General features: G+C 38.7%; 2 protein-coding genes, 3 long non-coding RNA genes, 1 other non-coding gene and 1 pseudogene across 59 annotated transcripts; 3 read left to right on the forward strand and 4 right to left on the reverse strand.

The window, feature by feature from the left end:
* The first annotated feature begins 43,693 nt into the window (after positions 1-43,693).
* MAPK10 (mitogen-activated protein kinase 10) lies at positions 43,694-408,409 on the forward strand. Of its 50 annotated transcripts, none has more exons than XM_081581714.1 (18): positions 43,694-43,873; positions 44,747-44,869; positions 76,809-76,923; positions 95,007-95,116; positions 238,764-238,862; positions 263,615-263,784; positions 308,179-308,308; positions 311,683-311,741; positions 312,547-312,685; positions 313,388-313,553; positions 315,841-315,912; positions 337,088-337,270; positions 342,254-342,378; positions 377,947-378,010; positions 379,890-379,967; positions 393,037-393,175; positions 399,993-400,107; positions 408,283-408,409. In XM_081581714.1, exons 6-17 carry the CDS (start codon positions 263,663-263,665, stop codon positions 400,042-400,044), a joined length of 1,329 nt encoding a protein of 442 aa, XP_081437840.1. In that variant the 5' UTR covers positions 43,694-43,873; positions 44,747-44,869; positions 76,809-76,923; positions 95,007-95,116; positions 238,764-238,862; positions 263,615-263,662; the 3' UTR covers positions 400,045-400,107; positions 408,283-408,409. The 50 variants fall into 50 exon arrangements, with proteins under 50 accessions (XP_081437840.1, XP_081437719.1, XP_081437738.1 ...); XM_081581593.1 differs by having other exon boundaries at positions 238,764-238,835; XM_081581612.1 differs by lacking the exon at positions 95,007-95,116 and adding an exon at positions 151,829-151,963 and having other exon boundaries at positions 238,764-238,835.
* TRNAE-CUC (transfer RNA glutamic acid (anticodon CUC)) lies at positions 263,139-263,211 on the reverse strand. Its single transcript has one exon. It is a non-coding gene; the product is annotated as a tRNA-Glu (tRNA).
* Positions 408,410-413,001: 4,592 nt separating the features above from the next.
* Positions 413,002-969,595, reverse strand: ARHGAP24 (Rho GTPase activating protein 24). Of its 5 annotated transcripts, XM_081497333.1 has the most exons (10): positions 969,486-969,595; positions 873,730-873,929; positions 720,837-720,924; positions 484,387-484,509; positions 462,408-462,615; positions 430,252-430,384; positions 429,354-429,427; positions 426,713-426,834; positions 419,814-420,891; positions 413,002-413,845 (listed from the first exon to the last, which is right to left on the reverse strand). In XM_081497333.1, the coding sequence occupies exons 2-10, from the start codon at positions 873,907-873,909 to the stop codon at positions 413,602-413,604; spliced, it is 2,250 nt and encodes a 749-aa protein (XP_081353459.1). In that variant the 5' UTR covers positions 873,910-873,929; positions 969,486-969,595; the 3' UTR covers positions 413,002-413,601. The 5 variants fall into 5 exon arrangements, with proteins under 5 accessions (XP_081353459.1, XP_081353745.1, XP_081353657.1 ...); XM_081497619.1 differs by lacking the exons at positions 720,837-720,924; positions 873,730-873,929; positions 969,486-969,595 and adding an exon at positions 640,529-640,784; XM_081497531.1 differs by lacking the exons at positions 720,837-720,924; positions 873,730-873,929; positions 969,486-969,595 and adding an exon at positions 581,781-582,284.
* LOC145509269 (uncharacterized) lies at positions 421,839-429,329 on the forward strand. Its single transcript, XR_014055969.1, has 4 exons — positions 421,839-422,408; positions 424,295-424,514; positions 426,639-426,689; positions 428,590-429,329. It is a non-coding gene; the product is annotated as an uncharacterized LOC145509269 (long non-coding RNA).
* LOC145511309 (uncharacterized) lies at positions 660,596-666,840 on the reverse strand. Its single transcript, XR_014057783.1, has 2 exons — positions 663,353-666,840; positions 660,596-662,256 (listed from the first exon to the last, which is right to left on the reverse strand). It is a non-coding gene; the product is annotated as an uncharacterized LOC145511309 (long non-coding RNA).
* Positions 689,122-691,163, reverse strand: LOC145511314 (uncharacterized). Its single transcript, XR_014057792.1, has 2 exons — positions 690,792-691,163; positions 689,122-689,929 (listed from the first exon to the last, which is right to left on the reverse strand). It is a non-coding gene; the product is annotated as an uncharacterized LOC145511314 (long non-coding RNA).
* LOC145538670 (nucleolar protein 56 pseudogene) lies at positions 696,387-696,904 on the forward strand (annotated as a pseudogene).
* Positions 969,596-1,153,433: the final 183,838 nt, after the last annotated feature.

Genomic DNA, 1,153,433 nt, shown 5'->3' on the forward strand with positions numbered 1-1,153,433 from the left:
TCATGTTTGACTTTTTGTGACCCCATGAACTGCAGCACACTAGGCTTCCCTGTCCTTCACTATCTCCCAGAGTTTGCTTAAACTCATGTCTACTGAGTCAGTGATGCCATCCAACCATCTCATCCTCTGTTGCCCCCTTCTCCTCTTGCCCTCAACCTCTCCTAGCATCAGAGTCTTTTTCAATGAATCGGCTCTTCACGTCAGATGGCCAAAGTACTGGAGCTTCAGCTTCAGCATCAGTCCTTCTAGTGAATATTCAGGCTAAATTTCCTTTAGTACTGACTGGTTTGATCTCCTTCCTGTCCAAAGGACTGTCAAGAGTCTTCTCCAGGACAACAGTTCGAAAGCATCAATTCTTCGGCACTCAGCCTTCTTTATGGTCCAACTCTCACATCCATATATATGACTACTGAAGATCATAGCTTTGACTATACAGATCTTTGTTGACAAAGTGTGCAAGGTGAATAAGTAAGTAAAATGTGCAAGGTGAATAACTTGTTCTTTAATTTGAAGAAGATACTTGAGTATGACCCAGACCAGTGGACCCTTAAATATTTTGCTGATGAGATAGGCCCTTGAATCTTTGCAAGGTTTATCTCCTACCCTCTAGAGCACATTAGTTTCACTATGGCACTCAGAATACTAGCTGCTTGTGGCTAATCAAGCCTGATTTATATGATATCATCAATATAGTGAATTAATGTGGTGCTCTATAGAATGTCCAGATGGTCCAGGTGCTTTCTTTATAACAGGGAGCAGGAGGTTTATAGCCTTACGTCAAGACATTGAATTGATATTGTCTGTCTCACATGAATGATAACCATGAGACAGACTTGGCCAGAAATCCATTTATCGTCTCATTTCCATGACACCAAATATCAGTCAGCTCAGACTCCGTGTACAACAGCCTTCAAAAGATCTGGATTTTTCTTCTTCCAGTATATCATGAACTGAGTGAATTGCTATGGTTCCCTGGGGGAAAGAACAGGGAATTACTGCATACATTTTCCATGCTCTTTTACAATCTTTTCTAATGTAATCCCAACTTCTACTTATGGTAGGGAGTTCTGGGTCTGAGAATTGGCTCAGGTCTGGAAATTAGGGAAAGGATCATGACTTTCCTATTGGAGGTCTGACTTCAGCCTTCTGCTCACCCATTTACAATCCCTTTGGTCATATAAATTAAGGATTATTCTTATTTGGCTGTCCATTTGTTTCCCCCTAGGAGCCCTGTGTCTTATTTCCATTTTCATTGATCCTTTCGAATCAGGCCATTCAGTCCTCACTGCTCATCATGGTAATTAAGCCTTTCTTGCATCTGAGGGTTAAGTGCTGCCCTGACTCTTGCTCTTCCGGGATCCTGTCATCTCCTTGAAAGAAAGAATGAGTTCTGTAGCATCATTTCTGTTATCAGCTCTAGCCCTCTTGGAAGGCAACCAGTCCCCAGTAAGCTGCCTAGACATGCAGATCTCCACTGAGAGCCTGCAGCGCTGGGTTAAGCCAAATTAAATGTAATTTCTTTACTGAAGGGTTTTTAAATGTCTTTTATGTGAGAGTAGAATGTGAATTTTCACCAATAATAGATAACATTTTGAGTAAAAAGTCTATTTAATAATTTTGTCATGCAGCACTTCTTAAACTCCCAAACTGACCTTCACTGGGGCCTTCAATGTTACTAATATTATAGGTGAAAAATATCTCAAAATGTTATTATTTTAACTTTTAATTCTCTAATTATATGATTTTTATAATATTTGTATTTTCTTTTCTATAAAGTGCTCATTGTTTGCTTAGTTTAAACATTGAATTGCTAGGCTTTTGTTGATTTGTAGAAGTTCTGTATATGTGGTGGGAATTGGTTCTTTGCCTAATATGGTAGAAAATAGTTTTTCTTTATTGTTATTTGACATTTGAAGTTAAGAGTTTTCCTTTTTCTCTCTCCTTTCCTCATACTTCAGCCTTTTTCCCTCCTTTCTTTCTTTATTTCCTGTCATCTTTTCTATCCTAAGCCACTGCAATAACCTTCTAACAATAACAGCCTAGCTTTCATTCCTGTTCCTGTCAGGTTTTTTTCTTCATACAGCAGCTAGAATGGTTTTTTAAAAAGCACACTTGTGAATATTTCACACCTACTGCGTCAAGTACGTCAGTGGTTTCCAGGTGCTCTTAAGATGAGGCACTAAGTTGGAGACAAGTCTTTTCTAATCTGGGCCCCACCTGCTCCTGTAGCCCCAACTCTAGCCACTTCCCCCTTTTTCCTCTCATTGTCAGGCCTGGTTCCCCTCAGAGCCTTCACACATACTGTCACTTGTCCCTCTTCATGTCTCTCTAACTCTGCCTGGATGGGAGGCCTGGTGTGCTATGGTTCATGGGGTCGCAAAGAGTCAGACACGACTGAGTGACTGAACTGAACTGAACTCTGCCTGGATAATTTCTTGTTCTTCAGATCTTAGCTTAAATGACACCTCTGTAAGGACAGCTTTTCTACCCCTCAGATTAGGTCTCTGTCTTACGCTTGTGTTGCATCCTGTGATAACCTTTGTAGTCCCTGACCCAACTACACAGTATACATAATTAACCGTTTGTTTAGTTAACTTTTTGCATCTCCTGCTAGAGTCTAATCTCTGTGCTGTCAGGAATTCTCTCTCTCTCCCCTTCACCCTCTTTTTACATTCCTAGCACTTAACAAAGAACCTGGCACAGAGTGGATGCTCAGTAAATAATTGGTTAAAAACTATTGAAAAAAAGAATGAGGTTTGAGAATTAGGCAGTAGAAAAAATGATAAAGATTTCTGTACTATGCTGATAGATTTATACTGTATGCTATGGAAAAAGAAGAGTCATTGAAACATTTAATAACAGAGATAGTTTTATGTTTTATGTTTGTTCTTCCCTCTCTTCTTACAGAATGTTGGATTTTCAATCAATAATTATTTCTTGGATTTTTTTTTTTTATATGACCAGGAATCTGCATGAGTACAAGTGGGGCATCTGTAATTCTTTAATTAAAATTAAATGTGTTTTTTCTCCATTGGTTTAGGGAATGGATTTTAAAGTTAGAGCAATATCTCTATCTATCTGACTTTTAAATTTTATTTTATTTTCTACAAGTAATTTTTAAAAGAGACTTGCTGTTTCTTCTCAATACTCACCCAATCAAAAAACATGTAGTAGTCCAAGCCATACAACAATGTTTATGAAACAGGTCAATATCACTGGGTTAGGAATCAGATTTGAGTGGTAGTAAGGAGAAGGATTTGGCAACCCACTCTAGTATTCTTGCCTGGAGAATCCCCACGGACAGAGGTGTCTGGCAGGCTACAGTCCATGGAGTCGCAAAAGAGTTGGACACGACTTAGCAACTAAAGAACAACAACATGCTCAATGCTACTTTTGTGAAAGAGGGAAAACCCCTATGTGAGTGTCAGGTCTTAAAGAAAACAATCTATTTGTTGTCTTACATTTTTAAATCTAGAAATTATTAGATAATGATCTAATAATATACAAGATAATAATAAAAATAAAGACAGAAAAATAATAAGCAGAAACTATGTCTCTCTGCTTCTTTACAGAGTAGCTCAGTAATTTCTGTTTTACTATTAGTACCTACTTTCATTTGTGTAATGCTTTTCATGTTCAAATTACTTATACAAAATTAAGTAATTAATCTTACTATTAGACCATGCAAAGCAGATAAGAAGTGTTTTCATTTTACAGATTAAGTCAAATGTACCATATTTCAAGTGATTAATATTTTAAAAATCTCCAGTACCGAATGGTCTATGTTCCTTTGGAAGCTTGTGGAAATCCACATTTACATAGTAATTATGTGTTCAATTGTGCTGAGGAAGCAAGTGGCAGGCCCGGATAATTTTCCAAAAAAAAAAAAGCAAAAAACCACTGATAATATACAAAACAGAGGAGAGCAATTTTTCATTCCTGTTGAATGAAAATTCATACATAGTGTTTCCCCCCTCAGAAGTTCTCCAAAGCTGAAACAAACACAAAAACCCCAAACCACACAAAGCTTGGTAAATGCTGTTTAATGTACAGAATCAAGGCAATGAGACGTTGAATTTGCATTTTGACAAATGCAAAAGAAGCCACAGTCTGTTTGGAGATAACAATGATGCACAGCCATTTCCTTATCATTTGGTACATACAGAGTAGTATTGGCTTCCCTCATAGCTCAGTTGGTAAAGAATCCGCCTGCAATGCAGGAAACCCTGGTTCAATTCCTGGGTCGTGAAGATCTGCTGGAGAAGGGATAAGCTACCCACTCCAGTATTCTTGGGCTTTGCTTGTGGCTCAGCTGGTAAAAAATCTGCCTGCAATATGGGAGACCTGGGTTCGATCCCTGGGTTGGGAAGATCCCCTGGAGAAGGGAAAGGCTACCCACTCCAGTATTCTGGCCTGGAGAACTCCGTGGACTGTACAGTCCGTGGGGTCACAAAGAATCAGACGTGACTGACCGACCTTCACTTTCACTTTAGTAGTATTGGGCTGCATTTTGGTTGCTCTTAATATACCTTCATGAATAAATTTTTTGTGAGTAGAATATGTGTTCAAAAATAAATGATAAAATATTGTTAGAAAGTAATTCCCTAGCCTTACATTGTGGAAAGCCTCTGATAGATATGTCATTTCTATTTCTTAAATAGACATAGTACTTTTCCTCTTTTTTTCATGGTGGAGAGACAAGTCCTAACTGTTAGTGGAAAAATGAGAAAAGTTTCTCTATCGATCTATCTATTATTTCCTCAATGCTGCATTCCACTGTATTCAGAAGAAAGGCCATCCCTGTTCAAAAATAGAAAAGGAGGGTTGATGGTATTTTAGTTCAGTGAGAACAGTTCCTTCAACACTGCCTGATACTGTGCAAAAGTGCCAGAAATATCCCTATTTATAGATTTAGGAACTTCTATTTCTGGCAATATGGTGTACCAGATATCTGGAGTAACTCGTCTTGTAAAGGACATCTATAAGTCAAGTACAATATTTTTTAAAATTAATGTTTAGATGAGCCACTAGGAAAATAAGGGAAATAACTGGAGAAAGGATAAGAAAGCATGAATCAGAAGGCAAAGGACAGTCAGTGTCACTTTCATGAGCTGTGAGTGGGCCATGGAGACCAGTCTTGGGACGTGCACAAAATGAAAGATTGGGCCATAAAGCAAAATCCTCCACATCCTTGATGGGTAGACCAGAAAAATCCCTGTCTCCTGGAGGGTGATGCACAGATTCTTGCCTATCTCTGCCATGGCTCTTGGAAAAGCAAGAGAAAACATGTCTCCTGAGAAGTCTCTATGAGGCCCACCCTACCATAGTTTTTTCCTTTATCAGGGGGTCCAAATCCATACTTTTATGGATTGAAAAACCTTTGAAAACTTAAGCGCTCTTGGGTTTTGGGTTTTCTTATGCCCTAAGCAAAATCAAAGGCAAATCTATCTGGAGGAATTCATTACAAACTCAAGCTTCAGTGCAGTCCTTCAGGTAGAATTCCTATGTATGTAAGCAGATAATAAAAATCATAAAATATACGTAGAACCATGCACATGCATGCTAAGTCGCTTCAGTCGTGTCTGACTCTTTGTGACCCTATGGACCATAGCCCACCAGGCTCCCCTGTCCACGGGATTCTCCAGGCAAGAATAGTGAAGTGGGTTGCTGTGCCTTCCTTCAGGGGATCTTCCTGACCTAGGGGTCAAAACCTACATCTCTTAAGTCTCTTGCATTAGCAGGTGGATTTTTTTTTTTACTACTAGCGCCAATTGGGAAGTCCAGAACTGTGAGCAAAGGCCAGTAAAAATAAACTACAGAATCAGACAAACAAAAATTGGGTACTGGAATTTATCAGATGCCAAATGTAAGTAAGAATATTTAATATTTTTAAAGAAGATGCAGGATACTATCATAAATACCACAGAAGAAAATAGTCTACCAAAAATAAACAATCAGATTTTAAAAAAGAACAACAAGGGCTTCTGGAAATGAGAAATTTATGAGAAATTATTTATTTAAATTTATGAGAAACCCAAAGGACCATTTACACAGCAGACATGATAAGGAAAGGAAGAATGAATGTAACATGTCTTGAGGAAGTGAGGTGTAAAGTTGGAAATATGAAAGAGAGATGCATGATATGTAAGACAGAGTAAGAAGGCATTATCTCTATCCAGTTGGAGTGCCAGAGGAGGACTAGAGAAAAGGAGGAAGAGACAATATTCTGAAGAAATAGTAGTGAGGACTATACAAAATGATGAAGGTATGATACTCAAATCCTAGAGGCCCAATGAACCCCTAGAAGAATCTATAAAAATAAATCCACACCGAAATCTATCCTAGTGCGACTGCAGAACTTCCTCAAAGACAAGTGAAGATCTTAAAAGCTGCAAGGTAATTATTTACAGTTAATTTCTATATAGTAACAATAGGAGCCAGAAGACATTGTAATAAAACTTTGAACAACTGAGATAAAATCGCTGTTAATCTGTGGGACTTCCCTGGCAGTCCAGTGGTTAAGACTCCATGCTTCCACTTCAGGGAGCAGGGGTTCGATCCCTGCTTCTGGAACTAAGATTCTGCATGCCGTGCAGTGTGGCCAAAAAACAAAACAAAACAAAATTCATGTTAATCTAGAATTCTATGTCATGTGAAACTCTCTCAAGAACAATTGTGTAATAGATGCTCATTAGAGGAAATTCTTGAAGATTTACTGCAAGAGGAAGTAAAATCTCAGAAGGAAGAGCTGAGAGGTAAAGATGACCAAGGAACATGGTAACCATGAAATCTAAATAACCATTAAACATATTATATCTAATTTGTGGGGTGAGAAAGGTGAAGCTAAGTTAAAATAATGGGAAACTGTAGCTTTCAAGATGAGCAGGCATAGCTTGAGTTAAAGTAGTCATTGTTTAGTCATTAAGTTGTGTCTGATTCTTTTGCAACCCCATCAACTGTAGCCCACCAGGGTCCTCTGTCCATGGGATTTCCCTGGCACACGTTCTGGCATGAGTAGTCATTTCCTTCTCTAGGGTAAAGTAGTTATAGTCCTTATAATAACTGAGAGGAGGGAAAGAGTATTATATCATCTGATATTAAGATAAATATCCATTTTGTATTTTAGTGTAATTACTAAAATAACAGAATTAGAGCATAACATTTCCAACATATTCAGGGAGAAATATGAAATTAGAGCTATACTTATGTGAATTAGGTCAATTTGTTTAAGCTGTCAGTACACTGAGAACCTTGCACAGTCTATTTTTCACACATTAAAGCAAAATATATATTTTTAAAATTTGTTTATTTATTTTAATTGGAGGCAAAGCAAAATATTTTGTTTAACCCTCTTTCTCTTCTGTCTTTTCCTCTCTCCTTTTCTTTTTTCTCTTCTTAATTATTCTTTGGGGATCTTATATGTTGTAGGGTTTAGGTAGATGCTGTGAATTTAGAAATAAATAAGACAAAGCCTTTGTTTTCAGCAGTTCAATGACCTCCTACTCTCTGATGAAACAAAGAATAAATAATTTTGATCCATGGGAATGAATGTAGCTACAAAGAGGAAAACTATGAGAAAGAAGAGATTAGGATGATACAAGACCCAGAGCTACCAAAACAGCTCTGAGTTGCAGTTATGAGAGTGATACAGATAGTATTTACTGACCAGGAAACCACATTTTAAATTTTCTTATTATTTTTAATATTTATTTATATTTATTTATTTGGCTGACCTGGGTCTTAGTTGCAGCATCCGGGACCTTTAGTCGTGGCATGCAGGATCTAATTCCCTGGCGAGGGATTGAACCCAGGTGCCCTGTGCATTAGGAATGCAGATTCTTAGCCTTTAGACCACCAGGTAAGTCCCTGGGAACCACATTTGAGCATTTAATACAACTTTAATATTTTCCTCAAAAAGAGTGATCAAGTTGAAGTGATCAAAGTACCAACTTTCTGTGGATTTTTCCCCTTCTTAGGATTTGTAGAATACTTATTATCTGCTAAGTACTTTATATACATTGATCTATTTCATGTTCTCAAATAATATATGAGGTAGGTATGGCTATTGTCACCCTGCTTATTTAACTTATACACAGAGTACATCATGTGACATGCTCGGCTGGATGAAGCACAAGCTGGAATCAAGACTGCCGGGAGAAATATCAATAACCTCAGATACGCAGATGACACCACCCTTATGGAGGAAAGCGAAGAACTAAAGAGCCTCTTGATGAAAGTGAAAGAGGAGAGTGAAAAACTTGGCTTAAAGCTCAACATTCAGAAAACTAAGATCATGGCATCTGGTCCCATCACTTCATGGCAAATAGATGGGGAAACAGTGGAAACAGTGGCTGACTTTATTTTTGGGGGCTCCAAAATCACTGCAGGTGGTGATTGCAGCCATGAAATTAAAAGATGCTTGCTCCTTGGAAGAAAAGCTATGACCAACCTAAACAGCATATTAAAAAGCAGAGACATTACTTTGCTGACAAAGGTCCATCTAGTGAAAGCTATGGTTTTTCCAGTAGTCATGTATGGATGTAAGAGTTGGACTATAAAGAAAGCTGAGCACCAAAGAATTGACGCTTTTGAACTGTGGTGTTGGAGAAGACTCTTGAGAGTCCCTTGGACTGCAAGGAGATCAAACCAGTCCATCCTAAAGGAGATCAGTCCTGAATATTCATTGGAAGGACTGATGCTGAAGCTGAAACTCCAATCCTTTGGCCACCTGATGCGAAGAACCGGCTTATTAGAAAAGACCTTGATGCTGGGAAAGATTGAAGGGAGGAGGAGAAGGGGAAGACAGAGAGAGGATGAGATGGTTGGATGGCATCATTGACGTGATGGATATGAGTTTGAATAAACTCCAGAGGTTGGTGATGGACAGGGAAGCCTGGTATGCTGCAGTCCATGGGGTCACAGAGAGTCTGACACGACTGAGCGACTGAACTGAACTGAACGGCTATTGTCTCTCTTTCAAAGATCGAGAAATCCATGCTTAACTGGGCAAAGTGACTTGCACGAGAACTGACTCCAGAACATAGATTGTAAGTGAAGAGAAAAGAAGATATGCTCAAACAAGTTTGGAATGTGTAGGATTAAGGAAAGCTAAGCATGCAACTTTCCTTCTGTGTTTTTCAGATGTTTTATGTGTCCCGGTAAAGAATCTGCCTGCAATGCAGGAGACACAGGAGACTAGGGTTTGATCCCTGGGTTGGCAAGATCCCCTGGAGGAGGAAATTGGAACCCACTCCAGTATGCTTGCTTGAAAAATCCTATGACAGAGGAGCCTGGCGGGGCAGTCCAATGGGTCACAAAGGGTCAGACACGACTGAGCAACTAAGCACAGCACAAAGGGAAGCTGTGGGCTTTCTTGGTGGCCCAGATGGTAAAGAATCTGCTTGCTATGCAGGAGACTCAGGTTTGATCCCTGAGTGACTAACACACACACAGTAGGCACCGTTTCCCAAACTCGTGGACCTGGTGTGTTTGACCAGCACAACCTGTGGGATGCAATCCAAATGCAAATTAATTTTTGTCTCCTACCAACTGGCGTGCTGCAATTCATAGGGTCGCAGAGAGTTGGACATGACTGAGCGACTGAACTGAAGTGAACTGAACCATCTCTCTACAATTTTTTTTCACAGGGGATGTACTTCCCTAGCCCCTGGATGAAAACTTGACAGGGCTAGATTTTCTGGTCACTTAGTAAAAAAAAAACAAACAAAAAAACCCAACATTGATTTACTTTTAGTTGGATGCAGCATCTTAGGTCAGTTATTAAAATCTTTTCCCCTCCCCCAGCTTGAGCTAACAGTGGGGCAATATCTCTCTCTCCTCCTCCTCACTACTTTTGCAAGGTCTTCAGTATGAGCAGAAAGAGGTAAGATGGAGTGGAAGAGGGGCAAAACTCTTTTTTTAAGCTTTTTATTTTGTATTGGAGTATAACTAATTAGCAATGTTGTGATAGTTTCAGGTGAACAGCAAAGGGACTCAGCCATAAATATACATATATCCATTCTCCCTCAAATTCCCCTTCCATCCAGGCTGCCACCTAACATTGAGCAGAATTCCCTGTACTGTACATAGGCCCTTGTTAGTTATCCATTTTAAATGTAGCAGTGTGTACATGTCCATCCCAAAGTCCCTAACTATCCCTTCAAAGGTGGACAGAAAACTCTCAATTCACATTGCCATAGCAGGGCTTTCTGCTGAGTTTGGTAGGTGTGTGATGCTAGATCTTTCTCTCTGGGACTTCAGAGGCTTCCCTGCATCTTTTCTGAAACAAGCAGTGATGTTCTATTTTTCCTGCTGCGGTTTCCCCTCTCAGCCTTGGTTTTCTGCTGATCTGCTTTATGTAAACTCACTCTGTTGAGGCCTATCATTCTTGCAGGTGGTCCTCTTACCAAGTTTAATTGGCTGCAGGCCACCTTTTTTTTTTTTTTTCAGGTGGCCCACTTCTGGAATTCATCTACCCATTGAAGTATATCAACCTACCCTTGGGCCTGACAAACTTGAGGTCTTGAGATCAAACCAAGGTAGTCACTTGTCCCTCTTCCCTGTCACAGCAGCCAAGCCTGGCTTCATGCTTATTGTTTATTCAAGTGGGAATCACCCTCTGGTTAACTGTGTGCCCAACTACAATAGTGACATGCCCTCTGACTGATAATATTAAAACCACTTTCATAGACTTGAAATGAAACATAAGCACCTCCATCCTTCTCAGTCCTCTTTGGTGATGATGGTTTCATGGAGGACATTTTTTCCATGGACTGAGGGGCAGGAAATGGCTTGGGGATGATTCAAATGCATTAATTGCCGACTTCATCTCCATTGTTATTCCATCCGCTCTACCTCAGATCATCAGGCATTTGATCCTGGAGTTTGGGGACCCCTACTCTAGAGGGTCTCTTGAAATAAATCCTTCTCATGAATCTTCTTTATTCTATTTTATTGAATCTAAGAGATCATCTATGTTAGTTACCTATGGCTGCATAAGAAATCATTCCCCAATTTAGCAGACATTTATTAGCACACACGGTGTCTAAGGGTCAGGAAACCTGGAGCGACATAAGGTAATTCTGGTTCAGGGTCTATTGTGAGGTGGAAGTCACGATGTCACCCACGCAGCAGTGACATGTCACCTTCACCAGGGCTGGAAGATCTGCTTCCAGGGGGGCTTCCTCAGGAGGTTGCTGCTTCAGTTCCTGGCTGACTGTTAACAAAAGGCCTGAGTACCCTGCCATGTGAACTCTCCACAGCATTGTTCACAACATAGCAGCTGACTTCCTCAAAGTGGAAAGTGAGTGATGTGAGACAGAGATACCAAGACTAAAGCACCAGCATCCTTTATAACCTCGTCTTGGGAATGACATACTATCACTTCTACTATATTCTGTTGGATACACAGACCACCCTGGTATGGTGCTGGAGGAGTCAAGGCTGTGAATGCCAGGATCTAGGGGTCACTGGGAGCCATTGAATACTGGCTACCATACTGTCTGGTGTAAACACACCATTTATTTTATAGACCACTACAAAAGAAAAAAAATGTTGAGGATTATGATATGAAATCAAGTTTAAAACATATCTAATTTCAGAAATGTTACAAGGTGAAAGAAATGAGTGCTATAATTGATGACATGTAGAAAAATCTCCCTGTGGGTAAGAATATTTTGAAATCATAAAGTTGATTTCTGATTATCTTCATTGAAACTGCATCTTGGTCCATCCATCCTCCACCTTTTTTCGTGAACTATTCTCAGGCACTAATTTTCTGCTGAATCCTTTATGGGTTATTCTAGTTTGAACGCTGGTTAGTTCTCTCTGCTTGTTTCTATGGTTTAAATCCCTTTATTATTAAATATTAACAGAATACTAACATTGAGCAGAACTTCCTGAAGTTACAGTAGGGCATAGGTGGTTTTTAAGTGATTTTGTAATCTCATTTCCTAGAGAGGATAAGATAGCAAATATAATGAAAATATCTGCTTAACTGGATGGTAGAACAAATTTTTTTTATATTTTAAATAAGCAATTTGAAATATTAGTTCAAATATTTAAATAGCATCCTTGAGGATCTTGTACACTATACAGTTTTTAACACTGTTTATTTAAAATGTTTACTTAGGTGAATTCAGGTTAATAGTTGTTGTGGTCCTTTAATGGACTGGAACTTGGGGGTACAGAGTCAACCGATAAGAAAGTGAAAGAAGGAAGAAAAGAGGCTGAGCAGCCTGAAAGGGACAGAGAGAGAGAAAAAGAGAGAGATGAAGAAAGACACGGGGACCAGTGCTCTGGTGGAACAAAGGCGTTTATTCAACATATTGTGGGCATATATATACTCTCTTACAAGCTAGCCCTTTTTAGCAGATACAGGGATAAAAAAATCTTACAAGTTATTTAGGAAGCTGGAGGCTAGAATCATTTTCAAGGGAGGGGATTGTAAAAGTTACTTTCCATATCAGAAGGGAAAAGAGTAGTAAATGGCTGCTAATCACCATATGGAGAAGCTACTATCCATATGAACGAGATGCATAAATTCCTATTATTCTGGGAACCGCGTGCGGTTCCTCTTAGCTCCTGCATTCAGGTGGTATGAGGAACAAAGGATTTATGCAAGACCGAAAGCAGCATACAGGTAGCCTCCTGTTAAATGCTACCTTACAAATAGTCATTGCCATTTTAGTATCATCCACCAATGTAATTTGGTACTTTAAAACTATAACAAAGTTCAAACATTTACATTGGATATTTATAGCTGTTTTTCAAGTTATAGGGTGATTTGCAGGGGAGGGCATGTGTACGGTTGAAAGCCTGCACTCTGAAGTCAGGCGAAGCTAGGCTGAATACAGATTACTTTAATAACTAGTGGTATAATTGAGTTCATGTTAACCTCTTGGAGTTTTAGCTACTTTTTCTGTAAAGTAAGGATGATGTTATCCACTCTGTTAAGAAGTGGTGAGGATTAAATAAAATAGTGTGTGTTAAAGCCCTTGCCCATTTCCTGGCACACAGTGGTCCTAACAAATGGTAGTTATTCTTGTTATTTACAAATAGGCAGTGTAGAATTTGATGTGTTGTTCTGACTTCATATCTGTCTGAGATTTTAAGAGCACACTTTAGAGAAAGTGAGAATTTGAGTGTTGAGCAAAGTTCATATTCTGCCTGCACTTGTATTCTGAAAAAGACTTAAAAATCCAGTTCATAGTGGCCAACCAGTTATTCTGAATACAAGTGCTTTGATCGTAATCAGTTCCATTCAGTTCAGTCGCTTAGTTGTGTCCAACTCTTTGGTACCCTGTGGACTGCAGCACACCAGGCCTCCCTGTCCATCACCAACTCCTGGAGTTTATTCAAACTCATGTCCATCGCATTGGTGATGCCATCCAACTATATCATCCTCTGTCGTCCCCTTCTCCTCCCACCTTCAATCTTTCCCAGCATAAGGGTCTTTTCCAATGAGTCAGCTCTTCGCATCAGGTGGCCAAAGTATTGGAGTTTCAGCTTCAACATCAGTCCTTCCAATGAACACTCAGGACTGATTTCCTTTAGGATGGACTGGTTGGATCTCCTTGCAGTCCAAGGGACTCTCAAGAGTCTTCTCCAACACCACAGTTCAAAAGCATCAATTCTTTGGCACTCAGTTTTCTTTATAGTCCAACTCTCACATCTATACATGACTACTGGAAAAACCATAGCCTTGACTAGACGGACTTTTGTTGGTAAAGTAATGTCTCTGCTTTTTAATATGCTGTTTAGGTTGGTCATAGCTTTTCTTCCAAGGAGTAAGAGTCTTCTAATTTCATAGCTGCAATCACCATCTGCAGTGATTTTGGAGCCCCCCAAAATAAAGTCTCTCACTGTTTCCATATCTATTTGCCATGAAGTGATGGGACCAAATGCCAATATCGTAGTTTTCTGAATGTTGATTGTAATAAAAATATACATTTAAAGATTAGAATGTAGGAATTCCTGGTTAGTTAGGAAATCAGTGGTTAGTTTTTGGTGCTTTCACTGCAGGGTCCGAGTTCAGTCCCTGGTGGGGGAACCAGGATGCTACACAGATGCTGCACATGTTGCACAGAAAGGCAAAAACAAACAAAATAAAACACCCCCAACACCCCTCACCAACCAAAAACAAACAACAAAACAACAAGAGAATGCTGACAAGGTAAGAAATGCAAAGACTTTTTGAAAGAAATATTGGAAACACAGGAATTTTTAGCATGGCTTAGTTATTAGACTGAGTCTAGAAAAAAATTTTTACCTGTGACACAGATTTAAAATACAACTCTCTGTGGGACATTGCGGTTGAAGAAATGAGTTCAAGAAGAGAAGGAAAGCCATAGGTTAGGTCCAGTGCTTGAGTCATAAAACTGGGTCATTAGAAGAAGGTCTTAGAAAAACTGAAATCTCCAACAGACAAAACAGATATATTTTCAGTAGTTTAGTGAAACTACTAAAGTGAAAATTTCTTTTCATTTGGAAAGTAGGAAAATATTTGGGGGGTTATTTTGTATATATAGTGTGTGTGTATATATATATATATATATATATAAACATTTATATGTATATGAACTTTTAAAAAATGAACTAAACCTATACGTGCAGCTTCCAGAAACACATTTCTATATTAGAAGTCATATTTGAACTAATAGTCATTTTGTTTTAGGACTACCTGTGTAGTAACTACCATTAAACCAACAAGCATTGTTGTGGGAAGTTAAACTCTATTAGGAAAAAGAGGGATTTTATCAGTCCTTAATCTCTTTTTAAAAAAATTTATTTGGCTGAGCTGGGTCTTAGTTGCAGCATGCAGAATCTTAGTTCCCTCTCTGGAAAATTCTGAAAGAGCTGGGAATACAAGACCACCTGACCTGCCTCTTGAGAAATCTGTATGCAGGTCAGGAAGCAACAGTTAGAACTGGGCATGGAACAACAGACTGGTTCCAAATAGGAAAATGAGTACATCAAGTCTGTGTATTGTCACCCTGCTTACTTAACTTATACACAGAGTACATCGTGAGAAAAGCTGGGCTGGATGAAGCACAAGCTGGAATCAAGATTGCAGGGAGAAATATTAATAACCTCAGATTTGCAGATGACACCACCCTTATGGCAGAAAGTGAAGAAGAACTAAAGAGCCTCTTGATGAAAGTGAAAGAGGAGAGTGGAAAAGTTGGCTTAAAGCTCAACATTCAGAAAACTAAGATCATGGCATCCGGTTCCATCACTTCATGGGAAATAGATGGGAAAACAGTGGAAACAGTGTCAGACTTTATATTTTGGCGCTCCAAAATCACTGCAGATGGTGACTGCAGCTATGAAATTAAAATATGCTTGCTCCTTGAAATAAAAGCTATGACCAACCTAGACAGTATATTAAAAAGCAGAGACATTACTTTGCCACAAAGGTCCATCTAGTCAAGGCTGTGGTTTTTCCAACAGTCATGTATGGATGTGAGAGTTGGACTATAAAGAAAGCTGAGAGCTGAAGAATTGATGCTTTTGAACTGTGGTGTTGGAGAAGACTCTTGAGAGTCCCTTGGACTGCAAGGAGATCCAACCAGTCCATCCTAAAGGAGATCAATCCTGGGTGTTCATTGGAAGGACTGATGTTGAAGCTGAAACTCCAATCCTTTGGCCACCTGATGTGAAGAGCTGACTCATTGGAAAAAACCCTGGTGCTGGGAAAGATTGAAGGCGAGAAGAGAAGTGGACGACAGAGGATGAGATGGTTGGATGGCATCACCAACTCAACAGACGTGAGTTTGAGTAAACTCCAGGAGTTGGTGATGGACAGGGAGGCCTGGCATGCTGCAGTCTGTGGGGCCTCAAAGAGTCAGACATGACTGAGCAACTGAACTGAACTAACTGACCAGGGATCAAACCCAAGCCCCCTGAATTGGGAGCATGGAGTCCCAGCCACTGGACCACCGTGAAATCTCTATCTGGTCTTACTCTTGTTGCCCTCTTTGCTGTTTTCGGAGCCTCTAAGCTTTGATTCATTCTTTTTTGGCTTTCACTGTCTAAATGCCTGCTTGCCTCCGTCCTCTTGCTGGTGATGCCTCTTCCTCCTGACACTGAATGTGGGCTTAGTCCTTGACACTCTGCTATTTCCTCTCAAGTCTTTCCTTACGAGGCTCACTGAGATGCTCCTCAATCTTCTGGCCTTGATGCTTTCCCCTGAGATTTATTTCTTCACCTCCGTCTGCCAGCTGGGCATATTTCTTACGGCCAGCTATGGTTGAGTCACTGAAGTCAGCCTTAGCTTTTCTCTCGCCCTTGTCTCCAGATCAAATGAGTCACAGTTTCTCTCTTCTGATTCATCTTTTCAGATTAGCAGGAGTCCAGAGCTCTGGACTCTGGGTTTCTCTTGTTTTTGAAGAGAACGATAAGATGGGCTAGGGCAGGTGGCCAAGCATGATTCAATAGGCAGCTTCCTGCAGGGAGTCTCTGAGTGAGAGCAGACAGCCAGCCTGCCAAGGGCTTCTTCACAAAGATGCTAGACATAGTATGAGCATCTAAATGAAGCAAAGCAGTGAAAACAAGAGGTGTAAGTCCTGAAGAGAGAGTCTGAAGTGGAAGGTGGGAAGTGATGTTTGGTGGAATTCCACCAGCTGTCAGACTATCACCATAGATATTTTCATAAGGCATCTTCAGTTTTGTAAAGGGCAAGTTGTCTAAAATGCATTTCCTTTATATGAATATTACAAGTCTCCCCATTGGTTTGTGGATCTCTCAAGTATTCACCTTTTCAATACATCTTATATACTACTTTCAGGTTAATATACATATAATTGTTAGGCACTCAGTCATGTCCGACTCTTTACAATCCCATGGACTATAGTCCGCCAGGCTCCTCTGTTCATGGAATTCTCCAGGTAGGAATACTGGAGTGGGTAGCCATTCCCTTCTTCAGGGGATCTTTCCCACCCAGGGATCGAAGACGGGTCTCTTACATTTCAGGTAGGTTCTTTGCCATCTGAACCACCAGGGAAGCCCTTTTAGGTTATTTTCCTTAAAATGATCTTTTTACCCATGCGTCTTCCCAGCTCAAAATTTGATTGACTCTCCTTTTCCCATGGGATAGAATGCTTTGGCTGGCAATGGAAGTCTCTCAGATTTACCTGCTTCTTATATGGAGTCTGCATTCCAGGAAAACCAGGCTACCTAATACTCATACTCCACCACAGGTGAAGCCCCACACCACTCTCACGCTCTCCCTCTGCGGTTCCCTTCACACAAAATAAAATCTGCCATTTTTTTTCATGAATCTAAGCCTCCAGATGTTCTGTTTTAAAACTAGAGAAGAAACACTTATATTATTGAATAAGTGTTAAACCAGAAAGCGACGTGCATTGCAGGCAATACACTAAGACATTGCAAAATAGAAAAAAGAAAAAAACTCTCTCTCCCTTTTAAGTAGCCAAGGAGTTGGGACTCATTACATACATGTTTTCAAGATAAACAATGACTAATCCTCGAGGGGACTTGATAGCACCCCTCATCACACATAGTTCATCCTAATTTCACCCAGTGACTAGGACACCTATCTGTTAGCCTATGGGCATCATCCAGAGGAAGAACAAAGTTCTCATATCTTTATGAGGAGCATGCTCAGTCACTTTAGCTGTGTCTGACTGTTTGCAACCCTATAGGACTGTAGCCCGCCAGGCTCCTCTCTCTATGGGATTCTCCAGGCAAGAATACTGGAGTGGGTTGCCATTTCCTTCTCCAGGGGATCTTCCCCACCCAGGGATGAAAACCTTGTCTCTTACATCTGCATTGGCAGGCGAGAGTTTGCAAGTTGGAACAAGCTCCCTACTGCGGTCTGGCTCCTACAGTCCCTCAGGAACTGGAAGAGGAAGGAGCTGTTTCCTTGACACGTACATTTGAAAAAGATGGCTCTCAGGATCTTGAGACATTCCTACATCATAAAATTGAAAAAAAAAAAAAGATTGGCTGACAAAAGACCTATTTAGTGTTTAGGGGGATACATTTTTTTTCTTTAAATTTTTAAGATTTATTCTTGGCTGTGCTAGGGTGCTGGGTCTTCACTGATTTGCCTAGACTTTCTCTAGTTGGGCAGAGCGGGCACTATTCTTCATTGCGGAATGCAGGCTTCTCATTGCGGAATGCAGGCTTCTCATTGTGGTGGCTTCTCTCATTGTGGAGCCCCAGCTCTAGCTGTGTGGGCTTCAGTAGTTGTTCTGCACAGGCTCAGAAGTTGTGGCTCGCAGGCTTAGTTGCTCCATGGCATGTGGGATCTTCCTGAACCAGGAATCGGACCTGTGTCCCCTTCATTGGCAGGCAGATTCTTATCCAGTTCACCACCATGGAAGTTCCTTTAGCGGGATACATTTAAAGAGATGAGAAAGCACTTAGAAGCCTTCTAAGGCATATACTCTGAGAAAAACAGAGAGATTCTTTCCTAGTTTTCAACAGGGAGAATGAAGCCTCCTTTTGAAAACTTTGTATTTGACTCATCTGGAAACACACATAATGTGACTGGGTTTTTACATCACACAGCCACACACTTGAGGGTGCGTGACGATGTCACTCCAGCATAGCCTGGAGACACACCGGTGCAGACCTGGAGGGAACCCTGTGTCACATGTGTGTGATACTGACATATTTCAGCACAGCCTGGGGACACCTCAAAGGTACCTGGGGACCTAGTGTGACAGATGTGGGGTGCTGTCATCATGTCATATGTGACAGGTACGAGGTCTCCAGATTTTCTAGGCCATAAAAACTATCTACACCTTCAGTAACCTACCACCTAACTGCCATAACCATGAGCAAGGACGTCCACTGCCCTTGCTGACATTTGTTGATTTTTATAATATGCTAAATACTTTAAATACATTAACTGGTTTAATTCTTATATATATATATATATTTTTTATTAGTTTATTTTCTATTTTTTAACTTTACAATATTGTATTTGTTTAATCATGCTTATTATTACTTACTGAGTGATAGTCGTTCAGTTGTGTCTGACTCTTTGCAACCCATTGACTATAGCCTGCCAGGCTTCTCTATCCATGGAATTCTGCAGGCGAGAATACTGGAGTTGCCATTTCCTTCTCCAGAGGATCTTCCCAACCCAGAGATCAAACCCACGTCTCCCACACTGCAGGTAGATTCTTTACCGTCTGAGCCACCAGGGAAGCCCATTATTACTTACTAACAATATGTTAATAGAGGGTAAGCAACCTATCCAAGATCATCCTGCTAGTAAAACTAAGGTTGGCCTGCCTTCGCTCTTTCCTTTTATGCCTAAATTCCTTCATCATCTAAATCCTATGGTTGATTTGCTATTAACTGCAGGCACGTGTTGGAGAAGGCAATGGCACCCCACTCCAGTACTCTTGCCTGGAAAATCCCATGGACGGAGGAGCCTGGTAGGCTGCAGACCATGGGGTCGCTAAGAGTCGGACACGACTGAGCGACTTCACTTTCACTTTTCCCTTTCATGCACTGGAGAAGGAAATGGCAACCCACTCCAGTATTCTTGCCTGGAGAATCCCAGGGACGGCGGAGCCTGGTGGGCTGCTGTCTTTGGGGTAGCACAGAGTCGGACACGACTGAAGTGACTCAGCAGCAGCAGCAGCAGCAGGCACGTGTATGTTTTGTGTACCTACCAGGATATTTTACTCATCCGACAGCAAGGCTTCTGCCTAAAATTCTCTGTGTCCTTAGAGTTTAAAGAGAGTGTCCTAGGAGCAACAGATGCTCAGTCATTAGTCACTGCTGTTTGTTGATGCTCCAGTATTTCCAGAATGAAAAAGCAATTGAAGGTTGGATATTTAAATTATTTTGTTCCACCTGAGTTTTTTAATAGAACAGTTTATATAATAATGAGGAAAATTCTTAGAACATTACTATCCCAGAATGTTTTTCTCTTTACATTGCTTCTGTAGGTAAAATACATTTTACCCTTAAGCTACTTTGATTTCATTGTGATACAAATGTGTTTGTAAGTACTGCAAGGGGAAATGTAGACCATATTCATTTTAGCTGTATGTATTTCTGAAGTGAGGGTCTACAAAGAGTTGATATCTGCCTGTGGAAAAGAATAAAGCTAATGAGAAAATAAATTTTAGTTTTCTACCTTCGCAAAGTACATTGGCAAATAACAACAAAGGCTCAGGAAAGGATTAAAATTTATTACTAAAGTCTCTTATGCTTGCCTTAATGTGTTTCTCTTCCTAGTATAATTCCTGTTTGCTAAGATTTTCCAATTTTCATATCAGCATAGGCTGTTCTCATTTTGATAACACTCCCAGTTGAGTTTCATATAGCCTCCTCTGTACCATATACCCTTGAAACTTCCTACCCTTTCATTTATATGCCTGCCAGTCTCTTTTGAATTTTACTTTAGTGAGTGTTAAAAAAATCCTATTTCCAGTTTTTTAAGGAATCTCCACACTGTTCTCCATGGTGGCTGTATTAGTTTGCATTCCTACCAACAGTGTAAGAGGGTTCCCTTTTCTCCACACCCTCTCCAGCATTTATTGTTTGTAGACTTTTGGATAGCAGCCATTCTGACTGGCGTGAAATGGTACCTCATTGTGGTTTTGATTTGCATTTCTCTGATAATGAGTGATGTTGAGCATCTTTTCATGTGTTTGTTAGCTATCTGTATGTCTTCTTTGGAGAGATGTCTGTTTAGTTCTTTGGCCCATTTTTTGATTGGGTCATTTATTTTTCTGGAATTGAGCTGCAGGAGTTGCTTGTATATTTCTGAGATTAATTCTTTGTCAGTTACTTCGTTTGCTATTATTTTCTCCCATTCTGAAGGCTCTCTTTTCACCTTGCTTATAGTTTCCTTCGTTGTGCAAAAGCTTTTAAGTTTGATTAGGTCCCATTTGTTTATTTTTGCTTTTATTTCCATTACTCTGGGAGGTGGGTCATAGAGGATCCTGCTGTGATTTATGTTGGAGAGTGTTTTGCCTATGTTTTCCTCTAGGAGTTTTATAGTTTCTGGTCTTACGTTTAGATCTTTAATCCATTTTGAGTTTATTTTTGTAATTAGCCTCCAATTAAAATAAATAAATTTAAAAAAATCCTACCTTGTGTGTATCAGTGAAAGTGAAAGCTGCTCATTTGTGTCCAACTCTTTGCGATCCCATGGACTATATAGTCCATGGAATTCTCCAGGCCAGAATACTGCAGTGGGTCACCTTTCTCTTCTCCAGGGGATCGTCCCAGGGATTGAACCCAGGTCTCCCACATTGCAGGTGGATTCTTTACCAACTGAGCCACAAGGGAAGCCCAAGAATACTGGAGTGGGTAGCCTATCCCTTCTCCAGCAGATCTTCCCGACCCAGGAATCAAACCAGGGCCTCCTGCATTGCAGGTGGATTCTTTACCAACTGAGCTATTAGGGAATTGTACACTTAAAGTACACTAAAAAAATCTATGTCCTGATTGGTTTGCCAAGAGTGCCAATGAAATTAATATATGTGGTGTTTAAAAACTTGTAATATTCACTTTGCAAAAGAGAAATAAGCTATTCTGATTTTCTATAGTATTTTTATAGGCACACTAGGAACCAGATAGATAGTCATTTTAAAAGTTTTGTTATTCACACCTTTGGTAAGTATAGTGGAGTGAAAGACAAGAAAGATATCATTACCCTAAATCAAATAAAAAAATTGACTAATAATGTATATAAAGTACTTGGCATATGACATTATAATTCAACAGATGATGACAGTGATTGTTTTTGCTGTTGTGATTGTCCTTACTAATGGCCATGGCAGTTAAGTGATCAGCAGAATTGAATATATCTTCAGGTAAAGATTGAAGTATTTGAAAGAGTCTCTTTCACACCAATGTATCCAGTTTAACATTAGAAGATTATTTCCATATGTTAAACATTGCCTTCTGCTTTTATCTTCTTTAAAAATGCAAGTATTCTTGGAGTGTAGTATATTCAGTATAGTACCTTGTCTACCAAAAAATAAGTTAGGAGGCTGCAAATAAGAAAAGATTGATTGTCTTAAGAATTGCAATTTGAGAGGCACAGATTCAGATAATTTTGAAAGACGGTTCGGGGAAGAAAAGGGGCCAGAGGTTTATAAAAACAAAAAGCTACAAAGTTGTGAAAAGTTGCCTGATGAGAACTGTGATTGACTGATGCAAATAAGAAAATAGTTGTCTTTAAGGAATCACGAATTGTGTTAGGGTAGGGTCTGATAAGTAGATAGACTATAATGCGTTATTTTAGGGTCTGGTAAGGATCTTGCAGGGCTTCCCTGGTGGCTCAGTGATAAGGAATCTGCCTCCCAATGCAGGAGGCGTGAGTTCAAGCCCTGGATCGGAAAGATCCCCCTGGAGAAGGAAATGGCAACCCACTGCATTATTCTTGCCTGGGAAATCCCATGGACGGAGGAACCTGGTGGGCTACACTCCATGCGGTTGCAAAAGAGTCAGACACAACTGAGCGACTAAGTATCTTGAGTTTCTGGCAGATGTGCTGGATGCATTTGTTAAGACAGTTAGTTGTCAAAAGTCAGCTTCTGTCCAGACTGAGATGTGCATAATTCAGAGTTCTCGTGGCCTCCAAGCTCCATCTTCGAGAGTCCTCTTAACAACTCCATGTTGCTTTTCCTTTTATACCTAACACTTCACACATTCAGTTATAATTCATAAAACACCTGTATTTTGCAGGTTACTTTGCTGGTAAGAGCAATATACCTGTGAACATTACAGTTAAGGCTCTTGCCCTTGAGGGCTGACATTCTAATGTTAGAGCCAGATGACCAATAAATACACAACATAAATACCCAAAATAGTTAACTGAGGGGATGAAGCTATAACCGACCTAAGCGGGGTGCTGGAAAAGATAATTCAATAGGGTTGGGGGTGGGGAGGACTTTAAGCAGGGAAGTCCCTCTCTCAGGAATTGGGAAAATATGTGAAACTCGAAGTCGGCCATAGAGGAGAGAGTGAGGCTGAAGTGAGCATGGGGCCAGAGACAGGGGCAAAGCTGATCTCATGGGCCTTGTAGATCACAGTAAGGAATTCAGGCTTTATTCTAGGAGCAATGGAAGACCACTGACAGGATTTTGTCAGAGGACTGGCCTAGTATCACTTTGCTTTTGAAAGTTCCTTCTTGCTGCGGTGTAGGGGATATTTGCAACTGGTTCAGTTCAGTTCAGTCACTCAGTTGTGTCTGACTCTTTGTGACCCCATGGATTGCAGCACGCCTGGCTTCCCTGTCCATCACCAACTCCCGGAGCCTACTCAAACTCATGTCCATCACATTGGTGATGCCATCGAACCATCTCATCCTCTGTCGTCCCCTTCTCCTCTGGCCTTCAATCTTTTCCAGCATCAGGGTCTTTTCCAATGAGTCAGTTCTTCTCACCAGGTGGGCAAAGTATTGGAGTTTCAGTTTCAGCATCAGTTCTTCCAGTGAATATTCAGGACTGATTTCCTTTAAGATTGACTGGTTGGATCTCCTTGTAGTCCAGGGGATTTTCAAGAGTCTTCTCCAACACTACAGTTCAAAAGCATCAATTCTTCAGTGCTCAGGTTTCTTTATAGTCCAACTCTCACATCCATACATGACTACTGGAAATACCATAGTTTTCACTAGACGAACCTTTGTTGGTAATGTCTCTGCTTTTTAATATGCTATCTAGGTTGGTCATAGCTTTTATTCCAAGGAGCAAGTGTCTTTTAATTTCATGGCTGCAGTCACCATCTGCAGGGATTTTGGAGCCCCCAAAATACTCTCACTGTTTCCATTGTTTCCCCATCTGTTTGCCATGAAGTAATGGGACCAGATGCCATGATCTTAGTTTTCTGAATGTTGAGGTTTAAGCCAAGTTTCTTCACTGTCCTTTTTCACTTTCATTAAGAGGCTCTTTAGTTATTTTTCACTTTCTGCCATAAGGGTGGCATCATTTGCATATCTGAGGTTATTGATATTTCTCCCGACAATTTTAATTCCAGCTTATGCTTCATCCACCCGGCATTTCACATGATGTACTCTGCATATAAGTTAAATAAGCAGGGTGACAATACACAGCCTTGACGTACTCCTTTCCCTATTTGGAACCAGTCTGTTGCTCCATGTCCAGTTCTAGCTGTTGCTTCTTGACCTGCAAACAGATGTCTCAGGAGGCAGGTAAGGTGTTCTGGTATTTCCATCTCTTTCAGAATTTTCCACAGTTTGTTGTGATCGACACAGTCAAAGGTTTTGGCGTAGTCAATAAAGCAAAAGTAGATGTTTTTCTGGAACTCTCTTGCTTTTTCAATGATCCAACGGATATTGGCAATTTGATCTTTGGTTCCTCTGCCTTTTCTAAACCCAGCTTGAACATCTGGAAGTTCACGGTTCACATACTGTTGAAGCCTGGCTTGGAGAATTTTGATAATTACTTTGCTAGTGTGTGAGATGAGTGCAATTTTGTGGTAGTTTGAGTGCTCTTTGGCATTGCCTTTCTTTGGGATTGGAATGAAAACTGACCTTCTCTGGTGACTCAGACAGTAAAGAATCTGCCTGTAGTGTGGGAGACCTGGGTCGGGAAGATCCCCTGGAGAACGGAATGGCTACCCACGCCAGTATTCTTGCCAGGAGAATCCTATGGACAGAGGAGCCTGGCGGGCTACAGTCCATAGGGTTGCAAAGAGTTGGACACAACTGAGTTACTAACACCAACTACTAATTTTAGTGGCTGGCTGAGATCTGTCTTCAGATTCTCTTTCCCAGCGCCCAGGTCCTTCTTTCCTGAGCTGGACTCCTGAGCTGGTGTTTTGTATTCCTTTTGCCTGGAGCAGACTTCTTCCTGAACCATCCTTTCTCTAGCTGGCAACCTCCCATTTGCTTTTATTTTTTTTAAACTGGTGTTTAGTTGCTTTTTCAATGTTGTGTTAGTTTTTGCTCTACAGTGAAGTGAGTTAGCTATACGTAATCTTCTTTGGATTTCCTTCCCATTTGCTTTTTTAAATGTAAGCCCAAATGCAACCTCCTCTATGAATAGGATGACCATATAATTATTATCCTCTTGAGACATTTTTAGGGGCACTGTTAAAAATTATCCTAGGAAAACATGAGTAAAACAAAGTGTTCCAGCCAAGCAAGAATGAATGGCTCTCTCTAACCCCTTGTTGCTTTTACCTACATCCTCACAGCATTCCATACTATTATTTCTCCTCTTGGATGCTGTATACCCAATGGCTAAGACCATGGGCCCTGAAGTCAGGCCACCAGAGTTCACATCTCAGCTCTGTCCCCTGCTCACGTTGAGCTGTGTGACTTTGGTCAAGTCCCACAAACTCTCCAGGTTTCAGTATCTTCATTTGTTTAATGCAGGTGATGATGGTGTTTCCTTAATGATTATTTTATTGTGGAGAAAAAAATTAAATAATACATGCAGAATACTTAGCACAGAACCTGGCACATACTTAAGATTCATTAAATATTAACTATTATTGTCTTTTTCAAATTGGACTACAATTATGTTTACAGTTCTCCCTCCCCTAATAGAGTCTGAGCAACTTAGGGCAGAGACCATGTATTATTTATTCACCTTTGTATTCTTGGTTTATAGCCCAGTGCATAGTGTACAAATAATTTTTTAAAAATGACAAAAAATGCAGAAAAGATGAAAGATGACTTAGAGATTAAAAAAAAATGTCCCCACTCCACTTTTTACATGTGAAAGAATAAAGATAAGTATATTTCTTGAGTCACAGAGAGAGAATCAGAATCTAGTTCGCTTGATTGCTTGACTATTATGCAAAGGTGTCTGATTTGATCATGGTGAGAATAAATAGATATATGTGTGTAGGTGTGTGTGCTCAGTGGCTCAGTTGTGTCTGAGTCTTTGAGACCCCATGGACTGTAGCTTGCCGGGCTCCTCTGTCCATGGAATTTTCCAGGAAAGAATACTGGACTGGGTTGCCATTTCCTCCTCTGGGGATCTTCCCGACCCAGGGATTGAACCTGAGATATGAATGTACTATCATGTAAATACCAAAGTAATTAGAAGAATCTGTTTCTCAAAATATGAAACAAGTGCAAATGTGTATTCAGTTACTACCTAGGAGCACTAATATTTTTAGGTACATTAAATAGCAACTATTTATTATTTTTTGCTTAGTGCTGTTTTGCTTTGTAAATTTGCTTAGAATTTTAATCATACACACAGCTAAAAATTAAAATAAAACTTAGTATATCTAGAATCATTCAAAATAGAATGATGGTTAGAATAGGCCAAGATAAAAAGTCAGAAAGGCAAAAAAAAAAAAAAAAAAAAAAGTCAGAAAGGCTTATGTTGTTACATATTTTTCTTTAAAACTGGGAATTTAACATGTTCTAAAGAGAATAATTTATTACTTTTAAACATAAGAAAGTGAAAGTGAAGCTGCTCAGTCGTGTCCAACTCTTTGGGACCCCGGGGACTGTAGCCTACCAGACTCCTCCATCCATGAAATTCTCCAGGCAAGAATACTGGAGTGGGTTGCCATTTCCTTCTCCAGGGGATCTTCCGACCCAGGGATCAAACCTGGGTCTCCCATATTGGAGGCAGATGCTTTAACCTCTGAGCCACCAGGGAAATGTAATTAGAGTCATGGTACTGCCTAATCCAGAACAATGTGAATCAATTGCCCAATACTACTATGGGTGCATCAAGAAGCCAAAAATTGAAATAGAACTTGGTGAAATGACCCAGAAGATAAAAATTCTTATTGCACATTTAAATTAATCATATGCACACCCATATATGCACATGTGACACACTAGATTACTTCATCACATTCCCTTTCAAGTGAATGGCAGTCCCTTACCAAACATTCATGGTATATTATTGTAATCACCTTTATGACCCATATCCCTTGGTAGCCTATAGCCTCCTTAGGAGAAGGAACGTGGTCTTATTCTTTGTTTACCCCAGTGGTGGTGCAGAACTAGGCACATATTTGCTGGCATTCAGAATTGTGATGGAATGAGTGAGTGAGTACAATTCCATTAAGAGCATCATGTTAGGAGATACAGGAGCCACCATGATGACCAAGATACAGTTAGAACTTCTTCCTTGGGTCCTCACATCTTTACTTCCAAGACTGTCTATAAAAAATCAGTGAAAACTTATTATCGTGGATGTTATCTGACGCCACTAAGTCAGATTCTTAAGAAGGGGTATAAGAGGAAATAAACTAGAAGATGAAACAGAAGTGATTTGAAGTTTTAGGGGTTTTTCTCAAATCTCAGTGAGTATTCTTGTGTGAAACATTATTTCATTTTCATTGAAGACTCACTCAAAATCTATGAACTTGAAATTCAAGTCAGGTGTATTACAAAATACTAAGTGATTATTAAGCAATTTGGTTTTACTGCTTATGACCGCACAAATTTTATGGAAATGAATTGATTTAAAATGTGATCTCCAATTTGATGATACAGTTTATTTGATTTGAGTCCTATAGAGTAATTAGATAAGATCATGTTGTATGGTAAACTGTTATATATTTAATTTTTGTGTTCATAAATGTATGTGCTATAGAGATCAGTTGTTAAATGTATATGAATAGCAGTATTTTTCATATTGTATTTAATTTGTGGAATTGATGTTTCAATTATTTTACCACAGTCAAAGGGAGAAGGAAAACAAAACCAGTAAAACTGATAAAAGCACAAAGAAATAATGATAAAGAAATAATTTTTAATTTAGAAAAAGATCTATATTAATAGTCCAGGCTACTCTTCCAAAGCCAGTAAAAGAGATGTATTTTTAAATTTGTGAAAACTTCTTAGATGTAAATCCTTGCAAATATTCTATCATTGCTATTTTTTGATAAATAGAATTGATTTATCTAGCCTTTAGAAAAGGTTGTTAAAAACAAAAGAAGAAGTATTTTGTACTAGAATGTTTTGAATAGTCTACAGTTGATAATTTTTATCAATAGTTTATAATTTATTAAGTCTTCTTGATGACTTTCAGGTTACTGCCTTGGTGCGTTTCACAGCAAATGATTTAGCAGTAAGTCTATAATTGTTATTTTAATTATAATCTCTAACTGATGTGTGAAAGTAAAACACTTTCTATGACTTTGGATAAAATATATGAGTTTTTTAAATGTAGGGTTTAAAGTGAAAACACATTTGAGTTGGTGATTTAGAAGTTGCAAACACCACACATTGAGAAAATAACTCCAGATGAATAAAAAGAAAAAATCATTTTTTCTTAGCCAAATACTCTCAATTTGCTGTTAAATTGAGTTATTTAATGAGTCTTTACTGACTACTGTGTGCCTTTAATATTTATACTATTTATCATAATCTCCAATAACATTTATTGAGTGTGTACTGTGTGTAGATTAGTGTACTAAAGGGAGCTAGTAGTTTGAAATGATTAATAGTTTGTTCATTTGCAGTAGAGCCAGGCTCTGCTCTTTGTTGTCTGGGGCTTAATGGTTCATGAGGGAAGCTGCAGTATGTTGATAGAAAAAAGTTGCTTTAAGGTCATTTGAAACAAGGAAGTAACTATGGAATGAAGAAAAATTTCTACATTTTAGGTCAAATTTTGAGAAAGATATCTTATGTATTTTTCTCTAAAATTCTTCACTCTACCTCTCGTATGCTTACTGTGTACCATATATACATATGCAATGCATTATGTGAGTAAAAAGATCAATAAAACATACTAAGGCTTCCCTGGTAGCTCAAATCGTAAAGAATCTGCCTGCAAGGTGGGAGACCCAGATTTGATCCCTGGGTTGGGAAGATCTCCCGGAGAAGGGAAGGGCAGCCCACTCCAGTATTCTTGCCTAGAGAATTCCATGGACTGAGGGGCCTGGTGGGCCATAGTCCATGGGGTCACAAAGACAAACTGTGTACCGTATATACATATGCAATGCATTATGTGAGTAAAAAGATCAATAAAACATTATTCATATATAAAATGCATTTATTACTTATCTGCCATCGAGATAATTCACGACTACAGTATGAATGATTTTTTACTATTTCTTCAGAAAAGCAAGAACTTGTGGGATAAGACCCCAAACAAGGAAAGTCTTGAAAAGAGAGAAGAGGATTTGGAAAAGATTGGAGACTAGAGATCCCTTGGGTAGAGCAGCAAGAACGGCCTTGAGTGTGCTGGGAATAGAGTAGGATCTCCCAGGAGATAAGCAAGCTCTAGAGGAGAATCTCCAGATTAATTAAAATAATCTCAGAAATCATCTGTAAGGGGATATTAAACATAATACCTCAAGTCATCCTTGTTCAACTCCATCAAAATTCAGTTTCTGTGATTAAGTGACTCACGCTGAAATAACTATGATAGCCTGGGGCTATAGCTTTAAACAAGTTGTTCAAGGGTAATTTTGAGTTATAAGCAGAAAAACTGAAGAAGACATAGATTTGGGAAATGGTTTATTTAAGAACTTAAGAATCTAAGTTTTAAAAATTGAATCCACACGCACAAAATGTCATGGAGAAGCACATGAATAATTAAATGCAAATAAATAACAATATTAAAAAACCCCTCCATTACAATTCTTTAGTTATTCAAATAATTACTATTGAAGGGTTTTATTTTTTCAGGGGAATATGAATCTTTTATAAAAGCTTTAGGATGGCTTCCCTGGTGGCTCAGTTGGTAAAGAATCTGCCTGTAATACTGGAGACATGGGTTCGATCCCTGGACCAAGAAAATCCCCAGGAGAAGGAAATGGCAACCCATTCCAGTGTTCTCTGTCCTGGAAAGTTCCATGGACAGAGGAGCCTGGTGAGCTACAGCCTGTGGAGTCGCAAAGAGTTGGACGTGACTGAGTGACTAACTTCACTTCCGCTTTTAAAATAACTTCAAAAATTATGCAAAAAGCACACATCCATCATACAAAATTAACAGATATAAAAGTCCAAAAAAGAAGAAAAATTTTATAAAGAAGCTTTAATAATCTAATAAGCGTTAGGAAGTCACTGTTAATATTTTGATGTGTTTATGTACTTCTATCTGTGTGTCCATGTAGACATAAATAGATGAGGCATGTTTTCCCTGAGTTAGAGAAATGAAGAGGAGGGGAGTGTTTGGGCAATGTGGAGGTGGACAGTTTATCCTATGTATAACTTACCTGTAAGAGCGATTCCACTAGAAGGTTCTTAAGAGAGAGACCCTTAATACAGTGGGGGATGGGGGAGAAAATTGATTCCACCCTTTGTTTTGACTTTCCATTCTTCCCATGGTTCGAGAACTGGATATTTATTAGCTGTCAGAAATTTGTCTCTTGGGAGAATATGACTGATGGTGGGTTAATACAGGGGACACCCTCTGGACCATGGTTTAGCTACTGCTGGACCCTCGTATTTGTTGCACATGTTAGGAAATGAGGAATGCAGTTTGGATCCCAGTGTCACTTGAAAAAGGAAGGTGTGCATGAAGATAGCTTCTTGCTGTGAACCAAATCAGTTAATGAGTATAGAGCCTAGGACATGGAAATGCTCATGAATGTTTCTTCCTGTTATTTTTATTAATTCATAAACAATGAATGAATGAATTGTGCTGTTCTTGGTTGCTCAGTCGTGTTTGACACTTTGCGACCCCATGGACTGTAGCTTGCCAGGCTCCTCTGTTCATGGGATTCTCCAGGCAAGAATATTGGAGTGGGTTGCTATGCCCTCCTCCAGGGGATCTTCCCAACCCAGGTCTCCTGCATTGCAGGTGGATTCTTTACCCTCTGAACCACCAGGGAAGCCCGAATAAATTAATTAAATAATTGTAATTAATTAATAAACAAGACCATGTGGAAAAGGGTGGAAGAACACTTTCTACACCCCTCAATATCTGTCCCAAAATTCCTTTGGGAAGTTAGCCAGGGAAGATTAATCCCCCATTAACTGATTTAATTCTCACAACAGTCCATGAGGGTAGCTGTATTTGTTTTCTAGGGCTGCCTTAATAAAATGCCACAGATCAAGTGACTTAAACATCAGAAATTTATTTCTCACAGTTATAGAACCAAGATCAAGGTATCAGTAGGGTTGGTTTCTCCTGAGACCTCTCTCCTTGACTCAGAGATAGCTGACTTCTCACTGTGTGCTCACATAACCTTTTCTCTGAATGTACATCCTTGGGATTTCTTCTTCACTTTTTAAAATTAAAGTATAGCTGGTTTGGGCTTCCCAGGTGGTGCTAGTGGTAAAGAATCCACCTGTCAATGCAGAAGACATAAGAGATGCAGGTTTGATCCCTGGGTCAGGAAGATCCCATGGAGGAGGGCATGACAACCCACTCCGTATTCTTGCCTGGAGAATCCCATGGACAGAGGAGCCTGGCAGACTACAGTCCATTGGGTTGCAAAAAGTTGGACACGACTGAAGTGTCTTAGCACATAGCTGGTTGACAATGTTATATTAGTTTCAGTTGTACAATATAGTGTTTTAGTATTTTTATATATTGCACTTCATTTAAAGTTATTACAAAATAAAGGATACTGTATTATACAGTATATCCATGCTACTTATTTTATACCTAGTAATTTGTATCTTTCTCTTTTTTTGTCCATGCCTTGTGGCATGTGAGATCTTAGTTCCCCAACCAGGGATTGAACCCATGTTCCCAATGTTAACCCCTGGACCACCAGGGAAGTCCTAGTAGTTTGTATCTCTTAATTTTATAACCCTATTTTGCCTCTCTCCCTTCTCTCTCCCTGCTGGTAGCCATTAGTTTGCTCTCTGTATCTGAGTCTAATTCTGTTTTTTTTAATATACATTTGTTTTATTTTTCAGATTTCACAGGTAAATGATAACAAAGTATTTGTCTTTCTCTGTCTTACTTATTTCACTAAGCATAGTAACCTCTAGGTCCATCCATGTTCTTGCAAATGGTAGAATTTAATTCTTTTTATGGTTAAGTAATATTCCATGGTATGTGTGTGTATGTGTGTGTGTGTGTGTGTGTATATATATAATATAACTTCTTTGTCTGTTCTTCAGTTGATGGATGTTTATGTTGCTTCCATATCTTGACTGTTGTAAATAATGTTGCTATGAACATTGGGCTACAAGTATCTTTTTGAGTCAGTGTTTTCATTTTCTTTGTATATACACCCTATGGTGGAATTGCTGGATCATATCTATTATTTTTCTGGTTCTATCTTTGTTGTTGTTGTTCAGTTGCTAAGTTATGTCTGACTCTTTATGACTGCCTGGGCTGCAGCAAACGAGGCTCCTCTGTCCTTCACTATCTCCCAGAGTTTGCTCAAACTCAAGTCCATTGAATGGGTGATGCCATCCAACCATCTCATTCTCTGTCATCCCCTTCTCCTCCTGCCCTCAGTTTTTCCCAGCATCAGTGTCTTTTCCAGTGAGTTGGCTCTTTGCATCAGGAGGCCAAAGTATTGGAGCTTCAGCTTTAGCATCAGTCCTTCCAACAAATATTCAGGGTTGATTTCTTTGAGGATGGACTGGTTTGATCTCCTTACTGTCCAAGGGACTCTCAAGAGTCTTCTCCAACACCACAGTTAGAAAGCATCAATTCTTTGGTGCTCAGCCTTCTTTATGGCCCAACTCTCACATCCGTACATGACTAATGGAAAAACCATAGCTTTGACTATATGGGCCTTTGTCAGCAAAATGATCTCTCTGCTCTTTAATATTCTGTCCAGGTTTGTCATAGCCTTTCTTCCAAGGAGCAAGTGTCTTTTAATTTCATGGCTGCATGAAGTTAATTTTTTAGTAGCATGTTATTTAGTTTCCATGTGTTTCAGCTTTACTGTTTTCTTCCTGTGTTGATTTCTAGCTTCATACTGTTGTTGTGGGAGAAAAAAATGCTTACTGTAATTTCTGTCCTCTTAAATTTGTTGAGATTTGTTTTTTGTCCTAGTATGTGATCTATCCTGGAGATTGCTCCTTGTGCACTTGAAAAGAATGTTTATTCTGTTTTTGGGTAGAGTGTTCTTTTAATATTCAACTGATCTATTTTATTATTTAAGGTCAGTGTTTTCTTATTGATTTTCTGTCTGGATGATTTGTCCATTGATATATGTAGGGTGTTAAAGTTCCCTACTATTATTTTAGTATTGTCAATTTCTCCTTTTATGCCTTTAACATTTGTTTTATATATTTCTGTGCTCTTGTATTAGGTACATATAAGTTAATAAGTGCAATATCCTCTTCTTGTGTTGTTTCTTAAGAATCTTGTCTTCTTATAAGGACAGCAGTTCAGTTGGATGAGGACCCCACGCTTATGACTTCTTTTAACCTTAATTACTTATTTAAAGATACTATCTCAAAGGACAGTCACTTTGGGGTTATGGCTTCAACATATGATTTTTTTGGGGGGATGAGTGTCACAGTTCAGTCCCCAGTAGTGGTACCATTATTATCCCCATTTTATAGAAAATAAAATTCATAAATTTTAATTTACCAGGTTCACCTAGCTAGATAATGATGAAATTCAACCCACCTTTGTGTGATTTGGATTGCATGTTCTTGACCACTATGCTATATTGCCGTGAGATGCAATTTAGGGATATTTTCCTCTGTCTAACTTCATTTTACACTCTAACTACTTAATTTAAGATTCTGGCATTAGGCTGTCTTACAGTTTTAGTTTTCAAGGTTACTTTAAATTTTTATTACTCTTTTCTGTCTTCTGAGTGTTTTTGTGAGATGAGAGAAATTGAATTAGTGACTAGTAAATGATTTTGAACCATTTGGACTAGCTAACTTCTGATCTTAAGTATATTTTATATGGTTAGAAATAACTGACTCTGGAATGGTATCAAATCTTTTCTTGTCAGATTACAGTAGGCACATTTTGCCCAAAATAAAATTTTTACTTATCAACTGTTTCCTATTGACTATAGTTAGAAAGATTAAGAAAACAAGGCATAAGAGACTCAGTTTGTCAGAAAGGGTAGAAGGTTTCAGATTTGGGCACTAGTTAAAAGTTGGATAGGAAAAGTGACTGGTCTGGGCCTTAAGAGTTTGGGGTTAAGGCAATGAGATTTCTGCTGTTTAATATCAAGTTTTCTAGAGTTCATAGGAAGGGCTAAGACATTGGTTAATATACATATGATTCTAATTGTTAAAAGAGAAAGGATGCATAAGCTGGGATATATTATGAGTTCTGTTAAGATCAGAAAGTATTAGCTTGTATCAAAGGGAAAAATCAGCACAGACTGACCAAAATAATAGGAAACTTAACTAAAAACTGAGCAACTCAGGACTGATAATGGACTTCAAACAAACTTTGATCAAGACAGTTGTAATGCAGGTACTCTGGTTCTACCCTCCTCTGTGTATATGCTTCTTCAGGTAACTTTTTTTCATGATAGTAAAGCGGCAACAACAATTCCACTTATTGTACCTGCACATCACATATTTCTGAGAAGTAGAGATTATACCAGAATTTGCAGCATAAGGTCTGATACCTTCTCTGATTATATTAGTCTAGATTTCATGTCTGTGAATGAGCCAATATAGTGCTCAGAGTGTGGAGTGCAATGATTACCTTATGCTAGGTTTTGTACTCCCATCCTTGGGCTGAGGGTAAACCAAATTTTCTAGAACCACATGGGTATAACATCAGGGATGAAGGGTAGAATCACAAATTCTCTTTTTATTGAACCCTAGCCAAAATGTAAAAACTAAAAGGATTCCTTGAGAATAAATCATGTTTGCCATGTTTATCAGGTGGCACTTTATATAGGATGCTCTAGTGGGTAACAATCTCGACAGCATCCCTCCAGCTATTGCAATTTTTAATGCTATTTCTTACCTTGTCTTTCAATGGAAGCCAACAGTCTAGAACCAAAGTTAAATCAGTAAAAGCTGTTGTTACAGGACAGGATAATGCACACATCCTTACCACATCATATATTCACAGACATAAAGGATGGACAAAACATGAGTTGCATTTCTCCTATAATATATGGGAGGCTAATGATAATTTCTTTGTTCACTTCAATATTTCATATTCATTTTTGACTTGAACTTTAGTGTCTTTCCTGCAGTACAACACTTTAAATATATTTATAAACCTGTTGAAGAAATAGAGACAAATCTGAAATAAAATTCCATTAATAAAGCATGAAGCCAGATATACTAATTCCCTTAATTTATAGTTCTGTAAATTATAATTTATTAAATGTGAAGTTGACTTAGTGACCTACATTTGATTTGTCAATCTATATTCACTATTCATGTATATGTAAGCACATAATCAGAGCTTGTATTTACTAGACCGACAAAACTCTTTAAAAAATAAAGTGAAAGTTGCTCAGTTGTGTCCGGTTCTTTGTGACCCCATGAACTGTAGTCCATGGAATTCTCCAGGCCAGAATACTGGAGTGGGCAGCTGTTACCTTCTCCAGTGGATCTTCCCAACCCAGGGATTGAACTCAGGTCTTCCGCATTGCGGGTGGATTCTTTACCAGCTGAGCCACCAGGGAAGCCCAAGAAGACTGGAGTGGGTAGCCTATCCCTTCTCCAGGAGCTCTTCCTGACCCACGAATTGAACTGGGGCCTCCTGCATTACAGGGGGATTCTTTACCAACTGAGCTATCAGGAAAGCCACCCCCACCAAAAAAAAATAAAAGAAATAATGGTCAATTATAACTTACGGAGGAATTAGTTTATGAGTACATTTATGGTAAAGCCTCCGAACTTTGCCACCAAAATGTCATTGAATTAGAAGGAAATAGCTTCCAAAGAAAATGCAGGGGAGCAAGGAGGCAAATACCACCACTAAACTCTTCTTTCAGATGGTACCATCTGTTACATGTTGAGTGACAGCTTATACAATTAGAAAGCTCATTATAACTTTTTTGGTGAAAAAGTAAATTGATTCGGGCAAATTTGTTATAGAAATTAAGTCAACTGTTAACACTATTCTGATTTGAATACATTCATATGGACTTTGGAATAAAAAGATATGTTCTGTTGTGCTGTTGCATCTTTGTGGTAACTGACTATTCCTAGTAGTTAAATCTCTCTATAACTTGAAAGAAAGGAAAGGAAAGAGAAAGAATAAAGAAAGAAAGGAAGGAAGGAAAGAAGAGAAGTAGAAAGAGTGGGGAGAGAGAGTAAGAGAGAGAGAAGGAAGGAAGAAGGGAAGGAAAGAGAGGGAGGGAGGAAGTCATTAATATCCCTTGCTTATTTTTCCTGTGCATTACCACAGTAATGTTCTCGGGGCTTGAAATATGTCTGCTCTCTTTTAATATGACCTTTTTTTTTTTTTCATAGGAAACTGCACTAAACATGGATGTGGGAAAGAAAAGCATTAGCAGAAGGGCAAAATAAATAACACTAAATAAGAGGAAAAAATAATAATGTAAATAATGTCAGAGAGGAGGTGAGCTTTTGTCAGAAACTTATCTAACCCTAAGGCATATCATTAAAATTTCTAACAGAGTGGCAAAATAATAACAGTTTAGCAGAAACTTTGTACATGATGTGATTGTGAGAAGTATATTTATATGTCTGCATGAGAGTGTATTTATATATTTACGTATTAGCAATATATACCACAAAAGAATTCTTTGGCTACATCATGTTTTTCAATGTTACAGTTTCTCATACTCATTTACATCTCATCTAAGTGACTTTTTTGGTAGAAACTGCCATGGTGTTGCCAGAGTTGGACATACCTTAGCAACGAAGCCACCACTACCATACAATTTTATATGTATTACGAAAATGAAAGTGAAAATGTTAGTTGCTCAGTCATGTTCAACTTTTTGCGACCCCTTGAACTAAACTGTAGCCAGCCAGGCTCCTCTGTCCATGGAATTCTTCAGGCAAGAATACTGGAGTGGGTTGCTTGTCCTCCAGCGGATCCTTCCGACCCAGGGATCAAACCTGGGTCTCCTGCATTTCAGGCAGATTCTTTACTGTCTGAGCCACCAGGGAAGCCCATACGTATTATGGACAACTTTAAATAAATATCTCTAAATTATCAAGTTTTCATCCTTTTGTATTGCTAAGCCAAATGAATTGTTTCCTTCTCATTGTACTGCTGTCATACTACTAGGATAGCATTTGTCAAAATGTATTACAGCTAAGGAACCACCTCCAACTGTGAGGACATGAGCAGAGACTGTCTTGCCCATCGTGTACCCTTAGCACCTGTTTGAGCACCTAGGGCATATTAGGTGCTCAGTATTGGATTTGTTGAACAACTGAATTGATAAAACCACTTTGAGGGAGGGTTGCAACTGCAAGCGATTCTTGCCCTCAGGCTACTCATAATATAGAAATGGAGATTGTATGTTACTTATTAATAACAAAGGGCATTAATATTGGGAGAAAAGCTATGTGCTAAGTAAGAATCTTTACTTAGATTTGAATTCATCCTTGAGAAAGGCAGAACGGTGCAGGGACTGGGAGCCTATATTCGGCAGACATTATCTGAGTTCAGGCTCAGCTCTGCTATTTGCTAAACAAATAGCCTGGCCAGCTGGTAAGTGAACTAACTTTCTGAGTTTTAGTCTCCCATCTTAAAGGGGCTTGTTGATAATAATATTATACTATCTACCACATAGCTACGGCTGCTGCTCCGTCTCTTCAGTTGTGTCCGACTCTGTGCGACCCTATGGATTGCAGCCTGCCAGGCTCCTCTGTCCATGGGATTCTCCAGGGAAGAGTACTGGGGCGGGTTGCCATAACCTCTTCCAGGGGATCGTCCCAACACAGGAATCGAACCCGCATCTCTTACATCTACCTGCACTGGCAGGCAGGCTCTTTGCTGCTATTGCCACCTGGGAAGCCACATAGAGTTGTTATGAATGTAAATGAGTCTGCTCTCCAAGTGTGGTGAGAACAGTGTCTGGCATATAATAAATAGTCAGAATAAGCCACGAGATCTTTGAGCTTCTAAAAAAATGTCTTCAGAAGTCATATGCCCTCAGCATTTTTCTTCCAAATTGAACTTCAGTGTTTTTGTGTGTGTATGTGTTTTTTTAATTACCTGAAGAGCACAGTTTTTGTTGGTTTATTTATCTATCTAACTTATATCTATCTACCTACCATCTCTCTCTCTAGGGCTGAAATGAAAATTATTATTAGGGATGATAATATCTGGGCACATGGAAAAAGAGTGGAAAGTAGATAGCTTTTTGTGCTTGCTTCTTGAAAAAGAATAATTTTCTCCACATGGTGTTTAATTGAAACTGGATAAAGCCTGAAAATTTATTCTGACATAGCAGGTTCAGAGCTTATGTAACTATCGTGAAATTCATTTGTCACAGTCTATTTCCATCTTTTCTTCCCTTATCTTTAGCTATCAGAGTAAATTTAAACAGAGTGGAACTGAATGCCAGGACTAACTGTCAAATGAATGGCAATTGATAAGATAGGACTCTAAATAAAAAAGAAATGAGAGTATTTACCCAGGGAGGGTGATAGTAGGTGTAGCTGACCCATAGGGTAAAGAAGTTATCTCAAACCGGGGAGCCCAGAGCAGATAGAGAAGCTCCCCTGAAAGTTCCTGATGTCTTGAGAAGGGGTGAAGATGTCAAAGACTATTACTCTCTTCCTCAAAAATGTTTGGAGATCTTTAAAATAGGAGAGTTCACCATCAGTCTTGAGTGATGATTTGTTCACTTTCCCTGAAAACATAGTTGGAGTAGTTGGCTTTCTAGACCTTGGCAAATCTACGTAAAGTATACAGTTGTAATGTGGTAGAGTTTTCTTGAGGATCTTTTTTGCAGTTGTCACTTACTCCATGAAGAAGAGATATCTATCTGTCATCTAAATATCTATCAAAATACTTGAAGGAGGAATTTATAAAAGTGATAACGAAAGACTTCATTTAAAATGACTAAATTCATGTTACAGGCTGAAAACCACGCACAGTTAAGTTAGTTAGGCCAAACACAGTGGGTGACCTAGTTTATAATTTCTTCTCACTGAGGAATTAATAGAAACTTTTTTGGTATGCTTATTAGAAATGTCTATTTCCTGACCTATTCCAGGGCATCTTCTTTTTCTATCTCTGTGTTCATTTCATCTTTCTCTTCTCTCGTATATAGTTTGTGCTTAGACCAGCACTATCCACTGCACGTATAATGAGCCACATAGATAATTTTAAATTTTCTTGAAGCCACATTAAAAAATAATGAAGTGAAATTAATTTTAATAGTATATTTAATTTAACTCAGTGTATATAAAATATGGTGCTTCCCTGGTGGCTCAGTTAGTAAAGAATCTGCCTGCAATGCAGGAGGCTGCCTATAGTTCAGGACACCTGGGTTCAATGCCTGGGTTAGGAAGACCCCCTGGAGAAGGAAATGGCAACCCAATTGAGTATCTTGCCTGGGATATCCCATGGACAGAGGAACCTGGTGGGCTAGTCTATGCGGTCGTAAGAGTTGGACACAACTTAGCAAGTAAACCAAAATATTTTAATTTCAGTTTATAATCGATATAATATTAATGAGATACTTGATATTTTTTGGCACTAGGTCTTTAAAATATAATGTGTATTTTACACTTACATAGTTCATCACAATTTGGCCTAACCACATCTCATGGCTACTGTTTTGGGTCAAGGAGCTCTAGGCCTTCCACATTGTAAGGATTGCTTACTTAGGTTTGCCCTAAAAATGCTTGCAATGTATAGATATAAAGAATATAATGCATACAGTGAAACATTAACTCCACTCTCTGCCACCTTCATCTCTCTCCAGCTATATCTTCTCCAACCTCTACAACTACCGTTTTTTGTGATGTAATGTCTAACCATCTTCTTCATAATGATTTGGTCACATGTTGTATTCTTTTGTTCCTTCTCTTGGCATTTTTTATATTAACACTTAATCCTTGGTTGCTATATGAGAGTATGATTTTAGAAAATGTTGACATGTTAGCTAATAATTACACTAGTTGAAATGGCTAGCTAAAAAATAGAAGTGACAAAGAGAAAACATCTACTTTATAGCTAGAGATTAATTTTGGCTAATTGTCCAAATATTGTGTGTGCTCAGTTACTCAGTTGTGTCTGACTTTTTGTGGCCCCATGGACTGTAGCCTGCCAGACTCCTCTGTCCATGGAATTTTCCAGGCAAGAATATTGGAGTGGGGTGCAATTTCCTACACTGGGGGATCTTCCAGACCCAGGGATCAAATTTCAGTCTCTTGCATCTCTTGCATTGGCAGGCAGATTCTTTACCACTAGGGCCACCTAGGAAGCCCAGTCCAAATATAAGATAGGTGAATTTTTAAAATTCACTGGATATAAATCAAAAATATGGGTTTAAAAGGCAAAGGAGAAAAGGAAAGATATATGCATTTGAATGCAGAATTCCAAAGAATAGCAAGGAGAGATAAGAAAGCCTTCCTCAGTGTTCAAGGCAAAGAAATAGAGGAAAACAATAGAATGGGAAAGACTAGAGATCACGTCAAGAAAATTACAGTTACCAAGGGAACTTTTCATGCAAAGATAGGCACAATAAAGTACAAAAATGGTATGGACCTAACAGAAGCAGAAGATATTAAGAAGAGGTGGCAAGAATACACAGAAGAATTATACAAAAAAAGATCATCATGACCCAAATAACCATAATGGTGTGATCACTCACCTAGAGCCAGACATCCTGGAATGCAAAGTCAAGTGGACCTTAGGAAGCATCACTACAAAGCTAGTGGAGGTAATGGAATTCCAGTTGAGCTATTTCAAATCCTGAAAGATGATGCTATGAAAGTGCTACACTCAATATGACAGCAAATTTGGAAAACTCAGCAGTGGCCACAAGACTGGAAAAGGTAAGTTTTCATTCCAATCCCAAAGAAAGGCAATGCCAAAGAATGCTCAAACTACTACACAAGTGCACTCATCTCACACACTAGCAAAGTAATGATCAAAATTTTCTAAGCTAGGCTTCAACAGTACTTGAACTGTTAACTTCTAGGTGTTCAAGCTGGTTTTAGAAAAGGCAGAGGAACCAGAGATCAAATTGCCAACATCCATTGGATCATAGAAAAGCAAGAGAATTCCAGAAAAACATCTATTTCTTCTTTATTGATTATGCCAAAGCCTTTGACTGTGTAGATCACAAAAAACTGTGGAAAATTCTGAAAGAGATGGGAATACCAGACCACCTCACCTGCCTCCTGACCTTAGAACTGGACATGGAAAAACAGACTGGTTCCAAATAGGGAAAGGAGTACGTCAAGGCTGTATATTGTCACCCTGCTTATTTAACTTATATGCAGAGTACATCATGAGAAATGCTGGGCTGGAAGAAACACAAGCTGGAATCAAGATTGCTGGGAGAAATATCAATAACCTCAGATATGTGGATGACGCCACCCTTATGGCAGAAAGTGAAGAAGAACTAAGGAGCCTCTTGATGAAAGTGAAAGAGGAGAGTGAAAAAGTTAGCTTAAGGCTCAACGTTCAGAAAACTAAGATCATGGCATCTGGTCCCATCACTTCATGGGAGATAGATGGGGAAACAGTGGAAACAGTGTCAGACTTTATTGTTTTGGGCTCCAAAATCACTGCTGATGGTGATTGCAGCCATGAAATTAAAAGATGCTTACTCCTTGGAAGGAAGGTTATGGCCAACCTAGATAGCATATTGAAAAGCAGAGACATTACTTTGCTAACAAAAGTCCATCTAGTCAAGGCTATGGTTTTTCCATTGGTCATGTATGGATGTGAGAGTTGGACGGTGAAGAAAGCTGAGTGCCGCAGAATTGATGCTTTTGAACTGTGGTGTTGGAGAAGACTCTTGAGAGTCCCTTGGACTGCAAGGAGATCCAACCAGTCTATCCTAAAGGAGATCAGTCCTGGGTGTTCATTGGAAGGACTGATGAAGCTGAAACTCCAATACTTTGGCCATCTCATGCGAAGAGTTGACTCATTGGAAAAGACCCTAATGCTGGGTAGGATTGGGGGCAGGAGGAGAAGGGGACAACAGAGGATGAGATGGTTGGATGGCATCACCGACTCGATGGACTTGGGTTTGGGTAAACTCCGGGAACTGGTGATGGACAGGGAGGCCTGGCGTGCTGCGATTCATGGGGTCGCAAAGAGTCGGACACAACTGAGCGACTGAACTGAACTGATAGGTGTTTTAACTGGTTTATTTGTGGTTAATGTTTCATCTTGAGTCGACATAAAAGTACAATGTTTACTGGGTCACATCTAGGTCATATTCTTCTGAAATTAATAAATGTTGCCTTTCCAACATTAAGATGTTCTATGGAAAAATGTAAAACTAAAAAACCAGGAAGGGAGTTGAATTTATAAATTATTTATCAACCTGCCCATCATATGTCAAGTGGAAAAAGATGTCTCAAAGGGTTAGTAAGAGAACAGGTGGTGAGGTTCTAGCCTTGCCTGGACAAAGCTTGCTCCCTTGGAGAGCAGGGAGATTCTGACAGCCACTGTTGCCACGATGCACAGACAGACCTTTGGAAGGCTAAAGGATTTGCCACTTGCTGGCCGCTTGGCCTAGAGTAAATACACAATACCTCTTAAGGGAGCAGTTTGTTGGAAGATGGATGGACTCTTTCAGTCTTGTACCCAAAGGGAAGAAAAGTAAAAGAACAAGACTTCATGGAAAGGAAGTAATGTATGTCTGAGACTACATTTCTTTTATTTATATTCATATATATATCCATATATATATATATATATCTTCTAAGCACTTAAAAAATCTTAATTCCTATAACCACAAAAATTTTTTCAATGATTTTATGAAGTATGTAATATTGAGAGAGTCAACTCCCAGGCAGGTTGATAAAAAGTCCGGGGTCCCTGAGGAGGAGAAAGGGATCTGGGGCCGTTGAAGCAGAGATAGGGGTCTGGGATTCTCAAGGAGGAGGAAAGGACAAACATCTTTTTTTTTCTCTACATTCCTTAGTCTTAGTCACATAAAACGCTTTTTTCTTTAAGCTCGAAACTGATGATTACACAACAAACAACTCAGTTTAAACTCTGTACTAAGGATTATATAACAACAATGTATCCTCCTTGAGGACGGTTTCTCCTTCCTGAAAACCTTCTGGCTAATCCTGTTATCTTAAAATGTAAATTATGGGAGTGGGTCTAGTAAGATCTTTATAACCTTGAGATATTCTTTTGATTTATTGTAATAACTAATTTAAAAAGTATATATAACTCCCTTGCTAACACTAGTGAGGGGGGCACTCTACACCCCCTTTCTGATGTCGATGTCAGAAGCATTCTCTGCCCCTTTTTCACTTTAATAAAACTCTGCTATACAAAAGCTCTTGAGTGATCAAGCCTGGTCGCTGGTCCCGAAGCTAAATCTTCTTTGGATATGATGATTCCAACACCGTTCACCATAAGCTATCAGTATCATTATTCTTATTTTACTGATGAGAAAGCTAAAGCACAGAGAAGTTAAGCAGTCTGTTCAAGGTCACACAGCAAGTAAGAAGTAGAAGAAGCAGGGATTTGAGCCTGGGCGATCTGTCACTGGATTCATGCCCTTAATGCTGCTCTGTGTTGCTTCCCACTCTGACCTAAAAGTGTGCTTCTCTGACATCAGCCAGCAGCAGAATCACCAGGCAGGAATTAAATGGGTCACAGTCTCAGATGGAATTTATGCCTGTCTTCTGGTAGTGATAACCCAAGGACTTTGTACTGCTGAGTTGCTGTTGTTGTTCAGTCGCCCAGTCATGTCTAACTCTTTGTGACCACACAGACTGCAGTATACCAGGCCTCCCTGTCCCTCACCATCTCTCAGAGTTTGCCTGAGTTCATGTCCATTGCACCAGTGATGCCATCCAGCCATCTCATCCTCTGACGCCGTCTTATCCTTCTGCCCTCAATCTTTCCCACCATCAGGGACTTTTCCAATGAGTTGGCTCTTTGCACCAGGTGACCAAAATACTGGAGCTTCAGATTCAGCATCAGTCCTTCCAGTGAGTATTCAGCGTTCATTTCCCTTGAGATTGATTTGGTTGATCTCCTTGCTGTCCAAGGGACTTTCAGAAATCTTCTCCAGCACCGCAAAGGCATTAATTCTTTGGCACTCTGCCTTCTTCACAGTCCAGCTCTCACAACCATATGTGACCAACTGGGAAGACCATAGCCTTGACTATTTGGACCTTTGTTGGCAAAGTAATGTGTCTGCTTTTTAACATACTGTCTAGGTTTGTCATAGCTTTCCTTGTACTGCTATAGATACTGCTTATTTTTATTTTTGTATTTTGAGTGATCTTATCTATTTATATATTTACTTACTTTTTGCCTTTTTAAACTTTTATTTTTGTGGTAAAATATACCTAACATAAAATGTACCACTTTAACCATTTAAAGTTCAATAGTGTTAAGTATATTTACATTGCTGTGCAATCAATCTCCAGAACTTTTTCATTTTGCAAAACTGAAACTCTATGCCCATTAAAGAACTCCCCATCACCCACTTCCTCCAGGCCCTGGCAACCACCATTGTACTTTATGTCTCTATGAATGTGATTAATCTGGGTGCCTCATATAAATAGAACCATATAGAATTTGCCCTTTTGTGACTGGCTTGTTTCACTTAGCATAATGTCCTCAAGATTCATCCATAATGTAACATGTGTCAGAATTTTCGTCCCTTGTAAGACTGAATAATACTCATCATATGTATATGAAAGTGAAAGTTGCTCACTCGTGTCCAACTCTTTCTGATCCCATGGACTACAAAGTCCGTGGAATTCTCCAGGCCAGAATACTGGAGTGGGTAGCCGATCCCTTCTCCAGGGGCTCTTCCTAACCCAGGGATCAAACCCAGGTCTCCTGCATTGCAGGCGGATTCTTTACCAGCTGAGCCACCAAGGAAGCTATGCCACATTTTGTTGATCCATGAATTTGTTGCTAGACCTGTGGCTTCCTTCCATTTTCTGACTACTGTGATCAATGCTTCTATGAATGTGAGTATACAAGTGAGTTTATTCATTTTAAACATTGTTTTCATTTTTATTAACTAGGTCACTGCTCTCAATAACTACCTTTTATTTCTAGCTTTCAAGTTTTCCTCTGTTTAAAATACTTTTATAGACCAAATTACATTTGTTACAGAAATTTTGCATTCTTTTTGTGAATACTCTTATTATTAATTTGCCTGGTTTTGTCTGTCTCATTAGTTTAACTTAGTTTCATGTATAAAATAAGGAAGCTCTACTAGGTAAGGGATTTTTATGTTTTTCATGAACTTGAGGTAAGAGTTGCTTGAATATTTGAGTCAGATTTTATTTCTTGACTGTATTTGAAATATATTTTATTTGCTTAACTGCGAGAACACTCGAATGTGATCCAAAACAAATTTAACCTAACAAAACCCACCAGCACATTAACATACGCTGTCAAGTTAGCACACTTCTCATAATTCAATTATTCATCATATGTTTATTGAGCTCCAGCTTTATGCCACCGCTATGCTAGGTGACAGATGAATTAGCAGTCATGGCCCATATCCTCAGAAGGGCTTTGGTCCACAGGTGAGACATATATTAAAAATAAACAGGCACATAAAATACATTATTGCAAGCTGTGATAAGGTCTGAGGGGAAAGAACAGGGAAGAGTTAGTTAGAATAATGAGTGAGAGTTGTATTTAACACGTGGGCGGCTGGCTAGGAAAGGGCTTTCTCAGTAGGTGCCAGGTAAAAGTGGGGGCTCAATACCAGGTCACGTTAATGTAGAGCAAAGAGTTGGGCCAACTGTCTTTTGTTTGCCCTTCTAGATCCATCCTCCCCCTTTCTCTACCTCTCTCTTTGCTCTGGGCAGCTGACCTGAATGGACTACAACAGGTAGTTGAACTTCAGTGGTTCTCACCTGGGGAGTGATTTTGATCCCCAGGGGACATTAGACAGTGTCTGGAGACATCTTCAGTTGTTGCAATATCTCACGGAATGCTGCTAAACACTCAGCAATGCACAAGACAGCCCTGCTTCTCCACATAGAATTACTGGCCCAAAATGATGCCATAGTTCCATGGTAGAGAAGCCCAGAGGAAGGAGGAGACTAATTTTATTCCGAGGGATTTTGTTTCCCTTGTTCATTCCTGCAGAATTGTCTTCAGTTGGCTGTATCTCTTGCCTGAAGGTAGCTGCTCCTCTTGAAAGCAAGCCTCTGCCTGACTCTCTCCCTATCACTGAGTCTAGGAGTGCTAAGCACTAACCCCTGTGGTTCCTCTTGGTTTAGTCGCTCAGTCGTGTCCGACTCTTTGTGACCCCATGGACTGTAGCCCGCCAAGCTCCTCTGTCCATGGGATATTCCAGGCAAGAATACTGGAGTGGGTTGCCATTTCCTTCTCCAAGTTCCTGTGTACCTGTACCTTTAAAAATAATCCCTTTGCAAATAAATCCACTTTGAATTATCCTTTTCAAATGTGCCATCTCCTTCTTGTTGGGACCCCAAGGCTATTCCTAATAGAAGAAATAACCTGTGTGAAGACTTTAGGAGATAGAGTCGTGGCAGGGAGATGCTCCTGTTAGAGTTGCTGCATAAGGCAGAGAGGAGGGACGCATATGCGCTGGCTTTTCCTTTTATCCCTCATCTGACCTCCTGTAGTGCCGCCCCCTTGGCTGAACCCAGTCAGAAGACAGCTGATAGGAGTGTCTGGAAAATGCAGGCTTCATGAGGCAGGGAAGGACAAGGAATGGATCCAGGGCAAATACAACACAAATAGGTTTGCACATGGAGGGTAGCCCCAGAATAAGAACATGTAGGAGGTTACTGCAGGGGTCCACAGGGAGCCTGATGGTGTCCTGGATTGGGGTAATGGGGTAGAGTGATAGAGTAGAGACAGAGAGAAGGGAATACAGCTTTTCCCACCATCTTTGGATGTACAGTTCAGGGAGCACAAATGTAATTGCTGTAGGACCCATATGAGTACGGAGTGAAAGATATTGTATGTGTGTGTGTGTGTGTAAGGCTATCGGGAAACAGCAAATCATCTAAAGAAGTAGTTGCAGGTAGGAATATGGTCCCAGTATTTGCAGATTCTCATAGATTTCAAGAGAAACCAGAAATCCAGATTTTTTTATATCTACAAAAAATATTTATTTCATAAATTAATAAATAGCATGCTTACTTAAATCTACCTGAATTTTGTAAAGGTTTTAGAGAACAATAGATTAAATTTTCTTACACAGCAACAATTTCAGGGAACAAACAGCTCTCCAATGCCATGAATACAAACTAAATGGATGAGTCGTTCTGAAATAATGTCAATATAGGAGCACAAGAAAATACACAAATAAACATAAGATGTAATTGGAAGTGAGCTCTGAAATGGCACACTTAAGATTTTGTGTCATCTAAGAAATGCAGCAGATTTTTACCATACTTTAGATGACCTACCTTAAGGCTGTCTAATTCTTATTTTTGTTTTTTATTTTTTAATTAATTATTTTAATTGGAGGATAATTTCTTTGCAGTATTGTGGTGGTATTTCCCATACATCGACATGAATCAGCCATGGGTGCACCTGTGTCCCACTACCCTGAACCCTCCTCCGACATCCCTCCCTACCCCATCCGTCTGGGTTGTCCCAGAGCAACAGTTTTGAGTGCCCTGCTTCATGCATTGAATTTGCACTGGTCATTTATTTTACATATGGTAATATACATGTTTCAATGCTATTCTCTCAAGTCATCCACCCTCGCCTTCTCCCACATAGTCCAAAAGTCTGTTAGTTACATCTGTGTCTCTTTTGCTGCCTTGCATATAGGATCATTATTATCGTCTTTCTAAAGTCCATATATATGCATTAACATACTATATTGGTGTTTCTCTTTCTGACTTATTTCGCTCTGTATAATAGGTTCCAGTTTCATCCACCTCATTAGAACTGACCCAAATGTATCCTTTTTTATAACTGAGTAATATATTCCATTGTGTATATGTACCACAACTTCCTTATCCATTCGTCTGCAGATGGGCATCTAGGTTGCTTCCACATCCTAGCTATTGTAAACAGTGCTGCAATGAACATTGGGGTACACGTGTCTCTTTCAGTTCTGATTTCCTCAGTGTGTCTGCCCAGCAGTGGGATTGCTGGGTCATATGGCAGTAGCATTTCCAGTTTTCTAAGGAATCTCCACACTGTTCTCCATAGTGGCTGTACTAGTGTGCATTCCCACCAGCAGTGTAAGAGGGTTCCCTTTTCTCCACACCCTCTCCTCTCCAGCAAGAAATACAGATTTTTAAGTAAAATCTTTCAATTTGTAAACAATGGCAATTAATTAAAAAACATACTATGAACTAAACTGAACTAAACTGGAGTCTTGAGTGATAAGTTTACAACATCTAACATCCAACTTACATAAACTAATTGTATTCAATAAATGAGACATAGGATAAAGTTTCTAGCTCTGCTTTGATTGCTCTCAGAATCTATGAGTCAGTTTCAGAAAAGAAATGTATTTAAATATATATACATATATATATATGTATATATAGAACCAGATTTCCTGGTGGTAATAACAGGCCCATGGCCATCTTCCATCAGTCAGGATTGAAAATATCTGATTCACCAAAACAACCGTGTTGCATTCACTGATCATTTTTACTATAAACAAATGGTACAAACTTAAATCTGCATAATGTATTTATAATGAATTAAACATTGCCGTACAGATTTTATACACTAGACTCTGTGTCAGATTTTGCTTAGGAAAAGAAAAGAGGGTTTCATTAAGAAAATCGAAAACAAGTTAAGACTAGATAAATGCACTAAGGGTTTGTGATTGGAAAACTGACAACCAGAAGGCCTGAAGCTCAGGATTAAAATGGTTAGAAAAACCAATTTGTCAGTGGCAGTCCTTGTGTACGACTGGCCTGTTTTCTTTGTTAAAGCTGGGACTAACTCACAGTGGAGGGCTAAATTACTCCAAGCAAAATCAACAAATAATTGTGACATGCTGTCTCCAGAGATGTGTTGATGCCAGGGAAATCAGACCTACATAGAGGAGTAGCAATTATAACACTGGAGACTCTAAGCCAACAGGTAATAGACCTTGACCAAACCGCACTTTAATAGAAAATAAAAAGAAACCAACAACCCCAAAGTTCTCATCTCTAACAAATCAAATTGCCCTTATGTATTTGTGTTCCTTTTTAGCTGTTATTCCAAAGCAATTTGTTATTCCAAAGCAATTTGTTATTCCAAAGCGATTTTCGTAATATGGTAATTGCTGGTCCAGTAGTCATGTGTGGATGTGAGAGTTGGACCTAAAGAAGGCTGAGCGCTGGAGAATTGATGCTTTTGAACTGTGGTGCTGGAGAAGACTCTTGAGAGTCCATTGGACTGCAGTCAATCCTAAAGAAAATCAACCCTGAATACTCATTGAAAGGACTGTTGCTGAAGCTGAAGCTCCGATACTTTGGCCACCTGATGCGAAGAGCTGACTCAATGGAAAAGACCCTGATGTTGGGAAAGATTGAAGGCAGGAGGAGAAGGGGGCAACAGAGGATGAGATGGTTGGATGGCATCACTGACTTGATGGAAATGAGTTTGAGTAAGCTCTGGGAGATGGTAAAGGACAGGGAAGCCTGGCATGCTGCAGTTCATGGGGTTGCAGAGAGTCATACACGACTGAGTGACAACAACAACAAATGCTGGTAGTTAGAGTTGTGATACGTGTTGTTAGAGATTTAGGTTTCTTGCCTGGAGAATCCCATGGACAGAGGAGCCTGGGGCTACAGTCACTGGGGTTGCAAGAGTCAGACACAACTTAGCGACTAAGCAACAACAACAAATTCTGGTAGTAGAGTTGTGATCCCTTGCAGACTTTAAACTAGTAATGTGTCCTTTGGGCTGGGTCTTAGGGGAGTTCTCTGGGCTCTAGGATAAACTCCCAATTTCTTAAAAATGGAAAATAAGCTATCTGTCCCCTGCTTTTCCATCGAACTTCAACTCTAACCACATAAGCACTGGGCTCTTGTGCCCATGAGCTCTTGTGCTCCAACAATACTTCAGTACTTTCTGTCATCCAAATCTGCCAGTCTGTCCCATGCTATCTTGGGCATGATTATGGGGCCTCTTTTATACTGAAAGTTCTTTTAAATCTACATTCACCTGTTACTTATTCCATGAAGCCTTTCCTACCTGCCAGGTAGGACTGACCGTTTTCTCCTTTGTAATTCATGGAACATGCTTATATTTCTCTCCAAGCTTCTCGAGGGCTCGGTCCATGACAGATGTATATGTATCTCTCCTGTGTCTATTCCAATCCCAGCTGCAAAAGAAGTGCCAAGTAGATGTTTAGTGACTGAGTGATATCTTCTTTTTATAGAATTTTCAAGGATGTCAGAGCAAGTGTGTAAGGTTGTTGCACTCAGTCTTTCACCACATAATTATTGAGTGTACCTACTGTGTGTCAGGCATTGTTCTGGGTGCTGAGGATACAAATGTATCCTCAAACGTAAATAAAACATTGTCTCTATCCTCATACATTTTAAAGGAGAAGACAGAAAATGGACACGTAAACACTGAATATATCAGGAAGCAGTAACTGCTGTACAGCCACAGAATAAGGGATAAAGGTGCTGTGGGTCGCTATTTTAGACAGGCTTATCAAAAAGTCCTCTCTAGAAGCCCTTCCCATGAGGTCTGAATGAACTGAGGTACAGATAATACACATATTAAGGAATAGAGTCTTAAAGAGGATGAACAGCAAGTGGGAAAGTTATGAGATGGAAGCATTCTTGACTATTTTGAGAAACAGTAAAGAGGCTGGAGGGAGAAGGGAGGGAAGGAGAGAAGGGAAGAGAATGAGGTCAGTGAGGGAGCCAGGAGTCAGAGGCTGGTGGGCCACGATAAGGAATTTGCATTGTGTTCTCAGCGTGGTGGAAGCTATTGTGTATTTTGTGTGGCAAAGAGACGTGGTATAATTGATCACGGTGGTTGCTCTGGGGAGAACAGACAGGACAGGAGCAGGGAGAAGCTGGAGGATTGTTTAGTTTGCTAGGGCTGCTGAGGCAAAAATACCACCAGGTGGGTGGCTTGTACCATGGAAATGTACTGTCTCACAGTTCTGGAGGCTCGAAGTCCAACGTCAAGGTGTGGTCAGGACTGGTTCCTTCTCAGGCTGTGAGGAAGCAATCTGTCTCAGGCCTCCCTCCTTGACTTGCAGATAGCCCTCTTTTCCTGGGTCCATTTCACACCATCTTCATTCAATGCATGTCTTCATTCAATGCATGTGTATGGATTTCCCCTTTTTATAAGGACACTTTGTCTTTAATGGATTAAAATGTTAGTTGCCCAGTCATGTCCAACTCTTTGCGACCCCATGGACTGTAGGCCTCCAGGCTCCTCTGTCCATGGAAATCTCCAAGCAAGAATATTGGAGTGAGTAGCCATTCCCTTCTCCAGGGGACCTCCCTGACCCAGGGATTGAACTCAGGTCTTCTGCATTGCAGGCAAATTCTGCACTGGGAATGTGGAGTCTTAGCCACAGGACCACTAGGAAGTCCCTGATCACATCTTAACTAATTGTATCTGCAAATTATCTGGACTGTATTTCCAAATATAAGGTCACATTCTAAGGTACTGTGGGGTTAAGATTTCAATGCATCTGTTTTTGAGGGGGGCACAATTCAATCCATGATAGAAACTTGAAAACATTTGCTTCTTATACTGTTCATACTTGATTGTTTCATTGATTCACTGATTCATTATTTTTCATTCACTTTAAAAAGGTCCAGTAAGTGTTTCCCAGGAACTCTTCTAGCTATGATGGATATTGACATAAATAGAAAACATTCCTGCCCTCATGAAATGTGCACTCTAAGATACATGTTCCCTCCTCCTCCCAGTAAGAGTTTAGGTCATCTAGCCCTTCAGGTTCTGGTCCCTCTCTCTCCAAGGCCTGCAATTGAATTGCCAACTCCTGAGAGCAGAAGCTCTCTGGGAGGCTCTGTAGGTAGCTGTAGTTGATCACTATTCTCATTGTTAGGTCAGCTTCTCTCCAGGACTTGGGAGAATCACATTTTCTTCTTCTGGAAATCTGAGTCTTCTGGGCTATGGAGTCATAGAGCTCTGCTGGGAGTTGCTGCAACTGTGAACATCTGTCTTCAGAGCTTGGTGTAAGAGTGGCCTTAAGTCAAGGAGAATCTGGATGGCCTTCACCTTCAGAATGCTAGTCCCAACCCAATGGGAAGACAGTTCTTAGGGAGTGGAGAAGCTTCATCAAAGACCTCCCCAATCTCTTTAAGATAGCTACTTTACAGGGAATGACTGGCTGCCATACAATTCTGAAGAGTCCATGGGCTTTAGTTATTTATGATATGGACATTCCGCCTTGGAAATGGGTTTCTGCTTACAAAGCCATCATATTTCTCATCACCTCTGATGGGCTACTCTGGAGCAGAAACCCCCAGCAAGGGTCAGAAGGAACCTAAGAGAAGAATTTCCCACAGGTAGTTTGTCTCCGGAAGTCATCTTCACTCCAGTGGTTCACTTGTGTTAAATTTAAATTATTTTCTCTGTTTTCAAAAGACATGGCAGAATGTGTTCTGCAAAATATTTATTTATGAGATTCTGCATTAGTCTTGAGAAAATGCATGGTTGGTTCTTAGCATATCGGATGCTAGGAACTTTAGGCAACTGTCTTAAAAAGGGCATGTTTAATTATTTAAGTCCTTTAGTAAATACGATTTCTTCCTTTTTTTTTTTTTTCTACCAAACACTGTATTAGCTACCAGGGATGATGGGATGTCTGGGACATGGTCTCAACAAGCATTCAGTCTAGTTGAGGAGGTAATCTTTTTTTTTTTTTTAATAAATTTATTTATTTTAGTTGGGTGCTAATTACTTTACAATATTGTAGTAGTTTTTGCCATACATTGACATGAATCACAGTGGACTTATACATGTACTTTAGGCAAAAATTTTGGACTGTCGTAGTGCCTTTCTCATGAAGTCTGAATATGGTGAATTGGATTCCTCATTTTTTAGGATGCTTTTTGTTGGGTTTTACAGTGTTTGCTTAGCTTTAGGCCTCCATTTTTTTGATGCCTGCATTTCCAGCTGTAAAGGTCAGGTTCCTCTTATATTATTCACTTAGCTAAAATAATGACTTATTTAGGGGTGTTGTATGTGTGTTTTTGATATCATGGAATATATTTTGACCAGATTTTGAGTTGGCAGTAAAAGAAGTTAAATACCTTTTGTGTAACACTATCTGACTAGCCTGAAAGATGAAGTCCTGAGACTATCTAAGGAGGAAAAGAAGAGAATAACTTCTTTGATTGGAATGTTTGCCTTTATTTTGAATGCTTGCTGGAGTTTGAGTGGGCAAATCTCAATCCTTCCTACCAAGTGAATGTGAATTATGTTTCATCAATAGGATAGGATAAGGCAGGATTTCCCTGGTGGTCCAGGGCTTAAGAATCCACTTGTCAAAGCAGGGGACGTGGGTTCGATCCCTGGTCCAGGAAGATCCCACATGCCTCAGGGCAACAAAGCTCAGGAGCCACAAGTACTGAGCCCGCATGCTGCATCCACTAAAGCCTGTGCACTCTAGAACCCATGCTCCACAACAAGAGGAGCCACCACAATGAGAAGCGCACTGCAACTAGAGAGAGTAACCCCCTGCTTGCAGTAACTAGAGAAAGCCTGTGCAGCAATGAAGACTCAGTGCAGTTAATAATAATAATAACAGCAACAATAATAATGATAAATAGAGGAATGGGATAAGGCCCAGAATAGAGGAATAAGTGTGAAAGCCCGTAGTTTAATGCTTGGCATTCTGCAGACACTATTTTGTGTTAAACTGTTGTGGGATTGAGGGAATTAATTTGTACTTATATCTATTGCATTAGAATGACAACATGTTCACAGAATTCATCACAGAAAATCGTCTGAGGTTCACACAGGAGGTAAGGGAATACTTAACACACTGGATTGAGAGAGTGTTTTCTACTGGACTGTTAAATTTCTTGCAAATTGAATCTAGTTCCCACGGAATTTTTATTGGTCTTGTAACTTGAACTTCATTTCTGGTTTGTCTCTCCCAAATGCATCGCTAGAAGCTGTTGCGGTCCCTTGGTGTTGTTTGTGACAGTGAGTAACCTAGCCCATTTCTGCGTTTCAAGTGTTCCTACTGGTGTTATATGTATCTTTAGTCAGCAGTCTCTTCATTACTCTAAGCTAGTTTCTTCTCTACGTCCCTACAAATTTCTCACAAACTACATTGTCGACTATGCTGTGTGTGTTGTGCGCAGGTGTGTTGTCTGCATTAGTCTTGGGAAAGTGGTTGGTTCTTAGCATATCAGATGCTAGGAACTTTAGGAAAACTTACTTCTGTTTTCCTCTGCACATGCTCACCACACTTTGTGAATCACTGGTGTAACTCTGTGTCTCTGACCAGCGTGGCACTGGTGTCACTTCTGATAATGTGTGGCTTTTGCCTAAAATCTTTGCTGAAAAAAAGAGCCTGTCACCTTCCTTACAGAGGAACACCAGGTGTTCTATTAGCTACTGATGTTTCTCAGCAGTTCACAGCCACATTATATTTTTAAAAAGCTATTGTTACCCAGTTACACTATATCTTTGAAAGGCTTCTTCTGCCTTCCTGTTTATGGGTTTCTCTGCTTCTGCTCACAAGGTTGTACTGCCCTGACAATTTTCCATGTGTACCATGCGAGGCTGAAGAATTGATGCTTTCAAACTGTGGTGCTGGAGAAGACTCTTGAGAGTCCCTTGGACAGCAAGAAGATCAAACTAGTCAATCTTAAAGGAAATAAACCCTGAATGTTCATTGGAAGGCCTGATGCTGAAGCTGAAGCTCCAATACTTTGGCCACCTGATGTGAAGAGATGACTCATTGGAAAAGACCCTAATGCTGGGAAAGATGAAGGGCAGGAGAAGAAGGGGACAACAGAGGATGAGATGGTTGGATGGCATCACTGGTCAATGGACATGAGTTTGAGCAGACTCTGGGAGATGGTGAAGGACAATTAAGCCTGACTTGCTGCAGTCCATAGAATTGCAAAGAGTTGGACATGACTTAGTAACTGAACAACAACAAACCATACAAGGCAACAGTAACAACAGGACATGATTACTGCTCCCATTCTGAATGTGTGCAGACTTTCTCTTTGAAGGATACTACTTTTATAATTTAAGCTCATAGCATTTCCCCTCTTACTCTCTCAATGTAGGAACCTCAATCAGATAGACATGTATTTAAATCCTGATGCATCTAGTTATTAGCTGTGTGATCCTGGACTAATGACTTCAAGTCTTAGTTTTCTTGTCTATAAAGTAGGGGCAATAATCCTATCTACTGATGGGATAGTAGTGAGGACTACGGTCATGGAGCATGGACTCCAGCCCATGGTGGTTTACCAATAAATGTTAGTGAGATGTGTGGTCAGTTACTCAGTCATGTCCGACTTTTTGCGATTCCATGAACTGTAGCTCCTCTGTCCATGGGATTCTCCAGGAAAGAATACTGGAGGGGGTTGCCATTCCTTTCTCCAGGGGATCTTCCCGATCCAGGGATAGAACCTGTGTCTCTTGCATCCCCTGTGTTGGCAGGCAGATCCTTTATCACTAGCACCACCTGGGAAGCACCTGTTAGTGAGACAGTGATCAAGAAATGCCGTATGATTGAAACTGATGTCTGTAACTTTAGCCTAGCTCTTGAGACACAGAGTATGTTCTTAAAAGATAGTAGCAAAAATAACTATAAAGATGTTTATGAAGATATTAGTGATAAAAATGACAACTATGAATTATTATTGTCAAATAATGTTTTTTAAGTGACTCAAAAAGCCAGAACTGACTTCACCCATGGATCCTGTTGTCTCTGCCTTACATTTTCATTTGTAGTATAAATGTTTGGTTTCCATCTTTTGCCTTGTAAGACCATCTGGTTGACGATTTTCCATTTCTCCCACCACTTTCCTACTTTCTTCAACCAGGGAAGTATTATATCTTTACTCTCATCTAAATGTGATATGTTTATCCTCACTTTTAAGCTCATTGTCCTTAAATCCCCAACTGTCCAAATTCTGTTCATTGCTCGAGAATCATCTTAAGGCTCTTTCTTCCATTTTGATGCAGAGCTATAATTATCATATTTTATAGAAGAGGAAACTGAAATCTGGAGAGCATCTGCCTGCCCAGCACCTTCTAGATGGTTCATCATAGTGGAATTAGAACTTAGATCTTCATTTTTATTGGACCATGCTTCTTCTGAATACATACAGGATTTGAGGTCCATGTTTTTAACATAGGTCCCCATGTTAAGGTCTTTCCTCTTCTAACAAGAGACTCCACAATTTTACCCTATATTTAAGGACTTAGAGTTTTTGTTTTTAATCTAGTGGGTCAGTCTTGACTCTGCAATAAGATCACGAGTTTCTTTTTAACGGGTACCACGTCTTGCACTTCTTTTCCGAATCTCCAACACAGGGTTTTGTATTTGTATGCTACTCAGTGATTTGCTAATTGAATGGACTTGAATTAAATTATAGAAATGTCAAGTGGTTCCAAGAGCTGTGCTATTTTTTTGCTTAGTTTTCTTGATCTGGTTCTCTATTTCTTGTGAAAGAGTATATCTCTGAATATCTGCTGACCAAGTAGCTGAATTTTCTCTGGGAAATTTCCAGGGAGAATTGCTGATGTCCTGAATAGCTTCTCAAGTGTAGACTGGCAGGTAAGCTCAAATTCCTTCAAGTTTATTATTAGTTCCATAGTGCTGCTTCAACACTGCCAAGTAGCATATGATCAACTGCACCTCCTCATGTGTATCTACTTTAAGAACATTATCAAGCAACAGAAGATGAATGCTCGTGGGGCACAGGACAGTGTTCACAGCTTACAAAGTCACACCAGGAATTGTTTTTAACTTTTTATTTTGTATTGGAATACAGCCGATTAAAAATACTGTGATGGTTTCAGGTGCCCAGCAAAGTGACTCAGCCATAGAAAATGGCAACCCACTCCAGTATTCTTGCCTGGAAAATTCCATGGATAGAGGAACCTGGTGGGTTGCAGTCCATGGGGTTGCAAAAAGTTGGACATGACTGAGTGTGCACACACATAACTGATAACAATGTTGTGATGGTTTCAGGTGTACAGCAAAGTGGCTCATACACATACATGTATCCATTCTCCCCCAGACTCCCCTCCCATCCAGGCAGTCACATAATGTTGAGCGGATTTCCCTGTGCTATACAGTAGGTCCTTGTTGCATAGCAGGAAATTTAAATTTAACTGTGGGTTACATATTTCTTATTGTGAATAGATTCAGTTGACTATTTCTTGACTGTCATGTACCAAGGGTTGAGCCAGGCGCTGTAATATACATTATTTAATTTGATTATCACAAAAATTCTGTGAAGGCAATGTTATTATACCCATTATGTCAATGCTTAAATTAAGAAGTAAAGAGGCTGTGTGGTCTGTGCAACTCACAGAGATAGGAAACAGGATGGCTACTTGAACAACAGATTAAAGCAAAATCTGTTGGTGAATCCAACACTCTTTTCACTACCCAGTATTCCAAATGAACTTTAAAATGTATTTACATTTTATTTTGTAATTAAAAAAAGTCTTCCGCTTAGAGCCACAAGACGTTCAGCATAGATACACAAGACTTTCATTGAATTTATACTGTCATCATTGCTCTTTGTGAATTTAGATGATTTTCAAAATTGGATTCTTATTTCCCCCTCTCTTTCTTGAATATAGAATTTCAATAAAGGTTAAATGGCATCTTTAGGATACACAGACTTTTTATTTTTTGGTTAATAATTTGAAAATATAGCAAGTATAAGCTGTATATATAAGTTAATGCTGGTGACTGTTGGTTTAAAAATATAAGACCAAAGAGATCAAATCCTATATTATATTATTAACTCTGGTTACTATTCTTTTGATTGCTAGGATACTCTCACCATGCATTACTATTATGTAGCCTGTTGCTCTATCTCACAGACCCAGAATTCACTCACTAATTTGGTGATTAAAAAAGTCTTCTTACATCAGTGTTTAAAAATAAGCTCTCTAATATTAGGAAATTTCATTTAGTGGTGATAGAAGATCTATATTTATAAAAAGGATATGCTAACCTTTTATCTTAAATTTGATTACAAAAATTTGGGCTTGCATTTTGTCTCTTGGCCTGTGTCAATGACTGTTTGCTTTTTAAGTGCTGTGGTGGCAAGTCAGAGTCAGTGGTGAGAACAGCCTTTGTAGAAAGCTTGCCATTTATGACAACAAGGATGGACCTTGAGGGCATTATGCTCAGTGAAATAAGCCAGACAGAGAAAGACAAATACTGCATGATAGTACTTATATGTGGAACCTGAAAAAAATTGAACTTACAGGAACAGAATAGAAGAGTGATTTCCAGGGACTGGAGGCTGGGGGTAATAGGCAGAGCTTGGTAAAAGAGTATGCACTTTCAAAAATAAGATGAATAAATTCTGAGGATCTCATGTATAACATGCTGACTGCAGCAGAGAACGCTATATTGTCGAGTTGAAATTTGCTAAGAGAGTAGATCTTAAGTGTTCTCATTAAAAATAAAACATAAATATGTTACGTTAGGTGATGGACATGATAATTGACTCAGTGGGGAGAATCTTTTCACAACGTACACATATATCAAATCGGCACGTTGTACGCCTTAAATATCTTACAGTTTTATTTGTCAATTATACCTCAATGAAGCTGGAAAAAAAGAATAGTCCTTTTAATAAAGATATGACTTGCGACAGAGTTGTAAGAAGTTCAATTTCTAGGCCAGACTCGAATATAATCCATGCTATCTCCATGCTTTTGTTGTGCTTTGGGGGCACTGCAGTAAAGCAGGGATAAGGAAAATTGAAATTGCTACAGATGTGCATGGATGGAAGTGTGGATAAACCTGAGGATGTCTGGGAAGAATAGCTCTTTCTTTATCTCACACACCAGCTTCTGTTGGGATCTAAGGAAGGGCAATTTTCTATTAGCATTATTGTTCAAAAGACAAACGCTCTAATTAGATTTGTAAAGCTGTTCTTAAAACTACCTGAGGAAGTTTAAGCTAGTTTGCTATTTTAAAAAATAGAATCCCAGCACCCATAATTATTGTCAATTAAATCCAGATGTTCAAAAAAGTCTATCAGGCTACTGAAAAGTGACATATAACTACTATTTTCCAACCAGCAGGTATTCCGCATTTATAATCAAAGTGTGTTTAACCACAAAAGGAGGTAATTTGGCTAGTTTATGGGTGTTCCCACTGAAAAAAAAAATCAGTGCTTTTATAAGCTTAATAAAAATTGGTTCAAGTACATTTCCTGCCACTAAAGTCTTACAATAATGCCCTTTCCACTAAGAAAAACTTTTAGCAGACCAATATCTACTTCCTTTTGATATGAAAACAGTTGTTTCCTGAATGTAAAATTGACTTCTAAGCAGGAAGAAAATTAAGAGTGCAATCTGTAGAATTGCTTAGTTGTGTCCAATTCTTTGCGACTCTTTGAATTGTAGACCGCCAGACTCCTCTGTCCATGGGATTCTTCAAGTAAGAATATCAGAGTGGGCTGCCATTTCCTCCTCCAAGGCATCTTCCTAACCCAGGGATTGAACTTGTGTCTCCTGCATTGCATGCATGTTCTTTACTTGCTGAGCCATCTGGGAAGCCCATAAGACAAAGAGTGAACTCTAAACTATGGGTTCTGTGAATGATAATGTATTAATATTGGTTCATCAGCTATAACAAATTTCCTGCACTGATACAAGATGTTAATAATGTGGGAAACTGCATGGAGAGGGAAGCAGGGTATATGGGATTCTCTGTATTTCTCTGCACAATCTTCTTATAAACCTAAAACTAACTACTCTACAATAGTAAAGTCTGTTCATTAAGAAGAAAAAGGCATGCACAGGCAGATTCTTTCTCTTTCTTGATGCTGAAAAGTCACAAAATTTACTCTTTTAAAATAAATTAGTGTTTAATTTAATTTTTTTAGATATTAGGAAGGGGTGGCAAGAATACACAGAACTATACAAAAAAGATCTTAATGACCCTGATAACTACAATGGTGTGATCACTCACCTAGAGCCAGACATCTTGGAGTGCAAAGTCAGGTGGTCTTTAGGAAGTATCGCTATGAACAAAGCTAGTGGAGGTGATCAAATTCCAGTTGAGCTATTTCAAATCCTGAAAGATGATGCTGTGAAAGTGCTGCACTCAATATGCCAGCAAATTTGGAAAACTCAGCAGTGACCACAGGACTGGAAAAGGTCAGTTTTCATTCCAATCCCAAGAAAGACAAAGAATCTTCAAACTACCACTCAATTGCACTCGTTTCACATGCTACCAAAGGAATGCTCAAGATTCTCCAAGGAAGTCTTCAACAGTACGTGAACCAAGAACTTCCAGATATTCAAGCTGGATTTAGAAAAGGCAGAGGAACCAGAGATCAAATTGCCAACATCCATTGGATCATAGAAAAAGCGAGAGAATTGCAGAAAAACATCTACTTCTGCTTCACTGACTACCCTAAAGCCTTTGACTGTGTGGTTCACAACAAACTGTGAAAAATTCTTAAAGAGATTAAAGAGATGAGAGTACCAGAACCCCTTATCTGCCTCCAGAGAAACCTGTATGCAGGTCAAGAATCAATAGTTAGAATCAAACATGTAACAATGGACTGGCTCCAAATTGGGAAAGGAGTATGTCATGGCTGTATATTGTCACTCTGCTTATTTAACTTCTATGCATAACTAGATAGCATATTTAAAAGCAGAGACATTACTTTGCCCACAAAAGTCTGTCTAGTCAAGGCTATGGTTTTTCCAGTGGTCATGTATGGATGTGAGAGTTGGACGGTGAAGAAAGCTGAGCACCAAAGAATCGATGCTTTTGAACTGTGGTGTTGGAGAAGACTACTGAGAGTCCCTTGGACTGCAAGGAGATCCAACCAGTCCATCCTAAAGGAGATCAGTCCTGGGTGTTCATTGGAAGGACTGATGTTGCAGCTGAAACTCCAATATTTTGGCCACCTCATGTGAAGAGTTGACCCATTGGAAAAGACCCTAATGCTGGGTAGGATTGGGGGCAGGAGGAGAAGGGGACGACAGAGGATGAGATGGTTGGATGGCATCACTGACTCGATGGACATGGGTTTGGGTAAACTCCGGGAGTTGGAGATAGACAGGGAGGCCTGGCGTGCTGCAATTCATGGGGTCGCAAAGAGTCAGACATGACTGAGCGACTGAACTGAACTGATGCAGAGTACATCATGCAAAATTCTGGGCTGGATGAAACACAAGCTAGTATCAAGATTGCAGGGAGAAATATCAGTAAACTCAGATATGCAGATAACACCACCCTTATGGCAGAAAGTGAACAGGAACTGAGGAGCCTCTTGATGAAGGTGAAAGAGGAGAGTGAAATAGCTGGCTTAACATATGACCCAGCAATCCCACTGCTGGGCATACACACTGAGGAAACCAGAATTGAAAGAGACACGTGCATGCCAATATTCACTGCAGCACTGTTTATAATAGCCAGGACATGGAAGCAACCTAGATGTCCACCATCAGATGAATGGATAAGGAAGCTGTGGTACATATACACAATGGAATATTACTCAGCCATTAAAAAGAATACATTTGAATCAGTTCTATTGAGATGGATGAAACTGGAGCTCATTATACACAGTGAAGTAAGCCAGAAAGTAAAACACCAATACAGTAGACTAATGCATATATATGGAATTTGAAAGATGATGACGATAACCCTATATGCGAGACAGAATAAGAGACACAGATGCATAGAACAGTCTTATGGACTCTGAGGGAGAAGGTGAGGGTGGGACGTTCTGGGAGAATAGCACTGAAACATGTATATTATCATATGTGAAACAGAACACCATTCCAGGTTTGATGCATGAGACAAATGCTCAGGGCTGGGGCAATGGGATGACCCAGAGGGATGGGGTGGGGAGGGAGGTGGGAGGGGGGTCCAGGAAGGGGAACACATGTAAACCCATGGCTGATTCATGTCAATGTATGGCAAAAACTACTACAATATTGTAAAGTAATTAGCCCCCAACTAAAATAAATAAATTAATAATAATAATAAAAAAGCTGGCTTAAAAACTCAACATTCAGAAAATGAAGATAATAGCATCTGGTCCCATCACTTCATGGCAAATAGAAGGGGAAACAGTGGGAACAGTGACAAACTTTACTTCTTGAGCTCCAAAATCACTGCAGATGGTGACTGCAGCCATGAAATCAAAAGATGCTTACTCCTTGGAAGAAAAGCTATGACCAACCTAGCTGCTGCTGCTGCTAAGTCGCTTCAGTCGTGTCCGACTCTGTGCGACTCCATAGACAGCAGGCCACCAGGCTCCCCCATCCCTGGGATTCTCCAGGCAAGAACACTGGAGTGGGATGCCATTTCCTTCTCCAATGCATGAAAGTGAAAACTGAAAGTGAAGTTGCTCAGTTGTGTCAGCATATTAAAAAGTAGAGACATTGCATTACCGACAAAAGTCTGTCTAGTTAAGGCTATGGTTTTTCCAGTAGTCATGTATGGATGTGAGAGTTGGACCATAAAGAAGGTTGAGGATCAAATAATTGATGCTTTTGAACTGTGGTGTTGGAGAAGACTCTTGAGAGTCCCTTAGAAGCAAGAAGATCCAACCAGTCAATCCTAAAGGAAATCAATCCTGAATATTCACTGAAAGGACTGAAGCTGAAACTCCAATACTTTGGCCACCTGATGTGACGAGCTAACTCCTTAGAAAAGACCCTGATGCTGGGAAAGATTGAAGGCAGGAGGATAAGGGGACAACAGAGAATGAGATGGTTGGATGGCATCCCTGACTCAATGGGCATGAGTTTGAGCAAGCTCTGGGAGATGGTGAAGGACAGCGAAGCCTGGCGTGGAAGTCCATGGGGTCACAGAGTCAGACACAACTGAGTGACTGGACAACAACAACAAAGAAATAATGGCAACCCACTTCAGTATTCCTTCCTGGAAAATTCCATGGACAGAGGAGCCTGGTGGGCTGTAGTCCATGAGGTCGCAAAAGATTCAGACACAGCTGAGCACAGATGGCATGGCCCCTTGCCTTTGGCAATCTAGTCTTTGTACCTATGAGCTGTTTTTTGTTTTTTCATTTTTTGTTTTAGATTCCACATAAAAGTGAGATCATATGTATTTTCTCTTTTATTTCACTTAGTGTGATACCTTCAAGGTCCATCCATGTTGTCAAAAATGGCAATATTTCATTCTTTTTATGGCTGAATAATATTCCATTGTATGTGATTATACATATATATATATATACATATATGTACACTATATATATGTGTGTGTTAGTTGCTCAGTTGTGTCTGACTCCTTGAGACCCCACAGACTGTAGCCCACCAGGCTCCTCTGTCAATGGAATTCTCTAGGCAAGAATACTGGAGTGTGTTGCCATTTCCTTCTCCAGGGGATCTTCCCAACTCAGGAATCAAACCCAGGTCTCCCGCTTTGCAGGCAGATCTTTTTACCACCTAAGCCACCAGGGAAACCCTGGGGATCTTCCCAACCTAGGGATCAAACCCAGGTCTCCTGCATTACAGGCAGACTCATACCATCTGAGCCACCAGTAAATATATGTGTGTGTGTCTGTGTATATATATATATATATACATATATATATATATATATATATATGTGCACACTATGTACACACCATATCTTCTTTATACATTTATCTATCAATGGACACCCAAGTTGCTTCCATGTCTTGGCTGTTGTAAATAATGCTGCAATGAATATGGGGGTGTATGTGTCTTTTCAATTTAATATTTTTTGTTTCTTTCAGAAAAATACCCAGAAATGAAATTGGATCATATGAGGGACCATTAATACTTTAACACAGTATTGACTGGGGAATTTTTGCAGAAATTAACACCTGTGGTATTAGTATATCTCTGGAGAAGGCAATGGCACCCCACTCCAATACTCTTGCCTGGAGAATCCTATGGACGGAGGAGCCTGGTAGGCTACAGTCCATGGGGTCGCTAAGAGTCAGACACGACTGAGCGACTTCACTTTCACTTTTCCCTTTCATGCACTGGAGAAGGAAATGGCAACCCACTCCAGTATTCTTGCCTGGAGAATCCCAGGGACGGCGGAGCCTGGTGGGCTGCCGTCTATGGGGTCGCACAGAGTCGGACGCGACTGAAGCGACTTAGCAGCAGCAGCAGCAGGTCAATAATGTGTTACATTCCACTGAAGATTATTATGGCCATGGTAAGCTGTTGGCCATGTGTTTCCTATCCAAGTAGAATGATAAAATATATTAATTAAAAATTACTTTCAAAAAGTTATTTTGATATATAAATTTTGATTTAATTTTAAGAAACTTAGTTATTTTTAACCTCAGTTTTTCTCAGTGCTTTTATTATATTTTATTTAAACTTTTTATTTTGTTTTGGGGTTAATGTTAACTGGTTAATAGCTGGTTAACAATGTTGTGATAGTCAGGTGAACAGCGAAGGGATTCATCCATAAACAGATATGTATCCATTCTCCCCCAAACTCCCCTCCCATGCAGGCTGCCACATAACATTGAGCAGAGTTCCATGTGTTGTACAGTAGGTCCTTGTTGGTTACCCATTTAAAATATAACAGTGTGCACATATCTCTCCCAAACTCCCTAACTATCCCTTCCCCCCAGCAACCATAAATTCATTCTCAAAGTCTATGAATCTGTTTCTGTTTTGTAAGTAAGTTCATTTGTATCATTTCTTTGAAGGTGGGACCTTTAATTCTCATCTCAAGTCCATTCTAGACTCTGGAATAGGGCAGTCAGCCTTCCCTGTTTGCCTAAGCCTGAGGGATTTCCTGGCATGTGGACTGGCTAAAACCTGGGAAGTCCCTGGCAAATGAGGACTAGTTGATCTCTCTGCTCTGGGACCAGTTTTGGTAAGAGACCTTCCTTCCTTGAAAGTCGCTCAGTCATGTCTGACTCTTTGCGATCCCATGGACTATATGGTCCATGGAATTCTCCAGGCCAGAATACTGGAGGGGGTAGCCTTTCCCTTCTCCAGGGGATCTTCCCAACCCAGGGATTGAACCCACATCTCCCATATTGCAGGCAGATTCTTTACCAGCTGATCCACAAGGGAAGCCCAAAAGACCTTAGTACAGTAATTGGTTTTACTGTTAGCCCCCATGAATGTACTTGAGACTAAGATTTAGAAATTAATTCCTACTTGGAAGTCCAATCTCACTGACTTGATTCCTTTATGTTCTCCTATCCCTGACGTCTTTGCCATTTATTGTTTGGAAAAACAGGTATTGATCACCTTCATTTCCTCCAGTCTTTGTCCTGCGGCAGAATACTAATCCTTAGAGGAACCTGGGAATTTAGTTCTTGCCAGGCGTCTCTTAAAAATCTCTTTTTAAACACCTCATTTCTTGTTTGTTAGGCAAATCTCCATCAGTTGTCTTCCTCACTTCAGAGGGATTGCTCTATCTCTTAAGATCCTGGTGACCTGGAGTCTATCTGTTTCTATTTCTTGGTCTGCTTTGTTGTGTTGTCCAGTCACTCAGTCATGTCTGACTCTTTGTAACCCCATGGACTGCAGCACATCAGGCAGCTCAGTTCTTCACTATCTCCTGGAGCTTGCTCAGATTCATGTCCGTTAAGTCAGGGATGCCATCCAACCATCTCATCCTCTGCTGTCCCCTTCTCCTCCTGCCCTCAATCTTTCCCAGCCTCAGGGTCTTTTCCAATGAGCTGACTCTTTTCATCAGGTGGCCAAAGTATCGGAGCTTCAGCTTCAGCATTAGTCCTTCTAATGAATATTCAAGATTGGTTTCTTTTAGGATTTACCGGTTTGATCTCCTTGCAGTCCAAGGGACTCTCAAGAGTCTTCTCCAACACCACAGTTTGAAGGCATCAGTTCTTCGGTGCTCAACCCTTTTTATTGTCCAGTTGTCACATCCATACCTGACTACTGGAAACATCATAGCTTTGACTGTATGGACCTTTGTTGGCAAAGTAATGTCTCTGTTTTTTAATATGCTGTCTAGGTTTGTCATAGCTTTTTTTCCAAGGAGTAAGCATCTTTTAATTTCATGGCTTCCGTCACCATCTGCAGTGATTTTGGAGCTCAAGAAAATGAAGTTTGTCACTGTTTCCACTGTTTCCCCATCTATTTGCCGTGAAGTGAAGGGACCAGATGCCATGATCTTTGTTTTTTGAATGTTGATTTTAAGCCAGCTTTTCCACTCTCCTCTTTCACCTTCATCAAGAGGGTCCTCAGTTCCTGTTCACTTTTGGCCATAAGGGTGGTGTCATCTGCATATCTGAGGTTACTGATATTTGTCCCTGCAATTTTGATTCCAGTTCGTGCTTCATCCAGCCCAGCATTTTGCATGATGTACTCTGCATAGAAGTTAAATAAGCAGGGTGACAATATACAGCCTTGACATACTCCTTTCCCAATTTGGAACCAGTCCATTGTTACATGTTTTGTTCTAACTGTTGCTTCTTGACCTGCATACAGGTTTCTCTGGAGGCGGGTAAGGTGCTCTGGTATTCCCATCTCTTTAAGAATGTTCCACAGTTTATTGTGAACCACACAGTCAAAGGATTTAGGGTAGTCAGTGAAGCAGAAGTAGATGTTTTTCTGCAATTCTCTTGCTTTTTCTATGATCCAATGGATGTTGGCAATTTGATCTCTGGTTCCTCTGCCTTTTCTAAATCCAGCTTGAATATCTGGAAGTTCTTGGTTCACGTACTGTTGAAGCCTTCTTTGGAGAATCTTGAGCATTTCTTTGCTAGCATGTGAAACGAGTGCAATTGTGTGGTAGTTTGAACATTGTTTGGCATTGTCTTTCTTTGGAATTGGAATGAAAACTGACCTTTTCCAGTCCTGTGGCCACTGCTGAGTTTTCCAAATTTGCTGATATATTGAGTGTAGCATCTAGTCCCATCACTTCATGGCAAATAGATGGGGAAACAGTGGAAACAGTGGCTGACTTTACTTTTTTGGGCTCCAAAACCACTGCAGATGGTGACTGCAGCCATGAAATTAAAAGACATTTACTCCTTGGAAGGAAAGTTATGACCAACCTAGACAGCATATTAAAAAGCAGAGACATTGTCAACAAAGGTCCGTCCTGTCAACACTATGGTTTTTCCAGTAGTCATGTATGGTTGTGAGAGTTGGACTATAAAGAAAGCTGAGCGCAGAAGAATTGATGCTTTTGAACTGTGGTGTTGGAGAAGACTCTTGAGAGTCCCTTGGACTGCAAGGAGATCCAACCAGTCCATCCTAAAGGAAATCAGTCCTGGGTGTTCATTGGAAGGACTGGTGTTGCAGCTGAAACTCCAATATTTTGGCCACCTAATGTGAAGAGCTAACTCTTTTGAAAAGACCCTGATGTTGGGAAAGATTGAAGGCAGGAGGAGAAGGGGACGACAGAGGATGAGATGGTTATAGCATCACCGATTCAATGGACACGAGTTTGGGTAAACTCCAGGAGTTGGTGATGGACAGGGAGGCCTGGCGTGCTACAGTTCATTGGGTCGCAAAGAGTTGGACACGACTGAGCGACTGAACTGAACTGAGTGCAGCACTTTGACAGCATCATCTTTCAGGATTTGAAATGCCTCAGCTGGAATTCCATCACCTCCACTAGCTTTGTTCATGGTGATGCTTCCTAAGGCCCACTTGACTTCACACTCCAAGATGTCTGGCTCTAGGTGAGTAATCACACCATTGTGATTATCTGGGTCATTAAGCTCTTTTTTGAATAGTTCTGTGTATTCTTGCCACCTCTTCTTAACATCTTCTGCTTCTGTTAGATCCATACGATTTCTGTCCTTTATTGTGCCCATCTTTGCATGAAATGTTCCCTTGGTATCTCTAATTTTCTTGAAGGATCTCTAGTGTTTCCCATTCTGTTGTTTTCCTCTATTGGTCTGTTTGGGCTTGTAAAGTCAGGACTCAAGTATAGGACCAGATTTGTAGATTTAGGAACTCTAACTTATTGTTCATTCAGCAATTTTCTTCTTGGGAATTGAGTTTAATTTTTTGAAAACAGCAGTTTAATTTACACTGAGTGAATGCACTGATCTTAAGAGTTATAATTTGAAGAGTTTTGACAAATGCTTACATCTACGTAATAACTCACATCTCTATCAAGATGTCGAATATTTTCATCACTACATAAGTTTCCCTCAGCTGTGTGGCTCCCTCAGTCACAGTTCTGATTTCTATCACCATAGTATATTTCCGTCTGCTCTAGAGCTTTATATAAATGGATTTATATACTAAACACTCTCTTTTGTCTCATTTTTTTTAACATAGCATGTTTTTGAGATTCATTTATATTGTTGCATATTTCTATAGTTCATTCTCAAAATGTGATATTCTCTTACTGAGGACTTTAAATGAAGAGTTTTGGTTTTATCCAATAAGGAATGAAATATATTTAAGTGTTAAAAATTAGCTTGTATTAGATGATCTAATTTTAGAAAATTATTTTTTCTATGCTGTATAAAATAGACTTAAAAGAAGATTTTAATCACCTAAATATTACTGAAATGAGTAGGTTGAGTATTAAAGCCGTAGTAAAATATACCCCAGTGCAATATTGGCATCTACCACTGTCATTTGTGAAATCAAGAATTAACACCTAACAGAAGAAATATTAGTTTTAACCTATTCATAGTTATATTCTTTTTTCATTGCTGAAACAGTATGTTATTATATGAATATACCATAGTTTGCTTACCCATTCTTCCACTGATATATTTTGAGTTGTTTCCAGTTTTTACCAATTATAAATAAAGCTGGCATAAACATTTATGTATAACTTTTTTTGATAGACAAACGTTTCTATTCTCTTAGGTAACTATGAATAGAATTGTTGAGTCATACTGTAGGTATACGCTTATCTTTAAAAATCACCAAACCATTTCCCAAAGTAGTTTTACCATTTAATACTCCCACAAGTAATGTTGGAGAGTTCTGATTTCTCCATATCCTACTCAGTACTGAGTGTTGTTAGTCTTTCCAATTTTAGCCAATTTTTTTTGTGAGTGTGAAATGGCATTTACGCAGTTTTAATTTGAATTTCTCTGATGACCAATTCTGTTGGATACTTTTTAATGTACTTATTGACCATATATGTATCTTTCTTTGTCAAGTGCCTGCTCAAGACTTTTGCCCATTAAACAAAATTGTTTTTATCATTGAGTGTGTGATATTTTTTAAAAAATCTAGAAATTGTGAATATCAAGAGTATTTTCAGACATGTTTATCAAGAATATTTTCTTCTAGCCTGAGGCTGTCTATTCATTTTCTTAATGGTTATTTTGGAAGCTTTTGATTTTGATCAAGTCTACTTTTTTTTCCCTGCTATTGTGGTGAGTACTTTCTGTGTCCTAAGAAATCTTTGCCTGCTCCGAGAACAGAAAGCTAATTTTTTCTTCTGAAAGATACATTTTATTCTAATAGCTTTATACATTTTGGTTTTCATGTTTCAGTGTAAATTTACCTTGAATTAATTTTTGTGTTTGCAGTGTGTGGTAGGAGTTGAAGTTCATTTTTTCCTCATTGATATACAGTTATTAACAGTTGACTTTTGATATCAAAACTTGGAATAAAGTAAATTAAAAGCTTGAATGCCAATTACGCTGTGCTATAAAGTCGTTTGGCTTGTCAATACATATTTTTGCTTGAGACAAACTTGTCTTGTAAGGTAGGTCCATTGCCAAGACTAAAAATTAATAATCAACTGCTTCTTATTGAACTTGAAATTAGAACAAAGCAATATCCAAAAACTTGTCCAATGGATGAAAAAGAAAACACACAAGACTTTTTTTCCCCCTAGATTCCCTCCTAAAAGAGGGAATCTGATGTGGTCCCATATGGTTTTACAATGTGTTTCAGTGAATCAATCATTGCTTGGTTTGTATCTGTTACAAGTTGTTATCTTTTCTGTTAACATATGGAAGAAGTTCCTTATTCATGTATGTATGCTAGTTCTAAAACATAGTGTCAAGTGGTGTAAAACTCAGTCTTACTTGGTTGCAATACACAGAAACTCACCTCAAAGTTATTTAAGCAAAAAAGGAATTTGATTCAAGTATGTAACCTGAGATGCCCAACGGTTGAGCCTGGTTAGGCCAAATATGTTTTGAAAAATTTCCTTAAGTAAAAAATATTTTCAAACAGGTAAAAAAAATGATAATTAAAAAAACAGTGGGAGTATTCCATTATTCTGAACTCTCACTCTAGAAACTTAATATTTATAGATTAAACTCTAGATTTAATAATCTATGACATCTGTATTTAAGCACCTGCATTTAACATTCAACAAACCATTAATATATGGAGACTTAAAAATATACTCTGACAGTCAAAGATAGGGCTAATTACTTAAATAAAATTGAGATATCTGCCCCAAATAGTAATAATGCAATTTATACCCATTTTCTAAAGAATTACCCAATTAAAAAAAAAGAACCTAGATTTGGTAACTCAAATTATCAGTATTCAGCTGCAAATTCAAGCTGCAATGTCAGAATTAGTTTGCTGACTTTGGTTTAGTCGGTATTTATTTAGGATTTTTCTGAAAGATAAGGAAACAGACAAGAGGGATTGTGACATTTCAAATGACCTCTGGGGTCCAGGTGGGACCCAAATGCTCACTTGGCCTCCGGAGGCTATTACCATCCTTGTTTGCTTTGACACTTAGAGGCACGACATGCCTTTGTGCTGTTTGCAAAAAGCTGAGCGAGTTGAAAAGCATAGACTGAGTATATTTCCAATGGTGTTTGGGTCTGCAAGCATTTGTTTGCTGAGCGCTGCCGTGTGCTGGGCCAGGGCTGCATGGAGAGAGCTGTTTCCGTTGCGCAGACTGGCTGCCTGAAGTCCTAGCTGCTGATAGCGGCCGCCAACGAACCCTGCTCCTTTCCATTTCGCTAGGTCCTCATTTCATCGGAAAACACGGTAGCTGCAGACGCACAGAGACTTTTTCCTCTTCTCCTTTCCCCCTCTCTCCCCCTCCCTAGACCTCTCTGGGCTTTGACGTCACGTGTGCTCCTTTTGGTTGCCATAGCAACCCCATTCCCCAAGCCCTCTGTCCGTCTCCTCTGGTAGGTTCCACAATGGTACAGGCAGCATCGCGCTGCACAATGGTTTCCAGGCAGTGAAAGAGGGTGATTCAGCAAGCCACTCTTCGTCTTCTTCTTTTTTTTTTTAAAACCTCCCCTTCTCTTTTTATTTTTATGGGGGTGGTTGGTGCTTGTTCTGTGCTTACCTTTTTTCTTTCCTTTTTCGTTTTTACAGTATTCCATTTTTCTCCTCACCCCTCAATTCCTAGGGGCTTGAGTGACTTTACGCTTGGGTTTTCTTGGCAATCACCTGTCCGTCATTAATTTTAAACAATTTCCCCACCTCCAAAGAATCTGTTCCTTATTACAGTTTGGAATGTGGTTAATGAGAGACAAGTAGGGAGGATTTCTGGGGCAAACACTGCTGGATCAGGATCGTAGTTCTCAAGCACGGAATGGTAGGTGGCTCTTTGCTCATTCTGGGTTCTAACCGGTTTTTTTGGAGGGTGGTGTGATGTCTATTGATTGCTCCTGGTGGGGCGGGAGAGTGAGGATGGGAGAGGGGGGCAGAGATGGGGTGGATAGGAGATTAATGAAGTGAACTACCTCTGAGGCAAGAAGCCACCAGCCTTTCCTTCTGTGCTGAGCATCTCTCCCAGGACTTGGGAGTGTTGAAACCTTTCTGTTTGGAGTGAGGGTTGGCAGAGGGTGGGAGGGAGCATTTTTATTGTGACCAGCGGTTTTTTTAGACCAATGCAGAGCTGCAAAAAGGAAGAGAAAATTAGAGAGAGAGCAAAACAGCTGTGCTTGTTAGAAGTGCTTGCCTCAGTCCCATATTTAAGAAATGCTGTGGGTTCCATAAAACATTAAAAAATCACCTCTTTAAGTTATGCATTTATGTTTATTTCATGAGATGGTGCACTTAAAGAGATATTTGGGGGCATATTTACATATTTTAGTTAGGGAATGGTATTTTTTATATTGTAGTTGTAAAACTAACAGCATTACTCTTGCAGAGAGACCCAAGGCTAAATCTGAGCTGGGGAGAGGAACATAGAATGGGAAGTGGGGGTGGGGGTCAGGTTAAAGATAAGAGGAAGCATTGGCACTGCAGTCATACAGGTAAAGGGTCCCTTTAAGAAAGTGATCTAGTCAACAGCAGGCAGCATTTTTTTTCTTTATGGCATGGTTCCCAGGTACTCTGTACTGGGATACCATGTCCCCTAGAAATGTCAGAGCTCATTTGGGAGAAAAAGATCTATCATCAGAAAAGACCAGGGCAATATATTTAGCAGAACTGATGTCTTTGTGCCTGCAGCAAAATAAATGTGATTTATTGGAAAATCTTCAAGTAAATCAAGACGAGAGCCATTTCAAGAGAATTACATGCATATTTCTTTTTTTCCCCCTCCTCTTCATTTAAATCTAGAGACTGAGTCTCTGCCTTTACCCCTTAAATGCATAAATTCCTAGGGTACGGCAATTTAACCACAGCAAAAGAATGGCTTATCCCATGGCAGTTGGCGCTGAAGCAGTCACAAGGTTGTTTACATGGGCTGTCTTTGCTGCAGAGCTCCACAGCATCTGTACAGCCGCCCTCCCTGCCTTGGTGTGTTGACAGTAACTTTTATGAACAGACCTGACAGAGGCAGGCTAAGTCCTACGGGACAGGCCATAGTTTAGACGGAAGGAAATTGGGTCTAAGTGCACCAGGCATTGCCAGTCCAAGGTCTGATTTCTCCCCCAACCCCTCGTCTGCCAGTTGTCAGACCCCGGAAGGTCTCACAGAATGCTGATGCATGTGTTAAAATGGTCGCAGGAAGGGCCATGACTCTCAGAGAGGCTTCTTTAAATTTTCTGCCTTAGGTGAGGGTTTGTGTTGTACATCTAGACAGTGATGCTCACGCTCATGGATGAGCTCGCCAGCTTCCGACTCCACTTTGGAGCCATCGGATTATAGGGGTCAGACAGTTTGGATGTAGCAGTTTTGCCACCTCTGGGTATGTATTCCTTCCACTACATTGATCTCACTCTTAAAATTGACACAAAGTACTAAGTTAGCTTATTTGATCACACAAAGCACACTGGGTTTTCTCACCCTGACAAAGGAACTGGAAAATCCAATGACAAAGGTGGTATGACCTTAGATATTAAAAGAGTCTTCTTGCTTCCTCATTTGCGCATCACTCCCTCTCGTTGTTGCAAGGCGTCTTTAATCCGACAGTCTCCTGGTGTTATAAAATCTTCACAGTGTGGGTGAAAAGACTCCTGATGATAAGACAGTAAGAAATGATACGTCCAGTGGGAAAGACCAGGTGCTGCCTCCAGCTTCCTGCTTGTCTGCCCCAGAACAGCATCTGCTGTGGGGAGGAGCGTGTTTGCCAGGCTGGAAGGGGATGTTCACGAATGGATCCCAGAGGGACCAAGTGTGTTTTTGCTGTCATTGTCTGGTATGTCTGCAGCTATTAGTGTTTAATGGTTTCATAGTGTGTGGTCAATATTTTTCAAGGCTGAAATGAACTGAGAATGGATGGTGGATGCCCTAAAATATATGTATATTTTAAAATTACAGGAAAATTCATAGAATTTCCCCTGTTAGTATATCCTATAGGAATATCATAAGCAAAAGGAATCTGCCTAATTTTTAAGTAATATGATAAAGCCTCCCATATTTAAAGGGAGGGCTTTTTGTTTGTTTGTTTTTAGTTGTTTGGTGTGTGTGTGTGACTTTATGTAAGTGAATCTTAGTGTAATAGTCTTTGAATACAGATGATAAGGGAAAGAAGGCAAATTGGGTTTCTGTTGTTAAGCATGAGGGCAGATGCTCTTCCTTCCTGATCTAGTTCTGGCTGCAGGTCCTATTTGTAGCTATAAGACTTTACATGGGATTTATGTGCTCAAATCAAATGATTGCTTAGTTGCTAGTGAGAATAATGAACTCAAAGCAAGAGAGACTTGCTTCACTTAGAATAAGAAGTGATAAATTGACATTTTAAATTCTTTCTCCATTGCCCCTGTTTCGTCTTGTAGCCTCTTTTACTCTTTTGGTTGGACATTGCAGCACTTATGCAAAAAAGAGGCACAAAGTGTCCAAGGATGACACAAAAGGGGTTCAGTGCCTTATTTGCTATAGGCTGAGGGCTTCCTTCCTACCACATTTGCATCTCTTACAGCTTCTTCCGAGGACTAAGGACTTGTGGGAAAAGTTGGACCCATAGACTACAGGGGGAGATGCTTATTGATAAAGAACAGAATCCATTTGCTTCTTTAGCATATGAGAGATATTTATTGCATTGCATAAGTCTGAAATGAGACACTGCTGCTGATTCAGATACAAGATCATGCTGCATATTGATTGAAAATTTAATTTGGATCTGGAGCCTAGGTTTTCAAAAATGTACCTATCTGTACATATTTTCATAGAAGACTTGTAAGGGTTTCGACTAAAGATATTTTAGTTTGCGTACATTTTATCCTTATAAGAAAATCAATGCAAAGAGGGAAAAGTGGAAAGCCTGTATGTTTCAGGTTCTGTTTTCCCCCACTATTTAATGAAAGAGAACTCCATTTCTTAATTGTGAATCTTGGTAGGAACTCGAAATGGAGACTTCAGGTGATATTTGAAAATTCTTAAATTGAAAAAAACATTTTTTAGTTTGAAAAGTGGACTGCAAGTTTTTAATTATTTTTGATAAAGGATTTTCTAGTTGAATTGACATTTTAGATTCATAACAAGCCTTTCTCACTGATCTTATCCCTGGTGACTGTGAGATGTGAAACTCATAGGCTTATAGAACTAGGAATGGAAATTAAATTTTGAATGGAAAAAGAAAGGACCGAAGTTTCCTTAGAAGCATTCCTAACACATAGTTGCTCTAAAACCATGCATGGCACACAGGTATAAAATGAAATTCTCCTCCAGGGCAATTAGGCATTTGCAGAGTGGCCTGCATAATAACAAGCAAGACTTCTGCTACGTTGTGTCTGTGTGTATGTGTATGTGTGTATGTATGTATGTGTAAGCAGGAAAACACACGCATAACCCAGTACTGACTTGTCTTTGTAGATATAAAACCGCCTCCTGGGTTTTGGATGTTAACCTTCCTGGGTGCTCCACGTGCTTTGTGAAAATAAATTTCTTAAAGTAATCGTCCTCTTCTCATACGTTGGAAATAGGATCCGAAAGCCCAGGTAGTGAAGTCAGGCTGGTGCGTCTGTGATTTGGCAATGTTCATTCAGCGTCTGTGCTTCCTCTGTCGTAACACTTATTGTGCAGCACAGTAATTGCCTCTTCCTGGGCTTCGTGTATTCACTACTCAATTATAATCTCTGTCAGGCACTGACTGTGTCTGCCTGGTGCATAGTAGGGGCACAATCAATATTCCATGAATGAAGGTATCCCATGCACAGAGTTATCTAAGTGCTGTGGGTGAGTTTGGGAAACTGTAACACAGCTTCTGGGCTTCCCTGGCGGCTCAGATGGTAAAGCATCTGCCCAGTTCAAGCCCTGGGTCAGGAAGATCCCTTGGAGAAGGGAATGGCTACCAATTCCAGTATTCTCCCTTGGGAAATCCCATGGACAGAGGAGTTCATGGACTCTAAAAGAGTTGGAAATGACTGAGCAACTAACACACACACATACAACACAGCTTCTGCCATTAGGGAGCTTATAGTTGTTTAGGGAGATGAGGTTAAATAACAAACGTGGTATGTGATCAGGTGTCCATATTCAGCAAATGCAATAGGGATTCACAGGAGAGAGAAATTCACCCCTTCTGAAATAGTGATGGGCCACGATGTGATGGGGAGGACAGGAAAATGTGGTGGGGGAGAAGTCCAACAACAGTTGTAAGCACTCGGCCTGGAAGGGAACTCTTGGTTGGAACAACTGTGTGTGTGCTCAGTCGTGTCTAACTTTTTGCAATCCCATGGACTGTAGTCTGCCAGGCTCCTCTGTCCATGGGATTTTCCAGACAAGAATACTGGAATGGGTTGCCATTTCCTCCTCCAGGTGTTCTTCCCGATCCAGGGACTTAACCTGCATCTCCTGCATTGGCAGGTGGGTTCCTTACCACTGAGCAACCAGGGAAGCCCTAGAACATAGAAAACTGGCACAGTCCCGGAAATTTTTTTCCAATATACTGTCACAAAGTAACAGTAACAGACTGAAGTTACAAACCTACTTTTGTAACTGGATCAGATTATGGAAAAATATACATACAGGGCTCTTTCTAGCTTTACACCAACTTCAGTTTTTAAAATTTTTATTTATTTTTTGCCTTCTTTATTAAATAATTTTTATTGGAGTATGGTTGCTCTAATTCAGTTTCGTTTCATTTTATTTCACGTAGTTGAGAAAATTTTCCAACTTTTCCTTTATTGAGGACTCTGTAATGCATTTTTCCATATGAACCCATTGTTTTTGTATGAGGAGCAGACTGTGCAAACATGTAACAGGGAACTTATAGTCGAAGCCTAATAGGGTGCCTCCTATCACAAACTCAAACCCATGTCAACCAAGGTAACAATTACTAATTGGGCTTATGTTCAGATTTTAAAATATCCAGCTACTCTGGTGACGGCAACATCAAAGTTCTTGTGTTTGTGATAAACTTGAACAGAGTGAGCTACCTTGAGATTTTATTCCCTCCCCTTGCGTCCTCACCACCCATCCCCCAACATCTTTGTTAGTGTTTTGATTTTTCTAAATGCAGGGGAAATCCCCACTGAAATGGTAAAATCAAACTTGATTGTGTTTTTGCTTTGGTTTTAGGCTAGCGTGAGAAACACCAACGGCATCACCATCTCAGATCTCTGTTATGGCACCCCAGGCAAGAAGCTGTTGAATTAGACCCATTTCCTGTAGATGAGAAACCATACAAGCAGTGGTGAGTTGCAAACTTAAAAACTTTCCTTAGCAGGAAACATGTGATCTATACAACCAATTTAAATATTGCATATGGTTTAGTGTGTGGATCTGAAGAAATATGGCTCCCAAATCATGTCAACTAAAGAGGCGAAAATCAATGTTTTAACTGATGGTGTGGTGCTATTAATACCACGTGAAGGAGTTTGAGGTGTTTAGGTGCATAAGTACATCATACAGCACCATGATGCTATCACCCTGGATGATACTAGTCTAAGTAAGATGGTTGCAGTGAGCAATTTCCTGTGGCTGCATAACAGTTGGGTATTTACATAACAGTATTTTTCAGTGGCATTTATTATCTGCAACATAATTCTACATTTTACTGCTTCATCTTCTCTAGTAGAATACTGGTTCTGAGCTAAATTCTAACACTTAATTCCTTTCAGGAACATATATGCTCGTATATGGGGCTTCCCAGGTGGTGCTAGTGGTAAAGAACCCACCTGCCGATGCAGGAGACACAAGAGATGCTGAAGACACAGGAGACGCTGGTTCGATCTCTGGGTCGGGAAGCTCCCCTGGAGGTGGGCATAGCAACCCACTCCAGTATTCTTGCCTGGAGAATCCCATGGACGGAGGAGCCTGGTGGGCTACAGTCCATATACGGTCGCAAAGAGTTGGACATGACTGAAGAGACTTAGCATACACACAGCATGCATGTACATATATGTGTGTATGTAAGATATATATGATATATATTAACATAACATTTAGATCTTTAGACATAAGGGAAGAGAAACTACATCATAGTTTTGTAAAACTCAATTTGTGGACATTTTAGCCTACAAATTCTTTGCTTAATAAAGACAGTATTAAAAATAGATCCAGCTGCTTTGCCAGTTGGAATCATTTTAAAATCTTATTATTTTATAAAAATATCAGTTCACATAGGCAAAATACTTTTTTAAATCAAATACTTGATGCTTCATAGTTGCCAGTGTCAATAATCAATAGACTCCAGCGGAGATGAACCAGGTACAATCTGTCAAACAACATCTCTGAGAAATAGATTATGACAGTGATGCTTGTAAGACTCCAAAAGAAGCTATTTTGAACTAGTGATCGATATCTCTCTTTCATTTGTTTAGTGGCTTATATAACTCTGGGTATATAGGCTGCCCTATGAATCAATGCATAACCCATAACTGTGGAGGATTGATGAAGTTAACCTTGTACTTATTTCACAGCATGATTCTCATTACAGTCTGATTATGATTACATTGAGGAAGCAGATATAATAGTCATCACTATGCTGTACTTAATCAATATGTATTAAATGAGTGTTTGTTATGACTGAGAAACATTTAATTGCCAGTAATCAACCATTTTGATTTCAAACAAGGGTGATTTTTTATGGCTGAACTTAATCTTTTGAGTTATGGGTCACTCCCAGTGATGTTGAAAATATATACTGCCCCCTCTTAAACATGTATTCATTAAGCAAACATTTACTGAGAATCTGTGGTATAGATATCATCCTTTGTACTTGGGATAGATGAAAAAGATAGCACCTACTTTAAAGGAGCTGTGTTTAAAGTATGTGACACTTATGATAAAGTATGTCATTAAAAAAGGGAGTGATTTCTAGAGTGGGGTACTTATCCACTGCTATTAAATGGGTAGCCATCCAGTGCTGAAGGAAGTGCCGCAGAAGAAAGTCTAAGACAGATGGGATGGGGGTTTGGAAGAGAAGGCTTCCCAGAGGGAGTGAGATTTTAGCTGAATGTTAAGGACAATGAGAGGTTAGCTAGAAGAAGGGGGACAGTGAGAATGTTTTTCAAGGGCCTAGAGACTTGAGGGAGCATGATTGATGGGGGGAACTAGATGTCATTTACTGTGCTGGGGCATAAATGGGGGTGGTGAAGATAAAGCTGAAGAAAGGTGCAGGAGATCTAGCATGAAAGGGTTTTTAAGACAAAGCTAAGGAGTTTGTATTTTATTCCACAATAAAGAACCTCTGAAAGATTTTAAGTAGAATGATGTGATGTTTTTAGAAAAGACCATGTATCTAGAAGAGTACATAAAACAAATTCAGTTTAAAGAATAATTACAGAGCAAACCTTGTATAACCACCAAGTAGACTCCCAGTAAGCCCTTTGTTTTCCTTTAAGAACACATGCTTTTCCTTCCCCGCTAGAGGTAACCACTATTCTGCCTTTTGTCACTTATTCCCTTGCCTTTCTTTGTAGGTTTTCAATCTTGTAATCGTGGTGAAAGAAAGTGACAGTTGCTCATTTGTGTCTGACCCTTTGCGACCCCATGGGCTATAACCCATCAGGTTCCTCTGTCCATGGAATTCCTTGGGCAAGAATGCTGGAGTGGGTTGCCATTCCCTTCTCAAGGATATCTTCCTGACCCGGGGATTGAACCTGGGTCTCCTGCAATGCAGGCAGATTCTTTACTGTCTGAGCCACCAGGGAAGCCATGGTAGTATATATACATATTCTTAATCACTTGATTTTGTGAAACCCTCTAGTGAAAGTGAAAGCTGGCCAGTCGTGTCCAACTCTTGTGACCCAATGGACCGTGGAATTCTCCAGGCCAGAATACTGGAGTGGGTAGCTTTTCCCTTCTCCAGGGGATCTCCCCAACCCAGGGATCAAACCCAGGTCTCCCACATTGCAGGCGGATTCTTTACTAGCTGAGCCACCAGGGAAACCCAAGAATACTGGAGTGGGTAGCCTATCCCTTCTCCAGCAGATCTTCCCAACCCAGGAATCGAACTGGGGTCTCCTGCATTGCAGGTGGATTCTTTACCAACTGAGCTATCAGGGAAGCCCGTGAAACACTGTAAGGCTCGTGTTAATGTATGTAGTTTATTCAAGTAACTTATGTAGTATTTTACTCTATGAATACGTCAACATTTACTTATCCATTTCACCATTGATAGACATTTGGATTATTTCTACATTACTTATGTGTGTCTGTGTATGTATGTTGTTGTTGTTCAGTCACTAAGTTGTGTCCAACTATTTGTGACCCTATGAACTGCAGCATGCCAGGCTTCCTGGTCCTTCACTATCTCCTGGAATTTGCTAAGATTCGTGTCCATTGTGTCCATGATGCTATCTAACTATCTCATCCTCTGTCATTTTCTTCTCCTTTTGCCTTCAAACTTTCCCAACAACAAGGTCTTTTCCAATGAGTCAACTCTTTGCATCAGGTGGCCAAAGTGTTGGAGATTCAGCTTCAGTATCTGTCCTTCCAATGAATATTCAGGGTTGATTTCCTTCTGTCAATCCAAAAGGAAATCAACCCTAATTATTAACCTGAGTTATTTATATATAAATGTACTAAGTAAATTTTAAATAAATACAAATATTTATATATAATAACATTAAGTATACATATGGTGCTTTTCATGCACATATATTATTACTCATAGATTCTGGAGTACACATATAAGAACTTCTCTAGGATATATATCAAGGAAAGGAACTCTTGAGTTCTGGGGTATGTGCACATTAAGTTTTTATAAATAATGCCAAATATTTTCCTCAATTGATCGCATGAATTTACATTCCCATCAGCAGTATATAAGAAGCTCTATATCCTCACCAATGCTTCATTTTTAAGTTTTCAAAATGTGCTGATCAGGTGGATACCTAATTGTACTCATGGAAGTAGTAGTTTGCATTTGCTGACTACTAAGGAAGAATAATATATATATATTTTTTTAATTTTTATTGGTCATTTGATCTTCTATTGTGAAGTGCCTGCTCAAGTCTTTATGAGACTAGTCTTTCAGAATGACAACTAGCATTTATGGAGTTCTTGCTGTGTAATAAGCACTGTGCTAAGCACTTTACAAACATTTAATTCTCATATCATCCCTATGATTTATAGATAAGGAAACTCAAGTTTAGAGAGGTTAAATAACTTGCTAGCAATCACATAACTAAGAAGCAGAGGATTTAGCATTTAAGCCCAGGTCTTTCTGACTCCAGGGCTCTTCAGTTTCTTTTTTTTTAATTTATTATTTTATTTTCATTTATTTATTTTCGACTGTTCTGGATCTTCACTGCTGTGACGGCTTTTCTCCAGTTGTGGTGAGCGGGGGCTACTCTCTGGTTGTGTTACGTGGGTTTCTCATTGGAGTTGTCTTCTCTTGTGCAGCTCAGGCTCCAGGAGCACAGGCTTCAGTAGTTGCAGTATGTGGGCTCAGTAGTTGAGGCTTGTGGGCTCGAGAGTGAGGGCTCAGCAGTTGTGGTGCATGGGCTTAGTTCCTCTATGCAGGTGGGATTTTCCAGGATCGGGGATTGAACCCCTGTCTTCTGCATGGCAGGCGGATTCTTTACCACTGAGCCACCAAGCAGTTTCTTGAATCATGTTTTAAAGGGGTTTAGATTAGAACCAGGGAACTTATCAGCTACTATTGCAGGAGCTCAGCTAAAAAATAGTAAGGGCATAAACCAAAGAATCATCAGTAGGACATAAGTGCAAATTAATTGGACCCAGTAATGAATGTCGTGGGTGAAGAAGAGGGAGGATTTTAAAAGTCTCAAATTTTCAGGCCTGCTGGCTAGGTAGCTTCAAAGTTAGTAATACAATGTATATTTAAATATATTCCAGGTCTTGTGATAGGCTTTAAGAATATATTTTATGAAAAAATATATATATATATTTTATGGTGGCACTGTTCAATAAGAGATGAATTTAATTCATAGGATTATAAAGTTTAGGGTTTAAAGAGACCACAGTGTTTATTTGGGTCAACTCTTTACTGTTTTAAAATGTGAAACCTAGTGTGAAAAGAAGTTAAGTGTCTTATTCAACATCACATGTTACTGTCTGATTAAGAATAGACACCTGGATGACAAAGAATGCAAAGAAATAGCAAATTTTTTGATTTTTTAAAATTAATAAGTTAAAATAAATTGACCTACTTTATCTCCTAAACATTTCTCACATCAGTTCCCTTTGAAACAAATCTATTGCTACAGCCCACATTAGGCCCTCATCGTCACTGTGAGCAGGTTTATTTAAAGTAGCCTAGCATATGATCTTCTTGCTCATGATTCTACCAAGGAAACCTCCAGATTCGATGTACAGTTTTACTGTGTAACCACCCAGCTTACTTAGATATGCTCCATTGCCTATGTAATAAATTCCCTTCTACTTAAAATATACCATACTCCCATCCACCTCCCATTTAGCAGTGAATATCTCTCCAGTTACCTGGAGACACCAGCGTGCTTCAGTTTCATCACACACTAAAGTGTTTCTTCTGTAACTTGGTTCGTATTGTCTCTTCCGCCTATATTCACCCTCTCCATCCTTCACTTAGTCATTGGCCATCTTTTAAGACCTTTGCAATTCAAAGAATGATCTGGGGACCAACAGCTCCGACATTTTCCGGAGCTTGATTAGATAGATCGCAGCATCTCAAGTCCCTCCTAGATCTACTGATTCAGAATTTTTCCCACAAGATTCTCAGGTGATTTAGTGTTCAAGAGGCGCTAGACTCACATTAGACTTCATCAGATGTTATCTCCTTCCAGAAACCCTTCCTGAATCTTTCTATAAGGCGTTCTTTCCTGGTGTTCTCACCTCAGCCTATGCATGTCTATCTCACTGCATTTGGCGTTCAGTTGCTCAGTCACATCCACCTGTTTGTGACCCCATGAACAGCAGCATGCCAGGCTTCCCTGTCCTTCACTATCTCTCAGTTTGCTCAAACTCATGTCCGTTGAGTTGGTAATGCCATCCAACCATCTCATCCTCTGTCTCCCCCTTCTCTTCCTGTCTTCGATCTTCCCTAGCATCAGGGTCTTTTCCAATGAGTTGGCTTTTCCTATCAGGTGGCCAAAGTATTGGAGCTTCTCACTGCATTACTACAGTGTTTTATTAACTGTTTATATGTCTATCTCTCCACCTTAGCCTGTGAGTAATTTGAGCCAGATTGAATTACCTTTGACTTGTCTATGCCTAGCACAGTGCCTGTACTTGTTAGTACTGCATGAATATATGTTGACTGGTTGATAAAACAAAGAAGGTTGTTAGGCTGCTTTCCAGATTGTACAATTTCCAAATTGTATCCAGAGGTACAATTTTTGATGCATTTTTTGGTAGTCTAGTTATTTTTCTACAAAGTCCCTTTGGCTATGTTTTTTTCTCCTTGTTATTTTCTTTCTCCTTCCTCTGTTTCTTTTTCTTTCTTTCTATTTATATATCTATCCATATCCATATATATATATGTATATATATATATGTATATATATAGAGAGAGAGCTTCTCTTCCCAGGTGGCTCAGTGGTAAAGAATCCTTCTGTAATGCCGCAAATGCAGGAGATGCTATGTTGATCCCTGGATTGAGAAGATCCCCTAGAGGAGGGCATAGCAACCCACTCCCGTATTTTTGCCCAGTGAACCCCATGGGCAGAGGAGCCTGGCAGGCTGCAGTCCATATGGTCCCAAAGAGTTGTACACGACCGAAGATACTGAGCAAGCATGCACCATGTATATATATTTCTCTCTGACTTTGTGTCATGATTTAAGGAGCCAGAATGTCCTCTGGTTCTCAGTTCTCTTGTTTCTGACCCTGATGTAATGTATGAGATTCCCACTTACTCCTTTGGTTGAAACCTGTTCCCATTACAAAAGAAATGTTATGAGAATTCCCTGGTGGTCCAGTGGTTAAGGCTGGGTGTTTTCACTGCTGAGGTCTGGAGAACTGGTTGGAGAACTAAGATCCCACAAGCTATGCTGTGAGGCCCCCCAAAATATTATGAGGTAAAGTGGTTGGAGAACTAACCTGATAAACTAACCTCAGTTAAAGTATTATTGACTTTAATGGATTTTGAATGTAGATAACATCCATGGTTGGTTAAATGTCTTACTGTATTAACATAGGAGACTAAGGAAATGGAATATATAGGAAAAGTTGTTACATGGAAAGGGAATTAAGAGTGGTCTGAAAGAGAGTGCTTTGTAAGGGGTTTAGCAGGTTATTTTAAAATTTTCATTCTGTTATTTCTGGAAAAGAAAGAGAACTTGATATTAGGTTCTCACTGCAGCTTTGTCATGAATTAGTACGTTTTGGGGCAAGTCTTAACCTAGTTGAGTTTCAATTGTATATGAAGGAGTTGTGATAGATGATGTTTAACTTTCTTTTTGACTGTAAAAATTATATGGATTAAATTGTACAGATTGAATTAAAGCATAGATTAATGCCCTGAAGGCCAGGCCAAGAGGAGTACCTTGGTGAGGGTGGCCTTGGTCAGTGAAGGGACTTCACAGGGATGACAAGCAGTGTCATGGGCAGCTGAAGGGGAAGACTAGGCCAGATAGAGATTTAGAGGATCTTGAAGATAGACTCGCCTATGCCCAGTTTTGCTTTTACCTGCCCCCTTGTATAATCTTTAGCTTAATTCTACCCATTCTCACTCTACATCTAGGGATAAAGTATTTTAACTATAGAAGTCATTTCTACTTATTGAGATTTTATTATCTATAAGGAAGATAGCTTATACATAGACAACCAAATTGACTGCATCTGTTTTCCTAATTTGTATCTTTCTTTATCTTAAAATTATCCTCTGATATTGAAGGATTAGTGTGCATAAATGTTTGTTCATTTATTTATGAGAAGATTCTTTAAAACTTTGTCTTTAAAATCATGGTTTCTAAGCTGTACTGAGATGTACCACCATAACAGATGAGACTACTGGCATCTTAATCACCTTACAAATCATATCAATATGACACATTTACTTGAAGGTTAATAATTTCAGTGGGCAGATTACTGTGGTAGAATTTTTGAAGAATGAAGACACGTCTCCTTCTTTTCCCTCCCTCCTTCCTGTTTCCCTTCCTCTCTCCATCCCATCCTCTCTTCCCCTCCTTCCGTCCTTCTTTCCTTTCTCAAGTATTTATTGGCTGCCTCCTCTGTGCGAGGTGCTGCAGCATCAATAATAAATTCATCTCACATGCAGGATGGATAGTTGTTTTAACAGAGGACAAGTTCGGGGAACAGTGCAATTACAAATCACTCAACTAATCACTCAGACCTTTTTGACTGGGGCTCCACAGAAACACATGAATCCCTGCTCTCTAAGGTAGCCGTTCTCAAACTTTGTGGCCTCGGGATTCCATTACACACTCGACAATTGTTGAGAAACCCGAAGAAGTTTTGTTCATGTGTGTTATATCCATTGGTATTTGCATGCGTGCCCAGTCACTCAGTCGTGTCTGACTCTTTGCGACCCCATGGACTGTAGCCAGCCAGGCTCCTCTGTCCATGGGATTTCTCAGGCAAGAATACTGCACTAGGTTGCCATTTCTTTCCCCAAGGGACCTTTCCGACCCAGGGACTGAACCCACATCTCCTGTGACTCCTGCATTGGCAGGTGGATTCTTTAACACTGCACCACCTGAGAAGCCTCCCCCCACCATTGGTATTTACAGTATCAGAAATTAAGATTTCAGTTTGAAATACTTAGGTAGTTAAAAATTAACAGTAAACTGTTAGATATGTTAAATAAAAATAATGTATCTTTTGATGAAAACTGCCTTTTACAAACCAAAAATAAGTTAGCGACAAGCTTGGTATTGCATTTTTGTATATCTGTTTAATGACTGGCTTAATGGAAGACAGCTGAATTCTCTTATCTACCTATGCCTTCAGTCTGCTGTTATATCACACACCATACAGTCTCTGGAGGACTGTATTACAAATCTGAGAGAAAAATGAGAGTGAAATGGCAAACTGTGTCTTAATATTATTTGGAGTTAGTTTTGACCTCAGGGGCCCCTCTAAAAATGTCTCGAGGTCCTTCCGGATATCTATATATGATACTTTCCTGGAGAAGGAAATGGCAACCCACTCCACTGTTCTTGCCTGGAAAATCCCATGGACAGAGGAGCCCGGAGGGCTACAGTCCATGGGGCCGCAAAGAGTTGGACACGACTGAGTGACTGAGCACATGTATGATGCTTGGAGAAATACTTTTAAAAAGAAGTATTTATTTATTTATATTTGGCTGTGCTGGGTCTTCGTTGCTGCGTGCAGGCTTTCTCTAGTTGCTGTGAGTGGGGGCTTCTTATTGCGGTGGCTTCTCTTGTTGCAGAGCCCAAGCTCTAGGGTATGTGGGCTTCAGTAGTTGTAGCACAAGGGCCCAATAGTTGCGGCTCAAGGGCTCTAGAGTGTGGGCTCAGAAGTTACTATGCACCAGCTTAGTAGCCCACACAGCATATGGAATCTTCCCAGACCAGGGATTGAACCCGTGTCCCTTGCATTGTCAGGCAGATTCTTAACCACTGAATCACCACAGAAGTCTGGAGAACCACTTCTAAAAAGCATCTATTGTATGCAATGAATTAACATTTCTTTTATGACCTAGAATGGTATCATTCATGGAGAAACAGAGACTATAGTGTGTTTGGTCATTCAAAGGAGAAACTCAAGATGAGAAATTCTGTCAGATTGTAACCTCTGTGAAGGCAGAGATCTATGTCTCTTGTTTTACCTATTAGCTGTCACAGGGCCCGACACCGTGTTGACTCTGTGAATCTCAGTGATAGAACATTCTAAGATAGATATATACCTTTACAAGTCACAGTAGCTGCAGGTAGAATTCATTGAGTGCAACAAATTAAGTTTAAATGGGTATTGTGGAGTTGAAGGGAGCAGCCGTTTTTAACTAAGGTGTTGTTAGAAGGGATTCATGAGGAGATGGCATCACAGTGGAACTGGGAGGGTAATTTTAGCAGTCAGCGTTGGAGTTGGAAAGGTTACTTCTAGAAGAGGGAATAGAATGAGTAAAGAGAAGAGTGGGCTTGGGGTTCTTAAGTTTAGGCTTGTGTGAGAGGCACAGAAGAGACTGCAGTCAGACATACGGCTGGGAAAAAGCTTGGGGCCAGATTATGGGAGGTCGTGAATGATCTCTGAAGGAATTTGGGTCTGTTTTCCATAGACAAAGAAGGGCTGCTGCTGTTTTCTGAGCAGAGTGAAGAAAAGGAATCTGGCAGCAAGACTGAGAGTGGTTTGAGGAGGAGAGAGGATGGAGGTGAGCTGAGCTGTTACAGGGAGGGAAGGAATGAGAATTGAAGAAGAGGTGGTAAGAAAGGGTAGGGAAGGATACAGCAGATAGAGAAGGTGCCCATGTTCAGATAATTTGGAGTAAGAGCTTGCATCAGTAAGGAAGGGGAATGCCAGGTTCCTTTTGATGTCATTGTAGACACAGCCACAGTGTTACTAAGCAGTTATAAAAAGGTCCTTGGGCTTTGGGTTTTCCATGTGTAAAAATGCAGAAATGGATTGCTTGTCTATCTGTGTCACCAGAGTCCATGGAAGCATTAGTGAACTCCTTCATAGAAAAGTGCTCCACTGATCTAAGCCATCAATAATAGAAATGAGAATGTTTGCCAGATGCTTTTGCTCTTCTGTTGAAGGCTTGCTATGCAAATATGAAATATTGCCTGGAACTATTGTCATTGTTAATAATAGTAAAGCCATTACCATGAAATGCCTACACAGCAAACTGATTCTCTGTCAATTCCAAAGTGAGACGACGAAGCATTGAAGTCCATTCTGTTTTGTTGATTATGAATCTTGCTTATTGTAAATTATTTTCCTGGTTAGGGGAGACATCCTTTTAAGAGCATTTGAATTTCATTGTATCTCATTATTTCCATCACTCTATTCTGGTCAGGCTTCTTATCACTATCAGGAGCCTCATTATCCTGAATTTTCTCTTTGCAGATAGAGGTGGACAACGTCTGATGTGTCTGGTACTGGCATCTGTGCTCTTGTTAATTGTGGCCACTTCCACTAATTTAACGCTTAGCTATATAGCATGGTGCTCAAGCATATAAACTCCAAAGTTAAACCATCTGGTTTTAAACCCAAATTCTGTTACCTCATATGAATGATCCTGGTTAAATCACATAATCTTTTAAGCTTCAGTTTTCTTATCTGTTAAATGGTACTATTAATAATAATGCTACTGATCTCATATGGTTATTGTAAGGGTAATGTATGTAAAATATATGAAGTGCTCAGTGACTACCGGGTTTTGTTTTGGTTTTGGTCAAATTTAGTACTATTATCATCAGCATGTCTTCTTTCTTAATCAGATTCTTGTTGTATGTTTTGTTAATTCATTATTTGTTTACTGAGTTAATTTGTGACCACACAATTGATCATTAACCTTTTCTTTACTGAGAATAACATTCTGAAGAATGTCCCAAATCTTAAAATTTTTTCATTATTATATATATATGTATAAAAAAATATATATATATATTCATACGGGCTTTCTTTCTGCCTAGCAAATCAGGTGTGTTTAATTGTGTGGTGAGTAGAGAGATCTGATGACTTGTTCTAATCACCTGACTGGTGTTTTTCTCATGGCACAGTGTTGTCTTCCTACGCAATCTTTCTATAAAAAATTTGTTAACCATCCTCCTTCTCAACTCTTCTATCTTATTCAGTCTGTTCCCAAGATCTGTAACAGTATGTTTCTGTCCTTGCTATGCATCGTGTCTCTCGAGACTTCTAAAGACACCTTCTCATATGAGCTCACATCCATTGAGATCCATTTGAAACATATACCAGACCCTTGGTTCATACTGTTGAGGCTCAGTGAGTTGTTTGGGCTACAACGAAACCTGTGCTCTGCTCACCAAACCAGGGCTTATTTTTATAATTTGCTTAAATAATTCAAGAGTTATAGGACTACTGTGGTCCTGCTCAGCACCCAGTTGTTTCCATTACAACTGATGCTTATCAGTTCTCCTCTTGTCATAGTTGTGTAGATTGAATATTCATCCACTCTCTCTCTCTAGATTGCTTCTTAACTTCTATGGGACAGGAAATGCATGAAGGTAATGGTCTTGCTTTCTATGAAAAGTTGATCCTTATTTGCTCATAGTGAATCTATTCAAATTGTAGAGGATAGAATGAAAATGACTACGGAAAATAGCTGCTATTAGAGGTGGGAAGATGATTGAGTAGCAAGGCAAATCAGAATAAATTAGCATTTAATCAGTTCCTTCTTTTATGATTCCAGTGTTGAGTATATTAATCATTCTGGCTCAGAAATTGTTCAGATGGATATACTAAGAAGGGGAGTTTTCTTTTTGAAACTTGTGATGCTCAGTCTGATATTGGTATTATTCAGTCACTAAATTATGTCTGACTCTTTGTGGCCCCATGGACTGTAGATCACTGAAATTTAAATTTAGCACCTCAGCTTTCCCCACCTTTCAGTATGAGGTGCACATACTTTAGCCATTCGCCAGTTGTGTGATCCTGGCCATGTAACCTAATGCCTGGCTTCTTGGTTTTCTCATTTGTAAAATAGGAACAATAAATGCATCTGTCCCATAAGGTACTTTTGAGAATTTTACTTAATTTTCATAAGAGATATAAGGTATTCTGTAAGAGATTTAACGTTATTAGAACAAAGCCTGGCACAGAGCAAAACTTCAGTAGCTATTATTAGCAAATATTATTACCCATCTGAAATAACATGGTGGTTTAGAACTTGATTCTGGAATCAGACTTGCTGGAATTGAGTCCTAACCCTGTCACTTACTGCTTGGTTAATTTTCAGTTCAGTTCAGTTCAGTCGCTCAGTCGTGTCTGACTCTTTGCGACCCCATGGACGCCAGGCCTCCCTGTCCAACACCAGCTCCCGGGGTTTACTCAGACTCATGTCCATTGAGTTGATGATGTCATTCAACCATCTCATCCTCTGTCGTCCCCTTCTCCTCCCACCTTCAATCTTTCCTAGCATCAGGGTCTTTTCAAATGAGTCAGTTCTTTGCATCAGATGGCCAAAGTATTGGAGTTTCAGCTTCAGCATCAGTCCTTCCAATGAATATTCAGGACAGATTTCCATTAAGATGGACTGGTTGGATCTCCTTGCAGTCCAAGGGACTCTTCTCCAACACCACAGTTCAAAAGCCTCAATTCTTCGGTGCTCAGCTTTTTTTATCGTCCAACTCTCACATCCATACATGGCTACTGGAAAAACCATAGCTCTGACTAGATGGAGCTTTGTTGGCAAAGTAAAGTTTCTGCTTTTTAATATGCTGTCTAGGTTGGTCATAACTTTTTTTCCAAGGAGCAAGCGTCTTTTAATTTCATGACTGCAGTCACCATCTGCAGTGATTTTGGAGCCCAAGAAAATAAAGTTATTTTGGTTAATTTTGGACTCCTTTATAACCTCTCTGAGCCTCTGTTTCATTTATAATTGGGACATTGGTAGCATCTACTTCACAAGGTTCGTGGGAGGAATAGACAGAAATCACATAGCATCTTTCATTGAATATTAGGCATCATTTTTGTAATTCTTATGACACATGCATTATATAGTAATTATAATAGTAAATGCTCATAGAGCACTTACTCTGAGCCAGGCAACATCCCAAGTACACCACATGTATTGTCTCATTTATTCTTCACAATACCTTAGAGTGAGGCAGGCACTATTACTGTGCTCCTTTTACAGATGAGTAAATTGTGGCACAGAGAGGTCAAGCAGCATGTTCAAGATCCCCTAGTTGTTGATGGTCGAGCACAATCTGAGCACTATGCATTCCACTTTATTGCCTGTTATGACAATAAAGAAGCAAGTCGACTACACTATCTAGAGAGTGAAATTACACTGTTAGGCTAATGATTGAGGCTCTCACTGTGTCCTCCCTTCTTCCAAACCCTACGTCTGTTCATATGGCCAGATAAAGCTGATTAAAATGAAAATTAATAAGTAGCACTATGAAGAAGCGGGGTTTCCCCAGTAGCGGTAAAGAATCTCCCTGCCAGTGAAGGAGACTCAAGAATTGTGGGCTTGATCCCTGGGTTGGGAAGGTCCCACGGAGGAGGAAATGGCAACCCACTCCAGCATTCTTGCCTGGGAAATCCCATGATCAGAGGAACTCTACGGACTACAGTCCATGGGGTTGCAAAAGAGTTGGACATGACTGAGTGACTGAGCGCGCGCGCGCGCACACACACACACACACACACACACACACACACGGAAGGTGAGAAGCTGTTCATAAAAGGGGGACCTGAAATCTCTGTGGTCACACACACACACACACACACACGGAAGGTGAGAAGCTGTTCATAAAAGGGGGACCTAAAATCTCTGTGGTGACACACACACACACACACACACACACACACACACACACGGAAGGTGAGAAGCTGTTCATAAAAGGGGGACCTGAAATCTCTGTGGTGAATCTAGAAGGAAAGCCTCCAGACCTCCTTGCCCCAGATAAACTCTTCCCGTCCTGGGGTGAGGTGAGAGGGCAGGTTTACTCAAGACTTCTCATCTTGTTTAGCTCCAACTTCTCCCCTTTTTCTGCTGCTGCCTTATTCACTGCACGACAGTCTGAAGCCCCAGGCAATCACATACATTTCCTATTTACTTATTGATAAGGAAAATCAATATTATTTATTGTCCTTTGTCCTCTGTATGTTCCTGGTGATGGTTGAAGTGACTTTGCCCTGTGCTGTAGCTGCCCTTAAACTCTGTATAACAGAATAATGCCTGACTGCAGAGTGTGAGCCACAGGGCTTTGGCTTTCAAGTCCTACAGATCTGGCCCAAATTTCCAATCTGACACTGGGCAATTAGTTAACAAGCTTAAGACTGACTTTCTTCATCTATAAAATGGTTATATTTTACATATTCCATAGTTTTTGAGAGAACTGAATGTAAAACATTTTTAGTATGATGTCTTGCTACAGCAGAGAATTGCATTTTGTTATTGCTATTATAACACTAAAACTTTGAAAAACATTGGCTTGCTTTGGATCATTGCCAAGCAGTTTCATTATTGAAATAACTAAAGAAACTCACTTGTTATCATGACAAATGCCCTGAGGTACTTTCAGTACAATAAAATAATTTTATTTTCTTCCTTATTAGCATGCATGCTCTGGGTGACCCTACTAGGTTTGCAAAAAGAAAGCTGTGAAAAGGGTTTAGGGTTGTAAAGTGCAAGAAAAAAGCGAGTCTATAAAATAGTACTCTGCTGTTTATTTATCTAAGTGAAATAATGTATATAGACACATTTTGCAGATTCTTAAATTCTTTGCAAATGTAAGATTAAAAAATAATTTCCATAGGAATTCTAACAAGAAGAGAAGAATGGAATTAATTAGCCAAAGAAGGCAGGGAGAAGAGAAGATCTTAAATTATATGTTAAGGAAAATAAGATTCAGTTCAGTTCAGTCGCTCAGTCATGTCTGACTCTTTGTGACCCCATGGACTGCAGCACGCCAGGCCTCCCTGTGCATCACCAGCTCCCAGAGATTATTCAAATTCATGTCCACTGAGTTGGTGATGCCATTCAACCATCTCATCCTCTGTCATTCCTTTCTCCTCTTGCCTTCAATCTTTCCCAGCATCAGGGCCTTTTCACATGAATCAGTTCTTCTCATCAGGTGGCCACAATATTGGAGTTTCAGCTTCAGTATCAGTCCTTCCAATGAATATTCAGGACTGATTTCCTTTAGGAAGGATGGTTGGATCTCCTTGCAGTCCAAGGGACTCTCAGGAGTCTTCTCCAACACCACAGTTCAAGGAAACCAGAGTCTGAGCAGTTGGACTCTTGTTGCTGTTGATTAGTCACTAAGTCATGTGTGACTCTTTTGTGACCCCATGGACTGCAGCCCTCCAGGCTCCTCTTGTCCATGGGATTTTCCCAGCAAGGATACTGGAATGGGCTGCCATTTCCTTCTCCAGGGTATCTTCTGACCCATTGAAAAAGGCAAATAGGTAAATCTTGAGAAAACATATATGATAAGGATAAAACTAACTGGTCTGTTAGTATTTGAATATTTGGGCAGATGAATGGGAGCTTGCATGCCAGGTAGAGGATTCTGGATGATATTTCAGCCTCAGTGCATTCCCAGCATCAGTGCTTGGCCCCACAGACTGATTTATCTGGTGATCGAGGGAAGTAGAGAGCAACATTTTCTTTCATTATATGTGGACTGACAATTGCGGATAAAGTGGGTGCTCTGCATCAGCTCTCTCTCTCTTTTTTTTTTTAATTGGAGGATAATTGATTTACAATGTTGTGTGTTTCTGCTGTACAACAAAGTGAATCAGTTATATGTATACGCATACCCCCCTTCTTGAGCCTCCTCCCACCTCCCCCTCCATTCCACTCCTCTAGGTCCTCATAGAGCACTGAGCTGAGCTCCCTGTGTTGTATACAGCAGCTTCCCAATAGCTGTCTGTTTTACACGTGGTGGTGTGTATATGTCAATGCTACTTTCCCAATTTGTCCCACCCTTCCCTTCCCCACCTACTCTGTGTCCGCATGTCCATTCCCTCTGTCTCCTGCTCCAGCTCCTGATTGATGTGCTGATATAATGACTAGTTGCAATAGTCCCTCTTCTTGGGTTGCACACTTGCTGGATTATACAATCACATCTCATGCAGATGTCCACCATCTTATGGACTCAGAATTTTTACCACTTTCCATTTCCCCATTCTCTCCGTGGTGTGAGGCAGTTTCTTTTTTCTGACTCTCAAACACAAAGGGGCTTATAACCCGCCTTGTTCTAGACAACCACTCATGCAAGTGTAGACAGAGACCTTGAGCAGCACCTGAAGTATCCATCTGAAGTGATTCAGGTATGATTTGCCTTTCTTGGGTGATCAAAGTAATTATCAACCTCTATTGCAAGTGCAGAAAACTGCTTCCAAATTTAATCAATGAACTTCCAGATGTTCAAGCTGGATTTACACAAGGCAGAGGAACCAGAGATCAAATTGCTGACATCCATTGGATCATAGAAAAAGCAAGAGGGCTCCAGAAAAACATCTACTTTTGCTTTATTGACTACACCAAAGCCTTTGACTGTGTGGATCACAACAAACTGGAAAATTCTTAAAGAGATGGGAATACCAGAGCATCTGATCTGTCTCCTGAACAATCTATGCAGGTCAAGACAAGACATAACAGTTAGAACTGGACCCGGAACAACAGACTGGTTCCCAATAGGGAAAGGAGTACGTCAAGCCTACATATTGTCACCCTGCTTATTTAACTTCTATGCAGAGTACATCATGTGAAATGCTGGGCTGGATGAAGCACAAGCTGGAATCAATATTGCCAGGAGAAATATCAATAACCTCAGATATGCAGATGACACCACCCTCATGGCAGAAAGCGAAGAAGAACTAAAGAAAGTGAAAGTGAAAGTGGAAGAGGAGAGTGAGAAAGGTGGCTTAAAGCTCAACATTCCCAAAACTAGGATCATGACATCTGGTTTCATCACTTCATGGCAAATAGATGGGGAAACAATGGAAACAGTGAGAGACTTTATAATTTTTTTAGGCTCCAAAATCACTGCTAATCATGACTGCAGCCATGAAATTAAAAGATGCTTGCTCCTTGGAAGAAAAGCTGTGACCAAACTAGACAGCATATTAAAAAGCAGAGACATTACTTTGCCAACAAAGGTCCATCTAGTCAAAGCTATGGTTCTTTCAGTAGTCATGTATGGATGTGAGAGTTGGACTATAAAGAAAGCTGAGCATTGAAGAATTGATGCTTTTGAAGTGTGGTGTTGGAGAAGACTCTTCAGAGTCTCTTGAACTGCAAGGAGATCCAACCAGTTCTTCCTAAAGGAAATCAGTCCTGAATATTCATTGGAAGGACTGATGCAGAAGCTGAAACTTCAATCCTTTGGCCACCTGATGCAAAGAACTGACTCATTTGAAAAGACCCTGTTGCTGGGAAATATTGAAGGCAGGAGAAGGGGATGACAGAGGATGAGATGGTTGGATGGTATCACCAACTCGATGGACATGAGTTTGAGTAATCTCCAGGAGTTGGTGGACAGGGAGGCCTGGCGTGCTGCAGTCCATGGGGTCACAAAGAGTTGGACACGACTGAGTGACTGAACTTAACTGAGACTTCTTGCTACATTAAACTTACCATGTGGAGGTCAAGGTAATCTGGATGCACCATAAATTGCCCTATGATTTACCATAAGTTACCATAGGATAAGATTGATTACATTTATTCACTCAACAGATATTTACTGAGCACTACTGTATGCCAGGTCCTCTTCTAGATGTGGGGATACAATGATGAATGCAGTGGACTGAAAAATCATCTCTGACTTTATGAACTTATGTTCTGGTTGAAGGAGACGGAGAGTAAACCAGAAGAGTAAGTAAAATATATTGTATATCACATGGTGGAAATGGTCAAGGAGGATATTAAAGCGGGGAAATGGATTGGATAGTGTGGTGGAGGGTTACAATTTTCGATAGGGTGACTAGTGAAGGCTCCCTAGAGTCTTATTGAACACAGACTTCTTTTGGTATGTCTGCATGAGCATATTTCCTCTCTCTGCGTGATTCTATATTTGTCCCTTCCAAAATTGTATACTTGGTAAAAGTGGAAGCACTTCCTGGGTAAGTTCTCTACATGTTATCTTCCTGGATAATACCGTCTATTCAAGGGTTTGTGGGTGCCTCTAATTTTTTGCTAGACCCTTCAGACAAGTTCTTAAGAATCACTTATAGGAGAAAGTAGAGTTGTCAAGCTTCAGTTAAACCATTCAGTTCTGCTTAAGACTGGGTTTCAAACAGTTAAGACCAAGTTCTAGAATTAGTCACAATGGTTTAGCTCTCCCAAAATATACAGATCACTAAAAGAAAACAATTTAAACTTTAAAAATTATCTCTCTTCCATGAAATTGATTCTGCCCTGACTTAGAAATTATCTGACACTAATTTATAAAAGTAATTTCATGTTCTAGTTGTTTTCTAAAGGTTATTGTATGGCCTTTTTTTGTTCGTACATTTATTATTTGTTCCAACACTGGTTTCAACAGGAATTATGCTTGTCTTTTTATGTTAGAAATTTTTTGATATGCGTTTGATTTCTTTTGACAAATTTCCAACTCAGGGGTCATCTCTGACATTTTATGAGTTGTGTGATGTATTATCTATTGCAGAGAGAGACAGAGGTAGAGAAGAAAAAGAAGGGGAGAGTGAGAGGAAAAGAGAGCAAGAAGATTAAAAGCAAAATGATTTTTAAAAATCCCAACTTATTTTTAGTCTGTCACTTCTATCTGTAGGAATACTATCTGGTTTTTTGTTACCTTATACTCTAGGGCAGGATCATTATGGGCAGGTTTAAAATTTGAAAAATCATTTTTCACATAGTGTTTATATACCATCGTCTTCAACATATTTGCTGCAACTGGCTTTTAGCTTTAGCTTCTAACAGTTTTGTGATCTTCTAATTTGAATAGACTTCTACACTTAAGATAGTCTAACACATACAGCAAATTATTAACATTTGTTTAAGGGCTTCCCAGGTGGCGCTAGTAGTAAAGAATCTTACTGTCAATGCAGGAGACACAAGAGACACAGGTTCGATCCCTGGGTCAGGAAGATGTCCTGGAGTAGGAAATGGCAACCCACTCCAATATTCTTGCCTGGAAAATTCTATGGACAGAGGAGCCTAGTGGACTTACAAAGAGTTGGACACGACTAAGCAACTGAGCACACATGATCAGATCAAAGCATATATCAAAGTTTATCCCAGGCATTGAGTTACCTTTCACTGGGTCAAAGTTATTGAAATAACATTGGAGGTGCAAGGTTGACGTATGAAGATGGGCAGTGACAGTAAGTTCTGTAGAGAATCTGATTTTCTACCTGTACAGGTGAATGCAGGTAGAAAATTGGACTATCATTCTTTTCTCCTCTTCCCTCTTGCTTCTTCCTATTAGTGTTGATTATCTCTCTGTGTGTATACGGGCTTCCCTGGTGGCTCAGATGGTAAAGAATCTGCCTGCCAATGCAGGAGACCCAGGTTCAATCCCTGGGTTGGGAAGATCCCCTGGAGAAGGGAATGGCAGTCCCCTCCAGTATTCTTGCCTGGAGAATTCCATGGGCAGAGAAGCCTGGTGGGCTACAGTCCATGGGATCACATAGAGTCAGACACAACTGAATGACTAACACACACATATATATCTATACATATATACATATACACATACACATTTGAATGCCTGTTATTCTAGACATTGAGCTCAGAGAAGGTCTTGTCCATGTAAGATCAGAGTTTGTGAGGGACACAAACAGTTCCCTTCATAGCATGTATCACATTTTATAATTATATAATTTATTTGAATAGTAACTTTAAATATTTAAATAAGCTTAAGAAATTTACTGGGAGGAGGGCTGAAGCATTTTTTTGTGAGTGTATTACAAGAGTACTGAATATAGTTTAGGTGTCAGAGAACATCTCCTTGAGTAAAGTTGACTGGGTAGGAATTATCCAGATAAAGGAAGGAGGTTGGTGAAGTGGGAGAAGGTTTTAGGTTGAGGCAACAGCATCTGTGAGAGTCTAGAGGTGAAAGATTTGAAGAGAGAGAAGAATACGAATGAGACTTAAGAAACACGCAGGGTCCAGGTTCCATCATGAAGAGTCTTCCGCACCATATTCATTATGATGTAGAAGAGCTGGAAGTGAAGGGTTGGGGGCATGATCAGATTTGAGTGTTAGAAGAACGCCACCTTTGCTGTATGGAAAATGTTTAGAGAAGGGTAAGTTCAGTGGTGAAGAGACAAGAAGACATAGCAGCACCCTGGACTAGCTGCCGCAGAGTTAGAAGACAGAGGATGGTTGTGTTCAAGGGATATTTAGGAGGAAGATAGAATCTGCAGGACTTGTCTGCATTTGGAAGATGAGGGGATGACAGAGTCAGACACGATCCCTGGCTTCTGGTTTGAATGACTGTGTAGGTGGTGGTTGCTGTTTTAGAGAACGGGAATACTGGAGGAGGAACAGGCCTGGAAGAAATATGAATTCATCTGTGGATGTGTTGAATTTGAGATATCCGGTAGGCAGCTGCATATGGACGTTTAAAGTTTAAGAACTAGGTGTGGGCTGGAGATGACTTTCAGGTTTTATCAGCAAGTAACAGGGCCCTATAGCAGGTGGGGGAAGGAGAGACTCTAGGAATAAACCTTGATAAACACAAACGAAGAGAGGCCAGAGAAGTAGGAAGAAAACTCTAATAAAAAATGATAAAATCTAAAATGTATATGGCAGTTCCTGTGTGTGTGTGTGTATGTGTGTGTGTGTGTGTGTGTGTGTTGGTCGCTCAGTCATGTCCTACTCTTTGCAACCCCATGGACTGAAGCCTGCCAGGCTCCTCTGTCCATGGGATTCCCCACACCAGAGTACTGGAATGGGTAGCCTTTCCCTTTTCCAGGGGATCTTCCTGACCTAGGGATTGAACCCAGGTCTCCCGAATTGCAGGCAGTTTCTTTACCATCTGAGCCATCAGGGAAGCCCCCTAGTTACTGTGGGCCAGGTGCTATTTTATGTGCTTTTTCATATATTAAATCAATTTAGTCATCTTGACAGTTTGGTGCTACTGCTATCCCTCATTTTATGGATGAAAAATATGTGTGGAGTCTAAATGAGGTTGTGTGCCTTACAGATTGTCCCAGAGCTGGTGTCTGTCAGAGCTGATTTAAGCATGGGCAATCTGACTTCAGTGATGTGGGCTCTTTCTCTGTGTCTTTACGTTCTTCTGAAAGACGTGGAGTTGTGTTGCATAGAAATTCTGGTCAGAGAGAAAATCTAGAGCCACGTCACTGCCTAGAGGCCAAGGAAGATCAGAGCTGAAAGTTGTCCATTACCTTTAATGACATTTGTCACTAACAAGAACTTGTTTACTGTTGAGATGGCCTGAGAAGACAGATCATAGGCTGAGGATCTAGTGGGAGATGAGGAGGCAAAGACAGCAAGTGTGGAGGGTGTTGTCCTGCAGTTTGACAGGGAAGGTGAAGAGAGAGGTGTTGGGGAATTCTAGATGGCAGACTTGGAATAGGAAAAGAAGCCACAGAAACAATTTGATTTTGGAGTAGAGCAGCGAGGGGTTCTTTGTGATGGGGATACATTTGAGAAGCATTGCTTTTTCTAGAAGGCTTCTCAGGTGGCTCAGTGGTAAAGAATCTGCCTGCCAATGCAGGAGATGCAGGTGACTGGGGATCGATCCCTGGGTCAGGAAGATCCCCTGGAGGAGGAAATGGCAACCCATTCCAGTATTCTCACCTAGAAAATCGCATGGACAGAGGGGCCTGGCAGGCTGCAGTCACAGAGTTGGACGTGACTGAATGTGCATGCTTTTTCTAGAAGGAGACAGGTATGGCCTAAAATAATCATCAGGCAATCCTTGATTATAAATGAGTTTTGCTGCTTTTTAAAACTCTCCACAGCCACACAGTAATTAGTTGATTGCCATTATCCATCAGTCGGCAGCATTAAATTTAGATGCAAAACCTATGGCCTTCTCTCTTGAGAACCTTGGGAACAAACACAGAATAAAATTGTAACCAGACATAAATAGAGTACTCTCACGTAGGACAAATGACAATTATATTTTAGTGCATTTCACTCCACTTGCTCGCTTCTTTCCATTTATTACAGATGGCAAGAATTGCCTTGAGGAAGTTTCCCTAAAAATTGCTTTTCCTTACAGCTTCAAATCAGGTTTGGTTTTGACCCTAGGCTTTTGTCTTTGAAGGTCAGTTGGACCATCATCTCTGCTATGACCTCCAGACTATTAAGGAGCTCTTGTGAAAGATTTTGTGGAAAGTTACAGGGTGAAGTGGCCCATTTGTCTATGGGAGAATAGGGCACAGAGAAACGTCACAGATTCGAGTGGTACTATGTTGTGTCAAACCACACCAGTGCCTTCATAATAAAGGTGGGATGGAATGTGTCTTTTAATGTTCTGTGGAATTTCATGGGTGGCATTCTTTCCTTATTCCATCATGCATGCGTGCTATGTCACTTCAGTCATGTCCAACTCTTTGCGACCCTATGGACTGTAGCCTGCCAGGCTCCTCTGTCCATGGGATTCTCTAGGCAAGAACACCGGAGTGGGTTGCCATGCATTTCTCCAGGGAATCTTCCCAACCCAGGGATCGAACATGCGTCTCTTATGTCTCCTGCATTGGCAGGTGTGTTCTTTACCACTGCCACTACCTTGGAAGCTCTTTTCCATGATAGAGAGCTGAATTACAGAATTTTTTTTTTTTTATACTGAATCTCAAAGATGTATTTGTTCTGCAAGCTTTTCCCCCTATCTAAAATCCACAACATGAGTTTGATGAGTCTGTGAAACTTTAGAGTAATTAAAAAAAAAATCTTCCCATTGGGGGAGAATGATTATAAAATGATGCATTTAAGTGGGGGACTTCCCTGGTGGCACGGGGTAAAGAATCTGCCTGCACGAGACACAAGAGACATGGGCTTGATCCCTTGGTCTGGAAGATCCCTCCAGCATTCTTACTGAGGTAATCCAGTGGACAGAGGAGTATGAAGGGCTACTGTCCAAGGGATTGCAAAGAGTCGGACACAACTGAGTGACCAAGTACCAGCTCAAGCATTTCAGTATACAGTTGTATTTAATGTAAAGTTTTATTTAAAATAAAGCTTATTTAAGGTTTCTAAAGATTTATTCAAATGTAAAATGAGTTTAAGTGTGGTATTGTTATCTTAACACTTTAATTTTGTTGTGTTAGTTTGTGTTGTTTTAAACATCCATAGTATATTTGCATATTATTTAAAGAAAAAAATAGTGTGCCATAAATAGATTTTTGCTACAAGGGCGTACCTTTTTAAGAAAAAATGTAAGGTTATCAGTTAATCATTTCAGATGCTAAAATGGGTCCCAAGGGAAAAAGAAAGTAAGATTAATGACAGACAGACATAGTTAATGATTAAGTGAATTTCAGTTATAAACCCAAGAAAAGCATAGGCAAGACCAGTTAAAGAGTCCTTTTTTCTTTAGTAGTAGGTAGTAATTTTTTCCTTCCAAACAGGCTTTGTAGATAATTATACTTGCTGAATCATTTGTCACATTGCGCATTTCCTCATAACTATGAAATGTATTTCATGAGGTCCATTTCATGATTGATTGGTTGCTCTTAAGAAAAAAATGCTTGAGCCTTTCCCTGTTGAAAAGCTTTCCGTGACTGTTTGCTTGAGGAAATTCTCAGTACAGAGTCTTTGTCGAAGGAAAAACAGGGCAATGAAGCCAGTTGAGAACATTTTTCTTTTCGGTTCAGTGAGGCTGTGAGAGGGAAGGAGCACCTGTGCTTTCAGCCTGTGCCTCTTAGTGTCCTTTTCTGAGGGTCATAAACAGAAGTGGCTCTTTTTTCCATTGTTTGGTTTATTCTGATGAGGCTCTGTTCTTGAGTTTACAGGCTGATAGAAGGGTCCAGAGGGGACTCTGTAATCGCATTCAAACTGGCACCTGGCCACACATCATGTTTGAGAAATTCCCTGTATTCAGAGGGAAGTGCGGAGTCTGTCCTGTGTTCTGTATCTTGCCTGCGTGCTCTCAAGCGAGGGGAACGACATTCCTTCTCTGCTTCTGTTGCTGTCTGCTTTGTATGGAATTATCTACACCTTTGGAAAAGCCTGTTTTTCTGGCTCCTGCTTTGATGAACTTGAGGAAAGCTATAGATTGTCTTTGATTTTAAGAACTTTTCTGGTAGATTAAGTCAGCCTTGAGAGAGGAAGGCATTGTTCCTATTGTCTTCACACCTCGCTTTCTAGCTTCCTTGTAAAGATGAGTTTTTAGCTCAAGTGTTTATATATACATATATGTATATATATATATATATATATATGTGAAAGTGAAAGTTGCTCACTTGTGTCCAACTCTTTGCGACCCCATGGACTATAAAGTCCATGGAATTCTCCAGGCCAGAATACTGGAGTGGGTAGCCATTCCATTCTCCAGTGGATCCTCCCAACCCAGGGATCGAACCCAGTCTCCCGCATCACAGGTGGATTCTTTGCCAGCTGAACTATTGTATATTATATATATATATATATATATATATATATATATACACACACACACACACACACACACACACACACACATTTTATGTATGCTGACCAGGGCTTCCCTGGTGGTTCAGATAGTAAAGAATCCACCTGTGATATGGGAGACCTGGGTTTGATCTCTGGGTTGGGAAGATCCCTTGGAGAAGAAAATGGCAACCCACTCTGGTATTCTTGCTTGGAGAATCTATGGACAGAGAAGCCTGGTGGGCTACAGACCATGGGGCTGCAAAGAGTTGGACACGACTGAAGGACTTACACTTTCTTTCTTTCACTTTCATAGTGACTTGAACTCTCTGAGTTTGTAGATTTATTTGCAAGCCATTCACAACCTTGATAAACTGCTTGCCAATATTTATGTTTTCTCTTTGGTAATTTTTTCAAACTTTTTTTTTTAAATTCAACAAACACTTATTGAGTAGCTAGGCACTGTGCTATAACTCTAGGATGAAAATGAATAGTATACAGTTTATACACGTGATCTCTTGGTACCCAGAAGGAACACCAACAAGTGTATTTAACATATTTAATTAGCTTAATATTTTGACAAAAAATTCAAGTTTCTACCCGTCATTATGATCATGTTGAGTTAACATAGAAATGGAAGCAACCCCTTAGTAGTGATCCCTGTAGCTTCTCTGAGTTGCTACTAGAGTTTCCCTCAGGTGTGGAAGAGCGGGAAGAGAAACACAGGGACAAAGATGAAGTTTATCTTGAGAGCCTCCTGCTTGCATCTGTTTTTGATTCACTTGTGCGTAGCTTGTGAATCCCATTAGGGTGAGGAGTTTAGCTAGCAGGTGCCTGAGGTTCTCATGAACTTCTGCTTGAATACAAAAAAACTGAAATAAGTGCCATATTATTATTGTATCAGTTCCCATAGAAAGATACTGATTATTCTGAGCAACACAAGACAATATGCATTTATGTGAATCCTCATGTATGTAGACGCTCATTTTCAGGGAGAAGGACACCTGTGCACACATACACCCAGCAGGGTGCACATATGTTCCTCTGTGCTGTCTCTGGTGACCCCTCATAAGTGAACTTTCCTGATTTAGGGATGTAAAACTCTACTAAATGGAAAGTCTAGAAAATAGTTGCCTCTGTCAGTCCTTATCCAAGTAAGATTTGTTTTACTCTCTTCATTGCTCATGAGATTTATCACTTTGGACACAGTTGCATTTGAAAACAGAAGACTTCCTTAAAATAGGAGTTTTTCCAAAAAGGTTCATTCTTCCTACCTCCTTCCCTCTCTGTTTCCTCCCTCCCTTCCTTCCTTCTTTCTTTCATTCATTCATTTTGGGCAGGTAGAAATGAGGTGACCTGTAGAGACTAGAGAGGGAGGTTAGTCAGCAAAACTAGGGGAAGAAAAGACAAATTGATGACTTGGGATCTTTGCAGAGGGGTCTGACAGGAGGTGCAGTGAAGAACAAAGTGATGAGAGCAGGCCTGGGGGAGAGAAGTCACACTGTCTTAAGCCCCAGACAGGGATCTCTTTTTGCTGAGCCGTCCTTGCCCATGGTAACAGGCCTTGGATTAAAAGGCATCTTCCTTTTTATTACACAGTGCTGACTTCCTGCTTAAATAAAACTGTAATATAACAATGCAGTTTAGTATAGAGATTACTTGCATTCTTAAAAATCTCTGTAGTAGTAATAATCTGAAAAAGGGTAGAACGAAAAGATCAGTGAATGAAAAACTTATATTCATTTATCCAGCTGGTTATGATATGTTTAACTATGTTTGTATTTGTGGAGTGTGTTTGATTGCAAATAGAGTTTATAACTCTTAATAAACACTAAATAAATATTGAGAGTTTAGAAAAAGTAGCATTTAAAAATGTACAGTGTTATGCTACTTAATGAAGCATTATGTAAGACATTGCGATCATGTTGTCCTTCAAAGGACAGTATTCAATGCAAGAGTGAAACTTGTAAATATTTAAGCATTTGCAAAAGAAAGTAGTGCTATAAGTAACTCAGGGAAAAGTGTCAAACACTATAAAGTAGAATTCCTTAGGATTTTAGTGGTTAAAGTGGCATGTTGGCACTGACTAAAGGAAAAAATTTATATTTTTTAAACTTCAGAGTGAGATCATTTTTTAAACCCTGAGATGGGATAATCTATGTGAAAGTCAAAAACAAAAATCATCGTACTGTGTGTTTGGTGAACTTCTCTTGGAATACCCAAGGTTTCCAAGATTTGTAAAATTTAATAAAGTATTTGACTTTCAACCAGATGGGTTAGATACCATGTGAAATAAAAAGATGCCTCCTTGTACATCTACTCCCTCTGCACAGTTATAAAAAGGTTCTTAAAATAGATTTAAGAATGCTGAAAGTAATATAATAAGGAACAAGGTGGTTAAATACTTACACAGTACAGATTTAAAATCAAGTAACTGTATATATTTCCTGTGCTCCCAGGCGCACTTATGTAATTGTTAGCATAAAGTTTACTCCATATTTCATTAGTGATTTTATCTCCCTAGTGAATGTGGTTGACTTTTAGTTCTATTATTTGTTACTGCTTAATTTCTTTTCCAGTGGCGAAGAGAGCTATAGACTTGTACTTGGTAGATTTTTCAGCTATTTCATGTAAAAAATCTAGTATAAGCTGACCGTGTTTAACTCCAGAGGTGTACTACTCTAAAAGGAATTTAGGCTACTATATAGTGGGCTTCCTTTTTCAGTGTTTAGGAGGAGTTGCAGGGGGAAAGGAGAAGCTATGAGAAGCCATCTCTCCATTAAATTGCCTCCTAACCACTATTGCCTCAGCTCAGCCCCAAACCACTGCAATTACCTCCCTCCCAGACTCTGCCTCAGCTCTCTCCACGCTGGAATGTGTCAGACACAGTGATGTCAGAGTGAATTTTTTGAAAAAAGATTAGACATATCTCATCCCTGCTGACATGTATCCGGTGGTTCTCCCATAAAGTCCAAATTTCTTACCACAGTAACTAAGTCTCTTTATATTCTTGCCAGCCACATTTCCTGGCCTTTGTGAATCTAAGACTCTGGTTGTTCGCTGAGCAAGCCATATCTTTTCTTTCTTATTTTGACTGTGCCACGCGGAATGTGTGGGTTCTTAGTTCCCTGACCAGGAATCGAACCCATGCCCCCTGCATTGGAAGCAAGGAGTCTTAACCACTGGACAGATAGGGAAATCTCCCCTCTTTTTTTCTTTTTGCCATGTCCTTTCATGAATTTCCTTCTGATTGGAGTCTTCTGTGCAGCTAATTTCAGTCTCTGACTGGGTAAGTCACATTTATTTTGCAGTGTCCCTGACTCTGTGAAGGCCTTTCCAGGCATTTTTATACCCAGCAAAAATAATGCTCCCTTTTCTTGTTCCTCATAGCTCTTTTGAGGAAGACATCCTCAGAGACAGAGCTGTTTTCTTCTTACAGTCCTCTGGGCATACTATATGAACATGCTAAGTGCTCAATTAATTCTGGTTGACAAATTAATAAATTCTATATAGACTTTTTGCTTTATAAATTCTTTATGTATTCTTTTCTCAGCGGCGATTTACCCATTTGACACTGGTTAGATATGTATTAGGATTTTTAAACCAACAATTGTTTAAACTAAGGAAACAAGGTGAAATGAATTAACGTGCAGCATTTTACATTAAATTACTTTTTACTTAGCACTTCTTTACATTGCAACTATAATAAAAATTACAATGTTCCTATATATGTATTTTGCAACTTTAAAATATATACTATAATATTATTGACTATAGTCACCAGGCTATATGGTACATCCCTTTATTTATTTTATAACTGGAAGATTGATTTCTTGATCTACTTCACCCATTTCGCTGCCCCAACCCAACCTTTTTTTGCCAACAACCGCCCTTTTGTCTTCTGTGAGTTTTGTTTTGCTTGTTTGTTTTTTCTTTACATTTCATACAGAGGTGAGATCATATGGTATTTGTCTTTCACTTAGCATAATATCTCAAGGTCTAGCCATGTTATTCCACATGGCTGTATTTCCTCCTTTTATATGGCTAGTAGTATTCCATTGTGTGTGTATGTATCATGTCTTCTTTATTCTTCCATCAATGGACACTTAGGTTGATTTCATGTCTTAGTTATTGTAAATTTTGCTGCAGTGAACATAGGGCTGTGTATATCTTTTCAAATTAGTGTTTCCATTTTCTTCAGATTAATATCCAGAAATGGAATTTCTGGATCATATGGTAGTTCTCATTTTAATTTTTTGAGGAATCACCAAACTGTTTTCCATGGTGTCAGCACCAGTTTACTCTTCCCCCATCTTTTACGTTTTTGAAGTTACATTTTACCTTTTTATTTTGTGTATCACTTAACTAATTATTTTAGTTATTATTTTTAGTATTTTTTGTCTTTTAACCTTTGTACTATCTTCCTAAGTGATTAATTCACTACCTTTACTGTGTATATTGACCTCTACCAATGAGATTTATACTTTCATATGTTTTCAACTAACTAATGTTCTTTTAACTTAAAGAAGTTCCTTTAACATTTCTTGTAAGGCTGGTTTAGTGGCAATGAATTCTTTTAGCTTTTACTTGTCTGGAAAATGCTTTACTTTTCTTTCAGTTTTAAATGATAACCTTGCTAGCTAGAATATTTTTGGTTAGTATTTTTTCTGTTCAGCACTTTGAAAATATTGTTCTACTCTCTTTTGGCCTGCAAAGTTTTTGCTGAAAAATCTGCTGCTAGTCTTATGGGGGTTCCCTTGTACGTAACAAGCTGTTTTTCTCTTGATGCTTTAAAGAGTCTCTTTATTTTTAACTGTTGACTTTTTAATGTGTCTTGGTGTGGATCTTTTGGGATTCATCTTATTTAGATCTTTCTAGATTTCCTGGAATTGGATGTCTGTTTTGTGCCCCAGGTTAGAGAAGTTTTCAGCCGTTATTTCTTCAGAGTCCAGAGTGCTAACCATTACACTATGGAATCCACAGCTGTTATTTCTTCAAATATGTTTTCTGCCCTCTTCTCTCTTTTCACCTTCTGGAACCCGTATAATACAAATGTTATCTGCTTGATGTTGTTCCACATGTCCCTTAAGCTATCTTCATTTAAAAAAATTCCTTTCTTCTTTTTCTGTTCTGTTTGGATGAGTTTCACTGCTCTGTCTTCTAGATATCTAATCCTATCTTCAGGTTCATCTAGTGGAGTCTGCTGTTGGAACCCTTCTAGTGTATTTCTCAGTTCAATTAGTGTATTCCTCAGCTCTGTGACTTCTGTTTGTGACTGTTACTTGGAACTGTTTATCAGGTAAATTGTTATCTCTGTCTCATTAAGATTTTTTCCCCTGAGGCTTTATTTTGTTCTTTACTTGGAATATATTCCTCTGTTTGCTTATTTTGCTTGACTTTCTGTGTTTGTTTTTGTGTGGTAGGTGAGCGAGCTTCCTCTCCTAGTCTTGACAGAGTGGCTCTGTATAGGAGATGGACCTTATCTTTCAACCTTGAACTAACTCTTGGTTGTCTCTTTATCCTTTGTGATTGTCTAAGCAGCCTGACTTATTCCTGAGAGGTCTCAGTTGTTGAAGGTGTGCCAAGACCTGTCAGTATTCCAAAGGTAGGGATTACAGTTTGCACCTTGTTTCAGGCTGTTTGGAAGCCTGGCTTTTAAAGTGTGCAAACATATACAGTCCCATTTGGGGGCTTCCCTGGTAGCTCAGATGGTAAAAAATCTGCCTACCGTGCAGGAAGCCTGGATTTGATCCCTGGGTCGGGAAGATCCCCTTGAGAAGGGAATGGCAACCCACTCCAATATTCTTGCCTGGAGAATTCCGTGGACAGAGGAACCTGGCAGGCTACAGTCTACAGTCCATGGGTTCACAAAGAGTCAGACTCAACTGAGGGACTAACACTTTCACACTTTCATGGGATTACAATTATAAACCCTGTTTGCCCCAGACCAGGTGATCTGGAGGATGACCCCTGGGCAACAGCTGTAGAACTTGGGGTTTCAGATGAGTGTCTCCACTCCTTTCTGAGACATTCTAGTGAACTTCTGAGAACTCTCCTTCTGGTGAGTTCTAGTGAGGTAGAGGAGGAGTGCAAAGATGCTGTCACCTGGCCTACATTCCCTAAGAGCATTTCTGTACCCTCTAGATGTGTGGCATGCCTGAAGTCTGCCCTTCAGGCTGAAGCTCCAAGACAAGTAGATAAGCTTTTTTTCACAGAAAGACTGAGGATGTATTTCAGTCTGTAGTTTGTGTAGTGCCCTGGGAGTGGTAGCCTGCTAAGAACTGTCTCTCCAGTTATTTAAAGTCCTGTGGGACCCAGGCACAGAAGTCCCCCAGTCACCAGAGCCAAATGATCGAGGAGCCTCTTCTTTGTGGACTGTGTGTTCCTACCAGCTTTGGCAAGGCAGCAGGAAAGCACAGGGCTGGAGTGCACCTCCTGGATGTTGTAGGTTGCTGGGAGAGCGCAGGACTACCGAGTGCCCACTGGTTCTTGCCAGGCCATGGGAAGAACAGCAGGGCTGCCTGCCTGCTGGCAATATCAGGGTAGAGTGAGAATGCAAAAGTGGTCCCTTGTGAGAGGGTTCCAGCAGGCCCTCAGCCCTCTGGCAGACACAAAGATTAGCAGATAAATCTCCTTCACATAGAGTCCGGGTGCTTTTCAAACCGCTACATTTTCACTGGTCCCTGGGGTGAGTGAGTCTATGTGCAAACCCTTTAGGAGGTGTATCTCAGTTCCCTCCATCCCTTTAGGTCACTGGGGCATGAACCTCATTGGTTTTCAAAGCCAGATGTTTTGAGGGCTTGTTTCTCTGTTGCAGATCCCAGTGGCTAGGATTCTTGATATGGGGCCTAAACTCCTTTCTCTTCAGGGAGAGGCTCTGGATTTGTGAGACCCCTTCTGATCCTGAGTTGCTGTGCTGGGGGTGGGGTTCTCTTTTGTGAGAGACCATGTCTTTGCTTCTCCTACTCCTCTCAATGTGGGCCTTTAAACAACTGTGAAGAAGCTGTTCAGTTTTCAGGTCTTTTTCAGAGGAAATTGTTCCATAAGTAGCTGGAGATTTGGTGTGTCCATGAGAGGAGATGAGTTCAGGATCTTCCTATGTCACCATCTTGGACTGCCCCCTAAATTTTATTTAAACACTAAGATACAATTGCATGTTTTTGAAATCTATTTGAGTTCCTAGATCTAAGCTTGTGCGGTTTTTAATAATAAACACTCATAAGTAATGAAGGCTGTGTCTTGTAAAATTTAAGACATTTCTAACACCACACTCATGTCTAAGATTCTTTAGTAGTACCATTTGTTGATAATGTTAATTCAATAAATGAAATATGAAAAACAGCATAGTATAGTGGTTAAGCAAAGTAACCTTAGAGGCAAACTGTTGAAATATTGGCTCCATCAATTACAACTTGAATAACTTTAAGATATTAATGTGCTTAAATTTATTTTTCCCTTAAATGGAGACAATATTGGTGAGACATCGCTTTGCCGACAAAGGTCTGTCAAGTCAAAGCTATGGTTTTTCCAGTAATCATGTACGGATGTGAGAGTTGGACCATAAAGAAGGCTGAGAGCCGAAGAATTGATGCTTTTGAATTGCGATGCTAGAGAAGACTCTTGAGAGTCCCTTGGACTGCAAGGGGATCAAACCAGTCCATCCTAAAGGAAATCAGTCCTGAATATTTATTGGAAGGACTGATGCTGAAGCTGAAATTCCAATACTTTGGCCACCTGAGGCGAAGAGCTGACTCATTGGAAAAGACCCTGATGCTGAGAAAAATTGAAGGCAGGAGGAGAAAGGGGCAGCAGAGAATGAGATGGTTACATCGTATCACTGACTCAATAGACATGAGTTTGCACAAACTCCAGGAGATAGTGAGGAACAGGGGAGCTTGGCATACTGATTCCATGGGGTTGCAAACAGTTAGAAACAACTTAGCAACTGAACAACAACAACAATTAGTAATTGTCCTTATATGATGATTTTGTGAATTAAGTGAGTTATTTGATTTAATAGTAACTAGGCTCCCAGTACAGGTCAGTAAGTGTTAGCTGTTATTATTATTAGTATTCCTCAATTACTTCACCACCTGCTTTTCCTCTGTGCTCTAGTGAACCTCACTTATTTAATTATTGGTTTAGGGTGTATTTAGGAGTATTTTCCATTTCAAATTGCAACTGTTAGTTGGAAGCTTACAGGTACAGAAGGTTGCACTAAAATGACAACAAAAGGAGAGTTAGGAATTAGAAACTAAATTGAACTCCTCATTTCCTTTGTGTAAATGTTGTCCAAAACAATATGCAGTTTAGAAGACTACGCACAGAGTGCAGTGGCTAAAGTATGAGAGTTTATACAGGCTATAAACTAAAAAAGGAATTTTAAAATGCAGTTTTTGCTATGAAGAGCAAATTTTGTAGACTCTGTGAATGTGTGTGTGTGTGTGTGAATAAAGATACATGTTTTAAGGGGTGCTCAGATTTACGAGTAGGTAGAGGAAATTCATAGATGAGAATTCCTCAAAAGGGTAGTGACTAAAAAATGAGGGGAATACAGGCTCATTAATGATGCTCTTTGTGATGGAATTTTTGCAGAGATTTTATGGGCAATGTGAATTTCTTTCATTTCTAGAGATGGAATATATTCTTCTATCTATAACAATTTATTTGGCTATTAAATGCACAAAATGAACAGAAGATAATTCCTCAGAGGAAGGAGAGATAAACTCAAATAAATGACACTCAGTATTTTCCCGGCTTGAATCATACCTCTGCCTAAATGTCATTTTCTTTACTGAATATCTCTTTTTAGTAACTATCTGAAAGGCATGTGTGCATGCTCAGTCATGTCCGACTCTTTGCCGCTCCAGGGACTGTAGCCCGTCAGGCTCCTCTGTCCAAGGGATTTGCCAGTTCCTCCTCCAGGGGATCTTCCTGACCCAGGGATCAAACTTGTGTCTCTTGCGTCTCCTGCATTGGCAGGTGGATTCCTTACCACGAGGGCCACCAGGTAATATGGTGTAAGGAATCTGAAAACAAACTGCTACTTGTGTTCAAATCTTTTTTTAAAGCATTTCATTTTTTTATAAAAGGTTTATTTATGTGTGTATTTATTTTTGGCTGTGCAGACTCTTTTCTAGTTGTGGCGAGTAGGGGCTACTCTCTAGCGGCTGGTGTGCAGGATTCTCACTGCAGTGGCTTCCCTTGTTGCGGAGCACAGATTCTATAGTGTTCAGCCTTCAGTCATTGTGACACACCCACTGAGCAGTTGTGACTCCGGGCTCCAAAGCACAGGCTCAACAGCTGTGGCACACAGGCTTAGCTGCTCTGAACCACGTGGGCTCTTCCTGAACCAGGGATCAAACCTGTGTCTCCTGCATTGGAAGGCAAATTCTTCACCATTGAGCCACCAGGGAAGGCTGTGTTCAAATCTTGATTCTGCCTTTTACAAGTTTTGTGATTTGGGTATGGTTTGACCACATCAAACCTCCATTTCCTCTATGAGATGGAGATAATGTTAATAGTACATAAGAGACAGTGTTGTTGTGTGGGAGATGATGAATGTGTGGTTCTAGTATTTGGCACACAATAAGTGATCAAAAATATTAGTTATTTGGTCCTGAGGAGCCTCCCAAGTGGCTCAGACAGTAAAGAATCTGCCTGCCAATGCAGGAGACCCAAGTTTGACCCCTGGGTCTGGAAGATCCCCTGGAGAAGGAAATGGCAACCCATTCCAGTATTCTTGCCTGGAAAATTCCATGGACAGAGGAGCCTAGTGGGTAATAGTCCATGAGGTCGCAAAGAGTCAGACACACAACTGAGCTACTAACACTTTCACTTTTCACATTCACTGTGTAATGTAGCCCTTCTTTTAGGCCCAGATATTGATACTGCTTCTTCTAAATCTTTGCTGGGAACTTTCCACCTCAAACGAAGAGAAGCTGTATAATAGTTTCAATTTTACCACTTAAAATTGGTCTTTAACAGACTATGTAATAGTGCAATGCTGCAATCTAGTGATGGCAAAGAAATACCCCTGTAACCTCACTTGGATTTCTTAGAAGGGAGATTATTTCTCTTTAGATTAAGATAAGCATTATTTTCATGCAGGTTTTTCAATGTATATTGTCTTTGGTGGTTTAACTCTCTTGATCATCCCTAAATCAACTTATGCATTCTGTACATAACAAATAATACACTACTGAATGTAACGGTAAAATATTTTTTGATAATTTTATTGTATAGCACCTTCTGACCAGGCACAGATGCCACAGAGATTCTGACAGGGAACTTTATATGTTATTAGAATTCTTTCCGATTATTCTCTCTAGAATTTTCAGTTATGTTTAGTCTGTTATAGGAGAGATTGTGATTGTAAAATCTGATAGATCTGGTTTCAGCTTTGATTCTGACACTTACTTATTGTATAATCTTGGACAAGTTAGTTTTCCAAGGCACTCAGGATGGTTTGGTGAGGTTTAAATGTGATTATATACATAAAACACTAAGTTTAATGTCCAGCACAGTGTTGGCAAACATTATTTCTAGTTTATTTTGATTTGTGCCATGTCTGGCCTGCCCTGAATTTATAATAAAAATGAATCATGAGACCACATTGAGAGATTAAGAGATTACACAGATTTGCTCCTGAGGGATCATAAAGAAGAGAGAAGGGAGAAAGTTTGCCTTTCATTACCAGCATTTCCTTTGCAACATGTATGGTGGATTTCTGCTGTATCTCCTGCTATAGGTGCTTAGTTGCTCAGTCATGTCCAACTCTTTGCAACCCTTTGAACTGTAACCCACCAGGCTCCTCTGTCCCTGGGATTTTTCAGGCAAGAATTCTGGAGTGGGTTGCCGTTTCCCTCTCCAGGCGATCTTCCCAACCCAGGGATTGAACCAGCATCCTCCTATGTCTCCTGCATTTCAGGGAGATTCTTTACGCCTTGAGCCATCAAGTCCACCTCCTGCTATAAATAAATGCTATTTTTCAAAATGAACTCATTTTTTCCTCTGAAATCTGAAAAATAAAATTTGCCTCTTTCCTGACCTGAATATTTCAGATTTTGAATGAGCTTGGGGAGCATTCAAGCCATAATTACTGACTTTTAAATTCCTCAGGAAAGAGAATGGGACTTCTCTGGGTCCAAGGAAAAGTCTCTAATGAGGTGCTGTGGTTGTACTGGGGGTAATTCTTATCTGATATAAACTTTCTGTGACAAGCAATAATCCATGGCTGGAGCTGCTGACATCTCAGAATGAGGTAGTCAGTCATATGAGCACGTGTGGACTTGAATTCTGCCATAGGAGTGATTCCCAGCTACTGACTTTTCTTTCCTTTTAAGCTCTGTAAGGAAGTCAGACTCGAGTAGAAGGCTCTTAGACTTCTGCATAGGCATTATTCAGGTTGGTTTGCCTCCTCCCTGACAATTAATTTGTGTTAGAATTCATAACTTCACATCTTTTTGGAGCTGCCTTGTTCTCTGAATTCCATAAATAGAAGCTCTGCAGAATGTGTGGTGGCTGACTAGATTATGTTCTGAAATATTTCACATATAAGGGACATATTCTCCTGAGATGTGAGAAGCTGATACAGAAATTTCAAGGACAAACAGATGCAACTTTTTCTGTGATTTTTCTGATCTGTAAACAAAAATTGTCAGAAGCTGTTCCTTAAATAGTTTCTCATGACTCAAAACATGCTGTAGCACTGTTTAAACATGTGCAGCAGTTTGAGGCTATATTTTAGCTATTATGGATCAAGACAGATGACTTTATGGAATTATGAACATTTGACTTCCAATAGAATTTAAAATTTATCTGACAACTCTTTACAGAGTTTCATCTGAAAAGGATAAATTATAAATGAGACAGAACATACCTGTCTTAGAATTACAGAACAAGTTTACAATTAGAATGCTTAGTAAACCAACCCATATAGATTCTTTATTACCCAAAACTCTATGGCAATGGTGCTATTCTTTCTGGCAACAAATATAGATATTCTACTTGATTTAAGATTAGACCATTTGGGAACTTGAAACAGAAATAAGTATCAGCCCTGAAAATGTGAATCAAATTAAATCACTGCAGGTTCTCATCAAGTTTGAAATGTAATAGACTATGGATTTCCCAGGTGGCGCTAGTGGTAAAGAAGCCTCCTGCCAGTGCATGTAAGAGACACAGGTTTGATCCCTGGGTCGGAAAGATCCCCTGGAAGAGTATATGACAACCCACTCCAATATTCTTGCCTAGAGAATCCCATGGACAGAGGAACCTGGTGGGCTATAGTTCATGGGGTTACTAAGAATCAGCCACCACTGAAGCAACTTATCATGTATGCATGAACGTACACCACAGAAATGAGCAAATACCACACATCAGGGGATTTTCTTCCCCCAAAGAGCCAGTTTTCAAGCATTTGTTAGCACACCACTGTCTCTAATCTATGTTCACATACCCATCAAAGACTTTATAATCCACAGGGCTATTCATAATCATGTGATCAACTTCTCAGAAGGCATTAAGGCAACAACAAATACAAACATTAAAAACAAAGAATAGGTACCTATACAGAAGCCCTATGTGTGCAACTTTTATTGCTGTGGAGATGAAACTGGTATTTTATTTTGTTTTTTATATATATCAGAAATTATTAATTTTTTAAAATGAATCTAAGTGAAGAAGCTTTAGTGTAACTCTGCATTTGAGGCTGAGTGATTTCTGTCCACTTCATTTTGGTTATTTGGTATTATCTGTCTCAGCATCAAGAATGTATGACTTTACCAAAGTTAGACGATTTCTCTACTTACCTTATAAAGCAATTTTATACATAAACATAAATAAAACTAACAGGCAAAAAATATTCTGGTATAACATTCTTGGAAGGTAATTTGATAATGACAATGTGGTATTTAGCAAGTGAACAGTGTAAAGTTTACACTGTGAGGTTTAGTAATTCACTTCTAGAATGTGTGTGTATAATCAAAAACTATATAAGGATATTCATTCAGTGTAATTTACAATAGCAAAGGTTATGAGCAGCCTACTAGAAAGTAAAGAGCCTCAGCGTGTTGATTGTTATATGTATGGAAGAAACTCTGGACTATTGGATCTCTCTGCAAAGGGGGAGAAGAGAAGTTGGCATCGTTTGGTGAAAAAATGTAGTCACAGTCTTTTAAAGTCTCATGTGCTCTCTGCAAGATAAAAAAATTCTTAGTGGCAGTGTTGGAGATGGAGGTCCTCAAACTCCATGCAAGAATTATCCTGAAGGTCCTATAATGTAAGGTCAGTGCCATTTAAAAAATGCTTGCAGCCATGAGCATAGAAAAGATAGTGATTCACCTGGGATTACCTATAAAAACCAATGTTTGTGTGTTAGTTGCTCAGTCATGTCTGACTCATTGCGACCCCATGGACTGTAGCCCGCCAGGCTCCTCTGTCCATGGAATTCTCCAGGCAAGAATAGTGGAGTGGATTGCCGTTCTCTTCTCCAGAGGAACTTACCAACCCAAGGATCCAACTCTGCTCTCCTCCCTCATAGGCAGATTCTTTACCGTTTGAGCTACAGGGAAGTTATAAAAACAAATATGTAAGATAATAGTGAGACTAAGATTTCCATCTTATAACTTTTTTCTGCTTAATATTATATCTTTAAGCTTCTTAATGCTGAGCCATTTTTGTTGTTCTTAACACATTTATACTATTCAAGCATTAAAAACATGTTGTATTTGCTATCATGTTAGCAGAACTGTTTGCTTTTGAGGACAAATATGTGAAGTGCTTATTATTGTGTGTGTGTATGTGTAACTTAAAACTGTGTATCATATGAAAGTGATAGGTGAAGATCGCTCAGTCATGTCTGACTCTTTGTGACCCCATGGACTATACAGTCCATGGAATTCTCAAGGCCAGAATACTGCAGTGTACTAGTAGCCTTTCCCTTCTCCAGGGAATCTTCACAACCCAGGGATAAAACCCAGGTCTCCCGCATCGCAGGCGGATTCGTTACCAGCTGAGCCACAAGTATATCATATAGTGCTTGGGAATTGACTTCCTGATATTTTGTGTTTCTGGTCCTCTTTCTGACTTGAGCTCTCACAAGAAACCTATGTAACAGCCCATCTTAAAAGTAATGTGACCTGTGCCACAGTAGGAGGTATGGAGTAAATAATTAAAGCTGCTTTCATGAAAAGCATTCCACAGCAGGAAAGGAATGAAGAATCTTCTTTGTGAAGAAAAGCACTAAATCACACAGTGAGAAATTAGGGAAACAAAAACCAACAGAGAGCAAGCCATCATAAATAGTGCCTCGAGAAAGAGAAGAGTGTTTTAAGAACAGGACTCAAGCTTAGGAAGCTGAAAACATTTCAGTGGATTTTTGGGTTGCCAGCAATTTTAGGATCAACTCCCTTGACATTATATTGGCATCATATTTATGTTGCTTGTAAGGAAATTAGTAGTAGAGAAGCTCATGGCCATCAGAAGCCTTCACACTTTATCAAGTCACTTAGTCATATATGGGGCTTCCCAGGTGGCGCTAGTGGTAAAGAATCCACTTGCCAATGCAGGAGACAAGAGTCACAGGTTCGATCCCTGGGTCAGGAAGATCCCCTGGAGGAGGGAACAGCAACCCACTTCATTATTCTTTTCTGGAGAGTCCATGGGGTTGCAAGGAATAGGACACGACTGAGCGACTAACACTTTCACTTCAGTAGTCACGTATTACTTGATATATAAATGGAGAGGCTTTCCTGATGGCTCCATGGTAGAGTCTGCCTGCAACGCAGGAAGCACGATCTGATCCCTGGGTAGGGGAGATCCCCTGGAGAAGGAAATGGTGGCCCACTCCAGTGTTCTTTCCTGGGAAATCCCAAGGACAGTGGAGCCTGGTGGGCTGCAGTCCATGAGATCGCAAAGTGTCGGTCACAGCTTACCAACAAAACAACAACAATAATAAGTGGAGCCCCACACTTAAGAAATATATTCCTGGTACTTTTGAGTAGAAGCCAAAATGGAGGGTATTAGAGGATGTGTTCAGGGTGTTACCAGCAGACTCCAACAGTTCAGAGGAGAGTGGTGCAACAGCGAATCCCAAGGCCGGCACATGGCCTGCACACAGCCTTGACAGCTTAAGTTCCATCTAGTAAGCACTTAGTGTGTGCCAGGCACTGCTTGGATCTCTCTACATGTCTTAACTCATTGGCTCTTAACAGTTCCATGAAGAAGATTCTATTACTATCACATAGTCACTGGCAGGGAGAGAGGTTGGGAACTTGCCCAAGGTCTCACATTTGGAATTTACTGGAATTTGAATATAGACCAACTGTCTCTGGGTCCGGTTTTAACCATTACAAATGATTTCCAGCTCATGGCCAGGAAAGGGAAGGTCCCAGTGGTTGGGTTTAAATTTACATCAGTGTGGCTGGAAGAATCTCCTTTACAAAGCTCTCCAGTAGATTGTTGAATGCAGATGGCAGGTGTCTGAAGGCACTGTGGCCCTTGGTCTTGACTTCTGAGCAAAAGCCCCCTTCACATCACTGATGTGATATGTGTGCATGGAGGGACAAGATATTTGCACAGCCAGAGTTCATCTGACCGTAATTTGCCTGTGGCAATGGTAGAGATGTGGCCATTGACCAGCATCAGTGGAGAGTGTGGGACTGCACTTGAGCCTCAATTATTTTTCATTTTAGTTACAGAGTTTCTAAATTAGGAAGCAAGTTACAAAATTAACAGCAAAAAACTAAATTAGAAGCCAGATTCCAGTGCCAACAGAGAATACTCACCTGTAGGGTTTTGAATTTGAAATGATTCCTTTCCACTTTAACATTAGGAGTATAGTAATTTTTTTCAGTTTTATAAATGGAAGAAATTTTAATATCCAAGGTTTTCACCTACTGCTCAGCATTATACGGCTGCTGCTGCAGCTAATGACCATACCAGTGCTTAAATAGCACCTGACTATGTGGCAGGCAGTATTCTAAGGACTTTACATATGCTAACTCAATCATCATCATATTGAGTGTTATGAAATGAAGTCCACTGAGTACAATTTAAATATTGTTTAATTGAATGGTAGTTATTTTAGCAAAATTAGCAGAGAAGGTAGATGGTGTTTCATTTCTGCAGTGGTATGTTTTCATTCCAATCCCAGATAGCTTTGAAAAATCTCCTTTCTCCGTGGTCAGGACAGCAGGTGCATTATTCCCTTGTCTATTCTAAAGTAAGCTAAACGCTTGACAGCTGGTCAGGTAAGTAGCTTGTGAGTATTATTTTTTGGGTGGATCACCTAAACAGGCTATTTATAGTTTAACTAAATCATGCCATGAGACGTACCCTCACTTACAAAAAGGGGGGTGACCTCTAGAAATTCATGCAAGAATAGAGGCACAGAAGTATTATATTGAATACTACCATGTCCTCTTACAAGTCTATTTTCTTTCCCCTCCTTTTTTTCCTTTTCTCTCTGTAATCTTCAAGTTAAGACAGCAATTCAGCAAAGAAAGAAGACTATTCATTTGAAGCTGTATGCAGAAATATAGGATACTAATATCAGATATTTCATCTTTTTGGAATAAAATGTAATGATAAAATCAATCTGTTTTCTTTCCCATAAGAAACTCATTCATCTTTTTCTTCCCCTTGAGGTTTAAGATGTTAAAGAGATATCTCAAGATCACAATAGATGAGACTTAGATCCTATTCTAATGCCTACTTGACCTCTAGTCTGAAATTACAGTGTTGAACAACTTTCTTCCAAATCAATTCGTTTCCTCTTTGTACTTTCCAATTAATATTAGTAGTATCACTATTTCCCTAATGGTTTAGGGGCAGAATCAGAGTAATTTTTGAGAGGCGTTTCTCTCTTAAGCATTATATTCACCCGTTGGTACGTCATATAGACTCTTACCTGGAAAAAGACTCATGCCTCTGTAACTCTAGTTTATGACTCATTCATTATTTGCTTCTTGCCTCAACTGGAATAGCAGAAAGTTTGTTGTTGTTGTTTAGTTGCTCAGTAATGTCCACCTCTTTGTGACCCTACAGACTGTAACCTGCCAGGCTCCTCTGTCCATGGGATTACCCAGGCAAGAATACTCGAGTGGGTTGCCGCTTCCTTTCCAGAGGATCTTCCCAACCCAGGGATCGAACCCACATGTCCTGCATTGCAAGTGGATTCTTTATCGCTGAGCCACTGAGGAAGCCCTAACAGATAGTTACTGATGTCTTACCTCTCTTCTCCAATCCACCTGATGCATGACTCTCTGATTACTACTTGAAATTTTTTAAACATTATTTCCTCTTGCCTCCAAAATGAACTATAAACTTTTGGACTAGGAATTCAAGGATCTTTACAATAAGGCACCATCATTCTACTGTTCCTGTTTAACTTCTCCTATTGGCTCAACAAGTCTATCCTCCAACCAAACTAGGTTCTTCACCATTTCATGAACATGAATCATGTTTCTATTTCTTGTCTTTTTTTTTTAAGCCATTCCCCTCCCCCCCCAGATAACCTCTCTTTCCATGTCTACTTTTTGAAGTCATATCTGCCAGTGTTTGTCTGTGTCCATCACCCCCAACTCTCTCTCATTTTCCCAACCTAAAGTCCTCCCTTCTCTCTATGAATCTCCATAGCCCTCTGTGAAAGTGAAAGTGAAGTGAAAGTTGCTCAGTTGTGTCCAACTCTCTGAGATCCCATGGACTATACAGTCCATGGAATTCTCCAGACCACAGTACTGGAATGGGTAGCCTTTCCCTTCTCCAGGGCATCTTCCTAACCCAGGGATTGAACCCAGGTCTTCCACACTGCAGGCGGATTCTTTACCAGCTGAGCCACAAGGGAAGCCCGTAGCCCTCTGTACTTCTCTTAAAATTCTTTGTGTTATAATCAATGCTACATTTCCCAACACACTTCAACTCCCTAGTCCCACACTCATTCATATGTGTAAGGGTTCCTTATAAAAATATATTAGGCCATTTTAATGGAACTGGGGTACTATCACCCTAGGCAGCTCTCAGTTACATCTTGGTAAGACTCAAACATCTGCATTTAACCTATTGAAAACACAGTCTGAAACTGTGTGCAGTGTGAACCCACGGACTCTTTCTATCACAAGGTAGATGATGTAAGGATATATTTATTTTCTAATTAATGAAACTGTTGAAACTTTTCTTAAAATTTAGCTTGATTTATACCATTGTAGGTCAGCTGAAGATTTTTTTTTGCCCTAGTAGATGACACTAGTTATGCTTCATCGTCTTTTCTGGCCATCCTTAGGGCACATGGTTTATGAGAGAAATGACTGCACAGACTCAGAAGGTTATCAGACCCATGCTTGAATGATTGACTTGAAGATGGCTCAGTGGTAAAGAATCCACTTGCCAGTGTAGGAGACATGGGTTCAATCCCTGAGTCGGGAAGATCCCCTGGAGGAGGAAATGACAACCCGCTCTAGTATGCTTGCCTGGAAAATTCCACAGATAGCAGAGCCTGGCAAGCAACAGTCCGTGGGGTCACAAAGAGTCAGACATGACTAGGCACACATGCATGCACCGTACATATATCCCCTCCCTTGTGAGCCTCCCTCCACTTTCTCATCCAGCCCATCTAGGTCATCACAGAGCAGCAAAAACACTGCCGTTCTTTTCATGCGTCTTGGAAGAAAATACAGTTATCTTGTGAAAATGCATTATTTGTATTAATATTTAATAGCTTTATTACGGTTATTCCAACAACACAAGAGAAGACTCTACACGTGGACATCGCCAGATGGTGAACACCGAAATCAGATTGATTATATTCTTTGCAGCCAAAGATGGAGAAGCTCTATACAGTCAGCAAAAACAAGACTGGGAGAAGACTGTGGCTCAGATCATGAACTCCTTATTGCCAAATTCAGACTGAAATTGAATAAAGTAGGGAAAACCACTAGTCCATTCAGGTATGACCTAGATCAAATCCCTTATGAGTATACAGTAGAAGCAACAAATAGATTTAAGGGACTAGATCTGACAGACAGAGTGCCTGATGAACTATGAACAGAGGTTCGTGAAATTGTACAGCAGACAGGGATCAAGACCATCCCCATGGAAAAGAAATGCAAAAAAGCAAAATGGCTGTCTGAGGAGGCCTTACAGATAGCTGGGAAGAGAAGAGAAGTGAAAAGCAAAGGAGAAAGGGAAAGATATTCCCATCTGAATGCAGAGTTCCAAAGAATAGCAAGGAGAGATAAGAAAGCCTTCCTTAGCGATCAGTGCAAAGAAATAGAGGAAAACAACAGATTGGGAAAGACTAGAGATCTCTTCAAGAAAATTAGAGATACCAAGGGAACATGTCATGCAAAGATGGGCTCGATAAAGGACAGAAATGGTATGGACCTAACAGAAGCAGAAGATATTAAGAAGAGGTGGCAAGAATACACAGAACTGTACAAAAAAGATCTTCATGACCCAGATAATCACGATGGTGTGATCACTCACCTAGAGCCAGACATCCTGGAATGTGAAGTCAAGTGGGCCTTAGAAAGCATCACTATGAACAAAGCTGGTGGGGGTGATGGAATTCCAGTTGAGCTATTTCAAATCCTGAAAGATGATGCTGTGAAAGTGCTGCACTCGATATGTCAGCAAAATTGGAAAACTCAGCAGTGGCCACAGGACCAGAAAAGGTCAGTTTTCTTCCCAATCCCCAAGAAAGGCGATGCCAAAGAATTCTCAAACTACTGCAAATTGCACTCATCTCACACGCTAGTAAAGTAATGCTCAAAATTCTCCAAGCCAGGCTTCAGCAATACGTGAACCGTGAACTTCAAGCTGGTGTTCAAGATGTTCAAGCTGGTTTTAGAAAAGGCAGAGGAACCAGAGATCAAATTGCCAATATCTGCTGGATCATCGAAAAAGCAAGAGAGTTCCAGAAAAACATCTATTTCTGCTTTATTGACTATGCCAAAGCCTTTGACTGTGTGGATCACAATAAACTGTGGAAAATTCTGAAAGAGATGGGAATACCAGACCATCTGACCTGCCTGTTGAGAAACCTGTATGCAGGTCAGGAAGCAACAGTTAGAACTGGACATGTCACAACAGACTGGTTCCAAATAGAAAAAGGAGTACGTCAAGGCTGTATATTGTCACCCTGCTTATTTAACTTCTATGCAGAGTACATCATGAGAAATGCTGGGCTGGAAGAAACACAAGCTGGAATCAAGATTGCCGGGAGAAATATCAATAACCTCAGATATGCAGATGACACCACCCTTATGGCAGAAAGTGAAGAAGAACTAAAGAGCCTCTTGATGAAAGTGAAAGAGGAGAGTGAAAAAGTTGGCTTAAACCTCAACATTCAGAAAACTAAGATCATGGCATCTGGTCCCATCACTTCATGGGAAATAGATTGGGAAACAGTGGAAACAGTGTCAGACTTAATTTTTTTGGGCTCCAAAATCATTGCTGATGGTGATTGCAGCCATGAAATTAAAAGATGCTTACTCCTTGGAAGGAAAGTTATGACCAACCTAGATAGCATATTTAAAAGCAGAGACATTACTTTGCCAACAAAAGTCCATCTAGTCAAGGCTATGGTTTTTCCAGTGGTCATGTATGGATGTGAGAGTTGGACGGTGAAGAAAGCTGAGCACCAAAGAATTGATGCTTTTGAACTGTGGTGTTGGAGAAGACTCTTGAGAGTCCCTTGGACTGCAAGGAGATCCAATCAATCCATCCTAAAGGAGATCAGTCCTGGGTGTTCACTGGAAGGACTGATGTTGAAGCTGAAACTCCAATACTGTGGCCACCTCATGCGAAGAGTTGACTCATTGGAAAAGACCCTGATGCTGGGAAGGATTGGGGGCAAGAGGAGAAGGGGACGACAGAGGATGAGATGGTTGGATGGCATCACTGACTTGATGGACATGGGTTTGGGTAAACTCTGGGAGTTGGTGATGGACAGGGAGGCCTGGCGTGCTGCAATTCATGGGGTCGCAAAGAGTCGGACATGACTGAGCTACTGAACTGAACTGAAAACATTTATTAGCTTTTCTTTCTAAACTGGTAAATTTGATAGGCCTAATGATCATAAACAGAAGTTCTTTGGAGTTCTCAATTATTTTTAAGAGGGTCTGGAGAAAAAGTTTGATAATTATTACATTCATGTATATAAAATAAAGTCCCAATATTATCAAGCAGATTGTTTTTGTGTATGATAACTGTTACATTGACCTTTGAACCACAAGGATTTGAACTGCATGGGTTTACTTTTATGTGGCTTTTCTTCAATAAATTCAGTGCTATAGAATCTGTGGTTGAATCCACAAATGCAAAACCATGGAAATGGCGAGCCAAGTGTACAGCTATATGTGGAATTTTCACTGTGCAGAGGGTGGGTAACCATAATCCATGTTGGTCAAGGGTCGACTGTATTTTAAATTGTGATGATATTAGACATGAAAATTGATTATACTTCCTTGATTTTTAAAAATAATGGGTATTAATAGAGACTCTTTCTTGCCTTAAAAAGAAAATGATGGTGTCAGTTTTTATTTTACTTTGATTTTTATTGAAACCCTCAGTAAATAACAATAAAATCATGTATTTCTCCTCTTGCTTTACCATCATATTTCAGAATTACCTTTTAATTCTTAATTATTTTAATTTTAGTATGTGAGTATCATTTAGTTACTGAAAATGATCTTTATATTCTTATATAATGGAAGCTTAAGCTTTCTTGAGGGAGTAATCTTAAAATAATCCAGTGATAATTGCTTAAGTGCCAGAGTCTACATGGCTTTTTCCTAAGGTAACATTTATGGAAGGAAATATGGATAGAAATAGAGACTTTTTTGGGAGACATTTTTAAAATTTAGAAAACAGGAAAAAATTAAATGTTGGATTAAGAAACACTCCAAAATAAGCCAAGTATGCAGAAATTGCAGATTTGAATAAATTTAGAATTAGGAGTGAGGAAACAGAAAACATCTTTTAATTTAACACTTTGTGTCAAAACCTTCAGTGGCTTTCCACCATTTGAGGGCAAAGTCTAAACTCTTTAGCAAGGCTTGTGAGATCCTTCATAATTTGGCTCCAGGATCCCAGTTCCAGTGTGGGTTTTTCTCTCATGGCTCAGATGGTAAAGAATCTGCCTGCAGTGCAGGAGACCTGGGTTTGATTCGTGGGTCGGGAGGATCGCTTGGAGAAGGGGATGGCTACCCACTCCAGTATTCTTGCCTGGAGAATTCCATGGGCAGAGAAACCTGGTGGGCTGTAGTCCATGGGGTTGCAAAGAGTCAGAAACAACTGAGTGACTGAGCTCGCATATATGAATTTTATATATGACTGTGAGTAATGTTTTTAACTTTTTGAAAAGTATATTTTAGTATCTGCCCCTTAAACTTCTATGTATAAACTCCTAATTATTCTTTAAGATGGGCTTCTATGGTGGCTCAGTGGTAAAGAATCCACCTGCCAGCACAGGAGACTCTGATTCCATCTCTGGGTTGGGAAGATCCCCTGGAGAAGAAAATGTTAACCCACGCCAGTATTCTTTTTTTTTAATTAATTTATTTTTTAATTAAAGGATAATTGCTTTACAGAATTTTGTTGTTTTCTGTCAAACCTCAGCATGAATCAGCCATAGGTATAGATATATCCCCTCCCTTTTGAACCTCCCTCCCATCTCCCTCCCCATCCCACCCCTCTGGGTTGATACAGAGCCCCTGTTTGAGTTTCCTGAGCCATACAGCAAATTCCCATTGGCTCTCTAGTTTTACATATGGTGATGTAAGTTTCCATGTTACCCTTTCCATACATCTCACCCTCTCCTCCCCTCTCCCCATGTCCAAAAGTCTATTCTCTATGTCTGTTTTTCCGTTGCTGCCTTGTTTCTTCAGTACCATTTTTCTAGATCCCGTATATATGCATCAGAATATGATATTTATCTTTCTCTTTTCTGACTTACTTCACTCTGTATAATAGGTTCTAGGTTCATCCACCTTATTAGAACTGACTCAAATGTGTTCCTTTTTATGGCTGAGTAATATTCCATTGTGTATATGTACTACAACTTCTTTATCCATTCATCTGTCGATGGACATCTAGGTTACTTGCATGTTCTAGCTATTGTAACTAGTGCTTCAATGAACAATGGGATACATGTGTCTTTTTCAATTTTGGTTTCCTTAGGGTATATGCCTAGGAGTGGCATTGCTATGTCATATGGTGGTTTTATTCCTAGTTTTTTAAGGAATCTCCACATTGTCTTCCAAAATGGCTGTATCAATTTACATTCCCACCAACAGTGCAAGAGGTTCCCTTTTCTCCACATCGTCTCCAACATTTATTGTTTGAAGACTTTGATGATGGCCATTCTGACCAGTGTGAGGTGATATCTCATTGTAGTTTTGATTGCATTTCTCTAATAATGAGCGATGTTGAGCATCTTTTCATCACTTCAGTATTCTTGCATAGGAAATCCCATGGACAGAGGAGCCTGGTGGGCTATAGTCCATGGTATTGCAGAGTTAGAAGCGACTGAGTGACTGAACAACACAACAATTCTTTATGATATGATGAAAATAACTTCATAGTAGGTCCTTTCTATTTCTGTTAGCAAAATTAACATTTTGCCTCATAATGCTCCCGTTGCACTTTTAATTTACTTCTACCACAGCTCTTACCAAACTGGTGTATATCTAACTATATTTCTGCTTTCCCAACTATACTAGCTCTTCAAAAGCAAAAAGCATGTTTTATTCATCTTTGTGTCATCTACTTTTTTGCCAAGCATATAACATACAACATATAGACATTTGCTTGGTAAATGTTTGTTGATGAATGAAAGTAGAAATCACAGAAGAAGGTGATGGACATGTTTTAGCATTTGTTGATGAGAGGGAGTAGGCTTTTCAAGGCAAAGTCCCAAATAACTCTTTTACTTGTAGATTTTATGGGAAAATATAATTCAGCATGAAATTGAAAAGAGTTGAAAGAAGATGCTTAATGAAGCCAGAATGACCTAGAAGAAATATGGATTAAGAGAGGTGAGACTTAGAGGCTTGCATTATGGCTTTTTTCCTGGATTGCTGCAGTCCAGACTTTTTTTTTCTGTCATATTTTATATATCTGTAAACTAGGGATAAAAATTATCATAATTATTAAGAGAGAGGAATTTCTAGACGGGGATATTTGAGTGAAAAGTGGGCAAGAGGCAGTCTAAGCTCATTTCTCATGAGTGAGAATGAAAGAAATTTAAAATAAATATGACTTTTTTTTTACAAAAGATAAAAAATTCAAATATAGAGCTATGGGTTGAATAAAATTGAAAAGTGACTTGATTCTTTATCCTAAATTTGGAAAAGTCTTTAGGATTCCTATTTTTGTATTGTTAGAAACCAGTTTTTGGCCAAATAAGCAACTGTTAGAATGAAGAGATAGACTTTTTTTGTCAGATATTTTGCATAATTGAATTTAATTGTGTTTGGATACCTTAAGATATTTTTATGAATGTTTGGATATTTCTTCTGAAGCAAAGGGTGATTTCTCATATTTACTTCATAAGTAGGTCACTTACAAATAGTAGACTTAAAATCCAGCAGTAAATTCTGAATTTATGTCCTGGCAGGTAAGAGAACCCAAACTATTTACTAACACAGCTTGTTGCTGTTTCCATGGCAACAGAGGCCAGTTACTGTCAGCCCAGTCTCTTTGACTGTTGACTTCCGCCATGAACTCTGTGTGATGCTGCCAAATGTCTGGCTTCTGTGTTTCCTGTTCCAAGCAATTGTTTCTTATTCTGAATACTAATGACTTGTCTATAAAGGCTACGTGGTTCAATTCCCCTGAAGATGGGCCTGCGAGGATATGTGGAAAAGTAGTGACCTTTTTGCCTGTAGTGAATTAAATACTGTATGTAATTGGATTGTATATTTCCAAACCAGCTATGCAAGTAATTTATTAATAATGGTACCTTGCTATTATTAGGCAGCTGGGCCTAAATGAGAAATGACAGCACATCAGTCATCATTGTGTCAAAGACATTTTCAGGAAGGTTCGCAGACCCGGGCTGGTCAGCATCGTCATGTGAATCCAAATGATTGTGCACAGGGTTGCCAGTGGAAAAATACATTTGCAACTGAAGTGCTTTTTTTTTCATTTTGCTGTTTAACATGTTCATATATTGATTGCTCTGAAATGGAGAAAAAGCAGCTGTCTGAAATGCCAGTGAAATTGTTGAGAAATTTAAAATGAGAGGGGAAAAAAAATAGAGCATTTGAATAGAGAAACAAGCTAATTAGTTTTTGCTCTTTAAAAATGAAGCATACTATGATTTTGAAATGTTAGTTATGTGGTGGTTATCAGTGTAGAGAACTGGAATCCTTTCTGACTAACCCTCACCCTGTACTGGGAATCTGAAGTCCAGATTTGTTGTGATTATGTTTCTCTCTAGAGCATAAGTTCCTTGCGGGTAGACTGTTGTCATCACTGCATTCCTGACAGTCAGCACAGGGCCTGGCACACAATGTGCGTGCATGCTTAGTCACTCAGTTGTGTCTGGTTCTTTTGTGACCCTGTGGATTGTAGCACGCCAGGCTCCTCTGTCCATGGGATTCTCCAGGCAAGAATGTTGAAATGGGTTGCCATTTCCTACTCCAGGAGATTGTCCTGACCCAGGGATCGAACCTGCATCTCCTGAGTTTCCCATGTTGGCAGACAGATTTTTTTTTTACTGCCAAGCCACTTGGGAAGCCCACAACACACATGGAGTGCTCAACAAATATTTAATGGGTTAAATGAAACTCAGTGAACCCCCTGCAAGAAATTTCTGGTATTTAAGCCGGTCAAGTTTCCTAGAAGACGCTATTAGACTCTTTCTTTCATTAAAGAGCCTATAGCTGACTACCATGATCCTCACTTCCGGCTATTAGCTGTGGTGCTTCCATAAGCAGGTACTTAGGGCTGTGGCCCAAGTGTCTGTTCCCAACAGACACCACTCAATGGGAGCTCTTACAGTCCACACTCTCCCTGCCCCCTGCCCCTCCTCCAGTTAGTGGAGCCAATTAGTCACAGCTTTTGGTGGCGTCATTTATCAATTTCTGACTCTTTGGCCACCTCCTCTTATCATAGAGCTCCCAGGGGTTGTTTTACACAGGTACTTCCAAGGGTGTTTTTGTGCCCAATTCTGTCCCTGGTTTTCCATTGGAGATGATTTTGTCTCCACGTCTTTCCCCTAGTCCCCCGCACCTCCCTTCCAGCCCCGCTGCCCTGGGGACATTGGGCGATATCTGGAGTTGTTTTCTGGTTGTCCCACCTGGCAGAGGATGAGGTCGGATGAGGAGTGCTACCAGCATTTAGTAAGCGGAGGCTAAGGATGCTGCTAGACATCCTACAATGCACAGGACAGCTCTCCAAACCAAGATCTTTTGGGCATGAAATGTCAGTATTTCCAAGGCTGAGAAATCCTGCTCTGAAGCTTCAAGCTCTTTCATGGAACTTGTTTAGAACCCTTCAGAATCGTGCCTTCTTCATCTCCATCCCCCTCCCCCACGTTTTTTCCCCTTCATGAGCATCCGTGCTTAGTTGTGTCAGACTCTTTGTGACCTCATGGACTGTAGCCCGCCAGGCTCCTCTGTCCATGGAATTTTCCAGGCAAAATTACTGGAGTGGGTTGGCATTTCCTTCTCCAAGGGATCTTCCCAACCCAGGGATGGAACCCCTGTTTCCTGCATTGGCAGACATAGTCTTTACCACTGTGCCACCTGGGAAGCTTTTTCCCCTTAAGTCTGGCTTATTTTCTTTTTCTTTAGAATAGCAACTTTATTGCAATAATTTATTACAAACATTATAACAGCCTCAATTCTTTAATATCTTTGATTCTTTACTAAATCTAGCTGCTCCCCACTATTGAATAAAAATATGTGATGTACTTTCTTCAGGTCCTAGTAAGAAAATAAGTATTGCAACAAGTAACTGTTAGCATTGTTTGTGGTGTCTCACTTGTGTACAGATTCTTTCAGGGGAGGACAAATAGGACTAAGGATTTAATAAAACATTAGGCTGAATTAGTTATCCTGGGATTTAAATCTTGAATAATTTTTATAGATGTGGGGGATAATCACATTTGCTGGGCATTTTTTTAAACATCTTTTCTGAATAGCAACATACTGTCAGATATTCTTAAGTTCTATACTAATTCTAATTCTCTTTGGCTTATTTTCTTATACTTTAAAAATTTTTTCTTTACCTCAAGAGGTTCCCATGGAAACAGAGACTCTTACAGAGACTTGTTTGCTACCAGAGTCTGAACTCAGATACGTGGTTATCTTACCAGTAGCTCCAAATTCCAGAGAGTAAAAAGGCAAATAAGCAAATTGAGTGCCAGGAATAATCAATCCTGAATACCCCATTGCTTTCAAGAGAAACATAAAAAACCAAGCTCTACAAATATACCACATAGAGTTTTGAGGCTGCTCTTAAAAAATAAATATTTTATATTATTCTAAATCTTTTCTCATTGCAGAAAAATTTGAAATTGGCTATTTGTGTATTACATCAAATTCTGAAAAGTAAATGTGGTTCAGTAATTTTAATAATATCATTTTTAGGTTGGGCACTTTCTGTGTTTGAAAACTCTAAATTGAACTGAATGATACTATTGTTGTTAAGTCACTCAGTCATGTCCGACTCTTTGCAACCCCATGGACTGCAGCATGCCAGGCTTCCCTGTCCTTCACCATCTCCCAGAGCTTGCTCAAACTCATGTCCATTGAGTCGGTGATGCTAACCAACCATCTCATCCTCTGTCGTCCCCTTCTCCTCCTGCCTTCAATCTTTCCCAATATCAGGGTCTTTGCTAAAAAGTCAGCTCTTCGCATCAGGTGGCCAAAGTATTGGAGTTTCAGCTTCAGCATCAGTCCTTCCAATGAATATTCAGGACTGATTTCCTTTAGGATGGACTGGTTGGAGCTCCTTGCAGTCCAAGGGACTCCCAAGAGTCTTCTCCCACACCACAGTTCAAAAGCATCAATTCTTCACTGCACAGTTTTCTTTATGGTCCAACTTTCACGTCCAAACATGATTACTGGAAAACCCATAGCTTTGACTAGATGGACCTTAGTCAGCAAAGTAACATCTCTGCTTTTTAATATGCTGTTTAGGTTGGTCATAGCTTTTCTTCCAAGGAGCAAGCATCTTTTAATTTCATGGCTGCAGTCACCATCTGCAGTAATTTTGGAGCCCAAGAAAATAAAGTTTGTCACTGTTTCTGTTATTTCCCCATCTGTTTGCCATAAAGTGATGGGACCGGATGCCATGATCTTCATTTTTTGAATGTTGAATTTTAAGCCAACTTTTTCACTCTCCTCTTTCACTTTCATCAAGAGGCTCTTTAGTTCCTCTTTGTTTTCTGCCGTGAGGGTGGTGTCATCTGCATATCTGAGGTTATTGATATTTTTCCCGGCCATCTTGATTCCAGCTTGTGCTTCATCCAGCCTGGCTTTTCGCATGATGTACTCTGCATATAAGTTAAATAAGCAGAGTGACAATTTACAACCTTGAACTACTCCTTTTCCAATTTGGAACCAGTCTGTTGTTCCATGTTTGGTTCTAACTGTTGCTTCTTTTTTAAAAAAGAGCTGAACATTTTTATTCATGGATATGGGGCTAAAGGACTTCTCAGGTGGCGCTAGTGGTAAAGAACCCACCTGTCAATGCAGGAGACATGAGTTCAATTCCCTGGTTGGAAAGATCCCCTCCAGGAGGGCATGGCAACCCACTCCAGAATTCTTGCCTGGAGAATCCCATGGACAGAGAAGCCTGGCGGGCTACAGTGCATAGGGTTGCAAAGAGTGAGACATGACTGAAGCAACTTGGCACACACGCATGGGGTTCAGATTTTGGTTCTAACATGGAAAAGTTAGATAATTGCCCAATATCTATCTTTCCAAACTTTAAGAAGGGGATATTGATTGTCATTGTTTAGTGATTTCAGTGACATTTAAAGGGAAGGAAACTTTTCATTTTAAAATTCTTTATGTGTGTTAACTATTTAATCCTCACAACCTTCTTATAATAATAAATGTATAATATCTCTTTTGAAAGATTTGAACACTGTTTACCATATAATATTCTAGTTTAGCAAATCCATGAACAGTGATTAAGGGTAGTGTTTCTGTTCTCAAATACTATAATTAAATCCCTTTTCCAGATGCTTTCTTTGTAAATAGTGTAACATAGTAATTTCTAGTTTTTGTCTTTAACCACCTAGTCTTGATGGTTTAAAAGAAAGGAAATCTGGAAAATAAATTTATAAAGTACTTAGATAAATTAATATTAATATTATATTATCATATCTATTTGCTGCCAAAATCAAGTCTGTAAACTCTTCTCCTTTTAGTTTTTATTTAAAATACTTAAACAGTTCTCTTTCATAAAGATTCACATATTTGAAGTTGCACAATGAATAAGGTTTTATTATTACAACTTTTATTCTGAAAAACTAATTTTCTTATTTTAGGCTAATTACTGTTTATTGCACTAATAAATTGATTCAAGTTATAGATACATAACAAGGAAGTCATATCTCACAAGTACTCAAACAAGTGGTAGGCCCTTCAGGTTCTTTTTTCATAAGTAGAAATTTAGAGGTTACGTTAGCACTGACTATTAATATTGGCTTCACAGTGGGAAAAACCCAGAAAATATCTTTCTACTTTTCCTATCCTCATTGTCCAAATCTACTTCTCATGTTTCCTACCTCTTCTCTCTATAAAGAAAAACAGAGAACTAAATCAAAACCATTCTGCCCATTGTCTGCCTTGTTTTTTAAAGTTGAGTACAAAGGAAGAAGAACAGAAAAACAAAAAGGAAAGTGATGAGGAGTGAAAGTGTATTTGAGTCAGTCACTGAGTGTTCAGGAAATATCTAATTGGCTGTCTGAATTAACTTTAATCATATACTAGTGACCAGACATGGGTTTCCCTGGTGGCTCAGTAGTAAGGAATCTGCCTGCCAATGCAGGAGATGTGGGTTTGATCCCTGGGTTGGGAAGATACCCTGGAGAAGGAAATGGCAACCCACTCCAGTACTCTTGCCTGGGAAATCCCATGGACAGAGGAGCCTGGTGGGCTGCAGTCCATGGGGTCACAAAGGAGATATCTGTTGGTTAGTGACTAACCAACAACAATGACCAGAAATAAAGCTTGTCAGTAACCATGATTAGGTGACAATAAGCAACCAATGTTTACTAAGCATTTACCACATACTTGGCACTGGGATGCAGTGGGACAGTTTCTACCTTTGCGGAGCTTCCAGAATAGGAGATAGTGGAGCAGTTCTTAGTTCAAGTATGTGGGTACTTAGTATCTGCAAGGAGCAAAGGCATGATCAGGGAAGGGCTTCAGATATTTACTACAGCTCAGCATTCCAGTCTTCCAGCTGGCTGGAGGAGAGTCTCAGTGGCGGTTAATGGGACAGTAGCTTGGTTTATTAAAATTCAGACCTATTTATTCTATCATTGAGTTTCAGTCTTATATTTTAGAAAGTTTGCTTAGTCCATTCTGTACTCCAAAATTTTTGGAGGAATTCAATAATATTAATATTGATACACCTTTGGAAAAGTCTGCAAACTCTTGGCAGAATGCAAACAAGAAAATAGAACATGATAATTGAGTGTGACTATGATGAATATTGCTATGGGTAATCTAGAGTGCTCTGGAAGAGGTCAGCAAAAAACTTAGAGAGGAATTGATATCTAACCTGAATCTTACAAAAACATGGAGTTAAGTAAGTCCAGTGAAATTATGGGAATAGCATTTTGGGCAGATGGAACAGATCAGACAAATGGAACAAATGAGGACAATGAGAACAAACATTTGATTCAAATGAGAACAAACACAGAGAATCACTAGTGGTTCAAGTGACTATGGGTAGAGGCAAGGAGATGTCAGCCTCGAGTCTGGAGAGAGAAGAAGGGGCCAGGACACGCAGACATTCTGTGTCATCTTAGGGAACTTAGAGTTTATCCAGATGAAAAGAGGGAGGCATCGAAAAGTGTATCAGAGGGAAGGGTCATTATAAGATTTATATTTTACATCTGTCACTCTGGCTGCAATGAAAGGAATAGAGTTGAGGCAAGATTAGATATAAGAAAGGTGCTTAAGACAGTGATAACACTGGATAATGTCTATGGAAACAATTACAGGAACACAGTTCTCATCAGTAAACATTTTTTAATAAAATGATTCGTATGTGTGGTGGTGGTTTAGTTGCTAAGTCGTGTCTGACTCTTGCAACCCCATGGACTGTAGCCCACCAGTCTCTTCTAGCTGGGATTTCCCAGGCAGGAATACTGCAGCGGGTTGCCATTTCCTTCTCTGGGGATCTTCCTAACCCAGGGATCCAATCCACATCTCCTGCAATGCAGGCAGACTCCTGCATTGCAGGCGAATTCTTACTGACTGAGCTATCACGGAAGCTATTCAAATGTGTACACAATCAAAACTCTACATAACATCTATGTGTTTACAGTTTTTATATAACTATAAAGCCAGTAGATTTACAAATTAAATATGAACCAAATTAAAAAATATTAAGGTTTGAATGAGCAACATTAAATGAACAAGACAGATGGTGTTTGCTAAAAATAGATCCCTGGTATTAAGTGTTAGGATAGAAAGTTGGTTTTTTTTTTTTTAATTTCTGAGTTTTGCTTGTTTACATGATTCTTTGAGTATGATGCACCATTATTTGAGTCATCATTATAGTTACTGGTTTCTTTTTCCTCTTTTAGAAACAAATCATTTTTAAATGACAATCTTTTACTTTGATAACCCCAAAATGTTATTGTGTCTCACAAAGTATAATACTAAAAAGTTAAAAGTACTGTTTAATATGACATATTCTTCACTGCATATTCTTATTATTGACAACTATTGCATACAAATATGGCATCTGCTCAAAAACATTAGCTTACCACAAATGTTTGATGATGATCCAGCCCAGATTTTTTTGTTTTCAGTGTTTATTATGTTGCTGTATGTGATGTGAAGTCTTAAGTATTTGCACTCCACTTTCCTTTTTTGGTTTTTGAACTACTGTGAAACTTGAGTTGATACCACAAACCATGATATCATTTAGACTTTCATTGACTTGAGTTACTGATTTATCTATCAGTTCAACTTTCCCATTAGGCCAAGATAATTAAAGTATTTTAACATCTGTGTTTTTTATGGTGTAGAATAAAAGCCTTAACTTATTAAATAACACAGAAAGCTAAGTCTTATTCTGTAATGTCTATTTCATTTACAAGCTATGTTCACAAAGTAGAAGTTTGCCTTTATAACTGGTAAAAAAATCCATATGGATATAATGATACCTGATGGCTTTCATATGACTTTGGAAACAAGCCAATCTCATTCATTCAACAAAGATCTACTGAGAGCCCACCATGCGCCAGCAACTTGCGTTGCAAGTTGTTCAAGAGACAAAACAGATAACTGAAGCCAGAAACGCTTATAACTCTTTAATTGAAATGTTCAGTCAGTGGCTCTTAAACTGTAGTACCTGGACCAGCAGCATCAACATCATCTGGGAGTTTGTTAAAACTGCATATGCTCAGGCTTCTTCTCAGGCTTATGAGTCAGAACCTCCGAGAGTGGGGTCCACATTCAGTCTTTAACAAACCCTCTAATGGATTCCCATGCTCACTGAAGGTTGATAACCAAGGCTTTGGCAGGTTGAGATTGATCTCTTTCAACACTAAGGATACAAGAAGTCATTTTTTCTAAAGGCAGAGGTCCTAGGAATAAAATTTACAAAGAATGTCTTAAGAAATAATTAGAATTGCATATGCAGGGTCATCAAATGACTAAGATGTAAGAAATTCTCATTATTAAAGAAGAAATCGTAGTAGAAACTATTAAAAATTCCAACTTTAATGACAATTTGACTGTGCTTTTCTTCTTAGAGTGGATTGGGTCACTTCTCTTATCCAAGTCTTTGGCATGCGATTCCATGTGCCATTAAATAGTTTATAGGCAAAGAAAATCATGTTTGCATTCCAGTCCTAGGTTCGCCAGTCAGTGCTGCTCTTTACTAATAATCTTTTCTGATTTAAAGAAAAATCTCATCTAATAGGGAAATTCTTACCTGGCTCTGTCTGGTTCTACTTTATCTGAAGGGTGAAGCTTTTCTTCACATCCTGACTCACAAAAAGTGTCCATCTCTCCATTAAGGGCTCAATATCCAGTGTAGGGCCACTCAAGGTTGGTTTCTTAATGTTCCACAGATGGTCTTGTTCTCCCTTCCCACTCCTGAGACCTTAGCCCTACCTTCTTTTTCAGTTAGTCACCGCTGAACTTTCCTCTCCTCTCCTCTCCTCTCCAATATGGCCTCAACTCATCTATGTTAGGGCTCCTAATGTGGGGCCTAATCTTTAACAGCAGGAAATAAAAACAGTTTGCATTGCTATCAAAGTTTTCTGTTTTGCATTTCTGTTAGAACCTTTGAGTATTTCGGTTTCTCTTGATCAGGGGAGGGAAAAAAATAGTCTGGTTTATTAACAAGAGAGAAAAGGAGCAGGGAAATGCTGAGAACATACAGTTACGAATATGAAGATATATAGTGATGTCAGAAGATATAATACCAAAAGATGTTGTGTCACATTTTATAAAACTTTATTTTCTATTTATTTTGTGTTGTGATAGACTGTCAGTGTACATTGGAGCCAGAGTTATTTTGCTAAAATATTCACTTGATGTATATTCTTTGGCCACTTATGGTGTGCCAGGAACTGTAGTAGATGTTAGGGAGAGAGCGAACACAGGGGAAAAAAAAGTCTCTGCCCTCGTGAAGGTTATAGTTCAATGAGGAAAAGTGACCGAACCCTGCCAGAAGAAAGACCACATACATTAAAAGTGCATGCTAAGTTGCTTCCATCATGGCCAGCTCTTTTTGACCCTGTGGACTGTGCCCGCCAGGCTCCTCTGTCCATGGGATTCTCCAGGCAAGAATACTGGAGTGGGGTGCCATTCTCTTCTCCAGGGGATCTTCCCAACCCAGGGATGGAAACCAAGTCTCTTACATCTTCTTCATTGGCAGGCAGGTTCTTTACCACAAGCGGAAGCAACATATATGGTGAAATTTTCTATGGAGAGGTTCCCCAGTGGTTTAGCGGGTAAAGAATTAGTCTGCAATGCAGGAGACGCAGAAGACGTGGGCTCAATCCCTGGGTCAGGAACATCCCCTGGAGGAGGAAATGGCGACCCACTGTAGTATTCTTGCCTGGAGAATTTCATGGACAGAGGAACCTGGCAGGTTATAGTCCATGGACACAACTGAGTGACTAAGCAGAGCATTCTATGGAGAAAAATAAAGCAGGGAAAGAGTTGGAGAATAGGGGTTTAAATGGGATAGGCAAGGAGGCCCTCCCAGAGATGGGGACATCAGAGCACAGACCTGAGGGAGTGAGGGAGCAAGTCAGACACAATCTGGGCTCCTGGCAGAAGCAGCAGCCAGTGCAAAGTTCCTGAGGCCTGGGGCCAGAGGGGGATGTAGTGGGTGAAATCCTACTGGCTCAGTGAAGTCTTTGTCATTCTTTGCAATTTCTCCTTTGAGACATTCAGATTTTCATAATCGGAAGTTCCATTTGGATCTTTTTATGTCTCCCATCTCTCTCCCCATCATGTCCATACCTTCTCTGCACTCTTGAGCCCATTTATCAAGTTCTGCTTTAAAGTCCTTGTCCATTCATCCATCTACCATTCTTGGATCTGTTTCTGTTAACTGATTTTATCCCCTCCTGCTTAGGAGTCATATTTTTCTGCTGCTTTACATACCTGGTAGGTTTTACTGGATGTAGAATTCTTTGAACATTGTGCTGTTATATTCTTTGATGGTGTAGACATGAAAACCAAGGGTTTAGAAGTGTTGGGCTTGGTTTTAACGCACTAAGCTACTTTGTATCACTTTGACCTTTTCAAATCTTGCTTTTATGCTCTATTTTGGCAGGTCCACAGCAACTTTGGGGGCTTCTCTGGTGGGTCAGTTGGTTAAAAATCTGCTTGCAGTGCAGGAGACCTGGGTTCAATCCCTGGGTCAGGAAGATCCCCTTGAGGAGGAAATGACACCCCGCTTCGGTGTTCTTGCCTGGGAAATCCCACGGACAGAGGAACCTGGTGGGCTACAGTCCATGGGGTCACAAGAGTCAGACACAACTTAGCGACTAAACCACCACCACCACAGCAGCTTTAAATCTAGGGCTGATTTAACTGATTACTCAGGTGACAGCTTTCTGAGGATTCTATCCAAGTTCCTTGGATGATCAATTTTTTCCTCTCTGGTGCGTGAAGAGGCAAACTCCTCCTAATCTGATTTGATCTCTGAGAGTTTCCTCAGGAGGATTTTTCCATGGTTGTGTGAAGTGTTAACCCAGATGGGTGCTGATCAGCATCCTGCAAAATCTCAAAAGCCCTTCTCTTCAGATTTCAGAAGCTCTTTCTCTGCAGCTTGCCCCTTTCTGGTACCCTGCTTCAAGAATTCTGGCTGCCTCAGCCCTCTTGAGCTCCTCTGCTGCAGGAGACAGTGAGATCCTGAGCTTCCTTGTGCCTGAGTGCTCAGCTGCTCAGTCATGCCCGACTCTTTGCGACCCCTTGGACTGTAGCCCACCAGGCTTCTCTGTCCATAGAATCCTTCAGGCAAGAATACTGGAGTGGGTTGCCGTTTCCTCCTCCAGGGGATCTTCCCGACTTGGGGATCGAACCCGCGTCTCCTGCATCTCCTGGGTAGGCAGGTGGATTCTTTACCACCTGTGCCACCTGGGAAGCCCTAGGGAACTTCCTCAGGCTTCTCCTTCCCTGTGGCTCGAGAGCTGCCTCTAGGCAATAACTTGGAGAAAGTGTAAAGATCACTTCATTTGTTTTTCTTCTCTTACAGGTCACAGTCTTGCCCTGGCTGTTGTTTAATGTAAAAAAACAAAACAAAACAAAAAAACCCCACTTATTTTCACACATAAATCTAATTTTTTTAAAGCAGGAGAGCAATCCTCTTGGCTCCTAATCCCTCACAGGGAGAAAGTTATATGAAGTCCCAGTATAACTTCTGATTGCCCAACACATGGGCTGATTAAAAGCTTCTCAGAGTCTAATCTGTTTATATATTTATAACGTGAACTCTGACCCACACTTAAAAACCTGTGTGAGAGAGTAGCATTGAAACATATATATTACCATATGTAAAATTAGATAGCCAGTGGGAATTTGCAGGGAGCTCGAATCCAGTGCTCTGTGACAACCTAGAGGAGTGGGATGGGGTGGGAGGCAGGAGGGAGGTTCACGAGGGAGGGGACAGATGTATACCTATGGCTGAGTCATGTTGATGTATGGCTGAAACCCACATAATATTATAAAGCAATTATCCTTCAATTAAAATAAATAAAGGAAACCTGTGTACAGTGGAAGCATAAATTCTGCCATGTATTTCAGATTGGGTTATCTCAGAATAAACCCAGAGATTGCTGGAGTCCTGCCCCAGCTGGTCCAGGGGTTCCCTCAGGATGGACGGCGTCGGCGAAGGGAAGAGAAGGCACAGTGAGACTAGGCAGGTGTGAAGTAGCGTCAGTGTCTCCCAGCTTTAGTTTTCAAAGGGAGCTTTTATGTCTTTAGTTGTACATAGAGGAAAATGTAAAATGTAGAGTCATGCCAAATTAGCTCAACGGGTCAGCAGTTTTTGACCTTTACCGAAACCAGGACACCGTTTGTATACCTTAGTTACAAAAGTCTCATGTTGTTTACATCATCTTCTGGCCTGGAGGCCTGATAACATCTTATGACTCTTTATTGATAAGGGTTGATCAGCCAGAACACTTTTTCTAAAGGTATTCTTGTATCAGGCACAAAACATACCTGAGCTACATTTTTTTTTAAAGAATACAGGCACAGTAGATTATGACAAGGAGAAGATTCATTAACTCAAGGTTTCAAAGTAAAACCTGTTTTTTATAATCTATCTTATGCCTTGAGCCAAACAGAAAAGAATGTGGTCCCATAAAGTCATGGTACAGCAAGCTGAAACAATGTAGCACAAAGGTCAGTTCTTTAGCAAAAATCACCAGCTAGATTAACAATTGTCTTATTATTTATATTAAGGCTAAATCTTTATTTATATAAGTCTCTAATTATTATACTTTTATTATACAGGCTAAGCACGTTAAGAGCAAAAACATAGCAAGTAAATATAGACTGAATAACAGTTTCATAAAGTAATATTTCTTATGTTTTCCAATAGGCTTTCTCCCCCACGAAGGGTTCTGCGCCCAGTGGGACTTTTTGTGCGTTCAGGCTCTCAATGCTATTTATTGCTTAGGAGCAGTCATGTACATTAGCTCCAAAGGCACAGGCACATTTATCAAACAAACTAATATGCTAGCAAGAGGAGTTTAGATTAAAATACTCTTTATCATGGATAATCTTATAGGGTGCCACCGTTTGGGAGGCATGTCGATTAAAGTTTTAAATTGATCTGTTTGGGAAAGATCAGGGAAGGCCTTCTGCCTAAGTCACAGAAATTAGGGAGAGGTCTATTATAGCAAGCATCAGAAAGATAGATATCATCTTCAAGGTGAGCGCCGAGGCAGCTTTTTTGAAACCCCTGAGGCCTGAGTTGCCTTGCTCGTCAGGTCTTCTCCTCATGACCTTGTCATGGGTGGGAATCCCTGAAGCCTGAGTTGCCTTGCTCGTCAGGCCTTCTCCTCATGACCTTGTCATGGGTGGGATCTCGTGAGCTGGCTCCCGGCAAGAGATAGTGATTTACATGCCGAGTGGTTCGTTTGGGAGGTGATCCCAAGAAACACACATGGAAGAGTGGGGGAAGGGGAAGAACACACTAAATGGGGTGTTATCAACTCACTCACCAGATTTGGCGAGGGACTCGGGCCTGCAGAAGTGGAATAGATACATCACGCCTCAGAGCTGTCAAAGCCCGGGAGGAAGAAAGCTGGATATATTTCTCTGGACTGCTCATCCATCATTTGTTGAGAAGCACTTCTGTGGGTGTTGATTGCGCGCCCAGTTTTTTCTCCATGTGGTTGAGCACAGTCCCTGTGGCCAGAAGGAATGTCATATATTGAAATCATAGACATAGTTGCCTTTGTAGGTGTGGAGAGAAGGAAATAGATGGGAACCTCCGAAGTGGCTTTTTTGACAAAACATATCATGCCAACTTAGTTTTATGCATTTGTACCTTTCTCATGAGAGGAGGAGTATAGCTTGACAGCCTGGACAGGAAAACAGTACTAGTGAGTTATGTAAAAACTAGTTATGAGATCACCGATACCATAGCCTTCTCTGAAGTGGTTTCATTACCCCTCCCGCCCCTAAATTATCTCCTTTGTCTCCACCTTTTGGCTTGTCAGCACCGTTCAACACGTCTATTATTACTGCTGCACCGCTAACACACTTGACCCCGGGAATCTCTTCATTCATTTACTCAAATGATTTTTCCTCCAATATGTTATTGACAGAATTAAATGAGGATTATGCTTTGACATTATAAGAATTTGTGCTGGAGGTGTGGAGGGAAGGATTATATTTTCTTTATAGTCATGAAGTCAATGTCATGTTACTCTTTTCTTGGACAACAGTTACACACATTTCTGTGTGTTCTTCTAAATTTTTTTATTAGAAATAGATTACTAGATGCCATTTTTTAAAAAAGAGAATTCTAACCTTAAGCATTAGAAAATATTGAAAACCTTGCATGGTTCCTGATTAATTGGTCAGCTTCCTTATAAACACGCTTGAGACTCAGAAACCTTGTTAAATCTGAGAAGGAAGTTTCTCTCTCCATGGGCTCTGTTAGTGAAGGGACATGGTGGCTTAGGAAGATTTGAGAAATGGTCTGATGTAATGGTGGTCTTCCCTGAGGCATGATTGTCTGAAGCTTTTTTTCCCCATTAATGTATAGACATTTATACTTAAAAAAAGTTTATACTATAAGTATAAAATTATTAGTAAAAATTACACAACCATATAAATACTTATTTGCATTTGACTTCCAACTGTTTTATAAGAATTTGTAGTATTAACCCTTGAAAATTAATTTGTTTTCCCTTCTGCTATAAGCCAGGGCATTGGGTTCCTTGGAATCTTTTCAGTTTGGAAGTTGGCAAGTGCAACGGAATAGCATACTGAAGGTGGCCAGTACATAGAAATAAATTATCTGAAAAACTAAAAAAAAATGCTGAAATGTTAAAATTTACAAGTATTTCATCCCAGCATCTAGCCTTCCAGTGCCACGTCTCAGTTTGAAATGCCAAAGCTAAATGCATTTCTTTAAAAAAAATGTACATGGCTCCGTTGTCCCCCTTTGCTCAAATAAAACCTTGTACCTTTTCTATAACTATGGGGCCAGCGATGAAGTGTACTTGGATGTTTTCACTAAGAACCATTCATCAGACCATCGCATCTGCTTCTTCAGTGTAGGCTGGTGAGATGTGTAATTCAGCTACTTAGAATTGGTTGACTGAGGACCTTTAAAGCACTTTAACAGCTGCTTTTTTGAAGCACTGCCTTCATACAGATAGATCATAACCCCTGTTAGATCAGATTCTTTAAGGGAAGTGGCTGTGTGTCTTTTGCTTATTGTATCCCCGGTATCTAATATGGTGCTGAGATATTGATGAATATTCAGTGAACAGATGACTTAAGTCTCAGACTTTTTCTGGCATTGTGCTCCCCATCATGCACAGGTAGAGTGTGACCCAATTCTCCAGATGTCTGGAGACACAGTGCAAAAACTGGTAAAACCAACAGAGGCTTAATAAAAGTGAAGGGTCAGGAAGATCCTCTGGAGAAGGGCTAGGCTACCCCCTCCAATATTCTTGGGCTTCCTTTGTGGCTCAGCTGGTAAAGAATCCGCCTGCAATGTGGGAGACCTGGGTTTGATACCTGGGTTAGGATGATCCCCTGGAGAGGGGCAAGGCTACCCACTCCATTATTCTGGCCTGGAGAATTCCATGGACTGTATAGTCTGTGGGGTCTCGCAGAGTCGGACACGACTGAGCAACTTTCACTTTCATTTTTTCATTGGTTTTACCTGTGTTTGTACTTAACGGCATTATTGTTCATAGTTTTCCTGTTTACAAGTCTTCATTCACCATCATACTAAATATCCCTTGAGAGTGGCCACCCTGCCTTATATATCCTTTCATTGTCAATTCTATACAATGGTTTACATAGTATCTGGTAAACTTCTAACAAGCTAGTCTTTCAACATTTTCAAGAAATATGCAAGTGTCTCTTCCTTTATGTATTTGCTTTTCACTAAAGAAAGATAGGTCCATGCCCAAAGGTAAGCTTTGATTTGAAAAGAAAGGAAAAAAGGCCAAATGTGTAGAGCTCCTAGATCTGATGTAGTAATTGATGGATTTGTTCATTCATTCAATCAATATTTATTAAGTGCTTAGTGTCAGTTGGATACCAGGCACTGTTCTATGTGCTAAGGAAACAGCAATGAATAAAAAGGACAGAAATTCCTGTCTTTTCTAATAGATTTATTCTTGTTGAAAGATAAACTGCCCATGTTAAAAATTTTAAGCACTTATTTAAACAAAAAAATTGATTTTATTTGGGCAACATCTAATCTAGTAGATAGAAAGGAGCTCCAAAAAAATGCTTGGTCCCAAAGTTGTGTCTGATTCTTTTGTGATCCTAAGGACTAAAGCCCACCAGGCTTCTCTGTCCATGGGATTTCCCAGGCAAGAATACTGGAGTGAGTTGCCATCTCTTCTTTTAGGGGATCTTCAGACGTAGGGATCGAACCCTTGTCTCCTGCATTGGCAGCTAGATTCTTACGGGTTTGAGATTTTATTTCTGGGAGAGCTGAAACCGTAATTAAGTAAAGTCTCAGTTTGCTGGCCCTGGGCTTGGCATAAGTGACTCTATTTTGTGTCTATTGCTTGTTCTTTAAAATTTTAAGGAAGGAAATGGCCAGTAAGTAAAACATCTAGTCTATTACATAGTGAAAAAATGCTAAGGAAAAGAAATAAAGCTGAGTAAGGGGATACAAGTAACTGGGAGAGTGGGTTGACATTACTGATAGTGTGGCCATTTGCCAACATCATCAAGAAGGTAACTTTTGGGTAAAGACCTGAAGAGATTGACAGCAATGTGGCCACCTGGAACAGTGTTCTAGGAAGAAGAGCTTGTTAAGTCCAACGAGCAGTTCTTTAGTTCTTATGACTTCTCCTTCTTAGCAGCACTCCATGCAGTAGACCACTCTACTACCAGGGTGCCACTCTCCTCTCCTCTTAATCAATATATCCTTTGCTGGTTTCTCCTTCTAATGATTTGGAAATGTTGGGGGTACTTTGTAGCTCAATCATCATAATTCTTTTCTTCTTTTTCCACTTCTTGTATCAGCTCATCCACTCCTGTGGCTTACTACACACGATACATCTAAATTTGTATTTCCAACCCTGACTTCTCTGACCACTTTATCCAGACCTTGATATCTTGCTGCTTACTTGACATCTCATCTACATTCATCCCAAACTCAGTATGTCCCAAATAAAACTTTTGATTCTCACCTTCACCTTTTTTTTTTTTGCTATCTCAGTAAATAGCATCATTGCTCATATTGTTGCTCAAGCCAAAACTTAAGAGTCTTCCACAAGCCTTTTCTTCTCTCACCTCTCATAGAAAATCCACTTGCAGGTCCCGTTGGATCTAACTCTGTATGAAAATACATAAAATATGTTTGATTTACTGATATTCTTGGTGTGTAAGAATGTTTTATTTGCATCGTTATAAAATAATATATTGTGGTATATATGTGATTTATATAATTATTATAATATAAATATGGAAATATAATTTATGACATTATTTATTAATATAACCCATGATATAGTGACATAAGCTCACATGTATGTGTATAATAACATAAATATAAAAATTATCTTCTAATTTTTTTCTCTCTGCTTCAACTCTTGTTCTCCGCCTCTGCCTCTTCATAGTAGATTCTCTATACAGCATCTAGAATCATCCTTAAAAACTAAAAATGTGATCGTGTCAATCTTTGACTCAAAAACTTTCAGTGGCTTTCCATCCTCCCAGAAGCAAATCCAGCCTCCTTATCATATCCAACTGGCTCTACATAGTTTAGTCCTTAGTAGCCTTTCATCTCTATAACCTTCCTTGTCACTTTCTACTTTTCTGTGGATGCTCCCTTTGCCTGGAACATTCACCTGAATATGTTCAGAGCCCTTTCACTTCATTCATGTCTGCCTAAATGTCACACCAACACAGAGACTATCCCTGACACTAACTAAACACGGAACACTCTGTCTATCTAAACATGGAATCCTCCACCAGTCTATATTCCCGTGTCTTATTTTACTGTTCTTTATAACCTTTTTTGGAAGGACTGATGCTGAAGCTGAAGCTCCAATATTTTGACAAAGAGCTGACTCATTGGAAAAGACCCTGATGGTGGGAAAGAGTGAAGGCAAGAGAAGAAGGGGGCAACAGAGGATGAGATGGTTGGATGGCATCACTGACTCAATGGACATGAGTCTGAACAAGCTCAGGGAGATAGTGAAGGACAGGAAAGCATGGGATGCTACAGTTCATGGGGTTGCAAAGTGTCAGACATGACTTAGTGATTCAACAGCAAATAACCTTCATCATTATATGGCAGTATGAAAGTGAAAGTGAAAGTCGCTCAGTTGTGTCTGATTCTTTTGTGACCCCACTGACTATAGTCCATGGAATTTTCCAGGCCAGAATACTGGAGTGGGTAGCTTTTCCCTTCTCCAGGGGATCTTCCCAACCCAGGGATCTAATCCAGGTCTCTCGCATTGCAGGAGGATTCTTTACCAGCTGAGCCACAAGGAAAGCATATGGCAATATAGTACATGTTTATTTGAATTTTTAATTTATTTTGAATTTTAGCTTCCATAGCCCCCTGTTTACAGCCCTATCATAGCTTTTTAAAAACTGTGTCTTAATTGGAAGTAATTTTTTTCATTTATTGGACTGTAAGCCCTTGGAAGGAAATGGCATTAACATTCATCTCTGGTTTGCCAATGTTCAGAAAAGAACTGGGCACACAGGGGTGCTAAAAGTGTATTGATGAATTAATGATTACTTGATATCATTGTTTCCTAAAGAAGCAATTCAGAGAATCTCTTGTGTTTCCTCCAAACATTAGGCTAGTAGCATTGTTATGATCAACTGTCTTGCACTTAGTAAAATGCAGCCCATTTCTGGTTTAGAAAATGGTTATATGATGTTCTGAAACCATATGAAACTTTAGATTATAATTTTTAAATGCATGCAATTTTCCACATGACAAAAATACAGAGTTTGACAACATTAAGGCAGCAAGTGCAAAGTTAAGAATCTCTGATTTTGTAGAATTCAACATGGTGATCATCTAATCCAGTGCCTTATTTTATACATGATGAAGCTGAAGGCCAGAACTCGGGAGGTGACAAAACTAAGCCTAAAGCTATGGTTGGGATATCTGGGTCATAGTCCAGTTCTTTCCCACTGTGCTATTATTCCATCCTTACTCAATGTCCTTGATTTTGGTGCTCACATCTCCAGTGGTAAACTCAGAAACCCGGGTATATACAGTCTCTTCATTCTATTGCTTTTTATTTTCTTTTTCATTTTTATAGGAGCCCCAGTCACCCAACTCAGTGACTCAAACTTTTTATCACAAGAATACGAACAAGGCAGACACAGATCTGATTTTTAGATAAATTTCAGCTATAGCTTGGTTCTAGAAACCATCAATATTATTGAAGACCATTCTTAACTTGAATTATTTCTGGTAGTGATTGCTGTTCAGTCGCTTAGTCGTGTTTTTGCAACCCCAGGGACCACAGCGTGCCAGGCTTCCCTGTCCTTCACTATCTCCCAGAGTTTGCTTGAACTCACATCCACTGAGTTGGTGATGCCATCCAACCACCTCGTCCTTTGTTGCCCTGTTCTCTTCCTGTCATCAATCTTTCCCAGCATCAAGGTCTTTTCAATGAGTGGGCTCTTCTCATCAGGTGGCCAGAGTATTGGAGCTTCAGCTTCAGCATCATCTGGTAGTGCTAAGGCTTTCTTTTAAAAAGATATTAGGTAGATGCGTACAGTGGTGTGCCTTTTATGGATTAATGGGGGTAATTTTAATGTAAGCATTTAAACAATGAAAATTGCATTATACCTCAAATATTTAGGGACAATAAAAATAACTTGACTTTCTTGAGATTTTTTAGAGCACCTGATGCTGAGAGATGTAGAATAAACTGTTACTCATGACTCTTTTCTGAAAGGATTGCATCTGTGTTTCCTATTTGGTGATGCATGTTCTTAAGATTAAAATATAGAAAAGGGTGAGAGTATATTTAGACAGCATGTAGAGTTCATATGGCCCATTTTTGGTAAAAAAGAAACCCCAAGCCACAAACCCACAAAACAACAAAAAACAAAACCCAAAAAAGTTTGTGGATAAGACATTATGTAGAAATAGTTCATAATGAATAGATGCTTAGAAAACTGAAAACTAGAATCACTCTAGTACAGTCTACAGTGTTTCTGGTTAACTGTGATAAATATAGACAACGTTTAAAAAAACATTTTTATTGATGGATTGTAAGAGGAAATACTGGATTTATGGGTCTGTAATCCTAGAAAATGGGTTCGACTATTTTAAGCTTTCCTTGATGATCCTTTTTCCTCACCCAGCTGGATAAGTGCTCCTCCTTTGTCCTTCTGAACACCTGGAGCAAATCATACTACTTTCCTCATTGAATTGAAATGGTGCATTTATACTCTGGTCTTTCATAAATGCAACTGAAGGTCCCTGAAGGCAGATCTGATTCTCTATTTCTGTTAACAGTACATTCTACCAAACAGGCTCTAACTCGCTCTCCATCCATTAGTTTGCAAATCCTGTTGGTTCAGCCTTTAAGATTTCTTTCCCATCAGTCTTTTCTGACACTGAAAAGTGTTATCAACCAGCAAACCTAGTTACCCTGCCTAAGGCTACTCTTAGGTGGGTAGCTCGAAGGGGGAGCAGGCTCTAGAGATGACAATGTCCTGCCCACCCCATCTCTCATGGACCTAAGGAATTCCAGAGCACCCTCATTCAGCACAGCCTGAGATTAAGAGCAAGAGCTCTGGAGCCAGGCCACCTGGATTTGAATCTCTGCTGTGTCATTTACTAGCTCTGCCACTTATCAGCTGTGTGACTTTGGGTGGATTTCTTCACTTTTCTCTGCCTCAGTTTCCTTATCTGTAAAATGAAGATAATAATAATCCTAACTCATATAATTGCTATGAAGGATGAAGTTAAATGAGTTTACACACATGAGCGTGCGTGCGCATGCATGCACACACACACACACATATTTGTTGTTCTTGTTGAGTCCCTAAGTCTCATCTGACTCTTTGCGACTCCATGGACTGTAGCCTGACAGACTCCTCTGTCCATGGATTTTCCAGGCAAGAAATACTGGAGTGGGTTGCCATTTTCTTCTCCAATACACATACATATCTAAAGATATATATATATATGAAGGTCTTCCCAGGTGGGTCAGCAGTAATGAATCTCTTTGCCAATGCAGGAGATGCAGGAGACACGGATTTGATCCCTGTGTCAGGAAGATCCCCTGGAGGAGAAAATGGCAACCCACTCCAGTATTCTTGCCTGGAAAATTCCATGGATAGAGGAGCCTGGTGGCCTACAGTCCATGGGGCCACAAAGAGTCAGACAGGACTGAGCAACTGAGCTCACAGCACACACACACACACACACACACACACATATGAAGTGCTAAAAACACTGCCTGATAGAGAATAAACACTGTAAGTGTTAGTTGTTGCAATTGTTATTATTTATTACTTTTCAGTAATACTACTTCTTTAGGCAGTGATTGGAAAGAACAATAATAGAACTCTATGAGAAGGAGGTGGTAAGATTGTGTCACCAAAGCCCTGTTGAGAGACACTGCTTTAGGTTGGAAGGCCAGTGCTGCCCAGGCACTGAAAGTCAGCTTCAGATGGAAAGCATGGAAAGCAGTCCAGTTACCATCTACTGCTATATGGATCAAGGGATGCACGCTAACAGTGATGTGATTTATTGGCTCACACAGTTCTTTCAAAGTCCACGTAACTACAAATATTAGGCTTCTCTGAAATTCATGAATGAGAATGACACTAAACTTACATAACCACTCTCTTCAAATAAGACAATTTCCTTGAGTTTTAAGTAGAAAACTGGAAAGAAATCTCAGTGTTTTTAGAGGATGCAAACTTTGTTGAAGACTATCTTTTAAAAGCCAAATTCCATGATTTGGTTAAAAATAACATCTCACTGGCTTTCTCTAATACATTCATTTCCATCTTCTAACTTAAATGTCTATAAAAACAGATGAAAACACAAAAAATCACAATAGGAAAGAAAACAGGGATTGGCAGCTTATTTTTTCTAGATTCCAAGGGACTTTCTACTTATTGCAAGGCTGTAGCGACTAGACTGGATAGTCTCCGTCGCAAGAGAGAAAAAAGCTTGCTCTTCTGAAAGAAGGTGTGAAGATCCTTTGTTTCTTAGTCACTTCATACCCTAAGTAGTTGAATGCCATTATCCATCTGTTATCCATATGATGTTCTCTATACCCACATTGAAGCTGACAGTGTCTGAATCAACGAGGAAAACAATAACAATAATATAAATAATGACGGTGATCATCATCATTAGTATTCACCAAGCTCTTACTGCACAGGCTGCTGCTCAAAAGATTGGTCACTTCAGGTCTTTGTTTATGCCTCCCAGTAGCCTGTGAGGCAGGTAGTGTTACTTCTGTTCTCTAGATGAGTAAACAGAGGCGCAGAGTGCCATGGAAGACAAACTTGAGAACCACTGACAAAATGCAGAGGGAAGGGACGATGAAATCACAACCACACAGCTGATGGACATGGAAACCAGGGAACAAAACTCCAACCAACCATGGAGTAGAAGTCATTCAGAGGAGTGAATGAGACCCATAGACTTAAAAAATATTCATAACCTAAAAGTTGAGAGTTATGTTTCATTCAGTGGGAATTTTTAGGACTTAAGCCGGAGAGGTGGCATCTCAAGGAACTCTGAGAACTACTCTGAGGCAGGGAGATGGGGGAGCCAGGGTTACAGAAAAGTTTTGCAACAAAGAGTAGGCAGTCTGAACATCGAAAGATTATTGTAAATTAAAGAAAACCAATTATCCCACGTTAAAGCATTTAGCACTTTTCTATGTATGGGAAGATGCAAGAATCTGGGCTCCCTGAAATCATTCCTTTAATATGCATCTCAGCTGTCTGGGGCCAGTATCCTGTGTTCTCACATCCTGAGCTTCCTCAGGGCTCACCGTGGGGATTGGCTATAGTCTGATGGCTACTAGATGCCGGGTAGTCTCTGCTTCCTGAGTTCCCTCAGGGCTCACCAGCTCACCATCTTCGGTGATGGCAATTGCTGGTGACTGTGATATCCTTTGTTTACTGATATGGCAGGAAATATTCCATTTCTCAGAACAGTTGAAATGGAAGCAGTAACTTTCCCTGGTAATAAATGCTCTGAGCAGGCATAGCTTTCTGCCAAGGAAGGAGAGGCATCTGAGCAAAGTCACTGGGGGCAGGCTCTCTAGATTCAGGTTCTTCCTCTACCACAGGCTGGGTAATCTTGGGCCAGTTACTTAGCTGTTCTAAGCTTCAGTTTCTTCATTTGTAAAATGGAGACGATAATGACAGCATGTTCCTCATATGGTTTTTATGAGGATTAGATGAACCTTAATGTACAGTAGTACACAAAACTGTGACACAGAGTAAGTCTCCAATAAGTGAGAGCTATGATCATCATCATTATTACTGAATGGGTAAAAATGAAAGGGAGGAGAATCCACAGTCAAATAATTTTGGGAGTTCTCATTAATTGGGTTTGTTTACTGCATGTCTGGGGCTTCCCAGGTGGCACTAGTGGTAAAGAACCCACCTGCCAATGCAGGAGACAAAAGAGATGAGCGTTTGATCCCTGGGTGGGGAAGATCCCCTGGAGGAGGGCATGGAAAGGCACTCCAGTATTCTTGCCTGGCAAATCCCATGGACAGAGGAGCCTGGCAGTCTACAGTCCATAGGATTGCAAAGAGTCGGACACAAATGAAGCGGCTTAGCATGCATGTACTGCATATCTCCTCGTAGCCTTTCGTATGCTTACCTAGACCCTAAAACTTCAAGAGGGGGATTTTTCTAAGTTACTTGATCACAGAACCTCTTCCTCTTTCCTCCCCTTCTTTTTCTCATGCAGTATAAATGATGTCTTGTGGGAGACTGGTGTTATATAGACCAGAGTCTAGGAAATTTTCTCTGAAAGTGAAAGAGAACAGTGAAAGTGTTAGTCACTCAGTTGTGTCTGACTCTTTGCCATCCCATGGACTGTAGCCTGCCAGGTTCCTCTCTCCGTGGAATTCTCCAGGCAAGAATACTGGAGTGGGTTGCCAGTTCCTCCTCCAGGGGATCTTCCTGACCCAGAGATTGAACCCGAGTCTCCTGCACTGCAGGCAGTTTATTTACTGTCTGAGCCACTATTTGGAAAGCCCAATTGGAAGCCCAGTTTTGTATTATACAGAAGAATAGAAAAACAGAGGAGAGAATGTCTTTCAGTGATCATCTGTACTGTAAAAAACTAGCCATCAAAGGTCTTTTAAGGTTTATGAAGCACTGTGAATACCCTTCTTTATCCAGTGTACAAAACCATGCATCTAAGCACTCAAACCTTGGCAACATCATCACCTTTAACACTGAAAGTTTTCTTGGCACATTTATAGAACATTGTAAAAAATGTGTCAAAATTGGCACAGCTCTAGCCATCTCCAGTCTGGAGGTTTATTTTGTGAGTGCATGCTAAGTTGCTTCAGTCGTGTCTTACTCTTTGTGACCTTATGGACTGTCCTTGGGATTCTCCAGGCAAGAATACTGGAGTGGGTTGCCATGCCCTACTCCAGGGGATCTTCCTGACCAGGGTTCGAACCCACATCGTCTATGTCTCCTGCATTGCAGGTGGATTCTTTACCACTAGCGCCACCTGGGAAACCCAGAGGTATTACCCTATTATAATTCCCTTAAAGTGTTTGCGGTCCATTGTCCATTATCATGTCATAAGGACACTATTCCCTTATATGTTGGAATTACATTTCTCTAGTGCATTCTGCTTTTATATTAACATAAAAAACCACATTACTCAAAAGTCTTTTTTTAAATTTTTTCCCCCTAGAACTGCTGGCAGCTTATATTGATCAGTTGGTGTTCTATTTAATGTTTCTGTATCTGATGGCATATCTTACATGGCTTTCAAGAACTAAGCATGAGTTTATTCAGAGAGAAGTCAACTAGTTTCTATAGGAATTATTCCCACTGTATCCCATTAGGACTAATCTGGATTGGGGAAATATAATTAGAAATGAAATCTCCTGACATTCCAATGAATCTTCTCTATGTAGAAAAGAAGGAAAAAGTTTTATTATTGAATAAACATTAAATCAGGCTGAGATGCTCATCACAGGCAATCTGCTAAGGAGACTGCAAACGGAGAAACAAACCTCACCCTGTTATATCGCTAGGCAGATACAATCCATTGCATACATGTTAATTGTCTTTATCAAAAATAAAACCCCGAATTTCTTGTATCTTTATGACAAGCAGGAAGTAGTGTTGCAGGGAAAAGTTATTGTGGCTCCCTGTTGGAATTATTTCTTTGACTTGCTTTCCGTGGCTTTTGTTATTATAATCATACATAATGGCCTGCCTCAGAGAATCCTGCCCCTCTGCCTGAGTGTTAAATTAAAGTGCCTTTGTTCAGAATCCTGCCCACCTTTAGAAGGCAGGAAGGAATAAATTAACATATCCCCTGCAGAGTTTTGCCATTCTAGGAGATATTTGCAAGGTTAATGTCCTTTTTGCTTTGTTTCCTCACCTCCCCCATCTCCCCTCAATCTCTGTTCTATAAAAGAACCTGCGTGCAGACTCTGAGAAGATGGTTTTTTTTGTGAGACTTCAGCCTTCCATCTTCTCAGTCAGCTGGCTTTCCGAATAGTCCTACTTCTTGCCTCAACACCTTGTCTCCAATTCACTGGCCTGTCACGCGGTGAGTAAAACGAACTTGGACTCGCTAACAGTACCATCACGAAAGCGAACACCTAGGCTTAAATTCCCTCAGGGGCAGGGAGCCAAGTGCCATCCATCCTCCTAGAGGTTCACATTTCAAAGAAATGATTCTGAGGCCTCTAAGAAATACATTCCTGAGATGTGGAACTGACATAAGGCTTTTCAAGCTTTTTAAAAGATTTATATACATCTCTAGAAGACAGAGAAAGCAGTTTCAATTTCAAGTTTTCTAAGGAAGATGCTAAAGGGAGAGGGAGAAATACTCTTCCTTTTTGGCACTAGGGAAAATTTAAAATAAAGTGTTTTTTTAGATCTGTATTTACCATCGCAATTTCCCATTTTGTTACTATTTTATAGTTGCAGTACAGTTTAAAATTATCTCCATAACTGTTTCTACTTTCTGCAGTTGTATAAATATGAAGCAAGTCTACAGTAAAATGCCAAACCATGCAATTGTTGGAATTACAATAGAATGAATTAAAAAAAATTAATACAATATTCACCTTGAGGGAATATCTTTAAATATTTCATATTAATGGTATGATCCTTGATTAGACTTCCTGATTCTTAATTGGCAATATGTAACATTCTTGTTATACATTCATCCACAAACCATTGTGGAGACTTTCATTTGTACTTTCAAATGGTTAACTAATTGAGTGTTGTTATTTTGAGTTTCTTGTGAAGTGTTACCCAATCTGAGCGTAAAAGTGCATGAAATTGTTAGTTGTTCAGTCATGTCTGACTCTTTGTGACCCATGAACTGTAGCCTGCCAGGCTCTTCTGTCCATGGAATTCTCCAGGAAAGAATACTGGAGTGGGAAGCCCTTCCCTTCTCCAGGGGATCTTCAGAAACCAGAGATTGAACTCTGGTCTCCTTCATTGCAGGCAGATTCTTTACCACCTGAGCCACTAATTGGATATTCTAAAATCTTAATTAAGAGTTCTTTGTAAGACAAATACATTTCTTTTGAGTTCTTATCAATCACTTAAGTAACACTGCATTTACATGGTAATCTAGGCCCTTCAGTAACTATTCCATCTTCTCAAATAACTTTTCCCACATGCAAAACATGATGATAGTCATGGCCACTCTCTAGTACAAAGTTTTCTTATGAAGCATCCACTAAAGATACAGATTGAAATTTTACTGTTTAACATACAATGAGTTGTCTAGAGAACTAACTCAAGCCTAGGGGTCATTTCCTCTATTGGTTCAATCAATAGTTGTATCCTTATTTGTTGTTGTTCTTCATTTGCTAAGTTGTGTCTGACTCTTTGGTACCCCATGGATTGTAGCATGCCAGGCTGCCCTGTCCTTCACTGTCTCCTGGAGTTTGCTCAAACTCATGTCCACTGAGTCAGTGATGCTCTCTAATCATCTCACCCTCTGCCACCCTCTTCTTTGCCTTCAGTCTTGCCCAGCTTCAGGGTCTTTTCCACTGAGTTGGCTTTTCACATCAGGTGGTCAAAGTATTGGAGCTTCGGCTTCAGCATCAGTCCTTACAATGAATATTCAGGATTGATTTCCTTTAGGATTGACTGGTTTGATTTCCTTTCAGTCCAAGGGACTCTCAAGAGTCTTCTCCAGCACCACACTTCAAAAGCACCAGTTCTTTGGTGCTTAGCCTTCTTTATGATCCAACTCTCATATCTGTACATGAATACTGGTAAAACCATAGCTTTGACTAAACAATCATTTGTTGGCAAAATGATATCTCTGCTTTTTAATATGCTGTCTAGTTTTGTTATAACTTTCCTCCAAAGAAGCAAGCATCCTTTAATTTCCTGAGTAGTCACTGTCCACAGTGATTTTGGAGCCCCCAAAATAAAATCTGTCACTGCTTGCACTTTTTCCCCTTTCTATTTGCCATGAAGTTATGGAACCAGATGCTATAATCTTAGTTTTTTGAGTGTTTAGTTTTAAGCCAGCTTTTTCACTCTCCTCTTTCACCCTCATCAAGAAGTTCTTTAGTTCCTCTTTGCTTTCTGCCATTAGAGTGGTATCATCTGCATATCTGAGGTTGTTGATATTTCTTCTGGCAATCTTGATTCCAGCCTGTGATTCATCCAGCCTGGCGTTTTCCAAGATGTACTCTGCATATAAGTTAAGTAAGCAGGGTGACAATGTACAGCCTTGTTGTACTCTTTTCCCAGTTTGGAACCAGTCCATTGTTCCATGTCCTGGTTCTAACTGTTGCTTCTTGACCTGCATATAGATTTCTCAGGATACAGTTAAGGTGGTCTGATATTCCATCTCTTTAAGAATTTTTTTACAGTTTGTTGTGATCCACAGAATTAAAGGCTTTAGTGTAGTGAATGAAGCAGGGAAGTAGATGTTTTTCTGGAATTCCCTTACTTTCTCTATGATCCAATGAATAATGACAGTTTGATCTCTGGTTCCTCTGCTTAGGGCTTCCTAGTGGCGCTAGTGGTAAAGAACCCACCTGTCAATACAGGAGACCATGCAGTTTTGACCCCTGGATTGGAAAGATCCCCTAGAGTAGGAAATGGCAACCTGCTCCAGTATTCTTGCCTGGAAAAGTTCTACGGACAGAGGACCCTGGTGGGCTACCTTCCATGGGGTTGCAAAGAGTTGGAAATGACTGAAACACTGTGCCTTTCCTCAAGGAGCCTATATTCTGATGGGATTTCCTCTTCAATTTATTGTTTCAAACACCAACTCAACATACTTCATTTCTTTTCAAAGTTTGATTTAAGAACATTTGATATTTAAGGGCACTTCTCCTTCCACAGCTTAGGAATTGGATAACAGTATCTGAACATACACACAGTACCAGGGTATGCACACAACACGTTTGTGGTTAGCTGCAAGTAATAGAGAACAACGCTTGCTAAGTTGAACAGCAGAGGGAAGGGCTTGGGATGGCTCACGGAGCCGCAGGTGCTTCAGAGAACCAGGGTGGGAAGATGACCAGGAAGCCAAAAGGTAGTCAGTTGAGAGTCCATCTAGGGAGGGTTTGTTTAGATGCCGGGACTGGGAGCTTTCTGCCCTTTGACATGTTATTCTTTCTGAAGTGAAAATTCCAGTCAGCAATATTTGGTTAGATGAGTCAGATTCTAGTAATACCAGCTGCATTAGAGCAAAGGAGAAAAGGTAGGGAAAGTTATTCCATTTTGCTTTTGTTGGGAGAAGGAATTTTCCTTTATTCTTCATGGGTTCTTTGGGCTGGTCTAATAATCAAATTGATATAAGACAGATAAACAGGAGAAAAACAAATTTAATTTTGCATGTACAGAAACCTCCAAATATATGAGCGGTTCAAAGACAGGGTAAAAAGAAGTAGATATGCCATCCTGAGCTAAGAAATGAGAAAAGGACTGAGGCTTCAACTGGAAGGAGGGTAAATCACAGCGTAACAAGAAAAAGAGGAGATGTTTGGTAATTAGGTGTTTGCTCCCTGATGCTGGGAAAGATTGAAGGCAGGAGGAGAAGGGGACGACAGGGGATGAGATGGTTGGATGGCATCACCGACTCAATGGACATGAGTTTGGATAAACTCTGGGAGTTGGTGATGGACAGGGAAGCCTGGCGTGCTGTAGTCCATGGGGTCGCAAAGAGTCAGACACAACTGAGCAACTGAACTGAACTGAACTGCCATGCAGATGGGTCACTCAGATAAAACTAATCTCTGGCAATAATTTCCATTCTGGGAAAGACCACCCCACCCCCACCCCCAATTTAAATTCTTTAGATAGTTAGGGAGGAACGAAAGTCTTTCTTGAGCCCACAGGGTCTGGATTGCTTTTAGCTCAAAATAATCTACTTGCCAAAGTGGTACATTTTATGGAGGCTCGTTCTGAACCCCTCCACATTCCAGAGTTGGAGACATCACTGCTTCCAGGCTGTTTTGATGTTTCTGTCGAATGGTGCTTACTTTTGCACACACTGTTCTGTGCTTTGCACATTATTTCATTTATTCTCACAACAACTTGATTTGGCAGATATTATTCTTCCCATCTGTACAACAAAGGAACTGGGCACAGGAAGTTCATTTATTTGCCCCAAATTACACAGTAAATGATAGAGATAGAATCTGAATATATGCCTTTTCCCACATTCCTCAGTCTTGCAAAGATGAGTGTTCAGAGACTTAGTATTAAAAAGAAAGAAAGACAGAGAAAATGACATATCAGCAATCAACAAATATCTCTTTTGTTTGATGATAAAATATATGATTTCTATTTTTTCTTTATTTTGTATATTGTAATTCCATGTAACTTTTTAAACTTGTAATGTTTATATAATGTTATATTTGACAGAAGATTTGCAAAGATAGTACAAACAGTTCCCATGTATAGTCTTAGCCTCTCTAAGGTTAACACATCACATAACCATGGCACAATGAGACAAGCAAAGAAATTAGCATTGACACATCAGTATTAACAAACTACAGACTTTGGGGCAGGAGGGGGGATAATTTAGGAGTTTAGGATTAATATATATACACTACTATATAAAATATAAATAAATGACAATTATTAATATATAGGACAGGGAGCTATACTCAATATGTTGTAATAACCTATAATGGGAAAGAATCTGTATAGCTAAATCATTTTGCTGTACACCTGAAACTAACATGGTATTATAATTAACTATATTTCAATTTTTCAAAAATGCTTAAAAAAAGAACCACAGACTTTAATTCTATTTTCTTAGCCTTTCCACTAACGTTGCTTCTTTGCTCCAAAAGCCAATCCTAGGACCCTACATGGCATTTACTTACCATATCTCCTTAATAACTTTCAATCTGCCCCAGTGCCTTTGTCTTTTTTTTTTTTTTCTTTTGGTCTCTTATGACTTTGGTACTTTAAATACTTTCAAAATACTACACAGTGTTGGAGTATTGTGTTGGATCTTGTGTGATCATTCTTATAAGTAAATTGAAGTTATGCATTTAGAGAAAGAATGCCCTTTTTAGTGCATTCTATTAGGGAGTATGTAATATCAGTGTGTTCATTACTACTAGTGATGTTCAACATTGGTCAGTTAAGGTGACATGAATTTGAGCAAACTCTGGAAGACAGTGAAGGACAGGGAAGCCTGGCGTGCTGCAGTCTGTGGGGTTGCAAAGAGACATGATTTAGAGGCTGAACAGTGACAACAAGGTGACTATATTTAACTTTTTAATCATAAGTTTCTTTTCCTTTTAATAAACTTCTAAATTAACTTTTTTGTATGAAACTTTGGTTGGGTTAACATTTTCAATTTTAGTAAATTTTATTTATTTTTATTATTAGGTTTTGTTACACCGCCGCACCTCTAACCATATGGATTCCTGGATTAATAATGCATTCTTGCCTTTCAGTGTCTAAGTTTCTGTGATATAAAACATAATCTGTTCCTTAAACCACATGTAACTAAATGCTCCATCTGATGTGTAATAAGCCAAGTGAAAGATGAGCAGTCTGCTCTGTCCATATTTTGGAGTGGACGCCATAGCCAAAGGTAGTCTTTATTCTGAAACAAAATGTAGTACCACACTAGGGAGTTAGTGAATTATAGTCAAATCTGTCCATTTGATGAGTATCCAAGCCGTTTCTTTTGCTGTTTTTGAAAGCTACATTTATTAGTAAGGCCTTCAGGCCAATTTGGCTATTAGCCTAGGTTTTATGATGCTGTGTATAGCTCATTAAAACAATCCTCCATACGTAAAATTGTGCATCTGTCTTTTGAGTTAAACATGTGCCAAAAGAGTGATATAAATTATTCTGAAAGAAAATCATTTTGTAGTCATCTGTTTATAATTTGTATGTTTGGCTTATAATTTTACAAGTACTCATTTAAAAACCATCATAATTTTATACTTTTGTGTTTAATATGTATAATAAATTTATACATATATAAGTTTTCCTCATGTTAGAGAACCAATCTGTAAGCACTCCTTAATTTTTTGCAACCTTAGGAGTATTATTATGTATTGTTTGTGTGTGTTTGTTTCCTCTTAAAAATAAATGGTGACATCTGCTCCAGTTCTCCAACAGATACAGAAAATTTTTGATGTTTGGTAAAACAGTTCCTGCCAAGTATATTTAGATGAGTGATAGTGAAGGTGTGGCTAAATGTAGAAAAAATAGAATTATATACTCGTTATAAGCCACTATTTAGTATGCTAGCATTCTAGCTATCATTCTAGCTCTTATATTTATCAACTCAGGACACAGGAATGTTGGTTATTCAGCATTGCATTCTGGTATACATTGCTTTTGCAAAAAAAGTTAGCATTTTTTGTTTTTAGGTAGGAAAGAATAGCTTTATTGCTTTGCCAGGCAAAGGGGAGTATAGGGGCTTCTGTGCTTGAAAACTGTGTGCCCCCCCCAAATTAGCATTTTTAAAAGTTACATTCTGCTGTGTCATCTAATAGCATAATCACTAGCTTTTATTTCAATGCTTAAGTACTTTTAAAAGCGTGTTAGTAATCTTAGTATTAAATTTAAGTTTGTCGTATGATTTCTTTTAAACAGTTTTATTAGTTTGTTACTACCAAGACTTAGGATCCCCAGAAAACTGGCTTTTAATCTTAACATTAATATTTGAGAAATCTTAAAAACTAAAAAATAACAGTTTACTTCCTAAGATTTGCCACAGATGATATACCTATACACTATTATTTCCTTTTCCTTTTTCTTTTCAGTGAGTGATGGGGAAGTGGGAAAAGCCATTTGGCAGCAGGGAGCTAGACCCAAAATTAAATGTCCTTGTAGATAATTTTAGGTTTCTGGGCAGAGTAAAGAGACCCGACTCAGAGCATGCAGTAGTGGTGTGCTGAAGCTTCCTTGTACCAGCTTCAGCTGGTTCTAAGAACCAGTTGTTAAATTCTAAGGAGTTTTGTCATCCAGTTATTAAACACAGTCATTATTAAAATTAAATTGTATAAATGCACAAAAAGTACTATTCAAAACAAAGATTAAAAATTCAAGACATCATTTCCTGGTTTCTAAAATTACTTTTTACCGTGATTGTGTTATTGGTGTTCTTGAGGTTATTTGTCTTTGAAATACTCTCTAATACTGTGGCACTGCGCACCTCTGCCCAGCTCTGTATACAGGGAGTTCACGCTGGTAGCTTGATAAGCTCATGATTAAAAATATGAGTATATACTTTCAGTGTTGTTTGCCCAGTCATGTCTGACTGTTTGCGATTACAGCACTCCAGGCCTCCCTGTCCCTAACTATCTCCCAGAGTTTACCCAAGTTCATGCCCGTTGAATCGGTGATGTACTTTCATAAAGAAACTAAAATGAAATACACTGGATGACTATGTGATTTGAAGACCACACCCTTCTCCTATTATGACTTTTTTTCCACCAGTCAAGCACGCTATACTCATATCTTTCTCAGGATATTTGAGTTTGCTGTTGCATTCTTTCTACTGGGAATACTTTTCCCTCGAATATACCCTTGTCTCTTTTTCCCATCTGAATTTATATGTTGTCCCTTCAGAAAGACTTTATCTGATTATCCTATCTAAAATAGCCCACCTTGTCCTGTCTACCCCTTGACTTGACACATTTGCTATTTCATCACCCTGTCTTTATTTTTGTTAAAACTTTTACTACTCTCGGTAAATACTTTGTTTACTATTTTTCTCCCTTACTATAATATAAGCTACTTAAGGGGGGGGGGAATCTTCTATGATCCTTTTATTTCTGATTTTCAATGCCTAAAACAGGACTGAACACACAGTAAATGATCAGTACATTTTTGTTTTTAGAAATAATTTAGGATTTGGATAGACTGTATCGGTAAAAGGCATCTAAATTAAGATAAGGATTGGGAAATAGAATGATATTTGAATATGAAGTAAAATGAAATTAGTCAAAGTATTGTGCGTGCTCCATCACTCAGTTGAGACAGTTTGACTCTTTGTGACCCCATGGTCTGTAGCCTGCCAGGCTCCTCTGTCCATGGAATTCTCCCAGCAAGAATACTGTTACAAAGTATTATAAATAGCAAGGATTGCTATTTCCTTCTTCAGGGGATCTTCCTGACCCAGGGATTGAACCCACACCTCCTGCATTGTCAGGCAGATTCTTCAACATCTGAGCCATCTAGGAAGTCAAAATATTACCACTTGAAAAAAAAAAAAGAGGCCCTAAAATGATGAGATGAGCTATTCTGAACAAACACAGTTGTTTTTTGGGTATCTTTTTATATAAATTAAAAATATTTAACTTCTGTTATGTTTCTTTGGGGATAGAACTTAGGGATAGATTTATGTTAAAATTCTGGGGCTTCCCTGGTGGCTCAGACAGGAAAGAATCCACCTGCAATGCGGGAGACCTGGGTTTGATCCCTGGGTTGGAAAGATCCCCTGGAGAAGGGCATGGCAACCCACTCCAGTATTCTGGCCTGGAGAATCCCATGGACAGAGGAGCCTGGTGGGCTGCAGTCCATGGGGTCGCAGAGAGTCAGACACGATTGAACGGCTAAGCACAGCACATCATGTTAAATTCTAGTTGGAGATGGAGTTGGTACATTGCATTAATTATGCTGTTCTTATCCACAGAAATAATACTTCCAAAGCAACACTAATTACATGAATGAGAGAGGGGTTTATTTTAGGGAATAACAGCATATTCAGATTTTTTTGTGGCATTTCTCCAGCTCCAGAAGCTAGCTGTCAAAAACTCTTTTCTTTCCCAGAAGACTTTTGTAAGGTGGAAGCTGAGGCTGCAATTCTATTACAAGCTGAACTTCGTATAAAATGAGCAAATAAAATGCAAAAGAGCATTTTCAGTGACTTTGATGATGGTAGCTATTTCTAATATTTTAGAGCCCAGTCAAGTTTATTGCTGACTTTTAAAAAAGTGTGACCTGGAGATAGATAGCCTCTCAGTAATCCATAATGTCCTGGAATACTTGGTTCATAAACTGAGGAGGAAAGGGTAAGCTGTTGCTAAGAGGAGTGGTGTGAAGATTGGCAAATATTTGGGCAAAGACCTTTCATTTGTTATTTCCTTCACTTATACCATGAATAGTTTTTAAGCACTGATTTTGTGTCAGGCAGTGTTTTAGGTTTCTAGGGACACAATGAAACAAACATTTTCTATTCTCAAACACTAACGGGGCAGTAAGGTAAACAGACCATTGCAATACAGTGTGATCAGTGCTAGGGTGGTCAAGTTCAAAGCGTTTGAAGAGCACAGAAAAGAACCAACTAGCCCAGATTTATAATGTCTGTGAAGTTGATCACATGATCATGAGTAGCACTATGGATTATAAAGTCTTTGGTATATGAACATAGATTGGAGACAGTGGTGTGCTAACAAATGCTTGCAAAGTGGCTCTTCAGAGGAATGAAAACCCCTGAGGTGTGGTGCTTGTCCATTTCTGTGGTGTATATATTTCTACTATGCTGATTTGAAAGCTACCCGTATGATGTCACTGGGCTTCTCAAGTGGCACTAGTGGTAAAGAACCCACCTGCCAACGCAGGACACGTGAGACACAGGTTTGATCCCTGGATCAGGAAGATCCCTTGGAGGAAGGCATGGCGATCCACTCCAGTATTCTTGCATGGAGAATCCCATGGAAAGAGGAGCCTGGCGGTCTACAGTCCATAGGGTTGCAAAGAGTCAGAAACGACTGAAGTGACTTAGCATGCATGATGTCACTAAATGTGAAGGTAAGGGATAAACAGTTTGCTTTAATGGACTGATATAAGCAGGTTCTCTAGTGATTTGATATGAGAATATCTCTGGCTGGAGAAGACAGAGTTGAGGTTTAGAGACTAGTTAGAGGCCTCTCTATTAAACCTGGCAGATTATGTGGTCCAGACTATGTTGGTGAGATCTGAGCAGTTTGGAGAAATTTTTAAGGGATAGGGAAGCAGTTTAGAGGAATGGTTGAGGGTTAAGGCCATAGACTAAGAACCAAGTTTCCAGTCCAAATCCTGGTCATTGCTCTGAACTAGCACTGTGATGCTAGTCATCCTAGCCACTCTGAGTTTCAGTGTCTCATTTAAAAATTGTGATAGTGATAGTATCAGGTACTTTGGGTTATTAAGAGGAATAATAGAGTCAGGACACATGAAGTGCTTCAATCAGTAAATGTTATCTTTAATCAATAAAGGTTATCTTTAGCAATAGAGGAGATATTGGTAAGTAATGAGTATTGTGTTGGTTTGTGGGCAAAAGGAGAAAGAGGAGTCAAGATTGACTTGTAGTTTTCTAACCCATCTGAATAGGTAGATAGAGATGTAATTTCCATAATCTCCCAAGTGGACTACTAAGGATGGCAACAGAATTGGGTGTATAAATAGGAGGTGAGGAAGTACATTCTAGGGATTTCCAAACTGGGTAAGTTTAAGATCTTCTGGGGCTTTATGAATATAGATTCTACGCCATGATAGGTTTTCTGAATTGACTTTCTCCAAGGTAAGACCTAGGTATCTGAATTTTTAGAGTGTTCTCGAGGTGACTCTGATGAAGGCAGTTCACAGAACAGCATGTCTCTCTACTTTGGAGGAATATTTCAAGAATTTAAATTTGTAAAGGGGGTTATAGAAGAAAATAGCTCAAGGAAATTGAAGAATGAAAACAGGAGAGATCTAAACATGTCATTCTGATGGGGAGAAGTGAGCAGACTCAGGGTATTTTGAAGTTGCAGAAGAGAGTAAATGATAGAGGAAGCTCCTGGACAATGAAATAGGATAGATTCAAGATGAAAGGAGGCTGGTGAGATCCTCCACTAACCAAGGGGCATCAGAAAGAATGAGTGTGGATCCAGGTACATTTTTTTGTGGCTTTTGGTTAGGGTTAGAGTTATGATTTGTGGAGCTAATTTGAAAAATTCCTATATATTGGTTTGATGGATACTAGATTGCCTCTGGCATTAATTTTCCTTGTATTCTTATTAGTAATAGAATCGGCCTTAATTTTAGCAAGGCACATAGCCTCTCTTACAGCTAATTGTGTTCTGTGATCATATTTGGGCTATGGGGTGTGACTGGAACAATGTGTACATCTTATGGGAAAGATAAAGGGGCTTGTCTCTTTCTACTCACCTCCACCTGGTTGAAATGGAAGTCAGTCTTGGACATTTTCATCATGTAAGGTCATGAGTCAACATTTGGGGTCCTGGCTGTTATCCTGAACAGAACCTAGATTGCCTGTCTATTTACCTTTGCATATTATGTCAGAAGCAAATAAGCGTTTGTCTTATTGAAATACTGAGTTTTACTGCTAATCCTTCCTTGTAGCAATAATTACTGCTGCAGAGACAAATTCTATATTCTTTGTGAATGAGATGACATTATTTTCTAAGAATGAAGAATTGATGGGAAAGGGCATGAAGTTTGAAAAGAATGAAATTAGTTTGAAATAATGGTAAGTGGGAGATGGAATAAAAGAGACAAGTACTAGGAAAATATGGAAACATTGCCTGGTAATCTTGAGAAACTAGAAGATCATTGATTATGGAAAAATATGAGTTAATTAAATAACTGAACAAAACAGGGGAAAAACTCTTACAAAGAGTTTTCATATAGGCCCCAAATTTCTATCAGAAAGGTTCACAAGACTTAAAAAAATATTTCATGAAAACAAAATATCAAAAGTATATTTTCAGTGTTACAATACTCATTGAACAAACCTATACACATATCGCTGATAGGCTTGCTTGACATTGAAGAAGTCAAACAGGCCTTGAGTACTAGCGACATTTAAATGCCAAAGCAAATATGAATGAAGTGTTAGGAAAGTTGAAATTAAGTGAGATGGAAATGCTTTAACCTTATCATGAGAAGTTTCCTGAAGGGGATGGCTTTTTAGTTAAAACTCAAAATTCATATATTTTATACTTTGGAAACCAGAGCACATATTTTTATTCTACACTTGTACATCTTTTCTAGAGGTAGTAAAATCATATTTGACTTCAGGATCTTTTAGGCCTGGACAGATATAGCACGACGAGGTTCTTTTATAAGTTAGTGAAACTTTCTTGGGTATTTATTGTCTTTTGGGCCTTCCACATCTGATAAAATGTGATTTTAAGTGTGATGGTCCCAGTATGGACTATGTAGAATTAAGTATATGGAGTTGCTCATTAGAAGTAGACTGTATCATTTTTTTGTCACAGATTTTACTTTTATCTGAAAAGTTACGTAGATTATTTTAAGTTGTGACTTTTTTTTAAATATTCTAGCAAGGGTTATAAACCTAGCAGACCTATGTTGTACACAAAATTAGCTAGACTCTTATTCTTTAAGTATTGGGTTGGCCAAAATGTTCGTTTTTCCATAACACTGTATGGGAAAACCCAAATGAACTTTCTGACCAACCCAATAGATATGGAGATAAGGGTTTTTATATATTTGCTTATCTATCAGGCAGTTTAATTGAAAGTGATCTCTTTAAGCATCCATTAGATCAGAATTTTATGTTTATTTTGTGAAAAAGCTGGTCCATGTTCACCTAGTAACTGTACCAAATGATTACCATTGGTTTAATTTTCTTTTTTTAAATCAAGATCCTTTGTTTCGGAAAAGTGGAGAAGTTTATAATGCCAGTAAAGTTAGTTTTGAAGACGAGTAAGATGTGTCTGTACATGTAAAGCCTTAGAGAGGATTGGTGTACCCTGGGAACATGTTTTAATTTGGGAGACAGAGCCCTAAGCCAAATTCCTTATTATCGTCAATTTAATTGAGAAAATTGCTCAACCTCAGTCTTTCTGTCAAGTTTGATTGACAGACAACTGCTAGCTGGAGGTGCACGGGAATGCTGAGTACCTTAAAATACCTTGAGACTTCCCCAAAAGAGGTAATGTGTGTGTAACAGGGACAGAAAATATCAGTGTGTGAGGAGACATGTTCTTCTCTATTCCCCTGCCTAACCAATTTACTATGCACATTGGCATCATCTTTAGATGCTGAACAATAGAATTAGGGATGAGGATTTGCATGAAGATATTGCCTTGAGAAAAAAGAGAATAGCAGGGGATAACAAGGAAGCAGGGAGAGGAAAGGGAAGTTCCCATCAAGAGACAGAAAGGGAAGGGGGTTTAGGAAAATGAGTGGAAAGTGTTAGGGAGAGTTCAGGAGTGGGAGAAATGGGCCATCAACAGGAATGAGAAAAAAAGAGAAGATTTTTAGAAAATGGGTTGTAAATTGAATCCCTTTTAATAATTTTCAAGGGGTCCAACTGGGAATTGAAGTTACTTTTAATTACTTTTGGTTGCTGCTTTTTCTTTCTTTGAATATGACACTTTGTACCAGGTATTTGAGGGCTTCCCTGGTGGTTTAGCAATAAAGAATCTGCCTGCCAATGCAGAAGATGCAGAAGACACCGGTTTGATCCCTGGGTTGGGAAGATCCCCTGGAGAAGGAAATGGTGGCCTGCTCCAGTATTCTTACCTGGGAAATCCCATGGACAGAGGAGCCTAGCAGGCTACAGTCCATGGGGTTGCAACGGAGTCAGACACTACTTAGCAACTAAACAACAACACCCAGGTATTTGAATTTTATATAAAAATCACAGAAGTTATAAATTAGGTTCTTATTTTGAAATACTTAAGAAGAGTGCTGTATCAAAATCAAATAGGGTGAAGGCAAAAATTTTTTATACAGTATTAATATCTGATTGCTCAGAGAGTCAGACTTGGTGACTCTTGGCAATAAATCAGATTCTCTGGAGATCATAGACACCACTACAAAACTGTGTTAGTTTCTGCTAAAGTGGTTTCTGGACTTAGTGACCATGAACTAGTTAATATCTGTGTTATAAAAGTACAAGTGAAACATGTTAACTCTTTTCCCTTGGTTGACTTTATTAGGGATTTTGGAAAAGGAAGAAATGTGAACTGTTATTTTGAGAGAGTTTGGAGCTCTGTTAATAGGTGCAGCTTATGTCTTGGCTTTGTTAACACCTCAGAAGCAACTTTTGTTTGGCCTTAGGCAAACTAATTTTGTGCTCATACAGCTTTTATTTTCTTTTTATTACAGTAGAGCTGTGGTTTTCCTAAGGCGAGAATGCTGGTGTATACCTTATTGTAAATAGAAAGGGCATATTTTGTATACCTGTGGCTGATACATGGTGGGCTTCCCTGATAGCTCAGTTGGTAAAGAATCCGCTTGCAATGCAGGAGACCCCAGTTAAATTCCTGGAGAAGGGATAGGCTACCCACTCCAGTATTTTTGGGCTTCCCTTCTGGCTCAGCTGGTAAGGAATTCGCCTACAATGCAGGAGACCTAGGTTCGATTCTTGGGTTGGGAAGATCCCCTGGAGAAGGGAACAGCTACCCGCTCCAGTACGCTGGCCTGGAGAATTCCATAGTCCATGGGGTCGCAAAGACTCAGGGTGATGTATGGCAGAAACCAACACAATATTTTAAGTAATTATTCCTCCAATTAAATAAAAATTTTAATAAAATAATGAGATCTCATAATTAGATATGTTGAAGCGTTAGGTTTTACTTGGTTATTTTATTTTGTAGAATTTTAAAAAACCCATCCAAATAGCATTGTGTTATCTTTATTAAAAAGAGATCTGGCAGTTAACTTAGTCCTTAGTCCCATGGCCAGGTAGCAACTGCATGACTGCATGTTTTGGTAGATTTCTGGGTAGAAGTTCAAATCATTTGTCAATGTCAGTGCATTTCATAAGAACAGCAGCTGATGTAATCCACTCAATATGCATGTTGACTAAGGATATGTGAGACCTTCTAAGAAACCTCCTGAGCTTGAGCCATCCAGAAAATATCCTCAGAAAGGGTAGAATTTGGCCAGAAGCAAATGGCAAAAGCAGTTTGCCCTCTCCGGACCCGTGAACCGTTTTAGTCCACTTCTGTTTGGACTATTCTTGTGCAGACAGAAGCTATATTAAAAGCAACAACAACATTAAAAAGAAAGCTGGAAAAATGTAAAAGGGAAAAAAAAATAAGTGCTGATGTTAGGTATATTGTGTTTTATGTTGCTCACCCAAAATTTTAACTTAAAATTTAATAATGAATATAAATGTATGGAAAAAATAAATCTCAAACTCTATTTCACATCATATAGACATTAATTTGAGATGGATTATAGATTTAAACATAAGCTAAAGCCATAAAACTTCTGCAAAAAATTTCAAAAATACATTTTACACCTTGTGGATAGACATAGCTTCTTAGATAGGTACCAGAAAACATTAATGATAAAAAAAAAATGGTAGACAAAAAGAGGATAAATTCTGCTTGCCCATAGACAACTGCTAGGAAAATGAAAGGATAAGTAAGCCACATACTGGAAGGAAATACTTGCAATACAAAATCTTACAAAGGGCTTGTTCCCAGAGTATATTTTTAAAAATTACTATGAATCAATAATAAAATGACAAACAGGTCAGTTGAAGAAATCAGGAAAAAATTGGAATAGACAAAAAAGAAGATATAGAAAGGGCCAAGAAGCACTTGAAAAGGTGTTAACATTGTTGGTCATCAGGTAAATGCAAATTAAACCACAATGAAATACCACATTATGTCTGCTCAAATATCTATCCCTGAAAAGCTGATTACACCAAATGGGTTATGTGGACAATAAAATGGGACATCTTTGGAAAGCAGTTTGTTAGTTTCTTAAAAAGTTAACATAGATATACCTATCTATTAACCAGTAATTCCTCTCCTAGATGTTTTTTAACAAGGAGACATGAAACATTTTTCCACAAAAAGACTTGTACTGGAGTGTTCAAAGCAGCTTTATTCATAAATGCTCCAACCTGGAAACAATCCAGGAATTTCAACAACAGCTTGAATAGATAAACAAATGGTGATTTATTCATTCAGAGAAATAATACCCATGAATAAAAAAGAACCGACTATCAATGCATATCACAACAGGCATAAATCTTAAAAACATAATTCTGAGAAGTATCTACCAGGCACAAAACATTATACGCTACGTGTTTTCATATTCTGAAACTCAAGAACAGGCAACACTCGTCTATGGTGATAGAATTCAAGACAGGGGTTGCTGATAAGTTGTGGAGTGGTCTAGAAATGACATGATGGAACTTTATGGGATATTAGAGACATTCTGTATTTGTATTGGAGTAGTGGTTGCAGGATGTAAATATGTATCCAAAATCATTAAATTATGCACTTACGGTAGTTTTTTTTAATTGAAGTATAGTTGTTTCACAATATTGTATTAGTCTTTGCTGGACAATCAAGTGAATCAGCTATGTTGTTGTTTAGTCACGTATGTGTACATTTATCCCTTGCTTGGACCTCCCTCTCGCCCCACCCCATCCCACCCGACTAGGTCATCACAGAGCACTGAGCCGAGTTCCCTGTGCTATACAACAGGTTCTCACTAGCTGTCTATTTTACATATGGTAGTGTATCTATATATGTCAGTCTCAATCTCACTGTCATTTTTATCTCAATTAAGATTTTAATTCTTAATTATCATAGTGTTTCCTAAGTCATACAGGAAAATGGATCAAAGGAATAAATATGAATAATATCTGGTCTTGAAGTCAAAGGTACGTAAAAGTCATTTGATTTAGTCTTATGTTTTATCAGTATGAGTCAAGGAGCATAAGCCTTTGGGAATTGGTAGGACCTGGCTTTTCCCTCTTAATTTCATGTATTTTACAACTATCTGGATTCTAGAAATTTTTAGCTAGCATTTCCATATTCTGCACATAACATTCTAGTTACCTAAATTTAAATTGCAACTGTAAATAGTGCTTTCTTATTTTTGCTCATCTCTCACTTTGCTTCATCCTTTCTTGTTTTAGGCAAAAAGTAAATAAAAAATTATCTCTTAAGAAATATACTAAAATGTTGAGAATTGAAAGTCAAATTAATCATTTCATTTTATGAGTCAGAATGCTGAGCAACTTTTGAACAGTAAGATCCTAAATTTCTAGTTGGAATTTTTCTATATTATGTTTGCTTTCCATTTCTGTACCCAAATGGGTGCTATATAAATTAGTCCATATAATGCTTTTTAAATATTTTGATTTTCTTGAAGAAGTTTTAAGGTATTTTCTAATAACTGCATTTTTCTTATTTAAAGTTGTAAGCTTTCTCTTATAAATTGATGTAACAATATCTGCATAATACTCTTCATGATCTTTGAATTATAATATGCAATTATTCATAAAACAGTTTCAGAGTAACATATTTTACTTTAAAATTTAGGCTACATTGATATATAAATGTCTTTTAGTTTGAGTTTCCTTATTAAATATTTTTACTACTACTTTACAGGACACCAGATATTGAATTTTGCTCATATCATAGCAACTGTATTAGAATGAGCTTTCTTATAATCTGTATTATGTTATCTAGGGTTTTGTTATTAATCAGCCTGAGCCTGGCTTTGGCTGAGCAGCTGTTGGCAAGGAATGTAGTACTTGAAGTAGAAGTGCTCTCTGAATAGGAGTAGACACACGGAGAAAAAAGAATATGGATTAATAAATGGGCTGCATAGAGGCAGGAGAGTAGGAACTGAGATACAGTGCTGAGATAGGATGTACAGATTCAGTGTGCTTGTAAGCACTCAAGCACTTTCAGAATTGAATTATTAAGACCTAGGAAGTGAGAGGAAGAACTTGAGTGCAGTGAGGTAGTCATGGTGATAAAAAGGGAAGATTTTAAAAGACCAAATTTGAATTAACTGGAAGAAGAGATTTGAAGCGTTGAGGCTAGCAAAGAGAAAGTTGAGTTTGTCAAAATGACAGGAACCAAAAACATTAAGCAGTGCAGGCATACGTCATAACGACAGGGCGGTGTACTCACTACACAGCCTAATAGCTGACGCTGGGTTAAAATAATTTATGTAGTTTATATTTGAGAAGTTTGGAGAGAAATGGAGAGAATGTCACATTGCATTGCTAAAATTTATTTATCTATCTTTTGCTCTCATAATATGGGTATTTTATTACTTTCACCTTTGTATAGCCTCCATATTTTGAACAGAGGACGGTACATTTTAGCTACTGGATAAAGAAGTGAGGGTGGCTCAGTGGTTAGGAACCCACCTGCAATGCAGGAGATGCAGGTTCGATCCCTAGGTCAGGAAGATCCCTTGGAGAGGGAAATGGCTACTCACTCCAGTATTCTAGCCTGGGAAATCCCAGATAGAGGAATCTGTTGGGCTATAGTTCATGGGGTTGCCAAAGAGTTGGACATGATTGAGAGACTAAAAAACAACAAATTCTGATAGACATTATGAAGTCAGTAATTGAATCATGACTGTATGTATAATATCACATACCACTCACTATTGTAGACACTGCAAATATAATGGAGAACAACATAGAAGTAGTCAGGTCCCTCAAAGAGTTTACATCCTGGTGGGAATAAGACAGCAGAGGAGAAAATGACATGTAATTCATTCATTCACATACTGATAAGTTCTACAAAACATTAAATAATTGGGTAATGTATAGAAAATGGGAGGGATAGGCCAGGTACTCTGTCTAGAGGTGGCAGGGAAAGCCCATGGGAGGATGAAATATTTCAGTTAAGACCTGAAATGTAAGGGAAAAGCAGCCATAATGAAGACCTAGAGAGTTACTCGAGGAGCTGCTGCTAAATTGCTTCAGTCGTTTCCGACTCTGTGTGACCCCATAGACGGCAGCCCACCAGGCTCCCCCGTCCCTGGGATTCTCCAGGCAAGAACACTGGAGTGGGTTGCCATTTCCTTCTCCAATGCATGAAAGTGAAAAGGCAAAGTGAAGTCGCTCAGTCGTTTCCGACTCTTAGCGACCCCATGGACTGCAGCCTACCAGGCTCCTCCGTCCATGGGATTTTCCAGGCAAGAGTACTGGAGTGGGGTGCCATTGCCTTCTCCTCGAGGAGAAGGAACATCAAAAGCAAATAAACACAGGCGGAGATGATCTTTCCATGTTTAAGAAAGGGAAAGAAAGACCACCTGATAGGAGTGTAGTGGAGGATGGAGGGAATGAGATCCGAGAGGCAGCCCTGGCATTAACGCAGCACCTGTGGGCTGCAGTGAGGGTGTGAGGTCTTCTTCCAGCTGTAATGAGAAGCCAGAGAGGTGGGGAAGGGATGTTCTCTGAAATTATGCTTCAGAACTATCACTTGGTTGTTGGGTGGACATCAAGACTGGGGCAGAAAGCTGTTGTAGTAGTCCAGGTGGAAGTTCCTAAAGGCTTGGGATAGAATTGTGGCAGTAAATATGATGAGAAAGTGGCCCAAGGTGGAACTGATTTTTATGCTGGCCTAATGTGGGCATGATTTCCTGAAGAATTGTGTGTGGGGTCCGAGGGCAAGGTGGGGCTAAAGATGACAACATAGGTTTTTCACTTGAGCAGTTGGGGGCATAATGGAGCTGCTTAGAGAGATGGCAAATTTGGTGGAGGGAGTAGTGTGTGTGTGTGTGGTTCTGTTTTGGCTATGTTGCTGTTTCAATGAGTTAATTTCAGTAAATATTTTCTAAGCGTTTATAGATTTCATGCACCATTCCAGATGCTGGGAAAAGAGCCAGAAGGAAAGTAAAGACTGTCCTCCATAGAGCTTACATTTTAAGATATTGACATGTGTGTGTGTGTATTAGTTGCTCAGTTGTGCCTGACTCTTTGCGACCCCACGAAGTGTACCTGCCAGGCTTCTCTGTCCATGGAATTCTCCAGCCAAGAATACTGGAGTGGATTGCCATTCCCTTCTCCAGAGGATCTTCCCGACCCAGGGATCAAATCCTGGTCTCCTGCATTGCAGGCGGAGTCTTTACTGTTTGAGCTACAGGGAAGTCCAAATATTGATAAATATGGATAAATATAAAAAAACAGAACAGAGATGAGAGCGCTGAAGGTGGAGGTAGCCTTGCAATTTTTAGTGCGATCATGGAAGGTCATTTTAACAAGGTGATATTTGATCAGACGTTTTAAGAAAGCGAGGGCACCAGCCATGTGGATATCTAGGGGAAAAGAGTTTCAGGCAGAGAGAAAGGAAAATACAGAGGCCATGAAACGTGTGTTTTGACTTCTTAGAGAGATGGGATTGAAGGCAATGTGGAATGAAGTGGGGATGGGAGGATAGTAGCTGATGCTGCCAGGAGAGGCCAGGCACCCCAGGATGTGGGGGACTGTGGACCATTGTAAGGAATTTGCTTTTGACTCTGAGTGAGAAGCTAATGGTGGATTTTGAGCAGAGGAATGCATATTCTTTAAAAGTACCACTTCGGTTGCCATGTTGTATGCAGTGCCTGGGGAGGTAAAGACTGAGGCTGAGACTAGTTAAGAGGCTATTTTGATCATTTAGGCCTGAAACATAGGATTAGGATAGTAATAGGGAGGGTGATGACAGATAATTAAATTATGGAAAAGCAGAGCAGATAGTATTTGTTGACATACTGGATTTGGGTAAGTAAGAGAAGAATCAGTGGCTTCAAGGGTTTGGAAAAATGGAATTGCTGTTTACAGAAATGGGGAAGACCTCAGGGTGGGTAAGTTTTTAGAAGAAAAGCAAATATCAGTGTTCTGGACTTTGATTTTGAGACATCTTTAAACATGTAAAAGGTGATATGGTGTGTATGTATGCAAACACACATGCACACACACACATACTCTGGATTTCAGTGAAGAAATACTGACTATAACTATAGATCCAAATGTGGGAGTGATCAGCATTAGATGATACTTAAAAGAAGAAACAAATGAGGTACCTTGGAGAGGAGAGAAAAGATCTGAGGACTGGGGTCCAGGTACTTCAATGTCTGCAAGTCAGGAGGTGAGGAAACTGAGGAGATACCAGTTAGGCAGAGAACAAAGAAGCCAAGTGAAGAAATTCTTTCAAGAAGGAGAAAATGGTCAACTGTGTCAAATGATGCTCACAGATCAGGCAGGTTTGGAGTCTGACATTTTAGCATTAGATGTGGCAACATGGAATCATTAAAATTTGATAAGATTTGTTTCAGTGGGTGGAAAGGGCAAAAGCCCAACTGGTATTGGTTCAAGAGGAAAGCAGAATAGAAATTTGAAGACAAGAAATGGAGACTTTCAAGGATTTTGTTGTGAAAGTACACAGAGAAATGGGATGGTAGCCAGAAGGGACATGAGTTCAACAGAAGCTTTTGTTTTGTTCTATTTTTAAGTTGGGTAATATTAACACACATTTGTATACCGGTGAAAGGATCCAGCAGAGCATGAGAAATCGCCATTGGGAAAGGCCTTGAGAAAATGAGAGCAAGTGTTGGAACACAAGAGGAAGGGTTGGCAAAGATCTGAGCAGCAATTCTTCTGGCAGTAGAGCAGGAGGAAAGGCGGAGAAAATGAGCAAGAATTTTTGATGGAAAGATGGGGTAGGTCTTTGATTACATTTGTTTTCTTGAGTTATGACATAAGATTATCAGGTGAAAGTGGAGCAGAAGAGGATTTTTTTTTTTTTAAAGATTTCAGAAGAATAGGAAGATGGACTGAAAGTCATCTGGAAGAATGGAAATTGAGTTTTTAAGAGAAGAATCATGAATTATTTCTGGCAATGCCAAGAAATGTGGATTCCAATTTGAAGTGCGACTAATCAAGATGGTCAGCATTTCCTCCAAAAGTGTTCATTTGCTCAGGTTCTGGCAAGAATAATTGGATAGTTGTGTTAAACAGAGGCCAAAGTTTCTCCATGCAGATGTGATAAAGGAAGAGTCTTCCCAATTTCAGTAAACAGCAACTCTATCCTTCTCTAACTTTGGAGCCATTGTTGATTCTCCTCTCTTTCTTTTCCTTTCCATATCCAATCTGTCAGCAAATCCTATCAGACAGGGATTATGGTGCTGGACCATGGATAAGATGCTAAATAAAGGGGGAGCCAAGATTATGGTGGAGGGGTTGGAAATGAAACACCAGAGGGGTAATGGATTGGACATCCTGCGTGAGAAAGGGGAAATTGCTGGTAAGGATTACTAGATGAGTGGTTTGGTTGCAAAAGTGGTATTTTGAAATTGTGATTTGGAAGTTCTACTATTATTGATGATGGTTAATCTGTGGCTCAGTTGTAAAAGAATCCTCCTGCCAATGCAGGAAATGTGGGTTCAATTCCTGGGTCAGGAAGATCCCTGGAGTAGGAAATGGCAACCCACTCTAGTATTCTTGCCTGGAAAATTCCATGGACAGAGAAGCCTGACGGGCTACAGAGTCCATGGGGTCTCAGAGTCAGATACGACTGAGCACACACATGCTCAATCCTTGAGAGCAGAGCTCTGTGCAATTGGTGGAGACATTGGAGCTAAGGGAGTCAAGGAACTGAGAGACCAGAAGATTTGTTGGTGGATGTTGAAGTCACTGAGAATGGTGATAAAACAGTGGACAAGAGTAAAACAATGAGTTAAATGTTAAGATAATTAGTAAATAGAAGAGAATGACTGAGAGTTGGATTCCTGATATCAAAAAGGAATGAAAGGCAAACTGTAATGAAACAGACTTCAAATGATATAAGATTTGGAAGGACAAAGAGGGAAAATACTTAGGAAGGAAGGAGCAAACGAACTTTATTTGAAATCTTTGAGAAACATGGGGTGTGAAGCAGACTAAATCTACCACGTGAGAGCACTGTAAGGGAAACCCCGAGGTCGCTCATAGCATGTAGGTGGAAAATTGAGCACACAGGAGGGAGATGAAAGATTGAATTGCAGAAGGCAAGGTGCAAGGACGTAGGAGCGTGAGGACAGATTAGGGCATGTCCAGAGCAGTATGGGAATCAACTTCCTTGAGAGAAAGAATGCCGGGAGTTCCAGTGGTTACTGAAGGAAACGGGCATGATGAGATTTGTCCTGCAAGCCTCAAAGCAAGCGGTATTTGAAGACCTCAAGAGGCTGACCTCTTCCTTGAGGGAAAGAAGTACTCAGAGAATTAAGATCTCAGGACATCTTGAGCCAATGGCAAGAAGAAAACGGAGATGATGGAATAATTACATTTATGTGGCTTTTGATTCAGGTGCCCTGTTAGAATTTTTCTTTTGTCTACCTATCAAAAGTTAGAGGGCAATTTTATCTTTGCAGAAGCAAATTACAGCATTTGAGGGAAAAATCTATACTAAAATAGTAACTTCTGTGGACTTTTTCATTCAGCACAGCATTTTTCTTTTAGTCATGAATCCATTTTTGGCTGATTGCACCCATTTACACTTGAATTACACACCTGTTAATTTGTTTCATCTAATACTCAGCAGAGGAGCCTGCGGTTGGAGACTAAAATGGTCCAAACAATTTGGTTGCTCACAGAAATCTGAACTCTGATATAAAGAAAATGCAGAACGTAATACATACCCACATCACCAATGAGGGATCTGATCAGGATTGAAATAAAAAAATGTATACTTTGGGGAGGGAACATGCTATTTTTTACTTTGTGTTTTTAGTATTTTGTGTTATCTAGGTCTGATTGTATAGAGGCAGACAGTAATCAATGGAAACTCTAGAGGATTAAGTGAATTTCAGAGTTGCAAACAGAATGAAGCTTCTCAAAATCCTGGTTCACTTATGATTCACGAAGATTTTATTAACACACACTAGTCCATCAGGAAGCAAATATAAAAGCTTCTTTTATTATTTTTTACATAATTTGAATAGATATTTATATGATATATGCCAATTGCTACTTTAATTGATTTAGGATGGTAGAGAAAGTAGGAAGATGTCTATTAGGCTTAGAGAACGCTACTGAATCTGTTTCCAGATGTTTCTGACATCATCAACCTATGGGTACAAATTGGCTGCAATTCAAACACTCAAATGTTTGTCATTATTGTTGTTACTATTCTAACCATCTGCATGTATGAACCCTTGAAATCTCACAGCAGTAATATGAAGTAGTGACTGTTATGATGTCCATTTTACTCATGAGGAAACCAAAGCACTGATTATTAAATAACATGCCCAAGGCTATACAGCTGTAAGTGCTAGGCTAGCATTTAAACCTGGGGGCTGACTGCAGAGCTCAGCATCTTATTACAGTGCTGTATTACTTCACATACCATGGCAGCTCTCAGCTTGGTACCTGCTGAAAGAGGACCCCATCTTCCAGTTACTAGACATCCCTTCTCTTTTCTTTGGGTGTTTTGTATACCCAGCCAGTTAAAGAAAGCTCCACAAAGTTCCTCAGATGTTCTCTTGAACCAGTTTGCCAACACTTTTTATAACATTTCTTTTTTTAATTTCCACCTTCCCTTTATCCTTCTCTTTATTTATGAAGCAGTCCTGTTTTCAGATGTGAAAATTCTGAGTTAAAGATGCTATCCCCTGCTGCTCAGGAAACCATCAACCCTCAAGGTCAGAGCAAGCTTGGCATTCATGCAGAAGGGGTAATGAACCTTGCCTCAACTGTGGGTGGAAGGTACATTGTCACATTGACAGTAAAACAGCACTGCTTGTGGACATCATTAAAAACAAAAACACAACCAAAAAGGTCTCTTGAAAATAGTTTCTGCAGTATCTGTCTCTAGTGCATCTCTCCATTTGTGCTCCAGGTAAGGGGTGGAAAGAGAATTCAAGCATTCTCCTAATCTATTTACATATATCCTCCTTCAGTGCCCGTGTATCAGAAACAAAGGAAAACAAAATGAAGTGACAACCCATACGTGTTGCTTTCCCTGCCACCAAAGCCAATCCATATTTTAGATTGTATCAGTGGATACTCAACGGAGTGGCTCATGAATTCCACAGCCTGGCAGGCCACCTTTGGGCGTAGTCAGTTCAGCTCAGTTGCTCAGTCGTGTCTGACTCTTTGCGACCCCATGGACTGCAGCATGCCAGACTTTCCTGTCCATCATCAATTCCCAGGGCTTGCTCAGACTCATGTCTGTTGAGTTGGTGATGCCATCCAACCATCTCATCCTCTGTTGTCTCCTTTTCCTCCTGCCTACAATCTTTCCCAGCATCAGGGTCTTTTCCAATGAGTTAGTTGGGCATAGAAGGGGCTTTGAATTCCCTTACTTCATAACAGAATATTTTTTAGGTTATTGGGTGAAGGAATGCTTCTGAATGGGCTCAGAATCTCCATGACCCTTAATTTCACGACCATCAAAAACTAAGAGAAAGGGGACTTACTTAAGAGGAAAGAAGCACAGTAAGGAATTCTATTCAACTCTTGATGAGCTGGGTGCAGGGCCAGCCTGAGGCACAAATGTGAATTAGGTGATGTTTATTTTCAATGCTCCCAGCCCCCTCCTCTCAACCATTCGTTCCTTCCTTGCTGTAAATTTTTATCAGAATCAGGAAAAAACAAAAGCAAATATAGCTAGATATTTCAATTTCATGACTTTTTGAATTTTAAATTTATCTCTAGTTATGAGAGGATAGACTTTATTGTCAGAGGAATTTCAGGCATCATTGAAGGGGATTAGAATGAAGGGCAGAGGATTTTTAAAAATCCTTTTGGCAGCCTTAAAATTACAATTTGCAACCTACCAGCTCTTCTGACTTTAAGGCTGATATAGTGGGGACTTCTAAAAGCTTTTTCTAATGCAGACCAAGAAGTGGAAGAGAAGTATCTTGTTTCCTCATGTTCTTGTATGGTGTGAAACTCATTTGGGTTGGAAAATTTTTTGCTCTTTGAATGTTTGCACTTTGAAAGACCATATTCTTAATTTGGACTGGCAACTATGCCAAACATCTTGGCAACTTTACAAAAAAAAAGCTTTAATGTTAAAGGAAAATCATACACTATGAAGCCTGTCATAATATGTTACACTGATAGGGGAAAATGGAATTAATACGGCATTTCTTGTTAACTTCAAATTTCAAAATTTTTTATTATAAACCAGAAATAGAAGTCTTGAATACATAACTTTTCTTCTGTTTATGTCTGGAGCAACTAGAGGCAATAGAATATTTACCTTACCTCTAAGCAACAATTATAATCAGTAATTGTAATCATTTGATATTGTGAGTTTACACGAGAGAAATAGGCAGTGAAGGATTTTTGTACCTAAAAGCAGCATTTCAAAAGCTCTCTATGAAGAATAGATGCTTTCAAATTGTGGTGCTAGAAAAGACTCTTGAGAGTCCCTTGGACTTCAAGGAGATCAAATCAGTCAATCCTAAAGGAAACAACCCTGAATATTCATTGGGAGGACTGATGCTGAAGCTTCAATACTTTGCCCACGTGATGCAAAGAGTTTACTCATTGCAAAAGACTTTGATGTTGGAAAAGATTGAAAGCAAAAGAAGAAGGGGACAGCAGAGGATGAAATGGTTACATAGCATCACTGACTCAATGGACATGAATTTGAGCAAACTTGAGAGATAGCGGAGGACAGAAACCTGGTGTGTTGTAGTCCATGGAATTGCAAAGAGTCAGACAAGACTTAATAATGGAACGACAGCAAATATAGCTGAATCGACTTTTGAAAATGATCCCTTTGTTGGAATGTGCTTTATAATAATTCTTGGGTTTTAAATATGTTGCAGTAATAACATAATCTACCTCCTTTTTTCAGTGCACGTTAGCTTCTAATATCAATGTACATCATCTGCAGTGTTTATTCAAATCTTGCAGAATAGGTCTTGTTCTCTCTGATTTCTAGAAGAAATGGGAGCTCAGATAGTTCTGTTGACTTGATCAGGCACCAGCAAAGTGCCACAATTAATATTCAAACCTTCGTCTATCTGGACCTAAATCCTTTGCTCTTTCAACTATATCCAGCTATGTTTCCAAAGCAAAAATTAATCCCTGACTACTTGTCATAACAATATATAAGGGGGAGTGGCTATAAGGGCATGGGCAGTTAGTTTGGGGCAAGAAAAATACAGCGAGGTCTTGAGAGGTTGGGTAAGTAAACATCAAGGGTTAGCAGTGATTGCAGCTAGATTAGACCAAGTTTGGAAATATGGGAGCACTCAAGGTAGGTCATGACTGGTGGCTGAAGTAGGTGGATACATTAGGAACAGGAAAATTATTATAAGAAATCTGAAAAATAGCAGAAGCAATGGTGTTTCAGTCCTGCAAGAAAGCGTACTCACATTTGATGTTTTGTGGATATTTAATGCAGGAACTAATTTAAACCTATGGACATGGTGTAGAAAAATAATGAGATGGTGTGATCTCCTGAGGAAAGTAGACAGGAAGCTGTGACGATGCCTAAGCCTAAAGGGTTTCAGTTCAGTTCAGTCGCTAAGTTGTGACTGACTCTTTGCAGCCCCATGGACAGCAGCATGCCAGGCTTCCCTGTCCATCACCAACTCATGGATCCTACTCAAACTCATGTCCATCGAGTCAGTGATACCATCCAAACATCTCATCCTCTGTCATCCCCTTCTCCTCCTGCCTTCAATCTTTCCCAGCATCACGGTCTTTTCCAGTGAGTCAGCTCTTCACATCAGGTGGCCAAAGTATTGGAGCTTCAGCTTCAGCGTCAGTCCGTCCAATGAATATTCAGGACTGATCTCCTTTAGGATGGAGAGGTTGGATCTCCATGCAGTCCAAGGGACTCTCAAGAGTCTTCTCCAACACCACAGTTCAAAAGCGTTAATTCTTTGGTGCTCAGCTTTCTTTATAGTCCAGCTCTCACTCTCTACTAAAGGGGTTAGGGGTTGGTGGTTCCTGAAACCTGGAGATGTGACCTTTACAGTAGTAGCTTCTTAGTAGCTGAGACTTTTACAGCCACTCGATGATGACTGTGACAACGGCTTCCTTATGATGCGCTCCACAAGGAAGGAGTTGGTGAAACAAATATCCCAACCTCCTGTTTTGTGAATGTGCTCAGTCGATAAGGCATGTCTGACTCTTTTGCGACCCCATGGATTGTAGCCCACCAGGCTCCTCTGTCCATGGGATTTCCCAGGCAAGACTTCTGGAGTGGGTTGCCATTTCCTTCTCCAGGGGATCTTCCTGACCCAGGAATCGAACCTGCATCAAATTGAACCTGCACAGAGCCACCAGGGAAGCCAGCTTTATCCTCCCTCTAATCTCTGTGGTGCTCCTTAGTGGTTCAACAGGAAGCAACTGGGCAAGGCAGTGAGTGAAGTGCATGCTGGCCATCCTCCTGGACACACGGCAGATGGAGAAAAGTGGAGAGGAGCTACAGAAGTGCAGGTAGAAGTTCCCCAGTGCAAGAGGTCAGGCAGAGGATCAATAACTGGATTGAAAACCAAGGAGAGAGTCGAGTTGTGACACCTGGAAAACTGAGTTAGGATCAAATGGGGCTTGACAGCTGAGGCTCTAATTTCTTTCAGTCATTGCATTGCTGAAAGTCATTCATTCATTCATTCATTCATTTATTCACTTACTCAACAATCTTCAGTTTCTATTAGACGCCAGGCATATGGTTATTGTGTTAGGTAGAGTACACAGTATGAGTCCAGTTAACGAAGTATGTTAAAAAGGTCAATCAGAAGCATCTTCCTGGTGTGTTTATTCATTATTTATGTGTTGTTCTGTTATCTGCCATTACTCTACTCTAAGCTCTGAATGCAAGGTCAGGGCTTTTTCTTTGAAGTTCCACTAAAGAATCAGATTCACAAGATGACCATAAGTCATCCATGGCATCAAATTCACTTAGAAGGACATGGGACAGGAACCCCAGCTGGGCAGCAGGGCAACTTCAGATATTGCTCTTCTGTGAGACCAGCCCTTGCAGAAATTCCTGAAGTCTGTACAACAGTTTGAGCTGTACCATTTGGTTTCCCAGGTGACAGCTCAGGTTTGGAAGAACGATTCTCAGATGGAGCAGGTGTAAAAGTTCCCTTGGCTTTAAAGCCCCCTGTTCCACAGGAGCCAATATCTCTAGTAACAGCTCCTTAGGCAGGGCTCCTACAGCCTTTGCAAAAGACATGCCCAGTTACAAGAGTCTAAAACTGTCAGGTATTTATCATTCATTTATAGTTTTTCCCAATTCAGATGCAACTGACCAAGCATAGATTATTTTTACCATAAGCAATGCTACCTGGTAACTTAGTTGATATATCTCCTCTATCAGGTTGCCAAGGTTACAGATCTAAAAAGTGAATTAAATGTCAAATTCTAAGAGAGAAAAGAAAAATGGTTTTGTTAACCCTTTGCCCCCACATATTGTGCTTCTAATTAGTATTTGCTGGGTTTCCTGTATAGAAACAGAGAAAGACATGAAAAAGGGCAGGAGACAAGGTTCTTAACTGGGCTAAGGTTTCAAACATCAGAAGACCAATTCAGCTCCTGTTACAAAAAAGAAAGCCCACATTCCATTTTGTACCAGCAGATGATTTTAAATAGCCAGTGAGCCAACAGGATCTTCCAAAGAGATGGTTCATGATGGAACATGATGAATTGTTGTTTTGACTATGATTATGTGAAGAGCATTGAGTGACAGCTAGTTCTGTATTCAGACAGCCCCTTGAATTAGTTGATATCATAATTCTTAGTTTGCAAAGTGTGTGTATTAGTTGCTTAGCTGTGTCCAACTCTTTGTGACCCCATGGATTGTAGCTCACCAGGCTCCTCTGTTCATGGGATTTCCCAGGCAAGAATACTGGAGTGGGTTGCCATTTCCTTCTCCAGGTTTGCAAAGCGAAAATATATTAAAAAGATGATGCGTTTTTTCTGTGCCCTAAAAATGTATTAACGTGAAGTAAGAAAGAGAAAAACAAGTATCGGATATTAACACATATATGTCAAATCTAGAAAAATGGTACAAATGAACCTACTTGCTGGGAAGGAAGAGAGATGCAGACAAAGAGACCAAACATGCGGGCTGGAGGGGGGAGGGGGATGAATTGGGAGCTTGGGAGAGAGTATATATGTCATGAACATATATACCTTAACTGTGTAAAATAGATAGCTAGTGGGAACCTGCTGCGAAGCACAGGAAGCTCAGCTCAGTGCTAAGTGGTGACCTAAATGGGTAAGATGGGAGAGGGCCAAGAAGGGAGGGATTTATGTATACATATAGCTGATTCACTTCATTGTACAACATTGGAAAGCAACTATACCCCAATTTAAAATATACTGTCAAATTGCCCTCCAAAAAATGTATTAGTGTGGCCTTTCATATATGTGTCACGTGTCTCCTTGCCTCTCCCACGTCCTCCTAAATCCTAAACCAAACTGTACTTCTCATCATATTGCATTATAATACTTTTGTGAAAAGATTTGCCCTACTGGACAGTCACCCTGTGAGGACAATAGTCTTATCTGTCTCATCATTGCATCTGTAACCATCTAATGCAGTGGCCTGCATGGTAAATACTCAGTAAAGTTTGTTGAATGGATGAGTGAATAAATGCAAGAACATAAGTACAATGCATGCTATAGTGGATTCAAACTTTGGACCAAATTTTCCTTATGGGCAAGTGCCTTTGTTAAATGGCATTGAAACTTGATTTTCGTAGATTTGTATTTTTTTTTATAGAGAGCCAGTCATATCTGTTTCCTTTTAAGGATGACAGATGAAAATTTGTCCATTAAGTTGGTGAAGAATGCAAATAAGTTTTGAGCTGTGTTTTTCTTTAGTGAACTACTATAAGAATATTTGTCAGGATGCCCAAGAGCTCTCCTCTGAATTTTAGTAGACTTTTAATATTATCTTTAAGGTCCCTGCAGAGTAACTCTTAAGACTCAACAATGAAATTCAAATCAGAGATTCCACTACATGAAGGAAATAGCTTCTCAAATCCATTTAGGCAGTGATGTAGTACAAATCCTAACAAAAGAAAGAAACCACTTCTTGGAGTTTATTATTTACTGGACTAATAATTTTATTTCTGTTTATTTTTGTTAATTTTCATTGGAGTATAGTTGCTTTGCAATGTTAATTTATGCTGTACAGCAAAGTGAATCATCTATCTGTTGTTGTTGTTCAGTTGCTAAGTTGTCTCTGACTCTTTGTGACCCCATGGACTGCAGCACACCAGGCTTCCTTGTTCTTCACCATCTCCTGGAGTTTGCTTAAACTCATGTCCATTGAGTTGGTGATGCCCTCCAACCATCTCATCCTCTGTCGCTTCCTTCTCTTCCTGCCTTCAGTCTTTCCCAGCATCAGGGTCTTTTCCAATGAGTCCAGTCTTTGCATGAGGTGACCAAAGTATTGGAGCTCCAGCAACAGTCCTTCCAATGAATATTCAGGGTTGATTTCTTTTAGAACTGATTGATTTTATCTCCTTGCAGTCCAAGGAGTCTCAAGAGTCTTCTCCAGCACCACGATTCAAAAGCATCATTCTTTAGGCTCTCATCCTGCTTTGTGCATGACTACTGGAAAAACCATAGCTTTGACCATATAGGCCTTTGTTGGCAAAGTGATGTCTCTGCTTTTTAGTATGCTATCTAGTTTTATCAGCTATATGTTTACATATATCCCCTCTTTTTTAGATTTCCTTTCTGTTTAGGTCACTGCAGAGCATTGAGTAGAGTTCCCTGTGCTATACAGTAGGTTCTCAATAGTTATCTATTTTATACATAGTATCAATAGTGTATATGTATCAATCTCAGTCTTCTAATTCATCCCATATCCTCCTTTTCCTTTGGTGTCTGTACGTTTGTTCTCTACATCTGTGTCTCTATAGACTAGCAATTTTATGTCTTACATTTGATAATATTTTAAAATCTGCAAAAAGACATTTTTACGTACTATCTTAAATAAACCTTGATTTTTGATATGAAATCTCAATTTTATAAATGGCAAATCCTCAAAACACAATTTGGGCCCTGGAACTAAACAACCTGGATTTGAAACACGAATGCCAGCTATAAACTGTGACCTTGAATAAATTACTTCTACATTCCTCAGTTTCTTCATCTGGAAACTGAGAAACATGATGGTGCCTGTTGTATAGGGTTGTCATGAAAACTGAAAAATGCAAAACTATTAGAAAACTGAACAGCAGATAGTAAGTATTCAATATGTATTCACTATCACTGACTTGCTTGAAGCCAAACAATTAAGTAGAAGTAAAATTTGAACCCAGGTCATCAGTTTTCAACTTCAGTATTCTTTCCCCCAGTCCACATTGTATGTATGTTATTTATTTAAAATTTATTTAGAATAGGGTTTGCTTTGCCCATGTCACACTTTCCTGGTATTTGGAGATCATGCAACATAGTTTTAATTATATGTTTTGCTTCTGAAATGTGATCATCTTGGTTAAATTTATTAGATAATTTTTGCTAGTTTATGGCTTTCATTTGTAGACAAAAATGGCTTGGAGGGTAAATTTAAAAAAAATATTCTCTGTATGTACTTGTAACAGAAAATTCAGTATACTAAGTCATTACTTCCCTGATTATCAGAATTATAGATAAACTATCACTGAGGGTTGAGACCAAAGGTTTCCTTGATCAACTCATAAATATTTCCCTTTCATACAATTAGAATTCTAAATCTCTAGATGTGGTTTGAGTGCTTCCTGGTTAAATAAAACATGGGTTCAATTTCACATCCACAGTATCATTCACCTCCACCATGAGATTTAAGTAAAATATTGTGCTTAACTTAGAAATGAAGCTCTACAGAAGACATGTAACATGTAAATACATAGCTAGTGAAGGGTTGTAGTAGGTTGGAGTTTGGATATGTTGAGTTTGGATTCACTGTGGAACTTTAAGTGTAGATGTGTACGAAGAAGTGAGATACACGGGTCTGAATTCAGGAGAAACATTTGGACTAGAAATATAGGTATTTCATATCTAACATAAAGGAAGTAGCCCAAATCCTAATCGTGGCTGAGATCTCTCAGGGGAATATGATAAAAGGGCCTATGGAGGGAAGACTAAAGGTTAGAGTGTGTAGAGGAGGTTGCAAAGGAGAGAGAGAAAGACAAATCCAAAATTCAAGAGAAAAACTGAGAGAGACTTCTGTCTGGGAAACCAAGAGACCCATTCTTTTGACAAATATTTTTTGAGCTATACTTTGTGTGAGATGTTGAGATAAATCAGGGAACATAGCAGATGAACTTATTTGTTGCTAGGGAGAGATAGACAAAAATATAGTAAATAAGTAAACTCTCTATTTTGTTGCAAGATGAAAATGCAATAAAACATAATAAAGCAAAACATAAGGGGGACCGAGAGTGCAGGGGTCAGTGTTGCATTTTAAAATCAGGTAACCTAGGTAGGTAGACAAGAAAGTGGCCTCTGAGTAAAGAACGAAGTTAAGGGAGAGAGATGTAATTTCAAAAGGATACAGTAGTCCGTATGTTTCAGAAGGTTAAATAAGATAGTAGTTGAAAAGTTTCCATTTGATTTTTGGAGTCATTGTTGACCTGGACAAAAGGAAGTGTTGAAGCATGGGGAGAAGGTAGAAGGTAGATTGCCTTGGTAGAATAAATGTAATATGAAGGAGGAAAACACATGATCCTCTCTTTCTAGTGGTATAATTATGAAGGGAAAAGGAAAAACAATGTGGTATTCAGACATGCAGGTTAATAAAGATTTTGTTTAAGAAAAATCTTGTTGTATTGTTAGAGAGGAAAGACGTGAACATAATTATAGACAAAGAGAGGGTGAAGCCAGCATAGAAGAGATTAAAAATCCAGTTGGGCAAGATGATGCAAATTTATAGGAAGAGATATCTGAGCACATGGGAAATGAGGGAAAGAGAATGGACTCTAATGGGTTGGCCAAAACGTTTGTTTGAGTTTTTCTGTAAGATACTATGTTGTTATTTGGTCGCTAAGTAGTGTCCGATTCTTTGTGACCCCATGAACTATAGCATGGCAGACTTCCCTGTCCTTTCCTATTTCCTGGAGTTTGCTCAAACTCATGTCCATTGAGTCAGTAATGCCATCCAATCATCTCATCCTTTGTAAGAAGGTATGGAAAACCCCAAACCAACTTGTTTCCCACCCAATACATGGAGAAAGATGTCTTCTGCTGGGACAAAAATGAATAAGGAAATCACTAAGTTGTGTCCAACTCTGCAACCCCCAAGGAAATAATAAGTTGCTTATAAATAATTTAGTGTTGAGGGGAGGCAAATGATGATGTTAGTTTTCTCTATGAAGTAGGGAATCGATGCTATTTGTTAAAAATGGTAAAGTAGGGTAGAAGGCGTGGGATGATTTCACAGCAACTGTGGGACAAAGAATACGATGACAAGGACTGCAGAACAAGTTTGAGGGTACAGCTGAAGCTGGCATCCGTGAATTTTTCATACCATTCATCTTCCTGATTGTGCATTCTGTCTTTTCTGTAGTACGCCTTATCAGTCTAGCCATAGAGGAGGAATAAATAGACAGCCAAATTGATCCAGGCTTGAGGTTTTGCTTGGTACGTGTGATGAATTGATTGAGAGAATGGGAGTTAAGGGGTTTGGTGAGATTGAATTTAAAACGATGCTTAGGTTACTCAGAGAGAAGAGAGAAAATAAATAGGAGTAGACTGATGAATTAGGACCAATTGGAGAGATTAAAGGGCAGAAAAGATGGAGTGGTGTGAAGGAACTTGAGATATGAGAGGATGTGGTTCAGTGGATTTGACATCAGAAAATGGGGCAGTTTTGACTTATATAAATGGTTCAGATGAAGATGCCTAAAGCAAAGTGGAAGTGGGTAGTAAATGGAACCGAGAAGGACAAAGAACTGGGAGGCAAGACTATTGGCTGGCTAGCTGTGTGGATCAAATTTACCCAGCACAATTTCAGGGGTTAAGAGGGAGTCAGTGAACCCGTATGAAGTTATTGCTGACTCGGTGGAAAATTGCAATCAGTGAAAAAGAGGGAGGTGATATATGGATCACATGAGCCCCGTAGGATGAGTTCATGAGATTTAAGACATTCTGTGGGACTCAGAAAGACTGCCTGGGAAACACTCTCAGTGGGTATGATATGTAGCTATGGTATCTGTCCTTTTTAATAGCAAATTAAGCCTCAATTGATCATAATCCAAACCAACCTAAAGTGATCCATTAATTAGCTGGGCTTTGCTTCTTCTTCCTTTTAGGGTGAGATAAAATCATAAGAAATTATTATTAGGGTTAACAAAAATACCAATTTATTAGTCATGTATAGTTGAGAATATATTCATGTTTGCATCCTATCTTTTCTGTAATTCTTTAAAATAGTACCGTGAGACATGATATTTACAATAAAGGCAGAGTAATATAGAGCATGGCCAGTTACCTGTTATAAAGACCTAGTGCAACCATTATCAGTGAAATATAGTACATAAAGCTTCAGATATCCAATGATATATATTTTAGAAGAATGTGGTTATTTGCTCAGAAGAAATATAGGTACTTATTAAATAAATTGAAATACTTGTTCATTTTACAATATATATCCTGTTCCTATGAAAGTCAAAAAAGGAAAATTATCTAATTTTATGGAAATATTCAGTTCTCAGAATAAGCCAAACAGAAACATAATGTAATTTTGGCCAATTTCAAAACAGGAGTGGAAACTTTTACAACATGATTTTACAGCTATAATTTCCTCACTGTAACTAACTCCCTAAGTTTCTGACTATTGGCAGTTAAAATAAACAGGCAGATTTCAGTTATAAGTGTATTTCCACTCTCCTCTGGAGAGGATATGCAAGCTGTGGACACAGTCATGGCTTTTCGAAGGCACCAGATCAGTCCGTCTCTATGTAGGGACATTGGTTGATTGTAGAGATGAAAGCTGTTGATAATGTTGTTAAATAAAGCACAGTAAAAATTATTTGTGTTAAAGAATGGGGACAATGTCTTGGCTCTTATGTGCTTGCTGTACATGAGGTTCCTAGATGCAGAAACTTTTGTCCAGTACCTATAAATGTGTAACTCAGCTGTACTTACCTGATACCTGGCCTCCCTCCTTTCCATTTTTCTTCTCCATTCTCTTTCTTTGTATCTTCTGGCAAATTTTCTGTTGAGTGATTATATATTGTAAAAGTTGCTCAGTCATGTCAGACTCTTTGCAACTCCATGGGCTATTCAGTATATAGAATTCTCCAGGCCAGAATACTGGAGTGGGTAGCCTTTCCCTTCTCCAGGGGATCTTCCCAACCCAGGGATCAAACCCAGGTCTCGTGCATTGCAGGTGGATTCTTTACCAGGGAAGCCCCAGAATACTGGACTGAGTAGCCTATCCCTTCTCCAGCAGATCTTCCTGACCCAGGAATCGAACTGGGGTCACTTGCATTGCAGGCGAGTTCTTTACTAGCTAAGCTACCAGAGAAGCCCAGTGTATATCACGTGCTAAGTATATGCTGGGTTTCCCAGGTGGCGCTACTGGTAAAGAACCCACTTGCCAATGCAGGAGACATAAAAGACATGGGTTTGATCCCTGGGTCAGGAAGATCCTCTGGAAGAGGGCATGGCAACCCACTCCAGTATTCTTGTCTGGAGAATCCCATGGACAGAGGAGCCTGGTGGGCTACAACCCCCACATCCCTTCTCCCAGAAAAAGAGAATTCAGTTTGGATCAACTCTCAAATTTTGCAATCAAAAAAAGCAGAGAGGATCGTGATTTCTAAAATATTTCAGTATTCAGATGTAAAAGCCATCATTCAAGACCAGATTGTAGTTTTAATTAGATCTAAATGCAGGTCTCCAAAGTCTTTTCTCTGCTGCATATAAGAGCAGATGCAGTGGAAAATGTCTTATCAGAGCAGCATTTATGCATTGAGAAAGGAAGGGCGTTCTTTCATTTGAGACTATCTCCCTCTGCCACAGCATCCTATCTAGATGAACCTATCATGCAGGGCAGGAATAGAGACGAAGAGGTAGAGAACGGACATATGGACACAGTGGGGGAGAAGAGGGCGGGACAAATTGAGAGTAGCATTGACATATGCACACTACCATGTATGAAATAGATAGCTAGTGGGAAGCTACTGCATAACGCAGGGAGCTCAGCTTGGTGCCCCGTGATGACCTAGAGGGGTGGGATGGGGGAGTTGGGAGGGAGGCTCACGAAGCAGGGGATGTATGTATACATATGGCTGATTCAAGTTGTTGTACAGCAGAAACCAACACGACATTGTAAAGCAATCATACTCAAATAAAAACTAAAGTATGTAGAGACTAAAACTAAAAACGTTACATTCATTGAGGAAGAAGTCAGGAAGAGTGAGACATGTTATAGACTGAAAACCTCGATATCAAATTCCATTCATCTTCTTCATTCCCTGACACCAAGAAATGCATTTTGAAAAAGCAGGTGCATTAATTTTGGAACCCACAATGAGTTGCTACCTAGTTGTAAACTAGAAAGTAGTGATAGTCCCAGGTGAAACCAAACCAGAACACCTTTTCTATTTCCTATCTCCTCACCCACTTCCATCCTCTATCTTACTCAGGCTTCCATCTTAGTTGCTGGTTTGTTTTTCTTTTTTTCTGTAATGAGAGCCTCTTTATCATTCTTTATCTTCAGAAAATAGGATTTCAAAAATACATTACTCTGATTAACATATTAATCATATTAATTAAGCAGATTGGTCAACTCAATGATATCACTCATATATTGCGTCCTTGCAGAGGAGCTGCGTTTGTATGTTAGTTTATCTTCTTTTGAAAAATAAGCATTATCTTAAACATTTGATACTTTGGGGAAAATATTTTATTTTTTTAATTTTACGTTTACTGTAAAGTTTTTTTTAAAAAAAGATGTTTACTTAACATTGAGCATTGCAGATTGCTGTCTTTGCTCAGTGATTTGAAGAACCAGAATCTTTTTTAGACTTTGAATGTGGGAGCAATTATTTGTTGTGATGGGTTGCTCCCTGAAGTTTTATTTCAGTCAGAAAATTATTGGCCAGTTGGTTGAAAACAACACTTTAACTGCAAGATTGAGCTTACTTCTTCCCAGCTATGATTTCAACAGTTACAGCATTGGTCACAGAGGAAAAATAATAGTTTCCTCCAACAGTCAATCTGTCATGTCCCCTGGCTGTGTTGTGGCTCATGACTGCTGGTGAAATTAATCAGCTTGGCTCTTTGAAAACATGTTTCCTGGACACTAGTACATCGTTAAGTCCCCAGGAAGCTTGTCCATGACTTGTTGACGGCAGTGACTGCATTTCCTGAAATTGTGTAATTGACTATTCTTTCGTTGCTACTTTCTCTATTCCATAATAAGGAAATTTAAAGACAGGGAGTGTGAAATGACTCCTCTATAAATTTTAGACTTAATTTAATTAAAATTTAAGAAATAAACTTGATTCTTTACTTCAAAATTGGGTAAATATTTCCTCTTTCTAATTTTTTTTCACCTGAAAGTCTCTGGGCTTTCAGTCAGTTTTAACAGCAGAAACATGGTTCACCAGGAGTAACAGCTATTTTTATGATACACTTATCTTGAGACTGTATAATAGCCTTCTGCTAACGTTGTTTAAAATAGAACATAGAATAGAGCTTGTCTGTTTGAGATCTTTTAAAACCTCTGATGCTCGTACTTAAGATGACCACAAGTACAGTACAAGGATTGCTAGGAAGTCCGTCGCTTGCCTCTGTGATTGAGTGAGAGAGAGTTAGTCCTTCAGTCATGCCTGACTCTTTGTGACCCCATGGACTATAGCCGTCCAGTGTCCTCTGTCCATGGGATTTTCCAGGCAAGCATACTGGAGTGGGTTGCTATTCCCTTCTCCAGGGGATCTTCCCAATGCAGAGACTGAACCCTGGTCTCCTGCGTTACAGGCAGATTCTTTACTGTCTGAGTCACCAGGGAAGCCTCTGTGATTATTGGACAGACATGTTTATTTCAAAACTCTGTAGGATAGACAAACAAATATATTTAACTAATGACCACAGCTCCATGGGTTTCACAAACTCCTTGCAAAAAGTTTGTAAAGATCATCATTCCTGTGAGTGTAGCTGGATAGTTTACTATGTGCTTCTGTGTGCTCAGTCATGTCTGACTCTTTGCGACTCCACGGACTTAAACCCGCTAGGCTCTTCTGTCTGTGGGATTCTCCAGGCAAGAATACTGGAATGTGTTGCTATTCCCTCCTCCAGGGGATCTTCCCGACCCAGGGATTGAACCCAAATCTCCTGTGGCTCGTGCATTGCAGGCGGATTCTTTACCTGCTGAGCCACGGAGGAAGCCCACAGTTTTACCATGGGAAGACCTTAAAAGGTCAGTTAGCCAATCTTCCTGCTTTTGGATAAAGACAAATGATAAGAAATGGTCAAAGATACTATTTTTAGCTGCCCTACTTTTGTGTATGTGTTCTGACCTCACTTCATGTGATTTCCTCCTTTTTAGACATGAAGCTTTTTTCAGTATAGTCACTTAATATCCTTATTTAACATTCCCATTAGGGTTCAGTGATGTGTAGGCTATATAGTCAGGAGTGAGTTTGTTAAGGCTTCATTGTATAATCATGATGTTTTCCCAGATTATTCCCTCAGGTATAAACCTCTTGGCTGAAGTTGTCATTAGGGTGCCCACTTGGTCAAGAAATCTCTCTTAAAAATATTTGAAAAGACTCTTTAATGTGGGATTCAGTGTCAACGATTTGTTGGCATTGGTCAAACCCACTGTATGGCCAAAAAGCTGTATCCCACCATACTGATCAATGAGTTTCTGCATTTGCAGGCTGACCTGGTTCAGATTGACCTGCAGTCCTTTCCAATCTTTCTTCTCTCTTGCTTTCTTCTTTCACTATAGAGGCTGGAAAAGGTTTCTAAAAAATTCTCTCTCCTGCCTCTTTTGCTAAAAGGGGTGACCCCTGGGACATAGTTCTGCCCAAGTGGAAGTCTGCTGAGACTGTGTCTCAGAAAATGTCACTTTCTAAATTAACAGGGACTGACTTGGTGAGTCTGGTCCTCCACTACTTGTTTCAGCAGCTAAAGAGGATGAGCCTAGAGTTACAGCGACCATCTTGGGATGGTTCCATTCCACCCAGCACAGGGGAATCACAGAAACAAGGCTGTTACATAACTGAGCCTCTAGATCAATGCCAGCAACCACCTACCTCCAGATGGCTTTTTAAGTGACAAAAATAAATTTCTATTTAATTTCAGCCACTGTTTCATTATATGTACCTGAAAGCATACGGTATTGTGTGTATGTATATATATATAATGTTCTGGTTTTAGCTACCAGTTTATCCTCACTAGGGATCTGATAAGAAGCTGGAGGTTGAAATGGCAAAGAGATTTTTCTTGGACCCAGTCAGATTTCTTCTCTTTTGTTATTTTTGTTTGCTGACTCAAATTAGTGTCATAATTGCCTGTGCTAAATTCTACTTTTTAAAACAATTTCACAGCATTCTAAGTCTTTCAGAATTAATTCAAAATTTAGATTTTCAACAGAATCTTTATTGACAGCATTTCTGTCTCCTCACCATCGTGATACTGAAATTTATGATTTGTTCTTTGAAACGTTTAATATGATTGATAATTCAACTGCTCTTTCATCTAAAAATAATGGCATTGCTGCTTGGGGAGTGGGGTCACTAGTCTGCTTCACTGTTGCCTCTCACTGTGAGAGAGTGAATCTTCCCAGTTGACTCCATTGGACGGAGATCTCAACCTAGGGAGGAAAAAAGAGTTGCTTGGTGGGGTCATGCACTCTGAAATTTCCTCTGTGGCACCATCAAAAATATCTTCTGGCTACAGCCACTTGAGATTTTATTATTTAACCATTTCCTGTGGACTTAGTTCTAAAGCTACATTTGAATAAAAATCTGCAGTGCTTATCATGCGTTTATTAAGTGCCCAGTAAAAAATAGTATTTATATGCTAAGTGACAAATTGAGATTAAAATAAACTTTATTGATTTCTCTTGTTTGATTCTCTTGACTCATTTACAGTGCAGTTTGTATCTAAGTTAAGGCTGTGAGTCAGCTTTACAGGAAGAAGTTAGCAAATGAACACTGTAATTGAAATAGTCAGAAAATTTCAAAGAATACATCAAAACTAATTGTGGAAGAAAAGTTTAGGAAAATTAGTAAAGCAACATGATGCACCAACAAATTATGATTGTCAAGGAAGTAATAATACCAGAGTTTTACAAATCACTATTAGGTTCTCACAAACGCTGTACTGATAATTAAATACATCTCTTGAGCTTTTTGCCTCTGGTCTTGGATGGAGAAAAGCCAGAGAAACACAGCTTTGAGTTTTTTGTTGTTTTTCAGTCACTTGGTCGTGTCTGACTATTTGCTACCCCATGGACTGCAGCATGCCAGCTTTCCCTGTCCTTCACTATTTCCCGGACATTGCTCAAACTCATGCCCATTGAGTCAATAATGACATCAAAACACCTCATCCTCTGTCTCCCAATTTTGTTCCTGCCCTCAATCTTTCTCAGCATTAGGGTCTTTTCCAATGAGTCGGCTCTTCGCACCAGGTGGCCAAAGTATTGGAGCTTGACCCTTTGTTTGGCTCTATTAATACAACTGAGGATAATGTAGCTTAAGTGAAGGAAAGTAGAAACCTACTTAAAGTATGAGAACGAAAAACCAGAAAGACTTTTGAGACTAAGCCAGGGCTGGAGCCCTAGAACTTGTCCCTTTTCTTACTTTTTTGAAGCACAACATCACTTGGAACCTTCCCAGCACTTCTGAAGTTATATGCTTCTGATCAGGTGCTTCCCACTGCCTAGAAGTCCTTTTCTCTGCCGTAGAACTCCTAGTCAATGTTAAGTCTTCTGCAAGACATTCATAAAGACTTCAAAACATCTTAGTTTCTATTCTGTATGCTCTCAGGGCACCTGCACGGCATGTGCATACATGCAGAGTTTATATATTCTAACACCATCACATATTATGGTAATTTGTTGATTTATATGTCTTTCTCCCTTCCTAGACATTAATTCTGTGAGGGTAGGAGCTGTGGCTCATTTATCTCCCTAAACCAGGACCTCACAATGCCTGAGACAGAGTAAGTGCCCCAATAAATCTTTGTCAAGTCGATGAGGGTCCTAGAAAGGGAATGACTCAGCAGTAAGTTCAGTAGCGGTAACATAAATGTTGTATTACCACAGGTCTCAGGATCAGGGTGGGGGGAAAACTCAGTTCAGATTAAACAATGATTTTTAGCAATTTAGAACTTGGGTGCGTGCATACTTAGTCACTCAGTTGTGTCTGACTCTTTATGACCCCATGGACTGTAGCCAACCAGGCTCCTCTGTCCATGGGATTTCTCAGGTAAGATTACTGGAATGGGTTGCCATTGCCTCCTCCAGGGGATCTTCCTGACTCTCGGATTGAAACCCTGTGTCTTCTGCATTGCAGGCAGATTCTTTATCTGCTGAGCCATCAAGGAAGCCCCTAGAATTTGTGTATAAGGTGCTTAATCATGCCAATATTTATCAGATACCTTCAGGTATAAGAAAGAGACATCTTGATTCAAGTTGGCTCAGACAATAAGGGAACTTGCTGTCCAAACAAGAGGAAGTACCGAGGCAGAGCAGGCTGAGGGTGGAGTGAAATCAGGACTCCAGCTTCATGACTTCAGGCTTCTTTTGGCTCCTCCTTCTTCCTTCCTCTGGGCTTTGACCTCAGACTGGCTTCCTTCATGATTGGCAGGTGTATGTATGGGCAGTAACACATATCCTTTTCTGGAGTAGACCTCCCTTCTTACCACAGAGCAAATATTCCTCCCTTTAGACTGATTGGTTGCACTTAAAGTGAAAGAAAGTGAAGTCACTCAGTCGTGTCCCACTCTTTTTGACCCCATGGACTGCAGCCTACCAGGCTCCTCCGTCCATGAGATTTTCTAGGCAACAGTACTGGAGTGGGTTGCCATTTCCTTCTCCAGGGGATCTTCCCAACTCAGGGATCGAACCCAGATCTCCTGCATTGCAGGCAGACACTTTACCGTCTGAGCCACCAGGGAAGTCCTTAAGTTCCACTTAAGTTGTGCATTAGCCCTGACTATCATGATTGACAAGGAAAGTCATTTAATGAACCCAGGTGACACTAGTGGTAAAGAACCCACCTGCCAGTGCAGGAGACATAAGAGACACAGGTTCCATCCCTGGGTCAGGAAGATCCCCTGGAGGAGGTGATGGCAACCTACTCCAGTATCCTTGCCTGGAGAATCCCATGGACAGAGGAGCCTGGTGGGCTACAGTCCATGGAGTCACAAAGAGTCGGACACAACTGAAGTGACTTGCATGCATGCAAGATAGTTGGAATGACTGTGATTGGCTTACCAGTCAGGAGACTTTCTTGAAATTGTAGGAAATTAACTTCCCCCAACCAAGCAGGCTGAGCGTGGGAAGGTGTGAAGGTTAAGAGCACAGACAGCCCCACTGCCTGCATTCAGATTTCCGCCTCCTCTGTTTACCTGCTCGGTGAATTAGCACAAGCTAACTCTAACTCAGATTCTTCATTTTTAGTAGGAGTGGTAACAATACTTACTTCATAAAGTTACTGTGAGGTTTAGAGTGTTATTAGATGTAAATTATTAAGAAACAGAGAAGGCACTATTGAAATGTTAGCTCTCATTTTTTGATTGTTTACCAAAATTGGTGTTATATTAAAAAGGTAAAAGCAGCGAATAGATTTTATGTAGGCAAGCAACAATGGTCATTACATAAGTTTTTGTTTTCCTTAACAACTAAACTTTAGGATTAGCCCATTTATTTTTAAGTGTTTATTACTATGTAATGATGAGTTTCAAATTTAAACAGAAGGATAATCACATGGGAAAAAGTATATGCCTATCTGTCTATTAACCATGTCTGAAAAAAGAAAGAATATCTGTTTGCTTATTCTGAGTTTACGTTTTGCCAATCTTGTGGCCATATAAATCAACTATAGACAAAATATCTAAAATAATTTAGATGATTGTATTCTTAGGGCTTAATCACATTCTTAAACATCATCTACTATACCCTTTCATTTTGCAAATAAAATTTAGACCACAAGGAATTCAGTGAACTTGCCCAAGATTGCACAATTTGTGGCAGGACCGATCAAAGGCTTTAGGTTTCACTCACATATTATTTCCCTGGTCCATAAAACATTCCTCTTGAATGTTAGACCCATGCTTCTAAGTAATTAAACCTAGAGATATGGTCCTTCCATCAAGTTAGCCCTTGTGCCAGTGTGTGTTCTGTAATTTGTAGTTTAGAGCCATGTACACAGTTATACTGAGAAAATCAGTGTCTTCAAAGCAACTCGAATATAAAATATATAAAGAACTCTTACAGGGACTTCCCTGGTGGTCCAGTGGTTAAGAATCCACCTTGCAATGCAGGGGACTCAAATTCAATCCCTGGTCAGGCAACCGAGATCCCACAAGTCACAGAGCAATTAAGCTTGTTAACCACAACTACTGAGCCTACACACTACAACTAAAGAATCCATGTGCTGAAACAAAAGATCCCAAATGATGCAACAAGGATTCCATGTGCTTCAACTAAGACCTGATGCAGCCAAATAAATAAATAAAAATATTAAAGAGCTCTTACAGTTAGTATTGTGTCATACACACAGGATTGAAAGAGATAGGTTATGCAAGCAATTGGATATGATTTATTTGTCGTATTTTTTAGGAAATTGGTAAGATTTTAGATTATGTGATGACTTAGAAGAGCTTCCTAGGTGGCGCTGGTGGTAAAGAACCCTCCTGCCAATGCAGGAGACATAAGAGATGCTGGTTTGATCCCTGGGTCAGGAGGATCCCCTGGAGGAGGGCATGGCAACCTACTCCAGTATAATGTGCCTGGAGAATCCCATGGGCAGAGGAGCTTGAATACTGCAGTGGGTTGCCATGCCACCCCCCAGGGGATCGTCCCAACCCAGGGATCAAACATGTGTCTCCTGCATTGGTAGGCAGATTCTTTACCACTGAGCCACCTGGGAAGCCTGAGGTTATGCAGAGCTGTTAAAATATTTTAACAATACACATTAGATCACATCACTCTTCTGCTTGAAATTCTTCTGTTTCATTTTGTGATATGAACTTTCTACCTTGGCAGTTGACTATGAGGGCTACTCCATTTCTTCTAAGGGATTCTTGCCCACAGTAGTAGATATAACGGTTATCTGAGTTAAATTCACCCAGTACAGTCCATTTTAGTTCACTGATTCATAAAATGTCAATGTTTTCTCTTGCCATCTTCTGTTTGACCACTTCAATTTGCCTCAATTCATGGACCTAACATTCCAGGTTCCTATGCAATATTACTCTTTACTGCATCAGACTTTACTTCCATCACCAGTCATATACACAACTGGGTGTTGTTTTTGCTTTGGCTCCGTCTCTTCATTCTTTCTGGAGTTATTTCTCCACTGCTCTCCAGTTGGGCACCTATTGACCTGAGGAGTTCATCTTTCAGTGTCCTATCTTTTTGCCTTTTCATACTGTTCATGGGGTTCTCAAGGCAAGAATGCTGAAGTGGTTTGCCATTGCCTTCTCCAGTGGAGCACGTTTTGTCAGAACTCTTCACCATTACCCATCTGTCTTAGGTGGCCCTACGTGGCATGGCTCATAGTTTCATTGAATTAGACAAGGCTGTGGTCCATGTGATCAGACTGGTTAGTTTTCTGTGCTTGTGGTTTTCAGTCTGTCTGCCCTCTGATGGAGAAGGGTAAGATCCTTATGGCAGAAAGTGAAGAAGAACTAAAGAGCCTCTTCTTGAAAATGAAAGAGGAGAGTGAAAAAATTGGCTTAAAACTCAACATTAAGAAGACGAAGATCGTGACATCTGGTCCCATCACTTCATGGCAAATAGATGGGGAAACAGTGACAGACTTTATTTTTTTGGGGCTCCAAAATCACTGCAGATGGTGACTGCAGCCATGAAATTAAAAGATGCTTGTTCCTTGAAAGAAAAGTTATGACCAACTTAGACAGCATATTAAAAAGCAGAGACATTACTTTGCCAACAGAGTTCTATCTGGTCAAAGCCATGGTTTTTCCAGTAGTCATGTATGGATGTGAGAGTTGGACTCTAAAGAAAGCTGAGTGCTGAAGAATTGATGCTTTAGAACTGTGGTGTTGGAGAAGATGCTTGAGCGTCCCTTGGACTGCAAGGAGATCCAACCAGTCCATCCTAAAGGAGATCAGTCCTAGGTGTTCATTGGAAGGACTGATGCTGAAGTTGAAACTCCCAATACTTTGGCCACCTGATGTGAAGAACTGACTCATTGGAAAAGACCATGATGCTGGGAAAGATTGAGGGCAGGAGAAGGAGGGGACGACAGAGGATGAGATGGTTGGATGGCATCACCCACTCAATGGACATGAGTTTGAGCAAGCTCCAGGAGTTGGTGATGGACAGGGAGGCCTAGCATGCTACAGTCCATGGGGTCGCAAAGAGTCGGACACAACTGAGCAACTGAACTGAACTGACTGACCTTGGCAGTGTTAATCACATTATAATCTGACCTATGTTTCTATCTGGCCTTATCAAAGGACTCAAAATCTGACTCCCTTTTCCAGGCATATTCTTTTCTCTTTTTTCCAGTTGGCTCACATCTACTCATCTTTCAGGACATGTGGTAGACTGAATAATGTCCTCCTGCTCCAAATATCCACATCCAAATTCCCAGAACCCATGACTATGATACCTTACATGGTAAAACAGACTTTGCAGGTGTGATTGAATGAAGAATCTTGCCATGAGGCTGTTACCCTGTATTACTCAGGTGGACTCAGTGTAACCACAAGAGTCCCTATGAGTTGAGGAGGAGGGTCAGAGTCAAGAGAGATTTGGTAACTGAAGCAGAGATCAGAAGAAGAGAGATTTGAAGGTCCTACATTGCTATTGACTTTGAAGATGAAGGAAGGTGGTCACGATCCAAGGAGTGTAGGAGGACCTAGAAGCTGGTCAAGGCAGCTGATGCTCCCTCAGAGCCTGCAAGAGGAGCCATCCCAGCCAACACCTTGACTTTAGCCTGGGGGAACTGATTGTGGACTTGACCTCCAGGAACTGTTCAGTTGCTCAGTCGTGTTCGACTCTTTTCAACCCTCTGGAGTGCAGCACGCCAGCCTTCCCTGTTTTCCACTGTCTCCTGGAGTTTGCTCAAACTCTTGTCCATTGAGTTGATGATTCCATCCAACCATCTCATCCTCTGTTGTCCCCTTCTCCTCCTGCCCCTAGTCTTTCCTCGCATCAGGGTCTTTTCCAATGAGTTACCTCTTTGTGTCAAATGGCCAAAGTATTGGAGCTTTAGCATCAGTCCTTCCAGCAAATACTCAGGGTTGATTTCCTTTAGGATTGACTGGTTTGACCTGCTTGCTGTTCAAGGGACTTTCAAGAGCCTTCTCTAGCACCACAACTCAAAAGCATCAATTCTTCAACACTCAGCCTTCTTTGTGGTCCAACTCTCACATCCATACATGACTACTGGAAAAACCATAGCTTTGACCATAAAGACCTTTGTAGGCAAAGTAATGTCTCTGCTTTTTAATAGCTTTAGGTTTTCTTCCAAGGAGCAAGTGTCTTAATTTCATGGCTGCAGTCACTGCCCACAGTGATTTTGGAGCCCAAGTAAATAAAGTCTGTCACTGTTTCCATTTTTTTCCTTATTTATTTGCCATGAAGTGATGGGACCGGATGCCCTTGTCTTTGTTTTTCGAATGTTGAGTTTTAAGCCAGATTTTTCACTCTCCTCTTTCACCTCATCAAGAGGTTGTTTAGATCCTCTTTGTTTTCTGCCATTAGGATGGTGTCATCCGCATATCGGAGGTTATTGATATTTCTTCCAGCAGTCTTTAAGGTATTATCCTTGTAATAATTTGTTGCAGCAGCAGTGAGAAATTAATAGGGGACACAAATCTTCTCTCTCTCTCTCTGTTTTTTTTTGTAGTGAAACAAAGTGTATTAGGAGAGAAAAGAGTACACTGCATGTGACTAGACATGCAAGTGTTCTCAGAGAGAGAGCTGTATCCTCATGGCAGTTTGAATCACCTATGTGGGGCATTTCTTCTGGGCTTCCTTGGGCCAGTCATTTTGGTTTGGCTGGTTCTGAGTCTGCGTTGGGCTTATCTCAGGATCCTCCCATGTGCAGGCACGCATCGCTCAGCCAGGATAGATTTCAGCGAAGAGGCCTATGGGTAGCTTTGGCGTCACTCCCCTTTTGACCTCCAAGGAGCTTTCTAGTCAGGAAGGTCTCCCTGACTTTGAGAATGAGAAATATGTGGTCTCTTTGCTGGGCAGGGCCCGGCCTCCTCTCTCAGTTGTCCCCCTATTGATATTTTGGAGTTTCTGTCCGCAGAGAATGAACTCCAGTGCTCACTTGGGGTTGGGGGGGTGTCTTCTCTTTCTGAAACTTGTCCTCAGCACACTGTTCACCTCCACCCATGCTGACTCTGGTGCTGGAGTCCCACAGCTCCTTGTCAGCACTTTGCTCACAGCATTGCAACTGTTTACTTGTCTTTCTCTAGACTGTGAGATGCTTGAGGGCAGCATTTTTTGCTTTTGTTTTTGTAACCTCATTTATCTTTAAATTTTCAGTACAAATCACTGGACTTGGCAAATAGTGGATATTCTATAAAAGATGAGTGACTTTTCACTACTATGTGATATATGTCAATTACCACTAACAGAGTAGAAACGCATCTTACTACATTTTAATGAAATATAACAAGTATACTGAGAAGTGTACAGAGCCCAAGTGTGCAGTATGATGGATTTTCATGAGGTGAACAGATCCACATCCTTAGCCAGATCAAGAAATGAAACACTGTGGGCACCCAGGAGCCCTCCTTGTGTCCTACCCCTGTCCTGACCTCTAACACCAGGGAGTCTGTGCAAACTAAACATATTTTTGATAGGAACTAGGAATATTGAATTTCAAAATGAATTTTCCTTTTGATCAGGTAAGGGTGATCAACAGAAATGTTTGAGACTCAGATAAAAATCTTTCCTTCTAAGGGCTTAATTTCTTCATCTAGAAAGCAAGGAGGTGCCCAGTAGTCTCAGTTTATTTCCATGTGTGAGTCTAAGAATTGGTTTCTGTGATGTCTGGGTGAATTTGATAATGCAGGAAAATTGGATTTTATAATTAAAGCTTGTATGTTATTAATTTAAATTATAGGAGTAATATGATATAATCCAGATTCTTTACCTGGAAAATGAATGTAGCACCAGAGTAGAGGAGCAGTGACTGGTTATGATTTTTATTTTTCTTGATTCCTCTCTTTCCTCCTAATTTGCTGTTGCATGCTTTCAGTAAATGCGTGAAGGCATCTGCCTACTTTTTTAAGTAAATAAGATGGCTGAAATTTTTCTTACAAAGAGATGGACTTCCTGAAAAGGTCTTAGAGATTGCTGATTTCAGTCTAATATTATAACTTCCCCCTTAATTTACAAGACAGTGTTTCTAGAGTATTATAAACTTTGAGAGCTAGAGGATTAACTCGGGTCGGTGAGTAAAAATCCGTGTTAATAAGGAAACTGACAATGATGATTTTAAATAGAAAAGTTGATTTGTTCAATTGTTTAGAAAAGAAAACAAATGCTCTTAACTTGTTAACACATTTGTCAGAGGATCACTCATTTATTTTAATAAAGTGTATTGTGTTGAAGATTTGGGCTAGATATTCATGGTTTAAATGAAAGTTTTCAAGATACTATTTTAAAGAAAATGAAAGTGAAAACTAAATGTCTAATAAAGACATAAAAAGGAAATGGTTCTTATTTTGTAAGTAGCATTATAATATACATCAAATTCAACTCAGAATTTTGAATATAACCAATCCTGAATTTTGGAATATATTTTTGTAAGAATATTATTGTCTATTACTCAAAGGATGATAGAAAAAATACTACTTATTGAACAAATAATATATATCAGAATTTTTACATTAATTTCTTATTTTTATGACTCCATATGTCAACCCTGAAACAGAGATACTATTTTCCCCATTTTATGTATAAGTTAATGGAAGCACTGAAAGATCAAATACAAGGTTGCATAGTTAGTTCACTGTGAGCCCTGCATTTTAGTGCAGATACACTGACTCTATAGTTTCTTTTTCTTTTTTTCTTCATGCCAGGCAGCTTCACTCTGATACATATTATGATTGAGAGGACAGTCATTTTACATATTATTCTTGGTTTTAAAGGAAAAGCCCTGGCCTATTATCTTTTTTCCCCTTCTTTCCTTTAAAATCAGTGTCACCTAGAATGCATAACTTGGAAAGCACACACCTTGGGAAACACAATACCATATCCTGGGGTTCTGAGCATTTCTTTTTGGTTTTTGCAATGACTGCCACAAAGATGGGTAGGTTAAGCAAACCTGACCAAAGTGAAATGGTCAGAAAAAATCTGTTGTTGCTCTAGAAGGTGCCTAGTGTAGAAAGGTGCTAAACCAAATGGGTGGGAAATAGTTCTTTCCAGTCTGCTGTACAAGGTGGTAGCTTTCCACTTTTTTTCAGACTCTGGGGGTAAGGATAACCTTGAAAACCCACCACCAAAATGTTAGTTAGAAGAAATTGAGCATTGAAAAACATCATGCTCTTTTATTCCCATTAATAGTAGAAGGATAAATTGTGGTTTATTTACTTAATGAAATCTTATACAATAGTAGAAATGATACATTGAGTGGCATGTACCAGCATGGATGAATTTGGGGAGTATAATGTTGAGTGAAAGGAAAATTTCAAAGATTGTATATAATATGATTCTAAAGACTGCCAAGCACTTGCTTGTCACTGGTGTGTCAACTTTTAAAGGATGCTCTCTGGGGAGGGAGATTCATGCCTGGAAGAAGCAAAATAGCTGAGACATACCTATTCAGCCAAATCTCTGTGGCAGTCACTCAGAAAATTTATTTTTCCCTAGAATGTTTTTAAACAAGTTCTTCCCCATACTATGAAAGTGAAAAATGAAACTGAAAGTCGTTTGGTCGTGTCTGACTCTGCAACCCCACGAACTATAGAGTCCATGGAATTCTCCAGGCCAGAATACTGGAGTGGGTAGCCTTTCCCTTCTCCAGGGGATCTTCCAAGCCCAGGGATCAAAGCCAGATCTCCTGCATTGTAGGCGGATTCTTTACCAGCTGAGCCACAAGGGAAGCCCAAGAATACTGGAGTGGGTAGCTTTAACTTCCAATTATTCCTATAACTAGGCCTTATGTAACCATCAGTTATTCTGACTTCACTGAGTACTTTGATTCTGTATTATAATATATGTATTTCTGAGTTGCCCAAATTAGTTAAATGTATGGTTTTGTTCCTTGGGTCTTTGTGCTTGGTTCTTTATCTATATTTGACTACTGGCTGCTCAAAAACAAGGGCCATGACTACTTTCTGCACTTTCTCTGATACCAAGAGCTCAGAAGGTGTGAATATAAGCCTGACCTTTTTATTTCTGACATGAGTCTCGGAAGATATTTAACCTCTTTGGGTCTTAGTTTCCTTAGCTTCAAAATGGGAATAATAACTCTTTCACCTATTTACTATTAAGGGGCTTGCATTATGTGAAAAGAAAACTCTTAGAACCCCAAGAAGGTCTTTGAAGCTTGTAGACATGAACAGTTTTCAGCCCTGCATGGCCTGTCATGCAGCCACCACTCCAGAAAGGACAGACCAAGAGAGTCATTTGTCTGTGCTTTTCTTCATGTTTTTTCCTTTGACTTTTTTTTTTTAACCAATAAAAAGGCATATGAAAGTAAATAAAAATTAAATAGGAGAGGAAGATAAAAGGAACTTTTATTACATTTCTCATTATGCATTCCCTGGTACACATTTTTAGAGTATCTAGAAGACTGAGGCAGTGGTTTGAGTAAATTACATGGTTGCATTTAGTGTGAAGATACACACTTAATAAACTCTGTTATCTATTTTTGCAAAATTGTTTTAATGTCTTGTGGAAATGAGTATAATCCAAATGTCTACCTTAGGGGTTATATTTGTGTAGACTGTGAACAGATCTAACTTATAATTTTGCTCATGTTTGTAGTATAGTCTAGGGATCAGCAAACAATAGACCATGGGGTCAATTTGGTCCACAGCTCCTTTGTAAAAAAAGCTTTATTGGAACACAGCCTATACACTTTTGTTTATGTATAACAGAGTTAATAGTTGTGACAGAAACTGCCTGGCCTAAAAGCCTAAAATATTTATTAATACTTTGTGACCCTTTATAGATGAAGTTTGGTGACCCCTGTTGTAGAAATGACCCCATTTGTTTCTCTGTAATGTAAGAGCACTTGATTCAGATGTAACCTAATGTCTGGGATTTTAAACTTCTAAGAATGGGACTGGCTTCATGGATACTTGGCTTAAGACTCTACTGCTGCCATCTTGAAATAATAATTGTTGAAAGGGGGCCTGTGTTTGCATTTTGAAGGGAGTCCCACACCTTCAAAATGTAGCTAGTCCTGTCTAAGAACATGTATTTTTATAACATTTGGAGTCAAAAGTTTCTTCAGTTGAAACGTGAGGGGAAATGATTAGTATCCCTCTACTTGGAGTTCCAGGTGGCTCTGGGGTAAAGAATCCACCTGCCAATGCAGGACATGCAGGAGACACTGGTTTGATCCCTGAATTGGGAAGATTCTCTGCAGGAGGAAATGGCAACATTCCAGTATTCTTGTCTAAAAAATCCCACGGACAGAAGAGCCTGGCAGGCTACAGTCCACGGGATTGCAGAGTCGGACGTGACTGAGTGACTGAGCACATCCCTCTAATTACTTCAGCAGAAGTTGCAAGATTTAGCTAATACAAAATGCCCAATTAAATTAGAATTTCAAATAATGACCAATAAATAAGCTTTTTAGTATAAGTGTGTCTCAAATATTGCAGGTATTTTATTTGGACGTTCAACTTCTACACAACTGGTAAAAGCTCTCTAGGGATGATAATAAATATGTGTCTTAAATATCTACTGTGCAATTACAGGATATACTACAGAAATCATTTTAATAACCAGGGTAATACGTTAGGCTATTAAAAGTCCCCTCCTTGCATTTTGACTTTCTTGTCATCATTAGCCTTGGTTGAAGATTCTAGTGCTTATCAATTCATCTTTTCTGACAAAATATTCAGCTGGGACTTAAATGGTAATATTCCTTTAATGCGTCTTTTCTAGTCATCTCAGCTTTAGATTTTTAAAATTGATTTATTTTAATTGGAGGCTAATTACAATGTTGCGGTGGCTTTTGCCATACATCGACATGAATCAGCCATGAGTGTACATGTGTCCCCCCTCACCCTGAGCCTCCCTCCCACCTCCTCCCCAGCCCGTCCCCCTGGGTTGTCCCAGAGCGCCACCTTTGAGTGCTCAGCTTCATGCATCGAACTTGCACTGGTTATCCATTTTATACATGGTAATATACATGCTTCAGTGACCACTTTTTCCAGGACTGTTAAATTGCCTTTTGTATCTGAGCAGATAAAAAAGTCATTAATCAAACAAGAAGTAGCCTGAACAAGTATTTAAAAGTGCCAAGACTTTCTAATTTCCAATAAAACTAGAGATGATAAAAATGTTGACTAGATGTTATGCCATATTTTAGGATTAAAATCATTGCGGCAGTAACATTTTGCTGAAATTCAAGTTGTACGAAAATAAAGGTGAATAAATCAAGGGTGGTTTTAAAGAAATAATTTATAAATTAGTTCTATAGTAGGGTGAGCTTGTACGAGTACAATTTCCTTAGTACAGAGGTAATGTATTAACTTCGATGTATTTAAATATTAGGCTGATAAGTGATATGAATCTATAATTTCAACAATCCTCTTGATTCCTCACTTGCATAGAAAGTAGAATATTCACAAAAATAATCCTGAGATGAAAATTAGTAGAGATAGTTTATTTTAAAAATTAGCAGCAAACAGTAGGCTATTATGATAGGCAAAGGTACTTCATAGTCTTTTTGAATATTTTCTTAGAAATGAGTAAGGGAAGCTCTCTTTATAACTTACATGTTATTTTCTTTAAGTGATAAAATTTAAAATCATATGGTAATTCATGCAGTGACATTCCACATGCTTAATCTCCCATTTAAGAAAGAAATTAATAACCTTCAAAAAGAAATACAGTCCTTAATGGGAAATATATTTTGGAATCAACCAAACTGCATTATTTTAGTTTTTTAAATAATCACTTAGATATAAAAACTGAGAAATACTTTTTCCCCAACCGTGATTGATTATTTTCAGTTCTGACAATTCAGAATTATTCTCTGAACATTTCATTTTAATTTTTGTCAGAAAATTATATTATGCATGTGGTTTTTCATAAAATAAAATCCAAAAAAGTTACATTTATCATCTTACAAAGTACAAAGTAATCAAGTTCCTATATATTTCATGTTTTTAATCTGGTCTGCAATGAAAAGCCAGTTTCTCTGCATTTTTAAAAATTAATATTTTTTGGTGTGGACCATTTTAAAAGCCTTTATTGAATTTGTTGCGATATTACTTGTGTTTTATCAGTTTTTTTGGCCCTAAGTCTTGTGAGATCTTATATTCCTGACCAGGGATCGAACCTGCCCCCCCTGCATTGGAAGGCGAAGTCTTAATCACTGGGCCACCAGGGAAGTCCCGTCCCTGCATTTTTGTCGTTCAGTTGCTCAGTCGTGGCCGACTCTTTGTGATCCCATGGATTGCAACACACAAGGCTTTCTTGTCCTTCACTGTCTCCCGGAGTTTGCTCAAACTCATGTCCTGAGCTGATGATGCCATCCAGCCATCTCATCCGCTGTCCCCCTCTTCTCCTCCTGCCCTCAATCTTTCTCAGCATCAGGGTCTTTTCCAATGAGTCAGCTCTTTGCATCAGGTGGCCAAAATCTTGGAGCTTCAACTTCAGCATCAATCCTTCCAATAAATATTCAGGGTTGACTTCTTTTAGGATTGACTGGTTTGATCTCCTTGCTGTCCACGGGACTCTCAAGAGTCTTCTCCAGCACCATAGTTCAAAAGCATCAATTATTCAGCACTTGGCCTTCTTTATGGTCCAACTCTCACATCCCTACACAACTACAGGAAAAACCATAGCTTTGACTAGATGGACCTTTGTCGGCAAAGTGATGTCTCTGTTTTTTAATATGCTGTCTAGGGTGGTCACAGCTTTTCTTCCAAGAAGCAAGCGTCGTTTAATTTCATGGCTGAAGTCACTGAATTTTTTTTGAATATCAAAATATGAATAATTTCCTTCACAACAATATATCAGTTTCTCCTGATGGATAACATTTGGATAGTGTTTACCTACAAAGACAAGTGCTGGAGAAAAGAGTTTTGTAAGTCATTTCTATATGATTAATCCTTGATAAACATTGACTAATATGCTAGGGCTTTCCCTTTTAGGTGTGGGTATTAGGTAGATTAATCTTGATGGCTCTGCATGCATATTGCTTCCATATGGTCTTTTCACAGTGACTAGTTTATTATTTTATTATAACCAAATTTGAGCTCATTGAAGATATTTTAATGATCCATAATTAATATATCTGGGAGTGTAGGCAGTAGATATGAACAAATTAGACTTCACATGGCTCTGGAATGTGAATGGGTCCTTTGTTCTTCCCATTAGGATTTAATTGGGATTTTTATGTTTAAACTTAACAGAAGTTCAGTGGGGTGTTGGTGGGCAATCTTTAGCTGCCTTGCAAACTCATAAGGGAGGTTGAAAATTTCAATATATGGAGAATTTATTTAAATTTTTTATTTTTGCTTTCTCTCAAAAAGCAAATTTAGAGGTGCTGTAGAATTTTAATTGCTACATGTTTAGAACCATGCATAGTCTTGTTTCTTAATAAAATGAGTATCACTGAAGCATGGACTCAAGCTGTAATTTGTAGTCACTGTTATTCATGAAGGACTGAAATTAAGACATAAAGATAGGTTGACTGAAACCATACCTTACTGGGAGTCGGTATTCATTTATTCAGCAAATATGTATTGTGTGTCTACTGTTGTGTCTGGTACTGTGTAAGGTGCTAGGTATACAAACATGAGTAAGAGGTATCCTCTTTTTCCAGATCCCCATTGTACAGTGGGTAGCAGACATTGTAATTCTAAGGTAAAGAGAGTGGTAGAAATATACCTGTGGTATCTTATTGTTGTTGTGGTTTAGTCACGAAGTTGTGTCTGATATTTTTGTAGCCCCATGGAGTGTAGCCTGCCAGGCTCCTCGTCTCTCCATGGGATTTTCCAGGTACCTTGGGAGCACAGTTTTCCTAGTTTAGATCTGGTAGGAGTGGTCTGATGAGGCTTCTAAGATGAATTTATATCTTTAGTGAAACAAAGTATAAAAATAAAACAGAAATATGTGGAGAAGGATTTCAGGCAGAAGAAATTGCATGCAGAAAGGAGAAGGGAGACAGAACATGTTATTATATGATATCAGAAGCAGTTGAAGGTTGTTAAAGCAAAATGTGAGGTGAGGATGGGAAGGAAGTATGTCTACAGAGGTGGACAGTGTCCAGTCAGAGGATCAGAGAAGGGAAGGTGGGAATATCCATATCAATATTACTTTTTGTTTCTTTTCTCCCTATTCATGTAAGAATAACATTTTTTGAGAGTCTTTGATGATTTTTGGTTTGGCCATGCATAATCTCCAAGGCTGGTCTAAGTGTCTTTTAGGACAACCCCTATCTTATAATCAGTTTTGCTGACAGATGGGAAAATAATCTTAAAATCCTGAGAATAATACCATCTACATGTCTCTTTTCCAATAGTTTTTGGTGTTCTGCAAAGAAGATATTTACATTTTGCTACCACGAGAACAAATATGGGAGGAACAGTGTGAGAAAGGCCCTTTCTCAATTTTGGTGCCTTGTGGGTTTTATATTATCATGACTGATAAGATAAATTGTGACATTCACAATGTGTTATTATTGGACATAAAATGTTTTTTTCAAAATAATGCATCAAATACATTGAAAACATGCTGCCAAGTTTAGCCAGATAAATTGAATTTACAAAGCCTTGTGAGTGTGCATTTTTCACATGTAGGACTTATGCTCATTTGACACAATATTGGTAAAAGTTAAAGGACAGCCATATCAGACCCTTAAGGAATTGCTTCTCACTATGGAAATGGTCTTCAGTTATACTTGTAATATAAAACACAGAATTCTCAAATATAGTGTCCTAACATGAAATAGAAAATTAAACACCTGACACATCTGTCATTTCTTGTTTTCTGGGACTATTTTTTAAATTCTTGAGGAGAAATCAAAGTGATGGCTTTCTCTTCGATTCTTCCATCAAGTATCACTCATTCTGAAACTGACTGAAATAATATTCAATTACAGGACTGAATTAAAATCTTAAAAGAAAAATACAAGGTTTCATGCTTTTTACTAACCCGTGTGTCCAATAAAGAAGTTTCAAAATATCTTTAAATTCTGGCATAATGTACTATTAATATAATGATGGGCACTAAAACAATAATCTTTTGACCTATCACTAATAATATGCTGTTTTTCTTCTATTTTAAGATTTAACTACACCTGAAATGAACACCACATTGTAAATCAACTATAGCTCAATAAAAAATTAATTTAAAAAATGTAATTACATTTCTCCCCATTGTATCTGACAGCATCTAAGGACTCTAAAATGTACTATGATGTTAAAACTGCTCTCTGAAAGTCTGGTAAAGTCTGGCTTTCATGGGGAGTAAGCCTTGGATATTTAGACACCCAAGTGATAGAAACTTGCCTGTTAATTATCATGTGGACCCCTACAAACTTAGATTCTTTTTTCATAAAACCATGCCTGTTTGCCAAGCTCACCTCAGTTAGAAGCAAGTGTGTGAGACAAGCTGAAAGCCAGAAAGCCCCAGGTAGTGAAAAATATTTTTAATCTTAAAAAAATGAAATTCCACGTTTATTTAGTGTGGTATAAGGACCACTTGCATTACACTGTCATAATCAAAAGGTTTTTCTTGATCTACTCTCAGAGAAATCTGTTGTTAGAAGTCTCTCTTCTTTCTCTTTTGAAATATACATATATATATATATATATGTATATATATATATATATATACACATCTGTCTTATCTAGATCTATATTTGTATCCACATATATCTGTGTTCGCATGCTCAGTTGCTCAATAGTGGCTGACCTTTTGTGATCCCATGGACTGTAGCCTGCCAGGTTCCTCTGTCCGTGGAATTTTCCAAGCAGTAATACTGGAGTGGATTGCCATTTCATATTCCAGGGAATCTTCCTGATCCAGGGATTGAAACTGCATCAACTGTGTCTTCTGCATTACAGGCAGTTTTTTACTGCTGAGCCACCAGGGAAACCCCTATGTATATATATATATCTAACAGACTGTATATGTGGGCTCAGTTGCTTCAGTCCTGTCCGACTCTTTGCCACCTATGGACTGTAGCCCGCCAGGCTCCTCAGTCCATGGGATTCTCCAGACAAGAACAGTGGAGTGGGTTGTCATGCCTTCCTCCAGGGAAGCTTCCAGATGTAGGAATTGAACTCATGTCTCCTGCATTGCAGGCAGATTCTTTCCCCACTGAATCACCGGGGAAGACCAACAGAGTATATATCCATGGAAAAATTTGTAGAGAATATATAGGAGAGAAACTTAACTATGATGCTTTGATCAGTGGGCACCAGGAATACAGTATCTTCTAGAAAAGCCTATTACGTTTAAATATGACTAGGCAAATAATATGTTAATGTTTTATTAATAATTATTAAGTATAGGAATTCTAAAATAGGAATAAATGATACATTTGCTCATTTCTATTCTTTTACTGATAAAATACGGAAACTGTGTCAGGGTCACCAAGACTGTTGCCAGGTTTGGAGATGGATTCAGGGACTCACAGGACTGAGTATAGCCATACTCACAGCCAAGATTTGTTACAGTGAAAGGATGCAAGGCACAGTCAGCAAAAGCAACAGACAGGTGGGCTGAGGTCTGAGGGGAATCACATTCCAGCTTCCTAGAGTCTTGCTTCTCCCAGCGGAGTCTCAGAGGACGTGCCTAATCCCTCCAGCAAAAAATTGTGACAGCATGGCTACTGGGGAAGCTCACTGGAGACTCACTGCCCAAGGAGTCTAGTCACATAGTCCTGTTTGCCTGGTATGTACAAATATTGAGAGTCTCAGAAGGAGAGTATGTGTTTGGCAAAAACCACATTGTGTGTACACACAATTTTGGCATGGTCAGTTCTAGTAATGGTGGAAATGTGCCTCAAATACAAATTTCCATACTTCAGCCAATGGTCCAACTTTCAAGCACGCCTTTTTAGAATTAGCAATCTCAGGCTTGCTATTGGATTCCCAGTTGGCACTAGTGGTAAAGAACCCACTTGCCAATGCAGGAGACATAAAAGACATGGGTTTGATCCCTGGGTCAGGAAGATCCCCTGGAAGAGGGCATGGCAACCCACTCCAGGATTCTTGCCTGGAGAATCCCATGGACAGAGGAGCCAGGCAGGCTTTGGTTCATAGGGTCGCAAAGAGTCAGACATGACCGAAGTGACTGAGTATGCACACAAGGCCTGCTATTGACTGTTTTCTGCACAGAAACCAAATATATTAAACTATTTAGATTCTTGTGTGGGTACTGAAACTGTTTTTCCCTCTAGGGTATTAATATACTTTAGCATTTGAATTTCCACACTAATTGGGAACAGTCAGCTTCAAGGTTTCTTTAGGCCAACTAAACATCTGCTGTCTATAAGTTTTAGATTACTGCAAAATAAATGAGGCTTAATTTTCATTGCTATAGAGAGTCATATTTAAGATATTACTTCTCTAAATGGTGAAGGCATTAATTGTGAGTAATTTTTCTTTAAATGTCCATTTCAGAAGATGAAGTTCTCTGAACTTTACCTAAACTTAGAAGAAAACATGAACTGAGGTATATACAATCCTCTGCAGTGACTATGTACTGATATTTGGTTATTGACACTTGATCTTCTACTACTCAACCTTCTCCGAGTGATCATTTAAAAACACAAGCCTGCTCATGTTTTGCTTACCCTGAAGCCATTTGATGGCATTGCTTGCTCTGAGTTTCAGTCCCTCAGATTTCCCTAAGCTCCCCCTGTCCTGTGTTAGTCCTGCCTGGAATTCTCATCACTATCTACTAGTTCACTTCTACTCATTCTTCAGCTTTCAGCACAGATATCAGTTCCTTAAACTTCCTGTCTAGGATTGATCCCATTATAACAGACAGGTCCACACAGTATCATAGATTTTTCTTCCCTGGAACTTGTCACAATTGAAAATTGGCATTTCCTGATATGGTTTTGATCTGTCTATGTAGTATATATTCAATAAATGTTTTGTAGTATGTATTCAATAAATGTTTTTTTTTTTAAACATTTATTTATTTGGCTGCCTCAGGTCTTAGTTGTGGCACATGGGATGTTCATTTCTTGTGTAGGATCTTCCTTTGCAGTGCAAAGGTGCATGGACTTAATTGCCCCACTGCACGTGGGATCCTAGGTCCCCTGAATAGGGACTGAACTAGCATTCCCTGCATCTCAAGGTGGATTCTTAACCACTGGACCACCAGGGAAGTCCCATAAATGTTTGTTACATGAAAGCTCAGGGAAAGCTTTGTTTCTATATGTACTCAGATCATCAGAATTGAAAAATGAAAAGTGAAAGTGTTTGTCTTTCAGTTGTGTTGACTCTGCGATCCCACGGACTGTAGCCCACCAGGCTCCTCTGTCCATGGAATTTTCCAGGCAAGGATGGTGGAATGGGTTGCCATTCCCTTCTTCAGGGGATCTTCCCAACCCAGGGATCAAACCCAGGTTTCCTGCATTGCAGGCAGATACTTTACCATCTGAGCCACCAGGGAAGCTCATCAGAATTGAGGTAGAGATCTTACTCTTACAAATGGAATTTTGGGTACTACAAAATGTTAAGGAAGCCATAGTTCAAAAAAGTTTTAAAATAAAAACTGTGGCATGTTTAACCCATTAATGTAGAGGGGTATTGTGCTCAGCCTGCAGAAGGAGGCTGGACACCCACCCCAAATTTGGTTCTTATGTTGAGTAATGATGCTACACGTGTACTGAGAGGGTATGAAAAGGCTTATTGCTCATATAATGGAACTGTTGGGGGACAGCAGGGTATGTTCCTAAGCAGGTTCAAAAATGGCATGAGAAAGCAAGGGAAAGAGACTGGCTTGGGGTTTCTTTATGGTTGGGGGTGAGAGTTTCTTTCTGCATGGTACAGAGGTTGTGTGATCCAAATGTCCTGCTGGTGCCAAATCAGGGAGCATCTGATGCTTTATTATCAGCTTGCCTGGAAGTGGAAAGGTGGTGAGGAATGAAGGTGGAATAGGGTGGGCCACTTCCTCCTGCAGGTAAGGTTTGATAAGGGGCCCGGGTTTGACATAATTCTGTAGCAAGGAAGCCTCAGTGGTGGTACGATTCTTGCAGGTTGTGCTTCCATGACTCAAGGCAGCTGAGTATGGAGGATCTTGGACTCAGGCCCTGTGAGAGCTTCTCTTTTCAGAAGAGTACTGAATGCATGCAGCAAATGCCATTCTGATGGAATGTAACTGAGGAGGGCAGTTTCTTGTGCCACAGTCCATGGGCAATTTCTGTTCATCGCAGGTGGTCCAGAGATTCCAGGAAATGAGAGAAAAAATTGCTAAAGTCTTTGTACTGAAGAAATCTCAAGAAAGCAGGGGACAGTAGTGGGAGGACCTTCTGTATTGCAATTTGGACAGATTTTTAGAGCCTTTTGTTGGGAGGTCCCATTCTAGGTGGGCTTATTTGTAAATAACAGCATTAATGGGTTTGAAAGTGAAAGTGTTAGTTGTTCAGTCACGTCTGATCTTTGCAACCCTGTGGCCACCAGGCTCCTCTGTCTGTGGAATTCTCCAGGCAAGAATACTGGAGTGGGTTGCCATTCCCTTCTCCAGGGGATCTTCCCAACCCAGGAATTGAACCCAGGACTCCTGCATTGCAGGTGGATTCTTTAGGAGAGCCCCTAAATGGGCTTAAGTAAAGTTTGTAAGTGAGGCATATGGTGTGTGGAGGAGAAGGGGACGACAGAGGATGAGATGGCTGGATGGCATCACTGACTTGATGGACATGGGTCTGGGTAGACTCAGGGAGTTGGTGATGGACAGGGAGGCCTGGCGTGCTGCGGTTCATGGGGTCACAGAGTCGGACACGACTGAGCATCTGAACTGAACTGAACCCAGAAAGGCATGAAAGATGCTGGGCTTGTTTAACACTGAATGCTGAGGGTTAACAACTATTTCTTGATAGAGATATAGTGACACTTGGCTTACCAAATAATTTTCAGGAATTTAACTGTGATGGTGGGAACTTCTACTTTGTGCGGGGCAATGCTTAACCCTTTTTTTTTGTGAGCTGGTTTGTGAATGTTTGTATGTCTTGACTAAGTGTTTCAACTGAATCTCTTTGGAGCGAGATGTCCTCAGTGTGATATAATACTTGCCCCTGGAGAAAGCTGGGTAAAGTTTAGACTTGGCCACAAACACTGTATGTCATGGCAGGGCAGTTGAAGTATTCAACCATGGGTAGCCAGGTTGTGCGTTCTGTCCCTTCAAAGGTGAAGGCAAGCTGTAAACTGTGACCGAGAGGCTGTTGAAATAGGCACCGAAGAGAGCATATTAACCAAATCTATAACACCACATCACGGGAAAGAGCGGCATGTGTATTTCTGAGTGGCCTGTTTTGGTATTAGAGATATGCATCTTTATAAGGAAATGTTGGATGTCTCATTTTTATGTAAATGCTGCTTTTACTTTTGTTCAAAACCATGCTGAGATAACCTTTCTTGCTCTCTTTTTTCACCTTCAAATTTTATATTATCGGATATAAAAATTTAATAATACTGATTTACCAAGTCTGTTATTAGCACTGCAGACTTTAATTACTATTCTGTAAGTCCAGTTCAAAATCATGAATTCCATCTGAATTTTATTATATTCTCATACAGAATTCATCTGGGAAGTCAGTCAACCAGAATGGGCATGTGCAAATAAGTTTCTCATTTTGGACAGTCATTATAATTTATGACTTACCTGTGCCCACACTATGTAAATAGTTCTTAAAAAGCCCAGAAGTAGAACTCCAATAGTGGGCACATTTAGGGAGACTTCTCATAAGTGTTCTCTTTTTCAATTATGTGGATGAACTTAGTCAGCTCTGGCCATGAAGTTTGAAGTTGTGGTTTGGCATCATTCTTCTAGAAGCTGTCTATCGGTGTGGATCTTGTACTATACCACATTTATTTTTTTCAGTTGCCTTGTACAAATAGAATGCAAATTCAATGAAGGCAGGAATTCTTTTATTGTTTGATTGGTTCATTGCTACATCCTCAGTGCCTAGAACAGTGCAATAATAGCTACTGAATGAATATTTATAATTGAGTTCCTTGATAAGCACTCTGTCCCTCTTTGATAATTAAAAATGCTTAATTGTGATTTTGGTAAATTATAAGCTCAATTTCAAGTTCAACATCATGGTGTTCCTCAAACCAAGAGTACAATGGTAATTAAAAACAATATATGGAAAGTATTTTTTTTGGGTGATTGTTTAAATTTATATATATTAAGACAGGGTAGAAGGAATCATAGGTAGAACAATTTGTTGAGCATATAGAAGTGTATGCATCAATTATGTTTACTTGGCACATTTGACTTTGAGGATATAGAAATCTTACATGAGCTCAAGGATAGGATGTATATTGTAGTCAATCTTTTGGGGAACTAGATATATAAGATTCTTGCTTTAGGTTGTCTTTCTTTTTCAGGAAAGGACATGATCTTTTCTTATGCTTTTATAGTTGCCATTTTCTCATATAACTGGCAGGATTGTACAGTGGATAAGTATAAGAAATACGGATTCAGATACTCACGTTCTATACAAATTCTGGTTGTACACAAATATTTGACTTTGAGCAAATTACTTACCCTCTCTGTGACTCAGTTTCCTACTCTGTAAATTGTGACTAAAAAGAGTATCTACTTCATAGGGTTATTATTAAGATTAAATGAGATCATGCATGTAACATATTTAGCATAGTTTTGGGCATATAGGATAAGCACTCAGTTCAGTTCAGTTCGGTCACTCAGTCGTGTCCAACTCTTTGCAATCTGATGGACTGCAGCATGACAGGCTTTCCTGTCCATCACCAACTCCTGAAGCCTACTCAAACTCATGTCCATTGAGTCAGGAAGATCTTCTTTGTATAGTTCTTCTGTGTATGCTTGCCATCTCTTCTTAATAGCTTCTGCTTCTGTTAGGTTCATACCATTTCTGTCCTTTATTGTGCCTATCTTTGCATGAAATGTTTCCTTGGTATCTCTAATTTTCATGAAGAGATCTCTAGTCTTTCCTATTCTATTGTTTTCCTCTACTTTGCATTGATCACTGAGGAAGGCTTTCTTATCTCTCCGTGCTATTCTTTGAAACTCTGCATTCAAATGGGTATATCTTTCCTTTCCTCCCTTGCCTTTCGCTTCTCTTCTTTTCATAGCTGTTTGTAAGGCCTCCTCAGACAACCATTTTGCCTGTTTGCATTTCTTTTTCTTGGGGATGGTCTTGATCCCTGCCTCCTGTACAAAGTCATGAACCTCCATCCATTGTTCTTCAGGCCCTCTTGTCTAGAAGATCTAATCCCTTGAATCCATTTGTCACTTCCACTGTATAATCATAAGGGATTTGATTTAGGTCATACTCCAATGGTCTAGTGGTTTTCCCTACTTTCTTCCATTTAAGTGTGAATTTGACAATAAGGAGTTCATGATCTGAGCCATAGTCAGCTCCCAGTCTTGTTTTTGCTGACTGTATAGAGCTTCTGCATCTTTGGCTGCAAAGAATATAATCAATCTGATTTCGATGTTGACCATCTGGTGATGTCCATGTGTCGAGTCTTCTCTTGTGTTGTTGGAAGAGGGTGTATGCTATGACCAGTGTGTTCTCTTGGCAAAACTCTATTAGACTCTGCCCTGCTTCATTCTGTACTCCAATGCCAAATTTGCCTGTTACTCCAGGTATCTCTTGACCTCCCACTTTTCCATTTCAGTCCCCTATAGTGAAAAGGACATCTTTTTTGGGTGTTAGTTCTAGAAGGTCTATAAGTCTTCATAGAACCATTCAACTTCAGCTTCTTCAGCACTACTGGTCGGGGCATAGACTTGGATTACTGTGATATTGAATGGTTTGCCTTGGAAACGAACAGAGATCATTCTGTCATTTTTGAGATTGCATCCAAGTACTGTACTTCAGACTCTTTTGTTGACTATGATGTCTACTCCATTTCTTCTAAGGGACTCTTGCCCACAGTAGTAGATATAATGGTTATCTGAGTTAAATTCACCCATTCCAGTCCATTTCAGTTTGCCGATTCCTAAAATGTCAACGTTCACTCTTATCGTCTCCTGTTTGACCACTTCCAATTTGCCTTGATTCATGGACCTAACATTCCAGGTTCCTATGCAATATTGCTTTTTACAGCATCGGGCTTTGCTTCTATCACCAGTCACATCCAAAACTGGGTGCTGTTTTTGCTATGGCTCTGTCTCTTCATTCTTTCTGGAGTTATTTCTCCACTGATCTCCATTAGCATATTGGGCACCTACTGACCTGGGGAGTTCATCTTTCAGTGTCCTATCTTTTTGCCTTTTCATACTGTTCATGGGGTTCCCAAGGCAAGAATACTGAAGTGGCTTTCCAGTCCCTTCTCCAGTGGGCCACGTTTTGTCAGAACTCTCCGCCATGACCCGTACGTCTTGGGTTGCCCTACATGGCATGGCTAATCATTTCATTGAGCTAGACAAGGCTGTGGTCCTTGTGATCAGTTTGGTTAGTTTACTTTGATTGTGGTTTTCAGTTTTTCTGACCTCTGATGGATAAGGATAAGAGGTTTATGGAAGATTCCTGATGGGAGAGACTGACTTAGAGGGAAACTGGGTCTTATTCTCATGGGTGGGGCCATGTTCAGTAAATCTTTAATCCAATTTTCTGTTGATGGGCAAGCCTGTGTTCCTTCCCTGTAGCTTGACCTGAGGCCAAACTGTGATGGAGGTAATGAAGATAATGGCAACCTCCTTTAAAGGTCCCATGCACACATTACTGCACTCAGTGACTGACCCTGGAGCAGGCCACTGCCAAACCATGCCTCTGCTGCAGACTCCTGGACACTCATGGGCATGTCTGGGTCAGTTTCTTGTGGGTTCACTGCTCCTTTCTCCTGGGTCCTGGTGCACACAAGGTTTTGTTTGTGCCCTCCAAGAGTCTGTTCCCCCCAGTCCTGTGTAAGTTCTGGTGGTTCTATGGTGGGGTTAATGGTGACCTCCTCCAAGAGGGCTTATGCTGTACTCAGGTCTGCTGCACCCAGAGCCCCTGCCCCTGTGGCAGGCCACTGCTGACCCTTATCTTCACAGGAGACACTCAGACACAGTTCTGGCTTAGTCTCTGTGGGTTAGGTGTGCATTTTGTGCCCTTCCCAGGTCTGAGCAGCTCAGGTGACCAGGTTCTTGGCAAGCACACTGTCCCAGGTGGACCATGTGTCTTAATCACCTCCCTGGTCCAGGCCACGCTGTTTCCTGGGTGCGCCGTGAGAGCACCATCTCAGGTGCATTGTATGTCTCTTCTGGAGAGCTGATCTCGGACTGTGACCCTCCTGGCAGTTGTCAACCATCCAGGATCTCAGGAAGACTTGGTTAGCAGCTGGGAGCCTGCTCACAGTTTGGTGGAAGGTGCCATCTCTGTGGCTGAGACTGCAGCAGCCTCTTGCCTTCTGGCTCTGGCTGTAGCAAGCCTGCCTCTCTGCCTCCAGGTGGCGAGGGGCTGGTATGCAGCTCTCCTTTGGTATTTGCTCAATCCTTTGTTCTGTGAGCGGGCTAGAGCCTATGGAGAGAAAGTTCCCTTTCCGCAGTTAGGTGTGTATTCTGTGGGTTTTTTTCTTTTTTGTTTTCTTTGTTTGTTTTTTTGTTTTATGTTGCCTTCTGAGATTTGAAAACTCCCCACACACTCGCCTGTGAGAGGGTTTCCTACCGTGTGGAAACTTCTCTTTCACAACTCCCTCCGCAGGACAGGTCTCCATCCCTAACTCTTTTGTCTCTTTCTTTGTCTTTTATACTTTGTCCTACCTCCTACTACATTTTAATGATAACTGATGTGTATTGTTATAGTAGCACGTGCTTTCTTCTTACACTTCCATAGCCTCGTTTTAAAGCACAACTTATTCTTTCATTTAATTTATACAGTCTCTTAATTTTCCAGTTCCAGATTTCAAGGAAAAATATACTTGACGCAAATCACAATTTTGAGCCAGAACACAAGAGGTTTGATGTAGCTCTCTATCCTAGGTCAGCCCAGTCCAGTCAGCTGTGATGGCAGGGTTGGCCCAAAAAGGTGCAAAATATGGCTGCCTAGACAGTAGGAGCTATGGACCTAAGGACCAACATAGGTAGTTTACTAACACATATGCCATTATACACATCTACAAATACTCATGTATATGCCCTGCTTGTTTTTAAATAATTGCCTGAATAAAATATATAATATCAATGAAACCATTTTATTAATAGAAATCATGATTAGTTAATGATGTAAAATATATTTATACAATTGGTTTATGTAAAAAGATTGTGTTTTTTTCCACATTTGGGAATACTTAATCCATTTGACTTTTAAACTATTTCAAAATTGAAATAAAATTTATATTAATAGAGGTTGAGACTTATTTGGAAATATTTTTATATTTATTTATGCAACTAATTCATTGACATACAGATTTTAACAAATAAAAATAAGAATTGTAAAGAGATTAAATGTGGCTTAAATTAAAGAGGGTGTGAATATCTTAAATTTGTTTTGCCAATTCAGGCTAATGTTGTTGTCTTTAACTGTTGTGTCTTTGATAAAACACATTTTTATGGCAATTTTATTCTGTTTGTACTTTGCAGCTGAATATTTCCATGTGTTTGTAGCTTAGTGTAACAGTTCTTAGTACCAGGACTATGTACTTTAATTTGAATTAAAATTTTCTCAAGACAAGTAAAGAATATCTTCTCTTGTACTTGTCTAGTTCTATTCATCTGGATAACATATTATTGGATTTAATTATCCTGTCCAGATATCTATATGTGAAAAAAAAAAACACTAGAAGTCTTCAATTCAGGATTTTATGAGAATGATGATAAAATTTGTTGAGAATGTCAAACCAATTTTCCTAATGAGATCAACATATAATTGAATATAAAGAAGTAATTAGGTTCCGGCAGTAATCTCCACTTCCTCCCCATTAAGGAGCTACTGATAATCTTTAACCATTGACTGAGAAAGTCCTTGTATTGGACCTAATTGTAACTTTCCTGGGTACCATATAGTTTTTTTTTTTTTTTTCTGTACGGTTTCTACCCTGCAAAGATATCTTTCTTGTTCTTGCTAGGTTAAGCGGAAGAATTTGGTAAAAAGGCATTAGGTGGTTTATAAATCTTCTGGATGACTGGAGGACCAATCAAGGACCAAGGATGATGAGCAGAGGCAAAAATCCAAAGAAAGGGATGTTTCTGGACTCTGGTGCTTCTGAACACCTGCTACCACTGCCCTCTCTCGTTTCCAATACTTCCCAGCAATAATCTCCATCTGATGTATAGCTCTGAGTTACTTCCTTAAGATGACTGTGCTTAGATCACTGACCACATTCCATCTTACAGAGGCAGGCAAAAGAAATATTTTCCCTCTTTCCACTTTAGTAGGAAAAAGTTGGGCCCATTTTCTACTCCAGGGATCTTCCAGACCCAGGGATTGAACCTACATCTCCTACATTGTAGGCAGATTCTTTTCCACTGAACCACTAGGGAAACCCCAAAGTTTGTATTGGATTGGCCAAGAAGTTTCATTGGGTTTTTCTGTAACATAGAAAAACTTTTTGGCCAACCCAATAGATATGCATAAGTGAACAGAACAACATGCATGTCAGGTTTTTACACATAATACCCAGTTTTTTCGAATGGGCATGATTAAGGCAAGCTTTGAAGTGTCTCCCATTGAGTTACTTACAAGGACCGGCTCATGCAGTTGACTTTGGAATGATATATTATGCAGTAAGAAACTTGATAAGTCATTTTGGCTAAATTTCTCTACCAAGTTTTTTTTTTTACCCTGTCTTTTCAACTTTGGTTTATGAGATAGTTTAGATAAAATAACTGTCTACAAAGTCTTTAAGTTTATCTGAAATAAATGTGAATTCTTTGTGCAATAACAGTATCTCATTATCCATATAGCAGTAGACTATCAGGAATGTTCTAGACTTTTCCTTGGAGTGTGAACCCTGACTCTTGCAGGTAGTTGGCATCTCCCTGTCCTCTTTTCCTCAGTGGTCTCTATCCCAGCAGAGCTAGCCAAAGTCTGCTTTTAAGTCAAGGAAAGGGAGAACTTTCTTAGATATGTTCAATCGAGAGGATAGTAGTACAAAATGCTAATCCTTAGGCATATCAAATTGTTCCTTCAGAAGTACCTTATGTTGTCAGATAATTAAGATACAACTAAATGTATGAACATATTCAAAGGTTATAGAGAGCCTGGAGATTAAGACAGACATAAATTAGGTAAAATAAACAAAAAGAGAGATATTTGCCTTGATCCAAACATTAGAATCCTAGATAGAAATGCCATAACAAATATAATATGCTAGGCTGAAAATGTCACTAGAAGAAACATTAACTACTGTTTTTTATTCAGAAGTAATTGTAAAATGTTGAACTTGCTTTTCTAACTTTAAACACAAATGGAGTTTAATGTGTATACCTACATTTGCTTCTAAATACTAACCAGTTAATTATATGATCAATGTATATAAAAGAAGAAAATAAAATATTCCTCTGTCACTTTTCATATGTTAAGACTAAACAGAACTTAAGGAGGATTCATGGCCACTACTGCCTTTTCTTTCCTGACTTCACCCATCCACTTATCAAAATGTTATTATTTTCAGAAAGAGAGTAGATATAATTTTATGATTCATATCTTCTTTTTAAATCATATTACTCCTATAATGATCTTATATTTTTCCACATTACCCATTCAATTAAAAAACATATAGGTTCAAAATGTAACTATCTTGTGAAACTTGCATTTTTGTTTTTGTTCTTTTTATTTAACTGTGGATGAAACATTCGACTTGAGTAGCTCTTATAAGTGGGGCTTCCCAGGTGGTGCTAGTGGTAAAGAATCCGCCTGCCAATGCGGGAGACTCAAGAGACGCAGGTTTTATCCCAGGGTCTGGAAGATCCCCTACAGTAGGAAATGGCAACCCACTCAAGTTTTCTTGTCAGGAAAATTCCATTGACAGAGGAGCCTGGCCGGCTACTGCCCCGTCCATGGGGTCGCAGACAGTTGCACACGACTAAGCACACACACCGCTCTTGCAAGTGATGGCTAAATACAGGTCAGATTTCTTAATGGTGTTTTTTGAACTTTATTTTTTGTTGTTGTGACATTTCAACTAATCATGAAATGTCATAGTGAAATTAAAGCAAACTAAATGTATCTGACATACCATTTCATTTTGTCATGAGTCATATTAAAATATCTTTTTGTTTGATTACACATTTTTAAAACAAGTAGTTTGTTGGCATTTAAGGAGAAGGAAATGGCAACCCACTCTAGTATTCTTGCCTGGAGAATCCCATGGACAGAGGATCCTGGTAGGCTACAGTCCACGGGGTCGCGAAGAGTCAGACATGACTGAGCGACTTCACTTTCACATGTAGCATAAATTTTAAAATAGCTTTTTCTGTGCAACTTAGTATATCACAATTTCTTCAGGTTGGATAGAGATAAGATTTCTAAACATAAGCTTTGCAGAAGTATGTGCAGGTTTATGCTGTGGGATTAGGTGATACACTGTTGTTCATATATGTATTTCTGAAAAAATTTTAAACAATTAATTATTGTAAAAAGCACTTAGCAGAGAACTCTGTCTGTAGATGATTTTCAGTAGATGTTTTTTGCCATCTCCTAAGTTCATTTCATAATCTATGGGTTATACTAGCAGGAAATTAAAACAATTTGAATGCAAGAAAATAAATATTCTACTTAAAGAATATAAATTTTTCTTCTATGAAATAATTATCTAAAGAAAAAAATCTTCAAATTTTCTCCCAATTTAATTATTATTAAAGAAAATACTTTTTCCTAAAAGGTTAAAGATTACTTGGTTAAACCTGCTACAATCTTTGCAATAATCAGAAGACAATATTACTGTATATTATTACATTTCCTAAAATAACAGACATATTATTCTTGTACTTGGAGGAGGAAATAGCAATCTACTCCAGGAGTCTTGCCTGAAACATCCCATGTACCGAGGAGCCTGAAGGGCTATAGTCATGGGGTTGCAAGAGTCAGGCACAACTGAATGACTAAGCACAAACATAAAGTATAAGAAACATACTTTTAAAATATCCACTTTAAAAAATTAATTTAAAAGAATAAATTGAGGGAACATTTGATCTCATGTGAATTTATGATTCATTCTGTTGGAAGCTTTGGGTTGTGATACGAGTTTGCGTTGGTCATATCCCAAGTATCCTCCTTTTCTTTTTTTACTCTAATATAGAGAAATATGTTACTAAATGAAATGAATAGCTGTTTACATTTTTGATTCCTTAAATTTGTGCTTTATATTTTGAATTGATTTTCACTGGACTATCAGTCAGTTCAGTCACTCAGTCTTGTCCGACTGTTTGGGATCCAATGGACTGCAGCATGCCAGGCTTCCCTGTCCATCCCCAACTCCCGAAGCTTGCTCAAACCCATGTCCATCGAGTTGGTGATAACATCTAACCATCTCAACCTCTGTCGTCCCCTTCTCCTCCTGCCCTCAATCTTTCCCAGCATCAGGGTCTTTTCCAATGAGTCAGTTCTTCACATCAGGTGGCTGAAGTATAGTTGCAGTATAGTTGCTTTAAAATATTGTGTTTTCACTGTACTGCAAAGTAAATCAGCTATAGGTGTACATATATTCCATCTTTTTTAGATTTCCTTCCCATTTAGGTCACCACAGGGCATTAAGTAGAGTTCCCTGTGCTACACAGTACTTCTCATTTGTTATTTATTTTTGTGCTTAGTATCAAAGGTATATATCTGTCAATCCGAATCTTCCAATTCCTCTCACCACCTTGGTATCCATATATTTGTTCTCTACGTCTGCATCTGCATCATTTTTCTAGATTCCACATATGTGCTTCCCAGGTGGCCCATGCAGGAGACATAAGAGAGGTGGGTTCGATCCCTGGGTTGGGAAGGTCCCCTGGAGAAGGAAATGCGCCCCCCCCAGCCCCTGGCCCAGTATTCTTGCTTAGGAAATCCCATGTACAAAGGAGCCTAGTGGGCTAAGGTCCATAGGGTCTCAAAGAGTTGGACACTCCTGGAGCAACTTAGTATATGATATTTATTTTTCTCTTTCTGACTTCACTCTGTTTGATGCTAAGTCCATCTGCACTGTGCTTTACGTTAGAATTTAAAAAGATCTGGCTGTGCAAGATAGGATGTGTGCTAATTATGCCTGCAGCAAGAGGCTAGTCAGAGGAATCTGTCCTGCAAACCCGAGGTGGAAAGAGGGCGTGAAGAAGACAAAGAACATGGCTTTAGGTGTGTGTGTGTGTGTGTGTGTGTGTGTGTGTGTGTGTGTGTGTGTGTGTGTGTGTGTGTGTGTGTGTGTGTGAAGTAGAGCAGTAGAAAGAGGAAGTTGGCGGAGACAGAGGGATGTATGGATAAAAAGAAAGGGCGGTAAGCCTTGTCTCTGGGGCTTTGTGTGACGATAAATAAATATGTTCCTACTAGGAGAGTTGGCTTGACGCCCTGGGAAAAAACTGCTTCCTCTGTACTAATCTCTGCTTCAGAGTTTATGGTTAATTATTTTTACAAATCATTTCCCTCTTGCCCTCTTCACTCCAATTCAGTTGCTAAGTGACTGGAAGATAAAGTGACCTCTGAATTTATTCTTCTCATTACATTGTTAGATTTTTTTCCACATCACTTAAGGGATGGATTTGTTCGTTGTAAGTTCAACACCTCTCAAAGATTCAAGCTGACATTTCACCTAATTAATAGCCCCTGTTGGCCTAGTTATTCTGGGGATGCATAATTAAGGCAATAATGCTACTTGTTCAGTGGAATTGGATTTTATTTTGCCTTTTAAATGGATTGCCCAAAGGTTTATTGCTTTTTCTGGCTTCATGCATATTATTATGCCCATCTGTGTTAAAATAAACATCCTTAGAAAATTCCATCCCTAGAAAAATTTTTTAAAATTACTCTAATAGAAAATTTTGAACTCTGAGGATTAAAAAAACCCCATATATATCTATAGTATTTTAACTTAATGGGAACTAATTAAAGGCACTAATTTTTACCTTTTTATCTTTGAATTGTTCACTTTCATACTTGGAGTCCCCTCTGTAGCACCTGACAGAATGGATACTGGATATATACATATATTGTTCATTGACTTAATGTGCTAAGAATTCAAATTTTCCTTTTAAAGTGAAGTTAGCATAAAAATGGTTATACATATCATAAGTAATTCTGACTAAAAATCAAAATAAAACTACAAACATTGTTTCTATTTTTATTCTTTGGGACTTGTAGTCTGTATGTATTTAACCTCTGTGATGTGAAATGTTATTTACTTATCTAATCAAATGTATATATAAAGATACATAGTTAACTCTTACTATATAAAAAACATTCTGCTCCATGCTTTACAAATATTGTTAATGTGGAATCACTAAGGAAAAAGAAATCATCTTTTCCCTTACCTGGGGCTTCCCTGGTGGCTCAGAAGGTAGGGAATCTACCTGCAATGCAGGATTTAATCCCTGGGTTGGGAAGATGCCTTGGAAAGGGGAATGGCTACCCACTCCAGTGTTCTTGCCTGGAGGATTCCATGGACAGAGGAGCCTGGTAGGCTGCAGTCCATGGAATTTCAAAGAGTCAGACACAACTTTCTTTTCCCTTTACCTCAGGTAACTATTTAGAAAAAAAGACCACATGTAATTCACACATGTACACACACACAAACCTAGAAATGATTATGGGTGAATGGAGCATGCAGATGTCAGATGCTGAGTTTTCTGTGAATATGATGATGGCTGTGGTGGTGGGAGGTACACAGGGTTTTTTGCAGTAACTGAGGAGCCGAGCTTTATACTTCTTGATATTTAGATGGCAAAATGTCATGACAAAAAAGATATAACCAGGCAAAAAAATAGTATTTTAGATCTCACACCTAGACAATAATTTTTGTGATAATGAGATCTGAAATGGAGGTGTCTGTTAAACCCACTAGAACCAATTCAAGAAATATTTTATTAGATTTATAAATTATAAGGATGGCGAAAAATCTTGTTTCCCTGTGTTAATGTAACTGTATATGGGATATTCTAGAAAAATAAGTAAAACACTTGTGTCTGGGTTTTAGGAGCATTTAGAAGAGAAAAAAAAATCAGTTGCTCAGAGGCTATTTTTGTTGTTGTTTAGCTGGGTCCAACTCTTTTACGACTCTATGGACTTTAGCCAGCCAGGCTCCTCCATCCATGGAATCCTCCAGGCGAGAATACTGGAGGGGGTTGCCATTTCCTTCTCCAGGGGATCTTCCCCACCCAGGGATCAAACCCACGTCTCCTGCATTGGCAAGTGTGTTCTTTACCATTGAGCCATCTCAGAAGCCTCAGAGGCCATCACTGGTATATTTAAAATGTTTGCCAGCCAACATTTTGAGGAATCTTAACCTGTGTTTACTGCATAGCATTTGGGACATTTGGATTAGAGTCCTTATTGCCTCACTGATGAGGTTTATGAATTTGGAAAATTTCCTAACTGTTTATCATTAGGCCTCAAGTTTCTCATCTGTGAAAAGAAGTTGCTTAGATGCTGGCTATGTTTTATTTCACTTCAAAAGCTTTGCATCTGTTATTTTAACATATCCTGTAATAACATTTTTCCTTATTAAAAAGAGGTAGCCTTCATTGTAGAAACTGGAAAATACATAAAAGCACAAAGCACATTTCTACCTCTGTAAAATTATATTCATATCTATCCACATCCATTTAGTTTTCAAAAGATTGAAGTTGTTGCTGTTTAGTCACCAAATAGTGTCTGACTTTTTGCGACCCCATGGACTGTAGCCCACCAGGCTCCTCTGTTCATGGGATTTCTGAGGCAGGAATACTGGAGTGGGTTGCCTTTTCCTCCTACAGGGGATCTTCCCGACCCAGGGATTAAACCTGTGTCTCCAGCATTGGCAGGCACATAATTTACCACTGGGCCACCAGGAATGCCCAAAAGACTGGGGACATATTGTAATATATTTCTGTTATGTTTTTCCACTTTATAATATATTGTGAACATTTATCCATCTTATAATTTATAAATGCTTAAATGGAATTATACATGCTTTTACAATAATTTATTAATCTATTTTACTGAACACTTTATTTTGCAATTATTTTACTATATATAGTGCTGTGGTAAACATTCTTAGAGATTAATATTTGTAAAATATTTGATTATATCTTTAGCACAGATTTTTAGGTATGGAATTACTTGTCTTAAATGCATTTTTAAGCAATTGAATACCTTGTTGTCAAGCTATCCCCATAGTGAATGAATATTTATTTGCAACACTTATTGATTCACTCAACAAATATTTATTTAGTGCTTATTTTATATTGGGTAAACATGAGCGAAGTATTAAGAAAAATGAATGTTTGGGAGGAGGAGAGCAGAGTAGGTCTGTTTCTCTGCATTGAATATTGTTTCATCAAAAAAATTCCTCAATTTGATGAGTAAAAAGGGAAAAGTGAAAGTGTTAGTCACTCAGTTGTGTTTGACTCTTTGAGACCCCACGGACTGCAGCCTGCCAGGCTCCTCTATCCATGGGATTCTCCAGGCAAGAATACTGGAGTGGGTAGACATTCCTTTTTCTAGGGGATCTTCCCAACCCAGAAATTGAACCTAGGTCTCCTGCTTTGCAGGCAGATTCTTTACAGTCTGAGCCACCAGGGAAGCCCTTGGTGAATAAACTGCTATCTTATTTTTTATTTATTTGCTATTAAGATCAAAACCCTTAAAAAAATTACTTTGGTAGCCATTGTTGTATTGGGATTTTTTTGTTGTGCTGACTACCTTGCTTAGTGTCTGTATCTCTCTTTGGTGAAGGAGGAAGGTGATCTCCAATGTCAATCAGTTCTCTTTCAACTGCTTGCCAATCATACTATGTCTTGTCATCAAAATTAGAATTTTTCTTATCAACATTAGAGCACTTTTCTTTCTATTATATGTTGGTGATAAACTGATCTTTTTTGTTTGTGGATTTTATTGTTCTCATTATGTTAGTTCTATAGTGTGTTTTAATTGGTTTATTTCTAAAACATGATTTTTCCTACCCACTATATTTTATGCCCATCAGTCTTCCTTCAGTCCAATTGTTATTTTCTGGGGATTCTGACTCATTTCTCTAGTTGTTTTTAAGATTTTATCACTGTGTTGGCTGTTCTACAGTTGGTCATGATATTTCTAGGCATGGATTTATTCTTATCCTGCTAAACACTTCATTGTTTTTCAGCTTTTAAGAATTAAATTCAGGTTATTACTTCATTATTACTTTAGATATTGCCCCTTTGCATTTTCTATTTATTTGCTATGTTCTTTCTGGAACTCCCATTATATTTATTTTTGACTGGTATTACATATGGCTCAATATTTCATATTTTTCATTTCTTTATTATTCTGTCACAAATTCCTGTGAATGTTCTCCCAGTTCATTAGCTCAACTGTTTTAAGTTAACCTGTTCAACCTACTAGGCTTTTAATTTAAAAGCTATGTTTTTCACAATTTCTATTTAGTTCATTTTCAAATCTATCCATTTTTCCTCTTATAACATCAGTAGCTTATTTCTTATGACATTTATTTTGATTCTTTAATTAACTCATTCCTACATATGGTCTTTCTAATTGTTTTCTTTTGTCATGTCTGAAGTTCTTATGGTGGTAATATTTCTTTTATAGTATCTGACAATTCTCACTTGTGATGTTTGCTTTCCTCATGATATTTGTAGAAAATATATGATTCATCTTTTCGTGTTTTTTCTTCTTTCATTCTCGGTACCTGGTAGCTTCCATTGGTGTGTTAGTAAATGTTTAATTATAAGCTCTCTGAGAAAAAGTGCTTGGGTTTGCAGCGTATCCCCAGCACAGCCAATTTTGAACAACTGAAGTGGTGTCATCAAGCATGAAAGTGGGAAGAGATGTGCACACTCAGATTTTGTAAGCTTATTAACTTCAACACCACTGGCAGTTTTCCTTTTTTACTATAAATTCAGCTTTCTGTTAATTTTTGTTATATTTTACCCAGCACATGTAGAGTTTTATGATATAAGAGTTTCTGTTAGCTAACTTTTCCAGGACTGGAAGCCAACACTCTATGTCCAAAATTCAGAAAGCTTAAAAATTTTTGTGTGTGTTATAATTCTTGAGTTGGTGAGTTTCACCATTTCTACATCTTTTATTTAATATTTTCTATCTCTTAATACTCCTCTCCATTTCTTCTTCATTTGTCCCTTTCCCCCATCTCTGGCTGCAGAACAGTCAGACATGACTTAGTGACTAAACAACAACAAAATACAACAACCCATCTCTTACATTTTGGTCTCTATTGCCTTACTTCTGCTAAATAAGCTTACAAGAAGACTTCCGTGGAAGCAATCATCTTGTTATATAAATAGTATTTTAAGAGATACTTAGCTTTTAGAGGCAGACAAGCACAGATTCCTTGGAAGGAGATAGCATATCTCCTGAAGCTAATTATGTTCTCCTAGATGTTTGTGGGAAGAGTGCTCTCATCAGAGGCAATCATTTTTGTAAATAGTGAGACGGTAAATATTTTAGACTTTGCAGGCCATACATTCCCTCCTCCAATTATTCAACTCTGCCACTATAGTGTGAAAGTAGCCTTAGATAATACGTAAATGAATCAATGGGCTGTGTTCCAATAAAACTTTATTTACAAGCAGGTAGTGAGTTGAATTTGGTCGATGGACTGCAGCTTGCTGCATCCTGCTCTAAATGATAGTTCATGGATGTAAAGACTTAATAATATTTTAAAGTGAACATATAAACAGTTGTTAATAGAAAATTAAATTTAACTTCATTTTATATATCAGCACTTGGAAAGATAATTGCTAGTTTTAAGATATAATTACTTTTTTTCTGTACATAGTTGGGAGAATTGTTTTGGGCATAGAAGAGGCAGTGTTTTTTGTAATTAACAGTGACTTTGTATTTTAATATTGTATATATGCTTGCAGGCTGTTAGTCATTTATAATAAATGTGATATGTGTGAAATACAAAAATTATTTATGGACAATGAGTTTGTTGTATACCAACTCAGCTTGGCAACTGCTGGACCGTAGGCTATTTTTGGAATCAGTAGTTCATTTGGTTTTCCCCTGTGTATACTGCATTTCAGTGACAAACCATAGGAGCCTGGAGCTGCCCAGAACAATTTGATTTTTTTATCTGTGAAGATTCTCAAGCTTCCTGTGGTTTAGGTGGCACATCTCACATACAAAAGAATTTAAGTATTGATCTAAGCTATTAAAACACATCATAGTTACATTCTTTTATAGCAACTGCTGTGCACCAGTTTAGCCTAATGAATTCTCAAGTGTATCCCATTCATACAATCTGGCCTACTGTTCTGCTCAGAGTAGCCATTAACTCCTATAGGCATGTAATGAGGAGGAACTCAGTAGAGTACATGGCAAGAAATGAACATATGGAGGTTTTCCCAAAAGAACAACCAGTAATTGAAAGCACTAAACTCCCCCAGTTATCATTCCCCCCCTTTTCAAGCTATTCATAGATGCCAAGATGCTCTCACTAATTCCGCTGCAGACTAATGTCAGGATAGTGCCCTGGCCATTTATGCTGTTTCTGTGTAATGGTGCCAGATGTTCTCTACCATGCTATCAGGAAATATAATTACCATACTAGCTTTCTGTAATTCACTAGAATTATCATACTGAGTGTCCTTTTTCCTCTAATGTCCCTTTGTAGAACAAGAAGCTTCTGCTTGATTTAATGACTTGGTCACAGGTGCTATTAATACATTTGGAATCTTTATAATGCAAACCAGCAAAGGTCAAGATGCTTGCTTTTCATAGAAAAATTATTCATTCATTAAAAATTAAAATACGTTGTTCATTTCAGGTAGGGGGCTGGATGTTATTATTTCCCACATGTCCAGTTCAGCAGTACAGAACAAAAACATTCCTGCTTGGTAACATTTCTGAGGTTGTCTTTGCTAGGCTCTTTCATACTTTCACTGCTGCAGACTCCTCATTACTAATTTGTTTGCATCGAATTTATTGAAAATTCACAGGTCTCAATATGAGAAGATAGTGAAAATACTTAGATTTGTGGTAGAGAAGGAAAGAAGCTTTTTTCCTTTGATTCTTTTTTTTATTCAATAAACATTTACTTGACATTAACTATACATTAAGAGTAGTGCTCTGTTCTGGTGTTGTGAGCATGAATAAAACATAATCATTTTCCCTGAAGGTCATAATATAGTATGGAGCAAACATATGAACAGTTACAGTATTATAAGATACTCATAATAAAAGTATGAACAAAGTGCTGTGAGAAGAAGGAAAAGACTGAGAGTGGCTGGGGGAACATTTCCCCATTTAATGCGCTCTATGGGAAGATCCCCTGGAGGAGGAAATGGCAGCTCTCTCCAGTATTAGTGTCTGGAAAATCCCACGGACAGAGGAGCCTGTCAAGCTACAGTCCGTAACGTCACAAAGAGTTGGCCATGACTGAGTGACTGAGCACGCGCGCACACATGAGGTAGTGAAACAGCAATGGAATGAAGCTTTTTTGTTTTTGATGTAGAACATTTTTAAAGTCTTTATTGAATTTGTTACCGTGTTACTTCTGTTTTATGTTTTGCATTTTTGACCCCAAGGCATGTGGGAATCTTATCTCCCTAACCAAGCATCGAACCCACAGCCCTGCATGGGAAAGTAAAGTCTTAACCCACAGCCCTGCATGGGAAAGTAAAGTCTTAACCACTGGACCACCAGGAAAGTCCTGGAAAATCATATTTTAAATGCTAAAAACGAGCATTTGGAAAATGGAAATGAAATAAAAATGCCATTTATAATAACATGAAAATATAAGAATATAAGTGCTTAAGAATAAACTTAGAGGTATGAAAGGACTACACACATAAAATATATGATTAAATATAAAATACTTTTCTTTGTAAATCCTTAATTTCTTTAAAATAGAATGACTTAAACAAAGGAAAAATAATAGCAATGTACTGTAGGGTTTATAAAATATGTATAAATAAAATATATGATAACAATATCTTAAAGGATTAGAGGTGAAAATTGAAGCATACTACTGTAAGTTTTTAAAACTACACATGTGGAGTAGAATAATATTATTTGAATCTAATTTACTAAAAATTTAAAATGAAGATTGCAAACTCTAGAACAACACTGATAAAAAAAAGAAAAAGAAGTATAACTAATAACTTATTACGTGAAATAAAATGGGAAACAAAATGATACTCAATTCTTACAGAAAGGCTCTTCCAGAAAATTGGGATAAAAGAATACATACAAAACCAATGGCTTCCCAGGTGGCGCTACTGGTAAAGAACCCGCCTGCCAATGCAGGAGACATAAGAGAAGTGGTTTTGATACCCGGGAAGATTCCCCTGGAGGAGGGCATTACTACCCAGTCCAGTATTCTTGCCTGGAGAATTTCATGGACAGAGGAGACTGACAGGCTACAGTCCATAGAGCCTCAGAGTTGAACCCGACTGAAACGACTTAGCACACACACATTTAAAACTAATTGTATGATGATGGACTTAACATACTCACTCCAGTGTTCTTGCCTGGAGAATCCCAGGGACGGGGGAGCCTGGTGGGCTGCCGCCTGTGGGGTCGCACAGAGTCGGACAGGACTGAAGTGACTTAGCAGCAGCAGGACTTAACATTCTTAATTACTTTAAATGAAAATGGATACATGGATCTGTTAAAAGGCAGAGATTATCAGCAAGTCATCACTTTTATTCAATGTTGTTTCAGAGGCAGGACAATTAGGTGAAAAAAAAAAGGCATACTGGAAAGGAAAAAGCAAAAACTGTCTTCACTGAAGACATTTTTGTGCATAAAGAAACTCCTAAACTATCAGCAAAATATTTACTAGATTGAGGTGGCTCAGACAGGAAAGAATTCACCTGCAATGCAGGAAACCTGAGTTCAATCTCTGGATCAAGAAGATCCCCTGGAGAAGGGAATGGCAACCCACTCTAGTATTCTTGCCTGGAGAATTCCATGGACAGAAAAGCCTGGCAGGCTACAGTCAGTGAGATACCAAAGAGTCAGACACGAATGAGTCACACACACATAATAAGTGAATTTAGCAAGCCTTTAAGTACAAGGTCGCTTACAAAAACTGACTTTATTTTTAGAAATGAGTGTTTAGGAAGTGAAAATGAAAATGTCATATAATTGCATCAAAAATATAAATGTTTAAGAGTAAACTTAAAAAAACATATAAGGTATATTTATATACTGTAAACTACAAAACATTACCAAGATAAATTAGAGAGTACCCAAGTAAATGGACAAATAAACTATGGTTGTGGTGGATAGAACTCTCAACATTAAGATATATGTTCTTCCCAATGTAATCTATAGTTCTAATGCAATCCCAAACAAAATTTTAGAAGTTTTTCTTTTTTAATTTATTAATATTTTGAAACACTAGGCTGATTTTAAAATTAATGTGGAAATGAAGAGACCTTGACTAGTATCCCAAATAAAAACAAAGAAAAATTTGAAGTATTTACCTAATTTTAAGACTATTATAAATCTACAGTAATCAAGACAGAATGGTGTTGGGTTAAAGATAGAAAACAGATAAATGGAGTAGAATGGAGTGCTGAAATAGACTTGCACTTGTACAGTCAATTGAACCAAGGCAGCAAGGCAACTCAATATAGAAAGGAAAGTCTTTTCACTAAGAATGTCTGAGCCACTGGGCATCATTAAGGAAGTAAAAGTGAATCTCAACATATACATCATAGCATGAATTGAAATTTATTGGAGAGGTGTCACAGACCTAAAAATAAAAATAACACTGTCAAGCTTCATGAAGAAAATGTGCAGGAAAATCCTAATGAAACTGGGGTGGGCAAAGATCCCTGACAAAACCAAGAAAACACTAATAATTAAAGGAAAATAAATTGTAAAGTAAATTTCATAAAATTATTATTCACTGAAAAACAACGTTAATAACCTGAATATGTAAGCTATAGACTGAAAGAAAATATTCATAATACATGTAAGTAATAGCAAACTTTTATCTGAAATAGAGAATTTCTAAAGTTTCTATAAAAAGACAACCCCCTTCCCCTATCTACAGTCCCACCAAATGGACAAAGTACTTGAAAAGGCACTTCACCAAATAAGATAAATAAATGGCCAATAAACACATGAAAAAGTTGTTAACACTATTAGTCATCAGGGAAGTAAAAAATAAAACTATAATGAAATATTACTAAACACTCACTAGAATGATTAAAATTTAGAAAACTGATAATACCAATTGTTGGCAAGGATGTGAAGCAACTGAACTTTTATGCATTGCTACAGTGGGTAGACAATGTGTCTAACAGTTTTTCATAAGTTAAATATATCCTTATCAATGACCCAACAATTCTTTCTTTAGATATTTTCCCCAAAGAAATGAAAACATATTTGTGCAAAAATACATGTACATAAATGTTCATGCAACATTATTGATATCCAAAAAATAGAAATACCTCTAATGTCTAAAAGCAGAAGAGATAAATGAACTGATACATTTTACTCAGCAACAAACAGAACTATTATTGATATTTATGCCAACATAGATCCATTTAAAAGCATTTTGCTGAGCAAAAGAAGCCCAATCAAAAAAGAAGCTACATACTGTATGATTTCTTTCCATTTGTTTAACATGTTTATGATATTGTGTCACCTTGATGCTTGTTTCTTTAACAACCATTTCATTGCTTTGTACTCAATGAATGAACCATAGTTTATTTATTCATTGGTCTTTCTATGATTATTTGTTTTTTCCTAGTATTAGTTTTTATTATTTATTTTACCATTACAAAAGTATTCTAATGAATGCCTTTTATATGTATCCTGGTAGCAAAACACAAGGGGGTCTCTGGAAATATGTGTAGAAATAGACACGGGTGGTAGGGTATGCAGAAGTTTATTTCATAGTGCTGTTTTGCCCCTAAATTTGGTTAGTCCAGTTGCCAGTTTTGTATAACTATCAGCAGTGTATAAACATCCCCATCTGAGCAAATGCTTTGTAAAAACTGAACATTATCATACTTTTCAGTTTTTATCAATTTGATAGGTATAAAATAGTATCTCAGTGTGGCTTAAAATTACACATATATTTATGAAAGCTTTTATATTTCTTTTTCTATGAAATGTAATCCATGTTTTATTGTCCTTTCTTCTTATGGGTTCTCTGCCTTTTTATTCTTATATTTTAGGAGCTCTTTATAGATTCTGGATAAATCTACCTCTGGTTATGTGTCTGTCAAATATCTTTTCTGAATTTATGGCCTACTTTTTCACCCTGTCACATTTTTTCATAAACAGAAATGATTCATTTTAAGTAGTCTGTTTTGTGAACAGTTTCCTTTATAAGTTATCAACTTACATACTTTTTAAAAATTTTATTTCAATTGGAGGATAATTACTTTACAGTAGTGTGATGGTTTCTGCCATACATCAACATGAATCAGCCACAGGTATATATATATATATATACCTTCCCTCTTGAACCTCCCTCCCAACTCCCACCAGCAACTTGCATATTATTTATGATGTATTTTTCAGACATTCAACTACATTTTCTTCCGTATTATTTAAAGTTTGGACTTTCTTGAACAATTTTATCCATCTGGAATTGTGTTTTGTATACAGTGTAAGGTAGAGATTGTCAAGAACTTTTAACAGTCTAAGATGTTACTCTACCTGCAAGCTAACAAGGTAGCCTGCCAGAGTTTTATAGATGTTGGGGCGGAAGAAAAGCAATTCCTGAGTCAGGTGAAAAGTTCTTTACTACTCACATTAATAGCAGGAGCTACAGTGTCAGAATTCATGCCAGTTTCTCAAACCCAGTTCCCATAGGGTGACTCAAGGAAGGTCAGATGACTACTGCACATACAGTGTGTTGTGTTACAGAAGAGGAAGCCCAAGTTCAGGGAACCCAAATCTCTTGTAGCGGGAGGTTAGCATGCCTGACCTTTAACCAAGAGGGGCACCTTGTCTATATTATACTGGATAATAAACAGTAATAAAACCTGCTTTATTCTCCAGAGAGTGGCATCTTTCCCTTCCAAGGCTGTTTTTTCTATAACTATCCTTGAGAACATAGTCCAGAATAAAGGCAGCCAGTGCCTCTGCCTGTAAGACTTGCACAAACACGAGAAGCAACTGTCTCTTAGCAAAGGGTGTACGTCCTTTCTCCCCTTGCCCCAATATTCATGACCAATTTTCTCTGCATGGTTTAATGCAGTTTCATCTTTCCTCAGGTATCTTTAATATAATCAGGTTTAAACGTCTACATTAACATAACATTATCCGTTTGATTCTATGTATGTAAGCATCTGTTTCTGGGCTCTCTGATCTATTAATCAGGCTTCCCTGATAGCTCATCTGGTGAAGAATCCGCCTGCAATGCAGGAGACCCCAGTTCGATTCCTGGGTTGGGAAAATCCCCTGGAGAAGGGAACAACTACCCACTCCAGTAATCTGGCCTGGAGAATTCCATGCACTGTATAGCCCATGGGGTTGCAAAGAGTCGGACAACACGGAGACTTTCACTTCCACCTTCACTTTCTTTCCCTGGTGGCTCAGATGGTAAAGAATCTGCCTGCAATGCAAGAGGCCCCGGTTTGATCTCTGGGTCGGGTAAATCCCCCAGAGAAGAGAATGGCTGGCTACCCACTCCAGTATTCTTGCCTGGAGAATCCCATGGACAGAGGAGCCTGGTGGGCTACAGTCCATGGGGCCACAAAGAGTCAGACGTGAATGAGCAACTACCTCAGCATCAATACCATGTATCTTTACATAGTACAGCTTTATATTAAATCTTATTGTCTGGTAGAGCAGTTCTCTCCCCAACCCCCCAAAATATCCACCTTGTTCTTCAGAAATGTCTTATATATTCTACTCTTTCCATTCTTCTTTGTATTTAAAAAATCTACACACATTCCAATGTAAAAAATATATATGTGTATATATATTTGCAATTCTGACCTTCTGGAATTTTTTTGCTTGTTCCAGAGTTTTGTTTTTAGTAAATGTAATACAGGTGTTTCCAGTGTGACTACCCATCACAGATCAGTTCCAAGCTTTGGCTTCTTGCTTGCTGCCCTTTAAAAGCTGAAGTTCTGATCTTCAGACATCAGCAGATGGTCTGAGCACAAGTGACAGGTCCAGCTCATTCACTTCTCTGCATGGATCCTCTCACTTTGTTTTCAGTCTCTCAGAATTTTTCTTACCTTTTTTTTTTGAGCAGCTCAGCTATGCATTTTAAAAGATATTTTGTCTCTTTCATCTCACCTTTTTAGCAATTTTGCACTGAAAGTGGTTTCCAGGATATCTAGCCATTCACATTACCTGAAACAGAAGTCTTTGTCAATAGTGGTTTTAAAATTGTTTAATCTCACAGAATTGTATCTTTTGCATAATAAATATTCAATAAAGTATGTTTAATTGAACTGAATAAGATTTCAGTTGAATTTTTCTGATGCTGCCTCATCATTTCCAAATAACCTAGTACCTAATTTGGCATTTCCACTATTAGATTATTATCCTCTCCTTAAAACTTTACAAAGTTAAAAATATTTCCAACATACAGAAAATAATATACTTGAAATCTTTTCTTACCACCACAATTAAACACATGTTAATATAGTATCTTCTTTACTCTATGGTTATATGGTTAGATAACAAAGCAATTTGTATTATTTTATATACTTCAAAATTTTATACTAATAATGATATTGATGCTTTTTTGAAAGCTACTTTTTCCCCAGTCAGCATCATGTTTGAAATATTTAGCTATGCTGATACCCTGAGCTCTGATTCAATTACTCCAAGTCCTGTCTGTAATTTTATTATAAATTAAATTTTATTTGAGTGTGTGCTCAGTTGCTTCAGTCCTGTCTGACTCTTTGCGACCAGATGGACTATAGCCCACCAGGTTCTTCTGTCCATGGGATTATCTAGGTAAAAAAACTGGAATGGGTTGTCTTTTCCTTCTCCAGGGGATCTTCCAGACCAAGAAACTGAACCAGAGTCTCCTACCTCTGCTGCATTGCAGGCGGATTCTCTACCGCTGAACCACTGAGGAAGCCCTAAATTTTATTTAATATCCCTTAATTCTACAATAAATATTCTTATATATATCTTCTTGAGCATATATTTGATATTTTTAAGAATTAGATGCTTAGAACTGAAAGTGCTCTGTGATAAGATGTACTTAACTTTGACCCCATGGACTATAGCCTGCCAGGCTCCTCTGTCCATAGGATTCTCCAGGCAAGAATACTGGAGCAGGTAGCCATTCATTTCTCCAGGGGAATCTTTCTGACCCAAGGATCTAACCTGGGTCTCCTGCATTGCAGGCAGATTCTTTACCATCTGAGCCACCAGAAAAGCCCAGAACTGAAAGTACTCTGTGATAGGATGTAATTAACTTTAACATATAAGATATATTCAGTTTCTTATATCTAGTCTTTATGATTGTGATGACATCCATCATTATAGATGACAAGACCTTTTTTTTTTTTACCTTGTATTACTTAATATTTGCAATTTGTGAAAAGTACCTAGCACTGGTGTGAAAAGGATTATGCCAAATATACGTTGTGCATGACACCTTGTGTATAATTCAAATGATACTAAAGTTTATAACTATTAAATAATGAATGATTAGGTGAGTTAGCAATTCACGCCCCCCTTTTCTTCTGTAGGTATTTATGAGCCTCCATTTATTCTACTACTGCAGTGAACCAACCTTGGATGTGAAAATTGCCTTTTGTCAGGTGTGTGTTCCTTACAGGTAAAACAAGGTACAGTATATTCCCTTGTATTTCCATTTTGCCATTCCAGCTTGCACGTTTCACACTAAAGTTAGTGTTTATGTAGGATCAAAAGTAGCCTAGGGAGTAGAATTGGATGCCTAGACTTTTCTCCCCCCAGTTCATTTATCTTATTAGAATAGGAATGAAGAGAATTCTTTTTAATGATTGTAAATATTGTACTTAATTGCTGTTTAAAGTGATTCCTTACTATATTTAACATCATTAATATGTCTTTTTCAAATCCTTAAAATGTGATTTAAATAATCGAAATAGCTGAAATAGCTGATATTATTTTTCATCCAAGGACTGATGAGCCACAAGTGGAGTGTCTCCCGTACTCAAATATAACAGTATGTAGGTAGTACTTCGGAGAAGGCAATGGCAACCCACTCTGGTACTCTTTCCTGGAAAATCCCATGGACGGAGGAGCCTGGTAGGCTACAGTCCATGGGGTCGCTAGGAGTTGGACACGACTGAGCGACTTTACTTTCAGGTTTCACTTTCATGCATTGGAGAAGGAAATGGCAACCCACTCCAGTGTTCTTGCCTGGAGAATCCCAGGGACGGTGGAGCCTGGTGGGCTGCCATCTATGGGGTCGCACAGAGTCGGACACGACTGAAGCGACTTAGCAGCAGCAGCAGCAGCAGCAGGTAGTGCTTAGTTTGGGCTTCCCAGGTAGCGCTAGTGGTAAAGAATCCACCTGCCAAGGCAGATGACTCAAGAGACAGGGTTTTGGTTCCTGAGTTGGGAAGATCCCTGGAAAAGGGAATGGCAACCCACTCCAGTATTCTTGCCTAGAAAATTCCATGAAAAGAGGAGACTTGTGGGCTACAATCTATGAGGTCGCAAAGAGTCAGACACAACTGAGCACACACACAGAGTCCTTAGTTTGTTTTTCAATGCCCTGTTCTAGCCAGTAGTTGGTAAAAAATAAGACTAGCAGCAATAATGACAAATAAAGGTATCTCTAACCTACTAGTGAGAAGGTAGTGTACATGGACAATAGAAGGGTCTGCACTCTTGTATTCATACAAATGATATTCTTAAGAAAAAGTCTACCTGAGGCACTGGTACCTACTCCGTTTAGGTCATTCTGACTTAAGTCTGTGGTCACTGTATCATTAATAGAGCTCAGTTTTACCCTAGGAATTGTTATGTGGCTGGTTAATTTCATAGTAGCTCTAACTGTACTCCAAACAGAGAGTACTTCCATTTTTTCTGTAATGGTTTTTGCTGTATTTTCTCACCAAGATGGGTTGTATACACAGAATGACATATATCCCTTGAAATGAGGTTTAAAAAATAACTCAAAATAATATTACTTTAATACAATATTTTCTAATTCTAGAAGTAACATGCTTATTATAGAAAATATGAAAAAGTACAAAGGAAACAAAACATTGGTAAATCTATTCTCTACACTGAGTGTAGTTAGAATTTCTATGGAAAAATAAAATGTATTATGTTCTATGAATAGGATTTACGGATCTATTTTATCTTGCTGGCCTCTAAATTGTTGTAGTGCCCAAAATCTCCAGGCTTTCAGATAATTTCTCAATAAGAACTCTGGATCTGGAATGAAGTAAGTCAGAAAGAGAAAAATCAATACAGTGTATTAACATATATATATGGAATTTAGAGAGATAGTAATGACGATCCTATATGCAAGGCAGCAAAAGAGACACAGATGTAAAGAACAGACCTTTGGAATATGTGGGAGAAGATGAGGGTGGGATGATTTGAGAGATTAGCATTGAAACATATATATTACTGTATGTAAAACAGATGGACCAGTCCAAGTTCTATGCATGAAGCAGGGCACTCAGAGTTGGTGCTCTGGGACAACCCAGGGGAGGGGGTGGGGAGGGAGGTGGGAAAGGTGTTCAGGATGGGGGGACACATGTGCACCCACAACTGATTCATGTCGATGTATGGCAAAAACCACCACAATATCAATGCAAAAAAATAGAGGAAAACAATAGAGTGGGAAGGAGTAGAGATCTCTTCAAGAAAATTAGAGATACCAAGGGAACATTTCATGAAAAGATGGGCTCAATAAAGGACAGAAATGGTATGGACCTAACAGAAGCAGAAGATATTAAGAAGAGGTGGCAAGAATACACAGAAGAACTGTACAAAAAAGATCTTCATGACCCAGATAATCATGATGGTGAGCTCACTCACCTAGAGTCAGACATCCTGGAATGTGAAGTCAAGTGGGCCTTAGAAAGCATCACTATGAACAAAGCTAATGGAGGTGATGGAATTCCAGTTGAGCTATTACAAATTGTGAAAGATGATGCTGTTAAAGTACTGCACTCAATATGCCAGCAAATCTGGAAAACTCAGCAGTGGCCACAGGACTGGAAAAGGTCAGTTTTCATTCCAATCCCAAAGAAAGGCAATGCCAAAGAATGCTCAAACTACCACACAATTGCACTCATCTCACATGCTAGTAAAGTAATGCTCAAAATTCTCCAAGCCAGGCTTCAGCAATATGTGAACCATGAACTTCCAGATGTTCAAGCTGGTTTTAGAAAAGGCAGAGGAACCAGAGATCAAATTGCCAACATCTGCTGGATCATCGAAAAAGCAAGAGAGTTCCAGAAAAATATCTATTTCTGCTTTATTGACTATGCCAAACCTTTGATGGTGTGGATCACAGCAAAGTGTGGAAAATTCTGAAAGAGATGGGAATACCAGACCACCTGACCTGCCTATTGAGAAACCTGTATGCAGGTCAGGAAGCAACAGTTAGAACTGGACATGGAACAACAGACTGGTTCCAAATAGGAAAAGGAGTATGTCAAGGCTGTATATTGTCACCCTGCTTATTTAACTTATATGCAGAGTACATCATGAGAAATGCTGGGCTGGAGGAAGCACAAGCTGGAATCAGGATTGCTGAGAGAAATATCAGTAACCTCAAATATGCAGATGACACCATCCTTATGGCAGAAAGTGAAGAACTAAAGAGCTTTTTCATGTAAGTGAACGAGGAGAGTGGAAAAGTTGGTTTAAAGCTCAACATTCAGAAAACTAAGATCATGGCATCAGGTTCCATCACTTCATGGCAAATAGATGGGGAAACAGTGGAAACAGTGGCAGACTTTATTTTTTGGGGCTCCAAAATCACAACAGATGGTGACTGTAGCCATGAAATTAAAAGACACTTACTCCTTGGAAGGAAAGTTAGGACCACCGTAGACAGCATATTAAAAAGCAAAGAAATTACTTTGTCAACAAGGTCTGTCTAGTCAAGGCTATGGTTTTTCCAGTAGTCATGTATGGGTGTGAGAGTTGGACTATAAAGAAAGCTGAGCACCGAAGAATTGATGCTTTTGAATTATGGTGTTGGAGAAGACTCTTGAGAGTTCCTTGGACTGCAAGGAGATCCAACCAGTCCATCCTAAAGGAGATCAGTCCTGGGTTTTCATTGGAAGGACTGATGTTGAAGCTGAAACTATTACTTTGGCCACCTGATGTGAAGAGCTGACTCATTTGAAAAGACCCTGATGCTGGGAAAGATTGAGGGCAGAAGAAGAAGGGGACAACAGAGGATGAGATTGTTGGATGGCATCACCAACTCAATGGACATGAGTTTGGTAAACTCCGGGAGTTGATGATGGACAGGGAGGCCTGGCGTGCTGCGGTTCATGGGGTCGCAGAGTTGGACACGACTGAGCGACTGAACTGAACTGAACTGATTCTATTCCAAGCCTGGGTTATTGCAGGAGCTGCCACCTCGTTCACCCCTAAGGGGTTTACTCTCAAAACATAAGCAAGAGAGATATTTGAAATATATAAGTGAGATCACGTCACTCCTTGGTTAAAAGCAAAATAAACAAAACAGAAAAACCATTCAGTCAGTGAGATGTCTTCCCACCTCACTAATGGTAAAAATTCTTAAAATAAATACCTAAGCCTTTGCCTTGGGTATTACCACCTAGACATGCTTCCTTAAAATGCTCTTCCTTTATTATCGACTTGGCTCACTCATTCACTACCTTCAGAACTTGGCTCAAATATTCATTTTTAACGGAGTCGTTTCTGCTTATCTATCTAAAATTGCCCCTTCCTACTCCACACTGCCTATCTCACACTTCCTATCCAACTTCTTAGTCTTTCTATTTTGTCCCCTCCATGACAGCTTTTGATATATGTGACTAGCATGTTGTTTCTCTCTGCTGGAATACATTTTTCACTTGGGCACGGAAGTTTTTTAGTGATGTGCTGTGAGCTTCCACAGGCTGACAAGGCTCACAAGCATTGAGAGTGCACACCTCTTCCCAGCTCTAAGTTCAGTGATGTTGGGTTGGTAGATTGAACTCTGTCATGATAGGAATATGTACATTATGTAAATAAACAATGGTGCAGATAAGTCCTCTTCCCTCCCCCACCCCTAGCCAGCTGTTAAATAATTAACAGCGCATAGTTGGGATTTTGTCTTTTCTGCACACAGCTGTGTTGTAGTACTAACAATAGTATCTGGCATCGGGTGGGCTCTCACCAAATATTTGTATAATGAATGAATGAATGATACGTGTTTGGTTAATGCAGTCAGTTGCAGCTGTGATAGTGCCCTGGTGGAAAACGAGCAGGCCTGAATTTCTGGTTAGAATATCTGGACCATTTGCAAGCTTTATGATTGTGAGCCATTTCCTTAGTGTCCATGTTCCTAGTCATTTACCATGGGCATTAGCCCTTAAGAACCAAACAAAAAACAAACAAACAAAAGCTTATTTTTTACGTATTTTGAGATTAATCTGAATTTAAGAAATTATCAAAAAAATCTTAAAATTTCAACTACTCCACAAAGTTTCTGTGTAGGTTGAAGTTATTTTTAAATCATCTCCCCAAATTTAGATACAGATTCAGAATGTCTATTTCTAGGAAGAGTTCTTAAAGAGTTTAAAGCAAAGGAATAAAGAGAAGAAATGAAGCATGAACTTTCTTAATGGCTCTGATTTTTTTTTTTTGCTTACTATGAGCTTTTAATACCTAGCAAATATACATGTATATTCTATAACTTAAAACAAACCCTAAAAATATCATAGCAAGGAGGATATTTCTAGTTGTGACTCAGAGTGCTTAATTTACTTTCCATGTAGAATTTTAATTTGATGATAATATTTATTTTTTCTTTTCTGTAGCTCTCTGCCTCATTTACTATTCTAGCAATTTAAAGAAAATGGTGTATTTATTTTCTCTAAATGAATACAGAATTTATTTATTTATTTGTTTGCTTGAGTTTTCTTTCAAACTATGTGCTTTGGAAGCTTCTCATTTCATGAGACATCTCATGGATCCCTGGTATGCAACGGCATTTAACACCATCTACAGTAGGGTTAGGTTGTTCTCAACTTCTTGCCTCATAGATGGTATGGAAAGACCTTTAAGTAAATTGTCAACAGTTAGGGATTGAGTATATCCAAAATGGAGGGCTTCCCTGGTGGCTCAGTGGTAAAAGAGTCTGCCTGCAAATGCAAGAGACATGGACTCCATCCCTAAGTGGGGGAGAGTCCCTGGAGAAGGAAATGACAACGCACTGCACTCCAGTATTCTTGCCTGGGAAATCTCATATATAGAGGAGCCTGGCAGGCTACAGTTCATGGGGGCACAAAAAGTCAGATGCAGCTTAGTGACTAAACAACAAGAATATCCAGAATCTAGGTCTCTTGAATCTTAATCTCTGGCTTTAAAAAGTTATATCATATTTCCAGGGCTTACACTGTTATAAGAAAGAAATCACAGAAAATATAGAAAATAAAATCGCCCAGGTAGTTACTTATCCACAGCAAATATGTCAATTAACTGTAGTAATGATAACCTTATTTCTTCATTGAATTATTTGAAGAACATGAGATTCATTGAATTTTTTAGCTACTCCTATTCATTTCATTTTTTTTTTTTTTTCTTTAAAAACATCAAACAGCTTTTGCAGACAGGAGGTTTCTTGCTCTATTATGGGGAGAAATTTGTCGCAGATGATAAAAAAACAATCTTAAGTTTGCCCTTGTATAAATCATTTACAAAATATAGACCAACAGGGAATTGAAAGTGCCAGAACTCTTGATTCTCCAGAGATGTAGGTAAGCCTTCTTAGCCTTCTTTTCTCAATTGAATAGAAAAGTGAAGAACTGTTGAATTTCACTCTATGAATTAAGAAAAAAAATCTGTGAAAATTGCTGGGTTTGGAACCCTGTTGTACTGAATAGATGAGTCATGGTTTCAACCAAGAAATATATGCCCAGAGAGATAGTGTATGTTGGAAGCCACATGCACAGCCACTGGTGTCTATGGAATTTACCACATCCCAGTTTGTGTCACCATTGGTTGTGCGGGTTTATGCTTTCTCAACTCAATGGTGATGGCCTCTGGGGTAGGGCCAGGGCATCCTCATCCTTGCCTTCCAAGCCCAGAATCCTCTCTTAAATCAGGAAATGCTCAATAAGTGCTTTTTGAATAAAAGAGGGTAAATAAAAACTCAGAAAAGCACTAGTAGAAATTTGCTCACCTTTAAAACTCAAGTCAATTTCTCAACATCTTATCATCTTGATAAGTACATATTAATATATTTAATTTGTATTTTGGTTAATTTGTTAAATCACAAATAAGGGTTAATCTGTCATTTATCTAAAAAGTTATCAACTTATTGTCCTATCCTGTTACTGATGCTCGAGTTGGTTACAAATCATTTAAAATGATTTCTTGATTTTCAGAAAGCCTTAACAGACAGGAGGTTCATGTTAGTGAGTCAACAATTATGGGTTTATGTAACACTAGAAATAAAGAGACTGAGCTCAGTGATGATCTTTTTTGCTGTGACATAGAAACTCTTTGGGCCTTCTTTGTGGGGAGACATCTACACATCAAGTGATTATTGACTGGCTCCATCATTCATTTATTCAACACATCTTTACTGAGTGGGGTTCCCTGGTGGCTCAGATGGTAAAGAATCTGCCTGCAATGCAGGAGACCCATGTTTAATCACTGGGTCAGGAAGATCCTCTGGAGAAGGGAATAGCTACCCACTCCAGTATTTCTTCCACAGACAGAGGAACCTGGAGGGCTACAGTCCATGGGGTTGTAAAGGGTTGGACACAACTAAGCGACTAACACACTTCTTTACTGGGTACCTCTAATATGTGCCTGTAACTTGTAGAAATAGGGGTACAAGGTGGGTATGGTTACTCTCCTCAAAGAACACACCATCTAGTCTAAAGCAGAGTAGAAAATAGTTGGCTTAAAACATAAAGAAAACTTCTTCCACTTTGAGTTAAAACCTCAGTGATAACTATGGGATAAACGATAACAAGTCAGAAAAGGAAACACCTCAATACTTAACAGATGCTTACTATCTGTGAAGACTTCATTAAGACTTTATCTCATTTAATCTTTACAGTGCCGTTAACTACAGAGACAGAATTCAATTATGTTTTATTCTGGGGTTGGAAACCTGAACCATTTTACTAGAATGTCTTTATCCAGTCTCATCATGGATTTTTGACATCTTCTATTGGTTATACAGAATTTTAACTGAACTGAGTAGCAACTAAATAGGATTCAGGACCAAAATACTATAATTAAACGCAAGGAACCCTAAGTTTCTATTTGTCACCAGTAGGAAAAAAAGAAGACTTTTATATAAATTCCAAAGGACAGTAGTGATGTATAAGGTCTAAAATATTACTGGGTAATGACATAAATAGCAGTCTTTTTGTAGAGTTCTTAATGTCAAAATTGTTGTTCAGTGTCTTCAGAAGTTAGTGTTTTTTGGTACAGCCCCTTGTTAGATATAATGGCCAAGACTGAGCATGCTGAATTTTCTAGTTAAAGCAATGCTTTTCTTAATAGATATAAAATATTACTAGATGACTAGTAACTAAATTTTATTTTGCTACTCTAATGTCCGGATAACAAACGCACTATGTGTGTATATATAGTGATAATAATTTTCCTAGCCACACATGGTCACTGTTCTAAATAAATGAAAACTTAACTTTTAAACATTTCAAAAGAGTGACTTTAGTGTTACATTTATGTCTTATACCTTGGGCAGGCTTTTTCTAAAGATTTATTAAGTAATTATTCCAGTTAGTAAGTAGATTCAGTTATGCTACTAAATATTATCTAACAAAAATGTATAGATCCTACCTAAGATTTGGTTCTATAATGATAAACTTCTCTATTGGTTTATGTGAGTATGTGTTTGGTTTGCTTGAAGCATGTAAAAGTTCAGGCTTGACTTCTTGTTGAATGATCTTAACCTGAATGTAAATGTAGCTCAATATTATGAGAGCAATTATGGTTGAGATAGTAATTAGATTAAATGAAGTTATTGCTTATATCTGTCAAAATAATTGTTCTGTAAAAGATCCCAGAATTATCTATGGTTTTCAGTGTATGGTTAATAATGCTCTTGTCAGAAAAGCACCAACTTGTGGATTCCACTTTAATCTATATAAGTGTTCCTAAGATATCAACTAATTAGTGGGTAGATATTCCCTTCTCCAGGGGATATTCTCAACCCAGGTATTGAACCTGGGGCTGTTGCATTGCAGGCAGATTCTTTACCATCTGAGCCACCAGGGAAGCCCAATTCCTTAAATACACTATTTTAATTTCATTACCCTTCTGGTGTAAGACTTTAAAAGAATAGATTAAGTGATAATTTTGCTCTTTTGCAAAGCTATTTTCTGAGGTTGGGGTTCAAAGGCTAAAATTTTAGCAAAGGTGAAATTTTTCAGTAGGTTAAGATGAGTAATGTCCACTTTGGTTCTGAATTCTAAAACCAGTACTAATCAGAAATGTGTCATTCAACTCTTCTTTTGTTCATCTTCTCTAAAGGTAAATATTTATCTGGTTATATACTCGATACATCTCTAACTCATTCTGAAAAAGGTCAAGATACCTACAAAATGCATTTAGGTGGCACCTGCCACTTCTGTTTGTAATCCCTTGGCCCAACAGAACTGCAAGGGAGGCTGGGAAATGTAGTAGAGCACATGAGTATCCACAGAGAACTGAACTGTCTCTACCACAAATGACAGAAAAATAGTTTATTACCTGGCGTTTCTGAAACCTTTTGGCTGTACACTGATTTTATAGCAGTGTCTTGAGACACTTTTTAATTAAAAGCTAGAAATGATTAAGCTTGGTGAGGAAGTCATTATAAGCTGAAATTGAAAGCGAAAGTGAAAGTCACTCAGTCGTGTCCACCTCTTTGCGACCCCGTGGACTATACAGTACATGGAATTCTCCAGGTCAAAATACTGGAGTGGGTAGCCTTTCTCTTCTCCAGGGGATCTTCCCAACCCAGGGATTGGACCCAGGTCTCCTGCATTGCAGGCGGATTCTTTACCAGCTGAGACACAAGAAAAGACCAAGAATACTGGAGTGGGTAGCTTATCCCTTCTCCAGGAGATCTTCCCGACCCAGGAATCAAACCAGGGTCTCCTGCATTGCAGGCAGATTCTTTACCAACTGAGCTATGAGGGAAGCCCCATTATGAGCTGAGATCAGCCACAAGTTAGACCTCTTTTGCCAAAAAGTTAGCCAAGTTGTGAATGCAAAGGAAAAGTTCTTGAAGGAAATTAAAACCACTACTCCAGTGAACACATGAATGATAAGAAAATGAAATATCCTTATTTCTGGTATGGAAGAAGTTTTACTGGACTGGATAGAAGATTTAGCCAGCCACAACATTCCCTGAAGCCAAAACCTAATACAGATCAAGATCTTAAGTTCCTTCAATTCTATGAAGGCTGAGAGAAATTAGGAAACTGCCAAAGAATCCGTCAATTCAGTTCAGCCACTCAGTCGTGTCCGACTCTTTGCAATCCCATGGACTGTAGCATGCCAGGCTTTCCTGTCCACCACCAACTCCCAAAGCTTGTTCAAACTCATATCCATCGAGTTGGTGATGCCATCCAACCATCACATCCTCTGTCGTCCCCTTCTCCTCCTGCCTTCAATCTTTCCCAGTATCAGGGTCTTTACCAAGGAGTCAGTTCTTTGCATCAGGTGGCCAAGGTATTGGAGTTTCAGCTTCAGCATCAGTCCTTCCAATGAATATTCAGGACTGATTTCCTTTTGGATTGGCTGGTTGGATCTCTTTACAGTCCAACGGACTCTCAAGAGTCTTCTCCAACACCACACTTCAAAAGCATCAATTCTTTGGCACTCAGTTTTCTTTATAGTCCAGCTCTCACATCCATAAATGGCTATTGGAAAAACCATAGCTTTGACTAGACAAACCTTTGTTGGCAAAGTAATAGTTTTTTAATATGCTGTCTAGGTTGGTCATAACTTTCCTTCCAAGGAGCAAGCATCTTTTAATTTCATGGCTGCTGTCACCATCTGCAGTGATTTTGGAGCCCCCCAAAATAAAGTCTGTCACTGTTTCCATTGTTTGCCTATCTATTTGCCACGAAGTGGTGGGATCAGATGCCATGATCTTAGTTTTCTGAATGTTGAGTTTTAAGCCAAATTTTTCACTCTCCTCTTTCACTTTCATCAAGAGGCTTTTTAGTTCTTCTTCGCTTTCTGCCATAAGGGTGGTGTCATCTGTGTATCTGAGGTTATTGATATTTCTCCCAGCAATCTTGATTCCAGCTTGTGCTTCATCCAGCTCAGCATTTCGCATGATGTACTCTGCATATAAGTTAAATAGTTTGATGCTAGCAGAGGTAGGTTCATGAGGTTTAAGAAAAGATGCCATCATCTTAACATAAAAATACAAGGTGAAGTAACAAGTACTGATGTAGAAGCTGCAGAAAGTTATCCATATGATCTAGCTAAGATAATTAATGAAGGGGGTGACACTGAGCAACGGATTTTCAGCATTGTCAAAGCAGCCTTCTATTAGAAGAAGATTCCATTTAGGGCTTTCATAGCTATAGAGGTGAAGTCAATGCCTAACTTCAAAGCTTCAAAGGATAGCCTGACTCTCTTGTTAGGGGTTGATATACCCAGTGACTTTAAGTTGAAACTAATGCTTGTTTACCATTCTGGAAATCCTAGGGCCCTTAAGAATGATGCTAAATCTACTCTGCTTGTGCTCTATAAATGGAAAAACAAAGCCTAGATGGCAGCACATCTATTTATGATATGGTTTACTAAATAATTTAAGCCCACTGTTGAGACCTACTGCTCAAAAAAAGATTCCTTTTGACATATTACTGCTCATTGACAATGCATCTCGTCACCCAAGAGCTCTGATGGAGATGTACAGTGAAATCAATGTTGTTTTCATGCCTGCTAGCACAGCACCCATTATGCAGGCCATGGACCAAGGAATTATTTCCACTTTCAAATCTTATTATTTAAGACATTTTGAAAGGACAGAGCTGCTATAAACAGTGATTTTTCTGATGGATCTGGGAACAGTAGATTGAAAACCTTCTGGAAAGGATTCACTATTCTAGTTGTCATTAAGAATATTTGTGACTCATGGGACAAGGTCAAAATATCAATTTAACAGGAGTTTAGAGGAAGTTGATTTTAACCCTCCTGGATAATTTTGAAGGGTTTGAGACTTCAGTGGAGGGAGGAACTGCAGATGTGGTGGAAAAGCAGGGGAAAAGAATTAGAAGTGAAGCCTGAAGATATGACTAAACTGCTGCCATCTCACGATAAAACTAGCAGATGAAGAATTGCTTTCTAAGGATGAGCAAAAAAAGTAGTTTCTTGAGAGGGCGGCTACTCCTGATGATTTTCTTTGAAGAATGTTGAAATGGCAACAAAGGATTTAGAATATAATGTAAAAATAGTTTACATTCAATATCATAGTAATCCAAGTCTATGCCACCAGTAATGCTGAAGAAGCTGAACGGTTCTATGAAGACCTATAAGACCTTCTAGAACTAACACCCCAAAAAGATGTCCTTTTTCATTATAGGGGACTGGAATTCAAAAGTGGGAAGTCAAGAGATACCTGGAGTAACTGGCAAATTTGGCTTTGGAGGACAAAATGAAGCAGGGCAAAGGCTAACAGAGTTTTGCCAAGAGAATGCACCGGTCATAGCAAATACCCTCTTCCAACAACACAAGAGAAAACTCTATATATGGACATCACCAGATGGTCAACACTGAAATCAGATTGATTATATTCTTTGCAGCCAAAGATGGAGAAGCTATACAGTCAGCAAAAAAGAAGACCAGGAGCTGACCATGGCTCAGGTCATGAATGCCTTATTGCCAAATTCAGACTTAAATTGAAGAAAATAGGGAAAACCACTAGACCATTCAGGTATGACCTAAATCAACTCCCTTATGATTATGCAGTGGAAGTGACAAATAGATTCAAGAGATTAGATCTGAAAGAGTGCCTGAAGAACTATGGATCGAGATTTGTGACATTGTACAGGAGGCAGGGATCAAGACCACCCCCAAGAAAAAGAAATGCAAAAAGGCAAAATGGTTGTCTGGGGAAGCCTTACGAATAGCTGAGAAAAGAAAAGAAGTGAAAGGCAAAGGAGAAAAGGAAAGATATACCCATTTGAATGCAGAGTTCCAAAGAATAGCATGGAGAGATAAGAAAGCCTTCCTCAGTGATCAGTGCAAAGAAACAGAGGAAAAAAATAGACTGGGAAAGACTAGAGATCTCTTCAAGAAAATCAGTAATACCAAGGGAACATTTCATGCAAAAATAAGCTCGATAAAGGACAGAAATGGTATGGACCTAACAGAAGCAGAAGATATTAAAAAGAGGTTGCAAGAATACACAGAAGAACTATACAAAAAAGATCTTCATGACCCAGATAACCATGATGGTGTAATCACTGGACTAGAGCCAGATATCCTGGAATGCGAAGTCAAGTGGGCCTCAGGAAGCATCACTATGAACAAAGCTAGTGGAAGTGACAGAATTCGAGCTGAGCTATTTCAAATCCTAAAAGATGATGTTGTGAAAGTGATGCACTCAGTATGTCAGCATATTTTGACTACTCAGCAGTGGCCACAGGACTGGAAAAGGTCAGTTTTCATTCCAATCCCAAAGAAAGGCAATGCCAAAGAACATTCAAACCACCGCACAATTGCACTCATCTCACATGCTAGTAAAGTAATGCTCAAAATTCTCCAAGCCACACTTCAATAGTACATGAACCATGAACTTTCAGATGTTAAAACTGGATTTACAAAAGACAGAGGAACCAGAGATCAAATTGCCAACATCCACTGGATTATAGAAAAAACAAGAGAGTTTCAGAAAAACATCTATTTCTGCTTTATTGACTATGCCAAGGCCTTTGACTGTGTGGATCACAGCAAAGTGTGGAAAATTCTTCAAGAGATGAGAATACCAGGCCATCTGACCTGCCTCCTGAGAAATCTGTAAGCAGGTCAGGAAGCAACAGTAAGAATTGGACATGGAACAAAAGACTGGCTCCAAATAGGGAAAGGAGTACGTCGAGGTTGTATATTGTCACTCTGCTTATTTAAATTATATGCGGAATATATCATGCAAAATGGCAAGCTGGATGAAGCACAAGCTGGAATCAAGGTTGCTGGGAAAAATATCAATAACCTTATATACATAGATGACACTACCCTTGTGGCAGAAAGCGAAGAAGAACTAAAGAGCCTCTTGATACAAGTGAAAGAGGAGAGTGAAAAATTTGGCTTAAAACTCACCATTCAGAAAACTAAGATCATGGCTTCTGGTCTCATCACTTCATGGCAGATAGATGGGGAGACAATGGAAACAGTGACAGACTCTATTTTGGGGGCTCCAAAATCACTGCTAATGGTGACTGTGGCCATGAAATTAAAAGATGCTTGCTCCTTGGAAGAAAAGCTATGACCAACCTAGACAGCATATTAAAAAGCAGAGACCCTACTTTGCCAACAAAGGTTCATCTAGTCAAGGCTATGGTTTTTCCAGTAGTCATGTATGGATGTGAGAGTTGGACTATAAAGAAAGCTGAGTGCCAAAGAATTGATGCTTTTGAAGTGTGGTGTTGGAGAAAACTCTTGAGAGTCCCTTGGACTGCAAGGAGTTCAAACCAGTCAATCCAAAATGAAATCATTCCTGAATATTCATTGGAAGGACTGATGTTGAAGCTGAAACTACAATACTTTGTCCACTTGATGCGAAGAACTGACTCCTTGGAAAAGACCCTGATGCTGGGAAAGATTGAAGGGAGGAGGAGAAGGGGACAACAGAGGATGAGATGGTTTGATGGCATCACCAACTCAATGGACATGAGTTTGAGCAAGCTTTGGGAGTTGGTGATGGACAGGGAAGCCTGGCATGCTACAGTCCATGGGGTCGCAAAGAGTTGAACATGACTGAGTGACTGAACTGAACTGTAAACACACTTAACAAGGCAACAGCAGTGTTTGAGAGGATTTACTCCAATTTTGAAAGATGTTTTACTGTGGGTAAAATGCTGTGAAACTGCTTTGCATGCTACGAATAAATCATTTGTGAAAAGAAGTCAGTTGATGTGGTAAACTTCTTTTTTGTCTTATTTTGAGAAATTTCTTCAGCCCCTCAATCTTCAGCATGTACCACCGTGGTCAGTCAGCTGTCATCAATGTCAAGGCAAGAGCTTCCAGCAGCTAAATGACTATGATTCACTACATGCTCATTGGAGTTAGCATTTTTTAGCACTAAAATATTTTAAAATTAAGATATTTAGTTTTAGAGACAATACTATTGCGCACTTAAGAGACTATAGTATAGTGTAAACACACCTTTAATATGCACTGGGAAGCCAGAAAATCCATGACTTTTTTTTTTTTATTATGGTGAACTGGAATAAAACTCACACTATTTCCAAGATATGCATGTGTTGCCAGCATTCCATATGAAAGGACTAAGGCTAAGATTGTTAAAAGCTTGCCCAAGGCTTCACAGTAATGATTCTTAGATAAAAGCTTATTGTTACCCTTTGCTGAAGTACTCAGTCTAGGATTTCTCAAGTGCAAAATGAAAATACTTAAGTCTTTTGTGTGTGTTTTGTGCTGATTTATTATACACTTAACACAGCATCTGGTCCCAATATAAGCATGGTACTTAGTAGGTATTCAAGCACTATTCATTATCTTCCTTTATATACAAAGAACAAGCAGACAGAAGCCATGCCTGTCCTATTATTGATTACTGTTATGTGCTTTTTCACATAAGTTAAAATAGTGATTAAACAAAATTTAAGTCTTAAGAGTTTTTACTGCATTACTGATTTGTAACAAGCCATTGATTGCAGAGAGTAAGAGTCTCTGGGCCAACCAGTATAAAAGTGATGTAGATTCCATACTGCAATCTTCTTCTTGAAGTGGAAACACTTCAAGAAATTGAATGAGGAAGATATACTCAGGACAGAACAAAATCTATTTAGGTTGATGCAAAAATAATTCTGGTTTTACATTGTTGAACTTTGCTGTTAGATACTGGAATACATTCTTAAATAAATGTTATGTTGTACATCATTTTAATGTGCATTTCTCACTTTTTTTTTGCTGATGACATTACTTGCTGTTTATTTTATATTTATTTTTAACTAGGGGAATGATGTTAGGCAAAAAGCAAATTTGAGTGATTTTCTTATTCGAATTCAAAATGGGTCATAAAGCAGCAAAGACAACTTGCAGCATCAATAACGCATTTGGCCCAGGAACTGCTAATGAACGTACGGTGCAGTGGTACTTCAAGAAGTTTTGCAAGAGATGAAAGCCTTGAAGACGAGGAGTGCATTGGCTGGCCATCGGAAGGTGACAGCAACCAACTGAGAGAATCATTGAATCTGATCCGCTTACAACTACACAAGAAGTTGCTGAAGAACTCACTGTTGACTGTTCTATGGTCGTTCAGCATTTGAAGCAAATTGAAAAGGTGAAAAACCTCAATAAGTGAGTGCCTTGTGTTGTTGCTCAGTTGCTAAGTTGTGTCTGATTTTTTGTGACCCCATGGGCTGCAGCACTCCAGGCTTCCCTGTCCTTCACCACCTCCCAGAGAGTTTGCTTAGACTCATATCCAATGAGTCATTCAACCCTCTTATTATCTGTCATCCCCTTCTCCTCCTGTCTTCAATCTTTGCTGACTGAAAATCAAAAAATTTGATTCTTTTGAAGTGTCATCTTCTCTTATCCTACACAAAAGCAATGAACCATTTCTTGATCCGATTGTGACATGCCACTAAAAGTGGATTTTATACGACAACTGGCAATGACCAGTTCAGTGGTTGGACCAAGAATCTCTAAAGCACTTCCCAAAGCCAAACTTGCACCCCCTAAAAAAGGTCATGGTCACTGTTTGGTGGTCTGCTGCCCATCTGATCCACTACAGCTTTCTGAATCTTGGTGAAGCCACTACCTCTGAGAAGTATGCTCAGCAAATCGATGAGATGCACCAAAAACTGCAACGCCTGCAGCTGGTCAACAGAAAGGGCCTGATTCTTCTCCACAACAATGCCCGACCGCACGTCACACAACCAATTCTTCAAAAGTTGAACGAATTGGGCTGTGAAATTTCTCCTCATCCACCATATTCACCTGACCTCTTGCCAACTGATTACCACTTCTTCAAGCATCTTGAGAACTCTTTGGGGGGAAAACGCTTCCATAACCATCAGGATGCAGGAAATGCTTTCTAAGAGTTCATTGAATCCCAAAGCAAGGATTTTTATGCTACAGGAATAAACAAATTTATTTCTTGTTGGCAGAAATATGTTGATTGTAATGGTTCCTATTTTGATTAATAAAGATGTGTTTGAGCCTAGTTTTAATGATTTAAAATTCACGGTCCTAAACCACAATTACTTTTTCAGCAACTTTTATCATCCTTAATGTCATTAAAGATTGTCTCAAATCTCCCCTTTAAAATTCATATGTAGACTATCTGATTCAGATTTTAAATGGATTCAACACATGCCTTTCTGGCATAACAAACAGAGTAGTAGGCATTGTACCTGCTGACTTTATATTTCAATCATGGAGGGACATCATGAGCAATTCAATATATTGGTCATAACTACAAGACTAAAGAGCTCATTATCACTTGTGTCAAAAGCAGAATCATCATTTTTGGCAGATAGTTTTCAGTATCCAGATATCAATGCTAAAATGCTATCCAACAGATTGACCAGTTCATTTTCTGGAGATGTGTTTTGTAGTGTATTCATCTTGGCTATCCTGTTGAGCTAGATCAACATCACATCCAGAGCATCTTCAATAGTGCCTGGCACACGGTCGGTGCTCAGTAAGCATTTAACACCCACTCCAGTATTCTTGGGCTTCCCTTGTGGCTCAGGAGGTAAAGAATCCACCTGCAATGCAGGAGACCTGGGTTCAGTCCCTGGGTTGGAGAGATCCCCTGGAGAAGGGAAAGGCTACCCACTCCAGTATTCTGGCCTAGAGAATTCCATGGACTGTATAGTCCATGGGGTCACAAAGAGTCGGACACTACTGAGCGACTTTCAGTTTCACTTCAAGCATTTAACAAATACATTTTCTGGGCAGCTCTGAAAATCCAGATTTCCATCACCTACTTCAATCCTGAACTGTTCAATGAACTTCAAACTCCAGACTGAGACAATTGATCAATGAAAGAGTAGGATGTGTTACTCATTAATCTCTCTTAAGCTCTATTCCTACAGCTCACTTTTTCATAAGAAAATGACATCACTGTTCTAAGTTATTTTAGCTGTACAAATGAATAGTTTAGTAAAAGAAAAGTGCATGTTTTGGAGTTGGACAAACTTCAATTCATATTAATTGGTACAACTATTAATAAATAATAGTTCCAAGAGTTTGAGCCAATTAACAACTCTGTATGCCACTTCCCCTACCTGTTGTTGGCATTGAATATAGTATTTAACAGAATATAAAGTTCACCTTTACTCGGTAAGTGATTAATGCTGGTTCATCTTTCTCCCCCTGCCTTATTGAGAACTGATATCGTGTGACTTGTATGAAGTAGAGTTCTATGTCTTTGGTGAAAAAATACTATATCTACTGCCTGTTGGTTGATTCCAGGGTTATATAATGACCTGTTGAATATTTTTTTCCCTTAGGGTTGAGTGCTGGAGAAATTTTGCTTTTCCTGTGAACTATTGTATGATATACTTCATGAAATTAACAAATCAAAGCTTGTCACTCACTGTGGCTTTTTTGTTGTCAGCTTTTCTTTGGCTTGCTATAAGCATGACACTAACTTTTGTGTTCCAGACAGTAGGCATTCGTAACTTGTCTTCTGGTAAAGCTGTCATCTCTCAGCCTGCTTTATTTGACATTTCTTCTTAAAACTGGATTTAATGGTTTTATTGTTTCTATATCTTTTATGGTGAACTGCACAAATCCTTTTTGAAACCACACAGAATATAAATAATAAATGAATGAAAAAAATAAAATTGCTTGGTTTTATAGATATTAAGTGCAGAATTAATCCAGGCCTGATGATCTTTTCAGTTATATCATTCAAGAGAAACTAAGGAAACTTAACATCTAAAAATTCTTAAACCTTAATGCTTCCTGCTCAGGAACTGACTGGCAGTATCATTGGCCAGCCATGCACAAATGAAAATGGGGAGGGGATGGCATACAGGTTATTAAATTTGGGAAAAATGCAACCAAGGCTTTGGACATCTGCAAGATAGGATCAGTAACATGGGATGTTTTTCTTTGCAAACTCCGAAGCAATGCGCTAGCCACTGAACTGATGATGGGGAATGATGAAACAAGGCCCCCTTTTTTTTATAGGTCTCTGTAATATGCAGTCTTTTCACAGAACAGGTTCTATTCAGATTTCCTTTCTGCCTAGCAAACTGCTAGCAACAATAAAGTCTTCTTTTAATTTAGCTTAAAAATTTTTTTGGCAGATGGGGAACAGGGAGGAAATGAGTTTGTTTTGAATTTTTTCAAAGAAAATTCTGTTACGTCTGTATCAAGTAAACTGTCAAGTCATTTAAGTATAAGATTAGTATTTGGTGAAAGAATGAGTTAAATACTTTTAAAAATAATTTGAATCAATAATAGAATAAACTATTCTAAACCTGTAGTTATTTTGAGCCATATTGATCTCCAAATGTTACCACTGTGATATTTATCATTTTTAATGTAATATTTCTTATTTATAATTAATTTCATCACCATCTTAGCTTCTTCTCTGGAAAGAGACTTTTCATTTTGATGAACATTTATGAATACTTGTGAATTTCATACATTCCTCCCATGTTTTCTATAAGTTTAATATAAATAGGTCATGGAATGTTTATTTCCATGTGATAAATGAGATAAAATTGACTGGGCACTATATTGCACCTGTGAGGTAGGAGAACATATCCTAGGAAATACGACATCTGGGCCTGTTATAGGGGTGCTGGTAGCAAGGAAAGTCATCTCGCCACTATTTTTAACTTCCACATCCTTTGTTTACTTGGTTTAACCTGCATTTCTTTGAGTTTTTGCCTCTCTAACTAGCTCTTTTTGAGTATTGAGATCTCTTACATCTACTATTCTTCAAAACAGTAGTTCTTGAAGGTTGTGAAGCTTGTTAGAAATACAAACTCTTGGTCTTATCTTAGTCCCACTGAATCAGAAACTTTTCAGTGGGGCTCAGCAATCTGTTTTATGAGCTCCTCAGGAAGTTCTGGTCTATATTAAAATATCAGAATCTCTGCCTTAAACTATTGGCCTTAAACTAAAGTCATACCTTTCCAATGGGCTTTCTAGGTGGTGCAGTGCTAAAGAATCTGCCTGCCAATGCAAGAGACTCAGGGGATGTGGGTTCTATGCCTGGCTCAGGAAGATCCCCTGGAGTAGGAAATAGCAACCCACTCTAGTATCTTGCCTGAGAAATCCCATGGACAGAGGAGCCTGGCGGGCTACAGTCTGTGGGGTCACAAAGAGTCAGACATGACTGAGCACGCACTCAGGCCTTTCTAATATGGATTTTTGGTTCTTCCCTTCTTGGGTTCAAATCATCAGTTCTGGGATATGAACCAAGAATATATTAAAATATACAACTGGTGAAAAATCTCTTCATCACTGATCATATTTTCTATAGTATGCCTAATAGCATATTTTCATAGGCACATTTTTAGAGAAGCGTTTATAGTTGACCTTTATAGTCATGACGAGAGAGACTGCATGGAAATTAAGGAAGGAAAGTGTGTGTGTATGTGTGTGTGTGTGTGTGTGTGTGTGTGTGTGAATTCACAAACTTCACAAGGATGATTTTCAATCTTATTGTAAGAAATTATACTCTCTGAAATGGATAAAAAAGATCACTGAGTAATTTTTATTTTAGAAAATGTGTCAGGACATTAGGTATTTCATTTGAGTAGCTTTTTTTTCTTTTTGACAAGGAATACCTTTGTAGCTAAGATTTTGCTCTTAGGCTAAGCTCTGTGATTGTTTTAAACATTTTGCCAAACTACCACCAAGCCCATTTATAGCTTCCCCTTTACGTGAAGAGTCCTGCTCCAGGCATGCACTGGGAAAAATTACAGAGTACTTCTCGGGGGGGTCAATTGCTGGGATGAAATGATATACTCCATTACATAGTACTTGGCCAGGTGGTGACCTGTCTGAGTACCAAGATTTTGTTAGTCCTTGAGTTTAGAGCAGTGGGTCTCTTTCAAATACTTTAATCTGAGGTACAGGATAAATCCTTGTCCTAACTAGGCATTCTGGTTGCCAGTTTGTGTTTGCCATGGACAATGGAATTTGACATATGTAAAGACACAGAGTGTGTTCCCTGATGTAGATGCAGAAATATTATTTCTGCTGTGTAATAAGAGTTTCACTTTGCCAGTATCTCAGGCAGAGCTGTATGATCTGTTTCACAGGCAGTCCTTCACTCCAGGATGTGATTCTCAATATCCATCAGAACACTTAGAGGGCTTATTAAAGTAAGATGTTGGACCCCAGAGTTCCTGATTCAATAGGATTGGGGTGAGAGTGAGGCAGTCGTAGTTGTAAACAAGTCTGCAAGTGATGCCAATATGGATGCTCCAAGGAGTACACTGTGAGAATGATGTTCTAATGCTGCCTTTCTCAAAGTCAGATCCTCGAATCAGAACCACCTGGACTGCCTAATAATCTCCTGACCCTCAGGACATATCCTGATGGCCTGAATTCAAATCTCTGAGGTGTTATGTCAGTGATCTGTATTTGATCAAGCTCCCCAGGTAGTCCAGACGCACATTCACATCTGAGAACCAGTTAAAGGGGGAGGACTGGGCAGAAGGTTAGCCAGAGAAAACACAAATCGAGTCTTCTTTTCAACATAACCAATTTTAAACCACGGCTTGGCATCTGTGGTTGTTTTATACGTAGTAGTTGAATGAATTAATGATAATGAATGTAGGCAGGCAACTAGTCACTACTCTCTGTTTGCTCCCAGCATCTTTTCTTTATTCTGCTCTAAGCTACATCATCCATATTTTAACTCCCTGCTTGTTTGACTGTCTCCGTCTAGACAGGGACCTTATCTTTTTGTTCTGTCTCCAGTGTCAGAAGTCTGAAACAAAAGAATCATTACATAGGATCACTACACATATGGAGTGCAGTTGGAATAAGTGACATTCCAGAGGGGAAGAAACTATGTGGGGGGAAAAGAAAATAGATTATTTAGGTTTGATGAGACTAGAGTGTGCTAAGAATTTTGTGGGTGGTCAGAAATAGAATAGTAAAGAATGTAAAGAAGAGTCAGAACATGGCAAATGGCAAGTCAGGCATTTTTTCCCAAATTAACCTTGACGGGGGCACTTCCCCTGTGGCTCAGCAATAAAGAATCCACCTGCCAATGCGGGAGACGTAAGAGAGGTGGGTTTGATCCCTGGGTCAGGAAGATCCCCTGGAGGAGGGCATGGCAATCCACTCCAGTATTCTTGCCTGGAGAATCCCATGGACAGAGAAGCCTGGCGGGCTGTGGTGCATAGGGTCACAAAGAGTCGGACATGACTGAAGTGATGTAACACGCATGTACAACCTTGACAGATGAAATTCATTTGTTAGTCTAACTACGATTTATTTAACCTTTCCTAGTTGAGAGGAAAAATGACTTTATTAGGGTTCCTTTACCAATATGTAAAAAAAAAAAATCTAGAGTAGAAATGGATTATAGATGTGGAGAACAGTTCCTGATACTGTCCTTGAAATAAAGGATTGTTATAATGTCCTTGTTTCTGCTGTTGTCCACACCCACTGTCTAAATTATAAACTCTGTTTAGTCTCCTGTGAATAGGCTTACGATGCTCTGATTCTTAATACTATTGTTTAATTTTCTGTCCTGTGCTTCATAGACTACCTCCTGAATTTCAAACCTCTCATCACTGTATTTGTAAATGACTTGAATTTTCAGTCTCTGTCCAAATAAACCTAGATTCCTAACATGGTCCACTCTGTTCTTTGAGGCCTGTGTGCATTGGTACTGGATTGTTGCTAGCATATGCATCCCAATCATAGACTGGATCTGTCATGAGTATTCTGGTCCCAAGTCTGTCTGCGGTCTTAAGATTCTTGCACTAGATTCGTAGATTTTGCCACCATGTCCACACAGTCCCCATTGTATTCTCCTCATTTGCATCATTGATGCTGCTTGCCCCTCTTCCAAGAGCATACTAGGGCAAGTTAGTTTGTACTTCCATTTCAATTTTTTAATTATAAATGAAATGCCAAAAATGTCTAAGGATATATGCAATGGAATATTACTCAGCCACAAAAAGAAATGCATTTGAGTCAGTTCTAGTGAGATGGATGAACCTAGAGCCTGTTAAACAGAGTGAAGAAAGTCAGAAAGAGAAAAACAAATTTGATATATTAAGGCATATATATGGAGTCTAGAAAAATGATACTCATGAACCTATTTACAAGGCAGGAATAGAGACACAGACATAGAGAACAGATTTTAGACCCATCAAGGGGAGGAGAGGGTGGGACAAATTGAGAGAGTAGAATTGCCATATATACACTACTGTATGGAAAATAGATAACTAGTGGGAAGTTTTGTACACGAACAGGGAGCTCAACCCAGCGCTCTGTGACAATTTAAAGGAGTGGGACGGGCTGGGAGTGGGGAAGAGGTTCAAGAGGGAGGGGACATACGTATGCTTATGGCTGATTCATGTTGACGTATGGCGGAAGTCAACACAATATTATAAAGCTATTATCGTCCAATTTAAAAATACTTTAAAAATATCTAGGGAAATGGTTTTATTATCAACTAGAATTTCAGAGCCTGAGAAGGAAGGTTTAACTTTTCTTTCATGTTATGTGAGAATTAGATTTTCTGAGGTCAGTGTATGTTAAAACCATACAAAGACCTTTAGTTTAGATTCTGGGCTCAGAACATTAAAGCCGGTTTTGTTTTATTTTTTACTAGTTAAAACTTTGGCATGCTCAAAAATTGTAAGGTACATAGAAAACTATTCACTGTGCAGGAATGTCCCATTCATTATGAGTGGGGAATGTCCCACTCATAGACCACTAGCACTGGTTGATAAGCCACATCTCCTATTATTGTGACAACCAAAATATGCCCGCAGGTCTCCCAAATGCCTGCTAAGGGTTGGCACCACCTCTAAAGAGTACCACTGGTTTAGACTGTTCAGTTGTCAAGTGCTGGAACTTGGAAGGAACCCGTGGAGCATGTGTGTGCTCAAAACCTGAACAACATCAGCAAAAAGGAAACAAATGACTTTTTGGGTAGGCATCCACCAATGTGTGCCGCAAGGAAAAGGCTGGATAATATTCTGTAATGTCCCTTCTCACTACAGAATCCAAACTACTTAATGTCATAGAAAGCAATGTAAGGTCATTTATGCATAAAAAATGATCATGGATAATGGATATTTACATTATATATATTCATAAATCATGATTCAAAATAGCAATTTCTTCAACTGCTAAATATAATTAATAGAATTTCTCTTAATGATAAACGAAAGATATAGCAATTGAGATAAACTTAAAATCTAAGCTTGAAATAAATAAAAAAGCTGTCATGTGGTATTTTAGAACAGTGTTGGTGACTAAAATCTTTCAACGTAGGATAGTATCACTTTTGGTATTATTGAGAACAAAGAAGTCAACACTATTTAATTCAAATTTTCCAAATTAAAACTATACATTATTTTGTATCTCATTTCTTTCTGAGAAAAGGATGTAGATACAAACTTTTTTAAAGGCAAATTAGCCCTCATTGCTCTTTTTCTAAAAATTTAGTTTATTTATTTGGCTGTGCCAGGTCTTAGTTGACATGTGAGATCTTTACTTGTGGCATCTCAACTCTTTGTTGTGGCATCTGAGAGCAATTCCCTGACCAGGGATTGAACCTGGGTCCCCTGCGTTGAGAGCACAGGGTCTTAGCCACTGGACCACTAGGGAAGACCTAAATACATTCTTTTGTTCTTCTTCATATGGCTGTTACAACAGATGATCAGGGATCATCTTTGAAGTATTAATATCTAACATAGTCTCTGGGGCCAGTATATGTTTGGTAGGTGTTTGCACAGTGAAACATTTCAGAGAAGATGATGCAGATCTAAGAATATTTTATCATAAATAGTTTTAATATTGAAAACAAATTTTTCTTTGCGCATTTCTAAGCTCTTTTACTCCAGATTATCATGTATGGGCTAATAGTTATTTTTTCCTGTGTGAAATGCGGGTTTATATAATGATCACAGATGACAAAGTATTAGTAATCATTGGAAGAACAGGCTTCTCTGCAGCTCATTGCCATTCTGGCTGTTCACTTGTCTCATGTTTTTGTTGTTCTTTCCCACAGGGATTCGATAAACAAGTGGATGTGTCATATATTGCCAAACATTACAACATGAGCAAAAGCAAAGTTGACAACCAGTTCTACAGCGTGGAAGTGGGAGACTCAACGTTTACGGTTCTCAAACGCTACCAGAATCTAAAGCCTATTGGCTCTGGGGCTCAGGGAATAGTTTGGTAAGTAGGATGGATTTAACTTCTATTTTTAGAGGGAACCAGCTGTCTATGTTGGCTAGCCACAAACACATGTATGCAAATAAACAATATGATTTGAGATGGGAAATATCCATTCTACCAAAAAAAAATAAATTTATGAACATTATTAGAAATTTATTGACCCATTGGTTAACAATATGTACATCTTTGCTGGTAACTAGCTTTTTCCTAGTCAAAAATAATCCATTACACAACCATAGAGGAACCAAGAAAACCAGAGGTTTTGCTAAAGCAGTTCAAAAATCTTATTTGGATGTTTTCACAGCAAGAAATGAGGAAATATGTATTCAGATAATCAGAAAATAAAATTCTCTACTCTAAAGAAGTATAAATGAGATCTCAAATGTTTCAGTGACTTTTAAAGTTCAATGTTTAAAATTCAGTTGTCTATTAGAAAAGAGGTATTAAAAAAATGTTTGTTGAGTATTTCCAAAATGGAAAGATTTTGATAACCATTCTTTTTGTGACATTTTGAGTGGCAAATTGAAATGATGACAAATCAGGATCTAACTTGCTAGTTATAAAACTCTTACAAAAATGATGATACCAGATTGGTAAGCATTTTTTCTGTAGTTTTAACTTGTAATTTAGCAACCAGATATATTTAGTGTGAACTTCTTGGTGCAATTTTCAATTTTGTGGCTCACAATAAGTAAAAATTTAGGACATGAATTATAAGTATACATGTATTGATATTTATTTGTAAGGGATATTTACTTATAACAATATATTTATTTGTTGTATAAATTAAAGCTATATTAGGGATATCTGTTTAAAAACACAAATATCCCTTTTAAGAGATGAGATAAAGATGAAATAAACATTATTTTAAAATAGGTTTTGGTTTTTTTAAAATAATTTTATTTATTTTGGCTGTGCTGGGTCTTTGTTGCTATAGAGGCTTTTCCCTTGTTGCAGCAAGTAGGGGCTACTCTGTAGTGGCAGTGGGCGGGCTTCTCACCCTGTGGCTTGTCTTGTTGTGGAGCACGTGGTCTAGAGCACAGGCTCAATAGTTGGGGCACACAGGCTTAGCTGCTCCAGAGCATGTGGGATCGTCCTTAATCAGGGATTGAAACTGTGTCTCCTGAGTTGCCAGGAGGATTCTTCACTTTTTGAAAAATTTATTTTTAAGACCATTTTCTTAAGAGTAGTTTTAGACCCACAGCAAAATCAAGAGGATGATTCAGATATTTCCCATAAATCCCTAGTTCATACACATGCATAGTATCCCCCCATATCAACATCCTTCACAAGAGTGGTACGTTTATTACAACTGATGAACCTTCACTCACATGTCAAGAGCACCAAAGCCAAGAGTTTGCAGCAGGGTTCACTCTTGGTGTCATACATGCTATGGCTTTGGACAATGTAAAATGATATGTATCCATTTTTGTGGTATCATAGAGAGTATTTCCACTGTGCTGCCAACCCAATATGTTCCACCTAGTTATTCCTCAACCACTGGCAATAGTTGATCTTGTTACTGTTTTCATAGTTTGCCTTTTTCAGAATGTATAGTTGGAATCAGACAGAATGTAACCTATTCATATTGGCTTCCTTCACTTAGTAATATGCATTTAAGTTTCCACCATGTCTTTTTATGGATTGAAAGCTCATTTATTTTTAGCAGTGAATAATATTCCATTGTCTGGGTGGACCATAGTTTATTTGTTCATTCACCTACTGTAAGACATCTTGGTTGCTTTTGTTTTGGCAATTATAAGTAAAGGTGCTTTAAACATTTGTGTGCAGTTTTCATGTGGATATAAGTTTTAACAGTTCACTTCATGTTGACAACTCATTTTAAGCTCATTCTCAATGTTTAGTCAATGCAAATGGCAGAAGTGCCTGGTTAGTACACTACTAAATTATTTACAAGCACTTAAACCTCATTTATCAAATATACCAAGGTTTTTATTGAAATTCACCCAGGAAATTTCAATCTTTGCCAGTGTCAATCAGTAGTTGTTTCTGCAATTTGAAGATGGAATATTTTAAAATAATGGGCCAAAACATTATTGTGTAGATATTTTAAAAGCTAGGTAAATTTTTATTTTTAATGTGTATTTATTATGGTGCAAGGTTGCAGGTAAACATCTTTGTGACACAAAATGTCACAGGTGGCACAGTGGTAAAGAATCACCTGCCAATGCAGGAGATATAAGAGATATGGGTTCGATCCCTGAGTCAGGAAGTTTCCCTGGAAAAGCAAATGGCTCCAGTAATCTTGCCTGCAACATCTCATGGCAGAGGAGCCTGGCATGCTATTGTCCATGAGGTTACAAAGTGTTGGACACAACTGAGTGACTGAGCACACACACACACACAAGGTTGCAGGTGAACTTCTGTATTACACAAAACAATTTCAAAGTGTGGTAGACAGAATAATGGTCCCTCAAATAATCCCCAGAATTCTTGGTATGTTATCTTATTTGGCAAAAGGAACTTTTGCCACATAACTTTAAGATAAAGGGCCTTAAAATGGAGGGATTGATTATCCTAGAATATCAAGGTGGGACCATTGTAATCACATGAGTTCTTAAAAATGGAAACGGAAGACAGAAGAATGGATAAGAGAGACGCAAGGAGAGAGAAGGGAATAGAGATTCAAAATATGAGAGGGGCTTGCCTTATTGTTGCTGGTTTTGAAGACAGAGGAAAAGTGTCATGAGACAAGGAGTAGGGCAGCTTCTAGAAGCTGGGAATAGTCCTCAGTTGCCAATTAGCAAGACAATGGAGATCACAGTCATACAACCATGAGGAACTGAAATTTGCCAGCAATACCCAAATGAGCAAGGAAACAGATTGTTCTACAGTACCTCCAGAAAGGAACTCAGCCTGCTGACGTCTTGACTTTATCCCTGTGAGACTCATGTAGGACCTCTGACCTGAAGAAATGTAAGATCATAAATTTATGTTGTTTGAGCAGCTAAGTTTGTGGTGATTTGTTGTGGCATTAACACTAATACATACAGTTTAATATTCTACTATTAAGATAATTGCTATGAATCTCCTAAAAAGCAGACACACCGAACTATATTATTTTCAAAGGAAGGGATTCAGAATGCCTTTGTCAACTGTCCCCAAACTGTGAAATTCCTTTTTTCCTTCCAAGTTGCATCTTTTACCCTAGATTATATATGACCAGTGTGAGGAGGATAAAATGTGCTTGGGAGAGACCAACATTAATTTATTCAGTTCAGTTCAGTTCAGTCGCTTAGTTGTGTCTGACTCTTTGTGACCCCATGAACCGCAGCACACCAGGCCTCCCTGTCCATCACCAACTCCCAAAGTTTACCCAGACTCATGTCCATTGAGTCAGTGATGCCATCTAACCGTCTCATCCTCTGTCGTCCCCTTTTCCTCCTGCCTTCAATCTTTCCCAACATCAGGGTCTTTTCAAATGAGTCAGCTCTTCGCATCAGGTGGCCAAAATATTGGAGCTTCAGCTTCAACATCAGTCCTTCCAATGAACACCCAGGACTGATTTCCTTTAGGATGGACTGGTTGGATCTCCTTGGAGTCCAAGGGACTCTCAAGAGTCTTCTCCAACACCACAGTTCAAAAGCATCAATTCTTCTGTGCTCAGCTTTCTTTATAGTCCAACTCTCACATCCATATATGACTACTGGAAAAACCATAGCCTTGACTAGACGGACCTTTGTTGACAAAGTAATGTCTCTGCTTTTTAATATGCTATCTAGGTTGGTCATAACTTTCCTACCAAGTAGTAAGTGTCCTTTAATATCATGGCTGCAATCACCATCTGCAGTGATATTGGAGCCCAGAAAAATAAGTCAGCCACTGTTTCCACTGTTTCCCCGTCTATTTGCCATGAAGTGATGGGACCGGATGCCATGATCTTACTTTTCTGAATGTTGAGCTTTAAGCCAACTTTTTCGCTCTCCTCTTTCACCTTCATCAAGAGGCTCTTCAGTTCTTCTTCAGTTTCTGCCATAAGGGTGGTGTCATCTGCATATCTGAGGTTATTGATATTTCTCCCAGCAATCTTGATTCCAGCTTGTGCTTCATCCAGCCCAGTGTTTCTCATGATGTACTCTGAGTATAAGTTAAATAAGCAGGGTGACAATAGACAGCCTTGACGTACTCCTTTGCCTATTTGGAACCAGTCTGTTGTTCCATGTCCAGTTCTAACTGTTGCTTCCTGACCTGCATACAGGTTTCTCAAGAGGCAGGTCAGGTGGTCTGATATTCCCATCTCTTTCAGAATTTTCCACAGTTTATTAATTATTAGTAAGGCTTAATTTGGGCTTCCCTGTGGTTCAGCAGTAAAGAATCCACTTGGAATGCAGGAGCCACAGGAGATGTGGGTTTGATCCCTGGATCAGGAAGATCCTCTGGAGGGGGGTGTGGCAACCCACTGCAGTATTTTTACCTGGACAATCCCATGGACAGAGCATCCTGGAGGGTTATGGTCCATAGGATTGCAGTCGGACGCAACTAAAGCAATGTAGCAGCACAAGGTTTACTTTATTTTTTAGATTACAGGTTTATGTTTTCTTCTGCCTTCTACCATGTGGTTTGGATACCACTTGGAGAGTAGGAACCCCATTTAAGAGGTCACTGCATTCATGAAGAATTTCCAAAGCAAAATAGAAAATAAAACAGAAACAAAAATTCCTATGAAGGAAGAGAGATAGCAGATGGAGAAAGTAGAATGATTCATGGATACCTTTTTAAAATGGAAAGTTGTAGAACATGAGGAAAATTTCCCAAGACCCTCAGTTTGGATGCTCCGATCTTCATTGGAATCATTTCATTTTCTTTCAAATAAAACTACCACAAAAATAAGGACTAATATTAAGAGGAAGCTAATAGATTTTAAAGATTAAAAAATAGACCCAAAGCATCATTTTGCTCAAGCAGTTAACAGATTGTCCCAGAAACATTTGAAAATCTACTAGAACTAATAGTTTTGTAGTATTTTTTATAGGGCATTAGCTATTTGCTAGTGTTAGTCACTCAGTAATGTCCAACTCTTTGCGACCCCATGGACCGTAGTCCACCAGGCTCCTCTGTCCATGGAATTTTCCAGGCAAGAATCCTAGAGTGGGTAGCCATATTCTGCTTCAGGAGATCTTCCCTACCCAGGGATTGAACCTGAGTCTCCTACATTGCAGGCAGATTCTTTACCATCTGAACCACCAGGGAAGCCTTTTATAGGATACATTGGGCCTCTGTTTCTCCTTGTACAGAAATGAAATCATACAAGGTCTTAGGTATAGTAATTGAAACAAATTTCAGTAAATAAAATGTCCTTGAGTACCATTTTTACTCCAGTAAAATCAGTAAAATTAATGATAACTTTATCAGCAAACTTGTCAATAAAAGGACACCTGAATCCCAAAATATTGGCCTTGAAATTTCCTGAGATTAGAGGAAAATAAAGTAGCAAAGATGAAGATGAAGGGGCAGAAATGGGATAATGTATTCCTCTCCATCATCTTCCAGTCTGCATCCTACCATGGGCACAGACACCACAATTCCAGCACATTCCCTCTGTATATGTATACAGTTGTCTCTTCCTCAACCTAACTTTGAGTTATCTCTGTTTACTTATTATAATTTGGGTTTGTGATGTACTATTTTTCTGGAAGATCTACTTTTGTATTCATTTGTCCTATCTACCTGCCTTATATTTAATTTTTTTCCTGTTGCCTTTTGTCAATGGTGAGTTCATCCACTTCTCTACACCAAAAACACATTTATTCCCAACATGCTTGTAAAATTCACACCTTTCCTCTGTTCATGAAAACTCAGATTTGCATATTTTGAATGTCCCACGTAGGGTTGCAAAGAGTCGGAAATGACTGAAGAGACTTAGCAGACACACATGCATGATCCTGAGTAGAGCAACTGGGAGAAATTGGAGACTGGGAGTGTCTGGGGTCCCCAGAAGGAGGTGGAGGGCAGACAGTGTGAAGCAGATGATTTATTTTATTTTATTTTATTTAGAACAGGAATAAGACATGGAGGAACCAATTCCTCCTCCTCCAAATGGGAAATTCATCATCAATTTTTTTATTTTGGCATACCTCACTATAAAAGTCTGTGTATATGTATAGAAGGATTTTGCTTTTCAAGTGAACTGTTGATATATTAGTACTTATGTCACAGAATCTCCATTTCTCCTAACTTGTTTAAAATGGATTATCCTTTCTCCTGTTTCTGGTACCTTAAACTTTTTATTGGTTTCTTATATGTTGTTTCCTCCCTTTGAGTGGCTTCATTGCTTACTTACTATCAGGAAAATAAATAGGCAGTACTAAAGTATTTTCAAAAGGAGTTCACCATTACCATGCTATTTTTTCATTCACCGTAGATAATAGACCAAATATGTCATTATTTAGAATCATTAAATAAAATCTAATATAAAATCTTTAGAAAAAATGAAAAATTTCTTTCTGCCACCGAGGAAAATATATTACCCATTGAAACAAAAAGAAACTGATGACTTTCCTTCTCCATGTGAACAAAGAAGTCTCTGTAGCTTCCTAGGTGGGGAATCATAAAGTGATCTACAAAATGTGTTTTTAACAACAGTAGTCAGCAGCCAGATGAACAAGTCATTTCAGAACATCTTTTCAATCATCAGAAGAGGATCTCATTAACATTGTGTCTACCACCAGCTCCAGAACAAAAACTGAACGTAGGAAGAAATCAACAGCAGGGAGTTCATTATCTTCTTTTACTTCAGTTCTGCTGTTGCTTGTCAAACCCAGAAAACATTTCTATTTTCTCAGTTCTTTCTGCAAAGATGATTTAAAGTGACAGTGAAATGGTGGCAAAATTCAGGTCAATCAAGTTCAGCAGAGAAAACTTGCCAAGTTTGATCTGCCCCTTAATCGAAAAGAATTGATTGTACAGTTTTAAATGGCAGGAAGTATTTTAAATGACATTTTCTTTCCATCTTGAGGTTGTTCTCTTTATCATCTGTGCAGGTGTGCTAAGTCACTTCAGTTGTGTCTGACTCTTTGTGACCCCACGGACTGTAACCCACCAGGCTTCTCTGTCCATGGAATTCTCCAGGCAAGAATACTGGAGTGGGTTGCCATTCCCTTCTGCAGGGGATCTTCCCAACTCAGGGACTGAACCCACACCTCCTGCATTGGCAGGCGGGTTCTTTACCACTAGTGCTACCTGGGAAGCCCCTCTTTATTATCTACATGTAATCAACTTATAAGCAGTCCCAGTGCAATTTTGCAAGGTGATTTTTTACAGGATATTTGTGTCAAAGATGTAAGCTGAATGCTGAAAAAGTATAGACTTACAGTGGCTTATTATAAAAAATGTGTACTTAGAAAATTAAATATTTAGTATACACTGTGTTTTAACTAAACTTTCTTAAAATTCCAATTAGAACACGAGGACATAGAAATAGAAGTAATTGTAGTCATAAGATGCCCTAGTAATAATGCAGTGGGTTAATCTATTTTAAATTAGATACATATCCATATGTGTATATATAAAATGAATATATACATATATATAACAAATACATAATTTATAACATATTGCATATGTAAATGTTAATATAATTTACAAAAATGTAAAAAATCGTTTCTGGTGATTGTCCTTCAATCAGTGGTCTATAGCAATAAGCTCCCATGCAGATAAACAATCCAAGATTTAAGTTGCAAACATGTTCAGCAGAACATCGTGTGTTCACGTACTCTTATTTCATCACCTTCCTTTGATAAACGGATACTGGTGAGTACAGTGAGCCTGCCTAGCAATGTCCTATCACCCCTGTCAGGTTAAGGGTCCGGGAGATGGTGAAGTACGGGGAAGCCTGGAGTGCTGCCGTCCGCGGGATCGCCAAGAGTTGGACGCGACTGAGTGACTGAACTGAACGGAGACTGAAAAAAATGTCTCGAGTTCCTGTACTTGTGGCTTTTTAAATCTATTTAATATGGGTGTGATCTACACGGAAGGAGGACAGGGAGAGAAAACATTCTGTAAGAAACACTGTGATGCAGAAAACTAAGCTAGTTATGGCATTTTATCTCGTGGGCTCATTCTTGGCTCAGCATCTGAAACTGTAGTTATATTATTTTGGTACCCGTATACAGATACATATGTGTTGGAACCTTGTTTACCCTCGAATAGGATTTAAAGTGATGAGACCATACTATAGCACAGGAAACTCTACTTAATGTAACGTGGTGATCTGAGTGGGAAGGAAATCCAAAAAGTAGGAGATATATGTATATGTTGGCTGATTCATTTTGCTATATTGTAGAAATTAACATAGCATTGTGAAGCAACTATACTCCAACAAAAATTAATTTAAAAAGAAAAAAAGTGATGGAAAAGATAGATGTGACTTAGTATCCATCTAACTTTTAGGGAAGATGGTTACCATATGCCTTAAACTAGAATCTCCTTAAGGGTGATGATATAATAAGGCATACAACCTAAGTTGATTGAAGACCTCTCCTGTGCTTTAATACGAATAAAAGGAAAAGGAGTTTTCTTCATGGTTTGTATTTTTAATTGTGGAACATAGTTTGTTTAGATGGTTTTCTTCATGGCTTTTTTAAATTGTGGAACACAGTTTGAATCTTTGCCTTCCTATTTCCACATAGTACTTATAATAATAATAATAATGAGTTGTATCCTCAGTGCTCAGCATATCCAACTCTTTGTGACCGCATGGACTGTAGCCCACCAGCCTCCTCTGTCTATGGAATTCTCCAGGCAAGAATACTGGAGTGGGTTGTCATTTCCTCCTCCAGGGAGTCTTCCCAACCCAGGGATTGAATCTGTGCCTCCTGCATTGATAGGTGTTACCTGGGAAACCCCTAGTAAGTAGAATTACCTTGGGTAGGCCAGAGCTCTCATCAAAAACCAAACCAAGATAACCAAGAACCAGCCCCCCAGAATTTCTGAATTTATTCAGATGCTCAAAATAATTACTGATAGTCATCAAATCACATTATTAGAGCATCAGAATCCTTGGAATTTTCTTCAAAGTATAGTACTTCTATGTGCTTTAAAAAGTGAAGTCTCCCCCTTTTAATGTGCTCAATTTTATTAAAAAAGATATTCACTCACTGATGCTTTTAGCAGCTTTTCTCATCTTGGTGATGAATTAGAGCTCTTTTATCTAGACTCTGATTTAATCACCCTTGAAATAATGGCACAAATTTACAAAATGACTGTCAAAGATTAAGGAATATCTGTAGATATACACCAAAACAAAGGAGATGCAACCTTGGCAATGTTAGGCTGTATGATGGAAAGATATTCAATATATGTTTATTGCTGATTGAGATTGGGGTGGAAGTTAAGTAAATTATCTGAATTCTGTAAAATATTTGCACATTTAAATACTATTGATTCAATTACAGATTTTTTTTTGTTTGTGTATGTGTGTGCTCAGCCATGTCTGACTCCATCTCTTTGCAACCCCAGGGACTGTAGCCAACTAGGCTCCTCTGTCCATGGAATGTTCCAGGCAAGAATATTGGAGTGGGTTGCTATTTTCTCCTCCAGGGGATCTTCCCAACCCAGGGATTGAACCCTCATTTCCTGCATCTCCTGCATTGCAGGTGGACTGTTTACTGATGAGCCACCCAGGAAGCCCTACATATATTTTAAGATACCTTATATTATCATGCTCAGTCATTATAATTATAAATACACTTACACGTCAGAATAATTGAATTTCCCATTGTGCTTTATCAGTGATAGTATTTATCATTCAGTCTTTCAGAACTCATCCGTACTCAACTGTGAAATGGAGACATTGGTATCTCGCAGGACTCAAATAGCATAAAACAAACTAGATAAATGAGATTGCTTTATAAATCTGATGTTGTTATGAATTTTAGTAGATTTCAAGGAAGGTAGACAATGTTACTCTTCTATCAATGGAAAATTGCAGAAGGTCAACACGTATAACCCAAGATGGCTGATCGTAACAATTGCTTAGACTGTGCATATTGTTTACATATTGTAGTTGAGAATATGGAATGCAAAAAATGACTTATGTAATGCTCCGTAATTGAGTCAAGAAAAGCCTCTGAAGCTTTTCATTCCTGTCTTTCAATCTGAGTTTCACTTAACCAAGGATATTTACAATATTTACACAAGTTTTAAATATTAGTTTTTAAATTTGCAACATGGTGACACAGAGCCAGCTAACCATCTTGAAGCATGGAATTTGGATAGAAGTGTTTTATGGTAATTAGGTTGATGGTATGAAATGAGACCATCTAGAGGGTGATCAGGCTTCCTGAATAACACAAAACAGGCCTGATCAGTGGGTCCCAAATGATGATTCTATTTTGCTTCTGGAAACATCACTTTTGATCCTGTAGTGCATTTTTCTTCTTAGAGTTCCTAATGAGCCATTACACCAAACAATGCAGCGTTACTCACACATTTCCATTTAGCCTCTGACTAGGCGACATGATTGTCTTCTGATCCACACCTGGAATATCAGCGCACTTTCATGTCCCTGTTATTTTCCACTATTTTTACAATTTAGACCCTTAATTGCAAACTTCTTTTTTTATTTTTTTAATTAAAATTTTTCCATTATAGTTTATTACAGGATACTGAATATAGTCTCATGTGTGTAGTGTTTTTTTTTTTTTTAATCACAATCTTCTTGGTATAAGGAGCTTTGAGCTTCAAATATTGCCTTTTGTATCAGTAAGACAGTTGAGGTTGTGATGGTGCAATGGAACAGAATTAGACGCCGTATTCTCCTTCTATATTTCACTGTTTTTCTTGGCCTTGTTGCCTGGCATAAGCCTCAAATATTTACTTGCTCTATTACTAGACTGGTGATTAAGACTTATACACATTACCTTTTTTCCCTTCACTGAGAAAAGGTGAACTTTGAGAAACCATGGGTAGAGGAGTTTCATAGCAGCATGCTTTTATGGAAAACATTATACAAGTTCCATATTTCTGTGTGTTAACCACAAAGTACATATGTGTTCATACTTGTAAATATATAATTGCCAGTGCAAAAACTGATGGCATAGCTTGTATATAATCTTAAAACTATATTTGATTTTGCAATGTATTATGGACACTTATTCTGAATCCTGTCTTTCTTTAATAAGCTTGCAATTAATTTATATCCCTGTTGTTGAAATGGACAGTGAGAGTTTGTAGTAGGGAAGCATTTTTGTTGGCAGAAGGGATAAACAGTCATTTAAATTCCATAGATATTTATTCACTTACGCATGACTGAGTCTTCTCTGTAAATCAGTTATTGATATAAACGCTAATGTCCTTATCAGAAGAACTATTAATAATAAACAAATGAACTATTTTTTTTTCAGTTTCTAAATCAATTCCAAAGATTAAGAGTTTAAGTGACACTAATTCTTATTTCTTTTAGAATCTGTCTTCTAGGGCATCAATAGGTAGTTTCATTGCAAAACTAAAATTAGTTTATGGTTCATGTACTCTTTTGCTAGATACATTCTGATTGTTTGGATTAAAGCGCATTGACGGTTATATTAAAAAAAAAAACTATAACCTAAATATAAGTGAAGAAGTGAAGGTGCTCAGTCACGTCTGACTCTTTGCCACCCCATGGACTGTTGCCTGTCAGGCTCCTCCAACATGGGATTTTCCAGGCAAGAATACTGGAATGGGTTGCCATTTCCTTCTCCAGCGGATCTTCCCAACCCAGGGTTCAAACCTCGGTCTCCTGCATTGCACGCAGACTCTTTACTGTCTGAGCCACCAGGAAATCCCTAAAAGATTAATCTTGTACTATCCTGCATGTTCAGAAAAAAACATCATTCTTCACAGAAAGGAGACAATGTTTTCAGTTAAATTAAATTATGCTCAGTATAGATGGGCTTCCCAGGTGGCTCAGTGGTAAAGAATCTGCCTGCTACCAGGAGACACAGGTTTGATCTCTGGGTCAGGAGAATCACCTGGGGAAGGAAAGACAATCCATTCCCATATTCCTGCCTGAAAAAGCTCATGGACAGGGGAGCCTGGTGGACTGCAGTCCATGGGGTTGCAGGGCGTCGGACACAATTTAGGGACTGAACACCAACAACAAATAACAGATGGCATTTGCTGTTCCTCAGATTCCATAGATTATGCTGAGTTACTAGTCTTAGAGATCTTTCCATTCTATCTGTAGATTAATATGACTTAAAAAAAAAGGAGAGCAGGTAGGTGTTATAAATTTGGTAACTAAAAATACTAAGGCTTCAAGAAGCTTTTTATAAAGCTCCGAGGGAAGGTACTTGGCCCCCTCTCTTCTGCAGAGTCATGCTTCTGGCCCATTCCAGCATCCTACTCTGTTTATAGAGTCTGAGCTGTCTTGCTAATCACAGATTTGAATGTAGACGCTGAGGACAAAGGAAGACGTCTTTTAAAAGTTCGAGAGACAGCCCTGTCGTTCCCTGGTTCCGCTCTCTATTCCTGGACTCGTTAAATGTATTTGAAATACTTGACCCTGTCAAGAGAATTGCACTTGATTGTCCAACATTTTGAATCCAGCACTGAACCGCTGAATTTTAAGCTTCTCGATATGACGGGGTCGTCAGTCACCATCAGAGAGGGGATATAGCCACTTCATCTGACACGAGGCTTCTTTTGTTTAAAGACATGTGCTTTAGAGACCTCTTAGCTATGCTCTTCTTGGTCTATATTCACCTTTACTTTTGATCATTAAAAATGTTTTCCACAAAAGGTTTTCATACATCCATTCATAAAATCAAGATTGTACTCCCAATCCAGAGAGCTACAATGCTGAATATATTTTAAACACTTTTTCACTGGGCTCACTTGGGACTGGAAAATATAGCCGGGGAAGGATGCTACATACAGCGCACATGGATGAGGGAAAAGTGTAGGAGCTGAAACCCCGGTTGCCCTTTACCCGCCAGGCAGTGTGCCCTGGGGGGGAGGCCCCCTGTACCCCAAGGAGTTGCCTGCTCCTAATTCACACACCACACCTGAGCTGCTATTGAATGAATGAACTTTGGATTTCAGGTGATCCAGGAGAGAAACTCTGAAAGACTGAGGGCAAGGGGAGAAAGAGGAAAAGATTGAGGACAAGAGGAGAAAGGGGCGACAGAGGATGAGACGGTTGGATGGCATCATTGACTCAGTGGACATGAGTTTGAGCAAACTCTGGGAGATCGTGAAGGACAAGGAAGCCTGGTGTGCTGCAGGGCATGGGGTCACAAAGAGTTGGACATGACTTAGTGACTGAACAGCAACAAATGAGAGGGGCTCAATTTACCTAGCAAAAATAGAAGTTGAGTAACTAGTATGTAGCGGAAATCTAGTAAATTTAGGAGGTTAAATAATTCCCTGGCAGGAAAATGTAAGAAAATGGAGAGAAATAGGGAGCAGAGGGAAATTAAAACCAAATTGTTGTCACACACTGATGCTGTTCCTTCTCGTACCTTCTTTCTCTCCCTGGATGTCCTTACAGATGTCAGTCTCTCAAGGTTTCCCTATTCTCTGAGTCTGTCATCCTCCTGCTAGATTCACATTTTTCCTACTAAGTCTAGAGCCATGAAAATAATTTCAAAGACTGTATAGGAGGCTGTCTATTTTCTTACCTCTCTGTCTCCTGCAGCTCTCTGTTTTCCAAACCCTCATTCTGGGCAGCCCCACGAGCTGTTTCCTCCTGCCAAAGCCTGAGCCCAGCTGGAGAAAACACATAATCACGCTGCTTTATAAGTTTATGAGCTTCATCCTCAGCTGGGCCCTTGATGCTGCTTAGCAATCCTTTTACTTACATGTCTCATCAGCCCCCTATCCCATCTCCCATGGTGGCCGTTACAATCCTTTTATGACCGTTATTGCAAGCTCCTGGTTCCACTTCACCCACGCTATTCTTGGTGGAAGGCTTGCCTCCTACTTCCTGGAGAAAAACAGATGGCCCCAGCCAGGCATGTGAGCTCTCAATTTCCCCTTCCACCTCCTAACGCTGTCTGCAGTCTTCTCTCCCAATTAGTTCCTCCGTGAGGAGCTCTGGAAGTGGGCGCCCACCAGGGTTCTTAATTTCATCCCTTGCCTCTGGGGTCTGTCAGTAGTTCCCTATCTTGCTTCAACTATCTCTTCTCCAGTAGCTTCTTCTGCTCAGACCCTTGAAGACCTCCTACTTGATTCTCATGTGAAAAATGTTATTTAGAATGTGCCTGGTTTCTGTCCCTTGACTCTCTTTCCTTCACCATCAAATTTCTGGATAAAATAGTCTACATTTAGGGCCTCACATACTGTTTAAATTCTCATGCCACAGACAGTCCCAGTTCTAGTGGCATCACCCCCTCGGATGGAGTAGGATGCTATAGTGAAGGCTACCGTCGACCACTAACTAGTAAATAAGCCACTGACTTCTTTTTCAGTCCTCATTTTTTTTTACTTCCCTTTAATGTTTGGAAATATTAAGTATTCATTTAATTCTTCTTGAATGTTGTCTTACTCGGATTGTCAGGCTGGGAATTTTCAAAATCTGCCCTTTGTAATCGAATGAACTGAGCAACACGTGAAGTACAGCATAGCATGGTGGTTAAGCAAGCAGATCTGGCGAGTTCCCAGGTGGTCCAGTGGCTTGGACTCCAGGCTCCCAATGCAGGGGGCCTGGGTTCGATCCCTGGTCAGGGAACTAGATCCCACCTGCTGCAACTAAGACCTGGTGCGGTCAAATGAATAAAAAAATAAAAAATAAAAAAAAAGAAAGCAGATCCTGGAGTCAGACTGCCTGATTGGGATCTTGGCTCAGTCTTACCCATGTGTGACCTCAGTTAATTCATCTGAAGATGGGGATGGTAGAAATATGAATGAATAGGGTTGCTGTTAAAACAAATTAAATTAGTTAATATAGTGTTTGACTTTACTAAGTAGCCAATACCTGTTGGTTTTCATTAGTGTTGGCTGGTCTGGGTCATGGCCAGTTTCTAAGGGACTGGCTGGATGGAGAACTCTATCTGATAGCGTAATGCTCAGAAAGATAGTAAAAGAAAAATCAATCCAAAGTTCCTGAAGGCAGATTGGAATCAGGAGCCAGAGCAAAATGAGCAAAAAGGTAGTTATTAATTCTAAATCCTGTGGAGAGGGAGATTCTAAATGGGGAGTGGAGGCAAATGTCAAAAACCAGTATGAAGCTGGGTCAAAATGGGAGAAATTTGGGAACAATGGAATGAATCTAGGACAAGTGTCATAAATATTATTGGCTGGTGGATGAGTGGTTGTGATGTTAAACGGGGTTGAAGCCAACTGTTTCCTGGTCCCTTGTTGCTTCTCTAACCAAGAATTATCTGTCTCTTTTATGAGTAATTTTTCTCTACTCTTCAAATATTTGTATGCTTTAAATGTTCGTCCGACCTTGGCTTTTCATTTCCTTTCACAGTTCAGTCCCTAATGTTTTCCACGTTTATATTGTTCTGGCTACACCTTGTTTCTTTTTTATTGATAGAGTGTATATTTAACCATCTACTTCAAATATACATTTTTATTGAGGTATAAGTGCCATTAGTTTCAGGTATATAGCATAGTGATTCTATATTTGTGTATATTTAGCAATGATCATCACAATAAGTCTAGTTAATATCTGTCATCATTCATTGTTACAAAAATTTTTTTCTTGTGATGAGAACTTATAAGATCTACTCTGTTAGCAACTTTCAAATGTGCAATACAGTATTATTAACTATAGTTAAAAATGTGAGTCATCTATTCAGTGATCAGAGGAGCCAGGCTGATGAAGGCTCTGTCACATTCATCTTGTGGCATCTAAGGTCTCCAGACAACAGCAGGGGATAAAGCATGGAGTTACTCTTATTGCACAGGCCCAGAAGTGGTGTGCTTTCCTCTGTTTACAGTCCAGTGACCAGAGCTCAGTCACATGGCTGTTTAGGAGGCTGCAAATATCATCTAGCCATGTGCCCCAAAAGAGGAGGGGGACTAGGACTTGTAGTCTTTGCCCTATTTTATTTATTTATTTTTATTATTATTTTTTAAAAATATAAATATAGCTTAAACAATAAGGAATATTGTTGCTGGGTGTATCATTTCCAAGATTGATTAATTCAGAGGCTCAACAAATTTCATCAAGCCCCCAACCTAGGTGCTTTCTGCCTTTTCCCTTTACTATCCACAGCATGTAGGTTTTCATTCTCAGAGTTGTCCCTCATGGTCACAAAATGGCTGCCATAGCTCCATAAATTGTATCTGCAGATAATTTCATCTAAAGACAGAAAAAGGAACATTTCTCATCATGCCCCCTGCCTCCCACCCTAAATCCATTGTCAGTGCCTCTCTGATATGCTTCCACACCACTCCATTTTCTTTGATCAAATCATCATCGTGCCATTTTTATGTTGTTTCTTTGTAGTGTTTCACTTCCCACTTGATTATAAAAGCTTTTACAGGCAGAGACTGTCAAACTTGATCCCAATTGTATTTCTAAAGCTTAGCACAGCCCTGGCTTAGAGTAGACACTTAAAAAGTATTTATTGCTGTTTTCTCTTCTTCATCTCCTGTTCACTCCCCAGCTCACTGGAATCCACTTCTGTGCACACTGCTCTGTGGGAACTGCTTTTGCTAAGTTCCCAGTAACCAAATGACAAAGACGGCAAGTACTCGTGGGTCTCTTCCTCTTTGGTTTGGCACCTGCTACTTCATTTTGGCACTCTCCTATTTAAGGTTTATCTTTGAGTTTTTCAGCTTTACCTTCTCGATTCTTATATGGATTCCTTTTCCCTAAAATTTGATTGCAAAGGAGCACTCTTGAGTGTTCGATGCTTGCGTTACACAGATCAAGGGAAGAGTGTATTTTTAAAAACAGAAAAGTCTGTGTACCCCATCAGATGGGAAATGCTGGATGCTGGAGATTGGAGGTGTGGAGAGGAAGGTGGGTAGTGGAGAGACAAGTCTAGAGAAATAAGAGAAGATAGAGACAGATGTAGAAACAGAAATAGAGAGAGAAACCAGCAACAGATGCACAAAAGGAAGAAGAGTGAAGACGGAGAGATGTAGGGGCACAAAGAGGTGGCTGAGAGACACGCAGAGAACAGAGAGGGGCAGAGAGCCCGAAGATACCGGAAAGGGAAAACCTATCTGTTAGAGAACAATTCTGAGGAAACAAGAAGATGCTAATGGGATAAGCTTTAAACAGAGATAATAATTCTTCATGAAAGAGCGAAATTGAGAAAAACGCTTTTTTCTTTCATTTATAGAGAAGCTTCTTCGATATATTGTGTAACATTTCTTCACTAACGTTGCTTTACTCTCAAACAGAGGTAGAGATCTGAATGGACAAAGAAGTCTTTTGACCATGCAGCTACATATGAAAAGGCAATTGAAAGAAAAAGTGGGACAAAAGAGAATGGCATTAGTCACAAGGCAGTTCTTATAAAATTGCCACTGACTCAATGGACATGAGTCTGAGCAAATTCCAGGGGAGATAGTGAAGGAGAGGGAAGCCTAGCGTGTTGCAGTCCATGGAGTCACAAAGAGTAGGACACAACTTAATGACCAAACAACTGTTGCTTTGCCCTTTGAGGAGGATGAAGCTTATTGGTTGAAGTGCTTTATGATTAATATCTTTTCTTTTGGTAGATAGGATAACAGGTAGGGAATGAAAACAGACTCTGCTACCATGTCCATAGCAGATGACTTATCTAATGATGTTCATAGATCTCTGCTGCTTTCACAGCTCATTCTAAGTTTTTAATATCTATATTAATTTATTTTGTCCTGAAAGCAAACAAGAAGTTTCTAGATCTGATGCAGAATATTGTTACTTATAGCAACAACTGCATCAGTTACCAATGTCCCCTTTCAGGGTTAAGCTATAAAAGCCAAATATTTTCCTGTATATGCAGATGGGTTTTTGAAAACAAGAAGAAATTATGAATCTTAGAGTTTGTATAGGAAACGTGACACAGCTGCAACCTCCTCCTTCTAAGACAGAGGGTGGAAAGTGGGGAGGGAGGGAGAAAGAGAGTGAGAGATCTGATGTCCCTAATGTGAAGAATCTTCTCCAGGAAGAGAAAGGAAAGGTCTCTATTTAACAGTCCTGTGGAATGTAAAAGGATGGTTCTGATTTTCATATGCTTTGAATTAAAAACACATTTTTCTTGGGAAGCCTCTCTTTATTTACTTTTTAATTTTCAAGGTTTGTGCTTGAAAAAATTATTCCCTCCAAGTTCACATATTTCTTTTGCATCATAATTCGAGTTCCTTTTATCACCCACCTGAAGGTCCCTTCTTTTTGAATGACAGTTTTTAGATAAAAAGCAAACACCAAAAGAATCTGGGTTTAAAATCTGCCTGAACTGGCACAACATCATCCCCATATATATTAGCTGAGTGACTGCATGTAGATTACTTACCATCTCTGATCCTTGTTTTCAGTGTCCATAGAGGAGCATAAAAAGTGCCCAGCACAATCTTTGGGTGCATAGTAGATAGTTAATTCCTGAAATTCCATCCTTAACTATGGCAAAAAATTATGAGAAACAAAATGAACTTCCTCTAAAAACTAAAGGAACTAGCAATATTTTTCATTTTTTTCTCTCCCAGGAAAAGAAAAATCCTACAGCTGAATTTGAGAAAACAATGATATTCAGTGAAATAACTAACAATAGCAAATATGTCATTTATCACGTTAATTGATTTTTTTGGTTGGAATCTTTAACATTTTTGATAACTGAAACAGATGGAGAAACAACACTTCCAGCAGTATATTTCAGACTTGACCTATCCTTGGGCTTCAAAAGGGCAGGGTTGGTGACAGAGTCTCTGGAAGCAACTGAACTGCCAAATCTGGGCAGTTTATATTTATATTTGGGTCCGCCTATTGATGCTTCAAACACTGACCTAATTAGGAGTCCTAAAACAAAAGATAATCTAGCTATATTATCTGGGTCATCAGAAGGATGAAGTTTGTGTTATTTTCTTGATAGCTTGCTTGCAACCCTTTCATAATTGAGTTTTGGTTTTTCCCATGGGACAATTAAATCCCAGCTGGTTAGCTTCCCTTTGTCCTTGTTCTGTGTCAGAAACTGCAACTGATTTAGAACAAAGTGAAAACTTGTTGATGAGCAAGAAGTTCTGGATGACTAAATTCACTGCTAAAACTTTCTGATTTGAGGTCTGTATGGGTCATCTCAGGCTGCTATCACAAAATACCATAAACTCACTGGCTTACAAACACCAAGAATTTATTTCCTGCAGTTCTGGAGGCTGAAAGTCCAAGGTCAGGTTGTCTGCTTTGGTGAGGGTTCAGTGTCTTATGAGACCCTGTTTCCTGGTTCACAGATGGCTCTCTCCTCAGTGTTATCACCTGATGAAAGAGGAAGCAAGGTGCCTCCGGTCTCTTGGAAGGACACTAATCCCATTTATGAGGTCATCCCTCATGGTTTCATTGAATTGTCATTACCTCCCCAAAATCTCACTTCTTAACACCATCACATTAGGGGGTACGGTTTCAATGTATGGATTTGGGGGATACCAAACATTCAGTCATGGCAAGTCTGTGGTGGATACACACTGATGTAACCCCAAATGAGTCAAACCCTTGTATAACCTTCTCCTCTTGGGTGCAGATGGAACCTGTGGCTTACGTCTAGTCAGTTAAGTATGACAACAGTGATAGATAGGATCATCGCTTCCTTGATTAGGTTGTAAGACACTCTTAGGAGACTGAGAGAGATGTTTTCCTGCTGGCTTCGAAGGAGTGAGCCATTATGTTGTAAGTGGGTAATGAGCCTCTGACTTGGAGGTGGCATCCAGAAGCTGATAGGAGCCTCTGGCTGACAGCTAGCAAGAAAGTAAGGACCTCTGTCTTACAGCCACAGAAGACTGAGTTCTTCCAAAAACTATGTGAGCTCAGAAGAGAATCTTGAGATCTAGAAAGTTCCTTCAGCTGTCCAACACCTTGATTTCAGCTTTGTGAGATCCTGAGCAAAAGGTCCAGCTAGGCTATGCATGCCTGGAATCCTGACCCATGAAACCCCTGAGATGATAAATTTTTGTTATTTTAAACCATTAAGTTTGGGGTAATTATTATACAGCATGGAAAACTAATTCAAAGTCATCTCATTTGCCCTCTGAAAATTATTCAGTTAATCCTCATAAGTGCATGAGATTCTTGGAAGGATGATATCTTAGAAATGCGTCAAACATACCTACATTCCCGCGTGTGGAGAATTTTACACAAATTTACATCTAATGGCTACTGAGTCATTCATTTTCTAGCGCTGGAAGTAGGTTTTATGCTGTTAAACTTTGCTGCAATCAGGAATTCTACAGCTATTTTACTTAAATATGCACCTTACGGGTTAATGTGGAGGAAAGTGAAAGTGTTAGTCACTCAGTCATGTCCAACCCCATGGACTGTAGCCTGCCCGACTTCTCTGTCCATGGACTTCTCCAGGCAAGAATACTGGAGTGGGTTGCCATTTCCTTCCCCAGGGTATCTTCCTGACCTAGAGATCAAACCTGGGTCTCCTGTACTACAACCATGCTCTTTACAGTCTGAACCACCAGGAGTCACTGCTTACAAAGAGCATGTTTAAAGAGAAATAAGCCTTGTCTGACAGTTTTCCAAAGACTACTGAGTACCTGGTTTTGACTTTCCTCTAAGTACTAGGGGGTTCTTCTCAGTGAAGATATTTAGATATAACAGAATTGTTAGTTTGTTATGGGGTGCTCTGATGGTTGTATATAACTAAATGAGAATGACCAAGTCCACACTGTGAAAAAATTAAAAAAAAGTACTTCAGTATATAATTAATATAACACCAATTGAATGATTATAGACTTTAATATTCAGCATACATAGATTTCAGCCTAGCCACTGCCACTTCTTAGCAATATGACCTGAAGCCCCAGAGCTTCTTTCCTTATTTGCAAAATGAGATAGTAATACCTACACCACAGGATTATGTGAGGGTATGTAAGGGTTAAAATTTATAATATAAGTAAAATGCAACATGCAGTATGTGACACAGATGCTCAACAAATTCTGGTTCTGTCCCTTCCTAGGCCCAAACTGACACACACACACATACACACATGTACACACACATACACTGCAACTCAAAAACATGTGCATACCCACACCACAGATACATAAAAGAACTAGTGAAAATTCTTTGATCTGGATTGAAGATTATTTTCTATTCTGGCCCTATCTTGATACTTCTTTTTGCCTTACTAAATGTGAATTGTGCTTATCTGTTTTTATCACATCAATATTATATTCAGTTCAGTTTAGTCGCTCAGCCGTGTCTGACTCTGAAACCCCATGGACTGCAGCACGCCAGGATTCCCTGCCCATCACCAACTCCTGGAGTTTACTCAGACTCATGTCCATTGAGTCGGGGATGCCATCCAACCATCTCATCCTCTGTATTCCGCTTCTCCTCCTGCCCTCAATCTTTCCCAGCCTCAGGGTCTTTTCAAATGAGTCAGTTTTTCGCATCAGGTGGCAAAGTATTGGAGTTTCAGCTTCAACATCAGTCCTTCCAATGAATATTCAGGACTGATCTCCTTTAGGATGGACTGGTTGGATCTCCTTGCAGTCCGAGGGACTCTCAAGAGTCTTCTCCAACACCACAGTTCAAAAGCATCAATTCTTTGGCACTCAGCTTTCTTTATAGTCCAACTCTCACATCCATACATGACCACTGGAAAAACCATAGCCTTGACTAGACAGACCTTTGATGAAAAGTAATGTCTCTGCTTCTTAATATGCTGTCTAGGTTGATCATAACTTTCCTTCCAAGGAGTAAGCGTATTTTAATTTCATGGCTGCAGTCACCATCTGCAGTGATTTTGGAACCCCCAAAATTAAAAGATTATTTTCTTTAGCATTGCCCTATTAGATTGTTCAAAGTGCATTTCAAAAAGTCTAATCTATATCAGTAAATTCTACAGAGATTTGTTTTGTTTATATTGAATACAGAATTCTCCCTTCCCCTTACTCTCAACGAAGAGATGGACCTTATAACATAGTTTCTTCACATTCAGGGATCGATTATCTTGTGTCACAACACCTGTGGTGTGTACTGTACCTCTTAGCATCTTGTTCAGTGGTTAAGTACCTCATGTTCACTGTGGACTTAACAATTTTTTGTAAGATACTAGCAAGGCTTCCTAGGTGGCACTAGTGATAAAGAATCCACCTGTCAATGCAGGAAATGCAAGAGACACAGGTTCAATCCCTGGGTCAGGAAGATCCCCTGGAGTAGGAAGTAGCAACCCCTGCAGTATTCTTACATGGAAAATTTCATAGACAGAGGAGCCTGGTGGTCTACAGTCCATCTGGTCGCAAAGAATTGGGTACTAGCATCATTTTTTGTAAACGGTATCTTTTTTATAAGATGGTTTCATGGTTCCTTATGTCAGTCTTGGTCATTAACCATAATGAGCTTGACTTGTAAAGTTTAGTACAGCTGAATCTTTAGAACATAAGCCAGAATCTTGTAGAACTGATGTTGCAAATAAACCGTGTATCTTTGGGTAAGTTGGTTGTCTTCCTTAGGCCTCAATTTCCTCTTTATAAACAAAATGGATTCAATGATTAGAAGTCTTGCTAGCTAAAAATTAAGTCTTGCTATGTAGCCCATTTGCTATTTATGGAAATGTACAATATGCTTTTTATTTCCTTTTGAAAACTGCTGCTGACAAGCACAGTGCTTTCAGCACTTAGCAAAGTATTTGTTGTACATCTGTTAGGAACCTTGGCTTGGGAGCATGGGAAGGAATTGCCAAGTCTCAAGCCTCTGCAGTCAATAGTTTGTGTCTATGTATGTGTACATGAGTGTGTACACACTCATGCCCACATGTGTATGTATATTGCAGCCAGTAGGAATCTGAATGTGTACATAAATTTCCTTCCCTTTAAATGATAAGTAGAATATATAGTTCTTATTGCCAAAGGTAGTATATTTCTTTCATTTTAATGGCTTCTGTTTCTGTGGAAAATCTGAAACACCTGAACGTTATCATCAGCTTGCAGATCAAATACAAGTAATAGATGAAAAAAATGTGTCTGTTTGTGTGTGTGCATTTGTGTGTGATGGCAGTGGGATAGAGGGGATGGGGTAGAGACTGATGTTGTTTTGCAACATTTGATTACTAATTTCTATTAACTAAGGGGCTTCCCTGGTGGCTGAGACAATAAAGAATCAACCTGCAATGAAGGAGACGAGGGTTCGATCCCTGGGTTGGGAAAATCCTCTGGAGAAGGGAAAGGCTGCACACTCCAGTGTTCTTGCCTGGAGATTTCCTTGGACTGTATAGTCTATGTGGTCACAAAGAGTCGGACATGACTGAATGACTTTCACTTTCTTTCTCTCTTATACATAGGAAGGGTACGATTGTTGAATCTAGAGCTAGAGATACTTAATTGGCCAGAGGTTGACTTTTCAGGGAGATGGAAAATATCTTCAAATATTTCAAGATACCTGTGTCAATAAATCAGTAAATGTACTCCATTTGACTCCAGAGGACATATATAGGGATTAATAGGAGTTGAATTTGGTTTTAAGAAAGAACTTTATCAGAGTCAGAACCATTCATCAATGGGTTGTCTTCTTTGTAAAGATGTAAGCAATTGGTTACTGATAGTTTTTAAGCAAAAGCTGGATAATTGATTCACAATATATTAGTTTCTGGTGTGCAATATAGTGATTCAATATTTTATAGATTATACTTCATTTAAAGTTCTTTTGAATAATGGCTATTTTTTCTGTGCTATACATCATATCTTTATAGCTTATTTCTTTTATACATAGTAGTTTGCATCTCTTAATCCCATATCCCTATCTCACTCTTCCTCTGTCCCCTATCCCTACTGGTAATCACTGGTTTGTTCTCCCTGTCTGTGAGTCTGCTTCTTTTTTTGTTATATTCACTGCTTTGTTGTATTTTTTAGATTCCATATATAAGTAATATCATACAATATTTATCTTTCTGACATTTCACTAAGCATAATACTCTGTAGGTCCATTCACATTGTTGCAAATGGTAGAATTTCATTTTTTATGGCTAAGTAATATTCATATATATATATATATATATATATCTCCCATCTTATTTATCCATTCATCTGTTGATGGGAACTTGAGTTGCTTCCATATCTTGACTATTGTAAATAATGCTGTTATGAATGTTAGAATGCATATTTCTTTTCAAGTTAGTGTTTTCATTTTTTTTCAGATATATACCCAGCAGTGGAGTTGTTGGATCATATGGTAGTTCTATTTTTAGCTTTTTTGAAAAACCTCCATTCTGTTTTTCATAGTGACTGCACCAATTTACAATTCCGCCTCTCTTGGTCTGTGTGTGGGTGGAAAATAATTTCCAGACATGAGGCATATTGAGAGCAGAGGAGTTTATTAGAATGAGAGATGCTGTTAGAACAGTGGACAGGCTCAAGGGAGAGCTGACTGTTAGAACAGTGGGCTGGCTGAAGGGAGAGCTGACCCTTTCATGGGTCAGTAGCCAATTTTTATCATCTCGAGACTAAGAAAATTCCTGCTAGAAGAGTGGCATTAGGTGATTGGTTAGGGTGGGTATTTTTACCTAACATGGGGCTATGGATCTGGCCGGTTTAGATCAGGGATGCTCATAGCAGTGGTTGCTATGGTGCTTGATCAGTTCCATAGATGACATTGGAGCAGGGCTCTGCACCTGTGTCCTTGGTATGGGGCTCCACACCACCAACGATGTACTTGGGTTCCTTTTTCTCCATATCCTCACCAACACTTGCTATTTCTTTTTTACAACAGCCATTCTGACAGGTGTGAGGTGATATTCATTTTGATTTTGACTTGCATTCTCTGATGATTAATGATTTTGAGCATTTTTTTCTTGTGCCTGTTGGTCACCTGTATATCTTCTTTGGAAAAATGTCTATTCAGTTCTTCTGCTCTCATATTTAGTTGGGTTGATTTTTTCCTTTGATATTGCATTGTATGGAGATGTTTGTATATTTTGGATATTAACATCTTATAGATCATATCATTTACAAATATCTTATCCCATTCGGTAGGTTGTCTTTTTGTTCTGGATTTGTTTGTCTTTGCCTTTGTTTCCTTTGCCTTAGAAGATAGATTTTTAAAAAATTTCTACAGTTTACGTCAGAATGTTCTACTTATGTTCTCTTCTAGGTTTTATAGTTAATTTTTTATGGTTTTCAGCTTGCAGTTGGTCCTTAATCCATTTTTAGCTTATTTTTGTATGTGGTGTGAGGAAATGTCCTAATCTCACTTTTTACATGTATCAAGAGCTGACCACCTTTCCCAGCACCAGTTATTGAAGAAATTATCTTTTCTCCATTGTATATTCTTGTCTCCTTTGTTGTAGACTAATTGAATGTAAGGGCATGGTTTTATTTCTGGGCTCCCTCTTCTGTTTTTGATCTGTAATTTTACTTTTTCACAAATACCATGCTATTTGGAAGAGAAAATGGCAACCCACTCCACTATTCTTGCCTGGAAAATTCCATGGAGGGGAGCCTGGTGGCCTATAGTCCATAAGGTTTCAAAGAGTTGGACACGGACATGACTGAGGACACATTCACACACCATGCTATTTGGATGACTATCTCTTAAGGGTATTGTATTCTACATAAAATTTCTTCTTTTGGTGGAATGTTGGATTAAGTGTATTAGTTTTCTTCCCATTCTAAGTTTGTGTAGATTTTTTGTTACCTTAGAGACATTATTTGTAAGTTATCAATGTTTTTAAGTAGAGAATCTGCTGCTAGAAGGTGGTTAAGGTAGTGCTATGTTTAGCTTTGGAGCAGGGTATCTCCTCACTTCATGCACCACATTGTTGGTAATGGCTGAATATTGGATTGAGCCGCAGTGAAGATGTCTTGACTCTACATACAAAGTCTGAACCTAAAATTCTGTCCAGGATGTTAGATTCATATGTTTAACACCCACAGAAATAATTACTTAAAGTTCAGATTTTCTCAAATACAAAACTATGGACACATGTTTCAGTTTTTTCCAGCTGGTGTAACAAAATACCATAAACTGTGTGGCTTACACACCACAGAAATTTATTTCTCACAGTTATGGGGAGTTCAACTTTCCCGATGGCTCAGTGGTAAAGAATCTGCCTGCAAGGCAGGGTGGGGAAGATCCCCTGGAGAAGGAAAAGGCAACCCACTCCAGTACTGTTGACTGAAAAATCCGATCAACAGAGGATCCTGGGGGGTCTACCGTTTATCGGGTTGCAAAGAGCATACATGACTGAGCATGCATGCAAACTCATGGAAATTTCAAAATTAAGATGCCAGAGGATTTTGTGTCTGGTGCAAGTTTGTCTTCTGGTTCATAGGTGGTGTCTTCTAGTGACAACCTTATATGGTAGATGGCAGAGGGAATCTCTCTGGGACCTCTTTTATAAAGCATTAAACCAGTGTATGAGGGCTCTGCTTTCAGGACACAACTACCTCCCAAAGGCCCCACCTCCAGTCAGCATCACACTAGGCATTAGGATCTCAACATATGAATTTGGGGGAAAGTGAAAGTGAAGTGTTAGTTGCTCAGTCATGTCTGACTCTTTGCGACACCATGGACTGTAGCCCACCACCTGCATTGGCAGGTGGATTCTTTCCCGCTGAGCCACCGGGGAAGCCTGATATATTTGACACACTATTTCCGATTTTACAAGGACCTACAATCTATTATCTGTCCTCATTTCTCTGTTCCTGATAACCTTCATATACTCATTTTCCTCCTTCCATAGCTTAGACATTGTGCCTGATATTATAATCTATCCCATACATAAACTCTCAACTATCTCCTCCTCTCTTCCTTCCTGGCAAAATTCAAATGCTGGTTTAATCTAACTCCTCCCCACCAAACATAGCTGGAGAAAAACATTTAGTCATGTTGACTGTTTGCTCTAAATTCAAGACCAAAAGATGAAGTGGGTCTTTATTCTGCCCACCCAGAATCTCTTTATTACTGCCCAGACTTCCCCAGTGGCCCATTGGTTGAGGCTCTGTGTTCCCAATGCAGGGGGCATGGGTTCAGTCCCTGGGTGGGGAAGATCTGCATGTTATGCAGCCAAAAAACAAAACAAAAAGTATCAAAACTTTCCACATTTGGGCTTCCCTGGTGACTCAGAATCTGCCTGTAATGTGGGAGGCCTGGGTTTGATCCCTGGGTTGGGAAGATCCCCTGGAGAAGGGCATGGCAACCCACTCCAGTATTCTTGCCTGGAGAATTCCATAGACAGAGGAGCCTGGTGAGCTACAGTCCGTGGGGTTTCCACATTTGGGCTTCCCTGGTGACTCAGAATCTGCCTGTAATGTGGGAGGCCTGGGTTTGATCCCTGGGTTGGGAAGATCCCCTGGAGAAGGGCATGGCAACCCACTCCAGTATTCTTGCCTGGAGAATTGCATAGACAGAGGAGCCTGGTGAGCTACAGTCCGTGGGGTCGCAACGAGTTGGACATGACTGAGAGACTAACACACACGCATGCAGTGACTCGAGCTCTCTGAGTTTTACTTATTGGGGCTTCTCAGGTGGCACTAGTGGTAAAGAACCTGCCAGCCAATGCAAGAGACTCAAGAGATGTGAGTTCCATCCTTGAATTGGGAAGATCCCCTGGAAGAGGGCATGGCAACCCATTCCACTGTTCTTGCCTGGAGAATCCCATGGACAGAGGAGACTGGCAGGCTGCAGTCCATAGGGTCACACAGAGTTGGACATGACTGAAGCGACTTAGCACTCAGCACTCAGAAACTCTAGTCCATTACATTTCTACCATTATAGGTGACAATTTTATCCCTTTTTCTGCCCTCAAAACTTGAACACCGCTTTGCCCATTCTTTCTTTTAGCAGATGATCTTGCTTCCTGTTTCACTTCAAAATTAAAAGCCAGTAGAAATGAACATTGGCAAGTTCTTCACCACCACCATCCCTACATATGTACTGTCATCTAAACCTATTCAGCCTACTTTTCTGGGTGATGCTGTACAGCATTTTTCCTGTATAAATTAATCCCTACACTCGTATAAACTAGTCCTGTATAAACTAGATCCCACATCATTTTATCATCTTTAGCAATTGTCCTATTTGCCATCCTCCTTAAAACTAGACTTTTCCATCAGTGTATTGTATTTTCTTCTCTCATTCTTTAGCTAATATTTTCAGTTTGTATTTTATTCCTGTATTAGGTCATCCCTAATATGTCAGAGTGCTTTGAGTATAAGAAACTGAACTTGTATATTTTTTTTTGTATATATCACAATAAATAATTGCAAGATTTTGCTTAATTTTCTACCTGGCAGAATTTAACCTTCTTCTATGAAGCTTTTTATTTTATCCAAAAAAAATATCTAACAAATAAAAACAGACACTTGACAGATCAGTAAATTTTTGCTGAGTGAATAAAGCGATAGTCATGCAACAATTTTAAATGAACTTGATTTTAAAAACTGAGTATTAGTTCAAATTAAAAAGAAATGTAACAATGGAATTCCATTTCCTTATTGTGTGTAGCCAAAGGACAAAGAGAGGTATTGTTTTTATAATCCTAGAGGACGTAGAATTTGTGTTCACATAGTTTCATCTATATTAAGATGTCCCAGAATAGATGATTAATACAAATGCATATGCATGTGTGTGTGCTTGTGTACACATGCACACACACAGGCATATATACATACACAATACTTGAATCTTTACCAGTGACACAGAAAGAACCTTCGCAAGAAGAGAACTTTTGTTACTGTTAAAGTGACTCTTGTACATTCTGAACTAAGACTGCATCACAAAAAGAGTACATAAATAAATCTCTTTTCCATTTTGGTGCTTATGAGTGTTAGGTATTTTGGGTTCTTAAATTGAGCACACATAAAACCATAAAAGCAGGATGCACTGGGAGTGTTGTTAACACCAGCTCATCAGGAAACCCATTTGGGGTCAGTGAGCTGGTTGCTAATGATACCAACCAACAGGAAGAAGGTGGAGATGGCAAGAGGCAGGCTCTCATTTAGGAGTAAAATCAATACTTGTACTTGATGGGTGTGGTCCTTTTTAGGTAGTTCTGCAAAGAAATTCCAATGTAGAGTCTTAAAGTGCCAACTTTCTATCACTGTTTAAAATTTTTAGGAAGATAGGTTTTGTGAGAAGAATACTTTATAGACCAAACCTATGCTGAACAATCTTCTTGTTTGTTTAAAGCAAACAAAAACAGCTAACCCCAGCAGAATTTGCCAGCTGTTTATCTGATTTTACCGTGTTTCTCAAAGGAATTGATCACATCAAAAATTCGTTATTTAAAAATATGCTTTTTGTATTTCCTGGAAGCTCAGTTTTCATTTCTTTTATAAATATAAGGAGTAAAGCTTTAATGGGAGAGCAGTTTATCCCCAGATCACTCATGTACTAATTATTTCATGAGCAAGTTATTTAACCATTCTGAGTCTCAGTTTCCTTAGCTCTACTAGTTTGCCAATTTTCTGTAAAAATACAGCAAGTTTGCTAACATCTGTCCAGATGAGAAATGTAAATTTTAGTTATTATCAAGAAGTGATTTTTCAAAGTTCTTTCAATTATCTAAATAAATATTATTTAACTATCTGTTGATTGAATTTATAAATGAATGAAGAATGAACTACTTGTGAAGTAAGAATCTGAAAAGCTGACATCTTAGTGTAATGGCTTGCAAATATTTGTAATTTTGACTTTAACAATAGAGATAGTAAAGGAAACATAGAAAATTCTAATAATAAAAACTGGAGGAAAATTAAGAGATCTCACAATATTACAGTCATATAATGTCAGTTACACTTTCATTTTTCAAATGTGTGCTGTATTTCTATAATTTTATAATAAAGATGTCAAATTTTTATTTTCAAATGATTTTAAAGTTGCAGGAATAGCAAACATAACCATGAAAAGATCATAATAATACTTATTTCATAAAATTTTGGTGAGGATCAAATGCACTAGTGTATAGAAAGTTTTAAGAACTTTAGAAGAAAATAAATTGGGAGGAAAACTGCTTGAAGCAGATAAACACCAGTTGTTATCATTAAGTTTCTGTTTTTTCACCTTAACAAAGGTGATAATAAGAGTGCCTATCTTATAAGATTATTACGTGCATAAAACTTAGCAACTTGGGGTTTTTCGTGCCTAAGTTAAAGACAACCTGTGCTTTATAGATAATATACCCCATTTGAGTTTCCATGATTACTTAAATACTGCTAAGTCTGACTCTGTGCGACCCCATAGACAGTAGTCCACCAGGTCCTCCCGTCCCCGGGATTCTCCAGGCAAGAACACTGGAGTGGGTTGCCATTTCCTTCTCCAATGCATGAAAGTGAAAAGTGAAAGTGAAGTCGCTCAGTCATGTCTGACCCTTAGCGACCCCGTGGACTGCAGCCTACCAGGCTCCTCCGTCTATGGGAGTTTCCAGGCAAGAGTACTGGAGTGGGTTGCCATTTCCTTCTCCGGATTACTTAAATAACATCCTCCTAAAATAAAATTGCCTATGCATAGGCTTTTTTTTTTTTTTTTTTTTTACCTAGAGTTAACAGTTATATCAAGTCTTCACATTTCAGGTTTACCTAGGCTTCCCATCAGTATCTGTCAATGTGAGGATGAACCTAGTTGATCCTTCCTAAAGTGCATCTGGTAAATTATTTGATATTAGGAAAATGTTTACTGGTGGAAGAAACTTCAGTCTCATTACTGTCTAGAAATGGTAATCAAATGTTGGTGGAAAGAAAACAGCCTATATGTTACCCTCCCATTTTTCAAGCTGGAGTCTTTGTGGTTCAGGGTAAGGGGCTGGTTTGGGAAGGGTACTGATGCAGCTTGGCAGGAATGCTCAGAGCCCCATGATAAATATGGCAGGCCTTCCTGGAACTCAGATTTCATGTAAAGACTGAAGTATTGATGAAGAAGTGAAATTTTATATTAAATGTGGATATATATATGGGATTAAAATACAAACTTTACATGAATTTTAAAGATGAAATATATGACTTCAAAAATATTTAAAAGTTAGTTGACTCTTGTTTTTCTAAATCTGGGATCGATAATTCATTTTGCTCTACTATTAGGAGTGTTTCCGTCGGCAATTAGATTACTTGTTTAAAAATACATGCCAGACACTGCTATGCTCTCAATGCAAACAAAGGTGAGCAAGTCTCATTGCAGCATTATTTACCAAGTCCCTAAGTGCCCATTTGGCTCAGATGATAAAGAATATACCTGCAATGCAGACCTGGGTTCGATCCCTGGGTTGGGACGATTCCCCTGGAGGAGGGCATGGCAACCCACTCCAGTATTCTTGCCTGGAGAATCCCCATGGACAGAGGACCCTGGTGGGCTACAGTCCATGGGGTTGCAAAGAACTGGACATGACTGAGTGGCTAAGCACACAGCACCTAAGTGCCCATTGATAGATGAATTGATAAAGAAAATGTGTTATCTATACACACACACACACACACACACACTCACACAATCGAATATTATCCATAAAAAGAAGAGAATTCTGCCATTTATGTCAATGTGGATGGACCTTGTTAACAAGGTCAGAGAAAGACAAATACTGTATGATCACACTTATATGTAGAATCTAAAAAAAAATTGAACTCACAGATACAGAAACAGATTGATGGTTGCCAGAGATGGGAATAAGGGTGGGAAGAGGGATTGTTGAACATGGTCAAAAGGTATAAACTTCCAGTTATAAGTCATGGAGAGGTAACACACAACATAGTATCCATAGTTAATAATACTGTATTATATTTTTGCAAGTTGCTGAGAGTCTTAAAATTTTCTCACCATAAGAAAAATTTCTAACTAAGTCAGAAGATGAAAAGAATGTCAGCTAAACTTATTGTGGTGATGATTTTACAATATATACATGTATCAAGTCATTTTGCTGTACACTTTGGACTAATACAATGTTATCTGTCAATTATATCCCAGTAAAACTGGAGAAAAATGGTGATTGAGATTCGGGTGGCTCCTGCTCTCACTGGACTTAAAATCAAGCAGTGTGGCAGATTTTTTTTTTTAAGTCAAGCTAACAATTTTTGAAACAATTTATGAGGTTCTATCAGTTATTTTATTAATGCTGCGTTACTTCAAGTCATTTTCTTGATAAGTATGAAAAACGAGCAGGATTCTCAGAAACACAGTCGTGTGGCAAGGACAGCCCCATTTAGATAAAATGAGACTATGAGGATGGGGAGTTGCAGATTGTTGAGAAGCAAGAGTTAATCTAGGAAGACCGTTTAAGGGGAGTCTCTGGACTACATGTAGCACAAGATAGTGGAAATGGAGTTAGAGTTAAGTGGATTAATTTGAAAATTTATATTGGAATTAAATACAGACCTTCATGAATTGGGTATGGGGAGGAGATGAGAAGAGAAAAATCAAGACGACTTCTATTTTGAACAAGTGGTGTTTAAGAGAGAAACAGATGAACAGAGAAATCAGGGGTTTTCTTCAGTTACAGGCATATTAATTTTCAGATAATTCTTAGACATTTAATTAGGAGTATTCAGTAGGTAGTTGTATATGTGAGTCAGGAGCTTTGAGACAGACATCTTAGCTAGAGATAATATCTTGGCATCTTGAGTAACCCAGCATTAAGTCAAAATATGCTGCTTGGTTGATTTGAACTTTTATTCCTAACTTATACAGTGCTATCTTCCTAACATCTTTAAACCTCTAGACATAAAAAATTAGCAACAGCACATATAATTCCATGCAACAAGCATGTAGGGTATACAGAGCTAAATCCCTCAGGATTTTGACCATTAAGAAGCACGACAACTCTGAGGATAGCAAGAAATGTAGTAGAAGGTAACGTATGATCATTATAATAAACTGTTGCAGGTATAGAAGTCAATTTCATAAAGATCAGCCCAAATATCAGAGTCAGGGAAGTGAATAAAAAAAGATAAATAGTAGACAATAGAGGAACAGGACAATAACAAAGGAAAGAAGTCCAGGGGCCGTAAACAATAGCTAATACACATTTTCAGCGTCAAGAGATGCTGGGGGTCATCCGTAGTTGACAGTACTGCACTGGTTGTCAGACTGATGGAGGGCAGTCGTAAAGCCAGAAACGCTGTGCTGGGCCAGGCACAGAAGAAGAGAGAGTAGGCCCGTGGGCTGGGCAATGAAGCTTATTCCTGACATAATTATATGTCCTGTGTGCAGGAACCATTTACATTTCCTGTGGTGGGTCACTTAATGGATCTCATTAAGATGGCAAGTGTCAAGAAATAGTAGCAACCTCTGAGCCACAGGAACATCCTACCGTCTTTAGTTACATTAATTTTAGACATAGCACATTTTTTTACTACAAGGCCAATTTGAGAGGTGCCATTTCAGAGTAGAGTTACTTGTACAAATAAAAATGACATGCTCAATGAATGTTCAATCCTTAGCTAACTCTGCCATCATCCAGGTTCTGACACTCACCTAACCTATATGCAATTAAAACTATTAAACAGAAATCAGACTTTGAATTTTATTGCCAGGAAATGGCCAAAGATAAGAATGTAGCAATAATCCTGGAAGAGCAGTACCTTGGTTCTGTCTCTTCCATCTTGTGGAAACAACCTGCAGAAACCTCTTCAATGAGAAGCACAGTGGCCATCAGTAGCAGGGGACCATATCATTTATCTCTAAGTTGGGAAAATTCTGCCAGTGAAAGGGCACACTGCAATACATTGGTGGGTGTCAAAGAATTATGGCTGCTGGAGAAGACTCTTGAGAGTCCCTTGGATAGGAAGGAGATCAAACCGGTCAGTCCTAAAGGAAATCAATCCTGAATATTCATTGGAAGGAATGAATATGACTCAAAGAACTGACTCATTGGAATAGACTCTGATGCTGAGAAAGAGTGAAGGCAAAAGAAGAACAGGGTGGCAGAGGATGAGATGGTTGGATGGCATCACCGACTCAATGGACATGAGTTTGAGCAAACTCTGGGAGATGTTGAAGGACAGGGAAGCCTGTGCTGCAGTCTATGAGGTCGCAAGAGTTGGACACAACTTAGTGACTGAATAACAACAACTTTAAAATTAGAGCTGTTTGTTCTAAATTACTTAAAATAATACAAATAAAAATTTAAGATGTGTTTATATTGATTACCTAAATATTAAAAATATAGCATGAGAAAAATGATTATTCTTTATGTATCTTCATGTATTTTTAGCAACTGAAAATTCATTACCCTCTCTGTCTCTTATACAATTTCACTGGTATTTTTCTGAAGGTACCATTTTCAAACAGGATTTTATTATTTGATTTGTTCAATTTCTTTCCTGCATCAGTTCCTTTCACCACATTTCAGTGTGCTTCTATTTGCAAGTATTGTTTGTTTATATTAATAGCTGTTTCCTAAAATTTCAAGAGTTGAGGTATAGGGATGTTCCATTTACTGAATACTATTGTTAAAGATTTCTAAGTGATTTTGAAAAATAATCTGAAATTTAAGATTTATTTACAAAAAGTTGTTCTTCAACCAGAATCATAAGGGGTGCTAAGAAAAGGCCAACTGCCTTCCAGAAGCATCTGTATTTTTTGATTCAACATCAGTTTTTTCTCCAAAATTTTTTAATAACTTTTTTAACCATGTATATATTCTATTTGCAAATCTTGGCACATATGCAAATTTTATTTTGATTCATAGAATATTTCAATTTGCTTGGACTCAAATGTGAATTATTTTTGCATTACAACCACTGTAGTATAGAAAATCAAGCTAAACTATAGTATAGTTTCTAATATACTATATAAAATCCAATTATTATTGATAAGTGCTGGTTTTATATTTGAAGCATTTGGCATAAAGCAGATAAAATGATGTAAAGCAGACATAAATGCCTTCAGAATTATTTTTCTGAGGCAACACATTAATAAACTTCTGCTTAACTTTTTGTACATATCCCAAAATACACTTTGGTATAGAAAATAAGCAAAATTAATTTAGAATTTTCATTTGACCTAAATGAAAAGTCATAGTTCAAATGCATTTTAAGTGCATGTGTTAAGTCAATGTAGGTGCATGTGTTAAATCATTGTCTTTGGGCATGGCCTTAAAATAATGACTAATTTTTGAAATAGATACTGATGTTTCTTTAGGAGAATTATATTCTGGTTTTCATTTAGTTATGCCCAAGGAAATATGAGAAATGAAAATTCAGCATATAGTATTTTAATTAAATATGCAGTCTCAATTTTATTTATTTCTGTCAAAAGGGTTTTATTGCAAAGTTAAAAAAGCTTTTACTAAACACTAAAAGATAAATAATTATAAATTGATGCCACACACATGGCAAAATCAATGTAGCACTGTTATTCTGATTAATCTCTATAACCTCATTATAGGCTTTATAGCAGGCTGACCAGCCTTTTTACCCCCAGATATTTCTTATCAAGCTAAACTGTAATTTTAAACTAAACTCTTTCCTACTGAGTCTATCAAAGAGCAGCATGGTAGCTCTGAATTTTGTAGGCTAAATCATGGACTGGATCATACATGGTGGTGCACTTAGTGGTCACTAAGGGCAGCAGAGTGGACACGAGACAACTTGTCACAAAGATAAAAGAAAAGCAAGAGAAGCAGCACCTATCATTTCATCTCACTGAGATGAAGCAGCTTCTAATTGGGAGCCTTCAGTTCTTCTCCAATGCCATCATCCTGATTTTCGAGAATATTGTTGCCTTGTGCTTAAGACAGTCATCTTCTTCACTTTCACCTATTTTCGGTGGTGATGTGTTTGTTTAGCTAGTCCCCCATTCTTCATGCATGTGGTAAGTCTTTATGTGATCTCCCACAACACGCATTTACTGGAGGGCAGTAAAGTTCTAGTTCAGTATCTAGTGTGTGGAAGAGCTGCTGCTTTTGGTCCTGTGTTTGAGGGTTTGGCTTCTGAGCCCCTTGCTGTTCATGCTTCAGCTCTGTTGCCCATCAAGTGCAAAGTGGATTTTTTAAATTAGTTTTTATCGATGCATAGTTGCCTGCAAGGAGATCCAACCTGTCCATCCTAAAGGAAATCAGTCCTGAATATTCATTGAAAGGACTGATGCTGAAGCTGCAATACTTTGGCCACCTGATGTGAAGAGCTGACTCATTTGAAAAGACCCTGATGCTGGGAAAGATTGAGGGCAGGAGGAGAAGGGGATGACAGAGGATGAGATGGTTGGATGGCATCACCGACTCGATGGACATGAGTTTGAATAAGCTCCAGGAGTTGGTGATGGACAGGGAAGCCTGGCGTGCTGCAGTCCACAGGGCCACAAAAGTTGGACACGACTGAGCAACTGAACTGAACTGAACTGTCTTACAATGTTGTCTTAGTTTCTACTGTACAGCAAAATGAATCAGCCATTGTTGTTCATTCGCTCAGTTTTGTTGGACTTTTTGCGACCCCATGGACTGCAGCACTCCAAGCTTCCCTGTCCTTCACTATTCCCTGGAGTTTCCTCAAATTCATGTCCGTTTAGTTGGTGATGCTACCTAACCATCTCATCCTTTGCTGTACAGCAAAATAAATCAGCCATACATATACATGTATTTGTTTGTTTTTTTAATTTATTTTAATTGGAGGCTAATTACTTTATAATATTGTGGTGTATTTTTTCGTTTTTGAACTTCCATCCCATTTGGGTCGTCACAGTGCATTAAGTAGAGTTCCCTGTGCTATACAATCAGTTCTCATTATATATTTTATGAAAGTGAAAGTGAAAGTCGCTCAGTCTTGTCCAACTCTTTGCCATTCCATGGACTATACAGTCCATGGAATTCTCCAGGCCAGAATACTGGAGTGGGTAGCCTTTCCCTTCTCCAGGGGATCTTCCCAACCCAGGGATCAAACCCAGGTCTCCCACATTGCAGGCAGATCCTTTACTAGCTGAACACAAGGAAAGCCCAAGAATACTGGAGTGGGTAGCCTATCCCTTCTCCAGTGCATCTTCCCAACCCAGGAATCACACTGGGGTCTCCTGCACTGCAGGTGGATTCTTAACCAACTGAGCTATCAGGGAAGTTTTATACATAGTATCAAAATTGTGTGGTTGTCAATCCCAGTCTCCTAATTCCTCCCACCCCTTGTTTACCCCTTGGTATCTGTATATTTGTTCTCTATGTCTGTGTCTCTATCTCTGCTTTGTAGATAAGATCATCTATACCATTTTCTAGGTTCATGTATGCATTAATATACGATATTTGTTTTTCTCTTTCTGACTTACTTCACTCCGTATGACACTCTTTAGGTCCATCCACATCTCTGCAAACGACCCATCTAGATAATAAGGCTTGGTCATCTAGGTTTGTTTGTTGCATATGAAATGGCTTTCTTGGTGCTGAACTCTGAGCCCAGCCACCTTCATCTATAATGGAACACTGCCTTTTGCTTAGAAAAAGATCCTGGCAAATGCCACAGCTTATTGCTCTATTTGACCATGAGTTACTGCTTGTCAAATGTTGTGTTCCCCAGAAAATACACTTCGAGATGGTGATCACATGCAGGAGATTTATTAGTGAGTGTTTGGGGGATTTACAGCAGTGGAAAGGAAGGGAAAGAAGCAGAGGCAGAAGTTCAGCTGCAATGGAAACTCACTGGAAGCCTCTGCTGACCCTACTGGGAATTCTGAAGAGGGAATAAGCCTTCTTCGCTCTCCTGAGTTGGTGCAAGATGGCCAGGCTTTCATAGTCCTGGATTTGTTAGTTGCTGGTTGAAGGCTGCCCAAGAAGAGAGTGTAACTTTGATTAGGCAGCTCTTTTCAGCTGAGGTTATAACCAGCGAGGACTAAGACCTGAGGGGCTGTGTGCCAGCAGCATTCCCAGCAGTTAGATACAAAGTCCTTTATTCCCGAAGGGGCATCTTAGTGGTTCATGGCAACACCTACACTTCCCTTTGAAGAACTAATGGATTTCTGTTATTGGCGTTTTTTTTCAACATGTTTAGAAACAATCTGCAGAAAATCAGAAATCACAAGTGTCTATGGCCTGTGAGAGTTATAATGTATTCCTGAAATCTGGACATGCCTATTTCTAGACTTTCTGTTGCATGATATAATGAATACCTTTAATAATTAGGTCACTGTTAGTCATAATTCTATTACTTGCCCTCTAAAGTGGTGATATAGACAATCTTATTTATAAAACAGAAATAGAGGTAGAGAACAAACATATGAATACCAAGAAGAAAAGGAGGGCGATAGGATGAATTGGGAGATTGGGACTGACATACATATACTATTGATACTATGTAAAAAATAGATAACTAACGAGAGCCTACTGTATAGCAGGGAACTCTTCTCAGTGCTCTGTGGTGACCTAAATGGGAAGGAAAACAAAAAAAGAGGGAATATATATATATATATATAGCTAATTCACTTTGCTGTACAGTAGAAACTAGCACAGCATTGTAAAGCAACTATATGCCAATAAAATGTTTAAAAAATACTTCTATGAGTTTAAAACTTTTTAAAATTTCATTTTATTTATATATTTATGTCTGTGTGTCTGTCTGCATTAAGATATGCATGCAAATAAACCAAAATGACCATGAGCAGAAAAAAAAAGTGTCTCTAACAAAATATAATCAAAGTGTATAGCCAAGCAATTCAATGACAAATTAATCAATCAAAAAATATCAACTGCTGATTTTTGATAAGAGAGTTAGGGAAAGCCTTTACTGAGGAGATGATGTTTAGGCTGAAACCTGAATCATAAGATGGAGTCAGGCCAGTGAGGATGTGGCAAGAGCATTTCTGGCAGAAAGAACAAAAGCCCTGATGCAGAGGTGATTTTGTAGGCTGGCCTACGCATATTTCTCTGTGGTGGAATCAGGGTCTTGATAGCATGTCTAGGAACTCAAAGTTTGGGCGTAAAAGAGATATTTGAGGGCACTGGGTAGAGACTTTGATAGTTTTCAATTAAAGTCCAGGCCTTTGGTAAAAGCCAAAGTGAGAACATAATAGTAACATGGGGACCGAGCAGTGAAGGGTGCGGTGTAGGATGCGGTGTAGGGTGCAGTGTGTGTTCCAGGACAGAATTTGGCTTCCCAGCTGTGGCTTGAGAATCTTAAGGTGCTCCAATGATAAAGTTTTTTTAATTTTTATTTTATTAAGACATTAAGCTCTTTTCATCCTGCCTAGGGATTTTTGGTTTATTCTTTTTTATTTTCTGCCCACAAACATGTTAATATTGATCAAGAACATTTTAAATGTGATAAGGAAGGGGAACAAGAGAAATTATCAAATAAATAGTGATGACGTAGGAAGAAGAAAATTTTGCAAGAGGTTGTCTACAGTTGCTAGAAGGAAAACTGATTTTATGTTGAGAACAGACTTGCCTACAAGGATGTGTCTGTGTGTGTGTGTGTTTATATAAATATATTCAAGGAGGTAAACATAATTTCATTGCATCATAAAACTGGATTAAATAACAGGAGCATAACAACAGAAAGCTGTATCTTTCTTTTATGAATAAACCTGGTGGAAGTGGAGGTGAGTTAGTACTGTATGTCAAGAAATTTCTTGAAAATTTTCAGTAAAGTTGCCAGGAAGTGCTAGAAGTTGTTGTAAAACCTTCATAAAGATTTATCTCTTTTTCACCTACATAAAGAAAAAAGAAAAACTCCTGAAAGAAATACAGTAATATTCTATAGACCAAGATTCAAAAAAAAGAAGGACTTAAGAGTAATGGAAAACTTTCAGACATTAATTTGTGACTATGCAGCATCAGTGATGCCAACTTGCAGATGTATTTGCTAAACTGCTGCCAGTAGTCACTGAGAAATTACAGAAAATGGGAAAGATAGTGTCAGCCAGGGTTCATAGCAGGAGACAGAAATACTGTAAATAAGCAAAGATTTAATTCGGTAAATTGGGTGCATTGGAAAGCCTGGAGAAGTGGACTCTAGTCTGGGCTTCCTGGAATGGCTCCCAGACACAAGAAAGCCGAATCACCAGGGGAGCTCCAATCTCTGAGATTATCCTAGAAAACCTGAACTTCCAGAGTACATGATTGTAACCAAGATTTGAAAATCACAGAGCTGGAACTGTGTGCTCATTATTACCACCATTGCTACTCCATCATGCTGGTGACTGGAAACCACTGGCCTGGTGGCTGGGCCCTGAAGACCATTAATGCCTCTGCTTCAGATGCTCCCCTCACCCAGGAATCTGGTGCATGGCATGAATTTTCACTGCTCCAGAAGAAAATTTCAGGTATCCTTGAGACCAGGTCTGCCAACTGAGAGATGTTAGAAGATGACCACCCTCGCTTTTACCTTACAAATCTCCCATGATTGCATCTGCATGGCAGGACCATATTGGAATCCAGAATACCAGCTGCAAAAGCATCTGGGAATTGTATGTGTGTCTTTCAAGTCTCTTCAGTATAGGAAGGCGTGATACATGGGGTTAAGTGGAAGTTCAGTGAGCCAAACTACCATGTTCCATACAACTGTAGATAGGCAAACATTCTTATTTCTCTAGAAGGAAGAAAGAACGCATAAGAGACATCTGCTGAACTTGACATTGGCCCTAGCATTAGTTAGAAAAGAAAACCTGTGAGTCATTAAGAAAGGATGTAGTGATCGTTGAGAACAGGGGTTTCATTAAAAATAAATCACCAAATAGCTTATTGAAGTGGTAGGTAATAGAACTGTATGGCTATGATGTATCTGGATTTTAACACAGCTTTTGTCCCAGACTTTTATATCGTGGGACAAATTTGTGAAATGTGGTCAAGATGGTAGTATAACAGAATGGATTTGTAATTAGTAGAAAGATTAAAAATTGTTAATAGTAGATATTATACCTGTCCAATTATAGCACATAAATATAAAAAAGAATGATATATATATATTTCATCCTGCCCTACATCACCCAATGACTCCAGCAAGGATATTACCAAGTTGAAGCTCACTCTGCTCACTGCATGACAGGCTAATAACACTGGGAGATGAGGTGTTGAGGCAAGGAATAGCGATTTCATTCAGAAAGCCAGCAGACTGAGAAGATGGCAGACTAGTCTCTCAAAATAAATAACTGTCTTGTCAGGGGTCTGGATGCCAGTTTCTTTTATAGAACAGAAAGGTGGAGGAGGTTAGGAAGTAAAGTAAAAAGGCCAAAGTCTTTTAAATATCTCCTGGAATAGCCAGCCTTGGGGAGGGGATGTGTTAATTTCTTCTTTCCTGTAGCCATTCACAGGTCAGGAATGGGTCAGCTATTCATAGACACTTTGGTTTAACCTTCAGGCAGAGGGGCAGGGTTCCCTGAGGCAGGCCATTATGTATAGACAGTATCCTTTTAGTAAATAAAAACAATGGGAAGCAAAGGTTAAAGGAAAGCAAACAGATCCAACATGGAGTCAGATTTTGTTCTTCCCTGTAACAAAGACATTGACTTGAAAAATAGTAACAGTCATTGTTTACTGAGTGCACACTCTAGGGGAGGCACTGGAGATACAGCACTACCTCATTGATTCCTTATAACAATCTTGTCAGATTGTGATTATCTCCATTTTTAAGTATGAGGACATTGATGCCAGAAAGTGTTAAGTGGCTTGCTCATAACTTCACGTCTATTAAGCAGTAGGGCTGATTCCAGACCTAGAATTGTTTCAAAAAGAGGTGCCAGAGGGAGAGAGAACTTTACAACACTTCTAGGAGAAACTGGCCAGAACCTGCCCAGATCCCCAGAAGGTGACATTTTCTCGGTCATCCTACATGGGCCTGTGGTGTTGCAGGATCTGTTCAGTATCTCAAGGACTCAAACGCACATTGATGAGCTTCACTAAAGGCTCACACATAAAGCCAGATGCCAATTTTTTAAATTACGAGATATTTAGTAGTCAAGCTAATCAAATATGGGCAGATTTCTTGCATGCAGCGTTCTGCAGGAGAGCCTGATGAGCAGAATTTCAACTGCAGAGGATAGAATCAGCCTAAGGAGCCACAGACTAGATTGCTAACTGGCCTAGGTCTGACTACCACAGTAGGGATGTCCACCTGGCGGACTGGATGCCCGAACCAACATCAGTCAGTCAGTGTTAGTTGCTCAGTCATGTCTGACTCTTTGTGACCCCATGGACTATAGCCCTCTAGGGTCCTCTGTCCATGGAATTCTCCAGGCAACAATACTGGAGTGGGTTGCCCTTTCCTTCTCCAGGGGATCTTCCCAATCCAGAGATCAAACCCCGGTTTCCCACACTGTAGGCAGAATCTTTACCATCTGAGCCACCAGAGCCCTACATCAGAAGGCATTTATTTTGCCAGACAGTACCAGAATTTGCCTCTCTTACTCCTTCCTAGGCTGACATGACTAATTGCTATTCTTTCTTTAGATATTTTAATGACTTGACCTAAGTTATTTTGGCTTTAAATTTAGTTTTTCTCTTTAAGGTGACTGTTCTGATCAATTTCCTGCTGATACAATTTCTTATCTCCAGGAAGCAAGTTCAGTTCCTCTATTTCCAGACTCATTGTTACCCTTATACTCTAAGTATAAGGTGAAGGCCCATTTGACTCTTTCCTTTCCTTGTGCTGCCATTGGTAGGTTAACAAGAACAAACACAAGAATAGAAGTACCAGTGCTGAAAGAGTCAAATAGCAGCATAAGATTTTAAAAAGACAGTATTTCTAATTAGCATAGGTTCACGGTGAATCAGTAGTGTGTGATGCATTTATCAAAGGAGCTAGGACAGACTCAGCTGTATTAACTGTCAACAGAATGAATGAGCAAGTGAATGAATGAAGGAGTTGATAGCCTTTCTCTACTCTTCACTGATATGCCATGCTTAGAGGAACAACATCGCTTTCAGAGATTGACAGACTGGAATATATTCAGCGGAAACTGTCCAGATGGCAGTAGGACTTGAAATCACACTCTGACAAACGGAGTAGGACATTGGTGATATTTAGCTCAAGAAAGAAAATACTTGGGAGGCGGGGAGTAAGGAAAGCTAAGAGTTATTGAGTGCTTACAGATTAGGCCAGAGCTTGAGTAGGATCTTTAGTGGATTTCAGTCATTATAGGTCTGTCATGATGAAAAGATCTGGAGGAGGGCATGGCAACCCACTCCACTATTCTTGCCTGGAGAATTCCATGGACAGAGGAGCCTGGCGGGCTACAGCGACTGAACGACTGAGTGACTAAGCACAGCACAGCTCGGCATGATGAAAACGGAGGACTTTATTTTGAGTTGCCCTGGAAGGCAAGGCTGAACGTAGTTAACAGAAATCACGGAGACAATTCTGTTCATTAGAATGATGACATTTCTAACCCTTGAAGTTGTCCAACGACAGAGTGGGCTGCCTTTTTGCCAAGGAGCCCAGGTTTTTGAAGCTGCTCAAGCAGAGACTGGTCAAAATTTGACGAAGATATTTTGGAGAGGAATAAGTATAAATGCAGGCATGGACCAGATGAACTCTAAGGCTTTGTCCGAACTTACCTTGTAAGTCTGTCATCCTGCAACACAGCAATCATTTTCTTTATCTTTTAGTGTAGAGACTCTACATGGTTAATGTCACTTCCAATACAATAGATCAGTAGGAGACTGGTTGCTGCCTTCCTTCCTGGAAACTAAGACAAAATCTAGTACAGTCCAAATTTGCAGGGATGGAAAAAACTTTGTAAGTGGGCTAATTAGATGTAATAGCAAGAAGAGACTCACTTCCTCATTGACCCCTAGACCCATGTACTTTGAATATGGCAGAAACATAAAGCATGGTAAATTATTCTCAAATGGTTTGAAAGCTTCAAATGTTAGTAGCATTCATTTCTGTCTTTGTATTTAAATGCAGCTATTTATGCTTCTGAAATTCTCTCTGGTTACATTCTGTATTTCAAGCTCTGTTATTGTTAATGAGTGCACTTGGAACATCAGCCCACCTGTGCATGCAAGGCAATTAACATCATGCCTTAAAATCTGGTTCCTGTGAATGGGGAAAGAATGAATGTCTACTTAAAATAATCAAAGAACAATAAAGTTTTATAGCTAAATATCTCATATTAATAGATGAGAAATTCAAGCCCCTTGAGGTTAAATGCCTTACCACAGTCCCGTGGCTAGTGGGAAATTTGAGCACTTTTCTTTCTTCTTTTGTCCCCTACTCACTGACGCAATTACATGCTGTTTTCTTGGCAAGATACCCTTTTCTTTTCCTAGCAAGTAGAAGGTTTCTATACCCGTCACTCTTACATCTTTATTTACAGTTGACTGACATGTGCCTTGAGAAGCAAGTATTTGAGTAGGATTGCAAACTAGTATTTTCCTTATCCATACCCTTAGCTCGGTAGGCAGGAACTATAAGGGATCTTTTGTTTTTAATTCCGGATTGCTCTTGGGTCTCTGCAGCGCTGCGTATGATGCTGTTCTTGACAGAAATGTGGCCATTAAGAAGCTCAGCAGACCCTTTCAGAACCAAACGCATGCCAAGAGAGCCTACCGGGAGCTGGTCCTCATGAAGTGTGTGAATCATAAAAACGTGAGTTGGTATTTTAAACTGCTGGTGGTGGGAGGTGGTGAGATTGGAAAAAGAAGATCAGTATGCCAACTTGAGTGGGAAAAGCTTTCTTTACTTTGCAATTTTTGCCTCTTAAGATTGTTTATCCTGCCCATATGCTACATTTGCTTTCATTGTCCTCACGGTAGCTTTCTGCTTAAAAATCATCTGAAAACCATATGGCACGGAGGGACTGAATTGGATAGATATTTCCCTGTTAAGAAATTAACCATTGAATGCATGAAACAGGGCACTCAAAGCCGCACTGGGAAAACCCAGAGGGATGGGGTGGGGAGCGAGGTGGGCCGGGGGTTTGGGATAGGGAACACATGTACACCTGTGGCTGATTCATGTCAACATATGGCACAAACCACCACAACATTGTAAAGTAATTAGCCTCCAATTAAAATAAATTAATTAATTAAAAAAATTAACCATATTTGGTTTTCTTACTCCAGATTAACCAGAAAACTTCATGCATTTCCAAAAAATACCAAACAAAACCCCAAAATATCTTAAAGAACAATATGCTATATTTCTTTATAATAATTTCAATTTAATTATTAACAGGTGAAGATTTTTATCTCCTTTTACTTTTAGCTATAGGGGCCTCCAACTGTTCAGTGTACACACTGTGCTTTGGCATCTTGCTTTTGGTAGGATGGGGCAAAGGTGCAGGGACATATCTGCAGAGCATTCAGAACAGGTTTGTCAAGAACATTGCTCAGGGACTTCCTTGGAGGTCAAGTGGTTAAGACTCTGTGCTTTCACTGCAGTGGAGAACTAAGATCCCACATATCTTGCAGTGCAGCCACAAAAAATAAAAGCATTTTGCATTGAAACTCAGTAGGGAGCACCATTACAGAGCTTTCTTCACTTCAGAGTATAATCTCCAACCACCGGTAAAGGCCTCTAGAATTCTTTCTGTGCTCCCGTTCTTAGTAAGGATAAATGGGAGATAATTCTTCTTTTAATAAAGAAAATAATAAATAAATCATAATATATATAGTATATATCTTGTTACATATAAACATAATAAAATAGATCATTACTATAAAACTGTAATTTTAACTGCTTATAGAGTTTTTCTTGAATATGAATCAAATCACAGAATATATGAAATTATGAGTACACTTTTATAAATAGGTGAATTTGTCATAAGGCACTAAATAGAAGCAAATATATGAGTGTATAGCTGAAAGATATTTGAAATAAAAATATATGGATTTAGGCCCAATGACAGTGTTTCTTTTTTTCTCTATTACTCTACTGTAATGAGTTTTTAGTTCAGTCACTTGACAAATACTTGTTAACTGAATATAGATATAGATTGCGCTCTAGATGCTAAGAGTACAGCAGTGAAGATAAGAGAGACCAGTCACTGCCCAAGTGATGCTCATGTTCTACTGAGGAGAGAAAGGCAGTCTGCAGAATAGGCATATCTATGTATAGAATGTCTATCAAGTAAAACAAAGCAAAGAAGGAAGATAAAAACTACTGGTCAGTGCAAAGTGGATAGGGTAACTCTTTTATAAATAGGTTGAGCAGGAAAGGCCTTACTAAGAAAGAGAAATTTTATGAAGTATGAACCCATCTGTAGTTTGGCCAGGCAAGGAACATGATACTTCTAGGAAGGAATATAGAAATGACAGAAAGGATGATTCTTAAGAAAAATCATTCTACTAAAGTAATTTGTTCTTTGAGTATGATAAGCAAAGGCAGAAACAAGATTAACCACATGATCAATGCAATCTATTTTTATGATAGCAAAGAGGATGAGGAATACCATAGGCAGTGGAAGATGGATGGACACAAAAGATGAAGCAACTACATGGGAAGTTTTGATCATTTTTGTTTTCATATGTTTATATTTCCCTAATCCTTCTTCCAGCCCCATTAATGCAATAAAGACATTGTGGAAAAATTCCTGCTTACTTTTCCAATATGAGGGACTTATATTCTCCAATCTTGACTGGACTATGGGGGTTCATGTTTATGATACCTGAAAAGGATTTCCAAATTGAAATAATGATTTTAAATGGCATCTGATATGCTACCCCATTTATCTGTGTATGTACATAGGTTTGTATACATGTATGTATGAGAAACTACTGAAACAAATGAAAACTACTGAAGACCTAAATCATTCCCTAAATTGACTGCGTTTCTCAGATGTTCAAAATAATTTTGTTTTGTTTATTACTTCTTGTTTGTGTACCACTTATGAACTTTATTGAAATTCATTAGTTCATGTTTTAAAGATGTATAAATCTTCCACTTGTTTTTGTGAAACCATTGCATCCATCTTATGAGTAGAGTATTGCTTTCTATGCTTTTATTTTTATTTCCCACTGGCACATTAATACAGAATATTTAGCTGAAAGAAAATTTTGAGTAACTTATGTATGCAATTGAGTTGCATAAGACAAAGGTTTTTTCCTTTTAAAGTTTATTTATTCTGTTTACTATCTAATATATTAAATAACTAAAGCAGGAGAACAAAAAAGTTCAAAAACAGAATTTTAAGAACTTTTAAAATACATTTGCCTTTAAATTCATCATTGATATCATGTAAGACATACCTTTCCCCACACATACCATTGGAGTTTTAGTTTAAATAGTATTTGAGTGTGAATGAAGTAGGAGCAAAAGAAACTAAAGTAACAACACAAAGAAAATCTTGACTTAGAATACCTCCTTGACTTAAAATATCCCCTTGACATAGAAAGCAGACTTTTCATTTGGAGGAAGACATGGGCTTCCCAGGTAGCACTAGTGGTGAAGAACCCATAAGAGATGCTGGTTCGATCCCTGGGTTGGGAAGATCTCCTGGAGTAGGAAGGCAACCCACTCCAGTATTCATGCCTGAAGAATCCCATGCACAGAGGAGCCTGGCAGGCTACAGGTCATGGGGTCACAGAGAGTCTGACACCACTGAAGCAATTTAGCACACACAACCCCCGCACATAGCCTTGCCAAGTCCTGCTGGGCATGTCACTAATGCTTAAGTTTCCTTACATGGTTTTTCTTTCCTTTTTGTTTAATTATATTACCACCTTGTATTTATCAAGGAGAACCACACTCTAGAGCAATATTACAATTATGTACCTTCTCTGACTCTTCTGCCTAAGAATTTGGGCTTTTAATTGCATTTTAACCCAAAGACAGATTACGTATCCTTTCTGAGTACATTTTTCTATGAGACAGTTCTAGAAAAATTTGCCAACTTTTCTATTTCCATCGTAGCACTAATATGTGACTTTGAGCTGGAATAAGTACTTGTTAAAATATGCTTTTCAAATAATTATTTTTCTCCCTTTTTCTTTCTCTCCTCCCATCCCACTGTCTCTTCTCAGATTATTAGTTTATTAAATGTCTTCACACCCCAGAAAACACTGGAGGAGTTCCAAGATGTGTAAGTAACACAACTCATGAAGGAAGTGGGAGTATAACATCCAAATAACACAAGTGATGTTGACAAGAGTCACATGAATGAAATCTCTTAAGAACTGGCAGCAAATGAAAGGGATCGAGTGATACAACAGAGGTCTCATTTTCTGGTGTTTCTTCCCGGAAAGACAGTTCCGGTATCTTCTGGCCTTCTGGTTCTTGGTGTTTTGTTGTCCCATGTTCTTGGTTCAATCAGAATCAAGGAAGGCTTGCTATTTATTCTTTATTTTTATTTATTTTTAATGTATTTTGTGAGCTTTCTAGAATGAGTCAGTTCACTTTGAGAAATATTAATGGTGGACATGATAAAAAAAAATCATCCTTAATTTATTTTTGTGATGTCTTGGATTTTGTGCAAAAAAATTACCAGAAATATAGTGACTGTAAGTGAATCACAGCATGTTGTCTTTTTTAACACAGATACACTGCATTTAATGGAAAATTCTATTCTGAAATTTTTTTTTTTATTTGTAATATTAATACTCAGGAAAGAGTTCAGGGAATTTAGGGTAAAGTTGAGAACAAAATGAAGGTAGAAAATACACAAATAGAAACCACACACCCATAAATGCTACCTCTGTTAGCACCTTTGTGGTAGAGTTACCAGGCTATCATGCATGCAATACTTGCAAGTTTTCATATTCTTAATTCAATCAGAGGTTGAACTGGGAAGTTTGGAAGACTTAGAGATTTAGGAGAGGATTCTGACTTGTTTGAAGGACTTCATGGGTCTTGTGATTTGAAACTAACAATGTGGATTTACCTTGCAGTTACTTAGTAATGGAACTGATGGATGCTAACTTGTGTCAGGTGATTCAGATGGAGTTAGACCATGAGCGAATGTCTTACTTACTATACCAAATGTTGTGTGGCATCAAGCACCTTCACTCTGCTGGGATTATTCACAGGGTAAGAACACAGCCCAGAATTATAATTAAGTTGCTTGTGGAGAAGACAAAGAGCAACTGTAGATTACGTTCTTTATGTAGGGGAGCTTGGTTAAGTGTAATGTACTTCCTCGTTTATTTTACTATAGAATAGGCACATAGCTCACTAACGTGTGGGAGGAAACTTCAGCACACTGTAGCTGATTTTGGTTAACGTTTTGTTTCAGCTCACTGAAAGTCAGCTTATGAGACTTCTCAGAAATTCTGATTGGCAGAGGTCATACGTGCAGCTGAAACAAGACAACTCATTTCCACTCTTTGTTTCTGGTCCCATAAAGACAGCTGCCCTGATCTGCTCTTCTGTCAGGCCTAGAAATGAAATATAAACTAAAAGGCTTATGTTGCTGTAAAGAGAAACCTAACAGATGACAATCAATGATTCTTTTATTTTCTAAAAACCTCTTCCCAAGATGAGCCAAAAATTATAAAAATGATGCAGTAATCTTCTGGGTTTAAAAAACTTTCTGAGGATATTAAAACAAAAAATCCCAAACCTAATTTTAAGCTTCCTTGGGGCAGGACTCTTTGGCTTTACATAGGGCTCTACAGCCAGTGGGGAGGCCCATTAGTGCTATTGAAAGACTGCCATGTTGATTGAGTGGATGGACATCACATGTGCCATTTGATGTTAGTTTTTAATTTCTTCTCTTGTTCTTATTGTCAGGACTTAAAACCAAGTAACATTGTAGTCAAGTCTGATTGTACATTGAAAATCCTAGACTTTGGGCTGGCCAGAACAGCAGGCACAAGCTTCATGATGACTCCTTATGTGGTAACTCGTTATTACCGGGCCCCCGAGGTCATTCTGGGAATGGGCTACAAGGAGAACGGTAAGGATGCCTCTGAGTAGCAGCCACAGAAACTATAAAGAAACTAAGTATGTCAAGAGTAGTGTTCTCTCTCATGTATATGAATTTTTTAAAATAGGGCTACCAGCCTTCATAGTCAGACGTTTTCAAAAATTACTACTAAGAAGAATCAACATGAAGGATCTTCTGAGAAGCAAGCTTAGCTAGAAGAACATTGAAATGTTATAACTCAAAAGAATTATACAGTCTGATTAAACAGTCATATGGATACTGATGAGCACACGTGCTGTAGATATTCAGAAACACTGATATTCAGAAGGCAGCTCAACTCACAGTGAATATAAACAGGAAGAAATCCATCTATTGCATTTTACCATTTGGCTTTATGTCATGTCTTAAACTGATGTCTCTAGACCTAGGAAAAGACAAACAAAAAGATACCACAAATCCTTGGTGCAAGAATCTTCACACGTGCTCAATGCATAGTTATTTTAGAATCCAAATTGTTCAAGTTGGATACATACTGTTCTGTAAGTAGTTAAGGTAGCAATTACCTAGTAAGCTTTTATAAATTCCAAAACCATACAGAGAGAAAAATATTAAATTTTACACTGCCGCTTTCATAAAGAAAATCTAGTATTTATAAACATTTGCAAAGAAAAGGTAGAAAGAATCTTCAAAATATATTACAATTTGATTTTATTAAAATGAGGATTTATAAAAATACTTATTAGAAAGCACTGCAATATATTATTTTGAAAGAACAGCCCTAATAAGTAATGAGGTGTTTTTAAAAATATCCAATATATTCAGGAATTAAAACTGTTTTAAAGTAGAATTGTATATGTATACTTAATATACTTTCATATTTATTTTGATACTTTATTAAGTTCCTGGGAAGCTGTAAGTTCTATAGAAATAATTATCATTGTATTTTTATGTGTAGGTGCTACAGAGTACTTTTATGAAAATTCCCTGGCCACCAAAATTTTTAAAAAATTTCTTGTGTTACCTCCAGAAAGTGGGAACCAATTTAAAAAATTCAAGAATCTACAAAAATCTGTAGGGGAGTCTGAATTTGCTATTAATGATTTTCAGATCTTTGCTGAACACAGATGGCATGTGATTGCATCCCTTGTCCTTCCCTCAACTAGAAAGGATTGCAAGTTTCTGCCTCCGTTTTTTGGCTTCTCTGGATCTGTGGAGAAAGCATACCTACCACCCTTGTGCTGCTCTCACCCACGTGTGGGATGAGAGTTATCATGCACAAAAACCCGCTTGCTCCCACATCAGGCATGCCAGCTCTCCTGTGCACCGAACCCTGCCTTCCTCCCTCAAGGAGCATTTTAGCCTAATGTTTTTGCCCAATTCCCTTCATCCTTACTAAACAGCAAGTTGGAAGAGGGTAAAGATTAGTAAGAGAAGGTGAAGTATGTTTCGTTAACAAGCATGGCAACTGAGAAACCAACATATGTGCATAACAACTTTTTAACACCATTAATACTCTGTTTCCTTCATGACGCCTTTATACATGTGCAAATTAATTATACATCTTTTTTCTTGAAATATTTCAAAAAGGAACTCAAACTGGTATTTATAAGAATAACTTCTGAAGGAAAAACTAAGTCCTGAATATCAGTACTTGATTAAATTTTCAGTGTTTTTTTATTCTTCTTAATTATTTTCTTATCTATAATTCAAAATAGCAGTATTGTTTTTCATAAATAAGAGAGGCCAACATTTCTCAAGTGATTAAAATATATTTCGAATTAGTAAAAGAAGTCACTAATACTTCTGCCTTTAAACCATAGTTTCAGCCATTTCCTAGTTTCTTGGATTTGGCAGTATGTACCTTATTTTAGACCAAAAAAAGATGGTCTCTAGTTGCCTTATTCCATGTAATTGGGTAGAACAGAAAATGGAAATAGCCACCCCTAAGAGATGATTATGATTACTTTCTCTCCCTCCAGCGAATGACATTGAAAACCCTTTGGTGGCTTTGAGCTGTAACCTGACATGGAGATAAGTTTGGTTAAGCTGGTGCATGTCCACGTTACCACTTTATGGCACTAAAGGATAATTTAAGACACTCACAAAGTAATTTTTAAAATTTGAGTTCTTCTACTAGATATCGTTTATGTCATATTACAATGCTGGTTTTAATTCACCTTTTAGGCCAACTTTTGGTGGGAGACAACAATTTGTACCTTCTAATCAAACTGTTCTTTTTCCTCCTCCTTCAGAGATCAATTATCTTAGTTAACTTTACTTTCCTCCCTTTTCTTCACCTCCCTCTCTCCTGTTCTAGTGGATATATGGTCTGTGGGATGCATTATGGGAGAAATGGTTCGCCACAAAATCCTGTTTCCAGGAAGGGACTGTATCCTTGTACCTTTTGCTGCAGCTTTACCTGTTTTGTTCTCTCTCCCTTTAAACACATAATGATTTTACCAGGAGAGTAAAGATAGAAGCAAAAAGTTGGGTAAGTGGTGTAACTGCGATAAAAAGAAAAGTGATTATTTCTATAATCTGACCAGTACTGAAGATTGCCTATCTCAATAGTTTAATTACATTTTTGATGTTTTTTTTCTTAAATTATTTTCTTATCTATAACTCAGAATAGAAGTGCTCTTTCTCATAAATAAGAGAGGCCAACATATCTCAAGTGATTAAAATATATTTCAAAGTAGCAAAAGAAGTCACTATTTGCAAGTATTACCCATCTTTTTTCTAAATCCATTTTATGCTTCTACAAATTTAGGCATGATCATTTCTCTTCTTGCCAACATCTTAAGCTTCTGTCCACACCTTTACTGATTTGAATTACTCTTGACACTATATCCAGTCTTAAGGCACATCTTCCTTAAAACATGAATTTCCAAGTTTAGAAATCATAATTATTAGTCAACTTGCTGAAGGTCAGGTAGGTTTAAAATAGGCTTTCCTCATTTGACTTGGAGATGTGACTTAGGCATAGATAATCGCTTTTCCAATGAAATTTAGAATTAAAGAAATGAAATGTACAATGTGGGGGATGTAGTCAATTAAAAAAAAAAAAACTGTGTTGATTTGCATTCTACCACTGAGTCTTTAGCTAGATTTCATCAGGAATTTTTTGGACAGATATCTCTGATTTGGAATTATTAAATGAGCTGGTGATACGAAATATGATAAGGAGCCCAAGTGCAGACTTAAAAGTCAGTGGGGAAGCTACCTAAAGATATTATGTATTGCTTAAGTTAAATTTTACTTAAATATGGGTCAATAATTTCCACATGAAATATATTGAAATTAGTTCATTTTCCTATAATTAAAATTATAATTTAATGTCTTAGTCGTGACCATATTTAAAAATTAAACTAAACCATAGAAATCCTTATTAAACAATGGATTATATACACTCTGTGTTTTGGGGTGAAATTGTTTCATTAATCTTTATATGAAGTTATTATCATTTTGTAATTAGAGCTTACTACCTGTAATAAAGGGATCAGAACACTAAAGTAACTTCACTAAACCATGATGATCAGACACAATTTTGGGGGCTAATGGAGCTTATTTATGGGGAGAAGACTCATACCAATATTTTAGCATAATGAAATGATTTCAGCATTTACTGGAAGTAATATCAAAGTTTAGTATATGCTAATTTATACCTTAACTACGTCCAAGATTCTTCACAGACAAAACAAAAACAAAGAAACAATCTAAGTGAATAATTCACTTAGAATTATTCAGAGTAATTTCTGTTGAATTTTTCTGAGGCTGAAAAATGATGTTATAGTACTCTGTGATCATAATCAAAGTTATTCTTCTTTCTGAATAGAACTTTTTAATGTTCCTTTAAAAAAAATCTGTATTCTAAGTAAAAATAGTAAAACACCTTGAAAAATTGGGAGATCTTAGGAAATTATCATTGATAACTGAAGTTTTCGCTATTTTCCTGGGTTAAAATTGTCTTTTCACTTTGAGGAACATTGTGTGGGTTTCTTGACTATTGACATGACCCAGATGATATCACAAGGTAGTTTCTTGATGATTAAAGTGTTGGCAAAATACATACATACATATTTACTTTTCCATTCATTAGTTTGCTAGCTTTTGTAATATCCAAAGAAACATTTTTAAAGTATTTGTTTTTATTGTGTAAATAGTTTCTTAATTATATAAACATGCACTATTATACATTCAATTTTCATTATGGTTTTATGATTAAAACCTGATTCATAGCATATATGTTGATGCAATAATAGTATTACTACTAATTCTTCAGTGTATGATGAATTTCAAGTTAGAGAAAAATAAATATGCCAGGTCTCTTATTTTCTATTTTCTTTACATAGTCCAATGACCATATAAGAGGCATCAAAGACTACATTTAATTAAGATCTTGTTTCTTTTAATAATAACTTATAGTACAGCAGTTTTATAATACTGTCTTAGAAGTTTGTTTTTCTATTTTTTTTTAAGAACTATTTAGTCACTGACTCCTTCCACAACCCAACCAGGGCATGCTGTTTTCTTGATTACCAAAGTCTCATATAATATCAGTATAGTTTGTATATACTGTAATATCAGTTCTTTCTTTAAACCTGCATCTTTTTTTAATTAAACTTTTTATTTTGTGTTGGAATATAGCTGATTAACAATGTTGTGATAGTTTCAGGTGGGACTATTCTGAAAAAATGAGACTCAGCCATACATATACATGTGGCCATTCTCCACCAAACTCCCCTCCCATCCAAGCTGCCACATAACATTGAGCAGAGTTCCCTCTGCTATACGGAAGGACCTTGTTGGATATCCATTTTAAATAGATATGCTCTTTCTACCTTTTTATTTCTATTCTACTTCAAATGGTTGCACCTGTTTTGAACAAGGTCAGGTGGTATTCCTTTATTTTGAGTTCTGGCTAGAGTTCTCTGGATCTGGGGAATGATATAAATAGGCACACCATATTCATTTGAAACTTCTGGACCTCAGGCATGTTGTTTCTGATTAAAGCTGACAGTTGAGCTGCTAAAACACTGTTTCTTGCCTTTCCCTCTGAGGACATGAGAAATTTCAGTTAGAAAGAAAAGAATGTACATATAATCTTTCCAAGAAAACAAGTTATTAAGGAACAGGGAATGATTTGCCAAAATATCATATATTTGAAGAAATAAAGAAAACATCCTCAGATTAACTAAATATCACATCTTTCTAAGCTTGAAGAAATGAAAATTAGGGATAGTCAAAGTAAGGTAAACAAAAATTGGAGATTGTAGATTATTATATCCATCTAGTACAGATAGATACTTTTAATCCTTCTTCCCTCTTTGAAATAACTTTGCTTATTTCCTAATAATCTTTTGCAACTAATACATTTTGTTATAGTCTGAGTCTTCTACCTAGTATTACAGTAATAAAACATTACCTCAAACAATACATACTTTATAACTTTAAATAAAGTCAGAATTTAAAAATAGTCGTTCTTTCACACCCAAAAGCAAATTGCCAATAATCACAAACATTTGAAAAAAGAAGACTTAACTTCTTTTTCTTAGTATTTGCTTAAGAGGATATTTTTCACCATAAATTTGTTAATACTCTTCCCTTTATTACTTGAAGAAAATCTGAGGAAGCTGGAGATTCTGAGATTATTTGAACAGATGGAAAAAGACCAGAGTTAAGAGGAAAATTCTTCTCCCAGGAAATTTAGAGGAGGCCAGGGTACACTAGAGTGGGGGTCCCAAACCTCCAGGATCTAAAGCCTGATGATCTCAGTGGAGCTAGTGTAATAATAATAGAAATAAAATGCATGATAAATGTAATATGCTTAAATCATCCTGAAACCACCCTCCTCCTCATCTCTGGTCCATGGAAAAATTCTCTCCCATGAAACTGGTCCCTGGTGCCAGAAAGGTTGGGGACCACTGTACTAGAGGGCAGAATAAGGCATAACTGGGATAAAAGAAGGTCAGAAGGATATATTGAAGGGGCAGAAAGTGAGGGAGGACACAGAGAACCAACTTTGGTGCTGGAACAGAAAAAATAAATTGAGGTGGTGGACCTAGATGCCTTGGAGAGAAGCATTTGGGTGGCCATGCACATAGCTCCACCAGGACTGCCGGTTCCCCCAGGAGCCCCTGTCTCCCAGAAATAGATATGCTGCTGCTAAGTCGCTTCAGTCGTATCCGAGTCTGTGCGACTCCATAGACGGCAGCCCATCAGGCTCCACCGTCCCTGGCATTCTCCAGGCAAGAACACTGGAGTGGGTTGCCATTTCCTTCTCCAATGCACGAAAGTGAAAAGTGAAAGTGAAGTCGCTCAGTCGTGTCCGACTCTTAGCGACCCCATGGACTGCAGCCCACCAGGCTCCTCCGTCCATGGGATTTTCCAGGCGAGAGGACTGGAGTGGGGTGCCATTGCCTTCTCCAGGAATAGATATAGAAAGGTTTAAAAGCGTATTGCTTTTCCTTATCCCTCTGCAGTTCTGTAGACAGAGTACTGGAAGATCTTGAAAAATAAACTGAACTAATCGAGAGAGTAAAACTACAAACAACAAAACACATTCCTTAGTCATTACTGTGCTATTCCATTCCAACTGCCCTTGGCCTGGTTGGCTCTTAGGACCAAGTCCACGAACAGTGATAGCCTGTTGCGGAACTCTCTCCCTTCAGCAGTCTGACGAAACTCCAGAGCATAAGGGTTCCAAGAACTGGCTCTGGTCCTCTTCATTTTAGTCATGAATGCTCTCCTAGGAGCTTCAATGTATTTTGTATAATACCTCCTTTGCCAGCCTTACAAACTGGCTGTGATGATATATATGTATATATATTACATCATCATTAGATGTTTAGATGTTTACAAACATACGTGTATGTGTGCTAAGTCGCTTCAGTCATGTCTGACTCTTTGCGACTCTATGGACTGTAGCGTGCCAGTCTCCTCAGTCCATGGAATTCTCCAGGCAAGAATACTGGAGTGGGTTGCCATGCCTCCTCAAGGGGATCTTCCTGACCCAGGGGTTGAACCTGTGTCCCTTATGTCTCCTGCATTGGCACGTGCGTTCTTTACCACTAGCGCCACCTGGGAAGCCCCTTACAAACATACACATACCTATAAATACCTTTAAAAGATAAAGAACTCCAATTTTTTTGGCATGGAGTTAGTTTGGGGGCACCTTAGCCCAAATATAACCTTCAAATTGAATTAGATAAACTATTGACAAATAGAAATAACCAAAAGACCACCTAGAAAAAAAATTCTCAAATGATGAGAAACCAAAATTATCTGTGAATTAGACAGTAAAAGGAAAGAAAATGAGTAATTCGTCACTTACTGAAGCACTTCTGCAAGTTGATGTGCAAAATGAAATGAGGATAATTACCCCAATCTTCAGGGAGCTTGTATTTAATTTGGTGATAATGTGAAACATTCAGAGCCAAGCATTTACTCTGTGTTCATCAGAACATGAAAAGTTTAAAGAAAAAGAAATTTTTTTTCAACACCAGGATTTCTTCAAATTCCTTATTTACACACTGCAGAATTATACAGATTTTAAAGATGACAAAATATTTTGGTGCAATAAAAAATGACTTAAGCCTTTTTATGGCCGAGTATTTTGAAAACTATTATTCTACAGTTTTATTTATAATTTAGCATAAAGCTAAAAATTTTCTTCTTCATTGTAAGTTTCGATGGATTTTATTCTGTTTTGTTAAAAAAGAAAATCAATGATATAACAGCTATAAAATAAAGTTTAAAAGTTAATATGATGCCATAGAAGTTATAAAGAAAGAAAAGCAAGTTGAATAGGTAGACCCAAGGGGAAAAATCTTCCTCTGTTTCCTGGAACTAGAATATTTAGCATTGTGTTCCACGAATGTTTTTTATTTTTCTTAGTTAGATTCACAGGTGCAAAATAGGTACATTCACAGTTTATTTATGCATATCAGCAGTCTTTCATAATTCTATCTTTGCACTAAAGTTGAAAACAATGTGTTTTTGTAAAATATCTAATTAAATTTTGAACTTTAAAAGCAAACTTTTTAAAGAAAGGGTGTTCTGATTTTAGAAAACCATATTAAATCTTCTTCTATTGTACTTTGAAGTGCTTGTTGAAAAGAGATTTATCAAAACCCATTGTCTGAATCCTATGCTAAATGAAGATATAATTAGGTTAAGGAGAAAAGCAGTGCGGTCTCATAATTGTGTTACCAGAACCGCATGATCTCCTAGACAGGAAACATTTGTCAGGTTGCTGGATAGAAGCTCACATAGTCCAAAAAATATTTCATCATAAATCACAAATCAAGCCACTGGGGTGTGGAAATAGCAATAAAGTGCTTTCTATATTTAGATTTAAACTGACACAACCTTGTTGTTGTTAAGTCATGTCTTACTCTTTGCAACCTCATGGACCGTAGCCCACCAGGCTCCTCTGTCTATGGGATTTCCCAAGCAAGAATACTAGAGTGGGTTGCCATTTTCTTCACCAGAGGCTTCCCTGGTGGATCAGCGGTAAAGAATTGCCTGCAAATGCAGGAGATGCAGGTTTGATTCCCGGGTCAGGAAGATCCCCTTGAGAAGGAAATGGAAACCCACTCGAGTATTCTTGCCTGGGAAATCCCATGGACAGAGGAGCCTGGCAGGCTACAGCCCATGGGGTTGCAAAAGAGTCAGACATGACGAAACAACAACAAACATTTAGATTTAAACTGTCATGACCTATATGATTTTATTTCTATCTCTCGACTAGAGTAGAAAAATGATAATATAGCATAATCTAATGCCTGACAAATGATACACTTGAGATTTTCTCCCTTAGAAAACTCATAACCGTATTTTAGTAACATCAAAACTTACTAAACATTCCTTCTAAGGAAAGTAAATCAGTTTCTTTGTGTCACAATTGCAAATGAACCTGCTTTCTGGAAATACTGATGATGAGAGGAACGTAATGATCAGAATCATGGAAGGAACTAGAATTCTACCTGGGTGGCATTAGTGTACAAAAATCTTATAGAGACTCAAATACCATATCAGACTGTCTCAGAGAGCAACAAAATCCAGTTACCAACTGTGATTGAGTTTGCTAATTTCTTCTAAGATCTATGCACAGTCAGTATTCATTGGAATATCTTGAAATTTTCATAAAATAATCCATATGCTTGATAAGCATATAGATGTATTAGTTGAGGGAGGACTATCAGCCCACCTCCCCAAAAGATTTAAAAAGATCTAGTACCAAATTCTTTTATTATCTATTTCTTGTTTTAGTTGTGATGACTAATTAATAAAATCCCTCATTGGTGGCTGTTGCGATGATGTTCTCTTGACATTTCATCCTGTCTTGAGTAATAAAAATCTATATAAACTCACATGCATCTACTCCCCTTTTTGTAATTTATAATGGTGGTGGTGGTTTAGTCACTAAGTCATGTCCAACTCTTGCAACCCCATGAACTCTAACCCACCAGGCCCCTCTGTCCATGGGATTTCCCAGACAACAATGCTAGAGTTGGTTGCCATTTCCTCCTGCAGGGGCTATTCCTGACCCAGGGATTGAACCCTGAACCCGAGTCTGCTGCATTGCAGGTGGTCTCCTGCATTGCAGGCAGATTCTTTACCAATTTAGCTTCCAGGCCAGGCATAAGGCTTAGCATTTCTGTGGCATAAGCGTGGAGAGTCTGTAGGAATAGTGAATTGTGAGGAAAGTTAAATGGAAATTGGAATTTGGAGAGGTTTCCAGGGTATTATAACTCAGAAAAGGTACATTAAATAAAATGGAATTCAATATTTTCATCAGTAGTTCAGATCTTAAGTTTGTATCTCTCTGCATTATTTTCACACAAAAGCTTTGTGATCTATTAAGTCTACAACTGTAGCTTCTATCATGAAGATGTATTTCCACAAATGTTCTGCTTTTACTTTGGAATATCTGTATCCTGCAGAGCCACATAAGTGAGAACTGGGAGACACAGCAGTTATTAAACCAACAACTATCTAGAGCCAAGCGAGACTGAAATAACCCCAGGACTAAGACTTCTTGTAGGTCATCTGTTGTTATTGTTGCTGTTTAAAGGCATAGGTGAGGGAGAAGAAAATTCAAGGGATTCTAGTCTGAAAGAGGAAAATTTGTCAGTTTTGCAAGAGTGGTCAGGGGTCATAAATTCTATTTTAAAATTATTATTTGTTTTAGAGAACAAGGTAATTCTGATTTAGATAATGGAGAGAAATCCCATAGAGTCAACTGTGATTTAATACGTGGAGTGCCTTTCAAAGTGGTTTCACTTTGCCCAGTGAGTGGTAAGCTTCCTTCATCAGACATTAATATAAGATATAGTATAATAGTATATAAATATTAAATGAATAAGCCTTCTCCATGTATATTTAATTCTAATATATATATACATAATACATGACACATAACAGACATTTATTGAGAACTTACTATACTCTAGGCAATGTGGAAGGATCTTTACCAGGCATAATCCTTTTAAGTCTTAACAATTTTTTGCATGATAAATGCTGTCTATCATCCACGTTTTAGAGGATGAAAAGAGAGATGCAGTAACTTGGCCAAGTTGATACATTTAGAAGCCTGGGCTTCCCTGGTGGCTCAGACAGACACAACGCAGATGGTCTGGGTTTGATTCCTGGGTCAGGAAGATCTGCTGGAGGAGGAAATGGCAACCCACTCTGGTATGCTTACCTGGAGAATTTCATGGACAGAGGAGCCTGGCAGACTACAGTCCATAGGGTCACGAAAAGTTGAACACGACCACGTGACTAACACACACGCATAGAGTAGAAAGCGATGGCATTGGTTCTGCAGCAGAAAAAAAAAAAGAATATCTGCCAGAGATAAGAAATTTTTTTTTATTAAATAAAATAGAGAAATAGATGTTTTCTTAACTAGCAGTTAGGTTTGTGGCAGAAATAACCTTTCCCCAAATGTTTAAATTGATGCAAGCAGGAGAAAACCTTGCTTATTGAAACTTTAGCTCTCTCTCTCTCTCTCTTTTTTTAAAAATCTATCTCTCCCACAATATCTCTAAAAAATAGATACACGGTAAATAACAACTTAGACTGGTCACTTTGATAATAAGAATATTTGCAATTCAAAAGCAAACTTTGTTTTAAGAGAATTTTTTTGCCCTTTAATCAAAGTGCTCACAATACCAACCTCTTGTGAGACAGATATTATCTTGAATTCCAAATGCATTAATAATAAAGGGATGCACAACTGTTTGCTCTATCTTTTCCTGATCTTTTTGCATGTCACTTGCTTTCCTAAAATGGAAGCAAGACAAATTTGCTTCTCTGGGTATGCTTGTCACCTTCATAGCTATAACCGTTTCTTTGCAGTGATAACTCTGTTTAGGTATTTGGTCAAACTTTGCATTTAACCTGAGTGAGACCTTCACCTGGGAAAGAATCTCGAGGAATTCTGTAAGGTCACTGCCAAATTACAATATATAATTGGAAGAATAAGTGGAGCAAAATTCTAGTGTGCTATCTTAATGTCTTTCCCTATTTGTTCCCCCTCAACTTCCCTTATTCTTCTAGGTTAATTTTCCTCCTAAGAATGACTTATCTTTCTTTCTGAGTTTTCAGTAGGAACACGTGAGTAACCAAGGGCAGTTAGAAAGCAATTGTTTTTATGAGAATAAGACAAAGCTTCCTGTTTAAAAACGTACTTCTTTGGTGAGAGTCAATGAAACTGAACCAGCATATTCCAAAACACTCATTCTTGAACTGGCATTTTACTTCCGGAAATTTATTCGTATTTATAAATAAGAGTAAGTGTGTTTTATAAAAGAAACCCTTTCTTCTGAGGTTGCAGACAGCATAGTCTTTCTTTTTTTCTTTCTCCAAGTGTGGTATACAAAAGAATGAAAGAGAAACCAATTTGCATGTTTCCCACATTAACACAATCTAGAATAATTTACAATACAAATCAGTAGGATTCTAGGAGACGAATGCAAATTAGACCTTTTAAATCAGAACCTAAATTAATCATTGCATTATAATTGCAAAGTAATATCATCATACATTAGGTGGCATTGAATGGCATGGTTAGTTCCGTTGCATAGCAGAAAGGGCCCTGACATTCTTGTGTTCTCCCCACCCCACTGTTTTAAAGCACTGTTAAGTGTTTTAAAGCACTGTTATCCAGTCAGCAAAAGGTCAGACCATTGCTCCAAGGCCTGGGTAGTGAAGTGTTTTTGTTTATTTGCTGTTCTATTCCTGTCTTCTTGTTTATCTTCATTTCATTTTTGTTTTCAGTTGACATGTGGTCAGTAGGGTGCATCATGGGAGAAATGATAAAAGGTGCAGTGCTGTTTCCTGGCACTGATCGTATCCTTCTTAGAAGCCAAAGGTCTCTATGGGTAATATTTTCAATCAATTCCATTAGGTCTTCAATATAATACTATTGATGGTATATCCTCACTGCCCTTAGAAGGGTTCTATGAAACTCCAGTGTCAAATATTTACCAGCTGGCATCATGGTAGAGTAACCTTGTCTCCTAGCAAATTGTATGTAGATAATATCGTAACACATATGAAACATTCAAATGCTATCAAAAGATCTGCCTTAATTCAGTCTTATGAAACTAATAACAATGATATACTCTATTATGTTTTACTGTTTTTTGTTGTGAAAGTGTTAGTTGCTCAGTTGTGTCAGTTATATCCATAGCTAGATAATAAATGACAAAATCTTTTAGTTTAAGACTACAGATTTATGCTTTTATACCATAAGAAATATTCACTTGGCATGGAAATCTTTTATCAGTTAAATTTATGTTCACTCATAAATGCAATCAGTGTATTATTAACACATTCAGAGAACACTCACATGCATTTCCTTTTAAAAATGATCTTCTAAAATAATTTTTCTCATTTTCTTAATTTCTAGGAATAATAGCTCCATTACTGCTCTTATTCTCTCCACATTATTAATAAGTACAATGATTAAAGCCTCATTAATTAATAATGATTGTATGAACTATCCAAAGAAAAAATGTATATCACTTGGTTAAGTAAAAGTGATCTCTTAAGTAGCTAATAATTAGCAAGTAAAGATTCTATAGGCTCTGCAGTATTAAAAAGATATGGAGAGTGTGATTTAGTGTATGGGTTTATAATAACTTATTTTATTTAGTCAGTTAAGTATCCTACTCACAGTCACTTACAAAAATATCATGTCATTATCATACTAAAGATAAAATGATCATTACTTAAATGATCACCAATTGAAAACAAAATTGAGCCTATAATAATGGGATTTTAATGTATAAAGTAAATCTAATTAATAATATTGTAGCCTAACCATGTAATTAGCCATTTACTTTGAGGATTAATATGTAACATATATTAGGCCCATGCATATATTCTCTGTATTAGTGGACAAATTTACAAACAGACTGAATTAGACACTCAGTTTTTGTGGATAAGAAGCTTAACCTGAAATGTTTTATTTAGTTAAAAATAAAGCTGCACTATTTTTAACTCTATTTTTACTAAAAATTTTTTTTTAGTTTTAGATGACACACATTTATTTCTAAAAAATTTATGCCTGTTTTGCAGTATTGTCTTCTGCATATAAGTTTTACTAAATAGTATCTATAAGTTTATCACATTCATGTTTGTGTTAATACTCTTTAAAAGTCTGTTAGCATGATAAAACCTGAATTCCTTCAGATTGAAAAAAAAAACAACAAGATTTCTCTGATACCCTGTGGATTATAAACTTGAATTTGGACTTTGAACATGAATATAAAACAGTTAAGTTTTGCCTAATTTCTAGACATTTGATAAAAACAGACTCAATCTGTTAACTTTGTACTCTTTGATATTTTAGAAGTTCATTTTACTTGAATAATTGATGATTGAAATGAATTGTTTGCCACCTATAAATTAAAATGATTAATTTTCATTAATTTTCTTATACTTTTTATTAAAGAAAATCAAATCAGATTTCCACAACTGAGTTATTAAAACAGATTAACATTTCTTAGAATCCATTTTTTTTTTAAGTTGCTTATCATTTAAGTTGGTTATCATTTCTTAACTTGATACCAAAATCCCTTATAAGTAAACCTTTGGGTTGCTGCTAATGTTAAGAAGTTCAGATTATCTTTTCACTACTTGGTATTTTTATTTTTGGTTATTTATGGAACTCTTGTATAGGGATATATTTGAATTTTTTGAAGGACAAATGGTAATTATTTTCTAAAGTGTCTCCTCTGAATGTCAGATGTGGTCTTTCCATAATTTCAAACATGTTGAAATTTAAAATCAGAATTTTTCAAGCAAACAGCTTATGAACACTCAGTATCATAATGTTAAACTCTTAAAATACAAGATAGATTACTTATTTTTTGAAATGCCCTATTATTAAACATGACATCTGAAAGTGGCAATAAAATTATATTTAATCTACTTGATATATAGTGTATTTAGTATATATCTATACATTGTAGGCAGTCATATTATCTTTATTTAACATATCATTTATATGAAGACATTCTCAAAATAAATGATTGATAAGAGTCAGTGAAATATGAGCTATACATGTGTTCTTAATACATAAAATAAGAACAAAACTTAAAAATACGGTCTTATACCCTTTATTTTTTATACCTAAACAAATTCACATTATGTTTAGCCTTGAGAAATTTAGATAACCATAAGCAGTTCTTAAAATTTAATGCATTTTTATGCTACTTAATTTGTAGCTGTGTTTTTGTGCTGTGTGCTTAGTCACATAGTCGTGCCCGATTTTTTGCGACCCCACGAACCGTAGCCTACCAGGCTCCACTGTCCAAGGGATTCTCCAGGCAAGACTTCTGCAGTGGATTGCCATTTCCTTCTCCAGGGGATCTTCCCAGCCCAGGGATTGAACCCAGGTTTCCTGCATTGGAGGTGGATTTTTTACCGTCTGAGCCACCAGGGAAACCCTTTATTATTAGCTGTATTTTAATTAAATTTTTATTCAAATCAAATGTGTTTAACTTTCTACAGAAAAATCAGAATTCAACTACTGAGATACTTTTCTATTGGTAGGTCTCCTAATGAATTTCTCCCTGGCAGACACTTTTACTTGAAAATTACAAAATATACTATGCAAGTGAATTTGAAGAATATTAAATTTATAGTTTTTGAAAAGATCAATAAAATGAACACACATATATTACCACTCAGGTTAAAAAAGTAGAACATTATCAATACCTATGAACTTTTTGTGTGTGCTCCTCCTCAGTTATATCCTCTCTCTTCCCCAGAGGACACCACATTCCTAAAGGCATGTTTTTACAATCTCTTGGACTTTCCTTATAATTTTACCACATGCATATTTATCCCTAAACAACATATCATTTAGTTTTATCCATTTTACATATTGTGCTATTATTATTTAGTGACCTGCTTTTTTTTGAAAGCAAGCTTTTTTTGAAGTTAGCATTATATTTTTAAGATTTATCCATGTTGATACATCAGAAATAGTTCATTCATTTTCATTGCTGTATAGCATTCCAGTATATGAATGTTCTATTAATACAATAAATCTGTTCTTCTGTAAATAGACTTTGGAATATATTGAGTTTTTGTTTTTACTTTTATTAACAATGAATATATGTTTCTAGGAGCACATGGACAAGATTCTTTACGATAAATGCCTGGGATCATTGTTGTTGTTTAGTCACTAAGTCATGTACCAGGCCACTCTGTAGGATTTCCCAGACAACAATAAGAGTAGGTTGCCATTTCCTTTTCCAGGTTCCTTTTCCAACCAGGAACTGAATCTGAGTCTCCCACTTGGCAGGTGGATTCTTTACCACTAAACCATCTGGGAAGTCACACCAGAACTCATAAGTGTGCACATTTTAAGCTTGACTATGTATTGATAACATCAGATTGATTTCCAGAGTAACAGTATATATATAAAATAACTGTCTACTCCACATCCAAACCAACTCTTAATATCGTCAGATTTGTTTTTAAATTTGTTAGCAATCTCTTGGATGTAAAATACTATTCATTGGAGCTTTTATTTATATTTTCTTTACAAGCATCTTTTCCTATTTACTGGCCATTAGTATTTCCTCCTGGTAATATATCTTTTGCTTTTGACAACAATTTTTTAAATTGTATTTAAAAAAATTAATTTGTAGGAGTTCTTTATTTATTCTGATACCTAACCTTTGTCCATTTTATGTGTTGCAAATATCCTTTCCTTTATTTAGAATATTTTCCCATTTTATTTTATATTGATTTTGGAATTTGCAATTTGCTTTTTTTATAATTCATGTATTTATATGTCTTTCTTAAGAATTCTTTGTTGTGTTTATATTCTCTTTTAGTTTTGGTGAGAATGTTTTAAAGTTTAATCTTTTATATTTAAGCTTATAGCTCACTTGGAAATGATTTTTGTGTATGGTGTGAAAGAGGAATTTCATTTCCAGTTACTGACTGAGGAAGAATAGCTAATTCTTTCTTCATTGTTCTATAATGCTGTCTTTGTCATAAGTTTTCATATTTAGGTGGAAGGGGTGTTAGATTCTTGGCTCTGTATTCTGTTTCATTATGAGGTTTTTTTTTTTCTCTATACTACAACTATTCTTTCTTAATGAATACAAGTGTATACTACACACATGTCAGATAAGATAAATATCTTCCTTCTTTGTCTTCTTCAGAAGTACCTTAGCCATTAATGAGCGATTGCTTTTCCTCAAATATTTTAGAATTGGCTTGCTAAGTTCTATAAAATGATCCCTATATGCATTTATTTTGGAATTGTATTGAATCTATAGTTCAGTTTGTAGAGAATTTCTGTTTTAATTCATATAATTTTTATCTCTCTCCTGAATACACAAGGATCTTACCACATACTAATAATTTAGATCATTACTGTACCAATTTAAATATGCTATCTATGCTCGGTGTTTTAGTTCTTTTCTTTGAACCTCAAAAATTGACATTATCATTTGGTTATGTAAAGGTAGAGTTTGTTTAGATTTACCCTTATGATTATAATTTTCTTGGCTTATCAGTATTTCTTGCAATTTGACCCTTTACTTTGGGATTATTTTCTTTCCTTCTGAAGTATATCCTTTAGAAGTTCTTTAGAAGTCTTTGATGATAAAGCTGTTTTTTGATTTGTATTCCCTACTAGAAAGATAGCTTTGTTGGATATAGAATTTTAGATTGACAGTTATTTCTTCCAGCATTTTAGAAGTGTTTTTCCACTGGTTTTTTCTTTTTAATATTACTGTTGAGTAACTCACTGTCAGTGTGATAGTCATCTTTGGACATACTCTGTCTTTTTTCCCTTCTTTCATTTAGGAATTTTTTTCTTGGTCTTTGGTTAGTTGCTGTTTCTCTCCCATGTGACTAGGTCTGGATTTCTTTTTATTTACCTCTCAGGATTCCCTTTGTTACCTAAATTTCAACCTTTCTCCAATTCCTGGAATTTCTCAATTTTTGTTTCTTTGAATACTTTCCCTCCCTATTCTTCAAGTTATCTCCTTGAAAAACTCTAATTGAACATAAAATAGACATTTATTTATTCAACAAATATTTTGAGTACTTGCTATGTGCTTATATATAGGGATATATAAGTAAAGAAAACTGACAAAAATCCTTGTCATCATGAAATTTAAAATAAAAGGCATGGTATATTAGAAGGTATTAACAACTAAGGGAAAAAAGGAATCAAAGTGCTAGGATGGAGGAGGCAGGGATTTTCTCCTTTCTTTTCGAATTGAAACATAAAAAGTTTTATCAAGTATGCTTCATATAGCATGTTTTCTTTACCTCATATAAACTTCATTGTCCCTTCTAAACCTTTTTCTTACAAAGTGTTGTACCCAGAAATGAGTGTACTCTTTCAGAGAGGTTTTCACAGAACAGAGTAGAGAGTTACCAAAACTGTTAAATAGAATTTTGTATTTCTTTTAGTATTAGGAGCTGTTTGTATCAGCTACTTTGCTTAATGTCATTTTACTTACCGATTTTAAAAGATCTCAAAACTTTTCAGCTACGAAATACAGATGTCAATTTAAATGATTTCCAAGACATCTTCCAGTTTCAAAATGCAGGTAGAGTCAGATCTAGTCTTTATGAGGCTGGAATATAATGCATTTGGAGGTAGGTGTTATGTAAAGAAAAAATTAATATTACAAATACAAAACTAGGCATAGAATTTTGTAAGGGACCTGTAAATGAGTAGCCCTAAAGATTAACCCTCAACAGTTTAATGAAAATTCTACATTGTGATACATATTAACATATATTGAATTTGCTTATATGTGAAATGTCTCTTCAATATTTTTTGCTTTGTAAATAAATATCAATTACAATGATAAATAGATTTATTAGATGAGACAGATTATGCTGAGATGCATATATATCATGCTTCAAATATCAGCCTCTGGATATTTCATGTTCCATAGTATTCCATGAGCAATCAGCTGCCAGTGAACAAATAGCCTTTTACTCAAACTGTCAGCTTTGACTTTTTCAAAGTGTTACTAGCTTATAATATTTCCCCTTCCTGTGCTCATTTATAATGAAAACATGTTAGTTATAATTTTTCATTGTCACTTATTCATATTTCATATTTCTAGAACTTGAGGGGGACTTTCAAGGTGAAAATAACACTTTTCAAATGAAAAAAGTAAAAATGTTTTTAAAGTAACAAAAAACTCAAGACATAACCATGAAAATCTGAATCCAGACCTTTGTCATATGAATATAGATATATTTCTAGCCTGAATTTTACAATGTCCTCAGAAGTGAGACTTTGAGAAAAAATTTTATCATAGAGAAATATGGAATAATTACTGGAAAATAGTCAAATAGTTTGAACTTATATTGAATAGCTTTTATGCTTCCCATGAGTAGCACTCCATATAACCTGATATCAACCTGTATTTTTATGATGGCAACATGTAATTTCAATCCTTCTATAGGTATTAATGAGTAGAACCCCTTTTTTTCTTCATGGAGCTTATGTGTGACACTTGTCATAATTTCCCTTGGTCTTTTCGGGAAAGTGACGTGGGGAAAGGGAACAAATATCAGGACTTTTCTTTCCCTGTCATGTTTCCATGTGAACAACCCCTAAGTTTTCCATAGCAAAAGGTGTGGAATAATCTTTTGGTGAAATTGACCCTAAACTAATCTGTGTCATAAAACTGAAACAGGTTAGTACTTTATTCTTATATCTAGACTTATTTTTCACAAGATATTGTCAGTATTTCTCAAATATACCAGGGGCCACCTGGATTGCAATTACTGTGATGTTTTTAAATGATATCATCTCAAGCATATGCCTTCAGAATCTTGTAGATCAATGGGGAGAGGGGAGTGATCTATATTTTTATAAGTTCCCTAAGTTATGAATATTCAGTTTGGGAACTGCAGTTTTTTATCATGATGCCTAACACATGGCATGCATACCTCCACCTCCTATTGCACATTTGTTGCAGATGTAAATACAGGGCTAACATAAAGCCACCCAATAATACACAATACAGTGCCAACCAGGTAGCTGCTTGGCTTGCAAGATAAAGTAGTCACTCCTGGAACTTTTCTAAAGACAGTACTAAATTATGACCCCAAGTATTCAGAAAATAGTAAGGCATTATTCATACATTAGGCTCAAGGCAGTTTGTTATATATTTTAGAAAGTTTCTCAACCAAGGAAGTTAATGTAAAAGGAGGACATTAAATGTAAGTTCTTGGCTAACTGACAAAAATTAGCTGGAATGATTTCCAATCTTAGGATTTCAAATAATCACTTTTACAATCCATACTTTGTTTCTTTCATCTATTACAATACTACTTATTGAAGATGTCAGTAGTAGTCAATAGTTGTACGTTATCTTATCATACTCTATTTAAAAAACCAAACTTTTTATGACTATCTTTATGTAGTGAATTTAGAACTAGATGAGAATATTGTCAAATAATTCCTGCTAGATGACATTTTAAAATTTTTATTAAATACATTTGATAATTATGTTGTATGATGATTTCTGAACTAGTAGATCAAGAATATATATTTTTTGCTTTTTTTATGACTGCACATGCTGGAATCTGTAGGTATTCATATCCTTACTCGTATAGTAGAAAAATGATAACTTATTAGTGTTCTAAAGCAGAGAAATTGTTTTACAAAAATAATTTTGGTCATTCTTTAATTAACATATAATCATAAAAACCTAGTTAATATTTTCTGTATTTTTAAATGTATATTCATTGTGGAAATCTGATGATTAAAAAAATCTTTTAAAATGTATCACCTTATTTTCCATTTAAATGTTAATAAACTTAGTTGTTTTATGTGAATAAGTTGGCCTATTAGATTAAGGAAGCAGTTTCAAAGGCATTCTTTAAGAGGTATTGCCTGTGACAAACATACGATCAATTTTATGGCAAAATTAAAGTAATATTTACTACATCAGTTCCAGACTTGCTCTTTTTTCTTACTGGAATCCTTGGAACGAGTCCTGGGTTTAGAGCCAAGAGATATTATTTCTAGTATTGGATTGTATTTAATTATGATTATAGAGAAAACTCACATGGTTAACTAAGTACATAGTTGTTAATGATGCAATCCTGTGAACGCCTATAAAACAAGTACTTAGTGCTTAAATGTACTAGTCATGTTTTGGGGAAAAAAGAGCTTGAAATGGATTGGTTAAAATAAGGGCTCACAATTTTGAAGATGACTATACCACATATTTACAGTTAGAACAATCAAATATTTCATTGCCAATAATAAAGATTAATGTTTCTTTTTGGTAAACCATTACATCAAGGACCATAACAGTGTTTCATCTAAAGAGCAATCTAAGGTAGGAAGATATGCTGAGTGCTTCTAGAGACTTTAATTATAACTTTTAATAAGAAACATTTTAATAGCTCTTGTTTAATTCTAGAATGTTTGACTCTCCTTAAACTTCCTTGGTGGCTCAGCTGGTAAAGAATCTGCCTGCAATGTGGGAGACATGGGTTCAATCCCTGGGTTGGGAAGATCCCCTGGAGAAGGGAACGGCTACCCACTCCAGTATTCTGGCCTGGAGAATTCCTTGGACTATATTGTCCATGGGGTTGTAAAAAAGTCAGACACGATTGAGTGACTTTCACTTTTTCTGAAACTTTACTGTAAAAAAGCCATGCAATTGTTTTGGAAATGTTACTTTAAAAGCAATTCACTTTTTAATTAAATAACTGTGTCAAGTGTTAGTTACTTAGTAGTGTCCAACTCTTTGTGACCCCATGGACTGTAACCTGTCAGGCTCCTCCGTTCGTGGAATTCTCCAGGCAAGAATACCGGAGTGGGTAGCCATTCCCTTCTCCAGGGGGTCTTCCTACCCAGGGATCAAACCTGGGTCTCCTGTTTTATAGGCAAATTATTTACCATCTGAGCCACAATACTGCTAGCTAAATATAACTATACTAGTGTGTTGGGTTATTTTGCTAACTTTGTTAGAAAATTCCTTTACAGAAATTCTGATAACTTCTTTTCCCTGATCAAATCTTTAGAATTCTCAAGAAGTTTGACCACTGATTAAATAATGTCTTGTTAGGGCTTCCCTGGTGACTCAGAGGTTAAAGCATCTGCCTGCAGTGTGGGAGACCTGGGTTTGATCCCTGGGTTGGGAAGATCCCCTGGAGAAGGAAATGGCAACCCACTCCAGTATTCTTGCCTGGAAAATCCCATGGACAGAGGAGCCTGGTGGGCTACAGTGCACGGGGTCGCAAAGAGTCAGACACGACTGAGTGACCTCACTTTCACTTTCACTTTCTGTTAGGACATGAAAACTGAACTTCATTAAAGAGTAGATCTCTTTTCATAATTTACAGTGTAAGCCTTGAGGTTTATTTAACTGTATTAATGTTTTCTATTTAAAATATATCTAAGTAATTCTAGCTTACCTATTATCCATAGTACTAACATAAGTTTTTGTCTAAGAGTAACCTTTAACTCTAATCTTCTGTGTTTTTTTACTTTATTCCTAATGATTCTCATTTACTACTATATATTCTCATACACATGGTAACTGAGATGAATTTTTGTGAGATGTTCTTGGATAATTATTTCTATTATTTTGTAAAGGAATATTCTTCAGTTTTTCCCACCCTTACTTCATTTCTTGATATTACACAATCATACTTTTTTTCATCCTAATAACTGAGAGGATATATAATTTCAATTTTATTCAGCTAGATTATAAGAGAAATAAAAGAGCATTTGCAAATTAGCTTGGTTTTACCTTTGTTCAGTCACCTATCTACATTGCATTATATATTTATTTTTGTTAAATATAATTAATTTTGTCTTTTGTCAGGACTGTCCATCTTTTTTAGTCCAATGCTATAGAAAAACTGGGGGTAACAATTTTACAAATCTTAATTAAGTAATACTATAATAACATTCCCTGAACTGTCACAAATTGCATTAGCAGAAATGAATTAACTTTACACTAAAGATAGAGTTATAGAATTAGCAACATTGGAGAGAACACTACCTGTGGTATTAGATTTGAGAATTTCTAAGGCCTCTGTCTTTCATTGGCACATGGCAAAGAAATCTGTTTGAAATCAACTTCTTCCAGTTGACTATTCAGAGTTTTCATGAGTGGTATTTATCATTCCCAAGCTCTGACATATCAAATACATATGAAAGATGAAAAAGAAAATCTCAATCAGTGGGTGTGCCTGTCAAAGACTCCCAGTTTTGGAAGTATTAGTTTTCATAGAGAGGTAATGTTTTCTTTTAAAATTCCTCATGTTTAACATGCTTTTGAAACACAGGCACTTGGATGAAATCTGCCTTGAATTGAACATCCTATGTTTACCTTCATATTTCATTGAATATTACAATATTCAGGATATAAGGCACTATTATCAGAAGTAAAAAAATGGGTATGAAACTGCAGCTGCTTTGATAAACAGAATCTTTTAAATATTTGATGAAGAGTTAATGAGTTATTATCATACTGATTCTATTTGTAATGTGCGTGAGTCAAAATAATTAACAGACAATTTCCCATTTTCTAGAGAATAGGAGGAAAAAATAATCTTATAAAGAATTTAGGAAAAATATAGATGAATCTTATAAAATATTTATTCATCTGTCATTTTTAGAAAATAAATGATTGGAATAATTTCATGATAATATTATTATGTGTCATTATAATTTTTCTCTTCCAAATCACATGGCTATATAGAAGTTTAACTCAATAAAAGAAATTCTTTGTGTTATTTAAATACCTTTCCATTGATACAACCCAAAGACTCTCACGATATCATATTTTGTTAAGTAATGCTAATTCCTCAGAAGTGTATGTGTTCTCAAAGTGAATTTAAAATTCCAAGAGAATTCACTGACTGACAATCTGATTTTATATTTTTGTCCTTTGTTGTTTTTTTAAAACTTCATTTGTGTTATTGACTGTTCAGAATTCTGAGAAGCAGTTAGTCTCCCAACTAGTGAAAGGCAAGAGCTGGTGGCCTGTGCTTGTTTTTGCCCTTAACTATTCAATTCTCAGATATTGACCAGTGGAATAAGGTTATTGAACAACTAGGAACACCATGTCCAGAATTCATGAAGAAATTGCAACCCACCGTAAGAAACTATGTGGAGAATCGGCCCAAGTATGCAGGACTCACCTTCCCCAAGCTTTTTCCAGATTCCCTCTTCCCAGCGGACTCTGAGCACAATAAACTCAAAGGTAAGCCCTTCAGGGATAACTTCAGAACCACTGCATGGTTGATGCAGACCATAGAGACACCTCTCCCAATTCTGGGGAACTTGAGTGCAGGGGGAGAAGGAGGCAACGGGATGAGATGGTTGGATGGCATCACTGACTCAATGGACATGAGTTTGAGCAAACTTAGAGAGATAGTGAAGCATAGGAAAGCCTGGCATGCTGCAATCCATGGGATCACAAAGAGTCGGACACAACTTAGCAACTGAGCAACAACCTCAATCTAAGAAGAGATATTTTTAAAAGATCCTCCTTACAAAGGGAGAGTAGTCATGGATTTTAAAGTTTTCTGAATATCTAGAGAGAAGACTAGTAATAAAGTGTGTGACAGTGGTATGGGGCTTATTTAGAATCTAAAATTATTTTGCAATGTTAACTCTAAAAGAACAACATTATAAATACATTGAAGTAATTGTTCCAGTTATTTTTATATTCTGGAAAATATTTTCAACACAAGATTTTCCTTGTAAAATCTTGAAACTATAGATGTGTGAGTTTTATTTGTATTTTACTAAATGCTTAGCCACCATTTTTTATTTTAGAGTGACAAATGAGATTTTTACTTTCACATTTTGTATTCAACATAAAGACTTTCATTAATAAGTAATTTTTTCTACTACTATGTCTGCCATTATGAACTTTAGTAATGGATCTTAATTTCTTACCCACAAAACAGGGATCATAATGGCTTCTTTATAGGATTGAAGACATAGAATAAATTTGGCAAGGTATAAAGTACAATATAAGTAATATTTTAACATTATAATTCTTATTCTAACTTAGGACATTTCAGAAATTGGGGATATGAAGCAAATCTGATTTTTTTCCTTTGCTGGGGAAAGGAATCCTATCCCTTAAAATCTATGTGAACCTGGGCAAGTTATCTAATCTTTCGGTACCTTCTTTAACAAACTAAAGCAGGAAGTGTCTGTCTTAGGGATCATTGGGAGGATTAGTTGAATAATTTGTCAAGCACTTAGAACACTGCCTATCTCACACTAAATGCTCAGTAACTGTTAGATATAAAAATAATAATAAATATTCATTAATAATAAAATTATGATTTCCAGTGGATCTATGTTGTCATTCAGTTGCTATGTTGTCTCTGACTCTTTGTGACCCCATGGACTGCAGCACACCAGGCTCCTCTGTCCTCCTCTGTCTCCTGGAATTTGCTCAGATTCACATCCATTGAGTTGGTGATGCTGTCTAACCATCTTATCCTCTGTTGCCCTCTTCTCCTTTTGCCTTCAATCTTTCATAGTATCAGGGTCTTTTCCAATGAGTTGGCTCTTCACATCAGGTGGTCAAAGTATTGGAACTTCAGCTTCCCCTGCGACCCCATGGACCTTACAGTCCATGGAATTCTCCAGGCCAGAATACTGGAGTGAGTAGGCTTTCCCTTCTCCAGGGGATCTTCCCAGCCCAGGGATCAAATCCAGGTCTCCCACATTGCAGGCCGATTCTTTACCAGCTGAGCCACAAGGAAAGCCCAAGAATACTTGAGTGGGTAGCCTATCCCTTCTCCAGCAGATCTTCCCAACCCAGGAATCAAACTGGGGTCTCCTGAATTGCAGGTGAATTCTTTACCAACTGAGCTATTAGGTAGTCCCCCCAAAAAAGGACACACACTTGTGAAATTTTACTTCAAATGTTCAGTGGACAATTAATTAGTTACAGATTAAATGCACAGACTTAATTTTTAGCTAATGTAAAGTTAAACGAGATGGAGAAACTGAAATGTGGTGTTACAACTTCCCACGGTCATATTATCTTCTCCAGACTTCCATCAGGTGGTTTTTAAATTAAGTACAGTGTTGTTTCTGTGTTTGTGACACTTTCTTTGCACAGTTGGGTTTCTTCCTTCAGCTACCTCTACCACTCTCTGAATTTTATAATTATTGAATTGTTATTGTAATACAAAATCAGCAAATTATAAAGAATTACACAAATAATCAAAGGGAAAGATTTATTCTACTGTTATTAAAGAGTGCAAGATATTTACTTGCAAACAAAAGAATGAAAGATGAAGAATTAAAATCTTTTCCTCTTCCTCGTTTTGTTCCTCACAAGCAGTATTGATCATTGTTTCTTAGTGAGATGATTTGGTGTTCCAGTAGTTCATTCTCCCATTGATGAGGAAACCACCCCAACCCCTGCTCTTCCAAGAGCAGAAATGTGAGTGATACGAGAACTTGTGGAGTGTGTGAGTCTGGGTATAAAATCAGTTACAAATCAAAGAGGTCTTGAACCAGTGAAATAGACACAAACCTGTTAGGTTATAATGTGATCATTAACAATCAGAGAAACTAATGCTGAAAATCATTGTATATTTCTGTAGTTTCATCACTCTTGTGAACTTCAGAGTATCAGTTTGGAAGCAGCAGAAATTAAGTGTCTAGAATTGAGATCCCCAGAAAAATGACTAATAGAAATAAAAAATCTTCCAGTAATTGAATGATTTTTAAAAATATATAATTAGTATAAATAAATGTGAATATTTTATTAAAATGTAATAATACAAGAAATACAAATGCTGTTGTTGCTGCTGCTCCTAAGTCGCTTCAGTCGTGCCCGACTCTGTGCGACCCCATAGACGGCAGCCCACCAGGCTCCACTGTCTCTGGGATTCTCCAGGCAAGAACACTGGAGTGGGTTACCATTTCCTTCTCCAATGCACAAAAGTGAAAAGTGAAAGTGAAGTCGCTCAGTCGTGTCCGACTCGTAGCGACCCCATGGAATGCAGCCTACCAGGCTCCTCCGTCTATGGGAGTTTCCAGGCAAGAGTACTGGAGTGGGTTGCCATTGCCTTCTCTGACAAATGCTGTAGTTGTGAAAAATAGATTGCCACATTTTAACTCTAGTATGATCAAAATTATGAAAAAGTACATTAAACTAGAAGGGAATACATTAATAATAAGAATGATTGCTTCCAGATGGTGGAGAAAGTTGGCTTTTCTGGGATTTTATGTTTTATGTAATTTCAGAATTTTATAATTAACCATATTTCATTAATAATAAACAATTGCTAATTAAAAATTGGTACATATTCATGAATTCAAACACACTGCCTTTTCCCTAATTTAGCAAACTAGTTTAGATTTTCCTTTCTTTAATTTGAACTTTTACCATGTTTGGAATAAATTGAAAATTTTCACCATAAAAATTTCCAAATCAGTTTGGATCCTTATTTTCTGAAACATTTTATGTATTTTCAGGGATGTTTAGAATATCCTTTAGAAAAGTTAGGGGCTTCCCTGGTGGCTCGGATGGTAAAGAATCCACTTGCGATGCAGGAGACCATGGTTCAATCCTTGAGTTGGGAAGATCCTCTGGAGAAGGGAGTGGCTACCCACTCCAGTATTCTTGCCTGGAAAATTCAATAGTCAGAGGAACCTGATGGCTACAGTCCATGGGGTCACACACACACACAGTCAGACATGACTAAGCAACTAATACACTTCACTCAGGAATTTATTAAATAAATACATTTACTGATTATCACTGTGCAAGTTTTTTGTATCCCTAGCATCCGAAACTGTACCTGGCACACAGTAGACAATGTATATTGAATAAATTGAATACTGAATAAATAAACAAGATTCCCTGCATCAATTTGTTTACTAAATCTTGTGGATTTTTTCTCTCAGATTTGCCCCCTTCTCGCAATCCTTGAAGCTTCTGCTCCCGTTAAAGTCCTCATTATCTCTCCCATTCTCAAAAGGTCACCTCTAACTTCCTTGCCTCCCTATAGATACTGCTTTATCCTTTTTTGCAGCTCTGAAGTTTTAAAATGAGTGATATGCACTCACTTTGTTTCCTTTTAAAAAAGAATTCTTTTAAGTTTATTTTTAATTATGCAAGCAATACATGTACAAGTTTTCTTTCTCTCAGAGGTACCTATGATTTTCAATTTGTCCATGATCCTTGCAGAATTTTCCTATGCATTTATATCCATAAATAAAGAGAGAGAGAAATGTCTGTTGTTTTATTGGGAAGAGGCAGATTTATACAGTTGCATCAGGATCTATGAGTCATTCTGCTGCTATTTTTTCACTTAACACCATGTCCATGTGAAAACGTATGAAAGTGAAAGTAGCTCAGTCGTGTATGACACTCTGCGACCCCATGGACTGTAGCCTGCCAGGCTTCCCAAACTTAATTGCTACAGGTAGATGACTCTTGAGAGTCACTTGGACTGCAAGGAGATCAAATCAGTCAATCATAAAGGAAATCAACCACAAACATTCATTGGAAGGACTGATGCTGAAGCTCTGACTTTGACCACCTGATGAGAAGAGCTGACTCATTGGAAAAGACCTTGATGCTGGGAAAGATAGAAGGCAAAAGGAGAAGGGGCTGGCAGAGGATGAGATGGTTAGATAGCATCACCAACTCAACGGACATGAATTTGAGCAAACTCCAGGAGATAGTGAAGGACAGGGAAGCCTGGTGTGCTACAGTCCATGGGGTTGCAAAGAGTTGAACATGACTTAGTGACTGAACAACAGCAGCATTTAGATTGTTTAAAATGTTTAATCCTTGACCAGTGATGCAGTGAACATATTTTCTGGATGCTTTTCCTGAACATGTGTAATTGTTTCTCTAGACTGTATACCTAAAAGTGGAACTGTTGGGCCATAAGGTATTCACATTTAAAATTTTAATAGATACTCCCAAATATGCCCTCTAAAAAAATCTTTATCAATTTATACTGCCACCAACATGAATGAGATTATTGAATATTATGCCATATTTTATTTGTGCATATTTTATGGATAAAAATATTTCATTGATTCATTTTGCATTTCCCTAAACACTTGGTGAAGTTAGCTGATGTTTGGAAGGAAGGTGTTAACTGACTTAAAAAAAAATTTTTTTCCCCTCCAAAAAATTACCTTTCCAAATCAAAATTTAACAAACTTTTTTCTTCATTCATTGTTTCAGCCAGCCAAGCCAGAGACTTGCTGTCAAAGATGCTAGTGATTGACCCAGCAAAAAGGATATCAGTGGATGATGCCTTACAACATCCATACATCAATGTCTGGTACGACCCTGCTGAAGTGGAGGCGGTAAGGTTTAGGCTTATTTTATTTTCTTTCCACAAACAAATCATAGTAACTAGGTGCTCCATGGTGTGCACTAAAAGAGAATTAGAATCCAAAAGAATTCTCAAAAGGCCTTCATGAAATTCCTAAGTCACAAAGCTACTATCTTCCCTTCTAAAAGTTATTTTCTTCAATTATGTTTTGAGATACATTTCTTTTCAGGATTTCCTATGAGAGATGGTGATTCAGTCCAACACCTTGGCTATTCATGACACACTTCCACTAGTTTTTGTTAAATTATTAACACCACTAGTACCTCCTCCTTATGTTTAATGATCAGTCTCTCTTGATGCAAACTAAGTAACAGAAAATGTAATAGAGGATAAGTCTCTCTGCCTCTGTCCAGATCAGGTGCCTGGTTTTAATAAAGTGTGGTACTAAGAACATTTATTCTCTTTAATTAATTAATTTATTTTAATTGGAGGATAATTACAGTACTGTGATGGTTTTTGCCATACATCCGCATGAATCAGTCAGACGTATACATGGGCACCCAATCCTGAAACCCCCTCCCACATCTCTCCCCACCCACCCTACCCCTCTCGGTTGTCCCAAAGCACTGGCTTTGGGTGCCCTGCTTCATGCATCGAACTTGCACTGGTCATCTGTTTTACATATGGTAATGTACATGTTTCAGTGCTGTTCTTTCAAATCATCCCACCCTTGCCTTTTCCTGCTGAGTCAAAAAGTATATTCTTAACATCTGTGTCTCCTTTGCTGCCTTGCATGTAGGATCATCAATACTGTCTTTCTAAATTCCATATATAAGTGTTAATATACAGTATTTGTCTTTCTCTTTCTGACTTACTTCATTCTATAATAGACTCCAGTTTCATCTACCTCATTAGAACTGATTCAAATGCACTCCTTTTTCCAGCTGAGTAATAAATACTTCATTGTGTATATGTACCACAACTTTCTTATCCATTCATCTGCTGGTGGACATCTAGGTTTGCTTCCATGTCCTCGCTACTGTAAATAGTGTTGCAATGAACAATGGAATACATGTGTCTCTTTCAATTCTGGTTTCCTCAGGGTGTATGCCCAACAAGGGAATTGCTGGATTGTATGGCAGTTCTATTCCCAGTTTTTTTTAGGAATCTCCACACTGTTCTCTCAAGTGGCTGTACCAGATTGCATTCCCATGAACAGTATAAAAGGGTTCCCTTTTCTCCACACCCTCTCCAGCATTTACTGTTTGTAGCCTTTTCGATGCTGGCCCTTCTGACCGGCATGAGATGATACCTCATTGTGGTTTTGATTTGTATTTCTCTAATAATGAGTGATGTTTAGCATCTTTTCATGTATTTATTAGTTATCTGCATATCTCCTTTGGAGAAATGTCTGTTTAAGTCTTTTGTCCACTTTTTGATTGGGTTGTTCAATTTTCTGGTATTGAGCTGCACAAGCTCCTTCTATATTTTGGAGATTGATTCTTTGTCATTTGTTTCATTTGCTATTATTTTCTCCCATTCTGAAGGCTGTCTTTTCACCTTGCCTATAGTTTCCTTCATTGTGCAAAAGCAGAACATTTAGATTATAAAGCTATTACTAGGCCACTGGAGCCTTTGCGAAGCTTTGCATAAATGAGATGAGAAAAACTGGGTATTTCAATAAGGCCACTGTCTCAGGTTGGTTCTAAGTTGACTGCCGTAGGAAGGTCTATCTCCATATTTTCCACCGAGACATAGTATAAGAATCTTCTCAGAAGCATAACTCTTTAATTTTTTGCCTATCTCCTTTTCTCTGAGTAGATCCAGGGCTGCTCAGGGAAAAGGGCTATTGTTTCGCCCATGTGTGTTCAACAGGCCTCCCAATAGGAATGTCCTTCTGTTCCTCTTTTAAAATTTACTATCAACAATGTTACTTTCTCCCATCAAAATCTCATATTCTTTGAATACCTGTGCTTAATGATCTCATTTCCCTTTAGTACCTGTCATAGTACCTTCAAATTACTTTGTTTGAACTGGTCTTTAATTATCTATTTGAAATACTCTACTTGTTTTCTTGTGAACTTCACTATACCCCAAGATATTCTGGCCCAGCCAAAGCTTGCTTTGTTTGGCTTCTTTTGTTCTGCTTCACTGTGTCAGAGATGCTGGATTCAAGCTGGCATTAATTCTCATCCCTTCTTCACTGGGCAAGTGAGAGCTGAAGGATGAGAGTAAAGATCAGGTAGAATCAAATTTTATAGACATAATATTCAAAAAGCAACTTTTCATAGTAACCAGTTCTTAAGCATTCCAAAGTTTCTGAGAAAATAATTCAGTGATAAATGACTTTCCTGTGTGGAAAATGAGGTATAGCATTCTTTCATAACATTTTCTTAAGACCTTCTTTCTTAAGCAGTTTTACAATGATGATGAAATTTTAATTTGCTTCAAATTAGTTTTAGTCACTTGATTTGATTCTTACAAAATTTTGTTATTGTTCAGTAGATCAAATGTGTCTGACTCTTTGCAAACCCATGGACTGCAGCCCACCAGGCTTCCCTGTCCTTTACCTTCTCCCGGAGCTTGCTCAAACTCATGTCCATTGAATCGGTGATGTCATCCAGTCATTTTGTCCTCTGTCGTCCCCTTCTTCTCCTGCCTGTATTTCTATTTTAAATGTTTTCTAAAGGATGCATGGGCTTCCCTGATAGCTCAGCTGGTAAAGAATCCACCTGCAATGCAGGAGACCCTGGTTTGATTCTTGGGTTGGGAAGATCCCCTAGAGGAAGGCAAGGTCACCCACTCCAGTATTCTCGCCTGGAGAATCCCTATTAACAGAGGAGTCTGGCGGGCTACTGTCCATGGGGTTGCAAAGAGTCAGACATACTAAGCACAGCACAACACAAAGGATACACAGCTATACAGTCTGATGAGTAAAACCAATACTATAGACTCAACACTTGGAAGCAGATCTTTTCTCCTCAATTCATAATGTAAGAATCACTGCAGTTGCCTAATAGGTTTTAAAGAAGTGTACATAGAATGTAGCAAATGAACCCTTGATACTACCTATTTATTTCCAATTTATTCTTATGTGAATTTGCAGTTGATTTTTTTCTAGACTTTCAACTAAGTTTAGTTCAGTTCAGTTCAGCTGCATAGTCATCTCTGACTCTTTGCCATCCCATGGACTGCAGCACACCAGGCTTCCTTGTCCATAACCTACTCCCAGAGTTTGCTCAAACTCATGTCCATCAAGTTGGTGATGCCATCCAACCATCTCGTCCTCTGTCGTCCCCTTCTCCTCCTGATTTCAACCTTTCCCAGCATCAGGGTCTTTTCTGAAGAGTCAGTTCTTTGCATCAGGTGGCCAAAGTATTGGAGCTTCAGCTTCAGATCAGTCCTTCCAATGCATATTCAGGACTGATTTTCTTTAGGATTGACTAGTTTGTTCTTCTTGCAGTCCAAGGGACTCTCAAGAGTCTTTTCCAACACCACAGTTCAAAAGCATCAATTCTTCAGTGCTCAGCTTTCTTTATGGTCCAACTTTCACATCCATACATGACTATTGGAAAAACCATAGCTTTGACTAGACAGACCTTTGTTGGCAAAGTAATGTCTATGCTTTTTAATATGCTGTCTAGGTTGGTCATAGCTTTTCTTCCAAGGAGCAAGCATCTTTTAATTTCATGCTTGCAGTCACCATCTGCAGTGATTGTGGAACCCAAAAAAATAAAGTCTCTCACTGTTTCCATTGTTTCCCCATCTATTTGCCATGAAGTGATGGGACCAGATGCCATGGTCTTCGTTTTTTGATTGTTGAGTTTTAAGCCAGCTTTTTCACTCTCCTCTTTCACTTTCATTAAGAGGTTCTTTAGTTCCTGTTTGCTTTCTGCCATTAGGGTGGTGTCATCTGCATATGTGAGGTTATTGATATTCTTCCCGGCAATCTTGATTCCCGCTTATGCTTCATCCAGCCTGGCATTTCACATTATGAACTCTGCATATAAGTTAAATAAACAGAGGGTTAATATACAGCCTTGACATAGTCCTTTCCCAGCTTTGAACCAGTCCATGGTTCCATGTCTAGTTCTAACTGTTGCTTCCTGATCTGCATACAGGTTTTGCTGGAGGCAGGTAGCGGGTCTGGTATTCCTGTCTCTTTAAGAATTTTCCACAGTTTGTTGTACCACACAGTCAAAGGCTTTAGCGTAGTCAATGAAACAGAAATAGATGTTTTTCTGGAATTCTCTTGCTTTTTCTATGACCCAACAGATGTTGGCAATTTTATCTCTGGTTCCTCTGCCTTTTCTAAATAAAATCTCTAAAATTAAATATTCTTAGTTTAATTCTAATGCTCTTAAAACTGAAAAACCTAGTGTTCTTACAACTAAAAACTAGAATCTCTTCCAATCTCTCATTCTTGGGAAATACTTCAAATATATTCGTGGAGTAGAATGAAATAATGAAATAAGTAAGAGAAAGTATGATGTAGACATATGTGAAAATTAAGCATGAGTTTTTTTCTCTGATGATTTTTGAGGTTATGCTGATGAAATTTTAGATAAACATAAATTATTTGAAATTACTGCTCACTTATTTTGATAGCTGGAATCATGTTGCATATATATTTTTCCTTACATGTAATGTAATGTGTATAATATGTTTTTAATGGATTGTGGCCTAGAGTTTAATTGGAGTCATAAAGTCTGTATTTGTAATTCACTTTTAATTATGTTGCCTATAAAAGAGACAGTTGCTTAGAATCTATAACAGCATATTAATGAATAGTTTCAATGGGTTTTTAAATTAATTTTAACTTCTTATGAAAAATTCCTCTCAAGTATAGAAAGATCAAATTTAGGGTACTTATATGGCTAGAATCTTTTTCTTAGTCATTTCAATATTGCCAAAATAAGCTTCTTTGGAGGAAAAGAGGGGTAAGTAGGGGGAGATAAAGGAGAAAGTGCAAAAGAATATGATATTCAGGAAAAATAGAGGGTAGAGAAATGCTATGTGTATTAATCAGTTAATCATGCTACAAGCTATCCTATCACATTTCCAAAAGTGCCAAACTACCAAACTGAAAAAAGAAGAGCATATGAATGCTGTCATAACGCTGAGAGAAAATTATTCATGTAACAATGAAGTTAAAAGTGTAAAAAGTTGAATGTCAAGGTTAATATACATCTCTTTGTGTAACAGAACATCAAATTTGAAGCTAGAAATGTTCAGATTATTAGCAAGTTCTTTTTCAAGTAATGTTCAGAGCAACAGAAATATGTTCTCCAAACACAAAGGCCACATTTAATATCAATACTTTTTCATGAAATGATTGGGAGGTATTCTCACTGTTTCAGTATTCATTAAGAAGAGCTTGATATCAGACATAAATGCCATTTATTGAGTTGTTTGCATCATCACAGATGTGCAAAGATGCGTAAGGTTTAAATTCCCGTTCTGTCACTTACAAGCTGGCCTAGTTCAAGTTTCTTGTTTCAACTCTGTTTTCTTAGCTAGGAATGGAGAACAATCATACATATTGTAGAGTGTTCTTCAGGAATTTAGAGTTATGTAGATAAAGTATTTGTACAGTGCTTGGTAGCCAGTAAATATCATACAAATTCTTATTCTCATAATCATTACTATTACTATTATGATTTTTACTTGCATGCCTTTGCTCTGTGTGTGTGTGTGTGTGTGTGTGTGTGTGTGTGTGTTAGTCGCTCAGACATTTCCGACTCTGCAGCCCCATAGACTGTAGCCTGGCAAACTCCTCTGTCCATGGGATTCTCCAGGCAGAATACTGGAGTGAGTTGCCATTTCCTTCTCCAGAGGATCTTCCCGACCCAGGGACCAAACCTAGGTTTCCTGCATTGCAGGCAGATTCTTTACTGACTGAGCCATCAGGGAAGCCTGCTCAAGCCTTTGCTACCTTTTGATATTCCAAAAAATAGATATATTTGGTGAAAAAGAGGAGCTGGTCAAGAAACTATAGAAATACTCTACATTTTAAAAAAATCACTAAAATCCATCTAGTTTCTGCAAGATTTTAAACAGTTGGCTTTTATTTATTTATTTTGCTGATGTAGACCCTCCAAGTATAAGAAAATCCAATGCCATTAATTTAAGCTAACATAAAGACAAATTATGGAGCTTCCCAGGTGACTCGGTGATAAAGAATTCACCTGCCATTGCAGGAGAAGCTGGTTCAATCCCTGGGTGGGAAGATTTCCCTGGAGTAGGAAATGGCAACTCACTCCAGTATTATTGTCTTGAAAATGCCATGGACAGAGGAGCCTGGTGGGCTACAGTCCATGGGGTCACAAAGAGTCAGACACAACTGAGAACGCAAGCATGCATGCAAAGATAAATTATATTGTTCACAAATCTTCATTATAACTATTGATATCTTTTAAGAACCTGGAGAAGGAAATGGCAACCCACTCCAGTACTCTTGCCTGGAGAATCCCATGGATGGAGGAGCCTGGTGGGCTACAGTCCATGGGGTCACAAAGAGTCGGACATGACTAATCAGCTTGACATTTTCTTTGTGCTCTGTTGGAGGGAGATACAGAGACAGTAGGGATCAGCTGCCTTGTTTCTTATCAGATTCTTGAGTTTAGAGGCCCTGCTAGGATACAGGGTGACTCTCACCTTGCAACCCCTGAGAATAGGCATATGGATACACTTTAGGAGGATTTTTGTGAACTGCAAGCTAAGGAGGAGTCAATTAACTTTGTCTCAGGGCATATAAAAAAGGAACTTAAGAAGAATATGAAGTGTGACCTTTTTTTTTAAACATAGTTTTAGCTTTTTCAGAAACTTCTGAGCACCCTATGAAAGCTCATGAGTATAGGAAACTTACTAAGGGCATCTGTAATTCTTCTGTGTTGGAGATGGAGGGGGAGGAAGATGGAGGGGAGGAAGAAGGGAGGGAGAAAGACATCCAAACTCAAAGGCGTCATCATGGGACTTCCCTGGTGGTCCAGTGGCTAAGACTCCATGTTCACAATTCAGAGGCCCAGGTTTGATCACTGGTTGGGGAGCTAGATCCCACATGCTGCAACTAAGAGTTCACATGCCACAACAAATATCCCAGAGTAGCCAAATAAATAAATACTCAAAGTAATCATCATGAGGATCTCAATTAGGAACTTCCCATGTTAGAGAAGGACATTCATTTCTCAATTCATGATAAAAAGGAAGGCTCCTGACCTGTCACTAGAACTATTGTCTCAGGGGGTGCTGCTCCTGGGGGCCAGGCTCACGGCCAGCAGTGATCAGGTCCATGGTTGGAAGGCTCTGTCTCTGAGAAGCCCAGATACAGTCTTAAATGGTCAAAACATCATTCTGGGAATCTGGACAGAGGGACAGGTTGAACCAGTCAGGTAACTGGTATCTGAGAATTCTGCCCCCCAGTTGGCAAGCCACAGGTACTTGAAAGTACAAAGGAGGAGTGGCAGGCAACCCAAACCTTCTGCCTGGTGCATGAGTCAGTCACGGGGGAGAATGCTAGAAGAGAGGTTTGAAACATGGGCCTCAGCTGAGGATGGACTAGAGAGAGATGTTGGGAATACTGTGTTGGGAAAATAAGTATACATGCCATCCATACAGAGATCAAGGGAAAAGATGTGGCTAATCCAATCCAGTTTCAATGGAGTGTGATTAGGGAAGCAAAGCCAGTGCTGAACTTATTTGTTATTTCGTATCCAATTCAAGATTAATTTGGGAATTGGGACAAGGCTGTGTGGGAATGTAATCTACCTATATAGACCCTAAGTTAAACAACCTGGTTGTCAGCTCCCCAGTGAGAGAATAACCTGGGAAACAGAGTAATGCTTACATGTATTAGTGCTGAAGTTCAATTAAAATAAGCATGGAGAAAATGTAAGCCTAGAATAGTCAGTAATGTTACAAACTTACTATCTGTTTATAACATAAAGTAATTAATAGAGCCTTAAATGTTTTATTAATATTTACTATTACATTGCTCTAGGGATTATGTTATTTTTGTGAGCAGTGAAAGTAGGAGAACAAGCTAACCTATTATAAACTCTTTTACTGCAAGACCATCATAGATTTCATGCTCTTTGAGCAGTGTTATTCTCTGACATTATTTTATTTATCTTGTCTGCCTTTGTAACTTATTGGTCATTATCAAAGTGAGCACATGGAAGAGATGACCAACCATACAGGAAATATGCACTATTTTTAATCTTTTTGTGACACAGATAAGTAAATTTTAATGTTGCGTATGTCTAGAAATTTGTTCAAGGTAAATCTTAAATGAGAGCTTAAAGATCATTGTAGAATGTTTTCATGCTACAGTTTGTCCAGTATCAGCATCCAGAATATCAGCTCTACAATTATGAACAGCGACAGGCACACAGATCAGAAACCATGAGGAGGAGAGTAGAATAGGGGTAGGTGTGGAATCAGAAAGCATCGAAAAGAGAATCAGAAGCCTGTGTTAAAGTAGCACAGATTCCAGGGCTTGGTCTGAGCAATCTAGAATGAGGGCTGACTCAGATGTGAACAAATCACATAGGGCAGGGCGGGTGCATCGGACCAGTTCAGGAGAAGCATGTACTCTAAGGTCAGAGTTCTGAGCAGATACCCCCCTACAGGGCATTTATACAGAGGCAAAGCTAAGAACATTTTCTGATCACAGGGCAAAAGTCAAGAGCAGATATGCTTTTCTCTCTCTCTCTCCTTTCAAATTTTAATCATATTTAACTGTACTGTTCAGTGGCACCAAGTACATTCATACTGTTGTGCAACTCTCACCATCATCTATCTCCCGAATTTATCACCTTCCTACCCTGAAACTCTGTCTCCATTAAACATTAATTCCTCATCTCCCTCGCCTTCCCCACTCCAACTCCATCTTCTGATTCCTGGCATCTACCAGTGTACTTTCTGACTCTATGAATTTGACTATTCTGTTGTTGTTCAGTCGCTTAGTCATGTCTGACTTTTTGAGATCCCATGGACGGCAGCACTCCAGGCTTCCCTGTCCTTCACCATGTCCCAGAGTTTGCTCAAACTCCTGTCATGATGGATGGCATCACTAACTCGATGGATGTGAGTTTGAGCAAGCTCCAGGAGTTGTTGATTGACAGGGAAACTTGGCGTGCTGCAGTCCATGGGGTCACAAAGAGTCAGACACAACTGAGCAACTGAACTGAATTGAACTGAACATGTCCATTGAGTCGGTGATGTCATCCAACCATCTCATCCTCTGTCATTCCCTTCTCCTTCTGCCTTCAATCTTTCCCAGCATTAGATGCTTTTCCAATGAGTCAGCTCTACCTATCAAGTAGCCAAAGTATTGGAGCTTCAGCTTCAGCATCATTTCCTCCAATGAATATTCAGAATTAATTTCCTTTAGGATTGACTGACTTGATCTCCTTGCAGTCCAAGGGACACTCAAGAGTTTTCTCCAGCACTATATAGTTTGAAAGCATCAGTTCTTCAACACTCAGCCTTCTTAATTATGGTCCAACTCTCACATCCATATATAACCACTGAAAAAACCATAGCTTTGACTATACACACCTTTGTTGGCAAAGTAACCTTTCTGTTTTTTAATATGCTGTCTGGGTTTGCCACAGCTTTTCTTCCAAGGAGCAAGCATCTTTTAATTTAATGGCTGCAATCACTGTACACAGTGATTTTGGAGCCCAAGAAAATAGAGTCCTCACTGTTTCTATTGTTTCCCCATCTATTTGCCATGGAGTGATGGGACCAGATGCCATGATCTTAGTTTTCTGAATGTTGAGTTTTAAGCCAGCTTTTTCACTCTCTTTCACTTTCATCAAGAGGCTCTTCAGTTCCTTTTCATTTTCTGCCAATAGGGTGGTGTCATCTGCATATCTCAGGTTATTGATATTTCTCCTGGCAATCTTGATTCCAACTTGTGCTTACTCCAGCCCAGCATTTCTCATGATGTACTCTGCATATAAGTTAAATAAGCAAGGTGACAATATGCAGCCTTGATGTACTCCTTTCCCAATTTGGAACCAGTCCATGGTTCCATGTCTGGTTCTAACTGTTGCTTCTTGACCTGCATACAGGTTTCTCAAGAGGCAGGTAAGAGCATCTGGTATTGCCATCTCTTAAAGAATTTTCCAGTTTGTTGTGATCCACACAGTAAAATGCTTTAGCATAGTTAATGAAGCAGAAGTACATGTTTTTCCTGGAACTCTCTTGTTTTCCTATGATCCAACGTTTGTTGGCAATTTGATCCTCTGGTTCCTCTGCCTTTCCTAAATCTATCTTGTAAATCTGGAAGTTCTTGGTTCACTGGGGGTTAGCTTAAAGGATTTTGAGCATTACCTTGCTACTATGTGAAATGATTGCAGTTGTGCAGTAGTTTGAACATTCTTTGGCATTGCCTTTCTTTGGGATTGGAATGAAAACTGACTTTTTCCAGACTTGTGGCCAGTGTTGAGTTTTCCGGATTTGCTGGCATATTGAGTGCAGCACTTTAACAGCATCATCCTTTAGAATTTGAAATAGCTTAGCTAGAATTTCATTATCTCCACCAGCTTTGTTCATAACGATGCTTCCTAAGGCTCACTTGACTTCGCACTCCAGGATGTCTGGCTCTAGGTGAGTAATCACACCATTGTGGTTATCTGAGTCATTAAGATCTTTTTGTATACTTCTATGTATTCTTGCCACCTCTTCTTAATATCTTCTGCTTCTGTTAGGTCCGTATCATTTCTGCCCTTTATTTTGCCCATCTTTGCATGAAATACTCCCTTGGTATCTCTAATTTTCTTGAAGAGATCTCTGGTCTTTCCCATTCTGTTGTTTTTCTCTATTTCTTTGCATTGCTGCAAAGCTGAGGTAGACTTTCTTATCTCTCTTTGCTATTCTCTGGAACTCTGCATTCAGATGGGTATCCTTTTCTTTTTCTCCTCTGCCTTCCACTTTTCTTTTCTCAGCTATTTGTAAGGCCTCCTCAGACAACCGTTTTGCTTTTTGGCATTTCTTTGATTAGGCACACTTAATCTGCAGAGGAGAAGACTCTGGCAGTTGGAAGAGGATCTCACTGGGTAAAAGTGAAATAAACATTACCCCTAGAAACTCCTAATAATTATTTCATTTCCCCAATTATCTTGTGATTTCTTACCAGGAAATCACGAACACTATGCCAACCTGAATGTCTTGGCATGAGAGCATTTCTCATTGGGTTTTCAATGGAATATGTGTGCTTCCTTGTGTATGTTGGTGTCACTTCTTCAATTGTTTGTTGTATGCCTGATGAGGAGCCTATAGCTTGTGGAGCCACTGCTGGACCGCCCATGCACGTGGGCATGAGGGACTCGGCCATCTGTTTTCTTTTAGGTTGTTTTCATTGTGTTTTTTTTGTTGCCAAGTAGGTAAAACACACCAAAAAAGGCCACTATGTCATTCTCTCTTCTCATTCACTTCTTGGTTGGTTCTTCATTCTTTGACTTTATTAGCCCTTTTTCTTTATCCAGCTCCTACAGAGTTATTCACATTGGTCTTGATTATTTATTAACAGTTTAGTATTTATTCATTCTGTAAATATTTATTAAACCCAAACTGTGTGTCCCACACTGGCCTACCTTCTGGTGATTCAGCAGTGAATTGAAAACAAAACAAAACAAAAATGGTGTCTGCTTTTACTGATCTTCTAATTCTCTTGAATATATTTATTCAGTTAATAACTAATGAAGATTTTTATTGATTGGGAATTTTATAACTTATCATCTCTGGACCTAAATGACTCCAAATGTGGGTTATATACCTTACTTGACTATTTAACTTGTTTAATATGTAAGATTTTGAATGTAAGAAGAGTCTGTAATAATTGCCCCTCAACATTGATCAGGTATAACTAGATAGCGATGACTATCTTCCAATCCTTGGCCTGATGTGCATCAATTACTTTGAAAGCTGTTTAGCAAATTATGATAGTCTATTTCTAGCTATGATATTAAACAAATTATTTCACTCGGACATTAAATCAGTGTCCTATGTATGTTTTAGTAACTATAACACATAGATTAGTATTGAATAATCAAAGAATCCTGAAGTTGGCATTCCAAGTAAAGACTTCATGTGTAGTTTAAAGATTCATCTATAAATATATTGGCTATCTGCGGCCTTCCAAAAAATTCAAGTTATTGAGGATGATGGTGGGAGATTATTCTCCTTTTCTACTTCTAATTCTCCTGAATATATAGTAAAAAGCTAATATTATTTGATTACAAATATCATGTGATAACTTGCTCTATTACTTACTTCATGAATGAGTTATTGTTCATATTATCTTTATCTTCACTAACTATGGTTTAACCAGCTATCTTCTACTAAATTATCCTGAGTCCATAAGAAGTTCCTAAAATAATGTTGTAAAGAATAGGCTTATAAATATTTTCAGTTATAAATGTATTAAATGCATTCTGCTAGACTCAGAATGAATGTAAATTTAGGAATGAGAAAAATATGAGCCATTGTGACTATGAACCTGATGCCCTTCATGTTCAAAGTATCCCTCAGCAGTTTACATTTTGATGATAAACCACTGAATAAGAGGTGTATGTGCTTGCCTCAAATATTTTATAATCTCGTTATTAATTCAGTGAGTCTAACACCATTAAACATGAAGTATCTAGAAGAAATGATATAAAAGAGTTATAAATGAAAACAAGTCTCTATATAGGCTGTGTCTCTCCTATTGAGGGGAAAGGAGATTAAAGTCTTTGTAACTGACATTTCTCTTTGGTGAGTAATATCAAAAGGTTAGGCCATATCCTCAAGACAGCTTCTGAATAAGTAATCAATTTGAAATTCAAAAACCACTGTTTTTTGTTTCCTGATTTTGCCTGGGGAATATAGATACATGCTTAAAGGGTTAATGGGTGTTACTTTTTTTTTTTTTTTTTGCCTTTAGTGTGCCTGAGAAAGAAGCCAGTTTGAATATGAAGTTTATGATATAAAATTTAATAGAAACTCTGAACTATTAATACAAAGAAAGAACTTTTACATATATAAGTAAACATGCGTGCATGTTCAGTTGCTTCAACAGTGTTTGATTCTTTGAAACCCTACGGACTGTAGCCCACCAGGCTCCTCTGTCCATGGATTTGTCCAGGCAAGAATACTGGAGTGGGTTGCCATGCCCTCCTCCAGCAGATCTTCCTGACCCAGTGATCAAACCCGCATTTCCTGCATTGCAGGCAGATTCTTTACCCACTGAGCCACCTGGGAAGCCCTTAAGTAAACATAACCTGCAACCTTTATGCTATTTAAGAATTTTTTGCTGTAATCTGAAATTTTTATTGGGGTAGAAAAACTCTATTTCACCAGTATGATAAGATAACTAGTGTCTCTTAACATTTAGTGGACAAAAAGCCTTCGATACTTTTCTTTAAAGCAAAAAAGTCTACATGACACTATGTCTCTGACTATGACCTGGGATTTTACTAGTGATGTTATTACTAGTTTGCGTCATGATGTTAGGTACACTCACTTTTGGTAAGGAAAAAAAATCCTTTTACTTTTCTTTAGATAATTTCAATCACGTTGTCATCTCCCCTTGGATTAAAATTTGCAAAACTTATAAAGAGTTTTTTCTTTTCATATTTGCAACTAGACATATTGCTATATGTAATAAAGAATATAAATTGGGTTTTCCCAGGAAAGTCCTATATGGAGATTGTATAAAGGAAATTGTTCTCAAAAAAGATTTTTAAGCATTTTTCTAGCATTTTAAGAATATAAAAAATCATAAGTTCTCTGAAATATTTTCATAAGTAGGGTAAACTGCCATTTCAGAGGGAGGAAAGAATAATTAACAATGGTTCCTCAAATACTTAACATCATGGATTTCATTTCCTTAGTATGTTAGCATGCATTATGTGTTTTAAATGTGACAATAAGTCTAAATGCTTCCCAAGCGTTTGTCACTAGTCTGGTCTATAATTGGGGTTCAGGTCATTAGTGACCTTTTGCTGTTTTTTGTTTCTACTGTGTGATGTTGTAAGGTGAAACATTTTTATTCTATTCATTCCATTCTAAAATTGCCATCATTTAAATTCTTTTTTTTCCAGACTAAATGTTCCTCTGAATTCTTTTCAGTATGATTTATTCTGCTCACAGGGAGTTGTTAAATTGGCTGAATCCTTCTCTCAGCTGTTCTCTCCATCTGTCCTGACACAAGGACTACCTCTTTCAGTCTTATGATTTCTTATTATTGCAGCAGGCATCATGCTGCGAAAAAGCTAGTGCGACTCCCTGGCAAGCTTAATTTAAGAAATAGTTTAGTGTCATCTATTTGTCACAGAAGACCCTTTTGTTGTGGAGTTGAACTCTGAGTAGAGCTATTATACACAGAATGTAAATAAATTTAGAAATAAGAAGGAAGAAACATGAGCTTACAATGGATATGAATCTGATGCACTCTGATGATGTATTTAATTATAGAAAGAGTGACGTGTATTTTTGGATTCTCGTTTACTTGGTGAAAGTTAAATCAACGTCTCTAATTCCTAATATCTGCCATTTGTAGAATTCTGCATTTCCATCTGTTCATGCTGGTGTAGTCTTTTCAGCAGCAAAATGTGAGCAGTTTACTAATTGCCTACTAGAGAAAAATATAACTTACAGTTCATATGCCCAGTGCCTCAGCTGTTAAAGTGAAGATATCTTTTGAATCACATTGGGATTGTTTTGATGCCATGCTGGTGGGAGCTTGTCAAAATGTTTGTTGTAGATAGAGTTAGCCACCTGCTCTTAGAGGCCCCTTTCCCTACATGACTTACAAGAAGAACATATACTTCGCTCAAACACTAATTCATTCATCTCTAATTTTAGCAAATTGTTCTACAGAAGAAAAGCCTTCTTGACTTCAAATCATTGGGAGATTCAGAGCTCACTGAATGTATATAGTTCTCAGGTGTCAAAACTGGAGTGGTTGGAGAGTTTATTCTCAGGAGATACCTGTTTTGCTGACTGGTAGAGTCTGTGATCAGGCTTTTCTTTTCATTTATTACCTTGAACACTCTTCTTGTTGTTCAGCCCCTGTCATGTCTGACTCTTTTTGACCCCCATAGACTGCAGCATGCCAGGCTCCTCTGTCCTGCACTATCTCCCAGAGTTTGCTCAAACTCAGGTTCATTGAATGAGTGATCCCATCCAACCATCTCATCCTTTGCTGCTCCTCTGTTGGACCCTTTAGGCAGCGAATATTTTTAATCTCTTGAATAGACCACTGACGGAGAATTCTTTTAAAAACATGGGAAGAGAACAGAAATGATCTTTCTAGAACATTCCACAGCTGGTGATCTCTGAAAGCCTGAGTTATAATGTCCGTGTCAGCTTCTCCCAAATCTATAATTTTTTTGTTTGTTTGTTTCTTTTCTCCCAGATGACTTTAGTTATTGTGAGATCCACCTACTTTACTCATAGGAGTAGGCATTTGTGAGAGCATATTGTATTTTCTTAGTATTTTCATCCTAGAAAGAAAGATTTTTCACCGTGACATCTGACTAAGATGCCACAAGGTAGTATAATCCACAAGCTGTGAGAGAGAGAATTAAAAAAGTAAATTTTTTCCCCTTTCAGAGCTGCCTCTAAGAGGTAAGCAAAGAAGTTATTATTGGAACTTGTTAGGTTTTCTGTCAGTGAAAACTTACCAAATTTTATAGTAAGAGGAAGACTAAAGAGGAAAAAAGGAAGGCCAGTCAAAAGAGAGACTCTCTGCTGGACAGCTTTGCCTTGAGATAAGTAGAAGTCATAAAAATCGCTCATCTCTAGGAAACCTAACTTACTTGGTAATTTGCATTCCTGCTTTGTTTGACTACCCACTGTGTTACTGAAATAATCAAACTAGGCTGTTCTCTCGCCACAGTTTTTTGTCTGTCCTAAAAGAATATTCCTCTAAACTACTGTGTTTATAATTTCAAGTGCAGCTGTAAGACATTCCTGCCCACCCTCATATCATTATGAGTGCTTTCAATATAGAACCTTTATTGATAAAGAAACTGCTACTGCTGTGCAGAGGTGGGGATATTTTCTGCAAGGCACACATGTTAATGATTATATAAAGCATATATGAATTATTATATATATGAATTACATATAAATTAAATTACATATATAAATCAGTATGTATGTAATTTAAAGGCCACCTCTGTTCTGTTTCTAGCAGCAATGCTTATTTGGTGGGTTGTTTGTTACTAAGTCATGTTCGACTCTTTTGTGACCCCATGGACTGTAGCCCACCAGGCTCTTCTGTCCATGGGATTTCCCAGGCAAGAATATTGGAGTGGGTTGCCATTTCCTTCTCCAGGGAATCTCCCCAGCCCAGGGATTAAACCCACATCTCCTACATTGGCAGGCACGTTCTTCACCACTGAGCCACCAGGGAAGCCCATTTGGTGTGTAGCCCTGTTCAAGTATCTAAACCCGCTCTGGTTTTTAAGTAAAAAACTTTTTCTTTGTCCTATGTCGACCAGATTCAAGGAAGTTTATTTGTATGATGAACTTTTAAAAAGTATATTCTCCTTTAAAAAAAAAAATCCAATACACACATGCCAGCATGCACAATTCAATGTAACAAATTATTTGTGCATGTGCGCTATGTTAAGCACCATTCCATAGTTAAAGATGCACAAATGAGGGAAACACTTCCCTAGTCTGCTGAGCTCATTACCTAGCACTAAGCTGTCTTATTCTGGCATTCATTTATCCCTAGAGGTTCCTTGGATGAGCCCCTGAGGGCTGGTGCAAAACATACTGAAATTGTATGCCTATAATTATGTGTGTACATCTTCCTAGGGATATAGTTCATGAGTTTTGTGAGATTTTAGAGTTTTTACCTCCAAATTCAATTCTTAATATCAATATTTTAAAACAAACGTTAGTCTGATTCAGAAAGTTTTGGATGAGGGAGCTACAAAAATATGTGTAATTGACTATTAGATTTGGCTATCAGTCATAGCTGTAGCCAAAAGAGTTAATGCCCTTCTTAAAAAAATCTCAGGTTGTGCCCTTGAGGTAATTTTTATTTGTATGGGAAGACCCTTCATCTACAAAAGTTCTACTTTTTTTAGGTGGGGGTTCTCAGGAGAAAGGATAGGTAAATATGAGCACTGTGTTTCCAAATTTCATTATGATTTTTTAAGTTTATTGAAGATATGGAAAGGTTTTCTGTGTTTTTAAGCCAGTTAAAAATGACAGTTTTTTTCTAAGTAAAATTAATAGCCAATGTCTACTTTCCAAGTAGCTAGCTCTTTTCTTGTGCTGTGGAACTTTCAGGGGTTCAGTTACCAGGGCCGCCGTGTATAGTTTCATGATGGGTTTGTTCTGCAGTGAAGATCAGATCTCCTGAGGATGAACTGTTCAGTTTTCTCCATACTTTGCTTCCATTTTGTTTCTCCTAGTTAAAGACTTCCTTCCTTTGCACTATCCATTTTTCTCCCACCGTATTTGTCTCCAAAGATTTTTGGATTTTTGCTCATTTTCTAAGAAAGTGGATATGTTGTTTATTGCAACATAAAAGAGAAACAAACAAATGAACAGCTAAAACACATAAAAAGGCCTAATTTCTTCACTATGCAGGGGGGGACCATAGGGTCAAGTTAGTCAGTCACCTTGTTTTAAAATTCATGCTTAAATTTGGTTATGCTATCAAGGTAATGGGCTTCCCTGATGACTCAGTGGTAAAGAATATGCCTGCAGTGCAGGAGATCTCCTGAAATGCAGGAGATGCAAGTTCGATACCTGGGTCAGGAAGATCCCCTGGAGAACGAAAAGGAAACAGCAACCCACTCCGGTATTCTTGCCTGGAAAATCCTATGAACAGAGGAGCCTGTCGGGCTACAGTCCATGGGATCACAAGAGTCAGACATGATGTAGAGACTAAGCAACACCACATGCTATCAAGGTTAGGAGATAAATTGAGAAACTTCACATTCTAGGGAAATATAAGAAACTATAATCCTTAATGGTGCTGAAAACAAATGTATGGTCATGTGAGAACAAAGCTATTAAACCTGAATGATGTTTAGTTTGACATTTTTTAGCCCCAAATGAGAGCTATAGAGGTAAAGTCAGCAGAACTCTTCTAAGACCAGAAGTCTATAGTTTGGAAATTCGAGGAGCTGTAGAATCAGAAAAAGGGTGGCCGGGAAACGCTCCTGAGTGCTAAATCATGGTAACCTTCAAATTCAGGGAAAAGGCCGGATCTGAACATTTTCTTCTCGAGTGTGGAACCATTGCTTAGGCCCTGGGGCATCCATCTTGCATGAGGAGAGGTTGGAATGGATTCACCCAACGATGACACAGAATATTGAAAAGGTTACACTCCTTTTTTGTAAGTCTATTAAAAGTTTATGGTCTTTCACAGAGTACGTAGTATAATAAAATTATTATGTCTCTTTCTAATGGCAAAACAGTCTTAAGAATGATAAAAACCACTTCCATTACTTGCTGCAGGTTTAATTTGGGATTTACAGTGTCATTTGTGGAATATTCACCCACAACATGTTGTAAAAGAATGAAATTGATTGTTTATGCAAGTGTTTTTAATTGATAACCAAGAGACATTCCCCACAGTTTCTAATTCCAGGGAAGATACAATTTCCCTCTTTATGTACTTTTTGAAAATTGAACTCCTCGTGTTCCTCTGAAAGTAGCAAGGGATAAAATAGCTATGCTTTGGGCACTTTTTCTGAAAATTTCTTATTTTAAGATGTTTGTTACTATGGACTAAGTCTAGCTGAAAGCATTTTTGGTGACTTCGTTTCATGACATATGCACCAGAATGCTGTTAATCATGTTACAGCAATCTGTTACCACTTCTTTTTCTGAAGCAAGCTTGCTCATGTTCCCTGCTCCATTGCCTTGGGACTCCTATATAATTTCAAAGAAAAGTTTATCCCTGGCCAGAATTCTTACACATACTCTCACAGAGAAGTTCTTAAGTATTGAGTAGCTTCCCCACAAATAGAAAAGTGGCAATCACTCAGTCGTGTCTGACTCTTTGTGACCCCATGGACTGTATAGTCCATGGAATTCTCCAGGCCGAAATACTAGAGTCTTTTGCTTCTCCAGGGCATCTTCCCAACCCAGGAATTGAACCCAGATCTCCCACATTGCAGGCGGATTCTTTCCCAGGTGAGCCACAAGGGCAGCCCAAGAATATTGAAGTGGGTAGCCTATCCTTTCTCCAGCAGATCTTCCCAACCTGGGAATTGAACTGGGGTCTCCTGCATTGCAGGCGGATTCTTTACCAACTGAGTTATCTGGGAAGCCCCCCACAAATGGAAGGCTTAGCAAAATATAAGCAAAAAAAACGAGTTGCAATGAGTTAACTTATAATATTGAGGCATATAACCTAGCTTCCTCAAATCAAGGGGTTCTAGGCAATGGGAGAAAACAAGGAGCTACAGAGTGTGGAGACCAAAGTCATTATCTGGGGGATAGCAAAGCACAATGGAAACCACTCACAATCTGCAATTAGACCTGGACTCAAGACTTTATGTTACCTTTAATTCCCTAAATTTTCATTGAGTTTCAATCACATATAGTCATTGAGGGTTCATTAATTATAATTATAAAATTACTTAATTCTTATTACTTAGTTTCTTATAATACAGTAGTGTTGATAGACAAGTAAATGAGAAATTTTGACCTCTCTGGTAAGTTATATTAAAAGGAAAAACAAAACACTACAGAGGCCAAAAGAATAATGAATTTGTTGTTGTTCAGTTGCTAAGTCGTGTCTGACTCTTTGGGACCCCCTGGACTGTAGCATACCAGGCTCCTCTGTCATCCATCCTCTCTTGGAGTTTGCTCAAATTCATGTCCATCTAATTCGCGTACATTAGATGCTGTCTAGCCATCTCATCCTCTGCCGCCCCCTTTTCCTTTTGCTTTCAATCTTTCCCAGCATCAAGGTCTTTTCCAGTGAGTTGGCTCTTGGCATCAGGTGGCTAAAGTATTGGGGCCTCAGCTTCAGCATCAGTTCTTCCAATGAATATTCAGGGTTGATTTCCTTTAGGATTGACTGATTTGATCTCCTTGCTGTCCAAGGGACTCTCAAGAGTCTTCCCCAGCCCCACAATTCAAAATCATCAATTCTTTGGCACTCAGCCTTCTTTATGGTCCAACTCGCATATCTGTACATGACTACTGTGAAAGCCACAGCTTTGACTAGAGGGACCTTTGTTGGTAAAGTAGTATCTCCGTTTTTTAATACACTGTCTAGGTTTCTCATGGTTTTACTTCCAAAGAGCAAGCATCTTTTAATTTCGTGGCTGCACTCACGGTCTGCAGTGGTTTTGGAGCCCCCCAAAATAAAATCTGTCACTGCTTCCACTGTTTTCTCTTCTATTTGCCATGAAGTGATGGGACTGGATGCCTTGGTCTTAGTTTTTTGAATGTTGAGTTTTAAGCCAGGTTTTTCACTCTCCTCTTTCACCCTCATCAAGAGGTTCTTTAATTCCTCTTCACTTTCTGCCATTAGACTTGTATCATCTGCATATCTGAGATTGTTGATATTTCTCACGGCAAACTTAACTCAGTTTGTAAGACTTTCAGAAGGAAAGAAAGTCAGAAATGGATCAAAAAGGATGGGGAAGTGTTAGCCAAATGAAACAGAGATTGAAGTGTAGAATCTTCTTTCAAAGGAGTCAGTCTGTTCAAAGACCAGGAGAGAAGAGACATCTTGCAGCTTTTCTGAGGTAGTTCAGTGTGACCAAGGAAGGGACCAGGTCAGGAAGCACCTTTAAGTCATTTTCAGAGAGAACCCACACTGAAAACAGAATGAATGCCTGTAGGAGTATTGATCAGAGATGTCTGTTTAGGTTGAGCATTCTTTCTGACTGGTGAGATGATGACTATTATCAGAAAGAGCAGTTAGGAAGCTAGTGAAGTAGTTGATATAAAAAATGATGATAAAATGAACTTCAATGGCAGTGTTTTTGGTGGTATAATTGTCACAACTGATGTTTATCATGAATTTTCCTATCTAACAATGTCTTAATAGATAAGATATTATCTGTGAAAATGCTCAATAAATTTGAAAATACATGCTGTTACTAAAGAGGGACTGTTTAGTTTGTGAGTGTAGTCAAAATAGTTTCAACCTAATGGTCTTAACCTTTATGACAGAAGGGAAATGAAAATGCTGTTTATTTGTGTCTTATTAACAAAAAGCTCAATTAGAATTATTTTCTTTTTAATATCTCATTACTGAATGAAAAGGCATGCTATTTTTTAAAAAGAAAATCTATTATATGAAATGTTTTAAGAGGAGAAATAGGGATGATAGTTATGCCTTACATTAGGTCATAGTTCTCTATGATTGTGTTTGTAACGAGGAAACTTGTGATTCTCAACCTGTATCTTCCACAGTGTACCCGAGAAACAATCATCAAGGCATCAACACACATTAAGGCATTTATTAACATTTTCTTGTCGGTGCTCTAAGACTTGGAGGATCTCAGTTCCCTGACCAGGGATTGAATCCAGGTCGCAGCAGAGAAAACCTGGAATCCTAACCCCTAGGCTGCCAGGGAAATCCCAAGGCAATAATTCTTGATGGAATGTGTGGGGTATGCTAGAATCTTGTGAGCAAATCATTAATAGGAAATAATCCTTCATCATTAGGTGATTCTGTTTCTTATCTAATCATCCACCCACCCACCCCAGCATCCTGTTCCCACTCTATGTATATACATTAGAAATGATTGCTCTAGCAACAATTTGAGGACAATGGTTTTGTCTCATTCAATTGCATCATCTGTGTGACTATTTGTTCTCAGCACACTGCAAAAATTCTCAGAATAATTAATTAAGGAAATGTTTTAATCATGTGCGTATTAACTACTTTATTTAATCTTCTCATCTATATTCCTGTTACCCCTGGCAAAAGAACCCCTACCACTATTTCTGGGTACCATTATTCCCATTTGACAAAATTTAAAAATGACTTTTACACAGTCCACAGCTAAAAACCTTGGTTCTAAACCAGTGTTTGTTGCACTATGTCATGATTTTCTTTAAAAATGTCTATTATTCTTCATAAAGGAAATTCTTTAATAATGTTTGTATTGATGAAATTTAGAACAGAGATAAAGTTACAATATTTGCTACTTTTTTCCGGATAATCATCTTGTGTTTATAAAATGGTACATGAACATTTACTTATATAATGTGCCAAGTGTATTGAATCTAGGTAGGTAGTGTGCCTGTGTGTTAGTTGCTCAGACGTGTCCGACTCTTTGCGACCCCATGGACCCCAGCCTGCCAAGCTGCTCTGTTCATGGAATTCTCCAGGCAAGAATACTGGAGTGGGTTGCCATTCCCTTCTCCAGGGGATCTTCCCTACCCAGGGATCAAAGCTGCATCTCCTGCATTGCAGGCAAATTCTGTATCAGTGAGCCACCAGGGAAATCCAAGGTAGGTAGAAGAAATAGTAATTACTAAATTAGCAGAACTCTTTATACGTGTTTGAAAAATTTCGCTAATCCCAAATCTTTATGTCATGTTCTTGGGCTCCCCTTGTAGCTCAGTCAGTAAAGAATCTGCCTGCATGCAGGAGACACGGGCTCAATTCCTGGGTCAGAAAGATCCCCTGGAGAAGGAAGTGGCAACTCACTCTAGTATTCTTGCCTGGAAAATCCCATGGACAGAGGAGCCTGGTAGGTTCACAGTCCATGGGGTCACAAGAATTGGACACAACTTAGTGACTAAACCACCACCACCAAGAGTTTTCAGAGATCACTACTAGGAGAGACCAAAAAGTAGAAACTTACAATTTTAAAAATGTATACTTTAAATTAATAAAACTATTTGTAATAGGAAAAAGATGAATTTTTATGTTAAAATGCAATAGCATGCCTTTAATGGCAGTAAAGAATAGGCACATCAGTTTTCCTCAATAGAGTTTCTAACTCTGTAACTATCTTTCTTTATTCATTGTGGATTCCTACTGGGGGCTACTCTACTCACTTAGGCTAACCAGAGGGGTGTGGTTTTTTGCTGGTTAATGTCTCTAGAATGAATTGTTATTGAGTCATGTTACTGATAGGGGAGGACTGAAGAAAGGCTTTTATCCCCTTGTTCCTTTTGCTTCTGCTTTGTGACTGTCCAACAGAGGTGCAAATGGCACATGGTTTTAATAGGCTGACTCTTTATATTTATGTTTGATGTGTTGACTTTTCACCCAGGATGTTTTCCTAACTCCTTAATTTTATCCTATAACATGTGATGGAGGCTAATATGGCTTTTTGCCTGTGGCAAGCCTTGCAGTAAAAGCTGTTACTTCTCAGAATTCTAAGTTAACACTTTTTTTCTTTAGAACCTTCCACCCGCCATCATCATATCACACACAATGCTGAAATGATCCATTTTTAGATCCATCTCCCCAACTCCATGGCTCTAATGTTCGTTGTGAGCAGACTTTTCACTTTACCTACTAAGTGTTTCTGTCTTGTGTTTTTGTACTTATGGCCACTTATGTCTGTAAGCCAACTTTGCCGCCAAAGGTAAAATGGATGGTTGATAGTTTGGTTTGACAATCTGGTTTCAATACCCGTTACAGGTAACATAAGAGAGGTGACTAGTAATTCACAAAAGTCTTTGAGGGCATTGATCACCAATTATTTAGCTGATTCAGATAAAACAACTTGTTCTCTAATGCTATCTTAACCAAATTTATTGCACCATATTTCCTCCATATGAAGTTGGAGGCAAAAGAAGAATCAGGATCCTTCCATCTCTCTCCAACCCTAAATGGTTACCTGATTCACGATGATTGTAAGTTTCCTGAAAATGGTGAAACTTTCTTTGTTGTCTGATAGTGGAGAATGTGATATAGATTGAATTTGGGTATTTGGCACAGAATCTGACTTAGATGGTTTGGTGAAATATAAGGACTGGGCATGTGGTGGAACATTTAAATGTAGTCCAGATGTGTACCACCAGTTACACACATTACATGTATTTATTGATAAGAAATAGCATCATTCCTTGTCTGTTTCTTTTACTTCCAGGGAAATCTGAAGAGACTTACAGCAGATTTTTTTTCCATCATAAAATATAAATCCACATGGCTTCCTCCATTATTTAATTTAGTTCCTTGCTCAAATGTTACCTTCTCAAAGAAGCCTTGTTGCATATCTGTTATGTGCTGAGTACAATATTTGGCTCTGGTGAATGAAGATATAATCTTCGTTCTCCAGACTTTGTCCCCACAATCTAGTGAGAAGTAAAACCAGTAAATGTTAAGTCACAAGTAGTCCAAATTTTAAGCTTACTGAAGCACATTGAAAAAACTCAACTCAGTAATGTGAATTAGGGAAGGCTCTTTGGATGATTTTAGATGAAATTTAGATGATTAATATCTAAATAGATGTATGAAAAATAAAGCAGGGGTCATCCAAATGAAAGAAAGGTAGAAGAAAGGGTTGGCAAAAAACTTAGAGTCAAGAGAGGGTTGAGAGAACTGCAGATCTTTGGTCATGGAGAAGGTTGAGAAACAATTGGGGCTGGTAAACAGGGACCAGACGAGGAAGCAAAATGTTATGGTGGAGCGTGTGCTCTGTCTTAAGGGTGAAGGGAAGCCGTTCAAAACTACTATGTATGAAATAAATAAGCTACAAGGGTATATTGTACAGCACCAGGGAATATAGCCAATATTTTATAAAACTTTAAATGGACTATAATCTATGAAAATTATGAATCACTATGTTGTACACCGGAAACTAATATAACATTGTAAATCAACTATTCTTAAAAAAAAAACCCAACTAGCAAGCAGAACAATAGCATTATCTGATTTGAACTTCTGCAAGGTCACTCTCAGAGGATGAGACGAGTGAATGGCATTACCAATTCAATGGACATGAACTTGGGCAAATTTCAGGAGATGGTGAGGAACAGGGAAGCCTGACGTGCTGCAGTCCATGGGGTCACGAAGAGTCGAATAGGACTTGGTGGTTGAACCACAAAGCCCCTCTGTACACAATGTGAGACTCGAGTAGAGAAAAGGGAGATGGAAGGTTGGAGGATAAATCTGTAGTAACATTAGAACTAATGGCAGCCTGAGAACAGACATGAGCAAAATATTTTTTAAATTTTATTTAAAACAATTTTATTGAAGTATAGTTGCTTTATGTTGTGTTAGTTTCTGCTGTACAGCAATGTGAATCAGTTATGCATATACATATTTTCCTTCTTTTTTGGATGTCCTTCCCATTTCAGTTCAGTTCAGTTCAGTTGCTCAGTTGTGTCTGACTCTTTGCGACCCCATGAATCGCAGCACGCCAGGCCTCCCTGTCCATCACCAACTCTCGGAGTCTACCCAAACCCATGTCCATCGAGTCAGTGATGCCATCCAACCATCTCATCCTCTGTCGTCCCCTTCTCCTCCTGCCCCCAATCCTACCCAGCATCAGGGTCTTTTCCAATGAGTCAACTCTTCGCATGAGGTGGCCAAAGTATTGGAGTTTCAGCTTCAACATCAGTCCTTCCAATGAACACCCAGGACTGATCTCCTTTAGGATGGACTGGTTGGATCTTCTTGCAGCCCAAGGGACTCTCAAGAGTCTTCTCCAACACCACAGTTCAAAAGCATCAATTCTGCGGCGCTCAGCTTTCTTCACCGTCCAACTCTCACATCCATACATGACCACTGGAAAAACCATAGCCTTGACTAGACGGACTTTGTTGGCAAAGTAATGTCTCTGCTTTTCAATATGCTATCTAGGTTGGCCATAACCTTCCTTCCAAGGAGTAAGCATCTTTTAATTTCATGGCTGCAGTCACCATCAGCAGTGATTTTGGAGCCCAAAAAAATAAAGTCTGCCACTGTTTCCACTGTTTCCCCATCTATTTCCCATGAAGTGATGGGACCGGATGCCATGATCTTAGTTTTCTGAATGTCGAGTTTTAAGCCAACTTTTTCACTCTCCTCTTTCACTTTCATCAAGAGGCTCTTTAGTTCTTCTTCACTTTCTGCCGAAAGGGTGGTGTCATCTGCATATCTGAGGTTATTGATATTTCTCCCAGCAATCTTGATTCCAGCTTGTGTTTCTTCCAGCCCAGCATTTCTCATGATGTACTCTGCATATAAGTTAAATAAGCAGGGTGACAATATACAGCCTTGACATACTCCTTTTCCTATTTGGAACCAGTCTGTTGTTCCATGTCCAGTTCTAACTGTTGCTTCTTGACCTGAATACAGATTTCTTAGGAGGCAGGTCAGGTGGTCTGGTATTCCCATCTCTTGAAGAATTTTCCACAGTTTGTTGTGATCCACATAGTCAAAGGCATTGGCGTAGTCAATAAAGAAAAAGTAGATGTTTTTGTGGCACTCTCTTGCTTTTTCAATGATCCAGCGGATGTTGGCAATTTGATCTCTGGTTCCTCTGCCTTTTCTAAATCCAGCTTGAACATCTAGAAGTTCACAGTTCATGTACTGTTGAAGCCTGGCTTGGAGAATTTTGAGCATTACTTTGCTAGCATATGAGATGAGTGCAATTGTGTGGTAGTTTGAACATTTTATGTATATATATACTGTTTATTTTATTATATTTATATATTTACATACAGATGTTTTATATATAGTAGTGTATATATCACTCCCAATCTCCCAATTTATCCCACCCTCTCCTGTTCCTCCCTAGGTATCGTAAGTTTGTTGTCTACATCTGTGTCTGTATTTCTGCTGTGCAAATAAATTAATCTGTGCCATTTTCCTGGATTCTACATATATGTGGTCATATATGATATTTGTTTTTCTCTGACTTATTTCAGTCTGTATGGAAGTCATCAGGTCTATCCACAGCTCATATTCATTGTAAATATGTATCATGTCTTCTTCATCCATTCCTCTGTTGATAGACATTTAGAGTGCTTCCGTGTCCTGGCTGTTGTGAACAGGGCTTCAGTGAACACCGAGCTGCATGTATCTTTTTGAATCATGGTTTTCTCTGTGTATTCCCTGGGCAAAAGATTCAAAAGACTTTTAGAAGCTAGCAATAAACATGACTTATAAATGATTAGATTTGAGGTATAGGATGGTAGGATTCAAGATGACATACATATAATAGTTGATTAATAAATATGTGTTAAATGAATGAATGAAAATAATTTATGACTTGGATACTGAGTGATTGATTGTGCAATGACTTGGTCTTTATGACTAAAGAAGCATAGAAAAATTTAGCTTCCAAGGAACAGTAAAGAGAATTTCCATTTTTAAGACATGAGTAAACTTTTTAATGGTGTAAAGCTAATAAATTTGTGACCTAACATCTGAGAAAGCTATAGAATGAAGAAAAAAAAAAACCTGTATTTAACTTCCTTATCAAGCCACTGGAACATTGTTAAATTAAGTTTCAAAATTACTCTCAGTTCGCATTATAATTGCAGTTTGCATTATTAGCCTTTAAAATTCCCTCTGGTCACTTAGTGCTCTGGTGTCTCTAAACAACATTCATTCTTTCCGTATGTAGCACATTATACATAATACCACGCTTTGCACAGTGCAAGCTCTCAAGAGAGGTATGTTGAATTACCTGTTATACATGTGAAAGTAGTTTCCTCTTAAATAAAGCAGGATATGAAACTCTTTACAGATAACTAAGACATGATAAACTAGGTGATTTGCCCAAGGTCACTTGTCTTCCTAGGGTCAAAGTCAAGGTTGTTCTTTCCGTTGTTCCTGTGAGTTCTGTGACTTTCAGCAAAGACTGAATCTGATTAAGAGATACAAATCTGGGGTCCACTTTGATTACAATCCACAAATCTCTGTTCTTGTTCTTCAAAACCATAGAACATGATGACTTCTGTTCACAAAACATTTTTTTCTCCCAAGAAATAGATATCTTTAAAGGCTAAGAGGAAAGCACTTACTTTCTCTTGAATATTTTCTCTTCAGTTCAGTCACTCAGTCGTGTCAAACTCTTTGCGACCCCATGGACTGCAGCACGCCAGGCCTCCCTGTCCATCACCAACTCGCGGAGTTTACTCAAACTCGTGTCCATTGAGTCGGTGATGCCATCCAACCATCTCATCCTCTGTCGTCCCCTTCTCTTCCCACCTTCAATCTTTCCCAGCATCAGGGTCTTTTCAAATGAGTCAGCTCTTCGCATCAGGTGGCCAAAGTATTGGAGTTTCAGCTTCAACATCAGTCCTTCCAATGAATATTCAGGACTGATTTCTTTTAGGATTTACTGGTTGGATCTCCTTGCAGTCCAAGGGACTCTTGCGTCTGTACAAATGAGGCACACTTAGGCAAATAGCAAAACTTGCTTTGATTACTGTGTAAGGAGTTAGAACAGAGGTCCTAATTTTGGCTACATGTTAGAATTACTCCGGGAGCTTTGAAATATCCTGGTGCTGAGATCTCACTCCACGCCAATAATATGAAAATCTCTGGGGATGGGATTAAGGCATCAGCATTTTCAAAGTTCCCAGTTGATTTCAACGTGCAACCAAAGTTGAGAGCCCTTGGGTGAGAGCAATTTGATAAAAATGGTGAACTCGGGCTTTTAGTTAATGTTTGCTTTTTTTGTCAACCACAAGGTGGCAGTATGACAATACAGTGCACATACAGGCCCTTCTGTTGCTTGGACTTAGAAATTAGTATCAGTAATGCAAATTAGTAGTAGCATTTTGAGGGTTCCTCCAAATAGAGACTGCATTGATTTCTTTCCCCTGTTGTTCTCTCTTGCTTTGGTTGGTTAAGAAAACTTTAAAGCAGAAAACTTTATTTCAACAGGTTAAATTAGCAGGAACTGTTCTTTACTGTCTCAGCCACCAGGGAAGCTCCATATATTAAGCTATAGTTGAGTGGAAAATGCAAAAAAAAAAAAAAAGGTTTTACAATCAGATAGATTTGGGTTTAATGCTGCCTGTGCTACTTACTGATAGACTGTTTAATGTCTTTGTGCTTTAATTGTATGCCTAGAAGAGGAGGGTTGTTAATTGGACAAAATGAGATAATATGTGGAAATCAACTCTGTGTGAATGGTACTAGGATGAGGATGATGTTGAGGATGACAATGAGAAAGCTGTGATAGAGTCAGTTACACAAAGTCCAGAAAAGCTCAGAATATGGTACTTCTCACGTATGGTCTTTTTCTGCATGGGCATTTCTTCTTTCGTGGTGTGCGTCCCATCTTTCGGTTTCCTCTGGTAATTATACTAATGCAAATAAACATGCTCTAGCTGCCTTCATTTAATGAATAAAGAATCAGTCATTATTTTTTAAAATACACCATTGGCAATGGAAGTATCTTCCACCAATTTATAGTCAAGTTTCTATAAAAAATTAGACTTGTTCACAATCAATCTAGTTCACGTCTCAAACCTTGAAATTGATGCTTTGAACTGTGGTGTTGGAAAAGACTCTTGAGAGTACCTTGGACTGCAAGGAGATCAAACCAGTCCATCCTGAAGGAAATCAGTCCTGAATATTCATTGGAAGGACTGATGTTGAAGCTGAAGCTCCAATACTTTGGCCACCTGATGCAAAGAACTGACTCATTTGAAAAGACCCTGATGTTGGGAAAGATTGAAGGCAGGAGGAGAAGGGGACGACAGAGGATGAGATGGTTGGATGGCATCACCAACTCGATGGACATGAGTTTGAGCAAGCTCTGGGAGTTGGTGATGAACAGGGAGTCCTGGCATGCTGTAGTCCATGGGGCTGCAAAGAGTCAGACACGACTGAACGACTGAACTGAATTGAAGATCACCAGTGACTTCCTAAGGGCCAAGTCCAAAGAAAATTGGCGGCTTGTGCATCTTTGACGTTTGAATAGGCTAGAAACACCCTTCTTCTTGATATATTCCCCACTGATTACTGTGATGACACCACTCCTAGTCTCTAGTCACCACTTCTATCTGAGTTGCTTTCTCTTCCCTTAGAACTGGGGATCCCAGGAGTCCTCTCCCATAGCCCTAACTTCTTTTCTCCAGGGGAATCTTTGGCTTCCTTGCCCACCATTTAATTTGTAGTAATTAAAATTAATGAATTTTAATTGCTGCAAATGACTTTCAAATCTATGCATTGTTACACATGGCTGTCCTGAATTCCAGATCTGTAAATCTAGCACTAGATTTAGATTGGCATTTAGATTGGCATCACAAAATTCACATGTTGAATTTTGAGCTGGACGTAGCCCCCGGCACCCCAAACTGATTCCTCTTTTCTTCCCGACATCACATCTTTCAATCCACGGCATTACTTTCCACCCAGTGATTGAACCAATCCCTAGGAGTCACTCTACACATCTCCCTCTTCAAATCCAAATTTTCAAAAGTTTCTCAATTCTCCTACCTCCTGCAAAATACTTCACAACAGTGTTATTCAGTCTCAGAAGTGTTCATTTCTTACTTCACACTCAACGCTTTCACACAGATCAGTCTGACTTCTGCACCAGCACAACTCTTGTTAAGGTCACTAACTGCTGTGTCATTCATTCTTCCCCGGTCATCCTCCTTCCCTCCCTTACAGGGTGCCCCCTGAGAGCACATCTTCAAATGATCGTCTGCACATGGATCCCCTTCTCAGCTCCTCCTTGAGGACCCAGTGCCAGATGACTTAAAAAAGAAGAATTAATCAGATTGGTTTCCAGAGACAGATTTTATTAACCTTTTATCCCTCACTGTAGAGTACTTTCAACTCATCAGACTTTTAAAGGGTATTTGCTTCACCTGTAGTATTAGATTGTTTAATTTCTATTTAAGAGCACAGATGTACTTCCTCAAACTTGTCTAAGCAATTTAAAAAAATCAACTGATAAATATTACAAGCTGCCATTTTTCTACTTGGGCTTTCCCGGTGGCTCAGACGGTAAAAAATCTGCCTGCAATGCAGGAGACCTGAGTTGGATCCCTGGGTTGGGAAGATCCCCTGGAGAAGGGAGTGGCTAACCATTCTAGTATTCTTGGCTGGAGAATTCCATGGACAGAGAAGCCTGGTGGGCTACAATATATGAGGTTGAAAAGAGTTGGAGACGACCAAGTGACTAACACTTTCACTTCACTTCATTTGTCTGCTTTTCAAAGGTCAAGTGCCATGCTCAGTCATATCTGACTCTCTGCACCCCTATGGGCTGTAGCCCGCCAGGCTCCTCTGTCTATGGGATTTTTCCCAGTAAGAATACAGGAGTGGGTAGCCATTTCCTTCTCCAGGGGATCTTCCTAACCCAGGGATTAAACCCATGTCACTTCCTCCTACATCTCCTACAGTATAGGCAGATTCCTTACCACTGAGCCACTGGGTTGTCTACTTTTGGAGGCAATTATATTTTTGGTGATTGGATACTATGTCATTGTTTATTGCATAATAAGGTCACAAAATAGAGAAACATTAAGTGAAAGTGAAGTCACTCAGTCATGTCTGACTCTTTGCAACCCCATGGACTGTAGCCTACCACGCTCTTCTGTCCATGGGATTTTCTAGACAAGAATACTGGACTGGGTTGTCATTTCCTTCTCCAGAGGATTTTCCTGACCCAAGGATCGAACCTGAGTCTCCCGCATTGTAGGCAGACGCTTTACCATCTGAGCCACGAGGGAAGTCAAAAATAACCATGTTTAGTCAATTTTTTATAGTTGTTATAGTGCTGTTATACTTTTATTAATGTGGTAAATTTTGTAAGACTGTTAGAGGGACATTGAATCTCATTGTGGATAATGAACTGTTCTTGGTACTACAGGGAATATAAAGTTTTTAGAAAAAAATTTGTTGTTTAGTTGCTAAGTTGTGTATGAATTTTTGAGACCCCGTGGACTGTAGGCCCACCAGGCTCCTCTGCCCATGGGACTTTCCAGACAAGAATACTGGAGTGGGTTGCCATTTCCTTCTCCAGAGGATCTTTCTGACCCAGGAATCAAACCCAAGGCTCATAGAACATATCAAACAGTGTCATTACCAAAGAAACAAACATATCATTTAGTGTTGTATAAAAATTATTTAATATAAATGTTTATTTTCCAGTCAGGAAGCTAAAATTTTAAAAAGTTATATTCCTCAAAAATTTTAAATACATTTGGAAAACTTACGTCTGTATGTGTTGAGTCAAGGAAATTTAAAATCAAAGTTTGCACATTTCTTTTAACAGGTTTTCTTATTTCATTTTGTACTGAAATTCACTTATCTTGGTTGAAGCCTTACCATAAATCATACATGCTTTGCTAGTGCTCAGACTGCAAAGGTTAATAAGAAAAAACAAAGCATATTTCACTAAGACATAATATAAGTTTCTTTGATCTAGCTACTGAATTAATAGAGAATGCACACATAGAAAGACAATGCTATTTAAAGCTTTCATTTGGCATTTTCAACAAGAGAGCAAACACACACTGAGAAAAAAGGTAGAACAAAGCCATCCTGTATGCTTAATTAGGATAAAATAAGCAGAAAGCAAACACCAGCATCTTCATGCTTGTCATATGGTCAGAACATGACTGATAACGGAAAATATGTGAATTCAGGGCTTAAAGATGAATACAAAGAACAACTTAGTGTAATTTAGATCTTTCATATCCGGATTTATGTGTGGAGAGATCCTGAGGTTGGCCAGGGTATTGTAACAAAAAACCTTTTGGAATATGTATTGACTACTCAGGTGGTAACTGCCAGATACAGTTACGTGTATAGACTGACAGAAAATGGGAACAGAAATCAGAGTGGCATCCTTAAATTTGTCATTAATGAAAATCTTTTGTGACTGTTGAATTATTCTGTTTAACATTCCTTCAACCCTAAGAATTCTTCATTCCATTTTTTCTCATAAGAGATAATACGTTTTATTCGTAACTCTGCCACTAATTAACTGTATTCAGTTCAGTTCAGTCCCTCAGTCAGGTCCAACTCTTTGCAACAGCAGGGACTGCAGCACACCAGGCTTCCCTATCCATCACCAACTCCAGGAGCTTGCTCAAACTCATGTCCCTTGAGTCGGTAATGCCATCCAACCATCTCATCGTCTGTTAACTCTATGACATCCTCTGTTAACTCTATGACCACGGACAAATCACTTATGACCATAAAGTTTTCATATTCTCATTTGCAAATTAAATGAAAGTGGCACTAGATAATCTCTCAACTCTCTTCTATCACTAGCCTTCTACGATGCTATTGATAACAAGATTATCTTGAAGATTAAGGAAAGAAGAATTCATACATTTTACTCAGTTAAGAAAAGTGAAAGTCGCTCATTCATATCCAACTCTTAGGGACCCCATGGACTGTCCATGGAATTCTCTAAGCCAGAATACTGGAGTGGGTAGCCTTTCCCTTCTCCAGGGGATCTTCCCAACCCAGGAATCAAACCCAGATCTCCTGCATTGCAGGCAGATTTTTTACCAACTGAGCTATCAGGGAAGCCCTACTCAGTTAAGAACTATTACTTAAACATACGATATACAACCTTCAGTCTGTCACACAGAGTGAAGTAAGTCAGAAAAAGGAAAACAAATATTGTATATTAGCACATATATATGGGATCTGAGGGCTTCCCAGGTAGCTCAGTGGTAAAGAATCCCCCTGCAATGCAGGAGATGTAGGTTCAATCCCTGGGTCAGGAAGATCCCCTAGAGAAGGAAATGGCAACCCACTCCAGTATTCTTGCCTGGGAAATCCCAAAGACAGAGGAGCCTGGCCGGCTACAGTTCATGGGGCTACAAAGAGTCAGGCATGATTTAGCAACTAAACAGCAGCAGCAGCATATAGAATCTAGAAAGATGGTACAGATGTACAGATTAATCTGTTTGCATGCCAGGAATAGAGACACAGATGTAGGAAATGGACATGTGGACACAGAAGGGGAAGTGAGGTGTGAGAGGAATTGGGAGAGTAAGTATATGTACTGCCATGTGTAAAATAGGTAGCTAGTGGGAAGCTGCTGTGTAGCACAGGGAGCTCAGCTCAGTGCTCTGTGATGATGGGTGGGAATGGGGGTGGGGGGGAGGGAGGTTCAAGAGGGAGGGAATATATGTATACTTATAGCTGATTCTTTTAAACTATGGCGTTGAGAAGACTCTTGAGAGTCCCTTGGACTGCAACGAGATCAAACCAGTCAATCCTAAAGGAAATCAGTCCTGAATATTCATTGGAAGGACTGATGCTGAAGCTGAAGCGCCAATACTTTGGCCACCTGATGCAAAGACCTGACTCATTGGAAAAGACCCTGATGCTGGGAAAGATTGAAGGCAGGAGGATAAGGGGACGACAGAGGATGAGATGGTTGGATGGCATCACCTACTTAATGGACATGAGTTTGAGCAAGCTCTGGGAGTTGGTGATGGACAGGGAAGCCTAGTAGGCTACAGTCCATGGGGTCCCAAAGAGATACAACTGAGTGACTGAGTGTGCACACACATCCTAATAGACCCGAGTCACTTTATTGAGCAGCTGTTAATTTCTTATAAAAAATTGCTGCTTTTGAAGCATTGGACAGTGTGAATTCTGGGGCCCCTGTCTCACGACACCAGACGTTTTGTAGCTCTTTTTCTTTTCACTGAAGCCATTGTTGACCAACATACCTCCTTCTCTCTCACCTCTTTCTTTCTCCAAGAGATTTTTTTTCTTTCCCTGTTCCTTGAGCTGAATTGGAGTCACCATGATAGAGCTCCCTAGGTCCAAGCTTTGGGAGGAGGAGGTTAGGGAATCTGTCTGAGATCCTCCTTCCTGAAAAGCACCTCAATTTGTGAAAATTTCTTCTTTTCCGTACCCAAATTCCTCAGAACAAGAGGAATGCAGATTCCATATGTTAGGCTAAAAGTTCTGTCATATCCTTTTCCTAGAGAGGCTTAACTCTGGGACCACTCAGGGGTCCAAGGTGAGTGAACCTTGAACCCCTCTAGAGAACTGGCAGTTGCTTCTGCCTGAAGGGAGGAAGTACCTTAAACCCTTTAAACATAGGACACCCAGCTATGTGTAAAAGTGTCTTATGATGCTTCAAAAAAGTAAAAATTGATTAGGTCTAAATATTCCTTTACGCTGGAGGCTAGTACTATGGTCTGTTGAGAGGCATTGAAGACTCTTCTTCACAAGGGTCTAAAAATGGAGCAGAATCGTATCAGTCTGGGATAATTTCAGTAGGGTTCTAGTAGAGGGCAAGTGAATGGACAACATGCAACTTCTGGGTCCTTGTTATCAAGTGTCTTGTTTGCTTTCTAAAGAGAGTGAGTGCACGCATGCTCAGGTGTTTCTGACTCTTTGTGACCCCACGAGGCTCCTCTGTAAAGGGGATTATCCTGGCAAGATACTGGAACAGGTTGCCATTTCCAAACTGAACATTAATTGGTAACACTTGAGTTCTGAATCAGAAGATTTTGGAAAGTGAGCTCTCAGGTTTTGGATTCTGCTGCCTTATTTGTTAGCAGCAAATATTGGCATATAAAGGAATCCTTTGTAAGTTTGTTGGGGCAATTTAAACTTCTTCACCACTGTAATTACGCCACAATTTATATGAGATTCTGATCACCCCTAAAATCAGTGAGTAGCAAGATATTCTCCTGCACAGTAAGAGGTTACTTTCAGGTTATTATAGAAAGCTTATTGTCTGTTTTTTTTTTTCCCCCACAGCCCCCACCTCAGATATACGACAAACAGCTGGATGAAAGAGAACACACCATTGAAGAATGGAAAGGTGATTCTACTGCTTAAATAAGTGTGCTTTTTCTTTTATTCAAACTCAGAAAATATTTTTAAGTCTTTGCCTTTTAAAATGCTTTAGTAACAGATGGTTTTCTAAGAGCTATCCTCTTAGACCATTTTCAAAACTCCTAAACTTCATCTCTTTTCATACTAATAACAAGATTTCATTTACTCAAGAATGAAAGGAATTAATTACTGACACATTTAAAAAAATAGTACTGATTGTCAAAATATTTGTCACGGTGAAAGTCAAGCTTTAATTCAAAATTTCAGAATTAAACATTCTAAGTTTATACATAAAATTATCACATTAAAAGGATAATGTTTTGCCTGAGATGGTTTTAGGCATTATAAAATAAACGAGTGAATATGTGAATTCACTCACTCAATTTATAGGACTTGAGAATTTAAATGAAAATGTATGCATCCAAGCAGCTTATTTCTCATTTAAGGTAAGAAAACAGTGAGTGAATATATTAATAACCTTTTTTTTTAACAAAACTTTTCCAAACACATACTATATGGTCAAGATCATACTCAGGATGAAACAAAGCAGAGAAGAATTGCTAAACTAATATAAATAACCACAGAGTAGAATAAATATGAAAAAACCAAATACAGATTATAACAAATGATTAGCTCAAAATGAGGAGGAAGAGAAAGGGTACATCAGAAGGAAAGAAGTATTTGAGCTACTTTGAAAGAATTAGTAATTCTAAGTTGGGAAAAGAAAAAATAGAGGAAAATACTAGAATGAAAATATAAGAGGAATCCAAAGGGTAAGAATGAGCAAAATGTGCTATAAAGATAGTAAGGAGGATCCACTGTTCAAGAGATCATGTTGGAGAGTATGGAAAAATAAGCTCTTATAAACAGTAGATCACATTTTAAAATTGATGAGAATGATAGACAGAAAAAGACTTGATCTAACTAAAGACCAGAGCGCGCTCAAGGTTCATGATTAGGTAAGTGATAGGTTGTACATATCACTCAAGGAGGATAGACTCAATTCTGAAAAACTGGAAAAATACCTGTAAAGGATGGTGATTGTATTAATTGTAAGCTACTGCAAAGCAGGAATGAATTGCACAGAGCAATTTTTAGCTAAAAGGGATAAAGTAAAAAGAAATGAATATATACATATTTTTATCTCTAGCAATGAAAAAGCCAGAAATGGATGCCAGTTTGGAAATGAGAGTAATAATCTTTTTTTAATCTTGGATTTTAGGCAAGTTTAGTTTTACAAATCCAAAATTTGAGTCTGGAAAAAAGATGAAGTAAGAGTTGGAAATGGATAGAAAGTAATAATTTCAAGTCATGAGACTATGTGCATCTCTTAGAGAGAGAACATAAAAGAGAAATGGATTTTCAAAACTGAGCCATTAAAATCCATAAGAGATAAAGTCAGAATGCATCAGAAATTCCCCAAAGAATTCAGAAAACAAGTAATGTGTATTCTACATACATTTATTTGGTCACTTGCATTATTGAGCACCTACGTTTGCCAGGCTCTGTGCTTTTGAAAGAAAATAGGGCTTCCCAGGTGGCTCAGTGGTAAGGAATCCACCTGCCAATGCAGGGGACTCAGGTTCAATTCCTGGGTTGGAAAGATTCTTTAGAGGAGGCAATGGCAATCTGCTTTAGTACTCTTGCCTGGAAAATTCCATGGGCAGAGGAGCCTGGCAGGCTACGGTTCATGGGGTCGCAAGGAGTTGGACACGACTGAACATGTAAAAATGGAAGAGTAAAAAATTCTATTTGATTTGTAGTTGACTCCGTCCCATCAAAATGTTATTATTTGCCGTTAACGACTTTGTCTTTGGGTTAAGGAGACAATTGATTTCTATAACACTGAAAGCTGTTTCTTACAGAACTTATCTACAAGGAAGTAATGAACTCAGAAGAAAAGACGAAGAATGGAGTTGTGAAAGGACAACCTTCTCCTTCAGGTACTCACTCTCAATGAATAACCAATAAATCAGTACTTGCGTATTTTTCTTGGCCTTAATGAGAGATCGCAGTCAATAATGTTGCTTATCAAGTGTATGAGCCAGTGTCACCTGTTTCCCTCTGATGATTTCAGTCTCATTACTTTTGATGGTTAGTGTGGCATTTATTCTGATTATAATGATCTAGCATGAGTTCTTTCAGAACTTTAAAATAACAGGGAATCTTGAAGAAATATTAACATAAGCTGGTTAAAGGATAGCTGCTTCTCATCAAAATTCAGAGCCATAATGCCCTCTTGACCACCAAATCAGTGAGGAGTTCAGGAATCTCTCCAGCCAAAACCTTTTCCTTCATTCACTCTAATGTTTACTCTTCCTAAGGTTGATGTGACAACAGTTGAAGCCTTAACCACAATGGGGTCCAATTAAAGTCAGCACAGAAAAATCTTTCCAGTTGCAATCTACAAAATATAACACATATTTGTACATATACATGGGCTTCCCGGTATGCCAACACAGGAGACATAAGAGACACGGGTTCAGTCCCTGGGTTGGGAAGATCCCCTGGAGGAGGGCATGGCAACCCACTCCCTATTCTTGCCTGGAGAATCCCATGGACAGAGGAGCCTGGTGGGCCACAGTCCATGGAATTACAAAGAGTTGTACACAACTGATACAACTTAGCACTCATACATGTAATACATATATTTTATTGAGCTCACCAATGTGCTTTAGGATGACTTGAGATAATTTACTTACACTTAATAATGCCAATGTATTTTTCCTAAGACCAGTGTTCTGAATAGAAAGAGAATATAGAAATCATTTTAGAAAATGTAATGACTTATCATCAGCTTTAAACAACACTCAGATCATGCTGGCAAAACTGTAGGCTGCAAATTATTACCTTTAGAGAAAAGTAGATTTGGTGTCCTACTTTTGATATATAATTTTTCCCATGCAATTTAAATCATTTCAGGAAACAAAATAGGATGTGTGAATCAATTCCTCCTGCTGATATTACTCTTTAACAACCCACAACTACTATGTTACCCAAACAGATGCTGTTCAGTTATGACATGTTTTTCTTACCTCTAGACTTAGGGAAATGTCCAATTCTATGTCAAGTCTTTCCTTTCTTCAAAGAAGGTTAAAGGAATCATCACAGTTGGTTGTCTGCCCACCCTATTTATTCAACCCAGCCTCTATATTGATACAAGGCTGTAGAAGCTGCTTCTTACTTACCTGCCTGTTCTATCTGTTGCTGATTAAAGAGCCCAGAGACTGAATCCAACAGCAAGATGCCACCTGCTAAGGCAGAAAGACTCCCTGACTTAAGAATTATCGTAATAATCAGAATACTTTTTCCTATAATCATTAAGAAGTTGAAATACCAGAATCCAGTGAAGGGTGACTTAGCATTTCAGGAAGTGTGGAAAGTGAAAGTGTTAGTCACACTAACACTCTTTGCAATCCTATGGACTGTAGCCCACCAGGACTCTTTATCCATGGAATTCTCCAGGCAAGAATACTGGTGTGGGTTGCCATTCTCTTCTCCAGGGGATCTTCCTGACCCAGGGATTGAACCCGTTTCTCCTGCATTGCAAGCAGATTCAGATTCTTTCTTTACCTCTAGCACCACCTGGGAAGCCCTATTTCAAGATGGGACAGGACAAATTTCACATTTTCTTCTATTCATCTTTTTTTAAAAAATTATTTATTTCTGCATCAGGTCTTATTTGCAGCACACAGGATTTTCATTGCATCATGTAGAATCTTTTGCTGCTGCAAAAGAACCCTCTAGTTGTGCTGCATGGGCTCAGTAGCAGCGGCACATGGGTTTAATTGCCCCGTAGCAATATGCGATCTTAGTTCCCCAACCAGGGATCAAACTCCTATCCCCTGCGTTGCAAGCCAGATTCTTAACCATTGGACCACCAGGGAAGTCCATTCACTTATCGTCTTTCTTTTTTGCAAAGAGCTCAGAATCATGCTATCCACTCCAGGATACCCCATCTTCTGCTTGTTTCCTCCACTTTCCCCTCAATTCCAACCAGGTCTTCACAACAGCTAATCTGTGATGGCATAAAAATACACAATTTGCTTTTCAATACTTTCACAACACTTCTACAAAAATCTTCTTATTCCCATGATTCATTTAAGGCAAACTGTACGGCTCAGGGAAGGCAGAACGGAATTAGCGATGGTACAAGGGAGATCAATGAATCATTGAAGGGATAGGATCAGTGGTCTGTCATAAGAAAGGCTTGCATGTTTGGTAAAGGAACAAAGTTTGTATATAATCGAAGCGTATTTCGTTAATCATTAAAGCCATTATTCTTATTGCAAAAAGAAAGTGAGTACATACAAAGTTTCTTTTAACTCCTTAATGAGGGAAATGACAGAATGACAAAGTTCACTGAAGATATGAGAAATTAAGATTAGGTAGTCTGTGGAAAAAAGAACACTAAGATAAGATTACCAAATTAAATCAAAACCTGCAAATGTCCTACACAGCAACCAAACCTATCTTTGTGGTTATCTTTTCTACTAGGCAGAAAAAGAAAAGGGTTTTACTTTATCAGTTTTCTACAAGTTTGTAATGTTATAAAACATCTGGATCCTAATCTATTGAGAATATTAAGTCAAGAAGTTATGTTCCACAAAACAGCCAGATGACCCTTAGGAAGGTGCCTATTAAAAAATGCTCAAGTGTGATATTAAAAGGTTATAGGTTCATTTTTTTTGCAGTAATCCCAAGTGTTGGATCATTTTCTTGAACAGTGTCTAAGGTTATTGACATGATTTCTACGTGCTCTGAATAGATGAACCTGAGTCTTGGCCAAGTAATTATTTTTAAGTTTGTAGGAAATACATCTAAGGTGAATAAAGCGGAAGCCTAGTTTACAGAGTTTGTAACTTCTGGAATGACTGTGAAATAAATTCATTCCATCAAATTATTTAATGATGAGTATAACCTAGTCATAAAGAAATTAGGATACTGGGTCAGGATGCGTGAGATGCTGCCAATTCATATTCCATTTGTTTAAAACCAAACACATCCTCTCCATTTAGATTCACCCACTCAGTAGTAAATTTTGTCTCAACATTCCCATTTCTATTAATGGCAACTCTATTTTTCTCAGCCTCCCAGCCTGAAACCCATAACTAACCTTTCACTCCATACCCACATTATGACTGTCAGTCACTTTTTGCATCCTAAACATTTTGCTTGCTAGATGTCTTATGTCTAATTGCTACCATCCCTTTATGTTAACACCATTATGATTAAAGTTTTCTTGAAATAATTTTCCATACTTCAGTCTTGACCTAAGCTGATCTTTCAAAACTATAGGTCGAGAAATAATTTTACTGATCAGTGCCTCCAATAGCTTTGCATCACTTATAATTTAGCCTAGTAACCTCTCACTGACACAGACCGCCCTCTGAAATACATTCCACATTTTCCCACTTTTGATACTATACCCATTCTAGGGTCTTGCATTATCACTGCCTTACTTGACCGGCTCCCCACCTTTTGAAATGCTGCCCATTCAAAAGTGTTCTTTTGTTGCCACCTTGTACCCAAATATTTTTCATATCTGTTCCAAAAGGCTTTTCATATCTTCCCAAAGAATAAGATCTTTCTTTCCTATGGGTCCTACTAGTACTTGTGTTTTACACATTGTCTTATTACCCTTATTGATTGTAAATTCATTGAGAAAAAGATTGTATATATTCATCTTTGTGTACCACCTGGTGCCAGAGTATTGTCCCTTACACATAATAGTAGCTTGTTAAATATTTATTAATTTGAAAGTTAGTGCTCAGGTCTTTCCTCAACATGTTTCTTGATGCTCTCCCAAAGACAGAATTCAAGACAGAATTATAGTTTTGACAGTATGCAATTCAGTATGTTCTTATGCCAGTTAATATTTACTCACCTAGTAATCATCACAAAGGTAAATGAACTGAGTATCAGGTACACAAATTGTTGCTTCTGGCATTTGCTCATGATTCAGATAAAGCTTTGCTCATGCTTTCAGGTGGTTTTTTGATTTATTCACTTGGGGAAATATATATTTCTGAATTTTTTTGCATGCCCGTTTAGTTTAATGTGCTAACAATTAATCATAAAATATTCTCCTTAGGCTCTTTGTGCACACAAAGTATTTTTTACCCATTCCAACTACATGTAACGATATTAAATTGTCTACCTTCTACACCTGCTGTAAACTGTAGTGGATTGGCTTAAACAATTTATAGTTAAAATGATTGTGGATTCAATCTTTCACTACATGATTTTAAAGGAAAATATTCCTGGCTTGATTTTGAGAAATCATATGTATGACATCTATCACATATTTGTGTTTGGTGTTTTTTATTCTTTTATTTATTTAGCTAGTTATTATTTATTTTTGGCTGCAATGGATCTTCCTTGCTGCCCATGGGCTTTCTCTAGTTGCAGTGCATGGGATTCTCTTTGAGGTGGCTTCTCTTGTTCTGCAGCATGGATTCTAGGGTGCATGGGCTTCATTAATTGTGGCATTAAGGCTCAGTAGTTGTGGCACATGGGCTTAGTTGCTCTGAGGCACGTGGAATCTTCCTGGACCAGGGATTGAACCCATGTCCCCTGCATTGACAGGTGGATTCTTAACCACTGGACCACCAAGGAAGTCCCTGTGTTTGATATATTTCTGTGCATTATGCAGAGACATAGGACAGCCATATGCTGGAGCAGTTTTTCTAGCTCATGAGAGCCACTTGTGTACATCTGAGTTTTCTGACCTCATATTTTAGTTTGAAATCCATCATGCAGGATTTAAGACATAGAAATTGGCTGACTCTACAAATCAAGGCATTCTTAACCCCCCTGAAGAGCCAATGTGTGTGTGTATGTGTGCATGGTATATATATGTATATATATATATGTATGTGTATATATATATATATATACATATATATACCATATATGTATACCATATATACATATATGTATGTCTATATATACAGCCACTCCAGTATTCTTGCCTGGAGGAGCCATGGACAGAGGAGCCTAATGGGCTACAGTTCATGGGTTTGCAAATTGTCAGACATGATTGAGCAATTAACACACGCACACACAGGTATGCAGTAAACTATGCTGGAAAGAGAAAGCAATTACTTAGAAAACTTTTGAAAATTCAGCCTTATTGCATTCTTCATTATATTCACCTTTTCTCAGGAATGTTGCATATCACATTTTATTTTATAAATAGTTGAGATGAAATAATATTACGACATTGACTCCCTTAATATTCAGTCATGGCAACACTGGAAACCCAGCAGCAAGGGAATAAGTTAATGCAGTTTTTCAGTGACAAAATTGTTCTAATACCCAAACTCATGTTTTAGTGATGCTTTTAAAATATAAATAGAAAGTTAAATGTGCATTTGCAGAATAATACAGAAGCTTGAAATTTACTGATGGAATTGTTGTGTATCAATAAGAAATAAATGTAAACCCCAGATACACTTCTAAATAAATAATTGGATTCCCTTCTACTATCTGATTTCACTTGCATAGTGATTTATTTTCAAGAATAGCATGGGTGCTTGCTTTCTGAATTGATTTGTAAAGACTGCTGAAGGAATAACAGTCCATGAATAGAAATTAATTTTCTTCTAAAAGCATTTACTATAGAATGTTAGGGCAAGAACAAACTAGAAGGTCATCGAATACAAAGACTCTCAGTCTGTTCACCACCCTGTTGCCTGAGAAGTAAGCCTTTGGGAAGTGATAATGACTTACTGAGTTAGGGATGCTTAGCATCAAAATGGGTAGAGATTTCTTAGAATCTCTAAATGGAAGATAAAGCTTTCCGGTGATTTTAATACATAGCCCCTCCTCCTCCTCTACACCTTATGGGAGTGTGTCCTTCCCAGTTAGTTACGGATCTATCCCAATAACTTTTTCTATTTAAAAACCTCAGCCCCTAAACCAATTTAAGCTGATGCCCGTGATTACAGAGAAGGAATACATCTCAGTGATAAAAAAATCTCTAGTGGTTCTCATAATACTTTGTGTCTCTTTTTATGTTTGGATGGGTCAGGAAAATAATTTTATTTAAAAAATCAGAACAATATTTTCCTTTGAGACTTTGAATGCCTTTGGCTAGATAACTTCTAGGCTTCCCAGGTGGCTCAGTGGTAAAGAATCTGCCTGCCAGTGCAGGAGATGCAAGAGATGTGGGTTTGATCCCTGGGTTGGGAAGGTCCTCTGGAGAAGGGAATGGCAACCCACTCCAGTATTCTTGCCTGGAAAATCCAATGGACAGGGGAACCTGGTGGGCTGCAGTCGATGGGGTTGCAAAGAGTCGGACACAACTAAGTGACTGAGTGCACACACACATACACACACACACACACAGACACACACACAACTTTTAGCTGGTAAAGTTTTGTAATTTCAGTTCAGTTCAGTCACTAAGTCTTGTTTGATCCTTTGGGAATCCATGGACTGTAGCACGCCAGGGTTCCCTGCCTATCACCAACTCCTGGAGCTTGCTCAGACTCATGCCCATTGTGTCAGTGATGCCATCCAACCATCTCATCCTCTGTCGTCCCCTTCTCCTTCTGCCTTCAATCTTACCCAGAATCAGGGTCTTTTCCAGTGAGTCAGTTCTTTCCATCAGGTGGCCAAAGTATTGGAGCTTCAGCTTCAGTATCAGTCTATCCAATGAATATTCAGGGTTGATTTCCTTTAGGATGGACTGGTTTGATCTCCTTGCAGTCCAAGGGACTCTCTGCTAATAATTGACTCTCAAAAGCCACTAAAGCCACTGCAGCACGCCGCTAGACAGTACACAAGATTCCCATCCACCCATAGCACTATATAGAGAAACTCTTTCCATAGAGTCTTCTCCAATACCACAGTTCAAAAGCGTCAATTATTTGGTGCTCAGCTTTCTTTATAGTCCAACTCTACATCCATACATGACTACTGGAGAAACCATAGCTTTGACTAGACAGACCTTTGTTGGTAAAGTAATGTCTCTGCTTTTTAATATGCTGTCTAACTTGGTCATAGCTTTTCTTCCAAGGAGAAAGTGTCTTTTAATTTCATGGCTGCAGTCACCATCTGCAGTGATTTTGGAGCCCAAGAAAATAAAGTCTGTCACTGTTTCCATTGTTTTTCCATCTATTTGCCATGAAGTGATGAGGCCAGATGCCATGATTGTCATTTTTTGAACGTTGAGTTTTAAGCCAGCTGTTTCACTCTCCTTTTCACTTTCATCAAGAGGCTCTTTAGTTCCTCTTCACTTTCTGCCATAAGGGTGGTGTCATCTACATATCTGAGGCTATTATGTCTTTCCATAAAACCTAATTTTTTTTCAAGTAATTTTGAAAGTAACTAGTATTTTTTATCTGTAACTCTACTAGTATTTCCAGTTAATTTAAATGACATATTTATTGACAAAAATTTATAATGCTTTACTAACGATAAAACGTTTTATAAAAAATGTATGTATTTTACTGGTTTCTCTGAAAACGATATAGGAAGAAGGGATATTTATCGCATTGCTAGGATATCCCAGGCAATGATAAGCTCAATTCAGTTCAATTCTACTTTTAACGTATTGTCCCAAACTGTTTGGCAGTAAACTAACAACTTGAAGCCAAAATATTTGTCTGGAACCTTCTAATTTTGTTTGGTTTTATGGTTTAAAAGTTTATTGATTGTCTACATATAAAACAGAATTGAGAGGATCATTCAGTAAAGCCAGAGGTGGCTACAATTGAGAAGGCGTATAGTATAGTGCAATAGAAAAAGTCATACAGAAGCAAAAGTTTGTTTTTTTAAAATTACAGTGTGAGATTTAATGTTTAATAACAATAGGGTTTGATCCCTGAGTCAGGAAGATCCCCTGGAGAAGGGAATGGCTACCCACTCCAGTATTCTTCCCTGGAGAATTCCATAGACAAAAGAGTCTGGCTGGTTACAGTCCATGGGGTTGCAAAGAGTTGAACACGACTGAGCAAATGAGCATGCATGCATGCAACCATCTCTTTAAAAAAGATGGACTGATTGTAGCAATTACTGATTTCTATTGTGTAAATATTCTCACTGTGATCAATTTCAAGCTACTGATATGTCATCTATGAAGGCAAAATTGGAAAGAAATGCTAATAATTGACTCTCAAAAGCCACTAAACCACTGCAGCACGCCGCTAGACAGTACACAAGATTTCCATCCACCCATAGCACTATATAGAGAAACTTTCCATACAACGTGAGAATGTAATGGGGATTTTATAGAGGGACTGTTAGAAGAGAGAACCTCTTTTTAATGCATTTGTGCTATACAAAGTCAGGAACAATAATTTTTGGAACCCTAGAGATACAGTTGATAAATATTCTGAGAAATGAAAATCAAAATGACAATGAGAAATCACCTCACACCAGTCAGAGTGGCCATCATAAAAAAGCCTACAAACAATAAGTGCTGGTGAGGTTATGGGTTAAAGGGAACCCTCCTACACTGTTGGCAGGAATGTAAATTGGTACAACTATTATGGAGAACAGTATGGAGGCTCCTTAAAAACTAAAAATACAACTACCATAAGATCTAGCTATCCCAATCCTGGGCATATATCCAGAGGAAAACATGGTTTGAAAGGATACATGCATGCCAGTGTTCATTGCAGCACTGTTTATAATAGCCAAGACAGGAAGCAACCTAAAGACCCATCTACAGATGGATGCATAAAGAAGATTTGGTACGCACATACAATGGAATGTTCAGTTCAGTTCAGTCACTCAGTCGTGTCTGACTCTTTGTGACGCCATGAACCGCAGCACGCCAGGCCTCCCTGTCCATCACTCAGCCATTAAAAAGAATAAAATAATGCCATTTGCAGCAACATGGATGGACCTGAAGATTATCATACTAAGTGGAGTAAGTCAGATAGAGAAAAACAAATACCGTATGATATTATCTAATAAATAGATAAACAAAAGTGATATATTCATACAATAGAATATTATTGTCATAAAAAGAAATGAAGTATTGATACAAATGAATCTTTTGAAAATATTAAGCTGTGTCACAAAAGACACATATTGTATGATTCCATTTATCTGATATGTTCAGAACAGACAGTTTTATAGAGACAGAAAGTAAGTTAGTCATGGCCTAGGGTTGGGTGGTAAGAAATAGATTATAGGATTTCCTTTTGTGGTGATGAAAACTCTACAAAACTGATTGTTGTAATGATTGCACAACTTTGTCAATATCCTAAAAAAATTGAATTATACAAATTAGATTTGTTAATTGTGTCTCAGTGGAGCTGTTACAAAAGGTATATGGGCAATATTTTATATTTCAAGTTAAAACTAAATCTAAACTCTAGTACTGTGATTTGAAAACTATCTGTAAGATAAGAATATATCATTCAGGAGATGAATAGAAAGTAATCTTACTCTGTTGGCCCATAATTTGATCAAGCCTTTATTAAAATGCTGCATCTAGTTTTAATTTCTGCCCTTTAATAACGATGTGGAAAAAATTAAAGATGTTTCTGAGAAGCCCATCACAGTAATGCTCAATTATTAGAGACCAAAGCTGATGAAAGAATATGAGGATGTTGGTATAATTTAATCTAGAATCAAAGGAAAAAAACAGAGCTGGGCAGTTTGGCTGTTTAATCAAGGGTTGTCTGCTGGCCTATAAAATCTACTAGTATATGTCACGAGAGAAAATGAACTAGCTGTGCACCATATCTGTAAAGGATATAATCAAATAAAGCTGTAATGAATTGAAGCCAGATAACTTTACATTACTTGTGTGCTTACTGATGTGTGTAAGCACACACACCTGATGTGTGTGGCCAAACACAGGTGGCCAAAATATTGCCACCTGATGAGAAGTACTGACTCATTGGAAAAGACCCTGATGATGAACAAGATTGAAGGCAGGAGAAGAAAGGGATGACAGAGGATGATATGGTTGGATGGCATCACCCACTCGATGGACATGAGTTTGACCAAGCTCTGGGAGCTGGTGATGGATAGGGAGACCTGGCGTGCTTCAGTCCATGGGGTCACAAAGAGTTGGACATGACTGAGCAACTGAGCTGAACTGAACTGAGCTTTATATTATATATTTTTCTGATAATAAGAGTAAAATTATTTACAGGAAGATGTTAATAAGACAGATTTAAAAATCTAGAGACATTTAAGATTAGAGGGTACTGATACTTTTAAGAGTTTGAAGAACATGAAATATGCATAGGTTTTTCTGGATAAGAAAATACAGGATACAAAAGAATATACAATAAATGCTATAGTTAGAGAGACTTCGTAGCAAAAAGACTAGAAAGTAATATATCAAAAGTTTAATAGTTCTTATCATTAATCTGAGATCAATGCATATTGCTGCCTTTTTTTCCTATATTTTTTACATCTCCCATAATTTGCATAAATATGGTTATAATAAACAAAGAACTATTTAAAAAGGACCCATATAATTTGTCTTAGTTTAAGTGTGTGTACCCTTTCCAGTTACTGTCACATTTTAATCACTTACCTACTCCAGGAACAAGGAGATTGTATTAAGTTCTCCACTTCATTAGATTTTTTTCCTAACTTATTAGATGTATGTGATAATACTACTGTGACTTATTCACATGGTTATATTGTTTTCACCAAATGTATCTCACTCTATTAGATGCTTATACTTCATATATTTTTAATAGTGAACTATTTCACAAAACATGCGTTTCACTACCCATATCGCTTGAATATAAAGGATCTATAAAGAGAAAAAGTAATTGGACTTTCCGGGGTGCTCTGGTTTAATTCAGTCTTACAATCTCCCCTCTGTGGTTCTTAAAACTACTGTAGCTCAGTAAGTATTTATTGAGTGATAAGCATGAACAAGTTTCTCCTCAGAGTTTCAAAACCTTTGTATTCCTACATAGCAGATCAATTTTGAAATTTTTGTAGTTACTAATTCCGAGTTCTTATTTGGAGACTCCCAGGTAAGCAAGCCTGAAGAAAAGTAAACACCCACTCAAGAGGCTGACTGTGGTTCTGACTTCTGTCCTTTTTTTGGTCTATGGTAACTTTCATCCACAGTCCTACCTGGCTTTTCCTATGTGGATTTTAAGTTTGATGTCAAATTAATGACGGTGTAATAATATTTACTTAATATACCTTCCTTTCTTAGAACGGTAGCTTCAAAGTAATTCTGATCTCTGGAAATTACCTCAGCCTATATTTCTGGGATAAGAGGCTTATATGTATTTGTTTTAAAAGTTGCCTGAGGGACTTCCCTGGCAGTCCAGTGGTTAAGACTCTGGTTAAGACTCTGGGTTTGATCCCTGGTCAGTAACTAAAATCCCACCTGCTGCCTTATGCAGGAAAAAAAAAAACAACCCACCTTCCTGAATTGAAAGCATCCAGGTTCAGGTGATTACTTTAAAGGTGTTCACTTATTTGCTCTCTTCATAGAACAATGGTCTTCAGCCCTTAACATCAGCCTCTGGGGAGCTTTTGAAAAATGCAAAGACCTTGACTCTACCCAAGGCCAGATGCATTACAATATGGGAGATGGGAAGGGTGAATGGAGTGAAGGAAGGGTGAAGGGTTTAGTGGAGTTTTTTGGTTTGTTTTTTGTTTGTTTTCTTTTAGAAGCATTACAGGTGATTTCTAGGGTTGAGCAGAATTTGAAAGTTACTGCATAGTTGTTATTCAGTCACTCAGTCATGTCCCACTCTTTGCAACACCATGGACTGCAGCACACCAGGCTTCCCTGTCCTTCACGATCTCCTGGAGCTTGCTCGAGCTCATGTCAGTGATGTCATCCAACCATCTTGTCCTCTGTCATCCTCTTCTCATTCTGCTTTCAATCTTTCCCAGCATCAGGGTCTTTTCCAGTGAGTCAGTTCTTCCCATCAAGTGGCCAAAGTATTGGAGCTTCAGCTTCAACATCACCCCTTCCAAAGAGCACCCAGGACTGATCTCCTTTAGGATGGACTGGTTGGATCTCCTTGCAGTCCAAAGGACTCTCAAGAGTCTTCTCCAACACCACAGTTCAAAAGCATCAATTATTCGGTGCTCAGCTTTCTTTATGGTCCAACTCTTACCACCATACATGACTACTAGAAAAACCATAGCTTTGACTAGACAGACCTTTGTGGACAAAATAATATCTCCACTTTTTAATATGCTGTCTAGGTTGGCCATAGCTTTTCCTCCAAGGAGCAAGTGTCTTTTAATTTCCTGGCTGCAGTCACCATCTTCAGTGACTTTGGAACCCAAAAAATAAAGTCTGTCACTGTTTCCATTGTCTCTCCATCTATTTTCCATGAAGTGATGGGACCAGATGCCATGATCTTCATTTTTTGAATGTTGAGTTTTAAGTCAGCCTTCTCACTCTCTTCTTTCACCTTCTTCAAGAGGCTCTTTAGTTCCTCTTCGCTTTCTGCCATAAGGGTGGTGTCATCTGCATATCTGAGGTTATTGATATTTCTCCCAGCAACCCTGATTCCAGCTTGTGCTTCATCCAGCCCAGCATTCCTCATGATGTACTCAGCATATTATAAGTTAAATAAGCAGGGTGACAATATACAGCCTTGATGTACTCCTTTCCCAACTTTGAATTACTGCATTAACCCTTGAATAACTTGTGACCAGGGGCGCTGTGTTGTTATCCTCATGTTCACCATCTGATTAGTGCTCTGTATTAGTGGTTCTATGAGGACTTGTCAAATGAATGATGGAGCAGACATCCCCTATCTAGGGTCCCCAACCTTCAGGATCTAATAATGCCTGATGATCTGAGGTGGAACTGATGTAATAATAATAGAAATAAAATGCACAGTAAAGGTAAGGCACTTGAATCATCCCCAACCCATCCCCCCTTACTGCTCTGTGAAAAAATTGTCTTCCATGAAACTGGTCCCTCATGCCATAAAGGTTGGGGACCACTGCCTTATCTTATATGCCCGCACTTGTATCCTAAGTGACATCCAGTTGAGTTTAGTTCCAGGTTTAGTCATGTCGTTCTTTGTTTTCTTAGCACAGGTGCAGCCGTGAACAGCAGTGAGAGTCTCCCTCCTTCCTCATCCGTCAACGACATCTCCTCCATGTCCACCGATCAGACCCTGGCATCTGACACTGACAGCAGCCTGGAAGCCTCGGCAGGACCCCTGGGTTGCTGCAGGTGACTAGCCGCCTGCCTGCGAAACCCAGCGTTCTTCAGGAGATGATGTGATGGAACACACACGCAGACACTCACGCACACATGCAAACGCAGACACGCAATGACAAGAACGTGGCAAGGGAGAGTATCCAAGCCTAAAATTGAAACACATCTTTCAGCCTGCTTCTTCTCCAGAGTTCTGTATTGCAGCTAAGCCAAATGTATATTTAACTCCTAGTTGCTCTTGCTTTGGTATTCTTCCAATGATGCTTTTACTACAGAAAGCAAATCAAACACAATTAGAGAAGCCTTCTCCATAAAGTGTAATTTTAATGGCTGCAGAACCAATGACCTGTAACTGCCCTTTCAAATGGCATGACAAGGTGTGCAGTGGCCCCATCCAGCATGTGTGTGTCTCTATCTTGCATCTACCTGCTCCTATTGGCCTAGTCAGATGGATGTAGATACAGATCCGCATGTGTCTGTATTCTTACAGCACTACTTACTTAGAGATGCTACTGTCAGTGTCCTCAGGGCTCTCCCAAGACATCACGCACTGGGGTACCACATGGTCCATTTCATGTGATCTATTACTCTGACATAAACCCATCTGTAATATATTGCCAGTATATAAGCTATTTAGTTTGTTAATTGATTAAGCTGTATGTCTTATAAGAAAATGTGTAAAGGGTGGAATATGGGGAGGGAGTGAGTTCTCTTGGACCCTTGAAGATGTAGCTTCCAAATCTGAACTGATTAAATGGCACCTGTAAACCAATTTGTAGAAAGAACATATGTGATGCTTATGTACAGTGCGGGGTGGGAGACGGGAACAGTTTCCAGGTACTGAATGGTTTGACGTTTAGAAGGAAGGTAGGCATAACAGCTGAGGATCTTTTTTCTGATAGTGAGTGGGTAGGAGAGACTAGGGTAGTGTGGCCATGTGGGAGGAAGAACTAAAGGAGGTATGACCCAGATTCTAGGAGACACTGACATTCCTGTTTTGGAAAGGAGACCCTCATTTGTCATTTGCAAATTATGTGTCACAACTGAGAAGAGATTGGCAGCTAATGAGGCAGGGTTAGTGTATCCACATCTGATGGGAACCTTTCTCTGAGAGTGGAGCTGCCTCTACATGGTATCCCTAACAAAAAATGAGTTTGCCTAGGCTATTTTTAGATTGTGGGTTGTGTTTTCCATGACTGTGCTATTTTCTGGGTTTATATCTTGTCAAGGTTTTATTTTGAGAAGAAATATTACTTCCCTCTTCTGGAATTAAAAAAAAAAGGTTACTTAAACAAAAATACCCAAAGCCCAGGGCGATCCTCAGGTTAGCATTTGAAAACATCCACGTACATTCTTCAGGGGTTTCCCCAATTCCTTAATGTGGCTGATGTCTCATGTTTATTTATTTTTTCATAAATTTCAACAATTCAAGAAGGGCTGATCATCTGAGTTTTGTATACCACAAGGCGGCATGACAGCAATAACTCTGCCCATAAGTTACCGCTGCTAAATAGCTTTAGCAATAGACTGTCTTAAAAGCCATGAAGTATTGATGTAAATGTATAGCAAAATCTCCTTGATTTAGCTCAAAAATAAATGAAAGTGCTTTCCCAGGCACTTGAAGGAGGCACTGTGAAACATCCTGGTTCCATACAAGGCGATACCAGGGTAACTTCTCAGCAATAACAGGACCAGGTCGACCCTTCTCCTCTTATTCATTCTGGTGAACTATCCATCACAGCTCTTTGCACTCTGACCATTTTGGTGCTCATCAGTGTGGTGGTATTTCACCTGAAGAAGAAGTGAAACACACAGGCTGGTTGGTTGAGTGTGAGATGACGGGCGAATGGAATCCCTCTGAAAACAGAGCAGACAAGAATGCCAGTGCTCTGAAAACTGCCTTAAACACAGCGATAGGGAAACCGTATCTCTTCCTAAGCAATAGAATCAACTCCCACCACCGCCACAGGAGCAATGCTGCCACTTACCGGGGATTGCTTTGCACCATAGATTTCATGACAAGAGATCATTTGTTCAAAACGGAGAGAAAAAATATTAGACTGTGCAGCTCATCCCCTGGAATAGAGGTGGCCCAGTGTCTCTATCTTACTGCCCTTGTTTTTGGTTAATATTGCAGACAATCTGATTGGAAAAATGCTTCCTCATTCACATGAGTTCTCTCAATTTTCTTTGTGTCACGCTCTCTCAACCCTCCCCCTCACTCCCCCACCCCCTTTAAAGTTCCTCTTCTCTGCATTTCCTTTTTTGTATCTCCTTTCTCTGTGCTCTTCTCTTGCTATACCTGTGGCCTCTCCCCTTCTGGCTGTTTAACCACATGAGATTAAGTACAGAGAGCATGAAGCTGTTGAAAGAGAGTGAATCCCAGGGAGAATTTCATCAGCCACAAAACGACATCAGGAGACAAAAGGAAATCTCCAGCCAGCATCTTCGAACCACTCGACAGACTCTCTCTCATGTACGTGGAAGTGATTTTTTTTCCACTCAGATGAAACCAGGCAAGAACTACCCAAAGTCCCTCCCCTTACTTGCTACTTCTACTTGCTACTTACTTACTTCTCTAAACTGGACTAGTCTGACCTCTCCTGTTTGTTGTCTCTTGGAAACAGGTTACCTTTAGCCAGAACTCTCTCCCTTCAAGGAAAAATGGAACAACCTTTATATTGAAATATCACATATTACAAAGCAAGCTAAGGGTTAGCTTCTTGACAGCTTCTACAATTAATTTGCCTAGATTATCAAAGCAAGATAGGCGATAGGCCAACAAAGAGAACCTCATTGCAAAAGTCCACCCGCCCTTCACAATCTTGGGGCCATTTTATTAGAGTCTCATGAGGAGGTGATTATGTTGTTACCAGATCCACAGAATATATTATGTCCTGTACTGAATCTTCTTTTCTTGAAAAAACAAATATTTCCAGTGCAGTCACCCATTCCTTCAAAAGATCTCTCCTGCTTTTCAGGTAGGGGAGTGTCAAGTCACTCTTGAGAAAAGTGAAGTTCCTGCCTATGGTTGGGGTTCCTTTTGGAATGCAAGTTGGCCTGACTTTCCTTAAAGGGCAAGTAGTTTCATAGTGATCCTTCAAGAAATGTTTTGTAGTATTTTACAGGAGGGATAGCTTCATGTCCACGTGCAGGAGGAACTAGATTTTTGAGAGAGCTTGGCAAAACCACCACCATCACTTTGATATTTCTATATGTATTCTGTTGGCCAATGTGTTCAAAAGACATCCACTGGCCTGATAACCAAATTTCTTCTTGTGGAATAAAAACTGATAATAATCCTGCATCTTTAAGAATCTGATGACTGAGCTTTGAGAGAATGTACCCCATAGATGGACCAGGGTCTGGTCTGTTCCCTCCACTTGGAGTAAACTATTTAATCGAAGGCCAGGAAGCTGGACAGTTTTTTCTCAATCTGTTATCATTATCAGAAAAATATTACCTAAGGATACTGATAGCAGCTGACTGGTAAATCAGAAAATAGGCCTTGACAAATAGGATAAGTACAATAGGTGAGATTAGATAAATCATTTTATGACTTGCCAGGGAAGGGGGGGCACAGAATAAGCAAAACAGACTTTAAAATTTTAAATAGTCATTGCAAAATGTAAATTATTCCAAATCTATTTCTATGTATTTCTCAACATATGATAATCTAAATCTTAGAAACATTATGTTCTGTGATGAATACTATCAACCAGACTAGCTGAAGAGAATTTATCTTGTATAGCTCAGAGAAAGGGATTAAATAGCCTGAGGAATCTTTGATTCCAATCACATTGGGTCTGAAGAGAAATCTCTACCCTTTATCCTGCTCACAATACCCAACGTGCGTATTTTCCACAGAGATTATTGAACCCAGAATGGAAACTCCTTTCTCTAAGAACAACAATCAACTTATAATGTACATAGTTACACTAATTATTTTCCATGTGATTAAAATATACGATTTTATCTCTTTTAGCATTTGGACAGTTCTTTTGCTGTCTGACATGGCTTACTTTGACTCATTTCCTTGGTCAGCAAGCTGAAATGGAAGATCTCTGTTTGGATATGAACTCCTATACATCTAACTTTTGATTATGTGGGACCAATGGCCAGTATATCCTAATGGACAGAAATCTCCTGCCCCTAGTTAGCACTGAACTGTTAACCTTGCCATGTATATCTTGCAACAAGACCTAACTTACACCTGCCTGTTACTCTGCATGATTGGACTCCAAAGACTATTACAAATGATGAGAATTGTCCTGTGTCCGTGTTTATGAAATGGACTTAAACACACACACACACATTCATACACATCTCACCTTTACAGTTCTAGATCAACCCTGGAAAGTAAAACTACGCACATCCAGTTTCTTTGCAAGGTCTTAGTGGTGAGAACTGAAAGTCAGCCTGATAGATCAAATGCACTTCAGTGATGTTTAATAAGGATTTGAAATTATTTAAATCATTTGTGTCCTTTCTCACTCTTTTTCATTTTGTGTTTTTTTTTTTCTCCTTTTTTATTTTCAAAATGTTGGTGGAACAAGAGGGTGAATGGGGGGAGAACTTTGGCTTTTTTGAACTCTTTGTAGGTGGATATGAAGTCAATACATTGTGATTTCTGTTTCTTATGAACTATTAAAAAACAGAGCAAATCTGCTTCTAGTAACATAAAACCAAATCCAAACCCAGACTTTGTTGAAGTTTGCCTGTTGCTATCTGTTGTCTTGCTGCTCATTGTCGTGGGTTTCATGTCCTGACGGTAGCTCTGAAGCATATCACATGATTTCATTGTGTAGTCTGATTGTGCCAGGGAATAAATAAGAAATGAGGAGTGACCTACTTTCTCACTTTGGGTAATGAGTGTGTAATACATATGTGACCGTGTAGAAAGCTCTACTTTCATTTGAGATTCGTTTCTTCTAAAAATAGCCTTCATTTCTGTCTGGAGATGTTGGTTGTACATCTGCAACTCATGTAAGTTTCCTTTAAGGTATAAAATTGGTGAAGAGGGAAAAAATAATTTTCTGAGGGTATTAGGTGAGTAAAACAAGGTTAAATATCAGGTTAATTTATCAGAAGTCCTGATCAGTTTAGTCATTACTCAAGAGAGATCAAAGTTGTTTTGTGTGTGTGTGTCTGTGTGTGTGTCTACATGGTAGTCAACCTTACTCCTTGGTGAATTTATGATTTTATGTCTTGATAAGGTCGCCAAACCCATATTAAGCTGGAAACATCTGAAAACATTGAGGAATGGCCTTTTATTTCTGTAGATACAATGTTTTATTTAACCAGCTAACTATTACAAAGAAAATCTAGAAGATAAACATACCTATTCTTTTGAGTTAACACAATTTAACCTTTTATATATAAGAAAAATAGAAACCAAAAGCCGTTTGTTATCTCTGGCATAGCTTCTATTTTTAAATCACAGATCTTTACTCTCTTAGTAAAATAAGTTTAAAAGTGGCCAAGTATAGGTACCTGAAAATACAATACTAAGAAGGGGAATCACATTCCATAAGACTGTTTATGGAGAGAAAGGATCAGAAGGAGTTATTGGTGCATACCAGGTGCCATGAAAAGTTACCAAATGTGTGGGTCATCTTGACCACATTTACAGCGAGAATAAAGATGTCTTGGAAACTACCTTTCTTGCTTGTGCAACAACCACCCTAGAAGGAGGATTCTGTTTGCTCAGCAGTTGCACCGGGTTATACTCAAGGTAGAGATTTTTGACCTTATAGATTTATCAGAATGCTACTTGTTGCATGTCTTTCCTCCCTAAATTTTGAAAGGCATGCCTAGAAGACATTTGCAAGTAGTGAAACACACTGAAAACGCTATTGTCTCAGATCAGTTCACGTCAGGGACCACTGAACACGGCAAGTCATCTCCCCAGGTCCAGACTGAATTCCATCTGCTCATCCTTTTAGATCAGTGTATTCTCTTTTGTTACTGAAACAAACTGTAGACATGTACAGTTCCTAAGCACATGAAGTATGATGGTACATACACAAGAATCAAACCCCACTTTGGAATTTCCCATCCTCTTTTGTCACATATTAAAGACCTGTTTATCATAGTATAAAACTCAATGTAAAATAAGTCTGAAATACAATTTAGAAGATTCAAATTTTACTCCATGGTTCACTTCCTTGACCCTGAACTTCTGGTTCTGTCCTTCCCTGGATCCTCGTCTGTATTCCTTCTTTTTGCCCAATGATCCACGTTGTCTGCAACTCAAAAGCAGATATAAAATGTTATTCATCTTAAAAACTCTCCACACTCTTCCTAGAAAAGTGTATCTCTCACAATTCGCTTTTCATGAACACTTTCATATTTGCATTTGTCAAAGGATTATCTGTGAACAACTATACACAAAATCAATTTTTATAAACCAAATAATATTTTACATGGACTAAGGAAACTATTGATATTAAAGTGCTTCTTTTATAAAAGGAAGACTTTCAAAAAGCAATTGCTTCTTTCTTAATGTTAATATTTTGCAAACTTGGATTTGGTGCAAATCAAGCTCTCAGAAAATTGCTCTAAATTTCTAATTTAAATCCTGAGTTACATTCTTAAGTGGCACATTCATTCACTCCAAAGCCATTTGTTGAACATCTCTCTGTGTCCTTGGTAGGAGATAAATACAACATAGTTCTTATCCTCACAACTTCAGAGTAAATAAAGCTTAACGGTTTAAAAATAAGTGGTTATAGCAAAAAATCTTTAACTCATCTATTAATTTCTTTTAAAAACATAATGTGTTCAAATTAGTGGCATGATTTGAATGATTCCATTTTTATTATTCTCTTAGAGCTGAAACTCCAATACTTTGGCCACCTGATGTGAAGAGAGGACTCATTTGAAAAGACCCTGATGCTGGGAAAGATTGAGGGCAGGAGGAGAAAGGGATGACAAAGGATGAGATGGTTAGATGGCATCACTGACTCGATGGACATGGGTTTGGGTGGACTCCGGGAGTTGATGATGGACAGGGAGGCCTGGCGTGCTGAGGTTCATGGGGTCGCAAAGAGTCGGACACGACTGAGCAACTGAACTGAACTGAACTGAACTGAACAATTAATGAAGGGCTTTCCTGGTGACTCAGCAGTAAAGAATTCTGCCTGCCAATGCAAGAGATGTGGGTTGTATCCCTGGGTTGGGAAGATCTCCTGGAGAAGGAAATGTCAACCCACTCCAATATTCTTGCCTGGGAAATCCCATGGACAGAGAAGCCTGGGCATAGTCCATGGAGTGCCAAAAAGTCAGATGAGACTTAGCAACTAAACATCAACAACAAACAAATTTCAGTCTCCAGAAAAAGGGAGAAATGTGATGGCATTTTTACACCTTGCCAATGACTTATGATATTTGTGTCCTGTGGGAAAAATAGATAAGTTCAGAGGCTAAAAAACAACAACAACAAATTAGTATGGATGCTTTTTTCTACATAATATAAAATTCATTTTGATATATGTTTCTTCTGAGAGCTATTGGGTCTGAATGCTAAGCTTGAGGCTCACATTTCAAAATATCCAAATGAGTAAATAACATCACAGCAGATACTGGAGTCTTTCTGCAGTTATGGTCTCATAGGAAGCCAAATCTCTGAAATTTGTTCAGTCTGTGGGGGTTGTTGGAGCCCTAAAATAAGTTAAGGTAGATTTTAGTCATTTGTTATTTTCTGTTAGAAACTCCAACTCAGAACATCACTGAATATCTGAACCAGAAACTTGACATTGAACTCTGAACATTCACTCACTGACCCATGCCACAAATATTGATTAAGTACTTCAGGTTTCTCATGACTGTTCTATGCACACTGAAAAAGTGAAAGTGAAAGTCATTCAGTCATGTCCAACTCTTTGCAACCCCATGGACTATATAGTACATGGAATTCTCCAGGCCAGAATACTGGAGTGGTTAGCCTTTCCCTCCTCCAGGGGATCTTCCCAGCCCAGGGATCGAACCCAGGTCTCCCACATTGTGGATGGATTCTTTACCGGCTGAGCCACAAGGGAAGCCCGAGAACACTGGACTGGGTATCCTATCCCTTCTCCAGCAGATCTTCTCGACCCAAGAATCGAACTGGGGTCTCCTGCATTGCAGGCAGATTCTTTACCAACTGAGCAATGAGAGAAGCCCAAGGTCCTGGATAGCACTAAGAAAACAGACAAAGTAGTTAAAAGGATAAGGCATGATACGGGGTATCATTTAGATGAGGTGATCAGGGCAAAGTTCTCAGAAGAGGTGATAATGAGCAGAGAACTGAATAAAGTGAGGGAATGAGTCATATTAGTATCTGAGGGACAAGCAAGTTCAGAGGCCTTAGAGTAAGAGCTTGTTTGTATATATAAAGAATGACAAAGAGCCTTGTGAATAAAAGGCTTCCCCAGTGACTCAGTGGTAAAGAATTTGACTGGCCAATTCAGGAGACTGGGGAGATGTGGGTTTGATCCCTGGATGGGGAAGATCCCTAGGAGGAGGAAATGGCAGCCTACTCCAGTATTCTTGCCAGGAAAATTCCATGGACAGAGGAGCCTGGTGGGCTGCAGTCTAGGGGGTCTCAAAGTGTTGGACAAAACTGAGCACACACTGCCTCTTGAATAAAGCAGAATGGACAGGAGAAGTGTGATAACATGAAATTGGAGAGGTAGAAAGAGTCAGAGCATGGAAAGATCTTGGGATTTGATTCTATCATGGGAAGATGATGGATAAATTTGAGCATGGAAATGACATAATATTTGTTTTTAAAAAGGATCTCCCTTGCTGCTGAGTAGAGAGAGGAGGTTAAGAAAAAAGACAAGAATAGAAACAAAGAATCCATTGTAAGGTGTATCAGGCATCCAGAAAGGCATGATGGAACTTGAGCTAAGAAGAGCTGGTGCTGAGAAGGAGTTGGAGTCAGAGTCTAATTAAGGATATGTCATGAAGGTACAGTTGACAAGATTTGCTGATGGATTGAAATATGATACGAAAGAAAGAGATCAAGGAATGACTGTATTTTTAAGAAATCTAAGCTGCAAGGTAAATGATGGTGCAGTTTACTGAGAACGGTGGGTTAGAAGCATATTTGTGAAGAAATTCATATTTGTTGTTGGAAATGTCAGTTGATGATTAGATATTCAGGTGAAGTAGCTGGAGTATCTACAAGATTGGAGGTAGGGAAGAAGTTGAGCTGAAACATAAATTTGAGAGTCATCAGTTTGTAAGTTTTCATTGAAACAAGGAGATTATGTGAGACCCTTAAGAGGCTGAATCTACAGATGAATGCACCTCTTGTTCCAACATAGAAAGTCAGGAACAGGAGGGTGTTCTAAGGAATGTCTAGTGAAGTAGAGGGAAAACCAGGAACATGTGCTGTCCTGGAAGCCAAACAAAGTGTTTCAAACATGAGGGAGTGGGTACCATGGACAATGTCACTGAGCAGCTAAGATGGAGATGGAAGACTGACAATTGGACTTGATTTTATGAAGGTCATGGCTGACCTTGACTGCAGCAGTTTCTCTGCAGTTTTGAGGAAGAAAGCATGATTCCACTGAGTTCAAGAGAACATGGGGAACACATGTAAACCCATGGCTGATTCATGTCAATGTATGGCAAAAACCACTACAATATTGTCAAGTAATTAGCCCCCAAGTAAAATAAATAAATTTATTTTAAAAAAATAAAAATATAATTAAAAAAAATAAAAAGAGAACATGGGAAGTGAGAAGTTAGAAATGAAGTCATAAAATTCACATTTTTTTTTCTGAAAAATGAAGCAGAAGAGTGATGTTGAAATTAGACATAAATATGAGATGAAAGGATTTTTTAAAGTTACTAAAGCGTAAGTATATGTGGATGGGCTTAATATTTAAGAGTAAAATATCTAATGTAAGAGAGAAGGAGTATTTATTTGAAGGAGCAATATTCTGGAAAAGGAGAGGTGTGCTCTCAAGGAGGAATCGTTGGTCTGGGTGGAGCAGGCAGCACAGGTTTTGGAACAAGAGCTAAGGTACAGTGCAGGTGTAGGTTGTCTGGTAGATATGATGATGAAACATTAAAACAGGGACTTCCCTAGTGGTCCAGTGGTAAAAACTTCACCTTCCAATGCAGGGGGTGTGGGTTTGATCTCGGGTTGGGGAGCTAAGATCTCATATGCCTTGTGGATTTTTTTTTTCTCAGTAAAAACAGGCTATCAGTAAGTAAGGTCATATAAGTAAGATTATCAGCTGAATATGAGGATAGGAAGAGCTCACGGGGCTTATGAAATGTGAAATAGACCTTAAAATGTACAAAGATAAGTTACTGGACAACAAGGAGAGGAAAACGAGCCATTTTTATATAAGGTAGACAAATCAATCAGTGCTCTTCAGTCAAGTTTAGGTTTTTAGTGCAGGTTAGGAGGAAGCAGAAATTGGATTTAGCCAAAGTTGAGTCCTTTTTTTTTTCCTTCCCAGATGAGTGGAGTGGTGGAAGAGGAGATGAAGGGTTTTGAGAGTGGAGTGTGTGAGCACGTGCTCAGTCATGTCTGACTCTTTGGCACCCCATGAGCTGTAGCCCACCAGGCTCCTTGGTCCACGGAATTTCCCAGGCAGGAATACTGGGATGGGTTGCCATTTCCTACTCCAAGAAATAAATATGATGGAGAACCACAGAAGCTAAGTTGGTCAAGAAGGGAAGTGATGACATGAGGGATGACATGAGGGGATAATAATTTGCAAAAATTTAAGCAAGTCTATGGCTCTGAGACGCTTTGGGAGTATTCAAGAATTGTTGGAGTGATAGTGCAAAAGGGAGTTACCAGGAAAGAGAAGAGGTGATGATCAGAGAGTGGATGCTTGGTATAGATATTTTGGTGATGGTGCAGTTAATGTTAGGCTGTATATTATTACCCCACTTATTTAACTTGTATGCGGAGTACATCATATGAAATGCTAGGCTTGAGAATCCCTTGGACTGTAAGGAAATCAAACCAGTCAATCCTAAAGGAAATCACTCTGAATGTTCACTGGAAGGACTGATGCTGAAGCTGAAGCTCCAATAATTTGACCATCTGATGTGAAGAGCCGACTCGAGAAAAGACCCAATGCTGGGAAAGATTGAGGGCAGGAGAAGAAGGGGATGACAGAGGAAGAGATGGTTAGATAACATCACTGAGCCAATGGACTTGATTTGATCAAACTCTGGGAGATAGTGAAGGACAAGGAAGCCTGGTGTGCTGCAGTTCATGGGGTCACCATGTTGGACACGACTTAGCGACCCAAGAATAGCACCAATTTTTTGTAACACCTTGGTGTGAGGTCAACCTTGGGCACAGGTGGCTGAGGTTTGGGCAAAGGAGAACAAGATTTTTCAGGACTGAGTAGGTTGAGGAGCTGTGTGGCCACGTTGGTGTATGACAGAGAAGTAGAGGTAAGGACGGACAGCTGATTAGATGCTAAAAAGGCTCTTTCATGTGACATGTGCTTCCAAGGAGGTTCTTGGGGAGGTGAGAGGATCAACGCTCTGAAAGTAGCAATAAAAAGCAAAGAGAGACCTTCCTCTCCATCAGGTTAATGATAATTGTGGGAATTATCATTTGTGCTGAATTGTGTTGTGGGAAGGAAAAATAGCCATCCTGGAGAGGGCTGCAGGACAGTCGTGTCTTTAGGACATAACTGCTTCAGGAAAGATGTAGAGGGGATGCTGGCAGCTCTAGAAGGTGTAATGGAAAGGTTGGGGAAGTGGGGAGGGATCAGAGTTTGAAGCAAATGTGAGAATGTGCTGAGCAAGATAGGGATGAGCTCACAGGTGGAAACAAGCTTCATGGACCATTAGCTACTTCGATGAAAAGTAACAGGTGAGGGCTTCCCAGGTGGCCCGGCAGTATCCGCCTGCCAATGCAGGGAGTTGTGCGTTCAATCCCTGGGTCAGGAAGATTCCCTGAAGAAGGAAATGGCAACCCACTCCAAGAAGTCTTGCCTGGGAAATCTCATGGGCAGAGGAACCTGGCAGGCTATAGTCCATAGGGTCACAAAAGAGTCAGATATGACTGGGCAACTAAACGACAACAACAGCAGAGGGTGAAGTGTGGTGGCCTGACCTGGGGATGACTTTGGTGTGTGGTACATAATTCTGATGACTCTTGTGGAGGCAGGGAACATGTTTGTTGGGAGGAGAGGGCTAGGATGGACTTGGTGTTTTCACAAATTCTTTAAGGGCTCCCCTCAGAGCCAAGAGATAGCTTTGCTCCAAGCAAATAGTCCAATTTGACTCCACTCAAACAATTCAGTATTATCCTATTACCTGTACTCTCCACTTAAGAAAGGGACCCCTAAGATAAAACAAAAGCACTCCTACCTGTGTGGGCTGGTCTCACCTGGGCTTGGCCCTTGAGGGGCCATGATGATAGCAGGTACACATAGTCCATAAATAAAGAACGTCGTTCAGCCCTGGACCTAAGCCATAATGGGATGTTAAACAGCACACTTTTCATTGGCTAAACTTTCCCCTCAAAGCTCTAGGGTAGGTTCAATAAAGTCAGGCTGCCTGGGAAACTGCTCGTTATCCAAGTCACTTGGCAACAAGAGGCCCTTCAGCTGGGCAGTGCTAACCCTTGGCTCATTTCCCACTGGTGCCATTAAGAACACTATAAAGAGAATAATGAAAGAGCCCTACGGGAGCCACAGATCCAGCACTCTTTCCCTGTGGTTTGTGAATTCAAACAAGGCAAAACACATCATGCCCTGGCTGCTTCCTTTGAATAAAACAGTAGAAGCCGCCCGGGACCTCAGTGTGTTTTCAAGTCTCAGGGGATGCAAGTAGGTTGTTAGGTAGAAGGCCACCTCGATGGCACAGGCTGGATAGGTCATCTTGTGTCATTGAAAAGGCTCCCTCCCTAGAGTCTGTAACACAAGCACCTTCGTACATGCTGTTCCACGTGTGCTCCAGGGAGGTCTTGGCTCCAAACTGTCTCCCTGTCCGATTACCTCCAACCCATCCTTTAGGGCTCACGTCATAGCCATGGCTCTGCAGTGCCTTGCCCAGCCTCACCTCTGTGATCTTTTAACATCTGCAATACATCTCGTGGAAATTATTGTAAACTAGGCTGAGCACCAAAGAAATGATGCTTTTGAACTGTGGTGCTGGAAAAGACTCTTGAGAGTTCCTGGGACTGCAAGTAGATCAAACAAATCAGTCCTAAAGGAAATCAACCCTGCATAGTCATTTAGAAGGGCTGTTACTGAAGCTCTGATACTTTGGCCACCTGATGCAAAGAGCCGATTCATTGGAAAAGACCCTGATGCTGGAAAAGATTGAAGGTAAAAGGAGAAGGGGGTGGCAGAAGATGAGATAGTTAGATAGCCATCACTGACTCAATGGACATGTTTTTCAGTCACTAAGTTGCGTCTGACTCTTTGCAACCCCATGAACTGCAACACGCCAGGCTTTCCTATCCTTCAATATCTCCTGGGGTGCTCAGATTCATATGAATGAATCTGTGAATGATTCATGTGAATCTGAGCAAACTTTGGGAGATAGTGGAGGACAGAGGGGCCTGGCATGCTGCAATCCATGGAGTCACAAAGGGTCAGACATGACTTAGCAACTGAAAAACAACAAAGTATCCCAGGGCACCTAGCCTCCTGCTAGCCTAGAATGTGGAATCCTTCAACGAATATTCACTAGTGGTGATGCTGATATGACTGTAGGCATGTTCACTGGAGCACATCCTTAGGCACTTTCACTGTATTTTACCTAATACCTTTAATGCCCATTGTCTTCCTCTGTGTCCACACAGACAAAACTGATGGACAGTTAGAGGTGTTTCTTTAGATTTTATTCCCAGATCATGGATGTAATTGTATTACTTCCAAATAGAAAGGATGCTTTCAGGTTGCCTCTCTCTTGTCATCAGTTTCTGGCAGATCATCTGAGAAAAGGTAAAATTAGAGTCCTTGAGACAGGGACACAATTACACCTTCTGCTGCCGTACATGCTAGTGTTTCATTGCTGGTCAGTTTCCCAAGGCCAGAATCCAGCTATGAGCTCCAGAAGCATCCTTTCAACAGGAGTAATTTGGGGGCCAACAGCTACCATTTATAGAACACTTACTATATGCCAAATACTGTGCTAATCACTTATTCATGCCTCAAAAAAAATCCAATAAAGAAAAGACACTACTATTATCCCTATTTTACGTAAAAACCAACAGGCTTACAAACTTGACGTAACTTCCTCTAGGTTTGTGTAACTACTAAGCTGCAGAGCTGGGATTGTGATCCAGGTCTCTGAATGCAAAAGTTCATGCATTTTCTCTTTTAGGATGCTACACCATGAGAGCACAAATCTGCAATGTAAGGAACACTGGGGTTTGTGTTTGGCTCCTTGGGGCTTCCCTGGTGGCTCAGTGGTAAAGAATCCACCTGCCAATGCAGGAGGCATGGGTTTGATCCTTGGGTCCAAAAGGTGCCCTGGAGAAGGAAATGGCAACCCATTCCAGTATTTTTGCTTGGAGAATGCCATGAACAGAGGAGCCTGGTGGTCTACAGTTCATGGGGTTTTGAAACAGTTGGACATGACTTAGCAATAAAACAACAACCCCAGTCTTTAATCTGCTCCTGCATTTCCAATGAGAGATAATTATATCATTAAAATTATAGCAATATTAATTATATTAATTAATTTTACAATATTATATCATATTAATTATATCTTTAAAAAGAGATTTAAACTCACTTACCTGGCATTGATCTAATTTTTTAAAAGGAATCCTCAGCTTGTGAATAAATTGGAATGACATTATTTAAATTCCGCTTGGAGTTTTTAGTCACTTCATGATAAATTTACATATAAAATCTACACTTTAGTTAGCTTGATGGCATGGGCATTTCTATTTTAAATGTTCACTAAAGGATACACAGCCATATAGTTTGATGGGTCAAACCAATACTGTAGACTCAACACTTGAAAGCAAGTCTTTTTCCCTGAGCTCATAATGTAAAAATCATCACGGTTGTCTAAAGAGTTTTAAAGTGTATACAGAATGCAGGAAATGAACCTTTATTATTAACCTTAATAATAAACCTTGTTTATTTCCAGTTTATGCTTATATCAATCTGCCATTGATATTTTTCTAGGCTTTCAGATGAATTAATACGAGAACCAATAGAAACCCAGATGGACAAGTTGCTCACGGCATGCGTTGACTGAAGATTGTCATCACTGAGATTTATAATTAAAATTAATAACAGTATCCCTCATAAAGCAAAGACCAAATTTATTGCTAACTCTCCATGCTGATACTCTGTGGCATAATAATGGTGGGGAGTGTGTGTGCTCAGTCTTGTCTGACTCTTTGTGACCCCATGGACTGTCACATGGACCAGGCTTCTCTGTACATAAATTTTCCAGGCAAGAATACCGGAGTGGTTTGCCATTTCCTACTCTAGGGGATCGTCCCAACCCAGGGATCAAATCTGCGTCTCTTGCATCTTCTGCATTGGCAGGAAGAATTCTTTACCATCACGTCACCTGGGAAGTCCAGTGATGATGGAGGGGGAGACACTTAAAATCAATAAGATATCTTTCTGGTGCCTTAAGAAACTCCATTTATCAATAGAGTTATCAATCAAGATATGCGGCAGGCACTTGGATAGGCACAGGGCACATCACCTAAAAGTAAGAGAGCTATTGTCTCCACTTTATAGATGAAAAAACTAAGGCTCAAAGGTTAAATGATTTTTCATTATTTTGCATCTTTCCTAAGGCATATTCAGTCCAGTTCAGTTCAGTTGCTCAGTCACGTCTGCCTCTTTTCGACCCCATGGACTGGAGCTCGCCAGGCTTCCTTGTTCATCACCAACTCCCGGAGCTTGCTCAAACTCATATCCATCGAGTTGGTGATGCCATCCAACCATCTCATCCTCTGTCATCCCCTTTTCCTCCCGCCTTCAATCTTTCCCAGCATCAGGGTCTTTTCCAGTGAGTCAGCTCTGAATCAGGTGGCCAAAATATTGGAGCTTCAGCATCAGCATCACTCCCTCCGATGAATATTGAGGACTGATTTCCTTTAGGATGTACTGGTTTGATCTCCTTGCAGTCCAATGGACTCACAAGAGTCTGCTCCACCACCACCATTCAAGAGCATCAGTTCTTTGGTGCTCAGCGCTTTTTATGGTCCAACTCTCACATCCATACATGACTACTGGAAAAACCATAGCTTTGACTAGAGGGACCTTTGCTGGCAAAGTAATGTCTCTGCTTTTTAATATGCTGTCTAGGTTGGTCATAGCTTTTCTTCCAAAGGGCAAGCATCTTTTAATTTCATGGCTGCAGTCACCATCTGCAGTGATTTTGGAGCCCAAGAAAACAGCCCACTGTCTCCAGTTTCCCCATCTATTTGCCATGAAGAGATGGGACCAGATGCCATGATCTTCATTTTTTGAATGTTGAGTTTTAAGCCAGGTTTTTCATTCTCCTCTTTCACCTTCATCAAGAGGCTCTTTCATTTCTCTTTGCTTTCTGTCATAAGGGTGGTGTCATCTGCATATCTGAGGTTATTGATGTTTCTCCTGGCAATCTTGATTTCAGCTTGTGCTTTATCCAGCCCGGCATTTTGCATGATGTACTCTGCATATAAGTTAAATAACAGGGTGACAATATACAGCCTTGATGTACTCCTTTCCCAATTTCCAACCAGTACATTTTTCCATATCTGGTTCTAACTGTTAAGATGCTTACTTTTGTCTGTTTTTCAGTTTCCTGCAATTATCATTCCACTTTGCTGCTTCCTAAAGTGCTTTTTAACTTGGTGAAGAAAACAATCAGACATTGAAAAGGGTAAAAGAGATATATACAAATTAGGAGCACAAAGGTAACTAACCCTGCGTTGAGATCTTAGGAAGCTTTAAAGGTGAGCTGACATTTGATGACAAACACTGGGCTGGATGAAGCACAAGCTGGAATCAGCATTGCTGGGAGGAATATCAATAACCTCAGATATGCAGATGACACCATCCTTATGGCAGAAAGTGAAGAAGAACTAAAGAGCCTCTTGATGAAAGTCAAAGAGGTGAGTGAAAAAGTTGGCTTAAAGCTCAACATTCAGAAAGCTAAGATCATGGCATCTGGTCCCATCATTTCATGGCAAATAGATGGGGAAACAGTGGCACACTTTATTTTGGGGTCTCCAAAATCACTGCAGATGGTGACTGCAGCCATGAAATTAAAAGATGCTTACTCCTTGGAAGACAAGTTATGACCAACCTAGACAGCATATTAAAAAGAAGAGGCATTACTTTGCCAACAAAGGTCCGTCTAGTCAAGGCTATGGTTTTTCCAGTAGTCATGTACGGATGTGTGAGACCATAAAGAGAGCTAAGCACTGAAGAATTGGTGCTTCTGAACTGTGGTGTTGGAGAAAACTCTTGAGAGTCCCTTGGACTGCAAGGAGATCCAACCAGTCCATCCTAAAGGAAATCAGACCTGAGTGTTCATTGGAAGGACTGATGTTGCAGCTGAAACTCCAATACTTTGGCCACCTGATGCAAAGAGCTGACTCATTTGAAAATACCCTGATGCTGGGAAAGATTGAAAGCGAGAAGAGAAGGGGACGACAGAGGATGAGATGGTTGGATGGCATCACCGACTCAACAGACGTGAGTTTGAGTAAACTCTGGGAGTTGGTGATGGACAGGGAGGCTTGATGTGCTGCAGTCCATGGGGTCTCAAAGAGCAGGACCCAATGAGTGACTGAACTGACATTTGATTTGGCAAAAAAAAACCCAAAAAAGCAAAAACGAAAAAACACTTGTTTGGTGTGTGCCAGATAGAAGGACAGCAGTTAAGATGGGCACAATGATAGAAGGTGGAGGGGCTGTGTGGCTGGTCCAGTGTTAAGACTTTGCCTTTCAATGCAGGGATGCAGGTTCGATCCCTGGTGAAGAATCTAAGATCCCATCTGCCTTATGGCCAAAAAACCAAAACCAAAACAGAAACAATATTGTAAAAACTCAATAAAGACTTTAAAAATGGTCCATATAAAAAAAAATCTTAAAGTAAAAGAAGGTGGAAAGTTCCAGGTGCATGAGATAGCATTGCAGGTATGGGAGGAAGTGGCAGGATCTGAGAATGAAACTGCAGGTTAGAGTCATACATACTGTGTAAGGGGCATTTGAATGTTATTAACAAGGCTACGATGGTCAGAAGGATGACTTGGAAAGAGCAGTCTGCAAATGAAATACCAGAACACAAGGGGCTGAGTAAGATGCTTTCATCAAGAGATGGGCAGAAATTAATCAAAGAGAGCAGATGAAACAGGCAAGAATGGGTGGACTAGGCAGTACTTGGTGAGTGAATGTAAACATGAACAAGAGGGTATAGTAGAGATAAATTCCAGTTAACATTGATGGAGTCCTTCCTGTATAATAGGTACCGTGCTCAGCCTGATATAACCTACCTTGCTGAAACCACATAAGTCTATGAGAGCAGTATTTTTATTATGCCCACCCATTCTACAGATGAAAAAAGAGATGCACAGGAGATTTCGTAACAACTGGAAAATTGGAAAAAATTTGAACACAGGCAGTTTGCATAGTCTTTGATGTTTACTATTGTATAATACAACTTCCTGTAAGAGTCTGTGGGTTTTGCTAAGGTGGGGACTTGGGAAAAGATGAAAAGGTAAGAGATCATTTTTGCACATTTTGCATTTGAATTTTTTATAGGATATCCAGGTAGGAGAATCTTGTTAAAGAATTGAAAAGAGAGAGAAAAGGGAACCAAAGATAAAGCAAGTACTGCTATAGAGACAGTGGTTGATACCGAAGGACCACGTAAGCGAAGGACCACGTAAGCTTGCTCAGTACAAGTATATAAACAAAGGCAGCACAGTGACAAGAACAGAGGTTGTAAAAGTCACTGTCTCCTTGAAAATAAATACACACAAACAGCGAACCTTCCAACAACGCAAATCCCATAAACTCAAGTAGTATTTATTTCTAATTATGCCTTTTGTGACTTTCTGTTCTAGTCTGAGAAAGATTTATTTGCTTTGCTTCTCAAAATCATTGCCTTATTTAATTGTGGAGAATTGTTCTCTCCAATCTCCAGCTCCAGAGAGTCCTAGAGAGTCTGGAAAGTTATCATTAGTGATGTTCACAAATTCATCAACATCGGACTTTTAAAGATTCACATTTTAAAATTATTGTGAATAAATATGCTTTAATAGGGAAGAACAATATTTTAAAAATCAAATTAGAAGCCAGATAGTTTCTTCCAAACTGTCTCCTCCTTCTCCTGGTCCCTTTTCCCTCCATCACCTCCCTCTGGCTTCAAACTCCCTTTGCCAGCTGTCGTTCGGAAAGGATCCTAGATGACAACAGCACAGTCAGCCTGAGCGAAAGAAAAATATAAGGCATGCACTCCAGCAGTTTAACTGAGAGAGATACTGTAATACTATTTCACCGTTTGCATTTCCAGAGGGCAGTACAGGGCAAGGGGAGGTTGGTAGGGGGGTGGGGATGGAGTAGAGGACAGGTGCTCAACGTGGACACCATAATTAGCAAACGTTGTTTCTCAACTTCCCAAAGGCAGGAAGAATTTTCTCTCATAACCATCCAGCAGAAAGAGTAATTCAAGGCATGACTGCTTAAATGTTCTTTTTCTTTTTTTTAATGATTTTTTCCCCCTCTAAAGTGCATCCTGCATAGGAGACATGCGTCTATGGCATGGGCGAGACAGACCAGGGGACTTGAGAAGGAGACTTTTTTTACATAACCTAAAATTTCCTGTGTCAAACCATCTGACCAAGAAAACCGAGCAGTGTCAACAGAAGAATTTATAGAGTGATTCAAAGGTTCCTGGTGATTCCATCGTATTTTATAAAATTATTTACATTTCTCTTTTTGGTCACAGCAAGGCCTATTGGCACAAACAGCACAGCCACAAAGTATTCTTTTGATTTTAATAACTCATCTCATATATATTTTTATATATTTATATATCTGCTTATCTTCATTTCCTCAGCAAAAGGGGAAATAAAAATATTGATCTATAAAATAAGCTGATGATAACACAATGCCAAAAATAGCTTATGTTAAGTGCAAGAGGTGAAGCTTGAAAGCAAGCTAGATTGCAATGACATACTGACTTAACATTTTAAATACAAGACTGGCAATAAAATAATTCTTGAGATATGCTTCTTGTTTTTAGTTTACTTTTTAAAAACTACTCTATATACACATATCCAGTTGTAACACTTAACAGTAGCACTATGGGACATGATACAACTTTGGTACACATTGCAGATATGGGTGGGTAATGTCTGTAAATGATATGCCTTCCCCAGCTAGAACTCTGTACAGCCAGGTGACCAGCCACCTGGTCCCATATAATCTTCCCACCAGAATCCCCAGAGTCCTTCCCAGGGCCACTCCAGACAGCGGGCGAGAGCGCCCTCACTGGATCCATATCGTGTTTCCTCTCTCGGTTCTCCTGGGTTCCACTGTCAGCTCCCCAAACGTGGAAAAAAACTGCTCCATCTCTTTCTGAAGCATGTCATTTCTTTTCTCTGCATCTTCTTTTGCCCGTTCGGCATTCCGCATTTTGATTTCTATCATTGTGAACTTTTTCCTTTCTTGATCCAGTTCATCGTGGAGGCTCATCATTTCTGTTTCCAAAGTCAAGTTTCGCTGTTCTAAGCTGCAAAGGGTGGGGAAGGAATAAGAGATAAAGTAATCTTATTTTTTGAAATGCAAAAAAGATTAAAAAAAATATTTCCTAAACTCTGTCTCTGCATTGCTTTGGAAACTGGAACGAGCCCTTTCAAATCAGTGAATCAAGGTCCACTGATTAATATATACATACATACATGTATTTTCTTCTCCTCCTTTTTTTTTTTTTTTATCATTTCATAACATGATTTACTATCATTTCTGCAAGACCTTAAGATCTCTCTTGGAAGTACTTCATTGTCATTTGATAGTGAATGAGCGATTTTCAGCACAAAGAAGCCAGAGACCTGGGTCATGCAGCACAGAATTTGGCAGAAGCAGGAGGCAGCCCAAACTACAAAGCTTCCTGAGTCATTCAATGTAACTTTGTCTTCACTAAAAGAAAGGGGAAAGTCTGATAAAGTTGGAAAGAAAAGAGGGCCATCATATTTGCTTTCTACCAAAGGAACAAGAGTGACCAGTGAAAGTGTCATTGTTAGGAGTAAGTCCACCGCTAAGAATGGACTTAGAAGGGACTATACAGCATACCTCTTATAAAAGTGGTACCAAAAGCAGCCACCTTACATTAACAAGAGAAGTAGAACTTACATGTGTTGAATAAGTAATTCACCTGACATTTTGTGGCAACAGAGTCCACTTAAGTAGCCTGCTAGCTGCAATTCTGTCTTCCAAGTTAACATATCTTAAAATCTCTGTACAGTAAGTTCCCTACATACAAATGAGTTCTGTTCCAAGAGCACATTTGTAAATCCAATTTGCTTGTAAGTCCAAGAAACAAAGTTATCCAAAGTATCCAACTAACACAATTGGCTATATAGCACTGTACTATAATCGGCTTATCATACTTTTCACAGAAATAATACATTAAAAATACCAAAAAGAAAACATTTTTAATCTTACAGTATAGTACCTTGAAAAGTACAGTAATACAGTACAACAGCTGACATACAGGGTCTGGTATCAAGTAACCAGGCAAGAATTATTGACTGGAGGAGGGAGAGAAGGTAGAAGATGGTAGAGCTGCAGGATCACCAGCAATGAGACGGAGGGCAAGCTGCAATCTTACTCACATCTGACATTAATGGGATGCATGTCTGCATCTTTGAAAGTTTACAACTGGAAGGTTCCTATGTAGGGGACTTGGGCTTCCCTGGTGGCTCAGAGATAAAGAATCTACCTGCAATGCAGGAGACCCGGGTTCAATCCCTGGGTTGGGAAGATACCCTGGAGGAGGGCATGGCAACCTACTCCAGTATTCTTGCTGGAGAATTCCATGGACAGAGGAGCCTGGAGGGTTGCACAAGAGTTGGACACGACTGAAGTGACTAAGCAGCAGCAGCAGCTGCATGTAGGGGACTTACTTTATTTTATATATTGATGGCTGTATTCTTTTAGATGGCTATATAATTTTAGATGATTTACTAAAAAGTAGAGTTTTCTTCATAATCACTAAGTTCCAAAACACAATTTACTGCTGTTGTTCAAGAAGGAATATTAAGCACTTCTTTATTAGAAGTCTTGGTAATATCTGGCATCTTAATTTCTCCTATTATGAGTGGAAATTGCAAGGGTATGCCTGAATTTGCCATGCTACTGAAATGTGAGAGGCTCGTGTACACTTAGCACTCAAAAATCTGATTATTCTCATAATCTTCAAATTAAAATCTCATTTTTCTGCTCTGAAATAATGAGTCCCATATGTTATTTCATCCAGATAATCATAAGAACACTTAAAGATGAATCTGCTCTCCTTTTGTAAGCAACTAAGATTTTTTAAAAAAATTACATTCTTTAATCAGTTTAGAAGGCCATTTTGATCACATGATCATGTGTTTTACATAAAAACCTGGTAGTGTGCTAGTTCTCACCCAGAACTATTTTCCAATATATTCTCTTTGCTTTGTAAAGCTATTTGTTTTAGAACTAAAAAAGTTGGGAGAAACTCAAGCTTTAATACCGAGACAAACCTTTAAAAATATACTAATGCATTTGTACATATCAGGCACCTGTAAGAAACTTCCTGGAATCTAATGGCTGAGTTGAAAATAGAAGAAAGCACAGACTAATGCTGGAAAAGTACGTTAGAAAAATATTTTTAAAACACAAAGTTAGCAAAACACAAAAGAGCATCTTCAGGTATCAGAACCAAGGAAGAAACTCAAATGTTGAATGGCAAATGAAAGCACACAAGAGGTATTTGTCTCAGATAGAAGCCCTAGAAGCTGCCACTAGGTTTTTACTTTTCACACGGGGAAGAGGAGATCTCCAGTGTGACAGACAGAAGGCTGAAAGTGACTCAGCTGAGAGCTGGGAACATCGATCATCTTCATGGCAAACAGACTACAAAAACCGTACTCATGGGCTGAAGTGACAGAATTGAGTCAGAAGAGGAAATAAATAAATGAGAAAACAGCTTTGAGAAAAATTACACAGAATGCCTCATAGAATGAAGAAAGATGAAAGCTTAATATAAGAAAGAGAAATTAACAAAGATGGAGAGGGAGAAAGGACCAAGAAGGTTCAACATACTTTAGTAAGGGTTATAGAGAGAAGACTGAGAAAATGGGGGAGATGAAATAAACAAAAGAGGAGATGGATAAATGTATAACTGAAAAAATATGTCTTCAAATAATGAAACACAAAACTTAAAATGATGAAAAATATATAGCAAGGAGTTATTAATCAAAATAGAAATTATATAGGAATATTAATATCAGAAAACTATTTGGGGACAAAAAGCATTATTACCACTATTTTACAATAAAAGGATCAGTTCATTAGGGAGATATAAATAATTCTGAACTTTTATTCATCTAGTTATATAGCCTCAATTTACTCAATATAAAATATAACAAAATTATAAATATAAATAGATAAATCCACAAAAATTTGGAAATTTTAAGATACCTTTTTTTATAGATCTAGCTAATAAAATTTGGGATAAATGCAAAATATTTTAACAGCTTGATTAACAGATTTGATCTATTCATCATATATAAATCTCAAACCGATAATAAGATAATACTTCTTACCAGACCAAATAACTGACATCATGTAAATGAATTTATCTGACTACAGTATGATAAAGGTAGAAACTAATTTGAGGGAGGGAAGAGCATTAAACTCACATGTTTAAAAACTAAAAATCATATTGATTGATAATGATTGATAAAAAAGTAATATCTATTTATTTCTCCATGATCTATCTGTCTGTCTATCTAGGGGTGTATGTATATATGTATGTATGTATATACGTATATATGTATATATGTACACACATATATATCATATATGTGATATGTGTACATACATATATATCATATATATGATATATGTACATACAAGGAGAAGGCAATGGCATCCCACTCCAGTACTCTTGCCTGGAAAATCCCATGGATAGAGGAGCCTGGTAGGCTACAGTCCATGGGGTCGCTAAGAGTCGGACATGACTGAGCAACTTCACTTCCACTTTTCCGTCTCATGCACTGGAGAAGGAAATGGCAACCCACTCCAGAACTCTTGCCTGGAGAATCCCAGAGGTGGTGGAGCCTGGTGGGCTGCCGTCTATGGGGTCGCACGGAGTCGGACACGACTGAAGCGACTTAGCAGTAGCAGCATGTACATATGTATATCATCTGTTTATCTAGCCTCAATACTTGCAGAGTTAAAAATGAATTGAAAGACAAATATATAATTTTAAACAGTAATGATCAGTAATTATCTAGAACAATTACTTCTTGTACTTCTTGGCTTGGTCATATGGCAGTTCCTCTACTCGGTTTTATCATGAACCTCTTTCTTTGCTTGTCAAGTGGGTAAAAATGCCAATGAAAGAGGCCAATGAGATGACATTCTGTTGAAAGAGTCTCTGGAATGCACCATAGACTCAGAACATAAATGTAACACCAATGTTCTCATAAATGAATGTGTACATTTGCAACTGTTCAGAATAACGTATGTTCTATCTTAATGGAAGTTTCAAGTGTCATTTCTTGCTTTCCACGGCTAAGTGCTAATTTACCATCATGCATTGGCAGCAATTCAGAGATCTGGTAGCCATTGGTTCCATAAACTACATTCAGAAAGAAGAGTAGCCTTATAAGATGATGACTCTATTTTTTCTTCTTACTTAAGTCTCCTGTCACTTGGCATTATTTAGAAAAGTTCAAACCAAGTTTCTGTTTCCATTATTTTTCAATCTAACATGTAAGTATTTTTATTTATTTTTACATAGCTTTTAAAAATATGTATCATTTGGCTTGATAATTGATAAATGAATGGGAAACATTAAAACACATGAAGATCAACTTTATATATAAAGAAAAAAACCATGTGGGGTTTGGGGCCATGGAAGCAGTTGAACAGGACAAAGACTGAGGTTCACGTACCATGAGGGTCTTAGAACAGGAAGGGATCTACCAAGGCACAGCCTGGGACTAGGGCTGAGGCCTCTAGAGGGGCTACTTCAGGCTGAGCTGAGCCTCAGACCTGCTGTTAAGAGTGCAGGGTCCTTCCCCTATACTACGCTGAAAGGTGAACATAAAAACAATCAGTTTTGTAATTTCCGTAATCCTGGTGAAATTGTGGAGTGTGGTGATATTCAGGTTTCCAGCACAAGGTTGTTCTTGTGGGGCAGCGGCTCCATTCTCTGTATTGCTGCCTCTCAAGACCTTGCAGCATCTGACAGTCAGGGGCAGTGTCAAGGCAGGATGCTCAGCCAATACCCCTCATCTTTCCCAGGTTACCTCCTTGAAGTTGCTAAGCCAACTCCTCTCTTGGATATTTTATGAGAAATGTCAACTGGTATCACTTAGGTTTCAGAACAATGGTTTCCTTATAAATCATATTTTTTGCTCCCCATTTAGGCTACAAGTTTTCTTGTCTATATGAATATACTTCATGCTATCACTTTTCTCACAAACTTCCCTGGATTCCAATCTCAGAGTAAAAGCCAAAGACTTAAGATGATCTCGAAGGTTCTATGGTACCTCTCTGAGCTCCTTGCCCATCCCACCTTAGGGCATTTCCACTTCTGCTGGGTATCTGCATAACTGCCTCCTATACAGCCTTACACTTAGAATTACCCTCAGCAACACTTCTCACCCCTCTTCCCTGCTTTATTCTTCTACTTAGCGTAGGATCAGTTTACTTATTTATCTGTCTCTTCCAGGGGACTGTAAGCCTGTTCCACAAGGGCTGAATTTTTGTCTTCCTTTCTCACTGCTGAATCCTTGTGGCCTGGGTCTGAGCCTGGGAGAGGGCAGACACTCAAGCATTCAACCATGGAAAGAATGAACAACAAAGATGTTTACTTTCCAACTTTTCTTTACTCTCATTTCCATCCTCTTCCTGTGATAACAGACTCCTTGTTCTCCAGACATCCCTTCCCACTCCTTTCCCCAGCTTTTGAACCTTTTACTAATAACAAGAGGTAGAATTACTGAGCATCTGCTCTGTCCTGGGGACAATGTATAATGATTGCTTACATGCTTTTGAGGTATAGATGGGCTTTCCTGTGGCTCAGTTGGTAAAGCATCTGCCTGCAATGCAGGAGACCCCCGTTGGATCCCTGGGTTGGGAAGATCCCCTGGAGAAGCAAATGGCAACCCACTCCAGTATTCTTGCCTGGAGAATCCCCATGAACAGAGGAGCCTGGCAGGCTACAGTCCATGGGGTCACAAAGAGTTGGACACATCTGAGCAATTTTAACCTTGAGGTAGATTACTACTAGAATTTAAAATTTTTCACATTGGGAAGCTGAGACTCACAGAGATGAAGTGAACTTTCCCAGAGTCCCACAGCTTACAAATGGCGAAGGTAGAACTTGAACCCAGGTCTCTAACTGGAGTTCGCGGATTTAACCCTTCCTGGTGAGCCTGTCTCACAGGAGGCTGTCGCACCCTCTCTGGCCACTAGGGGCTCCAGGTTTTCCTCACCTCTTTATCCTGGACTCATACTCTATCTTCTGTTTGGTCATTTCCTGTTTCAGGCTGGACACTAAGCTGTGCAGGGCGCTGTGGTTGCTGGTGTTGTTGCTAACGAAGGTCTCACTGTTGTCGCTGCTGCTGGTGGCCCGACTACTGCGGCCGCCCACACTCCTCCTGTCGCTTTTGTTTTCATAGTCCCCGGGATGGGAGAGGTCGTCCTGCGGGGGCCCATCCAAAACGGGGTCCTCAAAGTTCCCACCGTAAAAGTCTTGCTCCGGGCAGGTGGTGGTGGAGGAGCGGCAGGAGGTGGAGTTCTCCGGAAGGGAGATCTCACAGGAGGAAGTGGACCAGGTAGCGCTGTCGACGCTCTGCTTGTCGTCGAGGCTCATCGCGGAGAACTGCTGGTGGACGTTATCGTAGGTGGAGAGCCTGTTGTGCTGGCCCGACTCTCCTGCTTGCTCTTTCTGCTTATTATCTCTCAGGGTCACGTAGCCATTGGGCAGCCAGCTCATGCTGCGGCCATTCCCGGGGTTCCCCAGGGTATCAGAGTTCAAGATGCCCATGCGCACGGTTCCGTTCTGCACGCTGTGGGTGCCCATTTTGGTACCAGACCCCTTCAGGGAAGAGGTCCTTCTGGCCTGTAAGCTCCCATTGGGAGTGGTCTGGGCTTTCTCGAGTGCTTCAGCATTACTGCTGCTGAAGGACCCGTTGGTGACAATCCCACTGCCCTTGTTGAAGGCAGGATTCTTTTTGACCATGAGAGGGGGGCTTCTAGAGACATCCAGCTTGTGGATGCTGTTTCTGGGGCTGTTGGTTTTGCTGCCTGGCAGAGCTGTGGGGGATCCATTATCCATGCTGCTTCTTTGGGGAGACTCAGGCTTGTCCCAAGAGCATCGCCTTATGGGACTGTCCTTGGTATTATTGTTCTCCTTGTTCTGTAGCTGCCCCATGATAGCTTTCTTCTGAAGGTCATTGTTGTTGTTGCCCACTCCATCCTGGGGCTTGCTTTGCAGCTCTGCATCTTTGGGGAAGAGGCGATCATGTTTGCCAATCATCACTGACATCAGCTGTTGGACCACCACAGTGCCTGGAATTGCAAAGAAAGCAAAGGAGTATGAGAGAAACAGTTTTGATTTATCTCCTATTTTGAAAGTGACTTTTAAAGAGCCATATTTAGGTGCTCATTCAGCATTATTATTAGCAGTGCCAAACTATGTTTTTAATGATGACAATAGCAATTATTGTTGTTGTTTGGTCACTAAGTAGTGTCCAACTCTTTTGTGACCCCATGGAATGTAGTCCACCAGTCTCCTCTGTCCATGGATTTTCCAGGCAACAATACTGGAGTGGGTTGCCATTTCCTTCTCCAGGTTAGGGAGACAATAGCAATTGTGGCTAAAAACTTTCTTGAACATTTAACATGAACTGTACTAAGCACTTTACTTTTGTTAGTTTAGTTGGATTTTTTTAAATTTATGAATAGATACCATTATTATCACTGTCTAATAAAGGTTAAGTAACTTGACCAATGTCCCAAAGCTATTAAGGAGAAAAAGAAGAGCTTAAAACTAGAATTAACTAGTTTCAAAGAACAGGCTCTTAATTGGCACACACCATTTCTTACAAGTTTGACAGTTAATTATGGAAAATCTTTCTTAGAAGAAGTCACTGTGATCTCTCAGCTAATTGCCTCAAAAAATCAAGACATTTTAATGGTAGCTCGAAGTGGAATCCCCTACAATCTCTAGTGGATATGTGGTCTGCCTTCATAATATAGCAAGTCAATAAAGTTGCATACAATGCTTGCTCAGCATTCAAAAGTTTTAGGGCATTTTAAGTGACATTAGCCAAAATGGCGTAATAAAGACCTACGAGAATCCTCTCTTTCATAAAAGTAACTGACAAAAATGTTCCCAGTCAATATATTCAGAAATTTGGAAATTAATGAAAGGCTTGCTGTAACCTGGAGAGTGTTAATTAAAAAAGAAAAAAATGTTGACTCTTGGTAAAGAACAGCAAGCTCTGTAGTGTTTTAACTCAGCCTATTCCCATCCTCCTCTCTGCCTTGAAAACCAACAGCCCCCAATCTCAGTGGGAACCAGAAGTGTGACAGCCACTGGAATGGAAAAAGCTGGTTTGGAACTCCTTCAAATGCCCCTTCCCAAAGAATTGTCATTTGACTTGTTTGGTGGTTCCCTGGAAGACCCCACTCAAGGGGCTTGTCTTCATTTTATCTAACTAAGGATGTGATTAGAATGAGCAACATTTCTCAGGGGCTTTTGTCAAAAACAATTAGGGGCTTTTTCATTTAAAATCATGTTTGCCTGAAGCAAGTGGATCACTGTTGAAGACAAAGCAACAGGCTAAACAAAAAGCTTAGAAGGAAAATCTGAAGAGATTTCCATAGGAAGTGTTGAAAAGCTCTGCTATATAATTGAAGATTTAGGAGATTGTATACATGTATGCATAGGGTTCTATGTATACCTAGGGCTGTGTGCACACTCGGGAAAGAACTGAGAAGTCCCCAAGGTCTCATCTCCAGCTGATCTTGGAGCTTTGCAAAAGCAGGACCAGAATGCTAAAGCAAAGTTGTAAACTGCCTTGGTGAGTGTCAAAAGTCTGCCCCAATAAGCACACGGGGCCCCTTGATAAAGAATGGGAGACTTACTGGCCTAAATCAAATTCTCAATAGGAATAAATGTGTTATATCCATCTATATCCTGATGGATGATTTGTCATGATTCTGTCATGATTCAAAACTTCTAACATATTTAGATCAGGAATCAGCAATGTGTCTGGTCTGATGCTGGCCAGTGCTGCTCAAACATAAATGTTCATACAAATTATCTGGAGATTCTGTTAAAATGTAGATATTGAGTAGGGCATGAGATTTTACATTTCTAACCAGCCCCCAGATGATAAGGCAACAGGGATAACGGAATAGTAGCCCTGGTATTGCCTAGTGAGCTTCACACAGGCCTTCTGAATCAGAATTTACATGTCAACAATATCCCTAGGTGGTTCCTGTGTGTTAGAGTTTGAGAAACTGTGTTAGATGGAAATGTTCCACTTAAACATCTTTTAAATTAATATTCTCATAAGGTTTTGAGATGGCTTCCTGGGTGACACTAGTGGTAAAGAACCTGCTCCCACTGCAGGAGACATAAGAGATGTGGGTTTGATCCCTGGGTCGGGAAGATCCCCTGGAGGAGGGCATGGCAACCCACTCCAGTACTCCTGCCTGGAGAATCCCATGGACAGAGGAGCTTGGCAGGCTACAGTCCATAGGCTTGTAAAGAATCAGACAAAACTGAAGTGACTTAGCACGCACACAAGGCTCTGAGATAAGACTTAACATTTTTCAAATGAGAAAACTGAGGTTCAGAGAGGTGATGATTTTGCCCAAGGCCACACAGATGATAAGAGACCAGAGTGAAATGTGATACTTCATCTTCTCATTCCAAACCATGTACTTGTCTTACTGTATTTCACCTGTTGGAGTTAAAACTGTAGTAATAATAAGTAAACTTGGCATTGTTCTAAATAATAGACTAAATAAAAGACAACTATCTACTGAATCATCATCAATTATGATGGAATTGTGTAAGAAAAAAGACTGGATGAAATTAATGATATTACATATGTATCTTTTCTCTTTTAGTTACCTCTGAATGTGTCATCCTGTTTTCAGTGCATGTAGCAGTGAATCTGAAGAAAATATTTCAGCACCTTTAAAATGACTGTCAGCACTGACATCTTCATGTACTGTATTTGAAGACATGAGTACTTCATGTTCTATTTGCCCATCTGACAGACATACTTTCAAATGTTAGCAGTTTCTGTTATATATGATTCTGTCTAGTCCTTTGAGAAAGTAAAGCTTTTCTCCATCACAGGAATATTAAGATTTGAAATATCACTGCATTGTTAATCATAGTCGTGAACTGTATGGGGATTTAATTAATTGAAGAGAGACATTCCCACAGTCTCCATGATGAGTTTGTGAACAGCCATGCCAATGGATGTGTGCGAGTCCACACTAAGTCGCTTCAGTCGTGTCCAACTCTTTGTGACCCATCAGCCTCCTCTGTCCATGGGATTCTCCAGGCAAGAATACTGGAGTGGGTTGCCATACCCTCCTCCAGGGCATCTTCTCAACCCAAGGATGGAACCTGTGTCTCTTGCAGTGGCAAGCCGGTTCTTTACCACTAGCACTACCTGGGAAGCCCATGCCAGTGTATACCTGCCACAATTATAGTGTCAGAGTCCTAGAGATTTAGAAATGTCTTGCTTTTACCTTGGGAAGCTTTGCTTTCATCTAGCTTTCAGAATAGTAAATGACAATCATTTCTTGTAAAGGGACTTCTTTTCAATTTTTATAGCCATTTAGGATAGACTAGCCTGGTAGTAATGACGATGTGTGTGTCATTATATGCACTATGTTTCTTTTTTCCTTTTAATTCCCTTTTCTCTCTCATTCTCTTCCTTAGAATGCTAATAAGAAACATGAAGCCCAAATACTGAGCCCAGAGTGGTTATGATCACCAGGCCAATCTGAAGAATCCATGCAGATTTGGGAGTCCCACTGGACTACATGTTTCAACAATTCCCCCAGGCTCATATAATTTTATACAGGTTGAATTTAAATACCATACTACGAGCACTTGTGTCTTCATAAGAACTGGATAAGAATTCAGTTTTCCTTTGAAGGTACCGAGGCACTTTAATATATATGCGGGAGACCTGGGTTCGATCCCTGGGTTGGGAAGATCCTCTGGAGAAGGGCATGGCAACCCACTCCAGCATTCTTGCCTAGAGAATCCCATGGATAGAGGAGCCTGGCCGTCTACAGTCCATGCGGTTGCAAAGAGCCGGACACGACTGAATGACTAAGCAAATATATATATATGTGTGTGTGTGTGTGTGTGTATACACACACACACACACAGCATTCTATAAAATGTAGTTTCAATTTGTGTTTTTTGCAATGAATTACTTTGCACACATATCCTTCAGTACATGTATAAGATATCTGTTAGGTATATGATAAATTTTGACAAATGACAGTCCTGGAAACACTACCTAACCATTTTATAGATAATTCCTTTGTGTCCTTTTGCAGTCAATCCCCTACCCATGGCAACCACTGACCTGCTTTCTGTCACTATACTTTTCTTCTTTTCTAGAATTTCATATAAACACAATTGTAGAGTATGAGGTCTTTTGTGTCTAGGCATTATCACTTGGCATAATGCTTTTGTCATTTTCCCAAATTGTTATTCATGTTATCAGTAGTTCCTTTTTATTGCTGAGTGTGCCTTAGTCTCTCAGTCATGTCTGACTCTTTGTGACTCCATGGACTGTAGCCCACCATGGAATTATCCAGGCAAAAATACTGGAGTGGGTAGCCATTTCCTTCTCCAGGGATCTTCCCGACCCAGGAATCGAACCCAGGTCTCTTGCATTGCAGGCAGATCCTTTACCATCTGAGGGAAGCCCAGTTTTATTTTCCATTGATGAACCAATATTGATATACTAAGATTATTAACTAAGGTCTATAGTTTATATTGGGCTTCCCTGGTGGCTCAGCAGTAAAGAATCTGCCTACAATGCAGGAGCTGTACAAGATGCAGGTTTGATCCCTGGGCCAGGAAGATCACCTGGAGGAGGGCATGGCAACCCACTCCAGTATTCTTGCCTGGAGAATCCCATGGACAGAGGAGCCTGGCAGGCTGCAGTCCATAGGGTTGCAAAGAGTCAGACACAACTGAAGCGACTTAGCACACATGTACACATAGTTTATATTAAAATCACTCTCTGTGTGATCTGGGTTTTGACATTTGCACAGTGTCATATATCCACTATTACAGTATCACATGGAATAGTTTCACGGCCCTGAAAATCCTTTGCGCTCCAACTATTCCTCCTTATTTTCTTCCTCAAACCTCTATTGAATCATTAGGATTTCTTTTAAAAGCTTTGTAGAGCTTGGTCCATAACTTTTAACATTATCACCAAGGTAAGACCCCCCTGAGGACTCTCTGCAATGCCTCTATGTCAGGATTTTCTACTCTGGTTGTGGAAAATACAGTTATTTCAAGCTTGGTGTGAGGCCCAGGAATGCCTCAGACTACTGATTTCTGGCACTCTTCCCCAGAAAGTAGTACAGAGTCCCCGCCTGCAAGCATACATCAATTCTTAGGTAAAGACTTAAGGGATATCCTCTCCAGATCTCAGAATAATATCTGTGTCTAGTTTTCTCTTTTATACTGCTTACTTGAGTTTCCTATCCTCTAATGTTATTCTCAAAACTCACCAAGACCTGCACGTCAGTGCTACTATTAATGCCCACAAGAAATAATGGTACTCTAGCAGGGAGACCTGCTGAAAATAAATAGAAGTAACCTTTCAGTGTGATAAATAATTTGAGGTATCTTGTAATATAGAAAACAAGAAATTCTTCATGTTTCAACCCAAAGTAAATAAGTAGCATTATCTTAGAGGCCCATGGTTTCTGCCTCTTGAAGTTAGTCCAATAAAACTGGAACTAATAAAAATATATTAACTTAGAAGCATAACTATTTGAGGTTTCAGCAAATTGCATCAAACTCAGAAAGTGAAGTAGACTTTTCCAGTTCTTATGTGATATTTTACAGATGATTTATGCAAGTTCTGTTAATTCTCATGAAAATATGGAGGAAATGTTTAGTAACTTATGTTTAGTAAACTCTTCAAAAAATGTCTGGCTCTTAAACAGAAGATTTTACATTTGAAGAACTTGAGTCCATAAATGGAATTACCATGGATTCATTTATTTCCTTTGTTTCCTCACAGGAGAATAGGTTCAGGACAATCAAGAGACAACTGACTGTTCTTCTGATGACGGTATGTGATAGTAATTCACTTACCCTCCATAATGGTCAAGGGATCTTCCACTTTGGGACGCAGGATATTAGGGCCAAAGACAGTGGCCAAGTTCTGCACACTCATTTTGTTAATTCCTGAATAGGACTGTACTTCATCCAGGAACCTGTTAAGTAAAAGAGTATGAACAAAACACAATGGGATCAAATTTGTCAGTGGGAAAAAAAAATGGGTTATCAGGAAATTTATGAACTGGGGTCTGTTCAAAGATGATAATGGACACACAGTGATTTAGAAATTCAAATATCTCTCTGCCAAATGTGAAGAATATATTCACATTTCAATATATTGCAAATTTTTAAGTATCAGAATCATAAGGGATCATATCAAATATCTGCTCTGGCCTGGCTTGGTTTCCCCTGTCAGTCACAGGAACGAGTGTGTTTGGATAATACTATTGTGGACTTGAGATTCAAGAATATGAATGTCTTTCCTATCTCTAAATAAAATATCCAATTTATATACATATTTAATTAGAGAACTATCAAAATAAGGTTGTCTGGTACAATCTCTTATTTCTGAGAAGAGGAATCAATCCCCTTTGTGGGGCAATTTGTGAGCCTCAAATTTACAGTCTATTAAAAAATGACATCAAACGGTTTAAATTAAAACCTCAGTTCTACTGATATGAGAAATTGAAAACACAAATTGTTTTAACTTGTTAGGTGTTAAAGAATAAGAGGCATGAAATAGCCCTTTCCCGGAATGATTTTAGTAGCAGAGATTGTTTTTGTAATCTTTCAGCTTTTGTTCATTTCCCATCCCTTCTTCATTACTACAAGAGCTTCTATTAATTCATTGATTGTATGTAAGATTGCTTATTGATTGTACTAATGAGACAAAGAAGAATCAAGAAAAATATTTTTAAAAAACTTACTTCGTGTGTTATTTAAAATAATGTATTTCATTCTGTGCCAGTCATTGTGCTAACTTGTTAAATTCTCATAGCATCTCTGTGTGAGCTAAATACTATTATTATCTCCATTTTACTGATGAGACACATGAGGTGCCAGAGAGGTTAAGAAACTTCTCCAAGGACACAGAGTTAATAAGTGGCAGAGCTGAGACCTGAACCCAGGTGATCTTACCCTAGAGTCTGGGCTGTTGACTACTATCTCATGAGTTTCTAAAAAGGTGCCTATTTCCACATGTTCACTACTTTTATACATCCTAAATTACAGCAAAATTGAAGGGCAAAAAGTCAAACTACCATTTATTATTTGAAACAGATGAAATTAGTAGTGTGGTGTGCACACTCAGTCGTGTCCAACCCTTTGCAACCCCATGGACTGTAGCCTCAGATTTCTCTGTCCATGGAATTTTCTAGGCAAGAATACTGGAGTGGGGTGCCATCTCCTTCTCCAGGGGATCTCCCTGATCTTGCTCTTTCTGTTGTCTGGCAAATTTTTTACCACTGTGCCACCTGGGAAGCCTTTATTAATCATTAATCTCTTTATTTAAATTTAATACGCTTTATGTATTTCAACTATACTCCAATAACATTTTAAAAACTAAACTCAATGTGTTTCAATCATATACACTTGATTTCTTAAGTAGCAGCACAGACATGGTACATGCCTGTTCTTAAACATGGTCATTGACAGAGAGTATTTCGAGGCACAATTAGTGTTCTAGCAAAATTGAGTTACAATGTTTTCCTCAGTGAGTCTTGAGAGAAATGGGAAAAAATAATATATATTAACATTCATCATATGTATAAATATATATGCATATAAAAATTTAAAAAATTTATTGGAGTATAGTTGCTTTACAATGTTGTAATAGTTTCTGCTGTATAGCAAAGTGAATCAGCTATACATATACATATATCCCCTCTGTTTTGGATTTCCTGCCCATTTAGGTCACCACAGAGGATTGAGGACAGTTTCCTGTGTTACAGAGTAGGTTCTCATTACTTATGTATACATAGTATCAATAGTGTAATATGCTTTAATTTTTAAAACAATCATATGAAATGTGTGTTTTCATTACCCTTTTATCTATTAGGACTCTAAAATTGCATAAAATCATGTAAGAAATCAGTGGTAGAATCTGGACTCCTAGACAAATGATTCTCATGCCAAGATACAGGCTCCTTCTGTTAAACAACGGTACATGGTGCATGTGCAAACAACTTTGATGGAAGTTCAAAGCAACACAGCTTTAATATGTAGAGGTCAGAGAGACTCCAGAAACAACAGATTACAAAATCAAGCAATTTTAGTGCTCAGAGAAACCTTTGAAATCACCTTGTCAAACCTCTTAATTTTACAGAGGCCAACACTAGAGCTCAGAGCAGTTAAGTGATTTTTGTTGTTGTTTTGTTATTTTAGTCACCAGGTTGTGTTCAACTCTTTGTGACCCCATGAACTGCAGCCTGTCAAGCTCCTCTGTTCATGGGCTTCTCCAGGAAAGAATACTGAAGTGGGGTTGCTATTTCCTCCTCCAGGGGATCTGCCCAGGGATTGAACCCGTGTCTCCTGCGTCTCCTGCATTGGCAGGCGGATTCTTTACCAGTGAGCTACCAGGGAAACCCAAGTGATTTTTATTCATTGTCAAAAAGAACTATTGTCAGTGTAAATACAGTCTTTTCAAATTCCATTTTGTCTTTAGGACAATTCTTACCTGCAAATATACTTGAGAAGGTTGTAATTGACCACTGGCAAACTCTTCACCTGCTTTGCTAATTCTTTTACACCCTGAGTATAAAGAAGAGAATACATGTTATCTAATTGTTGACCTTGGAATGAAAGCCCATGGGAAATGGGCATGCAGTTTTTTGTTTTGTTTTGTCCTTGTTAGTTTCATCTATTACCAGTGATGGATCCTGTCTTGAAAACTTGCCACTATCACAGACAGCATTTCAGAAATATTTTCAAAAGATGTGAAAGCATTTCAAATTTCTCTATGAGTACTATTTGTGGAGAAACAGATTTTAACATTTGTTCACAACTGACTGGAAAGGAAAAATAACCTTACTTATAGTTAGGTTATTTGGGGGAAAATAGTAGCCTTAATATAATGAGGGTCCTTCAGATTTTTAGCATTTAGGGGGCAGTGTGGCAAGGAGTGCTGATTTTGTTTATTCAGCTCTACTTTCCTTTTTGATGAGAGAGAGGATTACGAATGGGACCTGTGTTAGTGAAAGTGAAGGTTGCTCAGTTTTGTCCAACTCTTTGTGACCCTATGGACTATACAGTCCATGGAATTCTCCAGGCCAGAATACTGGAGTGGGTAGCCTTTCCCTTCTCCAGGGGATCTTCCCAACCCAGGGATCAAACCCAGGTCTCCCGCATTGCAGGTGGATTCTCTACCAGCTGAGCCACAAAGGAAGCCCAACTGTAAAAATCTAACTGTGTAAAAATCTAACAAGTGTAAAAATCTAACTGTGTGTAATGTCAATACTTAACAGAGTGGAAAACAATCCAAAAACAGGGCAAAGGAAAATTTACAGGTTAAAGGCTAGGAACACTGACAAAACCCCCAAATAATAGCATTTTAAAAAATAGCTGCATTGACTTACAGCTTCCTCTTCTTTGCTGAGCAGTTTGGCACAAGACAAAAAGTCCTCATACTTGGCATAAGGAATAACTGGTTCTGGGAGTTCTCGGAGATACAGTTTAAGAAGTGATGCCACTGTGTGTACATCCGTGTTGCTGTGGAGATAGAAGTGTGAAGATCTTCTATGGAGTGAACTTTATACTTTTATTTGATTAATTTTTCATCAAATATACATCTAAGAGTCAGACTTCGGTATTCTGTTGGCAATTGAATTAGTCAATCCAGCTTTCAAGAGGCATATACTTAGGTAACGCCTATTAGATGCTACCACAGGTGGGAAAGAGAGGGACCTAGAGGGACTTGGAATCCTCAGTGTGGTTTGAAAATATTCAAAAGCGCAAACACTCTTTTGTGTGTATCTGATATTAGGCAAGAATATTACTTTCATAAAACAATGAGATATATATGTACCGGATTTTAAATAAAATATAACGCAGAATACCCCAAATGCCCAATCTACATATGTGTGTGATCAGTTTCTCAGTTGTCTCCAGCTCTTTGCGACCTCTGAAGCCCACCAGGCTCCTCTGTCCATGGAATTTTCCAGGCAAGAATGCTGGCATGGGTTGCCATTTCCTACTCCAGGGGATCTTCCTGACCCAGAGATCGAAGCTCTGTCTCCCACATCTCCTGTATTGTAGGCAGATTCTTTACCACTGAGCCACTGGGAAAGCCCTATGTGTATATTAATTAATACAAAATTAATTACTTCTGGATCCTAAATTCATTTCTTATTCTCTAGAAGACATTGGTGATTGGTTATAGACACATGAAGTTTAGTATGACTTGTTCTAACTTTTTAAGAAAAAATCATTTTAAAGATGGTTGTTCTCAGCATGATTGCTTGTCTAATAATCTAAGATGGCTGGGAATCCTCAGAGTCTTTTAGAAAGCAAAGGGAAGTGCTACAGAAATAAGCACTGAAAACTCAACGTGTCCTTTGTGTAATGTGCAAAGTTTATTTTTATTTTCTGCTGAATACGAGTAACGGGATAATCTGCTGAAATATTAATTCATATTTTGTTCTCTGTATCCCCTGTTAATCCATGAAGATGGCTGACGGTAGAGATAGGAAGAGGCAGTTGTTTGTTTGGGGGATTTTTTGGTTTCCTTTGCTTTGTTTCTTGGGGGCCAGTGGGGAAAAGGAGCATGGGAAGGAGAGGTGGTGGTCGGGGGTGGGTGAGAGGTCAGTTGATTCCCAGGCAGTGGGGAGAGTGGTGGTGAGCAAGACCAGGGATTCTGTAAGTTGTGGGAACAAACACTCCACTCCCTGACTCTGCTTCGGGAAGTGATGAGTCGCTGAAAGGTCACTCCTTTCAGAAGCTGGGATCCAGGCACTGAGACTTCCTGCCTCAAGTGACTATTCTCTTGCCCCAAGGGTGACATAGAAGCAGAGTTGACTTCACAGTTCTACATGGACTGAAACAATGGGCATCTCTGTTCTCAGTTTGATTTCCTCAACTATTTCCCCCACATCTATTCTGTAATGGAAATTACAGAAAACACAATGGCTAGGACCCTAAGGGTTAAAAAAAAAAAAGGAATATTCTAGCCTGCTCATAATTTATAATCTGGTGGGGGCAGGAGACAGAAAGTAGATAACACAAGTGCATGCATGCTAAGTCCGACTCTTTACAATCCAAAGGATCATAGCCCGCCAGGCTCCTCTGTCCATGGGATTCTCCAGGCAAGAATACTGGAGTGGGTTGCCATATCCTCCTCCAGGGGATCTTCCTGACCCAGGGATCAAACCCGTGTCTCTTATGTCTCCTGCATTGGCAGGTGGGTTCTTTCCTGCTAGAGCCACCTGGAAAGCCCTAATAACACAAGTATGTAACTGCAAAGTGTGTGAATGATAATAAGGAAAAGTATTGGGTGCTATCTAACAGCAAATAAGGACTAATCCAGGAGTTGAAGGGCTTCTCTGAGAAAGTGATGCTTAGGCTAAGGTGTGAAGGAGTGTAAGAATGAACTGAGAATGAAGAATAAAAGAAGCCATTCCTATTAAAGCAAGGCAGGTAAACAGAGCCCAAAGTGGGAAACTGACAATAAGCTAAGGGAGGACAGAGGTCAGAGGATGAAGTCTGAGCAGAAGGGAGCATCTTCAAAGACCATGGGACTTCATCTACCTCAGAATTAGACAGGGCAAGGGCTGAGGTTTTCCATTTTAACATCAGAGCTAGTTGGAGCAGGTAGGATATACTGTCAACCATTTTACAGATGCTAAAATGATGGGGGTGTTCTCATAGGACCTATCTTTAACCAATTTATTCTTTTCATAATTACAGAAATGAATTTTTTTCTATTAAATTTCTGATAGACAATATAGAAACCATCCTAAAGGCTAGTAAAGAAAATAAAAACCATGTTTCTGGGACATCTTGAAAACTGTGTTCAAGTTCACTTTATTCCTAAAAATACTTTCCAAAATATTTTTTGAAAAGATAGACATAAAATAGTCTTAATGGGAAAGCAAAATAAAAGACACTAGTGTTTTTATTTTTCCTGGTAAATTACTCTATTTCATACAATCCAAAGCCCTTCTGCATTTCTCTAGATATGCAGTAAAGCACCAGACACTTGAAAGCACAGTCATGAGCAGTAACAGAATCACAATCTGGGGCAGGATATGCAGTGACAAATCTTATTGAAATTAAGGATTTCCATTTTTTTATTCCATTCATGTCTAGTCCACTCTAATCCAACCCAGTCCGTGACTGGGTTGTTGGGTTGTGTTGCCTTCAAAGTTAATGATCCTTCTAGTAACGTTATAGAAAAGCACAGCAAAGAATACCAAAATAATATAAAATGAATATAACTTCAATGGGGCTTCCCAGGTAGCTCAATGGTAAAGAATCCATCTGCCAGTGAAGGAGACATTAGAGACTTGGGTTTGATCCCTGGGTACAGAAGATCCCCTGCTGAAGGAAACGGCAACCCACTCCAATATACTTGCCTGGGAAATTCCATGAACAGAAGAGCCCGGTGGGCTACAGTCTTATGGGGTCGCAAAGAGGTGGACACAACTGAGCAACTGAGCACACACGCATAATTTCAATATATGGAGTATATCAAGTATAATTTATAGGCCCTTATAAATAGAATATATAAAATACTTATGAATTAAATGCAATAAATAAATAGACAATAATGATAAATAAGAAATATATATTGAATAAGAGATCTGTTTGTATTTCCATGGTGAACTGTTCATTACATTGCCTGTCCCTAGGCACACTGTTTTTAAGGTAGCTTGCCTGTTGTTGTTGTTTAGTTACCAAGTTGTGTCCGACTTTTGTGTTCCCATGGACTGTAGCCCGCCAGGTTCCTCTGTCCATGGGATATTCCAAGCAAGAATACTGGAGTGGGTAGCCACTTCCTTCTCTAGGGGATCTTCCCGATCCAGGGACTGAATCCATTTTTCTTTATCTGCTCCACTGGCAGGTGGATTCTTTGCTACTGAGCCACCTGGGAAGCCCAGCTGACCTGATATTTCCTGTATTATTTTGCTTCTAATGAAGTAGAGCTGTAGTAGTGAGGACCTTTGAACACTAGGTGGCGAGAAAGCAAAGTTAGACTAATGGCAATGGTGTGAAAACTGTGAAGGATGAAAGAGTGCAGAATCATTCTTCACCCACCAGCAATTTTCTTAGCACCAAAGCTGCAGTAATGCTGCAGGAATAGAAATATCTGAGCTATGAATCAAGATAAGAGATGTGAACCGGGATAACTATTTTATTCCTTCCCTAAAGTGATATGTTAATTAGTTTCCAGCATTATAAGTATATACCTATACTCTGCTGGTTATATAAAAATGATAAGAAAAAAATGACAAATATGTTATTTTTTATTTCAATTAGCAAAGGCTATTACATTTTTTTTTGCTTAAAGGCAACAACTTAAAAATTAATAACTTTTTGAGATGCTTTGCTAAATGTAGGTTATTTTGTAGAAATAGAGACTTCTCCCTTTGCCTTGTGTTCTCATTTTTAGCTTTGTCCTTTTCCCACTGAGCTTCCTTTGTGGCTCAACTGGTAAAGAATCCGCCTGGGAGATCTGGGTTCAATCCCTGGGTTGGGATGATCCCCTGGAGAACGGAATGGCTACCCACTTCAGTATTCTGGCCTGGAGAATTCCATGGACTGTATAGTCCGTGGTGTCGCAAAGAGTCGGACATGACTGAGCGACTTGCACTTTCCCACTGAATGGAAGAAAACAATTCTTTCAGGAAGACTGGAACATGTTTGCCAGCCCCGATTCACCTCAAGCGGATCCCAGTCCATCCTCCCTAATTGCCAGTAGGTTACTCACTGCAAGGGGAAATCTGACGCTTCTCTGAAAAATCTCTTTGTACATCCATTCTACAAAGTAGCTACCTCCTGTATCTAACTCTACAGCCTTGTATCTCTTACTGAAAACCCACTATTTTGTCTAATTAATATTTGCTTTAATATATACAGTCAATTAAGCACATATCCATGATATGGGTTAATTGCCCAAAGTATCTCTTTGCTCAGAGAAACATATCACGTTCTACAACAAAGTGAAGTGACTGTATTAGAACAAGAGTCTAGATATAATGGGGAGTTAAAATCCCTAAACTGGTTAATAATAATGTTAGTAGTAATAATAGTAGTAACAATAGCAGCTGCACACACTTATGCACATCTGTCCCTGTCTCAGGTCCTCACAGCAGTCCAGTGAGTGGGTCCTGTTAAAACTCCACTTGGGTAAACAAACAGGAAACTGCACAGATACTGAATTGGGGCTAATCACTGACATATGAGAGTTGTTCTTTTTTTTTTTTAAAGAAGCTCTTTTGAAAAATATTTTATTTATTTGTTTTTGGCTGCCCTGGGTCTCACTGCTGCTCGTGAGCCTTCTCTAGTTGCAGCGCTCAGGCTTCTCACTGCACTGGCTTTTCTTGTTGCTTTAGAGTTCGGGCTTTAGAGTTTGGGCTTCAGTAGCTGTGGCACATGGGCTTCGTTGCTCTGCGGCATGAGGGATCGTCTCCCATCAGGGATCGAACCCACGTCTTCCACATTGGCAGGTTCATATTTTTTACTGGACCACTAAGGAAGTCCCGATACGGGAGTCTGGGTGGTTTAAAATCACACTCTTGGTAGAAATTCAAAACTATGTGCTAATGTAAATTCCTTACCCAGACCTCAGGTCTCTTTCACTCACCTGATGGTAAAATCTGTTTTCAGAAATCAAGTTAAAAATTGTGCATGTCATATCCAGTAAAAGCAAAAAGACTGTGGCAGGCCCAGAGATCCCGAGTGAAAGACCTATCAGGCCAGAAGATGTTCTGTACCATATGTCCCTTAATTGCTCAACAGATGGAGTTTGTTTCACCTTAAATTGTACTTGGACTTTAATTCTGGACTCTGTAGTGTTTTTTAAAATCAAGCTTGATTTCGATGCAACTTTCTGTAAGTCACACAATTTTACATTCTTTCGGGCTTCCTTTGGTCATTTTGGGATTGTTCTATCATTCACTCACCAAATAGTTTTTGAACAGCTACCGTGTGTACTGCCTTTCACCCCATCCTAGATTTAACAGACATGAACAACAGAGATCTTTTTTGTCCCCCTTGGGCTTATAGTGCTAACCCATCACCATCAACTTCCCTGATAGCTCAGCTGGTAAAGAATCCACCTGCAGTGCAGGAGACCCCAGTTGTTGGGAAGATTCCCTGGAGAAGGGATAGGCTACCCACTTTAGCATTCGGTAAAGAATCTGCCTGCAATGTAGGAGACCTGGATTCGATCTCTGGGTTGGGAAGATCCCCTGGAGAAGGGAAAGGCTACCTACTCCAATATTCCAGCCTGAAGAATTCCATGGACTGTATAATCCATGGGGTCGCAGAGAATCAGACATGCCTGAGTGACTTTCACTTTTCACTTTCATCACCATCAACACATTTCCGTACCATGCCTCATTTGTTTGACTTCTTAAACTTTTTCTGTATATTCCAGGTGGAAAGTCCCTGCCAGGTGTGTGGTTGTAAGAAGGTTTTTATACTTCCCTGAAGTTGCTTGTTTATTTATAATCTATGTACAATATAGGCCTCTGACTAATCCGGGATAAAGGAAATCTGACAACAATCCCTCTTGCTCATCCTCTAACTCCACCTCCACCTTCCCTGATAAACAGACTCATGCACACAGATAAGGAGAATGCCACAGTGATTACAAGTATAATACGACACAGATCAAAACCTTAAAACTTTTAAGCCTCAAAATTAGAAGTGGGAATTTTTCACTCTGGATACTATGTACAGAACACACCATAATCCATTGATTTAAGTGACTAAAATGAATTTCCAGTGTACCCACACAGGAAATTTATTAAAGTTATTGCAAAGTTCTTTGCAACACATACAATGAGATGACCTAAAATCTTCTTGGAATTAAGAAAAAATAATGTAATACCCATCAAATCGCAGGGAGAACATGTATGAGACTGAAACATTCAGGAGCATTACCAAGATGAAGCCTGCCAACAAACTGTCTAAAACTACATGCTGTTCTGTGCGCCAAATTCACCAAGACATAGAAAAGTGAATCCAAAGGCAGTAGGCAGTTCCAAACTAAACATTTACAAGAAAAGTCTGGTTCTGTTCTAGCTTTTCTTTTTTTTTAAAATGGATCTGTCATAATCAGATACCCGTACGCTTTTTGGCAGCAAAGTCCAAATCTGGTTAAACTGTCTCGCCTCACTGTAGTTGTGTAAGAGTCACTGCTGAATTACATACAACACCAGAGGACGATTTTATCTGTCTGGACCACACTGAACTAGTGCTTGTCTCCAAGAAACCTCCAGGCTTAAAAGCAATGATGGCAGAGAACTGTATGATGACCCTTGCTATGGGCTGAACACCTGTTTACCCCAAATTCATATGTTGACACCTCAACCTCCAATGTGATGGTGTTTCGAGATGGGACCTTTGGGAGGTAATTAGGGTTAGATGAAGTCACGAGGGTGGGACTCCGGCGTGATGGGATTAGGGTCTTTATAATAAAAAACACAGGTCAGCTTGCTTCCTGCCCCACTTGCGCTTGTGCACATGCAAGAGGAAAGGCCAGGTGAGTACAGGGTGAGGATGCAGCATCTGAAAACCAAAAAGAGGGTCTTCACCAAAGCACACCCATCCTGGTATCCTGGTCTTAGAGTCTTAGCCTCCAGAGCTGTGAGAAAATAAATGTTTGTGCTTAGACCACCCAGTGTGTGGTGTTCTATTAAGGCAACCTGTGTGCGTGCGTGCACACTCATTTTCTCACTTGTGTCCGACTCTTTGCGACCCCGTGGACCATAGCCGACCAGACTCCTCTGTCCGTGGGACTTCCCGGGCAAGAATACTGAAGTGGGTTGCCATTTCCTCCTCCAGGGGATCTTCCACCCCAGGGATCGAACCTATGTCTCTGGCCTCTCTTGTACTGGCAGGTGGATCCTTTAACCACTGAGCCACTTGGGAAGCTGTAATATAACTCCCAAATCTGCATCTGGTGAGCTTACTTATAAAACCATGAAGGTATTGACAGAGTCCTAGGTAATGAAATGCCATCAGAAAGACAGAAACATGCTTTTAGACACGTGGGTTTATGAAAATGTTGCCAGATCGACCAATGTGACACAGAAGAAAGTGATTCTCAACCTTGGTTGTTCACTGGAGTCACCGGAAAGCTTTTTAAAAACACTGATGGTTGGTTCTTATATATTCTGATTAAATTACACTAAGTGAAGCTTGGGCATTGAAATTTTTTAAGAGCTCTTCTATTCTCATATGCTATCAAGCTTGAGCAACATTAATAAAGAATATGTACTTGAGGTGGAAAGCTTCCAAATAAGGAGGCAATTCTAATGTGTAACGTCATATGTTAAAATCTGGCTACTCTATCATCCATTAGAGCTGACTAATTACATACTTATCTCTCCAGTGTTCCTGATGACAAAGGTAGGAGGGATGGTGATGGGAGATTTTGTTCATGCTCAAACCAAACTGTCATGTTGACATTTTCTTTCCTACTTCTAAGTTACTTATGTGTATGCGATTACTTATGTGTGTATAGACTCTTCCTTTAAAATGCTAGCTAATCTGGAAAGAAATCAATCCTAAATATTCATTAGACGGACTAACGCTGAAGCTGAAGCTTCAGTACTTTGGCTACCTGATGCAAAGGGCTAACTCATTAGAAAAGACCCAGATGCTGGGAAAGGTTGAAAGCAGGAGGAAAAAAGGACTACAATGGATGAGATAGTTGGATGGCATCACTGAGTCAATGGACAGGAGTTTGAGCAGGCTCTGGGAGATGGTGAAGGACAGGGAAGCCTGGTGTGCTGCAGTCCATGGGGTCGCTAAGAGTCAGACATGACTGCAACAAATCAGATAAAAAGAATATTTGACAGCATGATATACAACCCAACATACCACACACACATATGTACACATATGTGCACACACACACATATATGTGTATAAGGTACTCAAAATAACAAATAAAATACTCTGTAGTGCAGGTGTAGAAAGATATTCCTTTGAGAAATCTGAGTTTGATGATTCCACATAATAAACTCTTCAAATGAAAATAGCTATACCTCTACATGAGAAAAAAAGCGCATGGATATTCATTGGTTTGTTATTTCTGACAAATATTTCCCATGGGTAAGTCTCTAATTTCATTGTTTTTTTGCCACCTCACTCACCTCCTTCTCTGGCCATCATCGCTTACTAGCCAGCCCCCAAGCTTTTTTTCCTCTGCTGGCCTCCAAGTGTTATTTTCTATGTACACACCCTTGCTAAATCCAGGAGGTCAATTATCACTTCTCCCCAATGATTACAAGTATACATCTCCATACCAGACCTTTCCACTGAATTCTTAGACATTCCATACCCTCTCTGAACTCTGTATAAACAAAGCTGGATAACAGCAAAAACCTTGCAATAAAATTATTCTTTCCTTACCATTTTCTCAATGATGAATGGCATCACCATGCATACAAACAAGCAAGAAACCTAGAAGTCAACCTAAATTTTGCTTTTCCTGAGACTCTATATCTAACAGTGACTAGTGATTCTCAGATTGAGCTGCAGTTTGGAATCACCTGGAAAGTTTGAAAAACGCTAATGACTGGATCCTATATATTCTGATGTCGTACCTTATGAATCCATTCCCTCTTCATTGACACTACTCAAGTTCAAGATCACATCACTCACTTCCATTAACATAACAGCGTTGGTCTTTTTTGCTATAAGCCTGTCTTCCCACCCTAGACCTCAAACACACATATATAGGTGGCAATCATTTTACCAAATACATAATAAATGACAAGTAAAATGCCTTGTCATATAGCTTTTGAGGCCTTCCCAGGTGGCGCTAGTAGTAAAGAACCTGCCTGCCAACGCAGGAGACTTAAGAGATGCAGTTTTGATCCTTGGGTCAGGAAGATCCCCTTGAGGAGGAAATGGCCACCCACTTCGGTATTCTTGCCTGGAGAATCCCATTGACAGAGGAGCCTGGCAGGCTACAGTCCATAGGTTCGCAAAGGTTTGGACAGGACTGAAGAGACTTAGCATGCATGCATGCATAGGTTTTGAATACAAAGGGAAGATGTGTAAGAATATACAGATAAATATACATCACAGAGAAACATACATACTTATTTTATAGGCAAGTCAATAGAGGTGACAGCATTTAGTCAGTTTGGATTAGTGTTTGAGAGAATTGATTCACTTTATAAATAGCCACACTCTTATTTCTCTAAGTAAATTAAAAATTTAGACTAAAGAATAAAGATAAAATCCGACGTTTTCCATTATAGCACCAAAGTGATTTCTCTGGAGTGGAAAGGCTAATGCAATTGAGACATTTAAAAGGCTTTATGTAGAATATTCAGAGACATTTCCTCACAGCAATATTACAACAGTATAACTCTATTTTAAAAGGCTACCATGTTCATACATAGGCTTTCAATTCCAACAATAACAACAAAAAGCCTAAAAAAACCTTAAATTGCTAATAGTAGATAAGTTCTGATCTAACACACAGCAAAGTGAATGCAGTCAACAATATTGCATTATTAATGTCAAGTTTACCAAGAGACTACATCTTAATTGTTCTCACTACAAAAAAAAGTTATAATCATGTGACCTGGTAGAGGTGCTAGCCAACACTACAACAGCAATCATACAGTAATATATACGTTATGGGCTCCCCAGGTGTGCTAGTGGTAAAAAAACACCCCTGCCAATGCAGGAGACACAAGACAGGGTTCAGTCCCCGGATCAGGAAGATCCCCTGGAGGAGGGCATGAACCCACTCCAGTATTCTTGCCTGGAGAATCCCATGGACAGAGGGGCCTGGTGGGCTACAGTCCATGGGGTTGCAAAGAGTTGGACACGACTGAAACGACTTAGCACACACACACACGTGCACACACACACACACGCACATCTATGTTATTTTGAACAAACACTGCACGCCTTAAACTTACACAATGTTATCTGTCAATTACATCTCAATAAAAATAAATAAAGAAATGTGTTTTCAGTTACAAAATTAATTAACATAAATGGTAAAATGAGTTAATATGGCCCTGGTGACTTGGGATCCAGGGTCCAATGTTATGTCCAAAGTTAACTTGGAAGTAACATTCAAACACTCATGGTGCATCCTTTTACTATAAATGACATTGTGTGTGTGTGTGTGCGTGTGTGCACGCGTGTGCTCAATTATGTCCAACTCTTTGTGGCCCTATGGACTGTAGGTCACCAGACTCCTCTGTCCATGGAATTTTCTAGGCAAGAATACTGGAGGGGGGTGCCATTTCCTTCTCCAGGGGACCTTTCTGAACCAGGGATCAAACCCACGTATGTTGCATCTCATGCATTGGCAGGCGGATTCTTTACCACTGCGCCACATGGGAAGCCCCATAAATGACATTAATACCACACAACTCTTATCATATATTATGAAAAAAAAATTCCCATAAATTTTTCCCATAGAAAATAAATCTGAGGTCAAAGAGTCACAAAGATTTTATCAAACTAAGACTCTATTCATATTAATAATGTATATAATTCCTTAGAATAAGTATTAACCTAAAGAATTATTTGAAGGTCACCAATGATAAGATTAGAGATAGTCTGTTTGCAAACCACAGAGATTCTGTGTGTGTATTTACATACTATATATACATATATATCCATACTACACACACATTAAGGTACTACAAATGCAAATAAGCAACATGTAAAACCAGTCGGTGCTGAAGACACATTAATAAGAAAACAAAGTTGCATTAAAGAAACTTTGGTGGTTAGTTTTCAATAACTAGAAAAATTATTTGTTATACTTAACTCTGAGTTGCAAAGAGTTGGGCAGGATTGAGCGTGCACACACATACACGCACAAAATATTATTTATAGCACAAGGATGCACCGTGTATGTTTGAATGTTACTTCTAAGTTAAATTTGGATATAACATTGAACCTTGGATCCCAAGTCACCAGGGCCATATTAACTCATTTTAATATCCATGTTGATTAATTTTATAACTGAAAACATATTTGTTTAATTTATTTTTATTGAGATATACTTGACACATAACATTGTGTTAGTGTAAGGTGTTATTCATAGAGTTTTTGACGATGTATCCAATTGGTTTTATGGTATGAAGAAAATGAATCAAGGCTCTCCGTGACTGACTGTGCGTGTTGGATTTTGTTTTCTCTCAGTGCCAGAAGAACTTTATTGTATTTATTCAGAATTGTCTCAGGAGAAAGCTTAAGCCTTTGACATTGCACAGAGTATCTATTGTTTCCAGTGGAGGAAGTAGTTAGTTTGCTCACGATTTTTAATAAACATAGGCATTTCTAATCTAGGTCGGGAGTCACGATGGAGTAATATGCATGCATTAATACTTTCTTTGGCTGTTCTGTGAAATATGATTTCCTAAATTCATAAAGTGTGAAATATATGCCAGGAAATGCATGAATGATTTAAAAAATTAGAAGATGATTGTCAATTCAGGTGACCTATTTTCAGGTGGATATAAAGAAACTACTCATACTAAGTGACACAAGAAAACTCATTGACAGAAACTTAAAAATTATACTTAACAAATTGCACTTATTATTCATTGGATTATGTGACTACAGTTTGAGAGAAATGGACTAAGATACTTCTTGTTCACTTCACATTTCCCCCAGGACTGGCTCAGGGAAAAAAAAAACAACAACTGGAAGGAGTAATACATATTTGCTAAACAAGACCATCCCAAAGAAAAAGAAATGCAAAAAAGCAAAATGGCTGTCTGAGGAGGCCTTACAAATAGCTGTGAAAAGAAGAGAAGCAAAGAGCAAAGGAGAAAAGGAAAGATATACCCATTTGAATGCAGAGTTCCAAAGAATAGCAAGGAGAGATAAGAAAGCCTTCCTCAGTGATCAGTGCAAAGAAGTAGAGGAAAACAGTAGAATGGGAAAGACTAGAGATCTCTTCAAGAAAATTAGAGATACCAAGGGAAAATTTCATGCAAAGATGGGCTCAATAAAGGACAGAAATGGTATAGACTTAACAGAAGTAGAAGATACTAAGAAGAGGTGGCAAGAATACACGGAAGAATTGTACAAAAAAGATCTTCATGACCCAGATAATCACGATGATGTGATCACTCACCTAGAGGCAGACATCCTGGAATGTGAAGTCAAGTGGGCCTTAGGAAGCATCACTACGAACAAAGCTAGTGGAGGTGATGGAATTCCAATTGAGCTATTTCAAATCCTGAAAGATGACGCTGTGAAAGTGCTGCACTCAATATGCCAGCAAATATGGAAAACTCAGCCTTGGCCACAGGACTGGAAAAGGTCAGTTTTCATTCCAATCCCTAACAAAGGCAATGCCAAAGAATGCCCAAAGTACCGAACAACTGCAGTCGTCTCACACACTAGTAAAGTAATGCTCAAAATTCTCCAAGCCCGGCTTCAGCAATACGTGAACCGTGACCTTCCAGATGTTCAAGCTGGTTTTAGAAAAGGCAGAGGAACCAGAGATCAAATTGCCAGCATCCACTGGATCACTGAAAAAGCAAGAGAGCTCCAGAAAAACATCAATTTCTGCTTTATTGACTATGCCAAAGCCTTTGACTGTGTGGATCACAATAAACTATAGAAAATTCTTCAAGAGATGGGAATACCAGAACACCAGACCTGTCTCCTGAGAAATCTGTATGCAGGTCAAGAAGCAACAGTTAGAACTGGACATGGAACAGCAGAATGGTTCCAAATAGGAAAAGGAAAAGGAGTATGTCAAGGCTGTATATTGTCACCCTGCTTGTTTAACTTATATGCAGAGTACATCATGAGAAATGCTGGGCTGGATGAAGCAGAAGCTGGAATCAAGATTGCCGGGAGAAATATCAATAACTTCAGATATGCAGATGACACTACCCTTCTGGCAGAAAGTGAAGAACTAAAGAGCCTCTTGATGAAAGTGAAAAGGAGAGTGAAAAAGTTGGCTTAAAGCTCAACATTCAGAAAACTAAGATCATGGCATCTGGTCCCATCACTTCATGGCAAATAGATGGAGAAACAGTGGAAACAGTGGCAGACTTTATTTTGGGGGGCTCCAAAATCACTGCAGATGGTGACTGCAGCCATGAAATTAAAAGCTGGTTACTCCTTGGAAGAAAAGTTAAGACCAACCTAGACAGTATATTAAAAAGCAGAGACAACCTAGTCATGTATGGATGTGAGAGTTGGACTATAAAGAAATCTGAGCACTGAATAATTGATGCTTTTGAACTGTGGTGTTGGAGAAGACTCTTGAGAGTCTCTTGGAGATCCAATCAGTCCATCCTAAAGAAAATCAGTCCTGAATATTCATCGGAAGGACTGATGTTGAAGCTGAAACTCTAATACTTTGGCCATGTGATGTAAAGAACTGACTCTGAGGGAGAAGGTGAGGGTGGGACGTTCTGGGAGAATGGCATTGAGACATGTGTATTGTCATATGTGAAACAGAGCACCATTCCATGTTCGATGCATGTGACAAGGGCTCGGGGCCGGGGCAGTGGGATGATCCAGAGGGATGGGAGGGGGAGGGAGGTGGGTGGGGGGTTCGGGAAGGGGAACACATGTAAACCCATGGCTGATTCTTGTCAATGTATGGCAAAAACTATTACAATATTGTAAAGTAATTAGCCCCCAAGTAAAATAAATAAATTTATTAAAAAAAAAATAAATAAAATAAAGAGAAAGTGAGTCAGACATAGAAAAAAAAAAAAAAAAAAAGAACTGACTCATTTGAAAAGACCCTGATGCTGGGAAAGATTGAAGGTGGGAGGAGAAGGGGATGACAAAGGATGAGATGGTTGGATGGTATCACTGACTCAATGAACATGAATTTGAGTAAACTCTGGGAGTTGGTGATGAACAGGGAGGCCTGGCGTGCTGCAGTCCTTGGGGTCACAAAGAGTCAGACATGACTGAGCGACTGAACTGAACTGAACTGAAGTACACTATGATTATGTAATTATCTAGTGAGATGTGAATGATGATCTTCCACATTTCTTTTTTAAACGGGATATGCCATCTTTCCTAATATTTGACTCCTGATGTACAGACATGAAGGATTCTTTCATAGAGGGCTTATACAACTCTACCAGTGTTCATATCTTGACATTAGTAACTGTATGTACCTGAGACTGTCACATAGCTCCTGCTGGCTTCAACTGTGCCCAGCACTTGAAGCATTATGTGTTGTAATTTCAGTTTCATATGGTCTTCAAAATCCTGGCAAACAGTTAATGAACTTGGCTTAGCTAAGATAGAGAAGTTACAGCTGTATTTAGTTACTTTACAATTTTATGTTGTCTGCCTACATATTTTTCCTTTTACTAAACTCCACAGATGGAATTTCAGGAGAAACAAAGGAAACGTCATCATCATAATACATTCAACAATTAATCTTTTTTTTTTTTTTCCTGAGAGATTTCAGATTATGCAACCAAAAATGTTCCAGAGAAGCATTATTGATGTTCTGATGCTGATGGGCATATGCTAAAAATATCTTTTAAAATTCCCCCAACAGCATTTAAAATCCATGTACATAATTTAATATTTTCATTTTTAAATAAAAAAAACAGAACTAAATATCACACATAATTTTTCTAGTTATTGAAAACCAAATAGCAACCAAAGTTTCCTTACTGTAACTTTTTTTTCTTATTAATGTGTCTTCAACTCTGACTCTTTTGCATGTTGCTCATTTATTTTTGCAGCCATCATAAATTTGGGAATTTTTCTGGGGAGCTGCTGAGTAGCAAGGCATGTGGGATCTCAGTTTCCAACCAGGGATGCAACGCAAGCACTGGAAGCACAGAATGTCAACCACTGAACCACCAGGGAAGTCAAAAGTTTGGAAGATTTTGATGATCTGACTCTTTGCTGTTGTTCAGTTGCTCAGTCGTGTCCGACTCTTTGCGACCCCATGAATCGCAGCACGCCAGGCCTCCCTGTCCATCACCAACTCCCAGAGTTTACCCAAACCCATGTCCATCGAGTCAGTGATGCCATCCAACCATCTCATCCTCTGTCGTCCCCTTCTCCTCCTGCCCCCAATCCTTCCCAGCATTAGGGTATTTTCCAATGAGTCAACTCTTTGCATGAGGTGGCCAAAGTATTGGAGTTTCAGCTTCAACATCAGTCCTTCCAATGAACACCCAGGACGGATCTCCTTGAGGAGACAAACATTCTTTTCCAGCATACTTATTTTCTTCTAATAAAATCAATACGGTAGGAAACAAAACCTTTGTGCATTATAAAGGAGATGTATAAAGGTTTACTTTTACATTGGTGAATCTGTAATTCATAGTCTTACAAGCATTTAAATGGATTTTCTGGTAAATCCAGGTGAATCTACAAAATCAACACCCAAAGTGTTCAAATCCACTCAAAACTTGTCCCTCCTTTGGACACTTCAGTGGTCTTTTATTACAACACGAAAGCATTCTCTACATGTGAGCTAAATGATACCATCCCAGTTGGGGCTTCCCAGGTGGCTCAGTAGTAAAAAATTTACTTGCCCATGCAGGAGATGCAGGAGATCCAAGGGTTCAATCCTTGGATCAGGAATATCCCTTGGAGGAGGAAATGGCAACCCACTCCAGTATTTTTGCCTGGAAAATTCCATGGACAGCAGAGGCCAACAGGCTACAGTCCATGGGGTTGCAAAGAGTCAGACATGACTGAATGACTGATCACATACATATATATTGAGGGAAAGAAGAAAAAGTTTTAAAAGAATCCAATTATATACTTATTGTGGATCTCACACTAAAATGTTGTTCAGCTTTTTGTTGGAAAGGATACTTTACTACCACATATACAGTAAATCCCCTATATCACAGCTCTTCGAGTTGTGAACTTTCAAAGATACAAACACGTAATCTATCCATGTCAGTGTGTGCCTGATAAGTTGCGTTCAACTCTTTGTGACCTCATGGACTGTAACCTGCCAGGCTCTGCTGTCCAAGGAATTCTCCAGGGGAAAATATTGGAGAGAGTTGCCATTTCCTCCTCTGGGAGATCTTCCCAACCCGAGGATCAAACATGCATCTCCTGCATTGGCAGGCAGATTCTTTACCACTGAGCCACCTGGGAAGCCCACTGTCAGGCATGAGTGAAATCACAGCTTGCTCTCCATTTCCTACTGCTGAAGATCCTTCAGCTCTACCATCTCCCTCCCCCTTCTCTCTCCTCCAGTCAGTAACTCTTCTTGCCTGTTCACTCAACATGTCCCTGTAGGCCAGCTGTTATACTGTACTACTGAACTTGTCAAGGTACTGTACTGTAAGATTAAAAATGTTTTGTGTGTGTGTTTTAAAGTATTATTTGTGTTAAAAGTATTATAAACCTATTACAGTATAGTACAATATTTGTGTTAGTTGGGTACCTAGGCTAGGGCAGGAGGAGAAGGGGGTGACAAGAGGATGAAATGTTTGGATGGCATCATCAACTCAATGGACAAGAGTTTGAATAAACTCCAGGAGATAGTGAAGGACAGGGAAGTCGGGTGTGCTGCAGTCCATTCAGTCACAGAGTCGAACACGACTGAGTGACTCAACAACATCAGGCTAACTTTGTTGGATTTAGGAACAAATTGGACTTATGAATGTGCTCTCAGAACAGGACTCGTTTGTATATAGGAGATTTACTGTACAGATACATTACATTAGTACTGTTGTCTACTTTAAAAGAGATCAGTGTCAGTTAGAAGAGAGAAACAAAATTACATTGAGCAGAAATTAGGGGTCTTTTTTCATTCTTTGTTTTGTTATTGTTTTATTGTAAATCTAAATTTAGTTCTCTTTAGAAGTATGTGAAAGTGAAAGTCACTCAGTTGTGTCCACCTCTTTGCCACCCCATGGACTATAGAGTCCACGGAATTCTCCAGGCCAGAATACTGGAGTGGGTAGCCTTTCCCTTCTCCAGGGGATCTTCCCAACCCAGTGATGGAACCCAGGTATCCCGCATCACAGGTGGATTCTTTACCAGCTGAGCCACAAGGGAAGCCCTTTTATAATGCATGCTTATTCATGGAGCATTTCTGGAATACAAAACAAATAAAGGTAACCGGTTTTAATTCAGATCTATGGCTTTTATGAAATTATGTTCTCATTTATAAGATTGTGACTCTACCTCAACATCAGTAGGAATTTTGCTTGAGCTGACAAAAATGATATTTTAACAGAATTTTAGAAATTGTTTTGAAATACAACAATTTTCAAATTTCCTGAATTCTAATCTATGAAAATAGGCACATGAGTTTCATACTTATGGAGATATCAGAAATATTTTTATTCTTTTATCCAACAAATACATTAAAAATATACTCCTTATATCTATTCAACAAAGATTTACTGAATGTCTCCATTGTGTCAGACACTGTTGTAGATGTTAGGGAAAAAAAAGATGATCAAGAGTCTTAAAATTCTCTTTCTTTGAGCTCATGTTTTAGTTATACTTGTAGAGTTTTGCTTTACAAATACAGATTTTTAAGTGAATATCAACAGTGAGATCCTCATGAGTATGTATATGTAGGCTTTGAATAATTCACAGATGTTTACCTCAATTCCTAGAATACAATCTTAATTCTTTAGCAATTTTTCAACCATTTCCTTATAGTAAATTATCACAATAACCAGAAAAAGAGCATCACTACCAACAAAGCTAGTGGAGATGATGGAATTCCAGTTGAGCTATTTCAAATCCTGAAAGATGATGCTGTGAAAGTGCTGCACTCAATATGCCAGCAAATATGGAAAACTCAGCAGTGGCCACAGGACTGGAAAAGGACAGTTTTCATTCCAATCCCAAAGAAAGGCAATGCCAAAGAATGCTCAAACTACCGAACAATTGCACTCATCTCACACACTAGTAAAGTAATGCTCAAAATTCTCCAAGCCAGGCTTCAACAATACATGAACCATGAACTTCCAGATGTTCAAGCTGGTTTTAGAAAAGGCAGAGGAACCAGAGATCAAATTGCCAACGCCCGCTGGATCATCGAAAAAGCAAGAGAGTTCCAGAAGAACATCTATTTCTGCTTTATTGACTATGCCAAAGCCTTTGACTGTGTGGATCACAATAAACTGTGGAAAATTCTGAAAGAGATGGGAATACCAGACCATCTGACCTGTCTCTTGAGAAACCTGTATGCAGGTCAGGAAGCAACAGTTAGACCTGGACATGGAACAGACTGGTTCCAAATAGGAAAAGGAGTACATCAAGGCTGTATATTGTCACCCTGATTATTTAACTTATATGCAGAGTACATCATGAGAAACGCTGGGCTGGAAGAAACACAAGCTGGAATCAAGATTGCAGGGAGAAACATCAATAACTCAGATATGCAGATGACACCACCCTTATGGCAGAAAGTGAAGAAGAACTAAAGAGCCTCTTGATGAAAGTGAAAGAGAAGAGTGAAAAAGTTGGCTTAAAGCTCAACATTCAGAAAACTAAGATCATGGCATCTGGTCCCATGACCTCATGGGAAATAGATGGGGAAACAGTGGAAACAGTGTCAGACTTTATTTTTGGGGGCTCCAAAATCAGTGCAGATGGTGATTGCAGCCATGAAATTAAAAGACGCTTACTCCTTGGAAGGAAGGTTATGACCAACCTAGATAGCATATTGAAAAGCAGAGACATTACTCTGTCAACAAAGGTCCGTCTAGTCAAGGCTATGGTTTTTCCGATAGTCACATATGGATGTGAGAGTTGGATGGTGAAGAAAGCTGAGCACCGCAGAATTGATGCTTTTGAACTGTGGTGTTGAAGAAGACTCTTGAGAGTCCCTTGGACTGCAAGAAGATCCACCCAGTCTATCCTAAAGGAGATCAGTCCTGGGTGTTCACTGGAAGGACTGATGTTGAAACTGAAACTCCAATACTTTGGCCACCTCATGTGAAGAGTTGACTCATTGGAAAAGACCCTAATGCTGGGAAGGATTGGGGGCAGGAGGAGAAGGGGACGACAGAGGACGAGATGGTTGGATGGCATCACCGACTCGATGGACATGGGTTTGGGTAGACTCCGGGAGTTGGTGATGGACAGGGAGGCCTGGCATGCTGCGATTATGGGGTCGCAAAGAGTCGGACACGACTGAGGGACTGAACTGAACTGAACTGATGCCTTCTAAAATGTATTTAAGAATGGCTCATACGCATATAAAATGATTCACAGAATTAGTGTCATCAAGGAAATGCAAACTACAACAACAGTGAGATACCATTCCACATTCACTAGAATGGCTAGGATAAAAAAATGAAACACTCACACATTGGTAGTAGAAATATAAAATGTCGCAGCCGTTTTGCAAAACAGTTTGGCAATTACTCAAATGTTCAACACAGATAAAACCTAGCAATTTCACTTCTAGGTGTACACCAAAGAGAAATGAAAAGATGTCCACACAAAATACATATTCACAATATTATTTCTAAAAGCCAAAAAGCAGAAGCAACTGAAATATCTACCAACCAATAAATGAATAAACAAATGGTAGTGTATCCACAAAATGAAGTTCTATTCATAAATGCAAAGCAACAAACTACTGATATTTGCTGTAATATGGATAAAGTTCAAAAGCATTATGCTTAAGTGAAAAAAGCTGGATGCAAGAGACCGTATATTGAATAATTCTATTTATACAAAATGTCCAAAAAAGGGAAAATCTATAGAGACAGAAAGTACATTAGTGACTGCTGGGAAGGAAGGGCTGCTAGGAATAACAATAAAGGGTACAAGAGATGCTATTTGAGTGATGAGAATGTTCTAAAACTGATAGATGGTAACAGCTGCATAACATGGGAAATCTGTTAAAAATCGTTGCCTTGAAATGGGCAAACTGCATGATATGTAAAGTGTAACTCAACACATTTATTTCAGAAAATATATACCTTCAAGGGATGTACTTTCACCAAACTCCTACAAGAATATTTGCAATCTGATTTACAAGACACACAAAAACATATTTTCAGAATATAAGACTTTATAGGTATCTTACTTATTTGTTTCAGTAGGAATTTATATGGAGATTTCAAAACTGAAAAGAAGATATTCTGTATTAAAAACACCGAAGAGTTCATAGTTAAGCACTAGTTTCTGTATGTATGTGTTCAGGCACATTACTTTTCCTTGTCACGCGTGCATGCTATGCATGCTAAGTTACTTCAGTTGTGTCCAACTCTTTGCGACCCCATACACCACATCCCGCTAGGCTCCTCTGTCTATGGAATTCTGCAGGCAAGAATACTGGAGTGGATTGCCATGCCTTCCTCCGGGGGATCTTCCTGACCCAGAGGAAGATCAAATCTGTGTCTCTTACGTCTCCTGCATTGGCAGGAGGGTTCTTTACCACTAGCACCACCTGAGAAGCCCAAAATGTTAAAACCATCATCATCAATGTCATGATACTTACAATGACAATAAATATGCTAAATGCCTTCTTCACATTGTACCATTTATTCCTGGTGTTTTTGTTCCACTTTCTTTTATTTTTAAGTGCATGAATACAATTGAGGGGGGTGTTAGGGATTATTTCCATTTTACATACAAGGACACTAGGAATTTGGAGAAGTTAAGTTAACTAGTCTCAGTTTGTTAACATATGAAGTAAATGGTGCCTGCTTCTCATCAAAGTCTGAACTCTTATTCCTCCACTGTTTCTTACAAATAAGTACACAGATGCCAACTGACAGACATGCCAAATACTGGGCAAGTTCTTGGTTAATTGGCTTTTTTTTTTCTTTAATCACTCAATCAGGTTAGTGGAAGTGAGCTTAAATTTATTCAAAGTTAAAATGACAGGAAAGAGAAATTCAGGTCCCCCGCTTCAGATGTACTTTTAAAATACATTTTCAAGAGAGTAAGCATAATGGAACACGACAGATTTCCAGCTAACAATCTGTCTTACATAAAATATTTGGTAAGTATTCATTTGAGCAAGTATTTTCCACATATGAAAAATTTTCCCTGAAGCTCATTAATTTTTCAGACCTTGGTATGTTTATAAGAGGGTTTCATGAGACTCTTGCAAGTTACACCCATGGTTCAAATTCGATACGAAGCCAAACATTCAAGGAAGTAGGCCTGTCAGTACTGGCAAAGAGCGATCTGACTGTATTTCCCAAAGTGTGGTTGTTGTCCAGTCACTAAGTCATGTCAGACTCTTTGCAACACTGTGGACTGCAACACATGAGGCTTCCCTGTCCTTCACTATCTCCTAGAGTTTGCTCAAACTCCTGTCCATTAAATCCGTGATGCCATCCAACCATCTCATCCTCTGTCACCCCCTTCTCCTCCTACCTTCAGTCTTTCTCAGCATCAGGGTTTTTTCTCTTCACATCAGATGGCCAAAGTATTGGAGCTTTAGCTTCAGCATCAGTCCTTCCAATAAATATTCAGGGTTGATTTCCTTTAGGATGGACTGGTTTGATCTCCTGGCAGTCCAAGGGACTCTCAAGAGTCTTCTCTAGCAGTCTTCTCTAGCACCACAGTTTAAAAGCATCGATTCTTTGGTACTCAGCCTTTTTTATGGTCCAACTCTCACATCAGTACATGGCAATGGGAAAAATCATAGCTTTGACTATATAGACCTTTGATGGCAAAGTGATGTCTTTGCTTTTTAATATGCTGTCTAGGTTTGTCTTTTCTTCCAAGGAGCAAGCATCTTTTAATTTCACAGCTGTAGTCATTATCCGTGGTGATTTTGGAGCCCAAGGAAAAATTTGTCACTGTTTCCACTTTTCCCCCATCTATTTGCCATGAAATGAAGGGACCAGATGCCATGGTCATAGTTTTTTGAATGTTGAGTTTTAAGCCAGCTTTTTCACTCTCCTCTTTCACCCTCATCAAGAGGACTTCCAAATCAAGTGCCACATGGACAGGACATTAAGTGACAACAAATGACACAGTAGCAACACTGGTCCATTTTTGATTTTCTATTCCTGATTTATATCAAGTAGGAAGTACCAGTGGGGATGAGAGGAGTTCTCAAGTGGTTCTGGCACCTGCCAATTTGCACTTCATCAAATAAACAGAGGTTCCAAGGGTCAGAGTTTTCCCAAAGTAGCTATATTCAGATAGCATTTAATAATATGCTTTGTGGTCATTGCACTTGTGCTATATTAACCTTGTATTTATGGCAAATGATGCTGCTTTTTAGGGGGAAAAATATCAAGTTCCTTTTACGATGAAATTGATCAAAAATAAAAACGTGAATAAAGTTTAAGGAAAAATATCAGAAAATCAAACACAGGTGTTATAAGAATATAATCAAAGTCAGGATGGTCCTATGTGAATGACAGACATTTGAAAAGTACTCTAAAACAACGGTTATCAGTCTTGTCAAGCCACCATAATATATAAGAACTGCATCAAAATATAGAAATGTTAAGAGCTACCATAGCTAAGTAGATGCCCAGAACTTTGGAGGGCTGACTTCCTTCTGGACTTGGGAAAATCATCTCGTTGGTGAAAATAAGTAGCTAATTTGCCATCTATAAGTTCAGGGCTTGCCTTAGGTGAACTCCTCTGAGACTGTTCTTTGCTTTTCCTACTCTACCTGTTCTTATGCCTTCAAGCTACTATTTTCTTTCTTCACTTTCCATAATCAGACTTGGCAAGATCTTTGATTTACACTATGATACAAACACTCTATGTCTGTAGTGTTATCCAACTCCACAGTGTTTGAATTTTCACATGGATCAAAATATTGCTGTTCAGCTGCTAAATTACATCTTACTCTTTGTGACATCATGGACTGCAGCACACCAGGCTTCCCTGTCTTTCACTATCTCCTGGAGTTTGCTCAAACTCATGTCCATCAAATTGGTGATGCCATCTAACCATCTCATCCTCTGTCGTCCCCTTCTCCTCCTGCCCTCAAATCTTTCCCAGGATCAAAGTCTTTGCCAGTGAGTTGGCTCTTCCCATCAGGTGGCCAAAGTATTGGAGTTTCAGCTTCAGCATAAGTCCTTTCAATGAATATTCAGGGTTGATTTCTTTTAGGATTGACTGGTTTGATCTCCTTGCTGTTCAAGGGACTCTCAAGAGTTTTCTTGACATCAAAGCAAAGGTACAGGGATGTACTTTTTGCTGCTGCTGCTGCTGCTAAGTCGCTTCAGTCGTGTCCGACTCTGTGTGACCCCATAGACGGCAGCCCACCAGGCTCCGCCGTCCCTGGGATTCTCCAGGCAAGAACACTGGAGTGGGTTGCCATTTCCTTCTCCGATGCATGAAAGTGAAAAGTGAAAGTGAAGTCGCTCAGTCGTGTCCGACCCTTAGCGACCCCATGGACTGAAGCCTGCCAGGCTCCTCCGTCCATGGGATTCTCCAGGCAAAAGAGTACTGGAGTGGGGTGCCATTGCCTTCTCCGATGTACTTTTTAGGCTGTTCTAAAATTTCAGACCCATTTTAGCAGATAGGAAATTTTTTATTTCACACCTAAAATGTATACCCCAGAAAGTAATTTATCTTTCACAACAGTGTAAGACTTGCTTAGCTGAGTCAGAACTAATATGTTGCTTCCAGTAGTGCCTTGATGTTAATTTTTGTGTCCATTTCATATATTAGAAAACTGAGGCACATCACTGTAAAGAAGCAAGTTTCTTTCAACCCACACTTCTGCAGCCCACTGTCTGTCTACCATGTCCCAAGTTGTGGTTAGAACACTATGTATATAAGAATGCATATAAGGATCATCTGGGGATTTGCCTGAAATGCAGATTCCTAGGTATCCTCAATCCTTTTAAATCAGAATGCGAGCCATTGGGGTCTGGGCTGTGGACCTTGAGATCTCTCTCTGGGTCATTCTTTTCCAAAATAATGTTTGAGAATCTGTAGTGTGCCCCTTTCAAGGTCACTTTTTATAACCCAGGTCAGTAAGGCTCAAAATTATATGGCTACCCAGAGGGTAAAATTAATATGTGTCTGGCTTTTCTGTCTCCTAAACTTGAGGCTTTTTACTTTATTTTATTTTCATTTACATCTGTAGACTTTGAAGTTTGATTAGTGATCCTGAATCAGTTACCAACACAAATGAAAAATAAACAAGAGAAGAGGAGGAGGGATGAAGGCAGAATGAGCTCAGTATAAGGGGAAGGGCAGTTGGGGTACCTCGGACAGCAGCTGTCTTATGGATTCTTGGACAGAGTGTGTAAAATCGCTGGCTTCTCCAGCCTTCTGTCTTAGCTCTTGAAGGTGGTGTTGTAAGTGTGTAGTTATTTAGTGTGTAGTTATTTTGTTGCTGAGCAATTAATGCTACAATGTGACACCCACATGGCTATTTTTGACCCTACCTTCCCAGCTCTTCCAAACTGCATCTTCTTTAACAGCTGATACCATCTGGAGAGCTTTGGAAACAAAATAACACTTGGCTCCTAATCTGGTTTCACACATTCTGCATTTCATTTTTGTCCCTTCAACGGGGGGGGGGGGGGGGGGGTAGTTTAACATAAAATGTTATATTTTGATTTGCTTCACTTTGAAACAGAAATAATGAAAAGAATGGTTAGGAACTCCAACATCTGTTGTTTTTTACAGTTGACATAAACTGATTAAATACAAATTCTTTCAGGTCAGTGAAAGTGTTGTTTCTCACAGAATTCCCTTTGGTCAAGAAGTCTGTGGAAATACCTCATCTAACTGTAGGAACAACAAGTCATTCATATATGAAGGTCTTCAAACCTGGACCTCAGAACTGAGAAAAAAGCATTTGATACCAATAAAGAAGAGCAGAAGGTGCCTGGTCTCATGAAAGCTGGCACATGCACTTGCAATTTCTAAATTCAATCAGTCTATGTTCTAAATTTCTTCTTCTCAAGCCAAATTTTTTTTTCTCTTTTAACCCAAGATATTTCCTTTCATTCAAATATGAAATATTAACTTCCAAATGGATCCACAGCTTCAAAAGCACAGGCTGATTTATGAACATAGATGCTCAGCAGCATACGACTGATACATGCAAAACATTGAAAACAACAACAAAGGAGAATTAGACAAGCCAATACGATGGTAGGGTGAATTATTATCAGTTCAGGTCAGTCACTCAGTCGTGTCCGACTCTTTGCGTCCCCATGGACTATAAATTATTATATTGTCCCTGAAATCATGTTTATGAAAATTACTTAGTGACATGGAAAGTTGTTTATGATACAGTGTTACCATGAAAAGGCAAAATGCAAAAACTGTGTGATTCCAGTATTTGTGTGTGTATATATATATGTATATATAAATCTGCATTTAGATATATCTCTATTTTTATTCTCTACATACCAACTTATATATATGTACATATATATATATATACAAGAACTCTCTGGGTTGTTTAGTTTTAAAATATTCATCTTTCCTTCTTATATGCTTCTATATTCTAAATTGTATACAAAATGTTATAATTTAAAATGTGATTTTAATAATTTTTATGTTAAATTTTAATAGCACTATACTTTTATAATTATAAAATGTTATTTAAAAAGCTTACTTTAAAACTCAAATTTTTGAGCTTAATATTAGAGCTACAGTACTATTAGTCCTGAATATTAAAATTAGAGATGGTCTTTGCAGAATTCCTGTGAGATTTTCTTTCCAGATTTTAATAAAGATAAAGATGAAAGCTAAATCCGGTTGACTCTTTAGTGAGATATAAGCTTTGTTAGAATAAACAGGGGGTAATATTTATTCATTCTTATTCTTTAACATATTTCACAAAGAAAAATTTCTGTACTTTGCTTTATATACTAATATCTAGTCAAAACATTGTGCACGATCTATATTTTTTAATTTACATTCTTTTTTAGATCACTTTGATGATGAACACTGGTGAGAATAACTTGAACTAATAAATGTTCCCAGGCAGTTTGTCTTCACATTCCCCAAAATTGAAACCTGAACTAGGACTTGATCACATGAAATTTTAAACTCAGCCAATTCACTAAAAAATCTATTGGGCTGAATACTGTACTTGAACACATTCCCAAAAGTAATTTACTCTCCTTGGAAAATTATGGATTATTTATTCCTAAAGAATGTAGTTTACAATTACACTTGGTTACAAATATGGTACTCTTTTTATTTTGCTGTCCATGGATCTGGGAATCCTTTTTTTTTTTTTAAACCAGCAGTAATTTGCATATCTGCATCCCTATGACTGAGGGACTCAAGCTTAACAATTTACTTATCAAAACAAGCATATTCAGATTGCTAGAGTGTCATATCATGATCTCTTTTGATTTTCATCCCTAGCTCCTGGTCAGAGCTCCTAAAACCCCTGTAATTTCCTAAATTATAAGAATATAGAAGCATCTTTTGCTATTTGCTTTTTATCCCCGGTTCCTAAAATAGTTCTGGAATGAGGAAAGAGAAAGGAAAAGTCTTCGTTATTCCTACCAAGTTCTTTCAGCTGTGCCTGAATTTACTTAAGGCATCCTTGAGAAAGTCCCTAAGGATGATGAGGGGTGGAGTGGGTGAAGGGTGGTTGCCAGAGAAACCAATCAGGTGAATAGAAAGGTTGGAACCTTAGCCCCAGTGATTAATCAATCATGCCTATGGCAAGAATACGGAAGTGGGTTGCCGTTTCCTTCTCCAATGGATCTTCCCAACCCAGGGATTGAACCTATGTCTCTTGAGTCTCCTGCATTGGTAAGTGGAATCCTTACCACTCTGCCACCTAGGAAGTCCCTATGTAACGAAGTCTTCATAAAAATATCTTCACTGAAGGGGTTTGGAAAACTTCTAGGTTAGTGAACACGTCCAAGTGCAAGGAAGGTGGTATAGCTGCAGAGGGCTGTGGCTGTTCCGAGCTGCTCCACCATCCCTGCCCTATGCCTCTCTTTCATTTGTGTTCCTGAGTTGTATCCTTTTATAACAAACCAGTAATCTAGTAAATGAACTGTTTTCCTGAATTCTGTGAGCTCTTCTAGCAAATGACTGAACTTGAGGACTCTCAGATTTATGGCTGGTTGGTCAGAAGTACAGGTGATCACCTGGTGGGACTCATGATTGGTGCCTGAAGTGGGTGGGGGGTGGTGAGGCAGTCTTGTGGAAATGAGCCCTTAACCTGAGGGATCTGAACCAAATCTGGGTAGTTATTGTCAGAACTGATTAACTCATAGGACAGTCAGCAGGTGTCCATCAAGAACTGGAGAATTGCTTGTTGTGGAAAACCCACACATTTGGTGTCAGAAGTGCTCTGTGGGTAGATTAGTAGAAAATATTAGTTTTCTCTCACAGAGTGATTTTTTTCTTTTTAACATGTAAATAAAATCTTTCCATTTGTTTGTTAAGTGTCTTTCAATGGATTTCCATTTCACTTAGAATAAAAATGACATTTCTTATTATAACCTACTGCATTGTTCAGGATCAACATCTTTCACCTCATCTCCAAGGACGTAATTGGTCAATTTTACCCAAATACGTGGAGGAAATAGTACAACCTACATATACTTTTTCTGAAAACAGAGGTTGAAGGAATACTTTCCTGCTACTTTTGAGTCCAGAATTTCTTTGATAACAGAAGTAGTCAAATGCATTAAAAGAAAAGAAACTGCTGAGTCAGCAACCATGATGCATATGGGTTCAAAAATCCTCAGCAAGTTGTTTCCAAGTCAGATACAGCCAAATATTAAGAGTAATATATCACAAGCAAAAGTGGTTTATTCTAGGAGTGCAAAGATGGCTTAACATTCGAAATCCACCTCATTAACATAATTAAACAGAAGAATCATATAATTTCTACAGTAAATATGGGAAAAGTGGATTTGATAAAATTCAGTTGTCAATCATTATTAAAACTGTTAGCAAACTAGAAATAAAAGAACATTTTCAAACACGATAAAGGGAACTACACAAAACTTATAGCTACCACCATGAGCAATAGCAAAAAACTAAAAACTTCCCTCTACATATAAGAAACATATGTCCACTCACCATTCTTGTAGAATAGTTCTTAGCAAGGACGAAAAATCAAGAAAAAGGAATACAAAGCATATCAAAAAGGAAGAAATAAAACTCTCATTATATGCAGTCAACCAAATCATGTATAGAGAAAATCCTAAAGGATCTAAAAAAAACAATCCTCTAGCATTTATAAATAAATTTATCAAGTTTGTAGGAAAAAAATCTCTCTATAAAAATCATATTTATATAATCTAGCAGAATAAATAGGAAAATTAAACATAAAAAACAATGCTATTCACCAAAGCATTAAGGATGAATGTAACAAAATAGAGCAAGATCTTACAGTGAAAATTACAAAACATTGCTGAAATATGAAAAGTCCTAATGACACATTGAGATGGGCTATGTTCAAGGATTAGAAGATTTCATATTTTTACACTGTCATTTTTCTCCTAATTGATTTCTAGAGTCAATGAAATATCTATCAAAATCCTAATAGGCTTCTCTCATAAAAACTGACAAACACTAAATTTTTTAGAGATATGCAAATGTCATAGAATATACAAAACAATCTTGTGAAGAACAAAGTTGGGGAACTTACTCCACTTTATTTCTAGATTTTAAAGCTGTAGTGATTTTCTCCTAAAATAACGTCCCACAAATTCTTCCTTTTCCGTACATGTGTGCCACTTCTGTCCATTAAGCTCTGGAGTTTACTTCCCTTCCCTGAAATCTAGGCTGTCCCTGTTTCGTGACTTGCTTAGACTAATGCAGTGCTTACAAGCTTCCATATTTGCTCTCTTAGAACCTTGAGCCGTAATGTCATTGAGCCTGATTAATCTGATAGAGATAAAAGTTGCATGAAGAAATGCTCTACTGGATATCAGACTTCAAAGAGAGAGAGAGGACCACGCAGCCTCCAGCTATCATCCGTGTACGCTAAGTTGTTTCAGTCATTTCTGACTCTCTGAGACCCCATGGACTGTAGCCCACCTGGCTCCTCTGTCCATAGGATTCTCTGGGCAAGAATATTGGAATGGGTTGCCATGACCTCCTGCAGGGGATCTTCCCTATCCAGGGATTGAACCTGTGTCTCTCACGTCTGCTGTGTTGGCAGGCGGGTTCTTAACCACTGGCACCACCTTGGAAGCCCAGCTAGCTTAGTCATCTCAGATAATGCTCCAGACATGTGAGTGATGCCTTCTTAGATCCTTCAGACTTAACTGATCTATATTAATTAACACCACGTGTTGGAGAAATGAGCACATCCTCACCAAGTCCTGCCTAAATTGCTGATTTACGAACAAGTGATTGGTTGTTCTTGCTGACACCACAAAATTTGGGGGTCAGTTCATATACCAGGGTAGACATCTGACTGAGCAAATGAATGACACTCCTTTTTCTCAAAACAGGCTAGTAACATCACCATATGGTGCCTTATGCTGAAATACTCTCTGTAAGTCTCTTCTACAGATTTTCTAGAGAACAGGCAGTTTCTGTAGCTACACTTCAGAAATTAAAAGATAAGGACATTTTTGCACAGCATGAAATTAACTGAAAGACCTTTCTGATTAAATTTCTGATCATAAAAGTAAGGTTTACTGAATTTATAGTATAAGAAAGGGGAGTACGTTCCTCATCATTACACAAAATTATATTTTCTTATGTTTTCTTTGGTCTCAATGCATTGATGCATTTTATGAAAAAATGCATTTTTTGCAACTGGGATCATATTTTATATAAAGTTTATTGTTAGCCTATAGTTATCAGGAAATAATTGCTTACAGGGCACATCTCTTCTTACAAGCACCCTAAGACATATAAAATAGACCCTTATTCTCACATTTAGCACAGATCTGTTATCAGAAACAAACTTCAAATGCTTATGTCAGGAGAATTTTTAATAAATAAACTTTACTATTAAGGTCATCTGCGTGTACTGAGACCATTACATAAATACAAAGAAAAAGGTCATTGAAATTTATCAATGTCACATGAAGTTCATTGTACAGAATATTGTTTTCCCATAATGTGATATTTTATTATGAGAATCCCATTGACAAACTTCTTCTAATTTTAGCACAAAACTTTACATTTCTCCTAGATAAACCATTGTTTATATATTCTAAACAGGCCTGAACTATGGAACCACTGAGGTTGTTTTTTTTTTTTTCAAAGTATAGACTAAGACATGAGGCTCCCCCACCAAAAGTATATCTGCATTTTTGAAATGTATTCTCTGACCTTAGTTTTGAATTCATTTCCTTACCTCCACATTTAATTTTCTATCAGGTAGGATTTATGAATCTTTATAAACTGTTGATACTTTTTGTAAAATTAATTTACCTGCCTTATTTTTCCATTTATCACTATATAATTAGCATTTTCTGAACATTTTAATAACTAAGCAACATTTTATTATATTAATCACACTACTGCTAGAGATAATAGATTGGTGTTCTTTCTTCAGTATTATAGAAACTGTAAGAAACAACTCTGCACTTCAATTTTTTCACAAATTTGGTTTTTTTCTAGGATTGGCTCCTTAAGGGGTCTTGAAATATATTACCAAATTTCTTTAGAAAGACTACAATGATCTCAACTTTAATCATGAGGGTGCCTACCTCAACACACCTTGCCAGCACTGAGTAGTATTATTGTTCAGGATTTTGTTAATGTGACCAGTAAAAGGACATCAAATGAGTTAACATAACTTTTTTTTTTATTATTATTAGCACAAACCCATACTCTCAATGATGCTTCCCTTACCTTGTATCAAGTATTCAAGAGTCTTCTTGTCTATTTGTTCTATAGACCTGTGTCTATCCATGTGATAATTCTATACTTTCAAAGAGAAAATACACTACACGATTACCTCTAATAGTGAGAAAAGTCACAATATAAATGTTCAACATCACTGAAGTAGTTATATGTGACATAGCTGCAGAGTGAAACAATTATTAAAAATTATGCTTATTGAGTTTTCCACTGATCAGATGCTAAATTAGAATATATGTTGGCATAAGGGCATTTTTCAACTATTGATATGAAAAAAACTTGTTTCTGTTGAATTAGAAAAAATGAAGAGGTAATTAGCAAAATATTTTCAGTGTTCAACTCAATTAGTGGAGTTATGGGTGCTTTATGCATTCTTTGCTGGAACTTTCATTATTTTCTAAATTGCACCAAGCTATATACTTTTCCTTGCTTCCTTGCAAATCTTTTCTAGATTAGGGTGGGGCTATATATTTAAGACACAATGCTTTTAATTACATTGTCAATATCCCAAGCTGTTGATCAACACTTTAAATATTCTTTAGCTGAAAGAATTCAAAGAAACATCAAATTAGAGAAGACTGCTATTTTAAAAATTCGATTTTCCAATGCAAAAGTTTAATATTTGATTTGAGACCAAAGGAAAAGAATAAATAATAATGTTTTAAGGGGGGAAAAGCATAGCAGAGAAAGACACCTAATACCACATTGTTGATTCTGTAACTTAATAAACACAATCCATCTTTGTCAGGCCATATAATTCATCTTCTAAACTGTGACAATATCAATTCAAGTTACGCCATCTCAGCTCACAGCAACCTTTCAGTTTAGTTAGAGTGTCTCAGTGAAGGATGGTTAGTAAAATCTTGAAATCTACCTGTCAAATGACGGCTTCTCTCCACAGTCAAAAGCATCCTGCAGTTCCTTGACCAGGTTAGCCTGGCCTGGCAGTCGGAAGAGACCCTCTTCCTTCAGCCCCCTTTGTCGGATGAAGTCCACACACTGCTCCACCAACATTGGAGCCAGGCGGTTCCCATATCTCTTCTCATAGCGAACAGTATCTTCCAGTTTCTGTCCAAAAATGCCTGGAGAAATAAAGGATCACAATGAATTTGAGAAATTCATCTGTTCCTACTACGTAAGTTTAAGCAAACTCTGGGAGATAGTGAAGGACAGGGAGACCTGGCTCTCTGCAGTCTGCTGCTGCTGCTGCTAAGTCGCTTCAGTCGTGTCCGACTCTGTGCGACCCCATAGACGGCAGCCCACCAGGCTCCGCCGTCCCTGTGATTCTCCAGGCAAGAACACTGGAGTGGGTTGTCATTTCCTTCTCCAGCAGTCTATAGGGTGGCAAAGAGCTGGACAAGACTTAGCGACTGAACAACTACTACTCCTCCTTTGTTCTAACTACTGGACCACAGAGACTTCCCCTCTCTTCACTTTTGTTTTCTTTTTCTTTTTTAAATAAAAGGGCATCTTTTGTTTTCAATCAAGTGATGGTGCCATGATTATAATCAAGGTGATAAACCATGAAAAGAGACACAGAATTTTCACCCATATAAAATACTTCAGACAGTGTCTGCTCTTTAAAATCTTAAACTATTAATTTACTGGAAAGGAAAAAAAAATTGAATTATGAAGCTCTATGTTCCAAAAGTGAGGAGACAGGGTCATGGTGGTTTTTCCTAACAGGAATGAGTATCTGATTACATATTGTCTAGAATTAGCAGCACACGGGGGTAATAAAAATCAGAACCATTTTGACCAGTTTTATTCATTATTTTAAAATACTTACAAATGATGCATTTCTTTGTGCATGCATTTGGGGCTGAATATCCCCACTCTCCATCCTTGGTACCCCACTGATTAAGAAACAATGCCTCTAAAATATACTAATATGAGTTGGAACTTGGAAAAATAACCAACCAATGAGAAAAGAGGAAGAAAAGGAGCCAAAGCAAATATGATTCCAGCGTTCCCAGATGGGATGAATATTACTGAAAGGTTTTAATGGTCTAATGAGTTTCATAAAAGGGGAAGAAAAATTAGTGGTGCATGTTGAAACTATGTAAGACTCCGGAATGTTTGGGGAATTATTTCAAAACCGTTAAGTTCAGGATTTAACAATAAGAACATATGCTTTACTTCTCTATCAGTAAAATAATTTATGTATGGATTCAGTAAAGTAAAACCATCACATTCCATGCAATAAACACTTGCTACCAAAGAGAATATTCTTAGCCTAGGCAGAAACAAAAACACAACAAAGGAAACTATTCTCCACCTGGTATCAAGTCTAGCACTAACATATTCCTTTTAGGAAAAAGGGTTGAATGATCTGATGTTAATATTTAAGGGCATATAAAACAATTGGAAATTAGCTGAGTTTGTAGACTTTGCAACAAGCAGTTTCTCAATAATGGTATGTTAAACATTGGAATCACTGATCTCTGGGTTTTCTGTTACTTGCAGGAGTGTCCAATACTTTATGAAGTGGTGATAATCATTTGAAACTATTTTAGTATTTTAATAACAAAGCTTGAAAATTGATTATTATGAATGAACAACACTGACCCTTTCTCTGTGGAGCTCTTTCATGCTTTCTTGCCTGGAATGTTTGGATTTTATCCTGCCAAAATTAAGGAGATAGCCTTTCAGAGGCACTTATAAATTAAATAAAATAATGTTAACATTAGGGAATAAATCTTATCTATCTGATTTTTCACTTCTTTTTTTTCTTTGGACTGACACATTATTAATACATAAGGTATCTCCCTAAATCCAGCAGAAAATCTGTTAAAGATGTTCCAGTTCAACCTCAATGTGTGCTACAAATGAGAACCAAACTTCCAAGATTTAGTTTTACGCAGTAATGAAAAACAGTCAAGCATTCTTTTCCAATCAGGGTTCCTTTATTCCCCAAAACTCAGGGAGGTGATAAAGGATACAGTAAGTTTTGCTTTAGATGGGTACTCTGGTTTTTTTTTTTCCCCGTCACACGTAGGCTTGCCTGTATGATAAGAATTTTCTTAAGTATAGCAACAAACTAAAAGCCAATGCATTCGTTCATGCATTAAGTACCTAACATGCACTAAGTTGTTGACATGTATTCTCTTATTTACATAATAAACACACATGGTGGCTATATTATACCTGATGAAACAGAGAGATTAAATACATAAGGTTAGTTATACAGCACCAAGTCGCAGAATGGAAATCCTTATCTAGACTTAGCCTTACAAATCTTTGCTTGTCTCTGAATACCTGTCCTCTTCCACTTTATTTAACTCAATTATAGTGTGTTCTCATTTTCTAGTAATTTAAAATATTAATAGATTCTAAAAGTGAAGAAAACAGCATATCTTTTCTGTGCTCTAAAAAATGGTAATAGCTAGGCTGTATTTATGTATGCCAGGCATGAGTACAAGCAGTTTGTCTGCACTTCTCTTACTTAAAACTCACAGCATTCTATGAGGTAGGCACCACCATTTTACTGAGGAGGAGACTAAAGCATAGAACAATTAAGTAACTTGCTGAATGTCACAAGGTAAAAGGTGGAACTAGGATTTGATCAAGGCTGTTGAATTTCAGCCTGTATGACTCTTTGCGAGCCATGGACTGTAGCCTGCCAGGCTCATTTGTCCATGGGAATTCTCCAGGCCAGAATACTGGAGTAGGTTTCCATGCCCTTCTCCAGGGGATCTTCCCTACCTGGGGATGGAACTCAAATCTCCCTTGTTGCAGGTGGATTCTTTACCATCTGAACCAGCAAGGAAGCCCAGGGGAAACTGTGTGTGCATTACAAAATATTTCATAGTGGGCATAATGGCTAAAAATTGAGTTACAGAAGAGCCAGCTCATTGGAAAAGACCCTGATGCTTGAAAAGATTGAGGGCAGGAGGAGAAGGAGGGCAGAGGATGAGATGGTTGGATGGCATCACCAAATCAATCGTTATGAATTTGAACAAACTTTGGGAGATGGTGAAGAACAGGGAAGCCTGGAGTGTTGTAGTACATGGGTTCACAAAGAGTTGGACGTGACTTAGTGACTGATCAACAATAGAGGAACTAATCCGTCTCTTACTAGTTTTCTGGCCTCAATTCCTGTCATCACACTAACGGTGGGGGAGGAGATTTCTGTTGAGAAAATGAAAATCTGGGAGAAAGGTGGAAGAAAAAGGAGAAGGAAAAATTCAGCAACCTGACCAACAAAATGATTTCCTTAATATAAAGAGCTATACCTATTTAGCAACAGAATATGTAAAAGAGTTTTAGAATGTAGACAATATGTACACATGCTTAGAATTCCTGTGGGGAAAACTGATGTTCTGCTGTTTATCCGGTCTTGCAAAGCATTAGGTAATGATTAGTTGTATACCTCCCAGTCTGTAGCATTGGAAATAGAATGTTCCAACGGTCTCTGACTTACAAAGGGAGATGGTGAATCAACTTCTGTATAAGATTTTTTTTTTTTTTTTTGGTGTGGAAGTCAGGGAGAAATTGTGTGCTTAGTGGCTCACTCGTGTATGACTCTTTGCGAGCCATGGACTGTAGCCTGCCAGGCTCATTTGTCCATGGGAATTCTCTAGGCCAGAATACTGGAGTAGGTTTCCATGCCCTTCTCCAGGGGATCTTCCCAACCTGGGGATGGGACTCAAGTCTTCCTCATTGCAGGTGGATTCTTTACCATCTGAACCACCAAGGAAGCCCAGGGGGAAACTGGAATTGCAGAAATAGAGAATGGAGGTAAGGGCACAGGTGCAGGGGGAAAGGGAAGGAGCAGTGAATTGACAGATTGGGAATACACTACCATGTCTGAAATAGATAGCTAGTGGGAAACCTGCTGTATAGAAAAGGGAGCTCAGTCTGTTCTCTGTGGTGACTTACAGAGGTGACATTGTGGGTGGTGTGGGAGGGAAGCTCAAGAGGGAGGGGATATATGTATACATATGGCTGATTCACTTCATTGTATAGCAGAAACTAACACAACATTGTAAAGCAATTATACTCCAATAAAAGAAGCTGCTTTAGTTAGAACTTCAACATTTAAAATTTTAAAATTAACAGCAAAAAAAGCACAAATGTCTATGAGTTATCCCCAACTAGCAGCATGAAGAAGGGGACGCACTGATTAGCAGATTATTAACAAGAATATTCCCTGTGGTGTGAGTCTTGCAAGCAGTTCCAGCTATGCCCATGTAAATTCTCAGAGAGGTTTCACATTCCCTAAGAAAAGGATCCTTGGAATTTCTGGGTGACAGCAGTACATTATGCATATTTCCCTCTGGAAGTACATTGATGGTGTGTCATCAAGTATCACTCAGGATGTGACTTTCCACTAGGCTGAGAACATAAATCACACAGGTGATTTTATTATATCTGTGGGAGGCTTTTTCAGCTGGAGGGAGAGACAGAGGGAGGGAAAGGAAAAAAAATATATAAAGAAAATCTAAATAGCTTCAGGATTTGTGAGGTTCTTCCTTTACATGTAAATTATATACTCCATAGCTAGAGGCAGCCTGTGGCATTACTGAGTGTGATCAGAAAAGTATATTCAAATTCTACTCATCGCATAAATAAATAAATAAATAAAATACAAAGCCAAACATCTTTAGACTCTCCATGCTTTGTAATTATTCACTTTGTTCCTTGATTCTGAACTAAGTATAACACTGGCTCCATTTCATCACTTCCTATCTTCTTGCTTATATGTTACAATATGGACTCTGACACTGTCATTTCACTAAAAGAGCTTTCAGAATAATTACCAACAACTACCTAGTTGCCAAATCATTGACAGATTTATGTTTTGCAGTACTTTATGGTTCACTCCCTTTAAAACCATCAATCTCACTCTTCTTACTGATACTTCTCACATCTTATGTAATTCTTGCCTTCCAGAACATTCTTTTCAGTCTCCTTCTTGATTATGCAATCTACTACACCCTTCTTATAAGTTTGCTGGTCCTCTGGATTCTGTCCACAGCTCAGTTTTCACCTAACTTTACACAATTTCTTTGTTGGATTCCACTCAATCTCACAGTGTAACAATTGTTCCCAGATTTGTATCTCAATCGGGGTCCCTCTTCCACTGGGTTTCCAAGTGCCCATTAGACCCCTCAACATGGGTATCTCAAAACATTGTCAAACTCAAAATTTTTAAAACTGTCTGAATTATTTTTCTTCAAAACCTGTCATACTTCCTATAATCCTGATTTTGGTTCTCAGAATCAGTGATCCCCCCAAACATGTGAAGGGCCATCTGAGAATGGACCTAGATTGCACCTCCCTTCACAATCCTCATTTAATGACCACATCGGTCCCTTCCAGACTCATTGCCATTAGATCCTCAATACTTCTTAACTGACTTTTACAGAGCCAAATTCCCAAGTCAGGCAAGTGTTGCCATAGTGATCGTCATAATATTTAAATCAGATCACACCACTTTTTTGGTTTAATTTCTTCCAATGGTGCCCACTGGCCAATCAAGCTCCTTTTCATGAAATGTGCGTGTGCTCAGTCATGTCTGACTCTTTGCAAACCCATGGGCTGTGGCTCAACACGATCCTCTGTTAATGGGATTTTTCAGGCAAGAATACTGGAGCAGGTCGCCATTTCATTTTCCAGGGGATCTTCCTGACCCAGGGATGGAACCTGCATCTCCTGCATTGGCAGGTGGATTCTTTACCATTGAGCCACCTGGAAGCCCTTTCATGAAATATAGTTTCCATAATCCAGTCTCTGCCGCTTCATCCACAATTCAACCAACAGGTGTTTAGATAGCACCCTTTCCATGCTGAGTGCTAGGCCATATTCACCCTCATTACTGTTGCTCCCTCAAAAACAACCTACTCAGTAACTATATTGAACTATTTGTTGTTTCCTATGTGTGTTATTACTTATTACATCTTCGAGTGTCCTTGTAGAACATAAGTCTTACTGTCAAGAGTCAGCCTATGAAAACTTATCCTAAAAAATTCAACTCATATAATCTCCTGTGTTAAGCCCTTACAAACATTCCCTAATAGCCATCCCAGTCACAAACGTGTTATGTTTCTTCTTTGATTTCTTAACATATCACTTTCTAATTATTTATTTAGATCCTTATCCACAATGGACTAGTTCGCCACCAGTCAAAAAAGGATTGTTTGAAAAATAGAAAAGATTATACTTTCACAATTATTATAAGAAGACAATAGTCTACATTTATTATTATTAAAGTGATACTGGATAACAGTTTATACTACTATTTATTTTATAAACTGAAGGGAAGTTTGAGTAAATTTCTTAAGATTCTACAGACACAGGGACTGAACTGGGATTTGTGACAGATGTGAAGGACTCCAAGGCTCATACTTCATTCTATCATCGTGTCCTGGTATGAATGTGTGTGTCCCTTACAAATTTCTATGTTGAAAATCTAATTCCTATGGGAATGATTTTTGGAGGTAGGGCCTTTGAGAGGTGATTAGCTCATGAGTATCCCTTCCCCTTGGTGGCTCAGATGGTAAAGAATCTGCCTGCAATGCAGGAGACCCAGGTTCAATCCCTGGATCAGAAAGAGCCCCTGGAGAAGGGAATGACAGCCCACTCCAGTATTCTTGCCTGGAGAACACCATGGACAGAGGAGCCTGGTGAGCTACAGTCCATGGGGTCACAAAGAGTCAGAAACGACTGAGTGACTAACACTTTCATCTTTCACCCTAGGTCATGAGTGCCAGGTTCTCATGAGTGGGATCAGCATTGGGTTGGCCAAAAAGTTAGTTTGAGTTTTGCCATAAGATGTTATGAAAGACTTGAATGAACTTCTTGGCCAACCCAAATACCTTTATAAAAAGGACCCCAGAGAGCTCTCTCGCTCTTTTTCTTTCTACTCCTTGAGAATGTCAAAGTGGACAGTCTGCAATCCAGAAGAGGGTGCCCATCAGAACCCAATCATGCTGGCTTTATCTCAGTCTTTGAACCTTCAGAACCATGAGAAATAAATTTCTGTTGTTTAGAAGCCACCCAGGCTGTGGCATTTTCTTTGAATGGACTAAGGCACAACTTTCTTGTTCTCTGGAACTCAATACCAAAGTGGGTAAGGATTGAGTGTTCCATAAACATCTGTGGAATTGATGTAGGCATTAAAACAAAATACTTCACCCTCTCAATTAAAGGAAACAAATGAATAACTCCAAGGTAAAATGAAACTTATCAAGACTTAACAGGTTGTGGTACTGATTTCTATAAAAACTTGAAAACAAAAAAGTCTTTGTTGATGAAAAAGGTACAAGTTAGCCAGTTTTTTGGTCATTACATAAATTTTCTACTATCAACAATTTTTCAGAGTTCCCTGACGCTCCCATCCCATAGATTACCACCAAGTCATATAGAGAATTTGCTTTTACTTATAGTTCTGCTTACTGCAACCCTGTTAGCAGAATAAGTCTTGGTATGATCAGGATTGTAATAATTTTCAATTAAAAATGAACATATGCCCATGGTAAATGGACAAATCAAAATAAAAGACATAGTACAGAACTAAGAAGCAAAGTCAGCCAAGGCTTACTTTGGTCTCTCACCAGCACTTTCTAAGTAGCCAACAAACCTTACGTGAATAGAAACCTCTGAATTCAAGAAGCTCAGAATCTATATAACCACCAATGAATTTGGTAAAAGCTTGACTCTCCTTGTCAGAATGGGGAACAAGGGAGAAAAATAAAGTCTTGAAATAATTAAGAAAGTGTAATAATGTGAAAATAGTGACCTGGTAGCATTGGTCTTAGACCAGCAGAATAATTAGCAGAGTAATTAAACTCACCGTTTACATCCAGGTACCAAGCCACAGTATTTATATGCATTTTCTTATTTGACACTCACAGACATTCTACAAGGGCATCTCCTTTCTATAAACAGACTCAGGGATACAAGGTGACCTAAAGTCATACATACAGAAAGCAGTAGATCTGGGATATAAACACAGGCCTATACGATTTTAAAAGTCTTCCTTTTCTACTGGATTATATTAATTTGATTCTGACATACATTTTTTTTTCACAGGAACACTGACCACTCTCTTAGGATCATGTAGTAGAAAATGTCTTTCCATAACTTCCAAAGATCAAATCTGATTTCACATAGTTCATATGAATCACTGCCTTTCCAGATGAACCCATAGTGAGCCTTATTCATAAGCTCCTCAGAATTCATACAAAATTTGTTGTATTGCTTTTTAAAGATTAAATAATTACTTTTATTTGTGCTTCCTTATCCTCAAGGAGGGTGTGAGCTCACAGATTCCAGGCAACCTGTTTTGCTTGCTTTCTCACCCCCAGAATCACTTGGTAGGTGATTCTGTAAAACTGTGTTGTGTGAATTGATGAGCTATTAATAATTACAGCACCATTTAAAATTATATGGATTTAAATAGCAGCATTCTGTTGGACAAATCAATTTCCATAAATGTGATTATAATATCCAAAATATACAACTAACTTAAAAAATTTTTGGTTGTATTCATTATTATTATAAAGATATTCTATTCTGTTATTGCCTATGAACTGGTAGGTTATAATACTGTATGTTGCCAGTTTGCAAAAAATCTTAACTCGTGGATTCAAAAGACCTATTGATGTTTCTAACTTTCAGAATTAATAAACAAATATATATATAATATATATGTAAACACACACACGTATATATATACACGCATATATATATATACATACATATATATATCTTATCACAAATGTGTTTAAGAGCACTTGAAGATAGCTTTGAAGATAAAGTGGCCTGATGGCAGCATGCAAGAAATATAAAGGAGGACTTCCGTGGTGGTACAGTAGATAAGAATCCACCTACCAATGATAGAGATATGACTTCAATCCCTGGTCCGGGAAGATTCCACATGCTACTGAGCAATGAAGCCCATGTGCCACAACTATTGAGCCTGTGCTCTAGAGTCAGGAAGCTGCTACTACTAAGCCCACGTGCTACAACTACTGAAGCCTGAGCTCTAGAGCCTGTACTTTGAAACAAGAGGAGCCACCAGAGTGAGAAGTCCATGCACCACAACTAGAGAGCAGCCTCTACTCCCTACAACTGGAAAAAAGCCCACACAGCAACAAAGATTCAGTGCAATCAAAAATAAATAAATAAATAAATTTAAAACAGTAAATATAAGGGTTACATAGTAAAGAATACAAGAGGTGAACAGAGACAGCCTGACGAAGAAGTGAGAGCCAACAATGACTTGAAGAAAGTATGGACAGACTGCAGAGAAGGGACAACGGACAGAAGCAAAGCAGTGGTGTAGGAGATAGTTTCAGGGAGGAAAATGGGGCCAGTCTGGGGAAGTGGGAACAGTTGTAATTGCTTAGAAGGACTTGATAACTACATGAAATAGTCAGGACATCCTTCAGGGAGCAACAAGGACTCATAAAACATTTCTGAGCTGTGGAACACTGCTTGACAGTACTGTTTCAGGAATATCAGTTGGATAAACCTTAACAAATTAACTGTATGCTATAGAAATTTGTGAGCAATATTGAGGGTAAAAAGAGGTGAGGATGGATGCTGTCTTGAAGAGCCACTTCTAAGGTTAAAATCAGTTTGTGCTTCTAAGATGCTTGTTCCTTGGAAGAAAAGCTATGACAAACCTAGACAGCATATTAAAAAGCAGAGACATCACTTTGCTAACAAAGGTCCATATAGTCAAAGCTATGATATTTCCAGTAGTCAGTCAGGTGTAGATGTGAGAGTTGGGCCACAAAGAAGACTGAGAACTGAAGAATTGATGCTTTCAAACTGTGGTGCTGGAGAAGACACTTGAGAGTTCCTTGGACTGCAACACCAAACCAGTCAACCCTAAAGGAAATAATACTGAATATTCATTGGAAGGACTGGTGCTGAAGTTGAAATTCCAACACTTTGGCCACCTGATGTGAAGAGCCGACTCACTGGAGAAGACCCTGATGCTGGGAAAAATTGAGGGCAAGAGGAGAAGGGGACAACAGAGGATGAGATGTTTGGACAGCATCACTAACACAAGGGACATGAATTTGAGCAAACTCTGGGAGATGGTGAAGGACAGGGAAGCCTGTCATGCTGTAGCCCATGGGGTCGCAAAGAGTCAGACATGACTTAGCAAATGAACCACAACAACAATTTACAATAGCCAATACATGGAAGCAACCTAGATGCCCATTAATAGATGAATGGGGATAAAGAAGATGTGGTGCATATATATTAATACAATTAAATATTATTCAGCCATAAAAAGGAAGAATTAGAGTCAGTTCTAGTGAGATGGATGAACCTAGAATCTGTTATACTAGTGAAGTAAGTCAGAAAGAGAAAAATATCATACATTAATGCATATATATGGAATCTAGAAAAATGGTATTGATGAACCTATTTGAAAGGCAGAAGTAGAGATGCAGACATAGAGAAGAGACTTATGGACATAATGGGATACAGAGAGTGTGAAATGAACTGAGAGAGAAACATTGAAACATATACCACAATACATAAAACAGCCAGCCAGTGGGAATTTGCTGCATGACCCAGGGAGCTCAGCCTGGTGCTCTGTGACATCCTAGCAGGATGGGATGGGGTGGGAGGTGGGAGGGAGGTTCAAGAGGAGGGGATATATATAAATATACATGGCTGATTCATGTTGATGTATGGCTAAAACCAACACAACATTGTAAAGCAGTTATCCTGCAATGAAAAATAAATAAATTTTTAAAAAGTCAGTTGTGTGCTTGAAACAATAAAGGCACAACCAACCAAGGTTATGGAAACAGAAATGAAGCTCAAAGTATATAAAGAAGGAAAAAGCAGTATGTTGCTGTTAAGTTGCTAAGTTGTGTTCAACTCTTTGTGACCCCAGGAACTGCAGCCCTCCAGGCGCCTCTGTCTGTGGAATTTTCCAGGTAAGAATACTGGAGTGGGTTACCATTTCCTTCTCCAGGAGATCTTCCCAATCCAGGGATCTCTTTCGTCTCCTACATTGGCAGATGGATTCTTTACCACTAGTGCTACCTGGGAAGCCCACAGAAGCAATATGGCATGACCACTAAATGGTTATTGGAGATGGAAATGGCAACCCACTCCAGTATTCTCCCCTGGGACATTTCATGGACAGAGAAGCCTGGTGGGCTACATTTCATGGGGTTGCAAAGAATTGGACGTGATTTAGAGACTAAACAACAATAACTAAATGGCTATGGTTGTGTGTGTGGGGGAACAACTGGGGAATTAATGATGACTTATCTCCAGGAAGAGAACAACTTGAGAAAAAGACAAGATAAAGTTAGGGCTTAAAATTGTACTTGAGTATGTCCTGTGATCACAACAATCGTAAACCAGCCAGCCCTTTCTGGCTAGAAATTTCACTGACATCAGGATCCAAAATGTTACATACCCCCAGGTAATCAAAAGGTCAGTTATACTCTATATATTCGATATTAGTCTTATAGAGGTAAAAAATAAAGTTTCAAATAGGTAAAAAATACATTCTAACCTTTATCTCAGCAGAACATAAATCCAAAGCACCACTCTCCCTAGCTTCCTGCCTGATAGATGGTTTACATTCCCTAGATTTTTAAAACCACTGGGAAAGTATGTTCTGAGACCCTTGTGTGTGTGTGTGTGTGTGCTCACGTGTGCATGTGTGCTCAGTTGCTCAGTTGTGTCCAACTCTATGTGACCCTATAGATTGTACCCCACCGGGGTCCTCTGTCCATGAGGATTTTCCAGGCAAGAATACTGGAGTGGGTTGTCATTTCCTCCTCCAGGGGATCTTCCTGACCCAGGAATAGAACCCCGGTCTCCTTCATTGGCAGGCAGATTCTTTACCACTGTACCACCTGGGGAGACCCTTATTAGTACCTAAAGAAAGAAACAGAGATGGAAAGAACAGTAAAGGACAGAAGAGGTCTGAAAGAGAAAGGATGGCTGAGCAGTGAGTTCCACCGGCACAGTACAGAAGCTGCAATCCCCCCAGACCTCTGGAAACTTCAGTTCAACTCCCCTCTGCATTCTGAAAGCCTTTCCATTCTGTCAGCCTAGCCAGGACAACAGAGAAAATATGTTTTAAATATGGATCAGGAAAAGCAGACATGTCACCATTTTTCACTTCTGGATGCTTTCCCATGATTCCTGAAAGGATTTCAGGGGATGCTTTCTAAGAGGCTTGAGAGAGGAACTCTGAAACCCCCATCCACTTCTAGAACTCCCAGAGCACCCAGGGGATGATACAAAGAACAAAATGACACTTTTTTCTTAAGGTAGTGTGGCTTGGGAACCTGGGATTGAAAGAAAAGTTCATTCTTTTCAGTGCAGGACCTTCAATAAAGATCTAACACTCTCTGCTGGACGCTGCTGCTCAAGGGACTGGCTAGTGCAGCACAGAAACAGTCTCTCAGCCACAGCCTGGCACTTTTTTCCCCAAAGCCTCACTGCCTAACTGGCTGAGCAGTGACCTGGGAGAGGCTGGTATGCAGGGCTCAGCAGAAGGGGAGAGGGAACTTAAAAAACAGCTGAACGTTTCCGGCACCTCTCCTCTGACAGTGACCAGAATGCAGCTTTGTCAATTAAAAATCTGTTAATCCTTGACTCAAATGCTGAACATTCCTCAGATTACTAAGACTTCCCCTAGGCAAGGACAATCGTTTAAAAATAGCCCACGGGAGATGATAAATGGACGCCATTCCCACTCTGTGGCTGCCCTTTGCCAGCCTGCCCATGTTTTTTTTTTTTTTTTTGCAGCACTGCTTTCCCTTGCTGATATTTCAGGAGAGAGGGAAGGGGGCATAATGAGTAGCAGGGCTAGCCAGGATTCTTGCAGAAGTGCTATAGCTCATGACAAGACAGAAAGTGCAAAACATAAAAAAAAACAAAAACACTTTGTGTTTCAAAGATAAAGTAATTGTTCCCCAGAACATTCCATGTTACAAATGAGCAGTGATAACCTGGAAATTAGACCTTCTCTCCTTGTTTGGATAAACCCAATTTAGTTGCTGATGGGTGGAGGGAGCAGAAGAGGGGATGTCCTTGAAGCAATGAATTCCTAGCTTTTTTCAGTTTCATTGTCAATTTCTCTATCAATGATGCAATCTTACAGTAACCACAAGATCTCTAGAGATCTGTAAAATATGAGACATATCTTTGTGGATGAGAGAGCAATATAAATTAACACCCAATTCCTTGCTTATAATATATAATAATGATTACAACCAGATATTAACTGCTCAAAGGAAAAGATTCAGAATGAACGAGGTTTAGTTTTTAAAAGTTCCCACTATATCTTGCTTTAAATATGGCTTTTTTCTTCTATTTTTCATTAATTACTAGGTAGAGAATGTTAATCAATGGGGGGCAAATCAAAGAAAAAAAAGGGAAAAGGAACAAAATTAGATGTTACTCAAATCAGCTCCTGATTAAGTTATTAACAGCGTACACGACTTTAAAATTATAATAACCTAGTTCCAAGTTAAACAATAATTTAATTACTCCCATTTTTAAGTCAAAGGACATTTTAAAATATTTTGATACATAAACATTTTCTAGAAATATTCTTTATATATATTTTGTACCTTTTAACTCCCCCTACACAAGTCATTTCTGAAACAGTTTCTTTTACTGATCATAAACTTATATTTTCCCACTCCTTGTTCCCGATCGTTCAATATCTTTGCCCTCTCCCAATGCCACCTTCTGATATATTTGAAAAGTCAAGGTGACCCCTATTTCTAATCAGTGTTAATCAACATGATTGAAAGCCTCCTGAAAAAGAGTCACTACAGATAAAGTGATTACTAAAATTTTCTCATTAGGGAAGGTGAGGTAAGGGCAGGCAGACAGAATCAAAGTGATCTGATGGGAGCACAGGACAGGGACTTCACAGGGACTCATTTCCAGGTGGAACAACAGGGCTGCTCGATGTGGGTCTGGGAACAGCCCAGGGCAGCCTTGGCCCCTCCCCTCAGGATGGTGGGGTCAGCTGTCAAGGTGATCCCATAGGACCACCGTTCTTTAAGCCCCGCCCACCCGGCCCATTCACAGACAGTACCAAACAGATCAATAGGCGCCTCCAGAAATAAGTACAAAGAAGCAAAACCACCTATGAACCACTCTAGTGCAGTTTTAAACTCTTGGTTTCCAAACTCCCATTTTATCTGAGCATAAACTGACCTTTTAAAGCATCAGAAAATATCTGTGTGTATATATATATATATATATATATATATATATATATGTATTTAAAAGGACATGAACATATTATCTACCTACCTTTCCGAAAACTAAAACATCGTTTGATTCTTCGGTATGTAGTTTTAGGAATCAAAGGAGTAGACGCCAAGACACCCGAGGGGCGCTCCCCAGGATTTCGGTCTTCAGGCATCATACAGGCCCAAAGTTCTGAACCCAGCTCAGGCTTCCTTTAAAACCTGCCTCTGGGCGATCTCAGGACCCAACTGCCACTCCGCCTCATGTTTGTTAGGTTTGAAGCGCTGTTTCCTAGAACTTGAAGATTTTGATCAGCCAGGTCCTGGATGGGGGATAAGTTACCCCCTCTCATTTACTTCTTTTTTGGCCCCCCCAAAATAATAATAATAATTTCCTTTTCTCTTGCCTAATCCCGAGAGTTCTGGAGGCTGTTTCTTTTTCAAGTTTCTGCAGACATTCCAAAATGTCACAGCAAAAAGAACCACAGCAAGCAAGCCGCACCTCCCATTCAGACAGCAGGATTGTTTTTTTATTTTTTAATTGAGAACTGGCTTCTCAGCTGGAATTGGGGGGGACTGAGGTTCCTCTGGAAAGGTCAGCAAATAGTCATAAGCTGGGGGCAAGAGGAACAATGACCGCAAGGCCCCTGAGGGATATACTTCAGGACCGTCCTTGCGGGCTCCTTTCATCTGAGCAAAAGGGGAGGCTGATAATGGCACCTTCTTCAGAAGGCATTTCGATGCATGAGAGATTCTTTTCAAAGAACTCCCTTGGTCCTTTTACAGCACCCCCTCAGCCTTTGATGCTCTCCGCGGGCTTCTCCCTTCTGTCTTCAAACTCCCGGAGCTCTCCAGAGATTCGCCACGTCAGAACAGTCCAGTGCCCAGGAAGGCTCCTCGGAGGATCCCTGTTGGGAGGCAGCCGCTCAGGGAGCTGTTCCTCCCCCTCGTCCCGCTCCTGGTCCCCTCTTCTCAGGGAGAGCTGGGCGGGAGCTGGCAGGGCTGCAGCCGCCGTCACCGCGCCGTGGCTGCGGCTGCCTCCAATGCCCGTGGTCAAATGCAGCAGGTGCGGTCACAACAGTGGGAGGGGGAGGAGGGAAATGCCACGCGGCCGCGTGAACCCCTCGTATCTTCCTCTGACTTGGCCGCTGCCTCCCCTGGCGGCTCTATTCCTCTACATACCTTTACAGCTGGCTGCCTCAGCCCCAAACCAGCCCCACGGGGGGTCAAGTTTTTGACTCTTCCTTTCTGCATTTATTCCGTTCCTACACAAGATTTTTTCTTTTTTTTTTTGGTCAGGTACTCTGCCACTGAATCTATTTGTGAGTGCTGATCTCAATGTGCATATCATTAAAACCTATGGGTGTAGGGACTTCCCTGGAGGTACAGTGGTTAAGACTCACCTTTCAACACAGGGGGTTTGGGGTCCCATCCCTGGGCAGCAAATTAGGATCCCACATGCCTTGTGGCCAAAAAACCAGAACATAAACAACAGAAGCAATATGGTAACAAAGCCAATGAAGACTTTAAAGATGGTCCACATCAAAAAAATAAATAAATCTTAAAAAAAGCAGCAAAAAATATGTGTGTGTTTATACACATGTGTGTGTGAAACAGAAAAATACTCAAAACGTAGCAACAAGGACTCTGCAAGTATAACCACAAAACAAGTTAACTCCTATACATTTATATATTTATTTCTAACTAAAATGGGTTCTTATGTGTGTTTATACATTTACGTATTTATTTCTCTGGCTGTGGTTTGAAAATCGTCTTGCATGCACCCGCTGCACCCCAGCCCCCACATCTACCAACCCCCTTGGTCCTAGTCACTGAACAATTGGCTCTCTGGGTTAATCATTCATCCACCTGGCTGTTCCATGAGCAGATTTGGAATGCTAGTGCTTTAACCCCAACTGACCCCTCAGGCCTCTGGGTGCCTTCTGAGCCTTTCAGCAGGAGTGTTAAGAAAGCTGTGAGGAATACTACATAAGGGTACTCCCTTGAGAAACTTCATCATCATCACTCTGATGAGCATGTCTAGATAGGAAAACTTCTGTTGGGAATCATTATTATTTCTGTCCCATGGTTCAAACATTGTTTCTGTTTTCTGTGTTACAGCAGGATGCTAGGAAAATAAGGAACCGTGAAGTATATAACTCAGTCCACCAAGACAGTGGCAATGCTGGAGGGAGGCACCTTGGTGACCGAAAGCATTTCTCCTCTGAGCCTTGGTATGGAGGGAACACATGTAATTACAGGACTTTGGAGTTGGACTGAATCTTAGTTGAAATACTTTCTCCAGTGTTATTTCACAAGTATGGAAACTAGAGGTGGGAGTAACACCACTTATGGGAGATCACACAGTGATCTGTGTCAGAGGCAAGACCACAGAGCTTCTTAATTAACCCCTGCTTGCCCACGTGCTGGTTATTCATCATAAGGATTACATTCATTATTCTTACTGCCTTGATACATCTCTGACTCAAGGCTTTTTGTAAGGAGACAGAAATATACAGGAAGAATCCGTTTTAGTTAGTAGCTAAAATTAGGCTCAACATTCAGATCTGATGAACAATTAATGAATTCTCACTCTCTCCAGATCCAAGGCTGGGTACCACTGCCTCAAAAACAGTGAGAAAGGAACCCAGAGAAAAAAGACAAAAACAAACCGACAAGACAAAAACAAAACCCTCAAGTTTTCCAAAGTTAAATACATGTTTTGACATCCGAACTTTTGGATTTGACTTTTAAGCTGATACCATGTACTTCTCAGTTAGCACCATAAATAGGGAAGCAGCTGTTTATGGGGAGGGAGGTTAATCAGGTAACAGAAAGTGGAGGTATCTAGATTCAATACTGAACTAGGTTACCAGGCTCGGTTGTTAAGAGAGGATTTCTCCGTTTTGCATTTCCACTGGTTCCCTTCCTTCATCTCAGTATTCATCATAAGTTTGTTGTATTTCATAGGAAGAAACACCAAAGTCCTACATTTTATGATTTTCACTTAGTTTTTAATTTCTAAATATTAGAAATTCCTCAGGTGTTGCCTATATTTTAGTTAAAAGTCCAATGTAAAAACCATCAAGAAGAAATATTCTACATGTATAAACAACCTGAACAAGATAAGCTCCAGTGCCTCATGAAAAACTGTAACTATTTAAAAACACAGGCTGTCAAATTGCAGTTATAGACACTGAATTATCATAACTGCTTTTCATTGGAGAATACATTTCCCTTTCCTATCTTCATCATAGAATCCAAGATCATAAATCCCAAATAAATACCTGTTGGCTTCCAATCTCCTTCTCACTGCTCAAAGATTGTTGTTGTCATTGATTAAATGGCATCTGTAAAGACTTTTGGAAGATGACTTTTCACCCTGATTTATCATATTCTATGTAGCACCTTTGGATACATCTTCAATGTATTTATTGCAAAGAAGGCATTTCATTGTCTATAATTGCAGTTTTCCCATCCCAGCCCTAAGCAATCAGTAATCTACTTTCTGTCTCTCTAGATTTCTCTGTCCTGTACTTTCATATAAATAGGACTATAGTTCAGCAGTAAAGATTTGGTCTGTAATGCAGGAGACACAAGAGATGTAGGTTTGATCCCCAGGTTGAGAAGATCTCCTGGAGAAAGGCATGCCAACCCACTCTAGTATTCTTGCCTGGAAAATTTCACGGACAGAGGAGCCTGGTGAGCTGTGGTCCATAGTGTTGCAAAGAGTTGGACTAAAGCAACTGAGCACGCACGCACGTACACATACAGTTCCTTCTGACTGGCTTCTTCCGCCTAGCATGTTTTCAAGGTTCAATTGCATTGTAGCAGGTATCAGTACCTCATTCTTTCTATGGTTGACTAATCCATTGTATGAACATACCACTTTCTATTTATCCATTAGTGTATTTCCACTTTTTGGCATTTAGGAATAATGCTGGTATAAATATTGATGTACAAGCTTCCCAGGTGGCACAATGGTAAAAAATCTGCCTGCTAATGCATGAGACACAGGAGATTTAGGTTTGATCCCTGGGTCAGGAAGATCCCCCGTAGTAGGAAATGCAACCCACTCTAGTATTCTTGCCTGGAAAATCCCATGGACAGAGGAGCCTAGTGGGCTATGGTCCATGGGGTCACAAAGAATTGGACACAATTGAATGACTGACTACACCAATACTGATGTACAATTTTCCGTGTGGGCATACATTTTCATTTCTTTTGGGTATATACCTAAGATTACAAATGTTGGGCCATATGGTAACTCTAATCATTTGAGAAACTGCTCAAGTTTTCCAAAACAGCTGCATTTTACATTCCCAACAGGAATATAGCACAGTTTCGATTTCTCCATATCCTCACCAATACTTGTTATTATTGAACTTACTGATTCCAGCAATCCTACCGTGTATGAAACAATATCTCACTGTGCTTTTGATTTTTATTTCCTTGATGACTAATAACGCTGTGCATCTTTTCATGTGCTTATTGGCTATTTGTATATTTTCCTTGCAGAAATGTTTATTCAGATTCTTTGCCCATTTTTAACTTAATTCTAATTGAGTCAAAATTTTGATTTGTCTTAGTTTTGAGTTGTAAGTGTTATATATATATTCTGGATACAAGTGCAAAATCAGATTTATGATTTGGAAATACTTCCTCCCATTCTATGGGTTGTCTTTTTACTTACTTGATGGCATTAATTCAGATATTTTTGAAGGACTCAACTATACTCATTCTACTTATCACACTTTTAAACACTCTTGTTTTTTATGTACTGAATAATATACTATCAATAAAACAGGGACTTGTAATTGTGGGCTTCCCAGGTGGTGCTAGTGGCAAAGAACATGCCTGCCAATGCAGGAGACATAAGAGACGCTGGTTTGATTCCTGGGTTGGGAAGATCCCCTGGAGGAGGGCATGGCAATCCACTCTGGTATTCTTGCCTGGAGAATTCCATGGACAGAGGAACCTGGTGGGCTACAGTCCATACGGTCACAAAGAGTCAGACATGATTGAAGAGACTTAGCACATGTTCCCACAGTAAAAGTAACAGATCACACTATTGTGCAGTAAGGCAGGAAGAAGCTCACTAGTCAGAAGACACAAGGTTTCTTCCTACTTACATTACTCACCATATGACACATGAAAGTCATTCTTTATCTCTGGGTCTTAATGACCTAATCTACAAAACGTGAGGTTGAACTAATGGAGTGATTTTAAAATATTCTTAATCAGTGAAAAACTTATTTTCAAGGAAGTACTAAGTGGAACCCCAATATATAGGATAAAGGAATTCTCAGTCACATAAATTTATTGTTTATTGTCCAAATTTATAATATTTCTTTAAAAAATCAATCAGTAAGTTTAGAGGAGCCATATTAATACAAATACTTGAAACAAGATTTTTGGTGACATTTGCAACCTTCTATCAGGATCAGCAACAGTTTGGTTCTGCATTCTGTAATAACTTTAGAAAATTCTGACTTTAAGATGAGTCACAAAAGATTTCTTGCAAATTGAATGAGTAAGAGCTTGATGTGCAATCTCCTAACACTCTTCAATTAAACAAAGAGGCAAGAGAAGATTTATTCTTCAGAGTATTGTTTCTACCCTAAATGCTCTATGTTAAAATAGATCTCTTTAAAAGCAAATTTGAATCAAGCATTTGCAGAATTTCCGAAGCATATCCCATAAGATAAAGAATGTAAACCAATCAACTACTAGAGTTCCAGGTTCATAAATTTGAAGATTAATACTTAAGCACCAAGATCATTTGTGATACCCCTGGGCTGACAGGACTTGTTGTGGCCACTGATTTGGTGAAGTAAACTGGATTTCATTTGTTTTCCTTAAGAAAAGGACAGATGGAAGAGGAGGAAAGGGAGAAAGTAACATACTTGGTGGAAATAATCCCTCAACAAAAGTATCATTTTCTACAGGTATTCAGAATCCTCCTGAACTCAGGAGCCCCAGAAATCTGATAATGGAGGGGAGAAGAAAGTCTTTAGAAACAACATAAATTTTGAAAATACACATCCTTAGTTTTTCCCATAAATCTTTGACCTTGAAGGTAACAGCACATGTATCTCTCACGAATAATCATGAAGACCTCTCTGCTACGGCACCAGGATGGAGTCTTAGCCCACCAGCCTCTTCAAACATTTTGAAGTCACTTATTAGCCATTTTAGTAAATGAATAGGGTGACCATACAAATTGCTATCCAAACTGGGACACCATGAGAGCAAGAGGTAGCACTATCAATAATTAGCCTGGGACAACAGTTGTAAACCACACGGTTACCAGGCAAACTGGAATGAATGGTCAACCTCTCCTTTTCCCACTTCATGCTAAAGGACCAACAATTTTCAGACATGTACCACTGCTTTTATAAAATATCAACACATCTTCCATGAATCTTTACTATTTTAACTTTAACCTGACTTTTCAACTTTTTAAACTAAGTTTTTAAAGTTGTTTTAAAATATAATGAGGTCAGTCATTAAGAAGCATCTGATACATTAAGGGAAAAATACATCTGAATTCAGAGTGCTGACAATATACAAAAGAGAATATAAAATAAATATAAAAGTTGCAATTGCTTTATTAAATATGAATTTGATTTATGCCATCTATTTTAACTACATCAACATAAAATAATTAGGTTTTACATTCTTAGAAGCACATGTTAGTTACAGATGAATATTTTGGGATCCTTATTTATTTGGTTCCATTTACTGAATTTTCTCTTGAAATGTTTTTCTGTTTATATTATTCTATTTTATAATACTTGACAGAAAAGATCACATCTTTTATCCTTCCTTCCTCCTTTTAGCTCTGTTCATAGCACCATATACCTTATTCTTCAAATATGTATTCTTTACACTGTATAAATAAGATTAAAAAAAAAAACAACCTCATTATCCAATCCACAAATGCTTTCCTGATTTCAAAGATTTTTTTTTTAAACTCTGTTAATTAGCAGATTCTCAGTCAATGCTTTGTCATTTCTATTTGATATCACTGATCATCTGGGGGCTGAAATCTCATCCAAAACTAACAGTCAGAATGTTTTTTGTCCTGTATCTACCTGCTATTAACTAATCCACATTTATGGTATCAGGGTCATATATATTGTTAGTACAATATAAAAAGGAACAATCTAAAATAAAAGAAAAATATTATCTCTTTTTATAATTCAAAATATTCATGAAAGAAATTTGGTTACTAATGATATGTGATCCAAATTCCCAGGTGGTGCTGGTGGTAGAGAACATGCCTGCCAATGCATAAAACATACGAGACATGGGTTCAATCCCTGGGTTGGGATGATCCCCTGGAGGAGGAAATGGCACCCCACTCCAATATTCTTGTCCAGAGAACCCCATGGACAGAGGAGCCTGGTAGACTACAATCCATGGTGTCGCAAAAGAATTGGATGCCATTGAAGCTACTCAGCACACACATGAGCGTTTAGAAGTTACTTAGATACGTGTCTAAAAATAAATAAGTAGTTTACCACTAACTTAAACATTCATCCATGTGAAAGTAGGAGTTGATAGTGACACTGGCTCGGGGAAAGGATGAAGAGGCTTGGCCAATCCTCCTGTTTGTCCATGATTTTAAAATATACTCACCTCCTCCAAATGGTCCCCAGATGACTCGGCGGATGGACCTGACCCAGTCTTCCATGTCACTTTGGGTGCTCGCCATAAGGAGATAGCTCTCATGATTGGCTGTCATTCGGTCTCGTTCGCCTCCTGTAAAAAGACAGGAACAGTTACACATGAGTGTGTGCTCAGCCAACGTCTCCTCACCAGCTGCCTCCGACGAATCCCTGAAACATAAACTGTACTCAATGCAGCCAGCACTAGGTTCTACCCAATGAATTGAAAATATTTACCATGGTTTCAGCATGGGGAAAAAAAAAAGAATCTGCTTAAAAGGGAAAGGCTCTTATGTTTCCAAGAGAAAGCCAGCAAACAAATGTCATTCCCCAAACAAAGCCTAGCTTTTTGTCCTAGCAACAGCCCATAGGCCTGCATTAACTCATAATCCAGTCTATTCACACTGCACTGCTGAATAAGGAAAAATAGCGAAGGCAAAATGAAAGATGGAGAAGCGGTCCACAGAGCCTGAGCTTTCATTCCAAGCAAGAGCTGAACGGTCTGCCTTTGCTCAGCACACACAGGGAGGCCACCAGGACATCATGGTTGAGAACAAGAGTCCCAGGAGAGGGAAAGAGCCACATGTGAAAATCTGACCCAGAGGTTTCTCCTTTATTTTTCTGGGCTGGAAAGGGGAGCCTCTTCCCCTTGATCACACTTTCAGGGGGACAAACAAAAAAAGCCAGAAGCCTGGCCGGTCACAATGGCCAAATCAGCATCCGAAATGGCCCTCCCACCTAAAAGTGAGCTTTAGGAAACCTCAGCAGTAACTCCTTGCTTGTTGTTGTTCAGGCGCTAAGTTGTGTCTGACTCTTTGCAACCCCATGAACTGCAGCATGTCAGGCTTCCTGTCCTTCACTATCTCCCGGAGTTTGCTCAAATACATGTCCTTTGAGTTGGTGATGTCCTTCAACCATCTCATCCTCTTTGCCCCTTTCTCTTTCTGCCTTCAATCTTTCCCAGCATCAGGGTCGTTTCCAGTGAATCAGCTCTTCGCATCAGGTGGCCAAAGAATAGCTTCAGCTTCAGCATCAATCCTTCCAATGACTATTCAGGGCTGCTTTCCTTTAGGATGGACTGGTTTGATCTCCTTGCGGTCCAAGGGACCCTCAAGAGTCTTCTCCAAACCACAGTTCAAAAGCATCAATTCTTTGGCTCTTAGCCTTCTTTATGGTCCAATTCTCACATCCATACGTAACTACTTGCTTGTTGGTTTCTCTTATTTCCTCCTCCCCCTCCCGGAAAGACAACACATACACTTTAAAACGTGTATAATCTCTGAAACCAATCTTCAAATGCTAGTGGTCTCTGAAACATTTTTATGCTTAAAGGAGTATTTCTGAAAACAAGTATCTGAGACTGCACTGCTTCACTCTCTTTACTCATGACTAGTATGGTTCACAGAAGGAATAATTAAGAAATTGGATCACTAAATACTTAACTCTGAATTCTGATAATATGTCAGTATTATTCTGTTTCTAAGGTGCTCAAACTGTCTATGCACAATTTAATTTTCACTAAGTGCTGGAAAGGTGTAGCCTTGGCTTGGATGAATTCATACCCAGTGTTTTATTTGTTTAAGACATTGTAGTCATTTGTTTGTAAGTGATCAGAGCAGATAGCAACTGTTTTAATTCACAGCCCTTTAGTTCTGAGAGCTGGCTATCACACCTTGCAATTGAAGGAGCTCAAAAACAGCTCCTTTATGAGGAGCTTGAGGTTCCAATTTACAAGTCCCACCACTCCCTATTCTTTCACATCCAGCCTCATTTGCAAAGCTCCAAAAACTCTAGAATTTGAGTTTATGTTCTCTGAATTTTATACAAATGTCCTAGGTTGAGAAATATGATGTTTCTAGCATGATGCAAGTTAACAGAACAGGTGAGAGGTTAGAGAAATGAAATAACTTTAAGCCAATCAGTAGAAATGCCAGCATTGGTGTTTTACATTTCAATACAATTGAATTAGGGGGTGGGGGGAGGGGGAGGGACAACATCCAATCAGTTTCCTAAAGTTTACAAATCTCTTGAATAAACAAGAGGAGCCTTTTCACTTTGAAGAGAACAGCTCACTATTAGGGAAACAATGACCCTCTTACACTTCTAGGTCTATTCTAGGTCAATCCTCACTTTAAGTTACTTGTATCTGAAAAAATATAGGTTCAGGATATCAGAGAAAACCCTGCTGAAACTGCAGTTCTATTTTCTATTAGCAGTGTATCTTCTGGGAAATCACATAACTTCTGGAAACTCAGTATTTTTAGTCATGCTTTAGAAATAATCAGTTCAGTTCAGTTCAGTCGCTCAGTCGTGTCCGACTCTTTGCAACCCCATGAATCGCAGCACGCCAGGCCTCCCTGTCCATCACCAACTCTCGGAGTTTACCCAAACCCATGTCCATCGAGTCGGTGATGCCATCCAACCATCTCATCCTCTGTCGTCCCCTTCTCCTCCTGCCCCCAATCCTTCCCAGCATTAGGGTCTTTTCCAATGAGTCAACTCTTCACATGAGGTGGCCAAAGTATTGGAGTTTCAGCTTCAGCACCAGTCCTTCCAATGAACACCCAGGACTGATCTCCTTTAGGATGGACTGGGTGGATCTCCTTGCAGTCCAAGGGACTCTCAAGAGTCTTCTCCAACACCGCAGTTCAAAAGCATCAATTCTTCGGCACTCAGCTTTCTTCACCATCCAACTCTCACATCCATACGTGACCACTGGAAAAACCACATCCTTGACTAGATGGACCTTTGTTGGCAAAGTAATGTCTCTGCTTTTAAATATGCTATCTAGGTTGGTCATAACCTTCCTTCCAAAGAGTAAGCACCTTTTAATTTCATGGCTGCAATCACCATCAGCAGTGATTTTGGAGCCCCCAAAAATAAAGTCTGACACTGTTAGTCTCTAATAAATTTTTTGTGAAAATCAAATGAAACAAAGTTAAAATACTAGTACTGTTAGGCTTAAAGAGAAATTCTGAAAATATTCATTCATTCTCATTTAATTGCCTCCTGTATCTACAAATGCAAAAAGGACATAGTACATTTAATTGGACCTCAGAGATACACAACTAGTTGAGTATGCTACTAAGGGCTTAGGAACAATTAGTCAATAATACACATACACAGGAGGCTTTTTTTTTTTTTTAGAAGGCTGTCTTTTTTTGATACATAACAATGCACATTAAAATTGTATACTGTACGTGTAGGAAAATTTGCTAAGTCACTTCAGTTGTGCCTGACTCTTTGTGACCCCATGGACTGTAGCCCGCCAGGCTCCTCTGTCCATGGGCTTCTCCAAGTAAGAATACTGGAGTGGGTCATCAAGCCCTTCTCCAGGGTATCTTCCCTGTAGGAAAATTTACCACACATTAATAAGTATATGCATGACTGTATGTCATAAGTAGCAGAAAGAACTAAATGACAAAAGAAAAAGATGCTTCATTTGGCATGGCAGAGTACTAAAACTTTATTCTGTATCTGATCTACTTGCAAAAAAAATTACCACTTTGAAATCAGAATATTTTAATTATTGTCTTTGCCTGGAGGATGCTTAGCAATTCAGACAGCAATATCCTGCTGTGTCACTCCCAACCCTGGCAGAGACAGTCCTAGTAATGAGAGTGAGTGACAGCCAGCCACTGGAGTGTGTTTCTGCCTGAAATTAGGGAAAAAAAGAGGATGATAAGCACCACTAGCCATTATCCCCTGACTTTTCATTTGATTCTCTATCTCTGCCAATGATGTTGTGTGTCTGACCCTGGATCTCATTTTAACTGTCAATCACAGATACAAAATCCCACCTGGGAATTTCACCCACAGATATAGATCTTGATTCTTCAGTTGAATTAGCAGAAGAGGGGAAGAAGATTTAGAAAGACTTTTTTCTATGGGTCTCAGTGGAAATAAAAGACTCATTGCTAAGAATGTGATTAAAACAATTGGAGACATTTATATAGATATGAACTAAATTCTCTGCACTAAAGTTATGTGATTTCCAACTGGAGAAGCCATCTGTTCCTAATTCACAATCCTTCAGTTCTGAGAGTACTGTGTTCTGAGGGTACACAGTTCTGGTACTGTGCCTTGCAATTGCAGGGACTCAAAAACAATTTATTAAATGTATGATTTGATAAATGAATAAGCTCAATATTGACTTTCAAAGATTTGGATCAAGTTTCACTCTTAATGTTCCATTTAACTATTTAACCTAAAATTCTTTCAAAAGGTGAAATTTTAAAATGCAGCCTTAAGGTGTAACTATCACCAGAGTAATAGTATTATAGTCATCTTCAATCCATGTATATGTGTATATATGGATATATATTATAATATAACCAGTATATATTTTCCATTCTTAAACTCTGCTTCAAGATAAATATCTATGCAGTGCTATTTTTATTTTTTAAAACTACTTTAGATGATGGTGTATTTGCACACATTTTAAAGGACACAATTTATCAGTAAATTGTATGTGTACATCTTTTAGATATTAACTTGGGTTGGTAACAATGTTTTGGTGCTAGTGTTAACTCTTTAAGCATTTGATTTTAAATTAACCAAGTAGGTCACATAATTCAATTTTACTTGTTTATATGTAATTGAAAGTATGTGTACATTTCATTGGGATCTTCTGTATATTTGCATTTAATATGAAGTTTTTCTTTCCCCAAATAAAATAAATTCTCCAAAATAAAATACTTGGCATGGTTAACTTTTGCAAAAGTTAAAAAGTATATTAAGAAAAGCCTAATGAACTTAATAGATTAAGAAAAAGCTTAATGTAAAATTCAAGTGTGTGTGTGTGTGTATGTGTGTGTTAGTTGCTCAGTTGTGTCCAATTCTTTGTGACCTTATGTACCCTATGGATCCCACCAGACTCCTCTGGGATTTTTTCCAGGCAACAATACTGGAATGGGTTGCCAATTACTCCTCCAATGGATCTTCCCTACCCAGGGATAGAACCCACATCTCCTATGTCTCTTGTATTGCAGGTGGATTCTTTACCCCTGAGCCACGAGGGAAGCCCAAAGTAGATGCACAGTTAATTCAATAAAGAAATACAAATATTTACTACATCAGCCCCTCTTATAATGACAAAATAATAATTTAAAAGATAATACTTTTGATGAAAACCTCTGCAAAGATTTAAATATTTAAGAGAAATATTGGGAATGGTATACTGAGATGTACATGCTTACTGTTTATAGGAGTATGGATACTATTCCTTATGATGATATCACTAAAATGAGATTTTGAAGAATATTTATTAATATGAAGTTTTAATACACAAGAGAATGTACAAATTATATATATATACACATATGATATCTTTATTTTCATATAGATAGAAAACCAGATAAATAAGATACTAAATTGAAATATATAATAATTTTAATGATGATTATCTGTGAATGCTAGGATTGGAAATTTTTTGCTCTCTTTTGGTATTTTTCTGTATTTTCCAGATGTTCAGCCATGTGTTATTTTATAATACATACATTACTCCAGATGTTCTACCATGTATTATTTTATCATCAGAAAGAAATTATTGCAAAGAAGAAATGATAAGAATTGTATGTTCATGAAAGCATTAATCAGCAAAAATTCCAGGTGAGCTGGAAGGTAATTATGACTAACTTCATTCAGTGCTGCTTAAAATTGTTCAATTTTGAATTTTCAGAATTCTCAGTAGGTTATTTACCTATAACCTCTTCTCCCTCTTTCCCAAAATACATCCCTGAGTACATTCCCAAGAGAGGATTTGGGACAGCAGACCAGCATTGTTCAAAGCATAGGCTGCATCATGTAACTAGGACTTTCTTGGTAAAATAGACTGCTACCTTTCTTAAAGACTGTATTTAAAGAAATGTTTCACTGAATTTATTGTGTGGAAATTTCCAAAAGTAGTCACCAAGGTAGGTTGTTTTCCCTTGGAGAATTAATTGTAAATTGTCAAAATTATGAACTTAAAAGCAAAACGATCAGAAGTGAAATATTACATGTGTATCATCTCAAGTAAACAAACTTTTAAAGACACACAGTGAATTACTTGTTTGTGTTTAAACTTTAAAACAACTTGCTCAAGAGAAACATTTGGGTTCAGTTTCCAAGCAGAGTTCATGGTACAGGACCTGAGGACATTTCAGTGAACACCTCTGATACTGTTAATAATTTCAAGGGCAAAATGTTTCCTCATTCCCAATTACAAATCAGTTCAAACTGAGACCTAGTCTACTACCAATTTAATTAGAGCTTACAGAAAATATTTAAGTGCTTCAAGTAGGGTTATTAATTTTTACACATACTAACAAGGTCTTAATTTTTTAAGCATTATTTTCTTCAACACTTAGTCTGAGTCTTCAGTAGTAGTAGAACTCTAATGATAAACTGCAAGATAAAAAGTAAATTCTGAAGCACATCAGTGGAAAGTTACTGAAATAGAAAAACATTTCTTCCCTTTTATGGAGAATGACATTTGGAAAACAACCAGTGTCCTGTGAACTACAAGCAACAAATTGTAGGTTTCTATGGATACAATCATCTCAATAAACAACAACAACAAAATAATAAAATAGCATGTAATTTAAAAAATAAGTCCAGAGAAAAAATTGGCCTCACATTCAATATCATTTTCATTTTTTTCCTGTGTATTATAGAGACATTGATCTCTGAAAATTAAGAGTTTTTGGTATGCTTTACTAATCATAATTTTTACAAGTATTTTTTCCCCCAAGGTCAATTTCAAAAATATCCGAGTGGCAAAATTTCAATGCATTTTGTCAACAGAAACTTTATATTAATCTTTAATGAGATTTTCAAAAATTTAATACTCTTAAACAAGAAAGTAAGAATTAATTAAAGGCCAAAGGCTGCATCATCATTCTGTTTGTAGTTTGCTGTCAGGACACAGAAAACACATTACTAAATGTCTTACATTATAATAAAATTAATGTGACATTCTAATTTCGTGACTACTTTATAATACAGTTTTACATACTTATACTCCTTACTAGATCATATTCTCTTTGGAAGAAGGAATCATTCTATCACATACAGCTACATTATGAGTAAGCTGAAAACAGCTGTAAATGCACATTTATTAACCAACTATGATTGGTATTTATTACTTATGGTACATTTCTAAAATTTTCTAATAATATTTATAAACGATTTATTTTGAGAGTCTGCCTAGACTTGGCTAGTTGTTGTTCAGTCACAAAGTCATGTCCGCCTTTTTGCAGCCCCACAGTCTGCAGCACACCAGGCTTGCCTGTCCTTCACTATCTCCTGGAACTTGCTCAAATTCATGTTCATTGAGTCAGTGATGATATCTAACAATCTCATCCTCTGTCATCCCCTTTTCCTTTTTGCCTTCAATCTTTCCCAGCATTAAGGTCTTTCCCAGTGAGTTGGCTCTTCGCATCAGGTGGCCAAAGTATTGGAGCTTCAGCTTCAGCATCAGTCCTTCCAGTGAATATTCAAGGTTGATTTTCTTTAGGATTGATTGGTTTGATCTCCTTGCTGTCCAAAGGACTCTCAAGTGTCTGTCTTCAGCACCACATTTTGAAAGTATCAATTCTTTAGTACTCAGCCTTCTTTATGGTCCAACTCTCACATCCATACTTGACTACTGGAAAAACCATAGCTTTGACTAGATGGAGCTTTGTCAGTAAGGTGATGCCTCTGCTTTTTAATACACTGTCTAGGTTTGTTATAGTTTTCCTCCCAAGGAGTAAGCATCTTTAATTTCATGGCTGCAATCACCATCTGCAGTGACTTTGGAGCCCAAGAATATAAAATCTGTCATTGCTGCCTTTTTTCCCCTTCTATTTGGTGATGGGACCAGATGTCATGGTCTTAGTTTTGTTTTTTTTTTTAAAATGTCAAGTTTTAACCCAGCTGTTTTACTCTACTCTTTCACCTTCATCAAGAGGCTCTTTAGTTCCTTTTTGCTTTCTGTCATTAGGGTGGTGTCATCTATATAGCTGAGGTTATTGATATCTCTCCCGGCAATCTTGATTCCAGCTTGTGCTTCATACAGCCCAGTGTTTCCCATGATGTACTCTGCATATAAGTTAAATATGCAGGGTGACAATATACAGCCTTGACGTACTCGTTTCCCAATTTGGAACCAGTCTGTTGTTCCATGTCTGGTTCTAGCTATTGCTTCTTGACCTGCATACAGGTTTCTCAGGAGGCAGGTCAGGTGGTCTGGTATTCCCATCTCTTTAAGAATTTTCCACAGTTTGTTGTGTGGATACACAGTCAAAGGCTTTAGCATAGTCAATGAAGCAGAAGTAGATATTTTCCTGAAATTCCCTTGCTTTCTCTATGATCCAACAGATGCTGCAATTTGATCTCTGGTTCCTCTGCCTTTTATAAATCCAAAGTATACATCTGGAAGTTCTTGGTTCATGTACTGTTGAAGCCAAGTTTTAAAGATTTTGAGCATGACCTTACTTGCAAGTGAAATGAGTGCAATTGTCCAGTAGTTTGAAATTCTGTGACATTGCCCTTCTTTGAGATTGGAATGAAAACTGACCTCTTCCAGTCCTGTGGCCACTGCTGGGTTTTCCAAATTTGCTGACATATTGAGAACAACACTTGAACAGCATCATCTTTTAGGATTTTAAATAACTAGCCTGGAATTCCATCACCCACTAGCTTTGTTTGTAGTAATGTTTCCTAAGGCCTACTTGACTTCACACTCCAGAATATTTGGCACTAGGTGAATGATCACACCATCATGGTTATTAACTACAGATATAGAAAGCATTGACCTAAAAATTCTACACTGTACAAATGATTTCTGATTACATTTCTACAGGCTTAACTCTAAGAAATGTCCAAATATGCGACTATCAGAGCAAAAGTAATTCTTGGATCAAACTGCAAAGACAGATATGTGCTTATGAAGAAGTACTGAAAAGTGGTTAAGAGTTAAGACAGAGAAGCCAGATTCAAGGTCCAATTACTCACTGATTAGCTATGAGATCCCTCAGCTTTAACTGAGGGTGATGAGTACCTGCTTCTTAGCATTATTGTGAATTAATCGGATAAGTAACACCACAAAATATGTTGTATAGTGCTTGGGACATAGAATACCCTGCTGTTGTAACTGCCATGTATCATTGCATGCCTGTTTAGTCGTGTTTGACTCTTTATGACCCTATGGATTGTAGCCTGCTAGGCTCCTCTGTCCATGGGATTTCCCAGCAAGAATACAGGAGTGGTTGCCATTCACTTCTCCAGGGGATCTTCCCTGATCCAGGATTTGAACCTGCATCTCCTGTGTCTCTTGCACTGGCCGGCAGATTCTTTACCAACTGCACTATTTGGGAAGCCCCTCTGCCATGTATAATTTGAACATAAAGTATTTTGATAAATTAAATATTTATAATTTGAATCCTTTAAAATGCAGGAAAGTAGCTTACTTTTGAAAAGTATACATACATTCTGACTAAAGCTATGTCAAAGCTATGGTTTTTCCAGTAGTCATGTACAGATGTGAGAGCTGGACAATAAAAAAGGCTGAGCACCAAAGAATTGATGCCTTCAAACTGTGGTGTTGGAGAACACTCTTGAGAGTCCCTTGGATAGCAAAGAGATCAAGCGAGTCAATCCTAAAGGAAATCAACCCTGAATAATCACTGGAAGGACTAAAGCTAAAGCTGAAGCTGAAACTCCAATACTTTGGCCACCTGATGCAAAAAGCTGATTCATTGGAAAAGACCTTGATTCTGGGCAAGATTGAAGGCAGGAGGAGAAGGGGACGACAGAGGATGAGATGGCTGGATGGCATCACCGACTCAATGGACATGAGTTTGAGCAGACTCTGGGAGATGGTGAAGGACAGAGAAGCCTGGCATGCTGCAGTCCATGGGGTCGCAAAGAGGCATGACTGAGGGACTGAACAACAAAGCTTACTTTTGGGGAGAAAAAAAAAAAATATATATATATATATATATATTCTGACTATACTTAAGGAAAATACTTCTATAGGAAAGTAACTATTGATTTATCTTTTAAGGGAATGTTAATTTTCATATTGGTCATGTTTTAAAAGTACAATTGTGATACATTTACTTTCAAATGGGCTTCCCTGGTGGCTCAGAAGTTACGCATCTGCCTCCAACATGGGACACCTGAGTTCGATCCCTGGGTCGGGAAGATCCCCTGGAGAAGGAAATGGCAACTCACTCCAGTATTCTTGCCTATTTTTAAAAACTTAAATAGACATAGTTGATATTTCCACTAATTTTCCACATTTCTTGGACTCATTCTTTCAATAGTAGGTTTTCCTACTATTTGTGCTTAGTACATTAACTATAAAAAGTGATACAATTTTTTACATTTTGGGTAGTTGCTTTCCAGATTGCACTGAGCAGTCAATAGAATCTCAATTTAAATCCAATGATATATTTTGATTCACTTGTGTCAGAGATTCAGGATCTAGTCACTTCCTTCACAGTATCTAATTGAATTCTGCTGATGAAAACTTCTGAGAAATTAAAGTAGAACATTTCCTTGGAAGAACCAAAATATGTAGACGTTTGCATTTTAATTTAGCTTGACTTACTTTGGGAGGTCAATGAATTAACAATCATATCTGATTGACATAGAAGGCAGGCAACGCAACGAGAATAAATGACATGTATGTTCGGATCAGAGTTACTCTGACAGTGGTGATACAGATGGAAGTTACAAATGAAAGCAAGTCCTGATGCAATAACCTACAAGTTATAGCAAATGAAATGCCATTCACAGTTTAAAAAAGCAAGGCACAGTAGTTTTGCCTTGAATGAATCTAAAGTGAAAAGTGTTCTTCAAAAGGGAGGTCCCTTAATAGCATAACTGATGACTTTAATATTGGAGAATATTGGGACATTTTGGAGAAATGTTTTGGAGTTATATTGAATTTTATATTCCACATGAACATAACAATAAACTTTTTATTTCAGCATTTCTCAAAGTGTAATTAAACTCGTATCTGTCCAAGAGAATAATAGGAAACAACTGAGAACTTGTTAGTTATGCAAATGCTTGGTCCCAAGCCCAGCTAAATGAGAAACAGTGGTGGTGGACCCAGTAACCTGTGTTTTAAGGTGCTTGCCAGATTTTAATGCATCATAAAGTTTAAAGAAATCAACCATGAGTATTCATTGGAAGGACTGATGCTGAAGCTGAAGATTCAATACTTTGGCCACCTGATGCAAAGAGCTGACTCATTGGAAAAGACCCTGACGCTGGGAAAGATGGAAAGCAAAAGGAAAAGGGGGCAGCAGAGGATGAGAAGGTTAGATAGCATCACCAACTCAATGGACATGAGTTTGAGCAAACTCTGGGAGATAGTGAAGGACAGGGGAGCCTGGAGTGCTGCACTCCATGGGATGGCAGAGTCAGACATGACTTAGTGACTGAACAACAACAAGAGAATTTGTTATAACAGGCAGACTTATAATTTTAGAATTGATGCATTTCAACTACATTTATTGTATTAGCTTGCATCCATGTCTTATTCTTTCATTGACAGCCATTAAGCCAGAAAGTGTTAAGCTTTAAAGCTGTGAATCATATAACTTATCTAATTGCTTATCTGCATTGTAAATGATTAACACTCTGCAACTTGTTTTGCAAGGACCTGTCATTCAAGTTGGAATTACTGAGTCTATCAAATTTGTGGGCCTCATGCATTAAAGATACTATGCTTTTATCAGAGTAAACATTAGAGCATTTATTTTTGCACTTGAATACAGATTCGTTGTACTTCTTTCCTTGGTTCTCAGAGTCTGAAGAATGAAACAGAACACTGAATTTCGGGAGAGATACCATTTTTGAAAATCTAGATTAGAAACTTGAAAAAATTATAAAAATCCTCTCATCTTGTTGTTTAGTTGCCCAGTCGTGTCTGACTCTTTTGTGACCCCACGGACTGTTTGCCCACCAGGCTCCTCTGTCCATGGGATTCTCCAGGCAAGAATACTGGAGTGGGTGACCATTTCCTCCTCCAGGGGATCTTCAGGAACCAGGGTTCCAACTACATCTCTGCATCTCCTGCATTGCAGGTGGATTCTTTACTGCTGAGCCACTGGGTAAGCACCCCCCAACCCCAATCCTCTCATACCCTACTGCTTTTATCATTTTTGAATAGTGCAAAAATGCAGGATGAATAATATTATGACAATTTCAAGGTAAATTACTTTTATCTCCGGATTTTACTTGGTTTCTACAACTACCCTGAGAAATAAAACAGAATATTCATTCATCTATTCAATAAGTATTGACTGAACACCGGTACTGTGTCACTCTTCCGAGGCTATAGCAGGGAACAAAACAAAGGCTGGAGTTCATCCGAAAGATCTGGACTGAAGATACAGATTTGGAAGTCATCAATGTGATAATATAAAAAGACATAGAACTGGATGAGGTCCCCAAGGAATACTGTAGCTAGAATAGAGCAAAAAGGTTCAAGGGAGCTCCAACTTTTAGAGATTAAGAAAAGGAATCGGATTGAGATGATGGGAAGAGAAACAAGAGAGGTTGAGTAAAGAAAGTGATCAGGTGAGTCAAATGTTGTCAAGCGCATTCAAGAAGATGAGGAGTTAAGTATAGACCACTAAATTAGGGGAAGCAGGGGTCACAGATTAGACAGCATGGAGATTATTTGTGACCTTGAAAGACTGACTAGGCCAACACAAATAAAATCATCATTGGAATGTGTTCATCAGATTATGGAAGAAATTGACATGTACGAACTGCTATATTTAAAATAGATAACCAGAGAATTCTCTGGTGGTCCAGTGGTCAGGACTCTGGGCTTTCATTGCCAGGAAGCTGGGTTGAGTCTTTGATTGGGGAAATAAGATCCCATAATCCAGTGGTATGTCCATAAATAAATAAATAAAAATGAGATAACCAACAAGGACCTACTGTACGGCAACACAGGGAACTCTGCTCAGTATTCTGAAATAACCTAAATGGGAAAAGAATTTGAAAAAGAAAGTCCAGGTGGTGCAGTGGTAAAGAATCTGCCTGTCAGTCCAGGAGACACAAGAGACATGGGTTTGATCCTTGGGTCAGGAAGATCTTCTGGAGAAGGAAATGGCAATAAACTCCAGTATTCTTGCCTGGAGAATTCCATGGACAGAGGAGCCTGGTGGGCTACAGTCCATTAGGGTCACAAAGATTTGGACGTGACTGAGGGACTAATACCATGGGAGAGAGAAAACAGAAATGGCCAATATAAACAAGTCTTCTACGCATTGTAATGTATAGAGGAGCAGAGAAATAGGGGTGGTGATGGGTGAGCAGGGGAGTTGTGAGGATTAAAGGGATTTAAAAGGAGAAATATTTCAGAATATTATATTCTTACTGGAATTATTCACTGGAGAGGGAAAATTGATGATTATAACAGAGAAGAGGTTTAAAGACTCTATATTTCTTTAAAGCTGTGTTCAAAATTTCTCATTATCTCTATGACAAACTCTAGGTCCATCCACATCTCCACAAATCCCAGTTTCATTCCTTTTAATGGCTGAATAACATTCTGTCATGTATTATGTACCACGCTGTCTTTATCCACCCATCTGTCCATGGACATTTAGGTTGCTTTCATGTCCTGGCTTTTGTAAATAGTGCTGCAATGAACACTGGGGTAGATGTGTCCTTTTGAATTATGGTTCTCTCAGAGTATATGCCCAGTAGTGGGACTTCTGGGTCATATGATAGTTCTATTTTTAGTTTTCTAAGAAATTTCCATACTCTTCTCCATAGTGGCTGTACAGAGTGAAATAAGTCAGAAAGAGAAAAATAAATGATATACCAATGCACATATGTGGAATCTAGAAAAATGGTACAGATGAAACTAATTGCAGGTCAGGACTAGAGATGCAGATGTAGAGAAAAGAGGTGTAGACATGGTGGTGGGAGGAGGAGGGTGAGCTGGGAGATTGGGACTGACATACATGCACTACCATATATAAAACAGATAACTAATGGGAACCTGCTTATAGCACAGGGAGCTCAGCTCGGTGCTGACCTAGAGGGGTGGGATGGGGGAGCGGGAGGTGGTGGGAAGGTGGTCCAAGAGGGAAGGGATATATGTGCACAAATATCTGATTCACTTCATTGTACAGTGCAAACTAACACAACATTGTAAAGCGACTATACTCCAATAAAAAAATGAAAATAAAAATTTCTCACTCTCCCTAGAATCTTTAATAAGGTTTGAAAATTGATAGAATGCATTTCCCCCCAAAGTGTATTAATTTCAAAATATATAAAACATGTAGGAGAGAACCACTGAAAGAAAAAGAAATGACAGAGGAGCTGTTTTCCTCACATCTCGGCCTGAGAGCAGCATAAGGAGGGACTAAGGTTACGTGGAAAAGTCATTTTTTAAAGTTAAATTTTACTATCTTTATTTGAACATAATTTTCAGTTTATTTGCTCAATAGGAAACTTCTGGCAACTTAATTGGGATAATCTTCTTTATACTCTATTAGTTTTAATTGCCACAGATGCTAATTGCTCAACTTTACATAGCAGCAATTACATAAAATGTGTTTTGATGTAAACAAAAGAATTGATATCTTAAAATGCTATGACGCATAACTCAAAATTAAATTATTTCACTCAACAAATGACAACTAGTAATCATTGTGATAGCATAAAATTAAGAATAACTCTTTGATTTAGGTTTCAATGTTGTTCTTTTAAGCAGCTAAAATTAACTTTGTGATCAGAAGAGCTCAACTGTACACTGTGCTTTATTTCCCACAGTTTATGAATTTTCTCTTTTCATGTATATATGTTTGGGAGAGTAAGATAAAAAATTTGTCTTAAGTATCTGGAATTTGAACCTAAGCTTTCAGGTAAAGACACTACTTCAGAGAGCACACATTTGTATAATGTATCAAAAGCCTAAACAGACAAGATCATTGGTATTCTGAAACTATTTTCACTTCCACTGGCAAGGATACCTGGGAATAATTTCCTAACTCACTTGATATAAATATTTTTGTTGTTGCTTAGTCGCTCAGTTGTGTTCAACTTTTTGTGACCCCATGGTCTGTAGCCCACCAGGCTCCTCTATCCATGGGATTCTCCAGGCAAGAATCCTGGAGTGGGTTGCCATTTCCTTCTCCAGGGGATCTTCCTGACCCAGGAACCAAACCCACATCTCCTGCACTGCAAGCAGATTCTTTACCACTGAGTCATAAATATATTACACATTAATTCTATGATTTCCTTAAGTTTAAGCAGTTTCCACAATGAATGGTGAAAAGACTCTGTATGTTCACACAGTGTCTGGGGTTAGGGGTGTCACCTCATTGTCCCATTTCTAATTAAAATAATTCCATGACCCTACAGAAGGAGTAGGGACAGAAGGACACATATTGCTCCCAAACTGACTACAGACATAGGGGTTCCTATAAAGAATACTCTTCCATATCTGCTTCTTAATCCAAATTTAGAATGGTTAACACTATCAGAAGGACTATGCAACACAGAATTTAATTTTTAGTTTTCATATTGGTGACATGAACACATTTTAGGATGATTTCTTTCAAAATAAACACATATGAATAAACTCATAACTGCATTCAGGTTGATTATAGATCATTTGATCTATTCCTTAAAATTTAACTCCTTGCAGGCAAGACTTCATAGTAATTCAGTCTTACACATTTCAAAAAGTTGAGTTTCCTTTCAAATTCTCTGGAATTAAAATTTTTCACTACTTATGATAGTTTGAAAGTGAAAGTTGCTCAGTCATGTCCCACTCTTTGCGACCCCATGGACTGTATAGCCCATGGAATTCTCCAGGCTAAAATACTGGAGTTGGTAGCCTTTTCCTTCTCCAGGGGATCTTCCCAACCCAGGGATCAAACCCAGGTCTCCTGCATTGCAGGCGGGTTCTTTACCAGCTGAGCCACAAGGGAAGTCCAAGAATACTGCAGTGGGTAGCCTATCCCTTCTCCAGTGGATCTTCCCAACCCAGGAATCGAACCAGGCTCTCCTGCACTGCAGGTGGATTCTTTACCAACTAAGCTATCAGGAAAGCCCTATGATAGGTCAGTGCATCAGTTTTCAATATAATCAATATAATGAGCATTACAATCAGGTATAATAAGTCAGGTAGGAAATTTTATTATTAAAGGAAGGTGTAGGATCACTTCAAAGTAAATCAGTTGGTGAAGAGATGATTTTAAGCCAAGTAGAGTATGTGCTGGCAGAATTTAACTAACCTCAGAATTTTTGAAAGAAAAATATTTATGGAATCTAAATGCTTAAATATAATAGGTTGGCAAGTATTCATTATCTACTTGAAAAGATTTTGGTAGATCTCTATGACTGCCTTGGGAGGTGACAGAAGTATTAATCACTAATGAGAATTAAATATATTGCACAGTTTAAAATGATACAGGGATTTCAAGTAGTATCTTTTGTTGTTGTTCAGTCTCTCAGTCGTGTCTGACTCTTTGTGACCCCATGAACCTAAATTAGAAATCTAATTTGTCAAATTCATGTTTATTGAGCTTTAAGCAAAAACATATAAAAGTTATTTTTAATCATAACATAATTTACTAGATTTATATGTAAAATAGGAAAAACCGGAACTATAATTGAAGGCTCAGAAAACTCTAGGGTTCTATATCTTTAATTAATGGAATACTAATTTAAATACAATTATTCTTCCCTGGTAGCTCACTTGATAAAGAATCTGCCTGCAATGCAGGAGATGCAGGTTCAATCCCTGGGTTGGGAAGATCCCCTGGAGAAGGAAATGGCAACCCACTCCAGTGTTCTTGCCTGGAGAATCCCGTGGACAGAGGAGCATGGCGGGCCACAGTCCATGAAGTTGCAAGAGTCGGACATGACTTAGAAACTAAAATGAACCACCACAGTATTGAGGAATGTTTGGCTAAGAAAAAGTAAAAGAGTTAGTCGCTCAGTCTTGTGTGACTCTTTGTGACTCCATGAACTGTAGCCTGCCAGGCTCTTCTGTCCCTGGAACTCTTCAGGCAAGAATACTGGAGTGAATCTCCATTCCCTTCTCCAGGGGATCTTCCCGACCCAGGGACTGAACCTGGGTCCTGCAATGCAGGTGGTTTCTTTACTCTCTGAGCCACCAGGGAAGCCCAGCACCCCTCTTAAATGGTTTTTTTTTAAGTCTTGAGTGGACACTAATTTTAAAGTTCAGAAACACATCAAATCTATCTTACTAAAATAGTAAACTTTCTTTTTACTCCAAATTAGGTTGAATCTGGCTAATTATATCAGAATTATTATAGAAAGGTTTTCTTGGGCTTCTTAAAAAGTCAATTTTACAATTTTCGATATCATTAAGTTAGCAAATGAAAGAAAATCTGAAAGTCTTCCTTAAAACTATGGCTCCCATAACCATTTGCAGGCTGAAACATAAATATGGAGTCATATACCACTTATAATAAATGAGAACCATCTTAAGAGAACCATCATAAAGCCAAAAAAACTCAGAATATTTCAAGAATTCCTTCCTACTTCTCAAAAATAATCTGCAAGTACTTCCAAAACCTTAAAAAACAGAGACCATCCTTAGCAAAGAGAAGTATAATGTTCACTTAGGACAACAACAGAATGTTCCAAGTTCTCATAATTATTCACTAATCCACAAATATGTTAAAAAGTAAAAAAAAAAAAGCCACCTCACTTTTGCATGAATTTTGGATAACTGAGTCCAAATGAGAATTTAAAGAGGAACAAAGGCAAGGAAAAGCCACTAGAAAAAACTCTCAGATCTTTCACATTGCATTCATTTTTTTGGTTATATATTATCTTTCATATCTAATACAATATCCACTTCTTTGAATTCTTAAAGCTCTACAATTTTCTAGACACATGCAATAAATTAAAATTGATCCTGCCCACTGATAGATTGATGCTATGCATCTCATAATTTTAAACTGAAGAGCAGTCAGCCAGAATCCACAAGTCAATTCAACTCAGCATACCATTATTAATTAACATTTAATGAATACCCTGCGGTGTCTGCAGTAGCATTAGAAGTCAGTAAGCCAGTTGCTGTTTGGGGGCATGTAGTCTAATTCATATATAATTACCAACCTAAATCTGACTAAACTCTGAATACAGATTGGCAGATCGATGGGTATATTGTTAAACTAGAGGCAAGATTCCAAAAAAAAAAGAACAATGAGAAATAAAATAATATTTTTTTCAAATATAATGTACAAAAGTCACCAAAGAGGTAATAGATACATGCTATATATCCTGATCTTTTGTGTGATAGGTAGGGTGTTGGGTCAAGATAATAAAATGAATAGATAGACACATCTCTTTATATATATGCATCAAGACAGAAAAAGAAAAAGGATATAAAGCCAATTATTTACTGAAAAAGAAAGTTTCATAGTTGAAAGCAAGACTAAATCAAGGTCACTGAGTTTCTCTTCAGTAAAGTTCATAAACACCTCAAAGTTAGCAAATTCAATATTTTAGATACAGGAAAAATCTGACTCTTTTCAGAAGATGTGAAGAAAGTAAGCAAGAACTAGCTATGAAAGTTGTTGAAAGATCTTTCTTGAAAAACTTAATAGAAGATTAGAGACTTATATGACTCCAGTCACTGAACATTATCATTTATTACTCTTTAATATGCATATAGGGGCTTCCCAGGTGGTGCTAGTGGTAAAGAACCTAACTGCCAATGCAGGAGACTTATGAGACACGGGTTCAATCCCTGGGTCGGGATGATCCCCTGGAGGAGGGCATGGCAACACACTCCAGTTTTCTTGCCTGAAAAACTCCATGGACAAAGGAGCCTGGCAGGCTACAGTCCACAGGGTCACAAGGACTTGGACATAACAGAAGCAACCTAGCATACATTCATGCATGCACAATATGCATACAAGCTTGACCTAGAGTATACTGAAACCCACCATGAAGACTTCTTTACGGTTTACAACATATTTAAAAGGAAGAAATGAGCAAAAATGGGGAGATTATTCAGTACCCAAACTATCAATAGATGCCAGCAGAGAACAACCATACACAAGAAGTAGTGGAATAACTTACTATTATAAGTGACCCACCACCCAAGAAAAAAGTTACCCTATGAATCCAAGTTAGAAAGTTATTTTGTTGATGATTTGTTTGCTTGCCCTTTTAAAAATTTTTAACTAGTTGAAGTACAATATTGTGGTTATTTTCAAATGTACAGCTTCACATTCTTTTCCATTACAGATTATTACAAGATACTGAAAATAGTTCCCTGTTCAGTTCAGTTCAGTTCAGTCGCTCAGTCGTGTCCGACTCTCTGCGACCCCATGAATTGCAGCACGCCAGGCCTCTCTGTCCATCACCAACTCCCGGAGTCTACCCAAACCCATGTTCATCGAGTCGGTGATGCCATCCAACCATCTCATCCTCTGTCGTCTCCTTCTCCTCCCGCCCCCAATCCTACCCAGCATTAGGGTCTTTTCCAATGAGTCAACCCTTCGCATGAGGTGGCCAAAGTATTGGAGCTTCAGCTTCAACATCAGACCTTCCAATGAACACCCAGGATTGATCTCTTTTAGGATGGATTGATTGGATCTCCTTGCAGTCCAAGAAACTCTCAAGAGTCTTCTCCAACACCACAGTTCAAAAGCATCAATTCTGCGGCGCTCAGCTTTCTTCACCGTCCAACTCTCACATCCATACATGACCACTGGAAAAACCATAGTCTTGACTAGACGGACTTTTGTTGGCAAAGTAATGTCTCTGCTTTTAAACATGCTATCTAGGTTGGCCATAACCTTCCTTCCAAGGAGTAAGCGTCTTTTAATTTCATGGCTGCAGTCACCATCTGCAGTGATTCTGGAGCCCAAAAAAGTAAAGTCTGACACTGTTTCCACTGTTTCCCCATCTATTTCCCATGGAGTGATGGGACCAGATGCCATGATCTTAGTTTTCTGAACGTTGAGCCTTAAGCCAACTTTTTCACTCTCCTCCTTCACCTTCATCAAGAGGCTCTTTAGTTCTTCTTCACTTTCTGCCATAAGGGTGGTGTCATCCGCATATCTGAGGTTATTGATATTTCTCCCGGCAATCTTGATTCCAGCCTGTGTTTCTTCCAGCCCAGCGTTTCTCATGATGTACTCTGCATATAAGTTAAATAAGCAGGGTGACAATATACAGCCTTGACGTACTCCTTTTCCTATACTATATGGTAAATTCTTATTGTTTATTGGTTTGTTTGCCTTTTTATCTATAGTTCCTCAGCCTAATAACAAGTTATCATTTTGTAATCTAGAATAAGAATTTGGACATAATAGTCTCTGTGTCTAAAGGGAGTACTCCTAACAATTAGATATAACTATTGGTACTTTTCATACATTGTCTCATTTAATCAATGAAAGTAACCTGTGAGGTAACAATTACTGTGTCTCTTTTACAGATGATAAAAACTGAGCATTGGAGAGGGTTTGTTCATTTACCAGCCACTAATAAATGGAAGAGCTGGGGTTTGAACTGCTTTTAGTTTAAACCCAAAGGTCAATTTTCTTTTACTATTATTCTTGATTTCTTCAGAATCATGCTATGCTCTTTCAGGAATCACCTTGTCCTCTCTGTAATAGTATCTCTTTCCTCTTTTCTTCATTAGAACAATGAAACATCTTTACCTGAAGGAGAAACCCTGCTGCCTTACCAAATAAAATTGATTCCTCCCTCCCTGACTTCCACAGCACTTTGAGTGTATCTACTGGAGAAGGAAATGGCAACCCACTCCAGTATTCTTGCCTGGAACATCCCATGGATGGAGAAGCCTGGTAGGCTACAGTCCATGGGGTCGGGAGGAGTCGGATACGACTGAGCGACTTCACTTTCTTTCTTTACTGGCATAGTACATGTAACATTTTGTTATTAAAGTCGAGTGGCGTCACACAGGCATTTGACTTAACTGAATTAAAAATCTGTGTTTACTATTAATTTTTAAAGAAAATATTACTCTTAGTGGCATAAATTTTCAAGATATCAGGGCAGGCTCCATTAAGAGATAATGTGCCAGATATTGTCCATGAGTCCCTTCAGATACACTCTGCACTTTTCCACCCAGATTCCTGCTCAGAGAGACTAACGTGCATGGATAATAGAACTAGGTTCCCATCCTTATAGTTTTCCCATTGGATTAGGCCAAAATACAGAGCTAACTCAATGCAACCCCAGAGGTAAGGAGTCAGGGAAATAAATACTCTGATCTCATACTTCTATCTCACCTCCAATCTGTTTCCTGCCGTGGCTGCCTATTGGCCAAAAGCAATACTGCCATCTTTTTCCAGGCTCACTGTTTGCAAATAACTGCTCCATGATTAGAAGATTCCTGAGATAGATAGAGAAGCAGCTAAGCATCCCTCTTTGGATAAGTTTATCATCAGCAACAGGACATGACATGGCAAGCACCAAATTAGTCAAGAGCCATTGACACAAAGATGATTGTCACAATTGTTTGCAAGTAGTATGTCTTTGAGTAGGAGAAATTAAAAAGTATATGAATCTCCACTTTCTGTTCCCAGTAAAAGCAGGGGCATTGTGGGCAAATACAATGATTATACATATACAAATGCATACATACACTCATATATACGCTTGCTCACACAAAGACACTTTTGCTGGTAACCTTGTATCAGGCAATAATTCATCTGCACATAAGCTTACAATGAAGAGAAAATATGTAATATTAAAATCATTCAGGGAATCAATTTCAAAGAGAGTATAGAAGAGCAAGATCCTTGATAACTATGAAGATAATACTTATTTTCATTTAATTCATCTGGATAGATCTACTTAGTTTTCATAAAGGGATTCAGGTGAGCAAAATATATTGAACATTTAAATATATGCATAATTTTAAATAAAATAAACAGATTTGTTTGGCTATCCATGTTTGAGTTGACATGGGAATTCCAAATGCTAACTTGGCCACAGTGGGGCTTTTCCTTTTTCTTAGAACCTGAGAACATATTAACACTAGGAATATATTAACAACTGCAAAGAAGAAAGGTGGTAAAATGAAAATCCAATTCAGAGGTTCAGAGTTCGGTCAAGACTGAATCATTGTTCCACTGAAAGATATCTGAGCAAGCAAAATGTCATGCAAATCATATTTAATTTTCATTTTGCATCTACAATTTGATTTAGATTTCATAATCAGAAGATTTAATAATCAGTCAGTTCCTTGCATATTCAGTCTCCTTTTTCACCCATATGTACCTTCCTGCCAGGACTTTAACCTTCTCCTTTAGTCAAAATAGAAATAATAAAAATATCTTTATGATTTATAAAGAATAGCACAAACTGGTGGGTGAGGGACTCTTCCTTGACTAGGATCCCTGTTTAAATATAGAAAACATAAATTTCATGTAGCTCAGCCACATCTCTTTTATCCTGCCCCTCATGAAATTTTGGCAGTGAATCAGTCTATTATCGTCATCTTCCAATGATGCTGAGAACTTTACTGTCCAATATTACGCACTAAAAAATTCCAAATGCTAACAATGACGAAACTGAGATCTATTGTTTAGTTATATGAAATATGGGGTCAGTATGGTGATGTTTTTTTCTACAATTTTCCATAAATTTTTTCAGTTTTCTGCTTATGTTAGTTTGTAGAGCAAAAATTAAAATGGTACAAAATTTAAGGAGCATAAAAGTGCATAGTAATCAACATAAAACATTTAACAGAAACAAATTAATATTAGAAAACCCATCATGAATGAAATATCAAAATAAAGACACCATCACTATTACTGATTTTTCCTTTTGCCTTAGGTTCCAATATCAGTATTATTGATCCTAGCCCTATTAGTTTGAATGTTACCAATCCCAACTATTACCTTATTTCTAAACTCCCATTTCTGCCAAGTGAGTATACTCCCTGCCTTCCAGATGATAAACCTTTTTTTTTTGACTCTGAGAAACAGCAGAGAGAGATATAATCAGCTTCCTTATAAAAATGATGGGCTTCCCAACTGGCTCAGATGGTAAAGAACCTGTCTGCAATGCAGGAGACACAGGAGACGGAGGTTCAGTTCCTGGGTCAGGAAGATCCCTGAAGAAAGGAATGGCCACCCTCTCCAGTATTCTTGTCTGGAGAATTCCATGGACAGAAAAGCCTGGTAGGCTATCATTCATGGGGTTGCAAGGAGTCAGACATGGCTGAGTGACTAACAATTATGTAAATGATAAGCTTTAGTATGCTGGAAAAATCTATATAATGCACCTTGTATGCTGGTAGCAGTTACCATAATTCTGAAATGTTTGTGATAGGTTTTCACTATCTTTCTTCTGTAAGAAGACTGAAAAAGCAAGACAATTCCTGCATAGTCTCTCTTTATCGTAAAGCTCCTGCATACAATACAGTTCCTGGACTAAACAATGTCTTTGGCCTCTAGCACCAGATTAAATACAGCTTAGCAGTAACCTTGGTGCCAGGATGAAATGAGCCGATGGCCTTATTTCAGCTCCTTCTTGGCAGATGTCCAGTGTACTAATTGGCACCCAGGTGACAGCATCATGAAACCAACCAAGGTGAATTAAATGTGTAAAGTAACCCATGGACACAATTTTAGGTCATCTACAAACTTGAAATCAGGCATACAAAGTTTTATTTTTGCTTCACTAAATGTAAGGGGAAAAGTGACTGCTTTCTGACAATTCTGCTAGCATTATAATTTTAAGCAGAAGATTCTTTATATGTATTTAGGATAAGGTGCAATATGAGCTTATGATCCAAGGAAGACTGATGCTCGGTGGAAACCAAAGGCAAAGGGAAGCATCTCTTCACACAGAACACACGGAGGCAGGACTCTTCATTTACTTTCTTAATATTTTATATCAGATTTACTGTGTAAAAAGCACAGAGTCATTTAATACAGTGGAAGAAAGAAATGGAACAAAACAGGGCAGGGCAGATGAAGGAATAATAGAGAAAGGAAGTAAACAGTGTGAATACAGATATAATACCAAGTCCATTATCACAATTTTTTTTAAAGAAACTCTAAGCAACAGATGATGTTGTCTATAAATATAAGAGGATTTAAAGAAAACTTCTTCTACTTAAGTGATATAATGTACTCAGTGTGCCTAGCTTAGTGACTCGCCCATGTGAAGTAAAAAGACACTGATTAACAAATCACCCTTTTTTCTTCCTTTTTCCAGAGGTAAAACTAATGATTATTTCGTCTTCCTTTTTGATAACATTTTCCAATGTTATGGAAATGCTTCCTTTCTTAGAATTGTGACTGTATGTCTACCTCCAAAACCAAAATGTCTCTAATATCTTTCCCTAGTCGAGGAAAAATACAAATATAATTCAAACTTCTTCTGAACATATTGCAATAAATTATAAAACTCAAGTAGCTAATTTTGACAAATTCTCTGTCCCCAACCCCTGACCATAATTTTAGATTTGATCCTCCAATTAAAGGCAATAATTTTTAAAATTAATTAATTTATATACTTTACAATAAATATTGTGATGCTTGTTGCCATTCATCAACATGAATTGGCCATAAGTATACATGTGGCCCCCGTCCTGAACCCTCCCCCCTCCCCACCCTATTCCTCTAGGTTGTCTCAGACCACTGGCTTTGAGTGCCCTGTTTCACGCATCGAACTCTCACTGGTCATCTATTTTACATATGGCAATGTATATGTTTCAATGCTATTCACTCAAATCATCCCACTAAAGGCAATAAATAAGCATTCGTAATTTGCTTTTTTACCAGTCTATTTGTAAAGCCTTGTGATATGAAAAGGAACACTCACCAACAAAATGTGTTTGCTTCTCAACTTCAATTCAGCAGATATCTAATAATACGGTGACAAGAGCACTTTTAGTAGTTTAGCTCCATAGAATCATTATTCCATTCAGGGAACGGGCACTTAAGCCACTGAAACAAAACACTCAGACATACTTATTTATTTGCTTTCTTCCTGATTATTTCATGCAGTCAGAAAATAAATCATACAAATGTCGACTTAAAAAAGAGTCACAATATAAAAGTTGAGTTATGCTTTATTTGGTGGGAATTTTTAGAACTTCAAGCTTGGGAGACATCATCTCAAATACCCCAGAGAGGACTGTTTCAAGGAGGCAGTGAGGAGGGGTCAATTTATACAGAAGTTTGCAACAAGGGGCAGGTAGTTTGAACATCAAAACATTATTGTAAGCTGGTGCTCTGGGACAAGCCAGAGGGATGGGGTGGGAAGGGACGTGGGAGGGGGGTTCAGGATGCGGGGACACATGTGCACCCGTGGCGGATTCATGTCAATGTATGACAAAAACCACCACAATATTGTAAAGTTATTATCCTCCAATTAAAATTAATTAATTAAAAAAAGATTATTGTTAATTAAGGAAACCAGACATCTCAGATTAAGAAATTTAGTGCTTTTCTATGTATGCAAGATGCAGCAGTCTGATATTCAACCAGAAATCACTGAAAGCATTCCTTTCATATGCATCTCAGCTATCTGGGGCCAGCATCCTAAGATTTGATTTTTCACATCCTTAGTTCCTCCCTCACCGTAGGGAGTGGCAGCAGCTCACTGTGGCAGCTCAATGGCTGCCAGATAGCAGGCACTGTTCTTCCTGGGCTCAGAAATTCACATTTGGAGGGCTGGAATCCCTGAGGGCTGTGACACCATTGTTTATTGATATGGCAGGAAATATTCCATTTCACACAAAAATAATGTGACTCTTCAGTATTTAATTTTTACACACCATTTAGGCAATAGAAATATTCCATTCATAGGTCTAAATGGAGGTAAAATGTTTTCAATAGCTTTGAATATGCACATTCTCAAATATGTTATAATCATATTGCATTAGAAAGCAGTACTGATATAAACAACAATTTGGATCTTGTCCAGTTTTATTCAGCAGCATTGCTCAAAGGACATTCTGGAGAAAATAGATTTCACAGTCTAGTTGTATACTCAATATTTTGTAATAACCGATAAGGGAAAAGGACCTGAAAAATATGTGTGTGTGTGTGTGTGTGTGTGTGAGTATATAAATATATATATAATATATCATATATAATCAATATATAAGTTATATTTATCAATTACAATATATTAATATATAGATATTATATATTATATTAATATACATTTATATATTATGTATTTATTAATGTATAAATAATATATATTAATTGTATGTATGTATATATATATATTTGTAGCTGAATCACTATGCTGTACACCTGAAACTAACACAACATTGTAAATCAACTATGCCTTAATAAAAAAATAAGATATAAAGCACCACTGACAGGATAAAAAAAGTTATCCAGGATCAAATCCATCTGAGAAACTACAGGTTACACTAAGGTAAATAGAGTCAATTTCTGTAGGACTTTGCAGAACCTCATTATTTAAAAATGTTTTACAAAAACGCCAAGAAAGGATGATATGCAGATGATACCTTACATCTTGATATTTGAGGATGTGACCACAAATTTGTATTTTTAAAAAAGCTCCTGGAGTAATTTTGATGTTTTAAACACCCTGTGCTTTTGTTTGTTTGCTTTGGTTTGGTTTGGTTTTAGTTTTTCGAGAATACTTCAAACTGTAAGCAGTTTTAAGTCTTGAGGTTGTACTTCACATTACAAAAAGTGGAAGTTTTCAAATATTTCTCTCTATAGAGTTAACTTAGTAAAATTTTTACACTTATTGAACTACATTCTGGAAGGAGAACACCAAAATATTATGACTATCCAGCACAAGAATTCTGAGGTGAACAAACTGTAAGATTTTTAATAAGAACCAAAACTAAAAGCTCATTTTTAAGTTGCGATAGCCTAGCTTCAGTAAAATCAAATGTAGTACATATATCAGTGGTTTTAGCATTGCCATAGGTCCAGCATATATCAGAAGAATTTTAGATTTTAGATGCCTTTGACCAAAGATCAAAATGTTCAGTTAATTAGAAAAATTCTTTGACCTTGCTCCCTTCTCTTACATGCAATATAGAAGTATACAAAGTTTCTCATTTAAGAAAAAGTTAAACATAGTGTTTTTGATATTTTCAATAAATTGGAAGGAGAAATATTTTTCAATACACTCTCAGTTACATCCTCAGTTGATTATTTTTAAATCATACATGAAAATATTCTGTTTATTAGAGGAAAAAAAAAAACAACTGAGATGTGGGACAGAACAATTAAACCTTTCATCAAAGAGCGGGTAAGTTTCAACTAGCAAGTTTTACGTTTTTATCAAATTTCAAAACTCTGGTCACATCTGATTGATATTTTGTTCCAGACAGGATTGATCTGCTTTTTAAAGCAGATCTGTGACTCAACCCAAGGGGAACATGTTACAAATAAGGGCAACCTATGATTACCAGACCATGATTACCAGACCATGGAGGTTTTATTTTCTGCTCTCAGTCAACCTTAAAAACGAGTGGCCAGTTAAAAGCTGAAAGGTTATTTGAGACAGGGAACTGTGATGTTGTATCAACCTACATTGGAATGTACAAGTATAAAGACACTAGATCCACTCAATGTGATCATTTGGAAACCAAACTTCCTGGGAAAGAAAATATCATAATCTCTAAATTAGACGGACCAGTAGGCTTCATTTGTTAACTGTGTGCTGCCTGAGTTAATAGAGACTTTAAAATCTTCAAGAGTCTTTACCACAATGGAAGTGTCACACATTAAATATACCCCGAAGAGTATAATGCAGTCAGTATAACCCAAATGCCATATATAGTTTGGTAAATAGAGAGTACTGTTGCCTGGAGGATCCCATGGACAGAGGAGCCTGGTGGTTGCAAAGAGTCCTGGTGGCTGTACGGTCCATGGGGTTGCAGAGTCGGACACGACTGAAGCGACTACACAGACACGCACAGAGAGACTGCCAACAGAATGAACCATCTCTTATGGTCAGTAAGTCTACAATAAATATTTACCTTCTGTTTGGCAAACAAATAACTCCTTGGCTGCTAACTGAGATTCTTGAAGCAGCAGGAGTACAATAAAGTTGCTAATATTATTTGGCTTAGTTACTTTCCCATGAAAGTTTTCAAGTTACTTGCTGAGTAAATAAAATGTGCTTTTCAAGAAGGCAAACTATCACCTAACAAACATTATCGATCCTATAATATAATGTCTCCTGCTTAGGAGTCTAAAACAGCAGGTAAAAATCTGTTCACCCATCAAATGGTCTACCATGTCTGCTCCATCTAGTCTACGATGTGATAGGTAATTGAAATGTAAGGAAGATTTCTCACAGTTGCAAGGTTCTTTTCAGTTATCTTTTGCTCTATGGTTTCCCATAATGGATCCTGACAAGAAACAAACCATTACAACTTTCTATTTCTCCTCTTTCAATATGAAGGAATGAAGTTAAATTGAAGAGAGATCTCCATAACATAAATAATTGCCTTTGATGATGTGCAACTCAGGTTGGTAAATCATTTATTTTTCTTTTTTTTTTCTGACATATTTCTAGAACCTCAAACAAATGAGAAAATATGACTGCCCTAGATGAAGTTAAGTAATTGGTCTTGGAAAGATTTCTTTAACCAAGAAAAAGACAAGGTGACTGCACTTAATATGTTAAAGTTGACATGAAAGTGAAAGTCGTTCAGTCATGTCCAATTCGTTGTGACACCAGGACTGTGCCATGGTCTATACAGTCCATGGAATTCTCTAGGCCAGAACACTGGAGTGTGTAGTCGTTCCCTTCTCCAGGGGATCTTCCCAACTCAGGGACTGAACCAGGGTCTCTCACATTGGAGGCAGATTCTTTACCAGCTGAGCCACCAGGGAAGCCCATAACATGTTAAGATATGTGTAAATAGTAAAAGGTTAACTTTGCCTTTAAGAATGAAGGTCACTGTTGGCACTGTGAGGTCACATGGTGAGTGTAATCAAAAGGGAAAAGTAATATTTATTGTACACTAACTATATGCCTGCCAAGCACTGTGTTTGGCATTTTTACACATTTTACTGTATTTAATTCTCCCAATAATCCTGCAGTAGATGTTTTATAATGTCTATTATACAGATGAAATAACTGAAGTTCAGAAACATTGAGTACTCTTTTGATATCCAAGAGTTACTTGTTACTGGGAAAAGTACTGATATTCACTACACTCTGCTGGCACAAAAAATCTTACCTAACAGTCAGTCCGTAACATACATTTGCTTGAATAACACCACCAAAACTGTCCTTAGGTAATGTGATAGGAGATGAATATTGAAGTTATCATCATTTTGTATCAACAAAACATGCTGTTGTAGGAAGTTTAGAATGATGTAAGAACTATTCTTCTTCCTATTGGGAGCAAAACTGACTATTTTCTCTAGATTAGCAACATCTTTACTTTGAGTACTCCCCAGAAGATAAACAACATTTCTAAGGCCTGAAGGCTTAACTTTGAAAATTAAAAATGTATTTATAGGTGAAAAATTTTTTTGCCAAATGTGGTTAGAAAAAGAATAAAAGAGAAAGACAAGAGACATAAGAATAGAGATATAAAAAGACAGATGGAACCTTGAGGACAGTTGTATGCCATGCAGAAGGGAGTGATTTTAGAGTATTTACTCTCCAGTTTATGGATGAGGACAACTTTATATATATATATGTGTGTGTGTATATATATATATTTAAACAGAAATATCTATATAGGACACAGAATTTTCACAAGCTTGACATAATAAATAATATATAAGAGAGTTTCTTTACTAGCTTCCCTTGGTGTCTTGGGTAACCAATATTCTCCATTTCCCTCTATAAAACAGGTTCATTTTCCCTCACAGGACTTGAATAAGTTTTGTGGCTGGCTTCTTTCTTGTAGATCTGTCTAATTCTGCTTCCATCAGCTGGGTAAATTGTGTTTCTTGCCAAACGCATGTATGTAAGTCAGACTTGTTGCATATGCCATGAAAAAGTTATTCAGTCAAGAAACTTGCATAATTTGCTATAGCATTTCATAAATTTATTTGATCAAAAAAACATTTACTTCACTCCAATACCTACAGAAAAATGGTCTGATGTACTCAGTTTCATAAATATTACTTTGTAGTGTATGTAATATGAAGTGATCAAACATGGAGGCAAGAAACAATGAGATGTGTTCCTATGAAAATGAGTTTAAGGATTTGCTGTATAAGACTGACATAGAGTCATTATTAAGTCAGATATGAGCAAGACCAAAGTAATAATTGGTTTAAAAAAATCATACCTCAATATATTGACCTGACTTTAAAAACAAATCATAGAAATCTAAGAAGATTCTGAGCTCACACTACTTTGTAAAGAAACTGAGTATGAAAATTGCAAGTGCTAAATTTGGGATAAAAAGACAAGAAAAAAACCAATCATTATATTCCTACTCAAAGAGCCCAGTCTCACATCAAAATTGGCAATTGCATATACACTTAAATGGTTTAAATTGATATAAAATTTCTACATTGTGTATGTCCTGTTTCACAGTTCCCTATTTTAACCAACATTTTCAGTGGATTAATTAACTGAACATCCTCTAGTCCAAACGTAGTGGTGAAGAGAGCTTCAATTGTATGGCCATGATACTCTATACATTTATCTTACAGATACCCACTTTTCTTCTAAAGGAAGCTGTCCTTTTCTGCCATTGCAAGAGAAAATCAGCAGTGTAGAATTCAAGTATGAGTGGAATTTGGAAGACTGATTTTGTTCAATGAAAGGCATCGGGTCTGGAAGCCCAGGCTCAGCATTTCTGGGTCCCCCGGGAGAATCTCGTGACCTTGTCAGGAATACTCTTTCTTCTGTATGAAGAAAGTTTTGGTATTAAAAATGATCTGCAGGATAAGACAACTTTAAATTCCTCATATTACTTAGTTTTGCATACAAATGAATATTAATTGCACTTGCTGCATACTCTATTCCTTCTCAGACTCAGTCAAAATGATCAGCCAATCCATCCTGAATAGTTAGAAGAAAATATGCTGATAGAAAGGAAGGATGCATTTGATATTGTGTGTGTTAGTCACTCAGTCGTGTCCAACTCTTTGCGACCCCATGGACTGTAGCCCACCAGGCTCCTTTGTCCATGGAATTCTCCAGGCAAGAATACTGGAGTGCGTTGCCATTTCTTCCTCCGGGGATCTTCCTGACTCAGGGATCGAAACGGGTCTCCTGCTTTGCAGGCAGATTTTTTACCGTCTGAGTCACCAGGGAAGCCCCATTTGATATTAAGAACGTGTAAATATATATATTAGCAGGTGGACATTGTCAAACAGCTGTTAGAAACAGCTAGAGTATGTTCTTTGTTCAATAATTTCTGTGTTTGTTCCAATTTTGCTCTGCACCACAGGCTGGAAGCATAAGCACTTTAAAGCACATATTCTTTTTGTTCTTCTGGTTTCTTTATCATGTTAGCCATTTTAATGTTGCAGAACTTAGTAGACATTGCTCCATGGATAATTTTATAATCTTCATTATTCTGTGAATATCTTTATCGTGTGAGGCTTATCACATTTTAAAAATATTATCTTAATGGATATGGACTACTTTAATAGTATTATATACTACCGATGGCGATCTGAAGTTCAAAGGTGTTTTGGAATTTTGACGAGTATTGAAATTAGACTTAATTTACTGTTCGGTTTAAATTTAATTTTACCTGGAAGCTGACCAGATGATATCTCAAGGTATATTTTGTTTCCATGTCTTTATCACTGGGTACTATCTTACTACCTTTTCACCTTTAAAGAATAATTTCTCCATCTTCCTTTTCCTTGTTGATTTTACCTCTACATAATGGAAGTCGTCATACAAAAAGTAAAGAAAAGAAACAGTGACCTCGGAAAGTGTGCAGATGAAGTGAAGATAGGAACTGAAAGGTCCTACTGAACAGTGCCTGTAACACAGCCAATCCATTTACTGATTAACTGACCTTGTCCCCAATGGAAAGGAGGTACAATTCTATTTTAGTTACCAATATAGTTTTCTTCTTTTCTTATTTACATTCTATAAATAAATTTCAAGCAATCTATCTAGTAGAGAAATTCTTATTCCCTCTAAAGACTTTTTTTTCTTCACAAAACGGAAATTTCCCAAGACAGAGAAAAGAGTAGTTTTAACTTTAGACATTTTACCAATAAGCTGCTGCTTTAAGAATTTCCAGAAAAGTTATCTGATTATATTTTTAAATACAGGATCCATAAGTTTTTCTTTAAGCTACTAAAAAACTTAGACACATATTAAATCCCTATAAGACTGATTTGATTAACTCTTTTACATCTTGCTAGGTGTTTGTATTTTCTTAAGAAAAGTGGTGAACCATTCACATCCTAATTCTGCCAGTTGATCAATTCTCCTGGTTTGATGTTTTTGAAAATGCATCAATCTTTATTCACGTTCACATCCTGATAATTTTTTTTGTAAGTGCACTTTTTAATCTTACATGTATCCTAGACTAAACTACTCAGAAAGGACATCTCATCAACTCCAGCCTGAGGCAGTCATCTTGTTCTATAATCAATGAACAGGGTGCGACCATGTGGGTACAAATGCATACCTAAGAGGGTATATGCACCCATGTTTAGGCACGAAGCTGACAGTGCTCTGTGCAAAGTGCCTCGGAATAAAATACTATTGGTAATTCAAGCAAATCATGTTGAAGTTTTATCGGAGAGTTCTGGACCCAGCAATCATGTAGTCATGTGCCACTTGGCAAGTTGCTGAAACTCCTTGGGCCCATTTTCTTCATGTGTAAGATGGAGATGACATTTTTCTATTGACAGTTCCTCAAACAAGAGTATAATAATTGGCCTCAGAAGAACAACAACAACAATAGTTTTTAAAAAGGCATTTCAAGAAAGATAGTAACAGTTTAATATTTTGGGGCTCAATTTCGTTTAGAGATCTTTCCTAAAACCAAAACAAACAAACCAAACCAAACCCTAATCCCTCCCATGAAAAAGTTCCCCTAAAGGACAAACAAAATATCTAACCAAAAAAAAAATGAGCAGTAAATTGCTATGTAGGAAACATTTCTAATGGCTGGTCCATCTGAACCCCTGAGTCAACTCAGAGTGGACACACATGCGCGCGCGCGCGCACACACACACACACACACACACACACACACACACATACACAATATGTTATCTTCCCCCACTGCTGAGCATTTCTTTTCCTTCCTCACTTGTCTTGCTCTGCCTGTCAATTTAACCACTCTTCAAGTTGAAAAAAGAAAAGAAGAAAACCAGAAAACCACAGGAAGAAGAATAGATTACGAGAAAGTATCATAAAGAATAGAGAAGGTAAATGAGAAAGAACAAATATAAGAATGGATGGAGAGGAAAGTAAAGGAATAAGAAAAGCAGTAAGATGAGAGTTATGGGGAGAGAAAAGTGTGAAGCTGTTGGTTTCATGTTAATACTGGTGATAAGATTAATTTGTGTGTCTGGACTCCAAAATGCAGGCCTTCCAGTGGCCTGGCCCAGATCACAAACCAAAATGAACTCAGCATACACTTATGGAAATGCCTCATTGTCATAGAAATCTAACACCAGTCACAACCCTCCAAATCAGCTTTCTCCAGAAAACAGGACCTGCCAGCCTTATAAGGAAATCCTTGACCTTCTAGCTAATCATGTGCTGCTCCAGCTCCTAAAACAGGCTCCTGCCTACCACCCTCAGGAAGACTGTTTCACCACTGTGAGACACTGTGCTCTCCCAGTCCATGGATTGATTCCCCTTGAAAAAAGAACATCAGACTCATTACTAAATTGTTTTAGCTTTGTCATTTGACATTGGTTAATCACCCTTTTGAGTCCCTGTGAAATTTTTCTCTCCATATCTTTAGGTGTGCTAAGTCACTTCAGTAGTGTCCGACTCTTTGTGACCCCATGGATTGTAGCCTGCCAGGCTCCTCTGTTCATGGGATTCTCCAGGCAAGAATACTGGAGTGTGTTGCCATGCCCTCCTCCAGGGGGGCTTCCTGACCCAGGGATTGAACCCAAGTCTCTTATGTCTCCTGCATTGCAGGTGGGTTCTTTACCTAAATTACCGTGTTTGTTGTCATAAAGTCAGTTACTTCTTTTTTTTAATATTAGGAATAAGAACAATAATCCATCATTCCTTAACACCAGAGTTTAAACAGATAACTGAACCTAATAATATCTTGGGGTCACATTTACCACTATGATCAATGTTAGTGAAGAAAAGCTGGTGTATATATTCCTTAAATAAAGCATATAACACACAACTAAATAAGAGAAAAAATCTGATTACATGCAATATTTAGAGTGGTTTCCCCCACACATGTCTTTTGAATGAATATTGACTTGAAGTGGGTGGTGCTTCTGCCTGAAAATTGATCCGTGTTCACATTAGCATTCAAACTGAGAGTATGGTGGAGCAGGGATTGATTTGCTGTGTCACTCTGCATCCTTCCAAGAAAGAAGTCAGTCTGTGGGGAAGAAAAGATTGAGATGTCCATGTGTATCGTGGGAGTGGGTAACTGCTAAAGAGAAGAATGGATCAGGTGATACAGCGCCCAGTGTCTTTTAATCATATCTTCCTCAGTTTGGTTCATATGCCACGTCTAAGGCAGAGGGTTTGAATAAAGTCTACAAGAGATGTTTAAACCAAACTGCATGAAAGACTTTGAGAGTTCAAAGAATTGCATCCTGTACTCATGGGGAACAAAGCCTTCACTCTAACATTGGGGCGTGATAGGTCCAGCAAAGAATATTATGTCTTGAGGAGCAATGCAGACAATTCTATATTTGAATAGAGAAATGAAAAAGAACATTGCAATTAAGTGACATTCAAAAGAGATCCCCAGAGCAGAAGCAGACAATGACAACTGTAACACGGATCTGAAAGGATGCTTGAGAGAGAGACATGCAACACTGCCAGGGCCTCTGAGCATCAGGAGAAGAAGGAGAAAGTAACGGGGCAAAGTGTACTGCGATAAAGGAACTTTATCTCTATGACCCTCAAACAAGCAAAGAAATACACTGCTTGCTCGGGAAGGGAAACTTTAAGAAGAGGAACCTGGTACCCACTTCGAAACACATTCTAGACATGAGCCACTTCTACACAGTATTGGGGAGACTTTAGGAGGCGAGAATTTCCGGCATGGGGTTGCAGGAGGTGCTTGTGCTTAGTTACTCAGCCTTGTCCAACTCTTTGTGATCCCTTGGACAGTAGCCCGCCAGGCTTCTCTGTCCATGGGATGTCCCAGGCAAGAATACTGGAGTGGGTTGCCATTTCCTTCTCCAGGGGAATCTTCCCAACCCAGGGATCGAACCTGCATCTCCAGCTTGGCAGGTGGCTCCCCTGAGCCATCTGGGAAGCCCAATGTTAACAAAATAAATTACAGAAAATATTCCCGTTATATATCTACCACTTCATTAAAACAGATAAATTTGGTTTAAATATCACATCAAATATTTTATTTATTTAGCTACACCTGATATCAAGAGGCACATGCTTCCTTAGGAGTGCGAGCTCTTTTGTTCCTGCATTTTTGTTTCAATAAGGTAATTATTCTTACGGATTTAGTCACAGAAGCCATTAATGTTATATTGAAGTATACTCTACTATGGAATTAAGGTAATCGATCACTATAGACTGTGAGATCTATATACAACCATTGGAAGAGAGAAATGGCCTATAAATCTTTCAGACAGGTTGTGGGAACCAGTATTAAATTTCCATATTATCAGGCAGGTAGGCTAGAAACAATATCAAAATACAAAGAAATAAGAATGATCTAGCACTCAGCTTTTGAAAGTTATTTTGTTGATCATTTACCTCCCATAAGTCTGTCAAGCAAAATTTCCATATAATACTCTTCATTCATACGTTGAACCATTTGTGTTTAGAATCAATGCTGACTTCAATGATGGCACAGACAGAATTCAGACTGGATACATTTTAAGGAATTAGGGTTTAGAAATATGAATTATGTCATAAAACATTGATGCAGAACACACATCAATAGTTGCAAAAAATAAAAACTAAAAAAAAAAAAAAATCTCCCCTGCAAAGAGTTTTCTCAGGAAAACAAATACACAAAATGGAAAACCCAGATGTTCAGAATGCATGGGATGGATTCCATGGTTACTTATATGTGATTCTTCATGAGTGTTTTGTTGCCTGGAGCCCAGGGGATCTTAGGGATGACTGCCTTTAACATGAGAAACTGGTCATAGTCCAGAAAATTTTCCACAGGCTTCGACAGTTTTGGTTCTAAACTCACTAGTGTAAACTTCTCCATGGCAAGCTACAGAAGTCGGCAACAATAAATAAGTAAATTATGTCCTTCATTTTCATCCCTTTATCAATTCTGTTTTGTGTCCTGCCTGTTAAATATTTTCAAGAATAATGTGGGGTTTGGTCACCTACTGTCATTAAATTCCTAAGTGATTTAACTTGGCCTAGAGCTGACAAAAGAAGATGAGCAAAATTTCCACCATCAGTCATGTTTCATGTTGAATGCTGTGGATGTGAAACACAGCAGGACCTAGGGTCCTTGCCCTCCGTCTCCTCAGTCTGCCTTTTGTCTGTGGAAAAACTTTAGCCAAGAAATAAGTTTAATCTGAGCAGTGAGAGAATGCAGAAACAAAGAAAAACAGTCCAAGATTGAATAATAATAGTTTAGTCATTAAGCATAGTAGAGGACCTTTAGTTTCTCTCCAAGGGCTATAGACAGTATCATGCCGCATTTCCTTTTAGCTGTTTTATAGATACCAAAACCCCCGCAGGTGGAAGAAGTTAACTGCACCATGATCAGACTGCTGCTGCTGCTGCTGCTGCTAAGTCTCTTCAGTCGTGTCCAACTCTGTGCGACCCCATAGATGGCAGCCCACCGGGCTCCGCCGTCCCTGGGATTCTCCAGGCAAGAATACTGGAGTGTGTTGCCATTTCCTTCTCCAGTGCATGAAAGGGAAAAGTGAAAGTGAAGTCGCTCAGTCGTGTCCGACTCTTAGCGACCCCATGGACTGCGGCCTACCAGGCTCCTCCATCCATGGGATGTTCGAGGCAAGAGTACTGGAGTGGGGTGCCGTTGCCTTCTCCATGATCAGACTAGTTGTAACATAAGCTGCCACAATTCTGAGAGCTGATCTTAGAGAAACGGGAACAAACTGACCTTGGAACTGAAGATCAACTGTACGTAAAACAATCAAGATGATGCTGGTCGGACCACCACGTGACCAATTTCACCACATGACTGTCAGAGTTGACTGTGCTGTTTCTACACTTAGCCCCCTCCTTCCATCTATAAAAGCTCATGCCCACTGATTGTCAGTGTGTGTATGTGTGGGGGGTTGACTTTTGCTCAGGAGTCCACTCTCCCTACCTCCCCAGGGTTGCTGGCTTTAGAAATAAACTTTCCATCAACCTTGCCTCTTTATTGGCTTCAGAGAGCTAAGCAGGCAGACCCCCACTTTCAGTAACAGACGAGCCTGTTGTATCTTCAAAAACCAAGAGGAGAATGTTAGTCATAGAGGAGGAGAAGAGGAGAGAGTAGACAATCTACACTTTTCCTGGAACTTCTTTCTTTTTTGGTTGTGTCTCCTCCTCCTCTCCTGTTGGATAACTTTCTTTATCTTCCCTAGAAATAGTGACCTTCTGGTGTGAGGCTCTTCCTGAGGAATCTCATTTGCTTCTGCCAGCTTGGTTATTAACACTGGGGTGATGGTTCCTAATTTTACTTCTCCATCTCTTATGTAGATAAGAAATGTACTCTACTGAATGCAGACATGAAGTATGCCCAAATAAGAATCTGTAGAAGGAAATGGCAAACCACTCCACTATTCTTGCCTGGAAAATCCCATGGACAGAGAAACCTGGTGGGCTATAGTCCATGGGATCCCAAGAGTTGGACACTCAGTAACTAAACCACCACCAAATAAGAATCATCCATTTCACCCCCAAATCTGCATTTTCTCTTGCCTATCTCATCTTATTTGGAAGTTACTTTAGTCCTATTGCCAAATGCTTTAATCTCCCCACTGATGTTCCAGACTTTATCAGTCACTGAGCCCTGTCAATATTGTTGTTGTTCGGTTGCTATGTCTGACTCTTTGTGACCCCATGGACTGTAGCCTGCGAGGCTCCTCTATCCATGGGGCTTCCCAGGCAAGAATACTGGAGTGGGTTGTCATTTCCTTCTCCAGGGGACCTTCCCAATCCAGGGATGGAACCTGCATCTCCTGCACTGGCAGGTCGATTCTTTATCATTGAGCTACCAGGGAAGCCCTGAGCCCTGTCAATATTATGTCCAAAGTCATTTCATATCTCCAGTTCACATTTCTCATCAAAGCAACACCTGTTTCCCTAGCTCAGATTGTCATCATCTCTCATCTAGATCACTACACTGTCTCCTCACCACGTCCCATCTCTGATATCTCCCATTAGCAATTCTACTGTCACACTGACCCTCTGCAATCTTTAGGATAAACATTTGTTAACTGTGTACTGTGTACTTACTGATGCCTGCCAACTCTGTTAAGTTCCTGTCCTAATGTGCTACTGTCATAGATTTCATTTGATGATTCTTCTGATTAAAAATCCATCATTAGAGAATAAGGTCTTCAGTTTTAGAGGTACACAAAGCTCTTAACAATCTGACTTTAGGGAACTTGACTCAATGCTCTGTGGTCCCTAAATGGGAAGGAAATCGAAAAAAGAGGGGATATAGGTATATGAATAACTGATTCACTTTGCTGTACCATAGAAACTAACACAACATTGTAAAGCAACTATACTCCAATAAAAATTAAAGAAAAAAATCCAACCTGACTTCAGAAATATTTCTAGTCCTCTTTTCAATCACAACCTCACTCTTTTCACCCTGTTTTCTTTTTTAAATTCTAGCTGCTATTACCTGAATATGTTTTTATTAATGTATTTCCTCCTGATTCATTTATTTGCAAAATTTCTATTCAAGCTTTAAGACCCTAGCTAGAAAATTTCACTTTCAGTGAAGTTACCCTTGCCGTCCTAGCCAGATTTCACTTATGCTTCTTTCATGTCTATGTTTGTTCATGCCTCTACCACTGACTATATTCACAGAATATTACAATTCATTGCTTGCATCTGTATGTCCCCCTCTAGGCTGTAAGTTCCTTCATTACAAAAATTATGTAGTCATCTTTGAATCTTGAGTCCCTATCAAAGCAAAATTTCTACCATGATAAGAACACGGTAAGGATGTGTTTAAGGACCCAAAACAGAAACAAAACAGGAAAAAAAAGGGAAGGGGGAAAGAAAGAGAAGAGTGAACAGAAAGTCGGGGCGTGCTTTGTGATACCCTAGAGGAATGGGATGAGGAAAGAGGAGGAAGGTTCAATAAGGAAGGGATATATATATATATATAATTATGTCTGATTCGCATTGTTGTCTGGCAGAAAACAATGCAACATTGTACAGCAATTTCCCACCAATTAAAAAAGAGAAAAAGAAAATTGGTAATTTATTGTATTTCCAAGTTTTATAGAGTTCCAAATAATTAAAAAAAAAAAAGAATACAACATATGACAGAGTAGGGGAAAATGAATTTGGTTCCAACTAATCTTAAATGTTAGTTTCATCTAATTAAAAAAAAAAGCCAAAGATTAAAAAGCTACAAAAAAAAAAAAAGGAAGTTGGGGGAAGGGAAGTTTTCAGGTTAAAAGTATGGGTGATAAAATGGTTAAGGATCTTTATTTTACACTCAGTAAATGCTAAGGATTAGGTGTCATTGTTAACTGACCACTAAGAGGAAAGACACTGATTGTCCCCAGCAGACCTTTCATCATTCTAATGATTCATTTGCTTCAGTTGGCTCTTCATAACAGAGAAGCTTTTCTTTCCTGCAACCCTGATAGCATGCTGGGGAAGAAACTATATATACATCATTCACAAGAAAATGAAAATTATAACCCCCTTTTCAGCTCATGGATTTAGGAAATAAAAAAAGAAGAAGAAGAAAGAAGAGGCAATGAAAAAATGAACGAAATGGCAATAAAAGTCTTGGAGGGTCAAGACAAGATTCTGCCAGGGCTCAGATGATTTATACATGCATAAAGCATTGGGAGGATTAAGAAATATTGTTCTGGGGCTGCTCTTGCTACTATAAGCTGTAAATGATAGAATACTAGGAAGCATGGCATTATTTATAGAAGAGGCCATTTCAATTGCTGTGTAAACTTTGGGAGACTGAATGTGCATTACCTTAACCAGATACTGAGTGTTTTCGCTTGACTTTCCATCCATTTTGCTCTGTAAACACCAGTACACAAGCAGCTAAACAGTCACTGAAAGAAGATGTGTGTTTGTCAAAGTTCTCTGACATATCCACTCCAGAACCACTGTGTATACTATTGGGTTGGCCAAAAAGTTCCTTCAGGCTTTTCATCAGCTGTTACGAAAAACCTGAATGAAATTTTTGGCCAACCCAATATTATACTGTGACTAAGCCTAGCAAACAACAGAATAAAAGGTGTTTTATTTTCATTCTAATTTCATGAGGTTTTATACTAAAAAGGAAACATTGATTCCTTTGAGATTTCTCCCTAAGTATTTATTTTATCGAGAAATGCTAATGTTTAACTACAATTTTGCTAAGTAGGAAGACATAAATTTGTAGTTTACCTGCAGTTAGCACAAAGAGCTGACACATTGAATAAATATGAGAATTCTGCCTCTCTTACCACCTTGCAGGTGACTATTAATGTAAATACTTTCTCAGAAGGAATGGGAAACTAAGCCCCTGTTACAGTATAACTCTACGCCCAAATAGAATTTACTTTTTGTTTAATTAAATCTCTGGATGAATTGGGTAGGATATTCATCCATTTGTAATAATTACCTAATAAAGTTTAAAGACAGACTTAATAAAGTTTTTGACTGCTATAAAAATTGCTGCTCAGAACAATTAATGCAATGTAAAATATATCTGAAGCTATAAACATCACTAGTAAACAGTAAAAATAGAATTTTCTTAAATCCAAATCACTGAAACATGCCAAAAATTTCAAACAAGGGCCTTAGAAGTAAAAGATCACAAATACATGAGATTTGTTTAATTGTATTCAGGGGTAGTGATTTTTAAAAACACATTATATGCCAATTTTTAAATAAACAATGAGATGCATAGCTTTTCAAAAAATGGATGAAATAAAATATAGACTATCTTGTGCCTATATAAAGAGGGGAAGGGAAGGTGAAAGATAAGGAGAAAGAAGATAGAGAACAGAAAGAGAGGTGGAAAGTAGGTTTACATGATGAAAGATGAGGGGGGTGGTGCTTCCTCTGGGTCCCAGAAAAAAACTGACCATAGAAAAAAAGACTGGGGAGGGAGGTGGGTGGGGGGTCCAGGAAGGGGAACACATGTAAACCCATGGCTGATTCATGTCAATGTATGGCAAAAACTATTACAATATTGTAAAGTAATTAGCCCCCAACTAAAATAAATAAATTTATAAAATAAAAAATAAAAAAAATTAAAAAAATAAAAAGAAAAAAAAAAGAAAAAAAGACAATATTTATCATAAAGCACCATTCAGGCTTGTTAATATCAATATGTGTCTTGTGTTTCAAGGAAAACTATGACTCATATATGATCCAGGATAGTCTCTAGTTGCAAGGAAAGGTCAGCAACTTATATATGTAAAACTTGTTATGGTCTCTGTGATGACCAGTAATAAACTCTAAACTTAAAACAGATACATAGTCCATCATGAGTCACCCTTATTTAGCATTATCTTATATCAAAACATGTATCAACTATTGCTTTCATATCTGAATGTATGGGGTTAATTTTAACTACTTTATTTGTATCTTTTAGGGAAAAATGCCTGCAGTGTAGCCTCAACACTTTGGCTGCTTTATGAGTGATTTCAACTTAGAATGCAGTTAGTCTATTTGGAAACAAAGAATATATTCAATTAATACTTTCAAAGCTCTAGGAATATGTATCAGTTTTAAAGTGCCAGCCATTCAGAAAATAAACATCAGCTGTTTATCATGCCTTCGCTCTCAATTAGTTTGGGTAGCCTAAAATCAAGACTATTTCAGCAGTGGTTTTAGGAGAGACACACAACCTTGGTCTATGATGATAAACCTTAATACTTGCAGGACCATTCGTAAAATGTTCACCTTTATACCTCATGAGAATGTTGATCTAGAGTCAGGATGAAAACTATAAATGCAAAGTCTACTCTATCCACGGGCTACCTCACTGTTGTATATGAATCTTTTTAAGCAATCCAAGTTATAATTCTTATTTCACCTAGTAAATATGTTTTACAATCATAAAAAGGCAAGTATGTTTGACGATTGTTCTGTGAAGTTTAGCATATTATAGGAAGTAAATCAAGTTTTCAGATAATGGGCATTGACAATCTTCAAACTTTTGCTAAAAACATGGTTTGCTAAAGTGTATTTTCAGCCCTTAAACAATGAATTACTTCTGAGTCCAACTACTGCTAAATTGAAGATAAATCTGAATATAACTTCTGAAAGTGTTTTGAAATAAAGCATAAGAAGATTCAAAATTCTCTACAGCACTAGAATAGTGATAGTGTGATTTTGATTAATATTTATCTTTAATTTTTGAGCAAGTCTAGTAATGAAATTGATTATTGGATTCTGTTTTAAATTTCTCTAAGTGAGGGCTTCTCATTCTAGGCAGTGCAATGAATTATCCAGGATTTTGTTCTCTGAGGCATAAAAGACAATAGATGAAATATCAACCAACATAATTTACCCTATCTAATTCTAGCTTTAGACAGTTAAGGAGCCTAGATGTTAAGAGAAATGACCACTGTACTAACCATAACAACCTGCTGTTTTAGTTTTCCATATGCTTTCATGAATGACAGATTATCAAATGTTTGGAAGCATATGGAAGACCTAAGAAGAACTACTGTCTTCCTACTTTATTAGAGAAAGTTCAAAAAGAAATTAATAGGTATTAAACATTTACAGCATTGCCTTTTATTTTACAATTTAAACCATGCAGTGCATGATCAATCAGTGCTTTTGATATATTTGAAATTCCTATATTTCAGAGACACTGAATAACCTTCCAAAGTGTCCTTGAAAATTCTAAAATGCATTATTACATTCTCTGAGAAAGTTAATACCACCCTCAAACTGGACTTATTAGTTACTTACAGATTTATAAAGAAAGCATACTATGAATTAAACATTTGTAAAAATGGCCTTTACTTGAAGAGCACAATTAAAAAGGAGTATAAATAAAAACATACACTTAAAAATCTACATATAGACACTAAGTTTCCAGAGGAAATATAAACCTAAATTAGGCTATCCATGTGGATTATGAAACTAAAAGCCTAGGGGAGTTATACTGCATTTAAAACACTATAATTGAAGCCACATACACAAACATACACAAACATTAAACTCTGCAAAAGGAATCACAATGAATCTAATATGTACTGCAAAGACACTAAATCCTAAAATGTCTTCTTAAAATGCATTGGCTAATAGTGAATAAATATGAAAAAAAAATGTTATTTGCCTTAAATAAGAAAAATATTCTCAAGTCTCACTTTTTCCCCTGTTTGCTTCTATCCGGTGACGTCAGGCCACTCTTGAAGTCTATTTGAATTTCTTGACAGTCATAAAGAACCTATAAATTTAAAAATTTCCAAACCCATTTTCACCATATTCACACATACAAAGTAGCAAATGTTAGCGATTAGATTTATATACACCATTTACTTAAGAAGGCAGCAGAAAATAAACTGAAATAATAAATCTTTAAAACAACTATTTTAATTGACACAACATTGTCTCTCTGCCCTCAAACCCCAACCTCCATCCTCAACATTTCTTTATCAAAGCTTCCAAATATTTCTGAAAAGAAAAAAAAATCAATAATTTTTACCTTCCATATTTTCTAGAACGAAGTCAAACATGCCACAACTTGACAGTTTCAAATTCAGTCTTCCTTCACTAGAAGAGTGTTTGTGGATAGCGGGTTCATTTCTAGACCCTCCAGAAGAAAACTAACCCAGACTAGAGGTTTGCTGACTTGACACTCTTCCCTCCTTTTATCAACTAAGGGTGAGAGACCAGTGACCACACATAATAGTTCCGTAACTCCCCCTTAACAAATGTTTAGAAAGCTTGTCTTGACAGAAACTGATTACAGGGATAAAAATCACACCCCCTTGTCCCCTCACAACAAAGAGCTCAACAATGAGAAGATTAAAAGACAGGCTTTGAAGTGGCTTACTGTCCCCCTGGTCTTTAAAGTCAAAACAGGCACAAAGTTTTTCCCTCATTAACTTTTCAGCATCTCCTTATTTGAATGAACTGAAATCTTCTAAGATCAGATAGTACTTAAAGGGATTTGCCTGAGAAAGCTTGAGCAAAACGTCTTTGAAAAATAGGGTATAGAAAATAAATTGGAATTGCCAATTCCCTAAGTAATGATTAGGTAAGTTGAGAGTGTTAATAACATGAATACTAAGTCATGTATTATTGATTACAACTTAATCTACAGGTTTTTGCCCAAGATTTAACCACTTTTTGCTTTTTTTGGTTTTTGAGAACAGATGCTGTAAACAAAGTTTTTGCACACTTGTCCTCAAAACAACCTCAGGAGTTTTAGGTGAACAAGTTTTGTTTTTTAAATCTCTATTTTGTAAATAAAGAATTTGAGATGTAGGGTGTTTTTCACTAAATGTACATGAAAAACTATAGCTCAACATGCAATAAAACTAGAACAAATAGTTTTAGGGTACTTCATAATCATGGTGGCTCACTGGTAAACAATCTACCTGCCAAGCAGGAGATGCAGGTTTGATCTCTGGGCCAAGAAGATTCCCCGGAGAAGAAAATGGCAAACCACTCCAGGATCTTTGCCTGGAAAACTCCATGGACAGAAGAGCCTGGCAGGCTATAGTCCACAGGGTTGCAAAAGAGTTGGACACAGCTTAGCAACTGAAACAACAACAAACAATCATATAAGACCAAAATGCAGGAAAAATAGATTGAACGCCTTCTCAATTTCTTATATTTTCCTGACTTCTATTTGCATGTTTGGATTTTCACTATGCAGCCGTATTTCTCCAGAAATTCTCATCAGACTTGGCTCCCAGAACCTGTGCTATCTTGATTCCTTCATTTCTCCTAGTTTAGCTAATTATTCAAGGTTTTGTCATGTTACGTCTCTTTGTTTGTGTAATGATGTATTATTTTCCTCTCCCTCAAGGTAACATGCCAGCAAGTTCTCCCAGCACCTGCACCAGCAAAGCTGGATGACTCTGGCCCCCAAACTCTGTTCTTTCCTTTGAGTCTTTGCTAATGGCGCTCCCTCTGGTTTAAACAGTCTGCCAGCAGTGTTTCTTCAACCTCAGTTGCACATTAGAATCACTGAGAAAGGAGAGGAACCATGCCATACTTGACAAGCCAATTCAGGTGATTTCAATAGTCAGCTTAGGTGAAAAACCACACAAACCTATCAAAATTCTCATCTCTTCAAACCTTGCTTATAAACCTTTCAGCCACATTGAAGTTCCTCTTGCAAATATCCAAGAATCTTTGCCAAATTCTTCTTTGTATGCAGACAAAGGCTCTTTGTATGCAGAGGGCTCTTCTCTGAGCCCTCCTTAATGATAAGCTTAGAAAGGGGGACAAGTGACAGTCTTCCTCACTGCTCTACTTTTATATCTGTTTGTTCCCTAGATCCATTCCTGCTGATTAGCTTGACACAGAAATTTCAAACCAGGAAAGGAAGTATTTAAATATTCTCAATGTCTTTCCTCACTAATCTGGGTCAGTCCAGCAAGGTCCTACTCCATCTCCCAGATGGTAGCCGCAGTGTAGGGCATTCTGTGCTGTGGAATGCTGAGTTGTGTCTTGCCCAAGACTCTGGTCTTCAGTCTGCTCTGGGCAAATCCTGCTTTGGTTCCTGTTTGACTCTCATTGGAGACTCTAGTTATACCCCAGGATTGCAACCCCATGGACTGTATCCTGCAAGGCTCCTCTGTCCAGGGGATTTCCCAGGCAAGAATACTGGAGTAGGTTGCCATTTCCTCCTCCAGGAGATCTTTCTGATCCAAGGATTGAGCCTGCATCTCCTGTGTCTTCTGCATTGGCAGGAGGATTCTTAACCACTGAGCCACCTGGGAAGCCTAGTTCAAACTCACACTTTTTCCTTATTCACAGTATCCAATGGTGACTTCAAGACCCAAGGAAAACTTCCAAGAGAATTTAGACCTCGTTAGAAACTGTGCACTAGGAATCATCATTTCAAGATTTCATCAAACTTTTATATATCTTTAGAAAATTAGCGAAGTAAATTTTCATTTACATATCATTTAGATCCCTGGGGCTTCCCTCGTAGTTCAGTTGGTAAAGAATCTGCTTGCAGTGCAGGAGACCCAGGTTTGATCCCTAGGTCAGGACGATCCCCTGGAGAAGGAATTGGCAATCCACTCCAGTATTCTTGCCTGGAGAATCCCATGGACTGAGGAGCCTGGTGGGCTGCAGTCCTTGGGGTTGCAAAGAGTAGGGCATGACTGAGTGGCTAACACTAACCCTTGATCACCACTTACATACTACTCAGAAGATATAACATATTTTGAAGGACAAAGTTTTTACATAAAAATAAGTGCATAATCCTTTTGATTTGGGCCTAAAAACTGACCTAAAATTGCCAAAATAAACTATTCTGAATGATGTTTAAGGGGAAAAGAGTGAGCACTAATTTTTGCAACAATTTACTACCGGCCTTAAAACACTTAGCCTTGTGTACTCATCCAAGTCTACAATCTTTTATGTTTTCTCTGACTGAAAAGTCATCAAAGTATTTATGATGGTGACTATATTCAGCAGAATTTATTCCCCCACTTAGGACATTAATGTGTGTTTGGAAGCAGGTGATTGCTGTTGTGAAAGACCACCACATTTAAGTGTTGTGTGCCATTTTGCCACCAGCCAGGTCTGATTTTCACAGAATCAAACTCCTCAGAAAATATAGGGGAGATTCTAACTTAGCAGAATGTATTTCTTATCGTCACAGACAGTTAAAAAGAAACTATCTTGTCAACACAGGTCCCTTCTCGGTAAAAATGTACTGTTTTGGTGAGCAATGTTGGTAATGAGGTAGGTTAGGCATATGTGCAGAGGGAAGGGCAAATGGAACTCTCTACCTTTATCTCCGTTTTTTTGTAAATCTAAAACTACTCTAAAAAATAAAGTCTTAAAAAATACATATATATATTTATTTAAGTGGCTCAGATGGTAAAGGATTCATGCAATGCAGGAGACCCAGGTTCGATCCCTAGGTCGGGAAGATCCCCTGGAGAAGGGAATGGCAACCACACTCCAGTATTCTTGCCTAGAGAAATCCATAGACAGGGGAGCCTGGCAGACTACACAGTCCATGGGGTCACAGAGAGTCAGAATGACTGAGCAAATAACACTTTTTTCACTTTTTCAGAAAAAAAAGAAAGAAACTACCAGAAATTGGTACATACAGTGAAAGGAGAAATGAAGCTTCTATACCAGCTTATCACATACTGTATTATATAGTGATCACAATCCTGACAGTGGAGCTTCTAGTAGAGAAATGGAATCCAGAGCTACAGAGATGCTCAGGGTGTTCAGGACACTGAGAACTGCCAGCTTGTTTCCCCAGGTATTTAAATACCGAGTTGAAGGTATAAGCATCACTGATTTACATGGTTTGACCTGACCAGATAGAAAATTCAACAGTCTCACTGTGGTCTAACCTAGACTTGAGGAGATGAAAGAAAACTTACCCCAGAGATCAACACAAACCATGTAAAAAACCCTGCACAAGCCGCTCATCCTCCACTGTTTATTTTAATGAACAAAAAGCATGGCAAGGTTAACACTACAAAATAAATAAAACATACAAATGTTGCCTCCCTAAATCATTTAATTTTATTATTTTCTTTGCTATTTTGGTTACTATTCTTAGCACAAATACTATTTTATGTTATTTTTCAATTATTATAATAGTAATTAGTATTCATATTTTAAAAACATGTTCATTTTCAACAGCTCATACTTTCACAAGATGGAAAACATAATTTAATCTAAGGAATGACAGTAACATCTTTAAAAGGATAAAAGCAAACCAAAATGATTATTGAACTATTTATATTTTATTAATGCTATTGGAACCAAATGGTAATTTCCCTAACTGATCTGTAAATTCACATTTTTCTTGATCACTATCATTTGTTGCATTTATATAAATATATAACAGCTAAATGATGATCATAGAAAAATCTCCAAGACACATAAAGATAGGCAATGTGTTGCTCAGAAATAAATTGTATCTCACTGTAGTGCAAAAAAAAAAATTCCCAAAGAGTAATTTTCAGAATTAGTCTAATACAATGATATATGCATGGAACACAATTTTATTGATTATGTTGTCTTAGAGAAAATTCATAGAACAAGATCATAATGTTGCTATTTTATGCAAAAAAGTCAAATAAAATAGTATCCTCATAAGTAGACATAGTTACTATGCTTCTATAAAATATATACAAGTCTTCTATTTCTTAATATTTTAGAGATAAAAATTCCAATGTCTTTATTCAGCAGCTAGCCTCTGTAGTATTTCCACAAGCACTGAAACATTTGGTATTTTACTTGGTTGAATTGCTTACTGGAGATAGAGTGCCATGTCAATTTTTCATACTGCGTTTTTACACAGTTTCTTCAATGCTTTCATAAAGGTGATATCTTATAAAGCTTGGCCAAAGAGAAAAATTCAATGTTGTAGAGAAAATGGACATAATGTAAGAGAAATGTTATATCAGAGATAAGGGGGGAAAACTTAAAATTGCTTTTTTATTAATCTCTTAAGGGATATAACTGGAGGAGCTTCAAGATAGTAAGATTCTCTGTGATAACAAATACTTCGCTCTTTTATAATGAAACAAATGGATTACACAAGATTAAAAATGACAAGACTTTCATATTTTATTCCAAGATAAGAGATAAAAGACATGAACTTAGGATCTAAAAAACGTATATATAATTAAATGCTGTTTCAAAATTGACTGAAAATATCACCTGAGTCTGGCTTAATTTTCATCTATTAATGAACACTAATTATTATTGTTTATTAATAGGGGTCTTACTGTAGAATTTTTCTCCTCAATCTTAAAAGATGATGGAACCATTAGCAATTAATATTAATTGTAACTTTAGAAAATTAACTATCTCTTATATAGTATACATAAATGTGGGCTATACTATGGTTGTTCCTACCTTTTTAAAATACCTGAACACATAGTCTTCCTCAAATCTTTATCAAGGAATTATCTCATTGCACACTGTATTCACTTTCTACTAAAAAAGATGCGAGTTGGTCTTTTAAAAGAATTTACAGCATCCAAAACACACATATACACATATCTGTCTATACATGTGCCTGCTTGAAAATTAAAGGGATAAAATAAGCTTTTTTGAGTACTTGCAATTAACTGAAATAACAGACTTGATAGATAACAGGATAATTTAGCTAGATATTACAAAGATATTTTCTCTTTTATAAATTCCATTCTAATTAGCTACAAAACAGGGTTACTTCCTAACCATTTTAACATCAAATAAAGACTATAAAACTCTGAGGTGTGCATTAATTCAATATTTAATTAACTATCAATTTCTGTAACTGTATTTTCTATATATTATTTTATTCTCATAATTATGAACAAAATTTTTCTTTCACTAGTAAACATAAATGCATTAAACTCCATATTGTTTGGGCACATTTAATAAGTTTTCTTAACAATTTAGGAAACACCTAATTAAGTCTTTATCAAACATAAAAATATTCTGAATAGTTTGCCCCTACTTAATTTCATTATACTTTAGATAGGATGAAATGTGCCCTTAAGTTCTTATACTTTTATTTCAAAACAGATATCTACATTCATTACTCATTTTTGCTTTTTCTATACCACCCTGCATTAAATAATAAATATACAATAGGATTGAAATATACAAAACAACAACAGAAATCTAGCTGACTGAAAAACAGAAATCTAACAGACTGCAAATACTTACAACACTCTAAATTAGCTACCATATTTTGTAACAGTCCCAAGAAAACAAAAAAAGAGAGATGATAGATAAATATAGAAAGATAGAGCTGGAATACAGAAATGATATTTATAACTGAAGATTTACATGAAAACTGAATTTAATAATAATGTCGTAGTTAAGAAAGCACATCAACTTCAAACTCATGCCAGCCTTAGTCTGTTATTTTTTAATAGATAAAAGGAAAAGTCTGATGCAGAATGGTCGAGTTAGACTGACTGCAAACTATCCAAGAATCTCTTTTTGATCACTTATTCAGGCTCCTCTGAACTCTCTTTTCAACTATATCCTGACTCTTGAATTTCTGTTTGTCTTTGCATTATCCAATTTTAGCAAGAATCTTGCTAAGTCGGTTTAGCTAGAAACCCCAACCTTGATATCTGATGGGGTTCCTCATGCCCTAGTACCCCCACATGATGTCTGATCACCCTGGCCTTCCTTTAGCAAGAGTCCTGTTAGGTTGGTTTAGCCAGAATTTCCCCTTGCCCTTAATGTTTCCTGTTAGTAATTTTCTATTCACCGATCTCTCACCTTCTTCCTTGACTATAAATTGCCACTTTTCCTTGTTATATTCAGAGCTGAGTCCAATTTCTCTCCTCCACAGCAAAACCCCAGTGAAGTGGTTCCCATATCTATTGAGACAGTTCCCTGGAATAAAATCTGCCTTTGTTTAGTTGTTAAGTTGTGTCTGACTCTTTTGCGACCCCAGGGACTGTAGCCTGCCACGCTCCTCTCTCCATGGAATTTTCTAGGCAAGAATACTAGAGTGGGTTGCCACTTCCTTCTCCAAAATCTGCCTTGTGTTGTGCTGTGCTAAGTCACTTGTCATGTCGAACTCTTTGTGACCTTATGGACTGTAGCCCACCAGGTTCCTCTGTCCATGGGACCTGCCTGCTCTGTCCAGGCAGGAATTCTGGAGTGGGTTGTCATGCCCTCCTCTAGGGGATCTTTCCAACTCAGGATTGATCCTGCATCGCTTAGGTCTTCTGCATTGGCAGATGGGTTCTTTACCACTAGCTCTATCTGGAAAACCCCAAATCTGCCTTATTAGTCTATTTCATGGGGCTTCCCAGGTGGCTCAGTGGGTAAAGACTCTACCTGCAATACAGGAGATGTGGGTTCAATCCCTGGATTGGGAAGATCCCTTGGAGGAGGGCATGGCAATCCACACCAGTATTCTTGCCTGGAGAATCCCATGGACAGAGGAGCCTGGTGGGCTACAATCCATGGGGTCGCAGAGTGTTGGACACAACTGAAGCAACTGAGCATAGCACAAAACAGTCTTTAATTCATACCATGAATAATATTTTTAACCAAAAAAGCACACAAATATTTTCTTAGGTAGTGCCAGAAGAACCTCTATAACACATACCTGTCATGCAATCGTAAAACAAGGGCACTAATTGGGAGTCTTTACAGGATGGTCAAGTACCAGTGAGGTTATATTCAATTCTATCACATTTAGAGCTGATGGTCCGAGGGGTTGAGTATGATAATCCACTGGGTGCTGGAAGGAAATATTACAACTTGATTTGATATTATTTCATAGAAGAAAAGAAAGAGATCCAATGTTAGAAGTGTTTAACATGTGATTGAACCTAAGACTTTCACAGAGTACAGAGGTCAGACACTCAGTTTTGCTTACTGAAGATGAAGATTCTTGAGGGAAGAGGAGGGGTTTCACAAGGAAGCGAAAGCAGAGATCTCACAATTGTATTTGAGCTTTGAGGATACTAAATATATTGTACTTTACAGGCATGTGGTTCAGTGAAGTAATGGATCAGAGCCTCCATTTTAAGAAACTAGTCCTTATGAAATGAACAGATGGCTTACAAACATTTCTTCCAAGAAACCAAGAATTAAAGACAATGCTGGTAATTCAAGCACAAGTCAAATCCATCAGGTAAGTCACAAGATGAAACAATCTAACTGGGTGTGAAGAAAAGCAGTCCAAAAGCAGTGAAAACATAAGATTATTTGAAACATAAGTAAATCTGCTATTTTGGTTGACAGACTTTGCCTTGGGTGTATGCTGATTGCCCAGAATGTATATTCTACCCTTGTGAGACAATTTATTTCAGTTATAATAGCAAAATAATCACTCCTATAAAGATTATGAAAGAGGCTATAAATTAAAGGTATCTTTCATTTAAATTAAGATATTTCTGTATTAGTCATAAATGAAGTTATTATTTTTAAAACACGATCTCTTCTGCTCTGTGTCTCTTTGACATGAACTTTGTCACATGTGATTGTACATAGAGGAATAATACCAGTAGAATATAATAGTAGTTTAGGTTCATATGTGACTTTTTTATTAGAATGCTAATGTTGTGAAGAAATCAGGTGCAATCTTTCTCATAATCAAAGAGAAAGCCTTAGCGATATTTGAAAACCTTAAGAATGGAGCTGAAGATCTACAGAGGGGCCTTCTTCCAAGAGTGACTCATTTAGGAATTTTAAGAACTTCTTGGCTTTCTAATAGGGTAAGCTGCAAGTGTAATTGTATAAGGGCTTCCCTGGTGGCTCAGAGGTTAAAGCGTCTGCCCGCAATGCGGGAGACCTGGGTTCGGTCCCTGGGTTGGTATAAATTGCATAAGACACATGCTCTCACTTAAATGGTGGATTAATGAGAAAGACCACACTTGGGGTGAGATTTTTCATTTTGATGAAAAATGGTCTCTATTAAAGCAAGTTCACTTCCATGCCTACATCCCAAAGGAAGAAATCAAGTCCAAGATTCAAGTCTGCAAAGACTTGACTGTCTGACAGTGAGGTTTGGGCTAGTTTCTATGGAAATTTAACAGTGCTAATGTTTATATGCAGACATTTCTCACTTCCATTTGTGCTCTATTTTCAAATTGCTCTAAGTTTCAAGTGATCTCTTCTTAATTCTATAGAAAAACTCAAGCCTTAATATTTTTATTAAGTAATTTTGCAAGACAGAATATTTATGAACTCATATGGAGCTTAATAGGAGAATGCCTAATTTAATCATCCAATCTTAATTTTTTTTCTGCATGTTGTATAATTAAAAATACATTAATAAAAAGTACAACATACAAGCAAATAAATACCTTATTTACATTGGAATGCATAGTCTATTTATTCTATTTTTTTCAATTGAGGGAGCACAGGTAAAAATGTTTTGAGGGTACTACTCCAATTTTTTTATTACCCTGCATGGAAAAAAGTGAATAAAAGCAGACATCAGTTTCGGTGTGGAGAATGAAAGTGAGGAACTCTCAACAAACGGGTTAGGTAACAGAAATCCAAGACGGATGGATATACTGAAATAGAAATGCATGAAATGATGTTGCACGAAATGAATGCTTGGAAATAAAAGCAAGACAGAACTTGGTCATACAGCAGACAAGAAAGGGATCTCTCATTCTGAACATTCTGAACACCCTGTGGCAATGTTTATCACATTACATTCCAGTTAGTTTTTGCTGTCCCCACTCCTGGGACAGGGCTCCATGTCTTTTCAGCTTTAAAAACCCTCTGCATTTGGCAAAAGCCTTGGTGTGCAGGGGTTCTCTGGTGGCTCAGAAAGTCAAGAATCCACCTGCAATGCAGGAGACCCAGGTTTGGTCCAGGTTCCATCTGGGTTGGGAAGATCTCCTGGGGAAGGAAATCGTTCCCTACTCCAGTATTCTCGCCTGGAGAATTCCATGGACAGAGGAGCCTGGCAGGTTACAGTCCATGGGGGTCACGAAGAGTGGGATACAGCCACGCAATTAACACTTTCACTTTTCTTTGGTATGATTACAAGCATTTGCTAAGTCAATAAAGTGATTTATGAATAAAGATGTGGTTTCACTTGGAAAGGAAATAGGGTGAAAAGCAAGAAAGCGGATAAGAGAATTAATATTTATCAAAGTCACCTATGTGTCAGAAGGAGAGTCAAGTACTTTATTACTCTAAATCGTTCTTACAGCTCACCTGTTCCCATTTACAGAGCAGAAGCTGAAGATGAGAAGTTAATTTGTTCCCCCAAAACAGACATAGCTAGTAAATTGCTGGATCAGAATCTGCAATAGGATCTGACCTGGGAGTTATACTATCACCTTCCTTATGTTGCCAGTAAGGGGAAGGGTCTCTGTTGATTGCTTGCTTAGTGGCTCAGTTGTGTCTGACTCTTTGTGACCCCATGAACTGTAGCATGTCAGGTTCTTCTGTCCATGGGATTCCCTGGGCAAGAATATTGAAGTGGGTAGCCATTCCCTTCTCCAGGGAATCTTTCCGACCCAGGGATTGAACCCAGGCCTCCTGCATTGCAAGCAGATTCTTTACGGTCTGCGCCACCAGATTGAAGGGACCATCATAAATCTTTTTTAGGCATAAGTAACATGGATATCAGCATCAGGGTTCTGTAAAGTGCAGAATGAACTATGACTTCCCAATCAGGGAAGAATAATTGGCCATTAAAACTTACCTTTTCTTTATAGTTCAATTCCAATGGATTTGTTTTTGTTTGTATAAGATATGGTTCAAGACTTAGAGTGATTTCTATAATATATTAATGTGTTGATTGATTCTGTCTCCTAATGTGAAATATAAGACAAGAAATTCAAATGTTCTTGTGAAATATAAAAAATTTCATAAGTTCAAGGTCACCAGCCTATAATCAAAACACAACTTATTAGACAAAAACAAACACTCTTTCAGCCTGTTTGAAGTATGTGAATAAATAATTCATGTATATTTTGCAGCTCTTCCTATAAGTACACTGGCAATTTAGACTTAATATGTGATGCACACTAGACTTTGGTTAAATATCAAGTTTAAAGAGCAAATAAACTTTTAAAGCTAGTGGCTATAATCATTATTTTTTGATGAAAACAATTTCTTTTTTACCCGAATCTTAGCATAATAATGTCATCCAATAATTAAGAGTCTTCAGGAGAATAAAACACATGGATAATACAATGCCTCTTTTTGTTGGTAAAAGGAAGGGTCAGTTTGCTTTCACTACTTTGTCCCTCAAGCAGAGGAGAATTAATTTTGGAACAAATGAAGCTTAAGCTTCAAGGCTCCTCAACTGCACAGCCCTCATCCAAGGTCCTACAGGGGTTATATCAAGCTGCTCACATGGTCATGTATTTTTGTAAAATTCTCAAAATTAGGATGCTTTAGCCACAGTCTAGTAAACCCCTGTTTCCAACCATTGTACCTCCCTTGGGTCCATTAACACTGGAATGGCCACCAGCATTTTTGGTATCCAGATAAGGAGACATACTGGGGATACATCTAGCTCAGGTTCCTTGGTAGCTCAGCTGGCAAAGAATCTGCCTGCAACGCAGGAGACCGAGGTTTGATTTCTGGGTTGGGAAGATCCCCTGGAAAAGGGAAAAGTTACTCACTCCAGTATTCTTGAGTTGGACATGACTGAGCAACTTTCACATTTTTTCACTTTAGTGGAATATATGCTTGTGGTTCGAGTAAAGGCTGAATTATCTTTTCACTCTCTCTGTAGAAAGTGATATTACAACATAGTTTCAAAATGTAATCAGAGAGTACTCTGTCAATTAAGGTAGGGCAGAAGGTGTTTTAGGCATTTTGTAAATAACAATCCTGTTGTTTTTCTGGATTTGTGATTCTTGTGGGTACTTGGCTGCTGTCATAAATTTGGAATTTGTTGTGAATTCTTTTTCGTTCTGAGATCATAGTTGATTTCTTATTCATAATTTTGTACTCTTTCTCTTAAATACGACTCCCACATGGTCTAAGTTTTAGACCCCTCAAACATTACTTTATAGAGTAATCTGAAATATTTATAGAGACATTTATATACTTTCTTTATATACTTTATACACATCTATACACTTTATATACTTTGTTTGGAATAGACAAGAAAGTCAACAGCTTTCTTGCAACTAGGAATTATTTAAGAGTGATTTATTCAAAAAAGAGAATAAATAAGAGTAAAAGTCTAGTCTGTCTACTTAATAATTCCTCCCCTTGTTTCAACATTACCATGGTGAGCAAGTAGAAATACAATTGTACCATTTAGTAGGTACCATTCAGTGCAAAGAAACGAAGTAGATTTGTGAAACAGTAAATGATAAAATAGAGTTCATGCCATCTTTACAACAAAGCAGGTTTTATCCTTTCCTTGTCTCCTCTAATCTCTGTGATACATATGAAAAAATGTTTCCTTTGTAAACATTTACTATCAAAGGAAAGGGCCCCCAAACCCTTGCTAGATAATTAAATGTTATTATACAATGGGAGTGGACTTTAAGTGTGCCCAGAGCACAAAGTAAAACCCTTAGAGACATCTGTCCCAATGTACAAAACACCACAGTCTCCAAGAATCCCACATTCATATCACCCATAAATACATGAGTTCATGGAAAGAGAAAGTCTCTAATAATTAGTGGACTTTACGTCTGAAGAAGTTAACCCATAAGTGTTGGGGCAATCTGAATAATAAGCTACCATACACAGACAGACAAATGAGAGTCTTCACTGTTGAGTGAGGAAAGCTCAGCAGAGTACACTGGGTTTATATTTCTTCCTGAAAAGCAAAATTAACAACTGAAGTCAATTTGCTTTATAGGCATACCTAATGAATGAGTTCTATGGCTTAAATTTCATCTTTGAAAGAAAATATAGACATATACATCTGAAAGTCTTAACAATACAGGTAGGATGTAGCCGTGTATTTCTAAACATGATTGGCAATGATTAAGGCTGGGGAAAGAGAAAAAAAGATAAACTATGTATAGTATATGATAATATAAATTATGAAGCCTCTTATATTGGTCTCCTGTAACTGTGATACTACTAATAATGATCATAATAACAGCTAACATGTATTAAGTGGTAGGCACTGTTGTAAGGGCTCCACATGCATTAATTCATTCATTCACACAGCATCTCAGCTAGCTAATATTATTATCATTCCCATTTTTCATGATGAAATTAAGGTGCAAAAGTATTGAGATACTAATCAAAGGCACGAAGCCCCAGTACTGGCAGAGCAGGGTTTCAAACCCAGGCAGTGTGGATGCCTAGACAAGCTTTTCACTTTAATGTCATATGTATAATGAGCTGACTTCTCTTCTGGTCTCGCCTGAAGAATTCTAATTTCAAATACTCTCCCTGAATCCTTAATAAAAATTCTCCTGTCTCTCTGATATATGCCTCAACTCCAGTTTCAGAAAACAGTTTCCAAAAATTCAGTATAATCAGCTCCTTTACCAAGAGGCTTCTCTTAATCCACAAAAGAAAAACAAATTGATTATGGAAATGTATGGGGAAAGAAAAGCTTTTCCTTTTCCACATGTTGATGTAATAAAATATGCTCCTTTATTTTATTTGACATCTGATTGGAGAACATCTGTTCTCCAATCAGATGTCAAATTGGTGAGCTGAAAGTTTCTCAATTTTGCATTTCGCTTTTTCTTTTCTTCCCTAGAACAAGACTGTAGTATCTTAAAGTCAGATGATAATAGAAGACACCAGGCAAATGCAGCTGAAAGCATCATCTCATAAAAACGACGAGGAATTAGAGCTCATGTAAGTGAAACACCAGAGTTCCCTGTAAGGAATGATCGAAACAGAAGAGAAGCAGGATCTTCTTGGAACGACAGACACAGAGAACTGGATGTAGCACCAACCACTCCCAACCCTCACTTCCTTGTTGAGTTTCTGTACAGACTGGAATTCAGTCATTTCTCTGTAATATGTAGCAATGTTGCACTATGTAATATCTCACTTATTTTGTACTTTGGGTTACAATTCTTCTTTAATTTTTTTTTTACATTTTTCCAGTTTTATCTACTGGGAGCTCTTTCAGGGGGTTGTTTTGTTCCTTTGACATATCCCCATAACTGTGTTTTTGTTTTTAAATAGTACATCTTTAGCTCTGGCCCCACAAAATGCTGCAGGTTCATCTTGTATATTTCCTGCCCCAGACCTAGAATCAGACATTTGTTTCCAGGAGACCTGATTCTTTGTTGGAGAATGGTATTAGAAACCAAGATCTGGGTGCTCAGTGTATGACATTTTAAAAAATATTCCGTAGAGTGTTTCATTAATTTTCTCAAACTTAAAAGTGACTGCTATTTGAGATCATACCCTTTCCCTATCACTGACTCCCTTTTCTTCTCCCTTAATGTCCATCCTATTTTCACAATATTCCTAAGTGGCCACTATATTCTTTTTTCACCATAGTCAATGGGGGAAGTGTTAATGCCCTACAGTTCAAGATTTCCAATTATAAGGTCAGTAAGATTAAAACAAAATCACAAAAGAAAGAAAACTTCATCCTACCATCTGAATTCTGATCACCATGTCTATGCTCCGTGAGTGTACACTTTTGGTTCACAATGATCTCTGGACAAGGTTATCTTTGTTGTCATATATCATAATATTCACTACCCATATATAAACTCTTAAGAATTTAAATATAGAAATTTTAGATCACCTAGATCACTATTGCCTGATAATAATAGCACTAGGATTGAGAATTGAATATATAAATAGGATTCTAAAAAAAGGGGAGCTGTAACTTCCAGGCAGTACTATGTTTCCATTTTTTTCTCTCTCAAAAAAAAAAAGCACAGAGTAACTTATTGGGCCAGCTAACTGATCTGTGCTATTTTGAGGAAAAGAGGATGCCCAAGCAAAAAATAAAAAGAAGGAAATCATATGTTTATTATTGCTTATTCCCTCATCACCTACAGTTCTGTCAGCATCCTCCAGTCTCTGGACTGCTGGGAAGCCAAATAGTTTCTACATTAGCTATTTGGCTAATGAACATAGTTCTGATGTTCTTTTAAGTCTGACATCATTGTAAATTCAGTAGAATCCATGACAATGAGGCCCAAATTATACTTAGCTGTGTTAAAGATGGAGCATAGAGTATAAATAACCATGACATTTTAGAAGAAAATAGAGCTCTTCAATCAGCATTACATTAAAAAAAAAATGAAAATGACTGGTTTGGGCCAGGTGCTTTATGTAAACATAAACTATTTCATGTAGTCCTTTGCTTTAGTCCTCCTGATTCATTTAAAAAATAAAGGTTAAGTGATTTGTCCAAACATCCATGAAGCATGCAGTAGAGTCCAGATTTAAAGATGTGACATTTTTTCTGACTGAGATTCACATAGAGTGTAAGAACCACTTACGCACTGTGTCTATCAGGATATAAGCAGGAAACAGCCCATGCAGATTAGGATAATTGGCGGAGGGGTTAATGAAAAGACCACTGCTAAAGTCATAGGTAGGCAATAGGGAAACCACAGGGCACAGTCCCAGGCTGGGTACAGGAGAGTTGTACCCTCCTTCAGGGTACAGCCAGCCAGACATGACCCACCACCCACAGTGAAGGAGTCAGGCCAACAGACATGGTCCTTATTCTCCCCCCAGCACCTGATGCCCTGATTAGATCCTCTGTGAGCCAACTCCAACCAAAAGGCATAGGACAAGAGAGAGAGGGAGTGGTCCTCCCAGTTCTGCCCACTGGAGTGGAGGGCAGGAAGGGGGTGGTGGACAGTGGAGGGAGAGGAAAACACAAGACTTCAGCAAATGCCGACATTTCTCTAACCATTGGTTTAAGCATAGAAACAACATAGGATTCACATTCATTTAAATATGCTAAGTATTCTCTTGAAAATAAACTTGAAAAACAGCAGGAAAAGACCTTTGCACTGAAACTTTCTAAATGTGGACGGATCAAAGGTGAGTTTGTTCCAGTGGAAAAAAAAATCCATAGAAAAACCATAGAAACCATGGCCAAGGCTCAAGTAGAGCCTTTGCTGGTTAACAAGGTGAACCAAAGCAATGTCTTATAAGCCAGGACTCTGTCCATGGGATTTTCCAGGCAAGAGTATTGGAGTGGGTTGTCATTTCCTACTCCAGGGGATCTTCCCAACCCAGGGATCAAACCCGTGTTTCTTGTTTCCTGCGCATGCGCGCGCGCGCTCACACACACACACACACACACACACACACACACACACACACACACACACACTCGACTCTCCAGGCAGCACTTATTGCTCAGCGAAGAGGTTCTGAATCATGGGAAGTTATTTCAGAAGAACTGAGGCTGTAGTTCCATTACTGAGTGGTTGAATATTCTTAGACAAGTGACTTAATAACATTGCTTTGTCTCAGTTACTTTCTTTATCTCTATTTCAATACCTAATATGTATTCAATCAGTTATCAAATTAATATTGCATAAGATCAGCATAGAGTGAATCATATTGTCAAAGATGTTGCCAACAACCATTTCTCCGCTCATTTTAACTGATTTTTGTTGATTTTCTTTTCACTGTTTTGTTTTTCAGTGTGAATTGTCTAAAACACATATAAATGTACAAGGAATAGTTTCTCAATAAATACAAGTAATAAAGATTTAAGCTAATGTTTAAAATTCAATAACCCAATAATCTTTTGAATGTACTATAGATGGCTTTGACAGAAGAATCCAATTGGAAATCTTTTTGAATATGTTATGCTAATTGAAATGAATAATCCCTTTTCTTTGTTTATATTGATTTCAATATTCCAGACTTATTTCTATAGTAAATTACATAATCAGTTCTGGAAAACATAAATAAAATATAATACACTCCCTGATAAGCTTTGGTAATTTATTTAAAGTGAATAAGTGATTTCACCTAAATAATCTTAAGATTTAATTTGGTCACAATAATTATTGACCTAGAAAATCAAGAATTAGCTTAAAAAGCTTTTTACTTATAAAATGAAGTTGAATAGCACTGCAAAGAAATACATAAGAATTCTGAAACTCATCCTAACAGGAAAGCCTAGAAGGAAGATTGTTCTCTAAGAGGATTCAGCAAATTTTAACAAGTTATTTCTCCACCTAGATATCTCAAGAAATCTGACTTGCCTCCTAATGAGTGTTAGATGGGAAATCAGGGCCATGACACCACATGAAAGAGGCAGATGGGTGTAGCATATGAAATTTATTTTTTCAGGGTGACAGAGTTTATTCATTTCAAATGTATGTACATCCTCAAGAAGCTATTATAATGATTTACTTCAAAGACATTTTAGTAAAAAACTTCAGAGCTCTTCTATTTCTCTAAAACACATGAAAAGAAAAATCAAAAAAGTTTACCCTGCCTAAATGCTGTACATTTCTGTGCACTTCTTACTGTGCTTATTCATTGCCAGTGGGCCTGGCTCATGAACTTACCTCTGAAGGATTCTTCTTTCTTTCTCATGCTATCGTTTACATTCCCTGCTCCCTACCCAAACTTATATTTGGGGTCTATTAGTCAAAAACAGAAAAAAACAAAAAAAATTTTCTTCCTTTTCAGAAAATTACTTATCCATCTTAAGTTTGGACTCAAAGTTTTTGTACGGATGTCTTTGACATGCCAGAGGAGAATAACTTTGTTTTTTTAGGACATACTGAATTTAAGATAAATCTGTGCCAAATTTTACACGGCTAGTTCAAGCCTCTTATATGACTATATTGTTTTATTTGGCAGGGCTCTACTAAAAGTCATACTAAAAGTTCCCTAAAAGCATTCAGATTTGTGTTCAAGGAGCAATGAGCTGTTACCTAGCAAAGGTACTCCCCCACCACACCCTACACACTTAATTTCACATTTCAAAGTTTCTATTTCAAAAACATTAACAATAAAAATTTTTACTGAAGTCCAAGTATATGTAGGATAATTTTCTAGACATTAGGGAAGTAAACATTATAAGAAAAACTCTGCAACAGTGACAAGTAATAGTATTAAGGAGTGGAAAATACCTTGTGCCCCCCAAAGTAGTGTTCGTTCATTTAACTAATATGTGCTCAGCATCTATTATCACCTAACACAGTGGGGCTAGAAATACAAAGATAAACAGGTAGACCTAATCCTTGACTTCATTGCCCTTACATTATAATGTTGGTGAGAGATGATTTTTTAAAAAAAAGGTCTAAAAAGGACTATAAAGAAAGCTGAGCACCAAAGAATTGATGCTTTTGAACTATGGTGTTGGAGAAGACTCTTGAGAGTCCCTTGGACTGCAAGGAGATCCAACCAGTCCATCCTAAAGGAAATCACTCAAGGACTGATGCTGAAGCTGAAACTCTTAATACTTTGGCCACCTGATGTGAAGAAATGACTCACTGGAAAAGATCCTGATGCTGGGAAAGATTGAAGGCAGGAAGAGAAGGGGATAGCAGAGGATGAGATAGTTGGGTGGCATCACTGACTCGATGGGCATAAGTCTGAGCAAATTCTGGGAGCTGGTAATGGACAGTGAGGCCTGGAGTGCTGCTGTCCAAGGGGTCGCAAAGAGTTGGACACGACTGAGTGACTGAACTGAACTGATAATATAAAGTAAATACATAAAAGTCTAAATAAATAGAGATTGTAGTAAATGCTGTGAAAGAAACAAATAGAGGTTGGTGATAGAAAATAATGGGATGGTAACCTACATACACTATTTAGTGGTGGTACATAAAGGCCTCTCAAGTTTAAGCTGAGATTTGAATGAACAGCCAGTCAGTCAAGTGAAACAGGCCACTGGAGAGAAGAGATAGATTTAAGTATAGAAGCCTAAATTAAAAACAAAAAAAAAATCCTGGTGGTGTATGTAGGAGTCACTGGTGTATGTAGGAGTCACTGGGAAGCCAACATGGCTAGAATACACATCTGGAGACAGAGGCCCAAAACAAGGTTAGAAATGGACCTCATCATGCTGAGTCTACAGGTCCTGGTGGAGAATGTGGACCTTTCCAAGCAGGGAAGGGACAGGATCTGTTCTCAGCAGGGATCTCTGTTGCACCCTGGGATCCTTGTTCTAAGCAGGGACCAAATAGTATTTGTTTGCTTTGATGGCTATCTTGTGGAGAATGTGTTTGAGTGGAAAAGAGACATTTTAGGAGACCCTTGCAGTAGTTCAAGCGGCGGTGGCTCGTGCTAGAGCGATAGCAGGAAACATGAAGATCAGTCCAAAGATGTGAACCATACCTTGGGAGTAGAACTGATAAGACTGCAAATGAACTGAATGTGAGACATGAGGAAAAATGGGACCCTACCAAACATTAGATGAATTATGTTGCCACTTACTGAGCTAGGAAAGGATGGAAAAGGCACTGGTGGTGGCAGCGGAGTGTATATACAGCGGCGTTTTGGACAGTTTAACTTTTAGATCATAATAACCATGAGTCAGTTATGAGTCCTTAAATCAAGGGAGAGGGCCAGGGCAGGAATTCAGAAGAAGAGGCTAGCCCTGATGGAAGAGCTGAGACTCTAGTTGGGAACTGAAGGAACAGTCAGACTTGGAGAATTAGAAAAAAAGGATCCCATTCAAGGTACTTAGAAGCATGGGTTGATCTAATTGTGGAACAATAAAAAGTGTAGCTGCAGTAGAGATTTCTTGTAGGAATGCAGTGAAAGAAAAAATGTTGGAGAAATAAGTAGGAGCCAGATTAAGAGAACTTTAAAATTCCAAGTTTATGATTTTTTTTTTTTTTTGGCCTAATTTTAAGGAGTCATTTGGGCTTCCCAGGTGGCACTAGTGGTAGAGAACCCACTTGCCAATGCAGGGGACTAAGAGACGTGGGTTTGATCCCTGGGTTGGAAAGACGTCCCTGGAGGAGGGCATGGCAACCCACTCCAGTATTCTTGCCTGAGGGATCCCATAGACAGAGGAGGCTGCCAGGCTACAGTCCATGGGGTTGCAAAGAGCTGGAGACAACTGAAGCAACTTAGCACACAGCTCAGGCAGACATCCAGGGTAATGGAGTAGAGATGCAGAGTGGGAGGTGTTGTGTGAGTGAAAGTGTTAGTTCTCAGCCTTGTCTGACTCTTTTGTGATCCCCTGGACTATAGCCTGCCAGGCTCCTCTGTCTATGGGATCCCCCAGGCAAGAATACTGGAGTGGGTTGTCATTCCCTTCTCCAGGGTATCTTCCCGACCCAGACCAGGGATCGAACCTGGGTCTCCTGCATTGCAGGCAGATTCTTTACCATCTGAGCCAAGAGGGTGAGTGAAGGGTATAATTAAAACAACAATGACTATTTGTGTAAGATTTGGGGAGGTATGGAAAGCATTAGGCTGATGTGATGGTCTCTCAGGACACCATTTTAATAATTGTGGTGTGAATGGATAAGTGTTTGCACTAAGATCATGGGCCCAGAAACAGAAAGGAAGAGAAGGATAAAGTGACATTAAAAAATATTTGGTGCCTGAGACACCAAGAGGGGAGGAGAAATAGAGGAAATAATTTGGTAAATACAATTCAGCCTTCTGTCCTTCCTTAACTAACCACTGTACTTTGGCCATGTGCCTAAGCAGTGCGTGCTACTTATGCCTTGCTTCCTGCTTTGTCTCCCCTGGAATGGCTGACTCTGATCTACAAGGCCATAGTGGGAGACATTGGGACAAAACTGGTGATCGCTGGGCCGGACGATTTCCAGCACAGAAATAAGGAATGCTGAAGGATATGATGAATATCTGCAAAATCTACACTTTCAGCAAAGAAACATGCAGCCCTCACAGCATTTATTCTTTTCTTATCCTACTTCACATAAAGGTTTTTATTTTATGGGAAGGGGGGATCGCCACAATGTAAATTTTGCAAAAGTACACCAAATAAACAAGGGGAAAAATACTGTCACCAGCAAGAGCTAGCTGAATGCCAAGACAGATTAACAGTCTGCTTTATGTTTAATTTTGACATTCTTATTTTTGTTATGTTGTTAAAACAGTATCTGGCCTTGGGCAATTCTTTCCCTTTTTGTCTCCTGGTTTTACCATCTACAAAAGGAAATCACTTAATCTAGTGAAGTGGGAGAGAGTTGTATTTGAGACCATGTGTGTGCATGCAGAATAATATATATTCTTAAAAGGCAGCAAAAAATATAGAGGCATAAAATAGATATTAAATGCTGACAAATGGGTCTGAGTAAAACAATATTAAACATAATGCATTCCTTCCAAAGCATTTTATTCAAACCAGCAAGGAAAGATTTAATAATATTAATAAGCAACCTGCTCACAAAATATGATGAGTGTAGGGAGAGTGACTCTCATGATTCAGTTTAATAACAAATGAAAAGATAAGATGGATGTCAGCAATTGCCTTCCATAATGCCCACCTTCATTCCACTGGTGATTGACAAATTATTTTGTATTGTACCTAGAGTACAATATTAAATCTACTCCTAATCATTCATCATTTTATGGTTGTCCTGTCCTCAGGAACTCCAGTTATGTTTAATGCCTACTTTCCTGCTGTAATTGGTGCTTCATTCCAAGTGAAGTCATCTATTCTAAGCTAGTCTTGGGTTTTGCAGAGACACATGGAATAAAAGCCTCCAGTCCATTCAGACTACTACGCTGGTGATTCTATCATAATGGATCCTGCAATAAATGGCTGAAGAGTTGTCCCTGCCTCAGGGGGGCTGACAAGTTGAATATTAAACCATAATGAAGATGTCACAAAAATATCATGTGTACCTAATATCTGGTCTTTGGAGAGACCATCTCTGTAAATCGCAATTGCTTCATGGCATCGTCCATGTTTTCTTTGGGTCATATGTCAACGTACGCTCACGGGGCACCATATTTCAACAAGGCACCCTGCTTTTTCTCACCTCTCTACACACTTGCTTTTTATATTCTCCATAAATAGCACTTAGTCCTGTAATTCATCTTCCATGCCTCATTCATTCTAAATCTCAGCTTCTTGGCCCTGTTTCTGCCATATTAAAATACTTCCCATAGCAAGCTCATGTTTAAAAGGAAAATCAATTGTTCTGATTCATTTGACGTGAGCTTCTGGGTGTTTTTGTAATTTATTGTTCACTCAGGTCAATATCTCTCTGATACCATCATTAAATATTAAAGGATGCATATGGGCACTATGCTTAACAGAAAGCTCTGCCCTGTTATTATAATATTGGGGAAAAGGATACTCTCCCTCATGGGAGAATGCTTCACTTTTTTACAACTGCAAGCTCTAAAACTTGGGTCTGCCACTTTGACACGGTGGTAAAGAGATTAAAAGATAACCAGGAAGTTCAAAAGGAGGGTCATGGTCTGTTGCCCCCTCTTCCCGCCTGCTGCAAAAATGGCCTCATTAGTAGGCGTGGACCCTTAAATGAAATAGAAAGCTAGAACTCCAGGGTACAGCATGCTGGGAGAATATGTCAGTAAAAATAGTCCATGCACCGATATGTATGAACCCACTTACTGGAAAGTCCAGACATCTTACTCCTGGCCCAGGAACATCACTTGTCACCATAATCCTACCTATTAGCATGGGTCTGTGGAGATGCTAAGACCTAAATCTTTCATAAAACATCTTAAAAGGAAAAAAAAAAACACATGGAACTATACTTCCTAGTTATAAAGAGAGAGAATGTTTCAGCAGTTTATCATGAATTTGAACAATTAATTCATAATTACTAAAATATGCCTGCACTTACTGAGGACTTTCATTTTTATCTGCCAAGATGATTTATCATTCTATCACCATTTTCTGTCTTTCCTCCATAAGTGAACATTCTTTAAGTAAATCTCTTTAAGGTTCTGATGTCAAACTTTCATGAAATAATTCTCAAGGGATGTCTGAAGGAATGTCCAGTCCTTCATAGCTCATGGTGGAGGAACTGATTGTGTTAGTGCAAAAACCCCAAGCTGTTCTCAATTAAGGCATAAAGACAAGGGCATTGTGTGTATGTGTGTGTGTGTGTGTGTGTGTGTGCACACATGCACGTGCATGTGCCATGAGGTAGATATCAGATCTCTACCCCTCACATTTTTCCAATGGTAAGAGGTCTAAGTTTTAATGACCACAGACACTTGCAGTAATGTGTGAAAGAACAAAATAGCCTTCTCTAAGAACTCAAATTGAGTGGTAGCAGAGGCTATGAGAAGACTTTTGAGAGTTCCTTGGACTGCAAGAAGATCAAACCAGTCAATCCTAAAGGAAATCAACCCTGAAGATTCATTGGAAGGACTGATGTTGAAGTTTCAATACTTTGGCCAGCTGATGCGAAGAGCTGACTCATTGGAAAGGACCCTGATGCTGGAAAGACTGAAGGCAAAAGGAGAAGGGGGCAGCAGAGGATGAGATAGTTAGGAGGCATCACCAACTTTGAGCAAACTCTAGGAGACAGTGAAGGACAGAGGAGCCTGGAATGCTGCAGTCCATGGGGTTGCAAAGTGTTGGACATGATTTAGCAACTGAACAGCAACAACAGAGGCTATGAATTGCTTGTATGACTTGAGACTTATTCTTTTTGGTGTAAAAGATTCTTTAATATCTGGTATCTACACATTTCTCTAAATTCATTTATTTTTATTTTCACCAGCTATAACCCTTTCACTCTCTCCGGATAACAAAATCAAGGCCCCTCAAGGCACTATGCAAACTGCTGTTTCTACAGAGGCCTCTCTTCTACCTGGAATGCCATCTTTCCCCTCTCCTGGTTAATTCCTTCTTTTCCATGACATTGTTTCTTGGGATCACCTTGTCCATAGAGACAAAACCAATTTGGGGTGCCATTATAGACCAGATTCCATTTTATTTTTTTGCTTGCATGATCTCCCTGTGATAATTTATTGAATTCTGTCTGTACAAATACAGCTTAGTTGCACACAGAATTTATTCATTTTTAGGCAAATGCTACATCAGCGAAGGGTGAGAAGAAGCAAATAGATCAGATTACCACCAGGTATCAATTGCTGCTATCCTGCTATTGAAATGTGAGAAATTTCTAAGTGAAGTGGTGGAAAACACCATTATGAGTAACAGTTTAGTCACTCAGTCGTGTCTGACTCTTTGTGACCCCATGAATCGCAGCACCCCAGCCCTCCCTGTCCATCACCAACTGCTGGAGCTTACCCAAACCCATGTCCGTCAAATCGGTGATGCCATCCAGCCATCTCATCCTCTGTCATCCCCTTCTCCTCCTGCCCTCAATCCTTTCCAGCATCAGGCTCTTTTCCAATGAGTCAACTCTTTGCATGAGGTGTCCAAAGGATTGGAGTTTCAGCTTCAACATCAGTCCTTCTAATGAACACCCAGGACTGATCTCCTTTAGGATGGACTGGTTGGATCTCCTTGCAGTCAAAGGGACTCTCAAGAGTCTTCTCCAACACCACAGTTCAAAAGCATCAATTCTTCGGTGCTCAGCTTTCTTCACCGTCCAACTCTCACATCCATGCATGACTACTGGAAAAACCATAGCCTTGACTAGATGGACCTTTGTTGGCAAAGTAATGTCTCTGCTTTTTAATATGCTGTCTAGGTTGGTCATAACTTTCCTTCTAAGGAATAAGCGTCTTTTAATTTCATGGCTGCAATCACCATCAGCAGTGATTTTGGAGCCCCCCAAAATAAAGGCTGACACTGTTTCCACTGTTTCCTCATCTATTTCCTATGAAGTGCTGGGACCAGATGCCAAGATCTTAGTTTTCTGAATGTTGAGCTTTAAGCCAACTTTTTCACTCTCCTCTTTCACTTTCATCAAGAGGCTTTTTGGTTCCTCTTCAATTATGAGTAACACATTGGCTTAAATAAATAGTAAAGGGGTATCATCTGAGTAAAATATTGTAGGTGTGTATGCACATGTCATGAGGTAGCTGTTAGATCTCCACTCCTCAGTTTCTTCCAATGGCAGAAGATCTAACTGCATTTTAGTGACCACAGAGACCTGCAGTAATGTGTGAACAAAGGAGATACTGCTCATCTAATGTGAGTTCAGGAATCTGAAGACTGACTAATGTACCCCTATTGCCTTGTTTTTGTTTCATAAATGTTAGAGTTGTCTCCTTAGCTCTCCAAAGCTTAGTCCAGTGCTTTGTACAATGGGCATTTAATACTATTTCTTGAATGTTGCATGAACGATTGTCTTACTGAAGAGGAGCATGCATCCATGTGTCTGTTCTAATTATTCTATATTTTTCACCACTCTTGTGGTATGGAAGAACTTATTTTGTGGTGAGAAGTGAAGTTGCTCAGTCATGTGTGACTCTTTGCAATCCCATGGGCTGTAGCTTACCAGGCTCCTCCGTCCATGAGATTTTCCTGACAAGAGTACTGGAGTGGGTTGCCATTTCCTTCTCTAGGGCAACTTGCTGACCCAGGGATCAAACCCAGGTCTCCCACATGGCAGGCAGATGCTTTACCCACTGAGCCACCAGGGAAGTGCCTATTTTGTGGTAGGCACTGAAGAAAAAGTTAAAAGCAACATCTGTTCCACTTAAGCTGTAAATTGAAAGCAAAAGATTTTTTAAATGACTAATTTAATCAAAAGAATAATTATTAGAGTAAGTGTTGAGCTCAGAATCAATGAGAGGCTAAGGGTCAGGCTTCAGAGCATCAGAGGGCTAGAAAAGTAATTAAACAAAAATAAAAAGCAGGATCCAGAGGCACAGTACTCAGCCTACCACAGTAACTTAACAGTTATGGTGTCTTCTGCAATTACTGTTCAGATGTGAACTTTCCAACCATTTCTCTCTATCCTGTGTATCTTACAACTGAGAGAAAGCACCAAATTGGTCAAAATAAATCCATGTGGTATTCTCTGACTCTTCTGGACTGAGGCAATATGGATCTAGTGTCTTCTGCTTATTTAAGACAAGGTGTAAGCCTAGATTTTCTCCTACCATTAAAACTTCACAGAGATAACTTCTGAATAGGAAATGAAGCATTATGAGGGAGAGTAAATGGATTCCAGGAGTAGGAAATGGCAACCTACTTCAGTATTCTTGCCTGGAAAATTCCATGGACAGAGGAGCCTGGTGGGCTACAGTCCATGGGGTAGCAAAGAGCTGGACATGACTGAGTGACTGAACACACACACAGGAAATATAAAATATATGTATGTGTGTATATATATATATATATATATATAAACATATATAAATAACCGATCATGATGATTAATCTAAATTTATAACCCACGCTTTTCTTATTCCTAAATAAACAAACAGTGGAAGATGGAGTATATGCAATACACTCTGATGTTTCCAGAGAGTATTCTATTCCAATATTCTTATTCTAGTAACCTTATTGCTACATTATGCATTTAATTTATATTCATGACAAGCTTCTTTTTCCTTGCAGTTTGTGAAATGAAAATAAATATTTATGAAATTACCTTTGTTCTGCTTTCCACACAGTCTTTGAAATAGCAAGGAAGTTTGCTCCTGCTAATAGTTTTGCTCATTACCCTGTACTAGTAAATTCCTGAACAGCAGAAAGTTTGCTTTGCTCACTACTGTATCCTCAATGTCTTGAACAGAGCCTGGCACAAATGCTCAATAAATACTTGCTGAATGTTGATTTCTTAAATGTGTTCATTCCAGAATGCGAATTGAGCCACTGCTTATAACAACACAACAAACATGGGAACAGTCTATGTATCCAGCTAAAGGGGAATAATAAATACTGTTTGGTGGATAAAAATCTATGAGATGTGTATGATATGCCCATTTTTTTTTAAATGAGTTGCCAAATGAAGAACACCGTATCATAGTTTTTAAATATTAAGAATATACATAAAAGTAGTCATAGAAAATGTACTAAAATGTTAAGACAGCTTCATATTAAGAGTAGATGTGGAAGGAAAGTACAAGAAAGCTACTTTCACTTCTTATTTTACATAATTTCTTTTAAAAATACCTTTATTATTACAAAAGCATGACACATGCTTTGCACAAAGTAAGTGCTAATAAGCAGGACTAAAAAAATTAAAACTTCTTTATCTTTTAAAAATTAAAACACAGATCTTTATCACTGGGCATCTAGCTACCTAAAGCTATTTTTTAACAAAAATGAAATCATTCTGCACATAAGGCTTTTCTAGTAAATAATACCTATATTTTCATTTCAGTAAATTTTCATCTGATCTAATACAGAAGACATATTTGTAAACTGTCTTCATCAAAACTAAACTTTTGTTCTTAGAAAGATATAGCTAAGTAAAACAAAAAGGCAAGCTCTGTACTGAGAGAAAATATTCACGATACACACATTTACCTGACAAAAGACTTCTATCCACAATATATAAGGAATTCTCACTACACATTAATAAGAAGATAACAAGCCCCTTAAAATAAACTAGCAAAATATGTGAAGAGTAAACAAAAGAAAATATATAAAAGGCCAGAAAGTATATAAAGAGATACCAATGTCATTAGTCATGAGAAAATCAAATTAAAACCACAATGAAATTCCACTAAGTTCTACCTACTAGAATAACCAAAATTAAAAAAAGAAAAAAAGACTGACATTACCAAACAGTAGCCAAGATCTGAAGCAACTGAAACTCTTATATATACTAGTGAGAATACAAAATGTTACAAATCATTTGGAAAAGAGTTGGTCAATTTCTCACACAGTTAAAAATGTACTTTGCAAATTACTCAGCCATTCCTCTCCCAGGTTTCCCTCAAGAGAAATCTAAACACATGTCCAAAAAAGAATTGTGTACGATGTTCATAGAGGCTTTATTTATAAGACCCCAAACTTGATCAATGGTATTAAAAATTGATTTTATATGGAAAATAGCACAGAACTTATAGAGGGCAACTCCAAATCCAGTCTGAGGGAATGAGGAACTTCTCAATATCCTGCTTTTCTACATAGAATGGAAAGATCATGGGAGTCTCAGTCTTCATGTAGGTTCTCAGACTCTGTCTAATCAGGCCTAGACTTGGTGATCCTGTTTGATCACTCTCACTCAAATGTAGGATTAGAATGTTTAGGCTTAATTTCACAGAGGCTTTTCTCTGTGTAACCCAGTCATGTTTTGTTCCAACATTTCAGATTTAGATTTCTGTGGTTTAGAGAAGAAAAGAGTAGATTTAGAGTCTGAAAAACTTAGTTTCTCTTTAGCTTAGTGTCTCTCACATTCTTATACACAGACATACACGTAAACAATGTTTGGCTGTATTGGGCTAGTAATCTAATACAAACAAACTCACAGGGCTACTGTGAATATTACATGAGCTAAACCACAGAAAATTGCTTTTCAAAATGGAAAGAGCTCCACCAGTATTCGATCTTAGCTGTAATCCTCAGGAGTGATGGTGGTAGGCTTCATACAAAGTTTGCACTTATAACCAGATTGTACCTGGTTCCTGCACCGATACTACAGCTAGAAGAACAAAACGAAGTTAACATGAAGCTAGGACTTTGAAAAGTGTCAAGTCTAGTAAACAGCCCCTTGTTCTTAAGGCAAGCCCAGGACTTTAAAGGTACCAAGTGTTGTTGTTTTTCTCTTGGAAATGCTGCCCGTTAGGTGTTGGAACTAATGATACGCATGGCTGAGGATCTATTTCCTATATTGTGAAGTCATCCCTGAAAATATCATTTCAAGTGGCAGAACTCCAGGGACCAAGGGCATATGAGATGTCTGAGCTCGTTCACTAGCTCAGCATGACCACTGGTTTCACTTTAGACCTAATGGGAGAAACATGGTCACTGAACTGTGAGGCTTTGGGGCTTTCTAGGCTAAAGGAAAGGAGAGAAGGAAAAAGAGCAATAGAGAGATGGATTCATGGAAATTCGGAACTTTCCACAAGACACCTTAAGGATTTAGAGATAATGTTTTAGAACACCTTCAGTTTATAAGTAAAGTGGGAAAGTTGGGAAAAGGGAAGAAATAACTTCCCCAAGACAAAGCTGACCGACACGTTAGTCTCAGTACTTTCCTCCTCATCACTGTTGATGTTGAATTTTTACCAGCTAACAGCACACCAGCACCATTATCTAAAAAGGCCCTTGAGTCTAAATAGTGAAATTAATTTTCGAGTTTTTCAATTCTGTAAATTCAAAATACCATTTGTCAAGTGTGTTGAAAATGAGGACCATTATATATTGCCTCTGTGATTTCAGTTCATGAGGACAAGATTTCTGTAGCAGTCATCATTTCATGCATTGCCTCTCCATATGTAAATGTACAGTTTGGATATTTTATATCTCATATTAACAAATTGACAAATGGGAGGCGTTTCTTTGGTCAGCTCACTTGTTTCTGATTTGAGGTACAGAAATGGACATAGTAGATTTATCCCATGCAGAGACAGTGTGGTGAGCTGGGAGAAAAATATAGAACACAGAGGCTACCAGCTCTGCCATTTACTATGTAAACAGGTATCACATGAGCTTCCCAGGTGACTGAATGGTAAAGAGTCTGCCTGCCAATGCAGGAGATGTGGGTTTGATCCCTGAGTCAGGAGGATCCCCTGGAGAAGGAAATAGCAACCCACTCCAGTATTTTTGCCTGGGAAATCCCATGGACAGAGGAGTCTGGCAAACTAGTCCAAGAGTTGGACATGACTTAGCAACTAAACAACAACAAATCAGGTATAACATACCTAGATTCACTTATTGTGAGATGTCTTCATTTGAAAAACAAGCATAAGTCTTCTGCAGCATTGAGATACATTAAACTACTAAACCTGCAACCTGAGTGATTGATGATCGGGTCCTTGACAGTGTGACCCACCAAATATCACCACATTCTGAACCCTAATGTTGTGAATAAACAGATCATCACTTACTTAGCCAATGAGGACTTTATGTGTGTCTGAATCTGACCTCATCTGCTCCCTAAGCAGGTCTCCCTGCAGTTCCTCCAACAAGCCAGGTACCCTCCCACATCTGAACCTATCCATCTGTGATTTCCTCGTTTGGACAGCTTGTTACACAGCAACCTCTCTTAGGCTTTGGCTCACAATTCACTGCTTAGAGGTGTGTCTTGAAAATCCTGCATAAAACAGTGCCCTGCTCCACTCACTCTTTGGTCTCTTTCTCTTATTACTCTGCTCTATCTTTCTTATAGCCTTTACTGCCTGGCAAGCTTTACATTTATTTTACTAAGCATTATCCATACATAATGCATTATTAATATATATCTTCTGGTGTCTAAAATGTATGATTACCAAGGACAAAGAGTCTGTAAGTTTGATTCACTGCTATATTCCCAGTATTCACAGTAGTACTTATCACATAATTCACATTAGCAAGTATTTGTTGAATGAATGAAAAAATAAATCAGGCAAATTTCCTGGGGGTTCAAATGATCAAGTGATATTTTAATTTTTCTTATTAGCAGTTTATTGCAGATCAAGTGAAGAGTTGATAGATATTGAAGTATTATAATGTTATAAAAATGTACTGGAAGAATGTTTTTTATGTACTCCAGAAAGTTTTAGTAGAAATATGATGTTTAGAAATTCCCAACAGAGTTCATAAATGGATTTGCCCTCAAAATTCCCCCTTTTATTTCTAGAGCCAGCTGGCATCTAAGATCTTTTGAAAGAATGTATGAATTTAGATTTATTTTGGCTAAATTATATTCTAGCCTTTGCAAGAATTGAGCTATGAAATGGTGGCCAAACTATTGTAAATCTCGCTTGATATCTTACCCTGAAATATGCATAATCAATTAGTTCTAAAGGTGGTCCTTTGACTGAAGGGTAACTTTCTACATAACTATATTTTAGATACCAAACTTTGTGAACTTGTTTCCTTATTACTTTCCCTAATGAAAAGGCCAGAAATCAATTTTTCTGAGACCCTTGGCATGGTGATGAAAACAGGATTGGAATCCAGACAAATTATTCTTTATCAAGGTAACAGGGCAGAGTGAAAGTTGGTTAATAACCACATTGTGAGCTGTGAGAATTACCCCATTACTGTTAGGTGAGAATTAATTGATTGTTTTATAATTATCCCAATAGGAAATGTAAAAGTGTTGACTTCAAAAAAACACTTGCCTAATCCTAATGATGGATAGTAGATGATCTATGATGTATGTCTACATACTCATTATACCGAAGAAGCAAAATTAAGATATTAAAGAAGTATCTCAATAAAAAGCATCGTTGATCAAAAATCCTGACTTGATTGTGAAATGCTGAGTTCTTCAATCTCTTACTTCACTGAGAGCAGAGCAGAGACTGAAGACAAGCTGCTACAAGAGGACAGCTTTGTTTGTTTTGCCTTCTACCAATGCCAGTAACATTCCATAGAAAAGCAGTAATAACCAGAAATATTAAAAAAAGATCTTCTTTTTACTTTAAAAAGAATAATCACCAATAAATCTTCTTAGTAGCTAAATAAATTTTTCTAATGACTTTGAAATCTTTGCTATTAAGAAAAAGTGAGTCCTAGTCTAACCTTCTCAATACCCACTAATGGAAACTGTTTTTTTAACTTAATTTTCCTTAACCCTATTAACATAACTGGAAGCTCCCAATTCATAATTCAGCATTTATTATTTATTAAACTTAGAAGGTTCTTCCTAAATGTAATAGATGCTGATGAGAAATATGGCAATGTCTTGTATGTTTTAAGTAAAACATATTGAAAGGAGAGGGAATAATAAAAGCAGGAAAAAATCCTAAGGAAGCAAATGCAAAAACTGTATTAAATTCCAAAATATGTACACAGATATACAGCAATGCATTACATGACTGCATACATTAATGTTTCTGTAGTTTGAGAGGAAAACACACAAGTAAGAATGGGATTTTTCCACTTACTACCCATGTGACTTTAGCAACCTATGTAATCTCTATTGGTCATAGTTTTTTATATCTTAACATGCTAAGTTCAATATACATGTAATCTAATAAAATAGGATGTAACACTCTATCTTTAAAATTCATTATCTGTCTACACATCCCTTGTTCCACCCTGCTCAGACAAAACTTGCACAACACTTGTGCAGACACATTTACACACTCACGTGCATGTGTGTACACTCACATACACATCTATGTCCATTGTAGGAATGCAAAACAATGTGGAACAATATTTATCCTGCAAACAACTGAAGTTTACTTTGATTACAGTTGCATATTTTTTCAATCTAATAACACTGTAATATCCTCCATGTCACATTCAGTATTGCACTATTAATTCTACAGAACAAAGCATGTTAAAAAATTTTCCTCTGAGTACTAACAAAAATCACATGAAAAATGACTCATGGGAAAGGTTTAGCTTTGAGTGAACAAACTTTCCATAAAATGTCTCTCCACAAATATATACAAATTTATATTTGTCAGAAATTATTTTAAATTATAATATTGGATATAAAGAATCATTATTTCTTTTATTTTTTATTATGCACCAATCTCTAAATTCAAATTTATCCTATCAGTTGGAATGAATGTTTAAGCAATATTGGTATACTTTGGTTTAAATATGATTATCTTATTAGCTTAGCTAAGAAACAGTACATTATTCATAGAAACCACCATCTGCCTTCTGATCTACAATAAATGAGTCAAAAGAATTCAAGTATAAATTTATGAATCTACTATCAAATGTTTTTTATTTATCATGAGTCTCCTTTGGATCTTCTGTTACTTGCATCTTGAATATGGGTATTAGATCTGCCACTTATTAGCTATTTAACTTTTCCTTACCTGTAAATCTCAGAAAATAATATAACATAGAACTAGAATGTGGGTTTCCTGACAAATGGTGCAATTTTGATTCTGTTAATCTATTTTATGTTATGAGACATAGAGAAAATAAAAGAGCTATCTGACTAATCTAGCATTTTAATAGCAGTATTAACCTAATAGAAAATCTTACTGTACCATCAATCTAATATTTTAAAAACTTAGAGGCAGTCATAAAAATTCTAATGGTAGCTTGTATATTCGACTCAATAATAATAACAATGACAAATTTATCACTCTGCCCATGAGCTCATTTCTTATGGATAGTTACAAGAAAAAAGTGTAGTATACTTCATACCCTATGCATTTTAGTTTTTTTCATACATTTAAAACTTCTTAATTTGGTATATAATTTTCATCCCTTCCACATTTTTCCATTTTTACCTTAGTAATAAGGAAGAAATATGAAAAAGTACAAAGAGAGAGAACATTGAACTGAAATATGCAAGAAGCTTTTGAGTAAATTTTGGATGGGAAAAAAGCTAGAGGTCATTTATAAATAAATATTTGTTGATTATACAATTCTGAAATATCTTAATGTGAATGAGGTATTTCCTCATGTGAAGTTTTTTATTCTTACTGCTAACTCCAACTGGTCAATGATGAATCTACTTGGCATTATCAAGAGCAGTCAATGGTCATAGAAAACAAACATAATTACCAAAGGAGAAAGAGAAAGGAGTGATAAATTAGGCCATTAGGATTAGCAGATACAAACTGTTACTTCTAAAATAGATAAACAACAAGGTTCTACTATTTAGCTTACTGTTGGGAACTATATTCAACAACTTGTGAAAACCATAATGGAAAAGAACATGAAAAATAATATATATATATGTATACACTTTGCTGTACACCAGAAACTAACACAACACTGTAAATTGACTATGCTTCAATTAAAAAAAAAAAACCATCAATGGCGTGGCCTGACTGACTCTGAAGTCAGAATCCCATTTGCTCCTGGTGGGTTTTTGGCTGGCTTATTTGACCTCCCTAAGTCTATCTTCCATGTGTACATCAGGGGTATTGACACCACCCTACCCATGAGCTGGGAGAACCAAATGAGACAAGTTACACAATACACTTGGCACAGAGAGTCACTCAAACAACATGAGCTCCCTTCCTCTTCCCCTAATGCCAGCTGGCTGGCAGTCCACATTAAACAAAAAAGGAAGCTGTGTTCTCCTTTTTCCAGACAGCTGGTCACCCAGACATCACAGGCCTTTACAAACAATGTTGACTTATTTTTGCCACAGCTGATGTGTATATAATGTGCGTTGCCAGTTCGCCTCATGGGTTGAGTTCATAACCATGGAGTAATTGACTTGTTTTTCTTTGTTGTTCCTCATTTTATGGGACCCGATTGAGGTAAAGTGACAGTTTCATTATGTTTTGTACATTTCACAGACCTGGAGGACTTCGTTTATTGTCTTGTAATAACACCAACAAAAACGTTTTATACTGTTTTGTCCCCATCCCAGCCCTCTAATGTATCTCACGTGAAGCCTTCCAATCTGTGGATGCAGGTACTGGGAGACACAGGTTTGATAACTTGCCCAGCATTACCTGGGTAACAGGGACAGAGTTGGGATTTGAATTGATACATCCTGACCACAGAGTCTATGCTCTAAATTCACGGAAATGAAAGTGAGAGAGCTTGATGCTCCCACCAAGTGAACACAGGCTGTAAACTCCCATCTGCTTTCCACTGCACAGAGGTCAGGGTATAGAATATATCACCGAATACCAGAATGATGGCAATTATGGATTTATTTAAAAAGAAAAATTTCCTCTTGAGTGATACATATGCATCTCCTCTTTTTTTTGTTTTTAATATTTATTTGGCTGTGCCAGGTCTTAGTTGTAGCATGTGGGATTTTCGATCTTTATTGTGGCGTGTGGGATTTTTTTTTTTTAACTTGTCGCATGTGAACTTTTAGTTGCACTATGTATGGTCTAGTTCCCCGACCAGGGTTTGAATCCAGATTTCCTACATTGGGAGCGTGGAGTCTTAGCCACTGGACCACCACAGAAGTCCTTGCATCTCCTTTTATATCACTCAAGTACAGTGTCTACGAGGCTATGTTTAACAGGCAACATATTTTAGAAGCAGTCAACAGAGGATGAGATGGTTGGATGGTATCACTGACTCAATGGACATGAATTTGAGCAAACGCTGGGAGACAGTGAAGGATAGGGAAGCCTGGCATGCTCCAGTCCATGGGGTCGCAAAGAGTCGGACACGACTGAGTCACTGAACAGAAACAACAAAAATATTCAGTAGTTTCAGAGGCACATTCCTCCTCTTCTTGGCCTCTGTTACCTATGGGGAAAGGGTAACATAAGCTGGCTTGTGTGTAAGTGCTTAGACTAGTGCCTGCTACACAGTGAGAACTATATTAATTATTTACTACTTTGTTAATATTTTAATGTTATTATTATCATTTACAACCCAGAGACTGCATAATGGAGTGTTTAAGAGCCCAGATTTGTGAACCACGCTGGCTGGGTTCTGACTGCAAATGCACTCTTTACCAGCCAAGACCTTGGCTAAGTTGTTATTTAACCTCTTCCGTTTCCTTACCTATGAAATGAGAATAATAGAGCTTATTGTGTAACAATAAGAATTACTTGGAATAGTTTCTGGTTTACATAAGTCCCATACATGTATTACATTATATTACTGTTATCATCATCAATTGTATCTATCTTACTATAGGAATAGTTTTGTTTGTTCATTTGTTTTGCTTTCTTTGTTGTTTTTTTGGGTTTTTTTGGCCCTGATGCCTAGTTTGGGGATCTTAGTTCCCCGACTAGGGATCAAACCTGTGCCCCCTCCAGTGAGAGCATGGAGTCCTAACCGCTGTACCACCAGGGAAGTCTCAGTTTTTTGTTTGTTTTTATTAGAATTATTTCTTCAAATGAAATTGGACACCAAAGTCCAATATACATAAAGCAGATTTTATATTGTATGGCAGTGTGCATAAAGCCAACACTGTCTGGATAAATGGTGGTAAGAATTTCTTCCTCTGACCTCACCCTAGCACACCTGCGCATAAGGCACACTCCAGGAGCACATTTCATTTAGCAGTGTTAAACAGTCCTGGGCACCAGCACGGTGCTCCTTGGCAGGCTATAAAGTTGAATTGAGGAGGGTTGATTAAGCATCAACTTAAGGGCTCCTGGCCTCTTCTGACTCGAGGCTAATTGAGTTTGGACCTGACTTGGCTATTTGATAGTTGGGGAAGTAATTCCATCCCTTTAACACTCAGTTGTTTCCTCCTTTGCTGTGAGATGGAAATGATCCTATGACCACTTCATAGGGTTGTATTTAGGTAAATAAAAATCTACTGTAAGTATTTATATCATCTCAGTGACACACAAGCCCCAAATTATTGGTGTTCAAATAATCTAAAAAGAGAATTCTTCCATCACTACTTCCTCTTTGAACACTTGTCCTGAAAAAAAAATATGAAATTATATGAAAGGGTTGTACTTTTGTAATAACATCTTCTACTTTTACCCATCTGGTAGAAATAGGAAACTTTGTAATGTACTGCATTTGTTTAAAATAGGAGGCATCAGTAGTTGATTTTGGAGTTTAAAAATCTGCCCATACTTCCTATTTTAAGTAAACAACATAATTTGGATACATCAAAATTTGTACTGAAAAGCAAGCAGGCACACATTTTGAAAACCACATACTCTAACCAAATTTTTACCAATGTTGAAAACCACGTGTGTGTGTTTTAACAGAGCTTAAAATTATACCTTTTGAATATTTAAAATTGTTTCTCATTCATATTAACTAAACCTCAGTTGCCTTAAACCTGCCATGAAATTAATTACAGTAAAAAGTGTCATTATGCATTCTCTCTCAAGAATAGGAAGCAACATGAAATAAAAAGATATATGTTAGAATGACTGAATTCACTAGGAAAAAGAATAGAATCACAAGATTCCTACTCCCTTTCACATCTGAAAAGCATTTTAGAAACATTTGAGAAGTTGAATAGAAAGTTCCTCTTCACAGAATTTATACAATTTTCAATCACTAGCCCTGAAATATCAACTTGAATTGGGATAAATGAATGCAAGCTTTCTAGTCTGACAATATCATCTGAAAGTCTTCCCAATAAGAAAACAGAATATAACAAGAAACTGAGGGAAAGTATCAGTGTGGCCAATGCAAACAAAGAATTGTGCCATGTTATGTGGCTCCATCCTATTTGATGTTCAGTGAATCCTTTCACACTATTTAAAAAAAAAAAAACAAAAAAAACAGCAAAGGATCCTCCCTCTCTCCTAGAAGCTGTATTAATAGAGACTCAATCTTACCCATTTTGAGAGTAAGGATTTACAAGCTACAGGGGAGTACAATATGTGCTTCTCTGGTGGCTCGGGGGGTAAAGAATCCTCATGCCAGTGTAGGAGACATGGGTTCGATCCCTAGGTTGGAAAGAACCCCTGGTCTAGGAAATGGCAATCTACTACAGTATTCTTGCCTGGAAAATCCCATAGACAAAGGAGCCTGGCAGGCTACAATCTAGGGGGTTGCAAAGGGTTGGACTTGGCTTAGTGATTAAACAAAACAATGAAAAAAAGAGACTACAGTGTACTTTGTCTCCCTTTGTTCAATTAGTTGAAAAATCAATTGTAGGAGAAGTTTCCTCTTTTATTTGGTCTTTGATCACAGTTCAGTTCAGTTCAGTTGCTCAGTTGTGTCCGGCTCTTTGCGACCCCATGAACCACAGCACAACAGGCTTCCCTGTCCATCACCAACTCCCAGGGTTTACACAAACTCATGTCCATCGAGTCGGTGATGCCATCCAACCATCTCATCTTCCGTCGTCCCCTTCTCCTCCTGCCTTCAATCTTTCCCAACATCAGGGTCTTTTCAAATGAGTCAGCTCTTTGCATCAGGTGGCCAAAGTATTGGAGTTTCAGCTTCAACATCAGTCCTTACAATGAACACCCAGGACTGACTTCCTGTAGGATGGACTGGTTGGATCTCCTTGCAGTCCAAGGGACTCTCAAGAGTCTTCTCCAACAACACAGTTCAAAAGCATCAATTCTTCTGCACTCAGCTTTCTTCACTGTCCAACTCTCACATCCATACATAACTACTGGAAAAACCATAGCCTTGACTAGATGGACCTTTTTTGACAAAGTAATGTCTCCACTTTTCAGTGCTGTCTAGGTTGGTCATAACTTTCCATCCAAGGAGTAAGCATATTTTAATTTCATGGCTGCAATCACCATCTGCAGTGATTATGGAGCCCCCCAAAATAAAATCAGCCACTGTTTCCACTGTTTCCCCATCTATTTGCCATGAAGTGATGGGACCAGATGCCATGAACTTAGTTTCTGAATGTTGAACTTTAAGCCAATTTTTTCACTCTCCTCTTTCACTTTCATCAAGAGGCTCTTTAGTTCTTCTTCACTTTCTGCCATAAGGGTGGTGTCATCCGCATATCTGAGGTTATTGATATTTCTCCCGGTAATCTTGATTCAAGTTTGTGCTTCCTCCAGCCCAGCATTTCTCATGATGTACTCTGCATATAAGTTAAATAAGCAGGGTGACAATATACAGCCTTGACGTACTCCTTTTCCTATTTGGAACCAGTCTGTTGTTCCATGTCCAGTTCTAACTGTTGCTTCCTGACCTGCATATAGGTTTCTCAAGAGGCAGGTCAGGTGGTCTGGTATTCCCATCTCTTTCAGAATTTTCCACAGTTTATTGTGATCCACACAATAGGCTTTGGCATAGTCAATAAAGCAGAAATAGATGTTTTTCTGGAGCTCTCTTGCTTTTTCGATGATCCAGCAGATGTTGGCAAATTGATCTATGGTTCCTCTGCCTTTTCTAAAACCACCTTGAACATCTGGAAGTTCACGATTCACGTATTGCTGAAGCCTGGCTTGGAGAATTTTGAGCATCACTTTACTAGCATGTGAGATGAATGCAATTGTGTGGTAGTTTGAGCATTCTTTGGGATTGCCTTTCTTTGGGATTGGAATGAAAACTAACCTTTTTCAGTCCTGTGGCCACTGCTGAGTTTTCCAAATTTTCTGGTATACTGAATGCAGCACTTTCACAGCATCATCTTTTAGGATTTGAAATAGCTCAACTGGAATTCCATCATCTCCAGTAGCTTTGTTCATAGTGGTACTTCCTAAGGCCCACTTGACTTCACATTCCAGGATGTCTGCCTCTAGGCGAGTCATCACACCATCGTGATTATCCAGGTGTGAAGAACTTTTTTGTATAGTTCTTCTGTGTATTCTTGCCACCTCTTCTTAATATATTCTGCTTCTGTTAGGTCCATACCATTTCTGTCCTTTATTGTGCCCATCTTTGCATGAAATGTTCCCTTGGTATCTCTAATTTTCTTGAAGAGATCTCTACTCTTTTCCATTCTATTGTTTTCCTCTATTTCTTTGCACTGATCGCTGAGGAAGGCTTTCTTATCTCTCCTTGCTATTCTTTGGAACTCTGCATTCAAATGGGTATATCCTTCCTTTTCTCCTTTGCTTTTTGCTTCTCTTCTTTTCACAGCTATTTGTAAGGCCTTCTCAGACAGCCATTTTGCTTTTCTGCATTTCTTTTTTTGGGGGGATGGTCTTAATCCCTGTCTCCTGTACAATGTCATGAACCTCCACCCATACTTCATCAGGCACTCTGTCTATCAGATCTAGTCCCTTAAATCTATTTCTCACTTCCACTGTATAATCATAAGGGACTTGATTTAGGTCATATCTGAATGGTCTAGTGGTTTTCCCCACTTTCTTCAATTTAAGTCTGAATTTGGCAATAAGGAGTTCATGATCTGAGCTGACAAGTCAGCTCCCAGTCTTGTTTTTGCTGACTGTATAGAGCTTCTCCATCTGTGGCTGCAAAGAATATAATCGATTTGATTTCAATGTTGGCCATCTAGTGATGTCCATGTGTAGAGTCTTCTCTTGTGTTGTTGGAAGAGGGTGTTTGCTATGACCAGTGCATTCTCTTGGCAAAACTCTATTAGACTTTGCCCTGCTTCATTCTGTACTCCAAGGCCAAATTTGCCTTTTACTCCAGGTATTTCTTGACTTCCTACTTTTGCATTCCAGTCCCCTATAATGAAAAGAACATCTTTTTTGGGTGTTAGTTCTAGAAGGTCTTGTAGGTCTTCATAGAACCGTTCAACTTCAGCTTCTTCAGCGTACCTGTTCCGGGCATAGACTTGGATTACTGTAATATTGAATGGTTTGCCTTGGAAACGAACAGAGATTATTCTGTCGTTTTTGAGATTGAATCCAAGTACTGCATTTCAGACTCTTTTGTTGACTATGATGGCTACTCAATTTCTTCTAAGGGATTCTTGCCCACAGTAGTAGATATAATAGTCATCTGAGTTAAATTCACCCATTCCAGTCCATCTTAGTTTGCTGATTCCTAGAATGTCGATGTTCACTCTTGCCATCTCCTGTTTGACCACTTCCAATTTGCCTTGATTCATGGACTTAACATTCCAGGTTCCTATGCAATATTGCTCTTTACAGCATCAGACCTTGCTTCTATCACCAGTCACATCCACAACTGGACGTTGTTTTTGCTTTGGCTCCATCCCTTCATTCTTTCTGGAGTTATTTCTCCACTGATCTCCAGTAGCATATTGGGCACCTACCAACCTGGGGAGTTCATCTTTCACTGTCCTATCTTTTCACCTTTTCATACTGTTCACAGATTATCTGCTAAAAAAGGTGAAAATATGTAGACAGTTAAATGAGTTGATGGACACTTCACCTACTTATACTTCTATAGTCACAGTTTCATGAGGGTGTTTTTCATCATGAGACACTAAATTTTTTAAATGCATACTGTACTGAACATACAGAAATAGGCCCTGTTGAATATAAATATTCTATTGAACAGTCATTCTAGATTCAATTTAAAATGATTCCCCATGTCCCTTGAGTACTTTTGAATGTAACATTAGTTTTCCAAAGTAATTTTTTATCAAAGTTTACTTATGTTTATTTTGTCATGTGTTTTTCATTTTTTCTTTTTCTTTTTTTTTTCCCCAGCCCGATACAGATTTCTTAAGAAAGGTACTTTATATCTTCTAAGTTAATTTCAGTTAAAATTAGCATTTATTTTGCATCGTTTTGGTCAACAGAGTGGAATTATTTTATCTCAAAATTATTTTATTCTCAAAAAATGTTAGAATTATAATCAGAGATATGTATATTTAATGCTTTACCTGTAGTGATAAAGAAATTCTGTGTGAACTGTTATCAGGAATTCAAATTTGAGAAAATATCATTGATAAAAGGTGTGAACCGCTAGAAAATCTCTATTCTCTGATATTCAAATTATAATCAATATAGACACTTTCCTCTCTGAGAAAGATACTTTGGAAGCAAGAACTATGTTAAGTAATACCAGTTTACAAATTGCTGTTTTTCATGTTTAAAGATAATTTGTGTGGTTATTTCTGTTGAGTTCATTCTGTTTCATTACAATTTCCCAAAGCTGTGGGTATAGCTACTAATTCTATTTCATTGCCCTTGTGTGTTTCCCCTTCCCTCCGGAATTAAGTATACATCAAACATGTATTGCTTCCCAGGTGGCAAAGTGGTAAAGAATCCACCTGTCAATGCAGCAAACACAGGCGATGGAGACATGGGTTCGATCCCTGGGTCAGGAAGATTTCCCTGGAGTAGGAAATGGCAACCTACTCCAGTGTTCTTGCCTGGAGAATTGCATCGACAGAAGAGTCTGGCAGGCTACAGGCCATGGAATCACAAAGAGTCGGACATGACTGAGCATGCACATGCATTTATTAGATGTCATCTAAGGCAATTAGTTGTTCATGAGAATGCCATCAACAATACTCAGGTTGTGGCAACTGACCTATGTGTTTTCATTAGAACTGTATTTAGACCAGAACATCAGCAAAAAATAAAAACAAGGAACTCAGTTCAGCCAGAGGCAGATGCAAGGAGAGGAAGAGCAGACACATCCAAGGTGCATCCTCATGTGAATGATGAAGACAACAGGTGCACAGAGACAGCAGGTAAATGGAGGGCATGTAGAATGAGTGACGAAGAGATGAGGTATGGAAAGCATTGTTTGGATGTATGGATGAAAGGAAATGTGCCTGAAAGATAACAGACCCAAATACATTTTCCCCAATACTAGGAGCATTTTTTCCCCTCAATGGACCTTATTTCAGCATTAAGTTGTATGACTCAGCTAGCTGAGTCAACTTAAACTGTAGACCAGGTTGGCAGAAAAAAAAGCAATGTATACAAGCAAAGGAAATGTAAGCGAAAATATAGGAGCACTCTCTGTATAAAGTGATCTTCTGAGTTTACTCCTAAGGGATAAGCTACAATGAAGTAAATTAATGATAATTGAAATTTAACTCCTAAAGATATCCCCAGAGATCAACATTCTCTTTAAAAGTAATTGCCATAGCTATGCTGGAATAATGGCCTATACTTGCTGAGTACACATATTAATGGGGATTCTACATATAAACATTATTCTTTTTTTTTCTACTTCTTTGCATTTGCAGGTGGTTCTTCTACTCTACGAGCTAGAATAGCTCCTCTCAAACTTTATTGTATAAATAAAACATGGGGTTTTAGGTAAAGATGCAGAGTTTGATTCGGTAGACCCTTAGATGAGGCTGAAGGTTCTGTATTCCTAACCAGCTCTGAGGTGATACTGATGCTGCCAATCTATTGACCACACTTTGAACAGCACTGACATAATGAAACAGCCGGTCCTATTCTCTGAATTCTCCCTGGTTTTCTTTTTAATTATTTTATCTATTTATTTGGCTGCACCAGGTCTTGGCTGTGGCACGTGGAATCTTTTAGTCATGGCATGTGAACTCAGTTGCAGCATGTGGGTTCTAGTTCCCTGACAAGGGATTGAACCCGGGGCCCCTTCTTTGGTAGCACAGAGTTTCAGCCACTGAACCAGTGCCAACATTATGAGTTGAATTGTGTCCACCCAAGAAATAAGATATGATGAAGCTGTAACCCCTACTATCCCACAATGTAAACTTATTTGGAAATAGAAAGGGTCTCTACAAAGATAATTAAGTCAGTAGAGTAGGCCGTCATCTAATATGACTGGTGTCCTTATAAAGAGGGGAACTTTGGACCAAGAGACAGAGACTCACAGGAGGAAGAAGATGTAAAGACACAAGGATAAGATGGCTATCTACAAGCTAAGGAGAGAGGCCTCGAACAGATCCATTCCCAGTAGTCTTCAGAAAGAGCATTGACCTGCCAGCACCTTGATTTTAGACTTCCGGCCCCTGAAGGGTGAGACAGTACATTTCTGTTGTGTAAGCCACCCACTTTGTGGAATTTTGTTATGGTAGCCTTAGGAAAGTAGTACAGATTAGTATTAACAGCTTTTCCCTGACACCTTTCTCCTCTCTGACATGTATGAACCATTTCAGTACTTCACTACACTTAGTACAATGTCAAGAATGCGGGGGCGACATTCCACACACAGATAAGGTAACACAGAGGGGTAGGTCATGTTTCTCAGGTTTGCCTAAGACAAAAGCTAGGGTTGGCCCCCGAGTCCTTGTAGGTGTTGATCATGGAACAGGTTAAATCTATCGTCTGGGTTAGCTCCCCTTGTGTGTGTGTGCGTGCTAAGTTGCTACAGTCATGTCCAACTCTGAGACCCCATGGACTGTGATCTGCCCAGCTTTCCAGGCTTCCATGGGATTCTCTAGGCAAAAAAATTAGAGTGGATTGCCATGCACTCCTCCAGGGGATCTTCCCGACTGAGGGATCAAACCCACATCTCTTCTGTCTCCTGCATTGGCAAGCAGGTTCTTTAATCACTAACACCACCTAACATTCAAAGGACATAGCCTCAGACTTTCGTGAGTCTCTAAATTCTCAAATGTTTCTATAGAGAATAATTTCCTTCAGAAAAATGAAACCTGGAGTGGCCCTTTAATAATCCTATAAGCATAGACCTAAAACAAATTATAAAGGCGCTGAAATGGTTTTACACATCATTTTGTTGCTGTTGCTGTTGCTATTTAGCACATCCGGGGGACTCCTTTTTATGTAGATCATCAGTACTGCCAAATTTGAACTCCATCATTTATTCAAAATTGCCCTTGTCTATGCATTCCCACTTGTTTCTCCCTCTTCACATTGTACTTCATTAGAAGCCCTACAAAGTGCTTTTCTTTCTGAAGCCACTTCTCTGCAATGAAACAAAGCTGTTCTATTTTTGTTTTTAAATCACACTATGAAAGTTACGAAGTTTGCAGTGAATACAAGTAGAAAGAACAATCCATATAGATTTTTACGTGAAAGGTATAGGAAAGAACGGGGTAAACTGATCTTACTCAGTAGCTAAACGATGGGTCTGGACAAAACAGACTCACTCCAAACATGATTCAAATACATTCCTCAGCAAAATGACACATTACTCAAGATCTTTGTATTCATTTGAAAAGAGTAAAACGCAAGCTTCCAAGGTCTGTGAAAGTCAAGGGTGGGAAGTTCTTGATTTTGGTACTTAGCCATTTCTGAATGTAGTTCATCTCATTTTTATGCTCTCTGCGGTTCCCAACTGGGGGTAGTACCACTCCCTGAAGGGGTGTATGGAAAAAAGTAGGAGTGTTTGAGTTTTCACAAGAAATGGAGAGAGTTATTGGCATTTAATGGGCAAGGCCTGGGGAAACTAAATAAAGCAAAGCAAGAGATAATAAATCTTTGCCCCTCGCCAAATGCCTACAGCTTCTCTATGTTGAGGTCCTCCGCCCATCTGGACATTTCTTTAAGATTAATGGTCTTCCAGTTTGGGCTCTGCGTTCACCTCTTGACTTCTAACAGAAACCGTGCTGATTTCACAGGTTTCTTTGTCTCTGCTTTAACAGGTGTGTCATTCCTTTGCATGTTCAAAGAATGCTGGTTTCTCCCCCCCACTCCCCCCCCCACTTATGGGCTGTAATAAAGAACATACTGTGTAACTAACATATCTGTCCTGGATTGCTGTTGTTGTTTTAGCATTATAGACAAATCTAACACTGTATTTCAGACAGGACACCTTGAAGATGTTTTTAAGCATTCTTTTTACAACCATCCAGCTCTCTCCACTATTATAGTTATGGTCTCATTTCTTCCTTTTTTACTTCCTTTTTCAAACACAAATAAGCACTTGCTCTAAGACATGGTGTTAAGACTCATGGAAGAAGGTTACATATACTGATAATCAGATCTTCCTTCTGGTATAGTCAGATTTACCATCTTTTATTTCTCATTATTTCTTTTCCTTATTCTCCCTGATAACTTTTCCCTTCTTTGAGCTTTTGCCTGATCTGAAAAAAAAACTCATTCTTCAGCAAAACTGTGGCAATTATATTTGCTAAAATATCTTTCACATCTATATTGATTAGCTTTTTAATGAATTCTCCCACCAAAAATCAAGTCTCCATACATCTTTTATCATTTTAACCTTAAAATTTGTGATGTATGCTAACATCAGAGATGTTACATACTGAAGCTTAAAAGGTTAAACAACTTCCCCACAGTAAAACAACTTGTTCATGGATTTAAAAACAGGTCTAACTGACCCTAGTGCCCGCGTTCTTAATGAATATAAAATATTTCTGATAATTAAAATAACCTTCTTGTGACTGCTAGTGAACTTTACATGCCCTACTTTTAATCTCAGCATAGAAGCAGTTGACCTTCATTCTCAGAGCCTTGGCTAAATTCATCACAACTATTTTAGAAAAGTGGTTATATCTTCCAAGTTTCTATTAAAAATAAATCAAAAAAAAAGTTTAAAAACTTCCCCGGGTTTCTTAGCTAACATAAAACCCACAAAGCAGGAGTTCCAAATATAACTAGGTAGTCCTCTGTGATTTTTCAATGTCTGCAGGCTTTTGAAGTGCTGTGAATGTGCCTTAATCTGTTGCTAGGAACACTGCATACTGCTCCAAACAGCCTGCCAGTCTGAGAAACCTAGCGTGAATGACATAAGTGTTTCTTTCATCCAGGTCAGAGGATGCTGTGCGGCGTTATGGGAGGTCAGGGGAGGGGAGGAATTCAGGATCAAGAAAGGAACTAGAGGAAAAGGAAGTGACAAAGAAGAAAGAAGCCAGAGACCCTAAAGGAAAAGCTTTCCAACTGAAGCTCTTCTGCTCTTACCAAGCACACTTCCCTTGAGAGCTTTTGGAGCTGGTTCAGTCTAGTCTGACAACAGCTCAGAAGGGCCAGGGCACAGCTGATAATGTTTCGTTCCCTTGTCACCCCATGGAAATCACAGATGAGAAGCCTGCCGATACCAGTGACAGCAAAGCTACTTTAAGACCTCAGTCACGTGTCAGATTTGGGAATCAGGAGAATTCAGAGCAAGAAATCAGTCTGTAATTTTTTCCTGATACTGGTCTGGTCCCAGGATAAAACACAGAGCATCTGCTCTGGAATGAAAACAAGAAATTAGTGATTTACACATATCCCTTTCCTTGCTTCCCTTCATCTCAGGATCTTTGGTGTCTGAAAGACACAGAGAATGATGGGGCAGGTGTGTGGAGAAGGACCACTTAGAACACCTCCCTTCTGCTGTAGCCGCTGCGATTACCACCAAGCTTAGGCACCTCTCAAGCAGCAAGATGGCACTTCTACTCCTGTTGGTGGCCGCTTAGTGATTCGGTCGGTGTAGCATCTTCTCTGTGCAAATCAGCACACCAAAGCCTTCTTCTAGTGTGCATGTAGTTTCACATTTTATGTCTAAATCTTCAACTCCTCTAGAATTTATTTTGGGGTAAAAGATAACCCCTTTCCCCCCTCAGATGACTATCTTATTGTAATCAATTGTGCTCAGTTGCTCTTTGTGACCCCTGGACTGTAGCTCGCTAAGCTCCTCTGTCTGTGAGATTTCCCAGGCAGGAGTACTGGAGTGGGTTGCCATTTCCTACTGCAGGGGATCTTCCCAACCCAGGGATCAAACCGGAGTCTCTTGCATCTCCTGAATTTGGCAGGTGGGTTCTTTACCACTGCGCCACCTGGGAAGCCAGTAGTACCAATACCTGTTGTCAACTCAGTCATTCTTCCCCCACCGTTTTGAAGTTCCATATTTATTACACAATAAATTCCCATGGGAAATTCCAGTAACTGGAATGGAGAAACTAAATAGGGAGAGGAAGAAAATTTTCTTTCCACGGAAACACCGTATGTATGTTTCTCCTTTCCTTTATGTTTAAAAATGAAGAAACAGAAATATTGTGAAATGCCACATTTCTAAGGTGTGTCTTCCTTGATTACAGGTTATTTTTAGCACAAGTTGGTGTGTCCTAATTTGATAAATTAGCTATCCTATTCATCTGCTAAATGTTCTTGATCCCTCTGTGCATTACTGCTGACTCAAGGAGTAGGGCATTATGAATGACAGTTTTGCCAGTTCAGCTGAAACAGAATTGTTACTCAATTTATATATGTCCCTTGCCACATTTTATGTTTGTTTATACTAGCATGGCTTGTCGTGGATATTTTTAAGTGACAAGAGACTCAGCTTTTGTTTGAGCAGAATAATCAACATAATTTGCTCTTCTTTCCTTAATTTCCTTATTATGAAAATCATACTGGAAACAATGCGAAAGGCTCTTAGGGAATCTGAAGAAAATTCTGCCAATGAGCTCAGGTGACTGAATCATTTATTTACCCATTGAACAATTATTTATTAACTTGTGTGTGCCAGGAGTTGGTTCCAACCAAAGGTGAACGGTGAATGCACAAAGTTAAACTTTCTGTAATAATTACGGCCTATTTAAGGATTTTAACACAACTCTAATGTGGAAGCATTTATTGTTAGACTCTAACTCAAGTAATATACAGCTGTGTAGGACAAGTAAAATGCGCCTAGTTTTTCAATAAAGAGGATTTAGCTATTTTCAACCTTTTTGTTGTTTTAAAGTATTGAATTTAAAAAACAAAACCAACTGAACCAAAACCTTTCTGGTGTTTACTGGCAGAGGTCCTGGAATTGATAAAGAGGTACGTTTCATGTCAAGAGATTGTTGTCCATAGTGGGCTAACCAGGTGAATACAAAATTTGGCAAAATGATACTAAGTAATCAGTCTATTTCTGTCTGGGTGTGTTAGGTTGTATTAGTAATGCCTTGTAATTTTCTGCATTTCTTTAAAAATTTTTTTTTACTGGAGTATAGTTGCTTTACAATGTCGTGGTAGTTTCTGCTGTACAGCAAAGTGAATCAGCTATATGTATACATGTATACCCTCTTTTTTGGATTTCCTATCTGGAATCTAGAAAAATGGTACAGATGAACCTATTTGCAGAGTAGAAATAGAGACACAGACATAGAGCACAAGTGTATTTCTCCAAGAGGAGAAATGGGAGATGGAATGAATTGGGAGATTGGGATTTACACATACACTCTACTATGCATAAAATAGATAACTAAGGAGAACTTACTGTATAGCACAGGGCACTTACTCAGTGCTCTGTGGGGACCTAAATTTTCTGTATTTCAAATGTTTTGGCATTTGGGCTTTATTGACCATAAACAAGCTGCCCCTTCCAGGGCAAGCCAATTCCTAAAGATAGGAAAGACTAACCCAGAGCATGCCTTTTTAAGCAAATAAATCAATTCTGAGCCCTGATCCTAATCAGGCCCTTTCTCTGACTCTCACAAGGCACTCATACTCTGGGCTAATATCCATTTGCCCTAGGCATCTCAGAACCAGGTACGAAGACAACTAGAGACTTTCTAAGCCCCCGAGACTGCCGAAATTATTCCAGCGATCCAAGCCTAAGCCTGCTTACCCTACTTTGTCTGTTCTTCCCCAGTTTAGTTCAGTCACTCAGTCGTGTTCAACTCTTTGTGACCCCATGGACTGCAGCACACTAGGCCTCCCTGTCCATCACCAGCTCCCAGAGTTTACCCAAACTCACATCCATTGAGTCGGTGATGCCATCCAACCATCTCATCCTCTGTCGTCCCCTTCTCCTCCTGCCCTCAATCTTTCCCAGCATCAGGGTCTTTTCAAATGAGTCAGCTCTTCGCATCAGGTGGCCAAAGTATGTGTTCTGCCCCAAGGGAAGCACAATAAAGGCTCTTGCCCATGCTTTCCTCTTTCTCTCTCTCTGCCTTCTGACCAACCCTGGGGCTTCCCTGTGTGGCCCTTCAAGACACGATGTGTCCAGCCTTCTGAAACTGGGTAGCACTCTGTCTTTGCAATGGTAATCATCTCCTGATCTGTTGTTCTCACTCTGTATCTAAATAATAATAAACCCAACATTTTAATTATTTCTTTAATTTTTAAAATCTTTACTTAGTTTTGTTTTTAAATTTTTGACCATGCCACATGGCATGGGAGATCTTAGTTTCCCGACCAGGGATTGAAAATTTGCCCTGTACATTGGAAACAGAATCTTAACCACTGGACTCCCAGGGAAGTCTCCAAAGCCTGCATTTTAAAGTTGAGTTCTTACATTAACTTATAAAGAAAAGGAGATACTTCCTTATGGCTACAAAGTAATTCCTCTTAACACATTGATGTGTTCTGATAAGAGTTATTCAATAAGCAAAATCCCACGCTGCAGGAGAACAGGAATTAGAGAAGGGACAGGCTCTAGTGTGTTTTATACTTTATCATAAAATATATTTCTAAGGAGGCTGATCTTGAAAATACTCTGTCACAAAAGAACATCTAACAGTCAGTATTTATTGACTTTGCAGTGTTGGAATAGAATTCTTGAACATTCCCTGATGATCCAAAATGTTTGTAACAGGAAACTCTGCAATAATTTTTTGGTGATGGTTTTTTGGCCTTTAGAGATATCTGGAAATTGTAATTTTATTCTCTTGAAGTGATCATTCAAATTATATATGGATGAAAATTGTTTGGCTATTAAAATATAAAGAGCTTAATTGTCTGTTAGTATTTCTTAAAAATTATTTGTTTTGTGTGGTAGAGGGTAGCTATTGGAGGAGACTGGTTAAACATTGGGGTCAGGTTTGAAGCCTGCCCAATGGGGCTTCCCAGTTGGCCCTAGTGGTAAAGAACCCTTCTGCCAATGCAGGAGATGTCAGAGACTTGGGTTTGATCCCTGAGTTGGGAAGATCCCCTGAAGGAGGGCATGGCAACCCACTCCAGTATTCTTCCTTGGAGAATCCCATGGGCAGAGAAGCCTGGTGGGCTATGGTCCACGGGGTTGCAAAGAGTCAGATATTACTGAAGCAACTTAAGCATACACTAGTAGAAATAATTTAAGGGTTGTAAAAACAACCTTATACTGGTTGTAAAAATATGTAAAAAATATGGAGATGCATTTTGTGTGGAGGTCTGTCACAATCTGGGCCCACCTGCTAGCAACCAGACTCTACCCATCCTGTTTACTTAGAAGACACACTGGATTCAAGACAGATGAGGCAGACCTCCTGAGAAGACTTGTAGAAATGTTTTTCATCACGGTCTCCAGTGGAGAACTGCCTGCAGCCACCTGCTCCTATAGCAGCTGCCAGGTTCTTGCAGCCCAGGGGTCCACTAAGCAGTCCAGAGCTTATCTGGACACTCTATAGCCTCAGGGGGACATCTATCAGAAAAACAGATCATACACCCTGCCTTCCATGTTTCTTGTCCAGAAACAATCTGGGCCTACTTTAGGGAATCTTGAAATAATAATTAAAAGTTGTGTGAATGCTCATGGCTTCACCTGAATGTACAGTACTTCATGAGGAATTAATAGGCAAAATAGAACCTAATTACCTTAATGCTAAGCTGGTGGGTCAGATGGTAAAGCGTTTGCCAGCAATGCGGGATATCCCCTGGAGAAGGCAATGGCAACCCACCCCAGTACTCTTGCCTGGAAAATCCCATGCATGGAGGAGCCTGGTAGGTTACAGTCCATGTGGTTGCAAAGAGTCAGACACGACTGAACGACTTCACTTTAAGGTAAAAAAGACAACCGATACTACTTTAAACCAATCCCATACACTATAAATCATATTTAATCTCAATTTACCAAGAGTCTTCAAGACAGGGTAACCATATTGCTATGTGCAAACATTTCTTGATAAAGCCTAGTAGCAGACTAGATGGCTAAGAGCATGAATAGCAGGAACACTAAGTGAGATATGGTCATTACCTGCCTGGGAGCCATTTATCAATCCAGTTTTTCCCAGTGATCATCACATTTCCTGCTCAGAGAGGGAGCATTTGTCTCTTGATCTCAGGGAGGTGGGTCTTCCTCCAGGAGGTAAATCATAAATTGCTTTCTTACCCAAGAAGAAAGAGATTGAGTGTAGGTCAAAAGAAAGCAGGTTCAGTAAATTAAGTATTTACCAAGTTTAAAGTCTAGAATCAGGTATAAAGCTAAAAGAAGAGAGGAAGAGAGAATACAATGTGTTAAGAAAATTAAGCTTTAAAAGAAAAAAAAATAGAGATAATCATAAAATTTATAAATAAAGCCTAATCTTTTCCTTTAACTAGGAGTACTTAATTGCATAGACATAAACGTGTTTGCATAGACTAGCATGTGCTTTGAGGTCAGTACCTATAATCTCTAAATCTTTTTAAACCTCTTTGTGTGCTATGGTAAGCTAGTTATCTAAAGAATAAATGTGGACACTATTTAAGGCATTTCTTGGCTGCTTACACTGATTGTGGTTCATCAAAGAGATGACAAAGTTTCTAAGGCAGAAGGTGACCGTGGGTACAGATGGACACACCACATTCAAACATATCGGACTGCACTCATCATAGAGATAGGACTTCTCTGGTGGCTCAGCGGTAAAGAATCTGACTCCAATGCAGGAGACACAGGTTCAATCCCTGTATTGGGAAGATCCCCTGAAAAAGGAAATGGCAACCCACTCCAGTTGCTTGAGAAATCCCATGGACAGAGGAGCCTAGCAGGCTACAGTCTATGGGGTCACATGAGTCAGACAGGACTTAGCAACTAAACCACAACCACCACCATCATAGAGACATGAATACTCTCGTGTTTATAAAACAATGATAAGAGGTCCTCCACTACCTCTTTCCAGTCCTGGTGATAATGTTATGTTACACCCTTTTAAATAAGCATCACATTTTAGATGGAGGCAGCCGAAAAGTCAAGGTATTAATAGTACAGATTCTAATATGGAAAGGCCAACTAATCATGAATTCTTTATACACCTCAAGTTTCATATCTATCAGATGAAAATATTTCTGTCCTAAACTCATAGAAAGCACGACAATGTTAAATCCAGGTGTTTTCTGCTCACCATTCCACAGTGTTGTAACGAAGCCTAAAAGCAAGAATCCATGAAGAGTGGATCCACGGGGCTCAGCAGTTCAAGTGTATGTGGCAACAGCTGACATTCTAGTTTAGAAGATCAGTGTCTTTAAACTGACATAATTCAAAAGCAGGACAAAAAATTTTCATATTGTATATTATTTGTTAAGTGTTTTGAACAATTTCAATGTTTACTGCATTTTAATACATCTTATGTTACTTTATTAGCTTTCCAAGTCTACCTAAATGAAAATAAATTTTAAATAAAATTTTTAAATCTATACTTTTTAAACGAATTCTAATTTTATCAATCTAGGCAACAGGACTCAACTTGATTAAGACAAATAAGTATATTCCACAGGTAGGTTGAAACCATGTCTTATTGAGAAATTTTGCTCTGGGCTTCATTTCTGCAGACTTTGAATTTCCTTCAATATGCTATTGTTCTTTCATTAGACTTATAAATTTGAGCAGTTGAAGTACTTTTCATATCCCATTACGCTTACTCCTCATTTTAACGTATTGTTTTCCTCTCCCTGTAAAATTTGATAGCTTTTTCAAACTTTTGCTCATCCTATTTTTACTACCCAATTCCCAAGAGCTTTCTTTTTTACAGCATGTGTTTTATTAATACAAATCTCCTGTATATTTATTTAGATATAATAATATACTATATCTCCTTTACATTTTGCATAAGTCCGTTAAGTAGCTAATACACAAAACTGGTGCAGTACTAAGGCCTGTCAGCTTAGTCAAGGGTACATTTTGGATTCCTGTTTTATTCCTAGCAAGCACATACTCCATGACCCCACATGCCTTCACAAACAAACACTGCAGTTGTATCGTCCTTGTGCACACCAAATGCAAAGTTCCACAATTTAAAATATGCTGATAACAAAAGCTTCAGGAGCTGATTAAATTAATAAGTACATCAAAATATAGCTAAGTAAAATTTGTTTTTCTTTTGATTCTCAGTTTCTTTTTTTTTTAATTATACCCTCCCACCACCACACACACACCATTGGCCAAGCATAAGTTTTCATTTCCACAAGCAAAAACACAGAAAACTCCCATGTTACTTTTATCACCAGAACAGACCCTAAGGCATTCTGCTCTCTCCAAAGTTTCACGTATTAAAGCATAAGCAAATAATACACCCCAGCAGGTACTCCAAAAAACAGCAATCCAGATTTCTATCGGAAGCAGTTTTCACTTTCAAATCAGTGCTGGAATCCCGTCTATGAACAGCTCAATCATTTGGCAGCAGCGATCAATGAAAGAATCCAAGCATACGGCACCAAACTGATCACACTGCATGGTAAGAACAGCAGTTCGTCCAATCTGTTGCCATAATTTGGGCACCGTGCAGCACGGAATGAATCACGACAAAACAATAAATAAAACCACACACAGTCTAGGTCCTGAATTTGCACTGACAGAAACATCCCCAAATGAGCAAACACAGTTGACAGCAATACCTGGTAAGTTGCCTCCAAAGTAATAAGAAAGCACCCAGCTCTCACCTTGCACAAACAGACACTTCAGTGGTCAGTGACAAACGCAGGCTGTGCTTGCAGGCAGGGAGAGGGAGCCAGCTGCTCTGTCCTGAGCCGCTTAAGCACAGTTCAGCCCTGCTGCCGCTGGGGTCCTACTCTCTGTTGGTTCCCGACGGTTTCTCCCATGACTCCATCACGCAGGAATGGAAACCAACCGCTGCCCTTGCCCCAGCACTAGCAGGTTCCCCAGCTACTGAGCTCAGGTAAAAATGCTGAGTCGTGCAAGGTCATTGCAAGGTGAACGGGGGGCAAAAGGAATGAACAGGGGAAAGGGAGGGACCATCAAGGAAATACTGTAAACTTAAGACACCTTGCTTTTCAAGAGATTTTGAACTCCGTAAATCAGAGCTGCAACAATAGTCAGAGAAGCAGTAAATCTGAGAAGCCCCGAATGGCTCAGTGCCAATCTGCTAAGCCAGAGGCACTCTTGAATAATCTCTCTCTCCCGCCTTCTCTCTCTTTATCACACACACACACACACATACACATGCACACATACACACGGACTTCACTGTAGCTATTCTAATAGATCAGACATTCTTTTCAAGCCAAAAAGTTTTTTGTACGTCTTTTTCATGTGCTTTTTGCTCAGTCACTAAGTCATGTCCGACTCTTTGCGGTAACACAGCTTAAAGAAAGATCTTAGAAAATTAAAGTACTTGCCAAAATCAAAATAAAATAATTCTTTTCAGAATAAAATCATTTTTGATCCATAAACTAATTCACATTAGCAAAGTCTTGCTCTGGGGACACATATTTGAATTATGCAAATCCCCCATATTAAAAAGACAGTAAAGATGTGTCTATTTCAGAGATGACTGGCAAAATCAACTAAAACTTCTCATAAAATTTCCTGCCATCTTTTTCAAGATTAGTCTTGACTGATGCACATTTTAATTTGGAGAGATTTCAGAAAGGCGTTTCTGGCCTAAAATATAATCATTTTGCATGTAGATGTGCTAGGCAGATACAAACATGCTTATAAATGTTTCCCTGTAAAGTCTGTCTAGGTTTGTTTTTAAATTGGGGTACAGTTGTTTATAGTGTTGTATAACCAAGTGAAGCAGGTATATGTGTGTGTATATATATATATATATCCCCTCACTTGTGGCCCACCCTCACATCCACCCCATCCCACCCCACCCCACCCCATCCCACCCACCTAGGTCATCATAGAACACCAACTGAGCTAAGCTCCCTGCCCTATACAGCAGGCTTTTATTTATCCTATTTTGGTTTTCCCATCCAAAGTGGAGAAGAAACAGTTTCTAAGCTTGCCAAAACATTAAACATATTTCTCTTTGTTGTGTTTTCTTTTTTATTCTTACAGGTAAGCCATTATTCACTGAAGATTAGATTGATCGCATTAACAGGAAATTATTCTTACTCTTTAACCACTTTCCTCTCCCCTCCTTCTCCAACCATGTAACATGAGCAACTCATCTAACCTCCTAAACATCGGGTTTATAATCTATAAAATGGGGATTTACTGCCAACGTCTGCTCTGGCTCCCCGCTGGGTCAATATGAGGATGAAATGAGACAGTACATAGGAGCAAATGCTTTATAAACTGTAGCGGGCTAGAAAAAAAAAGTGTACTTATTGCATTTTCCACCCTTCTGTTGCCCTAGTTTGGTACTGGGACTAGTGAATTACTTTTGTGTACTCAAGGAGGACTCCTCAGGCTTCATGGGAGAGTGTTTGTTTCAAGTGGGCTATAAATAGAGTCCAAGATTTTACTGAACTGCTGTCCTCCTGGTGGCAGATCTTGACGGCAGTGACCACATGGCCAGAGTCAGGCCATTATGAACAACATAAGCTCTGTCTGGTCTTTCAGGACAAATGAGACCAGCTGAAAGCCTGGTAGAAAATGCTCTCGAGCATGACTGGTTTCACGGTTTCTGGTGTCTAGGAGTAAGACTGTATTTAAGGATGTTGCCCAGGAGGATTAATGAAGGGGAAAGTTTGGGGAGAGAATGCCAAGTTCACTGCTGAGTTAATTCAGTAACAAATGCATCAAGCCATTCATGCTAATGTTCCTACATTTATGTATGCATTATTTGGAGATTAGGTTGAGGGAGGGTAAAGGAAGGAGACCAATGGGAAACAGGAAAGGAGTTAACCTATGAACACATGTCTCCTAAGACACACAGGGCTGGGGGCTTCACAAATGTTATCTCAGTTAATCCTCGTAGATGCTATGAGGTAATTGGTGTTATTCCCACTGTATTGCTGTTGTTCAATCGATCAGTTGTGTCCGATTCTTTGTGACCCCATGGACTGCAGAAAGCCAGGCTTCCCTGTCCTTCATTATCTCCCAGAGTTTGCTTAAACTCAAGTCCATTGAGTGGATGATGCCATTCTATCCCATTTTATCAATGAGAATAATTTGCCTGCACACTGTTACTGGTGAGTGGTGGGGCTTGAACTATAATCATGGTCTGCCTGGCCTTGAACTTGGAGGAAATCTGTTGATTTATAACTTTCTCAAAAGAAGAACAGAAATAAAATGTGCTTTATAAATAGAGGGAGTAGAGAAGACAAGAATGCAATTATCACAAAACCTTGAGAGTATCTGCCAGGCAAGTTAGCTTTTATAAAGAGCACAGAAATGTTTAGAAAAAAAATTTTTTTTAACAAGGAAGTTGATGGAGGATACAGACAAAAAATAATAATAGTTTTTGTTAATATGTGTCTATAATTTTTTTTTAATGGATCTGGCCTGTCTTCAAGCTGAAGATGAATGTCTATTTATTTTTTACAGAGAGGAACAGAATATGTGGTTATTTAAACTAATTTTTATTGGTGTACAGTAGTTTTACAATAGTGTGTTAGTTTCTACTGTACAGCAAAATGAATCAGCCATACATATACACACATCCTCTCCCGTTCGGACTTCCTTCCCATTTAGGTCACCACAGTGCCTTAAGAAGGGTTCCCAGTTGCAGTTGGTAAAGAATCTGCCTGCCAGTGCAGATGTGGGTTTGATCCCTGCCATCTTTTGTTGGGAAGATATATGTGTGGGAAGATCCTCTGGAGAAGGAAATGGCAACCCCATTCCAGTATTCTTACCTGGAGAATTCCATGGACAGAGGAGCCTGGCGGGCTATAGCCCCATGGGGTTGCAGAGTCAGACATGACTGAGCAACTGAGCACATGTGCATAGATGCATGTGTATGCATATATGCTATGCAGTGTATTCCAAAGATGTGAGTTTACAGGTGTTTCTATATAGTAGACTACCACTCCGTTTTTCATGAGCATTGTTTTATTTTAATTTGCTTAAATTACAAGATCCTTAGAAATGCCCACAAGGGAGCAAGGCAATCTCTTACCCTTAAATGTAGCAGACAAGGCATTTTTTTCAACTACAGTTTGCAGTACTGTATCAGAGTCACAATTTTCAGTTCCCTGAGTCTGAGGATGTTAACAAAACACCAGGTTCTTTCTACTAGTTTTATTGGACTGCTAGAAGCAGAGCCTGAAATGCAGCCCTGCATGGTATGTATTTCTGCTCTCCTCATTTTAAGTGGCACTGCCAGCTGAAAGAGAAACCTTGAAATTATATCTGCGAGCCAGCAGGGCAATTCACACCAAATCCTTCACACAGGCTAATTGTTCGTGCCTTCAATCTCCCTTTCCCATATTTTTACAATCTTCTCTGAGAATGCCACTGGCTGATGATACTTTGCCTCTGCTTTTAATACTCTCATCTGCAAACTGCACCATCCAACATCACTTCATAAAACCAGTCTCTTCATCCTTGCCAAATCTAGCCTTAAAAAGAAAACTAAATTTCAAAATCTTGGAGCTAGAATCAGTGTGTTGCAGATATTTTCTTTAAAGAGATAAACATAACTGAGCCACTGATTAAACTAGTAATAAGTCAAAATAAATAGCAGAGAAAAAGAATAAAAACAGGAACTTTAATATTTTTTCAGGTTAAATACTGAATAAAAACCCAAAAGCACTAACATCATCCTGAATAGCCAATCAGCCCACATAAAATAAGGTAAAAGGCCTTCAGCTATTTGGCATTCATTTCATTGCTATTTTTGCTCAGAATACACATTTTGACATTTACTACAACCCTCTTGTTCTATGGCACCATAGTTAACTAAAGAGCAAGTAAAAAAAAGTTACTCTATAAAGAAGCCAATGATGACATATATGGTGGTGGTGGTTTAGTCGCTAAAGTATTGTTCGATTCTTGCGACCCATGGATTGTAGCCTGCCAGACTCCTCTGTCCATGGGATTTTCCTGGCAAGAATCCTGGAGTGAGTTGCCATTTTCTTCTCTGGGGTAGCTTCCCATCCCAGGGACTGAACATGGGTCTCCTGCCTTGCAGGCAGATTCTTTACCGACAAAACCACCATACAGCAAAGTGGAAAAGCTGCTTTCTCTTATTCCCAAACTCATTTTATTTCTGAAGAAAGGATAAAAACATAACCATGTCAGAATTATTATTATTTTTTTTTAAATTTAGAAACTACTGCAGTGATCTTTCAACGAAATAAAAATCTACTGGCAAAGTTTTCAATTATCTCTCAAATCAAAAAGAATGAAAAAGGAAACATCATTTCTGGCATTTTCTGCCAATTGTTATACTGTCCTATTAAAGCATTTGGTTTTTCAAACACTTCAGCTAGTGTTTTCTTGAGTATAATTTCACAGAAGAAAATACAGAAGAGCACATTGCATCCTCTCTTTCTCTGTCTCAGAAACTTCATTTCGAGACCCTGATTTCAAATCATGTAATACCATAAAAAAGGCTGAGTGCCAAAGAATTGATGCTTTCAAACTGTGGTGCTGGGGAAGACTTGAGAGTCCCTTGGTCTGAGAGATCAAACCAGTCAATCCTAAAGGAAATCAACCTTGAACATTTGTTGGAAGAACTGATGCTGATGCTGAAGCTTCAATACTTTGGCCACCTGAGGCAAAGAGCCAACTCATTAGAAAATACTCTGCTGCTGGGAAAGATTGAAGGCAGGAGGAGAAGGGGATAAAACAGGATGAGATGTTTGGATGGCATCACTGACTCAATAAGCGTGAGTCTGAGCAAACTCCTGGAGATGGTGAAGGACAGGGAAGACTGGCATGCTGCATTCCATGGGGTCAAAAGAGTCAAACATGACTGAGCAACTAAATAACAACAACAACAAATGAAAAGAAACTTGTATTAAAGTTTAAGTGTATAAAGAAAGCATTTGGAAGCATGGGCCAATATTTGCAATGGGTAAAAAAGCAGATAAGATGGTTTGGTTTTCTGCTTGGTTCTTGCTTCCTTTCCTAATGATGACACCTTCCTGATATGCCCTACTGGCAGTATTTAACTTCACACAGATATTAAAGGAGGTCTGGCCTGCAATCCTTATAATCTTTCCATTAGGGTGGAACTGGGTTCCTAGATGAGTAGAATTTGGTTGTTTCTAGTTTGTAACCTAATGAGAAAAACTATTTTTCTAACACATTTTTCCCTGCCACTCCCTTCAATTTAATTCCTTTACTTGGGCCTTAGAAACAACTCCACATGATAATAACTATTATTAGCGATGGAGAGCAAATATTGTTAAAACATTGAAGGTCATTTAGGGAAAAATTTAAAGTAATCTGAAATGTGTAAGCTTTTAGATTGTCAGTCATTTTATGTAGATGTTTAAAGATACATATGTCAGGTCTCTTAATGTGTATACAGTAAAATCCTGAAACTGAACACTTCCTGAGTAGTAAAAATTTACTGTATCTTGAAACATAATTTTGTTTTGTACTGAAGACATTTTTCTCCTGAAGGCAAAATTATGTTTCTATTCATGTCTCTCTTCTCTATGCTGTAAATAATCACTATCCTGATTTTACTGAAAGTTTTCCTAAATACGTTCAAGTGGTTTTAGAAAAAAACACTTAGGAGTATAAATTAGGAGGGAAAAAATTCTGAAGATTATCATTTTGTGAACACAGGGAAAGGAATTTCTGGGTATTTAAAGTCACTTTAAAATGTGCAATCAGGAGCATTGGAGGTATTTGAAATTTTCATAAAAATACAGTCTTGCAATATAATTGTCACCCACGTACAGTGTGACAGGCCATTATAGTCAGGTGGTCAGAGGAAAAGCTTTCAGTCACCTGGCAACCTGGAGTAGGTGATTATAGCCTCAGATGCTGTTCCACCAACATCCTTCAGTAAGGGCTCCTTTTGGAAGCCTGGGACCCTTTGGGACCTGGGTACTTCTGTTTTCTACTAAGTAGGTCCTTGAGGGTAAAACCTTCAAAACATCAGTGTCAATGTCCCTTGAAAGTGAAATTGTTAGTCACTCAGTCATGTCCAACTCTTTGGGACCCATGGACTCTAGCTCACCAGGTTGCTCTATACATGGAGGGTCTTCCAAGGTGGCTCAGTGGTAAAGAATTCATCTGCCAGTGCAGGAGACTTGGGTTCGATCCCTGGGTCAGGAAGATCCCCTGGATAAGGAAATGGCAACTAACTCCAGTATTCTTGCCTAGAGAATCCCATGGACAGAGGAACCGGGCGGGCTACAGTTCATGGGGTTGCAAAGAGTTGGACATGACTTATCGACTAAACAGCAACATTAATAGCAATGAGACAACAGGAACAATTTTATTTTTGATCTTTTTTCTATTTTCTAAATATTCTGCAATGATCGTTACTACCATATAGTAAAAAGAAAGGAAGATGGAAAAAAGACGAAAAAAAGAAACCAATAACTCTAGATCATAATATTTGGGAATCATTTTTGAAAAAAACATTTCAGAACTAACTCACCCATGTTTATAATCTCTGCAAGTGGAAATGTTCAGTCATTATACCTGTTATTATCATTTCTCTTACCAACTGTATTAAGGGTATCTGTGTACATACAAAGAGAAGGAACATGGTGCACATCTTACTGGTGAAAAATGATCAGAGTTTTGGAATAACTGTGCTGTGCTCAGTCACTGAGTCATGTCTGACTCTTTGCAACCCCATGGATTGTACCTGCCAGGCTCTTCTGTCCATGGGGGTTCTCCAGGAAAGAATACTGGAGTGGGTTGCCCTGCCCTCCAGGGGATCTTCCCAATCCAAGGATCGAACCCAGGTCTCCTTCAATGCAGGTGGATTCTTTACCATCTGAGCCACCAGGGAACCCCTCTGCTGTTCAGTTGCTCAGTCATGTCCAACTCTTTGTAACCCCACGGACTGCAGCATGCCAGGCTTCCCTGTCCTTCACCATCTCCCAAAGCTTGCTCAAACTCATGTCCATTGAGTCAGTGATGCCATCCAAACATCTCACCCTCTGTCCCCTTCTCCTCCTGCCTTCAATCTTTCCCAGCATCAGGGTCTTTTCAAATGAGTCAGTTCTTCATATCAGGTGGCCAAATTATTGGAGCTTTGGCTTCAGCATCAGTCCTTCCAATGAATATTCAGGATTGATTTCCTTTAGGAAAGACTGGTTTGATCTCCTTGGAGTCCAAGGGACCCTCAAGAGTCTTCACCAACACCACGGTTCAAAAGCATCAATCCTTCAGTGCTCAGCATTCTTTACAGTCCAACTCTCACATCCATTCATGACCATTTGAAAAACCATAGCTTTGACTATACGGACCTCTGTTTGCAAAGTATAAGTAGAGAACCCCTACTTATTCCTAAAAGGGGAATGATGAACTAACAGTATATACAATCAAGAAAATCTATTGTCTTCTAAAAAAAGAGCTTGCTTTAGTGCATATTTTACAGAGCTCTATTATGTAAAGTCAATATAAATTTAACCAGGGTGCCTCAACACACTCCAGTTTTCTTGCCTGTAAAAATCCCATGGACAGAGGAGCCTGGTGAACTACAGTCCATGGAGTTGCAAAGAGTTGGACATGACTGAGCACTTGTCAGCAGCAGCAAGCAGGGTGCCCAAGGGAGAGACTGCATTGCTGAAGTAACTTGGGCCTTACTTGCACTTTTGTTTGTGTATATCTTCTGACCTAACTAGGAACCAGCTGGTAGAGAACCCAGGATTACAAGAAAATAAACAAACATCAGCCTGTTAATTAAGTGGCAGACTCATTGAGGACCTGAAATAGAAAGACCAAATTCATGCACACTGAGCATTTTAATTTTCATAGTTAAGTCATAGCCATATGTTTTCCTTTTTAAATTGAATACTATTTTTCTAACATGTTCATAAGGAGAAACAGGTTCATTAGCTAAGCAGGGTTGTATTTCAAGGGGATGAATTTTGCTCTTTAAACAAAAAGTCAACACAAATAAAACTGAGAGCACACTACGCTCTTCAGAGATTACTGAGCTAGAGGATCAAAACATAAAAGTGTGATATTCACAAAACAACAATCTCCAACAGACTTTAAGGAAAACAGTAAATTCTTCTACTTATTTATATCATTGTTTGGACTGTGACTAAACAAACGTGTGTGTTTGCATTATTCCTACTCTTTAGTTGGGCTACTGTTAGAATTTCAGAGTTATTTTTGGAAGCTGAATAAAGTTTGAATACACCTAAATTATATATTTATGTAATGAGCTAACATCATGGGTTAAATTTCATCTTGGTTTGCTAAAAATTTGAGAAACACATGATTTATTCATTCATATAGAAATTACAGTAAAAGATCTGTTTTATGGATTCTATTCTATCATGAAAAAAGACAATATTTTTTAGTTTAATCTATTCAAGAGGAATGATCCCATTTTGTCTTCTGTTTAAAATTTAGAACAAGTTTTTGTTTAAATTAAATATCTTAGTATTAAAGAAAATGATATATATAGCTCCCTCAACTATACACTGTGTGTGTGTATCTATTTATTCACTATCTGTCTACATAATGCACACACACACATTCCAATCTTTGTCCATGTGTAGTGTTTTATGTGGTTATTGTCATAGTTCATCCATAAATTTTTAAATACTATTTCACTTTGAATATTTTATAAGCATTTTCCTTGTATCAAGAATCATCAAATGAGATACTGCAAAAAAAAAAAAAAGCAAAACACTTTTCAAATTGTAAAATATATAAATAAAATTATTATTTTGTTTGCTATTTTCAATGTTTGAATAATATTCTTTTGCATGGTATAATACAGCGTATTTGTATGTTACTCTATTTGGAGGCATAAACTTAGTTTTCAGTGGGTTTTTTTTTCTTTTTTAATAAATTACACTACTCTACCACTAGGAATATTTTTGTTTTTCTGTAGATTTCTTTTTTCAAAGCCTTAGAATGAATTTCTAGGAAAAAGGATCATTACGTTAAAAAGTTTAATCTAATTGGGAGCTTTCTTCTGATGGCAAAAAATTAGCATATATTAATTTTAAAGTACCTCTTTTGGAGACAGAATGTGAGTGAATAAGCACATTTACAAGTATTTTTTTTATAAATTATTTTGGATACTTTAATCCATATACCAATTTTTTGTGTTCTGATGGTTCAAGTTGTTTGTACAAATTTTGTAACCAGGCTTATTTTTATCCATAGAACAAGGACAGACATTTATCCCAATAAAACATTAGATACAAGCTGGTGCTGATCCCCTGTTTCATTTATACGTGAGGATAAGTTCTAAGTGACTTCTTCTACATTCTGGTTACCATACATCCATGTCACCCAAAGAAACCACTGCAATTTTTATTTGATAAATTCCATGTGTGGATCCTTTGAAGGTCTCAGAGCACATCATGCAATATGAAAAATATCATTAAAATTAATGACGGAAGAGAACAGCCATTGTTTCCATGCTGCAATTCATCAATCACTTATTCACAGTAAGAGGCATATTTAAATTTATTCACATTTTATATTTTAATAGTTGCTTTAAAATTGTATCTTGATACTCATTCAATATGTTCACATAATTTCCATATTATTTAATCTAGAAACAATACAGTACATTATAGCAGTGAAAACAAATTTGTTAGTCATATGTAAATTTGCTTTATTAAGTTGAACTTATCCAACTATATCAATAGAGCATTTTTAAGGAATTATACTCAAACATGAGACAGGAGTTTCATCCTATTAGCCTACAATAAAACACATTAGAAGTATATAAAACAGAAGGTTTAACACTGGTATAATTTTGCACGGATATCTTTTTCCTTATTCACTTTTCTTGTCTCCACCATTGCAAATTTTGACAAGGGAAAATAGAGAAATAAGGAGAATCTTAGCACCACCAAGAATTAGCAGCAAATGGAGAGGTGTCCTTGTCTGGTAGAAAGAGAACTGGAATGGGAGGCAGGGAACTCTGCTGCTTGTTGACTGAAAACCTGGGCACATCACTTTCCCTCTCCAGGTCTCAGTTTCCTTACCTGTCTAATGATATTCCAATCAGACAATGGATGCTGAGATGTCATGTAAACTGAGAATCTAAGGAGTTCCCATCAGATGTTAATCTGGACTTAATTTTATGAATTTGGTATTGGATTTTTATTGATTTTAAAATGAGCTCCGTGGCTTTTACTGCTAGGCAACTATAAATAATAACACAATATAAAGGTCTATTACAAACCTTTCAGTTCATACCAACAGTCATTCATAAAGCAAAAGATAAACGATGCAGACAAACTGAAGTCATAAGCATTTCCATTTCCATAAGCTTTTCAATCTGGCTAAATGGCGGTTGTCAAAATATTTCTTCTGATAACTACTACCCTTCACATGTCCCCTGACATCTCCCATTAAAACAACAACAAAAAAGGAATCTTTATAGCAACAAACAATCTGTCGTGACGAGGCTATTGTGACATTTTGAAAGAGAGGGGAAGATGAGGATGAGCAAGTAGGCACAGGCAATAGTGGAGGCAATAAACACCTCTCCCTCAACAGGGGATCAGTAAATGTTAACCAGCTGGAGAGAAGAAAACAAACAAAAGAAAGATTTCTTGGAGGAGGAAGAGGACTCAGCATAGGGAAGAAACCTAAAACAGGAGTCCTATTTCTCTCTAATGAAAAGTTATAAATTACCTAAAACTAGTTTTCACTGTCTCACAAAGTTATCAATGCTAAGGTTAATAATATTAGAAAGAAAAAGGGATCTGCTGACATCTAAGTGAGGCTCTTTTGATGATAAACCCAATCAACTTTGTGGTGGTCTTGAATGTCTCTTTTTCTGATTTACATAGCAACCCAATTAGGCTAACTCCTAGAGAAGGAAATGGCAACCCAGTCCAGTATTCTTGCCTGGAAAAAAATCCCATGGACAGAGGAGCCTGGTGGGCTACAATCCATGGGGTTGGGAAGAGTCAGACACCATGACTGAGCAACTAAGCACAAGCATGGAATTAGGCTAAAATGAACAAGAAAATGAAAAGAGCCCGCATGACACCAGAAGTTCACGCTTTGCCTCCTTCGTCGTGTTTCTGAGAAAAAGAAACTAATTACAGAGTAAAGACTTAATGCATATAATCATGTCCATTTTACTGATAAGGAAAATGTAGCTTAGGAAATCAATACCACTCTTGTCATAATATCAATATCATTCATCAAGTGGTCAATAATTCAACATTTTCTTAGGTCTAAATCAAGGAGGGATGGATATAGGCACTTGGATTTTAACAGCCAAGATAATGGGAATGTCAAACACAAATCATGCTAAGAATTTAAGCAAAGAAACTAGCCAGCTGGGACAGATCTCAACCTAGAACCAGGATCTGGGGTACAGGGCCATGATTTTGTATTAAATATCTCAGAAAAGTCTCTACATTAAAAGGATTATTTTCACTGTACTATTTATACTTGGTGTTAATCATATGATAATATGTGAAACTCTTAATTCCAATAAAATGAATTATGTGCAAAAACTCTAAATTGTTACTTATTACTTATCAAATAAATGATTCAATAAATTTTCACACCTACATTCTATGATGACTTCTAACTTCCATCCACCTACTTCTCTCTTAAGGATATAATGGACACCTATCAAGCAAGATCTGCTTTACTATTTAGGTATCTTTCACTTTAAGGAATTGACCATGAATCATAGATATGAAAAAGACTGTAGGAATTTTACAACTGAGGACACTGACACCTTCAAATAAAAAGTCTCTTGCTCAAAGTCCCATAAATACTGAGCATTTGACTCTGGCATAGGAAACAGTGTGGGATTCTTCATTTGGTCGTTATTTCTACTTTACTATGAAGTTTTGTCTCATGATTTTTACTCAAGTAGTTAGGTCTTTTTTCCCTATTGTTACAGATCCACTGCCTCAGATGGTCAAAAAGAGGCGGTTTATTGAGAAATCTAAACAGACTCATTCCCTGTTGCTCCTGTCCTCTCCTCCTGTGTGAATGTTGGGCTCATTGAGGTGTACCAGAGTGAAAGCGTCCATTGCTCAGTCATGTCCAACTCTTTGCAACCCCACCAGGCTCCTCTGTCCATGGAATTCTCCAGGCAAGATTAGTGGAGAAGCGTATCCATTTCCTTCTCCAGAGGATCTCCCTGACCTAGGGATCGAACCCAGGTCTCCTGCATTGCAGGCAGATTCTTGACCATCTGAGCCACCAGGAAAGTCCAAGGTATACCGAGGTGATTACTATTCTGTCATGGACTTTGCAGTGAAGACCGACCATGGCTATTTCTGATTAACTCATCTTGATATGAGGTAGTTGTACTAAAAATAAAGCAAGAAGGCGGCTCTCAAAGAGTAGACAAAGCAGCTTTTTCTGGCATTCTGACTAAGGTCTAAGTTGAGAGGAATGTGGAAAATGTCTAGCAAGTCAGCTGACTGACAGGTCATAAGAGAGAGCCATCTACTTTGAGGCAGAAAAGGGACCGTGGTGGAACTGAAGTCCAGTCTCCGTGGAGAACAGGTGTTTCATGGCACAAAACCATGTGTGTGTGTGCTTAGTTGCTCAGTTGTGTTTGACTCTCTGTGACCCCATGGACTGTAGCCCACCAGGCTCCTTTTCCATGGGGATTCTCCAGGCAAGAATACTGGAGTGGGTTGCCATGCCCTCCTCCAAGGATCTTCCCAACCCAGGGATCAAACCCAGGTCTCCCCCATTGCAGAAGGATTCTTTACTCTTTGAGCCACCAGGGAAATAATTGATGTTATTTTCCTTTACTTTCTCTTGGACCCTTGTGAGAATCCAGCCTTACATCAGGTGTTTTATTGGCTGTAATAGGACTGGCTGTACTGATAAATTATGAAAGCAAGAGGCTCTATGAAGTGACATTGGGATGACTGCAAATAGCTAATAGAAACAAATCTCCTGAAGGGAAAAAACACTACAGGAAGTCAGGGGAAGGGAATGGGAGTTACATGTCTCCATGTGAGACTCTCTGACATTTTAAAGATCATAGGTTTTATTGTTAGGGCTGGGGATAGTTTTCTTAAGGTAAACGAAGATATTTTTGGCTGGAGGAAAAATCAGTTTCAAGTTCCAAATTTTCTGTTAGTTTTATCTAGATTCTGAAGAAAGTGTGAATTAGTTTTTTGGAACTTAATAGATGCCATAGAAAATAATCTTAAGTTCAAGATACTGCTTTCAAACTTAAAACTCCCCTGCACCGACATCTGATAGAACAGTCAGGTTTATTTTAAATAGTTACTACTATCCAATAATCACATTATGAAGAAATATGAAAATTATTTTTTGAAAAGGTGAGAAATTCTCACTTGGAGCGCTGATCCTTATTATTAAAAATACAATTACTATAAAAGAAAATACTAATTATGTCACCAGCTTTTATTTCTCTAGACATACATATTTTGCACAGAAGTGATATGAACATATTTGAAAAAAATGCTAAAATCAATTTTGCGTTAATGCATGTATTGATTTTTCTCTAGCTCTTCCTGAAGATTTTGAACTTATTCATGTGATAATAAAAGATGTGAAGATTTTCTTTTTAATCAGTAAATACTTGCTCTTAGTTGTGGTTAAATCTTCATCATTAAAATTTTCTACTTTTACTATAATTATTAGTGGAATAAAATGATAAATACTCAAGTAGTGTAATAAGAAAAAACAAAATTTAGGCTAAAGGCAACCTAGAAATTTTCTTGTATAGATTAAGTAGCATGAATATAAGAAGGAGTGGCGATGGTTGATAATAAGGTAGCATCCTTGCCTGTCAAGCCAGTGTGAACAGGGAATTTCAGATTTCTGACTAGGACTCTCTATGCATCAATCATGGACATCACCAGATGGTCAATAGGGAAATCAGATTGGCTGTCTAGGTTGGTCATGATTATCCGATAATCATGATGATGTGGTCATTCACTTAGAACCAGAGATTGGCGATCAGTGCAAAGAAATAGAGGAAAACAACAAAATGGGAAAGACTAGAGATCTCTTCAAGAAAATTAGAGATACCAAGGGAACATTTCATGCCAAGATGGGCTCAATAAAGGACAGAAATGGTAGGGACCTAACAGAAGCAGAAGATATTAAGAAGAGGTAGCAAGAATACACAGAAGAATTGTACAAAAAAGATCTTCACGACCCAGATAATCATGATGGTGTGATCACTCACCTAGAGGCAGACATCCTGGAATGAGAAGTCAAGTGGGCCTTAGGAAGCATCACTACAAACAAAGCTAGTGGAGGTGATGGAATTCCAGTTGAGCTATTTCAAATCCTGAAAGATGATGCTCTGAAAGTGCTGCACTCAATATGCCAGCAGATATGGAAAACTCAGCTGTGGCCACAGGACTGGGAAAGGTCAGTTTTCATTCCAATCCCAAAGAAAGGCAATGCCAAAGAATGCTCAAACTACCGCACAATTGCACTCATCTCACACGCCAGCAAAGTAATGCTCAAAATTCTCCAAGCCAGGCTTCAACAGTACATGAACCATGAACTTCCAGATGTTCAAGCTGGATTTAGGAAAGGCAGAGGAACCAGAGATCAAATTGCCAAATCCATTGGATCATCAAAAAAGCAAGAGAGTTCCAGAAAAACATCTATTTCTGCTTCATTGACTACGCCAAAGCCTTTGATGGTGTGGATCACAACAAACTATGAAAAATTCTTCAAGAGATGGGAATACCAGAACACCTTACCTGCCTCGTGAGAAATATGTATGAAGGTCAGGAAGCAAAAGTTAGAACTGGACATGGAACAACAGACTGGTTCAAAATAGGGAAAGGAGTACATCAAGGCTGTATGTTGTCACTCTGATTATTTAAATTATATGCAGAGTACATCATGAGAAATGCTGGGCTCGATGAAGCACAGGCTAGAATCAAGATTGCCAGGAGAAATATCAATGACCTCAGATATGCAAATGACACCACCCTTATGGCGGAAAGTGAACAAGAACTAAAGAGCCTCTTGATGAAAGTGAAAGAGGAGAGTGAAAAAGTTGGCTTAAAACTCAACATTCAGGAAACTAAGATCATGGCATCTGGTCCCATCACTTCATGGGAAATAGATGGGGAAACAGTGGAAACTGTGACAGACTTTATGTTTTTGGGTTCCAAAATCAGTGCAGATGGTGATTGCAGCCATGAAACTAAAAGACATTTACTACTTGGAAGGAAACTTATGACCAACCTAGACAGCATATTAAAAAGCAGAGACATTACTTTGCCAACAAAGGACCGTCTAGTCAAGGCTATGTTTTTTCCAGTAGTCATGTATGGATGTGAGAGTTGGACTATAATGAAAGCTAAGCGCCGAAGAATTGATACTTTTGAACTGTGGTGTTGGAGAAGACTTTTGAGAGTCCCTTGGACTTCAAGGAGAGCCAACCAGTCCATCCAAAAGGAAATCAGTCCTGAATATTCGTTGGAAGTACTGATGCTAAAGCTGAAACTCCAATATTTTGGCCATCTGATGCGAAGAACTGACTCACTGGAAAAGACCCTGATGCTGTGAAAGATTGAAGGCAGAAGGAGAAGGGGGTGACAGAGGATGAGATGGTTGGATGGCATTGGCCGACTCAATGGATATGAGTTTGGGTAAGCTCCGGGAGTTGGTGATGGACTGGGAGTCCTGGCATGCTGCAGTCCATGGGGTGGCAAAGGGTCGGATACGACTGAGGGACTGAACTGGACTGAACTGAACAAGGTAATGCACTAAATCCTTCAAGTTATGCTTTAACAGTATGTGAACTGAGAACTTCTAGATGTACAAGCTGGGTTTAGAAAAGGCAGAGGAACCAGAAATCAAATTGTCAACATTCATTGGATCATAGAGAAAGCAAGAGAACTCCAGAAAATCATCTACTTCTGCTTCACTGACAACCCTAAAGTTTTGACTCTCTGGATCACAACAAACTGTGGAAATTTCTCAAAGAGATAGAATACCAGACCACCTTACCTGCCTCCTGAGAAACCTGTATGCAGGTCAGGAAACAACAGTTAGAATCAGACATGGAACAACTGACTGGTTCCTAACTGGAAAAGGAGTACATCAAGGCTGTATATTGTCACACTGTTTATTTAACTTCTATGCACAATACCTCATGTGAAATGCTGGTCTGGATGAATCACAAGCTGAAGTCAAGATTACTGGGAAAAATGTAACAATCTCAGATATACATATGGTACTAATCTAGTGGTAGAAATTGAAGAGGAACTAAAAACCCTCTTGATGAGGGTGAAAGAGGAGAGTGAAAAAGCTGGCTTAAAACTCAGCATTCAAAAAACTAAGACCATGGCATCTGCTCCCATCCCTTCATGGCAAATAGAAGGGGAAAAAGTGGAAATAATGACAGATTTTATTTTCTTAATTATGAGAGAGTCATTTCCTAGGCAGTTGATAAGAAGTCTAGGGGTCCCCAAGGAGAGAGGGGTCTGGAATTCTCAAGGAGGAAGAAAGGACAAACTTTTTTTCTTTTCTCTCTACATTCCTTAGAATTACATAACAATAATGTATCCTGCCTGAGGACAGCCTCTGGATTAAACTTTCTGGCTAATTCTGTTATCTTAAAATGTAAATTATGGGAGTAGGTCTGTCTTTACAAGGATTATATAACAATAATGTATCCTGCCTGAAGGACAGTCTCTGGATTAAACCTTGGCTAATCATGTTACCTTCCAGATGTTCAAGCTGGTTTTAGAAAAGGAAGAGGAACCAGAGATCAAATTGCCAATATCCGCCGGATCATCGAAAAAGCAAGAGAGTTCCAGAAAAACATCTATTTCTGCTTTATTGACTATGCCACAGCCTTTGACTGTGGGGATCACAATAAACTGTGGAAAATTCTTCAAGAGACGGGAATACCAGACCATCTGACCTGTCTCTTGAGAAACCTGTATGCAGGTCAGGAAGCAACAGTTAGAACTGGACATGGAACAACAGACTGGTTCCAAATAGGAAAAGGAGTATGTCAAGGATGTGTATTGTCACCCTGCTTATTTAACTTATATGCAGAGTACATCATGAGAAACGTTGGGCTAGAAGAAACACAAGCTGGAATCAAGATTACCAGGAGAAATATCAATAACCTCAGATATGCGGATGACACCACCCTTATGGCAGAAAGTGAAGAACTAAAGAGCCTCTTGATGAAAGTGAAAGAGGAGAGTGAAAAAGTTGGCTTAAAGCTCAACGTTCAGAAAACTAAGATCATGGCATCTGGTCCCATCACTCCATGGGAAATAGATGGGGAAACAGTGGAAACAGTGCCAGACTTTAGTTTTTTGGGCTCCAAAATCACTGCAGATGGAGAGTGCAGCCATGAAATTAAAAGACGCTTACTCCTTGGAAGGAAGGTTATGACCAACCTAGATAGCATATTTAAAAGCAGAGACATTACTTTGCCAACAAAAGTCCGTCTAGTCAAGGCTATGGTTTTTCCAGTGGTCATGTATGGATGTGAGAGTTGGACGGTGAAGAAAGCTGAGCGCCGCAGAATTGATGCTTTTGAACTGTGGTGTTGGAGAAGACTTTTGAGAGTCCCTTGGACTTCAAGGAGATCCAATCAATCCATCCTAAAAGAGATCAATCCTGGGTGTTCATTGGAAGGATTGATGTTGAAGCTGAAACTCCAATACTTTGGCCACCACATGCGAAGAGTTGACTCATTGGAAAAGACCCTAATGCTGGGTAGGATTGGGGGCAGGAGGAGAAGGAGACGACAGAGGATGAGATGGTTGGATGGCATCACCGACTCGATGGACATGGGTTTGGGTAGACTCCGGGAGTTGGTGATGGACAGAGAGGCCTGGCATGCTGCAATTCATGGGGTCGCAAAGAGTTGGACACGACTTAGCGACTGAACTGAACTGAACTGAATCCTGTTACCTTGGAGTATAAAACTCCACTGCTAACACTAGCAAGGGGGTACTCTTTCTGCCCCCTTCTGATGTCTATGTCACACGCTTTCTCTGTCTCCTTTATACTTTAACAAAACTTTATTACACAAAAGCTCTGAGCAATCAAGCCTCGTCTCTGGCCCCGGATTGAATTCTTCTTCTCTGGAGGCCAAGAATCCCGACATCTTTTTGTGATTCAGCAAACAACCTTTCAGTTACCTCCAAAATCACTGAGATGGTGACTGCAACCATGAAATTAAAAGACACTTTCTTGGAAAGAAAGCTATAACAAACCTAGACAGCACATTAAAAAGCGGAAACATCACTTTCTGACAAAGTTCCTTATAGTCAAAGCTATTCCCAGTAGTCATGCATGGATGTGACAGTTGGACCATAAAGAAAGCTGAGGGCTGAAGAATTGATGCTTTTGAACTGTGGTGTTGGAGAAGCCTCTTGAGAGTTTATTGGACTGAAAGGAGATGAAGTAAGTCAATCTTAAAGGAAAATCAACCCTGAATATTCATTGGAAGGACTGATGCTGAAATTGAAGCTCCAATACTTTGGCCACCTGATGTGAAGAGCCCAGTTCAGTTCAATCACTTAGTCATGTCTGACTCTTTGGGGCCCCATGGACTGCAGCATGCCAGGTTTCCCCGTCCATCACCAATTACCGGAGCTTGGTCAAGCTCATGTCCATTGAGTCAGTGATGCCATCCAATCATCTCATCCTTTGTTGTCCCCTTCTCTTCCTGCCACCAATCTTTCCAGCATCAGGGTGTTTTCCAATGAGTCAGTTCTTCACATAAGCCCAACTCATTGGAAAAAACCCCAAACCTGGGAAAGATTGAATGCAAAAAGAGAAGGGGCTGACAGAGGATGAGAAAGTTAGATATCATCACCGATTCAATGGACATGAGTTTGAGCAATATCTGGGAGATAGTATAAGACAGAGGAGCCTGGTATGCTGCAGTTCATGGGGTCATAAAGAGCTGGAGATGACTTAGAGACTGAACAACAACAACTGTATGCATCAACCATATACACCAGCAGCCAGAGCTCACATCTGGGTAAACTCTCCTCTAGGATGAGGAATAATGCAGTAACATATGCTAAAGAAAAGGGAAGCTTTCAAATTTACATAATTTAAAAATTTTTATTAAAAATATTTTATAGCATTTGCAATTTAGTATCTTAATACTAAGCCTTTTTGATCCACACTAGTTACAACTCTAGACATCATTGCAAGTGCTGCCATTTTTAATTACTGATCACTTTCCAAGAAATACATACATATCAAAGGATCTCATAATTAGAGAAGATGCCAGTGACCCTATAGCTCAAATTCATAAAGTGAAAGTGTTAGTCGCTTAATAGAATCTGATTCTTTGCTGTCCCATGGACTGTAGCCTGCCAGGCTTCTCTGTCCATGGAATTCTGTAGGCAACAATACTGGAGTGGGTTGCCATTCCCTTCCCCAAGAGTTCTTCCCAACCCAGGGATTGAGCCTGAGTCTCTGTATTGTAGGTAGATTCTTTTACCATGTGAAGTACCAAATTCCTCCTTACTGTTAATTTTAAAGTATGGCCTGAATAATATTTTTTTCTTGCTCACTATAACAGATCCTTAATATTAAAAAGGTTCCAAACCTTTTATGAATATGGAAAGGTTTACACTCGTTCTACGTATCATGAAAATTCATTCATGAAAAGGAAATCCACCAAGTAAATACTGAGAAGGTATTGATTAATAAATACATTACCTTCATACTTTCTCCTCTGTGCTAATAATTATAATAACACAAATTTTTGTGTGACAGTTTCTCAAATTACTAGTGAATTATTTGTTACAGTTTCATAGCTCTATAACTAAAAGAGAAAATATGAAATTCTAGAACATTTTTGTCTGACTGGGGTGAGAGAATGAAGTGTTGGTGTTTAGCCAGCTTGTGGTAAAACAATGTAATACTTTCATTAGGACTATTTATTACATTTGGAAAACAGAGCACCAGTAGGTTAGATGAGGTAATAGAGATTTGAAGACAAATGATTTTCTCTATATCGTTAGAAAATTAAGTTGCACAAAGAAAATCTACAAAATGGAAAAAAAAAAATGAGGCATAAAACAGTTGCCTGACCTGCCCAGAACATTCAGCTACATGAAGCAGGAGAACCATGAGTAGTAACGCAGGTCATGTTACCCTACAGTCCGTGCTGCTGACGCAGTGCTGTGTTAGATTATGCATTTTGCAGCATATTGATGCATATGCCTCTTGCTTTAATTATGATCAAGAACAAAATGGATAGCAGGCTATTAGCACCATGACCTTGGAGGACTCGAGCATTCCTCAAGATATTACCCCTGTTATTTCACGTGTGAAGAAACTGAATCATACAAAGGTTAAGGGCATTGCTCAAAGTCAAAAAGCTATTTTGTGCTGAAAAATAAAGACAAAGGAGATATTATCTAACAAAATTGGTAATTTAGTTATATAAAAGGCAAGGCTGACATTTTTAGAATAAGTTCAGTCATAATGTCTGCCATTTATTGAGTGTTTATTATTTTTCAAGGACTTTACATACATTTTTATTATTCTTCCAACAGCCCTGAAAAGTAGATGCTCATTTTATCTTATTATATAATCCTCATGTTACAGATGAGGAAATTGAGTCTCAAAAACATAAATAGCTTGCTTGCCCCAGATTACACAAATACATAGCAGGTGATGAATCTGGATCTGACCCTGAAGACCACACTATTTTCAAATATAACTTTGGGGGACCCCAGTTGATATTTCAGTGTCAGAGGTTGACTACGGAAAGAAATCCCATAGCTGGGCACAGCAGTTCTTGTCTCCCCTCACCTCATTTTGCAGATCCTGTCCTACTTCTTATCAGTCCTCAGGTCTGGAAAACCCCATCCTTGCCATTTCACTAAATTCTTCATTTATCTTCTAAACTTGTCTCATCAGACTATTTTGTGAGCCAGAAAATTTACGCGACAACAAACAATGTTAGAACTATGTACTGAAAGTCCTGAAGTAGATTCTATGCCTGAAAACAGGGGAGGGGAATGCTAAAGAATGTGAACTAAACTTTTACGTGTATAAATATATTCAGTTCCATTGTGTGTACATGCGTGCTAAATTGCCTCAGTTGTGTCCGACTCTTTTTGACCCCATGGACTTCAGCCCGCCAGCTTCTTCTGTCCAGGGAATTCTCCAGGCAAGGATAATAGAGTGGGTTGCCATTTCTTTTTCCAGGTGATCTTCCCGACCTAGAGATTGAAACTGAGTCTCCTTCAGCTCCTGCACTGCAGGCAGATTCTTTACTGCTGAGCCATCGAGGGAAGCTTTTGGAAATGACTAAACCTTGAATGGAATAAGGTAACTCTGTTCCCTATCTCGGATACTTATTTGACGAATTATATGAATAACTCATTTACTGGCTTTGTCATTCATACTTTGATATGAATCTCTATATAACTAGCCATATATGATTATTTCTTTTCTTACCTTTATATATTTACTCTCAACTCTCACCTCTGTTAAAATGGAAGTGCTTGTTTTTATTTTTTTGAGGTTAAAAACTTTTTTTTTTATTATTATAAGCAGAAAGTAAGGTATAAAGCCAAGACTTGAACTGGAGAAGACTCTTGAGAGTCCCTTGGAGTGCAAGGAGATGAAACTAGTCAATCCTAAAGGAAATCAACCTGAATATTCATTGAAAGGACTGATGCTGAAGCTGAAGCTCTAATACTTTCGCCACCTGATATGAAGAGCTGACTCATTGGAAAAGACTCTGAGGCTGGGAAAGATGGAAGGCAAAAAAAGAGGCTGGCAGGGGATGAGATGGTTCCATGGTATCATCAACTCAATGGACATGAATCCGAGCAAACTCAGGGGGATGGTGAAGGCCAAGGAATCCTAGCATGCTATAGTCCATTCGGTTGCAAAGAGTGGGACGTGATTTAGAGACTGAATAACAACAATGGTAAGTAGAAAATAAGGGTTAAAGCCAACACTTCACCACATGCCCGCCTGTCCCCGAGGCCACCTTCTTCCATTCTGCTATGATGCTTCCATAACACACAATGTATTAGTGTCTCCTGTGTAGGCTCTATCATGTCAAATTAGCCCTCTCCAATTTCAGCTATTATCTGAGCAAGCAAACAAAATTCCTTGGCTCTTAATTTCTTTGAACAAGACATAAGGGGATAGGTTACAGAGATGAAAAAATATTTAAAAAATTACCTCACTCTGTACTTTTATTTGCTGTACATACACTGCAGAATGATATTTTATATAATTATCTGTTTCATAATTGTCTTTTGAGCATTAATATTCTTTTAAAATATAGCCTTTTGTTCATTATCTTTGAATTAAGAATACATTTTCCATAGCTTCTTTTCTATTATCTATCCTTTAGTAAATAAAAAATCTCAACCATTAATATATTCCTCTTATAAAAAATGATAAATCTTTAAGTGGTTCATTAAACAGATATAAAATGCTCCTTTTAGCTGTTTTTTCTCATTTGGGAATACGTTGCCTATAAAATGCTTTAAAATGATCGGTTTTGTTGACTGTGCAATACTTATCCTTGAGGAAAGTGATGGTCTTGTCATGTGGACTGGCTTGTTGTTTTTCATTTAAACTCCTTTCAATATGTAATTGAGATATCCCAAATTGTTAATGCTGTTGTCAATGGTGGCTAAATGTAAGTCAAGAAATGTTTACAGTGATGACTGAAGAAACTGTTTTCTATCTTGCTTGTAAAGATATTAATGGAATGTCTTTCTGTCCTAAGCCAGTTAACCCTGGGGCTGGCATTTGCCAAAACTTCAACAAGGTATCAGTAATGACTTTCTACCCAAGGCTTATGAAAGGTCCTCACCTTTGCTGTAGGTGGGAGGGGTTGTATGAATGATTCTGCAATAATCCTCTCTATGACTTCCAGGAAAGCACAGTCTTCACTTCATGTGTAACAAAGAGCTTGTTCTATGTCCACAGATCAGTCTTCCAATCACCTATCTTCTCTCATCATACAAAACATTTTTTTTTTTTTTTTTGCTTTACTCAACTGCTTTTCCTTTCGGATCTTTTTCTCTCATAATTAAGGCAGATAATTACTATCGTATGGACATTTGAATGGCAGAATAGGAATGGAAAGTATCATTCAAAAATCTCAAACAAGACTGACGAAGAGCTGCTGTATGAGGGCCAACTTTCTTTCATTCTAGACTTAAAAGTTCCCATTCTCTAGAGGATTTCTCTTCAGCTTCCTTCTGTCTGATAACTTTCAGAAAATAAAACATGAACAGAGGCAGAGGAAGATGGAGTGGAGTTAATACCTTAGAACGTCTAGACATCTAGTTTCAGACCACCCCTCTCTGGGGCAGGCTAAGGAATGCTGGCTACTAACAACATACTTCTTTTTTACCTGAAAAAACTCAAAATACTTTCACCTGAGGCAACTGAAGTAGCGTCAGAGACAATAAAGTGTAACTGATGAGTTCACATTAAACCAAAAAAGGTTGATGGGGAAGAGGGGTTTAAACAGCTGAAGGGAAGCTGACCTAGAGAAGAGCATTACCGCTCAGAGGTGAATCTCATCACCTGCCTAGATATAGTCTTGGAATGGCAGGGTGTGAAAATGCCCAGTCACCCCTAGGACCTAACAGTGGGAGTTCTCACTTATATTGATGCCTGCTACACAATTTTACTAAAAGAAAAATCATAGTAAGGGGCTTCCCTGGTGGCTCAGTGGTAGAGAATCTACCTGTTAATGCAGTAGACACGAGTTCAATCCCTGTCTGGGAAGATCTCATATGCCGCGGAGCAACTAAGCCAGCGCCCGACAACTTTTGAGCCTGTGTCTAGAGTCCACACACCACAACTACTAAAGCCCATGTGCCTTAGAGCCTGTGCTTCACAACAAGAGAAGGTACCACAATGAGAAGCCTGTGCCCGGCAACCAGAGTAGCCCCCACTCACCGCAACTAGGGAAAAGCCCGTGCAGCAAGGAAGACCCCGTGGCGCCAAAAGTAAATAAATAAATAAAATTACAAAAAGATCACATTGAAATAAACAGCATAGTTTGGGGATTGGAGGTAAAACACAAAAATGCTGGCATGTCCAGTCTCTTTCATTATAAGAAGAAACAAACAACTATATGAAACTATCAACAACTAAATAAAAATATGTATTAGTTAGGAAAAAGTCCTTCTGCTCCTAGGAAAGACAGATCAGTATTGTGTTTATAAATGTCCACAGAGGGGAAAATTGAAAATCTTCCAGGGGTGCTGGGACGGGGTTGGGAGGGAAGGGAGGGGTGATGTGGAGAGAGACAGAGATTAAGAGAAGGACTTAGGGGCTTCCCAGGTGGCACTAATGGTAAAGAAACCCCCTGCCAAAAAAGGAGATGTAAGAGACACGGGTTCAGTCCCTGAGTAGGGAAGAAGATCCCCTGGAGAAGGAAATGGCAACCCACTCCAGTGTTCTTGCCTGGAGAATCCCATGGATAGAGGAGCCTGGTGGGCTACAGTCCAAAGGGGTTGCAAAGAGTCAGACACAACTGAAGCAACTTAGATTAGAGGAAAAGGGACCCATGTGGCTGACCTCAGAGTAAGAAAAAGCCATTGGAATAGTGGGGTTTGAAATACCCCATGGAGATAACAGGACCAGAGGAGAATGGTGACTTAGCACAGCTCTGGCTCCAAGGTTGGACAAAGCCACCAGTGACCTTGGCGCAAAAGCAACAGAATCATCCATCATCAGGACATTGTGTGGCTTGGGCATTGATCATTTCAACCTGGTGTAGGTTAAAGACTTGAAAATCCTTTCTCTGAAATTTTAATACAGCCCCTGTTTGGAGGTGGGAAAGATGAGATGAAGAGGAAAAATAATGGCTAAGGTTGAATTTATATTTCTTCACTATCCTGGTGACTTGAATTTCAGAGTTTAGTTTAAGATGGTGAGAGAAACAATGGACTGTTAGGCACTGAGTCAATTGTGGGGTAAAAATTATACTGTGACAAATATTTATACAATCTTACAAAATACAAAAGTTTTTTTGGCTTGAAGATACTGATTATTACTTGGAAATATCTTTCTGACATCAGGCATCTTTGATTTAGGTAAAAGGGTAAATATAGCTGTTTTAGAACAGGCTAATATAGACCTTCTGTCAAGTTAAACAGTGTATCACAGATGTTTTTCTCTGCCACCTGAAAAATGCTTTATTCAGATTGATGCAAAGATAATTAGAATTGGCAAAAAGCTATATGTAGCAAAAGCTACCTATTTTGAGACTGTCATGAGCTTTCTCTTAATTATCTAATTCTTGAGTTTCATTGTATCCCCATTTTACAAATGGAAAATTAGAACTAGAGGTTTTGTGTGTGTGTGTGTGTGTGTGTGTGTGTGTGTGTGTGTGTTACCCACTCAGTTGTGTCCAACTCTTTGCGACTCGAAGGACTATAGACCGCCAGGCTCCTCTGTGCACAGAATTCTCCAGGCAAGAATACTGGAGTGAGTTGCCATCTTCTTCTCCAGGGGATCTTCCCAACCCAGGGATCAACCCTGGGTCTCCTGCATTGCAGGTGATTCTTTACCACCTGAGCCACTAATGAAGACTCAACTAGAGATTATCAAATTTATGAACATAATTATCATTTAAAGAGAGAACTGGTGAAAAATCTTTATTTCTTTATTCCCATTTTTGTGTCTGTCTTAAGAGAGAGCAAGGGGTTACGTAGCAACCTTCTCTTGAATTCCTAATCCATCCCCCAGAAAAAAACAAAAGTTACATCCATAGAGAACAACTGTTACACAATAGATAACGTCATCTGTCTCAGGCATGTTAGGATTGTTTCCTAAAGCCTTCTCTCGAATGAAATGAGAAATAGAATGCATAATTTTAGACCATGCATTTCATGATTTTCTAACACTACTGCCAAATGCAAAATGTTTTCAGTAATGACCCTGCCACACACTCTAAGTTGCAATGAACTTTAGCTTGATTGTCAGAAAGCATTGCTTCCTTGCTAAGAAGTATGTGACGGAGTTCCCTAGATGCACCTTATCTCTGAATCTACTGCAGGCTTCTCCCGGACTCCTCACCCTAGATCCGAGGTAACCAAGACTGATAACGTGCAACTGGCTTAATCTATCACTCTTTCCAGTCTGTAGTGAAACTTATTTAATTGGGAGCCATTAAACTGATGGACAGAGAGGCCTGGCGTGCTGCAATTCATGGGGTCGCAGAGAGTCGGACACGACTGAGCGACTGAACTGAACTGACTGAAACTGAACCATATTGGAACAAGTTTAGTTTCTAAATCCAGAGTTCCTGTTTGCTGAAGTGTTAAAGTGTTAGTGTGTTAAATCACTCAGTCATGTCCAACTCTTTGCAATCCCAGGAATTGTAGCCCGCCAGACGCCTCTGGCAATGGAATTTTCCAGGCAAGAATACTGGAGTGGGTTGCCATTCCCTTTTCCAGGGGGTCTTCCCAACCCAGGGATCAAACTCGGGTCTCCTGCACTGCAGGCAGGTTCTTTACCAAATGAGCCACCAGGGAAGCTGAAGAACCAAGTCAAACAGGTTCTTAAAAATCTAGTCAAATAAAGCAGTTAAATGGGGTAGGCTGCTGGTATGAAACAGAGGCAATGTTACATGTACACAAGACGGTAACAGTCTGTCTGATGAACACATATTTAATCTGGGATTTATGGATTTAGCATGAATTTCCCAGGTGGCTCAGTGAGTAAAGAATCTGCCTGTGAAGCAGCAGCCTCAGGAGACGGGGTTCAATCCCTGGGTCAAGAAGATCCCCTGGAGGAGGCATGGCAACCCACTCCAGTATTCTTGCCTGGAGAATCCCATAGACAGAGGAGCCTGGTGGGGTACGGTTCATAGGGTCACAAAGAGTCGGACACGACTGAAATGACTGAGAAAGTACACATGGACTTCAAAGAGTCTATGATGCCTTGCCTGAAATTGGATTCAAAAGTCTGTGATTATCTGCACAAGTGAATTTTTCTAGAGAGATTATCCTGACTAAATTTCCAGATAGGTTTGTTGAGGACAGCTGTCAAGGGTTTGACACTGCAAGGTTGTGGCTGACCTCTTCTTGAAGCTCAGAGCTGATCAGTGTGACTCTATATGGAGCATGCAAAGTTAATGAGCACTAATGGGGCATTAACAAAAGACCAAAGGAAAAATCTCAAACTCAGTAAATTTACATTTTAATGCAGTGGTACACCTGAGCAAAGTATCTCAAATCATAAAGCCTTTGCTATTAACCCTACACAGCAGGGGAATCATCTGTGATCAAGACAAATTTTAATATAATCCCTAATCAACACAACAGAGGAGAGAATTTCACATCTCTCTATTCCAGATGGTGGCATTTTATCAGAGCTTCACTTCTTGGTATGCTCAGTTAATTAAAGTCCTTACTGTTTGTTAATGGCAGATTTGTGCAGCAAAAATGACTCTGGAACAGATGTTGGCAAATTTGTCAAAGTGGCTGGATAATCATCCTGACTTCTCTGAAGGACCATTCCATTTCACCCACACCCAGACTCGCAGGAGTCAAATTTCACCTCTGTCTTTACTGCTTTGAAAAGGGAGCAAGGGGAAGGGGTAATGGTGGAAAGAGGAAGAACAGCCAGATCCTTGGTCAAAGTCATTCACTTTGCTAGGAATGATCAGTAATGAAGGCATTTCGGCAGACAGTTTCAAATGCAAAAGTATCAAGATGATATATTTTTATGAGACTCTGCCTACAAGTTTCACTGCAGGCTCCCTAATCAACTTGCATGCACACTTGCTATAAACTTGCAGCTCAAATAAACTTCTACCTCATATCTTTGCTCTTGTTCTGTCAGCAACTAAAATGGCAGCCTATTATAACCAGAGATTAAAGGAAAAGGAAATAAGGAGAAGCCAGTGATTAACATGAAAATCAACCAAAGCCACAGCAAGGTAACTTGTCTCTCCTCTAAAGCTCTATGGATCTTTGAACTCAAAATTGCAGAAGGGGAGTTTGGAATATTGTCTGTCCTTTGGCAATTTTCAGAGCACTGAATATAGTAAATATTTTCAATAGGAAAACATAAGAAAGGGTTAGAAAACACAGCATCATTACAATAGGTAAAATAAAACAGTTTGAAAAATATAAAGCCCTGTACAGATGCCACATCTTTTTAAAAAATTAATTAATTCTGGTCTCACAGAAATCTATCATTTATGACATAATATATAATGAAGAAAAAATCTTTATCTGGCCTAGTAATTTGATTTGCATTTCTGAGCTGCCTAATTCAAGTGCACAGGCATGTGTGTGTATGTGTGTATGTTTTAAATAAACCAAAATCACTTATGTACTGTTTGGTAGTATTACCTAGTTCTTTTAAAGGAAAAAACAAATTATCTCCTTTATGTTAAATTATAATGTGTTTCTTTGTGATTCATTAATTTTTTGCTTTATATAGAATTTTATATCTAAATTTTGCACACGATATTATATTTCAGTATATAGTTAGTGAAATTATTGATGGATGGACACGAAAAATGTTATATAATACCTACTGTAAAGATGAGAAAGAGTTGCTTTAAAGAAACATGAAATCATTTGTCAAAGTTATTGGGGCTGAACAAAAACCAGGACTCGAGTGGCTTCCATATCAAGCTTTTCTTTCTTTCTTTTTTTATTATATAGCACATCATAATAAACTCCACAAAACTTTAAAAAAATTTCTTAAATCTAACAGTAGGTATAGTCCCATTCCATAAAATCCTATTTAAAGAATTTACCTATTTATAAAAATATTGGGTTGGCCAAAAAGTTTGTTCAGGTTTTCTGTAAAATATTTCTTCCTGGGATTGGGAATAGAGCATTTGCATTTATTATAAATGAAAATGTTTGAAAGTAGTAGAAGCCTCTTCAATAAAATTATACAAAGAGTCATGGCACACTGTTTTCAAAGTCACTTTTCCTGGCCCCCACAGTAGAGGGCACAGTAAAACTCTCAGAAAAGAGGTGAAAACTGCCTTTTAAATAACCAGCCTGGGCAAATGGCAGAGGGATGTTATGGCTATAAATTTTAGAAACAGAAAAATCTCTTAACTTTTAAAAAGTTTTGGGGACAAATTAAACTTCAAGTCCATGAAACAAAAGGAAATATATGCAAACACAAAGATTATAAATGAAAAGGGAAAAAGGCAAAATGAGCATCATAAAAAAGATACACAAATTGTTCCAAGGTGCAGGTGTGAAAGCATTAGCCTAGTTCTCTGATCTAGTGAAGATTTTCTACCTTTCCTCCCCTACACCCCAACAATGGGGAGGAGACTTTGAAAGGGATCCATCATCCATCTATCACAGACAACAAATAAGCTCTATTTTAGTTAGGAAAATGTTATTAGCCATTAAGCACACTTTCCCACAGCTCTAGCATTTTCTAGTATTTAGAAAACTCTGCTTATGGAAAGCTCAGCCAGTACAGAAGGTGACCACTGGCAACCATGGACTCCCATATAAGCTTCACTCAAGCACAGAGCCAGACCTAGACGTTTCATCTTGGTATTCTGAAGTTTACAAAGTACAGGGCAAAGAACTGTATGTTCCCACTGTGTATCAGACAATTTATACATCTTAACATATAGCTTGTTTTTATCTTAACCTAGCATTTTTCCTAATTATTGTTTTGCAAATGGGGAAGCAGAAATGCATAAGTGCTAAAATAACTTCCACGAACTTTGCTAAACATCTGGGAAACCCAAAACAAGTTAATCCAATTCAGACCCCTGCTCTTTTCATTTCAATGTGTTGCTTATTAAAACTACCTTGACTTTACATAAAAAAAATATTTTTCAAACTGAACATTAGCTACTTTAAATCTAATTGTCTTGATTTTTTTCTATTTAAAATTAAGTAGTATTATTCTTTATTTACCATTGATAAGTCAATAGTCATAATGTTGGACTATTTCTCTGGACATTTCCACATTCAAGTCTTAAGTTGAACTCTTAAGTTTTCTGTTGCTTGGAGTTGAGCACATGAAAAGCCATTCCTTAGCACAAAACTCTTTCTAGCTTTAAAAGATATAGGCAGTGGACTGGGAGGAAATTATCTTATTTGAAAACCTTTATATAGGTAATATTCAAAACATAGGTTTCCCTGGTGGCTCAGTAGTAAAGAATCCGCCTACCATTGCAGGAGACTCAGGTTCAATCCCTGGGTCAGGAAGATCTCCTGGAGAAGGAGAGGGTAACCCACTCCAGTATCCTTGCCTGGGAAATCCCATGGACAGAGAAGCCTGGCTGGCTGTAGTCCATGGGGTCAAAAAAGAGTTGGACACGAATTAGCAACTAAACAACAACATTCAATACATATAAATATTATCTTAACTGGTCTTTACAACAACCTTTAAGAAAAAGTATTAGGAGGTCCTGAGAAGTTAAGTTATTTGTTTAGGTATGTATAGCTACTGGTGGAAATCCTTGGAAGACATGAAGCCAATACTATCAGTTCTCATTCAAACATTGTCTACAAAAGGGTCCTAGTTAATGGATTTCAGTTATTTCAATCTACCACCAAGTTATCCCTATTGTGAATGGCTCAGTTTGATTATTAGACTTGTTACATAGAATGTCCATTCTTCAGATTCCAGGCTCACTTAGTCACCTTTCATTGTCATCTAGATTTCTTATATATCTTAACTGCATGGAGCATAGACAATGATTTTACTGATGAGAGGAATCCAGTTCAAGTAAAATCGGGGCTGGGGTTCTGGTCTTCTCTATCATTCTCTTGAGCTTGGATAATGTCAATAATCTATGATACATGAATACACTAATAATGAGCTCACAGAATCTGACTAATGTATTGCTATGGCAAGGAATGCCTCCTTGAGATAGCTGGCTCATTTCCAGTTTCTGCCTATGCAAGCACAAGGTTTATTCCGCAGGGAACACTTAAACAATATTCAAAGGATTTCTACAGTACAGAGAAATGTAACAGTTCCAAAGATACTCTGGTTACTCCTATTTTATTTAGAATATAACATGAGACACCATCATTTCATATGCTTCATATGAAGGAAGATGGAGAAGGCAATGGCACCCCACTCCAGTACTCTTGCTTGGAAAATCCCATGGACGGAGGAGCCTGGTGGGCTGCTGTCTATGGGGTCGCGCAGAGTCGGACACGACTGAAGCAACTTAGCAGCAGCATATGAAGGAAGAAACTGTAAATATATTTCAATTCTTACCTGGAAACAAAATTCCTATACCATAAAAACTCATCTTTCACGAGAGAGAGAAGTCATGTCATATTTTAACTACATAGAAAATTTGATATAATGTTTAGTTAATTAAAGCTAGACTCAGTAACTTTTCCCAGGCTTTTTACTTAAAGTAAAATTAGACCAAACTCAAAATATAAATGACCAAAATAAAACTATTTCCGGGGCACAGACTCTCATTAATCAGGAAGTCATTATAATAGGAATATATGAGGAGACAGTAAAATACAAGTTAAGAAATTTATCACCCTATTAATTGTTACTTTTATGCATTTTAAAATTGCTGTCCTTGCAAGAACAAAAAAGAAAGAAAAACGTGGGAACCTATAAAACTGTACATAGTTGAAAATGACTGACCATCAATGACTGAGACATAACCATCCATACATCATCTGTTCTTTGCTGTATTCATCTTAAAGCTGTATGTCCTTCAGAAGTTATGGGTCATTTATAAATTTAACAAAGAAAAAAAGATACTGTGTTTAAATAATTTCTTAATGTGAACTGCCTTTTTCTCTTACTGAAAAATTTCAACTGGAAATATTAAAGTCAACTGGATATATTCCCCTTGTGAATATCTAGGTTATAATCTACCTGTGCTATAGTTTTCTTGCATAATATAAGGCAAACTTTAAAATTCTTCCTGATTTCTAACATTGCAGGAAAATAAGAAGACTATATGATTATAAGCATTTTTTCCATATAGCCTGGTTCAGTTGCTCTGCATCAATAAGTTCCAGCCTTTTGATATTGCTTCATAAAAGAAATGAAATTTATATTCTAATAGCTAATTCTAAAAGCAAGAACAGCTTATGCTTGAGCATTTATATATATGTGTGGTTTTTTTTTCTCCTCTTCCTCTTTCTCCTTCTCTTTTTCCCTCTCTTTCTTCTGAGTCCTACCTTGTATTACAGTGGTTTGGGATGTTATTATTTTACCATTTGGAGCCGACTTCAGCCTGGGATCCATCTTCTGCTTGGCTCTACCTGAGCAAATCTACACTCCTACAAGAGCCAAGAGCTGGTAGGAACTCAGCCATCGATCACTAGCACAGTACTGATCTAGTACCATAGGGTTCATTCTAACTTTTCTTTTTCCGCATTTATATGTTTTGATATTGTTTTTGTTGCTTTTCCCCCTGATATTATTAAAATATCTGATTTGGGGAATAAATAGCATGAGTACCTATTTTCTTTTTATTTCTTATATATATCCCAACAGGATATATATACTTAATTATATTAATATTAATACTTAATTTTGCTTACTGTGAAGAAATCAAAAATTGAAAGAGAACTGATTTTTGATTCCCTGGTTCATTATCAGAAATCCAGCCTCACTTTACTACCAATATTACTTTTAATCATAATTTTTAAATAATTTACTCTTGTATATAAAGTTGCAAAAAAAAAAAAAATCACACAGATTTCCTATGTACCCTCTACCCAGATTCCTCTAAAGATAAACATATTTGAAAATCATAGAATGGTGATCAAAACCAGAAAAGTAACATTAATAAAAAAACATATCTTACTGGTGCTTTGCTAATTTTTACATGCATTCAATGGGGGTTGGGGTTATGGTAGAATTTGTTGTCCTTTAGTCACTCAGTCGTGTCTAACTCTTTGCGACCTTATGGATTGTAGCCCGCCAGACTCCTCTGTCCATGGGATTCTCCAGGCAAGAATACTGGAATAAGTTGCCATTTCCTTCTCCAGGGGATCTTCCTGACCCAAGGATCGAACTCAAGTCTCCTGCATCTCCTGCACTGGCAAGGTGGATTCTTTACCATTGAGCCACCAAGGAAGCCCATAGTATAGTTAGTTCTATGAAATGCATCACACGTATTGATTTGTGGAACTATCATGGTAATCAGGATGCAGAGCTGTCCCATCACCCCAAAGAAACTCTCATGATACACTTTTAAAGTCACAGCCTCCCAAATTTCAACTCCTGCAATCTCAGCTTAGTTTTCCATCAGTATAATTTTTGATACATTTCAAGAATGATTTAGAAAATTGAATCACACTGTAGGCAATCCTTTGAGATATGCTTTTTTTCCAGCACAATGTCTTTAAAATCCACCCAAATTTTTGTTTATATATCAATAGTCTGTTTCCCTTTTTGCTGAATTATATTAGATGGTGCATATACACTGCTATTGCTGAGAAAAAAAGTTTTGTAAGTATATACATCCTCTCATCTTTGAAAAAATGTTATATTTTATACGTTTTTATTCTGTTTTAACAAAAATCCTGAGTTACACACCAAGGAAACCAGAATTGAAAGAGACACGTGTACCCCAATGTTCATCACAGCACTGTTTATAATAGCCAGGACATGGAAGCAACCTAGATGTCCATCAACAGACGAATGGATAAGGAAGCTGTGGTACATATACACAATGGAATATTACTCAGCCATTAAAAAAAATACATTTGAATCAGTTCTATTGAGATGGATGAAACTGGAGCCCATTATACAGAGTGAAGTAAGCCAGAAAGAAAAACACTAATACAGTATACTAATGCATATATATGGAATTTGAAAGATGGTAACGATAACCCTATATGCGAGACAGAATAAGAGACACAGATGCATAGAACAGTCTTGTGGACTCTGAGGAGAAGGTGAGGGTGGGACGTTCTGCGAGAATAGCATTGAAACATGTGTATTATCATATGTGAAACAGAATGCCACTCCAGGTTCCGTGCATGAGACAAATGCTCAGGGCTGGGGCAATGGGATGACCCAGAGGGATGGGATGGGGAGGAAGGTGGGAGGGGGGTTCAGGATGGGGAACACATGTAAACCCATGGCTGATTCATGTCAGTGTATGGCAAAAACCACTACAATATTGTAAAGTAATTAGCCCCCAACTAAAATAAATAAATTTATTAAAAAAAAAAAAAAGAATAACCCATCCTCCACGGCACATGACAGTGAAGGCGTCCCACCCGGCCTTGAGGAGTAATCGTAAGAACTGAGATGGGTCAAATCTACCCACTTCAGTATCCTTGCCTGGGGAATTCCATAGACAGGGGAGCCTGGTGGGAAAACTACACACAGTCCTTGGGGTTGCAAAGAGTTGTACAGGATGAAGCGACTAATACTTTAACTTTTCACTTTCCCAAAAATCAGAATCTTGAGCAGAACACAGCAAGGAACAACTGCTTGGAAGAAATCCCTAACAGTTCTTGTTATCCAAACCCAGCCCTCACCCTGTGCCCAAGCTGTAGTCCATCTAATTTATGAAATGGACTTTCCATGTTTCTCTATGGTTCTATGAGCTTTTTGAAATCCTTCTAATAAATTCATTTCCCCTTAAGAAAAAAAACAAACTTAATTCAGACACTAGGGTTTCTTCTCTGTAGTTTTTCCTCTTACTATAAACTCAATGGACTTGATTAAGCTAGATGGTCTAAATTGTATTCAAGATCTAGAATCTTGTAAAAAAAATGATGTAAGAAAATGAATAAGCTCAAAGGGGCATAAGGAACATCTTTAAGGCATGCAAGAAATTCTGAAGTTTCAGTCCTTAGCTTGTGCTCCTATTCATCCAAAAGTGTTTTGGCCTATCCAGTACAACCCTCCTCATAGTCTGGTGATATCAATCCAATGGGGGTAAGGGTAAGGGAAGCAGAAACATAATGCCATGGGACTTCCCTGGTGGTCCAGTGGTTAAGAATACACCTTCCAATGCATGGGACATGGGTTTGATTCCTGGTTGGGGAACTAAGTTTCCACATGCCTTGGGGCAACTAAGACCATGGGTCACAACTACTGAGTCTGCTCACTCTAGAGCCTGCGCTCTGTACCTAGAGACAGTTCACACACTGAAATGAGGAATCCACATGGTCAAAACAAAGGAAAAGAAAAACATAATGCAATACATGCACGCACGCGCGCACACACACACACACACCAGCCACACTGATTTGAAGATGGCATGCGGCTAAAGTCAGACAAATCTGAATTAACAGTACTCCAGTACTCCATAACAGGATTTTTATTACAACTACTGAGCGGAAAAGCTCTTTGGCTGCTAAGTTCTTGAATTCATCCTGCCACAATATGGATGCAGTCAGCCTAGGAAGAAGCCACCCAAACTAAAGAAATACAGAGAATCAGAAAATAAGCGACATTTCTGAGATGTTGACATCATTTGAGATTTCACTTGCGATCTCACTACATTTACTCTGAATCCTTCCTTTTTCTCTGCTCTGTGAAAATGGTATGCACATGTGTGCTCAGTCCAACTTTTTGCGAGCCCAGGCAAGGATACTGGAGTGGGTTATCATTTCCTCCTCCAGGGGATATTCCTAACTCAGGGATCAAACCTGGACCCTTCCCGACCCCAGGGATCAAACTCCCATCTCCTGCAGCTCCTGAATTATCAGGTAGATTCTTCACCACTTGTGTCTCCTGGGAAGCCCTGTGAAGGTTGTAAGGTTCTATCTAAAAATGTTTCCTTTGCCAGTTGGCACCGTGTTAAAACTCGGCCAGTAGAGGGCATATGAGAGACATTGCAGAAGAAAGTAGGTGTTGCTTCCTGGCTCCTGTCTGTTGGCTCTACAGGTTCTCTAGCTCCCAGCCCTTCCAGTGTACAGAGGCTTTCTCAGTGCCCAGCAACTGCGGCTCTGGCAGCTTCTTTTGCATCAAGCATCTGCAGTGCATCCTGGCCCTAATAGTCAGTGGCCAGCAGTTTCCCCCATATGTCCTCAGGCCCTTTGATAACAAGCATTTCCAGTGAGACAACTCTTTGTGAGTTTTCTGACACCCTGGACGGCACATTTCAGCCATGTCCCAAAGGAAAGACTTTGAGAAAGTTCTGCCATTTAGTGAGCTAAGGCCGTACCCTGTCCAAAGGTTTCTGGATTTCAGTGGGGTGGGAAGGGTAGGCATTTCCTTGGGCAATCAGTCACACCTCTAGGAGTCATGGCTGCTCTTTATATCTGAAATATGTACATTCTTGGGAATTCTTTTACTTCTTACTAGCCATTCTTCTAGATGTAAAGAAGTTGCCGACATATGATAAAATAGAAAAAAAAAAAAACTATAGAAAAGAAAGCTTCCCTGGTGGCTCAGACGGTTAAGCGTCTGCCTGCAATGCGGGAGACCTGGGTTCGATCCCTGGGTCAAGAAGATCTTCCTGGAGAAGGAAATGGCAACCCACTCCAGTACTCTTGCCTGGAAAATTCCATGGATGGAGGAGCCTGGTAGGCTACAGTCTATGGGGTCGCAAAGAGTCGGACACGACTGGGCAATTTCACTAGCCATTCTTCTACTTCTTACATGTGTGTGTGCTAAGTCCCTTCAGTCATGTCCAACTCTTTGGGACCCTATGGACTGTAACCCGCCAGGCTCCTCTGTGCATGGGGGTTCTCCAGGCAAGAACACTGGAGTGAGTTGCCATGCCCTCTTCCATGTACTAGTCAATTACTTATACACTAATCCTCTATTACAGTTAATAATTCTTTATACTAAACTTCCCCTGTTCAAATCACCATGTGGTTTCTCCTTCCTGATTGGGTCCAAATTGATATACCATGCCTGAAGGCTGAGCTACCCTTGGATTTCTCAATTTTGTGATCTAATAAATTTCATTTTTTGTGGATGTTGGCTATGGTTACAACTGAAACTGGAAAAGTTCTAATACAAATAAGGTCCATAAAATTAATAAAAAGAATACTACAGAGAAAATGGTCTTAGAAAGTTCCATACACATATTTTTAAAAAGTAGGCTAGAATAATCAGACTTAATTAACACAAATTCCAATTCTAGAAAACTTCTACACAGAAATGGTATTATAGTGATACTTTGGAATACGCTTTACATTTTTATTTTTTAAACTCATGAGTAAACTTCACATCTTTGATTCTGGACATTAGTATAAGGGACCAGATTTATGTTATATGCCTCGTTGCATGCAGAAGGGAACCCATTTCTCAAGGAATTGACACTAAACACTCTCTGGTGGTGAATTAATGTAACTAAGTAAACATTAAGTAGTTAACACACTTATGCTCATCCAATGACTATCCAAGATGAACACATGTTCATCTGAATGAAAACTGAATGAAATAGATACAGTAAGCTCAGTGTCCTTAAGTGAAGAAATATTATAAATTATTTTTACTTTTAGTTTTGTGCTTTTAAATTATTTTATGCATATACAGAAGTTGATTCTTCACAAGTTTTTTCCACCATGCCTCATTCATTGAAAACATCTCTTCTTTTTTGGAATAGATATAAATTGTGTAGTCAAGTTACAGTAAATGCTAAAATAACAAAACCTGGATGGTTCCTAAAAGATACTTTCTGCGTAAGAAAATAGCACACAAATAAATAGCCTGTTTTAGATTCTGACTGCCAAAAAGTAGGAAATGCTGCAATGATTTGGATAACGATATTTAATGATTGTTGCCTATCTACAAATTTCCAATGAGCTAAGATACAACAAGCAGAAATATTCTAGATAGGATCTGCCACTAGAGTCAGATCAACAAATATTTCAAAACTTAAAGAAAAATTAACTAAAACACAAACAAGTAGAATGTCAAACTTTGGTTAACAAGCCTCCAGTGTTTACTATCAATAACGTGTGGGTAGGAGGAGTTGCCAGATTTTAAGGGTCTCAGCCCAAACTGTGTTCCTATGATTGCTTTAAAAGAGATAAAAGATCCTTTTATGACCAAGAGTTAATGATACTTGACTACCCTTTCTCAGCCTGTCATCTCTTTCAAAGCTGTATAAAGGTCCAAGAGATTCTAAATTATTTGGATTAGAGGTCTTGTCACTAAAGTTTAGGGTAGGGTAGGGGTTGAAATATTACAGAGATTTGATGTTTTCTTGACTAATGTAGTATTTTTAAGAAGTGACTTGAGTTCTAACATTAATATGTCTGAAATGTATAGATATTTAGAAAGAAGTCATGCATTCTTAGCTTACAAATTCTTTTTGATGTTTTCAAGGAAAGGCTAAATTGATATTTAAAGTGAAGTTTTGGATACTAAAACTTGGCTTTTATTACTTAGAAACACATGAATTCGAAGTAGTTTTCTTTTTCATTGAGTTGAGAATATATAAACTTGGTCTCATAGCACTGTACATAGAAGAATAATCTTTTTGTTTCTGTTAGTGTATTGTCTGTTTTTCCTTTGAAGCCCACATACTCTAACAATAACAAAATGAGAGTTATATGAGGGAAGATGGGAAAATAAAATAAGGAGTTCCAGCAGAATTGGAGCCTGGGGGGCACCCCAAACACCAGAGGAGAGACCCAATTATTATTTACTACACATACATTTTTCTCTACAAACTTTACATGAGCTGTTTCATTAGACTTCACAACAGTCTTGTGAAAATGGCATTATTATTCTCCTGTGGAGAAAAAACAAAACAAAACTGAAAGCCAAAATAGTCCACTCTAGCAGACTCTAGTTCAAACCCTAATTTGTTGGAATCCACAGCCCATGGTCTCTCTAATAAACCATATCGCCTTTCAGTGGGAGAAAGAGGAAGAGAATAGAAAATAGAGCCGAGACAGAGAATGAGGAAGAACAGGTCATTAATTTATTACCATATATATATATTTTTAAACATCTGGTTAAGGTTGATTCCTTTGTGTGAACTTTGTGTGAATTTCTATATCAAAGTATATGTCAATTCTCAGACAAATGCCAATTTCAAAATATTAAAATGTGAAAGAGTGTAATGTGGAATGAAGGAAGTAAGATAGTGAGAGGTGACATTTTTCTCTATACTTGATAGAGCTTCCTTGACCCTGGATGTTGACAACTACTCACGAAAATGCCCTTGAGCTAATTAAGTAATGTTTTTCCCTTCCATTCCTAATACCTCTCCCGCTGTCCTTTGAGGAGAAAAACCCAGTAGGTGCATGAGGGTAGATTTTTTTTATCATTTGCAGAACACATCAGATGAAGCCACTGGTGAGATGAAGCAGAGGGATGAACATCGTTACAGGCTCAGTATTACTCATTTGAAAGATCACATAATTGAAATCTTCTGAGATGCTCCAGATAATGTTTAAGTAAAAGTATCTGCAATTATACTTTGAAGATAGCATATTTTAAAAGCATCACATACTATGATTATATTTAGGTATTATTTTTTCTCCGCTTGTATTTTATTAACTATCCCACTGACTTCATAACTAATGTTACAAAAAGGGCACGGAAAACATCTGCAGAATAAACTTCAGTGGCATATGGCATCTCTTTTTCATTCCACCACTTCATTATGTCAATAGAATTCAGACACCCTTTTGACAGATGTAAATTGCATTATGAAAGTCTCACACTTCAGTAGACTCAAATGACCTAAAAGCAACAGGAATGGTCATAGAAAATTGACATTCCATTAAAACTAAAGGTAAAAGTGTATTTTTCCTCAAAATTCAAGAATATATGACTCTATTCCCTCTCTATGATATTCATTTAGATTGTCTCATTAAACTAGTAAGCATGCCTGTTCCCCTCAGCATAAGGAATATTGTTTCCTAAAGAAAGTGGCAAGAGTTATACATTAACTCTTCCTAATCATTACCTCATAGTGCTAAATAAATCAAAACATTTTCTTCTCAGGTGAAACCTCAATAAATTTCCTTCAAAAATCTTCTTATTTATACCCCTATCACTTTGCTATTCTTTTTCTTGTAGGCTACATGCTGACAATGAGTCATAAATTTACAACAACAACAAAAAAGATACTGCTTCTGTGAGTGTGTGTGTGTGTGTGTGTGTGTGTGTTGGGCAACACCTACTGTGCTGTGGACAGTGGATTAATAATGAAGAGGATTTTCTTAGGGACTATTAATCTCTTCTTTCCAAAGAATACACAAGAGCATTCTACTTTTTCGTGACAGGAAATAGCCTAATCTCATTCCATCACATATTTTATCTAAGATAAAAAAAAAAAGTATATACAAACTGAGGGTCATAATTTTAAAGCTTTGAAGACTTGTTTAAAAATAGAATGTGATGGAAAAGAGTTTGCCAGGTACCATAAACAGAACTAAAAGAGGAAGGACTATCCTATCATTGGATTATTCTGTGGGAAATAGGTTTAAAATTTCTACTATCCTCATTTTCATTTATCTGGGCTATTGTTTGCAAGATTTGTATCCACCCAGTTCCTGTATTTTTAAAAAACCATGTCCGCATATCAAAGCAGATATCTCTAAGTAGTCATCTTCTTAAGGAGACATAACACATAGGACTCCTTACCATAGAAATTTATTGTACATGAGAAATTAGACTAATTGCTGGCAGTTTCTTGAAGTATACATTTTAGAGATATTTCATACCCAACGAAGTGCATCAAACTTATTATCTAGACAAAGTTAAAGCTCACACCTTCTGTGCTACATAATTTTCACAGACGTAGGGGGTAGTGAATGTTGTATGCTGCAACATTTAATGACCTCCAGCTAGGACAAAATTTCATTCTTTAAAAATTTATTAGTGTTATATAACTGGGAGCTAACTTTGCTTCTTTTATATCTGTCAACTCCCTATTTATCTTACTGTCTCTAATTTATGGGGCCAGGAAAAATATTCTTCTATTTCAACAAGAATTTCCTAAGAACAGAAAAACAGTGAGCTCTCTGCCTACAGTGACAGTTTTGAGCCTAATTAAACAATGACAGCGAATTAAATCCAAATATTAGTTGATGGGTGCAATTTGTTCATGTACTTTAATGGTCCATGACAATGAAGTCTGACAGAGCTTCAAACTGTACTATCATAAATCAACTTGATGATTCTGGATTTCTGAAAGAGGAAACATAGAAGCTCTTTGAGATCAGATATTTCCTAAAAAAAAATAAAGTCAAACAGGGATACTGTTGGGAAGAAAGACATACTGGAAATGCTTTCTGAGCGATTAGCATTTTGGAACATTATCCATAAATTGTCACGTTGTGCTGTATGTACTGAGTTGCTCAGTTGTATCAAGCTGATTGTGACCCCACAGACAGTAGCCCACCAGGCTCCTCTGTCCACAGGATTTTCCAGGCAAGAATACTGGAGTGGGTTGCCATTTCCTTCTCCAGGGGATCCTCCCAATCCAGGGATCAAACCCAGGTCTCCCGCATTGCAGGTAAATTCTTTACTGACTGAACCACCAGGGAAGTCTGAAGCAGGAAGAGGGGATTTTAAAAAGATTAAAAAAAAAAAAAATGAGGGGGCATGGACTAGTTTCAGGGGAAAAAAAAAAAAAACAACATTGTGAGTGTTTAGATTAACTTTGGGAACAACTGCAAAAAATCGGAGAATTTTTAAGAGATAATGCAATGAGTCAACAAGTAGAACATACTCTAACATACTTAAATTTTGCCGGAATTAAAAATTACATTTACAGTTAATGGGCAAGTTTCTTCAAAGCAATCTGTGATACTGAGTAGACCATGTGCACGTTGGCTTTTATAAAATACAACACTCCATTTCCTTCCAAATCCTTGATTTTGGGTTCTTTTTCAGCGCCAACATATTCTTAATTCTCTTAATCCTGATCACCGTGTTTTATCTAAAATACAGTTTTATAAATTGCTGAAACATTAGGTTTTCAATGGGGAATGACAGTATGTTTTTCCATATTTGTATTTTTAAATAAATTTGTTTCAAGCTCAAAGAAAAATTTAAATTGTTGAAAGAAAAGCGGTATCGATTGCATTCACTTCAGCTTTTAATTTTCAAATGTTATCACTGTTGAGAGTTTTATTGTACATTAATTCTCATTAATGTATATATAAATGAACACAAATTTTTAATATTATTTTTAGTTCTTTGAAATTCAGCTCTGACTCCAAACTTAAGTAAGCACACTTCTTTCTTTCCATCATACTCCTTTAAGGGATATACAATGCACAACTGTACATTATTAACAACCTCTATCTTTACATCTTTACTATTTCTATCAAAATATTTGAAGTATTTTTTGTTGTTGTTGTTTTGTCTCCGTGTTTATAGCTTTACTAGTCAGGATAGGCTAAATGATGCTACACTAACAACTAGTTCTATAAGAAAAATTATGTCTGATTTATACTATTGTCCACTGTGCAGGAGCTGCAGCTCATCATACTCATTCAAGGACCCTGATAAGCGCCCCTACAAACCCAGAGCAGCAGGAAGAGCACACAGCGATCTGGACAGTGGCACCTAAAACTTCCACCTAGAAGTAAGATGCATCACTTCTGTCCGTATTTCACTGGCTCAGGAAAGTTACATGGCCCATGGCTCACTTCAAAAATGGGAAATATAATTCTTTTATGTGACCTGAGAGCAGAGAGCTGAAAATATTTGGTGAACACAATTTGTGACTCAGTATTTTCATACACGTAATTTCTTTTCTGGGGTCATCTCTCAAATCCTAACAATTTTGGGAAAATAGCAATATTTTATAGTATTAGTATCTATCTTTATCCTCAAATATGTATTCGTGGTCTACCTGAACATGCTACAGCAGCAGAATTTATTTATTTTTTAAAGTTTTTTTTTTTTAATGTGGACCATTTTTAAAGACTTTATTGAATTTGTTACAGTATTGCTTCTGATTCATATTTTGGTGTTTTGGCTTCGAGGCATGTGGGATTTCAAATCCCCAATTAGGGGTCGAACCCTGCACTCCTTGCATTGGAAGGCAAAGTCTTAACCACTGGTCCAACAGGGAAGTTCCCAGCAGCAGCAGATTTTAAAGCACTGAGAAATTGGCAAGGCTATTATCAAAAAAAATGTAAGACTGCACACGTTCCCAAAATGAGGACATTTATTTCCAGTTCTGTCTGCTTTTTTTTATTTGGGGACAACTTGCTGTATACACTATTTCATGGAGTTCCTTCCTTTCTGTGATTCCTTACTTCTTTGTTGGGTTAGAAAAGGTAAACCCAGAAGACAGTTTTGACCAGCCTGGACTGGCAATACGTGGCATGAGCCTGCTATATAGATCTTACAGACCCTAGTTATAACAAATGTTTACTGATTAGTGGTTAAATGTCTGATATATTTATTTTTAGACCAAGTTTTCATTTCTTCCAATCCAACTCACGAAGAACGAAATCATATGTGAAACAGTCATACTAAACTTGGCCCAAAACAAAAGGCTATGAGTACAGTGCCTGGAAGAATGCTTATTCATTACTCCCTAGACTAGCATATTTCTCAGCAGAGAGAAGAGCATATACTGTAGCCATGGAAAATCTGGGGAACTGGAGCTCTTGAAAATACCATTTATGCTACATCAAACTTGAGCCCACTCAGGCAATGTAAATCTTTCCATATGTGATGACTGCTTGCTGCCCAGCTTCCAATTCTGAAAGAGACACTGAAAATATCCCAAATACTCCTTTTTAATTTATACCAAGAGTCTGCATCTGTCTTTATGCTTTGAGTTAAAGAATGGTTCTCTAATAAACTAGAAAGAGAGAAGAGCAGAGATTCTATCTCATATTTCAGGTTTAAATTGAAACCATCTTCGTATCCCAGAATAGATCTACATTTCAATAAAAATTAATTGCCCCTTCAGTTGTAGATAACAACAAAATTAAAGACAGCCAAAAACACAATCTATCTTGAATTTTGAATTGTATCCTAAAACTCTCAATGTTTTGGCCCAGGATAATGTTATGGGGACCATTTTCTTAATTCAAAATCAAGACATATGTTGTGAAAAGGAATGGTTTGTGCTGCTACATGGGGAGCAAGAGGTAGTCTGAGAGCTGTAACAGAGCCAATAAATTGCCAAAATCCCTAAGGTATTTAGATGACTTAAGGCAGTGCTTTTCAAGTGTGACCCATGGACCACCTGCATCATTATCACCTGGAGTTTTTGTTAAAATACCTATTTCAGGGCCTTGAGCTAGATTAACTGAATCAGGCACTCTAGACAAAGGCTCAGAAATCTGCTTTTTAGGTTCTTAGGTGATTTTTTTACACCTGCTAAAGAAAATATGATATTCAGAGAGTTACTGAGAGAAGACAAGAGAAAGGAGTATTAACACCAGGGCGTTGGAGGACAGGCCAGGAACTCAGACAAGAAAACATCCTTATTTAGATCTTTTTTTTTTTTTATCTATTTCTTTACTTTACAATATTGTATTGGTTTTGCCATACATTGACATAGATCTTAAAGCAAGATGTAGTAAACTTGGAAGAGAAAGTGTCAGGCTGATGCCACTTTAATAGGACTTCCCAAGGGCATTTTGAAGAATCCTTGACACCGTACCTAAGGAAGATGGGCAATCATAATCTCCAGGAACAGCCTCTCTAGGGAATGCATTGAAATAGCTGCACTAACTTTCCCTTCCCCTATTACCTCCTGGTAGTCAATCACAAGCATCAGAAGTCCAGAATAGGCATTGTTGTTGTTGTTTAGTCGCTAAGTCCTGTCTGACTCTTTGTCAGAGTGCCTGGTGCCTGCCAGGCTCCTCTGTCCATGGGATTCCCCAGACAAGAATGCTAGAGGGGGTTGCTGTTTCCTTCTCCAGGGGATCTTCCTGACCCAGGGATCGAACTTGTGTCTCCTGCATTGGCAGGCAGATTCTTTACCACTGAGCCACTAGGGAAGCCCTAGAATAGACAAAGCCCTACAGAATATATAGTTTTGTCTGATCACTAACACTTGTCATATGCTTCTGTCTACTACCATTTGACTCACTGCTAACCCTGCCCCAAAGATTTGAGATCTCCCATTGTAACCTGAGTTCTTGCTTTTTTTGGTGTCTCAGTTCCTATCTAGTGTCTAGTCCCCAGGTGTTTAAGGAGCCTGTGTCTTACTTTACATTTTTACTCTTAAGAAGAGTCCTCTTCATGAACTCCAGCCAATCTGCTGACTGATTTCCCTGAAAACACAAGGCTGCTGACCCGTTTGGCATCCCTGTTCTCTGATTGCCTGCCATTTTATTCTCTTTGACTGACCGGACCTCATTTGCCATATTCTGGTAGCCCTGATGCTGACTGCTTCTCCAGATTATATCCCAATGCTTCTTAACCTGGTGGATGCAGTGTCTGGCCTTTTAGAAAAGATTTTTGTTCAGAGCCTGCATTTGCACGTGCATGGAGTGATAATCTCTTGCCCCACCCATGCACACAAGTCTACTTCTGCACACCACTCTCTTCCATCTGCACACTGAATAGTAAGAAACTGGGCTATACATAGGCAGTTATCAAGTTTGGGCCAAGAAATCCCATAGATGTCCCAGAAGACCAGTGAAGAACTAAACAGATATGAGTTAGAAAATCCTCCCATCAGTAAGTTGCATTACGAACTCCTCAGGGAGACTCAAGAAGGAGGGTGTATATGTATACTTATAGCTGATTCATGTTGCTGTATGGGAGAAACCAAACACAACATTGTAAAGCAATTATCCCCCAATTAAAAGGAAAAAGGAACTCCTCAGGACTTAGATCTTTACAAGCAACTTCTTGGCAAGTACAGATTCAGCCTTTACTCTTTGAGTAAACTGTAAACTACTCAGAAAACCAGTCAGTGATTTTTTTTTCCTTTCTCTATGGAGCCCACAGAATTGGAGCAGATTTCTTTCTTGTTTTTTTTTGTAGCTTAACTGTGTTTTAAGAACTTGGGTAAGGATCACTCATTACCAGTATGGACTGAGTTTATAAGGCACTTTTTGACAGGCAACAATCCTGAGCACGTTACTAAAATTTCAGCATTTGCTCTGTGTCCCTTAAGAGAACATCAATAAGGAATAGAAAGATAACAGATGTTTCCTGTCCTTAGAGATCAGAGTTTGAATGAAATGGAAACTAAAATATGAAGCTCTATGAAGCTGTCTCATGTAGAGACTCTCCTAGAAGACTATTCTTTTCATTCCCTAATCTTCTCACCTCTACGCAGAGCTCAAGACCTACAAAGGTCACATACTACACTTTGTCTTTCCAACCTTGATCTCCCTCCCACTTCAAGGAAAAACAAGTACAGTTTAGAGTTTTAAGATGATAACAAACATTATTTCCACACTAGTATTTTTCATAGTAACAGACGAGAAAGAGCAATTTAAAAAATGATTTCTGTAGAAGGAAGGAATGGGAGTTCTATAAAATCCACTGCACAATGTAAAACTTCTTTATTCTTTGTTACTGTCAAGTGGTTAATCTAGGATCTCCCCTTTCCTAGAGGCCATATGATGCTGTGGACATCTAGGGTTCCATGTCTGGGACAAGGGAGAGTGGGGACGTGGTCCATGGTCACCACGCTCTGCACACACAGGCATCTCTGAGATGCTGATTTCCTCCTTTCTTGTCTGTTGCTGGAAGTCAGTCCACATGCCCTAGGACTAAGTCCTCTTTGTCCTTACTCCTGATGCCACGCTGCTCCTTCTCTTCCCCTCTTGGCTGCATTTATGGCATAAGGATCAGCTGGGAGAATGTTTTGGACGTGTCTGCCTAAATACTCATGTCTAATGACCTGGCACCAGGCAGAATAGCACTAAAACTGGTTCTAGTTTTATACTTCCATGCACTTCATATAGGAAGTAATTTATAGATTCCACTGCTCCTGTTTAGTCACTAAGATTCCACTAAATCAGTAAGATTCTACTGCTCCTGTTTAGTCTAACTCTTTTGCGACCCCATGGGCTATAAGTCTGCCAAGCTCCTTCTGTCAGTGGGATTTCCCAGGCAAGAATACTGGAGGAGGTTGCCATTTCCTTCTCCAGGGGGTCTTCCCAACCCAGGGATTGAACAGGTGTCTCTTATGTCTCCTGCATTGGAAGGTGCATTCTTTATCACTAGTGCAACCTGGGAAGCCCTCTCTTACATTTCCCCAATATGATCCAGGTTTTCAGGTCTGTCTCCAAGGTACCTGGTTCAGGGAGTGAGGGAGACGATGTCAGAGCATGGAGCCCCTATGTAGTGAACCCACATCTTCCAAGCATCTGAGGTCCCTCTGCTTTCCTTTAATTTTTTCCCTTGGTCCCACTATCATGAGAATCATTATCTACTCTTGGGGATGGGATAAAAGATTTGCTTTATTTTGTTTTTGTCATTATTTTGATCTTGAGGATTTAAGAAGTTACCTTTTGAAACTCAAAAGCTGTCACAAACAAAAATATCCAAAACACTTCTTTCTGAATTGGGCCTTTCCTGAGGCAATATTTGTCATAAAACTAATGAGACTTGAGCAAGTACAAGAGAACAGACCATGAATGAATATCTCAAAATATTTCTTGAATGTCAACACTGAGTCTGTACAGAAGAAACTGACACGACATTGTAAAGCAACTATACTCCAATAATTTTTTTTAAAGTAATACTGGAGCAAAAAAATAATTATGAAAAACCAATCTCTTATGAACACTAATGTCAACACTGAGCAATCATATATAGGGATTGCTGAAACTCTGACAAATGGCGAAGAAGCTAAAATTAAAAAAAAGTTTAATAAAACTACCCTTGACCCTAACCTGAGTGGCAAAAATGGTCATCAACTTTATCATGAAATCTGAGTAAACGTGAAATAAAATATATTTAGAGGAAAAACCTGGAATAATTTACCCAGAGGGAAAAAGAAGCAAGCTCATGGTCTTTTGCCTGTGTCTTTTTATTTTCCAATTGACTGACCAGATGTCTAGAGGGACAGGCTGGCCCAGCCTTTCCATACCATGGTATGGGAAAACCTTACACAAGATTTATGTTCCTTGGTAACAAGAAGACTAGAGCAATTCCAAGCCCCTAAATTTGGCATCTGTGCATCAGGCAATGTGCTGCACACTGGCCAGACAATCTATAAGACAAAAGCCTCTGGGAGTTCACGATGCAGTGGAGCTAGGAAAGTAAGCTAGAAAAGAAGAAGTTAAAATGCAAAGCAATGGAAGCTGTAGAAGAGGGCTGTGGGGTTGAAGGGCGGGGATGGGGTAAGGGAGAAAATCTCAGAGGAGGGAGGTACTGATTTCTGGAAAGACAAGACTGATCAACTGTCTTTCTAGGCTGAAAGACCCTACCTTGTATAGAAAATAACACAGAGGGGAGACTGCAGAGATGCTAATGCCAGGTGCATATATGAGAAAGTGGCAGAGATGGAGACAAACCTGGGGGGAGGGAGGGAAATAGTCATTCTTATCAAGGCAATCATCTCAAGTGTTTTCCTCCAGTCTCTGTGTGTGTTCATAAGAGATTGGTTTTTCATAATTATTTTTTTGCTCCAGTATTACTTTAAAAAAAATTATTGGAGTATAGTTGCTTTACAATGTCGTGTCAGTTTCTTCTGTACAGCAAAGTCAATCAGTCAAACGTATACATATATCTCCACATTTTGGATTTTCTTCCCTTTTAGGTCACCATAGAACATTGAGTGGAGTTCCCTGTGTTATATACAGTAGTTTCTCATGAGTTATCTATTTTACACATCACATCAACAGCATATATATGTCAGCCCCCAATCCATTCTACCCCCTGGTTTGTCATATTACAAAACTGCATAACATAAAGTTCATACTTTCTGAAATGTATGAGTTTATCTCTGGCATAGAGCCTGACTTCAGAGAGGACTGTGGAGCACTGGGAGTTGCCCTTTGCAGATAATTCACAAAACTTCCATTATTCTATTTGTTATACATATATCACTCATTCTCATTTCAGGAGTTGAAGAAGTTGAAAGTCAAGCATATGGAAGAATTTCTCTACCAAAAAGCAGCTCCTATGAATGAAAAAGAGATGGATCTTAATATATATACTGGAGTCTAACAATTCCTGCTTATTCAGGAAAAGAGAAAAGGAGAGAGAAGATTCAGGCTTATTTTTTGTGAGTTTGACACTATTCGTTTCAATCAATGTTCCAAGAAGTTGCCAGCATAAATGCAAGGTAGATGTTCTTCTAGAAGAAACATGTTGTGGACTTGCTTTATGATCATGGCAAAGTCACTTAGCCTACTTTGAACTGTTTTGGCCATTTGAAATATGTGGGGGCTCAATGACAAGATCTTTAAGATCCCATCCAACTTCCTTATTGTATGATTTGTGCAACTTCCATTTATAAGTAATTAATGAGCTGAGTAAGGAAATGAAATAAACCACAGAACCCTTTGATGTTAAGAAAGAGCCTAAGTCCTCTGACAGAAATAATTTCACAGTCTCTGGGGGAAAGCCCTAAAGGAGACGCTAGCATAGCTTTTAAAAAACTCATATTGGACACAAGGGCAAATGGTCAGTGTGTCTACCCAAAGAAACAGACATGTATCAATTTGGAAAAACTACATTAATCCATTGCTCTAGGTTAAAATTATAGTGAAATAACATTCCTCAAAGACACCTGAAAACCCTTAATCGTTACTTTAGAGTATTTCTGCTTAAATTTGACTATGTCCCTGCGTGGATTCTTAAATTCAAAGAAAGATAAGCAGTAAGCTGGATTTAGAAAAGGCAGAGGAACCAGAGATCAAATTGTCAACATCCGCTGGATCATCGAAAAAGCAAGAGAGTTCCAGAAAAACGTCTACTTTATTGACTACACCAAAGGCTTTGACTGTGTGGATCACAACAAACTGTGGAAAATTCTCAAAGAGATGAGAATACCAGACCACCTGACCTGTCTCCTGAGAAATTTGTATGCAGGTCAAGAAGCAACAGTTAGAACTGGACATGGAACACAGACTGGTTATAAATTGGGAAAGGAGTACATCAAGGCTGTATATTGTCACCCTGCTTATTTAAGTTACATGCAGAGTACATCATGCAAAATGCCAGGCTGGATGAAGCACAAGCTGAAATCAAGATTGCTGGGAGAAATATCAATAACCTCAGATATGCAGATGACACCACCCTTATGGCAGAAAGCGAAGAAAAACTAAAGAGTCTCTTGATGAAAGTGAAAGAGGAGACTGAAAAAGGATGAGATGGTTGGATGGCATCACTGACTCAACGGACATGAGTTTGAGTAAGCTCTGGGAGTTGGTGATGGACAGGGAGGCCTGGCCTGCTGCAGTCCATGGGGTCGCAAAGAGTTGGACACGACTGAGCGACTAAACTGAATTGAACTGAACTGATGCAAATGAGGCAGGAGATTTATTATTAAAACTCCTGGGTAGACTTCTGGCTACTCCACTTGTTTGCTTTGTGACTATAAGCTTGAGTTGTAGAGAATCAAAAAAACTACTTAGCAATATGGAAGTATTTATTTGCACCATGTAGTTTGTAGTTATCAAAAAGGGAAAAAAATAATTGTTTAACTTTTCTTGCTCTCCTTTCTTAAAAGAAAAAATTGAAGCCAGAATGCCTTTGTCTCAAAACGAAATGAAACACTCATCACCACTTGCAATTAGACTAAGGTCATTGGTGTTATTTGGGTTTAACTTCAGTGATGGGTTGTTGGTCAGTCACTCTGTCATGTCTGACTCTTTGCGACACCATGGCCTAGGCTTTCCTGTTCTTTGCTATTTCCCAGTATTTGCTCAAACTCATGCCCATTGAATCAGTGAGGCCATTCATCCATCTCATCCTCTGTTGCCCCTTTCTCCTCTTGGCCTCAATCTTTCTTCATAAAGCCGAATGAACTCACGAAGAATAAATAAGCCAGTCTCTTTAAGATTAATTGGATTTCACCTTTTAAGAATGTTCAATATAAATCTAATAAAATTTGCTCTTTTTAATAGGAAATGAGGGAAGGAATGCATGGGAAGTGTATAGAGCACTAGCTAGAACATATACATGTTAGTCATTATTGGAACTCTTATTTGATGTGAGAAAATGAAAGCTTAGAAATATTAAGTAGCTTGCATAGGATAGTACATGTAAAGTGTACCAGAGCTGGGGCCTCAAATCCTGAAATTCAACTCCATAGCCTTTGATCTTAATCTTTTACTAAGAACTCACTGAAAAATTAGTTTGGAGGAGGACTATATATAGTTATCTCCTTTAAACTGCCAGTGGTGTGGATTGGAATGGTAAAGGACTGAATAAATAATTAAATTCTGAAGAAAATGGTGGCCATGAGAACAATGAGAAAAAAATGCTGAGAATACATATTTTTGAATACTGTAGAGGAAGTGAGGAAGAAGATAAAGATGAAGGGCTCATTTGAGTGGAGGAAAGACATTGAGTTCGAAACACTAGAATATCTGAGATAGTATTGTACAGGGGGCTCTGACTAGCGGGGCAACCACTTAAGAAACAATATATAAGCAACATGGCATAGCTGTGTTCCAAGAAAACTTTATGAAAACAGGCAGAGGGCCAGATTTGGCCTATGGACTGTAGCTTACCAACCCTCATCCTAGATAGCTCAAAGCAAAAGGGAATATTATGGCCATTTTGCTTGTATTAGCCAACATGCCTATATGCCTATCTGTCATTAGTCAGGAGTGAAGATGTCATATACACAGGCACTGGGATAGGAGTTGGGGTAGCAGGTGATAATAGTAAACTTCAGAATCTAGTATGGGAAAGAAACAGAAGTAGGAATTCCCAGCTTGGTCACCAACTCATTAAAAATGACTGAGTCTACCTACAAAATATACCTTTCCAACATGAAAATACCTTTTTCAATACTATGTATAGTCAATAGAAAAAGTTGCCAATAAAATGTTACATGAAAAAGGTGGAATCCAAATTTGCAGTATGAAGCCAATTTTGTAAAAATACGGTGAAACAAAATATTGATACCATATTATGTACACAGATACAGAAGGAAATCTAACAATAGGAATTACTCTACTAGAGAGTGAAATTGGTGACAATTTGTTTTCCTTTTATATTATCATTCCCTTTATAATCCTCTTAATAGTTAACTCCCTTGTGCCAAGACAAAGCATTGTAAATCCAGAGGAAGGGGGCCTTTAAAACAACTTGTACAAAGAATGAGTTAGAAGAGATCTTGCTGACCTGATCTCTAGATTGGGCTTTAAGTTGAAGCCATGAGACTGGATGCAGTCCTCTGAGGAAGAAAGTATAATAGGGGAAAACAAAACAATGAAACAAACACAGAACAAGGAAGTGGCAAGAAGACAGGAGACCTCTGAAGAGAGTGGAGAAAAAAGGGATGGAAGTACAGGCCAGTATCAGATCCTTAACACCACAGGACAGAAGTATCTCAAGAAGAGAGCGCAAAGGTAAATAGTATATACGGTAGCAAGGCAGAAGTGAGCACAAAGATAAGAAGCTGTTGGATTTAACCATTAAGTCAACCATCATTAGCGACCTCTGAGACACATTTTCAGTATTGTGATAGAAATAAATGCCCAATTACAAAGAGTTATAGAGTCAGAGGGAGGCGAGGAAGCAAAGACAGAAAATACAAATTTTTCTTGGCACCAAAAAGAGAAAACTTGGTTGAGAAAGCTGAGTGTGTGTTTGTTCAGTGTAACAGAGGCCTGAACATTGGTTGTGCCCTGAGGAAAAGCAAAGGAACAGGTAAAAGGACATAATTTATAAAGCAAAGCCTGGTTTCATCTTCATAAATATTTTGTTTCAAAGTTCCATAAACAGCAGTGGCCCAGGAAATGCTTCAGCGAATACTCATTAACGAAACGACAGCTATTTAAAAATGTTCCCATAGCTGTTATATGTTTATCACCCCTTGTGTAATAAAGACTTCTGGCATGGAATTTTGTGTCCTTTCTTTAGTATGAGAACGCTTCCGTTCCCTGAGGATTTTCAGAGAATAGGGTACATGGTTGACCTCTTACTCAGACAGAAGGAAATTATGCTTTCACCTCTTGCCCCTGAATAAATTTATCATCCAGTCATTACTTCTTCTGGATGAAGATAGAAATTAGACTGAAAGCTGAAAGCCTGGATGCTAAATGAGTAATATTTCCTGACTTAGTTCCCCTACTCTTTAAAACGAAGGATTTACATTTGCTCATTTCTAAGTCATCACAGCTCTAAAAGAACCAAATGAACAGAAAAATCATACATAAATCAATGCTTATTCTTATTTTATTTATCACAGAACACACTGAAACAACTGCAGGTCCCTAACAGTGGGGGTGTATTTTATTATGTATGGTATAGTCATAGAATAGAGGGTTATACCCTTGTCAATTATTTGTTTTCCAAGGTGTTCAGAAGATATAGAAAAAGTTGCCAATAAAATGTTACATGAAAAAGGTGGAATCCAAATTTGCAGTGTGAAGCCAATTTTGTAAAAATAAGGTGAAACAAAATATTGGTACCATATTATGTACACAGATACAGAAGGAAATCTAACAATAGGAATTACTCTACTAGAGAGTGAAACTGGTGACAATTTATTTTCCTTTTATATTATCATTCTCTTTATAATCCTCTTAATAGTTAACTCCCTTGTGAGTTAGGAAAGGTATTTTACATTTGAGGTTTACAGGAAGGTCGCTTTCATTTCCATTGTATTCAACTCTACTTAGAGTGTTTTCAAGTGGGGAAGAGGGCCTATGGGTGCTAACTTTCCTGATGAACTCACCCCATGCTCTGGAGAAGGACTACAGAAGATATGCTTGATATTAAACATATTCAAAAGCAAGTAGGTTGGAGATAGAAGATACAGACAAATGAAAACTGCCCCTCAGAATTATTATTATTTTCTTGTTAACTTGGAAAGATGTCAGTATTTACCTAGATCTTTGTAACTTTTCTAATCTTTATTTTTTTTAAAGCTTACCAAAATAATATTTGGCTTGTAAAATTGTCTTAGACTCAGCCGTTTTCATTTATTCTTCTGTTCCCACCCCCCGCCTCAACTATTAATAGAGCAAATGCTAGCAGCATCTTCTTGTAGCAAATGCATTATCAATTCCACAATGCTTTCAGCAAAATCAACAAACCAAAAAGGGGTATTGGAAAATGGCTGACACCTCCATGTCCTCCAACTCTACTTTTTAAATTATTATTACCAATAGGCACCTGATGCTGTTTCTTCATAGCAATTGACAGTTCCAAATTACTCTTTGCTGACAGCAATTTCATAATTTGTTAAATGGCATTATATAATGAAATTTTCATGTTTTAGCATGCTCCAGCAGTGAACTAAATAACAAACACTTTGGTAATAAAATATGAAGTAAAACATATATGGTTTTTGGATCATTTATTTGTTAACAACCTTTCAAGTTATATTCACTTAACAAACAATTAGATATGCTGCTGCTCAGTTGTGTCCGACTCTTTGACCCCATGGAATGTAGCCCACCAGGCTCCTCTATCCATGAGATTTCCCAGGCAAGAATACTGGAGTAGATTGCCATTTCCGTCTCCAGGGGATCTTCCCAACCCAGGGATTGAACCCACGTCAACTGTGTCTCCTGCATTGCAGGCAGATTCTTTACTTGCTGAGCCACCTGGGAAGCCACTTATTGCACTAAAATGTACCAAAAGAACCTCGGTCTTAGACCACATCAACTCTTCAATCGTCCAGAAGTATCAATTTAGTTCATCAAAAAAGGCCAGTATATAAGGATATAGTTCAGTTTGAGCATCTTTTCTTTCCTGAGAGGTTGCAACTGAAAATCAGCAAAATGAAGATTTTTATCAGAACAAATCAATTATCTCTCTGTTCACCAATAGAAGAAATATCAGTAGCTTCTCTCTTTAGTTCACATCCTACAGCATTAAGCTTGACAGCCCCTTGGAAAGCATACATCTTGCTCATTGAATTCTAGTTCAAGAGGGGCTAGCTTCTGAAGACTTCTGGAGAATTTTCACAAGGTTGTGCTAAAAAAAGGATCCTTATAAGGCACTACGGGCTTCCCAGGTGGCACAGTGGTAAAGAATCCGCCTGCCAGTGCAGGAGACTCAGGAGACGCAGGTTCGATTCCTGGGTCAGGAAGATCCCCTGGAGCAGGAAACGGCAACCCATTCCAGTATTGTTGCTTGGAGAATCCCATGGATAGAGGATCCTGGTGGGCTACAGTCCAGAACGTTAAGAGTTGGATACAGCTGGGCATGCACGCAGACACATAAGGCATTATCAGTGAACACTGTCACATGTTAATTTATTTCAGATTTTCCTTTCTTTACTAGTTTTAAAAGTCGTTTTCTAAATAGAAACCTTCCCAAGTGTGTATTCCTAATTAATGATATTGAGTTTTCAGTGATTTAAAGTATAGGTGTTGTGGTAATATAGTTCTCATGTAAAATATACATCATGCATCAAATTTTCTAATTAGGTATGAATGTGAAAATTAAATTTTAGTTAACCTGAAATAGTCAAGTAGAGAAAACTTTTACTGAATTGACTTAAAATAGTATCCTTTTCATTTGAAAATAACTCATGCCATTTAACTGAAAGTAGGGGGCAAAAATAAGCAAAATTTCTACTTTTTAGATAATGTTTCTACATTTATGCAGACCCTGAATTTACTGTTGCAAACAAAAGATAGTCCCTAGTTCATTGTTTCAAACAGAAAGAGTTTGTCATATATATCACAAAATGCTTTTACACCTAGGACCAATTTCCACAGCGACTAGGTGAAACCTGTTTTTTTTTTTTTTTTAAAAAATAGTTTCAGTTTGAAAAGGGCCTTCAACACAAAAGACCTCACAGCATAATTCTTTATAAAGCTCTATGATCAAGGAATTAACAGTGGATTCTTATTAAAGCTGGAATGTAGAACTACCCTGGACTCAATTTATAGCTTCATGTATTGTCAAACATATCCAATTTTAATTTCTTTCTTGTGCGAAACAGAATTAATGATCAAGATTATTGAGAAATCAGTGATCCATTTTGCTCTGAAATGCACCAATATAAAAAATGTGGGAAGAGAAGAAAACATATATTCAGCTACTAAATTCAATGTTTTATCTTATTTTCAGCTTAGAAAAAGCTGCAAATAAGAGAAAGATGCAGTTTTAAAAAACCAAGGTATAATGGAGACAATTAGCCTTACATTCCTCTTTTTTCCCTAAAGTTTCATCAGCACACAGAAGAACTGCATAGATTAGATGACAATGATCATTTTTCCTTTTCTCTCTTTTCTACCAAGCAGTATTATGCTATTTCTCAGACACACACGCATGTGAATAGCATATGTGTGAATGGGACTAAAATAATGTACTTAGTACTTGTTCACTCACGCATGCTCAGTTGTGTCCAACTCTTTGTGACCCTATGGATGGAGTGTAACCTGCCAGGCTCCTCTGTCCATGGAATTCTCCAGGTTAGAATGTTGGAGTGGGTTTCCATTTCCTTCTCCAGGGGATCTTCCCAATCCAGGGATCAAACTGACATCTCCTTATCTCCTGCATGACAGGCAGATTCTTTACCACTGTGCCACCTGGGAAGCCCAGTATTTAATTAATACTAATTAATATTCTGGCCCACTTGGAATTGGTTAGTCAATGATTCCTTGACACATGCCTCCAGTAATTGCATAAAAAGGAGAACAAACAGCACTTTCTGTATCTGATGTAGGAATGAGGTAGTTATCCCAGAGCCACTTCCATGGCAACTTCTACTACAGAACACAACTAAGAATTTGGACACAAACCAAAAGCCTCCTAAGCACCTAAAATAGATGTCACTATGTCTGTGCACTTTGGCTCTGCACTTTCCTCATAAAAGATTCTCTTGGGTCTTTGGATAAAGTTATAGCCTCTCATTCCTTCCATATATATTTTTTTTAATAAACTTGTTTGTTTTCTGGTTTTCTTGGGCACAGCACAAATGAAATGATCATTACAAAGAGATGGTTGAAGCTGAAGAGAGTTATTAGAGGAATACAAATTGTCCACACCAGCAGGTAAAGAAATCACAGTTCCATATGGATGATGAATAAAAGGAAAAAAAGGCCCATAAAAATACTACAATTTTTAAAGCACAGTAATTATGTGACCTTATGACATAAGAAGGATGGCCTTACACACCACAGAATAGGCCCCCCAAGGATTATGACGTTATAGAATAAGTCTATGATGTGTATTCATGACGAGAATACTGAGAAATTCACAAAACTTTAAATTGAATTTAGTCCTCTCCAGAGAGACAGTAAAATATCTAAGGCTTCCCAGGTGGCTCAATGGTAAAGAATCCGCCAACCAATGCAGGAGACTTGGGTTCTATCCCTGGGTCAGGAAGATCCCCTGGAGGAGGAAATGGCAATGTATTCCAGTATTCTTGCCCGGGAAATCCCATGAACAGAGGAGCCTGGCAGGCTACAGTCCATGGGGTTGCAAAGAGTCGGACACAATGGAGCCCATGCATATTATTATAGTAGATTTCAGAAAGATAACTCTCCAAAAAATGGCTAAATTCTCTCTAAACTTTTTGGAGTTTTCAGCAGTAAACTTCTAAGCTTCCCTTTCTGGAAAGTCCATAGACAGAGAACTCCTTAGTTGCCTCTGTTACCTGTTTTCTGACCAGCAGCAAATACTATGTATAGTATTAGCTAACGACGCCTCTGGGGCAAGAAGGACATCTCAGATGACAGCGGTAAAGGGGTCTAATTTGTCCGCTCCCCTGCCGGGTCGGCTACTCCTCTTCCGCTCAGAAAACCCATTCAGAGCTCAGTGATTTGAACTCTTATAGCAAATATCACTCTTAGAAATGCTGTCCCTTTAAGGCGGATGAGCTTAATAAGGTAAACTTCATCCAAAAATAAAAAAAAGAAAAGCAAGTTTACCAGAATTCGTAAAACTAAATGGGGGTAAAGAGAAGGAAGGGTTAAAATGAACAAGTATAGAAACAAACTAAAGATGAAGCTCCAGTTTAAACACTCATGTTTTCCAGGTCAGATCCACCAAGCTGTGATGAGGTCAGGGAGTCTTGACCCAGACAGTTAAAGGGCCTGGGGCTTGCCCTGTGCTGGTTCCCTTATCTGACTGACTCTATAGGTTCTGTACTTCAAGCTGACGATGCATTAACCAATCTCTGCCCCCCTTCCCCAAGTCAAGAGCATTCTGTGCATTCTGTAATAATAAAGCATATCCTGCTTTATTCAACATGAACAATAAAACATAAAAGCCACTCAAGACAAGAGTCAACAAAGGACAAAACTAAACTAAGATTCACTATCAAATAACAACAATTATTAGTTTCCTCAAAACAAAACAAAATCTTAGCAGCTTCAACCAACAACAGCTACAAAACAATACTGAAATGCTCAAGAGCTAAGATATTTTAAGAGTGTGTTTTCTCTCAGAATAGAGGCAAAGTGGGAGAAAAAGGTCAGATGACCACAGAATACTTGTGCCTGAAAGAAATGAACCTTGAAGGAGATTTCTATGAGTTAAAGTACAGTACCTTATAAGTAACTGGTCTGGTCTACTCACAGCTGTTTCCAGTGTCGACTCTTGCTTAACTGTCTACTGACTTCAGTTTAAAGTTAATTCTCTTGGCAAAAAAGTACAGAGCTTGTCTGGAAAGCACTGTTGGGACATAAACCATTCCTTTCAAAGCAGTGGTAGCTGGATTTAAGTTTTCTTGTAGAGGGGGATAGAAATGCTTCCTGTAGCAAATCTTCTTCCTCCTTCCCCTCAGATTTAGTCAGTATCCTCCTATCCCATATATTGAAGAAAGAGACAGAGAGGGAAGGAAAAAAAAAAAAAACCTGCCAGGAAATATACCTTAAGTAATGTAGTATTTGAGCATTTAGAAATAGACAAAAAAAAAAAAAAAAGGAGAGGGATTAAAAATGAGAACCATAGAAAGTACATCAGGATCTTAAATATAATTTAGCCCAATGCCTTCACTTTGTAAATAATGAAAATGATGCCTAGAGAAAATATGATTCGTGTAAGGTCACTCACACAGCTCATATGTGTCAGTTAAGAATAGTTATCGGATTTCACAACTCCCAGTTCAAGGCTTTTTCTATTACGCTATTGTACCTGAGGGGAAAGGGTTTACCTTTTTCCTCTGCATCCTTGTAGAATACCCACATGAGCTGGCAGGCGAAGTAATACAATTACAATGTCACAACCACCTGTTCTCAGAAAAAAAATTTCCTTCCACTTCACAGTCCTTAATACTGAACATCTCGCTCTCTAATGTCTAATTTCTTTTATATTTATGAAATAATATTTTCCTCTGCTGATTTTCCAGAATATTTTTTATGTCTCAGGAGTTGTCATTTTTCAGGGGGTATGACTATCTCTTAGTCCTTACAGAGGATGCCTTCTGAAAGGGACGGAGCTGTGACAGTTGTTAGAGGAAGTATTCAGTCTCCTACCCAGTATCGGTGGTAGTTACTTGGCTCTTGAATCAGAAACAGATTATTATTACCAAAAATCTCTGCTTCTAAATTGTCAAAAAAAATTTCACCATACATACAAGTTTATTTTTTAATCACTTTTTTAAAAGATTTTTTTGATGGGGACCATTTTTAAAGTCTTTATTGAATTTGTTACAATACTGCTTCCTTTTTTATGTTTTTGGCCATGAGGCATGCGGGATCTTACCTGCCCCACCAGGGATCAAACCAGCACACTCTACACTGGAAGATGAATTCTTAAACACTGGACCACCAGGGAAGTCTGCTATTCTTGACTATGACTTTTTATATATTTTGTTAAATATAAGATAAACATCACAATAATTTTTATTTGGTATCTGTCACATCACTTTTCCTACTTATATAGGAGAAATTATTTTTCTTGAACTGAAGGGATGATTTCTTTATTATAATTTTTTTAAAAGTTTCCTTCCTGAAATACATTCGTTCATTCACTTATTAAACAAATATTAATTGAATATTTATAAACCTACCTCATCCTTCCCTTGTGGAATATAATAACAGACAAGCAATAGCTTTTTCAGAGAAGTGCACAATTTTCAAGTAAAATCAAAGGGTTTAGATGGGAAGTAAGGCCAATTTTCTTTAACTTATGTTTTTCTTCATTCCCACACATTAACCATGTGCCCAACATTTACTTACATTCTACACATTGAGTCATTCACTTTCAAAAACATCCATCCTAGGATCAGATAAGCCAAAATACGAAGTGGCCCAGGCTAAAATTGCTCTGGTCACTACTGATCTTTCTGTTTGATGTGACTCCTTAAAATATTAATGTCAAATCGACTTTACATGCTATGACTCAAAGACACAATTAACTAAATTCTCAGATCATTAAAGACCATTTTCAAACTTTTACTCATTCCTTATCTCAGAAATTCACTGTTTGGCTTTGATATTTCTTGTCTACTTTTAAGATTCCATTTATCTATGCTTGTCTTGGTCTTTGGCAGAAAGCAATGTAATTGTGAACAAATAATTGTGAAAGTATACTTTTTAAAATGAAAATTGGATTAGATTTTTCAAAACATTTTCCGAAGTGTTGAGCAATAAACACATACCATATAAATCTTCTAACCCTGACAAATAAACAGTTGATATTCAGAACACGTAAATGTTGAGAGAGAAATCTTGTAAAACATACTCTGTGCTTCTTGACACAATGGCATGATCCTATTCTCCTTTTGTTCTTAATTAATCTTGCTTGATGGAGCTCCAAGAAAATGAAAACCCCCACAGACATTAACATCTAATCTACATTTATACCTAACACTAATATGTCAAATATGACAAGAGTTTGACACAGAGATGTGTATTCCTTGGGTTTACTAAAATTTTTTCATATTTTTTCTTTACTTCTTAAGCTTTTACTCTTTATTTGAACATTTGGCCTTTTGGATGTTGGAAGGGGTAGGAAGGAAGTATGAGTAAAACCTTGAAAGAGAAGTAGGCTGTGAGCAGACACAGAGATTCAGATGGAATGACTGACGTCAGGGTGATTCAGGGCTGTTAAGTAGACTCAGGGGGAAAAAAAAAGGTGTAGAGAGAAGTCACGTACCAGCAGGTTGCTTAGAACAGAAGTGGGTTGAGCTACAGGCAATAGATTATAGGTACTGACTTCAGGAACCAAAGTCTCTCGAAATAGGGTAAGCAAAGAAAGAACCAGCAATTTTGGAGACCAGTGCAAACAACAGGAAATTGGCCCTCAAACTTACTTTGTAATTCATAACCCTGTTCCTTTCTCCCCATTGAGAGGGAAGCAATTGCTGTCAATATGTGAAATTCAGCACTATCTAAAATAACACAGTGGTATACAATCATTTAAAAAAATCCTATCTCTTTATATTTAGGTCCCTTGGACATATTCCAGGTTGCCCTACTCTGGGCATGCTCTGAATTTCAGAATCCTTAGGTAAGTTTAGAGGAGAAGAATTACTGTGTTATGAAGATGGAATCTATGGAGTTGAATTCCACTGATGGGAGTAGCACTTGGAGCAGAGGTGAACTCCAGGGCACACTGTATTAACACAGGCAAGGCTGTCGGAATTCTCAAACTCTCAGTCTCCTCCTCTCAATTTTCAGGTTTACAGTAATACTAGAAGAAGGTTTGTACTAAAGAATCCCAGAGAGCAGTTTTGTGATAGCAGGGAAGGGAAGTGATCACGTGAACAGCTGTTAGATTATTTTGTGTTTGGTAACAGTTTTCATAGGTGGACATTTTTAACTGTCCCAGGGGACTGACGCAAATAAAAATCTCAAGCATCAACTCTCTTAAACTAGTTCAAGCTCCTGCTTGCTATGCTGCCTTCTCTGTTCATAGTCCAGTCTCCTCACAGCAGCCAGAGTCACCATTCCCCTCTTCATCTCCTCGGTTGGTTTCCATCATCTCCTGATTTATATCATCCAACAGGTTCCCATCATCTCTCCTTTCAGTGGTTTCCCATTATCCCCTGGTTCACACTGCCCAAAAATTTCCCTTCATTCTTTGCTTCATGCCTACAATGGTTTGCCATGGCCCTTGGTATAAATCCAAATGCCTAGCCATAGCCTCCTAGGATCTTCATCATTTTGCCCCTATTTATCTTTCCTACTTTCCTAAATGCTGTTCCATTTGTCTAGAAAGTGCCTCCCTCATATCTTCACAGAACTACCTTCTGCTCAGCATTCAGAGCTCATTTTAAATGCTTCCTCTCCAGAAAAAGAATATCCTGACCACTCTGGTTAACCATCCTCCCGACCACATACACATACTCTCTCTACCTCGTTTCTCTATTTTGGTTTTTCTTCACAGCACTTACCACTATCCAAAATTATCTTTGGTTCTTTTTTAGTTATTCATTCATTCAATTAGTTTAAATATGTTCACTGTATCTCTTCTAGAATAAGCTGCTATATAACGCAGGGAGCGCAGCCTGGTGCTCTGTGATGACCTAGATGGGTGGGAAGTAGGCTCAAGAGGGTAGGGATATATATACATTATATATAGTTATATGTGTGTGTGTGTATATATATATAGCTATGATTGATTCGAGTTGCTGTCTGGTGGAAACAAACACTACATTGTGAAGCAATTATCATCTGATTTAGAACAAATAGAATAAGTTTTATAAATTAATTATAAAATATTATCAGAAATGTATCAGAAGTTACAAATAAGATCAGAAAGATAAGATTTAGGCTCTTTTAAATCTCATCATTCCCAGTGTTCAGAACAGTGTCGACTGTAAAATAGGTCCTTGATCAACATTTCTTGAATGAATTATTTATTGTCCTGCCTGGGTTACTACTCTTCAGTCAACAAGCATCTAACCTAAGTCCACAAGCATGAGGGCAAAGACTAACCCACCTTTACAACTGATGGAACCCTGCAAATCTCCCCGTGGCTCAGCACCTAGGCATCCCAGAAATGAAGAGCGCCTGTTGGACTCTAGGTATGTAACTGTACCTACACAAGGGGACTCTAAGCCCTTAAATTCTCCTAACGCAAAGGCCAGAGTATACCTTTGACTTGCCAGAACATCCTTTATGGATACATGCACCAAACTAGGTATGGGATTATATTTGCTAGAAGGTCCTGAGAGCTTCTGGCTATTTCCTTTGTTTTCTAAACTCTACAGTAACTGCCTTTATTTAAACAGCAGATATCCGACAACAAATTTTATCCTTTCCAGGTGGTTTTGAGAAACTGCTCTCAGCTGCCAACTCTTCAGGAGAAGAAGCTAAATCTTTGCATTCACAGCATATGTTTTCTAAATGAAAAGGGGGAAGACTAAGTAATTTTAGGGAGGTGAGCTCACAGATAATCTCATCCACCATCTCAGTCCTCCTCCACACTGATTCAGAGCTCTCCAGTGAGCTGTAAATTGGATTGTCTCCGTCTCCAGTCCTACTGATTCCTAATTACCTGTCCTAGTGAGTCAGCCTCTGGGTCCTGGGGCTCAGATGCACTGTGGGATGATGCGCCTGGCTCAACACACGCTGGGTCCAGTCACATCCAAAAGGTACTGAAAGGGAAACTTCCCTGATGGTCCAGTGGTTAAGACGTTGCCTTCCAATGTGGGGGGTGTGGGTTCAATTCCTGATTGGGGACCTAATATCCCACATGCCTCATGGCTCCACCCCAAAAAAAACATAAAAAAGAAGTTAAAATAAATAAATAAAAAAGAAGTAATATTGTAACAAATTCAATATTGAATTTTAAAAAATGGTCCACATCAAAAAATCTTTAAAAAAGAAACATGTTAATGTGATGGTGGGCAAACAGAGGGGGATTCTTTGTTAGGAAGAAAATGATTTTTCCCAAACACCACAGCAGTTGTCCTCTAGGACACAATGATGCAGAGAAAAATCCCTTGCTGTAACATTGTTGCCACTAAATGGAAAACAGCATCATATAAAATAATTGTTGGAAAAAATGCCCTTTTCTTATGTACTAAGATTAAATATTAATCAAAATACATAGGTGCCACTTATTTAGTTAATAAATCAAAGCTAAAAATATTTTTTATTACTTTCTATGGACAAGGTTTTGTGCAAAGTCATGAGGTCTCTCATCCTGGAGTCTGAAGTCAAGTGGGTCTTAGTAAGCATCACTACGAACAAAGCTAGTGGACGTGATGGAACTCCAATTGAGCTATTTCAAATCCTAAAAGATGATGCTGTGAAAGTGCTGCACTCAATATGCCAGCAAATTTGGAAAACTCAGCAGCGGCCACAGGACTGGAAAAGGTTAACTTGCATTCCAATCCCAAAGAAAGGCAATGCCAAAAAATGTTTGAACTACTGCACAATTGCATTCATCTCACATGCTAGCAAAGTAGTGCTAAAAATTCTCCAAGCCACGCTTCAATAGTATTAGAATCAAGAACTTCCAGATGTTCAAGCTGGATTTAGAAAAGGCAGAGGAACCAGAGATCAAATTGCCAACATCCGCTGGGTCATCAAAAAAGCAAGAGAGTTCCAGAAAAACATCTATTTCTGCTTTATTGACTATGCCAAAGCCTTTGACTGTGTGGATCACAACAAACTGTGGAAAATTCTTCAAGAGATGGGAATACCAGACCACCTGAGCTGCCTCCTGAGAAATCTGTATGCAGGTCAAGAAGCAACAGTTAGAACCAGACATGGAACAATGGACGGGTTCCAAATTGGAAAAGGAGTACGTCAAGGCTGTATATTGTCACCCTGCTTATTTAACTTACATGCAGAGTACATCATGTGAAATGCCAGACAGGATGAAGCACAAGCTGGAATCAATATTGCCAGCAGAATTATCAATAACCTCAGATATGCAGACACTACCCTTATGGCAGAAAGTGAAGCGGAACTAAAGAGCCTCTTGATGAAAGTGAAAGAGGAGAGTGAAAAAAGTTGGCTTAAAGCTCAACACTCAGAAAACTAAGATCATGGCATCCAGTCCCATCACTTCATGGCAAATAGATGGGGAAACAATGCAAACAGTGACAGGCTTTATATTCTTGCCCTCCAAAATCACTGCAAATGGTGACTCCAGCCATGATATTAAAAGACACTTGTTCCTTGGAAGAAAAGCTATGACCAACCTAGACAGCACATTAAAAAGCAGAGACAGTCCTTTTCCAACCAAGGTCCTTCTAGTCAAAGCTATGGTTTTTCTTGTAGTCATGTATGAATGTGAGAGCTGTACCATAAACAAAGCTGAGCATTGAAGAATTGATGCTTTTGAACTGTAGTGTTGGAGAAGATTCTTGAGGATCCGCTGGACGCAAGGAGATTCAACCAGTCAATCCTAAAGGATATAAGTCCTGAATATTCATTGGAAGGACTGATGCTGAAGTGGAATCTCCAATACTTTGTCCACCTGATGCAAAGAACTGACTCATTGGAAAAGACCCTGATGCTGGGAAAGATTGAAGGCAGGAGGAGAAGGGGACGACAGAGGATAAGATGGTTGGATGGCATCACCGACTCATTGGACATTAGTCTGAGCAAGCTCTGGGAGTTGGTGATGGACAGGGAGGCATGGTGTGCTGCAGTCCATGGGGTCCCAAAGTTGGACACAACTGAGCAACTGAACTTATGAGGTCTGTATAATAATCCCTTGTTATATCATGGGATGATAATATTTCTGTATCCAGAATACAAAATTCCCTAGGAAAAATAGGTCTCTATTCCTTTCTTCCTTTCTTTACTTCTTTATTTTCTTCAGTTTTTTGAAGCTTGTACTTATTAAGTTCATATAATAGGCAATGTCTGAGTATAAAGACAAATACAAAATCCAACATAGGGAATCTTGGAGGTGAAAGAAGTCTACTGACTATTGGGGAAATCAACACTGAATTATACGAGAACACAATGGAGGGATTCCCTGATAGTTCCGTAGTTAAAAAATAATCCCCCTGCCAATGTAGGATATGCTGGTTCGACCCCTGGGTTAGGAAGATCCCTTGGAGAAGGAAATGGAAACCCACTCCAGTATTCTTGCCTGGAAAATCCCATGGGGAGAGGAACCTGGTGGGCTACAGTCCATGGAGTCTCAAAGAGTTGCACATGACTCAGCGACTGAGTATGCACACACATGACACTATAAGAAGGGACATGATCAAAGAAGGTTTCCTTGTGGAGACGCAACCAAGAAATACTTTGAGTGCAGAAGGAAAGGAAAAGGCCCAACATTTCAGGCAGGAGATAAGGATAGACTTGGGCCACTTCAAGTAGTTCTACAGAGCTGGAAGGCAGAATGAATGGCATACAGTAATGGGTAAAATATGCAGAAAGAAATACAGGCAAAAGCCAGAGTCAGGAACCTGGGCTTTAACCTGAAGGTCGTGGGTAGCTACTAAAGGAATTTAAACATGGGCTATTTTGTTTTTAGACTGCTAAGTAGAAAAATAATTTAGGAACAAGTGATCTAAAGGACTACTTAAGAGGATGCTACTATATTAGTACAAGACATTGTGATGGTCTGGAGGGACAGAAAGACAGAGATGATCTCAAAAGATATTTAAATTGTTCCATAGGTAGGGAGATAGAGGATAGACACACTTACTTCCAAAATGTCCATAAAATCATTACAGAAAAATTTATAAAGTGTTAGATGTGCATGAAAATGTAAATGCTTATTATATAAAAGACATTTTTCATAAATTCTATCCATTTGCTGATTAAGAAGCCAAGGCACCAAACTTAAAAGAGTGATAGCAGAATTTGAACTCATGTTCCCATGGCTACAATACCATATTCTTTACGCAGAATTGTCCATCCCTTTTAGGAGATCATAGAGTTTGGACACCTTTTTAAACTTGGGTGACTAGGATTGAAGAGACTGGAATATAATTTGAAAGGATCTTAAAAGATTCATTAGGCAGACTGCTTAGATTTTTTTAAGTATAAGCATGTTCAGACTTGAGATTCAACACAAACAATGGGCTTCTCCAATGGCTCAGTGGGTAAAGAACCAGTCTGCAATACAGGAGACGCAGGAGACATGGGTTCAACACCTGGCCCGGGAATATCCCCTAGAGAATGAAATGGCAAGCCACTCCAGTATTCTTGCCTGAAAAATCCCATGGACAGCAGAGCCTGGGGGCTACAGTTCAAAGAACTTCAGGAAGTCAGTGAGTGAATAAGCACAGCATACAACACACAAACAATTGTATTTGCATCGTGTCTATGAAACTGTATGTTTTTCTCCCTGCAAAGCACAAACCCTTCATCAAATTCCTCTTGATAATCTAATCATTTTAAGCCTGAAAGGTTTATTCACACGCTATAGAAGGATAGCCAGTTGAAATCAAAATGAAAGTCGACTTGGCAGATATCCTAGTTCAATCAAGTCAAATACTGAGTTTTGAGTAGAATGCAGTTTGAAAGACAAGTCAGCTTCAATGAGTCTAGGAAGGGAAGAGGTAAAACTCTTCAGACACTGAAAACAGAAAGGGGCAAACAGCTCAAACAGGAAAAAAAATGCTGAGATTTGCCTTACAGTTGGAAGAGGAAATTTCTTCTCTAGCATATTTTGCAGCTACTATAGGTAGGAAAACCAGATAGTTCACTATCCAAAACTTGTCTCTTTGAGATTAAAAAGAGGCACTGATTAATTACAGTGGGATAGCAGATAAAAACTAGGGCTCTTATAGACAAGCCCAGAAATACACCATCCTACCTAGAGGTTTGCATTAAACCTGTCTTTCAGATGATGATATTATCAAAAATGAGGTCATTGGTTTTAAAGTAACTGGCTCTTAAAGTGAGTCGAGATAAAAAGAAAAAAGAATTTTTATACAACTTGGACAAGGTATTCAAATACATATACAAGGGTCAGATCAACTGAACCATTTGGGATGTAATAATCCTTTTAGTTCCATAGTTTATTTTATTAAAAAATGATATGGAGCAATAAGAAATGACAGTTCATTTCAAGACAGTCACAGACAGCAGTATACAGTGTCTAGTAACAGTCGTGGTAGTCGCTCAGTTGTGTCCAACTATGCAACCCCATGGAATATAGCCCACCAGGCTCCTCTGTCCATGGAATTCTCTAGGCAAGAATACTGTTGTAGGTAGCCATTCCCTTCTCCAGGGGATCTTCCCAACCCGGAGATCAAACTCAGGTCTCCTGCATTGCAGGTGGATTCTTAACTATCTGAGAGACCAGTATGTAGTATCCCATAAAAAGTAATGTATTCACATACACGTTTTGGCTATAAAATATAAAGATGTTAGTCTAGATGGGTGCCCTGAGCTATTTTGATTGTTTCAAAATAAGCACAGGCCTTATTTTTCAATGCATTAACCATAACAGAATCAATATTAATAACACCAAATTGAGTCAAATCTCAATCCACTCTCCTGCCCCACTTTTAGATTTGTTTTTCTTAGATGAAAATATCCTTTCTTATATGGCAAAGTTCCTTACTAAGTTGGACGAAAGGAAGGATGAGCATAGCACAGGAAGCAAACATTCTCAGGTACAAACAAGAGATATCAGCCACGATTAATTAGGTTTCCAACCTTGGACAAAACAATCGACTTCACTGGGACTTAATTTTCTCCTATTTAAAAAATGAGAGGATTTCGTTAGAGTACAGTGGGGATTATTTCAGATGTCAAGTTGGCCCGTCCTCTGAGATAATTATCTCCCATATGTTTTATATTTGTTTAAGGTTTATTCATCTATGAGGACTGAGAAGATCTGTTGCATCATAAAAATACTAAAACAGCCATTTATTGAAGAAACAACTGCACTGGTAACCACAATTATGATTTTTTTAAAGATTTCCCAGAATAAAAACATAGACAGTGGGGAAACATTTTAGTTTTTAGGGTATAATAGGAGGACTATTAGGATTTTCCTATGGGAAAAGTCATCAGATACAAAATGCTGAACCACCTAGTGCTTAATATTTTTTAAATGTTAAGCTTCTTTGGGCTCCCCAAACTACTAAATTTATACCAAAACAATCCAGATTTTTCTCAGAACTGTAGAGTTGCTTCCTGACACTGTCATTTTTAACAAGGAAAGAATGAATCCACATTTATAAGACAGAGAGTTGGAAATAAATAGAGAAGGCTCCATCTGCACTGTAGTCCTTGACAAGTTCCTAGATACACGAGCATGGTTCAGAAAATGATAAAATCAAAATGCCCATCAATTCTTTGACATTGGACCTCAAGATTCAAGGCCAACAAATACAAGGAAGTCAGACTTTTCCCCCATATTATTTTCATTCCTTTCCAATGTATAAATAACATATTTCCTTATATATATATAAATAATAATCAACGATTATTAATGATCAATGCAAAGAAATAAAGGAAACAATTGAATGGGAAAGACTAGAGATCTCTCCAAGAAAATCAGAGATACCAAGGGAATATTTCCTGCAAAGATGGTCTCAATAAAGGAAAGAAACAGTACGGACCTAAGAGAAGCAGAAGATATTAAGAAGAGGTGGCAAGAATACACAGAAGAACTATACAAAAAAGATCTTAATGACCCAGATAACCACAATGGTGTGATCACTCACCTAGAGCCAGACATCCTGGAGTGCGAAGTCAAATGGGGCTTAGGAAGCATCACTATGAACAAAGCTAGTGGAAGTGATGGAATTCCAGCTGAGCTAATTCAGATCCTAAAACATGATGCAGTTAAAGTGCTGCACTCAATATGCCAGCAAATTTGAAAAACTCAGCAATGGCCACAGGACTGGAAAAGGTCAGTTTTCATTACAATCCCAAAGAAAGGCAATGGCAAAGAATGTTCAAACTACCACACAATTGCACTCAATCATACACTAGCAAACTAGTGCTCAAAATTCTCCAAGTGAGGCTTCAACAGTACGTGAACTGAGAACTTCCAGATGTCCAAGGTGGATTTAGAAAAGGCAGAGGAAACAGAGATCAAATTGCCAACATCCACTGGATCATGGAAAAAGCAAGATAATTCCAGATAAATATTTACTTCTGCTTCATTGACTATGCTAAAGCCTTTGACTGTGTGGATCACAACAAACTGGAAAATTCTGAAAGAGATGGGAATACCAGATCACCTTACCTGCCTCCTGAGCAATCTGTATGCAGTTCAAGAAGCAACAGTTAGAACAAGAAATGGAATGGAATGGTTCAAAATTGGGAAAAGAGTATGCAAAGTCTATATATTGTCAACCTGCTTATTTAACTTATATGCAGAGTACATCATGCAAAATTCCAGGCTGAATGAAGTACAAGCTGGAATCAAGATTGCCAGGAGAAATATCAATAACTTCACCATATGCAGATAACACCACCCTTATGGCAGAAAGTGAAGAAGAACTAAAGGGCCTCATGATGAAAGTGAGAGAGGATAGTGAAAAAGCTGCTTAAAACTCAACATTCAGAAAATGAAGATCATGGCATCCAGTCCCATCCCTTCATGACAAATAGATGGGAAACAATGGAAACAGTGAGAGACTTTAATTTTGGGGGGGCTCCAAAATCACTGCAGATGGTGACTGCAGCCAAGAAATGAAAAGATGCTTGCTCCTTTGAAGAAAAGCTATGACAAACCTAGACAGCATATTAAAAAGCAGAGATATTACTTTGCCAACAAAGGTCTGTATAGTCAAAGCTATGGTTTTTTCATTAGTCATGTATGGATGTGAGAACTGGACTATAAAGAAAGCTGAGCATCAAAGAATTGATGCTTTTGAACTGTGGTTTGGAGAAGACTCTTGAGAGTCCCTTGGACTGCAAGGAAATCAAACCATTCAATCCTAAAGGAAATCAACCCTGAATATTCATTGGAAGGACTGATGCTGAAGCTGAATCTCCAATACTTTGTCCATCTGATGAGAAGAACTGACTTGTTGGAAAGGACCCTGATGCTGGGAAAGATTGAAGGCAGGAGAAGGGGACGACAGAGGATGAGATGGTTGGATGGCATCACCAACTCGATGGACATGCGTTTGAACAAGCTACAGGAGTTGGTTGATGGACAGGGAAGCCTGGAAGGCTGCAGTTCATAACGTCCCAAAGAGTCGGACATGACTGAGTAACCGAACTGAACAAAAAATAATGAAGATGAATATAATATAAAATTTAATGTTTCTACCATCTTAACCCTCACGAATTCTATTCTTAAGAATCAACCATTGTAGTACATCCACCCAGATGGTCTATCTATTCATCCATGCAACTATCTACATCTACTCACATACATGTATATTTGTACATATAAATACATATGTATATATACAAATCTGGTTTTCAAAAGGTAAACATTTTCCTTATTTACCTCAATTTTTGAAATTATTAAAATGTGTTTACTTTTAGAGACAAGCAAGCAAACATAATTACACATCAGTTCAGTTCAGTTCAGTTGCTCAGTCATGTCCGACTCTTTGTAACCCCATGAACTGCAGCACGCCAGGCCTCCCTGTCCATCACTAACTCCCTGAGCCCACCCAAACCCATGTCCATCGAGTCAGTGATGCCATCCAGCCATCTCATCCTCTGTCGTCCCCTTCTCCTCCTGCCCTCAATCTTTCCCAGCATCAGGGTCTTTTCCAATGAGTCAGCTCTTCGCATCAGGTGGCCAAAGTACTGGAGTTTCAGCTTCAGCATCAGTCCTTCCAATGAACACCCAGGACTGATCTCCTTTAGGATTATCTCCTTGCACATATGTCTTCTTTAATCATCATAAAATCTCTCTCCTCCATTCTTAATAACTTGGACTTACTTATACAACTTCTCAGATGGCTACAAAAAAATAAATGCAATGATATTTTACTGGCAGTCAAGAAGTTTAACAAAATGAGCATCTAATAAATGTTTTCCGATTTGAATGAATCACATCAAGGATCCTAACCTCATCAATGTGGAAGAAGCTGCCATTAAACAATCTCAAGTGAACTGACTTCCCTACCACCCATTCCTCTGTTTTATCAAGTGTTCAAGAATTGCTTATTTGAATACTTCTTAAGCATTGCTTTTGTGTGAGGATTTGTCTGTTTCAAATATGAATACTGTATTTTTCATCACTATATGACCACTAAGCAATAAAAAGCCATACTTGAATAGATCCATCTTCATAAAAAATTGTCCCCTACAATTTCCTTCAATTTAATCAACACATTATTGAATATTAATCCCAGCATCCTTATTTGAGATTACGAGATGTCAGTGAGTATTCCCCACAGTTCTAGGGTGAAAAAGTAGTCCCACAGGGCAGTTTAGCCAGCATTTATTGAACTGGTAAGATAATTACTGGCAGTTTTAGCTTACTGAGAAAATAATTATATTTTTCTTTCTAATTTTAGTCAGTAGATTCTTTATATCTTTATCCTGGAAATTATCAAGTCCTTTGGTCTTTCAATAAACTTCAACTTTGATTTCTTTCTTGATATTATTCAATGAATCTGTGTCATCTATGTTAGTAATACTTTCCTATGAAATAATATATATTTATTTCAGTCAAAGGGAGAGATGTCATTGGACTTTGTTGGTGAAATGCTAGAGTGTTTTTATTCTTTAAACTCCATTTGTTATTGACAAGTAGACGACATTTAAAGATATGAGTAGAGGAGATGATCAGAAGAGTGAGTGTAACTAGAAAAGGTGAACAAGGATAGATACCTGTGGTATTTCAATGAAGTGTTAGAAGTATTGGGGTGTGTGTGTGTGTGTAGTTTATAAACATATGAATGAGACATATATGTATTGGAATTGGCCAATCAGTGAAAAACTTTGAAGATACCTGTTTCTACTCAGAGAGATGTAGTACAGAAATAGCTATGCAAAGGTGGAAGGGCTATAACAGACATATGAGTCATTATTAGGTGTTTATAAGGAGAAGAGAATGACAGAGGATGAGATGGTTGGATGGCATTACCGATTCAACGGACATGAATTTGGGCAAACTCCAGGAGATGGTGAGGGACAGGGAAGCCTGGCATGCTGCATCCATGAGGTCACAAAGAGGTGGACATGACTGAACAACAAAACTTTGTATTTCAGCACAATTTCAAACTTACAGAAAGACTGTAAGAATACTACAAACAAAACCTATATACCCTATACCCCAGTTTACCAATTTCCATCTATCAATCTCTGTATAGGCATATTACTTTTTCTCTGAATCACTGAGAGTAAGTTGGAGACAATGTAACCTTTAGCAGTATGCAGTGTGTACTTCCTAAGAGCAAGTATATTTTCTGATATCACTTCCCTATAATTCTAAAAATTATGAAATTTAACATTGATACAATATTATTATCTAATCCACAGTTCACGTTCAAATTTTTAAATTGTCCCACCAATGTCCTTTAGAGCTACTATTTCTCTATTTTAGGATCCAGTCCATAGTCACCCATTGCATTCAGTGTTCTTTTTCTATAGATTCCTTTAATTTGGAACATTTCCTCAATCTTTGTCTTTATACATCTTAAAATTTTTAAGGGTACAGCAAATTATTTTATAGACTGTTTCCCAGCTTGGATTTGCCTCACATTTCCTCAGTATTAGACTCAGGCTTTGCTGGAGCAGCCGTGAAGAGATACCCCACGTCCAAGGTAAGAGAAACCCAAGTAAGACGGTAGGTGTTGCAAGAGGGCATCAGAGGGCAGACACACTGAAACTATAATCACAGAGAACTAGCCAATCTGATCACACAGACCACAGCCTTGTCTATCTCAGTGAAACTAAGCCATACCGTGTGGGGCCACCCAAGACAGATGGGTCATGGTGGAGAGATCTGACAGAATGTGGTCCACTGGAGAAGGGCATGGGAAACCACTTCAGTATTCTTGCCTTGAGAACCCCATGAACGATATGAAAAGGCAAAAAGATAGGACACTGAAAGATGAACTCCCGAGGTCGGTAGGTGCCCAATATGCTATTGGAGATCAGTGGAGAAATAACTCCAGAAAGAATGATGGGATGGAGCCAAAGCAAAAACAATACCCAGCTGTGGATGTGACTGGTGATAGAAGCAAAGTCTGATGCTGTAAAGAGCAATATTGCATAGGAACCTGGGATGTTAGGTCCATGAATCAAGGCAAATTGGAAGTGGTCAAACAGGAGATGGCAAGAGTGAACGTCGACATTCTAGGAATCAGCGAACTAAGATGGACTGGAATGGGTGAATTTAACTCAGATGACCATTATATCTACTACTGTGGGCAGGAATCCCTTAGAAGAAATGGAGTAGCCATCATGGTCAACAAAAGAGTCAGAAATGCAGTACTTGGATGCAATCTCAAAAATGACAGAATGACCTCTGTTCGTTTCCAAGGCAAACCATTCAATATCACGGTAATTCAAGCCTATGCCCCGACCAGTAATGCTGAAGATGCTGAACTTGAACAGTTCTATGAAGACCTACAAGACCTTTTAGAACTAACACCCAAAAAAGATGTCCTTTTCATTATAGGGGACTGGAATGCAAAAGTAGGAAGTCAGGAAACACCTGGTGTAACAGGCAAATTTGGCCTTGGAGTACAGAATGAAGCAGGGCAAAGGCTAATAGAGTTTTTCCAAGAGAATGTACTGGTCATAGCAAACACCCTCTTCCAACAACACAAGAGAAGACTCTACACATGGACATCACTAGATGGCCAACACCGAAATCAGATTGATTATATTCTTTGCAGCCAAAGATGGAGAAGCTCTATACAGTCAGCAAAAACAAGACCGGGAGGAGACTGTGGCTCAGATCATGAACTCCTTATTGCCAAATGCAGACTTAAATTGAAGAAAGTAGGGAAAACCACTAGATCATTCAGGTATGACCTAAATCAAATCCCTTATGATTAAACAGTGGAAGTGAGAAATAGATTTAAGGGACTAGATCTGATAGACAGAGTGCCTGATGAACTATGGACAGAGGTTCGTGACATTGTACAGGAGACAGGGATCAAGATCATCCCCATGGAAAAGAAATGCAAAAAAGCAAAATGGCTGTCTGAGGAGGCCTTACAAATAGCTGGGAAAAGAAGAGAAGCGAGAAGCAAAGGAGAAAAGGAAAGATATTCCCATCTGAATGTAGAGTTCCAAAGAATAGCAAGGAGAGATAAGAAAGCCTTCCTCAGCGATCAATGCAAAGAAATAGAGGAAAACAACAGAATGGGAAAGACTAGAGATCACTTCAAGAAAATTATAGATACCAAGGGGACATTTCATGCAAAGATGGGCTCGATAAAGGACAGAAATGGTATGGACCTAACAGAAGCAGAAGATGTTAAGAAGAGGTGGCAAGAATACACAGAAGAAGTGTACAAAAAAGATCTTCATGACCCAGATAATCACGATGGTGTGATCACTCACCTAGAGCCAGACATCCTGGAATGTGAAGTCAAGTGGGCCTTAGAAAGCATCACTATGAACAAAGCTAGTGGAGGTGATGGAATTCCAGTTGAGCTATTTCAAGTTCTGAAAGATGATGCTCTGAAAGTGCTGCACTCAATATGCCAGCAAATATGGAAAACTCAGCAGTGGCCACAGGACTGGAAAAGGTCAGTTTTCATTCCAATCACAAAGAAAGGCAATGCCAAAGAATGCTCAAACTACTGCACAATTGCATTCATCTCACACGCTAGTAAAGTAATGCTCAAAATTCTCCAAGCCAGGCTTCAGCAATATGTGAACTGTGAACTTCCAGATGTTCAAGCTGGTTTTAGAAAAGGCAGAGGAACCAGAGATCAAATTGCCAACATCTGCTGGATCATCAAAAAAGCAAGAGAGTTCCAGAAAAACATCTATTTCTGCTTTATTGACTATACCAAAGCCTTTGACTGTGTGGATCACAATTAACTGTGGAAAATTCTTCAAGAGATGGGAACCTGTATGCAGGTCAGGAAGTAACAGTTAGAACTGGACATGGAACAACAGACTGGTTCCCAATAGGAAAAGGAGTACGTCAAGGCTGTATATTGTCACCCTGCTTATTTAACTTATAAGCAGAGTACATCCTGAGAAACGCTGGGCTGGAGGAAACACAAGCTGGAATCAAGATTGCCGGGAGAAATATCAATAACCTCAGATATGCAGATGACACCACCCTTATGGCAGAAAGTGAAGAAGAACTAAAGAGCCTCTTGATGAAAGTGAAAGAGGAGAGTGAAAAAGTTGGCTTAAAGCTCAACGTTCAGTAAACTAAGATCATGGCATCTGGTCCCATCACTTCATGGCAAATAGATGGGGAAACAGTGGAAACAGTGTCAGACTTTATATTTTTGGGCTCCAAAATCAGTGCAGATGGTGATTGCAGCCATGAAATTAAAAGACGCTTAATCCTTGGAAGGAAGGTTATGACCAACCTAGATAGCATATTTAAAAGCAGAGACACTACTTTGCCAACAAAGGTCCGTCTAGTCAAGGCTATGGTTTTTCCAGTAGTCATGTATGGATGTGAGAGTTGGACAGTGAAGAAAGCTGAGCGCTGAAGAATTGATGCTTTTGAACTGTGGTGTTGGAGATGACTCTTGAGAGTCCCTTGGACTGCAAGAAGATCCAACCAGTCCATCCTAAAGGAGATTAGTCCTGGGTGTTCATTGGAAGGATTGATGTTGAAGCTGAAACTCCAATACTTTGGCCACCTCATGCGAAGAGTTGACTCATTGGAAAAGACCCTGATGCTGGGAAGGATTGGAGGCAGGAGGAGAACGGGACAACAGAGGATGAGATTGTTGGATGGCATCACCAACTCGATGGACATGGGTTTGGGTAAACTCCAGGAGTTGTTGATGGACAGGAAGGCCTGGCGTGCTGCGATTCATGGGGTCGCAAAGAGTAGGACACGACTGAGCGACTGAAGTATACATTCTTAGCAGAAATGTCAGGGAAGTGATGTTTTCAATGTGTTATAGCAAGAGGCACATAATGAGAAGAAAATTCCAGAAAGAAGAGATCCATGCATATGTATAACCAATTCACTTTGCTGTACAGTAGGAATGAACCCAACATTGTAAAGCAACTATACTCCAAAAAAAAAAAAAAAGAATCACATGACATTGAGTTGCTCTGAAATTGACGGAAATTTGATCCGTTTTCTTATCATACTCTTACCCAGAAGTTTTTAGCACGCACTGATTATTTCTATAATTATTATCTGTCATTTTATTGTATAAGAGAGCTTTCCCATCTTATCTATGTATGTATGTATTTACTTATTTATATTAAAATAAACTCATGGATTTTTATTTTATTCAATTGGTTAAAACCAATTATTTATTATATATTTTAATATTGAAATTATTTCAAACTTGGCCAATAGGAGCCCTTTTAGCCCAGAGATCCTCTGTCCTTTTTTTTTTTTATCTCACTACCATTCTTTGAGTATGTTCTTATTTCTGGGACAAAATGTTTCAGGCTTAGCTATATGTTCCCTGTCCCAGACTCAAATCAGTTTTCTCTCCCTGATTTGTTTTAATGGAAAACAGCATTTAGAAACCATATGCCATGGGACTTCCCTAGTGGACCAATGGTTAAGACTTCACCTTCCAATGCAGGGAGTGCAAGTTCAATTGCTGGTCAGGGAACTAAGAACCCGCATGCCTTGTGGCCAAAAAATAAATAAATAAATAAAACAGAAACAAAACTGTAAAAGTTCAATAGAGATTTAAAAAACGGTCCACATCAAGAAAAACTCTTGAAAAAAAAAAAAACATGCCAAACATTGCTTCTACCCTCTTGCCAAACATAGCTAGGGAAAAAAAAATAAAGATATAGTATATATGCACACACACAGAGTATATATTTTATTTATTTAGTCATATATTTCAATTTCTCACAATATAATTGGACCCACAGGTTTAAAATTATGGGCAATTATTACACTTCCATCGCCTTTCCCATCTTTTTCTACATTTTTAAGTACATATAAATATCTCAAAAATAGTAAGAATGATGCTATATGTACCTTCTGTTCTATAACTATGTTTGTGTGTGTGTGTGTTCAGTTGCTCAGTCATGTCATGCCAGGCTCCTCTGTCCATGGGTTTTGCCAGGCAAGAATACTGGAGTGGGTTGCCATTTTGTTCTCCAGGGGATCTTCTCGACCCTAGGATCAAACACGTATCTCCTGCCTGGAAGCAGCTTCTCGACCACTGAGCCACTTGCGAAGCCCTAGTCCTGTAGTTAAATTAATGCTGTGTCACTGTGAGAATTTTATCATACATTTCCACTCTTGGGTTTTTTATTTTGGTTTCACAAAATCCACACTAGAGGAATTTTCTTTTTCCAGGAAGGCAGATAGGTATTGTATCATTGAGAATATACTCCTACAGCAGCTTGGTGGATATATCTTAATTGGTATCACTGATTATCCTCCAGTATCTCCTGGCACTCAAAATTTCTATGAAGATGTCAGAGGTAAGCCTGTATTTTTTGTTTTTTCCCTTTCTATGCTACTCGATTTTATTTTATCATCTGGATGACAGTAGAATTCTTCTTTTTCCCTAATGCTAGATAACAGGTTATGTTTGGATATCCTGTTTTATGTCAACTTGATGGACCCATTTAATCTGCAGACCCAGATACTCTGATTCTTTTCTTCTTTCAATATGTTTTTAAATACTTTTCCTTTCCATTCATTGGTTTTCACTCTTCAGAGATACCCATTTTTCCTTCTTTCTATCATCTTTTTGCTAATTATTCTAATTTCTGTATCTTCCCTCTGCTTTCACCACAATTATTTCAAGCATTTCCTTCATGCCAGTGATCTCATCTGTAGTTCTGTCTTTCTTGATTCCAATTTATCTGTTAGATTTATAAGAGTCTTTTTAAAGTTCTCAGTTTGCCTCCTCAACTCTGAGCATTTTTTTTCTCTTGTTTCATCATTGAGTTCACATCTATGGAATTCATGGTTTTTCTTTAGATAATGTATTTTCTTTCATAATGCATAACATTGGGTACTCATGGAGGACTTCAGATTTCTATCTCATTTTTATCTTATCTTAGGTAATTTTTTCAATCTATTTGACAGGCTAGTCTCATTTGTTTTCATCTTCCTTTCTTTGTTCTTAATTATTTATTTTTTACTGTTACTATTTTGCTAGAGCATGTTTGCAGGTTGTCATGCCAACTCATTTCACTTTGCTCATGGTTAACAAAGCCTGCACATGTAACCAATCTCTTTTCTCTGAGCCTGTGAGCATGAATCTCTTTGACACTCTTCCCACCTTGTAAGAACACTGTTTATCTTTCCTTCAAAGCAAAGATGTCCGGACATTTCTTTAGGAGTTGGTATGTTTCCTTGACTGTACCCGCAGAAATGTCTTAAGATTTTCAAATTTAGACCAATTCCTTTCCTCAACAGGACTTCCAAGGGCCTAGTTATAAACAAAAGTTGATAATGTAAGCACTGCAGCCTTATATATACAAACATGTACTGTATTCTCTGGTTCACACATCAGAGAATCATTTGCCAAACAAAAACAAGGATAACAGAAATTTAATTCCTATGAAGCATGTCATGGTTTGGGAAGAGCCTCTCTTTCTCTCTCCAATCATATTTGACATTTGTTAACATCAGCTAGAAATGTTACAACTGCCATGGCTAAAACATAATACTAAAATTTGAAAATATGTTTTCTTTCTTCTTTAATAATTTGCCCCTCCTTTCAGTCTACTGGCTGGAAAACAGATGCCCCTTTTCTTCCTCCCTCTCAGGTACTCCAGTTGGTTTTGTTGTTGCTGGATGCTCTAAGTCTCCAGGGCTTTTGGCCTGGAAAAGAAATAACCCTTCTTCCTCTTCCATGGGCTTCCCTAATAGCTCAGTTGGTAAAGAATTAACCTGCAGTGCAGGAGACCCCGGTTTGATTCCTGGGTCAGGAAGATCCGCTGAAGAAGGGATAGATTACCCACTCCAGCATTCTTGGGTTTCCCTTGTGGCTCAGCTGGTGAAGAATCCACCTGCAATGTGAGAGACCTGGGTTCGATCCCTGGGTTGGGAAGATCCCCTGGAGAAAGAAAAGGCTACCCACTCCAGTATCCTGGCCTGGAGAATTCCATGGACTGTAGAGTCTGTGGGATCACAAAGAGTCGGACACAACTGAGTGACTTTCACTTTCACTTTTCTCCTCCATAGGAATGACAGAAACTGTATAGTCTCACATCACGTAATGAAGAGGATGAAGCATTCATATGAATGTGTTTATGTATCACGTGTGTTTATGTATCCTGGTCACATTATAAACACACATATGAAAATTCTAAAGAAAATAAAGCACCTATCTACATGGAAGGGGCTTCCCAAGTGGCTCTAGTAATAAAGAACCACCTGCCAATGCAGGAGACACAATAGACATGAGTTCAATCCTGGGTCGGGAAGATTCCCTGGGGGAGGGCATGGCAACCCACTCCAGTATTCTTGCCTGGAGAATCTCATGGACAGAGGGGCCTGCTGGACTGCAGTCCACAGGGTCACACAGAGTTGGACACAACTGAAGTGACTTAGCATGCACACACACATCTACGTGGCAATAGACAGTTGGAAGCAGTGCAACCTAGAGAAATAAATTCACTGAAAACGAAAACATTAAAATATTATTACCTGAAGACTTGAGCTGACAAGGATAAACACACCATTCAAGATTATTTATTAAACATGAAAGTTCTGAGAAATTTTTTGTTTGATGTTGAGAAGCCGAAAAAGGCAAGTTTATCCTGCACGGTTTGTTTTTTTCAAGTTAGAGCTAACGAATGACCTTAGGGATGTGGGAAGTCTTAGTCTAGCGGGAAGCACTTGGCATAAGTGGAGAATTTTATGTTTCCTCTGATTTATGCTTTCATCCCGGGAGATTTTTCTTCTGTTTTTCACGCGCTGTGTTTCTCTGTTTGTGGTCTCTGGTCACGAAGGGACAAGTGCACACTCTGCCAGTAGATGCTGGACCAGGCATGGCTGTCCTCAGCCTTAGCAACATATGATCACCTGCGGATCCGCCTGAAAATACAGATTCTGATTCTGGCCCTAGGGAGAGGGTGGAAACCTGAGAATCTGATTTTCTTACACATCCCCAGTTGATGCTGCTCATCAGAGGATTATACTTAGAGGGGCAAGGATGTGCACACTACTGATTTAAAAGGTATGATTCTGTTTAAATGACCAAAAGATACTGCAGGGGCCAAGGAGCAAGGGGTTCTTTCAGTGTTAAACTGCACTCCTGACATTTACATGCATGCTAAGTCACTTCAGTTGTGTACAACTCTTTGCGACTCTGTGGACTGTAGCTTGCCAGGCTCCTCTGTCCAAGGGGATTCTCTGGGCAAGAATACTGGAGTGGGTTGCCAGGCCCTCCTCCAGGAGATCATCCTGACCCAGAAATCGAACCCAAATCTCCTGCATTGGCAGGCAGGTTCTTCATCACTAGTGCTACCTGAGAAGCTCCCAGACATTTGAGCAAGCGCAATCAATTCCAAAACCTTCTAATATTTTTATTATTCTCTCCTTTCATGTCTTTCTTTGTCTCTATTGACTGTTCCAATTCCCAGCCCCTAGCCCCTTCTCCACTTCCTTCTTCTATATATAAAAGGATGGATGAATCACAATATTCAGAATTAAGAAATGAGTACACTATTTTGATGGATTCTCCCTTCAGGGCTTTAAGTATTTTGATTCTGCATTACCATTGTTGATGTTATTTTAGGCTGAAAATAGATGGCAAAGAATTAGACACTTGACTCAACAGTAAAGTGCAGCAAATCAACATATTTAATGTTTGCACAAACTGTAATCCATAAGTCATTAAGGGTGGGGAAAAAAAAAAACAAGCTTATACTGACAGAAATAAAAGTCGCCCCAAGACCAAAAACAATCCTGTGCTCCTGAGCGTAAGACTATTTCTGCTCCGTTCTCCACTTTTCATCACTAAAGTACAATGCTGGAACATGAGATTTCATGTTTCCAATGAGAGTGGCCACTGATTTTTTTAAAATGTACTTTCCATTTGAAACACTGGTTTCTGTCTTGCCACCTAGAATAAAATTTTCAATTTTCATGATAAACAACCATATCTATTCTTACTGCCTATTTCCATGACCTTTCATAGTTATTTTCCTAAGTTTTGTCCTTCTGAAACTATAAACACATAACAATTTTTAAACTTGATTACATTTTCTTAATATATAAGAAGGTTGCTAATTAAAAAAAAACAAAAAACAGCAGATGCCCTCAGCTATTTATTTAAACTACAATTGTGTTGGGAGACCTAAGAGAATATGAAAATGTTATTACCCTTGAGAATTTTTCTATTCCTTCTTCAAAAATCTTTTTATATCCATACCTTAAAAAAACCCTCACTTCATTTTTTTTCTAGCATTTACTCACTAAATATTAATTATTCATTCTGAATCCATATATTGCACTTAGGTGCTCTGAAGTTGGTCAACAAAACAATCAAACTTCATAATTCCACTCATAAGCATGTTCTAATATTGTATTCACTACACAATCAAACTCATATACCATAAACAGAATTATTCTCACACCAGTATCACCAAATTAAGTTAAAAAGCACATTTTAAGCCATAGCAATTTTTTCACTAAACTTCTCTTTATCTAGAATGTATCGTGCATTCAACTGAAGAGTGGACTTTCATTTAAACATTAGCTCAGAAATTAAAACCTAACGCTGATGCCTGATTAGTCATTCATTAAATGTTCAAACAAATATTTTATTTTTATGATATAGAAGCAGATCCAGATGAAACCTTTCAAAGATAGTCAGGCATTTGTGCCAAAAGACAAAAATCTCCAGAACCTTCCCCATGATAACTTAATGCCTTTTACAGGACAACAATTAAGTGTACCTGGTTTGTTTAAATGTAAACACATGTAGGAGTATAGTAGGCTTTCTGAATTGAAAAATGGGAAGTTGCTGTAGAGCACAGGAGCTCAGCTCAGTGCTCTGTGATGACTTAGAGGGATGGGATGCTTTGCCTGATGCTGGGAAAGATTGAAGGCGGAGGAGAAGGGGACAACAGAGGACAAGATAGTTGGATGGCGTCACTGACTCAATGGACATGAGTTTGAGCAAGCTCCAGGAGATGAAGGACAGGGAAGCCTGGTGTGCTGCAGTCCATGGGGTTGCAAAGAGAAAGTCAGATGTGACTGAGGGACTGAACAACAACAACAACAACAACAACAACAAGAGGAGTGAGATGGGATTAGGGTGGGAGGGAGGTTCAATAGGAAGGGTGTATAGGCATACATACAGCTGATTCATTTAGCTGTACAGCAGAAACTAACACAACATTGTAAAGCAATTATATTCCAATGCAAAATAAAAATAAAGGATCTTACCCTAAGGAAAAAGAATAGTCTTAATGAGGAGAAATGTAATGAGATATCTTTGAGAATAAAATAATAGAAGAAGGGTGCACTTATATCACACTAATGCCTCCATCCTTCTGAACAGCCGGAAACTGCTCTTTCACTTAGGTAGCTTTCTGTGTAGATAGCAAAAGACCAGACATAAGAAAATGTCCTTGGTTTCTCCTCTTTGTTAGCTGCTGGTAAAAAAACAATTATTTCAGAGGTTGGAGAAAAGGAGGGAGAGAAATGTACCTCTTGTCTCTGTAAACAGCTCGACACTAACAAAATCTCAGATCTTGCTTCTCAATCGATACCAAGCTCTGTGCTTAAAAGCGCAGCATCAAAGCAGGATTTCATCTCGTTAATGGTATCAATAAAGGTTATCTCTACATGGAATGAAAAGGTCACTAATCAAATTGCAGTGCCTCCCTCACATGATTGTTGCTTGGGAATGCATTTCATTGATTGTTTAAGTTTCCTTGCATGAAATCTCCTCCTTTTTAATGCATTGATTATTGCAGGGGAGGACAATCATACAATGTTGTCTTGTAAAGTTCTCACTTCATAGTAAATAGAAAAGTGGATTTCTTCAGCATATCTCTCTATGATAATGCTCTAAAATAAAACGAGAGGAAGTACAAATTAAAGGAAAGCTGGAGAAAAGAAAATTTGATTAGAGTTTTTGGCATGCAAAAAAATTTAAAAAGCTGTCAATAAATTTTTCAAGAAACTGTCAGTGTTGTAAACTGAACAGCATTCAGCATGACATGTGATGCTCAGTTCTATACTTGTACAAAATCTGTTGATCTATTTCCACACAGTTCTTAACATTTATTAGGAGAGACAGAATATGAACATTTTTTTAAAAAAATTAAGTGTGATATATATTCTAATATGGAAAATATAAAATGCTGAGTTCTGGTGTTTACATGCAGTGCTAACCATGTAATATTAATGTAAATATCAATCCTGTTTATTTGCTTTTGCATTTTGTATAAAGGCTTTTTATGTGGAAGATGCTTTCTCAATCCTGGTAAGAAAGAATGCTTATGATAGCTTAGAGGATACTTTATTAAGTATGTCATAGACTTCTGAAAATTTGAAGACTGTAATAATTCAGGAGGGTAAAAGAGAACCATTTAAGACATGCTCTCCCTTTGAAATAAGAAATCAATGAACAGATAAATCAAGAATAAGTGACTAAGTAATCCTAGACTCCTCCCTCTGCGACACTGAAGACTCTGGGTTCTGACCCTTTCTTCCCGGCTAGTTGGTGGTTAAATACTGACCCTTTCACCTAGGCCTCTTTCTTGGTTCCTGCTCTCTACCTTTTGTTGTTGGTAAGTGTACCCTACCCAAGGGGCATCTGTTATTCCAGTGGCACTGAGATGGATCTAATAGATTTTCTGTAAATTGCCAAACTAACAGGTTTTATCACCTGGAAAATACAAGAAACAGCTGTTAATGCAAGTGCCCTAGGCACCTTAGTTAATCGTTCTTGCAAATAATATGACATGGGCTATAATTCTGGTTTGCTGCACTGTGTTTTTCTTAATATAAGAAAATAATGATCTGGTGACCATAGCAGCATGTCAGTGATTCATTGCAACTGAGTGCTGTATACTGCCTGCTTTTTCAGAACAAAATAACTATACCAAATCATTCCATTTGAAGCACTAAGTTCCTGCAATTATAAAATACCAGAATGTGGCAGTGGATATATACTCAAGACACTGATATAATGTTTGCAAGATGCCACATTTATACTTAAAACTATTTTATTTTAGATATTAATAGGACAATCATTTGAAAGAAGAGTTAAGCTATTATGTCATGAAATTTTAAACATGCACTTGAAAAATCATAGAAACTCGAAGTTTTATAATATGCCATCTTAGTTTTCCTTTCTTTAAAGGAAAGCATTTCTGAACTCATTGATTCTTCACAGTTCTGCTAATTAAACCAATGACACAGAGTAAATGTTTTGTTTTAGGCACACTAGAATTCTTCACATAAGTGTAAGAGGAAATTAATGAGGAGCTTGTGGCTATAAGGAAAGGCAGCAGACTCTAAATGCTAAAGCATGGGTTAGACAGACCTCGACCAATCCTAGCTCATTCCCTCATGGGCTACATGACCTTGGGCTTTTGTTTTTCAAACTTTTGGTTCCCTCACTTTCATAATTTGTAAAATAGAGATAATAATCTATCTCCTGGAATTGTCTAAAGGAATGATTCAGATAAAATATGCAAAGTAATTAGCACTGCCATCTTTAAAGAAACCATAGTTTTATGAATTATACTACTTGTTCATTTATGTTAATTAGATTTGGTACAGAGAAGGTTAGGAAAGTAGAAGGCTGGCAGTAGGTTATCACTTTTTCTCTCTTGGATTCATCTTATTTTATTATTGTTCAGGTCAGTTCAGTCACTCAGTCGTATCTGACTCTTTGTGACCCCATAGACTGCAGCACGCCAGGCTTCCCTGCCCATCACCAACTCCTGGAGCTTGCTCAAACTCATGACCATCGAGTCGGGAATGCCATCCAACCATCTCATTCTTTGTCGTCCCCTTCTCCTCCTGCCTTCAGTCTTTCCCAGCATCAGGGTCTTTTCAAATGAGTCAGCTCTTCACATCAGGTGGACAAAGTATCAGAGTTTCAGCTTCAGCATCAGTTCTTCCAATGAATATTCAGGACTGATTTCCTTTAGGATTCACTGATTTGATATCCCTGTGGTCCAAGGGACTCTCAAGAGTCGTCTTCAACACCACAGTTCAAAAGCATCAATTCTTCGGCGCTCAGCTTTCTTTATAGTCCAAATCTCACAACCATACATGACCACTGGAAAAAACATAGCTCTGACTAAACAGACCTTTGTTGGCAAAGTAATCGCTCTGCTTTTGAATATGTTGTCTAGGTTGGTCATAGCTTTTCTTCCAAGGAGCGTTTTTTTAATTTCATGGCTGCTATCACCATCTATAGTGATTTTAGAGCCCCCCAAAATAAAGTCTCTCACTGTTTCCATTGTTTCCCCCTCTATTTTCCATGAAGTGATGGGACCAGTTGCCATGATCCTAGTTTTTTGAGTGTTTATTATTATTTTTTGAATGTTTATTAATAGTATTTGAATATTATTATTATTTTCATTTTTTTAACTGGAAGATAGTTGCTATATAATGTCGTGTTAGTTTCTGCTGTGCCACAACATCAATCAGTTATACGTGTACATATATCCTCTCCGTCCTGAGCCTCCCTCCTGCCCACCTCCATCTCACCTCTCACACACAGCACTGAGCTGAGCTCTCTGTGCTATTTGGCAACTTCCCACCAGCTAATTTATACATGCTAGTGTATATATGTCAACAAAACTTCCTGAGCTCATCCCACCCTCTCCTTCCCCTGCTGTGTCCACAAGTCTGTTCTCTATGTCTGCATCTCTATTCCTGTCCTGCAAATAAGTTCATCAGTACCACTTTTCTAGATTCCAAATAAATGTGTTAATATATGATAGTTGTTTTTCTTTTTGGATCCATCTTCTAACAACCTTCTTCCTTCTTCATTCTCTTGGAAAATATACCCTATGATTTTCTGGACATGGGACAAATGCTTAGAAGCAAATATTAGGCTTAAGTATAATTGCTTGCTATGCTATTGTTGTTTAGTCCCTAAGTTGTGTCTGACTCTTTTGGGGCCCCTTGGACTGTAGCAGCCAGGCTCCTCTGTCCATGGGATTTTCCAGGCAAGAACACTGGAGCGGATTACCATTTCCTTCTCCAGAGGATCTTCATGACCCAGGGATCAAACCCTCATCTCCTACATCTCCTGAATTGGTAGGCAGATTCTTTACCACTGAGCCACCAGAGAAGTGCAATTGGATATACATATAGTTTTTACATAAAAACAGAATCAAATTTCTTCATGATACTGATAATTGTTCTGTAACATAGCATAGTGTTTGGACACTCTTTTGAGCAGTTCATTTTTTCTTAAATACTGTTCTCTAATTCACCCAAAACCATATGACATTTCAAATGGAAAGCTGAGTTTAAGCAGAATGTTGAAAGATGCATCCACTGATGGGATGTATTTATACTCACCAGCAACAAAAATTTTACTGTGGCCCCTGGCCAACTGGCTCAGTTCTCAGAAAGACAATATAAAGGCTGCAAGACATAAACAGGAACTTTGGGGAAGAAACAAAATAGCACTGTTGATCGTAATACAGCCGTTACTATGGACCCAGTCTTTAATCTCCACAAACACCTTCAATCCATTTGTTGGTTCACTGAGAGTTATTCTCTCCCCAAGAAAGGAAGAGTCAACATCCAGAAGGTTAAGTCCTCGTGATGCTAAAGTAGATATCATCTCTGCTGCCTGCTCCCTGGCGTGTTTGCTTCTGAAACTTTCAACATCATTCCATCTCACGGAGAGAATGTATTGTAGGCATATTTTTGCTTCATCTGAAACTCCAGCCTTTTCACATACCATATTCATTCTTCATTGGACCCACGCGTCAAGACTTTATTTTCTCTTCCTTTCAAGATATCCTCTTTCTACCTTGGTAGATGCCAAGGACTGGGGGGGGGGGCATGGGGAGGTAGTGTTTAATGAGGACATGGTTTCAATTTAGGAAGGTGAAAAATTTGGAAGATGGATGATGGTGAGAGTTCCACAGCAATGTGAACGTACTTAGTGCCACTGAACTGTACAGTTAAATATGGTTAAAATAGCATGTTTTATATTATGTGACTTTTACCACAATAAAAGAAAGACATTAAAAAATCTTCTTTCAGTCTACTCAGGCTTCCAAATATAGTTTCCATTGGTTTCCGTTTAACTCTTTCTCTCAGTTCTACCATTCACCTTCTTTGGATTACAACTTCCGGCTTAGAGGAACTAACATGAAAATTCACTCATATAAATAAATGACCAATAAAGACCCATGTGTTCCCAGCATGGCTCTTTTAGGGTGGGATACAGGTGATCGCTGAGGAGTTCTGGTGAGAAAAACCTTGTCAGCTACTGAGACTACCAACAGATGCTGAGACTAAAGAGAAATCATCCCCAGGCACTATTTTGGCTGCACTAAGGTTTGGGTACTCCAGGTGGCTCAGTGGTAAAGAATCTACCTGTCAAAGCAGGAGACTCAGGAGACAGGGATTTGATCCCTGGGTCAGGAAGGTCCCCTGGAGAAGGATATGGCAACCCACTCCAGTATTCTTGCCTGGAGAAGCCCATGGACAGAGGAGCCTGGGGGGCTACAGTCCACAGCGTCACAAAGAGTAGGACATGACTAAGGGACTGAGCATGCACGCACATTCATTTCTTTAACTTTGATAAAGCACAGGATAACAAGAGAGAAACAAATTACAAAGAACTCCAGCAATCTCCATGCTGTTGTGAGCCGAAGCACTGCTGAGGCAGATAATTGCAGCTTCAGTACCACCAGGAAAGCATGAGAATGTAACCCTCCTAAAATAATCAGACTAATGTTTTCCTCATTACTATGTCTTCATTTATCCTGTTGACACTGTAATGCCTACAGAGATCCCGTTACTGTTGTTTTCCAAATTTTTGTCTTAAATTATTGATAAGCTGTTAGCAATACCGATCCATAGCTGAAAATAGGCAGAGGCAGGGAGCTAAGAAATATATTTCAGAGAGCAATTGGAACACAAAAAATTCACATCTGTCAAAACTGGAAAGCAGAAAATGTACATAAGATACAGCTGGACTGCTCAATTTGTGAACTACTTGGGGCAGGTCAGATCTCTTCTGAGTACAATTTGTAAGAATCAGTAATGTGACGGGCCTTGAACTCTTCCAAGTTCTGTCCTTCTTGGCTCCAGGGCCTTCTCTTCTTCCTGCATCTCATTACACTAGCAATTATAATCCAAACAAAATCATATGGCAATGATTGAGTTGGCTTCAATTCTTGCTCCAAAGGTAAGTGTCATGGGCGCTTTTGGTCCTATTCCCTGTTTTTCCTCTTTGGAAGCAGATTATTCAAATAGCAGAAAGAAAATGTCATTGCTGTTGCCATATGGGAACCTCAAGCTACAGTTAAAGAAAAGTTCAAATAGGAAATTTTAAGTTTCCTAGATCTGCCTGTAAGACTCCATTGCAATATAAAGGAAGGACATTTCATAGGATTGAAGCATTGATTAAATATGAAGTATTAATATAAAAGCAAATTTCAGGTTAATGAGCTCATTATGACTGCTGAATACTATTCTAGCAGTATGGGCTCAATAAAGGACCAAAATGGTATGGACCTAATAGAAGCAGAAGATATTAAGAAGAGGTGGCAAGAATACACAGAAGAACTATACAAAAAAGATCTTCACGACCCAGATAATCACGACAGTGTGATCACTCACCTAGAGCCAGACATCCTGGAATGTGAAGTCAAGTGGGCCTTAGAAAGCATCACTACGAACAAAGCTAGTGGAGGTGATGGAATTCCAGTTGAGCTATTTCAAATCCTGAAAGATGATGCTGTGAAAGTGCTGCACTCAATATGCCAGCAAATCTGGGAAACTTAGCAGTGGCCACAGGACTGGAAAAGACCAGTTTTCATTCCAATCCCAAAGAAAGGCAATGCCAAAGAATGCTTGAACTACCGCACAATTGCACTTATCTCACATGCTAGTATGGAGAAGACAATGGCACCCCACTCCAGTACTCTTGCCTGGAAAATCCCATGGATGGAGGAGCCTGGTAGGCTGCAGTCCATGGGGTCTCTACGAGTCGGACACGACTGAGTGACTTCACTTTCACTTTTTACTTTCATGCATTGGAGAAGGAAATGGCAACCCACTCCACTGTTCTTGCCTGGAGAATCCCAGGGACGGTGGAGTCTAGTGGGCTGCTGTCTATGGGGTTGCACAGAGTTGGGCACGACTGAAGCAACTTAGCAGCAGCAGCACATGCTAGTAAAGTAATGCTCAAAATTCTCCAAGCCAGGCTTCAGCAATACGTGAACCATGAACGTCCAGATGTTCAAGCTGGTTTTAGAAAAGGCAGAGGAACCAGAGATCAAATTGCCAACATCTGCTGGATCATTGAAAAAGCAAGAAAGTTTCAGAAAAATATCTATTTCTGCTTTATTGACTATGCCAAAGCCTTTGACTGTGTGGATCACAGTAAACTGTGGAAAATTCTTCAAGAGACTGGAATACCAGATCATCTGACCTGTCTCTTGAGAAAGCTGTATGCAGGTCAGGAAGCAACAGTTAGAACTGGACAGGGAACAATAGACTGGTTCCAAATAGGAAAAGGAGTACGTCAAGGCTGTATATTGTCACCCTGCTTATTAAACTTATACGCAGAGTACATCATGAGAAACGCTGGGCTGGAAGAAACACAAGCTGGAATCAAGATTGCCGGGAGAAATATCAATAACCTCAGATATGCAGATGACACCACCCTTATGGCAGAAAGTGAAGAACTAAAGAGCTGCTTGATGAAAGTGAAAGAGGAGAATGAAAAAGTTGGCTTAAAGCTCAACATTCAGAAAACTAAGATCATGGCATCTTGTCCCATCACTTCATGGGAAATAGATGGGGAAACAGTGCAAACAATGTCAGACTTTATTTTTTTGGGCTCAAAAATCAGTGCAGATGGTGATTGCAGCCATGAAATTAAAAGACGCTTAATCCTTGGAAGGAAAGTTATGACCAAACTAGACAGCATATTTAAAAGCAGAGACATTAGTTTGCCAACAAAGGTCCGTCTAGTCAAGGCTATGGTTTTTCCAGTGGTCATGTATGGATGTGAGAGTTGGACAGTAAAGAAAGCTGAGCACCGAAGAATTGATGCTTTTGAACTGTAGTGTTGGAGGAAACTCCTGAGAGTCCCATGGACTGCAAGAAGATCCAACCAGTCCATCCTAAAGGAGATCAGTCCTGGGTGTTCATTGGAAGTACTGATGTTGAAACTGAAATTCCAATACTTTGGCCACCTCATGCTAAGAGTTGACTCATTGGAAAAGACCATAATGCTAGGAAAGATTGAGGGCAGAAGGAGAAGGGGATGACAGAGGATGAGATGGCTGGATGGCATCACCAACTCAATGGACATGGGTTTGCGTAGACTCCGAGAGTTGCTGATGGACAGGGAGGCCTGGTGTGCTGCGATTCATGGGGTCGCAGGGAGTCGGACATGACTGAGCAACTGAACTGAACTGAACTGAGTATTAATAAATATTAAAATAATGCAATCCTGAATCACATACATTTGCCTTGACTTCAGTTATCCCAAAGTTTAAATGTTGCTTATCTTCATTTGAGGTTAAAATCAGATGTCCCCTTATTGAAATAATCTTGCCAATATTTACTCAAACATGTATATAGTATTAAACATGGTAGCATGTAATTCAGTAAATCTGAACCAAAAAGAATAAGAAAGAAAAGTTTATCTTCATTTGGTAAATGAAGTTTCATGTATCTGCAACAGTTTGAACATTCAGGTATCAACACACATCTTCCTCTTGTTTTTACCACTTTGCTTCTCTGAGTCAACTGCTGAATCTTGAAAATAGAGGTGAATTGTCTTGGGCCACACCCTAACTGATCCACGATTACAACACACAAAATTTTTGAAGACAAAGCCCCTTCCTTGGACTTCCTTGGTGGTCCAGTGGATAAGCATTCACCTGGCAATGTAGGAGACACGGCTTCAATCCCTGGACCGGAAAGATTCCACATGCTATGGAACAACTAAGCCTGTGTGCCACAACTACTGAGCCAGCGTGCTGCAACTACTGAAGCCCACAGGCTGCTCCACATAAGAGAAGCCACCGCAGTGAGAAGGCCACGCACCACAAATGGAGACTAGCCCCCACTCTGCAGCTAGAGAAAGCCCATGCGCAGCAATAAAGGCCCAGCACAACCAGAAATAAAATAAAAAATAAATAAATTTAAAACAGCCCCTTCCTCATTCCAAGAACTGATGAAGCACATTAAAAAAAAAAAAAGTTAAAACAGCCAACGTCTTCCCTCCTTAAGATCTGCTCTATTCATTCCTTCCTTCCATTCCCACTGCTCTAGCCCCACTTCACAGACTCATGTCCTCAAACCCAGACACTTTCTGCTACTTCCTAACATGTCTTTGCTTTCAGTCTTTGCCCCAGGACTACAGAAAGAGAAGCTGTCCTTAAGTGCCATTCTGATTGTGTAGCTCTTTGCAGACACCTGCTGAAGGGACCACAGAATACATTTCAAACTTCTTAGTACTCTGCAGAAAGCCTTTCATGAGCTGGGTTCAACCTCTGTGCCAACATTTCAATCATCAGTCTCTCTTCACCAGCCATGGCTTCCCTGGTGACTCAAATGGTAAAGAATCTGCCTGCCATGCAGCAGACCTGGGTTTGATCCCTGGGTTTGGAAGATTCCCTGGAGAAGGGAATGGCAACCCACTCTAGTATTCTTGCCTGGAAAATCCCACGGACAGAGTAGCCTGGCAGACTACAGTCCATGGGGTTGCAAAGAGCTGGACATGACTGACTGACTAACACTTTCTTTCTTTTCATTTCATTAGCCAAGCAGGTATCAATTAATTATTCTGCTCCTTTTTGCTAGAATGTTATTCCCACTACTTTCCCTGTAAAGAATCTTACTTATATTTTGAGACTGTGTTCAAATGTCATTTTCCCCATTAAATCTTCCCTGAGTCTTTTGGCAGAAAGTAATTTCTCTGCTTTTTATGTTCCCTTGACATTTGGTTATATCTTCCTCTTATAGTTCTTATTAAATTATCCTTCTTAAAATTATTAATGTATCGGAATCAATTCTAATGCAGAGAGTCCCCAGTTGATACATAGAGAAAAATAGAGATTGGGATTTATATTTCTCCAGTGATATTCAAATTATAAGCAAAATTTTACACTAGTATGTTATATTAGGTTGGCCAAAAAGTTCATTCTAGTTTTCAGTAAGATATTATAGAAAAACTCAAACGAACTTCTTGTCCAACCAATATTTATGCTAAGTGAATATCTGAGAGTGAAATCTGGGGATGAAAGTGTAATTATTTCCATTAATTGAGAACAGTTCATGCCATCCTATGAGATAAAATGGAAGGAGTACAGAAATAATAAGAGGATATTGAAAATAATTAATTAATAATAATAATGAAAGGATAATGAAAATAATTTTTATATTCAAGCCTTACTAGTGAAATTATAGAACTTCCTGTACCTTAATCCTGTCTTTTGGTTAGAAGGGTCCTGGGGTGACTCACATATCATATTCCTTGACTGCATTATATGTTTCCATCTAAAGACCATGGTTCCTGTGTTTCACGCTTACTGCGTGGTGCACAATGGGTCAAATCCTTCTCTTTTGTCTCCCCTCATCCTTGCCGCCATCCACAAAGTTAGTTGTTCCCCTTCGAGGCATTTCATAAAGTCATTCCACTGTCAACCTGCTCATTTCCCTCCCAGTAATGTGCCACGTGCACTGAGGGGCTGGGATCCTCTCTCACAGCATAAAACTGCAAAACGAGATGCTCACGTCCCTTTCTCAAATTCCCTTAGGATGCTGCATTGGAAAACAGTGTGAGTGACAGTCTATCTTGCAAACATATCACCTAGATGAAGTCAGGACCCTTGGCTCATTACTGAATGGAGAGGAGTATCCCTTCCCCTGCCATCCTTGTCCCCTGTCACCCCAGCTCATTGGAGAGGTCCATTCATTGTCCCTCACTTCTCACTCCTGGACTCTAGGCCTTCTCCTTCACCCTCTACTCAAACTGTGGCTTGATTTTCAGCATGGACACAGAGAACAGTCCTTCAGGGATCCATACTCCCACAGATATACAACTGTCTCAATTAAGTGTCGGAGAAGGAAATGGCAACCCACTCCAGTATTCTTGCCTAGAGAATCCTGTGGACAGAGGAGCCTGGTGCGCTGCTGTCCATGGGGTCTCACAGAGTCGGACACGACTGAAGCAACTGAGCATGCATGCATGCATTGGAGAAGGAAATGGCAACCCACTCCAATATTCTTGCCTGGAGAATCCCAGGAACAGAGGAGCCTGGTGGGCTGCCGTCTATGGGGTTGCACAGAGTCGGACAAGACTGAAATGACGTAGCAGCAGCAGCAGCAAGTAAGTGTAGCTAATGAATGCCTTGGAACTGACAGGTTTCTTGCATTAAAATAGCCAGCTTACAATAGAAAGAAAAGCAAAAAGAACCAAACTGAACCTAATTAAAATTATAAGCTTCTGCCCAGCGAAGGAAACATACACAAAATGAAAAAAACAACCTACAGAATGGAAGAAAATATTTGCAAATGATACGACCAACAAGGTCTTAATTTCCAAACTACACAAACAGTTCATACAACTCAACAGCAGAAAAGCAAACAATCCAATCAAAGAAATGAGCAGAAGACCTAGACATGTCTCTAAAGAAGAGATACACATGGCCAATAGGCACATGATAAGATGCTCAAAATCTCTAATTATTAAGGAAATGCAAATCAAAATTATAATGAGGTACAGCTCACACCAGTCAGAACAGCCAACATTAAAATCTCTACAAATAACAAGTGCTGGAGAGGATGTGGAGAAAAGCAAACCTTCCTACATTGTTGGTTAGAATGCAAGCTGGTACAGCCACTATGGAAAACAGTATGGAGATTACTCAGAAAACTAAAAATAGAGCTACCATATAATAAAGCAATTCCACTCCTGGGCATATATCCAGACAAAACTCTAATTGGAAAACACACATGCACCTCTATTTTCATAGCAGTACTATTCAAAATAGGCAAGACATGGAAACAACCTAAATGTCCATCAACAGATGAACAGATAAAGAAGATGTGTCACATATATACAGTGGAATACTACTCAGCCATAAAAAGAAATAATGCCATCTGCAGCAACATAGATACAACTAGAGATTATACTAAGTGAAGGAAGCCAGAAATAGAAAAATAAATACCACATGATATCACTTATATGTGGAATCTAAATATGACACAAATGAACCTATCGACAAAACAGAAACAGACTCAGGACCTAGAGAAAAGACTTGTGGTTGTCAAGGAGGAGAGGCAAAGGGGAGGGATGGAGTGAGTACAAGGTTGGAGTTAGCAGATGTAAACAATTACACATGGATTGGATAAACAAGGCCCTACTGTGTAGCCCAGAGAACTATATTCAACATCCTTCAATAAATCATAATGAAACTGAATCACTTTGCTATACAGCAGAAATTAACACAACATTGTAAATCAACTGTAATTAAAAAAAAAAAAAAGCCAGGTTATCTTTGTCTTTTATGTGAGTTTTTGTGAAACAAACACACTCCCATGAATAAATTATTGGTGCCATTGCCTTTTATAATGAAAGTAGCTTCCCTGGTGGCTCAGATGGTAAAGAATCCGCCTGCAGGGTGGGAGACTTGGGTTCTATTGCTGGGTTGGGAAGATCCCCTGGAGGAGGGCATGGCAACCCACTCCAGTATCCTTGCCTGGAGAATCCCCATGGACAGAGGAGCCTGGCGGGCTGCAGTCCATGTGGCCGCAGAGTCGCGCGTGACTGAATGACTAACCTCAGCACAGCAGTCAATAAACTTTAAAACTATTAGGCTTTTTTTTTTCAAAGCACATGATGCACTCTAGCAAATTCCTAAACGACTGGTTCCACTGACCCCCTGCTGCCCCCTAGTGAGTGTCTGGTATAGTCCCCTTGGGTTCCAATCAGGAAGAAAGGAGTAGACCTGGGAGAAAAGAGAGAAGTAGTCTGACCCAAAAATGCTATAACTGATTCATTCCAGGCTCAGAAAGGCCATCTGATCTCAGAGAAGAGACTGATGCCAGGAACCTTCAGACAACTGTGCTGCTCTGGTCAGAAGACAAACAAGAAAGCACACAAAAATAACTTTGGAACATAGTTAAGATTACTCAGGGGCCCAGTAATACCCTGAAACGAATTTATTCCTGCATCATTGCTATAGAATTAGAGCCAGTGCAGCCACTGGGGGATTCCTCATATTCTAGTCCTAATTCGAACCCCACAGTCATCAGGGGGCTTAGGAATTATACAGCCATTTAGTAAGCAGGTTTTGAATCCTGGAGGTCAATAAAATACAGCCAACTGTGGAAAATAAAATACCTTCTATAGCAAGCCCCTGTTCTGGTGGCTCAGACGGTAAAGAACCAGCCTGCAATGCAGGGCATCTGGGTTCAGTCTCTGGGTTGGGAAGATCTCCTGGAGGAGGGAAAGGCAACCCACTCCAGGACTGTTGCCTGGAGAATCTCCATGGCCAGAAGAGCCTGGCGGGCTGCAGTGCATGGGTCGCAAAGAGATGGACATGACTGAGCGACTAAGCACACACATAGCAAGGCCCAAGTGAACAACAGCTGGCAAAGGGGCTGGCACTGTCTTGTGTGATTTATGAGACTTTTTCTCTTTAACAGTATGAAGACTTCCTTTACGCCAAGTTATTAAAAGTCATTGAAAAGTTTCCAGTCATTGAAAAAAGAAAAGATAGTAAGACGAGAACCTATTCGGTACCTCAAAATATTTGTTCAACACCCTTCCCTTTGATTCTTATCATTTTTGGAAATGAGGAACTAGGCTCAATAAGTCCTTCCCAATTAAAAAAAAAAAAAACAACGGAACATTCATTAACAATATCATACAATTATATTATAATGGAAAAGTCTTGAGATTGGAATTTCAACCTTTGAAGTCAGATATGAAATGTGAAGGTTCTAATTTTTAGAAGGTGAGTTAGGTATGGGTCATAATGTTCATTCCCTAAAAATGCCTATTTTTATTAAATGTATAGAATAGCTTAAATACACGCTTGTGTGCTCAGTCATGTCTAACTCTGAGTATCCTGCCAGGCCCCTCTGTCCATGGGATTTTTCAGTCAAGAATACTGGAGTGAGTTGCCATTCCTTCTCCTGGAGATATTCTCGACCCAGGGATTGAACCCGTGTCTCCTGCATCTCCTGCATTGGCAGGCAGATTCTTTACCAGAATAAGCTTAAGGCTTAAGGCTTAAGAATAAGCCCAGAATAGCTTAAGGCCTCGGAGAAGGCAATGGCACCCCGCTCCAGTACTCTTGCCTGGAAAATCCCATGGATGGAGGAGCCTGGTAGGCTGCAGTCCATGGGGTCGCTAAGAGTCAGACACAACTAAGCGACTTCACTTTCACTTTTCCCTTTCATGCACTGGAGAAGGAAATGGCAACCCACTCCAGTGTTCTTGCCTGGAGAATCCCAGGGACGGCGGAGCCTGGTGGGCTGCCGTCTATGGGGTCACACAGAGTCGGACACGACTGAAGCGACTTAGCAGCAGCAGCAGCAGCAGCTTAAGGCCTTGCAATCATTTTGTAGGTGTAGAGACTTTTAGTTTAATAAGTACATTTATTAAATATTAAAAACAAATTTGGTGGGTATGGATATATTGTATAGTCTGTTGGCTGTTGCAATCTCCAACATTGTTGATGTCTTGGCATTTTATCTTTTGCTAGAAGGGGCCATGAACAATACTCAATGTAACCAGTCATAATTGAAAGAAAATAATGGAAGCTTCCCAGGGCAATGGTTTTCCCCCAGGTCAGTAACTAAACCAGTGCTGATCCATGAAAGAATATGTTTACTTTCCAATATAATTAAAGAAGAAAACATACTATTCAATCTGTGAAGAATTCAGGGTTATGAAACCAATGTGTTGGTATTATTATTATTTCATGTGTTGTAACACTCAGTACCATACAAGCTTTGACATGTCTGCATTCTGATCTCTGACACCAGATACACTTAGAAATACAACACCCTGAATTTGGACTTCTCCTCAAGAAACTTCCACCCACTGAGTTTAAAGGCTCTTAGCATGTAAGCAAGTTAATTCACATAAAGGGAGAATTGTCCCCATAGGTAGGTCAAGATGATAAGCAAAAAAAAAAAAGTTATATTTTATCATTCTGGAAAAAAATGCGAAGTAAACAATCTCATGGAAAATTGCAATGGGAGAATCACGTCCCTTCATTCATTTGTTCAGGACTTAATGCAGAGCTCATGACCCCAAGATACAATCTTTGTTCACAAAAAGCTTACAGAACTTAAACTAGAAGCAATCCAAACCAAAGACAGACATCTGAAGAGCACTGTATACCTATAAAGCTCCTTCACAAGCATCTTCTAATCTGATTCTTATAACAACCATATGAGGTAGATAGGACAGCAATAATCACCCCAGCTTTACAGACTTGTGAACAGAAGAACCAAAAATGTAAGAGGGTTGTTCAGTGTTGAATGATTCACAAACGTTTCAATCAGGACTAAATACACTTCTAAGTTTAGTGCCCTTTCCCATATATTCTGATTGCTTTCATTACTTGGCAAACATTAAAGTCTCTTATCAATTGCTCATCCTTATTTTCATAAATTTCAAGAGGCAAGCCTACACGTTACTTGCTTACAAGAACTTAAAGTTCAACGCCTACTCTACTTGAACCTGAGTCTCTTATTTAGTGCCACCTGGGAAGCCCCTATCCAACTGTGCAGTTTTAAATTCTTCATAAATTTACACACCTTTAAGTGGTAACTCTAAAGTTGTGTTGCCTACCATATATCTCCTTGGAGGACAATTCCAATCTGATCTTTTCCAGGGGATAAGATGAGAACTTAAATATCATCGAAGTTACTCTAATAAGGATAATACATGAGAAAAATCTGCTGTTTACTGTCAATGGAAGTTATAATCTGAAAGTTAAAACAAAGTGAAAGGTAATGCTTAATAAGAAAGATAACAATAAATAAGCATATTTCCAGGAAAACTATTGCTTGTTCAGAAGAATAATTGCTGATCTGAAAAGAAGCCAGAGAAGGAAGGAAACTTTCCTTTTTTCAAAATCAATTTACCAGACAAGTATTTGAGGAAGCCATCAGCTAGTGCATGAAGGCTCATGTGGGGGTCCACAAATTGCTCTATTGAAATGTAGGCTGTAAACACTACTCTGAAACATGTGCAGATTCAAAGGCTGGAGTGATAACTCTGGTATTAAGGGAAAGGTTTATTAGCCACTGCTGCATGTGCTCATGAGACTTTGAAATAAAGGTCCCACAAAATGACTACCTTACCATCTGAGAACTCTAAGTACACACTGGAGGTTCTTCCCCTTTCTAGGGTTATGCCCTATGGAAAATGGTGACCTTTCCAATGATACCAAGTCCACTATGCCAAGAAGACAGAATAAGAGAAACAGAAGATCAAAAAGCAACCTTAGAACTATTAGAACGTATTTCCGCCACTGGAACATCTCCACGTACCTCACATCTGTGGTCTTCATTCTGTAAGGGGCTTTGTGATCAGTTTAGCCATTGTTTCAAAAAGACACATTCTTTCTCTTCTTCTACACCAGTGACAAGGAGGTGTCAGAAGATACCTTATCTGCTCATCATCTTACACCCATTGAAAACTTTTCCCAAATTAAACATCAACCAGACAACTGAAAAAAAGTTTAGTCTTATTCATGAAAAGAATATTTTATTCAATGCTGCTAAAATGTACATTGCTTTATTCTTGGCAAGACAAAACCTCTATGGTGATGAAATTCTGGCAGTGATTAAAGGCAGTATCTCTGGTCACAGATCAGTATAGAGAATCATAAATCAGGGTGAACATTTATTGAATATTTAAATATTAAGGCTTCCTTGTGCTATGCAAGGTGTCAGGGCCTTTGCATATATTTTTTCAAGTACTATATATAAAACACAATCCAGCTATTTTAATGAGAGTTTTTAATCCATTTACCTATTTTACGGAAAACTGATGCTCAGAAGCACAGAGCAGTTTGCTCACAGAATGAAGATACTGAATGCTGGTGTCAGATTTGAAACTCAGGCTGTCCCTTAACGACTCCCATGCAAGTCGCTCCACGACATCAAACCTTAAGCACGGGGTCTCTCTTTGCTCGTCTGTAATGAAGTGACAGGCCCTGATATTTAACGCCAAGTGATCAACACTGAATGATAGCCCAGCCAGAGTCTGGAGCTGTATCTGGGTTTCTTGAGTTAACGAAGTGAATAAACACAAAGGCGGTTCAGCAGATGCCAATGACTGAGGCAGAAATCTGTACTTCCCAGAGTTGAAGCTGAGGGTGGCTCTGCAGTGATTTACACTGAGAGAAGCCTGTGAAACGGGGCAGTGATGCTTCCTGGTGGGCACAGAGCATTTTGCAAGGGGTGGAAAGCAATGCTGGGAAAGCTGTGTTTATCCACTGAGCTCCCCAGTAACTGCACTTGGTGGTCCAGAGAGGCACTCTCTTCTACATCGCCTTGCAGTTTGGAGATTCAAAGTGAAGGGGAGAGAAAGGGAAGAAGGGATGGGGGAAGAAAGGAGGAAGAAAGATGTGGTTTATGAATAAATAAATACTTGCTTAAGAATTTAGAGTCAAATATTGTGTTGAGCAGTGCTTGCAGTGAGAATTATTTCATTTATTTTTAAGGCATGTATATATCTGCATTTATTACTGGAATCAAGCTAGAAAGGTTAACAATTTACCAAATTTCATTCTAGACCCATTTCAATGTGGGTCTAGTTAACAGGAAACGATGATTTTGTAATGATAACAATCCATATAGTTTTCTCACTTGCTCTAACAGAGCTTAGCATCCAAGACAATTCCTCTCTGTTTTGACAGCTGCTAGAAATTAAAAATAAACAAAGTTGGGCCAAAAGCCTTGAGAGGAATTTTACCATTAGGTCAATCCAGATAAAATTGCCAATACTTGACCATTTTTTACTTACAGATTCTAGAATTTATTTGGTTAACCTAATATATAATTTTAATACACACACAGCATTTGAGACAGCTAGTATGCCAAGATATATGTGTGTGTGTATATATACATATATATATTTTTGAAGTACAGTTGATTTGCGATATGGTGTTAGTTTCAGGGTACAGCAGTGATTCACGCATGTGTGTGTGTATGTGTGTGTGTGTATGTTTTTCAGATTATTTTTTCTTATAGATTATTATAAGATATTGAATATATTTCCCTGTGTTGTACAGTAAATCCTTGCTGCTTTTCTATATTATGTATAGTAGTTTGTATCTGTTAATCCCATACTCCTAATTTATACCTCCTACACTCCCTTTCCCCTTTGGTAACCACAAGTTTGTTTTTTTATGTCTGTGAGTCTGTTTCTGCTTTGTAAGTAAGTTCACTTGCATTACACTTCAGATTTCACATATAAGTGATATCATATAATATTTTCCAAGGTGTACATGAAAAGATGCTCAACATTGCTAATCCTCAGAGAAATGCAAATCAAAAGTACAGTGAGGTATTACTTCACACCAGTCAGGATAGCCATCATCACAAAGTCTACAAATAATAAATGCTGGAGAGGGTGTGTGAAAAAAAGGACCCTTCCTACACTGTTGGCGGAAATGTAAATTGATGAAGCCACTATGAGAACAGTAAGGAAATTTCTTTAAAAACTAAACAGGGTTGCATGAAAGTGAAAGTTGCTCAGTTGTGTTGGACTCTTTGCGACCCCATGGACTATAGAGTCCATGAAACTTTCCAGACCAGAATACTGTAGTGGGTAGCCATTCCCTTCTCCAGGGGATCTTCCCAGTCCAGGGATCAAACCGGGGTCTCCAGCATTGCAGGCAGATTCTTTACCAGCTGAGCCACCAGGGAAGCCTGTGAATACTGGAATGGGTAGCTGTTCCCTTCTCCAAGGGATCTTACTGACCCAGGAATCAAACTGGGGTCTCCTGCATTGCAGGTGCATTCTTTACCAGCTGAGCTATCAAGGAAGCCCAAATATATGATCCAGCAATCTCACTCTTGGGCATACATCTGGAAAAAATGAAAACTCTAATTCAAAAAGACACATGGACTCCATTGTTCACAGTGGCACTATTCACAATAGCCAAAATCTAGAAACAAAAACCTAAATGTTCATTAATAAAGAAGTGTTAAGTGTCCATGGATAAAGAAGATGTGGTACAAATATACAACTGAATATTACTCAGTCATAAAAAAGAATGAAATAATGCCATTTGTAGCAACATGGATGGACCTGGAGATTATCATAGTAAGTAAAGTAAGTCAGAGAAATACAAACATCATGATATCACTTAGATGTGGAATCTAAAGTAGGATACAAATGAACTTAATGACAAAGCAGAAACAGATTCACAGACATAGAGAACAAATTTATGGTTACCAAAGGGGAAAATGAGAATGTGGGAGAGATAAATTAGAAATTTGGTATTAGCAGATATTAATACAAACCAGTATATAAAAATTTAACAACAGGTCTTACTGTATAACACAGGGAACTCTATTCAATAGCTTTTATTGACCTATAATGGAAAGGAATATGAAAAATATACATATATATATATATAAAACTGAATGATTTTGCCGTACACCAGAAACTAATGCAACATTATGAGTCAACTATACTTCAATTAAAAAAAAAAATGCCAAGATATATTTATGATATTACAGCTTTGTTTGCAATAGTAAATACTGTAACAACCTAAATATCTATTAAAAACTGGATGCAAATTTTATTTATTTTGCATCTGTACAATGCAATACTATGCAGCTATTAAAAAGAGCAAAGTATATCTATGTGTGCTGAAAGAAAAAGGTATCTAAAATAAATTATTAACTTTAAAAAAGATACAGAACAAGAATGAACACTACCTCCAATAAATTCACAAGTGAATGGCTATATTATCTGATTTACAAATAAACACACACAACTATTATTTGCACACACATTCATGTATATAAATATAGGCAGGGAGATTGATGATTTGAAATGTGTAAATCAGGAAAACATATGTTCATGTAGTGCTTTAAGAATGATTATAAAAAGGCAAAGAAAACATATTTTGAAAACCACAACAAGAACTGTGTAGAAGGAAGGAGAGCTCTCTGGGATCTTGGCCCTGCAGTAGAACGGGGAAGTGGGAAATCTCTGAGTAGAAGAAGCAGGGAGGAGATAGGAAGGAGTCTTCCCTGGTGGCTCAGATAGTAAAGAATCTGCCTGCAATGTGGGAGACCTGGGTTCAAGCCCTTGGTTGGGAAGATCTCCTGGAGAAGGGCATGGCAACCCACTCAGTATTCTTGCCTGGAGAAGTTCATGAACAGAGGAGCCTGGCGGGCTACAGTGCATGGGATCACAGAGTTGGACAGGAGTGAGCAACTAACACTTTCTTTCTTTTTTTTTTTTTTAACCACTTCTTCAGTTCCTAGTAGCTCTTCCTTTTTTTAAATTTTATTTATTTATTTATTGTATTTATTTTTTTAAATTAGTTTATTTTCTATTTTTTAACTTCACAATTTTGTATTTGTTTTGCCATACACTGAGATGAATCCACTATGGGTGTGCATGTTTTACTGTTTATAATAGCCAGGACATGGAAGCAGCCTAGATGCCCATCAGCAGATGAATGGATAAGAAAGTTGTGGTACATATACACAATGGAATATTACTCAGCCATTAAAAAGAATACATTCGAATCAGTTCTAATGAGGTGGATGAAACTGGAGTCTATTATACAGAGTGAAGTAAGCCAGACAGAAAAACACCAATACAGTATACTAACACATATATATGGTATTTAGTCAATCGGTAAAGATAACCCTGTATGCGAGACATCAAAAGAGACACAGATAAATAGAACAGTATTATGGACTCTATGGGAGAGGGCGAGGGCAGAATCACAACTAACACTTTCGATTTCAGGAAGGAGCCAAGTTAATTCCCTGGGCTCTAAATAGAGGGCAAGCAAGAGCTATTAAAGGATTAAGTGGATCTGCTGGGACAAGGTGACAAGATCATCTTGACCCTCTCAGTCTCCTGAGTCCCTCATCTTCCTGCTAGAATCCTCTGTCCTGGTTCTAGAACCACAACTGCTAGACTAAAGTTTAGGAATCTCTGATCTCACTGTCCAGTTGAAGAGACTTCCCAGTCACTACATATCACAATTCCTTAGCTTGTTTTATTTTTCTTTAAAACCATAGCACTTGGGCTTCCCTGGTGGTGCTAGTGGTAAAGAACCTATCTGTCCCTGCAGGATAACTAAGAGACATGGGACCCCAGGTCACGAAGATTCCCTAGAGGAGGAAACGGCAAGCCACTCTAGTACTCTTGCCTGCAAAATCCCAGGGACAGAGAAGCCTGGTGGGCTACTGTCCACGGGGTCGCAAAGAGTCAGACATGACTAAAGTGACATTGCACATAGCACTTATGATTATCTAATACTTACACATTAACTGATACTTTATTGTATACGTATTTGCTTTTTTGTTTTGTTTTATCCTACCAACAAACAAGTTCAAGAAGAGATGACATTTTGGCTTTAGTACTGTCTCCCTACCATCGAGAATAGAGCTAGGCACACAAATGGATGGGTGGATGGATGGATGGAGGCACTGGTGAATACAAGAGGGGGGGTACTAGCTTCATTTGCCAAGACCGCGGAGAGAAGCTCTGAACTCATTTTTTCAAAAATGAACACTATCTACTACAGTTAAAACTACATATCATGGGACTGTGTTTCCAAAGAACAACACAATGGAATCCGTAGTTTCATAATCTGACAAGATTGTATGAAACTAGAACAGTCTTAAAACTTTGGTATGTGGTTCCCACAACACCTACAGAAATTAGTAATAATTTTTCAGACACAGAGTGAGTCGGGTTTTTATTTGCAACTATTTTTCCATTGGGAGAGGGATGCAGTGAGCTTCTTCTAAGGCGGGAACAATGTTGTATCAATTTGTTGCTGTTTAGTTGCTCAGTCATGTTCGACTCTTTGCAACCTGGTGGACTGTAGCCTGCCAGGCTCCTCTGTCCATGGGATATTCCAGACAAGATTGCTGGAGTGAGTTGCCATTTCCTTCTCCACCGGTTGTAGTAATATAACAGAGTTAATACAGGAAATGGTTTTTTTTTTTTAAATTCTGAACAATAACCAACAGGCAACTATTTGACGGTAGAGCTTGGTGAACTGGAGATTGCTTATGGAGCAAGAATTAAAGATATCTCTTAAAGTCTACATTTAGAAAATGGCACAAAGACTACACGTTAGCGCGATCTTTCTCCTGACGGCCACAGCTGGTTAGTCACAATTAAGCACCTCATCCATGTTGTTATAATTCTATTCTTAGGAATTGGGGATAGGAGCTAAGAAAAAGTCATTAAGTGTCACTGGAGGTGTGATAACATTTTTAGAGCTGTGGCTGGCCATATTCTGCTATGTTGAAGAAAAGACACTCTGAGAAGAAAGAGAGGAATAATGTGGATATGTAACAGAATATCTGAGGACAAGCAAGAGCAGAGAAAAATGTTTGCCAGACTTGCAAGTGTTTTTGTTTATCCTGAGTCTTGGTGGCTATTTTTCCTTGAACTCTGGAGAATAATCCCTGGTTTCTTATAATATTGCTCCCTCTGTTTAATTTGAACTAATATGAGTTGTATTCTGCTCCTTAAAACTTAAAAGGGGCTTAACATTTAAAAACTAAAAACAGGCTTCCCTCTGTGACTCAGTGGTAAAGAACCTGCCTGCAATGCAGGAGACACAGAGACACAGGTTCAATTCTTGGGCCAGGAAGAGCCCTGGGAGGAGAAAATGGCAACCCACTCCAGTATTCTTGCCTGGGAAATCCCACAGACAGAGGAGCCTGGTGGCTACAGTTCATGGAGTCGCAAGAGTCAGACACACCTGAGGGACTAAACAACCACTTAAAACTAACATCCTAAAGAAGGCAACAGTTGAGCCCTCAATCTCCCCACAAGCTATGTGTGCTAATAAGCAAATTTATACAAATACTTAACTATGAAAATAGTAATATCTTAATGGCAAATATTAGACAATACTTACTAGTTATCATTTAATTTCACAAGTGAATCACAGAAAGTTTTAGCAACTTGCCAAAGTTTATACAGTATATAAGAACCCTGAGATTTGAACTCATTCTGATTTTCCAATTATGCACCAGGAAATACTACCTTTCCACATCATATCTGGGGAATAAAACATATTTCTTCCTTCAGACATTTTTATTTTCATGTCTTTTTGCAAATCTTTTATATATTACATCATGTGACTATTAGTTTCTTATAGTCTCTCATTTGCATCTATAATTAAAAATATATCCACATCTCATTTAAACACCAAGATTTTTGTCACTAGAGCTAGTTTGAATTATATATGCTTTCTACTTTTTATTTTTAATTATTGAGGAGAACTGAGTTTAATCTACTAACTTTCCTCTGGTACCAAAAAAAAAATGTGACTATAAGGCAGCATCATTATTTTTAAACACTGTCCCTGGATTTTATATAGCTCACTGTCTTTCTGGCATATCAGGCTACTTTATTAATTCTGGTATGATATGTCATGTGTGTGAGAAAAGAGGATATATATTGCCAACCTTATCACAGAGTGAAAATCTTGAGAACTGTGGATAGTGTATATTTTAATAAACAACGCAGATCATGCCCCTGTTTTAGAGGATTTGACTTCTATACATGTTCATCTTGCACAGAGGTAGGGGGGGATGGCCCAGGTTGCTTACTGTTAAGACTGACATCAGAGCTTAACATACACGTAAGTTAGGTTCAAGGTTCATTGTAGCCATGTACACACTTGAAGACAAGTGACTGTCTTACAGAGGAACTGCAGAGGGCAGTATTGCTGTGTATTTTTCACATAATGATTAAGAAACTATTACTACCGAGCCAAACAACCCAGGCACCAACAAAAATAGGTGTGCTAGATTAAGAGTCCAATCAGCTTTTTTTTTTTTTAAACAATATGTAGCTTTTTACTTTTATTTGAAAATCACTCACAAAATTTTAAAACATTAGAAGTCTACCCTTGTACCCACACCAAAATTCTCAATTTATTTACAAAACAATTTTTATTGACTGTTCTGTCCTAATGATTATATTTTTAAAACATTAACAATTATTTCGTTTGGGTTCTAAATATAAAAGAGAGATGATCACTTTTTGACTGTTTTAATGTCATGTTGTGGTTGGTTTTCTCCTTTTGTTTGTTTCATGCTTGGTGCTTCTTTTTGCACAGTAGAAGTTCAAATCATATCCTCCAAGGTTACCTCTCAAACAAGATTTTTTTTTTAAGTCATATTAGACCTTTTATACTTTGGAAGAATTTTAATAGTTACATTTTAAAAATGTAACCAAAATCCAAACTGATATAAAAGCAAAAAATGGAAGAGCTTATATTTAAAGAAAGCTTTGCTCATGTTGTTTCAGGCATTTACTTAAAAGTGAGAGAAAAAATTTTTTTCTAATGCTGTTCATAATGATTTTACATGACAGAAAGAAACAGTGATTCTCAATATATATTGGTACTGACTGGCAATGGGATCCAAGCCATGGTTTGTGTGTGTGTGTGTGTGTGTGTGTGTGTGTGTGTGTGTGTGTGATGGGATCCAAGCCATGGTTTGTGTGTGTGTGTGTGTGTGTATGATGGGATCCAAGCCATGGTTTGTGTGTGTGTGTGTGTGTGTGTCTGTGCTCCCTCAGTCGTGTCTGACTCCTTTCGACCCCATGGACTGTAGCCTGCTTGGCTCCTCTGTCCATGGAATTTTTCAGGCAAGAATACTGGAGCAGGTTGCCATTTCCCACTCCAGGGGATCTTTCTGACCCAGGGATCGAACCCAAGTCTCCTGTGGCTCCTGCATTGGCAAGCGGATTCTTTACCACTAGTGCCACCTGGGAAGCCATGGTTTGGTCACACATAAATAAGGGCCAGCCATGCAAGCAAGCAGAGTGCCTCTCCTATCCAGGCATGTTGCTAAGGGATACACAGAGATGAAATATATAGCCCCTGTCCCAAGTAATTCACACTTTATTTTAAAGGTCAGGATATGAAATAAATGCTTAAAAACTTGAAATTATATTGAGGAAAAAATAACAAATACAAGAAATATCATAAGAAAAAAATGTATATTTCATGACTTAGTGGTTTAGTGGTTCTGGGACTGGTTATTGTGAGGTTTACTGGAAGAGGAGCTGGAAAAACACGTTGAATTTGAAAACATACAAATTCTAGCCTCCCATCTGCTCCAAATGATGGGAACTCTCCCTTCAGTGAACTCCTCCAGTACTTTGTTCTGCACAGAGAACTTTCTTACATGTAATATATATATATATATTTTTCTTTTGTACTCTCTGGCTTCCCAGGTGATGGTAAAGAATCTGCCAGCCAATACAGGAGACATGAGACAGGGGTTCGATCCCCAGGTTGGGAAGATCCCCTGGAGGAAGAAATGGCAACCCACTCCAGTATTCTTGTCTGGAGAATCTCATGGACAGAGAAGACTGGCAAGCTATGATCCATAGGGTCACCAAGAGTCAGACACAACTGAAGTGACTTGGCACACATGTACTCAGTCAATTAGATTAAATTTGTCTTGAGTTTATGTCATCGACTCCTTTATCCATTTTTTTATGTCTTCCATACTGTGTAGTGTGCGAGTAGGTACATGATAAACACTCGTTGAATTTATAAGATTTTCCCCTTTTCACCTTTTCCTGGCACCAATTCACCCATATCTGACAATGACGACCTCTTTGAAGATAATAGCACCTCGCTTTAACCTCACATCCATATTTAAACATTGTTTAAAATGAATAATGGAGAGTATTGAGACTAGATTAAGGTCCAGGAGGTTTCTGAAAATGGAGGGCATATTTCGACTTGCCTGGCTGTGGATGGAGCCTTGTATACAATCCTCTGTACCACCTGGCTAATTACCTGTTAAGAATTCTCTGATATATGGGCTTAATGAAGGGTATTTATGGGGTCAGATATATTTTTAAATCACTCAAGAACCATAAAAATTAAAGCAGCACTACATAATGGAAAATATCCCTGAAATAATACAAAAGATGATTCAACACAAGCAGCCCCCTGTGTTACAAGTTGCTCTGGAGTTCTGTCAGTCAGGAATGTCATAACTACCTGCGTGCGCAGTCATGTCTGACTCTTGGTGACCCCACGGACTGTAGCCCGCCAGGGTACCCTGTTCATAGAATTTTTCCAGGCAAGAATACTGGAGTGGGTTGCCATTTACTCCTCCAGGGGATCTTCCTGATCCAGGGATTGAATCTAAATCTCTAATGTCTCCTGCATTGACAGGTAGGCCCTTTACCACTAGTGCCACCTGCTGCTGCTGCTGCTGCTAAGTCGCTTCAGTCATGTCCAACTCTGAGCGACCCCATAGACGGCAGCCCACCAGGCTCCCCCGTCCCTGGGATTCTCCAGGCAAGAACACTGGAGTGGGTCGCGCCACCTGCAAAGCCTCAGAATTGTCAATGCTACAAGCAACTGCCTGGTGTGTCTCTCACTACGTGTGTGGGGGCAATGGTGGGGTTTACTAGAAACCTTGGTCAATCTCAGTCCCAAGTACTCTCTCTCCCTCTCACTCTTTCTCTTCTTAACATGTGGAGTAGTCTTTAATAACCAAGATGCCAAAGGTATATTCTCACTAAATTCTCACTCAGAGGACTCATTTTCACGCTCATGTAGGAAATTTCAGCAACTCAGGCCTCATATCTTTCTCACACATACAGAGTAAGGATGCAACTGAGATTTAAAACAGGATTCTAAAAATTCATAGATTCAGGGGCCATGGGGTTTGAAATCAAGCAAATAATCATTCCAGGGAACAGAAGCCAGGTCCCCTGCCTCTCCAGGGTGTAAGCTTAATGCCAAACATGTTTGAATCGTTGTGTTACCAGCGAAGGGCTCTGGGCTCTTACACAATGAAAAGCATTTTTCAAATGGAAAATGGCTTCCATTTTTTTTCCTATAAATATTTGGAAAACACTGAATGCATGTATGGTAATCAAAACAAACACAGCAGAACCACTGGGGAAAAAAAAGATTTATTCACAAATAGATGGATTCCTTAAAAGAAATGCTTAAAAAAAAAAGATCCTGAAAATGAAAATCACCGACTGAACAACAATTCAGTAGCTCTTAGTAAAACCATCAGTAAACCATAGGATTTGAAATTTGGAAAGTCCCGAGAAGTTAAATACTCAAGTAGTTTTCAGCTTCAGTGCATGCTTCTGTGTTATGAGCTACGTTTGCAATTTAGGAGTAGCTAATGACTAAAATAGTTACATTGGCAAATCTACTGATTTGCTTATTTATGATTAACGTTATTTAACGTTACTTTCACTTGAGTTTTGGGGTGCTTCCTTGAGTGCGAGAGCAAGAGGAAGAATTACAGTCACTGCTCTCTCCTGCTAACTTGTAGTGAGTCTCAGCTGGCCTGGGGACGGGGGAGGCCTCAGTGGAAAGAAGAAGAAAGACTGGGAACTGTCCCTCCAGGGAAGCACCAATGCTTCTATTCTCTGCGTCTTTGGTTTCTTTCACTCTTTCAAACACTTGACTGACTTCCCTTAGTCTTTTTTCCTATTTCTCCTCCAAGGTCACAGATATCTTATATTCTCTTAAATATCGTAATGACAGTGATGTATTCTAGCTTCCATTTAAATTTTGATTCCCCCCACCCCCCTCTTTTCCAGCCAAGTAACCATATACAGTAATCTAACAACATGGCCTTCCTTTATTTTCAATTTCTTCCTGGAGACTCTGAATTTCAAAATCATTCATGACTGCTCAGAGATTCAGATTCTCTTGCTTTAACTGTGCTCCAAGGATCCTGATAATACATGGAAATTTCACATACACTGTAATTATCTAAGACTTCATTGCCTGGATCTCATGTAAGCTATGAGGTTTACAACATCTTAACCAAATTAGGTACTCTACGTGAAATTTCAGACACACTTTACCGTAAAATATCTACATTCTAACAAGTTTAAGCAGTATGCTAAAGGTCATAAAATGATTATTCATTGCTTATTAACTATGTGCAAGATGGCACTGGGATGTAACAAAGTTAGCGCAATGTTTTGGCCCCCTAAGAGAAGTATGACCTAGCTAGTAATATTTTAAAAATCAAAAACAAAACTTGAAACCATTAATAATGAAGAATATACAAACATCAGATACAGCACATGCTCTGGAGTTATACAAACCAAAGACTAAAATTTGTCACAAACCTCAGTTTCTACATCTATAAAACAGACTCAATCAAAGAACCTACCTTAATGATATCATTGTGAAATTTACATCATACTTCTTTGCCTGGTATAGAGTAGGAATCAATGAATTATTTCAACTTGCATTTATATTTATATCTATCTATATCTACATATAGACATCTGCATATCTACACACACACACTTATCATTCTCATCTTTTCTCCTTGTTTTTGTTTAGTTGCTAAGTTGTATCCAACTCTTTGTGACCCCATGGACTTGTAGGGTCCATGGAAATTTCTGTCCATGAAATTTCCCAGGCAAGAATACTGGAGTGGGTTTCCATTTCCTCCTTCTGGGGATCTTTCCAACCCAGGGATCGAACCTGAATTTCTATATTGGCAGGCGGATTCTTTATTGCTGAGCCACTAGGGAAGCCAATCTTTCCTCCTATACTTTTAGCACTTTGGTAATTCTGTTATTTATTGATTCAGAAATGCAGGTTTCCTATTCCATTCAGTGAGCAAAATCAGTCTCGATCTCAGCTGAATAGATGTGCTGAGTTAATCAGTATTCCTTTTCTTCACATTCCTCCCTCCACTGTCTTGCGCCTTCCCTTATTTTCTCCATTTCTATGTTGCAGGATATGAGCGAGACACCATCACTATCTCAGGTCAATGACTGTCTATCTCTCTAGGAGAAAGCAGACTGTTGGGTCAGCTGCCAGCTTCTGCCTCCAAAGCCGAGGACAATTGCCCACTCTGTGCCCTGGTGACCAAATCCTGCCAACTGGTGGCAGATGGCGTCTTCCCCTTCTGAGAGTCACATGGCAATTGGCTTGTTCACTCCACCCAACTTTTCCATTCCCTCCCCCACTTTGGCGAACAGAATATAGACTTTGAAAACACTGTCGTGTTTTCCATAATCCTCTTAGTGGAAACAAGGGTTTTTAAAGAGCAAATCATTTTAGCTGGTGGAGTGGTGTCTGCTGCCACATAAAACATGAAGGCAAAGCACCAAGGCCTGCAAAAGAGGTTACCTCCTGGGGATACTTCTTGCCTCTCCTATACTCATGGAACAGAGCTGTGAATTTGTAAAACCATGCACCAAAATGTCACTAACAAATCTAGTTTCCCTCTCAACTTGCAGTCATTTTCACTATCACTGCCCTTCTTCCAATTCCAAGGGAGGAAAACAGCCCACACCCAGGTAAGGGAACTGTACCTGGCTACAGCCCTTGCAGCCATTCACCAGGTATTGGGCTTCCCTGCCTATCTCTGAACCATGCGCATGGCAATTGGATCAAACTGAATCTGAAGCAATAAATAAGTAACAGACAGCAAGAAGCTTCACACCTTTAATGGCACCACTCTCAGACTACTGCATTCAGAGATGTTTCTGAAAATGAAAACAAAAACCCTTTTTGTCCTAAAACATTCTTTTCCTGTGCTTCTGAGTCATTTAATAAGATATCACCATTGACATTTCCAAGAAGTCTCCATTTTTCTCCCTGATAACAAAGGCCATTCAGGTACCATCATCCCTCTTGATCCAGTGTTGTTTCTATAGTGTCTTTTCTCTCTTGCCTAGAGGGACATACATATCCACCTGTCTGATGCTGAAGGGCGGGGGGGGGGGGGACTTCCCATTAGCATTTAGTCTCCTCAGCTGTTTCTGAAAGAAGCACAAAATGGTTTCATGAAAAGGACCGTGGCTCTGCCATTTTACCTGCAGACCTTGGACAAGTGACTTCACCTTGAGCTTCCTCTTCTTTGTAAAATGATGATAAAAATAGCAGCTACTTTTCAGTATGATTAAGTTAAAAAGGAATTCAAATGTAACCAACGGAATAAATGCTCATAAAAGTTAGTAAGTTAGTGTGTTACTCTTGTTCTTTTGCGCCCCAGGGATCTATGTTTTAGGAGAGCGTGGGGTTAGTGAGGAGCAGCTACAAGTGGCATTAAATTTGAAAATACCCCTGAAGAGAGGACATGGCAGGTGAGGTGGGGGCTTGGCTGGCGATAAGCTAAGCCATCCCCTAAAATATGCAAAGAATGCCATCTCCTTCCACTCACTGGATATGAAGGAACCAGGAGCAAGAAGAGGGAAGAAAGAGAATGATGAGAGAGTGTCCTTGTATTTGATTGATTGTTTAGGTCTGCCAAACATGACCTGAGCACACAGGATACAATGATGAATAAAACATTAAAAATTAAATAAGTCATTAAATTCAGAATGTAAAGCCCTGTGACAGATATGAACAAGATGACTAATAAAGAATACTGTTATGGGAGAAAATATTTGCAAATGATACAACCAATAAGGGGTTAATATCAAACGTGTATACATAGTTCATACAACTCAACATTGAACCAAAACAAACCATACAACTCAATTAAAAAATGGGCAGAAGAACTGAATAGACATTTTTCCAAAGAGGAAATGCAGAAGGGTAACAGGCACATGAAAAGATGTTCAACATCTCTAATCCCTGGGGAAATGCAAATCAGAACCACAATTAGATATCATCTCACACCTGTCAGAACAGCTATCATCAAAAAGAACACAAGTAACAAATGTTGATGAGGGTGTGGAGAAAAGGAGCCCTCCTACTGTTGGTGAGGATGTAAATGGTGTAGCCACTGTGGAAAACAGTACGGTGGTTCTAAAAATAGAATCACCACATGACCTAGTAATTCCCCTCCTAGGTATATATATTCCCTGAGCCCAGTGAAGGGACCAAGTTTCCAGAGCCTTGAAGACAAGGGGTAACACCCTAAAATACGGACTCATTTTCCACTTTGCCTTCATTGGCCGAGCAGCTGCCAAGAAAAAAGGTCACATCTCCCGATACCTGGCAAACAAATGCTGTACTGCCTCATGAATCGATTGCTTCTCTGAGGTTCCCACCAGTGTCTTTGGGGAGAAGCTTCGAGAACAAGTTGGGGAGAGGCTGTCCTTCTATGAGACTGGAGAGATTCCCCGAAAGAATCTGGATGTCATGAAGGAGGCAATGGTTCAGGCAGAGGAAGCAGCTGCCAAGATTACTAGGATGCTCGAGAAACAGAAGAAACACTTGAAGAAGGAAAGGAAGAGGCTGGCTGCAATTGCCCTGGCTTCTTCAGAAAATAGCAGTGCCCTGGAGGAGTGTGGGGAGACAAATGAAAGACCCAAAAAGAAGAAAAAGCAAAAGCCCCAGGAGGCTCTTCAGGAGAATGGGATGGAAGACCCGTCTGTCTCTTTTTCCAAACCCAAGAAAAAGAAATCTTTTTCCAAGGAAGAGCTAGTTAGTAGTGATCTTGAAGAGACAGCTGACACTGGAATCTTCCCAAGAGGAAGAAACCTTTTCCCAAAGAGGAACCAGTTACTGACCCTGATGAGTCAAAAAACAAGAGGGTCCCCAAGAAAAAGCAGAAATTGTCTTCCAAGGAGGAGCCACTCAGCAGTGGACCTGAAGAGGCTGCTGTCAGCAAGAGCAGCGGCTCCAACAAAAAGAAAAAGCTATCCCAGGAAAGTTAGAATGGACATCTTCCTAGTGGGGCATAACTTACAGAGATAATCCCCATCCCATCCCCTAGAGCCCCCAAAAAATAAAAACAAAAAACAAAAACATGAATTTGAAAACATACATGTACTCCACTATTCATAACAGTATTATTTATAAGTATCAAGGTACAGAAGCAAGCTAAGTGTCCACCAACAGATGAACGGATAAAAAAGATATGGTATATGCATACACATACACACACACATATACAACGGAATGCTACTCAGCCAAACTTTTTTTATGTATGGCAAAAAAACCACAAAATTTTACCATTCATAGCAACATGAATGGACTTGGAGGACATTATGCTAAGTGAAATAAGTCAGACTCAGAAAGACGAATACTGTATGATGTCACTTCTGTGTGTATGCTAAAGTCATTTCAGTCGTGTCTGACTCTTTGTGACCTTATGCACTGTAGCCTGACAGGTTCCTCTGTCCATGGGATTCTCCAGGCAAGCATACTGGAGTGGGTTGCCATGCTCTACTCTAGGGGATCTTCCAGACTCAAGGATGGAACCTGAGTCTCCTGTGTCTCTTGTATTGGCAGGCAGGTTCTTTACCACTAGCACCACCTTGGAAGCCCCAATGTCACTTATATGTAGAATCTAAAAAATAGAACAAACTAGAGAATATAACTAAAATGAAGCAGAGTCACAGATACAGAGAACAAACTGGTGGTTACAACAGAGAGAGGGAGGAGGGGCAGGATAGGGGTAGTGAATTAAGAAGTAGAAACTAACAGGTATAAAATAGCCTACAAGAATGTACTGTATAGTCTGGGGAATATAGTTGATATTTTCTGATAACTATAAATGGAATATCATATTATGACTCACTATATTATAACCTGTAACAGATAATATTGTACATAAACTATACTTCAATATAAAAAAAGAATATTAGGTTGGAGGTTTCCTTATATAATATTAGGTTACCTTCACTAGGAATCTTCTCTGAGAAGACATTTAAATTGAGACTTGAATGATGAGAAATACCCCGAAACAAACAAGGCAAACAAAATCTTGGGGCAAGAGCATTACAAGGAGGGAGTTCAACATGCATAAAGTGAAGTGAAGTGAAAGTCGCTCAGTCGTGTCCTACTCTTTGCAACCCCATGGACCATACAGTCCATGGAATTCTCCAGACCAGAATACTGGAGTGAGTAGCAGCTCCTTTTTCCAGGGGATTGTCCCAACCTAGGGATTGAATCCAGGTTTCCTACATTGCAGGTGGATTCTTTACCAGCTGAGCCACCAGGGAAGCCCAGGAACACTGGAGTGGGTAGCGTATCCCTTCTTCAGGAGATCTTCCCAACCTAGGAATTGAACCGGGGTCTCTTGCATTGCAGGTGGATTCTTTACCAGCTGAACTACCAGGGAAGCCCAACATGCATAAAGGCTTTATATACGAAAAGCCTGAGATTTCTCATGAACTCTAAGGCAAGCTGGTACGGCTGGAGCATGGTAAGCAAGAGGTGGAGGCTGATCCTACAGGGCTGTGAGCAGGACCTGGAGTCTGGATGATATGCTAAGTGCCATGGGAAGCTGTTGAAGCCTTCACACAGCCAGGGACTTGGTTCAACTTATGTTAAAATGATCCTTCTGGAATCTGGGAGGAAAATAGAGTTCGGAAGTCTAGGAGAGAGATGATATGGCCTAGATAGCAATGAGAAAGAGGCGATGGAGGAAAGAGGACCAAGTGGAGATAAACTTTAGAAGTATAGTCACCACCTCTGATGGTTGGGATGTCACAGATGAGGAAGACAGAAGATCTAAGGATCATGTCCTGAGTGATCTGAAAGTCTGGAGTTTTTCATTCAATGAAACGCATATTGGCAACCTGGGGATGGACACCAGAGGAGAAGTCCAGGCAGATTCCAATTATCCAGACCCAGGGCTGTGGGATGGAAGGAGGGAAGGAGGCGTGTGAGAGGGGAGCCACATGGGGAGCCCAGGCAGTTTCTCTAGCCTGAAGATAGAAAAGGGCTGGTGGTCACATGAAGAGAAGCAGTCAACAGAGGAAGCCAGATGAGGCACAGTCTCTAAATGCTCCTTTTATTTTCAAGGTTTTCATAACATCACAAGGCAAGCTATGGTGATCCCACGTAAGAGCTCTAGCATCTTCCCTGAGGCTAAAGCAGATAGCAGGCAGCAGACAAGAGAATGATTAAAAATTAAAGAATGAGACTCTTTAAAAAAACATGCCTGGCCTCGTGCTATCTGCAGCTGAATCAACTAGAGGGAGAAAATCTCATAACTTAATGAATCACAAATAGTGCCAAGACAATCCTGTGGGGAAAATGCCCCTTTCAACACATGGTGTTAGAAAAATGAGACATACATGTGCAAAAAAAAAAAAAAAGAAAAAAAGCTGGACCTTTTCCTTACACCATACAGAAAAAAATGAACTCAAAATGAATCACAGACTTAAATGTAAGAGTAAACTATAATAAAATCTTGAAGAAAAAAACTTCATGACCTTGATTTAGGCATAGTTGTGTTTGCTATGATACAAAGTAATAGGAATGTAAAAACAATGCAGTCACTTTGGGAAACAGTTTGGCAATCCCTCAAAATGTTAAACATGAAGTTATAAAGTGACTTAGCAATTCCACTCCTAGGTATATACCCAAAAGAATTGAAAATATATGTCCACACAAAGACTTGTACATGAATATTCAAAATAGCCAAAATGTGGAAGAAAAGCAAAATATTCATCAACAGATTAAATAATAAATAAAAGTGTGGTATGTCAATATAATGAAATGTTATTAATCAATGAAAAATAAATGAACTTGGATCTGAACTCTATATCACAAATTTAGTTCTGTAATCTTGGAAACCTTCTGAATCTAACATCATCATATGAGAAAACAATATTTAACTCATAATGATGGCAAAAATTAAATAAAATAATGTATAAAGAGAACCTAATACTATACTTAGCACTTATGGTACATCAAACAGTAGCTATTATGATGATTACTAAATTGTCATCTCTGTACTACTAGAATCAAGTAGAATAGAAATAGTCTTGCTACTTAAACTTAAGGAATCAAGGAACTTTAATACCAATACAATCAACAGAAGAGCAGAAAGACTACTTAACTGGAAATATGGGTATTTATACAAGGTTGTTCACAATAACCTCTCTGAAAACCATAATCCTCATCGTGAAATGAACACAACAATTTTTGAGGTTCCTTACAGCTTCTATAGAATAAAAGAAAGGGATTCGTTGAATTTCATTTTCCTTACAATGTTCTTTTTTTTTTTCCTTACAATATTCTTTACAATATTGTTTTTGTCTTAATTTCAGACTCAAACTAATTTCTTTAAAAGACAATTCATGTTTGGAATAGAAGGATGGAAAACATAATAGAAAATCACACAAAAACTAGTGAATATAATCTTTTAATGCATTTAAATCTATAATCTTGGGAATATATAAAAAAAGCCACACTCACCTATCCCTTTGTAAGGAGAAACACTTTAACTATCTGGAGTACACATGAGTGAACAAACTTGCAAAGCCCTAAAAAGCAAGGGATCTTATCTGATCCAGATTCCAGATTTCTCAAAAATGGGAATAATGTGCTAGTCTTCCTATTGCTGTTCTAACCACATCTAAGTAAACAGTTACTTGTCTCTCACTGAAGAGGTTGATCTTTATCATTTCTGTTATGGGAGATAGTTTCCATCGAATGTATGTGACCAGTATTGAGAAATGCCAAGAAACTATTTCTTTATTGTTTTTTTTTTAATGGAAAAGTCTTAATTCTAATTTGGAGCACATTTTTAGTTCAAACAATCCTTTCAAAAGTAACATCTATGATGCATATTGTAACAAGACATTTATCTTAAATCTTGAGATTCTAAAAGAAAACTATATTTCCCCATTTGATTTTTTTTGGCAGTTAAAGATAAGATCTAACATTATTAAGTGAATCTTAGGTCTCATTTAGAAGTAATCTTTGATATTAATTTGGCCAAGAAATCCTAAAGATTCAAGATTTGCTGTAAGGGTGAGACTCTGATCGTTAATTGCTTCAAAGATAGTGCTTTCCGGAACTTGAGCCCAATGTGTGGTTTATTCACACAGGGCCCAGCATTGTATGTAAAGCAAGCCAAGCTGCTGCTATGTGAGAGCCATCTTCTTTCCTTTTACTGTGGACTCTTTGCTCTGACCCTTTCAGTATAATTTATTTTACATTGTTGGTGGTTGTCAAGATGATATGCTCTTTCATATTTTTAAATAGACAACCTAAAGGTGAATGTGAAATTGCAAATCTGTGAAAGTGAGAACATGAAAAAGCTTCAAATTTAAATATTTAAAAATGAGATCTCCAATTAGTTTGAAGAGCAAGGAGACAGTAATACTCCACTTTGAATCAGATAGTGTTTTCAGCCACTATTAACATGCTAAGCCATGGCGCCTGGTCTTTTTGCATAATTCAGTCAGTTACCAATAAGCTGAGCATATAATATAACGCACTTCCCCGCACCATCAGTCCCATCGCTAGAAGTACCATCGGTAGTATCATTTATGCCCTGAGGCTTTGTGCTACAGAAAACTAATGAATAGGCACTGCTATCTCCCAGGAAGTGAAGGAGACATTCATCTCAAAAGAAGCAGCAGTTAAATCCACTGGGGTCCACGGATTAACAGCAAAGTGGGAACAGATGGGTGGGTTTAATGTTTGGTTGTCAGATCATATTGACCAAAGACAGGAGTCATTTATGACAGATCTAGATTTTCAGCATTTTGAGAGGGAACGGAACACAACTGCATAAAAGAAATCCACTGTTTACACAGGCACACAGATCATCCCATTCTTTTTTCACTGAGTTCTTTTGCACAATTTGAGTTTTATACATCATATCTACTAGAGGAGAAATTGATAGAGGATGGTCTTACTAAGACTTAATTCCTGGATTCCAACACATTAGAAATAAGGAGGTGCCCCTAAAGAGAAGAGGGCTGAGGACAAGTCAGACATGCATATGATGGGAGACTAATGGGACGAAATGATGTTCACTGGGTGACAACAGTTTGCAGACACTGACATACACAGTCTCATCTGGTAATTCCATGGTGCAATGTCTATTTCACTGATGAGGAAATAGATGCACAGCAATTAGAGGACTTGTCTAAGAGATATACCAGAAGCCTCATTTCACCTTCCTACTAGTTCTATGAATTCTGGACTGCTTCACAAATGGGTTTAATCAGTGTTTTCCAAAGGGTTCAGTGGAACTCCATCTCTAAGGGGTGTTCTCTGGGATGACAAACCATGACTGCCTGAGAATAAGAACTTGCTACATAATATCTGGCTCATAGTTGATTCCTACTAATGTTTGTTGAACTAACCAAACCTTGAATGTGAATTGAGTTACAGAACTAGTGTTACACTCAAGGCTCCTGATTATCAGCCCCAGAACCTACCCATTTCTAGATTATACCAACTTCCTATATCTCCCTTCCCCCTTCTTTTTCACCCTTCCTTCCTAGTTTCTCTCTCCCTCCTTCCCTTCTTTTCGTCCACAAATATTTATTGAATGGCCACGACATGTTGGGTAGTTTTCTATGTGCTAGAGATGAGATAATGAGCCAAAATACAGAGATCTAGTTTCATGCAACTTACATTTTTGTGAGGAAACTTACATTTTAATGAGCAAAAAACCCAAAGATATAGCTCGCATGAAACTGACATTTTTTGTAAGTTAATAAATAATTCACATTATTTATATAAGAAAAATGGGTCATGGGTCTTTAATCATGGGTTAAGAAAGACTGGGATGAAGAATCAAGCTCAGGGATAGCTGAAGAAGCTAACTGATTAGGCACTATCTGAGAAATGAGTAGGAGTTATCTGAGGAATCTTGGAATGATGGGAAGGACTAAGTTTTTAAAAATAGAACAGAATATAGAAAGGCTCTGTGGCTAGAGTGAAGCAAGACACATTTGAGAAAGTGAAAGAAAACCAATGTGGTTAGAGTACAGAGAGCAAGAAGGAGACAACATACACTGGAGACTCTATGTGGGGACCTAATTGATGCTTTTGAACTGTGGTGCTGGAGAAGACTCTTGAGAGTCCCTTGGACTGCCAGGAGATCCAACCAGTCCATCCTAAAGGAGATCAGTCCTGGGTGTTCATTGGAAGGACTGATGTTGAAGCTGAAGCTCCAATACTTCGGCCACCTGATGCGAAGAACTGACTCATTGGAAAAGATCCTGATGCTGGGAAAGATTGAAGGCAGGAGGAGAAGGGGACGGCAGAGGATGAGATGGTTGATGGCATCACTGACTCAGTGGACATGAGTTTGGGTAAACTCTGGGAGTTGTTGATGGACAGGGAGGCCTGGTGTGCTGTGGTTCATGGGGTCGCAGAGTCGGACAGGACTGAGCGACTGAACGGAACTGAACTGATGGGCTGTGATGCGTTATTAAATAAGAGATGACTTGATTGGATTTGAATATCAAAATATTACTCTGTAAAAGGGAGCTCTGTACTTTCTGGACAGTTTTTGTTTTTAGTAAATCTAAAACTTCTCTAAAGAATAAACTTTATTTAAAAATGTCACACTGGTTACACTGTATGGGATAAAACAGAATGACAGAAAATTAGAGATCTCTGAGACAAAGAGGACCAGACACAGAGCCCGAGGTCCCTCTTCCACGAAGAGGTTAAGCAGATAAGAAGGAACAAGCAGTGGTGACTGAGAAGACATGGACGGTGAAGTGGGAAGAAAACTAGGAAAATGTGGTGTTCCTGAAACCCAGTGATGAATGTGTGTCAAGAAAGAGGTGGTGATTGATTATGTCAAGTGGTCTTGTCAGCAATTATTATTATGAGACCTGAAACATAATTGTTGCATTTAAGAAAATTAGAGCCCCGTTAATGACAATAATGAGAAAAAGTCAACTGCAGTGGGTTGGGGGACAGATTGATTGGATCAAAGACAGGAATTGGAGAGAGTGTAGTAAAGAATATAGAGCAGTTTTACTGCAAAAAGAAACAAAATATATGATGTAGTGGGAGGAGTGTGGCCAAGATGTTTTGTTTTGTTTTGTTTTAAAATCAGAGGACTAATAACATGATTGTATGCTCATATTTTTGAAACTTTAGTATGCATAAGATTAATTTGCTTTTTTAAATAAAAATGCCAGTTCCCAGGCTACCCTTGTGAGCCCACGGGAATAGCTCAATTTAGAAGACAAAGTTACATAACAAGATGCAACCAGTACAATCAGTAGATTATGAGAGGCTTCTGAAAAGGTGGAAGTGGATGGAATTCAATGACAGATGCTAGATTGGATTTAGGGAAGAAAAGAGACCAGTGCTCTGTTGTAATAGAGGGGAAGAAGATCAAATGGCAGATGTAAGCAGTTTTGCATATTTGGTATCAGGAAATTGAGGTAATTTCCATAAAATTAAGTTGGCAATAAGGTTCTCTGTGGGAGGGAGAGGCTAAACAAAGAAAAATAAAATAAATCATCTCTTCAAATGAGATTTGATTTGCACCAGTTATAGCCATATGGGAATGAGTTGTCTTTCAATCAAAGAACCCATTATGACAAATCAGAGCCCCTGTAGTAGAGCCAAAGAGCCCTGAAGCACAGATCTGTCATTATCTCCCCTGTGATTCCTGTAAGCCAGTGACACATCAGAAATAGTGAGTCATGAGAAAGACAACATGATTGGTGCTGGAGAAGTGAACCCTACCTCATGGCATGCCCCTGCACTAATCATTTTCCAGAAGCCTTAATTGCCTGCCTTGATACTCATTGCTCCTCTACACCCTGAGTGACAAGTTAGTAATTCACTGTGGAAGGCTTGAGCAACCAGATGAGATCTATCAGGGGTCTCTTTGGCTTTCTCCCCTGACTAGACACATCACAGTAATGCTTAAGGCATTAGTGTATCACTTTTAGAAAGGAGTTTGCTCCCAAATAAAATTGAGCCTGGACTTTAAAAAAAAAGCCCAAAGACACTGACTACTAACAATGACACAAGGCTACATGCCCGGTCGATTTTCTTTAGGCAAAGTGATAAAAACAAAGGACAACAACAAAAACAACCATGGAACAAAATTAAGGAGAAGTTTCAATCCAAGGACAATTTACAGGAAAGACTAGCTAGATATAAAATATCAGGTCTTCCTCTGGGCAGCCTCCATTTCTATTTCACATGTAGTTTTGTTAATACTTTGGCTAGTAAATCACTCAGGTTTTCCAACTTTTATGAAAGAGATGAGTGGAATTCTGAATTGTGGCTTGGTGTACAAACAGTAAGGTTTGAATTTGTGCTTATTTCCTCGAAGAATAGGGCTCCAGTAGCAAGCAGTAAATGTGAGAAAGAGTTTGCCCCATACAAAGAGAAGCCTCTGGAAGAACAGTAATATCTCACCTTTTTTACTCTGTCATGATGTGAGTTGTGCTCTTCCAAAATACAGATATTGAAGATCTAACCTCTAGCACCTCAGAATCTGACCCTATTTGGAAAGAGGGTTTTAGAAAGGTGTTTAAATTAAAATTAGATCATTAGGGTAGGTGCTAATCCAGTCTTGTGCTGTGCTTAGTTGCTCAGTCCTACTCGACTCTTTGCGACCTCATGGGCTATAGCCCACGAGGCTCCTCTGTCCATGGAATTCTCCAAGCGAGAGTACTGGAGTGGACTGCCAGGTACTCCAGGGGATCTTCCCAACCCAGGGATTGAACCCAGGTCTCCTGAATTGTAGGCAGATTCTTTACCGTCTGAGCCACCAGGGAAGCCCAATCCAATATTACTGGTGTCCTTACAGAAAAAAAAATTAGGACACAGACATACACGGAGGGAAGTGTGTGAAGACAGGGAAAAGGCAGCCATCCACAAGGCAAACAGAGAGCTCTCAGAAGAAATCAATCTTACTGACACCTTGATCTTGGACTTTTAGCCTCCAGACTGTGAGAAAATAAATTTCTGCTGTTTAAGCCTCCCAGTCTGTGGTCCTTTGTAATGGCAGCCCTAAGCAGAATAATAAGCACTCTTTCTACTCCTCCATATTTCTTGTCATGGACACACAAACATGTAGTTTAAAACTATTGCTGGGCTTCCCAGGTGGCTCAGTGGTAAAGAAACTGCCTGCAATGCAGGAGACACAGGAGATGCGGGTTTGATCCCTGGGTCAGGAAGATCCCCTGGTGGAGGATATGGCAACCCACTCCAGTATCCCTGCCTGGAGAATCCCATGGACAGAGGAGCCTGGTGGACTACAGTCCATGGGGTAGCAAAGAATCATGCATGACTAAGCTACTTAGCAGGCACAAGCATGCCTGCACGCCTGTCTGACAGGGAGGTCCGATACCTTCTCTTCCTACCCTGGCCTCCAGGGAGGCCTTCACAGCTTTCTTTGCTCACCTCGTCTTCTCCCTCTATGCATCTCTTCTTCTAGGTCCTAGGTTTATTCTACTCTCATATACCTAATGGAGAAGGAAATGACAACCCACTCCAGTGTTCTTGCCTGGAGAATCCCAGGGACGACAGAGCCTGGTGGGCTGCCGTCTATGGGGTCGCACAGAGTCGGACACGACTGAAGCGACTTAGCAGTAGCAGCATATACCTAAAGCAAAGAGCTTTGTAGTCACCAAAGTATTCAGCAAATCACCTGGAATAAATAGGGGTTCTATAACTCCTAGGTGGCTTTACTTCAAGTTACTAGCTTTCTTGTTTAGGGTGGAGGGATTTTAACAGGTTGTACCATACATTTCTGCTGAATCAGGCTCTCTCCAGACTTCCATCTGGGCCTTTTTAGGCCTCAGGTCAAGGGGCTGTGAAGATGGACAGTTCTCAAGAAAGGAGGCATTTGAAAAACAGGCAGGCCCAATGAATTCACAAGTCAATAGACAAAGATAACAATCTTTTTAAAGTCAGGATGCCACCCGGGCCCCAGGATGCAGATGGTCCTTGAGGTTTCACTTTTGGAAACATTCAAGACCAGTTCAGCTCAGTTTTATACTGAAAATCAAAAGGAAAAATAAAGAAGAAAAATGAAAAAGGCTACCGTGGTTCCGTGAGAGTTGGCACAGGATGGGGAGACATGCCGGTTCCATCCTTGCTGCCAGGTTATGTCCCACCCTAATTATCAGCAGCTGCCCTGGAGCATGCTCATCCTCCTGATATGTTACATTATCTGTGAGATATTTCTTTCTCACTCCCACATCACTTCTAACCTACAGTTGTCCTCCTCACTGACCATTGCCTCATTCAGACACACTGCTTCTCTACGACACAGCTCAAAGGAGCCCTGCCGCAGAAAAAGAGGACAAATCCTCTTTTCCTAGTAACAGGCACTGACATTCGTTTAGCCCTGTACTGTCTGTTTTCTGAGCTTGGTTGGATTGCAAAGGCCTTTATGATTATTGGATTAAAAAGACAGGTGAACACAAGCAGCCTGCAAGGATATAATAAAAAAATAGGCCACAGAGAACAATGAGGGGGAAGGGATGACATTTATCCCAGCAGATAACTTGTTCATAAACAGCTTCTATCATGGAAGTACTAAATGACACAATTGGTGTTGAGTAGTTATGAAGGCCTGAAGGGAGAGGCAATGCAGACTGATTTTAAAGAGCCTAGAGTCTGTGGAGTTAATGAACTTCTTCAGTCTCCAGTCTCCTAAGGCATAGAGACAAAGAACTTTGATGAAATTAAACAACTAGAGCTGCAAGGCTCTTTTCATTTTAGCTAATCCAGTGAAATCATTCTCTGAATGATAAAACTGAGGGCTAGTCTATTCAATAATTCAGCAACATGCACTGAGCACATACTACAAGTGAAGTAAGTCATAAAGAAGAAAACAAATATTGTTTGTTTTTTTAATGTATATATATGGAATCTAGAAAAATGAAACTATGTTTCAAGGCTGGGATAGAGACTCAGACATAGAGACTGGACATGTGGACACAGGAGGAGAAGGAGAGGGTGGGACAAATTGGGAGAGTCGCACTGACATATATACACCACCATGTGTTAAATAGATAGCTAGTGGGAAGCTGGCGTGTAATACAGGGAGCTCAACTCAGTGCTCTGTGACGACTTAAAGCAGTGGGATCGGGCTGGGAGGTCCAAGAGGGAGGGGATATATGTATACATATAGCTGATTCACTTTGTTGTACGGCAGAAACTAAAGCAATGTTGTAAAGCAATTATACTCCAATTAAAAATAATTTAAAATATAGTTACATTTTTTAAAAGGTGTCACATCTGATGGAGAAGGAAGAGACTACAGATGACACACGAAACATGAGTCACCTGGAGAGAAGAAGGAAGTGCAGAGCACTCTGACTCTGAAATCCCTAAGCTCATTCCTTCATTTGTCGTCCTTATTTTTCCGAACTCTTGGATATCTGGCTCTGTGGGAGCTAGTACGCGTGTGTGCTCAGTTGCTCAGTCCTATCCAGCTTTTTGTGACCCCATGGACTGCAGCCTGCCAGGCTCCTCTGTCCTTGGGATTTCCCAGGCAAGAACAGTGGAGGGGGTTGCCATTTCCTTCTCCAGGGGACTTTCCTGACCCAGGGATCAAATCCATGTATCTTTGCAGCTCCTGCATTGGCAGACGGGTTCTTTACCACTGAGCCACCTGGGAAGCCCTAAAATAAATCTATTCATATTCTCATTAGTACAAGAAAGCTGCAGCATGTGGTGGTTCTGTGGGCTCAGAAGCGTATGAAGCCCAGTTCTAGCATTTATTAGGAATGTGAATTTGTACCACTGCTGACCAATGAGGGGAATGGCATCTATCACAATTGTATTTGTATTAAATGAACTGTTGTATTTAAAACCTGACATACACGAGTACAGGGACTGATTCATAATTCAGTAAACAGGAGCTCTAAAAATTATGGGAGTGTTTCTCATACTGACGTTAAAGGGAAGCTGGTGGGACAGTAGTAGAGATAGGCTCATAAATGAGAGGTAGGGGTGAGAACAAACAGGGCCCTATGGGGCTCCCAGGCACAGAGATCGTTTTTGTCCTTCACTTCTTATAGGCAAGATTCTAGCCTCCACGACCTTCCTTGAATTCCAAAGGGCAAATTACAACAGTCAAACAACCCCTTGCTAATCAAGGGAGGAACAGCCAAGAAACCACCTTAGGCAAGATTAAACAAACCAGAGAGGCTCATCAAGATTCAGTTCAGCTCAGTCGTTCAGTCCTGTCCGACTCTTTGCAACCCCATGAATCGCAGCACGCCAGGCCTCTCTGTCCATCAACAACTCCCAGAGTCTACCCAAACCCATGTCCATTGAGACGGTGATGCCATCCAGCAATCTCATCCTCTGTCGTCCCCTTCTCTTCCTTCCCCCAATCCTACCCAGCATTAGGGTCTTTTCCAATGAGTCAACTCTTCGCATGAGGTGGCCAAAGTATTGGAGTTTCAGCTTCAACATCAGTCCTTCCAATGAACACCCAGGACTGATCTCCTTTAGGATGGACTGGTTGGATCTCCTTGCAGTCCAAGGGGCTCTCAAGAGTCTTCTCCAACACCACAGTTCAAAAGCATCAATTCTTCGGTGTTCAGCTTTCTTCACCGTCCAACTCTCACATCCATACATGACTACTGGAAAAACCATAGTCTTGACTAAATGGACCTTTGTTGGCAAAGTAATGTCTCTGCTTTTAAATATGCTATCTAGGTTGGTCATAACTTTCCTTCCAAGGAGTAAGAGTCTTTTAATTTCATGGCTGCAATCACAATCTGCAGAGATTTTGAAGCCCCAAAAAATAAAGTCTGACACTGTTTCCACTGTTTCCCCATCTATTTGCAATGAAGTGATGGGACCAGATGCCATGATCTTAGTTTTCTGAATGTTGAGCTTTAAGCCAACTTTTTCACTCTCCTCTTTCACTTTCATCAAGAGGCTCTTTAGCTCTTCTTTGCTTTCTGCCATAAGGGTGGTGTCATCTGCATATCTGAGGTTATTGATATTTCTCCTGGCAATCCTGATTCCAGCTTCTGCTTCATCCAGCCCAGCATTTCTCATGATGTACTCTGCATATAAGTTAAATAAGCAGGGTGACAATATACAGCCTTGATGTACTCCTTTTCCTATTTGGAACCAGTCTGTTGTTCCATGTCCAGTTCTAACTGTTGTTTCCTGACCTGCATACAGGTTTCTCAAGAGACAGGTCAGATAATCTGGTATTCCCATCTCTTTCAGAATTTTCCACAGTTTATTGTGATCCACACAGTCAAAGGCTTTGGCATAGTCAATAAAGCAGAAATAGATGTTTTTCTGGAACTCTCTTGCTTTTTTGATGATCCAGCAGATGTTGGCAATTTGATCTCTGGTTCCTCTGCCTTTTCTAAAACCAGCTTGAACATCTGGAAGTTCACGGTTCATGTATTGCTGAAGCCTGGCTTGGAGAATTTTGAGCATTACTTTACTAGTGTGTGAGATGAGTGCAATTGTGCGGTAGTTCGAGCATTCTTTGGCATTGCTTTTCTTTGGGATTGGAATGAAAACTGAAAATTAGGAGACCCTTGTTCACAGCCCTAAAATATGACCAAACTCTTACAGCCCTATGGACTGCAGTATGCCAGGCTTCCCTGTTCTTCACCATCTCCTGGAGTTTGACTCTTTGCTACCCCATGGACTGCAGCATGCCAGGCCAGGCTTCCCTGTCCTTCACCATCCCCCAGAACTTGCTCAAACCCATGTCAATTGAGTCAATGATGCCATCCAACCATCTCATCCTCTGTTGTCCTCCTGCCTTCAATCTTTCCCAGCATCAGGGTCCTTTACAATGACTAGGCTCTTCGCATCAGGTGGCCAAAGTATTGGAGCTTCTGTTTTAGCATCAGTCATTCTAATAAATATTCAGGATTGATTTCTTCTAGGATTGACTGGGGCTTCCCTGATAACTCAGTTGGTAAAGAATCTGCGTGCAATGCAGGAGACACTGGTTCAATTCCTGGGTTGAGAAGACCCTCTAGAGAAGGGATAGGCTACCTACTCCAGTATTCTTGCCTGGAGAATCCCCAAAGACAAAGGAGCCTGGCAGGCTACAGTCCAGGGGTCGCAAAGAGTCAGACACAGCTGAGCAACTAAGCACAGCACACACACTTAGAGTTTTAAGATGCTCACGTACATTGTGAAAAGGAGGGTTTAGGAGAAACATCAAGTTTATTTCATCTTTCAAGGGATGCTTCCATCTCAGAATAGTAATGAATATCACCCTGAATGTGTGTGGACTGAACAAAGTATGGGGAATATTTTTCATGCTAGGCACACCCAATCTCCTATTAATGGTATTCATTGCTTCAAAAGCACATCACAGATTTCAGCTCTGGTCAGATCCTACAGTTCTGAAGGACCTAACACAATTTAAAGTGAGAATTTCAGTTTGGTCACTAAAATGTTTTAGATTCATCATGATTGGTGGGGGGAGAAAAAAGACATTATTCCGAGATGGAGCTTCTAAATAAAAATATTGGCAAAAAGCTCCCAAACCATGATGTTGAAGCAGTGGCTAATGCCATGGCCTGGGGAGACAGGCTGTCTCAGAGTTCTAATTTTGGCTCTGGTGGCACCAGTGGGGATTAGTGATTTATAATAGTATCTTCCCACTCCTTTTCATAGGTTTGCTGTTTTTAATCTAGCACAAGAGCTGGCTAGTTATGGCCCATGGGCCAAATCTGGCTCACTGTCTACATTTTTAACTGATTAGAGAAAAAAAATCCAAAGAATATAACATTTCTTGATATCTGAAAATTATATAAAATCCAAATTTTGTTATTCATTACTAAAGTTTTTTTTTTTTTTTTTTTTTGACTACACTGGATCTTCATTGCTGTGCAAAGGCTTTCTCCAGCTTTGGTGAGCAGGGGGCTACTCTCTAGTTACAGTGCCAGGCCTTCTCATCGAGGGGTTTCTCTTGTTGCAGAGCACATGCTTTAGGTACGTGGGCTCAGTTGCTTCACAGCATGGGGAAATCTTCCTGGACCAGGGACTGAACTTTTGCCCTTTGCATTGCAAGGCAAATTCTAACCATTGGACCACCAAGGAAGCCCAATAAAGTTTTGTTGGAACACAGCCATATCCTTTGTTTATGCTACAATGGCAGAGTTGAATGGTTGTAACAGAGAATTTATGGCCAGCAAAACCTAAAATACTTGCTTTCTTGTTCTTTCTGGAAAATGTTTTCTGACCCTTGAAGTAGGATATAAAATGAATGATAGAATTAAATGTGAGTAGGTCAACAAGTCTATAAACACTGTCAGACAATTCTCCTCGTATGGACACTTCTCATAAGTGGATTTTAAGATCGGTTTATAAAGTGCTCCAAATGTCTTTTGGTTGACAGGGGAGTAGCTGGAATTTCAAGAAATTACAAATATTTAAAAATACCCCTTGTGTCTTTTCCATGGCCTCTTTTAAATGTATATTTTAAAGCATTCTAAGTAGGAAGGGAATTTTGAAGCAAACATCTCAAATATATATATTTTTTTAAATAGAAGAATAGACAGTAGTTAAAACATGCTGATTTTCAATGCATTTATTTAAGTCATGTTCAGAACTACTTGTGTATATAGAAATATGTTTTCATACCATAAACAGTTCCTACTCACATTCTTAAAATGATTTGCACACATTAACCAAGCAAAGGAAAAAAAAAATACAAGCTTCAGGGCTGCCTACAGACTTAGGCAGACAAAAAAAGAGATTGTCATATTTGCCTTTGGGTAACAAATTTAATTACATGGATTTCAACTTACAGTACTAACACAAAAGGGATAAAATAAAGGGAGTGTTGTAAATTAAATGCCTTAGCAACATATTTAACCAGTAATCAAGAAAATGACGAACTTCTATACTAAAATACTATTAAAATATCTCCACATTTTCATATAAAGTAGATGCCAAATACTGGTTTACATTTAGAATGACAGCAAACTAATTTATCCAATAGCATTATTTGATCACCCTAGAAGGAGCTGAAGAACAGACATGGATGAAAAACTTTCCTCACTGATGTCACATAATTATCTCAAAAATTCAAAAAACCAACAACAGTTTTTTCTTTCTCAGAGACACCCATGGATATCTCTCAGAATTATCTTTTTCTCAGATGGGCACAGCACAGCTATACAGCACAGCTGCACTGACCACCTAAATAGTTCAAGTTTTGGTAAATTAAAAATTTTATAGCCTCCAGAGCCATGAAATGTTCTATCTAGAAAGGTTTTTTTTTATATAAATACATAAAATAGGTCTGTAGAGCTATACAATCATAGAACCAGGGCGGGAAAAACCCACAAGTGAATCAGTGTGGTAAAAGTGAAAAACTGATACTACCCCACATTTGTACCCTACATAGTTGCAAATAATAGGAAAAAATTGTCACGTTTATGCAATATGTGTTTAGATGAAATAGATGATGTATAGGAACATAGAGACAAATACCGAAATATAGAGATGGAGATAAAGATTAATAACATCTCAGGTCTCTAAATTTAAGGTACAGTTCTAAAGCTGGAATCCACATTGGGTTTCAGGGACTCTCTGAAGTCCCCCAAAGTGTTTGTAACTGTAGTAGGTAAACACTTTTTTTTTTTTTTTTTTAGCAAGAAGATACATAATTCATTTATTGGACTCTCTAGGCACCCATGTTTTCTAACTTTTCAGCTAGCCCCTGAAAATCCTTCTGGAAAAGAGTTAAAATGGAAACATTTTCCCTTAAAATTTACATAAGTAGTATATAATTATCTAAGGATATTTAATAATATATTCCTGGCTAAAGGTGAGATTAAATGATACCTTCTCCTTTGGTGAAGGGTTAATTTCATTTCCAGGCAGATGAAAATCACTTCAAATAACCCTTCAAATTTTTTCTTTTTCTCTTTGTTCCCATAGTTGCCTCTTCATCTTTCACCCCACTTTCTCCTATGTTCACCTCTTCTTTTCTCTTTCTGTGGGAAGGACCAAGATAGGAAAACCTCCAAGTTTTAGTCATTATTGATTTGGAGTACTGGGCTAAAATTGGGCTTTGGAAATCTGCCATATTGGTAATTGCCCTTAAAACTTGTAATGAGTCTCTGCTTGGACAACTCTGTGCAGGTCACTGGACTGATTCCCAATAAACGAACAGTACTAGGTGTGCTTATCAGCGGCTAGACAGTGAATGATAACCTGGCCAGGGTGCGGAGGTGTCTAGTGAAGATGTGAGAACAATTTCAGCAGTGTGAGTTCTGTCATGAACAGTATTGAGTCCCAGTGTATCACAATTTTCTGAAGGAAAAAATTACAGGTTCAGATTCTTCCTTTGATACAGTTATTCAAATACATGATACAGTTATTCAAATACATTCTTCCTTTGACACAGTTATTCAAATCACACTGCAGACAAGTGTGATTTTCTTCCCTCTTTTTCCTGAGAGTAGAATTGTGGCCTTCTAACTTTAAGTCAACATCTTTACCCAAGATGCTCCTTGGAAGAAAAGCTATGACCAACCTAGACAGTGTATTAAAAAGCAGAGACATCACTTTGCTAACAAATGTCCGTATAGTTAAAGCTATGGTCTTTCCGGCATCATGTATGGCTATGAGAGCTGGATCACGAAGAAGGCTGAGCACCGAAGAATGGAAGCTTTTGAACTGTGGTGCTGGAGAAGGGTCTTGAGAGTCACTTGGACAGCAAAAGATCAAGCCAGTCAATCCTAAAGAACATCAACCCTGAATATTCACTGGAATGTTTGATGCTGAAGTTGAAGTTCCAAAACTTTGGCTACCTGATGCAAAGAGTCAACTCATTGGAAAAGACCCTGATGTTGGGTAAGAGGAAAAGGGGGCAACAGAGGATGAGATGGTTGGATAGCATCACTGACTCAATGGACTTAAGTTTGAGCAAACTCATGGAGATAGTGAAGGACAGGGAAGCCTGGTGTGCTGCAGTTCATAGGGTCGCAAAGAGTCGGATATGACTTAGCGACTGAACAACAACAACAACAACACTTTTCTGATAGGCTTATATATATAAATAGTTGCCTGTAAATGAAAATACCTATTCTCACTTCAAAAGTTCCCAAATTCTCATCCTTAATGGATAAGCTAAGAAGAGATACAAGTCTATCCACTTCATTGACTACTAATAAAAAGAGTTCACAAGTTCATTATTTCAAAAACTAGGCCCCAGCCTCTAATATTCTATCTCATATGTTAAGCCAGAATACATAGATGTGTAAAATCTGTAATGAATTTTATATATATATATATATAAAATATACAATTACTAGCTAGCGTTACACACTAGCATTACACACACACATTTACTAGCTAGCATTACACACTAGCATTACACACACACATTTACTAGCTAGCGTTAGTTATTTGACCTTGATCAAACTACTTCTCTGTTCCTCAGTTTCTTGATCTGGCAATTGATATAATAATAGAGTTGCTGCTGCTGCTGCTAAGTCACTTCAGTCGTGTCTGACTCTGTGCAACCCCATAGACAGCAGCCTACCAAGATCTTCTGTCCCTGGGATTCTCCAGGCAAGAACATTGGAGTGGGTTGCCATTTCCTTCTCCAATGCATGAAATGAAAAGTGAAAGTGAAGTCTCTCAGTCGTGTCCTACTCAGCGACCACATGGACTGCAGCCTACCAGGCTCTTCCGTCCATGGGAGTTTCCAGGCAAGAGTACTGGAGTCGGGTGCCATTGCCTTCTCTGATAATAATAGAGTTGAGGATTAAGCAATAATGTGGTGAGGGTTAATTGATACATTTAAAAAGTGTGCAATAAAAAAAGAAGGACAAAGCAAACCAAAATAAAAAAGCCTGTAACATTGTCTGAGATACAGAAAGCTGTATACAAGTAAAAAGCTATAGATACTCTAATGGATACTGTGATGCTCAGTCTAGATTCTAGAGGTCGTTATATTGGCTGCTGTGGCTCACAGAGGCCCTCATGGAAACTTTTCTCCATTGCAATGCAGAACTGCTTCACCTGGGTTTATTTGTCTCATCTCCCCCCAGTGAATGACTTTACTGGCTGATGCCAGGAAACAAAGTCTTGGAAACTCAGGTTAAGGTTAGAGTGACTCTAAGAAGTGTCCAAGCTCCAGAGCTCCTCACAGCATCAGCTGAGACTTCAGGTGCCATGGTGCTGCCGTCCAGCTTCTTCTTCTGCCTGATCCTGCTTTCCTCACTTCCTTGGAGATGGAATATCTCCAGAGAGAACCCCCAGTAAACGTCCTAACATAACTCTTCATTCATGTGTTTGCTTGGAATTCAATGTAAGATGATAGATAGACATAGACAAAAAGTTATCTTTCCATTTTCCTGAAATTTCTAAGATCTAAATCTGAAGAGAAAAGTGCGAAAACCTTACTTAAGTTAAAACAAAAATCAGTGGAAGTTATGCCTGGCCATGCCCCTGTAGGGCTTCCCTGTAGGAGAAAATGCATTTCAGAGAAGGAACCCAAATGCCATCTCCCTGCCCCTGACTGTTACCAGAGAAAGACTAGAAAAGAGGACGTGCCTCTTGGATATAACAATTTTCAAGACAAACACGATTTTTTTGAGGAGAAAAGAAAGAATTTCTCTCAACCATCAGAACAAGTCAGGGAAGCACAAGAGAGTAACTTATCAATTTTGAAGCTAGAACTGTCACCCAGCCCTTCTCCAGGCTGAAGACTCTCATGAGGTACGAAACCACTGAACTGCTGGGTATGAAGCTCATGCTTCATGGAGAATAGGGCCAGATGGCAGTACTGAGGGAAACAGTTTTCATTACCCTTACTTGGCAGATCAGGATACATGAGTTTCCGGGTCACTGAATAAGCTCAAGGAAACCAGCTGGCCTTTAAGCCATGTTGTTGCTGTCCCACCAGGACCATGCTCAAGGTGGAGGCTCCTACCACACGACGTGCCTTTCCAATTACATAATCTACAAGTGCATCAGATGAGAGGGCAGCATGTGAAGGGGGATGCAATAGCCATTAGGGTTTCCCAGGTGACGCTAGAGGTAAAGAACCCGCCTGCCAATGCAGGAGACCTAAGAGAAGCAGTTTCCATCTCTGAGTCAGGAAGATCCCCTGGAGAAGGAAATGGCAACCCCACTCCAGTATTCTTGCCTGGAGAATCTAATGGACAGAGGAGCCTGGTGGGCTACAATCCATAGGGTCGCAAAGAGTCAGAAATGACTGAAGCAACTTAGCATGCAAGTAATAGCCAGTCAGTGTTAAGAGGCTATACCCCAGGGGTAGCTTCTCTGGAGGAAGATCTCTATTGTGTTCCATCCTTCTTTTGGTAGCATTACCAGAGAGGAAGGCAGAGGAGTAAGAAACAGGATCTGAGAAGCTTCCCTCCACTTTAGCCACTAGAGCCACAGAGAGGTCTTGGCTGCACCAGGAGGTGCAAGGATCCCACACGGCAGGAAGTACGCCTTCAACACAGCCAAGGCAAGTAGTTACTGCCAACAATAAACCCGTTTCACATGCTTGAGTTTCCTCCATAAACCTGGTAAATACATACACTTCATTTCCTCCATAAACCTGGTAAATACATACACTTCAGTAAGTACTTGGCACCTTGCGTTACACTTCCAGGTGTTAGGGATACACTAATGAGAAGAAAGCTGTGGTTCTTTAACTACATCAAGTACCTACTTCCTTGTCTCTTTTTACCTGTCTCTGAATTACTCCTTCTTTTTCTCCCTCTGGCAGAATATTCTTCTAAGCAAAGACATTATCATTCCATTAATTACTCTATTTATTTTAACATCACAAGGGAAATATGCACAGAACACATTTGGAGAAGCAACGAAACCAACTGCATTTTCTTTCTTCAAGTACTATACACGCAAGCCTGCCAGCATTCCTTTCTCAACCACATTTCCCCAAAGCTTAGCACTTGGCTATAAAAGTTCACTCCAGCCTACAATTTGGCATGTCTGACAGCAAGGTCTTCAAATTTGCCAATTTGGCTAACTTCTTTTTGAGTAGCAAGCAGATAAATAGGAACCAATTGGAGCTAAATGTTATAAATCATGACATAATTCAGAGAGACAATTCATTTCATGGGATAGTAGTCTATAAGAAATTAACCCTAAATTATAGTAGTTTTTTTTTTTACATAGATTTTTTACAGAAGGCTAAAATCTTCATAGAAATGCAATACAAAACAAGTGTAATTAAATACTATACAAAGACCTGAAACTCTTAATTCTGTTGAAAAATCTTGGTTTTTCTCTCAAAGTTACAAACGATTATTATTTAATTCCACAGGACACTTCAGACTAATGCAAAAACAGAAATGAAACAAAACAAAAACTCTGACCTACATAATATATATAGATAAATTGTAAAGGTATAACTTTATAGGTGCTGATGATATATAAATAATATAAATATGCATGTTTTATTTTATATGTATAGATATATATGTGTATATGTGTGTGTGTGTATGTGTGTGTACACACACACTCATACACAAATGTGTGTGTATGTATATAGTGCTAGAATATTTGGCAGAGCCTTCTGGAGGTATTTGCCATTTTTACTGAAAACCATTACAAGCAGGTATGATTAAAGCATTTAATCCTGTTCATTGACTGTACCTTGGGTAGTTGGGCTTAAGATATTTGTCCATAAAGACAGAATTGTGCTGGATATGTAAATATCATTTTCAGGATGAATTTTCAGACATGGTGATCGAGAGAATTCCACAGAGAAAGCCAGTGTAGAATAAGTATGTGTTATGAGGATCTGCAGACAGGCAGTCCTGCAGAAGATTCTATACAAGACATTGATCACATTTCTCCACTCCTTCCTATCTCCTGCATTTTCTGACAAATGAAAACACTCTTGCAACTTTCCAGATTCCCCACATCAAACTGTCACACAATTAGAATAATTAGAAAATAGTATCTTATCATTATAATTTACAAAGATAAATCAAATACCCTGCTATCTTTAAGCAATCTTGATTTTTGCAAAAATTGGTTAAAATCATGTGATACTGATCCCTCCATTCCCATACACGTACAGAAGCATTTGCCTGGAAATTTCATCCTAATGTAGGGACATACCCAAGAGTTCTGATGACCAAGACTAATGGCATAAACACTGGATTCCCAATGCAGCCATTGTATGTTTTCAACACTTTCTTTAGAGAAGAATTTGGCACAAGTCTCTTGTTACTGCCAAAGATGATTCAGAATTATTAAACCTAATTTAGAAGCTACTACATATTGTATTAATTATTCAGGAAGCATCTTTTCCAATGAGCTATGGGCATAGTATGTTTATTTCTATAACTACTGCAGCCACCTTGAACTTTCTTGAAAAAAAAATTTTTTTTTGAAATGACAGCTTTCAGATTCCACACCACACAGTCTTAAACTCCTTACTTAGCTTTGCTCATTAAAAGCCTTTCTGTTTTATGCGTTGCACATGAAACACATACCCTAGAATTGCAACCTTGGAAAGGAGGTTTTGTGACTTTCTGGGTTTAAAGACACAGCTCTTTCTAGAACAGTGTATATGAGAACATCTTCCAAAAAGTGCAATCTCTACACAAATGGGAGACTGTATGAGAAAGTAGACCTTTAGTATTATTGGAGATGAAGAATCAAAGTTGCCAGTTTAATACCATGCTCGTTTCAAAGCTAACAGGCCTAATGTTTGAGAATAAATAGTGAAATTTCCTCTGCTGATACTTCAAAGACTTTGCAACATCTGGAATTTGGTTCCATATAGGGTATTCCACTAAGAAGTAAGTATAACAAGATTTTAATAGAGCAAACAAGATTCAGGTTTCTTACAATATGTTTTCCCTGGGGGGAAACAAATAACACAATGCATCTGACTAACCTTTCTGCACTTGAGCTGCATTAATTAACATTTAGTCATGGATTCCACTGTGAGCCAGATGAACTCAGAGCTGCAGCTGTTTTCACTGAAGGAGGAAAATATGCTTTTGCATTTTAGATTCCCAGCATTTATAAATCTGGGGAAAATGTTTCACTGATTGCTTCTGTACCAGCATTATTGATATGTATTACATATTAGTCACACAAATAAATTCCCACTCACCCTAGGCTGTGATGAAATCCATGTTAATATCGTATCAACTGGGTCAGTCAGAACCAAAGATACAAAAACCACATTCCTAGCTCCCTTTTTCTTACAGCAAGTGTTAAAAAAGGGCTAAGGAACTGACCAAGGAAGTAGATCATGACCTTGAAGAAAGTCTGTTGGGTGACTCAAAGACTTAAGTGCGGATGAGGTATTCTGAGAGGGGTGGATGCAAATGACTAAAAGAAAAAAAAAGTGAACAGATGCTGAAGACTGAAGACATGGAACTCCAGGATCTGATCACTTGGCAGAGATGTCCTCAAATGCTCTAAGCCAAACATGTGGAAGTGGTTGGTTGTGAGCAAAACTGATGTGACTGATCCTTTGTCAGTCATTGAAGGAGGGCTTTTGTTGTTTTGTTTTTATAGCCAAGGCTCCTTAAAGATGCAATTTTGTGAGGAAACATGACAGTGAATCAGCTGGGCAAGGCATTCTACCTGGAACACCTGGTCAAATCTTATACTGCAAGATAACTGTAGAATCACCTTGTCCCCAGTAGTCCCCATATGAAGGCTGTGTCACGACTTCTGGTCCACTCTGGAGTCTCATGGACAAATGGAAACCCAGTAGTCATGTGGGTAAATGCATGTGTGTAGGTGTGTTCATTTGCACCAGTGTACAAACCTGGAATCATTAGTCTCTGTGTGAATACCAACCAAATGCGACACTTGCCTCTTCAAATGAATGTTCATAGCCATGACTTGAGAAGAATAAAGGCTGTCTGACCTGTCTTTATCAACATGGAACAGCAATTCTTGAATCAAAGCAGAAAAATATCTTACCTGGAACTACTTCAAAAAGAAACTTCCCTGGGCTCTCCTCATTGCAGGGATGTTCAAGTACTTTATTTCCAGGCAGGAAAATTGTACCCTGTGAACACAAATGCCCTAAATATCAACATCATCAGATGGCAAATACCATTATCATCAGTGAACATCCAAGGTGTGTCTGTAACCCAGTGTTTAGTGATATGTATCTGACTCACTTATATTCCAAGCTAATCAAAAATCACATAACAGCATCATATCCTTTCAACATTTAACAAGTATTTGTTGGGCACCTCATAGATATAAAACACTGGGTGAGGTGCTGAGTTCTTTTTTTTTTTTTGTAAATTTATTTATTTTAATAGGAGGCTAATTACTTTACAATATTGTAGTGGTTTTTGCCATACATTCACATGAATCAGCCATGGGTGTACATGTGTCCCCCATCCTGAACCCCTCTTCCACCTCCCTCCCCATCCCATCCCTCAGGGTTGTCCCAGTGCACCTGCCCTGAGTGCCCTGTTTCATGCATCGAACCTGCACTGGCAATCTATTTCACATATGGTAATATACATGTTTCAATGCTATTCTCTCAAATGATCCCACCCTCGCCTTCTCCCACAGAGTCCAAAAGTCTGTTCTTTACATTTGTGTCTCTTTTGCTGTCTCGCATATAGGGTCATTGTTGCCATCTTTCTAAATTCCATATATATGTGTTATTATACTTATTGATGTTTTTCTTTCTGACTTATTTCACTGTGTATAATAGTTTCATCCACCAGTTTCATCTACCTCATTAGAACTGATTCAAATGCATTCTTTTTAATAGCTGAGTAATATTCCATTGTGTATATGTACCACAGCGGAGACTCCTTAAAAAGCTGGAAATAGAACTGCCATATGACCCAGCAATCCCATTGCTGGGCATACACACCAGGAAAATTAGAATTGAAAGAGACACGTGTACTCCAATGCTCATTGCAGCACTGTTTACAATAGCTAGGACATGGAAGAAACCTAGACGTCCATTGGAAGATGAATGGATAAGAGAGCTGTGGTGCTGAGTTCTCTCAAGCATCAATTTAGTAAATGTATTCTGTGTGCCAAAACCTTTTACTGAGCATTCAGCCAGCATAATATTATTTGTTAGAAAAATCTTATAAGGTAGGTATTATATATCCCCACTTTATAGCTGCAGAAACCAAGGCAGAGGCATTCAATAATATAGCCAATGCTCCCATAGCCTTCTCTTCATTATCTTCTCTCTTTTCTGTTAAATTTTCTTTTCTTTAGTGGATCATTTCTGTCAGTACTGAGACATATTTTAAAAATTACTTTTTTTGACTCCACCTTCCCCTCCAGTTCTCATTTCGCCTTTTTCCCTTGCCTAGCAATGAATTGTCTACACTGAATCCATTTATTCATATGTATCCGCTGCAGCTTGGTTTGTGTATCCATCATTCCAATTACATGACTCTTACAAGCTGCTTTCCTAAAAATTTTCAATCCTCCATGAACTTGACTCCTCAGGAGCATTCAGCACTATTAACTACTCTTTCCTGATGTCTTTCTTTCCTTGCTGTCTTATTTTCTCCAGGTTTTCCTTTCATTCTTCTCTTGACTGAGTCTCTTTTGCTGGTTATAACTGGACTTTAAATGTTAAAGTTTTCCAGAGATTTATCCAATGCTTCCTTCTCCTCTGACTTTATACACTCTTTCTCTAAGCTATCTCATCCATGCCTATGATTTGAGTAACCAACTAGAATCCAAAGACTATCAAATTAATATTTCTACCAAGGACTATCTGGCCTCTAGACTTTTGTATCCAAGAGCTTATTTGAATTTTCATTTGGATATTTACAATGCATCTCCAACTAAACTTAGAAAAGTTCAAATGCAGTTAATTCAGGTCCTGTTTATATATTCCCTAAAAGGTCTGTATAGATAAAGCTATGGTTTTTCCTGTAGTCATGCACAGATGTGAGAGGCTGAGCAATGAAGAACTGATGCTTTTGAACTGTGGTGCTGGAGAAGACTCTTGGGAGTCCTTTGGACTTCAAAGAGATTAAACCAGTCAATTCTAAAGGAAATCAACCCTGAATATTAATTGGAAGGACTGGAAAAGACTGAAGGTAAAAGGAGAAAGGGGCGGCAGAGGATGACATGGTTGAATGGCAGCATGGACTCAATGGACATGTATTTGAGCAAACTCCAGGAGACAGTGAAGAACATTGGAAACTGGCATGCTGCAGCCCAGGGGTTGCAAAGAATAGGACGTGACTTAGTGACTGAACAACAACTTAGCACCACCTTCCAATCAGTTGCAAAAGCCAGAAACATAGGAGTCATTATCTCTATGGTATCTCTACTACCACGCCCTAGTCCAAGAGACTATATCTCTTATCTGGAATGTGTCAAATACCCCCTCACTGAATTTCTCACACTACTCAAACATCTTTTAATTATTTTTTTTTCCCCTTAACATGGTCAGAGTGATCTTTAGAAGCATAAATTTGATCTTGCAACTTTCTTGCTTTAAAATGTCCAAAGGCTTTCCTTTGTCTTAAAATAAAGCTCTGGGTGGGCTTTCCAGGTGGTGCAGTGGTAAAGAATCTGCCAGTCAATATAGAAGACACAAGAGACATGGACTGGAAAAGACCCTGATGCTAGAAAGATTGAAGACCAAAGGAGAAGGGGGCAGCCCAGGATGAGATGGTTAAACAGCATCATTGACATGAATGTGAGCAAGTCTAGGAGAAAGTGGGGGACAGAGGAGCCTGCAGTGCTACAGTCCATGAGGTCACAAAGAGTTGGACAGGACTTAGTGGCTGAATGAAAGCAACAACAAAGCTCTGGGTGGCCTGGCTCCACCTACCCCTCCAAACTAATTTTTTCACACTTACACTTTCAGTACTTTCTATAATCCAGCCAACTGCCCTTCTATAAATGGCACCATGTTCTCACTTACCTTAGGACTACATTCTCTTCTTTGTTGTTTTATACCTATCTTTCAGACTGACTACATATAAAATATACTTGCATAACTTCCTGAATGTTCCTTAGACTAATTTACCACTGTATGTAATTATGTTATTTGTAAAATTATTTGATTAATGTCTATCTTCATCATTAAACTATAAAAGAGCAAATATAATGTGCTTTTTAAATTTTGTATTTATTTACTTATTTTTATCTTACATTTATTTTTATCCTCAAGGTATGTGGGATCTTGGCTCCCCAACCAGGGATCGAACCCATACTCCCTACATTGGCACTGTGGAGTTTTAACCACTGGACCACTAGGGAAGTCTCAACAATGTTTAATGTTTAATGTTTTGTAACTTAAGCTACCATCAAAGCCTAGCACTTTGCATGGTAAAAGGTTAACGCTTTAAAAAAGGGTATGGTTGAGTCAATGAGTACTGTTAGTGCAATAAAACCAGTATTCAAAATAAAGCACACTGGGATTCAAAAGCCTATACTCTGTCCACCATATTACATTGTCCATTTTCCCAGCTTGAAGCAATATTTAGTTCAAATACTTTACACAACTTTCATTCTACCTTGTTTAGCACAGAAAATTATAGTCATCTTATTGGTCCCTCCATCTGGGCTTAGAGTGATAATGGATAGCACTGTCTAACTAAAACCCAGGGAATTAGAGGTTAGAAGGGTCCCTCCCTGTCTGTACTTTACAAAGTGAGGTATTGGAGGCAGTGCCTTTGTTTTCCTCCTCCAGGAAGTAAAATGTCTTAGTTCTCATCACATCTAATGTTCCTTTCCCTATGGATTCCATTTTACTTTCTATATTTTTTAACAAGTTAAGACTTGGAAATATTCATTGTAATTAAGATCATTATAGAGAGGTTTATATAGAGTACTAAAATCAGTTCTTTCAATTACTAGTGGATTTTACTTACTGAAATGATTTTGTGAAATAATTGAATGTGTGATTTAGCCCAACTTTAGAAAATACTATCTAACTTTCAACATAGATAACAGCATTCACTTCTGATTGCATATACATTTGTATGCATGTATATATGACTTATTTAATTCTATGTCTTCAGGTTCTATACAGAATCTTAAACTGTATGTATGCCCTATAAGTTAAATTCAAGCCACTCATCTACATAAACTATTCCCCTTCATGAAATTCCAATCCACCTCGCTTGGTAATTAAAAGACAGAGTAATGCTATCCTTTGTTGTCTCTTTCGTAGATGAGAAATAACTACTTCTGGCTGAAATTTTCATTTTCATGTTCAAATTTGATATTACACAAGTTTTATATTTTGACAGTTTTCCAAACAAACTGTGATGTAAAAATGTTTAGGTTGGTTATAGCTTTTCTTCCAAGGAGCAAGCGTCTTTTAATTTCATGGCTGCAGTTACCATCAGCAGTGATTTTGTAGAGCCCAAGAAAAGAAAATCTGTCACTGTTTTCATTGTTTCCCCATCTATTTGCCATGGAGTGATGGGACTGGATGCCATGATCTTCTTTTTTTGTGTTGAGTTTTAAGCCAGTTTTTTCACTCTCCTCTCACTTTCACAAAGAGGCTCTTTAGTTCCTCTTCATTTTCTGCCATAAGGGTGGTGTCATCTGTGTATCTGAGGTTATTGATATTCCTCCAGGCAATCTTGATTCCAGCTTGTGCTTCATCCCGTCCAGCATTTCACAGGATGTACTCTGCATATAAGTTAAATAAGCAGGGTGACAAAATACAGCCTTGATGTACTCCTTTCCCAATTTGGAACTAGTCTGTGGTTCCATGTCCAGTTCTAACTGTTGCTTCTTGACCTGCATACAGTTTTCTCAAGAGGCATGTCAGGTGGTCTGGTATTCCCATCTCTTTGAGAATTTTCCACAGTTTGTTGTGATCCACATAGTCAAAGGCTTTGGCATAGTCAATAAAGCAGAAGTAGATATTTTTCTGGAACTCTCTTGCTTTTTCTATGATCCAACAGATGTTGGCAATTTGATCTCTGGTTCCTCTGCCTTTTCTAAATCCAGCTTGAACATCTGAAAGTTCACAGATCATGTACTGTTGAAGCCTGGCTTAGAGAATTTTGAGCATTATTTTGCTAGCATGTGAGAGGAGTGCGATTATGTGGTAGTTTGAACATTCTTTGGCATTGCCTTTCTTTGGGATTGGAATGAAAACTGACCTTTTCCAGTCCTGTGGCCACTGCTGAGTTTTCCAAATTTGCTGGCATATTGAGTGCGGCACTTTCACAGCATCATCTTTTAGGCTTTGAAATAGCTCAACCGGAATTCCATCACCTCCACTAGCTTTGTTCGTAGTGATGCTTCCTAAGGCCCACTTGACTTTGCATTCCAGGATGTCTGGCTCTAGGTGAGGGGTAGTCTTCCCAAATGGAGAAAATAGCAGCACCAAAACAGTAATTAATGCCATATGTTTAGAGCACATTAGGCTAATGAGAAGATTCATGTGGAGGAATAATTAGGAAGTAAGGATTTTTCGTGACATTGAGGACATGCTGTCGGAAGTATAACCCTTAGCAGAGGATTTGCAGTTTATGTCCATGACAGCTGAGAACCACAGAAAGTTCTTAAGCAAAGCAAAAAGGTTTAAAAATACCAGCCTCTTAGAAGTTTGTTATTGTGAAGCAATTAATTTGACATAAGATGGCAGAGTCAAGTCATAAATGTGTCAGCAGTAGAAATCTGCATCAGAGATGAATTATTAGAGAACTATTTTGAAGAACTATGAAAGAAACCTGTTATAATTTTAACTCAGGGGATAAAGAAGGAAGAGTCAAAGGTGACTTCAGTTTTTCTCTTCTGTATATCTGAAAGAAAGGTGTTACCTCCTGTTAGAAATGAGGAGTTGGTCCGTCTAGTCAACGCTATGGTTTTTCCAGTGGTCATGTATGGATGTGAGAGTTGGACTATAAAGAGAGCTGAGCACTGAAGAATTCATGCTTTTGAACTGTGGTGTTGGAGAAGACTCTTGAGAGTCCTTTGGACTGTGAGGAGATCCAACTAGTCCATCCTAAAGGAGATCAGTCCTGAGTGTTCATTGGAAGGACTGATGCTGAAGCTGAAACTCCAATACTTTGGCCACCTGATGTGAAGAGCTGACTTATTGCAAAAAGACCTTGATGCTGGGAAAGATTGAAGGCAGGAGGAGAAGGGGACGACAGAGGATGAGATGGTGGATGGCATCACTGACTCAAAGGACATGAGTTTGGGTAAACTCCGGGAGTTGATGATGGACAGTGAGGCCTGGCGTGCTGTAGTCCATGGAGTCGCAAAGAGTCGGACATGACTGAGCGACTGAACTGAACTGAACTGAGGAAGAGTCAAGCTCCATGAATCCCATGCCCGTGAGCCCAAATTATGTGATATTCTTTCATTTTCTTTTAGTAGCTATATTGCGTATTCTCTATTTGCCCTCCAGATCTATCCATCACTCTGTTCTGTGTCCCAGGAGACTAATCTCTATAAATTGCATAAACCAGGCTCTCTTAATGTCTGACTTCAGACTGGGTTTGAGAGGCCATAGCAGGTGGTCAGAAGGCCACCAGAGTCAAATCAAGATAACTATTGATCTATTTCACTCCATGTTAGGCAGCGTTTGTCCCCTATTGCACTGATTACCTTAGTCCACAAGTCCTAAACCTGCAGGTTCTCTGGCTTCCAGTAGACTGGTGATGGTTTAGTCGCTAAGTCGTGTCTGACTCTTGTGACCCCATGGACTGTAGCCCACCTGGTTCCTCTGTCCATGAGATTTCCCAGTCAAGAATACTGGAGTGGGTTGCCATTTCCTTCTCCAGGGGACCTTCCCAACCCAGGGATTGAACCTGGGTCTCCTGCATTGCAGGTGGATTCTTTACCTGTTGAGTCAACCAGGGAAGCCCAGTAGACTAGAAAGGTAATAGGTTTCTCCCTGTTTTTAGCCCCAGGGCTTTTTCACTACCTGTTGGTTTCCTTTAGCTTTTCCAACACTTTGTAAATGATTTCTTTATCACACACTCTTCAATTACACCTTTTTGAAGCAGAGCTATCAACTTCTTGCTGGGGAACTTGAGAGATAAAATAACCAGGGTACAAATATACTTGAGTTTTTTTTTTTTTTTTAAGAAAGAGTATATTAACCTAAACCATGGTGTTCAATACGCCTCATTGCAAATTTTGGATGATCAGAGAGAAGAGACTCAAGAACAAAAAAGGGAATGTAATCTTTTTGACAGGAATTCACTACATATGGCAATAATCAGCATATTCAGAATGGAATTATACTTAGTTTTCTCCCCTCTAGGGGCTATCCCCTTTATAAGGAATCTTTAACTTTTCAAAATGGGATAATATGTTATTTTTTCTTATATATTTGACAGCTAAGAGTTGGCAAAAGAAACATAATTCAGAACCACACTAGTATTTTGCTTTCAGCTAAAATTGCTATTAGAAAAGCAGCTCATCTCTAGTTAATATCAGATCCACTGACAAGTGCTCACTCTGATCTTTGCAACCCTGGGGACTGTAGCCCACCAGGCTTCTCTATCCGTGTGATTTTTCCAGGCAAGAATACTGGAGCGGGTTGCCATTTCCTTCTCCGAATATCAGATCACTGAGCCCAAACCACAGGATATTGGAGGTAAGGCTAGATGCTGTTGAAAATAAACATGGTATTTCTTATTCTCTGGGATTTGGACTGGAAAAATATATGCATGTGCTGTATCTTTGTTAGTTTCATAAGTACTATAGCATATTCTTTTTTTTTTCCCCAGTATGAACAATGATCATGAGCATTACAAGAAACCAGATGAAGTCTCAGCTTGACAATACATATGAATTTTTAATGTGACCAGACAGAGGTTTGAAAATGATATCAAGGGAGGGAGGCTCCAGAAGGAGGGGATATATATATATGAGTATGATTGATTTGAGTTGATGTATGGCAGAGACCATCACAACATTGTAAAGCAATTATCCTCCAAGTAAAAAAAAAGAAAATGATATCAAGGTGAAATAAATATTACTCAACAATTTTTATTAGAGTATAATAGAGAAGGTTTGAGTAGAGTAGATTGGTATAATTTTCTTCTTTGTAGCAGGTAACTTCATTAATTCATTCAACAGTTATTAAATAACATGTAGCATGTGCTAGGCCCTGTCTTAAGCACAGAGAAACATAATGCTAGAAAGTCCTATAATTTGCTTATACTCCTGGATCTGAGAATCACTCAGGGAAGACAGAAAGTTAAAAAAAAGAAAAACATTACAGATAAGCCCCTGTCATGAAAAGGAAATAGGATACTCAGTCCAGTTCACTAGCTCAGTTGTGTCCAACTCTTTGCAACTCCATGGACCTGCAGCATGCCAGGCTTCCCACACTGTATGCTTATAAAAGACATAAATTGTATCCACAAGTGCTCCAACCATATCCCAATCTGCTGATGACAATGAAGTCAGTGGTTAAGTAAATCTATTCTGGAGTCAAGCTGCCTCGGTTCAGATACCCACACATCAGCCAAGTGACTTCAGGCAAGACACTTATCCTCTCTATTCCTCATGTTCTTAATCCTTAAAATGGGATAAAAATAGAACCTTCTTCATAACTGTGAACTAACATATGTGTGGTTTGTAGAAAAATGCCTGGTACACATTATTTCTGGCTGCTTTTAATATTTTTTTAAAAGTCTTTCTTATATCCCAGAAGTCTCAAAAATATTCTGGGCCCATATTTTGCTAATCCTCAAATAATGAGATGATTCTAATAAAGGTTCAAAATGCATCTACTAGTATCATCCAGTTTGAACAAGGAGGTGAACTAATTAGAAAATTTGAAGTTAGTTTTTTTACTATCATGTCTGTAAGACTAGATTAAAACCAACAAACCTCTAATTAGCAATGATAGAACAAACAGTACAGCAGAAATACTGATAATGATGATTGCTAACGTTTCTTGACCATTTATTACTTTGCTCAGTAAATGTGTATGCTACTTATACCATTAATTTGCCTAGTGACTCAGAGTCATAAGTGTCTCTCATTTTATATATGAGGCAAATAAAGCTCAGGAGGCACCAAGGGAAGAGGCTGGCAGAGTAGATTCCAAATACTTATTTGCATTAATTATTAACCCAATTTATGTTCTTAGCTCTAATCAATCACCTTTACTTAAAGCAATTTGAAGAATTTTTATCAATAATTATCAAGTTTCTCCTTCACCTCTGAAATTAGTTACACTGCTTTCTAGGGTGCTGCCAGGGAGATAAGAGATGGAGAGATTTTCCAGTTGGTTCAAATTTAGGATCTACCAAAGTAATTCCAATGTGCAAACTGTTTGGAGAACACTGACTCAAGCATTGCTATGAATTATCTAATGGAAAAAATAGCATAATATTAATAAAGCTATACACTCTGTAGAATGTACTATTTTTTCTTAGCTAACAAAACTCATCAAAGCAAGTAAGACATGTAATGTTTCCAAACCATTACTTAAATTAACAATGATAAACACAATAGCCTGAGACTATTTTATGATTATGCAATAAATGGAAAGAAATTCTCTATACAGAATTCTCACCTTGATGCTTTATATTCTAAACTGCAGATTTAGCGCTTGAGAAGCACTGTCATTCTGGGTTCACTTTAATTTTAGCACAGCATTTGCAAAACATCATTACATATGTTCAAATCCTAGGAGGCTACCAAGAGCATTAATTGTCAGAAAAAAACTGTGCAATGTTTTGATGTGATTTATTTAAAAGTTTTTAAGGACTTCTCAAGAGGGCCAATGGCTAAAACTCTGCGCTCCCAATACAGGGGGCCTGGGTTCAATCTCTGGTCAGGAAACTAGATCCCAAATGCCACAACTAAAGATACCAAGTGCCTCAACTAAGACACAGTTAAACACAGATACACATATATATATAGGTGTGTGTGTGTGTACTTGAAGGCATTAGAGCATGACATACAATAAACTCTTTATAAATATTAGCTGATAGTATTGTTGTCATAATGATTGTTGTCTGAATGCCCCAATAAAGCCCAGAGAAGGGAAATAAGAAACATATGTAGTTTTTAAATAAAAGCTTTTAGATCTTTTTTCCAGACACAAGGATCCTTGCCCCATGTGAACTCCCCCTCTGGACATAACAGAGGAAGTTCATACATTTCTTCCCTGATAGCGTCCTTCTAAACAAACATTCTCCCTGGAAACCCCTCCATTCAGGCTCCGATCACTCATATCTCTCCACATGGGCTTCCCTGGTGGCTCAGCGGTAAAGAATCTGCCTTCAATGCAGGAGATGCAGGAGACACGGGTTCTATCCCTGGGTTGGGAAAATCCCCTGGAGGAGGGCATGGCAATCCACTCCAGTATTCTTGCCTGGGGAATCCCATGGACAGAGGAGACGTGGGGGCTACAGTCCATAGAGTTGGAAAGAGTGGGACGCGACTGAAGCGATTGAGCATACAGGCATCTGTCTACGTGTTTTTAATTCATTGGAAATCGGAGAAATTCCTTGGCTACAGAGGGAAAAACAGATTGGAAACGGGGAAAAAGGAAGATGTCATTATTTTAAAGCTAAAATTCTACAATCACATTCTCAAAATTCATAGTTATTTTTCTCATGCTTATCTAATAGATGAATCCCTTAGTGATAATCACAGGCATCTAGAATTTTCCCACAACATCTAACAACATTCCTTGAGGTGCCCCATGCCATTTTCAAAAGATTGTGCTGCTATGATGTGCTCAGTCGTGTCTGACTCTTTGCAACCCTACGTACTGTAGCCCACCAGGCTCCTCTGGAATTTCCAGGCAAGAATACTGGAGTGGGTTGCCATTTCCTACTTTAGGGGATCGAACTAGTCTCTTGTGTCTCCTGCCTTGGCAGGTGGATTTTTTACCAATGGGCCAGCTGGGAAGCCCCTAGAAAGACTTCATTTGGAAGAAGAAAAAATCCAACTGTTGACAAAATTTCTACTCCAAATTCTTCCCTTCAGCGTGAATCTTCTTTTTCCATCTTGTATCTTGACAGCTAACCATCCACTGAGATTTACTGTATACACAGCTGCAAATTTTAATCTTATAAAACATTGTATGTGGAGGTACAATTGCCATTGTCCATTTTATAGAAGGAAGGCTGGAGCAGAAACAAGCTGAGCTGAGCAGCTGGTGAAGTGCAAAGATGCAATTTGACCTTCTATAAACCCAAACTCCACTTCCTTAACCAGTTTTCTTTCTATAATAGAAAGCTGTAATGTGATTTACTAGGCCATTCACTTGTTTATTCATCAAACACATATTTACTTCGTACTATGTGTATGCCAAAATGCTTATAAAAATGGAATGTTAATATGAGCTATCTTCTGATAGGCAGGTCATAGATAATTTTTATTTTATTAAGTTATTCCTACTTTTTAAAAAAAATTAAAATGATGAGCACATGTTACTGTGTACTAAGAAAAAATATACAAATATTTTTTAAAAGCAAAAAAACTGACAGTACAAGGTAAGGTTGAATAGGAGCATTTTGGAGTCTCAAAGTTAGGCTTCTGCCTTGAAATAAGGACTATGGAAGTAGTTCTTTCTACAAATCAAAATACAGTATGATACCCTGAACATTGGTCATCCAAAGATATCAGGTCCTAATTCCTGGCACCTGGGAATATTATTCTGTCAGAAAAAAAGATTTTTGTAGATATGATTAAGTTAAGGATCTTAAGAGACAGTTGTCCTGAATTACACGTGTGGACCTTAAATTCAATCAAAAGTGTCTTTATAAGAACCGACAGAGAGAGATTCGGTGCACCCACATAGGAGAAGGTGATGAGAAAAGGGAGACAAAGATTGGAACCAAGAAATGCTTCCATGGTGGCTCAGCAGCAAAGAATCTACCTGCAATGTAGGAGACTGCCTGCAATGCAGAAGACTGGGTTTGATCCCGGTGTCAGGAAGATCCCCTGGAGAAGGAAATGGCAACCCACTCCAGTATTCTTGCCCAGAAAATTCCATGGACAGAGGAGCCTGGTGGGCTATAGTCTATGGGCTGGCAAAGAGTCAGACACAATTTAGCAACTAAACCACCACCAGCAGCATCATAAGCTGGAGGAATTTAGTCCTAGAGCCTCTGAAGGGAGTTTGGCCTTACCGATATCTTGAGTTTCGACTTCTGGACTCCAAAACTGTGGGAGAATAAACCTCTGTTGCTTTAAGCCACTAAGGCTGTGGTGATTTGTTATGTCAGTCAAAGGAAACAAACATGAATAAAGAAATTGAAACAAACTTTCTGAGGACCCCTCTGAATGTGCTAAGTTGCTTCAGTCATGTCTGATTCTTTGTGACCCTAGGGACTGTAGCCCACCAGGCTCCTCCATCCATGGGATTCTCTAGGCAAAAATACTTGAGTGGGTTGCCATGCCCTCCTCCTGGGGATCTTCCTGACTCAGGGATTGAGCCTGCATCTCATGTCTGCTCCATTGGCAGGCAGGTTCTTTACCATTAGTGCCACCTGGGAAGCCAAGTGGGGTGGAGCTTATAAACAGCTGATATTTTGAAAGGAGTCCTCTGCTAATTCTTAAGTGCTGGTAAGTGGTGCCTAAATTTTAATAAGTTCTGGTTTGCGGGGAGAATCTACAGTGTGTAAGGCACTCAAACAGGTGGTGGCTAAAGAAAATCTTTTCTCATCCAACTCTCAACCCTCAGTAGGAGGAACTGATGACACTAGTGTAGCTTCACATTCTTGGGATCCCAGGGCAGGATATCTGTGGCAAGATTAAGACTTCTTATTCAGAAATGACTGAGTTCAACCACTAACCCTTCTCAGTTAGTTACTAGGACTTTAACCTTTTATTTCATGTCCAACAGTATACGCTATTTTACATTTATTATCTCTCAATTAGAAAAGGAAATGTAAGCTGCTCAAGGGGTGGTAAATGCCAGGGGTTTGAGGTAAAGCCTATAGCAGCAGAAGAAAAAGGAAAGAACTGATTTTAAAGTTTGTGTTTCACTGTAAAAGAGAAATATAAAGAGCAAAATAGACATAGCTATATAATGCTTATTATGGGAAAATCTGGAACCCTAAAGAGAGGGGTCCAATAAGCCATTATCAATGGATCAGAAAGTTGTTAATAATTAAAACTTCTATTTAACCCTTTAACTAATCAACTCTATGTATGTTTAAAAATAAAGTAGAAAAGACCTAGGTTTAAACTTGGAAGAAAATATGTAATAGCTAAATCCATAATACCAAAATAAGTGTTGTATTAAGGGATGTGGAAAATGTGTTCTTGCTAATTTTTTGACAACAGAGTGAAATTATTTTAGAGTTGGTATAATAACTTTCTGGGCTTCCCAGGTGGTGCTAGTGGTAAAGAATTGCCTGATTATGTAGGAGACTTAACAGATGTGGTTCAATCCCTGGGTCAGGAAGACCCCCTGGAGTAGGAAATGGCAACCCACTCCAGTATTCTTACCTAGATAATTCCATGGACAGAGGAGCCTGGCAGGCTACAGTCCATGTGGTCACAAAGGGTCAGACATGACTGAGAACGCATGCATACATAATAACTTTCCATATATTTGAATCTCAAAACTGAAAATTTTAACTGAGAGGAAAAAAGTCATCAGCAGGAAAATGTCAATGCAGGACTTAATCACTCAGCTGCTTTTGACATTCTGAACTTTAGGAAAAAAATAAATCACCTTTGGCTTACTGTACACCTATTTTTCTTGGCATGCCTCTACTTCTTTGACCTACAATTAACCATGTTCTATGTAATCCTTAAAATATGGTCCTGAACTTGCAAGTACAGTGTGATATTTACTTCTGTAAAGGTAATATGCTTTTGCAAAATTTAAGAAGCTTAACAACATATTCTGTTACTAAGGAAAACATTGCTCTCATCCACTGGTGGCAAAATGGTAACATTTATACAAAGGGCACATTGGTACTATTTATCACACCCACACGCACAAGAAATGGCTTCTGTGCATGGTCCTTTGCTTTCCAAACAGCATTACCTGTAATAACAGGATTAGAAACAAATCAAGTGTCCATTAATGAAAAATTGGCTACATGGACAATGAAATATCTGTGTAATGGAATATTATGTGACCATAAAAATAAAATAAGCCCTGTCTATTAAAGAATACATACGAGAATACATATATTAGTAGTTCTCTATGGGATATATTATCAAGATAAAGGGTAATGATTTAGAAATAAGCATTCATTTATTTTAAAAAGTTTTATTCAGATTTAGAAATTCGAGATTTTTAAATTACTGCAAAAAAATTCAGTCACACCTAATGATTTATTAACAGAATGTAATGGTGGTGTACTGGGCTTCCCTGGTGGCTCAGACAGTAAAGAATCAGCCTGCAATGCAGGAGACCTCTGTTTGATCCCTGGGTTGGGAAAATCCCCTGGAGGAGGGCATGGCAACACACTCAAGTATTCTCTAAACAGAAATCCTGCAGATGTGGCATAATAAGTTGGCTATTAGTTAAAAAAAAAAACAAACACTTTAGGGCATGACACAGTACCGCAAATTACAGTAGGGATATTTTGCAAGAATTTATTCAAACTCGAGAATTCTGAGTAACTGTATCTTTTGAATGCAGCACTTAAAAATGTAATAAATATTTTAAATAAGGAAGGAAATATTTTAAATACACACACACACACACACAATGGAGACCTACTCAGCCATAGAAAAGAATGAAATTTTGCCATTTGCAACAATATGCATGGACCTGGAGAATATTATACTTAGTGAAATAAAAGAGCCAAGGAAAGACAAATACTGTATGTTATCACTTATATGTGGAATCCAGAAAATATAAGAAGAACATAACAAAACAGAAACGGACTCACAGATATAAGAAACAAACTACTGGTTACCAGTGGAGAGATGGCAGAGGAGAGGGACAGGCTAGGGACAAGGAACTAAGAGGAACAAACTATTATGTAGAATATGACTAACTTTAAATGGAGTATAATCCATAAAAATATTGAATTCTCATGCTTTACTCTTGAAACTAATATAATATTGTAAATAAGCTATATTTCAGTTACAAAAAGTAGTTATATAGGGACTTCCTTGGAAGTCCAGTGGTTAAGACTCCATGCTTCCAATGCAGGGGGCACAGGTTTGATTCCTGGTCGGGGAAATAAGATCCCATATACCACACAGAGGGGGCCCCCCTCTCCAAAAAAATCTTATTTACAGCAAGAGTGTGTTTGTGGAGGGGAAAATAAGAACACACAGGATGTAAGACTTTTCAACAATGTAAACATTTAATATAGTTTTGACTGTAAAATTATTTGAATGTTTTTAGCTACTCAGAAATTAAATTTATAATGAAAATAACATTCAGAGAAAAAAGCTGCACAAAAATACTAACACTTTCTATGGCTAAAATTTTAAATATTCTTCACACATTTTTTTCCAGAATTTTCTACATTGCAAGAATATTACATTTTTTTTGGATATAAAAATAAACATTTTTACTTTTGAGTTAATTCGCTCAGTGTTAAAGATGAAGTTGATGGCTTCTATATGTGTCATTCTAGATGAGCTAGGACAACTTGGAATTTAGAAACTTCAGGAAGTACGAGTATAGGTGCGATTATCTAAAAAAATTTGTTTCATATCCAAATTTCTTTGATGATGTTGTGAATATTTTTTATTTTATTTTTATTTAATTCTGTCCTTCCTTGGCAAACAACTACTCCTCTTGTTTAATAAAATAATCTCAGGGGAAAATGTTAGTGACTAAAGTTTTGGACTCAGTAGTCTAATACTTTTTATCTCAGAAGTTCCATTGATTTAATAGTTGTTCTCACACAATATCACACAATTTGTTTGTTCCTAGCTCCTGCCCCACACTACTCAAATGGCACTGATTTGTTTCTCTATCTTAAAAATATTGACTTGGCTTCTATAATTAAGAGGCAATGTGCTTCAATTCTAAGTATTCATTTTCACCATGCCTCTGTCACATGGACTAGAGACAATGTAGTTATCCAGTTCAAATCTAGTTTAATTTGCAACAGCTAAAATTAATATAACAGTCTTTTCACTTTTAAAAAACATTAGGGAGAAACTGTTGAAGTTGTTTTTTAATAACTGTTTTAAGAGGCATCAGTTTTCCTACACAAAGAAAGCACTGTAACAAACCACAAGTAGGTAGAATGGCCAGATATCAAGACAATTATACTCTCATAACACAACATGAATTGTTACTGCATTTCTTTCATCAGAGGATGCTTTGCACGCCAAAAATATAGCAATATACGGAGTATATATGGCTCTGGGAGTTGGTGATGGACAGGGAAGCCTGGCGGGCTGCAGTCCATGGGGTCGCAAAGAGTCAGACACCACTGAGTGACAAAATGACTGATGGAGTAGATGATGTCCCTGTTCCCAAGAAGCTTACATTTTAATGAAGGAAGAAATGCATAAATTTACCTATACATAAATAATTTTTAATCAAAGGGAATTATGGATGATGTAAAGTACTGTGCAGTTAATTAAAATAGGATGTTCTGTGTGAAAGTGCCCGTATGTGGATACTTTGGAAAGATTGTTCAGAGAAGACCTTTCTGACCAGCTGACACTGTAGCTGAGATCTAAACCCTAAGAAATGGCCATCCAAGTGAAGATGAAGGAGAGAACAGCAATGTCTGAAAGGAAGGCACGGGTGATCAGGTTCCACTTTATAAGCTAAGGTTGAGTATTTGGATTTTTATTGTAAGTACAGTGAGATGCCACTGAAGAATTTTGAGTGTAGTATCCAAAATCACTGCAAATGGTGACTGCAGTCATGAAATTAAAAGATGCTTGCTCCTTGGAAGAAAAGCTATGACCAACTTAGATAGCATATTAAAAAGCAGAGACATTACTTTACCAACAAAGGTCTGTCTAGTCAAAGCTATGGTTTTTCCAGTAGTTGTGTATGGATGTGAGAGCTGGACTATAAAGAAAGCTGAGCGCCGAAGAATTGATGCTTTTAGACTGTGGTGTTGGAGAAGACTCTTGAGAGTCCCTTGGACTGCAAGGAGATCCAACCAGTCCATCCTAAAGGAAATTAACCCTGAATATTCATTGGAAGGACCAATGTTGAAGCTGAAACTCCAATACTTTGGCCACCTGATGTGAAGAACTGACTCATTTGAAAAGACCCTGATGCTGGGAAAGATAGAAGACAGGAGGAGAAGGGGAAGACAGAGGATGAGATGGTTGGATGGCATCACCGACTCAATGGACATGAGTTTGAGCAAGCTCAGGGAAGCCTGGTGTGCTGCAGTCCATGGGGTCGCAAAGAGTCGGACACAACTGAGCAACTGAACTGAACTGATCATCTGCTTTGGGGTTTCCCTCATGGCTCAGTAGTAAAAAATCTGCCTGCCAATGGAGGAGATACGGGTTCAATCCCTGGGTCGGGAAGCTTCCCCTGGAGAATGAAACGGCAACCCACTCTCCTGTATTCTTGCCTGGGAAATCCCACGGGCAGAGGAGCCTGATGGGTTACAGTCCAGGGGGTCACAAAAGAGACGTGACTTAGCAACTAAACAACAACATCTGATTTGTATTTTCAAAAGAACACACTGGCTATTGGCTAGAAAATGGATCACAGAGGGATAAGAATAAAGCAGAGGCCCGGACTATCAAGATAGTGAAGACCAGTCCCTATCAAGAAGCAGAAAACTGATGGTATTTAGAGTATGTCTTAGAGGTAAACAGCAGTTGGTAATGTGTTGGGTGTGGGGCTTAAGGGAAGAGAAGAAAGAAGCACTGGAGCACTGGATGGCTTCACATGGAGAAGACAGAAGAGCGGAGAAATAGGATTTGGGGAGAAATCAAGAGTTCAGCTTAGGCTGTGTTCAGTTTGAAATGCCCATTATACATTCAGGAAAATGAGAAGTACGAAGCTGGTTATATAAGCCTTGATTTCCAGAAAGAGATATAGCTAGAGAAAATTATTATAAATATTTGTATTTGTTTCTTCACTAGGAAAATGGATCTAAAAAGGAGCTTTCTATAGAGGTTTGTTTATAGGTTTAAATAAAATTATGCATATGAAGAGTTTAGCATAGTACCTGATATATGGTTAGGCATCAGTAAATAGAAGCCATTATTAAGATGGCTTTTCATCTAAGTCTAATTGAGTGATTCATTGGTTACAGAAGAGAGTTTTAGCTCAATAAATGTTTTCTATTATTATTTACATGTATAGTATAATAGAAAAAATACATGTTGGAAAGTGCTCACACATATACACAGATAATGTTACTCAAAATAACATATGTTGAAGAATAAATGAGGCCTGAGAAAGATACTGCTTGATACATCTGTGAGTTTTCAGGTTCATTTTCCCAGGAGTTTCAATTTGGCAAATTAGGAAATGAAAACCAGCAAGCCTCTGACCTGGAACTAGTCTGAGTCCTAAACAACAATTTCTCAGCTCACTTGGACCATTATGCCACCTATTAACAACAAGCAGTTGGAGATTAGGAAAAAAAAAAAATGCCTGTTTCCTTTTTTTCCTAAAAATAATTATAAAATTAACAATTAATTTAGGCATAAATCAGATAGGCAGAACTCAGGGTGCAACAGTCATGCTGGTCTCCTTTTCATTCCCGCTTGAGTTAATCAATTTTCATTCTTGTACCAGAGGTACTGCTGACCTAGTTTCTGGATAAGGTTAGTAAATGGTCCAATTTTACTAAGGATCTTTAGATTTTCTTTCTTTTCTTTTCTTTTTTTTTTTTTAAAGTAAATACAGCTTGTGTCCTTTACATATGTTCAAAGGGCAGAAACTATTTTTCAACTATTTCTATTTTTAATACAAAATAAAAACCTATAGGGGATCACTGTTATTACCTCTATGTTCATCCAGTACTTTCTGAGGATCTAAAATCTGAATTAAATCCAGCTGTATTTTATGATTATTATAACCACTGATGTATTAAGAACCTTATTGGAAATATTGTTCTAGACAGAGTGAAAGTAAAAGTTAAAGAGATAACAGTTACCTCCTAGGTAGTCAAAATAAAATACTAATTCAGGAAGCATACAAAAGGATTCCAAATGTCTCTTGTAAGGAAAATTTAAATAGGCCAAAAAAATCATTTGTATTCCTGCATTTTTCTTAACCATACATTCCGGTAAAAATATTTTCTTGTATGGTTGTATAGCAATGGTATTAAGCAAGAAATTTGAATTTTTAAAAAATAAACAAAAAAAGATACTCCTAATAATCTCAACTTTTAAAAATTAATGATTGTTAATTACAGAAAAATACTGAATTAAAAGTAGATTCTATACTAGAGTTCTTCACTATAACAGGTAAATTTCAGTAAGCAAGGTGAAATTTTACATTAGCATTTATTGTTAACTAGTAAATTTCACAGTATATTCAAATACTTCTATTTAATAGTCAAGAAAATACATTTTATTAAATTGTCTTTTAAATGTACCTAGTGATTCAACACATGTAAAATTTGACAGATTTGGAATCCATCAGGGAAATAATTTTTCTAATGGGAATTTGAGAGGTAACCTGACCTATAAACTGATTTTATATCTACATATCATATAACCTTAGAGTTGGAAAGTTATTCAGTTCATTCTCCTAAAAAATACCTTGACTCTGTCTTCATCCATTTTCCGTGAACACTCCAGTGAAAAGGCACTTACTATCCCTTGAGGAAGTTCTTTCCATAATGGTAGCCTCTGGTCCTTCCCAAGATTTGCCTCATAGCCAACTACAATCTGACTCTCGAGAATCTCTGCTGCCGCCAAATATTTGACTGATAATGTCCTCTGATCCTTGACTTCTTTAATGACTTATATCCACACTAAGTCTTATATTTTGTTCATTCATTCAGAAAAATTAATGTCAAAGCACCTCATCATCCTCACAAACTGCGTTGTATCCCAGCTTGTTTGTCATTAACCGTTGGAGCATGGTGTCCTGAACCCAGTGCTCCAAATGAAGAGCCACTGACTAGGAGCTAAGACCATACGTTCTGGACTCAGACTGGTTTTGCTTACATGTAAGCTTGTTACATGTGCCTTGTTAGAAAAATCTAGGGCAAGTTCCTGACCCTACCTGTACCTCTTTTCTATCTATAAAACCAGCAGTTGACTTACAGACCTGTTAGCAGCCTACTACAATGCCTTCACATGGTAAGTAGACAAAAAAAAAACCAAAATGCTCATTTTTAGAAACATGGGACTATAAGCTAATTACCTTCTATACCTAGACAATGCAATTCATTCAAAAGTGTTTAAAATTTTGCTAATACTTCAAGTGTTCTGATGACATTATTGTTGCTTCCAGAGAGTATATGATCACTTTTCATGTGAACTTCTTTATACACACAACTACTAATTTTACATGCATTAGAGTAATGATTTATCCTAAATGTGTGTGTGTGTGTATATATATATATAACTGAAAGTGTTAGTCACTCAGTCATGTCTGACTCTTTAGGACACCTGGGACTGTAGCCCGCCAGGCTCCTCTGTCCATGGGATTCTCCAGGCAAGAATACTGGAATGGGCTTCCCTGGTGGCTCAGACATTAAGGAATCTGCCTGCAATGCAGAAGACATGAGTTCAATCCCTGGGTTGGGAAGATCCCCTGGAAAAGGGAATGGCAACCCACTCCAGCATTCTTGCCTGGGAAATCCCATGGGCAGAGGAGACTGGCAGGCGAGAGTCCATGGGATTGCAAAGAGTTGGACATGACTGAGCAGCTAAGCATGCATGAATGGTATACATGTGGTCCCTGACTCACTATAACTGAGGATGTAGTAGTCATACTATCATCTCAAGATTGATTGGGAGCATTTAATAAAGTGACAAGAAACTGCTCAAAAATTGTTAGCTGCAATTGCATGCATGCTCAGTTTGTTTGGTGGTGTCCAATTCTATGGACCATATCCTGCCAGGCTCCTCTGTCTATGGGATTCTCCAGGCAAGAATACTGGAGTGGGTGGTCATGCCATTCTCCAGGGGATCTTCCTGACCCAGGGATTGAAACCGCATCTCTAACGTCACCTGCATTTGTCGGTGAGTTCTTTCCCACTAGTACCAACTGGGAAGCCCACAGTTGAATAGTACTCAGAAATAAAAAGGAAGGAGCTACTGAAAACACAGAATAACATGGTTGAACGTCCAATGCATTATATTTAATGAATGAAACAAGGATCAATGGCTATATGGCATAGATTGCATTTATATTTAGGATAGATAAAACTACAGGGACAGAAAAAAATATCATTTGGTACCAGGGGCTGAGAGTAAGGGAGGGAAAAACTGAAGGGGCATGAGAGAATTTTTGTGTTGTGATACAACAAATCAGTGTCACTGACGCTCTATGGAGTTGGAGGAATTCACAGTGCTGCCAGTCAGTCAACCGAAAACAGTACTTTATCCTGCCAACTACAAATTGACACTTGCCATCTACCTCTACAAGGACTAAATCATGTGTTGCTGCAGCTGCTGATTTTCCACATCCCACTGAAAGGAGCACAGGGTAGAGAGCAGAAATGAGCTACTCCATGCTCTGAAAAAAACTGGCAGAACCAGTCTTCAGATAGTTGGATATTTTCAGGAGCCAATTTTATGAGTCCAGTTCTTATCTCCCCTCATATCTAGAAAAGTATTAATCATAGAAAAAGCAAGAGAATTCCAGAAAAACATCTATTCTGCTTCACTGACTACATTAAAGCCTTTGACTATGTGGATCACAACAAACTTTGGAAAATTCTCCAAGACATGGGAATACCAGACCACCTTACCTGCCTCCTGAGAAATCTGTATGCAAGTCAAGAAGCAACAGTTAGAACCAAACATGGAAAAATAAACTGGTTCCAAGTTGGGAAAGGAGTATGTCAAGGCTGTATATTGTCACCCTGCTTATTTAACTTCTAGGCAGAGTACATCATGTGAAATGCTGGACTGGATGAAGCACAAGCAGGAATCAAGATTGCAGGCAGAAATATCAATAATTCAGATATGCAGATGACACCACCCTTATGGTGGAAAGCCAAGAGGAACTAAAGAGCCCCTTGATGAAAGTGAAAGAGGAGAGTGAAAAAGCTGGCTTAAAACTCAGCATTCAAAAAATGAAGACCAAGGCATCCAGTCCCATCACTTCATGGCAAATAGATGGGGAAACAATGGAAACAGTGAGAGACTTTCTCTTCTTGGGCTCCAAAAATCACTGCAGATGATGACTGCAGCCATGAAACTAAAAGCTTGCTCCTTGGAAGAAAAGCTATGGCCAACCTAGACAGCATATTAAAAAGCAGAGACATTACTTTACCGACCAGAGTCCATCTAGCCAAAGCTATGCTTTTTCCAACAGTCATGTATGAATGTGAGAGCTGGACTATAAAAAAAAGCTGAGCACTGAAAGTTTGATGCTTTTGAACTGTGATGTTGGAGAAGACTCTTGAGAGTCACCTGGCCTGCCAGGAGATCAAACCAGTCAACCCTAAAGGAAAGCAGTCCTGAATATTCATTGAAAGGACTGATGCTCAAGCTGAAGCTCCAGTACTTTGGCCACCTGATGTGAAGAACTGACTCATTGGAAAAGACCCTGATGCTGGGAAAGATTGAAGGTGGGAAGAGAAGGGGAAGACAGAGGCTGAGATGGTTGGATGGCATCACCGACTTGATGGATATGAGTTTGTGCAGGCTCCAGGAGTTGGTGATGGACAAGGAGGCCTGGAGTGCTGCAGTTCGTGGGGTCACAAAGAGTCAGACATGACTGAGCGACTGAACTGAACTGAACTGAACTGAACTCAGGAGTTATCTGAGGTGTTGTCTCCTGGGCTATAGTCCTCATTTATCCCCAAATAAAGCTTAACTCAAAACTCTCAATTAGTGCATTGTTTTTAAGTTGACAATCTTTATCCTGGTGTTCAGGCCCACCTACAATCTCACCCCACTGACCCTGAACTCCTCATCCTATGGCATCCTCCCCGCAGATTACTCCAGGCAGACTGATCGATCCCATGCCCCATGCAACAATCCTGTGAATTTCTCCTAGTGAAAATGCCCAATTCCTCTTTTACTCTTTATCCTCATGTTAGTAACATGCTTAAAGACAGGAGTTAATGGCATGATGCATTTTTTGCAAGCCTTTCCACAATATCACACTCCACGCAGAGAAAATTATAGTGTCTTTGAAATGGTAAGTACTCAAAAATATTTGTAGAATGAGTAAATGAATAAATAAATAAGTAAGCATGTGAATGAATTCCCTATATAGCAAAGGCTCTTGGTGACCAGGCAACTTTCATTTGAATTAGTCAAATAGAATAAGCCATGAGAGTATCTGTTTTTAATGTAAACAAAAGATTAAATTTCCTACATTTTTGTCAACAATGACCTGATTGCCTCAGTCATTATCTTGGTGGGATCTTTATTTGTTTTATTCATTTTTTCCCCTCATCCTGTCAATATGAAGATTTCTCTTTTTTCCCCCACATGTGACTTTTCCTTTCACATGGGTCCCTGTGATTCTCTTACTGGCAGTTTCTGACCCACATTTCTCTCCACCTACAACCAAACTGGTCTCACCCAGAGCAGTCTTCTTCATCATCACACTGAGTACATCTTAACACTTTTCAGACCCAGACTGTAGCCTTCAAGGGTCACCTATATGAAGTTAATATTTGACTTATGCTTATTCACAGGCTGTTAATGAAGCTGGGTGGGTGGGGGACTGAAGGTACTTGAACTTCAATACACAAATACACAGACCAAAGTCACATCAAAGTAAGCATCATCTACATTTTCACAATAATGAAAGTCAAGTTTAATTGTTCAAAACTGTATACAAATAATGCCGTGAATTAAACATGAAATTTATCATTACAATCTGGTTATGGACTCTAAAAACAATCTCAATTAGAGTATATCAAAACTCACAAACCTCCCTGAGGCAAACAAAATGAACAGTAATCATTTGTCTTTTTGCTTTTAGCATTACACTGAATAACTCATTGACAATTTGGGTAAGAAAAATATTACAAAATTAAAAAGGACTAATTATTTTTATTGTGTCTTAAAAATGTATCTTTTCCTATAATAATTTAAAATCTATAAAACACTACTTTATAAATGAATATTGAAGTATTTCAGTTAAAATAACTGAAGAAATATACATCATTAAAACAGATATTAATAAATTATTAATAAGGTTGAAATCTATTAACATGGTGCTATAAAGCAACCTGAAATAATCATTTTAATATATGCATTATTCTAATTTTATGAAAACTGCATTTGTGCAAATATAATGTACATTTGTTTCTCTTAGCCATAAAAAGGGAAGTCCATGTTAAAAACTTGTTTCACTTCTCTATTTCATTCTGTCTCTTCACCAAAATATAAAAGTATACTTCCCTTTTTAACTTCCTTCTCAAGGTTCATCTTATCTTTATCCTCATGTATAAAAGAGTCCTAAAGAGGGAAGCTTTATTACACATGGGTATGTACATTTTATACACATATATGTTATAGCCAGAGAGAAATGAGAAGAAAAAGAGAGAGAGATACATTCACAGGCCAACTGGAGTTTAGTAGAGATGAAATAACCTTTCAGAAAGAGAAATATGCACCATGGGACTGATGGATTTTTGAATGGCCTTCTTTCGACTGAGGAACTAGGTCCAAACCTCTGGTTATTTTGTTCTCTCAGACGAGACATGAAGGAAGTGTGATCTTACCACAGTACAGATGGTTTGAATGATCAACTTTCAAAAAAGAATTTTATTAAATCCACCCGCCACATGTTTCCAGTCAGCTGGAGCCCTCATTATAGTATACACATACATATAGTATGCATCTGTGAGTACATGTCTTTATATGGATCTTGATGTCACTAACACTATAGTTTGTGCTAATGTGAGGGTTTACAAGTTTCCTGAACATCTGTCAGGACCACCCAAGAAATTCTCAATTTTGAAAAGAGAAAAGTGCAGTCAACCCAAATCTGACCAGATAAGATAGGAACTACAAGGATAGACGTTTCCTTTTATGACAGCTGTTTTAAATTCTTGATTTATTGATATTATTTATTTTACAGTAGGATGCAATCATGCAGAAAGTACAATTTTTTTTGAAAGATGCAACAGATACGACAAAAAAGTAGCTAGTGGTTATTAGACAAAGGAGATCAAACCAGTCAATCTTAAAGGAAATCAATCCTGAATATTCACTGGAAGGACTGATACTGATGCTAAAGTTCCAGTACTTTGGCACCTGATGTGAACAGCCAAGTCATTGGAAACGGTCTTGATGCTGGGAAAGATTAAAGGCAAAAGGAGAAGGAGGGTGGCAGAGGATGAGATGGTTAGATAGCACCGCCGACTCAATAGACATGAATTTGAGCAAACTCTGAAAGATAGTGGAGGACAGAGGAGCCTGTTGGGCTACACTCCATGCCTCCATGCTAAGTCGCTTTGGTTATGTCCGACTCTTTGCAATCATATGGACTGTAGCCCACAAGGCTCCTCTGTGCCTGGGATTCTCCAGGCAAGAATACTGGAGCGTGTTGTCATGCCCTTCTCCAGGGGATCTTCCTGAAGCAGGGATCAAACCCGTATCTCTTTCATCTCCTGTATTGGCAGGTGGGTCTTTACCACTAGCACCACCTGGGAAGCCCTGTACTACATACAGTCCATGTGGTTGCCAAGAGTTAGACAAATCACCACCACCACATTTCAGGGATAATTAACTCATGAGGGTGGGGCCCTGGTCTGATGGAATTAGTGGAGGCACCCTGATCTCAGACTTCCAGCCTCCAGAGCTGTTAGAGAAGAAATGTCTGCTGTTTAAGTCACCTAGTTGATGGTTTTTGTTAACGAGTCTGATGGAAGCCCCGGAAGACTAAAGACAAATCCACGGTGTTAAATGTGGAAACTTTGACCTGATGACACCACGAAGGATATTATTATATAGAGAAGTGTCATGTTCCAACACAGTTTATAGCACCTCACACATGTTGAGACATTTAAAATTCAATTAATCCCATGAAATCTCACTAATTCTCTCTCAGAAAAATTTCTGGAATCTGCTTACTTTTCCATTTTCTACAGCTATGCCCCTATGATAGTCTCCTACATGGTCTGCCAGCCACCCCTCCAACCTCCTCAGGCAGCTATGATCACAGAAACCTTACTAACCCTCTACGTATCCATCAGTTCATCAAATGATTAAATACAAAGATTTCCTGTTAAGAGTCCTAGTTTCAGACTGACAAAGGTTTTGAAACATCTGTATACCTGAACTGCTGAGTTTTATTTAAAACTGTCACAATGGGCAGAACTATTCAGAAATTTTAGTGAGAACTTGGTTATATAGATACTGCTGGCTGGCTGCCCCTCCCACTTTTCTGTTCCACACTCACACTCCCATTAAACACACCAGTTGCTTAATCGTGCTTTATAAATGACACTATCATGCACGTGCTAAGTCCCTTCAATTATATCCGTCTCTTTGCAACCACATGGACTGTAGACTGACCGCCAGGCTCCTCTGTCCTTGGAATTCTCCAGGCAAGAACACTGGAGTGGGTTGCCATGCCCTTCTCCAGGGGATCTTCCCAACCCAAGGATTGAACCCTCGGCTCTTATGTCTCCTGCAGTGGCAGATGGGTTCTTTATCAGCTGAGCCTGCTGGGAAGCCCCAAATAACAATATAATGACATTACATTATATGTAAACATTATATGTTACATTAGCATGTAAACATCAAAAATAAAATAGGGAATTCCCTGGAGTTCAGGTGGTTAAAATTTAGCCTTTCAATGCAGGGGGTCTGGGTTCGATCCCTGGTTGGGGAGCTTAGATTCCATATGCCTCATGACCAAAAACCCAAAACATTAAACAGAAATGAGATTGTAAGAAATTAAATAAAAACTTTAAAAATGTTTTTAAAAAGGACTCAACATTTCTATCAAGTTTTGTAGCTTTTCAACTTGGGCTCTTTCAACATTTTTTTAAGAATTTTTGTTTTTTTGAGGGCTGGTTTTAAAGTCTTTATTGATTTGTTATAACATTATTTCTGTATTTCTTTTCTTTTTTGGCCATGAGGCACATGGAATCTTAGCTCCCTGACCAGGGATTGAACCCACACCTCCTGCAATGGAAAATGAATTCTTAACTACTGGACTGCCAGGGAAGTGCTCAGGGCTCTGTCGATTTTGATTTTAATTTCTCTCCAGCATCTACTATCTCCTCTGGTCAGGGCACCCGTTCTTTTTCAGCTTTCCTCCACCTTCTCCATCCCCCACCACCCCTGAGTATTTTCACGTCTACCTTCTGTGCTTTACTCATGCTCTTCACTCAACCTGGGATGCGCTTCCTCTCATTTTCTATTTTCAACATTTGACCCATCTGAAAGCTCAAACTCAATCTTCTTCACCATTCCTTTCCTCAGATACTAAGCCCCATTGATTCCCATTTTACCTAATTTGTTAGCCTCTCTTTTAGAACATAGGAACATATTTATATTATCCTATCGGCTGTCTATTGCACAATGAGCTTCCCAGGTGGGTCAGTGGTAAAGAATCTGCCTGCCACTGCAGGAGACACAGGTTCAACCCCTGGGTCAGGGAGATCCCCTGTAGTAGGAAATGGCAACACACTCCAGTATTGTTACCTGGAGAATTCCATAGACAGAGGAACTTATTGCACAATTGAGCTTATTGTCATAGCAGTGTGTTATGTTGTCCAAGTAATGGTCACTGGTTTTATGCCTGTCTTTTTTTTTTTTTTTTTATTGCACACAACTAGATTGCTTTTTATGTTGACCATTTTTAAATTATTTACTGAACTTGTTACAATATTGCTTCTCTTTTATGTTTTGGCTTTTTTTGTCCCTGAGTTATGTGGGATCTTAGTTCCCAGACCAGGGATTGAATCTTCACCCTCTGCATTGGAAGGCCAAGTCTTAACCACTGGACCACCAGGGAAGTCCCTACACAACTAGATATTTAAGCTCCTTGAGTATAGAAGCAGGGGACATTATTGTTCAAAACTTCTCTGGAGCATATCCCAATGCTAAAGACAAAGTAGTTCACTGTGTATAATAATCAATAAATGTTTGTTAGTATGACAAATCCATGGTGGTTGATAATCAAGTTGGAAAACAACATAAAACTATAAGATCCTTTCCTCACTAGCCGACCTTGATCTATCTTCCAATGATCTTCTGTGGCTCAAAGGGAACATTTCTTATGCTTCTAACTGTAGCACAATCATTATCCATTGATATTATCATCCTAGCCTACATCTGAACTGCACTCCAAGTACATCCAACTAGGAAAAATTCTTCTGTCATTACCCAATCCTCTCACTGCTTCTTTTTCCACTGGCAGGAAGAGGTGGTCCTCAACAACTTGACAAATGCTCTGTTTGTCTCATCATTTCTGCATGGTGTCCTTTTATATAAGTCAACAACGGAGTCAGGCAACTCCTGCTTCTGCCTAGCTGACAGAGCAGCCCCTCCCCTGCCTTAACCGTGAGGATGGCGGCTGGGCACTTTTATTTACAATGAGCACAATCCAGTTGTGAGTTCAGTTGAAAGAATTTGCTTCAGAAATAAAGCACTTGCTCATGTGATGTCAGTGAATCCTTTTCAACAAGCTAAGCTGCCATTTAATGCAGACTTTCAAACATATAAAAGGATACCTAACTTAAAGTAAAACAAACCCACTACAGGCATTAAAAGTGAAGTCAGAAAGGTTAGCAAAGGAAACAAACCATGAATCTGAAATAATTCCGATAAATCATTCAGCCTTATTGGGTTCCAGACAGCGTTGGCATTTCTTGAATACACACCTGCCTTTTTCTTATTTAATTGGTAAAAATATGGTGTAAATGTATTTCTTCCTATTATTTCCTTGCTAAGTTATCAATCTGAATTCTAGACCCTAGTAAAAACTGATGATGGACCAGAAAAAAACAAAAACAAAACCTACTGTTAATCCATAGCACTCAAGTTCAATTAAAAACAAAAACAAAAAAACTGTTGGGTCCCAAATGAGACCCATCACTCTCAACTTAATTCATATGATCAGAAAAATTAAAATCATCCTAAGCTCTGGCAATGTTAGTCTTTCTCTAAAAATGGTACATCATCTTCATCATCTTTTATCTGTGCATGACTAAACACAAATGAAAAGGAAACTGCCCATACCTCTGGTTGACGTAAACTATTTGTAACTGTGCCAACATATTTTCTTCAGGAAGATAAATTCAAGTTATACTCTATCAGTATATTTCCTCCATGGAACTGTATATGGTTTTGAGTAACATATGTGTCGGAGACAGGAGGTAGGGAGAAGCAAACACTGTGCAATATATTTTATCAATTAATTTGGTCTCTTTCAAATAAAACTGACAAAGAAGAAATTAACTGGATTTACTCTAATGAATATTAACTAATATCAGTTAATTTGAAAACAGTCATCTATAATTTATTTGACTTCCTGCTGTTATAGACCATCAAATGACTTAGGTGTGATTTACTCAGCTTCAGAATTTTAACATATTAATGTCAATATTTCAGAGTCAGTGATAATCAAAGAGACCACAAATCCTTCATTAATAATCACACTTGCTATAGCAATGGGGCTTTAGTTCAAGAAGGTTGCCAGTTTAAAAAGAGGCACTTCAGACAAGAATTTCCTTCTTTTTCATCTATGGGATGATTGGGCATTCTGATTACACTAAGAAGGTATGTTTCAGTTTTTATTTTTAACCTCTTTCAAATGGATAAATGACGCAGAAGTAGCTAAACTCTCTCCCCATGCCCATGTTATGGACAAACATCCTAGGTGAATGAAAACCCTATCTTCACTATGTTGTACCCCATGGCCTAGGAGAACATGAGCCAAGGTCTTTAGAGGGAGGCAGAGAAATAGCATAGTCCTGTATCAGCATCATTTCATTTATTTTTGGAGAGATGGATACATATGGAATCAAAATAGTGTTTTACTTTACTTTTCTCTGTGTAAGTACAAAATAAGTGAAAAAATACATATATTAAAGGTTCACAGTGGAGATAACATCTGGGGGTTTGGATCCTTCTGCAAAAACCCAAACAAAAATGCTAAAATAGATCTTGGAGTCCTAAGGGTATCATTTCACCTGCACATCAACTGTTGTTTTCCTAACTGAGCTAAACATGGTTTTGTATTTAGTTACTTACCTTTAATATCTTATATAAAACCTGACCACTCAGTGCATGAGGTATGGGGCTATTTCATCCCTTGAGGAGATTTATTTATGACAAGACTCATAACTGAATAACTACATGGAGATGAAGATGCATCTATATATATAATTAGGAAAGAAAATTCTCTAATATTTACATACAGTGGTCTAATATATTCTTACTTTGTAGGCCAACCATCTGACCTGCCTCTTGAGAAATCTGTATGCAGGTCAGGAAGCAACAGTTATAACTGAACATGGAACAATAGACTGGTTCCAAATAGGGAAAGGAGCACGTCAAAGCTGCATATTGTCACCCTGGATTTTTTAACTTATATCCAGAGTACATCATGGGAAATGCTGGGCTGGATGAAGCACAAGCTGGAATCAAGTTTGCCAGGAGAAATATCAATAGCCTCAGATATGCAGATGACACCACCCTTATGACAGAAAGTGAAGAAGAACTAAAGAGCCTCTTGATGAAAGTGAAAGAGGAGACTGAAAAACTTTTCTTAAAACTCAACATTCAGAAAACTAAGATCATGGCATCTGGTCCCATCGCTTCATGGCAAATAGATGGGGAACCACTGGAAATAGTGGCAGACTAATTTTTGGGCTCCAAAATCACTGCAGATGGTGACTGCAGCCATGAAATTAAAATATGCTTGCTCCTTGAAATAAAAGCTATGACCAACCTAGACAGCATATTAAAAAAGCAGAGACATTACTTTGCCAACAAAGGTCCGTCTAGTCAAAGCTATGGTTTTTCCAGTGGTCATGTATGGATGTGAGAGTTGGCCTATAAAGAAAGCTGAGCTCCGTGCCAAAGAATTGATGCTTTTGAACTGTGGTGTTGGAGAAAACTCTTGAGAGTCCCTTGGACTGCAAGGAGATCCAACCAGTCCATCCTAAAGGAAAACAGTCCTGAATATTCCTTGGAAGGACTGATGCTGAAGCTGAAACTCCAACACTTTGGCCACCTGATGTGAAGAACTGACTCATTGGAAAAGACCTTGATGCTGGGGAAGATTGAAGGCGGGAGGAGAAGGGGACGACAGAGGATGAGATGGTTGGATGGCATCACCAACTCAATGGATATGAGTTTGAGTAAACTCCAGGAGTTGGTGATGGACAGAGAGGCCTGGTGTACTGCAGTCCATTGGGTCGCAAAGAGTGATTGAACTGCAATGAACTGAACTGAGGCTAAAAGCTAAAGTAAATGGGAAAAAAATGCATAGTTATTAAGTTGTTGTTGTTCAGTTGCTAAGTAGTGTCTGACTCTTTGTGATCCCATGGACAAGAGCACTCCAGGCTTCCCTGTCCTTCATTATCTCCATGAGTTTGCTCAAACTCATGTCCATTGAGTCAGTAATGTTATCTAACCATCTTATTCTCTGCTACTGCCTTCACCTTTTGCCTTCTTTCCCAGCATCAGGGTCTTTTCCAATGAGCTGGCTCTTTGCATCAGCTGGACAAAGTATTGGAGCTTCAGCTTCAGCATCAGTCCTTCAATAAATATTCAGGGTTGATTTCCTTCAGGATTGACCAATTTGATCTCCTTGAAGTCCAGGGGACTCTCAAGAGTCTCTCCAGCTCCACAGTTTGGAAGCACCAGTTCTTTGGTGCTCAGTCTTCTTTGTGGTCCAATTCTCACATTCATACATGACTACTAGAAAATCCATAGCATTGACTATAATGGACCTTTGTTGGCAAAGTGATGTCTCTGCTTTTAAATACGCTGTCTATGTTTGTCATAGCTTTTCTTCCAAAGAGCAAGCATCTTTTAATTCATGAGTAGTGCTATAATCTTCAGTCAGAAAAGGAAAACTTTCATTCAAAAAGCAGTTGTACTGCTCCAGCAGTTGTACTGCCAGTTGTACTGGCACACCATTGGTGAAAAAGATGGATAGAGCTCCTATTTCACTGGAACTTATGTTTGGCATAATCACTGGGTTCTGACTTGTGTTCCTGACACCCCTGACTCCAGGTCCCCTGTTCTTTCAAGGGAAGAACAGGGGATCTCTAAGTAGATCTCTAAGTCCCTCTTGCATTAACAGCCAAAGATTGTCTACTGTTTCAGCAATCTCATAGTTTCCCGGAACTTAAAGAAAAACAAAAGCTGTGCATAAAGAAACAAATAAACCAAGTAGTACACCAACCTATTTTCCAAACTAAGTAACTTCTCTGAAAAATTCCAAAACTTCTTCCTATTGATTTCTCCCTAAACAGAAATATTAATTAAAATTACCAGTCTATCTATCTATCTATCTATCTATCATCTATATAGTTAGAATTTGGGAAACTGTTCTAGAAGTTGATAAATGTATGGTCATTTCCTCTCATCCCATCTCTACACTGACACAAGAGAACACCTGGTAAGGATGCAAAAAGTTAGTGGCAAAGGGTTATTTCACCTACTTTCTAGTAAAATATCTTCTGAAAATAGTTATTATGCCCACGTTTGGTGACCAAATGTCTGAAGCAGAGAAGACTAACTGACTGATACAATAACTTTGTTAAAAATTTATCCTCTTGTTTCAAAGTGCTTCTCGCTCTCCCAGCTGGCTGTAACCTTACAAGTTAAGATACTAGACAATAGACGTGTGTTCCAATTTTGCAAGTGCATTTGGATTTCAAAGGTAGGCACTCTTTTTCAATAAACAATCAGGCTTAAGGATGTATTTAATGTCTGAAGAGGATTCTTCACAAAGAGAAGCATGAGGGCAGCTCACACACACACACACACACACACACACACACACACACACACACACACACACACACACACACACACACATACAGCTCTCTAGCCTGTCAGTAGAGTTGCAAGATATTCTGAGTAACCTTTCCAATACTACATACCTCCCTAAAAGTTAATTTGGAAGCTTTCATTAAAAGTCGCATCAATACAAGCCATCACCAGTGGCTCAGTTTTCTTGGGGAACACTTCTTTGTCACGACTTGTTCTGGAAAAATACAAGTAAAGTTCCTAAGCTTATATATATTTGTTACCTTAAAGAGGTTTGATAATAGAGGATAATAACTTCCTGCCCTGAATTTAATACATTTTAGATTATTAATTAATAGTGCCTTTTTCTCTAGTAAATATTTGCCCCATTTCTTTTATTCCTACTGACTCATTATTATTTCTTATACTATCATTTGGTGTGTAAATATGGGTACAACTTTTATGGCACTCTTCCCATCAAGAGATGAAATGTTTTCTCTTTCCCTTAAATATAGGTGGACTCTGTGACTGCTTTGAATTTGTGAGAACACTCTCTACTGGGACATTCACTGGGAGCCCTTATTCTCTACAAAAACCTACCAGGTATCTAGAGAAACCTCTGCTAGAGAGCTCACACATAGATGTGTCAATCAACAGCTGTGATTGAGCCCAGCTGTCTGAACCTAGTGCCAGACATGTGCGTGAATCTGTCTCGAACCCTCTAGACAAGCCCATCCACTAATGAATACCCCCAGTAGCTTTGGTTGCTGTTAACCAGAACAAAAGAATTGTTCAGTCAAACTGTCCAAATTTCCGATCTAAAAAACCATAAGATATAGTAAAATGATTATTATTATAAGCCTCTGAATTTTGGGATAGTTTGCAGTGATACATGACAGAAGCATAACGTGGTATGGAGAATTCAGTGGCTATTGTTAAAAAAAAACCTACAATATGTAGCATGGCCTTTGGTTGAAGCCAGAAGGGCTTCAGGGGGACTTCTGTTAGGGGTTGGGGGCATGAAAGACAGTGAGGCAATTAGAAGGTGGAGAAAAGATAACCCTAGGTATGCAGTGGCAGAGTGTTTGGCAACACTGTACCATTGATAAGGTATAAAAATATACATACCTAATGAACTGGTGAATTTCACTAAGATATTCAGGCAGAATGTTGAAAGTGCCAACTTCTTTCTTTTATCTACATATGACAATGTATAACTAGAAAAACACAAACTAAAAAAAAAAAACCTACTATAAAAAGGCCTTTAGAGAAAATATATAAAGAAGACAAAACTTACCCATCAAACTGTTTTTATAATGCCCAGTTTCTCTAGGCAACCTAAGAGCACAGCATAAGAGCAAACAGCAAATCCAGAACACCACCAGTCAAGTGGTAATCATTTCAAAAGTATGACTGTAAGACCCCTTGCTGAGACCTCAGATAGCTTCAAGCGTATGCAGTAGAGCCTCTGAAAATCTCAGGGACATGACATTCAGACCCTTTTTTTTTTTTTGTAGTTAAAAGAGCCTCTAAAACTCATAAGGGTTTACCTTGTAGACCACTAACTAAACAAAAAGTCTTCTAAGAAGCTTAGGGCTTTGTTCACCAGCACTCTTACTCTCCATCCAAGATATAGAAAGGCCTAGTTCAGAAAAAAAAAAAAAAATGGTGTAGCTTTTGTCTAATTAAATGTATTATAACATGATACACTGAAGGCCCATGCAGTCCAGTGGGTCACAAAGAGTTGAAAACGACTGAAGCGACTTAGCCTGCACTCACAATGAAGGGCTACAGCAGCTTGGGGGCTTCCCTGGTAGCTCAGCTGGTAAAGAATCTGCCTGCAATGCAGGAGACTCCAGTTTGATTCCTGGGTCAGGAAGATCCCCTGGAGAAGGGATAGGCTACCCACTCCAGTATTCACAGGCTTCCCTGGTGGCTCAGAGCTCTCACATCTATGTGTGAGCTCTCTAGCAGAGGTTTCTCTAGATACCTGGTAGGTTTTTGTAGAGAATAAGGGCTTCTAGAGAATCTGCCTGCAATGCAGGAAACCAGGGTTCAATCCCAGGCTGGGAAGATCCCCTGAAGGAGGGCATAGCAACCCACTCCAGTATTCTTGCCTGGAGAATTTCCCACGGACAGAGAAACCTGGCTACAGCCTATGGGGTTGCAAAGAGTCAGACATGACTGAGTGACGAGGCACAGCACAGCGCAGCAGCTTGGATGGACAAGGATGCGCTACAGCACAAAATAAAGTGAGACTGGTTATTGTCAACCTTCTGCAGCACAGGTAGCAGTCTAGAAGGCCATTTCCGGGAGCACAGAGAGCACTTCTTATGTCAAAGAAGGAATGACTTTGGAGAATAGAGACACAGATATGGGATTTGTTCTCTGGATGTAACTATAATTTTAAAAAATTAAAACATAATGATTTTATCACTAACCATCAGCAAAATGCCAATCAGAACCACATGAGCTATCACCTCACACTTGTTAGAATAACCCTTATTAAAAAGAACGAAAACAAGCATTGAAGAAATGGAAAGATTGGAATCCTTGTGCAGTTACACTGTTGGTAAAATGGAAAATGGTAGAGTCACTGTGGAAAAGAGTTCAAAGATTGAGAAATCCAATCAAAAATTAAAAACACTGTATGGTCCAACAACTCCAATTCTGTGTATTTATCCAAAACAACTGAAAACAGTATCTCAAAGAGATGCTTGTACTCATTATTTACAATAGCTAAGAGGTGGAAATAACCTAAGTGTCCATCAATGGCTAAATGGGTAAAGAAAATGTGATAGATATGTACAATGGACTATTATCCAGCCTTGGAAATCTTGACATATGCTTCAACATGCATGCTTCATTATGCTAAGTGAAATAAGTCAATCACAGAAAGACAAATACTGCATGATTTCACTTACATGAGGTATCTAAAGTAATTAAGGGCTTCCCAGGTGGCTCAGTGGTAAAGAAACTGTCTGCAAATGCAGGAGACATAGATTTGATCCCTGGGTCAGGAAGAGCCTCTGGAGAAGGAAATAGGAACCCACTCAAGTATTCTTGCCTGGGAAATCCCATGGAAAGAGAAGCCTGGCAGGCTGAAGTCCATGGGGTCAAAAGAGAGTTGGACATGACTTAGCAAGTAAAAACAACAACAAAGTAGTCAAAGTCTTAGAAGCAGAAAGTAAAATGGTGGTTGCCAGGGGCTAGGAAGAGTGGGGATTGTGGAGTTGCTATTTACCAGGTATAGCGTTTCAGTTATACCAGGTGAGAAAGTTCTAGAGATAACTTTGTGCTGTATAACATTGTGCATAGAGTTAATAATACTGTACTGTACAGTTCCAAATTTGTTGAGAGTAGATCTCACCTTATGCATTTTTATCATAATAAAAAGCTATTCTAAAAGGTATATGTTTTCTATGTTTGCAAGTAGAACACTCTCTAACACCATACACACAAAAATCTCGAAATGGATTAAAGATCTAAATATAAGGCCAGAAACTATAAAACTCTTAGAGGAAAACATAGGCAGAACACTCTCTGACATAAATCACAGCAAGATCCTCTATGACCCACCTCCCAGAGAAATGGTAATAGAAACAAAAGTAAACAAATGGGACCTTATTAAACTTAAAACCTTTTGCACAATGAAGGAAACTATAAGCAAGGTGAAAAGGCAACCTTTAGAATGGGAGAAAATAATAGCAAATGAAACAACTGACAAAAAATTAATCTCCAAAATATACAAGCAGCTTACGCAGCTCAATACCAGAAAAACAAACAATCCAATCAAAAAGTGGACAAAAGACTTAAACAGGCATTTCTCCAAAGAAGACATACAGATGACTAATAAACACATAAAAAGATGCTCAACATCACTCATTATTAGAGAAATGCAAATCAAAACCACAATGAGGTACCATCTCATGCCGGTCAGAATGGCCACCATCAAACAGTCTACAAACAATAAATGCTGGAGAGGGTGTGGAGAAAAGGAAACCCTCTTACACTGTCAGTGGGAATGCAAACTGGTACAGCCACTATGGAGAACAGTGTGGAGATTCCTTAAAAAGCTGGAAATAAAACTGCCATATGACCCAGCAATCCCACTGCTGGGCATACACATGGAGGAAACCAGAATTGAAAGAGACACTGTTTACAGTAGCAAGGACGTGGAAGCAACCTAGATGTCCATTGGCAGACAAATGGATAAGGAAGTTGTGGTATATATAAACAAATGGAATATTGCTGCTAAGTCGCTTCATTAGTGTCCGACTCCGTGCAACCCTATAGACGGCAGCTCACCAGGCTCTGCTGTCCCTAGGATTCTCCAGGCAAGAATACTGGAGTGGGTTGCACTTCTCCAGTGCATGAAAGGGAAAAGTTAAAGTGAAGTCGCTCAGTCGTGTCCGACTCTTAGCGACCCCATGGACTATAGCCTACCAGGCTCCTCTGTCCATGGGATTTTCCAGGCAAGAGTACTGGAGTGGGGTGCACATTTGAGTCAGTTCTAATGAGGTAGATGAAACTGGAGCCTATTATACAGAGTGAAGTAAATCAGAAATAAAAACAACAATACTGTATATTAATGCGTATATATAGAATTTAGAAGGATGGTAACAATGATCCTATATGCAAGGCAGCAAAAGAGACATAGATATAAAGAACAGACTTTTGGACTCGGTGGGAGAAGGAGAGGGTGGGATGATTTGAGAGAATGGCACTGAAACATGTATATTATCATATGTACAATAGATGACCAGTGCAAGTTCATGCATGAAGCAGGGAACTCAAAGCCAGTGCTCTGGGACAACCCAGAGGGATGGTGTGGGGACGGAGGTAGGAGGGGGGTTCAGGATGGGGGGACACAGGTGCACCCGTGGCTAATTCATGTTGATGTATGGCAAAAGCCATCGCGATATTGTAAAGCAATTATCCTCCAATTAAAAGTAATTAATTAATTAAAAAATTAAAAGGTAATATGTTTGAATATTGCAAAGTGTGACAACGTCAAAATACTTTATAATAATCCAGGGCACCTATTATCACAGAGGTCATGTTTTAATAAGAAAATAGCTCTAATAATTAGCTCAAATATTTTTTGGATGAGTAGATGAGTTAAATGATCAATCCAACAATTAGAAGATTATGGCCCAGGTCTTTGCATAGACCTGTCTATAAAATGAGGTTTTTAAAAGCAGTTGTTTTTTTTTTTAATCATCACGGACAAGGATAGAGTTTCACAATTCCACATCATTACAATGCGTGGGAGAGTTTATGCAAGCACATGCTGACAGATGGGAAGTTTCTAATGGACAGGTTCCAACCCCTGTCATTCTCCTTTGCATATCTCAAGTTATAGGAACGGCCATTTTTTTATTATTATTATCAAGACTCGTTGTTTCATGTTTATCTCAATCTCTGTCTCAGTTTCTCAGTTTGCTCTCCACATGCAAACACACGCAAAATTGAGGGAGGTGAGAATTGGTAATGAAGTCATGGAAAGTGAAGGTTGGCGGGTTTGGTTCATCCAAGTTCTGAACCCAAACCTATGGACCACCATAGGTGAGAGGCCTATAATTTCCCTCATTTCTTGGAACACAGCAGGCAGAGAAGGGAGAGAGATCTTTCTGGTAATGGGACATTCATGAGCAAAATTAATACATATTACATATCTTTAGAGTGTTTAACTATTAGATAAGCATGAGATCCATTGGCTACATTGGTCAGAAACACAAGCAATGCTACTTCTCGAAGGAGTAGCTCTTGAAGGAAAAGCTTCTATCTTGTCCCCTTCGCTCAAGTCCAATACCGTGAAGGTAATCAATGTAGTTTTCATAGTGCCTGCTTCTGATGGTCTATTATTGCATGTCTGACTTTATGTGACCCTATGGACTGTAGCCCTCCAGCCTCCTCTGTCTATGGGATTCTCCAGGCAAGAACACTGGAGTGGATTGCCCTGCCCTCCTCCAGGGGATCTTCCCGATCCAGGGATCGAACTGCATCTCCTGCACTGCAGGTGGATTCGTTACCACTGAGCCACCAGGCAAAACCCAAGAGGAGGTAAATGTGCTATGCAAGCAAGGTTCAAAAAACCACATAACATGGCAGGAATATTTTTCTCTCATCTATTCAACCCCAGCCCTGAGCTTCTGCAATCCTTGAAGGTAGCTTCTTGAGTTCTGTTCCTGGAGGCTAAACTGATGATTGTGCATTTCCATAGTACCCCTAGCAGCTGTCTACTTGCTGGTTCCCAAAACAATGCAATTTGGTCTACATGGTGGCCGTGTGAGAAGTTCACTAGAGGTGAAAAGTCAAAATGGCTGCCTGTAATTTCCCTCAGCTTATTCTGTAGGGTTCACAAGATGAAGCCTTATTGCCTTTGCTTTGTAAAAATGTGTTAAGTCTGAGGCAATGCAAGCCACTGTTCTTCCCATACAAGCAAGATACTAGGGCTTTCTGGTCATATGATAAATGAGCATGTATTTTCAAATTACAGAACTCTGTTGAATTAACTGTAAAGTCACACAATGTAAGTAATCAGGGATATTTGTCTATCTGTGGCTGTTACATTTCTGTACATTTTAAAATTTTAATGTTGTGACAGTGGACCACTGCTATGGGTAATTAGAGGACACTGCCTTACTCAGCTTGGTGATGCTTCCTGAAATAGATCCTCTTTCAGGGCAGAGTGCAACACTGTGGTTAAGAGCCCAAACTTGAGTCAGACAGACTGATTTGAATTAGGCTCCATAGTAGTTTCTGACCCTAAGCCTCTTATCTTTGCCCTAGTTTTCATCTATAAAAGGAGAATCACAGTGCTATCTACATTCTACAGGTATTTTAAGAATTGAAATATATACTCCATATAAATTCTTTTGAATGACAGCCAACACATAGTAAGTGCTCAATAAATCTTAAGCTACAATATTTCATTTATCTTTCTCGTCTACAAGAAAGCTTTTTATTATTGAATTGAAAATACCACTAAGATGGAAATGAAGGTATGAATAAAAAACACATACTAACAAGGTTGATCTATAACTTCTTCCCAACTTGGAAAGTTCCATTTCCTCCATGAAGATCATGAAAAGCTATATTACCTGTTGTTATGTTGCATATGGGATCTGAACACATAGATTTTTCTGAATTACTACATTTAAGTTTCATACATATACTTCTTTGGCCTCCTTCCCAGGAAAAGTGGGCACTCTCTGGGCTGAGCTTGTGATTTCCAGATTTATTCAGAGAACTCAATGAAACTGTTATCTCTCACTGACCAGCCATGTCTGGCTCCAACGTTCCAAACAGGAAAAAGTCCTGGGAGGAAGTGGACAGCTGAATGTCATGTGAGTTAGCAAAGGCTTTCTTGAGCTTACATCATGTTTAATCGTATCAAATGCTGTTTCATTATGTGGTTAGGTTTGTGGTGATTCTTGAAGGAAGGAACATGGAAAAAAATTACTGGCATCTGAAACAAAACCAGAAATCTCTGTTCATTGGGAACCTCAAATTAGACTTGAGTCATAGGATTGTCAAGTTGTTCAGGCTGGAGTCAGCTGGGGTAACTGACTTCTTAGAGAACAATACACATATTCTTATTAAATCTCATTGTCTAAAAGAAAAAGAAAGAAAGATTCTCAGAAAACAAGATTTGGGAAGAACTAGGACATCGTGTTAGTTTCAAGACTTAAAATGAGTTGACAGAAAATTCTATGGTAATTCTTAAATAAAAGCTCTGATGTATTCATGCAAGACACACTCTTGGATGTCAGGATCAACCTTGCAACAAGACAAGCTCTAAGACTCCTCTCTATAGTATTTTTCCCTTTATCTTTAGGAAAGTCTTAGAGAAATATAAACAGAAAGGCTCATCACTGAGATTTTTTTTCAGGCTCATTAGGGGGGACTTTTAAGCTTTGGGGAGCTTGTGAAACTCAAAGTTAAGTTATACTTCCTAACTCATGATATATGCAGTGTTACATCTACACAAACAATGCTGCTGCTGCTGCTAAGTCACTTCAGTCGTGTCCGACTCTGTGCAACCCCATAGATGGCAGCCCACCAGGCTCCCCTGTCCCTGGGATTCTCCAGGCAAGAACACTGGAGTGGGTTTCCATTGCTTTCTCCAGTGCATGAAAGTGAAAAGTGAAAGTGAAGTCGCTCAGTCGTCTCCAACTCTTAGCGACCCAATGGGCTGCAGCCTACCAGGCTCCTCTGTCCATGGGATTTTCCAGGCAAGAGTACTGGAGTGGGGTACCATTGCCTTCTCCGATACAAACAATGAGGAAGAGACAGTTATCCATGCACAGGGCTTCAGGATACTTCAATTTTATTTTACTTCTGCCACTTCACTGCATGACTCTAGGTCGATTACTTAACCCCTTTATCTCAACTTACTCTGAAATATGTCAAAACAACACTTATCTCACAAATTTCAAGTACTGCACAAGTACATACTAGGAGTACGATGCTATTTGTTGGGATGAAGAAGCCATAGCCCTTATCCCCAGTTCAGTTTAGGACCATCAAAAATTGAATGAGAGAAGACACATTAAACTACTTTGGTACATTTTTAGCTCTCAGTATTAATTGGTTTCAATTTAGTAATAAAATTCCAAATCTGTATTTACTTCGGCACTATGGTATTTGATGAAATGTTAATTATACATTGGGTAATAGGTGGGGCTTTTTAAAAACCTTTCTAAACTGCCTTTCCGTTTCAGCTAATTAGATGCTGAGCCATAGATAGGCATGGAGGAAAAAAAGGAACATCCACAGGGAAATATATTTCAGTAACGAAAGAAAGAAAAATTTAAAATGTTAATGAGGGTTGTTCAAAGATAGGAAGGGAAACGATGGGGTGTCAGTAGTTTCTCATCAATGAGACTCTTTACACAGAGGCCAGACAGCCATCTGGGGACGCTCATGTCAACCAGATTCATGGTATTGGAGATCACTGTGCCTGGATGATCACTGTGCCTTGATGATACACTTTTCCTGAGCTCCCTCATTTGGGCCACTAGAAGGACTCTTCATAGTGGAGGGGAGTAGAATCAGAGAGAGAGAACTTCAAATGAGTAGCAAAGTTTCAAAGCTTCAGGTCAAGAACATGACGGAAAGTTTCAATTAGGCAGAACCAATATATTTCCTCTTATCTACACCCTATTTCCACTAGGTTAAAAAGAATACAAACTTGGACTTGTAATGGGAGAAAAGAATTGAAGGAGAAACAAGAGAGAGAGAGATACCAGTCAGACTCTCACAGAAAGGACCCTGTGTCCTGACATCCTTGAGCTGACCTCAAGGTCAATTTGTCTTGAAAACAGGTGATATGCTTTTTCACCCCATCCCATTTCATGGGGCAGTGACTGCAGAGTGTGGATTCAGGGAGCAAGGAGGAAGAGTTTAATCTTCCTGCGTCTTCAAGGAAGGCACTGGAGTTAGCTGAGAATGAAGAGGGTCCAATATGTGGGTGAGGAAGAAAGAAAATTTATGAACTGAGGACCAGAGAGCAGGAAGACACAGGACATTATCACAGCAGATACAAGTATTATTTTTGTTCAGTCGCTAGGTTGTGTCCGACTCTGTCCCTATGGACTGCAGCATGCCAGTTTCCCTGTCTTTCACCATCTCCTGGAGTTTGCTCAAACTCATGTCCAGATACAAATATGTAGAGGTGACTTCTCTGAAGGAATGATTTTCATTGCAGTGAATGCCGACACCACTTTAGATGCTCTGGTGCCATGTATTGGGTTGGCCAAAAAGTTTGGACATTTCGTTAGATGTTATAGAAAACCTGACTGGACTTTTTGACAAGCCCAGTGCTTTCCAGAACGTAGTGCTCTTTCTGGACACAAGGAGAAATGAAATCCTGTTTCAACTGACTGTAAATCTGAAAATAGCTAAGAATTCTGTGAGTCATGCCTTGACTATAATTCAGAATAGAAATTTAAAATTCAGATTAGCATGAAGTATATGGAGCTAGTGGTAAAGAATCTTCCTGCCAATGCAGGAGACAGGAGAGATGCAGGTTCCATCCCTGGGTCGGGAAGATCCCCAGGAGGAGGAAATGGCAACCCACTCCAGTAGACTTGTCTAGAAAATCCCATGGACAGAGGAACCTGGCTGGCTACAGTCCATGGGGTCACCAAGAGTTAGACACAACTGATCATTCACCTACATATCAATTGTAGTTACATTTTATTTAACACTGGGTTTGTAGTCCGAGAGGTTGATACTACCCAATTTCACAGTCCTTTGCAACTCCGAGTATTTAAAATTATAGTCTAAACAAGACTAAGCTTTCCGGTATTAATTGTACTCCTCCAGCTACCTTTATTATTTGGCTCTTGTTTTAATGTTTTGTTTGTATCTCCTATTAAATACCTCTTCTAAATTCTTTCTGAAATCATTATAAACAAATTTGGGCAATGGACCCAGATCTTTTGTTGATTATGCTGAACTCTGATACTAGTCTTCACATGAAAATAATCCCTTCAAAATAATTTAGCAAAAAATAGGCTACAAAATTGAAAAATAATACATAATACCAACACATAGTTGGTTCAAGTTTGTTTTCCTGACAGTTGATGAAATGTGTCTCCCTGACTTAAACAGACTACGTGTACCCATGGCATCTCTTGTTGACTAGCAAACCTGGGGTTTATTCCTTTTGAGGGATCACTATTAAAAGAAATGAGAAAATCAAAGGGGTTTTAGCCTTGAAATGTTATCAGAGGACACACAACAGTTCATGGTTAAAAACTCACTTCACCATCAAGAACAGCAGCAGGAATGGATGCGTCCTTAATGGCTTGCCAGGTCCAAAGGCTAGATAAAAAAATATACTCTGAATGTGAAATTGGCTAATTAAGCCCATTGTTCCCTGGCTGTCACCCTGAGGGACAGCAGGCAGGTATAAGCTGTGTGCCTAATTAGGTTGAGTGGCAAACTTGAACCCCCTCCGCCTCCCAAAGGTGCATATAAAACATGGACCGCCTGCCAAGGTCCGGAGTACAAGCTAGATCTCTGTGTATAAACATGCTAACATAAAAATGGAGGATTAAAAGCTCATTAAGACGTTGTGAGGAGGATAAAGAGAAAAGACTGGAGCAGAAGGAAAAGCAATGACCCACACGTGTGTCTTTTGCTAATGCCCTTTATTTAATCAAAGCTCTGAATTCAGAGGTTATCCAAGCTGCTCAGGAGCACAACTGCATAGTGTAAAACGCCTGCACAAAATCACCATTTCCCTGCAGCATGAATGCTCTGCTCTGACCCAGGAAGGGTCCCTCCTCCCTGTGTGGCTGAGCCTCCTTTCTTTGAGTCTCCAGGAGGCAGAAGCTCTGTTTGCTTCTTTCCCCGCTCTGTCCTTTTTTCGGGGTGCTGGTACCTGTGTCATTTAAGGTCCCGGGGATAGGAAATACAGGAATCCTTTCCTTAACAGGCTATTATACTTCAAAACAACTACTTCATCTAACTGAATTAAAGAGCAGGACATTTAGGGAGGGCTTCCCCAGTGGCTCGGGGGTAAAGAGTTTATCTGCCTGCAACACAGGAGATGAGAGTGCAATCCCTGGGTGGAGAAGATCCCCTGGAGAAGGGCTTGCAACCCACTTCAGGATTCCTGCCTAGAGAACTCCATGGACAGAAGAGCCTGGCGGGCTACAGTCCACAGGGTCACAAAAAGTCAGACACGACCAAAGCAATTTAGCACACATGCATGCATGCACGTTTAGGGAACGAGATAATACTGCTCTGTTTGCTTTGATAAGACTTTCACAGGTGAATGAGGGGAACTTGGCCCCCTCCAGCATACACTGTCTGTTCATTCCCATAATACTGCCCCTCACTCTCCTCCACTCCAGACCTACGACACACTGTCCTTTCCAACAGTGGATCCACAGGAGCCAAACGGCCATCAGGTAACAGCAGGAAAACCAAATACTAAGGTTTCTTGGCTCGTTGTCCAGTGCTCTTTTTCCATTTCCCTGAAATTCTGACCACTCACCCATCACTCTTTAACTCTGCCCCTAGCCCCCCAACACCAAGTCCCAATTGACATGCAGATGTAAACACAAATTTGGGGGAGCTGGCTTAACATTCCTTGCTGAATTCTAATGAAAAACTCAGTGATTTCTGTTTAGAGAATCTTGCAAGATGATCTCTCAGAGTTCCTGGAATATGAAAGGCAGCATTGGAGAAAAATGTCAGAGCTAATTTGCTGTGGCTTTCGGTTGAATGCAGAATGGCTCATTAAAACCTTAAACAGGTGGCAGGTTTGGCAGCCCACTGTGTGCATGCTCTGGACAGATTTATTATGCCTTTCATTTTCAAATATTTGTGCAAAAACAGACTCCATGAGATAAATGATCACGTTCACAAGAGCATTCTGTTCAAGAATGATAACTATGATAACTGCCATATCAATCAAATTATGCAATGAAAACTTACCATCAATTTTACAATCATCATCAATTATTTGTAACTTAGGAAACTCTTTTCATTACTTTTCCATTTTAGTTTTGCAACCTTCCAGACAGTTTTTACCTAACAGTGGGAGACAGTGCCACAAAGTGGGAACTATCTGCAGGTATCACCCCATATGCCAAGGTTCAGAGTGGGCATCTGATATGCATTTCAAAGCAAACATAATTCTGTGTGAAGAGCATTGGCTCCAAGGATCCTGTGTAATGACTGCAGGTAGAAAGGAACATGTAAATATTAGGGGCATGTTCAAACATGGAGGCAGCTCTGCTTCATCAAACGAGTTGTTCCACAAGCCTGTTGAAGCTCAACATAATGTCAAGCAAAGCAAAGTACACACTTCAGAGTCATATTGAGTCCTTATTGTTGTTGTTCAGTCGCTAAGTAGTGTCCGACTCTTTGGAGCCACATGGACTGTAGCATGCCAGGCTTCCCTGCTCTTCACTCTCTCCTGGAGTTTGTTCACATGCATGTCTATTGAGTCAGTGATGCCATCTAACCATTTCATCCTCTGTGTCCCCCTTCTCCTGCCTTCAACCTTTCCCAGCATCAAGGTCTTTTCCAATGAGTTGGCTCTTTGCATCAGGTGGCCAAAATATTGGAGCTTTAGCATCAGTCCTTCCAATGAATGCTCAGGTTTGATTTCCTTTAGGATTGTCTGGTTTGATTTCCTTGCAATCCAAGGGACTCTCAAAAGTCTTCTCCCACACCACAGTTCGAAAGTATCAATTCTTTGGTGCTTAGCCTTCTTTATGGTCCAGGTCTCACATCCATACATGACTACTGGAAAAACCATAGATTTGACTAGACATACCTTTGTCAGCAGAGTGATGACTCCTTAAATAACTGCAATAACCCCCTAGCCTCACTGTGATCACTTTTCCAGGAGGTGATAGTTTCTACTAGTGGCATCTGCCACTTGCAGAAGGTTGGTTTCATCAGCTTTAAACCCTACAGGAAATTTTCTGCTAGGATATCTAGAAATGAATCCCCTCAATCGACTCTCACAGAACTTTCCAGATTCTTTTGACCATGCAATGTCTGAAATTTCACACAGATAGACCAATGCAACATGCTGCCAGCTATTTTCTTGTCATCTTGATGTACTAATGTCACTTCTCACAATTGCAGGATACATGCCCAATCTCCTATAAAAAAATATTCCTATAGAGAACATTCAGAGAGGACTAGTAAGGGGGACAATACAGCTTCCATTTGTTCTTCCATTGAGCTTCCATTTGTTCTTCCATTAGGAAAACTCTGATTTTATATATATATATATTTTTGAGCTTTTTATTTGGTATTGTATTCTGTGTGTGCTCAGTTGCTTCAGTCGTGTCCAACTCTTTGTGACTCCATGGACTGCAGCCTACCAGGCTCTTTTGTTTGTAGGATTCTCCTGGCAAGAATACTGGAGTGGGTTGCCATGCTCTCCTCCAGGGGATTTTCGTGACCCAGAGATTGAACCCGCATTTCCTGCATTTTCTGCTTTGCAGGTGGAATCTTTACTGCTGAACCACTGGGGAAGCTCCGTAATGGAGTACAGCCAATTAACAGTACCATGACAGTTTCAGGTGGAAAGCAAAGGAACTCAGACATACATATACATGTATCCATTTTCCCCAATACTCCCCTTCCCTCCAGGCTGCCACATAACATTGAGTAGAATTCCCTGAGCTAAACAGCAGGTTCTTGTTGGGAAACCCTGATTATATTCTCTGCTGTCTTAGCTGAGCATCTCAGGGACACGTGCATCTTAGTTTTTCAACTGGCTTCTAACACATAATTGTATCTTTTCATCTTCACTACTGCCAAGAAGGCTTATGGGTCTTTACTTCCTTTTTTTTTCTCACTAGAAGTGCTCTCCTCTCTATTGCAAACCATATCATGTATCTTCTTTTCAAAACACTTCTCAAGAATAACCTCTATGAAGATTTTTCAGCCTTAACTCTCTGATTTCACATTGTTGCAGCTTCTCTCTTAGCACCTGTGAATAGGTCTGTACAACTCTAATTGGCTAGATGTATATTTACTCGCGGCCATTTTTGGTTTTTATTTTCATCCCCATCATCTATTAGGAACTCTCAAACACTAAGAAAAACCCTACCCCAAGGCAGATCCTTCAGGTCAATTCAAGAGTCCTAAAATGTCAACAGTTAGTTCAAGGTGTACAGGGTTAATCTGCATATATACTGCACAGCCAATATTATGCAGACTGACACGTCTTTTATGGCAATGAAGGGTGCCATTAGCTCACAGGTTTTCACTATTGGCTGTCAGAAGAATGTAGGACTTGAAGTCAGAAATACTAAGTTCTAATCCCTGCTATCTCTGTACTTACTAGTTTCGTGATTTCAAGTCACATAATATTCTCAGACTAGGCCCAGCTTTTTAAACTATAGAATGTGCAAAATAGCATTGCTCTGGAAACTTTTAAAGGGAGGTTGACTTAGATGAGGCATATATCCACTTATTTAGGAAACTATAAAGAAAGATATAGTATTATTGTTATAACCACATATTAAAGAGATTCTTTTATTATTTTGAGATAAGTGATGAAACAGCACAATTGATGTAACAGTCTTGAAAAGATGAGTATAACTTTGACAGTAGATGATAAATAATCTGAACTGAACTGAATATTGAGATGGGTGGTTCAGCAAGACTAGTTGAATTTGCCTGCTTCAGTTCAGTCACTCAGTCGTGTCCGACTCTTTGCGATCCCATGAACTGCAAAACACCAGGCCTCCCTGTCCATCACTAACTCCTGGAGTCAACCCAAACCCATGACCATTGAGTCAGTAATGCCATCCAACCATCTCATCCTCTGTCGTCCCCTTCTCCTCCTGCCCTCAATCTTACCCAGCATCAGGGTCTTTTTGAATGAGTCAGCTCTTTGCATCAGTTGGCCAAAGTATTGGAGTTTCAGCTTCAACATCAGCCCTTCCAATGAACAACCAGGACTGATCTCCTTTAGGATGGACTGGCTGGATCTCCTTGCAGTCCAAGGGACTCTCAAGAGTCTTCTCCAACACCACAGTTCAAAAGCATCAATTCTTCGGTGCTCAGCTTTCCTTATACTCCAACTATCACATCCATACATGACCACTGGAAAAACCATAGCCTTGACTAGATGGACCTTTGTTGGCAAAGTAATGTCTCTGCTTTTTAATATGCTATCTAGGTTGGTCATAACTTTTGTTCCAAGGAGTAAGCATCTTTTAATTCTCTGGTTGCAATCACCATCTGCAGTGATTTGGGAGCCCAGAAAAATAAAGTCAGACACTGTTTCCACTGTTTCCCAGTCTATTTGCCATGAAGTGATGGGACCAGATGCCATGATCTTAGTTTTCTGAGTGTTGAGCTCTAAGCCAACTTTTTCACTCTCCTCTTTCACTTTCATCAAGAGGCTCTTTAGTTCTTCTTCACTTTCTGCCATAAGGGTGGTGTCATCTGAATATCTGAGGTTATTGATGTTTCTCCCGGCAATCTTGACTCCAGCTTGTGCTTCCTCCAGCCCAGAATTTCTCATGATGTACTCTGCATATAAGTTAAATAAGTAGGGTGATAATATACAGCCTTGACATACTCCTTTCCCTATTTGAAACCAGTCTGTTGCTCCATGTCCAGTTCTAACTGTTGTTTCCTGACCTGCATACAAGTTTCTCAAGAGGCAGGTCAGGTGGTCTGGTATTCCCATCTCTTTCAGAATTTTCCACAGTTTATTATGATCCACACAGTCAAAGGCTTTGGCATAGTCAATAAAGCAGAAATTGATGTTTTTCTGGAGCTCCTTTGCTTTTTCGATGATCCAGCTGATGTTGGCAATTTGATCTCTGGTTCCTCTGCCTTTTCTAAAACCAGCTTGGACATCTGGAAATTCACGGTTCACGTATTGCTGAAGTCGGGCTTAGAGAATTTTAAGCATTACTTTACTAGCGTGTGAGATGAATGCAATTGTGCAGTAGTTTGAGCATTCTTTGGCATTGCCTTTCTTTTTGATTGGAATGAAAACTGACCTTTTCCAGTCCTGTGGCCACTGCTGAGTTTTCCAAATTTGCTGACATATTGAGTGCAGCACTTTCACAGCATCATCTTTCAGGACTTGAAATAGCTCAACTGGAATTCCATCACCTCCACTAGCTTTGTTCATAATGATGCTTTCTAAGGCCCACTTGACTTCACATTCCAGGATATCTGGCTCTAGGTGAGTGATCACACCATCGTGATTATCTGGGTCGTGAAGATCTTTTTTGTATAGTTCTTCTGTGTATTCTTGCCATCTCTTCTTCTTATCTTCTGCTTCTGTTAGGTCCCTACCATTTCTGTCCTTTATTGAGCCCATCTTTGTATAAAATGTTCCCTTGGTATCTCTAATTTTCTTGTAGAGATCTCTAGTCTTTCCCATCCTATTGTTTTCCTCTATTTCTTGCCAACTTAATCCCTTTTAATTAGTCTAGTGATAACAGAAATAAGCCCTGCTACTTCCCCTAGAGCAGTGGTTCGTAGAGCATGGTCACTGGTCTTGCAGCAACAACAGCTTCTGGGAACAGTATTAGAAATGCACATATGGGGCTTCACCCCAGACCAACTGAAACCACATTCCAGCTGATGAATGCCAAACACTGAGAACCACTGTCTCAATATGTAGACTGTTAGTTCAGATACCACTAACTTGTCCGGTAAGCTTGGAGGCCAAGCTAGGATAAGAAGACATTATGAGAGTCTGCGTATAAACATCAACTAATTTTTTCTGATTTTCAATCAATGCAGATTTCTTGTGATATTATTATTTTCATGGAATATAAGCTAGGCAACAAAATGGGACTTTGTAAGCCTTGATAAGTCTTTTTTTCTTTAAATAATAAATTCACATATTTTTTTAAAAAAGAGCATGGCCAGGTCAGGGAACCAGAGTTGAGGGTAGTAAAAATATGGCTTCTGAAGTTATAAGGGAAAAGTCTCTGACTTTAGGTGATTAAGTGTATGAGACCAAGGTTAGCCATCAGCTTTAGAGTAACACAAGGCAGCGCTGAGATGATCCTGCTTGTAAAGTGAAACGGCTGTACTAAAACATTTTCTAAGAACTCTTTCAGCTTTCCCCTTTCTAAACTGGAGTCTTCTTCCTATTTTTCTTTCTCTTTCACTCACATTCTGAAAATTGCACTCTTAGAAGAGAAGCCATGAAGGAAAGTTCAGAGAGAGAAACCCTGAGAAGTCTCATTTGCCATACCATGATGTAATCGAAATAAAGTCGTAAGAAGTAATTAAAATTCAGCTGCGATATAAGTAAGGCCACCTAGGGAATACTTTTTAAGTAAGTTCTTCACCTCACCATTAGAGATAACAGTTTTCATAATTTATATCATTACTCTCATATATGAGTTTATACCATATACTTGCACATTCATAAATGATACACATTACCAGCTGTTTTTTATTTTATATACATGACAGCAGTTTGGCACTTATTTAAAACTCATTCATTTCAACTCCAGTACAGTGCACTGACTTAATATCCCTCAATTTATTTATCCTTAGTCTTATTAATGGGTGTAAGTGTTTCTGAGTATTCCTAATTACAAACAGAACTGAATCAATACTCAAGTATTTCGCTCCATGAGCACATGTCCAAGAGCTTTTTAGAATAAGGCTGGTGGTAGAACTGCTATGTAGTATGGTACGTTTCACAGTTTTGTCAGTTTATATTTTACCAATAATACAGGAGAGTTATCTTATTCCCACACCCTCATTTGATAGAGTCTGTCTTATTTTTATCAATCACGTGTGTATGAAGTACCATCTTTTCATTTGCCTGCTTCTGAGCCTTTATAATGAGATGGATCACCTTTTCATATTTCATTGTTATTAAGGTTTTCTTTTATATGAGTCACCATTCTAATTCTTTGATGTATTTATCTGTTGACCTTTGCCGTGAATAATTTTCAAATATTAATTTTTCCAGTCATATATATCTATATACGTATACACACACATATATATATATAAATTATATAAAAATAAATACATCTTCCTAAAAAAATTCAGCTGTGAAATGAATATGAAACTGTATGAAGTTTTAAGAATTACACAATCAATTATGTCTATCCTTTAAAAGGAGCCTGCATATAGGTGAGTGGGAATGCCTTGAAGACATTTTGTATCATTATAAAGTGGGATGAGGAACTGTCCCAAATAAGGACAGCACAAATGCAGGTATACAGCATGCAATCTTCAAATCTAGGACACTGAGACCCTGATGCTGGGAAAGATTGAAGGCAGGAGGAGAAGGGGACGACAGAGGATGAGAAGATTGGATGGCATCACCAATTTCATGGACATGAGTTTGAGCAAGCTCTGGGAGTTGGTGATGGACAGCAAAGCCTGGCATACTGCAGTCCATAGGGCTGCAAAGAGTCAGACATGACTGAGCTGTTGAACTGAACTGAACTGAAGGGGAGGGAGAACTTAAGCAAAAAGAAGGGCAGAGGTCAACACAACTGCTACAGACTGAGCATGTTTCCTATCAAAGCTCATATTTATCTTATTGAGGGAAAATCTCTTCTTCAAGCTTCTTCTATCAAAAACATGCCACAGCCACCGGTAAGCTTATCAAAGGGGAAACTCACACTCCTCTGAGTACAGAACTTAATGCCTACCAAAACAAAACAAAACTCCAGTGCTCTTAGAGAAAGGATGACATAGATTCACTGTATTATTCAAGATAGCATGCTGTTATACCATTATGGTTACAGAACATCAAATTATCAGATGTGAAGAAAATAAGTATTCAGTAGGGGAGATAGTTAATTATACAAAGAGAGACAGCTGGCCTCTGAACACTAGAATTCAGTATTTTCCATTTCCACTTTTCAAATGTCTTTAAATAAAGTTTTCCCTGAATCCCCATCCTGATTGAGACTCAGCAGCAAATGTGTCTTTGCCATGGAGAGATTCACACAGCCAGCTTCTTCCTGACCACGGGAGCCCAGCTGGAACCAGAAGCCTGCCTCTCTTTTTTCTTGGCACCAAAACTCAGAGCTGACTGGGTAGCCAGCTCTGCTGCTGATACAGAGCAATAACAAAGCTGATGATGAACAAAAGTCTACCTAACTCACTGCCAAGACCAGTCGCTGCAACTCCTTCTGAGGGTGGGCTGGGTGGGGTAGGTCGGGAGAAGATACTCAAGTACAGTCTCTCCCGCTTGGAGTCTCCATGTTGACATCTCCGTCTATCCTATGCCATGACTGGAAGAAAGTTATGAGGTCCCAGAGAGCTGAGAAACCATTCATGCACTTCTAAAGGGCAACCTTTCCCCTGTGTGCAAGCTCAGTCGTGTCTGACTCTTTGTGACCCCGTGGACTGTAACCCGCCAGGCTCCTTCTGTCCATGGGATTTCCCAAGCAAGAATACTGCAGTGGGGTGGCATTTCCTTCTCCAGGGGATCTTCCCAACCCAGGGATCAAACTCTAGTCTCCTACATTGGCAGGTGGATTCTTTACCACTGTACCACCTACACTCCCACTTTTAAAGGGAGGCTGGACTAAAAGGATGAAAGGATATGTACAAGCAAGGGAGGTCTGTAGCTAAAAATTGACAACTCTCATCTTGCCACCACATGGCTTAACTGGACTTCTCTCCCTATTTCATTCCTACTCCACTCAGATGCTCTCCCAGTGCTCTTTCTCTTTATGCACAAGGCTAAGTAATATTAAGAGAAATTCAATCTACATGGTTTATGATTCATTTATACACATAAAACACATCAGAATGGCGATAGAAGGGCTCCTGATGTGCAAAACTTTCCTGAGCCTGCTTCCTCATTAGGAATGGAAAACTGTGCTGTGTTCGTATTAAACCCATTCATCTTTTCATGGGTTAAAGTTTCACTAAAATGTTTGGGTCCCAAAAGGAAGGAGTAAGTTGAAAGTTGGTAACTCTGCTCCATAAATGGGGGAAAAGCACTGACCTCAGACCCTGGGTCTTTTGAGGGTTCTCTTAAAAAAAAAGCTTAGAGATTTCCCTGCATTTGCTCAGTGATATATGCAACATATTCTGCCATCCAGTAGAGGCTTCAGCAGGTATTCATTTTTACAGGCAACCCTAGTCATCAGTGATAATTTGCCAGCCTTAGAAATCAGAATAAGAAAACTTTTACAGAGAGCTCTGCTTTCAAACAGCTTCCCTGGTGGCTCAGATGGTAAAGAATCTGCCTGCAATGTCGGAGACCCAGGTTCAATCTCTGGGTGGGGAAGATCCCCTGGAGAAGGGCATGGCAACCCACTCCAGCATTCTTGCCTGGAGAATTCCATGAACAGAGGAGCCTGGTGGGCTACAGTCCATGGGGTTGCAAAGAGTCGGACACAACTGAGCGACTAAGCACAATATCTGCTTTCAAACACATAAACATATTGGAGCACGGAAACAGTGGTTTCCAGAAGAAAAAGAAATGTCTTAAGAGAAATAGATGCTCGTACTCACAGATGCAACATGAAAGGCTGGAGCACAACCTCTGTTTATATTGGGTTGGTCAAAATGTTCATTCGGGTTTCCACACGATGTTACAGAAAAACCTGAACGTAACTTTTGGTCAATCCAATATGTAGCTCCCAGCTTCCTCATGAACAAGCTTTGTGGGATCATTTCTATTCATTCTTTTATTTATTAGATTATTCACATTTTCATTTGACAAATACTTATTTCACTGCCCACTTGAAGCCAAATGTTTGGAATATGGAAATGCAAATTTTTTTGAATTTCTTGGAAGGAAAGATGAAAGCAAATATAATAATTTTTATAGTGGACCTGTGGACAAAATGGGCTTCCCAGCTGGTATTAGTTGTAAATAACCCACCTGCCAATGCCGGCGACATATTAGAGGAGGGTTCAATCCCGGAGTCAAGAAGATCCCCTAGAGGAAGGAATGGCAATCCATTCCAGCATTCTTGCCTAGAGACTCTCATGCACAGAGAAGCCTGGCAGGCTATAGTCCATAGGGTCGCAAAGAGTTAGACACGACTGAAGCTACTCCGCATGCATGAATAAAACACAGAGGGACTATAAAGAAAACTGAACATTTAATTCTTGCTGGGAAGGACAGAAAGGTTCAGAGAAGGCACAGCTAGATGGATAGGACAATTCAAAGAAAGGGAGGTCTAGTCAGAGGGAATGTCAGTACAAAGGCACTGAGGTAGAAAAGAAAAATGTATTCCCCAAACTAAAGGGAGATCAGTATTGATGAAGCAAAAATATTAAGTGACATCTGAGAATGTCTGAGTCTGGAGACAGATAATGAAGGGCTCTGTATGACATGCAAAGAACTTTAGATTGTATTTTGTAGGACAGTTGTTCTTAACTGGGTATGTCCTAAAGATTCTATTCCAAACACATGCCCTGACTCAAGAGATTCCATTTTTATAGGCCTTGAGTGAAGCCTTTCACATGTATTTTCTTAACCATTCACAAATCATGCTGCATGTCCCTGCTCTAGGTTTTAGGAACCACTAAAAGAACTGTAGGCATGTGAAAGCCATTCTGCTTGAGTGTTGTTAAGTCTCTCTGTGGAGAATGTGGTGGAAATTTTGCGAGCGATAAAAAGACATACCAGGCAAGGAATGGTTTGAAAGGAAATGCAAACTTTGAGGCAAGAATGCTGTGTTAGAATTTGGCAGGCAGCAAGGCAAGTGCATCTGAAAGAAATGATGGGAATTAGATCAGTAGGAATTGATGACCTAAGATGACATTTGCTCTCTTCTTTATGCCTTGGTGACACCATTCTCCAAGAAGGGAGACATGGGGTGGAAGAGAGGAGGATAAGGAAGTGAATTCAAGTTCTCATCTGTTTAGTTGACTGGGTTCAGGATGTAAATTATATAGGAGACTGAGAAGGTATTAATTTAATATTCCCTGGCACCTTCTCCACTGTTTGCAGTACTGGTGATTTGGGAGTGGTTTTATTTGAGTTGGCTAACACAGCACTTATTAAGGTTTCACAATTCCAAACACCATAGGCAAGTTGCGATTCTAACAATTTATGTCAAGTAAACGTCATATAGAATCACCCTACCTTCCTGTAAAGGTTGGGAGGACACTGAGTAGGCAACCTCAGAGAATGTCCCCCACCTTCTAATCTTCTCTTCCTTTGCTGGAACAACTGGGTACTGTGGTCTATGTTCAGCTTCTTTATTCATCCAAACAAGCTTAACAGCTTATTGGATTAAAAAAAAAAAAGTGGCTGAGTTACGTAATATTCAAGTAAGAGAAATTATTCTTGGGAAAGAATCAGGTTTGCAGTCATCTCATCCCAACTCAGACAAAAATTAGTTTTCACAGCTTCACATTCCTTCTTTCCTCCTTCTACTTTTCCTGGCTCCCTTCCAAGAGCCAGTGCTCTGGGGATCTGTTCTGCAGCCCCACTAAAGGGTGCTGACATACTTTCCTACACAAGTGAAGAACTTAGCTTGCCAAAATCCTGGGTTTATTTTTCCTGAATTACTGAAAAGATCTACATATTTGATTGTGTTTTTTGTTATAATTTTGTGTGCAGGAGTAGATGCATTAAAAGATTTTTTTACCACTATCTTCTGTGGAAAGTTCAGTCCACTAAAATATATATGATTAGACTGAAATATCTGATATATCACAAAGAAACCTATGTTCTGTATGTTTGAAAGTACAGGGTCAATGCAGTCTACCTTTTAATATATATATATATATATATCTATATTAATATATATTTATATCTATATATAAGGTATATCTATATAATATATATATCTACACATATATATCTATATCTTATATATATATATAGATAGATCTATATCTAAGAAGTGAAGTGAAAGTGCTCAGTCGTATCCGACTCTTTGCGACCCCATGGACTATGTGGTCAATGGAATTCTCCAGGCCAGAATACTGAAGTGGGCAGCCTTTCCCTTCTCCAGGGAACCTTCCCAACCCAGGGATTGAACCCAGGTCTCCCTCATTGTAGGCAGATTCTTTACCAGCTGAGCCACATATTAAAAGGTAGACTGCATTGTCCCTGTACTTTCAAACATATATATATATATATATTCAGTGTCAAAAATATATATATTGTAGTGTCAGTGATTTGGGAGTGGTTTTATTTGAATTGGCTAAATAACACTTGTTAAGATTTCATAATTCCACATACAATGGGCAAGTTGCAATTCTAACAAGTTTGTCAAGTAAACACATGTGTATATTAAAATATGCAAATTAAACACATTATATGTAGTACATATGTATTTGCATGCACGCTCAGTTGCTTTAGTCATGTCTGACTCTTTGCGACCCTATGGACTGTAGCCTGCCAGGCTCCTCTGTCCATGGGATTCTCCAGGCAAGAATATTAGAGTGGGTTACCATGCCCTCCTCCAGGGGAACTTCCCAACCCAGGGATCAAACCCGCATCTCCTGCATCTCCTAAACTGCAGGTGGATTCTTTACCTACTGAGCCACCTGGGAAGCCCAAGTATATATGTATAAACACACACACACGTATATACATATACATTTTTTTAGTGGTAGTCATTTTGAATGGCACTTCCTGCTATCAAACATTATCTCTCACTTCCTTTTCTGACTTCCCCTTCTCATATGAAGTCTAGCAAAATGTAAAGTGTGACTGTCCTGGAGAGATTAAGATGGGCTTCTTTACCTGCTATCATACCGCATTTTCCAAATAATACATTATGAATTTTTCATTATATGTGTTGCCAGAATATGTTGACAGTATGGCCCTGACATCTGAATTAGGTGAAACATCAGATTAGGGTCAGACTTCCTCAATTAAATAACAACATGCTGTTTCTCTAGGCATTCACTTTGGAAGTGAAAATTGAATTTTGAGGCACTTCTCCCTGGGTGTCAGTATAACAGGTGGATTTTGAAGGCTCAACATTCCTCAATATTTTGCACTCAACAGTGAAATGGGAACATGGTCACTGAGTCAGAAGCTGCAACCACCAAGCTTTCCAGAGCAAATCCTGTCTCTTGGTGATGAAATGGCTGCTAAGAGAACCATAGGAAAGGCATGATACAAATGGCAATGCTAGAAATTCTAACACAATGTAAAATCTAGATGCATCCAATCTAAGAGTACACCTTGGCTCAGACCATGAAATCTCTCTCCTTGGTTTTTTCACAGACTCCTAACTGATGGTCTTAACTTTGGTCTTCCCTCCTCCCTTCTCTTCTCCAAAACCAGAGGCATAGCAATCGTTCTGCAGTGAATATCCAACACTTTAGTTTACAGGCTTAAAACCCCACATTGTTCTCTGGGTCAACTTCCAGTTCTTTACTGTGGATTGGATCCCAAGGCCCATCATGAAGGACTGTTTTCCCTATGCATGCGCATGCACTCAGTCATGTTCAACTCTTTGTGGTCACATGGACTGTAGGCCACCAGGCTCCTCCATCCATGGGATTCTCCAGGCAAGAATACTGAAGTGGGTTGCCATTTCCTACTCCATGGGAACTTCCCAATCCAGGGATCAAAGCCACGTCTATTATTGTCTCCTGCATTGGCAGGCAGGTTCTTTACCCTTCCCAGGGTGCCATCCGGGAAGCCCTGTTTTCCCTTTATTCATAAGTGTTATTTCCTGAGGCTCTCATCTCTGAAACGCAGACAAAACATGATATGCAAAATCCCATGCTCTTTGCAAGGACAATCTCCTCTTTTCTCATTCTAGTTAACTCTCACTCATCTTTTGACCTCAGATTAAAGGTTATTTCTTCTAGGAAAATGCCTTTAGTCTCTTCTATGTGCTCTTATTCTAGCCTGTACTTGTCTGTATTTAGTTAGCATTTTACAAGTGCACTATAATTGTCTATCAGCTTTCCTGCTCTTTCATTTTCTCCATCAGCTCCATCATTTTCTCCATCAGAGCCTGTCTTATTTTCCTAGAGGCCCCTGTGGCTTGCTCCATGCCTGCACATAGTAAGTTCTCAGTTACCAGCTGTAGCATAGATGAATAAATGGAATAAAACTGAACACTATTTCTGTTTTGTTGTCATGGTCTTTGATTTGATGACAGAGAAATTGCAAACTACAAGTCTGGTGAAAGTCTATGAACAAAGGATTAGGGTAAGCCAATCAAAACACTGAGGAGAAAATGGGCCAAGCACTTTAGTAAGACACTCATTATACTCTGAATCCTGTTATTTTTTACTATCAGTCTTGGGGCTTCCCTGATGGCTCAGTGGTAAAGAATCTGTCTGCCAATGCAGCAGATGTGGGTTCAATTCCTGGGTTGGGAAGATCCCCTGAAGAAGGAAATGACAACCCACTCCAGTGTTCTTGCCTGGGAAATCCCATGGACAGAGGAGTCTGGAGGCTACGGCCCATGGGGTCACAAAAGAGTTGGACATGATTTAGCAACTAAAAAACAACAAAAAATCAAGAGTACTACAAAGAAGGCATTTCAAAATATTGTGCCAACTAGCATCTAAATAAGCCTTCAGATGCCTAAAATTTTCACATTTAAAAGATCTTTAGAATATTTCACTCAACCAGTTAAGGAAGCCTTTGTATTTGTTTATTTAGCCTTACTACAAATGCTCCAAATGCTACCAAACTCTTTAACTTCAATTTAAGTGTTTTCCTATTCTTTGTTTCTAGAAAAAGATGGGGAAAAAAAAAAAAACAGTAGTTAAACAACTGTAAACCCCAAGAGAATCAGACAACAAACCAATAAATGATTTAAGAAATTCTCTTCTGCCTTTCTGGTTGATTTCTGTTCATCTTTCGTGGTAACCTTTGATTCTTTAGGACACAGAACACAGAAAAACACAAATATTAACTTACTGGTATAGAATTCAGTAATATAATTTATGGGTCTTAGGAGAAGAGCATAAAATAAATGACAAAGTTAAAGAGAACCTACATATTTGATAAATTAAATCGAGCTTTTTGTGTAACTTGTAGTTTCTGAAAGCTTACAAGATTAGAGAAAGTAAAGACAGACCTTGTGATGATCTGATTAGCAAGCTGTAATCAATTAAGCCTATAGGCTATTTCCTTTTGACCACCAAAGAAAAAGTTAAACCAGAAGAGTTTGGAAATGGAGTTGCCCTGCTCCTTCCCTGGTACTTTAGAAAGATTCACTCCCCAATTACTCAATCGTAGTTAACTTTACTACTTTTCTTCCTTACTGATTATGAATCAGTCACAATCTGTATTTTGTATTTCTGACATTACCTATTCATTACATTTAATTTCAGGAAGAAGCCCCTACACATCAATTTTGCTACAAAACGTATTTACAGCAAAATCAGTGCAGTGTCCCTAATGACTTTCCTAGGTTTGTACCAGGTATCAGTCATCCTTGTAATCAGTTCAGTTCAGTCGCTCAGTCGTGTCCGACTCTTTGCGACCCCATGAGTCGCAGCACGCCAGGCCTCCCTGTCCCTCACCAACTCACGGAGTCCACACAAACCCATGTCCATCGAGTCGGTGATGCCATCAAGCCATTTTATCCTCTGTCGTCCCATTCTCCTCCTGCCTTCAACCTTTCTCAACATCAGGGTCTTTTCAAATGAGTCAGCTCTTCCCATCAGGTGGTCAAAATACTGGAGTTTCAGCTTCAACATCAGTCCTTCCAATGAACACCCAGGACTGATCTCCTTTAGGATGGACTGATTGGATCTCCTTGCAGTCCAAGGGACTCTCAAGAGTCTTCTCCAACACCACAGTTCAAAAGCATCAATTCTGCGGCGCTCAGCTTTCTTCACCGTCCAACTCTCACATCCATAGATGAACACTGGAAAAACCATAGCCTTGACTGGACGGACCTTTGTTGGCAAAGTAATGTCTCTGCTTTTAAATATGCTATCTAGGTTGGTCATAACTTTCTTTCCAAGGAGTAAGCGTCTTTTAATTTCATGGCTGCAATCACCATCAGTAGTGATTTTGGAGCCCAGAAAAATAAAGTCTGACACTGTTTCCACTGTTTCCCCATCTATTTGCCATGAAGTGATGGGACCAGATGCCATGATCTTAGTTTTCTGGATGTTGAGCCTTAAGCCAACTTTTTCACTCTCCTCTTTCACTTTCATCAAGAGGCTATTTAGTTCTTCTTCACTTTCTGCCATAAGGGTGGTGTCATCTGCATATCTGAGGTTATTGATATTTCTCCCTGCAATCTTGATTCCAGCTTGTGTTTCTTCCAGCCCAGCGTTTCTCATGATGTACTCTGCATATAAGTTAAATAATCTGGGTGACAATACACAGCCTTGACGTACTCCTTTTCCTATTTGGAACCAGTCTGTTATTCCATGTCCAGTTCTAACTGTTGCTTCCTGACCTACATACAGGTTTCTCAAGAGACAGGTCAGATGGTCTGGTATTCCCATCTCTTTCAGAATTTTCCACAGTTTATTGTGATCCACACAGTCAAAGGCTTTGGCACAGTCAATAAAGCAGAAATAGAGGGTTTTTTGGAACTCTCTTGCTTTTTTGATGATCCATCCTTGTAATATTCCTGATCAAATGTCTGGATTTAAATACGTTAGTAAGAAAATGGAAGCCACATGCATCAAGGTATTTAGGACTTTCTATTTCTGAAGTCTTAATAAAGGTAGTGTAAGTGAAGATGAATTGAAACTCTCAAAATACCAAATGGACTAGAAATTGAAACTCTAAAAAATAACAGAGAAAATTTTGCCTAACTATAGCTTTCTAAAGAATCCCCAAGTACAGATTTTCTTTTAAATTAGTTCAGCCAAGTCCCCTCCCCTAGCTGTATTTCTCACCATTTCATTCCTTGCCATCCTGGACATGTGAGTTATAAAACCACTAGTTGTGAATGAATGATCTGGCTGCTCTGTTATATTTACATGGAAGATGCATTTTAAAGCTACTTTAACACATTATTTGAAAAGAAAAATTGACATTTTGGAAACAAAAAAAATGAGAAATATTGAGCAACATTAACTAAAGTGTGAGAGTTAATTCAATCACTAGCATCCTCATTTTCCCTGCTTTGTGGCTGGTGGGTAGGTCTAAGGTATTTACTGATTGGCTTCTTTCTCTAGAGAAAATAATGCACATAAGGAGAGAATGAGAGTGGGAGTCACAATTAAGTTAACTATAAAATTGAATTTTAGGCACTCTACTACAAAATTAAAAGACTTTAAAATCTTAGGCTAAGCAGATTTCATTTTTTCCACATAACCAACCAAGGTTGACTGAGAAGTAATAAGGCCAACTTCCCCTAGCAACAAGTCAGGCTGCCCTGGTAGCTGCTTGTATAGCTGCCAAGCATTCTGAACTTTAAGGAAAAAGGAAGCTATTTTGAAGAACTAACAGGTGAAAAGAAACTAATTATTTTTAGGGATGGCCTGAAAAGAATATCTTCTAAGCTATCAGAAATGCTGCTTAGAGAACTGAGTGGTACTAGGGATCCAATACAAGGGAAAAATGTAAATAGGAAAATCCCTAATATAATCTCTCTTTTTACAAAGTCCTTCTATCATGAAGATTTCCTTTTCATAAAAATCAGAATGAGTAAGGGGATAAAAGGACTATAACATATTAGGAAACATATTAATAACCTTGCTGTACTTTAGCTACAAAAATGTTTATCAAAATGAGACAATTCTCTCATATATCTAATATGTAATATATTATATCTGATATATCATTTCAAGTAATGTAATAGAATCAGCAGGGAATTAACATGGCCACTCTATCCATGCTCTTCTTATACATCTGAAATACTGGAACCTATGTCCCACCTTGCCTCAAACATAGGCATAGTTTGAGATACTACCACTATTCTATAGGAATTTAACAATAAAATTAAAAACATTTAAAATCAGATACATTTCTTCATTTTTATTTTATGACATTGTGATGTTTGAAATCAGCCTTTTGAAAATCTAAGAGGCAGAATTCTTGGTTTCACTACCCCAAACCACTCCATTAGCAGCCTCCTCATTCTGTTACTGGCAACTCCATCCATTCAGTTGTTCTAGCCAAAAACTTCAGTCCAGAGTTTAGTTTCTCAGTCTCAACATCATTGACACTTGGGGCTGGGACGTTCTCCTTTGGAGAGAGCTGTTCTGTGCATCATAGGATGTTTGGGAGTATCTCTGGCCTCTGTCTGCTAGACACATAGCATCTCCCCCAGCTAGGATACCCAATATGTGACCAGATATTGCCCAGTGTTCCCTGTCCCCAGCTGAAAACCACAGCCGGAGAGTCGTGATTGACTTGGATATCTCTCACACCCTATATAAATCTCCTAGAAAATCCTATTGGCTCTGTTTCAAAACATACTGGAAATACAAGGACTCCTCACACCTCCACTGCTTCTGCCTTGATCCAAGCTGTCATCATCCAAATCCTAGATGACTCCAAGGGCCTTCTAGCCTATCTCTTTGCTTCCACCCTTGGCCACTTTTATTCCCAACACACCAGTCAGACAGATACTAACAAACTATTATAAACTTCTCCACACGAAATCTTCCAATAATTTTCCCTCTTACGAAGAGTAAAGCCAAAGATCTTAAAGTGGCTTTTCTGATGTTATCTCATTGTATTCCAATCACACTGGCCTCCTTGCTCTTTCTAGAATGCTTCAGGCAGGATGCTGCCTTGGGTACCCGCTGATTCCTCTGCCTGGCAGGCTTAGTCCCTCAAGTCTTTGCTTAAATGTCACCCTTCCCCCTCAGTGAAGCCATCACTGACAACTAGATTTGAAAGGGCACTTTTCTCTGCCCCAACTCTCTGTCCCTTTCCTTCTTATTTTTCTCCAAAGTACTTACCAGCTTACTGGATCATACTTTCACTTATTTTGTTCATTATCTGGTTCTTCTCACTAGGTTGTATGTTCTACGATGATAGCATTTTCTACTTTTTTTTTTTTTTTTTACTAACTTATCTTCGGGGCCAAAAATAGTTTCTGGCACATTATTGAGAGGCTCTGAATTAAAATGAATGGAATGAATGGTCTCTGAAAGATTACTACTGGAGACTCTCAAAGGGACTTTTTCTGAAAGATTACTACTGGAGACTCTCAAAGGGACTTTTTAGGATTTTCAAAACCATTTATTTAGACTTGGTTATTCAGTTTAGAGAATGAAAATGTAAATATTTTATTTGTGATAACTTCAAACTTTTGAAACTGTTCTGAAGTCTCAGAACAACTTTTCTTATAGTGCCCTTGAATTTGAAGAGCAAGGTGATACAAATTTTTGCCCTTGATGCTTATAGAACTTCAAGGAAATATTGTTAGATTTTCTTATGCTTGTTAGTTAAAACTAAACAAATCCTTAGCAAAACTCATTTAGTCAAAATTGAATCATAATATTTTTTAACACAACCTAGAGCCACAAATTTCTTCAGTATTTCATTCAACCTACATCAATTTTTAAATCTCAATTATGCATAAAAGTATAAAGCTTGATTTTACCAAATAATTTATCTTACAATTAAAGAAAATTTACTCAATATCTTGTAATAGCCTATAATGGAAAAGACGCTGAAAAAATATATATATACATATACACACACACACACACACATATATACATATGTAAAACTGAATAATTTTCCTATACACTTGAAACTAATACAACATTGTAAATTAACTATACTTCAATAAAAAAATAAAGACAGAAAGAAAAAAACGCAACTCCATTTTCAACTAGGAAGTTTTTTCCCTTGCTTTGTCTGAATGACCTCAACTCATAGCAATGCTACTGTCTACCTTGGGACCATTCTCTGTTAATTCTTTTTATAAATCAAAATAACCACTCAGAAAATATCCTCAATTGCTTGAATGTTGAAAACACTTAGAAACAGTTTAGTTTTTCAGATAGTTTGTTTATAAGGGCCTGTATTTACTTTTGATTACCTTTACTCTTTATTTTCTTTTGTGAGTATCACATATGAGAGGCTGACGGGCTTGCATTTCCCTGCTTACCTCCCTCGCTGGGTAAGCCTGCCTTTCCCACATGTGTTTGCCAACATTATACTCACAGAGCCAGTTAAAGGGAGCTCTAAGACTTGGCCAACCACAGAGGAAACAAATGGCTTCAAAGATTCCCATGGCCCATATTTGCGACTAATCTGTGTGAGAACATGCCAACATTACTATGAAGATGGTCCTGGGAAAACGAATGTAAATGTTATGATGCTGAACCAAATTCAGGATCAAATTTAGTCTCATGTAATGAAATACTTTAAAATTCAGAAAACCAATGCAAAGCAAGTATTTTTTGAGTGCTTACTGTATGCTTAATTCTGTATACAGAACCATTTCATTGTAATAACTTGGGGTTCAAATAATATTTATCAAAGTATCTCTATTTGGTTCAACAAACAACAGGTTGACAATAGTAGTTTTCCTAGAATAGTTTTGTAGCAAAAGATTAAGAAAAACTTTCTGAGAAACTCTTTTCATTGGTTTTCATGGCAAGAAAACCAATGAGTGCTGAACTTTGTCTCAGAGTCTCAGATAATGAATTCCACAGAATGATCAATTACATATTCCTTCAAATTTAATAACCTTGCTTTACTCACTGGTATAAAGGGGACAGTAGATCCCAGAGTCCCAATATTGATAGCTTGAGGGTTTTTTTTTAATTATTTAAAATATACTTAACAGACGTTTATACAAGAGCAGTGTAAAAGAAAAAATAAATGTTCCTTCTATTGTCAGGGGCAAAAAGAAATTCTTGACAAATTGGTCAGTGAGAATGTGACTGTAAGTGAAGAATAATTAGAGCTGTGACATTGGTAAAACTTGCATTTTGTAGTCATTAGCTACCCCTGAAGTATTTGTACTTTGCCAAACAAATGAGAATATTTTTCCTTGTGAAAGTGCCTAAAGGATAAAGTCATTAATTTCTCTAATACCCCATCCCTGTGGGAGAGCAGGCAAGCATGAAGTGTTGGAAAGATTCCTCTGTTTTGACTGCTTTACCTCCCAGATTTCATTATTTCAGTTTATTTTTTAAGACCCAATTTTATTTATTTTTTAATTTTAACCTTTTGGCTGCATGGCATGTGGGGTCTTAGTTCCCCAACCAGGGACTGAACCCGTGTCCCCTGCATGGGAAGGTGAGGTCCTAACCACTGGATCATCAGGGAAGTGCCCCAGATTTCTTAGATACCAGTGGGAAGATTCATCACTGGCTAGATATTAAAGATTCATTGCTAATTTCAGTATACAAGTTCTAAGAAGGAAGGGTTAAAAGAGAAGAAGGTATTTCTCCATTCCTTGCAGAGTTCTTTCTTACATTTTATGAAACTCTAAAGCAAGAACAAAAGTAGGCCATTCAGAATGCATTACCTTTTCTCCAAAAGTTTTAGTGTGCCTGACAGCACTTTATTAAAACACAATCATGAGTCGGTTCCAATAAATTATTTTTCCAATTAAACAGCTTACATAAGTTGAGGCTTGGAAAGATGGAGAAATTTAACCATGTCCTCTCTGACACTCCAAAAATCAAAAAGTTAAGGAGAAAACAAAATCCAGCAATACTTAGGTCAAAAAACGAGGATAAAATAAAAACAAGACAAAAACTCTTTTCTTGTTTTATTCAACGGAAAAATGTTTCAAAACATTATTGAAATGTGAGATCTGCATTACTTATATCCTTATTTTGACCTTATTTTGCACTATTCTAAGAAAATTAGAGATACTAAGGGAATATTTCATGCAAATATAGGCTCAATAAAGGACAGAAATGGTATGGACCTAACAGAAGCAGAAGATAATAAGAAGAGGTGGCAGGAATACATATAAGAACTGTACAAAAAGGTCTGTACAAAAATTTTCATGACCCAGAAAATCACAACAGTGTGATCACTCACCTAGAGCCAGACATCCTGGAATGTGAAGTCAAGTGGGCCTTAGGAAGCATCACTATGAACAAAGCTAGTGGAGGTGATGGAATTCCAGTTGAGCTATTTCAAATCCTAAAAGACGATGCAGTTAAAGTGCTGCACTCAATATGCCAGCAAATTTGGAAAACTCAGCAGTGGCCGGAGGACTGGAAAAGGTCAGTTTCATTCCAATCAAAAAGAAAGGCAATGCCAAAGAATGCTCAAACTACTGCACGATTGCACTCATCTCACATGCTAGTAAAGTAATGCTCAATATTCTCCAAGCCAGGCTTCAGCAATATGTGAACCATGAACTTCCAAATATTCAAGCTGGTTTTAGAAAAGGCAGAGGAACCAGAGATCAAATTGCCAACATCCGCTGGATCATCAAAAAAGCAAGCGAGTTCCAGAAAAACATCTACTTCTGCTTTACTGATTATGCCAAAGCCCTTGACTGTGTGGATCACAACAAACTGGAAAATTCTGAAAGAGATGGGAATACCAGACCACCTGATCTGTCTCTTGAGAAATCTGTATGCAGGTAAGGAAGGAACAGTTAGAACCTGACATAGAACAACAGACTGGTTCCAAATAGGAAAAGGAGTACATCAAGGCTATATATTGTCACCTTGCTTATTTAACTTATATGTAGAGTCCATCATGAGAAACGCTGGGCTGGAGGAAGCACAAGCTGGAGTCAAGATTGCCGGGAGAAATATCAATAACCTCAGATATGCAGATGACACCACCCTTATGGCAGAAAGTGAAGAAGAACTAAAGAGCCTCTTGATGAAAGTGAAAGAGGAGAGTGAAAAAGTTGGCTTAAAGCTCAACATTCAGAAAACTAAGATCATGGCATCTGGTCCCATCACTTCATGGGAAATAGATGGGGAAACAGTGGAAACAGTGTCAGACTTTATTTTGGGGGGCTCCAAAATCACTGCAGATGGTGATTGCAGCCATGAAATTAAAAGATGCTTACTCCTTGGAAGGAAAGTTATGACCAACCTAGACAGCATATTAAAAAGCAGAGACATTACTTTGTCAACAAAGATCCATCTAGTCAAGGCTATGGTTTTTCCAGTGGTCATGTATGGATGTGATAGTTGGAGTATAAGGAAAGCTGAGCACCGAAGAATTGATGCTTTTGAACTGTGGTGTTGGAGAAGACTCTTGAGAGTCCCTTGGACTGCAAGGAGATCCAACCAGTCCATCCTAAAGGAGGTCAGTCCCGGGTGTTCACTGGAAGGGCTGATGTTGAAGCTGAAACTCCAATACTTTGGCCACCTCATGCAAAGAACTGACTCATTTGAAAAACCTTGATACTGGGAAAGATTGAGGGCAGGAGGAGAAGTAGATGACAGAAGATGAGATGGTTGGATGGCCTCACCAACTCAATGGACATGAGTTTGGGTAAACTCCAGGAGCTGGTGATGGACAGGTTGGCCTGGTGTGCTGCAGTCCATGGGGTTACAGAGTCAAACACGACTGAGTGACTGAACTGAACTGAACATACATTGTTGTAAACTTTTTTATCAACATATACTTTGGTCAAGAATATGTCTAAATGAACTATGAAAGGAGCAAGGTTTAGTCAATACTAGGACTATTAGGCCACTTGTGTGAAACTCACATGACCGCTGTGGTTAAATATGGCCACAGGCCATGATAATAATGCCTGCATTTTTAAAAAGCTGATTACTTAAAATTAAGATTAGTAAATCATTCATGTGAAATAAACTAATTGATTCTAAAATACTGTACATCTTTCTGCTGTTTTACATGGTGCAGTATTTTTATGCTTAAAACATTTTCGGCAAAAGTAAAAATCCTCGCTTTCTTAAACTGTCATTAAATTTTTGAGTATAATTTCAAATTCAGTGGTTGTACAGGTTGTTTCTCATTCTCATCTTAGACAGTGCTTTGGAACACATTTCAGAATTGTCTCTGAAGAATAAGAATATTAAGTAGTCTTAGGTTTATGATTACCACCTTTTGTTACTAATAGTAAATAATTCACAAAACATACTTTGACCCAAGAATATAAGATTATAAATGTCCATGCGAGATGCAATAGCTGTAAGCAAATTCTACAACTGCAATGTGCAATTTGAATTTATCCAGCAGTCAAGGAAACAGCATATTTATTCTACTGGGAAACAACCCAATAAAAGGAGACTTCTCATCAGCTACTGAGTGGAATTGTTTTATTTTATTCTGATAAAAATTTTGAATACTTTCTTCAAGTGTACAGTACATTTATTCTTTCAAGGCACAGTCTAACGAAACTTCATTTTAAAGCTTCTATGTCTATGATCAAGAGTTATGCATAAAAATTTCCTCTGGCAGTTATTAGACTTAACAAGTTATTAAAATGAGTATGAATTAAAATTTTCTATTCAGCTCAGTTGATATGAAAGTTATTTTGCAGGAGCATGTCTCTAAAGGACATTACTCAATAACAATACTGAAATAATACAACTGTGTAATACACCTGGTAAAAAGTCCATCAGATACTAGAGTATTCATGGAAAACAGTTACCTAATTGTGAAGCTATTTTTCACCCTACCACCTTTGAACATAGATAGTTCTCACAATTGAACCACAGGTAAACCTAGATAGAATACTGTGTTCTAGCAAAGAACATTCACATCTCCATTTAGGCCTAAAAACATTCATCAAAAATGTTATATGCTATTAATGAAAAGTATCTAAAATACTAGAAATATTTTAAAAATAACCATTTTTAATTGAGTCATAAATCCTTTTGTGTGAGTAAATGAGAGAAAGAAAATTAAAACAGAGCATTTTATAAACCTACAGGTAATTTTCTATATATTCAATTTATTACCAACTCTGTATGAATTATAATATATGCAAATTTTTCTTATATTCAAAACTATGTCTTCTGGTCTTCAGTTACTAATTCTAAGCTAACATACAAAGTACGCATGTATACATGCATGTGTTTATGTAATGTTATATCAACTGTCATGCGTGACAATTTATATAACATTGTCATACATGACATGTCTTGATATTGTCAATTCATGACAACAGTTGTCATGAATCTGACAAAATATAACTATATTTTTTAAAGTGTTAATAGCTAGATTTGAATCTACGACCAAGTTCCTCCCAATCCTCCTCTTGTTCTGTAGAATATAGATTTCTATAAGCTACATAATGAGCCTTAGATTTTCCATTTAAAAAATGCAGATGAAAGAATTTATTTTTATTCATTAATTCATTTACACTAAAAGAATATGCATATAAAGATCATGGCATACAAAATGAGGGCCTTCCCTGGTGGCTCAGTGGTAAAGAATCCTTTTACAATGCAGGAGACATGGGTTTGATCCCTGGGTCAGGAGGATCCTCTGGAGAAGGAAATGGCAATCCACTCTAGTATTCTTGGCTGGGAAATCCCATGAACAAAGGAGCCTGGCTGTCCATTGGGTCACAAAAGTCCGACACAAGTTAGCTACTGACAACAATACAGCCTGAGAGGCCTGGATTTGAATCCTATCTCTATCAACCACTAACTATCATTGTGATAGTTTCCTTGTGTGTAGAATAATGAGACTGATATTGTAAGATTGTTTTAATCATCGAAAATTTATATATTAAAATGAACATTTTCTGATATATACTCTGGTACCAAAATGTTACTTCTATTTCTAATTATGTGCTCAGTTGCTCAGTCAAGTCCGACTCCTTGTGACCCCATGGACTATAGCCCACCCGACTCCTCTGTCCGTGAGATTTTCCAGGCAAAAACACTGGAGGGAGTTGCTATTTCCTACTCCAAGGGATCTTTCCGATTCAGGGATTGAACCTGCAACTCTTGCATTTCCTGCACTGGCAGGCAGATTCTTTACCACTGAGCCACTTGGGAAGCCCACTTTTCATTATAATTTTTATTAATAATAAAATAAAAATGAGAGCACATGTATAAGTTGCACCTAGAGCAGCAATGTCCAACAGAATATTCCACCATGATGGAAATATTCTATAATCCGTGTTGTCCAATATGGTAGTTGCTAGGCAGACATGACTACTGAGCATTTGAAATGTAGATAGTACAACTGGAGAACCGAGTTCTTTTTTAAGTTAACTTATGTTTAAATAAACACATGTGGCCAATGGTTACTGTATTGGAAAGCACAAATCTAAAGTGCTACACAAGTGAATTTCATCTTGTTTAGATTTTCTAAGTTTTTCTACCACATATTACACAGATTTCTCAAGACCTCTTCGCCAAACTATATAATTAGTATAGAAAATCCTCCAGTGACTCTGTAATTATTCATATGCAGAATAAAATGACTTTTCTGTCTACAATAGTAATGTGTTCCTGTTTAATCTGGTTCTGTGTAATCAAAGGTCACATATTTAAACACAGTAATGTTTCATTGCATATTATTACTTTGGGGTTGGAAATTTTACCAGCCTCTCCCATGACTTTTGGACATAACTTAGTCTTGCCTTTAAGTCACGGGTTCATCATTTTGAATATCATTTTAGGGGAAAAAAGCATTTAAAACTATCATAAGTTTATAATACATCTCAAGAACTCTTAACATCTTGAGGCAAAATTAAAATTCAAGGAAAGCCAACACAAAAACAAAAAGTAACAGGGAAAACAAACCTATGTCCAACTCAAAAAATAAAGAAAATCATTGATTACAATCATAACATAAATACATGAGTTCTTTCAAAGTTTACTCTACCAACCAATCAAGACAGATCGATTGTGCTACAATTGCTTATGTAATGGAAGGGCGCCAAACACACCACCCCCATTGACTTTCCTAAAATCTATAGTTTTTATATCCTTCAAACAGCAGTATATCTTCACTTTTACTTGTGATACATTACTGATTGAAGGAAAGGTGAATTATGCCTAACATCTACAAGAATTGGTGCTAGAATGACTCAGGAAGTTCTTACTACAAAGTTTGAAAAATTTCCTTCTTCATTTTCACCATCATTAAATACTAATGAGAACTTTTTCTTTGCTTTAAAAAATTGCCTTGATAAGAATCCTAGGCACAAGAAACACACATGCTAGTATTAATGGGAATGCTAACAATAATAACCTTGAAAACCTAATTTGTGATATGGATCAACTTCTCAAGGATTTCTTCAATACATAGAATTTTATGTTCTGAGTTATATCCTATATCATAGAGTGAATGAGTAAAGGATTATTGTGAGACAGTAAAATAGGACAGCTATTACTCATTAGTAACACTATTTCCTTATATGGAGTATCCTCTTTATCACTTTTGATTAATCAAGTTGAAATCACAAAATGACTTCTTATCTCAAATTGAAATAAGAAATGAATGTAGAACACCTTTGAATCTCTAATATGAACACGAATCATTAATTTTTCATTGTAATATATCATAAAGCATAGAGCCATAATTTGCTCTAACACTGAAAAATACCTATTAAAGTGAGCAAGCAAAATGACAGAGTAGTTTCACCAGCATTTTAAAATTCTCAGACTATAAACTGTGCCAAGAAATGAATTTTCAGAAGAAGACATTAAATTGTTAACTACCAGTGATTTCTGAATAATTTTCATATCTCTGAGTCCACTTGTTAATAATTATGTCTAATTCTGAAAGATCAAAAACATCATTTTAAAAAACAGATCTAGTTTAGTCAATGATATTTTTCATTAACCTTAAGGAAATAACTAATAATGGAAGATGGCTAATTTAATTAAAAATCTGATCTTGAGGAAATACATATGCATGCAGGCATCAAAATTATTAAATTATATAAAGATGCATAATAATATAAGAACACTTATAAGTTATTATTAAGTGAAAACAGAAAAAATTCAACTACATGTCTACTATGTTTACAGTTATTAAAACTATTCAGTTCACTTCAGTTGCTCGTCATGTCTGACTCTGCGACCTGATGGACTGCAGCATGCCAGGCCCCCCTGTCCATCATCAACTCCCACAGTTTACTCAAACTCATGTCCATTGAGTCAGTGACGCCATCCAACCATCTCATCCTCTGTCGTCCCCTTCTCCTCCTGCCTTCAATCTTTCCCAGCATCAGGGACTTGTACAATGAGTCAGTTCTTCATATCAGGTGGCCAAACACTGGAGCTTCAGCTTCAGCATCAGTCCTTCCAATGAATATTCAGGACTGATTTCCTTTAGGATGGACTGGGTGAATCGTCTTGCTGTCCATGGGACTCTCAAGAGTCTTCTCAAACACAACAGTTCAAAAGCATCAGTTCTTCAGCGCTCAGCTTTCTTTAGAGTCCAACTCTCACATCCATACATGACCACTGGAAAAACCATAGCTTTGACTAGATGGATCTTTGTTGGCAAAGTAATGTATCTGCTTTTTAACATGCTGTCTAGGTCGGTAATAACTCTTCTTCCAAGGAGCAAGCGTCTTTTAATTTCATATCTGCAATCACCATCTGCTGTGATTTTGAAGCCCCAAAAATAAAGTCTCTCACTGTTTCCCCATCTATTTGTCATGAAGTGATGGGACCAGATGCCATGATCTTAGTTTTCTGAACTTTGAGCTTTAAGCCAACTTTTTCACTCTGCTCTTTCACTTTCATCAAGAGGCTCTTTAGTTCTTCTTCACTTTGCCATAAGGGTGGTGTCATCCGCATATCTGAGGTTATTGATATTTCTCCCGGCAATCTTGATTCCAGCTTCTGTTTCTTCCAGCCCAGCGTTTCTCATGATGTACTCTGCATATAAGTTTAATAAGCAGGGTGACAATATACAGCCTTGACGTACTCCTTTTCCTATTTGGAACCAGTCTGTTGTTCCCTGTCCAGTTCTTATTGTTACTTCCTGACTTGCATACAGGTTTCTCAAGAGACAGGTCAAATGATCTGGTATTCCCATCTCTTTCAGAATTTTCCACAGTTTATTGTGATCCACACAGTCAAAGGCTTTGGCATAGTCAATAAAGCAGAAATAGAGGTTTTTCTGGAACTCTCTTGCTTTTTCGATGATCCAGTGGATGTTGGCAATTTGACCTCTGGTTCCTCTGCCTTTTCTAAAGGCAGCCTCCAGCTTGAACATCTGGAAGTTCACGGTTCACGTATTGCTGAAGCCTGGCTTGGAGAATTTTGAGCATTACTTTACTAGTGTGTAGGATAAGTGCAATTGTGTGGTAGTTTGAGCATTCTTTGGCATTGCCTTTCTTTGGAATTGGAATGAAAATTGACCTTTTCCAGTCCTCTGGCCACTGCTGAGTTTTCCAGATTTGCTGGTGTACTGAGTGCAGCACTTTCACAGCATCATCTTTGAGGATTTGAAATAGCTCTGCTTCTGTTAGGTCCATACCATTTCTGTCCTTTATCGAGCCCATACTGCTAGAATAGTATTCAGCAGTCATAATGAGCTCATTAACCTGAAATTTGCTTTTATATTAATACTTCATATTTAATCAATGCTTCAATCCTATGAAATGTCCTTCCTTTATATTGCAATGGAGTGTTACAGGCAGATCTAGGAAACTTAAAATTTCCTGTTTGAACTTTTCTTTAACTGTAGCTTGAGCTTCCCATATGGCAACAGCAATGACGTTTTCTTTCTGCTATTTGAATAATCTGCTTCCAAAGAGGAAAAACAGGGAATAGGACCAAAAGCGCCCATGACACTTACCTTTGGAGCAAGAATTGAAGCCAATTAAATCATTGCCATATGATTTTGTTTGGACTATAATTGCTAATGTAATGAGATGCAGGAAGAAGAGAAGGCCCTGGAGCCAAGAAGGACAGAACTTGGAAGAGTTCAAGTTGATTAAAGCTTGTGCTTCCTCCAGCCCAGTGTTTCTCATGATGGACTCTGCATATAAGTTAAATAAGCAAGGTGATAATATACAGCCTTGATGTACTCCTTTCCCAATTTGGAACCAGTCGGTTACTCCATGTCCGGTTCTAACTGTTGCTTGCTGACCTGCACACAGATTTCTCAAGAGGCAGGTCAGGTGGTCTGGTAGTCCCACCTCTTTCAGAATTTTCCAGTTTATTGTGATCCACACAAAGGCTTTGGCATAGTCAATAAAGCAGAAATAGATGTTTTTCTGGAACTCTTTTGCCTCTTTGATGATCCAGTGGATGTTGGCAATTTGATCTCTGGTTCCTCTGACTTTTCTAAAACCAGCTTGAACATCTGGAAGTTCACGGTTCACGTATTGTTTAAGCCTGGCTTGGAGAATTTTGAGCATTACTTTGGTAGCGTGTGAGATGAGTGCAATTGTGCAGTAGTTTGAGCATTCTTTGGCATTGCCTTTCTTTGGGATTGGAATAAAAACTGACCTTTTCCAGCCACTTCTGAGTTTTCCAAGTTTGCTGGCATATTTCCAAGCACTTTCACAGCATTTCTGGAGTTATTTCTCCACTAATATCCAGTAGCATATTGGAGACCTACTGACCTCGGGAGTTCATCTTTCAGTGTCCTGTCTTTTTGCCTTTTCATACTGTTCATGGGATTTTCAAGGCAAGAATACTGAAGTGGTTTGCCATTCCCTTCTCTAGTATTCTCCAGACATTAAAACTATATGTCTGGATAAAAGCTGGAGACGAATATTTAAAAATAAAATATTGGTAATCACAAGGCATTTTTAAAATTACCGTTCAATTCTAAATATTATTTTTTTAAATTATTGAAAACTGAATCACAAATCACGTGTCACTCCCATTTGAGTGAATGTAGGAAATGCAAACTTGGGGGGAAAAAAGTCTAAGTTTTCCTGATTCCTCTGTGGCCCATGCATCTCATGTCCAATTCAAACCACCAGCAAGCCCTGTCATTTCTGCTGCAAACCTTCACAAATCCATCCATTTTTCACCCCAGAACCAACGAATATCTCCTACTAATCTTCTCCTAGGGTGATACTGAGAGTAGCTCAGAGGAGGAGGTTCAGATCCTCCAAGGAAGAACTCTCACACTGTGACCAGCACCAGTGAGGATCTCCTGACGAGCCCTTGCTCAGAGGATGATGAATGGCTCAAAATTACACAGTAAATTATTTTATTTTCCTAGAAGGCTTTAATAAGTTTCAAAAGCAGTTCCTTTCATAATATGTCCATACCAGAAACAAAAATTAGGATTATAAAATGGTAAAAAATTTCTTTTTTTTGGCCACACTGTGTAGCTACTGGGATCTTAGTTCCCCAACCAGGGATTGAACCCACATCCCCAGGAGTGGAAGCACAGAGTCCTAAACCACTGAACCACCAAGGAAGTCCCTATAAAGCATTCTGAATAGTGCACTGCCACATGTTCTGCCTGAGAGTGAAGAATTACTATTCTTTCTTTGTAGGCATGCTGCATGGAATTGACACAATGCAACAGTATTTGCATTTGTACTGTCTTAGAATATAATTTAGCTTGTATGTTGCCTATAAATCTGAGGATAAAAGAGGGTTTCCTCACTCATTTTTCTCTCTGGGTTCACGACAGGGAGGGGGGTACCCATCTGCTTCTACTCCTTTCTATTGCTCTAACCCAGTCTGCTAGGGGCATCATCTGGATCTGTTGCTGAGAGAAAGCAAGATTCTCATACAGCTCTAAAAATGCTTGCTTTTTTTGTGATCCAGTGTCCATTTTGAAAATGCCTATCCAGTCATCACATGTGGATATGGGAGTTGCACCATAAAGAAGGCTGACCACCAAAGAATTGATGTTTTTGAACTGTGGTACTGGAGAAGACGATTGAGAGTCCCCTGGACAGCAAGGAGATCAAACTCATCAATCCTAAAGGAAATCAATCCCGAATACTCATTGGAAGGACTGATGCTGAAGCTGAAGCTTCAATACTCTGGCCACCTGATGCGAAGAGCTAACTTATTGGAAAAGATACTGATGCTGGGAAAGGTTGAGGGCAAGAGGAAAAGGGGACGACGGAGGATGAGATGGTTGAATGGCATCACTGACTCAAAGGACGTGAGTTTGAGCAAACTCTGGGAGATAGTGAAGGACAGGGAAGCCTGGTGTGCTGCAGTCCATGGGGTCGCAAAGAGTTGGACCTGACTAAGCGACTGAAAAGGAACAACAACATATGGTTTCAGTGACCATTCTCCCAGGATAAAGTTCAAACAGGATCAGCAAGGTTTTAAAATTGTCACTCCTCATGGTCAAATAGCAGTTCAAATGAGAGTATGGTTACTGAGGGGGAAAAAAACTCTTATACTGTACCTGTACCCTAAGCTTTCCCTGTCCCCCAAGTCTTCTCTACTCAACAGCAGCTTATTCTTGTACTTAAAACCTTTTAATATATTTTCCATTACCTTTAGAGAAAGCTTAAACTTTTTTTCCAGAAACATCCCAGAACCTATGTGTCCCCAGGTCTGTCTATCCCTCCATCTTCTTCTTCTGTCATTTTCCCTCTTGCTCACTAAACACCAAGTTCACTAATTTTTTTTCTAACCTCAATATCTTTGCATGTGCTATTTCCTCCACCTAGAAAATTCTCTGCACACATCAACAGATGTTCCCAAGAGAGTAACTTCAGCTTAAACTTCAAGTGGTTAATGATCACCTTACCTAAAGTCAGTCCAAAAAAAACATTATCTGGAAAATTTAGAAATTTTATTTAGATTCTCTGAGGAATTCATAACTTCATGGCTAATAGTTAATGCTCAATTTCCACTTGACTAAGGATCTTGACCTGGGATATGTATTACTAGAAGAAAAGGCCTCCTTAAGGATCAACCTGTTCAAGGTCTTCATCTTCTCACTTGGAACCCTACCTCTTTCATGCAGTCTTCTCTGACACAGGATGGACTTCCTTCACCTTATTATAATGTATACTTTTTTCATTGTTATATTTCCATAATTCACTGTAGATAGCATTAACAATAATGAATTATTCTGTTACAAAAACATATCATAGCTAGTGCTTACATGGGCTTCTCTAGTAGATCAGTAGTAAAGAATGTCTGCCAATGCAGGAGACACAGGTTCAATCCCTGGGTCAGGAAGATCCCCTGGAGAAGAAAATGGCAACCCACTCTAGTACTCTTGCCTGGGAAATCCCATACAGAGGAGCCCAGCAGGCCACAGTTTATGGGGTTGCAAAGAGTCAGACACAGTTTAGAAACCAAACAACAACAGAGTTTATATAAGGTTTACTTCTGGAGCCAGGCAACTGCTCTAAGTAATTGATGATTGACTGATGTGAAGACTGGGCACAACAACCTAGTAAGATGGGCACTCTTACTATCCCCATAGCCCAGATGAGAAAGCTGGAAGTTCAAAGATTGTTGACTAAGTTTTTATTCAGTTAGTGATGAAGGTGTGTTTCACACTCAAGGAATCTGCTGCTAGCAATATGCTAAATACACATTCAATATTGAAAGAACAACAGAATGAAATAATTGATCATTTCTTTGAGGTAATTCTCTTGTCTTTAGAGGATTTTGCATGAAAATTTTTTGAACTGATTTTTCAACGACATTGCCCAAGTGTGCCCTAGCTTCTTTGCGGGACACTAAATAACTGCTGTCTAGTCAAGGCTATGGTTTTTCCAGTAGTCATGTATGGATGTGAGAGTTGGACTATAAAGAAAGCTGAGCACCGAAGAACTGATGGTTTTGAACTGTGGTGTTGGAGAAGACTCTTGAGAGTCCCTTGGACAGCAAGGAGATCCAGCCAGTCCATCCTAAAGGAAATCAGTCCTGAATATTCACTGGAAGGACTGAGGTTGAAGCTGAAACTCCAATACTTTGGCCACCTGATGATGCGAAGAGCTGACTCATTTGAAAAGACCCTGATCCTGGGAAAGATTGAGGGCAGGAGGAGAAGGGGATGACAGAGGGTGAGATGGTTGGATGGCATCACCGACTGAATGGACACGAGTCTGGGTAAACTCTGGGAGTTGGTGATGGACAGGGAGGCCTGGCATGCTGTAGTCCATGGGGTCGCAAAGAGTCAGACATGACTAAGCGACTGAACTGAACTGAACTGAAATAACCGCTAAATTGTGTTGGTTATTCTGCTAAATGGTTCATTTCTAAAATCCATCTTCTTTTGCTTCATGGGTAACAATTTATCTCATGGTACAAACTTTCAAAGAAAAATGTGGATCATTTTACCTCAAATCACTGCTGCATAGAATTATGGAAAGACCATACACTTCTTTTATTTAAACTGTATAGCTGAGTATAATGTCTCTGACTGTGTAAGTAAGCAACATAGGAAGTAATGTAGTGGAAAGACTATATGATTTGGAGCCAGAAAGTCTGAGTATTTTTGTCCTTTTTTTTCTCTCATAGTATATGACTTTCAGTGTCTGCGTTGATATCTTTGAGCTCAATTTACTCACATGTAAAAAGAGGGAAAAAATGCCTGACACTTAAGGCATTATAAAGGGTAAAGAATATCAAAGAAATACAAAGAAAGCATTTTCTTTGTTGAAGCTACTGATATATGCAAGATATTACATGATATTGAAAGGCAGTTCACATGTACTTTCTTTCTTATCCAATGAATGACAGAGGAGGAAAGATGAATAGACTGTTAGAAAAGTTGTTCTGGTTTTGTTGGACTAGTCTTGTTTTACAATTAGAGTATATAAAATTTTGAGACTAAGTCTCAAGTTCTATTGATCAGGAATGCCTATGACAGACCATGATGAGAATCACTGATTTCTTAACCATGTATTGAAGCAATCTGGATATCAATAACAAAAGAATACTTTACATTATATTAAAGAATACCACATCATTAAGGAAGGGACCTGTGTTTAGTACAATAAGCCCTAGACTTAGAATCAGAATGCCTAGGTTTGAATTCAGGTTGTGCGATTAATAGCTGTGAGAATTTCATCTAAAAATTGAACACCTCTGAAACTATTTCCTTAGCTATAACATATTTACCCACAGGATTGTTATGGCTACTAAATACGATAGTGAATTTTAAAACACAATACCTGATTAATATGCTAAATGAGCCAGCCAAGATTAAGGAAACTGTCTACTAAACTGAAGCCATTCCATGACTAAGAAATTGGATTGGTCTCATAAAATGCAGAGCTCTAGTCATGGCTTAGATGTTTAGTTAATATCATGGAATTGAAGCCCACCACACTGAAAGTTCCTTCCATGATATTTGCCAATTATCTAGTTCATTTGTAGCCATTTTTAGCACCTTAATTTCAGATACAGAATATAGGTATAATATTTTTCATAATACAGAGTTTTGAATGCACATATGTGACGTGGCTGTGAATTCTTTTTAGGAAGGATAATTTCTACTGGCAATTTTTTTTTTTTATAAATTTATTTATTTTAGTTGGGGGCTAATTACTTTACAATATTGTAATAGTTTTTGCCATACATTGACATGATGGCAATTTTTTAAAAACACAAAATTTTAATATGTTCTACTTTGGCAATTTTTTAAAAACACAAAATTTTAATATGTTCTACTTTAGAACATTGCAACTGGGTGTAATGGTTTAAAAAAACACAGGCTTTATAGAAGGAAATCGAGTGGCAGATACTGGAAAGCTCTCCTGCGGACACAATAATTAAGTTCTAGCAGGCAAGGGTGACTACAATTTCCAGAAATAAAACTAATTTTTAAAATAGTTAAAATATATCAAACCGGCATCAATTTCACAAGCTGAGACATAATTACTTTTCTAGTTCATAAATCACAAGCTATATCCTTCCTATTAAAATTTTAGCAGATACAACAACAGTTTGCACTTCCATAACATACTTGGTTTTAGGATTTATGGTAGTAAATGGCAATGCTACATTTTTGGCCTTGATTGATTTAAAGTTGTCCATTTTGCCATTGGTTGCGAATCTAATGTATCTATTTGCAAAACCCCAGTGTAAAACACATATTTAGATATTCTTATCATTTGCATTCTCAAAGAACACACAGCACAACTCATTTTACCTGTGTGAATCTTTTCATTTGTTCCTAAGTTAGTTTTAAGCAACTCATGCGACCATGTACCTAAAGCTCAGTACAAAATTTATGAAACTAAATTTAAACTATAGCTGGATATCTGAGAATAGCATGCACTATTACAATAAAATGTCAGAGTGTCAGAGAGAAAGGTACCTTGTTCAAGGCTTTTCGGGGACCTCTGTGAGACACAACTGACAAAAAGTTACCTATCCTTAATCTACATGCCATGGGATCAGGACTTTCTTTAGAATCAGTTCAGTTCAGCTCAGTCGCTCAGTTGTGTCTGACTCTTTGTGACCCCATGGACTGCAGCACGCCACGCTTCCCTGTCCATCACCATCTCTCCGAGCTTGCTCAAACTCACGTCCATCGAGTTGGTGATACCATTCAACTATCTCATCCTCTGTCGTCTCCTTCTCCTCCTGCCTTCAATCTCTCCCAGCATCAGGGTCTTTTTCAAAGAGTTAGTTCATCACATCAGGTGATCAAAGTATTAGAGTTTCAGCATCAGCATTAGACCCTCCAATGAATGTTCAGGATAGCTAGGTTTCTGGAGATAATCTGTAAATGCTTACATATTGCCTCAGATAGGTATTAACAAGTCAGTGTGAAGGATATATACATGACTACATTAGCTGACCTCCCTGGAGGCATTTGGGCATTCATTCTATGGCAAAACACTCCAATACTCTTGCCTGGAAAATCCCATGGATGGAGGAGCCTGGTAGGCTGCAGTCCATGGGGTCGCAAAGAGTAGGACATGACTGAGCGACTTCACTTTCACTTTCTATCAAAAAAAAAAATTCAAACAATGACAGTCACTTTTCTATGCATTAGTGATAGAGCAGTGAACAAAGTAGAATTACATCCCCCACTCATACAGCTTACATTCTAGTTGTGGAAAACATATTAAACAAATAAGTAAAATGTATGGTATAACAGATGGTGATAAGTTCTATGGACAAAAATAAAGCAGAAATGAGCGGAGTTTAGTTGCAGGAAGAGGACTAAAATTTCTAAAAATTTGGTCCAATCCAGTTGACTGAGAAGATGACATTTGAACAAAGATCACTGACATCTGAGTATTTAGTGTATCATCATTGTACCAACCACCGCCAATAAAGGCAATATCTTTATTATCAACTTTTATAAAGTCATTACAATTAAAACACATCTTTATATCCAATACTGGATTTATTCTTTGAGGTAAATATTCTTTCTTATTAATTTTATATGTGGAAATAATGAAGTGACAAGTGTTTAAATAACCTGTTCAAAGTCACTCTCTTGTGACAGGTTAACTAGGATTGGGCCTCAACCCCGAGTTGTTTGACCCCTCCACTTGTACAATTACTACTTGTGAACTGGGCTTTCCAGATGGCTCTAGTGGTAAAGAATCCACCTGCCAATGCAGGAGATGCAAGAGATCTGGGTTTGATCCCTGGGTTGGGAAGATCCCCTGGAGGAGGAAATGGCAACCCACTCCACTATTCTTGCTTGGAAATTCCATGGACAAAGGAGCCTGGTGGGCTACAGTCCATAGGATCACAAAGAGTCGGACACGACTAAGCACGCACACACGGTGAATATGGAGGTGGGTCACTACAGCCTAACATGAGTATTAAGTGCCAAAGTCAGTGTCCAATTGCTGTTTTGCTGTGATTTTGTTGTACTGCGTTTCATGAGTGTCTCAATAACTCAGTAGAGATTATGCAAAATACACTTCATAAAAGGTAAATTATAGTATTAAATCCAATTTCACAGTTGTTTCTTGCACTGTTCACCCAACCTGGGGACCGTGGATCTAACCAGATTGCCTATCTCCTCCCACCCTGCCCCAACTTCACTTATTAGAGAAATGTCCTTCAAATGTAGACATCTAGCTCTAATCCTATAATCATGTAACTTCTTCCCAATTTCTCAGTTTCAGTTAGAATTCATTTCTCTCACCCTTATATTCTCAACCTAATTGCTTAACTTACGAGATTTTAATGTACGTCTGTCTCTTCTATTGAGCTAAGAATATTTATATGGCAGGTTCAATATTTTTTTGTTTGTTTTGCTTTGTTTTATAAGCTATTGGATTTTTAAACATTATTTTATTATTATTATTTTATTTTATTTATTTTTATTTTTTGGCCATGCCACACAGCATGTGGGATCTTAGTTGTCTAAGCATGGATCAGACCCGCACTCCCGCATGGAAAGCAGGGAGTGTGAACCACTGGACAACCAGAAAAGTCCAAGGTTCAATTTTTTTTCATCTTTGCATGCTACATAGATATGAATGAAGTTGGTTGAATTGAAATCCAATAGCAAACAATCTCATTTTCCCTAGACTCTAAAATGCATAGCAATATGATCAGATCACTGTCTACTTGTTTACCATATATTTTTGTAGCAACTAACAAGCATACATAGAAGATGAATAAAATAAAATTACCAAAAAGTTCACGATATTTAAAATTATAAACTAGTCAAATAGTGATATTTGCACATAGTTTATACAATGAAGGTCTATGAATTTATAATTATTTAATCCTAAAATGATGCATCTTTGAAAAATGAATTTTGAAATAAAAAGAAATATAGCTAACTTGAACTAGTATAAGAAATAATGGTACAGACTTATTTCAAATTCATATAATCAAAAGATGTATGGTATAAATTAACACCACATTGTAAAGCAAGTATCCCTCAATTAAAAATAAATAAATTTTATAAAAAGAAGGTAAAACTGAACAAAACGTACAAATCTGTGGCTTGTCTTTTTTCCACACCTTAATGACTGTTACAATTAAATGAAACCTTTGAAAATATGTGCTCAGTGAGGTACAACTACATCTATGGTTTAATATATGGACAATCAAACATTAACACATTCCTCAGTAATACAGCTTCATGATATATTCTGAAATCTTCATAGAACTAGGCTGATCATTTCAAAGCCATTTAAAATCTGTCTCATATAGATTCTTCAAAATGCTCTTAGTGGGAGTGTCAGTTTCTTCTTGCGGGCTTCAAAATTCTGCTCTAAAAAAAGCTTCTTTAAGAAATATTTACTGAGAGTCAACATGTTTTCCTCAATATGTGCTTTTTCTCAGAGTTAAGATGAAATTTACTAAGCCAGGACATTTAGCACAAGAAAGCACACAGTTTTGATGTCCATTTACCAGTGCCAACAGCAAAGACACTTGCTTTTTACAAGTCAGTCTACTTTATACAAAGACTGCTTTCATACTCAGAAAGCATTTTCAAGTATTAGGGTAAATCTTCATATACTTCTATCTATAATATAGTCTCTTTATAATCAAATCTGCACTTCAGTGTTCCTCTTGATTATCATTCAGACTCTCTTATTCTTAACCATAGAGCAATGATATTAATATTGCATGCAATCAAGACTTCAAAAAAACAGAGCCTAAAGAAAGTGTTCAAGGACCAAGTTCTATTACTAAAACCACCACGACTCTGTCCTGTTTATTCTGCAAGTTTATCTTATGAAATAATGTTTAAATTAAACATGCCAATGACCAGAGCATGAAAATAATTTTGTTACATGGAAATTTTAATTAAGGTATTTGTTTTCAATGATAGACTTACTCTCCATTATTAAACTACCTGGAATTTTAATCTTGAGTTACAAGGAAAACAAACTCTAAAGTATAAAAATAAGCAGATGTCCATGGACCATAACTAGAATTTATCCAAGAGAAACTGCTTAAATATAACTTTATTATCTAGGTAACTTTTACTTCTACCGGTAATTTTTTTAAAGTAACAGATCATTTTCGGGACTATGATTTTAAGACTTGATCTTTACAAAAACTGTAGGAAATGAGTTTCTCATTCCTCTTGCCATCATCTAGTTTGGTGGCTCATGAGTTCCTATTTATGAAACGAAACTGACAATTTAATGAGATTTTGCCACATCTTGCAAAATCCATATATAATCGTCATATACGGTACAATGAATGCTACACACAGGCCTGCAATACTCTTTCAAAGAAAAGTTAACTACAAAAGAGCAAGAGTAGGTGCTTATCTACATCATTCAAAAGCTGATATTGTTTATCTGTGAAGTGCCACATGCATGTGTCATCTTCATTAATTGGTATTTTTGAAGCCTCAGAGTGCCTTTGTAATGCCAGAAGTTATTTTAATAGCAAACAAAAATTAAGATAATAAATTCTAATGGTTGAGTCATCTCTAATTTATCTAGAGAATAAATTTCCTACAGAAATAAGTTCCTCATTTGATAAATTACTCTAAGGAACTATGCCATTATCATCAGAGAATTACAGGCTGTTAGAACCAGAATAGGTCTTAGATACAATCTGGTACTATTTTTTGTTTTCAAATACAGACAGAGTCATTAAATGACTTTCCAGACTTATGCAAATAGTTACTGATGAAGTCAAACTTAGATCTCTTAACTGAAGTGGATATCTTTCAATTAAAGCTACCTTCCCACGGTAATAATTATACTAACATCTGATGATTATCAAGCAATTCCTATATGCCAAGTCCTATTCTAAGCTATTTACTCATTTAATCTTCACAATAACTTATCAGGTAAGTATTCTGAGTTTTGCTATTTTATAGATGAAGAAACTCAGACAGCACAGTTTAACTCATTGCCCTTAATGTAACTTGAGCTGTTGTGGCTGTAGAGCCCTTGTTCTAAGTCATGCTATATATGATTTTAAATACTTTGCAGATAGACAACTTTCTCCTATGAACTGTACCAAAATTGATGTGAATAGCTTTCATCTTTTACTAAGACTAACCTCCAATCTGGGCTTCCCAGGTGGCGCAGTGGTAAAGAATCCACCTGCCAATGCAATATGCAAGAGACACAGGTCTGATCTTTGCACTGGGAAGATTCCCTGGAGGAGGGTATGACATCCCACTCTGGTATTCATGCCTGGAGAATCCCATGGACCGAGGAGCCTGGCAGACTGCAGTCCATAGGGTCGCACAGAGTTGGACATGACTGAATTGACTTAGCATGCATGCACTACAAATGATAATGCCAGTTCACATTCACTACTTCATTCATTTGTCCATTCCATCAACAAATATTTAGCAAGAGCCTACTATCACTAGACACTCTTTCAGAGGATAAAAGAAAAATCTCTGCTCTGATAAACACACTCCTGTGAAGAAAAAAGACAATAAAGAACAAGCATAATGAACATAAATTATATAGTATATTAGAAGTTAATAAAGACTAAGGACAACAATAATAAATAAATAAAAGAAAGAGTAGAAGCAGAAGAAAAACAGAAGACTCTTCAGAGTCCCTTGGACAGCAAGGAGATCAAACCAGTCAACCCTAAAGGAAATCAACCCTGAATATTCATTGGAAAGACTGAAGCTCCAATACTTTGGCCACCTGATGAGAACAGCCAACTCATTGGAAAACACCCTTATTCTGGGAAAGACTGAGGGTAGGAGGAGAAGGGGTCAACAGAGGATGAGATGGTTGGATGTCATCATTGACTCAATGAACATGAACTTGGGCAAACTCTGGGCGATGTTAAGGGACAGGGAAGCCTGGCATGCTGCAGTCCATGGAATCACAAAGAGTCAGACATAACTTAGTGACTGAACAATAACAATAACAAAGAAGCACGTTTGGCCTTATTTGAAGTGTAGAAGGCAAGGTAGTTTGCAATTTTAATTAGTGTGATCCAGATAAGCCTCCTAGAGAAAGTGTCATTTGAATAAAGGCTTAATGAAGAGTTAACCATGGAACTGTTTGGAAGAAAGGCATTTGAAGACAAGGGAGGAGATCTTGCAAAGGCCACAAATGAGACTATCACTGGGGTTTTGATCCAGCATTAAGGGGAGTGGTCAATGAAGAGAGAAGTGGAAGATTCAGTCAGAGAGACATCAAGGAACCAGACGGTGAAGGGTCTTGAAGACCATTACATGTGCCCTGGCCTTTGTTCTAAGTACCATGGGGAATAATGCTGGGTTCTAAGCAAAGGAGTGACACCTAAGAAGAATCACTCTGGCAGTTACATTGAAAATGAACTGTAGTGAGACAAAAATAGAAACAGGAAGACAAGCCAAAGGATTTGGGAGTACATTAGCTATGAAATAACAGTGGCTCAGACCATCGTGATAGCAGTAGAGATGTAAAAAGTGAGAAAGAAGTAAACAGTGAGAAATCAAGAGGCTGTGTGACCTGAATATCAAGTGAAGAAAATTAATCAATTGTGTCAAATTCTGTTCAAAGCTCTAGTAAAAGAAGGAATAAAAACTGACCACTGGACTTAGCATCATTGAAGTACAGGTCACTTTGGCCATTAGTGGAACGGCAATAGGTAGAAGTGAAAAAAAAAAAAAGCTAGATTCTAGTATTAAATATTTTATTCTAGTAATTCTCATTATTAATTTCTTTTTCATTTCTCCTGATCAATTTGGGGGCTTATGGAGGAAGAGGTCATAGTTGTTTATCTTGATAGACTTCAGGCTTGATAGTTTCTGATCAATATCAAGTGTTCAAGTACTTTTTCCTGTTCAAGGAATGAAAAAAATTTATATATAAGACAAAATTTTATCTTTACTGTAATTTAACTATATAGCTGGAGAAACAAAAGTCTGGTTAAGATGAAAACTTCTGAAGATGTTCAGAAGGAGTACTCTTTGAGGACTCGGTGACCAATCACAAAAATAGGGCAATTTCAGATGGACTTCGGAGAAGTGTGTCAGTGTGCACACAAGCACTATTACTCTGTAAGACTGTCTGCACTGTCACTTTGTTTGATGGCAATTACACTTCTCTCTTAAAAGAAGAAGGAGGAGGAGTTGAATTGTGTCGCCCCTTCCCCCCCCCAAAAAAATTCATGTTGTAGTCCTAAAACTTGATACCTCAGAATTTCACTGCATTTGAAGATAGGATCTTCAAAAGGAGTGCTGCATTAAAACAAGGTCGTACTAACCCAGCATGACTGGTATCCTTATAAGAAGAGTACTTTTGGACACAGACACATACAGAGGAAAGAGCATGTGAAGAGAGGGAAAAGATGGCCATCAATGAGCTAGAGAGAGGCATGAAATAGATTCCCCCTCACACGCTTCAGGAGGAAATGACCCTCCTAGCACTTTGATCTCATACTTCTAGGCTTCAGAACAGTAGGAAAATTAATTTCTATAGTTTAAGCTGAACAATCTGTGGTGCTTTGTTACGGCAGCCCCCAAAACTAATACGGAATATAAAGTTAAAATGGCTCATCCTTTACACTCCATCTGCAAAAGGAAAGGAAGATTCTCCAAGAGCATGAAAGGTAAACTAAGAAGTTATGAAATTTCTTCTGAGTTTCCAGTGACGTCTGTATGCTTGAGTGCGGCAATCTTGATTGACTCCATATCCAACTATAGAAGTAAACATTGCTTCTATAATTCAATCAATAAAAATAATGTTATATTATATTTTAATAATCCCTCAATTGGTTTATACAACTCTATAGCTCTCTCTCTCTGTATTAGATAATCAAATCTTGACTATATTTATGCCAATGCTATGTGCTATGTGCTTCAGTCATGTCTGACTCTTTGCAACCCTATGCACTGTAGCCCACCAGGCTCCTTTTGTCCATTAGATTCTCCAGGCAAGAATACTGGAGTGGGTTGCCATGCCTTCCTCCAGGGGATCTTCTCTGCCCAGGAATCGAACTGGCATCTCCTGTGGTCCCTGATTGCAGGCAGATTCTTCACTGCTGAGCCACCAGGGAAGCCCATACACTAGTAATTAAATGCAAATTGTAATTTAAGTTTTAAAAAAAGCTTCAGGAGATTTCTTGCTATCACTGACCCAGTTTGACAAGGTGCCCCACACATTGTGGGAGCACATGTATATACAGGCTCATGTGAGCACACACGTGTGCACACACACGCACAGAAAATTAAAATCTATGTTAGTAGTAGAGGAGAAGAAAAACGAAAACCACATTTTGTATTGTTAACACAGTCATGGACTGACTTGTTCAGGTTTAAGATAAGCTGGTATCTCTATGGAATTTCCCTTTCCATAACTATTAGAGGGTCTGAAGAAGTCACATGCCAGTTGATGAATGCATCCTTTCAGTTTTTCAAGTGTTGCCAAAAGGTTTTAAGAGAGAAGAATACTAAATTGCACCAGGCTCTTCTCTAAATTCGTTGGAACAGCTGAATTAAAACCACTAAGTCAAGCAGAATCTTACTCAGCAGAAGATGTATCTTATTACATGTGAAGACCTACTAAATATCATTAAATGCGGTATTTGGTTCTAAAATAAAATACCAGGAGACTAGTATAAAATTATTTCTCTCACTAAATCATTGCTATAGTTCTTCTTAAATCAAGGCTAAGCTAGAGTTTTGAACATGCAGGATCGTGCCGATTGGTGAGAAGGAGGTGAAGATAACACAGGTTACTACAAAGCTATGCCACACTGCTGGCCTCCGCGGTACTGATTACTAAGGATACAGAGTATCCTGTGACTGGGGTGGTGTGTGGTATAGAAGAAGCTTCTGCTCAGGAGCTGAGGCAAAGGGAGTGTAGATTTTGGGTAGAGCCTCATGGGAATGCACACCACAGCCCTAGTTCCTGGCAACAGTCTTCTGTGTTAATACCTGCTCCTATTTTAAAGAACAACCTCAACTATCTCTTTGATATAGATCAGTGCTGTGTAATAGACATACATGAACCAAATACTTAACATCATCTAGCAACTACATCAGTTAAAGTAAAAAGAAACAGGTGAAATTAATGTTAATTATACATTTAGTTTAATATGTCTCCAACATTCTCATGTCAATATGATTATATATTGAAAATATTAATGAGATATTTTACATTCTTTTTTCTTTCAATACAAAAAATTTGAAATCTAGTGTCTTTTACACTTAGATTACGTATCAATTCAGATTAGTCACGTTGGGCTCAAGTCGTGCTAGTGGTAAAGAAGCCACCTGCCAATGCAGAAGACATAGGAGATGTAGATTCAATCCCTGGGTCAGGCAGATCCCCTGCAGAAGGAAGTGGCAACCCACTCCAGTATTTTTGCCTGGAAAATTCCATGGACAGAAGAGCCTGGCAGGCTACAGTCTATGGGGCTGCAAAGAGTCGGACAAGACTGAGCAGCCATGTGTTCGACGGCCACATGTGTTTAGTGGTTACTATGAGTGGCTATTGACAAAAGATGTTGGAATTTATTACTAAGGAATACCTAGAAGGTGAAGGCATGCTTTAAAAAAAAAACCTAAAAAACAGTGGAGCTAAACGAATGCCTATTGGTATCTCAATTAACCTAAAGTGTCCACTTTTCCTGATCCTGTCACTCACTTGTTGCCAAATTTTGGGGCTGTAGAGAATGTAAATGAATTTTACATTTCATGTAAAGAAGGGCACAATAAAGGACAGAAACGGTATGGACCTAACAGAAGCAGAAGATATTAAGAAGAGGTGGCAAGAATACACAGAAGAACTATATGAAAAAGATCTTCATGACCCAGATAACCATGATGGTGTGATCACTCACCTAGAGCCAGACATCCTGGAGTGTGATGTCAAGTGGGCTTTGGGACGCATCACTACGAACAAAGTTAGTGGAGGTGATAGGATTCCAGCTGAGCTATTTCAAATCCTAAAAGATGATGATGTGAAAGTACTGCACTCAATATGCCAGCAAATTTGGAAAACTCAGCAATGGCCACAGACTGGAAAAGGTCAGTTTTCATTCCAATCCCAAAGAAAGGGAATGCCAAAGAATGTTCAAACTACCACACAATTGCACTCATCTCACATGCTAGCAAAGTAATGCTCAAAATTCTCCAACCTAGGTTTCAACAATATGTGAACTGAGAACTTCCAGATGTTCAAGCTGGTTTTAGAAAAGGCAGAGGAACCAGAGATCAAATTGCAGACATTCATTGGATCATAGAAAAAGCAAAAGAGTACCAGAAAAACATGTACATCTGCTTTATTGACAATGCCAAAGCCTTTGACTGTGTGGATCACAACAAACTGGAAAATTCTTCAACAGATGGCAGTACCAGACCACCTTACCTACCTCCTGAGAAATCTGTATGCAGGTCAAGAAGCAACAGTTAGAATTGGACATGGAACGACAGACTGGTTCCAAATTGGGAAAGGAGTACATCAAGGCTGTATATTGTCACCCTGGTTATTTAACTTATATGCAGAGTACATCATGCTAAATGCCAGGCTGGATGAAGCACAAGCCAAAATCAAAATTGCCAGGAGAAATATCAATAACCTCAGATATGCAGATGACACCACCCTTATGGCAGAAAGTGAAGAGAAATTTAAAAGCCTCTTGATGAAAGTGAAAGAGGAGAGTGAAAAATCTGACTTAAAACTCAACATTCGAAAAACGAAGATCACAGCATCTGGTCCCATTACTTCATGGCAAATAGACTGGAAAACAATGGAAACGGTGACAGACTTTATTTTCTTGGGCTCCAAAAATCACTGCAGGTGGTGACTGCAGCCATGAAATTAAAAGACTTTTGCTCTTTGGAAGAAAAGCTGTGGCCAGTCTAGACAGCACATTAAAAAGCAGAAACATTACTTTGCTGACAAAGGTCCATATAGTCAAAACTATGGTTTTCCAGTAGTCCTGACAGATGTGAGAGTTAGACCATAAAGAAAGGTGAACGCCAAAGAATTGATGCTTTTGAACTGTGGTATTGGAGAAGATCTTGAGAGTTCCATGGACTTCAAGGAGATAAAACCAGTCAATCCTAAAGGAAATCAGCCCTGATATTCATTGGAAGGACTGATGCTGAAGCTGAACCTCCAATACTCTGGCCACCTGATGCGAAGAACTGACTCACTGGAAAAAATCCTGAAGCTGGGAAAGATTGAAGGCAGGAGGAGAAGGGGACATCAGAGAATGAGATGGTTGGATGGCATCACCAACTCGATGAGTTTGAGCAAGCTCTGAGAGTTGGTGATGGACAGGGAAGCCTGGTGTGTTGCATGCAGTTCATGGGGTTGCAAAGAGTCAGACATGATTGAGCAATTGAACTGAACTGAACTGAGCGACCAGTCTATGTGAAAGATCTATAGGCTGAAACGTTGACTCAGTTCAGTTTCTTTGCCAGTGGATCTGAATTATGATTAGACTTTAAGGATGAACAAGGAGTGGACTATATTTATTTGAATCATAGGAGAAGAGATTTTCTTCTTCAAGGAAAGTAGACAAGAGCCAAAGAGTTGTAATAATTATGAGAATCTGAAGGGTTTGTCACTGAAAAGGTATTTTGGCCCACTGCACTCAAACCTGAGATATGGAACAAAGGCAGTCAAGGAAAAAATAACAAAAACAAACTTGTAGGTATTGGCACTGGTAGTTTCATTGAGGATGGGAGTATCCTAGGGACACAGGTCAAGTCTACCACCACTGGACATTGACAGTGGTACTGATGCTTAAGCAAATATGAACAGAAGGGCCTTCTGTGGACATCTGTAAAAATTAGATGTAGAAGATGAAGCAATGATAAATGTGAGAGGAAGAAACCAATGACTGATTTGGAAGCCAAAGGGAATAACTCAGTGAGCACATAGTAGACATCATCTGATAATAGACACTAGTCTTGAGATGCATTTAAAGATGCTTAAGTCCCTGAACAGTAAGAAAAAACTGAACCAGAAAACTCCTTTCTTTGACCATTATCATGATCTCAATTTGCCTCCAGCCAGAAATTAAAAATAGAGAAATCGAGTATTAGTGATAATCAGAGGCAGAACAAATTTATTGGACTAACTCTTGAAAACATTTAGAATACTGAACTCATAAATTCTTTAAACAAAACTGCTCATACTGAGACAAGGTATCTTTTAATTTTTTCATTGCTTATTAAATACATCAGTATATAATATTAACTCACTGATTAAAAGATGGCCAAACCATTTGTGAAAAATTTTTTTCATTCCCTTAGTTAAATAGGGCAGATAATTACAACATGCAAAACACCGGTTGCATAAAAAGGAAATGGCAACCCACTCCAGTATTCGTGCCTGGAGAATCCCGTGGACAGAGAAGCCTGGTGGGCTGCTGTCCATGGGGTCGCACAGAGTCAGACACGACTGAAGCGACTTAGCATGCAATTACATTCAAGGGTCATGTCAAGTTATTTAAATAAAAACAGTGATAATTATCTTCAGAGGAAGGAGTGTTCCTGCAGAATGTAGCTGGAAAGTCAATTAAGGACCTAACCTACGACAAATACCAAAGCAACATTTACTGGGGAAAAGAAAATCATGTTGATTGCCAGCGGCAGAACCAGAAGCATCTGCTTACCAAGCCAATCTAAAACTCAGAGCTTAGCTTCAGAGAGAAAGAAACAGGCTCCCAAAATATTTCAGGAAGTACAAAACAATTACACCTATTCCAAAAGTGTATCTTAGGGATTATTGATTTACAACTGTTCATTAAAAGGGAATAAAAACTAAAGTCTTAATCTAAAATCACTCTCTAGTTTCCTAAATCTTGATGCATAAGGTAAACAGGTAAGACAGACAATAGTTGTAAATATCACTCTGCTAGAAGAACTTCTTGGCAAGAAACTGTGCTATTTTACATAAGGCAAAATAAATTTAGAGGTCACTCTAAAGAGCAATTTACATTAAATTCTTAGGACTTTGCAGATGCATAGAGGTATAAGAAATTGCCCAATTTAAACCATGGTAACACAGTTCTATACTCATAGAAGATACTGAATAAATACTTCTACCCACTCGAGTATTCTTGCCTGGAAAATTCTATGAACAGAGGAGCCTGGGAGGCTACAGTCCATGGAGTCGCAAAGAATCTGACACGACTGAGCAACTGAGCACAAGGAAAGACTAGACTACAAGCTCATTTGTCAAAATCATTTATAGTGGGTAACTTTCTGAGCATTCCTATATAATCCAAGGAAGGGTAAGCTATCATAAAAAAACATATGCCTTCCCTATGTGTGTAATTTATAATAAGATTGACAGATAACCAAAAAAACACACATCACAAGGAAAAGAGACTTAGACAGCCAAAGAAATGCCAGACAGTGAGAAAAGCAAAGGAAAACACAGACAGCCATTCAGATGAACTGTTCGTAAGAGAGGTGCCAAGATTTCCATATGGGTAATGTGGTAACACTATATGTAGACATATACCAAGCATTTTAATAGGCAGGTTTCACTAGGAGTTGAAAACAGTAGGTGTTAGACAACCATTTGCTCATTATTATTTTTCCTTTGGGCCAAACATACATATAAAAGAAAAAAAAATGCTATCCATTGGAACAAAACCAAAAGGAAAAAGTTTTAATGAGCCTAATATATTCTAGGTAAATGATACTCTTCCCAGGGTAATTAGTGTCCTAGAGCATCTGTTATCTTGCCAGGGAAAACAAAATCTAATTTTAACTCCTGATACTCTAAAACATTTAGAAACCTGCAAATGACACGCTCATGCCATGAAGAAACATACAGCACAGGGTAATTGCAATTGCAAAGCTAAATGGAGCTTGGAGAGGCAACCATTTTATTGGACATTGCTATTAGACATGAATTTGCTATTAATTAATGTAGATTTGGCAGCTGAACTACCTACCTATTAACAGAAAATGAATTTTAAATTCTCACTGTAGACATGTGATATAAAAGGCATAAAACACAGTGAGACCACAAAAATGTTTCATTTTCTATTTTCTTTAACAACATGTATAGCCTACCGTAGGTTTTGTTATGTAAAATCTAGTGAGATGGAGTTCTGAGGACTTACATGAGGAGAATGCAAGAAAATATGTCCTGACTCAAACAGATCTCTTCTTTACAAGTAAAAGAATGGTAGCTCTTTAGGCAATACATGTTCCCTCCTCCCCAGTTATGTAACACATAGCTTAGAACAAGAAAAAATTCTCTATGAAAAGTCAACCTTTACTTGTGGCAGAAACTGCTAATTGTCTCCTAATATATGTGTTTTCTAACTGCTTTAAATAGGAATATAAGCCAAATATTTATATGGGCACATGACTATATGAGAGACCAGAGAACAAGTAGTGAGAAAACAAAAACAGATGAATCTGATAAAGGCTGATAAAGTTCAGGCAAGTAGTGGGAAAAAATTACAAATATCAGAGAAATAAAGACAAAATAAGACAAGATTCAGTTCAGTTCAGTCCAGTCACTCAGTCGTGTCTGACTCTTTGAGACTCCATGAACCGCAGCACGCCAGGCCTCCCTGTCCATCACCAACTCCCGGAGTCCACCCAAACCCATGTCCGAGTCAGCAATGCCATCCAACCATCTCATCCTCTGTCATCCCCTTCTCCTCCTGCCCTCAATCTTTCCCAGCATCAGAGTCTTTTCAAATGAGTCAGCTCTTCTCATCAGGGAGCCAAAGTATTGGAGTTTCAGCGTCAACATCAGTCCTTCCAATGAACACCCAGGACTGATTGCCTTTAGGATGGACTGGTTGGATTTCCTTGCAGTCCAAGGGACTCTCAAGAGTCTATTCCAAAAACACAGTTCAAAAGCATCAATTCTTCAGCGCTCAGCTTTCTTTATAGTCCAACTCTCACATCCATACATGACCACTGGAAAAACCATAGCCTTGACTAGACGGACCTTTCTTGACAAAGTAATGTCTCTGCTTTTTAATATGCTATCTAGCTCGGTCATAACTTTCCTTCCAAGGAGTAAGCGTCTTTTAATTTCATGGCTGCAATCACCATCTGCACTGATTTTGGAGCCCAGAAAAATAAAGTCTGACACTGTTTCCACTGTTTGCCCATCTATCTGCCATGAAGTGGTGGGACCGGATGCCAAGATCTTTGTTTTCTGAATGTTGAGCTTTAAGCCAACTTTTTCACTCTCCTCTTTCACTTTCATCAACAGGCTCTTTAGTTCTTCTTCACTTTCTGCCATAAGGGTGGTGTCATCTGAATATCTGAGGTTATTGATGTTTCTCCCAGCAATCTTGATTCCAGCTTGTGCTTCCTACAGCCCAGCGTTTCTCATGATGGACTCTGCATATAACTTAAATAAGCAGCATGACAATATACAGCCTTGAAGTACTCCTTTTCCTATTTGGAACCAGTCTGTTGTTCCATGTCCAGTTCTAACTGTTGCTTCCTGACCTGCATACAGGTTTCTCAAGAGGCAGGTCAAGTGGTCTGGTATGCCCATCTCTTTCAGAATTTTCCACAGTTTATTGTCATCCCCACAGTCAAGGCATTGGCATAGTCAATAAAGCAGAAATAGATGTTTTTCTGGAATTCTCTTGCTTTTTCGATGATCTAGCAGATGTTGACAATTTGATCTCTGGTTCCTCTGCCTTTTCTAAAACCAGCTTGAACATCTGGACGTTCACGGTTCACGTATTGCTGAAGCCTGTCTTGGAGAATTTTAAGCATTACTTTACTAGCGTGTGAGATGAGTGAAATTGTGTGGTAGTTCTTTGGCATTGCCTTTCTTAGGGATTGGAATGAAAACTGACCTTTTCTGGTCCTGTGGCCACTGCTGAGTTTTCCATATTTGCTGGCATATTGAGTGGAGCACTTTCACAGTGTCATCTTTCAGGATTTGAAATAGCTCAACTGGAATTCCATCACCTCCACTAGCTTTGTTCACAGTGAAGATTAGAGCAGACTAAATTGTAAGACACAGGTGCACCAGCAAACATGAAAGAAAAAAATTCTCAAGAGTTAAACGAGTTTAATAAAATGATAGATGTGGAAATCAGACAAAGGAACATGCAAAATTATTAAAGTATAAATTACAAGGACATTTTCCAAACTAAGGAATAATCAGATCTAAGGATACAGAAGACACACCCTATAGTAGGATCATTTCACAGTGAGATGTATCCCAATTACATTATTGTATTTATTAGCCAATGAAAAAATTATTTGGGTGGCCAGGCATGATTAAATCACTTGTAAACAGTTAAAACTCAGTCTGATCTGAGTTTTCTCCACCACAATATTCAACTTTAAAAAAAAAGTAAAAAAGAATAAGGTGACAAACTCCTCAAAGACATAAAATGTGGTCTAATAATTTTCCACTCATATTTTTGAACAAGCAAAACCAAACTCATATTGCTATGAGCTCATCTTGAAGAAGTGACTTGTGTAATAAATATTTTTTGCCAAAGATGAAAGAATGGGAAAAACTATAGCAAAATGAGATGATGTGAACATTGAATCTATTTAACTAAAACTTATGGGAAGCAGGGTTATAGTACTTCTATATATGTTACACATCCTGATGGTGTGATAAGCTAACAAAATGGGTGGGAGAAGAAAGAGAAAAGATTGGAAACTTTATAATGTACTTTTGAGTTACTTTTTCCCTTATACCTAGCTGAAAAACTATTACTTAAAACTAGTAACTTGGAGAAGTTTCAATTTACTTAATAGCACATAGGTATGCACTAAGACATACAACATTGTCAAACTGGGTGTGAAGTAAAAAAGCTAATGGCAGAAATATACCAATATAATCATTGTTCTTTCTAGGGAGTAAACAGATACTTGTGTAAAATATAGAGAATTAGGAATTTTATATAAAGTGGCTAAGTTTAGGCATACCTCCTTATGTAAAAGTAATTTTTTCCATATTATCAGAAGAAACACATGCAAATCAAAGGAAACAGAAGTCCCAAAAACCAAATGTTGAAAAAAATAAATATATTACACAAAGTAAAAATATACTGTATTATAAAAGAACATGAGAAAATTATCATATTAATCATAACAACATATTGTAAATGGATTAAACTCAACTATCATATATAAAAGAAACTAACAAATTGGAAAAATGCAGTGAAACCTGATTATCTGTTGAACGTGAGAGATGAACTAGAAAAAAATAAGCTTAAAAACTAAACCACTTGAATGAAAATTTCAATATATTCCAAAAAAGTAGAATAAGCTTAAATATCTTTTGATAATCACTTAATAAAATTAGGAATTAACAAGAATAAAAAAAGAGCTAAGAAATTGGCAATTTTTAAAAATTAACTTTGTCTTCAAAACCATGAGTCAACAATGAAATCAAAGCTAAAATTTTAATATATGGATTAAAATAATAGACTAAAGTAACTATCTGGCAAAACTTAAAGAAGAGAACTAAATGGAGCCTAGAAGAACATCTCTACTTTAAACATTCATATTAAACTAACAAAATTAAATAAAAAGTTAACACATTAAGAACTTTGAAAAAGAGTAAAACAAAAGATCAGGGAAGGACAATTGAAGGATTAAAATATGAAAAAAAATGATAAAAATATTATAAATCATTAGAAATAGTGATAAAATAATAAACCATTAGCTAAATAAAGTTAAAAAAGATTCATAAGAAATTATGTAGCTCAATTTTTATGAAAGTACATTTTAAAACATGGATGTAGTGATTGATATTCTAGATAATATAATTTTTCAAATATCAGAAAATGTAGGAAATCTCAACCACTCAATTTAGAAGTTTGGAGACTTTTCTTTATTGTAGTGACTGTATGAGTGGGTACTAATGGTATCTGGTAGGTAGAGATGCTGCTAAATAGCCTTTCTTTCTGTTTTTCAGTACCAGTAAGGATGCATAGGTCAGTGTTGCAACAAAAAATAACTGTCCAGAAATGTTAATAGTATTGAAGTTCCAGGTATTGCTAATTATGCTGGTTTGTAGACTCTGCTTTAAGTAGCACTGTTATAGAGCAAGAATTAATAGGTTTTTTTCTCTAAAGAGTAAGATAGCATATATTTTTAGTCTTTGTGGACCACACACAATCATTGTTGCAAATTTAATGTTTATTTATACAACCCTTTAATATATATGTAAAGCTATAAAGAAAGCTGAGCGCCCAAGAATTAATGCTTTTGAACTGTGGTGTGGGAGGACTCTTGAGAGTCCCTTGGACTGCAAGGAGATTGAACCAGTCAATTATAAAGGAAATCAGTCCTGAATGTTCATTGGAAGGACTGATGCTGAAGCTAAAGCTACAGTACTTTGGCTACCTGATATGAAGAATGGACTCATTGGAAAAGACCCTGCTGCTGGGAAAGATTGAAGGCAGGGGGAGAAGGGGACAACAGAGGATGAGATGGTTGGATGAGAGATGTTATCACCTACTCTATGGACATGAGTTTGAGAAAGCTCTGGGAGCTTTATATGTAAAAACAACAATGAGCTTAGAATATATATAAACTATTCTAAGCTCATTGTTGTTTTTGTTAAGTTTCTAAATCATGTCTAACTCTTTTGTGACCTCATGGACTGTAGCCCACCAGGTTTTTCTGCCCATGGGATTTCCCAAGCAAGAATACTGGAGTGGGTTGCCATTTCCAACCCCAAGAGATCTTCCTGACCCAGGGATCGAACCCACATTTTCTGCCTTGGCAAGTGGGTTCTTTACCACAGAGCCACCAGGGAAGACCATCTTGGCTCACAGACCTTACCAAAATAGACCCTTCATAAATAATAGGATTATATATTTGTTGTGGAGTAGTACAAATACAAAGAATATAAATTCTTCCTGAACATGATAAAATACATCGTTCTTAGTCCTAAAACTAACTCTCAAAATTAATGACCAATTCTAGCAGGTCATTAATTTCAGGGTCAAGCAGAGGATCTTCAGTATTACTACTATTGTTTCACACTTTTTAGTGATGATAGTCAAAATAATTATACAAAATAAATTAATTGTTCTTCTAAAGGTTGTAAAGCAGAAGCATAGTAGAAACCAGCTATATGATCACCATGTCTACTTTTTTTTTTTTTTTTTAGTTTGAAAGTGTTAGTTGCTCAGGCATGTCCAACTCTTTGTGACCCCATGGACTGTAGCCCATCAGGCTCCTCTGTCCATGGAATCCTCCAGGCAAGAATACTGGAGTGTGTAGCCATCCCTTCTCCAGGGGATCTTCCCGACTCAGGGATTGAACCCTGGTCTCCTGCATTACAGACAGATTCTTTACCATCTGAGCCACCAGGGAAGCTTGGATACATATAGAAACTAAATTTCTCAACAGGCAAGGCCATATATGAATTCCACAAGTAAAACAAAAGCAGAAGTGAGATGTACTAATTCCAAGTCTGTCTAATAAAAGCATTCCAGGTGATTCTGGCTCTCTCTTCCCACATGTGCCAGCTGGATACAGAGAATCCCATGTAGAAATCTGAAACCCAAGAACAGGGCTTGGTTGGCAAACCAGCTCATGGGCCAAAATTAGGTTTTATTGCAGTCATACTTACTCACTTACGTATTGTCAATGACCGCTTTCAAGCCACAACTGAACCATCGTGAGAGAGACTGTATGGTCAGTAAATCATAAAATATTCATGGTCTGTCCCTGTACAGAAAAATCTTTTGACAATCCTTGCCCTAAGCTGATGGAAATAGAAGATGCATGTTCAATCTCTCAGTTGTGTCTGACTCTTCTCACATCTATGGACGGTAGCCTGCCAGGCTCATCTATCCAGGGGATTCTCCAGGCAAGAACATTGGAGTGGGTTGCCATTTCCTCCTCCAGAGGATCTTCCTGACTCAGGGTAATAGAAGAAACTTGTATCTCTGAGTTAATCCTTGGGTAGAGCCACTCCACCTTATTATACTGTATCCAACTGTATCCTAAAATAAAGCTTCATTTTTTTAAGCCTTTGAGATTTAGTGCTTATTTCAGAAGCTGGCTAGAGCTGGCTATATTGGGAAGGTAAAATTATGAGCAGATATGACGAGTATGTGTAATATCCAAGGAAAGCAATTCTGAAAATTTGTGCACAATGAGAGCAGAGTATATAAAGGTGGCTGGGTTCAAAATTAATTAAAAGAATTAATGGTATCTGTATAAATAATCACCAGTAATCATTTAATAAAAGACTCGACTATAAAGTTGTAGCAAAAATAGGAAATACTTGAATTTTAACCTGAAATGTGGGAAATCTATCTGAGTAAAACTCTAAAACCTTACTTGGACATACCAAAGAAACATATCATACCTTGATGGAAATATTTAAATTATAAAGATGTCAATTTTCACCAAGTTGATAGAGAATTTTAACTTCTTCATAATAAAAAGAGCCATGAGATTTATTTCCTCAATTAGACAATCTTATTTTATACTTCATGTATAAATAACAACATGCAAAAGTAACTAGGCTCTATATATCACATCTTACACTAAAATAAATGACAGATGAATCAGTGAAATTAAAGTGAAAGAATAAAACACAAAAGTACTAGAAGAAATCAAGAGAAATTTATTTTAATAATCTCAGAGTGTAGAAGAACTTCCTAAGTATGATGCAACACCCAGAATCCATTATTTAAAAAACGTTAAAAATTTCATGTCTATAAATTCCACCAATATCTCTCTCTCATACAAACATGTGCAGATACACACACACACAAGACACACAGAGACACACACACACATATATACTTGCACACACTTGCACATATGGGCTTCCCTGATGGCTCAGCGGGTAAAGAATCCACCTGCAATGAAAGAGACACAGGTTCGATCCCTGGGTTGGGAAGATCCCCTGAAGAAGGAAACGGCAACCCACTCCAGTACTCTCACGTAGAAAATCCCATGGACAGAGGAGCCTGGTGGGCTACATTCCACGGGGTTGTAAAGAGTTGGACATGACTGAGCACGATGCAAGACCAAGACACACATATATAAATACACATATACACATATACATGTGTATATATACAGACATGTGTGTGTTTGTAGTGATTAGTATAAGCACTGTCAAATGTAAAGAAATATCTTAAATTTCTTTTTCAGCAGATTGCCAAAAATAAAAAGGTTGACAACACACAATGTCAGAGAGGGTATGAATAAAAAGATACCCGTAATACCTTACTAGCAGTGATGTAAATTGGTGAAATTCCCATAAGTGACCATTTGTAAATATCTACTCAATGGTAAAGAATCTACTTGCCAATGCAGGAGAAAAAGGAGATGTGGGTTCAATCCCTGGGTGGAGAAGATCCCCTAGAGAGGAAACGGCAACCCACTCCAGTATTCTTGCCTGGGAAATCCCAAGAACAGAGGAGCCTGGAGGGCTACATTCTGTGAGGTCGCAAAGAGTCAGACATGACTGCACAAATACACAGCAAAGATCCCCATTGTGGATATACAGATACATTCAACATTTAGATATAATTAACATATAGTTATACAATTTATATATATAAAACATGGTATATTTAACAGATACTAGATGCATGAAAAACTGTTATGCTTTTCTACCACTCATTGGCATGTAAATACATGCAAATATTTGCATCTCATAATCTGGAATTTCCCCATCTATTTGCCAGGAAGTGATGGGACCAGATGCCATGAACTTAGTTTTCTGAATTTTGAGCTTTAAGCCAACTTTTTCATTCTCCTCTTTCACTTTTTCATCAAGAGACTCTTTAGTTCTCCTTCACTTTCTGCCATATGGGTGGTGTCATCTGCATATCTGAGGCTATTGATATTTTTCTCGGCAATCTTGATTCCAGCTTGTGCTTGATCCAGCCCAGCGTTACTCAGGATGTACTCTGAATATAAGTTAAATAAGCAGGGTGACAATATACAGCCTTGACGTACTTCATGGCAAATAGATGGGGAAACAGTGGCTGACTTTATTTTTGGGGGCTCCAAAATCACTGCAGATGGTGACTTCAGCCATGAAAGTAAAAGACGCTTACTCCTTGAAAGGAAAGTCATGACCAACCTAGACAGTATATTAAAAAGCAGAGACATTACTTTGTCAACAAAGGTTTGTCTAGTCAAGGCTATGGTTTTTCCAGTGGTCATGTATGGATGTGAGAGTTGGACTATAAAGAAAGCTGAGCGCCGAAGAATTGATGCTTTTGAACTGTGGTGTTGGAGAAGACTCTTGAGAGTCCCTTGGACTGCAAGGAGATCCAACCAGTCCATCCTAAGGGAAATCGGTCCTGGGTGTTCATTGGAAGGACTGATGTTAAAGCTGAAACTCCAGTATTTTGGCCACCTGATGCGAAGAGTGGACTCATTGGAAAAGACCTTGATGATGGGAAAGATTGAAGGCAGGAGGAGAAGGGGACAACAGAGGATGAGATGGTTAGATGGCATCACCGACTCAATGGACATGAGTTTGGGTAAACTCCAGGAGTTTGTGATGGACAGGGAGGCCTGGCATGCTGCGGTTCATGGGGGCGCAAAGAGTCGGACACGACTGAGCAACTGAACTGAACTGACTGAATCTGGAATTTAGAGAAAAAGGCTATTTGTAAAAGGGAGTAAAAGCACAAATAAGCAAAAAAGAAAGCATTTGTAAAACTGGGAGTAAAAATGAAAAATATAAAAAAGTAATCTGATACCTTCTATAACATCTATTTTTATAGACTGTATAATTTACACAAAGTCATGACCAACAGGAGAACTGGAACAGATGATTAGAGCCCTCAAACATTAGAAATATCTAAAATATTGTAAACAAGAGTCATAATAAGAAATCATCACAAACTGTTAAAATTAATGATTTTTCAAAGCTCAGACATTATAAAAACAAGAAATCTCAATAAAGCTAGAATTCACAAATTCACATAGACTAGGATTTCCATAACTGCCTGTCAGCTATTCTAATCACAATATTAACTACTTGGAAATTTCAGGAAGGCCGCTACTAAGATAGCTTCAAATATTTTATTTTAAATATGCCCCTCAGCTGGTGGATTAATATAGTTTTGCACCTTTGGTTTTCAAGCTGGAAAATGAGATGAAGAACTCAATGATGCAGAAAAGGCATAAAAGCTTTTCTTCCTTTAAAGCTAGCAGTTTGTGGTTATTAAAACTCTGAGTTCTCCTTGAGTCAGATTGGCTTTATGGCACATAATTCAAATACACATCCTTCCAGCATCAGAGAAACACAAATACACGAAATTTTGTCCATAACCAGCTGAAGATGCTGTTTTGGGATAAGCACTCTAAAAATTATTTTTTTCCAAGAGAAATAATGCATGCAGGACTCCAAATGACCACAGCTTTTTTATCATGGTCACACTAGTTAAAACTCTATTTAACTAATAAAGTAGGTCCTTTCAACTAAGTGTTTCACTAGTTCCTTGTAAGAGGGATCCCCACGTTAATTATTAGCGAGCAATTAATACTAGAAGCTGTGCTGTCACTGGTCTGCTCTCTACAAATTTATATTTGCTTAAAATTTTCACAACATAATTAATATAATTAATCCTACACCATGGGCTTATTCTTGATTAACATTTTTTTGTTATCAAAAATAACATCTAGCAATTTTAAAGATAGATGTGAGCATGATTCATGTCTGAAGTTATCTGACAACTGGAGAAAAGAATCTGGCACCCCGGCTATGCAGACCACACTTGCAGCAACCCTTGTAAAACAGTACCCTGGTAAACTTTATTTACTGCTGCTCAGGTGAGCTGCATATTAAAGTACTGAAGATCAAGCAAATTAATCTCTCAGTGACTATTATTTTTTCCAGTCACCAGTCATAAAATTAATTTTTCTCTTTGTTTTAAGAAGGGTTGAAACTGAGACACGTTTTATAGATAAAAATCTAGCACAAAGTAAAATAAATACAAGTAAGATAAAACAATAAAACTGAGGTGGAAGGAAAATGAGGGAAGGAAAACAGAATGAAGTATGGAAGGAGATTAGTATTAAAATTGCAATTGCATGTCCTAAATCCTGTGTAAGCAGCCCGAACCAAGGGATCAATGTTTTCGAAAACTGACAGTTGTTCTCTGGGCTGGGAGTATCCCCTGCAGAACGAAATGGCAACCCACTGCAGTATTCTTGCCTGGGAAATCCCATGGACAGAGGGTCCTGGTGGGCTACAGTCCATGGGGTCGCAGAAGAGTCAGACACGACTGAGTGACTAAGCACACACACAGGCATCTGACTCTCTGATGGTTTAGTTTAATCACAGGATCTATGAGAAAATTTTAATAATGATAAGATTATACAGGATTAATCTCCTAATATATGATGTTATCAAAAGGAGTTACTGTGACATTCGTGTGCTTTAAAGTCATAGAAACTTCACCCTGGGACATTATATAGTAGAGAGCAATGGTTCCAATATGTATAATTTGCTCTATGGTTGGTGCCTAGGCTCAGGATCAGTCCACCTGCGCTCTGGCTCCTGGCTGGCCCAGAATGAATCATCCTAAGAAAATGAGAACTCTGCTGGAAGCAGTACAAAGCAACTTCCTAGGGTCAGTTCAGTTCAGTCGCTCAGTCGTGTCCGACTCTTTGCGACCCCATGAACTGCAGCACGCCAGGCCTCTCTATCCATCGCCAACTCCCGGAGTCTACCCAAACCCATGTTCATCGAGTCAGTGATGCCATCCAACCATCTCATCCTCTGTCGTCCCCTTCTCCTCCCACCCCCAATCCTACCCAGCATTAGGGTCTTTTCCAATGAGTCAACCCTTCGCATGAGGTGGCCAAAGTATTGGAGTTTCAGCTTCAACATCAGACCTTCCAATGAACACCCAGGATTGATCTCTTTTAGGATGGATTGATTGGATCTCCTTCCTAGGGTAGATCAGCATAATTCTGGTCAACATCGAGTCAAGGTTTAGGGAACATGATAAAGATGTCTGGACTTTGGAGTACTACTTAACCTGGAAAGTCCTCTGTAGTAGCTCGTCAATGGTTATTTGCCTACTTTTTTTGGCTGTGTCTGGTATTAGTTGTTGCACACTGGCTCTTCAATGCAGTGCACAGGCTTAGTCGCTCCATGGCATGTGGGATCTTAACCCCCCGACCAGGGATGGAACCCATGTCCCCTGCATTGGATAGCGTTTCTCAACCACTGGACCAACAGTGAGTCCCAGTTTTCTTCTTATATAAGGCTATTTGTCCTCTTTTTAAAATTTTTCAACATCTTTAACAAGACAATTCATCTAAGGTGGACTATTTAGTGGTTTTTAGTATTCAGTCATGCAGCTATCTCTATAACTTCAGAACATTTTCACCATGCCTCAAAGAAACTCCCTACTTCAAACTCCATACCCACAGTAGTCAAGCCCAGTCCAATGACCAGTTGTTGTCTAGGTGGGTCTTCTGAGAGTGGGAGAACATTATGGATTCTTTACCACTGAGCCACCTGGGAATCCCAAAGAGTCATATAGACACTTATTAATAGATGGCCCTCCTTCCCCATCACAGCATTGTTTTTACTGGAATGTAATTTGACTTGATGTCACATGTCTACACCTAGAAGTATCATAAGATAAAGGCCTGTGAAAACTAACTTGTCACTTATCCTAAGGATGTTGTCTATCACATTACAGTGTTATTCTCAAAATCATCCACAAAAGAAACTCAGTCTTTATAGATTTGCCTGTTCTGAGTATTCCACGTTAATAGAATATACAACATGTGCTTTTTTTGTAACTAGCTTCTTTCACTTAGCATAATGCTTTTTTTTGACATAACACTTTTTTTATATTAGAGTATAGTTTATTAACAGCATTGTGTTAGTTTCAGGTGTAGAGCAAAGTGGTTTAGATAGATGTGTACATATATATATATATTGTTTTTTAGATTCTTTTCCCATATAGGTTATTATAGAGTACTGAGTAGAGTTCCCTGTGCTACATAGTAGGTCCTTGTTGATTATTTTTACATATGGTAGTGTATATATGTCAATAACAAACTCCTAATTTATCCCTCCCAGCTTCCCCTGTGTTAACCACAAGTTTGCTTTCTAAGTCCATAAGACTGTGTTCTGTGTTTTTTTTTTGTGCACCTAAACAATACACTGTTCATTTTAATCATCATTGACATCAAGTTTACATGCAGTAAAATGCATCCATTTTAAGTCTGATGATGTGCTGTGCTGGGCTAACTTGCTTCAGGTGTGTCCAACTCTTTGCTACCCCATGGATTGTAGCCTGCCAGGCTCCTTTGTCCATAGGATTTCCCAGGCAAGAACACTGGAGTGGGTTTCCATGCCCTCCTCCAGGGGATCGTCCAGACCCAGGATGGAACCCGCATCTCTTACATCTCTTGCATTGGCAGGCAGGTTCTTTACCACTAGCACCGCTGAATTTTCACAAATAGGGACATCAATTTAATCAGTACAATCAGTACAAGATATATTTGACTGAATAAAGTATACTCAGCTGCTTCACATGTCAGGTAATAACAAACTCAGCTAAGTTTGAATTTCATTTTTTTTCCAAGGGAAAGAAAAGTGTACAGGTACCTATTCGGTAGTCTACTAGTTTACATAGGATTCATACTGTCAGCTCTCCAGCATTCAAAATCATTACATGTAACTGATTCACGTTGCTGTGCAGCAGAAACTAACACAACATTTTCTAAAACAACTATACTCCAGTAAAAGTTAGTTTTAAAAAATAAAATTTTAATAGTAATAACAACAACAACAAAAAGAAATCAACCTTAAAGATCTGCAGGTATTCTGATATACCTCCTTCACCAGAATAAGTTCAGCCAACATGGTATATAGTTGACCTCTGAACAACATGTTTGAATTGCTTGGGTCCACTTAGAGATTTTTTCAAATGGTAAACAACCTATTGTTGCACAATCTGTGGTTGGTTGAATCTGTGGATACAGAACCACAGACATGGAGGACTGATTGTAACTTATATTCAAGTTTTAGAATTTGTGGGGCTGGTGCTTGGCACTGCTAACCCCTGACTTGTTCAAAGGTCAACTGTACTTAGGTAATCCTATCAGATCCCACTGATCCAGTTCAGTTCAGTCACTCAGTTGTGTCTGATTCTTTGCGACCCCATGGACAGCAGCACGCCAGGTTTCCCTGTCCATCACCAACTCCCACAGCCTATTCAAACTCATCATGTTCATCGTGTTGGTGATGCCTTCCAACCATCTCATCCTCTGTCATCCCTTTCTCCTCCTGCCTTCAATCTTTCCCAGCATCAGGGTCTTTTCCAATGAGTTAGTTCTTCACATCAGGTGCCAAAGTATTGGGGTTTCAGCTTCAGCATCAGTCCTTCCAATGAATATTCAGGACTGATTTCCTTTAGGATGGACTGGTTGGATCTCCTTGCAGTCCAAGGGACTCTCAAGAGTCTTCTCCAACACCACAGTTCAAAAGCATCAATTATTTGGCAGTCATCTTTCTATATAGTCCAACTCTCACACTCATACATGACTACTGGAAAAACCATAGCTTTGACTAGACGGGCTTTGTTGGTAAAGTAATGTCTCTGTTTTTTAATATGCTGCTTAGATTGGTCATAGCTTTTCTTCCAAGGAGCAAACTTCTTTTCATTTCATGGCTGCAGTCACCATCAGCAGTGATTTTGGAGCCCCCAAAAAAGAAAGTCTGACATTGTTTCTACTGTTTCCCCATCTATTTGCCATGAAGTGATGGGGCCAGATGCCATGATCTTTGTTTTCTGAATGTTGAGTTTTAAGCCAGCTTTTTCACTCTCCTCTTTCACTTTCATCAAGAGGCTCTTTGGTTCTTCTTCACTTTCTGCCATAAGCGTGGTGTCATCTGTGTATCTGAGGTTATTGATATTTCTCCTGATTAGTTGTCTGTAAATACTCAATGTTTCATTTTCATAAGGAGAAGGTAATGGCACCCCACTCCAGTACTCTTGCCTGGAAAATCCCATGGACGGAGGAGCCTGGTAGGTTACAGTCCATGGGGTCGCTAAGAGTCGGACACGACTGGGCGACTTCACTTTCACTTTTCCCTTTCATGCACTGGAGAAGGAAATGGCCACCCACTCCAGTATTCTTGCCTGGAGAATCCTAGGGACGGCGGAGCCTGGTGAGCTGCCATCTATGGGGTCGCACAGAGTCGGACACGACTGAAGCGACTTAGCAGCAGCAGCAGCAGCATTTCCATAAGCATGCCTTGTGCTTTCTTGTTTACAACAGAGCACTAATTATTGTCTTTCCTATCAAAGAAGACATGTAGGGGCTGAAGATTTTTTCTGTTTCCTTCCTGAAGACTTTTTTGTGAACAGATAGGACAGAATTCTTTATCTACTGCTTCACCTAAGTTTCATCAATATAATCTGATTACATATTTTTCCACTAAGTTTTAAAGAAGAGCGGCAGGCTTAAAAACATAAGAAAATGAAAATCCACACTTCTTATTCTAACTGCAAACTTGATCTGTTTGTCTTTTCTGCCTTGATTTTCTTTTTGCCCCAAATGTATAATGATGCTTATCTCCTCTGATTCTTACAAAAAAGAGATGAAGTTAAACTGATTCTGAAGGACACATGTCAGACAAATAATTGATTTAAAATTCTATGGCTGTGTGTGTCTAATTTTTATATTAAAAATTGCCTCATTTTTCTTATTTCTTTTCTCTTCTCTCTGCACATTCTTTGCCATAAGACTCTCAGTACACTTCCCTGCCCTGTTGACCTTAGACTGTAACCAATGGGATGTTAGTGGACATGATGAAAACAGAGGCTTGAGGTATGCTTGTATTACTGAGTTTTCTTTCTCTCTTGAGCCTCTGTGATTACCAAGAAAAAGTCAAGCTACGAGTGGTCCATGGGCCAAGGAAGAGAAAAGCCATGTGGAGCAGATCTGGATTCAATCTGCAGCTTATAATTCAACTCAGCCAAGCTCAGCCTAGATCAACCTGTCTACAGCTGTGAAAATCTAATGTGAAATCGAAAAAAAAAAAAAACGGTTTTTGCAACACTGAGTATCGAAAGGTTTGTTAGGCATTATTATGGCAAAAGATAAATGATAAATAAATTGGTACCTAGAATTAAGGTACTACTGTGCCAAAATCCAATATGCATAGCATTGACTTTCAGACCAAGTAGTGAGTGACAATAAACTATTACAGAAGGCCAGGAAAACAGGCAATCATTTCATGTAGTGGTAAAATATCTGGTACAACTGTTGCCTGTGTTACTTTGGAGATGGAAAAAATACCTAACAAACTTGTGAACTTAGGGAGGCTTGCAGGTGGGACATTAGAAGCATGAGCAGGCTTCTAGTAGATGTATCTGCCAAGGTGCTACAAGAAATAAGTTCAGCGAATAACTGACTGGTTTGCAAACAGAACTGAGAGGACATATAGTGAGTTCAGAAATGTTAGGTTTTGCTGGGCAGAAAAAAAAAAGTTTCTCATTTCTAACTTTATCAGTTAGTAAAACATCATCAAATCACAGTTTCATCCGGGGGTAAAAATCATACACCATATATATGTATTAACCTTATGATTTTTGCCCCCAGATTAAACCTTTATATATATATGTGTGTGTGTGTGTGTGTGTGTGTGTATCATAGTGCCTGAAACTTGGAGGCATTCAATAAATTTGAGATCTCTTATAACAGGACTGGTTTCATGCAGTGAAATATTATAGAGAAGTTCAAATTAATGAACTAGATACTAAATATTGATATGGATAAATTTTTTAAATATAATGCTGAGTGATAAAAGCAATCTACAAAAAGGAGTTAAAGATTATGATGAGATTTATCAAACTTTTAAAACATTCACTGAGTGTATATTGTTTATAAATACCCATGTATATAAAAATGTGCAAAAGCATGCATGAACACTAAACATACCAACTTCAGGAGCAGTTAACTCTAATATAAAGGGGAGGGGAAAAGATAGGGCTTCCTTATGTTTACAACACTTTGTTTTTTTACAAAAATATTACCTGAAAAACTATGGCAAAAGGTTAATTCTGTTAAGAGTAGGTGGTGCATGCACAATTAACTCTTAAATCAGTTTCCTTTTCATAATTAAAGCTAAAAATAATACTAAATGAAAAAGAAATAGAAATTACTCCTTTGAGTATACAGCTTCAGGCCAGTTCTTCAGAGATGAAAATAATAAGATGATATTTAAATACTAAAGTACACATTTTGCTACTTGGATCATTTTAGTCTTAAAATACAATTTTCACACCTGAGAAGAAGGTCTAGAAATTGGCATATCACCTCTTGCATCATGCATGTGTGTGTATATATAGGAATTTAATGAGAAAGAACCCAATATATACATGTACATGCCTGGCTAGCCACCAAAGAAGAAATAAAACCTTAATTATTTGCATCAGTTATTTTTAAGGGTTCCTTGCCAGTGCATGGACTCAATTATAACAAACCCACTGGTACTAACTGTGGAGAAACTCACTGTTACTAACCTGGAGAAAAGTACAGGTCAAGTTAAGGGGTTATAATTAAATACCTGGATGAAGAAAGAAATGGTGTGCCTACAGCATAAAGTCAGGTGAGAGTTTGAAAACAAGCCAGTTGCTATGCTCACATTTTTTCCTGCATACCCCATCAAGTTTCAACAAGTAGGTAGTACAGATTTTCATCAGACTTCCACAATCAGCTCAGAGAATAATCATAACTGCCAACTGTACTCTGCATCATCTGAGAGAGACCTATGTGTCTGAACTGCTTTTGTTAGTAAAGCACATTGTGAAAGGATGGGATCAGGTCATGGAAAGAGGAAGAGAAAGTGGGACCACCAGTGGCCAGCTCAGATAATGAGTTACTGATTCTTGCAGTGCTAATGAATAAATCCAAATGTTTCCAGAAACAACAGTTTTTCAAAAAGGAAGAGCTAAATACAATTTGTAAAGCCCTAAAAACAGAGACACTTGAAAGCCATCTTTTTCCTTAGGTGGATAATAGTCTTGGGATCCAGTGGAGATGCACGTTTATTATTACACACTGATTTTCACTTATCTAACAGAATGGCAAATGTGTTTCTCGCCTATTAGTTTACTCACATATAACTCTAGGAGAGTCTTTTTTATCTGAATATTTATTGTCCAGGTCCCTACATTTATGAGGTCATACTGAACAGCAAAGGCTTTAATAATACAAAATTTTCACTTATAACTAACCTATAAGATTAGTCCCCATGCAAACATTCTTCCCAGTTTACCCCATAACCATAGCACATACTTCCAATTACAACTTTTTTATCTTAGATGAAATACAATTATTTGCATGACTGTATTTTCAAGACAAATCCTAATAAAACTTTATTGCTTATGAGGCAAATAGGTGCTCTGTTTAAATGGATTCACTTCTTTTCTATTTCCAGTTTTCTTTAATGATGAGCATCCTCTGTTCTACTCTGAACACAGTTTTTAGATGAATATACTGATGCCAAAAGGCAGTCTTTCTCAATTTCTTTCATATCCATAGAACACCACCCCAAGAGCCTAGACAATTCCAGGTCTAACTTATGTCAAAGTTCACGCTTTCACCCATTATGCAGTCTAACTCTCTAAGAGAAAATAATAAGAGCCACCATATTTAAGGAGTCATAGAGAAACAGTGAAAGAGACAGTAGAAGATTCTTAGCAAATGTGAATGAAACCTTGGGCACTTCTAACACACAAGACCTTTGAAACTGGTAATGCCTGTTTACCATGATAGCCACAATCACTGAACATGAGAAATGGACATGTCACATTTTCCCTCAGGGACCGGAAACCAATTTGAGAGACTTATTTCTGATACACTCCAGTGCACCTTCACCTGTTTCAGAGCCTTTGCATCTGATCGATTTCTGTTGATGATACTGAGCCAAATCCATTAAAATGAATCAGTTTGGCTCCATAACCCATGAGTGCTCTCTAAGAAAAACATGGCTGAGAGCATAGCATTCTATGTCACTCCTTCAATTCAATTTACCAGGGCAAACCCTCTGCTAGACCTGGGGAGTGAAGAATTGATTCACATTTGATCCACACTCCCAGGGTGCTCACTTGGATAAACAATAATCATTAAATTTTCCTATGCCTCAATCACCAGATAGTCTAAAACTATCCATTGCCAAGTGGATAAACATAAGTTAAGTTCCTGCAGATACGGTGCAGTTTGATGACATTTAAAACCTCCATAGTGCTAAGTATAAAGAATGTCTTTTACAATTCACAATCTAACCAAAACTTCCCCACCCCCCAAAAAGGGAATGCATTGGGTTGCCCTCCTCACTATGTAATGAAAGCAACAGAGAAGGCACAGTAAAAGAAACATCCATGATAGAAAACAAGTGAAAGCGTTCCCAGATTAGTTTAAAAATGTAAGGGCATGCAGTTTGCAGAACATGTTAAAGGAAAATAAACTTGCCTTAGAAACGGATAAACACTGGACTGACAGTGAACCTGAAGCATTAGCAGAAGCAGGGACAAAAAGTTAGTCTTGCAACAAAGTTAGCACTTGTATTTCAGAAGAGTGTGGGGCACACAGAGTGGGATCAGCTGGACTAGGACACCATAAAATGTCCTAGATGAGAATGGAAATAATGCTGCTGGCTAGTGATGTTCATCAACTTCTCAATGACAAGAAAATTCCATTGATGGAAGCACCCAGTATATACTATTAATATTATTATTCCTGCCTGGAGAGTTCCATGGACAGAGGAGCCTGGCGGGCTATAGTCCATGGGGTTGCCGAGAGTGGACACGACTGAGGACCTCCACCCACTCCAAAACACACACTTAACCAAATAGATGATTGTATAGAATTTAATTTCAGGGTGTGGATTTATTCCTAATTAAATAATAGCAAACACTAATCTAGACAACAAAGGTCCATCTAGTCAAAGCTATGGTTTTTCCAGTAGTCATGTATGGATGTGAGAGTTGGACTATAAAGAAAGCTGAGCACCGAAGAACTGATGCTTTTCAACTGTGGTGTTGGAGAAGACTCTTGAGAGTCCCTTGGACTGAAAGGAGATCAAGCCAGTCCATCCTAAAGGAAATCAGTCCTGAATATTCATTGGAAGGACTGATGCTGAAGCTGAAACTCTAATACTTTGGCCACCTGATGCGAAGAACTGACTCACTGAAAAATACCCTGATGCTGGGAAAGATTGAAGGCAGGAGGAGAAGGGGATGTCAGAGAATGAGATGATTGGATGGCATCACCAGTTCGATGGACATGAGTCTGAGCAAGCTCCAGGAGTTGGTGATGGACAGGGAAGCCTGGCATGCTGCAGTCCATGGGGTCACAAAGAGCTGGACAGGACTGAGCGACTGAACTGAGCTGATTATTCTAGCACTTACTATTACTTTAGCACTTTTGTAAGCATTTTATACACACAATTTATTTAATCATCATCATAAGCTTTGCCAGAGGCAATATTATTGTTCTCAGTTTACAGATGGAAAATCTGAGTGACAGAAATTCAAGTAACAAAGGTCCCACAGGTGGTAAGTGGAAGAGCCTGGTTCAAACTAAGCAATCTGACTCCAGAATTCATCTCTTAGCACTGTGCTGCCTCTCCAAAGAAAATCCTCAGGTTTGATTATACTAACTCATGGGAAAGAATATTTATTCAGTACTGTCAACCAGATGTTATATTTACCATATGGCTTACATAGATGAATACCATTGCATACGTGTTTATATGTAAATAATGAACACAAAAGGTCTCCTACAGACTAGGTTATATATATGACATTAGTGCAGGGCATAAAGGAAGGAGTGGTCAGTATTTTATACAGGACTATTTGTCCTAACTATAGCACTCATTTCTTGTTGTCTCACTGACAAAAACAGGGAATCAATAAATAATCAACATCCTTTTAAAATTTTTATATTAATAGGTCTTATGTCTTAAGTATGTTAGGGCTTCTCTGATAGCTCAGTTGGTAAAGAATCCACCTGCAATGCAGGAGACCACAGTGTATTCCTGGGTCGGGAAGATCCGACAGTGTATTCCTGGGTCGGGAAGATCCGCTGGAGAATTAATATGTCTTATGTCTTAAAGTGTTACATATTTCAACGGTCTCCTTTCCCTCCTCCGCTGTTTCGTCCCTCCCTTACTTTCTTCTTCCTTCCTTTTTTCATTCATTCTTAAATTCAATTCACATTTTTTTGAGCATATAATAGAACAAGACACTTCCTGCAATGGAATCAGTTAAAGACAAAAGGGATCCTGTATAGAAGGCATCTTTAAGTAGAGTTTGGAAAGTTTCATTTCATTCTTAGTTTCCCACTGACACATGTTACAGCTTCCTTTGTAAAACTGTAGACCCACAGACGGTAAGAGACACACCTGCATCACCACCAGCCTCCAGAGCTTTGAGCTGGTCTGCAGCCAGCACCAGGCCTCCTGTACGCTCGTATTCCGTCTCACGTGAGCCCCATCAACACCCGAGGAAAAGCAGGAGATCCAGGGACTCAGCCCTGAGAAACCTGGCTCAGGGTGGCCTGCGCTCCAACACCTGGACTGAATGAGGAAGCATCCGAGTTACCGCGTGACCAACCAAAGACACTTTCCTTTTCCTTCCTTATGATTTCAAATTCATCCCAGGGTGGCTATGTTATGTGTTGAAATAGACACATCCACAGAGAAAAGTCTAGGAGAGATTAAAATGGATTGAAATTATCAAAGATATTAGGGAAAGGGTAAAGAGACAACTGAGCTGTGCATTTCTTAGTGATACTGAATGACTTGATTGACACCAGTGAACTTAGACTGTGTGGCACTTTTTTTTTTTTTGCCAATTTTAACTTCTTTGGAGAATCTTTGTGGTTAAAATAAAATGAACTTAAATGGATTTAATGAAGAGTGCAAAGCTCTTAATAGGGAATGCTGTAATCTATATTTTGTTAGTTCTGTTTAAGTAGAATGGAAATTGTCTGACAATTCTAGCCCTGAGAGAGATTCTATTTTTCTCATGCCATTTATTTATAAGGTCTATTCCAGCTCCAAAGGGAGAATGCCCCGAAGTTGATGGACGTGAACTTGTGCCCCCTCTCACAAAAGAACTGCACAGAACGCTAGCTGCATGATATTGAAGATATCCTTCTACACTGCAAAGCCTGCTTACATAGGTCTAACAGCCCACTGAAGGAAGTAAAGCATTTGTTATTATTATCTCTCATATTCTTCAAGATATTTTCAAATAACACCTTATCTGTCTTTCTCTGGAGATTCCTTATAAAACTACAACCATTTCCCACCTTACCCTCCAGCCCTTCCTCTCCCCTTGCTAATCTGAGTTTTCATCAAAATGTTTAACTCTTTCTGGCATATTATGTATTTATATATTGTCAGTTTCAGTCTAGTAGAATGAAAACCTTTGTTTTGTTCACTTGTCTACCCTGTAGCTTGAAAGAGTGCTGGTTAGGTGTAGTCAGTATCTGTTGAGTAGATAATGAATAAACAAATGAGCATAAGGTCTCAGAAGAATACAGTTTGCTCAGTTTATACAGCTAATTGGTGGTAGTCTCTAGAGTTAAACCTTCAACCTTGCAAATCTATATCTATTGTGCTTTCTGTAAAAATCTTAAAAAGTCCCTTTGAGGCCTGATATCTGAAAAAGTAATTTCCCAAGGTGTTTGGCACACATAGTAGGTACTCAATAAATTTTGTTGCATCTGAATCTGAAAAAAACTTAATATACTACCCACCACATAAATGGGCTTCCCTGGTGGCTCAGACGGTAAAGAATATGCCTGCAATGCAGGTGACCTGGGTTGGGAAGATCCCCTGGAGAAGGAAATGGGGTAGCTCGGACAGTAAAGCATCTGCCTACAGTGCGGGAGACCCGGCTTTGATCCCTGCGTAGGGAAGATCCCCTGGAGAAGGAAATGGCAACCCACTCCAGTATTCATGCCTGGAAAATCCCATGGACCGAGGAGCCTGGTGGGCTACAGTCCATGTGGTCGTAAAGAGTCGGACACGACTAAGAGACTTCTCTTCACTTCACTTCCAGTATTCTTACCTGGAAAATCCCATGGACACAGGAGCCTGGGAAGCTACAGCTCATGGGGTTGCAAACAGTCAGACACAACTGAGCGACTAACACTTTCCCTTTTCACTTCACCACATAAATAGTATGATTTTCTATATGCCTGAAAGTCTTTGAAAGAACTCTACTGGGAGAAAGGGAGAAGTAGACAGTTCCTGAGATTGCAAGGAGAATAAGCAAAACAGGTCAGTTACTAAACATAAACTATAATTCTTGAAGGAATCCATTGCAATCCTCATCAACACTTTGGTTACTCCACACACCCTCAAGCCTATTCTCCCCACTAATCTCTTCAGGGTGAAATGTATCTTTTTGGTGTTGAACTTAATGCATGCTCTTTTTTGAAATTTAGAAATGCACAGAACAACACATGGAAGAAAGCATAAATCTGTACTTTCACTGTTCGGAAAAATAATTATAATATGCCTCTGTATATCTTTTCATGTCTACCCTATGCATGTATGCATATTGTGTATTGTAAATAGGTGAGATTCTAATGTAGATACTATTTCTCTACCTGCTTTTAAAAAATTTAAATATGAGTCATAAGCATTTCCCATTTCATTGGCTATTCTTAAAACATGAGTTTAAATGACTTTTTCTATGGATGCGATAGAATTTGTTTAACCATTCCCATATGTGTAGATATTTGATTCTAATCATTTACTGTCATAAACAAAGACCATGAAAATATCATATAAATGAATATTTGTAAATTTTTATGATTATTTTTTAGAATACATCCCTTTTTGTGGAATTGCTCAGTCTAGAACACACATTCATTTTTTCATTTCATGTTTAAATCTTGATTTCCTCATGTATAGTTTCCTCAAACTATAGACATTTCATGTTTTGAAGTGTGTTGTGGAGCTTCCATCTGGGTAGGCTATATTAGATTAAACTGTCTTAGCAATATATTTCCCTAAAGTCTTGTCAACATTTTATGATTAAAAATTTCATAGACAAATTAGATTGCTCATTTTCTGTAATTTTATGACAAAAATAGTATATGTTCATTACAGAAAATATGCAAAATCTAGACATAAAGCAGAATAAAAGAAAAATCACCCATATTCTATAACATGCAAAACACTTTCATGTACTTTCAGCTTTGGTTCTTGGTGTGTATTATGAATGACCATAGCATTATATCTAAATATAATTAAAAATTGTAAAAGTAGGATGAAACATATATGTTTAATTAAAAATATGAACATTTTCTCCTTTTTATTAGTTATTCATCTATAAAAATATCTCAATGGCTGCTTAGTGCTCCAATATATGAATAAAATTTTTCTCAAGTCCCCTATTTTTGGTCATAAAGGTTAATTCCAATCATATTACTTCAAGCCTATTGGATGAGACATATATTTATCACCCAAGGGTAACTCTTTCAATTTGTCTCATGGATCTACTTTTTTATTTTTTTGAAAAGATATAGGCTTAGTTTAGTTCCCATCATTGGACAGCTGGGGATTTTTACAGCAGGCAAAATAAGCAACCAGCCAAGGAAGAGCTTCTCACTTCAACATGCGGAGAAGAACATCTCTGCAGTCACCCCAGTTCAAAGCATCTTATTCAAGCCTAATGAGTCATCTAAGCCTGTTACTGGAAAACAGGAAGTCTCAAGTTCCAGTCCAGTTTTGACATCATCTGGGCAACAATCTAAGGCAACAGCTTGTTCTGCAGGCTGGATTCTGACTGCAGACGTGATATTTACTGAGTTGTCTTACAAGCATTTGCAAAGATGTGTACCCCCTTTTAAACAATTCTAAAAATACTGAGGGGGCTAATGAGGCTCCTTTTTGGTCAGAGTATTGCCAGGCAGCAATTGAGTAATAATGAGAGATGTTGTTTTCCAAATGAAAGCTCTGACTTTGAAAGTAAAACTTACATGGATGTTTAATTGATTCAGAGCATCTAGTCCATCATCCATCAGTAAGCTAACTACCTAACTAATTTGTACAGGTGCATTAATGAATCATTAGTGTTGTCCCATAAATGTCTCACCAACAACCAGCACAGTGCCAGAAATACATGAGGAAATCAAAATTTAAACATGAAATGAAAGAATGAATGAGTGAATATGTCTTCTTCTCCCTTTACTTAGACCAAGTTTTCTAATATATGTAACTCATATTGTGACTATTTTGATTTTAATTTGACCATCAGGTGAGAAGTGAGGAAACTAATGATATTCTGATGATCTTAAAGGCTTTAATTGATTTCTTTGTTCCTATTCAGAAAAATCCATAATATCTATGTATTGAAAATAAAGATATTCAGTATTCAAATTATCTTTATAAGGGTCCTTTGAAACACATAAGAAACATTTTTATAACTAAAATATTATTTTTTAATTAAAAAATTTGATGTGAACAATTTTTTAAAAATTTTATTGAATTTTGTTACAAAATTGCTTCTGTTTTATGTTTCGGTCTTTTGGCCATGAGTCATGTGAGATCTTAACTCCCCAACCAGGGATCAAACCCACACCACCACCACCCTCCAACTTGCATTGGAAGGCAAAGTCTTAACCACTGGACCACCAAGGAAGTCCCTTAAAGTATTATTAAAGGCAAAAGTTAATAAGCTATTGGATGGTGGAAGGTGCCAAGGATGATAAATGAGAAGCACATGAGCTACAATTGTCAGCAGCAGACAAGAGCCCAAAGCAAGAATAGTCCCTACACAGATGGATTTCCAAAGTGGCGGCCACCTCATCATGGTCTTAAATATTTAAATGAATGACCTTACTGAAGACAACTTAATGTGCATTTTTATACTCCAAATTAATAGAGAACAAAAAGCCATGTTAATTAAGTAAAATTTTAACTTTAGTTTCTTCTGAAAGTGAAAACATTAGTTTGCCTACAATGATTAAGCAGTTTATTTCCTCACAGTGCCATGAGGTGTAACAAGATAAATGGGCTGGTGCATTGAAGAAAGCAGCATCTTTGCTCATAAATATCACTGAAGGTAGGTTTTTATGAACTTGAAATTTAAAATAATCCCTGACACAGGAGACATTAAAACAGGGAAGCTGATGCAGGGAGCGGGTAACGATTAATCAAAGATAGTTTGCTCAGGGTCATTACAAAATATACACTGCAAGATTTTGCTCTGAAATTTAACAATGTTGGACCTGAGATGAAAGTCCCTTTTACCAAGGACTGAGGAATTCAGAATAGAAAACTCAGAGAAAAACATTCAGAACTTGCTATGGCAGGAAAGGAGATGCCACTTTTTGATTCTCCAAATCAGTTGAATTAAAACCTCCAGTGAGAATTTTATATAAGACAGCCTATTACATAATTTTGGACTTGTTTGTGCACCACTGCTTTATTTGCTTCCATTCATAATCTCTTAGTTTGGAATCCTGTTAGTAAATTATTTTGAATATTCATGTATATAATATGTGAAATGTGTGTGTGCACATGCTCAGCTTCTTCCAACTCTTTGCAACCCCGTGGGCAGCACCCTGCCAGGCTCCTCTGTCCTTGGGATTCTCCAGGCAAGAATACTGGAGTGGATTGCCATTTCCTATCCCAGGAGATCTTCCAGACCCAGGGATTGAACCTGTGTCTCGTGTGTCCAGCATTGGCAGGCGGATTCTTTACCAGTGCACCACCTAGGAAGCCCCCAACATGTGAAATACATGAGTTTAAAAAATGGCATAGTGACAAGCAGGGAGGAAGGTAGTAATATCACTAAGTTTTTGAGATAAAATGGATTCTTCGAGTACCCCTGACGTATCTACTGCTTCCTTCTAAAACAGGATTATGCTTTCTTGCCTTATCACATCAGCAAACTTGTTGGTATAAAACAAAACATTTCGTGGAGGATGATTAAAATCACTCTGTGGCTCTCAAGAAGTTTCTACTGACACCCAAATCTTCCTTTAAACGTTTTGTGTTTCTTCAAAAAAGCAGAGTCTCATTATAAACTATGTGGTAATTTGCTTTAAATATTACATTTTGCCTTGCAAATTATGTGAGATATGATTTTTTTTCAATACTGCTTCCTTTTCAATGTTCAATGCAGAGTTTTATCTGTACCATAGGTTAGGATCGATAAATAAAAACAGACACAATTCTGGAGATAGTAATGCAGCTGCTGCTGTTAAGTCACTTCAGTTGTGTCCGACCCTGTGCGACCCCATAGACGGCAGCCCATCAGGCTCCCCCGTCCCTGGGATTCTCCAGGCAAGAACACTGGAGTGGGTTGCCATTTCCTTCTCCAATGCAAGAAAGTGAAAAGTGAAAGTGAAGTCGCTCAGTCGTGTCCGACTCTTAGCGACCCCATGGACTGTAGCCTACCAGGCTCCTCTGTCCATGGGATTTTCCAGACAAGTGTACTGGAGTGTGTTGCCATTGCCTTCTCCAATAAGACATCGCACTAAATGCTCTATCATACAGAAAAAGTCTGGCTATCTTGCCATAATCAATAAAGCCCTGCTTCCCAACTGGGTTTATACATTCAATACTATCCCATTCAGAATCCCAGCAAGTTATTTTCCAAGTATCTAGAAACTGATTCTAAAGTTTATATGAGAGGCAAAAGAACCAGAATAGCCAATACATTATTGAAACAAAAGAACAAAGTCAAGAACTGGCACTACCCAACTTTAAGACTAAAAAAGCAACAGGAATCCAGACAGTGTGAGGTCAACAAAAGAACAGACGAAGAGTTCAGTGGAGTGGAGCACAGAGACTAGAAGTAGACCCACATATCGGAAATATACTCAACTGATCTTTGACATCTTTTTTTGTGTGTGGGGGTGTTAGTTCTAAAAGGTCTTGTAGGTCTTCATAGAACCGTTCAACTTCAGCTTCTTCAGCGTTACTGGTCGGGACATAGACTTGGATTACCGTGATTTTGAATGGTTTGCCTTGGAAACAAACAGAGATCATTCTGTCATTTTTGAGATTGCATCCAAGTACTGCATTTTGGACTCTCTTGTTGACCATGATGGCTACTCCATTTCTTCTAAGGGATTCCTGCCCACAGTAGTAGATATAATGGTCATCTGAGTTAAATTCACCCATTCCAGTCCATCTTAGTTCACTGATTCCTAGAATGTTGACGTTCACTCTTGCCATCTCCTGTTTGACCACTTCCAATCTGCCTTGATTCATGGCCTAACATTCCAGGTTTCTATGTAATATTGCTCTTTACTGCATCGGACTTTGCTTCTATCACCAGTCACATCCACAGCTGGGTATTGTTTTTGCTTTGGCTCCATCTCATCATTCTTTCTGGAGTTATTTCTCCACTGATCTCCAGTAGCATATTGGGCACCTACTGACCTGGGGAGTTCATCTTTCAGTGTCCTATCTTTTTGCCTTTTCATATCGTTCATGGGGTTCTCAAGGCAAGAATACTGAAGTGGTTTGCTATGCCCTTCTCCAGTGGACCACACTGGACCACATTCTGTCATGAGAAATGCTGGGCTGGAGGAAGCACAAGCTGGAATCAAGATTGCCAGGAGAAATATCAATAACCTCAGATATGCAGATGACACCACCCTTATGGCAGAAAGTGAAGAAGAACTAAAGAGCTTCTTGATGTAAGTGAAAGAGGAGAGTGAAAAAGTTGGCTTAAAGCTCAACGTTCAGAAAACTAAATCATGGCATCTCGTCCCATCACTTCATCGCAAATAGATGGGGAAACAGTGGAAACAGTGGCTGACTTTATTTTTGGGGGGCTCCAAAATCACTGCAGATGGTGATTGCAGCCATGAAATTAAAAGACGCTTACTCCTTGGAAGGAAAGTTATGACCAACCTAAATAGCATATTTAAAAGCAGAGACATTACTTTGCCAACAAAGGTCCATCTAGTCAAGGCTATGGTTTTTCCAGTAGTCATGTATGGATGTGAGAGTTGGATGGTGAAGAAAGCTGAGCACCGAAGAATTGACGCTTTTGAACTGTGGTGTTGGAGAAGACTCTTGAGAGTCCCTTGGACTGTAAGAAGATCCAACCAGTCCATCCTAAAGGGGATCAGTCCTGGGTGTTCATTGGAAGGACTGATGTAGAAGCTGAAACTCCAATACTTTGACCACATGATGCGAAGAACTGACTCATTGGAAAAGACCCTGATGCTGGGAAGGATTGGGGGCAGGAGGAGAAGGGGATGGGATTGGATGAGATGGCTAGATGGCATCACCGACTTGATGGGCATGGGTTTGGGTAGACTCCCGGAGTTGATGATGGACAGGGAGGCCTGGCGTGCTGGGATTCATGGGGTAGCAAAGAGTCGGACACGACTGAGCAATTGAACTGAACTGATCTTTGACAAAAGAGAGTCTCTTCAACAAATGGTTTTGGAATAACCAGACACCAATATGAAAGAGAGAGAGAGAGAGAATCTGAAACAGACCTTAATATCCTTCACAAAAATTAATTCAAAATGGATAATAGACTTATAATTAAAACAAAAAACTATAAAACAGAAGATAATTGGAGAAAACCTAGATGGTTTTGGGTATGATACATTTAAAAATATAAACACCACCAAAACATGATACATAAAAGAAAATAAATGATTGATAAGTTGGACTTCATTAAAATTTAAAACTTCTGCTCCATGAAAGAATGTCAAGAAAACAAGAGGACAAGCAATAGACTGGGAGAAAACATTTATGAAAGGCACAGTTGATAATGGTTGGTTTTCCAAAATATAAAAAGAACTCTTAAGAACTGTGTGTTCTTTGTTGATCTCTATGAATTAATAGTTTTAAAGAATCTGTGACTCCTTGAAGTAGCTTTTCTACATGGACCAAAGAGAAGATTATATCCATTTCTGTTTACTTTCTTCATAAAGTATTCTATAAAATTTCAAAATAAAACGTTCCACACAGAAAATGCCAAAACTCAGCATTCAATACTTCAGAACCTAAGCAGTTCTACCACTGGTATTTGTATACTGTACAAAGAGCTTTTTATTGGTTCTCAACTGGGGACATCTGGCAATGTCTGCAGGCATTCTGGGTTGTTACAACTTGGGGAGGGCGTGCTATTGGCATCTAGTGGGAAGAGGCTAGTGATGCTGCCGAACATCCTGTAATTCACAAGACACACACACGAGGAATTGGTCGGCCTCTAACGTCAATAGAGTTGATGTTGAAAAACCCTACTTTAAAGTGAGTTAAAGGAAAGATTCAAATAAAGAGGTTGCTATCAACACATATAAAACTGGACAAAAAGTTATCTCTCAAATGGGTTTTGATACAGTAGAAACAATCTAGTTTATTTCTGAGTGTTGATTCAGCCATTCATTTATCTAACAAATATTTATTGAGCACCTGTTGTATGCCAAGAACTATTGTACATGAATTCCTAAGGATACAGCCTTAAATAGAACAGAATACAATTTCACTTACACAGCAGTGACATTTTAGTTGAGAAATCGGTTACAAAACAATAAATTGAAAAATAAAGACTGTGGTGAATGGCACAAAGAAAAGGAACAAAAGGGGCTCCTACAGTGATGAAAATTCAAAACATTCTTAAAAAATGAATAAAATAATAACATGTCATAACATTACTGAAGTGTTTGGACAAAATGAATATAATCTTTTGTGCTGAAAACCACCCTAAGAGCATATTCAAATTTTATCCATCACTTAGGAAAAAAGTCTTACTTGAGCATTTATTTCTTACATTCTTTAGTAAAAGATGACCAGAATGCAAAGCTAAAAAGGCTTTTCAAGGCATGCATGAATTTTAATATATTTCCCCAGGAATGTTTTTCTAAAAAAAAAGTTTATGTGGGAGCTGTTAGCAGAGTTGAATAGTTATAGAATATTACATGCTGCTGCTGCTGCTGCTAAATCACTTCAGTCGTGTCTGACTCTGTGCGACCCCATAGACAGCAGCCCACCAGACTCCTCCGTCCCTGGGATTCTCCAGGCAAGAACACTGGAGTGGGTTGCCATTTCCTTCTCCAATATTACATGCACCTTGCATGAAAAGCATATTGATGGAAACCACATCAGGAAGGAGAAGCAGCGCAAATTCTTCAACTGAGTAGCTCAGCCCAGAAGTTCCTGAACTATGAAAATACTTTACCATATCTGACCTAAAATTTGCTTTGGAGTTTCAGCCTTCCAAAGGAAGATAAGTGATCTCTCTAAGCCACCGTAAGAGAAGTTTAATAATATGCTCAGATGCTCAGTCTGGTCTGACTCTTTGCAACCCCATAAACTGTAGCTCGCCAGGCTCCTCTGTTCATGGGGTTCTCCAGGTAAGAATACTGGAGTGGGTTGCCATGCTCCAGGGCATCTTCCCAATCCAGGGATTTAACCTAGTTCTCTTATGTCTCCTGCATTGGCAGGCCAGTTCTTTACCACTAGTGCTACCTGACAAAATACACATCTGAATGTGCTGTGCCTTCTAGATCTTTTTCTCTGATAGATGAAAGCCCCATTTCCTCTCTCCTCACTTGAAGTATAGAAAGTTCTATTTTCTTAGTTTCTCTCTTTCTCTTCTGAAAATACTTTCCCCTAAGAGATACATGTGAATTACTATTCAAATTAGATGTATTAAATTTTAGTTTTGTATTATATCTATTACATGAGTCCTACATGTAAAATTCAAGTGTAAGTGGAAATGACTCTACTATTTATATTTTGCATGTTATACTACGACCTTAAATCAGTACCATACTTGTAGTAATTACAGATGTTGTATAAATTGTAGTCTGTAAAGATATACTCTTTTTAAACAAAATGAATTGATTTTACATTATTTTTCCATTCAGTTAATATATATTTAACACTTACTTTATACTCAAAAACCTGTTATATGCTGGGACTAAAATTGAGGATAAGGTGGCATGGTTTCAGCTTTATGGAACTAATGTTTTATTTGGGAATACAAACAATAAATATGTAACAAAAAAGAATATATAGTTATAAATCATGATAAGTGTTGTACATAGAAAAAAGAAACCAGTGTGCTGAAATAGAGAATTGGGAGATGGTGTAGCAGATTTCCTCTCTAGAGAGGTCTACAATGGTAGAAGGGAATGGCAGGTGCTAAGGCCCTGGGGTGGAAAAGAGCTGGGTGTGTTATAGACACAGAAAAGAAGTCACTGTGACTGAGGCAGAGTCATGAAGTGAGAGAGGACCAAAGAATCTGGAGCTATAGGCATGTCCAGATAATACAAGTCTTTGTTGAGGACATTTACCCTTCTCAGCCTCAGTTTCCTTATAAATGAACTGAAGGGAGGTTTTCAGGAAGAATGAAAATTAGCTACCATAACTGCGATATGCCTAAATATGAATAGTTAGAATTGGATATAGCCGTAGAATGTGAGACTAGCTCCATGTTAGTGCCTGGTGAATTCAGACTCTCAGTAGCTCTGGATTTTGTATTCACTTATTAACCAGACAGAACACAGCTAAATTTTTACCTGATTTAAAAAAGAAAATAAATAAATTGCAAAACTAACAAGATGAATTGATATCAAATCTATCTTTTCAGAAGTCATAAAGTTTCTACATTTTTAATTTATAATGTGCTGCATAAAGAATAAGGATTCTTGTGACATATTAAACTTTAATATATCTATCCCTCAGGATAAGCTTGAAATCATCCACCAAGTCAAAATGAAGGATGAAAGGTGCATTTGATATTCTCCCAAGTGCCATCTCAGTTGTCACATGCTGTCATCCATCATAATTACGAATTCACAAGTCTTCAGATATATTCACTTATATTTTAATTGGGAAATTTGTTTGCTTAATTTCATGTTATAACCAATTTACTGTAGTCTCAACTGATAGATGGCATCACTGGCTCAGTGACATGAATTTCAGCAAACTCCAGGAGATAGTGGAGGACAGAGGACCAGTGCTTCAGTCCACGGGGTTGCAAAGAGTTGGACATGACTTAGCCACTGAACAACAACAATTGAGAATATTCTGAAAGTCAAGTTTTATTTATTAAGACTCTCTATTTATTAATCTGTTAAGGAGGCAGCCTTTCCAGATGGAAATTATCAAGGTATTTATAATAACAGTTTTAATAAAAAGTCCACTTCCGTGTGTGTGTGTGTGTATATATATATATATATATATATATAAAATATCTCATTAAGCAAACATCTGTTTAAGGCCCTCCCACATATCAGTGTCTACATTGAGAAAGACACAGGCACTACTCAAAAGGAGCATAAAGTTTACATTTTAAAAAAGATTTTATGCAAACTTACTTACAAGATCTTTGTGGGAGTCATATGACTAGAGGTAAAGAACCAATACATACATAAAGTTGAGGAATAGGTCATATGTTTTCTTACTCCTTACCCCTTTAAGCAATTCCTACCCACCCTGCTAGGAGCCACTTTTCTCTCCTCCAATAAGGATTTGATTTTCTCCAGAAACTTGGTTTTCTGAAGTATTTCTCCTTTATTTAGCTCATACTACTCTCAACTAATATTATTTAAGTGCTAACTATGTGCTTCAGCTTCAGCATCAGCATCAGTCCTTCCAGTGAATATTCAGAACTGATTGCCTTTAGGATGGACTGGGGACTCTCAAGAATCTTCAACACCACAGTTCAAAAGCTGAAGCTCCAAGACTTCAGCCACCTGATGCAAAGAACTGACTCATTGGAAAAGACCCTAATGCTGTGGGAAAGATTGAAGGCAGGAGGAGAAGGAGATAATAGAGGATGAGATGGTTGGATGGCATCACTGACTCAATGGACATGAGTTTGAGCAAGCTCCCTGAGCTGGTGATGGACAGGGAAGCTTGGTGTGCTGCAGCCCATGGGATCGCAAAGAGTCAGACATGACTGAGTGACTGAATTGAACTGACTGAACTATGTGCTAGGCAATGGGAACATATGAATAAGACTTTACAGCTTTCCTCACAAAGTACATAGCCTAATTAATAACTATATTTAAAGCAAGGAACTCACATACCAAAAATGTTAAGTATTGAGTTGTGAGGTTTTAGGCACAATGAAAGTTGTTGAGTATTTAATTGAAAAAATAATTTGTCCACTTCCATTTAAATGAAGAAAAGGAAACAATTCTATATTTTTTTAAATTACCAGGTTATACCAATAATGCCTTCCACATTAAGATCAGGTGAAAAATATCTTCTAAACATTATTTCAAACATAATTTATACATGAAAGTGCATGCTCAGCCGCTCAGTCGTGCCCAACTCTTGTGACTGCACGGACTGAAGCCCACCAGGCTTCTCTGTCCATGGGATTCTCCAGGCAAGAATACTGACATGGGTTGCCATTCTCTTCTACAGGGGAGCTTCCTGACCCAGGGATCAAACCCACATCTCCTGTGTCTCCTGCACTGTTAGGTGGATTCTTTACCACTGAACCATTTGGGAAGCCCCATTCATGAAAGTGGCATCTACATAAAAAGTATATTTAAATATTGATGGTTACAATGAAAAGTGAAAACCTTGCTTAAAAAAAAAAGCTATTTGTCAATGACAGACTGAGTGCTTTGCATAAATCTGCTAGTTATTGTTCCTTTAACATGAATATCTTTTCTTTGACAAATCATTACTTTATATATTTTTAAAATTTTATTTTATTTCAAATGATACTTGGACTTAAAAATATTATGTTATCTCTAGTTAAAGAGGAGGTAAGCAATAAACATTTTGAATGCTACTGAAAAACACTAATGGTAAACTTGAAGTTGGACTCCTTGCTCCTCATTATAGTAAAAGAAATTCTAGCCATTAAGCCATACAACTTTTATCTTTTTTGTTTCTTAGAACACCTGAGAAATCTGTATGCAGGTCAAGAAGCAACAGCAAGAACCAGACATGACAAGAGACTGGTTCCAAATTGGGAAAGGAGTACATCAAGGCTGTATATCATCACCCTGCTTATTCATCTTATAAATGAAGAGTACATCATGTGAAATGCCAGGCTGGATGAAGCACAAGCTGGAATCAAGATTGCCAGGAGAAATATCAATAACCTTAGATATGCAGATGACACTACCCTTATGGCAGAAAGTGAAGAACTAAAGAGCCTCCTGATGAAAGTGAAAGGGGAGAGTGAAAAAGATGACTTAAAATTCAACCTTCAAAAAACAAAGTTCATGACATCCAGTCCCATCACTTCATGGCAAATAGATGGGGAAACAATGGAAACAGTGAGAGACTTTATTTTCTTGGGCTCAAAATCACTGCAGATGATGACTGCAGCCATGAAATTAAAAGACGCTTGCTCCTTGGAAGAAAAGTTATGACCAACCTAGACAGCATATTAAAAAGCAGAGACATTATTTTACCAACAAAGGTTCATCTAGTCAAAGTTATGGTTTTTCCAGTAGTCATGTATGGATGTGAGAGTTGGACCATAAAGAAAGCTGAACACTGAAGAATTGATGCTTTTGAACTGTGATATTGGATAAGACTCTTGAGAGTCCCTTGGACTGCAAGGAGATCCAATCAGTTAATCCAAAAGGAAATCAACCCTGAATATTCATTGGAAGGACTGATGCTGAAGCTGAAACTCTAATACTTTGGCCACCTGATGCAAAAAATGATTCATTTGAAAAGACCCTGATGCTGGGAAAGATTGAAGGGAGGAGGAGAAGGGGATGACAGAGGATGAGATGGTTGTATGCCTTCAGTGACTTGATGGACATGAGTTTGAGCAAGTTCTGAGAGGTGGTGATGGACAGGAAAGCCTGGTGTTCTGCAGTCCATGGGGTCAAAAAGACTCAGACACAACTGAGCAACTGAACTGAACTGAACTGTGAACACCTAGGGCAAATGCTGGCTATTATGTTGAACTGTTTTATGTATAAATTCCATTCCATTTGCGTTTCAGTAGAATATTCCCAATTTCATCCCCTTGGATGTGACCTTTTTTATTTTAGAAAAGCTGGTCTTAAAACTGAGAGACAAGTAAGATTACAGGAAGAAAGTAATACAGGATTTTAACTGTCCTCCTCATAACCACAAGCATGTCCAGTTAAACCAGAAGAGAATTCCCTGAGTTGCTGAAAAGGTTACATCTCCCTTCTCTTCTCTTAACTCATCCAGCTTTTATCTGAACATCACTGAGAAAGTAATATTTTCTATGGAAGATAAAAACTGGAAAATGCTCACTCCGAAGTTGTTATTACAACTTTATTATAAGTCTCAGGACCTTGATTCCTGATCATTCTGGCTGCCCACTCTCTATTTAATATTTGACTTTCAATGCTGGCACAATTTTTTCTCCATTCCCCAAAGCACAAAAGACTGTAGGCACATAATAGGTAGAATCCTTAGGATAAAACTGGACTCATATACATGCATCACAGTTTTCTTCATAGAAAGTGAAAGCACATTTCCAGGAATTGTTTGGTTTCTGCTTGTCATATCCCATTCTGTCTATAGTAAAAGATTTTAACTACCAATTGTGATTCTGGTTAGGTAGGAAAAAAGTAAGTTTTCATGTGCAAAATGGTATTTTTTACATATATGGGTGTTTATTATTATATTGGTAAATAAGAAACCAAAAATAAATAAAGTATACTAGTTTCTTTGGAGAAACTATCATCCTAGGTATTGCTGAGCGAGAAAAGCAGGATGGAGAAAAGTTGGCATGTATGACATAATGTTTTTAAAAGAGCATATCCTCCTATTTTGCAAGTAATGGTAAGTATGAATATTCATGTATATGTACATTTCCTATAGATATATGCATATGAAAAATATAGAGGGAAAAGGTTGTTAACATGGGACATTTGTCTTTGGGGAGAAAATGAAACAGAAAAGAGGCACATAAAAATGTCAAAAAGAAAAAAATGTTGCACTGAAAAAGCCAACGACATACTCCCAAGGGCTGGAGAACGAACATGGAGAGGGTTGCTAGGTGAAGACAGATGTCTGGCAATGGCAGAATGAAGAAGATTCCATCTATATTAATTAAATAAAATTATATATGCTTACATATTTATAGAAACTTAATGTGATAAAATATATTAAACTTGGTCATTTTGTTAAACGTTTCAGCAATGCCTTCATTGAACTACCAGTGATTTAAAACCAGTGAGTCATTTCCCATACATTAATCATCCTCCTTTAAAAAATTCATACATTTTATAATTCATTTTTAAGCAATTGATAAACATCCAGTAATGGAATCCAACTAACTGAGTTAGGTTATCATCCAGTACTATTAACAAAAAATTAAGATACCTTGAGCACTGAATTTAAATCTGAAACGTTCTGTTAATGAAATATTTCATAGTATCTTTCTTTATTGTTTGAATTCTCATTGAACTGTTATGAAATAATATGTGGTACATGATGAAAAGAGGAAATTAGATGAAAACTAAAGAGGAGAATACAACATACATTGATAGTAACAATTATCTGAAGAATAAGAGCATCAGGAAGCAGTCATTTTGTAATTAGCAAAATAAAAATGTCAAGATAAAGGTTGTGATGAGATGTATATCAGTGTGCATCCTTCTCCTTTATTGAGATCTTTATACCCTTAGGCAACTTCAAGTGACTGCCTATTGCCCTACCACTGCATCTTGCAGGATTCCCTTGACCATTTCTTGGAGGGCAGATCTAGTGATAACAAACTCCCTCAGCTTTCTTCTTTCAGGGAACACCTTACTTCCTCCCCCTGTTCTGAAGACTAGTTTTGTTGGATACAAAATTCCTGGAGAGGTTTGTTTTTTTTTTTTCCTTTTAGCACTTAGATTTTGGCCCAATGCCTCTGGCCTCTGTAGTTTCTGATAAGAAATCTGTTGAAAAACTTACTGTGAATCTCTTGTGTGGGACAAATTACTTAAGTCTTGCTTTTCAAAATTCTTTTTGTCTTTGACTTTTGATAGTCTGATTACAATGTGTCTTGGCATGGTTCTCTTTGGATTTGCTTTACTTCATCATTGAGTTTCTTTGGTGTTTACATTCACATCTTTCATGAAAATTGGTAAGATTTCAGCCATTATTTCTTCAAATATTCTCTCTGCCTCTTCCTCTCCTCTCCTTCCACAATTCCCCCAATGCTTATGCTGGTCCATTTGATATGGCACAGATCCCTTACTTTGTTCACATTTTTGTAATCATTTTCCTTTGTTCTTCAGGTTCAGTAATTTCCATTCTTATATTTAAGCTCCCTGATTATTTTTTCTGTCTGCTCAAATCTGCCTTTGAATGCCTCTGAATTATTTATTCATTTTATTATTTTAGTTCCAAAATTTCTTATTGGCTTCTTTGCAGGTTTTCTATCACACGCTAGCAAAGTAATGTTCAAAATTCTCCAAGCAAGGCTTCAACAGTACATGAGCCATGAAATTCCAGATGTTAAAACTGGATTTAAGAAAGGCAGAAGAACCAGAGATCAAATTGCCAACATCCGTTGGATCATCGAAAAAGCAAAAGAGTTCCAGAAAAACATCTACTTCTGCTTTATTGACTATGCCAAAGCCTTTGACTGTGTGGATCACAACAAACTGTGGAAAATTGTTAAAGAGATGGGAATACCAGTCCACCTGAAATACCCCATGAGAAATCTGTATGCAGGTCAAGAAGCAACAGTTAGAACTAGACATGGAACAACAGACTGGATCCAAATTGGGAAAGGAGTATGTCAAGACTGTATATTGTCATCCTCCTTATTTAACTTATATATGCAGAGTACATCATGTGAAATGCCAGGCTGGATGAAGCACAAGCTGGAATCAAGATTGCCATGAGAAATATCAATAACCTTAGATATGTAGATGATACCACCCTTATGGCAGAAAGTGAAGAAGAACTAAAGAGCCTCTTGATGAAAGTGAAAGGGGAGAATGAAACAGATGGCTTAAAGCTCAACATTCATAAAACTATGATCATGGCATCTGGTCCCATCACTCCATAGCAAATAGATGGGGAAACAATGGAAACGGTGACAGACTTTCTTTTTGGCGGACTCCAAAATCACTGCATATGGGGACTGCAGCCATGAAGTTAAAAAACGCTTGCTCCTTGGAAGAAAAGCTATGACCAACCTAGACAGTATATTAAAAAGCAGAGACATTACTTTGCTGACTAAGGTCCATCTAGTCAAAGCTACGGTTTTCCAGTGGTCATGTATGGATGTGAGAGTTGGACTATCAAGAAAGCTGAGTGCTGAAGAATTGATGCTTTTGAACTGTAGTGTTGGAGAAGACTCTTGAGAGTCCCTTGGACTTCAAGGAGATCCAACCAGTCCATCCTAAAGGAAATCAGTCCTGAATATTCATTGGAAGGACTGATGCTGAAGCTGAAACTCCAATACTTTGGCCACCTGACGCAAAGAACTGACTCATGGGAAAAGACCCTGATACTGGGAAAGACTGAAGGCAGCAGGAGAAGGGGACGACAGAGGATGAGATGGTTGGATGGCATCACCAGCTCAATGGACATGAGTTTGAGCAAGCTCTGGGAGACAGTGATGGACAGGGAAGCCTGGTGTGCTGCATCCATGGGGTCACAAAGCGTTGGACACGACTGAGCGACTGAATTGAACTATCTCTTTATCGATATTTCCATTTTGTTCCTATATCATTTTCTTTACTTTCTCCACATCTTCCCTTAGTTCTTTGCACATCTTTAAGACAGTTGTTTTAAACTGCTTTTTTCTAGTAGATCTGTCATTTGTTCTTTTTCAATGATATATTCTCTTGATTTATTTTTTTCCTTTAAATGGTCCATACTTTCCTGTTTTTTAAATGTCTTGTGATTTTTTGTTGTTTTTTTGTTGCAAACTGGACATTTGAATCTGATCATGTAGTAACTCTGAGAATCAAATCCTCCTCTTTCCCCAGAACTTGCTGTTTTTGTTTATTGTCTGTTTGTTTGTTTTATTGTTGTAGGCAGTCTCTGTGCCAAAAATCACCCTGAGTTGTAAACTGAAGATCTTCTCATATCTTTTCTGAGCCTGTGATTTTCCCTTGGCATGTGCCATCACTTTCTAATTTTCTTCCTAAATGCAGTTGCTTTTCAATATTCTAGCTTTTAATGTCTGGCTTCCAAAAAGGAAAAAGAGAAACTAAGCGGAAGGGGTTGGAACAAAAGAGTACAGGCCCTTTAAATACCTTGGAAGTCACTTCAGCTGAGAGATTTGCAGCAATGGTGGGAGATGAAACAACAATGGATGCCTGCTTCTTTGAACTTCTGTGATCAGAAGAAGCAATCAGTGATCAGAGAACAGATGCCCCAAATTTGGAGGACAGGGTCCTTTTATGCCATTCTGGCTTCCATAAATTCTATACAAGTTGCTTCTGCAACATATGCACAACTTCCTGCCATGTGGTTGGGGATGGGTGATGGGTAGCTGCTACTCTGCTAAGAGCTAAAACTGATCAAAATTATATTCATGATCAGTCATACTGGCCATGCCTTCCCCTGGAACTATAAGCCTCAGAGTTTCAAAATAGTTACATCAGACAGATTTTGCCAGCGCAATAGCTATCTAGATGGGGAGATGAATTTCTGATGCTTCCTATTCCACTATCTTCCCAGAATCCTCCAAAATAATATTGATTTTTAACTAAAAAGATAGTGTCATCAGTTTCCTGATGGAAGTAGTTATATATAGGCTGCTGCTGCTACTGCTGCTAAGTCGCTTCAGTCGTGTCCAACTCTGTGCGACCCCATAGACAGCAGCCCACCAGGCTTCCCCGTCCCTGGGATTCTCCAGGCAAGAACACTGGAGTGGGTTGCCATTTCCTTCTCCAGTGCATGAAAGGGAAAAGTGAAAGTGAAGTCGCTCAGTCGTCCGACTCTTAGCGACCCCATGGACTGTAGCCTACCAGGCTCCTCCGTCCATGGGATTTTCCAGGCAAGAGTACTGGAGTGGGGTGCCATTGCCTTCTCCGTATATATAGGCTAGGCACTGGCATTCAGAAAGGAGTTGGAGACTGGGACACAGTTAGTTCTTACTGGTAAATCAGAGCAAGGCATCTTTCTTTTATTTGTCAGATCATCATTACTAAGTCAGGCTTCCCAGGTGGCTCAGTGGTAAAGAACCCACCTGCCAATGCAGGAGATGCAGGAGACATGGGTTTGATCCCTGGGTCAGGAAACTCCCCTGGAGGAGGGCATGACAACCCCTCCAGTATTCTTGCCTGGAGAGTCCCAGGGACAGAGGAGCCTGGCGGGCTACAGTCCATAGGGTCGCAAACAGTTGGGCACGACTGAAGCAACTGAGCACGCATGCACACATTACTAAAGTCAACCTTAACATTGTATTAATTATTCTAGTATGACCAAACACACTGTGATGCCTACACTTAACATTATTAGACCTCTTGGGAAGTGAATACACTGTATAAAAATCATATAATTCACAAGCTACACTTGTCTTTGTAATGTTTCTTTTTCAGTTATTTCAATCTCTGAAACCATTTTGTGAGGCTTGTTTTCGTTTTCCCCTTTTGTTTTACACTTCTTTCATAGCCCTCATTCGTATTTCTCTACCTAACCATTTACTTAACAGCAGCTTTTCATTATGTTCCCCAAAGTCTTTTCACATAAACCACACAGGAAAAGAAGGCACCAATTTTCTAATTCAGCTGGGTTATTTGCATTTATGAGCAAATGCTACACACTGAAATTCAGTGAGAGAATTAAACCATGAATCTCAACCTAAGTAAGTATGGTTTAGTTCTTCAAAAGGAACTTTGAGACTTTGCCTACACCTACTAGGTAACTATAAATACCATCTAATTTGTTTACTGTTAGGTGCTTTATGCTATCACTTTCTAGGTACAAAATGAACTGTGCAAAATAAACAATGTGTCTATGGTTGCCCGAGAGAGATTTATTTCTAGTGAAATCTTCATATATTAAATGTCTGAAAGGAAAGGAGCTTCCCATTTCCTGATGTACTCCATCAACCTGAGAAAGGGGTTATTCCCTTGTTGTGTTTGGGTTAATAGTTCAGTTTGTACCATTTATTGGAGTAAAGGAAAGTTTTCAGGTTCTGCAATGCCCCCTTTCTTTCAGGTTCATTAATGTCCCTTGGACAAATAATGTCCAAGTCTGAGTGAAAAAGGAGGTGGGGTTGGTTGTAGTGAGCATGGACATATACGGCAGATTGGGGTCAACAGAAGAGAGCAAAAGCAGAAGGAAGTTGTAAAAAAAGGAAAGTATATAGGATTGCAGTGTTTGTCAGCTGAGTCTCTTCTTTTTTCTTTTTTTAAAGATTTTTATTTGATGTGGACCATTTTTAAAGTCTTTATTGAATTTTTTACTACCTCTGCTTTAGCTTTTTTTCTTTTTTTGGCTGTGAGATATGTGGGGTCTTAGCTCCGCAACCAGGGTTCAAACCTCTACCCCCTGCATTACAAGGTGAAGTCTTAACCATTGAACCATCATGGAAGTGCCTTAACTCACTTTTCCACATTGACTGCACGATTACCTCTCATATGAATGAATCAAAGAGTTGATTTTGTGTTCCATTTAGTCTCTTTTTTGTATACCTGTATATATTTAAGTAAGTTTTAAGTGATGTTTTTGTTTTGTTTTGTTAACTTACCGACATTGGTGAATGGATTGGAAAATGATAGGTGACTTTTGTGGGGTTACAAAATACTTGCTTGCCATATATTTTAGAGAAAATAAGCCACTACTGGTTTCCCCAATGGCTCAAGTGATAAAGAATCTGCTTTCAATGCAGGAGACACAGGAGATGTGGGTTCAATCCCTGGGTCAGGAAGATTCCCCTGGAGGAGGAAACGGCCACCCACTCCAGTATTCTTGCCTGGAAAATCCCATGGACAGAGAACTGTGGCAGGCTACAGTCCATAAGAGTAGCTCTTGTCCAAAGAGCTGGACAAGACTGACCATGAGTATTGATGATGATGATGAATTTTAATGAGTTCTTGACATTCTTATGCTTGTATTCAGAAGAGATGGAAGTTATTTTAGTAAGTACCCTGAGACAGAAAATAAGATTCCTTTCCTTACATATGGATTAGAGGGCCAATTCAATAGCTATTCAATCTTAAGGCAAGGCTGGTAGATAGATTTCATCTCTCATGAAAACACTGAATGACTTTTTGTGGCTGCCTGGAATGCTATATTAAGAAAGATTTCAATGCATTTGCCAGCCTAGTGAGAAAGGAGTGCTGGGATGGAGTGGACAAGTCTGTCTTGAAGATGGAAAAGAAGAGGACCCACTTCTGAAAAACCAAGCCTAAGATCATTGTACATTAGACTGTATGTTAGTCCAGAGGTTTTCAAACTTATTTTTGCTTCTGCTGTGATGTAAGTAATTGGTAGTAAAGCTAATAATAATGTATGCTTGTTGTCTTTGTGGATGTTGGTTGTTCATGGTCTAGAAATACTATTAACTAACATACACTAAGTATTTCCTACATGCCATATACCGTGCTAAGTACCTTATATGTAGCAGCTCACAACTACTATTTAGTGCTCACACCAATCTTTTGACAGTTATGCTTAAGGTCAATTCTCAGGGCCTTATCTGCAATTCCATCCTTTCTTCTTCCCATGAAGAATCTCAGAGTGCCAGTAGTACAGAGACAATGTTGAATGCACTGAAATATTTGAAAAAGTGAAATTTTCTCAAGCTTTAATAGTTTAATTAATAACTTGTGACACACCTCCTAGCTTATTGACACAGGAGCACAGCAACTCCCAGTTTGAGCCCTCTGATACTACACTTGCCATTCTGGTTTTCCAGACTCACTCCGTAATCCCAGACTGAATGTTATGGAAATGTGTGAGTTTTTGATAAAATGGAAAGCAGGTGAGCATTGGTAGAGGCATGATTACCGGTCCCCCAAAAGCGCTAGCAAATCAGTTACAACTGCAAATACTACAGGTTAATGGTGCTACAAGGGAAGGGCAGTATAACCTACTTTAGTTAACCCTTTCATTTTACAAATGTGAAAACTAAGACCAAGGATTTTTATTTATATTTCACTACTCTTTAACTTTTCCCTATACATATTTCAAGAACTGTGGCAAATGTACTGAAAAAAGTGAGAGTATTAATGTTAAATTTTAAATATACCCTTAGGTCTACTTTTATGTGCACTGATAATTTTGATAAAGGTTGTAGGGAGTAAAACTTGATCTACTATAATATATATTATTTGAGAGGGCAAATATGCCAGATGGCAGGTACTCAATAAGATTTTATTTTAATTAAAGACAGAAGACAAGGAGGAAGGGAGAGAAAGACAAAAGGAACAAGAAAGAAGGGGAGGAAAGAAGGAAGTTTTCCCATTCCAAATGAATTAAAATCTCATCTACATTAAATAGTCATTTTCTAAATATTAGCATCTCTGGGCTACCAATTCACTCTCTAGCACTCACATATTAAGCATTGCTTTCAGAACTTCTCTTTCCTTCTTGAAAAGGAGATAATCAAACTGAACATGCAAAAAATATACTATAGTAACTGGTACACAAATATCACATGCTATGGAAATTCACAAAATGGCTTTGAAAAATATTAAATTTAACTTCTAGACTTATAATTAAAAGGAAAACATCTGAAAAATTAAAATCTACATTCTATTTTTAAACTCTTGAATCTACTTTAAAAGCATTCTTTAGCATACAGGATTAGTATGTACTGTGTGTTTCTATCAAAGTATTTTGATGGTGGATATCTCAAACTAAAAATGGCACCAAGACCACAAAATGTAAAATTTCTCTCAAAATTCACACAATGTTCTTTACTTTTGTTGTAAAAGAAAAGGTTTCTTTGTAATATATTTAACAAAGAAGATCTGTCAAGCTGACTTCTCTGAAGCACAGCAGGTCTCCACTCCAACCAACTCAATGCAAAGATATAGCTCTAGCTACACCCAAAGAGGAATTATAAGGCTCAAAAGAGGATCAGAAATGAGAACAGTTTGATATTGAGAACCAAAGAAAATGAAAGGTGTATACATCTGTTGTTAATGGATTAGCCCAAGGTGTGGAAGTTGTTAATAAGAACCAGATTCATTATCTGGTAAGTTTTCAGACATGCCTCCAAACTGGTCATTATCATAATTATATGATAAAAAGAGCTTGCTCCAATATTAAACATAAAAAAATAAAAATGTATTTTCCTTAGTCAAGTTTATTAGTGCTATAATGTCTTGTCCTCTGGCTTTTTTTTTTGGTATCAGGTAAAAGAATTTTAGAACATTAATAAAAGATGCATTTCAACAGTTATTAAAATTTCAAGCTAAAAAAATATTAGAAATCCTCCAGTGCAATCTTCTGCTTTTTTGTTTTGTTTCCTTTTTAAGATGAGCAAATGTCTCTCCAGATTAATTGTTTAGGTTTTTAGTAAGCGGAGTTAAGATTAAATTCAGGCCCTCTGATCCTTGCTAGACCCCAATCCCATTTGTTATCAAGTGTAATTCACCCCCACGCAAATGCCCACAGAAGCTAAAAGGAGGTGGTGGAGTTTACAGAACCTCTGTCAATCATATGCACAGTGCAATTTCATTTACAAAGTTGTCTTTACCTGCAAGCTGTATTTTGCAGGTGATTTACCTCTAAGAATATCACCTGATGGCCTCTAGAGAAGAGACAACTTCTCATGTTTTTCCATTTTAAATCAGCTCAATATTAAAAGAAACTTCATGGGTCACAAAGAAAGACTAAGTATTCAGAATACAAAGACTTCGGCAATCACTGCCTTTGTAACTCCCTCTCAAGCATTAGTTAGAAACTTGCATGGACAATAAAATATAGGGCTAATGTTTTTGCAACCTTAAACCAAAAAAAACCACAGAGATTTAATTCCAATTACAAATTAAAAACAATCTCAGGTAAGAGTGTCATCACTTGAAACGTGTACTTTTCCATAACGATATTTTATAACCATGTACTTTGAAGAGTTAAGATATTCATGTTGAACTCAAGTCTATAATACTGATAGGGACAGAGTAAAGAGACAAAGCAGGTGGTTAAATAGTTAATCCCTCAAGAGACTGTAATAATTATAAAGAAAAAAAGTATGGGAGACCACTGTAAGTTAAGGATCACTCAAGAAAGCAGGTTTGCTTAACCACAAAACCAAGCAACAAAACCATGCAGCAGAAGCCTGAGACATGCCCCCAAACAATAAAACAATGATAGCGTGAGACCCACATCTTGTCCAATGAGTTCAGTAAGTTAATGACTCCTAGGATATGCTCCTCTGTGCACACTATGAGACATAAAGAATCAGAGCTCCTCGGAGTCCCCCCAACACATTTCAGTATCATTATTTTCTGTCTATGTATCTATTCATTTCCTTCATAGCTCTTCACTATGTTACTATTACGTTTTACAAGGCTGTCTCCCTTATTACAACCAATTGTCATTATAAATTATCAATGTTAAAGTGATCTACTAGATGATGTTATTTTTTTTAATTAATTATCACTGGCGACATGAATTAGGTACTAAATGCTCTAGCATGGGGAATACCTAGAAGGAAAAAGAGCCAATTATCTCTTTATCCTTTGCATCTAGTTTGTTCTTGGCCCAATATATAAAAGACTTGATCCTCATCCCTCCTTGGAGAAACAGTTTACGACTCCCTGAATTTCTCTGAATTTATTTTTTTGTCTCTGCATCTCTGTCTTCCTGTTTTCTCTTTCTCCATTCTGTTTTTTCAGTGTTTGATCCCAGGGATTCTCATAGTTGGGAAAGGGGGATGGTGAGTGAAAGGGGGACGAGGATTAATGTCTGCAAATGCTCCAGATTGTTCTTTTTAACCCATTAGTGGGAACCAACACTAACACAATGACCAGTGAAAATGCCCTCAATGGGCAATGGTTTTGACAGGCTAGTACATATTCTCCCCAGTTCCCTGTCACATGCCTAAGAAGACAGTCCCTGGTACATTTCCTGATTAGTCATTTCCATTTTACAGACAGTAATTTAGTGAACAGTCATCAGCCACTGCTTGGTATCACGTTTGTCTTGTGTGGGAAACAGAATACATCACATCTGCTTGTTGTCCATGAATTCTCTTCATTGTATGAGTTTGTAAAGACAGCCAGAAATAAAACTCAGGTTTATGTCAGGTGGTGTTAATGGCTCTGAGCAGGATAACATGAAATAACTAGAAGTGGGGACCACCTGCAAATGCCTACACATCTCAACTCTAGTTTAGATCCTGCTTGCCTCCTAAGAACAATTTTTTTTTTTCCTTTCTGACCTTCTTTGATTATTTATTTCACTGTTCTGCCCAGTTCTGCCACTTGTTATCTTTGGAACATAGATTATTTTAACTCTTATGAAGCTCAATCTTACACAGAAAAAACTCTGCATAGAGTGTAATAGTACTATGAGAATTAATGAGATAATAATATAAATAGGATAATGAACAAAGGACACAACACATAACCATTCACAAAAACAAACAAACAAACATTTGCCTCATTTCATCTCCCTGGAAAGCTACAGTAGAGTCAGGAATTCATTGATAGAATCTCAAACAGTAAACGACAATCTGATGAATGATTTATGCATGTTTAAAAACCCAGCCAAGTTTTCTATTTCATGAGTTTTGCATCTCATAATTTTGGAAGGAAAAGGCTTCAGAGGGAGCAAAATAATTGTTTATATCTTTAAAACATCCTCAATCATTTTTAAAGAGTTAAAAAGAGAAAAATATTTTAAATAAACATTGTATTTTTATCACAACTGCATATGAAATGATGATATCTCAAAGAGAAAATTTTGAAAACAGTGAGTATTTTAGATGCAGAATTATGTTATACCTGTGATAATGACTAAAACTGCCTTCAGTGAAGATTTTTGTTTAAATATTCAAGATGCAAACTAACACAGAACACTTGGAACATTTGTGAAATCTTTGCCTGATTGGAAAATGGCCAGCTCATTTTCCCCCAGTATGCTAAAAGGTAAAGTGCCCCAATTCCAAAATATCTGTGGATATTCCATGCATATTTTATAGGCAAATGTAAAGATTTAGGAAAAAAATAAAAGGATTAGTTCAGTGGAAAAATTATGAAAGTTTAACTTCTAGAAAGCAGCTGCATTTGTGGGGCTAAGAAAACTTCTAGAAACCTGGAATCAAAGAGCAGCTCTGAAGCCATCAGCTTTGTCTCCTCATTTAACAGAGGAAGTCCTGAGAAAACTGACTAAGTCAGGATGATATGCTCCATTAATGGAAGAATTAAGTCCATAACACAGGAGGAAACTTTGGCTCCTGCAGCACTATGTGTTTTGTAAAACACAGAAATTTACAGGATGTCAGTTTTCTCATTAAAGTCTAGAGGAAAATGTAAGTCTTAAGTCTAGTCATTAAAAAAAATAAAACAACTAGGAAAAAAGGTTCAAAAATAGATACAGGAATTTTGGCACTGCAAAACTGTCTGAAAATGTATTAGAGTCTTACAGCTGATATTTCCGGCCTTCCCTGGAGAAGCTTCTGAATGCTAAATAACACAGTCAAGTTAGGGTTATGTTGGTTTATTCAAATAATCAGTGTCCATGGCAAGTAAGGTTAGGACTACTGCATATTCAACCCATATCTAGGTCAGTGAGCTCACATCTACGGATTCAGTTCTTTATTCTAGTCATCCACTTGACAATTTCTCAAAACTGATCACAAGGTAGGCCAAGTAGAAGATGTGCATCTACTTATCTGAACTATCTTTTTTTTTTTAATTTCAATGAGGAATGAAACATTATTTAGGCATCTGTGATCCCATACTTAAAAAAATAAACTTAAGTAGGAATACAGGTTCATTGGAAGGACTGATTTTGAAGCTCAAACTCCAACACTTTGGCCACCTGATGCAAAGAACTGACTCATTTGAAAAGACTCTGATGCTGGAAAAGATTGAAGGCCGGAGCAGAAGGGGACGACAGAGGAAGAGATGGTTGGATGGCATCACTGACTCAATGGACATGAGTTTGAGCAAGCTCTTGGAGTTGGTGATGGACAGGGAGGCCTGGAGTGCTACAGTCCATGGGATCGCAAAGAGTCAGACATGACTGAACGAATGAACTGAACTGAACTGAACTGAACAAGTTCACAAAGCTGAGCTGAGGGTTTTGCTGATACATTGAATTGATTCTGTTAAGCTCTTCTATGACTATGACACAAACAGGAACAAAGAGTTTGAAAGAAATAATTTAGCACAGTTAAAATATATTGGTGGGCCAAAGAGGTAGTTTGTGTTTTTCCATAACATCTTATGGAAAAAACTGAACTTTTTGGTTATGATGATCATGCCTGGATTTCTAGGAGCTCAAGTTTAAGTAGGGGAGGCGAGTGGCCTGGTAATGAGCTCTTAGGAGCAAGAAGCTGTGGGTGTACTGCCTGTGAGAGCTAAAGGGTGAAAAAAAGAGAACAAGATGCAGCCCCATGTCCAACATCCTGGTAGTCGAGACGGTCATAAACAGCCACAAGTTAGCCAGAGAAACAAGAATAACCAAGATGGCCCTGTAGTCTCCTTACAGCCATAGGCTCTTAGGAAGAGATGTATCTGTCCTTTTTTATTCTTCCTCCCTGCCAGTCCAGAGATGTCAAAGAGAAGAAAAAGGTACCCAATTCATGGTCCTCACACATGTGTAGACACACACACACCACACACACACCCAGTGCTGGAGAGAGGGGGGAAAATGTGTACCTGTGCTTCCTTTCTATATGAGGTAAGCCATCAAAGCTGGCAAGCATTGGGGTAGGGTGTGTTGTTGTTACTGTTTAGTTGCTAAGTGATGTCTGACTCTCTTGTGACCCCATGGGCTCCTCTGTCCATGGGATTTCCCAGGCAAGAATACTGGAGTGGGTTGCCATTTCTTTGCCAGGGGATCTTCCTAACCCTGGGATCAAACCCATCTCTCCTGCACTGGCAGGCTGATTCTTAGAGGAACATAAATGAGATCTAAATCAAGCATGAGGCTTGAGTTTTAAAGTAGGTTGGAATTTAATAATTAAAAAATGGTAGTATTTCCTCAAAAGGTTAAACATAGAGCTACTATATAGCCCATCAAACCCGCTATTATGTATACAACCAAGAGAAGTGAAAATGTATGACTACACAAAAACTTGTACATAAATGCTCACAGCAGTGTTACTCATAAATATTCCAGAACGGGAAACAACACAAATGTTCATCAACTGAAGAATGGATACATATATACTGTGGTATATCATTACAATGGGATATTATTAGGCCATATAAGGAAATGAAGTGCTAATACAGATACAACATGGATTAACCTTGAGAAGATTACGCTAAGGGAAAGAAACCAAAATTCAGAAGGCAAGAATAATAATTCAAGCAACCAGGATTGCTCCCTTTTACACATAAATTGATACAAAATGTTTCATAAATTAGAATTTATGCAGTTTACAATTGATAGTCACTGAATAAATAAACATATGGAAATAACATTGGAAATTTTTATGCAGGATAAAGCTAAAGAAAAAGGGATAGAAAGATTGAGTGCTCAAAAGTAATCTGAAAGAAAATAAATAGCAAATAGCTGTGAAATACTTTATATACCAGGGGAAGAAAAAGTAATCCTTTAAAATATAGTACTCTAAACACTAAAAATAGAAACATTCAAATTACATTTCCAACCATTAATTGTTTCCCTAAATTCTCTTCTCCACTAGTTGGGGTGATGGAAATAAACCTAAGTTTATGCTAATGAGACAGCATATGGATTATCTGGTTCTACTTATTGAATTCCATCACAAACACAAAAGTCTTCAGTCAATAAGTAAATATTAGAAGCAGAACTCAAGGGATTCAACTCCAGTAGTTTTCTCTCCAAACTGTTCTTCAGGAATGAGTGCTGTGAGTGAGATGAGAAAGTTAGGGCTGCCTCCCTCTGGGTTGGTCCAGTTTTGCAAAGAGAACCCTTCAAGCCTTCTCAGCTGTCATCAAAATCATTTTGGTAAGCTCTGAAGGGGCCCCCAAAGTAATTTAAACAAAGAGAAAAGACATACTTCAGAATTTAGCATTAGCTTTTTTTTTTGAGAATCCATTTAAATTCAGTGTATTGGCAGCATAGATCACAAGGGAAAATAAGTTATCTTCTGCTCCAATGTTAGCATTACTTACAAGGGCTGACCATCTACAATTTTCTTTTTGTTGAACAATAAATAAGGTATTTATTATAGATGTTGATTTCTAAACTGCTGTGTCATAGTATTCTGATGGTAAAAGGTGATGAAAATGTTGACTGTGGCAGTGGTGGCAGAAACAACAGTTGGTGGCACAGTGGTAAAGAATCCATCTGCCAATGCAGGAGACACAGGAGACATGGGTTTGATCCTGGGTCAGGAGGATCCTTTGGAGTAGGAAATGGCAACCCACTCCAGTATTCTTGCCTAGAAAATTCCAGGGACAGAGGAGTTTGGTGGGCTACAGTCCATGGGGTCACAGAGTTGGACATGACTGAACGATTGATTACACACACACACACACACACACACACACAATGAGTGATTAATATGTGGCCAGGTACTGTATAAGTATTCTAGAAACATCATTTCATGTATGCTAACAACTACTTACGAGATAGGTGTTATTATTACTCATAGTTTACAGATGTGTAACTTATCCAAGTAAACAACAAGTAACTTACCACAGGCCCATCACTAGTGATATAATCTAGGCTGAATTCAGGCTGTCTGACCCAAGAAACTATATACAAAACAACTGGGCTCAACCACTCTCCAGAGAAATGCCTACAATGGACAAAGTCAATTCTAGAGGAAAGTATGAGGGTGAAATCTTCTCTCACACTGATCCCTCTGCCCACCATGGCCATCCATCAATTTCCCTTCATCCAAGACATTCTTTGCTGCTCTTGCACCTCAAGCATCCTTTCCAGCAGCAACAGATTTTCTCCGCTCTTCCTCTTACAGTCAAAAGTGACCTGATGAGATTCATGGTTAGGTAATAATGGATGATAGAAGGCCAAGTGTTTGTGGCATAGTTGCTTTTCAATAATTTTTCTGCAAATTACTGTACTACACAAAATAATAAACAATACAAACAGATAGAATTGCAAAACTGTTGGAGGAGGCCTTTTTGGATAGGTGAACATTTTGATTCCTTAACAGTGAGATGCACATAGAATAAGCCCTATTTTCACTGTTTGGCTCTAAATCCAATAAACCAAGAAAAATATGCACATAAAAGCAAGGGGAAATGTAAGGTCTCAGAACAAAATAAACAATCTCTAGCACTGCTTACTGGACTTGTAACAGACTTGTCTGTGTTTACATCTCCAAATTCATCTCTCATCCCTGCTTGTCTCCTTTCTAAGGTGCTGAAATACTTAACCTTTATTATGGTTATCAAATCGTCAATGGTCTATCAAAGGGCCATGACCTACACCTTTAATTCTGCCACATATATCAACCAAACAGCTTATAATAATGTTATGTTCTCCTTCATTTCTCAGGTTAAATATATCTTCTTTAGAAAAACTCTCCCTGAACCTTGAAGTGGTTATAGATGCCCCCTTTCTTGTGCTTCCTAAATGTTCTCTATACTTTCTTTATTTAAAAACTCATTACATCGTACGGTAACTGCAATTGACTATAACAACCACTGGAACTGAATACCATCTTTATGGATATTTAGTATTAATTGATCATCTGTGGCAGTGACAGCTAGCTCTTTTTCCATACCCGGGTTCTCCTCTGACCCAGGATAAAGCGGATACATGCCCAGCCTCCTGTGCAATTAGGCATGATCATGTGACTCAGTCCCAACTAATGGAATATGAATAGAAGTGATAAGAGGCACTTATACACCGAATGGTCTATCTAATTCTTCTTTGCAGTAGTCTATTTCATACTCTTTCTAGATTACTGGAAAGGAAATGACCTCATGATGAATTTCAAAGCCAAAAGTTAAAATTGCAAAATCACTGGAAGCTTAAGTTTCTAAACAGTTATTTGAAGCAGACCTCCTCACTTACTGAGAATCACTTTGGACTTTTACCTGAGAAAGAAAGAAACTTCATTTTAAATCCCTGTTTTTTTGTTTGTTTGTTTGGGGAGGTCTATCTTTTTATAGTAACAGTTATATCATCTTTTGTTTCTAGAGTCTAGCATAATAACTGCAGGAACATTAGAAATCTATAAATATATGTTGAAAAAAACCAAACGAAAGAATGATGAGTATGACCATCTCAAGAAATAAATTCATTTTTGTCAAACTAATGTTATAAAAATAGCTAACATTTTATACTTACTATATGCTACTGCTTTCTAAAGTTCTTTACATAAACTATCTCATGTAAATCTCTTAACAATGTTATAGGTAGTTACTAATCTTTTCCCATTGTACAGATTAGTGAATTGAAGTTTAAACCAGCTTATTCAGTCTAATATATCATAGTCATTTGGTAGATGAATCAAGATTCAACCCAAATAAAGTGACTCAAAAGCCTATGTTTTTAACCACACTGAAATAAAATGCCATGCCTAGGTGACTTCTATAAGCAATACAAAATTATTCAACCAACAGCAGAATAAAACATTCACTATTAATAACACTACCTTGATAGGATTTCTAGGAAAGAGGTAAGAGTTCCTAAAAATTTATGATGACACACAAATCCTTCTTCTGTGTCTTTTAAGATGCCAAGAGACTTAGATGCTACACAGAAAGTCAGTTGGGCTTCCCTGGTAGCTCAGGTGGTAAAAAACCCACCTGCCAACGCAGGAGACATGAGAGATATGGGTTCAGTCCCTGGGTCAGGAAGATCTTGCCTGGACAACCCCATGGACAGAGGAGCCTGGCGGGCTACAGTCCATGGGGTCGCAGAGAGTCAGACATGACTAAAAGACTAACACACACACACACACACACACACAGAGAAAGTCAGTTATGTGTGTTTCCAGCATTATTTTACACACATAATCAGCATTTTGGCTGCTTCTGGATCATATACTTTAACAGAGAACACCAATTGCCTTAGAGATTTCTAGATTTAATTAACGCACGTGTTTCATTAGATATATAAAATTAGAGTTTACTCTTAAATCAGTAATCAAGTCTTGCACACTTAGATGTCAGGATTCAGGTTATAATTCACTTAAAATCACTTTGTTGTTTAAGGTAAGAAAATCCATTGTGATCTAATACAGTGTCATCTTCATCAGGTCCAGAAAAAACCTTCCCACACAACTGGATCAATATCTGCTGTAGGAAGTCTAGACTAGATTAATTGGGTTAGTGCCTGTTTGGATTTTAGTTGTTTTATCAGGAGTCCCAGGTTGGCTTCTAAAAGTTGATGCTTTCCAGGGTATGTCAAGTTCTAGTATCCAAGGTATATCAGAGATACTCACTAGTATGGCCAAACTTGAGACTCGGCAATTATTTAAATAATAATATACTTCGGAATAGAAGTAAAGCAAATTGTTCCCAAAAGGCACTAGGAATTTATCACTAGATTCATTTAACAAAATCCATATAACTGCTTTATTTTTAAGATAACCATAATAATCACATTTTATCTATGATTCAGCTTCATCCCCTCTGTTATAACATCTATAAGGCCACAGTCATTTGTCATGATTATTAATGAAAAATAGCCATACAGATCGGAGAAGGCAATGGCACCCCACTCCAGTACTCTTGCCTGGAAAATTCCATGGATGGAGGAGCCTGGTAGGCTGCAGTCCATGGGGTCGCTAGGAGTCGGACACGACTGAGCGACTTCACTTTCACTCTTCACTTTCATGCATTGGAGAAGGAAATGGCAACCCACTCCAGTATTTTTGCCTGGAGAATCCCAGGGACGGGGGAGCCTGGTGGGCTGCCATCTATGGGGTCGCGCAGAGTCGGACACGACTAAAGCGACTTAGCAGCAGCAGCAGCCATACAGATATCGTCACAAGCTTAATTTAAAATATGTTTTAAAACATTTTCATAGCTAACCAGAACTCCTAGGGGTATGTAAGGTAGATGAAAGATTTCTTTTTAAATAAATTCTTATGTACAGTATAATTTTAAACTTTTTTCTATGTATAAATAGGACTTTATTTTAAAGATTAAAAATAGAAAAAGTATTAAACAAATATTTTAAAAAATACAGTATTATAAAATGCTCACAGCAGTGGCCTATGAGTAACAGAAATTATGGATACATTGGTGTATGTTCAAACATTGGCTACAAACATCACTATTCTGTTGATTTTTTCAGAAACAACAAAATCAACTTTATTTTTTAAATCTGTTCCAAATAAAATCTGTTTCCATGATAATTGCAAACACTGGAATTTCTGGAGTGAGTTTGGGCCAAGATGAACTAAAGTTTCATTTTTAAAACTATAGGATACTAAAGATTTTGGTTTGATGTATTTTAAATATAAAACACTTACAGTTTGAGGTAGAAATCCAATATATCCCCAGAGGAACCCCTGTTCCAGGGGAACAGGCTGGAAAGTCTCATTTACAAAAAGGTACTATCCCCAGAGAAAGAAGAACCTAGAGGTGCTTTTGCCTTTTGCCCAAGGAGAAAATACAAGAATCAGTTTAGAGACTTTCTAAGTTCCCAGACTTGCCCAGATTGTGGAATATTTAGGAAGCAAGGTGCAAGCTGAATAAGAACATGATACATCAATGTTAAGTTTAAGTGATTAACTCTATAATGTACTAAATCAGATATACTAGGTTCTAGTAGACATGAAAATTGACTGTACAGATGGAAGAAAAACTTAATTGAGAAAATATATTCATTAACATAGGTTTTCAACATACGAGGTGTTATGGATTGAATTGTGCCCACCCCTCCACCCGCCACCATTCACATTAGAGTCCTAATCGTCCATGTGGCTAGGACTTTAATGTGAATTACGGAGGGGGACACAATTCAATCCATAATTAAGTTTTCCTTCCATCTGTACTTTCACAAGGAGATAATCAAGGTAAATGATGCCATAATGATGGGGCTAATCTGAACGGACTCATGTCCTTGGAAGAGGACGGGACACCTGAGCTTTCTCACTCTCCAGTGCAGAAAGCAAAGGTCATGTGAAAACAGAAAGTAGTTTTCTACAAGACAAGAAGACAGGCTTCACCAGAAACCAACACAGAAGCATCTTGATCTTGGACTTCCAGCCTCTAGAACTCTGAGAAAATGAATTTCCGTAAGAATTAGATACCTATTCTATAACTCCAAGTCTTTCTTCTGCTCTGAATTCCTTACCTGGAAAATTCCCACCAATCTTTAACATACTAGGTAAGGGTCACTTCCTGCTTTGCACAGTCTCCCTCAACTCCTCTAGCCAGTCATCACTCACTCCCCGGCACTAATTATATCTGTGCTTTCTGAGTACTTCACGCTTACATGTTAGTCTGTCACAATTTTAATTCTATTTGCATGTTTCCCCCAACAGATGTGTAGTTTTTAATAACAAGGATAATGATGGAGTTTGACTCTCTTTATCGAGTTGAGAAACTCAGAGAAAGTTTCACTAAAATAAATTGATAGGCTCTTTCTAGGATAGGAGGGACACATACTTCAAGGGTTTTAATACTTTCATTTTAGAAATACTATTAAAAGAGGAAAACCAATTCAGATTAAGTTTATTGAAATTTTTTAGCTGGTTAGGAATACTCAGAAGAGTAAATTTTTTCATTTCATTAGTGATGTTTCCTCCAGTATTATTGAAATAGCCCTCAGCAAAAAAATACAAAAGCCAAGGGCATTCTTACGCTTGGAGGTGCCCATATTGAAAATAGTTCTTCTGACTGAAAACAAATCTAAAGAAAAGCTGAGGATTTGTGAGCAGGCAAAAGGCTAAGTTGAAGGAACATTGGATCAGGAGCAAGGAAATTTGATTTTCAGTTTGTTATTTGCCACTCACCAACAATATCTCTTGGCTGACACACACACACACTCACACACACAAACACACTTCGTTCTTTGTCTATAAAACGAGGAGTTTTATAACATTTTCCCCTGTTTTAACATTTTTCCAAGGTGTTCAATTGTTACTCATTGAATTTTTTAGAGTTACTTTATGATATGTCACTGCAGGATTTTTCAATGTGATTTAAACCTCATTGTTTGAAAAAGAGGTTATGACTTTGATATATGAAGCTGAGAATAGTCCATGTTACAGCACCTGGTCCTGGCCCAATCCTGCTTGGCTATAGATATCATTTACTGACTCACCAACTCATCCGAAAATGTGCCTTGCACTTACAATGTGTCAGGCAGGCATCTATTTCTCACTTAAAGAATTCACTTTAAAGTAAGAAATTAATCCATTCACGGGCAAATACACAGTCCTTTCAAATTACAAACTGTCCTCTGACATAGACATTGCTGTGTTTTCATCTGAGTCTGTGTCTAAACATCAGTGCAAAATATTAAAGTTTAAAAGTACAATGTCAAAATTCCTGGTGCTTACATGAAAGATGGTCCAAAAATGAATAATAACTCAAAGTTATTCATCCCAAATTATCATATTTTATTAACAGCAAATCTTTAACACATAATAATTAGGAAGAAAAAATATGAAAACTTTTTTGTGGATGAATAATGGTAATCTATGTTTCATTTGTATAAGAATTAGCATTTTCTTATCAATATAACAATTTTGTTAATTTCACATATTATATCTACAGATACTAGTAACATACTAATAGCAAAATACTGCTTATCTTAGAAATACTATGAATTAAATTAATTTTCACTTTGAAGCAATTTCATTTGAACTTATCAGAAGTTTTTGCATTTCTTATTTAAATTTCCAACTTTTTATCAAAATAACTACATTGCACAGAATACTATCTGTGACTCTGTCGATCTGAGAAACCCCACAGAGGACAATAACCAAGGCAATTTGAAAATATCCTCTTTGAACAGTTTAAGGGGTTCATGTACATAGTCTCTGACATCTGCAAGTTCTCCAGTTTTAGAAACATTGGGCTCAATCTTGATCTATCGTAGTCAACCTTCATTACTAGAAGGTACGTTGAACTCACCAAAGAGTCAGAACGATTGTTTAGTCTGCTTTCAGCTCTCCAGTCACTCAGCTCCTAAAACCTCTGTTTGCTCCCCTAATCCTTTGTTTAGATTCTATAGGAGACCTAATTAATTATTTAATTTGTACTCACTCTGGTTAACAACCCAGCCCATCCAAAACATGCCAGAACAAAAGTCCATAGGATAAAATATTGAATGTTACTCATCCTTTTCCTTCTGTATTCAACATGGTCCTCCATATCAAAGTTTCCTTAATGAATGCCCCATGTTCTACATTTTTTCATATTAACCTGAGTTTGTTAAAAATAATTTTATGTTCAAGATAATATCTTACTGTATCACATGGTATAAAACAAGGTACAATGAGAAAAGAACTCTAGAGTATAAGATAACAAACAAAGACTTCTTTGCCTCTGATCTCTCTATATGATGGTGCTTCATATCTCAGCCAGTTTCTTCATTTGTAATAATAACTCCCACATTCCCCACTGTTTTGCTATGATTAAAGGAATGTCGTTGCTGTTGTTCAGTTGCTCAGTCATGTCCAACTCTTTGTGACCCCATGGACTGCAGCATGCCAGGCTTCCCTGTCCTTATGGAAATGCTTTATAGCCGTCATGACACCAATATGGGATATTCTTACTAACTTATTTATGAGATCTTTAAATGAGAGCATATGACTTAGAGTTAACTAGAGGCAAATATGGCACCACTATCTAACTGTGGGTAATATGCTTTATACCTAAGCATTGATTTCTTCATACATGAGGCTAATCCTACCTCACAGGATTATTTTAAGCATTTCATAACATATATATACCAATTCTTAGTCAAATGCTTGGCCTTGGTAAAAGTATGCTAAAAAATAGATGTTTCAAAAAATGAGTGGAGAATGTAATTTCATTGCTACTTTTATGTATTAATAATTCAGTTAGACTAATGAGAAGTTTGTTAAATTATGTCTGAAGAATTTAAAACACTACAGCAGAGGCTTGATCCAACTTCCTAATTAAGTTCTCGAATTTTAATACAAGGAAAATAGCCCCAAGAACATACCGTTAGGGATGTTTATGTAAACTACGGTAAAAACATTTTTTCTCTTACTTATGTATTTTATAGATGTAGATGAAGGAAAGACACAGAGGGAAGGCCTCTGTTCCCATCTTCTTTCATCAGTTGATAAGCAATGATCACAGCTAAGAAAGCTTGTTGTAGCTACAGGGAAGGATGGAGAATTTTTCCTCTCTAATTGCAACCCAGAGATCTATGGCTGAGGAAATGAGAAGTAAACAAGCAACTAAAAGACCACTAAGAAACCACAAAGAAACACAGAAAGGATTCCCAGGGGGTTATATTGTGTATGCTGGTTGGATGTATCAACCTTGTCTGGGTTTAGCGCTACATCCATATTTTATACGAGTTAAAGCAGAGAGAAGCCCCCAGAGAACAAATATTGACAGTGTCTCGGAAATTAAAGTTGCACTTACAGTTTTCCTTCACATCTTTCAGTTTGCTTCTGAGAAAAGGAATGATGCTTTGGCTACAATATATATCTTCTAACAGAGGTCCATTAATATTTTCATACGATAACCCCCATGGCCCCTACTATGATGAAATCAGTAACAAGTATGGAAACGTCCTATAACTGTCATGATATCAATATGAAATATTTTTTATTTTTTTGAGTACTTCCCCAAGATATTCTTATTCATTTATTTATGAGATCTCTGGAACTCAGATATTTTGGTCAAACTTAGTAGAAGTCAAAATTAATATTCAACAAGTATAATTTGCCTCTTGGACTCAATTAGCAAGTTTATCCTCTTGAACCAAAGTAAACAATGAGTAAAAGTGTGAAAGATGCCAGTGAACTGAAAGAGACCAAGCAGATTGAGTTGACGTCAGTCTCCAACAGTTTCTAGCAAACCCCACCACTTCTTAGGCTACTAAGCACTACAGTGCTTTCTCCTACTTACCAAGGGCTTGGTTTCATCTTCATCTTTGAAGTAATAGAGCTGATCACCCTTGAGCACAAACCAACGGGTATGCCAAGTCTTGACAAAGCCTCCTTGCTTCCTCAGCCACCCACACTTCACAGCATTGTTCCTCCCTGGGCCTTGAGGGGAGTTCTCCATGGAGTCATTGTTCTCCTCCATTATCAAGCTGATGGACTTTCCTATGTAGCAAACAAACAACAGCGACAAAAATAAGGTGCTGTGATATAGCCGACCCCCTCTTAAATTACCCTTCCCTTAAAAAAAAAAATAAAACGCTGGAGGAATAGTGAAAAATGTACATCAACTCACATACCAACTTTCTAGAAGCAAACCACAAATGTGACAACAATATTCCTGGAGGAAACTTGGACAGAGTTCCTCGTGTCTTCCCTAAATGAGCTAGTCAAATTTGTGATAATATCTCTTTTCCAAAGTAGAATTAAAGAATAGGAAAGTTCTAGACGTAATGTGTTAAGAAGTTGGAGGAGGCAGCTATGCTCACCACTACACCACGGTCACAAGAGGCTATATTTGAAGACAAACTAAAATCTACCTAAAAAAAAAAAAAGCCAGGACTCTCCTGATAATGGGCCTCTGTGTCTGGTGTGCACTGATTGGAGCCTATTAGTGCAAGCCTGTGATTATTTGAGCAAACTTAGTCTGACACATGTTAAAGTTTAGAGGGACTATCTTAAAAACCTCAATGGAAGGCATTTGTTTTACATATGTGAGAAGTTCTCAAGCTGTCTCTGCCCCCTCTCTCCCAGAGTATCCCCTTGAGAGTTTCTTTGCCTGGTCAAGAATTAGTGCAGCTGAAAAAGTTGAGGAAAAATGCAAACAAATGAAAAATAGCATGGCTTGGACAGTGCGTCTCCTTCAGACTTCTGGAGTGAGGGGTGTGCTCCAGTCAACTGCATGATGAAGAAAATTTCAAGGTTATGCAGGAAGGAACACGAGGTCATACACACTGTACATATCAAGCATATGAATTTATCTTAGAGCCAATATTAATCCACAAGTGAGACGCTAAGCTGCCACAGTAAGAAGTTGTTTTTCTGGAAGAGCCAGGGAAAAGTAGTTAAGAACAAAACACATTTTCCTGTCCCAAAGGGTTCCTGCAGGCTTTTGCTAATGTTTATTCATAAGCATTTTTCATGAAGTGAAAACTGCACTCTGACCCTTGTGTCTCTCTTGAGGATATAAAGATACAGATTAATTAAGAAAACATAGAATAATTCTGTGCTGGCATATTCATGCCCAAAGCTTCTATTTTTTCAGCTTAATTCCAGAAAACAAGTTGCCTTTCTATCTAGTCTTTATTTTCACCACGAATTTTTCAATTAATTTGTATACACACAAGTCTAATTGTATACTCCATGAAGTTTCAATTGTCAGCCCTCAACTATCTACATTTCTTCCTTGAAGGTACAAGGATCAACCTTTCCATCACTGGACCTCTATAACTGAAGCACTATGAGAAACGCTTTAGCTTCTATGCTAAGATGCCCATGGAGGAGAAGGCTATGGAGATGGTGGGGAAGTGCCCGGACAAATATTTCCAGCATCTCTGTGATGACCTGGAGGTGCACATTGCTCATGCTGGCCGCAAGATGGGAGGTCAGAGGACCTGAAGCTGCCGATGTGAAGGCAGGGCCTAGTCACTGACCAAGTCTCCCCGCTTGTGCTCATGGAGCGGCACCTGCCCCTGGGGTACCGGCAGCTACTCATCTCTTGTGCATTCTGTCTTCCCTGCCCAGTAGTGGCCAGGCCTCAATACCTGCCCTGTCCCGGTTTCTTTCTTTTTTCTTTCCATTTTATTTATTTATTTTTAATTGGAGTATGTTGTGTTAGTTTCTTCTGTACAACAACATCAATCAGCTTTGTGTACGCTTCCCTGGGGGCTCAGATAGTAAAGAATCCACCTGCAATGCAGGAGACCTGGATTCAATCCCTGGGTCGAGAAGATCCCCTGGAGAAGGGAATGGCAACCCACTTCAGGATTCTTGCCTGGAGAATCCCATGGACAGAGGAGCCTGGTGCAGACTACAATACCTGGGGTCACAAAGAGTGAGACACAACTGAACAACTACCACACAACATGCATATATCCCTTCCCTCTTGAGCCTCTCTCTCACCTCCTGCCTTCATCCAACCCTTCTAGGTCATCACAGAGCGAAGTTCCCTGTGCCATACAGCAGCTTCCCAATAGCTATCTGTTTCACACATAGTAGTGTATGTATCAGAGAAGACAATGGCACCCCATTCCAGTACTCTTGCCTGGAAAAGCCCATGGACGGAGGAGCCTGGTAGGCTACAGTCCATGGGGTCGCTAAGAGTCGGACACAACTGAGCAACCTCACTTTCACTTTTCCCTTTCATGCACTGGAGAAGGAAATGGCAACCCACTCCAGTATTCTTGCCTGGAGAATCCCAGGGACGGCGGAGCCTGGTGGGCTGCCGTCTATGGGGTCGCACAGAGTTGGACACGACTGAAGCGACTTAGCAGCAGCAGCAGCAGCAGCAGTGTATGTATGTCAATGCTATTCTCCCAGTTTGGCCCACCCTCCCCTTCCCCACTCCCTGCGTCCACATGTTCATTTTCTACATCTTCATCTCTATTTTTGCCCTGCAAATAGGTTCATCAGTACCATTTTTCTAGACTCCATATATATATATTTATATTATTATAATATATAAAATATGTGTGATATGTATCATATTAATGTTTGTTAATTATAACTATTAATCATATACATAATATACATATATTAATATATAATTATATCTTTGAATTCAGTCCTGCCATTCCAGTTACCAGGGATGAAGAAGAGCTCTGGTTCTAAACACTTCTTATTTTGATCATTTCAACCATCCTCTGAGGAGTTCTGCCTCTTCCATATGTATTCCAATCTAGCTCCATCCTTGCTTTCTAGCTTCATCTACTCAAACTACTCTTAAGACTCATGTAGGTCATTTGACCGCCATCTGTTTCATTCAGTACCCACTTTTTCCTTTCTTATCCTGAAACACCTTTTAGATGAACAGGCTTTCATCTCTACAAAACATCTTGAAACTTCCTTTGCTCCATAGGGCTTTCCCTTGGCAATCATCACTCCCTGCAAGAAACGGTCTCCCATCGTGTGTGTGCATGTTGTGTGAGCAGCCTGAATCGTGCCCGGCGCTTCCAGTTTGTTCTGCCCTTAGGGCAGGATCTTTCATCCCTTTTCTTTCATAGTATTTGACCTAGTGTAAAGAGCCAAGTAAACCTCACTCTAAATGAACAATGACTGCTGTAACTTAATATAGATAATAAGTAAGCTCCTTGGAACGAAAGCTACGACAGACCTATACAGCATGTTAAAAAGCAGAGATACCACTTTGCCGACAAAGGTTTATACAGTCAAAGCTCTGGTTTTTCCAGTAGTCATGTATGGATGTGAGAGTTGAATCATAAAGAACGCTGAGTGCCTAAGAATGGATGTTTTCAAATTGTGGTGCTGAAGAAGACTCTTGTGAGTTCTTTGGACTGCAAGGAGATCAAGCCAATCAATCCTAAAGGAAATCAACCCTGAGTATTCATTGGAAGGACTGATGCTGAAGCTCCAATACTTTCGCCACCTGATGCAAAGAGCTGACTCATTGGAAAAGACTCTGATGCTGGGAAAGATTGAAGGCAAAAAGAGAAGAGGGTGGCAGAGGATGAGATGGTTAGACAGCATCACTGACTCAATGCACATGAATCTGAGCCAACTTCAGGAGATAGTGAAAGACAGGAAAGCCTGGAGTGCTGTAGTCCATGGGGTCACAAAGAGTTGAACACGACTTAGTGACTGAACAATGACAATGCATATTTAGACCACTCTAAATAATCTTTTTTCATTTCCTGGCATTTAAACAGTTTACATCTACACACCTTGCTATTTCATCATCACTTATTAATTCTTTAATCAAATATCTTTAACTTACAAATTGAATAAGTCCTTAAAACAAACATTTCAACACACACACCCACCTACACACATAAAAATCTAGAATTCATTGCACAACAACAAGTTTTTTCTTTGCAGCCCTTTATTTCTTTCCTTTCATGTTAATGCTTTCTATTTAATTTGAAAAATCTCCTCTGAAATGCTTCAAGATAATTAGCAATCTACCATCACTAATATAAAAAACAGAAGTGCCCAATTCCACATTTGTCTCCTATTAATCTTTAGTAAAAAATGTGTGCACATTTGAATGTGGTTTATGATTCTTCTTGCATATGTTGTTTATAAGCCTAGTAAAATCAATGATAGCATCTCTCACTGAACCCCTGGCTACAGTGCCCAAATTTTCATGACTTCAGATTGCATCAGAAAGTATTTCAATGGTACTAATTGTAACAATCATTAAAACAGAAATGAAAACAGATTGTATCATATCCCTAAGGGAAAATAATACCATAGTTATTTTGATTGAATGAAGTTAAGTTTTACTAAGATAACCATAATTTTTATAAAGGAGTCTTGATATTTCTGCAAAAATCAAAACCTTCAAATTCTACCCTTCATCTTTAAAATAAGGATGTTGGATTGGATGATTTCCAGCTATGGTCCCTTCTTGCACTCTGAAATCTACCATCTCTGTAATTCCATAAGCATAAGGACATCAGATATCCTCAACACTTAGTACAATGTCTGACATATGGTAAAGCTCAATCAATGTTTGATGAATTAATAAATTTTGCAATAGGCTTGGTGCTAGATATCTAAGGGTGAACATGATCTCCTTCTGAAACCTGATCTTGCCCAAAACCTGATCTTAGTAAAGGCTACCATGATATGCCCAGTTAGGAAAAAAAAAAAAATGATCATTTTAGATTCCTGATTCCTCTTCACCCTGAATATCAAATGTATCTGTAAATTCAGAAAGTTATACTTCCAAAAGATATTTCAAATCTATCCAGTTGATTCCATCTCCATCTCCACTCTATGACCCAAGCCACCACTGTCTTTGATTAGATGATTCTAATAGCCCAGCAACTAGTCTCATTGCTTCCATTTTTAATCACAAACATGAACACAGAGGCAGATGCTCACACATTTCCTTCTCCACAAAATAGCCAAAGTGAGCTCTGAAAAATTAAATCAGACAATGATTCTCTACAAGGAAAATTTTGATTGGTTCCTACTGTACTTAATTTCAAAATCTGGAGACTTAAACATGGTATAGAAGGTTCTGAATCATCTGGCACTTGTTTACCAATGTAATCTAATCTCATTCCACTGCCTTCACACTTCCCCCCATAACACACACACTTTAAATCTCTGAACGGTATAGCAACACCAGCTTACTTTCAGTTCTGGAACCATAGAAGTACCTTCAATGCCTTGAGTTTCGATGTTTGCCGATCTCCACCTAGGCTGCTCGGCCTCATCCTCTTTACTTTACATGGTCCATCTCTTCTCATCCTTTAAGTCTCAGTCTAAAACCTACCTCCTTCAACTGTCATTACTGATCATCTAACGAATCAGCTTCCTTCTTATTATTCTCTGCTTCTCAGGTGGCTGAGACGGTAAGGAATCTGCCTGCAGTGCAGGAAACCTGGATCTGATCCCTGGGTCAGGAAAAGCCCCTGGAAGAGGGAATGGCTACCCACTCCAGTATTCTTGCCTGGAGAATCTCACGGACAGAGGAGCCTGGTGGGATATAGTCCATGGGGGTCGCACAGAGTTGTACCCGACTGAACGACTAACACTTGTACTTGATTACTGTCTATCCCTGAACTCTGTCTTCCGCCTTCCTGACCTTCTCTAAATTGCTGTTTCTTCAGCTGTTTACTGCTGATCACCCCTTCAGGATCCCATAAACTTCACCAGTTCAAAGACTTCCTTATTCTCACTGCAATATATCCAGTGCTTACCTGCTATTCAGTAAACAACCGTCCACTCAAGGAGTGAAGCCATGTAACAATCACAATAGAACTCCTACAAAGAGTATTTCAGAAAGTTATGAATTTAACGCCTTAAAGAATATGGTCTACTTTAAGAACTTGATTTTTTTTTCTTTGACACAGGAGACTTCCATTAGCATGAAAATTATACTTAAACACAATGTCAAAATCATCAAACTGAAATGAACCTGAAATTGCCCTTACTGAAGACATTCAAAACTTCCTTTTCCTTGGCAGGAAATACATGTAATCAATTCTGGTTTTGCATGAAGGAACGTATGGTTCACTCACTCGGATTCTGAGAGAATGTTTTAACTGAATCTGCAATGGGAAAGTATTTTCCTTGTGGTCAGGCTATGGCAGCTTGGTAGTATATGAGATTTCAGTAGGACCAATGACCTCAGTGTTTAGCAAAGCAACATAACAATGATATAAATAAATGGTTACCCTAAACTAAAACAAAAACAGAATTAAGTTAACTTGTACCTTTACAACCTTAATGATAGCTACTGTACCTCGCTGGGGCTTAAAAAGATCCCCTCATTTGATGGGATCACAGCTTTAAATTATTTTCCAGGAGTGGAAACTGGTTTGTGTATCTACTTTTATGGTTCCTTTTTGCAATCGGATGGGCTAGCAACACATGAAAATATTATATGGAGCAATCAGAGATAAATTTCATGCTCTTAACAGAATTTTCTAGATGCCAATGGCCACATACATAGGTATTTATATTTTTAAATTTGTTTCAACAAAGAATATATATATATGTATACATATATATATATGAACACACACATAAACAAAGATGTTTATAAAAGAATGCCATATGATGTAGAGTTGCAATGTGTTTGAATTTACCTACAAGACTATTTCAGGAAAAACAAGAGAATAGCAGAAGAGAAGGAAGCTAGAGGAGAAGAGAGAACATGTTCTCCCACACATGTGGGACAGACGGGAGATGCATTTTCACAGCGAGTGTCAGCTCCCTGAGCTCTGGTGGGGAGAGTGTGTCACAGTGCATGCGTGATCCCAGAGCCTCTGCGTACAAAGAATTTCATACCACATGGCCACTCAACACAAACTCCCCACTGTTGTTCAAAAAAATAGGGATCTCTCCCATTGCTATGAGAAAAAACAGATATAAAACTGGCAGAGTTGGTAAAGTACCGCAATTACTGAGTGATTTGTGTGACTTTTGAGAGTCGTTTTGTTCACATCTGATTGTTACCATTTGTGTTGATAGTGGAACCTAACACCTTTGTAAAATGAATGTGATTGCACTCTGCGTGAAGTATAACTACAGAGGACCAATATTTATCTGAGTTCTAACCTTTCTTATTTAAAAAAAAAGAATGTCTTTTAGCTGTTGCTAACATGCTGGTTTGTCAAGCGGTAGTACATTTTATTGAGCTGTGTGCTTAAATGCTGGGCTTCCCTGGTGGTTCAGTGGTAAAGAACCCGCCTGACAATGCAGGAGATGTGGGTTCGATCCCTAGATTGGGAAGATCCCCTGGAAATGGCGACGCATTCCAGTATTCTTGCCTGGAAAATTCCATGGGCAGAGGAAGCCTAGCAGGCTCAATCCATGTAATCGCAAAGAGTTGGACATGACTTAGGGATTAAACAACAACATGCCTAAATGCTAGCATATAACCTTTCTACAGGTAATGGTTCACACAACAAAAACACACAGAATAAACATATGATGTGTATATATTCACATACATGCATAAATGCATGTGCTCACACACATGTGTGCATACACATGTATACACATGTGCATACCTACATACGAATACACACATCCACACATGCTATTTACAATGTACATGTACATTACTTTTGCATTCCAATCCTCTATGATGAAAAGGACATCTTTTTTTTTTTGGTGCTTAGTTCTAGAAGGTCTAATGGGTCTTCATAGAGCTGTTCAGTTGCAGCTTCTTCAGCATTAACGGTTGGGGCATACTTGGATTACTGTGATGTTGGATGGTTTGCAGAATGAACTGAGATCAGTACATTTACAAAGAATGTGCAAAAAACAATTTAAAGACTTAAATCTTAGTAGCCTAAGTAACTGCTAACTAAAGAAAACTGATGAATGAAAAACAGTTCACTTTCTGTCCCTCACCCTCTACCACTCCATCAGAAAAATGAATCAAACTGTGATACCTACAAGGCAATCAGCACTCTAAGTCCCATATTACAGTGGATCTAATGGAGATTGTTTTAGATTCAAGATAAATTTCAGGAGGCCAAATCTGTTTTTCAGGAAGTAATTGAATTTTTTCTAAAAATCTCTTGAAAGGACCTTGGGTTTCATACATGGCTGTTTTCACTTAACTTCTCTCCATCCCTCAGCTCCTCTAGAAAGGCTCCCCTAGAGCTACTGCTGTCCCTAATCTGATTTTCCCCTTCCACGAGTTTCCATGTCCCTCTGGACTGAGCCTTTATCACATGTGGCCATATGCTTATTACTGTTCAGTCTCCTACAGTATAACTCATGGAGGATATGGGCTCCCTGAAACCTGCTCCCCCTGCAACACACACACTAATTAGAATATGCTAAATACTCAAAGGTTTGTTGAATAAATGTAAGTGAATGAAGAAATGAAGAAATAAACAAATCCATCAGTCAGTCTTTGGAGCCTAACTGAATGGACCTCAGAGCCCTCAAGGTTCCCCAGAGTGCAGTGCCAAAATCCTAAACTATTTGATATTATTATATACATCAATGAAGGGGCTTCCCTGATAGCTCAGACACTGAAGGATCTGCCTGCAATGTGGGAGACCTGGGTTCAATCCCTGGGTTAGAAGATCCCCTGGAGAAAGGAACGACAACCCACTCCAGTATTCTCGCCTGGAGAATCCCATTGACAGAGGAGCCTGGAGGGCTATAGTCCATGGGGTCGCAAAGAGTTGGACACAACTGAGTGACTGACACTTCCACTTCCACACCAATGAAAGGGCTTCAGTCCAAATTCCTTCACCTAAGTTTTTAGTGGCTTAAAGCTAAACCGAACTTCAGAAATTGTTGAGCAAAGGGTACTCCCATTTTTTCTCTCTGGATGTTACCCTTAAGTGTAACTCATGTTAAAAGTAAAGAAATATTTCTTCTTAAAACTGGAGTCTAAGTGTGAAGACAGCAGGAGAATTGAATAATGTACAATAGTCATGAATACAAAGTTTAAAATAGTCACCAGAAGAACATACCTGGGGAAAATTTAGCAGTAATAATTTTGTAAATGTGCAGTTATTTTCCTGAAGAAACATTAAATATCCTGCTCCTTGATTCACTTGAAATTAAATTGTCCAAAAGAGAACAGACAAAAAGAGAAAATTATGTACCTGTTGGCAGGAATCTGAATGTCAACCTACGTTTTATATTTTAAGCTTCAATGTTTCCATATTCACTTAAAAAAAGTTTAAATATTTACTTTGTGTTTGTTGTACGTTTAATGACATACTTTGTAGAGAAAATCTGCTACCTCTTAAGGAGGTTTCCATCCAATAGGGAGAAAAATATTCTAATATATATTTAGATGTGTTTCTACTGCCACATCAGTATCCAAGGAATTAGGAAAAAAAAAAAAAAAGAGAACCACTGGAATTCCCAAGGGTGAGTAGAAATAAAAATCAAATTAAAACAAATGCTTTACCACTGATAGAACCAAGAGAAAAGTCAGATACATGGCAACTGTACTGCTACTCTTAAGCTCATGACAGACATTACTAATTAATCAAAATTCTCCTTCCTGAGGAACCTAGATGCACTTCCAAATGCCTTCTCAATTCAGTACTCTAGACAGTCACAACCAAACAATCACATACAAAAAGGAGAGAGAGACTCTTTGTTACTTTGATTTTATAAATAAACCAAGAACTGATAATATCCCTCCAACAGAAAATAGAAACTCAGGTGTTCCCCAAGAGAGAATGTCATTTGAAATGAGAAACGATAAGAAAATCAACTTACTTTTTCTTTTTTAGTTGAGCTCTAATTGATATAACATATTAGTCTCAGGTGTACAAAATCATCAATATTTGTCAAGATTGCCAAATGATCACTGTAAGAAATCAAGTTAATATCAACCTCAATATATAGCTACAAATTTATTTTCTTGTGATAAGAACTATCAAGACCCACTCTCCTGGATACTTTCAAATATGTAATACAGTATTATCAGCTCTTATCACCAAGCTATACATTACATAAAAATACTAAACACCTCACAAATTTGCAGGGGCCAGGCAGCATTCCAATTTTAGGAAACATGCTGTGGAAACAAGCAAGGAAATCAACTTCTTTTAATGGAAAAAACTTAGAGCACTCTGAGATGAGAGTTCTAACATGGCAAGTAGTATTACATCATATGGCCACAAAAACAAAGCAAAGAGATCTAAGCAGGGAACAGGAAACAGGAGTTGAATGTCCTTTGTTTTATATTAATTAACTCCATCTTTGACAAGACTCTTAAATATAGGATCAGAAAGCGAATTTTATAAACATCTTAAGTTTTAGGCTTTTGTGGGCCCTTCCCCTCCCTTACTCCTAGTTCAGCATTCACTAGTAAAACTATATTTTGAAAAACTGTCTCAGGGAACAAAGAAAAGAAACTTTCCCTCTAAATCTAAAAAGTAATGGGATTATAAATCTAGAGGATGGGAGAACAGTGGCAGCAATAGAGGTGAGCTTTCGTACACAGTGGGCAGAGCGAAGAGAGCAAAGCTGAAGCAAATGGGATGCTGAGAAAGACAGGCTAAGGCGGGGAGAATGCCCCAGCTGGGTCTTCCTCTCATAATAGGGAAATAACCTCTGGGCCCATCATATAAAGAGTTCCTCCATCTCTATCTCCTGATGGCCACATTTTTATACTTAGATAAAAGCCTGTCTAAAAAATATTTTTGATGTCAGACTTCTTTAGTGAAGCCAACCCAGGAAAAATCAGATATGCTGTCGATTGTATTATCATATCAAGGCTCTCTATGGGGGCCAGCTTTTAATTTAATCACACTTCAAAGAAAGTACTATACAAGTAGGCAACTTTGGCTGAGATAGTCATTGTCTACAATGAACTCTCAAGGTTTTTCCTTCAAATGCAAGCCTTGAGGTGCTTAATGATTTCCAGTAAGAACCACTTCTTCTTTTTTTTTTGTCAAGTAATCCTGTGGGTTGAACATCAACCCAGAGCTTTAAAGTTCTGGAAAAATACTGGGCACTGTAAGTGTATAAATCTTGCCCTAATCACTGAACCACAGTTGCTCTTCCAGTGGTTTATTTTATTGAGGTATTGACAATCCAACTTTTTCATTATAATTTGAAGAAAGTGGGGAAATGTCAAAATGAAAATATCTGACTGTTCTTCTACTTCATGCGGCATCATTCACATCATGATGGACTTTGATGTATTAAACTTTAATCTTCGGGGAGGTACCATTAGTCTCATATAATTTGAACACATTTTAGTTCTTCAAAGTACCTAATTAATTCACACTTCAGTTTTAGATGAGCAGAATAGAAATCTAGCTTTACTGCACCTGAATATATTTGGGTTTCTTGAAAGATAAATGAATACCATATATAAAAAGCCATTTTTAAATTTAATTTTCCTTTTATACGTTGCAAAATGCCATTTTTTAAAGTAGGAATCCTGGTGGGTCATATGATATTGGGAATGTCCAGAAGCCTATCTTTGGGGAACCCTCTGTCCCTCATGCTGTGTCAGATGGCAGCACCATCCTACGGCCACAAGGTGGCCTACACTTGACTATGCCTATGTCCTGAGCTCCCTAGCAACAGTGACCACCCCAGGAAGGGGGCATATGACTGAAGCATTGCCAAGTAAATTTCTTCCTCAGGACAACTTTAGTGACACTGGAAGTATGAGCATCTGGGATGAATGAGGCTGAAATCATTTATCTCCGCTGGCCTTAGAAGACAGTGGTCTTCACAAAGAAGTGATGCAAAGATAAGCAGACGTGAGAAAAGCCTAGAGAGAGCCCTGGAATACCCATCCTAATCCAGCTCTTGAAGTCTTGGCCTTTGTGTATCTTCCTTTAATTCTATGAGATATGTCTTAGTCTTCTCAGCAAAGGGAGCAGATAAATTCCCATTTACCTACACTAGCTTGATGGACAGGAAAGCCTGGAGTGCTGCAGTCCATGGGGTCACAAAGAATCAGCAACGACTGAGTGACTGAACTGAACTGAACTCTAGCTTGAGTTGGTTTTAATCACTTCTACCCCAAAAAGTTTTTCTTAATATCTGAAAAAAATTCTTTACCAACTGAGCCACCAGGGAAGCCCAACTAAGCACAGCACAGCACCCCAAAAAGTTTTTAATATCTGAAAAACATTTAATTATAATCCATATGGGAAATATTTCTTTAAAATAATAAAAATCTAGACTTACAACAAAGAGCTTTCCCTGCCTTGTACTATAAACAAAACTTAATTCAGTATGAATATTAGGCATAAATTTAAAAGCTAACAGTTCTAGAAGAAACACAGGACAATAAATTCACAACCTGGGATTGAATTTTTTTTTTTTAGAAAGCATATAAAAAGTAACAACCATAAAAACGTATAATTTAGAAATTATAGAAAGTAAAAATTTCTGCTCATCAAAAGACATCATTTATAAAAAGAATAGACAAGCCAGATATTGTTTGAAAATGTTTGCAAAAATATATCTGTCGAAAGACACATATCCATAATATATAAGGATTTCTACAACTCACTAACAGACCAAAAAATCAGAAAATGAAAATAAATTAAATAAGCCCTTTACAAAAGAAGTTATACAAATCTCCAATAGTCTCACAGAAAAGTCCCATCACCATCAGTTATCAAAGAAATGTATATTAAAATCACAGAGAAATATCATTACATAAACATTTGAATGGCTACCCTTGAAGACAGCTGATGACACCAAATGTAGGTCTGGATATAGAGCCATATCTCTGAAAAACCAGAATTTTCAGACATTGCTGGTAAGAGCATTAATAAAACAACCATTTTGATAGAAAGTTTGGCAATTTCTTATAAAGGTAAACATAATTTTACCTACAATTTACCAATTCTGATCACTAATGCTTAACCAAGAGAACTGAAATCCATATGGTCACAAAAATATTTGTACAAAAATGCTTATAATCGTTTTATTTATGTTAGCCTCAACTAGAAATGACCTGATGCTCATCAACAAGTGAGTAGATAAATCATACGGTGAAATTCTCATTAGCGGTAACAATAAAAAACTATATATATACATAACAACATAGATGAATTTCATAGTTATTATAATGAGTAAATGAAACCAGATACAGGAATATACATTTTATGATTCCATTTATATTAAGTTCTAGAATAGGCCAAGCCAGTCTATGGTGATAGAACTCAAAAATGGCTACTCTGGAGGGGATGGAAAGGGGCACAGGGACTTTCTAAGGTGATAGAAATGACACATCTTTATCGGAAATGATTACATGGGTGTAGACTTCTGTCTAAACTCATGAACTGTACACTTGAAATTTATGCACAATCTATGCTGTTCTAATTAGACATGACAACTGAACACAGTGCTTGACCCTGGCTTGAATTCTGAGTCAAAACAAAATACAAAGAGAGAGCACATTATTAGGAAAATTGATAAAAATTAAATATAAACTGTGGATTAGATATTATTTTATCAAATTTAAATGTTCTCATTTTGATCATTGATAATTATGTTATTAATGCAGTTATGTGACTGGTTCTTCAGTTCAGTTCAGTCGCACAGTCGTGTCTGACTCTTTGTGATCCCATGAACCACAACACGCCAGGCCTCCCTGTCCATCACCAACTCCCAGAGTCCACCCAAATCCATGTCCATCAAGTCAATGATGCCATCCAACCATCTTATCCTCTGTCATCCCCTTCTCCTCCTGCCCTCAATCTTTCCCAGTATCAGGGTCGTTTCAAATGAGTCAGCTCTTTGCATCAGGTGGCCAAAGTATTGGAGTTTCAGCTTCAACATCAGTCCTTCCAATGAACACCCAGGACTGATCTCCTTTAGGATGGACTGGTTGGATCTCCTTGCAGTCCAAGGGACTCTCAAGAGTCTATTCCAACACCACAGTTCAAAAGCATCAATTCTTCAGCGCTCAGCTTTCTTTATAGTCCAACTCTCACATCCATACATGACGACTGGAAAAATCATAGCCTTGACTAGATGGACCTTTGTTGGCAAAGTAATGTCCCTGCTTTTTAATATGCTGTCTAGGTTGGTCATAACTTCCCTTTCAAGGAGTAAGCGTCTTTTAATTTCATGGCTGCAATCACCATCTGCAGTGATTTTGGAGCCCAGAAAAATAAAGTCAACCACAGACTTGTTTTCAGGAAATACAAATCAAGTATTTTAAAAGGTATAAGATGTATTCATTTTCAAACAATTCAGAAATAATCATAAACACACACATGTATATATATATGTGTGTGTGTGTGTGTGTATATATATATATATATATATACACACACACACACACACATAGAGAAAGAGAGAATGATAAATGAAACAGAATGTAAACAATTGGTGACTTGGGGTTAAGGGTGTTAGGAATTCCTAGTAGTATGCTTATAACTTTTCTGTAAATGTGAAAGTATATCAAAACAAAAAGTTATACATCCCATATGCCTTACTGAGTGCCAACTCAAAAGAGGAGCAGATTTTGTTCTTCACTGGATCACTATGAGTAAGTTTCAAGTATGCTACTGTAATTGAAAAGGCACCACACTAGAACTTGGTAAACATGTCTCTGAAATTACATAGCTACCTGACCTTGAGAAAGGCATTTGATTTTCTCGGCCTCAGTCCTCTAAGCCCCCAAATAAAGATACTGAATGAACCATTCAGTATCTAAGATTTCTTCTAATTCTATTAATACAATGTTGTGAGTCTTAGAAATGGTCTTTTGACAGCATTGTACTTCTAAAGGTAACAAGAATAGTAGGAAAATTGTTCTAGTTCATTTACCGCTAAGACTTCTAAATGAAAAAAGACAGTAAATAGAGTAGAACTCTTGTTCTATTCCTGGCCCTCTATATTGAATTGCTATACATTTTAGCATTGTATCATTTGATTTTTTGAAAATGGCATACCTTAATTTAGGAGACTATAAAAACAACTACCACTGAAATATATATGATATTTTCTCTGCTTTTTATAGAAATATAATTTTACTTGTTTATTAAACAATATATGGAGCGAAAGTGAAAGTCACTCAGTCATGTCTGACTCTTTGCGACCCCATGGACTATACAGTCCATGGAATTCTCCAGGCCAGAATACTGGAGTGGGTAGCCTTTCCCTTCTTCAGGGGATCCTCCCAACCCAGGGATCAAACCCAGGTCTCCCGCATTGCAGGTGGATTCTTTACCAGCTGAGCCACCAGGGAAACCCAAACAATATATAGCATTTACTATATGCTGACTATTCTAAGTGATATATGTGTACATGTATATGTATATATACACTTATTTAGTCCTCGCAACAGTTCTATGAAGTATGATTATTATTTCTACTGTACAGATAGGGAACCTAAAGTACTAAAAGGTATCTACAATTCTACTGCTAACAAGTGGCTCTTTGAAAACAGCCATGCAATCAAACCTAGGCAGTGTGGCTGTAGATTGTGTCTTAATCACAATTCTATATGGGCTGAAATATTACAGAAAAATAAATTTTACAAATTTTACATAAAATATTATATAAAAATAAAATCTAGCATAGAACAGTACACATATTTTAAAAATTCCATGGGAAAAATTGATCTGATTCATAAAACTTTATCATAAGAATAAGTACACATATGTATATGTATAAATATATACACAAATTATGTTCTTCAATTATATACATAAATGTCTATCTATATAGATGAAGCCTTACTTTCCAGATTTATCAGTAATATATTTTTACCTTGATATTTATGCACAGATATTTCGAGTTAAAATTCTAATACTTGGCAGATACTTCCATGTGAGCTTCTTGCCACATTGACTTGTTGCTCTTTACCCTTTAGCAGATTGAAGGCAGTCAGTGGAAAACCTGAGAAGTTACAGGTTGTCTGTTCTTTGCAGAGGGCTGGAAATAAAGAAGCTCCACCTTGCTCAGCACACTCTCAACCCAGGGGAACAAAGAATGAGGCCTGTGTGCTTGGTCCTTCATGAGAAAATCAGCAGTGAAAGGGACAAGTTCCTTTTTGCTTTATAAAAAAGAAAATATGGAGCACTGTGTCATTTCAGTTGGAAAAGTACGAAGTTAAGTCCTAAGAATTTTATTACAGCTTAACTAACATCTGCTGCCTCACTCCAGGTGCCAATATCTGTAGTCACCTGCTTAGCTCCATAAGGCTCCCCTAGATGCTGGAAAATTACTCATGCAAATCCCAAATTCACCTTTCATGAGATCTAGGGTAGGGGAAAATGCAAAGCTAAATAACTCAAGCAAGGGTATACTTAAACGGCAATGGAATGAACTGAGAGAGAGAAAAGCCAGGGAGTGACAACAGTAAGAACTGGAACCCATAATGATTTAACATGTCTGACACATTACTTTGCAAAAAATACTAATAATTACTAATATTTATATATAAGGCTTCTCATAAATTCCATATAATCTGAAATTCATACTTATCTTTTTTTAAAAGATTTTTTTTAATATGGACCATTTTAAAGTCTTTATTGAATTTTTAACAATAGTGCTTCTGCTTGATGTTTTGGTTTTTTGGCCGTGTGGCATGTGGGGCCAGAAATTGAACCTGCACTCTCTGCATTGGAAGGTAAAGTCTTAACCACTGGACCCCAGAGAAGTCCTTTCCATCAGTTCAGTTCAGTTCAGTCGCTCAGCTGTGTCCAACTCTTTGCAACCCCATGAACCACAGCATGCCAGGCCTCTCTGTCCATCACCAACTCCCAGGGTCCACCCAAACCCGTACCCATTGAGTCGGTGATGCCATCCAACCATCTCATCCTCTGTCGTCCCCTTCTCTTCCTGCCTTCAATCTTTCCCAGCATCAGGGTCGTTTCAAATGAGTCAGTTCTTCGCATCAGGTGGCCAAAGTATTGGAGTTTCAGCTTCAGCATCCGTCCTTCCAATGAACACCCAGGACTGATCTCCTTTAGGATGGACTGGTTGGATCTCCTTGTAGTCCAAGGGACTCTCAAGAGTCTTCTCCAACATCACAGTTCAAAAGCATCAATTCTTTGGTGCTCAGCTTTCTTTATAGTCCAACTCTCACATCCATATATGACGACTGGAAAAATCATAGCCTTGACTAGAGGGACTTTTGTTGGCAAAGTAATGTCTCTGCTTCTTAATATGCTGTCTAGGTTGGTCATAACTTTCCTTTCAAGGAGTAAGCATCTTTTAATTTCATGGCTGCAATCACTATCTGCAGTGATTTTGGAGTCCAAAAAAATAAAGTCAGATGTTGTTTCCACTGTTTCCCCATCTATTTGCCATGAAGTTATGGGACCAGATGCCATGATCTTAGCTTTCTGAATATTGAGCTTTAAGCCAACTTTTTCACTCTCTTCTTTCACTTTCATCAAGAGGCTCTTTAGTTCTTCACTTTCTGCCATAAGGGTGGTATCGTTTGCATATCTGAGGTTATTGATATTTCTCCCGGCAATCTTGATTCCAGCTTGTGCTTCCTCCAGGCCAGCATTTCTCATGATGTACTCTGCATATAAGTTAAATAAGCAGGGTGACAATATACAGCCTTGACGTACTCCTTTTCCTATTTGGAACCAGTCTGTTGTTCCATGTCCAGTTCTAACTGTTGCTTCCTGACCTGCATACAGGTTTCTCATTTCCATAGATTCCTTATAATCCATACAATTCCATATAATCCCTGATAAAAAAATCATTAAAATATAGAGCTGATGTTCATATTATATGTAGGATCCAAAAGGCTAAGGTGACTTGCTTAAGCCATAAACCTAGCAAATCTGAGAGAGAAAAGTGAAACTCATTCAGCTGTGTCCAACTTTTTGCAACCCCATGGACTGTAGCCCACCAGACTCCTCTGTCCATGGAATTTTCCAGCCAAGAATACTGGAGTGGGTAGCCATCTCCTTCTTCAGGGAATCTTCCTGACCCAGGGATCAAACCCTGGGTCAAGATTCTTTACCGTCTGAGCCACCAGGGAAGCTCAGCAAGTATCTGAACAGATATTATTTTACTATGGATCCTAAGGATGTTCTCTTTTGCTTTTTTTTCCCAACAGACTACAGTACTTCCTACTAACACTGTCACCTTATACAGACCACACCATATACTTACTAGCTTTCCTCAAAACTGAAGGAACAAATACAGTAATAACAGGACAAAGAGTGAGCACTTAAATATTTATTGCATATTAGTTTGTGCATGTGTGCTATTTGCTTAGTCATGTCCAACTATTTGCAACACCATGGACTGTAGCCTGCCGGCTCCTCTGTCCATGGAATTCTCCAGGCAAGAATACTGGAGTGGTTTGCCATTTCCTTCTCTAGGGGATCTTTCTGACCCAGGGATCTAACCCAGGTTTCCTGCATTGCAGGCAGATTCTTTACAGTCTGAGCCAGGGAAGCCCCATCATAGTTTAACATTGTCATTAAAATGTGTAAGATAAAACTAACAGACTATTGAGGAAACAGTCTAACAGTATTGACTTTTCATTGAGCTGCTATAGGATTTCAGAATTTAAACATAAAAAGGAGACATTACATGAAGAGTCACTTATAAAAATTCAAATATTAACACAGCTTCAATTACAATCAGAGTAAGAAGAAAAATGAAACATGCTTTAAGGGTTGCAGAAAAATTCTGCCTTCCAACAGGGTTATGAAATGTAACACTTCGGTTACTTAAATATGAAGCCTAGTAATATCTTTTATAACAAGGACAGATGGTCAATTTCCATTAATTAGAAAAATAATCATTAATACTTGTCATCAAAACTATAATAAACATAATTCAGTCTTGCTTTGAGATTCAGAAGCCATTCAGAATCTTGTAATAGTATAAAGGCCAGTTTTATCATTAATAGATCACTAAATAATCTAGATTCAGTTATCATTTTCTCCTGCCCAGGTAAAAAAGTGAAAAGTGAAAGTGTTAGTCACTCAGTCGTGTCCAACTCTTTGTGACCATATAGATTGAGCCCACCAGGCAGCTCTATCCATGGGATTCTCCAGGCAAGAATACTGGAGTGGGTTGCCGTGTCCTCCTCCAGGGGATCTTCCTGACCCACGTCTCCTACATTGGCAGGCGGGTTTTTTATCACTAGCGCCACCTGGGAAGCTAAACTAATGGTTTAGCTTGCCCAGCTAAACTAATGGTTAATGATAGCATTCTTTTTGTTCCCACAACTAGAAGATCCCTTTTTCCTAGCCTCCTCATTCTCTCTATCCCAACTAGCTTAGTTCTACCCTCACTACCACCCCTTTGCCTCACATCTATATGACTTCATTCTAAACCCTAGTTTAGTTTGATGCTTCTGAGGACTTTCTCTCAGTGCTACTGTCAGACTGGTCATTCTTAAACATGTATTTTATATATTCCAGAACCTTCAATTGCTTCCAACTGTATGGCACATTATGTTTTAATTTAACCTCATTTTCAAAGTATAATCTAACTCATTTTACCTTTCCAATTTATTGTTGATTACCCTTCAATAAGCACTCTATGAAACAGTTATCCAAATCTGTGATTCAACTTAACACAAACACACTGTGCTTATTCTTACCTCCTCCTTTTTGGAATTTACTACAACTAAAATTATCTTTCTTCTTCATCAACACAACAACAGCAAACACATAATCCTTACTATGCACCAAGTGATATCATAAGTGCATCACACGTTTTGGTTTATGAAATTCTCACAATAACCTTGCAAAATAGATACCATTGTTATTATCTTCATATTACAGAAAGTATAAAGCAATCAAGTAACTCATGCAAGGTCACAAAGGTAGTATAGTAGAGCGAGAACTCAAACCAGGCAGTTTGGTTCCAGAATTTACCCTCAACCACTATCTATATACTTCTTGATTACTAATTAATAAATGCACTCATTGTCAGTGACATAATCAGTTACTAATCATTTCACATATGCTATATTGTCACCCTGCTTATTTAACTTATATGCAGAGTACATCATGAGAAACGCAGGGCTGGAAGAGACACAAGCTGGAATCAAGATTGCCGGGAGAAATATCAATAATCTCAGATATGCGGATGATACCACCCTTATGGCAGAAAGTGAAGAAGAACTAAAGAGCCTCTTGATGAAAGTGAAAGAGGAAAAAAAAAGTGAGGAAAGTGAAAGTGAAAAAGTTGGCTAAAAGCTCAACGTTCAGAAAACTAAGATCATGGCATCTGGTCCCATCACTTCATGGGAAATAGATGGGGAAACAGTGGAAACAGTGTCAGACTTTATTTTTGGGGGCTCCAAAATCACTGCTGATGGTGATTGCAGCCATGAAATTAAAAGACGTTTGCTACTTGGAAGGAAGGTTATGGCCAACCTAGATAGCATATTTAAAAGCAGAGACATTACTTTGCCAACAAAAGTCCATCTACTCAAGGCTATGGTTTTTCCATTGGTCATGTATGGATGTGAGAGTTGGATGGTGAAGAAAGCTAAGCACCTAAAAACTGATGCTTCTGAACTGTGGTGTTGGAGAAGACTCTTGAGAGTCCCTTGGACTGCAAGGAGATCCAATCAGACCATCCTAAAAGAGATCAATCCTGGGTGTTCATTGGAAGGTTTGATGTTGAAGCTGAAACTCCAATACTTTGGCCACCTCATGCGAAGGGTTGACTCATTGGAAAAGACCCTAATGCTGGGTAGGATTGGGGGCGGGAGGAGAAGAGGACGACAGAGGATGAGATGGTTGGATGGCATAACCGACTCGATGGACATGGGTTTGGGTGGACTCCAGGAATAGGTGATGGACAGAGAGGCCTGGCGTGCTGCAATTCATGGGGTCACAAAGAGTCGGACACGACTGAGCGACTGAACTGAACTGACTCTTATCTCTTTCATTATAAAATTATACCAAGAATTTTTTTCAAAGGGCTCCTTAATATAAGATATACAGTGAGCTCCAAACATATGTTTCTAAGGGGAATCATTTTAATCAAAGAATCAAGGCAAAGACCTAAGAATTATGGTCAGTCAGAATATTTAGAACTACAAATACTGTCATCAACAGTCCTCTGAATCAGGACTTGTCTGGCAAGAGTATTGAGAGAATGGAGGCTGGAACACGGGCTGGGCAGCAGCTGCTTGGGGGGTTCTACACTGGAGAGAATGCAGGTCAGCTCTCTGCTTGTATGAAAGACTAGAGATTCAGAAAAACTTGCTTTGAAGCTCCAGTTGCCAAACAAGTATACTTATTGGGACTGTAGGTTGTAAATCAATGAAAATAGGAACATGTCCTAAAGATGCTCTTACTTATTCTTCACATAAGATTGGGAAAACATAAATAACCCATGTTAAATTATCATTGATTAACATGGCAGGGTGGAGAGCACCCCAATAATCCTTCAAAACTTTGTAGGGCCATGAGTGACTGCTCAGGCTGATGACCTGAAGGAAGAGTTAAGTAAAGACTGGACAACACTTAGAAACAACAGAGTCACTTCCCTCACTTTCAAATGAAGCATACAACTTTTTGAAATAAAAGAGAAAATTCTTATTCATAGTTACATATAAAATGCCAAGATGAGACACTTGAGTAGACCTCTAGTATGTTTTTTTTTCCTAAAAGGTCAATATATCAGGTTTCTATACTCTCAAGATTAGAGATTCATTCTTCAAGGTCCAGCTCAAGTGTCAATGCACATGTAAGATTTTCTTTTGCATAATTAATCACTGCTTCTTCTGTATTATAACAGCATTTTATAAATATCTCTATTGGATTACATGTAACAACTGTTTAGAAAAGGTGGGGACTTTGACTTTCTAGACTACGAATCCAAATGTGCATTAACAAATGAACAGATAAGCAAATTTGATATAATCATGCAATTAGTACAACTCAGCAATAAAAAATACCAATTATTAACTTGTAAAACAACATGGGTAATTCTAAAAAACATTCTGCTAAAGAAACAGTGGAAGATTTTAATTTCTTGGGCTCCAAAATCACTGCAGATGGTGACTGCAGCCACAAAATTAAAAGATGCTTGGTCCTTGAGAGAGAAGCTATGACAAACTTAGCGTATTAAAAAGCAGAGACATTACTTTGTTGACAAAGGTCTGTATTCTCAAAGCTATGTTTTTTCCAGTACTCATGCATGGATGTGAGAGCTGGACCATACAGAAGGCTGAAAGTGAAAGTCGCTCAGTCATGTGTGACTCTTTGCGACTCCATGGACTGTAGCCTGCCAGGCTCCTCTCTCCATGGAATTCTCCAAGCAAAAATACTGGAGTGCATTGCCATACCCTTCTCCAGGGGATCTTCCTAACCCAGGGATAGAACCCAGGTCCTGCATTGCAGGCAGATTCTTCACCATTTAAGCTACACAAGAAGTCCCACCAAAGAATTGATACTTTTGAACTGTGATGCTGGAGAAGACTCTTAAGAGTCCCATGGACACCAAGGAGATTAAACCAGTCAATCCTGAAGGACATCAACCCTGTATATTCATCGGAAGGACTGATGCTGAAGCTGAAGCTCCAGTACATTGGCCACCTGATGCGAAGAGCTGACTCATCAGAAAAGACCCTGAAGCTGGGAAAGATTGAGGGCAGGAGGAGAAGGGGATGACAGAGGATGAGATGGTTGGATGGCATCACCGACTCAACTGACTTGAGTTTGAGCAAACTCTGGTAGATGGTGAAGGACAGGGGAGCCTGGGGTTCTGCAGTCCATAGAGTCACAAAAGGTCAGACACAACTTAGCGAACAACAACAAAGAAACCAGACACAAAAGAATAAATCCTAGTGTCAAGAACTGTGACGGATCTGAGATGTTCCTCAGTGTGTCAGCTTATAAGTCTCAGGCAGGCTGGCAGAAGACACAGACTCTCAGGTCACAGACAAAGGACTCTGTTACTCACAGCAATAGGAATATCCAGAGTACAGCATCTGCCTGAACAGTGGGTTGTATTACAGGAAAGGAACCTGGGAGATTTAGGAGCCTGCATCTATTTTAGTGGACAGTTAAGCCACCTGATTTTGCCACAGGGAGACACATTATCTCTATTGTACTGCCCAATAACACATTTTGCTCTTTTTTTTCAGAAGAAGGGGCTTCCCAGGTGGCTCAGTGGTAAGGAATCCACCTATCAATGCAGGAGAAGCCGGTTCAATTGCTAGGTCAAGAAGATCCCCTGGAGAAGGAAATGGCAACCCCCTCCAGTATTCTTGCCTGGGAAATCCCATGGACAGAGGAGCCTGGTGGACTACAGTCCATGGGGTTGCAAAAGAGTCGGACATGACTTAGCAACTAAATAACAACAATAACAACATGATTATTGAGATGAAATTAGCCAATTGAATATTTTTAGTAAGTTCTCATAAAGGCTGGTTGCACTAAATTATTTTTTAAATTATCAGTAATGCTTTAAATGGGCCTTGGTGTATACTATCTTGTCCTATGTTTATTTGAGATTTCATCACATTAAATTTTTAGAAGTTATTTTACTGTGTCTATTTATAAATACTAATACATGTGAATATCAATGAGCCATTACAAATTTGCATTTTTAAAAATAAAATCTTTAATGCTAACATGTTGATGCAAGTTAGTTTTAATAATGTGACAATTTGTGTTAAGAAAATTTTTGCTAATCATAATTAGGTTGTTTCCATATCATAGACCCAGTTGACTAACTCCTTTAAAAACACAATACTTTTCAAATCAATCTTCAGAACGAAGACAGAAAAATATTTGAAATTTGAAAGTCACAACAACTGTTTATGATTTCCCTTTCACTTAACCAATTACATTGAATGAAAATATCTGTTATCTGTTAAGTGGTAACTTAGGCTACCAATACCTAAAAAAAAAAAAGTTACAGCTTCAGTTTTCCATATACAACAGAATCTTCAAAATTTCAAATTTTAGAATTTCAAAAAAAATTATTTTTTTCTTAATATATACTGTAGTGTGATTTAATAATTTATTTTATAAGTGATGACTATTTTTTCAAAGAATATACTAATTTGCATTAAATAATTCCCTTAACTCACATTAAAGTATCCTTTGAAAATGTTAAGACAGTAGATCTAAGTAAAGTTATAAAATGGTTTGTTACCTTAGTACATATTAAACTGCAAGTTAAAAAAGAAGTCTTACTCTTATGTTTTATCATGTTTTCTGATCAAGTATTGTAGTTAAGCATACTAGGTGATGCTAAGAGTTAGTCACAATCCCGAAGAAAGTTTTCCACAATTGTAGATGCCTACAGGTAAACAGAGGCAAAAGGAGTTTTCAAGCTCAAATAAGCAAAACTTGTTCTAAATATCAAGACAGCTTACCCTAGAGAATACTTTCAAAATTTAGCAGGAAGAATATTCTTTTTTCCCTATGGGAATCTCTTGGCTCTATATGGGTTTTTACAGTTGAATTGTTTTTTGCTCACATTCTTTCACACTAAAGTTCTATGTTTTCATTGCTCAAAATAGACACCTTCTGCCCTGGCCTAGAGCCAATAGTCAAAAGAGAAAAAGAAAGAATATTAAAGTATGCATGGCTGGGCATAACAGTGGGACCTTGCATCAATAATTGAAATGTTTTCCTTTAATTGTGTCTTAGGCTTGATCTTTATCTTACCAACCAGATGGGGAAAACTTCTCAAAGTCAAGGGTTGTATTTTATAATTTCCTCATGCATAGCCCAGAATTGAACGTGAAGTGGGTACTCAATAGGTGCTAGTCTATTGATTGAAATGCAAATGATTGAGTATTAAAAAAACAGTAGTTATACAGAGCATCTAAGATAGTAAAGATACTTTTCCTTCTCTGGATTAATTTTTCCTTGAATAAACTGGGAAAGAAATTAAGGCTCTTTCCTCCAAAAATGTGCTTGCGGTCATGACCTCCAATACTTTTTATGGTAGGAATGCAGTAAACTCTTGTGGCTTTGAATATTGATTTTTGATAAACCACTGTATAAAATTATCTCAACCTAAAATGTTCATAAGATATATATATATATATATATGTTTTTTTTTTACTGAAAACATAAATATTCATGTGTTTTTAAAGTATATATTTTTGTTACAAAAAGGCACTATTTTTCAAACCACATCAGCCAAGTTAATACATTAATGGTAATTTAACATTGACAGTTTTATGAAAAAGGAATTCTTCATCACTCTTCCTCATCTTTCTTCAAAATCTGTAGTTAATATAAGCTCAAAAGATGTACCCAAAGTCTTATATTATAAAGAAATATTGCTTGTCATAGATTGACCACTTATTTATTTGGCAAAACACCTAAAATTTTTGGCATCTGAACATTAAATCTCCTTTGTGATCCAAAGGCCCCACACCTTCTGTTTACCAGTTAAAGCATCAAATTAGCAATCTATTATGATTAGATAGATACTTCAATCAATGAGTAATAAAAAGGTATTGGGAACAGAGTTGAAAACAAAATATAAGGGACTGTTCAAGATATGAGTACATTTTAATCACTATACAGTGTATTTTCAGTGATATGTTATTATTCAGTCTCTCAGTCATGTCTGACTTTTTGTGACCCCATGGACTGCAGCATGCCAGGCTTCCCTGTCCTTCATTATCACCCGGAGTTTGCTCGAACTCATGTCCACTGAGTAAGTGATGCCATCCAACCATCTCATCCTCTGTCGCCCCCTTCTCCTCCTGCCCTCAATCTTTCCCAGCATCAGGATCTTTTCCAATGAGGAGGCTCTTGGAGTAATTAGCAATTATATCAGTGATATGTAATTATATCTAAAGAAAAAAGGCCCAATAATATATGTCCATCTGTATTTGATATGTGCGCATGGTCTGACTCTTATGTTGAGACTGCTAAACAAAGATATAATGTAGCATATTATACGATGTATCTTCATGCCCTACACTAGGGATATATTATAGGGATCTTATGTTAAGGATGAAAACATTGAAATCTCACCCATCTAGAGGTAATACTCTAGGCACCTCAGCCACAAGGACATGGAAACAACACCCCTGAATAAGGCACAGGTCATCCAGAAATAAAATAATGTATAGGTGATGCAGTGATCCTTGAGTCTTTATCCACGTAGCAGAAAGCTTCCTCAGGGAGGCATTTGCTGATGTTTCTGATTAGAAAGCTTTAAGTGTTTATAAGACCATATGCCTCTCTTCTGTGGCAGTTGCCACAAATATAATTCTATATTTATTTGTGAGGCTCCCTCATTAATATTTATTCATCTGAGTAGACCCTATGTTCTCTGAGAATATCAGCTCCTTTTCTTTGTGTGGGGGTAGGGTCATAATTATATCACTTCAATGGATTCTGTGCCTAACACATGAGACAGTCAATAAATACTCTCGAAATTGTTGAATGAATGAAACACGGGTGAACATTGAACACTAGAGAGGTAACCTAAGTCAGGGTATTTTTTGTCACAATTAACATCAAGAGACACAAGCGATCACCAACTGGGACGACTGAAAATACAGCCCTTTGTGTTTTCAACATTTCAGTTCAGTTCAGTTCAGTCGCTCAGTCGTGTCCGACTCTCTGCGACCCCATGAATTGCAGCACGCCAGGCCTCTCTGTCCATCACCAACTCCCGGAGTCTACCCAAACCCATGTTCATCAAGTCGGTGATGCCATCCAACCATCTCATCCTCTGTCGTCCCCTTCTCCTCCCGCCCCCAATCCTACCCAGCATTAGGGTCTTTTCCAGTGAGTCAACCCTTCGCATGAGGTGGCCAAAGTATTGGAGCTTCAGCTTCAACATCAAACCTTCCAATGAACACCCAGGATTGATCTCTTTTAGGATGGATTGATTGGATCTCCTTGCAGTCCAAGGGACTCTCAAGAGTCTTCTCCAACACCACAGTTCAAAAGCATCAATTCTGCGGCGCTCAGCTTTCTTCACCGTCCAACTCTCACATCCATATATGACCACTGGAAAAACCATAGCCTTGACTAGACGGACTTTTGTTGGCAAAGTAATGTCTCTGCTTTTAAACATGCTATCTAGGTTGGCCATAACCTTCCTTCCAAGGAGTAAGCATCTTTTAATTTCATGGCTGCAGTCATCAACAGCAGTGATTCTGGAGCCCAAAAAAGTAAAGTCTGACACTGTTTCCACTGTTTCCCTGTCTATTTCCCATGGAGTGATGGGACCAGATGCCATGATCTTAGTTTTCTGAACGTTGAGCTTTAAGCCAACTTTTTCACTCTCCTCCTTCACCTTCATCAAGAGGCTCTTTAGTTCTTCTTCACTTTCTGCCATAAGGGTGGTGTCATCCACATATCTGAGGTTATTGATATTTCTCCCGGCAATCTTGATTCCAGCTTGTGTTTCTTCAGTCCCTGCGTTTCTCATGATGTACTCTGCATATAAGTTAAATAAGCAGGGTGACAATATACAGCCTTGACGTACTCCTTTTCCTATTTGGAACCAGTCTGTTGTTCCATGTCCAGTTCTAACTGTTGCTTCCTGACCTGCATACAGGTTTCTCAAGAGACAGGTCAGATGGTCTGTTATTCCCATCTCTTTCAGAATTTTCCACAGTTTATTGTGATCCACACAGTCAAAGGCTTTGGCATAGTCAATAAAGCAGAAATAGATGTTTTTCTGGAACTCTCTTGCTTTTTCGATGATCCAGCGGATATTGGCAATTTGATCTCTGGTTCCTCTGCCTTTTCTAAAACCAGCTTGAACATCTGGAAGTTCACGGTTCACGTATTGCTGAAGCCTGGCTTGGAGAATTTTGAGCATTACTTTGCTAGCATGTGAGATGAGTGCAATTGTGCGGTAGTTTGAGCATTCTTTGGCATTGCCTTTCTTTGGGATTGGAACGAAAACTGACCTTTTCCAGTCCTGTGGCCACTGCTGAGTTTTCCAAATTTGCTAGCATATCGAGTGCAGCACTTTCACAGCATCACCTTTGAGGATTTGAAATAGCTCAACTGGAATTCCATCACCTCCACTAGCTTTGTTCGTAGTGATGCTTTCTAAGGCCCACTTGACTTCACATTCCAGGATGTCTGGCTCTAGGTGAGTGATCACACCATCGTGATTATCTGGGTCGTGAAGATCTTTTTTGTACAGTTCTTCTGTGTATTCTTGCCACCTCTTCTTAATATCTTCTGCTTCTGTTAGGTCCATACCATTTCTGTCGTTTATCGAGCCTATCTTTGCATGAAATGTTCCTTTGGTATCTCTAATTTTCTTGAAGAAGTCTCTAGTCTTTCCCAATCTGTTGTTTTCCTCTATTTGTTTGCACTGATTGCTGAGGAAGGCTTTCTTATCTCTCCTTGCTATTCTTTGGAACTCTGCATTCAGATGAGAATATCTTTCCTGTTCAACATTTTCCTTTCAACATTTCAGAGGTGAGCAATGGAGAATGTATGGAAGAGATGGCTAAGGAACTGTCTGAACCATCAGTGTTTAGGACGGGGTGAAGGGAGTGGAAGAGAAAAAAAACTGTAAGAATGAGTGATGTACCCAGAGAAGCATCAAGGCTAAGCAGGTGGGAAACTGAAGAAGCAGCAAGTTTGGAGATCGGAAGTGACGACAGGGTTTAAGCAGAAAGAGTTTCAGAGTGTTAGAGATGGAAGTAAAGCAGAAACGGGATAAATGGAGGCACTGAGTATTAGCTAACAAGTTTACTTTTCCAAGAAAATCAACAGTGAAGAAAATAGAGAAATAATGCCACAGTTTAGGGATGGCAGCTTTTCAAACTTCATGAGGGACTAAGAAACATGTTCATAGACATACATACGTACATCAAACTGCATCATAGAAGTTTTGTGTAAACTCTATCTTAGTCTTTTGCAGGGTGGGGATAAGGGAGTTTGTGAAGAATTCAATGGGCATTAGGAAGTGCTACGTGATTCAGACCTGACAACATCCTGCTTAGGAGCTCATTATTCTCCATTACAAATCACATCCCTTCTGAGTTTTTATGGGCTCCTTTGTTTTCATCATCACTAGGACTGTCGATGAGGTAATCTGCAGACTCATTTCTGCCTTAAATCGCCTGAGCCCTTTCTAACTCGCATTCAATTTGTGTGCTACCAATAACATGATAATTGCCAATTTCTATATTGTCAAGTATTTACCATATAGCTGACTCCCTCATTTCAATTGTAGTGTTAAATTTATCAACCTGGATGCATGTTCTTCATACATAAGTAGGATATTTTGTGTTTGTTTTACAATAGTGAGGACTAATTCTGGATATAATGGCCATTTTTCTTTCAGTCTTTTATTTTTAACTTCTTTCCCTTTAACAGAAAGGTGCAATTTATTTACCACCTACTAAAAAGTATGATAATTGAAGCTGTACACATAATACTGCTTTGTGCTTCTAACATCAATGAAAAAACTATCAGCTAAATTTGAGGCATTTTATAATTATATTTAGATGTCACATACATCTGATTGGCAACTGGAGGCTTTGTATTATACAAATAACCTTATGCATAACTAAGCATTAGTATAATATGGGGACTAGCTACTATGCGCTTCATTTCATTCAACTGATTCAGGGTTTTCAGAAGTCACTAAATTCACCATCCTTCTTCTAACCCTCACATGTTTCCATCCACTTTAATCTTCTCCAACTACCTTCTCTCCCAGTAAACAGACCAACATGCTCTACCTGTAACGAGGCAAATACGTCACTACACTGGCTACTTTGGTTATCTCAACTACATCCTTGTGTTGGAGGATGTGGCAAGACAGTAGACCTTAGTGGTCCAACACACAGATCTGGATGAAAAACCCAGCCCAGCTACTTCCTGCAAACTCCAGGCAGTTACTGACAATAACCAACTATGAATAACTCAGAGAATGATATTAATTACTCATAACTTAAGGAAGCTATTTACAAACACCAAACTTGCTGATTATTGTGTGATTTGCATAAAATTGGCTGTGCGTGCATGCTAAGTCACTTCAGTCATGTCCCACTCTGTGCGACCCTACGGATTATAGCCTGCCAGGCTCCTCTGTCCATGGGATTCTCCAGGCAAGAATACTGGAGTGGGTTGCCATGCCCTTCTGCAGGGGATCTTTCTAACCCAGGGATTGAACCCCAGTCTCCCACATTGCAGGCAGATACTTTACCATCTGAGCCACCAGTAAAGCCCCCAAACTGGCTATATCCAGAGCCAAATGAAGAGACGGCACTCAATAATCCATACTTGTCACCCTTTCTCTAGTGTCTTTTTCAAGTTGCTACAAATTTACCTTTCCTTGCTGGTAATGCTTTTCATTTCTATGTATAATTTTTTTTTATCTAATACATAAGACATGTGCTGTGTGTTTAGTCTATCACTGGTATCCAACTCTTTGCAACCCCTTGGACTGTAGTCTGCCAGGCTCCTCTGTCCATGGGATTTCCCAGGCAAGAACACTGGAGTGGGTTGCCATTTTCTACTCCAGGGGATCTTCCCGACCAAGGGATCGAAACTGCATCTCCTGCATCTTCTGTATTGGCAGGTAGATTCTTTACCACTGGGCCACCCAGTATATACAGACACACATCAGTTGTAAGCTTCATTCTAGTGTTAGTGCTTCACAGGCATCCCCACCCTAGTTCTGTTTGCCTCAGCTCATTCCACTCACTTATTCCCATCTCCAGGACTTGCAGATTTCTCATTCTCTAATCACTGAGCTCTCATGCGCAACCTGAGCCAAGCTGGGTAATAGTATAGGTAAAAGCATCTCTGCTAAGGTTATAATGTTCCTGTGAGTCCTCTGTGTCTTGGGAAAAGAATAACTTAACATAAGCTAATTATTTAGTTAAAATCTTTCTCAGAGTTTTAAATTAGTGATTATCATAGTGTGTTCTCTGGAGAAGGGAAAGGCTACCCACTTCAGTATTCTGGCCTGGAGAATTCCATGGACTGTATAGCCCATGGGGTTGCAAAGAGTCGAACAACTTAGTAGAAAAACTGAGAAACTTTCATTCACTATAATCTGTTCTAGCACATTTAATAGGGTTTCATTGTATTTGAGTGTGTACTGATTTTATAGTTGCAATATTTGTAATCACATAATAACCATATCCACGAAAGCACAAAATCTGCTAATGAGTGCATCTTTACGTTTGCATTTGACAATTGAGACAGAGGTTGAAAGGTATATTTCAGATTCTACAAATAGCACCCTAGATCCAAAGGTACATTCTACCCTTACTTGTGAGACAGGATACCCCTTTTTCTATGCTGTAAATCATGCAGAACACTTTTACCTATAAAGCTAATTAGGTACTGAAAACCACATTCTCAAAGGTGTAGAACAGGAGAGACTTCATTTTAGAGAATATTTTCATTCAGACTTTAATTGATAAATGCATATCCCATAAAATAGACAATACAATGAAACTTTACTGCCAGAACAATGTAAATTTAAGATCAAAAATAAAAATAATTAAAAGAAAGATGTAGGAAAAACACTGACTGTATTTCAATAAAGTATACTTACCTAGCTTGAAAAGTAGGACAAAATTAACAGTTAAAACAGTCACAACAAAAGAACAGGGTTAATATGGAAGTTAATTAACTTCCCTCCCTCAAGAAGAGAGTTAATATGGAAGTTTTTTGATCAATAGGAAACATCTCATTTGAGAAATAATACTATAAGCACACTCACAAACATATCTAGTAGCTACTATTTCTAACTCTCTGCTAAACACTCCTGCTATATATTTTATCTCAGATGGTTACAACATTTTTTAGACTTTTATAACCTCTCACATATCGAAAGCAAAACACAAAACCATGACCTTGAAGGTGACTTTGTTTCAGGTGTCACCCCATGCTCATAGCAGAGAGGTTTCCTCTCCCAAGTCAATGCTTTTGTTGACAGAACTGGCTTTTGTCTATTGAGAGCTGCCACTGATCGGTGACTACAACGGACTCAGGAACTCAGAAGTTTTCCATCACTGACAGTGAAAAATATAAAAATAGCATTATACACTAAGGATTTGTTGAGGCTTCCTAGCAGTAACAGGATTACAGTGGTCATAGCACAGTTTTGTTTTTTGTTTTTTCTTTCATACAGCAAGACCAGGAAATGGCAGAACATTCATGGAAAATAATATGCCAATAGGAATAACCGTTGTCAGATGCTAACTGATATTCAAATGTTCACAGTATTTGTAGTTTCTCTTTTCAGTGACAATAAAACATATGATATTAAATATTTTTCAGTCTTTCATAGAGAGACTAAATTCTGTAGGGTCGAATTGTAGATAAAGGATGTTTTTATAATCCCAAATATATTCTCCAATTGAACCATATACTCTCTATTAAAAGAAAATTACATAGACAGGCATGATTATAGATAGAGATAATGTTTCAAAACTTATTTATCCAATCCCAATCCACAGTATTTGTGTTAATTATTCTCCATTTGTCATCTACAGCCCTCATTCCTGGAGGATTGTTCAGTTTTTCTCTGCCCTGATAAGGAATCTGGGCTTCCCTCATGGCTCAGACAGTAAAGAATCTGCCTGCAATGCAACAGATCCAGGTTAAATCCCCGGGTTGGGAAGATCCCCTGGAGAAGGGAATGGATATGCACTCCAGTATTCTTGCCTGGAGAATTCCATGGACAGAGGAGCCTGGGACTACAGTCAATGGAGTCACAAAGAGTTGCACATGACTAACGAATTAATTTCTTAAAATCTCTTCATTTCATCCATCTAGGGTGAACTTTATTTTCCCATGAGGACCCTAAGTGAAACACTATCACTCACAAAAAGACAAAATGAAAGCCAATGAAATGTCCTACTACATACAGTAAGTTCCCTACATATGAACCTTAAAGCTGAGAACTTTCAAAGAGGCAAATATGGATTCACATATTTGATCACGTATGTTAGTTCACATGTCTGATGTACATTATGACACACATGTATCATCTAAAAGTGGTTGTGCATTTGTGTACAGTACAAGCTGTGCCGTGTAACACAAAGAGCTTACTGATGAAGACCAGATGGAACAGGAGGCCCAGAGAAAGGACAAAGAGAGACAGGAGAAAGAAGAAGCAACCGAAGACCAAAGAGATTCATAATGCAGGAAAGGGCAAGGGGATTTGCTTTATCTGAGGAAGCACTGTTAGTTTTTGAGGCATGGGAGCTGAATGTTGAACAATACACAAAGGTTGCAGCAGCTGTTTCCAGAATGCTACCCGATGCTACCATGAAATCTATGAAGACAAAAGATGAGCTACGACCCAGACATCACTAGACCATTTCTTCAAGAGGGTAGATAGAACTGAATCTGGCAAGGAACCAGAACCTGTACCGTCAACATCAGGCGTGAGGAAATTGCAGCTTGTCTTCCATCTCCTATTGCTGCCAGTCCTTCAGTTCTACCACCTCCCGTCTCCTCTCTCTCCTCCAGTTAGTAACTTTTCTGGTCTGTTCACTCGATGCCAGCCCCTGTATGCCAGCTGTTGTACTGTGCTACTGTACTTTTGAAGGTCCGATACTGTAAGATTAAAAATGTTCTCTATCCGTTGTGCTTTTTTTAATGTATTATTTGTGTGAAAATTATTATAAACCTATTACAATACATTACCATATAGCCAACTGTGTTAGTTGGATACCTAGGCTAACTTTGCTGGACTTAACAAACAAATTGAACTTATGAACACACTTTCAGAACAGAACTCATTCATAGGTGAGGGACTTACTGTACTTCTAAATTTTTAAATCCCAATTCATTTCACATTATGACCGTAAAGTTGATTCATGAAAACCATGACATCCATCATCTCCATTATCACTTTATGTGGCTAGGTTGCTACTATAACTTGATAAACATTTGTTCTTTGCAATATTACTGTATATCCCAAAGAGCCCTGAAAGACTCAGGACTCTACAGTTAATAGATGGTGGTGCTGGAGAAGACTCTTGAGAGTCCCTTGGGCTGCAAGGAGATCAAACCAATCAGTCCTAAAGGAAATCAATCCTGAATATTCATTGGAAGGACTGATACTGAAGCTAAAGCTCCAATACTTTGGCCACCTGATGCAAAAAGCATATTTACTGGAAAAGATCCTGATACTGGGAAAGATTGAAGGGAAAAGGAGAAGGGGAGCAACAGAGGAGGAGATGGTTAGATAGCATCACTGACTCAATGGACATGACTGAGCAAACTCCAGGAGGCAATGAAGGACAGGGAAGCCTGGCATGCTGCAGTCCACGCGGTTGCAAAGAGTCAGATATGACTAAGCCACTGAACAACAACAAGGAGAACCAAAGGAACTGGTTCCTGATCACCATGATACAGAAAGTAGACAGATTTTTTGAAATAAGAAGCTTAAGGACGAAGGTAGTATGTACAAATCGGTTTTACAAGCTTTACTTTTAAGTGGAGGAAATAAAAACTCATTTTATAGGATTGTTGTGAGAATAAAAACAAATCACGAATATGAATATTTAATGAAAAAGCAAATATACTCAGCATAATAATTATCTTGTATTTAAAGAAAAGAGTTGAAATGCCTATATGAAGGATTTGATAAAACAAGTTGCAAGGTCAGTAATAAAATACTATGTATTGAGATGCTTCTCTTTTCTTACAGTGATCAGCCTAAAATCAAAGTGGTTTAGAGAAGCTGCCAATTAGATAGACATGTAAAGTCATTTGTGAAGTATGTAGTAATACATTCCTCATCCATCCAACACATTCATCCATGTTGGTCAAAGTCCTATGCTTGGATAACGCATGTTCTTTGGTACCACTAATGTACTCATTCACTAAACAAGTACTTACTGATGGTTTCCTATGCTCCAGACAGTGTTCTAAGTATTGTGGACAGAGCAGTGAACAAAACATATCATCAATCACCTGGAACTATCATAACCTTGTTAATCAACTATACTCCAATATAAAATTAAAATTTAAAAAAATGCCATCAATGTATTTTGCCAACAATAATATCATCTCCCAGAATTTGGTGTAGATTTCTTTCAGTGAAATCTTCATTTTTATCTTCTCTTGGTCCTGTATTTTTTAACCTCTAGATCAGGCCAGCTGCTGAACTCGTGGGCCTTAGTCAAAGAGTTGGTACACAAGGTCCTATCGATTAATGCTTAACATATATACCCTAAGAAAGACAGAATTTTATCCAGAAAAGGAAGTGAATCAGCTGGTCTTTGTAATTTGTGTTGCTAGAAAATTATAGAATTTTCTACCACACTGCATGAATGCTATTCTTAAAACCAAACTGTATGAAAGCTACTCTTAAAACCCTATATCATCTTGATTATGGAAAATAATCCTTATACTTATACAAATAAAAAACCTAAGGCCCAATATTCATTTACTCATTAATTAGTTCTTTGGAAAAAACCTACTAAGTGCCAACTCTCTGTCTCAATCTTTAGTACCAGTTTTCTAGGGATTCTTGAATAACTATTAATATATACACAAAAGAATATCATTCAGGAAGAGAATCCATATTAGCTGAGTGAATTCTGCCTCTATTCTTATACTAGAGAATGTTAAAGAATGTTAGAGGTAATTTCTATTTATAAAGAGTTTGCAATCTATTTGGAGAGGTGAGATACTACATATGGAACAATTAATAAAGCCAGTATTAAATATGTCAGTGTTATATGTCTCAATAAAGTGTTATTTGAGCACTTATTGGAAAATCACAATCTAGAAATGCATTCTAAGCACCCTTGTCCAGAAAAATGAGGACAATTAAAATGTAAAATATGGAGACATGATGCGTTGTGTTCTTGGAGATTTGCAAAGCAACAAGGACTAGTAAAGAAAATATTTTTATGAAAGTTAAGTATCACAGTGAAACAATTCAGAGCAAATACTTACATAAGAGAAGTTCTCATGATAAAACTTACACTGTAAAGATGAACAGCTTATCATGACTCTCATGCATTTGGAAAATGAAGCATACATTTGTTAGAACTTCACTGGCTTCATATTTAATGATTTTTCCCTATTTTTCTACCCACTAGATCCCTGATTTTTTGATTATGATGAAAAGTAACTCAGAAATATTCACCTGTTAAGTCAGCCTGGAGGAGTACATGGCCCTTACTTGTTTTTTGCTTTTTGTTTTTTTAAATTAAGAAGCAGATCACTTTTGTACGAGAATTGAATAGTAATTCTTTCACAATAGATATACATGAGAATGAGACCCATTTTTTCATTTTGTACATTCAAACATTCAAAAAACTTAGTCGAACTTTAGTTCTTGACATTTTTAATTTAATATGAATAGATTTAAATTAACCAATTCTCAAAAGAAGCAAAAAAAAATTGCAAAGAGTATTTTTAATAGCACAACATTCATATGGCCAAATACAGAAATTAAGAAATTAGCTTTCTAGTCAACCAGATGGCATATCAGGTTTTGCCTGGCATAAATTTCCTAAGCAGGATAACTAAAACAGTAATCTAGTAAAATAATTTGGAATCAAATACTAGTAACATATTTGGGAAAACCCCAGAGATAAATTTGCTGCATTGAAGAAGGATATTAAAAAAACTGAAATTATTGAGATGAACCCTGAGCAAATTGGTATTCCAGATATGTGGTTCAGGAAAACTACATCCTTTTAGTGTTTGTTATCATCATTCAAAGAGCAAAGACATTCACTTCACCAACAAAGGTCCACACTGTTAAAGCTATGGTTTTTCCAGTAATCACGTATGGATGGGAGAGTTGGACCATAAAGAAGCTGAGCATCATAGAGTTGAAGCTTTCAGGTTGTGGTGCTGGAGAAGACTCGCAGGAGTCCCCTGAACTGTGACGAGATCAAACTAGTCAGTCCTAAAGGAAATCAACCCTGAATATTCACTGGAAGGACTGACACTGAAGCTGAAGCTCCAATACTTTGGCCACCTGATGAGAAGAGCCGAGTCACTGGAAAAGACCCTGATTCTCAGAAAGACTGAAGGCAAAAGGACAAGGGGGTTGCAGAGGATGAGATGGTTAGATAGCATCAATGACACAATGAACATGAATTTGAGTAAACTCTGGGAGACAGTAAAGGTCAGGGAAGCCTGGTGTACTGCAGTCCATGAGGTTGCAAAAAGTCGGACACGACTTAGTGACTAAACAAGAACAATGAAAATCATCATTTAGAACAGTTATTCTCAGTTGATCCCTACCCCAACACCTCTGAAGGCACTCTGCAACATTGTTTGACTGATTGTTAAAATTGGAGAAAAGTGGTTCCCCTGGATCTAGAGGGGTAAAGTTCAGGATGCTGGTAAACATTTCACAATATACAGGCAAACTCCCACAACAAAAAATTATCTGACCAATAATGTCAATAATTCTGAGGTTGAGAAACCTTGATATGTATGTGTGCTCAGGTGTGTTCGACTCTTTGTGACCCCATGGACTGTAGCCCACCAGGCTCATCTCTCCATGAAATTCTCCAGACAAGAATACTGGAGAGAGTGCCATTTCCTACTCCAGGGAATCTTCCCGACCCATGGACCAAACCCACCACGTCTCTTGAGTCTCCTGCATCAGCAAGTGGGTTCTTTACCACTAGCTCCACCTGGGAAGCCATGAGAAACCTTGATATAAATATTTAAATGGTGATTAAAAGCCAAAAAAAGAATGATCCAAAAGGTTTCAGACCAACTGAACTTGAGTAAGTCCTCTGACAAGCTCTACTAATATTTTGTTCTCAAGCAGCAATAATCTTACACTTAAAATCAGAAGACTAGACCAAGTCAAGCATGTCTTTTCATAGTCCAAAATTAAATAAAAATTGATGATGAATAAAATTCAATTATAAGCAGGTGCTCTATTTAATCAAACATAAGAGTTGCATGCCATAAAATTACGCATCACAATGTACTTGCCAAAAATCTGTAATTTGATTTATGACTGGTTCATCTAGGACACTGTAGTTCATGGTCTTCCTTGGAAATAAATTTGAGTTTCAATAGGATACTTGATGACAACAACAAAATCCTTTTACAGTTATGTGCACATAACCCTTAAAAGATGTGTGCCCCAGATATACTACAATGACTATTATATGTACAAAGGGATTTGCTGTCATTGACAATAACCACCTGAAAAGTAGTCAAGGCATTATTATGTATTTGACTCAGAAGACCAAGACTTGTCTTTACCTTTAATGGTATTAAATAGACAAGTATCAGTTGAATATTATGATAGCTGAAATCAACTGAAAAGAACAGCTATTTATTACTGTCTGTGCAGAGCAAATGACATAGACATAGACACAATTCATCTCTAATTACAACAATCTAGGACTCATAAATATGCAAAAGACATACAAGCAACATTCATCTGCTTGAATTTTGTTTAACAAACACATAGCACTAACAAGGCACTCTTATAAGAGCTTTGAAAATGTTAATTCATTTAATCTTCATGAAAATCCTATGGATTAGATGTTATTATAATCTTGATATTTACAGATGAGGAAACGGATACAGAGAGGTTAAGTCTCAAACCCGCGTCATTACTACCTAATCACACTTTATCTATATTATTGTTACGATTGTCAACTGATCTTCTACCCCTAAATCTTTCTCTTTTCAATCCCTATTCTAAACTAATGCCAGAGCCATTTTTCTGTAGCATACTTACTGATCAATTTTGCTGCTTAAAAGTCTCCAGGGACACCTGATTTTTAATGGATTATTATGATTATAAATAAGAAAGTATTTTTAGCACAGACAGCTAATATTTTTTTTCTTGCCTTCTGTGTATAAAGTCCTGCATTTAATCACTTTACATGTAACATCTTATTTAAACCCAGCTGTCATGATATGGAACACAGGGTATGCCACAATCTGACCCAAATTTACACCCCTTTTCACACTTCTATGCCTTTGTATGGACTGGTTCCTTCCTTTAGTGACCTTCTATCTCTTTTCTCTCTGGGGAGTTCTATTCTTCAGTTCTTCCAGAGCTAGGTCTTCTGTTGTTTGTGTTCATAATACATCTCACACAGACACTGCTATCGTAACATTAACTGTGTCACACTGTATTGTATCGTTCATATACCAGTGTCTTTTATCCCTGTTTGAGAAATTCATTCCAGATTCATTTACATTTCTGCCGCACAAAAGGTATTAAACAAACATATTGAATGTGTCTCAGGAAATCACAGAAATAAACTGGGTGTTTGTTATCAATGTTGAACAGCAGAAAAAAAATCCATATCCACCGTTCTGATCAAATCAAAAGATTTGGCACACAAGGTAAAATTTCAGGAGTCATTCAAAAGAAGAAAAAAAAAAGTATCTGGCAGGTTTTCGAGAGAGTATTTCTGCTTTCAGAGTCATGCTTGAGAAGCAGCATAAGAATGAGGGTATCTAAGAAGCTTTAAGTTCCTCTGTCTTGAACGAGAAGAAAACTAAAGTATGAAAGAAGAGATGAGTGGAACAGTTCAACACACTCAGGTAAAAGTTTCCACGTGCAAAATAATGGTCCCTGAGTGGATGAGTTTGGCAACGGGAGATATTCAGAAGAAGAGGGACTTCTTCAGGCTAGAAGTGACCTTGTCATATCTAAACTTTTGTAACATTTTTATGGAAACATCATGGCTCAACACTTTTAATTTTAGAGACATGGATGGACCTTTACTCCACAATACAGAGGGAAGAAAGTTGGAAAGAGAAAAAGCAAATATTGTACATTAATACATATATATGGAATCTAGAAAAATGGTTTAAATGATCTTATTTGAAAAACTGAAATAGAGACACAGACATGCAGGACAAATTAGGGACACCAAGGGGGAAAGGAGGCTGGAATGAATTGGGAGACGGGCATTGACATATATATACTGCTGCTGCTCAGCTGCTCCATTGTGCCCGACTCCTTGGGACCCCATGGACTGCAGCCCACCAGCCTCCTCTGTCCATGGGATTCTCCAGGCAAGAACGCTGGAGTGGGCTGCCATTTCCTCCTCCACGTAGATACACTACTATGTATAAAATAGATAACTAAGGAGAAGCTACCATATAGTACAGGGAACCCTACTCAGTGCTCTGCGGTGACCTAAATGGGAAACAAATCCAAAAAAGCAGGGATTTATGTATACGTACAGCTGATTCACTTTGCTGTACAGCAGGAAAACACACAACATTGCAAAGAAACTACACTCCAATAAAAATTAATTTAATAAATAGTTTTGCTATTTAAAAAAAAAACTTTTAATCTTGCTTTTTTAAACTAATAATATGTAGCTCTCACCTTCCCAAATAGGAAATATGCCTTGCTTATCATAATACTCCACACCCTAGTGCAACATCTGACACATAATGAATGCCCCAAATGGGTCTGCTAATTGAATAGAAATCACAAGTGAAGCCTAGGAGGAGGTAGTGAAAACATGCTGGAGCTAGACTGAATGTAAGGAATGCAAAATTACTTTGAATTCTACATTATAATGAATTATTAATAAGTGACAGCCTCAGAAAAGACAGCAATGTCCCCTGAAACTCTGCCCACTTCAGCTTTCCATACCATCATGTAACTTACCATTCCTATCACACCTTTCTCTAGCACTCTGAGGGCTATATACACTCTATTGATCTATCCCACATCTCCTGAGAGAAGAAAATGTGCTGACCCACAACACAGAAGCAGTGAGCGAATTTTAAATAAGATTGAGGAATAAAATTACTGCCTGAACACCTCAGAAATAAGTTGCAAAATAAATGTACAAATAATGTGTAATAATCCTAAAAGTTAAACATTAGCACAACATAATAGAATTGTTCCATAAGTGTGTCTAAATAAATGAGCTGAGAGCTATTTATCTTTAAAGACGATGGGAGGATACATTTCCTCATGTATATGTTCTAAATAGGGGACTCGTAAATTTATTACCGACAGTTATTTAACAGTGATTAAAGTGGCACTTGCACTCAAAATTTCAGTAGCTATCTAAAGCAATCTCCAACAGAATTCTAAGAAAGAGAGCAGATAAAAGTGAGTTTGTTAAACAGTTACAATCAGGTAAAAATGATCCTATGACTTGTCCTTCTCTCTTCAACAGGTAGAACTTCTGGTCTTTGGTAGCAGCTTCAAGGTAGTGACAATAGCATTGGTGTAGGCTGAGTGCTAAGTCGTTTCAGTCATGGCCAACTCCTTGCAATTCCTATAGTCTGCAGTCCTCCAGGCTCCTCTGTCCATGGGATTCTCCACGTAAGAATACTGGAGTGGGCTGCCAGGCCCTCCCCCAGAGGATCTTCCTGACCCAGGGATCAAACCTTTGTCTCTAGTGTCTTCTGCCTTGGCAGGTGGGTTCTTGACCACTAGTGCCACCTGAGAAGCCCCATATCATTGGTATCTAACACTTAAAATCATCAAGGTTTTCCCTCCCATAATCTGGTTTCAAGAAAGCTATACTGAGGTGTGAAAAAACCCCTTTAAAACATAGTTCGTTCTCCGTTCAGTCCAAGTTAGTGTTCATCAAAACAAACTCTGAATTCATTAGGTCCATAATCTCTGTTTCAAAGGGAGGAAACAGAACCCAGTGTTTAAAAGCCTATTGTACATTGTGTGTGTGCTCAGTCATGTCCGAGCCTCTCTGGCCCCATGGACTGGACTGTAGCCCGCCAGTTTCCTCTGTCCATGGAATTTTCCTGGCAAGAATACTGGAATGAGTTGTCATTTCCTCCTCCAGGGGTTCTTCCCTACCCAGGGATTGAGCCCACATCTTTTGCATCTCCTGCATTGGCAGGCGGATTCTTTACCACTAGCGCCACCTGGGAGTTCCTTAAAAGCCTACAGCTGGGAGAAAAGGCACTCCTGGAGAGGTATAAACATTCCTGCAAAAAACCTGATTCTATCTTTCTACCATAAGGGAAGAGTAAAATAAAAGGGTGTCTCTCTAAAAAAAACAGGAACCCAGAGAATATCCAACATAGCCCTCTAGGAATCCCAGGTTGTGGCTCCTTGTATAGATGACGCCCATGGCAAATGCACTAATAGTAAAATATCTGCTGGGGTGCTTTTTTCCAGGAATGGTTACAAGTCTGCCCTGAAGCAGCAACAGTGTATCACCTATTCCCCTGGAAAGCAATCTCTAAAAGACCGACTTCAGTGATTAAATTTAATGAGCTAAAAACATGCAAAGGACCTAGGACAGGACATGACACAGTAGGAGCTTAATAATTAGTATGGCTTATTTATAGAATGAGGAGGGCATGGCAACACACTCTAGTATTCTTGTCTGGAGAATCCCATGGACAGAGGAGCCTGGTGGGCTACAGTCCAGAGGGTTGCAGAGAGTCAGACACAACTGAAGCAACTTAGCACACATTTATAGATAATCCTTGGCTCAAAAAGCTACAGTATGCTCTGAAGACTTAGCCATGGTTTTTATCTAAAAAATTAATGGCTTTCATGCTGACCATTTTTTTTTTTTTTAGAAAATTAATCAGAATTCTGGAAGCTGATTTTTTTTAATGGAAAAGTTAAAACATTCCCTGATTTTTCTGAGATGCGTCTTAGTGCAGAGAATAAAGCTTGAATCAAACAGAGTAAGATCTAAAAGGTAAGCTAGAAGAAGTGTGAAAAGGACATAAATGTGTACCATGAGCCCAAAGCATTAGCTATATTTTTTAATGCTCATAATACATGGGCATGTGAAACTACTAACAAAAATACAACTATAGGAATAAGTCCAATTAGATCTTTACTATTTTACAAACACTACTACAGTTTGGTATCAAAAATGCAGTGATTTGGATATTAATAAAATAGTGGATACAGTATAGATGTAAACGAAACCAAATCAAACTATATTAGGCTGGAGCTAAAAGGTTCAGATCTCATATAGATGGTCTCCATCACAACACAGGAATGTAAAGACACTGCATTTCATAGAGGCAATCCCAGAGGCAATCAAAATAAATTGACTGAGTTGGACAATCAATAAGCCATCTCCTTGCTTTCCCTTCTCCTACCCCTGACACATTTCTAAAATTTTAGTCTGCTAACATGTCTTTGTGTGTTTATAAGATATTAAGCCTAAAATACAGAGTCTCAGAACTATCTTACTAAAAGCAGCTCATTGCACAAGGGTGCCTGGTGGAGAGAGGGGATGGGTGCAATCTACCTCAGGTTAAGTTTGGGTACTGTAGCGTGAGTTGCACCCTTCCTTCCAAAGGATGAAGAGACCTGTTCTGCTTCATATGAAGGTGCCATGTGAACTTGTGGTGCCCCTGTGCATTGCTACAAATTCATTAACGAGGACTCTGCCACGGTGATTCCAGTACAGTCTTTGGACTAAGCCACACTCGAATTGAATTCCCAGTGCCATCCCTTACTAAAAATAAGGCCTTATCCTTAAGCTCTCTCGCCTGTCTCTCACCTGTAAAGTGGGAATAATATCAACCACCATGACCGGCTGTTGTGAGAGTTGCAGATCCTGAATGGCCATGGAACAGCATTTTTTGTTCATATGTTCAATATGTGATAGATATTACAGATCTGCAATAGAGACTAACTAAATTACACTCCTATTCATTAAATGGTTACAATATTATACAGTGTGTTAAAATCTTAACCATTAAATGGTTATATCTCACAGAATAATCGTACACATCAAAGAACAGTTAAGCTCAAAATATGGATATTAAATATCAAATGCTTAAGATCACCCAAGAAAGTGGTAAAAATGTAGTTTTTAACCAAAGATTCTAATCCAAAATGAAGGAGGGAGGGGAGTGTCAGGATTCTTCATCAAAATTCTCCAGGTAATTCTGTAATAGACAAACCATATTTTGCCAACCTGTACTACATATAGAGAGTATTGTATCTTTAAATGAGCCTGTGAGTAATAACTGATAAATTATCCAATCTCCAAAAGACTAGCTAGATATACAAATATAAACCAACAATTGGGTTGTCCATCCCCACCTCTACATGCAAAAGACCAATCTATATAATAATTAATCCTATCACAGTATAGTCATGTCACAAATAGGTATTAGGGTCCACAATATGCATTTATTAGTATGCTTGTTTCCTATAAAATTATAATTCTGAAGTAGGAAAGTCAAAAGAATCAAATTCTTTAAATACTTCATCTCATTTTTTTAACCAAGAAACTTTTTTCCACAGAGGAGGAAAATAACCTTTCTTCCTTCCAACTCATCTATAAGACATTTATTCATTTATAAGCTAAGTGACCAGAGTTGCTAGCTATATTTACATATTCTGAGCGATAATTCCACTTAGAAATTTAGCACGCTCCTTTAAACATGCTAAAAATCCCTAAAATAACATTGTCAACTTAATGCCTTCAGATTGTTCCAAATTACACAATTACGTTTGGCTGACTACGTGCAAAATTTTCATAATTATCACATTTTCCCACCATTTACCCTTAAGGTAAGAAGAAAAGTGCTTCTGAATTGTATTTTGTCTTTATAAAGTAATTTTGGAATTCTAAAAGATAGAGACAATCTTTCAGACTAGATAGGAAATAACGATTCAATTTTGGCTTGGTTTGAAAATGTCACTACTTCAAAGACAACTCATGCCAAGAGCATTTATCCACAGTCCACACAGAAATTCTAACTATGAATAGTACTGTGACAGTGGCCAAATTAATGGGTATTTTGAGATAGTATGCTTAATTCCCAATCTTCAGTGTGTTACTATATTGCATCGCAAGGAGAGAAACATTACATACATAAGCTCAGTAAATCGCACAAAGAGTATTTATAGAGAAACCAAGCAGCTATGTAATCAGAGCAAAACATAGATCTCTGAATCCCAATAATGCGTATGATCTGGAAGGACCTTCACCACCTTCACGCAACAGCTACAGAGCCATTAGTGACTCAACTAGTAGTCTTGGCTATAACTGCTTTATGAATTAAGATAAAAAAAAAGAATGAGTGAAGCTTAGTATCATGAGGAAACATCTCATTCATGTTAATGAGGCTGTCAATGGCACAAATAACAAACATTTATATTTGTTTAAGAAGCACTACTCCTCTAATCAGATTTTAATTAAGTCATGTCTAAAACTGGTTTGAGTTCTTTGAGACCATAGCAACAGATGGCAATGAGGAGGTGCTCTGGGGCATATATATTCACAAGCCTATAATTGTTAGTTACTTTTTAAAATGGGGTATCTAGGAGTCACACACAGTACTTTATTCTAGCTCTCCTGAAAAGAAAATATGACTTAATACATTATTTTCATCTTAGAGTTAATGGTGAAATTAGATGACACATGGGAAAATGTTAGACATATAATAAGCATCCTTAAATAGTAGAGGCTTTCCTTACTGAGAAAAGAACATGGTCTCCTTCTATGTATGGGTCTTTGTTCTCAGTACTGAATAGCTGACATTATCTGGATACACCGGATACCATTCCACCACGTGAGAGACTGGCAGAGCCACCTGGATGTGTGTCAGCCTCCAAAGGGCCAAATGACCCGTCCATCTGGCATGTGGTCATGTGACCAGCAGTCTATTTACATACATGCATCAGACAAGGATATAAATGCAGCCAATTATTTGAATAAGCAGGAGAAAAGGCAAGTCAAGACAGGGTAAGAGACTCTAGTCTCTCACACCTCTTAGGCTGACCCCAAAGGAAAAAGAAAATCACGTGACTGTACAATTCCCTTACTCTGTATCCTGTGGAATACTAAAACAGGATCCCAGGACAGCACAGGATGCTACAACATGCAGGAGTTTTGGAGCCAGGGATCTGAGTTCAAATCCTGGTTGTAAGACCTTGGGTATATTACCTAAACTTTTTGAGCAGGAGTCTCTACATCTAGAAAGTTGGGAAAGGACCATCTACTCAGTTAAGTTTTTGTGCTGTTTACAAATAATCCTCATAAAATACTTAGAAAGGTACTTGAGTAAATGAGAATGTGAATAAATGGTAAGGAAAGAGTGAAGGGAGAGACAGAGAGTAGTGTAACTAGGAATAACAACACATTGCCTGTATCAATCATCACCATGGACTTCAGTTCTGCTGCTGCTAATACTACTTTACTACTACTACTACTACTACTAACGCCACATCAACACTTATACAATCTTATGGAGAGTATGTTGTGAAATAAAACAATTTACAGCAAGCTAAGTATGTGATATTTTGGAGTTTTATCAGCTGAGTTTTTACTTGAATCAAAAAACAAACAAAAAAAGAAAAACAAAAGACTCAGGATGTCAGTAAAAGGCTAAAGCTATCAAATTATTATACCCCCATTCTCTAAATCATTGAATTGTCTGATGTTTGTTTTATAGAGTCTGATATCTCAGACAATAAAGATTCTGCCTGCAGTATAGGAGACCTGGGTTCAATCCCTGGCTTGCAGAGATCCCCTGGAGAAGGGAATGGCTACCTTCTCCAGTATTCTTGCCTGGAGAATCCCTTGGACAGAGGAGCCTAGAAGGCTATGGTCCATGGGGTCTCAAAGAGTTGGACAGGACTGAATGACTAACACTAACACTTGTAGAATCTTCTGAGAAGTTTAAAGAAAATATGAAACAATATTTACCTTAAGGTATTATAATCTTTTTCCACTCCTCCAACATACTCACTACCTGAGTAACTGTCATCTACCCAAGTATTTTCTAAGTATGCCATACCTTCTTGCCAATGTCATTGGTCAAATCATTAATCTTATCTAATATTCCTTTTTCCCCAAATTCACCCGTTCAAGTCCAATCAATGATAACCATGCCTGCATCCTCAAGATTTTCTGCACCAAGCACTTTACATGTTCAACTGATTATCCTCTGAATCAACACTGGTAGAACTGAGCACTGCATGGGTAAAGGTGACTTGGAAGAAGGGAGATTAGGATTAACACACACAAACTACTATATATAAAATAGGTAACTAGTAAGGACCTACTGTATAGTATAGGGAACTCTACTCAATAATCCGTAATGTCCTATATGGGAAAAGAAATTAAAAAAGAGTGGATATATGTATACATATAACTGATTCACTTTGCTTTACAGCAGAAATTAACACAACATTGTAAATCGACTATACTCTAATAAAAATTTATAAGATTAAGGTGACCTGAAAGTGAAAGTGTTAGTCGCTCAGTCCAATTCTTTACCACCCCATGGACTGTAGCTTGCCAGGCTCCTCTGTCCATGGAATTTTCCAGGCAAGAATACTGGAGTGGATAGCCATTCTCTTCTCCAGGGAATCTCTCTGATCCAAGAATCAAACCTGGGTCTCCTGCATTGCAGGCAGATTCTTAGTTCAATACTTTGTATATAAGAGAAAAGACAAGAGGTGTTTTAGTGCAAATTAGAAGATGGGATGTGGAATACGTTTGCCTGTATTTGCAAATAGTTATCACTGATTGAGAATCCACTGTGGTTTTGGTACTACATTAAGCATTATTGTAGGCTTGTGACAGAACTGGCATTCTCAGAGCGACCATTCTTTATGCTCATCCTCTTTGTTAAGGATCTCCTATATTAAAGGAAATCAAAAGAGACAGATAAGGTAGCTCAGTTTTGACATTTGCTGTGTTCTCTGAGAAAATGGTATTGTAATCTAAGGAATTCATCAATGTCTCTACTGATTTATCCCCATCTCTCCTCCTTCACCTGGGTACTCAGATTTATGGATCATTTGAAAAGTCCTTGACAATCTTTTCACCCTTTGTATCACAAAACTGCATAAATCTTATCTGTTTTCCTACATTCAATGTAGGTATTAAACCCCTTTTTTACACACTATTTGTCTTGTTTGGCTGGTTTAATGGTGAGAAAAAAGGCCAAAGATTTTTTTGAAGCAATAATTCATTGAGTATAAAGGAGGAGTGTGCCAATGGCTTCATCTTACTAGGTAAGCATGTTTCTAAAGAAGACAACAGTTGATGGATAGAAAAAGTGTAAAAGTGACTTTAAAAAAAATCACCTCCACAAAAACATGTTTGCAAGATGGAATGTAGAAAATGATGTAGGAGAGCATTTGACAGCAAACCACAGACAGGGAGGGCTTTGAAGACAGACAAAAAGCATTCTTTCATTTCTTCATTTCTCTCTTACAATCAACAAGACGAAGAGACTGGCAGTCCCAATAAAGAATTCAGTGGAGGGAAGGATGAAAGACTATCTAACATGTGAGTATAAAGTGCCTTGATCCTAGAGTCAGCTTATGAGAATGGTATTCCTTCAAAGACAAGAACATTCAGAGCCTAGAATAAACTAATTGCTGCCTTGGAAAGGCTTCCAGGCTGACTCAGTTGCTCTGAGAAAGGCAGCTAAAATGATGGACTTAAAACTTTTCTTAAGGTCTTTTGTCACGTGTATGTCCTGTTTCTCCAACAAAGTTGTAAACCATGTCTCTCACTCCCAACTTTTCATTAATAATAATTAATAATTAAAATAATTTTCTGACTTACTTGGGAAACAGTGAATCAAGTCTAGGCATGACATGGTGCCAGATGTCATGAGAAAGTAATTAGCCATGTGGGGAGAACCAGACAGTACTGGGTTCAAAATCAACCTTGGTAAGGAGCATAAACTCTCCAAGCCTTCATTTCCTCCCTGGGAGAGTGAGGGTGGGTTTAAAAATAAGCATATAGAAAAATGGCACTCAGCTGGCAGTCAGTGCCTATTAATATGTGGCATTAAAGGGGATTGAGGAATAAACCAAGATCATTACTTTCCATGTATTTAGAATCTAGTAAGCCATATAAAACAGGTGACAAATTTTTATAAAATGTCATCTAATTGGCACCCCTGGGAACAAGTCATTCTTCGTAGCCAATTTTCCTGGTTGGCTATGAATTTTATGCCTAAAGACCTTTTTAAAAATTATTTGAATCAGAAATATTTCTAAAAATATCTTATTTCTTTGCTTTTTCCCCATGATATCCTGCAAATCATTTGATATTTTCATAACTGTATATCACTTTTGTGAACATCAGTTTAGGGCACTTTAAGGTCTCTCTGTTGTACTTTCAATGGACTTAGATTGTTATTATGTTGAGGATTTCTGTGTGATATTTTTAGAAAGCCTTTGTCCTTTCATCAAATGTCACTTTTTAAAGCTGTCAAAATTCTCACCTTTAATATTGCTTCTGCCTTCTAATTTACTGCTTCAAACCTACATCAGTCCAGGGAAGAATATCACTGAGGAAGTTAACTATTCCTTTATTTTGGATAAATTTAATGCATTCATTTAAAATTATAAAGACATATCAGCCCTCTGAGTGAGAAATAATTTTAGAAATGACTAATTAAATAATAATGGAGAAGGAAATGGCAACCCACTCCAGTGTGCTTGCCTGGAAATCCCATGGACAGAGGAGCCTGGTGAGCCAGAGTCCGTGGGGTTACAAAGTGTTGGACATGACTGAGCGACTAAACAACAACAACAATGAAATAATACAAATAACACAAGCACAGTATTTCAGTCTAAAGTTTAAAATATCAGCCTGAGAAAACACAAATAACACCAAACATTTAATAAACTGGGTGAGCATTGCAGTATGATTGATGAAAAGTAATACCTTTATATGCAAATTCATATAAATCAATAAGAAAACACTGAAATAAAACCAAGGTGAAAAGTAAGTCACAAAGAGAAATGGTAACTAGTGAATGAACATATAGGAAAATGTTTAACCTTTGTAACAATCTCAGTTTAGTTTAGTTCAGTTCAGTCACTCAGTCCTGTCTGACTCCTTGTGACCCCATGGACTGCAGCACATCAGGCTTCCCTGTCCATCACCAACTCCTGGAGCTTGCTCAAACTCATGTCCATCGAGTCGGTGATGCCATCCAGCCATCTTATCCTCTGCTGTCCCCTTCTCCTCCTGCCTTCAATCTTTTCCAGCATCAGGGTCTTTTCCAAGGAATCGGTTCTTCGCATCAGGTGGCTGAAGTATTGGAATTTCAGCTTCAGCATCAGTCCTTTCAATGAATATTCAGGACTGATTTCCTTTAGGATTTTAACAATCTAAGAAATGCAAATTAGCCTTTTATCTATAAAGTAATGACTTTAAATTTTAAAATTCCAAATATTGTGACAACTGTCTAATGGTTATTCTATTTTTAGAAAGCAATTTTGCAATCTACACAAGGAAAACTATAATGGCCACAACTGTATAACATATGAAAAACTTGTTTAGGCAAGAGACTACTCATTGGAAAAGACCTTGATGCTGGGAAGGATTGAGGGCAGGAGAAGAAGAGGATGAGATGGTTGGATGGCATCACTAACTCAATGGATGTGAGTCTGAGCAAACTCCAGGAGGTGGTGATGGACAGAGAAGCCTGGAGTGCTGCAGTCCATGGGGTCGCAAAGAGTTGGACATGACTGAGAGACTGAACAACAACAATATAGGCAAAGATAACATGATAATGACACATTTGCTGTTAAAGCTGAAGGAAAAATCCTAGTTGTCCAAAAATAAGGAATAGGAGAAGGAAATCTGTTTTATTAAGTCATATATAGTTATGTGATGGTGAATGACCTAAACCTGCTAAAAATACAGGCTGAAATATACTGTGATGCTTCTAGGTTTAAAAGAGTGAAGTACTGGCTCATGCATAGACATAAAACTAACAGAGCAGAACAGAAAATTCAGAAACAGACCCAAGTACCATGGAAATGTGTTACATGATAAAAGTGTCATCTCAAATTACTGGAGAAAAGAATGGATTTTTTAAAAAACTGGGGTTTGGGAAACTGGATAACTATTAAAAAAAAATACATAAAAGTAGATTTTACCTCATACCATATACCAAGGTAATCTCCAAGAGCAATAGATATATGTGTGAAAATAAAACAAAACTAAAAAAAAAGAACAACAAAAAAATCAAAACCATACAAGTACTAGAAGAAGACATAGGTATAGAGAAAGTTTAGTTATTACTTAAAGTTCAGATCGAATCAAAGTTAGACAAATTAAATAATATAAAATTAAGGGAAGATATCCTCTGCATGATTAAAAAAAAAAAAGCAAAGTCAAAAGACAAATGACAGAGAAAATATTTACAATGTGTATCACAAAGACTAAATCCATGAAAGCTCTCGGAAATTGCTGCTGCTGCTAAGTTACTTCAGTCGTGTCCGACTCTGTGCGACCCCATAGATGGCAGCCCACCAGGCTCCCCTGTCCCTGGAATCTTGGAAATTAAAGAATGAAAAAACAAAATCCCAGTAGAAAAATATACAAAAATACAAAATTTATCCAAAAAATGATATATAAATTTCCTGGCTCACAAAAACAAGGAAAGATGGAATTTCCCAAATTAGAGAAATTCAAATTATAATTATGCATATCAGATAGACAAAAATGCTCATGTTTGACAGACAGCATACTCCATTGCAAAGCCAAGCAGAAACAGACATTGTTAGGTATTGATGTAGGAGTGCAACATTGTGTAACCGAATGGATAGGAATATGGCAACATTTTTAAAAACTATACCGCATTCACCCTTTGACCAAGCAATACTATCAATATTTCTTAAATTTCACCCCAAAAATAAACCTCTAAAATTATGAAATAACTTGCACTCATTGTTTCCACCATACAACAACATGAATCATCAAAGTCACACTAGATGCATAAACTTGTTTGGTTAAATATCTTATTTTGAGTCTCTGATCTTGTTTGCCTAAAATAGGGATTTTCTGCTTTTACATTTTTGTTTTTTTTTTTAACTACGCCTATAAACACCAGGGCTTGGCATCATAGCCAAGAGACGGGGGAGACAATACATTTTGCTATTAATTAAATTTCCTTCATGGTTACTGATTAATCCTAATTTTCATTTTTCCCAGGCTAGGTTAATAACCTATGTTTTGCTAGAAAATTATCCATATCATCTAAAATGCTAAACTGATTGCTACACTATGGTCATTCAACTCTTCTATGAACTTTAAAATCTCTTTTGTATTTGTAACTTCAATTCATCTTCATTCCCAATGTGATTGATTTGTGCTGTCTCCTTTTTTCTCGTTTTCCTGTCTCTGGATGGCAATTTCTCCTGCAGTAGCCTGCAAGGGGCTTTATGCCACCATTAAATCCTCCTGTGGAAAAGGATATGAGAAGGCATTTGAAAGAGAAGTAAAAAACTAAAGTACCTGAATGAGGATGCTCCTCCCAGCACAGATAGACGATGTGACATAATGTAGAAAAAATAAGAGAGTTTAGTGACTTGAGTAAATATATCTGCAGAACAGACTATTAGAGTCACTGTATAAATTAGCCTCTATGAATATGAAAAGAATACTATAGTAGTACCTTTTTGAACCATCTAACTCCATAATTTATCTTGCATATTCATATTCATAAAGTGTTACTGACATGAGAATCTTAGACAATATAAATCTACTTATGTAATAACTGAGTCACTTGCATAAGCAAAGATAAAATTGTAGATGATACTTAGTATGTTGCTACAAAAGGCAATCCAAATATGCATCTCATTCTTAAACTTACTAAGAAATAAATGGATGACCTATTGTAGAAGTGTTGGAGATATGATTAGTTACTGAATGTGTAAAAGGTGATCAATACATCAAGGAACAAATACACAAAAAAAGGAAGAAGCATACACTATGTACACAGAATTACGCTGACAGGGAAGAATTTGAGTCATTATAGAATAAAGTCTGCAGGAATGATATTAAAATAAACCATTTCACAAAGATTTTCAATAAGACTGATGAGAAGCTAATTTCCAGAGACAGAGAAGAGGAATGCAGATCTTTTATAAGAGAAAACATGGAGATGAAGTCAACATACACACTTTAGGAGCCGGTCATGACAGTTCTCCAAGTAGAGCAAGTGAAGACACTGCAAATGCGACTTAGAGCAAACCTCTAAGAGAAACACCAAAATGACAGACAAACCAGAATCAGGCAATCTGAGGAGTGGAGAAAAAAAAATCTATCACATGAAAAAATCATGGGGAAATAAAATGAAGCAGTAGATAAGAAAACATTTCATAGTATCAGATACAATGGACATTTATCCCATATTTTAGGAGCCAAATATTAGCTATTCCTTTGAAAAATTACCCCTAGTGTTGCTGACTATGAGTCCCATTCAACTGGCTAAAATGTACATAGATTCTGTTGAGCTGAGTTAACAAGAGCCTATTGAGGAGACTGATCAACATTGTACTAGGAGAAGAGAATTTGTTTCTTTTCTTATTATCAGGTTGTAGTAATTTGAACAAGGTCTTTCTGAAGAAGGTTCCCTCACTGGAGGAGAACATAGCCTCAGTGAAAGAAGCCATCACATATAGAGAAAGAAGGTAAATGGAGAGAATCCTGACAGTTGCCAACCCCTAGCTTTGGTTAGCCCTAAAGTGAGTACACACTAAACCTCCATACAGTTGCTTATATGAGGAATAAATTCCTCTTTGCATTAAAACTATTTCACATTGGTTTTCTGTCTGTAGTAGACAAAGACTTGTGACTAAGAGATCAGACACACATTAACAATCAAGTTATTTTTAAAAAGAGAAAGAAAAAGTAATTCCAAACATGGAGTTCTTAGGTGACTGGACAGGAGAATTGAAAATTGAACAAAAGTAAATGTTTCTTCTTAAATGTGGTGTGTCATGACTTCCAAAACTTACTGTTTCTGTAAGTGGGATAAAAATTATGGTTAGCAGACAGGAAAGGTTACATTGGTAGTCCCAGAAGCCAAAATGAACATGAAAGTAGGAATCCCCATGTGGTCAAATATGGAGGAAAGAAGAAAAAGATTCACATTTCTTCCAGGGGCTGATTTTGCTCAAGAATTCTTGTTTCCCTTTTATTCAAGTAGTCCACTGGAGGTTTGCTGGTAACTTCTAAGTGACAGTTCCAAATAAACCTCTTTCCCAGTCCTCATTTGGAGTTAGACAGCAAATTCCCTGTAGATGGTGATTTCCCAAGATGGCAAATCACCTCTTAACTGAAATGTTCTGGTGAACAAGGGAAGGTCCAGTAGCTATTATCCTTCTTCAGGTACACAGCAGGAGTGACACAGAAGTGCCCAAGATCCACAAAGCAGATCTACATCTTATTCAAAATAAGAAGCAGGAAACACAACCCATGGCCAAGCATTCATCAAGATAGCTCATGCACCTATCTTGGAGAGCACACTCAAAACCTTTCTAGGGACATTGTCCTCTGGAGTATGAACAATTGATGGAGTACTAATTTTAGTCAGCCTCTAATTTATTTGAAAGTCTTTTGGACCATGGGGAGGAATTCAACCTCTTTCAGTCTCTCTTTATTCTGTATCCAAGAGTGGTTCATTGTTATCATACAATAGCCAGTATTCTTATTTGTATCTGTTGCATGTAAATCAAATAAGCTTCATCTTAAAAACAAAAACTGTTTTGCAACAAGTTACAGAGAAATCTGACTCAGGCTCTTAAAATTCAATTCCATTCATCAGTTATGACCCACAGTGCTAAGTTATCTAGGGATCCCCTAAATTTCTAAACAATCCCAAAAGATATGGCAAATTAACTCCTTAGCTCCAGTTGGCAAACCTTTAGTAAAATATAGCAACCTCAATCACTCCATAGTTGACTATTTTTCAAAGCATTTTCATCATCCAGAGTACACTAATTATAATGACCCTGAGTGACTTCAATTTAATTATACTGACCCTGAGTAACAAATTTTAACATTCATTAAGCAAATGGGTCAGGTTCTAAGCTAGGATGTCTCTCACAACAACAGCAATAAACACAACAAGCTAAACAATAACCACAAAAATAGCTAATATTTACCTAAACATACCATGTGCCAGACATTTTGCTTAGCATTATCTCATTTAATTCATACAATACAGCACTATTAGGTAGGAACAACATGTGATCGCCTACATGTTACAGTTGAGACTCAGTGAAGCTAAGTAATCTGCCAAAGTTCACATGATTAATTGATGGAATAGTGAGAAGAGAACCCAGACCTCCTGATATAGGTTAAATTGTGCTCCCCCCTCAAAAAGACACATCGAAGTCCTAACCCCCACTACCTCAGAACATGACTTTATTTGGAAATAGGTTGCTGCTGCTATAATGAGTTATGATGTAGTCATACTGCAGTATTGTTGGTCCTCAATCCACATGATGGTGTCTTTATAAGAAGATGGCCATGACTATGCAGAGACACAGAGAGAACACATGTGTCAATGAAGGAAGAGATTAAAGTGATTCAGGTACAACCCAAGGAACACCAATACTGCAGGGAAGCCACCAGGAGCTGGGATGTGGCAAAGGAGGATTCTGCTACAGATTTCAGAGAGGGCATGGCCCTGCTAACACCTTCATTCCAGACTCCTAGCTTCCAGAATTATGAGAGAATAAATTCCTGTTGTTTTAAACTACCCAGTCTATGGTACTTTGTTACAACAGACTTAAACACCTAATATGATCTGTGAATCTGCTTCTGTTTTGTAAATACGTTCATCTGTATCATTTTATTAGATTCCACAAATAAGTGATATCATATGATATTTGCCTTTCTCTTAGTAGTATGATAACCTTTTGTGGGCTTAGTCGCTCAGTCGTGTCTGACTCCGTGACCCATTGGACTGTAGCCCACCATGCTCCACTGTCCATGGGATTTTCCAGGCAAGAATACTGGAGTGGGTTGCCATTTCCTTCTCCAGGAGATCTTCCCAACCCAGGGATCAAACCCGAGTCTTCTGCTTCTCCTGCACTGAAGGCAGATTCTTTACCCGCTGAGCCATGGGGGAAGCCCTATGATAACCTCTAGGTGCATCCATGATGCTGCACATGGCAATATTTTATTCCTTTCTTTTATGGTTGAGCAATATTCCATTGTATATATGAACCACAACTTCTTTATTAAATCAAACTCATAGTTACCAAAGGAGAAATACAGGGGGAAGTGATAAATTTGGAGATTGGGATTAACATATACACACTACTATACTATACATAAAATGGATAACTAATAAGAACCTACTGTATAGCACAGGGAACTCTACTCAATATTATGTAGTAACCTATATGGGAAAATAATATGAAAAAAATGGATATATGTATATATACAACTGATTGACTTTGCTGTACACCTAAAACTAATGCAACATTGTAAATCAACTATATTCCAATACAATTTTTTTTAAAACTAATTTTGATATCTATTATTATATATAGTATATTTTGAGTTTGTGGTTGTAACTCTAAAGCCTTCAGAGTGCCAAGTTTTATTATCACATCAGCTGGAAGTCTTTGCAGGATGATAAAAGAAACATTGAATTACATGTAAAATAGATATAATTTTTCAATTTTATTAAATTATAGTTGCATTAAAATCCACATAGACAGGTCTTTCTTTTAATCAGAATCCCCAGTCCCTCCAACAGCTTTGGTAAACATAGTTTTTAGTAGTTATTTTTAAATATTTTACAAAATAGCTTCACTCTACTCTTTTAAGTTACTGGAATGGCCAACATCTATCCTGAAGCAATTCTCATCTTCAAAAAGGATTCTTTGTCTTTCGTGGGGGGATATTAGGCTTTTATTTGAATTACCACACTCTACAAACTCATTTGGAAAAAAACAGACAGTCGGGCAAACAAGACAAGTTTATACAATACATGGATTCTACACAGCCAATACTTTTCTGGAGAAAAAACATGGATTTTCCTTGCAAAAGAAATGGTAAAGAGAATAGAGACTCAAAGGAGAGAGAGGAAGGATATAGTGAAGATACAGTGTCATGGATGTGATAGAGAATGAAATGGACATAAGAGCTGAGCAGAGGAAGAAAAATGAGCCTGAAGATAGGAAAGGAGGCATGACGCCAGAACCTAGAAAGGAGCCTGGGAGAAAGAGAGAGAGGAGAGGTGCAGAAGGAGAATGGAGGAAGGAAAATGAACTGGATACCCCTGAAGCTTTGAACTCTCCTCTTTGTCCACTGATACTCAAGGAAGACATTCTCTTCAGGGTCCTATTGCCAGCTGAAACTGAAAGAAATAGACACATTCCATGGCACTTTCTCATAATGATAAGTAACCAGTCAGAAACGCAAAGGAGGAAAATATTCTTGTAACGTATCAATTTTTTAATATCTTGACAAGGTCTTTTCTCTGAAACAAAAGAGCAGTGTACACGCCTATCACTTTATTTTGAAGAGGCCCTTTTAAGAGCCGCCGTGTTACATGCAATATTTGATCACCATCAAAGCCCAAGTTTTCTAGTGCCAAGAGCCAGTGCGTTGTGGTTTGATCTTTGAAAAATATTTCTGGATAGTCAAGATTAAGGGCCATAAATATGGAGTCACAGCTTGTCACCATTCTATCTTTCTGTTCTTAGAATATATTTATTAGGGAAGGGGCTTTACCAAAAAAACTGTGCCAGTAAAAGGTACAATTATAGCAGCTCATAATACAAAAGCAGCATTTTAATGGGTTATATTTATAAAGATACATCATAATTAATATATTTACTATCTATATCATTTAAAATTTCATGAAAATCCACAGAGTTCAAAGTGGAAAAAAAAAAACACCTTTTAATATAATCAGACCTGGAAAAGTATCAAGAAAAAGCAGGTCATCAGAATTATAGCTGCTGATTCCAAATCAGGTTTTTATTATGCTTTGAGAATAAACATGCTATCAGGTTAGAGGAGATGAGTCTTTCAAAATACAGGGATAAAGAAAGAGCTCCTCAAAGCAAAAGTGTTCTACAGGAACTACTTCAACTTTCTGTGCTAAAACATATTTTTCTATTTAATACATTGATAATTTTGTCATCCTCTGTAACACATTGCATGTTTTTAAATGTGTGTGATTTTTTATAATCTAGACATCCCTTTTTATTGCAGTGTTTTAAAACGCAATTAAGATTTTTCCAGTGAGGACGGATAGCTGAAAGATAATACCAGAAAGTCAAATTTTATTTGTTGTTGTTCAGTCACTCAGTCATGTCCGACTCTTCGTGACCCCACGGACAGCAGTAAGCCAGGTTTCCCTCTCCTTCGTCATCTCTCGGAGTTTGCTCAAACTCACGTCCATTGAGTCAATGATGCCATCCAACCATCTCATCCTCTATCGCCCCCTTCTCCTCCTGCCCTCAATCTTTCCCAGCATCAGGGTCTTTTCCAGTGAGTTGGCTCTTCACATCAGGTGGCCAAAGTACTGAAGCTTTAGCTTCAGCATCAGTCAAATTTTACAAACGAAAAAAAAGCAATTGTAGCCAGAGTTCTCTAAAACTGAAGACAATGGAGTGATCATTCAGTGTTGGAACAGACTGGAGGAAGCTTTCATAGAAGGAAAGGACAGAAGCCAGTCCTGACAAGAGTCAGACAAGGAGAGAAAAGGGAACTCCAGGCAGGAAAAGGAGCAGTGAAATGTGAGAGGATCAAAGAAAGGACAGCCTGTGGGGAAGAACAGACAGAGAAATAAGGTCACCTGGGTCAATTCGAACTGGAAAGTCCCATCAAGAGGGGATTCGTGGACAGAAGAGAAACATGAAGACTGAACTGGCACCATATCAAAGATGGATTTAATTGTAGCAAAGGCCAAAGATAAATAGGCTAAACTGTTGCAACACAATAGCAATAACCCAGGCATCAAATGCTGAGGGCCTAGGGAAGGGTCACAGCAGTGGGAATGGAAGGAAAGAATATTAACCTGGACACATTATCAGAGCTTGGTGACAGAGTCCTGGAGTTTTATCTTTAGGATTTGTATTGCGTTTCTCTTGTGGCTGGCAGTGACAAAATTTTTCTAAGTCATTTAGCCTTAGGTCAGATACTTAGCAATCAGTGAGAGAAACACTCTTTTTCCTCCAGCTTCACTGAGGTAAAATTGACAAAATTATAAGATATTGAAAGTGTACATCCCAGAGAAACACTCCTTGAAAGCCATAATTTATGAATGGAAGATCATCCCTGTAACCTTAGAAATAAGCCACTCAGTTCTACACATATTTCTCTGAGGATGGCATTGCCTATTTTTAAAGTTAGCATTTTTAATGCACCATTTCCTTAATAATGACCTTATCTTTGTCACTTCCAATTATTTTCTTTGGGTATATTTGATTCAGGATTCTAGAAAATATTTTTTGTTTGTTTTCCCCAACTGCTTTACATTGGAGAACCTGTATGAGCCATGTGAAACTATATTTTATTGAGATATGCTTTCTCTACAGTGGAAAAACTCAATCCTCAGGGCAATATATCCAAAAACCTCAAAAATCTGCATCAATGCCAGCTACTTAACAATAGTAAATTAACAGTGCTAAAAAGACAGAAGAGATGTGAAAATATTAAAAGGTTCATAGATTTGCACACATCGATTTTCTTCATCAGTAAAGACTTCAAGCTTCTCAAAGTTTATTCAGAATTTAGAGATTCTTCTAATTAGAGTGGCTATCTGAAATTTCAGGTAGATGGAAAACATATACAAACAGCAGCAACGGTAAGGACCTACCATTCATTCTTTGGCTCATTTATTAAGTAATTACTTATTAAATATTTCTATGCAATAAATTCAAAGATGAATAAGAATCTGGCCCAAACACCAGGAGGGTGGGATGGGGAAGGGGTGGTAGGGAAGCTCAAGAGGGAGAGATATCTGTATGTGCACTTAAGTCGCTCAGTCATGTCTGACTCTTTGCAACCCCATAGAGTGTATATATATATATATATACACACACACATATATATATACACATACATATATATATATGGCTAATTCGCATTACTGTATGGCAGAAACCAACTCAATATTGTAAAGCAATTATCCTCCAGTTAAAAATTTTAAAAATAAACTGTCTAAAGCTGAATAAAGTGAAATTTTGGATTTGTATAGTACATCATGGTTTATCAAGTCCTTTCACATACTATGTGAACACTTCTAACAACCCTGGGAAACAGGAATCATCTTTATATCTTGAGATCAGAAAATGGAACCATAAATGTGTGTTGCTACCCAAATCTCATAATGCTCATACCCATCACTATTTCTTTGCTTAGTTTCTTTCTTCTGAGGAGAATGCTCTCATCTATTCATTCAAATATTGACATCAGTCATAAATGTAACTGAACATCCGCTATGTGCACCAAAGTCGTTAGGATGGGAAAAGTGAGATAAATAGAATCTCTGTCCTCAAGGAGTTCACATCTCACTGAGTAAAGAGGCGAGTAAAGAGTTACAGAAAAGTGATCAGTGACCCAAAGCGTGCATGAATATGCGTGCTCAGATCAGTCCAGTTCAGTTGCTCAGTCATGTCTGACTCTTTGCGACCCCATGGACTGCAGCACACCAGGTCTCCCTGTCCATCACCAACTCCCGGAGTTTACTCAAACTCATGTCTGTTGAGTCGGTGATGCCATCCAACCATCCCATCCTCTGTCGTCCCCTTCTCCTCCTGCCCTCAATCTTTCCCAGTATCAGGGTTTTTTTTATGAGTCAGTTCATCGCATCAGGTGGCCAAAGTATTGGAGTTTCAGCTTCAACATCAGTCCTTCCAATGAACACCCAGGACTGATCTCCTTTAGGATGGACTGGTTGGATCTCCTTGCAGTCCAAGGGACTCTCAAGATTCTTCTCCAACACCACAGTTCAAAAGTATCAATTCTTCGCTGCTCAGCTTTCTTTATAGTCCAACTCTCACATCCATACCTGACTACTGGAAAAACCTTAGCTTTGACTAGACAGACCTTTGTTGGCAAAGTAATGTCTCTGCTTTTTAATATGCTGTCTAGGTCGGTCATAACTTTTTTACCAAGGAGCAAGTGTCTTTTAATTTCATGGCTGCAGTCACCATCTGCACTGATTTTGGAGCCCAAGAAAAGAAAGTCTGACACTGTTTCCACTGTTTCCCCATTTATTTGCCATGAAGTGATGGAACCAGATGCCATGATCTTTGTTTTCCAAATGCTGAGCTTTAAGCCAACTTTTTCACTCTCCTTTTTCACTTTCATCAAGAGGCTCTTTCATTCTTCTTCACTTTCTGCCATAAATGTGGTGTCATCTGCATATCTGAGGTTATTGATATTTCTCCTGGCAATCTTGATTCCAGTTTGTGCTTCATTCAGTCGAGTGTTTCTCATGATGTACCCTGCATATAAGTTAAATAAGCAGGGTGACAATATACAGCCTTGAACTAATCCTTTCCCGATTTGGAACCAGTCTGTTGTTTCATGTCCAGTTTTAACTGTTGCTTCTTGACCTACATACAAGATTTCTCAGGAGGCAGGTCAGGTGGTCTGGTATTCCTGTCTCTTTAAGAATTTTTCCACAGTTTGTTGTGATCCACACTGTCAAAGGCTTTGGCATAGTCAATAAACCAGGAGCAGGTGTTTTTCTGGAACTCTCTTGCTTTTTTGATGATCCTATAGATGTTGGCAATTTGATCTGTGGTTCCTCTGCCTTTTCTATATCCAACTTGAACATCCAGAAGTTCATGGTTCATGTACTGTTGAAGACTGGCTTGGAGAATTTTGAGCATTACTTTGAGCATTATTCATAGTGTGTGAGATGAGTGTAATTGTGCAGTAATTTGAACATTGTTTGGCATTGACTTTCTTTGGGATTAGAATGAAAACTGACCTTTTCCAGTCCTGTGGCCACTGTTGAGTTTTCCAAATTTGCTGGCATATCGAGTGCAGCACTTTCACAGCATCGTTTTTCAGGATTTGAAATAGCTCAACTGGAATCCCATTACCTCCCCCAGCTTTGTTTATAGTGATGCTTCCTAAGGCCCACTTGACTTCACATTCCAGGATGTCTGGCTGTAGGTGAGTGACAACATCATCATGATTATCTGGGTCGTGAAGATCTTTTTTGTATAGTTCTTCTGTGTATTCTTGCCACCTCTTCTTAATATCTTATGCTTCTGTTAGATCCATATCATTTCTGCCCTTTATTGTGCTCATCTTTGCATGAAAATTTCTCTTGGTATCTCTAATTTTCTTGAAGAGATCTCTAGTCTTTTCCATTCTATTGTTTTCCTCTATTTCTTTGCCTTGATCACTGAGGAAGGCTTTCTTATCTCTCCTTGCTTCTTTGGAACTCTGCATTCAGATGGGTGTATCTTTCCTTTTCTCCTTTACCTTTAGCTTCTCTTCTTTTCTCAGCTATTTGTAAAGCCTCCTCAGACAACCATTTTGCCTTTTTGCATTTCTTTTTCTTGGGAACGGTCTTGATCCCTATCTCCTGTACAATGTCATGATCCTCTGTCCACAGTTCTTCAGGCATTCTATCAGATCTAATCCCTTGAATCTATTTGTCACTTCCATTGTATAATCATAAGGGATTTGATTTAGGTCATACCTGAATTGTCTAGTGATTTTCCTTACTTTCTTCAATTTAAGTCTGAATTTGGCAATAAAGAGTTCATGATCTGAGCCATAGTCAGCTCCCAGTCTTGTTTTTGCTGACTGTTTAGAGCTTCTCCATTTTTGGCTGCAGAGAATATAATCAATCTCATCTCGGTATTGACATCTGGTGATGTCCATGTATAGAATCATCTCTTGTGTTGTTGGAAGAGGGTGTTTGCTATGACCAGTGCATTCTCTTGGCAAAACTCTATCAAACTTTGCCCTGTTTCCTTCTGTACTCCAAGGCCAAATTTGTCTGTTACTCCAGGTATCTCTTGTGCGTGCTCAGTCATGTCTGATTCTTTGTGACCCCATGGGCAGGCTCCTCTGTCCGAGAATTTTCCAGGCAAGAATATTGGAGTGGGTTGCTATTTCCTGCTCCAGGGCATCTTCTCCATCAAGGGATGGAACCTGCATCTCTTGCACTGGCATGTGGATTCTTACCCTGGTACCACCTGGTGAGCCCCTACTGACCCAAAGTAAGCCCAATATGTGAACGTTCAGATCTTCAGGAGCTCTACCCCCCAGAGCATGCAAATCTGACCACCCAAGCTCAAGTCTCACCTTTACTGTATAGCATTACACAACCTCAGTTCACATCTGCTTGGTTTTCCCCCACATCCCCAAACAATTAGAATATAACAAGTTTAGTCCTTTATTATGTAGGTTGATGCTTTCAAAATGTGGTGTTGGAAAAAAAAAAAAAACCAAAATGTGGTGTTGGAGAAGACTCTTAAGAGTCCCTTGGACTACAAGAAGATCCAACCAGTCCATCCTAAAGGGATCAACCCTGAATATTCATTGGAAGGACTGATGCTGCAGCTGAAGCTCCAATACTTTGGCTACCTGATGCCAAGAGCCAACTCATTAGAAAAGACCCTGAGGCTGGGAAAGTTTGAAGGCAGGAGAAGAAGGGGACGACAGAGGATGAGATGGTTGGATGGCATCACCGACTGAATAGACATGAGTTTGAGTAAACTCTGGGAGTTGGTGATGGACAGGGACGCCTGGCATGCTGTAGTCCATGGGGTCTCAAAGAGTCAGACATGACTAAGAGACTGAACAACGATATATGTTATATTACCAAATTTTAAAAATATGTTTCTTACTTAGCTTCTCAGGTTTCTAAGTTCCCCACAGGCGAAGACAAAGTCTTTTGGGCTTTTGTATTTCATTCTGAGACCAGGAGCATTGCAAATCTGATTTGATGATTCATAAATATTTATTGTTTGATTTATACAATATGTAATATATTTAGAACAATATATTTTGCTTAGGTAATTTTGACTAAGATAAATCTCTTTAAAAGTTGTAGGAAGGAAATCTGGAATAAGCAAAAATTTTGGTAAACATTTATTCAGGTCTCACTCTAAATATTCCTAGTTGTTTTAATGACTTGATTCCTATACATTAATATTAGCTTGGTATTAACTCCGTTTGGTCAACAAATCTGTTTTCTGAGTCACAAAGTGGTCAAATTACTACCTAAAATCATAAAAGCATTTATTACCATAACCCAATAATATGTATTTAGTCCCTATTAGAGTATGGGATTAAAATAACTGCCATGGAACACTGGAGTTCTCAGTACCCAATACTATGGACTTTGGGGATTGTCATAAATATCTGCAACAGGTTTGTCTCACAGAAATATAATGGAAGCCACATATAAAATTTTCTAATATCTACATTAAAAAAGTAAAGAGAAACAGGTAAAATTAATTCTAATAATGCATTTTAATCCAATATATCCAAAAATGTATCATTTCAACATACAAACAATATTTTTAAAAATATACTTTATATTCATTTTACTAAGTCTTAGAAATCCACTATGTATTTTATACTTACAGCAATCTCAAGTTGGAGGCTAAATTGTTATCTGAAATACTTTATTGGTATTAGATTTCATAAAATTTACAATTTAAAAAACAGACTCCCAGAACCAAGTTATTCCCCAAAACACTTACTTTTTTTCCAATGATTCAAAAATATTTGTTTTTTTTAAAATTTAAACATAAGTTAATAAAAATTAAATAAAATTAGATACAAGCTCAGTTCCTCAGTCATACTAGACTCGTTATATATGTTCAAGAGCTGTAGCTACCATATTGAATAGCACAGAATAGATCAACTTCTATCCATATTTCTTTTTCAGCAGTAATATTTAAGCCGCGTTTGTCTTATTTCAGTTTGTTCTTTGTTATTGAATGAGATCCTCCTTTAAGATATGATAGTGGGAGATAATCATAGGAGCTAATATAATGAATGAAAGGGCCAATCCTGGGTGGGAACTAAGTAGGACTGGTAAAGAATCTGCCTGCAATCCAGGAGACCCTAGTTCGATTCCTGGGTCGGGAAGATCCACTGGAGAAGGGATAGACTACCCGCTCCCGGATTCTTGGGCTTCCCTTGTGGCTCAGCTGGTAAAAAGTCTGCCCGCAATGCAGGAGACCTGGGATCAATCCCTGGGTTGGGAAGATCCCCTGGAGAAGGAACGGCTACCCACGCCAGTATTCAGGCCTGGAGAATTCCAGGGATTGGATAGTCCATGGGGTCACAAAGAGTTGGACGTGACTGAGCAACGTTCACTTTAGTGGACCCCTTGAGAATTCTCCTTAATTTTTCATGGCTTCAAATATGTAGACTTGAGTCATCACTATAGGCCAGAAGAAAAGAGGACGTGAAGGGGTGGTAAAGGTTTTCTAGTCTTCCATATATTTCCTTCCCTCTTAAAGTCATGTGAGTACATGTCAATGAGAGTATCTGCTATCTTCTAACGGAGAAGGCAATGGCACCCCACTCCAGTACTCTTGCCTGGAAAATCCCATGGACAGAGGAGCCTGGTAGGCTACAGTCCATGGGGTCACTAAGAGTCAGACATGACTGAGCGACTTCACTTTCACTTTTCCCTTTCATGCACTGGAGAAGGAAATGGCAACCCACTCCAGTATTCTTGCCTGGAGAATCCCAGGGACGGCGGAGCCTGGTGGGCTGCCATCTATGGGGTCGCACAGAGTCAGACACGACTGAGGCGACTTAGCAGCAGCAGCAGCAGCAGCTATCTTCTAAATGATTCTAAAACAAACCATTTTATTAATTTTAAATTCAAATATAAGCTAGATTGTAAAACTGTATGCTTAAAAGTCTAATAGATATGCCAAACTGAACTTACATCTCCAACCTATCTTTACACTTTTTTAAATCTAGTCAGTTTAGAAGGTGAGATTTTAATGATGCTTTCCTTACCAAAATACATGTTGTTATATTCTTTCAAATATCGGTGTTAGTATGTATTCTAACTCTAAAACAATAGAACTAAGATAGAAGTCATTCTGAGCAAGATCTAATAAGTAAATAATAACAGTGAACTAAGAACAGCTAAACAAATGATAATAGGCTGATTACGAATCAAAATAAGCTGTGGAATAAGTGCGAGGAGGCACTTAACAGCAAGGTTTCCTCTCTGATCTCCTGAATGGCACTAGTTAATCTAGTGAAAATCTAAGTTGCCTGAAGCAAATAAAAGAAAATGTAATTTGAAAAGACTGAGTTCTTAGTGATTTGTTCTTTGCTCTCTCAGATAGCTTTCATGTTCTTAGAAATGTGAATAAGTGCTTATTAGTTATACATGGCTGCATTTTTGTTTTTTACAGAAGGGCCAGAGTAGAGGATGGGCATTTTAGTAAATATACTTCAACTTCCGTATACAGAAAACTCACTTAAGGAATTTGTTGGAATGTAGATTTCAGAGCCTTTTTCCAAAGATTCTAATTCTTCTCTAGGTTTTAGAGGAGAAATACTCTTTTTGCTCTCTTCGCTCTCTTGTGCTCATGATAGCATATCAGGCCTGTGGATTTCCCCACTTTGGGCATGTAGGGTTTAGCCTCTGCCCAGAGGCTCTGCCCAGGCTCTGCCCTGACTCATTTGAAAAAACTCTGATGCTGGGAAAGACTGAAGGCGGGAGGGGAAGGGGACGACAGAGGATGAGATGGTTGGATGGCATCACCGACTCGATGGACATGAGTCTGAGTAAGCTCCAGGAGTTGGTGATGGAGAGGGAAGTCTGATGTGCTGCAGTCCATGGGGTTGCAAAAGAGTTGGACGTGACTTAGTGACTGAACTGAACTGCCCAGAAATGAGCCACAGAATCATTCTGTCCTAGGGCTCTTTTCCTTTTCCCATTAGTAAAACAGAAAATTTTTACAATAACCCAGTAAACGAATCGTAGGAAAAATGATAACACAAGTCCTTTGAGGTGCTTTCTATCTAGTATTGGGTTAAGAAGCAAGGCTGATTCTACAGAACTTGGGCGAGGCCTGCCCAGGCTCACTAGGGTACAAGTCACATCAAAATTTGGTACTGAGAGCCAACCCAGGTATCAAAGATGCCCATTATTATCCTACGTCCTTAGTTCCCCTGGAGTAGGTGTCTGGATGAAGTTCAAGATTTTAGTCACCTTTGACACATTAACACTGATTCTTTGCAACAAGGATTTTATTTCCTCACCAATATTTCCTTGTTCCTGTCACCAAAGCAAAGAAAATAAGCTATCAGCCTGCCTCATGGCTTGTGCATTTATTTTACTTGGATGAAAGGACTGCACACTTTTCATTAATCAACTTAAGAGAAAAAGAACTCAACCATAACTGCCTCTTGATTCACTTAGATTAGAAATTAAAAAGATAAAGGGAACCGAATGCTGGGGAAACCCAAGTACACGGCAAAACTGTGGTATTGTCTGGAGATTGCTACAACAGTGTGAGTGAAAAATTAAGGATGCAGTGTTACGTTTTTTAATTTAGGGGAGACGAACTGATTTTGCAAACATACGTTTTTAATGTTGACGATTACTAGCAACGAGCAAAGGATAACAACACATTTTGTATTTATGGTCATTACTAAGTGACTTCTCTCCTCGAATTAGTCTTTATAAAATCTTTGAGAACTATTATTTTCCAGAATTTCAAATGAGTAGAAGTTATTTTCCCAAGGTTGCACATATGATTGAAAGAGTTGAGACATGGAACCATATTTTTAGGTTTCACAAAAACTTTAAAAAGCACATGATTTAATATCCTAATTGAGCTATTCAGAAACAAATGGGGCAAAATGAGACAGTTACTAATATCTGTGACATATGCTCAGTTGGTTTGGGTATTTCTACCTCCTTCTTACTAACCTCCTTCTGTTAATTAGTCACTAAGTCTAGTCATTGTAAGCCTTTCATAATTCTTGACTCCATTCTTTCCTCTTTGTCAGCAGATTTCAAATTCATCCTAAATTCCTGGACATTTCCAAACACCTCCTAATAGTCTCACCACAATATTGTTTCTTAGTACTTGGGTTTCTCTCTGCCTAAAATGACTTCTTTTCTTCCTTGTATACCTGTAAACTTCAGAATACTCCTTCCTGCTTTGTCAACTCATAAAATTCATAAACATCCCTCAATATTCTCTTTGGCATGCTTTTTCTCAGGAAGGATAGGCTTTCACCAAAAACATTAGGGAATAGCAATTTTCCAGAAGTTTTCAACTTCTAATCAAAATAGGGAAGATAATGTTTACAGCTCTGTGTGTGTGTGTATGTGTGTGTGCTCAGTTGTCCGACTCTTTGCAACCCTATGGAAGCCCCAGGCTCCCTGTCCATGGAATTTTCCAGGCAAGGATACTGGAGTGGGTTGCCATTTCCTCCTCCAGCAGCTCTTTCTGATCCAGAGATCGAACTGGCCATCTCTTAAGTCTCCTGCGTTGGCAGATGGTTTCTTTACCACTGCGCCACCTGGAGAAATCTGTAAAACTCTCATGAAAATGTGGCATCAATGATGAACCATGGAACACCTAAGGCTGTGCTTTTTTAACATTACAACTGAATATACCCTGGAGCTCATGTGTGTTTGTCTTCACATTGCTGCATGCCCATTTTTATGAATAGGCTGTTGAACTTTATCCTTGTGATTCAAACCTGTTCAAAATGACATGACATATATTTGTAGTCAAAAGATGATCAATAAATCATGCAAAAGATCACAATCTTCTCAACAGTCAGAGGAGAAATAGACTTCTTCAAGGAAGGAGTTCTTTAGGCTATGAAAAGTAAACAAATAAACATTCCCACCATACCAAGGATTCCCTGACTTAAATCAACAGTGCCTGTAATGAGCTTGTTTGTAGTGCTGTTGGCCCAGCCACCTCAAGCTATTACTGTTTTATAACTGCTAAACCAGCAAGGCACATGCAACTGAAAGCTTTCCTAGATCTCTGCAAAGTGTGACAATAGCATATCAATGACTCTCAGTCAGTTCAGTTGCTCAGTTGTGTCCGACTCTTTGCGACCCCATGGACTGCAGCATGCCAGGCTTCCCTGTCCATCACCAACTCCTGGAGCTTACTCAAACTCATGTCCATCGAGTCAGTGATGCCATCCAAAACATCTCATCCTCTGTCATCCCCTTCCGCTCCTGCCTTCAATCTTTCCCAGCATCAGGGTCTTTTCAATTGAGTCAGTTCTTCGCATCAGGTGGCCAAAGGCGCTCTTATTAAACCTCAGTAAATAAACACCAATGGTATCTTCCTTTTCATGGTTCTCAGAAACTCTAAACACGTACCCTTCATGAGCCAAGCATTTACAAAAAGGTTGGCATTTGTATGAAAGAAAACAGAATTTTGTAACCACTAATGATGGGAAATGCAGTCACTAAAAGGAAGAGTTCACTGTGCTATGTAAGATAAAGATGGAAATCTCCTACCAAGAATAACAGTAGCCTAACTACTTCATTCATTCCCCAGAGTTTGGAAGCTATATAATCAAAACGAGATGCAAATATACATACAATAAATAGTAGCATTGAAATATTGAAATTTTCTTTCTCTATCCAAGAGGCATAATCTGGACATTCATAAATCATAGCTAAGGAAAGAAACTCAAGCACTGGCTCACTATCACACCTCTATCTAGGCATCAGAAATGCTTGCAACATCTATTATGTTATAGAGCACTAAATTCTGACACATTATTAAAGACAGGCATCCTAAAAGGAATCAACCTGCCCTCATATATGTTAATTCATGATTAATAACAATAAACATTTTCTGTACCTAAGTTATTTGGTTTGGGCTAGTCTCCTCTTTTTAGTATTTCCTGTCCTTCCCCCAGCCCCTTCCAGTTCACTTTCCTTTTCACTGAAACCCAGAGACAAAGCAGAAAAAAGAGACTCTAGTTTGCAGGTCTCATCTTTCAGAAAAACAAAATTGCTTGTCAGGATAGAGTGTCTATTTTTGGCTTAGATGACTGCTTGTCTTGGGACTTTTCATGAAATTTTGTCTTATTGTATTCAATAAGATATGTGAGAGATATATCAATAGTAAAGATATTAAGATAGCAAAAACATATAGTAATATTATATCAATTACTCTTTTGTTTCATCCTCACCTAATATCTACTCTTGACTCATTGTAAGGCAAAAATAACTATTTCTGCTCTTTATCACGAGGCTTCCCTGATGGCTCAGTGGTAGAGAATCCACTCGCCAGTGTAGCAGACAAGGGTTTGATCTCTCGGTTGGGAAGATCCCCCGGAGAAGAAAATGGCAATGCACTCCAGTATTCTTACCTGGGAAATCCCATGGACAGAGGAGCCTGGGGGTCTATAGTGCATGGGGTCACAAAACAGTAGTTGGAATGACTTAGTGACTAAATAGTGAAAGTGAGAGTTAAAGAGACTTGAAACAATACTATAAATAAACTATTTTTATAGCAAAAGCTTTAAAAATTAACTAAAAACTTTCAATAGAATGACACGCAGTCTCCATGGGCTTTTACATTTCCCTAATTGTAAGCAGCATATTTATCCAAATTCCACAATGCCTGGAAACATATTAGAAATATGAGACTTCCTTTTTATGTTGGTAACAAAGCATGTTGGAAATTACTTTATTAAAGAAAACAACACATTGATTTGTAGGTTACTTGGTTAAGTATGAAAATATTCAAATCAAAACAATATCTCTATAGTTTTCCTCATATGCTGTTGTGTTTTTACTCTCTAAGACTAAAGAAAAATGTAATTTTTAATATAAAAATATAAGTCAAAAGTATTGCACTTTAGTTAGCAAATTTCTTTTTCACAGAGATATGAATTAGCAATTCTGAAAGTATTGCATGTGTATTGATGGAATGAGGAAATTAGTGAATATATTGTAGGAGAAATGAGATCATTATTTTGTCAATGAGCACATCTAACACTTAGATCTTGGTTTCTAAATACCGTTTTTCAACAAAAGAAATCTGGGCTCCCTGCATGGCTGCTCCAATGGCTGGATCAGAAAAAAGTATGAGATAAATTTGGAGAAACTTGTGGTACCAGACAATAAGAAGAGTTCTAAAACTGCTTATGATATGAAGAAAGGAGACAGGAGTCAGTTTGAAGATTGGCCGAATGACCAAATCCTGGACAATTTTAGAAACAAAATAAATACTAGTTACAATGGGTTATGGGGCTTCCCAGGTGGCACTGGTAGTAAAGAGCCCATCTGCCAATGCAGGAGACTTAAGATATTCAGGTTCAAACCCTGGGTCGGGAAGGTCCCCTGGAGGAGGGCATGGCAATCCACTCCAGTATTCTTGCCTGGAGAATCCCATGGGCAGAGGAGCCTGGCGGGCTACTGTTCACAGGGTCACAAAGAGTCGGACACGACTGAAGCAACAGAGCATATAATGGATTATAATTCACAGATTGAAACAAATATCCACAAGTCCATGTGGATATAAATAAATAAATGAACAAGGAGCGGGAAAAATGCTTTGCTACAGAAGAATTTTATCTAGCAAATGTAGAAGATAACATTAAAAAAATTACCATTTGGAAAATACCACAGTGACAATTGTTTCAATATGAAATCATCATTGAATGCTAAATTTTGTGATTGAAAGTATGATGAAAAACTAGTCATTTACATAGTCTCAGGGTACCTCCCCACAAGATGCTTACTAATTACAAAAAGAAAACTAGCAACTTAACAGTGGAAAAACCTGGCAGACCTCAACTGAGAAATCAAGGTTAACATCATGAGTAATTAGACATCCTGACATCCTAGCCTCATTCATTCAATGGTATTTTCCCGAAAATGCATAATCTGAATTTAATCACAAGAAAACATTAGAAAACCAAAATTGAGAGACTTCAAAATAATAGTTGCTACTCTTCTAAAGTGTCAAGATCATGTAGGACAAAGAGGACTGAGGAACTGTCTCAGTTTGGGAGAGGCTAATATTAATAGACATGACAACTAAATATATGTATGATTTCTGTTGTATCCTGGTCCAGGAAAGGAAAACTGGTGTGCAATATAGTGGTATATGTAGGTATATGTTAGCTAATATTATCATGTCAAAATTAATTTCCTGGTTTTGATATTTTTAAGATACTAATATCTAGAAAAAGGTTTTATAGCCCTTCACTGTATTCTGGTTGCAAAATTTTATTTTTCTGAAACTGTACCAAAATAAAAAGTGAAAAAATATACATAAATTTGAAAATGTCCTATGATAGCGAATGGTGACCCTCTTCATTAGTAATTCTCAGTAACAATAATTCACATTTGCACTGTTAACTGCTTTCAGCTACATCATTTCATTTGACTATCATCCTTGTTTTATGAAATATTTGAAGTGACTTGACACAGCTAGTATGCAAGTCAGAAGCAACAGTTAGAACTGGACATGCAACAAAAGACTGGTTCCAAATAGAAAAAGGAGTACGTCAAGGCTGTATATTGTCACCCTGCTTATTTAACTTGTATGCAGAATACATCATGAGAAACGCTGGGCTGGAGGAAGCACAAGCTAGAATCAAGATTGCCAGGAGAAATATCACTAACCTCAGATAAGAAGATGACACCACTCTTATGGCAGAAAGCAAAGAAGAACTAAAGAGCCTCTTGATGAAAGTGAAAGAGGAGAGTGAAAATGTTGGCTTCAAACTCAACATTCAGAAAACGGAGATCATGGCATCTGGTCCCATCACTTCATGGGAAATAGATGGGGAAACAGTGGAAACAGTGGCTGACTTTACTTTGGGGGGCTCCAAAATCACTACAGATGGTGACTGCAGCCATGAAATTAAAAGACACTTGCTCCTTGGAAGAAAAGAAAAAGACCAACCTAGACAGCATATTAAAAAGCAGAGACATTACTTTGCCAACAAAGGTCCATCTAGTCAAGGCTAAGGTTTTTCCAGTAGTCATGTATGGATGTGAGAGTTGGACTATAAAGAAAGCTGAGTGCCAAAGAATTGATGCTTTTGAACTGTGGTGTTGGAGAAGACTCTTGAGAGTCCCTTGGACTGGAAGGAGATCCAACCAGTTAATCCTAAAGGAAATTAGTCCTGAATATCCATTGGAAGGATTGATGCTGAAGATGAAACTTCAATATTTTGGCCATCTGATGCAAAGAACTGATTCGTTGGAAAAGACCCTGATGCTGGGAAAGATTGAAGGCAGGAGGAGAAGGGGACAACAGAGGATGAGATGGTTGGATGGCATCACCGATTCAATGGACATGAGTTTGAGTAAACTCTGGAAGTTGGTGATGGACAGGGAGGCCTGGTGTGCTGCAGTCCATGGGGTCACAAAGAGTTGGACACGACTGAGCAACTGAACTGAACTGAACTGAATGGAATGAATATCAGAACTGACTCTCAAATCCAGAGTATTTTGAACCAAGAATCAATGTAATATTTGCTACGTCAGCTGCTTACCTGGTTTTACACTTACATGAAAGCTTTCTGAGGGTTGGAATAGAAAGAAGGAGCTGACAACAGTAGGCATATGATAGTGTGTTCAAGCAATTTGGGACAAAGTGGAACACCTAGAGTGTGGATTCATTCAAAGGGAACAAAAATAATGATCGATGCAGAACATCCTGAAAATGTGTAACAGAAGAAGAAAGGAGGCCAGATAAACACCATGGACAAGAGCAATGAGAAGCAATATGGGAAGACAGTAGGACACTGAAATGAAGAAGTTCTAGGATAATAAAGAGATAAAGCAAAGAAACAACATAAAGGGAATTGAAGTGAAAGAAAGAGTAAAGAAAGAAAAAAAGTGGTTAGAGAAAGGATAGAAGCCAAACGTTGAACTCCAAAGAGGAGTCTGTCACTCTGAATTGGAATGGAAGTGAGCAGAGTGTTGATGTGGTGGTTGACTCTCAGCTGTCACCTGCTCGGTACAGTTTCAAATTCATCAGAATTCCGAATATGAAGCAGCAGAAACTACTGCTAAGAGAACTAAAGGTTAAAGGAAGTGAAGTGAAAGTCACTCAGTTGTGTCTGACTCTTTATGATTATGATGGACTATACAGTCCATGGAATTCTCCAGGCCAGGATACTGGAGTGGGTAGCTTTTCCCTTCTCCAGAGGATCTTCTCAACCCAGGGAGTGAACCCAGGTCTCCTGCATTGCAGGCGGATTCTTTACCAGCTGAGCCACAAGAGAAGCCCAGGTCTAAGGGAACTTAAGGTTAATTCTTCTGAAGTGGCATTACAGACCCCCAAAGTCAGTGAACCAGTCATCACAGAACAAAATCTGGGGTGTGCTGGTCAACAATGCACTCTAGCCAGTACCCTCCTTGAATCAAGAAGCAGGGGTAGATTTAGGGCAAAAGTCCAGATGAAAAACAGTGGCTCCAAGACCCCAGTAAGTACTTAATCCCCTCTGAACCCTTCTCTAGACATTTGCCTGGCATCAGTCTTCTCTTCACTCTGGTTTTCACAGTCATGTGGGTGTGAACAGACCCCAGGAGGTCTGGTGATTTCTAGGTAACACTTGAGCTGGAAATGGAGCCTACCTGACTTTACACAGACCGGTGAAAAAGTCACAGAACAATAAGTGGTAATTAGTAGCAGAAGAACAAATTTCCACCACCTACTTTTGTAGTTATAATTTCTGAGTCTGATGTTTCAAGTCAAACACAAAAATTCGCAGGAGAAATGAAAGGGAACAAAACCATTGCTTTCTGAAGGGATCACTTGAAATGGAAGAAATGTACCGTACTAGCTATAATGAACTTAGAAATAAACAATTACAATCCAAAAACAATCATCAATTATGAAAAAAGTTATCAATTTAAAATTAGCCTAAGAAAGCATTATTTTGTGTGATAAATTGCTAGACATTTAATATCATGCCTGATTTAACCATAACTTTGAAGACAATAAAGAGAATAATAGGATAATTGATCAACCCAGAATACCAAGTTTTATACTAACTCTTTAAATACCACTCATTTATATACCATTTATTATTACCAGGTGAAAAAAAGTCAGTCATGCTTGAATATCAGAAATGCATTAAACTAAACAAACTTATTAATAAAAAAAATATACTGGAGTCTGCAGATAGACACACTTGTGTTGGATAAAAAACACAAAGATTAAAAAATCTTAGACTCAAAATTACATGAGATAGTCTCTATGGGGAAAAATTCATTACTCAATTTTACAATAATGAAGGTTTTATGGTATCGTGCCTGTTTTAAAAAGTTCTGTTTAAAAAAAAATTCAAACAAACTATCAAATACTAGTTAGTGGCAACTTGTTACCACAAGAAAAGTGTTACCCTCATAAAACTCCAGAGGTAAATGAATTTGTCTAACAGGAGTTGAGCTGCCAAACAGACATTCTAAGGGTAAATTGTTTGCTACAATTCTAAGCAGTCAAAAATTAAAGGTGCTTCTCTCTCTCTGACTAAAATCAATTACAGCACCAAATTCAGTGTCTCAGAAAGCAGGCAGGTAGACTGGTTCCTGTGTGAACTTATTCTAGAGAGAATTCTCTGGAAACTTCACAATGGAATAACAGGAAATTGCAAGGTAGAGGAACCACCAACTCAAGAAAAAAACAGCTAATACCTTTGTTTCAAATCAAAGCTCAGATTTGAGATAGAAATTTAACCCTGGTCCTTTGGAAGTAAGTTAACCAGAGGGCTTTGCTGTCTGCCCCCAAGTCTGTAAATACAGTCCTAGTTACTTGCTGCAATTTATGACTCCCCATGATATCAGGAATCAATTTCAAATCTCTTTTAAGCAGTCCCAGGATCTGTTCCCTGACAGTATTGACAAACAGCAACACTAGCTGTAACTCAATGCATCCTATGCTCCTAGGAGATATCACCAGCAAGTCCAGCGCTTTCCACTTAACATCACACATGTATTTACGAATTCTCTCCTCCCTCCCTTCCTCTCTCTCTCTCTCTTCCCCTCTTTACAACTCCCCTGCGTCCCCACTTCTTCCAGGCTCATGCTAATATGACCTTTACACATCAATTACTCTCCCTGAATTATTTTAGCCTTTCACATTCATAATACAGCTTATAAATGATACCATACACAAGTTGCTTGGCATTTCTATAAAGCAGTTCAATATAATTTTATTGTCTTACAATGGCTCTTTCTAAGACATTAAGAATATCTTTATTACATCAAACAAACAGACAACCGCAATAACATCAGCCCACTATTATCATCATCAGGAATTTGGTCAGAGTGTGATTTGCTAAACAAATAAGGACTAACCCTCATAAGCCACTAGGATCTTATTCTAGCTTGAAAATATTATTAGAAGCAGAGTCCCAATGTGACACCATTGAGCTGCTAGCAAACATCTGAAGGAAGTCTAAGCATTCAGTATTGTCTCTTTTGTGATACAGAAATAACCCTGGTTTTCTGAGATAGCATCCCACACTTTTCAAAGCTGCCTGAAAAGGTGCCCAGAGCTGCAGGCTCTGCGTCCCACAGCTCAGTAGCACAAAGGTCTCACCTTGCTCCCCGACGAGGAGTCCAGCTCATCCAGCTGAGCCATGTACCCCACACCCAACTTGCACTATTGGTCCTCCTGTGTCTCAGACAGGACTCCCACAAAGTCTTCAAGCCCCAGTCCCAGGCTCATCTCAGGGAAACTAAGGCTACTCCCTGGAATGCTCCACAAATTAAACAGTAGTGGACGGACTGCAAACAGAGAGATAATAAAAGCACTGCACAGAAAAAAAACTCTCCCTAATTCTCAGTGTTACACAGCAGTTACCATGAGCTGAAGCTTCTTTTCCTCCCTTCTTCATTCTTGCACTCTCCTTCAGTGATTATTTGACTGGTCGAGGCAGTGCTTAAGGAACACCTGCTGTTTTCTTCTTTTTAATTTTTGTTTTTGTTTTCTGCATGAAATCTCTTAACTGTTGATATACCATCAGGCTTATTTATATGCTTGCTTTTCAAGAATATGGAAAACATAAGAGAACCGTTGTACAATTATAGTGTGGTTTGAAGACTAAACTGAATGAAAATCTACAGTGTTTTGAGAACATTCATATGAAATGGATTCAAAATCTTATTATTGGGCTTCCCTGGTGGCTCAGATGGTAAAGAATCTGCCTGCAATGTGAGAGACTTGGGTTTGATCCCTGGGTCAGGAAGATCCCCTGGAGAAGAGAATGACAAACCACTCCAGTATTCTTGCCTGGAGAATTCCATGGACAGAGGAGCCTAGGGGGCTACAGTCCACGGGATCACAAAGAGTCAGACACAACTGAGCAACTAACACTTAGATTTAAATATTATTACAAGGAATTAGGTTAAACATGTAACCCAAAACAGAAAGTATCACACCCTGATTTTAATATGCTATGTTTTTCAGCTGCCTTCAGGGTTGCCCTGGGCTCAGTAAAAATGGCTTTTAAAACATTACAGATTCACTTGCTCCTTCCTCAGTCGTAAGTCCTCATCTTGGGCTTCCCTCATGGCTCAGCTGGTAAAGAATCCGCCTGTAATGTGGGAGACCTGGGTTCAATCCCTGGGCTGGGAAGGCACCCCGGAGAAGGGAAAGGCCACCCAACCCCATGGACTGTCTCAGAGTCAAACACAACTGAGCAACTTTCACAAGTCCTCATCTAATCGATAGAACACAGAAAATCATGAGTGATAGTTTTGCCAAATGGTACTTAACAAGGACCCTTGTAGTTGAAGAGCAGAGGAGGTAATTCATTATATGCAGTGAGGCCACAGGCTAGCATTTGGGTCTGATTATCTCCAGGAACTCAGAGGTGAGAAGAGCCTCTGAGAAGTGGGGGAGTGGGGTAGAAACATAAATCACCAAAAATCAAGAGCCTGGTCTGCCTCTTCCTGACCCGGTATTCTGGGACAAAACACCTAGATCAGGGGTCCCCAACCTCCGGGCTGCAGACCAGTACCTCCTGTCAGATCAGCAGCAGCATTACATTCCAGAGTCTCCTGGTTTACAATCTACGGGAACTTGAATAGAATTTGTAACTGACTGTTGTGTGAAAATTGTATAAATCTTAACTACATTGAATTGGTTCACCGTGTTTTCAGGTCTGCTATATCCTTCTACTTCTCTGCATACTCATTCTATTAATTTTTGAGAGTTTGCTATTGAAACTCCAACTAAAAATCTTAATTTGTCTATTTTTTATTATACAGAGTGAAGTAAGCCAGAAAGAAAAACACCAATACAGTATACTAACACATATATATGGCATTTAGTCAATCGGTAAAGATAACCCTGTATGCGAGACATCAAAAGAGACACAGATAAATAGAACAGTATTATGGACTCTATGGGAGAGGGCGAGGGCGGGATGATATGGGAGAATGGCATGGAAGCATGTAAATTATCATATGTGAAACGAATCACCAGTCCAGGTTCAATGCATGATACAGGGTGTTCGGGGCTGGTGCACCGGGATGACCCTGAGGGATGGGATGGGGAGGGAGGTGGAAGGGGGGTTCTGGAAGGGGAAAACATGTACACCCATGGTGGATTCATGTCAATGTATGGCAAAACAAATACAATATTGTAAAGTTAAAAAATAGAAAATAAACTAATTAAAAAAATTGTAATACATAGTGGAACTGTATGTAAACTTGTTCTGTATTTTCCAAGTCTCCTACAAATGTTTTTTCATACTTTCATAATTTAAAAAAATAAAAATTCAAAATAAAAGAAAGTCCACACAATAAATGTAATCTACTTGAGTCATCCCCAAACCACCACCACCCCCACCCCACCCCCTCCCCGGCACCTCCAGTCCATGGAAAAACTGTCTTCCATGAAATCTGTCCCTGGTGCCAAAAACATTGGGGACTGCTGATCTAGATCACTTTGAACTCATTTTCCATATTAAAAGACTGAGATAAGGTGGTTATAACTATTTTTCTAAGTGTGCTTTTATTCTGATGTCCAATGAATTCATTCTAAAGAGAATGCAGCATGTAATTTATAATTTATTAACTGCAGAGGCCCAGCATAGATAATTAACATGGAAGACTCCCCCAAATATATATATACATATTTTAAATTCTATAGTATCAACCCTCTCCTGAAATCTAAAATTTTACCAAATTTACAGGAAAAGAAAAATTACATATTTCCTTTTTTTTTTAATTAGTTTAGTTTCTATTTTTTAACTTTACAATATTGTATTTGTTTTGCCATACACTGACATGAATCCACCATGGGTGTACATGTGTTCCCCTTCCAGAACCCCCCTTCCACCTCCCTCCCCATTCAACTTCACCTCTGTTTGCCTCTTCTCCTGCCGAGTTATTAAGTCCCAAATTCACCAAATAAAGCAGAAGCAGGGGTTCCTTGTCACTCATGGAAAATATTAAGTTGACTTTTATTCACTAGGCAACAATTTTATCCGTACATGTGTCTGTGCTCAGATGTGTCTGACTCTTTGGAGCCCAGTGACTGTAGCCCACCAGGCTCCTCTGTCCGTGGAATTTTCCAGGCAAGAATACTGGAGTGAGTTACCGTTTCCTCCTCCAGGGAACCTAACGGACTCAGGGATCAAACCTGTGTTTCCTGAATCTCCTGTATTGACAGGCGGATTCTTTATCACTGAGCCACGTATTAACAAAGCAAGGAGTCACAAACACAAAAAGGAAAATGGGAGAGAGAAAGACAAAAAAAAACAAACAAGAAAATGATCCTGTGACTTAAGTGATTCAAAAGCAAAGTTCATGTCAAATTTGAAAACATTACCAGAATCCTTGAAGTGGCCCTGGAGGAGTCACTTTGCTGAGTGGGCTCTATCCTTAACCTGACCCAGAATCTACGAGGCCAACACAAGTGCAGAGGAGGCCAGAGGAGGAACAGGAAGAATTCATGTCACTCACCATTACATGCAGAACTGTTAAGCAAGTAGTATTTATCACAGAGAATCAAATCTACGTATTGATCCTTCATCCTGGCACTATTTGCACCCAAGAAATGTCTAGTTGCATTGAATGGAACCTTCTGTAAGTGATTTGGAAACTAGTAACTTCACACTCAAAGAAACGATTCCTAGTATGTCTTCAAGTTATATTTGCGCCCTGTACTAACGGAGCTGAGATGTTGCTGCTTTTCCTATTGCATTGTCAACACATAGAGCAGCGAACTGGAGGCTGATCTCCCCTGTGCATCATAAATACCAGTTGTCATCTAACAATAGCCAGTGTTTGCATCTGTGTTACAGCAAAAAGTATACGACAACTTCATTACAATTTCCCAGCTGACTTTATAAAATATGGAGTTACAGCTCAATCTTTTCACTTTATTTGCTGGGGTTTTGCAGTGGATGTTTTTGGCATTTCAGGAAAGAAAATTCTTTGCAGTGAGGGACTGTCACACTGTAAGACATATGGCATTCTTGACCCCTGGGCAACAACGGCCAGTAGCTTCGCCCAGTCATTGTTATGACCAAACGTACTCTCATACATTCTCAGAAACCTCCTAGTGAGTAGTGCCACCCATAGTAAAAGCTAGCCCACTGGCACAAGGAAAGGTCAGGCTAAACTTTGTCATGTAATCTAGAGACTTCCAGATCCTCACTCCTCCATAAAGGCAACATCCGATTTTCAGAGCCCTAGAAATGACACACATGGCCACACTCTTATCAAAATTGTTTCAAAGAAGCACACTACCATTTAGCCACAGAGGCTTTTTCAAAGCTGGAACAATCTTAGAAAGCATTAACTCTAACACCTTTATTTTACAGATAAGGAGACCAAAGTCCAGAAAAAGGAAATGATTTGCCTGAGTTCACAGATGCTGATTAATACCAGAAGTAGGACCAGAGCCACCTCATCCTAGCCCCTTCCCATTCAATCTTCCCCAATCATAGATTACAAAGCAAAGAAGGATCTTTTGAAACATCTCTCAAGCCATTGTTCTTATTTTATTTTATTTTTAATTGGAGGATGGTTTCTGCCACACATCAGCATGAATCAGCCATAGGTATTGTTTCAATATAAAATCTTACCTGCGGTGAGCCAGAAGGTAGACTTTCTTATTCCTGAAACTTATTCTTTCTGACAATTCTGTCCTGTAAATATTTTCACACACTACTAAAAACAAAAGCATGGACACCAAGGGTGAAAGAGGTGGGTGAATTGGGAGACTGGGATTAACACATATACACTATTGATACTATGCATAAAATAGATAACTAAGGAGAACCTACTGTATAGCCCAGGGCACTTACTCAGTGCTCTGTGGTGACCTAAATGGGAAGGAAATCCAAAAAAGAGGGGATATATGTATACATATAGCTGATTCACTTTGCTGTACAGTAGGATATAACACAATATTGTTATATTCTCCAATAAAAATGTAAGATAAAATAAAAATAGAAAAGTTAATATATATTTACTAAAAAGCAGTTTAAAAAAATCCAAGGAAACGCTCTTTTAAAGAAATGGAAAAGAAACTCCTCAAACTTTTTCCAGTGAATCTGAATGCTGTATTTTCAAACATAATTCTTCCAAGTCTTAAAGTAAATACACCCTCCAACCGAAGGGCTTCCCTGGCGGCTCAGGCTGTAAAGAATCCGCCTGCCAGTGCAGGAGACAGGGGTTCAATCCCTGGGCCAGGAAGATCCCCAAAGAAGGGAACGGCGACCCACTCCAGTATTCTTGTCTAGAAAATTCCATGGGCAGAGGAGCCTGGTAGGTTATAGTTCATGGGGTCACAAAGAGTCAGACGCAACTGACCAACTAACACTTTCACTTTCACCTACCAACCAAAACTCAAATACAACAGTAAAACACAAAAAATAAACAAAACCTAGTCAATTCAATATTACCTGCTCTCTCTTTAAAGTAATGACATATAGTCAATAAATATCTTAAACACATTCATTGTCTTCATTAATAGGAAAAACATCCCAGTATAAAAATTTATACGACTTACGTTTTTACCAAAATAGATTTTTTTGTTGTTGTTGTTTATCATCAGTATTAGTACTGCATTAACTGGATTGCCAATCTCTTGTCTGCATGTGCTTTTCAAAATAAATATCTCAGTAAAATACTGAATGCAGTTTTTTATGAGTTCTTCATTTAATTCCCAGTTTCACAACTGTTCGGGCATCTGGACTATTATCATTAAAATGTTTCAAATTGAATACAATTTGGACATTCAGGGCTCTGGGCTACTCCCAAAGAATATTAAGCTTTTATCTTGTAGTTCTGGAAGAAAGTATAGATCTAACTACTCAATGTCCTTCTATATACAAAAGAATTGACTTCTGCGGGACTCAGCCACCTGAACTGTGAGATGGCAGCATAGAAAAAAATAGGAGAAAAGACTACACAAAATTAAAGTCACAAGACACAGAAAAGAATTTTGTAGAGAATTAACAGCTTTAGTCAGTATGTTCTTCTAACTGCTCTTCAGTAATTTAGATATAGCCTTACCTAATTCTATCATGATTTCCCAGCACCACTTTTGAATAGGTAACAGTCTTTAATCACCTGAAGTTCTTGTTAAAACTCACATGGCTGGGTTCAGGTAGGTCTCAGTAATTTGCATTTCTAACAAGATCCCAGGTGAAACTGATGCTTTTGGTCTTGAGACCACACTCTGAACTGCTACTTTAAAGGATTTTTAAAATACTTTACCTTGACAGTTATCAATAATAATAAGTACATTTTTCATTTTTATCCAGCGTGTGAGATACATACACATACATTTAAAAAGCTGAAAATTAAAACATGCAAATTCTTACTTTTACTATATATAACAAACCCTGATTTTTCTATTCTGTTCCATCCTGTTCTATCCCTTTTCATTTGAAAAGAAACACTGGTCATGAACCACTGATTTGATTCTATGACCACTGATGGATCAAGACCTATATTTTGAAAAATACTGCTCTAGAATACCATGTTCATCATGAAGTTTAATAATATTATAATAACTGTGGATATTTACCAGATGCTAGAGAACACACTGGTCGTAGCAAACACCCTCTTCCAACAACACAAGAGAAGACTCTACACGTGGAAATCACCAGATGGTCAACATCGAAATCAGATTGATTATATTCTTTGCAGCCAAAGATGGAGAAGCTCTATACAGTCAGCAAAAACAAGACCGGGAGCAGACTGTGGCTCAGATCATGAACTCCTTACTGCCAAATTCAGACTTGAATTGAAGAAAGTAGGGAAAAACACTAGACCATTCAGGTATGACCTAAATCAAATCCCTTATGATTATACAGTGGAGGTGACAAATAGATTTAAGGGACTAGATCTGATAGACAGAGTGCCTGATGAACTATGGAGAGAGGTTCGTGACATTGTACAGGAGACAAGGATCAAGACCATCCCCATGGAAAAGAAATGCAAAAAAGCAAAATGGCTGTCTGAGGAGGCCTTACAAATAGCTGGGAAAAGAAGAGAAGAGAAAAGCAAAGGAGAAAAGGAAAGATATTCCCATCTGAATGCAGAGTTCCAAAGAATAGCAAGGAGAGATAAGAAAGCCTTCCTCAGCGATCAATGCAAAGAAATAGAGGAAAACAACAGATTGGGAAAGACTGGAGATCTCTTCCAGAAAAGTAGAGATACCAAGGGAACATTTCATGCAAAGATAGGCTCGATAAAGGACAGAAATGGTATGGATCTCAGAAGCAGAAGCTATTAAGAAGAGGTGGCAAGAATACACAGAGAACTGTACAAAAAAGATCTTCACGACCCAGATAATCACAATGGTGTGATCACTCACCTAGAGCCAGACATCCTGCAATGTGAAGTCAAGTGGGCCTTAGAAAGCATCACTACGAACAAAGCTAGTGGAGGTGATGGAATTCCAGTTGAGCTATTTCAAATCTTCAAAGATGATGCTGTGAAAGTGCTGCACTCGATATGCCAGCAAATCTGGAAAACTCGGCAGTGGCCACAGGACTGGAAAATGTCAGTTTCATTCCAATCCCAAAGAAAGGCAATGCCAAAGAATGCTCAAACTACCACACAATTGCACTCATCTCACACGCTAGTGAAGTAATGCTCAAAATTCTTCAAGCCAGGCTTCAGCAATACATGAACCGTGAACATCCAGATGTTCAAGCTGGTTTTAGAAAAGGCAGAAGAACCAGAGATCAAATTGCCAATATCCGCTGGATCATCAAAAAAGCAAGAGAGTTCCAGAAAAACATCTATTTCTGCTTTATTGACTATGCCAAAGCCTTTGACCGTGTAGATCACAATAAACTGTGGAAAATTCTGAAAGAGATGGGAATACCAGACCATCTGACCTGTCTCTTGAGAAACCTGTATGCAGGTCAGGAAGCAACAGTTAGAACTGGACATGGAACAACAGACTTGTTCCAAATAGGAAAAGGAGTATGTCAAGGCTGTATATTGTCACCCTGCTTATTTAACTTATAATGCATAGTACATCATGAGAAACACTGGGCTGGAAGAAGCACAAGCTGGAATCAAGATTGCCAGGAGAAATATCAATAATCTCAGACATGCAGATGACACCACCCTTATGGCAGAAAGTGAAGAAGAACTAAAGAGCCTCTTGATGAAAGTGAAAGAGGAGAGTGAAAAAGTTGGCTTAAAGCTCAACATTCAGAAAACTAAGATCATGGCATCTGGTCCCATCACTTCATGGGAAATAGATGGTGAAATAGTGGAAACAGTGTCAGACTTTATTTTTTTGGGCTCCAAAATCACTGCTGATGGTGATTGCAGCCATGAAATTAAAAGACGCTTACTCCTTGGAAGGAAGGTTATGACCAACCTAGATAGCATATTTAAAAGCAGAGACATTACTTTGCCAACACAGGTCCGTCTAGTCAAGGCTATGGTTTTTCCAGAGGTCATGTGTGGATATGAGAGTTGGACGGTGAAGAAAGCTGAGCACCGAAGAATTGATGCTTTTGAACTGTGGTGTTGGAGAAAACTCTTGAGAGTCCCTTGGACTGCAAGGAGATCCAACCAGTCCATCCTAAAGGAGATCAGTCCTGGGTGTTCATTGGAAGGACTGATGTTGAAGCTGAAACTCCAATACTTTGGCCACCTGATGGGAAGAGTTGACTCATTGGAAAAGACCCTAATGCTGGGAAGGATTGGGGGCAGGAGGAGAAGGGGACGACAGAGGATGAGATGGTTGGATGGCATCACTGGGTTTGGGTAAACTCCAGGAGTTGGTGATGGCCAGGGAGGCCTGGCATGCTGTGATTCATGGGGTCGCAAGGAGTCGGACACGACTGAGCGACTGACCTGAACTGACCGAGATAACCTTCCAGTATCTTACAGGCAATGCTCATACTCACTTCATAAATTAAAAGCCTATAACAACACTATGGAGTAGATATTTTTAAATGCCCATTTCACAGAGAGGGAATCTGTCATTCAAGGAGGTTAACACAACTTGCCCAAGGTCTTTGTTAATATCAAAGGCAGGTTGGAAAATGGGTCTAATCCCAGAACATAGTGATAAAGTATGGTATAATATCTCACAGTAAGATATTTCAGTTTTGAATCCCACATCTACCACTTAGTGGCTGTGTGACTTTGGTAAGTTACAAAGACTTTCCAAGTTTCAGTTTTTGTTTGGTTTTTTATGTTTGATGTTTTTTTTTTTTTTTTTTGGATGAGGACCATTTTTAAAGCCTCTATTGAATTTGTTACAATACTGTTTTCTGTTTTGATTTTTTGACCATGAGACATAAGGGATCTCCCTGACCAGGGATCGAACTCACAACCTCTGCATTGGAAGGTGAAGTCTTAACCACAGGACCACCAAGGAAGTTCCAAGTTCCAGTTTTTCCACCTATAAAAGATAATAATAGCTCCTACTCATGTGGGAGCTTGAGGATTAAAAGTGATAACCCATGGAAGAGCTTGGCATAACTAGCACATAGTAAGGCTTTAATAATTGCTATCTATTATTAAACACTTATTAAAGACTTCCCTGGTGGCTCAGATGGTAAAGTGTCTGCCTACAATGTGGGAGACCTGGGTTCAATCCCTGAGTCAGGAAGATCTCCTGGAGAAGGAAATGGCTACCCACTCCAGTATTCTTGCCTGTAAAATCCCATGGATGGAGGAGCCTGGTAAGCTACAGTCCATGGGGTTGCAAAGAGTCAGACAGGACTTCACTTTCACTTTCATTATTAAACACAGACTCATTCTTGTTTGTCACATCATATGCTGCCTCCCTGCCCTTGAATTCTAGTTTCCAGCACTCTCTCTGGATTTGCCTTTTCTCCTGATTCTTTGATTTCTGACACTTATTATCCCGTGACCTTGCTTCTCCCCTTCTCCCATCCATCCTCCTCCAGCAGCTCCCTCTGTAGAGAGGGAGTCCTCAGAGCTCCTTCCCCAGATAATTCCTCACAACCCCCACCTGTTTCTAGGCATCAATGTCCAAGGCTCCCCACAGAACCTGTCAACTCAAACCTAACTCTACAAACACAGAAAAGTTACTCCATGATTAAAGTATAAGTTGTTACCAAAGTATGAAATCTCTAATCAGTAAATCACAAACGTGAGAGGGCTAGTCCTTCCGTATACCCATAATTGCCTTTGTATAATATTGTTGGCATTGCACTTGACCATTTCACAGTAATAAACCACGTGCATGCATGTGTGCCTGCTGAGTCACTTCAGTTGTGTTCAAATCTTTGCAACCCTATGGACTGTAGTCCACCAGGCTCCTCTGTCCATGGGATTCTCAAGGGAAGAATATTGGAGTGGGTTGCCATGCCCTCTTCCACAGGATTTCCTAACCCAGGGATCAAACCTATGTCTCTTATGTCTCCTGCATTGGCAAGTGGGTTCTTAACCACTAGTGCCACCTGGGAAGCCCTGTAATAAACCACAATGGGATACAAAAACCAAAAAGGAATTCTAAAGGCAGTACCCCTGTGGCTAAATCCTGCTTTTATGCAATTAAGTGCAACAAGATAACATCAAGCTCCTTTGACTCCTCTCGGTCATCTTTTCCTCCTAGAAGTTTCTTCATATAAGAAATTTTAAAAACAGATATTCCCTACACAATAGAACAATCAAACACGACACCTCAAGGAAGTTGGAGAATTTTTTTCTCTATATCGTTAAAAGCAGGAGTGACATGCACTCCAACAGCTTCTGGAATAAATGCTCCTATCTTGAGAAAGACTAGCTTTGAAATTACTTTCCCTGCAGCCCATTTCATTCTGTGTGTCCAGTGAATACTGTCACCAAGAACTCAACCTTTCTCCCCTTCTCAGTTGCTACACCCAAAGAAATGTTCCCTTCCTTCTGTATTTCAGCTTTTTCTTCTCTTGGTTTTCATCAAAGTATAGTCTATTTATGATAGAAAGTTTCAGTTTTAAAACATAGTGAATTCTACTTTTATAGATTATACTCCATTTAAAAATATTATAAAATATTGGCTATATTCACCATGCTGTACGTTATATCATTGTATCTTATTTATTTTATACCTAGTAGGTTGTAGCTCTTAATTCTCTTCCCCTATCTGGCCTCACTCCCACTCCCCCAGTGGTAACCACTAGCTTGTTCTCTATCTGTGAATCTGCTTCTGTTTTGTTATATTTCTTCATTTGTTTTACTTGTTTAGGTTCCATATATAACTGAAAACATATGGTATTTATCTTACTTCAATAAGCATAATACCCTCCAGGTCTATCCACGTTGCTGTAAATGACAAAAAATTCATTCTTTACTAATGGCTGTATAATATTCCATTGTGTATAAATGCCACATCTCTTTATCCATTCATCTGCTGATGGATACCTAGGTTCCTTCCATGAGCTTCCCAGGTCGTGCTAGTGGTAAAGAATCCACCTGCCAATGCAAGAGACACAAAGAGACGCAGGTTCATGCCCTGGGTTTGGAAGATTCCCTGCAGTAGAAAATGGCACCCCACTCCATTATTCTTGCCTGGAAAATTCCATGGGGCCACAAAGAGTCAAACACGACTGAGCAACTGAGAATACAACACAGGTTCCTTCCATATCTTGACTATTGTAAATGATGCTGCTATGAACATTGGGGTGCATATATGTTTTCATATTAATGTTTTTGTATACTTCAGATGTATACCCAGGTATATAAAGAAATCACCCCATATCTTGTGCTAGTGTTTAGTCCTGACCGACTCTTTGTGACCCCATGGACTGTTACCCACAGGCTCCTTTGTCCATGGGAAATTCCAAGCAAGAATACAGGAGTGGGTTGCCTTTTCCTTCTGCAGGGTATCTTCCTGATTTAGGGATTGAACCCATGTCTCTTGCATCTCCTGCACTGCAGGCAGGTTCTTTACCACAGTACCACCTGGGAAGCCCAAAGAGCTCATACAAGTCCATATAAAAAATGATTTTAAAATGGACAGAAGGCCCAGAGAAACATTTTTCCAAAGAAAACATTCAGATGGTCAACAAGCACATGAAAAAGTGCTCACTCAATATAACTAATCATCAGGGAAATACAAACCAAAACCATGATAAAATATTACCCCACATTGGTCAAAATGACTATCATCAAAAAAAATAATAATAATAATAAATGTTGGCGAGTATGTGGAGAAAAGGGAACCCTAGTACACTGTTAGTGGGAATGTAAATTGGTAAAGCCACTGTGGAAAACAGTATAGAGGTTCCTGAAAATATATATTATTTCAGCTTTTTCAAGTTGAGTCTCTAGTCCTCAGCCCTAGGACCACCTACCTCTTCTCTCTCCAGCACCTGCATCTGTTTCTCACAGTATTTCAGGGATACACTTAATGGTGGATATAAGGCTATGGTTTTTCCAGTAGTCATGTATGGATGTCAGAGTTGGAATATAAAGAAAGCTGAGCACCAAAGAATTGATGCTTTTGAACTGTGGTGTTGGAAAAGACTCTTGAGAGTCCCTTGGACTGCAAGGAGATCCAACCAGTGCATCCTAAAGGAGATCAGCCCTGGGTGTTCATTGGAAGGACTGATGTTGAAGCTGAAACTCCAATATTTTGGCCACCTCATGCAAAGAGCTGACTCATTCGAAAAGACCTTGATGCTGGGAAAGATTGAGGGCAGGAGGAGTAGGGGACAACAGAGGATGAGATGGTTGGATGGCATCACTGACTCAATGGACATGAGTTTGAAGAAAGCTCCGGGAGATGGTGAAGGACAGGGAAGCCTGGCGTGCTGGTCCATGGGGTCACAAAGAGTTGGACACGACTGAGTGACTGAACAACAAATAAATCATTGGAGTTACACAGACCATATCTTTGCTGTTCACTTCTCACCAGAAGATAAAGTGTGGTCAAGCCAATTACTATGAGCGAACCTTGATAGTGGCAATCCATCCCATGGGTCCCAACTCATCAGCACAAGACTGTCATTTAAAAGACCTGCAGGAGAAATTCAAGGCCAGTTCTTTGAGATCATATTGGGACCAGGGTCTGTACTATATGTCAAGCACATTGAAATACAGATCATCATTTTAAAATTAATAGAAAAGCACTGAGAGAAGGTGACATATTAGAAAAATGACAGAGTATTTGGATTCAGACAGATCTGGTTTTCTCAACTCTATTATCCCTTACTAACAATAATATGTTGAGTAAGTTTTACCTCTTTGAACCTAAACATTCTCACAAAGTGGGAATAACATATCTGAGTTAGATATAACATAGTTTACTTCTAGAATTACTAAATTATTTCTAACTATTTCTAGAATTAGAAGTAGTATGTTTAATAAAACTCCCACGGAGTGCTTGGTACTTAGCAGGTACTTAATTAATTAGCGTGATTATTATAACAAGTCTGTGCGACTTTAAAGAGACAGAAAAACTCAGGACAAAATGAGGGTTATTTCTCCTCCATGGGAAATTTGAAAAATTACTTTCTTTAACTGAAAACTCAATTTGATGGGCAGAATACAGCCCTAATTACAGATCCTAATTATGATTTTTATTTCATCTATTGATTGATCTTACTTGTAAGAAAAAGAAATGTGCTTCTCTTGAGGGCACTCTTCTATACAATTATGATACATATATCGGAAAGAACTCATGTTTGCTCTGAAGTCCTTGCTTTCAAAATTACTCAGACATGATTTTCTTTCCAAGGTTTTCAAGAAACGTAGTATTTCGGGCAAGGCCATTTTATCCATCAGGGAGTATAAAAACAGTACTTAGAATGATTCAAGAAACCACAAAAAATAATCTGGAAAAATTATTGGCTCTGAAATACTAAACTGAAGCTACAAAATAAAATTTTATACATATTTAACTACATGTCTAAAAAAAAGTGGTGCTTCCCAGGTTGCACAGTGGTTAAGAATTCATCTGCCAATGCAGGGGACACAGGAGATGCAAGATTCATCCCTGGGTCAGGAAGATACCCTGGAGAAGGAAATGGCAACCCACTCCAGTATTCTTGCCTGGAAAATCCCATGGACAGAAGGGTCTGTGGGGCCACAGTCTATGGTGTCTCAAAAGATCGGACACAACTTAGCGACTAAACAACAACATACTAAAAAAAGTTTAAAATGGAGGTAATTTGGCCTATTTCCATAATGCATTTAAGCTAACTTTTAACTGTTAAAAGGTATGGGTATTTTAAGATCATTAAAGTAGGCTAAAAGGGTGCAAATCACATTATTAGAAAACCTCAACTTAGGTATAGCTGTGCATCAAATTTAATGCTGAGTTCTTGGATGACAAGCTAAAATGAGAAACACGGTGATTTTTAGCCTCTGTTCTTCTAAGAAAAGAAACAACACTAGCTAATCAGAAGAGACACATTTTCTATAGCAGTAAAAGTAAAGATGGATTTGTAGAGATCTTTACATAAAGGATATTGAGACACATAACAAAAAGCACCAAGATGTTTTCCGTGGAGCCCATCTCTTTTCAACTGATTCCCTGTAAAAGTAAAAAGTATTATATTAAAGCATAGTGAATGAAGACAGTGTAATAAAAAGGAGTTGTAACATGATTAGGAAGGGTAAATTTTCAATTTGATAGAGAGCACGGAAGATTTAGAAAGCTGAGTAGACTATTACTTTTAAATATCAATGGTTGCTTGTCCAGTCTCCTCAGAGATACTATATAAAGAGCAACTTGAACTATACATAGTCCCTGGATAGTGCCTGAAACAAAAGTATTATACATTCTTTATTGAAAAATTATCCACACGTTAAACAGCAAGTATGCAAGTGACAAAAGTATCACAGTTCTGAAAATAAAATAAACCCATTTGTATTTTGGCTCAAAGCGCATATAGCCCCCACCCTCTTCTACATGTTAGGCAGCATAAATAATTGTAGACAAATTTTTTTCAGGAAGGAACTTTGAGCATAAATGATCAAAGGAGATGGAAATAAAACCAATATAATTTTAAAAATCAGCAAAAGGAAGGAAGGTGCCTTTCTGAATTTCCTCCTCTCCATCCACCTTCACATTTTACTTTAATTAAATTTGATTCCCTCAAGCACTAGCACTTAAGATAATTATTAAATAGCCCAAATTAGTACTTCTATTCTGGTTTATTAATTAAGATTATTACTCAGTCCACAGGCAACAGGATCTCCAATTGAACTCCATTATTAGTCCTCACAGCTAAATCCAGGACCTCCCACTGGGATACAGCAGATTAGAGATTTTACAGTATAATATAAAAAATAATTGTGGAAGATGTTTATTTATTCTAATGGTTTCTACTCTCTTTAAACTCATCAGTATTTTATAATTTCAAAGAGGAAAAAAAATTGGTTCCACTCTAGATTTTGTTTTGCTTTTACTTTAGAATAGTAAAAGCACAATATTTCATCTATTATAGAAATAAAATAGGCTTGTGTGGGTCAGCCTGGAAAGTGAACTATATTTGATAGCATCATTACCTTTAGAAAATGAACTCTGAGTCCAAATAGATATTTTTTCAAATGAACTTTGGGGAAATAACTACCTGCATAAATTGGAGTCCACCATTGCTTTCTTCATTCATGACTTTGCTTGCTCATTTACTAAGGAAATATTAATAGATGTCTACTATGCTTCATACTCTGTTCTAGGAGCTAGATACAGGTAATCCCACCACCACCAGGACACCCATTAAGGAATTTACTGTAGCTGGTTGGCAGGGGGGGGGGTACATAAAAATTATTAAAATAATCATTCACAGTATGTTTAAGACATTACGGAAGCAGATGAGATGAAATGATTAACTCTTCCTGCACAGAATTGGGCAAGTCTTCCAAAGGAGGATCCACTTGAAGTGAACCACTGATAATCAAGAGGGGCTTTCCAGGCAGAGGACATTTCAGGAGAATGAAATTCAGAAGCAAGAAATAAGAAGTATGAAGAGTGAGGGCCCCTGGTGTAGGAAGACACAGCTAAAAATGAAGGGCTTTGAAGAGCTTTTAGTCCCTGTACTAAGGCATTTAGAGTTGCTGTTATAGGTCCTTGGGGTCTATCAGAGGTTTTAGAACAAGGGACTTAGACAATTAGATCTGCACTTTATAAAGATTAATTGTGGCAATGCTACAGTAGAATGGAGATACTGCTTAAAAGCACACTTGTGCACAGTATCCTCTGAAAACTGAACATTCTTTGAGTTCATCACAATAATCCCTCCACTTCCAAATGGGCTTTAATTTAGTGCTGAAACCATCATAATCTTGTAAAGTTTGAGTTCATATAGCAAAGACAGATGGGTTACCATTGCAGACTCAATATGAAAGTCCAACTCTCCCCATGAAGAACATTAACTTCGTGGCTAAGTTGCCTATTTATGACTTTAATTTTAAATACCTTTCTCCATCTGGGAGAAATATTAATCATTTAATCACAAATTTAAGTGTAAATAGGCATCTTTTTTATTTGAAATCTCTTCTGCCTTTTTCCTCAGTAAAATGTGATCAGGATAGAATGGCTACCTCAGGTTCTTGTTATTATCAAGCTTCTCCACACTCATGTGTGACCAACTGGGCGGCTGTCCCTCCTTACTGAGGGGTTTCCCAGGTGGCAGTAGTGGTAAAGAACCCGCCTGCCAATGCAGGAAATGTAGACACTAGGGTTCGATCCCTGGGTCCAGAAGATGCCCTGGAGAAGGGCATGGCAACCTACTCCAGTATTCTTGCCTGGAGAATCCCATGTACCGTCCATGGGGTCGCAAAGAGTCTGCCATGACTGAAGCGACTTTGCATGCATACCTGCTCTCCTTACTGGGCTCCAAGCTGGGCCGCCATCCACCTCTCCCTTTTATTTTTCCAAGGCATCCAGCTTTACCAAAAAATTGAAACACGGCAGAAAGAAGGAAACAGCATTGCATAAGCTCAACTCGTGGGAAAAGAACCCTTCAACATTGGCCATAAAAGAAACCACAGGAGAAAAACCACAGGTAACAAAGATGGTCCTACTGCAAACATGAAAAACAAGAACCAGTTACATGGCTGGGAATTTGCAGCAGCACTAAGTACTTGCAGCCCTAGAAACCAATCAGGACACTAATAGAATCAGAAAGAAAACACACTTCAGTGGCCGAGTAGGTCACAGCCAAACTATTCAGGGCACTGTTGGTAAACAAGAAACTAGGCTTTGACCAAGACAGCAAAATAAACAGACTCAAGCTACTCATTACCACCTGCTGCGCATTCCTAGCCCTTCCTGCCCCACCCCGCCCCCACTTCCCTTAACCCTCTCCCTTCACCCTGGAGAATCCAAGATCACACAATCAATAAAACCTTGACACTGAGAACTCTCTGAGTTTTGACCACTGCTCTCTTGAGCAAAACCTGAAAGGATTTCACTGGGAATTACAGTCCAGAACACTTTCCACTTTTACACTGAAGTTTTTTTTTTTTTTTTTTTTTTTTTTATAAATTTATTTATTTTAGTTGGGGGCTAATTACTTTACAATATTGTAATAGTTTTTGCCATACATTGACAAGAATCAGCCATGGGTTTACATGTGTTCCCCTTCCCGAACCCCCCACCCACCTCCCTCCCCCTCTCATCCTTCTGGATCATCCCATTGCCCCGGCCCTGAGCCCTTGTCACATGCATCGAACATGGAATGGTGCTCTGTTTCACATATGACAATACACATGTCTCAATGAAGTTTACACTCCTGTCTGGAAGGGTGCATCGTTATTTGTTCTGTGCTGACTTAGCTTTTTCTTGAGAACACAGTTCTACCCCCCACCTCCCACTTATTATCAAATCTGTACTTTTCAAAATGGTTCAAATTCACTGTATATACAGCTCACAAGAATATAACTGAGAAACCATCCTCCTCTCAAACCCAAGCCCCTGTGATTAAGTAATAAAACCAAATAACACAGTTGAAAGCCAAGGACAAGACTGAGTTTCAGCAGGCTTTCCCATGCAGAAAGGACCACAGATTCTCCTTCTTTTTATCACTCTAGCTGTGTATTCCTTACACAAACCTCAAACTAAAGTCCAGATCTGAACAAGTTCACAGTTTTCCCCTTACTCCCATTTAAAGGTCTTCCACCAAGAAGACACCCTCTCTGAAGGGTAAGAGAATTTTATTTATCTTTAAGTTTTGTCAATATCTCTGTCTTCCAAGATGTCTAAGGGGAATTCTCTGACAACTCAGTAATGGCTCTAAAGAAAACAGATTTCTCCACTTGCTACCTGAAGGTCAGGCACCCAGGGAAGACAAAAAGAGGAATTGTATTATTGGGCTTTCTTAGAGGTTGAAATATCCCCAGAGAAGAGGAAGTATTAAGAAATTTAAAAGGGTGAGTGAAGTCTTAATAAGTCTAATGTGAGCTTTATATTTGTTTTCTGTCTTTTTCTAATATATTAACTGTGTGTTTTACATTTTATGATGCTCAGTCTAATACCAACACCCATCCTTGCCCTTAATGGTTGGTTTCGAGGTCTAGTTAGAAGCAGGAGACAGATTGTTTGTATTCAATCTGTCTGTCCATCTTCTTCTCAGTAATTGAGTAAAGCTCTTAACTCTACTGTAAATATCCCTGGGTTTCAATTAATTTGTCTGACTTAATAGACACAGCAACACATACTGTTTTACTTATGGATAAGCAGACACTTTGCAACTTTTATATTTCAAATACCAGCATGATTTATTTACTTCCTCATTTTAGAAAGAGATGAGATAATAATGTTCTGCTAGGTCTACCAAAAAAGATTAAGCTACGATAGAAACCGAAATATCTTAGAAATGATATTTTAAATGAATTAATATATGCATAGAGTATAAGGCAGTCTGGGCTCCCTATTACTAGCTGGTATTGAAAACCTAACATCTCTAAGGAATCCAGAGTAATATTATCTACCCTTCTATTTGAGGACTTGTACAAGAAACGCAGTCTGAAGTATTTTTTTTTAATGAGAACATATTATATATCTCTATCCTCAAAAGAGCTCGAAAAGTTTCCTTTTAAAAAATCTAAACAGATCATTTTGGGTGGCTGAAAACTCACCAAAGATTCCCAAAGGCTTTTTTTTACAATGAAAGTATTTACTATTAAAACATACCTCTGAATGCCTGTTATCTAGAAAACTCCCGTGATATAAGACACTAACGGAAAGGAGCAGCGGAGAAGGGGGCAGATAGTGAGGGAAGTAAACTGCGGAGTCTTTATTCCTTCCTTCTATTTTTAAGCCTAGAAATGCGTACTATCAGCTTGCGCTGTTTTCATCCTTTTAAAAATAATAAGAAAGGAGCATTGTTCCCCATCATCTACACGCAAGCGTACGCGCGCGCACACATACACATACATACACACACGCGCGCGCACACACGCGCGCACACACACACACACACACACACACACACACATACACTGCACCAGCACGGGATTCCTGCGGTCCCTCCTCGCCCCCTGCAGCCCCCACCCGGGTCGCCCGCAGCTGTGCCCGCAGCCCCTGGGGCGCAGGCGAGGCCAAGTCCCAGCCCCGTGAAGAGACCCCAGAGCACATCACTCCCCCACCCCCCACGTCCCAAAGCAGGTCACCTACCCTGCTCCGAGCGCACGACAGAAGGGGTACGGCGATTGTTCCGAAGAAAAAGGCCCCCAGGATAAGCCGGAAAAAAAAGCGGGGCGGGCAGTCTTCTTACTTCTCACAACAAGGGGAAGTATTGCGCCCGATGCGCTGGGTAGCTCCGCAGCCGCGGTTTCGGAGGAAATGCGCGGCGGCAGAAGAAGCTGCGGCTGGGGTGGAAAGTTGGGGGTGGTTCCCCCCAGCTGCCCGCGCCTCGATCCGCTCCGGTCCCAGCCGCAGTCTTGACAGCTCCCCCGGCCTTCGAGACCCTCCAAAGCCCCGCCGCCGGTTTCCACCCGGAGCTGGGCTGAGTTGCCACATGCACTTGAGAGATCCTAGCAGTTGCGCACAGAAGAGTCCCAGAAGTTAGAAAGAGTGATTGTGTGTGAATGTGTAAATATACAGTACAAGAGGCTGGAACAACTGAGCGGGGCCAACCCTCAGACGCAGCCCGGGGTTTCAGATTTCATTTGGCAACTGGCAGCTTCAGAAGATTCGAGCCGCACGACGGGGGAGGCAGGAGGAGCCCGGTCCTCGCCCAGCGCCTCTCTGCTGGCTTATCTTAGAGCCTGGCTGACACTGGGGGGTCCCCGGACCCTCTATGGCCAGACAGAGCCCTGCCTCGGTACCCCCGAGGCTGGCTTGACACGTTTATTTCATTCATATCACAGACACACCTTGATGTGAATCTGGGGCTGTGGGTGCAGAGAAGGGATGCAAAATACATATCCCTTTGCCCCCTAGAAGCTCAGCATGTCTTTGGCCAAACCCCACAAGGTTTTACTTGCTTCTGTCTTCTCTCTGTATAAAATCTTATTTCTCCAATCAGAATTACCTGGGTCATTAAACCTGCATTCCTAGAAATGTTTATTTAGATGAATATACTCTAGTTAGATCTTTAGAGAAATTCAAAGCATAATTACTTCCTTATCATGGTTTAAGAGCTCTCAAAATTACACAGTATAAAGAAAGAAGATGGAGTAGTAAACATTTTGCTGATGCAGTCCCCTCTCCTCCCACCACCAAAAAACCAATTTCAGATCTAGATATTACGGTACTGATTACCTGGAATGCCAACTCAACTATTCAAAAAAAAAAATCTTTATAAAGATCTCTGTTTTAGAGTATTTAAAAACCATCACTGTGGATCCCCAGTGATATGGAAGAGCACACATTTAAATTTAGAAACACCAAAAATAAAAGTCTGTGTGGACACATGTGTTTTTTTTTTTTTCTTCTACCCTTCTTTTTCCAGTTTCTTGGAGACTTTCTTTCTGGTGATCTGTCTCATCCTGGCTTGATGTCCCACTAGAAAATTGATTTTCTGGTGGAAGAATTCTCAACTATCTAATTAAGCTCTGCAGGGAAAAATTTCTTTGGGTATTTCTTTTTTAAAATGTTTGTGGAATTCCTAACCAGAAGCAGTGTAACTTATTTTCTAATTGGTAGGAATAAATGACCTTCACATGGCTTTACATATTCTACCTGCAGCCTGGCAGGTACATGCCAATGGGCAGTTTTAGATGAAAGCTGGAAAATAATGAAATTAACCAAAATGAAATCTGCACACACTTGAGGGTCCCAAGAACCTCAGGAAGATGTGTCAATGATTCAAGATTCTGACATTTAGAAAAGACAAGGAAGCTATCATGTTGGTAACCTAATTCAGGATCTAACAACTACTACCACAAGCAACTTAGAATCAAGACAATACAAAATTGAATTCAACATGATTACTGGGTAGTCCCTAATCCAAAAGGTTAAGACATGCCTCTGTGGCACACCCTCACACCTAAGATCTTTGCTTTCACATCTCCTGACCTCTGTCTCCACCCCTTCCAGGTCAGTTCAGTTTAGTCACTCTGTCATGTCTGACACTTTGCGAACCCATGGACTGCAGCACACCAGGCTTTTCTGTCCATCACCAACTCCTGGAGCTTGCTCAAACTCATGTCCACTGAGTCGGTGATGCCATCCAACTATCTCATTCTCTGTTGTCCCATCAACTGAGATGATGGAACATCGTCTTCTCCTGCCTTCAATCTTTCCAGCATCAGGGTCTTTTCTAAAGAGTCAGTCCTTTGCATCAGGTGGCCAAAGTATTGGAGTTTCAGCTTCAGCATCAGTGCTTCCAATGAATATTCAGGGCTGATTTCCTTTAGGATGGACTGGTTGGATCTCCTTGCAGTCCAAGGGACTCTCAAGAGTCTTCTCCAACACCACAATTGAAAAGCATCAATTCTTCAGTGCTCAGTTTTCTTTGTAGTCCAAAGCTCACACCCATACATGACTACTGGAAACACCATAGCTTTGACTAGAGGGAGCTTTGTTGGCAAAGTAATGTCTCTGCTTTTTAATATGCTGTCTAGTTTGGTCACAGCTTTTCTTCCAAGGAGCAAGCATCTTTTAATTTCATGGCTGCAGTCACCATCTGCCATGATTTTGGAGCACAAGAAAAGAAAGTCTCTGTTTCCATTGTTTCTCCATCTATTTGCCATGAAGTGATGGGACCAGATGCCATGATCTTAGTTTTTTGAATGTTGAGTTTTAAGCCAGCGTTTTCACTCTTCTCTTTCACTTTCATTCAAAGGCTCTCAGTTCCTCTTTGCTTTCTGTCATAAGGGTGGTGTCATCTGCATATCTGAGGTTATTGATATTTCTCCCGGCAATCTTGATTCCAGCTTGTGCTTCATCCAATCCGGCATTTCACATGATATTCTCTGCATATAAGTTAAATAAGCAGGGTAACAATATACAGCCTTGATGTACTCCTTTCCCAACTGGAACCAGTCCGTTGTTCCATGTCCAGTTCGAACTGTTGCTTCTTGACCTGCATACAGATTTCTCAGGAGGCAGGTCAGGTGGTCTGGTATTCCTCCTTCCACCTTACATCATTTCATTGAAGTGTATGATGTATGTGATTATCTTAAGCTAGATAGTACAACTGAAAAATGGGAAGATGGTCACTTAGGATTAAGCATCAGGGAAGGTATATCTACCAAAATCCTGTCTTCCCCTCTCACTTCTCCGCAGAAAGGAAAGGGCCACTGTATTTGTTTTCTAGATGCTCCTTAGGGATTTAGCAAAGATCTTTGTTACCCATCATATAAACTGAACTAGAAAATGCTTGGTTGTCCACAGGACTCAACTATGTTGCTGTTGTTGTTGTTCAGTTGCTCAGTCATGTCCAACTCTTTGCAACCCCATGGACTGTAGTACACCGGGCTTCCCTGTCCTCCACCATCTCCTGGAGTTTGCTCAGACTCATTTCCATTGAGTCGGTGATGCCATCCAACCATCTCATCCTCTGTCACCCCCTTCTCCTACTGCCATCTTACTTTTCTCCCATTTGTAGATTAATTAGGACTAGAAGACATCTCTCATGCAGATTTTAGCAACTTTAAAGGAGAAAAAAATTTGCAAAGAGGAGACTTGAAAGGTTCTAACCAGGGAAGGATGCCAATGTGATAGACACATACTTCAGGGTGTGTGGTGTCTGTCATTCAATTCCCAAGGTCTCTGGTGAGAACTTGCCCCGGGTACCACTTAAAGCTGGATTTTGCCTGTCAACTCAATTCAGAGTTTAAGACATTTCTTTTCCAGACCAACTCTACAAACCCCACAAATGCTTCAAGGGTAAGGGCTAAGTTTCCAGGATTCTAAGTCATATCCTCAGAAGGAGTATAAAAGGTATGCAAGGTTTGAGAAGCTTTACAAGGAGATTTACAAGGGGGATGTGTGATACTTTTAAGACCAGAGGGAGTTCAGGAATCTAGAAAAGAAATAGAAGGAGACAGAGGAGGAGAAGTGGGTGGAGGAGGAGAGGGAGAAGAGGAGAGAAAGCAGATAATGGCCTAATTATACTTGATTAAGTTGTTTGGAAATCAGTATTGCCAGACTTCAGGACAGAAAAATATCCATAGACAAAGCCCCCTAGACACTGTTTCTGTCTTGTCACTTAGGTTAGAATTTACTTAGAGAAACTTTAGCAAGAATTTGTACACTCACTTTAATATTTCAAGTATGTGGGTCCAATAGTACTATAAAACAAGTATGGATTAAAAATGTGTTTTAATGCACTTTACTAATTTAAAAATTGTGAGGTTTTCCACAAGATTCCTTGCCAGATTCTCTGAAGATCTTAGCATAGAGTAATGTATTGTCATGTTACCCACTGTCCATTAATATCAGATACTGGGACTCTTTAATTACGTTTTCTTTGGGGAAAACATAAATTCCTAAGAGGGCAAAAAACACAGTAACAAAACTGAATAGTCAAGAATTGCCAAAATCCTAACATTTCCTTCGGGTTCTCACCAACAATACAGAATTTGTGTGGGTACTGGAATATGCCAAGATCTGATTGCAGAATTAAGATAGGAGGCTGTGCTATAACGCATGTCTGTTTCAAACCATCAGTGTTCAGTTTTTCTTTTTATTTCCTAGGGGAAGGTTTTTTTTTTTTTTTTTTTTGGAGGGGGGATGTGAAATCCAGTTTTGTCTTAGCTAAATAAAGTAGAGAAATATTAAGGGAGTTTTGTGCCCACTCTCACCCCAATACTTTGGATCACATGATCTAGGAAAAGGGATAGCACTACTATTAAAATGTTAGGGCCAAAACTATCCAACCAGATCCCCGTGAGGAGGGAGAGAAAGTGCAAAATAGAGATAGGCACCTGTGGTGGTGGAGTCCTTCCTGCCCCTATAATTTCATCACGGGTCTGCCCTTAGTCAAGGACCTTCAAAGTGAAGCAACAAGCATGCAATATGCCTATTTAGATCCTGAATGGACTATAGTATCAACCATTACTATAAACTTTTATCTAATGGATTTATTTTTGGCTGCAGCCAGTATCATACTCCATTGTCCCCTATGTGTTAGTCACTGAGTCATGTCTGACCCTTTGTGACCCCATGAACTGTACCCCGCCAGGCTCCTCTGTCCATGGAATTCTCCAGGCAAGAATACTGGAGTAGGTAGCCATTCCCTTCTCCAGGGAATCTTCCCGACCCAGGGAATGAACCCAGGTCTCCCACATTGCAGGCAGATTTTTTACCATCTGAGCCACTAGGAAAGCCCTGCGCCTTCAAATTAGATGATACACACACACAAAAATAATCCATGATTACATTCATTTTTAAAATAGTGTTCTTTTTTTGTCTAATTACAAAATTAATATATGTTCAATTCAGGAAATTGGGCAGCTACAGAGAAGCATAGAAGAAGAAATCAAAAATTGCCATGATCTCACCATACAGAGAAAAAGTATTATTAACATTTTGAGTATATCTAAATGTTTATTCACCTCTGAGTGTGTGCGTGTGTGTGTTAAATAATGGTTTGGTTCACATTATCAACCAAAGCAAAACTGTCTTTGCATGGGCGGCAAATATAAACCTCAGTTTCCAATCAAAATGGTTTTCTTTTATTCTGTTTAGAGCCAGACTGTGGAATCTACTGGATTATGTTAAAGAACCAAACTCTCCCTTCCAAGATATGCAGACTCCCCCCAGCGAGCTCCCAGAAAAATTTCCTGCTTTATGCTTTCCCATTCTTTCAGTGGCCATTTCTAACTCTCTCCCTTACTAGGATTTCTTCGACCTTGTTGACTCAAAATTTCTCTAAGATAGACTTTATGTTCCTGTCCTTCACATTCCAGCTCTTCTTTCTCTTCCTGAGTACAAGTATGCATGCATGCACCCCCCCGACACACCCACATGCATGTGCACACCCACAGAGTGAAACATTCCCCCGGAAGTGAGACTTTCCACTCGCAGACTCAGCCCTTAATATTAAAAACTAACATGAAACTTAAAAATCTAATTAAATTTCAAAATCTAATTCCATCTGAGCAATACCAAGATGGGCTTAGTTTCAATATACATACCTTTTTGTAGATTTCAAGCTCATTCTCATGTTGGAATCTTCTCTTTGATTTTGTGTTCGTTCAAAAATTAAGCACTGCCATTGAAATAAAACCATCTGCTCCTAAGAATTATTTACTTGTAGGCTACCTAAATTATGTGTGACTTATAAGTGGTTTCCATTTTTAAGCAGATAGAAAGTAAGTGATAAGTAGGTTCTTTACATGTGTTTAATTCCAGTATCATATATTCTAAGCCTTATCATTTGTCTAGAATACCCTCATTTCATCTTATTTTCATCATATTCCAAGCTCTTTCAATAATGGATGTACTTTTTGCCTACTTTTCCATTTTTCCTTCCTCGGAATTGCCTGCTTTATCTAGTTTCAGATAATTTGAAACTTAAAAAAAAAGAAAAAGAAAAACCTTTACCTCATTATGGATTATTGTCCCAATGATAGGAAATATACAGTCTAGATTCAAAGTTGAGCTGTTAAGACTGCTAATGGCTTTAGATATTAGGCACAATTGATCCCATTCTTGAGTAAATATTATTTCTCTGGTTTGGGCTGTTAACTAGAGACTTGAAGGTCGACATTAAGTAACTTAAAACCAGTAAGGTTTGATAAAATAAAATGCTTCCTCATTACAGAGTGCAGACATAATCATTAATTTTTTAAACCATCCTACTTGAAAACTAAATAAGAAAGTGTCAATGAATCAAAATAATTCATTCAAACACATTACTAATGGTAACAATAATAATAATTATTATAATTGTAAAGTAATAGGAGTATTCCTTAGAGTTTTTAAAGTGTCTTCCTATATGTGATGTCTTTTCATCGCAGCAGCCCTATGAAAAATCTGTTATTGCTTACTCTTTACACAAGAAAGATCAGAGAGAAGCACTGTATACACCTTATTCAGGATCATATAAGCTAATGAAGGGTGGAGATAAGACCTGAATTCAGGCCATTTGAGTACAAATTGTGGATTCTTTTCATTCAGGTGTCAGCAGCAGCAGCTCCCTATACAAAAGACAGCACAATTCCCCTTTCACATATCACTTATACTGGTCAAGTGCTTGACAATAATTGTATCATTACATTCTTCTATGAGAAGAGAAAACTATCATTCTCCTGCAGACCAATTTTAAGCCCTATTTTAGGTATTAATTTTAGTGTCCTTCCCTACCAAACTTTTATTCACGTTTCCAAAAAAATGACAAAATTAACTATTCTCCCTCTTTCTCTCTTGGCTCACCATTTGCTGGAGGTGTTAATGAACAGTGAATTGGCCACAAAACAGGCAGAAATATCAGGAAGAACAGCAGGCAATTTAGATAATTCACAAACTTGAAAATTACTTCCTAAGAAATGATTATTGGTTTTAAGATCTTGAAGTAAAACTGAGAAAAATTTGAAATTAAAAGTCTGCTTAAGACCGAAAAAATAGATGTCGATTACATAAGGAATAGAGATGGAGATAACTAGTTCCTCAATATTTGAAAAATTACCAAACATAAACTTCCTTGGGAAATCAATAAAAACAATGCAATTTTTGAAAGATTTTCAAAGTAATATTCCATAGTAGTAACCAAAGGGCAGTTCAAGATGTGGGCTATTAAGCAGACAAAACAAAACAAAAAACCAAACACACACACACACACACACACACACAAAACAAACAACAAAACCAAATAGGACTGAAAAATTATTATCCTCTCCTTTTCTTTTCTCAAATTTCTCAATTTCTTTCAAAGTTTAGAAATGCTAGCAAGCAAGCTTTTTGCAGGCTTGCTTTGCAAAAGTGGAGAGGTTGGGCTGGGAGTAAGGAATGAACTGTAAGGGTAAGGGTTGAGGCTGAGGACCAGATGGTGAAGTTTCTAAATGCCAAGCAGTCTGTCTGTCCTAGATGACTTCAGTGGAAGACACTCTGTCTGATATGTTTTACTCAAGAATTGACAGACCACTGAAAGGGGCTTCTATATGGCTCTTGTTGGGAAAATGTCCAATTAGATAGAAACGGAAGCACCAAACTTCAGCCCAAGACCGATGCATTTTCAAGGAAGAAAGATGGTTATAGATGGGACATCAGATGAGCCATTCTCTTGAACTTGGGGAAAGTGATTTCAAGTTCTTCAAGAACGAGGTTTTCAAAAACAATTAAACACAAGTCAGAAAATGAGACCACCCTTTGGGGAGCCCAGTAAAATAATTTTAAGATCCACTTAGAGAAAGCCTTTCCTATCTGGGTTGAGGAAGGTGCTCAGTATCTGTGAAAGCATCAGCAGTAACAACATCAGACCAAGCTGTGCCCTCGAGGTCCAATACTGGAGCAGATTCAACTACCAGGAAAAAGAGTGGACAGAAGAACTGAGATCTGTGGCAGAGAAATATCAATAACTCCCAAGGAGAAGACAGAAGGTGCTCCAGACCCTGTGAGGGGTAGGTGGGAGGCCCAGGGGGATGGCAATTTCCATTGATCCTGCTGGGTAGAGACTCAGAGCTGAAATCTAAAGCCTAGGTTTCACTCATGTAAACATGCACTATCAATGTAAATTTTTACCCATGTTCCTGCCTAAGTCCCTTTAAATGTTGTGGATACTCAAGTTATAACACAAGGAATTAGAAATGCAGGGTAGTTAAGCCCAACATTGGAAATTTTATGAAGAAAAATAATATTAGGAGAAATGAGAAATTAAAAAATGTAGTTATTAACAGTTGCTATGTACATGGGTGTTTCCTTTATACGGTTGAAAGCATTAACAGTTCAGTTGCTCAGTCGTGTCTGACTCTTTGCGATCTCATGGGCTGCAGCACACCAGGCTTCCCTGTCCATCACCAACTCCCAGAGCTTGCTCAAACTCATATCCATTGAGTCGGTGATGCCATCCAACAATCTCATCCTCTGTCGTACCCTTCTCCTCCTGCCTTCAATCTTTCCCAGCATCAGGGTCTTTTCAAATGAATCAGTTCTTCACATCAGGTGGTCAAAGTACTGAAGCTTCAGCTTCACCATCCGTCCTTCCAATGAGTATTCAGGACTGATTTCCTTTAGGATTGACTGGTTTGATCTTGCAGTCAAAGGGACTCTCAAGACTCTTCTCCAACACCACAGTTCAAAAGCATCAATTCTTCGGCACTCAGCTTTCTTCATGGTCCAACTCTCACATCTACACATGACTACTGGAAAAACCATAGCTTTGACTAGACATACCTTTGTTGCAAAGTAATGTCTCTGTTTTTTTAATATGCTGTCTAGTTTGATCATAGCTTTCAAGGAGCAAGTGTCTTTTAATTTCATGGCCACAGTCACCATCTACAGTGATTTTGGAGCCCCCAAAATAAAGCTGTTTCCATTGTTTCCCCACCTATTTGAAAGCATTAAACTCTTCCCAAATGTGAGACCTGGGCAGAATGCAAAGTCACTTCAGGCCTTATCTGTGCCTTCATGAAGTTCATATACAATCACTGAGAATGATTGAATCTAAAAGCTTAGAGTAAATTTTTCCTTTTCCTTGAAGTTCAGGCAGAAATGATGCTACAATATGATTATTCTTGGCTCAGATCAAGCTTCAGAAAGTTGCTGGCATCATCTTCAGAGGCAAACAAAAGGCTTATTCTTCATATGATAATGTTACACCATTATTTTAGACAGACGCTAGCCTTTACTTTAACCAGTATATAAAGACGTCTTGACATACTTTACATTTTTTCTCATTTGTTCTCTAGATTCTCAATGCATTGCTGTATAGACCAGAAGACAATGGATGTATTTAATGTGAAAACTGTCCAGGTACTTACCAGGTGGGTTTTTCTTAACATGCATTACAATGTGCATGAATAGATAATAATAGAGAAAGCACTCACTATTTATAAACAAATAACAGAAATTTAGTGATAATATCAAATCTTTGAAAATCAGTTTGCGAACATGAAAAGTTTCTGAATTGAACACTACATAAGGAAAGCATAAAGTAACAACAAATTCCTTTTATCTTAATCATTAGCTTTAATCGCTTATCAAATTCTGGCAACCCACTCCAGTATTCTGGCCTGGGCAATCCCATGGAAAGAAGAGCCTGATGGGCTACGGTCCTTGGGGTTGAAAAGGTCCAACATGGCTAAGCACGCACGCACACACACACACACACAAACACACACACACACATACACACACACTACATTTGGCTTGAAATTTCCCATGCTTATTTAACCCAAACTTGACAAAGTTTAGATAAATATAATCTGTAGGTTAAAAGTAATTCAAAAGTTGCCTTTTTTCTTCTGTGTCTGCTTTTCTTTTGGAGGATCATTGTTAAAATGTCTATTTCATTAGACCTGTTATAAAATTAATATTATAGAGCAAACATTTAAGTTTAAGCTACCTGCCATGTGTAAAATGACTTATTAATTTCTCATGATGTGCTTCATTGGGTTTTAAGAATAGAATCAAATGGTTATCTAAAATAATCATATACTTTTCACACAAAGATTATATTAATTTAAAATTTTTGAGACTAAGAATTTATGTTATTTCAATGAAAGGAAGATTATAGCAATGTTGATCTTTCATTTTATTAATGAAAACGTTAACTTTAGAGCTAAAATGTTTGTCTAAATGTAAGCTTTTCTGCACACAGCTCCTTTTAATAGGTTGTCATATTCAGACGTTATTTTGCAAGGAAAATCATTTCTAAACATAAAGTCCAGTAGGCCTGAAATTCAGTACTCTTACGCACATAAGGGACACATTCTGCTGCCTTCTGATGTCTATGTCTATGTTGCTTGTCAAGATTCCTGGGAGAAATACCAATAACCTCAGATGTGCAGATGATACGACCCTTGTGGCAGAAAGTGAAGAACTAAGTAAAGAGCCTCTTGATGAAAGTAAAAGAGGAGACTGAAAAAGTTGGCTTAAAACTGAACATTCAGAAAACTAAGATCATGGCATCCAGTCCCATCACTTCATGGTAAATAGATGGAGAAACAACCAAAACAGAGAGAGACTTTCTTTTTCTTGGGCTCTAAAATCACTGCAGATGGTGACTGCAGCCATGAAATTAAAAGATGCTTGCTCCTTGGAAGAAAAGCTATGACCAACCTAGACAGCATATTAAAAAGCAGAGACATTACTTTACCGGCAAAGTTTCATCTAGTCAAAGCTATGGTGTTTCCAGTAGTCATGTATGGATGTGAGAGTTGGACTAAAAACTGAGCACTGAAGAATTGATGCTTTTGAACTGTGGTGTTGAAGAAGACTCTTGCGAGTCCCTTAAACAGCAAGGAGATCCAACCAGTCCATCCTAAAGGAAACCAGTCCTGAATATTCATTGGAAGGACTGATGCTAAAGGTGAAACTCCAATACTTTGGCCACCTGATGCCAAGAACTGACTCAATGGAAAAGACCCTGATGCTGGGAAAGATTGAAGGCAGGAGGAGAACGGGATGACAGAGGATGAGATGCTTGGATGGCATCACTGACTCAATGGACATGAGTTTGAGTAAGCTCCAGGAGCTGGTGATGGACAGGGAAGCCTGGCAAGCTGCAGACCATGGAGTCACCAAGAGTTGGACATGACTGAATGACCTGAGCTGAACTGAATGCACATAAGGTATTACTTGACCCATGTTGACTTTGTAATTACTACTTCTGTTTCTGAAATACTATATAATTTTGTATAATAAATGTAGATAGTCATATTAATAATAAAAAATTTTCATTTGTACTTTATTGAGATAAGATTAATGACCTTATGGTTGTATTTTTATTTAATAGCTGCAGGAATACCCCTTGAAAATAGACATTTCCGGAGAGAAGACACTACGCTCAAATGTAAGCTCGTAGTCCAAGAACACACAGCTTTGTAATAACCTACGACAGCATGACAAATGTATGTGATTAATAATATAATTGTAATAAATAAATAATAATAAATATAATAAAACAACTAATGAAGTCAATCTGGAAATATTTATCAGTAATATGTGTGGTTTTTGAATAGTCATGAAGCTTTAATTTAAAAAGTGAAGTATTTACTTAAAAGCCTGAAATAAGATTATAAATTACCTACACTGAGTGATGTTTACTAGCATAATTGGTCATTCTTGAACACAGTAAAGTTGAGATTTATTTACCTGTATAAATAGCCTTTTAAATATTCATGACATAAAGTATCAATATTCAAAGATTAGGGATGAAGAGTAAGTATCCAGCTTCATTCTTCATTTAATTTATACTTTCTTCCAAATAGAAATACAAAAAAAAGTAGAACTTTGTGATAAGTTAAAGGCAAAACATTCTTGTAGAAAGAGAAGGCAGATGACAGATGTGTTGATATCTACATAGTAACCCACTCTCCTTTTTCCTAACCTCCTGTTCAGATTGACATCGCAAGAAGTTGCAGAAACATGGGAGCCTATCTCATTTCCCTCCAGATTTCCAATACCAATGGCCTTATCCTGGGGGAGAGAAAGAAAGGGAAGGACAAAAATATAGCAGCTTTGAGAACTAAAATATCATAGGCTCAAACAAAATCTTACTAATACTTCCTCTATGTATGTAGAACTTGTGACTAAAATATGCAAATTGCTGCTGAAATCATAAAACTTTGTGTCATGATGCCTTTTATTAATCAATAGGATTCTAAAAAATACAACCACTAATATGTAAGGAGACTTTTAAATATTTTCATGTTTATAGAGTCCCCAGTTGTTGGAAAAAGACTGGGGACTCTCGCCTTAGAATGTTCTCTCTTTTTCATTGTCACCATTGTTCTTTGGAAGAATTGTGCAGAGAGAGATAACTGGATGGTAACTACTCTTCTCAAATAGCATGCACAGCATTAATTCATAACACAATTCATTGCAGAGCATATTTAGAGTCCACATTCTAAATTTCCTGCTACTACAGCTTTACCAACAGGGACATGAAAGAAATGTGCATAATAGATTTCTTATGAAAATTATTGAGCTGGTTTCAAAATAACTTAATTATTATTGCTATCGTTAATGGAACTCATTAAAATGGCTGTCATGAGTCTATCGAGATGGTTCCACTATAATTCAGTTTTAATTAACTTGATCATTATTTTTAACTATGCTAATAAACAAGCTATGCCACAATCTCATCTTAACCTTGGATCTTTCAGCACAGAATTTAGAGAGTTAAATCCTTTTCTTTCTTTCTGTTTTAAATTGCTATAGTAATACTGACTGAACAAATTACTTTATTAAAATTGACTGCTTCCTGTTATCATCAATTAGTCTTTCATTAGCAACCTTCAATATATTCATGTTCCAAGGAGATTTCAACTGCTCTCCTGCCTGGCCTCCACTAGCTTTATATCGCAGGACATGAGGGCTCTGACATGAACAGTGCATATATCAATGTTTGTGTCGTGTAAGTACAAAACTTCAAGCATTTTATAATATATCATGGACCTGTCATGCATTTGAGGTATTTTGGAGATAATGAGCATTGTTTAAAAATCAAAGTGCTCAAATCTCATAGTTCAATATACACTGCCACCTGTGTGTGTGTGTTCGGTCGCTAGGTCACGTCCAACCCTGCAATCCCATGGACTGCAGCACACCTGGCTCCCTTATCCTTCACTGTTTCCTGGAGTTTGCTCAAATTCATGTCCATTGAGTCAGTCATGCTATCTAACCATCTCATCCTCCACCACCCCCTTCTCCTTTTGCCATCAATCTTTCTCAGCATCAGGCGGGTCTTTTCCAATGAGTCAGCTCTTCACATTAGGTGGCCAAAGTATTAGAGCTTCACCTTGCCTGCTATTAAGTATATGATTCTATGAGATTGTCACCCTTCTTATTTAACTTATATGCAGAGTACATCATGAGAAACACTGAGCTGGAGGAAGCACAAGCTGGAATCAAGATTGCCGGGAGAAATATCAGCAACCTCAGATATGCAGATGACACCACCCTTATGACAGAAAGTGAAGGAGAACTAAAGAGCTTCTTGATGAAAATGAAAGTGGAGAGTGAAAAAGTTGGCTTAAAATTCAACATTCAGAAAATGAAGATCATGGCATCTGGTCCCATCACTTCATGGCAAATAGACGGGGAAACAGTGGAAACAGTGACAGACTTTATTTTTTTGTGTTGCAAAATCACTGCAGATGGTGATTGTAGCCATGAAATTAAAAACCACTTTCTCCTTAGGAGAAAAGTTATGACTGACCCAGACAGCATATTAAAAAGCAGAGACATTACTTTGCCAACAAAAGTCCATCTAGTCAAAGCTATGGTTTTTCCAGTAGTCATGTATGGATGTGGGAGGTGGACTATAAAGAAAGCTGAGCACTGAATAATTGATGCTTTTGAACTGTGGTGTTGGAGAAGACACTTGAGAGATCTGTGGACTGCAAAGAGATCAAATCAGTCAACCCTAAAGGACATCAGTCCTGAATATTCATTGGAAGGACTGATACTGAAAATGAAATTCCAATACTTTGGCCACCTGATGCAAAGAACTGACTCATTTGAAAAAACCCTGATGCTGGGAAAGATTGAAGGCAGAAGAAGGGGACAACAGAGGGTGAGATGGTTGGATGGCATCACTGACTCAATGGACATGAGTTTGAGTAAGCTCCGGGAGTTGGTGATGGACAGGGAAGCCTGGCATAGTGCAGTCCATGGGGTTGCAAAGAGTCAGACACGACAGAACTGAACTGATGAGATCGGGAAAACTACACGAATCTTCACAGGTGCTTTACTCAAAGGAATTGTAAAGGGTGGAGCCAAGAGGCTGGAATAAGATACAGCAAAAATGTCATCCACGTTAAGTGACTTCCTAGAAGTCACTTAACAGGAAGCCGACCCACTTATTCTATAAGATCCAGGGATTTTCCCTGAAGATCCTTATTTTTTGTTAATTTTGGCATCAGTTTCTTCAATAGTCTTCCTCACTTGCTGGCTGACCTCCTGCCACTATATATAACCACTACATATGACCTCCTGCCACTATATGTGTGTGTGTATATATATATATATATGTGTGTGTGTGTGTGTGTGTGTGTATACATATATGTGTGTGTGTATATATATATGTGTGTGTGTGTGTGTATGTATAATGCTCTAGTAACAGTTACAAGTCTTGTTTGGTCCTTATTAATTGGCATTCTTCTCACCAGAGATTTACTGATGAAATATCAGCTTCTGGCCCCTTGCACATTCATCCCATAGGTGTGCGTTCTCCATATGGGAGTCATTAGTGTCATGATGGTACTTCACAGAACATAAAACATGGATATAAAATGAATTATCACATGTGAACCAAAAAGCACAGTGCCTGACACAGATAACAAACAAGGGTTCTTAGTATTCCTACCAGTCAGACTTGGTCATCTTCCATTGAGTCTCTGCTATCTTTACCCACAGCAAACACCTGTGAATGAGCACTCATCCGCCCAGTGCTCTCTGAGACCTTGACCTTCATGACTCACACAGATGTGACATTACAGAACCAAGGTGGCCACTCCATTCAATATGAACATTTGTGGTAAACGCTGGGAAAGACAAAGATTTCAGACATAGAAGTCAAGAAGATGTTCTCTAGAAAGCTGACAAGTTGAGTCAAGTAACACATATTTAATCTGAAAAAAAAAAAAGATGTTATCCAGCTTTCCAATTAGCTGTCTAGCCAAATTGCTAATTGAATTTCCCATCCTATCCTTGGAATTCCTTTACTTTCTTTTTTTAATCTTTTCTCTATCACTTATCTCTGTTTTTCAGTTCAGTTCATTTCAGCCACTCAGTCGTGTCCGACTCTTTGCGACCCCATGAATTGCAGCACACCAGGCCTCCCTGTCCATCACCAACTCCTGGAGTCTTCCCAAATCCATGCCCATCGAGTCGGTGATGCCATCCAGCCATCTCATCCTCTGTTGTCCCCTTCTCCTCCTGCCCCCAATCCTTCCCAGCATCAGGGTCTTTTCCAATGAGTCAACTCTTCACATGAGGTGGCCAAAGTATTGGAGTTTCAGCTTCAACATCAGTACTTCCAATGAATACCCAGGACTTATCTCCTTTAGGATGGACTGGTTGGATCTCCTTGCAGTCCAAGGGACTCTCAAGAGTCTTCTCCAACACCACAGTTCAAAAGCATCAATTCTTCGGCACTCAGCTTTCTTCACCGTCCAACTCTCACATCCATACATGACTACTCTGTTTTACATACAACCAAAATAACCTAGAGCAGGTTTGTAGAGCCAGGGAAAGTCCTGCTGAAGACAAAGAGGCAACAAGATGGCAGCTCTGTGTCCTGTCTCCTCTTCTTCTTTTTGAGCCTCTCTCAGAGACTTCCCACTTTCACAATAGAATGCTCACTCTGACTTCTGAGATGGAATGTCTAGGATAGCTTTCTTTAAAAAAAAAAACTGATTCTGTCTTCTCTCTTAAATGAAGATGAGCCTTAATTCAGCCTGTTATTACCTAAAACCTAGTGTGAGCAATGCTGTGGACACAATCCCAACCCAATAGTCTAGCTTCAGAGGTGGGTCTGACTGATGTAGAACACAGGTTCTTCCCTGAGAGTAAGAGTGAGAGGACCAGAACTAGACCTGAAGAGGTGATTTTTCCTGGCCAGTTTTCCTTTTTTGCTAAAAAACAAAAACACAAGCTTGTCTACTGATTTCAGAGACAAAGGATAAAGACCAAAGTCGCAGAGACTTTGCTGTGTCACACTCTACAGGGAAGAAGAAAAATCTTTGCTGAAAGGAAAGTCTATCTATTTGTGGTTACAAAGAAAAAGCAAAGATGAACAGAGAGCAGGAAAACAAGGTAGGAAGCAAGCCCAAAATGCAGCAGGATCCTGGGTAATGTTGACTCGGCTCCGGGTTGCTCCTCCTCTGGCCAGCTCACAGCTGGAAGAGCCCTCAGTTCAACTACTTAGTAGTCAGAGGGCTAGGATGACTGGAAGCAAGCTAACCTGGAGCCCTCTTACAGCAGCAGGTAATATATCCCTAATAACTTTGATTGAACTTATGGTACCTTTTCATATAACTATTTTTCAGGTGGTGGATAGGTCCTAGAGCATTTTTGTTAGATGGAATTGTATTTATATTATGAGATACTACCTTTGAAATACTAACCAATGCATTTTTGTTTCCAGGATTCCCTTTTCCCCTGTGCCTTCAATCTATCAGTTCACTTGTTTCAGGCAAAGAACAGCACAGGGAAAGTGAAAAATAGCAGCAATCTATATATATATATATATAGGTTAAATGGGAAGGAAATCTGAAGAGGGGATATATGTATAGGTGTGGGTAATTCACTTTGCTGTACAGCAGAAACTAACACAGCACTGTAGAGCAACTATACTCTTTTAAAAAAAAAAAAAGCCTATGGCTTAGGCCAGGCCATAGGCTTCAACTGGCATAGGACTGATTCAGTTTAGTTCAGTTCAGTTGCTCAGTTGTGCCTGACTCTTTGTGATCCCATGGACTGCAGCACACCAGGCCTCCCTGCCTGGGAGGCAAGAGTGGTATGAATAGGCAATAGACTTGGTGAGAATACACCATGATTTAGAGACAGCTTCTTCCCTGGTGGCTCAGGTGGTAAAGAATTTGCCTGCAGTACAGGAGACCTGGGTTTGATCTCTGGGTTGGGAAGATCCCCTGGAGAAGGGAAAGGCAATCCACTCCAATATTCTGGCCTGGAGTATTCCAGGGACTGTATAGTCCATGGTGTCGCAAGGAATCGGACACGACTGAGTGACTTTCACTCTTACTCTAGTCTAGAAAGAAGTCCTCTATGGGGAGACATAGAGCGGATGAAGGAGATGTGTTGAGAGGGTGAGAGACAAAGGAATGAGACATAGAGCAACACACAGACTTGGGCAAAGACATGCTTCTGAGCCCTCTGAGCACGCACCTAAGTGATCATGCCCACTGTTTCCACCCAGGAGTTGTGTGGGAAGTGAGGCCATAGAGGGTCCAGTGTCCACCCCAGTAAACGAAGGATATCATGTGTGCAGAGAAGCTGTGCTAATCTCTCCCTTAGATAGCCCTTCAGCCTGTATCCTTCCAACAGAAAAATTGACCACCTGTATAACAGTTTGCTTAGTTCCTGGATTGCTTATGTTACTTTCCAGATGGGCAACCTCCTTTCAACCCTAAGCTTGTCAATAGGCAACAGGGTCCACGCTAAAAGGTAATAGTGTCCTGGAAAATTGAAGAGCAGTGGTCAGAGGGAGTGCCCTCCAAAACTCACACAATGTTATATTTAGCTACCTTCATGTGTAAAGTCAGATAGTGTGATTATGCCAAGTTTTATTTTCATTCTAAGAGTTTCTACTTCGTTCTAGGATACTGAAGGGTATAAGCAAGAAATCAACATGGTCAAATTTGTTTCCAGAGCAGCAGCCATGTAAAGAACGGAATCTCTGCTGAGAGAAAATGTGGGTTACTAATATTTATTATTATGAAAGAAACATTTCAGTCTAACAGTTTTGGTAGACCTTTTGTGTATATTGTCTCACTTGATTCTTTAACCAAAGGTATGAAATTGAGAGATGTAAGTGACATGTCTTGAGTTACTTAGGGAATAAGCAAACCATTCTGGGTTGAGAAACTAAATCTGTCTAATCGCTAGCATTCTTTCCTTTAGTTCTTGTTTTATTCCAACTTCCCCAAACCTGATTTAGAAACAGCTGTTAATATCACAAAATTGGGGCTTGGCTGTCATGCACATCAGTCATACTATGCTTTGTTTCCAGTTTTGAATGAAACCCCTTAAATCCTATTTCTTGTTACCAACAATGACCAAATCAGTAGTGAATTCTTACAGCACAGGGAATTCTGCTCAATGTTATGTGGAAGCTAGACGGAAGAAAGTTTAGGGGAGAATGGATACATATATATATGGAGCTGAGTCCCTTTACTGTCCACCTGAAATGTTAATTGGCTATACTCCAATATAAAATTAAAAGTTGTAAAAAAAAAAAAAATAAAGCTCACTATGCTTAAACCTTAAGAAAAAGAAAAAGTAGTGAGTTCTTAGATGGTAACGTCATCTCATACCCAAACCCAGCACTCTTCAAGATTATGAAACAGATACACGAAAGACTGAAATTCACATGATGAAATGCCATAGAGAAAACTGCAACAAGGCAGCCATACCCACAAGGAAAGACCGATTTTACAACGATCCTCTTGAAGAGGATACAGTCATCACAGATAGACAATTCTGACATTTAATCGCCTGAAAAGCAAACTTGCTCTCTATATTAATGAGTGGCAGCAGGTCAAGGATTAGGGCTTTGAGACCAGGAAGCAGTCTCCATGTAAACTGTGAACGAGATAAGTAGGCAGCAGGTGAGTCCAAATTCAAGTAAGCAAACAACCAAGAGCAGAGGATGTAAGAAGTTCAAAGTCCATATAAACAATAAGGACTCAGGAGATCCTTATGAGTGGACTGAGCAGTTAAATGCATGAAGTCAAAAAGACAGGAAAGGAGAGTTTATGTGGCATTGCAGGAGGCAGAAACTAGCAGGCAAAATAGATGCCCAGCCCTTGACATGGAGAAAATGCTTTGAGAAAGAAACAGTTGGCCCTCTCCCCTTCACCCTGAAATTCTCCATGTAAGCCTAGAAATAGTCACTGGAGATGGGGTCCTTGAGAGTATAGAATGGAGACAACAGTCATGCAGCATATAAGGGAAGACCATTTAGTACTTACTGAGCTTGAAATAGTCAATAAAACATTGTCAGTGAAGGCTAGACTACCTGTCACAATATTCCAACATCATCACCTGCATATGAAAGATTCAATAAATAGATGTTAACACTGCATATTGCGTAGTTTTGTGGTTAATTCTAGACCCATCCGCAAACCTTCTTTTTTTTAATTTATTTGGAGAGACAGGACTGGAAACCTAACCCAGGAAGAGAGAAAGTATTATTTAGTACTCACTACTGCCTGTAAATCAAGCACCCCAGTGGCAGTAGTGGTAAAGAACCTACCTGTCAATGTAAGAGACATAAGAGACACGGATTCGATCCTTGGGTTGGGAAGATCCCCTGGGTAAGATCACCTACCCATTCCAGTAGTCTTGTCTGAACAATCCCATGGACAGAGGAGCCTGGCAGGCTACAGTCCATAGGGTGGCAAAGAGTTGGACATGACCGTAGCGACTTAGCACACCTATAAATCAGTTGTGCAGTAGGAAAGAGGTTCTGAGAAGAAATTTGAAGTGAGTTCCCCATTGTGTATGGGACATGCTGGAAAGGCTTAAAATAAGCAAAGGCTTGATTTTATCTGTCAGTGTCTGTTCTTCAAAGGAGAATGTTGTTCACATTGTTAGGTTCCCAGTGGCGGAAAATGAGATCATCTCCAATGACCACGTGGCCAAAAGGCAGGGAGCAGGTGAGAGGGAAACAGACTAGTACAGGGGGCTTTGCACATGATTCAGCCTAAAGAAGGGTCTGTGGTCAATGCAGCTCTAACATATGGAAGGGTGGCTCAGATATATTTCTTTTTCCCCTTTTGATAGCATTCTTAGAATTGGAAAACTTTACTTTCCTGCTGGAGCCAAAAGAGCAAAGGGAAGAACTAGCTATGAACAATGTGTTATTCATGACTAACAAGACCCTTGTCATACACTTACTCCGCCACACTCTCTGCCTTCTCCTCCTATCATAGACAGCACCACTGCGGACAAACCACTTAACAAGATATTAGGATCTGTTGTTTCGTGCAGTTGCTCAGTCGTGTCTGACCCTTTGTGACCCCATGGACTGTAGCACTCCAGGCTTCCCTGTCCATCACCAACTCCTAGAGCTTGTTCAAACTCACGTCCTTCAAGTTGGTGATGCCATCCAACATCTCATCCTCTGTCATCCCCTTCTCCTCCTGCCTTCAATCTTTCTCAGCATCAGGGTCTTTTCCAGGATTTGTTGTGGTGGTTTATTAATATTTCATTTAACTCCTATTTAATAATACATTTTGAGAGGGAAAGCCTACATATTCCCTACTGTGCTAAATGAAGTGAACGTGAGAAGGGATTTTTATTATACGACTGTCCTGGAGAAAGTGGGGGTGTGACACAGAATAAAGTGACAGAAGTGGCCATACACAAGAAGACAGCAACACCAACTAAGAAAGTGTCAGGGTCTGATTGAATTTCATTCCCTCTCTCAGAGCTTCTTGTGCTGGAAGCTTTTCGCTACTCCTGTGCTGGAGTGGAGGAATGTGTGTTTTGGACAAAAGGGCCAGTCCATTCACACAAACTTAACTTTTGTCTCAACAAATTAGCTCCTTAAAGACAATAGCATTGACGCATTTGTTCTGAGGTCTCTACCTGTCTATCATAATTATGACTACACACAATTATGAGTGCACACAATTTTGAGTACACACAATTGTGAGTATACAAAATTATGAGTACACAAAATTATGAGTACACAGTTGCCTCTCTAATGTAAAGTCATGGGTGATTGATGTCATGCATGAGTGTACTAATGCCTGAGAGTGGTAGAGAGGGGTATATAATTCTTTCAACCTTCCATGAAATACATGGACCCTTAAAAGTTAATGCATACAAATAAGTTCATCAGTACCATTTTTCTAGATTCTGTATATATGTGTTAATATATGATATTTCTTTTTTTCCTTCTAATTTACTTCACTCTGTATGACAGACTCTAGATTCATCCACATCACTACAAAGAGCCAATTTCATTCTATTCATGGCTGAGTAATACTACCTTGTGTATGTGTACCATATCTTCTTTATCCATGTATCTGTTAATTGACATCTGGGTTGCAGAAATAGAGATGCAGACGCAGAGGATAGACTTGTGGATGCAGTGGGGGAAGGGGAGGGTGGGATGAATTGGCAGAGTACCGTATGTAACATAGATAGCTGGTGAGAAGCTGCTGTATAGCACAGGGAGCTCAGCTCAGTGCTCTGTGATGACCTATAGGGGTGGGGTAGGGGTGGAGATGGAGATTCAAGAGGGAGAGGATATATGTATACACATAGCTAATTCACATTGTTGTACAGCAGAAATTAACACAACATTGTAAAGCAATTATTCTTCAATTAAAAATAGTTTTTTAAAAGTGAATGCATGCTACAGTGGGTAGTATGACCAAAAAAAAAAAAATAGCATAGAAATGCAGGTATATCATTGAGTTTAGCTGGTGACCCTTAGGAAGGAAGAAATCAGGAAGGGGGGATCAGAGTTGATTATCTATTTTTTTTTCCAGGGAATTAATATGGTTCCATTTCTCTTAGGAAGGGAGGCCATGTGAATAGCACAGCTTCCAAGTTCAGGAGTGCTGGAGCAAGAAATCAGAAGGAGGGCAAGTCAGAGGTGGGTGCACCAACAACCCAGAACCACACAGGAGCACCAGGGCTGACATGAGATCACACTGGAGCATGTCAGGCTGCTGGGAATTTGGCAAAGCCAGAGCACTGAGTAGAAAAATGAGAAGCAAACAGGGAGTAAAAACACCAATGCAGATAAAGGAAGTTATTCTTTTTGTGAGATCTTAACTATGAATACAAAGTTGTTGCGGACTAATATGCTTTGAAACAATCTAGACATTTTCCTATTTTCTAAAGATGGGATTCCCTGGTGGCTCAGGGGTAAAGAATCCACCTACAGTGCAGGAGATACAGGAGATGTGGGTTCCATGCCCAGGTCAGGAAGGTCTCCTGGATGAGGAAATGGTAACCCACTCCAGTATTCCTGCCTGGAAAATCCTAAGTACAGAGGAACCTGGTGGGCTACAGTCCATGCCATCGCAAAGAGTCAGACATGACTGAGCACGCATGCAAAGTGGTAACAGTTTCCAAGAGACCAGACCCCAGGTTAGTTTGATCTCTGCAAGGAGGTCAAACCAATCAATGTTAAAGAAAATGAATCCTGAATATTCATTGGAAGGACTGATGCTGAAACTGAAACTCCAATACTTTGGCCACCTGATGTGAAGAACTGACTCATTGGAAAAGACCCTGATGCTGGGGAAGATGGAGGGCAGGAGGAGAAGGGGCAACAGAGGATGAGATGTATAGAGATTCATAGCATCACTGACTCAATGGACATGAATCTGACCAAACTTCAAGAGATAATGAAGGACAGGGGAGCCTGGTGTGCTGCAGTCTGTAGGGTCACAAAGAGTTGGATACGACTTAGCGACAGAACAATGATAACAAGCCCCAGGTTTGATTTTGACAGTTCCCTAAGTACTTTCCTAGCTAATGATAGAAAACCTCTCATTTGCCTCCTGACCCTACTCCTTGTCTTTCTCCCCACGGTGCCCCACTCTTACTTCTAAGAACAATGTCACTGTCAGTGAGCCCAGCCTGGGGGGCAAGTGTGCAGAGCATACAAGTCTTTTGGATTCCTTGTCAGAAACATAGAATCTTAATCCCTTGAGAGCCTTAAGACCATTTTTCCCCAAATGATATCCTAAATGAAGTTCTGGTATTAGTTTATTCCATGACTATGGATTCAAATAGCCTGAGTGCTTTAAGAGATCATTATTTGAAATGCACGGTATGTCTTTAAAGACTTTAAAATGTTTAATTACAGTGTTCATTATTATGAACAACACATACCACATTACAGTTCAAATCATAGTTATTTACTTTCGCTTTGTCTGCTTCTTCCTTTTGCATGTCACTTTCCATTCACAGTCCTGATTCCCTGGTGGCTCAGAGGGTAAAGCGTCTGCCTCCAATGCGGGAGACCTGGGTTCGATCCCTGGATCGGGAAGATCCCCTGGAGAAGGAAATGGCAAACCACTCCAGTACTCTTGCCCGGAGAATCCCATGGACGGAGGAGCCTGGTAGGCTATAGTCCACGGGGTCGCAAAGAGTCGGACACAACTGAGCGACTTCCCTTTCCCTTTTCCATTCACATATTTTTCCTTTATTTCAAGAAGCACACACTACTGTTGCTCTCTCTTCTCTCTCTTTCTCTTATCCTCTTTGTATTACTCTGAACAAGGAATGTAAATGAGTAAGAGGAAGAAAGCTGCAGAACATTTATTAAAACATTTAAAAATCTAGATAGATAAGGTCACACTCATTCTAAAATAAAATCTATTAGACTACAAAACATAATACACAAAGTAGGATGATAAAAGATCACAGTTTGTAACATATTTTAAAATAATCCAGGGCAGATATAAAAGATCTAATACATTAAAGACTAAACAGATAAAAATAACCACATGAAATTAATCAAAAGAGGAATTTTAGGTAAGCCTAAACTTCAAAAAATTCAGTGTCAGTTAACAACAGAAGAATTGTTCTATAAGGAAAAAAGAATATTTGAAAAAAATTATTCTCTTTTAGAAAAGCTAATATCAAAACAATTCACAATCCTAGTTTGAAATTACTGTTTCAGTATGGGGGTAAACAGAGGAGTAGAATATTTGAACACACTGATATACAGAAATCAGAGGGAATAGAGCTGTTTCCTAGAATCAATTCACTGTGATGGTTAGAATTCACAGAGCCAGGATGGTTCTGACTCTGAAATCGACATAGGATTACTGCTGTTTATTCCCACTCACTCCTGTTAACAAGAACAAATAGTGAGACCGCACAGTTGCTATTTTGAACTTTTGGAATTTCTGGTACTAGTCATCAGTCACACCTGGATTCACTGCAGTTCACACCTTCCTCCTTTTGACCTCGCTTTATGATCACTGTCTGGAAATGTGTGTATGTATTGGGTTGGCCAAAAACTTGGTTTGGTTTTTCTATAAGATGTTATGGACCCACACAAACATTTTGGCCAACTCTATGTATAGTGAGAATTCAGTATGTGAGAAAGATCATTGAAAGCAATTGCTCTGCTTGGAGAACTCTGACATTTAAAAAGAAGAGTGCTTCATACTCACAAAGAAAGATCTGCCTAGTGGCGTTCCTGTTCTGTCAGCCATTCTCTTAATATTTTTATTTACCTGCTCAGCAAAGGGAAAGCCTGGGAAACTAACATTTCTGAAAAGTGCTTCTTTTATCTCGTAGATCAAGGGCACGGGACACTGAACACACTTCACACTATGGTTCTCAGACCAGTGTACCCTGCTCATTCCCTTTAAAATGGAGCAGTTGATTGGCATCAGAAAATCAAAGAACATAAAAAGCAATCCAGAATTAAAAAATTAAAGTCTGTTTGAAAGAATGGAATTTTAGTTTTCTCTCAGCCTATAAATCAGAACACTAGCATTTGGGGGGGTTGTTCAAAATGCATGCATAGGAGACACACTGCAACCAAATGTTACGGGTAAACCCTCATGCTGTCTCAGTAGGTTTGCATGAGAGAAATGCCCTCTTCTCTACTTCCTTGGAAACCACAAGATCCATCACCCAGATTTCAAAAATAAACAGAAAAGGGGTTACTCCAGCGTGAAAGACTGTATTATGTCCCTGAACACTCATCGAGAGGCTTGGCAAATATTATGTAACATGCAGTATTGACCTGAGTATTTCTCGACATACAGGAGGTTAGAAGTGGCAGGCTAGGAGACTTCCCTGGTGGTTCAGTGGTTAAGAATCCACCTTTCAATGCACAGCACATGGGTTTGACCCTTGGTCTGGGATCTAAGATCCCACATGCTGCAGGGTAACTAAGCCCGGGAACTGCAACTACTGAGTCAGTGAACCACAGTTAGAGAGTCTGTGAGCCACAGTGAAGATCCCACTTGCCAACATAGTGAAAGGAATAAAGAGAGAAAGAAGAGTAGAAAGAAAGAAAGAAAGGAACAAAAGGAAAGAGGAAGAAAGGAAGAGGCAGGCTAGAAGGTGCAATCAAGGCAGAAAGAAGGAGGGATAAATGGATTCAGAAAGTTTGAGAAAAGCTATTTGCGGAAGACAAAAAAAGAAGCAATAGCTCTGGGTCCTATTTTATTGCTGTAACTAAACAATTAAAACATATACAATTAATAAACAGTATCACTTCACCAGATTATAATTTGTGTTTGTGATATTACAAACAAACACATTAAAAAATTTCAGAAATTTCCTCTAAGAAGTCAGAAAACTTTCCTCATGGTGGATAGAACAGGCAAGGGATAGAAGAAAGATAAGACCCAAGTGTTTGGAGCACGGTCTGATGTTAAGCATCTGGATACTGAATGAATGTCACTAAATCTCACCAGGCTTTATTCGCTCGAATATGCCCTGCTTGCTATTTGTGAGCCTGAACAAGCATCCTCTCTCCACCTTGATTTCTTCATCCTAAAATTACCGAGTTAGAATACTCAGCTTCCTTTTAGTTCTAAAACTTTTCGGCGGCATGATTTTATTTCGGATAAGCAATCTCTTTATAAAATTAGTTCTCTTTAAAATCTAATTTTTATTGGAGTATAGTTGCTTGTCAAAGTTATGATTTCTTCAGTAGTCATGTACAGATGTAAGAGTTGGGCCATAAAAAAGGCTGAGCACCAAAGAATTGATGCTTTCGAACTGTGGTGCTGGGGAAGACTCTGGAGAGTTCCTTGGACTGCAGGGAGATCCAACCAGTCAATCCAGAAGGAAATCAACCCTGAATATTCATTGGAAAGACTGCTGCTAAAGCTCTAGTACTTTGGCCACCTGATATGGAGAGCTGACTCATTGGAAAGGACCCTGATGCTGGGAAAGATAGAGGGCAGGAGAAGTGGGTGGCAGAGGATGAGATGGTTAGATAGTATCACCAACTCAATGGACATGAATCTGAGCAAACTCCAAGAGATAGTGGAGGACAGGGAAGCCTGGCACGCTGTAATCCACAGGGTAGAAAAGAGTCAGACATGACTTAGCGACTGAACAACAACAACAAATAGTTGTTTTTACAACGTTGTGCTAGTTCTACTGTACAGCAAGATGAATCATCCATACATGTACATATATCCTCTCCTTTTTGGATTTCCTTCCCACTCAGGTCACCAGAGTACTTTAAGTAGAATTTCCTGTGCTTTCCAGTAGGTTCTCACTAGTTATCTATTTTATACATAGTATCAATAGTGTGTTACTTCTTCAGTCAGTTCAGTTCAGTTGCTCAGTCATGTCCGACTCTTTGCGACCCCATGGACCGCAACACACTAGGCCTCCCCATCCATCACCAACTCCCAGAGTTTACTCAAACTCATGCCCATTGAGTTGGTGATGCCATCCAACCATCTCATCCTCTGTCGCCCCCTTCTCCTCCTGCCTTCAATCTTTCCCAGCATCAGGGTCTTTTCAAATGAGTCAGTTCTTTGCACCTGGTGGCCAAAGTATTGGAGTTTCAGTTTCAGCATCATTCCTTCCAATGTATATTCAGGACATATTTCCTTTAGGATGGACTGGTTGGAACTCCTTGCAGTGTTACTTCTTTTTTTTTTTTTTTTAATAAATTTATTTATTTTAGTTGGGGGCTAATTACTTTATAATATTGTAGTGGTTTCTGCCATACATTACTTCTTAACATACTGCAAATTTTGAGTAGAACATCTCAGACACAGTCTGTAACAAAAACCCATGTGAGCCCTAAGAATTCTGCATAATTTTTCAGCGGAAGTCTCGGGTCAAACAGTTCTTTATCTGCCACAGAATATATGTAAACATCCTAAAAACAGTTCACAAGACAAATGTAACATTATCAACGAAGAGGAAGATAAAAAGACAGCTTTTATATAAGCCTGAAAAAAACACTGATAGTTTAGCTAGTAGAAAACAAAAGCCATTTAAAGAATGAAAGAGATGAAGACGAGTGTCTGAGGATTCTGTGGCTTAATCACAGTAGTAAGTTATTCCTTGGGGTCCAGCTGGTTCTTTTTTCTCAGGGGAAGGGAGAAGGAGTGGCTGTACTTATCTGATAAAAACAGTTGATGTGCGCAGTTATGTAGTTCTCAGCAGAAACAAAGTTCTGTCACAGAACTAGCCACCCTTGTATGTTACTATGACCTGAAAATACTAGAAAAGATTCTTCTTGAGAATGAGAATTTGCCTCTATTTAGAAGCCTAGGGCTTAAAACTTTCAAGCAGTGAGGAAAAAACTGCCTAAGAAAAATGCCAGCAGAGAAATTAAAATCAAGATTAATAAACTGAGACCGGTTCAGTGAATTAAGAATACCATTACAAACATGAATGATGCATGTTGGATCTGAATGTTAAGGGCATATTTTCTCCAAAAAGTCAGCAAAGAGTTGGAATGTGCATAGTTAAAGGAGCTTTACTTGACAAGGAAAACTGAAACAAAGCCAAGGAATTTTAAAATAGATTCAAATGGTGAGGTTGGCAAGGAAGTAGAAGGAAAGTTACACCATTGGAGGGACCCAGAAACCCAATGTACCACTGGAGAATAGATGTAGGTATTGAGTATTAACAAAGATATTTTGGATAGGTGAATCTGAAGACGGAGGAGACTTGAGAATAAAATGTGAACTGAGACTCTAAAAACATCAAAAAAGGAAGAAAAAAAGCCAATAGGAAAATTTGAGTCAAGACAATTGATAGAGTTCATTTTCAAAAATACTAAGTTGGGGCTCTTGCTTGAGAAGGCAAGTAGAAAGAGATATTATTAAAAAGAAGTCAGGGGAGAGGGCGAGGGTGGGATGACATGGGAGAATGGCATGGAAGCACGTAAATTATCATATGTGAAACGAATCGCCAGTCCAGGTTCAATGCATGATACAGGGTGCTCGGGGCTGGTGCACTGGGATGACCCAGAGGGGTGGGATGGGGAGGGAGGTGGGAGGGGGTTCTGGAAGGGGAAATCATGTACACCCATGGTGTATTCATGTCAATGTATGGCAAAACAAATAAAAAATAATAATCATTTAAAAAAAAAAAAAGAAGTCAGGCTCCAAAGGGGAATTGGAAAGGGGGAGAAAAGCCCTCTGTCTGAATGTAACACTGATTGTCCGTTATGATTGCCTGAATGACAAAAAGTTGGTCTGGAAGACATTATGGTTTTACAGCTCTGTTCTCAACTCCTTCTGAAAACAATTTTCTGTCTATACAGCTATTAGCCCATCTCCTCTCTTTACGAATAGAAATGAGACAGAGTACAGCTGTACAAGGTATTAGGTGCTTCCAGGAATGTGTAGGAGAAGACTGGGATCTCTCTTCTGAACATCACAAGATCACGCACCTGGAGCTGTGTGATTCTCTGTAAAACCAAGATACATGCCCCTGTGATGGCCACAGCCTGTTCCTACTGAGCCCGGGGAAAACCCTCATGATTGACTGACGTAGCACTGTTGTTATTATATGTCATGTCTCTCTTCTGAATGCTGATGGTTACAGCCCCTAGTCCACTGCATCTGAGAATTTTACTCAATGGAAAGGGTGTGTCACCACCAGAAACACTAATCCAAGGATAGTAAACAGTCAAGCTCCAGGTTAGGCCAGATTTTATCATGATGGATGATGAAATAAAAACAGCCATCTAGAGAAATAGCCATAGATTTGAGAAGGAGAAAAATTGCAACCTGGAGCAATTTTCCTTGAAGGAATAAGCATTTCAGGCATGATAAAATTTTAATATGATACTGTTGACATGTAAAAGAATGTCAGAGAACTCAAGATCATTAAGTTATAAGAATGTCATCTGATTCATGTTTCAGAACTCCCAGGTCCTTTGCTCATTTCTCTGCAGCCACAGACCAAAGGGCAGTCATTCAACTATCTGTCAGGGCTCATACTGAAAAGACACGGAGAAAAATGAACACAGGAGCAGAGGGTTTCGTGCAACACTTTTTAAAGGTAGATTAGTGAGGGAAAGGAGTTGCTGATTTAGCATTCTCTGGGATACAAATAATATCTCCTCGACCCCGGAGGCCACATTAGCTGGTTTGGGAATTTACCTAACAAGAAAGCAGATTTTCTCGTCTAAAATAGATCCAACCAGCAGGCCTGTATATCCATCAATCATGAACAGTCTCACTCCAGGATGTCTCCTTAGATCCTTGTTAAATTTCCATAGATGACTCCCTGTCCTCCTCTAAAGCCAGCTCTGACCATTCCTTCTTGAATCTTGGTCAGTGGGACATTCCACTTACTTGTCCAAAGTGTAATAAACACACCTCAAGATCAACTTTCTCCTGTAAACCTGCCAGTTGTTTTTTATTCAAACTGGAGTGTCTGCACTCTGTTCCCCTAGGTTTTTTTCCCCAAGAATCCTCCGTTCCTCAGGCAAATAGATACATGAAAATAGCCTTTACTCTTGGACATGCTGAGACATAAACTAAATCCTGGGGTAAACAACACAGTTGAGTCTACAGCTGGAGCTTCTGCTGTACTTGGTTTTCAGTAACTTTTATGTTTTAATTATATAGCATCAAGTACATTACTACCTGAAGATTTGGCCTCAATAAAAATAGGCGATAGTCCAGCTTTGGTTGGGCTGTACCTCCCAGCAACTACAATTATCTTCCAGGATGATGGTGATCTTGCTAAGAATTTAAAAGTTAGCTTTAGCTTAATTGACTTTTAAAATAAATTATATATTAGATACCAATTTAAGAGAAAAGAGAACTCACCTTAAAACAAAGTTTTCTTTTACCCTCAGTGACTGACATTTATTTAGTGCATACAGTGGGCCAAACATCAGGTTGAGCATTTTACAAGATTTTGTCATATGACCTTCACAACAAGCCCTATGAGACAAGTACCGTGATTATTCCCATTTTGCAGATGAACAAACTGAGGCTCAACATGGTTAAGTAACAAGGTCATGGTTATTCATTGTAGAAAATTTAGAAACTCTCGTAGGGAAAGGAAAAAAAGTGGAATTCACCCAAAGTCAGCTCACTGGAAAAGACCCTGATGCTGTGAAAGGTTGAAGGCAGGAGAAGAAGGGAACAGCAGAGGATGAGATGGTTATATGGCATCACCAACTCAATGGACATGAGTTTGACCAAACTCTGGGCAAGAGTGAAGGACAGGCGAGCCTGACGTGCTGCAGTTCATGGGGTCACAAAGAGTCGGTCACGACTTGGTGACTGAACAACAGCAATCCAGTCCTAACTTGGAAAGGCACTGCCAGGTTTACAAGTAGAGCCAAGTCTTCTAGCCCCTCCATAGTTGTGCCCCTGCTGCTAACAAGCTTCCCTTTATGGCTGTGTGTGTAGCAATCAGCGGGCAACTGTGGACTACTTTTGTGAGTGGCCTGTTGAGTGAGTGGCTTAAACATCTGCAGTGCAGTGATGCATTGCCATGTATGTCACTGGTGATGTGGTACTTCTAATAGTTAAAAGGGCAACATTTTCAATAGAATCATGAGTAGTAAGTAATATAGTAGATTCAGGTGTAGCCATCCTGTTGTAATTTCCAGTCTTCTTCTATTCCATTGGGATATGCTTCTTTCATGAGAAGAGGTGGAGTTAAACTGTGCCCTGGAGTTATAGCTGCTCTGTCCGGACTCTTTTCACCTGGATATTCCATCTTTGGAATATTCATTGGCATGTAAAATCCATCACTCACATGGGTCAGAGAAGGGAAGAGATAGAGAACTTGGAGGTGAGAGTACTAGACTAAGGCAATTGTTGTTCTTAGTCATTAGGATGTATCCAACTCTTTGCAACCCCATGGACTGTAGCCCACCAGGCTCATCTGTTAATGGGATTTCCTGGGCAAGAATACTAGAGTGGATTGCCATTTCCTCCTCCAGGGGATCTTCCTGACCCAGGGATCAAACCAGCATCTCCTGCATTGGCAGGTGGGTTGAGCCACCAGGGAAGCCCAAACTGAGTTAAACCTCGTGTTTAATACCAAATAGCTTTATCTGTTCTCTAACCTGGGCTCTCCAAGCAGTTCTGGCTCCTTCAGGTGAGCACTACAGTGACTATGGAGAGGCTATAGACAGATAGGTGCAAATCCATTACCCATAAAAGAGGAATCCCAAGGAACCTATGTCTTACCATAGTATGGCATTGGACCAAAAGTTCTTTGGAGTTTTTCATAGCATCTAACAGAAAAATCTGAACAAGTATTTTCGCCTACCCAGTACTTTGTTCCTAGATGAAGGCCAGCCTGTTGATATTTGTATTTCTGAACTCAAAATACTTTTAACTGGTTACCATTTTACTGCTTTTAATAAAACATTAGCTTATGCTGTACCCAGGTTTCTGATGGCATCTCAACCATAAATTTGCTTGTAGATAGAATAGCTAAGCAATTAAATTCAATGATACATGAATACTTGCCAATGTCTGCCTTGTATTAGAGGCTTTTGTTTGTTTATCTTAGATTGTTAATTGCAACTCTCTTGAAGTCAAAGACTGCGTTCTTCATAAGTGTTCTCATTTACATTTTATTATTATAAATGAAGTTATCTAATAAAAATAATTGAAAAAGTGAAAAAATGAACCTTCAAGAGATTATGATGATTTCGATAATGACAAAAAAAAACTCAAAGTTTTTTTACCTGAATTTTCCAAAATACCAGTTAATATCAACAATTTTAACCTTTGACAATTTGAGAGGTAAAATATGATTCTCCTTATAACTGGCATTTAACGAAGGCTGAAACATTTGTCATTTTAAAATATTTTAAAAATAAAACACTTGCTTATGTATTAATGTTTGAATGGAAAATACTGTAAACTTCAAATGGTTGAGTACACCCACAGGAGAAGATCATGGTTTTCAGACAGCTGCAAAAAATGAGGAAGTGAATACATGGCTGTTTATTTTTGCAGATTTGTGATCTTTCTGGTACTGAGGTTTGAGGATAAAAAATGATCAAAAACCAATATTCCCAGGGTACAAATCAGACATCTTTATTAGTAAAGGGACTTGTTGATGACAGGAAAAAAGTGGATTTTCTGAAGCTTCCTTTGATTAGGCAGCAGACTGGAGTTTATAAAGATGATGGTACAGTGTAGGAAAGTGAAAAAAAAAAAAAAACCTCACACCTGCAGTTTGTTTCGTGTAACCCAGGAAGAAAGTTCCAGCACAATTTAATGAAATCATGTTCCATGCCAGAAGAATGTGTTTGCAAAGCTGATGAAAATCTGATGAGCATTCTGCCTGGAAGATTGTAAGGAAATGAACAAATGTTTTCCACTGTGATGACCAAGTCAACAAAGTTCTAACCATGGTTTACAGAAGAAGAATCTACAGAATATTGACACCATTGGTAATTTGTAAGGTATGGCATTAAATCAGTCATCAATCAGGGTAAATATCTCAGAATAGCAGTAGACTTTCAGTTTAAAAAAAAATCATGGAAGAGAAATTCTGTCCTTTTGCAGCTCCAGTGCCATATTTATATAAGTTTCTGTGTTTTGTTAAGTCTAAATCTAATCCCTCTCTTTTTGGGTTCCTTTTTTCCTCTAACTCTGGGAAAAATCGTGAGCAGACAAAATTCTGCAACCCTAGTGCTATTTGTCTATTGATGCATTTAGTATAGATTGTCTGAATAGCTTTTATGTTGCACTGGAAATACACAAAGATATTAACATTTGGTACATGTCCTCAAAGAGTTTAGTCTTATTTCCCTTGAAATTACTCCTCTTCCTCAAATATCTTTCTTAGGTATATTTTGATCTCAGACCATTAAACGTTTCCCACTAAAGTATCCCTTGAATTATGTAAGAAAATACTTGTGAATGATGTTGACATTGACCATCATCTGGTAGTTACTCAATAAATAACTGTCTCTTTGCCCTTGACAGCTAAGGTATCAATGACCAATACAATGGATATTTTCATCTTACCAAAGACTCTTAAATACCCAAGATAATGAAACTCTTAACATGAAATGGCAGAGAGGTGGATAATATTTGGATCAGGCAACAGAAGCCTGTGGGTATTCTTTCCAGGTCTCATTTATCAGCCAGTATACACATTCCAGTTGTAGTGAGTCTGACTTCAATGGTGCACAGCTGCCTCTGTTCTCCAGAGAATTGTCTTCACTCAAAATCTGACCATCTGCCTGTGTTCTAGAACCCACGAGCTGCAACTACTGAGCCTGTGTGCCACAACTACTGAAGCCCTCGTGCTCTACAGCCTGTGCCCTGCAACAAGAGAAGCCACCACAACTAGCTCCTGCTTGCCACAACTAGAGAAAGCCCACTCAGAGCAACAAAGACCCAGCACAACCAAAATAAAAAAAAAAATCTGAATATCACTGGGCTGACAAGGTTGTCCCCCCTTCTCCAGGTGGGCCTATGGATGCTCTCTGTGGTGCTATGGATGTTCCCAAGCTCCCTATGGAACAGACTGAAGCTAAAGTTCTCCTGAGAACACATCATTGCTTAGCCTCTTCTTTTGTCCAAGCTGGCTTCCTGCACGCCCTTTCTCCTGGGAGCACTCCCTCACAGAATCATGCATTTCCAAAACCCTAACACAGGCTCTGTTGTAGGGAACCTGACCCAAGGCAGCTCCTCAAATGATCCTATGTAGCCAGTAACCTATAGGGCATATTCTGAACTATATTCAGTATGTTGTACCTATAATGGAAAATAATCTGCTCTTCCTGCTCTAATATCAGCAAAAACAAAAGAAGACAAGAATGCATGTGTTGAGCAAGATTATCAAATTTCTTAAGAAATCCAAGTCATTCATTATGAAAATGTTTACATGGTGACCAAAATGTCAACCCCATGATAACATTAAAATCATTTGGAACATATTTAAATGTTTCAAAAATAATAAAAGTAATATTTCTTATGTTGAATGCTCAGTCAAGCAACATTACAAAGTTATTTTCACCGTCTGTTCTATGAGAAATCATGAATAAGCCATGAATTTACAAGTAAGTGAAGGAACAAAACAGTAATAATGATAGCCATAAACCTTTGCTCTTTAGATATTTTGAAGTGGCTTTTCTCGTTTTATACACTGACCCTGAAACACAGACAATGCTGACAAAAGGATACAAAAATCTTCTGTCATGGTGCCTAATCATCATTAATTTTATAGTGTTTTATGTTTTAAGTGATAAAATACATTATTTCCATTGATTTTCACAATAATCCCAGGACATAAAGAAGTTTAGTACCTTTCTTTTCAATCACATGGAGGTATCGAAACCCAAATAATCTATCAAATCTGACAGCTCACTAGAATCAACAAAGGGAGCTTTCAAAAAATGTGGAGGCCTAAAAGACACAGAAGCATCCTAAATGCCCATCAACAGATGAATGAATAAAGAAGATTCTATTATATGTGTATATAATGGGATATTACTTGGCCTTAAAAAAGAATGAAATTTTGTCATTTGCAGCAGCATGGATGGACCTAAAGTATTATACAAGTGAAGTCAGACAGAGAAAGATAAATATTATATGATATCACTTATATGTGAAATCTAAAAATAAAATTCAAATAAATTTATTTATAAAATAGAAATAGACTCACAGACATGGAAAACAAACTTACGGTTCCCAAATGGGGAAGAGGAGAGGGAGGGACAGATCAGAAGTGATGGATTAGCACATACACACCACTATATATAAAATAGATGGACAGCAAGGGTTTCCTATATAGCACATGGAACTATATTCAGTATGTTGTACCTATAATGGAAAATAATCTGAAGCTAAACACCTAAAACTAACACAATATTATAAATAAACTATAGATATATAATTTTAAAAAGACAATAAGAATACGGAGGTCCAGAATACATGCAAAACTATTTAAACTCAAATCTGGGATAACAATATTTTATGGAGACCTGGGTAATCATATTTTAAAGTTTCTGAAGGTTTCTAAATTGTCGCCAAATTGAGAAACATCAAGTAATGTGGACAAATCTCTCAACCACACAGCTGGTGAGTTCTAGAGTCTTATCTCCATGCCAGAATACTGGAGTGGGTAGCCTTTCCCTTCTCCAGGGGATCTTCCCAACCTAGGAATGAAACCATGGTCTCCTGCACTGCAGGAGGATTCTTCACCAACTGAGCTGTTAGGGAAGCCCTATTTGAACCTAGGTTTCTTCAGCCCCATAGGACTTCCTTCTAGTGATTCCACTTCACTGGAAATTCTGAATTTTAACTGAAATTAAAGAATGTGATGTATGCAGGTCAAGAAGCAACAGTTAGAACTGGACATGGAACAATAGACTCGTTCCAAACTGGGAAAGGAGTACATTAAGGCTGTACATTGTCACCCTGCTTATTTAACTTATATGCAGAGTACATCATGAGAAATGCTGGACTGGATGAAGCACAAGCTGGAATCAATATTACCAGAAGAAATATCAACAACCTCAGATATGAAGATGACACCACACTTATGGCAGAAAGCGAAGAAGAACTAATGAGCCTCTTGATTAAAATGAAAGAGGAGAGTGAAAAAGTTGGCTTAAAGCTCAACATTCAGAAAACTAACATCAAAGCATCTGGCCCCATCACTTCATGGCAAACAGATGGGGAAACAACGGAAACAGTGACAGATTATTTTGGGGGGCTCCAAAATCACTACAGATAGTGACTGCAGCCATGAAATTAAAAGATGCTTGCTCCTTGGAAGAAAAGTTATGGCCAAGATAGACAGCATATTAAAAAGCAGAGACATTACTTTGTCAACAAAGGTCCACCTAGTCAAAGCTTTGGTTTTTCCAGCTGTCACGTATGGATGTGAGAGTTGGACTATAAAGCTGAGTGCCCAAGAATTGATGCTTTTGAACTGTGGTGTTAGAGAAGAGTCTTGAGAGTCCCTTGGACAGCAAAGAGATCCAACCAGTCCATCCTAAAGGGAATCAGTCCTGTATATTCATTGGAAGGACTGATGATGAAGCTGAAACTCCAATACTTTGGCCACCTGATGTGAAGAACTGACTCATTGGAAAAGACCCTGATGCTGGGAATGATTGAGGGTGGGAGGAAAAGGGGACGTTGGATAACATCACCAACTCAATGGACATGAGTTTGAGTAAGCTCTGTGAGTTGGTGACGGACAGGGAAGCCTGGCGTGCTGCAGTCCATGGAATCACAAAGAGTTGGACATGACTGAGCAACTGAACTGAACTGAAATAACGTGAAGTAAGACTGTATCCTACTGGAAAGCAAAGGATATGAAAAAAATATATAAACAGCCTTGACTTTGAATGGATTTTCACAAACTAATTTCAGATGAATAAACCATTTAGATATGTATAAATTAAAATTTTCAAATATCAATGGATTTATAAATGGCAGAAACTGTTCAACAAAGCATAAACAAAGCTTTAATGCTCCCCAAGTGCTTGTAAAATACAGTTGCTGAGTTTCTTTTGCCTAAAATATGTCCCTATCAACACAATTCATGAAGAGAGCATTAAATTCTCAGAAGACAACAGGACAATAGAGAAGAAAGTCTAAAACTGACAAATAGCTATCTCACTGGTAGACCCATCAATTAGACATTTGACCGTTTTCCCTATAAAATGATATTGAATCTGTATTTATATCAAACTTAGTTTTTAGGACATTATATCAACCACTTATAATGGTGAGAAATGGTCAGAAATTCAGCATGTACAACAAGGTTTTTTAAAGCTGCTTGTGGAGTTGAGTGTTCTGCAGTGAATGTGAGTGTTGTCAGGGAGACAGGGATTGAAAGAATGTTAAAGTAAGGACCTGAGGACCTGAGAAAATACTGAACTCCAAGGTCCTATTTGACTCTTACAGGGCTAGTTCCCTGCTAGAAGTAGAATTCAGCTCTTGTCTCAACCCTGATTAAATGGAGTGCTGAGCCCCAGTCAAAACCTACCAGTCCCAACACTCTAGATCAGGGTTCCTTAAACATTTTGTGCTGTGGCAGTCTGATAAAGCCTGTGGACTCCTCCTCAGATTCCTCAGGATTGTAAAGGAAACCAATTACACTGAAAAACTTTCCAACTCAAGCTTGAGAGTTGTGATGAAAAATCACCCCTAAAAATATAACCATGGTGTTCATTTCGCTCTGAAAACCACTGCATTCTAGGAGTCTTTTCTTTGATGTATGATGCTTTGAACTCTTAATTTGAACTGCTGGAGCTACACAGATGGAAGGCAACCTTCTGGTAGGCTCAGATATTCCCTGATCCCAGCTTCCAGAAGATCCGCAAATTCTGAGCATACCCCCTGAGATGAGGCCACGGAGCTTAGGTTTTGGCTGACCGTCTGAGGCTGGGTTGGGTCATACTGTGATTTGTATTCTGAAAAATTGATCAAGTTAGAGGTTTGTTTACTTCAAAGGTGCTGCCTCTGCGATGAAGAGGAAGATGGACTCTTTAATTTTTAAAAATTACATGTAAGGACTTGATACTTCATATTTCCTTTCTCTTTTTTAAATTAAATTTTATTGGAGTATGGTTGCTTTATAATGTTGTGCTAGTTTCTACTGTACAGAAAAATAAATCAGCCATACATGTTCATAAATACCCCCCTTTTGGATTTTTTCCCCATTCAAGTCACCACAGTGCCTTAAGTCCTATTCCCTGGGCTATACAGCCTGTTCTCATTAGTTATCTATTTTATACATAATATAAATAATTCTGTATGCAAAGCATATTCCCTTTCTCTTATGGATATAGATATCACTGTTTTAGTGCCTTCTATCACCACTAAAAAAAAACACACAACTGATTTCAGCCCCCATTATTTAAATCATTATTTGTGATCATTAATTTATGTTAATTGACTATGTACTATCTTTTTCATTATATACCTTCCCCAGAAGTCAGTCTTAACTAATGTTGCAAACTGTAAAGCAGGTTTCTTAAATCATTTTGGGAGACAGTGGCAAAAGAGAAAGTATCTTTTATTTTTTAGTGTAGAAATTAGGAATTTTCTTTTCTCATTGATACTCTCTGAATATTTAACAATCATCCATTGCATCGATAACACTTCTGCATCATTGATTCAAACATCTTTCTCAAAACATATATTGAGCAAATACTTTTTTTCTGCTGGGAGCAGAAATAGCCGTAATCTTATATAGAGATAAAAGATTCGGGACTTCCCTGGTAGTCCAGTGGCTAAGACTCTGTGTTCCCAATGCAGGGGGCCCTGGTTGGATCCCTGGTCAGGGAACTAGATCCACAGGCTGCAGCTAAAGATCCCACATGCCACAAGAAGATGGAAAACGTGAGTGCTGCAACTAAGACCTGGTGCAGCCAAATAAATAAACACTTTAAGAAAGAAAGAGAAGGTCCAAGGCTGTAAAACTTTCAAGGAAGCAACTTCTCAAATTACTTGCATATTAATCACTGACTGTAAGTTCTTCCCAGCTGACACAAGGCTGAAATTATCAGAATAATGCTACTAAAATCCACCTTGGACTAACTGAGATAAGATAAAGATAACATTTTCAATAATGGAAAGGTTACGTGCTTTGGAACTACAGCTTATTGTTGATGGCACGTTTGGGATCTTCATGTTTTGAGGAAGAAAATTTAGGCTGTCAAATAATTCAATAAAAATCTTTATTTCACCTTTGCTAAATGTAATATTAATGCTTTTTTCCCAGTGTAATTGCTTATGCTTTGATAGAGAAACAGATGTAGAGAACAAATATGTGGATACCAAACGGGAATGGGGAGGTGAGATGAACTGGGAGATTGAGATTGACATATATACACTATTGATACTATGGATAAAGTAGATAACTGCTGAAAACCTCCTATACAGCACAAGGGACCCTACTCGGTGCCCTGTGGTGACCTACATAGGAAGGAGATCCAAGGAAAAGGGGATATATATATTATGCATGGTTGATTCACTTTGCTATATGGCAGATATTAACTCAGCATTGTAGAGTAACTATACTCCAGTAAAAAAATAATAATTGCTTCTACTTGGCAAATTTCACTCAGATAGGAGTCATGCCTCTCAGAGAAAGACCAAGAACAAGAGAAAGCCTGGTCACCAATGTTCTGACTTTAATTGTGTACTAATTATGGCAAAGTTGAAGCCACAGACCCCAGTTCCATGGCTTAAATAGGAGAGACATTAAGTCCCTTCCATGAAACAGTCCAGGAACATAGGGCAGCTCCATTCCAGAATGCTTTCCAGGAACCCAGAATGAAGAAGTGACCTGGCTATCTTAATATGAAGCTTCCAAATACGGTTCGGTGGTCCCCGTGCTGCAGAGGGAAGGGGTAGAGAGTCAGGAGAAGCACAAGTGCAGTGCTTTAAGGACAAGACCTGAAAGTGGCACACTCACTTCTGCTTGTGTGCCATTGGTGGGAACATCATCATATGCCAAGTTATTAATACAAGGAGGGGGAGATGGAAGTTCTAGGTGGGCAGCTGTGTACCCAGCAAAAACTCCTGTTGATAAGGAAAATGGAGAGAATTAATTCATGAAGGAAAAAAGTGAAAGTGAAAGTGAACATGTTCGTCTCTCAGTCATGTCTAGCTCTGCGACCCCATGGACTGTAGCCCATCAAGCTCCCCTGTCCATGGGATTCTCCAGGCTAGCGTACTAGAGAGGGTTGCCATTTCCTTCTCCGGGGGATCTTCCCAACCCAGGCCTAGACCCCAGGTCTCCTGCCTTGAGAGATTCTATACCATCTGAGCCACCAGGGAAGGCCAGTTTTCAACGTTGTCACAAATCTAACACCAGTCTGATTTGCATTTCTGTTTACATTTTCTATTTTCAATTATAAACTAGACTTTATCAAATACGATAACTCATCCTGGCAATAGGTCACACAATCTTTCCATTTGCGAGGCTTAAGTAAAGTAGGTCTTGTATGCAAATTATGTATTTTGGTGTTTAAACTCTTTAAAAAAGTCTTCTAGTATAACAATTTATGCACAAAATATAGGGAGAGTTTCAATTTTTCATTTTTGACATGTGTTCAAAAATGTCCCACATTTTCAAATTTACGTTTTCAATAATTACAGTTATGAGTACGTTGAATCACCTAGAATTACATGCATGAAATGTTTTGAATTATAAAATATATATTAACCACAACCATCTATGAAGTTCTAGTGTTTGGGTTAGGTTCATTACAGACGTTATTATACCTCAGAAACTGTTCCTTAAAACACAGGCACAATTCACCCAGTTTTGCTGATCAGAACACTTAGATAAGAAGAGATAACTTGGCCAAGTTCCTAAGTGGTAAAGCTGGGATTTGAAACCAGAGCTGTCTGATTCTGAAGCATTTTCTACTCATCATCTCACTTAATCCTCATAACAATTCTTTGAAGTAGGCAGCTGGTCTTTGTCTCATTTAATACAGTAGAAAGCAAAGATCAAAAATGTTAAATGGCTTGCCAAATACACACAGTTACTAAGTAATGAAATGAAAGTTTTTGAATCAAGAAATCTATGCTCTTTGAATAACTGTCCTTGAAGTTGCATTGTATTTACAATAACAAGCCCATTCACTCAAGAAAACAGACATTATCTTCTATTTTGGTGAGGTTGGGCAAGCTATTTAGTTTCCCAATATTCCAAGAATAACCGTAGGTATCTCAAAGTGCCACTGTAGTAATTACATACATTTCTGTAAAGTGCATACAAGGAACTCAATGACAGTAGGTGCTCACTCTATAACTTTTAGCAATTTCTCTCCGAATCTGAATGAGGTGTGTCTTTAGACAACTACATAGCCATATTTAGAACCAGAAACATGGAATAGAAAATGGATCTCTTCAAAGTAATATTAACTAACAGACCTTCAGATTCTGTTCAGTTATAAAGATTTAAGAGTATTGAAAGAAGCCCTTTGATGCCAATACAAGAAAATATTTTTTCACAAACTTAATTTAGTAGGTACAACATTGAACTGTCATTAACTTGTATCTCAAAGAGAAAACTGGGGACAAATTAAGGCGTTCCCAAGGAGTCCTATAACATCATTTTTCTCACCTAATTGATCATTTGACCCCTTTAAGATAAAGCCTTATATTTAATAAAGCAATAGATTTAGGGAATTCTCCCTCCACATCCTTCTTATTCATTAGTGCCCTTTTTTTATGTAGACTACTTTCAAAGTCTTTGCTGAATTTGTTACAATATTGCTTCTGTTTATGTTTTTTGGATTTTTGGCCACGAGGCATGTAGGATCTTATAGCTCCCTGATCAGGGATCAAACCCATATCCCCTGCACTGGAAATCAAAGTCTTAACCACAGGACCACCAGGGAAGTCCCCTCATTAGTGTTCTTGATATACAAGACTTCCTTCTCTTTGTAAGTTTATTTTCTTTATATTATTGAGTCCTATGGTTTCAGGAGAAGAGTCACTTTTTTTTTTAATTTATTTATTTTAGTTAGAGGCTAATTACTTTACAATATTGTAGTGGTTTTTGCCATACACTGATATGAATCAGCCATGGGTGTACCTGTGTTCCCCATCCCGAACCCCAATCCCACCTCCCTCCCCTTCCCATCCCTCTGGGTCATCCCAGTGCACCAGCCCTGAGCACCCTGTCTCATGCAGCGAACCTGGACCAGCAATCTCTTTCACATATGATGAGTCACTTTTATTTCATACAATATGAGTAATAAAGCTAATATAATGATTAATAATCACAGAAGTATTATTTATTTAACAATTTCCTAGGTATATTTTGTCTAATAATTCTTTTAATGTATAAAAACACTATTAGGTAGGTACTTATTATCTCTGTTTTGCATTTGGAAAATGAAGCACACAGAGATTAAGAAACTTATTCTTGGTCCCGTGGTTGGTAAGAAATGGGTGAGGTTTCAGACCATGAAATCTAGCACCAGTCTATGCCAGTAACCACCACACAATCCTGCCTCTCCATGAGCTAACGTGATCATACTTGTTAAAGAGAAGAAATACTTTAGCGGCTTCTAGTACCCTTAGGACTACAAGGAGATCCAACCAGTCCATCCTAAAGGAGATCAGTCCTGCGTGTTCATTGGAAGGACTGATGCTGAAGCTGAAACTCCAATACTTTGGCCACCTCATGCGAAGAGTTGACTCATTGGAAAACACCCTGATGCTGGAAGGATTGGAGGAAGGAGGAGAAGGGGACAACAGAGGATGAGATGGCTGGATGGCATCACTGACTCGATGGACATGAGTTTGGGTAAACTCCAGGAGTTGCTGATGGACAGGGAGCCTGGCGTGTTGCGATTCATGAGGTCCCAAAGAGTCGGACACAACTGAGTGACTGAACTGAACTGAAGTACCCTTTTAAAACCATTCCTTTCTGGTAGAAAATTAATATCACTATATTCTCTTAAAAATTTTTTCATGGAAGAGTCAAATTGATTAATTTATAAAATTCTTCTTTTTGTTTTTTCCTTCAGTCACTAGGTCGTGTCCGACTCTTTGCAACCACATGGACTGCAGCACACCAGGCTTCTCTGTCCTTCACTATCTCCCAGAGTTTGCTCAAATTCATGTCCATTGAGTCAATGATACCATCCAACTATCTCATCCTCTGCCACCACCTTCTCCTCCTGCCTTCAATCTTTCCCAGCATCAGGGTCCTCTCCAGTGAACTGGCTCTTCTCATCAGATGGCAAAGTATTGGAGCTTAGTTTTAAATTCTTCTTTAAGATGTCAAAAAATTTGACATAACTATTTTCAAGACTTTATACATTTAACTCCCTTTTCTATATGCAAAAAGTTAAGATCAAACTTCATTTTTTTTTTTTGCTGTTGCCAAATTATGACCCTTGAGAATGGAATCTCCCATTTGTTACAATAAGCAAGTCTGGCCTGACAATGCTGAGTCTATGAATTCTGACAGTTTTAGAAAGTAAATATTAATTGTTACACAAGTAGTTCCCTCTACCGATCCACTGCAGAATGCTGCTGCTGCTGCTAAGTCTCTTCAGTCATGTCCGACTCTGTGCGACCCCATAGACGGCAGTCCACCAGGCTCTCCCGTCCCTGGGATTCTCCAGGCAAGAACACTGGAGTGGGTTGCCATTTCCTTTTCCAATACATGAAAGTGAAAAGTGAAAATGAAGTCGCTCAGTCATGTCCGACTCTTTGCGACCCCATGGACTGCAGCCTACCAGGCTCCTTCGTCCATGGGATTTTCCAGGCAAGAGTACTGGAGTGGGGTGCCATTGCCTTCTCCGCACTGCAGAATAATTTCATATTAATAATGCATAAACATAGAGAGTAAAAAATACAAAGAAAAGAAAACCTCAACTCAAAGTGTTTTTCTCACTTCATCTTCTGTTCTGACGAAGACGGGATGATAGAAATCACCTCAGAGTCAGTCGTTTGGTTATTGATGGATTTGCCTCAGGTCTTATGTCCATCCCATTAGGTCTCAGCTGGGCAGCATGTCTAAATCTCAGCCATAGGAGACGAGAGAGACTAATGTAGCATCCTGCAGAGTGTACTGAGCTTGCCTTCCAGGCTGGACTTGGTTCCCCAGTGGAGACAAAAGTGCCCTTTCTCTCCCTACTAGGCTGCCGAGCTTAGTCACTGCCACATTCCCTCTCATAACCCAAGGCCTTTAAAAGCCCCCACAGCTGAGCTCCTAAATCCAGATAGACCTCTCTGCTTTGAGCTCTGTCCAAGTTGTTTCATCCAAAGTCATTTTCACTTTTATATAAAAGACAGTAGGAAGACTTAAACAACTTCACCTGTACTCTAACATATTTCTGGTGCTTCTGTCACTTGATTCAGTAAAGACTATCTTAGAAAATATGATTGCATTTTTCCCATGACTTCTCAAATGTTGGTCTGAGGCAAATTTTAAGTTTTTGGTTTCTACTAGACTATATCTTGTCAGGGTCGAATGCCTTCATTGATTGCAACTGCATAAGAAGCTTATTTAATTGATCCTATAGAGTTTGATGGGCTCCCCAGGTGGAGCTAGCGGTAAAGAACCCGCCAGCCAATGTGGGAGACATAAAAGATTCAGGTTCGGTCCCTGGGTCCAGAATGTCCCCTGGAGAAGGACATAGCAACCCACTCAATTCTTGCCTGGAGGATCCCATGGACAAAGGAGCCTGGCAGGCTACAGTCCATGCAACCAAGGGGCTGCAAACAGTTGGACATGAAGCGACTTAGGATGCACACATATATACATAGACTTTGATGTATATATTGGTTTGAGTCAAGAAAAGGCTAAAAATAGTTGTTTTAGGATTCCAGTGTACTTGTCTCCCACCTTAGTTTATTTTTCTTCACAGCACGATCAGCTGAAATTACACCAAGTATTAACAGTAACTTGTATGCATTGTTGTCTACCTCGGCTACTAGAAGGTAAACTCCATGACAGCAAGGACTTCATCTGCTTTGCTCACTGCTGTGTTCCTAGGGCTTATGTAGTGTTTGGTGCCTGGTAGGCCCCTGTTGGAATAAATGAATGCATGCATTATGCATGTGTGAACGTGTGCATGGTGTCTATCACAGAAATGGTCATTTAACACGTAGGATTAATAGGATTGAGTTGCAAAAACAAACCAGGAGTAGTTAAATGAAGTAGAGTCCATAAAGCCACCGGGACATTAAAAGTTGTAACAGCAACAGTGAATAGTGAGAATTTTGGCTGTGATGGCAACACCTCCAGTGTCCTTGACAGTAAACATCAGGGAATTAGAGTAGAAATGTTGGCTTCCTTGGCTTTGGGTATTGGCAGCTTCAGAAGACAGAGAGGGCAATGGTACCCCACTCCAGTACTCTTGCCTGGAAAATCCCATGGACGGAGGAGCCTGGTAAGCTACAGCCCATGGGGTAGCTAACAGTCGGACACAACTGAGTGACTTCACTTTCACTTTTCCCTTTCATGCATTGGAGAAGGAAATGGCAACCCACTCCAGTATTCTTGCCTGGAGAATCCCAGGAACAGGGGACCCTGGTGGGCTGCCGTCTATGGGGTCGCACAGAGTCAGACACGACTGAAGTGACTTAGCAGCAGCAGCAGCAGCAGCAGCAGCTCCAGAAGAACAATAATGCTTTCAGTCAGCATCAATGTTATATCTGCCACTTTTGGGCACTAGTAGTAAGTGGGCATTATCATAATGTGTCAGAGAAGAGGAAAAGGAAAAGGAAAGGCATTGATTCTAGACTCCCAACTCTGACCATCCTAAATTTCTCTTAGGCCAATCTGGAAGGAATTCCAGAGGATGGAGACTTTCTTCAGAATGTGGGAACCAGAATAATAGAAAGACTATTTTGCTTTTTTATGACTATAATTGTATAATAACTAGTTTTACAAACAGACTGCCTGAAAGTACAACAATAATAGTGTGTTTTCTAAATGGGGTGAAGGGAGAGATATTAAAGGACCGAGTTGGCAGAAATTACTCTGGAGGAAAAACAACCAAATGGGACCAAGGAATAAATTTTTCTTTGGAGAGGCAGGTAGTGCAACCCAACAAAAGTGAGAAAGATAAGAGGGAAAACAGAAATCTTCAGGAAAATGGCACCAGGAGGCAGAGCCTGGGCATCTGTGGGGTTGACCACAACTTATTGGAATGGGCTCCAAAATCACTGCAGATGGTGACTGCAACCATGAAATTAAAAGATGCTGGCTGCTTGGAAGGAAAGCTATGACAAATCTAGACAGCATATTAAAAAGCAGAGACACCACTTTGCCAACAAAGGTCTATATAGTCAAAGCTATGGTTTTTCCAGTAGCCATGTATAGATGTGAGAGTTGGACCATAAAGAAAGCTGAGTGCCAAAGAATTGATGCTTACAAATTGTGGTGCTGGAGAAGACTCTTGAGAATCTCTTGGACTGCAAGGAAGTCAAATAAGCCAATGCTAAAGGAAGTCAACCCTGAATATTCATTGGAAAGACTGATACTGAAGCTGAAGCTCCAATATTTTGGCCAACTGACATGAAGAGCTGACTCATTAGAAAAGATCTTGGTGCTGGGAAAGATTGAATGCAAAAGGAGAAGAGAGTGGCAGAGGTTGAGGTGGCTAGATAGCATCACCAACTCAATGGACGTGAATCTGAGCAAATTCTGGGAGATAGTGGAGGACAGAGGAAGCTGGCATGCTGCATGTAGTCCGTGGGAGTTGGAAACGGCTTATTGACTGAATACCAATAACAACATGGGAATAGGAAGTGGCCCGTGATGTACTCTCAGGAGGGTGTCCAAGTGCAAAATTTAGCTGCTGTCTCAGAGACCACTGAAATCAATAGGCAGAGTTTCTTGCTAGAATAGACTAAAGGAAATAGAAAATAGTAGATGAGATCTGAGAGGTTTGGGTTGGGGATGCAGGTTACATCGGAGCAGGGGTCTGGGGGCGATTAAAAACTGGGGGCTTTATTCTGTTTAAGTGGGAAGCTCTGAGGAGTTTCAAGGAGAGTTGTGACTGTTAAAAGAATCGATAACATTTTACAAGAATCACTCAGACCACCAAGGAAGGACAAGTGTATAAGCAGAGAGCCTGTGATAATTACACAGGCAACAATCTATGACTTAGCGACTAAAGACAACAACAGCAACAAATCTGTGATTAGGGTAGTAGCAGTCAGCAGCGAAAAGGAGTTAGACTTTTGGAAGCCTTTTGGAGATAGAGAAAACAAAAACTGCTGATGGTTTAGACGCATAGTACAAAAGAAAGAGCAGAGAGGATGACACCAAAGAGGGTCTTTTCTTTTTTTTTTTTTTGACCTGAGTAACTGAAGGGTAGAGCTGTCATTTGCTGTGATGGAAAAGAGACAACTAGAGCAAAGTGGAAACTGAAAGTCGCTCAGTCGTGTCCGACTCTTTGTGACCCCATCGACTATACAGTCCATGGAATTCTCTTGGCCAGATACTTGAGTGGGTAGCCTTTGCTTTCTCCAGGGATCTTCCCAACCCAGGGGTCAAACCCAGATCTCCCACATCGCAGGTGGATTCTTTACCAGCTGATCCACCAGGGAAGCCCAAGAATACAGGAGTGGGTAGCCGATCCCTTCTCCAGTGGATCTTCCCAACCCAGGAATTCAACCGGGGTCTCCTGCATTGCAGGTGGGTTCTTTACCAACTGAGCTATCAGAGCAAATCAGGACATAAGAATAATCAGTTCCTTTTTGGCATGCCTTCTTGACATCTACTCAGAAATGCCAAGTAGTACTTGAATATATGTGACTGAAATTCAAGGTGAGTTAAGCTAAAGTCATCACCATATAGGTGGGATTTAAAGCCATGGGACTAGATAAAATTACCTTGGAAGTGACTATAGATGAAGATATCTGATGACTAATTTATGAGAACACTAATATCTAGAGTCAGAAAGATATTCTGAATGATCCAGAAGAGAAGACCGAAAACAAACAGCCAGAGCGTAGAAGAACTTTATAGTATCGTTTAGATACATATACAAGCACAAATAGCAAGACGGGGGATGTAAGGGAAGAAGAAAGGAAGGAGGGAGGCACGGCAGGAAAGAAGAAAAGAAGCAAGCAAATCAAGAAGGTAACAGTAGTTCTCTAGGAAGGAGGACTGTGTTAGTCATTCACTCATGTCCGACTCTTTGCAATCCCATGGACTGTAGCCCGCCAGGCTCCTCTATCCATGGAATTCTCCAGGCAAGAGTACTGGAGTGGGTAGCCCTTCCCTTCTCCAGTACAGTAGGACTATAGGCATTTTCATTTTCGTCTTTGTGCTCTCTGATTTGTCTTTCTTTTTGCTTTGTTTTTCAAACTTCCCATGGAGAACATTTTTTTGGAAATAAGAATTTGTATTATAAAATAAAGAACATGTTGGTTTTAAGTATTTAAAATGCTTTAACAGATGAAAATTGGAACTTACGAGGATTAGATGGTTACTGTCTTAAACATGTTGGCATATACATTACATTCCTGAAAAGAAGGGACTGTGGGCCAGCTGTTGGGGGCAGGACCCTTAAGCTGGGCTGCAAGAGCTGATGAAGCCATGAAGAGCCTAACAGTCTTCTTAGAAAGAAAGGCAGGCTGGAAGCCAACAAGAAAAAAAATAAAAAGAGAGAGAATCTAAAGTGATCTCTAGAGTAGAAGGGGCTGAGAGAAATGTCATTAAGAGGATTTAGACTCAAGGAGAGGAGAGAGAGTTTACAGGGTGAAAAAGAAAGAGGTTAAGGCAGCAACATTGATTGTGCATCTACTGTGTTGCCACTAACTTTGAGACAAGAAATAAGGGCCTTGAACCCCCAGGGAGCTGAGACGAAAGCCTACACAGCACAGTAGAAACTTCCAAGAAAAACTCCATTCTGACTGCATCTTTAGAACTACAGGATCAAGCCAGGACCAAGGTTATCCCTGGATTTTTCAGCTCTCAGCTAATACACTTCCTTTTTGTGTTTTAGAGAGTTTGAATTGGGACCTTTATCGTTTGCTAACACAAAAATCCTGACTGACAGCATAACAACATTAAAATCTAAGCTGATATCTTCAAGCAATAAACATTTTTAAAGGAACCTTAAGTTCTGAAGTAAGGCATAAAGTTGAAGTTATAATGTGGCTAAAGCTAATTAACATCTATCTGACACCATATGTCAGACTTGTTTCCAAGTATTTTACAGATTTTACCTCATTTAATCTTCCCAACAATCCCATAAGAAAGGCGCTATTATTAATTTCACTTCACAAGTGAGAAACTTGAGAGAAATGAAGAAGTGGGCTCGAGCGCCACACCAAGTAAATGACAGATGACCAACAAGAGACATTCTCTGCAAGTTCAAAGAAGAGTTTATTCTTGAGTGGCAGCTTTTGCCTTCTTGGTCTTTGATTTATCCTCAGGATTTAATAATGCCTCTAGGTCATGTGACATTATATTTGAGACAATAAATTTTAATCTCCAGGCAACTTCCTGAAACCTGTCTTCCTGAAACCAGTCATTTTATTCAGGTTTTAGTAAAATGGGAAGAAAAAAAGAATCTCTCACGTTTCATCCATTCCAGCCAGATCCTTCAGTAAAAGTTCAAATTAATGGCATAAAGGAATTTTCCTTTTTGATTTCTCAAAACTATTTGCTTTCAAGCTGACACCAAAAATGGGGTGTTTCTCGAGTTTATAACGGGAAATTTGTAGAAGCTATGACTCTTTCTTTCATGAGTGGTTTTGTGAAAGCACGAATCAGAGTTCTTTGTAGAAGCGCCAAAAGAACTTTCCAGATGGACAAGGCGTGACTTTCACTCCTTCCATTTAAATCCATTTTCTCTTCTCAGCTTTCTTATAAACCTGAACGAAACATCAACTTCCAACAAACGTGTGTAAAATTTTGCTTGACTCTTAGTTTAAAATGTTTCACCAGAGACTCCACAAGGTCAATATGATGAGAGTGTTCAGCCTGAACTATGGATCAGAGTTAATTAAAGTCCGTGTGTTTTTATTAGCCTGGCTGAAAATGGCTTTTGTGTTTATGAATTTATTTGCAAAGGCTCAGAAAATATGCCCTTTGCTTTAAGTTGCCTCAGGGCACAGATACACATAAAACTTCATTAATTAAAATAGTAAACTACCAAGGTCACAAATAAAGAGCTGGTAGTTATACTGATGATTAAATACAGGCAGCCAAGAAATCAGGGTCTCCAAGCAGAGTTGGTCAGGAGAGAAGTACATTTTTTTTTTTTAACATTTTACTGTAGCTTCCCAAGGAAAATCTTGGAAAGGTTTGAAAAGGTAGAGAGAAATAGGTCATATTGTATATAATCAGAGGTTCAAATCATTTCCAGACTGAAATCTGTAGACTAACATGAACTCCATACACAAGAGATGCAGTCAGAGTTTCTTTGAGGCTGCAAATCTCTGAATTGCTGCAACCTGAGATAATATGGGGCTTTTCAGGTGGCTCTAGTAGTAAAGAACCCACTGGCCAATGCAGGAGAGGTAAGAGATGTGGGTTTAATCCCTGGATTGGGACAATCCCCTGGAGAAGGGCATAGCAACTCACTCTAGTATTCTTGCCTAGAGAATCCCGTGAGCAGAGGAGCCTGGCGGGCTATACAGTCCATAGGTCACAAAAAGTCGGACACAACTGAAGCTGCTTAGCACTGGATAATATGAGATATAAGTCTGGGGTTTGGTTGAGGGGGGTGGACTATATGTACAAATTTGAGAGTATCAGCATATAGATAGTATGTGGAATTGGATATTATCTACAAAGTCAGTAAGAGAGAAAAAGAGCCTTGAAAAGAGAAGAGGGAAGGCAAGTGTTGGGGGAGTGAAGAGGAGAGGAGAGAGCACAGGGAAAACCCTGGAGCTATATAACCAGTGGAATTATCACAGCAGTGATTCAGATCCTGTCTGTTGGTACTGAATAAACTCCAAAAATAATTATTCATATTCTCTATAGCAACCCCTTTATTTTCAAAATGGTGTTACTGAGTGTAACAGCTTTTAAAAGCAGTTTGCAGCTTAACTAAATTTAACTCTTCTTTAAATCAGCTTGAGTGTATTGATGACCATGCTAATGTTCACAGCAGGCAAAAGCTTTGAAACGTTAAGAAATATCTTCTGTTCAATTCAGAGTAAACAACACTAATTGCTGAATTTATTTGCCTCACAGAATGGTCCAGGAATACAGCAGAGTTAGTGTTGATTATATATATATATTTCCATTTAGCAAATAAGCTTGAACCCCATCAGTCCTCTTTTTCACACCAGAGATCCAAGCTCAATCACTATTCGCATCTGAGGTTAATAACTAACATTTACCCCTTTGAATTAAAGTGCAGAGGGAATAAGCAATAGATCTTAAATGCTTTTCATTTTTACTATTTTATAAGTCAGTCAAAGCTTTGTCTTATTTTTTTTACTAGAATATAACTGCTTTACAGTGTTGTGTTAGTTTCTGCTGTACCCCAAAGTCAATCAGCCATATGTATACGTATATCCCCTCCCTCTTGGACCTTCCTCCCACCCCACACCCCATTCCACCCCTCCAGGTCATCACAGAGCCCCCAGCTGAGCTCCCTGTGGTATACAGCTGCTGCTGCTGCTGCTAAGTTGCTTCAGTCATGTCCGACTCTGTGAGACCCCATAGAAGGCAGCCCACCAGGCTCCGCCGTCCCTGGGATTCTCCAGGCAAGAGTACTGAAGTGGGGTGCCATTGCCTTCTCCGTGGTATACAGCAACTTCCCACTATCTATTTTACACATGGTAACATATATATATGTCAATGCTACTCTCTCAATTCATCAAGATATGGATGGACCTAGAGTCTGTCATACAGAGTGAAGTAAGTCAGAAAGAGAAAAACTAACATCATATATTAACTCATACATGTGGACTCTATAAAAATGGTACAGATGAACCTAATTCCAGGGCAAGACAGAGATGCAGATGTAGAGAACAAACATTTGTGTCTTATTTTTACAGCCTTGACAAAACTAAAATCTGCATCTAACAACCACGCTGGTTGATTTGGTTTCTTAATGCTATTTGGAAATTTATTTTCGTATCTACTTCTCACTTTCTCTTTCTTCTCCCATTGGCATTCAGTAGCTTACAAATTATTGTCAACTTTAGTTTCAAAATAGCTCTTGGTCTTTTGCATTTTTAGTCCAACTTCTACTACTATATTTTTAATATATTTAAATCTTAGTTAATGCATAATTCATAAATACTAAAATATTTAGGTTCTAAGTGTACAGTTTGGTGAGTTTTAGTCTTTTAATAAGTAAACTGAGTAATCTCCACCCCAATCAAGATACAGGATATTCCCATCATCCCTTGTAGTTCTTTCATAGCCATTTCCAGATCATCTCATCCTTGGCCTCATTCTTGAGACAACCAAGGTTCTCATTTTCCTCACCACAGATTAACTTCAAACAAATTAAATCATATACTCTTATTTCTTTCTGTCTGATTTCCTTCATTTGGGAGAATGTTTTGAAGTTCATTCATGCTCTGCTAGTATTATAAATTTATTCTTTTCCATTGGTAGGCTGTGTTCCATTATGAACACACCACAAATTGTTTATCCAACCTCCTACTGATGGACACTTGGGCTTCCCAGGTGGCGCTAGTGGTTAAGAACCCACCTGCCAATGCAGGAGACATAAGAGATACAAGTTCGATCCCTGGGTTAGGAAGATCCCCAGGAGGAGGAAATGGCAACCCACTCCAGTACCCTTGCCTGGAGAAACCCATGGACAGAGAAGCCTGGCAGGACACTTAAATTGTCTTCAGTTTGGAACTGATAAATAAGCTTCCACAAGCACTTTTGTTGACACGTGTCTTTACTTCTCCTCCCACTCTGTGGTAAACAGTAAGTCCCCTTAAAAATATCCATGCCCTGAACAGCCAAAGCAGTCTTGCAAAAGAAGAATGGAGCTGGAGGAATCAACCTTCCTGACTTCAGATTGTACTACAAAGTGACAGTATGGTTCAGTTCAATTCAGTTCAGTCTCTCAGTCGTGTCCAACTCTTTGCAACCCCATGAGCTGCAGCACACCAGGCCTCCCTGTCCATCATCAACTCCCGGAGCCCACCCAAACTCATGTCCATTGAGTCAGTGATTCCATCCAACCATTTCATCTCTGTTGTCCCCTTCTCCTCCTGCCCTCGATCTTTCCCAGCATCAGGGTCTTTTCCAATGAGTCAACACTTCGCGTCAGGTGGCCAAAGTATTGGAGTTTCAGCTTCAACATCAGTCCTTCCAATGAACACCCAGGACTGATCTCCTTTAGAATGGACTGGTTGGATCTCCTTGCAGTCCGAGGGACTCTCAAGAATCTTCTCCAACGCCACAGTTCAAAAGCATCAATTCTTCGGTGCTCAGCTTTCTTCACCGTCCAACTCTCACATCCAAACATGACTACTGGAAAAACATAGCCTTGACTAGACAGACCTTTGTCGACAAAGTAATCTCTCTGCTTTTTAATATGCTATCTAGGTTGGTCATAACCTTCCTTCCAAGGAGTAAGCGTCTTTTAATTTCATGGCTACAATCACCATCTGCAGTGATTTTAGAGTCCCCCAAAATAAAGTCTCTCAGTTTCCACTGTTTCCCCATCTATTTGCCATGAGGTGATGGGACCGGATGCCATGATCTTAGTTTTCTGAATGTTGAGCTTTAAGCCAACTTTTTCACTCTCCTCTTTCACTTTCATCAAGAGGCTCTTTAGTTCCTCTTCACTTTCTGCCATAAGGGTCATATCATCTGCATATTTGAGGTTATTGATATTTCTCCTGGCAATCTTGATTCCAGCTTGGGTTTCCTCCAGCCCACCATTTCTCATGATGTACTCTGCATATAAGTTAAATAAGCAGGGTGACAATATACAGCCTTGACATACTCCTTTTCCTATTTGGAACGAGTCTGTTGTTCCATGTCAAGTTCTAACTATTGCTTCCTGACCTGCATACAGATTTCTCAAGAGGCAGGTCAGGTGGTCTGGCATTCCCATCTCTTTCAGAATTTTCCACAGTTTATTGTGATCCACACAGTCAAAGACTTTGGCATAGTCAATAAAGCAGAAATCGATGTTTTTCTGGAACTCTCTTGCCTTTTCGATGATCCAGCAGATGTTGGCAATTTGATTTCTGGTTCCTCTGCCTTTTCTAAAACCAGCTTGAACATCTGGAAGTTCACAGTTCACGTACTGCTGAAGCCTGGCTTGGAGAATTTTGAGCATTACTTTACTAGCGTGTGCGATGAGTGCAATTGTGCAGTAGTTTGAGCATTCTTTGGCATGAACGACAGTATGGTACTGGCACAAAAACAGAAATATAGACCAATGGAACAAGATAGAAAGCCCAGAAATAAACCCATGCACTTATGGATACCTTATTTTTGACAAAGGAGGCAAGAATATACAATAGGGCAAAGACAGACTCTTCAATAAATGGTTTGGGAAAACTGGACAGCTACATGTAAAAATGAAATTAGAACACTTCCTAATACCATACACAAAGATAAACTCAAAATGGATTAAAGACTGAAATATAAGACCAGAAACTATAAAACTCTTTAGGGAAAACATAGAACACTCAATGACATAAATCAAAGCAAGATCCTCTATGACCCACCTCCTAGAGTAACGGAAATAAAAACAAAAGTAAACAAGTGGGACACGATTAAACTTAAAAGCTTTTGCACAGCAAAGGAAACTATAAGTAAGGTGAAAAGACAGCCCTCAGATTGGGAGAAAATAATAGCAAATGAAACAACTGACAAAGGATTAATTTCCAAAATATACAAACAGCTTATACAACTCAATGCAAGAAAAACAAACAGCCCAATCAAAAAGTGGGAAAAAGACCTAAACAGACATTTTTCCAAAGAGGACATACAGATGGCTAACAAACATATGAAAAAATGCTCAACATCACTCATTATTAGAGAAATACAAATCAAAACTACAATGAGATATCACATCACACTGGTCAGAATGGCCATCATCAAAAAGTCTACAAACAATAAATGCTGGAGAGGGTGTGGAGAAAGGGAAACACTCTTGCACTCTTGGTGGGAATGTAAATTGATACAGCCGCTATGGAAGGTGGAATGTAGATTCCTTAAAAAACTAGGGATAAAACCACCCTGTGACCCAGCAATCCCTCTCCTAGGAAAGTACCCTGAGGAAACCAGAGTTGAAAAAGACACGTGTATCCCATTGTTCACTGCAGCACTATTTTCAATAGCTAGAACATGGAAGCAACCTAGATGTCCATCGACAGATGAATGGATAAAGAAGTTGTAGTACATAAGCACAATGGAATATTACTCAGCCATAAAAAGGAATGCATTTGAGTCAGTTCTGCTGAGATGGATGAACCTATTATACAGAGTGGAGTGAGTCAGAAAGAGAAAGATAAATATCATATTCTAACACATATAGAACCTTCTAGATTCTAAGGAGTCTAGAAGAATGGTACTGAAGAACTTATTTATAGGGCAGCAATGGAGAAAAAGACATAGAGAATAGACTTATGGACATGGGGAGAAGGGAGGAGAGGGTGAGATGTATGGAAAGAGTAACATGGAAACTTACATTACCATATGTAAAACAGACAGCCAACAGGAATTTGCTGTATGGCTCAGGAAACTCAGACAGGGGCTCTGTAACAACCTAGAGGGGTGGGATGGGGAGGGAGATGGGAGGGAGGTTCAAAAGGGAGGGGATATATGTATACCTATGGCTGATTCATGTTGAGATTTGACAGAAAACAACAAAATTCTGTAAAGCAATTACCCTTCAATAAAATAATACATTAAAAAAAAAAAAAAGATGTCCATGCCCAAATCTCAGGAAACTATGCATGTGTTACCTTTCATGGCAAAAAGGACTGTGCAGGTATAATTAAGTGAAGAATATTGAAATGGGGAGATTATCCTGGAGTATCCAAGTGGACTCAATGTACCCACAAGAGTCCTTTAAAAAGGGAAGTGTGTGTGTGTGTGTGTGAAAGAGAGAGAGAGAGAGAGATTGAGGTTTGAAGATACTACAAAGATGCTACACCGCTGGCTTTGAACAAAGATGGAGGAAGGGGCCTTGAGTCAAGGAATGCGGGCAGCCTCTAGAAGCTGATAAACATAAAGGACCCAATTCTCCCATGAAGCCTCCAGAGGGCAAGTGGTCCTGCTAGCATTTTGATTTTAGGGCTTCTGACCTTCAGAACGGTAAGGCAATATATTTGTGTCATTTTAAACCACAACGTTTGTAGTAAACTCTTACAGCAGCAATAGAAGACTAATTCACACTTCCCAGACCCTTCCTGTTCATTCTCTCTGCCAACAGGAAGATCATATTTTCATTTGAAAATTGGATTTTCTTATTATCCTGTTTAACTTTTTTCTTCAGGATTAAATAAAAGCTAGTATATTACATAAAGTTCTGTAATCTCACCCCCAACCCGTCTAACCAGACTCATCAGCCACCACTCTACCTAAGAGGACTCTGCTCTTTATTTAGTATGCCATTCTTGATTTTCCCACATGTCATACTCTTTCTAAAATCTGTGACTTTTGCCTCAATAGTTCTTCCCCTAATTATTTGGCAAGCAAATATCTATCCTTTCTTAGTGCCTAAAATGTTCTGCAAAGTCTTCCTTTAATTTTTCAGCCAAAATATAAAACCTCTATTTGAAGATCATAAAACCTCTATCATGACATATGTCATATTACATTACAATTGTTTCCTTGTAGTTGGATCTGACTCCAACTAGTGTGTAAGCTTTTTGAGGGCAAGGATCATATCTTTCTGTGACTCCCACTACCTAGTATAGTAAACGCTCAGGGTTATTGAATGAATGAATATACATAAAACTTATATACTCCATACAAATAGAACTTTAGGTAACATATATATTTTATCATTTAAACCTTGCTGATATTCTCATTTATTATTTTATGCTTCTTTAATGCATTTTTACATGTTTTAAAGCAATTATTATTTTTTAATAATCGATAAAATACTAACAAAGAGATTTCTCTTTACAGAAAAAGAAGTATATTCTTAAAATGTTTTCAACCATAAATTTAAAATAAAAACAACTCTCTTAAATGAAAATACAACAATATATACACAGTACTCTTATGCACATTTTGTGTCATGGTCTACAAGCTTGTGAAGTTTACTTTATAATCACAGATGCTCATTTAACATCTTTTGGGAGATTGCTTTGGATGAAGGGTACTTCTGACACTAACAATAATTTTGATTCCATGAATGATTCCTTACTTGGTCAGTAAAATCCATATAGTTCCAAATTTGACACGATGAAATTCTTCTGCCTAGAAAACAGTTCTGAGCGAAGCTGTTTCTTGAGGCTGGGTTAAGAAGTACTGACTCTGAGCACTGGAGCCCCCATATCTTTTGTTAATTTTACACATAACACTAAAACCCAGTGCCTGAGACTCAAATATTTGTCGATTTAATAAATGGAAGAATTCTACAGGATGCCTTGGAGCTAGATTGGGCAGAGAGAATTCTCAGATTATTACTTGAGCTAAAATTCACAGTTGGCCCAATAATTTAAATGATCATTTTTAGGTCTTTACTCTCCCATAGACCTCTCTAAGCGGAATTTTCTCTCTGGCGGTCACCACCAGCCTTCTCTTCTTTCTCTATTTCCTTCATTGTATGAAAATCCCAAAGAAGTTCATTATTTTCATCCATGGTGAGCAACTTCTTTCCATCTTTGCCTGCAAGCATTATGGAGATGGTCACTTCCTCCTTATTTTAAAAATAAGCATTGCAGGAAAATATTGAAAGAAAGAACATGGATCAAGGAGAGCAAAAAAGGAAAATATGTGCTCATCTGTTGCCAATCCCAGCCCCTTGCAAGCTGAGCCAAAGACCTTCCATCTCCGCTTGCCTGCTCACATTTCCCAGGGACGAGGCGGTGCAAAGAGACTCCAGTGGTTCCAGGGTTCTCTCTCCACCATCTGCAGATCCCAACTGTGCTACAGAAATGCTCTGCCGTTACTCCCAGAGCAATTCCAACTCACTCTGCTGTGTGCCTGCTGTTGCCAGTGGTTTTCTCTCTCTCTCCTGACAGTCTTAATATTTCTCTAGGCACCATTGGGCTTCCTCCAAGAATGCTGAGTGAATGGACAGCAGCTGGGAAGACATCAGGAAATTAGACTCTGTAATTCCGCTGTCACAGAGAGCAGAGTCCTCCCAGTGACTTGAAGACCCAGACCTATGAGAGTGGGTAGAGCTACAGGTTCCTGAGCTGGCATGTCATTTGACCTTCTCAACAGCAAATATCTGAAATGCTCACGCATGGAGTCTTGTTCATTTTTAGTAATCTCATGCTAAATATCTCACTATAGGAGATTTTCTTATACTTGGCTAACTTTTTTAGCACATACAAAACAATACGTTCCTTTTAAAACAGAAAATTCTTTTTTTCTGGCTTTAAAAAAGAATAGAATAGAATTGCTTTACAATGTTGTGTTAGTTTCTGCTGTACAACGGAGTGAATCAACTATCTGTATACATATATCCCCTCCCTCTTGGACCTCCTCCCCCACCCCTCTAGGTCATCACAGAGCACTGTCCTGAGTTCCCTGTGCTATACAGCAGCTTCACTAGCTATCTATTTTATACATGGTAGTGTATATATGGGCTTCCCTGATAGCTCAGCTGGTAAAGAATCTGCCTGCTAGGCAAGAAACCCCGGTTCGATTCCCGGGTCAGGAAGATCCCCTGGAGAAGGGATAGGCTACCCACTCCAGTATTCTTGGGCTTCCCTTGTGGCTCAGATGGTAAAGAATCCACTTGCAGTGTGGTAGACCTGGGTTCGATCCCTGGGTTGGGAAGATCTCCTGGAGGAGGGCATGGCAATCCGCTCCAGTATTCTTGCCCGGAGAATCCCCATGGACACAGGAGCATGACGGGCTACAGTCCATGGGCTTGCAGAGTTGGACACACTGAGCAATGAACGACTAAGCACAGCAGTGTGTGTGTGTGTGTGTGTGTGTGTGTGTGTGTGTGTGTATCTCAATCCTAATCTACCAATTTGTCCCACCCTCCCCTTCTTCCCTCACTGTGCCCACCTGTCTGTTCTCTATGTCTCTGTCTCTATTCCTGCCCTGCACATAGGTTCATCTATACCTTTTTTCTAGATCGCATATATATGCGTTAGTATATGACATTTGTTTTTATTTATGACTTAATTCACTCTAAAACAATAAATTCTTTTAAAATAAGTTTTAATCAGTTATTAAGTTATTTAATAACTTGGAAGATAAAGATATAACTTATCAAAGTGTGTAAACAAAAAAAAAGATAGGTGGTTTATAAATTTTAATTAGCATCCAAATGAACATCTGCTTATGGCTGGGAGTCTGCCAAGTCACCTATTCTAGGCCATCCTTGGCACGGTGAGCAGCTTCAGATATCTTTATAGCAGAAGGTACTGGCAGCATCAGTTTACTTCAGTCTCCACAGTAATCCCTGAATATCCCAGCACAGCACAGAGCATCATATGTACTGCTTCACTGATAAACTGCTTTACCAGCAGGCGCTGTAAGAAATCGTACAGGATGAAGAAGATGATGATGATGAAAAGTTATAAAACAAACACAGATGCCATCCAGAGCTCCAGCATTGAATGAACATCCCCATGGGCCTGGGCTGCACTGGGCATCTCGGAACACACCACGGATATTTCTTCTAGCCCTCCAAGATTGCTCCCTAGCATAAGGAAACAAGCCTTTTTCTCCGTACCTTTTTCATGGGGCCAGGGTTTTGTGTGGATATTAACAAAGCATAACCAAATGTACTTCCTCCTTTCTGTGTTACAAAAAAAAAAAAAAAAAATTCTTAAAATAGAATTTTCTAGGCCTGTTTTCTTATCTAAACCCTCCAAGTCCATAAAACTTTTGAGTAAGAGAATCCAAAAATTATGCGTTGCCACATTTGGCTGCCATTACGTGACCACGAGTTTATCAGCTTCTCAGATCTTGGAATCTTTTCCACTTGTGTGTCCCGATTCCTCATTTATACTCTTTGGAATTTAAAAGCCAAAATCAGGCATAGAGCCAGATATTGCTATCAAGATACCCTTGTCTTATCTAAAAAACTAGAAAAGACTCACCTGTGAAGGACGTGTTCTCAGAGTAAACAACTGCCGCCTGCTCAGCCCCGTTCAACTCCCCCTCCACCCCGACTGCCCATCTCCCTCTAAGCCTTCTCTCTTGGCCAAGACTGCAACTGACCAGGGATGATGAGCCCCAGACCACCCCAAGCAGATTCCTCAGCCCCCAGGTCCATGATCTCAGCCCCCCAGGACAGCACAGCTGTCCTCCCTCCTAAATCCAGCCATCACACTGATCAGTTCCTGAAGTTAAATATATATACACTTTTTTAAGGATGTAGCCTTCCCTTTTCTCCTCCTCCTAGAAATGACCCTCTCAAAATATAAATAAATATAAATATTGGTTTTTGCTTAAAACCAATAGCCTTTAAGTGTACATATGTGTTCAGTCATGTCCGACCGTGTGACCCCGCTGGACTGTAGCCCACCAGGCTCCTCTTTCCTTGGAATTCTCCAAGCAAGAATACTGGAGTGGGTAGCCATTTCCTACTCCAGGGGATCTTCTCGAACCAGGGATCCAATCTGCATCTACTGCATCTCCTGAATTGACAAGCGGATTCTTTACCACTGTGCCACTTGGGAAGCCAGCTTTTAAGTGTACCTAGAATAAATTTTAAACTCTTTATCACAGACTATATGAAAAGTCTTTTTTCTCTCCTGCTGCTGCCTCAAATCTCTCCAACCACTTCCTCCCTAGCACCTTCAGTTCAGTCGGTTCAGTTCAGTCACTCAGTCATGTCCGACTCTTTGCAAAGCCATGGACTGCGGCACACCAGGTTCCCCTGTCCATCACCAACACAAGGAGCCTGCTCAAACTCATGTCCATCAAGTCAGAGATGCCATCCAACTATCTCATCCTCTGTTGTCCCCTTCTCCTCTTGCCTTCAATTGTTCCCAGCATCACGGTCTTTTCAAATGAGTCAATTCTTTGAATCAGGTGGCCAAAGTATTGGAGTTTCAGCTTCAACATCAGTCCTTCCAATGAATATTCAGAACTGATTTCCTTTAGGATTAACTGGTTGGATCTCTTTGCAGTCCAAGGGACACTCAAGAGTTTTCTCCACACCACAGTCAAAAATATCAATTCTTTGGTGCTCAGATTTCATCATGGTCCAACACTAAAATCCATACATGACTACTGGAAACACCATAGCTTTGACTAGAGGGACCTTTGTCAGCAAAGCAATGTCTCTACTTTTTAATATGCTGTCTAGGTTGGTCATAGCTTTTCTTCCAAGGAGAAAGCGTCTTTTAATTTCATGGCTGCAGTCACCTTCTGTGGTGATTCTGAAACCCAAAAAAATAAAGTTTCTCATTGTTTCCCCATCAATTTGCATGAAGTGATGGGACCAGATGCCAAGATCTTAGCTTTCTTAATGTTGAGTTTGAAGCCAAATTTTTCACTCTCCTCCACTTTCATCAAGAGGCTCTTTAGTTCTTTGATTTCTGCCATAAGGGTGGTATCATCTGCACATCTGAGCTCATTGATATTTCTCCCAGCATCTTGATTCCAGCTTGTGCTTCATCCGGCTCAGCATTTCACATGATATACTCTGCATATAAGTTAAATAAGCAGGGTGACAATATACAGACTTGACGTACTCCTTTGCCAATTTGGAATCTTTCCATTGTTCCATGTCGAGTTCTAACTGTTGCTTCTTGACCTGCATACAGATTTATCAGGAGGCAAGTCAGGTGGTCTGGTATTCCCATCTCTTGCAGAATTTTCTACAGTTCGTTGTGATTCACATGGTCAAAGACTTTGGAGTAGTCAATAAAGCAGATGTTTTTCTGGAACTCTCTTGCTTTTTCAATGATCCAACGGATATTGGCAATTATATCCCTGGTTCCTCTGCCTTTTCTAAATCCAGCTTGAACATCTGTAAGTTCACAGTTCATGTACTGTTGCAACCTGGCTTGGAGAATTTTGAGCATTACTTTGCTCGTATGTGAGATGACTGCAATTGTTCAGTAGTTTGAGCATTCTTTGGTATTGCCTTTCTTTGGCATTGGAATGAAAACTGACCATTTCCAGTCCTATGGCCACTGCTGAGTTTTCCAAATTTGCTGGCACATTTAGTGCAGCACTTCCGTAAATCATTTTTTAGGATTTGAATTAGCTCAACCAGGATTCCATCACCCCATGAGCTTTATTCATAGTGATGCTTCCTAAGGACCACTTGACTTCGCATTCCAGGATGTCTGGCTCTAGGTGCGTGATCACACCATCGTGGTTATCTGGGTCATGAAAATCTTTTTTGTATAGTTCTTTTTACCACTTCTTCTTAATATCTTCTGCTTCTGTTAGGTCCATACCATTTCTATCCTTTATTGTGCCCATTTTTGCATGGAATGTTCCTTTGTCATCTCTAATTTTCTTGAAGAGATCGCTAGTCTTTCCCATCCTATTGTTTTCCTCTATTTCTTTGCACTGATCACTGAGGAAGGCTTTCTTATCTCTCCTTGATATTCTTTGGAACTCTGCATTCAGATGCATATATCTTTCCTTTTCTCCTTTGCCTTTAGCATCTCTTCTTTTCTCAGCTATTTGTAAGGCCTCCTCAGACAATCATTTTGCCCTAGCAGCTTACAACATAAGCTGCACACAAACATACACACATATATCTTACATGCCTGACTTCTTTCAAATCTTCCAGGTCCTAGTTCCTCCACAGCACCAGTACTCAAAGAAAACTGTGATAGACAGAATATTTGTGCTTCAAAGATGTCTACAGCCTAACCCCTGAAACCAGTAAACAGGTTACATGGAAAAAAGAGAATTATGGCTGCAGATAGATTAAGGTTGTTAATCAGCTGACTTAAAATAAGAATATTATCCTGGATTATCTTGATGTTTCTAATGCAATCATAAGAGTCTGCAAAAGTAGAAAAGGAAGCTGGGACTATAGGAGAGAGAACCCTAGAGATGGCAATATGAGAAAGACTCAGCATCTTTGAAGATGGTAGAAAAGAGCTGTGAGCCAGGAACGGAGTTGCCTTCAAGCTAGAAGAGGACAAGGAAAGAGATTCTCCTTTGAGGTCTCCAGAAGAGTTGTAGCCTCCTGACACTTTGATTTTAGCTGAGACCCTATTTTCGTATTCAGAACAATCAAGGTGTCACACAATATGTTTGTATAGCTAAAATCAAGCCATTAGGTTTGTGGTAGTTTGTTACAGCAGCAGTAAGATACCAATACATGCTTCTTCTCGGATCATGCCACTAATCCCACCCCCTCCTGTTATTTGCTGGATTTAGTCAACTAATTTTATTGTTGCAGACTCTGGGTGTCAGATTCTGTTGTTGTTCCTGCAGACACACCCAGTGAACAAATAGATGGAAATCCCTTCCCTCATTTTGCTTTACAATCTAACACATACGTCCCATATTTTTTTTATCACAATTTGGGCTTTTTTCATAATTCATTCATCCATTTATTCATTCATTACAATAATCCTTGGGGGCTAGCATACAAAAACAAGGCAGAGTCCATGCACAAGAGGAATTTATAATCCTAAGGAGCCTTTTCATCCATTTATTCATTCAGTTCTTGCTCGTCACCTTCTCAGGTGTTCTCACTTGCAGAATGCTCTGGTCAGAATGATCTGCAGAGCTTTTAAAAATTAGTATCGCTCACGCCTTACCATACTTAGAACTGCTGGGTATCTGCTTTGTTTTAAAGTTTCATGGGTGATTCTGGTGTACAGCTAGAATGAGAAGCATAGTTCATTGTTTCAGTCAGTACACATCTCCTGTAAATAAAATACAGGATAATTGTATTTTATTTAGTATGTTTTCTAAGTCATTCTTTGTGATGTTCTGCATATGAATCTTAGCTACTATAATGCCTATAGGCTCAGTAGCTCTAACACTGAAATCATCTTGAGATAACCTAAGTTTTTTTTTAACAATGTAGTATTTTGCATACTGTTTTGGTTTCTGTTTGGGGATTTTTTTACTTGACTCTCCCCTGAGAGATACCATTTATATCTAGCTGATCACTACACTACACACATCCAATAGAGTCTGACACATAATGTGTTCAATAAGAATTTAATTAATCAATGACCAGGTAATTAAAAAATCTTCTGATAATGCATACTTCCCAGAAACTCCTCTTCCCATTATTTATTTTCTTGGGTTCCTTTTGCTGCTGTGCATCATTAATCAAAGACCCATTGATTTGCCATATGTAAAGGAAGTAGGATCCAAAGGAATCCTAGCAGTAAGAAAGTTTTATACAGTTAGGGTTGCTATATCAAGTATACCATAAACTGGGTGCTTTAAATAATAGAAATTTATTTCTCACAGTTCTAGAAGTAAGAGAGTCTAAGATCAAGACACCAGTAGATCCAGTATCTGGTGAGAGCCCTCTTTGTGGTTTGCAGATGGCCGTTTTCTCGTTGTACCTTCATATGGTAGAGAAAGAGAGAAATCATCTCTGCCCTGTCTCTTCTAATAAGGGCACTAATGCTACTCATGACGGCTTCACCCTCCTAACTCTATTTGATGCCCCCAGATTGCCACCTCCAAATAACATCACATGGGGGATTTAGGTTTCAAAATATGAATTAGGAGGAGATGCACACATTGAAACAAGAAACAGCAACTTACGCCAGTATTCTTCCTTGGAGAATCCCATGGACAGAGGAGCCTGATGGGCTACTCTCCACGGGATTGCAGAGTCAGACATGACTGAGTGACTGAGCACACACATACACGTTCAGTCCAAAGCTTATAAGTGACTTGGTTTGCTTAATGCCAAATGGTTGGTGATAATACTGTTTCCTTTCTTGATCAAGTCTGCTATTTACCTAGACTAATGGCTCCAAGATGGAAAAACCATGTCTTATTTTAATTTTCTTTAAGATCCAAGCACTTGTTGTTGTGCCTGGAAGCATCCCAATGTCTGATTGTTAAATTAAGGAATGAACAATGAAACACATTTGTACTTCAGATTGAGATGGACTGGAATCTGGGACCTGGGATCCTTTGCTGTAGTGCTTATACCTTGGCAAATGTTTTCTCAAGCAACAAAATACAAAGAAACTATAAGAGTCCCACCACTTCATTGCAAATAGAAGGGGGAAAAGTGGAAGCAGTGACAGATCTTTTTTCTTGGGCTCCAAAATCACTATGGATTGTGACTGCAGCCTTGAAATTAAAAAATGCTTGCTCCTTGGAAGGAAAGCTATGACAAACCTAGACAGCATATTAAAAAGCACAGACATCACTTCGCAAAAAAAGGCCCATATAACCAAAGTTATTGTGTTTCCAGTACTCATGTATGGATGTGAGAGCTGGGCCATAAATAAGGCTAAGTGCCAAAGAATTGATGTTTTCAAATTATGGTGATGGAGAGGACTCTTGAGAGTCTTTTGGACTACAAGGAGATCAAGCCAACCAATCCTAAAGGAAATCAGTTCTGAATATTCATTGAAAGGACTGATGCTGAATCTCCAATATTTTCTCACCTGATGCAAAGAGGTGACTCATTGAAAAAGAATCTAATACTGGGAAAGATTGAGAGCAAGAGATGGTAGAGGATGAAATGGTTAGATTGCATCACACTCAATGGGCAAGAATTTGAGCAAACTCTGGGAGATGGTGAAGGACAGAGGAGCCTGGCAAGCTCCAGTCCATGGGGTCACCAAAAGTTGGACACAACTTAGTGACTAAACAGCAACAAATAAGAGACTAAAAATAACTGTATGCATGCACAGTTGGGGCAAGTTATGGATAAAAGATACAAAAAGAAAAAAAAAAAAAACCTAACTGCCACTTCTGAAGATCCAAGAGCAAAAGCAGAGTACTGTGCATGGCCCTGCACTCAACACCATCAAAGGAGTAGGCAAGCCACCTAAGCCCCTGCTCTGGCCAGATGCCTGGACACAACCCTGCCTTCACCCCATATAAGGAGCAAGCTCACCTCCCCTCGAGGAGATGAGCAAAGAAAACTGTTATTTGTTTACCCTCCCCATGTTGTAGCAGTGGGCCTAATAAAACCTTGCCTGAATTTCTTATCTGGCTCCTGATCAACTTCTATTGATTGAGGATGACCAAGAACTTGGGTCAATATCAAGATTACAAATGTTTATAAATCGAGGCTTCATACAAAAAAACATTTTGGTTTCTCTGCACTCAAAGGATGAACAGCAAAATACTGACTTGTTACAACTAGCAGCATTACCCAAAAAAAGTAAATGGACTCATGCCCAGTGGTGTTTGGCTTTTATTTGGGAGATAGGAGGCAGCAAGTGCATGGAGTGCCTCTCCACATTTATGTAAGGGAACAGTAATTTTAGTCGAGTATTTGTGGTAGTTTAGTCGCTCAGTTGTGGCCAACTCTTTGCAATCCCATGGACTGTAGTCCACCAGACTCCTCTGTCCGTGGGATTCTCCAGGCAGGAATGCTGGAGTGGGTTGCCATTTCATTCTCCAGGGGATCTTCCCAACCTAGAGATCGAACTCGGGTCTCCTGCATGGCAGGCAGATTCGTTTCTTACTGAGTTATGAGGGAAGCCCCAGTTGAGTATTTCAGTCAGTCAGTTCAATTCAGTCGCTCAGTCGTGTCCGACTCTTTGCAACCCCATGAACCGCAGCACGCCAGGCCTCCTGTCCATTACCAACTCCCGGAGTCTACCCAAACCCATGTCCATAGAGTCAGTGATACCATCCAGCCATCTCATCCTCTGTCATCCCCTTCTCCTCCTGCCCCCAATCCTTCCCAGCATCAGGGGCTTTTCCAATGAGTCAACTTTCGCATCAGGTGGCCAAAGTATTGGAGTTTCAGCTTCAACATCAGTCCTTCCAATGAACACCCAGGACTGATCTCCTTTAGGATGGACTGGTTGGATCTTCCTGCAGTGCAAGGGACTCTCAAGAGTCTTCTCCAACACCACAGTTCAAAAGCATCAATTCTTCGGTGCTCAGCTTTCTTCACCGTCCAACTCTCACACCCATACATGACTACTGGAAAAACCATAGCCTTGACTAGACGGACCTTTGTTGGCAAAGTCATGTCTCTGCTTTTCAATATGCTATCTAGGTTGGTCATAACCTTCCTTCCAAGGAGTAAGTGTCTTTTAATTTCATGGCTGCAATCACCATCAGCAGTTGAGTATTTACTGAGGAATTAATTGCCGGGAGCCAGCTCACGAGATCCCCGCTCATGACAGGGTCATGAGAAAGAGGACTGATTTGAGCAAGGCTTCTCAGGCCTCAGGGATCCTCGGAAGGCTGCCTCAGTGCTCACCTTAAAGATATCTGTCTTTCTGATGTTTACTATAATAAACCTCTTCTTATTTTCTATGACTTAGGTAAAAGGCCTTTCCTGATTCCCTTCTAAAAAAGATTATTCTGAAACCTTAAATCAACAAGGCCCCTGAACGGTAGCACCCTAAATAAAATTATCTGAGATATAGAGTATGCTGATCTAAATTCCTTTTGCTAATATATCGGTTTGTTTAATAAATGTACCTGTGCCTTTGGAGCTAATGTGTATAACTGCTCCTTAGGAATAAAACAGCATTGAGAGCCTCCTACACAGAAAGCCCCTATGGGCACAAAACCCTTCGCAGGAAAAAAGGCTTGTTAGGAAATATAAGAAATATTGCTTTATGAAACTGTTACTTAGTCTATATTTACTCACTATGTTTTTACTCTTAACGTATTTAGCCTATATAATGAAAGCATAATAGTTAAAAATTTATAAAAGTTTAGCTTTAATACAAGTAATAAGACAATTGTTGATTTAACTGATGATTCTTACTTGGAGCTGACCTTCAGCTTGCTGTTCTATGACTTTATGGGACCACATTCTTTTCTGTTAAGCTCAAGGCGTAAAGTAAATTACCGAAAACAGGTTTTACCTTGAAACTTTCTATTGATGAATTCTTTCCTGCTGTGCCTGATACAAAAGTGTTCTGACTGATCAACCCTTATCAATGGAGAGTCACAAGATGTTAGCAGGCCCCCAGGCCGGAAGACGGTGTAAACAAAATGAGGCTTTTTGTCACTAAAGGCATGCAAACGACTTCGATGAGGGTCGAAACTGCTAGCCCATTGAGCTAACTTGATAGGCCCATTAAGATATACCCATTAAGCTAAGTTGGTATGTTCCTTGAGCCAAGTTATGTCCCTTAAGCTGAATTGGTATGACTCTATACTTTACATTTGTTTCTATATACCACTAAAAATATAAAAGCTGTCTTAAAAAAACAATAAAGTTGGAAGACACTTGGAAACACCGAGACTCGCTGTGTCTTCTCATTCGCATCGCCGATGCCGTCCATCCTGAGGGAACCCCTGGACCTGCTGGAGCTGGACTCTGGCAATTAATATCTCACCATCTTCAGGTAACAACATCCTGCTGTCTAAGGAAATGCTTTTTATTAAGTTGATATCCTAAGAAACGTTTCTATCTGGCCTATAGACTATCTCAACTCTGGTGCCAGGGGCCCTTAGGTAGAACTAGGGACTGAAGGACAGTCATGGTGGAAGATGGGGGTAGAGGGCCATGATCAAAGGCACGGAGAAGACATTAACAAAAGAAGAGATGAGACAAAGATTGCAATGTTTAAAAATCCCCCAAAATGATCAAAAATGGATTCCTTCTTATAAATGCAAGTCATACGAGGATATATTCAAGAATGATTTCTTTAAAATGAAAATCAGTTGTTTCCACATATGGGATATATATTTTTAGCCTTTCCTAACCTTTCACATATTTATTTTTCATTTTAAAGACAGGAATAATATAAACATGGCTGTAAAGGAAACTGAGTATTTAGTGGACTATTGTTTCCTTTTATGAAACTTCCTCAGTTCATTCCTATTTTTAGAACACTATCCCTTTAATTTCTCCATTCATTTGGGTTCAGAAAAACTTCATGATAAATAGTTTCTCTGTTCTCTCTTAGAAAATATTTAAACTTTTAAATAAAATATTTAAAATATTTTATTAAAATATTAAATATTCAAACATTAACACAGGCATACTAATAATAAAAACCTCAAGTCTGAATTTTTTTCAACTCACCCTGGCACTTGAATTTTTACATTACAATCTGATGATTACATTAGGATTGCAAAGTCTCTGTTAGGTTAAGGATACACTTCAAAATCCTTACCAGAAGCAAATGAAAATTAAGATGCAGGGACCTCCCTGGTGGTCCAGTGGTTAAGAATTTCCCTGCTATTAGAGGGGACATAAGTTCTATTCCTGGTCTGATAAGATTCCACGTGCCGTGGGGCAACTAAGCCAGTGCACCATCCTACTGAGCCTGCTCTCTACAACAAGAGAAGCCACTGTGACGACAAGTCTGAGCACCACAACTAGAGAGTAGCCCCCTCTCACTGCAACTAGAGAAAGCCCGTGCAGCAACAAAGACCCAGCACAGCCAAAAATAGATAAATAAAAAAAAAAAATTAAGATGCAGAGAAAACTTTATTTACTAAGAATGAAGATTATTCTTAATGTCATAAGATTGTGAATTATATACTGAATTCAAGAAGCAGGGCTTTTATTTAGCAAAAGTAGTATTGCTTCCTGTCCATGCTGCTTCAGAGATACTGTTTGATGTCTAAAGATGTTTATTTTCCCAAGATGCTGAACCCTAAGAACACCTATTTTTCTCTCTCCTCATACCACCTCATTGGAGTTCTTGCTTTTCAACCCACTTTGAGCAATAGCTTGGGGACAAATGTAGCTTCATGCTTCTCTATTAAGAAAAATCTGTCATTGCTAAATAGTGTAGCAGTGAATAGTGGTGATTGCAGGGAACAAAGGGGATGATTACTCAGTAAGCAGGTCCTGTTAGTGCTCACATCTCTGAGTGGTAAAGAGTATTTTGACAGAGGAGACTGATAAAGATCCTGTGTAGTCTAGTCATGGATGTCTCAGGTTCTCACTGCCTGTAAGAATGAATTGACCCAAAGCTCTTCTTCCGTAAGGAAGTCCTTCTCAACTGCAAGATACATTACTAAACATGTTATTGCTCTGCTAACTAGATATGCTTTGAAAGTAACATATGTATAAAAATATTAAGTATACATCTTTAATATTTAAGAATATTGAAACTGATTTTTGGTATATGAGTTTTGAGAGTCGGATTATTAGTAGGAAGGAATGCTAGAATCTGGACACTGATGGCTACACAAATCAAAGAGATGCTGTGGGAAATCATGAGTTTATAGTGTATGAGAATTCAGTTGACTAAAGCCTGGCATTACTGATGCCAAGGTCACTGGCCCCACCCCTACAGAGGAAGAGGCTGCTAATTAAGGAACTGCTGGTCCTTACACTGAAATGTCTGCTGTTGGTCACAAATGAGACAGCATGAACATTTTAATGAGTCCCATAATCCCAATGGAAAAACAAATCAAGCACATTATTGAAAATCAATAGCATTATTTCTTCTGATCGTATACAAAGGAAAAGGAGCTGTTTCAAAATGAAAACATAAACAGGCTAACCACGCTCAGCATGTGAGCCAGTAATGAATTTAAACACAAAGTTTGGCTTTGCATCTGTTATGATACTTATTAGCAGTTATCACTGGACAAGATATTTAACAAACTCTGTCCTAATTTCACCATATAGTAGCCTCTCCTGATCCCCTCAACACACACACACAGAGTTGTTGTCAGGTCTACAGATGCTGTATATGAAAAGTACTTAGCAAACACCAGGACTCAACTAAAGGGAGTGCATTTCCTTCATGTGTCGTTTACTTTCCATCGATAATTACTACCCCACTGGGCAGAGGTTCATAAGCACAGGGACATTTTAATTGCTCTAATTTGCCAGCACCAGGCAATCCAATTCAGTTTAAATCAACACACGTTTACTGTGACCTTATTCTAATGTAAGTGTAGCATCATATACTGAGGATTCAAAGGCATTCGACGGAAAACAGGGGTCAGTCCTTAAGGAGTTCAAACTAGTAAAAGATTCACAGACAATTCATAGTAAACACTCCGTAAACACCAATTGAATGAATAGATGGATACTGGTAAATAGACAAGGAGTGACTGCTGTTACATCATTTCTGCCCATCTAAGGTTTCTACCCTTAGATACTGAAACACAAGGCCACAGCATATTTACTGTCATTGATACTTCTGGCTAAATTAATCAGCTGGTGAATGCTGCTAATAATTTGAGATCCACCGTAAGTTAACTTCATGTGTTTCAGTAACTCCAAAATGACTGTAATGACAAGTTCATAAACTAAGTGCCAGAAAACCAAGGTCGGTATTTATTAACAATGAAGGGAGTAATATTTTCAACATTCAAGAATATTCAAGTCTTTCTTACTCTTCTGTTCCCAGGAGCAAGCTAAAGAAACAACCAAGATGTACTCTGAATTAATGATCTCAAAAATACACTGAGTAAAGTTATTCTCTGTGATAAATACTATTTTAATACCTAGCTATAGATTTAATTTTAATATATCTCTTTATGATGAAAACAACAAAATAATTTTGTAAAAGCTAGAACAGTAAAAATAAAACATAACCACTAAAATGTTTTGCTATTTTTATCTTTGTGTGTTTTTTCTATATTCAGAGATATTTTCTATAGTTTAAATACAGTTGTTTTTAAAACATGGATTCTGCTTTTCACTGTAGAGTTGTTTGAGATGCACTGGTTTCTTCTGACCATGTACTGTATACCATCAATCCCACTTCAATTAATCCTTCTACATGGTCATTGCAGAAATAGTGGTCTTTGCTTGATCCTGCTTCAAAGGCATGATTGATAAGTCTAGAAAAGGGCACCAGAGCAGGACCAATGAGGGTCTTCATAGAAATCTAAATTTGATACCAAAAGTGAAAACCAGACTAGTTTCTTCCCATTGGCTAGAGCTATACATTGTTAAAAACATATCTGGAAAGACTTTGTTATGTGGAGAGAAGGAGTGTATTTGTATAGATTGATGCGCACACACACACACACACACACACACACACACATAAAATCTGCTTTCACAATCGACATGAGATGTCCTCAGACAAGTTTCACTTGCTCCCAAGTTTCATTTTTCTTCCTGTCTTTGGGTTCCATGTGTTTTCACTGTACCCTTAGAATAAATTAAACTATTTGCTTAAATTGATTCAATTTTGGTTTCTGTTACTTATAATTAAACAAGTTCTTTTTTAAATTGGGGGATAATTGTTTTACAATGCTCTGTAGGTTTCTGCCATACAATACGGCGAATCAGTCATAGTTTTATATATATATTTATATATATAAAATATATATCCCCTTCCTCTTAAGCTTCTCTCTCCTCCCCCTAAACAAGTTCTAACCCAACATTATATTAGTGCTTTTCCATTTAAAACACAGAAGGATCAAATTTAAGTGAAAATATGAAGATTCGATCTTAGAAGGGAAGAAAGACTAAATTAAAAAAATAAGTGTCAAAGCAAGGAAGATGTCCTTCAATAGAAGAACGGGTAAACAAACTGTGGTACATCCAAACAATAGAATATTTTTCAGCAATAAAAATAAATGAACTATGAAACCACAGAAAAACTTGGAGGAACTTTAAATGCATATTATTGAGAGAAAAAAGCCAATTTGAAGAGGCTACAAATTACATGATTCCAAGTATATGACATTGTAGAAAAGGCAAAACTGTGGAGACAGTAGAAAGATCAGTGTTTGCCAGGGCGAGGGGGAAGGAGGGGTGGATAAGCAGAGCATAGACCCTTAGGTCAAGGAGGCTGCTCTATGACAGTATAACAGTGGACACTTGACATTATACGTATGTCACAACCGTAGAATGTGTAAAATATAAAGTGAACCTCAAGGGACTTTCTAGTTCACTATCATATAACATTTGCTCATCAGTTGTAACAAATACACAGTACTAATGTAAGATGTTAATAATGGGGGAAATTGAGAGTCAGCTGAACAGATTTATGGGAACCCTGTACTTTCACTCAATTTTTCTGTAAATTGCTCAAAAAAAAACAATTTTCACCTTCTAATCTATCTCTACCCCTCTGGAAGCAAATTTTCAAGTACCACAATACGTTTCCAATAACAAAAATTTTTATGTTTATATTTTTCTATTATACATTGTCAGTCACTTTAGAACAGGATTAGTGTCTTACAAAGCTTCATAATTTGCTTGTAATTTGAGGCAGAGTAATTATATGTGGGAGGAACACAATAAATATTTGATAAATAGCAGATGTAAAGACAAATATACTGTCAACAAGCTGGTGTGTAACCTTCAATGATCAAATATTGAAATAGCATTTTTAATTAACTCTTGGTTTCTTTCTTCTTCATCTATAAACCATTCGCATGGCAAGTATAATATTTCTCATATGTCTAAGCACATAACTCAATTTAAATTGGCTTTCAAGTTACAATTTTGTTTAAAAATAAAAAAAGGAAACAAACAAACATAATGTTCCCAATTTGAGAGAACTCCATTTCCTTTTAATTTAGAATTCAGTCTCCTGGGGGCAAATACTCACTAAATTCAGAGTTCCTCTTTTATTCCCTTGTTTCTTAGGATAATCTAAATTATTAAAAGGCTTACATGTCATCCTGGGAAGAAAACTGGATGCTGACCTTTGCCTTCATCGGACCACAAAGAGGCTTAGCTATTCTCACCTACAGCCATGGCTCTAAGACTCTGTTCCCTCTGAATCTGCACCACTAGCATCAGAAGCACCTCTAATTGGTAGACATATACCTCTGTGGTCTCTTATTTTCAACCTCCTGCTCTCTCCTGGACCACCAGCCAATGGCCAGCTTACCTTGCCTTTTTGGGGATATATGGGCACTTCAGATGATTTCTGTGATATTTGTAGGTACTCTGGACTCTTTCAGTTTTATGTTCCAACCACTGAAAACCTTAGGCCTAAGACATCTGGACTGACTCTTCCCTCTGTCTGGAGTACAACCCTGCAAGATATCCACATGGCTCTCCATGAGGTTCACCTTGTTCTTTGTTAAAATGTTTTCTTCCTAAATAAGCCAATTTCAATCACCCTTTAAACTTTAATATCTTCCTGCACTCTTGATTCCACTTGCTATTTTTTTATACTAATTTTTTTCCATAGTAAGTATCACCTTTTAAGGTATTTCCATTTTTTTACTATGTTAATTGTTTATGGTCTGTTCCCACTACCCATCCCCAATGTAAACTTTATAACACATCCTCTTATTGATGAAAAATCCCAAGTGCCTAGAACATAGCCTGTAATATAGTAAATGCTTAGTAAATATATTCTGAATCATTACCTCTCTGGCTTTTTAAATAAAACTGATCCTCCATGCAATATAGAACACGTTTTCCATACGAGCCACATGGCATAATGTCTGTCCTTGTCGTTCACACACATTCTACAGTCTCTGCCCACCCTGCTTCTCTGCTTGCCTGTTTTCTCGCTCCATAGTTATCCCTACCTCTCTGATCTCAGAGTCTGTTTTCACATGTTCAAGACCCTGTTTTGGTCTTCCTCTTTCACTGGGTGACCCCTTTAGCTTATCTGTCTTGCCTCCCCCCTAAATCATGGCTCTGTAAACTGTCTCAGGGAAGGTATATTTTTTTTTGACAAGTTCTCATAATGGATCTACGACTTGTACTATCACTTAGACTGCTTCAGAGAGTAAAGCTGGAGACTGATGCCATGGGAGTGAACGCAACTGTTTAAAGAGAGAGTGCTGTCCAACACCAAGTCATGTCCGACCCTCTGCAACCCCATGGACTGAAGCAGTCAGGCTTCCCTGCCGTTCACTATCTCCCAGAGTTTGCTCAGATTCATGTCCATTGAGTCAATGATACTATCTAACCATCTCATCGTCTGCCACCCCCTTCTCCTTTTGCTTTCAGTCTTTTCCGAGCATCAGGGTCTCCAGTGAGTCAGCTCTTCTAATCAGGGGGCCAAAATATTGAAGCTAGAGTGAGACAAGTTTGAAGTGTGGAGCCCTGGAAAGAACTAGTATTTAAGGACTGAGAAAATAGAATAACTGAGAGGACACTAAAACAATTAAAACTGAAGAAATTAAGAACTCTTGGAAGCCAATGGGGGAAAAGTTATTTTGCAAATATAGTGGCCACCATTCTGGAGAAGTAAATGGCAACCCACTCCAGTATTCTTGCCTGGAGAATCCCATGGAGAGAGGAGACTAGCAAGCTATAGCTCATGGGATCGCAAGAGTCTGACATGACTTAGCACTTTAGTGGCCATCATTAGTACCAAGGCTGAAGGACAGTCAAGTAGGACTAGACCTAAAACCCTCCCTTGGTTTTATTAATTAAGTTGGTCCATTTTGTTCTTAGTAGGATCAGCTTCTGTGGAATTAGGGAAGGCTGGAGCCCAGGCATCAGACGATAATGAGCTGAAGCAAAGGGATGAGAATGTCATGTCACGAGCCCATCACTGGGCAAGGAACCCATCTGAGACCAGAGAACTGCTCAGTCAAACCCACCTACAGGCTCACATGCTAAATAAATGGTGCTAAGTTACTGAATTTGGGGTGGACTTTTGTGCAGCAAAATTGATATGAAAGCAAACTTGCGTCATATAAAACAAATAAATGAGAAGCTGCTCTGGAAAGGAGAGTCGGAGAATTTGGAAAAGAGTTAACAAAGCATAACATATAACAGGGTGTGAAAGACTGGAATTCCAATCAATATGGAGGAATAGATATAGATGGAATGAGTTTATAGGTGAGGAGACAGGAGATTAAGGGAGAGAATTCACAGCCTAGAGACTCAGACTCACAATGCAAAGATGAGTCAGGGACTTGAAGACAGTGGCAAAGCTTTGATTGATTCCCTCTTAAGTAATCCTGTTGCTAAGAGACTCTATGTCCAGTCACACCTCTTTTATCTCCACATTCTTCCCTCTCCATCCATTTCTGAATTACCTAATAATAACTTAAATAACTGCTTCCTCAGTAACTTTGCTATGCAATGATAACCCAGTTATAACAATTCTGGAAATTCTTCAAAGTAAGTGAACAGGAGACTACATCCATCATTGGAAATTCAAATGATTAATATCTGCTTGTCAGTATCTTGAAGACTAAAAAATAAAGCTATAGATGCAGAGAACAAAGATAAGGACACCAAGTGGGGAAGAGGGGGATGAATTGGGAGATTGAGATTGACATGTATACACTGAAGGTGAAAGCATTAGTCGCTCAGTTGTGTCTGACTCTGCGATCATGTACACTACTATGTGTAAAACAGATAACTAAGGAGAACCTGCTGTTTCTCTCAGGGAACTCTACTCGTGGCTATGTGGTGGCTTAAATGAGAAGAAAATCCAAAAAGGAGAGGATATATGTATATGTATAACCGATTCATTTTGCTGTACAGTAGAAACTAACACAACATTGTAAAGCAACTATATTCCAATAAAAATTAATTTTAAAAATAACTACATGTCACAGGACCATGATATGAAGTTGAAACAAAACATGTGCTATGCGCACTCAGTCGTGTCCGACTCTTTGTGATGCCATGGACTGTAATTCTCCAAGCTCCTCTGTCCATGGAATTTTCTAGGCAAGAATACTAGATTCAATTGCCATTTCCTACTCCAGGGGATCTTCCCGACCCAAGTATCGAGCCTGCATCTCTTGCGTCTCCTGCATTGTCAGGGAGGTTCTTTACCATGACACTACTTGGGAAGTCCTAAAATAAAATATTTCAAAATAAAATCTGATTCAGTCAAATACAAAAAAACCAAAAATTATTTTTAGTTGGGAAATGAGGTGTGTGAGCTGAATTGCCTCTTCTCACAATCCCTACGCTGAAGCCCTATCCCCTGTACCTCAGAATATGACTGTTCGGCTATAGTACCTTTGAAGAGGCAATTAAGTTTAAAAAGTAGTCAATAGAGCAGGCCCTACTCTGCTATGACCGCAAATGAACTTATAAGGATGGGAAATGAGGACACAGACAACACAGAGGGACAAAGGTGTGAGGACGTAGCAAGAAGGTGGGGATCGGCAAATCAATCAGTAATCCAGCGTAGGATATCTAAAGTGCGATCAAGAGACCCATCTTCAAGAAAGAAGAGGCCCAGTCCAAAATGTAGAGAACCTCAGCATTGGCAGAGTCACAGTCATGGCATGATGCTAAGAGTCAGGTGGGTGGGATCCTATTCATGATGCTAGATATATATACAAAGTGGACTATGTCTGTCTGTTGGTATGGAGAATTATCCAGTTCCCCAAGAAGAAGAGGATTTGAAAAGCCAGCAAGGATAAGAGTTCCAACCGAGCTGACCAGTGTAACCGTAGATAGTCAAACCCCATATGGAAACCAGAAGGCTCAGTCACACAAACAGCTCCATCATTGGACAACTGAGTTGAGTCAGCTGAATGGTGGTTGTGGGAAAGCAGTCATTTCAGAGCAAACGCAGGCTGATTGACCTTGCTGGGACGTGACTAACTCTATAGCCCCACCTGCTGGTAGAAGTGGGAGGTTGTAAACCTAAGGCCTATATTGCCAGAGCTGTCTCAGGAACTACCTGGACCCAAGCTGGTCAGAGGCAGGAAGTGACAATCGCTTTGACTAAAAAGACTAGCAATGTCTACTGGAGAGAGAAAGACACCGCATAGAAGCAGCAAGGTATTCTAAAAATGACAAATAGCCTTATATAGTTCAAACTGTCATTTTTTCCATCTTGAAAAAGAATTTAAAACGTTACTAAACATTTCTGCATTCTCGTGCATGCTAAGTCACTCGGCCATGTCCAGCTCTGTGCAACCCCATGGACCGTAGCCTGCCAGGCTCCTCTGTCCATGGGATTTCCCAGGCAAGAATACTGGAGCGGGTTGCCATGCCCTGCTCTAGGGGATCTTCCCGACCCAGGGATCAAACCCGAGTCTCTTTTGTCTCCTATATTGGCAAGCAGGTTCTGCATTCTTAGACAGATCTTAGATACAGATCTTAGACTGTATTTCCAAATCAATATGTCAGGCACTACCTTGAGACTGAAAATACCATTTAAAAATTATTGTGAGAGTGAGAACAAATAAAGAATCATTCAAATAAGCTTTCTTGCTTTTTTCTCTGAAACTCATCTCAATACAGGGATACAACGATACTTCCAAACGAAACGCAAACGCTACCCCCCAAAACCTTTATCGAGATCTTACAGAGGTATCCTCACCACATATGTTTAGATATGTCCATTGTTATTTACAAACTTCATAGAAAAATTAGTGTTCAAAATGGAAAATGATCTAGATACATTAGCCAGGGTTCTGCTACGAAATGTTATCTAAATCATAACTCCCCAAAAATCTCAGTGGCTAACAACAGCAGATATTTCTCTCTTGTTGGTCATCAGATGGGCCAGGATGAGTCTGCTTCAAGCTGCTGGTCAAGATCAGTTTCAGGTCTGCTCCACATACCTCTCCTACTGGGACCAGTGGCTTCCCAGACCATCTACATGGCAGAAGGACAAGAAACAACACCTAACCATGCAAACGCATTTGGAACTTCAGTTCATGTAACATCTGCTAACATTTCGCCAGCCAAAACGTCAGTCTTTTCGTGGACTGTAGCCCACCAGGCTACTCTGCCCATGGAATTTTCCAGGCAAGAATACTGGAGAGGTTGCCATTTCCTCCTCCAAGGGATCTTCCTGATCCAGGGATTGAACCTGTGTCTCTTGTGTCTCCTGCATTGGCAGGCAGATTCCCAGGTGGTGCTAGTGGTAAAGAATCTGTCTGTTAATGCAGGAGACGCAGCCTATAGTCCATGGGGCTGCAAAGAGTCAGACACAACTGAGCGACTGAGCACATTAACACATATGTGAGGACACAATTAAATTTGCTTTGACCAGTGATCAGTAAGAAAGAGGTCTCAGATATAGAATTAATGGCACGGCAAGGAATCTAAGGCTTAGACAGAAAGAACAAGCCTTCCAGTACTGTTACAGTGCTGTACCCTGCCTAGATTTTAAACTATACCCTGAGCTTCTTCAAAATGATCATCTCCCACTAGCTTAAGCAGAAGTGATCACTGAAATCTGCATAGTGCTTTGTGAGGAAGTAGAAGACATCAGGACACTGTCCATTCACTTGTGATCTTCTCTGGTAGATTCTCTTTGCTTAACCAATTGCCTAGGTCAATGGTTTACTAATGTGAAAGCAACCTTGACCCATTTCTAGATGGAGTCATTTTCACTGTAGTCTTCACACCTTGACCAATTCTAGAACCATATTATTTGAAAGAAGGAGACCCTTTTATCAAGAGATTAACAAAAATTGATATATCAGAATATATTAGAAAAAAATAAAAAATAGAAAGTAAAAAATACCAGAAACTATGTAAGAGTCTAGAAATTTAGGAGTTTGCAGTTTGTACACTTGAATCATGAAGGTGCTTGTTCCTTGAAAGAAAAGCTCTGGCAAACCTAGAGAGTGTATTAAAAAGCAGAGACAACACTTTGCTGACAAACATCTGTATAATCGAAGCTATGATTTTTTCAGTAAATCATGTATGGATGTGAGAGTTGACCCATAAAGAAGGCTGAGCATCAAAGAATTGATGCTTTCGAATTGTAGTTTTGAAGAAGACTCTTGAGAGTCCCCTGAACAGCAAGAAGATCAAACCAATCAATCCTAAAGGAAATCAATGCTGAATAAGGCCTTCATTGTAAGGACTGATGCTAAAGCTGAAGCTCCAATACTTTGGCCATCTGATGCAAAAAACCGACTCATTGGAAAAGACCCTGATGCTGGGAAAGACTGAGGGCAAAAGGAGGAGGGGGTAGCAGAGGATGAGCTGGTTTGATAGCGTCACTGGCTCAAATGACATGAATTTGAACAAACTCCAGGAGACAATGAAGGACAGGGAAGCCTGGCATGTTGCAGTCCACTGGGTCACTAAGAGTCAGACACAAATTAGCGACTCAACAACAACAACAAATCACTAATGGACAGGGCAAGAATAGAGACACTCAAAGACATTGTCCAGGCTCTTTCCTAGGTGCCATGACCGCCCCTCCCAAGGTGCTCCGACTACAGGGAATAGAATTGTGGTGTGAAAATGGTAAGGCAAATGTCCTGATAAACCTCAAGCCACGGGTATCCTACAGTGCACAGAGCCCTCCACTGTTAGAGCTCCTAGCTCCCAGCTGGACGGACTGTGGTCTGTCTAGCCTTTAAGTCTTTTAAATAACTGTTGTTTCTGCTGCTGCCTTTGTTTGCTTGCTTGCCAACTTGCTTACTTTGTCATTTCTTTAATCTCAGAGATTGATGAGGGCAGATATTCTAAAATTATAACTAAAAATATTTCCTGAGTTTCCTTCCATTACATGGGTTGCACTTTCATGTTTTCTAATTCTGATAATTAAAAGCAAGAACAATGATGGCTTACATTCACGGAGGGTTTATTCTGAGGCACTATGCTTCTTCTTTACGTGGACTTCCTCATTCCATCCTCACAGAAGTTCCATTAATTAGGTACCATGATGGCAACCCTCTCCAGTATTCTTGCCTGGAAAATCCCATGGACAAAGAAGGCTGGCAGACTACAGTCCATGGGGTCACAAAGAGTCAAACACGACTGAGCATGCATGCAACGAATTAGTCATGCAATGCAGATCAGTTAGCAATTAGAGGTAGCCCGGATTGGAATCCAGGCAGTAGACTTGGGAGCTGGCACTTTGGAGGTATCCCCATAAGGATGTGGGGACAGCCACGGCAGCCATTTCCGATTCAGTTCACCCTCTGCCACAAGGAGCTCATCTGCTGAAGCACTTGGAGTCTGAGTCCTTCAGCTGCAAGAAAGCAGTGGAACTCTTTTCTGACATTCAGCACTCACTATCAAGCTACACTTGAACCCTAGCAGCGCCTTATATATTATAATCTATAATAATAACAGAGGATTACCCTTTCTGTCATTAGTATTATTAATCTGATCCTGAATTGGCCCAGCCAGTATACTCAAAATCTGCTTAGCACCTATTTCTTCTACTGGCAAAGAACAGAGGACTTACCCCTGCAATCATCATGCCCTCATTTGCATTTCATCTCACACAGTGGATCTATTAAACAAGTCATTTGTAACATATCCTTGTCAAACAGATTAAATGTAGCCAGTCTCATACAAATGCATAAATTGCTTTCAAAATTTTCCCAATTTCAGCAACCAACAAAGAGCTAATGTTTTGGCAAAGGAACACGTCCTCATCTAATACAGAAACTGGGAGCCTTTCCATGGAGGTTTTATTGTCATGCACAGAACTGAAAAACTGAAACATCAATTCGCAAGCCAGCTTTTGTATTTTACACGGCACAGCATCCCCTTCTGCAGGGCTGTGTCTTTCTAAAAGGAAAGCTGTAATTTAGAAATGGAACCTGTGAAAACAGTGCCGGGTGAATACCTAAGACAAATAGCAGGTGCTGATGGCTGATGCTGAATAATCCTTAATTTCAGGTGGCACATGCAAGAGAATGAATCAATTTAACTCAAGACATCACGAGATTAAAGCACATAAATAAAATGAAGAAATTTATGCACTACGCTTCTGCTAGAATTTTCATTTACTTTTAAAAGATTTTGCTTTCTCCCATGTATAATTTTTATTCAGAAAAGGAAAAGGTCACCTCAAAAATTCCTTTGCATAGATAACTCTTCCAACTGGGAATTTAATCACAGTCTTCTGAGACCTGATTCCTTCAAATAAGTGCTTCATTATCTCCTATAATATCTCTCTCTCTCTGGCAGCTCCCATTTTTTTTTCAACTTATTTGAACATATCCAGATTTCCTCTTTTGTGTAAAAAAAGTGAAACCACTTTTAACAGTATTTTCTCTCATATTTATTAGAAAAACAGTCTGTTCTTGGAGTCTCCACTTCCCCTATTCATTCATTAGTCTATTCATGCATTCATCTATCCATTCGTTAATTCAGCAAATATTTATTAAGCATCTACTATACATAACGCATGTATTAAGTGCCGTTGAGAAAAATGCATAAATAATCATGTTCTGTGTTTATGCCATCACTTATTTGCCACCAAAAATATTTATTAAAACCAAATCATTAAAATTTTCAATAATCAATGGTGCAACTTTTTCCCAGAAATTTTCATGCTTTAAGTTTGTTCAAAGCTATCCTTTAACTTCTAATGACGGAATTTCAGGTCCCAGGAAAGAGCATGTTTTGAAAGGGATCCTTGCTTCTGTCTGTGTTAGGGTTAAGTGGAAAGCTAGCTGAGAGACTAAGCAATAGGAAGAAATTAGATGGAGGTGATTGAAAAGAGGGAGACAGAAAGAGGTATAGCAAACTGAAGCAGGATTTCAACCAGGCAAGATTTTGATTCTCAGGAGACATCTGGCAATATCTGGAGACATTTTTGGTTGTCAAACAGAGTGGCATCTAGTAGGCAGAGGGCAAGAATGCTGTTAAACATTGTTCGATGGGCAGGATGGTTCCCATAAAAAAGAACTAGACAGCTCCATATGTCAATTCTGCCTAAATTGAGAAAATCAGGATTAGAGGAATAAGTATGAATTATTTCCATTTTTCCTTGAATACCACAGCAGTGATGACCAGAAAGCAACTTGTAAATGACTGGGGCTGGCCAACTTGTTTTAAGACAAGCCTTGAATACATTTTGTTAATGTGCAGGAAACAGCGCAATTGTCTCCATACAAAGGAGGTGTCATAAGAACTAGTGGGAAGGGGAGCAAAGAGCCTCACTGCTGAGAAGAGAGTCCCGAGCTGCTTCACAGAACACCTGGGTTTGAATCTAGGTTCACACTTACACAACTCTATAATTTGGCTAAGTCACTAAAACGTCACTGAGTTTCCTCATCTGTGAAAACAATCTGACAGGGTGGTTAAAGGACTAGAACAGATAATGCCCAACAAAATAAATAACACATTCTAACAATTACATGGCTTATATTTCAGGGCCTCTTATTATCTGTCTGGGTGTTCTAAGCACTTTTAATGTATTAACTGAGTTAATCCTCATAGCAAATTCCAGGTAGGTTAGTGTTGTCATCCCTGTTTCATCAGATAAGGACTTTGAAGCTAAGTTAAGCACCTTGTTCAAGGTTGAACAACTGTTAAATGGTTGTTCCAGGCTCTAGAACCTAAGTGCTAGCTCACTAAGATTTTCTAAAGTGTTGATGAGTCATACACCTCAGATTCTGGACATAATGAAGTCTGAGGTAGGTTATTCAGTTAACAAGTAATTTTTAAGTGTCTATAGGGCCACTTACTAAAGGTGGAATGGTGTGCAAAACAGAAATTACACCTGCCCACACGGATCTCACAATATCAGCCAGTGTGCACAAAGGAAAAGCTTGTCAAAGATATGGATTCTCAGGCTCATCTCTGAGAGTCCAGGTTGCTTGATCCAAGGTGGTGGTCAGAATTCTGCATTTCCAACAAACACACCAAGTACCTGATACTAATGGTATGATGACAACCCTTTGCAGAAAACTTCGTCAGTCACAGGTTTTGTACTGTGTGTCAGTGGGTTGAAATGGGAGCACACAAGTTCATTACAACTCAATACCACCTAATGGGAAAGCAATTCAAAATATAAACCACATGCTAGCCACAAAGTCAACCCAATGAGGACAGAGAGATTGTCAGGGCAGCACTTAAAGAGGAGAGGTTGTCCGATGGGCACTAACTCCTAACAACAACAGAACTAGACACGGAAGCAACAGTTAGAAGCAACAGTTAGAACTGGACATGGAACAACAGATTAATTCCGAATTGGGAAAGGAGTATGTCAAGGCTGTATATTGTTACCCTGCTTATTTAACTTATATGCAGAATACATCATACAAAATGCTGGGCTGGATGAAGCACAAGCTGGAATCAAGATTGCTGGGAGAAATATCAATAACCTCAGATATGTAGATGATACCACCCTTATGGCAGAAAGTGAAGAACTAAAGAGCCTCCTGATGAAAGTGAAAGACGAAAGTGAAAAACCTGGCTTAAAACTCAACATTCAAATAACTAAGATCATGGCATCTGGTCCCATAACTCCATGGCAAATAGATGGAGAAACAATGGAAACAGTGAGAGACTCTATTTTCTTGGGATCCAAAATCACGGTAGATAGTGACTGCAGCCATGAAATTAAAAGATGCTCGCTCCTTGGAAGAAAAGCTATGACCAACCTAGACAGCACAGACATTACTCTGCAACAAAGGTCCATCTAGTCAAAGCTATGGTTTTTCCAGTAGTCATGTATGGATGTGAGAGTTGGACTATAAAGAAAGCTGAACACCAAAGAATTTGAACTGTGGTGTTGGAGAAGACTCTTGAGAGTCCCTTGGACTGCAGGAAATCAAACCAGTCTATCCTAAAGGAAATCAGTTTTGAATATTCATTGGAAGGGCTGATGCTGAAGCTGAAACTCCAATACTTTGGCCACCTGATGCAAAGAACTGACTGCTTGGAAAAGACCCTGATGCTGAGTAAGACTGAAAACAGGAGGAGAAGAAGACAACAGAGGATGAGACGGTTGGATGGCATCACCGACTTGATGGATGTGAGCTTGAGCAAGTTCTGGGAGTTGGTGATGGACAGGGAAGCCTGGTGTGCTGCAGTCCATCGGGTTGCAAAGAGTCAGACGACTGAGCGACTGAACTGAACTAACTGAACTCCTAACAAGAGAACAGGTAGGAGTCAAGAATGTTCAAAGCCTCTTTCCAAAGGGAAGGCCTTTTTCTATTCACATAAAAGATATCCTCTAGCTAATTCTTCTTAAGGCCATGCAGGGCAGCGATTCTACTCACTGTAGAATCAAGAAAGTCCAACTACAGTGATGAACAAAAAAGCCAAAATTCTAGTTCTCAAGAGTAGCTCCCAAGATCATTCTTCTTAAGGAAACTCTGCCTGTTCCTTCTTTACAGGCATATTAAGAGTGAGTGATTTTGCATATATAATTATCTAACCAATACAATTTTAATATATATTTATATTAAAAAATATTCCCATCATCATGGACTTTTCCTATGAGTCAGCTATTCCTATTAGATGACCAAAATATTGGAACTTCAGCATCAGTCCTTCCAACAAGTATTCAGAGTTGATTTCCCTTAAGGTTGACTGCTTTCATCTGGTTCCTAATGCCGGGAAAGATTGAGGGCAGAAGGAGAAGAGGGTGTCAGAGGATGAGATGTCTGGATGGCATCACTGATGCAATGGACATGAACTTGAGCAAACTTCGGGAGATAGTGAGGAACAGGGAGGCCTGGCCTGCTGCAGTCCATGGGGTTGCAAAGAGTTCGATATGACTGGCTGACTGAACAACAATAACAACAATATTAAAAAATGTTATGTAATTACAGTTATAATCCTTAAGCAGTCCAACATGTAATTGTCTAACAGAAACATTGAAAATTAATGCCCTACATTAATAATTATATACCAGTATTGAGAATAGATCACATCCAGAAAAAGAAAAAGATCTGGGTTCTAGGCTGACCTGTCCATTTGTTGTTATTTAGTCACTAAGTCTGGGCTTCCCAGGTGGCACTAATGGTAATGAGCCTGCTTGCCAATGCAGGAGACCTTAGAGACACAGGTTCGATCCCTGGGTCGGGAAGATCCCCTGGAAGAGGGCACAGCAACCCAGTCCAGTATTCTTGCCAGAAGAATCCCATGGACAGAGGAGCCTGGTGGGCTATGGTCCATAGGATCACAAAGAGTCAGACACAACTTAGGTAACTTAACACAGCACAGTCACTAAGTCTGTCTGATTCTTCTGCAACCCCATGGACTTTAGCCAACCACACTCCTCTGTCCATGGGATTTCCCAGACAAGAATACTGGAATGGGTTACCATTTCCTTCTCCAGGGGATTTTCCCAACCCAGGGTTTGAACCTACGTCTTCTGCAATGGCAGGCAGATTGTTTACCACTGAACTACCAGGGATCCTTATCCATAGAGTTTGAAAAATTCACCTAATTTCTAGGGCTATCTAATTCTTCTGTAAGATGAGAGGCTGTTCAAGGTGATCTACAGTAATATTTTACAATTTCATATGGAATATAAAATTAATTTAGTGAGTCAAGACTAGTATTCTGGACTGGAGAATTCCATGGACTGTATAGACCATGGAGTCGCAAAGAGCCGGACATGACTGAGTGACTTTCACTTTTCAGAAATAGAATAGAGAATAAGTGCTTCCCTGCAATAAATGCAACTATTATTTCTTTTTGTATGTGTATGTGTGTGAAACTTGTTTCAGACATGCCTATATAGATACTGAGTCATGATGTAAAATGAATTCCTTATTGCAAGTTTTTGTCAACATAGCCAGAAACCCACTGATTTAAAAAGCCTCTTCTAGTTCCAAAGTGCTCTAATTCTGTAATTTCACCTGACTTGCTATTGATCTTGAAAATCACCACATGATGCTAACTAATCCAGATTTGCTCCTGCTTTGCCACAGCTTCAAGCACCAAATGTGTTCCTTATCAGCATATTCTGAAGAATATGTACACTTCCAGAAGGTCACTGCCCCATCTCCCGTGGCCTCTTCTTCTCTTGTGAGCTGATTTTGGCATTTTCTACTGACCACATAGCTAGGGTAACACTGGACTATGTATATAGCTACAGCTATAGTCTCTAAAATATGAGAAGAAAACAATTTAAGAGGTTAAAAAATCATCACACTAACCACTCTTACAGAATGAGAAAAATATAAAAGCCCACCTAAGACATGATCTCAGAAAGCTGACGGGTATATAATTAAATCACGATGTTTGGAGGAGCCAGATGAGAGAACATAATAAAACTAGGATAAACTAAAACCCTGGAGAAACTATAAGCAAAGGTTTCCCAGGCTCTTAGTCCTCAAATCTCTCACACCCATTCTAAGAATTCTGTTGTGCTGATTTTAATCCATGCCCAAGAGTAATTAAGTTAGGCACATTACTTTATAACTTGAGGTTTATAATACACCCTTTCCATGACAGTGATTTTGGGGGAATAGGATATAGGAAGGAGGGGCCGCCTGCCTCAATACTCACACCTCTTCATTTCTACCCTCTCTGTCTTCACATAAAATTGTATCAGGATCACATGAGGAATCTTTTCAATTACATCTGTCCACACACAGATTTAAAGAATCAAAGTCAATAAATGCTCACTATTTCACATACAAAGGCCATTCCAGCGGAGTTGGAATTTTTGACTTACATAATCCCTTTGCATCACATTTCTCCTCAAACCCATACCTAGTTGTGTCAGCTGATTTACACAAATGCTGAGGAACTCCGGACATTGTAGATAAATTTGTCTAGAAAACTGAGGACTAGGCAAACAGAAGTCAAATTTCAAGTGGGGTGTGTAAGGGTTTGAGAGAGAATTCAAAGTGAAAGTTGCTCAGTCATGTCCGACTCTTGGTGACCCCCTGGGATTCTCTAGGCCAGAATCCTGGAGGGGGTAGCCTTTCCCTTCTCCAGGGGATCTTCCCAACCCAGGGATTGAACCCATATCGCCTGCATTGCAGGCGGATCCTTTACCAGCTGAGCCACCAGGGAAGCCCAAGAATACTGGAGTGGGTAGCCTATCCCTTCTCCAGTGGATCTTCCCGATCCAGGAATCAAACTGGGGGTCTCCTGCATTGCAGGCGGATTCTTTACCAACTGAGCTATCAGGGAAGCCCTGAGAGAGAACTAATCTCAAAGAAAAGATATGAAAAGGCTGAGGAGAATTTGCACAGAGTTTGAGGATCAGAGGAAAGGTGTGGTCCCATGCATGTGTGTGTGCGCATGCACACAATCAGTCGCTTAGTCCTGTCTGACACTTTATGACCCACTAGGCTCCTATATCCATGGGATTTTCCTGTCAAGACTACTGGAGTGGGTTGCCATTTCCTCCTCCAGGGTATCTTCCCAACCCAGGGGTTGAACACACATCTCTGGCATCTTCTGCGTTGGCAGGCGGATTCTTTACCACTGAGCCACCTGAAAAGCATAGATCCTTCCACACAGCTAATACGAGAACCTCTTCCCACCTAGATTCTGGGTTGGTTTGTATACACCCTAAAGAGAAAGGGGCCAATTTTGCTAACTAAAGGAAGAATTTCACTAAACTCTTAACATCTTGAGGTCCTGGCCAAGGAATCCTTGTGATCAATTACATTTTGGAGGAAGGATACCATTCCTATGCCCACTTAAGTAGAAGAACTGACACTGGGATGGATGAGAGCACTGGTGACCCAAGTCATCAGCCTAGCTGCCTGCACTGGCAGTGGGCGCTGCTCAGTGGAAGGAGGGTTACCACACTGCCCAGCAAGCAAAGTAGTGGATGTACACCTCCAGTTCAGAGAACAGCAGTGATAACAGATTCCTGGCCTTGACAACAGAAGCAAGGATTTTGTTAACAAAATCCTAAATCAAGAAGGCTGAGCATCAAAGAACTGATGCTTTCCAATTGTGGTGCTAGCAAAGACTCTTGAGAGTCCCTTGGACTGCAGGAGATCAAACCAGTCAATCCTAAAGGAAATCAACCCTGAATATTCATTGGAAGGGCTGATGCTGAAGCTGAAGCTCCAATATTCGGACACTTGATGGGAAGAGCCAACTCATTGGAAAAGACCCTGATGCTGGGGAAGATCGAGGGCAGGAGGAGAACGGGGTGATAGAGACTGAGATGGTTGGATGGCATCACCAACTCAATGGACATGAGTTTGAGCAAATTCCTGGAGATAGAAGAACAGGGAAGACTGGCATGCTGCAATCTGCAAAGAGTTGGACACGACTCTTTGTTGCTGACTGAACAACAGCAACAACAAATCAATGGCACGGATGGTGTGTGTCTGTGTCTACAGACAAGCCATAGAAAGCCACCAGCAGCAGCACCATCAACAAGCAGTGCTAATTTTAGTGGAAACAAAAAATTCCTATGAAGAGTCTTGGGTATATTTGGTAAGAATTTGGCAATCTTGGAAAAGTCTGGTACACTGGGTAAACTTCTAATAAAATTTGAATTAGACTGCTCTTAGGACATTGGGCTTCCATGGTGGCTCAGGGGGTAAAGCATCTGCCTGCAATGCGGGAGACCCAGGTTCGATCCCTGGGTCAGAAAGATCCTCTGGAGAAGGAAATAGCAACCCACTCCAGCACTCTTGCCTGAAAAATTCCATGGACTGAGGAGTCTGGTAGGCTACAGTCCATGGGGTTGCAAAGAGTCAGACATAACTGAGCAACTTCACTTCACTTCTTCAGGACATTATCACAAGTCAGTGATGGGTATAAGTGTTTGCACTGGATACACAAAGGAGTAACTTCATTTTAAACAACCCTAAACAGAAATCTAACAGAAGCAGAAGATATTAAGAAGAGGTGGCAAGAATACACAGAAGAACTGTACAAAAAAGATCTTCATGACCCAGATAATCACGATGGTGTGATCACTCACCTAGAGCCAGACATCCTGGAATGTGAAGTTGAGTGGGCCTTAGAAAGCATCACTACGGACAAAGCTAGTGGAGGTGATGGAATTCCAGTTGAGCTATTTCAAATCCTTAAAGGTGATGCTGTGAAAATGCTGCACTCGATATGCCAGCAAATTTGGAAAACTCAGCAGTGGCCACAGGACTGGAAAAGGTCAGTTTTTGTTCCAATCCCAAAGAAAGGCAATGCCAAAGAATGCTCAAACTACCGCACAATTACACTCATCTCACATGCTAGTAAAGTAATGCTCAAAATTCTCCAAGCCAGCCTTCAGCAATACGTGAACCGTAAACTTCCAGATGTTCAAGCTGGTTTTAGAAAAGGCAGAGGAACCAGAGATCAAATTGCCAATATCCGCTGGATCATTGCAAAAGCAAGAGAGTTCCAGAAAAACATCTATTTCTGCTTTATTGACTATGCCAAAGCCTTTGACTGTGTGGATCACAATAAACTGTGGAAAATTCTGAAAGAGATGGAAATACCAGACCATCTGACCTGTCTCTTGAGAAACCTGTATGCAGGTCAGGAAGCAACAGCTAGAACTGGACATGGAACAACAGACTGGTTCCAAATAGGCAAAGGAGTACGTCAAGTCTGTATATTGTCACCCTGCTTATTTAACTTATATGCAGAGTACATCATGAGAAACGCTCGGCTGGAAGAAACACAAGCTGGAATCAAGATTGCCGGAAGAAATATCAATAACCTCAGATATGCAGATGACACCACCCTTATGGCAGAGAGTGAAGAAGAACTAAAGAGCCTCTTGATGAAGGTGAAGGAGGAGAGTGAAAAGGTTGGCTTAAAGCTCAACGTTCAGAAAACTAAGATCATGGCATCTGGTCCCATCACTCCATGGGAAATAGACGGGGAAACAGTGTCAGACTTTATTTTTTTGGGCTCCAGAATCACTGCTGATGGTGACTGCAGCCATGAAATTAAAAGACGCTTACTCCTTGGAAGGAAGGTTATGGCCAACCTAGATAGCATATTTAAAAGCAGAGACATTACTTTGCCAACAAAAGTCCATCTACTCAAGGCTATGGTTTTTCCAGTGGTCATGTATGGATGTGAGAGTTGGACGGTGAAGAAAGCTGAGCGCCGCAGAATTGATGCTTTTGAACTGTGGTGTTGGAGAAGACTCTTGAGAGTCCCTTGGACTGCGAGGAGATCCAATCAATCCATCCTAAAAGAGATCAATCCTGGGTGTTCATTGGAAGGTCTGATGTTGAAGCTGAAACTCCAATACTTTGGCCACCTCATGCGAAGGGTTGACTCATTGGAAAAGACCCTAATGCTGGGTAGGATTGGGGGCAGGAGGAGAAGGGGACAACAGAGGATGAGATGGTTGGATGGCATCACCGACTTGATGGACATGGGTTTGGGTAGACTCCGGGAGTTGGTGATGGACAGAGAGGCCTGGCGTGCTGCAGTTCATGGGGTCGCAAAGAGTCGGACACGACTGAGCGACTGAACTGAACTGAACTGAAACAGAAATCACTAAAGCCATTTCTAAAACAAGAGCATTGAACATTTATGGTCATCTTTGTAGGCAGAATAATTACAAAGAAATATTACACTTAGTTACAGGACCGATAATTAAGAATGATAACAATGGGGTGTCCTACCAGTTAGGTGATATTTATCCATGACTTAAAAGGTATGCTACACCATGCAAAGTATGGGAAAATGAAAGTGAAAGTGAAGTCGCTCAGTCGTGTCCAACTCTTTGTGACTCCATGGACTGTAGCCCACCAGGCTCCTCCATCCATGGGATTTTCCAGGCAAGAATACTGGAGTGGGTTGCCATTTCCTTCTCCAGGAGATCTTCCCGACCCAAGAATTGAACCTAGGTCTCCCTCATTGTAGGCAGACACTTTACCATCTGAGCCACCAGGGAAGTCCGAAGTATGGGAAGGGAACAGAAATTCACCCATTAGGCTTTCTGTGCTCATTAGCATCTCCTGGTCTATCTGACTTAAATTCCTCTAAGTGTAAAAAGCATAGTTGTTTATAGCAAATTCAATGAGAATCAGAATTTTCTCTAAACTTAACGGAAGTGAAAATAATGATCTCGATAAGCTTTTCCAGGCGCATTTTAAAAATAAGCGAAATGGCATTGATTAATCTTGAAACACATTTACTTTGTGAGCTGCAAAATAAATTTCTCAGTTTTTGTTAAATATCAACTCCAGACTTAGTCCTTCATTCAGTGAGAATAGATTGGATCCGATACTGCCTCAGGCATTTGGGCATAGCATTAAACACTGCATTGGATAAAAACAGGGCTGAAAAAGCACCACTTAGTTCCTTGAGAATCTAAAATCTGGCTGAGAAGGCAAATTATACAAAAACAAATCATAATGACAATTTCCAGAATATTACTTTGCTCTTTCTGTGGAAGCTCTATGAAATCCCATAAATGCTTCATTCTCACACAATATCATGTGAGTTAGTATTCTTGAAAGAATTACTTGATATACCCAGGAACATAGAAAAGACAATAGATGATTGATATAAACAGTGTATGTGATGGGGGAGAATCCATTTTGGACAAATAGCTTCAGCATTTGTTGATTTTTGTAGTTCAGATTCAATAATGTGCCCATGAGTTTGTTGAAGACCCCATGTGATTAAAAAAAAAAAAGATAGTAGAATTTATTTATAGAAAACAGTCAGAAAAAGAAAGTGGGAAATTGGGAAATACCTATTAAAATAAGCCCAAATAAGGCAGTAATTTTTTGGGTAACATCCACTTTGTAGATAGAGTTTTAGGCAAGATATTATAAAACACACTCAGTTGTTACATTTAAAAAATAAAAATCACTTCTCCAAATAACTAGTGTGTTCCTCAAGAAATCATAAACTAATAAAGTCTCTGAATTAGAAAAAAAAATAATAAGTTCTCTTCTTTGAATATCCATCACAAAATTAAAACCTCTATGTTTATTGTTGTCGTCGTTCAGTCGCTAAATCGTTTCTCTTTGAGAACAGCAGCAGGCCAGGCTTCCCTGTCATTCACTATCTCCCGCAGTTTGCTCAAATTCCTGTCCATCGTGTCATTGATGCTATCTAACCACCCATCCTCCGTCGCCCTCTTCTCCTTTTGCCTTCAGTATTTCCCAGCATCAGGGTCTTTTCCAGTGAGTCAGCTCTATTTACCGTTTTCAGTTCAGCTCAGTTGCTCAGTCGTGTCCAATTCTTTGCGACCCCATGGACTGCATGCACCATGCCAGGCTGCCCTGTCCATCACCGACTCCTGGAACTTACTCAAACTCACGTCTATCAAGTTGGTAGTGCCATCCAACCATCTCATCCTCTGTCATCCCCTTCTCCACCTCCCTTCAATCTTTCCCAGCATGAGAGTCTTTTCTAATGTGTCAGTTCTTCACATCAGGTAGCCAAAGTATTGGAGCTTCAGCTCAGTATCAGTCCTTCCAATGAATATTCAGGACTGATTTCCTTTAGGATGGACTGGCTGGATCTCCTTGCAGTCCAAGGGACTCTCAAGAGTCTTCTCCAACACCACAGTCCAAAAGCATCAATTCAAATAAACAATGTATTAGATGCAATGCTAACAATTTACTGTTTTAGCAAGTGTTTGTCTCTTCAGCCACTGGTTGGATTGCTCTGGCGAATTCACTGGTTCCAAGAACTCAGATGCAAATGGACACTTCTCTCCCCTCTTTTTTATTACTGTCAGTATCCAGTATAAACACTATCAATAAAAATACCACTTGTAGACAACTCATCACCCTCAATTCACTGTTGTGTTTCTTTTAAATGAAGAACTATTGGGGGAGGGTTCAAGACGGTGTCGTAGGAAGATCCTGATCTTACCTCCTCCCATGGACACAATAAATCTACAAACACTTATGAAATAACTCCGTTGGAAAGGGATCTGAAAACTGGATGAACAAACCTCCACAGCAAAGTTTAAAAAGGCAGCATCAGGATGGGTAGAGAGTCAGAGACACAGTCTCTTCAAAAAAAATAAAAAAGTACTCCCTGGAAGATACCCTGGAGAAGGGAATGGCTACCCACTCCAGTATTCTTGCCTGGAGAATCCCGTGGACAGAGGAGCCTGTCGGGCTACAGTCCTTGGGGTGGCAAAGTGTTGGACATGACTGAGCCACTAACATTTTCAGTGGCAGCAATCCACAGTTGGAAGGGGTCACAAAGTTGCAGAATGGATATTTTCCCTGAGGAGCAAGAGATTCAAACTCCAGGTCAGGCACCTCAACCTTTAGATTGTACAAGGGAGAGACAAGTATTCAAAACACTTGGCTTTGAAAACCGATGGGAAGTATGTCCAAAAAAAAGAAAAAACTTTACTTGCATGAAACAGAATTGAGACTAATTCTGCTGCATGCATGAACCACAGTAGTCAACAGCTTAATTTGATTCAAAAGGTTCTGTGATGACCTAGAGAGGTGAGATGGGGGAGTGGGAGGGAGGTTTTAGGAGGAGTGGTTATATGTATGCTTATAGCTGATTCACATTGTCGTACAGCAGAAACCAATACATTGAAAAGCCATTATCCTCCAATTAAAAAATTTTTTAAATCTAGCAGGAGCCATCCTTACTGTATTATATGGTAATACAGAGCTGTATTACATGGCAGGGAAGAGCAACACTGCACTGATGCATCCAAATATTTTGGTTCTTTAAATTCTGGAGGGAGCTCTTTGTGAGTCTCTTTATTACACAGACATCACAGACTATTTGCCTGTAACTTAGGAAGTTTTGACTTGATATTGGGGGAGGTGATAGCAAGTGTCTTCTCTTTGCTCCTCACAGCCATCCTCTCCCCTTCCCCATCCTGGGCCGCTGGCCTGCGCAGATTGTCCGGGGAGTTATCTTGCCCTCCAGGGTACAGTGAGGCAGCTCCTGGCATACAGAGCAGGCAACAGCAGATGCAAAGGAAGGAAGAGAGGAAGGTCAGGGATTTGTGCCTCAGGTTGGCTACATCTTTCTCCCAGAGGCCACCTCTTGCCTTTCGGCTGTCTGTCTCTGCAATTTCAGCACCCGGGGAGCAGCAATGGCTCTCAAATGTCACTACCCAGGTTCCTCAGTATCCCTTGTTCCTTTACCTAAGTTGAGCCCACATCTTTGCAAATAGTCCCTTTGTTAAACTCCCCTTATATTACCTAGTTCTGATTGGTACAGGTGACTCCAGAATGCACCTGTGTCTGGTCTGGAGTGACTAGACAGGCATTTCCCAAAGGTTGTTTTTTGAAACAGAAATTAAAAGGTCTCGATGTTCAATGCGTTTGACAGGCTGGATTTAGCAAAATTAAACTGCATTCTTATTTTAGAATATCACACATCTTTGGTGTGTAAACAAATGTTCACTAAGAATCACTAAGAGGAGAAAATTTATGAGCAGTATTCCATATATTTTGTTTCCCCCGCCCGCCAGAGGAGTGGCTAGAATTACAAGGATAGAATCCAGATAGGACTGTTGGAAAGTAATAAAGGAGGTGGTGATGCTGAGGCTTTGCTGGGAGTTGAAGCTGTCAGGTGACCACAGGCTCCTGTTGTGTGCTGGGTGGACCACATGGAATGGAAAATTGGGTGATGGTGTCACGGGAGGCTGAGCTATGCTCGCCAACACAGTAAGTAATCTCTGGCTGCTGGATTCAGCTAACTGATATTTCCTCTGTCTCTTCCCTCATGACGATTTCTGATACTGCCTGTCACTTCTCATACTGCCTGTCACTTCTCATCACTGTTCCTCATGACTATTCATTGTTTCCTTCTCTCTTCTGGCCATATTGCATTTGCAAAGAGACTACCCAGTTGACTTTCTGAGACAAACCAGTGTATGGATATTTCCAAATACGCTTTCATCAATCTCTTCACTGTTTACTATGTTACTTCTCCAGGTCTTCTGGGCTTTGGTGTCAATGGGAACTGAGTTTTAGTGTAATTATTCGTCGCAGATATAATGCTTCTCCTTTTTGCCATTAAATGTTCTGAAATGTGTTATGAGCTATTTTTATTGTTTTTGATTATTAGCCTTTTTGCTTATTTTCATGTTCCTTGTTGTTTTGGAAACTTAATAGTGCCAGAAAGCTGAAAGTCAGATGACCGCTCAGCTGAAAATGCTAGTTTTATTTTGTTCCTTCTGTTGATGCAGTTCAGTTCATTTTACTAATATATAACTGTTTTTCTTTAATATTTGACACTCCAGTTGGTTTTGAATGGCACTAATTGCTGTCTTCATTCAGTAGTGTATTTCACCATTCTTACATGGATGTGTCTATTTACAAAGGACAAGTAAATTTACAGCTTTAAACTTAGATATGGCAATAGCCCTCCTCTTGACTTCTTGGCCATGTGGTCCTTCATCCCTCCCACAGCTAGAGAGTCTTAACCTCAAAAACTGGATTCCATCCAGGCCTCTGATGTAGGACTAGTCCTAGATGTTAGTCCTAGATTAAAGCACCAGTAATTCAGCAGCAAAACAGCTTGCTCTTGATCCCACACTAATCCTGAATACCAGTTGTTATCATTCTACTATTGCCTTATTCTTCGTCAGCGGTCTCATGTCTCTTCCTTGATTATTCTGACTAAGCCTCTGCCTCACAGTGGAGCATGGCACTGTCTGATCCTGGCCATGAGACTTGTAATGCGTGGTGTTACTGGTGAGGGCCTTAGAATCCATTTGCTTGGGTTTAAGTCTCTGCTCCCCGCAATTGCTAGATTTCTGTGCTCTAGTTTCTTTGTCTAATGAAGCTAGTAATAGTTTCCTCCTCCTAGTTTTGCTGTGAGGTTTAAACAAACACACACTAATGGCTTAATATGGGTAAGCATGCTCAGTCACTTCAGTCGTGTCTGACTCTACAACTGTAGCCCGCCAGGATCCTCTTTCCAGGGGATTTTCCAGGTCAGAATACTGGAGTGGATTGCCATGCCCTCCTCCAGGGGTTATTACCAACCCAGGAATCAAACCTGTATCTCCTGTGTCTCCTGTATCTCCTGCCTTACAGGACAAGCCACCTGGGAAGCCCAGTGGCTTAATGAGTGTTGGCTATTATCTTGGGTCCTGTGAAACTAGGGTCCCTTCTTTTCTTTCTAGTTCTATCAGTCAGAGACTCAGTAGGAAATAGAAATGGACTCAAAATAGTTAAGAGACTTGTTTAGTCACTAAGTTGTGTCAGACTCTTTGGGGATCCCTTAGACTGTAGCCAACCAGGCTCCTCTGTCCATGGGATTTCCCAGGCAAAAATACTGTGGGTTGCCATTTCTTTCTCCAGGAGATCTGCCCGACCCAGGGATTGAACCTGCATTTGCTGCATTGCAGGTGGATTCTTTACCGCTGAGCCACTGGAGAATCCATAGAAAAATGAATGAAGTTCAACTTACAAAGCAGTGGGCACAAGTTAAAGTAATCACTACGGGGTTTTCAGGCACCTGAAGACTAACCGCGGTGAGAAGCCATTACCACCTAGTTCTGAAACCCTGGAATTCAATGAGAACTGGAGCTGTGGAGGAAGGGTTCTTAAAAGGTCCTGGAGCTGCGCTTATGGAAGGTCTGAGTTACTGCCAGATACATGGCCCAAGAAGGGCATGGAAAGGAAATCCCCTACTTTCCCTCCCCTCCAGCCTTCAGTCACTACTGGTGCCTCCCAGCGGGAGCCAGGTAGCAAGGGATTCTGGGTAATGCAGTGCCAAGACACTTAGAACTGACAGAATGGCCACAAAGGATGGGAAGTGGGCCTAGGGTCAAGGCCAAGCAGAGAGAAGTAGGAAGCCAGTCCTTCAGACGTTTTTCTTCTAATCCAGTTCCCTCGATTAGTTATAGCTGCCACACTTGCCAACGCTCAGCTAACTCTCTTTGACGCAGTGTTTGTTCTAGAACTACACTGGGGCCCTGAGGTCTCAGATCCGCCTACTTTGGCTTTCCTCCTAGTCAGGTAGTCAGGTTTTACTCTTCCCCCTCAAGCCTTGGTTCTGAGGGAAAGAATTTTCTAGTAGGGATTTTTGGAACTTGTTTTTGATCAATGTCCATACAGATGATCAGATCAGCTGTAAAATGGATCCAAACTGACTACGGAACTAACAGATTGGACATTTTCCTCTCTGTTGGCTTTGGTCAGAAATGTAAGGTGATAGTATAGCATGAGAATTGGGAAGGAAAAAAATACCAATAAATAGAAAGTGTAGAAGAAACCTGGGCTTCCCTGGTGGCTCAGATGGTGAAAAATCTGCCTACAATGCAGGAGACCTGGGCTCAATCTGTGAAATGAAAATATCTCCTGCCATATCAATAAACAAGAAATGTCACAGCCATCAGCAATTTCTGGCCTCCAAATTTGAATGAGAGCTCACAAAACTGAGATCCGGGTGATGCTGCCATCCCCTATGTTGATTGCTGAGGAGCTGGAGGAATGAAAGAGGCAAGGTGAATAAGAAAACAGGATTGGCCCCAGACATCAGAAGTGCATATGAAAGGAATGAATTCAGTGAGCCCAGAGGCTTGCATCTTCCCATACAGTTCAGTTCAATTCAGCTGCTCAGTCGTATATAATGCTTTGTGACCCCATCGACTGCAGCGCCCCAGGCCTCCCTGTCCAACACCAGCTCCCAGAGCCTACTCAAACTCACATCCATCCTGTCAGTGATGCCATCCAATCATCTCATCCTCTGTCGTCCCCTGCTCCTCCCGCCTTCAATCTTTCCCAGCATCAGGGTCTTTAACAATAAGTCGGTTTTTCCCACCAGGTGGCCAAAGAATTGGAGTTTCAGCTTCAGCATCAGTGCTCCCAATGAATACTCAGGACTGATTTCCTTTAGGATTGAACCGTTGAATCTCCGGGCAGTCCAAAGGACTCTCAAGAGTTTTCTCCACACCACAATTCAAAGTTCAAAGGAATTTACCACAATTGTTTGGCACTCAGCTTTCTTTTTAGTCCAACTCTCACATCCATACATGACTACTGGAAAAACCATAGCCTTGACGAGACAGACCTTTGTTGGTAAAGTAATGTCTCTGCTTTTTAATATGCTATCTAGGTTGGTCATAGCTTTTCTTCCAAGGAGCAAGCATCTTTTAATTTCATGGCTACAGTCACCATCTGCCATGATTTTGGAGCCAAAAAAATAAAATCTCTCACTATTTCCATTGTTTCCCCATCTATTTGCCATGAAGTGATGGGACCAGATGCTATGATCTTAGTTTTCTAAATGTTGAGCTTTAAGCCAACTTTTTCACTCTACTCTTTCATTTACATCAAGAGGCTCGTTATTGCTTTCTGCCATAAGGGTGGTGTTATCTGCATAACTGAGGTTATTGATGTTTCTCCCGGTAATCTTGATTCCAGCTTGTGCTCCATCCAGCCCAGCATTTCTCATGATGTACTCTGCATATAAGTTAAATAAGCAGGGTGACAATATACAGCCTTGACATACTCCTTTGCCAATTTGGAACCAGTCTGTGCTTCCATGTCCAGTTCTAACTGTTGTTTATTGACCTGCATACATATTTCTCAGGAGGCAGGTGAGGTGGTCTGGTATTCCCATCTCTTTCAGAATTTTCTACAGTTTGTTGTGATCCCCACAGTCAAAGGCTGTGGTATAGTCAATAAAGCAGAAATAGATGTTTTTCTGGAACTCTCTTGCTTTTTCGATGATCCAGCGGAACTTGGCAATTTGATCTCTGGTTCCTTGAACATCTGGAAGTTCATGGTTCACAAACTGTTGATGCCTGGCTTGGAGAACTTTGAGCATTACTTTGCTAGCACGTGAGATGAGTGCAATTGTGTGGTAGTTTGAGCATTCTTTGGCATTACCTTTCTTTGGGATTGGAATGAAAACTGACCTCTTCCAATCCTGTGGCCTTTGCTGAGTTTTCCAAATTTGCTTGCATATTGAGTGCAGCACTTTCACAGCATCATCTTTTAGGATTTGAAATAGCTCAACAGGAATTCCATCACCTCCACTAGCTTTGTTCATAGTGATGCTTCCTAAGACACACTTGACTTCGAATTCCAGGATGTCTAGTTTTAGGTGAGTGATCACACCATCACGGTTATCTGGGTCATGAAGATCTTTTTTGTATAATTCTTCTGTGTATTCTCGCCACCTCTTCGTAATATCTTCTGCTTCTGTTAGGTCCATACCATTTCTGTACTTTATTGTGCTCATCTTCGCATGAAATGTTCCCTTGTTATCTCTAATTTTTTTGAAGAGATCTCTGCTGCTGCTAAATCGCTTCAGTCATGTCTGACTCTGTGCGACCCCATAGACGACAGCCCACCAGGCTCCTGCCCCTTTGGAGCACTTTTCTCAGAGCTACTGAGATGCTGTCTCCCAGACTTGGAGTCCTAAACATTCCCACCAAATAAAATAACTCTACTTTCAGGTTGTGACTATATTTTTTAGTCGACAGATCCCTGGGTCAGGAAGATCCCCTGGAGAAACTCACTCCAGTATTCTTGCTTGGAGAATTCCATGGACAGAGGAGCCTGGCCGGCTACAGACCATGAGGCCACAAAGTTAGTAACTAACTTTAGAGAAGCAAACTGTTGAGAGAAATCCTGGATAAGTCTCTTACATTTCTCCATGTCTTAAAAGCAAAGGCATTAATTGTCCTTTGTGGCAGCACGTATTTTCAAGGATGCTTGTACGTTAAGCAGCCTTGAAAGAGAGAGAGTTTTCCTCCAAAGTAGAGGACAGATTTACTGACTGTTCTTTATAAATGGTTCCTGATTCCAAATTTCTCATTCTTCTGTAATTCAGCCAACTATATGTGTGTGTATAAGGGAGGTGGGATCAGTGACCTCTCTGCACCATCCTGTGGGAATTGGCACTCAGGGACCATCACAAAAATGCTGATTACCTGGCTGCAGGTATTGGCTGTGATAATAAACTTTGCTAGGTCCCTAACCCAGGGTACCTTATACCTACCATCTATGAAACTAGGGGGTTAATGTGTTATGCTGCAACAACGGTAAAGTCTCAAAACTTTCACAGTTTTTGACAAGCCCTTATATTTAGTCTAACCATATAGACACTTTAAAATAATGATTTGTGTGGGTTTCATGCCAAGTAAGGCCTCTGTCTCTTTTTAAAAAGAAAGAGATTTTGTTGACTATTTCTAAATTTTTATATCAGCTCCACCTCTAGGACATAAATTCAAACTTTTAAAAAGATACAAAATATTTTTACCTCAATGGTATGAATTTCAGACATATGAATTTTAGAGATTGCTTCATCATTGAGAAGTAATACATCAGATTTACACACTGAGGCATTTCTATGAAGTTGAGGAAGAGTCACCCCCATTCCTGAATCACACACACACACAGGTACATAGGTGCATGCACACACATATACACAAATGTATGCATCACATAAGCACATGTAGTCTATACAGCTAGAATATATCCTGGGTTTAGTTATCCAAAGATATACAATCTGCTTAAAAAACAAGGTAGCCTGAAAGGGTAGCAGTAGATGCGGCATACCTCAGCAAAATTCGCTTACTGTGAGAAATCATAATAGGAAACACAAGCCAAGAGTCATACTCATGCAAAGAATGATCTCATTGGATCCAGAAGACTCAATTCTTAATCTGCCACCATTCTAGCGTTTCTAACTCACATCACCGTTTTAGGAGCACTAGCAACAAAAACAAATGTTCTGAACCATGAAGGAAGTACTCACAAGCACAGGGCTTCATGGATCTTGAACCACCATGGAACTGAGCATCCTGACTTGGGGGTAGTGGGTCAGGTGGGTGTGGCAAGGAAGGAGACCTGCCCAGCTTTAACTTTCCAGATAAACACACCCCCCCACAGTCAACCTTGTATGTGGGAAACTAACCAAAAGACAACAGAGCGTTTCAGGCAAGTCCCCAATTCTCCTAAAACCTGAACCAAAAGTGGAAATGCTGTAATTTGTGACTCATTCATTTGTAGTAAGTATCGCCTGCTGCCTGTGTTTTTATAAAATTGTCATAAATGTTTCCATCTCCAAGAAAAATAGTCTAATAACTTTACACATGAGAGGTCTAGAGCAGCATGAGAGAACTGGATACCTGTGGTAGAAGGGAGGAAGATTAAAAACACATGACTATAAAATGAAGAAAAGCACGCACAGTGTACGGGAGACATTAGCTATTTATGAAATCAAAATGGCTCATGCCTTGCCTTTTCATCTTGTTTATGCTTTCCTTTGGTGACATTTGCAGAGATGTGGATAGACCTAGAGAATGTCATACAGAGAGAAGTAAGTCAGAAAAACAAATATCGTATAATATCACTTATATGTGGAATCTAGAAAAATGGTACAGATGAACTTTTTGTAAAGCAGAAATAGAGACACAAATGTTAAGAACAAACTTATGGATATCAGGGTATGAAAGAAGGGATGGGATAATTTGGGAGATTGGTATTGACATACATACACTACTATGTATAAAATAGATAAGTGATAAGAACCTACTATATAGCTCAGGGAACTCTACTCAGACCTCTGTGGCAACCTAGATGAGAAGGAAATCTTTTAAAAAAAGGGGCTCCATGTACACACATAACTGCTTCACTTTGCTATACAGTAGAAACCAACACAGCATAGCAACTATATTCTTATTCTGTCTCTAAGTCGTGTCCAATTCTTTGCAACTCCATGAACTGCAGCATGCCAGGCTTCCTTGTCCTTCACTGTCTCCCGGCATTTGCTCAAACTCATGTCCATTAAGCCAGTAAAACTAACACAACATTGTAAAGCAACTATAATCCAGTAAAATTAAAAAATGGCTCATGCCTCCCCATTGTGCCTCAGGAGAGTCTAGTCAAGAAAGCAGCATGATGTAATGAAAATAACAAAGGTTTTGGATCTACAGTTAGCAACATAGGATTTCAATCCTAGTTTCCTTCTTCTTAGCTATGTGACCTTAACAAAGATACTTAATGTATCTGAGCTTGAGTTGCTTGATCCACACACAAAAAAAACACCTTTTAAAAATACTTTTTATAAAAGATTATTGAAAGCATAGAATGATAGATCAGCAAGTGGAACTTGTTAGCATTCTCTAAATGTAAGCTGATGTTATTATTTTTTAATTAGCATCATTAATCACTATATTATATTGTCCAGAACATAATTAATAGATGTCAGTTTACCCAAGTTAAATCAGATTTAAGTGATGTGCTTGACTACATAAACAGACAAATTCTTTACACTTGGATCTTGATTCTCAAATAATCAGAGTCAAGTAATAGTGAAGGAAGTTCCTGAGAGGAAAAGAATGTATATATTTTTACAAAAAGTATGATTAATATACCTGCTGTTTTTACAACATAAATGATAGAAATTAACATATGACAAATTGTCTTATAGGTCAACAGTCTGAAGAAGATAAAGGGACTGCAGAAATACAATAGCATGGGCTAAAAATGGTGGCTTAGAGAACAAATATGAGCCTTGGAACTGGAAACCAGAAGCCCCTCATTCCCATGAACTTGATAAAAAAATGCAATTTCTTTCTTTTTTTTTCTGTGCCAAATTTCCTTGTTTAACACAAATAATTAGTTCAGGTTATCCACTTATCAAACTTAAAGGAACATACACATTTACTAGATCCAAGATAGTATAAAATTTCCAGGTGTAAAGTTCACCTCCAGGCCCAACCCAATCAGAAAATTCTGGCTCACGTCTACCCACATGGATCCACTTTCCAGACTACTGCATGGAAATTATCTGGACCAAAGGATTGCAATTTCTCTCTTGCCACAAATAAGCTTGAGCGACTCTACAGGTTAATGAAAGACCAATGCTATAGATGTGAGGAATGGTGGTTGGCTTTTAAGCCAGGCTCTTCTAGCTGATTCACAAGTTGTAGCCCATTAAGTGTCTCAGCAAGGGGCTTCTTGGGAGAGGAGTATCTGTTTGTTCTTCTTTATGGAATCTAAATGTTAGTATTCATAAAACAGATGTCTTCAAAGCAGTGCCAGTCAGCTTAAACACAAATATGATATTAGTCATTCGTAAAGCAGATACACATATTTCTCTAATGGGTTGCAAGATTCTGATTTTGAGTACTAATTCATGATTTAATACATTGCTAGTTGCTCTTGAGTTAACTTTTCAGCCAAGCATTATGGTCTATTTTGGGCTCACTGGACTATTAATTCTAGGCACCAAACAAAATCTTATGAGAGACAGGATTTTTAAAAAAAAAATTGTCCTTTAAGTTACACAAAGAAGCAAAAATTCCCTTCAGGAAATTAATACTCTAATTATAAACTTTCTGGTTGAGAAAGTCTTGAAAAGCCTTGTCTCTTCTACGAAGTCAAAAGTCTTTGGCTTGGCTTCACTTAATTTTTCCCGTCCAGAACATATGGGAATATTCTCAAAACATCAGAGCAGCTGGTCCTTTTGAAATCAGAAAAAAACTTTTCTTTCTAATGCTACTTACATTATAGAAAAAGGAATCCACACTGCTGGCAAAACAGCTGTTCTTATTTCTGAAGGGTATTGCAATGGCTAAGGCAACATGTTTTCCTGCTTAAATTACAGTTTTGGAAATGAGAAAAATCAATCATTGTTTATAAATTGAGTTGTAATAATATCAGTTCCCTTCTTTGAACTTATCCCATTTAGAATGTTTCCAAATATGGGGCAGATTATCACACAGCCTAAATGGTCAGATTTTTGACTGACCGTCTCAGTTTACATCGAACAGTTGATATTTTATAGTAGATACAGCTTTTCTGAAAGTTATAACACTGAATTTTTTTTCTCCCAATATTTACAGTTGTACATGCAAGACATCAAGAAATTATTTGAAGGGAAAAGAGGCAATTGAACAAATCAAAAAAGTATCTTCAGAAGTTTAAATAATATCCCAAGTTATATATGCCTTCAGTAACAAAATAGACTTTAATAGGCTGCTCCATGCTCTCCTGGTTCAGTGGACACAAGACTATATCAAACCTCAAATATTGTTTTGATAACTCTCACCTTTCTTACACGTACGTGGCAAACTTACTGTGTAAATTGTTCACAATTCAAAACTGAATCTATAGAAGTATTCACTCATCGTAATTTGGATAGAAATTTATACTTATCAGAAATGAGTAAAAGTTAAAAGAAAAATTGTTTCCCTGGATTTAAAAAGAACAGAAGCTTAACAAATACTTGACTTAAAGATTTATTCAAGACCAGAGCAATCCCTTAACTAATATGATCTGTAGGGTAAAATAGTACTTGCTGCTGATCAATAAATTCTTAGGTCCGATTTCCTCGTTATTGCTTTAGCAACAAAATGGAGGCTATTTTTTTTTGTAAAACCACTTAATTCATGTTATCTTGCAGGCAAAATAACCAACTACTTTTAAGTTCCAACTATATGCCAGAAATGGAGCTCAATGCTTTACAGACATGATTTACTTTAATCTTTGAATTATGCACGTGGTGTTGGTGAAATTAATCCATTTTACAGTACGGCAAGTCAACTTAGGGAGTTTTATATTATCTCTCATTTATCTTAAAATTCTTTGGATTGGACAATGTGATATATATATATACATATACATATATATAGCTTTGATACATAGTTTTGTTTTATTTCCTACAGTGATTAGTAAATATCTGAAGTACCTAATTGGGAAAACACTGCAGGGTTACTTAGCACATTGCAAGACTAGTTGAAAGCCATAATCTATAGACTGACACTCTAATTTTCTCATCTATCTTTGAAAAAACTTAACAGAGCTTTTGTTAATTGGCAATATGGAGGATATTAACATTTACCAAAGAATTGCAAGTAATCAAATTGGTTTCAATCAATTCACAAGACTGATTACATAACTTGCTCAAAACGGTATAGTTGAAATTTGAACACAAGTCCTCCTCATTCAAAAACACTTGCTTTGAACCACAATGTGTAGTACCCTCCAACCTTACCTTCCCTCAACACAGAACAGAATATTAGTCTGGTTGAACTCTTGATTGGTAAGTGAATGATATACAAGAAAAGTAAGGACAGAAGGGGAAAGGCAAGAGTCCTCCTCCCAAGACTGGCTCCAGGGACCCCACCATATAATTCTTATCTTGGTGAATCAAGGTCATAGGCCCTTTTTCCACTCTCCCATATTGAGCATCTGTTTTAGGCTGATAGGGCTTCCATGATAATATACCACAGACTGGATGGATTAAACAACAGAAATTTATTTTCTCACAGTTCTGGAAACTGAAAGTCCGAGATCAAGGGGTCAGCAAAGTTGGCTTCCCCTGAGACTCCTCTCCTTGCTTTGCAGATGGCCACCTTCTCTCTGCGTGCTCACGTGGCATTTTCTCTGCATCCCTAGCATCTCTCATGTGTTCTAATCTCCTCCTCTTCTTGGGACACCATTCAGATTGGATTAGGACCCACCATAATGCCTCTCATTTTAACTTGTCTCTTTATTATTTTTTTTTATATAAATTTATTTATTTTAGTTGGGGGCTAATTACTTTAACTTGTCTCTTTAAAGATCTTATCTCTATATAGAGTCACATTCTGAGGTATCTGGGTTAGGGCCTCAACATATAAATTTTGAGAGGAACACAATTCAATCCATAATAGTTAGAGAAACAGTAGTTTCTTTCCAATGCGTCTCATCAAATGGAGCATAATCTCACAGTATTATTATTTTAAAATGCCATAGCAAGCCAAAACAAAAGCTTTAGGTTCTCAATGAATCCTGCCTACATCAGACTCGACTGCCCCACTATGTGGCTGATTTTCTAGGCTGCACTGATCAAGATACCACCCAGCTTAAAACCCTGGATGTATACCCATTGCCTGTAGTTGAAATTGAACTTTACGACAGGTGCATGCAAACTCTGTGGGCTTTTTCTCACCTCCCCTACCTGCCCAATTACACTTGGGGTTTACCCAGCGCATGCAATTCCCTGCATATGACCTGAAAGACATCCTTCCATATCTCTGCTCATGTCATTCCACTGAACTTCCCTTCTTTTTCCCTCTCCAGACTCATGTTTTTCTATTTAAAACTTAGACCAGATATTGCTTGCTCTAGCCTCATTGCTTGACCTTTGCCTGCCTACCTCTCTCCAACAAAGTGGGATTTGGTTCCATTCCAAAGTGGTTCTCCATACATCCTTCTGTAATGGTGGATTAGTCACTAAGTCATGTCCAACTCTTGTAACCCCACAGACAGAGGAGCCTGGCAGGCTACAGTCCATGGGATTCTCCAGGAAGGAATACTGGAGTGGGATGCCATTTCCTTCTCCAGGGTATCTTCCCAATCCAGGAATTGAACCCAGGTCTCCTGCATTGTAGGTGGATTCTTTACCAACTGAGCTAAAAGGGAAGCTCCCTTCTTTAATAGCAGCTGTCATTTTAAAATTAATTTTTATTGGAGTATACTTGCTTTACAATGTTGTATTAGCTTCTACTGCATAGCAAAGTGAATCAGCTATGCATATACATATATCCCCTGCCTTTTGGATTTTCTTCCCATTTAGGTCACTACAGTGCATTGAGTTCCCTGTGCTATACAATATGTTCCCATCGGTTCTCACCAGTCCCAATTTTCCAATTCTTCCTCTTTGCTCCTTGGTATTGATACATTTGTTTTCTATGTCAATAGCAGTTGTCACATAATTATGACTTCATTTGTTTACCTTCCCCACCAGATTGTGAGTTCCTGGCAGCAGGTTTTATTCTTGTTAATTGTCATGTCCTGAGTGTCACATACAGAATCCAGCTCTAGTAGGACCTTAATAGATAACTATCAACTGAATGAAAGTTACCTATTAAGGGATAAAATATAACTATAATTTCTCCTATATTACAGCTTCTATAAAATTGTTCAGCTTCTACCACAAAGATAAGTGGTATGGATTTGAGACATGTCTATTTGTTTTTTGTCATTTTTTTTCAAGAAACTGAATAAAGTATTAATTTTTGTGGAACTCAATGCATGTATGATGATTGCTCTGAGTCTGGGCTGACAGAATTTGATACCTGAAATATACCAAAGAATTTTTCATATGATCTAGAAGATCCAATAAACCTGTTCCTGAACTTTTAAATCTAGCCATGTTACACATAAGTAACCAACCTCACAAGGGATTTTTTCTTTGGTCTTTTAGTTATTTTTTTAAACTCCTGAATGAAAAAAAAATAAGACTCCCTTTGGCACTGAATTGTCAGTGACTTTGAAGACAACTTTTACCCAGCAAGATCGTGTTAAGGACAGAGGCTTGTTTTGAGACATACTGCCTGTGGGATGGTTTATTTTAAGCCATGATACTATGATATTAGCAAGTTGTTATTCATGGAGGCATTGATTAATACGCTTTTCCTCCTGACAGCATCAAAGCACCAGCCCATTCATTTCTCCCCACTGAGTCCTTGGCACATAATATATTACAAAGACCTAATGAAGGGTTCTTTCAGTCTCTGTAAGATTGTACTGAGCACAGGTCTTTTTACACAGTGAAAGGATGACATATCACTACAAAATATTTGCAAATTGCTTTAGTAGTTTATCCAGAGTGAAAAGAAGCTCTGCATGCTATCAGTATTAAAATTGAAAGGTAAAGCAAATTCTATTAGCAAAGAGTTGATAAAGTCCAATGTCACACAGGGGACAAGGGCAGATTGTAGTGATGGGCTCTTGAAAGATAGAGGGTCTGGTGTATTTCCCATAGGAACCACATTTCTTTGTTCATCAACCAAATACTCATCAACCTAACTGGCAGCATTCAAAAGTTAATAAATTACACACAATCTTACTACCATGATGAATAACAAAAAGAAAGCAAATATAACAATTTTATGAAATGAGCAACATTTTTAGTTAACTGTAATGCCTAATCATCGAGGTACAATGCAAGGATTCCTTTAAAACATAGCTGCTCAGAACTATTTAAAACAGCCAAGACATGGAAGCAACCTAAATGTCCACTGACAGAGGAATGGATAAAGATGTGGTACATGTATACAATGGAATATTACTCGGCCATCAAAAAGAAGGAAATAATGATGTTTGCAACAACGTGGATGGACCTAGAGATTGTCATACTGAGTAAGTCAGACAGAGAAGCAGCAATTTTGAATGGCGTCCCTGATATGTGAAATCTAAAAAGACATGATACACATGAACTTACTCACAAAACAGAAACAGATTCACAGACTCAGAGAATGAACTTATGGTTGCTGCAGGGAAGGATGGGGAGAAGGGATAGTCAGGGAGTTTGGGATGGACAGGTACACACTGCTAAATCTAAAACAGATAACTAACAAGAACCTTCTGTATAGCACAGGGAAATCTGCTCAATGTTATTTGGCAGCCTGGATAGGAGGGGAGTTTGAGGGAGAATGGATACATATATATGTGTGGCTGAGTCCCTGTGCTGTCCACCTGAAACTATTACAACATTGTTAATCAGCTACACTCCAAAACAAAATTTAAAATTTAATTTAAAAAATGAAAAAAAAAAATAGCTGCTCAAAGTAGAAAATTTTAAACATAAAGCATCCAGAGACAAGAATACTGACATTCTCCAACCCAAGAACTGCACATAGAGGGTCTAAAGAATAGAAATTTTTTAGATAAGTTAAGTTACATACATAGGCTATGACATCCAGTTCCTAATATTTTGAAGAGTGGTGCCTCAGATGGTAAAGAATCTGCCTGCAATGCAGGAGACCCAGGTTTATCACTGGGTCAGTAAATCCCCTAGAGAAGTGAATGGCAACTCACTCCAGTATTCTTGCCTGAAGAATTCCATGGACTGAGAAGCCCAGCAGGCTACTATCTGTGAGGTCGTAAAGAGATGGACATGACTGAGCAACTAACACTTTCACTTTCAAGCAAGAACTAAATGGCCACTACATGCTGAATACACTTTAAAGGTTTTGTATCTATGGTTTTGTATCTATCGAAGCCTTTTTATCAATGCTTATAACAACTCTATTAGGTCTGAACCATCATTGTTCCCATTTTATAGGTTAGTAAACTGAGGCACTGAAAGGTTAGCATGCATGATGACATGTCTTGTCAAAGGTAGAGCAGAGTTTTACCCCCAGACCTCCTAGCTCCATTGTCTATGCACTTCAGCATCACAACCTGTGTATGAGTTTGCTAGAGCTGCCATAACAAACTATCATAACAAACTGTATGGCTTAATGGAAATTAAAGATTTCAGAGGGCTTGAGGCTAGAAGCACAAAATCACAGTGGTAACAAAACTGGTTCCTTGTGGGTGCTGAGATGGAGAAGCTGCCCCATCCCTCTCCCCTAGTTTCTGGTAGTTTGCTGGCAATCTTCTGTGTTCCTTGGCTTGCAGAGGCTTAAGGCTGAATGCTGTCTTCAGCTTCCATGGAATTTTCTATGTGTACGTATCTGTGTCTAATTTCCCTTTTATAAAAAATAAGAACACCAGTCATACTGGATTAAGAACCCATTTTATTCCAGTATGACTTCATCTTAACCATACAACTGAAAGGACCCTATTTCTAAATAAGGTCACATTCTGACTTGCTGGGGGTTAGGACTTAAACATGTGAATTTTGGTGGGATAGCCAAATAACCCACTCAACTCATAACACCATACTTTTCAATCCTATTAGTATTCACACAACAAAATGGTGAGTGAACAAAAACAGAAAATAAAAATCTCTGTGATTCCAGTTTAAAAATACACACCGGGGGGTGGGAGTGAGGGGTGGGGGAAATATACCAACAGTATCATAGGTCTTACAGTTTTCTTTATCCTTGTTTGTATTCTACAATAAGCATTTGATACTATTTTAATCAGTTTTAAATGCAGTGATGACACAATCACATCTGAAAATAAGTAGAAATATTTTTCCAAAGTTATTGAGTTCATTTATATCATGTGGCCCTAAAGAGTGATGTTAGCAAATCATGTACTCAGGCCAGGGCTACATCCTGGACCAGAATTCTAATGTCAGTATCCATCCTCCCTACTCTGCATCCTCCAAATACTGTGTTTTGGTCTCATGTCCTTCCTCTTACTCTGTTTCTCCAGCTATTCAAAGAATAAACACTTGTTGCTGTGTGGCCTTGGAATATTAACTGATAAAACTGTTAAAATACAGCTCAAACAATTACACAGATACATCATGAAATATAAAATTCTCTCTGCAATGATCTCCAAACTGGGGTGAATGCACTGCAGGTGTTGTGTGAGATGATGCATCTACTTAGGATGTGAGGACAACACAAAAACTTCTCTTACCTCACTCAATTTACAGCCAGGTGTGTGTGCATGAGTAGGTATAGTATTTAAGTATCCCCTGAAAAAAGTGAGACAGTCACAGGGCAGAAGAATGGACAATGGGACCTGCATTTGTATCTGAGGGTTATTACAACAAATGACCACAAAGTCAGTGGTTTAAAACAACTGAAAGTTTTTCTTTCACAGTTCTGGGGTCCAAAATCAAGATATCAGTGTAGGGGACATCTGTAGGGGACAATCCTTCATTATTTATCCACTCTCTGGGGTCTACTGGCAAGTTTTGACATTCCTTGGCTTGTAGACAAGTCACTGCAGTCTTTGCTTTAGATTTAGGGCCCACTTAATCCAAGATGATTTCGTCTCATCAGGGCTTTCCTGATGGCTCAGATGGTAAAGAATTCGTCTGCAATGCAGGAGACCCAGGTTCAATCCCTGGGTTGGGAAGATTCCCTTGGAGAAGAGAATGGCTACCCACTCCAGTGTTCTTGCCTGGAGAATCCCTTGGACCGAGGAGTCTGGCAGGCCACAGTTCATGGGGTCACAAAGGGTTGGACACGACTAGCAACTAACACTAACCCAAAATGATCTCATCTCTAGATCCTTATTTCAGTAACATCTACAAATACCCTATTCTGAAGTTCTGGATGGACACACATTTTGGAAGGCCACCACTGAAACCACTCTATGACCCCAAAGTGTTACCTTGCTTTCAAAGTAAAAAAGCACCTTTCAGTATTCATTTGCATGGCTAGGTGGATGTACATATCACATTATTTAGCTTTAAACAAGTTAATCTTCACAAAGTGACAAGCAGATCAAACTTTTTCAGTTTTAAAAAAACCAACACGCGTCTCTTTCAATTCTGGTTTCCTTGGTGTGTATGCCCAGCAGTGGGATTGCTGGGTCATATGGCAGTTCTATTCCCAGTTTTTTAAGGAATCTCCACACTGTTCTCCATAGTGGCTGTACTAGTTTGCATTCCCACCAACAGTGTAAGAGGGTTCCCTTTTGTCCACACCCTCTCCAGCATTTATTGCTTGTAGACTTTTGGATAGCAGCCATTCTGACTGGTGTGAAATGATACCTCATTGTGGTTTTGAAAGAGACGCGTGTACCCCAATGTTCATCGCAGCACTGTTTACAATAGCCAGGACATGGAGGCAACCTAGATGTCCATCAGCAGACGAATGGATAAGGAAGCTGTGGTACATATACACAATGGAATATTACTCAGCCATTAAAAAAATACATTTGAATCGGTTCTACTGAGATGGATGAAACTGGAGCCCATTATACAGAGTGAAGTAAGCCAGAAAGAAAAACAACAATACAGTATACTAATGCATATATATGGAATTTGAAAGATGGTAACAATAACCCTATGTGCGAGACAGAATAAGAGACACAGATGCATAGAACAATTTTATGGACTCTGAGGGAGAAGGTGAGGGTGGGACGTTCTGAGAGAATAGCATTGAAACATGTATATTATCATATGTGAAACAGAACACCATTCCATGTTCGATGCATGAGACAAGGGCTCAGGGCCGGGGCAATGGGATGACCCAGAGGGATGGGATGGGGAGAGAGGTGGGTGGGGGGTCCAGGAAGGGGAACACATGTAAACCCATGGCTGATTCATGTCAATGTATGGCAAAAACTATTACAATATTGTAAAGTAATTAGCCCCCAACTAAAATAAATAAATTTATATATTAAAAAAAAAAAGTAAGTCAGATGAAAAAAAAATAAAAAAACCAATAGATTGAGCATAATAAGAATTATGAAAGCCCATTGAAAAAATCAAGAATATAGAAAGACACTTCTTTCATCCTTTGTATGAGTTCTTTATCAGCCACAGAAAACTACAGTAACATAATCATACCTCATACAACCAACGTAGATCACAATTTTTTAAATCATCAGGAATTTAATGGATTGATATCTGCTACCATCAACAATAAATCTTTGAGACTTTCTTTTATTTTGGTATGACGTCATCACAATTAGTAATTCATATTAAAATTAAACACTCAACATAGACACAACTCCATAATTTTTTTTAGTCATGTTTAAAAGTCATCTTAATTTTACAATATTACTCAGTCGTACGATAGACATAAAATCACCTTTGGAAGTTTCTCACTATGAGAAAAAAATTTTAAAGCCACATATTATCAAAGAAATCTTTGTCCTTTTTCTTAGTAAAACTTAGCAGAACATATACACACACACCACACAAAATGGAATCAAAATAATAAGCCTTTTCATGAGTAAATCATTTTGGAAGATGTATAGAACATGTTGGTGACTCAGAGCGTAAAGAATCTGTCTGCAATTCAGGAGACCTGTTTTTGGTCCCAGGACCAGGAAAATTCCCTGGAGAGGGAATGGCTACCTACTCCAGTATTCTTGCCTGGGAAATCCCATGGACAGAGGAGCCCAGTGAGCTCCAGTCCATAGGGTCACAAGAGTCAGACATGACTTACTGACTAAACCACCACCACTACCAAGGGACTTCCATACTGTTCTCCACAGTGGCTGTATCAATTTACACTCCCATAACAGTGCATGAAGCGTCCCTTTTCTCCACACCCTCTCCAGCATTTATTGCTTGTAGATTTTTTGATGATGGCCATTTGACCAATATGATATGATACCTCATTGTAATTTTGATTTGCATTTCTGCAAAGCAGAAACAGACACAGATGTAGAGAACAAATGGATGGATACCAAGGTGGGAAGGAAGGGGTGGGAGGAATTGGGAGTTTGTGATTGACAAATATACACTATTAATTGTTTAGTCGCTAAGTCATGTCCAACTCTTTTGTGACCTCATGGACTGTAGCCTGCCAGGTTCCTCTGTCCATGGGATTTCCCAGACAAGAATACTGGAGTGGGTTACCATTTCCTCCTTCAGAGGATCTTCCCAGCTCAGGAATCAAACTTGTATCTCCTGCTTGGCAGGCAGATTCTTTAACACTGAGCCACCAGGGAAGCAGATACACTATTGGTACTATGTATAAAATAGACAACTAATAAGAACATACTGTATACCACAGGGAACTTTACTTAATGCATTGTGGTGATATGAATGGAAAGGAAATCCAGCAGGGAGAGGATATATGCTGTACAGTAGAAACACATCACTGTAAAGCAACTGTACTCCAATAAAAATTAATTTTAAAAAAGTGTTTAAATGTGCTGACCTGGTCCATGGAACATGTAGCTCTTGGTAGTGTAACCTCCAGCAGAAAATTTCAAAAAAATAGTGTTAGCTGTATATAAACTGTTCATTCCACTTAAGGGTGACGTTTTAATAATAAAAAATAAAAAGGTGTTTTTTAAGAGTGGTGAAAAGGGAGTTGTTAAAATCACTGTTCTTAAATATTTCTACACCTATATGTATTTGTTACCAAAAAATTATGATTTGTACCATCTAGAAAAACTCATATCTGCATACTTTTAAAATTGGGAACATTCTGTCAAATAACTGACCAGTATTCCTCAAATCTGCCAAAGTCATCAAAAATGAGGAAGGTCTGAGAAAACAAGGCAAGTTAACTGTCACAGTCTGGAGAGCCTGAGGAGTCACATCCTGTTAATAGTAATATATTAACATTGGTTCATTAGTTGTGACTAATGTACCTACTAGTGTAAGATGATAACAGTTAGGAAACCAGGGCTATGCTACATGAGAACTCAATGTATTCTGTATCATTTCTGTAACTCAAAATATTCTAAAGTTAAAGTTTATTTTTAAAAAACATGTAATCAGAATTTTTTAACCCATTTGTAAATCTTTCAAATGAAATATGGCAGTGGACTCGTATACTAACTATACAAACTGCATCATCCTCCAAGTAATTTGAAAGAAAACTTCATAATGAATATCAGGGAATTTACTAGCCAGAGACTTTAATAAAAACATTGGCATGATTAGCATCTGGGACGAAAATGAAAGTCATGGTTTAGTACGTATAGCTAACACCGTACTCCCTCCATTTGCATCTGGTTATATTGGTGAGGTATCTCTAACCTGTGAAAGAAGTTAGAAACAAATATTCAAATAAAGGGAAGCAGATCTTCAAATCTCTGTATGAAAAACTTAAGCCCAAAGTTTTCAAATAATGCAATATTCAATCACATTGTTAAGTCACTCAGTCGTGTCCAACTCATTGTGATCCTATGGACTGTAGCCCACCAGGCTCCTCTGTCCATGGACTTCTCCAGGCAAGAATACTGGAGTGGATGGCCATTTCCTTCTCCAGGGGATCTTCCCCACCCAGGGATCAAAGCCAGGTCTCCCGCATTGCAGGCAGATTCTTTACCATCTAAGCCACCAGGGAAGCTAAAGAGGGCCTGCAGGATGATGATAATTCTCACCCCATTGCTATTAAGCTTAGCCGGATGACTTCCTTTGACCAATGAAATGGAAGTGGGAGTGGAATGTACCACTTCAGAAGAGAAACTTTAAGAAAGTCATATGTTTCTAGAATCTCTTCTTCTGTCATGAGTGCAGCAATCCTCCCACCCCCAGGAAGAAGCAGTTCCAAATTAGCCCAGTTCCCTGAGTAAGGAGTCAAAGGTGACCCACAGCATACATTTAAGTCAGAAACAAACTTTTATTGCATTCCTTACTGAGACTTTGAAATTGTTTGGTGTGAAAGCACAACTAGGCAAAACTGGCTGCCATGGGCAAAATTAAGGGCCCACTTAAAGGCACCATCATGAATGTACAGTAAGACTTCTTGGCATGGCTATGGGTTCATTCCCAACCACATTCATCTGCATGGAGGCAGGCATGGCATGTGTGTAGAGCTAGATTTAAACAGGATTGTGAATCATTAAACTGTGTATAAAGAAGTAAGAAATTAGCAAGCAATTTTGAATGTTACAAAGAAGTACTTATCACAATTAATCATGACATTGAAGTCAGAAATAAGGAATTGAGGCACGAAGGAAGAGTGAAAAGCTGTTAGGGAACCAGATTGAAAGTCTTGGTTGGGAGTCAAAGGATTTTTGGAGTTGAATTACTGGAGAGAGTGAAATGAAAAAATGAGAGGCTGTGTCCAGAGCATGGATGTTCCCTCTATGCAAGAATGGCTGTTTCTGGTGACAAGATCTAGAGCAGAGCCCCTCAAAATGATATCCAAGTCAATCTGTGAGACTCATATGGGTCCACAATAAGATAATTGCAGAAACTGGGAATAAAATGTAGAAAATTTGACAACTTGACAGTGTCGTGACACCTCTGCATGACATTTGATTGTGGGTTTGCATCCTTTGCATCTACATACTTTTTAACAGTTTTTAAATTTTCCAAAAGCATCAGTTCATGATAAGTTAGACATTACAAAACCACAAAAACCCACTATATAGAAGGAGGGTTTCAACTTCCTAGACAGTTTCACACAGTACTTCTCAACTTTTTGATTTCTGGACCCCTTTACACTCTTAAAAATTATTGATGGCAAAAGCATTTTATGTAGTTTATATCAGTTAATATTCATTGTATTAAAAATTAAAATAGGAATTTTTAAAAGATTTAATTTCACTAACATATAATAAACCCATTAAATGTTAACATGTCTATTTTTTATTAAAATTAACTATGTTTTCCAAAACAAAAAATGCAAAGAGTGGCACTGTTTTACATTTATGCAAATCTCTCTAATATCTCCCCAAATAGAAGACAGCTGGATTCTTGAATCTGCTTCTACATTTAACCTATTTTTACATTATAGGTCATGTAGCCTCTGGAAAACATACTATATTCATGAGAGAATGAGAGAGAGTAACATCTTAGCAATATTATGAAAACAATTCTTAACCCTTGGGCCCCCAGAAAGTGTCTTGGGCACCTCAGGTTACACTGGACCGCACTTTGAGAACTGCTGGTTTAGAGCATAGACAATGGAATGTCTGAGGCAAGATGTAAGACAAAGTGGTTGGAGGAAAGAAGCTGAAAAAATGAGAGGCCAGAGTATTGGAAATCACCGATAATTATAGTAGAAATTATGTTAAAGAGAATGGTTGTGCGTAGAAGAGCTAAAAATATACAAGGCCAGGGCGAGTGAAACAGAGAAGGGATAAGTTTCCTGGATGAGAGAACACACGAGTAGTGACTTGTAGAGTCTTCCTTTAGAAGTTACAAAATTTGAACAAAGTTGTTAAGAGGAAGTGTTCAGTTTAACAAAAATCAGGAAAGTTAGTTATTTCAACTCTTCACAGAGCATTAAATATGATGAGGCCATAAGAGATGTAGGGATTAAGATGCTTTTGTTCCTTTCCCTGGTGTGATTTCTGGTCATTTATATTTAATTGGTAGTTATTAATTGCAATGACTTTATTACCAGCAGGTCTGAATGAGGCTAGCCAGCCACAGTTGTTATGTTTTGGCACTCTATAAATCTCCTCCTATGATACAACAGGCCAATAAAATAGGCATCACAATCCTTCAAGAAACAGTCAATAGTTTATAAAATCTAGGCAATGATTGACATGTCTGGTTTTATTCTCTGCCAGCTATTAGTAGCAAAGGGCAAAACAGAACAATAAGTCAACTGAAACTTCAAATGAGCTTACATCTCTCTTTTTCAGACAAATGAGACCCATACCCCCAGGAATGTGCAGCTCAGAAATCAAAACAACATCTTTGGCTGAGCTACAGGAGAAGAGAATTGGGAATTTCAAGTAGACTTAAATGCCACATTTAGGAAGGTTTTAAAATAAATCACATCTAAATCCCAGACCCCAATTAAAAGGCTATTACTCTTGTTGAGTTTTGGCATTTCTAAAAAGATCTTAGAACAGAGGAAGGAGGGATGAATAGAGGACTAGGACAAGAAAACAGAGTCCAGGGACCTCCTAGGCTCACCAATGAAAACATTCTTTAACAGAATAGGAATGATTTGTCAAGGCGACATTCACATTCCCAGCGTAATTAATTTTCATTCCTATCACTGAGCATGAAGAATTAGAAAGTACGTGAAGCAGAGAATTATAAATGTTCCCGGGTGAAAAATAAGAAGTACTTGACAGTATTGGTATTATTTAACACTCACTGAGCACCAGAAAGGGGCCAGCCTGGCATGGTCCTGAACAAGGCAGTAACATGCCATAAAGTCCTGAGAATGGCTGTGATAAGCCAAAGCCCTTATGTTTCATCAGGACTACTATCTGTCAATCTGGATTCAGTAGCAATTTAAATTCTGGCCATTGTTTGCGAATGCTTTGTTATACTTTTTTTTTTAGAACTATACCACTGTCATAAAGCCAACTCAGCAACTACTTGACTGATTATGTTCCTATTTAGGATATCTTCACTTTGATTCATGATATCTGCATTCTGTGTACCCAGAAGGAGATGAGCTGAAGTCACAATTTACAAATTTATAAGCAGTTTACCCTACTTCTTCTCATCTGCCCAACCTACAGTACTCTGAAGGAGTATAAAACATGTTTACTAAAAAGAAGTGGCAGAAAGAAAAGCAGATTCATAAATGTTTGTGGGGGAAGAACTCAAAAGACATTTACCTTTTCTGTACATATACCTCAAATGGTACTCTCTTTATTTTTTAATTTTTTATTGAAGTATTATTGATTTGGGGTTTCTCAGGTAGCTCAGCTGGTAAAGAATCTGCCTACAATGCAGGAGACCCCAGTTCAATTCCTGGGTCAGGAAGTTCGCCTAGAGAAGGGATAGGCTACCCACTCTAGTATTCTTGGGCTTCCCTGGTGGCTCAGATGGTAAAGACTCTGCCTGCAACATGGGAGACCTGGGTTCGATCCAATCCCTAGGTTGGGAAGATGCCCTGAAGGAGGGCATGACAACCCATTCCAGTATTCTTGCTTAGAGAATCCGCATGGACAGAGGGGCCTGGCAGGCCCCAGTCTATGGGGTTGCAAAGAGTTTGACATGACTGAGCAACTAAGCACACACATTACTGATTTACAAAGCAGTGTGAGTTTCAGGTATACGGCAGCAAAATGATTCAGGTATATATTTTCTTCAGATTCTTTTCCATTATAGGCTATTGTACACTATTGAATATAGTTCCCTGTGCTATATAATAGGTCTTTGTTGTTTATCTATTTTGTACATAGGAGTATGTACCTGTTAATCCCAACTCCTAAATTATCCACTTCTACCTTTTCCCCTTTGGTAACCTTGTTCTTTTTCTATGAAAAGACATTAACCTCTATCCAATACCTATTCCTTATGTACTCATCTGTACCCCAGATATGCCCTGCAATGTTGAGTCTTCTTCCCTGGCAAAATCAAGAAGAGATCTTTGTTTCTCCATGCAACATGAGTGTGTGCTAGCTAAATCATTTCAGTCATGTCTGACTCTTTGAAACCCTATAGACCATAGCCTGCCAGGCTCCTCTGTCCATGGGATTTTCCAGGCAAGAATACTGGAGTGGATTGCCATTCTCTTCTCCAGGGGATCTTTCCAACCCAGGGATCGAACTGGAGTCTCCTGCATTTGCAGGCGGATTCTTTACCACTAGGGCCACCTCAGAACTCAGCAAATGTGAGAGTGCTAATGCGAAGTCACTTCAGCCATGTTAGACTCAATGCAAACCTATGAACTGTGTAGTCCACCAGGCTCCTCTGTCCATGGGATTCTCCAGGCAGAAATACTGGAGTGGATTGCCATTCCCTTCTCTGGGGATCTTCCAGACCCATGGATCAAACTGGCGTGTCTTACGTCTAACCTGCATTGGCAGGTGGGTTCTTTACCACTAGCATCTCCTGAGACTGGCAAGGCACAATTTACAGAGCTGAGCACAAAAATGATCAAATGATAGAGTGCTAAGACCTTAAAGGAAATCATGGATTTAAGCATAACCGTAACTAGGATCACAATCTTAATGAAGGAAGAGAGTCATGATACATGCTTGACACTCCATTCCAGAATTCCAGATAAACACAGAGGAGCCACTTGTGTCATTTCTGTGTGATCATGGAATCATCTAAAAGAAGTTGGGGAAGATTCTTTCACTTGTGCTATCTCTTTCCTCAGGACTAACATGTTGCTTCTACAACATAGCTTATGTCACCCTGACTCAATCTAAACAGGCATGACCCTTTTAAATAGTGCTTCAAAGGGAGCAAACTAAAAGCCTTTTATCCATTCTGCTCTTCTCAGTCTGTAATATTTTATATTTTAATGTAGAATCCTAACACCATTTTCCAGTTTATCCCTCTTAACTCTTAAAACCAAGCTTTGCAACTGGATTGCTGACTAGAGATTGACTCTAAGAAGGTACCAAGCTGTTTTGGTAAATGGCCAACTATTGATAATAAGATTACATTAGGTCCCTTTCATGTTACCTTTAACATTGCTTTAGTAGGGATCTAACTATGGAACCATTTTCATAGGTACATAGGTTTTCTGTAACACTTCATCCCATTTAATGCATTTGTATCTGTTAATGATTGTGCATGCCCAAGGTCAATGTATTTATTTCATTTATGTCTTGTTCAAAATGATACAGATTTAGTTCAGACTCTGATCATAAATTTTAGGTGATGCCACTAATTTAGGTATTTCAGTGATATTACTAATTACAAACCAGTCCAACTTTAATTTCTTCACAGATGTAGATAATATTCTATGCAACCTGGGCCAAAAAAAAAAAAAAGTGATGACAAGGGAACTAATCAAATGTAAGAAAAGATTAACACTAAAGACAATAATGTCAAGCAAATTCTCTCATCTAGATAACCGATCCTATATTTAAACAAGTGACATATTTCTACACTGAGCTGCTTGATGTTACAGTTAAACAAAGGGATAAAGCAGGGAGTAATTCAGCTCCATAGTCAGCCAGAATGCTTTTGTGTCTAGAACTCTCTCAACATAGCAGAAATAATGAGTTTTGTGGCTTTTTGAAATTTTTTTTCAAAGAACATTCATATCTATTATCTCATTCTCATCACCACCTTACAAAGACAGTACAACAGATACTTTCATTACATTTGACAGAAGAAACTGAAGCAAAGATTTGTCCAGAGTCGAAGTTAAGTAAAAAATCAAACATAAGAACTTAGTTCTCCTAGTCCCTGGATGTGAGAAGTTGGGGTACAGTCATTTCCTTACCTTTCGCTTTGTGAGTTGACAAGATGTTCAGGAGTGTTTGAGGACAGGATCTGTCACCCTCAGCACTAATCCTATTTTGGACAGGATTATTCTTTGTCTTAGGCTTCCCAGGCAGCTCAGTGGTAAAGAATCTGCCTGCCAATGTAGGAGATGCAGGTTCAATCCCTGGGTTGGGAAGATCCCCTGGAGAAGGAAATGGCAACCCACTCTAATATTCTGTCCTGGAGAATTCCATGGACAGAGGAGCCTGGGGGGCTATAGTCCAGGGGTTGCAAAAGAGTTGAACACACACATTCTTTGTTTTGGGGCAGAGGAAGGACAGTTCTGTACATTGGAGGATGTTTAGAAACATCCAGTTCCTCTACCTGGGCTTCCCTGGTGGCTCAGATGGTAAAGACTCTGCCTGCAGTGTGGGACGGAGAAGGCAATGGCAACCCACTCCAGTGTTCTTGCCTGGAGAATCCCAGGGATGGCGGAGCCTGGTGGGCTGCTGTTTATGGGGTGGCACTGAGTCGGACATGACTGAAGCAACTTAGCAGCAGCAGCAGCAGCAGCAGCAGTGTGGGAGACCTGGGTTTGATCCAATCCCTGGGTTGGGAAGATCCCCTGGAGGAGGGCATGGTGACCCACTCCAGTATTCTTGCCTAGAGAATCCCCATGAGAGGAGCCTGGCAGACCCTAGTCCATGAGGCTGCAAAGAGTTGGACACGACTAAACAAGTAAGCATACACATGTCCTCTACCCACTAGATAGGAGTAACACCTCCCTTCCAGTTGTGACACCAAAAATGTTTCTAGACATTACCAAATGTTCCCTGAGGGGCAAAATTTCCCAACTTGAGAGCCACTGGCCTAAAGATGACTTCAAAGAAGTCACGTGACTCCCCTGCTGTCAGTAGCCAAGGGAAATGACTGATTTGGAGAGTTTTACCACTCAGAGCTATAAGAAAGGGTCTCCAAGAGATTGCTTTCAACATAACTCAGGGTTTTGGGAGCAGCAATCTTTCCTCCACTCTTTTTCCCTCATGTCAGAAGCAAGGAATTCAACGTCACTTACTATAAGGTGGTTGGTACACTAACGTGCTTATGTGTCCAACTCTTTGCAACCCCATGGACTGTAGCCCACCAAGACTCCTCTGTCTATGGAATTTTCCAGGGAAGAATACTGGAGCTGGCTGCCATTTCCTCCTCGAGGGTATCTTCCCAACCCAGGATCGAACCTGTGTCTCCTGCATTGGCAGGTGGATTCTTTATCACTGCAACATCTGGGAAGCTCACTAACAGCTTTCACCTATAGTGACCTTGCTGGTGAGATAAATCAGCTTGTATCTTGAGAGTGCTGAGCCATAGGGCTTGAGAGATGAACAGCAAATCTCAAGACTGCCATGTGTGAGCATCAAGGCTGTGCCCTGCACAAGAACACCTAGTTGAGGTAGCAAATAAGAACTGAAACACAAGCTACAGTCCAAAGTTAAGCTGTGAGATCTGGTCTGGCACCGTGACACATCTCTCAAAGAAAGAGAAAGATAGTTTTATTTTTTCCATTTCAGTTGGATTTTTTTTTCCTGATTCAATTGTACTTTTTTTTTTTTTACAATTCATTTAAAGGCACCATTTGAGTTAGTGGTTCTACTGGGACATGGTCAAAGAATGAGGAAACAGAGAGAGAAATGAGGAATCAGAGATGTCAATACTATCTCCAGTTGGCCATGAATCATGCCATGGATTCAATGGTCTCCCAGGGAAGTCAAGTTCAGATATAACCCTTATATGGGTCACAAGCTAGGCATTGGGACTCCTGCAGAAAGAGGCTGTGTAATGAACTGATTGGGTCAGGCATGTAAATGAAATTGGGCTATTATTCATCGAAGAGAATTATGAGGAGTGAACTACCCACCTTGAACCACTTGAAGAACTAACATATATTAGACAGAGATGCAATGTATAACAAACAGACATGAGAGAGAACCTTACCATTTACCAGCAAATTCACCAGACCATCTTCTAGAAAATATTCTCTGCTATCTTCTGTGTGCCCCTAAACTAAGGATCACACGCAGAATAAGGAGAGGGTGTGAAAAGGCCCCACTATTCCAAGATGCTAGAACTAGAGGTCTACCTGTGCATGGACCACCAAGCACTGTGAATTAAATATGAGATAGGAATTTGTAAATAAACAGGACTACATTTCAAAACAAGCATAAGACTGGTGTAATAGTTAAGGGTAACCCATTGCTCAGTTGGTAAAGAATCTGCCTGCAGTTCAGGAGATCCTGGTTCGATTTCTTGTATGGATGTGAGAGCTGGACTATAAAGAAAGCTGAGTGCCGAAGAATTGATGCCTTTGAACTGTGGTGTTGGAGAAGACTCTTGAGAGTCCCTTGGACTGCAAGGAGATCCAACCAGTCAATCCTAAAGGAAATCAGTTCTGAATATTCATTGGAAGGACTGATGCTGAAGCTGAAACTCCAGTACTTTGGCCACCTAATGGGAAGAACTGACTCATTGGAAAAGATGATGAAGGCGGGAGAAGGGGAAGACAGAGATGAGATCGTTGGATGGCATCACCGTCTCGATGGACATGAGTTTGAGTAATCTCCGGGAATTGGTGATGGACAGGGAAGCTTGGCGTGCTGCAGTCCATGGGGTCGCAAAGAGTCAGACGCGACTGAACTGAACTGAACTGAACTGAGCAGCCAGCTAGCTTTGTAATTCTCAGGATTTTACTCTCCCTGCTGTCCCCACCCAGGCTGGTATTTTCCATACAGATATTAAGGTTCTTCTAATTTCAAGAAAAATTTGACACATTTCCAAAAATTTTAAGAAATATAGAAATTAAGAATTTGCATATTCTTCTACCTCTTAGCTTATTTACTTGTGTATCCAGAGACAAAGGTATTTACTAAAATGAATGGAAGAAAACAGATAAAGGAGCTTAGGGGGTCTTATCAAAGACTCAAAGATTGCGTGCTTAGTCATGTCCAGCTCTTTGCGAACTGATGGACTGTAGCCCGCCAGGCTCCTCTGTTCATAGGATTTCCCAGGCAAGAATATTGGAGGGGGTTGCCATTTCCTTCTCCAGAGGATCTTCCAGACCTGGGAATTGAAACCACGTCTCGTGTATTTCCTGCATCAGCAGGCAGATTCTTTTAACACTGTGCCACCTGGGAAGTCCCAGTCAAAGGCTCTAAAAATACATATAAAATAGTGGTCTCTGCAGTGGCGCAAGAAACACAATCAGTCTGCAAATTTCTCCCTCCTTATCCAGGGCTCCCAGATTGGAGTTTCTCTATAAGCCATCCTCCTTCCAGTGTTCTTTCCCTTGCAAAAGCCCAGCTCTAGACAAATCTCAATATGCAGCTTCTCTATTCCATGTACATGTCATTAAGCATTAGTGAGGCCATAATTCTGATGAATCAACCTTTGAAGCAGCTGTTGCTGCCTGGATGCCTAAGCACGGATATTTTGTTTACTCACACACTCCAACTCTATTGTTTTTGTTGTCCACCTCTAGTCATTATTAAGTTGATCTGCTGTCTCTACCAGGATTGCCCTTGCACATTTAATCTCCATCTAGTCTTCCCAGACTTAGGAGTCAGTGTAGTCCCCTCACCTTCGAGAAGTTTTGCTTGACTGCTTTAGCTATGATAGGTTATTTGCCTCTAGGTTTGCACGCAGACTTTTAATACAGTTATCATAACGTTTTTCCTATTGTTCTATAATTGATAATTTACATTGCTGACTACCACAAGAGAAAGTGAAACCCTTAGAGGAAATAATTTTGTATTGCTAATACCTAGCATTATGTCTAGCACATATATATTCAATAAATGGCATTTTAAAAAGAGATGGAGAGAGGAAAGAAAGGAAGAAGGGAAGAAGGAAAGGAGGGAGGGAGTGAGAAGAGGAGGAAAGAAAAAAGGAAGGAAGGAAGGAGGGGAAGAGGGGAGGGGGAGGGAGGGGGAAAGACATGAAGGCACTGGGAATTTTCTCAGAAGACAGAATCAGGCATCCAGTTTTTTAAGCCTTCCCAAACACTACCCCTACTTCTCAGTTTGCTACTGACCTTTTTATCCACAAAAGCTCTGCCTGTCACATTGCTGTAGTACATTCCTGTCACATTGTTGAGCTTCTCCTTTGCTATTCTCTAAAGAACAGTTGCGGAAGGATGTGAATGTGAATGAAATACATAAAACCTAAGGCCTAGAAGCCTGTGTTCTCTTTCTCACACACCTATCATGATACACCCCTTTCATCTGACCCTTTAATGTGCCTCACCATGCCTCTAGGAATGTGCCTCTAGGAATCTGTCACTGATTCTCTGGGACAGAGCCAGAGGTTAATTTCAGTGATGCTTCATTGCTATGCCTACAGTTCTCTCTCCTCACTGATCCCCAGCTAGAACAGCCCCCAAAGCTTGAGTGAGTTGACTCTTTTCTGTCGATATGCTCATCACACTGTTAGAGAGACTAAGGGCTGCTCTTGTGATCTGATCACTTAGGGGTCTCAGCGTAGGGTCACAGAGGCAGCAGCCGTTGGGCTCCAATATGTCCAGCCTTCTCTTCACACAGTCAAAAAGAAATCTTGATAACTAGGTCATCGGCTCCTCCAATAAGCTAGGACACAAGTGTTTTCAAGTTTAGACCATTTGCCTTGTTGCCTTCATTCTATCAAGAACTTGGAAGAAGCTGAAGTTGACAAACGCTTCTATGAAGTTCTCCCTCGTGGAGAGGTGCTTGAATATTTTTTATGTCAGAATAAAAGGTGGAGGCTAAAGCCTTCAAATTGTTATTGCTACAACTCTTCTCAGGGTATACAGTTCATTGCTATTTATATGAAAGGGACACAGAAACAAACTCAATTTGACTAGAACTCAGTTGGCATGCACTTTGCATTTCCTTTTAGAAAAAAAAAATATTATTGATAGAAACAATATAAGCTAATGATTAGAATTAGTTTGGTAGCTGTTCAATTAATAGCTGTCTTATTATAGAAAACTTGACTTTAATCATAATTTAAGCTCCATTTTGTTATGCTATTAACCATAATTTTATATGGCCTCTTAGTTGAGTTTAAAATTATGGTGGACAAGTGAAAATGTCCTATAAATAATTGAAAAGAAAAATTAGAATATAGTTAGGAGGCCATGATCAGAGAAATGGATTAAGAAGTTATTCATAGAGGTGATAATTGAGTAAAAGTATTGATTACAGGGAATTAACAGGTGGCATTAGTGGTAAAGAACCCAACTGCCAATGCAGGAGATGTAAGAGACAACGGTTCTGTCCTTGGGTCAGGAAGATCCCCTGGAGGAGGGCATGGAAACCTATTCTAGTATTCTTGCCTGCAGACTCCCATGGACAGAGTAGCCTGGCAGGCTATATTCCATAGGGTTGGAAAGAGTCAGACACGACTGAAGCAACTTAGCATGCACGTATGCATTGATTATAAAGAATAAGAGTATAGAGCCTTGAAAAAGATTGCTGTTCATAAACAAATCAAAAGAATGAAAAGCCATGAAAAGACACGTCTACCAGGAAGAAGATTCCTGGCCTCACTGTAGTTAAGGCCAAAAAGTATCTGTCTTCTTTTTCAAGTATCCAGAGTGCCTAACACTGAGTTCTCTGTAAGTATTATATGTGTGTGTATGTACGTATGTGTGTAGTAACATCTCTGTAAATATTTGATGACTAAATAAGTAACAGGGTGTTAAATCAGATGCTAAAGCTGAAGTATATCCTACATTTAGGTGCTAACTACAGATAAAATTAAAAGTTAAAATGTTCTATCTTAAAAGTATTTTAAGATGAAAATTGTACACACATGAAAATTTTGTGAAAGAATAATTTGGCCACTTTGGATGAAGAACTAGAGATCAGTGGTGACTGATGCTAACCAAACTCATTGTGGCATATCATTTCACAACAGATACCTATTTGGGATGGACATGTACACACTGCTATATATAAAATGGATAACTCACAAGGACCTACTGTATAGCACAAGGAACTCTGCTCAATGTTATACAGCAGCCTGGATGGGAGGGGAGTTTGGGGGAGAATGGATACATGTATATGTACAGCTGAGTTCCTTTACTGTCCACCTGAAGCAGTCTCAACATTGTTAATCAGCAACGTGTGCATGTGTGTGTGATCAGTTACTTCAGTAATGTCCGACTCTGTAACACTTTGGACTGTAGCCCGCCAGGCTCCTCTGTCCCTGGGATTCTCCAGGCAAGAATACTGGAGTAGGTTGCCAAGCCCTCCTCCAGGAAATCAGTACTCCAATATAAAATAAAAAAGTTAAAAGTTATAATGTTCAAATACAATAGAAGTCTACTTCTCTTTTATTTAAAATGTCATTTGTGTATTCCTGGTCAGTTTTTTTCTTCCAAGTGCTGACTCAAGAATTCACACTCACTGAGTCTCGTGGCTCTGCCATCTTCATAACCTGGCTTCCGATATGGGGAACACCTGACTGCTCATCTACAGAAAGCTGCCTAAACAATAATTTGGCAGATTTCATCCCCCCTCATATTCCTTTGGCAAGAACCAATGTTATGGACCCGCTTAGATGTAAAAGGACTGAGAAATATACCCTTGACTGGGCATTTCTCTCAGACAACTACAGCATAAGAGAAAGTACAACTTTTTTTCAGGATGATTAATTACCTTTGAAATGAATCAGATTTGTTTTGCTTTGTTTGTACAATCATTAAGTTTAGAAGAATTAACTTGATTTAAAGTGTCATCAGAGGAGATGAAAGGAGAGATACTATAGATTCAAATGAAGACTTACATGATAACTACATTCTGGGGCAAGCCATACCAATTAAATGGCATAAAATCAAATTTTTAGTCTCATCTTGAGTGGAGTTAAAACTTCTGTCTCTTGACCCTGATACTACTAATAAAAGTGAAATGAATGTTCATCTTTTGAAGTAGAGTTAGCAATTTCAGTTCATTGTAGCTATAAAGCTGCTAAAAGTTGTTTTTCTCTTCCAGTTGGGTGGAGAGGTTTGCCCTGAGTGGAGGAGGGTAGGTTGAGGAAGCGGTAGTTACAGGCCTATAATTAAAATGCTTTGTTATTCAGGCAGAAAGAAGTTGTGAATGATAAATGGAGTACTACAGTGTAAATGCCTGACATTAAACTGTTGATTGCCAAGGCATTCAATTCAAAAGACTCTCATATGAATAAATACATTGCCAGTTATAAGACACAGCTACTAGCAAAATAAGTGGTTAAAGAACTAGGCTACCCACACCCACAAAGTTGCCCTTTCAGAAAACCCTGGGCAACCTAGATAATTGACTGTTTGAGTGAGCCTGCCTTCACTCTTCTGCACCAAATAGCCAATAAGTAGTTCAGTTCAGTTCAGTCACTCAGTTGCGTCCGACTCTTTGCGACCCCATGGACGGCAGCACGCCAGGCTTCCCTGTCCATCACCAACTCCCGGAGCTTGCTCAAACTCAATTCCATCGACTCAGTGATGCCACCTAACCATCTCATCCTCTGTCTTCTCCTTCTCCTCCCGCCTTCAATTTTTCACAACATCAGGATCTTTTCCAAAGAGTCAGCTCTTCGCACCAAGTGGTCAAAGTCTTGGAGTTTCAGCTTTAGCATCAGTCCTTCCAATGAATATTCAGGACTGATTTCCTTTAGGATGGACTGGTTGGATCTCCTTGCAGTCCAAGGGACTCTCAAGAATCTTCTCCAACACCACAGTTCAAAAGCCAATAAGGGGCGTGTATGGCAAAAACTACTACAATATTGTAAAGTAATTAGCCCCCAACTAAAATAAATAAATTTATTTAAAAAAATAAAATGAACAAAGGAAAAAAAAACCCAATAAGGAATGGCCTTGCAAAACCCTAGACACCCAACTCAGACCCTGATGAGAGCAGAGCCCAAAGTCCTTTCTCTTATCTACCGGTGATCATATTGCATGGCCCTCCAGGGTGCCCCATACCCTCCAGGATATGAATATTTAATGTTGTTCTTCAAAGTTCCCCAATGGGTTTTTGCTGAAGTGTGCCCTGAGGTCATAATTATTAGAAACACAAGCCCTGACTCAGCCACAACACTGGCCCCAGTGTTGTGGGGCCTATGGAGTCTATGGAGCTCGGTCAGAACAGTGCAGCCCAGGCAGTGCCTTAGGCATTTCTAGCTGATAGCACTGCTGTCAATTAGCTGGGACCAACCCAAGTACTGTGATGGAGTCAGTACTGAACTACTTTTTTTCTAATAATAAAATAAACCTTGTATAACATGAACAAATAAAACTTGTTTTTTTTTCCCCCTCTGTTTGGATTAAATTCAGCTGTGTGTGTGTGTTCAGTTGTGTCTGACTCTATGTGACCCTATGGACCACAGTCTACCGGGCTCCTTTGTCCATGGGATTTCCCAGGCAAGAATAATGGAATGGGTTGCCATTTCCTTCTCTAGGGGCACTTCCAGATCCAGGGACTGAACCCAGGTCTTCTGCATCTCCTCCACTGGCAGGTGGATTCTTTACCACTGAGCCACCTGGAAAGCCCAAATTTAGCTATAACATCTATCAAAGATTACTGATCAAGCAAAAAAAATTTGAATAATTACATATTAATAAGCAATGGCACCCCGCTCCAGTACTCTTGCCTGGAAAATCCCATGGATGGAGGAGCCTGGTAGGCTGCAGTCCATGGGATCGCTAAGAGTCGGACACGACTGAGCGACTTTCCTTTCACTTTTCACTTTCATGCACTGGAGAAGGAAATGGCAACCCACTCCAGTGTTCTTGCCTGGAGAATCCCAGGGACGGGGGAGCCTGGTGGGCTGCCGTCTATGGGGTCGCACAGAGTCGGACACGACTGACACGACTTACCAGCATCCCAAAATCAAGTGGGAATAAAACTTTTGGAACATAAGACACTTTGTTCTGGGGGGCCAATATGATAAACTAACGAAAAAAAGACAACTCCTCAACTAAATAAAACAGAGATTTTTCTGAATAAAATGAGAAGCAGGGTACTTTAATAGCAGGTGTTTTGGTTTTAATGATTTTATTGAAATTTAGTGAAAATTTGAAAATAAAATTTAGAAATTTGATACATTCAGAAATTAAATTTAGAAAAATTAAATAAAATGTAGAGTTGAATGTTCCTTGTCATCCAATGCCAAGTAACAAATTTCTATTTAAAAGAAAATTTGGTGGAACAGTATACATAGGAAGATGAAAGCAATCTTTAGTCAATAATGCAGTGTTTACTCTGGGGAGAAAATTTTCCACTTAGTTATCGAAACCATGTGGTGGTAATGATGAAATACTAGTGGAGGAACACATATGCCAAACTCATTTATGCAGTCCAGAAGTTTTGTATCTTTCAGTCTACTATTTTCCACTTTTCAAATTAGGTCCTTCCCTGGACATTGTCATACTGAGTGAAGTCAGATAAAGACAAATATCATATGATATTGCTTATATGAGGAATCTAAAACAAAGATTTCAAATGAACTTATTTACAAAACAGAAATAGAGTCACCGGTGTAGAAAACAAATTTATGGTTGCTGGGGAAAGGGCAGGGAGGGACAAATTAAGAGATTGGGTTTGACATATATAAAACAGATAACTAATAAGAACCTACTGTATAGCACAGGAAGCCCTACTCAGAACTCTGTAATGACCTGTATGGGAAAGGAATCTAAAAAAGAGTGGATATATGTATACGTGTAATATGTGTAATTAATTCACTTTACTGTACACCTGAAACTAACACAATGTTTTAAATCAACTATACTCCAATAAATTATTTTTAGAAAAATTAGGTCTTTTCAAACACTTCTAAAGAAAGCCTGTGTTTAATGTAATGTCCTCCAATAGATCACACAGGGATTAGTAGAGACAAAAAGCAATAGAAACAGCAAGCAAATTAATAATAAATAAAATTTTATTCTTTGTTTTATTGTGTCTTAGAAAGGTAATAACAACCACAAATCTGCCCTTCTATATGATGGTTGGACAAGGAAGCCTGGAGTGCTGCAGTCCATGGGGGTGCAAAGAGTCAGACATGACTGAGCAACTGAACTGAACTGATACGATGGTTGTATGACTGTCATCAACAACCAACTCAACAAGTTCAGTATTTTCAATCAGCAAAGAACTTGGCTCTACCACTCACTGACATTCTGGACAATTATTTAATCTCTTATATGCCTCAGTTTACACATCTGTAAAATGGAGATAATAATAATAGTAGTAGTCATCTCACAGAGTTTATAAAATATTTACATAAAGTAAAATACATTATGCAATTAGTATCTTGCAAATACAGTAATACAGAATAAACAGAGTATTATTTGCCCTTACTGCTACATTCATTGAGACTTCATAAATCTCAAGTTACCTAAAAGAATCACCTGATATTAGTCATTATAAGAACAAAAAATATAAAGCCAAATAATTACTTACTTAGCACTGAGGGATATTTCCTGCCTGAGATGCAGCTTGATCTAAGATGATACCATTATTAAACTCACCCAACTAAGGAGCCTTAACTTAACAATATATTGGTGAATGATTTATCAGTAATGGGTTGCTTTACTTAGGAAGGTCTTGAAACTGAGTGACTGTTGTCTGGATATGTAGGATATCCTATAACAAGCACAAAAACAAACAAACAAAAAAAACAAGTAAAGAGCCTTTACTTGGGACTTTGAAGTTCGCAATAATAGGCCCACACCAAATAAAAACCATAGATTCTTTAGCTCTTAGTTATGTCTAGTGGGCATATTCAGGTCTGTCACAAAGGTTAATGTATAATGGAGTAAGTGAATCAAAAGCAATATAAAGATGATAGACTTCTCAGTAAAAGTTATACCCTCAACACATGCTGACTGATGAGCCAATGATGACAGAGACAATACATGAGAATCTATTAATTAATTACTGTGAGGAGAGTGACCTTCAGCATCATGGTGATTTGGGTCGTTCCTTTTGTCTCTCCTCTTTGATCTACAACTAATCAAACATCCACAGCTAGGGGGTCGGAGGTAAAGGGGAAAGAAACAGCACTGTATACCAGGAGGCCCGAGATATTCATTCCCCTGTATGAAAGTAGGTAGGTTGGACCACACAGCAAACGGAGCCTGCAGCAAGAGAGGCTGCCATAGCAGAGAAGGAGGTAGATGGCTAGCCGGCACAACCTTACGGCAGAGGAAGCCAAAGGTGAAGGCAGCGAGGGAGGGTCTGCCCACAAGTGCAGTAGCTGGAGAGACAAGACCAGTTACTCTCTCAAAAGGAGAACTGGAGTGACTGGGGGAAGGGAAGGAAAGGGAAGTAGGCAGACACAGAGGGCTGATAGAAAGTGTCTCCTGCTCTCTGTCCCCTGGAGGCAACACGACTGCCCACAGTCCTCTGGGACACCCTCACTTGATGATCCCCCTACCAGGCATGGGTACATCCAAAGCCCTAAGTGCTAAGTACACACCTCCCCATACCCCCTCCCCCGACTCTGCTGCCACCCTTAGTTTTGTTTTTTAATGTTCAGGTTCCCAACCTTAGTCAGAACCTACAAGAGAAACCAAAGATGTGTGCTGTAGCGCCACCTTCTGGAAAACAAAAGGTTCCTAAGTACCAACCTATTTAATGACTAGAATCGTAGTAAATAAAACTTTGTCTAAATAAGTATTCACTACTTCAAATGTGATGGTAGAGGCACTTTTCATTAAATATCATGAAAAATCACAATAATAAGCTGTCACAAAAAGAAAAATGACAATTTTCTAGCAATAGAATCCAAAGACATGGAATATTGTGATCTAACTGATAAAGAATTGTAAGTGACTATTGTGAAGAAATTAAAAGAGCTATGAGAAAACTCAGGAAGGCAATGCAATACTCGTAGGGATGAAATTAATGAACAGAAGGAGTATTTTACTATAAATTGAAATCCTAAAAAAGAACCAAATAGAAATTCTGCAGCTGAAACTCACAAAATGAGATGAAGAATGCATTAGAAATAAAGCAGATCACATGGAGGGGATATTATATATATATATGGCTGATTCGCATTGTTGTACAGTGGACACCAGTACATTATTGCACAGTAATTATTCTCCAATTAAAAATAAAAAATAATTTTAAAAAGAAGTAATAACTGAGAATTTTGAAACCTGTGGAGGCAACTGGATATACAAGTCCATGAAGATAATAGAACACCCTATTATCTTAATGCAGAAAGACCTTCTCCAAGATATATTATATTAAAACTGCCAAAAGTAAGTAATAAAGAAAGAATTTTAAAAGCAGTCAGAGGAAAAAAAAAATAGCAACCTGCAAAGATAACCCTATTAGGTTATCAGAGATTTCTTAGCAAAAATTCTACAGGCCAGGAGAGAATAAAATGACATATTTAAAATATTGAAAGATAAAAACTGACCTCTAAGAATACTCTAAGAGCCCAGCAATAAACTCTTCCATATATAGTCAACTAATCTTCAACAAGGGAACCAAGAATATTTCACTGGGAAAAGACAGTCTCAGCACATGATGCTGGGGAAACTGGAGAAACACATGCAGAACAATTAAACTGGATTCTGATCTCATACCATTCACAAAAATTAACTTAAAATGGGTCAAAGATTTAAACATAAAACCTGAAATTATAAAACTCCTAGAAAAAATTAATGAGGAATAACCTCATTCATATCCATCTCAGCAATAATTTTAGGTGTATGACACCAAAAACAGAAACAATAAGAGAAAAAAAATCAACAAATGAGATTATACCAAACTCAAAAAGCAAAAGAAACAATTAGCAAAATGCTCATAACGGTAAAATTTTGCAAACCATATATTGGTAAGTGATTGATATCTAAATTATAAAGAATTAAATCAAATCCACAACAAAAAACAAGCAATTCAATTTTTTTAATGGGCATAAGAATTAAATAGACACTTCTCAAAAAAAAGACATCAAAGTGGCCAACAGATATGTGGAAAGATACTCAATTTTAATTATTAGTGAAATGCAAATCAAAACCACAATAAGAAATCACCTGACATCCATTAGAATGACTATCCTCAAGAAAAGAGACAATAGGTGCTGATGAAGATGTGGTAAATAAGGAACTTCAATATGTTGTTGATGGGAATGTAAATTGGTCCAAGCACTATGGAAAAAAATATAGTTTCCTCAAAAAGTTAAACATAGATCTATCATACATTCCAGCAATTCCAGTACTGGGTATATAGTCAAAGCAAATGAAAATAGGATTCAAGGAGATATACACACTTCCATGTTGATGGAAGCTTTATTCACAATAACCAAGATATTAAAACAAACCTAATGCCCATCAACAGGTGAATGGACAAAAAAGATGTGATACCTATACTCTGTGGAATATTATTCAGTCAAGAGAAAGGAGTATATCTTCCCATTTGTGACAATGTGGATGGACCTTGACCACATTACACTAAGTGAGATGAGTCAGACAGAGAAAGACAAGTACTGGATAATGTCACTTACATGTGGAACCTGAAAAAGTTAAATGTGTAAAAACCAAAGCAAAATGGTGGTTACCACAGATGGGTGGTGGGGGTAAGACTGATGATGTTAAGGGTACATACTTGTAGCAAGTAGTAAATAAGCCATAGAGGTCTAATGTACAGTACAATGAATATAGGAAATCATATTGTACCATAATTATGTAATGTGATAAATATTGCTACATTGGGAATTATATTACAATATATAAAAGTATCAAAGTTAAAAAAAAAACTACCATTGTAAATCCCTCCCCAGAGTACACCTCCTCTAGGTAAGTTTCTCGATTTCTCTAAGTAGAGTTAGCCACAGTCACTTAGGACTTTCCTGGTGACTCAGCAGTAAAGAATCAGAAGACGCAGGAGACCTGGGTTCAAATCCTGGGTGGCGAGATCCCCTGTGGAAGGGCAATCCACTCCTGTATTCTTGCCTGGAGAATCCCATGGAGAGAGGAGCCTGGTGGGCTACAGTCCATAGGGTTGCAAAGAGTCAAAAATGACTGAAGGAATTGAGCATGAACACATGGTCACTTATCTTTATTTTTGCATAAACAAAATATAAAATATGATCTAATTTACCTTCCACCTTTTCTTCTACCTGACAGCGACCAATGTGGCTGGTCAATATTTGACATTTCAATACTTAATGGAATATCTTACTTGCTTACTCTGTGCTAAGAAAAGACCTAAGTAGCTGCTGATTTTAGAATCTGCCTTAATTGCTTTTTTTCAGCTACTGTAGTAGGTGAGTTAAAATGCTGTTGGATTCTTTTTAATCTTTTATTTCATTTGTCCTAGTATAAGATAGGACAATAATTTCCTGATCTTCAGATTTCATAGACCCCTAAAGTTTTCCACCATAAACCAACATTTTTTCCACTTCACTTTGGAACAGTGGAACCCTTATTACTGATCGGCATTGTCTTTGGACCATCACTTGGGCGACAATAGTTCATGGAATAATGCTAAAACTATTTCCAGTAGTCATGTATGGACGTCAGAGTTGGATCATAAAGAAGGCTGAGGGTCAAAGAATTGATGCTTTTCAACTGTGGTGCTGGAGAAGACTTTTGAGAGTCCCTTGGACTGCAAGGAGATCAAACCAGTCAATCCTCAAGGAAATCAACCCTGAATATTCATTGGAAGGACTGATGCTGAAGCTGAAACCCCAATACTTTAGCCACCTCATGCAAAGAGCCAACTCATTGGAAAAGACCCTGATGCTGGGAAAGATTGAGGGCAGGAGAAGAAGGGGATGACAGAGGATGAGATGGTTGGATGGCATCACTGACTTGATGGACATGAGTTTGAGCAAACTCCAGGAGATGGTGAAGGACAGGGAAGCCTGGTGTGCTGCAGTCCATGGGGTCACAAAGAGTCGGACACTACTAAATGACTGAACAAATAACCATCCTGAGCCTGTGATTTTACTCTAGAAATAAGGCCTTAGTCTTACTGATACCAAGAGGAAAAATTCCAACAACTGCGCATGAGCCCAGAGACCAAAAAGTCTGTTTCTGAGCCTTTGCTCTCAAAAGATGACTAACAGTAACAAACTGACAAACTGCAAATTCTTAGTGGTGTTTATAACTTGTACCATTCTCTCAGTAGGTGTCCCTCATCCTACCATTCCTAGGAAGCCCCAGCCATTAATAAACAAGGAAAAGTGTCTCACATGGTTTGGGAAGGAAGATATTCTGGGCCATTTGGAAGCCACCTGCAGAGATATTTTTAAGAGACATTCAGGCACTGACTCCATTTTCCACCTCTAGTTGCTAGTTCTGAATCTAGTTCATGAACCAGAAAAACCTGATGTATTTAAACAATCCCTTAGACACAGATGAAAAGAACAAACCTATAGACACCAAGGTGGGAAAGGAGGGTAGGATGAACTGGGAGGTTGGGATAGACATATATGTGGTTTAGTCTCTCAGTCGTGTCTGACTCTTTACGACCCTATGGACTGTAGCCTGCCCGCCAGGCTCTGGTGTCCATGGAATTTTCCAGGCAAGAATACTTGAGTGGGTATCATTTCCTTCTCCAAGAGGATCTTCCCAAACCAATGATCAAACCCGAGTCTCCTGCATCGCATGTAGATTCTTTAGCGACTGCGCCACCAGGGAAGCCCATATATGTATAAAATAGATATAACTAATAAAATAAAATAGATAAGTAATAAAAGACCTATGCTATAGCTCAGGGAACTCTACTCAGTGCTCTGTGGTGATCTAAATGGGAAGGAAACCTTAGAAAGAGGGGATAGATGATTCACTTTGCTGTACAGAAGAAACAACAACTATGCTCCAAAAAAAAGTAATAAATAAACTGTGGTCACCAAAGAAAAATTTTATTAAAAAATACACAATCTTTACAAGAGCTATGAAAAACCTAGGCAGTTATTAAAAAGCAGAGACATCACTTTGTTGACTAAGGTCCATATAGTCAAAGCTACGTTTTTTTCCAATAGTCATACATGGATGTGAGAGTTGGACTATAAAGATGACTGAGCACCAAAGAAATGATGCTTTCAAATTGTGGTGCTGAAAAAGACTTCTGAGAGTCCCTTGGACAGCAAGGATATTGAACCAGTCAATCCTAAAGGAAATCAGTCCTGAATATTCATTGGAAAGACTGATGCTGAAGCTCCAATACTTTGGCTACCTAATGTAAAGAGGCAACTCACTGGAGAAGACTCTGATGCTGGGAAACATTGGGAGCAGGAGGAGAAGGAGGCAAAAAAAGGATGAGATGATTGGATAGCATCACCAACTCAATGGACAGGAGTTAGCAAACTCTGGGAGATGGCGAAGGACAGGGAAACCTGGTGTGCTGCAGTCCATGGGGTTGCAAAGAGTTGGACAGGACTTAGTGACTGAACAACAACAAACAATCCTTTATACAGAAGCATGTAGATTACTTCTGTCAATAAGGAGATGTAAACTTAAGTAGAAAAGAGCAAGGAGTTAGCAAGAATTCAGCCTCTTTCCCAACCCTAGTGGGACCCCAAAAGTCCAAGAATGTCAGAATCATAAAGAATCTAGAGTCAAGAGAAAAATCTTCCAAAAAATATTGCCCTCGTTTTTGCACTGTGTAGCTATCTCATTTGATTTAGGTTCCATATCCTGGGTAGGAATTAGAGACACAGAAAGAGATAAGGAAATAGATAGATAGATAGATAGATAGATAGATAGATAGATAGACAATTGAGTGAGAAGTTCTGTCCCTGTCAATCTCCAGCCCAATCTGTACATAACACCTTAGCTATAAAATGAGTTATATTTCTTAGCAAGTCACTGAATTCTGTGACCATTCTTCAAAACATATAGGAAGCATATTTTACCATTTAAGGATACAGGCATTCAGAATACAGGTGGAGCCTTATTTCCAGCAGAAAATTTGATAATGTAGAATTACATCATCTAATTAATAATAATCAGATCTCTGAACATTTATTAATGCCATAGGTGCATAACTATTCTACTTTAGCCTGAGGTCTAGAAAGATGTAAAGCAAACACTGGAACAGCTCTGCTCTGGTTTCTCAGCCCTGACGGTGAAATAAGAGCTATGTGGCTAAATGACCATGTATCTAGACCCCATATGTGCTACACGACCCGTTTTGAACTGAAAATAGTAGACAAAATATAATAACCATATTCAAATATAATGAGCAAATGTAATGTTCTTAACACCAAGTCTCATGCAACCATTTTAACTATTCTTCTCAAGAGAAGGCAAACTGTATTTGGGGTTTAAGGTAGAGCTTGTGAAATGTGAAGTTTTTTAAATCTGCAACAGTTTAAGACTTTGGTTTTGCAGTTCCTTTAGGGAACATTTATTTTAATGGCCCTTTCTGATTTTTTACCATAATAGGAATTGGAAGGGTGTCATACAAAGAAGGGCTTCCCTTGTGGCTCAGCTGGTGAAGAATCTGCCTGCAATGTGGGAGGCCTGGGTTCGATCCCTGGGTTGAGAAGATCCCCTGGAGAAAGGAAAGGTTACCCACTCCAGTATTTGGGCCTGGAGAATTCCAAGGACTGTATAGTCCATGGGATCGCAAAGAGTCAGACATGACTGAGTGACTTTCACTTCACTTCCCTTCATACAAAGAAAAGATGAAATAGGAAGACTCTGTGTGGAACAAAATCGTCCATAAGAGAAACTTTTTGAGTCAAAGGAGATGAAAGGTAATGATAAACAGGAAGGAAATAGAGTTAAATTACATTGCTGAGCTATGTACCAGATACTGAACTCAGTGCCTTCTAAGTTATTTCATTTAATCCTCAAAAATACTAGTATTTGAGAGATACAGATATAGACACAAACATATGGACACCAAGGAGAGAAAGGAGGGTGGGATGAATTGGAAGATTGGGATGGACATATATACACTGTTATGTAAAAAAATAGATAACTAATGAGAACTTATTGTGCTAGTGTATAGCACAGGGGAAAAGAAAAAGAAGGTACAATCTGTTTGATGTATTAAATTGACCCTAAAAATGCAATCCAATATATATTAGGTGCAGAAAAATACTGTTTGATTCCACTTATACGAGGTACCTAGATTAGTCAAATTCATAGAGTCAGAAAGTACATTGGTAGATGTCAGGGGGTGGGGCTTGGGGAGGGGAGAGGGAATGGGGAGTTCATGTTTAATGAGGACAGAGTTTCAGTTTAGGAAGGTAAAAATTTGGGGAGATGGATGATGGTGAGAGTTGTACAACAATGTGAATGTACTTAGTGCCACTGAGCTATAGAGTTAAATATGGTTAAAATAGTGTATTTCATATTATGTGACTTTTACCACAATAAAAAACACATTTTAAAATGTAAACAAGATGAAAAGGAGCCTTCAGAATGGGAGAAAATAATAGCAAATGAAGCAGCTGACAATGAATTAATCTCCAAAATATAAAAGCAGCTCATGCAGCTCAATACCAGAAAAATGAACAACCCAATCAAAAAGTGGGCCAAAGAACTAAACAGGCATTTCTCCAAAGAAGACAAAAAGATGTCTAATAAACACATGAAAAGATGCTCAACATCATTCATTATCAGAAAAATGCAAATCAAAACCACAGTGAGGTATCACCTCATAGCAGTCAGAATGGCCACCATTAAAAAGTCTACAAACAAATGCTGGAGAGGGAGTGGAGAAAAAGGAACACTGTTACACTGTTAGTGGGAATGCAAACTGGTACAGCCACTATGGAGAACAGTGAGGAGATTCCTTAAAACATTGGAAATACAACTGGCATATGACCCAACAGTCCCACTGCTGGGCACACACACCCAGGAAACCAGAATTGAAAGAGACACATGTACCCCAATGTTCATCGCAGCACTGTTTACAATAGCTGGGACATGGAAGCAACCTAGATGTCCATCGGCAGACAAATGGATAAGGAAGTTGTGGTATATAACACAATGGAATATTACTCACATAAAAAAAGAGTCACTTCTAAAGAGGTAGATGAAACTGGAGCCTATTATACAGAGTGAAGTAAGTCAGAAAGAGAAACACCTATACAGTATATTAACACATATATATGGAATTTAGAAAGACCGTAACAACAATCCTATATGCAAGGCAGCAAAAGAGACACAGATGTAGTAAAGAACAGGCTTTTGGACTCTGTGGGAGAGGGTGAGGGTGGGATAATATGAGAGAATAGCATTGAAACATGTGTATTACCATATGTGAAATAGATGACCAGTGCAAGCTCATGCATGAAGCAGGGCACTCAAAGCCGGTGCTCTGGGACAACCCAGGGGGACAGGGTGGGGAGGGAGGTGGGAGGGAAGGGAGTTGGGGAGGGGGTTCAGGATGGGGGGGATGCTTGTGCATCCGTGGATGTTTGGTGTTGATGTGTGGCAGGGGCCACCACAGTATTGTGAAGTGATTGTCCTCCAATTAAAATAAGTATATAAATCTTTTTTAAAAGCTTGATGAAATAAATAAGCAATAAACAACAAACAAAGGGTTTCAAGAAAAAAAGTGCTAGTATTTGGTCATTATTGTCCACCTTATAATAGATGAGGAAATGGAGCCAGTCAAGGTCACTCATCCAAGTTCACACAGTTGGTAAGTGGTAGAGTGAGGTTTTGAACCCAAACTCATACATGCTTTATAAAATGCATACTTGGCTTATTCCAGTTTACTTAGGAACTAGGCAAGACTACTACCTGCCTCTTTTGCTGCAGTTTAGAGTTAGTAATTCATGATTCAGTGCTTTGACTCTAGAAGCTCTCATACAGAGCATCAGTCATTTGTTAGTCAGTCTGTTTTGAGTCCTTGATGGCTGCACCTCCTGAGTCTAAAGCTCCTCCTTCACCTGGCCCCAGGCAGAGTGGTTCACTTTATCCTGTGCTGTTGGGATCACCTTGCCTCCTGAAATGGTCCTGATTCTTAGCCTAGAATTTGTAAACTTTAAAGTATCCCTCTGATCAATAGCGTTCCCCAACTTTAATGTGTGGAGCGTCATTCTGGAGACCCAGATAAGTACTAGTTCAAGAGCCCTAACTTTCTGGAGCTTCCTAATCTTAGCGATCTCCAGAGTTAACTACAACCAAAGCCCCAAAAAGAAACTGAGACATACACAGCGAAATGCTTTAGCATCTTCTTTTCTTTCCAACCTTCGTTATACAAATGCCTGGGCCAATCTTAATGGGAAAGAGATTTCTCCTGTTTCCCTTATATTACATCTTCCTTCTATCAACAAGGCCTGTCATAGAAGGATAGAGTGTATCCTTTACACTGTTAGAGAAAACTGTGAAGAGAGTCCTTGAAACTTAATTTGCTAAAGCAGGGAATAAAGGAATTTGGAAATCTCATTTTCAAGGCTATGGCAAGATCTGAAAGGCTAACATGTGGTATGATTTTTATTTTGCATATCAAAAGGTGAATATCAACTAAATCTTTCTCCTTGTATTCTATACCATCAGTTCCTAAAATAGTCCCGGGCAACGTCTACCCCTGGGGAACTAGGGCAAAAGTCTTATATTCAAAAAGGTAAAAGAAAAAAGCACAGTAGTCATTTTCAAACTACATTCTCATTTTACCTCAATGTCAGCAATACATAAAATAACTAGTGGTTGGTATACTCTGTTATCAGAGGCTGAAGTCAACTGTCTGACTTCCTGAAAGTCCAGTTTGCTTCAGTAGTTTATGGTTAAGTGCTAAACTCTAACTTCAGGCTAGCATTCTATAGCTGCTTATTACTAGTCATAAAAGGGAATAGACGATCTGGTAAGAATAAGTAGTACAAATTTCACCATAATTCAAAATCATGATTGAAAAATATATATGCCCTCATGATGTTAATCATTAGTTTCATTTTTATAATATTTCATTGAATCAATTGAGATGTTACTATTCTGAGCCCACAAAAAAATGTGACAGTTTCCACTTTCAGAGCATACTGATCTCAGTTCTTCTCCCCACTCCTAACTGAGGCCTATTGTTAAAATTATATAAAATTGTGTTGTATAAATCCAACCAGATTAGAAATTTTCCTGGGTCTTTATTCACGTACTATTTATGAAGGTAAAGAGGCAGAAAGTCAAGAGCCTCTTGATCAGGGTGAAAGAGGAGAGTGAAAAAGTTGGCTTAAAACTCAGCACTCAAAACACTAAGATCGTGGCATCTGAGCGTGCCATCAGTTCATGGCAAATAGATGGGGAAAAAGTGGAAACAGTGGCAGATTTATTTTCTCGGGCTCCAAAATCACTGGGGATGGTGACTGCAGCCACAAAATTAAAAGTCACTTCCTCCTTGGAAGGAAAGCTATGACAAATTGAGATAGCATATTAAAAAGCAGAGACATCATTTTGCCTACAGAGGTCCATATAGTCAAAGCTATGGCTTTTCCAGTAGTCATGAGGATGTGAGAGTTGGAACATAAAGAAGGCTGAGCACTGAAAATTTGATGTTCTCAAACTGTGGTGCTGCTAGAAGACTCCTGAAAGTCTCTTGGACAGCAAAGAGATCATACTAGTCAATCCTAAAGGAAATCAACCCTGAATACTCATTGGAAGGACTGATACTGATGCTGAAGCTGGAGCTCCAATACTTTGGCCACCTGATGCAAAGAGCCAATTCATTGGAAAAGACCCTAACGCTGGGAAAGATTGAGGGCAGGAGAAGAGGGCAACAGAGGATGAGATGGTTGGAAAGCATCAGCAACTCAATGGAATTGAGTTTGAGCAAACTTCAGGAGATGGTAAAGGACAGGGAAGCCCGGCATGATGAAGTCCATGGGATTGCAAAGAGTCAGACACGACTTAGCAACTGAACAACAGCAATTTATGAAGGTGGAAACAAATGATGTTCAGATAAATCTCAAGTGTTCAGCACTCAGTCATGTCTGACTCTTTGCGACTCCATAAACTGCCCATCAGGCTCCTCTGTCTATGGGGTTTCCCAGGCAAGAGTACTGGAGTGGGTTGCTGTTTCCTTCTCCAGGGGATCTTCCCGACCCAGGGATTGAACCCAGGGATCGAACCCAGGTCTCCCACATTGTGGGCAGGTTCTTTACCTCTGAGCCACCAGGGAAGTCCTAAATAAATCTAACTAGATTTTACATATATATACGAGTCAAAACTCTTTTATCATTTTGTAAAAAATGCCTAGATCTTTAAGTAAATATATAGCCATTTCTTAAGGGATCTCAGTCATGTTTCTAAGCCTTGTCATTTGACCAAACTGGTTTTGGATTCAGTGACTATCTGTCCAATTGATGAATGGATGCCTATTGATGGCCTCTTTCAAATAAGGCACATATTGCTCCTCAGCTAGAAAAACTACCCAGTGCTTTATTCATTCATGCTGTGTTTCACTTCTTCATCCAAAGAGGGCTGGATCAGACATCGTGCTTCACTCAGTTGGTTTTAAACAACAAAAGTAAGGCACTGGATTTCTGCCTCTAATCATGACAGAGTAAAGGGAAATGGACATAGGCCCTCACAAGTGAAAAACTAGAAAGCTGGACAAAAAAAGTTCAAAAATATGTTCAGACATTAGACAGCAGGCAGCAGGGGATCCTGATCCCTCAAGAAGAGGAAACAAATGAGGTGGTCCCCACAACTTTCTCAGCTTTCTACCTGGAGACACTATTCAGGCCATGGTACAGGGAGAAGGATCTGGATCAAAACAAAGACATGTCACTGAGTTGATAAGATAGACATGTGAGTCACTGAGCTGGGTGCTTGGAATTTGAAGGGCAAAATTTTAGAGAGGAAAGTTTGAGAGACTCAGAGCTCCAGAAATACACACAGTTGTCCCCTCCACTCTTGCTGAATATAAAGTCATGATGCATAGTTTAGAAACCCACAAGTCAGGATAAAAAGCAAAGTGTGGAGCTGAGCTCTGAATAAGAGCTTATATGGGCCTGGGAGACATTTGAGTTCATACTAGCTGAAGAGTAGAGTCCTTCTTGAATACCTGGGCATTCAAGAGAAACTCGAGAAGGAAAATGTCTCAGTAGTATGTCTAAACTAGGCATAGATGATGGGATGGGGAGGGAGGTGGGAGGGGGGTTCTGGAAGGGGAAAACATGTACACCCATGGTGGATTCATGTCAATGTATGGCAAAACGAATACAATATTGTAAAGTTAAAAAATAGATAAATAAACTAATTTTTAAAAAAATAAAAAAACAAATACAAAATAAAAAGTGTTGGTGGGATGTAGAGAAACTGGAAAAAAATGAAAGCTGTTCTAAATGCAAGGGCCAGTATTACTACAATAACAAAATTGAAGATTATAAGAAAATTTCAGATCATTAGTTCTCATAAACACAGATGAAAATATCTTTTAAAAGTGTATACATACCTATGGCTGATTCATGTTGAGGTTTGACAGAAAACAGCAAAATTTTGTAAAGTAATTATCCTTCATTAAATAATAAATTAATTTTAAAAAGTATACATGAATAAAATTTAAAATAATTAAAAAGGATAAAATCATAACTAAATGGATTTAACCCCAGGAGTGTAAGTATGGGTTAATATTGGGAAATCAACAGATATTTTTCAGGATATAAGCAGGAATATATATATAAATATTTATATATATATATATATATATGTAAAGATGAACTACCTAACTGAAAAGCAGACAAATATAAATGACCAATAAACATTTGAAAATATGCTCAAAATTATTTGCCTTCAGAGAAATGCAGATTTAAAAACACAATAATATATCACTACATATTAGAATAACTAAAATTTAAAATATTGGTAATTTCAAATATTGTGAAGGAGGTGAAGCAACTGGAACTTTCACACATTTTTGGAAGCATAAAATGGTACACTTATACAATTACTTTAGAAAATAATAAACAGTTTTTCATAAGTTCAAACACCAGGTATTTACTCAAGACAAATAAAACCTTGTGTCCACACAAAGAATTATATAGGCATATTATATAGGAGGTTTATTTGTAATGGTAAACTTGAAGTAACCCAAATATCCAACAATATTAATTAGTGAATAGGCTAACAAGTTTCAGTATAGCCATAAAATTGAATACCACCCAACAATAAACAGGAAGAAGCTATTGATTCACACATGGATGATTCTCAAAAATAGGCCAAGAAAAAGAAGCTGGACACAAAAGAGTTTGCATTCTATGGTTCCATTTAAAGAGAATTTACAAAAGGTAAATTTAATCTAGAGTGATTAGTTATAGTGGTTGACTAGAGCTGAAAGTAGAAATATAACTGAAAATGTTCATGAAAGAATGAAGTGATGTAAAGGTTCTCTGGGCTGATTTTGGCGATGGCCGCACCAGAGTATGCATTTTTCACTCATCTAATCATGCACTTAAAATTAGTGGATTTTATTGTGTATATAAATTATATCTTTAAAAAGTTGATTTTAAAAAAATCAAAAGGAAAAAGTAATTCGCTACCTTTTTTGTGCTTTTTCTGAGTCATATTGTACATTCAAATCATTAGATATTTGCTCATCGTTGAATATGATACCCTGATAGTCTATAATTAACAGAAATCTACACATAACACTACTGTTCCTTTAAATTATTGCCCTGTGAACTCTAGATATTCAGCTGTTATCTTCTAATAGGATCACCAGCTTCTAGATTGTTTCGAAACTGCCTTAAAATGATGACATTAGCACTGTCAAATGAGAGCCATAGGTAGATCAGAGAAAGACCTGAAATTAGCTATGAGCTCTATTGCATAGCTACGGAGAATTACTTAGGATACAATAAAAGATGCAATAATGGATTTGCCACTTTTTATTTACGGTTTGCTGTAGGTAAAACTCAGGAAAATGGAGACAGGATAAAAACATAACTGTAACTCCCTAACTACTTACTCCCAAAATGAATCAAAATTTATAGCTTCATCTTGGCAAAGAAGTTTGTAGGATTCTTATTGACTGTGCATTACTAAAACTAAGCAATGCAAGTGGCAGTGTCAGGGTGTTAGTACAACACTCAGTAGGAAGGAGATCAATTATCATTTTTCTTGTATTAGAGTTCTAAGAGATTTGGCAAAAAATACTTTCTTCTTCCAGACAAAAAAAAAAAGCGAATGTTTTAAAGTTAAAAATTAAAAAAATTCCTTTGAATATATTTGAACTTGTTAAATTAACATATTTAATTAGAAACCATCAACATCGTTTTCTTAGTATTGAGATAAAAAAACTATATTTACACTTGTGTAAAATGATCTTAAATGGTCTTTTCAAATGCAGCCTGCAAAAAGCACCCTATCATTGTCTTTGACAGTTTAAGTATGAAAGATATTTTTCTGAAACAAGCATGGCTACCTTAAATGCCTGAGAGGTATTACAAGAAAAATTTCAGTTAATTCTCTACAATTTGAATTTTGTTTCTATCACATAAATTATTATGTGATAAGATACTTCTATAGCCTTCCCACTGCCTTTAGGATAAGTTTTAAATTTTTGCTATGGCAGTACATGACCATTTATACTCTAACTCCATCCTAATTTTTTGTCATTGTTGTTAATCACCAAGTTGTGTCCAACTCTTTGTGACCCCATGGACCATAGCCTGCCAGGCTCCTCTGTCCTTGGGATTTCCCAGGCAGGAATACTGGAGTGGGTTGCCATTTCCTTCTCCAGGGGATCTTCCAAAACCAGGAATCGATCCAGCATCTGCTGCTTTGGCAGGTGGGTTCTTTATCACTGAGCCACCAGTGAAAATCACCCTACTTTACCATCCACATATTTCAATACCCAACCAGACTCTGCTTTCCCTAAAAACTGAGCCAACCTTCATTCACAAAAATCCAGTGTGCTCTGCATCTCTATCCTTTGTACATATTATTCCCTTTTTGTATCTGTTCTTGGTATGTGTCATTCTGCAAGGCTAAGCTCAAATACTGCCTCCCGGAAAGCCTAACCTGGTTCTCTGCAGTTCTCCGGGTCCCTGGTAAGTAACTTTATTACAGAAGGTATCACAAGACACTCTTAATTTTGTATACTTGCCTCCTTGATTGTATTATTGTATTATTTTTCAGAGCCAGAACTATAGTCTATTAATTCTTGTTACTTTGTTTCTTAATTATTACATACCCTATTCCTTGCATGGTCACTGTGAAGAGTAGAAACACAATAAAGTCTAAAGAATTTAACTTTACTGGTCTATTGTTTATGCTTGTTTTGTTTTTGCTATAAGTGAAGTAATTTTGTTGTGTTTCTTTTTTCTTTGTTTTTCCTCTCTCACCTCACTCATTTCTCTTTAGTGTTATGAGATGTTTTAGTGTTATGAGTGTTATGAGATGTTAACAGATGTTGTGCCAATCTGTCCTGTACAGAAAAATAACTCAGCTATACACATATAGGTTTCATTTTTTATATTCTTTTCTATTACAGTTTATCACAGGAGACTGAATATAGTTCCCTGCACTATACAGTAGGACCTTGTTATTTATCCATCTTACATATAATAGTTTACATCTGCTAACCCCAAGCTCCCAGTCATTTCTTCCTCCACCCCTTCTCCTTGTGTTTTTCAAGGCTGATAAAATACGCTTAATTTTAAAAGTAAGGGTTTTAAGACTTTCTGAGAAAGAAAAAAAAAATTCCTCACTTGCAAAGATAAAGAGGCTTAGATAATTACTACTATGGGAAATTCCTCAAAGGGCATGTACCTTGGAGAAAGGGTCAACATAATTAAAAGGCAATGTTCTATGTAGAAGATGCTAAATATGCAAGATCTCCAATAGTTTTTCCCTCATGCCTCAGACTTACAGCACGTTTCCCCCTAGATTTAAGAAGTTTTCACTGATTTTACAACGTTGCTACATCCTTACATAAGTGTCTTTTTTTACACATTCAGCCTTCTCAATATTTTGTATATAGAGTAACATAAGACTACACTGATAATTGCAATCACATAAAATTTTCCCAAACACCTAGATTCTCTAAAGTGAAACTGAAAGTTGCTCAGTCATGTCTGACTCTTTGTGACCCCATGGACTATCCAGTCCATGGAATTCTCCAGGTCAGAATACTGGAGTGGGTAGCCTTTCCCTTCTCCAAGGGATCTTGCCAACCCAGGGACTGAACCCAGGTCTCCAACATTGCAGGTGGATGGTGGATTCTTTCCCAGTTGAGCCACAAGGGAAGCCTGATATGGCCTACAGCCATACCACCCTGAATGTGCCCAATCTCATCTGATTCTCTAAGTTCCATTTCAATTCATAGGTGTTTGAGCTATTGCTGACCTCTACTTCTGATGCAAATGAGCTCCTCCTTTTGAATATTACTATATAAATTATTCAACAAATCGCCATACCTTACATGTATTATTTAACTTCAAAAAGTTGTTAGAAGCTAAAATTTCCTTCAAAAACCACCTGTTTTAAAGAGAGCATCAGTTGCAGTCTTATGAAATCCAGAGATGTCTGATCATTGTAAATGGCTTTAGTACAACAAAATGGGAGCAGTGGGTAGAGAAGAGGAGATCTGACCTGTATTTGACAGGGCTGGGCTTTCTTGAAACAATCAATAATTATTGCCTGAGCCTCCAGGAACTGAATTGCCCACATGAGTAGAAGGGTCTGCCAACAGAGCTGATAATGGTGTTCGGCCCTGCCAGTCTTCAAATATCAAAAGAGGATCTCATGAGTCAAGATGCCTCTCAGGATTGAGGAGGAGGTTAACAGTTTGATTTCTGGGAGCCATCAGAGAAGAAGGGCCTTTAGGAGTATTTCTATTCCAGACTCCTATAACTACGCCTTCGCTCTCGGCAGTGAGTGAGAATGAGTATACATCTATGTCCTCCTAATTACGAAGAAAGGTCAAAAGAGAAAAGAGAAAAATAATTACCTGAAAATGATATCATTTGGGAAATAGCATGCAGTGCTGAAAGGGCACGTAAATACAAACACTCAAGACAAATTTTATATGTATGCATAAATATTGGAGGAAATATGCGAATTCAAATGTGCATGGACAACACTGGAGTCTCTTGGAAATAATGATGGCTGTTCTAATTGATGAAGGGCTATTACTGGGAAATGAATTAAACCAGCTCTATGTAGTTCCAAGGGCTTCTCAGATGGCTCAGTGGTAAAGAATCCTCCTGCAATGCCAGAGACGTGGGTTTGATCCCTGGGTCAGGAATATCCCCTGGAGAAGGAAATGGCAACTCACTCCAGTATTCTTGCTTGAGAAACCCCATGGACAGAAGAGCCTGGCAAACTATAGGCAATGGGACTGCAAGAGAGTCAGACACAACTTAGTGACAAAACAGCAACAAAAATGTAGAGCTGAAGAGTAGAGATCAGATCAAGAGTGAGAATGAAAGGGAAATTAATCTCAATCCTGTGAACCGAATAACCTTCTAAAATATTAAGTAAATTCCCTTTCCTATATTTTTCTCTGAGAACTTTCCATCATCTCTACTATAGTTTAATTTCCCTTTTATGACACATCTATTAACTTCCTTGTTATTTCCTGATGCTTGAACTTCTTAGAAATTAATTTGGCAATGCAAAAAAAAAGTTTTCAGGTTCTATAGCAATGCAAGTATATATTAAATCAGTAAGATGGATAGCTGGTTAAAACAAAGATCTGACTAATTTTATGATGTTTTTTATAATGGGTATAATTTTAAATTATTTAGTGAATAGTCATCTTTTCCTTTGAGGAAATATAAAACAATATGTGTCATAAGTATTCAACAGGTGTTCTCAGTAAATAATTATGCTCTTGATTTCTTGGCAGTCCACCATGAATGTAAAATTTTTATAAATAACCAAGAACAATGGCCCCAACTGGTCCCTTGAGAAAACAAATATCATAGCTGCCAACAGCCATCGTTTCTAACCACTGGCCTATAGTAGAGAATATACTACTGACTCAATGGACATGAACTTGGACAAACTTCAGGAGATAGTGAGAGACAGGGAGGCCTGTCATGCTGTAGTCCACGGGGTTGTAAAGAGTCAGACATGACTTAGCAACTGAACAACAACAACAACAACAATAATAGAGGCCTATATATGCTCACATCAAAATATGTACAACTGCACCATTGCAGAGAACCAAAAAGAGGTAAAACTATTACTAAATGACAAAAAAATTCTCATATTAACAGACAGCACCATTGATCTTCTCTCCTAACTGCATAGGATGAAAACCCCTACTACGTGGGAAAACTTGGTTGTGAAACCACTGATTAACATTCATTTTACCTTAGGCAGAGCTATCGTTCTTTCCCAGTTAATTGTGAAAAGGAATATGAAGAAAACACACAGAGACTCTGTATCTCATCAAGAAGCCCCAGGCCCTTGAGACTGGATCCAGTTCATCTCAGTGAGCTCACATTCCCCTGTGACGTGAAAGGGTTACAGTACCCTTTACACCCATTTCTCTCCATCTCATATCTCTATCTGAGATGGGGCAGAGAGTATCAAAACTATTGTTTGCCATCTGAATTTTGATAGACTCTGAAAAAGATTCCATATCAGAAACAAGGAATTGCCAACCCCATGGCACAGTGGTCTGCTGATACTAAACCAGAGAATCTGACAGATTCAATTTCACGTAATTCACTGATGTTAATTAGGGCTGATGTTAGACATGGGTGCATAGTTTGGTGGAGAAAATGTAAATAGCATCGAGAACAGTGTTCATATATGATTTGAGCATAAACCAATTTTGCCCCTCGGCACCTGCTTTAACATCTCACAGAATATGCTTCATGAAATGCTTCATGAAAAACAGTTTCAGAAACACTGGTTCAGTCATTAGAGGCAAACATGCATACACACTTAGGCACATGCACACTCGTATCTCTAAATAGTACCAAGGAATGGCCTAATATATGGGAGTCTAATGACATTTTATGGATACACAAATCTTTCTAATAACAAATGCTAAATCACAAGGGCAAGTTAGAAAGATGAAATAAATGTGTATCAAGCCTGAATAATAAATATTTGCCAAAAAGGCCTAAAATATTTATACTCCTTGAAACAATTAGTCTGAAATCTGACTCAAGGAAAAAATTGAAAATGCAGGCAAATGTTTATGCCCTCCAATTTTTTACTTGCAATGTTATTTATAACAGTAAAAAAAAGCTAGGAGTAACATAAATATCCAACAATAGGGGAATCAAATACATTTATGATAACTCCATTTACTCAGAATATTACTCAGTGATTAAAAATTATCTTACCTTTCCTATAATGTGGAAAGAAGTTTCTGATATAATGTTTAGGGGAAAATCAACAGGATTCAGTATGGTTCAGACAGTATAATCTCAACATGCAAAGGCACAGGCACACAGAAAAGGGCTGAGCAGAAACATATCAAAATGGTAAAGTATTTCTAAAGAGTGAGACAATGCATAAGTGCTCTTTTCTTCTTCATACATCCTGGTATTGGTAAAATAATTTTCCACAGTTGGCAAATCTTGTTTTTATCGGCAGGAAACAAAAACAAACTTTACTTCCATATAAAGTTGTCAGTAACTGATTCCTAGAGAAGTCACTCTCTGGGCTTTTTATCCTGAAGCAATGCTGCTTCTCTAATGACATTTTCCCCAAATTTAATTAGTGATTGTGGGAATGAGAGAAAAAACAGTTAAACTGAAGAATGTGATCTCCTCAAACATCTTTTATTTAAAAGGAATTTTTGATTGTCATGACACCTCTGGGGTAACTTAACCATTCAGGAGAAGAAATTTTCCTCCCAGAGCAGTGAAAGACAATCCCAGGCTTTACCTCTTGGGATCTTTGGCTTCCTCTCACCTCCTTCAAGATGTCAATCAAACTCCTGATGGTCTTGGTAACACTGAATCTAAAGCAGACCATTATTAGTTTGTCTTGCCAGCCCTGAGAATGTTAGGGTCTCCGGGAATTAAAGAGCAATGTGGTTGCTAGGCACCGCTGGTCTCAGATGTACGACTTCATTAACTCCACGTTACATAAAACTTAGAAACAGAGCCCTGGAAAGCGGGAATATGTGTCCAAGTTACAGTCTCTTTTCAGCCAGTGTGAAAGGGTTTTTCCTAAACTGAATGGAGGAAAAGTAGCTTCTACCCAGCAACTTGGATAAATATGTATCTAAAAATAGTACAACAATTAGAAAATATGTTGATGTCTCCCCACTGCCACCGTTTCTTCCATCCAGCCTTCCTGTGAGCCATGACCCAACTGTTGTGTGATTGTGTGTGTCTGGCTGAAATTAATGGTTCAGAGCAATGTATGTGAAATCTAATTTTTGGCTTTATCAGTTTCAAAAAGTGTTTATTTCATAAACTATTTGAGGATCTATTATAAGGACAACACTGGATTGTAGGTGAAACCAAGGAAATAGAAAATAGATCAACGAACCATGATTCACACGTACAGTCAGGGAAACAACCAAATTCCCCTTTTGGTCAAAGCACAGTACAACAAAAGGGTCACTTCTAAATGCATGTGTCTCTTCAGCATATTTTTCCTCCATACCTTTCTTCATTATTTTTCGAAAGATAACTGGTCTCATCAAAAATAAGTAATAAACAGAAATGAATTATTCTAGGAGCTATATACAAAAGCTACAAAAATGATTGATAAGAGAGAGAGATGAAAAATTCATATAGAGATGAAGAGCTTAGGCAAGTTATTCAATCATTTAAAAAATAGTTTTAAAGTAACTTAAAAATAATTTTAAAATAAAGCAAAAGATTTATTTTAAGATGAAAAATTGAGCTGATGGTGCTCAAAAAATAGAGGAAGAAAACTAAGGACAAAGAACTCAGCATTAAAAAAAATCACAAAAATAAAATAGAAATTATCAAGAATATGATAGGAAAGTAAATAAAGTTCTCTGTTATATACCTAGTGTTCATAATGCAGGAAACAGAACAAGTGGAACAGGGGAAATATTCAAATATATCATAGAGGAAAACGTTATTGAGGTAAAAATTAAAACTAAAGACTGAAATGGCTCTTCATGTACCAGGGGAAAAAAGCAGATAGTTATCAAAATTAGGATGAGTCCTTAGGAAATCTGACAAAAGTATTTTATGCAAAGTGAGCAACATCAAGATATATTTAGAGAAAGGCACACAATTACAAGGATTAAAAAACAAATCATAAGGCACTTGGGGGAAAAAATAGGCAAGGTACACGTAAACCAAGCAAGAAAGTAGGAGAAAGCATGAACTTGACACTTAATTTCTTCACTTTTTACAGTGCTGTCTAAAATGGAAACATGTAGTTAAATATAAATAAACAAAGACAGAAATGAGTGTTCTAACATTTTTTCCCTTTAGTTTTAGGGAGATTTTTAAAGACCCAATCAATCTTGCTTGTGGTAGAGAAACATTTATCTGAAGTCTTTTCCTTCAGATGACTTTGCAAAGCCCTTTTATTTCAGAGGATTGTACTTTTGTTAAATGTAATTAAAATTAAATTAAATGCTTAAGAATTGAAGGTAGTCTACTATTGGACTTCCCAGTTGGTGCTAGTGGTAAAGAACTCACTTGCCAATGCAGGAGACGTAAGAAACGCAGGTGCAGTCCCTGGATTGGGACGATTCCCTGAAGGAAGGCATGGGAACCCACTCCAGAATTTTTGCCTGGAGAATTCCATCGACAGAGGAACCTGACAGGCTATGGTCCATAGGGTCGCAAAGAGTCAGCCATGACTGAAGCAACCTGGTGTGCACAGTCTACTGCTCTCCAATATTTTTCTAAAATTACCTTAAAAAATTCTCTCTCCACATATGGGTTGAAGGATGTTTGAAATGATGCTATCATATTTGGTTATTCCTGGGTTGTGAAATTTGAAAATGTTCTTTTTTAACTTTACTTTCTACCCTATACTTCTCTATACTGCTTGAATCTGCATCAAAATATGAAAACAGCAGTTGTGTGTTAACAAACACAGTAATTTGAAATGCTTTCTTGAGGAAAAATAAACAATTTGTATATATTTAATGTGTCCATCAGTGTCTGCCGACAGGTGTCATGACTGCAGGCAACAGCTAAACTGAGGGCCCGATACAAAGAACGTGACTCTAAGAAGCACATCACATGAAAGGCAACACGGGAAATCCATGTGTCCACTCTCTGTACCTATCAAAGTGAGGATTAAAAGTATTTGCTACATCAATGCTTCTTAGTCATTCACTTACACAGTACTCTGAAGTACACTGGATCAGTTTTCTTTCTTTAGCTACTTTTTTATTCAGGGAACTGAAGCTTCCACAGAAATAGTCACACTTTGACATTAACCTACACTTACAAAAAAAGAGTCAGCACAGAGGTTAAAAACTCACAATGAATTGCATGAGTTGATTTTGATGAGCGCTATTATCTTTTAGTTACACTGTAGATGCCCAAATAGACATACTTTTTTTAATCTTTAAGCAATTTTCTTGCTTGTTCAGTTCAGTTCAGTCGCTCAGTCGTGTCCGACTCTCTGCGACCCCATGAATTGCAGCACGCCAGGCCTCTCTGTCCATCACCAACTCCCGGAGTCTACCCAAACCCATGTTCATCGAGTCGGTGATGCCATCAAACCATCTCATCCTCTGTCGTCCCCTTCTCCTCCCGCCCCCAATCCTACCCAGCATGAGGGGCTTTTCCAATGAGTCAACCCTTCGCATGAGGTGGCCAAAGTATTCGAGCTTCAGCTTCAACATCAGTCCTTCCAATGAACACCCAGGATTTATCTCCTTTAGGATGGATTGATTGGATCTCCTTGCAGTCCTAGGGACTCTCAAGTCTTCTCCAACACCACAGCTCAAAAGCATCAATTCTGCAGCGCTCAGCTTTCTTCACCGTCCAACTCTCACGTCCATACATGACCACCGGAAAAACCATAGCCTTGACTAGATGGACGTTTGTTGGCAAAGTAATGTCTCTGCTTTTAAACATGCTATCTAGGTTGGCCATAACCTTCCTTCCAAGGAGTAAGCGTCTTTTAATTTCATGGCTGCAGTCACCATCAGCAGTGATTCTGGAGCCCAAAAAAGTAAAGTCTGACACTGTTTCCACTGTTTCCCCATCTATTTCCCATGAAGTGATGGGACCAGATGCCATGATCTTAGTTTTCTGAACGTTGAGCTTTAAGCCAACTTTTTCACTCTCCTCCTTCACCTTCATCAAGAGGCTCTTTAGTTCTTCTTCACTTTCTGCCATAAGGGTGGTGTCATCCGCATATCTGAGGTTATTGATATTTCTCCCGGCAATCTTGATTCCAGCTTGTGTTTCTTCCAGCCCAGCGTTTCTCATGATGTACTCTGCATAGAAGTTAAATAAGCAGGGTGACAATATACAGCCTTGACGTACTCCTTTGCCTATTTGGAACCAGTCTGTTGTTCCATGTCCAGTTCTAACTGTTGCTTCCTGACCTGCATACAGGTTTCTCAAGAGACAGGTCAGATGGTCTGGTATTTCCATCTCTTTCAGAATTTTCCACAGTTTATTGTGATCCACACAGTCAAAGGCTTTGGCATAGTCAATAAAGCAGAAATTGATCTTTTTCTGGAACTCTCTTGCTTTTTCGATGATCCAGCGGATATTGGCAATTTGATCTCTGGTTCCTCTGCCTTTTCTAAAACCAGCTTGAACATCTGGAAGTTCACGGTTCACGTATTGCTGAAGCCTGGCTTGGAGAATTTTGAGCATTACTTTACTAGCGTGTGAGATGAGTGCAATTGTGCGGTAGTTTGAGCATTCTTTGGCATTGCCTTTCTTTGGGATTGGAACGAAAACTGACCTTTTCCAGTCCTGTGGCCACTGCTGAGTTTTCCAAATTTGCTGGCATATCGAGTGCAGCACTTTCACAGCATCACCTTTGAGGATTTGAAATAGCTCAACTGGAATTCCATCACTTCCACTAGCTTTGTTCGTAGTGATGCTTTCTAAGGCCCACTTGACTTCACATTCCAGGATGTCTGGCTCTAGGTGAGTGCTCACACCATCGTGATTATCTGGGTCGTGAAGATCTTTTTTGTACAGTTCTTCTGTGTATTCTTGCCACCTCTTCTTAATAGCTTCTGCTTCTGTTAGGTCCATACCATTTCTGTCCTTTATCGAGCCTATCTTTGCATGAAATGTTCCTTTGGTATCTCTAATTTTCTTGAAGAGGTCTCTAGTCTTTCCCAATCTGTTGTTTTCCTCTATTTGTTTGCACTGATCGCTGAGGAAGGCTTTCTTATCTCTCCTTGCTATTCTTTGGAACTCTGCATTCAGATGAGAATATCTTTCCTTTTCTCCTTTGCTTTTCGCTTCTCTTCTCTTTGCAGCTATCTGTAAGGCCTCCTCAGACAGCCATTTTGCTTTTTTGCATTTCTTTTCCATTTCTTGCTCGAGACCCTCACAATTCTAAGGTTGGGGTGACCCTCCGAAATGACCTTCCTGTTCTTCACTTCTGTTCTTTTCCTCAAACCTGATCCCTATTCATGCTCTATGGTGTATGCCATTCAGAATGATCTTTCTAAAAGTCCAATCAGTTTTCCTAACTCTGTTCTTAAAATTCTTTAATAAAGACCCAATGCCTGTCCTGTAACATCAAACCCTGTTATGTCATAGAAGGTTTGTTTTATCCTTCTCTTATAAATGAACTTTAGAAGAGAAGAATGTCTCCCCCGTGGGAATCTTTATTCTTTTCCATCATGGTTTATCACAGGATATTGAAAGAGTTCCCTGTGTTATACAGTAGGACTTTGTTGTTAATTCATCCTATATGTAATAGTTTGCATCGGCTAATTCCAAATTCCCAATCCTTCCCTCCTGCTTCAGGAATTGAGAAGCACTTTACTTTGTGACACGCCTGTCAAATGATACCTCTACTTGACATATTCAGGATGGTAAGAGCTGCTTGTTGCATTTTTTTGTAGTTTTAATCATTACATGATCTAATTTCCGTTGCATGAGTTTTCATTGAGGACAGGTTGTTCCTTTGCACAAGGAATAAGCATGGCCTCTCTCCACCTTTGATTAAATCCACTCTGGAGGAGATGGAGATAGATCTGTTTGATAAATTCGGGGAAAACAAACTGGAGTATGCAACGGTGAGTATCATCCCTCTTCCTCCAGGCTCTAGGCAGTAAGCAGCTCATGGGAAACATGATTTCCGCTCCTCTTCTGAGTCTCTATGTCTTTGTACTGGTCCTTTGATTGGGCAAAAAATTCTAATCCATCAAAACTTGAGAATTAATGAACTTATTTGGCTACCAAAACTAAAGTCACATGCTCAACTTAGCCACTATCAGAAAACAAAAAGAGAGAGAGAAATTATGCCCCTTTGCACCTTTTCCCCTCCTCAACCTTTTCAGAATCCTGATGGGAAGAAGGGTTCTTGTTGTTGTGTTTAGTCACTAGGTCATATCCAGCTCTTTGGGGACACCATGGACTGTAGCCTACCAGGCTCCTCTGTCCATGGGATTCCCCATGCAAGAGTGCTAAAGGGGATTGCCGTTTTCTTCTCCAGGGCATCTTTCCAACCCAGGGATTGAGGCCATATCTCCTGCATTGGCAGGTGGATTCTTTACCACTGAGCCACCTGGTGTTGTTGTTCAGTCAGAGCCATAATATGAGGCTTTGCAACCCCATGGACTGTAGCATGCTAGGCCTCCCTGTCTCTCACTGTCTCCTGGAGTTTGCCCAAGTTACGTCCATTGAATTGGTGATATCACCCGAACATCTCATCCTCTATTGCCCTCTTCTTCTTCTGCCTTCAATCTTTCCCAGCATCAGGGTCTTTTCACATGGGATTTCCTGGGCAAGAATACTGCAGCGGGTTGCCATTTCCTTCTCCGGGGAATCTTCCTGGCCCAGGGATCGAACCCCAGTCTCCTGCATTGGCAGGCACTGGTAGGCAGATTCTTTACTGCTGAGCCACCTAGAAGGGTACTGTCTACTGAATGTTTCCCCAGTGACCTCAATAAAGCTCATTTAGGCATTGAATAAAAGGTCATTGAGGCATTACACCTTACCAAGTATCACTGATGAATGCTGTAATATGGATTACGTCCTTTGGTCTTACAACCATTTACCTCTCCATAGCTTCAGTCACTCAGCCTTTGGCTCCACAAACCCTTTCACCACTCTGAATCCTCAACATTCATGTGTATCCACTGAGCTTGGTAGAGAAGGGAAGAGTCCCTACTCCAATTTGTAAAGTAATAAAGCAATGGAAATTTCAGGATAATCAAGAGACAGAACTGGTAAAGTGTTTTGCATATGCTGACTTTTCTATGGAATGTAGCATTCAAACAATTTTGAGTTATCACATTTACACATTCATTTGAACTTTCCATCCAAATATGGGAAATATCAGTGATGCAAATGGTTCTGGGACCTGAAACTGAAGTTTCTAGCTTGGTAATTAAGGATAGATGACAGAAAGGGGGTTTCCTGACTATAGCTGAGCTATTCTGGAGAATGTTTAACCAATAGTTCCCGCTTGGGAACAAAAGAATATGTTGAATCTTTTTATTTTCCCTGGCATATGATTCAGGGGCCTTGTTAAAAATGATTTACATTCACTTCACCATGATAAAATCCCACTAGAATTTGATCCATAGAAGAATAACATTACATTTTTGTTTTGAATTGTTTTGCAAAGAACCTACTGTCTCCCTAAAAAAATTAGAGAAACATACTTATCAAAAGGGTAAGCCAGTGGGATTATTAAAAGAGGAGTTTGCAAAAAAAGGAGTCTCATAAAAGGATTTACTTGTTATTTCTTATCCCTTAATATATATTTGGAGATGTATCATAGGAAAGGTAAGAGTTATGTTGGTCTTGTGCATGTCTAGTTGCTCATTTGTGGCTGACTCTTTGCAACTCTATAAACTGAAGCCAGTCAGGCTCCTCTGTCCATGGGATTCTCCAGGCAAGAATATGGGAGTGGGTTGCCATGCCTTCCTCTAGGGGATCTTCCCAACCCAGGGATTCCAACCCTCATCTCCCATATCTCCTGCACTGACAGGCAGATTCTTTATAACTAAGGCCATCTGGGAAGCTTTGTGTTGGCCTACCTTGCTTAATAATAATTGTCACATATTATTATCCTTTGTTTCTATAAAAAAGGGATGCCACTGAATCACGATATAATCAGTGCCTGAAGGTTCAGTCCATGGCGAGCCTTCTCCAAAAATCTAATACCATATTGCTCTCTTTTCTGATTCTTAGTCTCACATTTTTTTAGGTTTTATTTTCAATACAAGATTAGTGACAAAAATTGACTCTTATTAGTTCTTAGAAATGAATAATGCCATTAATAACATATTTGCAAAACAATAAACATAGATCCAAGTAAGAATAATTCATTTTTTGCATTTTTCACATTTTGAAATAATATTGAGTATTAAGATAAATGATAACATAATAAACAAATAAGGGAAGAATAAGAGGAAACTACATGCACATATTTTCAAAATATTAAAAATTTAATTGCATTAATATTAAAATTTAGATACGTCAGTTTTTAATTTTATTTTTTATAGTAGTAAAAACCTCAAGTAAAAGACATGTTTAATGGTTCTATTAAAGTATATCACAAACTTGAAACTTAGCATTCTTATTTGATTCATTCTTCTGAAACGTTGGAGAGGAAATTTATAGGTGGAGAAGCCAGACAAATAACTTCTAATTTGCAATAAATGAAACAAACTTCTTCCAAGGAAATACAGTTCAAAATCAAATCAATATCCCATTTTAGTTAAATTTTCCCATTAAAAGTGAAATTAGTAGTGAGCGTCAGCCTGCATACCAATATTTCAACTTAATCTGAAAGTGCTACTTTCTGAAAGCATAATGTCTGCCAGTAGAATGGACTGAGAAATTTTTGGTAGGTTAGTGAAGTCAGAGTTTGAAGAGATCTTTTATTTCTTCCAGAAGAAATTATATTTCTCTAGTGAGAATACAATTTATCAATAAGCATCTAACAAAAGTAACCAGATGCATCTTTCTCAGCCTTAATCGGATTTCTGAGAAATTAAATACATAAAACCTAAATTTAGGGCACCCCACACCGGTATTTTTGCCCAGAGAATCCCATGGACAAAGGAGCCTGGCAGGCTACAGTCCATAGGGTTGCAAAGAATCGGACATGACTGAGCGCCTGAGCACATATGTACACAAGTGTGCTTCTGCAGAAATGTGCTTCTATATTAGACAGAAATAATAGGTTTGAAATGTGACCAAATCCATTACCTAAGTCACCTCAATAGAAGTAGCAGCAAATTCAGAATTGCAGAGCTATTAGTCTCCATGTGGCTGAATAAGTGTCAAATAGACCACAACCCAACCTAAGCAAATCCATGACATTTAGGTCAGCGCTCTACTCAATGACTGTAAAGTCCTTGATGATGACTATGCCAACGCTTCACCTATTTCATGTAAACTATAATTTGCACAAAATAATGTATGAGATTGTGTTGAAAACAGCACATCTACATGATGAATCTAAATTTCTGGAGTTAGATTGAAAAACTTGAGGTTTCTTTTCATTCTCGTCATTGATCTGTCAACCTCCCAAGTTTCAGGTTTATTTTCTGCCAATATGTTGCCAAATACTGGGCAGATTAGAAGATAAAATTTTTCAAACTTTGAGCTTCATGGAGAAAATGGGTTTATAAAAATCCCAATAAAGTATTAATATTCATAATGTATCATAACAGAAGAGAAAAAAATACTCACTGAAATCTAAATTTGATAGCGGAAAATGGTTTTCCATGGATTAGCCAGCCACTCAACCCTTGAATCTTTCTGAATATATTGCAGCAAATGCTCCATAAACAATACCAAAAATTAAAAGATAGTGAGTTACTCTTCCAAGTAATGATTTATTTTATTTTACTTGGCTTCATAGGCAGAAAATTTATGTTCAGCTTTTAATTTCTCCCATGGACGGAGGAGCCTGGCAGGCTACAGTCCATGGGGTCGCAAAGAGTCGGACACGACTGAGCGACTTTCCTTTTTAATTCTCAAGGATTTGAAGGGAAAAGAAACTCTAATTGCCCTTTTTTTCTCTTTCTGCCTAGTTTGAATAACAACATCTTCTGCGAGGCTTCTCTAGTGTCTCAGTGGTAAAGAATCCGCCTGCCAATGCAGGAGATAAAGGGAACTCGGGTTCAATTCTAATTCAGGAGGATCCCACATGACTTGGAGCAGCTAAGACCGTGAGCCACAACTACTGAGCCTGTGCTCTAGAGCTTGTAATTTGCAACTAGAAAAGGCAGCACAGTGTGAAGGCAGCGCACCACAACTAGAGAGTAGGCCCTACTCACCACAACTAGAAAAGGCCTGTGAAGTAAGGAAGGCGCAGCACAGTCAAAAAGAAATATATAAAAAAAAATTTTTTCAAAAAGAACCTCTTCTGCTTAAGCATTAAATGCAAGTATTTGCATTTTTATGATATGCTATCTAAATCTTTTAATTCACTAATATATTCACACAAAAAGCAATTTTTTATCGGGTACCTGTTCTGTGCCAGGAATGTTCTCATACCTATAAGATGTGTTTTAGAAGTTTCCACACAACCAGGTCCAGTACATAACTTGTGGGTGTAGTGAAAATCGAAGAATGTAAAGTCCTTTGTACAAAATTTGTTAAGAATTTTAGAAGCACTAACCAGGGGTAAGACACACTGCATGCCCTTGAAACCAGCCCCACATGGGACATTAGCACTGAACTTCATTACTCTTCTCAGGGTTGAAAAAAATGATTAATGTGCATTTAGAGTGCTTAAGGAACTATGAAATAATAGGAAAACGCAACCAAGCCCTTCACTGGCAGCTTGTGTGTTTGCATTTTTTGCACATTTCTTTATTGAATTCATACGCATGAGTTTCTAGGAAGAGTCAGTGATGTATTTTGATAATGTTATTACCCAAATACTTCATTTTTCTGCTTACAGAACTGAATACTTCGGAGATTAAGAAGTGTGAGTGGTAGCCTCTGTAATATGATTGTAGAGCCCATTCCATGTCAAGAATAACACCTTACTCTGAAATGGGTAAATAGCTAATAAAACTGAGACTGTCTCCAAGAGCTGGAGTGTCAAATACAGAAGTACGGTCAGCCATAAGCACAGAAGGGGAAGGCTTTTGCTGCTAGAAAACAAAACAGAGGCAGAATAAGGTTAAAATAAACTGCCCTCGATCAGGTCAATATGGAGACGCGTGTTCGATCCCTGGATCAGGAAGATCCCCTGGAAAAGGAAATGGCAACCCACTCCAGTATTCTTGCCTGGGAAATCCCACGGACAGAAGAGCCTGGCAGGCTACAGTCCATGGGGTTGCAAAGAGTGGGACACAACTGAGTGACTGAGTATGCACCCACAATACATCGGGTGCTCTTCCAGGGGCCGGGCGTACAGCTGTGACCGCAACAAACAAAGGCCTCCATCCTTAGGCAGCTCACAGTCTAACAAGATGGCAGATGAGAAAGTTGACACACACGTATGAACGTGTATATCTTTCTTTGCAACTTATATCAAAAGAATTTTCTCTTGATAGGAAAGTACCTTTAATTATTATTATTTTTTTTTGCTTATTCATTCAACAAAAGCTTACCAAATAGCCTTTAAGATCCAGCCACTATGCTAGGATTTCTAGGCTTCCCTGCTAGCTCAGCTGATAAAGAATCCTCCTGCAATGCAGGAGACTCCAATTCGATTCCTGTATTGTGAAGATCAGCTGGAGAAGAGATCGGCTACCCACTCCAGTGTTCTTGGGCTTCCCTGGTGGTTCCGCTGGTAAAGAATCTGCCTGCAGTGCACGAGACCTGGGTTTGATCCCTGGGTTGGGAACATCCCCTGGAGAAGGGAACAACTACCCACTCCAGTATCCTGGTCCGGAGAATTCCATGGACTGTATAGTCCATGGAGGTCGCAAAGAGTTGGACCCTACTGAGCGACTTTCACTTTCATGCTAGGATTTAGAGTTGAATCTATAACTATACAGTTGTAGTTTTAAATTATGTCACTATTATAAGAAAAGTAACTTAGATTGCACCTGAGCTTATTCTCCATTATCTGTGCCTTCAAAAGGCTTCATTGTCCCACCCAGTGATTTCAAATATATGGCACCCATACTACTATTGTCTCTTTTGACTGAGACAAAAATCACTAGTGAATTTGGGCTCTGTTTTCCACTGAACTTATACGTAACCTCAAAATTCTGCTAAGGTTTACCCTTCAAGCTTTCCACAGTCAAATCCATAATTGTCTAATGAGGTGAAAACATTTGCCACTTTTGCCTGACCGTGGACTTCAAAACTCACAGTTGATTTCTAAATGGTAGGTATAATATTTAGGAAGAATGGTAAATCTACTAATAAGCTGTATTGCTCAAGGTAAGCTAATTATTGTTTTAAAAAAGGTTTCAAAATCTTTTTGACTCAATACTATAAAAATTTATTTTTATTCACGTCATAGTCCTAAGAAAAATGGCCAAGGGGCTCTAGGGCTTCACCCTCCTATTCCCATTGAGGGAATCCATTGTGTTTTTCAATCTAGTCTCTCAACCATTTCCTGTAGCCTTGAAATCATCTACTGAATCCTCCTTTTAATGGGGAAAGAAAGGGTGTGAAGAAAGATAGAATTTTATGTGTACGGCCTGTTTGTGCCATATTGTATTTTTGTCCACATTCCATTGGTCAGAACTCAATCTTGCAGCTTCCCAGCTGCAAGAGAGAGTAGAAAGAGTAGGCTACCTATGTGCCTGAGAGAGAAATGAAATGAGATGTGGGGAATATGGGCCTACCAGGCTCCTCTGTCCATGGGGATTCCCCAGGTAAGAACATTGGAGTGGGTTGCCATGCCTTCCTCCAGGAGATCTTCCCAACCTAGGGATCAAACCCAAGTCTCCTCCATTGCAGGTGGATTTTTTACCATCTGAGCCACCGGGGAAGCCCAAGAATACTGGAGTGGGTAGCCTATCCCCTCTCCAGGGGACTTCCCAACTCAGGAATCAAACCAGGCTTTCCTGAATTGTAGGTGATCCTTTACAGCTAAGCTACCCGGGAAGCCCACATTATAGTCTATTAAATGGCAATACTTTGGCCACCTGATGTGAAGAACTGACTCATTGGAAAAGACCCTGATGCTGGGAAAGATTGAAAGCAGGAGGAAAAGGGGATGACAGCGGATGAGATGGTTGGATGGCATCACTGACTTGAAGGACATGAGTTTGAGCAAGCTTCTGGAGTTGGTGATGGACAGGGAAGCCTGGCATGCTGCAGTCCACGGGGTCACAAAGAGTCGGACACAACTGAGTGACTGAACTGAACTGAAAGTTGTGTCTAAAAAAACAAAAAAGTAAACACCTTAATTTAAAAATACTTTATTGGTAAAAAAATGCTAACCATCATCTGAGTCTTCAGCAAATTGTAGTAGTAACATCAAAGATCATCATGGTGACCAGAAATCATCATAACAAATATAATAATTATTGAAAAAGTTTGAAATATTGCATACCATACCAAAAATGTGACTCATACATGAAGTGAGCAAATGCTATTGGAAAAATGGCACCTATCAACTTGCTCAATGCAGGGTTGCCACAAACCATCAATATACAAAAAATGCATTATCTGTGACTTGCAGTAAGCAAAGTGCAATAAAATGAGGTACACCTGTATACAACATGTCTATACTGCATCAACCTCGCACAGGGTGAGATGGTGATGCGTTCTGAAAATGTGAACTTAATTTACTACCAATAAATAACTCTCAGCTTACAGAACTCAGATATTTAATAATACTTTGAATTAGATGTTAGTGACCAGTACCTCCAAATACTGCTACATCTCTGTAAGACTGTCCATTGTCACGAAAACACTATTATTGTTTGGACCAATAGTTACTATTAGAGAAGCTTTGTTTGTAGTTATATTATAGTTATGAAATTTGTGTATGTCTTTTTTTAATTTTTCTATATGAAAAAATGTATAAATGTAGGTCTAAGTTCTAAGGAAGTTGCATTCTTTTTAGGTCAACTTACGTCTCTAAATTCAATTAGGACTGGAAGTCTGGTTTGACATTGTATTTCTGGGGCTAGTTAGTCTTGTCAACCAGTAATAGACTTCTTGGAAGCACTAAAATAACATTTTCCAATTTTCTCAAAAAACATAGAGATTTTCAGAACCATTAAGACAGTAACCATTGAGAGTGAATTTCAGGGTAAAATGATTCCCATAGGTTTATTTCACAGGATTTTGGTGAAAATAAAGGGCCTGCATCTGAAAAACAACAACAGTAAAAACCCTGCCACCACTATTTCATAATGAAATGATATTTTCAAGCTGGAAGGAATCCTAGAGATGATGAAGTGCATTAATGTGCTTCTGGGATTCACAAACCGCATCTGTTCCTTCTCACTCTTTGGTGTGGTTCAGGAAGGAGGCCTGGACAATGCCAAATTCCACTTACTGGTTTCCAATCCTCAGAAATCTTTGTTGGGCAGTGTTCTGCAGCTCTACTCTTTAGGTCTGACTACCAGGGAAAAACAAGTTGATTGAAATTGCTGGGCAAGCAAAGTAAGAAATGATCTGCTCGGTGTGGTACACAGGAGGAAAGAAACAGCACGTGGCAATGTGTGTGTGACAGGCTGTTTTCTAAATAAAACACAAAATACATCTATGGCCACTGCCAAGAGGAGAAAAGTGGCTGATGAAAATCGTCTGATCCAACATAAAAGGCCTAAGAAATAATGTTTTTAAGATTAAAAACAGCACTGATTTTTCCCATTTGCACTGGGAAAATCTTGTTCTGAAGAATACAATATTGAGAGTCGCTATGTGATAAACTACATTTTCAGTTAAGTTGTTTAGAAGACTAGAAAGGAGAAAAAACACACCAATTTCAAAAACAAATTCTAATTTAGTCTCAACATTCCATCTTGATCATGCTTTATTGCATTTTCTAAAATTTAATTCAAAAAGGAAACTATTCACGGAGAAAGAATAAATCTTACATATAGTTACAGCTGGGTTCCCTGGTGGCTCAGACTGTAAAGAATCTGCCTGCAATGCAGGAGACCTGGGTTCAGTCCCTGAGTCAGGAAGATCCCCTGAAGAAAGGAAATGGCTACCCATGCCAATATTCTTGACTGGAGAATTCCATGGACAGAGGAGCCTTGGTGGGCTACAGTCCATAGGGTTGCAAAGAGTTAGACATGACTGAGTATTTTCTGATAAAAAAATAAACATAACTAATATAATTTCTATTTTGTTTTTCAAAGGATAATTTTTCCTGTGTTAATATTCATGCAAAATAGCGAGCCCACAATTGATCCAATCCAATGCCCCCACCATAAAGGCAAGAAAACAGGTATCTTGGGAGTAAAGCAGCAGGACACTATGGGGTCTTCCTGACACAGACCCCTCCCCCATTTCCTCTGCAGTAGCTCCTCTCTGAATAATTTGATAATAGTATGATGCACATTTCCTGAGTTACTTTATGGAAGTCAGTTGTGAAGTGAAGTGAAGTGGCTCAGTCATGTCTGACTCTGCGACCCCATGGACTGTAGCCTACCAGGCTCCTCCATCCATGGGATTTTCCAGGGAAGAGTACTGGAGTGGGTTGCCATTTCCTTCTCCAGAGGATCTTCCCGACCCAGGGATCGATCCCAGGTCTCCCACATCGTAGACAGACGCTTTTACCATCTGAGCCACAGATGCCAGAACTCCCACCAAATGGAAGAAATTAACTACTTGATGACCATGAATGCTTAGCCCCCAGACCTACTGGTTAAGCATTGATAATGTTAGACCCTGTGACATCACCCTGTTATCTCACAGTCAACCAATCAGAGAAATGTACACAAGCTGATCACATACCCTGGGAGGTCCTCCCTTACCTGGCCTTTAAAAATGCTTTGCTGAAACTCATTGGGAACTTTGGTCCTTTTGAGCACTAGTGGTCCCAGACTCCTTGCTTGGCCCAGTGAAAAACACTACACTTTCCTTTACCACAACACAGTGTCAATAGATTGGTTTTACTTCGTGCAAGCTGACCCAAGTTTGATTCATTAGTTGTTGCTGTTGTTCAGTCGCTAAGTTACGTCTGACTCTTTGAGACCCCATGGACTACAGTACAACAGGTTTCCCTGTCTTTCACCATTTCCAGGAGACTGCTCAAACTCATGTCCATGGAGTCAGTGATGCCATCCAACCATCTCACCCTCTGTCACTCCCTTTTCCTCTTGCCCTCAATCTTTCTCAGCATCAGGGTCTTTTCCAATGAGTCAGTTCTTTGCATAAGGTGTCCAAAGTATTGCAGCTTCAGAATCAGTGCTCCCAATGAATATTCAGGATTGATTCCCTTTAGGATTGACTGATTTGATCTCCCTGCTGTCTAAGGGACTCTCAAAGAGTCTTCTCCGGCACCACAACTTAAAGGCATCAATTATTCTGGCACTCAGTTGGGAAAGGAGTAGTTCAGGGCTGTACATTATCATCCTGCTTATTTTTGGTTCGGTAACAGAAGTTAAACATTTTCTCAAAACCACAAAATGAACGTATTCAATTGACATTACTAAGTGAGTCTTCAGAGTATGAATCCACAGTTCTTACTACTGAAATTAATAAGCTCAAATGAGATTTTTTTGAATGTTGCTTTGTGTCTATACATAGCAGATGATGGCTACTAATTATAATTTTTACATATTCCTATTTGTAAATTATTTACTTTAAACTACATTTTAGCTATGAACTGTGAGTCCAAATATACAAGATAAAATGTCTACCAATTCATTAAATCTCCAGTAGTGTTTTAAATATAATTGCCTAGACACATCTGAAAATATGGAATAGATATTTTAAACACAAGAAAAAGTGTAATGATCCTGGTATTTAACAATAAACAGTGAGATAGGTTTACTGATGCTGATGCTAGGAAAGATGGAAGGCAGGAGAAGGGGATGACAGAGGACGAGATGGTTGGATGGCATCACTGACTCAATGGACATAAGTTTGAGCATGCTCCTGGGGATGGTGAAGGACAGGGAAGCCTGGCATGCTGCAGTCCAAGGGGTGGCAAAGAGTCAGACACGACTGAGTGACTGAACAACAACAAAATGAGATAGGTTACCCACTTAACAGAATTCAGAGATACGATTCTAAGAGGCTTGCACAAAGAGACTCAATATAAATAGTTATAAGTTATAATCAGAGTTAAAGGGGAAAAATTAATATGCCAGTTCCTAAAATTAGGGAAACAAATATTAGTCTTATAAAATAAATCACCTCTGTAGCACAGAAGTAAATTATTCGTCCAGTACACAATTTTCAGGGATAAAATTGTGCAGGATGCATGAATAAAATAGTTTCCTCTAGTGTAGTAACAACTAACGAGAAATGGAGAGAACTGACAATTTATCTTGAGTAAAGCTATATGTACTCAAATCCATTCCCTATGTTTGTAAAAACATGCTCCTTATCCTTGAGGCATTCATGTTCTAGCTGGGAAGACATATATTTGAAATAAAAACTGATACTTTTTCCCCTTTTCCTTTATTTCTGATTCTCTTTAGTTGTATAATAATCTGATGTTGTAGCATACACCCTCAAAAAAGAATGTTCACCATAGGAAATATAAGTATTTTTTTAAGTCTCAAAAGTCTACCCTCTAAGGAGACTTATGGCAAAGAAAAAAACTGATGAGTTAGAACTAAATTTCCTGCCCTCAAGATAGAATAAAAGTTCCCCAGTGTAGAAAGAGGAGAAATTAAGCAAACAGGAAGGGAGGAAGGCGTTATAAGAGGTGATATTTTGGTAGAGCTTAAGATAGTGTAGCCAGACCTTAAGAGGTTCCGCTGCAATGAGAAAAATTAGTAGGCAGAGGCCACTCTGCCCTCAGCTGAGTTTCAGTTTAAATCATCATTCTGTAACCTACCTGGTAGCCCCAAAGGGCAGCTGCATGCCCTTCTAATGGGTGTAAACTGCACTGTTCTAGGGTGTTACTACTCACATAGACACTGTTAAGAATGGCACTATCTGGGGATTAGAGTCACTATGTGCAACAACTCTAGAAGCCTCAGGGAGCCAGAGAAGCCCTTGAAGATGGCCCAGTCCCTATCCATGGCACAAGAAGTCATAATATGTATTCTTCTTACTGGTATCTGGTAAACAACTTCTTTGATGACTGTCAGCATCATTTCACCCACTGCCCACCAAGCAGGATGTCTGTACCCTAAAACTTCACTTGGCCCACCATCCAACCTACCTTCCACTCATTATCCAAGGACACATACAGGTAGAAAATTCTATTATAGAAGGAAGAACAAAGGGGATGGAAAAGCCTGCATTGATGATAAAGGATCAGGATAGTTTTTAAGAAGAATCGTAATGTGAGTTTTCTATCATGAAGAAGTGTTATAGCTTGTCAATAGTCTACCACACTGATAACAACCATGAACATTTTTTAATATCCTTTTATCCATCAAGATTTGTCTAAATGCTTCAGAAAAGGTTAGTATGGGTTAGTGATTCGCCATTTAAAATAAAGATACAAGTATTGATTAAAAGTCAATTTGTATCCTTGATTTGTATCCTGGTATCCACTTCCTAATTGCTCAAATCTTGGGTAAATTTCTTGTCTACTTTGTGTCTCCATTCCCTCATCTGTAAAACGCAGTGGGAATGGGGGATATTAAAAATATACAAATCAAGCTTCTAGTTTGATTGTGTAGGGTAACAAAAACACAATATGTAGGGTAAAAAAGAAATACACTAGTATGGGACAAACAATGAATTTGACATTACAGAATAAAAGGTTAGTGAACTTGAAGACATAGTAAATAGAAAAGTAGCAAAAAGAGAATCAGAGGGAAAAAGAGACTGAAAACAAATTCACAGAAACAATTCTGACACTCCTCTGTATTTGTATAATAATCTGATGTAGCATACAAACTTCAAGAACTGTTGATTACCATAAAAAATATAATTTTTTTAAGTTTCAAAAGTTTCAGATTCCCCCTTCTAAGGGTAATTAGGGCAAAGAAAAAAAATCCATGAATTATAACTAAATTTCCTACCCTCAAAGTAGAATAAAATTTCCCCAGGGTAGAAGGAAGAAAGTCAGTGAGCTGTAAGACAACTGATGAAGTATATGCATGTAATTGTAACAAGAGTCTTTGAAGAAGAAGGATGGAGTGAGAAAAATATTCGATGCTATTCTCCCAGAACGTCCCACCCTCACCTTCTCCCTCAGAGTCCATAAGACTGTTCTATGCATCTGTGTCTCTTATTCTGTCTCGCATATAGGGTTATCGTTACCATCTTTCAAATTTCATACAGATGCTCAGGGCTGGGGCAATGGGATGACCCAGAGGGATGGGATGGGGAGGGAGGTGGGAGGGGGGTTCAGGATAGGGAACACATGTAAACCCATGGCTGATTCATGTCAATGTATGGCAAAAACCACTTCAATATTGTAAAGTAATTAGCTTCCAATTAAAGTAAATAAATTTATTAAAAAAATATTTGATGAACTAATGTCTTAAATATATCCAAGTTTAATGAAAATGAAAAGCCTATAAATCCAAGGAGCTCTTTTAATCCCAAGCACACAAAATAAAGAAAATCACTAGTGAGGCACATCAAAATCAAATTGCTTTAAATAGTGATAAAGAAAAATCTTAAAAGCAGCCAGAGAAAAAAGATGAAATAGGTACAGAAAAACAAAGATAGAAATGACTATAGGTTAGCTCCATAGCAAGTCAGAAGATGGTGAAATGACTTGTTTAAAATAGCGCCAATAATGATGACCCTATATGCAAGACAGCAAAAGAGACACAGCTATAAAGAACAGTCTTTTGGACTCTGTGGGAGAAGGCAAGGGTGGGATGATTTGAAAGAATAGCATTGAAACATGTATATTATCATATGTGAAACAGATCGCCAGTCCAGGTTCGATGCATGAGGCAAGGTGCTCAGGGCTGGTGCACTGGGATGACCCTGAGGGATGGGGTGGGGAGGGAGGTGGGAGGGGGGTTCAGGATGGGGAACACATATACACCCATGGCTGATTCATGTGAATGTATGGCAAAAACCACTACAATATTGTAAAGTAATTAGCCTCCAATTAAATAAATTTTTTAAAGGTAAAAAAATTAAAAAAAAAACACCGCCAAACTAAAATGAAAATATCATTACAGCTGGAAAAAATTAGATAAAATGAATACTTTTTCCCTCAGACCAGAAACAGGCAAGCGTCACTATTCTCAGCATTTCAAATGAAATTCACATTAGAGGTTCTAAGCTTGGTTAGGAAACAAGAAAAATACATAAATGGTATACAGTTTATAAATGGAAGAAGTAAACTATATTTGCAGACTATATAATGACTGTGTAGAAAATCCTATGGAATGTAAAAGAAAGATACTAGTAAGGCTGAAGGATACAAGAAATATACAAATACAAATTATATTTCTATATACTAGCAAAGGATAATTGATATTGAACTTTTAATGCCATTTACAATAACACTAAAAATAAAGAATCCTTAGGGATAAATCTGTCAAATGACATAAAAGACCTATACAGTGACAATGAGAAAAGACTGAGACCTATGCAAATTGGGGAATTTACTATATGTGTGGAATGAAATATGTCAGTTCCTCCAGACTGATTTATAGTTTCAATGTAATTCCAATAAAATTATAGCAGCCTTTATAGAGATTCAGAAATTGATTCTAATGTTCTCATGCAAATGAGATCTAAGGTAGCTAAAACAATTTTGAATAAGAAAAACAAACTTGGCTTAGATTTGGGGTTTCAATAATTGTTATAAAGCCACAGTAACCAAGACTGGGCAGTATTGGGAGCAAAGTAGTAAACTTTGCTCAATACTTCAATCCATGTATAAAAATAAATTAAAAAGACATTATAGGACTAAATTTAAATCCTAAAATTATAAAACTTCTAGAGATAATATTTGTGACCTTGAACTAGACAGAGTTCTAAGATATGGCATGAACAGCACAATCCATAACATTTCTTTAAATTGATAAATTGCACTTCATCAAAATTAAGAATGTTTGCTCTGCAGAATATATTATAAACAAAATGAAAACAAAATTACAGAATGAGACAATATTTTCCCAGAGAAAATATTTGCTAATCACAGATCTGATTAAAGATTTGTATCTGGAATATCTAAAGACCTCTCAAAACGTAGCAATAAAAAAATTGAATTAATTAATTGATTGATTGAACAGACATTTCATCAAAGGAAGAATTACAAATAGCAAACAAGTACATAAAAGGATGTTCAACATCAACTCTCATTAGAAAATTACAAATATTTTTGTAACCTCAAAAAAATGAGATATTACTATTTGGGGGGCTCCAAAATCACTGCAGATGGTGATTGTTGCTGCTGCTAAGTCGCTTCAGTTGTGTCCAACTCTGTGCGACCCCATAGACGACAGCCCACCAGGGTGCCCCGCCCCTGGGATTCTCCAGGCAAGAGAACTGGAGTGGGTTGCCATTTCTTTCTCCAATGCATGAAAGTGAAAATGAAGTTGCTCAGTCGTGTCCGACTCTTAGCGACCCCATGGACTGCAGCCTACCAGGCTACTCCGTCCATGGGATTTTCCAGGCAAGAGTACTGGAGTGGGTTGCCATTACCTTCTCCAGCAGACGCTGAGTAGCAGCCTTGAAATTAAGAGACACTTACTTGCTCCTTGGAAGAAAAGCTATGATCAACCTAGACAGCATATTAAAAAGCAGAGACATTACTTTGCCAACAAAGGTCCATCTAGTCAAAGCTATAGTTTTTTCAGTAGTCATGTATGGATGTGAGATTTGGACTATAAAGAAAGCTGAGCACCGAAGAACTGAATGCTTTTGAACTGTGGTGTTGGAGAAGACTCTTGAGAGTCCCTTGGACAGCAAGGAGATCAAACCAGTCAATCCTAAAGGAAATAAACCCTGAATATTCATTGGAATAACTGATGCTGAAGCTGAAACTGCAATACTTTGGCCACCTGATGCGAAGAAATGACTCATTGGAAAAGACCCTGAAGCTGGGAAAGACTGAAAGCGGGAGAAGGGGACGACAGAGGATGAGATGGTTGGATGGCATCACCGACTCAATGGACATGAGTTTGAGCAAGCTCCGGGAGTTGGTAATGGACAGGGAAGCCTGGCATGCTGCAGTCCATGGGGTCACAAAGAGTCAGACACGACTGAACGACTAAAATGAACTGAACTGAACTGAGGTTTGTAATAGCTTTTCTTCCAAGAAGCAAGCTTCTTTTAATTTCATGGCTACAGTCACTGCCCACAGTGATTTTGGAGCCCAAGAAAATAAAGCCTGTCACTGTTTCCATTTTTTCTGCATTTGCCATGAAGTAATGCGACCGGATGCCATAATCTTAGTTACGGATGCCATGATCTTAGTATTTAAGCCAGTATTTAAGTTTTAAGCCAGCTTTTTCACTCTCCTCCTTCATCTTCATCAAGAGGCTCTTTACTTCCTCTTCTCTTTCTGCCATTAGGGTGATGCCATCTGTATATCTGAGGTTATTGATATTTCTCCTGGCAATCTTGATTTCAGCTTAAACTTCATCCAGCCCAGCATTTCGCATGATGTACTCTGCATATAAGTTAAATAAGCAGAGTGACAATATACAGCCTTGACATACTCCTTTCCCAATTTGGAACCAGTCTGTTGTTTCATGTCCCATTCTAACTGTTGCTTCTTGACCTGCATACGGATATCTCAGGAGGCAGGTAAGGTGGTCTGGTATTCCCATCTCTTGGAGAATTTTCCACAGTTTGTTGTAATCCACACAGTCAAAGGCTTTAGCATAGTAAATGAAGCAGAAGTAGATTTTTTGTGAAATTCCCTTTGCTTTTTCTGTGATCCAAGAGATGTTGGCAATTTGATCTCTGGTACCTCTGCCTTTTCTAAATCCAGCTTGTACATCTGGAATTTTTTGGTTCATGTACTATTGAAGCCTAGCTTGAAGGATTTTGAGCATGACCTTGCTAGCATGTGAAATGAATATAATGGTGCATTAGTTTGAACATTCTTTGGCATTGCCCTTCTTTGGGATTGGAATGAAAACTGACATTTTCCTGTCGTGTAGCCATGCTGAGTTTTCCAAATGTGCTGGCATATTGAGTGCGCACTTTAACAGCATCATCTTAAGATTTAAAATAGGTCCTTTGGAATTGCATCACCTCCACTAGCTTTATTTGTAGTGATGCTTCCTAAGGCCCACCTGACTTCACACTCCAGGATGTTTGGCTATAGGCGAGTGATCACACCATTGGGGTTATCCAAGTCATTAAGATCTTTTTGTATATTTCTTCAGAGTATTCGTGCCATCTTTTCTTAATATCTTCTGTTTCTATTAGGTTCATACTGTTTCTGTCCTTTATTGTGCCCATCATTGCAAGAAAAGTTCCCTTGGTATCTCTAATTTTCTTGAAGAGATCTCTAGTCTTTCCCATTCTTTGTTTTCCTCTATTACCTTGCACTGATCACTGAGGAAGGCTTTCTTATCTCTCCATGCTATTCTTCGGAACTCTGCACTCAAATGGGTATACCTTTCCTTTTCTCCTTCTTCTTTTGCTTCTCGTCTTTTCTCAACTATTTGTAAGATCTCCTCAGACAACCATTTTGCCTTTTTGCATTTCTTCTCTTTGGGGATGGTCTTGATCCCTGTCTCCTGTACAATGTCACGAACCTCTGTCCATAGTTCTTCAGGCGCTCTGTCTATCAGATCTAACCCCTTGAATCTATTTGTCATTTCCATTGTATAATCGTAAGGGATTTGATTTAGGTCATGCCTGAATGGTCTAGTGGTTTTCCCTACTTTCTTCAATTTAAGTCTGAATTTAGCAATAAGGAGTTCATGATCTAAGCCACAGTCAGCTCCTGGTCTTGTTTTTGCTGACTGTGTAGAGCTTCTCCATCTTTGGCTGCAAAGAATATAATCAATTTGATTTAGGTATTGACCATCTGGTGATATCCATGTGTAGAGTCATCTCTTGTGTTGTTGGATCAAGACATTTGTTACGACCAGTGCACTGTTATGGCAAAACTCTTGTTAGCCTTTGCCCTACTTCATTTTGTACACTAAGGCCAAACTTGCCTATTACTCCAGGTATCTCCTGAATTTCTACTCTTATGCATTCCAGTCCCCTGTGATGAAAAAGACATCTTTTTTGGTTTATGTCTTGAATGTCTTGTAGGTCTTCATAGAACCGTTCAACTTCACCTTCTTCAACATTAGTGGTTGGGACATAGATTAGGATTTCTGTGAAGTGAATGGTTTACCTTGGAAATGAAGAGAGATCATTTTGTCATTTTTGAGCTTGTGCCAAATACTGCATTTTGGACTCTTTTGTTGACTATGAGGACTACTCCATTTCTAAGGGATTCTTGCCCACAGTAGTAGATATAATGGTCATCTGAATTAAATACACCCACTCCGGTCCATTTTAGTCACTGATTCCTAAAATGTTGATGTTCACTCTTGCCATCTCTTGTTTGACCATGTCCAATTTACCTTGACTCATGGACCTAACATTCCAGGTTCCTATGTAATATTATTCTTGACAGCATCAGATTTTACTTTTACCACCAGACACATCCACAACTGGGCACTGTTTCTGATTTGGCTCAGCCTCTTCATTCCTTCTGGAGCTATTTCTATGCTCTTCTCCAGTAGCATAATGGATCATACCAACCTGGGAGTTCATCTTTCAGTGTCATATCTTTTTGCCTTTTCATACTGTTCATGGGGTTCTCAAGGTAAGAATGCTGAAGTGGTTTGCCATTCTCTTCTCCAGTGGACCATGTTTTGTCAGAACTCTCCACCATGACCTGTCCATCTTGGATGGCTCTACATGGCATGGCTCATAGTCTCACTGAGTTACACAAAGCTGGGATCCATGTGATCATTTTGGTTATTTTTCTGTGATTTTGGTTTTCATTCTGTCTGCCTTCTGATGGATGAGGGTAAGAGGTTGTGGAAGCTTTTTGATGGGAGAGACTGGCTGGGGGGGAAAGTGGGTCTTGCTCTGGTGGGCAGGGCCATATTCAGTAAATCTTTCAACCAATTTTCTGCTGATGGGTGGAGCTGTGCTCCCTCCATCTAGTTTGGCCTGAGGCCAAACTATGATAGGGGTAATGGCATAATGGTGGCCTCCCCCAAAAGTACTTATGCCAGCATGCTGCGCCTCCCAGGACTGCTGTTGGCAGTGCCCTGACCCTGCAGCAGGCCACTCTCAATCCACACCTCCACCAGAGACTTCCAAGCACACACAGGAAAGTCTGGCTCAGTCTCTTGTGGGGTCACTACTCCTTTCCCCTGGATCCTGGTACACATGTGGTATTTTTTTGCCCTTCAAGAGTCTCTGTTTCCCCAGTCTTATGACAATTATGTAATCATTTCATGAGATAGAGCCCTCAATCTTTCCACATCCATGACAAATTTTTCTTTCTAAATCACCTAGCTGCCAGAAAGGTACTATAATGCTGGGATAAGCAAATTGAGGCTTTATTAAGAACAAAGATTTAGTCTTTTTCTCATGTTAGCTCACTGAAAGTTAATTAAACACAACACACTGCTGGGTCTGACCTGTCATTCATTCCACTGCTGGTACGGGAGTTCTCAGGCAGCTGAGGCCGCATAGGGCAGAGATGCCAACAATTTACATATCATATTAAGCATATGATGACAGAATTGCTGGGCAAATTCAATTTTTTATTCCATGTATACTCTAAAGGTGCAGGATAGAATAGGAAAGTGCATTTAATATGCTCCATGGGGAAATATATGTTACAGAACACTCAGAAACACTCCCTTATTTAAAATAAATGTAAAATCTGAGAAGAGACTCAAATCTGTAATGGTGTTGCCTTTGGGTAATAGAAACAAGAGAATGGAAGAAAGGTTTACTTTTTGGCATAGCTTTTTATATGCTTGGAAACTGTTTACATTTTCAAAATGTAAAACAATTTACATTTTCAAAATAAAAACAAATAATTAAAAATTTTAAGTGAAGTACAACTCTGCCACTGGGATTACTGTTGCTGGATCAGGCCTGAAGAAAGGGTTTAGTACGAGGGCTCCCCTCTTCTGATGAAAAGAGTTCTTATTTAGATTTTTATTTTTGTTTTTTTATTTACTACTGCTTCTATAAATCCTATTTGACATATTAAGTTGGTGCAGCACTTGTAGAGATAATTGGGGGTTGGTGACTGGTAACTTTGTGATTTGCAAATGGGGATGAGATATAAATTATTAATGCTTACAGTGACTCCCTCCTCCTGGCTTTAATAGCTGTGGAAATGGGTTAATCCAGCAGAATGTTTTTCATCTGTAACTTGAGGGCTATCTTTACCCGTTTATGTAGTTGAAGCTAATTTGCCGGAGAAGGCAATGGCACCCCACTCCAGTACTCTTGCCTGGAAAATCCCATGGACAGAGGAGCCTGGTAGGCTACAGTCCATGGGGTCGCTAAGAGTCGGACACGACTGAGCGACTTCACTTTCACTTTTCCCTTTCATGCACTGGAGAAGGAAATGGCAACCCACTGCAGTATTCTTGCCTGGAGAATCCCAGGGATCGTGGAGCCTGGTGGGCTGCCGTCTATGGGGTCGCACAGAGTCGGACACGACTGAAGCGACTTAGCAGCAGCAGCAGCTAATTTACATTCACTTAGCATCTTTGGAAATGTTCATTATATACAGCATTACTGTTAACTGCTTTCCATAATGAAACAAAATATGCACTGTTATCCATAACTCAGGTATTTCATTAAAAGATATCATTCCCCATCATTTAGTAACTTTGCAACCTATTAGAAAACTTCCAAAATGTTAGCAGTCATTCATTATCAGATCAGATACTTCTTACTTTCAATTTTTTACATGTATCCAGTGAAGAATGGTATAAATGTTCTTTGTATATTATCTCATGATAAACTCTACTAGCAAAAAAAAAAAACACCACACCTGCTTATATTCAAGAAAACCTAATTAGAGGTGTCAGTTTATCCATGTGCAAGCACCAACAAGATAAGCAGTATCTGTGCTTAAGTGAGTCATTTTCTTAAAAAAAACAAAAACAAAAAACTAATAGAGAAAAAAGAAACTTTAAAAACTCAAAAGAAATATGTTAAATTATTCTTTACAAACCTGCACAAACTCTTGTTATACATAATAAGGTTATAATCTCCCTTATCGTACCTGTGAACTCTTTTAACAAGGATATATTATTTTGCTTTACAAGACTATCAAAAGGAATTTTAGTATACAAATTAAATTGGTTAGTGTCTAAAGTTCCAAGAGCAACTATTGTACCAAATCTATTGCCAATTATTCTCAAGCATATTTGGTTTCAAAGTTGCACTTTATTACTGACTAACTCTGCAAACCTCAACATGAAATATACCTCTATCATGCTCAATTTTCTCAACTATAGAATGGAGACACCAATTCATGCATCATAGTTCTATTAGTAAGGTTAAATTAGACGATATACATAAGATGTGCACTTCCCAGGTAGCTCAGTGGCAAAGAATTCACCTGCCAATGCAGGAGACATAAGTGACTCGGATTTGGTTCCTGGGTCAGGAAGATCCCCTGGAGAAGGAAAATGACAACTCATTCCAGTATTTTTGCCTGAAAAATCCCATTGACATAGGACTCTCATGGGTTACAGTCCATTGAGTTGCAGAAGAGACAGACATGACTTAGCAATTAAACAACAACAAGAACAACAAGAACATGTAAGATGATTGGGGTGTGTGTGTGTGTGTGTGTGTGTGTGTGTGTGTGTGTGTGTGTGTGTGTGTGTGTGTGTGTGTATCTGTGCTCGGTTGTGTCCAACTCTTTCATCTCTTGCATTGGCAGGTGAATTCTTTACCACTGCAAACCACCTGGGGATGTACCAAGATACTTGGTATGATAAATATTCAACAAATGTTCTTATCTCACTGTTGAGTATTATAAACAGCAGACCCAGCTCAGCCAGTAATTTTTAAAATGAAAGAATTAAAACTTTCCTTTCAGCTAATAGTTTAATCTTACCAAATGAGTTAAGTTTAATGGGTCATTACTAGATCACAAAGATATATTAAAACAATGCTTGCATTCAGTAACTTGAGTCTTATACATTGTATTATTGGAAACATAATTTCAGGACATCAACCTTATAAACATATATACCATTTCCTGAGGAATACTAGTTCCATAAAAGCTATACAATGTGATTTTGTATGTTTAAAACAGGTTTCAGGTTATAAGTTATCACTTCCATACTATAAAACTTCTAAGACTCAGGAGACCATTCAAAGTCATTTGAGTAAACTGAGACACAACAGCAATAATTTTACAGAGTTAGTCTGAGAAGGGGAACCCCTTCACCCAAAGATTTTAGTACGTTGGTGAAAAAAGACCCAAAGTGATTAACTAGCAACCTGAAAAACTCTTTCAAAAAGTTTTTTCCAATCAACTCTACTAAAACACTCAATAATCAGAAACATAATTTATAAATATTCTACACAAAAGAGGCATAGATACTAAATAGCTCTAAATAATTGTAATCACACTATTCTTTATTCAGTAAACTTTTATCAAATGCTTGTCAGGTATCAAGCTTTGGAGTCTCTAGATTAGAAAGATATACCACTGTCACTCAAGAATCTAGTTTCTAGTGACCAAAGCTATTAGACATGTAAACAGGTAATTGCGGTAGTGGGTAACATGCTGTGATGAGGCAAACACTAGAGAGTGGTGTAAGAGGGGCTCCTGGCCCTCAGCATAGGCTTGGAGAAGTCTTTAGGGACAAGATAGTACCTGAATTGCATCCTAAAGGGTAAGTAAGTGAGAGTTAGTTACTCAGTTGTGTCCAACTCTTTGCGACCCCATAGACTGTACCTGCCAGGATCCTCTGTCCATGAAATTCTCCAGATGAGAATACTGGCGTGTGTTGACATTTCCTTCTCCAGAGTATCTTCCCAACCCAGGGCTTGAACCCAGATCTCCTGCCTTGCAAACAGATTCTTAAAGGATGAGTAGAAGTTAGCTAAGTCCAGACGCAAAGAAAAAGCCATCTAGGCAGACACCTCTAAGACTCTACAAAAATGAAGTGCTGGCTTCAGGATGCAATACCAATGAACTATTTGAAAATCTTTCTTGTTGATATTAGTAAGAAAGCCTTAAAATGAAGCACAATTTTTTTGGAATCTGACAGACTATTCCCTCACCAGCTTAAAACTGTAAATATGAGCTGCTTGTAAGATGACCAAAAATGTCACCACGTGCAATTCAATCTTTATTAATCCAAAATTGACAGGCAGCATATTTCAGGAAGCTGTATCAGCAACAACTAACAACCAATATAGGCAAACAAAATTAGAAGATTTACTTCACAAAGAGAAAGCTCTGAGTGTGTTAACTGAAGAAAGAATATGCATCCAAATGAATTCATTAATAAGAACCAAGCAGATGCTAGAGTACTACTCAGAAATAAAGAGCCTATTGAAATATAAACCACAAGAGAACAGGACAAATGGCAAGAAGCACAAAAATATTCTCCAAAAAGATTCCAAAAATACATCCATTGGCATTGCTTAATTTAAAAGAATAAGTATGTAACTCTTCAAAATTTCACAAAACAGTAAGTTTTGCTTCTACTATGTCTCATTTATCTTTTCAAAAACAAAATAATAGAGGCAAACTCAACACCTCATATTTTAGTTTTCTTTGTAATAGATTAGCAAATTAGGCATCTGTTCACATCCTATGAAAGCTTTCAATAAGAGAATTCAGTGGAACAAGGAAACCTAATATCTATTCAGAAGTACACCTTGTGTGACATTTGGCAGATGTTTTGCAAGCTGAATGTACACAAATGAGTCAGTTTCCCTTTATTATTCATAAACATTTTGCAAAACTAGACATTTCATGGCTCACCAATCTTGAGTTATAATTTTTATGCAAAGTATATGGACTTACATAGCCTTAAACTACCTAATTATAAAATATTAAGGAGGCAAAGATATCAAATGTCATTGTAAGGAAAATATAATTAACAGTAACCTCTCCAAGAAGAAGTATTCTAGCTTATAACAAAGATGTTGTAAGGAAAGAGTATTCTATTCTATCAAATAATGATTTACAAAGATCTACAATGACAAATAGAACTATAATTTAGAAGTATGAACACAATTACATACACGTTCTAGACTATTTTAAAATTATTTTCTTTAGAAGGGTTTTAGCTCTAAACAAAACGCTTTGTAGAACATGGTTAAATAATATTGTCTCACTGTAATCACCATAGTTTGAAGTGATTAGAAACTTTTCATATGAGGGGACCTAAGGTATCAAAAGGCTAAGAATTCTATCCCAAGGTCCCATGAAGAGTTCATTTGTTTGTTCATTCATTCATTCAAATATTTATTAAAGCCTACCACTTACAAGGCATTCTGCTAAGAACTAAAGCAACATAACTAAATAAAAAGATATTCCCATCTGTGAATTGACATCTGCTATGGATTGAATGTTTGCATCTCCCCAAAATTTATATGTTGAAACTTTAATCCTCAGTGTAATGGTATTTGAAGATGAGGCCTATGGGGGGTAATTAGGTCATAAGGGTGGAGCCCTTATGATGGGATTAGTGCCTTTTTTAAGAATAAACTCAGGAGAGCTTGCTTCTTCTTTCTGCTCTCCATGTGAGGATGCAGTGAGACGAGGGCCATCTACAAACCAGGAAAAGTGTCCTCACCAGATCTGCTGGTGCCTTATCTTCGATTTCCCAGTCTCCAGATCTGTGAGAAATATGTTTGCTGTTTAAGCCACCCAGTCTAGAGTAATTTCACCAAACTGACTAGGACAACATCCCAGTGGTTAAATTAGATGTAAATAAAAATTAAACCTCATGGATTTTATATTTTGGTCTTTTATCATTTTCATCCTAATTGATATACCCTTCAAAAGAGCCTATAACCTTATTTTCTCCATCAGTACTCACTATAATTTTGCTTTAAGAACAATATAAGATAAAACATTTATTATTAATTAACAATTATTGGTAACAATAATTAACAATAATGGATGTTAATTAAAAATAATGTGTAGAATACTAGTAATTCTTATTGGTATTATTATTTTAACTATGTTAGTTAGAATAGACTAAGTTCTATGCAAATAAGACCACAAATTTATATTGTTCAAGCACAATGGAAGTGTATTTCATGATCCAGAGACAGTATGGGATGGGTGAATGAGTGGGTAGGAAAATACTATTCTACAGTCATTTGCAGATGCATGGTAACAGAGGTTCTGCCACCTTGGTAGTTTCCAAGGTCACTTTGGACATCATCTCTATTTTGACAGCTACAAGGAAACAAAAGATGGAATATATCAATAGGAGGATTTTAGAGGCCAGACCATAATATTTATTACTTCTTACAATCTATTGCCTATAACTCAATCATATGATTACTTCCAATCACAAAAGAAGCTAGGAAGTATAGTCTAGTGCACATAGGAAAAAGAGCACTTATTTGAGTAAGGAGCCCTACCACATCAATCAAGAGGCTAATTCCCACTTAAGCAAAAATTAGGTTATGAATTAGAGTGGTCTTTAGTAAAGCCAGTTATATTAATAAATTCTTTTTATTTCTGGAAATAAATTGAATATTTCACAATAGTAATTATTTCATATGCAAACATTTAGAATTATTAGTAACATGCTGTGATTTGTTTCTAAACATATTTCAACCACATATTAAATTCATAGTTTATCATGATTTTCTAAACACACTCCCCTTTAATTTCTTTCTTTATTCAATGAAGTTAAAGGAGGAGTGGGTTTTTAATCAGACCAATGTAAAGTTCAGTTTGGTTCAGTTCAATTCAGTCACTCAGTCATGTCCAACTCAAGGAGAACCCATGGACTGCAGCATGGCAGGCTTCCCTGTCCATCACCAACTCCTGGAGCATGCTCAAACTCATGTCCATTGAGTTGTGATGCAATCCAACCATTTCATCCTTTGTTGTCCCCTTCTTCTCCTTCTTTCAATTTTTTCAGCATCAGGGTCTTTTCCAATGAATCAGTTCTTTACATCAGGTGGGCAAAGTATCATAGCTGCAGCTTCAGCATGAGTCCTTCCAATAAATATTCAAGGTTGATTTCCTTTAGGATTGACTGATTGGATCTCCTTGCTGTCCAAGGCACTCTCAGGAGTCCCAACACCACAGTTCAGAAGCATCAATTCTTCAGCTTTCTTTATGGTCCAACTCTCACATCCATACATGACTACTGGAAACACCATAGCTTTGACTAGATGGACATTTGTCAGCAAAGGAATGTCTCTGCTTTTTAACATGCTGTCTAGGTTTGTCATAGCTTTCTTCCAAGGAGCAAGCATCTTTTAATTTCATGGTTGCAGTCACCATCTGCAGTGATTTTGGAGCTCAAGAAAATAAAGTCTCTCACTGTTTCCATTGTTTCCCCATCTATTTGTAAAGAAGTGATGGGACCAGATGCCATGATCTTCGTTTTCTGAATGCTGAATTTTAAGCCAACTTTTTCACTCTCCACTTTCAATTTCATCAAGAGGCTCCTTAGTTCCTCTTTGCTTTCTGCCATTAGGGTGGTGTCATCTGCATGTCTGAGGTTATTGGTATTTCTCCCAGCAATCTTGATTACAGCTTGTGCTTCATCCAGCCCAGCATTTCACATGATGTACTCTGCATATAAGTTAAATAAGCAGGGTGACAATATACAGCCTTGACAGATGTACTCCTTCCCCAATTTAGAATCAGTCCATTTTTCTATATCTGGTTCTAACTGTTGCTTCTTGATCTGCATATAGATTCCTCAGGAGGAAGGGAAGGTGGTCTGGTATTACCATCTCTTGAAGAATTTCCCACAGTTTGTTGTAATCCACACAGTCAAATGCTTTAGCATAGTCAATAAAGCAGAAGCAGATGTTTTTCTGGAATTCCCTTG

This window comes from Giraffa tippelskirchi, chromosome 1 (assembly GCF_054371585.1).
Source record: "Giraffa tippelskirchi isolate mGirTip1 chromosome 1, T2T-mGirTip1v1.2.pri, whole genome shotgun sequence".
NCBI classification, from domain to species: domain Eukaryota; kingdom Metazoa; phylum Chordata; class Mammalia; order Artiodactyla; family Giraffidae; genus Giraffa; species Giraffa tippelskirchi.

Coding starts and splice junctions, on each gene's coding strand:
- MAPK10 (XM_081581537.1), top strand. CDS start 238,770: ATGAGCCTCCATTTATTCTACTACTGCAGTGAACCAACCTTGGATGTG. Junction 337,271..342,253: donor TGAGCACAATAAACTCAAAG/GTAAGCCCTTCA, acceptor TCATTGTTTCAG/CCAGCCAAGCCAGAGACTTG. Junction 342,379..377,946: donor ACCCTGCTGAAGTGGAGGCG/GTAAGGTTTAGG, acceptor TTTCCCCCACAG/CCCCCACCTCAGATATACGA.
- ARHGAP24 (XM_081497333.1), bottom strand. CDS start 873,909: ATGGAGGAGAACAATGACTCCATGGAGAACTCCCCTCAAGGCCCAGGG. Junction 484,510..720,836: donor TCTTTTTGAAGTAGTTCCAG/GTAAGATATTTT, acceptor GTCTTTTTACAG/GAGGCGAACGAGACCGAATG. Junction 426,835..429,353: donor CTTCTCAAGTATATTTGCAG/GTAAGAATTGTC, acceptor TTTACTTAACAG/GTTCCTGGATGAAGTACAGT.